Source organism: Lepidochelys kempii, chromosome 1 (genome assembly GCF_965140285.1).
Source record: "Lepidochelys kempii isolate rLepKem1 chromosome 1, rLepKem1.hap1, whole genome shotgun sequence".
Lineage (NCBI taxonomy): Eukaryota > Metazoa > Chordata > Testudines > Cheloniidae > Lepidochelys > Lepidochelys kempii.
The window spans coordinates 122,034,118-123,064,680 of record NC_136380.1 but is presented as its reverse complement, the minus strand read 5'-3'; the positions used below and the strand labels follow the sequence as shown (position 1 = coordinate 123,064,680).

General features: G+C 41.6%; 3 protein-coding genes across 3 annotated transcripts; 1 reads left to right on the top strand and 2 right to left on the bottom strand.

Annotated features, from left to right (window-relative positions):
- Positions 1-214,246: 214,246 nt before the first annotated feature.
- Positions 214,247-743,272, bottom strand: GABRG3 (gamma-aminobutyric acid type A receptor subunit gamma3). Its single transcript, XM_073353127.1, has 10 exons — positions 743,106-743,272; positions 738,400-738,548; positions 714,480-714,547; positions 447,066-447,286; positions 443,292-443,374; positions 294,148-294,285; positions 228,163-228,315; positions 219,291-219,487; positions 217,039-217,068; positions 214,247-214,569 (listed from the first exon to the last, which is right to left on the bottom strand). The coding sequence occupies exons 1-10, from the start codon at positions 743,156-743,158 to the stop codon at positions 214,291-214,293; spliced, it is 1,371 nt and encodes a 456-aa protein (XP_073209228.1). The 5' UTR covers positions 743,159-743,272; the 3' UTR covers positions 214,247-214,290.
- Positions 743,273-754,552: 11,280 nt separating this feature from the next.
- On the bottom strand, positions 754,553-828,523 carry GABRA5 (gamma-aminobutyric acid type A receptor subunit alpha5). The gene is made up of 9 exons (XM_073353115.1): positions 828,399-828,523; positions 818,686-818,807; positions 815,118-815,185; positions 814,785-815,005; positions 789,543-789,625; positions 769,688-769,831; positions 758,691-758,843; positions 756,843-757,054; positions 754,553-755,126 (listed from the first exon to the last, which is right to left on the bottom strand). The coding sequence occupies exons 1-9, from the start codon at positions 828,482-828,484 to the stop codon at positions 754,824-754,826; spliced, it is 1,392 nt and encodes a 463-aa protein (XP_073209216.1). The 5' UTR covers positions 828,485-828,523; the 3' UTR covers positions 754,553-754,823.
- Positions 828,524-869,008: 40,485 nt separating this feature from the next.
- GABRB3 (gamma-aminobutyric acid type A receptor subunit beta3) lies at positions 869,009-1,030,256 on the top strand. Its single transcript, XM_073327683.2, has 9 exons — positions 869,009-869,093; positions 869,474-869,565; positions 869,752-869,819; positions 997,897-998,117; positions 1,002,815-1,002,897; positions 1,003,855-1,003,992; positions 1,010,619-1,010,771; positions 1,012,634-1,012,878; positions 1,029,845-1,030,256. Exons 1-9 carry the CDS (start codon positions 869,014-869,016, stop codon positions 1,030,193-1,030,195), a joined length of 1,431 nt encoding a protein of 476 aa, XP_073183784.1. The 5' UTR covers positions 869,009-869,013; the 3' UTR covers positions 1,030,196-1,030,256.
- Positions 1,030,257-1,030,563: the final 307 nt, after the last annotated feature.

Sequence of the window (1,030,563 nt, the reverse complement as noted above, 5' to 3'; positions counted from 1 at the left end):
ACTCATCCAAAATACTGGTGTGGGTAGGAGATCTCATTGGTTTCTATCTAGGAAGCTCTGCCAGCAGAACTGTTTTGAGATTTTCTTTGTCCTAAACTACTTGATCTGCCAGTGGTGGGTGTATAGTACACAGGGAATAAAATATTATGTTTAAACAGTTATCCCATATTCTGAGGCAACCAAAAGTTTTGGAATAAATGCAGTCTATTTCTAGAAGAAGTTTGCTATGCTGTAATATTTTTCTGATAATTTCCTTGAAATAAAACTGACTTATTACCTGGATCATCCTTGCTGCTTCATTTGTATTGTGAGACCAGGCTTACTGAGAGCACAGAGGACAAAACAAATGAGGAACATAAGATAATGTTGTTTGTTTGCACAGGGTTTTATGCGATTGTAATCGAGTGCTCAGCAACCAAGGGAAGAATGGTGATACATCAACACGTTTTTCTGCCATATTACTCTTGTTTCTCACTTCAGCAGACAATGTACTTAAATGAGAATTACACACGTACTTCCGAGCATTTCAAGATAATGCAATAATTTTCATTGACATCCTTCATAATTATCAGAGTAATCTGCACAGCAGAATGGCTACATGCTCAACATAACTAGTGCACGGGATTGGTTGGAATACTATTTACAATGAAAATGAATTTAAAAGTTTGAAAAACAGAGAAGTTTAGTAATACATTATATAATTAGATCATCTCTTGTATGCTTGGGGCTGGTATCTGTGAGGCTGATTCTCATTTTCACGAAGGCCCCTTTACATCACTCTGGCAATGAAATAGGTTTTAGAGTGAATGTAAATTTATGCCTAGTTTGATGGTGTAATGAAAAACTAGGCCTTGTATGTACAATTTCCACCCCTTTGGCCTGACAGGAAGTATGCGGTGACCTAAGATTTAAGAGACATGGATTAAATTCCTGGCTTTGGGGAAGTCACTTAACCTCTCTCTGTCTCAATTCCCCATCTGTAAAATGGAGATGATAGCACTTCCCTACGTCACAGTTTGTGAGAGGCTCAGATAGTATAGCAACGAGGATTACATTAGTACCATAGATAGATTCACTGCTACATTACTCTATTGAAACCAATGTGGACACAGAAAATTTTTAGAACCTACATTGCAAGAGAATTCAGAAATAACTAGCCACCAAAGAGAGGATATCTTACTGTTTGTCCAGAAGACCTGCCTACTGATCTAATTCATTATTATTAATCAAATAATATTTTAATATGTTTATCACCATGGTAACCGAGTGTCTTTGAATGCATCACTTCAGTTCAACCAAAATAATGTTTAAAATCTATCATAGTTTTTTTCAGAGAAGATTCCAATGTTCTTCCTGAAAGGACAAGTACTATATAATTTACTTTGACTTTTTATGAAAAACAGAAAGTATTAAAGCATGGGAGGTTTCAACGGAAGTATCACTCCTCTCGACCTGTAAATTTCTCTAGAATTGTAAACATCAAGGATAATATTATGTAAATTTAAAGAAAGATTATCTTTTGTGAATTTGTTATTCATTTTTCACCCATTTCAATAGCTTTGTACGTAATTGAAACGTAACAGTAAATCAGGACTTTTTTTTCCTTTCTGTTCATTGTGGGCAATTTTAACATTTAAAAGCAGAAATGCATTTGACTCTTGATTGTAAGCATCGCTCATGAAATCATAGCCCAATGGGGAATTTTGCCACTAATTTCAATAAAGCAAGGATTTCACCCTTAATTCACAATCACTATAAGAATGAAATGTACTGCAGTATGATATTTGTGATACTAACTTCAGACAATGGAAATCCAGCAGAAGTGAGGCCAATAGAAAGGAATATAAACTATGGCAAGTATTGTGTAAGAAGGAAGGTTAAGATGGAATTTGAAGACCAAATAGTCAAAGAGATAAAAACAAATAACTATATCAAAACTAGGAAGACAAGGGTGCATTGGACTGCCACTGGATAAGGGGAACAATTAAAGAAAGGGGACCATACAAAATAATGAATGGTATAGAACAGGTAGAGTTGGCACGTTTATTGAGCCTTTCTCAAAATACAATACAAGGGGACAGTCAATGAAAATATTAGGCAGAGATTTTCAAACTGATTAAAGGAAATATTTTTCACATCATGCACAATTTGGAACTCACTGCAATAGGATATCACTAAGGCAAAATTAAACAGAAGTAATTGTCATTTACATGTGAGCATCCAGAGTTACAATAATAAGGATTAGTAAACCTCAGAGGATTTTGAAAGAGATATAATACCTTATGCTTCAGGACATAAGTCAAATTCTAACTCATAGCATAGGAAGAAATTTTCCTTGTTGGGTAGGTTATTTCTAGAGCTGGTCAGGAAGTCTCCAACAAAAACTGGCTTTTCTTTGGAAAAATGCTGAGTTTGTGTAAAATTTCAAGGTTTTGGAATTTTTCATTCCATCTTGAAACAAAACGGAGACTTTTCCATTTTTTTCATGGAGACAGAGACCCACTGCAGAATACCCCATACCATGGTAGTTAGAGCACTTGTGTGGGATGTGAAAGACCCAGTTTCAGGTCCCTGTTGTGCCTGATTCCATTTCAATCTATATATTGGGGGTAATGACATCTACTTTTGTAAACACAGAAATCTTCACACGCTATATAGCTACTAAGTACTTATTTTTATAAATAACATAGGATTAGGATTAGCTGCAAACACCATCTATTATTTTAAAGACCCAGGTGTGGAAAAAATGTGGAAGCGCCCTAGTTGATTCGCTCAGTCTCTTCTCTGCCCGCCTGAACAGCTCTATCAGTCCATCCGGTGACTGCAGTTACCTCAAACTCCCTTCTGGCCACAAATCAGTTCTCTGTCTCCCCTCCAGCAACTCAATCCTCGGCCTCACCACAGCCTCATTAGCAAAATTCAACCATTAGCTTCCCAGACCTGCATCTTGCGCCTCTGCTTTCTAGCAAAATGAATTCTCTGCCTTCCATCAGATGATTAGATAGGGTGTGAATTGGACAAGGGCCACTCTGCTCACAAATTCCCTGATCCTATATTCCACCCAACCTCCTTCAAATCCAATTTTTTTCACTATAGTTTCTCCATTACAGACACGAGACACCCTATTAAAACATAAATCATCTAAAAAAGGAGCCACACATTCTGTGCAATTCATGCAAGCCCATAACCTTATTTATATGAACCTTTTGCCCTTGCTACATGTCATCTGGCATTCATGCTGAGGCCTGAAATTAGAAAAAGAATATAGAGAAGCAGGGGGATTGTTGGTTCATGGGATTAATAATAGGCTATGGAGCCTTTCACCTCAAGGGCACTGCTCAAACCTAACTAAGGTAAGTATTCACTGTAAATCATTTCTATTTGATGTCTGGTCTGTATCTTCTGTGAAATGAGTTTGGTGGTCTTGCCCAGGGAACAAGTGCCACATAATACATAGCACTCACAGATAGCCTGAGAAAAAGGACCAAAGAGCTGACACGGCGTCATGGCTGGAGCAATAGAGCTGCTACCAGAGCCGGCTCCAGGCCCCAGTGTTCCAAGCAGGTGCTTGGGGCGGCAGAGTTTCCGCGGCGGTGGCAATTCGGAGGCAGCTCCTCTGTCCCCGGCAACTTGGTGGCAGCTTCTCCCTTTTGCTATCCGCTGCGGCAGTTTTTTTCACTGCTTGGGGCGGCAAAAACTGGAGAGCCGGCCCTGCTGCTATTAATTCTTCAAGAAAATGGATTTATATTTGTTGATTAGGAGCGTGCAGACCTGGCCCAAACTAGGTGAAAAAAAAAAAGAGGGAAGGGGACTGTGCAGTTCTGTAGGGAGGCAAGGGAACTGTTAGTGGGGATGTCTGGGTGTCTTCAGCCTCCTCATTCAATCCATCTCCCAAGTCAATGGAAATGTTCCCATTAACTTCCCTGGCAATTGGCTCAGGCCCTGTGTGTGGTGCTTCCCTGTCAAGGTAAAGAGATATTACTGAGGAAGTGTGGAGAAGGTTGAAATGTTGCTGCTTATGTTCTACGTCCCTTGTGACCACATACAGACTTCCAGTCGTCAGGGCTGTTAATCCAGCCACTGTTCAAAACTCTAATAAATCAATACATGGAAATAAAGGAAATTTATTCCTAAATTTGCCAATGTCAGAGGTATGTGTTCAGTTAATCGTTGATCTAGCTAGCCATCTACCATCTCACATATTTAATAGTGTGGTGGGAGAGTAAAATGCTACAGCCATTGAGTTGAAGGTTTAAACCCTCAGCAAGTCGGAGACTGCTTTGGCTTGTGAGGTAAATTGAAAACGAAAGTTTTTTCCAGAATTGACTCAGGAGTGCTTAAGGCTCAGGGTGCTTTTTTTTTTGTTTTGTTTTGTTTTCCTCCTCACTGTCCCTCTTGCATTTACTGTTGAGCTCAAAGAGCTAACAGCTACAGCCACCAAAATTGAATTTTTAGCCCCTCAACAATCCTGAGAGTGGGAGATCCGCAAACTGAAATTTTTCTTTCTTTGTTTTATATATAAAAAATGTTATTTGATTTCTTTTTGTGAGGAGGAAGTATTTAAAGCTTTGGGTTGCTGGTTATTTTCTCTGGAACAAGAAGTTTATTAGTAGACGGATGCTGGGAATGAGGCAATGCATTTCAAGTTTGCCTTGAAGGTTCATGCACTTTCATTGAGTCTGGTCAGTACATGTCTAAGCACTGTAACATAAGTGGTAAAAATGACAGACCTGAACGGTATTTCTTCATCTCTCGACCTCATGAGAGTGAGGAAAAAAAATACTCCTCTAAGACTACAGAAGTCAGGGGTTTCTGACCCTAAAACCTGAGGTAAGAAAGGAATGGAAAAACACCAGCTGAGAAAACACCTCTGATAAACCACAATAAATCTTGTATTTTGTTCACATGCGTAATAGATAACAGTTGCCATTAAAATCTTGACAATTATTGTTTGAAAGTAATGAATATTACTACATACTTGGCGGGTATAGGCAACTCCACCTATAGCTAAGTTTCCTGGTACTTCCTATTACAAGACTCCTGGGTCCAAAGCCAGTTGCTTATAATTTTGTCAAACTTTAACAGTTTGGGTTAAAAATTTCACTGCTGAGTGTTTTCCTCATGCTAAATTTTTGGCAAAAGTTTCAGCAAAAATGGTTCAGCTGTTTCGAAGAACAAGATTAGGGGGAAATAGATTTTTAAGCCCATATTTTAAAAAAAAATAATCATGCCACCTTTTTAATTGAGATGATCTAGTGCCCCTGTCATAAATATAAAGGGAAGGGTAAACCCCTTTGAAATCCCTCCTGGCCAGGGGAAAGCTCCTCTCACCTGTAAAGGGTTAAGAAGCTTAAAGGTAACCTTGCTGGCACCTGACCAAAATGACCAATGAGGAGACACGATACTTTCAAAAGCTGGGAGGAGGGAGAGAAACAAAGGGGGTCTGTGTGTCTGTCTACATGCTGGTCTTTACCGGGGATAGACCAGGAATGGAGTCTTAGAACTTTTAGTAAGTAATCTAGCTAGGTATGTGTTAGATTATGATTTCTTTAAATGGCTGAGAAAAGAATTGTGCTGAATAGAATAACTATTTCTGTCTGTGTATCTTTTTTGTAACTTAAAGTTTTGCCTAGAGGGGTTCTCTATGTTTTTGAATCTAATTACCCTGTAAGATATCTACCATCCTGATTTTACAGGGGGGATTTCTTTATTTCTATTTACTTCTATTTTTATTAAAAGTCTTCTTGTAAGAAAACCGAATGCTTTTTCATTGTTCTCAGATCCAAGGGTTTGGGTCTGTGGTCACCTATGCAAATTGGTGAGGCTTTTTATCCAACATTTCCCAGGAAAGGGGGAGTGCAAGTGTTGGGAGGATTGTTCATTGTTCTTAAGATCCAAGGGTCTGGGTCTGTAGTCACCTAGGCAAATTGGTGAGGCTTTTTACCAAACCTTGTCCAGGAAGTGGGGTGCAAGGTTTTGGGAAGTATTTTGGGGGGAAGGACGCGTCCAAACAGCTCTTTCCCAGTAACCAGTATTAGTTTGGTGGTGGTAGCGGCCAGTCCAAGGACAACGGGTGTAATATTTTGTACCTTGGGGAAGTTTTGACCTAAGCTGGTAAAGATAAGCTTAGGAGGTTTTTCATGCAGGTCCCCACATCTGTACCCTAGAGTTCAGAGTGGGGGAGGAACCTTGACAGCCCCCGAGGTTTTGAAGCAGGGACTTGAAAACTGGCAGAAAGTCACCGTGGTGTCAGGGATATGTTCTTTTTCTGGCCCATGAAAAACTGCACAAATTTGGCCATGTTAAAACACTTCGAAAAATCTCAGTTCACACCTGCTCAGTAGACACTGCTTAGACTTTGACAGCTAAATTCTCAGCGGATTCTGCCTGCCTTGAGCATGCTTTATCCTAGGATTGCATGGGATGAACAGAACTTTCCCTGCAATCTCTGGTCCAGGCTGCTGTGGCTCTGGACCCAGGAACGGAGAACAGGCAGACTCTCTCGTGCTTTCAGTGCTGCCCTTGCTATTGACCAGGCAGTGTGGGGGAGGAACAACCTAACTGAAATACAGAGAGGACAGGAGCAACCTTAATGTTGGCATTTCCTAACTTCTACCTGTTTCACTTTGCAACCTTAATGCTCTTTTCATATTTTTTGCATGTAATAAGTGTGTCTATAGTAAGTGTATGGAAATGAATTGAGCTAAACTCAAATGGAGGCCACTTTAATGCTGAATGAGAGTCTCCACACAGGGGTTTAATGCATCTTAACTAAGCCACTTTAAATTCACATTTTTAGTTCATTCTGATTCAATTTTCCTGAATGTCCCCATGTAAACAAGCCCTTTACGTCTCCCCTGCCCTAAAAATAGGGAAGATGGGTATTGTGTTGTAGGGAGAGCTTTTGACTGTCTGAGAAAGAATGACTGTCTCAAAGCAAGAGAGAGCAGCTGAGGATAACAGGTTTTTTGAAACAGACAGTGCCCTTGTTATGTTAATAGGTTTTCTGCTAAAACAAAAGTTCTGCATTAAAGTGTTGGATTTTGTAAACAAGTCGTCAACATCCTTTTAAAATGTATTTACATTACAGTTTTGGCTTCTTATTCCTAGTAAAATTGATGCCAACTTGCATTTCATTTGATTGTGGAATGATACAGGCATCACAGTGATAAAACATAAAGGAACTCACACATTTCTTCCCACTAACACTGATCAAAACTCTTGTGTAGCTTAAACACATTTGCATCGTCAGTGTGTTTAAGAGGAAAACAACTTACGTTTGCAGTAGGTGAGCAGCAGTGAATGTAGCCTGTTCTTAAACAGTCTCCAGGACACATCCTTTTTCAGAAGGGAGGGGGGCAGTGTGATGGATCTGAAGTCAGGGATTACAATTCCCATCAGCCCACTCCCCCTTCCTCCTGACTAAAGGGGAAAGGCCCTGAGCCGGGAAGTGACTGGGTTTTATTTGGGATCTGCAGTCACGTGGCAAGGAGGAACTGCGGGGAAGATGAAGCAGGAGCTACATGGTGAATAGGGAGCTGGAGAAAAGACCCAGAAACTGTCTGCAGAGTGGCATGTAGAATAGAATGTGACTGCCGGGCATCACAGCTGGGTGCAGGGCTGGGTGAGACTTCTGGGGGAGCAGCAGCAGATGGTCAGGAAGCCAATGCGTAGGGACCCCAATGGGAGGCATTACCTGAGCCTGGCTTGGAAAACTGTAAGCTCCTATTTGCTTGAATAGAGACTGGACTGGAGAGAAGAGACCTGACTCATGACTGGACTGCCCTAGGAGCCCAAACAGGGAACAGTGAGGGTTGCCAATTTTGTTTGGATATATTCCTGGAGGTTTCATCAAACGATATAACCTTTAATATTAAAGATTAATCTTTAATTCCTGGAGACTTCAGGACAATCCTGGAGAGTTGGCAACCTAAAGAACTGCTACTTTCAACTGTAAAGGTTTAGCCTCTGTACATATGGTATCTTCAATCATTCCCTTTCCTGACAGCCCTGGTAAACCACTCTTTCCCTTAGTCAGGTGTCTGAATGGTCATTGGGACCCACCAGGGCTAGCGTACACCAGGCCTAGAGGCTGTAGCATCTACTGTGGCTGCCTCTGAGCTGCAGTACAGCTGAGGTGCAGTGGTCTGGTGAACTGTAGAGCCCCAATAATTACAGGACCCTGGAGAAGAATGGTGAAAAGGGATGATGCTGGTGATAGGAACATGTTTTCAATTTGCAGGTTCAACGCTGTTTAACAGGGTGCGTAGCGTTATGTTGGCTTTCTCCTGGCCACCCTTCCAGTCTCTAGTTAGGTGACGCATAATGGCTATCAAATTCAGTCACAGCAGTTTCAAACAGCGTGATAGTGATACTGATTTGTTACCTGACAATAGCTACATCGCTAAACCGGCAGTGCCAGATCACGCATGAGCTCCCACTTGTGTGTTGGCTGTCCTCTTGGCCGACACCCTGGGGATTGAACTGGGGACCTCCAGAGCTAAACGGCAAAATCACTGCAGCTGAGGGGCTGTACAACTTATGCCCTCTGCAGCCTGGCACACTCACCCATGGATTACATTGAGACTCTGCAGCAGCAGTGATGTTGTGGAGCAGAAATATCTCACAGCATGACTTCCCTCATTGCTGCAATAGAGACTAAGGGGAGAAGGAAACTGTTAGGGGCTTATTCCTTCACCCGCTCACTTCCCTGGTCCTTCTTGCATGAACAGAAAGCAACAATACCCGAAGTCCAAAGGTGCAAACAATTCAATGTTTATTGGGGTGAACTTCCAGCAAGGAATAATTCCAATTTCCTTCCTTAGTGTCCCCCTTCCCAGCTCTGACACCACAGAGCCTTATCTGTGTCCCTGTTCCCGTTCCCCACCTTAGCAAAACATGATTCCAATTTCCTCACCCTCATTCCCCGTTCCCATTCTTCCTGATTGACTGCAGACTATATAGTAAAACTTGAGTTCTGCTTAGCTATACCTTAACCAATCATTTTACTGAAATTGAACTAACCAATCCTAACATATTGTAACGTGATTATTTAACCAATTATATCCCACCATCTTAATTAGTTTACACCCAACAAAATTAATTATACAGCAGACAGGAACAATCACAGAACCAGACAGAGATTATACAGACAAACAATGGGAAAATGGGGACTACAGTGATAGAACAACAAAGAAATGAGGATTTCACATCCCAGCTATTGAGAAGTGCGTTCTTGCCAGACAGGATGCTATCGAACTAAGTTTCCTTTTACATCTTCTAGGCTCTTCCCTTTCTCTGGCGGTGATAGGCACTATCAGGACAGGATTGTATTCCTAACAGCCCAATAGCACCTTATTTCAATGTGATCTGTTTGGAATGTGAGGATGTGACCGTTCGCTTCCCAGCTTATGGCTGCCTCTGCTGCTTGGTCAGAGGCCTTGGCCTAAGAACAGGGCCTCAGTCTGTCACAGTGAGAGAAGACCTTATACAGGCAGACAGCGATTTTGATTCTCTCTTTCTTTTATACCTTTATAACTAGCTAAATGATAAACATGTACCTACATTCTTAAAGTATAGGCCTTTGCAGACAGGCCTGAATATCTATATCCTAACAGAAACCTCTGGTCCGATTGTCCCCAGACCACCATCACAATTGTCTAGCCACTTATACTGTGCAAAATCAGTGTAAAACACTATCCAGTCAGGAGGGTAGTTTTCTTACACTGTTTTTTGTACCAGTGTAAATGATTACACAAGGAGTAAAGCAGTAGAGAATCAGACCCATTGTTGCTGGCACTGCCGTAGTGCACAGTTGGCTCCAGTCCCTCTTTGAAACATGGAAGACTCTAGAGAAGGGCCATCCCTGTGTTTGAAACAAAGCCCTCGGGAACTTTGCAGGACAGGAAGATTTTTCCCTTAGTGTGTTTGTTGACTTGTATAGAGATGGCTCAGTGACCCGTGCCTCAAGTTTAGAAACAATTCGATTCCCTGTAGCCCCTAGTTATAATCTCAGCCTGAATGACAGACATTGATGAATCCAAGCTTAAACAGAGTTCTGCTTGTACAGGTGTGACACAGAGGGTATATACATAGTTGAACAGCTTCTCCTTCATGGACCCTACTCATTTTCTCTTCGGAGAGTAAAGGTTACTCTTTTACAGGACCTTTTTCCCAGCAGGCCCTCTGGGGCTGACCCTTTAAATTGGGCAGATCCAAGCAGCTGAAGATTTTAAGTGGCCATTTTGGAAGCAGTTGTTACTTTTTGCATCTTTCTCTCCTCCAGCTGGTAAGTACTCCTGTTATGATACCCTCTGATCATTCTCAAAGTGGGTCTTTCAGAAGAGATGCAACTATCACAAGTAAATAGAAACACCTGGTACTTTTCCTCAGAGACAGTGTTTGTTGCAGCATTCTTGGAAACAATTTCCTTGCAGTGTTGTACAAAATACTGTGTATTACATTGCTCACAGCCACCACACCTGAAGGAGTTACATTTCAGTAATACTTGTGCACTATACACAGCTTTCAAAGGGTTGAAAGGGTGGCATAGTAATTATTATTAATAAGCATACTTTAATGAAAATTATGAAAAAGAACCTGAAACATGTCAGGAATCTTTTGTATCACCAGAGAACACCACATGGAACATCTTACCTGATGAAAAGAAGGGGATCGTTTAAGAGATGGTTGACTTTAATTCAGTGAGGAAAACAACAAAGAAATAAGGTCTATATTGGTATTTTAATTTCCCTATATCCTCCTCCTTCCACTTTATATCGAATAGTTATAAAACTGTGGGTACAGAGAAGCATATATTACCGGCAAACACACAATATTATACTGCTGACTTGTAGTGAGTTGAAAATATGACTTGAGGTCTGTGAAGATGACTACAAGCACAGGTGGATATCTCTTTGAAGTCTTGCATCCTAATGATTTCATCTTCTGACCTGGGAACTTAAGTAAGAATTAGGTTTGTGCTAGTATCAAATAAAATGAGGGTTATGAAGTCAACGCATCCATCTGAACTGGAGCTTTGGTTTGTAGTGTAGTATAACCACAATGTTTTTAATGAGAGGTTTATGTCACTTAGGCAAACACAAACATAAAAAATTGACAGCACATATTTAGATTCATAGACTTGAAGGTCAGAAGGGACCATCATGGTAATCGAGTCTGACCTCTTACACATTGCAGGCCACAGAACCTCGCCCATCCGCTCCTGTAATACATCCTTAACCTCTGGCTGAATGATTTAAACACTTCAAGTTAGAGATAATACACAGTTTCCACTAGTTTAAACCTGCATTTGACCCCTGCCCCATGCTGCAGAAGAAGGTGAACCCCCACCCCAGCGTCTCTGCCAATCTGACTCAGGGGAAAATTCCTTCCCAACCCCAACTATGGTGATCAGTTAGACCCTGAGCATGTGGGCAAGACCCACCAGGCAGATATCTGGGAAAGAATTCTCTGCCATAACTCAGAACCCTCTCCATCCAGTGTCCTGTCTCCAGCTGTTGGGGATTTTTGCTACAGGCAGTTGCCAATGGGCTACACACCATCATAGGCAGTCCTGTCATACCATACCCTTCATTAACTTATTAAGCTCAGTCTTGAAGCAAGTTAAGATTTTTGCCCCAACTGCTCCCCTTGGAAGGCTGTTCCAGAACTTCACTCCTCTGATGGTTAGAAACCTTCGCTTAATTTTGAGCCTAAACTTGTTGGACAGTTTATATCCATTTGTTCTTATGTCTACATTGGCGTTTAACTTAAATAACTCCACTCTCTCCATGGTATTTATCCCATTAATGTATTTATAGAGGGCAAGCATATCTCCCCTCAGTCTGCTTTTGGTTAGGCTAAACAAGCCAAGTTCTCATAAGATAGGGTTTTCATTCCTTGGATCATCTTAGTAGCCCTTCTCTGCACGTGGTCCAGTTTGAATTTATCTTTCTTAAACATGGGACACCAGAATTGCACACAGTATTCCAGATGAGGTCTCACCAGTGCCTTGTATAATGGTACTAACACTTTCCAGCCTCTACTGGAAATACCTCGCCAGATGCATTCTAGGACTGCACTACCATTTTTCATGGCTGCATCACATTGGCGGCTCATAGTGATCAACTAATATGCCCAGGTCTTTCTCCTCCTCTGTCACTTCCAGCTGACACATCCCTAGCTTATAGCAAAAGTTCTTCTTGTTACTCCCTAAATGCATGACCTTACACTTTACACTATTAAATTTCATCCCATTTCTATCACTCCAGTTTACAAGGTCATCCTTCTTGTATGATATTGTGGTCCTCCTCCATATTGGCAATACCTCCCAACTTCGTGTCATCTACATATTTTATTAGCACACTCACTTTTTGTGCCAAGGTCAGTAATAAAAATGTTAAATAAGATTGGTGCCAAAACCAATCCCTGAAAAACTCCACTAGTAACCTCCCTCCAACCTCACAATTCACCTTTCAGTATCAACCATTGTACTCTCCCTTTTAACCAGTTCCTCATCCACCTTTCAGTTTTCATCTTAATCGACATCTTCTGCAAGATCATTAATAATTTCCCATGTGGAACTGTATCAAATGCCTTACTGAAATCCAGGTAGATTTAGTTCTACTATATTTCCTTTGTCTAAAACATCAGTTATCTTCTCAAAGAAGGAGATCGGGTTGGTCTGGCAGGATCTACCTTTTGTAAAACCATGTTGTATTTTACCCCAATTACCGTTCACCTGTACGTCCTTACCTATTTTCTATTTCAAAATTTGTTCCAAGACCTTGCATACAATTGAGGTCAAACTAACAGGCCAGTAGTTTCCCGGATCACTTTTCCCCCCTTTCTTAAAAATGGGAACTATATTAGAAATTCTCCAGCCACAGGGTACAACCCCCAAGTTTACAGATTCATTAAAAATCCTTGCGATTGGACTTACAATTTCATGTGCCAGTTCCTTTAATATTCTTGGATGGAGATTATCCAGGCCTCCTGATTTAGTCCCATTAAGCTGTTTGAGTTTGACTTCCACCACAGATGTGGCAATTTCCACCTCCATATCTTCATTGTCATTAGCCACCCTGCCACTACCCCTCATCTCTTCATTAGCCTCATTAAAACCTGAGGCAAAGTATTTATTTAGGTGTTGGGCCATGCCTAGATTATCTTTAACCTCCAACCCATCAACACTGCTTAGTGATCACACATCTTCTTTTCTTGTTTTCTTTCATTTATATGGCTATAGAACCTCTTCTTCTTGGTTTTAATTCCCTTTGCACGGTGCAACTCTGCTTGGCTTTTGGCAGTTTTCACTTTAACCCTACACTTTCTGACCTCCAAGAGGTAGCGTTCCTTGCTTATCCCTCCCATTTTCCATTCCTTGTAGGCTTTCTGCTTTCTCTTAATCACCTGTTTGAGATGCTTGCTCATCCAGCTTAGTCTGCAACCCATTCCTGCGCATTTTTTCCCCTTGCTTTGGATGCAGGCTTCGGATAGTTTCTGCAACTTTGACTTAAAGTAATTCCTAGATTCCTCCACATACAGATCCCTGAGTTCTTCAGTCCAGTCCCCTTCCCTAACTAATTCCCTTATTTTTTTAAAGTTTGCCCTTTTGAAATCAAGGATCCTAGTTGCAGATCTGTTTTTGTTTATCCTTCCATTTAGTTTAAACTGAATTAACTGCTGATCACTTGAACCAAGGTCATTTTCTACAATCAGTTCTTATATGAGGTCTTCACTGCTCACCAATACCAAATCTAAAATGGCATCACCTCTTGTTGGTTCAGCAACTATTTGGTGAATAAATCTGTCAGCTATCCCATCCAGGAAAATCTGGGACCTACTATTATTAGTAGCACTTGTCCTCCAATCTATATCTGGGAAGTTAAAGTCTCCCATAATCACACAAGTCCCAGTAGTATTTATTTAGTTAAAACATTAAAGAGATATCTCTTGATATCCAAATCAGATCCAGGGTCTCTGTAGCACACCCAAAACACTAGCCTGGGGAACCTCTAGTACCTTTCTTTCCCAAAGTTATTTTCACCCAAAGAGACTCTGTCTTATCCATTCCATCACTTCTAATTTCTTTATAGACTACCTCATCATTAATATTCGAGTGATCATACATCCTATTTTGGCTGGGACAGTCCCTTTTTAAAGCCCTGTCTCAGCTTTCCTGACTTTTTTCAAAAGGAGGCACTTGTCCTGTCTGCTCTTGTTTACTTGATCAGTTGGCCAGAGCAAGCAGGACAAATGCCCACTGTTGTCAAAAAATGGGGTGCAGTGAGGAGGAATGTGCAGGGGGGCAAGTAGAGATGCCAGCCTCCAGCAGTAGGGAGGCCAGGCTGGGAGGGGAGGCTGCGTTTCAGCATGTGCGGGGGCCAGCGGTGTTCCAGCGATGGGCAACAGCCTTGTGCGCGGGTTGGGTGGAGGGCCGGGCTCAGGCGAGTGGCTGAGGGTGTCCTGTTTTCTCTTTGGGAAATATGTTCACCCTAATTAATAAACAATACGACTCCACCACCTTTTTTTCCTGAACAGAACATACCCTTCAGTGCCTTTATCCAGTCATGACTACAACTCCACCATGTTTCTGTTATCCCTATAATATCTGGTTACATTTCCTGCACTAATAGGTCTAGTTCTTTTTGTTACCCAGGTTCCTTGCATTGAGGTACAAACATCTTAACCATTGCTGCTTGGCTTTGCCCACATTCCTCGCCTGATTGGGTACAGTCATTCCACTGCCAGTATAACCTACCTGACTGTTAACTTCATTGGCATTGGCACTATCTTTCCTCTTAATGTCCATTCTCCTACCCACGGCTGTTCCTTTCTCCATTGCTGTATCCTTTCTTACTTGATTTCCTTCCCTCTCAATGGTAAAATCAAATAAAGTCACACCTTGCTTACATGAGATCTGAATTTGGTCAATTGTATCCATTTGATATTAAATGAATTATTTCTGTGGAGGCTTATGGAAACTAAGAAAACTGACACACAAAGGTCTGCTGAGAGGCAATTCACTGAAGCTGGTAATGACTGCACTCTTTTCCGACTCAAAAGAGAGAAGGCACAGCCAATCCTTTTTACCAAGAGAAGCCCTGGTTGGCAAATCTATGTATGGTCACATGCATCATAGAGGAGGTCAGACTAGATGATTACAGTGGTCCCTTCTGGCCTTGGAATCTAGGAATCGTTTCAAAGTCAGTTGTATGCCATGTGGTTTGGAAGCCAGCATCATCACTGTGAAACCCAGGAGAAAAGCAAATTAGTTTGTAAAGCCACCTTGCTCAGTCAGGCTCTCTTACCTGATAAATATCTGCATTTGAAAATCTGTTCATGGTCTACAAACGTTGGGCTAGATTCTCAGCTGGTGTAAATTGGTGTAGTGCAGTGTTTCCCAAACTTGTTCCGCCGCTTGTTCAGGGAAAGCCCCTGGCAGGCCGGGCCGGTTTGTTTACCTACCACATCTGCAGGTTCGGCCGATTGCGGCTCCCACTGCCCGCGGTTCTCCGCTCCAGGCTAATGGGTGCTGCGGGAAGCGGTGGCCGATACGTCCCTCAGCGTCCCAAGTTTGGGAAACACTGGTGTAGTGTTATCAACTTCAATGGAGCTATGAATATTTACACCAACTCAGGATCTGGCCCATATTGCTGTTTTGACTGATGCTCTGAATAAATGACAGAAAAGCAGAAGGGGACAGAGAGCAAATCACATATAACATATACTGTATGCATGCTCTCATTCCATTTATGAAACATACTGGCATGGACTAGCAAGGATTATGAGGGGTTCTGACTCTTCTTTTGAAGGATGGACTTGTGTGTGTTATACCGTTGGAAGTGGAACCTTGATGCAGGAAATATAAGTGGTTCCTTTTAAAATACAACTCATTTATTATTTCTAAATAGAATGAACAATTCTCTAGCCCATTCACGAGCCTGGCCTTCACTTATTCTCCACTTTGCAATCATTATCTGTATTACCATCTCTCAAATTCTCTCTCTTAGACCTGGTCTACACACAGTTTTTGTACTGATATAACTACTTTGTATAGGGGTGAGATTTTTTTATTGATATAATTATACAGGCATATGTCTTAGTGTGGATACAGATATAAAGTTACCTTATAGCTTATACCCCTTCCCACACAAGAGTAAGATATACTTTTATAAGCAAATTATTCCAACATAATTTGCCAGAAGCTGGGAATGGGCAACAGGGGATGGATCACTTGATGATTACCTGTTCTGTTCATTCTCTTTGGGGCACCCGGCATTGGACACTGTCGGAAGACAGGATACTGGGCTAGATGGACCTTTGGTCTGACCCAGTATGGCCTTCTTATGTTCTTATAATTGTGTCTACATTAGATGGTAGTTCTGCTGTAGCTATAGCAATATATATGAAGCAGTACAACTTTTGTGTGTGAACAAGCCCTTATTCTTTCCTGTACCTGTTTTGCTTCAGACTCACCATTTATTCACACTTGTAGAGCTGTGCAAATAATTGATTTTTTGGTTGGCTGGCAGTTTGGGAAATATTTAGTTATATTATTCTCATAGCAAAATGTCTGACCAAGTAGTAGTATTTTATCAATCACAGCTGATTAATAACATAGTAAAAGCATCTTCTTTGGCTAATAACTTTGATTGGTTAATAATTAGATCACACCGTGTTTTAATATCATGTGCTGCAAAGAGCTGCAGGAGATGCATTAAAAAGCCACTTGTGGCTTGCGAACCTCAGTCTGAGTATCACTGGTTTGAGTGATGTGTGAAGGGGGGTTCTGGTTGTGTGTGCATGTGGGTGAGGAGTCAGCAGCAGTGAGTGGTGTGTTTTGAGGAGGTTACCCAGTGAGAATGGTGTGTTTGTGGGGATTTCACAAGTGATGAGCAGCATGTGTTAGTGCTCAGGTTAGGTTGGAAGGGGCAAAAATGGAAGGTGTGAGTGATGGAAAGGTGTGCTGGGCAGGTCTGAAGCAATGGGTGACAGGTTTGAGATCAAGTAGGCTCATGGTTGAGGAAAAAGGTTAATTACACTTGGTGAGATTGTATATGTGGGGAATTGGTAACTCCACCCCTTTGGCAATACTTGTACTTTCTCTGGAAATGATTAGGTCTAGCTGTTAATGCCAGCACGGAAGTATTTAAGAGGTTTATGGATCTCTTCTAAGTACAAAACCTTTTCTTTGTTGAGAAATAAAACATAATGTGTAAGGTTTAATTTTTCTTGACTTTTCACTCTATTAATCAGGGGATTCATTAGATAATTCTGTCCAAAGCAGGACTCATGAAATTAGAGAGTCAGATTCAAGTGTAAAATGCATATCTGCAGTACCATATTTGTAAACAGATATTTAGCAATATGATGAAACAAAGTTAATTCCAGGCTAAGTCTATTTTACATATTCATCTTCCTCCATTGTGTTCAAAGTGGAAATCTAGAACAATATGAAAAGTAAGGTTAGATTAACTAGTAATTTATGAATATTCTCTTTATTAAGAGTTTTTGAGAGAACTGTATTTCTATTGGAGCAGTACCATGTCAGTGCTATCCATCTGACAATCTGTGCTTTATGGTGATATTTGTCACTCAAGTGTCTGACTTATTGCAGCTGGGGATTTAAATTTACATTTCATTCTGTCTTGAGAGCATTTGTCTTGCTTTCTTGTCTCACTGGTTTCAGATAAGTATTAATAAAAATTTTGCTTTCAGATTTTTGAAAATCTCTCCTGCAGGGATAGGTCTTCATTTTATGACACGCTCTCATAAGCACTAGAGCTGGGAGGGACACTGTTTTCCTGTTCTGCATCAGGATGAAATTGACACCTTTAAATTTTTTCAGAAAAAAAACAGAAAGAGAGAGAGACTCCAGGACAGCCAATAGGCTAGTCATTAGGGCACTCACTTTGGATGTGGAAAAGTGGCTGTCCACCATCTTAAGTTAGTACCTTAACCAACAGGCTGTTGGCCATTGTGAAGAAAGACTCTCTTTCTTCAGTTGTGACTAGATTTTCCAAATGGATGCTAGAAAGCTTTCCTGACAAACATTTCATCAAATCTGGTATGTCCTTGTGAAAAGTTTTGGTTTCAATGACTTGGCATTTTCTGATGAACAATCGTTTAGTCAAAAAATTCCTGAATAGCCACCTGGCTACTCAGTTGAGATCAGATTCTTCATCAATTCTTTTATCTATAAGAGAAAACCCACAATGCATGACACTATAACCAGTCCTCTATTTCCTCTAAAAGAAGAGTTTTTGGCTGCTTCTGGAACTCTGCTATAAAAGTAATAGTTTTCTTTTGATTTCCTCTCTTTAAAAATGTTTTCGTGTCATTTTGTGCACAGGGAGTCATATTCACCAGTATATTCCAGCTAGGGTGACCAGATGTCTCAATTTTATAGGGACAGTCCCGATTTTTGGGTCTTTCTTATATAGGCTCCTATTACCCCCCTCCCCGATCCCGATGTTTCACACTTGCTGTCTGGTCACCCTAGTTCCAGCTGCTTTGTATTGCTTCTGTCATGCAAAGGAGTCATAAAACCAGTTTAACCAGTCACTTAAATCCAGTTGATGGTAGCTTTGTGTCACAGGAGTGGCTCAAAGGAGCTGAAACATACGGTGAATGTTCTTAAAGGGGAAATAATGTGATGTACTCTGTAAATTTGACTGGTATTTTATTATTGGCTATAGCGAGGTCAAGACTCACTGGTGCAGTACCTTCTGCTGGTTGTCTCAAGAATTAGCTCTCCAGCCTACAGAGTGCCTCCTCCTGGCCGGTGTCCCTCCTGGTACCCCTTTACCTTGGGGTGCTGCACCCTGACAGTGCCCCCACAGTCTGGGTCTCCCCTCCCAGGGGAACCCCCAACCCTCTATCCCCACCTTACCTCAGTGGCTACTGCCAGTCAGCATCTAGCCCCTGTTCACTGGGGCAGACTGCAGTCTGTAAACCACTCATCAGCAAGGGGGGTTTGAACCTGCTACCTTTGCCTATTCCCAGGCTACACCTCTGTAACCCCAGTACCTTTCCTAGCCTTTAGCAAGGCCTGCAGCCTGGGAGTTCTCCAGGCTGGAGCTCCCCAGCCCTGCTCCATTCCAGGTACCCTTTTCTCCCAGGCAGCCAGGTCCTTTTCTCTCAAGAGCTAGAGAGAGAGTGCCTGAGCTCCTGGCTCACAGCCCTTTTATAGGGCCAGCTGTGGCTGTTTCCCCAATTAGCCTCGCCTTTTCTCTCAGCCTCGGCCCTCTCCAAGGGCTGGCTTTTAACCCCTTCTGAGCTGGAGCACGGTGACCACCCCTCTACACTGGCTTCTTGACTTTTTTGTTTGTTTGTTTGTTTTTTCTTTGGGCAGGGGTAGCTCAGCTAGTTGGATTGGATATTGTCAGACTCTGTCTTTATAGAATGTAGTTGCAAGTACCGATTAGTGGAAGGATGGATAGACTCTCAGAAGCAAATTCAGTAGCAGCAACAGCAAATTCTTGAAACTAATGTATGTTCTAGTTAAGGAGGAACTGTAGAGGGAGCATATAGGTTTAGTGTATACCCATGGCTGTGCATCCCTCTCTAACACGCTGGGCTACTCAGTCAGTGGGAAGTACTTCAAACTTTGTGCTTTTTAAGGACAGTGAAATCTGGCCTGATTGAAGTCAATGGGAGTTTTGCTATTGGGTTTTTGACAAAACAAAATATATTGTTTCAAAACTGACATATTTTGATTTGACTGTCCAGCTGCAGTGGCTCATGGAAATTGTCATTCAGGTGCCTTAGTTTTTGAGGAAAAGGATTTGGTTATTGATATTTTTTGTGAAAAGTTGAAATTTGCAGAGGAAAATTTTAACAAAAATCATTTTTGTTTTGTCATCTTCCACGGGAAACCCTTCTCTCCCCCACTGCCCATTTTCCAACTAGTTCTACCTACCGTTCAGCCGCTATGAGCATAGAACTCTATCATTGCTTGTATGGTACATTTCATTCTTATTACTTAGCTACTTTGTATATAGTATGCCTCTATTGTGATGTGTGTGTGTGTGTGTTGGGGGATGCAGGGGTAAGATGGGCATTCCCAGTAGATTATTGTCATTTGTGCACATGCACCCTGCACAAGAAAGACCTGCACTGTGTGCTTTGCAGTCACATTGACTCCTATTAGCACATAGAAATATCCTGACTTCCCAAACAGTCTTTGTATTGAAGCAATTTTAAAAACAGTTAATACCTACCCTGAGACATCCCGAATACTTTAAAGCCTACAGCAATTTACATCAAGACAAAAAAATGTTGAAGTCAAGCTTTATCATTTCAAGCTGTGCACAGTTGATCATTTGGAGTGGAATGTAATAAGAAAAGCTTTACAACTTACAGAAACTCTTGGGAACGAGAGCACGATGCTTTGCTTTGAATAAAAGAACAGCTTTTGTCATTAGAAAGAAATAAAATGAAATCAGTGTTTGGAGCTGTGTATCTTCTCTGCTTGCTCAGTGGTATTAATTATTTTTCTGTAATCACTTTTTAAACTCCGAGTAACAATGTCATGAGGACACTGAAATACCTCTCGCCAGCTTCCCTTGAATGACACCTCTCTGCTCAACTGAACTCATGTATTTTGAGGCATAATAAATAGGATCAATAGATTAAAATGGCTTGAAAACAGCTGTGTGTGCACTTTATTTATGCTTACTGAGCATTTTAAGGAGGCTATGCTACATGTCTATTTACTTCAGTCACATTGTTCCAACCTTCCTTTTGGCTTCCTGTTACAAAATCAATCTATTATAATAGTGAAAAAGTGAGCCATTGTAAGGGGTTACACACTGGGAACTAACCTGTAATACTTGTATGAGGTAATCCTAGGTGCTCTCTAGAGGGCAGAGGAGTAATCCTGGAGGCTTCTCACTCTTCTAAGTGTTTGTGTCCTCTCAGGAAACTCTATGATTATGCAGTCGCTGCAGTTTTGAAAGACGGACGCTAGATACTACAATATGGGACATTTTTTAGGTCGATGGATTATGATGCGTGGGGCAGTTACGTGGTTGTAAACCTGGGGAAAGGGAAGAAGAACAATAGAAAGATAGTAAAGGAAATGATTTTGGTTCTTTGAACTTTAAAGGCTATCCTTGTGTACTGTTTGCAATCTGATTATTCAGCCTGACTTTTCAAATGTTTGCTCTATTTGTTCAGGGTTTTCCTCTCTTTTTTGATTGCTGTCACTAGCCACCCTTGACATTGCCATTCTCCAATGTTCTCCTTCCTGTTCAGTTTTCTTCCTCATGTCAAATAATACGCTACCTTTTCTTTTTCTCTTTGTTTTTGCAGCACAAGAAACGTCATAGGAGAAATGTGGATATTAGCAGGTCAGCAAGGCTATCTCTCTACCAGTATAGGATTGTGACCTCCTATATATTTTCTAGAGGCATTCGGTACATGGAAATTAGTCTTACCTCTTTTCTTCCAAAGGAAATCCCTCCTCCTTCTTTCGCAGCTCCCTTGAACAAAGCTCCCATGAGGTGGATCCATTCTTCTTTGTCTCTCTCTTTCCCACCTGTTACAAAACACTTTTCACCCAAAAAGGAAGTACAATCCATTTCTTCATATTCTACAGCCAAAAGTTACCATAGTACCTATGCATAATTAAAAAGTAAAGTCTACTGGAAAAGCAAAGTCTATTTTTTCCCTAAATAATGTGGAAAAATATTTTTAAAAGCAAACAAATATTTGGAATTAAGTGGAACGTATAAACCTTTCCTTGGAAAGGAGGTATGATTCATAATTGTCTACAAATTGTCAGAAATATTCTTCTGCACGTTCTTGCTGCAGGTCCTATAATTCATACTCGTTAATGACTTAGGGAGCAAGCTGGAGCTTTTTAAATAATAGTTTGCAAGAATGATAATTGCAGGCCTGTCAGATGGTACATAAAGCTATGGAGACACCTTGTGCATGTGAGAGGCCTACATTATAAGAGGAAAATCATGATTGCCTGATAAGGACAGTTGAATTATACTTAACTATTACGTTAAGTCTCAAAGGAACATGTGGAGGTCAAAATCAGTGGTTGTTAAACTACTTTAAAGGTGAACTGCAAAAAATATTTCTTATTCCTTTACTTCTCCTTTATGGACTTTTGCAGCCTCTGAGCTCTGTCCAATCATGCCTAGGGGTCAAAGGGCCTCCAGCAGTCATCTTATTTGTAGTCTTTTCCTTGACATAGTCTCTGGGTGAGAGAGAAAGCTAGGAGGTTGCATAAGATCAAAGCAATCATTTTCCGATGTAATCAACAGATCAAGAGTAGGCTGCTTCCTTTCTTCATTGTGCCACATTCTAGACTGCACTGACCACAAAAACCCAAAAGGCCAGTGAAATGTTTCAGTTTGCCAAAGAGTATTGCATACGTTTTTAATTCTGAAATCCTGTGCCATTCCTAGTAAGTAAGCAGTAACTGAGTGAAGCACAAAAACAAAGTGTATGTTTTCAAGAGGCTAAAATGAAATAACTTACACACAGCTGGTTTTAAAAAAGGAGAAACTACACATGGTTCAACTTCTGCAGATTGTAATAATGAGCTATGTACACCTGCAACGGTAACCAAATGCCAGTTGCCTGACACGGCTAGCATTTCTGAGATCCCTCAAGGACCAGCATTTTAAGTCTTTTCCTGCACGTAACTTTGGCAAACAAGGCCATTATTTCTGTTCATCCTGGTTTGCTGATTTTCAATGTCTCCATTATTCTGAAGCTAATGACAGCATACTTTATTTTTACTGTTGTACTGCTTTTAGGTGCAATCTACTTTTGTCTAAGTTCTCAGTTGAAGCTTTCACACACTCTAATTGGAGAAAGATTTCAGACAGATTTGAGAGGCACCAAGCTTCTTCATATTATCATGAAGTAGTTGATATTCTTCAAAAGTCCACAAAGAATGTTGGCAACATTCTATCTTTTCAGTACTCTCCAGAAGAGAAAAGAAAACAAGAAGATCCTAGTGAAAATACTAAGTAGGATACTATCTTGCCACACAGACTTCTAATACTGAACAAGCTGAAAATATACCCTAAACTGGAGATGTTGACTGCAGCTTTATTCATCTGCTTTGTCTGCAGGCAGAATATGATCATGATATGTTACAGTAGTTGAGCCCTGAGGTAAGTGGGGAAGTGGGATCCCAGGAGGAAGCATGAACAGGAGAGGATGAGCGGGGAGGACTCCTGCCTCATACTGAAAAAGCAGGACGATCAGCGAGTTATTTTAAGTGCCTATACACAAATGCAAAAAGCCTGGGAAACAAGCAGGGAGAACTGGAAGTCCTGGCACACTCAAGGAATTATTACGTGATTGGAATAACAGACTTGGTGGGATAACTCACATGACTGGAGTACTGTCATGGTTGGATATAAACTGTTCAGGAAGGACAGGCAGGGCAGAAAAGGTGGGAGTTATACTGTATGTAAGAGAGCAGTATGACTGCTCAGAGCTCTGGTATGAAACTGCAGAAAAACCTGAGAGTCTCTGGATTAAGTTTAGAAGTGTGAGCAACAAGGGTGATGTCATGCTGGGAGTCTGCTATAGACCACCAGACCAGGGGGATGAGGTGGACAAGGCTTTCTTCCAGCAACTAACAGAAGTTACTAGATCACAGGCCCTGGTTCTCATGGGAGACTTCAATCACCCTGATATCTGCTGGGAGAGCAATACAACGGACAGACAATCCAGCACAGACAATCCAGGTTTCAGAGCAGCAGCCGTGTTAAGGGTAACAAGAAGGGTTTCTTCAGGTATGTCAGCAACAAGAAGAAAGTAAAGGAAAGTGTGGGCCCCTTACTGAATGAGGGAGGCAACCTAATGACAGATGATGTGGAAAAAGTTAATGTACACAATGCTTTTTTTGCTTCTGTCTTCATGAACAAGGTCAGCTCCCAGACTGCTACACTGGGCAGTACAGCATGGGGAGGAGGTGACCAGCCTCTGTGGAGAAAGAAGTGGTTCAGGACTATTTAGAAAAGCTGGACAAGCACAAGTCCATGGGGCCGGATGCGCTGCATCCAAGGGTGCCAAAGGATTTGGCAGATGTGATTGCAGAGCCATTGGCCATTATTTTTGAAAACTCATGACGATTGGGGGAGGTCCCAGATGACTGGAAAAAGGCTAATTTAGTGCCCATCTTTAAAAAAGGGGAGAAGGAGGATCCAGGGAACTACAGGCCAGTCAGCCTCACCCCAGTCCCTGGAAAAATCATGGAGCAGGTCCTCAAGGAATCAATTCTCAAGTGCTTAGAGGAGAAGAAAGTGATCAGGAAGAGTCAGTATGGATTCACCACGGGCAAGTCATGCCTGACTAACCTAATTGCCTTCTATGACAAGATAACTGGCTCTGTGGATGAGAGGAAAGCAGTGAACGTGGTATTCCTTGACTTTAGCAAAGCTTTTGATACAGTGTCCCACAGTATTCTTGCCAGCAAGTTAAAGAAGTATGAGCTGGATGAATGGACTATAAGGTGGATAGAAAGCTGACTAGATTGTCGGGTTCAATGGGTGGTGATCAATGGCTCCATGTCTAGTTGGCAGCTGGTACCAAGTGGAGTGCCCCAAGGGTCAGTTCTGGGGCTGGTTTTGTGCAATATCTTCATTAATGATCTGGAGGATGGCGTAGACTGCACTGTCAGCAAGTTTGCAGATGACACTAAACTGGGAGGAGTGGTATATATGCTGGAGGGTAGGGATAGGATACAGAGGGCCGTAGACAAATTAGAGGATTGGGCCAAAAGACATCTGATGAGGTTAAACAAGGACAAGTGCAGAGTCCTGTACTTAGGACAGAAGAATCCCATGCATTGCTACAGACTAGGGACTGAATGGCTAGGCAGCAATTCTGCATAAAAGGACCTAGGGGTTACAGTGGACGAGACGCTGGATATGAATCAACAGTGTGCCCTTGTTGCCAAGAAGGCTAACGGCATTTTGGGCTGTATAAGTATGGGCATTGCCAGCAGATCGAGGGACATGATCGTTCTCCTCTATTTGACATTGGTGAGGCCTCATCTGGAGTACTGTGTCCAGTTTTGGGCCCCACACTATAAGAAGGATGTGGAAAAATTGGAAAGAGTCCAGCGGAGGGCAACAAAAATGATTAGGGGGCGGGAGCATGTGACTTATGAGGAGAGGCTGAGGGAACTGGGATTGTTTAGTCTGCAGAAGAGAAGAATGAAGGGGGGCGGGATTTGATAGCTGCTTTCAACTCCTGAAAGGGGGTTCCAAAGAGGATGGATCTAGACTGTTCTCAGTGGTAGCAGATGACAGAACAAGGAGTAATGGTCTCAAGTTGCAGTGGCGGAGGTTTAGGTTGGATGTTAGGAAAAACTTTTTCACTAGGAGGGTGGTGAAGCACTGGAATGGGTTACCTAGGGAGGTGGTGGAATCTCCATCCTTAGAGGTTTTTAAGGCCAGGCTTGACAAAACCCTGGCTGGGATGATTTAGTTGGAGATTGGTCCTGCTTTGAGCAGGGGGGTGGACTAGATGACCCCCTGAGGTCCCTTCCAACCCTGATATTCTAGGGTTCTATGAGTCTAATTGGATCCCAATAAGGCCAGAGTTGGAGTCAGAAGCCAAGATCCAGAGCAAAGAGTCAGAGTTGAAATCAACAATTGGAATTGAGGGTTAGGATTGGGCTACCTGGAGTGAGGCAAGGTTGGGTGCAGAGCAGGAGCATGGCTAGGAACAAACAGGCACAGGAACTATCACTGCTGTGGGTGAATGCTTTGAGTAGATACTGAACTGCTGCTTCTGGGCTTAAGAGCTAGTCTGCTGACTCTTCCACCTAATCAGGTAGTATAGCCAATCAGGCAGCCTAATACAGGCCAGCTGCCCTCATTAGGTTCCCCCGGAGACTGGCTCTCTGCAGGCTCTGATTCCTGAGAGTACCTACCTCCCTGAAGGCTCCTCACAGGGGCCTCGAGGCCTGGTTTCTCAGGGTCCTTCCAATGGAATTCTTGCAATTAGTCTGGGACATGTATGTTCTCTACCAGTTCCCAAGACTGCTCTTCTGGACTGTAGCCTTCCCAGTCCACCATGTCCTATAGCCTTCCCAAAACTTGCTAAGACTCAAGGATTTTGTGGACTAAGTACTCCTCTTGTCCATAGACTATGAGTGGCTGATGGGAGCAGTCTGGATATAGGTTCTCAGTGCAGGGCTTTCAAAGTATGATGTGAAAGACAGGGAGGCTCTTCAATGACTTGGGTAGCTGTAACCAGAAAGGTGCTGGATTTACCCATTAAAGCACCCCAGGTATTGGTCACCTAGTTGGCGGATGGGTGGCTCAATTTAAAATTCTGGGAAGAGAGCCACACCTTGTCCTTATGGCCAGGCTGGGGCTGTCCCGATAGTTTTGGTTCACATGGTGTTTATAGGCTTCTTGCAAGTGTTCCTTGAGCTCCCGGTGCAGGTGGGGGGCTATATCCATGGCAGTCCGTACTGGGGAACTGACAGGTAAGAATGGGTTTCAAACCTGGGTCTCCCATATCCTGGGTGACTATTTTAACCAATGGGCTAAGGTTATAAATGGGGGCACTACCTTTTTCTCCTCCAGAAAAGCACTACACTGTCTTAAGTAACCAACTCCTGGAGAAGATTCACAGCTGTGAATTCCAAGTGGAGTCATGCACCTCCCTCCAGCTGGGATTTAGGTACCTTCCATTTGAGGGGCTTAAGTTTTACCCCTCTGCTCAGCATTTACTATTGGCTAGCCTATGTGGCTCCCTGCTTTGCATGCTGGCTTTTATGAATCCTATTCCTATGTGCCAAACTCTCCCCATGCCTTGTATAGGGAGCTTGAGCGCCTGACTCAGAGTGTTGAGCAGTGAATCCTTTTAAGCTGATCCTCTCATTTTAAAATGGAAATTCTTTTCCAGATCAGCTGGCTCAGCTCACTAGATAACCAGTGCTCTGCATATCTTTCATTTCAAGGATGGACGTTCCAGAGGAGAAATGAGTTTGGTTTGATTTACACCCACTGCATCATTGACTGTGTAACACAGAAAATAACAACCATGATCTGAGTGAGAACTCTGACTGAATTTAAATATGACATGTATTGACTGTGCATAGTGTGAACAGTGGTTGTGGATAGAAAGGTTTTTTTGCATTCTTCTTGAAACTCAAAATCTTTCCTAAGTTGCACAAGGGAACATGTCGTTGGCCAGAATCATACAGAAATGCCATTTGATTATCATTATTAAAAGATCTTGGATTTTAAATTCTCAGAAGTGAAATGATTATATTTAGAAGGTTAATTTAATTATGCATTAAATTGGGACTTTTATTCTTTCCCTGCTGTCTTTTCCATACCTTGGCATATAGCCTAGTGTATATTACCAGCATGTTGCATGATATTTCTTCACAAAAATGATCCCATGTTAATTAACAGTATTCTTCAAAGGCACTGTGGTGAAACCCCTTCATTATTAAGTGTGTTAATTTCCATTCAGAAGTATCAAAATACACAACTACTGCTGAAGATTTAAAATACTGAAACCAAAAATGTAACTAATAAATCTATTTTCAGTCTGAATTAAATAATTAAAAATAACACTGTGCATAGTAAACAAGTCCTAGACTTTGTGCAATTAATTATGATTATTAATAGGTGTGTCTGAAATTCACTGACAGAGCACTGAAGTGACAACCCCCTTTTATGAAAATATGCCTGGTTGTCGCTTGGACGGTGTGTCTCTCAAAAACACTACGACCTTGGACTCACTATGTGTGCAGCCCTAGTGTAAACAAAGGATAACCTAGATTTGTTGTAAAAAGGAGAAATAATATCTACCCCAGAGGGCTGTTGAGGCTAAATATATCAATGTCTATAAAGCCCTTTGAGAGCCTCAGAAGGAAGTTGCTGTTTAGAGGGACTCCTTAACTGTTCTATCTGTTAAAAAACTTCTAATGATAGTAGGTCCTCAGTGGAACTTTTTAAGTGCACATACTGAAACAGCGAAGTATTTTCTAGAAAGTGGAAGACCAAATGTAGAATTTTCTTTAATGCATGTATGTTGTGAGATTGTTGGGAACACTGGGGCATGGCCACTAGGTAACTCGAGGGGATGGAAGACCACGAGTGTCGATGAAGCCCCCTCGCACTAGGCCCCGGTGTCCTTGGCCCCCCCCTCCTGCCTGGAGGCACTCGCAGCAGTTATGCTGAGAATCTGCAACAGTATGTTGCAGAGTCAGACTGCCTGAAACTAAGCAAGGCCAAACAGGGGAGATATGGAAGAACAATGCTGAATAAAGCAGCTTTATGTATAGTTTAACAAATGATACAGAGAATCAGGGAACTAGCTGGGAACTGGATTGGCTGGCTATATGGATACTTGGAGCAGCTTGCTATTGGATAAGTATGCTGGGAAAAAGGATGTATAAAAGCCTGTGTAACTTCCTGCTCTGTTGTACAGGATTTGAGATTCAAATCTCCCTGTACCTTTTTGAAGCTTCAAATAAACTTTTCTGCTTCTCCACCCCGTTGTGATTGTTGGGTGTAGCACACCGGGTAACGAACCAACTCAAGCTGTTGTTCAGCCTCTCGGCACTGGGTGCCGGCAACAAGATCATGTCATGAAAGAGCCTAGAGTAGTCTATAGTCACACTAGGTTTGTGTTAAGATTGTGCAGTTAATGTCTCAGTGTTGAATTTGCAGCAATGTAGTTTTGTATGTGATATAATACAATTTTCCACTGCAGGAGTGACCACATTTAAATGTAAAGTCAAAGTTTTACCCTGTGTTGAGTTAAGTCAGCACTTTAGAGATATGCACTGTACAAGGACAAATGCAGAGCTCCCATCAGTCTTAGCTTATACATTTAGAAATGTATATTTGTTCCCATCATCAGGCATTGGGCAGCATATGGTCATAAAATGTATCATTGACACAAATTCAAAATATAAGCCTTTCAGTCTAAAGCCCCAATAACAGAACTCCCAAAACAAGAACGATTGTTCCCTGTAACAGATTCGGCTGCCAACCGAGTGCCTCATGGCCAGAGGTCACTCTGTGGCACCCTGCCTCTGTTTTCCCTACTTCCGGGGTTTCTTAAACAAAGGTCATACCCCAGTCCAAAGGTAATTTTAAACACTCCCCTTCTGAAGGGCCATTTTATTCAGTCCTCTGAGTAGACACTGGCCCTCCAGGCCCCAAACCCAGTTCAGTGTCTCTATCTTCCTTAAGTAAGGAGTGGCCAGCACTCCTTCCTTGAGCTAGTCACAGTTGCATCTTGGATCTCTTCTTGCATTCATTTATGCTACCAGCTGGCTAATATACTCACACCAGCTAGAGTATTGGTGCATTCTACTAGAGCATAGGCCACTTTGGTGGCTTTCTTGGCACAAGTACCTATTGCAGACATTAGTAAAGTGGCAACTTGGTCATTGGTCCACACTTTTGCCTCTAAAGTCATTCCCCATCAGTACGGAGACAATGTCAGTTTCAGATGGGATGTCTTACAGTCACTTTTCAGGTAGACTCCTGGCCCACCTCCATGTGTGTTTTTGAGTCATGTACAGTGGAATGGACATGTGCAAGAAGATGAAATAACCTACCTTTCTGTAGCTATTCTTTGAGATGTGATGCACATGTCGATTCATGACCCTCCCACCTTTCCCTCTCTTTCAAAGTCTATCTGGTGTGAAGGAACTGAAGCGGGTGAAGGATGGCCCCATCCTCTTATACCAACGTGCAGCAGAGCATGGAGACATTGGGCACGCAAGTTACCCTAATGGGTACCACTGCAGAAAAGTATCTCTGACAACTATGCATGGGGCATGCACATACCTACAGTGCAGTGGACATGTGCAACACATCTCAAAGAACAACAGTTACAGAAAGGTAGGTAACAGTTTTTCCCCACCTCCAGACCCAACCTCTTGAAGCTAAGCCTTAAGGAGAAATCCATTGCCTGGCTGATTGCCTATTCACAGTCTGCAAATCAAAGATCCAGATTTTATACAAGAGTAGCTCACAGATTCATGGGGATTCATTTTCTAAGCAAAAGGTGTTATGAACCTCTGTGTGGGATTTGAAGGACTGTTCACCTGCCAGGGCCCTTGTTGGAGTTGTGGTGAGCTCAGGTAAATTTATTAGCATGCATTTACGCTCTTTTGTTGTTTTTAATACCCTCTCTCTGTAATGCGTTTATCTTAAGAATAAGTGTGCTTGCTTAGAAAAAGTGGTGTGGTAACCTATACCTATAGGTAATTACACGGTTTATAGCCTCACAGGTGAAGGCAACACGGGCCTGCTTAGACTGTCTGAAAGGCAGGTGAATTCACAATGTAGGCAGGGAACTGTGCAGCCGGGAAAACCCCCAGTCAGGAGTGAAAGAGATGTGGGTTTCCACCCAAGAGACGTGACTGCTGTGGAGCCAGAAGCCTGGGAGCGAGTGCCCTTGCTGGACCATGGAGGAATGTAGGTACAGAGGGGAATGCAGGTGCAGGTGCCCTGATCTGTGACTCAGGATATTTTATTTTATGGGTTCTGTTGCTCTGTGTGACACAGTGAACCTTCAGGAACCTCATTTAGCCTTTACTGACATGGTAAATCCTGATAACTCACCAGTCACAATGAAAAGTATATAATTTAGACACTTTCTGTCTGCAAAGGAACTGTGTTTACAGACTACTAAATCTGTGTTTTATAGCAAGTGTCTTTGATGCATAGATTGTTTGCTCCTGACCTTTTCTTTTTGCTTTTATTCTGAAAAATTAACAAAGCAGTACACTAACATTAAATACAATACATGGTCTGTAGGCACAGCATTAAGTATACCTGATAGGATAAGTACAGTATGTCTAGCAGAGCTGGTTGGGAATTTTTCAATGCACTGTTTTTTCATCAGAAAATGCCAGTTCAACATCAAAACTCTTTGTAGGAAAGGGTTGGTTTTGACAAATTTCCCATTTCAAATTTTTTCTGAAAAAAAAAAAATTGAAGCTGTCAAAATGACATGTTTTGACATATTTTAAATGTAAAAGTTCTGCTTTTTGGGTCAAAATGGCTGTTTAGAAATGTAAGTAAATTTATGGTAAAAGTAAAAATAAAAATGGTTGAAACTGAAACAAAATTTTCTGAAATTATCCACATTAAACATATTGATTGACCTGCTCCATTTTTTCTCCAGAGTTTTGGTTTGGGAAAAAATTGAGGTTTCAGTTTTACATCCCAATTCAGACTGGAACATTTTTCAGAGTCTCAAAAATTCTCATGGAACAGAAAAACTGTTTCCCACCCAATTCTGATGGCAAGGCTAAACCTTTTATTCTCTAACAGTGTTGTAAGAAGCATTGAGGTGAAGAGATGCAGAGCTGTACTATAGATGTCTAATGTACTATGCCTAAAAGTCTGTCTCCTAGCAACATAAATGTTGCTCTTTTGGCAATTTAATATTAGCTTTGCACTTGATTGAAAACATTCAGTGACAAGCTGAGCTGTAGAATAGGTACCTTGAAGAGAAGGAACAATGGTAACATAGGTGGATGTTGAGTACTGTATTCTGACATCCCAAAGGCATGCAAAAAATTATGGACCTAGTTCTGAGGCTCCACCATGCATCTGGGCTGAGATTTTATTTAAATAGCCTATGGGATTTGGATACACAGTTCCCATTAATTCTGATGGAAACTGGGCATCCAAATCCCTCTGGTAGTTTTGAAAATCCCAGCTGTTAGGTAGTGCTTACTTATGGGAGAACTCAATGGGACTACTCAAATGAATAAGAACTATTCAGCATGCATGGAAGTGACAAAATCAGGCCCATAATATAGTAGCTCTAACACAGTAGATGAAAGACATACAGCTGAACAAGCAGGAGTTTCCTTTAAGCTTTCCTCATGTGCAAAGTATTACAGAGGGACCATATCACAAATTTATTGATTACCATTTGCTTGCAAAGAACTGACAGATTATCCTACATGCACTCACATGCAGAATGGAATATATTTCAGAATGGCAATATGATACACCCTTTTGTGTTTGTGTTAGGTTACTGTCTCTTTAAAAATGTAGGATCACAGCCTGGGTTCCATTGGCTTCTGCTCACCATCTTTTGACCAAAACCTTCCACCTCCTTGCTCCCTTTGATTCCTTCTCCCATGCTCATCTGCACGCTTTCTTCCCTTCTACCACCTATTCCTGCAACTCCCTCCTCTCCTTGGGGCCTGAGCTTGAGAGTTTCTGCATTTCCACAACTGCTGTTGACTTGAATGGGGGGTTTCAGTGCTTGGCTACTCTCAGTTTCAGGCCTTTCCTGAGTTAGGTGACTACTTACTCTCTATTCAAGTTTCACCTTAAAAACTCACTTCATTCCTGGAGTTTGCCAGTATTAACCCACGAGAATCAAAAATGCTGTCACATGCCACATTGTAGGTCACAGAGCTGTCCTCTGCCTTCTGTACTGCGATTTTCTACCAGCCCCAAATGACACACAGACCTTGCAGGATGAACAGGGCAGAGCCTCACCATTCCAGAGGGAGCTCTGGGAGGAGTAATAATAATGAATTGTTATTTATTATTTGTGTCACAGCAGCGCCTAGATATTCCTACTCTGACTGGGGCCCCATTGAGTACATCTACACAGCAACACCCTCTGCCCCCCCCCCCCAGCAGCAGTGAATTTCAGAGCCAGGGTCAACTGCTGGGCTCAAGTAGAAATGTGGGCTTGGGCTGGAGCCTGGGCTCTGAGACCTTCCCCCTCACAGGGTCTCAGAGCCCGGGCTCCATCCTGAGCCCAAACATCTACACTGCTATTTTTAGCCTTTCAGTGCAAGGCCTGCAAGCTTGATTTAGTTAATCCAGGCTCTGAGGCTCACGGTTATGAATTTTTTATTGCTGTGTAGACATAACCATTGTGGTGAGTGCTGTACACAGACATAATAAGAATCAGTCCTTGCCCTGAAGAGCTTGCAACCTAAATAGACTAGGAAGAGAAAGGAATTGCGGGTTTGGAGGCACAGAGAGATTAAATAATTTACTCAAGGTCACAGGAATGGTCACATCCTGGCCCCATTTAAGTAAATGGGAATTTTGTAATCGACTTCAATTGAGGCCACGATTTCACCCAAGACCTGTGACAGAGCTGGGATGTGATCCCATATCTCCTGGTTCCAGTGCGGTGTTGCAAGAGCAACCTACCTTCTTTTCATTAAGAATGATTATTATATTTTGTATTACTGCCTAAATTTAATGCATTAAAATCAGCAATGCCAGAAAAATACACTGTCACAAGAAATGTGTATTCATTGTATTGTTATAGGATGGGAGATGAAATTACAACAGTTCATTTGCAGATAAAGACCAAGAAATATTGGCATTAACATCTTAGCTGTTGTGACTAATAATATTTTGATTCAATGGCTATAGATTTATTTGGGGAATGTAACATGGGAAGTCAATGGTGGTCTGATGATTTTGACCATCTGAGGATCTTGCCGATGGAGGGGACTGGGCCTAGGGAACAGGAATGTGACTATTTTAAGATGACACTGAAGTTGTGAGCCTGGGAGTTTGGAAAGATAGTTGGGTGGGCAGCTATCGCAGGGAGAGGAACCAGTGAAAATGTGTTAAGAGAAAGATGAGAAGCACTGCTTGTTATTTTTGCAAGCCAACTAGCTAAGGATTTAAGAAATGTAAAAGTTCTTCAGTTGAAGCTTAATAACACTTGTTTATGTTCTCCCACTTTAAAATACTTATTTTTTTCCTTTAAAGAACCAGGGAGATTAGCTGCAAAAAACTCCAGTGCTAATACAATTGTAGGTTTAAGAAATCAAGCACTCAAAAATTAAGGTAATACTAAATCATTCATGTTGCACACACATATAATATTTTCTATTTCGGTTTACCTTGTTAACTGGCAATCTTGATGGGTTATTGTTACTTATTAACATACACCACAGAATATAAAAGATGTTGAATTTGGCTGAAATGAAATGGCAATGTTACCATTGATTTTAATGGGAACAACATCTGGTTTTTAGAATGTCCTGATTTTGAGCGGCTGATTTCATTCATGCTATTTCCCATCACCCCCAGTAAATAATGTAAATGAATATTCTATGTATGGCAATATAATCTGGCTTTTGAATTAGGCCTCTGAGAAGTGGTGTTGCTACTATCTAATGTCCAGTGTTCTGTATTTTCTAGCATTGTTGCTTTTTCAATGGGGGCAGTGAAGACAGTTCTTGTCCAATTCTCAAGCTTTCTCTATAATTTTTCATTCTTGAGGAACAGAGAAGGAAACAGAATAGTGTTCTTAGTAGTATCACCATTGCATCGTGTCTCTCATTCAAAGAATATTGTTTATTCCAGCTCTCAGGAAATTAACAAGGCACCAGGTTGTTTCTATGGCATGCATTATATACTGTAGAAATAGAAATGAATGAATACCAAGCCTTATCTTTATAAGGCTACAAAAATAAAACAGTGTGTGCTTGAGTTTGGTGTTTGAGGTGCTGCTAAAAAATAAGAGATTGGTGTAAAGGTGATGTTCTTTGGAAATAACAAGGAGTCCAGTGGCACCTTAAAGACTAACAGATTTATTTGAGCATAAGCTTTCGTGGGTAAAAACCTCACTTCTTCAGATCACAAAGGCCCTGAATTGCTTTCATCTCTGCTGACAAGCCACTTCCTTTGAGAAACCACATATGTTCAAACAAAAACATAGGCCAAATTAGTTTTGTGACCGCCTGTCCCCGACACAAGTACATCAACTTCAAATATGCATTGGAGAAGAGGGTTTAAATTTTTGTTTGTCTCCTAATCCTCTCAGGATAACATCAGAATTATCCAAACACTGTCACTGCCTATAGGTTAAGTAACAGCTTCCAAATATGAATACATCTGTCAGTGGCAGATTGCACCTAATACTTCATAATTGGTACCATAGAGTAGAGAGATTGATTAGAAACAACTAATAATTTCTGCTGCTTAGCCCCATGCTTTTGTTTTTGATTGATTAATTTATGTATGCTTTAAAATTAGTCCTCATAACAAAGATTACTGTAAATTTCCCATTTTAATGGAAATTAGCTGCAAACAGGATAAACACTTTCGAAGCACATTCTGCAGGTGCTCACCATAATTTGCTTTATCAGTATAATAAGATTACATACAACTTCTTTCCATTCTGCAATAAAAACAGACTCCCTACAATATTTCTCTTCTTTAGTTGGTATGAGAAGCTGCATAGTACACTTTTTGTTTATAGGACACATTTCTCAATCTCTTGAATTTCTGAGGATAATTACTATCACTGGGTGAAAACCATTTCTGAAGATTTTTTTTTGCTTGAGTATTTGGCTTTGTCTACACTGCCAATTGAACAACAAAACTTTTGTCGTTCACAGGTGCTTAAACCCCCCCCCCCACCCCCAATGAAAGACAAAAGTTTTGTCATGGCAAGAGGCAGTGTAAATGGCTCATTGTCAGCAGGAGCGCTCTCTTGTCAACAGTGCAAACCCCATTCATAGGGGGTGGAAGTATTTTATTGGCAAAAGTGCCGACAAATAGCGTTTACATTGCCCAACTTTTACGGAAATGGCCATGAGCCCTGAAGCTCATGAAGCAGTTGGAGTAGGCGGGATGCAGAAGGGAAAATAAGTTATGCAAAGCAAAGGGTCCTCCCAGAGAGGAGGAAGAAACAATTGGGAACAACTACCATATATAGCATTGCGACAGAGTTCAGGGAATTAACAGGTGAACCTACACTCTGAGCACTCTGGCAGTAATTGGCTGCCCCAGAGAGATCTGATAGGGGCATGAAATGGAATGAGCTAATCACGATAGCAGGCTGGGTGAGCTACAGGATTAATCAGCCCATCAGCTCAAGACTGACAAGAAGAGCATAGGAAGGGAGTGAGGGGGAGAAGAGCTGGACTAGATGAGCCCAGAGTTAGAGCACTCTTCAGGAAGGGAGACCTCGTCTTCTCTTGGGCCCTGGGAAAAGAGGCCCTGAGGCTACAAGAGATGCTGTAAATAGCATTGCTGCGTACAACTGTAAAGGTAGTGGTGGAGAGAACATAAATAAACAGCACAGTGTGGGTATCTAACCAGAGGAGTCTGAGCAGGTTTCTGTAGTTCAAGAAGGCAGGAGTGGACCATGCTCTGCTACAGGCCTTTCAAGCCCATTGCGATTTACTGCTGCTGTTTCAGTTTGGGCAGTAATAGCCCCGGTGGGAATGTTAGTGCAGGCAATATTCCATGGGGATGTTTGTGTTCTAAATACCATGGGCTCAGTCCTTTGCTACTCACCCTCTGCATGGTGCAGCAGAAGTAGAGGAGAATGATTGTGGTGGTGGCCAGGGGATATTTTTGCGTCTAGCACAGTTTAGAGCAACTTCAGTGCTGCTCCACACCATGTGCAAGCTGTGACTAGGGCTCAACAGGTATACAGAATGGTATGGTCTTGGTTGAGACTCTCAAGCTGAGTATAATACTGTAGTATATATGAAAAATGTGTTAGCCACTGTATTTGGTTCAACAAAATACAATCAGTATTTTATATACTGGACATTTGAATCATAGAATCATTGTAGATTACTGGGTCAGAAATGTTTTATTCTGCAGGACTGTTCCCCACATATCTATCTCAGGTACTTATATGGGAGGAAGTGATTATGATAGAATTCACGATCCTATGGAATGGAGGACATGAGAACAGCAAAACAAGGACACTGGACCTCAGAAAGGTGGAATTCAACCATCTCAGAGAAATAGTAGGCAAGGTTCTGTGAAAAGACCAATTAGGAAGAAAAGGCGTTGAAGGGGGCTTGCAGTTCCTAAAAGATGTAAAACTAGAGGCTCAACATCAAGCTATTCCGACGCAGAGGAAAGAGGAGGCCAATGTGCTGCACAAGGAGCTTTTTACCTATTTAAAACCAAAAAGGGATACATACAGGGAATGGGAGGAGGGGCATGTCACCAAGGAAGTATACATGGGAATAGCGCGAGCATGTAGGAACGAAATCAGGAAAGCCACAGCTGGCAAGGAATGTTAGAGACAACAAGAAGAGGTTCTTCAAACATTAGACAAAAAAGAAAGATCAAGGACAGTGTAGGTCATCTGCTTAATGGAGAAGGTGAGCTGGTAACGGAAGATGATAGGAGGGCAGAGCTGCTCAAAGCCTACTTTGCTTCAGTCTTCTCACAAAAATAACATGTTACCAGATGACTACCAAAGTTACCATAGACAATAAAGGGGAAGGGATGCAGAGCGGGATAATTAAAGAACATGTCAGAGATCACCTGATCAATTTGAATGAATTCAGATAAGCAGGGTGGATGATCGTCACCTGAGGGTACTGAAGGAATTAGCTGAAGAAATCTTGGAGCCATTGGAAATAATATTTGAAAATTCATGGATAACAGGAGAGGGCCTGGGAGACTGGAGAAGGGCTAACATAGTGCCCACCTTTAAAAAGGGGGGGGGCAAGGAGGAGCCAGGGGACTACAGATCTGTTAGTCTGATTTCGATGCCTGGGAAGCTACTGGAGCAATGCATAAAACATTCAATTGCAAATACCTGCAGGATGAAGGGGTGATCACTCGCAGCCAGCATGGATTTACCAAGAACAAATCATGCCAAACCAGCTTGATTTCCTTCTTTGAGAGGGTAACTGGTTTGGTGGATAGGGGGAATGTGGTGGACATAATATACCTGGACTTCAGCAAGGCTTTTGACACAGTCCCATATGACATTCTGATAAGTAAGCTGGAGAAATGCAGGCTTAGCGAAACTACCATTAAGTGGATACATAATTGGTTAAACAACCACAAAGTGTAACTATTTATGGAATGATGTCAGGTTGGAGGGAGGTCTCAAGTGGGGTTTCACAGGGATCTCTTCTGGGTCCAGTATTGTTTAACATCTTGATTAATGACCTGGATGTAGGAACAGAGAGCATAGTGATCACATTTGCAGATGACATGAAGCTCGGAGGGGTTGCCAACACTTTGGAGGATAGAGCTAAGAGTCAGAGGGATCTTCATAAACTGGAGAACTGGGCTATAGACAACAAAATGAAATTCAACAAAGACAAATATAAGGCATCACATGTAGGGAAGGAAAACCAAATGCATGTACAGAATGGGGGATAACTGGCTTGGCAGCAGCACTGCTGAGAAGGATCTGGGAGTTGTGGTGGATCACAACCTCGACATGAGTAAGCAATGCGATGCAGTTTTAGGTTGCATTAACAGAGGGATAGTATGGTCACAGGAGGTATAGTACTGCTCTACTCGGTGCACGTTAGGCCTCAGCTGGAGTGTTCAATTTTGGTCACCAATGTATAGAAAGGATGTGGAGAAACTGGAAAGGCTCAAGAGGTGAGCGACAAAGATGATCAAAGGGATGGAATGCAAGGCATGCAAGCAAAGGCTGAAGGAACTGGGTATGTTTTGTTTGGAAAAGAGGAGATTGAGGGGGGACATGTAAGAGGTCTTCAAATACTTTAAAAGGCTGGCATAAAAAAAGATGGAGAAAAGTTGTTCTTTCTTGCCACAGAGGATAGGACAAGAGGCAATGGGTTCAAACTACAGCATAGCAGATTTTGATTAAATCTCAGGAAAAAAATTCCTAACTGTAAGAACAGTAGGACAATGGAACAGACTGCCTAGGCAAAGTTATGGAAGCTCCTTCACTGGAGGTTTTCAAAAGGAGGCTGGATGGCCATCTGTCTTGGATGGTTTAAACACAACAAATCCCCCATCTTGGCAGAGGTTTAGACTAGATGACCCTTGTTGTCCCTTCTAACCTTATGGCTCTATGATTCTATACTCACCCATAATATAATAGCACAATTTTTACTATATTTATCTTCATAATAAGCCTTTGAGGTAGGTAAGTGCTAGTATCTCCATTTGACAGGTGAGGCACAAAGAAATGCAGTGACTTGCCCTAGGTCTTACAGAAAGTCTGTGGGAGAGAAGGGAATGGAACTCAGGTTTAAGGAGTCTGAAACTAGCCCCCTAATTGCTGGCTCACTTGCCTAAACTCCATAGCTTGTGCTTGTTAAAGCATTATTACAGACCCTTACTGGCAGTGGATACACTAAGACCACCAGTGCCAAAAAAATTTAAATTCTCATTCAGAAAAGGAGGCTGACAAGACAGAAGGGTTTGTTGACTCCCCTTCTGCTGCAGAGTGCTAAAAACTGGGTAAATATTTAGGCACCAGAAAAATGATTTCCTTCTTTAAACATTTCACAGAAGCTATCTCACAAAGTTTTGCTGGGGGAGGTGGACTCTTCTCCTGCAGCAAGGTGCTCTATAATTGGTGGATACACGCTCTTACTGTGTGAGAGGCTTCTTCATAAGCAGCTGTCTTCTCTTTGTACGAGACACGATAATGCAAAGAGGTTGATACTATGTACTAGCTCATATGATCCAGAAGACTAAATTACAGGAGAATTGCAAAGGTAGAAGCATTGTCTAGATTGCCAGAGTCAGTTGAGGTAAAGAGCAAAAAGGATTCAAGGTACAAACATTTCATTCATATGTTTTTGTTGGGAAAACAGACAGATAGATAGCTTGCTGTCATCCTTCTTTAATTGGCACAGGTGCTCAGCCCTTATGAAACTATAAGCTGCTGGAAAACATTAGCAGGTTGTGTTAGATGGCAAGTTCCACATTTAAATGGAAAAGATATTACTTTGGCAACGAAAAGTGATCCAGTCCTATCAAAGGTTTTTCACTGTATACTGCATGGAGCTTTTCTAAACATGCATCTCGTGTTGACATAAAGCCATATTTCAAAAGGTGGCTGGATTTTGTCTGCCAAGATGGATTATGTGCTGTATGGGTTTCATATAATAAACCCTCAGATTTTCCAACTCAGCCTGTTGTCTGAGCCGCAGCATGTGCTCGAACGTCTTGGGTCAGGCCAACATGAGTAGGACGCTACTTTTCAACTTCAGTTAGACAAAGATCTTGTGGACTGTCAACAACTTTACAGATTACCTGCTAAATGAACATCCGAGGGGCTTGAGTCACATTTACATCAAGGCCCATTTACACCACAGTTTACACCCACATTAAGGTCCCTTTACAATTCTGGAGTGGAGTCAAGTGACCTTAGGCTGCGTCTATACTACAAGCTAAGAGTATGAATCCCAACTCGCATACAAATACTTGTACTAGCTCAGCGACAGCTAGTGCAAGTATAAATAGCAGCTTAGCTGTACCAAGTACGCACCCATAATGTTTGGGAGGATTTGTACTTAGCATGGCTAAGCTGCTCTCTTGCTGCTTGTGCTCCTGCGGCTACTTGTGCTATTTATACTTGTGCTAACTCTCATCAGGTTAGTGAGAGCATGTGTAGGAGCTGGGAATCACACCCCATAGCTCATGGTGTAGATGTAACCTTAAGAAATATCTACACTGCAAAGAAAAACCCACTTCTGGCCTGTGCCAGCCGACTCAGGCAGCTCGGGCTGCTGGGCTCCTCCATTGCTGAATAGACTTCTGGGCTTAGGCTGGAGCCAAGGCTCTAGGACCCTCCCACCTTGCAAGGTTCTAGGGCCTGGGCTCCAGCCCGATCCTGGAAGTCTACACAGCAATGAAACAGCCCCACAGCCTGGGCCCTGTTAGTCTGAGTTGGCTGGCACAGGTCAGCCATGGGTGTCCAGTTGCTGTGTAGACATACTATCAGCTTAATTTGTAATGAAAGAGGTGCCAGGGCTCAAGCAATTTTTTTACATTCTTAACTGATGCAGCAAGCCCAGAGGTTCTGGGGCTATGAACGGCCGAGCCTGGAGGTTCCAGGGCTCAGCCCTGGGAAGCCCTGTCTCCAATTAAGCACTTCCCTCAGTGGAAATAGTCCGACCTTTTTTCGTTAGTGCCTCAATAAGCAGGGGTTTGCTGTTTCACACCAAAGGTGATGGCATTAAGTGGCATCCCTTTGTGCACACAAATGCTGTAAGCTAAATAGCAAGCACTGTCACCTTTATGTGAACACAGCTCATAGATTTGAACATCTCTGCTAATTGACATTTATAACTGTGTGCACAGAATAGATGTTAGTGCTCTAAGGTGCATAGGTACACACAACTTTGCATGAACATCAGTGGAAGCTGAGTTAAGGCCCTTTGAACATCTATGTGTCAGTTATATTTGGAGAGTATAATTCTGTAAAGCATTTGAGTTGCTCTATAAATCAATAGGTAATAAAATATTAAGTACTGGCAGAGAATTCACATGCAGTAGGAAGACATGTATTTTCTTGTGGCAGATGCATATTCTTGGTGGCCAGAGGCATATGTGCCAGCATATGAAAGCTGCTATTAATAGAGACATTTAGAGGATTTTAAAGCCCACTGAAATCCTTCACCTAGATGAACTTCTTGGAGGATAATTTTGGGTTATGTCCTTCCTAGGTAGTAGAGAGAATTGACATGTCTACTTATGGAGTGGTAACCTTTCATAATTATAGCAGAAACAGATTAAATTGGGGTTTCCTTACCAACCTGAATAATCCCCTCCCCAGGTTTCCAGAAGGTCATTGCTGTTATTTTTTATTAGAGTATTAGAATATTTGTAGGTGATATGGGGCTCCTTGTGCTGAGCACTGTCCATTTATATATCAGGAGGCAGATCCTGCTCCAAAGAATTTACAATGCAAATGCATGGAAGATGTATAAAGGGGAGGGGGAGAGAAACAAAGTATTATTATCTCTATTTTACAGACGGGGAACTGAGTGACAGAGATTACTTGACTTTGCCAAGGTCACACAGTGAGGCTGTGGCAGTCAGGCACTCAACCCAGATCTTTAAGAGGCAATTCTTAATCACAAGACTATGCTTCACTAAAAGAAAGCTCACTGAGGTTTGCAAACCTTTCAGTAAGCTTAACTCCATATTTCAGATTCAGGTTATCCCTTTCAGCCCTTGGGCTCCTCTTTTCCTCCAAAGGGCCTGGTATCATCTTCTTGGGTAGGAAGAATGTGTAAGGGAGGGCAGTGGCCTGTAATCTTTTTCCCTCCACTAACTTTTAGGTAGACCTTCCAGAGGCAGTAAATTGGCTTAGTTCCCGCCTCTTCCATCTTTAATGGAGAGAGGAGTCTTTTCCCTCCTAGCTAGAAGAGATTTTCAGGGAATCAGGCCACGGGTGCTGGAACAATTTGTATAGTGGGGGTGCTGAGAGTCATTGAACCAAACTGTAAACCCTGTATATGATGGAAACCACTTCAAGCCAGGGCGTGCAGTAGTACCTCCATTACCCTTAGTTCCAGCGCCTGTGAATCAGGCTGCCTGACAGACTCCCCATTCAGCAGCCACAGCAGGACCCCAAGCTCCAATAGATGCCACAGCAACTCCTGCAAAGCCTGCTTACACTAGAGGACTGCTCTAACTTATGCTAAATTACAAACAGCCTCAGTGGGTTGAACACATTAAAGAGGACTGGAAAGATACCGGGTGTTCAAGCCATACCTCCTGTCCTCCATCCATGCCTCCTTTCCCTGTTATGCTAGGAGCACAAAATCAAGACACATAAAAGGCTCTATACCACCAAAGGATTATCTTTACAGAGGATGATACTCCTTGGGCCAGCTAAGAGGACTCGAGGACCTGATTATGTCAGCAGTATGATGAAAAGTGGCTACATCAGCCCAGAGAATCTGGACCATTTTGCCCAGGTGTGCATAATTACACATGGTGCAAAGCAACAGGGAATAAAGTCTCTAAAGGTTTTTGTTTTAATAGGTTGATGAGAGAGATTTTCAAAGAGTGGGGATTTATCATTTTTTGACCTAGGCTGGTCTTTGCAATGACAAATAACAGGCTGGCTTCCTTTTTTGAAAAGAAATGATTTGGCATCACGAACACTGGTGTACTTGGTCTGAAAAAAAAGCCGATTTATATTTTTAACTTCTACTTTTTTAATTTTGGGGGCTTTGTTCTCTAGCCCATTACCAACAGCTTCAAGTCACTTAAAATACTGCTAGCCCGGTCTATCTAACGAAGCGAGCATTTTATAATGAAAAGAAGTGATTTACAGTTAACCTGGTTTCCCTTTCTGCCTCCAGGTCTCTCTCTCTTTCTGTTGTGATGGAATGCACTCCTTTTTTATTTTTGTAAGTAGTTCTGAAAGCTGAAATATTAAAGCTTTTCCTCCAGAGATGTGTGAATGAGAGCGTTTTCCAGCTCTGAAATGCTTGGCATGGCACTTTCAGATTTGGCCAGCAGGAGGCTTCGTTTCAGTGCAGTCGGTTAGAGCTGCTGTGATAACTGCGCTCTGATCATGGGTTGCAGTGCTGTGTTGATCCACACCCACGGTATTTACTCGGATACGTGGCTTTTGAACATTACTTAAAGGACCACAGGCAACCATCTTTGATCCTACATTTGACCTATCATAAATTATCTGTCGAGGAAGTGTCCTCAGGGTACCAAAGAGATTATACAAAAACAAATGCAATTCTCTGTTTCCAAATAATAATAGCCTTAGTTTAGATAAGGCCTAGACAATTTGTGTATGTGTTCTTCTGCCAGTGCGTAGAAAGAGCATATGTTAACTACAAACCCCTTTTCCCAAATTTGTGCTGATACCCTTAAAGAGGCTGCTATGTGAACAATCAAATAAAAGGTTTCAGAGGAACAGCCGTGTTAGTCTGTATTCGCAAAAAGAAAAGGAGGACTTGTGGCACCTTAGAGACTAACCAATTTATTTGAGCATGAGCTTTCGTGAGCTACAGCTCACTTCATCAGATGAAGTGAGCTGTAGCTCACGAAAGCTCATGCTCAAATAAATTGGTTAGTCTCTAAGGTGCCACAAGTCCTCCTTTTCTTTTTAATCAAATAAAAGAAACAGAGCCAAGTTGGCTTGTGATCCACTGGAAACATTAGGAGTGTGGGAGGGGTGTCATTGTTTCCCAAACAGAAAAAGACAAGATCCGTAGGGAAAGAAACTGAATGTTCAGTTATTTATGAGGCGATGGCGTAGCTAGCACGGGACATTTGGGTGGGCCCTGACTTCGGGTGGGCAGGCAACGACTGGAGGGGCAGGCACAAGGGGGCAGAAGTGATCAGGGACTTGCCTCTGCCCACTCCCTCCAGTCCAGCCAGCCTTGGGGGGGGGGCGATGGATGCTCTGGCCGGAGTCCCCCCGGAGGCCCTGTGCGTGCGCCCAGCTCCGGGAGGAGAGGCCAATCTCCAGCGCACTCAGCTCCCACAACCTGTCCCCGTCACACCGTCCCACATTGGGCCTGGCTCTCCGAGGCAGCCGGCCTACTTTTTTATGATGGCCGGCTGTCCTCCTCCTCCTGGGGCATGCGTGTGCGGCATGCTCATCAGGTGCTCCACTGCTATGCTGCTGCTGTCCCTTGTCCTCTGGTTGGGATGTGAGTGTGCACCCGGTGTGCGGCACCCTCCAGGTCTGGACGGGGCTAGGCCTGGGGCTGGAGCAGAGCCATGGCTGTGGGGGATGGGCCTGGATGGTAAGAGAGTGGGCCACAGCCCACCCAGGCCCACCCATAGCTACGCCCCTATTAAGAGGATTTCATAGACTCCCTGAAGCTAGTTCTCTGTCTCCTCAGAGCTACCAGATCAAGAGTGAAATTCTGGCTCCATTGAAGCCAATGGCAGAACTCTATATAATTTCAATAGAGCCAGGATTTCATTCAGTAGAGCCAGATTTCACCCCAAGTGTTTAGGCTTAAAGTTAGATACTCTACGTGTGATAGATTCTATCTTAGAATACTTTGTATGGACACAGGTGGGAAAATACTAGGGCTATGACACCTACCAAAGCTGGCATTGATATGTGTGGAAATCCAGCATATGTGGTCCTGTTCAGAAACACTATGATAATACTGAGATTTTCAGTGATTCCTGTATCTAGGATGATCACCTGACTATCATCTGTTGACAAGCAAAGCAATCTGCGTCTGCTAGCTTTGTGCTCCAAAGGGTCAGTCAATGTATAAAAGTAACCAATTTCAGCCAATTTAAGGCCTCCATTTTGAATCTCTGGGGCAGAGGGAGGAAGAAGGGAAACACTGCTGTGAGAGTTTCTCAGTGAGTCAGACTAATCCTATTTAACCTGACTGAGTTTTGCAAAGTGGAGATGTCTCAAAGGAACACTATGTCTAGTTGCTTTACATCAACAGTGCAAAAGCTTACTTACATACAATTTAAAGGGTTAACAAAGAACATTATGTTTATAGTGTTGAATAGAAACACTATAGAAACAGGGGATTATGGAGGAATTGGAGCCCAGGGGAGGCTAAGGAGAGTGGATTCTTTGGAGGCTGATGTTGCCCTCACAGCTACATGGATTATGAGGGCAACTGATAATCAGTCAATTTCTATTGGGTAAAATTTCATCTTTGCATGACTAATGTGACAGGTAAGACCTTGGTACCATTTCCCCTCCTGAGAGTATTTTCAAATGCTGGGATCCCTGATACTGTATACAGGGTCTGGGCAAATATGCCTAAAACTGATGATGTTAGAGACAGAAATCAGCTACTCATGCACAAGAGTCATGTGCCTCCAGCATAAAACCACCCCTCTTCCTCTTGATTTTATGGTCCGCTGCTCACAGTTGAAAAAAAAGTAGTTCAGTGGTTCTGCCTTATGAGCCCCAGGATCGGATGCTTTCTGGGAATATCTGTTAACTGCCAAATTCCCAGACATAGTAGCCATGTGGTCCCTTTAACAATACCACAAACATGTTGATAGCCCTCAGTTGCTGCAATGTGAACATTCCACAGGGCTTTGTCCACAACCTTCATGGTTTTGTATTAATAAAAGCCGGTCAACAAAATTGTGATGAAAGTTTTTCCCATATGAAAATACGATTTCAATTAAAAAGAAAATGCTACTTTTAAAAGTGAAAAGCTTGGGGTTCCTCCCACTTTCATTTTCCCTTTAGAAAAAGTTAGGGATCAGTAAGAATGTGTGGAGGTGTGATAGGGTGTCAATCCAGACAATCATTGAGTGGGTTAATGTGGGCCAGAAGGGACCAATTAACCTTATAAGGTGCGCCTGAAGGGAAGCCAGGGTTTATAAGCATTAATTGCAGATGAAGCCCAGCTGGGGGGCAAGGCTGGGCCTGGCCTGAAGTAGATGCTGGCTGGCTGCCTGAGAGAGGCTGAGAGTGAGGCTTAGAACTCTTGGGCAGCTAGGGCTGGTAGCTGGCTGACCGGAGCTGTAAATACAGGCTAAGAGGGAAAGGCTGGAAGCTATGTTGGAAAATGAGGGAGAAGAAGCAAGGAATGAGGAATGACTTCAGATTAGGAAGAAGAAAAAAAGAATAGAAGTGTCTGGAACTGAAGAAAAGGCAGCAGACAGGGATGGAAAAAAGCATGAGGAAAAGGATTGACATCTTATAATTATCAAATCACTAACTGAAGATGTAAAGATAAGAGATGTTAGTCCCTTGAAAACAGTTGATTTCAACAATTAGATGAAGTATTGGAGATGTATTAAGAACTAAAAGAAGGCAGGCTGGAGATTTGTTAGTAGAATGTACACATAAGGAACAGTCTGAGAAACTTCTTAAAACTACAATTTTAGTGAAAAATAAAAATAATTTGCCAGCTACTTACATTTATGACTGGAACAAGAGGGGTAATGAATAAGGTACCACTAGGCATGACTGAGGATGAAATTAAAAGGGGTACAGGTCAGGACCAACTGCTGTTTGTTAAGCGACTGATTAGCGGGATTTGGGGAGAACACAAGTCATCCACTGCCATCCGAGTAACATTTAAAAATGCAACGTTGCCTGATAGGATTCATAGGATATCAACTCTTCTGGGTTAAGCCATATATCCCGGTTCCTTTGGGACATTATACATATCAAAGTTTTGTGCATGTGGCAGCTGTCTGAAGGGGAAATGAGGTGTGGTAAAAGTGAAGAAGAACACTTCTTTGAGAACTGTATGGAAAGAACAGAATTAAAATGCAGCAATTGTAGGGATAAGCAGAGTGCAGCAGAATGAGCTAGAGAGATATAGAAAATTGAAACTATCTGTTAATTTTCCAATGCAGAAACTACCAAAAGATATTCACAGCTGAATGTAGGAAAGGAAGAAAATGCCAGTGAGGGGAAAGAGTGACTGGTACGACAACATGCACGGTGTGACACTGAGCCAGGGAGGATAAAGCAACTATCAGGCTAAATGACCCAAATTCAACCTTTAAAGACATATTAGAAAAGTATATAAATGGTAATTAGGGCCATTCCCTATAAATAGCTAACAAAACCATGTTAAGTAGACTAGAGCAGAGGTTCTCAAACTGTGGCCTGTGGACCACCAGTGGTCCATGAGCTCCATTCAGGTGGCCTGCGGATAATTCCCTCTATTGTGCGCACCTAGGCAGCCGCACATGAGAAAATGAAGGGCCACCCACCTAATTAGTGGAGCCACGCAAGCATGGCTCCACTAATTAGATGCCTGGCCCCTGAGAAGATGCACGTGTAAGGTCAGGTGGTGGCCTTGGGGGAATAGGAGGTAGGTGGGAGGGGGCAGTGGGGTGAGAAGAGATTGTGGGGGGAATTTGGGACATTCAGGGCTGCAACGACCAGAGAAAGATGTGACTTTCCCCACCTCCAAGGCTGCGCCTGCCAGGGAGAGACCCTCCTCCTTCCCAGCCCCAGCTCGGGAGCTGCTGTGCCAGAGGAGAGAGGGAGAGACCCACCTCCTTCCGAGCCCCAGCTTGGGGGGTTGCCGCAGCAGGGGAGAGAGGGCACATCCATCACATTAGAAAGGTAAGACTACTGATATTAAAATATGAGTTGTCTGCTTTTATTTGTAGAACAAAAAAACCCATTAATTATTGAGGGGTTTTTTTATATAGTGCTTTTATCCAAAGCGCTTTACAATAGTTAGCTAATGGTACAAACAACATTTGGAAAGATCATTAAGTGGTCCACCGAGACCCTCAGCAATTTTCAAGTGGTCTGCAGAAAAAAAAGTTTGAGAACCACTGGACTAGAGCTTTCAAATGTAAACTTGTATCGTTAGAGAATTGGAAGAAGATACAGATTGTATTTCTCTGTTTACCTATATCTTGTTAGATGTTAACCAGATTAGCTTGGAGATGCTAAACTTTTGTTCCTGTCTGTTACTATATTCTATTGATTCAGAGATCAAAAGGGAATATTAACATTTACATGAAATATGTGGCGTAATAATATCATTGTATTCATTTCTCTTTGAAGTTTGTAGTAAACTACCTATGGACTGCTCAAATGAATAATTGTGTTATGCTAAGCGATGCAAACTGATTACCTGCGTATACACAGAAAATTGACTTTAAAGCCACAATATATATATTGCCTAGTCTTCATCCAATGAATGCCTGCTGTGTTGATTACTATAAAGAGGCTAACACAGCCTGCCAGAGATCTATAAAAGAACTCTAGGGCCCCAATCCTGTTATCTCAGATCTGCTTAAAATTGGTCAGGGGAAGCTTGAGTCGCAAGACTGAGGTCTCCAGCGGCAGTCTGGATTATCCTGTTATTTCTCATGGAAGAATTTATACAGACCCTGCATATGGATGGCCTATTGAATTATAATCTCTGGAATTGATTCTGAAAAAATTTTTTGGAACTCAGCAACTCACCATCTCTACTATGAAACTGACCTAAAAACTTCATCTCTTTATGAATAATGAGATTTTAACCAATTTTCTCTCTCCTTTTTAAAATAAATCCTAGTTTAGCTCATAAGAATTGGCTGTAAAGGTGTATTTGGTTAAGATCTGAAATATTAATTGACCTGGTGGGTAATGTGTCCAAATTCTTGGGACTTGGTAGAACTTTATATATGGTGAATAAGATGTTATATAAGCCTCACCATATTTGACTTGGCTATCTGGGTGGGAGCCAAAGGCTGGAGTGCTTTAAGGGAGCTGTGTTTTTGGCTTGTGGTATTATAGAAACTATTTTGTTGCTGGCTTGGTGAATCTAATTATTAGAATAACCACCAGTTTGGGTAGGGTGACCAGATGTCCTGTTTTTAAAGGGACAGTCCTGTTTTTTTGGGGGGACTTTTTTCTTATATAGGCACCTATTACCCCCCACCTCCTGTCCTGTTTTTTCACAGTTGCTATCTGGTCACCCTAAATCTGGGGGATCATCTGCCCCATTCTTTGCAGTTAGTCCTGATTGAACAATCTCAGTGTGGCCCCTCCAGCAACCATGGTCACAAAGGGGAACAGAGTATGGCTTGTAAGCAAAGATAAATGTATAACATTTATGATAGACATGATCATTTTCCCTTTAGAGACAAGAAAGAAGACTGAAAGAATAAAAATTATAATAAAGATGGCAGAAAAATATTTGCATATAAGCGATCTCTTGATAGACCACAGTCATGCAATTTTAAACGAAGAGATATAGTTTAAACAACATGGTTCTAATGATATTTTTGCTGGAATGCACATAGTTTAATAAGACCTAGTCAGGAATTAAAGAACACTGGTTTTGAAATGGAAAAGAAACCTGACATGTATACAAGAAATGTGCTTAGTAAGAGAACTTATGTTTAGACCTCCAGGATATGGTGTAATCAGACATGACATAAAAAGTAGTGATGGGGAGTGCTCTATATATTTATAAAGGAAGGTCAAAGTTACATTGACATAGATGTACAGAACTTAAGGTTTGAGTAAAATACTGTTGAGATTCATCTGCAGAATAATATCTTTATACGAATCTATAATGTTTACAATTTATGTAAAAAAAATAATCAGAAATTGGAAGAGTTAGTTAAGGGTGTCAAAGGCTCATATATAATTTTGGAGACCTTAATCGCCATAATGAATTAGAGGGAAGCAGGAAAACTGATTATAATGGCAAATGCATGGAACAGTTCACTAATATGCACAACCTGGTATTGCTCAATACTGGAATACCAACTAGGTTTAATTTGATGGATGGAACCTTTTCATATTTAGATCTGGGAATTGCAACAACCAATATAGCAAGTACATGCAGCTGGGAAATCTATAAAGAAGATGGAATGGGAAGTTATCACTTCCTTATGCTAAATATATATTAAAGCCAAGGTAATGTTGAAAACACTGAAGGAATTCCTACCTGGAGCCTTGGAAAAGCAAACTGAGGATTTTTTAATAAGTGAAGAGTTTCTAAGTACCAACTGTATAAGCCATAATCTAGAGGAATTTCATGATACTATTATAAAGGGAGTTGTAGCAGTATCCAGTCTAGCTATATGTAAGACATTGAATTGCGACAAACTCATAAATCCAATGCCCTAGTGGAATGAAGATTGTAAAGCAGCAAGTAAAGAAAGAAATAAGGCATTCAAACAAGCAAAAAGTATAATCAATAGCAAGGACTTAATGAACGATAAAAGATGTAAAGCAGTGGTACAAAGAATTATTAAAAAAGCAGAGAAAGAGTTGAAGAAAGTATTGAGGGAAAATGAACAAAGATCCCAAAGTTTCAGAGATATATAAACAAGTGAAAATAATTAATCGGATATGGGGTAAAAACATATTTATACTTGGTCTTATAGTAAATGAGAAAGTTGAAAGTTTTACTTAGGAAAAGCAGATATTTTAGCAAAAGAATTCCAAAAAGTTAGCAGGTTTCAGAGTAGCAGCTGTGTTAGTCTGTATCCGCAAAAAGAACAGGATTACTTGTGGCACCTTAGAGACTAACAAATTTATTTGAGCATAAGCTCAAAAGTTAAAAAAAGCATTAAAAAAAAGCATAAAAGTTAGCAGTGATACAAATCAAAGTAAAGAGTTTTGTGAACAAAAAAGAATGTTTGCTGAAAAAAATTGAGCTCTTACATGGCTGGTAGAATACAAAGATGATGTACTGAATGAAAATTTCAGCAGACAGGAACTCAATAAAGCTATAGACAAAAATAAAAATACAGCCCCAGGTAAAGATAGCATCTGCAAAGCAATGCTTAAGCACCTGCCGGAAGGGAGTTTGAGAGTTTTATTGAAATTAAATAATTCTATTTGGGGGGAAAGGAATACTGCTGGCAGAACGGAAGAAAGCGGTGGTTATACTGATAGGGAAAACGTGGCAAGTTGCACACAAGACCTGATGCATATAGACCTATTGCCCTCCCATTGTGTGAGGGCAAAATTATGGAAAGAATGATAAGAGATTAGTAAAATACCTGGAAAAATGAAATTATAAACTGTGCACAAATTGGTTTCAGGAAGGAAAATGCACAGTTGATCATATTGTAAGATAAAGAGAAACCAACATACAAAAAACTCATAAGAAACAGGGAGTTTTTGATGTCTGTATTTTTGGACAGGGAGAAAGCATATGACATGCTGTGGAAAAAAGACTTGCTCTATCAACTAGCCACAACTGGAGTAAGAGGAAGAATGTTCTGGTGGATAAGAGATTTAAGTGATAGAACCATACAAATCAGTGTGGGGGTGGCTTTGTTGAATATTTACAGTAAAGGTTCTTTTATCCAGCACTTCACTAACCGACAAGCTCTATAAACCAGCATTTCTGAGTTGCACTGAAAGTCCAGTTTATAGTGCGGTTGGTGAGGGCCGACAGAGGGCTGGGGCGTGGGAGGGGCTGCGAGGCATGCTCTGGGAGGAAGTTTTGGTCCAGGAGTGGGCTTGGGGCAGAGGATTGGGGGGTGGGAGGGGCTCGGGGTGTTGGACATGGTGCAGGGGGGAGGGCGCTCACCTCCGGTGACTCCCTGCAAGTAGCTCCCTGTCCCTGCAGCTGCTGGCTGAGACGCACCCAGGCGGCTCTCTGCAGGCTCACTGCCCCCTCCCCAAGTACTGACTCCGTGGCTCAATGAGAGCTGTGGGGGGCAGTGCCTGCAGATGGAGGCAGCATGCCTGGTTGCAGAGCTGCCTGGCTGTGCCTCCACCAGCAGCAGGAGGGAGAGGGAGATGCTTGCTGGGAGCCACGGGAGATAAGCACCTCAGCATCCTACACCCCGAGCCTCCTCCCATGCCCCTGCCCCAAGCCCCCTCCCAGAGCCAAACTCCCTCCCAGAGCCCGTGCCATGCACCCCCCATGGCCCTGCACTCCAAACCCCTCCCTCTGAGTTAACTGGCATTTTTAATTTATGGGCACCCCCCATAGCTCCAGCATGCTGGTTAAAAAAGCTTTTACTGAATAAACTTACTAATAAGAAAAGGAGTACTAGTGGCACCTTAGAGACTAACCAATTTATTGCCACTAGTACTCCTTTTCTTTTTGTGAATACAGACTAACACAGCTGCTACTCTGAAACTTACTAATGGCACTCCAGAGGGTAGTGGCATCAGACCAACCCTGTTTAACATGATTAATGATATTCTGTATGGCAGATGGGCAGGGATAGGTAATTAGTCCATTTGCAGATGACTGTGCTGTATGGGCCAAACATAGAAGACTTAAGATAGCTGTGGAGAGAACCAATGAGGCACTCAAGGGTATTTCAGAATGGGGAGATACTTGGGGTTTTAGGTTCTCGCTTGCTAAAACAAAGGGAATGATCTTCACAAAAAGGGATATTGGGGAAGAATGGACCATATCTCTCTATACAGAAAAAAATCAGGTAGTTCAAAATTTTACATTTTTAGGAGTTATGTTTGAGAACAAACTAATTTGAAAAGGTCATATAGATAATATCAAGACTAAATGTAGAGATAGGATGAATGTGCTTTAAAGTATTGTGAGAACAATTGGGGGGCAGATAAGAACATGTTGATGCTGTATACAACATTAATAAGATCAGTTATAGATTACGGAAGCCTTTAATTCACCTTCGAAATCAACACTAAAAAATTAAAGCCAATCCAAGCCAAAATTCTGCAAATTTCATGTGATGTGGGTATTACAACTCCATTGTATATGCTGCAAGTAGCAACCAGAGAAATGCCTATAAATTTAAGGATAAAATTGTTAGATTTAACCTTTTGGGCTAAGGCTAATGCAAATAGTGACGATAAGAGTATTAAATGAATACATAGGTACTGCTGGGAATTAAGTAGACAAGAAGTAACTTGGCGCCACAAACTCCCACATGCTAAAAAGGTCGGTAAAAGACCTGTGTGAAAAGGAAAGTCTGCAGAAATTAAAATCTTTAGTCATGTGAAAGTAAACCATAGCTAGACAAAAAGAAAAGGAGTACTTGTGGCACCTTAGAGACTAACCAATTTATTTGAGCATGAGCTTTCGTGAGCTACACCTCACTTCATCGGATGCATACCGTGGAAACTGCAGCAGACATTATAGACCCACACAGAGATCATGAAACAATACCTCCTCCCACCCCACTGTCCTGCTGGTAATAGCTTATCTAAAGTGATCATCAAGTTGGGCCATTTCCAGCACAAATCCAGGTTTTCTCACCCTCCCCCCCCCCACACACAAACTCACTCTCCTGCTGGTAATAGCCCATCCAAAGTGACAACTCTCTTCACAATGTATATGATAATCAAGGTGGGCCATTTCCTGCACAAATCCAGGTTTTCTCACCCTCCACCCCCCCACACACAAACTCACTCTCCTGCTGGTAATAGCCCATCCAAAGTGACAACTCTCTTCACAATGTGTATGATAATCAAGGTGGGCCATTTCCTGCACAAATCCAGGTTCTCTCACTCCCTCACCCCCCTCCAAAAACCACACACACAAACTCACTCTCCTGCTGATAATAGCTTATCCAAAGTGACCACTCCCCCTACAATGTGCATGGTAATCAAGGTGGGCCATTTCCAGCACAAATCCAGGCTTTCTCACCCCCCACCCCCCTTTCCCGGGGACACACACACACACACACAAACTCACTCTCCTGCTGGCAATAGCTCATCCTCCTGACCACTCTCCAAGTTTAAATCCAAGTTTAACCAGAACGTCTGGGGGGGGCGGGGTGTAGGAAAAAACAAGGGGAAATAGGCTACCTTGCATAATGACTTAGCCACTCCCAATCTCTATTTAAGCCTAAATTAATAGTATCCAATTTGCGAATGAATTCCAATTCAGCAGTTTCTCGCTGGAGTCTGGATTTGAAGTTTTTTTGTTTTAAGATAGCGACCTTCATGTCTGTGATTGCGTGACCAGAGAGATTGAAGTGTTCTCCGACTGGTTTATGAATGTTATAATTCTTGACATCTGATTTGTGTCCATTTATTCTTTTACGTAGAGACTGTCCAGTTTGACCAATGTAAATGGCAGAGGGGCATTGCTGGCACATGATGGGATATATCACATTGGTGGATGTGCAGGTGAACGAGCCTCTGATAGTGTGGCTGTTGTTATTAGGCCCTGTGATGGTGTCCCCTGAATAGATATGTGGTCACAGTTGGCAACGGGCTTTGTTGCAAGGATAAGTTCCTGGGTTAGTGGTTCTGTTGTGTGGTATGTGGTTGTTGGTGAGTATTTGCTTCAGGTTGCGGGGCTGTCTGTAGGCAAGGACTGGCCTGTCTCCCAAGATTTGAGAGAGTGTTGGGTCATCCTTCAGGATAGGTTGTAGATCCTTAATAATGCGTTGGAGGGGTTTTAGTTGGGGGCTGAAGGTGACGGCTAGTGGCGTTCTGTTATTTTCTTTGTTAGGCCTGTCCTGTAGTAGGTGACTTCTGGGAACTCTTCTGGCTCTATCAATCTGTTTCTTCACTTCCGCAGGTGGGTATTGTAGTTGTAAGAATGCTTGATAGAGATCTTGTAGGTGTTTATCTCTGTCTGAGGGGTTGGAGCAAATGCGGTTGTATCGCAGAGCTTGGCTGTAGACGATGGATCGTGTGGTGTGGTCAGGGTGAAAGCTGGAGGCATGTAGGTAGGAATAGCGGTCAGTAGGTTTCCGTTATAGCGTGGTGTTTGTGACCATTGTTTATTAGCACTGTAGTGTCCAGGAAGTGGATCTCTTGTGTGGACACATTATTAAGGATCTACAACCTATCCTGAAGGATGACCCAACACTCTCACAAATCTTGGGAGACAGGCCAGTCCTTGCCTACAGACAGCCCCGCAACCTGAAGCAAACTAATTTTTTAGTTTAGGGGGGGGGAGGGTGAGAAAACCTGGATTTGTGCTGGAAATGGCCCAACTTGATGATCACTTTAGATAAGCTATTACCAGCAGGACAGTGGGGTGGGAGGAGGTATTGTTTCATGATCTCTGTGTGTATATAATGTCTGCTGCAGTTTCCACGGTATGCATCCGATGAAGTGAGCTGTAGCTCACGAAAGCTCATGCTCAAATAAATTGGTTAGTCTCTAAGGTGCCACAAGTACTCCTTTTCTTTTTGCGAATACAGACTAACACGGCTGTTACTCTGAAACATAGCTGGACAGTTCTCTCTCCCCTTGTGGTTTTGGAATTATATAATAAAACAAAGGGAAAAGCAGGACTACCAAGATGATGACTAAGATTTATGAATTTATTCATGGCAAATGGGGACAGCATTACCAAATCTATACTGATGGCTCTAGAGGTGACAACACAGATAAAGTGAGAACGACCTTTTTTATCCCTGAAGGTGGACTTAAGAGATCTATAAGACTATCCCATTTTGTGGCCACTGTGACAGCTGAATTGATGGGCATACTGTTGGCAGTGACCTGGATAAGGGATGTACTCTTGACTATGACTGCTATCCTATCTGACTCTTTATCTAGTATAATGACAATTAGAAAGGGAGCTTTGGAAAACAGGAATAACTTAATCAATGAAAGATTGTTCTTAACCATGGAAACACACTACTATATCTATACCTAATTGTACTGTCGGGATACCGGGCAATGAAATGGCAGGTAAAGCAGTGAAAAATGGCTTTAAATTAGGAGGTTTATATAAAGATCCCTCTGAGTAAACATGACTTCAAAAGTTTGGTTAAGAAGGTGTAATACCAACAGACACCCCGGTTGTTGGGCAGGATTGAACCTGGGACCTCAATGCATGAGCAGCTACTGCATGAACTAACAGCCACAGGGCCCTTAGCTAAGGCTATAGCAGACTCACTAATCTCTAAGTGGTCTCTGTGCCACTAGAGGGGACAGAAAACCAGACCCAGAAGGTGTGTGGGTTACAAAGGCACTTAACAAGGAATGGCAATTACTATGGCCCAAAGATACAAAGGGATGAAGGTTCTATGAAATATGTCCTAAACTTGAGGAGGATGGTATTCTTAATAGCTATGACAGAAGAAGTGAAGTAAGTATATTTAGAGTACTAACAGCTCACTGTGACCTGAATGGTAATTTATCTTCACTAAACAAGTACAGGCTGTGTGACACATACAAAGTCCAAGAAATAGTTGAGCATCTGCTAAGGCAGTGGTTTTCAAACTTGGGTATGCATCCCCCTAGGGGTACATGAGCTCTTGTCAGGAGGTACGTGAGAAAAATCCTGTAATGGTGGAAGCAGACCTCCCCCCCCTCTTTGTTTTCATAGGTATATTATGACCCTATCTCAGATGGGGGTGCACAGTAGATTACATTATTTGTAAAGGGATGGACTTAGCCCAAAAAGTCTGAAAACCCACTGTATTATGGCAATGCAGGAATAACTACATAGAAAGATTTTTTATAAAGACCTGAGATGCCTCAAGGTGAAAGAATATAGTCTGAAAGGATTAAAGGGAGTACCATGAAAGTGTGGTAGCAATAAAGAAGCATTACTTAGCTTTATTTAAGGATACAGAACTGGGTGAGAGGATGTAGATTTTTGCCTATGTGAAAACTGCGGTAGGTAGCAGTCATAGCCTCACATGCTGAAGCTGCTGGTCATAAAATGACAGAAAAAGAAAGAAAAGAAAGCCAGCAGTGGGAGAAATGGGATTGGAGTATAAAAGCCAGGAAGTGAGAGCAGGAAGGGGCCTACAGTCGCCCTCTAGAGGGAAAGAAAGTTGGGTAGGGACAAGGAGGAAGTCCAGGGAGAGGGTAGGCCCTGGGATCCTGTCCTGAACTAGATGGTTCGGCAAGAAGCCAAGAAGAGTGAAGTAGCTGGGGGGAGCAGAGGAATATCCAGTGGCAAATCAGAGATAGGAAAGGAGATAGAGAGCTGAGGTAGGAAGGAGTCCAGGGAAACAGCAACAGGGTGTGAGACTGAGCAGACCTGGGTTGCTTGACACAGGGTCCCTGGGCTGGAGCCCAGAATAGGGGCGGGCCTGTGTTTCCCTACCAGCCACTGGGAAAGTGTCACTGGACCTAGAGTTGGAACAGAATACTGCCTGAGATGGCATATGGACAACTTGCCTGGTGGGACTGTTACCTCAGAAGGGAGGGACTACATAATGACCTGAGGCTGAGTCATGAAGAGGGAGCACCCTGAGTTGTGGAGAGAGAGAGAGGAGGGGGGGCACAGAGTGAGCAACTGACAGAAGGGGGCAACAGACAGGGCAAGAGCTAATTCCCAGACCCTACCACAAAGAGGTGCACCTGTGATGAATGGAAGCCCCTTTATGGGGGAAAATACTTTTTGCAGGAAAAGCAGAATTTTCCCTATAGATTTTTCACACAGAGATTTTTGTGTGAGAAATACAATTTTTCTGGCAAGCTCTAATATTAATGATTTTTTAAAATAATTATTTATTTATATTACTGTTCCAACTATTAGCCCTAAACCAAACCTCTGTATGAGAGATGGTTGCAGCTAGCCAGAAACTGGGCAGCCACTTTCAAGCGTTCTGCTTCCGTTTCTCATTGAAACGGAACTCTCTGTGAACCAGATGATACAGGATAGCTGGACAAGGTAGGACTACACATGTATGCTGGTATCTCTTTTGGAGAACAAATGGCCTTAAACAGTTTTCTGCTTGGTAGAAGTGAAAGACATTGAGGCATTAACTGTGGGGACTCTGATCCAAGTTCTTATGTCCTTCTGTCGAGTTAATCTGCTGGTGATAATTGCTTTGGAGAGGATTTTATGGTGCTAAGGCTGTATGCTTCAATGTTCTTTTGACAAAATATTCAATGATCTACTTACTCATAGACTATAAGGTCAGAATGGACCATTATGATCACCTAGTCTGACCTCCTGCACAAGGCAGGCCACAGAATCTCACCCACCCACTCCTGTAATAAACCCCTAACCTATGTCTGAGCTATTGAAGTCCTCAAATCATGGTTTAAAGACGTCAAGGTGCAGAGAATCCTCCAGTAAGTGACCCGTGCCCCATGCTGCAGAGGAAGGCGAAACCCCCCCAGGGCCTCTGCCAATCTGCCCTGGGGGAAAATTCCTTCCCGACCCCAAATACGGCAATCAGCTAAACCCTGAGCATGTGGGCAAGACTCACCAGCCAGACACCCAGGAAAGAATTCTCTGTAGTAACTCTGATCCCACCCCATCTAACATCCCATCATAGGCCTTTGGTCATTTTTACCGCTAATAGTTGAAGATCAATTAATTGCCAAAATTAGGCTATCCCATCATACCATCCCCTCCATAAACTTATCAAGCTTAGTCTTTTGCCCCTCTTTAAAAACTAAGTAGTTTTTCCATTGGGATCTTATAAACTATCTAGTTTTTATCTCAGCAATTCTATGTAATGATGTAGCAACCAAATGTAAGTTAGAGTTACAATTTATCAGGAAAAATCCTATTATGTACAAATTAGGTAATGTGTCTCAATTTACAGTCTTGCTTGAGGAGATGGGCAATAATCATAGCTACATATTTAGGGCTTGTTTCTGCCACCCTGACTGGACTGATATCAGTGGGATTACTTATGGGTAAGGCACTACTCAGCATGAGAAAGGGGTGGAAGAATCAGGCTTGTAGCATCCATCAATTATTTTAAACAGTGTATTAACGTTATCCCTGGATCAGGTATTGGGCCAGGTCCCTAGATGGTGTAAATCAGCATAGATCCATTGATTTCTATTGAGCTATGCCAGTTGGGTGACACCCTGGCCTCTTGACTTCAATGGGGCCAGGATTTAATCTAGTATTCCTACACTCAACTAGATAAAGACAAACTCCAGCTGAATGAATGGGTGTGGGGAGGCTGGGGCATTTGTTACATTTCATTTAACATGTTAGAACAAAAAAAGCTTCAAAAGTAGCAAAAAACCACAAGGTCTTTACAGTACAGTTTATGCTTCATATTAAGGTTGGCTGGTAATTTGTTTAAAAGCTCTACAGACAGGAGTATTTATGTTCTGACAGAAATGTTTATCACACGTGTTTGTGCCCTGAAGGGGTCTCCTTTGCATGGGTAATGAAGTTACAGGTTGATTTTAAACTAGGTTCACATTAGACATTAGCAGAGGGAGCTTCCGTGAAGTAAAGTAGGCCCACATCATCCAGACTCCCAGTATCTTAAAGGGAGATTTTTTTACCTCAATGCTTAATTTGTGTCCTTGTGTCAACTAGAACCTAATTCTGCAATTAACAGTTTTCGTCCCTGCCTCCAGTATGTTCAGAACCAAGCTCCTTGTTTTTAGTAGAACATTTGACACAAGGGGGCAAATGTTCAGATCAGTGAATGGGGATTCATCCATGTGCCTCTATTAGCATTAATGGGAATGCCTCAGCTAAATCCTCTGCAGCACCCTGAATATCTCCTCCCATATGTCACTGGGAGCCACATAACTCTTTCTTTCCAGGATGTGTCCTCAGGGGGTTATTTCCATTTTCTATGCCCGCATATTAATATGAAATATGGGGAGATATTTTTGACATCCCCAGCTGGGATAATTTGTTTTCATGACCCCTTTGAGCTTTAGGATGACTAATATGTTGCAGTTTCACTTACCACAGAAAATTATTAAAACCTGGAATGTTTTCATGCAGTTTACCAAATGCTGTTTTAACCAAAACAGACATATTGCTCTTCCTCTTTGGTTCCATTGCATCTGGATTGAATCTGACTCTCCCATTGGGGGAAATACTGCTTGTGCCAGGCTGGAAGGCTGTATTACATACTGACCTGTCTTCCCATCCGGAGGCAGTTATGGAGAATGAGGGGATAAGCTACTGAGTTGCTGAGACAGAGGAAGGAGGGTCAGTGGCATTCCAGTCTAGAGAATGATCGTGGTAACCAAAAGGCAAGAGAAGCGTCTGAAAAGGCTGTGCAAACACGAAGAGCTAAACTTTTCAAGAGTGTCTAAGTGATTTACTAATTAATCCCTTTTCAAAAATGATGTAAGCACTTAACTTACAATGAGATTTAGGCTGCTGACAGAACTTGGGGCTTGTCTACACTGGAAACGCTACAGCAGCACAGCGCTGCAGCGGCACCACTGTGGTGCTTCAGTGTAGATGCTCACTGCAAGTGATGGGAGGTGCAATCAATCCACTTTCTTGAGAAGCAGTGGCTAGGCTGATGGAAGAATTCTTCCATCGACCTAGTGCCTTCTACACTGCGGGTTAGATCTAGCCTTTGGGAGCTTTTGAAAATTTTACCCCGTGCCCTTAAGGCTTAGCCCACGGCAAGGAGCAATGTCCGGAGGGAGCATGAAGGAGGCATTCTGCATCAGAGAAGAATGTCTCTGAGGGCAGCTTTGTGAGTTTGGGGAGCACACATGCTAGTAAATCTGTTTATGAGATGCAATTTATTCCTCCACGTACAGTGTGCTGATTTTGTTCTGCCTTCTCCCTGTCATCTTTGGAATGTAGAATGCCCCAGACCCTGATGTGAACCAAGCATACTTCCACTCTGGCCGTTCGTGTAAAGGCCAGGAAGAATCTAGCTATCTGTGTAATGTATCTGTACTTTATGTAATGTGAGTACTAATTGTATAATGTTCTCTGCTAGTCACACACAAGTTCAGGTCAGGAGGTAAAGAATACTGTAGGCAGTTAAAATCCCACCAGGAAATTTAAATAGGCAGAATGCAATTATGTGTAGAAGACAATGAGGTTAACACTCCAACTCTTACAGAAAGTTACAGTGGGTCTCTGATAACCACAAGTGGTCAGAGATCTCAGCTACAGTAATTCTGCCTTTACCTTGCATCTGAAATGCCCCTGGCAACATGCTAGCATATGAGTCAGAAGGAAGAGTCCTGTCACCATCAGAAGCTACATTTTAAATAAAAATATCTTGTCTAGTTTGTTTTTTTTTAAAGCAGTCTCCTGTGAATTAATCTCTCTGCAAACTTCCATTTTTAAAATAAATAGAGGTATTGTTTAATGGTGTAAAGATGTGTTCAAAACCCATAAATACCTATCTTCCTTCCAGTTAAAATGTGTCTGAGACATATTTTAAAACAAAAATAAACAAAACTTTGCTTACAAGTGCAGACCACGTAAGTGCAATTTTAGGACCTGATCCAAAGTCAAAAGAAGACGATCAGGCTCTTAGTTGGGTGGGAATATTTAAGTGCAAGTATAAATCCCCTAAAAAAATAATCAGGCTATCTAATGGAAATATGTAGACATAAAGGCTATTCTAGACAAGCATGTAAAGTTGTGGCAACAGTCATACTGCTGAAATTAACATCGCATATCACTTTTTTCTATTATGATCCAAAATAAAATAGGACCTAGTTAATCTCTATAATTATAGTGTCTGAAGATTGTTGTCTTCTAGTATTTGAGAGCAGAAATGTTATTTACTGCATGCTTCAAAGAACTTGGTATTCAGTTTTTTTGAACCAGTGAGTGAGCTGGCCTTTAGCATGTCAAATGCTGATTAAGAAATGAGTTGTCCTCTCTGGAAATGCTGTAAGCTCCTGTTAGTGATCTGTGTAACCACAGACCAACTGGCTACCTTTTATTCTTTTTATTCAGACTGCTCTTCCTTTTGGGAGTGGTACTCCAATAAATCACATTTTTCAGCTTATTGCAAGTGACTGTTTTAACCCTCAGATTTCTGTAGGCTAGTGACATCATTCTGCTACATTCCTCAAAGCTGACAGCTTGACAGCTTAAAGGTTAACTGTAAATATCATTAAGGAGAGTGATTTGACTAATGATAGCACATTGATAGATCTGAGCTACCAAATATTTCTTCTTTCAAAAGTTGTCGCCTTTGTCCCTGGTAGAATTCTGACTAATGTTGACATGTTGCATATGTTGATATATTGGCCCTTGATTTTGATAGATTAAGATCAAGATTTTCAAATGACTGCTGATTTTGAGTATCCATTTTAAAGGGGCTTGATTTTTCAGAAAGTGCCAACCATCCATCCTCTGAAAGTCAGGTCTTTAATAGCATATTTATAAAGCTCGGTGTTTGTGTTGCAAAGTCTCTATTAAAAGAAGCAGAAATGTTAGGTCACAAACTGCAGCTCATCTTCAACCCGTGCTTCTTCCACATCCTATATCCATGCCGTGGTCAAATTTTTCAGCTTTTTCCTCAGTTCAGTTCAAAAGTCCTTACCTTTTGTTTCGTCCAGATGGCCAGTTCAGTCACCGGAAATCTAATCTCATCCTTTCTTGACTACTGTAATTTCCTCCTTTCTTGTCTTTTTATTACTAATATCTCTCCACTCTAGTCCATCCTAAATGCTGCTGCCAGATTAATCTTTCTCACCCAATACCACGTTTTTATCACAGCACCCCCTTCTTTGACTTCTGACTCCCCACTTTGCACACATCAAGTTTCAACTTTTTGTTCTTGCTTTCAAGGCCCTGCATCACTCAGCTTCTGGCTACATCTCTGATCTTCTTTTCTGTCCTCCCCTTGCCTCCTCCACTCTACTGTTACTTCCAACATCCTCTTCACATTCTCCTCTCACTAGTGCCACTGGGCCTTCTTCCATGCTGTCGCTTATGTTTGGAAAGCCTTTTCAAAATCTCTTGGTTCATCCAGTTCGCTCCTAAACCATCACTCCGGCATCATAAATAAACAAGTGCATTTACACTTAAAAACTAGACGTGTGGCTAAGTCTAGTAACCATGGAAGTTGATTGCTAGATCCTGTGTCTTTCATCGTTCGTCGTCTTGCTAATGTGTGTTTTATCTTTAGCTGTCTGCCAAGCCTATCATTTAGAATACACCTATTCTCTCTGTGTTTCCTGTGAAGTGCCTTGTACACTTCTGAATGCTGTAAAATAAATAATAAAATAGACTTTGATTGGCTGGCTGTGAAACTTTTGTATTACCCCTTCTTAGGTTTTTTTGGGAGGGGTTTTTTTTTGTTTGTTTTTTACTTTTTGTGTGGACAAAAAGGAGACGCTTATTTTCTCAGGCTGTCAAACAATTTTTATGAGCATGAAGTGGTATTTTAAGGAACTAACATATTTGAGCAAGACAGAGGACAATAGAGTACTGTACATAAGACTACTTCCTTTCAGGTTTATAACAGCAAAATGGTTTTGCACAGGAGGTCAGACTGGCGGGAAAAAAGGTTGGATGCTCTTCCAAACTCCACCCACAAAATAAGGTCTGCCTATGTGGTTGCCAAAAGCAGATGCTGCTCACGGTAGGTTGTACAGATGTAAAAAATATGAGTGTGCAGCTTGTGGGGCTTCTTGGGCCTTGGCAGGGCTTGAACATGCCCACGGGCTCTGCTAGGCTTCTTTGGCTTGGAGCCTTCCTTAGTGGGGGAAAATAAATGGTGGCATCTCCCACAGAGCACCCACTGGTGACACCAAAAAATGAGATGTCACGCTCAATAAACTGTGCAGCTCCATGACCCTCCCGCTCCTTTCTTGTATAAGGAATGAAACAGTAATCAATATTGACATTCAGATTATCATTGGGCGTCTGATAATGGATGAGGCAGTTTGCATCACACATCGCTATGGTTCCAGGCTCTTTGGAGACTCTCACACACACATAAGTTATGCTTGGTTCACATTTCTGAGTTTTTCTTCACAAACACAATAGCTAGAAATTGACTTTCGGGAAAAAAATGAAAGCTGCAGATCAAGACTGTAGGCTCAGAGAAGTATCAATACAGTGTCTAGGTGTTTACTAGCTGTTTCTGAATCCTGGCTTTGCATGCTCTAGAAAGCACATCTTGTTGCTTCAGTTTTCCTGTCACTGCTGAGCTATGTTTTTCAGTTTTCTCCCTGTTGGGGAAAGAAGACAGAAGAGAAAGAGAGGAATCTAATAATCTTTACCAGAGATATTTCAGCTGAACACAGAAAATGTCTGAAACCAGTTCATGTGAAATGCTGAACAATTAAATATTGCCATATATGTTTAAGCCTAGTAGCATAGCACTTAGACCACCTATCTATTTGTATGACCCTCATCATCATAGTGTATGAGCAGTTCCCAGGTAATAAAAGTGGGAACAAAACCAATATGGCCTTGGTTCTGGTGGAGTGTGTAAACCTGGTTTAAGCTCATGGAGTCTAGCCTTTGTCTACATGTCTACACCACACACTTACATCGACTTAAAGTAGTTCAGAATACAGCTGCTGCAGTTAGAGCATTGGTTGTGCATGTGTATACTTAGCTCCTTGTCACAGCAGGGCATGTGCTCACCAGGAGTGCTTGTATTGATGCAGAGTGCAGTACACTATAGGTATCCTATGTGGAACTCGCCAAGGTCCAGCACACTGTCTTTTGGGTGGCTAAGCATGATGGGGCCAAAACAAGGAGTGACTGGGAGCATGGGGTCAACTTCCCAGTCTGCAATGTTTTCTGTTTCCAATAATATCACACAATTTTTTCAAAATCTCTCCTTGCTGTCCGCCATCTATGAGAGAATCATGGAGCCTACGCAGCTCTGCGCTATTGTCATGAGCATTGCAAGCACAGAACACACAATCCTGGAGTTCCTGCAGAGCCACAAGTAGAACCAAAGGAGTAGGGAACATGACAATTTGAGTACAAGTTGCTGTGGGACACATCAGGAACCAGTTCAAGGTTGTTGGTAGTAGTCAGAGAAGATAGTGGAGCACCACTTCTGGGCTTAAGAAACAAGTGCTGACCCCTGAGATCACATCATAATGCAGATTTGAGCTGATGAGCAGAGGCTGCGGAACTTTTGGATGCTCAAGGCCACATTCCTAGATCTGTGCGCTGAGCTTGCCCAAGTATGGCATGTAGCCCTTTGTAAAAGAAGCAGATGTGCAGCTCTGCACTGGATTGATTGTGGGCGTCTCTGGCTTACTGGTGTGCCTGCAGCAGCTCCTTGGCTTTCAAGTGGCACTGTTGCTGGTCCCTGTTGTACCCCTTCTCCTGCAGCCTGAGCAATCTGCTCCTAGATATCTATGTTTCTATGGCTAGTTTGGAGCTGTTCTTTCACAGCTGCTTCTCCCCACGGGCCCAGAAGATCCAACATCTCTTGTCTACTCCAGGCAGGAGTGAATCTGAAACATGTAGCCGGCAAGGTCAGCTGGGCAGTTGCACTCAACAATAGAGAGCTGCGAGGTGTGCATACCAAGCCATGTATTCAGGAAAAGGAATTTCAAAAATTCACAGGGCTTTAAAGCGGAGGGGAAGCTTCTGGTCTCCTTTACTTCTGGGCAGTGGAGTTCAGCATGGTGACTAGAATAGTCAGTGTGGGGCATTGTGGGACAGCTGCTGGAGGATTGTTAGAGTTGACATAAGTATAGCAGTATCTACACTACACTGCGTTGTCCTAAGTACATCGACCGTAGCTCTATGCCCTTCAGGGAGGTCTTCTTACTACGTTGTTGTAACGGGGCGCTTACATCGATAGGAGATAGATTTAAGTGTAGAGACATGCACAACTAGGTTGATGTTAGCTGCCTTGCCTTTCCCTGCCCAAACTTTGCAGTGTAGGCCAGGCCATAGAGTGCCTATAGAGTGGGGTGGGATGCAGTGATGTTTCTGGAAGGTAGGGAGTTCAGGTGCTGCTAGGGACTGTTAAAAGAACTCTTGGCTCAAGCATGAGGACAGTTTCTAGTAATTAAAGCAAGGCAAGGCAAGGGTTAATGCTTGTTCAGCCTGTTTCTTTTCGGAGTAGGAAGAAAGGACGCATAGGGTATTGCTACATAATGCATTTCAAATCCTGATTTCTCACTGCTTTTTGTAGTGGTTTACACGTTTGCGAAGTGAGTGAAAAATGCTACCCAATCAGAATGCAGTCTTTTGAGTTGATTTTTACAGATGTAAATGACTACACAAGATGCCAGGCAGTGGAGAATCAGGCCCATGATATTTTGGGCGTTAGAGATGAACAGATCATTCAATCCCATTGTTTAAAGAAGACAACTGTATGTGAAGAATTCACAAGGGGAACCGTAAACTACAGTTGAGCAAAGTCATGCTTTATCCATACAACAAGGTTATTTTTGCTTGATACTAGATCATTTCAGAGGATGATGTGGGGGATAGAAGGGGCATTATTGGGTTGATAGTTCTATTTGTCTCATGCAGTTGTGGAAGCCACAATGCATCATCTTGACACATTTTCATTGTGTTATTATTCCATAGGAATGACAGAAAGTGTATGGGGGGGGGGAGGAGTTCTGTGATGCATCAAGATTTTCTAAACATCTGTGGAGACCAGCTGTAGTCATGGAATCTTGTTCTTATGAATTGAACAATTAGAAGATAGACTGCAGGATTTCCCTAGTTTATCTTGTGCAAAAGGATGTCACAGAAACCATTAATAATTGTGATATGATGATTAGTTTGTCGCAAACATTTGCAGAGGGCACCCTGATATGTGCTTCTCTCTTTCGGGCCTACTGAATATTTAATTATTTATCTGAAGGGGAACAGCTCCAACTGGAGATGGAGAGCACAAGGCAAGAGAGATTCTATAGCTCAGTTGTTAGAGTACTCACTTGGGATGCAGAAGACCTAAGCTAATTTAAGTCCCTGCTCTGGATCAGGTTGGGACATGGGAGGCTAGTATAGACTCATCCTTCCTTCACTACTAATTTGGTCATCTAGTTAGTTTATGGGGACACTAGTTGGGAGAAGGCTCTAAGCTCCATTTTGAAAAAGGGGTTGAAAAGCTAGAAAGTTTGTGTTTTTTAAAAAGTATTTTTAAAGTTTTATTTTATGGGTTTTTTTTTCCTTCTTCATTTTTATTGGTGGTGGTGGTAGTGGTATTTGTTTTGTTTTAGAAATTCTGGTCTTGTCTACATTGGAAGACTCACTGGTGATTTAAGAACTAGTAGGATTATGACAAGTAACAAGGAAGTGAAACTAGAATAAATGAGAAGCAAAGTGTTTTTTTATTTAGACTGCTTAAATCTTTGCTTTTTGTTAATGCAGTAATTTACATGACCAAGAAACATTTGGGAGAAAAGATGTCTTAAAGATTCAATATACCTGGCCCTTCGATTAAGGTCTAAGAAATTCACAGTCCATGTTGCTGAGACCTCCAATAAGTCTCCCAGCAAAGATCAGACTTGATGCTCCTGATAATGGAAGCTGAAGCTAGATGAATTCAGACTGGAAATAAGGTGCACATTTTTAACAGTGAGGGTAATTCACCATTTGAACAATTTACCAAGGATTGTGGTGGATTCTCCATCATTGGCAACTTTAAAATAAAGATTGGTTTTTTAAAAAATATGCTCAAGTTCAAAAGGAATTATTTTGGAGAAGTTCTATGCCCCATGTTATACAGGAGGTCAGCACAGATGATCACAATGGTCCGTTCTGCACTTGGAATCTATGAATTCATGTATTTCTAAGATAAAAACAAGCAGAAAAAGAAGGCTTGGAACCACTGCTTTATCTGGTAGGAATTTCAGGCATCTTTCTTGATGAGCTCTAGCTACTTAAAGGTGACCTCCAAAGGGGCTGGGGGTGGGGGCGCAAGAAAGAAATTGCATCATTTTTGCTTCTTTGGGGTAAAGAAGTTTTTTTTTAAAAGCTATTCAGCAAATATACCAGTTTACCAGAATCAGTGCTGCCCATCTCCCTCCCAGCTGTGCACAGTATAATGACTTTGAAGCTTACCTAGCAGTGCAAACTCCATGTTGGATTTTAGTGTACATGGTTTGATGGAAGGTGGGCAATGATAGTGCCCCTGGTTTCCAGCTGAGTGGCTTGCCACGAAGGTAGGGAGTGCACTGAAAGAGCTTTTAATGAGAGCTGGCCAGAAGCCAGAATTTCTGCTCCCCAGGAAATTCTGAAATTTCAAAAATATAACTAAGATAAAAAATAGATAAAAATCATTCCAAATCGGAAAAGCCGAAAAATTCCCTGAGAACAATTTTTTTTTATTTGAAATCCTCAAAACTTTTCATGTTGATAATGTTTGAATGTTTCATTCCGGCTTTTAATTTATATAAAAAATTTATATTTTATATTACAGCCATGTTATTAAATATATTACATTTATAATTAATATTTAGTATTTCACAAATGCTAAAGAAATCAAAACAGAAAATTGCATGTTTCTTAAATGTTTCCATTCTGCATCAGAGCAAAAACTCAGAAATGAAAAATTTCCCACAGAATGGATTTTCAAACAATAGTTCTGAGAGAACAGAAATAGAATCTTCAAAAATGTCTGGACAGGAAGCTGGACACCTGGTGGGTGATTGTGCTCCCTGGGTTGCCTGGCTACCCAGCAACCTGCCTGTTTGAATTGCCGGGGCTACATAGCTCCCGGGAATCCCCAGCAGTTTTCCAGGTTGCCCAGATCTCTGGCTAGCTGGCCCTCTGACTGCCTGGCTCTGTTCCATCAAAACATTTCAGCCAGCTTTACTTTCAACACTTTCAAATGATATTTTATGTGGATTGTATTTGAAGATTTCTGGTGCCTGGGCCCATAGACCCAATAACAGTATGTAAAACTTTCACCAGGAGTCTGTTTCTGCGTAGTCATGTAGTAGTTTTGGCAAGAAAAATATTTTCCCCTTGCTATTTTTCGAGTGAGGTTTGCTTTGGGAGCCCGTGGAGACTGTTAGGCTGGTGGTAATCAGATAAATCACAGTATGAACATGCTACATTTTGGGGTGAGGATACTGGTGCTGTCAACCTTGGAACTAACATGCTGGTCAAATCATGGAGTATCACATTAATATCACAAAGTCTTTAGTATGTTCTAATCCCTGGTAGGATTAAATGTACTATGACAGCTTGCTTGGGGGAGCAGGGAATGTTCAGTCGTTCTTTGGATGCTGTTTTTGATGGTGCACTGTTTTGGATGTCATAAAGTGAAAATTATACATTGACACAGTGCATGAAGTTCCTCATGAAGCTCAGTCATGCTAATTCAGCTGGTGGCAGTGATGGCAGTTTGCATCCACAGGATCTTTCAAGAAAGTTAGAGTTAAAAAAACAGTTAAACTCAGGAAATAAAGATCTAATCACGCACTTCTCAAATAAAATTTCTCCTTCTCCCAAGCTACCTTAACTCTGTCCCATATAGATGCCTGAAGAAAATCTGAAACTTTTCCATCATTGCACATAGTTCGTTTTTTATATCCGTAACCACAAACCCCAGTGTTTTAATCTCAATCACACAATGGCTGTGCTGCTTTATGGCCTTCAGCATGATAATATATTTCATACATTCCTGACTAGAGAAATAGCATTTTAAGACAGTCATCTTCCTACTCCTTATTGATGGTTTAGACCTGCTGGGTGCTGAGGACACCCATCTCCTCATATGAGATGCTGAGTACCTTACAGGGTTGAGTACTATAATTCCATGTGGTAGAGAATTATCCAAGTGGTAGATGTAGGTCTCCACTTACAAACTTAATGGACTAAATTCACTAGTTTGCTCTTGCTTCTTTGTGTGCCTCTGATGATGCAAAATAGGAACAAACCTGGCTTAACTGTGTTTATAGCTGTTCTGTGTTGCCAGAGCAGCACAAAGGAAGATGGTAGAGTGGCTTCTTTATGGGGCAGAGTTAAGGTACTCTAGGGCCTTGTTTGAAGAGTGCAACCTTAACTGCACTCCCTGGATTTCTTTCTAACTTGTTTTGTTTTACATCTGTTGTTCTTGAAAGGTAACATGCACTCAAACCACTGGTATGTGACTGCATCTTGACTTCACCTAAATTAAATTTTCTTTATGGGAATAGACTAGAGCAGGGATGCTTCACAATCCTGACCAATAACACAGCTTTTTTTTTCTGAACCCATAGATGGCAGCTAAAGTAACTATTTTTTTTTTAAGTTGCTAAGTCAGCAACTTCAACATGGAGTCTCTGTGAAACAGAGAACCCCTTGATGCCATTTTTACAGTCACTTTCCAGAGTAGAATGGCACTATAAAAATCACAAAAGAAATATTTCAACTCCTCCACTGCTCAAATCAGTCTGTATGGAGACAGAAGAAGATGAAACCTACAAAACAGAAGACTGTTAATAATTATTAATGAAGCTTACTGAAATAACTTTCTTCACCGTGAAGTATCAAACTACCTGGGGTTGAGTCTCTGTGAAACAGAGAACCCCTTGATGCCATTTTTACAGTCACTTTCCAGAGTAGAATGGCACTATAAAAATCACAAAAGAAATATTTCAACTCCTCCACTGCTCAAATCAGTCTGTATGGAGACAGAAGAAGATGAAACCTACAAAACAGAAGACTGTTAATAATTATTAATGAAGCTTACTGAAATAACTTTCTTCACCGTGAAGTATCAAACTACCTGGGGTTGAGATTCATCGCAGCACAGAGTCCACCATGAGGCCCATGTACCATTTAAGTCAAACTTCAGACCTATTTTGGAGGATCTTAAGTGATGCAAGGGCCTTGTACTGGCTTTCTTCATGGGATTTTTGCCATGGGAGAATGTCACTTTGTCTAAGGACTAAAGATGAAAGTTTACTGTTGTCTGTTCATGTTGGCTGTCCAGTGACTTTGTGTATGACCAAAGAAATTTAGTTCCTTTGATTACAGAATTTGAGTGGAAGTCTGAGGTTCAGAGGTAAGAATAATAATGGTGGCTAGGACTGAATGCATATTTTAATTTACCCATTCAGTGCAAAATATTATGCCTACTTACATTTTTAATCTCTTTCTCTGTAGTATTCTCCTAAGAAAGGACCTTATTTCTTCCTGACACCTTTCAGGAAAATATGCATTCCTTTTGGGTGTTCAGTAAGAGTTTCCTTCAGATGAATCAGACTTCTCCCATTTGCACTGGCTAAGGAGAGTCGTTCATTTGTCATCAAGAAGAGACAGATTAAACTCATCCAGGAATATAAAATATAATACAGTGAACTAAGGATGAATAGTTCAGATTTGTTTAGACTCTACAAGGATTTAAAAGTAGGTTATACCCAAAGTACCTGTATCCAAATGAGAGATGTACCCAGAGTTGATTTAAATGAAATATATAATGTACAGGATTAGCTAGAGACCCACGGATAATACAAGGTCGTCATTTATCTAATGACACAAACCATGAAATCAGTATTTTGAAAGGTTTTTGAAAGCACCAGGCCCCTGAAAGCAGAATCAGTGACAACCATCTACAGTATTAACTATTAGGACATTCAATTTTTAGTACATATTTCATCTTTTTACATTTATCACTTTTAAAAAGCCTTTTAAAGTTATACTGAAAATAACTTTTTCATTCTTAATGTCTGAATTTACCCTCCAACTGAGGTGGGCTAAACAGCAGTAGCACTTCTAGAGATTGTTCGTGTATTCAACAGCACTATTTTCCCATTCCCAGTGATGTCCGTGAAAAGACGCTTCTGATTTACCATCTTTTCTTTTCTTTTCTTTTCTTTTCTTTTCTTTTCTTTTCTTTTCTTTTCTTTTCTTTTCTTTTCTTTTCTTTTCTTCCCTGATGGAATGCTGAGCTTGAAGTCCTGTTTTCTTCTTTGATCACTGAAGACCAGCTGTCTCAATTTACCCCTTCATACAGAAACTCAGCATGAGGCCTTTGAACCACTTCAGTCCACCAAATTGATCTTAAGTGAGACTTAAGTGGTACATAAGCCTTGTGTGTCCCCTCTGCACAGGGATGTCACCCCCAGATAGTTAGGTACTTTATCAGGGAATGTGGCTTCAGAATCAACATCAGAATATGAACAGTGCTGCCTGCACAAGAGAGAGGTTCATAAAAGATGAGGAAGAGAAAATGCCCTAAAAGTTTCTATTTATTTTTTATTGACTAATCAGGAGGGGATAGACAGTGAAGGAGACAATATGATTTGAAAATGATCTTGGCATCTATGCCTCTAGAGGAGAAGTATTAATCTATAATAGAACAAATAATTCTAATAGTTTCCAAAAAGTTACACTTTGAAGAATAAGTGGCAGGGATAGCGGGGGACAGAAGGGGAAGGAAGAAAATAGAATGCAGTGAAATAGGTATAATGGTAATTTGTTAATTTTGATTACTTGTACTAGCTAATTGACCCTATGATTGTTTCCATGCATTAATCACAATGTATTGTGTCTTATAATGCTAAGAAGACCAGAAATCCCTTTGATTGCTAATTTTCGTAGGTTTTGCTGCATAGCTATTTATCTCTGTGCTAACTAGTAGGAAATCTTGCTTTATAGAGGATTTTTGTCCCAATTTTTTCCCCCAAATGAATGGTCATAGTCCAGTTCCTTCATTCAAGGAAAGTAATATTGCTAATAGTCTTAGTCTCTCTGACTCGTGGTGTTACAGCTGACACTAAGAGTATTTAAAAGATGGTTGTGCAAGTATGACATTCAAATCGATGTCTTTACAATGTTACTGTGAATTACTCATAGTTCAGGGAATGAAAGAATAGTTTTCAGGCATATGCAGTAAAAAGGGGATATGTAAATTAATTTAAAAATACCCTAAATATTCAGTAAAGAATGATCAAGGTCCAATGAAAATCATGTCTCTTGAAAACTGTGAATCTGTTATATAAAACTTTAAATTGGGAACTATCAATTTTTCTTTCTTTCTCCTTTTTGTCTTAAGTGAATAGTTTTAGCAAAGCTTTATTGAGAAGAAAGAGGAGATGACATGATTTAAAGTTATCCTAGACCCAGGCCATCCTGTCCTGTTGGATAAGCCATGAGAGTGACCTGGGGAGAAGGTCCCTTATAGAGCCTCCACTGCATTAGTCTGTAAGGGTTGGGTATGCTCTTTTCTCCCTGAACAAGGATGAAGCAGGGGTTTAGGCCAATAAAGCCTTCACTTTTTCCGAGATCCATGCAGAGGATCCCATGTTCAGGCTCTGTGCTGACTGCTGGTCCTCTTAAGGTTGCCAACTTTCTGTTTGCAGAAAACTGAACACCCTTGCCCTGACCCTTCTCAGAGGCCCCGCCCCTCACTCACTCTGTTCCCCCCTCCCTCCGTCACCTGTTCTTCCCCACCCTCACTCACTTGCTCATTTTCACCGGGTTGGGGCAAGGAATGGAGGTGTTGAGAGGGGGTGAGGGCTCCGGCTGGAGCTGCGGGCTCTGGGTGGGGCTGGAGATGAGGGGTTTGAGGAGTAGAAGAGGGCTGCAGGCTGGGGCAGGGGTTTGGGGTGTGGGAGGAGGTAAGGGCTCTGGGCTGGGGCATGGGGTGCAGAGAGGGCTCCTGGCTGGGGCAGGGGGTTGGGGTGCAGGAGGGAGTGAGGGCTGCAGCTGGGGATGTGACTCTGGAGTGGGGCCAGAGATGAGGGGTTTGAGTTGTAGGAGGAGACTCTGGGCTGGGGCAAGGGGTTGGGGGGTGAGAGGGGTTGCGGGCTCCAGCTGGGGGTCAGGCTCTGGAGTGAGGCTGGAGATAAGAGGTTTGGCGTGCAGGAATGGGCTCCAGGCTGGAGTAGGGGGTTGGGTGTGGGATGGGACTCTAGGTTGAGGCAGGGTGTTGGGGTGTGGGAGGGGGGTGAGGGCTCTGGGCTGGGGGTGCAGGCTCGGGGGTAGGGCCAATAATGAGGTGTGCAGAGTGCAGGAGGGGGATCCGGGCTGGGGTTGGGGTGTATGTGTGTGGGGGGGAGGGCTCTGTCTGGGGATGTGGGCTCTCGAGTGGGGGTAGGGTTTGGGGTGCAGGAGGTGGCTTAGGGCTGGGGTATGGGGTTGGAGCATGGGAGGGGGTCCTGGCTCTGGGGAGCACTTACCACAGGAGGCTCCTGGGAAGCAGCGACATCTCTCTTCAGCTCCTAGGTGCAGGCGTGACTATGTGGCTCTTCACACTGCCCACGCCTGCAGGCACCGCCCCCCCTCAGCTCCCATTGGCCACAGTTCCTGACCAATGGAAGCTGCTGAGCTGGCACTGGAGGCGGGAGGAAAGTGCAGAACCCCCATGGCCATCCCTCCACCTAGGATCCAGAGGGAGATGTCAGCAGCTTCCTGGGAGTCACGTGGAGCCAGTTAGGGAACCTGCCTGTGCCGCCAACTGGACTTTTAATGGCTCGGTCATTGGTGCTGACCGGAGCTGCCAGGGTCCCTTTTCGACCGGGCGTTCCGGTCAAAAACCGACACCTGGCAACCGTAGGTCCTCTGAGACTCTCTCCAGCTTTCTGTCAATGTTGCTCTGACAGAGACAGATAGACATGGCATCCCCTGCAGACAGCAGAAGGGCTTAGCAGTGGGGGACAACAGGTGTGGGGCGGCATGCGGGGTCACATGCTCTCCCCCCACATTGCTCAGTCACATGGTGTGGGTGGGCCCCCTGCCTGCAGGACAGCTGAGCTGGTGAGCTGCCCTGGACAGAGAGTGGCAGAGACAGGAGGGATAGCCAGGAGCTGCAGGCGGGGCCACTGTTTTCTAGGAGGGGATGGCTGCCGGGGGTGTGTGACTTGAGATATTCCAGGGTTGTCACCTCGCACTATCAGCAGGCACTGGGTATTAGCTTAATAATTAATTCAGAGGTACATATGTCCCAGCTCCACCTTCATCCTTCTCTATACTCCATACTTTCCTTGCCTTCCTAAAGCCTGGATGCTATAGCATTTGAAATTGCTTTCCAAGTGACTTGTCCAAAGTCACACAGGATATTGGTGGCAGAACTGAGGATAGGATCCAGGGCTTCAAGACTGATCCTTAAGCCTCAAGAGCAACCTTCCTTTAGTGTCACTTTCAACATGAGTCATTTTGCAATTAGTCAATTCTACTAATTAAGACATCTCCACCTCACAAAATAACTAGAATTCATATGCACTTATGGCAATGCCTTAAAGTGGAAGGGGAAAAGGTACTGAAGTGACATTTGAAACCATAAATATCAGAAAGATATTTCCAACAAGTTGAGAAAGAGTCAGCAAGTGGGTCTTATTGTCATCAGATGATAGAAGACTCAGGGCTTGTCTAAAAGCACACTTAGTTTGCAGCAAGCTGTGGTACGAAATCTATGCTGCACTAGACTGCTGCTCACTAAGTGTCTGTATGGACCCTGATGTCATGCAGTAAAAATTGCTTAGTGAACTATCAGTCTTGTGCCAGTATTTAGCCTTAGAAGGAGTTTACCACCATTCTTCTGTGGTTTCTAAGTGGGGCAAATCAAAACTCATTGGGCAACTTTCAGTGAGCAGCAGCAGAGTCCACACAGCCACTTAGTGCACAGCTGGCTAGTGCATGGTGGATCTACACTCCATCTTGCCACACACTGAGTGTGTGTATAGACACGCCCTTAGAGAATCCTCCATTCTTTATGGAAATTATAGCATTAGTGGTGGAGCTGAGAGATAAATTATAGCAATAGTAGAAGTCGGGCACAAGTGGTTCTCAACTGAGGGTGTTTCATATGCTTTGATCTTTCTGCTAATAGGAATGCTTTGCGGCATTTAGGACCTTTTTCCTCTGTGTTACATAAGGAAGCCCCACTGCCTAAAATTAAACAGATCTCTTTTAATTGTGTTTTTTTTAAAAGAACACTTATAAAATTAAATGGCTACGGAGAAAATCTGAATAGCACTCCACAATAATGAAAGGATATTTCTATACAAAGTGCCTCTGAAGAGGCATGCTCTAGGACAAACAGCTACCAACTCACAACTGGTGTTGCCAAGCAACACTACCTCACATACTTAAAATGAAAATGAAAATTAGCAGTCACTGAGGAACACGACACCATTAAAAGTTGTGGAGAAAGTATAGCCTAGTTAGTGCAAGAAAGAGCTGGGGAACCAAGAGAATTTGCTGAGTCAGTCATTCTCTGTGTGATTGAACACGTCACTGATATTCCTGTTCTGTAGCTTGGAGCTTCTTGTCCATCATTGTGGTGTCTGAGCATCTACTATACTAGATATGAGTGGTGGATTGCTCTGCCTGGATACAATCATATCAAACTACAAATTCCCATTTTGTTTTGTGAACGCCATCTTGATTGCAAACTCCTCTGTGGCTTCACTGATGCTTTTTTACTTCCATCTTGGACTGGGATTCTAAAGGTACCTGTGCATTGCAGCTGGGAGCATGCTTCCCAGTGTGAGTAGACAGAAAAGCACTAGCTTTCCTCAAGCTAGCATGCTAAAATTAACAGTGTAGCTGGGGGTAGCACAGGTATGGCTTGGGTTAGCTGCTCAAGCACATAGTGAGGGGGTCTGGATGGGTTTGTACTCAGGCAGATAGCCTGAGTTGCTGGCCAGGCTACCCTGGCTACACTGCTATTTATAGTGTGCTAGCTTGAGCAGAGCTAGTTTGTGTCTGTCTATTCATGCTGGGAAGCATGTTCCCATCAGCAGTATAGATGTTCCCCAAGAAGTGCTACCAGGGGGCTAGGAATGCAGAGCAATCGAGAGTTGTTAACCTGCAGAGTCTCCTGGTCAAATGGAACACCCTAGGACAATGAGCTGGCTGTAGTCCTGAGGCACCAGCTCTCTCAGGTGGGCTTGTGACCAATCAGTGAATCACAGAATCACAGAAATGTAGGGTTGGAAGGGACCTTGAGAAGTCATCAAGTCCAGCCACTTGCACTATTGCAGGGCCAAGTAAACCTAGACCGTCCCTGACAGGTGTTTGTCCAGCTTGTTTTTAAAAGCTTCTAATGGTGGAGACTCCATAACCTTCTTTGGAAGCCTGTGCCAGAGCTTAACTACCTTTATGGTTAGAAAGATTTTCCTAATATCTAACTGAAATTTCCCTTGCTGCAGGATAACTTCTTGTCCTACCTTCAGTGGAGATGAAGAACAAATGATCGCCTTCCTCTTTATAACAACCCTTAACATATTGGAAGACCGCTATCGGATCCACCCTCAGTCGTCTTTTCTCAAGACTAAGTTTTTTCGAGCATGGGAGGGGGTACTGGCTCTGGGCAGCGCTTACCACAGGAGGCTCCCGGGAAGCAGCGACATCTCTCTCCAGCTCCTAGGTGGAAGCATGACTATGTGGCTCTTCACACTGCTCATGCCTGCAGGTACCGCCCCCTCAGCTCCCATTGGCCACAGTTCCTGGCCAATGGAAGCTGCTGAGCTGGCATTGGAGGCGGGAGGAGAGCACAGAATCCCCATGGCCATCTCTCCATCTAGGATCCAGAGGGAGATGTCGGCAGCTTCCCAGGAGTCACGTGGAGCCAGTCAGGGAACCTGCCTGTGCCATCAACTGGAGTTTTAATGGCCCGGTCAGTGGTGCTGACCAGAGCTGCCAGGGTCCCTTTTCGACCGGGCGTTCCATTCAAAAACCAACACCTGGCAACCCTAGGTCCTCTGAGGTGCTCTCCAGCTTTCTGTCAAAGTTGCTCTGATAGAGACACATAGACATGGCATCCCCTGCAGACAGCAGAAGGTCTTAGCAGAGGGGGACAGCATGTGTGGGGCGGGATGCGGGGTCACATGCTCTCCCCCCACATTGCTCAGTCACATGGTGTAGGTGGGCCTCCTGCCTGTGGGATAGCTGAGCTGATGATCTGCACCGAGCAGTTTTTTTAACCTTTCCTTATAGGTCAAGTTTTCTAAAACTTTTATCGTTTTTTGTCTTTCCTCTGCTCTCTTTCCAATTTGTCCACATCTTTCCTAAATTGTGGTGCCCAGTACTCCAGCTGGGATCTCACAAGTGCTGAGTAGAGTGGCACAATTACCTCTTGTGTCTTACATACAATATGCCTGTTAACAACTCTAGGATCATATTAGCCTTTTTTTTTTTTGCAGCTGCATCACATTGATGACTCATGTTCAGTCTGTGGTCCACTATAATCCCTGGATCCCTTTCAGAAGTACTATTGCCTAACCAGTTATTCTCCTTATCACCTGATAGGGGGCTTGAAACCATTCAAGAATGTCACCTGACAGATTGTACTGGCACATTATAAAATAAAGGTTTCCTCACTGGCCATTTAAGAGGAGACCAAAACCAGGAGGAGAGTAGGGTCCTGGGAACCTGAAAAGACTGAAAAAAATGCAGAGGGGACTTGGAGTGGGCAGGCTACTGTGGAGGGGCTGTGGGAGGTTGCATGCATTTTTTAATTTTTCCATAGATCTATATAGCTCTTGTGTTTTGTTGGTTAGTAAAATGTATTTGGTTTAGAAATTTCTTTGCAAAGTCTGTTTGTGTCCCATAGTCCTGAAAGAGAAAACAGTAACTCAGAGGTTTCCCAGCACTGGTGGAACTCTGGAAATGTACAATAACTACTGGGGAAGCTTGGGAGAGATGGCACTAGTTTTGGGGTGTAGGCAGTTGGACTGCAAAGTCCCCATCTCTCAGGAAGGTATGCTGGGACCTGAGGCTATGCCTAAAGGCCCAGCGTCGGAGACAGGGCCTAAACTCTATTGAGTCCCTGCCAATCTAATAGCACATGGGATCCAGTGGTTGAATCCAAGTATAAGAAGCTGGTGAGTGGCCACCAGGATGAGCTCATGCAGGTTTAAAATGTTACGCTTATAAGAAGCACACTGAATCTTTTTCAAGGGGATAAGGCAATACACCGCATTTATCCAGGGTACAATTTAAGCATTAAAATCAGCATATGCTTCCATTTTCTCTCTCTCACCCTCCAAAAGGTTCTGCAGCTGGATCTTATAGTTACCATTCCTTAGTGTTGCTTGGTCAGTTCCAGTGCCCAGCTGAAACTGCACACGAGGGGTGGGGGGGAGAGAGGAGCTGAAGCTGGGTCTCTGTTGGATGTGTCCAAAGCTCCCATGTTGATGCAGAATGAAACCAAAATCCATTGCAATACACCCCTCTTTTATAGTAATAAGTTCCCATACAAGTCTATGGACCTTGCAGTGTCACACTGGAGCTGTTAATTACAAGGTTGCTCCCAATCAGCATTATTTTGGGTTGTTACTGGGAGTATCCACAGCTGTTTCTTATTTCGTCCCTCCGGCTCCACTCTTTATCTTGTCTTTGGGACATATACCTTTGCTTTAGGGTAACTCTGAAATGTTCATAACTTTGAACAAAACGTTATGGTGGTTCTTTCACAAATTTACAACTGAACATTGACTGAATACAGCTTTGAAACTTGACTATGCAGAAGAAAATGCTGCTTTTAACCCTGTTAATTTAAATGAAACAAGCACAGAAACAGTTTCCTTACCTTTTCAAATCTTTTTTTTAAACTTCCCCTGTATTTTTTTAGTGGTTTACATTTAACACAGTACTGTGCTGTATTTGGTGTGTATGTGTGTGTGTGTGTTTCTGTGCTGCTGCCCAATGGCATACTTCCAGTTCCGAAGGAGGTGTGTGGTTGACTGGTCGGTCCATAACCCTGAGGTTCTACTGTAAGTCATTAATGTATATGCACTTTGTTAAAATGAGTACAGAACTTAATGATGATGATGGGAAAAATTCTGCCCTCATTTACACTCATGTAAGGTATGGCCCAAATCACTATGTAGTTGTTTAAAAAAAATAAAATAAAAGCAAAGAATTGGATCAGTTTACTTTAATAAACAGAATAACAAATATTTAAAAGATAACACTTTAAGCGTCACCTATCATTTTCATGTCCAAAGAAAAGTAATCTTGTATTGACCTATACCCCACACTCAAAGAGGCATACAAAGTGAGCTGATAAATGCTTATAACCATAAAGAGTGTCATTTCTTATGCTGACAGTCCATATCATCTTTTGATCCTTGACCCACAGTATTGCGTGCACTCTTGATAAAGGTGAAAATTATTACTGACCTCATTAATCTAAAATCATTCCCAGTGCTGGAGTCTAAATATGCTGCATTTCTTTACAGGACCTAACTAATGAGGTGTAAATTACTGAAAGTGTCATGCATTTACTTAACAGATGTCAAGTATATTGATAACTGTGTATGATACTCCCATGCTCCACCTTTACATTGCCTGAGTTGGAGCATTATACTTTACTTCACACATTTCCTGCCTCAAAATAATTATCATGTCATTGTAAACTGGGGAAGGGGAGGGTGTCACTTAGCTGAGTAACATCCAGCAATGCTCAGTAGCATTCTTCCGTAGCAACAAATCTTTATGAGCATAGATCAAAACAAGTCACTATAAATACAACAATGACAAAAAGATTCCTCAGCCGGGGGATACCCAGACCTGAGCACATGGGTGTGGAACCCTACCTTTCTATAGATAGTCTTCCCCTTTGCCTGGCCAACAGACATTTTTAGAACCCTTTCCTTAAGCAAAGGGAAGGGAATCCAGAGCTACTGCCTCTCAACCTTGTCATAGTCATTTAAAACATTTCAAAATATGTTAGATCAGGGGTTCTTGTGAACCACACGGACTGTGAACAGGAGTCTAAGGATCATAGTTACTCTGTCTCCCCATTACAAGGAGAGGCCTGACATGCAAAAGTTAATGGGAGAGGAGTCTTGGTATGGAAAATGTTGAGAACGATTGTAAATAATAATATTGTAATGATTAATTCTACGAAATAATAAAAGAAAAATCTCTTTAGAGGACTTCTGGGTAACCAGAGAAGATCTTTAACCATTACTCTTGACGGATTTCTAATGCAAAAATCTGTTCCCGAGGCGGAACCGTTCTTAGGTTTTTGCATTAGGAATCCTATTTTCAGCCAATAAAATAGGGTGAAAATCAGTAGCACCACCTTTGTAATAATGTCTTTTGAATTTGGCTCCCAGAATGTCAAAGTGAATCTTTAAGAATGGGAGTCTTCAGACTTGTCTGCACAGCAAGTTACTGTGCAGCAAGCCAGGGTGGGAGTCTACAGCGCACAAGGTTGCCACTTCCAAGCAGTACTACACAAAGCCACACACTGGGACTTTCTCTGTGCTGCAGCAGTGTTCACATGGCAAATTACTGTGCGGCAAACTGGTGCAATAACAACAGAAAACAAGTGATTAGTCAAATTAAAAATACCTCCATGAATAGTAAGAAATTTGAACCCAACTAGTTGCGTGGCTGGCAATCTGGCCAATACTGACATGTGAGCAGCAGAACAATATATATACTTAATACTACAATTTTACCCAAGGGCTTTACTTTTGCTGCTTTTCCTATTTCCTTCCCCTGCCATTTTTTGCAGGTCAGTGGAAGAGTGAGTGGGGTTTGCTTTTACCTTACCTTTATTTGCTGATTTACCTTTGCATTTACATTAGGCATAGCTTTGTTTAAAGAGATGCTGAACTTTATAAATTAGGGTTTGTGGGCTCAATTTTTTAAATTTATGAAGCCAAATTTAGCTTAAAAGCAGTTTGTTTCCCTTTTCTACAGAGACAGACAGAATTGCCAGGGAAGTCACTTCTCTTTTTTCATAGAAAGGCTCTTCCCTTTTGTCTACAGAAACATGCTGGCTGCTGCCCCAAGAGTTTTAAGAAACATTTCACTGTTCTCAGCCAGCTCACAGGAATTACAAATTAAAGGCACAGCAACAATTAATATCTTTAATTTTAAACTTCCTTGATAAATGACTTACATAATACTTTTGCAATTATTTAACTTTTAATTATTAAAGATAAACAGATTTATAGTGGAATATTTTAGAAGCCATGTAATTTATGTTTTACACAAACCTTTCTGCCTCCATTACAGCTGGCAGCCCTCTCCCATGGATTACAAAATTTATGGCTACAAAGCCCCTAAGACTTTATCTTTTGATAAATAGAGCTTCCTTCTTTTATATAATTAATAATTAGCATTGTGCTTAATGGTTAATATTCATAGAATCATAGAATATCAGGGTTGGAAGGGACCTCAGGAGGTCATCTAGTCCAACCCCCTGCTCAAAGCAGGACCAATCCTCAATTTTTGCCCCAGATCCCTAAATGGCCCCCTCAAGGATTGAACTCACAACCCTGGGTTTAGCAGGCCAATGCTCAAACCACTGAGCTATCCCTCCCCCCAAAGTATATTTAATATACTTAATTAATAATCGTTATTATTGAGATATATAATAAATAATATATATGATTACTATCCAACTCAAAGAATCCTACCTTATTACCACCCCAACTCAAATTTCATATAGCCTTTGAATTGTGTGCAGAGCCTTTAAGATCTTTAAATTTTGTTATTCATAATAGTTAGTAGGAGGTGTCCCTCCTTAATTCATACAACATATGAATACACCAATCTCTTTATATCCAGGTCTTTGGTCATTCATGATGGGAATTCTATAAGAAACGTATCGGAGAGTCTGAAGGTTTCAGAGTAGCAGCCATGTTAGTCTGTATCTGCAAAAAGAAAAGGAATACTTGTGGCACCTTAGAGACTAACAACTTTATTAGAGCATAAGCTTTCGTGAGCTACAGTTCATTTCATCGGATGCATACAGTGGAAAATATAGTGGGGGCATTGGTCAAAAAGGGGAAAGTGTTCAAAATGATTGTTACATTTTGCATGTGAGTATCCCTACTGACTGTTACTTCTCACCTCTTCACCTTAGCGAGGCTAATAAATAAATAAATAAAGATAAAAAGTAAGTGTCAGTCTTTCTACCAGGCAAGATAAGAGAAGTAACCACAGTGCAAAGAGACTGCCTCGTAAAGAACACAGTCAGGAAAACAGAGAAATAGCTTCTATGTTTGGAAAGCCTAAAAAACTCACCCCTTTTGACTTTTGAAACCACAGGGTCTCTGTGATGGGCTACACCAATCCTGTCCGTGATGACACTTGCAGCCTGGAATTCATCGAGGGTGCACAGTGCAGCCATCAGAAATAACAGGTTCTTTTTCAGATGGCTACTTGGGGTGAATTAAGAAGATGAAATGGGTGAAGCTTTATGAGCTTTAGTTAATGCAAAGAAATATAATTGAAATATAGGAAAAATCAATATACATAAGTATAAGGCTAAGTACAGTAAAGTGGTTTCTTGCATTATTCATAATTACAGTCTTACGTTGAACATACTCACAACCTTATGGAGACCATTAGAAACAAAGATGGAAGGAAAAGTAAGTGGAGATGACCCCAAGAGGGAGATACTGTGCCAGGCTTCCTACCTGGTTGTCCCATGTTGTCAACAGACTGGATAATTATATATTTTATATACCATTTTCCATTCTACTTACACATGTCCAGCACATATCTGATAAAGATTTGGTCCTTGCCCGTGTGTGGTAGTCCAGCTAACCATGTACTATATTCTGGCTAACCACAGTTAAACTTCTGACTATTAATGCCTCACTTATGTCAGTTGATATCCTAATAGTTTTGATATGTCAATTCAATTAGTTCCATGGTTACCTTGTTTCAAAAATACCCTAGGATGCTATTATATGTTTGTTTGTGGTTTACCTATGTCACAGGCACCAACTTCCTGTCTACCCAGAGGGTGCTCGACCCCACTCTCCACCCCAGGCCCAGCCCCCCCTCCACCCCTTCCTCCAACCCCCGCCCCCACCTCTTCCTGCTCCCACTCTGCCCCAGGCCCTGCTCCACTCCATCCCTTCCCCCAAGTCTCCACCCCACCCTGCCTCTTCCTGCCCTGCTCCTCCCCTGCCCCCATTCCACCTTTTCCCCCCAGGCCCCACTCCACCCTGCCTCCTTCCACCCCTCTCCCCCAAATGTGCACCATCCCTGCTCCTTCCCCTGCCTCCCAGTGCCTCCTGCAGGCCGTGGAAGAGCTGATCGCAGAGGGCTGGAGGCCCTGGAAGGGAGAAGAAGTTGATAACAGGACGGCCAGCAGGCAAGAGGCACTGGGGGGAGGGGGAAGGGAGGAAAGCTTGGGAGCTAAGCACCTGCAAATTTTTTCCATGGATGCTCCAGCCCTTTTACTTGCTGCTACAGCTTCAATAACATCCATTATTATTCCTGAAGGCATACTTAGTAAACAGATTATATTTTACCCCAAACTATGTATCCTCTGAGATCAGGTCAGAGGCCAATGGTCAACTGTGCTGCAGCAGTATCCATATAGTGAGTTACTGGTGCACTATAACGACAGGTTTCAGAGTAACAGCCGTGTTAGTCTGTATTCGCAAAAAGAAAAGGAGTACTTGTGGCACCTTAGAGACTAACCAATTTATTAGAGCATGAGCTTTCATGAGAAACAAAGGGTCTGTGTCTGTCTGTAGTCGTCTTGGCCAGGGACAGAACAGGAATGGAGTCTTAGAACTTTTAGTAAGTAATCTAGCTAGGTATGTGTTAGATTATGATTTCTTTAAATGGCTGAGAAAAGAATTGTGCTGAATAGAATAACTATTTCTGTCTGTGTATCTTTTTTGTAACTTAAGGTTTTGCCTAGAGGGGTTCTCTATGTTTTTGAATCTAATTACCCTGTAAGATATCTACCATCCTGATTTTACAGGGGGGATTTCTTTATTTCTATTTACTTCTATTTTTTATTAAAAGTCTTCTTGTAAAACACTGAATGCTTTTTCATTGTTCTCAGATCCAAGGGTTTGGGTCTGTGGTCACCTATGCAAATTGGTGAGGCTTTTTATCCAACATTTCCCAGGAAAGGGGGGGTGCAAGTGTTGGGAGGATTGTTCATTGTTCTTAAGATCCAAGGGTCTGGGTCTGTAGTCACCTAGGCAAATTGGTGAGGCTTTTTACCAAACCTTGTCCAGGAAGTGGGGTGCAAGGTTTTGGGAAGTATTTTGGGGGGAAGGACGCGTCCAAACAGCTCTTCCCCAGTAACCAGTATTAGTTTGGTGGTGGTAGCGGCCAGTCCAAGGATAATGGGTGTAATATTTTGTACCTTGGGGAAGTTTTGACCTAAGCTGGTAAAGATAAGCTTAGGAGGTTTTTCATGCAGGTCCCCACATCTGTACCCTAGAGTTCAGAGTGGGGGAGGAACCTTGACATGGTGGCAGCGGTGGGAAGTGAGCTGTAGCTCACGAAAGCTCATGCTCTAATAAATTGGTTAGTCTCTAAGGTGCCACAAGTACTCCTTTTCTTCTTGGTGCACTATAGATTCACATCCTGCCTTGCTGTGCAGTAATTTGCTGTGTAGACAAGCCCTTAGTAAATTTAAGAGTCCAAAGTCTAAATTGGCATAACATACACATTACAGGAAAGGGGGATAGAAGAAAGCATAAGATATACCCACATAGACTCACTTAAGACTTCTTTAGACTCACCTCTGAATCTGGTCTGTGGGATGCACAACTTCAACACATTAGTGCTATGGATCATAATGGGACCCTCAGTCTTAATTAATGCTTTTCTTTCAAATGTCCTGGAGATGATAGACCCTGTTGGTGTTTTATTTATCTGCAGTCTTTCTCTGGACTTGTTTTCATGGCTGAACCCAGCATTCAGGTGCTCATATGCATTACAAATGCTGACATTTGCAAATGTCAGTTTAATAACAAATTCTGGAAACCCTTTGTATTGTCATCTGCTTGATGAAGCATCTGAAGAATGAAAAACAACAGGCTCTTGCTAGTGAATGAAGTTGTAATTTATGAACACAGGTACAGTACGTTATTGATTGTCAACAAACACATTGTCTTCACAGTGAGTACCTAGATATTCTCCATAATTTGTGGTGATTAATCTCACAGAAGAACACACAATAAAGTTCATTTGTCTTCTATTGTTGCTTCCAAGTTCTCTAAGCTGTTCTGACTGTAGTCCCTAACTCTTCATCTTACACTCAGGGTTTTTTTTTCTGGTTTGCAGTTGTTTTTATTTAGGCTGTGTCTACTTTACAAAATACTTTGGTATAAATTATGTAGCTCAGGGCTGTGGAGCAACGTAAATTACACCGACATACCCACCAGTGCGGACAGTGCTGTGTTGGCAGGAGAAGCTCTTGCAGAGGCAGGAGTTATTAAGCCGGCGGGGGAACTCTCTCCTGTCAGCTAGTGCATTTTCACCAGACATGCTATAGTGGTGCAGCTGTCCCACTGTAGCTGCTGTAGTGTAGACATTAGCCTTGGAAAAAACCTCGCAGCATTTTTAAAGGCTTTTTCTTCTCATTTGGTGTTATATATGTAACCCTATAGCAAAATTAGGCTCCCTGGCGAGCCAGCAGTTCCCTAGCTAGAGCTGCAGAGCTAAGCAGTATAGCAGATTTTGCAATCTGTTAGTCAAGGCTCTGCATGCTGAGAGCAGAGAGATCCCATCTACTGTGCTGTAAAGGTGTCTTGTTTATGAAATGCTGAGAAGTGGGAAGCCAAACAAAGGTGCTGAAGGAGCTGATCAAAATAAAGAATGAGTGGTAATATATTTAGAAAATTATATTTCAAGTGACAGATAAATATACAGAGGGGAAGTCACTGACTATTTAAAGTCAGGGAATAGATATTTTAGGAGGAGGAAGGAATTTCCCAGGCTTCCCTCCTATGAATAAATCACAGCATCACAATCAGCATGACTTGCTGGAATAAGCTTGGGAGGGGAAACAGAGCTTGTGTTGAGGAAGTTACCAGCTACTAAAGATAAGAGTCAATGTGAGTGAAAGAGGTATAGAGCGGAAGTGATGAGGAAAAATGCGGGAACCTGGCATTTGGAAAAAAGGAAGATGAAAGAAAGGAAAAAAAAAAAGATGAGACAAGAAATGTAGGAAATAAAGAAAAGAAATTAAGGGAAGTGGAAAGCATAACCAAAACTCAATTGATAATAATGCCTAGTATTATTGAAGTTCATGCTATTTAAAAACATGTAATTAGGCCTCATAGACCCCTCTGAAGTACCTATGCATCATTTCTGCCTCTATTTCTCTGTGGGTGAAGTAGCGATAATACTACTTACCTATTGTACTTTTAGGATTGCCAACATTCTAATCGCACAAAACCAAAACACCCCTGCTCTGCCCCACCCCCGCTTGTTCTTTCCTCCCTCCTTCCGACACTTGCTGTCCTCCACCCTCACTCACTTTCACGGATTATTTTTTTCACCAAATGAACTGTAATTATGAAGTGTTTTTTGCTGATCATTCTTCATACTTCATTTATTCACAAAGAATTGAAAATAATGTTATGTTTATGTGCAACTAGAAATTTTATGGTCATCTGCTGGGAAAAAAGCACTGTGCTAAATGGAGATGAGCCCAAGCTGTGAACCCAAAGCTTGGGTTCTGGGCCCCAAGTTTCCCCAAATTTGGATCTGTTTGGATTTGGAGGTCTGGTTCCAGGTCATTTCCAGAGCTGAATGTTAAATCATTTTATTGAAATGTAAAGTCCGTTTTAAAATTGTTATGCACCACCAATGAAAATCAGCTGCAAGGTGAGTTCCAATTGCAATTAGAGAGAACTTATGGAATAGTTTAAAGGGACTTGTGACTTTACCAGTGGGACACTTGTGGGAACCATGAAATTCACACCATTTCCCATAAGTTTCTGCTACTTCATGATGACTCCCAGTGGCTACTTTTAGATAGAGATATGTGGTCATATTTTCTGCAGGAGCAACTCCATTGAAGTAATTGCAGTTATGCCAACAGAGACTTTGGCCCATAAAATTTTGCCATATCAGATCAGACAACTTGCCCATCAGGACTAGTGTGCAGTATGTGGGAGTGCCCACTACCTGATGCTTCAAAGGAACATGATTCTTCCCCTAAATTCCAATTGTTTAATGCTGTAGCTGGTAGAACACTTCTTTTGAACTGGGCTCCTGATAACTTTCAATCTTGACTCATGATCTAGTATGAAATATAACTTGAATATTTATAGATATTAATTCAGACTGACAACCCCTTTTTAAAAATACAGCCACTGGTTGACTCAAGGGTCTCCCCTTGCAGTGAGTTCCACAGGTTAACAATGCATTTGGTGAGATAACATATATCTTTGTGTTCTAGAGTTAGCAGTCATTAATCTCAAGTGACACCTTGATCTTCTGTAATGGGATAAAGTGAAAAAGTAGAATCAGTTCAGTTTACACTGTCACAGAGGCTTTCAGCTGGGGCAGGGCCACACACTCCATTGGCAGCGTGTGCATCAAACTTTCTAGGAGTATATGCCATACCTGGTCCATGGGGTCATGACACAGAGGTGGCTGGGCCAAATTTGAGTAAGTGGCATTGCAACTTGGTGCTTGGACCCCTCCAACTTCTTCAATCCTTCTGGGACTGGTCCTGGTTCGACCATCTAAACAGGTAAGGGGTGTCTTTATAGTAGTGTTTGATATCTGGCTATTGTGTGTTTTTTTGGTGGGGAGGGGCTGCCCAAGTAAACACTAATATGGGTCACAATTCTAAAAAGGTAGAGAACTGCTGCACTATACGATTCAAACTTTAGTATCTGATCTACTTCAGCTAAACTGTCCTTTTTTATAAGCATTTGAAGAGAAGTAAGAATTTCAGTGTTAACTTTTCAAAATGTTAATGGAAATTAGGTGCCCAACTGCTATTCAAAGTCCCACTACCACATGCATTTCATGACAGCTCTATATTCATAGGATGAGATGCTCAGCTAGTTTAAGTCAGTTAACAGAATTACCCCAATCTTCTACAGCTGAGGGTCTGGTTCACAATGTCTGTTGAAAATGGAAGTTTCACACCTGTGACATACCCAGGAGGCCATCCAGACTAATGAGTAGCTGTGTCACCCCTGCCCTCTAATCTTGGGTGTCTTTTACACTGCTGTGCTGCCCACAAAGCCTCCAGCATGTAAATCACTCCCCGCTCTGTCTGTGTGTGAGCTCCAGCCAGCCAGCCACACCTTGACTCTTACCAGCCATAAATATTTCCACAGAGAGAAACCCAATACACTCCCAATCCTCATATTTCCCCCCAGAAATGTATGTCTTGTACTGCCCAGCTCTCTTCTGACAGCACAAATATATTGTCTGTTATTCCTTTAAGGGAACAATATGCACACAACTTGTTACCCAGACACTTCAACTTGAACACACTGGATTAGATAAAACAATAAAACAAGTTTATTCACTACAGAGAGGTAGGTTTTAAGTGGGTACAAGTAATGAGGCATACAAGTTAGAAAGGGTTACAAGAAAAATAAAGATAAAATACTTCCTAGTATCTACTTAAGAAACTATCTTTGTTACAAAGCAAACTTTCTCATCACTTGTTCCAGCAGATTACTGACCAAACATTCAGGTCAGGACCTCTGTTCCAGAGTCCAACCGCTGCTTCCTTTGTCTCTTCAGGTGCAGTGAATGTGAGGGGCAGGGAGAGAGAGAAGGGAGTCGTTGCAGTGTTTGTCCCTCCTTTTTAGAGTTTCAGTCCCCCACTTGCAAAACATTTCTAGATGAGAACCAGGACCAAAAAGTCTATGTGGAAGGATATACCCTGCTGGGTTTTTTTTCATGTTTGAATGTCCTTTGTCTTCCCTTTCTGCTTGATGACTCTATTTATTGCTTAAATGCAAATTAAGCAAAGCACACATTCCTTTCTCTAGGCCAGATCTGTTTGCCAACTTCTGTTTGACAGGGGTGTGGGGTTTGGAACATGTGTTAATAACACCATACAGGGGACTCTAAGAAGTTCACATACAATGTTGCCACACATATTCAGGACAATACTGACCAGCAAATTATGAGTTTTCAAATGATACCTTACAAGACATACCTCACACAAACATTATTGCAATAGTGTGTAGGTTATGAACATGGGTATATTCTGTTACCTACTCCCCTCAAAAAACCCCATTCATTGGAATTATAAAGCAGCCAAACAAGAAAAAAAAAACAACAAGCAAAATATGTGCAATTTTGATGTTTCCAACATGCCCATCTAATCTCATTGAGAATCTAATCTCACTTGTATTGTTCACCATGTCTTGATTCTCTGGCAAATGTGGAAAAGTGCTGGGCCAAAATCTGACTTGGTGTAAGCAGGTGCAACTCAGTCAACAGTCTGTGGTCCCAAGCTTATAACTCCCTGTCTACTAGTGTAAGTTACACTACATTACCGCTTGTGCCTGTTGTCTACCCAGTTACATCCCATATGTAACTTACACTGATGTTGAAGTCACAGTTGAATTGGCTCTGTATGCACAGCTCAACTTATTTTTGTAAAGTGTTTTGCTTTCAGATAAATAATCCCTCCACTGCATGTGTGTGGGTGAACCAGTTGTGGCTGGTTATGATAGTTACTGGTATATTCCCTGTGGATATTGTATATCCTACACTGTTCTGCATTGGAATCAATTAGAAGATGTCCATTATGCTTGATATAAAAAGAAAAATTCAGTCAGTTGATTGGATTTTTGCCAGCACATGACAAATTTTGGTTAATAGATAGTGATACATTACATGACATTGTGATAGCAGATTTCAGAGCCTTGCAGCTGTGTTTTCCATTTGAGAAGAAATCAGTGACATGGAGTTTGGATGTTTTCTTAGTTCAGCTTGTTTATTTGACACTGTATACTCCAGTTGTGAAATAGAGATGAAGAACAGCATGCAGGCAATCCTCTCGTTCAGCTATCTCAGCCAGCATATCAGTGCCTAGTTCCCGGGGATCAATTTTGCCCCCCAAAATGACTCTAGTGAGATAAATTAAGGCAGAGCGAAAACTTCTTTGCTTCATGCCACTGCTCCCTATTACTCAGGGACTGTATGGTGTATAGTGGGTACATAGAAGTTTACAGGGATCCCCTGGGTCAGATATATGCATAATAGTTCACCAAAGGGTGGCATGTGAGATCTCTACCAACAGCCAGTAGCCTATTGGTTGTCATAATCATTGTGGAATATACGTGTGGAAAATAATATTTAAGGAGTTATGTATCTATACTGAAATATTATGTTCTTAAGGGCTTGGAGTTAAGGCAAGTCACCAGGAGGTGACATAACTCCGTTATGTTCCTGTTAGGCAAGAGGTAACAGACACCTATTTCCCTGTCTAGTCATTTGGGTATTGTGTATTGGAGGCCTATTTGCATAATAAGCAAATTGTGAAATGAAAGACTGCAAAATCTACAAGAAACGAAATCTACAGGATGAAACAAACAGCAGGGGGTGTCTTGTTTATGAATAGAGACAAATAATGGGACTGGTATATAGGGTTGCCAACCCTTCAGGATTGCCTGGAGTCTCCAGGAATTAAATATTAATCTTTAATTAAAGATTATGTCATGTGATGAAACCTCTAGGAATATGTCAAACCAAAATTGGCAACCCTACTTGTATATCTTGGGGGGGTAAAGAAAACACTGAATCCTTTGCCTGGGTGGCAATCTGATTGTGTACTTGTCTCATGAGAGGAGGGTCACAGCCAACTTGGCTGCAAAATGCTCCAAGGATTTTGGGTGAGCAATATTCTACAAGACATGAGAGTATCTTGTTAGTTAAGGCGAGGCTCTAGAATGAATGTTCTGATTTTGTTTTAAATGTAACCATTTGTTTCTAATACTTCTACTTGCCACTACTTTAATCTCAGTGGCTTGTTAAAATAAACGTATATTTGATTTCATTATAAACATATATAAGTGCTGCTTGTGAAGCAGCGTAGTGATCTGAGGTGGAACTGGTAAGCTGAGATGTACTATTAAGCCGGGAATCTGTGAATAGTGAAAATGCCCAGTGGGCCAGTGGACACTCCAGGGAGATGCTTGGAGGACTTCAGAGCTGGGGCATGCCTATCACAGGTTTGGGGCTGCGATGTCTGTAGGGGAGTGCTTGTGTTGCCCATGGTGGGGTGGGGTTCAGGAGCTGACCCCTGGCAGGCAGAGGCAAGGCTTCCTCACATTAAGGGCAGGTTGTAGCGAGGTGCCTCACAATCCTGAGTACCCCCAGGAAGTGTCACACTGCCCTTAAAAGAAACATCACAAAACTAACCAACAATGCAGATATTTTTTTCAAAGACTGAACAGTGCTTGCATACTAACAGAAAGAGCATGTAAAATTGCCACCTGGTGACTCCCCCATAACAATTTTTAGCATCAGCACTAAGCTTCCACTTAAAATCAATTCCAATTACTTCTCTCAGATTAGTTTTCCTGCTGTATTTTTTTAAAATATGATCTAAGTTGCGATAGTGTCTAATCACTGTAGTATGTAGGCACCTGATGCAATAATTACAAAGGATTACTTCTGGGTTGTGCACAAAGAGACCAATAACTCCACTCGTTCCGAATCTTACGTAATGCAGAAGCTATTGATTTTTTTGGGGCGGGGGGGGGGGGGGATGAGTAGCCTGTGGGATTATTGGGTTGGACTTTTCGAAGATGTGCAACATGCATTGAGATGTGGACACAACAACCTTGCCTCTCATGGTAGGAACACCAGAGGGCGTTCTATTGAAGATACTCTCCCCGCATCTCCTGAGAGTATGACCCATAGCCAACCTACTATTTTTTAGCTTCCTCTGGGCTCCCTCCCTTCTCCATAGGAGCGCTCAGTCTTCCTGCCTTCCTATTCTTGCTCAATCCATCTGTTCCCCTACATCTCAGCTCACTCCCAGCTTCCCATTTATCCTCTCTTCTCTGTCCCACCGCTGCTGGAGGTGAATGAAATAATGCAGAGATGATTCAATCATGATTTTAGGGTATCAGGCTTAGGTGAGGCCTTAACTAGTGATCTCCTGATATTTTTAGCTTTGTGTTGGAAGTCTAAGTTCTATTGCGACCTCAGCCATTCAAAAATCATGAGCCAGGCCCCAAGCCAGAATCTTTAGCCAGGTTCTTTGAATATTGTTTGTCTGAGCGATTGTTTGAACAAGAAGTAGAACTGAGTGGACTTGTAGTATCTAAAGCTTTACACTGTTTTATTTTTCAATGCAGAGGTTTTTTTGTACGTAACTCTATATTTGTAAGTTCAACTTTCATAATAAAGAGATTGCACTACAGTACTTGTATTAAGTGAATTGAAAAATGCTATTTCTTTGTATTTTTACAGTGCAAATATTTGTAATAAAAATAAATATAAAGTGAGTACTGTACACTTTGAATTCTGTGTTTTAATTGAAATCAATATATTTGAAAATGTAGTAAACATCCCAAAATATTTAAATACATGGTCTTCCATTATTTAACAGCTCGATTAATTGCATGATTCATCAAAATTCCTTTTTTTATTCGGATGATTAATCATATTTCATTTTTTAATCACTTGACAGTCCTAGGTTGTTTTTTTAATTATGAAATTGAGATTTAATAATAATTAATAAGTTTTACTTCCTTTTTATTTGCCTTCTGGGTTTGATTTCTTTTTCTCTAGCTATGATGGCAAGAAACATTTTTTTTAAAAAAAGATGAGACCCCATGTAATCACAGAACTCTAGGAACTGGAACTTTAAGAAAAAAAATACAGTGAGATTTGCCATGTAATTGTGAGTGCTGGCAATGTTGTATAAACACTTGAATAACTGTAACTGCTCCTTAGCAGACATGTTTGCTTGGAGGAAAATACAGCATTTCAGAAATTTACAAATACATCTACTTTTACCACTGTGAAATGTACCTAATCCCTGAATGCACTGTTATATCCTGAAAATACCTCCTGAACATGTAGTGACCACTTCTCATGCTGCCTTGTCAATCGGACATAGAAGTAATTATTTCCTTTTGACACGGCAACACTTTTGTAGTTGCCGCATAGAAGATTAAGAATGATCTTTTCTCTGTGAAAGAGACTTCGATGTTGAGCTCTATTTTTGGAATTATTCATCAGCTTCTCTTCACACTGATTACAATTTTTAGTTCATATACAAGAACATTGTTCCTATGGAAGTAGTAATTAAAGCTATCTTTATGAACAAATAGGCAAATAGAAAAGCATTTCTGCTACTGATAAATTTAGGTTTTAACCATTTCATACACAATTGGGAGGCCATTCGTAAACTCTACACCAGAGATTAATAATCATTCTTAGCACTTTACTGCTTTATTCACTAATTAGATTTTCCAGTACCCCTGTGACATAGGTAAGTAAGAATTATTATGCCAGTTTTGCAGTAGAAGAAACGGATATAGAGAGGTCATATAAATTGCCTAAGTCCATAGAACAAATCAATGGGAGTGCTGAGATGAAAGCTCAAGTATCTTCAATTCTAGAATCATTCTCTGTCACTAGACCATGCAGAATGAATGTGCATACCACCTAATCATGCCTCCATCACAGAAGAATACATTTGTTTATATCAAACCCCCAAATGTCCAAACTCAGGATCAAGTTCCTACTGCAGTTACAGAACCAGATCCCTAAATCAGCTCAGTTTCATTTACTTCAATGGAGTTCAGTTGAAGCTTTGGATCACTGCTTTTTCTGCTCCAAAACTAGGAGGTTGGCTTGGATCTAGCTAGAGGGAAATACTGAATTTCATAGCACAACTTTATTTTTTATAACTTTTTCAAAAAGGAAAAGAAAAACACATTACTGCCCAAGCGAGACCAACACCACTTCTTCACTCAAAAAAGAAAGCAAAAGGATAAATATGAATGAACACAGTTAATAGGGCTGCTATAGAGGACATCAAAGTCATTCTGGGTTGTCAAATTACTGTTATACCTAATCAATAGAAAATGCAGAGCAATAAGAAAAATATGCAGCATTTAAGATATTTAGAGGCACATGTGAAAGGCTGGTCTAGTGGAGAAGGCTCTGGACTGGGACTCATAAGAACATAAGAATGGCCATACTGGGTCAGACCAAAGGTCCATCCAGCCCAGTATCCTGACTACCAACAGTGGCCAATGGCAGGTGCCCCAGAGGAATGAACCTAACAGGTAGTGATCAAGTGATCTCTCTCCTGCCATCCATCTCCACCCTCTGGCAAACAGAGGCTAGGGACACCATTCCTTACCCATCCTGGCTAATAGCCGTTAGTGGACTTAACCTCCATGAATATATCCAGTTCTCTTTTAAACCCTGTTATAGTCCTAGCCTTCACAATCTCTTCAGGCAAGGCATTCAACAGGTTGACTGTGCGCTGAGTGAAGAAGAACTTCCTTTTATTTGTTTTAAACCTGCTGCCCATTAATTTCATTTGGTGGCCCCTAGTTCTTATATTATGGGAACAAGTAAATAACTTTTCCTTGTTCACTTTCTCCACACCACTCATGATTTTATATACCTCTATCATACCCCCCCTTAGTCCTCTCTTTTCCAAGCTGAAAAGTCCTAGCCTCTTTAATCTCTCCTCATATGGGACCCGTTCTAAACCCCTAATAATTTTAGTTGCCCTTTTCTGAACCTTTTCTAATGCCAGCATATCTCTTTTGAGATGAGGCTACCACATCTGTACGCACTATTCAAGATGTGGGCATACCATGTGCCATAAATATAAAGGGAAGGGTAAACACCTTTAAAATCCCTCCTGGCCAGAGGAAAAACCCTTTCTCCTGTAAAGGGTTAAGAAGCTAGGATAACCTTGCTGGCCCCTGACCAAAATGACCAATGAGGAGACAAGATACTTTCAAAAGCTGGAGCGGGGGAGAAACAAAGTTTCTTTCTGTCTGTGTGATGCTTTTTCCGGGAACAGAACAGGAATGGAGTCTTAGAACTTAGTAAGGAATCTAGCTAGATATGTGTTAGATTCTGTTTGTTTAAATGGCTGATAAAATAGCTGTGCTGAATGGAATGTATATTCCTGTTTTTGTGTCTTTTTGTAACTTAAACTTTTGCCTAGAGGAATTCTCTATGTTTTGAATCTAATTACCCTGTGAAGTATTTACCATCCTGATTTTACAGAGGTGATTCTTTTACTTCTATTAAAATTCTTCTTTTAAGAGCCTGATTGCTTTTTCATTGTTCTTAAGATCCAAGAGTTTGGGTTCACCTATGTAAATTGGTGAGGATTTTTATCAAGCCTTCCCCAGGAAATGGGATGTAGGGTTTGGGGAGGATTTTGGGGGGAAAGACGTTTCCAAGCGGGCTCTTTCCCGGTTATATATCTGTTAGATGCTTGGTGGTGGCAGCAATAAAGTCCAAGGGAAAAAGGAAAATAGTTTGTACTTTGGGGAAGTTTTAATCTAAGCTGGTAAAAATAAGCTTAGGAGGTTTTCATGCAGGTCCCCACATCTGTACCCTAGAGTTCAGAGTGGGGAAGGAACCGTGACACCATGGATTTATATAAGGGCAATACGATATTCTCCATCTTATTCTCTATCCCTTTTTTAACGTTTCCTAACATCCCATTTGCTTTTTTGACTGCTGCTGCACACTGCGTGGACATCTTCAGAGAAGTATCCACAATGACTCCAAGATCTTTCTCCTGATTAGACTCCAGTGACTTGAGTTTAATTCTGAATGACAAACTTGTGTTACCTTGGGAAAGGCATTTAATCTTCACTGTTCCTCAGTTCCTTTCCTGTAAAATGAGGATAACACTTCACTACCTCACTTGGGTGTTTTAAGGATAAAGCTAATGATGGTGAGGCTGTCAGATACTTTGGTATTGAGGGCCATATAAATATATAGATAATTAGATACTATTATCCCCATTTTGCAGATTAAGAGTGAAATGCTGGCCCCAGGAAAGTCAATGGGAGTTTTGCCATTGACTTCAATGGGGCCAGGATTTCATCCTAAGAGATGGAGGCTAAGAAAGGGTAAGTGGCTTGTCTGAGAGACACTTCAGATCTAATGGATTGGGCATAGTTCTCAAAAACAAGGATCTGGGTTTAAAATCGTGGTTCACAATGGTAATGAATTTAACATGGGTATATCACTTCAGTTATCAGATCCCCAGTTTACTCATCTGAAAAATGATAAAATAATGAAATTTGTCCATGTCATGAGGCCTAAGTGATGTGTGTAAAGTGCAGAGTGTTACGAAGGCCAATCAGAGATGAGAATAGATCCCAGGAATTTCTGGTTTCTGGCCCTGTGATTAATTCACTTCAGGCCATGGGAGTTTTTAAGGCTGCTGCTGGTTTCTCCATTTTGAAATTCACAAGTCATCCCTTTTAACAAACCAACTCTGCACAGGAAAGGTTTTCTGATTTCATAGAATCCCAGGGTTGGAAGGGACCTCAGGAGGTCACCTAGTCCAACCCTCTGCTCAAAGCAGGACCAATCCCCAATTTTTGCCCCAGATCCCTAAATGGCCCCCTCAAGGATTGAACTCACAACCTTGGGTTTAGCAGGCCAATGCTCAAACCACTGAGCTATCCCCTTAATTTTGTAGGACTGCTCCAAAGTCATGAACAAAATGTTCAGACTAAAGAACCAGGTTTCAGGTTTCTCCCCAGCATGAATAGTTTACTCAGCTCTAATGGAAACCTTCCCCCCAGACTCACTCATTGTTCCACTCAGAGACCTGCCAAAAAAAAAAGGGTGTCACACAGTGTAAGCTTGTTGCCCTAACTAAATGAAAAAAGAGACCAGTTTTACCCCATTATTGGTATTTATCTACAGAGATCAAAATTGAGCCATTGCTGCTGTTCTTAATTAGTATTGCTATTACCATAGGAGCTAGGATCCCTAGTCATGGACTAGGACCCCATTGTGCTAGGCACTGTACAAACACAGAACAAAAAGACCCGGATTTTGTCTGGCCTCCTTATCTGTTTCAGAGTAACAGCCGTGGTAGTCTGATGAAGTGAGCTGTAGCTCACGAAAGCTTATGCTCAAATAAATTGGTTAGTCTCTAAGGTGCCACAAGTACCCCTTTTCTTTTTATCTGTTTCTATTACTCAATTTTTAAACAGTCCTAAAAGAACCCTAATTCATTTTCTTCAGTGCTGCTGAGAATGAATCTTTTAACCTCTAATCAGCTCCTAAATAAAATGAACGTCCACTGCTGCCACCATGTCGAGGTTCCTTCCCCACTCTGAACTCTAGGGTACAGATGTGGGGACCTGCATGAAAGATCCCCTAAGCTTATTCTTACCAGCTTAGGTTAAAAACTTCCTCAAGGTACAAACTTTGCCTTGTCCTTGAACTCTATGCTGCCACCACCAAGCATCTAACAGATATATAACCGGGAAAGAGCCCGCTTGGAAACGTCTTTCCCCCCAAAATCCTCCCCAAACCCTACACCCCCTTTCCTGGGGAAGGCTTGATAAAAATCCTCACCAATTTACATAGGTGAAAGCAGACCCAAACTCTTGGATCTTGAGAACAATGAAAAAGCAATCAGGTTCTTAAAAGAAGACTTTTAATTAAAGAAAAGGTAAAAGAATCACCTCCGTAAAATCAGGATGGTAAATACCTTACAGGGTAATCAGATTCAAAAATAGAGAATCCCTCTAGGCAAAACCTTAAGTTACAAAAAGACACAAAAACATTCCATTCAGCACAGCTATTTTACCAGCCATTAAACAAAAGAAATCGAACTCATTTCTAGATTACTTACTAACTTTTTACAGGAGTTCTGAGCTGCATTTCTGATCTGTTCCTGGCAAAAGCATCACACAGACAGACAGACCCTTTGTCCCCCCCCCACTCCGGCTTTGAAAGTATCTTCTCTCCTCATTGGTCATTTTGGTCAGATGCCAGCGAGGTTATCTTAGCTTCTTAACCCTTTACAGGTGAAAGGGTTTTGCCTCTGGCCAGGAAGGATTTTATAGCACTGTGGTTACCCTTCCCTTTATATTTATGACAAATGTCATGACTTCTCTTAGCTATACCCTCTGTTTCTACTTCATTATATTCTCCCTCTGGTGAGGGTTAACTATATGAATATAAATAAGACTCATTTACCATTGTTGGCATCACTTGCAATACTTTGTTCCTTTAGCCAATAACTCTCCCCTTTCCATGAAGTTGATATGAGCCACTCTTAGCAAAAATTCAGCCGTAATCAGTATTTGCCAAGTAGCAATATATTTTTATTATTATTATTATCCTGAAAATATAATGGCAAATATGAGTGATAAATATATCTGATTTTGACTGTAGGCAAAGATCCAATTTTTCAGATATACAGAATTACGCAAAAATTTTCGTACATCAATGTGTTCTGAGTTAAATTCTTCCCTAATTCACCCAAGGTCTTTTGTACTACTTAAGTCCCACTTAACCCTTTAAAATAGGGGTTAAGTGGAATGTAAATTATTCCTGGACTTTGTGCTGGCCCTCTGAACTGGATGAAGTTCTGTCTAAGTGGTGGGAGCCAGGCATCTATAGATCTCCACTTGAGTGTGCAATATTGCTAATCCTGAGCATTTCAAAATCACAAACCGTCTCCCTACCAACCCATGCCTGAACCAAAATCATGAGATTGATTTAAAAATCACACAGTGTTAAATGATAAATATTGGGTGCTTTTTATTTGCCTTCTGGTTTTAACCCTTTAGGGTGCACTTGCATCATGTTTTCAACCTTTACCCTGCAACCATGAGGGTAGTGACAGATGAACTTTTAAAATAAATGACAGTTGAGAGGGTTCAAGAAAAAAAACAAATACTGCCTTGTGCATGATAAAATCATGACAGTTGGCAACGCCAAGAGTGGCAGAAATCTCTGCTTTCTTCTTCTGTTCCACCTTCATCATGTATACAGACCTAAGCCCTTAAGGACTTCAGTGGTGGTGACAGGGTCCCTGGGGTGCACCTTGAACTGTGAGGCTGCTGAGCCCTCTGTCCCACCAACATGTGTTATCCCTCACACTGTGATGCTGATGTCAAGCTGCGAACCTCTGACCGGCACTGCACTTACATAGACATCCTCAGACAGGGACACACCCAGTTGTGTTACGTGAAAATGATTTCCAAGTCACTCATGAATCAGAAATAGAGAGACTCCAGCCAATTCCCCCCAGTCTTGCACCCCAGAACTATATTGTCTTCCATTGGTCAGAAGCCTGACCAGTGTAAGTTCATTACCTAGTTTGCCACTCCAACAAAAGGGTAGTGGCCGTGCAACAGCCCTTGTTAACCTCAGCTGAGATTTCCCAAGCACTTCAGCCAAAGTACACTATTTTAGGTAAAATATAAAACAAATGTATTAACTACAGAGAGCTAGAGTTTAAGTGATTATAAGTGGTAGGTATAAAGGTCAGAGATCGTTACCGTAAGAAAATAAAAAGTAAAGATGCATTCTAAATCTTAAACTTTTCTCTAAGCAAGAATTGAATCATAGAGATTTTCTCACTCTGACAGATGTTATTAATAGGTTATCATTCCTCAGTACATAGGCTGGACCATCCTTTCCCAGTACAAAGCCAGTCCAAAGTGTTTGTCTTCCAGACATTCTTCCAGGTGTTGAGTTGATAGGAGGTAGAGGAGGAGGGCGTGCAGGGGGAAGACTGGCCAAATGATGATGCCACTGTCTCTCTTTTATACTTTCTTCCAGCTTACTGGAAAGATCTTTGCTGTGACCTGGGTTAATCTACCCCCAAGGCATAGGTGCCTCCTCTGAGAAGTCTCTAGCATAGTGGATTGTGTGTTGATGAGCCATTAATGCCTTCTGGCTATTGATGGCTACTCCTTTGTTTTAACTGAAAGGCTGGTTGTGGGTGTTCCCTATTTCAGTAACACATACAGTAATACTTCATAACTTCCCATACAATGATAGCACATGCAATCCAACAGGTTATTGTTATTCAACAGATCAAGACTTACAAAATGATATCTCTCAAGGCATACTTTGTGTAAAACATTTCATCATAATATCACAGTGGTGAATAGGGGGTGCCTGGGTGCTACTTGGAGGTACAGAGTGTCACAGTGGAGTGATGCTGAGCATCGCAATACCTAACTAGAAAATACCCCTAGAAAATCACAGGAATAACACTGAAACTCACCAATCCTGAGTTAGGTGCTTAGGCTTCCTATAAAGTGAATGAGGAGAGAGAGATGACTTAGAATGAGATCCACAAAGCCAGCATGCTAGTCAGTGCAATGTCTAAGATAACCAATGGTAGACGCCAACAAGAGATGTGTGTCCAAAGCCTGGCTCCTCTCAAGGAGCTAGGCACCTTCTTGCAGCCTGGATTTAGGAGAATATATCTGCTAATGGTCTACGAACTGAGGGAAGATATGCATTCCTCCATCTAAGGCCTCTTCTACACTACACAATTAGATTGATGCAAGGCAGCTTATGTCAACCTAGTTGTGCATATGTTTACACTTAAATTGGTCTCTCACCACTGTAAGTGTCCAATTACTCCGACATAGTAAGACCCCCATAGTAAGACTCCCACCTCCCCAAGTGGTGTAGAGCCACAGTTGATATATTTAGGTCAACACAATGCATGTGTAGACACTGCGTTACTTCTGTTGACCCAAACTGTCCTCCAGCTGCTGCTCCATGGTGCTACACACTGACTGCTGTGGTCACCATTGTGAACTCCACTGCCCAAGGGTTACAGAGAATGGAAGCACCTGGCTTTAAAGTCCTGTGAATTTTTTTTAAATTCCTTTTCCAGATCGCCTGGTTTGGTGAGCACACCTAGCACCTCTCCATTGTTGAGTGCAACTTCCCTGACGTCCACGCTCCAGACACGCTCCTTTCTGGAGTAGAAAGGATATATATTGTGTCTCCTGGGCCTGTGGGGAGAAAAGGCTGCGCAGGCACAGCAGTAGAAACGTTGATATCTATGAGCAGGTTGTTCAGGGGCTGCAGGAGAAGGTGTAGGAGTGGGACCAGCAGCAGTTCCATGTGAAGGCCAGGGACCTGTGGCAGGCTTACCACAAGCCCAGGAATGCCAACAATCGATCCAGTGCCGAGATACTGACTGGCTGCTTTTACAAAGATCTGCATGCCATATTCAGCAGAGACCCCACCTCCATCGTCCATGAATATGTCCAAGGAGCCCAAGTCACAGGCCCCAGCCATGAACAGGGAGGAGGACGAGGTGGTGGATGAGGAAGAGAAGGAGAAGTATGGGAGATAGGAGACCGTGGGAATCAGCTGCACAATGAACCAAGATCTGTTTTTGACTCTACAGCAGTCCAGCCAGTTGACTGGAGCCTGATGTGTGGGGAAGGAACTGGAGCCTGATGTGGGGCAAGTGTGTAGATAAATTTTCAATTACAGGGATTTCCCTCCTCCCCTCCAAATAGCAGGACACATCTTTTGACTTTTCATTAATTTACTCAGGCTAGAAGAGATGGTGGCACAACCAAGAGAGGTAGAGTTGTATCTGCTTTTCATTCCCCTCTAGAGTTAGGTGGTGGGGAGGAGGAGATGAGGAGCAGTTTGTTTTTACACACAGGGATGTTCCTTGAATCCTTCTGAGAGATCTTGATGAAACTTTCCTGGAGCTTCTCTGCAATCCTTTGCTGAAGATTTCGGGGGAGGGCTGCCTTATTTCTTCCGCTGCAGTAGGACACTTTCCCACACCACTCAGTGATAATTTCAGCAGGCACCATTGCAGTCCGCAGGCTAGCAGCATATTATTATTGGGCCTGGGCTGCTTCAGGATGCCATTGCTGCAAACCCATCGACTATGTCCTGCACATTGCCAATTGTCACAGTCCTGCATAGCAGGAGGTCATTAATGGCCCTGCACACTAGCATCACATTGGCCTGGGGTGGATTTCCTGACCTCAAAGTGATTCCTGAGTGACCAGCAGCAATCTGACATTGCAAGTTTCCACAGTGCAATCACCACTCACTTTTCTGCTATCAGTGCAGCTCCCATTTTGGTGTCCCTGTGCTGGAGGGCTTGGGCAAGCTCAGCGCACAGATTCAGGAATGTGGCCTTGCGCATCCAAAAGTTCTGCAGCCACTGCTCGTCATCCCAAACCTGCATTATGATGTGATTCTACTGGTCACCACTTGTTTCTTGGGCCCAGAAGCATCTGCTCTGTGAATGCTACCACCAACCTTGAACTGGTTCTTGCTATGTCCCACAGCAACTTGTCTTCCAAGGAATTGTCATGTTCCCCATTCACTGGTTTCTTTTTTGTGGCTCCGCAAATACTCCAGGATCATGTGCTCTGTGCTTGCAATGCTCATGACAATAGTGCACAGCTGTACAGGCTCCATGCTTCTGTCAGAGATGGTGGACAGCAAGGAGGGCTGTGTAGCTTTGTGGGATTTGAAAAAAGGATGAGAAAGTATGGGATACAGATAACATGGGATGGAAACAGTTGCATTTTGGGAAGTTGACTCTGTGCTCCCAGTCATCCCCGTGCAACTTGTTTTGGCCCCAACATGCATTGTCAAATCTTCCCAGAAGACAGTGCACTGGACAGTGGTGAATTGTACATGGGTGTACCACATTTTGCATCGATACAAGCACTCCTGGTGAATATGTGCTGTGCTGACACAAGGAGCCAAGTATTCACGTGCACAAGCAATGTACTAATTGCAGCGGCTGTATGCTGATGTAACTTGAGTTGACATAACTTTTTAGTATAGACAGGGCCTAACTTGTACATGGGGGCTGATCTGAGAGGCCATCTCACTCTGCACAGAAGAGGAGGAGTTATTCTGTTATAACCTTTAGTCTATTGTTTAGCATGCTCATCTGGGATTTGGGAGACCATTGGCTCAAGACCTGCTTCTGCCTGAGAGGAAGAAAGAACTTGAATAAACATCAGACACTTCTCAGGTGAGTCCCCTAGCCCCTGGGCTATAGAGTCGTTTTGTGACCTAGTTGATGTTTAATTATTTAAAGTGTAATAACTTCAATTGGAGAGGTAGAGGCAGCCACACATCAGAATATCCCATAGCTCAGTGGTACAAAGATAGCTGCTAAGGGCATTTTTACAGCAAAAACTTATGTACTGAGAAAGTTTAGGGTCTTACAGGGTTAGGCGACTGCTGAACAGGAATTTTGTGGATCTCAGTGGTGCCTAATATTGGGACTTATGTACCCTAGGGATTAGTTGCCTAAGTATCTTTTTTGGATTTGAGCCCAAGTGCTTTTTGAGGCTGAGGGGTCATTGGGAAACCATGGATTTGCTTGAAAATCCTTCATTTGGACAAGCGATGGAAATCTGGAATCAGACTACTCCCATGCATAAAGTTAAGCACACGCTAAAGTGCATTGCTAAATCAGGATGTCTTTGGATTTAATTAATTAATACTCCATGGATGATATTGTCTAAAAATGTAGCCTTCCTGTAGTTTGATTGGATTGACATAGTGTTAGCATGGAAAATTCTCTAGTCAGAATTATGTGATCACACACACACAAGAGTTCCTTAAAATGGAAAGGACATTTAATGACAATCATTTACTGAAATGAGTGTGGATTTTTGTGTGTACTTGGGCTTAAATGTATGCCTCATTTAGTCTAATGATTCTATCATTCAAAAGAAGTTGTTACTGGTATTTTTTCAATGCCCTCTTTGTATTCCTTTTTCTACAAGGTTTTCCTCATTAACCTATACTTCCTGGGCTTTTAAAAAAAATCATGCTAACATTATACTCATGTTAAAACATCACCTCAGCACGGTTTCTGATATTCCATTGCCAATTGTCTTTGTTAATGAAGAAGATCACAAATGTGGTGCTCTTTCTAATTTGCTATAGGCCTTTTTCCATATGGCTGGAAGATCATATAGGTTGAATTGATGCCTTTGTATTTGACCTATCAGGTGGCTGTATTTGTTAAAATCAATCATTTAGTCCCTTTTTGATTCATAGATGGCCGGAAGGTAAAACAGCATGCTAGGTATGAGGTCAAAGAGAATATGATGAACCAATTATCTAAAAGAACCAATTATCTCATGTTTTTCCTATAATGTAACTCTCATGTTCAGCTGAGATGTTAAAATGATTTATAATTAAAGGAAGAAAATAATTTTTGTTGCTGGAAACATTAGTCTAATTTTGTGCCATTTTTCTGCCAGGTGATTTATTCTCTGAAGAACAACTAATGTTCCCTTTTAATGTGGATTTGCACATCTTTTCATTAGGGTTGGTGAAAGGAGTATGGCAGTTTGTGTTCTGAAAATTCTACCCTTGTCTTTCCTTGAATTGTCAAGCATTGTACAGTCAGATCAGAGAAATGAGCTCATAGATACTAATCCTGTTATTAATAAACCTGATTTGATAATGCACTTCCTGTCATGCAAATATATCTGAAAGCTACAATAGAAGCATGTATGTTAGTACTGAGCTAAATATATGATTCTCAAAGAAGTCATAAAGCACTAAAGCACACACCATTGTAAATTTAATTCTAGGATTAGATTTAATATTTGATGTAGAATATATGATCCGATTAGGTGAGACACATGCCTTTACTAAAATATAGCCTGAGCAGTTAGGACTTTAATGTATTCATTTTTTAAACTGATTCCAAAGAGGTAAAGGCACCAGTCTTTAATTCAATATATTTTATTGAGGCTACAATCAGTTTCCAACTGTACTGCATCAGTGTTCTTTTCCCTGCTTAGGTTGCATGCAAGTACCTATTGAATTCTTTTAAAAAGATCATTATATTATTGATATTACTGGGCGTATAAAAATAAAATGGCTCTTGGCCTATGTGCAACATTTAAGGAAGATTAGGTGCTTTTTCTGTAAGTAAGTATTCCAGTTCCTGTAAAGATCTGCTAGGAGACTTAGGGTGACTATATGTCCTAATATTATTGGGACCATCTCAACATTAGGGGTTTTGTCTTATATAGGAACCTATTGCCCTCCTCCCCCATCCCAATTTTTCACACTTGCTATCTGGTCACCCTAATGAGAATGAAAGCTGAGTAGTTTATCCCTACAAGGGAAGGAGGATTATTGCTGAGGAAATGGAGGGCACTCTAGCTATTCTCTCTGCTCTGGGACTGATCCAACTCCTAATGAAGTCAGTGGAAAGACTCCCATTGACTTCAATGGAGGCTGAATCAGGTGTTATAAGAGGAGTGAATCTGGGAAATGGAATACATCTCCACTTTTTCTCGTGTTGCTTTTGAGCCTGACTACTCCCAAGTGCTGAGTTCTGCTGTCAGTCCCAGTGATCTGCAGCTCAGAAATGTCACCAAAGTAGTAATCATTCTAACTCCTCCGAGCTGAACACATCCAGTGAAATTGGTGCAAAGCGTGACAGGCCAAATGAGAGAACTAAGAATAGGGTCAGATTTATTGTGTTTCTTAAAATGAGTCATGATCGGGGATCAAGAACTGGAGGCAGGAGGGACAGTGACCTGCAGGAGGGTAAGGGAAAAACTTAGTTTGCGGAATTAAAAAAGAGAGGTGGTGTGGGAATACTAGAAAGGGTGGTCAAAGCTTACTGTTGGAAATTAAGGCTCCAATTTCTCAAATCATTTAGGCACAAGCTCAACTTTAAGCAGAAGAACCCTCCAATTGAGACTAGTTATATATTTTAAATTAAGCATGTGCTTAAATATGTAAGGCTGAATAGGAATCAGAGTCAATGGAACTATTCATTTGCTTAAAGTTAATGTGTTTAAGTGGTTTTACTCAGTCAGAGCCTAAAGTTCTAAAGGAGAATAAGGTAAGGGAAAACAAAAGAAACGTAAAATTGTAAATTACCATCTGAAGTCTGATATTTAGATTAAGGATCACAGAACATGAAATCTTTGCGGGGAAGGAGCAGAGATCATGCCATTGTATTCTTTTATTCAGCAGATAAGCTGTAATAATATATCGCTGACTGTTGATTCATTGAAAGAAGTAGAGCAGAAAATACACTAACTCAGTGCATTTTCCTTATGCATTTTATTTCTGTATTACACTATCAACTCCAATATGACAGTTACTGTAATAAAATGAGGTCTAGTTGCATCCTACACACACACACACAGATTCTGGGGAAAGTGTATCTTTGGAGGAGGGGGGAAATACTAACCCCTCCCTTTCTGCACAGGAAGGACATGTTACAAAGGGAACTTCTACACATGGACAGTCAGTAGAGGCAAAATAAGACACACAGTTAACACGTTATTATTATTTTTATAGGCCGGAACTTTCAAAGGTGCCCAACTCCCACTGAAATTCAGTAAAAATTGGGCACCTGACTCCCACAGGATCCTTTGAAACTCCCAGTCATAATAGCCAAAGTGTATTAAGTGCTTTACAGAGATGAAAAAGAGAAGGGTTGCAAACTACATACAGTCTAAATGATATCATTGCCATGGGAAGTGAAGAGAAGACAGAAGGGAATTAGTAGGGACACTAAGTTACAGGTACAAGGTTATGGGAGTGATTTTTCTCTTTCTTACACTGGTTTAATTCAGGATTATCTCTACTGAAGTAAAACGGATTTTACCAGTGGAAAAAAACCCAATATGAGTGAGAGGAGAATCAGGCCTTTTGCATTTGTTTCAGTGTTCAACACGGGTCTTGAAAATATATTTATTTTCAATAAAGGTACATTTAAACACAACATTTCAGCATGGAGATGGGGATTGAATGTATATCACTTGTTGGATCACCTTTGCCCATTTTTCCAATTGGAATGAATAAATTTAATTTATCTCCTGTTGAATCTACTTTAATATTTAACAATTTTCTGTAGTCATAGGCCCCACTTTATTCACATGCAGAATGTTAAGTATCTGTGTAGTCCCTTTGACTGCAGAAGAACTACTCACATGTGGAAAGCCATCCATGTACTGATGGGTAGTTTGATCACATTTTCATATTCAAAAAAACCCAGATGTGCTACAGTACAATCTGATGTGTAAAATACACACAGTAATACTTTTTTAAAGAATATGAAAATCTGATAGTTATAAGAATAATTAAAATATGAAAGGAGATGAATAAATTGTGGTGATGCTTTTTAATAATGAGACTCTAACAACCGAAATACCAGCCTAGATCATCTAGTTGGCTTCTTCACATGAAGGGGGCCTCCTGTATGTGGCTCTCTCCTGCCTTCATTAAAAAGGGAGAAGTGCTGCTTTCACAGCATTCTCCCCCTGCCTGAATTCCTCGGGGTACCACTCTGTGTGGAATTGGTGAGGTTGGGGAGGGAGAAGACTGCCTGTTCCCCATTGCATCATTCCCTGATAACCAGTGATGAGCTGCCAAAATCTTAACAACGGGTTCCCTTCTCACCCCACGAGGGGGTTGTTGCCCACTCCCGCCCCCTGGGACTCCTGCCCCATCCAACCCCCCCCGCCACGTTCCTTGATGCCCCTCCCCCAGCCCCATCCACCGTCCTCCCCTGTTCCCTGACTGCCCCCGGAACCGGACAGGAGGGTCTTGTGGGCCACCATAGTGGGTTCCCACCCCACCCCTAAGAGCCAGAGGCACCTGCCAGGGGGCGAGGTGGGGAGTCCCGGAAGTGCTTACCTAGGGCAGCTCCCAGGAAGCATCCGGCAGGTCTCTCTGGCTCCTAGGGGTGGGGGAGCATAGCTAGGGGGGAGCAGGGGAAGCAGCCACTCCCCCACTGATCACATCAAAAGTGGCGCTTAGGTGCCGACTCCCTGGGTGCTCCAGGACTGGAGCACCCATAGGGAGAATTTGGTGTGTGCAGAGCACCCACCAGCCACTCCACGCCCGGCCCCAGCTCACCTCACCTCACCTCTGCTCCGCCTCCTCCCCTGAACGCACCGCCCTGCTCTACTTCTCTGCCTCCTCCCCCGGCTTCCCGCAAATCAGCTGTTCGGCGGGAAGCCAGGGAGGGCAGAGAAGCAGGCGGCAGCTTCCCGTTCAGGCCAAGGGTGGCGGAGGAGAGCTGGAGCAGGGAGCGGTTCCCCTGTGTGCGCCCCCCCCACCCGGGTTACCTGCTGTGGCGCGGGCAGCCCTCCTTGCGTGCCCCCCACCCCAGCTCACCTCTGCCTCCCTGGGCCTGAGTGGGAAGCCATGGCCTGCTTCTCAGCCTGCCCCAGCTTCCTGCATGAACAGCTGATTCGCGGGAAGCTGGGGGCGGGGAGGGACGGAGAAGGAAAGCGGGACGGCGCGTTCAGGGGAGGAGGCGGAAGCGGAGCGGAGGTGAGCTGGGGCCGGGAGTGGGGCAGGGAGCTGCAGGTGGGTGCTCTGCACCCACCAAATTTTTCCCTTGGGTGCTCCAGCCCTGGAGCACCCATGGAGTCGGTGCCTAAGGCGCCACTTTTGGCCAGTTAAATTTAGATGCCCTTTTAGAACTGGTTGTCCCTCATGGAACAACAGGTTCTAAAAGGGCTTCTAAATTTAAAAACCGGTTCTAGCGAACCGGTGGGAACTGGCTCCAGCTCACCACTGCTGATAACCCTACAAATACGAGGCTGTTTGTTTAAAGAAGAATGTAATACCACAGGGTCAGCTCATGGCCAATACTGAACTGCCCAGTTCCCGAGGTTCAGGTCCTCTGCTACAGAGCCATGCAGCCTAAGGAGAGCTGCTAGCAGAGTAGAACAGCATGGATGGCTCTGCCTCCAGGGATCTGGGGGTCTGTTCTATATGATCAAGCAAGGCAGAATCAATTTCTAGTTTCGTATCATTTCAATGGAGAAAATCAATGTTTATTTTTAAGCATTTTTTGTTTGTATTGTTTTAAATTTTCACAGTTGTGGTTGGACAATGGGTGTGCGTGTTCAGACAATAATTATTTAATGACAGTAGATGTTGAGATTCAAAAACTTAAAGCTTTATAACTATTAAAGCACAAATTGTCAACATTACATGTCAAAATATACAAAGAAAATAGCCTTAAATCAAACTCTAATTACTTCTCAAGTAGCATTTGTCTTACTTTGCCTACTATAAATTTTGATTATCATCCACCGAATTTTTTTTCTTCAATTTTTGTGTGTATGGTGAAATTGATGTTTACCAATATTTATCAATAACGATGTAATCCTTTAAAATCTATCTATAATTCAAAGTGCTGGGAGAGTTTTCCCTCTGTAACTCTACAGTGGTTCAGTCCCAGTAGAATGATACTTGGCAGGAAACAATGCAAGGGGAAACTCATGGAAATGCCCTGCTCTTCTAGCCCCTTGCTGCTGGTGATCTGGCTCATTGAATAAATGTCTGACTCTTGGATGACTTAATCCAGTTGTATTTTACTTTAATAAAGCAAATGCAAATACTTTTTCTGAGCTCCTTTGAATGAAATAATATACATCTGTGCAGTTCGATGATCACTCCTTGCTTATGATGCTTCCACGAGACCTTTCTATTCTGTATCTAGTTCCAACTGGCTGTACATAACAAGAGCTTCACAGCACCTCATCCAGACTCTTTGTCTGGGAAGTTCAGCCCTTAAAGGCACAGTTCCCCAGTACCACAAACACCACCGTCAGGCTGATTAGCTTTGGTGTCCTGTCTCAGAAAATATTTCTCTCTTTCTAGTATGTTACCCTGCTTCTCTCTCATATTGTTGATCTCATTTAAAGTATCAGACTAATATACTGATAACTGCCGAAGTGAGAGATACACAGACACATCCCTGGTCCAGACAAAAAAAAATGCTTTATGCACTGTGGTACTGGAAAAATTGCTAGTATTTTCTTTTGGTGACTGGGGAGAACTGCTTGTCAGAGGCAGGATCTCCACATCTGCTTGATTCAGTCTCTATTTCAGGTGCACACAGAAATCCAGAAAACTAGGACTAGCAAGTGAGTTAACCGATGAAGGGAATCCTCTTTTGTAATGTATGGTTTTCTCTTGTGAAAGGAGCAGCCTAGATTTTTATGCCCACTTGAAATGGATTATAGCTATGCTGCTGAGCCCACAGTTAACTCTACTTTGAGATCGAAGACATCCTGCGTGGCTGTTTTAGGGTTGTGTGAATGAGAAACCTTGAACTGGGAATTTGTACAATGACTCTACAGTTCAGGACTAAGTTTAAACGTGGATATTTTCTAAGGTTGTAATTAACTGTGCATATATACAGGACAGGTTCAATAAAAATGGCCCTATGGGATAGTAATAAAGTCACTTCCTGCAGAGCACATGTTTTCCCTCATAGTAGCACTAGATTTGGCACTATTAGGAATATTTTAGATGATTAAAATCCACTCATCTTCTAAAGTTTCTGTTCCACATACTTCACAGAGGAGGTCAGTATCATTATCCCCATTTTATGGACATGGAAACTGAGGCACAGAGAAGTGCCTTACCTAAGGTCACTGTCCAAGATAGGACAGCTCTTTTGAGTCCCAGCCCAAGGTGCTATTTACTAGGCCCCATCGCGTGTCTTGAAGGCATCTGCTCATTTCCAAAATCCAGTTACGTTAATGGGAATCTTTCCATTAACTTCAATGGGCTTTGGATCAGACCACTGGCTTGTAAAGGGTTCTTCTCAAGGGTTTTGCAAGTGCCCAAGGGTTAGGATTTAATGCACAGTGGAATGGAGTTAATTGGGAGTGAGGTTGTGGGTGAATTGCTGGCAGGAGGAGGGATGGTAGGGTAAGAGCTAGATAGCAACAAGAGCCCTTGGGACTAGAAAAGAACAGAAGGGTATCACAATGGGGTAAATACTGTTTTCTGTCTCCTAGGTTTTTGCTGTAAGTGTCCTGACATTTAATTCTGAAAGGGGGAAGGGATAGTTGGAGAACAAAAGCAGCAGTGTAATATGATCTCAGCAACCACTGATTGCAGTTTGTCAGTGGATTGTCACCTTGAATTTAGGAGTGTTATAAAGCAAAATAAAATTTGTTCTTGGGGCCCAATTTTGTATCTCTTATTCATTCAAGTTGTCCCATTTGTTCCAATAGGACAACTCTCTGAAAAAGTAAGTACTCCTCAGCATCGGGAAGGATTGAAGAATTAGTCCTTGTCTTGTGTTAAAAACTGTCTTTTTATTTATAGTCATAAGATGGTAAAATAAGCAACCAAGTTTTGAACTGGTAAAAGGAAATAGCAGTCTAGTTTGGCTTTCCAACCGTTAAACAGAGACCGCTCCTTAATGTAGCATAACTTCATTCCAAAAGAATGGCTGCTACAGTACTTCAAAGTAACAAAATTTAAGGAACAGTGATAATTAAAGACAGTTAAACTTGTTAATTCTTTATATTTTAGATTTTTCAGTCTAAAAATGAAAACACTAAAATCTCCTTTGAGACAGTATAATTCATGTGTATTGGCTAGCAGTACATGAAGCATCAAAATAAAGGTTATTTCCATATATTTTTTCTTTACTTTTATGCATTTCAGTTATTTATCCTTTTTACTAATGCTACGAGATTAATGTGTGAAGTTATGAGACATTGGCATAGATGTGCCAAAGAACAAATAATTGAAAATCAGCAAAAGAATTTCAACTGTATCCATTTAAATTGGAAAAACTCTTACAATAGAAACTATTATGAATAACTCCTATTAGTGACAATATGTGCAAAATCCTTCATTAGGATTGTATATTCTAACATTCATGTTTTGTAAGTATTAAAACTAATAAACAGAACGTTAGGAAAGAGAATGAAACCCCATGAATCATTATGCCTGTTTTCTGATTTGTGCATTAATTTGATGCACTTTTTCAGTCCATAAATTGGAAACAATCCAAGAAAATGAATAAATAGATTGCTTTGATTGCAGTTTCAATTTTTAAAAAATGCATAGTGTAGTCAATCAAGAAATGTTATGGTAATTACTGTAAAGATAACAGCTGTGCATATTCTTTAGATTATTAACACCTTCTAAACTCCAGCAGGGGAGTAACTTGGACATTGCTAGATTTCCATGTGAAAACAACTGCTGTTCTTTCACTCAGAAAGGGGTAATACATTCCTCTCTGAGGGCAGGTCTACACTACCGCTTATATCGATATAACTTACGGCACTCAGGGATGTGAAAAAACCACACACCCCCCGTGCGACCCAAGTTACACCGACCTAAGTGGTGGTGTGGACAGTGCTATGTCAGGGGGAGACGCTATTCCCCCGACACAGCTACCGCCTCTTGCAGAGGTGAAGTAATTATGCCGACAGGAGAGCTCTCTCCCATCAGCATAGAGCATCTTCATCAGATGTGCTGCAGCGCACAGCTGCATTGATGTAACTCCACCAATGTAGGACTTCTAGTGTAGACTAGCCCTGAGAGAAAAATCGAGCATCAACTGCAGGCAGAACAGAAGTTTTGTGACCTTAAGGGTTTTTGAATGTCTTTAGTGCCACAAACTGTACAATATATATGTTACCAATAGTGAACAAACACAAATATCCTGTCCGTTCCTTTATATATAACAGATAACGGATTATGCCAGTGTTAGCATTTTTGTTTCTCATTTTTTCCCTTTGTTTCATATTCTAGTGTGGAGATATGGAACATTATTTCTGAACTGCCGCTGTAAAAATGTCTATTTTTGACCTTGTAAATCAAATCTGTGGTAAATCTAATATGATGCTCATTCCTTTTTCTGGGCGATTGAAGGAAACTTTCAGCATTATTACAAAGTTAAATGTTCTGTTCACAGGTAAAAGTGTGTTACATGATAGAAAATATGCCATAAACTAGACGCTCTCTTTTATATTAAAAAGAACTCTTGATGAAAATAATATCGGGCATGACACAGAAAAAAGGGGAACAATATTGCTTCTTAGCAGCTATTTTCAATGTCTAAATAGTTGTGTCCACAGCAAGTTTGACTTAAGACAGCCATATGCACTAAAACATCACCTTTTTTTCTTCTAAAGCACTGTAACATAAGGATTATGAAATAATGTAATAAGCTTTGTGATAACTCGGGAAAACCCACTTGACAAGCTGTTTTTTTTCTTCAAAGGGCTCTTTAAGCTCTTAGGCCTAAAGAGAGCTTAATTGAAGTTAATTGAGAAATTAAAAGTGGGAAAAATATTACAGGGAATAAAAAAAAACCTTCCAGCAAATTAGATAATTGTACAATTGAACTGTCCTCCTGTGACTCCTCCTTACATTTTTTTTCTAAACAAACTCACCTGAAAATGTGGGATTCACTTATTGGGGAGGGAGGAAAGGATTCACAAAATCATGAGTTTGCCAGATGTCTTCAATAGTTTGTACAACCGACAAAACCTTACATTGTCTGAGTTCACTCATCCCTACTAGTCAGTCTTCAGTTGAAGGGACTGCTAGCATGGTGAATCATTCAGAGTTAATCAGACTCTGCACCTCCCAAGAATGTTCAGGTGCATTGCATCTTGTGATGTCTATATTTGTGTACAGCAGAACTCCAGGAAACTCTCCAGCCATCTTCTCTTCAAGCTGTCCTTCATCTCCTTCATGTCAGAGTGGCTTCTAGGTGCAGAAAACAACCTGTGTATGAATAGTGAGCTGTTCAACATACATTTCTGAGAATAATTATGTGAGGGGAGTGATGCGAATGAATGATAGGATCACAAGATCCAATTAATATTTAAGAACTAGAGCTGGTGGAAAAATCAAACATTTCAACTAGCTCTAATAAGAATAACATATTTTTCTGCTTTTCTTCCAAATAAGTACCTGATCCCAGGTTCCACTAAGCAAATGGTAAAACTCCTATTGACTTCAATGGGCTTGGATTAGATCTCCAATGATCATTTCCTTATTGTGTGTGTCTGTTTTTTTTTTCCTGTTTCTGTCAGTGTTTTGCTAGGCTGTGTGAAGCTGTCTGACTGTCTTGGGGAGCCTGGGATGGATTCCAGCTGTTGTTTAGAGTTAGGAGCATCTCAGATGGTGATGGCTTTGGGTATTAGTAGAATAGAAGAAAATACAGTTAAAGCTTTGTTATCTGGCATGTTCGGGGAATGGGGGGTGCTGGTTAGTCAAAAATTCCAGTTAACTCAGAGTTATACTTACCAATGGCATATCAATTTTCAAAGAATTAGAGTACAATAAAATGAATAAAGTATAAACATCTTATGAGACTACATATCACTATGGGCAACATATGTCATACACCCAGATCACTAAAAATACACTTAACACTAAAACTATACTGACCATAATTTAATCTTTCTTTGATGATTCAGAAGGCACTTCAGGATCTTGCAGTGCTTCAGGGTCATCATTATCAACATCAATTATCACTGTAGATGTAGAAGGTGTAGGAGATTGGGCTGAATCTGTAATGACCCTATGACATACCCTGGAAGCTGCTTTTTTTGAATAAATCCCTGATAACAGCTTGCTTACTTGTCTTCTGCCTCTTTTGCATAAAAGTAGAGTTCAGAATGTGCAATTGCATAACCTTCTGGATAGTACACTAGTCCCAGTTACTAGACTGAAGATTTGTATTGGGAGATATTGGAAATTCTGGTTAATAGAGCTTTCCGGTTGATAAAGTGCCAGATAACACAGCTTTTACTATATTTATTTTTTGTTCTTGTTTCATCGAACAATTTCAGTTAAGTTTTTCGTTCTGCTGTTTCACTGTCTAGTTTTCCCCTTTCTCAAGTCCATTGCTCCCTTCCCCCATTCTTTTCTGCTTCACATGGCAGTTGCGCTGCTTGGTGATGGAATCTGCCAAAGATGGTCACTCCTTATCTATCCAAGGCCAGCAAGCCCACTGGCCAGGCTAACCCCAGGCCCACTGAATTCCAGAGGAGTCTTTCCACTGACTTCAATAGGCTTTGGATGGCCTTGGGATGTACTGATGCCCTAGGTGCAGATGGAGTTTGGTTCCCCACCATGGTTACTAACAACTCTAGCTCAAATAAATTGGTTAGTCTCTAAGGTGCCACAAGTACTCCTTTTCTTCTAGCTGCATTGGTGATTCAAAAAGAGGCGCTGTGGCATCCAGAGGAAATGATTCCAGTAATCTTCCACAGTCCTTGTTTGATCAGGACACTCAAGTGAATGAAGCCATAGGCCCATGAATGGATTATAAGTATCAGGCACAACTCTATGAACTTTAATATTAAAGGGAGCAGGAGAGCGGGGGCTAATCTCCCCTCCAGAAAACTACCAGGAATTAATTAGGTCCAAAGTGAGGTGGAAGGCTTCACATAATTACCAACCCCCAGCTACCCACTTCTTGATTCAGCCAAATGCTGAATTGTGCCACTGTTTCCTGACGAGAGGGAATGAAGGTACTGGTGAAGGAGAGTTCAATCTGTGAAAGCTAAAAACCTCTGCTTCTCCCACAGGTGAATAGAGTTCACCACTCCCACTTGGGTCTGGTGCTCAGGTTCATCCTGGGAGCTGGCCCCTTGAGCCCTCTGAGCTGCTCTGGCTGCAAGTTGTGACAATATTTATTTATAAATATTTATATTATATATTATTATAAATATTATAATTATATATTATATATATTAAATATTATATATTATATTTATAAATATAAATAATATTTATTTTTATTTATTTATTGATAGTTTATTACTTCCCCTCCCTTTTTTAAAAAAAAGTTATTCTCTCTATTATCATTATTATCCCACCTGCAAGACTTCCTGGATGTCGTGAAGAAGATGAACACCACTGAACACCTTGCCAGTCTTGCCCAGAGGGAAAAACTTTTTGCTCACTCCAAAAGGATTAGATCTCCCCACAACGCAGGAAACTCATATTTGACAGCTACACCACATGGAGAGCGGAATGGGCAAGGCAGCTTTCAGCAGCAAGAACGCTGAGCCCCCTGGAGAGGGTGGATGTTCTGGAGCCAGTCTGCTCTCTCCCTCCTCCCCTCGGATTGACCAGCTCTGCTCCACTCTTCCCAAGCTCAGTCCCCACATGAACCCCACATCTCTTTTGGGGAGAGCAAAGGAAAACGGCCCTGGAGGCAGAGCAACCGCTATCTCCTCTCAATCCAAACAGGACCCCAAGGGGTGGCCATTCCGTATCAGTCCAATTAAACACTCGCCCCACAATGGGAAGGAGCAATCTACATCTCCGCTTCCATGTTGCCCCTTCCTTTATCTTCATTTTTGCACCTTGTATTTTCCAGGCTGCAGTCCTTCTATGTCCCTTCAAAGGGAAAATGATTTGGGCTGGGCTTAGTGTGTCTCTTCTGCACCTGCAATGTATTATGGTTTCTTCCCTCACTGCAGAAGGAAAGTGACTAGGATTGCTCAGTTTCCTTCTCCATCAGTCTCTCAACACAGATGTCTGGGCGGCAAAGAGAAATTTACTAGTATTTAAGTTAGTTTCCCTTTTCGCGTGGTGTGTGTGTAAAGTGCTTTGGGGGAAAACCCAGAAGTGGCCTAAGCGACTGCTTATGGCTCAGACTGGTCTGTTCGCTTCTGAATAATCTTAAGTGGCTGAGAGGGTTTCAGGCACATTTCGATCTAGCTATTCCAAATCACATAATTTTTTTTTAATATAATAGCATGAGCCAGGCAGAGAGATTCATCTCCCTTTCCCCCATTTTATATTCAGCAGGTGACACCTTTTTCAAGGTCTGGTGTTGCTGAATAAAAGACATATCAGGAAACTGTATTGAAATTGTGCACCTTAATCCTCCATATTGCGTGGTAATCCAAAATCCCTGCTTTTGCTCACAGGAGGATCAGCAACCGTTACCTGCGCCATCTTCACATTTGTATTTATTCATTTTGAAAACAGTTTCTCCAACTTCTTTAGTAGAAGTTGTAAAGGAATTAAGTTTCAGAGAAAGTGACAATAGTTACAAAGTGCCAAGAGGAGGGGAAAAAAACTGCAAACAACCAAACCGGAAGCTTGCTGTCAGAATGAGCTTTTAAATCTCTTATGTGTGGAGACAAACACAGGGCTGCAGGAGACCTAGTACACAGAAAATTAATCATGCTATCTCCAACTGACAGCTCAAGTGATTAGTGTGCAGAAACCTTCCATATCTCAAACTACCAGCATATAAATTTGATCAACTTTAGGTAGCTGACATCAGTTATGTAGAGCCATATTGCAGCAGAAGCCTCAGCTTTAAAATGCTAGGACTTTGTTAATTTACTGCCAAAGTAACAGTGGCTTAGGAAAAAACCTCATTTTCTACTTTTCTGGAAAACATATAAGTTCCATTTCTACATAAAAGAACCTCATGTCCACAGCCAACCCAGTAAACCCGAGCTAATAGTTTATGTACTCCTTCTGGTCTCAATCCTGCTCCCAGTAAGCCAATGGCAAAATCAGCATTTTTGCCCATTATGCTCATGCAGTATCAGCACTTAGGTGGTGACTTTCTTGAATTTACAATAATGTTCTAAATATTTTGTTAGGTCCATGACTGTGAGCAGTTCCCTGCAAGTATTCAAAACTTAATGTTTGAAATCTGAGCTACAGTGGTCAGTTGTGTCTAGTCACATGATCTCACTTCTTCCTGATTGAGTGAGTGTACTGTAGCTATTATGATTGGCAGATGGGAGAAGAGTTGCTTTAAGAAGCCATTGGGTTAAGGATAGAATCTGTCCGGGAGATGTGGCAGTTTAGGAATTTGGGGAATTGAAAGCTTTTTTCCTTTCCGGGCCTCATCTAAGGTACCATATCGACAAAAAATAGGCTAATGTGGATTTATTGGTTTAAATTTAATTTTTTCTTGTGATCTTTGCACAAATCAATTGTGCGTGCACCTAATAAAAATGGGGGGGGTGATGTCCTGGGAAGCCGATGTTTGCCATTGATTACAATGAAGGCAGGATTTGACCCAAGGGCTCAAAGTGTGCCACATACAACTTCCCAGGTGCAATCAGTTGTGTGTACAAGCAATGGGTTTGGTAGTTATGAATTCCATTAGTTGTGTGTGCAAATGATAGAGGCTGGATTGAGTTCGCTTTGAAATTCTGACCCATTAAATCAAAATTCTGGCACCTGATCACAGCTGGACTTGACAGTTCCTGTGAGAGAGACAGACTTCCATGAATTTGTGGAACATGGTGAAAGGGAGTGATAAAAACAATAGAATTATAATTTCTTTTAGGATCTGTCTGAAAGCAAGACATGTAAAATATTGTCAGTGTGTTGTGCTTCTCTTTCAATCCATGGAGCGAATTACAAAATATCAGAATAAAGTATTGTCTTTGTGATTACACTGACTTATCTGAGAGATACATACAGTGCTTCCATTTAGACTGAAAATATACTGTCCAGCTGCTTCAGAAATTAAATTCAAGAACTGAAAAACACAGACATAAATGAGGTGGTTTAAAAGTATGAAGGAAGGAAAAGGGTGAGATTGTCCAGTTTTAGAGGATGTAAATACATCAACACAGACTAAATAGACCTATTTCTACGTTATTCTAATTGGGTAGTTATAAACCACACTCATTAAGTGCTGTGATTCACATCTGTCAAATGTGGTTCTTTCTCCTTTTCTTTTCCCAGAGGAAAAAATGCATATGGATTTTTTTAATCTCTTGTGTCCTGTGTGGACATTCAAATCATGTCCAAAGTAGGATCACTTATACGGATTCGTCTATGGATTGGCTCATGTTCCACAGAATTTTCCCATACTGAAAAATTCTCATGGGCCCTGAAGATACATGGTTTTATGTCTCAGGTTACTCAGACTTCCTTAATTCAAAGCACTAAAGCTGAAAAGTGAGATATTTAACTATGAACTTTATTGATCATGTCTGCGCTCTAACAAACAGTTACAAAATATTAGAAATGTCTATCTGATACAAAAGGTTACAGACATTCTTTCTCATGGTGCGTTTTCAGTATTATTCAACTATGGATATATTGTAGATACTAAACTTGGAAATGTATGATTGACAAGATTGTGTCACTTATTTTATATCACTATAAAATATATGTACTGGAATGACTGTACTCATATGCTTTGGAAGTAGAGAGACCTTTGACAGTTCATGGCTACAATCTTTGTGACCTTTTTATGGTCTGAAAGAAGAATGAGACTTTTCTCATGATCTGGAGACTAGTGTGAAAGGCTCTTCTAGGAGAAACTGAAATACAAAAGAGGCAGCTTTTTTTCTGTAAAACACAACTGCAAAATAGATGAATTCTTGAGAAACTGGATTAAGGAATTATTATTCTTGATGGAAAATAAATCTCTGGAATTTCTCGTACTGATAAATGTTGTGTTGATCTTACAGTAGGCACAATCATAACTGTAATTTTAGAAGAAAGATTGTAAACTGCAGCTCCGAAGGTATAGTTGTTGTTCCAGCTTTTTTGGCCAGTTACTCAAAGACAAATGGCGACAGGGAAGGGCTGTTGATCCCCCTTTGAATTACCTGGTGCTTGTGGGGGAAGACTGAGGGGAGGGGTATTAGCAAATCCACTCCTGAATACGGAAGAAATAGCTCTGCGTGTGCTGAAGCCAGCTTTGTAAAGACCCAGCAGGAAGGAACAATTAACAGGCGGCCCTGTTCACATGTTTAAATTTGTGAGTACTTTTTATACTATAGTTTTTCAGTGAAGGCTTTGAGTTTCCTACTCCTCATCCTCCTTTTTAAGTGGTTCCTCAGTATTTCCTCTCTGACTTGGGAGGAATGCTGTGTCCATCTTTGAGTAAGATGGCTATAGCCTTATCTCTCATACCCGCTCTGATCAATCTCAGAGGAATGATTTAGCCTTGTAGCTAAGGACACACTGTGTCAAGCACTTCATGAGTATGAAAGGGTGGTGGGGATTAGAGGACACAAGAAAATTTCATCACTCCCGGCACTCCCATGCAGGGGTGAAGCACGGTTAAAATTCTTGCATTGAGTGAAGGCTGTCACAGTGGAGTAGGAAGATTGCTTCCCTCCCCGATTCTGAACCAACAAATGGAACTGGCTGGGTGCTGGGGAAGGGAAGCCCAGGCTGCATCCTGTTATGGATTGATGCAATGACTATACTCCTCTTATGCTCCCTGGAGCTACAGAAGATGTGTCTCTGCACCACCCCAATTCAAGGGTTTGCCTTACAGGCACAAACATGTCTTAAGTGTGAAGAACACTTAACAGGTAGCATTTTCCCATGGTTATTCTTTGTGGAAGTAATTCTAACATCCTTGATTCTGCCAAAATCTGCAGCAATGTCTGGAGGAGTAGAGAAAGGGTTAGATATATATGTACAGCTGAGAGGTGGGGTAAATGGTAATTAATAAATGTTAGTCATATTCCTTTTTTTCTAGTGATAATTATATTATTGTTTTAACAGAAAATAGGTATTTAATAAAGGTAATATGTGGTGTGATCATGTCTATGCTCTACTATATGTGCACAGAGAAATTTGGTAATTCTAAGAACGATTCACTTTAAGTGGAAACGAGATTTATAAGACTAGGTAACCCATTGGTTTGTTATTTTTTTAAAAAATCTCTCCATTGTCTTTTGACCAGTTTATCCTATAATGCTCAAGACCTTTCTTAGCAATAGAGAAAAGATCAGTGGTACTGAAGGTCTGAGTGACACCATCCATCTCTGGGATTTGGCAGTGGGGGCTTTGAGCTCATCCTTCCAAGACTGTCATGTTTGTGGTCTAAGTTACAAAGCCTGTTCCACATGAGTGAATGATGGGTGTTCTAGCAGTGTCAACCCCACCACAAGGGGCATCCTCATTGTGCATCATAACTGGAAGTTGTGGACACTTTCAAACACTGCTGCACATGCTGACTGGTACCTGTGCTGATGGGTAAGAGGAATCAAAATTGCCTTTAGACAAATCCCCATATCACAGAAGCTGGAAAGTAAAGGTCCTTAATTACTGTGGTGCACTTAAATGACCCATTGTGCTACCTGAATAAAAGTCTCCTAGGACACAGTCTCCTTGGCAACCATGGTACTCAGAACTCAAGAGCTTCTTCAGAAAGCTAGTCCCAGAGTGCACTCATGTTTTTCCTGGTCTTTTATCACTAATTCCACAAGCATTCAAAAAGCAGGTTTGACATTCTTCTTAAAAAATAAAATTGCTACACTAAAATTAACTACTGAAGCTGCCTTTGCCAGTTCTGCAAAGCAAAGCTGAGGTGAAATTCCGAGATGGAGCAAGAAAAGATAGGGCTAAGATGCCTTTGATCTTCTTTCTACATTCACACCAATTGTATGTGCATTTAAGAACATCACAACAAGAGGCAATGATATCATTCCATTAGGATACAGCAGCATGCCAGGATCCTTTATGGGGGCTGAGTCTTTACAAGGTTCTGTAGTAACAGTCTGCAAGCAGTGTCCTGTATTTTGTCTTGTATGTTCTGCTTGGTGTTGCTAGTATTTCGGAACTGTATACCAGAACCTTCTACAGTGGTCACCATTAAAAATTTAGTATTTACCATACAGAGGTATCTGATGTACCATAGTTTTCCTGCTGTATGGAAATGACTGTGATAGCTTTGTAAATATCTGTTGAAAAATGGTGACTTTTTAAAGGGTAACTAATACCATGAAACCTCCTGCTCACTAGCTCTGGGTTACTCTGATCCCTGCTATCTCCCTACACCACAGCTGTCATTTCCAGCTAACTTTTTTTGTTCATCTATACTTTTTACTTTTCCCCTAAAATCCCTAATTCTCTTTGTTTCAGGCCACATCAAGCTTGTTGCTGTGATCTTATATATATATAGGGCTTTTTTCAAAAAATGTTGGTTTTAGAATTTTTTCATCCTTTTTTATTTATGGTTTATTCATTTCCAAAATAAAAAAAATATGAAATATTTGAAAAATACTTTAAAAATCTTACCAAGTGACTAGACTGACCAAAATATTCACTTTCAAGGTATTTTTTTTTATTTTGCACACAAAAAATGAAGACTTTTTTTTAAAAATGAAAAATTTCACGAGCCAGTTTGAAAGACATTTTTTTAAAAAAATGTGTAATGGACTGCACACCTGTGTTCACACCCTACACACTATTGTAATAATCTTTGTACACGGTATGTCTTCTGAGGTATCATTTGAAAACTCACAACTTACTGATCAGTAATATGGTAAAGTGCCCATAGCAACATTATGTGTAAAGTTATGAGCATAAGCTGAAATCGTGACATGAGTGAGGAAAAAAAAAAGACTCACCTAACCTGTGTGAAGAAGAGGTAGGGATATGGGCAGCTGGTGAACCAGTTGTTGGGGAAGACCAGCTCCCGGCCCCTCCCCTTCTACCCAAGGCCCCTCTCTTTCCCCTCACCTTCTGTCCCCTTCCTCCCGCAGGATCCCAGAGTACCCCGCCGCAGCCCCTGGCCCCGGGCAGCCAGGTGGCACAGCCGCAGTGGCCCCGGTGTGCCTGGCGGCTTGGCCGCAGCTCCTCTGGCCCCACTGTGATGCATAAGGGAGCAACCACAAAGTAATTTACAATAGGGAAGACTTTATACCTTGACTAAAGGATGCAGAGAATGGAAAAAAGATTGAAGGAAAGTCTGGTGGAGTGCACTGCTTAATGGAGAGAGATCAAGAGAAGCCTCTTTGGAAGAAGCCGAAAGTATATTTGTGCCTGATATAGGAAGTGAAGGGATTATGGTTGAATAAGAGGAAGAAGCATTAAGAAATCTGATTTTTGTGTGTGAGGAGATAACTTACCTTAGGAGGACTGTAGGATATCTCCAGATTTGAATGCTCCATAAAGTGCACTATCCTCCATTTTCCTCTTAAATGCAATCTGAGTTGTTAGTTTTAAACTATAAATCTTTTTAGTGCCCTGTGAATCTAGAATACTGCCTCTGCCTGTGTTATACTACCACCACTGAGAGCAGATGAGGCATATAGGATGACAGTCCATTTCTGTTTGTATGTCTGGGAGTTGACAGCAGGGTATTTGTTGTAGGTGGATAACCCGAGTTCTCTGGAATTTACTTCCTCTTTTAGTTCAACAGCCCAATTTAACTGACCTTTGGGATAAGTTGCAACACCTGTCTCTTCACTAAGCTTTCAAGGCTTAATCATGTGCCAGTCACGTCAATGGGAGTCTCGTATCTCAATTAATCAGGCAGAAAATTGTGTTTGAGGGGGTAGAAATTGAGACTTTTTGATTTGGAGATTTTTTTAAATTAAAGATAAATCTAAGACGATGCAATTTTAAGAATTTTTAAAATATTTTTATGAGCCTGGAAGTATTTATTTATTAGGCACATTACACATTGAAGAAGAATTACGTAAAATAATGGAGATTTGTGACTCTTTGATTTTTTTCAAGATTTTAATGTTTAGGGTATGTGCATTAGGGTTTGTAATCATCAAGAGATAACACTATTTCATAGCTTCCCTCAAGTAAACAGAAAACCTTGTTTTTGCCTAAGAAATTAGGGCTACATCTGTGCTTGGAGGGAGGGGTGTGATTCACAGTTCGCATGGACATATTCACACTAGCTCTCATCAAGAGAGTACACTAAAAATAGCAGTATAGCCACAGTAGCATGGGCAGTGGGGAGCAGAAGCACGGGATAGCCACCTGAGTACGTACCCCCGGGGTCCAGGAAGGTTTGTTCTCAGATAGGTGAGCACATACTGCCTCACTGCTGCCTGGGCTATCCGGGCTACACTGATATTTTTAGCACATTAGCTCTATGAAAGCTAGCTTGAGTATGTCTACGCAAACTGGGGCTCACTCCCTTAGCTCCAAGTGTAGATGTAGCCGAAGAGCAGAGACAGCCCTATCAATATTTCAGTTCAGTTCCATTTGTTTTATAAATAATGCATTCCCTGCAAGCTAACTCCATCTTCCTAGTTTATGTCTTAGCAACTAAAACTAATATGGTTAAAAATCAAAGTGGAAAGATAACAGAAACCAGAACAAACCCTAGGTCCCTTAGCTTTCAACATGGTGAAAAACAAATTAGAACTCTTGTCCTTTCAATCTACTGGTTTGTTAACAAATGAAGGATGATAAAATTGTGAAACAAAGTGTGGAGCAAAGGGTACCCACTCTGAAGAAGATGACACACTTCTTGCCATGTGCATCTTTAAAGTAACTAAACTGATACAACTTTATAGACACAAAAACCAACCAAACAAAAACCCATATCTGAAAAGAACATTAGGGTTGCAGGGTAAGTACTCATAAGTGTGGATGTGCTGAAATTAAATTTGCATGTGGAAGCTTAACTTGTCCCCTTGTACATTTGCATTAATATGTAATGTTTAATTGCCTCTAACATAGTATTTCTTAAAGGGACATCATCAATTTAAAAATCATGCTGCTTTGTGATTTTTTTAACCTATTATTTTAACAAGTAACACCAGGTTTATTATAATTGAAAGAGATCAGAACATATATTTTTACATTTTTTTCTGAATTTGGTAACATTTAGTATAAGTTTTCCTTTTGTGTTTGCAAGAATGGGACCTTAATCAATTTCTCTGTGTTGACTATGTTTTCCACATAGCTAAAAGGAACACAAGAACACTTTTAAAATAGGCATATGTGATTACAACACTACAACAGTTGCAGAGAGCATATTACTTTTTACACATTTTTTAAAAAGAGCAACATTTCACGTTGCATGAGCATTTAAATACAGCATAATAACTTTTATTCTCTAGTCTATACATGCACCATCTTGTTGTATTGTGTCTATGAGACAATAAGAGTACGCTACATGATGTACAATGACAATAGCCCTGCTTAATTCATGGTATGTAATACAAAATGAGCAAATGATTGAGTCAAGGGCTCATTTGGAAAAATGCACGTTTGTGAAGGATACGGGATGCTTGTAATACTTTATGAATACTGTATGTGCCATGGTTATTGGGATAGTTACTGTATGACTAAATTGGGTTAAATATTGGGAGGTTTACCATATCCTTATACTGGATTAGATCAACAAGGCTGTTTGGGAAACACACAGGAAGGCAGAACAGTAACTCAAGATTAGGTACTTCCTGGGGTGGTTAACAGACAATGCCTGTGCTAGTAACTATGAAGAGCTTACCTTTCAGACTCCAGCCAAGTTACACAGCTTGTTTTGTCAACGCCAGGTGTGACACTACAGTCCATATTCTTCACAGTGATATTACCATGATATGATTATGGCATAATTATGATGCATTTTATATAAGATAAGTCATGTGAGCTGTCATAGGAAAAGTTGTGATTTGCTGAATATGATTATCCTATTTGTATGCATGTATCATTTTTGTATCTGAAGTTATGAATATTGACTATGTATCTGTATTTCAAATATAGTTACACCTAGGTAACATACAATAGACAAGATGCTTTCAGTCTAGATAGCTGGCTGGGAAGGGCTATTCAGAGCAATGAGCCAATAGGGAAAACAATAGGCCTTAGAAGAAGCTTATACCCCACCTGGTGAGCCTTCTTGAGAACACTCCAGAGAGCCTATGAGTGAAGGCTGCTATGACTCTACAAGGACATGTGATCAGGTCACATGATACTGGACTCCATCTTGGGATGTCAGTATTTTTCCACAGACTGGTATGGGAGCCAAGCTTTGGAACAAAGGGTTCCCACCATATGCTAAAGCTATATAAGTTGGGGAGTAACATCATCTGGGGCTCTTCACTCCCCACACAAGAAGACTCCTAAAAACACCTGAGGAATGAAGACTGAACTGAGAGAAGTGCTGGATCCAGGCTAAAGGGATTTCCAGACTGTGCATGAAACACTTGGGGATTCTAAACTATAAAGCAAGTGCAGCTTGCCCCTTAAGAAACTGCAGCCTGCTTGTATTATCTCTTAGGGTGAGAATCTGCTAATTCATAGCCAATCTATCAAGTATAATAAGCTTAGTTTGTATTTTTTGTTTATTTGCTAGATGAGCTGCTTTGATCTGTTTGCCATCACTTATAATCACTTAAAATCTATCTTTGGTAGTTAATAAACGTGGTTTTGTTTTAATCTAAATCAGTAAGCTGTGACTGGAGTGCTTGTGGAAAATCTCTGTTTGACTACCACAAATGTACATGGTCCTCTTCACATTCAGGGAGAGGCGGACCAAGTGTTAAACCCATATACTGGCCAGATTTGACCAGGGCAGGATGGTACTGCTCTGGGGTCCTAGGCTGGGAGGCTGGTGATTAGAAAGCCTGCATGTAACTGTGTGACTGCTGGTGAAAGTGCAAGATTGGGGGACTTTGCAGCTTGTCACAGCAGCACAGTGTGAGAGGGAGCCCAGGCTGGTGGGTCAGAAGGCTCAGTGCTACCCCAGTTCCAGGTGGCACCCCCGGAGGGAGGGAATCTGTCACACCAGGAACCAACAGATTAAAAAGACTATTTTTGTTATAGTTAGTTAATTCTTATAGTGACTCTAAAAGAACATTTTCTGTTCAGAGGGGGTACTTTATTGGAAATGTATTGAACGGAGGCCTTCTTAGGGTACTGCCAAGACTTTAGGTAAGGTAGAACTACATATAGACTGTTTATTGCTGTAAAGCCAAGTCCTAAATCTCTTATACTATGCTTTGGTTCTTCTGTTAAGATTAATCAATACTTTGGTTTAAGAAGGCTGTCTGGTCACTGTATTTACTACTGGTTGCAGGTTCCTGAAGGGAAGAAGCACGTGTGCCAAACCCAGTTGGATCTGCTGGGTAAGCACAGTTAATAAACAGAGTACTGTAGTTCAGCGCCCAGTCTCAGAGTAAGAGAACTGTGGGATTCCACCCTAGGAGAGGTAAAGGCACACCACCTAGTACCTAAGGGGCTGTACTCAGAGAGACCAGGAAGGGGACTGAGTGTAGCTAGTCCCATAACCATGACAATCATAACATATTGGATTATTTGAAAAGCAGAATTTGGAACAATGGGGTTACTCATATGAGAAAAGTTACTCATGGGCATAAGTCTTCACAGAGTTAGGTGCTTTGTCCATACATTTGCCACAGACACGAGGCCCATGACAAAATATTTACTTTGCGGATTTTTTTTCCATACAATGTTATGATATTTGCCACCAGTCTAGCGAGCATCTGAGCAGGGCTTCATTAGTTTTTATAAATTTGGCTCTGCATATGCCCTGTGTAGTGAAGTATGGGAGAGTGACCTGGATTTTTAAACAGTTTTCAAACCATATAGTTTAGGAATGTATGATATATATCTATCAAACCAAGCTATACTAGGTAGTGTCTTATACACTTTGGCTGAGATTTACAAAGGTACTTCAGTGTGCAAACCCCAAACTTAGATGCCTAAATCTGGGTGTTAAATTCCTAAATCAAAGTTTTAGGCTTCACTGCAAACCACAAAACTCCCACCAGTGTTGTAGGTGCCCAAGGTCACTCAGCATCTAACTGTTCAAGTAAAAGTTCCATAGCACCTAAGTTTCTGTCTCTGGGCATACACACTGCTGCCTCCATCTAGGCATCCAGACCTCTGTCTCCTGCCTAAGTCCCAGAGTGATCAATGAACTGGGGGAAGGTAGAGGTTCTTAACTCGTGGGTGGGGCCCAATCCATTAAGTGTGCTCAGAAGCTGCCGACCCCACAGCTTTTAGTGATTCAAGCACTCATCTGCACAAGTAGCTTTCAAAATCAACCTGAAATCATGAATAGGTGTCCTGGGACTTTGCATGAATGTTGGCTGCACTAGCATGAGGACTTCACTCTAAAGATTAAAAAAAAGTAAAAGCAGGAAAACAAACTAAATATAACACAATTTATAATTATTAGTTTATAAAAAGCTCATGATTTTTGTGCTTGCAGTCTTTGCAACACTGCATATTAGAAGTTTCTCTCGAAGAATTTTAGATCTCACCAAGCTATCAGTCAATTTGATGTGATTTTATTTTATTTTTAATTGAACAGTAAGTCAGTTGTGATTAGTTTTCTGAACAGAGATTCTTAAAACCTAGAGATGGAAAATGTCTGTTCTGTTATCTATTTCATCTCACTGCTAGGGCAACACTGTTCTCTGTGCACATCTACTAGTGATTTTTACAGGCTAGTATTCAATGTATCAAGTATCAGGGCTTCCACCACTTCTCTTGGGATATTTGTTTCATGGCCTTCTATGATAGATGTTGCTGGATAAACATGGGTATTCTCTCATTGCATCGAACATTGGAAGTATTGATCATATATTTTCAGTTTAGATGCCAAGAAAAAGCTTGTAGAAGAAAGGATCAGGTTCAAAAAGACGAAGAAAGGGAATGGAAAAATCCACATAATACTGGTGAAAGTGCACAAGTTCACGTTGTTGATATGTTCTTAGGATTACCCATTTTTTATGAGGAAATCATTTATGAAGCTTGATGTTCTGCATATCCGTATAAGAATATTGTGGTACGACAAGGGTGTTTACACCAATGTTCCAGGGATATTTCAGATCAGACACCCAATCTTACCTCACTGAAGTCAACTAGAATTTTTCCATCACTTGCAATGGTAGCAGATACAAGCCCCAAATAGTTACAATCTGCCTACCAACTTCAAACTGAAACCGATTTCTTCCTTTCCTGTTCTGCTGCATTTCAGTGGAAGTGAAGATGAACCCTATATGCCCTTACCTTCCTCTCATGGATGTTGAATGTTAATTTGTTAATATTGGAAGTGCTTTGAGATCCTCAGATGAAAAGCACTACAAAAAGTGCACAGAGAATTTTCATGCTAACATGTTTCTCTGACCAACACGTCTGTGATGCGAGATGAATAAAAAAAGATGACATGAAAATGTTGAGATGCTCATGGAGCCCTGCCAAATTGATAATTTTTAGATGCTCATGGGAGACGCCTATGTAATTATTCATAATTTGGATTCCTTTCCTCATTTTATAACTTCCATTTAAAAGCCAGTGATGTTTAAAATTGCATACACGTTTCATGACAACCTCGTCAAAACTTGGTCAAAGGTATGGTTTGCAGAGTATGGCTTGACAAATTTTGTGGCAGCGCAGTTAAAACCATTCATTTCCCATTACCCCAGTAGGTTAAAGCAACCCCAGGGGCTATTCTAATTTATATTAGCTGGCTATTGTGATAAGTGACCATCCATACAGCGATAGCAGAGTGGAGCATGTTCTAGCCAGAACCATGCTCTCAAAATACTCCCTTCACCGGAAGCAACAGAGAAGGCAATGTAGGAACAGGTGATGGCTCTATGCCCTCTGGAAATTCCTCCATGACAAGGGAAATCCCAGCTGGAAAGATCTTACCTGGACCCTGGATTCCACTAGGTCAACGCAAAGAAGATTAAGTAAGTCTAAGAATCTGCCCCAATGTGTCCACTAGTTTCAAACTACAATTTTAATGTTGGCAGTGGACATTTCACTCTCCAAGAAACTTCTATAAAAAACTCTACTTGGGAAATAAATTATAAGAGAGAATTCTATTTGTCTTTGCTTTTTGCCCTCTTTCTTCACTCTCTAACCAGCTGCTATTTTGTTGCTATTTATTTGACAAACTTTGTTTCCAGCTTACTTTGGAATACCCCCTACACATCCATCTTTTCATTAGTTTTGTTTTTCTGCTCTCTAGGATGGGAAAATTTCATGTGTGCACGCAGCACAAGGTTACACTTTAATCCTGTGGAACTCTCTAGAACTGATTTACTCTGCTAGCATCTTCTTTGCACTTCAGATAGGATTCATTATCACACTTCATTAATTACTTTGCAACAAAGACAAATGTTCTTTGTAAAATGCTCAGTGTTACATGTTTATGAACAGCTAACAGCCAATGGTGGATGGATTACAAATACAGTGGAAACTCAAGTAATGACTGCAATAAAGTTTCCTGCCAATAGTGGCAGTGAAAAACACAACTTCCCAAGATTAATAAAAAGCTCACTACACAAAAGGCAACTTGTGTATTTGTAGTTTAAATCCTTGTCCTTCATCGAACAGAGAGATGTATAATCAATTTCTTTCACAATAACAGAAGTTGACTTTGTTAAAACTTTTGCTTCTGACAGGCCTTGTGGTCTTGCAGTTTTCTTCAGATTTCCCACTGTTGTACTACCAGAAGGGCAGCTCCAGGAATTATAGCAATGATGTTAGCACCAGCATATACCAGCTACCAACATTTTAGCCCTTGTGCCATCTAGATGATCTCTGAGATAACATAGATATTAAAAAAAAACAGTGGCTGGTGCTTCTACTGGTGCTATTTATAAAACTGGTAGTGAACCAATGGGGAATTTGAAGATAAAGCTAGTGTAGACACAGCCAAATGACAAAGTACATAATCCCTCATGGCTATTTCATTATTTGCTCAAATTTCCCCCCACATAGACCATCCTGTCTCCTCTGGTGGAACTCCTTATAGTAGGTAGATAGAAGGTTCCAGGAAACTCCACAAGAGTCACATCGCTGAGTCTAGTTCTAGTACTTTCTTTGGGAGTTCAGGGGAGAGCTGACAGAGGCATGGATCATAGAAATCTATACCTGTGGAGTGTGGGGAATTGTGCTTCTAACTCTGTGGCTTCTGGCGTTTCCACAATGAGGGTTCCTAACCCCATGGAAGTATGGCTCTGTCAAAATATGCTAGGTCTCCTAGCACTGCCAGCCTATAGAAAGAGGAACTGGACTCTAGCCTTCAGTAGCATGCCTGGCTGTCTTGTATTTTAGGCAGCGGGGAGGCCTAAAGCAGGCTCTGGTGGTGCCCCCTGGAAGAAGGGGAGGATTTGGACTGCCAGGGTGAGAGAGAACCCTGGAAATGGTGGACTAAATTGTGACCTGGCCAGAGGGCTTAGTTACAGGAAGAGAGATCATTGCATCAATAGACCAGCCGTCAACGGGGGGCACCATACAGGGACACAGTCATTATGCCTTGCCTGGCCACGAGGAGGTGCTCCTGCAGCGAATGAATCCCTTCACATGGTCCCATTGTTGTTAATGTACTAGTTTCTACTAAAATAAATCCTATTGTATCTAGTTCATTGAATGAGAACTGCACTTCAGAATTCAATGGGATTAGTCCCACTGTGAATATTAAGCATGTGCATAGATCTTTTCAGGATTAGGGCTTATATATATGTATTGCAAATACTCCTGGGACATTTTGTGGCAGATGCTGTACAAAAAATGTATCTTGTAAAGCTGTCAAGTTTAGAAGAACATTTTTTAAATGAATAGAACAAATTTTAAGACCGTACATTAGGCCCTGATCCCGCAGAGCTTAGAACTCCCTCCACCCCAGCAAGCCTATCCATCCTATCAGTGGTTCTTTCCTGGCTCTCGTCACCACAGGGCTGATCCCACCTAAACAAATTCGAAAATCTAACCCTTGGAATTAATATGCTACATTGAGCCAATGGCTTGCTGCTTTTCCACAACTCTCCCTTGTACGACTGGGCAGCCTACGCTCCCAGGTAAAACACGTCATAGTTAATTATCAATATTTCTGCTGTAATTCTTTCTGTGGGATGATTCACTCTCTAATTGACAGGCATTTTCAAATCAAATACTCAGGAAAATTCTGCTTGAACTTTACTTGAATATGGCTAGTTTGAATTATATGGCTCTGTGTAGGTCAAGTGCACAGGCATGAGTTCTGAAAATGCCAGATGAGTCACTACCCCCTATACTATGGCATATTCCACAGTAACAGTACTACTATATTAGAGAGGGAAAAGCTGTGCTTAAAACTAAACATGAGTATAAGTGTTTGCAGGATGAGAACCTCCTGCCTTTCCTTGGACTCCAGAATTTACTCTTCTCTTCATGGAAATAAATATTTCTTTCAGGTGTCTGACTTGAGCTATCTTAAAGGGACTCAGTTTGACAAAGTGTAGGAATGAAGCACGTTCTAAAAATCAGGCCTCTTTAAGGTGTCTCAAGGTGGGCAACCAAAATCACAAGTCACTTTTGAAAATTGTACACTTATACTTTTATTTTGGAAAGAAAAGTTTACCTAAACTAAGAGAATGAAAAAAACAAGTTAGTTTATAATAAGCTTTTTGTTTTAGATCTCCTTCTTGTCATCATTTTCTTCCACTGAATCAAAAAATGTTTCTCACTCAGTCCAAAATCCCCATGGGTTCATTTTCAGATTCCATAAAAAGAAAATTATCCTTTTAAAAAGAACTCTCTTTTCTTCAGGTTTAAGTAAAGGGTAATAGCCAAACAGCATGCTAAACAAGTTCTCCAGCAAAGCCATCAGTACATAAAGAAAAACTTTATCCAAGCCATTAAACAAATGGATCTATTGTATGCTACAGTCTTTCTAATCAAGGAGAAGGATTTTTGAAGTCAAATAGATTTCCTTTCCTGACACAAATATAGTTTCAGCTGTAGTCTCCACTGTCTCAGTTTGATTTGAATTGAGGTCTAGGTCATCTCTGGCACATGCTTGAGCAGCTGAGACAGTCTTGTGGCCTATGGGACACATTTTGGGATGAGAATTAGCTGATGGGATGTTTGAACACAGAGACTTTCGGGAGTTCAGTAAGTTACATGCTTTGCTGTTTAATAACCACCCCTACCCAAAGCAGTAATGAGAATTGTAGATGAAATTCACTGCAGGACAGAGGGCCAACACAGGATCCTGTGCACCCCTGGGAGCTGACAATGCTCACAGAACCTTGCAGTATCATTCACAATATCACTGGTGTACAGCAGAGCTCACTGATTGTGTGTGTGTGGGGGGGAGGGGGCGTGTATTTCCCTATTTCCTTGTATTAAGAAGGTGATCTAAAGACCATCCTGAGAAATTAATCTTATACCATGCCCAATAGATCACTAGACTCTGGCTGGTGCGAGCCTGTCATGTGTGAGTGCAGGTATGTGTGTGATGACTGTACGACAACCGTGTAGAATCTGTGTGTGTGCAGGTGTCAGTGGGTCAGAATGCACTGAGGAGCTTTTTAGCAGGTGCCTTTTCACAGATGTGCCCAGCTGTGCTGGTGTGAGCATTACTGGGGTAGAGCAGAGGGAGAATGGCTATTGTGGTCGTGGTGCTGTCAAAACAAGCACTAGAGAGAAGATAACTTGTGGAGTTGGAAAGTTGGAAGACCCATTTCAAGTTGTTGCTTGGAGTTCATCTGCAAACTGTTGTTCCACTCTGTAATCAGCTGTGGATATATCTGTGTCCATCACCAGATAACTGCAGATAAAAAAAAAACCTGTTTGTGTGCCAATCCCATGCCTAAAACAAGACTGGTGGGGAGGATGTCTGTGAGATCAAGACATGCATGAAGCTGCTTCAATCCAATATTCATTATATAATGAAGAGTTTGAAAATAATATGCTGTAATCCATTTTTTTTGCAGTTATTTTCAGTCTGATTGTGTTTGTACAAAATAATTAAATAGCTGTATGAGGCTACAGAATTGTGTTTTTATGCACAAACGAACAAATGGAAGCAACAATTGTTTAATTTGGCAATAATGAATGTGAAAACAAAGATACAAGAAGAGGCATTATAACGGGAGCTCTCAGTCCATCTGTTTGCCCATTTGTTTAAGGGAGGTTGCTATATGGGCATAGGAAACCTCAAAAGTTTAGCTGGAATATCTTGAGAAGGAGCAATATAATTTTTATTAGATCATGTGAGGAAGGAGACTTAAGCCTAAACCCTGCAGGTGAATCCATGAAGTAAATCATGTTGTATTAGAATGTAAAAGGGCACATCAGGGATCAGCAACCTTTGTCCCGCGGCCTGCCAGGGTAAGCTCCCTGGTTTGTTTATCTGTCGCATCCACAGGTTCGGCCGATCGCAGCTCCCCCTGGCCACGGTTCGCCGGTCCAGGCCAATGGGGGCTGCGGGAAGCGGCGCGGGCTGAGGGATGTGCTGGCCGCCACTTCCCGCAGTCTCCATTGACCTGGAGCTGTGAACCACAGCCAGTGGGAGCTGCGATCAGCCGAACCTGTGGATGCGGCAGGTAAACAAACCTGCTGTGCCTGCCAGGGAGCTTAACCTGGCAGGCCGCGTGCCAAAGGTTGCGGATCCCTGGGGCACATTTTATTAGTGCGCTCCCCATCAAAATGCCATATTAGCAGATTTCAATCAGCTGTGATGACACGTGTATTGTCTAATTGTTTCCTCATTTCCCCCCTGTCTGTTTGTTGCATCCATCTCTTGCCTTAAAATCTAAGTTTTTCAGTGCACGTGGACCATCTATTTGTTACGTGCATGTACAGAGCTTAAGAGAATAGAGGCCCCAGTCAGGGATCAGGAGCCTATGCCCTGCCACAATATAACTAATAATGAAGTGTTACAGTTCAGTACATACAAAGAAAGCATATTAGAGAAGCATTGCTGTTTATAGTTCAGGCTAACTTGTCACATTATTATGGCTGATATGATTCTAAAAGCAGGACTTTTAGGAAAAGTAACCTGCCATGCACATCATTTTGTAAAGCTGTCAGGAAAAACTGTATCAAATGGGTAAGCCATCATTCATTCCTTCATTTGATCTCGGCTAGACATGAGCAGAACCAGTGAAAAATACCTTAATCAGATCTTTAGAATGGCCTCAATTATTTTGCATTTTTTTAAATTTTAAGTTGTTACAAGTACACGGCAGTTAATAGCACTAGTAATGGTCTGGGTGTAACTACAGCTATCATGTATGGTCCATTTTTAAAGAGAACCTTTTGGCTTTACTATAGGGTGCACATGGGCAGCACGAAGTTTAGTTAGGAACCTGCCCAAACAGAACTGAGTTCCACTCACAATTTGCTACTGAAACTCTATTAACAATATGAAGCTTTGTTAGCAACATTGGAGGAACATAGGCCTCCAGTCCTGGAAACAGATCACCAAGGGTAGACCCTGACATAAGCTTAGAGTCTTATTGAAGTCAATGGGGCTTTATATGGGTACAAAGGCCCACCCATATGGATCCAATTGCAGGACTGGGACCTTAATGTCCACTCTTTGTATTATTACTGATGGTATTGTATCTGCATCTCCTCGTCTCACTAGGGATTTGTGTGTGGGAGAAGTCAATGGATATTTTCCACTATGTGCTCTCTGTTTCTGGTCTATACATTCATTAACTTTTGAATCAGAGAAAATATATCCTCCCCTGATACATTTTTTTCTGTGTCTTGTGCTAACATTAGGAAAATATATTATGTGGTACCTTTTTTGTTCTTTTTTTTTACCATAGTTTATAGCTTCAAAGCCCTTATGTGGTTTCTTTCCTGTTTATTATTTAATATGGAATTTCTAACATAGGGGCCTCCAAAGTTTCACACCATTCTGAAGTAACGGGTGGGTAGTTTTGTGTGATAGACTAAGTAGCATCCCAGATGAATCATATTTATTAACCTATAATTATATGGAAATGTACTAGGAATGAAGTTATGACTAATAAAGGAGTGACATCCTGTCGAGCAATCCAGTCAAACACAAATCAGGATCGCATGAGGAAAATGCTAAAATAGTGTGAAAGAAGCTGACACTTCAATGTGGGAAAATATAACCTAAAAGTTTGTTGAACTGTATTTTTGGTGGGGCTGGTGTGGGGAGAGAATACATGTGTGAAAAGGGTTCGATTCTGAAAGGTGCTTGCTCCTATGAAGTGCTGAGCACCCTCAGCTCCCATTGAAGTCAGTGGGAGTTGAAGGCATTCAGCACCAGACCTGGGCAACATTTTTCCTCCAAATTTTTTTTGCTGAAAAATCTGGCTTTGAGTCGACTTAAACACTTCTCGAATTTGTGTCACATTCACACAATTACTTTGGTCAAAACCAAACAAATTCTGAAGCTGAAACAAAACACAATGGTTTTTTTTTTAATTTGTAATGACTTTTTCTTTGTAAGCTTACTTCAGTTTCATTTAAAAAAAGCTTTTTCAGCATTGCATTTCAGGCTGAAGGCCACGTTTCAGTTGACCCGGAATTACTTTTCTTTTTCAGAATGGAAACTGAATTCAAAAATCGGTTATTTGCACAGCTCTGTTCTGCACCTCACAGGACTGAGCCCACATAGCCCACATTTGTCTATAGATCTCAAAGTATTTTAGAATGGAAGACAAGTATCGCTGTCTCCAGTTGGGGATTCTGTTGCACAGACAGGTGAAGTGACTTTCTCAAAGTCTCCCAGCAGGTCACTGGCAGAGGTAGGGACAAGTTACATCTCTGGTCAGTCCAATGCTATGTCCCCGACTGCACTGTCTCCGAGAATGAATAGTTGCTTTTGTCAAATGTGTGTTCCCAGAAACCCTAAAATAATTATAATGAAATATTAATAGCAATAGCAACTTTTTCCCCTTTAAATGTTTAGTACATAAAAAAAACAAACAGGAACATAAGAAGGCCATGCTGGGTCAGACCAAAGGTCCATCTAGCCCAGTATCCTGTCTTCCGACAGCGGCCAATGCCAGGTGCCCCAGAGGGAATGAACAGAACAGGTAATCATCAAGTGATCCATCCCATTGCCCAAACCGAGCTTCTGGCAAACAGAAGCTGGAGACACCATCCCTGCCCATCCTGGCGAATAGCCATTGATGGGCCTATCCTCCATGAACTTATCTAGTTCCTTTTTGAACCCAGATAGAGTCTTGGCCTTTACAACAGCCTCTGGCAAGGAGTTCCACAGGTTGACTGTGCGTTGTGTGAAAAAATACTTCCTTTTGTTTGTTGTAAACCTGCTGCCTATTAATTTCATTTGGTGACCCCTAGTTCTTGTGTTGTGAAAAGGAGTAAATGACACTTCCTTATTTACTTTTTCCACACCAGTCATGATTTTATAGACCTCTATTATATCCCCCCTTAGCCGTCTCTTTTCCAAGCTGAAAAGTCCAAGTCTTATTAATCACTCCTCATATGGAAGCTGTTCCATACCCTTAATCATTTTTGTTGCCCTTTTCTGAACCTTTTCCAAGTCCAATATATCTTTTTTGAGATGGGGTGACCACATCTGCACGCAGTATTCAAGATGTGGGTGTACCATGGATTTATATAGAGGCAATATCATATTTTCTGTCTTATTATCTATCCCTTTCTTAATGATTCCCAACATTCCGTTCACATTTTTGACTGCCGCTGCACATTGAGTGGGTGTTTTCAGAGAACTATCCACGATGACTCCAAGATCTCTTTCTTGAGTGGTAACAGCTAATTTAGATGCCATCATTTATATGGATAGTTGGGATTATGTTTTCCAAATGCACATTACTTTGCATTTATCAACATTGAATGCAATCTGCCATTTTGTTGCCCAGTCACCCAGTTTTGTGAGATCCTTTTGTAGTTCTTAGCAGTTTGCTTGGGACTTAACTATCTTGAGGAGTTTGGTATCTTCTGCAAATTTTGCCACCTCACTGTTTATCCCTTTTCCCAGATCATTTATGAATATGTTGAATAGGATTGGGCCTAGTACAGACCCTGGGGGACACCACTCTCCATTCTGAAAACTGACCATTTATTCGTACCCTTTGTTTCTTACCTTTTACCAGTTTCTTGTCTTTTACCAGTTATCAATCCATGAGAGGACCTTCTCTCTTATCGCATGACAGTTTTAAGAGCCTTTGGTGAGGAACCTTGTCAAAGGCTTTCTGAAAATCTAAGTACTCTATATCCACTGGGTCCCCCTTATCCACATATTTGTTGAGCTCTACAAATAAGTCTAGTAGATTGGTGAAACATGATTTCCCTTTACAAAAACCATGTTGACTCTTCTCCAACAAATTATGTCTCGCTGAAACTATAGTAAAGAACAAAATTGTCAGTTTGCTGGGTACTGAAGTTAAGCATACAAAAAACAAAAATCCCTTCTGTCTTTTGTGATTTCTTCTAATAAAATACTAAAAATAGTAGTGGCAGTGCGACTGTGAAAGGCTTCAGCGTTCAATTAGCAGCCAGCCACCTATTTGCACCTCAGAATTGCTCAGAGTTTATATACTTACATCAGAATTGAGATACAAGTTATTAGCCTGATGGTGAAATTTGATAATTATTGCCATATCTCAAATACTGCAGTTTTGCTGAGAAACTTCAATTCTCTCCTTTTTCAGGGGACAGCATGAAGTCTCTTCAGCCAGTGATGAACTTCTTTACTTTTTAAAAATCAGTGTTCATGGTAGCATCAAAGGGGCACATTTTCGCAAGGGAAAGCAATAGGATATTTTAAGTTATGCAGATGGTGTTGCAGAACTTCTGAATTGTATAACTTGCACAGTACATTGAATAGCGACACTTTACTATTAGGTTTCACATTAAACTAACCTCAGTATTGACATTCTGTGGTAAGTATAAGCATCTTCAGCTCAAATGATTTAAGTGAAGATGGATCATGTCTTTTTGTCTCTTGTTTATTCTTTTCAAATGCGTGCAGCTTTGGGGACAAGGGACCAGATTTTCAAAGATATTTAGGTACCAAACGATGCAAATAGGTACTTAGTCAGATTTGCAAAAGCACCTAAGTAGATTAGGAACCTAACTCCCAACTGACTTTACATGACAAATTCATACTGATGACTTTAAAAAAAATTATTATCTTCCATTAGTCTGATCGGAAGAGCTGTGAACTCACATTGATTTTAGGGGGAACTGAGGAGACTCAGTATCTCATGGCAGGCACCTGGGCCCACATCCACAAAGTGTCTTAGGTGCCTAGGTCCCAGTTTCAGCTCCAATGTGATCCACCAATCTCCTGCTGAACCAATCATTAAACTTTCTAAGAGGTCTGCGTTCATATAGGCTATTTTTCTCACACCTTTTGGTATATGCTGTATCCCTTCCTCTTGCATTTAGCAGAATGGGGACCGATGATGATTGAGGATTCTGAATGCTACTGCTACAGTGCCACATCTGCTCTGGGCTTATCTACAATATTTTCCCTGAAAATACACTGCAATCTCAATATAGCCACGGTGCGGCGACTGGGTTGCAGTGAAGGCTCATCAAAGCTACCACACTATTGAGTCCAGAAGGCAAGAGAGACAATTACTTTTGATTTGTTTCCTTCTGTGATCGTAGATTGTAGGCTAAAAGTAATTTCAAAACTAAACCAGAATCAAAAGGTAATTTTTTCTACCAATGGTAATTGAATCACATTTTCCCCCAATACAGATTCCATCTGATATTGTCATGGTGCTGTGTCACCTGGCTCCACTCCATTCACACTTATATGGATAAACAGGAACAACTGATTCCTGTCATATCAACCAAGGTTGCTGTCTGGAGTTTAAATTGCATTGTCCAGATATTCATTTAAATGCATTTCTTTGTGTGTGTTTGAATCTTGAAAAAAAATACCAGAAATTACAGCACAAAGGAAATCACATGCATCACTTATAGAAAAAGTTGAGGCGACTTGATCATAGTCTACAAGTACCTACATGAGGAAGAGATTTCTGATAGTAGATGATTTTTCAGCCTAGCTGGAAAAAAAAAACATAATGAGAACCAATGTTTGGAAGCTGAAGTTTGATAAATTCATATTGGAAATCAGATGCAAGTTTTTAATACTGAAGGTAATTAACCATGAGAACAACTTACATAGGAACATAGTATATTCTCTATCACTTGAAGTCTTAAAATCAAGACTGGATGTTTTTCTAAAATATATGCTGTCACTCAAACAGAAGTTATTGGCTTAATGCAGAAATTAGTGGGTGAGGTTGTGTGGCTCTTGCTATGCAGGAGGTCAGAATAGATTGTTGTAATGGCTCCTTCTGGCCTTAAAAATGTATTAATCAAGTTAGACTTTTATTTCAGGCTTTATTTTTATAATTTCCATCCCCACTACAATGACTACCATACCACTAGCAACCCATTAAACAATGCCAGAGAGTTACAGTACTTGAAGCACTATCAAGAGTTGAGAGCAGAATCTGGCCCTTGGTTTGTTTGCTGAAATGCTGCTATGCTTGTTTCCAGCACAAACCCAAGTTGTAGCTGCTGCTACCACTCATTCAGATTCTAGCTAGATCAGGGGTCAGCAACCTTCAGCACGCGGCCCATCAGGTTAATCCGCTGATGGGCCGCGAGACATTTTGTTTACATTGACCGTCCATAGGCACAGCCCTCCGCAGCTCCCAGTGGCTGGGAATGGTGAACCGCTGTCACTGGGAGCTGCGGGGGGTGGGGAGAGGCATGCTTGCGGAAGGTCAATGTAAACAAAATGTCTTACAGCTCGTCAGCAGATTAACCTGATGGGCCATGTGCCAAAGGTTGCCGACCCATGAGCTAGACTAATGGAGAAAGCGTTGCTGGTCTCTTTCAACTTGTTCAGAATTTTGTGGTCTGTCAATAAAGCAAAGTATTAGCCCACAGAATTACCACTATCCACTTATCAGTTCCCACCAAATGAAGCTTATAACCAGTTCCTGTTCAATATTCTTAGATCTTCTGGGGCCTGGGCCACAACGAGAAGTGCGCTCTAGCTGCTTTATTGTTCTGGTAATATGAAACTCTGGTAAACCCAATTTATGGTGGCTTTTGATGACTGGAGTGAGGGAAAGGAGCCGGAGTTCAGTCCTGATGTAACCTCCTACTCTTCTGGCTTGTGGAATAGAGAAGTTAATTAGTGATTCAGCTACAAGAGAAACAAGTACATGTTGTTGTATACCTGTAGATTCAATATCTGAACTCTTATTATTGTGTTAAACACCATAAGTTGCCCTAGTATCCTGTATACCAAAGCATCTTATGTTTGCCAGATGTCATTTTGTGGACGGTGCTAGCTATTAGCAGTGGCAATAACTCCAGAAATAATCTGACCACGGAGGAGAAATTATGAATAATTTTAGAGAAATGTTCAATGAACAGATTTGGCATAGGATCTAAAATGTTATTAATTAAGGAACTCAATTAGTAGCAATATATACTAATTGCCTGGTTATTATGACTGATGCCTGTAAACAGTATAATTGCTAAGAGTCATGTGCTGTGCCATACTGAGTCATAATATTTAGAAGTATAAATAAAACTAAATATAGGAGCAACATTATTACTGGAAGGGGCCTGATTAGCTGTAAAGAAGAGGAACCATAATTATTAAGCAGCAGGAATAACAAAAAGGGCTGCAGTTGAGATGGTTGCAAAGGTGTTACTGCAACAAGACAAGATGTTATCATTCAAATTAATTGACAGCCCCTGCAAGCTAATAACAGGACTTTATTCAAAATTCTAATGCCATATAGTCAATTTCCTACAGAATGGTTCAGTGGAGGGAAGTTCATTGAATATTGCCCAGTCTTTTTAACCCTTTTGAAAGTGACCTTTCAAAGACTGTAGTCCTCTCTGTTATATTGGTGTAACTAACATAATATGGAGCTTAATTGGTCCTCATGTGAGTTTCTTTTAGTGATAGGCCAAAGCTATGCTGCAAATTCCTGAATTGGTGCTGGAGCACTAGACAAATGACAATTGTATTGGCAGTTACCTTTGTATTACAGGGTGTAGTATTTAAAACCTCGGATCAGATCCTGAGTTGATATATGTCAGTTTAGCTCTGTTGAAGCCAAGAACAGGAAGTGGAGGCTGAAAGTAGCCAACAGAGCTACACTGATTTGCATTATCTGAGGATCTGGGCCTAAATATTCACTGCTTCATGTAGCTGCAGTAATCCATGGTACCTTGCTATACTTAGAATTATAGGTATCACAATTACTATGGGGAGGCAAAGATGGAGTTTTTAATGGTGCCCACTTTATTTCACTGACGTCAGTGCTACAGATCTAACTTTTCAAGGACAAACTAACATGGCAAGATGCGGGAAGTTTGTGGGCATTTCTGGGGTTTTGTGTTTATTACAAAAATTATGAAATTTACCATGTTGTGAGACCCCATTACAATAAGGTAATTCACTTGACAGTCATATTAGGTTTATTACATTTCTAAAACTATTGTCACTATATTTCTATATTTTAACAGTATCCTCTACATGGTTAATTTGACAGACCTTAGTAGATGTGACTGAGGAGTACTAAATCCAAATGGGTGACCACAGTCCATGCTACTATAACCAGAAAATGTCAAAGTTGAAAAACGTTACATTGTTTCATCAAATCTTGATGTGTTTGCATTTTGTTGAGCCTTTAATTTGATTCAATAGCAAGTTCAACGTACCTGGTTGGGTTCCATGTCACCTGATTGTTCTATAACGAGGATCAATAACCTTCGACACGTGGCCCACCAGCGGTTCACCACTGGGAGCTGTGCGGGGCCCATGCCTGCGGATGGCCAACGTGAACAAAATGTCTCACGGCCCGCCAGCGGAATACCCTGGTGGGCCACGTGTGGATGGCTACCGACCCCTGAGTCAGAGTGAATGTTCCATTGATTCCTTCTGTTCCTTCGGTTGCTATGTCCTTGTGGCAGAGCCATGGTGTAAAAGCCTTAGCACACTTTTTTCCTGGCTGCCTGGCCTAGGCTAACACTCATCTCTGCAAAAATAATCTTTTCCCAGCATTCTCTTCTGGGCCTGGCCCTTTACATTTGTCAGAGTCAAGCAACTGCAACCCCACAGTGGCCATTTTGAAGCTGTCTTCTGCCTGGGGTAGCTGCCTATCTTCCAACAGATAAGCTCCTGATTTGTTCCCCCAACTTTTCCTTTCTTATTGCTGAAGAGATGGTACATTCCTGTGTCCTCCATTCTCTACCTCTTTGAACCATCTGCAAATAGCGGTGCATGTTTATTATACACACCCTCCCCCTTGTTCACCTATCATCTTTTTGGCCAAGCAATATTTAGCTTTTAAAAACCTTTCTTCCTAAATCTGTGCTTTCTCTGGGAATCAACAAATATAACTAACCTTAAAACGGAATGACAGTTGAACAAGAAGGAAAGTAAGTATAAGACATCATATTTAGTAGAACTCTGTTGGCCTACTAATCAGCACCTTAGTCTTTTAAAAGATGTAAAAAGGTTGCTTGTGAGGACTGAGGACACTGAATGGCTGATGTTTAACCACTTTATCTAGACTTTGAAGGCATGTCAGCTGCAGTGTGAAATGAACAATATGGGTGTGGTCTCCCCAAACACAAACGTAATAGAGGAATCTGAGCTTTTTTATTCAGTCTTTGGTTGTGTGGAAATATTCACATTCGAACCTTTTGGATGTACCTCCAGTCAATGCGATTCTCTTGCTCAAAACTGTGAATACAGGATCATTAATCATATAGAAAAAAGGGTAGCTATCTCATCTGACCTCTGTGGTGCTACTGGAGATGAAATGTGAAGGTAGTAATTCCAGATGCAGCAAGGCAGCGGATTTCATAGCCTTCATGCCTCATATTCATTTTAAGATATGCCATTTATTTTGTTGTTCCTGATAAGTCCTCTGGTACCTGGCTTTGATTTTTTCCACTTCTTCCTGGCCAGGTCTTTTACTGTTCCAGAGATTCCAGCACATTACAACAAGTTTTGAGATCTACAAGTGCATACAAACTCCGTAATTCCTAATGGTTTAGAAGATAGCAGGTGATTTTTGCCAACCAACCTTCATGGACATTTGAATCACAGGACAGATTGTGCTTGAATTTAGCCCAGTTTAGTCAAGCAGCAATAATAAAGTGGGAGTGAATAGTCTGCTAATGACTGTTTTATTGATCTCTTGTGTTCCAGCGATTTAGTTATTCACTGTATTAGAAGCTAATTATTTTCCTGTTGCACTTAAAATGTTAATGAAATATGAACAGTTTGCAAGTAAATTGATTGCATGTATCTTGGTGACAGCACAAGACAAAGCACCAATCTGTTTAGCCATCAGTTCCACAGTGCTCTGGCCTGAATATTGTAAAAACTAATTTGAATGCCTTTTCCCCTGGCTCTATTCACATAAATCATTTTATGCCAATACAATATGCTTGAAGTGTGATGGATATGCCAGGAGGGATACACGGTCATGCAGACTACTGGTGACTTTCAAGTTAACACTGATTTTGATTTTTGCCTTGATTCTTTCTTTTAGTATCCTTGAAGCAGCCAATGAGAAAATGTTTCTTGGAGGTTTACAGAGGTAGTACTATTAAATGAAAAACATTCATCTTGTGTATGCCTGAAACTCAACGGTATTGCTGCTGTCATTTGGACACAGAATTATACCGATATAATGATGTATGCTGTTACTGTTATCTATTAGATTGCCTTTCAGATTCATTGCCAGCTGTCTTGGACTCTAACCTTTTCTGTGCTTCTAATGATATTTAGCTCAAATGGCTGAAAACCTTCTACATCTTGGAAAGTTTTGGGAAATTAGATGTGTAGCACTAAGGTCAGCACTATTTAAAAACTCAGTCTTTGCCTATTCATAGTGATTGCGGTACTACTGTTGTAAATATCGAAAGATCCCACTGGTAATTGTACGTATGTGAAGCTGTGAATATTCAGGGCTGGATCCTCAGTTTAAATCAACATAGCTCTAGTAGCTATCTTATATTTTCAAAGGGCTTTACAAGCATTAATGAATTGATTTTAACATAGACAAGCAAGCCTAAATTTCAGAAATGAGCAGTGATTTTAAGTGCTGAACTCTGAGACCTTAAAGGGTCTGATTTTTATAAAGTACTGAGCACTATGCCTCTGAAAATCGGGCCCCTTTAAGGTGTTTCAAGTTGGACATCCCAAAATCCACCAGTTACTGCTCACATACGGTTGGGATGGGGTGTAATATGAACTTAAATGGAAGAGAAGAAAACTTGCCAATGCTGGAACCTTAGTGAATCTCTTAGTTCTTTGCTGCCAAGGTATTTTTTCCAGCTATGAAAAAAAATTTTTTTGCCCCCATCTTTCATTGCCCCCCATTCGTCTTGCAAAACCTTCTCTGAGAGCAAGTTCAGATGGAGTTTACCATCTCCAAGAACATGAAAAAGTCAAAGAAAAACATATCCCTTCACAGGCCCTCCCACTACATAATTGCATTAAATAATTAAGAGAAGGTCTGTACCTAGGCCTCAGGGTCTATTTTAACTGCAGAAGCATATAGCATTGTAACCAACATTGCAGCTTGCAGGCTTTTCCCAAGAAACTTTGCAACTTAAATTCCTGTCCTGAGTGTCCTAGAACACTAATATCGTTGCAAGTCCCTCACTGAACTGGCATCTCAACTCTTGTTAGGTGGAATCCCAAGTCACTATTGTTATGCCTGAACGTATCAAGTTCTTGATTCCATGTTGAATTCTTTTGGTGGTACGTTCTCACAATGGGATAGTTGTACATTGTAGCATGTACCGTAGCCATTATTAATTTATCATCTCTGGCTACTGTGGCATTGTTTATTACCTCTTTTTTGGGAAGACCTGGCTTCATCCCCTTTCTGGAACAAAATAATAAATAAATTGTCCGTAGAATTCAAGCACTGCTGTGCAGAATGCAGGTTTGGTTGGATTCAGTGTTAAATTATCACCTGCCAGACAAAGGCTGCTGTGAAAGCTTGATTGTGCTCTGTAAGAGTTTGGGCAAAGACTAGAGTGTTATCACTGAAGATGACTGTGTTGCAAATGTGCTGAATTGCTCTTCTGGTTATGGAAAATTTTAGAAGCTGAGCATATGGCATTCATTAATCTTTTGCACCATCTCAGGGTTACATACTTGAGTAGAAAATGCTAGCAAGTAGCATGGTTCTGATGTATGTTCTAGCTAAGGGAAGCATATATTATAAAGCCAACTTGGAAAGGGGGCTTTTTTGGTGAATACTGAAAACTATTTACAATAAAAATCTCTATCTTTCTCTCCACCACTGAAAAGGGAAACTGAATTTTCAATGCATTGTAACGACTTTCAACACTTCCATTTTAGGAATTAGCAGCTAGATAGTGGGGGATGTACTGATATGCAACAGCTTTAAATGACACAGTTGCTACACCACTGCTCATTTGTTATGACAGAGACTGGGTAAATAAAAGACAGGCAACATCTTGTATGTTCAAAGTTGGAATTACCCAAATCTACAGTTTCTTTCAAAGCCACCACAAAAAAACCTTCATCTCATAATTATACTCATTGCAGAACAAAACACTTGTTAATTTCTGTGTATGCTAAAACAGCAGGCTGTTAATCATACTGCTGTTGGCAAAGGATCATTTGTGTTACTGAATTGTTGTGATGTATTTGATGAAATGCCATTACAGGATGGCTTATATCTTGCCTAAACAGCTGAAGATTAGAATTATGGAGCACAAGAGGTGTATTAGGAGAAATGATAGGAACTCACTTTGGGTCACGCTGAAGTTTTTATAAGATGTATGTGATGTATATTGAACACAAATCCTGTTTTTGCTTTCATGTGCATTGGCGTAAATCAGAAGTAACTCCAATGACTGAATTTAATCAGTGTTTATTGTAGTGTAACAGAGCAGAGATTGGTCCATGGGCCTTAACTGTATGTAAGACCAAAAATCCTGGGGAAATGTGACAACAAGTATTTCTCATTTCCTTCTTTATGAATGTCTTTCCCTCTAATTTGGAGTTTTCTATTGTTTTGTGTTCTCTTGCATTCCCATATTGAAGTTGATTAGGACTGTGTTGGATTTCTCTTTTTTCACATGTTAAAGATTCCATTCTGAGTCAAACCGGTTGCTCTCCACAAACAAACAGGCATTACTTTGCGTTGTTATTCTTGACTTTGGTTAGTCCCATTGCTCTAAGCAACATTTTCTTTCAAAAACTGCCAAGAAATCTGTGTCGGAACATTTTCTCCTGTATGTGGAAGAGGAGGAATAAGAGGGGGAAGTGGGTGATAGTCTTTATAGTTTAAAAGACCCTTGGGTCACTGATAGGAATTATGGTCCTAAACTGGCTAGAACTCTGATTCATAGATTTTTAAAGCCAGGGGGACCATAACATCATCTAGTCTGATCTGCTGTAGAACACAGACCCTTAAATTTCACTCAGCTACCCCTGTTTTGAGCCTGATAACTGGTGCTTAACTAAAGCCTATCTCCCAGAAAGGCATCTACTCTTGATTTAAAGACATCAATAGCTGGAGAATGCACCACTTCCTTTTGTTTGTGCTAATGGTTAATCACCTTCACTGTTAAAAATACATGACTTATTTCTAATCTAAAACAGTGCATGCTTGTGCAATTTCCTGCCCATTTCACCGAGCTCCTGGATTCTGACCACTCCCTCTTCTCATTGTGCAGGGGCCTGGAAGCTACTAGTGCCGTGGGCTACAACTAGCCCTTCGGGATCCACCTGCATGAGGGAGGCTGGGATGGAGTGGAGGCTGGCCAAGTATCTGGGAATTCACTGTGGACCTCCAAACCAGGTTTTCTGGGTAGGGGCTTGGGAAGGCTCCTTTATTTTATCTTTTGAATATTATGTAGTGACTGAAAATACAGAGGGATCAGAAGGCTTTGGGGCAGGAGCTGAAAGTGGGGACTGCTTGGAACCTACAGCTTTCAGTCGGTAGAGCAGATGTCAACAACTGCTTCCTTTCCTGTTGACACTCCTCCTCCCCCAGTGTTTGCTGGTTAAAGAGGCAGAGCTATAGACCCTGCCTCTTGGAAAGGGGCTGAGTGTCTGTGAAGCAGCCTTGCAGCCACAGACCACATATCCCAGGCTTTGATTAATACTTAGGGGCTATGGAACATGGCACAGCTCAGTAAGATTGTCTCAAGTCATTGCAAATTTGAGCAATTCTGAAATTGTTCAATTACTATTTTGCTAACTGGTGCAGACCAAAATATCACCAGCAAAGGTTTGCAACGAAAGTTTGCCCACGTCCAGAAAAGGGGAAAAGAGGTAGGTTTTTTCATCTTAGAAAATCTGATTCCATGGCAACCCCCCTTCCTTGCATTTTGTTCAAAAACCTTATATTTGTCCAATAAAATAAATAAATGCACTTTAATAAATAAATAAAACCAAAGTCTGAGATGAAAGCATATACAAAACCAAAAAGCTTTGCTTTTTTTGTAACCATCTGGATTTACCTTAAAAACAAAAACAGCTTTCTCTCCCAATGAACAATCTCAAACGGGCAGTTGGCAGAGTTAAACTTTACATAGTAACTTCAATTCATGTGCAACATACTGTCCTAGCATTCTTCAATTTGAATATAAATTCACGGAGTCAGAAATTCTTCTTTCCTCTGTGTTGATACAAGTAGTTAGGAGCTCAGTCAGTATTTTCAAGGGCACCCAAAGATATTATCAGTCACACAGTATGTCATCAAGTAGACTGTTTTGATTAGCATGCAAAATGGATGGTCATATACTACAGCAGGGGATGATCATATAGTACAGCAGTCATATAAGTTAATCATAGTACACTATTAGAAGGAGATAATGCATATTACTGCTAACCCAGTTAACATCTATTTCTTTGGAGGATTTTTGGGAACATCCAAAAGCTTTTAATAAATGAGGGAGTCTGTCACTTTATGGATAGCGGTGCCTAATGGTCGGCCCACCCCATCACATGTTGTGGCCCTTTAAGTTTTTGCGCAATCTGATATATAAACAATGGCACAGGAAATATTGGCAGAGGGGAAATGTTCCCAGGAATAGGTAGCATTTGGGAGGAAATCCTAACATTATTGTTTCTTTAAGCACTTGGAACTGGGGCCCAGATCCACAAAAGGGACTTAGATCCCATGATTTTGAGGTACCTAGAAACTCACAGGAACAACCCTGTGATCCTCAAAGCCTGAGTTAGGCACCCAGGCTCCCTATGCAATGCATGGGGAGAGACAGCTACCTTAGCGTGTGCTCCACAAAGCTAGCATGCTTGGCATGGAGCCGCCTAAGCAAGGCAATGAGAGATTGTGACCCAAGGACCTCTTCATGCCAGACGGCAGAAGGCTCAGGGTGCATAAGGGCTACAGAGATCCCCTGGGAGCGGTAGTTACACTCTAGTACACCAAAGGGTGTCATAACGTTTCTACTAAAAACCCATTTCACACCATACATTATAAGCATTGCAAAATGTATGTGCAGATAAACTATGAGTCAAATACTAATGAAGAGAGCGTGTAGGAACTTCAGACGGAAAAATTAACAGGCAGAGGAAAACGGGGGATGCAGCGCTCTGTTTTACTAGTGAAGAACAAAGGGCTGGTCTAATATATGTAGGGGTGCAGCAACACCGGGGCATCCTTCATCTGAGAACATAAATTGCTAGTGGGTTTGACCTCATGAAAGGAGGGTTGCAATCATCCTGCCTGGAAAAATATTGAGAGAAGGACTTTGAAGTAAGCACAACCTTATTAGACAAGAGGGCATCCTGTTAGATGAGTTTAGGTTCCAGAAGTCATGTTATGATTTTATTTATATGTAAACCTTTGTTTCCAGTATTTCTGCTGGCCATCATTTGAATCTCTGTTCTTTGTTAAATAAACTTACATTTGCTTTCTCTATAAATAAATCTAGGTGCTGTGTGTTACACAGAAATGGGGTCAAAGGTATAACTAGTAAGCTGGGGTGTACTGTTCCTTTCGGAACAGGGCCTGGTACGTCCATGGGTGTCCAGTGGCTCTGGGACTGGATGCTGCAGCGGGTTGCTCGAAGGACTTGGGAGTTGGAGTATGCCTATCTGTAGCCTGCATGAGGCACAGTGGAGCCCACATGCCTGAGAGGGGAGTGTTTTGTCTTGCCTGTTGCTGGGAAAGTCAGGGAGTCGACCCCTGACAGGTACACACAAGGCTTCTTCATGCTAAGGGCAGGTGTTATTGAGGTGCCTCACACCCCTGGTAGCCCTGGGAAGTGAAGGGACAAAATATGGACACCGTGTAGAATCAAGCACGTGGGTTATGCACAGTGCTGGCAAGAGTGTCACCTTGCTTATTAGGCTCAGAGATACTGCCAAACAATTGATTACAATGGATTATATGGATTTTCCATGGGCGGAGGGAAATGACAGGGTAGGCAGTGCCAAACTCCTGGATAGGTCTAGCAGCAAGACAAGATAAGCACAGTAGCCAATGGTCAAAAGGTTACATAATGTCTCCACCCATGGTTTCAGGTTAACACATGACACTTAATTAGTACACAGGTGTTTTTCTTTAAACAAAATATAGAGTGTGTTAGTATAAAATATATATGTTGAATTCTGATTGGGATCCATAGGAATGAAGTGGCTCCCCTGATTGTCCGACAGGTCCACACTTAGGAGTTAAAGCAAAAGGACAAATGAAAAATATATAGCAATAAAAATTGTCTTTTAGTTGTTCATTTGTGTTTCTAAGGCAGCCACTGGCAATGGCTTGGAGGAGAGGTGCGCATCTGTGAGAGGGAAGATATCATATCTCATACTGACATGTTTGAAACTCAAGGCTGGTATGTAGGAAGGCACCTCTTCTACAGAGGAAACAGGGCCCCTTTCATTCGTTTGGCTGCTTAAATCACATGCTGGGCCCAATCCGCTAGGGGTGTTAAGAGGCCACCTACTGAATCAGACCGCTGAGGTGAGTTCACCCAAAGCAGTTGAGGCGGGAAAAGGAGGTGGTGCTCCCTCATAACCTTTAGCCCAGTGGTTAGGGTACTCACCCAGGCTGTGTGAGATCCCTAGTTCAAGTTCTGCTCTCTGCCTGATGAAGAGAAAGGATCCAAACAGGGATCTGCCATCTAGCAAGTGAGTACCCTAAACATGGGGATATAGAGCCTCTCTAACACGTTCACTGGCCCAATTAATATTTAATTATTCAATTAAAGTGTTAGAACTTCAATAGGAGAAATTAAGGAAGACCCACATTCCATAGCCTAGTGGTTAGGACACACACCAGAGAGGTAGCAGATCCGTCCTCAAATCACTTTGCATCAGGCACGGGAGAACTAGAAGATAAAGTTGAACCAGGGCTCTCTCACATCTTGGGTGAGTACCGTAACCACTAGGTTAAAGGCAGCCCTTCCCATTCCCCCAGCTGGTTGTGTGTCTCGCCGGAGCAGCCCGATCTGGTAGGTGCCTATGAGATTGAGCTCCACGTGTGACTTAGGTGGCCAAATGTCTGTCTTCCCTGGTTTGCAAATTGGTCTGGGGCTTAGATGGGAGATCAGCACCCAGCCATCTAGAGTAAGGCAGCAGTGTGCATGCTCAGAGGCAAAAACATAGGTACCTAGGGAAGTTTTACTGAAGAACATAGGTGTCTTGTGCCTTTAGCCACCTACAGGGTTAGGCAGCAACTGAGTGGGATTTTTGTGGATCACAGTGGGGCCTGACAATGGGACTTAGGTGCCTAAATACCTTTGTGGCTCCCACTCCAAGAGCCTTGTCGAGTGTGCAGGACAAGGGTCCCCTCACCCGGCCAAATGCGATGAGCTTTAGGAAGCAGACCAACCTATATGCTCTCTTCTTACTCATGGAAAGGGAGACACCATCAGTAAAAGGCCTGCTTGCTCAACACACTAATTTTGAGGACTAATTGGGAAAAAGGGACCAGCTGAAGGAGAAACTGGCTAAGGCCCTGAAGCTGGGAAAGGTAGAGACAGTTCAGGGAAGTGGTGTGGAATTGCAGGAACAGTCTTTAGCATCCTAACCTAGAGTTCCTGGGCTGGAACCCAGAGGAGAGGGTGGGCCTGGGTTCCCCTACCTCTCCCTGAGCAAGAGACAGATTACAGGCTTCAAAGGTCAAGAGTGATGAGTCACATATAAGAACTGAGGGCCTGGCATAGAGGCCACTAGACTTAGAGTTTTCCTATTGTGGACTTTTCTGATGACCCCAGAAGGGGACTGGACTGAGAGGTGACCTGGCCAGAGGGCTAGGCTATGGAAGCAGCAGACTGTTCTGGAACCAGGAGGATGGACAGGGATCCAGGGGAGTGGAAAAACCCTTCAAGCCCTGTGTCCTGGCACGAGGGGGTGCTCTAGTGGTGAGTGAGCTAGGAAGTAAGGAATGTTGCAGTTTTAAGTAGGTTTTGGAATAATTGGGTTAATATAAGATATCATTTTAAAAATTAAGCGCATGCAAAAATGGGTAGCTAATTATACCGTGCATACAAATGGTCATTTAGAGTATAACTGTATGTTATGCATGCAGTTCCCCAGTTTGTGTTCAGTCATGGAGGAACACAGCCCTGTGTTGTTTGTGAGCATCTGAGACCTCAGAATAATAATGGTATATTCCCCGCATCATATAAGATAGACAGAATAATGCAAGGGGGCCATAGTCTACTATTGGTTACACCAATGTAAACTGGAAGCAACTCCACTGATTTATGGCATGAACATTGATGTCCCTGCCAGCTGTAAAAAATTAGGTGTATTCTCCATTTCATATCTAATATCATTTTGTGGATTTAATAATCTCACTTCTGTAATTTACATAATAAAGCTAATTTAATTTAACCTGCTTCTCCATTTATCAAATATGTGTTTGCAAAGATCTTGCTATAATCTGTAGTAAAATACTCCCCACTCCCCCCCACCACGCCACCCCTTGTAAAAGTTTCCAGTTTGGTCTTAAAAGCTGTAAGAGAGTCATAGTTACTTATAACAAGTAGCAGTGATTTTCTCAAGCAAAAGCTCTGTCCCCCCAGAGGAATACTTTTTTTCCTTTAGTGTGGACTAGCAAGAAGTGTAGCTGCTCATTTATAAATAAACTGTAATCCACAGAGTGAGTTAGTAGGAAATCCAATAAACAGGGAGTTATAATAATGAAACGTAAATGTTATGAACATGTGAATCAGAAGTACCAAATGATACTTACATAGAAGAGGGTGCAGTTTAACAACATCCCTGAGATGGTAAATGGAACATGTAGAGAGATCTTTAGTAAATTCCTCCATACTTAGCCCATAGTGTAAAAATGTATTTAAATTCCTAGCTTGGGGATAGGCATAATATTGCCATAGTCATCAAAAGTTAGGGTAAGAAGGTACAAAATGTGATAATAGTATAGGCTCCAGGCGATTTATTCCATTCAACTTTGAAGTGTTCTTCATAATGACAATCAAAAGACACCGCATCACATTCTCCGTCATTGCAGGTGTACTATAGAGAAAAGAAAATGTAGATTTCACTGGGCTACATCACAGTGACATGGTAAACATTAGGGGGCAAAGATCAACATAAACAAGCATGTGCATTCTAATTGCCCTGGAGAATCATCTTGCTGGTTCCTGTTCTGTCAGACATCTTGTCTCCAAAAGATATAAATTGAATAGGGCCATAATAGCAAGATTTAAACAACTCAAAGAGCAGTTCGGCTTCTCACGGTAATGTGATTCCCACATACTGTAATATTCCATTCAACAATATCAGAAGTCTAAAGACTGGATTCAACTCCCAATAAAGCCATTGTAAAAGCTTCCTCTTATAGCAGTGAATGATGGACTGGCTTTTAAAAAAACCAGCATGACAGATGGCAGTCATTGGCACTGAAAAGACCCCTGCAGGCTCTGATCAAAGCCACTTCCATAGTGGGTTCTAAACCTAGTTTTATCAGCACACATTCTTTCTAAGCTAGAACTGAAATGTACATTTGACAAAAAGGGTAAATTAGAGGGAGGTCTGGAGCTAGCAATGTAATGGGGGACAAAGGAGTTTTGTTTTGGTTTTAAATAAAGGAATTAAAATTATGCAACTCTCCCTTTAAACTGAGTGCATAAATTAACAGGTTCATTTTCTGTACTTGTGCTGCAAAATGCTAAATATGAGCTAACTTGTTGCAAAGCCTTCTCCATATTCATAAAATAACCTTGCAACATACTCCTGGTTTGGATTACAACTGGAGGCAGTAATGCCTGAGAGTATTCTTCAAGATCATAAATTTACCAGGTTTTTGACAGATGCTTGTGTTAGAGTTCTCAGCACTACAATACTCATTAAGAGTCCTCTGAGACAGTTCTCGGGGTGCCCCGGACTGTGAGTAACCTTGTTACCCCCTTGCCTCCAGCATGAGAGTATCTTGCTTGTGCTTCGCTGGGGATCAGCTCCCTGACACCACCAGCCTATTAGCCACCCAAGCACTTGTCACTGGGCTATGCCAGTCCTTACTTTGCCTTGCAGATTAACAATAGGTGCACCTCAGTCCTGGAGTCCCTTTGTAGCATTCCCGTGTTGTGCTCAGCCCCATATCCACTAAACTCTCACAGAAATGCCAGGACTGCCCCACAAGGGAACAATGTTCACGTTAGCTTGTATGATTCAACTCAGGATCAGCATTTGGCTTAATAGCACGTGTCTTACATAGATGTAAGCAGAGTCAGGATGAGCTCCACCCTGACATCTGGTGGTGAGGTGTGGCAAGTTGTGGCAAAGAACTTCAGGGGCTGATCTCATTTGCATAGGCACACCCACCCCACCTAGAATGAGGTCATAGCTGCCCAAATGGTCACTTTGGCTGCTGTGGGATCCCCAGTGTCTCTGTTATTGGGGCAGGAAGAATAAATTGTTATTACCCTGATTATGGGAACTGTGCTTGGAACTGTACTGTGCCTTTTGTTATGATGGAGGGACTCACCATCAACTAAGTAGCACTCGCTAGGCAAGGGACATGGGTTCCAAAACTCTGTCAGTTGAGAGAGGCTGGGGACAAGTATTAATACTTGGTGGCATGGGCCCCTTGGTGAGGGCCTTACATGCTAATTGCACTTCCTCCTCTCTCCACTGTGGAATATCAGAGCTAATGTTGATTCTATTAGGAGTCTAGTTACAGGCTGCTGAGCTGAATTCGCTTTGGGCTAATGGTGCACCAGCGCTAAGGCTCCCCTACTACAAGCTGAAATCACAAAAGAGCTAAAAACTGATTAAGAGCTGAAATCACTGAGCGTTGTGTTAAGTAGTGGGGGAGCCTGAAGATATATTGTGGAGCAGTTTGCGGGATGGCTGGAGTGCCTTGTGGACAGGCTGGTGGAGTAGTTCATGGGACAGCGGGAGCTGCTTGTGGGACGCGGAGCTGAGCGGAGCAGTTTGCGGACTGGTTGGTGGAGCAGAGCAGAGCGAAGCCCTGTGGAGCTATGGGGCAGTCAGCTTCAGATCATGTAAGGTAGAAGGGTTACATACATTAAAAGTGAAAACAATAATACCTTTATCAGAGTCAAGTGATCGTAAGAATATTAGAAATAAATGGTTACATGTAAAACAAAATCACAATATGCTTTCTAGAGACTAAGCTTCCAGGTTAAGCGCCTGTCTAAATCAGTTTCTCTCCCTCCTCCCTGGCCAAGTTCTTTATGGCATTTTCTATCAAAGTTAGCTGACATCCCATTTACTTCGTAGGCACAGGAAAAAAGGATGTTCTTCTTTCCCTTGTACTGAGATAATCCCCAAAGTTCATTGTCTGCACTCAGAGACAGTATAACCACCCGTGGCTTGTTTTTCCTGTGTGCTGCTTCCCTGCTGACTTCACATCTCTTTGTCGACTTGGTATGTAAATGGGTATCCATTGCACTAGCTTACAGTGCTTAATTTACATCTGACAGAGAGAAAAGTGAATAAACAACTTTCTAACAGAAAACCTGTTCTTTTCACCTCTGCTGCTGACTCATACCTGAATCCAGATGCTAACATATGTTCATTGTATACACATAACTCCTAATATGGTACTGTATCTGTACATACATTTCACACTGATATTCATGATGAGTGTGACCCCAGCTTTCACTGAAGACTTTATATGACATTCTTTGATGAACCATACTGACGATTCTTTGGTACATACCAGAACCAGGACTTTCTTGTAACCCCATTGCCAGTTGGCACTAAGGGGTTTTTTAGGTGTCAGACTCTCCGCAGCAAAGACCAGCAACTGGTAGTTATGCAACTAAGTACAAACAGTGATGCACAGCAAGCCAGAAATGATGAACTGTAGGCTGCTGTGAGAAACAGTCTTCTTCTTAGCTGGTTTTTAGATGGTCTGTTGCCAGAAACACAAGGTATTTTAATGAAAGATGATGAGGTCATGTCCAAACCGCTGCAGCAGAGAGGGTCACTTATTGCAACTACTGAAGCAAAGCCAGATAATGGGAGAGCAGAAAAAAATAGCCAGATGCACTGTCCATAATGAGTTTGGAAGTGTAAATATTAAAAGTGGATGCTGACCAATTTGATGATGTACAGATGTAGCCAGTCCAAGGAAAGCAGCGTGGCAAGTGGGTTGAAGGGGCTGCAAACAGCAATGTGTCCCCTAATGCACAGATATTTGCAGGGCGTATGCTAAACAGGGGCACTGAAGATTGGAGAATGACAATCTGGAAAAGTTAGGCAGGGCTAGTCTCAGCTGCCAGCCATTATCACATTGGTTCTGCAGAATAAATGAGGTAAGTTTAATTATAGTTAAGGAATATGTAAATAACCAAAAAGTATAAGTGCTTCTTAATTCAGGATCCGAACTTTGTCCCACCCAACTGCCCATCCTGTGGTGGAGGGAATCAAATTGCAAATAACTAAGCTGTGATTCAGACTTCAACTGGAAACCTACTGGTATAAAATTGTGAGGAGGAATGTAGTTGATTCTGTGACTTGGAGGGCTGAATACAGCATACACTTTTGGCCCTGCCAGAGGCTTCTGCACAAATTATTTCAGAAATAGACTCTGCTTGCACACCACACCAAAGCACAGAGAGACAGAAACAATCATCGTGCTCTAGCTATGCTAAGTTAATACAGCTAGTTCCCAGAAATAGAGGAGAGGGAAAAGAAGGAATATTATGGCCATACAGACAACTGTGATTATCTAGTCTGATCTCCTGCATTACACAGGCAGTAGGCCTTCCCTGAATTCATTCCTATTTAAACTAGAAAATTTCATTTAGGAACATACGTAATCTTCACTTAAAAGTTTTCATGGGTGGAGAAACTACCACAAACCTTGGTAGATACTTATAAATGGGCTAAACCCAGGGGTGCTTAGACCCATATTGGTCGGTTCCAATGTGGTCAAGCAGGTAATACCAATGAAACCTTTAAGAGGGGTGACTTTTTACATCCTTTAGCAAACAAGTGATGTTATTGCCAGTTACTGATTTCAGCTACAGACCTGTTTGAAACTGTTCACCCTTTTTTCCAGTCTTAATCCAGATAAGATTTACAACCTCCTTTCTTCTCAAGCCCTTCCCTCCTTGTCTCTTCCCCTCCTTCCTACTGGCCAGGAGCCTTTTTGTTGCACCTGGATTCGCATCGGAGATAACGCTAGTCTGTGGGATGGGAAGGTCCATGTTGGCTCCTTTTAAGAGAGATTATTTTTGTCTTATTGAAAACCATCTGCCATCACTCCTAGCAGTCAGAGGCCTTCTTAGAAACTGCCCCTTCCATTAGGTATTCTTCGCAGCAGACTTCCTCCTTACTGTGTTCCTTTTGGCCTTATAACTCATTAGTTTCAAGGCCTTCCCTCTTGACTGCTAGTCAAGGTCTGTCTTTGTAATACACATATATTTCCTTACCCAATACGCTAATTTTAATTCTTTACTTATCCTGCAGTAAGCCGAACAAATTGAGCTCCTCGAGTCTATTTTTAGGGTCACTTATTCCCAGACTAGAAGCCCCCCTTCCTGAAATTGCGGTCTATATTTTTTGTCCTTAGACTTTCCATTTGGTAGTTTTTAACACCAAAACACATATTGTCTGTTTGTGCTCAGCTCTGTATCAGTCAGAGGTGATGAGTGGGGAGGAGGAGCAATGCAAGGTCAAGTCCTGCCCCAGCAGCCGGCCCAGGCTCAGCTTCTGGGGACAGAAGCCGAACAAACCAAAGTCCTTTCTCCCTCCTGGCATGCTCAGCCCCTGTCCTTGGAAGCCGAGCCTGGGCAGGGAGCAGGCTGTCGCCACCCCTCCCCAGCCAGGCTCTCTCACAGGCAGCTGCTATGCTGCACAGAGTGGTGACCCAGAGCAACTCCCCCGCACTTGTGCCTGGCTGCCAGGGAGAGCAGCCGAATGTGCTGGGGAGAGCTGAGGTAGTGGGAGAAGGACAGAGCCCCACCTCTCTGCAGGCAACCTGAGATAAGGAGGAGGCGGGGAGAGTGCAGCAGCCCTGGGCTGGGGAGGAGACATGTAGGGTGGTCAGATCTCCTCCTCTTTAGATTATGCCACCCCTCAGTATGGGGAGACACTAGTCACTTATGGTATCCACTCCCCCAATCTTTGTGTCATCTGCAGACTTAATCAGTTTTGTGTGTTTTCTTCCAGATCATTGATTAAAATGTTAAATAGTGTGGAGCTGATAACCAGTCTCTGGAAGACCCCAGTAGAAATATACCCACTTGACAAAATGAGAGCTAACGGGCTGATAGATAGTACTCAGCATGCTACGGGGCGAGGATCCAGACCTTCCACTACAAGAGACTGAGAAAACCCTGGCAGAGATTTGGACAGCTTGTGGTGTTGTTCATTTACAGATAATCTGTCTGCCAAGAGATTGCAGTCTAGAATCTCTTTAGGAGGTGAGATAAAATGTTCAAGCTTTCCAGGCCTCTCTGAAGCAGCAAATGGCCCACAAATATTTCAGCAAATTAAACATTAGTGTCAACAGTGTTGATCCTGCACAGAAGCACATCAGAAATATTTGGAATTGATTTAGCTGAAATAATAATTTCAGGGCTAGATAGAAGAACTTTGTTCAAATGTAGAGGGGTTTTTTCAGTAAAAGATATTGGAAGGAATTCTGAAGTTCAGACTCACAACAGATTGATGTTTGAGCCTGTTGTTTAAGGTAAGCCATTTAATGCATAGCCACCACCTATACATTTACACCTATACAGCTCTGTATAGCAGAGAACCAAAGTATTGAAAAGGTGCACTTGTGGAGGAATCTACTTCATCTTGGGCCATATCCTGGGTCATAGTAAGGAACCTAGAAGGTGACATATTATCAGATCAAAAATGCTCACGAGGGTTGTTTTGTTTTTAGGGTATCATCAGCTCAACCCCCTGGTCTGGCAACAAGCTCCAGGGAAGCTCCACTACCTATGCAGAGCCCCACTGAAGTCAGCGGGGCTCCGTCTGGCAGCAAGGGTCTGCCCTCATGGAACTCATCGTGGGGCTAGGGCCCGAGGTCGCACAGACAAAAGTTTACAGAACAGTGATTGATCCTATGGCGATGATGGTGATGATTTAACATACACATTGTGGTGATGACTAGAGGACAACCAGAAGAAACTGGAAATGATGAGGTTTTTATTTGTTTGACCAGAAAAACGACAAATCAGAAAAAGATTTGGTCTGGTTCTGAAAATGTTCGAAATTGGTTAGCAAATCGAAGGGGTGCGTTGTATTCCAGTCAGCTTCAGAAAATGTGTGCTGGGTCTCCTGTTATAACTTTTGCCCCATGGCAAGGGCACTTTCCTGGGAGAAAGGAGCAAGAACTTGAACTCAGATTTTTCTGCCCTCCTCAGTGACCAGCCAAACCAGCATGCTATAGGCTTTTCTGGGGTGGATGGCTGTCAATCTAGCCTACCCAAGCTGTTCTTTTCTCTGCCTGATTCACAGGGAAAGTTTGAATCTACATCTGCTACCTCCCAGGTGAGTGCCCTAATCACCAGGCTATAGAATCATAGGATTGGAAGGGGTCTCAAGAGGTCATCTAGTCCAGTCCCTGCACTCATGGCAGGACTAAGTATTCTCTTCTAGACTATTTCTGATAGGTGTTTATCTAACCTGCTCTTAAAAAGCTCCAATGAGATTCCACGACCTCCTTAGGCCATTTATTCCAGTGCTTCACCACCCTGAGAGTTACGAAGTTTTTTCCTAAAGTCCAACCTAAAGCTCCCTTGCAGCAATTTAAGCCCATTGCTTCTTGTCCCATCCTCAGAGGTTAAGAACAACAATTTTTCTCCCTCCTCCTTGTAACAACCTTTTATGTACTTGCAAACTGTTACGATGTCCCCTCTGAGTCTTCTCTTTTCCAGAGTAAACAAACCCAATTTTTTCAATCTTACCTCAGAGGTCATATTTTCTAGACCTTTAATCATTTTTGTTGCTCTTCTGTGGACTTTTTCCAATTTGTCCACATCTTTCCTGAAATGTGGTGCCCAGAACTGGACACAATACTCCAGTTGAGGCCTAATTAGTGTGGAGAAGAGCAGAAGAATTACTTCTCGTGTCTTGCTTACAACACTCCTGCTAATACATCCCAGAATGATGTTCCCTTTTTTTGTAACAATGTTACACTGTTGACTCATATTTAGTTTGTGGTCCACTATGACCCCCAGATCCCTTTCCACAGTACTCCTTCCTAGGCAGTCATTGCCAATTTGTATGTGTGCAACTGATTGTTCCTTCCTAAATGGAGTACTTTGCATTTGTCCATATTGAATTTCATCCTATTTACTTCAGACCATTTCGAATTTTAATCCTGTTCTCCAAAGCAATTGCAACCCCTCCCAGCCTGGTATCATCCACAAACTTTATAAGTGTACTCTCTATACCATTATCTAAATAAATGATGAAGATATTGAACAGAACTGGACCTAGAACTGATTCCTGCAGGACCCCACTCATTATGCCCTTCCAGCATGACTGTGAACCACTGATAACTACTCTATGGGAATAGATGAGAATTTGGAAGAAGGAAATTAAATTCCAGAAATACCGAAAATACTGACAAAATTACAATGTCTAACTGTAGTTGGTGCTCCAAAGATATATCAAGCCTGATTATCAGAAGATGTAATTTTGCATGAGCACAAAATGAAACACCTTCTGAAACACGTTGTGACACTGTACCCCCATATTCTTCATAGTGATATTATTATGATATGATTATAGCATAATTATGATGCATTTTAGGCAAGAGAGGTCATGTAAGGTATCATTGGAAAAGTTATGATTTGCTGGATATTATTATCTTATTTGTATGCATGTATCATTTTTGCATCTGAAGTTATAAATACTGACTATTGTACTTCAAATGTAGTTACACCAGGGTAACACCCACTAGACAAGATGCTTTCAGTCTAGATAGCTGGTTGAAAAGGGCCTATTCAGGGCAATGAACAATTAGGGAAAACAATAGGCCTTAGAAGAAGCTTATCTCCACCCCCTCCGCCCCCTCCCCACCCCCCTTCCCCCGGTGAGCGTTCCTGAGAGAACTCCAGACAGCCTGTGAGTGATGGCTGCTATGACTCTACAAGGACATGTGAGCAGGTCACATTATTCTGTACTCCATCTTGGGATGTCTATATTTTTCTACATATCAGTCTGTGAACCAAGTTTTGAAACAAAGGATTCCTGCCCTATGCTAAAGCTATATAAGGAAGGGAGTGACAACATCTGTTGTTCTTCACTCCCCACTCAAGAAGACTCTTGGAAACACTGGAGGAACAAACACTGGACTGGGGGAAGTGCAGGACCCAGGCTAAAGGGATTTCTAGGCTGTGTATGAAAGACCTGGGGATTCCAAGCTGTAAAGCAAGTGCAGCTTGTCCCTTAAGAATCTTCAGCCTGCTTCTACCATCAGCCGGGGTGAGAATTTGCTAATTCATATCCTATCTTGCTAGTATCTTCGACTCAGTTTGCATTTTTGTTTGTTTACTAGATAATCTGCTTTGATCTGTTTGCCATCACTTATCTATGTTTTATAATTAATAAAAAAAACTTGTTTTTGCTTTACCTAAACCAGTGAGTTGGAGTGAAGTGCTTGGGACTCTTAGTTCAGAGAGGTTGTTGCATTTCCTCTCCACATTGCGGGGGAGGGGGACTCTGTGACCTTACACTGTACAGTTCTCTGTGTAGTGCAAGATGGTATAATTTTGGGTTTATGCTCCAGAAGGGGTGCGTATCTGAGGAGTTGAGAGTTACCTTGGCTTTAGCCTTTCTACTGTTGGTTGGTTCATGCAGTGACTAGGCAGAAAGCCTGCATGTAGCTGCAGCTGGGTGTGTCCCTACCTGTGTGTATGCTGGTGGAAGTGTAAAACCGGGAGCGTCTCTGCAGCTTGTCACAGCAGCACAGTATGAAAGGGAGCCCAGGCTGGTGGATCAGAGGGTTCAGTGTACCTCAGTTCCAGGCAGCACCCCGGGGAGAACCTGTCACACACGTGCCATACATTTTTGAGCACTAATAATTATATGTGCAGTGGAAAGATTTTAATGCCTGTGCAAGTAGGTTATATAATTTAGATAACCCAGAGCTGCCTATGTGCATAGGCTTTAGAATCTGCAAACACACACAAATAATTTGACCTAATAGACTTTATACGTGCAAAATCTGTCACTTGTGTGCATAAGTGTTACTGTTTGAAAAGTGTGGCTGCAGGAAAAGGGGAACAAGCTTGAGTACCTTTTGAAAAATCAGGCTCTTTTAAAAAGAATGAAGCTGGTGCATACTGTCCCAGGTAAATATAAAATCCATGTGGAAACGTAAGACATTACAGTTTATGAATATTATTGCTAGTCACCAGGTGGTGTTATTTTAAACCATTTTCAAGTTAGGTTGAACTAAATGTATAAGCAGTTAGACCTTGGAGAATTCTTGATTGTGCTGCAGTCTTTTACAAGCTGTGGCATTCACAAGTATAGCTTGTTTCCTGACTGGATCGCTGGCTGGATACATTTTTAGATACTGAGCTGCAGTTTACAGATTATAGCCACACACACAACAAACAAGAATGTTACCTGGTGTCAAAAACAACACAGAAGTCACAAAGAAAGAAAAGGCCAATAAAATATTTCCCCCCAATCTTTAAAGGGATGTTTTGAAACCAGACGGGTCTGAACAAGATTTTCTGAGGTTAAGTAGTAGAGAGTCTTATTATTCATTTGTATTATCATAGCCCCTATCCATGACCAGAACTCCACTATCATAGAATATCAGAGTTGGAAGGGACCTCAGAAGGTCATATAGTCCAAACCCCTGCTCAAAGCAGGGCCAATCCCCAATTTTTGCCCTAGATCCCTAAATGGCCCCCTCAAGAATTGAACTCACAACCCTGGGTTTAGCAGGCCAATGCTCAAACCACTGAGCTGTCCTTCCCCCCATGCTTGGTGCTGTGCAAACACAGAAGAAAAAAATGGTCCCGCTGCAAAGTAATAATCTTATGTATAATATTTCTCTATTTGTGACGGAAAAGAAGGTTGAAATTCAATGCAATAGTTTTGGGGAAGCTTTCCAAAAATATTGCTTTCTACAAGAATTTAAGATTTTATCTGTAACCCTGAATGAAGCAGCTGGCCTCTCCTTCTCATGAGAAATTAACAGAGAATAAGGAGCTGTTGCCAAAGATAAACATTTCTTTGTATAACTCAAAGTGAGTTTTAAAATATCATGCCAGACATGGTCCCAATGCCCTGCACTCATGTTTCAGAATTTGACTACTGGCTTTCAAATCCTCACGTACTGAGGATAAACCAAGGAACAAACCAAGATTTAATGGTTTTCAGTTGTTATAGGTAGCTTTCCCATCAACAACAAACCTAAGGGGAGTATTAAAAACAATACAGGTTCCTCCATAGATATGGGCACAGGGGCCATTAGCTTGAAGTTCACGATCCTAGCACCAGTGGTTTTAACAGATGACAGGGGTGAAAAAATTAATCTAACAAAGGAACTGAAATAAAACTATGTGACGTGGTGACTAGCTTCAAAGCTCAAATGCCAACATCAGGTATTTCTATGAATGCTGCTTAGGTTATCAATTATTTGTTTGGAAATACATCAAATATTTTAGAACACTGGTTGGCAAATGGCTTTGTGAAGCCAAAAACACTACTATCCACCACATGCAGCATTTGCCAAATACATCTGTAACTTCTACCTCTGGGAGATGAAGAACACACTGTTATACTTTCACCAGTCCCTTCATCTTCCTTCATTTTATTATATCTGCAGACTGTGTCATTTTAATTGCTTTGTTTTATATACCTTTTCAGTGCCAGTTAGACAAAGGAGAAGTCCCAATGAGAGCGTATTTTAAGTGGGGGTGAGGGTGGGTGTCTTACCAAGGCTGTAAAAGGCAGAATTAATATGATCCCTTTCGATCTTTCCAGAAATCCTTTGGTTAATAGACACCCCAGAATTACTACTGGGCAAATCGATTTTTAGTTCACTGGCAATTTTGAAAATTGTTTCCGGTCAGATTGAAAACAATTTTTTAAAAATGTTTTTGGCAAATCAAAAAGTTGAAAAAATTACATTTTGGGGTTCACAAAACATTTCATTTAGATCCTGTGCATTTTTAAGCATTATCACCATTTTTCAATGGTTGTGACATTTTAAAAATAAAATGAAAGGAAATTGCAAAACAAAAAGTTGTTTAAAAAATCAAAATGTATAATTTAGAAAAATTTGAAATGAATTTGAAATATGAATGTTTCAATTTTATGGATTTTTTTTAATGGACAATTTGGCAAAATACATGAATTTGTCAAATGTTTTAGTGTTGCTATAACTGCATTTTCACTGAAAAGGCTGCAGTCAAAATGTTTTTCTCAGCTCTACATAGGATGGCATTTATCTGTATTTCTTCATTGTGAGTTCTTCTCCAGTATACTATCCAGTATAACTCCAGATTTTTTTTCTGCATTATTGCTTTCTAATAATCTCCAGTTTTGAATCTCTGCCCGTTATTTTTTCTCCCTAGATATGTTGCTTTACATGTATCTGTTTTAAATCTCATTTATTGTTTACTCATCTCTCTTAGTTTGCTAGACTGCTATGTTGAGCTATCCTCTCTGGCATTTCCTAGCAGCTCACATCCCTCACCTTCAGACAAACTCCTTGCTCCAATTGCCTGTGTCCTTTCTTCACCTGCTCATGCCTGTTCACAAACTACCTGGATTACAAACCCTCCTCATAATCATATGCAAATAACACAGTCACTATGTGATGGGGTTTACTCCACCCCCCATTAGATAAAGGGTTAAGAGCCTGTTGGTGCATCTATGATTGATTGTCTCCTAGCTTGGAGGGGCAGAGTTAGGTAAATATCATTAGGTACCTGGGCCTTATAAGGAAGCTGAGGGACATAGGGGAAGGAAATTTAAAGTGAATAGCTCAAACTGAGAGGAGTCAGTTCAACAGCGAAAAAAGAAGCTGGGAGGACCTAAGAAGAATTTAGAGGCCTGCGAACCAAAGGATCGTTGTGTTAAGCACAAGCGGTAAGGAAGCAGCACGAGGGGGCTTGGAGGGAGTAAGCGGGCCAGGGAAATAGCAGTATGTCTGAAGAAGCAGTCATATCTCCTTAATGCAGAATCCCTATAAAATAAGGAATAACCTAAGAGGTGGGTAGAAGGCTCTTTGGTGTTGGGATATTTTGCGGACTTTCTAAATGGATTGTTTTGTTATTCCAGAAGGAGATTAAATTTGGTGTGACTTGGCCTGAGGGCTGAGCCATGTCAGACCTGGGGCGAGGCAGATAGCCTACAGGAATTGCTAGAGATAAGAGCCCCTTTGCAGCATTGCACCCTAAGGGGGTGTCACAGGTTGTGAGAACACTACTGTACACACTGTCACTTGATTTGATATTGCCTAGTCTTCACTGCAGAGATTGACATTGACCAGCATTGTATTTTGCTTGAATGTACTTGATTTGGCTTCAGATCTTAAGCCTCCCAGACTGTAAAAGTGATGATCAGAACTGGGGTTTTGCTTTGCACATCTTTTCTTACTACAAGTAGATTTGGTGAATTGATTGAAATAAAATAAAGACTGGCCTAAGTCTTCACCCGTAATTTTGGTGAATTTATTTGAGGCTCAAAATAGATCAGAAGTTTCCCCCTTTATTTTTCATTTTCTTGGGCATCTTCACTTCATGATTCTGGATGGAATTGGAAGTATCTGGGAAAAGGCTGTTTCATGGGGTATCTTTGGACTGAGAAGAAGCAGGAATTATCAGGTTTCAGAGTAACAGCCGTGTTAGTCTGTATTTGCAAAAAGAAAAGGAGGACTTGTGGCACCTTAGAGACTAACCAATTTATTTGAGTATAAGCTTTCGTGAGCTACAGCTCACTTCATCGGATGCATACTGTGGAAAGTACAGAAGATCTTTTTATACACACAAACCATGAAAAAATTGGTGTTTACCAATAGAAAAGGTTTTCTCTCCCCCCACAAACCCACTCTCCTGTTGGTAGTAGCTTATCTAAAGTGATCACTCTCCTTACAATGTGTATGATAATCAAGGTGGGCCATTTCCAGCACAAATCCAGGGTTTAACAAGAACGTCTGGGGGGGGGGGGGGAAGGAAAAAAAAAAGGGGAAATAGGTTACCTTGCATAATGACTTAGCCACTCCCAGTCTCTATTCAAGCCTAAGTTAATTGTATCCAATTTGCAAATGAATTCCAATTCAACAGTGTCTCTCTGGAGTCTGGTTTTGAAATTTTTCTGTTGTAATATCGCAACTTTCATGTCTGTAATCGCGTGAGCAGAGAGATTGAAGTGTTCTCCGATTGGTTTATGAATGTTATAATTCTTGACATCTGATTTGTGTCCATTTATTCTTTTACGTAGAGACTGTCCAGTTTGACCAATGTACATGGCAGAGGGGCATTGCTGGCACATGATGGCATATATCACATTGGTGGATGTGCAGGTGAATGAGCCTCTGATAGTGTGGCTGATGTTATTAGGCCCTGTGATGGTGTTCTCTGAATAGATATGTGGGCACAGTTGGCAACGGGCTTTGTTGCAAGGATAGGTTCCTGGGTTAGCGGTTTTGTTGTGTGGTATGTGGTTGCTGGTAAGTATTTGCTTCAGGTTGGGGGGCTGTCCGTAGGCAAGGACTGGCCTGTCTCCCAAGATTTGTGAGAGGAATTATCAGAGATCTCATGAATTCTTCTTATAGCCAATTTTCAAGATACAGGCTAGCTGAGATAAGTGTTCATAGCTCAGGTTGCAGAATGAATCAACACTGGGCTACACTTCACTTCAGTGTTGAATGCAGGGTAATGAAATGTTGTTATGCTTATTGTATGTGTAAAGGGCAAAAGAACTGAACTTCGTCTGCCCTAAACTGAACCTCACTTGCTAAGTGTAACCCACACAGCACCTGGGTGTGGTGCTCTGTCCCATCTTGTGGCACTGAGACCACTGAGAGGGAGATTCATGAGTCTGCTCTACAGCCTTTTAGCTCATGCATTTAGCTCCAAAGGTCCAAAGTTCGATCCCGCCCACCGACAACTGGGGTCTGTTGGTGCTACATAAGTATGGGGGAGGGATGCCAAATCCCAGTGCAAAGGAGAGGAGGTTGAAACAGGTGTTCTTACCTGATGGTGTGAACTCTGCCTAAAAAGTCCTAGACACCATTTCACCTTCCGCTCTCCGTGAGTTTAAAAACAGAGCTGTTTGTACTCAGTTGAGAGTCCTTGTTTCTGTTCAGTGGTTATTAGAACTGAAATCACTCATGAGCAGGTCTAGGGCTAAGCCTTAGACCTGGTTTGGAGACAGTATTGCAGTGAAAGATGACAAAGGCAGCAACTAAGAGGTGGCCCACAACCCAGTGATGGACCCTCCGAATGCAGCATTGCAGAAGTGGCAGTGAGCGGAAAGCAGCAGCAAAGCTGAATAGCAGCAAAGAGAACAGTGGCAGCAAGTGGCCAGAGACGGCCGAGATCACAGTGAGCCAGTCACAGAGGCAGAAGCGGGGGTGGGATGTGAAACCACATGAATGCACTTCTGAACTCTGGGTCCTCACTGACCTAAGACTACCAACTGTGAGTGGAGTGCAACAGAGGGACAGAGGAGTGGTATGTTAAAGGTACGTTCGTTTGTTGGACTTTCACACCACAAGGTGGGAAACTGAGGCAAAGGAAACTTCCCAATGTATTATGGGGTTGGTGTTTGCTTATGGTTATATGCTTTCGAATTGTGATTGTGGTGTTTTCCCAAATTAACGCTAGCTTCGGTTTCCCTTTTTGATAAGTTTATTTTCTTTCTTTTGTTATATACAGACTCAGTACTTGTGAGGGGGGAAGTATTGCCTCAGAGAGGCAGCCAGGGTGGTGGTCAGTTTTCCCCAATTACTGGGTGGGGGCTCAAATTAATTCTGTTTCTTAAGAGGAACCCCTGGATATTGAACTCAGCCCTCTTGGGGTTGGCAACTGTTGCGGTTCAAATACAAGACAGCACAAAACTTTAAGCAAGCAAACAGGCTGGTCTGCCAACGGACTGGCCCTGTCAGCTTTCCACCCTCTCCTTTATTCTTTCTCTCCCCCCGTGCATTACATTCTCCAACAGATAAAAGGAATACACTGGCTTTGTTTAACATTCTTATTTACCAATTTCTATCTACCGCCCTCCTTGCTCTCAGGCCTTGAGCCCAGTCCTGGGTGGCTTCCCATGGTTCATGTCATCTGGGCGAGATTCCAAGGTTCATGCCCTTGAGAGGAGCCGTGTGTGCACTGCTCCTACACAACACTCCGGGTGTGCCCTGAATGTTGCCAAGTGCATGAACCCCGTATGAATCCTACATCCCCTCCTTTTTTGTTTATTTGTGCTCGCCCATCTCATGGTAGCCATCAATTTGCTTTTGCAAGCCAATTAACTCCCGGACAGACAAGGTCATAACTCGTGGAGCCTGCCAGGGCGGGTCTCGACAAAGCCTTAACAAAAAGGAAATACATTGCACACAGCAACAGCAAAAAATAAGCCCAAGAAGGTAAAGTGTAATTCGCCGGGCCCCAATTAGCCATGCTAGAGTACTGGGAAGAGAGGTTCGCGTAAGCAGCGAGCATCATCTCATTCCCAATTTCCTCAGGGTGATGACATACTGGAATAAGGCACGTACCTAACAATTCTTCAGATGCTACAAAATCAAATAAACAAAAGTGGGTAACATTTGCTATTGAAGCCAATCTTTCCCATAGGTTATATGTCATTCGGGCCTGTAACGGCGGAGGCGCTCCCGAGTCAACCCCTACAGGAAATAGCAGGCACATAAGGCACACAATCATCACAGAATTAGCAGTGATTTGGGTGAGAATGGCCACAAACAGAGTCTCAGGAGTCTCTGGCTGTTGGTTTGCTGCCAGTCTTCGTTGAGCCACGGCGACCAATGCTTTCACTGCTCCCCATGTCACGGGCTGGCTTGGGATGCTACGTCTCCTCCGTCTCCGTCCCGCCATTGTCGACCCGGGAGGCACCGGATTCTCCTCCAAGGTCAGCTGAAACTCCGGTATGGGGTTCGACAGCCCCCGGTGCCACGCCATGCTGTTTCAGTGCCGATCCCACACACCGGGCAGGAACCCACAACGGTCCTGCAGGGAGAGACACAGCAGCATATCCCCGCCCCCAAGTAATTAAAGGCACTAGGCCCATCCATTGCGGATCGGGCAGCTGACGGTAATAGACATGCGGTCTTTCCAGTACCTCGGACTTATGAAAATGCCAGTCCGTGGGGGTCTGCTGATCTGCGTTAAATTATTTAAAGTAAACAAAAGGATATGCATTTGTTGCTGAATGTCTCCTAAGGTTCGGAGACGCAGCTCCCCTTATTTTAATTGTTTGTCGAGTAAGGTTTTTAGCATGCGATTTGCACATTTAACAATAGCTTGGCCTGTGGAATTATAAGGGATCCCGTGTTTGAGACGGACGTCCCATTAGGCACAAAAGGTGGAGAGGGCTGTGGAGCAATAAGCTGGGGCATTATCCGTTTTTATCTGACTCGGGCGACCCATAACAGCAAAACAGGCTAGCAAATGGTGGATAACTTTGGGAGTGGCTTCCCCACGCTGTGGGGTCGCCCAGAGGAATCCCGAACAGGTATCAATGGAAACGTGAAAATGAGTAGGGGCGGAATTGTGGCACGTGAGTGACATCCATTTGCCACAGCTGATTCGCTGTGGTACCTCTGGGGTTAACGGCATAAGAAAAGGTAGGGGCAGCAGCGGCACAGTGAGGGCAGGAGCGAACAATAGAATGTGCATGATCGGCAGGAATGTGAAACTGTCGGGCCAAAACAGAGGCAGACTGATGAAAAAGGAACGGCTTTCAATGGGGTCAGAAAAAAGGGAATTTACCAGCCCACGTAATGCGCGATCAGTGCGCGCATTGCCCTCAGTGAGTAGCCCAGGCAGAGGGGTATGACTGCGAATATGAGCAACAAAATAAGGGAAATTACGAGTGGTAATGAGATACTGTAAGGACAAAAACAGGCGAAGAAGGTCCGTATCGACCTGAGGGGTAATGAGGGCAAGGGGTAAATGATCAATTACCTGATAAACATAACGCGTGTCCACAATCAAATTAAAGGGACAATCAGCAAAAAGTTGAAAGGCCAAAATAACAGCAGCTAGTTCCAAGGACTAGTGAAGCTCTCCAGGCGCTGTGCATGCAAATGTTGTTGTACAAGTGAATGAAGCACTTTCAGCTTTTCTAGGGGGAGAGGCCACTGGTCAATCCATACGGGCTCTAAGGATTGCCATACCAATGGCAATGCGGAGGGCAAGGTGGGTGGGGGAGGGTTTTGGGCCATTATATATTAATATCAAGGGTGGTGTCCAGCTTTACAAGTAAGTCACGGCCCCAAATATTGAGGTGGACAGGAAGTACAAAAGGGCGGATCGTAGCAAGGGCACGGCCTCCTGGTTTAGAGACTGTGACCCAAGACAAACTTTGGCGCCCGGGTTTACTACCCCCGATCCCCCACAACTCTTTAGAAGGAACTGTTGGCCAAGCGACCAGCCACTCCGAATCACGAATCACCGTAACGTCAGCTCCAGTGTCCACCAGCCCTGTAAAAGGAAAATTATTTAAAAGAAGTGTTAACTGAGGTTTCGAGGGGCGGAGCGACATTGTTAGAGCAACAAGTGGAGAGGACGTGTCGTGAGGCGGCGACTGAGACAGTGTCAATCCAAAGCCGCCTCCGCCCCAGGCTCGATCCTCTGCGGCTGGTACCTGATAGGGGACTAAAATCAATTGTGCAATTGACCGTCCACGCGGGAGCGACTGCGGAAGATGGGTCCACACCTGAACCTTAATAACGCCGGTGTAATCGGCGTCAATGACCCCTGGGAAGACAAAAAAACCCTGTTTCCCAGCGTGTGAGCGAGGGAGAACCAGACCCAGAAATCCGGCAGGGAGAGGTCCCGTCACCTGTGTAGGTATGGCGCAAACCTCCCCCGGCAACTGAAAATCAGCATCCTCCCGCATAATCAAATCAAGCCTTGCACTGCTGGCAGTCGCCGCCCTCATGGAGTCTATGGCTTTTAAGGCAGAGGAACAGTTGTCTGAGTGGGGGACACCCCCGTTTGGCCCTGGGTTCGGGGGGGACCCGTTGTGCAGTTTTCCGACCCGCTACGACACTGATTAGCCCAGTGATAGCCCTTCCGACACCTGGGGCACTTCTTTGAGGGGCGGGCGGGCGCCATTGATGAGCGGCACTCCCGCTGAAAGTGAGCCTCCTTACCACAGCGGTAACAAAGCTTCCCCTCCTTCCCGCTTTTCCGCAGGGCGGTGGCCAGAACCCCAGGTTTATGTGCTTGTGTGCCAATGTTTTGGCACGCCCGCAGCATGTCCGACAGCTCTAGAACGCCAGCGGCTTGTGCCGCCTGGAGAGCGAGGCGGCAGTCCTTGTTCGCATTTTCAACCGCCATTTTTAACAGGATCTCCTGAGCTGCCGCAGGGTTATCCACCTGTCGGAGGATAGCCTCCTGCAATCTGTTGGTAAAATCCATAAAGGACTCTGATGCACCCTGACAAATACTGGCAAAGCTTTTGGTAGGCCTGCCTGAATCCGGGACCTTCTGAAAAGCATGCTGTGCACAGGTGGAAATAATGGGGAAGACAGCCTGCTGGAGTTGAGACTGCATCTGAATGGTAGCAAACTGGCCCTCCCCTGCCAAGTGCTCATAAATGATACCTTGCTCTCTATATACCTGGGCTTGCGTTTCGCCATCTGCCGATACTCACTAAGCCAAATAACATACTGACTGGGCGTCAGCATCATGCGCAACAGCGCCTTCCAATTTTCAGGGACCAGGGTGTACCCAGTACCTAGCCCTTCAATGAGACCACGTACATACGTGCTAGTGAGGCCGAACTCGCGAATCGCTTTCTTTACCTCTCTGATCACCGAGTAAGGCAAACTGACCCAGTTTGCAACCTGGTTGCCCTGGCCATCATCCTGCCAGGTCACCGGACAAACTGAGACCAGATCAGCCAGCTCCTCTGCTGTAATATCTGAGTGAGTCTTCGCTGCGTGAACCATTTGTTGCACCAGCGAAAGCCCCTGAGCAGACGCGGATGATCCCCCGGGGGGCCCCGGAGCATGGGGCCCTACGGGGGGACAGTGGTCACACACTGGCTCCGGTGGGGAAGGCAAAGGAGGCGGTGGTAATTGAGGCACTGGGGCGAAGCAGTGGGAGGGATGGCTGCAGGAGCGGACAGGGGTGGCGAGATCGGCAGCCCCTCTATTGGCGCGGGAGAGGGTCTTTCTGAGGCGACACACTGTGTTGCATCGCCAGGAGGGGGGACGGCTGCAGGAGCGGACGGGAGTGGCGAGATCACCAGCCTCTCTATTGGCGCGAGGGAGGGCCTTTCCGAGGTGACACGCTGTATCGCGTCACGGCAGAGGTGCCAGGCATGTAAAGCCTGCACGGGCGCCCGAGGCTCTTTGTGCAATGTCTGGCCCAACCGCTCCCAGTCCGCTAGCTTAAGGGTTCCAGCGTCAGGGTACCACGGGCATTGGGCACTCACCTCCTGTAGCAGGAGAGTGAGTTCTCGAGTGGGGCAATCATGCTGAGCCTTATGCAGCAAATACTGTAGCTCATTGCGGTGTTGCACTTGCAAAGCAGAGAGGGCGCTTCCCATACTTACCATGATGAAAAATACTCACCGGGATCCGCGAAGCGGATGAGTGACGCATCTGAAACCCTTGCCGGGCGAGGTGAGTGCTGAGGGCCCCACGTTTGGGCGCCAGTTGTGGCGGTTCAAATACAAGACAGCACAAAGCTTTAAGCAAGCAAACAGGCTGGTCTGCCAACGGACTGGTCCTGTCAGCTTTCCACCCTCTCCTTTATTTTTTCTCTCCCCCCGCGCATTACATTCTCCAACAGATAAAAGGAATACACTGGCTTTGTTTCACATTCTTATTTACCAATTTCTATCTACCGCCCTCCTTGCTCTCAGGCCTTGAGCCCAGTCCTGGGAGGCTTCCCACGGTTCATGTCATCTGGGCGAGATTCCAAGGTTCATGCCCTTGAGAGGAGCCGTGTGTGCACTGCTCCTACACAACACTCCGGGTGTGCCCTGAATGTTGCCAAGTGCATGAACGTTGTATGAATCCTACAGGCAACAACCTGACAGAACTGTTACACACCTATAACTAAATACAATTATTTTATGGGCAAATTTATCTTCTTCTGACTGTTTTCACTATTCATTATATTAAACTATCTGCATCTGAAATGTCAAATCATTAAACTGCAGTTATAGAAAAAATTATAAATGCTGAAGAACTGAATAATTTCAAACTTACACCTCTGTTTTGACCTGTGTGCCTTGTTCTGGATCTTTGGACTGTAATCTAAAAGCCAGTGTGACCTACTTGGTTATTAGCATGTTGAGACTGAGCAGTGAAGAGAAATGAGAAATAAATGTAATGAAATTAAAATTAGCAAAACAGCTCTTACCCAGTGCCTCTGAGCTCTGTTTGCTTGTTCACAAGATCCCCAGGGTAAAACCTTCTTCTTCGTCATAAGTGACTGCCTCTGAAAACAACCGAAAGTGGTGCTACTTGGTAAACAAACACACTGACTCTCCAAATAATGTACTGTGGGCTTGCGGGTGTGTTTGTGTATTGTTGCCCCAGGGGGCGATTAAGTGTCAATATTTCTGCACTAAATAAGTGCTGGTTGGTCCTGACCAGGTCTGAAATTCCAGACTATTTGCTTGGTTGCATGGAGCAGGAGGGTTCACAAAAATCCTTCCTTTCCTCTTGTGTGGCTGTGCAAGGGCCTCGTGTGAAGTGTTCCTTGCCCCACCACTGCCACGGGGGAAAAAGATGCTGCAAAGGGGCAGGAGTTGTGTCCTTCCCTCCCTCTATTGTAGCCTGCAGAGCTGGACAGGCCCCCAAGAATGACTGTGTCTGCCCAAAGCACAATCTCCATAATGCTGTACCTGCGGTGGGGTAGCTTTGTGCCACCACGTGAGTAGGGCTATGGACAGATGTAGCCAGATCGGTTTCACCATGGCAATCTGCTGAGGAGCCCGAAAGGAATACATACACTGTGCTGCGAGAGAGTCCTGACCCCCACTGAAAATTCTACCTTAGCTTGAGTAGAAAAAGCCTAAGGTATAGAATGGGAGACTATACCATGCACTGGATAATAACATGAGAGACTGCTTGCCTGTAAAACTTAAACTAGCTCTTTGTTTGGAGAACTAGTTACAGAAGTGATGCAGCTAGCTTTCAGAATGGCATGGGGCATCATGAATATTGTCCGGCCACTCCTCAGCTCTGTTGTATTTGGTGGATAAGTTAATACAGGCTGGATCAGTATTAACGTATCCTTCTTCCTCTCCATGGTCCAGGACAATCCAGTAAAAAGGATCTAGGTCCTGTGGCCAGTGGGGCAGCCCCATTTAGCTTGGATCCTGACAGAGGGGCAGAGCATTGCTTAGAGCCATTGCAGAGGCATGGGACTTCCTCATAGATGGCCAGAGCCCCTGAGATCTGCTGTGTTGCCAGCTGTCATAATTTCATTGCAAGTCTCATGATATTTGACACTCTTGTTAAAGTCTCAGCTTCTGGAGTCATGAGGATTACATGAGAATCTCAGCATTGTGTCCTTTTTTAAAAGAAGTTTTTATCTGTCATGTTTGTGGAGGAAAACCCCAAAGGCTCAAAACCCAGACAGCGTATAAAAAGATCCTAAAGTTTATTTTTTTTAAAAAAAAACCTCATGATCTGCTGGGAGGAGCGGGAGGATAACATGATTTTTTAACACTTGGGCTTTGCTATATTAGATCTGCATAGAGTTTGTGGGGTCCACTAATTTTGTGGACCAAATCACCCATGAAAGAACATGTAGAAAATTCTACAAGAGGAATGTTGTGGGGTTTCCTGTCCCTCTGTCTGGACACAGTCACAATAATTCCTATCTGTCATTCCTACATGATGAATAGCTATTCACCAAATACACTCTACCTTTTTATGTTGTTTATAAACCTATACTATGTCCCGTGTTATGCAGGATGTCAGACTAGAGGATCATAGTAGCCATAAATTCTATGACAACTTTGGGTAAACCAACCACTTACAAGAAAACTTTTCCTAACCAGGAACTTTTCACCCCATATACATTTATTTTGTGACACACTGAGAATTAGCTACCCATTCAAACTAAATAGGAGATCTATATATTGGCCAATAAGTAAATGGGAATTGGGGTAATTTTCTTGGCAGCAGGACTTTGTCTAGGCACTGGTTTCCTTTGAACTTCAATCATGTTAAGTGTAACAAAGAAGACTACACGCTTTTAATCAGCAAGATAACATATGGAGTAGTTAGTTGTGATTTATAGAAAATGAATTTCATTCTCATGAACCTGAATGCTGTAATTACGTACCTCCTCCTTTCATACATTAGCTTCTGCATCTGTATCTTTAATCATCTGACTCAGTTTTCCTTTTCTCTGCCTCCCTCTCAGACTTGGTTTATTCTCTCTCTAGACCTCTGGGCATGTGTCGACAGTACTTTTAAAATGGTCACAATCTGAGAGGAGCTATTCTGAAAAGCCATTCAGCTGATTGTTAATAGTAGTCATCAGAATACTTTGTAATTATTCCTGTAAGAATACTTGTATAGATTACATGATAGGATGATTACAGAGGAAAATAATGGCTGCCTTGAGTGCCCATTATTTATCTGGAAGGCATTTTTTAATAAAGAAAAAGTGACTGCCATACATTATGTAAATGTTGCACTGTTTTTTGTTTTTAAGTTCTTGCTCTTAGCTTCTCTCCTACCTAATTTTCTCAAATACTTGCTTTTCCCTATAGCTCCAGGATATAATGCTGCCTGCTTCTTCTTTACAATGTCACCTGAAAGTGAGAACATGCTTTCTCCTGGCACTGTTGTAGCCGGTATTGCAAGATATTTATATGCCAGATGTGCTAAAGATTCATATGTTACTTGATGCCTCAACCACCATTCCAGAGGACATGCATCCATGCTGATGACGGGTTCTGATCGATAACAGTCCAAAGCAGTGTGGACCGATGCATGTTCATTTTCATCATCTGAGTCAGATGCCACCAGAAGAAGGTTGATTTTTTTTTTTTGGTGGTTTTGGTTCTGTAGTTTCTGCATCAGAGTGTTGCTCTTTTAAGACTTCTGAAAGCATGCTCCATCCCTCTCAGATTTTGGAAGGCACTTCAGATTCTTAAACCTTGGGTCAAGTGCTGTAGATATCTTTAGAAATCTCACATTGGTACCTTCTTTGTATTTTCTCAAATCTGCAGTCAAAGTGTTCTTAAAACAAACAACATGTGCTGGGTCATCATCCAAGACTGCTATAACGTGAACTATATGGCAGAATACAGGTAAAACAGAGCAGGAGACATACAATTCTCTTCCAGGGAGTTCAGTCAAAAATTTAATTAACACTTTTTTTTTTAATGAGCATCATCATCATGGGCGTATGTCCTCTAGAAAGATGGCTGAAGCATGAAGAGGCATATGAATCTTTAGCACATCTGGCATGTAAATATCTTGCAACACTGGCTACAACAGTGCCATGCGAACGCCGGGTCTCGCTTTCAGGTGACATTGTAAATAAGAAGTGGGCAGCATTATCGCCCGTAAATGTAAACAAACTTGATTCTCTTAGTGATTGGCTGAACAAGAAATAGGACTGAGTGGACCTGTAGATGCTAAAGTTTTACATTGTTTTGTTTTTGAGTGCAGTTATGTAACAAAAATATCTACATTTGTAAGTTGCACTTTCATGATAGAGATTGCACTACAGTACTTGTATGAGGTGAATTGAAAAAATACTATTTCTTTTGTTTATCATTTTTACAGTGCAAATATATGTAATAAAAATAATATAAAGTGAGCACTTCACACTTCATATTCTGTGTTGTAATTGAAATTGATATATTTGAAAATGTAGAAAAACATCCAAAAATATTTAATACATTTCAATTGATACTCTATTGTTTAACAGTGCGATTAATTTTTTTTAGTTAATCTTGTGAGTTAATTGTGATTAAATGACAGCCCTAGTTTTCACATTTGTTGAGCTGATTCAAACCCATGTTCAAAAATGAAAATACACTTTGACCTCATCCTCCTTCCCTTTACATAGTTCTTATGAACTCACCAGACAATATCCAATCTCTGCTTAAGAAGAGCTCAGGACTGGATCAGTGGAAAACTGCTAATGAATATCCTGCATCACTACATATCTTCCTCTTTATTGGATGTAGGGCAAGTTTCTGTACTGAGGGGCAACGCAGAAAGCACTATACCTGAAGTGGGACTGGTGTGTAGGTGGGAGAATGGCTTTAACCCACCTGTGGTGTAAGTTATTTCATAGAGATCTGTACTCTGGAGCTGCTCTAACTTCTGGCAGTCTGACCTGCTCTCTGTGTGCCTTGTGTCCCAGAATTGCTGGAGTGGAAAGTGATCTGGCCACAGCTGTTCTGTTACATGCTCCTGCACTGGAGGAATTCCCCAGGGATCTCCTTGACACCCTGTTGGCCATTGTATGTCACTGGAATGGCATAAACAGGTTGTTGAAAAGGCTGGAATCTCATGCTGTTTCTTATTGCATCACCTCACCTGACCCCACCTACATTCCACCCATTACAACCCAGCTGTGTGGCCAAGATTTATAAAGGTGACTAGTGAACATGGTTATCTCAGTTTTTGGGTGCCCATCGTAAAGGGGATTATCTAGAAAGTGCCAAACACCCTCCCTCTGACAAGCAACCTCTGTAAATGTGTCTCAAGCTGGGCACCCAAAACTTGAGACCTCCACAGTCATGAGTCAATCTGAAAATACTGGCCTAACTGTATTTGTAATGTTTAGCACTTACATAAGACCATCCTCATCATCACTACCATTTTTCTACTTAACTAGTTACAGGGAGTATATTGCTTCCGGATGTTTATGTTTCTCTACCCTGATCCGTCTCCTTTTTCCCCCTCCTTTCTGGGGGGAGAGAGTGTCGGGGTGACCTGGCCTGAACTGTGAAAGGTCAAAAGCAAAAAACCCATCAAATGAACAATCATTTTAGCTATTTTGACTTCTCAGCTTACTTGACATAGAGTCATTTAGTTTCATGTGATAAGTGCTTGTTGTGACGTGAGCGTGCCATAGTAGATATTACACCTGTCCGATCACCTTCCTGATATTTCACCAAAGGGGGGTATTTGTGGTTATGTGTACAGGAAACAATTTTAGAGTTATATAATATGTAAAATATTGGTCCCCAAAACTGGTGGAGGCAAAACTTGTCACCTGAGGTGGGTCACAAAGTGGTCTCAACACTAAGACCAGTCAACATCTGTCAGCCTGACACAGTGCTGTATTTACAGTCTGGGGAACATACAAGCTTGAGCACTGACAAAGACAAGGGTCTCACACTGTATATGAGAAAGAAAGAGGTTCAAATGTTATCCATTACAGAGGTGACATTCTTCCATCAGCAGTGTCTCATGAAAAGTGGGCCCCAGCTCTCTGGAATGTACAACACTGTAAAGACTGACCATGAGGGGAGAAATGCCTTATTAGACAAGAAAGTAACTTGTTAATAAGTGTAAGCTATAGATTGTGGGGTTTTTTTTTACCTGTAACATTATATTTTCAAATTCTTTTACTTGTTCTGAGTTGAATCGCTAACTCAAACTTTGTTACATAAACTGCAGTTTGGTTTTACTATAGACATGTCTACGTGCTTTGCTCCGAGGAGACTGTTGAACTGAGGTAAAGCTAGTAAAATGGGGCACATTGCTTCCAGGGAGGCAGTGGATCAGTGACCACTGCAGGTGTCCAGAAGACACGGGACTGGGTACTCAGGTGTAACAAAGTGAGTGTATAAATTGCTAGCCTTCAGAGAGGGGGAAAAATAGGGCTTGGGAAGCCCAGAGTGGAGTCCTTGAGCTATCAGGGGCCAGAAGAGTTGAAAAGATTTTCCCCTGGTGGACCCAACCAAGGGTCTCTCATGCTGTAAGCAGGTGGTAGCGATTCACCTCAGGTAACCTCCAAAAGTGTCATGCCTCTATAAAGGTCTCAGAAATAGTTCTCCATCATTCTTCCATTATAGATTTCTGTGGCTAAAGAAAGTTGATCAATCCTCTACTATTCCGAGGAAGAAAGAAAACAAATGTCTTTTCATTAAAATTTCATCAGCACCTCCTTTCCCACCTGGTCGGATTTTATGTACATGACTCTGCTAGTATTTTCTTAGCACAAAGTTAAAGATTGAAAAGTTTAATAGGGGAATAATTTGATCTGTAATAACCCTGAAATGAAAAGAATTGGGTCACTCCCCAATCTATTTCCCCCTGCCTCAGATGAACGCTGACATTTTAATCAACATATTATTCCTGGGTAAAATAAAATCACATCAGTCATCAAAGACCTCAGAGAGCATTTCTTGAGTTCAGTGCTCAAAGAGAGCAGTTATAGTTTATTGCAAACCTTCTTCACACTGCTCTTTGGTTTAGCTTTATTACACAACTGTGCCCCAGTTACAGGGGAAACACCTTCAGTTTTATATTACTCCTGATCTTACTATAAATTCAATGATGGTTGGGTCTCAGTGAAAGAACTCTGCTTAGTGGATTCAGTGTAATTCCTCCAAATACTGGAAGAATCGAGCAAATCAGTAAGCCCCAACTCTTGGATAATGGGTTCTCTAGCAAAGTGTCAGAGTGCATTACGGCATTATAGGTTTTATTAATAACTGACATTTATATGTAACTATGGTTAATTTCAATCTGTCTCTTTGGGGCTTTAAGTCAGCTCAAGGGGATTCCTTGAGTTAAACTAATACATTCAGGAAGGCAAAGGCTGACATGTTTTATAAGTCATCTCATGCCATATAAAAAGTATAGGTAAAAAATGACAGGCTCTCTGTTTTCCTACAACAGATTGCCTATGCCATATGTAGCATCAATGGTCTTATTATTGGCAGTGCAGGTAGCAATGCCTGCAGGTAAGGTTACCTGACACTTTTAGCCACCCTCCTGGTGCTCCGTGATGAGTTTTCAGCACCCTTACGATAAAAATTGGTCCAGCACCCCTCTGTGTGACCACTAGTGAACACTCCTCTCAGAACATGCAATAGGACACAGTATTCCTCAGTCTCCACACTCTTCCGCTGTCAACAAAAAGCCGCAAAGCCCACTAGCAAAATGTGTTCCTCATCTCCCTCTAGTGGCTAGGCCACATAGAGTATAACAACCTACTACTGCTGTTATTAGCTCAGGTGTCTGAGGTCTGTACTGTGGATTGTAAGATTCTAACCATACTGATGAACCACGTGGGAATCCATATAAGTCCACATGATGGAATTTTAGCCCCTCCTCCCGCAGTTTGGTATTTTAAAAAGCTAGCAAATTATATAAAAATTACATTAGAAGAACTCAGAAGTCAAGCACTCAAAAATTAGGAAAGACCAGAATTAAGGTTGTCTGTGCAATGTTAATTTGGACCCCTTGTATGCGTACACTGGGATACAGTCTTTAACTAATTTGATTACATGCAACTCAATCCCTGCCTCATACAGTGCATAGGATGAATCAGGTTGCAGGGTGGATGAGGCTGTTGGATGTAGGAACCCTGGTTTATTTATTGCAGAAGTTGAAAGATGTCCAGTGAAAGACTCAGGGGACTGCAGGAAAAGAGAGGCTGCTCTGATGATTTCGGGAGTTGCCATGGCAACCTTATTTCTGGCATTTCTTAACTTTTGAGGGCTTGACTTTGCAACCGTAACTTTCTTTGAGTCTATTTTTATTTAATTATTATTACAGAAGCACCTAGAGACCCAAATGAGATCCAGCTTCAATTGTGCTAGGCACAGTATATGCACAGAGTAAAGCGTTTGCTATCTAACGAGACAAGACAGGAAAGGGCAGTATCTTTATCTTCATTTTACTGAGTGAGAATTGAGCTGCAGAGAAGTGTAATGTCTTGCCCCAGGTCGCACAGGAAGTCTGTGGCCGAGCCAGGAATTGAGTCCAGCTGTCCCAAGTCCCACTTGGGAGTCCTGCTCACAAAACCATTCTTCTCTGATTAAAGATGGCTTCCTCAGAGAATTTGTGCTGATGAAGAATGCACTTAACAGACGTCAATAGAATAAGATCCCTTAGAAAGCAAGCAGTTTGTTATATTCCACCATTGTGCCTGTAATTAAAAACCCGTTAACCGAATACAGCTTTTCCAGCTCACTGGATCTCTTTTGTTTTTTTGCTGCAGTTCTAAATGACTGTAGTGTTAGAAAAGACATCTGACAATTTATTATTTTAATACTTTGAAAGCTTTTTGAAATTTCAGAAGGTGGCTTTTTCTGTGTATCAGAAAAGTAAATATTTTTACTGAAAGTCTGTTCAGAAAACCACAATGCACTGTTCAGTGTTGTGGATAAGTGTCGTAAGTACTCAGTGCACCTTTATGCAGAATGCCAGCACTAGTTCTTGCCATCATTTAAGTTCGAACTGTGGGGGAATTTTCAAAAAGTGCGTAAGGGCTAGATTTTTAAAGGAATTTAGGTGCCTAAATATGTAAATGGACACCTAGTAGGATTTTCAAATATTCCTTGGTGCCTAAGTCACTTAGATGCTTTAGAAAATGCTACCCTAGAATCTTAGTTGTATTTCACACAGACCACTGAGCAAACTTAGTATCTGAGGCAAAAAGTGAACAATCCACTCTTTATTTGGCTTTCATTGTGATGGGCATGTGCTGGTCAGAGGAAAGGAAGCCTTTCAAAAAATTCCCAAGAGTAGAGCTCGCTGAAATTTGGGATTTCTGATTCCTGCAAAATTTTGATATTTCAAATACTGTTGTACACAAGAAATCCCTCAAATATTTTGTTTCAGACACACTGACACATGGTATTTCCAGAATGAAATATGCTCCCGGGACTGGCAGCTGCTGATTGAAACTGGCATTCTTGTTACTTTCATCCCTGTTAATAGCAGCAGTGAAAAGGGACAAGAATGTCAATTTCATTCAGCAGTTACTCAGGTGGGGCTCCCAAGGTCTGTGGTTCTGGGGCAGCCCCCTGGTGTGGACTTCCCCAGGGCAGGGACCCTAGGCCTTCCTGACTCCTTGGCCAGCTGATTTCCAAGGCTGCTGGCTCAGGAAGCTGCATGGTAGGGGCTACCCTGGCATCCAAGGCCCGGGGCAGTTTTCATAGTGAGGTACCAGAAAGCTGTGGACCCTGGAAAACAAGGTTTCCCAACCCCAGAACAAATTGCCCTGGAGCTGCAGACTCTGGAAGCCCAGGCTGGCAGGGGGAACCAGGCATATTTCTGATGGAACCCTTTCTGTGATCTGATGACAATTCATCAAAATCAGACTGTTTTGCCAAACACTTTGGGTTGAACAAACTGGTATTTTCTTACAAAAAGTTTTTCTACTTGCTCTACTGAAGAGAAATATACATTAATTACCCTTTGCCTTCTGCAGGATCAACTGCTTCACACTTCACTGTTCCCCAAAGGTGCTCTAACTAGGGGCTGACTCCCAAGAATAACAAGAATAAGAGCCTTTTAAAATGAATAAACTATAGCTATGTTAAAGCAATCTGATGTTTCAGTAATGAGGGTGACCAGGTTAAGGTCACTCAGGAGCAGGTCTAAACTGGGCTCTGAGCTTTCAGTAAGGATTTTTTGTTTTCTAATAATCTACTGATTACCTAGTCCAACCCCCTTTGAGCAGGGGGTTGGACTAGATGACCTCCTGAGGTCCCTTCCGACCCTGATATTCTATGATACTGCAGATATGACACTAAGACTGAGCTGACTGAAAAGATACTGTTCCTGATGATGCACTGGTTGAGCTCTTACTTTCTCCCATTTGTTGTATAACTCCTCCTTGAAGATGACTGTATGGACATAGGCTGTTTATATGTCTTTCATATATGTCACATCAAGCTCTGACCTGGTCACTAGTGCACAAATGAAAGTGTATTGTATTGGAAGCATATTTTTATGGCAGAGTGCACAGGAAATCTATGTGTTACTGTAAGCAGAAGTGATTTACTATGTGGTGCTCTTCCTTCTGAATCAGTAGGAGAAGCAGGTGAATACTACAGAAACCTTCCTCATAGAATTGGTTTGGATATTTAAATGCATAAGCTTTTGCTAAGTTCACATCCCTCTTGGGTTTCTTTTCTGCACATTTTCTAGAAAAATAAGTTTGCCAACATAGAAGCTAGCTGCAAACAGTGAACACTGACAAAAAGCAAAATTTCAAATTCATAATTTCAATGATTTATACCAGATATGTGAATCTATTTGGTATGGTCAGCCAAGTAGGGAACCAAAATGTAAAATGCTACATATGTATCCCATCAAAATAGCTCTAATTTCAGATTTATAATATCAAATACTGAAAAGAAACTGCTTGTAAACATGCTACAGACCAGGGATCAGCAACCTTTGGCATACGGCCCATCAGGGAAAGTCGCCGATGGGCCAGGACAGTTTGTTTACCTGCAGTGTCCGCAGGTTCGGCCGATTGCAACTCCCACTGGCTCTGCTTCGCCATTCCAGGCCAATGGGGCTGCAGGAAGCGGTGGCCAGCACGTCCCTCGGCCCGCGCCGCTTCCCCCAGCCCCCTTTGGCCTGGGATGGCAAACTGCGGCCAGTGGAAGCTGCAATCGGCCGAACCTGAGGACACATCAGGTAAACAAACTGTCCCAGCCCGCCAGCGGCTTTCCCTGATGGGCCTTGTGCCAAAGATTGCCGATCCCTGCTACAGACCATTGTGAGAGTAGTGGGGAGAAAATTACACTAACACTGTACCCAGCCGTAATATCTGACAACAGCTGATGTTTTGTTCTAGGAATAAGTCAAAACCTGCTTGTCCTTTGGAAAGGAGGTTTAAAATTCCCCACCTCTTACCTTTCCCTAAATGGCTGTCACTCCTTGTGATAACTGAGTTATATTTATACAATCAGATCGCAATAGTATGTGGCTTGTGACCATAGGTGTAGTTTGACTTCTATATTTGGGGGGGGGGGGGGGCGGGGCGGGGAGAGGCAGCTCCAGTCAGGCCAACTGGGTTGCCTGTGTGTGTGTGTTGGGGGGTGGGGGGGGAGGAGAAGGGGGACAAATTATGTGCCTGCCCACACATAATGTGCCTTTTCAGATTGGTGGGGGCGCAACTTTAACTGATTCCAGGTGCTGCTTAGGCAACTGAAAACTCTAGTATTTTTGCAGATAATAAATTAGAAATATCTGATAGGAGCATTGTATCTAATTCTTGTATCAAGAAAGAAAATAAATAATTACTGGGCCCACTCAGCTCTAATACTAACATGTTCTGACGTCTTGTGGCAAGTTACTTATGGGACGTTGATCAGGTTTACAATTGTAATGTATATTCTTACTCAGATACTCTTACTAAAGTCAGAAGGGACCAGCGTGATTATCTAGTCTGACCTCCTGCACATTGCAGGCCACAGAACCTCATCCACTCACTCCTGTTATAGACCCTAACATCTGGCTGAGTTACTGAAGTTCTCAAATCATGGTTTAAAGACTTCAAGTTACTGAGAATTCACCATTTACACTAGTTTAAATGACCCCATGCCTGATGCTGCAGAAGAAGGCGAAAACCCCCCACAGTCTGACCTGGGGCAAAAATTCTTCCTGACCCCAAATATGGTGATCAGTTAGATCCTGAGCATGGGGCAAGACCCAGCAGCCAGACACCTGGGAAATAATTCTCTGTAGTAACTCAGAGCCCTCCCCATTTAGTGTCCCATCTCCAGGCATTGGGGATTTTTGCTACAGGCAGGTGCCGATGGGCCACGCACCATTGTAGACAGTCCTATCATACCAATCCCTCCATAAACTTATCAACCTCAGTCTTGAAGCCGGTTAGGTTTTTTTCTCCCACTGCTCCCTTTGGGAGGCTGCTCCAGAACCTCACTCCTCTGATGGTTAGAAACCTTTGCCTAATTTCAAGCCTAAACAGTTGATGGCAGTTTATATGTATTTGTTCTGGTGTCCACATTGATGCTTAACTTAAATAACTCCTCTCCCTCTCTGGTATTTATCCCTTTGATGCATTTATACAAAGTAATCATATCTCCCCTCAGCCTTCTATTGGTTAGACTAAACAAGCTAAGCTCTTTGAGTCTCTTCTCTGCACCTGATCCCATTTGAATTCATCTTTCTTAAACACGGGAGACCAGAATTGGGCACAGTGTTCCAGATGAGGTCTCACCAGTGCCTTGTGCAATGGCATTACCACTTCCCTGTCTCTATTGGAAGTACCTTGCCTGATGCCGCCCTGACTGGGAAAACCGAGAAGTCTGCTGCTTGCCAGGAGCTAGGATTCACAATGTGACGGAGAGAGTGCTGAGACTCATCAAGCCCTCGGATCACTACCTCTTCCTGCTTCTCCACGTGGGCACCAATGATACTGCCAAGAATGACCTTGAGTGGATCACTGCAGACTACGTGGCTCTGGGAAGAAGGATAAAGGAGTTTGAGGTGCAAGTGGTGTTCTCGTCCATCCTCCCCGTGGAAGGAAAAGGCCGGGGTAGAGACTGTCGAATTGTGGAAGTCAACGAATGGCTACGCAGGTGGTGTCGGAGAGAAGGCTTTGGATTCTTTGACCATGGGATGGTGTTCCATGAAGGAGGAGTGCTAGGCAGAGACGGGCTCCACCTAACGAAGAGAGGGAAGAGAATCTTCGCAAGCAGGCTGGCTAACCTAGTGAGGAGGGCTTTAAACTAGGGTCACCGGGGAAGGAGACCTAAGCCCTGAGGTAAGTGGGGAAGTGGGATACCGGGAGGAAGCACGAGCAGGAGCGCGCAAGAGGGGAGGGCTCCTGCCTCATACTGAGAAAGAGGGGTGATCAGCGAGTTATCTCAAGTGACACAAATTCAAGAAGCCTGGGAAACAAGCAGGGAGAACTGGAAGTCCTGGCACAGTCAAGCAATTATGATGTGATTGGAATAACAGAGACTTGGTGAGATAACTCACATGACTGGAGTACTGTCATGTATGGATATAAACTGTTCAGGAAGGACAGGTAGGGCAGAAAAGGTGGGGGAGTTGTACTGTATGTAAGGGAGCAGTATGACTGCTCAGAGCTCAAGTATGAAACTGCAGAAAAACCTGAGAGTCTCTCGATTAAGTTTAGAAGTGTGAGCAACAAGGGTGATGTCGTGGTGGGAGTCTGCTATAGACCAGGGGGATGAGGTGAACGAGGCTTTCTTCTGGCAACTCACGGAAGTTACTAGATCGCAGGCCCTGGTTCTTATGGGAAACTTCAATCACCCTGATATCTGCTGGGAGAGCAATACAGCGGTGCACAGGCAATCCAGGAAGGTTTTGGAAAGTGGAGGAGACTATTTCCTGGTGCAAGTGCTGGAGGAACCAACTAGGGGCAGAGCTTTTCTTGACCTGCTGCTCACAAACCAGGAAGAATTAGTAGGGGAAGCAAAAGTGAATGGGAACCTGGGAGGCAGTGACCATGAGATGGTCAAGTTCAGGATCCTGACACAGGGAAGAAAGGAGAGCAACAGAATACGGATCCTGGACTTCAGAAAAGCAGACTTTGACAACCTCAGTGAACTGATGGACAGGATCCCCTGGGAGAATAACATGAGGGGGAAAGGAATCCAGGAGAGCTGACTGTATTTTAAAGAATCCTTATTGAGGTTACAGGGACAAACCATCCCAATGAGTAGAAAGAATAGTAAATGTGGCAGGTGACCAGCTTGGCTTAACAGTGAAATCCTTGCTGATCTTAAACACAAAAAAGAAGCTTACAAGAAGTGGAAGACTGGACAAATGACCAGGGAAGAGTATAAAAATATTGCTTGGGCATGCAGGAGTGAAATCAGGAAGGCCAAATCACACCTGGAGTTGCTGCTAGCAAGAGATTTTAACAGTAACAAGAAGGGTTTCTTTAGATATGTTAGCAACAAGAAGAAAGTCAAGGAAAGTGTGGGCCCCTTACTAAATGAGGGAGGCAACCTAGAGACAGAAGATGTGGAAAAAGCTAATGTACTCAATGCTTTTTTTGCCTCTGTCTTCACGAACAAGGTCAGCTCCCAGACTGCTGCACTGGGCAGCACAGCATGGGGAGAAGATGACCAGCCCTCTGTGGAGAAAGAAGTGGTTCGGGACTATTTAGAAAAGCTGGATGTGCACAAGTCTATGGGGCCGGATGCGCTGCATCCGAGAGTGCTAAAGGAGTTGGCGGATGTGATTACAGAGCCATTGGCCATTATCTTTGAAAACTCATGGCGATTGGGGGAAGTCCCGGACGACTGGAAAAAGGCTAATGTAGTGCCCATCTTTAAAAAAGGGAAGAAAGAGGATCCGGGGAACTACAGGCCAGTCAGCTTCACCTCAGTCCCTGGAAAAATCATGGAGCAGGTCCTCAAGGAATCAATTCTGAAGCACTTAGAGGAGAGGAAAGTGATCAGGAACAGTCAGCATGGATTCACCAAGGGCAAGTCATGCCTGACTAATCTAATTGCCTTCTATGACGAGATAACTGGCTCTGTGGATGAGGGGAAAGCGGTGGATGTGTTGGTCCTTGATTTTAGCAAAGCTTTTGACACGGTCTCCCACAGTATTCTTGCCAGCAAGTTAAAGAAGTATGGGCTGGATGAATGGACTATAACGTGGATAGAAAGTTGGCTAGATTGTTGGGGTCAACGGGTAGTGATCAATGGCTCCATGTCCAGTTGGCAGCCAGTATCAAGTGGAGTGCCCCAAGGGTCGGTCCTGGGGCCAGTTTTTTTCAATTCTTCATAAATGATCTGGAGGTATGGATTGCATCCTCAGCTAGTTAGCAGATGACACTAAACTGGGAGGAGAGGTAGATAGGATACAGAGGGTAGGGATAGGATACAGAGGGCCCTAGACAAATTAGAGGATTGGGCCAAAAGAAATCTGATGAGGTTCAACAAGGACAAGTACAGAGTCCTGCACTTAGGATGGAAGAATCTCATGCACTGCTACAGACTAGGGACCGAATGGCTAGGCAGCAGTTCTGTAGAAAAGGACCTAGGGGTTACAGTGGATGAGAAGCTGGATATGAGTCAACAGTGTGCCCTTGTTGCCAAGAAGGCCAATGGCATTTTCGGATGTATAAGTAGGGGCATTGCCAGCAGATTGAGGGACGTGATCGTTCCCCTCTATTTGACATTGGTGAGACCTCGACTGGAGTACTGTGTCCAGTTTTGGGCCCCACACTACAAGAAGGATGTGGAAAAATTGAAAAGAGTCCAGCGGAGGGCAGCAAAAATGATTAGGGGACTGGAACACATGACTTATGAGGAGAGGCTGAGGGAACTGGGATTGTTTAGTCTGCGGAAGAGAAGAATGAGGGGGGATTTGATAGCTGCTTTCAACTATCTGAAAGGGGGTTCCAAAGAGGATGGATCTAGACTGTTCTCAGTGGTAGCGGATGACATAACGAGGAGTAATGGTCTCAAGTTGCAGTGGGGGAGGTTTAGGTTGGATATTAGGAAAAACTTTTTCACTAGGAGGGTGGTGAAACACTGGAATGCGTTACCTAGGAAGGTGGTGGAATCTCCTTCCTTAGAAGTTTTTAAGGTCAGGCTTGACAAAGCCCTGGCTGGGATGATTTAGTTGGGGATTGGTCCTGATTTGAGCAGGAGGTTGGACTAGATGACCTCCTGAGGTCCCTTTCAACCCTGATATTCTATGATTCCATGCACCCCAGGACCACATTAGCCTTTTCACAGGCACATCACACTGATTGCTTATAGTCATCCTGTGGTCAACCAATAACTCCAACTCTTGCTCCTCAACTCTCACTTCCAACTGATAAATCCACAGTTTATAGCAAAAATTCTTGTTGTTCATGCCTAAATTCATGACCTTGAATTTGCACTATTAAATGTCATCTCATTTCTATTACTCCCGTTTACAAGGTCATCCAGATCTTCTTGTATGGCATTCTAGTCCTCCGCCGTATTGGCAATACCTCCCAACTTTGGGTCATCTGCAAATTTTATTAGCACACTCCCACTTTTTGTGCCACAGTCAGTAAAATAAAAATGTTAAATAAATTTGGTCCCAAGACTGATCCCTGAGGAATTCCACTAGTAACCTCCCTCTAGCCTGAGAGTTCACCTTTCAGTATGACCTGTTGTTGTCTCCCCTTTAACCAGTTCCTTATCCACATAAGAATATAAGAATGGCCATACTCGATCAGACCAAAGGTCCATCCAGCCCAGTATCCTGTCTGCTGACAGTGGCCAATGCCAGGTGCCTCAGAGGGAGTGAACCAACAGGTAATGATCACTCTCCTGCCATCCATCTCCACCCTCTGACAAACAGTGGCTAGGGACACCATTCCTCACCCATCCTGGCTAATACCCATTAATGGACTTAACCTCCATGAATTTATCCTGTTCTCTTTTAAACCCTCTTATAGTTCTAGCCTTTGCAACCTCCTCAGGCAAGGAGTTCCACAGGTTGACTGTGCGCTGAGTGAAGAAGAACTTCCTTTTATTTGTTTTAAACCTGCTACCCATTAATTAATTAATTTCATTTGGTGGCCCCTAGTTCTTATATTATGGGAACAAGTAAATAACTTTTCCTTGTTCACTTTCTCCACACCACTCATGATTTTATATACCTCTATTATATCCCCCCCTTAGTCTCCTCTTTTCCAAGCTGAAAAGCCCTGGCCTCTTTAATCTCTCCTCATATGGGACCCATTCCAAACCCCTTATCATTTTAGTTGCCCTTTTCTGAACCTTTTCTAATGCTAGTATATCTTTTTTGAGATGAGGGGACCACATCTGTATGCAGTAGTCAAGATGTGGGCATACCATGGATTTATATAAGGGCAATACGATATTCTCCCTCTTATTCTCTATCCCTTTTTTAATGATTCCTAACATCCCGTTTGCTTTTTTGACTGCCGCTGCACACTGTGTGGATGTCTTTAGAGAACTATCCATGATGACTCCAAGATCTTTCTCCTGATTAATTGTAGCTAAATTAGCCCCCATCATATTGTATGTATAGTTGGGATTATTTTTTCCAATGTGCATTATTTTACATTTATCCACATTAATTTTCATTTGCCATTTTGTTGCCCAATCACTGAGATCTTTTTGAAGTTCTTCACAGTCTGCTTTGGTCTTAACTATCTTGAACAGTTTAGTATCATCTGCAACCTTTGCCACCTCACTGTTTACCCCTTTCTCCAAATCATTTATGAATAAGTTGAATAGGATTGGTCCCAGGACTGGCCCTAGTAACCACTAGTTACCCTTCTCCATTTTGAAAATTTACCATTTATTCCTACCCTTTGTTCCCTGTCTTTTAACCAGTTCTCAATTCATGAAAGGATCTTCCTTCTTATCCCATGACAATTTAATTTACATAAGAGCCTTTGGTGAGGGACCTTGTCAAAGGCTTTCTGGAAATCTAAGTACACTGGATCCCCCTTGTCCACATGTTTGTTGACCCCCCGCAAAGAACTCTAATAGATTAGTAAGACATGATCTCCCTTTACAGAAACCACTTTGACTTTTGCGCAACAATTTATGTTCTTCTATGTGTCTGACAATTTTATTCTGTTTCAACTAATTTGCCTGGTACTGACATTAGACTTACAGGTCTGTAATTGTCAGGATCACCTCTAGAGCCCTTCTTAAATATTGGCGTTACGTTAGCTATTTTCCAGTCATTGGGTACAGAAGCTGGTTTAAAGGACAGGTTACAAACCATAGTTAATAGTGCCGCAATTTCACATTTGAGTTCTTATAGAACTCTTGGGTGAATGCCATCTGGTCCCGGTGACTTGTTACTGTTAAGTTTCTCAATTAATTCCAAAACCTCCTCTAGTGATACTTCAATCTGTGACAATTCCTCAGATTTGTCACCTTACAGAAGACGGCTCAGGTTTGGGAATCTCCCTAACATCTTCTGCCGTGAAGACTGAAGCAAACAATTCATTTAGTTTTTCTGCAATTACTTTATCATCTTTAAGTGCTCCTTTTGTATCTCGATCATCCAGGGTCCCCACTGTTTGTTTAGCAGACTTCCTGCTTCTGATATACTTAATAAAACATTTTGTTATTACCTTTTGAGTTTTTGGCTAGCTGTTCTTCAAACTCCTTTTTGGCTTTTCTTATTACATTTTTACATTTAATTTGGCAGTGTTTATGCTCCTTTCTATTTACCTCACTAGGATTTGACTTCCACTTTTTCAAAGATGCCTTTTTATCTCTCACTGCTTCTTTTACGTGGTTTTTAAGCCATGGTGGCTCTTTTAAAGTTTTTACTGTGTTTTTAAATTTGGGGTATACATTTAAGTTGAGCCTCTATTATGGTGTCTTTGAAAAGTGTCCATGCAACTTGCAGGGATTTCACTCTAGTCACTGTAGCTTTTAATTTCTGTTTAACTAACCTCCTCATTTTTGCTTAGTTCCCCTTTCTGAAATTAAATACCACATGTCAAGGTTCCTCCCCCACTCTGAACGCTAGGGTACAGATGTGGGGACCTGCATGAAAACCTCCTAAGCTTATCTTTACCAGCTTAGGTCAAAACTTCCCCAAGGAACAAAATATTCCACCCTTTGTCCTTGGATTGGCCGCTACCACCACCAAACAAATACTAGTTACTGGGGAAGAGCTGTTTGGAAACGTCTTTCCCCCCAAAATACTTCCCAAAACCTTGCACCCCACTTCCTGGACAAGGTTTGGTAAAGAGTCTCACCAATTTGCATAGGTGACTACAGACCCAGACCCTTGGATCTTAAGAACAATGAACAATCCTCCCAACACTTGCACCCTCCCCCCTTTCCTGGGAAATGTTGGATAAAAAGCCTCACCAATTTGCATAGGTGACCACAGACCCAAACCCTTGGACCTGAGAACAATGAAAAAGCATTCAGTTTTCTTACAAGAAGACTTTTAATAGAAATAGGAGTAAATAGAGGTAAAGAAATCCCCTCTGTAAAATCAGGATGGTAGATACCTTACAGGGTAATTAGATTAAAAACATAGAGAATCCCTCTAGGCAAAACCTTAAGTTACAAAAAAGATACACAGACAGAAATAGATATTCTATTCAGCACAATTCTTTTCTCAGCCATTTAAAGAAATCATAATCTAACACATACCTAGCTAGATTACTTACTAAAGGTTCTAAGACTCCATTCCTGGTCTATCCCCGGCAAAAGCAGCATATAAACAGACAGAGACCCTTTGTTTCTCTCCCTCCTCCCAGCTTTTGAAAGTATCTTGTCTCCTCATTGGTCATTTTGGTCAGGTGCCAGCGAGGTTACCTTTAGCTTCTTAACCATTTACAGGTGAGAGGAGTTTTCCTCTGGCCAGGAGGGATTTTAAAGGGGTTTACCCTTCCCTTTATATTTATGACACCACAGCATTGGGCTGTTGAGGTTCTTCCCACCACAGGAATGTTAAATGTTATTATATTATGGTCACTATTTCCAAGCGGTTCTGTTATAGTTACTTCTTGAACCAGATCCTGCGCTCCACTCAGGACTAGATCGAGAGTTGCCTCTCCCCTTGTGGGTTACTGTACCAGCTGCTCCAAGAAGCAGTCATTTAAAGTATCGAGAAATTTTGTCTCTGCATTTCATCCTGAGGTGACATGTACCCAGTCAATATGGGGATAACTGAAATCCCCCACTATTGTTGAGTTCTTTATTTTGATAGCCTCTCTAATCTCCCTTAGCATGTCATCGTCACTATCACTGTCCTGGTCAGGTGGTTGATAATAGATCCCCACCATTCAGGCTCATATTAATCCCCATCTTCTCCAAATTAACTAATAATTTCCCATGTGGAACTGTATTAAATGCCTTACTGACATCCAGGTAGATTAGATCATCTGCATTTCCTTTGTCTAAAACATCATTTATTTTCTCAAAGAAAGATATTAGTAACTTTGTTACCACCCCTTGAATACAACAATTGAAACAATTGTAGCAAAATCTACAATTACTTTCTATCATTTAGGCTACTTACTTTTGCAGGTCACCAAGCTTGGAACAGATCATTTAGCTTTAGGAAATGTCCTAACAGCCCCTTCTTACTTACTCACTGTGTTTATAAACAAAATTCTGACTCCCTGCCTCAGGGGCGCAAACTGGGAGCAGCAAATATCCTGTCTCCTCTGCAGACTCATTGCATTGCACACTCAGGCTGCCTGCCCTTGAGGCTTGCAGGTTGTTTATTTTTTGTGGGGGGGGGGATGCCTTCCCTTGCGCCACCCCCCCATCCCCCCAACTCTGCCTATGCTTGTACCCAATCATAACTAAATCCCCAGGGCTGGGATTGAAGATCTGTGTAAGTTGCACTACCTTTACTTGTGCTGTACTTCTTCTGTAGATAACTAGATGACTTCAGTCCCCTGTCAGCTGGGGACCTTGCACCAGCACTCACTACAATTTGAAAAAACATATAAAAAAGAGGACACACAAACTATTATAGGCTCATTAATTTACAGCTTTTAGACTAGGGCTGACATTTTTTTGCTTAACCACTCACCATTTTCTCCAAATGTGCATCATAAGGTGGGTCCAGAGGTCATCTTGTTTAAGAAACTGGACTGATTTCTTTGTTGGTATTTCTGTGGCATTAATGTTCATGGTATCTAAGCACTTCAGAGGCGGAATTGTTTATGCTGTAGCATCATTTGGCATGTGGCCCAAGCTACTCACAGTGCATTTATTCCTTTCCACACTATTCAGCACAGAATATGTTGTCTTTAAATTAATGATGGAGCAGAGTTGCACAGTTTCAATCTGAGCATCATTTGCCTTCAAATAACTTTCTACCATTTCTCAGTGCAAAGAGATTTTGTAAATTAAACCATATTAAATGTAAAGATAATATAAAGCTGCTGAGAAGAGCCCTTGCTTGGAAACCATGCCATATCATTTCTTATTTAAGGTGCCCTGGATCTTTTTTGCAATCAGTGATTGATATGATGACACAAATGCACTGTCATTGTGTACAGACCCTTCAGGACTCAAGAAGGGTAAAACCTAACACCGTCTATGGTACTTATATGATCCCTATTACCATGGTACCTGAATGCCTCACAGTCTTAATGTATTTATCTTCACAAAACCCCTGTGAGGGGGGAAGTGCTACAGATGTGAAACAGAAGCAGAGAAACCCAACCGACTTCCCCAAGCTTATCCAGGAACTCTATGTCAGAACAGGGAATTGAACCAAACCCCAAGCTAGTGCTCCAATCACTGGAGAAACCTTCCCCTCACCAGGCTTCCTTTCATGAGTCATTTGCCTTGTAATCATTGCAGTGATGTTTTCAGGGTACCAGGGAAAGCAAGGAAATCAATTATTGCTTCCAGGGATCCAGGTGGAAAGGGTGTAACTGCCAGTGCAGCTCTAGCTGTGTCTTTTGGGTTTCTGAGAGGAATTACTGCCTAAGTACTTTACAAGTGTTCCATTCTCCTCAGTGTGGCTCATGGATAGCAGCAGGGCTTCTGGTTTAGTTAATCAGGACAAGAAGACTTTATCAGCCTATGAATTGACACATCACGGAATGTGAATAGCTGGTCTCATCACAGAAAGGAGAAGAGAGCGGGAAAAGAGAACCTAGAGGGAGAAGTGACTGGGGTGGCAACCTTTGTCCTACAGTGTCCATTTTACTGGTAAGGGGCCTCTAACTGCATAAAGAGGGAACATGGTTGCTTTGTTTTAGAGCACTAAAATAAACATAGGAAGGAGAAATGTTTATATCGAACCAATAAAGACTGAGATGCATATCCCATCAGCAGTGCTGCCCTATGTCTGCTGCATGATTATTTTCAATTGGTTTCAGTACATAGAGAAAACTGCCTCTTTGAACTACAGTCTCTACAGAAAAGCGAGCATATGGTTTTGGAACTGCCAAAGTCCACAGCCCATTGACTGAAAGGATAGCATCGTATTTCCTATCTTTCTTAGATCATCCAATAAATCTGAGAATAAGGAAGAAGAGACATAGCATGAACATAGCAACGTGACTTGAGCCTTCATCAATTCCATGTTGTCTGAATTTCAACAACAATATAGCAAGGTAACGATGACACTAAGGAAATTGCATTCTGATCCTTTGTGAGGGTTTTCAAGACCTTTGTACCTACCTTGATGTACTCTCTCACTTTCTTATAATAGTCAATGTAATGTGCTGACAGAATGTTATTAACTTGCTGCTAATATGACACCTTATAGGAAAAAAGCATGGATACAGAGAAATATTTCTTGGTGTAACCCTTCTGCCTGTCAGAGTTGGCAGCAACAAGGACCGGGTTCAGTATGTAGGGGTTCCATTCCAATAACACAATGCAAAACCGGCTCAAGCCCCCACCCAGTGACCTGGGACAAATATATACCACCCCCGCTGGGCGCCTCCAAGAGGCAATACTTCCCCTCTCGCAAGCACATAGTCTGAGTGGAACAAAAAGCCCTTTAATAACAGAGAGAAACAATGTGGCATTATGTTGGGGAAACACCACCAACAGGATTCATAACACAACCCATGAGCAAAAAACCCACCCCAAGCAAATTGGGGCATGTCTTTTCCCTTTGGTTCTTGAGTCCAGCAACCCAAAATCACCCAAAGTCCCAAAAGTCCAGCGACCCAAAAGTCTCTGTCCCTGATCAGGGCAGCCCCAGAGTTCGAAAGTTTATCTGCAGAGTTTTACCTCCCAACCTGGGTGGAGATGGGGGGGGTGGTTTAAGGGGCACCTTACATGGACCAAAGCTGATGGCTCCACCTCTCAATGGGGCTCCACTCTGCCAGCCACCCCATGAGCTGCTCTAGGCATCCAACAAACTGCTCTGCTCCACCAGCCACTCAGCTCGCCATCCTGCAAACTGCTCCACCATATATCTTCAGGCTCCTCCACTACTTAACACAACACTCAGTGATTTCAGCTCTTAGTAAGTTTAGCTGTTTTGTGATTTCAGCTTGTAGTAGGGGAGCCTCAGTGCTGGTGCACCATTGGCCCAAAGTGAATTCAGCTCAACAGCCTGTAACTAGAATCCTAATAGAATCAAAATTACCTCTGATATTCCACAGTGGAGAGAAGAGAAAGTGCAATTAGCATGTAAGGCCCTCACTATGGGGCCCATGCCATCAGATATTAATACCTGTCCCCAGCCTCTCTCAATTCACAGAATTTTGGAACCCACGTCCCTTGCCTAGCGAGTGCTACATAGTTGATGGTGAGTCCCTCCATCATAACAAAAGGCACAGTACAGTTCAACTGTCCTCGATTCCCATAATCAGGGTAATAACAATTTATTCTTCCTGCCCCAATAACAGAGACACTGGGGATTCCACAGCAGCCAAAGTGACCATTTGGGCAGCTATGGCCTCATTGTAGACGGGGTGGGTGTGCCTATGCAAATGAGATCAGCCCCTGAAGTTCTTTCCACAACTTGCCACACCTCACCACCAGATGTCAGGGTGGAGCTCATCCTGACTCTGCTTACATCGGTAAAACCTCATAATACAGTGCCCTCTCATTTAATGTGGAAGAATAAAATACTTTGAAATATACACATAGTTTTGTTATATCTTTTCCATATCACATTAGCCTCAAAGGACATTGGATTATACCTTGAGTTTAAGCTAAGTATGCATAATGCAGCCTAAATATACAGTAGACTGAGACACATTTCATATGATAAGTGAGTTTGACTTTTGGATTAAAAACTGGAATGTATCAAAATGCTGAAATGAGCTAACATCTGGATCATATGATTGACATTTTCCTAATTTATGTTCCTTGTAACATGCAATTATTTTTCTGAGAATTTTCTGAGCCCTTTTGAGAATGAGATTCCATTTGTCCGTCCATTCTACCTCTTCAGAAAGCATGGGTGAGGTTGGGAGCATCAGCTGTGCCCTAAGGATGGGCTTTTCAAAAGAGCTCAACTGAAATCAATGGGAATTTTAGCAGTGGCTTCAATGGGAGCTGAGTTAGGCCAACAACGAGCATATCTGAATATCCCATTCTTATACTCCATTCTACAAGTGCTTCCTGTGAGAAAGATTTTAAATCTTGTCACATACGCATGTTTATAAATCAGGTTCTGTTGTAAGAATCGTCAAAAATTTCTAACACGTACTAAGCCTGTTTGGTCCATAGCAACGAATTGTTTGCCCAGTATTCATTTATATAAAACTAGCACAATTGGAATCTGAATTACTCATAAAATAGTGTTTATTTACTCTAAATACATTAAATTAGAATGATTATAAAATACATGAATAAAACTATAATTATGTACATGGCACAAAGAAACAACTTTAAAAGCTACCAATGTACAAAATACTTCAATCATTCTAAAAACTTGAATTGTTAAAGGCAGGGTTCTGTCTATTCTTAATGCACTGATTTAAAAGCCCCTTATTATCAAGAACAAAGTGCTACACTGAGAGTGAGAAACGTGTTTCAACACAACACTTTACAAACAAATTAGTTATAACATTTCACATTGTGCAATAAAACTAGAGATGGACTGGAGCAGTGGGAAGCCATTAGACACATGGGAGAGGTGATCACTGATGGAGCAGTTCAATTTGCTTTCTGAACTTAACATTGAGGAAAATCCGCACATGAAAATGTGTGTCTGTGGCACAAAGAGGCTTTCCACCTTTTAAGAAGACTTCAAGCCTCGCAAATCTTGAAACTTTTATGGTATTTGTGATGAGCATTCTTTTCTATGCTGGTTTCCACCTGCATTTTTGGGGACTTCTTTTTAAATCAATTTTTAGGATCATGAAAAGAGCTGTAGTGACAGGAAATCTGAGGTCTTCTACATACCTACAGAGCAGGTGCAGAATACACAATTACAATGGAATTGCCCCACATTGCCCCATCCAAGTGCCTCACCCTTGTCTTGGGGAGCTCACTCCTAAGTGATGATTAAATCTTCGGTGTCTACTGAAATTGCTAATAAGGATGCCTGAAGTGACTGTTTTGTTTTTTGAGTGATGAAAACTGGTCTATCAGCTAGCTGGAAAAAGTCCCCACCTCCTGGTCTGTCTGATTGCATATAGCTGGCAGCACCTGAAATGGGGAACAGATGGGCTTCCATTAAGTGCAGAGATATACAGGCAAAGTGTCTGGGTAAGGCCTGAAAAATGCATTGATATTGGTACTGCTTTCCAACAAAGAGTGAAGTAACTGCGCTTCCACAAAAGGGCTCTGAACCCACTCATCCAGATCCTGTGTGCTGACAAGCACTCTGGTGTCAGCACATGATGAAAAGTGAGAAGTCCCGAAGTGCAAATTAGGCATAACAAAGACCGAAGGTCAGGGTTCCGGCACATGCCAAAGCCACAAGCTGGAATACCAGGCACAACATGGTCACATTGGAGGGGAGGGGATAAAAGAGCAGCCAGACAGCGATTAGCCAGACTAAACCAATGCCCTAGAAGCAAGGGCCGTTGCTTGTGGTGTGTAACAGAGCAGCACGTGGATAGAAGGTACATAGAGAGCTTTCCATAGAGAACGGCAGGCGCCATTCCCATGAGGCTGCTGTTAGCGCTGAACTCCAGAGGCGAGCTGCAGATGGAGCACAATCTCTGACCAAAGGCCTTTGGATAACATGTGAGCAAACTGTGGGAAACCAAGTGGACACAGGCCAGCTGGTATCCACATCCATCTGAATCTGCTGAATGACATTTAGCTCCTCTCTGAGGCCGAGCGCTTGTGAGCGTGAAAGAGACCTTTCCAAACCCAGTACAGTTGCCGCCATTAGTAGCAACAGGCTGTGCAGCTTGTCTCACCAGGGCACAACTGGACCAGGGGCAACATCCTGTGAGTCGCCTAGCCAGGCAGCATCACCCGATCTTCCCCTGGTGACAATGCCCATGAGAACTGTCCAGGCATAGCTGGAGGGGTAGTCATGACACCTGATGACTATGTGGCAGAGAGCCAGCCATATGTGTCTGAGACGGTCAGGCTGTATGCTGGTTCTGTTAATTTCTGTGTCACATTAATGTGCTCTTTCAGCACTTTCCCTCAGTCCTACAGCAAATTGTAAAATCCCCTTTCTCTTCTCCCTCCCTCCCCCCCCCAAATGTTAATACAGGACCTTCTTGCAGTGCTGTTTTGTTCTGGACTCCTGAATATAGCAGAGTCAGCCTCTTCTTTTGCTCTGTGGATGATACTGGTGCGTACAGTAGCTTTCCCTGCTGATATTGTTTAATACCTACTGTGGTGATTTCAGTTGGCCAGGCCCTTGGGTGAAGGTTGCAATACACACTCTAGTTTTCCTGGTCCTACAGCTATGCCTTCTTGCACGGGGCCCAGTGGTGGGGAGAGCAGGGGGGTAATTTCTTCTCATATGCACCTTCCACTTTGCACCATGAGGGGCATATCAGGGGCTCAACCCAGAGGCAGTGGCTATACTTCTGTCAGTACAGCTCCTTATGGGGCAAATGCTGCTCAGGGATGTGTGTGTGTGTAATGAGTAGCAGTGCCTGAAGCTGCTCACAGCACAGTAATGATCAGCAGGTTGTTAGCTGGGTTTGCTCACATGTCTACGAATTTCTACCCATTGCCGGATCTGCAGGTGCAACCACCTCGCCTGCCTTTGAGTCACTCTCCTCCCTTGCCTGCCACATGTTGGTGCTAGGAGAATACCACTCAGTGCTCCCTGCAGTTTATGTGGTACTGTAACACTATGATATTCTACATGATGACTTTTGCCCATGAACATTGATAGCAGCTCACCCAGTGCCTCCAGGGCTCCTGCTTGCCCTGCTGTGGAGAAGCAGTTCACGCTCTTCTTGGCCCTTGCAGTCGGCTGTTCACCCTTCAGTACATTTGGGGGAGGTAGCTGCATGATGACAGTGCATAAGGTCTGCTCGCTGGCTCTTAGTTAGTCTCACACCTGTCAGTATTTGCCTCCATATTTGATATAGCTCCTGTGCTGATACGTCTTAGCACACACTATTCATCCAGCTTTCCTAGGGACGGGGTTATTTCAGAGCTTGTTTGGCTAGATGCCATCCTTTGCAGTATCACTTTTGATTGGGCTTCTTAGTGTCATGTCCTGGGGGAATTGGCCATGCTCACCAGCAAGGTCACCTCACTCTGATATCCCAAATTCCTCTTCCTCCAAGATGAGCTACAGGCTGCATAAATGAGCCTCTTGGTAGTGAATGTGTAGTATGCCTTACACTTCACTGCACATAGCAGAGCTACTCCTTTCTCTCCACCGGAGGATTGAATTGACCCCTGTATTGCTATCAGCTTCCTTCTGTCTTCTTTTCCTTATACAGGTTCAGGTGTTCGTTTACTAATGTACCAGTAAAACTTCTAGTAAAATAAATAAGTACCTACACATATAACAGATAGAGCTGTGAATCTTGGGACAAATGTATTAGATAGAAACACTGTCACCAAACCCCTGACAATCATGTTTTGACTCTTCACCTGCTTATTTTAGTGACCAACTGTGAATTGTTGGCATTATACATGGCTACAGGTGAGAGAAACGTACATTCAAAAAGAGTTCTGTAGCTTTGTCTCCTGTAGTAGGAATCTGCTCACTCCACACCATTTGGAAAACATACAATTTTAGGGGTTGTCTATATTTGAGATATCTGTGAGAAATTTTATTATCCACAGTGATTTATAAATGATATTACAGTGAATGGAAGGGCCTCATCCTTGCCCTCTGATGGTTGGCATTTCTATTTTGGAAGTACCTACGTTTTCCCAGGTGTAGCCAAAATATCTTTCTCTATGCACGTGTATACACACCATAGCTCTTTTGTAGCTAAGCAGCGATTAAAATATCCACCACCGATCTCATTTTGGGGGGCTTAATACTTTGCCATTTCAGACAGCATCTGTCTGGAAACTTGGCATATAAGTTACCAACTGAACACACATTTCGGTGTTTTATTTTGTTCATATAATAAAATGCATGAATTTAGTAACATATCAGCTAGTGAACAGTAAATAACAAAACTGTCAGAGAAGCAGAGATTTTTTTTTAAAGTAGGCTTATGAATAAATATTTTTATTTGGAACAATTTATTTGTTCATTAAACAAAGTGTTATTGAAATAAATTAGACAGAACTGGGACTTTTGGTAAGTCATAAAAGTTTACATCCCTTAATTCAGTGCTAAAAGGTCCTGCTTAGTATGCTATGCCCTATCTCGTGTTTAGTAAGGGCTACTATCCTGGGAATGATTTGAACAGTAGTGTCAAGCAATACATTTTGTATATTGTGTATGATTATTATTTTACTAATGAATTTAATGAACACATGGAAGGAATAATTGGTGTTAAACAGTGACGGTACTAGCCCACTGGGGGCCCTAAGCAGGAATATCTCCAGCCCCTCCCCCCCACATATACTAATAATTAATAGGGGGCCCCCTTGTGCTGCTTGGGGCCCTAAGCAGCTGCTTAATCTGCTTAAGCCTAGTGCCAGCTCTGGTGTTAAAAAACTTTTGTTTAGTGTTTTTATTACTTACCTTCTCTTGAATTTCAGCTTTGCAAAGCTAGGTCATGGAAGAAGGGAATGCCATGAGCTACAGGATGGGGGTTTCCTGCAAATTCTCCTCTGAAGTGGGTTCTGAACTGGAACTAAACTTTCCCAAAGTAGATGAGGATGATTAGTGGCAAACAGCATGTTTGGCTATAAAGATGGAGAGGGTTCAGACCCAGTGCTGTAAATTCAGGTTAATCTCTATCGTAGTATCGAAAGAATACTTAGCAATCCTTTCAAGATTTTGGCCCAGAGCCCCAGCACACTGTATGGGGAAAATATTACACCACTGGTGTCATTCAGACTTTCATTAGTAAGAATACTATGGTCCCATTGAAAACAACGGGTATTTTGCAATTGATTTTGTTTGTTTATTATTTTGGTTGGAAAGTCCTGTCTAAGCATTTTGGACAAAATTTTATTTAACTTCAACTTTAGCAAGCGCCGCTAGTAGAAAATCCAGGCATCTCCTTTATGCAGCTCTACGTCTTCGCCAGACACGCTTGAAGCTAGTCCCCAGATCCAAACACCTTCAAAACTTTGGGAAAGTTTGACTTTGAACCCAATCTGCTCTTTGTGGCTTTGGTCCATTCTTACTATCAAGTCTAGGTTTTGTAGTGATCTGATAACTACTCAGAAAATAAAAGTCAGGTTTTTTTAAAAAACAAACCAACTTAAATTGGTTTGAGGATTAAATCATTTGGGCATGACAGACTTTAGCAAGAGAGCATGGGGCAGCTCTTGGGAGGGTAAATTGAGGATTTACTGAGGGTTAATTGCATACATAGGTAAATTAATGCTTCCTAGTTCAAAAGCTCTATTAGCAATTGGCATACTGTTACCTCAGTCTTTGCATCTGTCTCTTTCTACCCATGGCTATCTTGCTGAGATTCATGGCAGCTGGTGCTGAACAGTTGCCAATGAACCCATAGGACTCTGGAAAGTTCCATCTCATTTCCCTTTCCATGCAATGTGTATCCAGCACTGCTTGAAGGGCTAGCAGGGAGTATGGGCTATGGGGCCTTCACTATTCTGAAGATACCTAGCTATATACCTCTGTTTTTTCTGACCCACCCAGTACTGTTGAATGTCAGCATCTGATTCAGAGCCAGATGGTTAAAGATCAATCTGAATAAGACTGAAGTAGTGCTGTTAAACTGGGGTGAGTAACCACACATTTTCGTGTGGATGGTATCTTGAGCATGTATGTGGATCTTTTCTAACCAGGGTTCATCTTGGAGATATTATTGCATCCTTAGCTGCTACTAGATGATCATATAGCAACAGTGTCCAGGAAATGATTTTCATCTTTGGCAAAGCAAATGCAATAGTTTGTTTCAGATGCTACCATAATCCATGCCTTCGTCGCCTCAAGGTTAGATTAGTGTATTGTACATTGCATAAAGGTACACCTGCAATCAACCTGGAAACTGCAGCAGGTGGAGAATTTGGTTTCCTCTTTATTAAGTGGTGTATATCTTCATAAGCACAGGACACTGGCACTGTGTGATCTGCACTGTCTGCTTAATGGTTTCATGGTGGAGTTCACTGTGATGGTTTTGACCAATTAGGGTGACCAGATGTCCCGATTTTACAGGAACAGTCCTGATATTCAGGGCTTTGTCTTATAAAGGTGCCTATTACCTTCCAACTCCTGTCCCGTTTTTTCTCACTTGCTATCTGGTCACCCTATGACCAATCAAACGCTAAGTGGCATGAGTCCTATTTACTTGAGAGATGTTTCTGTCACTGAGCCATAGTGCCACACCCCTGGAGGCACCATCAGCTGGGGCCTCTTCATTCAAAAGACAGGGATCTGCTGGCATGGGTTTCTCCCTGTGGGACTTGTGAATTTGGGAATTACTCTGCACCTTGGTCAAAAGTATCCTGAATCGGTTGACCTTCAGGCCATGCTGCAAGGTCTATGCATTTTGCCCAGGCTTTGAGGAGACAGTTGAGATTATGGAGTGAGGCAGAGCATTATCAATATTTGAATTTATTTCTGGTTGATTCAGTTTTGGTTTTAGAGGAAGAGGAAGCTGCTGGCTTATATGACTAGGGTTGCCAACTTTGTAATATTTATAAACTGGACACTCTAGCTGGAGTGCCAGAATCCCCGCCTTCCCTGTCCCTTCCCTCTGAGGACTGCCCCTGCCCTGCCCTGCTCCTTCCCCTTCCAGATTTCTGGTAAAAAACTCGGCACCTGGCCATCCTATATGTGGCTGCATTTTTAAGTTCTGTTAAAGATGCCTGTGAGAGGCTCTTAAAATACTTATTAGAAATGGGAATAAAAATTAAAATAAAAACACACAGGAAACTTCAGCCAATGCAGGAGGAGAAAGACACAGAGGTAGAGGTGTATGCCAATTTCTAATATATCTTTTTAACTATGAAGTATTAATTTACTTAAGTCTGGTTATTAACCCTCGCTAATTTTTATTTTAATATCTGTCAGTGGCAGTGAGTTTGTGTATGTGTGTTTTAATACCTTGCTTGCAGCATTATCCACTTTCCATTTCAGAGTGATTTTACTTTATTTGCATATTCACTTCTCACTGTGTATTGGGAATTCAGTCACAAATAAGAACTGGAGTGATGAGGAAGGGCGAAAGAGAAAGGAAAATTGCATGGGCCTGATTCTCCAACACCTTGTGCGGTGGTTTACACCAACGCAAAGTGGGCAAAGAATGCTAGCATATCAGAAGGAGAATTACATCCCTACTTTTAAATGGTGGGAAGGAGTGTCTTGATCAGTCAGCAGGGTTTCAGTCCTCCAGAATGTCGACAGGAGTAGAAGGAGCATTCCAGTTTACATTCTGGTAGCTAGAGAGAATAGCCACTGTATTGTTTACACTATGATGAGACAGGCAAACAACCCATTTATACAGGACAAATGACTTAACAGTGCTTAACCATGAATCCCGCCGAACTGGGGTATGACAACATTTTCTGGCCACTGTATAGGGTCCAATTGTGTAATAAGTTGAGTCAGTCACACTCACTGTAAACATGCAGGTTGAGCACAACTGTTTATTCTGAGTAGACAGGTCAATAGATGTCCCACCTGAAGTAAAAAACAAACTGCTTTTGAAATTGAAAATGTGAAAGCAGAGCAGTTTTTGAAGGGGAGACGGACAGCATTGCATGAACTAGTGATGAAAGACTAAACCGGAGCTGGAAGTTAAAAAAGAAGAAGAGGAAAATCTCTTCTAAAATAATGGGATTAAAGGCAGGAGAATAAAGGAAAAAGCAATAAATAATTTGACAAGCCCCAAAAGAGAATGTCTTTCTCATGCTAAGGGACCAAGAGCAATTCTGGAGGCTTTCTCCACTTGCTCCTGACCAGTTGTAAGCCCAAAGCATTACTGTTGAAATGAAGGCTTGAAATGAAGTAGGGAGTTTAGAGCAGCAATTGGTTGATATCTGTGGATTCTGTGGCTGTCGATGGAGTCTGAAATTAAGTTTTAGGTACCAGAACAGGATCTAATTTTTCCCAAGAAAATTAGTAACCCTATTTAGAGCTTTAGGAAATTTACTAGTATAATTATACCAGTATAGTTGGATAATCTGGACTAAGAGTGTCTGAATGGAGACTTGTACCAGTATAACTGTACCAGCATAACAATATGTAACTACTAATATATTTATGCTGGTAAATTTCCCCATGTACACAAAGCCCAACGAGTTAGATTAAATTAAGAAAACAAATGCTTTGGAGTTTTGGATTTGGACGTCTCTATAAAAGCATCACTATATACCGTTTTTTTTAAATTATTGTACCATTATATTCAATTCTGTTTATACATCAAAGAGATTGCTTCATATCTGGTGCCACATTACCCTGCTGCTGTTTGTAAAGTATGTAACAGCATCAGGATTCACGCTGGATCCATGACAAACCGATCTCCATTTCTTTTCAGCCTACAAATCAGGGGTTGTTAAATCTTAATGTTGGAAATAAGGAAGAAATGTTTGGAATCTCCGTAAATTCCTCATAAAACATCCTATCACAACGACACAGCTGTCATGGTACCTCCATCGTCATCTGTGCTTCAGACAGTATTTCAGGGTTTGTTTTAAAAGTTGTTTACTTTGAGAAGAAAGTACAGTCACCAATATATCCACTCAACCCTTAGCATTTTCTGGCAATATGTGCATTTATTTGTATTCGTAAATACAAATGTTGCAATCAAAATACAAATATAAATATTGGTCTAGACGCACAGCCCTACGCCTTAACACCAAATACAGTGGAATGTGTGTGCCTTTAGGGGAAAGTTGTTTGAGAACTCGAGGGTATGAAGCACAGAGACGCCTGGCTTTTCCGGATGGTTCGGCCTGTGGGGTTTCCTAGGGTGGCTATCTAGACTAGAATGACATACTTGTACTAGTGCTACCTGTATTATCCAAGGCACATTGGGCACAGAAGTTTACTTTCATTTCACTATGACATCACAAGCTGCACTGCTAGCAAAGAAATCACACGTCCATAAGAAAAACCTAGGAAGTAAGGACAGTAAGAAATTATGTTTGTTCTTGGGTAGGAAAGGTCTATTTTGGCACCATTTGTGTGGATTTGACTTACCTCCCAAACTGCATTGAATAAACTAAAAAAAAACAAAAAACAAACAGATAGGCATTTGCTTATGTTGGACTACTTTTTTTTAAGTTACCTATGACCATTACATGTTGGATAGTAACGTCTGGCTAGTATCACATGGTCCACTGAATGACAATGAAGCCACATATCTCCCTAACACAAGTAAATAAGAAAATGAGGGATTGATCCTGCAAGCTCTCTACGCCTAAAGTCAATAGGAGTGTTGTTTGCTTGAGCCTATGGTGAAATTTGATTTTTCCTGCAGAAAGTTCCCACCAGACATGTTATGTACGTTCTTCATTTGCACCACAGTAACCAAAGCTCCCTGAACTCAGTGGCATTTAATATTTAAATCCTGCAATAGGGTCCCATGAATTCTATAGCATGTTCAGTTTGAGATGCTCTATCATTAGTAGGTCCCAAATGTGCTTTTATCAGGACACTGTGTGGAGGGCATCTTCATCTGTTATTTTCTTTTAATATATCATTAAGATATCTTTCATGCTCTTCTTTGTGTTTTTTATGGGACAAATTCAAAACGTTAAGGTTTTCAAACACTGCAGCCAATTCAAATAAAAAGAGAGGAGCAGATTTTTCTCTCTGGTAGCATGGATGATTTTACCTTATTCTTTTGCCATTATGTTTGATGTTTTACATATATTTTTTAGATAATTATATTGAAAGAAAGAGAGACTTTATGGTCAAGATTCCAATGGTTTTAACTCAGTCACAGAGACCTAAAAGACTTCTCCTCAGAACTTTTAACCATAGCACAGGCTCAGTAACAAGTCAGCAGACTAGTGTGCTTTCAGGGTTAATGGTTCCTTCTTGGTGTTCTATAGTGTATATGTCAGGGAAGATCCTTTCTCCAGACCATTGCCATAGGCTAGTAGTTTGTATGAAGGCCCACTGGCACAAATGTTAAACGTAATGAAAGAAAAGGAGTAATCACAAAAGAGAGATGGTCCCTGTCCCGCCCATAGGTTCCCCTGCACGTTAGTTTGGTCCTTCAGCTAATCCTGAGTTATTGTGACATACTATCATTAGAGCTGGGTGAAAACTGCAGATTTGGCATGACCAAAGAATTTCGTGAATTTGTGTTGATTTTGCCAGATTGCTTTACTTAAAAAAAAAAAGAAAGAAAGAAAGAAAGAAAGAAAGAAAGAGAACTTTTAAAAATTCAGAACAAAACATTTGGTTTGGGCATTTTTCCAAATTAAACGTTTTGATGTTTCTATTTAAAATTACTTTTTGTTTTGAAATTTCCTTCAACTTTATTTAAATTTTAACAAAACATTTTAAAAAGCTTAATGAAACTTTTTGTTTCTGATAGACGAAAACATTTTGTTCAACCCAAAATGATTTTTTTCTCCAATTTTTTGGCACTGTCAATGAACCAAAAAACCCTCCAGTTATTCACCTCATTTGTTGCTGTTGCTCCTCTGTCAAATATCTCTGGTTATTACCCAGACAAAAGAATACCTCACAAACAATTGACTATATCAGTGGCTGGATCTAAACCTGAGAGAGCCCACAAGTCAAACTAATGACCAACACAAATGCCATCGGTTCTCCATTTTCTTTCGTCCTCTGTAGCTAAGGAAATTATTAGAAGACCAAGATGCACTGTTTAGGTATCATTAAAGAATTCCCTGGGTGTCAAATACTGAGGCACTTAACATTATGATGAATGTCCATGTCTAATTACAGATATCCTTTGTGTACAAAAACACACCACCAACTGAGGCTCACAGTGAAAGTTGAAAATGAAAATAAAGTTAGTAGCAGAAGGGAAGACATAACTTCAGATCTGGCATATCTATGCTGAGAAATGTCAGGAGTTAGTAGCCAGATGCTGAAAGGCAAATAATACTAGGAAGTAGTCATGTTCTAAAGTAATTAAAAACACAGTTAGAAAAGTTAAATCTAAATTATTTTCAGATGATATAACTATACTGGTACTCAACCCCTGGGCACAATGCCAAAGATGGGGGTGGACTAGTATGCTTTTTCCCACCAAACATACTGTGTAGGGGAGGGAGTTGCTTCACTTGTCACACTAGTGTAGCTCAAGAGAGGGTATGTAATCTCAGTGTTAAAACACCTCTGTGAGAGAGGAAACACTTCAGACGCCAAGAGTAAAAAAACCAAGAAGCTAGAGTGTCTAAGAAATGAAGGCAATAGTTAAAAAAGAGAAGGGGTCACTTCTGTGGGAACAGGCACAAGGGCTATGCTGATTGAGTCCTGGAGGATGATCTCCATTTTTTCCCCAAAGAAGTACTGGTACGCTTAAAAGAGAAAAATGTTTTAAATTTTAAGCAGCCTGTATGCAAGTGGATATAGGCCCAGGCTAGTGATACTTTGTCTGTAATAAGCAAGTGTAAGTCAAAATGTCCACCTGAATAGGTGTGAACTAAGAATATAGCAGATGTCAGATACTGTTCTTGGACTGACGTTGCTATTTAACATGGTTTCCAGCAAGCCATTTATAAAATTAATGACAGCTGCTCAATTACCATGTTCTTTCTCTTGTGTTCTTTATTTCTTAAGAATAAAAACTGGCAGAATTGTAATGTGTGAGCTGAAGCAAGCCATGGAAGGTTGCTCCGGAGTTTTGACAGAGTTTTTGGCCTAGTGGATGGGGGGAAACAGTGGATATGATATATCTTGATTTTAGGAAGGCTTTAGACACAGTCCCACATGACATTCTCATAAGCAAATTAGGGAAATGTTGTCTAGATGAAATTACTGTATGGTGGGGGCAAAACAGGTTAAAAGACCACAATCAAAGAGTAGTTATCAATGGTTCACCATCAAACTGGTGGGATGTATCTAGTGGGGTCACACAGAGGTCTGTCTTGGGTCTGGTACTATTCAATATTTCCATTAATGACTTGAATACTAGAGTGGAGAGTATGCTTATAAAATTTATGGATGACACCATGCTGGGAAGTGTTGTTAGCACTTTGGAGGCCAGGATTAGCGTTCAAAACAACCTTGACAAATTGGAGAATTGGTCTGACATCAACAAGAGGAAATTCAATAAAGACAAGTGCAAAGTACTACACGCAGGAAGGAAAAATCAAATGCCGTAAGTACAAAATTGGGAATAAGTGGTGAGTTTGTAGTACTGCTGAAAAGGATCTGGGGTTTATAGTGGATTACAGATTGACTATGAGTCATCAATATGATGCAGTTTTGAAAAAGTCTAATATCAATCAGGGGTGTATTAATAGGAGTATCATCTGTAAAAGACAGGAGGTAATTGTCTCACTGTACTTGTCACTGTGGCCTCAGCTGGAGTACTGTGTCCCGTTCTGGGTGTCACACTTTCAGAAAGATTTGGACAAACTAAGGAGAGTCCAGAGGAAATCAACAAAAACAATAAAAGGTTTAGAAAACTGAGCTATAAGGACAGGTTTAAAAGAACTGGGCATGTTCAATCTTGAGGTGGGACTTGATAAGTCTTCAGATATGTTAAGGGGTGGTATAAAGACGATGGGGATCAATTGTTTGCCATGTCCACCAAGAAGTAGTCTGGAGCTAGGGAGGTTTAGGTTAGATATTAGGAAAATTTTCCAACTATAAGGATAGTTAGGGAATATTTCTCACGGATGGAGTGCTGAAGGCCATGTTATTGTCACTCTTCCCAGCTGCAAGGATATCCATATATCCTGAAATACCAAGAAATGCAAAAGGCACTGTAACAGGCATGTAGACTTTGCCATAAGCAATAAATTAAAGGAAAAATAACTGATTCTGTGCTTGCACTGTTTCTGAAAGTAATATAACATTATGAATACTGTGGCCTTTTCTTACTAAGACAGGATTGTCCAGGCAAACCCCAGAATTCTACTTTGTTGGCAGAAGAAAAATATTTCTGTAATGCTAGTTGTTGGAGGAACCCTTTAATGTATGCCATATTTATATTGATGCATTAATGTAGTTTTGTACTCAAAGGTATTAGCTGCATATTACTGCTCCTAGGGTAAAATAAACTTGTCTGGAAGAATGTATAGAACTTATCTCTTTTTTTAAAGAGGAAACCAAAACCAAGGAGCTTGCTGGACGTTAGGATTCAAGGTCGGAATAACTGAGAAGTGATAGCTTCTGTATTAAGCTGAGTGTTTTTATAAAATTCCAAGTGCCCTAGAAGCACTCTCCTTAATGCAATAAAACACTTCTCAGCTCCCAATTGAAGTAAATCTACAGTAAATGAAAGGTTTTATTTTTGCACATTCTTCTTCTTGGTGTGTTAAATGTATTATCTCACAGGGTAATGAAGCAAAAGGACAAGGGACCTTGGCTGTTATTTCAAACAGCTATGTCAAGTTAAAACAATAAAGGTTGTCTATTGATTTTTCCATAGAAATGTATCTGCATTGCTTTTACTGGCCAGTCATATTTAAAACCTTTTTATTCAGTACGGTACTATAAATGTTATCACTAAGACTGAAACTGGGTAAGTGTGAATCAACATAATTAACTCTCTTGTTTTTCAGATTTTTGCACAACCAAGACATGGATAAGTCTTTTTGTCTTAATGCCTGCAACAAAGCTTATTAGGGATGGAATGTTCTCAAGTATGAAAAAGTAGATTGATAAATTTGGGTTGTGACACCCCAGAAAAGCGTTGAGCTACCTTTTTGCTCATAAAGGAGCCAAACAAACCATGGGTGATATATGATTTTCATATCACTTAACATGGGTATGGAAATTCCTTAGTACAAAAAAAGGGTTTAGTACACAGATTTCATATGCAGTACCATTTTCTCTGGGGATATAGGTAGGACAAAGAGATGATGCAAATAATTGTATTTTGAATTATGCTGAGCCCAGTAGACCGACCTTGCCTCAGTCCAACAGTGGCTTAACTGCCACCAGAATATTAAGCACTGAAGCAGACAGAGTAAGCCATGGAAGCTAGCAACAGTTCCAGGGGCAATGACTATAAAAACACACTCCAGAACCTAGTGTCTCACAGCTGCCTACCTTATCTACAGTTTACTGCACTGAAACTCAAATGACCAAAATTAGAGACAGCAGCATAGCCCAGTTAAAGAGGAACATATTTCACACAGTATTCAATAGATAAGAGCAGTAGCAAGTGAAGGTTGCACCTGCAAGCTTCTGTTCAGTGTATATTGAAATTATGACTCGTCTCAGCATATCAGTACTGGAGTTGTTGCTGTGAAATTGCAGTTCTATAAGGCTAAGGAAGATGAACATAAAATTGTGGCAGGAGTTATTTTGCCACAGTCACACTGAACTGGGAGAGAGACGGGTGTGTGGGTACATACATGGGGTGGGGTTTGCACTTGTCCAAGAACAGCAACCGAAGTGCACCTTTAGTTATACAGAGGCTGAGTTTTGGTTTGGTGCTTTGCTGTTGCACAGGATGGGGAAGAGCAAAGTTTTTAATGTTCTCAACGTCGGTTTGTGTCAATACTCATAAAACAGAGGCAATATAATTAGACTTCTAGTAGAATTCATCTTCCAAGGAAGAACCTGAGGGTACTGTGTGCTTTTTTGCTGAGTTGCGGAGCAATCATAGAAGCATGGGACAGGAAGGGACCTCGAGAGGTCTTCTAGTTCAGTCCCCTTCACTCAAGGCAGGACTAAGTATTATTGAGATAATGAGTAGAAGCTCAACCACAGTATGTGCACATAGTCTAAAAATGGAATATTCCATTTCCACAGACACTCTAAGGGAGCTCATCTACAAATATAATTACTTAATAAACAACACTTTATCAATCAAAGGACTAATGATGCAAGCAGCCCTCTTTGTCTAGAACACTCCAACTGAAGTCAATTGGTGTTCTGTGTGCAGAGGGTTTCCAGGATCAGCGCCCAAGAAGATAAATGGATCTGTTCTCTTATTTAGGTTTATAATGGGTGGCTCTTATCAGAGCATTAACTCACTTTGTTTGTAGTCCTGAATATTTAGCTTTACCTCGCTTCGTAAGTCTACCACCCATATTGCTTAGATGACAGCTCCGACCCAATGCAGAGAACTCACAATTAAACATAAACACGCAGAAGGTTTACATAGTAATAGTGAGCTACAAAGGAAATGTGGTATCATTACAAATATGTGTTGATCTTTTGGGTCAGATGAGTATTTGTTTTATTTTATTGCAGAAGATGGGTAGGATAGACTTCACTAAAATGGGGTCCTGATCTGGCTAAAAACATTTTGTTTTCTCTCCAAAGGAGAGGAATTCTTGTTCAGTACTTCTGTTTCACAGGAGCCAAACATGCAAGAGTTTTTCTATATCCAGCTTCCTTTTTCTGTTATCATTTGACTTGGCCGTATTTTTATGATACCAGAAATAATATTTTGAAAAGCTACTTTTAGGTTTCTTGTGAGCTATTTGTTTAATTAAAAACACTCTGAAAACAGAGAGAAGCAGCACTGAGATTCATTGGTGTTTCCAAGAACATGACTAAATTACTGTTCCTTGTAGTTACCATGGTATTACCATGTACGTTTGTGGGATTTTACCTTTGTTTCCATTTGAGGACAGGGATTATATGTACTGTACATTATTTTCAAATACACATGGGCGAGACTCACATTTTAATCTAACAGTCTAATACACTCATTACTTTATGTGGCTATTTTTCAACCAAAGAGCACTGAAAACTCATTGCTATTTGGTTTTGGTAGAGAATGTGAGTTCTGTTGGCTTAGTAATATTTACTGAGGGTTTGCTGAAAAAGTAAGAGTTTCTTAACACTGTAGAAATATTTAAAATGTTGCAAGATGGACAATTCTCAATAATTTAATTTGTGAAACATGTTCCAAAAATACAAAATGCTTTTCCAAGTTAAAATCTATTTGATTGTTAAAAAAAAATCCCCTAGTCTTTTCTGTATCCAATATCTGTTTTGATTTAAATCCAGTGTTGACGTACGCAAACTCTTATACTGAACTATATAGGTCAAAATTTTTCAGTCCTTAACTCAGACAAGACTCCCATTGACTTCAGTGGGAATCTTCTGTAATTAAGTACTTCAAGATTTAGCTCTATAGCAACAGAATACATTTATTTTTTCTCCACTCTATGAAAACACTTAAAGGGGGAAGGGAGGGGAAGAAAAATGCATGGGTGAACTTTGCATTAAATTGTAATCTGCAGAAAATCACATACCCCTAGTGCTATTAAGTAGTAAATCTTACATATGTCCTATCAGCTATAGTCTGCTACAATATCACAAACAAGCAGAAGTCTTGTCCAGTTGCAAGTAAACTATCCCAGAAATCACGTACCATCCTGCTATGTTTGATCAGTTATTTTTTAAAAAAAGCTCTGAAATGCTCTGCAAGTAATACTTGCAGCTACTTCAGATATAGGCAACATCTTTGACGTTATCAAACTCTGAGCATTCTTGTAAATCAGCTTTTTCACCTCAAATTAAAATTAACGTGTGCAGAAAGGGGGCTAAGCCTATGAATCCCATAACTTTGAAGCAGAAGAGACCTTACATGGTTTGATGGGATCAGAGAAACTGTCTTTATTTTATAGTGATTTCTCCCATGCAAAGAGACAACTAAGACAAGATCTCCCAGCAACAGGTCTCAATAAAAGCAGGTGGCTTGGGTTGGTCTGGACTTAGACATCTCTAGTTGCATCATGGCTAACTAGCACCAGTGGGTGTTGCTTTAAGCCCCAGAGAATGGAGGAAACTTTGAAAGGGACATAAGAATGAAGAACCCATATCAAATGTTTGACCTCTGTTTTTTGCTTGAATGCTGTTTAGCTTTCAATGCCACGGGAGAACAGTAAAGGTTCCATTATATTAGAATTATTAATAAACATTGCTTACACTACAAATTTAGTTGAATTTAGTAAGAATCTTGTATTTAAAATTAATAGCAGTCAGGAGAATTCTTCAAGGTTTTTCTTTTTCAGGCAACTACATATTAAAATCCTTCACTGATTTCTGTGATGATAAAAGGTAACATGGCCTCTATAATTTGAGATGAAACTGACCATGTCCTCCTTCACTTTTTCATGTTCACTATCCCAAGAAGTGTGAAAACACAGTAGTCTTCATCACAACCGGCAACACTTAAAGATAGAGGTATCCAACCCAGTAGACCAGGTTAAACAGCAGGAACGATGTTGGAAAAAAGACTCTGGAATAGGAATCCAGTTCTAAGATGTCTATGTGAATCCGTCCTCTCCTCCATGAGCCAGATTTACATTCTTCATAACAGCAGAAAAAGCTCTGGCAGTCTTTTCCATCCAGACACTCATAGACACAAGTGTCTTCAAATTCTTGCCAGTACATGGCATTGTTCAATGTGATGACTGTAGGCGGTGGTCTTATATCAAGTACAGAATAGTTCTGGGGAGAAGGGGGAGGAAAAAAGAGAAAACATTTGAAAAGCTGCCTTGGATTGTGGACATAGCACTCTGTAAACAGCTGAGGAACAAGCCCATAGATTCTAGAGATTTGTTGAGCATGTGCAACTGACACTTTTGGATTTAGGATCAATGTCACAGCCTTTGCAAATAGGTTTCCATAGAGTAATTTTGATATACAGTCATCAGTTAAATTAATTCTGGGTGTGTATTCTCCACAGATGTTTTCAAGGCATATTATCCATTAGGTACTCAATTTTCATATTTAAAGTATGTGTTTACACTACCAGTATATCACAACATGATCATCAAAATCACCTCTTTCTAAAGTTACAATTAAGAATGGTGTCAAAACTATAGTTAGAGCAGACATATGGGCACATCAGTTATTTTATGGAGCAATCTCATCCATATCAGCAAATAATGCTGCATTAATGCCACCTAAGCTTAGCATGAGTGAGAATAATCACAAAAAATGAAAAAAAAGTCAGCTGAGAGTGACTAGAAAAGAAAGCACAGACTTTCAAATTAACATCACAGGACGCAAACGTATTTTAAGTCTCTTTATAATAATACTCAGAAATCTTCAAGGCTCTATCTTTCTACCTCTGCCTATATGGTAGGGCTCATCTTTCTTCTACCCATTCTCTCCTTAACACTTTGACTTCTACATGGTCCATTTTCTTTTCATGCAGCCCTCTCCTGTAATAACCTCCTTTTTCCGAAGCATCAAATCTCTGCCAGACTCAACTCTTCTACTAAAATCAGTGGAAACACTCTCATTGACCTCTTTGATCTTTAGATCAGGCCCCAAAAGCACATGCCAAAATTCCCAAGGTATACATGAAATAAGTAAATTGTACAGTTTCTCCTTCCTTTTTTTTTCATCTCCCTTATTTCCCTCCTCATAACCTCTTTGGATTTATTAATCTTTAATATTAACCCATCTAATTAAGAATGCAAGTTCCTTGGCATAAGACCTTGTTGTCTCCAGATCACCATGCATATCAGTGTCTATAACAATAATAATATGATACAGGATGGTATCACAGAAAATCCATTTTAGCTCTGCATTAAATACTGTGCTACTAAAACACTATCATAACATTTGACTGCAGCTTTATCAGCTTGCAAACTACCACTTTGGCCTGGATCCACAAAGGAACTTACACATTACAACACCCAATATCACAATGCCTAGCTTGTAGGTGCCTAGAAAATCACAAGAACAAACTGTGATCCACAAAGACGGAGTTAAGTGCTCAGGCTCCATATACAATGAAAAAGGAGAGCTATGCACCTAACAATATGATCCACAAATGCCAGCACATGAGGTGGCGAGCTCCCAGGGCGAGCCAATGAGAGATGTGGATGAAAGAGGTGTGTTCTAAACCCCACCTCTCTCATGGTGATAGATGCTTAAGTCCAGGCCGTAGGGAGGCACCTATTTCTGCTAGGGATCCATGAGCAGCAACCCCTCTCCTGGAGTCAGGCAGCTTAGGCACTTAAGTCATTTCTTGTGAGAATGAGGTAGGTGTTTACCTCATTCTACACAAAACAGGGCAAAGGAAGGATGAGAGGTGATGCCCACCTTATAACTCTTCTCTTAGCCCAGTGACTAAACCACACATCTGGAGACCCACATTCAATTCCCTCCTCTGCCAGAGGGGGAACAGATTTGAACTTGCTTCTCAGGAATATGCCAAATCACTGAGCTATGAGATATGCTGATTGGGTGGGGGGGGATGCCACAAATTCTCCTGCTGACGCTGTTCTACTGTGGATAAATACTTAGCATCGTTGGACCAGACAGAGAGAGCGAGAGCATGCACAATAGCGAGAATGACTCTATTCCAGTGAGAGACCCAGGGTCCAGTCTCCTGCTCCAAGCACTCCTTAATTATTCAAACTCAATCATTCAAAAATGGCTGAAGAAAATAATTTCAGACATGGGATGTACAAAGTTCTCTAGGAGGAAGAGTAACTTTCCAAAAAAGAACAAAAACAAAAACAAAAAACGAGGGGAAAATTTGAATGCAAACTCTATTTAACAGTTTGATAGTTATTAGGATATGTCCCATGATAGTTCTATGAAAACTGTAAATTCTTCATTTTTGTTAGTTTAACTTCATGATATAATTTGTATTCACAGTTTCCATATATTACTTTATAAAGCAGACATGCAAAGTTGCATGGGTAAGAATAGGGCAGGAGGAGATGGCAGTTTTGGCTATCCTAGATCGTTTAGAAAGAGCTTATAGCCAGAGGCATTTATGTTCCTCTCCCAAAGCCAGAAAATAAACTGACCTTTTACCAAAAAAGAAGAAGAGCATTCACAATCAGGCTCAAGCCTGACATTACATTACAGCATATTTCATGAATAATTTCAAACTGATGTCAACAATATGTGCATGCATCCATTTGTTGCTATTGAATAAAATAGTGTACTCACCATCATGTGACCAAAACTGACATCAGGTAGCTCAAATAAAGATAAGAGAATCATTCAGAAGAAAACAAATCTTTACTGCTTTATATTCATCTAGTTTTAATAACGTTTCTTAAAATAACCCTTAACAAAGGCATGAAACTCCCACAGAACCTTTAATCCACCCAGAATTCTTCTTCACCCATTGACTTCATTTATTTAGTAAATAATAGCAAAGCCAGCCTTCATTCTCATGTCACTTAGCAAACTGCCAGATTTTCAGTTAAGACACCTCCCTAGTGTTAGCATTATTTCCTCATCTTGACATATACCCCTTAAACGTGTCCTTCTAATAACTGCCATATTTTCTGCATTCAGCCTTTCCACACTATTATCTTTTCCATTTTCTCAAAGGCAGCTCACTTCTAGCATGCTGTAGAATTACTTTCAGTAGCACCCTTCTCATGTTGCCTTTCATATACAACATACATGTATAAGGACTATTTTAGAAGTTTAATGGAATTTTCATTGAATTGGCTCTTGGCTATCTATTATTCTAGCTTGTACTCATTTTTCCCCTATTAGTCCTTTATTTTACTGTCTTTCCACTTCATGACTTATTTCCTGAATCCTGTCTTCTCCTTCCTTCTTCCTCTTTTCCCTTGACCTCTCTTTAATCCCCTTCTTCTCACCCTCTCTTCTCTCATGTTTCACCTCTTTGATTTCAAATGAACATGTTTCCTTCCCCCAGCCTGAAAAAACAAAACTTCCGTCAACCTCTCTGACTCCTTTTTTCCATTAAATGTTTTGAGTGAGTGAGCTACTTCTACTTCCTCAGTTTCCTCGTCACTAGTTCTATCTTTGATCTCTTGCTTTCTGAATTTGCACTTCACTCCACTGTAATGTCTCATAAAGTGAACAACAACATTCTCCTGGGAAAATATTTAAGAACAGTTTATTTTAGAGTTTTTGGAGGGGACTACTTGTATGTCCCTCTGGCAGGTGCCTTTGCTGCCATGAGTCCAATTGTACTGGGCTCAGAGGGAAACAAACACTCTAAAAATGACCTAAAGCTGTTTTCTGAACTTAAAAATGACCGTTTTAAAGTTTACTATCTCATTTGCTTATAGAGCTAGGAACAAGTTTTGGTTCCCACTGGAGTGGTAGAGACCTGGGAATCAACGCTTCTGAGTAGTATAAAACTCATGTTTCTAGAGATGAAGAGCCATCAGATAACAGACTTAATAGCTGGTGTGTTTATGTATATGGAAAAGCTATTAAAGATGCAGGACTGAACTTTGTCTGACCTGGGCCATGTACGGGTATAATTTTTTGGTGGGAATTTCAGACTGGGGAGAGAGAAGAGGAAGAAGGAATCATTTCGGTGGCAGGTTGGGGTTAAATAAATCCTGGGGAGATAATTTCTTTTGAGGGGCAGGTGATGCAATGAAAAGTGCATGGTAAATTTGTTTGTTAATAGATTTGGCAATTCATACACAGGATATCACTTCTGCCTCCACTCACGTTAACTTCAGCACCATCTCCATGCAGCACTGATGCTCACACTCGTCACACCCACCACTTACTCTCTCTGTCACACCCCCAACCAGGTACACATCCACCTTTCACTCTCTCCACCCTCTGTACATTCATACACACTTCCTATTTATTTTCTGAAGCCCCACTCTTCACTTTCTGCACTCCCATACATATAAACTCACCCACCCTTCATCCTTACTGCAACTCGTCATTCTCTGCTCTTCCTGTGATGTGCCCCAACCCCCCCATTCACCCCTCACATTCTGTTGTATACACCTCTGCTGCACCCTCTCAGTTCCTCATTCCCTCAGCTCAGGGGCCTGTCTCCCTCTTCCCCCACTTTCACTCCTTAAGGCCTTATTCAAAAATCCTTGCAACTGGGGCTGGGCAAGGAATCTATGCTACTTAAGTATCTCTAGATTTTTTTTCAGTGGGGGAGCCACTTTCCTTTCCACTCAGCTGCACAGCTGAAAGGCAGGGAAAGGAATAGAAAGAAGGACTGCAGTTGTGGAAGGTATTGCATTTGGCAGCAGCATGCTTGATGCCTACAGGAACTACTTTCCCACCTGCTTGCTGGAATTGATCAAGAATTAGGGAGGGTCTGGGCAAGGGGGAGTGGGGTGTTACTTTGCAAAAGCATATGGATGGACCATTGCCATGACTGGCTGTGTGAAAGATTCCCTCTCTGTATTATGCTCTGTGCCCTTCATTAGTAATCTTAGGTGACCACATCTTACCGACTTTTTCTTCTTGGTACAGTTTGGCTTCCTGCAGCTTGAGTAGTAGTTCAGGGTTGCATACTCCATCAGAGCAGCAAAGACAAATAAAAAGCATACAGTCACAAACAGATCCATGGCAGTGACGTAGGAGACACGGGGTAAAGACTTTCTTGCAATGGTACTCAATGTTGTCATGGTCAATACAGTGGTAATACCTGCACACAGAAATTGCATTTAAATGTATACATATCATTTCTTAATAGCAAAGCAGAAACTTTGGAAACATACACAAGATAGGGGACTAACATCCCACCAAGCAGTTACAGGAAACTGATCATCCCCATATGATATCAATGGATCACTGAATAGTGGTTAACATAAAACATTGAGTGAAAAATTAAATCCTCAGTAGAGCAGGTAAATAGTTTGCACAAAATATTTCAAACCCAATGAAACATTTGCCTTTGGTATTTTTAATACCCCTCTCCTGAAATTCCTACATTTTTCTTTTTTCAGTGCCCCTCCCTATTCAGTGCCTTTCCCTCCCTATTCCCCTTTTCTTTCTCCTGTTTCAGTGGCAGGTGTGGGGTGAAAGGAGACAGAAAAGTGGGGAAATACCTAAACCTGGAAAAATTAGGGTTTGGGTTTTTCAATTAAAAACTGAAAAATGTTGATGAAAACAAAATTTCACACACAAAGTCAAAAAGCCCTTGTTTGTCAAAGGAAATTTTGATTTTTTTATTATTTTTTTTTGACCAGCTGTAATTGTCAATAAGGATTTAGGCCCTAGTCCTGCAATTGGCAGCTTGCTGGCCAACTGTTGCTTCCATGCACAGCCTCACTAGCTGAGGTCAATATCAATCAACAGCAGCAGCAGTTTGTCCAGATGTTATCAATTTACAGGATTGAGGCCTTACACATTAAAATTCTCTCTCTGACCCCATGTATGTAGCCCGGATGAAAATTGTGGCTTATATGAACTGCTACTGTAATTTGAAGAAAGTGGCCAGTTTAGTTCAGAATCCATTCTTTCAAATATGGTATCTTGGATGGACAGACTAATATTTAATCTAATATGAATGATCTTGATGTAAAATATGCTGAAACCACACAATCTGGTTTGTACTGGAAGTGAAAGCTGTTTGTGTGCATTGTTCAAATCTGGAAGTCGCTCTGCCTGAGAAATAAAGACAATGTTTCCATTTTTGGACTAGTATTGACAATACTTTTTTGGGGGAATCACAAGGCTTTTACAGAAAAATTAAAAATAAGAACTCCGGGATGGCTTGGAAGAATGTAAAGCACCCTTTGAAATACACTCCAAAAGACATGATTTAAAACAGTATAGATATAAACAATGTTAACAACAAAAAGAAGAAGAATGTTTTGCAGCAGCATGCAGCGTTTGAAATATCAGTGGGGTGACAAAACCTATGCTTCACAGTAAAATTACTGCCCACATATAGCACTCTTTTTGATACCGATATAGCAATGTCTATGGATTACATTTACCTAACTTTACTCTTTTCTTCATAAAAAACTGTCGGCACTTGATTTGTAGTGTTTGTTATGGACTAAAGTGATTCACAAGGATCCAGTCCTCTCCCATATCATATTTAAGAGCTATAAAACCACGGGGAGAGCTAGAAGCTGAAGTGCTAGCAGAATGTTTACACCATGCAGCTCTACATCTCCTTTATGTCAAAGGGTAAATAATGCTATCTGTCAGGGGTCTAAAATGTGCCTCTGACATCAGCATCAGGATAAAGAGCAGTTTGCTGAAGCTGAACCAGACAAGCCTGAGGTGATGCTGATGGAAAGAAGGGAGTGCTCTGAGTAATTTTTCTCTTCCATAAGAGCCACTGAACTCAGTGGCTCTCAGACCTTGGAGATACCTAGATACCCAAATAATAATGGAGGCAAAAAACTTCCACTTCTAAAATGTCATGCCTGAACCTATCAGAGACAGATGTGGCCCCAGTAATCCATGCACCCGTAACTCCATGCTCAACTACTATGATTCTCTGTATCAAGGTAGGAAGTCCAATATCCTGAAAAAGCTTCTGCTCCTTCAGAACACAACCACATCCCTGCTCAGCAACACATCACAGCAGAGCTTTGCACTGATTCCCCCATGAACCCACAGCCAGTTCATAGTCTCTGTCTTGATTCACAGAGTTGTTCTTTGCTAACAGGGAGACTCTCTCTCTCTCACTATGGCCTCCAGTGATCAGTCTGTTCTACAGGCACAATGAAATTACAGACAAAAGGGACAATTTGGGACCATGGGAGCTTCGCCCAGACATTGGAACTCCTCATCTAAATGAACGGAAAGTAACTAAGAACCTGGCCACAATCACAGCCTCCATGCAAAATGCATCTCTTTGACTGAGTGTTCTGGCAACAACACTTTTACACTCCCACGGCTCACTCAATCTTTTATTTTATATTAAAAAACCAAACCCCTAAACTACACTTCCTGAAAAAGAAGACAGAGATTTTTGTTCTTAGTCTTGGAGGGTACTTTGTCATAGTTTCAGGATAACTGCACCTGTATTCCCTGTCCATGGTCCCTCAAGGGCTCCCAGACATTACCTCTCCATGGCGGAAACTTGTTTCTCACTCCCTCCTGACACCATGTTTTAAGGCTGCACTGCTCCCTGAACTACACTGCAATATCCCTAGCAAGCAAGTCTGCCTTTGCTTTCTCTCCACGGGCTATGACTAGTGTATTGCCAGCAGATACAAGTTACCACAACTTCTTCTAAGAGAGCACATTTATTCTTAAGGTAAAAGCATTACAGAGAAAACATATAAAAACAATAAACTTTTCTATATGCATGATGAAAGCTTACCAGAGGGCACCCATCGGTCTTATGGGACCCAAGTAGGCCAAGTCCTTCCACCCCTTCTGCAAGGAATGCCCCCCCCACCCTTGGACAGGGGTTCCTGTCCATTTGCTGGATAAGAAAGAAGTCCCTGAGTCAGTTTAAACTCAGGATATTTATCCAAAAGTCCTTCCTTTGACTGTTGTTCTCTGGAGAATCCAGTTTGAACCAGTATATGTGAGCCCTCGCCCACCCTCGCCCCCGGAAGGGGAACTTCTCTGGGAGGGAGGTTTATAAGCTGGCTGATTTGCCTTAATTACCGCCCACTGCTTTTAGTTTCTGGAGGAGTCATGGTACCCCTCCCCCATGGAGTTGAACACAATCATACATAAACCATTCATTTAAATCTATGGACCCCAAAGATAGATATTGCAACTCCATGCAGTATGACACTTGGATACCATACTGATGGGTGCTAGGATCAGAACCTAGTTAGACAGAAGACCATAGTAGGAATAGGCAGGAGCTGGGTCAGAGTTGCAGACGCAGTGGCACTTGAAAGGGCAGCCACAGGGGAAAGTGTGTAGCATCTTTTCACCCCTGGCTTGGGGCTGGATTTCATCTCCACCTTCACAGAGTTCAAATAGTCAGACTTTATGCAAATAAGATGCCATTGCTTAGGGTATGTCTGCACTGGAGCTGGCAGGTGTAAATTCCAGCTTTCGGAGACATACCTGAGTGAGCTCTGATTGAGTTATCACACTAAAAATAGAGTGTAACCAGAGTGATGTGAATGGTGGGAATGGCTACCCTGAGAACAGATACAATAAACAAGCACTGAGAGCTATTTTTGAAGTAATACAAATTTAGTCCAGTCTTTAATTGTGTATAAGCAATAGAAACGCTGTTTTTAAACATGAAAATCTGTTTTATAGTATCACATAGGGAGCAGGAATGGAAAAAAAAGGCATAAAACACTATACATCAACAGTGTATATCTAGATGCCATATACATCAGTAAGAACCAACACCTATTTTTTCCCCAAAATAGTATCTAGATTCTTTACCCTGGCCTCACTGCTGTTCTGTGTGAGATCATTTTTGGGGATGATGTCCAGGAGGCCCTATGATAGATCTCTTATCCTTCCTTCCACCCTGTTCTAAAATTTGCAATGCTCCAAAACTGTCTGTCATATTTCAGCAGACTTTTAAAACCTACCAAAGATCTGAATTTACTGTCAGAGTCATCCTGATCTCATTTCAACAGCTTCATGTCACAGCTGGCATTAACACCCTCAGAGAAGTGTATGTGTTAAAATGTATTTGCTGTCAATGACATCAATACTAAATTTACTATTTTATAAATGAAATAAAACTTTCCAGCAAACTAAGATAGCTCAGGGGATTCACAATGGGTGAAAAATGTTTTACCTTTAGGTCATTGGTATGACTGAATCATGATCAATACTTACATTAATATTTTACCATCCAATAGCTGCTTACAGGACTTCACTATGCAAAGAAAATTAGTGGTCTGAATCTGGCAGTCTTAGAGGACACCTGGATTACATGGTTAGAGAGGCTCAATTACCCTCTTACATCTAAGGGTACCTTCCGCCAGGCAGGAGTAATGGCACGTTGAGGACATACTACTGATGCCCAAGCTGTAGCTAGTTTGTAGATACGGATTTCATTTTCTCCATCTTCCAATCTCAGCACCTTTCATGAGCACTAAATTCATTTTCAAAATGTAAGTGACTGAAGGATGGAATTGAAAGGAAAATGATGTGAGTTTTTATTAAGTGCCATCGTCGGGCTTGACAACTGCTGTCTTTTTGACACTTGCAATTTCAGATGCTATATGGTAACAATCATAATGGTATCAGATAATGGTATGTGCTAACACACCATATATATATATATAAATCTTTTATATATATAAAAAGAAGGCAGTTTGCTGAAAGCTTCAGTTAAATTAAACCCTCTGAATTTCAAGAAAAACACCCCCATAGTTTACCCAGTATAATTTTTCTTCTCTTCAAACGCCTGCCAACATATCTAGATTGGTAGCTTTGGAAGAAGGTAATTTTCATAGTTAATGAGAAGTAGAAATACTAGAAAGCAGTTCCAGCTCTGTAAAGGGAGGCATTTACACAAGGAGGGAGCATAGTCTAGTGATTAGAACACATAACTGAAAGTCAGGACTCGTGCATTCTCTGCCCATCTCTGACACTGACTCAGTGTGATGTGAGGGTAACTTCATCTCTCTGTTCCTCATCCGTTGGTTTGTAAAGCAGGGAAAATGATACCCATCTTTCTAAAAAGAAACCCCAACACTTTGAGATCTTCATATTCAGGTGCTAGTGTTTGTGTATGCGCCATAATAGGGATTATTACTACAGTTCTATTGTCCTCTCAGAACCAAATATCCCCTATTTCATTATTTTAGTATATAAGTAGCTTATTACTGATAACTGTGCAGAAGGGGGGTAAAGCCTTTATTTCATACAACCCAGAGCAGTTGCCAATAGCTCAGCACATTACTCATTAATTTCAGGGAGTGAAATTTTTTCCCTGACGTAATGCCATTTAAGTCAATGAAGTTACACTGGGGGCAAATTTGCCCCCTTCCCCGAGTCTATAAATAATTTTGACTGATTAGCACTAATGATCTAGAAAACCCAGGATTATTTCAGTGAGTAGCCGTTAGCTGTGTTACACACAAATGCACACAACTATTTTTAGAAGCGGGTACAATGTATGCTACTTTTCAATTCAGACAGATTTCTTGTTCAAATTATGTAAGTGCACTAAAGCAAATAAAGAGCACTAATGTGGCTATTCTGAAGATTTACAGTAAACTGACCATTGGGAGACATTTGGGCTCTAATGGTGCACAAAGACATATGTCCCACCTATGCACTACTTTCTAGTCGCTTTTTGTAGTTTATATTTTTTAAAAAAGAAAAGGAGGACTTGTGGCACCTTAGAGACTAACAAATTTATTTGAGCATAAGCTTTTGTGAGCTACAGCTGAATGCATTCACTGAATGCATCCGATGAAATGAGCTGTAGCTCATGAAAGCTTATGCTCAAATAAAATTGTTAGTCTCTAAGATGCCACAAGTACTCCTTTTTTTTTTGCGAATATAGACTAACACGGCTGCTACTCTGAAACCTTTATATTTTTAGACCAGTAACTAAAGGTTTAATTATTTCTCAGAGTGTATCTAAATGGATTTCTCTGGAGTCTATCTAACCAAAAGGAGTTGGGCACCTAATACATCTAGACTGCTTGGAAAACTTTAGCTTAGTTTCTAATTTGACACCCACCCATTGCTATCAGAATGTCTTGTTCCTATTGGATAGTGGTTTTCAGGAAAATTCAAAGACAATACATTGGTGTGACTAAAATTCTAACCTTCACTCTTGTCTAATTAGTTTGGAAATGGACCTGTGCAGTATAAGTACAGGAAGCTTTCTGAGAGATAGCACAAAGCAAGCTGTTTCTAGTAAGAGAAAGCACTTGACGCTTTTTTTCTCCTAGTTTGTTGTTTTTAATGAAAATCAGGCATTGTGAAACATTATCCAGATGGGTGATTTGTGATTCTTCAGTACACAATATTGTCTCACACGTTTATTGACACACTGTGGTTAATCTTTCCTTGTCTCTATTAATACACTAATTTAAGAGAATTGCATTAGTACTCTAAGGCCTGATTCTCATTTACACTAAGGCATCCTTATACCCCACTGGCAGTTGAAAATCGTCTTAAAATGGGTGTAGATTTTAAAGCCCCTTTCTACTGCTAGAGTAACAATGTAGAGGCACAGTACTGTAAATAAGAATCAGGCCTCTAGTCTTTTGTTTTTGGAAAATGGAGTTCAAATGATGCATATCTGGAATTCTGAAGGACATTTATAGTATATAGCTGTTCAATTCAAAGCTTACCAATGCAACACTCAGCAGGATTCGGAGCGTTACACGCAAGAAAATCAGAGCACATTTGTCAAAAGGTTTGCTAAGGTTTGTGAATTTCTGGAGTGGAGTTGGGACATTTATGATTTTGTGTTGAGCTCATGGGAAGTGATTTTTTAGTGTTGCGTTATTTGTTTTTAATTAACTAATGTATGCTCTCAGCAGTCTTATTGCAAGTTCTCCCAACTCTCTTCCCGTTACTGCTCCTGTTGCATATCTCCATCATAATGAACCATCTATGAGCTGAAGAGATGTTCCCTGTCATTCACTAAGAATAAAGGCTCATTTAGCCCTGTAGCAAGATGGGCTGTGTACTTACAGCAGGAACAGCTGACATTTGGATTCATTGCTGAAACAAAGTGGTAGCTAGTGGAAAGCCTATACTTAAAACATATTTTTAGTAACATATTTCTGCTGTCATTCATCATGATGAGCTGGACCATCATTTTAAGATGTCAGTTTTGCTTATTTATGTGATGCAGAATGGTTCAAGCCAGGTGCTGACAAACCTTAATAAATGGCTGCACAGCAACATAGGCATACATCCCATGCCTCACTGAGTTATGGACTTTGCTAAAATTTTCAAACATGCTTAAGGGATTTAGTAGCCCAATACCTTCTGGTGAGATTTAAGCTCCTAAATCCCTTAAGCACATTTGAAATTTTCATCTTTATGCCTACAGCATATTTATGCCTACAGCATATGCCTTCCAGCAAATTTCTGGAAGCTACATCGCTCAGGAGGTAGGTGGCTGCCCTGGTTCACTCATGTGCTGGAAGAAATGATAATGCTGGACTGAGGCATTCTGAACAGCCAATAAATGTTGCAGTCTTGAACTAAATGGCTTCCTGTTGTGACTTTGGGAGAGAACAAACTGGAGGGTATGAGGAATTCCTCAAAGAGTCTAGCTCCCCAGTGTGATCTTAGTAAGATAGCTTGCAGAAACAGGTTGAGATAAGGACTCATGATCATTTTCAGTTCAAGAAGTCATTTTAAAATATTTTTTCCTGTATAGAAAAGGAGCAGATGGTGATAACCCATGCATAGCTGCTAGGAGGGCCAGAAAGCTTTGTGAAAAAGGCCTCCCCCTGTTATAGGAGTCCTCCCGCCCCCGCAACAGAAGTCCCTGTTCATTCCTAGGGAACTACTCAGCCAAAAGGGGATAATGAGACCACAGCCCTGATCCTCCTCCATCTGCCATCCCCCACCTCCGGTATTTTCTCTAAAGGGAGAGGCTATTTGTGTCAGCATAAGAGTTGTGCAAAGTGAGTGCCCCATTGGGTGCAGAGCAGCTCTTGGAAAGATTATGCTTCCTTGAGGCAAAATCTCCCATGTGCTATTTCTGGGATGGGCACACTGACCAGGGTTCTGGCATACCAGCCACAATGGAGCCCCAAGTGTCTTTCCTTTTGTTTTAATGTGTACGTAGTTAATCTCCTGTTACAACCCCGCCCCTGCGTTCCTGATACTTGCACAACCTGCAGTGTTTGTGTTAGACCTTGAAAATTCTGCCCAATTATTTTTAACAGAGCCTAAAGTTAAGCACCTAAATCCACACTTTGACACGTATATAAGCGACCTGATTTTCAGAGCTGCTAGAGAGCTGCCAGCACCTCCGAAAAACAGGACTCTTATTTATGTACCTAGCTCTAGGAACTCAAGCATCATCATTTTGGACAATTTTCTTCTTATTCCATCAACATTTGTCTGTCTATAACTATAACATAAGGAACAGCAGCTTAAGGACGGAAGGAAGGAAGCAGTCTACTGTGCCAATCATTCAAAAATCCGACTAGAGAAACCACAGAAGGATTAGGGAGGCAATCATTTATTTTGAGCTATTATGCAAGCAAAACAAGTGGCAGAGTCATTCATTTTTAATTGTCACTTTAAAACTCAAATACCAAATTCCCTTGTCACAACTGGCTTTTGGGCCTGTAGGAACTGGCTGTGACGATGTACAGTATATATCTAGTGCCCAGAGACATTGGTTTTCTAATCGGAAAGGAGATGAAATTTTCAAATGGTAAAGCAGGTAAAGCAGGTAAAGCAGACATAGAACAGAAAGAATTAAGACCTTACCTAGTGCTGTTCTTGCTGGTGTGGCATCTTTTTTAATCCAGAACGATACCCAGGATAACACAACTGTTAAGATGCAGGGTATGTATGTTTGAATAGTGAAGTATCCCATTCTTCTACTTAAATCGAAGTATATAGTCATGACTATGTAATCACCTGCAACAACAGGAAAGAAGCCAAAAAGGATATTGTGATGAACTTCCGTTACTCATTCGCCTCACTGGTAATCTTTAGAGCAAGTATTGTTTCAAATATGCAGTGTATGAAATATTTCCTTGTGTTCTGAGACCATCTGTGCAAAAAAGCCCAGGCACAATGCAGCTGAATTAAAGCTTTCTTACTCAGAACTTCCTGTGTTTTATCCCTTTGATAGAAATTTCAATGTTTCTGGACAGCTGGTGTGAGGCGGGGAGTGGACACAAGGTTCTTCCTCTCACCTGAGCTTGACTAATGGGTTTTCCCGAGGCCTCTCTGCTTCCTGAGGCTGGAACTTCAGAATGATTCCATGGCAAGTATCACTAGGCTACCAACTTCCGACAAACTTGCAGTGGCCATTTCACCTTCCCTCTGCCTTCCCTCCTATGGATGCACCTTCCCTTCCAAACACCTGATTCTGGATTTGATCGGCTTCACCTTTTCCCCCTAGAACCATAATGCTGCTCTACACCAGCTGCTAGGGGTCCTTATGCAAGATGAAGCACACAAACTTTCCCCATAAACTGAGAACTTGTTCACAGACATTGAAAGCTCAATGTGGGAAAGCCTTAATTAGCCTCAAATCAAGTTTTCTATCACACAGTAACAAGACAAAGTATAGCATCCTCTCTCGAGGCCTCTTAACAATATTTTCTATGTTCTTTGTGATTGGTAACATTTCAGTATTCTTTAGTACCAAATGTATTATTAAATAGTTGGCATAAAATGTTCCCTTGTGTCAGTAAAGTACATACCACCACCATTTGTAAATTTCGTTTTCTGTCTATCTAGGGTTTTATGTTGTACCCCTCAGCTCAGTGGTGTCCAAATTATATCAGAAATACAGCTCTGTAAGCAAGAATTAAAAGAACAAAAATTAGCATACCATAGTATTTTGCAGAGTGCTGTGCCTACAGTGCAGTGCGTAGGTATGTGTCTTGTCTTTGAGAAGGTATAAAACAGTGTGGGTTTTCTGATTTATGTATGTAAACCACCCTAGCCTGTGGAGAGCTCTTCTGCTCCCAACCTATAGAAGATAAAATTCTCTGTGATTATCAGGCCCTAAGGAGTTCTACGTGAAAGCAATAATGATTGTGTGATCTTATTTGTTATTGAACTGGGATCTGTGAGGTCTGAGAACAGAATATGATGTAAGTACACGACTGAGTTTATTGATACATGTGCATAACTCTCAATAATTGACACTGGGAAGAGTATAACCCTATGTCTATGTTTACTGGTTTACTATACAGCACCTCAGCTTTTATTTCTGCGTTCTTTAAGTAGCTTTAAAAGTCCTTTTGTGATTATTATTGCTACAGATGTGGTTTGATGAGGTCATGATGTAACACTGACAGACCCTGGTTGTCGGCAGGTGGTATAGAACCTGGGACTTCTGGAACTAAATGCATGAGCCTCAAGCCATATGGCTCTAGCTAATGCTGTAGAGCAGACTCATTAATCTCTCTCTCTCTAGGTCGTCTTGGTGCCACTAGATGGGACAGAACCCACACACCTGCTGGGTTACAATAACAGACAGGGCATAAACTTGCTTGGACCTCTTCTCCAATCACCTGGCAGACAATATGTACAGTAATCAGCACCCTGCTTTTCCAGCAGAAAGAACTGTATTTCTACTTTAGGGTTAGAAGAATCTCCAAGTATCTAAACGGCTGCCATTTTTAAGGGCTCCCCCAAAATTGCTCACAAAATCCCTGTCACACAGAAAAAAGTACATTGAAAGCTGCAGTTCCTCTTCAAAATGGATCATTATTGGTTGGGTGCCGTCAGCGTTCTTAGTGCTGCACAGAACCATGCAGGGGAGAAAATATTTGTTCCCAAAGGGCTTATAGTCAACAATGATTGTCATTAAGTAGTTACCCCTTGCCAATTAATTTCACAGAGTGATCGTACAATTATGTCTTCTAGATACAGAGAAAAAAAACTATAGTGATTTCAGATACTGCTACATAGTAACATAGTAACCCTGATATTCTATGATTTTCTTAGCTCTCATATACCCATTTTAATTCATAGATCTCTTCTAAAGGATGGTAAGTATCGTAATTGCATTTTGCAGAACAGCAGTCAGATGTTTAAAGGTATTTAAAGGTGCCTAAAGACCTAAAGAATATTTGAGTGTCGCCCAGTATGAAATTCATGAATGGCTGGGAGAGCATTCATGTAATATAGCTGGGAGTGATTTTACATGCTAATGGCTGTGTGTGGGCAGGCCAGGTATGGCTGCTTTGGCAGCAAAGCCATGTAAAAGGCAACCCAGGCTAGAGAGTTCAGGGGACACAACTGTTCAACAGTCCAGATTGTAGGCTGGAGAATGTCAGAATATGATGCTATAGACAAAGTAAAAGAAAACCCAAATCTAGGTACCAGATTTATTACCACAACATTAGCAGTGTGTCAACTTTCATATCTTCCTCATACCACACAACATTTCTCATAGTGAGGAATGGCGATCAAGCCATGCAGGCAATTGCAGTCGGGACGCTCTGGAGCCTTCATTGTATGTAAATTTGTGTCCAGGACACATTCTCCCCCATTTGTTTAATTACACAAACATTTGACTAACAAGTGGTGCACCAAGGATCACCCCTCTGAATCTCCCCTCACACAAGTGAGAATCAGGAGTACCTTAGCTTCGCCAAAGTCCGTGGAGTTACACAAGTGTGAAACTCATGTGAGAAGAGATCTAGCCCCTGAGATTCTAAAGTAAGGCTAGGCAGTGCACTGTTTGGACACTATTAAAGCCGCTGGCATGGGGAGGAAATCATCTCTGCATTAAAAAAGCTGGAAGCACTTATGTCCCTCATGTTGGCACTATCGTGGTAAGTAAAAGCTGCGTGCTGGCCCAAGGCTTTTAAAAACTACTGTAGATTGCAGTATGCATCTAAATTGCATTTTAGATTTTCCTTTAACCTTGGTCAGACCATCTCCTTTTGCATGACCTCAATTTGTCACTCAGCCTGCTGAATAGCTGCATCAGTCTCTAGTTATCTAAAATTTCTTGGTGGTGGTTTTTGTGAGTGTGTATAGCAGTAGCATGCACATGCCACATTGCACACAGTACAGTTTTACAGCTACTTATTTAAAGTACATGAACCATCAATAATCAAAATCACACAGCTTCTATTCTAAAGGATTACAGAAATGTCAAAGGAAGAGGTATGAGTCTTACATTAACAATCCAAAATATAAAATTATTCTCTTCATTCTGCATTGTGGGACATAGTTGTATATGGTACATTAGTTCTGAAGAAATCCCACTGACATCAATGCAATTTCCAGATGAGGAACAAATACAGAACATGCAACACAGATCTACAAAGCAGATTTCAGAGGAAAACCCTGCTTTAAGATAAAAATAACGGATATAATGGGCTTAAAAAAACATAAGTAATCTAATTGCAAAAATGGAGACCACATGGAAACCAAAGAAATCTCCAGTTTGGAACTAAGAAAATAGTTTTAGTTATCAACAACTTAAATAATTTCTCAGGAAACTTACTTAAAAGTTTAACTAAACAATGAGCCAAGTTCATTGAAATAATGAAAATTGCCTGGAGGCAAAATAATCCACCACAGGTTTTATGTAACAAGAAAAAGTGTATCTTAAGGCAACAAATCTTTTAAAGTAATCAAAATAGAGAGGCAACATTTCTCATGAAACCCAGATGACTGTTGTCTGTGACCTAAAATACCCTTATTAATTTTAGTTTATAATTTGAAAATAGGATCCTGGGTGGAAAAATAATGATTTTCTATGGATTCAGAACCTGGGGTTTTAATGAATGGTGCTAAGCAGCAGCATAATATCATTTTCTGCTAAAGACTGAGGAAGGCTTGAGTGAACTGCCAAAAGTTTTCCTATATCACATTAAAACTCAACTTCCTTAAGGCTGAAATCTTTGAGTAGCACAGAACTGGAAGTTGTATTTTTAAATAAATCTTTTTACAGTATAACCACATTAATGTACATTGCATAGTAATTAATATCTTCAAATTAGACCATAAGTTCACTCTACTACATTTATTTCACCATCTTACCCCTCATCGCCAATAATTCTACTGTTATACTCTATGGCTAAAATGGATGGTGAGCCCATTAGTCTTACTAAAAGTTAAATGAAGACTGATTTTAGTGATGTGTAATATGAAACTACCATGTACCAACTTGACAATATTCTGGTTTACTGTATCTTTAGTATGTGAAAGAAGACAAGACTCTTGTTCTTCTCCACCTGAAATGGAGAATAATAAAGAGTGTCAGAGTTCACCTGTGACATTAGTGAGTGTGATTGTGAGAATAAAATATAAAGATGACTAGCAGCATGCTAGGAATATATTACTATAGACCTGTGGGACTCAAAGAGAGCTCATAGGGGTAACTCATTTAACATGTTTGTTTTTTATAATATTTCACAAAATCTACTTAATACCGGATGGGTAAATTTCCCCCATCCTCCAAGTTTCAATCTCTTTTCCATGTCTGAACCCAACATCATCCTCCCCCCACCCCACTCCTCTTTTTTCCCTTCCACCCAACCTTGTCTGACACCTTTTGCTCCCAAAGCCCTCCCCTGTCATTCCTTTATTGATCTCTGACCAAGTCTGCTGTGCTGTCCTAGTAAGTTGAACAACTCTTACTGGGCTGGGTACTCTCTACCTTCCATAGTCTGGAGCACCCCGAGTCAGAAGCACCTCAGATTGCGATGCACATCTCTGATCTGAAAACAACCAGCCCAGTTCACAGGACACTAACCAAGTTAGGATTTCTTTAAGTATCGTTCACCTGTTATTGATGCCACTTCCGCAGTTGACTTGTCTATCCAATTGCTATGATGTGCTGAAATGATTTTGCCAGATGCTGCCCTCTTACTCCATCAGGGAGAGGAAGACCTACCTTTGGAATATCCAAAAATTGAGCACAATTGTGGATGAGACAGTCTGGCAGCAGTGACTCTAGAAAGAGGTTCTCTTATTTAAAATAAAAATAATGATAAAAATAGGACATTGTAAATGCTTCTTGGAGATGCAGAGAAGATGAAAGGTAGGGGAATAAATGTCCCTGTCTCCCTTAAAATCTTGATAACCAAAGAAAATGTACTAGAGCTTATGCAATCTTTTATTCTGACTCTTCCAGAACATGTTTTTCCATGTGTATTACTAGTGCTCATCGCCATGGAACAATCTTTGATCTCAAGCACTCTAGGATGAATGCTCCCAAGGCCTAGAAAAAATAAAAAGACTGAGGTCACCCTGCTACTTAGGTTTTTTTCTCAGATGGCTACACATTGCTCTGATGACAAGGTTTCTCCAGTGTGAGAAACGGTGTGCATGTTCCCACAGGTGCACACACACAAGAGCAGACAGGCACATTTGCACACATTCCAACATGTAAATGTACTAATTCTGAAGTATTATATTACAGGTAACTTGTGTGCATGATATGTTAAATAACCGTCTCTATGTGTCTCCAGGGGTGGCTTTTAGTATCATTTGTATTATCATAGTGTTGTAGCTTAAGAGCCTCAATCTTGGACTAGGATTCCATTGTGGCAGGCGTTATGCAAACACAACAAAAAGATGATGCCAGCCCTTAGGAACATACAATCTAGATTAATAATTGCTCTAGGCATGGACAATGTATGTATGCACTCTGCACAGGCCAGAGGCTGCTGTCTTAAGTAATATTGAGTATGCATTTTTCCTTATGAAATACAGTGAGCCCATTAATTGCAAATGGCTAGCAGTAGTAGTGATTGTGTTGTTATTACATAAGTTATAGGTCTTTTTTTTATTACTCAGAGCCATATATAATATGGGGGTGGGGGAGACAAGCAAATTCCAAAAGAATCAGTTTTCATAATAGGAACGTTGAGGGTTGTTTTAAAGAATATAATAAAAAAAGACACATGCGTAAATAAAAGGGATTAATGTAAGGGGATTAATATTAAGGACCAACTCCTGGTCTCATTGATGCCAATGGAAGATTTGTCTTTGACTTAAGTAGGACCAGGATTTGGCCCTAAATTATAACTCATAACTGAACTGTCTCTTATTTAAATGTTTGCCATTGTAAAGATATTATTTTCTTTGTGTAACAACATTAAGAAGTATAACATTTGGGAACATATTTTCACTGAAGCTATCTGTTGTTTATTTACTGAGTCAGCAACAGGTAATTTACATTTGACGTTATTTGCTCTTCCGTAGCCAATAACCTTTCAGTTTCTTTGATGGAACTAGCATTTTCAAGAGCCCAATAAAATGTCAAAGTTTTGTTGAATGACATTGTGTCTGTTTTGAAAATCTGATAACTAGTATGTATTTACATTTATTTCATCCTATGATTTTGAATGGTAGTGTTAAGCTTGGAAACATTTATGAAATGTGTTAGAGGTCTAAATTATTCATATTGGCCAATTTTTAGAATTATTGACATACGTGTATGAAATAAAATGTTTAAAAATGAACCTTTTTCAATAGTTTAAATAACTGTGTGAAACCGAAAAGCCGGTAATTATCATGTCCGAAAGAACTCATTATGTACTGAACCCCCTACATTTTAAAGTAGTTGATTTGAAATGTGGTTGCACATATTCTACAGTCTTCAGTTACACTACACAACTTATGTTAAGTCCCCTTTAGCTCTTTGAGAGTACAGGGGAGATAGACCAACATCTGTGTATATAGCTGCGTACAAGAAGGCAACCCCAAAGATATAAACTCCCAAACAATAAAGCCTGAGTTACTAAGGTGATTTGTTTGAGCAATTAAAAAGAGTTTGATCGTTATAATGATAGCTTTATTCTGAAAACCTAAGTGCTCTTTGTTTGCAGCACTACTATAGAGCATAATGCTTCCCCTCAAAATAGGCCATGTGAAGTTACAGCATCCTACTCATCCAAGCACTGCTGCCAACATCAGAATTGCTTTTAGATCATGTCTAGCCATAATGACATTTTCATTTCAGAGCAGAAAATGGCATTTTGTATGTTCTTTCAAATATGGAATTAATGAAAATGATTGATTTTTCGTTTTATTATTGCAAGGTACAAATAATATTGAGCAGTCCTCACAAAAAATGTAGGTTCATCAAACCAAGCAATACAAATGAAAACATATAATACCACAAGCAGAAATTCCGTCCATGATTACAAGTCTAGTTCAATTTCTGACTGAACAATAGAAAAGCTACACATATAACCTCTATCACCTAGAATGCATTTAGCGCATCAAGCAGAAAGTAAATCAATGTCCAAATATTGTAGATCATGAATGATCTATTACTCTTTATTCATAGAGAAAATATCACTAAGTATCACAATTAGGCTCCTCTTTTGTTCCTAAGAAAAGATTAATAATATCCAATGTAGTCTGAATAATAATAAATTACCATATGCCACTGCTGTGTCTGTGAAGATGAGACCAGAAGACCCTAAAATATGAATTATTTTTATAGGGTTATATAGCATTGCAAGGGTTATTGGCTGGGAGCACAATAATGCTTTTAGAACAAAACATTTTCCACACTCTTTGAAGTATAGAATTCAGCAGGAGTAATGAGCAGACACTAAGGTAATGCTTCTCAAACTCATTTTGCTGTTAATAATTGTCCAAACATGCCTGGAGAGCCACAGTTTAATGTCACCTGTTAGGCAGTGCTGATCACATCCTACTTATATATAGTACTAAGACTTTTAATGACACGATCCATTGACAATTGACAATATTGCTTGGGGCAGGGGGCCTGCCCTCTTTGTTTTTAATAATGTTTGGCATAGTCTCACATGCTTTAATGTCCACACTTTTATTATTCAGAATTTCATTTAGACTGATACAATTAAAACTGGAAATGGAATCTAAATTACTTTGAATTTTAGAACAGTTCAGGTTTCAATAATTGGACCTAAACCTGCCTTGCTAGTGTTGGGTCTGACTCAAAGCCAAGAGACTATTTTCTAGAACTGTTTCAGAAATTGAATTTTTTTTTTACAAAATACCAAGTCATTGAAAATGTAATTTTTCATAGGAAAGGGTCAGTTTCAACAAATTTCCCATTTAGAAAAAAATTGAAAAAAGTTTCAAAATTGTCAGAACATGCCATTTTGACATTTTCTATATGAAATGTTATGTTTTCCCAGTTCAAAATGACTTTTCATTTCAAAATTTAAGTTAAATAATAAAAAAGAGGTCAAAATTTAAATGAAATGTTTTAATTGATCTGAAGCATTCCCGCCACCGCTCCCCCTGCCTCCCCAGATTTTCAGTTAGCAAAATGTTTTGAGATTTGGATTTTTTGTCCTGATCTGGGCAGGAAAACTTTTTGAAATCTTGAAAACTTTCATGGGACAGGAAAACAGTTTCACAGCTGGCTCTACTATTTCAAGGTTCAGCTGTAGATGAAATCTCTGTTGTTTGTGCAAAACTTCTTCCCCCAAATGGCAGAAACTTCATGAGAATAGCCGTTTACTGTGATTACTGAGATTACTGTGCATTTTACAAAAATCAGTTGATCTCACAATCCTTCTACCATCTGTGGCAGAATCTCACGAGAACATATTACAAGATTCTGGTCAAATCTGAATCCCAACCTCAAGCCCTACAGCAGCTTTCATTGATTTTAAGACCAGACGGGACCATTGTGATAACTGAGTCTGATCAGCATAACACAGTCCTTAGGACTTCCCTGAATTAATCACTGCTTCAAGTAAAATAGATGTGGTTGAACTAGAACATATCTTTTAGCAAAACATCAAATCTTGACTTAAAGAATTTCAGTTGTAGAGAATCCACCACAACCCTTGGTAAATTATTCCAATGGTTAATTACCTTCACTGTTAGAAAAAAATTGCACCTTATTTCACATCTGAATTTGTCTAGCTTCAATTTCCAGCCATTGGATCTTGTTCTACCTTTGTCTATTAAATCAAAGGGCCCTCTTATAGTCTGGTGAACATGATCACCAGTTTGGGAAAAACAATTGGCCAAGTTTGTAACTTTTATCTCAGAGCCCTGTTTATTTATCACAACACACATATGAAATGTGGAACACCACCACTAAGTAACAGCCCTGTTCCTAGCCTAGTTTTGGGGGTCTCTGTACTCCTGCAGCTTAATCTTTTCCAGTCTAACGGAGTCTACAAGTCCTATTGGCTTCTCATAGCCAACTTCTGCAGCCACAGGAGAATGTGCTCCCAGCCCTCTCCTGGTCCCAGGCACTCTCAGGAAGTTGGGGTCTTTACTTACATCCCTTAGCTGGGAATCATCCAAACCAGTCACTTGATGCTGTCCAGCTGGGTTTGATGATTCCCAGCACCCACCTGCTGGGCTTCTCTCTAAAACAAGGTTGGTGGCTCCCTCCTCCCCCACCACCTGAGCCCTTAAAAAGGCAGATGGCCCTATTTCACCTCTATTATCAAATATCTGTTCCCCAGATAGGTTCTTGCAGTTGGTGATCAAGACACCTCTTCACCTCCTGTTTGTTAGAATAAACAGATTGCGCTCCTTGAATCTGCCACTATAAGACATGTTTTTTAATCCTTTAAACATTCGCCCAGCTCTCCTCTGAGCCCTCTCCAATTTATCAACATCTTTATTGAATTGTGGCCGCCAGAACTGGACACAGTATTCCATCAGCAGTTGTACGAGTGCCAAATACAGCGGTAAAGTTACCTACTCCTACTCAGTATTCCCCTGTTTATACATCCAAGGATCACATTAGCCCTTTCAGTCACAGCGTTGTACTGGGAACTGTTGTTTTACTTTAGAGGGAATACATGGGCCAAAGGTGTTAACATAATTCAGTCACTGACCAACAATAAACAGTGTTAAACGAGGTCTGGGCTTTGGTATACAAAGACCTCAGCCTGCTTAGGATCATGGCAAATACACCATTAGAAATCCCTTTAACCTTTTATTAAAGACACAGAAAAGAAGGAGAAAAAACAGCTGAAGTGTTTAAAATGCGACGTTTTAAACAAGATTTTAATTTTAACAACATCCCCTGTTTCCTTTAGCTGTAGACAATTTTTAGGAGGAAAAACTCCCTGTTCTTTGACAGTCTTTTAGAGGGTACCTAAGAGGGCAACAACTTGTATTTGTCAAGTTGTATTTGTCCTTTTGTGGGGAAAGAGAAGTTAGTTGAGGTGGGCTGGAGATGTTCTCGCTGCTGCTGCTGTTGTTTGTCAGGGTTCCTTCCCCACTCTGAACTCTAGGGTACAGATGTGGGGACCTGCATGAAAGACCCCCTAAGCTTATTCTTACCAGCTTAGGTTAAAAACTTCCCCAAGGTACAAACTTTGCCTTGTCCTTGAACAATATGCTGCTACCACCAAGTGATTTAAACAAAGAACAGGGAAAGAGAACACTTGGAGACGTCTTCCCCCAAAATATCCCCACAAGACCTACACCCCCTTTTTGAAGGAAGGCTTAATAATAATATCTTCACCAATTGGTACAGGTGAACACAAACCCAAAACCTTGGATCTTAAGAACAATGAAAAATCAATGAGGTTCTTAAAAGAAGAATTTTAATTAAAGAAAAGGTAAAAGAATCACCTCTGTAAAATCAAGATGGTAAATACTTTACAGGGTAATCAGATTCAAAACATAGAGAATCTCTCTAGGCAAAACCTTAAGTTACAAAAAGACACAAAAACAGGAATACACATTCCTTCCAGCACAGAGAATTTTACAAGCCAAAAAACAAAAGAAAATCTAATGCATTTTCTAGCTAGATTACTTACTAACTTTACAGGAGTTGGAAGGCTTGCATCCTTGATCTGTTCCTGGCCAAGGTATCACACAGACAGACAAAAACCTTCCCCCCCCCTCCAGCTTTGAAAGTATCTTGTCCCCTCATTGGTCATTTTGAGTCAGGTGCCAGTGAGGTTACCTTAGCTTCTTAACCCTTTACAGATGAAAATATTTTGCCTCTGGCCAGGAGGGATTTTATAGCACTGTATACAGAAAGGTGGTTACCCTTCCCTTTATATTTATGACATTGTTCAAGCCCAATCCTAGAAGGAAAAGCCCCCTTGTTTGACAGTCTCATAGATGGTATCCAAGATGGCGATAACTGCCATTGCAGGACATGTTTGGGATTCACCTGGAGCTGGTAGTGGTGGTGTTTATTACCAGGCTCTTAGCATTGGTGTACAGGCCATAAAAACATTTCTTCTCTTCATGTCCCTTGGTACCTTGATTAATTTTGCTCTCAACAGCATAATTCTGTGCTAAATGAGTGCTCAGTTGTCCCCACTTTTCACCGTCCCTTTTTGTGGTCAGTTCAATGCCCTCCTCACTAGTCTAAACAGTCTGTGCCCTAGAAGATTAATTCCCCTTCTATTGAGCCTTGAACTTATCCTTCACCCCTGCCTAAACCTGATCCGAATCCAAATACTGCCTGTTCTCCTCTTCTCTTCTCTAAAGTTATATTTGTACTTCTGAATTTTCAGACCACACACCTTTCTTAACATTTTTTTTAATCACAAGTATACATATTGTCTTATCTGGTTCACAGTAACAATTCACTCTTCTTTGACCTGTGATTGCTTTAGTCACGTACAATATCTGCATAAATGCCCTGAATTCACATGCATAACTCCTCACTATCCTTAAAATAGTTTCCTTTACTCGGACAAAGAATCATCCTCAAATCATTTGTCAACATACAATTCTGAGAAGTCTTTCAACAATAATACACCAATTATTCAAACACCAACAAACTCTCCTCCCCTTCAGATAATTGACTTTTCAGTCCCTGGCCATTCGGTTCATAGCCAGATGATTTGTATTGTCTGTACAGTTTAGACTGTAGACTCCATTGACTTTATCTGCAGAACAGTAATGTTGACCTAAAACTGTTAAAGGAACAAAGTAACAAATTTAGGTTGAGTTGGTCAATATCTGTCTCCTCATTGTCTCCGGGGCTTTCCTTTGTTTACTAATAGATTCTCTAAGTCTTATGACATGTAGCATTATAAACTATCTAAAACACAAAAAAGAAACATGCATTGTGTTTCCATTAAATTTCTCAGCTCAATTGTCATGTCACTGCAAGAAAAAAAGTACACCATCCAAACGTAAAAAAAAAAAGTACACCATCCAAACGTCCACTCTTCTCTTCTTCTCTGTGGTTCCTCAAAGTTATTCACCTTCTCCCCATGTTGGAAGAGGGACCATTATAGACTATATAGAGGAAGAGGATGAGGAGTCCCTATCAGAGTTTGTGGGGAAAAACAAGGGAGAACGCTCCAATAGAATATGACCATTCATACCAAATTTACAGCTGATTATGAAAAGGTGTAACACGAGTGAAGTCGACAGATTTGCACCCACTTACACCAGAGGAATTTGATGGTTCACAAACAAAAATGCAAGCTGCTAGTAATCAACCAGGATGAAAATATGCCAACCTGCCTTAACTAATGTGCACACTGTGCACTTGCACAGGGACAGCACCTCAGGAACCTCCCCCCACCCGCAATGACTAGGGAAAAAAACAAAACCAAAATGACTCCCAAAAAAACTGAAAGGTGCTGTGACCCTGTGTACCAAATTGGAAAGCCACTTGCTCAAATTTGATCTGCTTACTCAAATTTGGCCTGGCCACTCCTCTGTCATGTTTACAGACGGTGGAAAGGGAGAGGTCCCAATTTCTGTAATTTGCAGAGCCCCCATATTCTTTAATCCAGATCTGAAAAATATGATACATTTTGTATATTGTATCCTTCTCAAGAGCATGTGGTGGTATTATTTTTGGTAATTACTTTGAACATTTCAGTTTTCCTCATTTAATTGGTAAAGTATAAATATCTATGTAATTACCAAAATTAGGTCTTATTTTGGAACAAGTTTGTAAATCTTAGCCTTATATTCTTTATTGCTGTAATCCACAGTTCTGATCTATTCCAGCGGGACTCTGTGAAAACTTTGAGGGAGGATGGGGGTCAGAAAAGGGGTCTGAATTCTCAATAGCAAAACCACAATATTTTTACTAATTCAGTACATTTTGGGCTTAGCATTCAGGGTTGAGGAATCAGTATATGCCACCAAAATAGGCTGACTGGCAATTGTATATGATTATGTTTAGTATGATTTTTATTTAAATGAGTGTGTTGCTATTATGTTGCCATGATAACTGAATCTCCAGTGGAACAAAAAACCAGTATAGAATGGAGTGTGATTTAAATGGATTTAAAGTTATTTCTAACTGAAGGTTTGTGGAACATTAACTGCAAACATATCTTTCTTTTACTGAAGCAGCAACTGCCATGCCTGTTTCATTCATGTGGAAGGGCTCAGTTAAGAAGAAAAATGCTGCTCCTAATGGAATAAAATAGCTAAGGAAAGGATTGCAGCGACTATTCCAGTGTAGCAGCAGCTTTAACACCAGACATGGTTTTCAGCAAGAACAGCTATCCTAACTGACCATTACGGCCTGGTATCAGTTACCGTTACTGTGTCCTATTCACAGTGAAGAACTGGACATGAAATTCTGGACCTACTGAAGTCAATGGAGGTTTTACCATTGACTTCAAACAGACCAGGATGTCATCCTTAAATATAAAGGGTAAAATTTTCAAAAACACTTAAGTCCCATTAAAAGACAACGGGACATAGATTGCTAAATCATTTATCCCAAATATCTCTATTTTATGAACTGTAAGACTTAATCTGTGGGTAGCTGTAGCCTAGGGGAATGAGTGCAGGTCTGGGTTTCTAAATACCTGGTCTGGCCCTCAAAAATATTTGCTATGTATCTTTACTTTATGCTTCAGTTATCCCATCTATAAACTGAGGATAATAATGCTTACACCTATTTGCAAAGGGTTTGGAGATAAAACATATAATATGAGTGCCAAAACTGAAATCAGAGTTTCATTGTAAACCCTATTTTGATCCTCTAATTATTTTTATAGATGCATAGGGCTTGCCCTGAATTTTCCTTTGCCCTGAACCACACTTCCACCAGATGGGTGTAAAAATTTAGACCATCAGAATTATCAGAGCTGATTACGAAATGTGTTTTGCTCCGAGGGAAAAATAATTATGACAATGTAAAAGTTACAAACTCATGTTATCAAGGTTCAGTTTAAAAGCAATCTGGACATTTACAACCTAAATACGAAGTGAAGGACTAAAATCCATATACTGTTTATGTTACAACCTGATATATAGACTGTGTCAGCTCTTTTTACAGGCCCAAAATCCAGAGTTTGGTCAAGAAGACAGAGGCCTAGCAAATAGTGAACAATATTAGCTAAGAAACAGAACAAACAAAGGACAACCTTGCTTGCAAACAGACCTAAGGAATGAAAGGGGCCCTGTTTCTTCTGTAGAAGAGGTGCCTTCCTACATACCAGCCTTGAGTTTATGGAAGAGATTCAAACATGTCAGTATGAGATATGATATCCTCCCTCTCACAGATGTGCACCTCTCCTCCAAGCCATTGCCAGTGGTTGCCTTAGAAACACAAATGAACAACTAAAAGACAATCTTTATTGCTATATACTTTTCATTTGTCCTTTTGCTTTAACTCCTAGGGGTGGACCTGTCAGACAATCAGGGGAGCAACTTCATTCCTATGGATCCCAAATCAGAATTCAACATATATATCTTATACTAACACACTCTATATATTGTTTAAAGAAAAACACCTGTGTACTAATTAAGTGTCATGTGTTAACCTGAAACCATGGGCAGAAACATTATGTAATCTTTGACCATTGGCTACTGTGCTTATCTTGTCTTGCAGTTGGACCTACCCAGGGGTCTGGGACTGCCTACCCCGTCATTTCCCTCTGCCCATGGAAAATCCATATAATCTATTGTAATCAATTGTTCGGCAGTGTCTCTGAGCCTAATAAGCAAGGTGACACTCCGTCAGCACTCTGTGTAATAAATAAATAAATAAATGATTATACATGGTGTCCATATTTTGTTCCTTCTCTAAGTACAGGCAATTTGTCCATTCAAGAGCTCTCTGAATAACCATCAATTCTGGGAAAGGAATGCAAGTAAATTTTTCATAATCTCCTCCCCAATAAAATCTACCAGACTGGAGAATGAAGTACCTTATTTAGCAAATGAACAGGTAAGTCACAGGACTCAGCAATGCGATTTTCCCTATACTGCCTTATGATGTGCCACAACCTGATCTGAGAGTGCAGTTCAGTCCCCATGTCCAATCGTTTTCTTCTCTGTTGAGACTGGTAAAAAGACATAGTCAAGTGTGATGGCTGGTTTGGCAATGTCTACCATGTACCAAACTCAGACTACTTGATCATTTTTTTTAATTTATGAGTGAATTTAGTCTTTCTGAATGTTAAGTTCTAATAGCCAGGGACTGAGCCAGGCACAGTATAGGCACGTGCTTCTATCAACAAGAATCCAGGTCCCCAGAGCATGTCTGTTCTAGTAAAAATTATCCTTTAAAAGGTACAGAAGGGACCAAAGCACCACCTCCCCTTTCTTCTTTTTCCTTTTGTGATTGTTCTTGATAATGAAAGTGTATTCTCTTTGTGGATAGAGTTCTTTTTTATTACCACATGTGGAACAAAATTATTCTTGATATCTTACTCTCATGTATTTATTCATGGGCTTGGCTACCTCAAAAGCATCCATATTATGCTTAACACTTTCTTAAATAACGAGTTAAGCATTTGGGGATTCAATTTTTTTTCCTGCACATGCTCCTACCCTTTGACAATGCACCTTATTGCTGACTAGGACTCCTGGACCTTCATGGAGCAGAGACTTCCATAGGTACCATATTGTGCAGTGGTTTTGTGATGTGGTTAAGTGGGAACAAACACACTTGTGGCTTAATGAAACATATTGACTCCAGGTTAAAGGCTCTTGAGCTAATCCACTGCACCATTTAGCCCTGAAACTAGGTTTCTAAGCCCTGGTCAACACAACAAGTTTAGGTCGAACTTAGCAGCATTAGAATGATTTAACCCTGCATGCGCTCACACAATGAAGCCATTTTTGTCAACTTAATGGGCTCTTAAAATCGATTTCTGTACTCCTCTCCGACGAGGGGATTAGCGCTGAAGTTGACATTGCTGGGTTGAATTTGGGGTAGTGTGGTCGCAATTTGATGGTATTGGCCTCCGGGAGCTATCCCAGAGTGCTCCATTGTGACCACTCTGGACAACACTCTCAACTCGGATGCACTGGCCAGGTAGATAGGAAAAGCCCCACAAACTTTTGAATTTCATTTCCTGTTTGGCCATGGTGGCAAGCTGATTAGCACAGGTGACCATGCAGATCTCATCAGCAGAGGTGACCATGGAGTCCCAGAATCGCAAAAGAGCTCCAGCATGGACCAAACGTGAGGTACTGGATCTGATCGCTGTATGGGGAGATGAAACCGTGCTATCAGAACTCCATTCCAAAAGACGAAATGCCAAAATATTGGAAAAAAATGTCCAAGGGCATGAAGGACAGAGGCTATCACAGGGACCCGCAGCAGTGCCCACGTGAAACTTAAGGAGCTCAGGCAAGCCTACCAGAAAACCACAGAGGCAAATGCCCGCTCGGGGTCAGTGCCCCAGATATGCCGCTTCCATGATGAACTGCATGCAATTCTAGGGGGTGCCCCTATAACTACCCCACACCTGTATGTGGACTCCTGCAAGATAGTCTCACGCAACAGGGATGAGGATTTTGGGGATGAGGAAGAAGAGGAGGAGGGGGAGGTTGAAGATAGAGCACACCAGGCAAGCGGAGAAACCATTCTCCCCAACAGCCAGGAACTGTTTATCACTCTGGAGCCAATACCCTCCCAACCAGGGCTCCTGGACCTTGAAGGCGGAGAAGGCACCTCTGGTGAGTGTACCTTTGTAAATATAATACACAGTTTAAAAGCAAGCGTGTTTAATGATTAATTTGTCCTGAAGACTTGGGATGCATTCACTGCCAGTACAAATACTGGAAAAGTCTGTTAACGTGTCTGGGGATGAAGCGGAAATCCTCCAGGGACATCTCAATGAAGCTCTCCTGGAGGTACTCCCAAAGCCTTTGCAAAAGGTTTCTGGGGAGGGCAACCTTATTGTGTCCTCCATGGCAGAACACTTTACCACACCAGGCCAGTAGCACGTAGTCTGGAATGACAGCATAAGAAAGCATGGCAGCTGTGGTCCCAGTGTTTGCTGGCATTCAAGCAACATCTGTTCTTTATCTCTCTGTGTTATCCTCAGGAGAGTGATATCATTCATGGTCACCTGGTTGAAATAGGGGAATTTTATTAAGGGGAAATTCAGAGGTGGCTGTTCCTGCTAGGCTGTTTGCCTGTGGCTGAAAAGAAATCATCCCCGCTGTTAGCCACGCAGTGGGGAGAAGGGTGAAGTGATTATCCCAGAGAATTGGGTGTGGGAGGGATTTAGTTGGGTTTGTGCTGCATGTTAACCCGAAAACATCAGCCCCTCCTTTTAAATGGGCAATGTGTCTTTTTCAATTTTACTCTCCCTTTGTTTTTCCTCCCACAGCTGCAAATGTTTCATCTAGCATCTCCGTCCTAGAGGCAAGCGCAGACAAGAAGGTGAAAAAAACGCACTTCCGATTAAATGTTCTCTGAGCTCATGCAGTCCTCCTGCACTGAAAGAGCCCAGCAGAATGCGTGGAGGCAGACAATGTCAGAGTCCAGGAAAGCACAAAATGAACACGAGGACAGGAGTGACGCGCGAGAGGATAGATGGCTGGAGCAACAGGAGAGGTGGGAGGACCGTGATGAGAGAAGGCAGGATGCAATGCTGAGGCTACTGGAGGATCAAACTGATATGCTCCAGTAGTATGGTTGAGGTGCAGGAAAGGCACAGACCACCACTGCAGCCCCTGTGTAATCAACCGCCCTCCTCCCCAAGTTCTGTAGCCTCCTCACCCAGACGCCCAAGAACGCAGGGGGGTGGAGGGGACCCTCCAGGCACCCAACCACTCCACCCTAGAGGACTGCCCAAGCAACAGAAGGCTGGCATTTAATAAGTTTTGAAATGCAGTGTGGCCTTCTCGTTCCCTCCTCCCCTCCTCCCCCACCCCACCTGGTGCTTCCCTCCTCCCCCTTGGCAGTTATCCCCCTATTTGTGTGACAAATTAATAAAGAATGCATGAATTTGACTTTATTTCATGACTTTAATGCATGACTTTATTGCCTCTCTGATATGCAGCGTGCCCTCCTGTATTCTTCTAACTGCCCTGGTGTCTGGCTGTGCATAATCAGCGGCAAGGCGATTTGCCTCAACTTCCCACCCCTCCATAAACATATCCCCCTTACTCTCACAGATATTGTGGAGCACACAGCAAGCAGTAATAACAATGGGAATATTGGTTTCGCTGAGGTCTAACCGAGACAGTAAACTGCACCAGCGCACCTTTAAACGTCCAAATGCACATTCTACCACCATTCTGCACTTGCTCAGCCTATAGTTGAACAAGTCCTGACTACTGTCCAGGGTGCCTGTGTACGGCTTCATGAGCCAGGGCATTAAGGGGTAGGCTGGGTCCCCAAGGATAACTATAGCCATTTAAACATCCCCAGCCATTATTTTCTGGTCTGGGAATAAAGTCCCTTCCTGCAGCTTTTGAAACAGACCAGAATTCCTGAAGATGCGAGCGCCATGTACCTTTCCCGGGCATCCCACGTTGATGGTGGTGAAACGTCCCTTATGATCCACCAGTGCTTGCAGCACCACTGAAAAGTACCCCTTGCGGTTTATGTATTGGGTGCCTTGGTGCTCCGGTCCCAAGATAGGGATATGCGTTCCGTCTATCGCCCCACCACAGTTAGGGAATCCCATTGCAGCAAAGCCACCCACTATAACCTGCACATTTCCCAGAGTCACTACCCTTGATAGCAGCAGCTCAGTGATTGTGTTGGCTACTTGGATCACAGCAGCCCTCACAGTAGATTGATTCCCAACTGATCGGTAGCTGTCTGGCGCTGCACGCTTCCAGAGGGCTATCGCCACTCACTTGTGAACTGTGAGGGCTGCTCTCATCTTGGTATTCTTGCGCCTCAGGGCAGGGGAAAGCAAGTCGCAAAGTTCCATGAAAGTGCCCTTACGCATGCAAAAGTTTCGCAGCCACTGGGAATCATCCCAGACCTGCAACACTAAATGGTCCCACCAGTCTGTGCTAGTTTCCCGGGCCCAGAATCTGCGTTCCATGGCATGAGCCTGCCCCATTGCCACCAGGATGGCCAAATTGCCGGGGCCCATGCTTTGAGAGAAGTCTGTGTCCATGTCCTCATCACTCTTGTCACCACACTGCTGTCGCCTCCTCGCCTGCTTTTACAGGTTCTGGTTCTGCATATACTGCATGATAATGCATGAGCTGTTCACAATGTTCATAACAGCTGCAATGATCTGAGTGGGCTCCATGCTTGCCGTGGTATGGCATCTGCAGGAGAGCAGAGTTGTAGGGGAAGCAGTGGTTGGATGACCAGTTTTGCAGACCTACTGCACCGTCTGCTGCCAAGACAAAATAGCTGAGTGGGCTGCACACTTGCCATGGTATGGCGAGACAAGAGCAGCCGAGCAGAGTTGCAGTGGAAGCGGTGGATGACGACGGTCATATAGAGGACCTGCAAGGTGGATTCATAGCACTCGATGACAACGGTTTACAGCCCTACTGCACCATCTGCTGAAAGCAATATGGCGCCCTCACGGAAAGAAGGCGAGAAATGATTGTCTGCCTTTGCTTTCATGGAGGGAGAGACGACTGATAACACGTACCCAAAACCACCCGCGACAATGTTTTTGTCTCATCAGGCATTGGGAGCTCAACCCAGAATTCCAATGGGCAGCAGAGACTGCAAGAATCGTGGGATAGCTACCCACAGTGCAACACTCCAAAAGTCAACGCTAGCCATGGTACTGTGAACGCACTCCACCGACTTAATGCGCTTAGTGGGGACACACCCAACTGACTGTCTAAAATTGCTTCCTAATAATCAACTTCTATAAATTCAACCTAATTTTGTAGTGTAGACATACCCACACTTGGCCCTGCATTGTATACATTCATGAAGTCTAATGTTAGAGCCAAACCCTTAAACCTAATAGGAAATGAATAGGAGCTGTTTGGGAGAGCCAGACTCAGATCATGAAGAATCATTTGTGATGCAAATAGGTTTCTTTCCCATCAATATTTAAGCATATTTTAAAGACATGGACAACAATATTGATGCATTCCAAATGCAAAGTGACAGCTTTCATATAAACACTGCCTCATTTTTTTTTATTTGTAACCATGCTTATTATTTATATATATATTTTATAGTGCCTCTAAAGTTCAGGTTATGTCAGCATTTCTGTATTTTTCAAGAGTGTACCAGTCAGCTGTGTAAATTCATTCTGAGCTGAAATTTGCCAATCAAGCCTTGGAGATTTTTCCTATGAACTTTCAGAAAAAATTGTCCTCGCCATTTCTGATTTACAAGTGCTAAGGAAATAGTTTAATTTGTGTAAGAGGCTATTTTTAGTGCAGCTTAAAAAGGGCTTTGATTTAAATATTACATTGAGCATGTACAATAATTAATCAGTGACATGATCTAATTGCTTTGGTATTTTGGAAATACAAATAGATTCGCTTTATTAGCAACCCCTCTGAAAACATCCGCTCAATGTGCAGCGACAGTCAAAAAAGCGAACATTCTGTTAGGAGTCATTAGAAAAGGAATAGAAAATAAGGCAGAAAATATCATAATGCCTCTATTTAAATCCATGGTACGCCCACATTTTGAATGCCGAGTGCAAATCTGGTCACCCCATCTGAACAAAAGATATATTAGAATTGGAAAAGGTACAGAGAAGGGCAAAAAAACTGATTAGGGGTATGGAACAGCTTCCTTATGGGGAGAGTTTAAAATGACTGGGACTTTTCAGCCTGGAAAAGAAATGAGTAACAGGGAATATGATAGAGGTCTATAAAACCATGACTGAAATGGAGAAAGTGAATAAGAAAGTGTTATATACCCCATCACATAACACAAGAATTAGGGATCCCCCAATGAAATTAATAGGGAACAGGTTTAAAACAAACAAAAGGAAGTATTTCTTCACACAATGCACAATCAACCTGTGGAATTCTTTGCCAGAGAATGTTGTGCAGGCCAAAACTGTACCTGGGTTAAAAAAAGAACTAGATACGTTCCTGGAGCATAGGTCCATCAATGACTATTAGCCAAGATGGGCAGGGATGCAACCCCATGCTCTGAGTGTCCCTAGCCTCCATTTGCCAGAAGCTGGGAGAGGGAATGGATCACTTGATGATTACGCATTCTGTTCATTCCCTCTGAAGCACCTGGCATTGGCCACTGCTGGAAGACAGCCCAGGATACTGGGCTAGATGGACCATTGGTCTGACCCAGTTTGGCCATTCTTATGCTATGTTCTCAGTTGCCAGCAAAAGGTTGCTATCATCCGGCAGTTGCTAATGAGCAGAAGGTAGGTTTGCGAGGCAGCAGCCTGGGAAGGAAACTCTGGGACATGCCTTTCCTGCAAACCTGGCTGCAAGCAGGGCTACAACAGAGCTGGGCTGCAGTGTGGATGCCAGGGCTTTCTTTTGGGAGCAGAGGCAGTGATATTCTAGGGGGCTGCATCTTACCTCTCTCTGTGCTCTCCAGGGTTTGGTGATCAGCATGTACCAGCACTTCTTCCCTGTGTGCACTGACAGGGCACAGCCTGGAGAGTGCAGGGAGAGGTACTACGCAGCTCCAGTATCCAGGCTGCAGCCACCATACTGCTCTGTCCACAGCCTCTTATCCCAGCCCACAGCCCTTTAAGTCCTGTGTGGCTCCTGTATTCAGTCAAGTTTGCTGGCTGCAGCCCCAGAAGGACGGGCTCAGCTTAGTACCTCAGGCAGGTTTGTGGGGCTGCAGCCAGGAAGTCCCAGAACTTCTTTCCCTGGCTGCAGCCTTGGAAATCTGCCTTCTGCTGGGGCCTTTCTTTAAAAAAACAAGTTGCTAGTAAGTGGCATTCCATTGCCACTATCCAAATCCCAATAACACTCATGCTAATGGGATGGGATTGGTTCCTGGCAAAACATTGTCATTAATCTGGAAGTTGCTAATGTCAAGATTTCTATTAAGCAGAATCTACTATGACACATTTAAGTGGTCAAGCTATTTATCCTCAAAAATGTCTATGTCTGCAGTAGCTGCTTTTCTTGAATCTAGAGTTTGGAATCAGTATGACTAAGAAATTTCCCTAACCACTCTGATTCCCTTTCCACTCACTGCTCCCAAATTCCTGCTGCATTCCCCACCTGGCTAACTTCATCTGAAGCTAACCAGGCCCATGTGTCTCCCTCTTCTATTCTCTACTACCTACCCCTATGCAAATACCTTTAAAGAGATATGCGAGAGCTAGCTACGTCTGAGCTGGACACAAGAGTTTCTACACTAGTTATTTGTATAGCAGAACTGAGTACACCCCATCATTCATTAGGAATCATCACTTGAACTGTTTATTCTGTATTGATTTTTGGATTTTAATTGATTAAAATAATATTTAAAAAAACTCATTAGCCCTTTGATGAATGCAACTGAATATATGAATAATGTAATGAATAATAAATTCAAATGACCTACAGGAAAATCTGCACTCATTCAAGCAAACGTATGAGTCTCCCATTGATAATGAGTGGAAGTTTAGTTAATACACAGATATTTGTTCCTACTATTTTTCATGGGTGGCCCTGTAACATCTTACAAGAGAGTGGATGAGTTCATCAAAGTCTGGAGGAGTCTACATAGAAAATATGGTCGTTATACAAAAACATTCCCAATGGATTTCATATAGATAGTTGTGTAAAAAAACTGAACACAAGAGATTACTCTTAGGGGTAGGGTGACATTTGAGATTGGTAGTTCAAGACACAATGAATTCTGCTAAACTCCATTTTATGGTTCTCTCGTCCTCTCAAACCCACCGAACCAGTTTGTTTTGTCCATCTGCTAAGTCCTGTCTGTCATGGAGATTGTGAGCTCTCCAAGGCAGTAACTGGTTTCTTTATTACATGTATTTATGATGCTTAGCACAATGGGACCTGGATAATTGATTGGGGTCAACAGGCACTAGCATAATACAAATAATCAATCATTATAATGAATATTAATAAATAATAAGATGTTTCAAAAATATGATGTAAGGGCTATTTCTGCTGGATGTATTCCTCCACAAGGGCAGTGTAACAGGGTGGCTTGCCCTTCAAGGGCTGCAAGGTCTGGGACTAGCCAATCCTGATTACTAAAGAGGCACACCTGGGCTGGATCAGGGAATTCCCTATAAAGGCAGCATAGCTGCAATGAAGGGGGAAGCTCAGTAAACTGTAGGACACTAGAAAAGCTTCACCAGGGGAAACCTTGATACCAGGGGTTTTAGAAGCCAGAACCAGAACCCTGAGGCTCTAGCTGTAGCCAGATCTATAGGTTATATATATCGATTACTTTAAAAATCATTTCCTGCAAGTTCAAGTCATCATGCATTGGGGTGCTGTAACTCCAACTCAACCAGAATAACACCCTCAAGGTTATCCAGATCTAGGCTTCCATAAGCACAAGTGAAGATGATGATGTGGAAGAATTCTATTAAGAGCTTGAGGAAACCTCAAACCTTCACTCAAAAATCCACATATATGATTGTGATGGGAGATTTCAACACCAAGGTCAGAAGAGGGAAAGAAGGTGAAAAGTTCATTGAAAGGTATGGCATCGGTGAACGGAATTCATGAGGAGAGTGACTGATAATTCTGGCAGAGACGAAAGAAATGTTCATTGATAACACCTGGTTTAAGAAAAAGGCCAAGAGAAGGTAGACATGGATCTCGCCCAATGCGAAGAACAAGAACGAGATCGACTACATGCTGATCAGTAAGCAGCACATCATACAAGGCATCTCAATAGTGCCATCATTCAACACCGGTAGTGACCATCACTTGCTCAGGGTGAGGCTTAAGGTCAACATAAAGGTGGAGAAGAAAGCACTACAGATGGCAAATCAGAGACAGTGGCCAAAAATATTTGACCAGCAATCCTGAAATCAAACATTTCCAAGTAAGACTGGAGTTTCATGGATAACTGTGACGAGGACTATAAAAACTTTGCAGATAAGTTGAGACAATGCGTGAAATTAGCCAAGAAAGAAAGAATGAAAAGAGTGAAGGGAAGAATCTCAGAGGAAATGAGGAATTTGCTAGAGAAGTGGAGGAATATGAAGCAAAATGATGGTGACAAACTTGAGTACTCCCTCCTCTGCAAGCTGATAAGAAGACTAAAGAAGGACTTTGAGACGTACCGAAATGAAAGGCTCTTAAAGATGGCTGAAGATCGCAGAAGCCTCAAAAATGCAAATGGGAATTGACACTGTACAGGTCAAATAATGGTACTGAAGGACAAGGATGGAAAAGCAGTGATTGACAGAACAGGGATGGAAGTGGCCTGCCAAGATTTCTACACTGAACTGTTCACGTCTCAAATAAATGTCCCACTACCAATACCTCAACAGACCAGTGAGCACGTATTCCTGGTCCTCATCACCAACACCTCATCCGTTCAACATGCAATTTACCAAATGAAGGAAGGAAAAGACAGACTGATAACTGAAATGATAAGAACTAGAGGCCATGACCTCTGGAAAACCCTTGCTCAGTGGTTTAGCCCTTACTTGGAAATCCAGAAGATATCATCCAGCTGGAAGGAGTCCAACACCATTTTGCTGTGCAAGAAAGATGATCATGAAGATCTAAAGAACTATCGTCCAATATGCTGCTCTCTCGTGTCTACAAGCTATTTACCAAAATAATAACAAACTGACTCTCACAGAATCTGGACGAGCAGCAGCCGAGAGAGCAGGCAGGTATCGAATGAATTTCAGTACATTGGACTGTATCTTCACTAGAAACCAGCTATGGAAGCACACAAGGGAATACATATTCCCTTTAGGCATTGCCTTCATCGAATATGAAAAAGTGTTTAACAGTGTAGAGATCGTTGCAGGACTGAAAGGTCTTGCAGAGCAGGGCATAGACACAAACAAAAGGAAGCAAACTCTGACTGCACTACAGCTAGAACTCTGTTCAATACTCCCTTTTGCATCCCAGTCAAAAAGGGTATGAAGCAAAGAGAGACATGGTTTCCCCGCAAACTCTTCACAGCCTGCCTTGAAATGGTAATGAGGCAGATGAACTGGAAGGGTGGAACCAGCGTCAATGGAGAGCAGTTAAATCACCTCAGATTCGCGGACGATATCGTGTTAATTGCCAAAGCTACAGAAAATGCTGTGAGAACTCGACACAAAAAGCAGCCAAATTGGACTGAAATTGAACCACTCTAAAACAAAATGTATGAGGTGTGATGCCTTGCCAAAAGCCCAAATAATAGTCAAGGGAGAACAAATAGAAAAAGTTGAATAATACATCTATCTGGGCCAAGAAATTTACTTGCGCCATGATCAGGAAGATTAACTCTTGCGAAGAAAGAAAGCTGGTTGGCACACAATGATTTCTATCAAGGATGTCCTCCCAGAAAAAAAATCAACAAGGAAACATGCGCCAACCTCTTCAAATCAACAGTACTGCCAGCAATGTTGTATGGCAGCAAAACATGGGCGCTGACGAAGATAAAGAAGCAACGACTGTCTATCATGAAGAGGGCAATGGAAAGAAGAATTCTGGGGATTTCAATCCATGACTAAGTCCCCAGTGAAATGATCAGACAACAGAGTGGAGTGCAGGACGTTGTTGAAAGCAGGTACAGTAAAATGTGATGGGCCAGGCATATAGCTAGGCTCATTGACAATTAATGGCCTACAGCTGTCACTGAGTGGTATCCACAGGAACTGAAGCAACCACTTGGCCAACCTCCAAAGAGATGGGAAGATTTTATTGTGAAAAGGCACGGCTGCACGTGGAGAAGGAAGGGCAGGATCAGAGAAGAATGGAAGATGTGTTGTGATTGGCGCAATCTATATGAGGGCTGAAGGACCGATCGATCAAGGTGACGTAAGAATCCCCAGTTATCACTTTGAGAGTTGACAGGTTCTTGTCCCAAGATCAGCCCCAGTATTATTTAAATTATTATAGAGTTGGGAACCCGATGTGCACAGCTGCAACATTCATACTACAGGAACTCTTCTACATTTACAAATAGTTTATTAATGAATTTTACACAGTCACAAACACCTCAACTCAGTAAGGTAGATAAAGATATTACAGAATGTACATCTGAACATTCATATACTCTCACCATCCCTTGTAGAACAACCTGAAGTGTTAGCCATCATCTTTTTCATCACCATCACCATCACCAGTGGCCATCATTCGGGCACCTCCCAAAGACATCTTCATCTCCCCTAGGCTGGGATGCAACTTTTATAATATGTTATGCTGACGCCACAATGTTTGATACATGTTCAGTAGAGGATTTGCCCCTTTTCCTTATTTGTATTTCCTCACCTTACTACTGTTGGAGTGTCTTTCTATATAGGTTAGTATATCAATAATATCAACTTATTATCATATATGTGCATTCGTTACCATGGCCCTTTTGTGGTTAGGTATCTGCAGATATAGCTCATACACCTGTTATATACGTCAATTAATTGCCACGATACTTTTGTGGTTGGATCATGTACCTGTGGTCTGAACTTCCCTTTAAACAGTCTATTTTCAGCTCCCCAATACTTAGGGTTTCTGTTGCCTGTTTATCTGTTCAAATGTCATAGGCCTCAAGCCTTATGTTAACTTGCTGAAGCTAATGTCTTATGGGATACAGGCCTGTGGGTTCCTTGCATTACTGCTGAATATACTGCAAAACAGTGAATATACTAAAGGCAAGCTAGCCCACTGAGCTACATAGCCAGGTAGGGCATAGGAGGGTATGTCTATATTTGCAAATAGTAAACTGTGGCTGACCCATGCCAGCTGACTTGGGCTCCTGAGGCTGGGCTGTGGGGCTGTTGCATTGCCGTGTAGAAGTCCAGGCTTGGGCTATGGCCTGAGCTCTGGGATCCTCCCACCTCGCAGCGTCCTAGAGCCCAGGCTCCAGTCTACACTGCAATTAAATAACCCCTTAGCTTGAGCCCCACGAGCCTGTATCAGCTGGCACAGGCCAGCTGCAGGTGTCTAATTGCTGTGTTGACATACCCAGAGTGGCCTGTCAAAGCAGGAAAAGCTCCAGGCAGGAAGGCCTAGAGTGAATTGGAGACTGATAGCAGTAAGCAGGCCCCAGCAGAAACACCTGGGACATGGGGCTTCCCTATTGAGTCTGCAGGCAGGAAAACCTTGGGAGTGACCTGACAAGAGAGTAAAATCAATAGAATTTGTTTGGGGACTTTGAGCTTTCTTAATGTGAAGAAACTTGGGCCCCTGATAAAGCGTGGTTGATGCAGAAGAAAAGCCTCTGTGGAGTTTATGAAGACATTTGAGGGGGAACTATGTAGTGACAGGATTTAGACTAACTCCCTCTTGAGTGTTTATCATTTTTTAAGTGCTTAAAAAACACTCTCTACCCCCTGCACACATATGCTGTTTCATTTTGCCAGTTGTGTAACATTTTCTCTCCTGCAATCTTTCCCTCCTTAGCCTTTCTCTTACTGTAGACTGACCAGCCAAATGAGGTTCCTCAAATTCTCCCCACAAGGGATTGTATTTTTTTTTAAAGAACTCCTTTCTCTCAAACCCACTGGGGTACAGTGCTGATTTCTCAGATGCTTCCTTTTGTTCTTTAATATTCTGTGCATTTTGTGAGGTCGTCTTCTGCATGGAACAACATATAGTTAAATCAAGGAAATCTGTATTTCCCTCCTGGAGCCTATCAGGTTTCACAAAAGTTTGAAGCCCTCCCTGCAGGGAATATCAGCTTTGTTGCAATTGCCCCCAGATAGTAAGGATTGACAAAAGTAAAGGTGGCTGAAAAATTTCTGACAGCACAGGCTGCCTGTCTGATTTCTCTTTCAACTGAATCAACATCTTCCCATGGAATGTTTTGATTTCCGCAAATCAGCATGTTCTCAGAGAACTGTTCTGTTTGAAAATTTTTGACCAGCTCTATCACCAGGATATCAAGTCAGGCACCCAGAAATGAGGAACATGCAAGTAGTGACCACCTGTGAAAAGTTTGGTTTGAGTGACTTCCCCAGCATCACATAAGAACTCTGTAGCAGAGGCAGGAATATAATCCTTGAGGTACCATAATAGGACTGGTGCTGTTTAACACATTTATTAATGATCTGGGAAAATAAATTTAGAGTGGTGGCAAAATTGCCAGATGAGACAAAAATATTTAGGTTCTTCAATATTAAAAATGACTATGAGGAACTTTAGAGGGACCTAAGACAGCTAGGTGATTGGATAAAACAATGGAGTTGAAATTTAGCCACTACTTTAAAAAAAAATACTGATTTACATTTGTACATGTTTTATGCTGTTAATTCAGTGTCTTCTAATTTCCTTTATGGAGTGAAATCTTTTTCTGCCGTATATTTTTCATGTACTACCTCCTTTGGAAAAATGGCCGTTTAGCTATACAAGTGGACAGACATAAGTGTGAGCTATGCCCTTAAAAATGCTGGTGTGTAGCATGTTATGTCTTATCTAATTGGCTGCTATGTTTCTGGGGGAGCAGGATGTCTTCTTTGTAAATCTCACTTATCAATAAATCACAAATGATTGCTTTTTCCAGCAACTTCCCCAAGCACTAGTATCTTTAACAAAACTGTAATAGCTTTTACTGAGGTTTGGATGGTTGAAAGTGTTTGATTTATAAAACTGCTGCTGTTCATTATTAGTACTAAGGATGTGAACCTGCTAAAAATGTTGAGATGGCAAATCAAAGCTGGAAATCAACAAAGACCCAGGAAATACTAACGCTTGAGGCTGCATTCACACTGAGGTGCTCAGGGAGTGTATTGTGATCTCCTTCATTAATGGTATTGATGCACATCGAACTCCCCAGGCACTATTATAAAAATGTATTCCTTGTTTCAGGGTTTATTTCCCTGGAGTCAGAGGCTGATCTAAACAATGAGGAGTCCGATTGCACCTTAAAGATGAATATATTTATTTGGGCATAAGCTTTTGTGGGTAAAAAACCCAAAGAAGTGGGTTTTTTTAGCCACAAAAGCTTATGCCCAAATAAATCTGTTAGTCTTTAAGGTGCCACTGGACTCGTTGTTTTTGTGAATACAGACTAACACAGCTACCCCACTGATAGATGCTGATCTAAAGATTTATAAATTATAGCCCAAACAATAAACCCTCTTTTTCCTTTTTTTTCCTTCTAAGATTCCTACCCTTGCTGTTCTCTTCTGTAAAACACAACACACTCAGTTCCAGCGGTGATGAGCACAGTATAAATACATATGTGATTGCAGATGATTAGATAGATATATTGAATCAGACAGAACCAGCCAAAACACTGAGACTGAACTTCGACTGCCTTACATCTTTCTGAGGTCCTTTAAACCTGGGCAAATTGCGTTCAAAAAACTACCATTCTGATCTGACAGAGTTTTAAACCCATTTTGCACTGGCATAAATGACTACACAAGATGCAAGGCAGTGAAGAATCAGACACATTGTCTTCTATGTTTGTCTTTATCTCCCTAATTCAGTGGTCTGCTTGTAATACATAGCCATTGTGAAGTTCTCGTAAGTCCCTTAAAGGCAGGCTAAAGAGACAAACATAAAAGATAATCCATGTCCAATGCACTTTATTGTATACAGTCACACTGAGTGACATGCTGTCAGTACAAAAAATGGTGCTAATGGAAAAAGAATGAGACTCTAAAAAAATTAATGCAAACTCCTCAAAAACTGTTTTCCACTGCACTCTGGGATGAAAAGTGATTTAAATAATCAAACACTGAGATCTGGAAGTGTTAAATAAAATGAAGAGAGAACGTACTAGCAGGGTTTACCCTGAGAAAGGCCAATCAGGTCAATATATTTTGTTCCTAAATTGGTGTATTACTTGAATCCAGTCTGATTCAAGAGAGAAATACTTTTTGGGAACTCCATAATCAGAACTGTACAGCTAGCTGATGAAGAGAATTGGGGTTGGGGCAGGGGAGCAAAAGCCATCAGAGATGGTCTTATGGTTACCAGATTGGGGCATACCTTTTCATTATGTGTGTGTACAGTGCCTAGCATCATATGGCCCTGATCCCTGATTGGGATCGCTAGGTGCTACCATAATACAAATTAATAACAAAATAGTAAGTGTCTAAAGCACATGGCTGGGGCTTAGATCTGGGGTCTGTCCCTGATTCTACCATAGACATCTATATGAATTTGGGCAAGTCACTTCATCTCTGTGCCTTGGTTCCATAATTGTTATGAATTATTTGGGTTATTGGGTTATTGATATTTACATTCTCCTGCCTTTAATCTGTCTTGTCTATTTAGATTATAAACTCTTTGGGACAGACAGTGTGTTTTACATGTACAGTAATGGGACTCCGATTGTTCTCTGTCGGTGACTCTAAGGCACTATCATAATATAAATAATAGTTGAGAAACTCCAAACCAGGCCAGATTCTCCTCTCTATTCACCTCAGCAGATCTAAACTCTGATATTTTGTTTTTCCTGGAAGACTCATATTGGGAGTGTGGCTTTAAGAGCAGGCTCTTCCCCAAAAGTAGGAGGAACAAGTGCCGTTTAACCACAAGCGTATTCAGGCACATTAGTCCTTTTAATGCATACAGAATCTTGTAATTCAGCATTGCCTCTACAGTAAAGCTCACCTAGCTGTTTGTTTAGAATAGTATTCAGTATAAATTAAGGGTGGAATTTTCAAAAGCTACTAAGTAGAGTGGGGTCAAGAACGTTTCAACAGTTGTATTTTTAAAATACCAATGCCTCCATCATGATTAAATTTCTGGTCAAAATATGAGACAGGCCCTTGCAGAATAGCCAATAACCTGGTGGTTCAGGCATGCTCCTGGGATGTGGGAGACCCAGGTTCATGTCCCTGGGCTGGTTCAGGCAGACTAAGCACTTGGACGTGAATCTCCTGCATTCTAGGTGAGTACCTTAAGCACTGGGATAATGGTTCTGCTTTCTTCACAAAAAATTCAAAAGGGCTTGGTTTTATTCCACAGTAGAACAGAAACAAAAACCTTAAAATGTTTTGCAAAACTGATTTCTTGTGTTCTGGCCAGCGGCCAGCCCTATTCCTAAATCACTTAGACTTAGATGGGAATACTTCCAGGGTTAAAATTAAGCGTGCTTAAGTGCTGTGAGGGATAAAGGTATTGGCCACTTTTTCGTTAAGTGAATCATACACAAACTCATCCTGAATGTTGTCAATGAATTTGTTATTTGTAAGGTTAGCATTTGCTGAATAGCTTCAATTAATATTTTTCAACCTCTGTAATGTTTTTGAACTGGTCATTGAAATATATGGTTTCATTATTTGCATTGTACAATTGGTTATCTAATTCACATGGTGCTGTTTCTGCTCCTTGACTGGATGAGAGGCCTTTAAGCAGAAGAATAATGAATGACCAGTGAACATCCAGCAAAAATTTCTGGACAAATAAATACTGATATTAAAATTAATGAACTTTGATGATCCCATGAACCATAGCAAAGTTAACATAGTGCTTTTGTTGCTAAACATATTCATAAGTCTTGGGTTTTTTTTTTTTAACTTGGACCAGTTCCTCTCTGGATGGCCTATCATTTTTTATACAGATAGAAATTCAAATGAAATTATATATGACCTCTCAAGGTCCCTTCTAGTCCTACGATTCTATGATCAACGCATTTCTGAAATTCTTATGCCACAGTCATCTGCCTGCCACTTTTGAGGATAACTACAGCTTCTGGAGCAGATACTGAAAGCAATAGCCACATTCTAACATGCATATAAAGGGGTCAACTTCAAACCAGTTGATTGTCTAGAAAGAAGCCATAAATACATAAATAAATACCAGAAAAACCAAATTAATCTGTCTCACTTTATTTCTGAGCTATCATCCCTACTAGGAAACATGTTATGTAAACCTCCTATTGAACTCTTTTTGGAGTTCTCCTTATGGAATAAAGGTAGAAGATGGTATTATAAACATTACTTTTTCAGCATTTGTAGAAATATAAGCACCTATTAGGTTTGGTTGAACTATAGTTTTAAATTGAGTGGGGGCTATTAGAATGAGCAATAGCCCCAAAGCTTTTGACCAAAACGGAATAAAATCATGAGAAGAGTTTCAGAGTAGCAGCCGTGTTAGTCTGTATCCGCAAAAAGAAAAGGAGTACTTGTGGCACCTTAGAGACTAACACGTTTATTTGAGCATAAGCTTTCCTTTCACGAACGAGAAGAGTTGTTGTTTTAAACTTGTAGTGATCCTTCGAAATATCGGTGTTACATTATTTAAGGTTTGGGCAGAATAACAGAAATAAAACACAGTTAATTGGGTACCAGCTGCAGTAAATAATTGGCTATATAAGAAACTGCTTCATCTGGCATCAGCTAAGGTCCAATAATTGGCAATGACATCACTTGTTTCTTAAAGGGCATACAAAATTAAGCTCTCAAAGGGTTCATTGCTAATACCTGCCTGATCACACTGGAGCCAACCAACATGTGTCTAAGCACCCCTGAGTTTAGCCCATTTGTAAATATCTTGATCAAATGCTTATAAATGTTTTGTTACTGTTTGGAGGTAGTAAGTTGCTTATTATTGTGTTGTTGTTATTTTCATTGTTATTTAGGCATGTTTAGAGCAATTGCATAAATCCCACTCAGCCTTTGGATTTAATAAAGGAATTTATGGTTAAATTGCTGTCGTGATAAATCCCTGCATAAATAATAATAGTTCCAAAAGCATTGGAAACATTTTGGTTTCTAGACTGTCCTTAACTATGCAATGTCATAATACTGTATTCATCTAGAAGCTTATTCCTCTTAAGCAACAGTATCTGAATCCCAACAAGTTTTTTATTAATCAGTCAGATACTTGGGTAAGCACTAGGGGGTACTACGCATTTAGCCATGAATATGGGGATCAGCAATCAGCTACTATATAACATGGATACCAGTGCTCAGCTGTCAGCTTTTCTTCAGCCACAGCTGTACTTACAAGACATCTTTAAAAGGGCATTATTAGCATGCCTGGAAGTGTGTGGATCTGCTGTCCCATTCAAGCTGTTAGACTAAAATGATGAGAGATATTTTTTTTTATTTCTTTTGATGGACTGAGCGCTGAATGCAGTAACTACCAATGCTCACCTTTTAGAAGCATTAAGGAATGGGGGGAGAGGGATTATATATGTGGCCTATTATTAGAGATGATCAAAAACAGTGAGAAATGATTGTAAAAACATTGATGTGGTGGGTTTGGGGTGGGGGAGGTGGTTTACATGCCCCCAGTGTCCCAAAAGTCTGCTTTTCCACAACATTGGCTATTTTTTGCAGGGAGGCATTCAAACATTTAAAAAGCCAGCACTGTTTAAGCTTGCAACATCTCTTATTCTGATTTTCTTTAAGGACTTCCTGCACAATTACATTGAACGAAGTGTGCAGAGCAGAGGCTGTGGAGAAGCCCGTGTCATCGTGCACTGTACACTTTTCACAGTTGTCCTGTTTTCAGAAGCTATGATCCTTAAGGAGAGATTAGATAGTCAATCACTTACCTACGGATCCCCGCAGCTTGTACACAAAAGTACATGCAGTATATGATTTTTTTTAAACTGCCGCGTGGCATCCTGCTGATTGCTGCTGTAATATTATTCAACTATCCTCCCCCAAAAGTGATCTAATTCCATACATGGCACCTGGCCTACACTAGGCAGCTGGTGAGTTGACATCTTCTGCTTATTGTATAAAACGGATCACTTTGCCCTCCCCAACTCCTCCCTGTCCCCCTCCTGCTCCTCCTGTTTCTTTGTCTTACCCACCTCTTCTGTCTTGTCCTAGATTTTGAGCTCTTAGGAATTTGGAATGTATGTTAAATATCTGTGCAGTGCCTAGGACAATAGGGCCCTGTTCCTTGATTAGTGCTGCTCGACACTACTGCAATACAACTACTTGATCCACTAATTTATTGTGAGGTGACCTGCTGTGTTTCCTAGACACCCTCAAGGCAGAGGGGATGCCAGTGAATTGAGTGCCAACAGTTCTGTCAGTCTGGCATTAGATAAACTAGGGTGAGAGGCTGGGGTAGGCAGACTCTGCATCATTTTAGAACAAACACTAGCGGCAGTCGAATCAAAAGAGCAGAAAGTGTATGTGCATAGAAAAGGGACAACTTTAGACTATCAACTAGCAACAGTAGGCCAAAAAGTCATTTTAAAACTACAGTGGAGTAGCATCTTACGCGGGAGTTAGGTTCTAAAGTCAGCGCGTAAGGCGAAAATCGCGTATAGTCAAACTTACCCTTGAAAATCCCTTAAATCGTCCATAAGGTACAGTATACTGTACATGGTTTTATGTATACAACCCTGTACAGTAATATATATGAATGTATAATGTATACAGTAATGTACAGTGTATAATAAAGAGTACATATGCAAAATATAATTTTACAGTACTGTATTTTTAATTATCAGTTCCTCTAACTCTTCGTTAGTCAATGTTTCTCTATGGCCCTCAATTAATTCTTCCATTTCTTCCTCAAGGATGTCGACAAAGCCATCACCACCCACTGGCCTGGCCACCTGAACAATTCGTTTCACTTCCTTGTCAATGGTTGGGAAACCCTTAAAATCATTCACACATTCTTTCCATAGGTTTCGCCAATATGCATTGACTGTTTCAGGCTGGATTTCATCCATTGCCTGTTTAACATAAGTGATGCAATCGGCAATGTTGAAGGACTTCCAACACTCCATCACATTAAGATTGGGATCAGCATCCATAGCACTATGTATCTGTGAGAACGTAAGCCTCGTGTACGTGGCCTTGAAACAGCGAATCATGCCTTGGTCGAGAAGTTGGAGGATAGACGTGGTATTGGAGGGGAGAAAGACGATTTCAACATTGTTATGTGCAAACTGGAGTGCCGCAGGGTGGCCAGGAGCATTGTCTACCAACGGCAACACTTAAAAGTCAAGTCCTTTCTCTTCGAGGTACCGCTTGACCTCCGGAATGAAACACTTGTGGAACCAATCCAGAAATAATGCTGCCGTCACCCAAGCCTTTTTCTTTGATTGCCAGAACACAGGCAGGAGATTTTTGTTCTTGCCTGTTAGGGCACGGGAATTTGCAGCCCTGGAGAGCAAGCCCAGCTTTATTAAATGCCCAGCCGCATTGCCACAAAACAACACAGTCACATGGTCTTTAGCTGCTTTGATTTCAAAGTGTAAGTGTGGTTGGGCATTTTTTTCCAGAAGAGCCCAGTCTTGTCAGCATTAAAAACTTGTTCTGGAAGATAGCCCTTTTCTTCTATGATTTTCTTTAATTGTTCGGGGTAGGCTTTTGCTGCCTCTTCATTGGCAGATGAAGCTTCACCAGTAGCACGTTTTTGAGGTTGAAGTGGTTCTTAAAATTGTTAAGCCAACCTTGGCTGGCTTTGAATTCCTTCTCAACAGAAGGCTGTCCCTCTTCGGTGGGAGGTTTGAACAGCACGTAGAGGCTAAGAGCCTTTTCTCGCAACGTGTTGCCATCGATAGGCACATGTTTATGGTTCATGTCTTCCAGCCATAAGTATAATGCCTTTTCAGTCTTCACTAAAGGCTTATCCCTCACCTGGGTCATCACCTTAACAGTCTTTGGAGCACCTGATGCCATGGCTTGACGAATTTCTCTCTCTCGAATCTTGATGGCACAGATGCTAGATTCATTGCGGCCATATTTATGTGCCACGTTGGAGACCGACATACCTTCTCTCAATAAGTCCAACGCAGCCAGTTTTTCCTCCAGCGTTGGAACAGATTGCTGTTTCTTTGGTTGAGCACTAGATGAAGTAGTTGGCTTGTGTTTATGGGGCAGGTTGTATGAAAAATATGTACAGTATCTTTAAACTGCACGTATTTAAACACTAGAATCACACTTAGCGCGGCGAGATGCTCACAGTCTGAGAGGCACGCGGGAACTGAGTCGGACTGAGGGAACAACAGATTCACGTCTCCCATCTCACGCTCACTCCAGGGCATACGTTCATTGAGTGGAATGGTGAGCAGAATCGCCCACACTATTTATAGGTATCTTGTTATTTTTCTTTTTTTTTTTAGTGGCTGAACACGTACAGTTGAAATCGTGTAAGTTAAATGCGCGTGTGATGCAACTCACCTTGTACGTCTAACTAGAGGAGTGTGGCTTTTCTGATGCGGATGTGGCTATCATCATCATCCATGCCTTTGTCACCTTCAGACTGCTCTCTTGCAATGCATTCTGCGTGGGGCTGTACAATGGGGCTATTCAGAAACCTTGGCTAGCGCAGAATGTGGAGGTCCACGTGTTTAGGGCTAGTTTCCAAGCTGGAGAACAAACCTCTGCAGGGACTACATGGTACAGGAGAGGTGGGGAAATGGCTCTACCTGTTCTATCATTGCTGGTGGCATAGCACTGAAGCACGTTACTACCCTACCACTGAGCAAAGGGAAGCCAGGAGAGAGTTGTGCCCCAGAGCACACAATGAAACACAAAGCACAATGACTCTTCAGGGGTGGTGCTGCTTACACACCAGCCCTTGGTCAGAACAAATGACACAAACTACCCCTTAGGAGAGTTCTCTTCATATAAATGAGTAGGAGCTACTCGCAAAGTTTTCTCAACTTTGGAATTCACTTCCCTCCGTGGTCTGCCAGATGTTAACCTGGCAGGCATGCTACAAATGACCATCTTTTCTAGGATGCATTTAGGAAAGTTGGATGGTCTATGTATAAGGTGGACAGAATTTGATTATTATTAATTATTATTATTATTTGTCATTTGGACAAATAATATGAATGTTTAAGCATTTTTTTCAGATTCTTTTGATTGAAATTTTCACAGAAGTGTTAAATTATGATGGGGTCAGGCAACAAAGGGGGTCAGACAATAATTATTTAATGACAGATGTTGGGATTCCAAAAGTTAACGCTTTATAACTCTTAAAACACACGTTGTCAGCCTGACATGTCAAAATATCAAAAGTCAATATTCTCCAATCTAACTCTAATAAGGTCTCAAGAAGCATTTTTCTTACTTTGCCTATCTGAAAATTTCAGTTATTATAGCTGGAAATATTTCTTCCTCAGTTTGTGTGTGTGCAGTCAAATTGACTTTTATTGACGTTTACCTCTAAAATTCCAATCCTTCCAAGCTTATCTGTGTGTGGAGGGTCTGGAGAATAACGAACACTCTGATTATTTGTTGGAAAGTCTTTGGTTTTTCTTTTATGGGAATCTATAAAGAGGTATTTGTGAAGTTGGAAATTTGAATAAACCTGTTGTGTTAATATATTTTAAAAAATTGTCAATGATGTGTTTATTTCCTGGGAGGTGGCTAGACCTGTGGAAAGATGTTAGCTACAAAAAAAAAAAAATTAAACTCAAAATGTAGCTGCTCTATAATTAGACTCAAGCCGTTAGCCACAAGTTGGGGTTCAGGTTCATCTATGGTTTTACACTGTCTTGACAAATGTGCATGCCTACAGCAAGAAGACGTATAGCAGTTTCAAAAGATATTTGTAAACCCTTTATGCTCCTCATACTATTTCCTTATATAGAGAACTCTGGGTGGTATCTTTTTTTCCTGTTCAGGCTCTAGGCCATGCATTAATTTCTGTATTTCATTACTCTTAGCCAAATTCTACCCTCAACCAATAGTATTACTAGAATCTAACAACGGCAGAATATGGCCCACTGCTCAGACAGATATGCCTAAAGTTATATGGTCTGTAAAACAGAAAAATAAACTCCAAGGGTTCTTACCAAGGGAATTCTGCAATTATCTTATCATGAATTTAAATGTGGAGTGGTGTTTTGGCAGTTATTATAAGAAAATATTTAATCTATATTTTATTTTTCTCAATAGATGCCATTCTGCTTATGTACAAATGTAGGGTTTTTTTTTTTCAGGGAATCACGTCCAGGACAGATTTGCAGTATTTAACTTAAAACATTTGTAGGTGATTTTACTATAGCTGCAGACTCATAGACAACCATAACACAAAGCTATTTGTGGATTATTTTTGTTGAATGACCATTCTGCTGAAGAAAAATAAGACAGATGATGGGATAGCACCTCTTTGTTTCAGAGAGGGTCTTTGTACTATGGGGGGACTCAGCCACTGACCAAGCAGACAGTATTTCTGCTGCTGCCCACATTCAGGGATTATGTTAGGGGATGGCAATTTTAATTTCCTTCTGCACAGAGACCAAATGTCAAAAGATATCACTCCAATGGTGGTGTTCTACAATAGGTATAAAGCCTCTGAAAGAGAGGGGTTAGCAAAATGGCCAGCTTGTCCATAACTAGCTTCTAACTCAAAGCCATGCTATATACATAGATGTGGTGTACTGAAAACTGCATTAAAAATACAAGTGATCAGCCTTATAAAGGGTTTCCTGGCCCTGCTTGCAGGCTAGAGCGTGCGCAGGGAAGCTGTGTGATATGGGACATCTTGGATAGTTTGAAAAGAGCCAGCCTGCAGCAAGGTAGGTTGAGTTGTACTTCTCTGCCTTTGGTAGCAGCCTGCGTTGTGTGTGTCTGCTTTTGTTGCTGTTGTGTGTTAGGGTTCTGGATTTTAAAAAACAAACAAAGAAAGGAGTGTTATGGTGCAGCTTTCCAGAAAGAATATTTACATTTTTCATTTACTTCTCTGTGTGTATGCCATGCACATGAGAGTATACCTGGGAATGTATTATATATTATCATTTATAGCTTACTTGTACTAGAGTTTGACTAATATCTGGGCTTAATCTTACGCAGACCAAGCAAAGATATTGCTCACCCTCCTGCAAGCAGGAGGGTGGGATTTTCAAAAGCACCTAAGTGACTTAGGAACACAAGTCCCACTGAATATCAATAGAGCTAGTGCGCCTAGGTCACTTGAACGTTTTTGAAAAAAATTGCTCTTAGTGCTTCTGATGTTATAAATTTTCCTATTCTGAAGCCACGGAAATCCAGTGCATGCCTAATTGTGCCCTGAGTATGCCTCAATTTTACCACAGTGTACTTTTGCCTCATAGGATCCCATGTCATGGCATACTTCCTTCCGCCTCATGAAGTTTATATGGGGCTCTCTTGTGAGGAGGAGTCAGAAACTTACTACATGCTTGCTTACTGCTTACAGGGGTTTCCCTGCCTCTGATATCATAGCCCATCACAACACTTGAGGCCTGATACAAAGCCCAGTGAAGTCAATGGAAAGACTCCTACTTATTTCAATTTGGCTTTGGATCAAGCCCTTAATCATGCAAGTAGTATCACTCAATTCAGATATTAGTACCACTGTAACCAGAAAGCAAGAGGATTGAGTGTAGTGGGATTATTTATGAATAAAACTACATATTGTCAATAAAGACTGCAGAAATGGGCCCTCCATCAGCACAGCAACACTGTCTCTGCAGCTCTTCAAGCTCTGTCCAGATCAAAGGCTGAATTTGAGGACAGCAGGAAGCACTAAGTGTTATATCCATAAAGGGATTGAGGTGGCTAAAGTGGCAGTTAGTCACCTAAATCCAAAATGTGGATCCTCAAAACCCCTGCTCAGCTGCTGTCTCACCCAGGAGTTACCTAAATTCAACAGGTGCCTAAGTCTCTGATAATAAAGTCCCCTAAAATTTTGCCAGCAGGCATGCACATGGCCACCTAAATCCTGATGCCTGGAACCTAGCTCATGGCTAAGTCCCAGCAGAATTCACAAACGAGGCACTTCCCACCACTATCTCCTATTGGCCCTGATCTGTTAGGCATGTTCAGAAGCTACCTTAAAGCACACCTACTGGACCAGACCCTGCACAAAACCCAGGAGGAGGAGATATCCCCTGTTTGCCCTGTATCCCAGGAATTAGAAAGCTCACGCAAAGACACAGAAGCCCTGGGTTCAAATCCTCACTCTGCCCAAGACAAGCAGGAACTTGAACCTAGATATTCTACGTCATTGGTGAATGCCCTAACCCCTGGGCTACAGGGTACTCTTGGGTGGGATTTTCTCAGTTTATCCTGCTGAAGCTGTTCCCCTTTGTATAAAATACTTGAATAGTCACTGAGCCAAAGAGAGTGAGAATGACTCTGGTCAATGGTTAAGGCACTCACCTGGAGTGTGAGGTTCAGGTCCCCGTTCCAATGAATATTGAATCATTTATACAATGTGGACCCACACCAGAATACCTTATAGCCCTGTGGCTAGGGCACTCACTTGTGAGATCCAGTTTCAAGTCCTTACTCCCTACAGACAGGAGTGGAGGAACTTCATCACTGCCCTAGGTGCCAGAGATGTAATGGGAACATGATGATGCTGATGATGACAATGACAATGACTCCTCTCAGGCAAAGTTGGTATTTGTACCTGCATCTTCCATATCTGATGTGAATGCTCAAACCACTGGGCTATTGGGTTCAAGAAGATTGGGGCTGCCTCCTTCTACCTTTTGTTGTTGTTGTTGTTGAGAGAAAGGGCTGACCTGACTTAGATGCCTAACTCAAGGAGTGGCTTCCCAGCTGTGTAGTGTAGTTAGGTGCCTAGCTCCCCTCTCCTCAGAATTTCTTATTGGTTAGCTTAGGTGGCTCCCTGCTCAGCATGCTGGCTTTTGGGTATCCTGTTCTTAGGTGCCTAACTCTTCCCATATGTAGGGAACCTGGGCACCTAATTAGGGGCTTCAGATTCCACAAGGCAGCAAGGTGCCTGAACACTAGGCATTGCAACACTGAGCCTAAGTGCCCTTTGTGGATTTGGCCCTAAATTTAGAATAACCTTGGCCACCCATACTTTCCTTTAACCTGCATTTTTATTTTTCATGTTATTGCAAATTAACTACAAGGTATTCAAGACCATTCTGCCACATATGAATAATCACCCAGGTTTGAATCTTTAAAGTGTCGTTAAGATTGTAGATTCACTACTGAATGAAAATATAAAGCATCCTTTGAAATAGTTTCAGCTCTAAATTTAGCATAATTACTGCTACTGAAAGGGCTGCAGATGACATTATAACAACCTTGGGTCAAGGCCAAGCCTACAGAGCTTTATTTATTAATATAACAAAGACTTTTGATAGAGCTGACCATAAATTATCGGTAGAATGGCTGGATGACACAGGATTTAGTACAAACTCAGAAACAGATTGGGCAGCAACCGAATAGAAAATAGCTCCCAACTGATTCAATTAAAGCAGTTCCACAAGCTTTTGTGCTGGCTTACAATCTCAGTTCCTGGTTACAGCGGTATTAACAGCAGGACCACGAATAGTATTGTCAATCCATATTTTAACATATACAAAAAAACCTCTAGATGACTGATGAAAGGGTTCATATCTCTTGGGTACCCTCTTACAAATGAATACAACTAATGGGCCCCATTCTGCTCACATCTTGTGCAGTCATTTACAGCTGTGCAATGTGAGTGCAACACAGGTGTAAAACTCTACCATTCTGACTGCGGTTATGGCTCTCCCTTTTATGGGAAAAAGTTTCATCTTACCCCTGGGCTCCTGCATCAAGGCCAGGCACATTCTGACCTTTATAACTAGAGTCAATATTTAAAAAGAAAAATAGGAGCCTAATGTGGAAGTGGAAAAAGGGATAAAGGGAATTTGAATGCAGACATCTTAGTTTTCTTAGGAATAGAGCAAGAGTCAGGCTAACTCTAACTCTAATAATGCGAGACTTTAAGGCAGGGCCTGGGTGAGTGAGAAGCGAGTGGGAAAACTGTAAGAGATGCTGTTTTGACCTTGTGTTAGATAAGAATGGAACACAGACTGTAGCAGGAACTGCTGAGAAAAGTCAGATATCAAGAAGGAATATGTATAAACAAGACACGGCTGCTGATCATTATTGTATGCAACAAAAGGTATAAATGTTTGCCCTAATTGTTTATCTGGAGGAAAGCTGCCTAGGAAGGGGGAATCTCTGTCCATGCACACTCTCCCCCTTGCAATTGCTTGAGAATAAACTGTCTCTGACTTGTTGCAAACAACCTAAGAGTGAAGACTGTGTTTTCTTCCACACTAATGTTAAGCTCTTAAACCCATGTTTAGGGTCCTAAACAAGTGGCCACATTTTCAAGAGTATTGAGCATCCAGCAGCTCCCACTGTAAACAATGGCAGTAGCCGGGTGCTCACCACTTCTCCAAGTCATGCCATTAGTTTAGGAGCCTAAATATGGAATTAGGAGTCTAACTTTGGACTCCTGTTTTTAAAAATCTTTGCAAAGTTCACTATTAAAGGGCCTGGTTTTCCATCTTTACTCCATCATGCTCATTTCAGTGTGATGACTTGCAGAGTAAAGTATTATTTGACAGGGTGGCAGAATTGAACTCCAAGAACTACAAAGTCCCTTTGGGCATAGGGCTGAGCAAGGTGGTGTAAGCTCCATGATCCCAGGAGATGCCCAGAGAGGCATTATGCCTCAGAGGTACCCCTCTGAGATACAATTCCTTTCTGGATCCCGTTTTGTTCAAGGTGGGCGGGAAGGGGAGAATAAGTTACTTCAGCCTTTGAAACAGTGCAGCTTACTTCCCACCTTTGTGCTTGGCCACTTAGGGTATGTCCAGGGTTAGTAGAACACCAATTAGCAGACCCCGGGTTTGTTAAGGTAGGGCTTGAGCATCTACACTCAGTTGCAACCCGTGTTAGGAATTGTTGAACCCTGGGTCCCAATCCAGGGCTCCAGTGTCTACATTGCATTATGTGGGCTCAAGTCCAACCACACATATCCCAGACTTCCGAGTGCTCTTGGTTTGGGGTGCAGTGTGGGAAAACTTGCCTGTTCACCAAACTTGACTAGCCAGAAGACAAAGAAAATCAGACCATGGGATTGTGGGATACTTTTGCAGAGTCCTTGAGCATGAGTCCAGTGGGGCTGTCTACACTGCAAAGCAATAGGGCTTGAACCCGGGGTGCCTATTTGTCTCAGGCTTGGACCCCCCTCCCATCCATGGGATCCTGGAATCCTGGGTCTGAGCCCTGGGTTAGTGTGATGTGTGGTTAGACAGAAGGGAGGTTAGGCTCAAGCCTTGGACTGCAGTGTAGAGGGAACAGGGGATAGACTGGAGAATAGCACATTCACCAGGAAAAGGCAGGTCTACATGATCGGGGACTCTTTACTGAGAAGGATAGACAGGCCTGTAACCAGAGCTGATCCAGAGAATAGAAGGGTGTGCTGTCTTCCAGGTGCTAAGATACGGGATGTAGACCTGAGGATGAAAAGGATCCTAAAGGGAGTGGGAAAGAATCCACTAATTATCCTTCATGGGGGAACAAATGATACAGATAGATTCTTGCTGGAATGTATCAAGGGAGACTATGCTAGGCTGGGGAAGACGCTTAAGGAAATCGAGGCTCAGGTGATCTTTAGTTGGATTCTGCCTGTTCCTAGAGAAGGGCAACAAAGGTGTGACAAGATTATGACTATCAACAGATGGCTCAGGCAGTGGTGCTATAAAGGAGGGCTTTGGGATGTGTGGCCACTGGGAGGCATTAATGGACAGAGGACAGTTCTCTCAGGATGGACTTCATCTGAGTAGGGAAGGAAATAGACTTCTAGGATGGAGGCTGGCACAACTGATTAAGAGAGCTTTAAACTAGGAATTTGGGGGAGATGTCCAGGTAATCTCCACATGGATTTTAGCACTGAGAGGGAAGAAAACAAAGTAAGAAAGGATACAGCTGTGGGTAGGAGAATGGATATAAGGAGGAAGGGCAGTGTGGATACCAGTCTAATAGGTGATACTGGCTGTAGAATGACTGTGCCTAATTGGGTACAGATTATGAGGGAGCCAAACAACAAAAATGAAGATGTTTGTACACCAATGCGAGGAGCCTAGGTAACAAAATGGAGGAACTAGAGTTACTGGTGCAGGAAGTGAAACCAGATATTATAGGTATAACAGAGACCTGGTGGAATAGTAGTCATGACTGGACTACAGCTATTGAAGGGTATGTGCTGTTTAGGAAAGACCAAAATAAAGGTAAAGGTGGTGGAGTAGCATTGTATATCAATGATGAGGTAGAATGTAAAGAAATAAGAAGCGATGGAATGGATAAGACAGAGTCCGTCTGGGCAAAAATCACATTGGGGAAGAAAACTACTAGAGCCTCCCCTGGGATAGTGCTTGGGGTGTGCTATAGATCGCCGGGATCTAATTTGGATATGGATAGAGCCCGCTTTAATGTTTTTAATGAAGTAAATACTAATGGAAACTGCATGATCATGGGAGACTTTAACTTCCCAGATATAGACTGGAGGACGAGTGCTAGTAATACTAATAGGGCTCAGATTTTCCTAGATGTGATAGCTGATGGATTCCTTCATCAAGTAGTTGCTGAACCGATAAGAGGGGATGCCATTTTAGATTTGGTTGTGGTGAGTAGTGAGGACCTCATAGAAGAAATGGTTGTAGGGGATAATCTTGGTTCAAGTGATCATGAGCTAATTCAGTTCAAACTGAACAGAAGGATAATCAAAAATAAATCTGCGACTAGGGTTTTTGATTTCAAAAGGACTGACTTTCAAAAATTAAGGAAATTAGTTAGGGAAGTGGATTGGACTGAAGAATTTATGGATCTAAAAGCAGAGGAGGCCATTGATTAATTTAAATCAAAGCTGCAGAAGCTATCGGAGGCCTGTATCCCAAGAAAGGGGAAAAATTCATAGGCAGGAGTCGTAGACCAAGCTGGATGAGCAAGCATCTCAGAGAGGTGATTAAGAAAAAGCAGAAAGCATACAGGGAGTGGAAGATGGGAGGGATCAGCAAGGAAAGCTACCTTACTGAGGTTAGAACATGTAGGGATAAAGTGAGACCGGCTAAAAGTCAAGTAAAGTTGGACCTTGCAAAGGGAATTAAAATCAATAGTAAAAGGTTCTATAGCCATATAAATAAGAAGAAAACAAAGAAAGAAGAAGTGAGACTGCTAAACACTGAGGATAGAGTGGAGGTTAAGGATCATTTAGGTGTGGCTCAATATCTAAACAAATACTTTGCCTCAGTCTTTAATAAAGCTAATGAGGATCTTAGGGGTAATGGTAGCATGAGGAATGAGGATATGGAGGAAGATATTACCATATCTGAGGTAGAAGCAAAACTTGAACAGCTTAATGGGACTAAATCGGGGGGCCCAGATAATCTTCATCCAAGAATATTAAAGAAATTGGCACATGAAATTGCAAGCCCATTAGCAAGAATTTGTAATGAATCTGTAAACTCAGGGGTTGTACCGTATGATTAGAGAATTCCTATTTTTAAGAAAGGAAAAAAAAGTGATCCGGGTAACTATAGGCCTGTTAGTTTGACATCTGTAGTATGCAAGGTCTTGGAAAAATTTTGAAGGAGAAAGTAGTCAAGGACATTGAGGTCAATGGTAAATGGGACAAAATACAACATGGTTTTACAAAAGGTAGATCGTGCCAAACCAACCTGATCTCCTTCTTTGAGAAAATAATAGATTTTTTAGACAAAGGAAACGCAGTGGATCTATTTTACCTAGATTTTAGTAAGCTGTTTGATACCGTGCCACATGGGGAATTATTAGTTAAATTGGAAAAGATAGGGATCAATATGAAAATCGAAAGGTGGATAAGGAATTGGTTAACAGGGAGACTACAGCGGGTCATACTGAAAGGTGAACTGTCAGGCTGGAGGGAGTTACCAGTGGAGTTCCTCAGGGATCAGTTTTGGGACCAATCTTATTTAATATTTTATTACTGACTTTGGCACAAAAAGTGGGAGTGTGCTATTAAAGTTTGCGGATGATACAAAGCTGGGAGATATTGCCAATTTAGAGAGAGACCAGGATATCATACAGGAAGATCTGGATGACCTTGTAAACTGGAGTAATAGTAATAGGATGAAATTTAATAGTGAGAAGTGTAAGGTCATGCATTTAGGGATTAATAACGAGAATTTTAGTTAAAAGCTGGAGGCGCATCAATTAGAAGTAACAGAAGAGGAGAAGGACCTTGGAGTATTGGTTGATCACAGGATGACTATGAGCTGCCAATGTGATGTGGCCGTGAAAAAAGCTAATGCGGTCTTGGGGTGCATCAGGCGAGGTATTTCCAGTAAAGATAAGGAGGTTATAGTACCTTTATACAATACAGTGTGCAGTTCTGGTCTCCCACATTTAAGAAGAATGAATTCAAACTGGAACAGGTACAGAAAAGGGCTACTACGGTGATCCGAGGAATGGAAAACCTGTTTTATGAAAGGAGACTCAAGGAGCTTGGCTTGTTTAGCCTAACCAAAAGAAGGTTGAGGGGAGATATGATTGCTCTCTATAAATATATCAGAGGGATAAATACCAGAGAGGAAGAGGAATTATTTAAGCTTAGTACCAATGTGGACACAAGAACAAATGGATATAAACTGGTCATCGGGAAGCTTAGACTTGAAATTAGACGAAGGTTTCTAACCATCAGAAGAGTGAAGTTTTGGAATAGCCTTCCAAGGGAAGCAGTGGGGGCAAAAGATCTATCTGGCTTTAAGATTAAACTCGATAAGTTTATGGAGGAGATGGTATGATGGGCTAACATGATTTTGGTAATTAAATATTCATGGTAAATAGGCCTAATGGCCTGTGATAGGATGTTAGATGGGGTGGGATCTGAGTTATTACAGAGATTTCTTTCCTGGGTATCTGGCTTGTGAATCTTGCCCACATGCTCAGGGTTTAGCTGATTGCCATATTTGGAGTTGGGAAGGAATTTTCCTCCAAGGCAGATTGGAAGAGGCCCTGGAGGTTTTTTGCCTTCCTCTATAGCACGGGGCACGAGTCACTTGCTGGAGGATTCTCTGCTCCTTGAAGTCTTTAAACCATGATTTGAGGACTTTAATAGCTCAGACACAGGTGAGAGGTTTATCGCAGGAGTGGGTGGGTGAGATTCTGTGGTCTGCGTTGCGCAGGAGGTCAGACTAGATGATCATAATGGTCCCTTCTGACCTTAATATCTATGAATCTATGAATGTGTCCTTACACTGCCCATTGAGCAGTGGGGCAGTGTTAGGTGGAGTATCCAGAGAGCAGGGGTTCTTGTGCAACACACTAGATGCAAAACTGGATGGGTCTTACATGCCTGCTCACCTAATTAAGACTAGGGCACCACTGAGCCTTAAATACGTAACTGTATCCTAGCCGCTTAGAGAACCGTTAGTGCATGGCAGCAGGGTCCACACAGACACTTAGCAAGTGGCAGGCTAATACTAAAAAGTTAGAACTTCAAAAGTAACCTCAAGATTCTTCTTCAGTTAAACAAACAGAATCACATGAATTAGGGAGAAATTTTGTTTGGCTACTTAATTGTTCACCCAACTGAAAGTTTTATAACATGAAGTTTTGTACATATGCAAGAAGAAGTTGGCCTACCCCTTGTTCAAATGTTTGGCTTAAGTCAGGCAGCCTGCAATAAAATGTAAATAAATTACAATACTGTGACGAATGTCTCCAAAATGCTAAAGTCAATGCTACAATATTTATACCAGAGTAAAAACTTCACTGAAGAACTGACTTTAAGTAGCTTAGACAGTATTCCCACACAAATAGTGAATATTTATTAATTTGGAAGGACACTGAATCAAGATTTGCAAACCACATTGTACATTCATCAAGCAAGGTACACTTTTCATGTAGAAACAGCTATTTTTCTACGCAGAGCTGTTTTATACTTTTCAATGATCAGACTTCAACAGTGATGTTGCCCCTATGAATGAATCTATACAACAGTCTATTTTAAATGAACAAAGCACTGGAGGGCCAATACAAAGAGAAGCAACAATAGTTACCTGAATTCTAACTGGTGCAGTGAATTAATAAATGAATTAATGACCTTAATTAAGCTAGATACATACGTGTCTTTCAAAGCATGGACGTGCCAAACTCTTTTCTTAAGATGGTTGTTCATGAAGAATCTCTTCCAGTTATAGCAATCTTCTGTGTTATTTGCAAGAACAGAAGGTAAAACATTTTCAGACAGAAGTGTGATTTAAATTTGATGGCACCCTCTTAAGATGAACTATTTTTCCTAGTTGCCATCTACTGGACAATTATTTACTTGATAATTTAAGTAACCAATTGTAGGGTGTTGCAGTATTCTAGGACTAACCACCTGATCCAAAGCCCAGGTCTTTGGAAAGCTTCCATTAGCTGCAACTGGCTTTTTATCAGGTCTTAAGTTGCTGTATTTAGAAGTTAGCCTTCTATGTCCTTTGCTTATCTTTTTATAGTGAGTCAAATAACTTTTCCTGAAGTACATTTGCTGAGCAATATAAAATCTACACAATAGAATAAAATCATGTGCAGTTGGCGTTGTATCAAATGTTGGCCTATCAACTGGTTATTGTTTTCTTTACAAAATCGTTGAGTCAAGCTATAAAAGCCATTCTGAACACAGTGAAATAATGAGATTTAAGTTTTCCCTGGTTTTCATCAAAAGGTACAAAGTGGTCACTATTCATCAATGGCATTCTTCTGTATTTAACTCTCAGCAATAGGCCATTTTCACTTAATTTAGTTCAGCAAAACATTTTAACACACATTTTCAAACTAGGCCACTTAAACCAAGTGCCATGTCCTTCTCTGGATACTCACTCAACTACTTGGGTACTGCAACTGTTTAAGGTATCTAGGTTCCTTATTTGGGTGTGCAAATAGGAACTTTGTGCCTAAGTCTTGGCATGCAACTTTTAATAGAGCTGTCCGGGTCATAGTGAAAAAGAGGAGAGGAGAGAATTTCAACAAGTTTCATTAACAAGTGGTCATCTGCGAGTATAGCTTTGACACATATTGCACTATAATATGTGTGCTTTTAGAAGGCTCATAGCTCATCCACTTGATTCTCTGTTTCAGAGGAGACAAATATAGTATATGTGCACCCTCAAGGATGAGTGCTATACTCGTTCCTCCTAGTGCCTACTTCAGTGGTTCCCAAACTTGTTCCGCTGCTTGTGCAGGGAAAGCCCCTGGTGGGCCGGGCCAGTTTATTTACCTGCTGCATCTGCAGGTTGGGCCGATCGCGGCTCCCAGTGGCCGCGGTTTGCTGCTCCAGGCCAATGGGAGCTGCTGGAAGCGGTGGCCAGTGTGTCCCTCGGCCCACGCCGCTAAAATAGAGAGAAGATATGATCCATAATTTCCTGTTTAATCAAAATGTAAATTCACAAGTCAAATGAATAAGGAGCAGAAATCTCAAAATCTTGCATGAGACGGTCACAAGAGGATCACAAATTTGGGAGGTTGTTAAAAGAGAAATCGATGTTCCCCTAGGAGAGTCATGACTTATTGCAGATATTACACCAGACTGATTATCAATTGATGTGTGGATTTCTTTTAAAAGGAGATACAGACACTGATTTATTGATTATGACTGTTAAATAGGGTCTTGATTTATTGCAAATATTGTACTGTAGAGTAATATTCTGAAAGCAAAAGATTATTGTCAGACCTCATAAACACCAGGCTATTTCTCCACTGATAGGATAAATTACTGTTTACCACCAAGAAAGAAAGCTCAGAATATCCCCTTGCTCCAGAGATGATTATTAAAGAGTTATATTTGTTGATTACAAGGGAAAGGATTTGCAGTCAATTGTTCATGGGCCTTATTCTGTTCACACTGCAGTCAATGGGGCAATGTGTATAGTGGGGGTGCTGAGAGCCATTGAACCAAACTGTAAATCTTGTATATAATGGAAACCACTTCAAGCCAGGGGGTGCGGCAACACCTCCAGCACCCCTAGGTCCAGCACCTATGCGGGGGGAAAGTCCCACAGTAGGAACACATTCATGGGGGCAGGATTGAGCCCTATATATGAACCTCACAAAAACTAATTTTGAAGCTATGCAAAGATTCTGGGTAGAGTGACTCAAATGTTACAGGTTTCACACTTCACTTGAGATTATGATAAATGGAGCAGAGAAGTGGGCCCAGTGAAAAACAATGAGAGGATAACGTTTACCCTTATGCAGTGGGCCAGCAGAAGGCCTATGTCCTACTTAGGTACTATTTAAGACATATTTTAAGGTGTTAAATGATATTTGAAGTGATGCAAAGTTCTTATGCTGGACCTGCATGCAAGGGTGAATTTCATAAATAGAAAAACTGATAAAAGTAGCAGAGAGGATGGAGAAATTTATTGAAAAAGTAAAATATATAAATATCATCTAGGTACCAATTTATGCCAGCTTAACTTGTGTATTTGTGTGAGGAGGTGAAGACATCTTATTTAACAGGAACAGTGGCACAGGTGCAGCTAACAGAGCTGTAAACAGGGGAGTTTTAGTGGGAGTTCTGTTGGAGAAGTTTGGGGTGGAAATGTAGTGTTGTGATTTTGTTTTAGTGTTTGAGTCTTTTTTTCCCCTTAACAGGACTTTAGGTGGGAAGAATATGACAGGTACAGAGGCAGCAGTGGTAGTGACCGAAGCCATGGAAGAGACAATGAAGGTGACCAGATGTGGAAGCTGTGGGATGTACATGATCCTGGAGTGGGTACCTGAAAAGAGCTTCGTATGTATGAAGTGCCGCTTGATAGAGCTGATGGAAGAGAAGATCGGAGGCTTGGAGATGCAGGTGGAAACTATGGCTGAGTTTCGAAGGGGGTTCAAGCAGGTGATGGAACAAAGGCAAAAAGAGGCTGAAAGGAAAAGTCAAGATTTGCAGATGCAAGCTGGACTGAAGAACTCAGAGGAGATACTGCTGTGTGAGGAAAGTGGTCAGTGGAAACATGTAACTACAAGAACCAGGCAGAGGAGAAGACCAGCTAGTGAAGGAGAAACAGAGCTCAGGAACAGGTTTGCCGAGTTGGAGAGTGAAGAAGTGGCACAGCAGGCAGTAACTGAAGGAGGTGGGGCAAGGAAAAAGAGAAGAGTGACTACTCCTGTAAGAAGAAGAGAAAAGCCAGTGGAGATACCCAGAGTTCAGAGCCCCAGCAGGATACAGGGTGACTTTCAGAAGATTGCAAGGGGGAATAAAAGACAAGAGGACTCACGGATAGAAAGAACAGAAGGAAGGCTGGAGAATCACACCATCACCAGGAAAAGGCAGGTCTATGTGATTGGGGACTCCCTACTAAGAAGAACAGACAGACCTGTCATCAGAGCTAATCCGGAGAACAGAAGGGTGTGCTGTCTGCAGGGAGCTAAGATATGGGATGTGAACCTGAGGCTGAAGAGGACCCTTCATATGGGAACAAATGATACAGCTAGATTCTTGCTGGAACATATCAGGTGAGACTATGCCAGGCGGGGGAAGACGCTTAAGGAAATGGAGGCTCAGGTGATCTTCAGTGGGGTTCTGCCTATCTCTAGAGGAGGAGAACAAAAGCGAGACAAGATTATGATGATCAACAGATGGCTCCAGCAGTGGTGCTATAAGGAGGGCTTTGGGATGTTTGACCACTGGGAGGCATTCACGGACAGAGGACAGTTCTCATGGGATGGACTACATGTGAGTAGGGAGGGAAATAGAATTCTGGGATGGAGGTTGGCACAACTCGTTAAAATAGCTTTAAACTAGGAACTCAGGGAAACTGTTGGGAGATGCTCATGTAATCTCCATGCCTGATTTTAACATTGAGAGGGAGGAAAATCAAGTAAGGAAGGATACAGCAATGGAGAAAGGAACAGCAAGGGGTAGGAGAATGGACATTAAGAGGAAGGACAGTGCTGATAACAGTCAGATAGGTGACACTAGCAGTAAAATGACTGCAACCACTCAGGCGAGGAATGTGAGCAAAGCCAAGCAGCAACAGTTAAGATGCTTGTACACCAATGCAAGGACCCTGGGTGACAAAATGGAGGAACTAGAACTACTGATGCAGGAAGTGAAACCAGATATTATAGGGATAACAGAAATATGGTGGAATAGTACTCATAACTGGAGAACAGGTATTGAAAGGTATGTGCTGCTCAGGAAAGACAGAAACCAAGGCAAATGTGGTGGAGTAGCATTTTATATTAATGATGAAGTAGACTATAAGGAAATTAGAAGTGATAGAATTGATAAGACAAAGTCTGTTGGGGCCAATCAAATTGGCGACGAAAGGTACTAGAGGTTCCTCTGTTATAGTGCTTGGGGTGTGTTACAGACCACCAGAATCTAGTTTGAATATGGATAAAGACCACTTTCATGTTCTTAGTTAAATAAATACTACTGTAAATGTGTGATTACGGGAGACTTTAACTTCCCAGATATAGATTGGAGGACAAGTGCTACTAATAGTAGTAGAACCCAGATTTTCCTGGATGGGATAGCTGACAGATTTATTCACCAAATAGTCACTGGACCAACAAGAGGTGATGCCATTTTAGATTTGGTATTGGTGAGTAGTGAGGAGCTCACAGAGAACTGATTGTGGAGAATAACCTTGGTTCAAGTTATCATGAGTTAATTCAGTTTGAACTAAATGGAATGATAAACACAAACAGATCTGCAACTAGGATCCTTGATTTCAAAAGAGCTAACTTTAAGAAATTAAGGGAATTAGTTAGGGAAGTGGACTGGACCAAAGAACACAAGGATCTGAATGTAGAAGAGGCTTGGAATTACTTTAAATTAGAGTAGCAGAAGCTATCTGAAGCCTGCATCCCAAGCAAGGGGGGGAAATCATACAGAAGGGTTGAAGACTAAGATGGATGAGCAAGCATCTCAAACAGGTGATTAAGAGAAAACAGAAAGCCTACAAGGAATGGAAAATGGGAGGGACAAACAAGGAACGCTACCTCTTGGAGGTCAGAAAGTGTAGGGATAAAGTGAGAACTGCCAAAAGCCTAGCAGAGTTGAACCTTGCAAAGGGAATTAAAACCAAAAGGAAAAGATCCTATAGCCATAGAAATAAGAGGAAAACAAGGCAAGAAGATGTGTGATCGCTAAGCAGAGGATGGGGTGGAGGTTAAAGATAATATAGGTATGGCCCAACACCTAACAAATACTTTGCCTCAGGTTTTAATGAGGCTAATGAAGATCTTAGAGGTAGTGGCAGAGTGACTATGGGAATGAGGATATGGAGATAGAGCTTAATGGGACTAAATCGGAAGGGCTTGAGTAATCCCCATCCAAGAATATTAAATGAACTTTCATAAAAATTGAAATTGAATTTCATAGAAATTGAAAGCCCAATAGCAAGGATTTTAATGAATCTGTAAACTCTGGGGGTCATACCCTGTGACTGGAGAATTGCTAATATAGTTCCTATTTTTAAGAAAGGGAAAAAAGTGATCCAGGAAACTGCAGGCCTGTTAGTTTGACTTCAATTTTATGTGAGGTCTTGGAAAAAAATTTGAAAAGAAAGTAGTTGAGGACATACCAGTGAACAGTAATTGGGATAAAATACAACATGGTTTTACAAAAGGTAGATCATGCCAGACCAACTTGATCTCCTTCTTTGACAAGATAACTGATTTTCTAGACAAAGGAAATGCAATAGATCTAATCTACCCGGATTTCAGTCAGGCATTCAATACAGTTCGAAATTGGAATTTATTAGTTAAATTGGAGAAGTTGGGGATTAATATGAGAATTGAAAGGTGGATAAGAAACTGGTTAAAGGGGTGACTACAAAGGGTCATACTGAAAGGTGGACTGTGAGGCTGGAGGGAGGTTACTAGTGGAGTTCCTCAGGGATCTGTCTTGGGACCAATCTTATTTAACATTTTTATTACTGACCTTGGCACAAAAAGTGGGAGTGTGCTAATAAAATCTGTGGATGACACAAAATTGGGAGGTATTGCCAATACAGAGTAGTATCAGAATTTCATACAAGAAGATCTGGATGACCCTGTAAACTGGAGTAATAGTAATGAGATAAAATTCAATAGTGCAAAGTGCAAGGTCATGCATTTAGGGACTAACAACAAGAATTTTTGCTATAAACTGGGAACTTATCAGTTGGAAGAGACAGAGGAGGAAAAAGACCTGGGTGTATTCATTGATTTCAGGATGACAATGAGCCACCAATGTGATGTGGCTGTGAAAAAGGCTAAGGCAATCCTAGGATGCATCAGATGAGATATTTCCAGTACAGACGGGGAAGTGTTAGTACCATTACACAAGGCACTGGTAAAACCTCATACTGTGTGCAGTTCTGGTCTCCCATGCTTAAGAAGGATGAATTCAAACTGAAACAGGTACAGAGAAGGGCTACTAGGAGGATCCAAGGAATGGAAAACTTACCTTATGAGAGGAGACTCAAAGAGCTTGGCTTGTTTAACCTAACCTAAAGAAGGCTGAGGGGAGATATGATTGCTCTCTATAAATACATCAGAGGGATAACTACCAGGGAAGGTGAAGAATTATTTAAGTTAAGCACCAATGTGGAGGAGTGAAGTTCTGGAACAGCCTTCCAAGGGGAGCAGTGAGGGCAAAAAACCTAACTGACTTCAAGACTGAGGTTGATAAGTTCATGGAGGGGATGGTATGACAGGACTGTCTACAATGGCATGTGGCCCATCTGCAACTGCCAGTAGCAAAAATCCCCAACTGCTGGAGATGGGACACTAGATGGGGAGGTCTCTGAGGTACTACAGAGAATTCTTTCCCAGGTATCTGCCTGGTGGGTCTTGCCCACAGGCTCAGAATCTAACTGATGACCATATTTGGGGCCAGGAAGGAACATTCCCCCATGATTGATTGGCAGAAACCCTGAGGGTTTTTCGCCTTCCTCTGCAGCACAGGGCATGGGTCACTTGCAGATTTAAACTAGTGTAAATGATGAATTCTCTGTAACTTGAAGTTTTTAAACTATGATTTGAGGACTTCAGTAAAGCAGCCAGAGGTTAGGGGTCTATTTCAGGAGTGGGTGAAGTTCTGTGGCCTGCAATATGCAGGAGGTCAGACTAGATGATCCCGTTGATCCCGTCTGACCTTAAAGTCTAAGAGTCTAGAGGGCCAATTCTGGTCTAAAATTGAATTTCTTTTGGGAGGAAAACAAAACAAAGCTATGAGTTTCAATGATCGGAATAGAAGTGTGTAAATTTAAATGGATCACATTAATCCTGCAAATCTAAAAAACAGTTTATAGGTTTGCCAAGCCTAAAATTCAATCCCTAATTCCAATAACCCAAAAGCAGACCTCTGCTTCTGAATGTTATCTTCGGCCTCACAGCTCTGAGAATTCGCTGAATCTGAAGGAAGGGCATAAAAGGGGGAGGGGAGCTGCGCTGCCGCAGAGGTGAGCAGCTGGAAACTTTTTGCCTCAGAGAGTTGACCCTGTGATATTCCTTTGGGGGATGTGTGACACTTAGTCCTCCTGTGTTCAGGCCAGCACGTGAGGAGGTGCAGCCATGGTTCCCATAGACATCAGGAGGGAACAGTCTCTCTGTTGGGGATTTAATTTTGCCCAGGCCTTACATAAGTCATGGAAGGGGAAGCTCTTTGTCCCTTTCAACCCCACTGTGACCCCAAGTTAGGGGTTGGGCAGAATCTGGTCCTATATGAGGAGAGGAGAAAATACATAATAAATAAGCATCTCCCTTACATTTATGGAGACTTACATAGCATATTTTCCCACCTAAACCAATATACAAACTCAGTAAAGAAACACTGTCAGGATTAAAATCATAGCGACCCGCTTAGAGTGAAATAAGTAAAGTTTCTCTATAATCAAAATCACTCTTAGTGGGTTTAATAGGAGGGCTAGAGTCTCCTGGTGCACCCCACCCTATTAGCATGTGCTAGACACCAGAGGACGCTGAAGGTCAATTAATTTAGACTCACTGGGGGAGATACAGCTCATTGGATGCCACACTTGGATATAAGGAAGCCAATATAATGCTGTTGTACACTTCAACTCTCACTGACTGCCCTTCCCCTCCGATGGATCCCTGAGCAATTGGAGGGCCCTCTGCAGAGTCCAGATATTGAGGTGTACGAGGTCACAGAATACCTTCCATATAGAAACATGAGATCTTTGAGGGGAAGACACACTCTGTGTATGCAGTCCCATGGTCCAGAATCTGGCTCTGATGTCCTGAAATCCAAGTTTCCCCAGCAATTTCACTTTAATGCTAAAGGGCTTGGGGTTTCAGTATGCCCTGGCTGAAATAGACTGGGCTCCCGCAGAGTGTAAAGCTGTTAGAAACAAGTGCTGTTTTTGGATGCTATGAAACATTTTTGAGACCCCATTTTTCTGCCTCAAATGATCACATCATTAGAGGTTAACCCCATGGAATGTCTTGCTGATGTATCCCTGTGCTGGATCTTTTCAAGTCAGGCATTTAAAAGAGAGAACACGCCCCACAGTGCTTGTCCTGTAAAGAGCACTCATGTGACAAGCACCCTTTGATGTGCCATCAGGACACAGTTGGGAACCACCAGTGCTTTGAAAATGTCACTGACATTTAATAAACAATTGAGCTTCATGAATAGTCATTAAATAAATGTCTTTAGAGCTAGCACCTAGCTTTGGAGTGGGCGTGGCAAAAAAGACAATTAAAAATGGCTATACTATAGTGACAAACTGTAGGATCTTGGACCATGTTTTTCTTTCACTAATAATACAAGCTCTTTTCTTCAATGCAAGACTTTGTAGTTGTGGATAGGAAGTGCCTAGCATACAGGCTGCCACACATATATCTGAAAATCCTGGGACCAACACTGCTACAATACTGCATGCAAACCTGAACACAGTCATGCCTTACACATGTGATTGAACTGGCTCTAAAATGCCTTCAGTTCTGTGGAGTAAGCTCACTACAAATTCCACACTATCACAATGGCCCACTCCCCCAGGTCTGGGCTGGCAATCTGTTTGCAGACAACATCTAGGATGGGCTATCACCAGCAGGAGAGTGAATTTGTGTGGGGGGGTGGAGGGTGAGAAAACCTGGATTTGTGCTGGAAATGGCCCAACCTGATGATCACTTTAGATAAGCTATTACCAGCAAGACAGTGGGGTGGGAGGAGGTATTGTTTCATATTCTCTGTGTATATATAAAGTCTGCTGCAGTTTCCACGGTATGCATCCGATGAAGTGAGCTGTAGCTCATGAAAGCTCATGCTGAAATAAATTGGTTAGTCTCTAAGGTGCCACAAGTACTCCTTTTCTTTTTGCAAATACAGACTAACACGGCTGTTACTCTGAAATCTAGGGCTATGTTGTTTCCAAATCCCAAGCAGACATTAATCTTCTTAACACAAAAATTTCCCTTCACTGGTGTTCTAAAGAGACAGCACTCCTTGTAGTGCAGCTTGAATAAGGCAGCTAAGAGAATGTAGAAATTTAACAGAATAGTTTTACTTATTGAATTTCCATGCTTGTATAATTTAAGCTATTTTAATATTTATATTGCCAGCCAATTTCTCCGCCATTCAAATATTTGAATACAAGAGTCGTAAATAAGCACAAATGCATTTCAGGACTTTTTCAGGAAATGTGCCTTTTCATAGTTATTAATATCTTTGTTTCCTAAAACAGAACATTTTACTGACAGCGATTAGCACAGAACTAGAAAAAGTGTCTTTGTGTATGTGTGTGTCTATATTCCCAAATAAAAATCATTAGTTAACAGCTAAGGTTACGAGTTGCTCCCCCAAATTATTGCTCCCCAAACCACACATTATTTTAAAAGACATGAATTTGTGTACTTATAACCTTAGCTGGTGATTGCCATGTTTTGTAATGTTTGGGGATTTTTTATAATGTGTGCAAAAGTACATGTTGCTTTGAACAGCACCTCTTGGTTTTAATGATTAGTTAACAAAGCTTTTGTTCTGAGCATTACTAAGCTATTTGTATTGTTAGTTAATGAGCCTGGTTCTTATTTACACTAAGGGTATGTCTACACTACAAAATTAGGTCAAATTTATAGAAGTCGGTTTTGTAGAAAGCGTTTTTATACCGTCAATTGTGTGTGTCCCCACACAAATGCTCTAAGTGCATGTAGTCGGCGGAGTGTGTCCACAGTACCGAGGCAACCGTCGACTTCCAGAGCATTGCACTGTGGGTAGCTATCCCACAGTTCCTGTAGTCTCCGCTGCCTATTTGAATTCTGGATAGAAATCCCAGTGCCTGATGGGGCTAAAACATTGTCGCGGGTGGTTCTGGGTACATATTGTAAGGCCCCCCTTTCCTCCTTCCTTCTGTGAAAGCAAGGGCAGACAATCATTTTGTGCCTTTTTTCTTGAGTTACCTGTGCAGACGCCAAACCACGGCAAGCATGGAGCCTGCTCAGCTAACCGACACCATATGTCTCCTGGGTGCTGGTGGACGCGGTACTGCATTGCTACACAGTGGCAGTTTATTACCTTTTGGCAGCAGACAGTGCAGTATACTGGTAGCCGTCATCGACGTAGTCCTTTTAACTCTTTTAACTGACCTTGATGAGGTCGGGGTGCCTGGGCAAACATGGGAGTAACTCAGCCAGGTCATTTCCCTTTTAAGTTTCGTCTCATGGCGATTGAGGCCGACCGGCAGTGCACTGTCTTTTAATCAGCAGCCAGCAGAAGACGGTGGCCAGCAGTCATACTGCATCGTCTTCTGCCGAGCACCCAGGAGATGATGATGGCTAATGGTCGTACTGCACAGTCTGCTGCCAGTAAGATGTATAAAGATAGATTAAGTGGCTCAAAACAAGAAATAAACTAGATTTGTTTTGTATTCATTTTCTCCTCCCTCCCTCCGTGAAATCAACGGCCTGCTAAACCCAGTTTTGAGTTCTATACTTCCCTATAAGCTAACCACCCTCCCCTCCTTTCTTTGATCACCACTTGCAGAGGCAATAAAGTCATTGTTGCTTCACATTCATGCATTCTTTATTAATTCATCACACAAATAGTGGGATAACTACCAAGGTAGTCCAGGAGGGGTGGTGGAGGAGATATGCACCAGGAGAGGTGGTGGAGGAGGGAAGGACAAGGCCACACAGCACTTTAAAAGTTTTAAACTTTAAAACTTATTGAATGCCATCCTTCTGTTGCTTGGGCAATCCTCTGGGGTGGAGTGGGTGGGTGGCCAGAGGCCCCCCCACCACGCTCTTGGGCATCTGGGTGAGGAGGCTATGGAACTTGGGGAGGAGGGCGGTTGGTTACACAGGGGCTGTAGCAGTGGTCTGTGCTCCTGCTGCCTTTCCTGCTGCTCAACCATATGCTGGAGCATATTAGTTTTATCCTCCAGCAGCCTCAGCGTTGAGTCCTGCCTCCTCTCATCACGCTGCTGCCACCTTTTAGCTTCAGCCCTCTCTTCAGCCCGCCACTTACTCTCTTCAGCCTGCCACCTCTCCTCCCGGTCATTTTGTGCTTTCCTGCACTCTGACATTGTCTGCCTCCACGCATTCGTCTGTGCTCTGTCAGTGTGGGAGGACAGCATGAGCTCAGAGAACATTTCATCACGAGTGCATTTTTTTCGCCTTCTGATCTTAGCTAGCCTCTGGGAAGGAGAAGATCCTGTGATCCTTGAAACACATGCAGCTGGTGGAGAAAAAAAAAGGGACAGTGGTATTTAAAAAGACACATTTTATAGAAGAATGGGTACACTCTTTCACGGTAAACCTAGCTGTTAACATTATATACATAGCACATGTGCTTTTGTTCCAAGGTCGCATTTTGCCTCCCCCCAGCACGTGGCTAGTCCCTCCACCTCCCCATGGCTAATAGTGGGGAACATTTCTGTTCAGCCACAGGCAAACAGCCCAGCAGGAACAGGCACCTCTGAATGTCCCCTTAAGAAAAGCACCCTATTTCAACCAGGTGACCATGAATGATATCACCCTCCTGAGGATAACAGAGAGAGATAAAGAATGGATGTTGTTTGAATGCCAGCAAACATACACTGCAAAGCTTTGTTCTACAATGATTCCCGAGTACGTGCTACTGGCCTGGAGTGGTAAAGTGTCCTACCATGGTGGATGGAATAAGGCTGCCCTCCCCAGAAACCTTTTGCAAAGGCTTTGGGAGTACATCCAGGAGAGCCACGAATGCCAGGGCAAATTAATCATTAAACATGCTTGCTTTTAAACCATGTATAGTATTTTAAAAAGGTACACTCACCAGAGGTCCCTTCTCTGCCTGGCAGGTCTGGGAGGCAGCCTTGGGTGGGTCTGGGGGGTACTGGCTCCAGGTCCAGGATGAGAAACAGTTCCTGGCTGTCGGGAAAACCGGTTTCTCCACTTGCTTGCTGTGAGCTATCTACAACCTCATCATCATCATCACCATCATCTTCCTCGTCCCTAAAACCTGCTTCCGTGTTGCCTCCATCTCCATTGAAGGAGTCAAACAACACGGCTGGGGTAGTGGTGGCTGAACCCCCTAAAATGGCATGCAGCTCATCATAGAAGTGGCATGTTTTGGGCTCTGAACCGGAGCGGCCGTTCGCCTCTCTGGTAGGCTTGCCTCAGCTCCTTCAGTTTTATGCGGCACTGCTTCGGGTCCCTGTTATGGCCTCTGTCCTTCATGCCCTGGGAGATTTTGAGAAATGTTTTGGCATTTTGGAAACTGGAACGTAGTTCTGAGAGCACGGATTCCTCTCCCCATGGAGTGATCAGATCCCGTACCTCCCGTTTGGTCCATGCTGGAGCTCTTTTGCAATTCTGGGACTCCATCATGGTCACCTCTGCTGATGAGCTCTGCATGGTCACCTGCAGCTTGCCACGCTGGCCAAACAGGAAATTGAAATTCAAAAGTTCGCAGGCCTTTTCCTGTTTACCTGGTCAGTGCATCTGAGTTGAGAGTGCTGTCCAGAGCGGTCACAATGGAGCACTCTGGGATAGCTCACGGAGGCCAATACCGTCTGTGTCCACAGTACCCCAAATTTGACCCAGCAAGGCCGATTTCAGTGCTAATACCCTTGTTGGGGGTGGAGTAAGGAAATGATTTTAAGAGCCCTTTAAGTCGAAAAAAAAGGGCTTCGTCGTGTGGACGGGTGCAGGGTTAAATCGATTTAACGCTGCTAAATTCGACCTCAACTCCTAATGTAGACCAAGGCTAAGGCCCCATCACTGCACAAGTTTGGCAGATTAAAAGGGCCTTAAGTGAGTGCAAATATGAGTTATGTGATGTCAAGAAGCCAATCTCTCTCTGTATTTGGGTTGATTTAATGTTATAAAACCCTGAGTGGGGAAAAAGGAGGTAGACGCTTGAAGGGGAGGAGAGGAGACTAGAGAGCAATGAAGAGCAACACTATAGTGGCACCCATGATCCCTCAGCAACTGCTCCCCCTCAGCTTCCTCTTCCCCTTCAGACCCCTGCTTTCCTTTTGCCCATTGTGTTTTTAAATGATGATGCTCTAAAAGCTAACACTTAAGTGATTCACAGCCAGCACACTGAACCTGGGTTTAAGGATTACAAAAACTTGCACTGCAACAGGGTTACCCTGATATAAAAGAACAAAAGATTTTTTTTTCTCATGTGTAGTCTCCCTTTCCCACAGCCCAGTCCTAGAGGGCTAAATAGTATTCATGCTGTTTTCAACAAGCCTAATATTTCTCCCGATGGCCTTATACTCAGGACCAGTTCTCTAGGGGTGGCTGGGCAGAGTGGTTGCCCTACATGCCAACTTCCAAAGAGCACTGTACTTTTCATGGTTTGGGGGTTGTTTTTTGCTCCCTTCTGATTGGCTGCCCTTTTTTTGCTCTGCTGATTGCCCAGGGTTCAGATTTTTTTTTTCTCAGCTGGTGCAGGGGTCGGATGGAGTGGGAGGTACTGAAAATGTTTTTCACTTGGCAGACAAAAAGCCTAGGACCACCTCTGTTTATAGAGATAAAAATCTTCTTTGGCCGGCAAAAGTCATTAAACCCCAGATTACTCTTCCCCCTGAGTGCACATCACCTTGGCTGTGCTTTAAGCCTCTGATGATTTTGGACATTGATTTTCTTGTTTAGATTCCAGTAATTGTGAAGTCCTCATAGCAACCATCTTGTTACTTGTAAAACCCTGACCATGTCTTCAATTACACAAAATGCATGTACATCTCTAAAAGAGAAAGGTTTAATGGAATGTTGTCTCTGGTCTTTGCTAAGCTGATGAAGTGGTCACTTGATGGGCTAAATTATATTACAGGGAATGGGTTATACACAGACTGGCCACGATGGCAGTATGTTCCTGTACAGACTATCAGCACTCATGCTGCAAGGTTGCTGAAGAGAATATAGAGAGAGACAGACCAGTATACTGGTGATACTGACAAAGGTCTCACATTACACTCACAATTCTGGAAGGAAGTAACTGTGTCATAAAAATGTCAGAAACATATACATTAGAAGTGAAAAAGACATTAGGCTAGTGAGTCTATCTCTTGGGAATGCAAGACTGTTTCCTACAGTATATTTGGGCCCCCACAGAGAGAGTTCCCCTCATGCAAGTTCAGAGATTTGGTTTTCACATCCTTCATATATCTGTAGACTGCCAGCACCTCCCACACTCATCTGTGAGCCAAAATAAATGAGTGAGATCTTCAGCTTGTCTCTCCGCCTAATGACACCAGCTGAATCACTGGCCTATATACATTTCATTTTGTTACTTGTAAATTAATTTCTATATCCCCCTTACAATTTTTGGTGCTCCTTTTAAAAAAAAAACAAACAAAAAACAGTACCTCCAGTTTGGCAACAGTTTCTGCTATCATGATGGCCCAAAGTCATTATTATTTTTTATGTATATTTAGTATAGTACCTAGAAGCCCAAGTCATGGGCCAGTGCCCCACTGTGCTAGGTACTATACAAACACAGAACAAAAAGATGGTCCCTGCCCCAAAGAGCTTACAGTTGAGGAACTATCATCTCCCTCTTCCCTGATATGATTGCCCAAAATCTCTAGCATATTGTAACTTTTCTGTATCTTAATTTAATAATTTGCTTTATATTTTATTATTTAGTTGGTAGTTATGTTTATTTCCTTTGGGCCCATCTACAGCCTAACCAGTTATTTGTTTAATTTTGATGACAATGATATCTTGCAGAACATTAGGGCCTTTGGGAATCTGTAGGAAATTTTGACTAATTTGTGGAATACATCATACTGAAAGATTGCATCATCTAGTGATACAAATCACCCAATAACCCAAATAACTCATTGCCAAGGGATGCTGTGAAGGCCAAAACTATTAATGTGTTCAGAAAAGAATCAGGTAAGTTCATGGAGGATAGGTCCATCAATGGCTATTAGCCAAGATGGTCAGGGATGCAACCCCATGCTCTGGGTGTCCCTAGTCCCTGACTGCCAGCTGCTGGGACTGGACAATGGGGGATGGATCACTTGATAATTGCCCTGTTCTGTTCATTCTGATTGAAGCACCTGGCATTGGCCACTATTGGAAGACAGGATACTGAATTAGATGGACCATCGCTCTGACTCCGTATGGCCATTCTTATATTCTTATGTTCAAATACTGAAAAGCCAGTAATACCGATCCACTCAATAAATATCTGGATAGAGAAAACCTCTCTTTGAGGCACCCCTCACTGTTTTATAAGGAATTCCCTCTACTTCAGATTGGCATTTTAAAAATTTCACATAAACACCAGGTTTTCAGCTATCATGCTGACAAAGGCTATATAAGAATCTGGATAGACAGGTTTGATCAGCACAATTTTCAAACATTGGTACCTCACCATGGTATGCAAATCCCACATTTGGAAGCTCAAATCAGGATTTAGTGCATCAGTGCTCATTTTAAGTGCCCATCTGAACATCAAAATGTTAGATCAGTGTATCCCATGTCAGTGCTCGTGCATGAAAATTTGGTGCACAGTTCATATCTAATGGCAGAAAAGAAATGGACTCCAGAAGACATGCTATGTGGTTGGTTTTTGCTCAGAAGCATGACTGAGAAGTGGCAACGGTAATGGGGATAAAAAAGGTAATGCCAGCTCTCCTGCTTCTTTAAATTATAACTTGGAGTCTATGAAGAGGAGTATAAAAAGGAATTTGCCCTGTTACCTCATTTATTATTTGTGATCTTAAATGACTATGTGAAGCTGGCTTCTGACTTGTTTAAATGGAGCAGATACACGTATTTATTAGGATACCGCCAGCAGTTTCATAGTTCAGATGGGACCGTTCTGAGCATTTAACAAGATTTCTTGATGAAAACTGTCAGGCTGGCATGACTCCTGGTGAGCACAGAATAGAAGCGGCAGGTCACTCACACTATCTCTAGCTTTCTCACCATCTCTCTTAATTAGTTTCATGCCTCCTGTCACAGATATTGGAACCATAACATATCCTGGGCTTGACGTTGATCTACCAACACCCAGATCACAGTTAACTTGCCTGAAGAACTTACACATCCATATTCATTATTCAGATAGCAGAACAAACTTTTACATTTGCTTCATTTGTTAACACTCTCCTTAGCCAGGCCATATACCCAAAAGATTTACTAATACATTAATTGCATTTCAATGACAAAACTATCTGTCAGCCATGAGAATGCATTACTGGTGCAAGAGGATGAGCAATATATTTTCCACGTTAAGCCCATAGATCAGTGTGTTTTACTCTTTATCCACAGTGTTCCGCAATAAATAATATAGATGCACCTAAATTCTGCTTTTTAAAAATTCATAATTGGTTAATATTAAAGCAGCAGACTGCTACTAATACCACTCGCCACATTTACTGATGTGTAGCTTACACTTCAGTGTCATTTATAACCTTTAGATGGTGGTTGACTTCTATGAGTTTTTTAATCTACCAAGTGCGGCATCTATTGTTTATATTGCGTTACGTTTAACTTTACAATTTTAGCAATCTATGCCATTTAATGCATAGTTCATTTATTATTAATTATTATTATTATTAGACAGAAAAAGGTTCCTGTGGAAATAAAATGGCCATTAAGTTTTAATTAAAATCAATTGATAAGGTCAATGGAAAAAGACATTCATCAGCTGGAGGTGTACCATGCCTTTGAAACATTAAGAAAAATACTCAAACAGTAGATGAAAGATTAACTAGTCATGAAAACATTTAATTTTATTAGCTCGACTGCTATGCTCTCGGCTAAGATAATAATCAGTCAATGTTCTTGATGCTTGCTATTTAAAAAAAAAATCAATGATCAGAACATATGTCTCAATGCAGGGATAATTTAATAACACCTAATTGCAGAATGAGCATATTGTGGCAACTTAAAATGTAGTGTAAACAGCAGCTGCAAGTTAATATTATTCCTAGGTTGGTAATACTATGAAGAGATGAGAGGAAGAGAGAAGGGTTTTGTTAGAAATCCAAACATAGTCAATTATACTGAAGTCTGGATTTTGGCACTTTTCAAATGAACACTTGTAAAGACTGTAATTCCCTGAATTCAAAGTGTACTTAAATGAAAACAAACTTTCAACAAATGCCCAGTCCATTCCACACTGCACATAGTATCCTGTATATTTTTCATCATTTTATTCTGAGTTCATAAATATCAATTGTGATTGAAAATCAATATTTTTTAGCAGTTTAAGGGCACCATTTTCAAAGTTGGGTCCCTAAAGTTAGACACCTACAGAGTTAGAGTCCTGAATATCTGAAGTTCCCACTGAAATTAATATTTTGGAAAGCACTAGCCCTTAGTTTGCCATGAGAATAACCTGACTGTTTAAAACATAAACACAATTAAAGTCAAACGTACAATAAATTGCAGTGTAGTAGATGAACTGCTGAAACCTGTCAGATTCAAGGCACAGATGAGATCATGTCATACACAGAGTGTAGAAAATTATATATTGAACTTCTTAACCTTGAGAAGTGAGCATTCATTCAATTCCTACCTGCTGAGGTTTTCACAATTTCTGAAGTATTTCTGAGACCCATGAAGTCAAACTGATAGAGTCTCCACGATTTCTGGTCTGCAGCTTCTACTGAGTTTTTCCTCCATCTGTAAACCATTTCTTCTTTAGGATAGCCATCTGCCAATTTTTTAAAAAAGTGTTACCTTTTTTAAAGAGATGTTGGAAAAATCTATTTATGATTTTTGAGAATGTTAAAACTCTTGGAGGGTCTGTTCCAGTTACTTTATTGATACGATTCAGCAGAGGAGAGTATTATGGCATAGACAAGAAGAGCCAATAGCCCTAAAAGATTACTTTATTAATTCATTCACGTACCCATTTATATATTTCTATAGAGATAAAAGTTCAGAGGAAGTTGTGGGGAAAGGACAAATTAGGGCCGGTCAAAAACTTTCTGCTGAAATTTTTTAAATGAAAATTGGGTTTTCTAATAAATATTTTTGTGGTAAATATCTGCTTTCCTAGATTTTTTTTATTATTATTTTTAATTGAAAAACACCAAGACTGAAATTTTTTGCCTGAAAACTAAGAAATGGTATTATTTGGCCAAACATTTTTCAGGTTTCTGGCCAAAAAATGTTTGAGTTATGACATTAGTTTAGTGTGGAAGAGTCTCTGTAGCGGTTTATTTTACAAATAATCTTTCAGAATGCGAGAAGTTTCACAACAAAAAGGAAAATAAAACATTGAACAAGACAGATTTTTTAAAAATTAACAGTGTATACCATGATATTTCACAAATCAATTAAACACAATAATTAAGCAAAGCTTTTGTCAGAATGTGGTTTCAATCAGATTAGTTTTAAAGGCCAGGAAAAGTAGTAATCATCACATGATCCATACAACTGAAAGGGCTTAAGCCTTCTTTTACCACTACAATAATAATTCATAATTATTAATTCGGCGGCCCAATATATACATTTCTTTCTTTATTTACAGAATATTTAATTCTATATCTGAATGAGCAGAGACCTTCCAGAAATTTATTCGTAAAAACCATAACAATAAGAATGTCTAGAAAAGAACAATATGCCCTCACTAGTTAAGTCTATAGGCCTGGGTACACAAAAGGGGTTAGGCATCTAAATTCCTATTTTAGGCATCAAACTTTCAGTTTTGGGATCACTGACCTGTAGGAAGCTAAACTCACTTGGCCTCTATGTTCATATAAAAGAAGTAAAGCAAAACAAAACAGTTTGGAGCGGGGGAGGATTTCATAACTTTCAGACCATGGGTTAGGGTACTCAAATGGGATGTGGGAAGACCCCACTTCAAGTCCCACCTCCGCTTGAGGGGAAAGAGGAGATTTAAATTAGGATCTGTCACTTCTCAGGTGAGTGTCCTCACCATAGGGCTCCAAGATATTCTGGTATGGGGTCCTTTGTAATCTCTCCGGTTGAAGTTGTTGCACTCTGGATAACTACTTGAAGCATCATTTGGACTGGAGAATGAGCGAGCGAGCGAGAGAGAGCTCAAGCATGAAAATTACTCTTATAGGTTGGTAGTTAGGGAACCCACCTGGGATTTTGGAGACCAGGGCTCAGTCTACCTGCTCCAGTTGCTCTTTAATTATTTATCCAGAGTGTAACAGCTTCAACAGGAGAGACTGAAGGAGCCTTCATATCAGAATAGCCCAAAGCCCAGCGGTTAGGGCACTCAGCTGAGCAGCGGCAGAGCCAAGTTTGAATCCTTTGTCCCCTTCAAGTGGAGGGTGGAGTTGAACTGGCAGTCCCCCATATCCCAGGTGAGTACCCTAACCACTGAGCTAAAATTATGAGGGAGCTTGCCATCTTCCTCTCAGCTTCCTGATGAAACAGCATAGGCACCTAACCAAGAGGGGGTTAAGCACACACCCCAGCTGCCTGCCTAGCACACTGGTTTTTGTGAATTGCAGGCTAAGGTCCTTATCTCTCCCCATTCATTGTAGGTGCCTAACCTGGACTTTGTGGATCCCAGTGATTTTCTAGTATCTAACTCCTATTGTGATTATCAAAATGGTCTGTTCTGGCCTTGAAATCCAGTATATTGTGCTTTCTAATATATATCCTAATAAACCATTAGTCATCTGGTAATTATTAAAGTAGATGTACATCAAAAGATAAAGTTTTACAATGTGAAAAATGAAAAGTAAAACCCATCTATTTAAATACAATCCACTTGTTTTTTTCAATATAATTTTTCCTTTTCTGTGCTGAACATTGTTACATCCTGATATTTGTGCTGAAAAGAACATGCTCCCGCATAATCCCTCTCTTGAATTTCCTTAAAAGTTTAATCCATTATTATAAAGACTCCCTTATTTATTCCCCATCCCAATACAGCAAAGAAAAAAACCAAAAGTCCTTCACTTCTGATCTTTCCTAAATGACTACGTTAATTTAGAATGCAATGTTCGTATATTCTCTATCAATGTTTGCACAACTGAGGTCCCCATTCAATTTTAGCAGAAGAATTCCAATACCAAAAAGATAATTCATACTGCAGTGATTTGTGGGGGATTTAGAGGGTAATTTTTTGCCAGGCAGATTATGGCATTGGATCCATGCTACATATTTGAGCAGTAGAGATCCTGTGAAGCTTTAAATACCCCCTCCTTAACGACTGAGTGCATGTTTGGAATTTGCTCTGTGTATGCTTCTAATTGAAATAAACTTGCTCCCCTTTTTACCTTAAATAGCTTCTCAGACTGACATTATTTGGGGGGACTCTTCCTCATGTCCTCACAATCCATAAAGGAAGTATCAAATAGCATACTAGACACTCTAAGGGATGATGTGCTCTCTCACTGATTTGCAATGATAGGATCACTGCTTTACTTGAAAGTAAGAGCAATACCTTACTGAAATCTGCCACCCCTTCTTGGTCCTGATATTGCCCTTTAGGAGTGGGGATGTGGGGGAAATGAGAATATCACTCACCCCGTCAGAATCCTTGCTACATCCATAGTTCAGCACCAGTCAGCACAACTACTGAGGGCAAAGTGCTACCCCAAAACAAGCTTCACATAAAATACTCAGATTCTGTAATCTGAAAATAGGTCACGTATGATTTCTGAGAAGTCTATGGGAGAATTCTTCATTATTCCTTCAGCCACATTCAAAAAATGACTAGTTAAAACATGATCCACATCATCGTTATTTGTCAGTGTCCTGAGCAGTATATGGTCAGTCAGAAGTTTAAGAGGATCTAGTCCTGCAGTATTTTGTGAATTTCCAGATGCTTTTACTGCAGTGAAAGAAAGTCAATCTGAACATAACAAGCCTCAGCATCAGTCATTGTCCTGGAACCATATGCACCAGACTTCAGTTGACCATCATGCCCTTGCAATACTACCTAACTTAATCCTGAGTTGCAGGCATCTGCTCTTAGAATGGCTGGCTTACTTACATCAAAAAAGATAAACGCTTATGACTTAAACAGAAGTTGTTTCACTCTATTGAATGACTGCTCTTGTGTTCTGCACCAGTGCTAAGTGCTTTCACTTTTCACTTCTTTCAGAGGGTATTATTTTCTGACAGGTTGACCACACATCTACCTAGACAGTGAATCATACTTAGGATTTCTTTCAATTTCAGAATGGATTCAGGAGGTTGCAAATACTTAATAGTTTCTTACTTTCTCAGCATCTGAGACTTTACATTATTCATTATATGAGGTACCAAAAATTCCTAGTTGTTTCCAGCCCAACAAGCTCTTTCACTTTGTACAGCATCAGACTTGTAGATTTTTATGTTTTCAGAAGACACTACACAGGTTTTTTAAATCATGTTCCTCTTCAGTACAGCGATGTACACAAAGTATTAGTTTATCTGTATAAATATCTAGCCTTTCCAGGTGCTTCAGTAGCTCTGCCATCTTCCTGTGAAGGATCTCAGATGCACTAGTAATGCCAGAAAGAGGTCTGTGGTGAGACTACTGTATAAAAGGAGTTAAAATTGTGGTTAACTTGACACTTTTTGGCTGTAGTGAAATTTGCCCCAAAACACCTGTGGCATCTAAAAGAGTAAATACTTGGGGGCACCTACTTTGGAAGATGTCATCCAGTGTGGGATAGAACAAATTTGTCTCTCTAGCCTGATCTTTCACTGAGATTCAGGTCACCAAATAGACAAAATTTTCCAATTTGATTAAGCATTGGAATCAAAAGTACACACCACTAACTGGACTCTGTAATTTCAATAGCACGCCATCTAATGATTTGGTCTATATGCTTTTTCACTTAATGGAGCACTGGAATTGAAATTCCACCTGTTCTTTGGCTGCGGCACCACCCATGACTTCCTAGAATTATCTGGGCAAAGGATATAAGAAAGATCAGTCTCATTGTCTTGTGATCTCACAACTCCTTCCACTTCTCTAGTGAAACAGAGGGCAATGAATTAGCCTATCTTCTTGCCTTTGTGGCATTCAGCCATCCACGCTGAGCAATCAGTAGCATGTGTATTTGGAATCTTGCTTTTTTATTTGGGATGGTTTACTATTCTGTGATAAATCCTTGCCCCAGAAGGAATGAGATTTAAATGCCTTAAAGTCAGTTTATGACATCTTGATTGCCAGGTTTCATATAAGTTCAGAATTATGAGCAGTTGATTCTTCAAAGTCCGGTCATGTTCTAATGGCAAGTTCAGATATTTATTTAAGAGCCCAATGACACATTTGTCCCTGATGCCTTCATGATTACTTTTTCCAAACACACAACTGTCTGCTACTCTAATTCATACAAATGCTTTATTTTGTGTATGTGATTCCAAAAATATTTTAGAGAGTGTACAGTCATCTTTAATTCTAATAGTAAAGTAAACATTACTAAGTACTGAATACACCTTTGCCAGATTTGGAGATGAACCAACTGAAAGGAGGAGAGTTTTCCAAAGGAAGATACAACGTTTTTTTTTTTTTAACTGTACTTCTCTTTTATTATTGTAAAATTTAAGGTCATATTCGCACCCTATCTTTCTAAATTGCTTCCACTGTATTTTTAATCAATGTATTTAGAATGTTTTATAGTTATTCTTTGCATTTACACTGCAATGCTTTCTATGGAAACCCGATCATTTGTGCAGAAGCGGAGGTCTAGCTTTGAAAATAACTATGAGAAACAGTAGTCGACTTGCTTCACCTGCCTTGATTTTGCACTACAGAAAACAGAAAAATCAGCAAAACAATGGGTGAAAAGTTCCGTGATTATTACAAATGTCTCCAAACAGAGATTAATCTTTCCTTTTTCCTGTCTGGATTCCCTGGTGAAGATTAATACCGATTAAAAGGCCTAGCTTCCTGTGTATTCTCCACTTCAAGCCAAATACTGCCACTGATCTGAAGTCAATAGGAATTGTGTGAAAAGTGTGAGGAAGGAATATGGCCTTTAATGTGTTGGGCACAATGTTTTGCAACATGTGAATGCCTCACTTTGCAGTAGTTTTACCCTTCTGTAAAGCTATCGGGGGGAAAAGTAATATATATTTAGTATAAATCCAGTACATTTTACCTTTGATAGTGAAGGGCTAGACGCACTGTGATGCTGGAAAGTATGAAGAATGGACATCATGCAGGGGTGATTAAATTCAGATTAGATACTCATTTCACAGCACAGGTTTACACACTTCCTCATGCGTGTTCAGATTTATTAGTGCACAATTTGCTCATCACTTTCATGGGCACAACTCCGTTAACTTCATCAGGACAGATACACAGGCAGCAATAATTTCTGGAACACCCCAGGAGAAATCTAGAATGTTTATCGCGTAGAGTTTGGCTGATTGTGACACTGACATGCTGCTTGCCTTTCAGAACATTCCTTCTGCTGCCATGATCACCATATAACTGTTGGGAGAATTGGGCTCCAAGTTTGCATCAAATTTCCTACCTGCTCCCACCTTGATTTCCCCAAACTATTACTATTTGTCTCAGCCTCTCAAGTCAACGCTCTTCATTTTCCTCTCCCTCTCTGCTGCGCATATGGGCCTGTTGCGTGAAGTGATTAGAGATGAAAGGAAGATAATAAATGTGACAAGGGTCATGCTAAAGGACACAGTCAACCTGAAAATCTTATTACAAGCTGAATATTTTGCTTGAAAAATTGTTGTAACACCAAAAAAATTGTAACTGAAAGAGTGGGGGAGAATCCCTTTTTTGGGAATTTTTTAACTTTGTGATTCTGACAGAATTGTTTGTGTAATCAGTTTCTTTTATTTCTTTATTACTGATGGCCAGTTATACTTCACGCTCTTGTATAAGACAGGATAACATCACGCACATGTACTGCAACAGGGAAGCTCACAAGCCATTCTTCTTCAGCCGGCCTCTGGGGAGAACTCACTTGCAGGTTCTCCAACCCATGAAAAAGGGTGTTTCTTAGTAATAGCAGCAGCAAAGCTGAAACTGTTCACATGCCTGTCTGCTGCCTCTCCAGAGAGGAAAGGGAAGAAGTGTCAGCCCAGATATGTTTGGTGATGTCATGCTCAGGTCTGCCTTAAAGACCTTCCTAAATATAAGTAGGAGAGCTAAAGCCTGTGACAGTGGTAACTGTGTAGGAGACAGGGTGGGGTCAGGGGAATTCTGTCATTGAGTGACAGGAGAGCCAAGTTAAATGTCAGCAAAAGAAATGTTCCAAAAGACAAGCAGCATGTCAGTGTCACAATCAGTTAAACTTTACATGGTAAATATTCTAGATTTGTTCTGGGGTGTTCCAGAAATGCTTGCTGCTGCTGTGTGTGTTTTGCTCAGGGAGGATACCCCTGTCATGCAAGCAGAAGCTTACTTTTCAGAGGGGTAATGAACAAGCCTTATTCATAGCTGACTAACTGTGGCAGTAACATGCTGTTTGTCTTTCAAAACGCTCTTTCTTCTGACATTCAACTTGGCTCTGATGTCACTCGGTGACAAAAAAACCCCACCTCCGAGCCCAGACACTGGCTATGTCTGTCACCGCTGTCACAGGCACTAGATAGAGAGGCTGATGAAATCCAGAAATAGACTACTCTGATATGGCCATGCTACTGGCAATCAAGCAGGTTGTTGGCATGGTCTTTTTTTCTTGTTAGGGGGAGGAGATGGGTGGTTTATAAATGCTTTCCTTGCCTGCAGCAGCAGCTGCAAAACAAACATTTCTTTATCCAAATTACTAAACATCTTGCAGGGAGGAGCATCCACTTCCAAAACTTTTTAGAGTCTGTTCTTAGAAAAGTTGCATGTCTTAGGTATGCAGGACATGGCAGTTTGTAGTTAGCATGCTCAAAATTATGGTATCTTTGATACCATGTTCATAAGCTCTTTGAGAAAAATCAGTTAGATGACAGATGATTAGATCCCCTTTCAATTGTTTGAAATAAAAATTTCAGGTGATGTTGCAATTCTACCAACAGATGCATGACCAGAAAGATTTGAATACAAGTAATTCACTAAAAGAAACCATCAGAATAGTCCAGTTCTGAGTGATGAAAAAATGGTGTCACTGTGTTTTAGTGAATTACTAGAAACCTAGGCAGAAAACTGAATTAAATCACAAATAAATTAGATTGGTGGTATCCATATCTACAAATAAAGAGGATGGTTAGTCCCTATTCACCCATTCACTATTTTTAAAATGTTTACCTGTGAGGCATTTTATAAGGCAGCTACAATTAAATACACAAATATAGAAAATGTAAGGACATTTTTAAAAACTTGAAATGATTTCTGTCAGCAGTTGGAGACAACTGTACTTAAACAATAACTACAGCAATGATGCCAGTTGCTCCTTCTAGTTTGCAGTGGCAATTGATAGTTAATTAAACAGCACATTAGCAACACTGAAAAGCATGGAGAAACAAAACAAAACAAACTCAGTGTAATGGGGAGATGATCAAGTACAGCCCTGAGATAAGTAGGAGCACCTCCCACTGAAGTTGATAGTATTATTATAAAATTATTATAATGATGCCCAAAATATGCTAGCCACATCACAATTATATTATAAATACAGTGCCTTGCCCCAGAGAGTTGTCAATCCATTCTAAAGGAGATAAGGAACAGGGAAAGGAAAAGAACACATTTTCGTATCCTTCCTCTTTTTCCACTTTGTTTAGCCACCTTACCTAGTTTTTGTTCACCCAAGCTCATATTTGAAGTATATACAGGTAAGACCTGGCCATTTGTTCCCTTTCCTGTCATTCCCCAGTAGAAGTTCTTATCACCTCTCTCTCTGCAATTTGCCACCCTCATAGCTTCAGTTTTCTTACCAGATACGACTCACCACAACCCTCCAAAGAGCTCTCAGTCCCATTAACAGCTCACTGAAGGGGATTCTGCTGAGGATAGAGGGCTTTGAGCAATCACTGAGACACAGGTCCTCAAAGGTATTTAGGGACCTAACTCCCATTGAAATCGACCCCTTTGAGAATCTGGGCTTGAAGCTTTGAGATTGTGCTCTGCACTGATGCTCTGTCTTTCCTATATATCCAGCTGTTTAATTAGGTTCTTCTTCTAATGGAGCCCATCGCTATAGTAAATTCCCCCTCCCCCCAAACAAGTGAGAGTGTGAAGTTTCCACCCTTCTTACCTCAAGGAAGTTGCAAATATTTAGTTAATTATTTCCTCTTTCTCCTCCCTCTACTCCTATTATTTCTTTTCTACACTCACACTATTTTCTCTTCTTGTTTTCATCTTGTTTTCCTCCTCCTTTTTCTGCTGTCTTCAGGGCATGATTTGGCTGCTGTGACAGCTCAGGAAGAAGAGGAGATGGTTCTTTTAGACTATCATGGCTGTGCTATAGGATAATGAAATCTTTCTGTTGGAGTTTATTTATCTCCAATCATGTTCTCTACCAGCTACATACACTTTGTGTTCCTTCCTTCCTGCTTTGCCCAAAGAGATCAGAGAACTATGGAAATTAGCAATGGTAAAGAGATGAAGGGTGCATTTAAACAATCAGGCTGAAGGTGGTAGCCAAATTGCCCAGTCTTTAGTAAGCCTTTATTAAGTTTTCCATTAGGGATGCTCTGGAATTTGGCTCATTTGTGCCCACTTCATGAAATAAGTTGAGTTTTCAGTTTGACATCAGGCAGTCACTACTCTTATTGTAGATGCTTGCACTGATCATTACACATAGCCCCATATCTATTTTGTAAAGTCACTGTTTCCAATATCATAAACCAATCTTTTTGTGGAACCATGTACTATAAATTTCATAAGAGACCCAACAGAGAACTGTTCCTGCTTCATCATCACAGCTTTGTCCTCTAGCTTTATGTTCACAAAACTATTTTGCTTTTGAATTACTTTAGTGTCACGAGTGACACATTTTTGCCAAATGTTTGCTTTTTCCAAACTTGGAATTATACCTATTATGTTAGACACTTTTGTGTTGGTTTGTAAATGTTTCCACATATTAGAAACAAATCTAGTCTCATTTATTTATCCTGCATTCTGCCTTTGATTTGATATACATTTTTAATTAAAGTGTTTTTGATTCATGGGTTTGTTTGTTTTGTTTCGTTTTTTTTTTTTACACAGCTCTTAACAGTTTTGTTTGGAAAGCAATTTTTAGTAGCCCTGTATATACTAACTGTTTTTGCCCATAACCTTGCAGGTTACCAGAAATACCACAAATAATTCTCTCTCCTTTAGTTCATCTGTTAGCTGTCCAAAGTCCTATGACTTAGATTTCTTCCTTAGGTCTTTAACATAATGATATATGGTATCACCTTGCAGCTGGGTTTTTGTAAATCAAATGTGCTTTTCCCAAATGGCAATCTTGTTTGGATCACAGTACTTAGGACATTTGAATGTCTGAATGACATATCTAGCAGATGTTAGTCCCCTTCATGCTCTCACTGGCATGCATTGTAGATTAAAGCCTCTGGTTCTGCCACACACATGTAGCAGCGAGAAGCTTTTACCCTGTCCAGTTTCTGTGAAATATCACTTCAGAAAAATATGTAGAAGTGTTGCAACTACTTCTTCCAGTTCAGGTTTATTTCCAGACTGGTGCATTCAGGCATTTCCCCCCTCCATTTTATCAGATATTTACTTTTTTCCTTTCATCAGCAAGGTAAGAGGCTGAATTTTATTCCCTGGCCCAAATCATGTTTACTTGTTATACTAAACATAATTATTTCATAGTTATCTTGTGCTCCGCCATCTTTGTTCAGTGCAACTAAAATACAAACATAACAATTCACCCCGTTTCATAACAAAGGTCAGGATCCTCTAACCCCAAAAATTACTGTTAAAGCATTGTCTGCTTTGTGGGAATAGCATGGCTACTCAACCTTATTTCTGCACATTCTGGGAGGCGTGGCATACAGATTAGCCTAATAGGATGAATAGGCCAGCAGTGATTTTATAGGGCATGTCTACACTGCATCTGGGAGTAAACCCTCCCAGCCTGGGCCAACAGAATCATGCTAGCACTCTAAAAATAGTTGTGTTGATGTTGTGACTTGGGCTGGAGATTTGGCTATCAACCCCCCTGGCTTCAGAGCCCAAGCTCCAGCTGGAACACAGCTGTTTTTAGAATGCTAGTATGAGGCTTGCTAGCACAAGTCTATGGACCCAGACTGGGAGGCTCACACCTACATGCAATATAGACATGCCCATAGAGTTATCTTCCCATGTTTCAATCATACAGGCCAAGGTGGGGGTCTCATTGACTATGAGGCTGTGGATGGAAGTGTTGTGGAAGGAGGACATGTGGTATGAAGCAGGACTTTGGGGGCCTGCTGGCACACACTCTCCTTGCTGCTCTGTCCTTCTGCCCAGTGGGGAGTAGAGGTCTTAAGGACCACCCCTGGCTGGTGATCAGTGAGGTTCTAGCCCTGTGTCACTGGAGGCATGGGGAAGACTCCGTTGAGGGCGTGCTGCCCCATACTCCAAAGTGCAGTGTGGGCACTCAGCTGGCTAACTAACTAGATCTGGATGATTTTCTTTCCTCACGTAATGCCACTTCGGGTCAACCAAAACATTTCACAACTTTGTGTAGAATTTGGTGCCTTGTTTCAGTCTTACAAAAACAAAACAAATCAAACATTTGGAAATGTTGAAATGGTTTATTTTCATGTACCCAAAACACTTCAATTTTCCAGGCTAGAATCAGACACCATTCACAAAACCACTGGACAAGGTGCCCCCCCTTATACCCAATAACCCATCTCTTAGGCCCACATCTGGAATGTGGGACACCCAGGTCTGAATCTCCATGCTAGAGCAGTGACTTGATACAAGGTCGCTCTTGTCACAGGTGACTGTCTGAGCCATCAGGCTATTGATTATTCTGTGAGGTGAGGGAATGCTTTCATTCTTTCCTGGTGAAACTGTTCCATTTTGTATAAAATACCTGAATAGTTATTGCACCAGAGAGTGACCAGTAACTCTATAGCCTGATGGTGAAGTTACTCATCTGCATGGGAGGAGACCTGTGCTCAAGTCCTTGCTCCAGAGTGTTGATATAAACCAGGGTCTCTCCCATCCCAGATGAGTGATCCAACCACTGGGCTAGTGAGTAACAGGGGAGACACTTCTGGTTTTATGAATGTAGCCCTTCATTTCCTTTCCTTTTTATAAAAGTGACTTAAATGAAATGTCATTTTCTGACTTATCCAATTGCAATTCTTTAAAATTAATTTTGGTTTGATTCAAGGCATTTCCCCCCTTAGAACTGCCAATGAACTGGGGAAAAAAATCAATTGTTGGCCCAGCTCCACAGCTAACATTCTCCTCCCTGTTTCCTGCAGTTGGATAAAAACTTATTCTGGAGCAGATTTATGCCTGGTATATCTAACATGGCTCTTGCTGAAAACTGAAGGAATACAGGTCAGAAAAAAAGTCTAAGTATTTGATTGTTAAAATATAAATTCAATGCTTCTTTAAATAGAAAAGTGTGTCTTTTTAGCAAATTGAAGTGTGTGTTAGTTGCATTAACTAAAATTGAAAGAGAAAATAGACTATATCTTCAGTTTGCTATTGGTTATCAGAGCACATTGTTCTAAATTATGGATTCTCCCATGTTTGTTTGTTTTAAGAGATGAATTCTGTATCAGCTTTGCTTTCCACAGGGTTCCAGGGTGGATCTTTAGCCACATCACAAGATTTTACCTGAGATCTACAGTCTCTGAGCAGCTGCATAACTGAGCATCCCAGGCAGATGTAGCTGATGCCAATCTTTGAACAGTTTCTGCATAAATGATGAATCTTAAATCAATTCTGCGAGAGAGACTGGAAGCTAACCTAATACAGTAAAAGCTTTATCATCTGGCACTTTACCAACCAGAAAGCTCTATAAACCAACATTTCTGATCTTCATTGAAAGTCCGGTTTAGAGTCCGGTTGGTGCAGGGCCAGCAGGCTCCTTACCTGGCTCTGCGTGGCTCCCCAGAAGCAGGGACATGTCCCTGCAGCTCTTAGGTGGAAGAACGGCCACGAGGGGCTGTGGGATTGGGGCACAGGAGGGAACCATGTCCAATGAGAGCTGCGTGCAGAGCTGCCTAGCCGTGCCTCCACCTAGAAGCAGCAGGGACATGTCGCTGCTTCTGGGGAGCCGCCGCAGGTGAGCACCTCCTGGATCCAGCACCCTGAACCCCCTCCAGTGCTCCAACCCTGAGCCCCCAGCCCCCTCCCGCACCCAAACTCCCTCCCTCTTAGTTAACTGGAATTTTTCACTTACCACACCCCCCCATTCACCCAGCGTGCTGGAGAAAAAAGCTTTTACTGTAAAACCAGAGAGACAAGGTAGGTGAGAGAATATCTTTTATTGGACCAACTTCTGTTGGAGGAAAGTACACAGAGCTCATCTTCAGGCCTATGGAAGGAAATCAAAATGTCTGAGGGCTGGCCTACACCTAGAAGTTATTTCAACCTAGCTACAGCACTTAGGGTTGTGAAAAATGTATACCCCCCCAAGAAATGTAGTTAAGCCAACCTAAACCTGAGTGTAGAGAGTGCTGAGTCAGCAGAAGACTATTTCCATCATCTTAGCTACTGACTCTCAAAAAGGCAGAATTACTACAGTGATGGAAGATTGCCTTCCCCTGTAAGTACATGTTTAGGATATTCCTGATGCTGTAGTCAAGGTATGTCTACATTAGCTGCACCACTGATATTTCTAATGTAGACATACTCTGAGCTAAATATAAGTTGGGACAGATTGTTAAACATAAGGGGTAATACATGTTGTATGAGGCCACTTGAAACGGAATGGGCAATAAAGGTTAGATTGTTATGCAAGTGGAGTTTGAAATGGGCAATTAATGGTTAGCAGGAAAGTGCACGTTACATGAAACTAGTGTCCCTGTTCAGTCCATTAATTTAAGTTCTCAGGCTCGCCTTTTGAAGGTGTTGTGGAGGTTTCCTTTGAGGAGGAGTACTGAAAGATCAAATAAGGAGTGATCACTTTGTAAAAAGTGTTCCCCTGGGGTGATATGGTGTTTTTGTCTTTTATCATTTTTCTGGGTGAGTTCATTCAAGAGCTCATTCAGGGCTCATTATAACAATCTGTAACACACACCTGCCCCCTCAGCCTTGGTAGCCCACGTATGTATAACAATCTAATCCTTATTGTCCATTCCACATCAAGTGGCCTCCTAAAACTTGCATTACCCCTTATATTTAACAATATGTCCCAACTTGTGTTTAGCTCAGACACTCTGATTTCCTTCCCCAGACCTGAAGAAGAGCTCTGAGTAGCTTGAAAGATTGGACCTTCTACTAATAGAAGTTGGTCCAATAAAAGATATTGCCTCACCTACCTTGTCTCTCTCATGTCCTGGGACCGACCCCAGTACAGCAACACTGCAAATATAAGAAAACCAGAACAGACTAAATGAAATCTTGGATGAATTAGAGCATAACTGGTGTTTAGACAAAGTAGTTTTAGGTAAACTAGAAAACAAAGCTATAAAAAAAGTCAAAGCAGGACACAAAAACCAGAACCTATTATAGGAACAAATTTCAGACTCACAGTTCTTTGGCTTGGTCATATTCTGTACATATTAATAAAAAATCCCTAACACTTAACATGTTTTCATATGCAATGGAAATATTTTTTTGCTAAGAAACAATTCTATTTTTAGCCACTTTAATGGCAAGAACTTAACTGTATCTTCAATCTATGCCCCTCAGACAAAATCCCAAAGAGATAAACAGACAGGCACAGACAACACTGCTCAAATCGATCCATTACTCAGTTATACATAAGGCAGAGGAAATGTGCTCTTGCTTGCCTGAAGTCACACAATCAATAGGAAAAGATTTTGGTAGAAACTAAAGAGCTCCAGGAACATAAGCAACTAAAAATGAAATAGTTTAGGAAAGGAGGCAAATCTTCCTGGGAAGTCCCTTTACTCCATGCTGGCAAATGGATAGTACATCTGTAAAGGAGGTAGTTCATCCTCCCCATATGAATGATCTTAGTTCCAAGGATTTTTAGATACTTATTTTGTGGCCAGTACATAAAGAAAGACAACAGAAACTGAAGTTTATACTCTACCTCTAATTAATTTACAGTATAAATGCACTGTAATCATTCTAAAACTATATATATGTATTAAATAAGCAAGACTAAAGGGGGAATAAAACTTTAAGCATTAAATTACTTGCGGTTATATGAATTAGTCATAATTACAGATATAAAAAAATAGGACCATACTGCAATCATAATTTAAATACACAGTAACTTCCGTATCCGTGTTATGAAGTGTATCCAAAAATATCAGTGATGAGTCTAAACGCAAACAAATGGATTCCATATTCTCATACAAAATTTTGATTAAGGCACAATTCAATATCATATTATACTGTAAAGAACAAATATTAATAGGTTTGAAAGAAAATCTTAAAAAAAATAGGAAATTCGCAGTGAACCTTTTAACTTTCGTCTTAATATTGCCCCATATCCCTGCCTACTCTCCACTTATAGGCCAGATATCCTCTTAAAACCTGCCCATCTTTCCCCTTCTACAATAGTTTTCCAATACTGGATTATAGTGGATATTGTATCTAAAGTGATGTCCCAATTTCAAACGAAGTTACACGTTCAACTGACATAGCCCACAGAACTCATAACGAGCATGACCCCTACTTTTCAGGCCCAGCAGAAAGTAGAAATCTATAACATATCTTCAAATCATTGTGAAATACATTTCAAACTCCACAGAAGCTCCTTCAGTGTAGCCTGACGGGCTCACAGAATCCCTTCTAAAATGTGCCATACTCAGCTGACATAGTACTAATGGAGGATATAGCAACTTTCATAAGTTCAGCTGAAGATACATAAGATCAGTAGGCAAACCATTTTTGATGTACAGTACAAGTGGATAACTAATGACAAAGTTTGTACAAAACTGATTATAACTGCACCTTTTTTTCCAAATTCCAGTTTTCAGTCCCATTTCTGGAGTCAATATGCCCCAAGTTTGCTTCCCACCCATCCGACCACTTAGTATACCTTTTTCTTGGTGATGCCTTTAGCACACCTTTTTCTGGTGGTGCTATTTCCTCCAGCATCCCTTCCAGCATACCTTTCACTTACTAAGCCCTGGTCTACACTAGGACTTTAGGTCGAATTTAGCAACGTTAAATCGATTTAAACCTGCACCCATCCACACAGTGAAGCCCTTTATTTCGACTTAAAGGGCTCTTAAAATCGATTTCCTTACTCCACCCCTGACAAGTGGATTAGCGCTTAAATCGACGTTCCCAGCTCGAATTTGGGGTACTGTGGACACAATTCGATGGTATTGGCCTCCGGGAGCTATCCCAGAGTGCTCCATTCTGACCGCTCTGGACAGCACTCTCAACTCAGATGCACTGGCCAGGTCGACAGGAAAAGAACCGCGAACTTTTGAATCTCATTTCCTGTTTGGCCAGCGTGGCAAGCTGCAGGTGACCATGCAGAGCTCATCAGCAGAGGTGACCATGATGGAGTCCCAGAATTGCAAAAGAGCTCCAGCATGGACCGAACGGGAGGTACGGGATCTGATCGCTGTTTGGGGAGAGGAATCCGTGCTATCAGAACTCCGTTCCAGTTTTCGAAATGCCAAAACCTTTGTCAAAATCTCCCAGGGCATGAAGGACAGAGGCCATAACAGGGACCTGAAGCAGTGCCGCGTGAAACTGAAGGAGCTGAGGCAAGCCTACCAGAAAACCAGAGCGGCGAACAGCCGCTCTGGGTCAGAGCCCCAAACATACCGCTTCTATGATGAGCTGCATGCCATTTTAGGGGGTTCAGCCACCACTACCCCAGTCGTGTTGTTTGACTCCTTCAATGGAGATGGAGGCAATACGGAAGCAGGTTTTGGGGACGAAGAAGATGAGGAGGAGGTTGTAGATAGCTCACAGCAAGCAAGCGGAGAAACCGGTTTTCCCGACAGCCAGGAACTGTTTCTCACCCTAGACCTGGAGCCAGTACCCCCCGAACCCACCCAAGGCTGCCTCCTGGACCCAGCAGGCGGAGAAGGGACCTCTGGTGAGTGTACCTTTTAAAATGCTATACATGGTTTAAAAGCAAGCATGTGAAAGGATTACTTTGCCCTGGCATTTGCAGTTCTCCTAGATGTAGTCCTAAAGCCTTTGCAAAAGGTTTCTGGGGAGGGCAGCCTTATTTCGTCCTTCATGGTAGGACACTTTATCACTCCAGGCCAGTAACACATACTCGGGAATCACTGTAGAACAAAGCATTGCAGTGTATGTTTGCTGGCATTCAACCAAAATCCGTTCTTTCTCTCTCTGTGTTATCCTCAGGAGAGTGAGATATAATTCATGGTCACCTGGTTGAAATAGGGTGCTTTTCTTCAGGGACACTCAGTATAGCCCATTCCTGCTGGGCTGTTTGCCTGTGGCTGAACAGAAATGTTCCCCGCTGTTAGCCACAGGGAGGGGGGAAGGTTGAGGGGGTAGTCATGCGGTGGGAGGAGGCAAAATGCGACCTTGTAACGAAAGCACATGTGCTATGTATGTAATGTTAACAGCAAGGTTTACCCTGAAAGAGTGTAGCGACTGTTTTATAAAATGTGTCTTTTTAAATACCGCTGTCCCTTTTTTTTTCTCCACCAGCTGGATGTGTTTCAATGATCACAGGATCTTCTCCTTCCCAGAGGCTAGTGAAGCTTAGAAAGAAAAAAAAACGCACTCGAGATGAAATGTTCTCCGAGCTAATGCTGTCCTCCCACACTGACAGAGCACAGACGAATGCGTGGAGGCAAATAATGTCAGAGTGCAGGAAAGCACAAAATGACCGGGAGGAGAGGTGGAGGGCTGAAGAGAGTAAGTGGCGGGCTGAAGAGAGTAAGTGGCGGGCTGAAGACAGGGCTGAAGCTCAAATGTGGCGGCAGCGTGATGAGAGGAGGCAGGATTCAATGCTGAGGCTGCTGCAGGACCAAACAAGAATGCTCCAGTGTATGGTTAAAGTGCTGTGTGGCATTTTCCTTCCCTCCTCCACCACCCCTCCTGGGATACCTTGGTAGTCATCTCCCTATTTGTGTGATGAATGAATAACGAATGCATGACTGTGAAGCAGCAATGACTTTATTGCCTCTGCAAGCGGTGATTAAAGGGAGGAGGGGAGGGTGGTTAGCTTACAGGGAAGTAGAGTGAACCAAGGGGCGGGGGGTTTCATCAAGGAGAAACAAACAGAACTTTCACACTGTAGCCTGGCCAGTCATGAAACTGGTTTTCAAAGCTTCTCTGATGCTTACCGCGCCCTCCTGAGCTCTTCTAACCGCCCTGGTGTCTGGCTGCGCGTAACCAGCAGCCAGGCGATTTGCCTCAATCTCCCACCCCGCCATAAACGTCTCCCCCTTACTCTCACAGATATTGTGGAGCACACAGCAAGCAGTAATAACAGTGGGAATATTGGTTTCGCTGAGGTCTAAGCGAGTCAGTAAACTGCGCCAGCGCGCCTGTAAACGTCCAAATGCACATTCTACCACCATTCTGCACTTGCTCAGCCTGTAGTTGAACAGCTCCTGACCACTGTCCAGGCTGCCTGTGTACGGCTTCATGAGCCATGGCATTAAGGGGTAGGCTGGGTCCCCAAGAATACATATAGGCATTTCAACATCCCCAACAGTTATTTTCTGGTCTGGGAAGAAAGTCCCTTCCTGCAGCTTTTGAAACAGACCAGAGTTCCTGAAGATGCGAGCGTCATGTACCTTTCCCGGCCATCCCACGTTGATGTTGGTGAAACGTCCCTTGTGATCCACCAGAGCTTGCAGCACTATCGAAAAGTACCCCTTGCGGTTTATGTACTCGGCGGCTTGGTGCTCCGGTGCCAAGATAGGGATATGGGTTCCGTCTGTAGCCCCACCACAGTTAGGGAATCCCATTGCAGCAAAGCCATCCACTATGACCTGCACATTTCCCAGGGTCACTACCCTTGATATCAGCAGATCTTTGATTGCGTGGGCTACTTGCATCACAGCAGCCCCCACAGTAGATTTGCCCACTCCAAATTGATTCCCAACTGACCGGTAGCTGTCTGGCGTTGCAAGCTTCCACAGGGCTATCGCCACTCACTTGTGAACTGTGAGGGCTGCTCTCATCCTGGTATTCATGCGCTTCAGGGCAGGGGAAAGCAAGTCACAAAGTTCCATGAAAGTGCCCTTACACATGCGAAAGTTTCGCAGCCACTGGGAATCGTCCCAGACCTGCAACACTATGTGGTCCCACCAGTCTGTGCTTGTTTCCCGAGCCCAGAATCGGCGTTCCACAGCATGAACCTGCCCCATTAGCACCATGATGCATGCATTGGCAGGGCCCATGCTTTCAGAGAAATCTGTGTCCATGTCCTGATCACTCACGGGACCGCGCTGACGTCGCCTCCTCGCCCGGTATCGCGTTGCCATGTTCTGGTGCTGCATATACTGCTGGATAATGCATGTGGTGGTTGATGTGCTCCTAATTGCCAAAATGAGCTCAGCGGCCTCCATGCTTGCCTTGGTATGGCGTCCGCACAGAAAGAAGGCGCGGAACGATTGTCTGCCGTTGCTCTGACGGAGGGAGGGGCGACTGACGACACGGCTTACAGGGTTGGCTTCAGGGAGCTAAAATCAACAAAGGGTGTGCCTGTACATCAAGGAGTATTTCAGGCAGGACTGCACGGAGGGTTCCAATAAGAAATGGTGCACCAAAGTTATCGTTGTTATTGGAACAAGGAGGTTAGCCTGGCCTCTGATTGATACATGGCTAGATTAACCTCGCTGCGCCTTCTCTGTGACTGACTGCAGTGTGATCTAGACAGGGAAGGAGGAAAATGAGTACAAAACAAATCTGGTCTATTTCTTGTTCTGACCCACTCCATCTATCCTTTACATCTTTGGCTGGCAGCAGACAAAAAAGGCGCGAAATGATTGTCTGCCCTTGCTTTCACGGGGGGAGGGAGGGTGGGAACGGGGTCCTGACGATATGTACCCAGAACCACCCGCGACAATGTTTTAGCCCCATCAGGCATTGGGATATCAACCCAGAATTCCAATGGGCAGCGGAGACTGCGGGAACTGTGGGATAGCTACCCACAGTGCAACGCTCCAGAAGTCGACGCTTGCCTCGGTACTGTGGAAGCGCTCCGCCGAGTTATGCACTTAATGCATTTAGAGCATTTTCTGTGGGGACACACACACTCGAATATATAAAACCGATTTCAAAAAAAACGACTTCTATAAATTCGACCTAATTTCGTAGTGTAGACATACCCATAGGCTATCCTCACACCAACTCAGTTGGCAGGGGTTGTATTTTATAGTGCCATGAGGTATGTCTACACTAGAGATGGAAGATGTACATTTCAGCTTGAGGACTAGATGTCTGCACTAGATCTGATTGAGCTAGTGTGCTAAAAATAGAAGTGTAGCTATGGTGGTATGAGAGGTGGGAGGGGTACAAAAGAACAGCACAAACATGTAGGGACAAAATCAGAAACGCCAATGCACAAAATGAGTTAACCTATCAGGGGACATAAAAGGCAATAAGGAGGTTCTTTACATTAGGAGCAAGAGAAAGATGAAGGAAAGTATAGGTCCTCTACTTAGTGGGGAAGAAGAGCTAATACTTGATAACATCAAGAAGGCTGAGGTGTTGAATGACTATTTTGCTTCAGTCTTCACTAAAAAGGTTAATGGTGATCGGGTAATCAACACAATATTAACAACAAGGGAGGAACACAAGCCAAAATACAGAAAGAACAGGTTAAAGAATATTTAAATAAGTTAAATGTATTCAAGTTGGGAGGGCCTGATGAATTTCATCCTAGGATACTTAAGGAACTAGCTGACACACTCTTGGAACTGTTAGCTATTATCTTTGAGAACTCAGAGCAGGGATTGGCAACCTTTGGCATGTGGCCCGCCAGGGTAAGCCCCCAGAGGGCCAGGCCGGTTTGTTTACCTGCCGCGTCTGCAGGTTCAGCCAATCGCAGCTCCCACTGGCCGCAGTTCGCCGTTCCAGGCCAATGGGGGCTACGGGAAGCGGCGGCCAGCACATCCCTCGCTGCTTCCCACAGCCCCCATTGGCCTGGAGTGGAGAACTGCGGACAGTGGGAGCTGTTATCGGCCGAACCTGCAGATGCAACAGGTAAACAAACTGGCCCGGTCCGGCCCTCCAGGGGGCTTACGCTGGCGGGCCATGGGTGAAAGGTTGCCGATCCCTACATAGAGGATAGTCTAGGTTCCAGAGGACTGGAGAAGGACAAACATAGTACCTTATCTTTAAAGTACCTATCTGCATAACTATAGACAAGTCAGCCTAACTTCGATAAATGAAAAGATAACGGAACAAATTATTAAACAATTAATTTGTAAACACCTAGAAGATAATTAGGGATGCAAGTAGGGTTCAAATAAAGTAACTGTGTAACCCAGTAGTGGGCAACCTGTGGCCCATGGGCCGCAAGCAGCCCGTCAGGGTAATCTGCTGGCAGACCATGAGACAGTGTTTACATTGACCGTCCGCAGGCAGATTTTACTTTTGTGAGCAGCTGTTATGAGGTTTATGAGCAAAATGGCTACAAATTTGTGAAGTAACCCTCCCATGACATTTCCCCCATCTTGAATTATGGCTAGTTTGGATTTGAGGTTGTGATTCAGGCTCATTTCTAGTAATTGATGGGTTTTTTTCTGGGGGAGGCCAGCAATTTCACCAGCACTTCACCCTTGAGACTTCTCAAATACCCTCATAAAAGTCCATTGCAGAAGAGGCTATTTCGGTCACAGTTGAATAAGTACATGCAGGGAGTAAGTCTACTGGCTTGTCTGTCTCATATAAAGAAACTCCTAAAGTAAATGAATAATAGTAAATATAACATTCTAGTCAATAGCATAAACACTGAAACAAATCACTTTGTTATCAGATTGAACATCCTGTCACTCAAAATAATGATGAAAAAAGCTATAAGTAATTCCTTGGGCATGCGTGTATTCCATAAGGAGTGAAAATCAAGTCCAAGTCTAAGCTTTTTTTCCTGGTCAGGCCAGGCAACCATTTAGTGGCTTCTAGGACAACTGGCATCTCAGACTCATTTGTCACCATTTTTTTGCAGCAATATATAACTTATATTGACTATCCCTGAAGTTCGGTAATGCACACAACTGGCTGAAAGGAGCCAGAGAAGTAATTTAATGTAGAGGGTGAGGTGGATATCTTCTGTTGCTCAGTGGTAAGTGAGGTTGGATATTCACAATAATTTTTTCCTTCAGGGAAAACATATTGGCCATCACAGCAATCAGGGTTTTTGTTTGTTTGAAGTGCAGGGCAGCAGCCTATCGACCATACAGCATGTATATATATATATATATATATATATATATATATATATATATATATTTCTATATATACACACACACACACACTTCACTTGTCCAGACTGGGATATTTGCTTGTCATAGACTACCAATTACTAGGATTTTTCCTAGTCAGATATTCACTAATCCCAGTGTGGTTTCTCATCTCACTCCCTTTGCCTCCTCTTTTTTCTAATTGAGATATTTTAGCGTGTGTTTATATATAAAGTTTAATATAATGCACACATCTGGAGGGTCAGAAGTCTGGTTCAGCCTTCAGAAGAGCTATGGAAAATGGCATGTCCCAAATCTCAGGGTTATCATCACATTTAATTAAATGATTTTGATGTATAGTTGTGCTTTCCTCCTTATTTCATGCATTTTTGTAGTTTAGGTATTTCTGATTGTGACTATATCTGAACAGGCAACCCCTCAGTCTGAATGTCAGGACTCCTGCACCTCTTAAATTCTGAACTGATTGGATACTGCAGCGGAGAGATAGAGCCAAATTTGACCTCAGTTACACCAGTGTAAGTCTGGAGTAACTTCAGCAAAGTCACATTAGAACTCAGTAACTATGATGGTGGCCATTTTGATGAGCTAGTTTAGCACTAAAACAGAAACACACACAAGATTATGAACTGAGACCAAAATAGGACTTTAAAAAAAAAATTGTTTTACCCCTTCCAAAATATTGGAAGAACAGAGACTTGAGTTTGACACAAAATAGCATTTTAAACCTTTTAAAAACAGGACACTTGCTCACAAAACTGAAACAGAAGAAAGATTATGGAATATATGGAGAATATGGCTTGTGCCTGAAACTGCCTTTAATAGTGATGCTTTCAGGACCTGAACCATTTAAGTTAATTGAAAGGCTCCCAGTGAGGTTAATAAGGGCCTGCAAAACATCCCACTGATTGCAGGTGCACCACTTTGTGGCTGAGTCTGGGAATTAGCTCTTGATCCATCTGGTGCCCTATTTTGTTGGTTGCCCTCTCTCTCTCTCTCTGTGCCTCAGGGTGCTCCCTCTTCATGACTCAGCCCTCTGGCCAGGTCACTACATAGTGTCCCTCCTTCTGGGGTAACAAAGTGCCACCAGGCAAGCTGTCTCGACATAGTCTCTGACAGTCTTCTGTTACAAGTTTAGGTCCCTCTTTCCCAGTGGCTGACAGGGGAAATGGGCCTTCCTGCTACTCCAGGTTCCATGCCAGGGACCCTATGAGCCAGCAGTCTAGGTCTACTGAGTTCCAGACTGTTATTATTTCCCTGAGCTCCTTCCCACCCCACCTCTCTATCTCCTTGCCTATCTCTGGGTTTACAACCCAAGATTCCTTTGCTCTTTCGCTACTTAACCCTTCTTGGCCTCTTGCCAGACACACTAGTCCAGGACAGAATCCCAGGGCTACCCTCTCCTTGGACGTCCTGCTTGTCCCTGCCCAACTCTCTTTCTTTCTAGAGAGTGACTGCAGGCCCCTTTCCTGAAGCTTCTTCCTGCTCTCACATCCTGTTTTATAATCTTGTTTCAGATCCCCCTGTCCCGCAACCTGGGCTTCAGCTGCAGTTAGGACCTATCAATCCCTGTCTTTCCTCCAGCTGCAGCATACAAGGTTAATTGGCCCTTTCTGGCCAACATTAATCTGCTCAGGGCTTGTGTGGGGGTGAACACCCCATTACAGGGCCAGATCCAGAGCCCATTTTATCTCATGCTACATATTAGCTTTGCCCACTAGGAGCAGTACATGTCATCCGAAAAAAGTGGCAATAAATCCTTTAGGGCATATTAGCATGTCTGTCTCTTGTTTGTACAACATGTGCTCATTAATCTGGAAGAAAAGTTCTGACATTTTTTAAAAATAATTATACACTGAAGCCAAACTTGTCAGCAAATGGGATGCTGTGAGAAAATGGAGAACTGATTAACCAGTGCTTTCAACTTTAAGCTATTTTAAGATTGTAGACTTGGCAGTGCCCTTTCTCCTTGGGCAACTGTCCTTGTTTAAGACACAGGTAGAAATGAAATTGTTGGTAATGCACTAGTCCTTTACTGAGCATTTAGCCACAACATAAAAATACCTTACATTTTGGCACAATTGCCAGTGAGAAGGGGCTGTGGTAAAAAGGACTAAAATAAGAGGTAGAGGGACAAAGTGATACAGTCAGAATGACTTAACTGCTCATTTGCTTTGGTTTCATAGTGTGTCTCTCCCACTCATCCACCAATATTTTTTGGCATTGTTAGATCAGTGGTTCTCAATCTTTTCCACGCTGTGACCCCATTTTTTTTAACAAAAACATAAAAGACCCTCCTCCCATCTAGCCACAACAATGGAAGGGTGGGGTTAACTGACATGAACCTGGTCACAGCTTCTCCAGGGGTCATGACCTCCAGGTTGAGAATTCCTGAGTTAGAGTGTAAGATCTTTAGGGGAAGGGGCTCCTTTCATATATCTGTAAAATACCAAGAATCATTTTGATACTCTAACAATAATTAAGATATACCTCAGTGAAAGCCCCTGAGAGAAATGTAAATGTGTGCCCAGAAAAACCTCTTAGGCATAGGGCCATCCACTATTGCTACATAGACATTAATATTCACTCTAGATGTTTATCTCTCTAGCTGAGCACCTGCTTTGGTTTCTTTGCTGATTTTGTCCTTAATTTGTTCAGCATACAACACCTCAGTTCCTTTGTTTTCTGTTATCTTACCACACTAACATTCCATTATATTTATATCTTGGGGCAGTTTAGATGGATTTCACCTCTTATAAAGCTCCTGGCTACTTGTGAATGCAACCTTTAGCAATATTACTTTTCTAGTGGTGCATAAGCTGTACCTTAATTAGCATGCCAGTCAGTTTCACCTCAGGAAATCATTTCAGCATTTAACAGAGGACACCCAATTAAAATTCCTCTATAGAACTACATCATGTAAAAGTTAACACTGACAAATTAGCTATTCTTTTCATAGCAGCCCAGAACTTTTTTTGCTGTCCCTTGAGACGGGATTTCTTCTTTGTTGCACTTCCTTTAGAAAATGTCTTCAAAATGATCTTCTGGGAATGATTTTGGGTGTACATTTCTCCTTCCTTATTTGCTCACAAGACTAATAAATGGACTAGAGATATTTTTTAAAAGTATTGATGGTTATGGGTGTTTCAAAGAGACCACATCATAATATTTTCTGATGTTTCTAATGGCAGAGTTAAGAGAGTCTGGCAGTGATGAAGCAACCACTTCCCCGTCAGATTTCTAAGGGTACAGTTGTGGCTAGAGCAGAGTGAATCGTTAAGTGTTTCAATTTGGTGGCGAAGCTGAAAAATGAGGAAATCATCATTTGGGGTCAGTCCAAAATAGAAATGTTTTGGTTTTCACACTGCTACGAAAAAACAAACACTCCATTTCAGATCAAAGGAAATATTTTGTTTGAGCTGAAACGTGAAATGTTTTGCAGTATTTTGTACCCCTTTAAAAATTAAATCTAGCTAAACTTCTAAACAAAACACTGTTTTGAAACAAAAAGTTGAAAGGTTGTTTTGAAAAGGTAGAAACAAGACTTCTTTTTTTTTTAATTTCCTCCCTATTTGCAGGATTCAATCCAAATTGAGAACAAGTTTCAGTGGATCAAAAACTGCATTTTTGCTGAATAAACCATTAGTCCAAAAAAAATTCACTCAGCTCTAACTGTGGCTTTAGAACAAGGGGAAATGCAGAGTTGTGTTATTCCAGAGTTGTGTTACACTCTGGTTCTTAGTTCCACCCCTGGCTTCGGGGGGCTATTGGTGTTGGGGAGTAATCTATACCAGCCAGATACCTGTCATAGATTACTCCCTGTGGAATGTTGGCTCAACTATGCTGCTGGCATGTTGGGAGGCGGAGGGAAGACTTAATCCGATCCCCACCCACATGCACAGAACCAACAGTGACCCCCCAGTTGCTCTCCTCCACAGGCAGATACCTGCAATACAGGCAGTTCACACAGGGCAGTAAGGGGCTACGGAACACGAACTTTTGTAAAAATTCAGGTTTGGGACCTTAGAATGTGCCCAGTAAAGATAATCATGCAAATCGTATGCTCAACCCTTGTTTTCAGAAGCTCTAACAGGACTCACACTAAGAAACTCCCTGTCAATGCTTGGAGAATCTCTCACACCATTAAACACTACACTGTGATTATTAGACCCCAAACTGTAAATTAGAGAGATCCCTCTGATCACCTAAATACTAGAAAGTTTGAATAAGGTTAAATTCAGCAAAGACTTTTTCAGGTGAAAAGGTCTGTCCTTGTATGGAGCACACACTGCATTCTGATTGAGTCTTATTCAACTCCAGTCTACTTGTAAAAGCCATAAAGGCTTGTATGCTTAAATCCCTTCCCTAAAGAATGTTTCCTTGTTCTCTGTTTAGCTGTTCTACCATAGAGAATTACGTGGATGGTTTACTCTTTTGCCTCTGATAGCTTTAGAGGTGCAATAGAAAGGGAAAGCATTTGAAATTTGTCATCAAGCATCCTGATTTTATTTTCCATTTCACATCAAACCTCATAGTCAAAGGTGATAGTCGATTAAATGTCTTATTTCCCATCAGCTTATTTGACATCTGTGATCCTCTGCCATATTTGCTGAGAGATTCCTTTCCCATCTTTAATGCTGACCAATAAAATGTAATGGATATTGGATAGAACAATTTGAACTACTCATAAACTACTCATACAGTTTATCAGGTTCTAAGTTAACCTTTACACCATCAGAAAAAAGATCTGGTGAAAGCTGTGGACAGCTCAGATCTCTGTTCAATGTGCAGCGGCAGTCAAAAAATCAAACAAAATGTTTAAAAGAATGAGAATTGCACTGAAAATCTTATAACGCTATTATATAAATCAATGGTAAACCTTTAGTTGGAATACTATATTCATATCTGATCATCCTACCAAAACAATTAGAAATAGGAGTCCAGAGAGATGAGTGACAAGGATGATTGGATGCACAGAAATCCTCTATATGAAGAGAAATTGAAAGTTTTGGGAGTGTTTACTTTAGATAGGAGATGAATAAAATGGACCTGATAAAGGCACATGAAATAATAAATGATATAAAGAAGGTAGAGTGGGTACTTATATTCACCCTCTCTCTAAATATAAAAATCAGGGGTCATCTGATGACAATCAAAAGCAGCAAATTTTAAAATGATAAAAATATTTTTTGTGCAACACACATAGTCTGTGGAACTCATTGCCATAATTATGAAAGCCAAAAGCATAGCGGGATTCAAAAGAGGATTTGACATGTATATGTGTAACAGGGACATCCAGAGGTACATAGTAGGAATTAAAAGTTATGGAAGAGGGAGAAACCATCATGCTTCAATGTATAGACTGAGCTCTCATTGATGGCATTTAGGGAGAAAATTTCCCTATGGGTTGGTTACTCCTTCATTATCTATTGCAGATTTCCTTGCATGTTCCTCTGAAGCATCTGATAATGCCTGCTGCTGGAGATGGGATACTGGAGTAGATGAATCATCTGGTCTGGTCTGGCTATTACCATGTTCTTTTCCTGCATAGAATTTGTTTTATTTGAGTCCTATACTTTGTCCTAGCATTAGGAATGAGCCAGACTAATTTCCTTCCTTAATTTAATAAGTAGAGTTAGAGGGCTGAGTGAACTCAATGGAGTTAGCACTTGAAATAGAAGCGAGCAGCTGAGCTCCTTTTGAGCATTCAGCCCTATGTCCTTTTCCAAAATAGCTTGGAGACAGCATTCTTCAAACTTTGCTGGCAACACATTTCTTGTTTTGTCTGGAGAAACAAACATATCTTCTTTTTCCATCAGGATGTCATCCTGCTATATTTCCGCTGAGCTCCCCATCTTTCATGATACTCAGACTACTACATTGTAAATTTATCCACTGCATAATAGCTTTATCAGATCGGACCAGATGATGATTCATCTAGTCCTGTAACCCAGCTCCTTAAATTTGCAAGGTCAATTGCTATTGAAAACAATGATTATTACAAAGCTCCTATACAGGAAGTGGCTGACAACAACAAAATCCTTGTGTGCTGAGTTTATGTTGTGGGTACTATCCCATTATCTGCACCAGAGAAAAGTCTGCCTAAGTAGAGTAACAGGAACTTCCCACTACATAGTAAGATTGATAACAGGAAAAGGTTGAGAACTGTCCAACAAGGTCAATTATATTAATATTAAATGAAAAAAGTTTAGCATGAACTCCTTAATTAAACTCTGGAAACATTCACTAGCTTATGGCTGATCCTGACTTGTAATTTTGACTCTTCTCAGGTCATTTAAACCAGTATCCTCTTAATACACATTTTCTTACTAGTTCTCTAGTTGGAGCCGAGTTCTTAATTCTTCAACTTTAACTGTTAGGGATGAATGGCCTTCATAAAGTGAAATCAAGAGGATTTAAAAAGTTTGCACAGTCTCAGTGATCATATCCTGTCCAAAGCACTGGCTTCAACTATTCATATAATTGTTGTTACTGTACTGTACAGCATATAGCTCCAGGACATAGTGGTGCAATAAATGCAATTACAGTTCCTCACATTTTGGATGGGAAGCCACCCTGGAATCTATCCTGGATTATAGAGTTACTCATAACTCATGTCACTGGGAACATGCATCATGTAAGAAAACATGTTAACTGGTACACTTTTAACTCTATGATGATAAAAATAATTTTGCCCTTAGTGTGGGCAAGGAGAGTCATGTTTAAAAATGTATTAGCTGATCATAATTCACTCTATAGAGGAGGCAAAAGGTAGAATACTAATAATAAAGTAGCACATGGGGGCCTCAGCTGAGGTCAGAGCCCACTGTGATAGGCCCTGTACATACACATAATAAGAGGCAGCTCCTGCTCTGAAATGCTTACAAATCTAAATAGACAAAATAGACAAAGGCTGGGAGGCAAAACAAGAACAGAGAAGAAGAGACATGCTCAAGGTCATATAGCAGGTCAGTGACAAAGCAAGGAGAAGAACCCAGGGCTTTGAAGTCCTAGTCCAGAGTCTGAACAACTAGTCTATTAGAACTGGGAGAATTTTTTGTGTGACTAGTTTTCACCGAAAAATGCAGATTTTGGCAACTCAAACTTAGTGAATTTGGATCAACTTTGGCTAATGTTTCAGTTAAAAACACACACAAAAAAACCACAACGAAACAACTCTATTTCCCCCACACACACACACCAATTTGGGAATGTCAAAACTGTTTATTTCTGCATTTCTGAAACCAAACATTTTGATTTCAAGTTTAGGACAGATGTTTCATTTAGGTACTTCCTAAATTTTACTTTATTTTTTTATTATTTAAAATGTATTATAATTGTTAATTGTATAATTTTTTTAAACCACCAAAAACAAAACATTTCTCTTTGAACAAAATGTTTCATTTGACTCAAAACAAAAAAAAAATGTCATTTTGCCAAGAAATGTGAAAGTGTATGTTTCATTTTTTGGTTCGGCCACCAAACTGAAAATCAGTTCTTCACCCAGCTCTATGCATTACTCTGTCTCTCCAATCAGTTAATTCATTTTTAAACATAAATTGCCCACGTACACTCGATACTAAGTGGTGCTTGGCATGTTAAAATGTCGTCTTAACATATTTTCCTTGGGTAAACATGACATAGGGGCCTATAAAAATGCCCATTCTAAGTGACCATTGAAACTCACAAATGTTAAAACTTTGGCTTCGGGGTACCAGGTTATTATTACCTGACAATTTTCTTTGTCCATGCCCTGTGAGCCAATTCAGTGGACACAAGCTTAAATTATCACCTTAATCTCCTATTGAACTCTCATTATCATATAACAGATGCAGAAGAGAGATTTACAAAGGGCAGTTAAGTGCTCATCTCATGAAAGTCAATGGAAGATGGCTGCTGAATCCAACACGTGCCTTTGAAAATCTTGCTGGTAGAAAACTCCAGAATCCCAATATTCCTTGGAATGGAAGCTATTAAATGGTTATGACAATGCTTAAATAATAAAAAAATCAAAACCTGTAAAAGTGAGGATAACCAAGAATTGAGTTGTAATGAGAGGAAAAAAAAATATCAGATTCACCAAGCCTGGGCTGAAGAGGCATTTCAAACACAGTAAATCCTATTACATGCAGAGTGGTTTCTGGAAATGCAGATGGAGCATGGCTAGGGAGTGGGTTGGGAAAAGGTGGTGATGGAGAAGGACAAAGTGTATGGCATCCACTGATATTCTCAAGTTCTAAAACTCTGCTTGCATAAACTTGACCCTTTGCTTACTACATATCAGTATGTAATATCCAGGTTGCAATTGTTACTGCAGGATTAATAAATTCTGGCCTTGGAATCTATGAAGGTATCTACTGGATAGCTTTTCTCTTCTGTTGTTGACAGAACAGCACTTTGGGTGCCTAGGATGTCTTCAGATATAATGGGTATTTCAATTGGGGAAATTCACCTACAGTATTTGACTTCCATCGTGAGTATTAATTTTGAGCTATTTCTATGGTGGTAATATAGTTAATTAAATTTCACTCAGAAAAAATGAAAAGTTAAGCGCATCACATACTCTTTACAAAGTAATAAAAATTTAAGTGATGTTATTATCCATCTCTTCTCACAAAACATAGCAAATCTAATATTTCTGTTTGAGCTGAATGTGTAGGTTAACATCTTCCATAACTCTTCATTTCCTGATCCCGTATCTTTTCTGCCTTAAGGTAAAACATTATTAAAACCATATGAGCTAATTTTTCATCATGTTTTATAAATACTTCACCAAGGGAGTAATCTTGACGTTTTTGCTCGCTCTGGGCTCTAACCTGCTGGGTGCTGAGCAATCTGCACGTGAGTAGCCCCACTGAATTGAATGGGATTACTTTTTTACTGAAAGATAAGCTTGTGCTTAAGCGCTTTGATGGATCAGGGTCAGAGTGCTTGGAATCTTGCAGGATGAAGCCCCTCTGTGTTCAGGAAAAACTCCCAGAGAGGTCAGTGGAAGTTTTGTATAAGCATAAAGGACCTGTTTGTGAGTTCAGGTGTACAGCAGCAGAGGGGCACACAAGAAACCTCCTCCCTACCCTTGGCAGATGCTCAAGGACAGCACGAAATACTCTCTGAAGAGCACAGGGATTGCTCCCTCCTGTTCCTCATCCCCCAACCCTATGGGAATCAGGGCAGCCAAAAAAAAAAAGTGGGGTCATGCTCCGTTTCCCCATACCAGACCAAAGTGTGGGGCTGTTGCATGAAGGAGAGCATTCTCCATAATTACTGGTGCAAAATATACATGCCTCATGTCCCAGCAACAATGTCAGGGTGATTGAGACTTAGGCAGCCAAAATCTCCCCCCAGTGCTCCTTCTGGGGTGATGCAGTTATGCACCACTCCCTATATCAGGATTGTGGCTAAATGCCACAGTCTAGCCCAGAATGATTAAAGACTTCAGGGCAGAGCCCATTATAAAAGATGAAGTTCTTATGGATTTCAAATACTGCAGCCTGGTATGATTATGTAGCATGTTGGCAGATGTTTATAGTGTGCTTTGACTTGCTATGGTGATAGAGACTTCAATTATCATTACTTTCTTTATGGAATACACCTTATAGTTTCCACTCTGAGAATAGACATCCTGCAGCTTTCTTAAAAAGAAAAGGAGTACTTGTGGCACCTTGTACTTGTGCCACAAGTCCTCCTTTTCTTTTTGCGAAAACAGACTAACACGGCTGCTACTCTGAAACCTGCAGCTTTCTTGTTATACTGAAAAAAACTCTGCACCTGCTTTACACATTTTAACTCCCCCATTTTTTAAGAATTCTAACCACAGAAGGTATGAAGCTGCCATAGGATGTTGCAACAGCTATCACCCCTGAGCCTTTTGAAAATGTAGGACAACAACAATAAAAAGGACGATGTGCCACTTCCATCAAATGCTGCTCCCTATCATAACTTCTGGGCAAATGGATACTCTAAAAAATGTAGGAGAGTACTAATAGTGTTCAGTATGTAATAAATTCAGAATTTACCAAACACAGCGGGGACTCTGGAGTGGAATTGTTTACTTGCTTGAGAAACATGGACATTACAAATATATTAAATTATTTTCAATAAAATCTTTCATAAATAGAAAAAGCAGCAGCTGGGAAGCAATATTTGATTCCACTACTCCTTTAGAACTCTAGCGGCAGATCCTAGTGATAAATGTGCACTTTCAGGCTCCAGCTGATAAATACAAAGACAAGCCTGCAGACAGTCTCTTGTCCCCTCCCCACTCTCTCGGTGCAAGATAGTTGAGTAGGATTTAGAAAGGCCATACTGAGCAGACTGTGCACCATTTTGGGGGGTGGGGTGGGAGGAGGGAAAGGTGGTTGACACTCCAGGAATGAATAATGGTACACAGAGCCTTTCACATCTAGGATATTATTTCAAGGTCAGATTGTGACTGAATGTTGTTACCATCTGACGGCCGGCTGGTGCTCTGTGAAATGAGTGAAATCACCCATTAGTATCTCGTCAGGTGTCCACATCACAAGGCCATCTTACCCTTGGCACTAACCAGTACCCTTCTACTGCAAATCACTTTTGTGCTGATGCTGGCACTCAAGAGAAAGGACAAGAACTAAATGGGTATGGAAATGGGACACCTTGTGACTGTTAATGGTTACACCCCGGAACAGGTCTGAGGTAGATGGCTGAGGCAGCAGAAGGAAGCCTGCACTGCTGATGCCTGTGCTGCAATTGTTATATGGTTAACAGAGGACTTCTTCAGGGCTGTCAGGCCTGCAGCTTTCATGAGAACTAACTGTCACGGAGTCCCCGGGCAATGCTCTGGAGCTACTCCCTACGAAGCCAGTCAGGACTCTGGGGGAGCCTCCTCTCTGTGAGCAGACTGTCTGCAGGGCAAGCAGTTCACACAGCTTCCACCTTACTGGGTCTGACCTCGGAGCATTCAGCATCCCCTTCCACACTGTGGGCTTCCCACAGCGAGTCCGCCCAGGCGGGCTCCTGGGGAAGCCAGAGGGTCCTGCATTCCAATTCCACAGTCGGACGTAACTCTCAGCCAGCCAGTAAAACAGAAGGTTTACTAGACAACAAGAACATGGTCTAAAACAGAGCTTGTAGGTACAGAGAACAGGACCCCTCAGCTGTGTCCATTTTGGGGGGCAGTGAGCCAGACAACCATGTCTACACTTCACTCCTCATCCCCAGGCAGCCAGCATGAACTGACTCACCCTCCAGCCCCTCCTCCTCTGGGCTTTGTTCCTTTCCAAGGCCAGGAGGTCACCTGATTCCTTTGCTCTCCAACACCTTTAGCTATCACCTTGCAGGGGGGAAGGGCCCAGGCCATCAGTTGCCAGGAGACAGAGCGTCCGCCATTTATGTACACTGGCCCTTTGCTCTGTAACAATTACACCCCCTTATCCCACCACCTAGAGACTTAAGAAATGCATAGGGGAAACGGAGGCACCCCTACAGTATTCAGAGGAAACATTAAGAACACTCCCATTTCATCACACTAACATTTAACTTAAAAAAAAACAAAAACCCAAACCACCTCCCCCAAAACCAAGCAATGTTTTATAGTCACAACAAAACATAGTCGCTCCCTTTTGAGTCACTATGAGTCCCTCCAGTAAAGAGCTGGATACTTATTATCTCTCTAATGGTCAACATTGACGAGATGTGCAATGTTTGGCATGAGGAAGGGAAAAATAAGTCTATTCTTTGTACAGGGCATTGAAAAAAAAAAGGTACTTGGTGCTGCAGATATATATGGGGTGTGTGATGGAAAATAAGGAGACACTGAATACCTACACTAGCCAGAATTTGAATTAAGCCTTCTGACAGCTCTTCTTCAGAAGCTATTAATCCACCTGCTCCTCCTGCTAATGTGCATGCTGAAGAAGCTTTGCTCAGAACAGAATCACTACTTCAGGTTCATGCAGTGCTTCCTCTTAGTGACTGACAGATGGGGGTGATATGTTCAGCAGAGCTGTGTGGATGCATTGGTTGAACAGCAATGCAGACTAATAACTGCAGAAGGGAAGTAATTATACACATTACATTTTCTAAAGCAGGAAAAAAGCCTGCTTCACTGATGGCCTCACAGAAGAGGCATGTTTGCGTATAGAGACAGGAACTTCAGAATGGGAATATGATATTTAAAAGATACAACAAATCCATTATTCTTATCTGTTTCTTCCAGGACTCTTGGTTTGTTTTGTTGGAAATCTCCTTATGTAATGGAACAGAACAACAAAGGCCAAAATAGATATAGGCGTGAGGATCCCTGGGCAAGATGAATTATCATTAAGAGGAAGGCAACAATATGATCAAAGCCTTTGAATAGTCAACATATGTATCTTATAAATGTGACAGATTGAGATTGGCTAATGATGGGAAAGGCAGAAAGAAACAAATTGGAAGAAGATATTAAGCTTCCTCTTTTCACCCAGTCTTCCACGCCATCAGGCTCAATACAGGGGTAACTTGGTGCAATTTAATGGCGTGTGATATAACAGAGATCAAACTAGATGATCTAGCAGTCCTTTTGGCTTTAAAACTCTATTAATTGCAATCTGAATATGCTATTGTACAGTGTTTGCCACCTGTGGGTTTGTCCCACTGGATTTGCATGAATAAAAAAGACATGAAACCACCTTGGTGTGGGATACCTTCCCCATCTTGCATATTCCCTCTGATACTTCTGAGATAACTGGGCCCTATTTTTCCTGTGGCATTGCAACAGAACAAAATGAAATTGAAATTAGACCAGTATGACCTAGTTCCCTGTTGTCAATAATACTAATTAAATCAGTGCTTTGCAGGAGGCTTCCCTTACCCCCATACCAACATCTTCAATCTGCTTGTGCCGCTCGTTCCCGTTATCAAATTCATCAAGTACATTAAGATAGTATTAGAATCAGATCTCCATCAGCACAAGGAATCCAGAAGGAAGCAAGATTATACAGTGTTAAGTTTTCTGCTGGACACAAGTATAAAACTTCCACTCTGCTCAGTGCAAAAATTTCAGAAGGAAGTTTAGGGAAGTTGCAGGTGTTTCCCTCCTCGCAATATCAAGCCTTCTTTGGTATAGGAAAAATGTATTGTAATAATTCTTAACAGCTGTCAGTAACATCATATTAATTAGGTGACCAGGTGTCTGGGTCAGTTCAGGAAAAAGGTCTCAATCAATGGTGAATGTATGGATTCCAACTGGAGCTGGTAGAAAAATGCCTTTTTTCATAGATTTATTTTTAAAATAATAGATTATATCAATATTTCCTGTGCAAAACTTTTAGTGTTTTCAATGAAAAACAAAAATTGAAAAAATCTGTATAAAAGGTTTAGTTTTCCCTTGAAAAATGGAAAATTTAATTGAAAATTAACAAAAATTGCTTTAGATAAAAAGCCATTTGTAATCAAAGCTACTTTTCAACTTAACAATTTTGACCAGCTCTAATTGTAACTCTATGTACAGGACTGGGGCTTTTTAAAAAAAATACAGTCTGGGATATAGTTATATACACACACGCTTAACTTTGAATAGTACCATTGAGATTAAAAGTTAAATATATGCATCACTTTTTGCAGGTCCATGGAATAGTCTCTGGCTAAACTGATGTCAAAGATTTTGGGATACATTGGCTTGAGTCACAATGGAAAATCCAAAGTGGAGAGAGCTCACCACATTCAGCAAGTGAAGCAGGATCCTTTCTTTAAAAATGTAAAGATAAGTTTGGAAGGGACTTGGTTCTTCCTTTCCACCACACACAATGCAATGGGATGGCTGTATTACTACGGTATGGTTATTGGAAAACATGATCACTCTAGCAAATTTTCCTTCATATAACCAGTTGTAAAAAGACATACATTAATTAATGAAGAATAAGTCAACTTACAGATCTACTTAAGATACATGCTAATGCTTCTCACTTATTGTGATTAAATGGATTATTCTTCACATAAATCAATAAGTCAACCAAATTTAAGCACAATATCTATGATCAGCTACATTCAATGCACATTTAAAAAAAACCCAACAGTTTATCATAACAAAAGGCCTCAATTTTTGGAACTGCATTGAATACTGCCAAAAAATATTTGCCTCAATGAATTTGCTTTAGTGGTATTCCAAACCAAGTTCTTATCTGCATCCATAAATATTAATCTGAGTAATTTCAGTTAAAAGAATGTTCATGGGAAACAAAAGTCTAGTGCAGAAAGGGTTTGTTCAGCTAACTTGAAACTTCCAGTTTCCCTCCTTTTTATAAAAAGTTTCAGTTATCCAACTGGGAATGCAGAAGCAATGCCAAATAACTTAGGTGACTGTGGATAGCTGACAATATGCAAAGTCAGTAGTTCCTGAATAATTAATGGGCTAAAGAGTTCACACTATTTCATACAACACATTTATGAAAATAAAAATATATTCATGAATCATTTGTGACTTGAGAAAAGGCCTAAATGTACTGAATAAATTATATACGAGTCATAGTTTGACCACCTCTCCATGTTATATGACAGTAATACACTATAAAACACAAACTATCCTCTTACAGAGCTCAAGGGACCAAAAATATGGATCTAGACCCATGTTCTTGACTTTCCATTTTCTGACAAATACTTGAAATGAATTTGGTTAGGCAACATTATCAACTAATAGTGCTTGCAGATGGGTGGCTTTCTTCATGTATGCTTCCTACAATATACATGAGTATCAACAGTTGCTCTATCATAGAGAGATCTGTTACATTGGCATAAATCCAGAGTAACTGACATAAACAGAGTTATATGATTTACACTGTCATAACTGGGATCTGAACATGACCCATCCCTAATGATAGGAAAAAGACTGATTAACAATCTATTGTCTTTTTATGGGATAAGATCACATTCTGGAGGCCAAATACATCCAATATACTTAGATGTCCAAATTCTATCCTGATCTAGACCTTACACAATTCTATTTCCATTCTTGAATCGATGGAGTTCCATGGGATGTAGGTGAAGGTAATTTTTGGCCTTAAACTTGTGAGAATACTAATACTTCAAACCGCAGTGCCAGATTCTCTCACCCAACTCATGTTGAGTAGTACTTCACCTTGCAAGTACTTCTACTGGTTTCAACCAATGAGTGAGGGTGACAAGCTCTGACCTATAATGTTCCACCTGATTCACAAGTGGGATTTGTTTGACAGATCATTTGTGATAAAGGAAATAAATGTTTCACTCTTTTCTTACAATGGAGGAGCTCATCACCATTACAAATTAGCTTATTAAATACATTGTACAATGCCAATATTTATTTTCCTTTACCTTCCAATAACTATTACCCTACCAGGGATAAATAGAAGTTGATTTTCTGTTTTTTTTTAACCTGTATTCCTGTATATGACTAATCATTTTGTTCTGTTGGACTTGATGAAAGCAATATCCTGAGTACTAAATAAAATTAATGAAATCGCTACAGTACTGAATATGCATGTTCATCTTCAAAAGCACCAGTACTCACAAGCATACATATGCTTGCTGATTGCAGGATCTTGAAAAGAAAAAGAAAAAGAAAAAGACCTTACTAAAGCTAAAATTTGCCAAATTTGCCCCAGAGTTATTCTCACCCCCAGAAAACCCCAAAAGTCTAGGTGGAAAAGGAAGACAGATAAAAGATTAGGGACCAGGATTCTAGTAGAAAACCAGAAAGCCCCCCTGGTTGGTAGGCGAACCCTTTCAGGAGGCCAGGAGATAATTCAGGCCAGTGAGGACTCTGAGGCAGTTCCTAGCCCAAGTAGGGGCAACCCAGGGAGCGGAGTAGAAACAGGCTCCCTGGAATTAGGCTAGATTGATACCGCACGTGAGAATTTCGGGCAGGACCAAGCCAATGACCCCGCTATATGGAGGTAGTGGAAGTAAATGGCATATCCATGGAAAGAAAGACCGAAGGCCCAAGGCCACATTATGTGCTCAAACGCGATCTGTTGTACAGGATAGAGCAAATACGAGGGGAAGAAATAGAGCAACTCTTAGTCCCACGGAAACACACAAGGGCAGTACTAGAGTTAGCTCACAGTCATCTATTTGGGGGACATCTAGGAGTAGACAAGACACTGGATATAGAGTCTTAAGAAGGTTTTATTGGCCAGGAATACATGCAGAGGTCCAGCGCTATTGTACCTCTTGCCCTGAATGCCAGTTGCATAGCCCCCAACCTCACTTGCAGGCCCCATTAGTACCTTTGCCTATTATTGAAGTCCCTTTCGAGAGGATAGCCATGGACATAGTGGGCCCACTGGAAAGATCGACACGGGGCCACCGAAAAGTACTAGTCATCCTTGACTACGCCATGTGGTATCCAGAAGTCATTCCTTTAAGAAACCCCACATCCAAGGCAATAGCAAAAGAACTACTCCAGGTTTTTGCCAGAGTGGGCATCCCTAAGGAGATCCTGACAGACCAAGGAACCCCCTTCATGTCAAAATTAAAGACAGACTTATGTACCCTACTCCACATCCAGGCCACACGGACCACAGTCTACCATCCACAAACAGATGGATGGGTCGAGCGGTTTAACCATACCCTTAAAAGTATGATCTGGAAGGTGGTAGCACAGGGCAGAAAAGACTGGGATACCCTTCTACTGTATCTAATGTTTGCTATACGGGAAGTCCCCCAGGCGTCCACTGGTTTCTTTCCCTTTGAACTACTATATTGACGCCACTCATGCAGAATATTAAATATCACCAAGGAAGATTGGGAAGAACAACCCAACCCAGGAAAGAATGTCATTGGACATGTGACACAGATGAGAGAGCGAATAACTCGAGTCACCCATATAGCATGAGAACATTTGGAAAAAGCACAAGAGGCCCAGCGGACATATTACAACCGTCGGGTAAAAGTACAGAGATTTCAGCTGGGGGAACAGGTGATGGTGCTAGTGCCGACAGCAGAAAGCAAACTCCTAGCTAGCTGGCATGGACCATATGACAGAGTGGAAGCTATTGGGGAGGTGGACTATAAGGTCAGACCACCAGACCGCCGAAGGCCAGAGCAAATCTACCACATCAACTTACTGAAGCCCTGGCATGACCGAGAGATGTGCCTGGCCATTTGGGGAGTTCCATCCCAGACAGACGACCCACGGGGGAGGTGAAGATATCTCCTGAGTTAACTCCAGAATAATGAACAGAGGTCATTGATATGATCCACCGGAACCATGACGTGTTCTGTACACAACTGGCCGTACAATGCTGGTGCAACATCATATTGTCACCAGTCCTGGAGTAAGGGCGACGATAAGACCGTACCGAATACCAGAAGCTAAAAGGGAAGAAATTAGGACAGAAGTAAAGATGATGCTGGAACTTGGGGTTATTGAAGAATCCCACAGCTTTGATCCAGCCCTCATCCTAGTCCCCAAGCCTGACAGCACCCTGAGGTTTTGCAACGACTTCCGGAAGTTGAATGAAGTATCCCAGTTCGATGCCTATCCGATACCACGCATTGACGAGCTAGCTGATCAGTTAGGCAAGGTCCGATACCTAACCACTCTAGACCTGACCAAAGGATATTGACAAATTACCCTGGCCGAGAATGCCAAGGAAAAGACTACCTTCTCTACACCCGATGGCCTGTTCCAATACACTGTCCTTCCTTTCAGACTCCATGGGGCCCCTGCGACTTACGGACAAATTGCTGTGACCCCATGCCAAGTATGCTGGGGCAGGTGGAGCAGAGAGCAGTTTGAAGGAGTTGGCGCAGAGGAGAGTTTGGAGAAGTGCTGTGGTTGGCTAGAAGACCAAGACCCTAGGTAAAGAGACACCCGGCTTGTGCAGAGGGGGGGCAGGAAGCCCCAAAGCTGAAGAGCAGGAGAGGAAAGTAGCCCAGGGGAAGAAAGCACTAGTTCAAGTGGTTTACCACTATCCCGGAGTAGAGGGTGGGCCCAGGTCCCTCCCTCTCCACTACCCTTCTCTGGGTTACTAGTGGGACAGTAGATACCTTAGTTCTGGGACAGGAAACTGCACCCTGAAACCCCCCACAAGAAGAGGAACCGCGGGACCCATCATGATTGAACCAGCAATTTGCCACAACCTATAAATAGACATCTCCCAGTCCACGAGAACATTAATTATACATACAGCTTTTCACAGATCTATGTACTGGGTGTTTATGGAACTTATTTGTGTATGTAGGACACAGTCTGTAAAACACAAAGCTAGTCATTACCTCAAATAGATTGAAAATATTAGAAGATGTGCCAGAAAGGCACAATCAATTAGAGCTCCCTTCTGTTAAATGAATGATTTCAGTGCGAGTTGAGTGCTCAGCTGTCTGTTTCCCTCCTCTCTCCACCACCCCACTAACTATTCCCCAGACTGATGTCCTTATATTGTATATTAAGGCCTCAGTTGTGTGAAACACTTATGTGCATGAATAAATGTATGCATGTGAATTATTCCATTAACTCTAAATTATAGATATACAGTGTATTAGTACTATCATTTGTAATTCACCTTATACTACAATTAGCTGGCAGCTCAAATGTCCAGCTTCTTTCCAGAGTTGGGCCACAAAAGGTTTGCATGTCAGCACAGATACTCAATGCCACAGCTGACAGGAAACAAACTCATTCAGATAAAATGAGGAACCTCCCTAAATCTCACCCACAAGTTGCACTCAACTTAAATCTTTGAGGATCTAGAAACTGTCATTAACTTTCTCATAATTTTTCATTTTTGCTCCTCAACGCTTTTGGATTCCAACTGGGGCCAGAAGCAGAAGTATTAAAATACAATGAAAAAGGCGATCCTAGTGCCATTTCTGACTGTCCAGCTGCAGAAGTAACACTCACCAGCAAGCCTGTGCCTGTGAAATTTCTGGTACTGTTTTGCCAGTCAAGATAATACAGATGATGAGCTTCTAAAAATATACAAATTGAGTTGATCTATCACTACTATCAGAAATTCCATATATTAAGGCCAGAAGGAACAGTGATCATAATTTAGCTGGGCCTTCAGCAGAACACCAGCCATATCACCCAGTGGAAAGAATTATTCTCAACTATTATGTAAGGAAACACTAATGAGTCCAATGACTTGTGATAGAACTGTACCATAACTTTTAGACTGAACATCTTTCTCGATTTAAAGATTCCAAGTGATGAAGACAGACTCCAGGTGATAATACCAAGCTTTCCTTCCTCATTCTTTCTCCAATTCCACACACACTTGGCTTATAGACTTGCATTCCAGTTCTCAATTACCTCAAAACACTGATGAAATAAGGTATGTGATTTGCAGTGCTGGAAATCCTTGAATTCCCCCCATGCTAGTCATGTTGCAGGACGTTTCATAGGCAGTGACACTAGGAAGTTCGGGGAGCTGTAGTGTTCCAATACAGGTATGTACTTGCAGAGCTCTGTTTGAAAGACTACAACTCCCAGAATATTCCACTCTTTCACATACTGCTGCAGAGACTTTTTAAAGATGATACCTGTTACAGGAGAAAATTTGGGCAATCGTGAATTATTAGGGAAAAACTAGAAACTTTTCTGTACAATTTACAAATTTACGTTCTGGAGTCCATATTGGGTTAATTTTAGGCAGCATGGGAAAATGAAATACAGAGAATTTTCACACAGGAAAAAACAAAACAATATGGATTGTACATCACAAAAACATTTTTTCAGTGCTCCTTTTAGCACTGAAAAGAGTGCAACACTATTAGATATTTTCCATGAAAACAGGGGCCAATTTTTGACTGGCATAACTAGCAAGTGGGATGCTACTATATCAGATTCAATAACTTATTCCTTCAAGCTTTACATGACTTGGATAACAATTGCCTAGGAAGTAGATTTGAAGGTTACAGTCTATTTACAGCCCTTCCAACCACTCTACCTCCTTTTGTACTAGAGAGAGTATGATCTAATTTATGTTTGAAATCCTCTCTGCTATCTTGACTAGAAGAGATCTTGTGTACAAGACATTTTTGTTCATGTGCTTGACATGAAATGGCCATAGTCAGTAGACTCAGAGATGTTGGAGAATGACTGCCAACCAAACAACAAATACAGAGCTTATTGATGGATATTGTTTTCCCTCTCCCCTCAAAAGTACTAATGGGTGAACAGTGAACATGAAAGAAGTTCTGAGAACAATTAATAGAGTCAAGTTTAATGCTGGCAGGATTTATGTAAACTTCTAGTACACTGATCTGAAGATACCTCATTCTCTATCCCCAGTATTCCTGCAAGATTATTTTTGTGACTGCCAACTGTTCAGTGGTTTTGATTGTCCATAGGGACTAGGCTGGAGACCAGTGAAAGTCTGTTTTCACTGATCTGTTTTCACTTCTGCCCTAAATCGGGTTGGAACCTAAACCGCATCAAAGGGGAGAATCTAGTGCATCATCCACTGTACCACTCGTCTTTATTTTGTAGCATAAATTATTGTAAAGCTTATAAAATATTTTACAGTACCAAACAGTTGTGGGGAAGTGTTCCATTAATCTCTCTGATGCACAAGAACATTCCAAAGAGCTTAATGAAAATAGAACTCCAAAAGAAAACAGAAGTAGTCTCACTGCACATTGTCAGACCGAAGGGTCAGGTGTACAAAATGAAACACCTCAAATTCCTTCATGTATTATCTCCTTTGCACAGCACTTTATACCAGGGTTGGCGGCAGTTGCTCAATATTTATGCCATGCCCATGCACACCTGTTTTTATTTTTTTTTAACATGCTTTCTAGAATGACCAACTGTTTGGATCTGTCACAGAGTTTGTGGACAACAATGGTTCTACTGGAGGTCATGTTCCCTTCTTTTCTACCAACATAGCATACAACTTTTCTTTTTCAGTGTCTTTGAATTTTGTAATTAAATGCAGTCAACATTATAGTGTTTCCTGGAAAGTGCAGAGATTGTGTCTTGATGAGCTAAAACCATTTCTCTCTCTCTCTCCTAAAGTATTTTAATTCACAGGGTTTGGTCATTATTGACTTCGAAGCTGCAAAGCCAGCACAATATTTTTCTTGACTGATTTATCAATCAGTTATCTGAGGTTACACTTAGCATGATCCTCATATTTTAGGTCTCAAACAGTGTGGACACACATTCTGTCAACCAGCAGTGACTTTTATAATGGCCATAGCCAATCTGAAAACAGTTCATTTACTTGACCTCAACTGATCCTTGACCTTGGGAGACTGACACAATGTTAGATGCCAAGATCTTCTCGATAATTGGCATTTGGATAAAAAGACTGTGTATTTTATTTACTAGCAGTTTGGAGGAACAGTTACAAAGTCAGAGCAAATGTTCTCTTTGTCATGAAATGGAGTAACATGCTCCATATGGAGATGTTTAAAGTCTGTAAAACTGAAAGGCCAAATGCTGAGGGTCTTAACCACAGTTTTCACTCAGCGCTCAAATATGCTTTAAACACAGAAGCTGTAGTAAGGGTCGATGTAGAGACTCCCAAAGCTCTCGGAGGTATAGAGCCTATACGCTTGCTGCCCCCTATCAACAAGTATATGGGTTGCAGCTTACTACGTACTCTGTGCCGCTGTGTGCTCTGTGTCTAGCTTTGCTGACCATTTGGGAGTGGGGAGTGAAGCAGCCATGGTTCTATCGACTTTCTACCCCCTTTGGAGTTCTACAAACCCTAGGAAAATAAGAATGGGGCAGACCACATTTCCCACTGAAGAGCAAGGACTTGAATCCCACATAATAGCCAGGTATTGCTCAACTGGGGGCTTTTTGCACCTACATAAAGGCAAGGCAGAATGTGGCCTTCTGTTTCTCTCATGTCCACAATCAGGCCAACTCCAACAGGTTCCAACGAGTTGACGTGAGTGAAAACTGAATAAGAATCTCAACATTTGACCCTTATAGTATATTATCTTTTAACCCAGGGACAGATGGAAAAATGGAGGAGTCTTTGGACTTCACAGTGGGAGCACAAGGTACTAGTCACATTCTAATCCTCTTCTAACACTAAAGTGTTGACTTTTAAGTCAAGAAAAAATGGAGAGCAGCAGTGGGGAGGAAGTGATTTATAACAAATTCCTAGACTACTGCAAGATTTCCTGTCTGACCATAAAAACCAAGGAGAACACATTACCCCCTTTGAGAATTGAGTGCTGCCAGCTAGAAGGATTCACAGAAGAGAATTTTCTTTGTGGAATAGACAGGTAGACATTGTAGTTGTTGTTCTAGTTCGGCTTAGACATCTGAAGATATCAGGCAACATGGTACATTTTAGGACACACAAACTAAGAAATAGCATAAGATCGTAAGAGGGTAAAAAGAGTATGTCTGTCTATGTATAGGCATCAAGAAGATTCTGTGAAATTCTTTAAAGTATGGATACACTAATAGTCTCAGGGAGGGTGACCTAAGATAGGAAATGTGAAAAATCAGGATGAGGGTCAGGGGTAACAGGCGACTATATAAGAAAAAGCCCTGAATATCGGGACTGTCCCTATAAAATTGGGACATCTGGTCACCCTAGTCTTAGGGTATGTCTACACTTTGAGCTGGAGGTTTCAATTCCACCTCAAGGAGACATATCTGCATTAGCTCTGATCAAGTTATTGAGATAAAATAAGTGGGTAACTGCAGTGGCATGAGGAACTAGCCACCCTGAGTATTAACCCATCCAAGATGATAGGTACGTATTCGGGGCAGCAAGCCCCTTACGTCACTGCAGCTACAGACGCTTTTTAGTGTGCTGGCTCAATCAGAGCTAGCATAGGTATGTCTCTTCAAGCTTGAAATTATACCTTCTAGTTCAAATTGTAGACACACCCTGAGTTACTAACTATACGCCATTTGTCTTACTCCAATAGCTTTTGTTTAAAAGTTTAGGAGCATATTAATGGCTGCTTAAGATACTTATTTGTTTTCAATATATGTGTATGCAATTGTGTGCCATCCTCTCCTTGAAGGTGACTGGGAGCTATTAATAAGATTTAAAATTCAGCCATGCATTTAGCTCTGTGTAATGCTTCTGAAGAGACTGAAGATGACAAAATGCTAGCCTGGGCTTCAGCAAAGAGTTAAGGCAAAATGCAGGAAGAGGAATGTGAAACAATTTGCCCTGATATCACAGTTATGGGTAGTTCTGGCAGAATGATGTTTAACCCCTGTTTTAGATCACAGTTGTATCTTGCTTAGGCCCTGTCTACATGCAAAATAACCAAGTTTAACAATATTAGCTAGGCTCTGTTACAGCTCTGTAAATTACCATGCATACGAATAGGACCACGGAGATAATATATAACACCACCCTTTAGTTCTGTTCATACACGTTGCAGTGGTTGGCCAAAATTTGGTAACAAAGGAATTATGTGAGTTCTTCCTGTCACCACCAGAGCCGGTCTTAGTACTGTTGGGTGAGCCTGTGATTTTTTTTTTTAACCCTTATCTTACCCTTTCTACTGCAATCATATCACTATGCACAAAAATGGTGTGAGGACTTTGAGGGAGATCAATGAGATGATTCTTCAAGGTCTTCCTGGACAACTAAACAGACAGACTTAGCTTTAAAATGGGGGAGACTCTGTGTCCCTTGGCTTCCTGGGGTAGAAATTGAGGCCAGCTGTATGTGCTTGGGTCTGTGCCTTGCTGCACGTTTCAAAAATATCTTTCAATCCACAATTGTTTTTTTTTTAATACATACATACAAAATGCAGCATTTGCAGAGTATTTTACGAACATTAGGTATTTAATCATCACAACCAATGCTTACCAACACTGCAGGAATATTTCATCTCCATTTCAGTGATTGGGAAACTAAGGCGTTTACACTGCAATAAGAAACCCGCAGCATCGAGTCTCAGAACCCAGGTCAGCTGACTTTGGCTCATGGGGTCTGGGCTGTTGGGCTATAAAATTGAAGTGTAGACATTAGGTCTCAGACTACAATGCAACTGTGTAGCCCAGAGGTAGGCAACCTTTCAGAAGTGGTGTGCTGAGTCTTCATTTATTCACTCTAATTTAAGGTTTTGCGTGCCAGTAATACATTAACGTCTTTAGAAGGTCTCTTTCTAAAAGTCTATAATCTATAACTAAACTACTCTTGTATGTAAAATAAGGTTTTTAAAGTGTTTAAGAAGCTTCATTTAAAATTGAATTAAAATGCAGAACCTCCTGGACTGGTGGCCAGGACCCAGGCAGTGTGAGTACCACTGAAAACCAGCTTGCGTGCTGCCTTTGGCATGTGTGCCATAAGTTGTCTACCCCTGGTGTAGCCCCACATCTCGAGGCCCGCAAGCCCGAGTCAGCAGACTCAGGCTCAGAGGCGCCGTGCTGAGGATTTTTACACCACAGTGTAGATCAGTGGTCCCAAAACTTTTGAGGGCCGCACCCCCCAGCTCTCCTAGAGCTATGGCCAGGAACAGGGCCATGGCTCTGGATGGGGTGGGGGGGATTGGGGACATGAACAGGGTAAGGGGGCCTAGGCTGGGGCTGCAGCAGTGGGTGGGGCAGAGGCTGGGAGTGGGGCCAGGGCCTCATGACCTTGATAGGTCATGTTTTCTAGAACTTTAATCATTTTTGTTGTTCTCTGGACTCTCCAATTTGTACACATCTTTCCTGAAATGTGGCACTCAGAACTGGACACAATACTTCAGTTGAGGCCTAATCAGCACAGAGTAGAGTGGAAGAATTACTTCTCAGGTCTTGTTTACATTACTCCTGCTAATACACCCCAGAATTATGTTTGCTTTTTTTGTAACAGTGTTACACTGTTGACTCATATTTAGCTTGTGATCCACAATGACCCGCAGACCCCTTTCTGCAGTACTCCTTCCTTGGCAGTCATTTCCCATTTTGTACATGTGCAACTGATTGTTCCTTCCTAATTGGAGTACTTTGCATTTGTCCTTATTGAATTTCATCCTATTTACTTCAGACTGTTTCTCCAGTTTGTTCAGATCATTTTGAATTTTAATCCTATCCTCCAAAACAGTTGCAACCCTTCCCAGTTTGGTATCATCCTGAAACTTTATAAGTGTACTCTATGCCATTATCTAAATCACTGATGAAGATATTGAGGAGAACCGGACCGCAAACCGATCCCTGTGGGACCCCAATCTTTATGCCCTTCCAGCATGACTGTGAACCACTGATAACTACTCTCCGGGAACGATTTTCCAACCAGTTATTCACCTACCTTACAGGAGCTCCACCTAGGTTGTATTTCCCAAGTTTGTTTATGAGAAGTCATGTGAGACAGTATCAAAAGCCTTACTAAAGTCAAAATATACCACATGTACTGCTTCCCTCCTACCCACAAGACTTGTTACCCTGTCAAAGAAAGCTATCAGGTTGGTTTGACACTTTGTTTTTGACAAATCTATGCTGACTGTTACTTATCACCTTATTATTTTCGAGATGTTTGCAAATTGATTGCTTAATTATTTGCTTCATTATCTTTCTGGGTAGTGAAGTTAAGCTGACTGGTCTGTAATTCCCCGGGTTGTGCTTATTTCCCTTTTTATAGATTGAAACTATATTTGCCCTTTTCCAGTCCTCTGGAATGTCTGTCTTCCATGACTTTTCGAATATAATTGCTAATGGGTCAGATATCTCTTCAGTCAGCTCCTTGAATATTCTAGGATGCATTTCATCAGGTCCTGGTGATTTGAAGACATCTAACTTGTCTAAGTAATTTTTGACTTGTTCTTTCCCTATTTTAGACTCTGATCCTACCTCATTTTCACTGGCACTCACTATGTTGGACATCCAATCGCCACCAACCTTCTCAGTGAAAACCAAAACGAAGAAGTCATTAACAGAAAATGTGGAAATGGCAGAGGTGCTTATTGTCTTTCTCCCATCATTAACGGGTCCTTATTGAGATTACAGGAACAAACCATCCCGATGTGTAGAAAGAATAGTAAATGGCAGGCGACCAGCTTGGTTTAACAGTGAAATCCTTGCTGATCTTAAACTCAAAAAAGAAGCTTACAAGAAGTGGAAGATTGGACAAATGACCAGGAAGGAGTATAAAATATTGCTCAGGCATGCAGGAGTAAAATCAGGAAGGCTAAATCACACCAGGAGTTGCAGCTAGCAAGAGATGTTAAGAGTAACAAGAAGGGTTTCTTCAGGTATGTTAGCAACAAGAAGAAACCAAGGAAAGTGTGGGCCCCTTACTGAATGAGGGAGGCAACCTAGTGACAGAGGATGTGGAAAAAGCTGATGTACTCAATGCTTTTTTTGCCTCCGTCTTCACGAACAAGGTCAGCTCCCAGACTACTGCACTGGGCAGCACAGCATGGGGAGGTGGTGACCAGCCCTCTGTGGAGAAAGAAGTGGTTCAGGACTATTTAGAAAAGCTGGATGTGCACAAGTCCACGGGGCCGGATGCATTGCATCCGAGAGTGCTAAAGGAGTTGATGGATGTGATTGCAGAGCCATTGGCCATTATCTTTGAAAACTCATGGTGATCAGGGGAAGTCCCGGAAGACTGGAAAAAGGCTAATGTAGTGCCCATCTTTAAAAAAGGGAAGAAGGAGGATACTGGGAACTACAGGCCAGTCAGCCTCACCTCAGTCCCTGGAAAAATCATGGTCAAGGAATCAATTCTGAAGCACTTAGAGGAGAGGAAAGTGATGAGGAACAGTCAGCATGGATTCACCAAGGGAAAGTCATGCCTGACTAATCTAATTGCCTTCTATGACGAGATAACTGGCTCTGTGAATGAAGGGAAAGCAGTAGACGTGTTGTTCCTTAACTTTAGCAAAGCTTTTGATACGGTCTCCCACAGTATTCTTGCCAGCAAGTTAAAGAAGTATGGGCTCGATGAATGGACTATAAAGTGGATAGAAAGCTGGCTAGATCGTTGGGCTCAACAGGTAGGGATCAATGGCTCCATGTTTAGTTGGCAGCTGGTATCTAGCGGAGTGCCCCAAGGGTCGGTCCTGGGGCCGGTTTTGTTCAATATCTTCATTAATGATCTGGAGGATGGCGTGGACTGCACTGTCAGCAAGTTTGCAGATGGCACTAAACTGGGAGGAGTGGTAGATATGCTGGAGGTTAGGGATAGGATACAGAGGGATCCAGACAAATTAGAGGATTGGGCCAAAAGAAATCTGATGAGATTCAACAAAGAGAAGTGCAGAATACTGCACTTAGGATGGAAGAATCCAATGCACTGCTACAGACTAGGGACCGAATGGCTAGGCAGCAGTTCTGCAGAGAAGGACCTCAGGATTACAGTGGACAAGAAGTTGGATATAGATAGATAGAAGTCAAGAGTGTGCCCTTTTTGCGAAAAAGGCAACGGCATTTTGGGGTGTATAAGTAGGGGCATTGCCAGCAGATCGAGGGATGTGATTGTTCCCCTCTATTCGACACTGGTGAGGCCTCATCTGGAGTACTGTGTCCAGTTTTGGGCCCCACACTACAAGAAGGATGTGGAAAAATTGGAGAGAGTCCAGCGAAAGGCAACAAAAATGATGAGGGGACTGGAACACATGACTTATGAGGAGAGGCTGAGGGAACTGGGATTGTTTAGTCTATGGAAGAGAAGAATGAGGGGGGATTTGATAGCTGCTTTCAACTACCTGAGAGGGGGTTCCAAAGAAGAAGGATCTAGACTATTCTCAGTGATAGCAGATGACAGGACAAGGAGTAATGGTCTCAAGTTGCAGTGGGGGAGGTTTAGGCTGGATATTAGGAAAAAATTTCACTAGGAGGGTGGTGAAACACTGGAATGCGTTACCTAGGGAGGTGGTGGAATCCCCTTCCTTAGAATTTTTTAAGGTCAGGCTTGACAAAGCCCTGGCTGGGATGATTTAGTTGGGATTGGTCCTGCTCTGGGCAGGGGGTTGGACTAGATGGCCTCCAGAGGTCCCTTCCAACTCTGTTGTTCTATGATTCTCCCTGCTTGTTTCCCAGGCTTTGTGCATTTGTGTATAGGCACTTGAGAGAACCTGCTGATCGCCCCGCATTCTCAGTATGAGGCAGGAGCCCTCCCCTCTCACACGCTCCTGTTCGTGCTTCCTCCCGATGTCCTGCTTCCCCACCTACCTCAGGGCTTTGGTCTCCTTCGCCCGGTGAACCTAGTTTAAAGCCCTCCTCACTAGGTTAGCCAGCCTGCTCGCGAAGATGCTCTTCCCTCTCTTCGTTAGGTGGAGCCTGTCTCTGCCTAGCACTCCTCCTTCTTGGAACACCATCCCATGGTCAAAGAATCCAAACCCTTCTCTCCTACACCACCTGCGTAGCCATTCATTGACTTCCACGATTAGACGATCCCTACCCCGGCCTTCTCCTTCCACGGGGAGGATGGACGAGAACCCCACTTGCGCCTCATACTCCTTTATCCTCCTTCCCAGAGCCACGTAGTCTGCAGTGATCCGCTCAAGGTCATTCTTGGCAGTATCATTGGTGCCCACGTGGAAAAGCAGGAAGGGGTGGAGGTCCGAGGGCTTGATGAGTCTCGGCAGTCTCTCCATCACATCGCGAATCTTAGCCCCTGGCAAGCAGCAGACTTCTCTTTTTTTCCCCGATCAGGGTGGCAGATAGATGACTCAGTCCCCCTGAGGAGAGAGTCCCCGACCACCACTACCCGCCTCCTTCTCTTGAGAGTGGTGGTCGGGGAACCCCCAACCTTAGGACAGTGCATCTCATGCCTTTCAACTGGTGGAGTCTCCTCCTTCTCCCAGACGTATCATCTGGGCCACTCCCCGCAATGGTACCTGTGGAGAGAACATGAAAATGGTTACTTACCTGCATCTGCATTGCTGGTACATGGACGTTCCCCCTTCTTCTGGAGGTCACATGTTGCCAAATTTCTTCACTGGCCTCCTGTCCCCGCTGTGCGGCCTGCTCTGAATCTTCAGAACCTTGTGCCTATAGAAGCATATCCTGACTTATGTCTAGGAAATCTTCAGATTCTCTTATGCAACGCAGGGTTGATACCTATTGCTCCAGACCTTCAACCTTCTCTTCCAATATGGAAACCAGTTTGCATTTTGTACACACAAAGTCGCTTCTGTCCTCCTTTGGGCTTAGTTCACTGAGAATATGAGTCTGTTACAAATCCTGGAAGATAGACTTGTGTTCTTTAGTTCAAACTGAAGTAGCTCATTCTTTTAGCTTTGGAGGTCCCTGGTTCAATTCACAGTGTGTTACGTAAAATGGTACCCTTCATAGTAACCTGTTAGAACAAGAATTTCTTTTTTTGTAATTTTGTGTAGAAATTATGTAAAGTGATCAACTTTTTATAAGACTCCCAAATTTAACTCTAAAATTAAAACAAAAAAAATTACTCGGGGAAACACCAAATGGTTGTACTATTTCACCGAAGTTGTGGAAAAAAATAAATCCCTGGAAAATTGCTTCCCTACCTATAGTACATATATTATAAAACCAATGGGCACATAAATTTTGCAGTTGATAACCCTTCCCTATAAACTCAGCTTTACAGTAACATGCCCAATTGACCTAGGTAGGTACTAAAGTTGCACAAAACATAATGCAAATCAACTACAGATCACTTTGACTTTCTTCATTTCATTTTCATTACCCACGTACACATTACAAATACGACACAGCAAGACTAATATTCATCCACATATCTGCTTTCAGAAGGTGCTCTGCTGAAAGGGACCAACACATGTTCAACCAAACTTTTCTGCCATGTTGAGAAAAAGAATCAGGCTAGAAAAGAATGGCATCTAGAATTTCCCAATATAATATTGCTCTAAATAGCCAATTTCTAATTCCACTGCTGCTCTCTAGCAGTGGGGATTAAATCTTTCAAATATAATTCATATGAAGCTTCTGTACATTTCCCACAAGCCTTAGAAGTAGGCCCAGGCCTTTAATTTTGAACATTTAATCCAGTATTGTCAACCATAAACATTCAATAATCATAATGGCTTAAAAATCATGAGATTTTAAAAATAATAAATGTTGGGGTGGTTCTAATTTGCTTTATTTTTTAGCCTCTACAGTTCACGTTCCAGCTTTTCTCAATAACTATGAGGGCTAGAATATAATATCAGAAATTCAAAACACCCTCCAAGAACAGCCCAAGTGATGACTTCTAGTTCAGTTTGCTAACACTTCATATATAGATCCTACAAATATGAACTGCTGATTACAATACAGCCCTGAAAATAGTATGGGAATAGGAATCTCAAATTTCTAGACCTCAAACAATTTCGAAGAATACTCCCTAAACTGTAAAAGACTTATGGCCAAAAAATACATGAAATTCAAGACTCTTCACAGATTGTACTGACACAGCTCCATAGGATTTGTTACTTAAACTCAGATCTTTAGCTTGTTCAGCCATAACACACATGCCCAGGGTGCATCCTGTAGCAACCCTATTCTTCAGCAAGGTCCTTGAGTGAATGGATTTTGCCATTCTAGTTACTTGTATTTCCATGTGCATCTTGGATTACACTGTATACCTGTTCTAGCTTTGAGTGGAAATGATTTTTAAGAGCAATGTTGACATAAAAAATGTTCATTGTAACAAAATTATAAAACAAAGCCAACACCCAGCTGGGACCAATGAATCAATTCCCTTTGCGGGACAGCAAGGCTTTAGTGAATAACCTTTGCAAGCATGAACCAGCTTAGTGCTTGCAACCTGATATGGCAATTGTTGTTAGAATTACACTTATTAAGGAGTGTCGGGGTTGGGACTCACCACCGCAGCACCTCCTGCTGACTTGTCAGGGAATTAGCTCAGACCAGTATGGAGCACCCTCCACTGGTGGTGTCCCATCTGTCTCTTGCCCCCTCTTGGCACCTGGACCCATGTTGCTCCCTTCTTGCGGCGTCCTCTTCAAGACACTGCCCTCCGGCAGTGCCCCCTAGTTCTGGTTCACTCCCTTGTGGGGGAGAGGGGTTTATCAGGAGTCTTTCACTTCACCCAGCCACAGCGGTCAACCACACCCCCAAAGTCTAACCCCTTTTGCCAGGGGTCTGGTGCAGTCCACTATCACCACATCTAACAGCTAGATGTATGTACAAGGAGGAAGGGGGGGGGACCCAGGCCCACCCTCTACTCTGGGTCCCAACCCAGGGACCCTTTGGCAGCAGCCTTCCTGCCCTCCTTCTCTCCCACCTCTCTCCCTGGGTCGCTTCCCCTTCGTACCAGCCTGGCCCTTCCCTTGGGGCCTGCAGCATGGCAGATAGCAGGGGTGGGGTGGGGTCACACAGGAGACAGACCTTCACCCTCTGAAGGCCTGAAAGAGACTGTCTGCTCCCTGCCTGGGCCGCCTTTATATAGGGCTGAGCCTGGCCCTGATTGGCTCTCTCTTACTAAGCCTCTGATTGGCTCCCTAGCAGGCCTTCTCTGATTGGCTGCTCACCCGCACAGCCGCTCTGGCCTGCTGGAGCCCCCTCTAGTACAGGAGTGGGGCAGCCATCCCACTACAAGGAGACACAAGCGAAATTTCCCATTGTCTTACTTAACCTTTCACTTCAAACCAATCTTATTTTATGGCTGTAACAAAGCTTTTATGCTCCAGTTGCATATCAGTGGGTAAATAATGTTCCCCATTGACCGTACCTTTGAATTCTACAGAGGTACCACTGCTTCAGGCTCTCTTTGTTTTGCTTCTTTTCTTCTTATTGCTGTTTATCCCATCACATGTCTTTCAGAAGGTTTGTTGTAGTATTAATACAACCTTTATTGAATATCTAGCCGCTGTTACCTCCTCTACTCATGCACCTATTACCAGAGTCTAGAACTGGATGGGAAACTTGTCCTGTTCAACCAAACTTTGGATTACAAAATGTTTCCTGTTCCACTTCAGGAGGAAACTGAGCCCTGTGAAGTTTTTCCATGTAAAAACAAAGAGAGCATCCTGAATAGCCAATAGTGCAATGCTAAGGGCACTCACATGGGATGTGGGAGACCTAGACTCAAGTCCCTACTGTGCCTAGTTCAGAGTTGGGACTTAAACCTGGGTCTCCCACATCAGGGCCCTGCCCACCAGGCTATATGCCCACCTAACCATTCCATCGGCATAGCTAAATATATGAGAATACACTGTGTAGAGTGACTACATTTCTTTAGTCTTCACACATACTTGTGCAAAATAAAAAAAAACCTTTTCAGACGAACACAAAATCATTAGATCAATGATCTACAATACCAAGCTATGCAGGATCAACAATATCAATTCAAAGGATTCAACAACAGCCAAACAAAGCACTTTTGAGCTTTGCACACTGACTGGGATTTAATTGCTCTCTGTACCCCTTCTGTGACAACAGGATGCCTCGACTAAATGCAATTTAGGGATTTCTTATATAATCTGATCCTTCTTATGACAGTAAATTCAGAAAAGAGGATTTTTCGTCACCTGCCAAAAAGCACTAGTTCCTTATTTCTGAATCTGTAAAATAATGCATGTGCTCTGACAAGCTGTAGCTTGTTTTGAGAGGAGTTTTCAGGTGAAATCCTTCGAAGGCAGAGGGCACCAAATGCGGTGGAGCTGCCACTGTAACTGCTGCACAAAGAGAGCCAGGCCATAGAGAGGTCACGGCCACCTGTACCCCACGGAGCCATGCCCTGCAGTAGAGCACATGGTGGGAGTGGCTTTGTGGAAGGGCAAGGATAAAAGTGAGGCTTTGGTCAGTGCGTCCACAAACAGCATGGACTCCCTATGCTCAACTGCTTTTTGACTGGGGGAAGGCTGGGACAATTTCATCCTTCCAATTCCAGTGTTTGTCCACAGAGCAAAGCCCCTTTGTTGAGGTGCTGCATGGGGCCAGGATTTTACCTTCAGTGGCAATCTCCAAATTTCCTTTATGCCAGCAACAGCTGTGCTTGGAGGTGTCGAACCCCTTCAGAAGACACTGTGGAGTTCAGGGTCACTATGAATTCCTTGCTGTGTAGAGGTGGTGCAAGCTTCACTGTAAGTACATCCTGCAGCTTAAACCATGCCGCCTGACTGAGTGTGTTCAGTGAAGAAACAACATTTGTTCCACACTGATGCTGTGTCTAATGTCTTTTCACTAATGTGCTGCATCTCATGTGCTGTGCAGGGCTTTCAAAGGTTTCTGAAATGTAAAGGAGGAAGCAAAGTAAATTTCACAGTGACCTTTCCTGATAATAAAAACATTAATTGTGATCGCTAGATGGCTGCTCGGACTATACTATTCACTGAGTACCCATTGCATTCCAATCCACGTGCAGACCAGCATCAGATTGGACTGAGTAACAATGCATTATATGGCTCTTGCAGCTGGGTTTGAAGCGTTACTATGGCAACAGAAAAAAGGTGATGTTGAGATTTTTAGACACATAAAGAAAAGCTATTAAAATAATTAGGTAATGCTTTCCCTTATCTTCTGTTTCCAGGGCCACTTTGCAATCCCCATTTTTGAAGTGCTTCAGATCCTATGAACTTGTTGAAAATTTTCAGGTTCAGTTTTTCTTGGCTCTCTGGCTAAGTACCAATGTCACTGTTCAGAATCGCTGTTATACTGATGTGACTGGTGCACCACTTGCAGGGGAAGTTTATATAATACGCCACTCTCCATATGTTGATACTACAAAAAAGACACGCCCCCTTCCCCGGCAGCAAGTCTCAGAGCCCGGGTCAACTGACTTGGGCTCCTGGGGCTCACACTAGGAGCTAAAAACAGCAGTGTAGATGTTTGGGGTTGGGATGGAGCCCAGGCTCTGAAACCTGGCAACGGGGGTGGGTCTCAGATCCTAGCCTCCAAACCAAGCCTGAACATTTACATTGTTATTTTTACTCCTGTAGCATGATCCCAAGTCACCCAGGCTCGGCAATTTGCTGCTGGAGTCTTTTCTTGTGGTGTATATGTAGCCTCAAAAATCTCACCTACTGCTCCTGCAGTAGGCAGATTAGGGGCCTGTTTCACCATTGTGTTACTCCAGTTTCATAGCCGTTTAGCTCCGTTGGTTTTAATGGAGTCACACCCGCATAAAAGCCAGAATAAATGCAAAAGTAACTCAGTCCCTAACACAGAATCCCTGGATCTGAGACTCAGGCTGGACAGAGCCTGTGGATGCACAAAATTTGGATCCAAGAATCAATGAGGGGAGGGGGAGAGGGAGACACTGCCAGAAAAGGTTGGGATGTAACACCGGAGGAGGGAAGACTGGCAGAACACCAAGTCGGGAGTGCCAAGAACACTCTGATTTATCGTCATTCAGCTTTAGGTTCTGAGAAGGCTTTGATCAGATGGCATTTCCCCACTACTTCAAATGAAACGTACATATGCTGTTATATGACAAAACCCACCTCCTTTCGGGGTTCTGGCTTTACTGGGAACTCAAATAATAACAGAACAGAAACTTCAACCTAAAATTTCACCTCAAGCCTTGCTGTTCTTAGGGAGTCCTGAAATATCTACATGTCTTTGCCTTTAGTTTCATAAGAAGGTCACACACCTTTACCTTATATCTTAACAACCCATACCTATCATAAAGAGCCAACAGAATTTACTCAGCAGCTTTAGGCGGCATTCTAATGCCAATCAACAGGGTGGGTTAGCAGAAAATCTTTCTCTTTCCCTTTCTAGGTGGTATCATAGATTCTACCATCTTATTACAGATGTGCTGTGGTAGGGGCTTGGATCTAAGTGCTATTTCAACTTCGCTTGCTGCAGTTCATGCGTAAACTAGGTATTTGAAAAGTATTTGTGGGATTTAGGTGTTTCAGTTTCTCCTACTTCCCATCAGCCCCTCTTTTACAGTTGTGGTTCTTTATCTTGTAGAATCCAAGTTTAGAGTACAACAGTATTGTTCAGATGAAAAGATCTTTATTACAATGTCTATATTTAAAGGTTATTTAATGTGATTCCTGGTAAATCATTTTTTCTGATAGTGATCATCAGACTGAAAAGGCCAGTCCAAAGACAAGGTGAAAAATATACCAAATGACTTGCTTGTAGTGGTAATGTGGAAGAATTTTGACTGTTATTAACAAAGATTATTAATCCGTAATAGTCTGAGTGCTAACAAGATACTGAAGACCTATTCTAAACAATCAGAACTATCACAAAGAGGTTACGTAAAGCCATTTTACTAAACAATTGTTAGTTTTGCTTAAATTCGACTCAAACAAGCTTCTATAGCTAACACCAAAACACTGCTTGATGAAATATGTTACAAAATATTTTTTTTATTGCTGAAAAAATGTAGTTTTTCTGAGATATCATGTTTTTATTTACTTACACTTTCTCTAAGGCAAGTAGAACTGTTGACAATACAGGTTATTTTACTTAATAAGTATTATGGAAAAGGTGACAAATATAAAAAATATAATAAAACAGAGTTGCCGTCAATATACCTATTATCATAGAAGTGATACCAATGAATTATTTTTATTTAATTCATCATGTTTGTCCATCTTTCCTCAGTAGCTAAGTTGTTAATGTAATATAGGAAGGAAGTCATTCCAGTTCTCTTTTTTTTTTATTCTTGTCAACCACATTTTTATAGCTCCTAATTGGTTTTGCATGCATGAGGTCCACTCCAAAGCCCTTTAAAATAAATGGATATATATTCACTGATGTTGAAGAGCTTTGGATCTGACACATCATGCTGAATGCACCCTGGTTGCACTCAAAGACTCTGAACAGCTACACATCTTTGTTTAAATTCAGAAAAGCTGGATGCTTTTTTAATAGCACAATAATACAAATCGGGAGGGCACACCTCTGAAATAACGCTTGAATCAATTTTCTGACATCAGACCAGAAGTCTTTCAATTTGGACAAACCCAAAAGATAAGAAGAAGAATCCTTACAGAATCCCCTCCAATATATTGTCATGTATGTTGTATCTATTTTATTTTGCAAGACTAATGAGAATATTTATTCATAGTTTTCTTCTAGTATCATATCAGTGAGGGGGAACTTACTGGCCATTATGAGCAGTACATTTTATCTTTCTAGTCCCCTGGAGAGATCTGTTGGTTCATTTCCTTTTCCTAACACAGCTGCAAGCCTCCTCCAAAATGCTAAACATCTCAACTCACATGGTCAATATTGCCCTGTAGTTCTATAATAAAGTGCATACAACACACATCTTTGTTTTGTTTTGTTTTTTATCAGATCTGATTATCTTGTAAGCACCCTACTGGGGATCTAGTTTAAGCTATCTATAATTCCTGGATTTTGTAAATAATATCTTAACTGTACAAAAATCCAAAATTCGTATCAGTCTAACTTAACATTGCTCTTGTGACTGTGTAGCTCAATTTTCTACAAATTAAATGTAGAGTAAGGTCTGGATGTACAAAAGGAATTAGGCATTCTGAAGCTGAGCATCACTGCACTTGATTTTAGGTGTCTGGAAAATCACTTAGTTAGGTGCCAAAGATCCTATATGATGAATGGGGAAACAGAGGCATCTTAGACTGTGATTCACAAAGGCCAGTATGTTAGGCAGGGAGCAGCCTAAGCCAGTTAATGGGAGATGCTGAAGAGATGGGTGTGTGTTAAGCCCCACCCCTCTCAAGGAAAGAGGTGCCTAAATCCATTCTTCGTGGAAGCACCTATCTTTGTTAGCCATCCACAACAACTGAGGACCCTCTTTGGAGTTAGGCACCTGATGTGTTTTTTGCACAAAGCCAGAGAGGAGAAGGAATATGACACCTCCCTCATGACTTTTAGCCAGTGGTTAGGGTACTCAGATGGGATGTGTGAGATCCCCAATTCAAGTCCACCCTCCACCTGAGGAAGAGAAGCGATTTGAACAGCAATCTGCCATCTCTCAGGTGAGTGCGGAAGTCATTGGACTAAGGGATATTCTGACGTGGGGCTCCTTCAATCTTTCCTGTTGAAACTGTTGCACTCCAGATATATAGGGTCATTAGAGCAGGGGGGCTGGACTGTGGGACTCTCACATCTTGGGTGAGTGCTCTAACCACCAGGCTAGAGTCAGGTTCAGGCTTGTGCACTTGCTCTGTCTCTCTCAAAGAGTCTCTCCCACCCCACCCCCACAACTCAAATTTAGAGGTTGCCTACTGGACTGGGCCCCACAGCCAACTCTTGGGTGTCCAAAGGATTATCTTCCCCTGGTTTGTGAGTCACTCTGGCTGAGTGAAGGAGAGTGAGGTAGCCATGAACATGTTCAGAGGCAGAAACATAGCCATTTAGGAATCTTTTATGGCCAAAAGTCAGGTGCTGAGCGACTTTAGGTACCCATGGCATTCAGCGGGTGTTCTGTGCCTCACAGTAGAGCCTAGGACTTAGGTGGCTAAAACAGTGAGTTAGGTGCCTAACTCCTTTTGTGCATACAGGCCTAAGTTACTTTTGAAAATGGGCATTTGGGCAAAAATTTCAAAAGCATATTTGTTTTTACCCATTTACACTAGAATATATTAGGATCAGATTATCCTTACAGATAATAACTTAAGGAATGGATATGCGGTTTATAGTATAGGATCACAATATATTACTGGCATTTTTGCTGTGCTAAGAAATAAGAGAACTCCTTTTCCCTTGTACTTAAATGGCTTTATCTTAAGAGGCAGCACTGAGAGTCTCCCACAAAGTGCTCAGCTCTGTCCTGTTGCATCATCTGCTCAGGATCGGGCTCAGGCATTTTTCAGAAATGATTATCCTTAACTTCATAGTGAAACAGTAAATCCTGTGCTACTGTGTCTAATAGATAACGTATAACTTTACTTCATTAGTTGTAGATAATTTGAAGTATTTCCATGAAAAAACTTTCAAGCTCTTCATATAACCCTCCTTCCCTGAGAGCACAACCACCTTTAGCCCTTTTCAGCATCTAAGAAGGTGAACTAAAGGATGACAGAACAAAAAGAACACAGTACTTTTCAGCTAGTTTAATCAAGAGCCAGATGGTGCTGTTGGGAGGATTGGGGGAAGGTATCTTTCACAGCTTGGACTATGGAATAAACTTGGAAGTAGAACCTTGAGGGTTCCATTATAAATCATATGCTTCAAATACAGGATCTAATTTAAGCCTTATAACTAGGGTTGTCGATTAATCGCAGTTAACTCACGTGATTAACTCAAAAAAATTAATCACAATTCATCATAGTTTTAATCGCACCGTTAAACAATAGACTACAATCAACATTTATTAAATATTTGGATGTTTTTCTACATTTTCATATATATTGTATTCTTTGTTTTAATTGAAATCAATGTGTATATTATTTTTTATTACAAATATTTGCATTGTAAAAAGGATAAATAAAAGAAATGGTATTTTTCAATTCACCTCATACAAGTACTGTAGTGCAATCTCTTTGTTGTGAAAGTGCAACTTACAAATGTAGGGTTTTTTGTTGCATAAACTGCACTCAAAAACAAAACAATGTAAAACTTCAGAGCCTACAAGTCCACTCAGTCCTACTCCTTGTTCAGCCAATCGCTAAGACAAACAAGTTTGTTTACTTTTATGAAAGATAATGCTGCCCACTTCTTATTTACAATGTCACCAGAAAGTGAGAACAGGCATTTGCATGGGACTTTTGTAGCCTGCATTGCAAGGTATTTACATGCCAGATATGCTAAACATTTGTATGTCCCTTCATGCTTTGGCCACCATTCCAGAGGACATGCTTCCATGCTGATGACGCTTGTTAAAAAAATATGATAATTAATTTTGTGCCTGAACTCCTTGGGGAGAATTGTATGTCCCTTACTCTGTTTTACCTGCACTCTGTCATATATTTCATGTGATAGCAGTCTTGGATGATGACCCAGCAAATGTTGTTCATTTTAAGAACACTTTTACTCCAGATTTGACAAAGAAGGTTCCAATGTGAGATTTCTAAAGATAGGTACAGCACTCAACCCAAGATTTAAGAATCTGAAGTGCCTTCCAAAATCTGAGAGAGATGATGTGGGGAGCACGCTTTCAGAAGTCTTAAAATGAGCAACACTCCAATGTGGAAACTATAGAACCCGATCCACCAAAAAAGAAAATCAGCCTTCTGATGATGGCATCTGACTCAGATAATGAAAATGAACATGCATCAGTGTGCACTGCTTTGGATCATGATGGGGGGTTTGGAGTGTGGAAGGGTGCTCCATGCTAGGGCAGGGGTTGGGATGCGGGGGGTGGGGGAGGGTTCCATGTGGGGGTGTGGGCTGTGGGGTAGGGCTGGGACCAAGGGGTTTGGAGGGTGGAAAAAGGATCAGGGCTGGGGCAGGGAATTGGGGTATGGGGGGTGAGAGCTCCAGCTTGGGGTGTGGGCTCTGGGGTGGGGCTGGGGATGAGGTGTTTGGGGTGCAGGAGGGTGTTCCAGGCTCAGATCTATGGGTTTGGAGGGTGGGAGGAAGATCAAAGCTGGGACAGGGGGTTAGGGCATGGGAGGGGGTTCAAGCTCCAGGCGGCACTTACCTCAGGGAGCTCCTGGAAGCAGCGGCATGTCCTCCCTCCTTTTCCTACACTGAGGAGTGGCCATGCGGCTCTGCATGCTGCCCCATCTGCAGGTGCCGCCCCCGCAGCTCCCATTGGCCACGGTTCCCGCCAATGGGAGCTGCAGAGCTGGTGCTTGGGGTGGGGGCAGCGCACAGAGTCCCCTGGCCATGCCTTGGTGTAGGAGCCGGAGGGAGGACATGCTGCTGGTTCCAGGAGCTGCACGGAGCCAAGGCAGGTAGGGAGCCTGCCTTAGCCCCGCTGCGCTGCTGACCAGACTTTTAATAGCCCGGGCAGCAGTGCTGACTAGAGCCACCAGAGTCCCTTTTTGACCACGCGTTCCTAGGTCTGATCTGGGGTGGCCCCTCCTAGGGCTGAAATAGTAGTCTGAAATCCATGCCCATTCAGTCATTATTATATATTAATCATTCCATGCCTAAACCATACTAAGGACTTTATAAAGCAAATGAGAAACATCCAGCCAGCCCTGTGGCGCTTCCAGTCTAATTACAGACATTGTGCTGCAAGTGATCAGCTGACATGGAGGGCGGGGGAAGGGCACAGTACAAATATGGGCTTTCTTAGCTTTGTTATTGATGTATGTGTCTCGATGGATTCACTTTATCAAATAAATATTCGTAATTTTTGTCCTTTGCCCTTTCATTCCTCTGGAAACTATGTGTGGCCTTGAAGAAGTAATGAGTTTTTAGCAGCAACTTGAACGAGCTGAGGAAAAGGGATTGGCAGACTGGGATTGGGAGTTCAGGATGGAATGAAAGAAAGCATTTATATAAAAAGTGGGATTAGGAAACCAAGGGAGCGTCAAAACAGGCATCAGTGAGGGTGCCTTCAGGAGACATGGACAACATCGCAGATGTATGCAGTTGTGTAATTTTATAGCATCTCAAAGAATGCATTGCAGCCCCTTGGTGCCGCTGTAATCTGGCCACAAATGCCCTGCTAGTAATGAATTCCCCTGTTGGAAGAGAACTCCCTGCCCGCGTAAGTGTGCTGCAGCTGGTTCTTAGGCCTACAGCTACTCATGCAACATAACGTGTTTGTCAGGGATGGAGTTGGGGACATGCCAGGTATGGAAAGGCTACAGGGCAGAGTGGAGTTCCGCTATGATAGTTGTTGAATTTAGAGCAGCCAGGCAGCTGGTCTAAATTGTATACGGGTCTGGGATCAGCCTTAAGAACTGGAGTCATAACCAGCTCCCTGACACATACACTGCTCCTAACCCTCTCCTGTGTTGATCAGAGTTCTGGCATGGGAGAAGATCCCATTAAGTAAAAAGTTTACTGTTACATTTGTTTGTTCATTAACAATGTGCTGGGGATCATATTATTGGTCTGTGGTGACCGTTATTAATCTTGTGAGAGGAGGGAATAAATGGATGCTGCATATATGTAATAATAAAACCCTTCACTGTAATTATTTTCTCCAATTTATATAGATGTTTGGTATTTTTCTAATACATCTGGTTGTACTACACTTGTACAGGTCAAATGCAAACTACTAGAAAAGGCGATTGCATTACCTATCACATCTTTTTAGTACCAATAATTTTCATGTCCCTCTATGTAAGACCATTAGTAACTAGCTTAACAAATCATAATCATGCTAAATGAGGTTATTCTTTCCCCACCACCCCAGCAAAATGTACTGAAAATTACCATAATTCCAGTCACCACAAATCCGGATTCAATTTTCCTCCCTGAAATGTTGAAACTTTAAGTGGCTAGAACAATTTACTTTTGTGGCATCTTCTATTATTTATTAAACCCAGATTTAAAAGTAACAATTCTGCTGCTGCATCCAAGTTGAAGAGCTTTAGATTCTTGGTTTCAGAGTAGCAGCCGTGTTAATCTGCATCCACAGAAAGAAAAAGAGGACTTGTGGCACCTTAGAGAATAACAAATTTATCTGAGCATAAGCTTTCGTGAGCTACAGCTCACTACAAAAGGTTCCCGCCCCCCCCTCCTGCTGGTAATAGCTCACCTTACCTGATCACTCTCCTTACAGTGTGCATGGTAACACCCATTGTTTCATGTTCTCTGTGTATATAAAATCTCCCCTCTGTATTTTCCACTGCATGCATCTGATGAAGTGAGCTGTAGCTCACGAAAGCTTAAGATCAAATACATTTGTTAGTCTCTAAGGTGCCACAAGTACTCCTTTTTTTTTAGATTCTTGGTTTTTTTTTTCCCTGTCATAGAGTTTAAAAGGTGCTGTATAAGAGGCTGTTTGTGTGTTATTACTAACAGCAAGACATTTACGTACAGTTCTATTTACATATATATCTTGCCTATGAGTTGTTTTTCTTTAACCAAACAAGATAACTATAAAAATGACCACTAGTTTGTCGGTAGAGTTTTGGGGGGAGAGGGGATTCTTGGCGATTTATAGGAAAGGATTAGCTGTTCTTTGATAAAGTAACTTCAACTTTCTTGATAGACTTATACTTTTCTTAACAAGAGATGTATATGGGCTACTACTACGAAGTCCTAAACCTGGAAGAAATAGGTGACAATATTGTTGCTAGAATTGAAAAAGAATAATGTAGCCTAGAGATACCTAAACTATGGTCCATGATCACTTGTGTTCCCCACAGTACTTGCTGGTGATGTCTGGGCTAGTAACATGGTGCTGGCTCTCCCTTTTTTCCAGCTACTGACCCATTTTGAAGACAGCAGAAAATGCATGACTATTTTGTTATTACTTCTCCATGTAAGCAATTGCTGTAGTTGCTACATGTGATCACAAATGGTAAGAGAAGTAATCTACCTGATCGCAAATTGGGAAATTAGTGGATGCAAGAGACTCCGCAATATGTAAAATGATTTGGACATACATCCCTGCTTCAAGATTTGTCAATAGCACATGCCTATACAACCTGTCTGTAAAAACATCTTCCTTTCTTAGCACTCTCACCATAACATCCTTCCTTGAAATACCTCCCCTGCCTTCCTCTCAGCTCTGTAGTCTACACCAATCCTCTGGTCCTACAAAGTACATAGTCCTTCAAAGTCCCCTTTGCCTACTCTTGTGTCCATGTCTCTTTTCTCCATCCTGCCCACTTCCTCTTCCTTTGCAACACTCACTATCTCTAAATTTCTTCTTGAAATACCAACAATAACCAGCTCACTTCCTTTCACCTATTGCGCCATCGCTTATCAACTATGTCTATTGGTGTCCACTCTCACACTTCATCCTCTAATTCTTTGTTTGGTATTGTTCCAGTTTAGGCTGCAAATTCTATGACATAGGACCTTTCTAGGCTTTTTAAAAAGTAACATACACACTGATGGTGCTGGATAAATAATATACCTGAAACTTGTTTATTTTTAAGATTCAGAATACTAATGCAAATGTATGTTACTAAAAAAAAATGAAGAGGGTTTAAGGAGCTCAGTAAGTACCTTGAATCCTTAAACAGGCAAACATGCTAGAGGAAAACCGTGTTTTCTTTGAAAGGATTTATACACCCAGTGAAAGGTGAATGATAGAAGTAAAGCTTTTGAAGACTCACTATAATGTTTAACAATGGAACCTTATGATATTATGCTTATGGGAAAACTAGCTGGAGTGACTGCATTGATTTGTAGCTAGCTAGTGTATATAAATATTAAAGGTAATATGTTTTTCAACTATTTTACTGCTTGAAGTGGGTTTTGAAAAGGCAGATATACAAAAATGAAAAGATTCATCTTTGAATAGCATTTACAGAAAATAGAGAGTTTACTTTGTAGTAAGTGATGTTCTTTGAGAAATGCCTCTGCAAGCTCACATTTGTGGGATATGGCACCCCTGGCAGCAAAGTGTGGAACGGTCTTGAAAAAGCAAGTGTCTGATGTGATGAGGGAGTTGTAAATGAGATCCTGTATAGTAGTGACATAATCACCTTGCTCTGCGTACAAATCAGTGCACCACCAACTGCCTCAGCATTTTTTCCCAAACCAATAAACCTGATGTTATACAGAACTCTGAAGCATAGGGGAAGGTGGGTGGGAAGTGTGAATGCAGCAAGGATACTCTTAAAGAACAACAGTATCTAGTAAGTAACCTTTCTTGTTGAGGGCCTCTATGCATTCCCCCTCATGGGAGATTAGAAAGCAGTGCTCCACCAGGACGATGTTGGGAGGGCAGTTCTTAACTAAATATGGAGTATAGCATGGCTTTCCCAAGAAGTAGAGTCTGGTGACAGTGTGCACTGACCTTCAAGTTGCTATGTTGCATATTTCCACCAGGGGAACCTGCCTAAGGCATGCCACTGATGAAGTGGTAGAGTGGGCCTTTAGATTAGGGCTACTGGTTTAACATCCCGTCTGTTCTCTTGGATACAAGTGGGGAAGAGAATGGAGACAGACAAGATATCTTTGGCTGGGCTAAGAAAGTTGGAACTGCTAGGCAGAGTCTGAATCCATAATATGTCAATGAGGGGATTGGATATCTCCAGTACCATAAATCCTGTTTGCAGCTGGAAAGTATTTGCACTTTTCCCCCAGTAGCCCCTGAAACAGATTTAATTCATTTCCCCGCCTGATAAATAGTAGACAATCTGATCTGATGAGGTGCTATCTGCATGCCCCTGCAGATGGAAATTGAGTGGTTCCTCCCAAGGAGTCTCAGATTTGAGGGGTCTGGTTGTAGTGTCAGTGTTGGAAAGGAAAGTTACTTCTCTGTTGGGTGAGGAATGGTTGCTTGTGAAGGAATTGTTGCTGACGGACGGCACAAAGTAGAAGGGGCTGATGCTAAGGTCTATGCTAAGGTCTCTCTGCCTCCAACAGGGCTTTTGTAGAGTCCTGCATGTAGGGCCACATGAGGAACTCAAGAATGTTCTGCATGAGATCTTTCCACATTGTCTGGATCTGAGGAAAGGGAAGAAGGCGATAGAAGATAATAAAGGTGATAAGTAACAGTCAGCATGGATTTGTCAAGAACAAATTGTGTCAACACAACTTAATAGTTTTCTTTGACAGAGTAACAAGCCTTGTGGATGGGGGGAAGCAGTAGATGTGGTATATCTTGACTTTAGCAAGGCTTTTGATACTGTCACATGACCTTATCATAAGTAAACTAGGGAAATACAATCTAGATGGAGCTACTATAAGGTGGGTGCACAACTGGTTGGAAAACCATTCCCAGAAAGTAGTTATCAGTGGTTCATTGGAAGGGCATATTGAATGAGGTCCTGCAGGGATCTGTCCTGGGTCTTGTTATGTTCAATATCTTCATCAATGATTTAGATAATGGCATAGAGAATACATTTATAAAGTTTGTGCATGATACCAAGCTGGGATGGATTGCAAGTGCTTTGGAGGATAGGATTAAAATTCAAAATGATTCTGACAAACTGGAGAAATGGTCTGAAGTAAATAGGATGAATTTCAATAAGGACAAATGCAAAGTACTCCTGTAAGGAAGGAACAATTAGTTGCACACATACAAAATGGGAAAGACCGCCTAAGGCTATGGAAAGAGATCTGGAGGTCATAGTGGACCACAAGCTAAATATGAGTCAAGAGTGTAACACCGTTGCAAAAAAAAAGCAAACATAATTCTGGGATGTATTAGCGGGAGTGTTGTAAGTAAGACACAAGAAGTAATTATTCCACTCTACTCTACACTGATTAGGTCAGAACTGGAGTATTGTGTCCAGTACTGGGTGCCACATTTCAGGAACAATGTGGACAAATTGGAAAAATTCCAGAGAAGAGCACAAAAATGATTAAAGGTCTAGAAACCATGTCCTATGAAGGAAGATTGAAATAATTGCGTTTGTTTAGTCTGGAGAAGAGAAGATTGAGAGGGGACATGATAACAGTTTTCACGTACATAAAAGGTTGTTACAAGAAGAAGGGAGAAAAATTGTTCTCCTTAGCCTCTGAGGATAGGACAAGAAGAAGTGGGTTTAAATTGCAGCATAGGCAGTTTAGGTTGGACATTAGGAAAAATGTCCTAACTGTCAGGATGGTTAAGCACTGGAATAAATTGCCTAGGTTACTCTACACTAACTAGCTACAAGAAAATATTCACAAGACTAAGGGAAGATCTAGCCTGAGGACACAAACATGAGTTCCTTTATCTTTCTGTGGCAGTGGGGAAGGAACGAAGGCAGATGGCAGCTGTACTCCCTCATACAGAGCAGGGTGATGATGCCACCCTTGCATGAGACCTCTCATGCACCCCCACAACAATATGACTTTTCAGGGCAGTTCTGGCACCTCGATGTCAGAAGCACCATAATATCAGAAGTGTGGCTACAAAGAGGAAGAACTCTCTAAGGCTACGTCTACACTTGGAGTTAGGGGTGTGATTCCCAGCTCGCACGGCCATACTAGTGCTAGCTCATATGGATCTAGAATACTAAAAATAGTAGTGTAGTCATGGTAACATGGGCAGCACCGAACAGTGGCATGGACTAGCCACTCCATGTATGTACCCATGGGTCCAGGCAGGTTTGTACTTGGGGGTGCCTAGTCCGTGCCACCACTGCGGCTACACTACTTTTTTTACCATGCAAGATTGATGGAAGCTAGCACTAGTATGTCTATGCAAGCTGGGAATCACAGCCCTAGCTCCAAGTACAGATGTAGTCTGAATTATACAGAATATTGAGTCTGAGACCATGCATTTGGTCTTTCCTAACAAAAGGCAAAAGTGATACTTCTGTAAAGGAAGAAATTGTAAAGCACTCTGAAACCAAATAGCACCATTACAGCAACACAAATGTACAGAATGTTTATTGCACACATTCCTTTAGAAAATACTGTTTGCAGTTCACCTATCTCTGAAAGATTTGAAACTCTTGTTAAAATAAAACGTAAGTATAGCTCTTTAAGAGGTAAAACAGAGTATTACTTCACTAATTCATAATAAAAATCATTTTGAAAAGCACTTACGCATGAATGATCTTGTTCTAAAAGTCACTAGGTTTAGTGAGATTTCCCATTAAGTGGACATGAGAGCTGGATGAATAATTAAGAACAAATGTTTATATGAATTTCACCTTTTCATTCTATTCACAAATTCTTTGAGCAGATCACCATTTTCTGAAACTAATTTGCTGATAAAAAAATGATTCTCCAATTTTTTGCTGGATTCACAGAATCATAGAAGATTAGGGTTGGAAGAGACCTCAGGACTCCAACCCCGTGCTCAAAGCAGGACCAGCACCAACTAAATCATCCCAGCCAGGGCTTTGTCAAGCCGGGCCATGAAAACCTCTAAGGAAGGAGATTCCACCACCTCCCTAGGTAACCCATTCCAGTGCTTCACCGTCCTCCTAGTGAAATAGTGTTTCCTAATATCCAACCTAGACCTCCCCCACTGCAACTTCATCTCAAGCCTTACTCTCAGGCATAAATAGTAAACATCAGCCTTCCCTCTAGGCATTTAAAGCCTCCACCACTCCAACACCACAATGTAAGTTGCTCTTTCCTCTTTGGGCCCTCCGTGTTCCTTGTTCTATCATCTGCCACCATAGAGAACAGCCTAGTTCCATCCTCTTTGGAACCCCCTCTCAGGTAGTTGAAGGCTGCTATCAAATCCCCCCTCACTATTCTCTTCTGCAGACTAAATAAGGCCAGTTCCCTCAGCCTCGCCTCATAAGCCATGTGCCCCAGCCCCCTAATCATTTTCATTGCCCCTTGCTGGACTCTCTCCAATTTGTCCACATCCTTTCTGTAGTGGGAGTCCCAAAGCTGAATGCAATATTCCTGATGTGGCCTCACCACTGCTGAATAGAGGGGAATAATCACTTCCCTCGATCTGCTGGCAATGTTCCTACTAATGCTGCCCAATATGCCATTAGCCTTCTTGGCAAGAAGGGCACACCGTTGACTCATATCCAACTTCTCGTGCACTGTAATCCTTTTCTGAGGTCCTTTTCTGCGGAACTGCCACTTAGCCAGTCGGTCCGCAGCATGTAGCAGTGCAAGGGATTCTTCCGTCCTCAGAGCAGGACTTTGCACTTGTTCTTGTTGAACATCATCAAATTTCTTTTCGCCCAATCCTCCAATTTGTCTAGTTCACTCTGGACCCTACCCTACCCTCCAGCCTATCTACCTCTCCCCCCAGCTTAGTGTCATCCGCAAACCTGCTGAGGATGCAATCCATCCCATCATCCAGATCATTAATGAAGATGCTGACCAAAACTGGCCCCAGGACAGACCCCTGGGGCACTCTGCTTGATACCGTCTGCCAACTAGACACTGAGCCGTTGATCACTACCCGTTGAGCCTGATGATCTAGCCAGCTTTCTGTCCACCTTACAGTCCATTCATCCAATCCATACCTTTTTAACTTGCTGGCAAGAATACTGTGGGAGACCATATAAAACCTTGCTAAAATCAAGATATATCACATCCACTGCTTTCCCCATATCCACAGAGACAGTTATATCATCACAGAGGGCAATCAGGTTGGTCAGGCAGGACTTGCTCTTGGTGAATCCATGTTGACTGTTCCTGATCACCTTCCTCTCCTTCAAATGCTTCAAAATGGATCCCTTGAGGACCTTCTCCATGATTTTTCCAGGGACTGAGGTGAGGCTGAAAGGCTTGTAGTTCCCTGAATCCTCCTCCTTCCCTTTTTTAAAGATGGGCAATACATTAGCCATTTTCCAGTCATCTGGGACCTCCCCTGATTGCCTTGAGTTTTCAGAGATAATGGCCAACGGCACCAACTCCTTTAGCACCCTTGGATGCAGTGCATCCAGCCCCATGGACTTGTGCTCATCCAGCTTTTCTAAATAGTCCTTAACCTGTTCTTTCACCACTGACAGCTGCTCACGTGCTCCACATATTGTGCTGCCCAGTGCATCAGTCTGGGAGCTGACCTTGTCTGTGAAGACCGAGGCAAAAAAAGCATTGAGTACTTCAGCTTTTTCCACATCATCTGTCACTAGGTTGCCCTCTCCCATTCATAAAGGGTCTCACACTTTCCTTGACTTTCTTCTTGTTGCTAACATACCTGAAGAAACCTTTCTTGTTACTCTTAACATCTCTTGCTAGCTGCAACTCCAATTGTACTTTTGCCTTCCTGAATACACCCCTGCATGCTCGAGGAATATTTTTATACTCCTCCCTAGTCATCGGTCCAAGTTTCCACTTCTGGTAAGCTTCCTTTTTGTGTTTATGCTCACCGAAGATTTCTCTGTTACTCTAAGCTGGTTGACTGCCATATTTGCTATTCTTTCTGTACACCATGATGGTTTGTTCCTGCACCCTCAATAAGGCTTCTTTAAAATACTGCCAGCTCTCCTGGACTCCTTTTCCCCTCATATTAGCCAGGGAATCCTGCCCATCAGTTCTCTGAGGGAGTCAAAATCTGCTTTCATCCTTTTAAAATTCAGCCTCAATAGTATTTGACTTGACATTCTCCTATAAATATGAATACCATACACTGACTGTGTGTGAACTAGAATTTCCTTCATTTCTTCTAAATGTACAGGCCCTTGCTTTCATTAAATGATCCATCATTCTCTTAGTATAAGACAGTGAATAAAGGAAAGTCACTACTTACTCCACTAATTCCAGTGAAGCCCCCTCTAACTTCTCTTTTCCAGATTATGTAATCATGGTCTTTTGTCTCTTCCTCTGTAAATACCAGCTTCCTCTAACATTCTTTATTGCCCTTCTGTTCTCTAGCAGCATATCACAGCTACAGCTTATATTTCTTAAAGGTGATGACCAAAACTGATCCGAGTATAGCTGATAAGACTCACCATTTTTGTTGTATTGCCATTATAATATTTAGTTCCGATTTGCTTTTTATATTGCTGCAGGCAGCTTTCTAACATGGCTTTAGTTTTTCTTCCAGAGAAGAGCCCAAAAGTTCAAAGCATATTGGAGTACAAATATAGACATGTTTTGCCAGTGCTTATTACCTCACACTTGAAATTTCATGTGCCATTGTGTTGATGAGCATCTCAGACCATTTAAGTTAATTTTAAGTTATTTATCTGCAAACTACATCAGTTCACTGCCAACTCCTCCTCCTCCAAACAATCATATATTAAACATTGGCCTCATTACTGATCTTTGGTTCCATTAGCCTTTACTAATCTCTCTCCACTTGGTCCAGCTATTCATCAGGACACTTTGATTCCCATCACTTAACCTGTTCTTAATCCACAGCGAAACATTGTCCCTTACCCTATTGTTATTTTCCTTAATAAACTTTTTTGCAGCCTTAGCAAAAGCGTTTTGAAAATCAAAATAACTATGTGCCCACCAAATTACCTTATTTTGTACATCAATAAATAAGGACATATTACTCTTTCATTAGGTAATCATCTGGTTATGAGACACAATTTATCACCTACAGTTTTTTACAATAAAAAGTTCTTCTCTATTTACATGGCATTGTGGTTTCCATCATTCTCAAAGTCTGAAGCTGCATATCTCGGTCCCACTAAAACTGTTAAGGGCCTTAGTTTGTAGTGTATAGGAGTAATAAAATCCTTTCTAACCTCTTCTCTCAATTTAAACGTTCTGACATTTACTGCAGATGCCATGTCTTTGACCTCACACATTCATTAGCCCAAGAGAGAATCCATAACAAGTGTGTCAAGGGAATTCAGAAAAGCTACTGCATTTTATAGCAATTCTACAAACCTGACTTTCTAATAGCTATTATCCATTATATGATCTAGAGAAATCTACAGGATACAAGAAAATCCACAATTGGTTGGGAACCCCAGAGAATGTAAGAAAGAGAGCCTAGTTATTTTGGAACCCCACACATTCCTTGATTTATGCACTAAATAGAAATCTAAGGGGGGAAATGAGTAATGTGACTTGTCAGAGACCCCATTAAGAATAACAAAGTATTATCTTTTGCTAATTATTTTCCTCAAATTATATTTACAATAAATTTTGTATTTATTACTTTCAATTAGGAATTACTTTCAATTTTCCCCTTTTGGAGGGTATTTATTTTGTTAGCCCAGATAAAAGTTGTCATTTACTGGATGGCAAACCCATTTAATGTGATTTCAAACTTTCCACCTATTAACCCCTCACTTCATGTTGTCTTCTAACCAGATTTTCCCACTGTAAGCCAGTAAAAACAGAGCTCTTGCAAGTCCCTTGAGCACTGAGTGATCCTTGAGCACCATATGGTACCAGGAATAAAATGGGGACATTTTTTCACTGTCTACAAGGGGAGACATTTTGGGAGATATGAATGATGCCAAATATTTTTCTACCTTTGATTCATCAGGATGATTCTGGCAAGTGTCCTTATAAAAACAGAGCATGTGTTTGTGCACATTCAACTGCCACTTTGGGAGACACTGCTTCCATAGATTGACAGTTGGGTTGTGTTTTGTTCCTGAGGTGTTTCACCAGAAAGTTCATGACATTTTTGAGGGCACAGAGGGTACTATGGCTCACATGGGTGACGTTGATCTTGAGAAAGATAGATGAAGAGCATAATCAGAGGCTCCAAGAAGCTCTGTAAAGAACTGAAGTTGTGCTGGGCTAAAGCTAAATAAAAAAAATAAATTAAGTGACTATCAAAGATCTTTTTTGTTAATTAAAAAAAGTTATTTTATTTTATATAAAATAAATCAAAATGAAAGATCTTTGACAGTTGTCTAACTTTTTTAAATTTATATATAAAGTTCTCCCTACCACCACCATTAAAAGCAACTCTAAATCCTTAATGTCCTAGGAAGGATGACATATTAGTTTCCCATGGCAAATTCCTTGTTGAGTCAGCAAGAAGCATCTTAAACTAATAAACAATGCAAGGACAGTAAAAGTAATCTTGACCTGAAAAATGAATACCCAAACCAAAATGTAAATCCATGTAATGGAAATAACATACATGGGAGAAAAGTTAACATAGCAAGGTCTACAGGTAGATGACAGTAAGATTGATGTCATCATCAGCATGCCTACCCCAAGAGACAAGAAAAGGGGTACGAAGATTCCTTGAAATGGTGAACTATGCAGGAAAATTTGTGCCTAATTTAGCTGCCCAAACCAGCAGTCTGAGAGCACTACCATGCAAAAGATGTGCAATGGACATGGGATGCAAATCTTAGGTGACACCTACACTACACACCAGTGATGGCTACACACCACAATGACAACCAAGGTGCGTCCACACTGCGGCACGTACCTACACGTGTCAGCAAAAGACTCTGGCAGCGATGATAGGCTTCAGCAGCTCCCCAGTGCCAGAGCCTGTCACTATGGGGAGGAAAGATTCTGACAGCAAGGAGGCCACAGGGAAGCCACCCCTGGCCACCAGAGCCTTTCCCCATTGAGGAGTCTCTCCCTACACCAAGAAAGGGCTCCAGCAGTGGGGAGGCTCTAGTTGGGTGAGTAGAGAACCATATTTCCTGATAATCTGTTTTTTTCTTCCTTTTTTAAAGCAGCAACAAGATAGGCCATCTCCTAGTTTCAATTGGGAATGACAGATATCATAGAATGTTAAAGAAAAATGTCAGGTTTGGGGTAATTATATGCTGAATTCTCTGGCTGCCTGGCTAGTTGGGGCAGTCAGCAGAAAGTGCTTACTTGAAGTTCACATTTAAGGGTGTTCTCAAAGAATATGTCTGTACTTCAGTGTAAGCCCAGGGTTCAAACTGAGGCTCAAGGCTCAAGCCTAAGCCCCTTCCATCTACAAACAAATCGTGCTAACCCAGGGCTGTCTTATCTTTCTTGATGTAGGTGTTACCTGAAATTATCTCCATGGATCTCCCAACAAACATTTTAGCTGTTAGTATTTCCTTCTTTTGAGCCATATAGAGGTATTTATTTTACGTGGGAAGTCTAACAAATAAGTAATTATTTCTTCTAGTTCACTTTTTGCAATTTGCAAATTGGATACAATTAACTTAGGCTTGAATAGAGACTGGGAGTGGCTAAGTCATTATGCAAGGTAACCTATTTCCCCTTGTTTTTTCCTACCCCCCACCCTCCTCAGACGTTCTTGTTAAACCCTGGATTTGTGCTGGAAATGGCCCACCTTGATTATCATACACATTGTAAGGAGAGTGGTCACTTTAGATAAGCTATTACCAGCAGGAGAGCGGGTTTGTGTGTGTGTGGGGGAGAAAACCTGGATTTGTGCTGGAAATGGCCCAACTTGATTATCATACATATTGTAAGAAGAGTGATCACTTTAGATAAGCTATTGCCAGCAGGAGAGTGGGGTGGGAGGAGGTATTTTTTCATGCTTTGTGTGTATAAAAAGATCTTCTCCACTTTCCACAGTATGCATCCGATGAAGTGAGCTGTAGCTCACGAAAGCTTATGCTCAAATAAATTGGTTAGTCTCTAAGGTGCCACAAGTACTCCTTTTCTTTTTGCAAATACAGACTAACACGGCTGTTACTCTGAAACAAGTCAGCAAAAACCATCTGTAGCTAATACATGCTGCAAGGACAGTAAGAGGCATCTCCAGATGAAAACTAAATATCCAAAGAGAACAGTGTTTCAGTAGGCAAGAGAAAACAAATGAAGCCAGAACGTTTCTTGTTAAAGCAAAATTAAACTATTATTCTTAATTGGCGTAAAAGTGACAGAGAACAGGCTGTGAAAAACAAACGAGCGAGCAATTGAGGAATTCTCAGTCTGATATAGTAAGGGTGAACACATGGAGTCAAATCGCAGTAGCAACTATACTCATTTTTCTTTTCATTTAAGTAACTGTGCTGGCCAGTAACAAATCTTCTTCCACATGAAGACTACAGATCAGACTTCCATTGATGTTGTCAGGTGGGATTTTCAAATGGGCCTAAACAAGCGTCATAGAGTGGCTGGCTCTTTAAGGGGAGCTGGGTCCTCTCAGGTGGCCTGCAGAATGTAATCCAGCAGGGAGCAAGAACGTTTGCCTTGACTGCCCGACTGATGGGCTGTGGAGTGTAACCATTGTAGACATGTTTGTAGAAGATTATAATTTAGAGATGCTCCCTCATAAGGGCCAGTGTAATGAACATAAGAATTTGGATATGTGCCCTGAAGGCAGGGTGGGGAACACTGCATGGTGGTGTGCAGCAGTTCACCAGAAAGACACTCTCCAGCTTGTTTTATTAAAGTTTTATTCCTTTCTCATTCACTGGTTTGCTATTTAATGAACCCCAAGATCATTACAACCATGTAGGGAGCAGCCCTGGGGAGATGAGGGGAAAGGATATGATTGATATGTTAAACTTCTGTTCAACAGTCCTATTTCTTCAAAACAAAACTGAGTCCCTGAAGAAAAGAGACTGAAAGTCTGTGCCTCGAGTGTGAGCTCTAGTGCATGAGCTAGTGAGCTAGCTCACCGGCTTACAGGGAGCTACTTGACTTCCAGCAGCAAAACTCTCCTTGACTTCACTGTTGGGACAATTGAGCTTTAGCTTTTGTCCTAACTCTCAGTTATAAAGGATCTCTCTTTTTTTAAAAAGTGTAGTAAAAAAAATTAGTTAACTGTGAAAAGAAGGTGCATCTCTGAGTCCTAAGGACAGTGGAATGTAAAAATACAGAAGAAAATTCACCCCTGTGCAGAGGGCCACCATACAATCTGTGCACCACTTTAGCCTTAAATAGTTTCTTATCCCTTTCTTTTGGAGTTGACTGTTAAGTGTTTGTACTACTCAGTGGGTAACCAGAGCTCCTTGCTGAAAACCTGAAGTTAGTTCCAGAAAGGGCAGAAGCTACGTGAGTGGTTCTAGCCCAAAACAGATCCTTTTTCGGACCCAGTTAAAAATCCTAAAAATGCTATTTGTGTATCTGTACTGACAGTGGTTTAGGACTGATTGCATCCAGGGAGCTGGATTCAGGAAGCAATCAGGGATGGGCATGCCATTTCCTCCCCCAACAGCTGATGATTGTGCTACGGGAAGCCATTAGAATGACCCCTCTCTAATCAGAAGAGTAAATAACTGTGATTATATCTCTGATACTGTGGTGGGATACGAGATGGTAGCAGTCGACTTTTAAACACAATGGAATGCAAAGGATGAGTCACACCAAAATTAGTGTTTGCACAACTTTTTATGTTTATTAGATTCCTGGGTGGTGTGCTTTTTTTCTTCAGTAAAAATGTGAGCAGGTGAACATTGATCTTGTGTTTTAACTACACTCTTCTCTACCAACAGGGTATCCATTTAAAGGTTTTTTGAATGCGGTGTTAGATTGACTGTTAAAACACAGAGAATAAATTGCCAATGCTGGTTATTGTTAGGGCAATACTCCAAACTCTCCATCAAGTCAGGGTGCATATAATAATATTCTTGTTCTAATTTGGCTCACGTTATATGTTCTTCACATCCATTTGCATCCATGCAAACTGCTTTCAGGGAGATGTCTTTGCTTTCGTTTGGGAAGCAGAGCAGCACACAGAAGCTAAGAGATATTATAACACCACCAGAATTGTTCATTTTATTTCCTTGAGCAAACAGTATGGAAAGTACTTTTAAACAGACACTTTTATTCTCAGAAATAAATACTGTAAATGATAATGATACTATAAAGTGAAATGATGACTGTAGACTTGCAAGTGAAAAGTGTGTGTAATTATAACAACAAATAAGTTACAGGCTAATTTTAGGAGCACAGAACAAATGACCCAGAGCCTTTTTTTTTTTAGCATTATTTACATCCTGTCTAGTCAAAGCATCCAATTTCCCAGGGAGATTTTGAGAGGCCTGGTATTCAAATTTTAATCATTCAGTTTTTCCACATTACTTCTAATGTTTGGGTCTATCTTGAACTTTGTGGTCAAATGATTGACTAACATAACGTATGGAGGACAAAGCACTAAAGAACATAATCAAGTAACAACTGCTGTCTTCAGACACTCAAATAATCTTTCATTCAGCAGTTAGCTACCTGTCAAACTTCTCTCAAAAAACCTCTCTTTTAGTTTTTGTGAAATACCAGATAATACTTTATACCAATACCTGCAGACAGTTATTTAAAAACACTTATGTTAGTGCTCCCCATTCAACACAACCTTTGTTTTCAGTCACAGAGAGCTGATATTTGCTGACAGAAACCATGTAGGGCTTTAAACATCTCCTGAGTGCATAGACTCCAATTCTGCCCTGCTCTTCAGCTGGTTATACAAGGGATAGAGAATTAAAAGCTCCTTATGACACATACCTTCACTGTACATATAGGTCATATGGTGGGCAACCTGTGGTCTGCGGTCTGCACACGGTCCGTCAGGGTAATCTGGGTGCGGGCTGCGGGACAGTTTGTTTACATTTGCACGACCGCCCACAGCTCCCAGTGGCCACGGTTTGCTGTTCCTGGCCAATGGGAGCTGCGGGAAGTGGCAGCCAGCACATCCCTGCTGCCCGCGCTGCTTCCAGCAGCTCCCATTGGCCGGGAACAGCAAACCGGGGCCGCTGTGGGGTGTGGGCAGCCGTGCAAATGTAAACAAACTGTCTCGCAGCCTGCCAGCAGATTAACCACAGGCCACAGATTGCCCACCACTCTTGTAGAAAAATGTGTAATTAGATCACGTAAGGTATAGTCTCTGATAATGTAACTGAAACTACATTGAAATGTGTATGCCCAAATGTACAGAATTTGGAAAGGAACCGCATTCGACTTTGAGTGTTTAATCTCATAAACCTAACATTCTCTAACTACAATTTTTAGGGTGGATTTTATTTAAAGGAAAAGTTGGAAGAAAAAAGCTTAAAAGTAGTTTCATTTTTTAGTACTCTGATACAATGATGTCCTGCAAAAAAATTGGGCAGGGGATGTAAATGCAACAATCTGGATATATTTCGATAAGACACCCTAAGAATACCAGGTCTCTAGTCCATAGAACCCCTGTGTCATATATGCTAAAAGAGCTGCAGAAAACAGTTCTTCCATGAAACCTACAGGTAGGAAACATGCTCTGTAATTTGATATTATAGTGCTTTAAAACACCATGAGTAAATGTTGCCCATGGATAGTGATTTTTTTCTCCAAGACACTATCTCTTTTCTCCACTGCACAGCCCTCCTGCTTCATGATTTCCCTAGGGAAAAAATCAACATGTATAGGCACTGCTAGTAATATGGAGAATATTCTGTTAAAACTACATACAAAAACATAGCCAACAGAACTGGTAAAAAGTTGGAATTTTTGTTTTGTAAGATATTTCTAAAATTCGTTTTTCCCCTTATTGGAGTGATTTTTTTTTTCTTTTCAGAATTACACATTAAACGGCCTTGTGTTATCCTGGAATGATTTTTCTGGCATGTTGAAAACACTTACTACTCTAGTTCTTACCTCCTTTTCTTGTGGAAAATGTCAGAGTGACAAACTGTTTCATTCCAACACAAACAACAGACACTTCCAACAGTAAAAAAAAAGTGAAGAATTTTCAGTCAGTAGTAATCAGCAGCTGCCCTTCACGATTTTAAACAAAAATAAAATAAACTAAAATAGAATATTTTGACTATTATAGTAATACTGTCATATGATATGACATATCATTATGCATGTCAACATGACATATTAGACACTTCTAGAGACATGTAATGAAATACTGTAAAATAAGTAATATAAAATGAAAAAAAAATGAAAAATTTCATTATGAAATCAAAGTTGCAAGATTTTTGAAAACAATGTTTTCTAAAACAATTGTTTTAATTTCTAAAAAAAAGCATTCGCAGGAAGTGTTATCAAAGTCAACACAATTTTGTGGAAAAATTCAGTTTTGGCTAAGCAACTTTTCACAATTGAAAACTTTCAACAAAACTTTTCCAGGTAAGTGGAATAGCCAGCTACCTCTAATGGTGCCTCATTTAACTGGACTATTTAAATAACTCTTTTCCATTTTTTCCCCTCTTCTGAACACATCAAATCACTGTATGGCTGAATTGTTCTTCTTGCAATTTGACATTTTTGTAGATGTGAACTGCTTTTGATCAAGTATATCATGTTAGATAAGAATGAGTTACACTGGGATTTACCGGTTGTTCTACCTGGTCCACATCTTTATTTTGCCACCTCCTGTATCACTGTTTATTTGATTATATTTCCTGGAGCTTTACACTGTCCACTGTCACAATATAACAGGTCAAGCACAAAACTGCCTCAGAGCCAGCTGCTCTCCTTCAAGACAGATAAAGCAGAGACAGGCAAGCAATTATTGGAATTTAATAGAATTACAGCTCAAGTGATGGCTTGGATTTTAGTCTCTACAGCATCATGTCTTATGGTTCATCCTTGTTACAGCTGGTTCCATTAAATTGAATTACCCTGATATTGACTATTAGCTACAAAGCTTTGAGAAAATGAACTGAGTGCACTACAGTGTTAGACAAACATTACCTTCCAGTGGTCTTGGTGTCTGTCTCTCTTCAAATACATATATATACACACACTGGGCTATCATCTAGTGGCCATGGAAAGACTCCCATTCAATCAGCTTTAGATCAGGTCCTATGTGCCTCTCTTCTGCATCAATATATGGTATTACCATGACTTGTCCTTCCCATTTACTTCATAGTATTACTAAGTAAGAGTACATCTAAGCATGGTGGTAGCTAGTCGTGTCCAGTACACCATGTTTGTCAATGGTGTAGAGCTATTAGTGTAATGGCAGCAATGTGTCAGCATAGTGGTATGCCGCACCATCAAAACTAAAATAATATCCTGCTCCACAAAGTTGAATTGCAGAGGTTTAAATTGTTAGAGTAGCAGAAGGAACTTAGGGCTTCTAATTCCCTTTGTTGTGTCTTGAAGAGTGAAGTAAAACCACAGAGAATGATAGTGAGGTTACCCAGCAGAGCAAAAGCTGTTATGTGGGATGCTATTCCCTTTCAAATGCAGTTATCTTTTCTCTCTCCACACAACAGCTGTCTGACAGAGAGGCCAAAAACGTGGAAGAGTTTGGATCACTAGGTAGCGGCTGGGGAGGAGACACACTAAAAAAAAAACAGGTTTCAGAGTAACAGCCGTGTTAGTCTGTATTCGCAAAAATAAAAGGAGTACTTGTGGCAACTTCGAGACTAACCAATTTATTTGAGCATGAGCTTTCGTGAGCTACAGCTCACTTCATGAAAGCTCATGCTCAAATAAATTGGTTAGTCTCGAAGGTGCCACAAGTACTCCTTTTCTTTTAAAAAAAACCACTCTGGCATGCCCCAGCGCAGTTGAACACCCCCCCCTCAAAAAACAAAAAACCAAAAACAACAACAACCCCACAACCACACAGAAAATTAATGCTGTTTTAAAACAGCTTTACCCTCCATTTCATGCCCTATAATTCCCCCATAAAAGAGGTCAAAAAGCACAGCAGGGACCTGGCAGTCAATGGTAGCATGGTTAGTGGCTCAACTTTGCTGCTAGAGATAATGAGGAAAGGAAGGACTGGAAATTAGCCAAAGAGAGAGGTCTTCCTTACAGCTAGAAGATACAGAACTGGGGTTCTATATATTTTGTTCCATATGTAAGGTGGGAGACTAAAATCCCAGCCTGTTCTGATCACTGAACTATAGAACAATTTGCCAACACCCCATGAATTTGTTTTTTTGGTCAGTTTGTTCCTCACCACATGCTTTTGTTCAGAAAAGGAATATATCAGCCATAGAGAATAGCAAATCCCATATTTTCAATGTTAATAAATGCAAAGTAATGCATATTGGTATATATAATCCCAACTATACATCAAAATGATGGGATCTAAATTAGGTGTTACCATTCAAGAACAAGATCTTGGAGTCATTGTGCATAGTTCTCAGAAAACATCTGTTCCATGTGCAGCAGCAGTCAAAAAAAAAAAAAAAAGCTAACAGTGTTAGGAACCATTAGGAAAGGGACAGCTAATGCAACAGAAAATATGATAATGTAACAATATAAATCCCTGGTACACCCACAGCTTGAGTACTGCATACCATTCTGGTCTCCCCATCTCAGAAAAGATAAATTAGAATTGGAAAAGAAACAGAGAAGGGCAACAAAATGATTAAGGGTATGGAACAGATTGCGTATGAAGAACGATTACTAAAACTGAGACAGTAAAAAGACTAGGATTGTTCAGCTTGGAAAAGAGATGACCGAAGGGGGTATGACAAAGGTCTATAAAATCATCCTTTAAAAAGTGGAAGTTAAATTCTAGTGAGGAAAATAGAAAGGAGCATAAACTCTGGCAAATGAGGTGTAAAAATATAACTAGAAAGGCCAAAAAAGAATTTGGAGAACAGCTAGCCAAAGACTCAAAAAGTAATAGCAAAAATGTGTGTATGTACATCAGAAGCAGGAAGCCTGCTAAAAAGCCAGTGGGGCCACTGGATGATTGAGATGCTAAAGGAGCACTCCAGGAGATAAGGCCATTGCGGAGATACTAACTGAATTGTTTGCATCAGTCTTCACGGCTGAGGATGTGAGGGAGATTCCCAAACCTGAGCCATTCTTTTTGGGTGACAGATCTGAGGAACTGTCCCAAATTGAGGTGTCATTACAGGAGGTTTTGGAACAAATTGATAAACTAAACAGTAATAAGTCTCCAGGACCAGATGGTATTCACCCGAGAGTTCTGAAGGAACTCAAATGTGAAATTGCAGAACTACTAACTGTAGTTAGTTCTATCATTTAAATCAGCTTCTGTACCAAATGACTGGAGGATAGCTAATGTGACACCAATTTTAAAAAAGGACTCCAGAGGTGACACAGCAATTACAGGCTGATAAACCTGATTTCAGTACCAGGCAAACTGGTTGAAACTATAATAAAGAACAAAATTGTCAGACACATAGATGAACATAATTTGTTGGGGAAGAGTTAACATGGTTTTTATAAAGGGATATCATGCCTCACCAATCTACTAGAATTCTTTGAGGGGGTCAACAAGCATGTGGACAAGGGGTATACAGTGTACTTAGATTTTCAGAAAGCCTTTGACAAGGTCCCTCACCAAATTCTCTTAAGCAAGGTAAGCTGTCATGGGGTAACAGGGAAGGTCCTCTTATGGATTGGTAACTGGTTAAAAGATAGGAAACAAAGGGTATGAATCAATGGTCAGTTTTCAGAATAGAGAGAGGTAAATAGTGGTGTTCCCCAGGGGTCTGTACTGGGCCCAGAACTATTCAACAAATTCATAAGCAATCTTGAAAAAGGGGTAAACGGTGAGATGGCAAAATTTGCAGATGATACAAAAGTACTCAAGATAGTTAAGTCCCAAGCAGACTGTGAAGAGCTACAAAAGGATCTCTCAAAACTGGGTGACTGGGTAACAAAATGACAGATAGAAAAGGAGTACTAGTAGCACCTTAGAGACTAACCAATTTATGGCAGATGAAATTGAATGCTGATAAATGCAAAGTAATGCACATTGGAAAATATAATCCCAAATATACATATAAAATGATGGGCTCTAAATTGGCTGTTACCACTCAAGAACAAGACCCTGGAGTCATTGTGGATAGTTCTCTGAAAACATCCACTCAATGTGCAGCGGCAGTCAAAAAAGCAAACAGAACGTTGGGAACCATTAAGAAAGGGATAGATAACAAGACAGAAAATATCATATTGCCTCTATGTAAATCAATGGTATGCCCACATCTTGAATACTCCGTGCAGATGTGGTCGCCCTATGTCCAAAAAGATATATTGGACTTGGAAAAGGCTCAGAAACGGGCAACAAAAATGATTAGGGGTATGGAATGTCTTCCATATGAGGAGATATTAATAAGACTTGGACTTTTCAGCTTGGAAAAGAGACGACTAATGGGGGATATGATAGAGGTCTATCAAATCATGACTGGTGTGGAGAAAGTAAAGAAGGAAGTGTTATTTACTCCTTCTCATAACACAAGAACTAGGGGTGACCAAATTAAATTAATAGGCAGCAGGTTTAAAACAAACAAAAGGAAGTATTTTTTCACACAAAGCACAGTCAACCTGTAGAACTCTTTGCCAGAGGATGTTGTGAAGGCCAGGACTCTATCAGGGTTCAAAAAGGAACTAGATAAATTCATGGATGATAGGTCCATCAATGGCTATTAGCCAGGATGGGCAAGGATGGTGTCTTCAGCCTCTGTTTGCCAGAAGCTGGGAATGAGCAATGGGATGGATCACTCGATGATTACCTGTTCTGTTCATTCCCTCTGGGGCACCTGGCATTGGCCACTGTCAGAAGACAGGATACTGCGTAGATGGACCTTTGGTCTGACCCAGCATGGCCTTCTTATGTTCTTGTTTATTTATGTACAAAACATTTAAATGAGAAAAAGTTGCTATTGCTATTAATATTTCTTTTGCAATCCCTAAAATTCCAAACTATCAAATTCAAACCTGTTCTGTATTTCATAATTTGGAGCCTGGTAGCCTTCTGCAAGGGACATGTGGAGTAGGGGGCAGAGAACCACACACAATGTGGATTAGATCTCTGAGGTTTCCCTCTGAGAGTTTAGTACATAATAACCCCAGAAGAAACAGGTGCTTTAACTACACATCTACAAATTTCAGTGTTTTGACCACAGGGACACATATGCCCTGAGAAATGTATGTCTCAGCATGAACTTTAGAGGCTTTTCATGAACTTTCTAGTCTCCATTGGACTCTCTCAAATTCCCCCATTTATATTTTTCCCAGAATCCCCTTAGATTTGGATGGGAGGATGTCTCCACAAAAGTTAATATTATTAACTTAGCTGTAAATGCCCTGTGGTGGTGGATCATCTTTTCCTGATAAACATTGTTTTATGGTTCTCCTGCTTCTCCTAATCCACTGCCTTGCTGTTGTGCTTTGTCCACTTGTTGTCTCCTGTCTGTCACTTAGATTGTGAGCTCTCTAGAGCAAGGAGTATCTTTTTTGTTACATGTCCATACAGTGCCTATCACAAGAGAGCCCTGATCCTTTAGAGTTCTTTGTCATTATTGCAATAAAAATAATACTAATGATGAGCCCCTGCCCTCACACTGCTCTGGATTCAAGCCTTCAGGCTGGTGCTTCATAGGATTTGCACTCACTCTGGCTTGTGGGGCAGAGGGGATAACTTGCCCCTTGAATTCTTAGGGCTCAGTTCTGCCATTAGATGAACACATGGCTCAGCCTTACAAGAATCTGAGGGTAGAATTTGTCCCTTAAGACTTTACATTCCTGGGAAAAAGGAGAGCAGAAATGGTATCACAAACCCTAAACAAACCAGAAAAATACTACACAGTTTAGTGCAACAGCTCTAAAACAGCACAATGTTTAAAAGTACAGGATCAAAATATTCAGGTCCCTGTGGGTCACTACTGTAATTTTGGGGTATATTTTTAACGAATTCAGTCTTGTATTTTTCAGTAGCTGACAGTTTGGTTTGAGGTTTAATTCAACCTTTTTGTAACTTTTCCTCTGAGAATGTTTTCTGTCCTTACCAAACAATTTCCTCTCCATTTATCAAGCATTATAAGAATGTTTCACTCTACAGATTATTGCGGGGGCGGATGTAATCACAAGAGCATTACCAGTTAAACGTCTTACCTGCCTTGCCATCTAAATGAATGAAGCAGGAGAAAATCTAGAGCCACATGTGTGGTGGCTAGAGGGTTAAGGTGAAAGTCATTTGTATGCATCTTACTTATCTTCAGTGGATTAGGAGCCCTTTCTCCTGAGATGCCACCTTTCACTCTTCCTTAACTAGTAGGAAGGTGTTTTGACAGCTGAATACAGAAACTTTTCATTTAATGTAATCTCCAAAATGAATAATATGCAATCCCATCCTAAGGTCTCGTGTTCGCCCATGAATGGTTAGCAGCTGTGGTTGAATTAAAATTAATCAAAAACTGACAGACACAATGGAGTTATTCCATAATATTTGCTTCTCCGATTGCTATGTTCTTCTTACACACACACACAATATTCTTTTGCTAGTTCTTTGTTTCCCCTCCTCCCCCCAGAGCTCCTTCTGAGTTTTGTTCAGTTTGGCATGTATAATATTTTGGTCCTGTAAGTAATGAGTACATTCATGTAAACAGTCAACAAAACTTGATCTTATACATCAAATAAAAAAAACAAGGGAATTCTGGGTTATAGTTACTCAATCATTATTTAGTTGGATTATATTTGAACATTTAAAAACAGACAGTAAATGTAATGGCCAGTATTCTAAGGCACCCTGGTAATGTACCACACACTACTGCTATAGGGCTTAGACACAACAGGGACTAAGTTGTTAAAGATTCCAGGGATTGCCCTGTGCCTAGATACACCTGTAACGTTACACTCCATATTCTTCATAGAAATATTGTTATGATATGAATATGGCATAACTAAGATATGTTTTATGCAAGATGGGTCATGTGAGATATCTTCAGAAAGGTTATGATTTGCTGAATGTGTTTATCCAATTTGTATGCAAGTCTAAGTTCTGTAGCTGGAGTTAGGAATATTAACTCTGTAACAATTACAATTGCGTTTTCACCTGGGAAATGCCCACCAGTTAGTAGGCAAAGAGCCTGGATGAATCATTAAAGAGAACAATAGAACTTTGAAAATGATAATCTCGCTCCTTCCTGAGAAGTTTACTGGGATGCTGCATTGACATAGCAGGGTCAGGTGACCGTGTCATCAGGTACCGGATAATGTCTTAACTTGCTGGTACTTTTCCACTGTAGGGAGATGGGGATCAAGCAAAGGATTCCCACCTTATGTAAATCCTTTTTAAAGCTGGGGAGAGGGTTAATCTTGACTCTCCTCCATTGCCTGCCCAGGAAGGAAGACTGATAAAAACACCTGGAGGGAAAGGCAGGGTTGAGTTGAGGCTGAGACAGGGGTCCAGTCTGTAAAGAGAACTAACTGGAATTCTAAGCTACAGAAATTCTGCAACTTGCCTAAAACAACATTGAGGGTGAGAAATTACATTTTGTAACCCGTTTCTTAAGTGTATTAAGCCTAGTTTATGTGTTTTGTTTTATTTGCTCACTAATTTGCTTTGTTCTGTTTGCTATCCCATATAAATACTTAAAATTTACCTTTTGTAGTTAATATATTTATATCTTGCTTATAACATAACCCAGCTTGTGCAATTCATATCTGGGCGGGGCTGGGGGGGGAGGGAAAGAAGCTCTGCACATCTCTCTCCACATCGACAGGGAGAGAGATTTTTATGAGCTTACACTGTACAGATTTTTCGACATAGTGCAAGACAATATTATTTTGGATTTACTCCCAAAGGGGGTGTGCACCTGAGTGCTGAATAAATCTCTGAGCTGATTCTTCCCACACTGAGCTGATTTCAGTCTGTGTCTGCAGCTGGGTGTGGCCTTATCTCTGTGCGTGTGAGTGCTAGAGAAGGCTTGAGGGCCTGGCACAACAAAGACAGGGTAAGGAAGCCCAAACTGGTGGGCCAGACAGAACCAGAGGGACCCCAGCAAATCAGGTGGCATCCCAAACAAGGGTGTCCAACCCGCCACAACACCAATGCATAAAGAAAGTACATACTGAAATAATTATTTGCATCCATGAATTTCTTCCCCATCTGTAACATGGGAAATATTAAAGTTTTATGATAGATGATAAAGCCAGGCAGCAGAAGAGAGAAAAAAAAAAAACTTGCTACAGATCCCTGCCATCTCTATGTAACAAAGTACAGGTTCACTATTGGTCAATTAGTACACAAATTAGGTTGCTGGTATGAGTTCAACCAGAACTCTTTAACTGAGATTTACTTTCTGGAAGCTCCTGATTTTGCAAATTTTGATCTTTGCCAAATAAAAGGGATCAAATTTCAGTTGTACCAGTTTATCCTTTTGCATAGGAACTGAAGTTAGTTGTTCTATCTTTCTACATATTTGTTATGTTAAGCTTAATGACTACATTGGCAAACAGTTTTGGATTTTGCTCAGTTGGCTACTATAAGTGCTATGGTACATTTTTCTCCATCAAGCTGTATGTTTGGTGTCTATGACAGAACTTTAAACGTTATCTGTAATGCAAAACTATTAGAATCCCTCCTCCCTGAAGTACTTTAAAAAACCCAGAGTATGGTTAACTTTATACATCTACAAGAAGAACCCTGTCTGACTTTCACGATAAAATACTGAAGAATGCTTGGAATGCATAAGCATTATATTCACAAGGAAAATCAAATGGTGTCATTATTAGACACTCTTCTCCAAAATACCTTTAATTACATAAATCAGAAACAAAGATAAATTTGGGAGATAAATTTCCAAGTCATATAGAACTGAAAGGCTTCCTTATTTCAATTATAAATATATTTATTCCAAATAAGCAGAAAATAGGTTATCATCTGGCATCTATTTGCGGCATAGCTAAAACTATGCAAGAAAATCCCATCATAGAAGTAGGCTTTAATTTTAAGACAGATGTACCTAATTGCACTCATTCCTCTTCTTCTAATCTCATTAAAAATGAAAGGTGAACTAGGCTGAAGTGATATTAGGAGAACAAAACTCTAAAGCATGGTATGCTTGGCTATATACAGTATTGTACTCCACACCTAAAGATACACATCACACAATTCCTTTTTTCTGCTTTCCAAGAATACATATGCTCAAACGAGTCCCACTGCATGGTCCAATCATGTCCTCATCAGCATTACAATCTCAGCCTGTCAATTTCCTGTTGAGAGCAATGATGGTGCTATTATTCCAGAACCTGGGCTAGATTTAGGGGCAGGCAACCCAGGCGACTGTCTGGGGTGCTGGGCTTGGGGGGCACCGGGCTCAGGGTACTGCTTTTGTTGTTAGTGACAAAAGGGAAAGTGGAATGTTTGAAGTGAAATATTTCAGGCATTCCATATGTGGATTCATTTTTCATTAACCTCCTAGAATGTTCTGGCCCTTTGTAGATTCTTGTGGAACCTTCCAGACTTTCTGAGGACTACATTTTCCTTGCACGTCCCAGAAGGTTGTCAGTCATGCCCTCACGGGTATATAGGGTGAGAGGCATCGCCAGTCAGTCAGTGAGATATAAGAATGAAGTGAGAGCCCAGCTCTGATATTGTGAATCTTGTTTTATTGTGCAATTGTGAAAGTGTACTTGTGTTTTAAGACTTGAAGAGTGTAAGTAGAGATTAATAAAGGACATATTTAATGAGACACCAGAGATATCTATCAAACCCGGAGATATCTATCAAACCCCTATCTACACAACAATATAAAAGAAATACTGTTACTTCTTTTGCCATGCTTAACACGTAATGTTTGATGACTTTTTAAGACTGTAGAACAGACACTTTTCCTCTCTCTAATACTGTATGTTTCCTCCCACAGAAAGAAGCCTTGAGAAGCTCAGTATAGGAAGCAAACAGCTCAATTGCAATCTAGTTTGCTGCAAGGGGCAAATCTGATGGGAAAATATCTGAAACAGAACAACATAGTCAATCAGTAGTGATTATCCCAGTGCAGAAGAAATTGAGGAGTGAAGCGTAAATGATGGAAGTTCTATTACTAAGGAATTAGCAGATTTACCTGAAGATAAAGAATGGAAATGTGAGGAAAGTGATGGAGAATCATCCAGTTTTCCTGGTGGCATAAAAGAGAGTGATGACAAAGAAAAATCTGGTTTACATGAAAAGTAGAGAAATGATAAAGAAGAATCAGCCTCTCATGATAGAAACAGCAGTGAGAAAAATTGCACATCACAAATCGATACATCAGATCCTGCTTTACGGCTAGCGATCCTAAACTCTGCCGACATTGATCGTACAATTTGCAATGGGCTAGGCAAAATCAAGGATATGACGTTAACAGTAAATAAGCACAAGTGATACTTCTCAAAGTCACAGTGGGAAAGAGTGCTTGAGAATGGTGAGAAACCAAATCAGCATTGGCTAGATTACCTGAAATCAACTGACAAAGTGTTCTGTTTTTGTTGGAAAATATTTGATAAGAATGCCAAATAGTTGCTTTTGCTTTCTAGGTACAGTTACTGGCATACCTTAGCTGATGCTCTGAAGCAACATGAAAAAGCCACCCAGCAATTTTACCCAGCCTACTCCAAATGGATGGAGGTTGAGTCCAGGCTCAAGCCAAATAAATGAATAGACCCAGAAAACCAGTGCATTATTAATGTAGAAACCCACCACTGGAGGAACTTGCTTGAGCATCTGATCTCAATTATCCTCCTCCTTGCAAGGAATTATTTGGTTTTCCAGGGCTTGTCAGTCTTTGGCCAGTCTTTGGATCTCTCTTCAGTTAGTGAGGGCAAAGGCAAGAAAGCAACCTTTTGAACTAAAGGACTAGGGTTAACATTCTAAGTCTGTCACCTACTGTAACACTATTTAATGCTGGTCTATCCAATGTTGGTGCACAGTTCAATCTCTTGAACTGTTATTTCTGTTATTCTTAAAATGAAAAAGTTTCTATAAGTTCAAAGAAAACAATTTTTTATTTGCTTATATATGGCATGAATAAATACAGATTTATAGATCCTAGCATACAAATTTATCATCTTATGTGATAGGATAAATCATGCATTCAAATTGTGCATCAAAGACATGAAATGGGTTACAAATGCAATAAAAATAAGGTATTCAAAAGTTTAACAAATTGGGGGAGAAGGGTGTGCCAAAGATGTTCCTCATCCGGGGTGCCATTTGGTCTAGGGCCAGCCCTGTCCAGAACAACAACAACAGATGTTTTGGATTTACAAAAGAAAAATGCCATTAAGAGTTACCTAAAAATAATTTGACCGAAACCTATACTTTTGAAACCACTGCTTGCAAAGATGCAAATAAAGCAATGACCTTCCATTGAAACCACTACCTGCAAAAAGGATTAATAATGCAGTGACCTTCCGTTGTAACTTTAAAATTGTACCATAAAGGTGAATTAGATGATTTTTCTGAGTTGGTTGAAATAATTTTTGAATTTTTATCCAAGTGTCTCATTTGTATTTCGTACCAGGATTAGGACCATGTTTTTGCCAATTCCTTTTTAAGGAGCATCCAAGATGGTTAACAAAGGTAACAGATTTTACATAAGTCTAATACACACACAGACACACACACATATATACAGCTCCAAGTTATGTAAATTGTAGTCTTCCATATACTGTACTTGTGGAACTTGTAAGCCAATTAGTTTTATTCTTTGTTGTTCAGTATCCTGCAGGACAGATCATAGGCCTTCCTTTGTACTTTACAATGTTCTTTTAGGAGTTAGCATATGTTTCACTAAAATACATATCTAACAATCATTGGGAAACTCCTATTTGAACTATGAAAACCTATTTCCAGAAAGATATTTTTATTTTCTCACTAATAGCCAGATTTTCTGTAAATTGTTTCAAAATGGATGCCAGGTCTTCATTATAGATTATAAAACATAATTAAAAATTCTGTATTTTATGTATGCAACTAACCATATAAAAATCTCATCAATGTATACGAATAGGCAAACTGTCTCATTCCAAGATGCAGAAAAATCTGGAGAGACACAGAAACTGAAAAAAATGTTTGTCACACATCGCAAAAGTTACTTCATATGATACTCCTTCCACTGAAGAAAGAACTGAAGATAATAATGGGAATTGTCTTCCTTATTCCTATTATCTGCTCAGACTGATAAATGCTTGTGAGCTTGTAATGCCATTTGAGTTGTACATCCTGAATATTATTTGATACAGCCCAATAGAATTTTTAATCCCCTGAAATCTGTTTTGTGAGTAGAATTCTTATATTTAACTTTATGATTTACTGTATAAAGATTATTAGCTAATTTTCTTTCTTTCAGCATTGTTTTCTAAAGATTTCATACCCAATCTTAAGAAAAAATGCATACAGAAAATTCTGATTCAAATGTCAAATTAAGAGTAATTATGTTATTACAATCATATACTTTACAAGAGAACCTCTTCACATGATTCCATGCTTAATGTTAAAATTATTGTTATGTTTGTGTGTGACAACACTGTAATTTCCAAATTTCATTAAGAATAATTCTTAATAAAATAAAATGAAATTATTTATACTCATGAAGAAAACAATTTAGGTACTTTACTGAACATCCAAAATTATTAAAAATTGAGAAAAGCTGATAAATTTTACAAAATAGTAGGTGACTGGACACTATGGAATGTAATCTAGAAATCAGGAAACTAAAGTACACTGAGTATTAACAGTAGAAATTAGGCCAGTGCATAGTCATCTACATCACTTAAGCCCAACATAAGAAGTCTGTGGGGGAAACACAAGTGGAATGGCTGCACTTGTGCTGATTCAGTGTCCTCAGCACCTACACAACAGCTGCAGCTGCCCATGTTCCACTCAGATGGACTAGATTACAGAACCCATGATCAGGATTTCAATCATGGAATAAATTACCAGAGAAGGTGATTAAGAAAAGGGTGTCAAGTATCAGAAGGGTAGTTGTGTTAGTCTGGATCTGTAAAAGTGGCAAATTTCAGAGTAGCAGCCATGTTAGTCTGTATTCGCAAAAAGAAAAGGAGTACTAGTGGCACCTAGAGACTAACCAGTTTATTTGAGCATAAGGTTTCGTGAGCTACAGCTCACTTCATCGGATGCATTCAGTGGTAAAGAGTCCTGTGGTACCCTATAGACTAACAGACGTATTGGAGCATAAGCTTTCGTGGGTGAATACCCACTTTGTCAGATGCATGTAGTGGAAATTTCCAGAGGCAGGTATAAATATGCAAGCAAGAATCAGGCTAGGGATAACGAGGTTAGTTCAGTCGGGGGGATGAGGCCCTCTTCTAGCACTTGAGGTGTGAACACCGAGAGAGGAGAAACTGCTTTTGTAGTTGGCTAGTCATTCACAGTCTTTGTTTAATCCTGAGCTGATGGTGTCAAATTTGCAAATGAACTGAAGCTCAGTAGTTTCTCTTTGAAGACTGGTCCTGAAGGTTTTTTTGCTGCAGGATGGCTATTGCTATTGTGTGTCCAGAGAGGTTGAAGTGTTCTCCTACAGGTTTTTGTATATTGCCATTCCTAATATGTGATTTGTGTCCATTTATCCTTTTACGTAGGGACTGTCCAGTTTGGCTGATGTACATAGCAGAGGGGCATTGCTGGCACATGATGGCGTATATTACATTGGTGGACGTGCAGATAAATGAACCAGTGATGGTGTGGCTGATCTGTTAGGTCCTTTGATGGTGTCGCTGGGGTAGATATGTGGGCAGAGTTGGCATTGAGGTTTGTTGCATGGATTGGTTCCTGAGTTAGAGTTACTATGGTGCGGTGTGTAGTTGCTGGTGAGAATATGCTTCAGGTTGGTGAGTTGTCTGTGGGCGAGGACTGGCCTGCCTCCCAAGGCCTGTGAAAGTGAGGGATCATTGTACAGGATGGGTTGTAGATCACTGATGATGCATTGGAGAGGTTTTAGCTGAGGACTGTATGTGATGGCCGGTGGAGTTCTGTTGGTTTCTTTCTTGGGCTTGTCTTGCAGCAAGAGGCTTCGGGGTACACGTCTGGCTCTGTTGGTCTGTTTCCTTATTTCCTCATGTGGGTATCATAGTTTTGAGAATGCTTGGTGAAGATCTTGTAGGTGTTGGTCTCTGTCTGAGCGGTTGGAGCAAATGCGGTTGTACCTCAGGGCTTGGCTGTAGACAATGGATCATGTGGTGTGTCCGGGATGGAAGCTGGAGGCATGAAGGTAGGCATAGCGGTTGGTGGGTTTTCGGTATAGGGTGGTGTTAATGTGGCCATCACTTATTTGCACCATGGTGTCTAGGAAGTGGACCTCCCATGTAGATTGGTCCAGGCTGAGGTTGATGGTGAGGTGGAAGCTATTGAAATCGTGGTAGAATTCTTCTAGGGTTTTCTTCCCCTGGGTCAAGAAGATGAAGATGTCATCAATGTAGCATGTCATCACTTGATGAAGATGTCATCAATGTCCACCAATGTAATATACGCCATCATGTGCCAGCAATGCCCCTCAGCTATGTACATCGGCCAAACTGGACAGTCCCTACATAAAAAGGATAAATGGACACAAATCACATATTAGGAATGGCAATATACAAAAACCTGTAGGAGAACACTTCAACCTCCCTGGACACACAATAGCAGTAGCCATCCTGCAGCAAAAAAAACTTTCAGGACCAGTCTTCAAAGAGAAACTGCTGAGCTTCAGTTCATTTGCAAATTTGACACCATCAGCTCAGGATTAAACAAAGACTGTGAAAGGCTAGCCAACTACAAAAGCAGTTTCTCCTCTCTTGGTGTTCACACCTCAAATGCTAGAAGAGGGCCTCATCCCCCCTGACTGAACTAACCCCGTTATCCCTAGCCTGATTCTTGCTTGCATATTTATACCTGCCTCTGGAAATTTCCACTACATGCATCCGATGAAGTGGGTATTAACCCATGAAAGCTTATGCTCCAATAGGTAAAAAAAGGGTGTATCTGTCAAGGAATATAAACAACATTTAAATCTCTTCCTACTCCAGAAGGATAAAATAAAAATCTGGAATATAACAAAAAGACAGAAAAATAAATAAATATATTACAAATAAGCACCGTTGACTTCACTGGCACCAATATTATCTAGGGTAACACAAAGAGTATTTACCCCTGGTTTTCACTTTTAATTTTATTGAGAGAAAACACACTTGTTCTTATGATGCCAAGAATTAAGTACCAAGTAACACAGCATTAAATCAAACTAAAATGTGAGATTTCCATATGATGTCTGTCAAAATTCATCAGAAAGTACAGCACTGTTGATTTATGACGCAGAAAAAAATTAGCTTCTGAGGAAAATATGTTAAATTACTTGGAAAACAAACAAAGAAAAAGGATATAGAAAAAAGCAATTAGTGGGGAACATATTAGAGGTACTAGCAGAGCAATGTACTTAAAGTTAGAATTATCTCATTCTTCAGATATAGTTGTACTATTTTTGATTGTGCCAAAAGAAACTTCTTAGTGGAAATGGTAAGTTTAAATGAATTGAATCAGGTATGGTATTTTCCTTACTCGTTTAGATTACTGACTTATGTTTGGGAGTTTGCTAATGCACATCTATATTATCCAATTCCAGGAATATCACTCTGATGCCTAAAATGTTTATTCATAAATGTAACCAGATTGAATTATCCCTGGGTTTTGTGGTCTGTTACCATCCAATTTTTACATTCTCAGCCATTTTCACTTTACAAACTGCACTTGTGTGGTGTAGAGCTACAGTAAGGCATGTATCTATGCCATGCCAAGAATCGTAGACCATTGTGATCTCAGAGGTAACTCAACCAATCACCACTCTAACTCTACAGTTAGTTTGCATGCAACTGCTCATTGGTTGTATGGCCCTGATGCCACACCCTTCCAATAGTACATACAATAACCCTAACCTACAGTCCTGCACAGCAGCACACAACCCTCTTTCACCACCTGTGCAAATCCACTCAACTGTCCCAGCACAACACTACCCACAAACAAATCAATGCAACCAGCACGTATAGTAACTCCGAACATAACTTTTAAGCCTAGAGTACGTTACGTGATTCTGAAGAGCTGGAAACTGCTACAAGCATCTTTGGATCATCACCAGACTTAAGAATTTTTGGTCTGTTACCATCCAGGTTTTAAAGTTCTGAGCCATTTTAGGCTATTTTACACATATGACTGTCTGAATGATACACATATGAGATCACAGGCTTTCAGCTACCAGTATTAACTATATAATATCATTATCCCATCAACTTCCTGTTGATGATAAAGTGTAAATAAACATGGATTAATTGCATTTTATAATCATTCTTTTAGGTCTTTATAAAAATGTAAATCAAAAAGGGCTGGTCTTACATTAAAATAATATTTTAACTGAAAATATCAATTTTTCATAACATTATTAGATGGGAAAAGAAATATTTAAACTACCCAGTAGCATAAATTTTAAAGGGTTGTTGGAATTACTTTTTCATTTCTTGAGTATTAAAAGGAAGCACTTTTATGTACTATTTATAATATACACACACATCCATATCCTTTCTTTACTAGATAATGCTGTGCAGTAGCCTTCATTTATTTACCATATAATCTTATTGATCTTGCCTCTTATCTGTCTCTTAGCTGTCTATCAACCCCCTCATTGCCTCATCTCGGAAATTAGTTTGCAAACTCCTCAAGGCAGCAACTTTGCCTTCTAATCCACAGTGTGAGTCAAGTACTTTTGAGTGCTGTAAAAAGTAATATATAATTTTTATAGAGTGTAATTGTAGTAAGGTTTATAATAATAGGTTGTTCTAACTTAAGCCCAGCTGGCCTGGTAGCTGGAGATTGCTGGGGTTTAGGGACACCTTGGCCATGCCCTTTGCTTCAGAAGCAACCCCTGAACCAGGAGCCTAAAATGCAGGTGGAGTCATATGCTGGTGCTACAAAACCTTGTTACTCCCTATGAGAGTGCGAATAACACAGAACATCTCATCTATCAGCTTTATGGCTACTCTGCACTACTGAACCCATGCAAAGCAGCCATAAAGGGTCTGGGAATGGGGCCCAGAGAGTTGTGTGGTAAAACTGAGAGCCTTGTAGTAAATTAGAATGAGGGGGGGTTTCTGATTCTCCACTATGCTACTCCACTTTTACACCGGAGTTACTCCTCTGAAATGTATTTTGCTTTTCTGCTACAGTAGAATTCTTTGTGCCCTTCTTCATGTAAAGCTGGCAATGTGATAGTGACAGAAACCAAGATACCGAATGATTCATTAGATCTCATGTCCAGATACAAATGGATTGTCTCACAAGCACCTCACAATTTGATTGATTTAGCACTGTAAATTCCAGTAGTCACTAGTGAGATTGTTCATATAAGATCAGATGTTGTGACATGCAGAGCATCACTTGAGAGAGGCTGAGCACCTCATCTTTCATTCAAGTCAATGAAAGTTGAGAGTTTTCAGTATGTTTTCCGAGGCACTGAGGCATAGACTGTGTAACTCCTGGTGCTTATTTACTCACAAGTAATCTCATTAGCACTTCTCATGTGAATAAGTGCCGACCAACACGAGTAAGCATTGAACAATCTAGCCCTAAGTATCTTGCAACATCAGAACCATAATTTGTGTATCAGCCTACCAAAGGTATGATAAGGACTTCTTAATATTTTTCCATATTGTGTTTTGACATGTGACTATTTTACACTTTCACAGCAACAAGGATTCTGAGACAGAGACATTCCTTACTATTTACAGTATTTTATATCATTGCATTTGTAATACTATAGCTAAAGAACTGTCAGAGATTGTTATAAACCCTTACTTTCAAAGAGATGGTATCTCAAAGAAAACTACTTTCCAGCTACAATAGGACATGCAAGTTTGTCAGTTACCAAGCAATCTTTCACCTACATTTGATTTTCTTTTCATTCCACGATTTAAAAATGCAGGACAGCACCACTGACTTTTGAAATTACAAATTATGCACGAACAGTACTTGTCAAGAGCGTGGCTTCACTTTCTTATTTTGAAAATAATATGACATAAGTATTGAAAAGTGGCTATTACAAATTTTCAATAAATATTTTTCAAAATGTTGCAGCATATCAGGATTAAAGTTCCACTGAAATTCCTGTACATGAAAAGGATTCTATTTATGCTATAGTTTGAAAGAAACTCATAATGTCACATAATGAAGTGTGTCGTTCTTGAGATCACATACAATATACTCCACTGAGATTTCTCAATGGAAGAATTGTAGCATGTCCAAAATTCTCGTACTGTTACACTAGAATCTGTAACAACGTAATGGAGTGTCTCACACACGTCTATTACGCTGTGGAACAGGGCTGCAGAAATAGATTGTCAAACCATGTAGTGACTATCCAAACAGTCAGAGAAACAGTGGCTTCAGATTTTCCAGTCCAGACTGAAATAAAAACAAAAAATGCTGAGAATCCAAACTTTGACTTCAGGCTTTTGTTCAAACAAGCCAAATATATATGGCCATCTGGATAGTATTTGAGTCTCTAGAATTATATTATATGTGTTGTGCCATCTGTCCCCGCACTCTCCCTGCAACTAATCCCATGCCTATCTTAGTAAAATACTGCCCCATGGAACACAATACTTACATTATATGCTGCATGGCATTATTTTACAGATGGAACCATTCTATTGTCCATGATACACTATAGGATTTACTTTTCATAATTTTTCATTATAAGTCTATTTAACAAATAGACACATGCATCTGAATAGATCTGTCAATATTTATTGAACTCCATGAATAACATTCCCATCTCATAGCACAGTGACCTGTAGGGTAGCTACCGTCATAATCACAAGGAATTCTTCGTTCAATTCTCGTCTTCATTCAGCTCAAACTGCTATTCAAGCCAGTAAGATTTTTTGTATGAGTAAGTGCAGCTTAAAGCACTGATCCAAAAAAGGCACTGTGAAAAGTTAACTATGTACTATAAGTCTGTGCAGGATTGGGCCTTCAGTAAATAAGGATTTGGCTGATGTAGCATTAGTATCATATATACAACTACTTAAAGGTTAAATCCTGGCCCCAGTGAAGTTGATAGGATTTTTTGCATTAATTCAGTCAACCAGGCTTTCATTCTGAGACTGTATATATTCTATTGTCATGTCAATAGGAAAGCCCTAGTACAGCAATGTTAATTCTCAATTTCAAGGGGACTTTTTTTCTGTTTTTTATCTCGGGACACACACTATATTAGATTTTTTTAGTGATAAACGTCAGCAAACTTTGATTTCACCATACACACCCAAAGCGATAAAAAAAAATTTCCATCAATAATGAGCAAAATATAAGGATGGGCAGGGAAACAAAAATGCTTCCTAAGAACTTAGAGTTTGATTTAAGAATATTTACTTTGAGTATTTTGAAATGTGACATTGACAGTTTGTGTTTTAAAGGTAATAAAGCTAACTCTTTGAACTTCAGTGTCTACTGCCATTAAATAATTACTGTTTGTCCTCCCCGCCATTGTCTGATCCTCCCAGAATTTCCTGTAAACATGTAAACATTTAATTTATGAAAATCAAACAAAATGCTTAAACCCCAAAATTATATTTTTAAAAATTGAATTTTGCCAGGCCTATATTACACTAAATTGTGTATATTACATATATATATATCTAGAACTAGAGCTTGTCAGAAATTTATCTTCAAAAGTTTATTTGAAAAAAAATAATTGAAATGTCTCAAAATATATGTTAATTTAAACAAAAATTCTTGTGAAAAAAGATATACAAGATATTTCAAAATTTAAAAAGAATGTTCTAGAAACCTTCAGAATTTCATTTTGGTATTTCAAAATTTAATTTAGAATACTATTTTTATATATTTTGTATTGTTTTTACATTACGCCACAACATGTCAATAATAGTATAAACTATTACTTATATATGGCAATATAATAGTTGAAATATTGTATTTTCATTTTATTTTAATAGACATTAAATACAACTGCTACTTAGGTCTGGTAAAACCATCTTACCATTTCTGGATCGAAATGCCTCCTGTTTGTGTTGTAATGAAAACAACATCTCTGATACGATATCTGCCTGGCCTCGAATAGAATAATGCTTAGACACAGAGTACCATTGGTTTAAAGCTGAGCCAAAACAAGCCAAGATACTGCTTATAAGGTATAGTCTGGTATCCCTGATGGTTTCAGATTGCATCTTATGAGCCAGCACAAAATCAGGGTGTCTAGGAGAGGGATCTGCAGCACCCACTTGTGACAGATATGGCAATTTTCTGCAATATCCTTGAAAAACCTTACTGGCTTATGTTTAAGTTCATGTATTATTGTGGGCTGGAACTGTATGTGACCCTAGGGGGAGATGTGATGGAAGGCTTGGGTGAGCAAAGGACTGTATTGAACAATACACCACATATGAATGGACTTTTGAGACAGTATGTGTGAAGTGGATTTTCTGGGAAATATCTAGGAGGAGGTGAATACAAACTCACCCCCCAACCCCAGTTTTGCACAGTTCTCAAATTAGCAACAAAGAGGTGCCAGGCCTCAAGCAATAACAATGGCATCTTCCATACAACATTACATTGCACGCACAATACATGAGAGGTCACACTGCATGGAGGATGCCATTTTGTTCTACAAAATGGTATCCTCTGCACAGTATGAATTTTCACATGCTATATGTGAGACGTTATGCCTTGCACAGCACTGACAAAAGAGGCGCTGGGGCTGAGCCCTGACAAGCCCCTGCATAAATTAAGCCCTTGTTATGCAAAAATCCAACCTTTTCAAGCTACGCCCTGAGGAGTGGGCCTTTGTCAGCTGATCCCCTGTTACATGAGGACAAGATCAAAGGCCCAAGCAGTATAAAGGAAAGACTGAATTATTCATTTGGTTGTTCTGGTTCTGAATCAGAGACAGTTATGAAATTGTAATCATGGGGAAAACCCAGTTGTGGGTTCTGAAGAACTGACACCTATCAGAGCCTGATGCTGGTAAGTGTTTTAGCATGTGTGTAGGTCCTTTTATTGTTTTGAATGTTTTTTTTTCTGTAAAGCTTTCACCTTAAGAATAAATGTGCTTGCTTATCAAGAGCTGTGTGGCATCTCATAACTGCTGACTATTACATTGTTCGTAGTCTTTGAAGAGAAAGCAAAGTGCAGATGCAGGCCTATTTAGGCAGCCTGGCTTGCTGGGACTATCACAATGTAGGCATGGAACCGTGCAGCCTAGAAAATCTCTACTCACGAGGGAGAGAGATATGGGTCTCTGCCCAAAAGAGGTGACAGCTGAGGAGCAGGGAGCCTGGTGTAGGTGCCCTTGGTGAACCACACAGGGGGAACACAGGTGCAGTTGCCCTGAAATGTGACACCACTATCTTAAAAAAATAAATGGAAGTTAGAAGAAAGTTTTCGTAACATTTTTCCATATTTGGAGGGAGGGGAGAGAAATGGCGTCACTGATAACTCCTAAGAAAATTACAGATAATAGGCCAAAGCCTGCTCACTTTGCTCAGGCAAGTAGTTCCTCTCACTGAGAGTCAGGAGGGTGGGATTTGTTTCAAAATAGTGGTACTGAAGAGAGGTATCTACAAGCAGTTCTTATCATCAAGGAAAAGGGTTTTATACTACATATCTGAAAACTGAATTGTCTGTGTCCTTAATTTTTTCTTTAGCAAGTATCATTTCAGTTGTTCCTTCCACCCTCATCAGGAACTGTCAAAGGCGCCCACCTAAGAAAGCCTGAATAAGGCTTCCTGATTACCGGGTAGCTCCCTCATCTCATTTGAATGCATATATTTTCTCTCTTTCAGTTTTTAACATTTCAAAAAGCTTTATTCTTTACAAACTAGAAACCAAAACCTAATGTTTAGATTGCTACGTTAAATGAAAGCACCTCCAGTTGTGGCTGACAAGTAGCATCTCAAACACTTTGGAAATATGTAATGGCTTCATTTTACTGCTAGAACACAAGTCAGTGATGTAAAATGCACACTGTCGTATCTTCACATATTTGACGGAAACCCTTTGAATGTAAGTGTTCAAATGAAACAGCAATTCAAAAAACCATCATCCAATACCACCACTGTGAAAATAGACAGGAAGGAAGAAAGATTCATAGTTCTGTGTTGTATGTAAGGCAGTTCCAGTTGTCAGTTCTTGCTGTGTAACTAATCATTAGACATTTCCTATTTTGCAGAATAATCTCTTGCATTTTTTTAAATTTATTTAAATAAAGATAGGCCTACTTCAGCGAACTTCAGAATCCACTTCACACACATTGTCTCAAAAGTCGATTCATATGTGGTGTATTGTACAGGATACTCATTTATCCACAGTTGTGATCAATGATTTCCTAACGTATGCTGTATAAAACTGCCTGGGAAGATTGTTGGAGGAAATTCACATACACCTTGGACCTGCTTTTGGCTAGGATCAGGCACAAAAAGGGAGAATCAATGCTTGGATAGGAAGCTTACATACGCAAGCATTTTTAGTAATTTTACAACATCCCAAATTGTGCTTATTTGCAACTCAACACACCAAGGTGCCTGGTTTTTACCTTCCGGAGCTTGCAATCTAATTTCAAACATTACAGAGAATGTGGTAACAACACAGTGAGGAGGGGACAGAGGAAAGATGGGGTAACATCAGTAAGATTATTTGGTTACTTAAAGGCTGGAGTGTGACATGGTGATGCATGTAGTGGGGCAGCTCCCCCACTCCTGGAGAAGAGAGGTTAAAAGCAGCCAAGCTAGGCTGATTGGGGAAGCAGCCACAGCTGTGGCCAGTTCAATTAGGGCCCAGCGGACCCTGGTAAGAGGGCTGTGGGCCAAAAGCTGGAGGAGTCTCTCTCTCTCTCTCTCTGGAGAGAGAAGGACCTATCTGCTTGAAGGAACACAGGGTACCTGAACTGGAGCAGTACTGGGCAATAGGGCAAGGGAGCTGGGGAGCTCCAGCCTGGTAAAACCCCAGGATGCAGGCCTTGTTGAAGGCTTACAGAGGTACTGGGGCTGCAGAGATACAGTCTGGGTTAGGCAGAAGCAGCTGGTCAACCCCCTTGACGATGATGAGTGGTTTATAGACTGCAGTCTGCTCCAGGGAGATGCAGCTAGATGACAACTGGCAGTAGCCACTGAGGCAAGGTGGATTAGAGGGTTGGGGGTTCCCCCTGGGAGGGGAGACCCAGAGAGTGGGGATACTGCTGGGGCAGAACCCAGAGGTAAAGGGGCACCGGGGTCCGGGAGGGACACAGGGCCTGAGGCGGGTGAGACACCGGCCTGCAGAGGGCGCTCCGTATGCTGGAAAAGAGCTAATTCCCAGATGACCAGCAGGATACACTGTGTCGGTGAGTCTTCGCTTCCCTGCAGGCAGATTTGTGTAGGTTTAAGAAATGACTGCGTTGACTTAGGTTAAAGTAAAGTTTTTCTTTATCTCTAAAGATAATCTCTGTATGTAGTAAATACCTGTGAGGGACCGGCTCCTATACTGCATGAATTCAGGAGAAGATTGCACAACAGTAAAACTATCTCCTTAATGACAGATAAAGAAATACTATTTTATCTTTTCAAAATTATTTGAGAACTGTCAGTGTACTTGAAATACCTTTTCTGAATACAACATGCACACGGTTACGCTATATTTTTACAGTCACTCCCAATCAAGTCAAGACTAAAGAAAAAATGCTTGTTCTATATCCAAATCAGTTGTATACATTTCCATAACAAGGACTCCAGGGTGATACCCTGGTCCCATTAGAGTCATTGGGAGTCCCCCCAAGTGTTTACAGGATAGAGACTCATGCTATCTACTTTTTTGTTTTCTAGGAGACTTGTCCTCCATTCAAAGCATGCATTCAAAGCACATCTTTATTGCTGCTTGCTGGCTTTTTCAGCCAGTGTGACATGCCTCTCCTTTCGGAATCTAGAAAACTGACCCAATTATATATCTGCTCTTCTAACCTAGAGGATGAGGTTGTCCAGGAAAGCAAACAAGTTGACTAAATATGTTCATAATTAATTTATTTTTGCTCTCATTTTCTGCCACAATCTCTTACCACAAGCACCCACACAGCTACGAAATACAAGCTGAGCATGTATGCTAGATATGAACAGTGTTTTGATTCATTTGAATAGTGCATGAGAATGATTAGACACCAGATAAACTAGGAGGAGAGGCTAGTAGAAAGCATCTATCTCCTCTTTGTTCAATAGCATTTGGTAACTGCTATTTTTATTGTTTGTATAGCTACATAATTGTGCTAGGTGCTTTACAGGAAACTTTACAGTCTAAGGACTAATACATGTCTCCTACTGCATGGGGTAGAAAGAGGGTGCAGGGATACCTACTGCTTAGTGCACTTATGGAAGGAACTCATTATGGCAACAGGTAGGTAATCAAAAGCACAAGAGAGGAGTCACGCTAAAGCTGCTGGCAGCACCAGTGGTCCCAGGTGACCACGTCTGGGCAAAAGAGAGCAGAGCTGCAGTGGTGGGGAAGCATCAGTTACAGCAAGGTGCACTTTCTAGCATGGTACACACAGGAGGTATTACACCTGCTATTACCACGTAGCCAGTACACCTGCTGCCCAGGTTTATAGTACACATGATTAATCCCTGAATGTAGACATAAAATAACTGGTAACAATGAACATATTGGTGGGTATTGTGGATGAATGAGAGAATACGGGTCGCAAAAATAAGTTCATGTAGTAGTTGCTTAGACAGAGAGGCGTATTTACTAGCGATTCAGTGGAGGGATGGTTGCTGGGGTGGTGGCAGAACACTTTTTGTTGGTGATTTAAAACGGTTGATGTACATGCTAATGAGATTATGCTCAGTGCACTACTGAACTTAGCTGATTGTTCCTCAGGTACACACAGCCCTTCCATTACCAATAGCATACCTAATTTTGGGGATACTAAAAGGCTGTAATGTGTACTCAGTTGGGATTTTCTTCATTCTTCAACAAATGGAATCGATCCATATGTTTCCCCAAAATTATATAATTAACAATAAATAGCAACCAATTGTATTCTGTATTGATTTATGTTTTACTAGAAACATAAAAAGCCAAGTTCTCTACTGATTTATTTAATCCTGCACCATTTTAAAAAAAATCACAGCAAAGTTTGCTGCAACTCTGATTTAACACGCGTTGGGTTACTCTGAAAACATCAATATGTCATGTTAATTATGCACAGAAAAAAATATAATTAGCTATGAAATTAAAATACATAGAAATACCCCAGCAACACCCTCCAAGTACAGATAATATTAAAATATTCAGTGTAGCACCAAAGCATAGGGAGGATAAATATAATTTGGTTATGGGACCATTATAGAGAATTTTTATAATCAGAAAATTGTCTCCTCAAACCTGTATTCTGAAACAATTAGGCCATCAGCAGACAAACTGTGGATAGACTATCTAAAAGAAGAGTTATTAATAAGATACACATATTATTATAGCCAATTTTAAAATGAGTATAAAGGTAATTGGAAGAGTGATCATCATGCAGGACTGCAGCATTACTTACTAAGTCTTAAAAGACAGGCCCAAAATTAAAATTACTCTAAAAATAGCACTCCCCCCCCCCCAGTCCTGAAGGGAAAAATATCAGTAATTGCTTCTTGTAATGATTAAAAGCTTAGTTTCTCACCAACAGATTAAGGGCACTAGGTATTGAATGCTCTCTCTAGGTGACACTGGCCAGGCTTCGTGCTGGGATGCAATCAGGAATTAGGGAAATGAATATACAAACCAAATTAGGGGCTGACCACGAAGGTGCAGTATAGCCACTGATCTAGCTTCTCTCTTCAGAAATATAAATCCAGTCGCCCTTCTCCCAACCCATCCTCAAATTTCTCTCCATGCTCGGCTAGCGTGAGCTGTTCTAAAGTTTATTTTTAAGGACACAGAGGACCCCCCTGCCTTGCTTCATCAACGTGGTATTTACAGGATTCTTGCAACATGGATGGCCTTGAGTGAGTCCTCTGCCAATGGTGGAATGTTACCCTGTGATAGCAGGATTCTCAAATATTTGAATATCCTGCCTGGTCACAAGCACAGACCAGACACAACTGAAATATGCATGTGTATGCTCACATTGCATGTGTATAAATATGAACCTGTCAATCCAAACCCAATATATCCAACTTTAGAATGAGAGTCTTCTGTCTGCCTCCCTGCACAATTAAGTTTAAAAATATTAAGATAACTACTTCTTAATTTTTTTGACAACAGAGCTTTCCTAGATTTTAGTGGGTGAAACTAATGTGAAACTGACAAATATTGGCGGTCTGTTTTTAGAAATAACATAAAAACCATCACCACGCAGGTTGGTCACAGAAGACCAGAAAAACAAAAGAAAGTCAACCATATTTAATAAAAATGATCACCTAAGGTTCAACTTTTGAGAAAGAGGATTGAGAAGCACTTGCAAAAATGTGTAAAGTTCTTGAAGTGCCCATTTGTGCATGTGAAAGACAATTTGCGCAATAACATATGCAAAAGCTCACATATTTCATCTCACAGACTTTGGTTCTCAGCTTTGGAAAATTTGGCCCCAGATTAGCAAAATATTGGTAAATGTAGGTTATCCTTTGAAATTTCATACTTTAAGGATTATTGCAATCGTTGTGAAATGCTTTCTTCACCAACCAATCTGGTAAAGTTAAAATCCAGCTGTATATCATTTATATTACTTTCTAATGCAGAAATCCCTCATGGAAGTACATTTTCAGAATTTTCACCATAAGGAATTAAGTTTAATTGAGTATTGTGCCTGGAGTTATGGCCAGTTGAGGTTCCTTAAATGAGAACAATACAAAGAAAATACAATTTAATTATCTGTCTACCCTCACTGAGCACCAACTTCTGACTGCATAATGAATTAACACCATTAAATCCTGCAAAGAGGTATGTCATTTAACACAAGTTCACTCCCAGGTGACCTGACCAATTCTTAATACTGAATTGTGACCTAGTTGTATCAGTGATTTGAAAACAGCTTCAGTTGATAGGCTTGATAAGAGCCAATATTTGTAGCAATATATGGTGGCACTTTACAGCTTTCTAACCGGCAGATAATTTGGCAGAGTTCAACACAATATACAGGGTGGTGCTGGAAGAGATATTGAATTGTTTCTTTACTACATAACCTACTCACAGTATTACTATCTATTTGTATCTGACCTAGAGTTCCAGATCTTTATCTAACCATATCAGAATTATAACTAAGCAAAATGGAGTGAGTTAATGATGCAGTGTCATTGTAAAATTTATATCTTAACTCGTAACATTTAAATCAGATGCATACAACTGTCTTGATTAATTTTTTAATAAAGTGAAGTAAAAAGATGGTCAGCTATGGGAGACGAACTATTTAAATGATTTGGTCAGATGTATACTACAAGAAAAAAAAAGTAACTTAAAGACAGAAATTGCTGGCTAACACAACACTCTGGAATGTTTTCCCCATGCCTGCTTTCAACTTTTATTTTATAATAAATTCTAAAACTGAATAGTAAAATACTTTTTCCAGTGAAGAAGTTAAAAATGCTCTAATCATGACAGTATGAAAAACAAAAGCAGCAGTTAGAGAAAAGAATTGCAGGTTTCAAATCATAAAGTGTTGACTCATGTGGCCTTCAATAGAGTTTCACGTGCTACTGGATCCCCCTTAAACTTGGGCTTTTTACTGTAAAATCCTAAATCAGGATAGATTTCATCTTCAAGTTTAACTGCTTTATTTAAGAAAGAGCAAGTTAACAGTGAACCATCCACAGATAAAGTCCTATTGAAAGCTACTGGCAGGCAAACACTAGTAAAAAGTTGATTGGGAACTTCTCCCTAGTACAAAGTTATTTATCAACTTCATGAAAAAAACTTGTACAGATACAGACAGACATCATCTTCCTTTCCAAATGCAAACAGATGGACATCATACCAAAAGGACTGAAAGTAAAAAATCCATTACAATCTACATACCACACAGACTATGCTGACAGCTTGTGTCACATGCTCTCAAAGAAACTGCGGAACCACCTGATCAACATCCTCTACAGCAAACAGCGAAAGATTAAGAATGAGCTCTCAAAACTGGATACTCTCATAAGAAACCAACCTTTGACACAAACTTCCTCGTGGCTGGACTTCACTAAAACTAGACAAGCCATTTACAACACACACTTTGCTTCTCTACACAAGCAAAAGAACACTAAATTATCAAAACTACTACATGCCACAAGGGGCCACAGCAATGGTTCCCTTAACCCACCCAGCAATGTTGTTAATCTATCCGACTATACTCTTAACACAGCGGAAGAATCTGTCCTATCTCGGGGCCTCTCCTTCTGCCCCTCCACCCCCATGAACATGATACAGTTCTGTGGTGACCTAGAATCCTATTCCGACTCAAGGAATATTTCCGACACACCTCTGAAAAACATACTAATCCACAGAGACCTTCCTACCAACACTACAAAAAGAAGGATTCCAGGTAGACTCCTCCTGAAGGTCGAAACAGCAGACTGGACTTCTACATAGAGTGCTTCCGCCGACGTGCACGGACTGAAATTGTGGAAAAGCAGCATCACTTGCCCCATAACCTCAGCCGTGCAGAACACAATGCCATCCACAGCCTCAGAAACAACGCTGACATAATCAAAAAGGCTGACAAAGGAGGTGCTGTTGTCATCATGAATAGGTCGGAATATGAACAAGAGGCTGCTTGGCAGCTCTCCAACACCACTTTCTACAAGTCATTACCCTCTGATCCCACTGAGGGTTACCAAAAGAAACTACAGCATTTGCTCAAGAAACTCCCTGAAAAAGCACAAGAACAAATCTGCACAGACACACCCCTGGAACCCCGACCTGGGGTATTCTATCTGCTACCCAAGATCCATAAACCTGGAAATCCTGGATGCCCCATCATCTCAGGCATTGGCACTCTGACAGCAGGATTGTCTGGCTATGTAGACTCCCTCCTCAGGCCCTACGCTACCAGCACTCCCAGCTATCTTCAAGACACTACTGACTTCCTGAGGAAACTACAATCCATGGGTGATCTTCCTGAAAATACCATCCTGGCCACTATGGATGTAGAAGCCCTCTACACCAACATTCCACACAAAGATGTGTAACCCTTCTGCCCGTCAGAGTTGGCAGCAACAAGGGCCGGGTTCAATATCTAGGGGTTCCATTCCAATAACACAATGCAAACCGGCTCGAGCCCCCACCCAGTGACCTGGGACAAATATATACCACCCCCACTGGGCGCCTCCAAGAGGCAATACTTCCCCTCTCGCAAGCACATAGTCTGAGTGTAGCAAAAGTCTTTTAATAACAGAGAGAAACAATGTGGCATTATGTTGGGGAAACACCACCAACAGGATTCATAACACAACCCATGAGCAAAACCAACCCCACCCCAGGCAAATTGGGGCATGCCCTTTTCCCTTTGGTTCTTGAGTCCAGCAACCCCAAATCACCCAAAGTCCCAAAAGTCCAATGCCCCAAAAGTCTCTGTCCCTGGTCAGGGCAGCCCCAGAGTTCGAAAGTTTATCGGCGGAGCTTTACCTCCCAACCTGGGTGGAAATGGGACAGGGGTAAGAGGCACCTTACGTGATCTGAAGCTGACCGCCCCATAGCTCCATAGCGGCGCTCCGCTCCGCCAGCCGCCCCACAAAACTCCTTCGCGCAGCTGCACTCCGCTCCACCAGCCGCCCCACGAACTCCTTCGCTCAGCTGCACTCCGCTCCACCAGCCGCCCCACGAACTCCTTCACTCAGCTCCATGGCCCACAAGCAGCTCCTGCCATCCACACACTGCTCCGCGTCGAACTGCTTCACCAGCCGTCCCGCAAACTGCTCCACAATATATCTTCAGGCTCCCCCCACTACTTAACACAACACTCAGTGATTTCAGCTCTTAGGTGAATTCAGCTTATAGTAAGGGAGCCCCAGTGCTGGTGCACTGTCAGCCCAAAGTGAGCTCAGCAGCCTATAACTAGACTTCTAATGAAATCAAAATTAGCTCTGATATTCCACAGTGGAGAGAGGAGGAAGTGCAATCAGCATGTAAGGCCCTCACCAAGGGGCCCATGCCACCAAGTATTAATACTTGTCCCCAGCCTCTCTCTATTCACACAGTTTTGGAACCCATGACCCTTGCCTAGCGAGTGCTACTTAGATGATGGTGAATCCCTCCATCATAACAAAAGGCCACATACAGTTCCAAGCACAGTTCCCATAATCAGGGTAAGAACAATTTATTCTTCCTGCCCCAATAACAGAGACACTGGGGATCCCACAGCAGCCAAAGTGACCATTTGGGCAGCTATGGTCTTATTCTAGGCATGGTGGGTGTGCCTATGCAAATGAGATCGGCCCCTGAAGTTCTTTTCCACAACTTGCCACACCTCACCACCAGATGTCAGGGTGGAGCTCATCCTGACACTGCTTACATCCTCCCCCCAGCCGAGACTTTGTCGTCCCGACAAATCACACTCCCTTTATACCAACTCATTGGTTTCCTCCAAAGGGCCTCAGGAAGCCCACTTTAGCTTCCACAAGCCTGTGTACTAAATGTATTGGCTCCTCACTAGTCACCCCAGGTGCATCATAAGTTAACCGTTTCACTGGTCTTATCACCCTGTCTCATCTATTGAGAATCTCTGTTGCCGAAGTAAGGGGAACATCCTCTTGAGTGATGGATGGAGAGGCTTCCCTGGAGGGTCCCTCGGCTACTGGCGTAGGCCCCTGCACTCCTAGTTCTAACGCTGGAGGGTCCAAGGTGCCCAGGACATCCTCTACCTGTCTGTCCCCATTGTTCAATAACCTGTGTGTGTCATCACAGGGGGGTCTCATCAGCAGCACCGGGGTATCAGAAAGGGGCCTAAATAGTTCCGCCATTGGGTTTAGGGCGGAAGAGGGAAAACTCTTGTTTGGTTCAGCTGATCGAGACTGAAATCTTGTCTCCATCCCAGGATACACCAGGGTTGTGTCTTCCTCCTCAGACTCACTCTCAGATGTGCAGAATAGGGGTAAGTTAGCTGCAGGGGGCCCACTGTCTGTGTTGGATGGTGGCCTTGGTCTAGCACCTCTGTTCTGCCCGGCGGCCCTGCTGTGGCCCATCTCACAAGGGGTGCTTACCAATTCCCCCACAGGGAGCAAAAGGTTTCTATGCACCGTCTTTATTTGCCCTGGACCGTCTTCAGGTTTGATCTTGTAGACCGGCAGATCTCCCAGCTTTTCCATCACCAGGTAAGGTATTGCCTTCCATCTGTCAGCTATCTTGTGTTTGCCAGCAATACCCAAATTTCGCAGCAGGACTCTGTCCCCCGGCTGGAGCTCCTGCGAACGCACTCTAGCATCATATCGATGTTTGTTGCGGTCTGCGTTCTTCCGAGCCGCAGCGGTAGCTAAGCGATAAGCATCCCGCAGCTTTTCTCTTAGTCGGGATTCATAGATTCATAGATATTTAGGTCAGAAGGGACCATTATGATCATCTAGTCTGACCTCCTGCACAATGCAGGCCACAGAATTTCACCCACCACTCCTAAAAAAGACCTCACACCTATATCTGTGCTATTGAAGTCCTCAAATTGTAGTTTGAAGACCTCAAGGAGCAGAGAATCCTCCAGCAAGTGACCCGTGCCCCATGCTACAGAGGAAGGCGAAAAACCTCCAGGGCCTTCCAATCTGCCCTGGAGGAAAATTCCTTCCCGACCCCAAATATGGCGATCAGCTAAACCCTGAGCATATGGGCAAGATTCATCAGCCAGATACTACAGAAAATTCTTTCCCGGGTAACTTGGATCTTACCCCATCTAAAAACCCATCACAGGCCATTGGGCCTATTTACCATGAATATTTAATTACCAAAACCATGTTATCCCATCATACCATCTCCTCCATAAACTTATCGAGTTTAATCTTAAAGCAAGATAGATCTTTTGCCCCCACTACTTCCCTCGGAAGGCTATTCCAAAACTTCACTCCTCTGATGGTTAGAAACCTTCGTCTAATTTCTAATCTAAATTTCCTAGTGGCCAGTTTATATCCATTTGTTCTTGTGTCCACATTGGTATTGAGTTTAAATAATTCCTCTCCCTCTCTGGTATTTATCCCTCTGATATATTTATAGAGAGCAATCATATCTCCCCTCAACCTTCTTTTAGTTAGGCTAAACAAGCCAAGCTCCCTGAGTCTCCTTTCATAAGACAAGTTTTCCATTCCTCGGATCATCCTAGTAGCCCTTCTCTGTACCTGTTCCAGTTTGAATTCATCCTTCTTAAACATGGGAGACCAGAACTGCACACAGTATTCCAGGTGAGGTCTCACCAGTGCCTTATATAACGGTACTAAAACCTCCTTATCCCTACTGGAAATACCTCTCCTGATGCATCCCAAGACGACATTAGCTTTTTTCACAGCCATATCACATTGGCAGCTCATAGTCAACCTATGATCAACCAATACTCCAAGGTCCTTTTCCTCCTCCGTTACTTCTAGTTGATGCGTCCCTAGCTTATAACTAAAATTCTTGTTATTAATCCCTAAATGCATGACCTTACACTTCTCACTATTAAATTTCATCCTATTCCTATTACTCCAGTTTACAAGGTCATCCAGATCCTCCTGTAGGGTATCCCTGTCCTTCTCTAAATTAGCAATACCTCCCAGCTTTGTATCATCTGCAAACTTTATTAGCACACTCCCACTTTTTGTGCCCAGGTCAGTAATAAAAAGATTAAATAAGATTGGTCCCAAAACTGATCCTTGAGGAACTCCACTGGTAACCTCCCTCCAACTTGACAGTTCACCTTTCAGTAGGACCCGTTGTAGTCTCCCCTTTAACCAATTCCCTATCCACCTTTCAATTTTCCTATTGATGCCCATCTTATCCAATTTAACTAATAATTCCCCATGTGGCACAGTATCAAACGCCTTACTAAAATCTAAATAAATTAGATCCACTGGGATACATATTGCTGATGAGTTTCATAGCTATCTCCATCCTCTGATACACCAAAGCACAAGTCTATGGGTAATCTTGGTTCTCGCCCAAACATCAAGAGATATGGGGTGACTCCCGTAGCATCGTTCTTTGTGGCATTGTAGGCATGCACCAGAAATGTGACATGCTGGCTCCAGGTTGCCTTCTGCTCTGGTCGCAAAGTTCCCAACATATCTAATAGGGTTCGATTGAACCTCTCTGGCTGAGGATCACCTTGGGGGTGATAAGGCGTTGTCCTAGACTTTTTAATTCCTGCTATCTTCAGCACCTCCTTCAGAAGGTGACTCTCAAAATCCCGCCCCTGATCAGAGTGTATCCGAGCCGGGAATCCATAGACTGAGAAATATTTGTCCCACAATACTCGAGCGACGGTGGTGGCCCTCTGATCACGTGTGGGATATGCTTGTGCATACCGTGTAAAATGGTCAGTCACTACTAGAATGTTTCCAACATTCCTCTTGTCTACCTCTACAGACAAGAAATCAATGCATACCAACTCCAAAGGTTTGTTGCTGGTGATGTTCTTGAGATATGCAGCCCTCGTGGGCAGAGTTTTCCTTTGAACACATCGAGCGCAAGTCTCACATTTCCTGCGAACATCTTCAGCCATTCGGGGCCAGTAGAACCTACTACGAATAAGTTCCAGGGTCCTCTCCATCCCTAAATGCCCAAAGTCATCATGCAGGGCCCTCATGGCCAGGGCTCTGTACTTTTTTGGCAGTACTAGTTGTGCTCGTTGTTTTTGTAAAGGATCAGTGGTCATTCGGTGTAGCACTCCCTGAATCAGTTTTAGTTTGGTCCATTCTCTCAATAGTAGTTTACCCTCCGGGTTAGGTGGGACAACCGCAGCTGGGCTTCGCCCCTCCCTTTTGGCAAGTAGTGTATCACGAATGTCAATATCTTGCCGCTGGGCTTCTTGCCAGTCAGCCGCATTGAGCATGGGCAAAGGAGATTGGTCTAATGCAATATAGTTCACCGAAGCAGAAGGCATGCATTCAGGGGGCAGGCCCAAAGCTTCTGCAACACATCCCTGAAAGTCTTCACGGGCCTCTGGCTCTCGGCGACTCACACTGCAAATAGCTCTCACTCCATCTGTGGGTATCACAGCAACTTCTGGAGCCTGCGGACGCCTGGACAATGCATCTGCATCTACATTGCTTCTCCCTGATCGGTACTGAATGCTGAACTCATAGCTAGCCAAGGCGGCCACCCATCTCTGCCCTGTAGCATCCAGCTTAGCACTTGTTAACACATAAGTCAGTGGATTGTTGTCTGTCCACACCTGGAACTGAGCACCATACAAGTAGTCTCGAAATTTCTCAGTGATGGCCCATTTCAAGGCCAAAAACTCCAGCTTGTGGGTGGGATAGCGAGTTTCACTATCAGACAATCCTCGGCTGGCAAAGGCTACAGGTTTACATTTGCCTTCCACTTCCTGGTACAGGACTGCTCCCAGACCCTCCAAACTGGCATCAGTATGCAGGATAAATGGTTTGCTTGGGTCGGCAAAAACTAGGACTGGAGCATGAGTTAGGCAAGTAATGATTTCTCGAAAAGCCCTTTCACATCTCTCATCCCACCGTGGCCCAAATGGTGCAAAGGGGCCATTGTGTCTCTGCACAGGAGGCTTTGGGGACCTCCCCTTATTCTTGGACTTAGATTTGTTCTTGCTGGACTGATGTCCCCTGGTAAGATCATTCAGAGGCTTTACAATCGTAGCATAGTTTTTCACAAATCTGCGGTAGTAGCCACTAAATCCAAGGAAGGTCTTGAGTTCTCTGTAGTTACTTGGACGTGGCCATGTAGTGAGTGCTTCTATTTTATCAGGATCAGTACTCACACCTTCTTGGGACACAATGTGACCCACATACTTCACTGAGGTTCTGCAGAACTGGCATTTGTCAATTGAAAGCTTCAGACCATAATCCTCCAACCTATCAAGCACTTTAAGAAGTCTTTCTTCATGCTCCTCTAAGGTTCTTCCAAACACAATCAGGTCATCCAAATAAACTAACACTTGCAGTAAATTCATGTCTCCCACAACTTTCTCCATGAGACGTTGAAAGGTGGCAGGTGCTCCAGAAATCCCTTGGGGCATGCGTTCGAACTGATAAAACCCTAATGGTCAGATGAAGGCTGTCTTCTCCTTATCTTCTTCTCCCAGAGGGATCTGGTAGTATCCACTTCGAAGATCCAACACAGAGAACCACTGGCTTCCCAGCAAACAGTCTAAGGCATCTTGCACTCGAGGCATAGTGTACTGGTCGACCACAGTACGGCTGTTTAGGGTGCGGTAGTCAATACACATCCGGATTTTCCCATTCTTTTTGCGGACTACCACAATGGGTGAGGCGTATGGGCTGCGGGACTCTGTAATGATGCCATTCGCAGCCAGCTCCTGAAGATGATGTCGCACATCTTCCATCTCAGAGAGAGCAATCTTCCTAGATCTCTCCCTGAAAGGTCGAGAGTCATGTAGTCTGATATTGTGCTCTACTCCTTTTGCACATCCCACATCCCACTCATGCAGTGAGAACACCTTGGATCTTTCACAAAGTTTCTTCCTCAGGCGATCTTTCCACTCCTCGGACACTGGTGAATCTCCAAAGTTAAACTTTGCTGGGTCTATTGTCGGAACTTGAGTTTCACACTGGGGTTTTACAATCGACTCAGGCTCAAAGAGGTCTGCTATCTTTTGTCCTTGCTTCACAAAAATATCATGACTCGTTTCATTAGCAATCAGTATAGTCACCCTTTCCTGGGCTTCAGCAGGTAGGGTTATGACTCCACTGGGGACCAGCACTCCTTCAGGGAGCTCTCCTCCCATCGGCTGCTCTATCATTGCTAACGTCCCTTTACTGCCTTTCAGACAGGTACTCATGACAAGCACTTCTTGCTCCGTCCTTGCAGGCACTACTAAGGGGGTTGTGCCCGCGTACTTCAGTGCCCCAAGCGGTAGCTCAGATGTGTCCCTTTTAGCGCTCTCAATTTTCCTATAGGCTTCAGCACAAAGCATATGGATCATCAGGGTATTCAGGTATTGGTCCCCAGCCCGCCTTCTGCAGTAATCCGCGAGTACCTTGAAGAGACTGGAGTTGGTCCCTATCAGCACAGACACATCAGAGGTCCCTTTAGGGTCAGGGCATATTAAGGCAGCTGTGTCTACCTCTTCTCTTACCCCAGCAACCTCCTCTGGGAATTCCAGGTGCACTATGACATACCCTTGATAGGGGTATTCATCCATGCTGAGGCCACATAGGCCAAGGCCAGTCAGTGGCTGTATAGGCAGGTGCCTAAGCATCTGTTGGTAGAATGACTGAAATATAATAGTCACTTGAGATCCAGTGTCAAGCACTGCTTTACACTCCACCCCTTCGATCCTCACCATGACCTCTGCTCGAGGCCCTATCAGTCCTGCAGGGATCCCAGCTGGACAGTCTTTTCTGGGGGAATCTTCAAATCCTGCAGACCTGGGGGGTCCCCGTCCCCAGACCCTCTGGCAGCTACCGGATCTCTCCCAACTGATCCTCAGCTTTCCATACACTAAGGAGGGGTTTTCTTCATTACGGCACTTGGCAGCACTGTGTCCATCCTGACCACATCGGTAGCAGAAGAATTGACCTTTCCCCCTTCGCCTGGGGGGGATGGTGGCTCTAAGTGCGGGCTTCTCAATCGCCACAGTTTGAGGCTTCTTATTCCTGGAAGTCTTAACTCGGTCAACGGTACTTTGCAGCTCAGCTATCCGTTCCGTCAGGACCTGCATTTGTTGGGCAAGTTCCTCTCTGGTGCTCACCATCAGTACACTGGCCGTTTGCAGTGGTGTTGTGCTGGCTGGCTCCGATGTTTGGGCTTCCCAAAACTCACTGGCAGCCTGCCTTTCTTCCTCCTCTCGGACCTCTTTTATCAGCTGGGAGTAACTTGGGGGATGTTCCCGTCGTTCTCTTAGCCGGAGATGAAGTAGAATCGGGTTCTGATACTGAGTTCCTCTTACAATTTGAGCCAGTCTGGTCTGATCCATCTGCTCAGCAGTCACTGCTCCCCTCATGACAGCTCTCTGAAGCAGTCTCTCCAGTCTCTGTATGTAGGCTGAAGCCTTCTCGCCCTTTTGTTGTCGGGAATTAAGGAACTTACAGTAGCTGTCTTCAGGGCCCTCTACGCTCCCAAAGTTGTGTTCAAGGGCCTCTAGGCAGTCCTTCACACTGACCCCAGGGTCAATGAGCTTCAGGGTGCGAATCACATCTAATGCTGGGCCGCCAAGGCTCTCTATAAGGCATCTTCGCTTTTCTGCATCTGGTACGGCCCACTCTTGCAGCATTTCAGTGGTATGCTCTAACCAGGGTTCAAACTCCTCCTCCCCAGCAAATAATCTTAACTTACGACAAGAGTCTGACTCAGCATGGGGCAGCACAACCTTTTCCAATATTTGCCCCAGAGCTTTTGTCCAATCATCAGCCGAGGCTGCAGCCTCTGAGCTAGAAGCTGCTGAGCCAGGGCCCAACAAACCTGACATACTAGCCATTATACAAACAGTAATTTCCTCAAAATATAAGCACAAACAAAAAAAAATATAAATTGTTTCCCAATGTAGTGGATCACTCAACAGGTGCTTGCGAGGGGTACTGACCCAAGCATCCCGGACGAGCCCCCAAAAATGTAACCCTTCTGCCCGTCAGAGTTGGCAGCAACAAGGGCCGGGTTCAATATCTAGGGGTTCCATTCCAATAACACAATGCAAACCGGCTCGAGCCCCCACCCAGTGACCTGGGACAAATATATACCACCCCCGCTGGGCGCCTCCAAGAGGCAATACTTCCCCTCTCGCAAGCACATAGTCTGAGTGTAGCAAAAGTCTTTTAATAACAGAGAGAAACAATGTGGCATTATGTTGGGGAAACACCACCAACAGGATTCATAACACAACCCATGAGCAAAACCAACCCCACCCCAGGCAAATTGGGGCATGCCCTTTTCCCTTTGGTTCTTGAGTCCAGCAACCCCAAATCACCCAAAGTCCCAAAAGTCCAATGCCCCAAAAGTCTCTGTCCCTGGTCAGGGCAGCCCCAGAGTTCAAAAGTTTATCGGCGGAGCTTTACCTCCCAACCTGGGTGGAAATGGGACAGGGGTAAGAGGCACCTTACGTGATCTGAAGCTGACCGCCCCATAGCTCCATAGCGGCGCTCCGCTCCGCCAGCCGCCCCACAAAACTCCTTCGCGCAGCTGCACTCCGCTCCACCAGCTGCCCCACGAACTCCTTCGCTCAGCTGCACTCCGCTCCACCAGCCGCCCCACGAACTCCTTCGCTCAGCTCCATGGCCCAGAAGCAGCTCCTGCCATCCACACACTGCTCCGCGTCGAACTGCTTCACCAGCCGTCCCGCAAACTGCTCCACAATATATCTTCAGGCTCCCCCCACTACTTAACACAACACTCAGTGATTTCAGCTCTTAGGTGAATTCAGCTTATAGTAAGGGAGCCCCAGTGCTGGTGCACTGTCAGCCCAAAGTGAGCTCAGCAGCCTATAACTAGACTTCTAATGAAATCAAAATTAGCTCTGATATTCCACAGTGGAGAGAGGAGGAAGTGCAATCAGCATGTAAGGCCCTCACCAAGGGGCCCATGCCACCAAGTATTAATACTTGTCCCCAGCCTCTCTCTATTCACACAGTTTTGGAACCCATGACCCTTGCCTAGCGAGTGCTACTTAGATGATGGTGAATCCCTCCATCATAACAAAAGGCCACATACAGTTCCAAGCACAGTTCCCATAATCAGGGTAATAACAATTTATTCTTCCTGCCCCAATAACAGAGACACTGGGGATCCCACAGCAGCCAAAGTGACCATTTGGGCAGCTATGGTCTCATTCTAGGCATGGTGGGTGTGCCTATGCAAATGAGATCGGCCCCTGAAGTTCTTTTCCACAACTTGCCACACCTCACCACCAGATGTCAGGGTGGAGCTCATCCTGACACTGCTTACAGATGGACTACAAGCCATCAAGAACAGTATCCCCAATAATGTCACGGAAAACCTGGTGGCTGAACTTTGTGACTTTGTCCTCACCCATAACTATTTCACATTTGGGGACAATATATATCTTCAAATCCGCGGCACTGCTATGGGTACCCGCATGGCCCCACAATATGCCAACATTTTTATGGCTGACTTAGAACAACGCTTCCTCAGCACTCGTCCCCTAATGCCCCTACTCTACTTGCGCTATATTGATGACATCTGCATCATCTGGACCCATGGAAAAGAAGCCCTTGAGGAATTCCACCATGATTTCAACAATTTCCATCCCACCATCAACCTCAGCCTGGACCAGTCCACACAAGAGATCCACTTCCTGGACACTACAGTGCTAATAAGCAATGGTCAGATAAACACCACCCTATACCGGAAAGCTACTGACCACTATTCCTACCTACATGCCTCCAGCTTTCACCCAGACCACACCACATGGTCCATTGTCTACAGCCAAGCTCTACGATACAACCACATTTGCTCCAACCCCTCAGACAGAGACAAACACCTACAAGATCTCTATCAAGCATTCTTACAATTACAATACCCACCTGCTGAAGTGAAGAAACAGATTGACCGAGCCAGAAGAGTACCCAGAAGTCACCTACTACAGGACAGGCCCAACAAAGAAAATAACAGAACACCACTAGCCGTCACCTTAAGCCCCCAACTAAAACCTCTCCAACGCATTATCGAGGATCTACAACCTATCCTGAAAGAAGACCCATCACTCTCACAAATCTTGGGAGACAGGCCAGTCCTTGCCTACAGACAGCCCCCCAACCTGAAGCAAATACTCACCAGCAACCACACCCCACACAACAGAACCACTAACCCAGGAACCTATCCTTGCAACAAAGCCCGTTGCCAACTGTGCCCACATATCTATTCAGGGGACACCATCACAGGGCCTAATAAAATGAGCCACACTATCAGAGGCTCGTTCACCTGCACATCCACCAATGTGATATATGCCATCATGTGCCAGCAATGCCCCTTTGCCATGTACATTGGTCAAACTGGACAGTCTCTACGTAAAAGAATAAATGGACACAAATCGGATGTCAAGAATTATAACTTTCATAAACCAGTCGGAAAACACTTCAATCTCTCTGGTCACTCGATTTCTGATCTCAAAGTGAGTATCCTTCAACAAAAAAGTTCGAAAACAGACTCCAAGGAGAGACTGCTGAATTGGAATTCATTTGCAAATTGGATACAATTAACTTAGGCTTGAATAGAGACTGGGAGTGGTTGAGTCATTATACTAAGTGAAACTACTTCTCCTTGTTTATTCCTCCCCCCTCCCCCCCTCCCCCAACTGTTCCTCAGAGGTTCTTGTTAACTCCTGGAAATGTGCTGGAAATGGCCCACCTTGATTATCACTTCAAAAGGTTTTCTCTCCCCCCACCCCACTCTCCTGCTGGTAATAGCTCGTCTTAAGTGATCACTCTCCTTACAAAGTATATTTTTTCAATGTCTGTGTGTATATATAAAATCTCCTCGCTGTACTTTCCACTTTATGCATCCAATTAAGTGAGCTGTAGCTCACGAAAGCTTATGCTCAAATAAATTGGTTAGTCTCTAAGGTGCCACAAGTACTTCTTTTTTAAAAAAAAACCTAAATAAGCACAAAGATGTATTGACATAGATTTTTAAAGGAAAAAAATGGACACTAAGTGGTCTGAAGTGTTTTGACCTTATTCAGAGTAGTCTTACTAGCCTGACACAAAATCCCAGATGGCAGAGAGATGTGAAAGACAGAACATAGCTTCAAACCCTTTTGAATTCATTTATCTCAAGAATCTACATGCATTTCAAACCTGAACAAAGTAACAAACACATGCTAGGTCATTTAAGACTTAGCTAAAAGTTTAAATTTGTGTAGAACTCTAAAGCAAGAAGTGAAGTGTCTGTTTTGGAATACCCACTTGCAGGCACTGATGAAAAGAAGGAAAACAAATACATATAAAATTCAGCAGTCAAACAACCAGAAAGGGAGTTTAACAGACCTGCTCTCTCTTCTGGAATTCCTGACTCTTGCTCAAGAATGTCTTCCCTTCTTCCATGCTCCCTGTTAATAAGGGTTATAGAAGCCTGCTGCCTGGATGATGGGAAGGTAAGTGTTTGCAGCCAGAGACTAAAAAAAAGTTTAGGGTTATTTTTAACCTATCATTTAATCACTAAATTTTATAAAGCGTTAAGAGTTTAAAAATGTGGCGTTAACAGGATAAAATGTTGGTGACTACATTCGTTTTTTATATTTCCATACTGTGGATGATATTTCATACCAAAAAGCTATTGTCAATAAATTTAATAATTTTGGTGTAGTTTAAATTCATAAGAATTACTTTTTAAATTAAGAAATCCATTTTTCAACCCTAAAATGCCCTAACGTATATGTCATTGCAGATAAGTCACACAAGTTGTAATAAACATAGTCTTGATCATTAAAGTCATTCTTCTTGTCTGAAATCCAGACTAATTTCATTTAAAAAAAACAAAAGTCTACAGACAGATTTGCAGCTCTTTTTTTTTTTATCTTGAAGTTCCAACAGGTCTCAATGGAGAGAACACTTTGGCTTTTGGAAATTCCTCTTCGTACCAGAACATATAGCACGTATATCCTTCCTCAGTAGAATCTGTTTTAATGAATACGATACGCTTATACTTCAGTCCTGAGGTAATCACTCTATAAATTCAGCTGCAACAATAGAATTTAAGTCTTTGAGTACCTAATTATTAATAGTGATAGTAGAGTCATTGTCAAGGTTTTCAAAAGTATGAATCTGATTAAAAACAACAAACCTGCCTGAAGACTTATAATGTAATTTAATTTACATTCAGCCTGCTGGTAGAATACTTCCAACGAATCCTAAATGGAAGGAAAAATGTAAAAGATATATAGGGGACAGTAAATTTAACCAAAAAATGCTATACAGACTGAGATTCAGGTTTCCTGTCATTCACATGGTTTGATCAAAAACTGCTCTACTTTAGTTTCTAAATTCACTTCAAACTCATTTTTGTAACACATAGGTTGTCCAGGGTGGTCATACATACCTGTCACAGCGGAGGCCAGCATACAGCTACAGGCAGCCTATGCCTGCTACTACTGTTTTCTACTCCTACTCATACCTCCCCAAAGAATTACAGCTTCTCCCTTTATGCCTCCCTCTAGGGGAAAAAAAGCCACTTCTGATAGCAACACATCTGTTCTCTTCCTTCGCATTGAAACAGAACACAGTATTCCTAAAGGCTAAACTAATCCATGGCATATGGTAGACACCAAACAATCAATATGCATAAAGAATTATTTGACCGCTGAAATATTCTATCCAACAACATTTAGCAAAAAACGAGCCATATCCTATGTTGAAAAGGAAACTGTCAGGTCAATTTATGTCCAAAGTGTGGGTTATATAAAAATCAAGATTTTACTAGAACTTAAGATCAAAATCAGTGAGCCAGGATCTTTTAAAAATCCCACTGAAAACACACACGCACACACACTTTATTGTCTGGCTCTAGACATCCCCTACAGTGTTTGTCAAATGTAGCAGCATTGTGACAGTGCACAACAGATGAAAAGAGAAACTGATTATAAACAAAAGTGAAAAACTTGGCTATTTTCTTTGTCCAAAGAGATGGAAATACAAAAAATAGACATTAACGGTGAAGAGTACATTAAATTTGCCAACTTTAGTCACCTTAGGGACTTTTATTAAGACTGATAAGAATAGTACAAGTCAGCAGGACTATTTTTATGCCATTTGTATTGGACAGACCAGTGGTTTTCAACCTTTTTTCATTTGTGGACCCCTAAAAATTTTGAATGGAGGAGAAGACCCCTTTGGAAATCTTAGACATAGTCTAAGGACCCGAGGCTGAAAACCACTGGGACAGAAAATGCCATTACCTTATTGAGAAAAGGAGAGTACGTATTAGGGACTCCTGGTTTATAATTATTGGAAACGTACAGATTGAAAACATTGAAGCAAACTCAGAAGTTCATATGACAATAGAAAAATCATGAGAGGAACTCTGTTTTCTAAAACATATCTGGGGCCAGATTTGGTCCATGTTATAGTGGAGAGGGCATAGCTCTACAGCTAATGGGCCCTAGGAAAGCAATCTAATCAGCACAATTTAGAGCAGCCCTGAATTATGCCATTGGCCCATCATCATATCTGACTACCAAATAGTATCGAGGCATCTGTCCAATCTTTCTTATCTCACTGTCTGTCACAGGCATTTGTAAAGTGTCCATTGTTAGGATATAGATATTCAGGCCTGTCTGCAAAGGCCTGTACTTTAAGAATTTAGGTGTATTCTTATCACTTGGTTAGTTCTAGAGGTATAAAAGAAGAATCACTGTCTGCTGGTGTAAGGGCCTTCTCTTACTGTGACAGGCTAAGGCCTTTGGCTAAGCAGTAGAGGCAGCCATAAGCTAGGAAGTGAACAGTCACATCCTCACATTCCAAACTAGTCACATTGAAATAAGGTGCTATTGGGCTGTTAGGCACTATCAGGACAGGATTGTATTCCTATCACCTCCAGAGAAAGGGAAGTGCCTAGAAAATGTAAAAGGAAACTTAGTTTGATAGCATCCTGTCTGGCAAGAACTCACTTATCAATAGCTGGGATGTGAAATCCTCACTTCTGTATTGTCTTGTCATTATAGTTCCACTTTGCTATTGTTTGTCTGTATAATCTCTGTCTGGTTCTGTGATTGTTCCTGTCTGCTGTATAATTAATTTTGCTGGGTGTAAACTAATTAAGGTGGTGGGATATAATTGGTTACATAATCATGTGACAATATGTTAGGATTGGTTAGTTAAATTTCAGGAACATGATTGGTTAAGGTATAGCAAAGCAGAAGTCAAGTTTTACTATATAGTCTACAGTCAATCAGGAAGTAGGTGGGTGGGGGTGGGCATGTGGGTGTGTGAGATGGGAACAGGGAATGGGGGTAAGAAAATTGGAATCATGTTTTGCTAAAGGGGGAAATGGGAACAGGGAATGGGAGTAAGGAAGTTGGAATCATGTTTGGCTAAGGGTAGGAATGGGAACAGGGACACAGGTGTAAGGCTCTGTGGTGTCAGAGCTGGGAAGGATGATACTAAGGAAGGAAACTGGAATCATGCTTGCTGGAAGTTCACCCCAATAAACATTGAATTGTTTGCACCTTTGGACTTCGGGTATTGTTGCTCTCTGTTCATGCGAGAAGGACCAGGGAAGTAAGTGGGTGAAGGAATAAGCCCCCTAACATCTTGGTGCCGTGACTCGGATGCATCGCATTGGATAGGTGAGTGGCAGCCTGTAAGTCCCCCTCCCCAATAGTCCGCGCAGCTGCTTGGAGGAGGTATCGCGAACTCTCGTGATGGTAGTTGTGGGTTCTGGCAAGCCAGGGTAAAGGATTTTTTGGATAAATGGATAAGGGAGAACCAGGCCCATACCAGGTACAGTGGTCAACCTGGGATAAGATTAAAAAGGAAATGGAGGAAGTGTTAGGGGACCCAGAGGTATGGGGGTTGGCTGAGGAGCCCACCCTCCTTGGTATATGGGTGTTGGAAGAAGGTCCCTGCCCATGAGGGCTGAATGCCTTCCAGGGAAAGGAGGCACTTCAGTTCGCTTGTGAGCGGTTTGAAGTAAGGGCAGCATTATGAGAAGCTGCCAGTAATCTTTCAAGTTTGGTGCTGCTTCAGCAAGGGCTGCTGAAGGGTTATAAATTAGTTAGGGGTAGTGAAAGATGATTTGGCACAAAAGGGTTTAAAGTCAAAAGCAGAGTTAACAGACCACCTTTAGAGACTGGATCTGAGACTTGGTCCTGGGGGAGTGGAGAAAAAAAAAGTTTCAAAGTGCAACCTGCCTTTCCTCACTCTTGTTTTTCTGAAGTTTTAATGGAGGGTACTTTGGATACTTATGTGAGATGTCAAGAAGGAAGTTTTTGTTTAATGATAAAACCCAGTTATATAAATGTAACTGTATGTGCATCTCTGTGCAGTCACATTGGATGGAAGCTTGGTAATTAAATTTTCCAAGGGAGTCAGGTAGAGTGGCTACTACCACCACTACGCTTCTGTCCCCAGAAGCCTTTACAGCTATTCTGAGGGAAAATGGGCCCTTTTCCCACAGAAATGGTCTATAAGGGACTGCTGCAGGCAGCAGGCAGAGAGAGAATCTGATTAAAATTATTTGACTTTTGGGTAATGTAATCAAAATCACTAAAGGATGGAAGGGTTTTCTATTGGAACTTAACTTGGCTGCCCCTGGTTGTGTCTAATTGTACAAGATGGAAGTGTAATCGGGGTACAGTTGTGTAAAAAGAGTAATTACAGTGCAAGGGATGTTAGGCAAAACAGAATTTTGTGTGTGTGCGCACAGGTAAAAGAAAAGGAAAAGGGAGGAATGATGGGAACACTGAGCCTTGGGATGGCTCTGGGGGATTAGATTGTTGCTTTGGTGGGTGTGCATGAAAACTCTGTAGGCATGGGGGAGGCAGTTACACCTTGTGTAAAATTAATTTGGCTAATATGATGTTATGGAGGTTAAACTATATGGAAGGAATTTGCATTTTCCCAGGACGTGTGCGGTGTATATTGGAGAAGGGTAAAAGAAATGCAAATAAAACATGGTACTTCATTAAAATCCTAATAGGGCTCCAAAAGGAGCCACAATAGGTTATGCTTTCTTTTTCAGATCTGTGTGTTTTGGAGCAGGAGATGAAAGTGGAAAGTAATCAGAACTCTAGTGGAAGTGGAATGTTTCCCTTTTAAGACACTCTCTAAACTGCTAACAGCTTTGGATCCAAAAGCAAGCTAGTAAGCTACCAAGTAGGTATCTCGTTCCCCTATGCAATGTGGAATACAGATCCTTTGGGGCTCCCGGCAGCTCAACACAGAGCGATATTTTAAAAGCAGGGCAAGAGTGATTTGGAGGAGGAATGTGGTGGGTGGATCTGTGACTGTGGCTCCTATGGTCAAACTTCTCCCCGGGATGGAAGAGAGTGGGGATTCAGGCTGAGGTAATGCCTGCTAAGTGATCCTTCTGCCAATCTGTGGCCTGGGGACAGGGAAGGATCCCCTCTCTCTAAACCTTCATACATGTCTGCAAAGCACACCCTGTTTCTTCTGTGGGTTGGAGAGAGGATTTTGGCCCTATTAGGTGTTCAGAAGCCAGATGCTATGATGATGATGATGATGATGATGATGATGATGATGATGAATATTATAGACATACCTGTAAATAAATCCCAATAGTAAATACCATATTGCATTACAAAGTTTTGGGATAGATTCAGCACATCAAGCTGAGTACCTGCCACCAGTTCTGCCTCTGTCCCCAAGTAAAAGATGAGCCACAAATAAATACAAAAATCATGTATTGCACCGTTAGACATGGGACAATCCGAGGATGAGTATGATACCACATGTGCACATCTGGCAATATGGTGCCTGACTATTCTGTACTGCCTGCCTAACTCCTTCTTGGTGTGTAGACCATTGATTTAGATTGTGCTCTTTCCTTTATACTCTGATTTTTGCAGGTCCTAACAAAAGTAACACTGATGGGATCACAAACACCAAGTAAGGACTCATCAAATTCTATCTTTAAAGTCAACAATTGTCAGTGAAAAAACAAAGATCCTGGCAGTCTCTTGATCCCTACACATCTTGTAATTTGACCCTTAACAAGCAAGTTAGCATCAGCTGTTCCTCACAGCACTCTTATATTAACAATAGTTCAGATACATGCGATGTTGAAAACGAGGGAGCAGCTGTCCCAGAAGGAAAGAAGAAAGTGGAATGGAAAATGATAATAGCCCAAGGCAATAACCTCTGTTAGGCACTCAGGTATTTCATTGAACATGCAACAACTAGCAGCTGCAATGCACAATAAGGCTGTACACACACATACAGCCATAGCTTTTTGGATCACTCTCTGGCATGCACAGAAGAACCTGACCATATATAGAAAGGAAGGCAGAAGGTGCTTCTCTCAGTGGTAATAGGTGGTAAATTACTATTGGGAGCAACAGTCCAGCCCTTCCAACTATCCTTGCTGTACTGAGTTTGATTTCCTGGGCAGAGTGGTTCATGCATGACAGGCATAGAGTCCAAAGGGAGAAGAGAGCGGAGGTGGCACAGCCAGATACATCCAGCAGCAATCTTAAGGGACTGAATGGCCACGAGGGCGCATCAGAAAAAGAAAGGGAGGAGGGATCAGAGGAAGGACAAATAATCAGTAGGGAGCAATGGAGGTAGTTGAGGCAAACATGGAATAGCGCAATCTCAGAATGACAAGGGGAGAGTGGTTGCTGCTGTGCTCCGAAGGAGGCAGGCAGGTTGAACCTGGAAGGTGCTATGTGACACTCCTATGCCCCACTGGGGGTGCACTATGCCATTGTGCAGTTTAGGAGCTCTGCATGGCAGCAGCCTGCCCCCTCCTGGTCAGATCCTGAACTGTGCTGAAGCAGGGGGTTCCCTCCTGAAAAGTTGTTTAGGAACAAAAGGTGGCTGTCATGCAGAGTTCCAAAGCCCCATAAGAGAGACGATTTGGCTTATGAGCTTCACACAAGGAAGAGCTAGCTGCCCTGAGGAGCTCCTGAGCTGCACAGGTGCATTTGCTTCTGCACAATTTAGAATACGTGTCATCTTTATAACAGGGTAACTTGTGATCATTTGTGTGTCCTTATAATCACCATGTGCATACGTGCCATCCTTATTATAACATGGTACTTCTACTTTTTTGTGGCAAAAATCCTGGCTGCAGGGGCAACCAATTGATGAAAGTGCAAAGAAAAATCAGACAGGTCTCCCACTGAAAAAGAAGTCAACTCAAAGGAAGCCAAATTAGGATATTCTGATATGTTGAAATAGTGCCAATGACAAACGACATATGGAAAACAAGGCAGCAGTTTTTACTGAGTGACCTCCTCTCTTCGTTCTACATGTTTTAGGTAGATCATCAGACAGAAATTTTGGAATACACCACAGTTGAATGAGACAGAATAAAAATAATGATATAATCCTTCATGATTCAGGGCATAAACTAAATCACTAATTGAGTGGGTTAAGAGGAAATCTCCCATATGAAGAGGTTATTCCATAACTGATAATTACAGGTTTCTTATCTTTTCCTCCAAAATCCCTACTGGAGATAGGATACTGCTCTAGAAAGACTACTGGTCTGATTCAGTATGGTAATTCCTATGTTTCTAGTTCAAATTCTATTTTGCTATATTAAAGATCTTACCCTGTGGCCATCCACCACTGTGGTAACAAAGGATAAAGTCAACACTGTAAATTCCTTCAGAAATCTGATGTTTTGAAAAAGGTAGCAAAACAATGTCTAATGAATAGGAATTTCAACTGCAATAAAGCAACTTAATTTTTCCTTTCAGGATAACCATGAATTTCTGCAAGCAATAACATTACACAAATAAAATTGTGTAAAATGGTTTCTCCTTCCTGAAGCTTCTATCATCTTTCTTTTTCAACAGTTATCTGGATTGTATCTGGAATATTCTGCCCACCACCACCACCACCACCACACCAGAAATGAGAAAGTATTTTATCAGGTCAAATCACTTCAAACTTGAAACAAGGACTTTTGCGAATCTTGATGTTCTCTATTTGATTTGCCCCCTATTAAGTATTTCTTTCAGTGCCATCTTCAATAGCATCATTATTGAAGTTGTGGGAATTGAATGTTTTGGGGGTTTTGTTGCTTTTAAAAATGAATTTTAAAGACTTTCTTTCCTGATTCTTTGACTTTCTTGCTTGATTAATGAGGCGGAGGATGACACTACTGATGGAGATAAAACAGCTGAATGAATCTGCAGAACAGTTATGGGGAATCTAATCTCAATACAGTCCATAAAAAAATACTTGATGTAAAATTGAGATGTGTTATTCAAGCTAGCAGGGAAGAAAATAAAAAGCTATTTTCAATTTTCAAACCCCCTGTTGAACACAATGTGGCTGCATGGAGAGTATTTTATTTGCAAATGAAGGTACAGCTATACACCAGATTTCCCCCCCCACACACTTTATTTTTGCTATCTTTCTAATAGCATTCCATTGCCCATCCTCTATCTTATCAGGATCACTCACAAAATGCTTCATTCACATGTTAACAGTCAGGTTATTGTGTTTGATTTTATAGTGTCAATAAATGTTTTAATTTTTTTTTCACTCTCGGAACAATAAATTCATCAGCTGGTATTAGCAGTGCTGCATTTCAAAAAAGTATTTTAGTCCTCATGATCCCACTTATGTGGGAGTAACAAAGGATTGCGCGTCAGCAGGAAGTTTGACATTGCTGTGCATCCTACAGGACACTATGTATAAATTAACCAATTTGATCTTGACCTCACACAAAGAGACAGGAACCATTTGCAAACACCGAGATGGCAAATTGAGCAAGGCTAGATTCTAGCAGCATTGGTGCTATGTTTATGCCTTCAGTTATTTTTGTTGGTATTTATTTAAGATAGCCTATATAAATTAAATGAGCCCAAAACCTTTATTATTGATCTACCACATGCGGTATGGACAAGAGCAAAATTGGTGGGAACAATGTAGAGGGGAAAAGATGGTTATGTGAGATACTACTTCTCCATGTAACCATCAGATATCCCCTGTTAATGACCAATATAGCTGATACACCCAACAGAAGAAAAGGTAGCTTGGCCAGGAGAGGACTAAGTACTATGCTTTTCCTTGACCACCTGCCCACTCCCACAAGCACAGCTATGCACTGTCACCAACTCTTATCACATTTGTCTATTTTACTTAAAGATCCGACTCATGGAGACAAGTGATCACGTGAGAATCTCAGCTTCCGTATTTTTTAGACTGAGTTTCTAGCCCTTATGGTTGCAGAGAAAAGTTTGAAAATGTGTCTCGGATGCATCCTCAAGGCTTGAAAACCAGAAGGCAAATGAATGGAATCCAAAATATATAACAAAAATACTCATGACTTTTTTAAGACAATCTGATGATTTGCGCAGGGAGAGAGCTGACTTATGGTTTTTGAAAGTTTGGTTCTGGCAATTTTGCAACAACTTGGTCAGCCATTACATGCCACAGCAAGAGTCATGGAACCAAGTGTTGACTGTAATATCCAAATAACCTCCAAGTGACCTGCCAAGATCCTAGAGCAGCAAGCATGATCCCAGATCAGTCAGCTAAGATGACCATAGCTCCAGGCTTATTTAGAGCGGCATCTAGGCAGCTCTGCCACATTACCCTGGGATGTCTGCAGCATGTCCAAACAAAGTCTACAATACATTTCCTCCAAAGGAAGCCACGATCTGTGTGGTCTCTTGACTCAAATGGTTAGTATCACATCAATACTGCCTACATGCCCAAACCAATACACACATCAATTTAGAAACACAGCCAAGGTGTCACAGACATTCTCAGAAACTGCATTCAAAATCTTAAGGAAATTTCTGCGCAAAAAAATTGCTTAAACAAGAGCTACAGTTGAATACATCTAAACTCATCACTGTGCTACTGTTTTCATGGGGAAAAATCCCAGGAAAATGTTGCCATTTTCTCAAAAAAACCAAACACTTTTAGAAAAATATAGAAATACATAGATGAGATCACTCAAACAATCTTAATTCTTTCAAATGTGCATGTCATGAATGAGACTGCACCTGCCTAGTGACCGGGTGACCTCTGAGCACAGCTGAGCCACAGCAGGGCTACCCGATTGGCCAAGGAAGTCAGCAAATCACTCTGAAGCTCAACAGCAGCAACTAATCTATGGCTGCTCAAGGCTTATGTCCGCCGCTTCCTGCCTGTCTTGTTCCCAGCCTCACTCCCTATTGGCTGCCTGACTCTGGCTCTGATACCTGGCTTTGGTTCCTGACTTCTGCTCTGACCCCTAGGTGTGGCTCCCACTCCAACCACTAGGCCTGATTGCCCACACCCAGCTTCATGGCAGGGGAATAGCTTATGCACATGCTTAAACATGTGCTTATGTACTTTGTTGGATCAAGACCTTGATTCATTTGAGTGGGCCTAGGAGTGCTGTTAATATATACTCTCACACAGCACCACAGTGACATGAAAACAAAAGAACAGAGGTAAAATGAAAGGGAAGTAGTGCAGACCCTAGTCTCCAACAACTACATTGTTGACCCGTGATGAACTTGTAGAAGGTTTTTATGCAAGATTAAACTATATATCACGTGCTAATGCATGCTAAAATGCTTTAGAAAGTGATAATCTAAGTAATTATTATGGCATATTGGGCTGTATTAGTAGGAGCATTGCCCGCAGATCGAGGGAAGTGATTATTCTCCTCTATTTGGCACTGGTGAGGCCAGACCTGGAGCATTGCATCCAGTTTTGATCCCCCCCACTACAGAAGGGATGTGGACAAATTGGAGAGAGTCCAGCAGAGGGCAACGAAAATTATTAGGGGGCTGGGGCACATGACTTACGAGGAGAGGCTGAGGGAACTGGAGTTTAGTCTGCAGAAGAGAAGAGTGAGGGGGGAATTTGATAGCAGCCTTCAACTACCTGAAGGGGGATTCCAAAGAGGATGGAGCTCGGCTGTTCTCAGTGGTGACAGATGACAGAACAAGGAGCAATGGTCTCAAGTTGCAGTGCGGAAGGTCTAGGTTGGATATTAGGAAACACTGTTTCACTAGGAGGGTGGTGAAACCCTGGAATGGGTTACCTAGGGAGGTGGTACAATCTCCATCCTTAGAGGTTTTTAAGGCCCGGCTTGACAAAGCCTTGGCTGGGATGATTTAGTTGGTGTTGGTCCTGCTTTGAGCAGGGGGTTGGACTAGGTGACCTCCTGAGGTCTCTTCCAACCCTAATATTCTATGATTCTATAATTAAAGCTGTAATGATGCAAGTAGGGGAAATAAAAATAACAAAACAGGTTTTGAAATAAATGTGGGAACTAAACAGTTACCACAAGGCCTGATTAGTTAGCACAATGCCTATATGGTTAGCCTAATGTGCCTGACTTAGGTTTGTAAGATTTAGCAATATGCATCTTGTGATAAAAAAGTAAGCCACAAAAGGGCACTTTAAGTTTGAAATAACAGATTCCAGGAGAATTTCAGTATAAGTAACCAGGAAGTGAAACCGCATTTACATATTGAAACCATTGTGAAATTTGTCAGAACCCTTAGTTATGGTCCTTGGAGTGACAAACATGGGCAGGGGGCTGAGACCTAAACCAACTATGGTTCCAAATGTGTGGGGAATGTAAGGAAAATGGGTATAAAAAGACGGTCAGACCATCTCCTGGTTGGGACACCAGGAATGACTGAATGGCAGAAGCCTGAGTATGAACAACCCCTCTTACTGTTTCTTCTCTCATTCCTGCAGTTTCCATAAGGTTGTAAATCAACCTGGGGAAATGCTTTATTTTGTACCAGCTTCAGATTGTAAGTATGCACAATCTAGGAGGTGCTTTGTTATATGTATCTGCTTTGGTATAATTATGCTTGTGCTTGGATTTTAAATAAAGTCCTCATGTCTCTGTTTGCACCACTCTCACTTCATATAACAAAATTAATATAGCTGATGATTAAAGAACCTGTTATTGGTGACAGTACATTCTGCACTTCTAAATTAATAAAAGGCTACAAGATAAATTAACTTAGGCCAGAATTTAGGTTTGGCTAGACCTTATTTTTTTGGAAGGGGTAATAACTATCTGAATGAAGGTGTCCAAAAGGTTCACAATTGATTTTATGTAATAAAATCTGATTTATTTGAATGGGGTTTAATTTTTCTTTTGAGATACATGTTAGTCTTGACTTATTTCTGTTTTAGGTAATTTTTAGAGATCCCTGCTCAAATCCCTTTTCCACATTAGCCAAAGGAGGGAATTGAACTGAGCTCTCCCATATCCCAGGAGAGTAGCTCATACACAAAGCTAAAGGCTACAAGAGAGGCTGTCACCTTCTCGCTTCCTCTGGCTTGTGGTTTGTACTGGGGCTTAGGCAGCTGGTGGCCTGCCCGTGGCAGCAGCAGTGTACATACTCAGAGACAGAAACTGAGGGTCCAAAGGAACTTCTACAGTGAAAATATACGGAGTAAGATTAGGAGCCTGCAGGGATAGGCTGCAGCTAAGCACCGGTTTTGTGGAGTGTGTGGAGGTTTTGTGATGCCTAAAACTGTGGTTTAGGTACCTAAATCCCTCTGTGGATCTGTCCCAGTGAGGACATGGAAGACACAGAAGGTGGAGGAAGGTACTGGGGAGGAGAGGAACAATAGGATGTGAAAGGCTGTAGGGGCAGGGAGTGGGAATTCTGGGAGAAAGAAAAGGAGCCAAGGAAGACTGGAACACCACAGGAGAGATGAGAGGAAAGGAGCAGAGGGTAAGAGAAGGCTCTGCAGGGATTAAAGAGGGAGAGAAGAGGAAGGGAGGAGGACAGGTCTGTGGCAGGAAGAGAAGCTCACAGCCAGTGGACGGAAGTGAAAGGTCTGCTAGAGTCAGAAGTAACGTTGGGGGCTAGGGATAGGAAGATGAGCTCTCATGCCAATACACGTGTAATCAGAAAGTCAATCTTGGGGACAGATCTGGTCAAGAATTTTTCAACAAAATGATTATGTTGAAAAATAGTGATTTGTCAAACCAGAAACTTTTGACAAAAACGTATCCATTTTCACGAAAATTCTGTGGGAAAAGTTTCTTGGGTCTAGGATGTAATTTCTGATCAAAATGAGTGAGAGAGAGAGAGAGAGACTGAGGTTTGAGTCCCTGTTCTGCCTCCCTGAGTGTCCTGACCACCAAGCTATTGGATATTGTGGGATTTACATCTCTCTCCTTTTGCCAACAAATTCAAAAGGTGTTCGGTTTGTCCTGTAAACCATGGGGAAAGCTTTGAAATCTCGAACAACGTAATGAGACAGGAAAACTGTTTCCTGCCAGCTCTCTACTTAGGGAGCACACAGAGTAAGACATTTCAAGTGCAGAGAAGCTCTGTGGACCTGAGGATGAGAAGTTCTGGCTACTTCTTGATTCTTAATATGTTCAGGGTTCACATTACTGTCTTCAGGAGAACTCCCCCTTTTAGTCAAATGAGGGTTTGCCTTGTTTGCATAGTGGAGTAAGGATCCAATGAATGAACCATTAATTATGTAAAAACAACCACTGTAACTGAATGTTACTGAGGTGATATGAACACTATTTTGAATAGGATATGAACAGAGCTAGTAAAAAAAAAAAGACAAAAGAAATTGAAAAAATGTAGTTTTTTTATCGTTTGTTTCAAATTTTTTGAAAACTCATATTTAACTTTTTCCACAAAAAAAACTTTGTTTTAATTTTTAAAAGATATTCATTTTTGAAGAAAAACAGACATTTTGAACAGAAATAATTTGATCAAAATTTTTCAACAAGCTTTATATAAGAACCATTTTGTCTACCAGAGAGACTACAATTTGAGACCTTAAAGACTATTGTGGGACAGAGCATTAACATGTTTTATTGTTATATGAATACATCAAGAACAAAGTAACTATACACATTTTTCATGTTATAAATGAGGCTCTTATATATGCCGCCGCCACCACCACTTTGTGGTCACTGCAGTATTATTCTTTTTCTTGGAGGTCTCCCATACAAGTACCAATTAAGCCTTATGTTGTTTATCTTTATTGCTGATAAGTGCAATAACCAGCGTCATCTGGCAACAAATTCTGTTAAGCCTTGGCAGAAAATATTGCTGTATTTTCTATATAAATCAATAAAAACCTGAAGTACCAATCCCCAAACTAAATCTGTTCACAAGCTGTTGGGAAGAACCTTATATCTTCTCAGGCATCTCTTTTAGGTCAGACAAGAAAAGCTGTAGAGAATTTGAGTAAAGCCTCAATTTGGAGGGAAAAAATGGGATTACCTTGGACAAAGCATCTATTATTAAAGTTCTGAACAGCTGTGTTTCTCTTACTTCAGTAAATATCTCTGGCGATGTATTATAATGTGTCTGCTTTCTGTCTACTAGAGGCAAGCGATGTTGTCTCATCAAAATGCTGATTTTTGAACAACCATTGTGAACAAATACATCTTTAAAATTATAAAGTTCTCTTTGTTTGAAAATCATTACTGATACTAGTAAACTCGTCTAGACTTATCACATCAGTGTAGCTCATTTGATGATAACGAATAAAAGAACACACACCATAAATTACAGGTTGTACCTTTCTCTGCCTTTTTTATTGAAAAGGGGCAAGAGACCTTCCAGAATTAGAATATGGGCTACTAACTAGCTTCACTGACTGTTTGTTCTAAGTGGTTATCATTTTTATCCTTCATATGAGATAGTATTTTTTGACTCTCTCTCCAAAAAAGTTACAAAGTAAATGCTGCTTTTTGGACAAGTTTATAGGAAATGCTCTAAACTTTGTTTAGCATGCTAAACTCAGCAGGGGCAGGCTATCTGAATAAGTAACCAGGCTTCTGGGCAGTCCTGTACAGCTGGCACTGAAGCGTGCTCTGCTGCAGCTTCACTGCTATCAGTATTAAAGCTAGCTCAGATAAGTCTATGCATGCTGCAATCTCACACCTTGATTGCAGTGTAAACATTCCCTCCCTGAGAACTAGCTTTGAAACAATCAGCCTTTGTCTACACTTGCAAGTTAGAGCACATTAAATCAGCCCCGGGCGCCCTAACTCCTGAGTTGTCCACACTGGCAAGGCACTTAGAGCGCCTGGACTCTGCAGCTGGAGTGCTCCTGGTACTTCACCTCCACGAGAAGCATAGAGCTTGCTGCGCCCTGGCTGAAACGCCCGGGTGTCAGTGTGGATGACGTGTTGCATTACTGCGCTGTGATTGGCCTCTGGAAATGTCCCATAATCCCTGAAGTCAAGTGGGCACTCTGGTCATTGTTTTGAATTTGACTGCAGGCATGTGACTATCCCCTTTCAAAGCTCTATTTCTGACAACCGGCATGCTTCTCTGCTCTGGGACAAAGCAAACCATTACTGGGGGGGCGGGGAAGAGAGAGAGAGAGTGTGAGTGAGTGAGTGTGTGTGCGCGCATGCGGGGCACGGGGACTGATGTCTGGTTTCCCCCTTCTCCCTGCCGCTGTCTGAACTTACAAGATAGCATGCTGACACATTCTGTCCCCGAAAACACACCGTCTCTCCCTCCACATACACACAACATACTCCCTGTCACACTCCCCGCCCCCTCAGTTGAAAAGCAGCTGGCAATCTAGTAGGATGCCTATGGAACAGTGGGATTGGGAAACCTGCATCATGTGATGCTGTGCCTGCCCCATGAGGCGTTGCAAACCCTTTTCAAAGCACGTAGCAACCACTTGCACACTGGGATAGGTACCACAATGCACTGCTCTCTGTGGCATTGCAAGAGCTGTGAATGTGGACATGCTCCACAGTCACAAGGAACACAGTGTGAACACACAGCAGCACTTTTCCTGCTGCTGTCTCCGAGGGCTGGTTTAACTCCCGGCGATCTACATCTGCAAGTGTAGACGTAGCCTCAGTCTCCACTTACCCAAAGTAGCACGATCCAAGCATACTTTACCAGTGCACCAAGTCAACCCACTTCTAATTGTACATTTTTAAAATGCAGCATTGGGGAATTTGCTTCTAAAAATCAAATACTTTACTGTGGATAAAGGGACGACCCACAACTATAGCAGCATCAAGGTGTTTCAGACCAGAGCTGAGTACTTTTTATATGGGGAATTTAAAACAAAAAGTCAAAAAAAACAAAAAACCTGGGCAAAGTTCAAGGACAGAGGGGTTGGATATCTCAGGGGATTTGGAGTGGGACATGAATTAGAAATTTAGGAAGAAAAACTAATTGGTACTGTGCATCAAACTGAAACATGCATTTTGCTCCGTACATGGAAATAATCTCTGCAGTCAAATATTTAAAGAATACTCTCGTTTCTTACAAGGAGGTGTTATGCAATTCCACATCATATGGAGGAATATGGAACTATAATTTTTTTTATATAAAAGCTAAAACTGAATATGATACCCACATTGGGCAGGTTATTTGATAATAAAAGACAAAAGTACAGTATTTTCTGATTTGGCAGAGATATGGTGCCTAACATAAAAAGGAGAAGGAGATAAGATTTATTAACTGCCATACAGTATGTCATTTCTTCCAAATTAATTATCTTGTAAGGAGGCAAAACTGCCTTTCATATGCTGGGATACAGGCAGCATGCTCAAGAAGCCCAGACCTTGATAGCACTGCCTTAATAGCAAGGGATACAGATGAAACTTCTCTGATATTGTTTTAGCTTTGTTAATGGTACAGCTGGCAGAAGTGCTGCTTATTGCATTTTCTCCCTATTTCCATGTTTGTCCTTAGCATCTTTTACACTTCTGTGGGGAAATTCTATATTATTTGACTGACTTGGTCAATGTTTACCTCTCCCCGTTCCTTCCCTCTCCACACCCCAAAATTCTCTCTCTTTATTTGGTCTGCTTCTGACCCTCTACGTGGCATCTAACACTGAATAAAATGCACAAATGGCTTCTTTCTCCAGCTTGACAGTCCAGCAAGCGTGACAGTTTCCACAAAATGCTTGAGAATTAGACTGCATAGTTTCCATTAAGTGGAGCTGCATCATTTGAATGCTAGGTATTCCACTGAAGTATACGAATAAAAGGAGTATTTATTTTTTTAAAATCCACCATTAACATTGTTATAGCCCCTAGAGAATAATGTTTTGTTGCTATGAAAACATTTTACATTTTCTATATAATATGTGCTATACATTTGCTCCCTGCACGGTCCAAAATAACCTGAACCTTCCTGGTATGCTACAAAGCTCATCAATTTTCCACAGGCATTTGAAAATGAGGTGAGGGGAAGGGAATTCTTGAAGGAGAAGGTGATTTGAGCTTTAAATTGCCTGGCTTTTTGATGGTGCATTATATACTGAATTGTATTGCTGTAATTTTAGGGTATTGTGTGTGATGTACCTTAAAGTTATATCAATGGTGCCTAGAGGGTATGAAGAGATGCAGTTTTTTAGCATATGTAAAAATCTAAACAACTATAAGAAGCAAAATACAATTAAGCTGGGGATATGCCTTTTTGCACATTAGATAGCCCAGGGAGGAGTTTCTTGTGGTGGTTTCAAGAACAACTTATTCACAAAACAACTAAAGCAGCACAGAACCCAAACTGGAGTAAATCATAGTAAATACTGGATGATGGTTTAGGCAGATGTGGTTATTGACATGGACACCTGTGGCACAGTGAGTCACATTCCGAAAGCACAGACATTTAAATGTTGTAGCACTAACAGTTTCATTTTTCTAATAAAAAGAATGGACTGCTGTCAATAGAGAAGCATTTTCATTTTAATCATAATTGATCCTTTATACATGATAGAGTTGCTTGCCTGGACTCCATAGCTAAGGCAATGATTTCCATAGTTAAGGCTAATAGATTTCTATTCTAAAACTTATTTTCAGTCCTCCTGCCCTGCAAATTTTGCTTGGAGTAACTCTTTCCTTTCTAAAATAGTATTTGAGAAGAATGGCTTTTCTGAGAAGTGTGAAAGTTTAGGATCAAAAGTGTTTATATGCTACTTAATCCAAAAACACATTCCAGAAATGTTGCCAGTGTTTCTCTGACATACTTATCACTATGCATGAATGAATGACTCCATCCTGTAATATAAGCATGACACACAGAACTACTACTTCTGTGTGTCATGTTTATATTACAGGATGGAGTAATTACAGGAGGTAGTGATCAATGGCTCCATGTCTAGTTAGCAGCCGGTATCAAGTGGAGTGCCCGAAGGGTCGGTCCTCGGGACGGTTTTGTTCAATATCTTCATTAATGATCTGGAGGATGGTGGGGATTGCACTCTCAGCAAATTTGCGGATGATACTAAACTGGGAGGAGTGGTAGATACACTGTAGGGTTGGGATAGGATACAGAGGGACCTAGACAAATTAGAGGATTGGGCCAAAGAAATCTGATGAGGTTCAACAAGGACAAGTGCAGAGTCCTGCACTTAGGACGGAAGAATCTCATGCACCGCTACAGACTAGGGACCGAATGGCTAGGCAGCAGTTCTGCAAAAAAGGACCTAGGGGTGACAGTGGATGAGAAGCTGGATATGAGTCAACAGTGTGCCCTTGTTGCCAAGAATGCCAATGGCATTTTGGGATGTATAAGTAGGGGCACTGCCCGCACATCGAGGGACGTGATCAGTCCCCTCTATTAGATATTGGTGAGGCCTTATCTGGAGTACTATGTCCAGTTTTGGGCCCCACACTACAAGAAGGATGTGGAAAAATTGGAAAGAGTCCAGCGGAGGGCAACAAAAATGATTAGGGGACTGGAACACATGACTTATGAGGAGAGGCTGAGCGAACTGGGATTGTTTAGTCTGCGGAAGAGAAGAATGAAGGGGGATTTGATAGCTGCTTTCAGCTACCTGAAAGGGGGTTCCAAAGAGGATGGATACAGACTGTTCTCAGTGGTAGCAGATGACAGAACAAGGAGTAATGGTCTCAAGTTGAAGTGGGGGAGGTTTAAGTTGGATATTAGGAAAAACTTTTTCACTAGGAGGGTGGTGAAGCATTGGAATGGGTTACCTGGGGACGTGGTGGAATCTCTCCTTCCTTAGAAGTTTTTAAGGTCAGGCTTGACAAAGGCCTGGCTGGAATGATTTAGTTGGGATTGGTCCTGCTTTGAGCAGGGGGTTGGGACTAGATGACCTCCTGAGGTCCCTTCCAACCCTGATATAGTATGATTTTAAGTGCTAGGAAGAAACCACTCTTATTACTCCCTCCCCGTGCCAGTGACACAACTCAGTGTTTAAAATCCCAACCATCTAGAAGTCATGAGTCAGGCTCTCCCAAATCACCCCACTGACTAAAAAACTGATATTTAAAATAAGTGAATTTGCAAAGAAAGAGGAGGGGGTGAGTGTTTGTCTTCTGATTTTATGCCTTTGGGGTGCACTTGGGCCATATTGGCAGGCTTTTCTCTGTAACTGTGTATCTTAGAAACATACTTTTAAAAAAAAGCTGAAATTCTTGTGATCACATCCCTGAAGGAACATGGGCTTTTAGTAAAAAACACCAAATATTGCGAGACTCATGATAAAAATCACAGGAGTTGGCAATAACCATGTCACATGGCAGGGATCAATACCTAATGCATGCCATTACATACGTCGGTCTAGCTTACCTAGAGTCAGGATTTGTATTCCCACTCCCTCCTCCTTGCACCATGCAAGCAAACTGTCTTAGGTCCTTTCTTGCTTTGCTGGAAGGAAAGCTGTTTGAAATTTTTCAGATTTCAAGTTCTTGATTAATGTTTTCATCAAAAATTCAATTTTTGACAACAAATAATACGATCACACTAAATTTTGGGGAAGGTTTGACCAGATTTAGTTGGAAGTAGCTACAGCTGCTGAAGCACTTTCCATGTTATTCAGAAAACTTGAGGTCATCACACTGAAGGCACAGAAATATTTGGAGTCTCACATAACAAATACCTTAAAAATCTCCTGGTGGAACAGAAATCCTGGAAAGGACAAAGCGGGGGAGGGAAGGAAAGGGATACTTAAACTAGCCTATGTTAATCAGCTCTCAGGCCCTTCCGAATGTTCAAATTTGGGCCCAAGCAGCAGGCTAATTACATTGTCCTTCGCTAAACAGAAATTGTGTGTGCTCATATGGATCTGGCTTAGACTTTTTATGTCTATCCCTCTTTTACTGTATTCAATCACATTATATTTAGGGCCCTAACAAATTCACAACCATGAAAAACATGTCACAGACCGTGAAATCTGGTCTTCCCCAATGAAATCTGGTCTTTTGTGTGCTTTTACCCTAAACTGTAAGGATTTCATGGGGGTGACCAGTGTTTCTCAGATGGGGGGGAGTGTGGGGGGCTGACCCAAAAGGAGTTGCAGGGAGGTTGCAAGATTTTAAGGGGGTCACGGTATTGCCATCCTTACTTCTGCGCTGCCTTCAGAGCTGGGCGACCAGAGAGTAATGACTGTTCGCTGGGCGCCGAGCTCTGAAGGCAGCGCCCCTCCAGCAGCAGTGCAGAAGGGTGGCAATACCACACCATGGCACCCTTACTTCTGCACTGCTGCCCTCAAAGCTGGGCGACCAGAGTGTGGTGGCTGCTGACTGAGGGCCCAGCTCTGCAGGCAGCAGCGCAGAAGTAAGGGTAGTAATACCATACCATGTCATCCTTACTTCTGCACTGCTGCTGGCAGCAGCTCTGCCTTCAGAGCTGGGCTCCCAGCCAGCAGCCGCCGCTGTCCAACTGCCCAGCTCTGAAGGCAACGCTGCCACCAGCAGCAGCGCATAAGTAAGGGTAGCAGTACTTCAATCTGCCCTACAATCCGCCTTGCGACCATTCCATAACTCTTTTTTGGGTCAGGCAGGGCCATTCCTAGGGTACAGAGAATCAGGGTGACTGCCCTGGGCCCTGCGCTTTGAGGTGCCCCCATAGGTGGGGAGGTGAGGCTGGAGGCGGGTCAGGCAAGCAGGGCGAGGAGGCAAATAGGGAGGCAAGCAGCACGTGGGGGGGCTGAGGAGGAGCCCCCCTACCAGAACCTCCCCCTCCCACCTCTGCCTCCTGCCTGCCGGCGGGCCCCACCAATCAGTGCTTCCCCCTCCCTCCCAGCCTGCCATGGATCAGATCAGTTTCACGGCGTCAGCAGGCACTGGGGGCAGAGGGGGAGGAGCAAGGGTGCAGCATGCTCAAGGGAGGGGCAGAACTGGGTGGGGAAGAGGTGGGGCAGGGGTGGGGCCTTGGGGGAAGGGGTGGAGTGGGGGCGGGGCCAGGGCAGAACCAGGGGGAATACCCCCCAGCAGATAGGGGCTGAGTTTCTAATGTCCTGGGCCTCCCACCCTCTAGGGATGGCCCTGGCATCAGGACCCGTTCAATTACAACACCGGAAAATTCAGATTTAAATAGCTGAAATAATTGAATTTACAATTTTAAAAATCCTATGACCATTAAATTGACCAAAATGGACTGTGGATTTGGTAGGGCCCTAATTATATTGTATAAGAATCTCACAATCAGTGTACAGAGCTACACAGTAATAAATGTTGAGAGAAGCAGCTCTCTATTTTCACATACAGTAACTTCCTCCAGAGGAATAGGGGTAAGTTAGTATCAATATGATATTTACAATGGCATACAACACTCTGACAGGAATTTCCCATAAATTATAATAATTCTCTATCACCATTACAATTAGATTTAAAAATAAAGGTACAAATCCATTCACACTTTTATTTGACTGGGGTGAATTTGTGTACACCAGACCGAGGATAAATTTGGCCAATTTATAGCTATAGTATATGCTGTTGGAGTCTTTGGACAAAGTTAGAAGAAACTTTTGGATGCAAAGATTCTGAATGCATCTCCAGAATTTTATGAGCCTTGGCTATAAAAGTGAAGGAGCATAAAAATTTTAGAGACACTTAATGTAGCCATGTATTGAGTCATATTAAAGAGGATGGATAAACCAGAAAGCAAACAGAATAAATGTTTGGCTAAACAGACTTCCTGAGAAATAAATTATCAAGGTTAGTCAAGAACAGAAAGAATTGTGGGGAACTTCAGAAAGACCTAAATAAGGTTGGCATCTGGGCAACATGATGGCAGATGAAATGTATTGTTGACAAGTGCAAGGTAATGCCCATTTAAAGAACCAATTTAAACTACTCACACATGTTAATATTTTCTAAATTTACTATATTTATTCAGGGACAGATCTAGGTCTCACTGGGGACACCTCAGGAAAACATCTTAGTGCACATTCAAAAAACAAGGAAGATTAGCTACATTAAGAAAGGATAATAATGAAAATATAATACCACAAATTAGTGATTAAGCCATCACCATGAATATGGTACTGAGTGTTGGTCAACCTGTTTGAAAAAATATATGGAAGAAATATAAAAGTCCAGAGAAGGGCAATAAAAATAATGAGGTATAGAAACTTCCATATGAAAAAGATTAGAGGAGACTCATTTAATTTTGAGAGAAAACAAAGACACGGCAGAGGTTTAGAATCTGATGGATGATATAATGGCTCCACTATTTATGCTTTTCTACATAGAAGAAAAAATACAATTGTACTTTAAAAACAACAAATTTAAAACTGGTAAAAGGAAAAGACTTTTACACAAAATACAAAATTAATCCATGGAACTCATTGCCATGAGATATTGAGGCCAAAAGCTTAGTCAAATAATAAAAACAGATTTAACATTAATATGACTAAGATCATCATCTTCAGTTACATCAGACAGTATATAAAAATGTAAACCATCATGGTTCAATTCATAAGCCATTTGCTAACTACTGGGGGATATGAAGAAACTTCTCTAATGCAAAGGGATTTTGCATTTTTCAATTAATTTTTTTTCCATTTTTCTCCTCTTTCTGAAGCATCCCATACTGGCTGCTCTCAGATATAGGAAACCAGTCTTGAAAATGATTAGGGGGATGGGCACGTGATTTATGAGGGGAGGCTGAGGGAATTGGTATTATTTAGTCTGCAGAAAAGAAGAGTGAGGGGGGATTTGATAGCAGCTTCAATTACCTGAAATGGGGTTCCAAAGAGGATGGAGCTAGGCTGTTCTCAGTGGTGGCAGATGACAGAACAAGGAGCAATGGTCTCAAGTTGCAGTGTGGGAGGTCTAGGTTGGATATTAGGAAAAACTATTTCACTAGGAAGGTGATGAAGCACTGGAATGGGTTACCTAGGGAGGTGGTGGATTCTCCATCCTTAGAGGTTTTTAAGGCCCAGCTTGACAAACCCTTAGCTGGGATGACTTAGTTGAAGTTGGTCCTGCTTTGAGCAGGGGGTTGGACTAGATGACCTCATGAGGTCTCTTCCAACCCTAATCTTCTATGATTCTATGGCATGTCATCTATGACCCTCAGTATAGTAATTCCTATCTTCCTGTAAGAAGAAAGAGATGAAATAGCTAGGCCCCCAGTCACAAAGACTGAATCAAGAAATTCAGCTGTGTGGTATCCAGAATAAGCAATATGGTTCAACTCATTGAAGAGAGCTTCTCAGCTAAAAAGTTCAGATTAAAATCCAGATTCTTCCTGTATGCACATCTGTGGCATTCAGTTTACAAGAAGTCTGCTCTCGCCTACCAAAACGTCAATAATGAAAACTCAGCATGGGATATAAAATCAGGCTGGGTTCTTTCTGGCTTGTGCCTCACCAGTAATAAGATTATGCAATTAGAACTTCATTAATAACTCTGCTGATGATACATGAGACAGAAAAGAATACAACTCTATCTGTCAGACCAGAATTTGTTTTTTTCCCCAGGCTAATGGGAGGAAAAATAAAATAAAATAAAATCGTTGAAATCATTATTTTTGTCAGAAAACTAAATTGATAAGTCTTAATACCAAACAGCTAAACTATATATTCATAGAAGGAGTTTCTCTATTCCAAGGAATATATTTGGTGAAATGGAATTTTTATGTAGAAAGAGAGGATCTGTTCTTCCTACACACTAGTACAATAATAGATTTGGACGAAATTGGTGAAAACTTTTTCACATTTCTTGCAGTTTTTTAACCATTCTGTGTTTCATGATTTTGCATACCAATTTTTTAAAAATTGTTCTTGAAATTTCAGGAGACTGGTAGTTTTTCACATTGAAGCATGCCTAAAATTGAGTAAATTAAGCCACTTTTGGTTGAAACTTCATATTCGCATATGGTTAACCTGACATGAAAGCACTCTAGTTTGCTCATGCATATATGTGTGTGGCCTGTTAGCTGTATATTTACTGTGATTGAACTAAGCAAAGGGCTGAGATCCAACATCTGAGTTCCATTCCCATCTCACCTAAGGATTGGCTGAATCGCACGACAGTAGTTTGACACTTTGAACTTTGTTCTGTTAAAAGCACACTTCTAATTCTCTAAATTGATTTGGAGTTTGATAAACCACATGTAATTCATCTAAATATCTTGGTGGTGTATTTTTACCTTAAAATAACAGGAGCTGCTAAATATATCAACCAAAATTAGTAAATGAAGTGTAAACTTGGAGATTAGCTGCTACCATTGGGAAAAAACAGCAAAATCCTAGTAAATTACAAATATATCAAGTGAGTGACCTGTATTTTTAGAGTTAAATCTTTGTAAATCAACAGTAAAAGGTTAATTTAAAGAAAAAAATCTAATTGTTCTGCTGAAACCTCACTGGACAGATCAGCAGGATGGCAAACACCATATTGAATTCTTCCCTGTGCAGTGATTGGATAAGGGTCTGGGAGAGGGAGGAGCTGCACAACTCACATCTGGAGTCTTGAGTAGTTGGAGACACCCAGCAGGAAAGCCCATCCCTTACTTCCTGCTGACAGTCCTCCTCATGCTGGATGATGGGAATGCCACTTTAAGCAGAGGGTAACTAGAGAAAAGCCCACACCTGCTCACCTGCAGAAAGGTCGATAACTGACAACAGGCAATTTGGTTGGTTTTTCTGTTCCACAAAATCCAATATTTCTTTTTAAATTAACTTCCTTGGCTTTAAGTGGATCAAAAACAACAGGAAACAATAAATTAACACACAAAGAAATCAGATCAGCCCAGTGAGATAGCTCTTTATTTGTATCATCTCGCATTATTCTTGGCTCAGTCTCCAGCTCAGATATCTCTAAAAGGGGTTAATCTTCTAACTCTGCCACACAGATTGTTCCAGACATTAATGATGCAGTAAATGCACAGTCCTGCAGATCCTGACACTCTATACACCACAGTTGGTTCTTGAACACTCAGCTGCCATATGGTATGGCTGCTGGCCGTCATGTGCTTCTGCCTGACAGGGTGGAGCAAGTGCAAGCTCATGCTGAGCACATGGATGAGAGGTAGGCTCAAGAATCCTCCTTGATACATGGCCCGAGGTAGGTCCTGAGGAACAGGGAATAGCCAGAGATGATGCTTGGACTGCTCCCTATAATAACCTATGCCATTTTTCTTTTGGCTACTGTTGTGTTTGTTACTGTTTAAAAAAGTGCAAGAGGCTGAATGCTCCTTCTGCTTACACCAGCTGAGAAGAGCAAAAGCTCAGACTTTAGCAAGTGGAGGATGGAAGAGGAGAGGAGATATATGGCTCCAGTACATGTTTCTAATTTTTCCAGAGCCTGTGGAATGCATCACAGGCATCTTATTCAGGTAGCGCAGGAAGATGTTGATGGGTTAAAGGTTGTTCCTCTTCTAACCAGGTAGATTTCAAAAAGGAAATCCACACAGAAGTTAATGCTTTTCCAAACAGTTTTAACTCCCCTTCAATACCATTAGCCCCATCCCAGGAAGTAGAGATGCATATAGGGTTTTGTGTGTGTGTGCCTTTTGTTTTTTAGACGCACACACGAAACCTTATTATGAAAGAGCCACACAGGCACACTGGGATCCAAATAACCATATTAACTAATTACATACAACATGCAAGGCCTGGCTACATACATACATTGGCTCCTCAGGCAAGGTTTTGGTGGCTTCTGAAACATAGAAGACAGTGAGGGTCACTAGAGGGTCACAAGAAGAACAAGGAGTACTTGTGGCACCTTAGAGACTAACAAATATATTTGGGCATAAACTTTCGTGGGCTAAAACCCATTTCATCAGATGCATGGAGTGGAAAATACAGTATATATACACACACACACACGTACATACATACACACACACACAGAGAACATGAAAAGATGGGGTTGCCATACCAACTCTAACGAGACAAATCAATTATGTTATTATCAGCAGGAGAAAAAAAAACTTTTGTAGTGATAATCGGGATGGCCCATTTCAAACAGTTGACAAGAAGGTGTGAGTAACAGTAGGGGGAAAAATTAGTATGGGGAAATAGTTTTTGGTTTGTGTAATGACTCATCCACTTCCAAAGGAATACTGCCCAATTCCTATACATTAAAGGAAGGCAGCATGATTCCCAGGGACAAGGAGTTGCCTTGGAAATGCCACAGGCTTGTACCCAGGGAATTGGCTCCCTGAACTACTATCCTTCCAGCTCACGGGGCTATAGCCCGCTTTCCTGCAGTGCTCTAGGTTTTGCTGCATCACTAACCACAAATGAGTTCAGAAACCACTTCAGAGGTGAGAGAGAAGGGAATACCATGAAGTGAATTATGCAGCATTTCTAGCTAATGTTTTCTCCTCCCATGGGTTTTCCAACAATAGGTGACGATCAGGAGCTAGTAATCAAAACAAGTTAAATTAGCACAGTAAAATGGCTCCATTCAGCCCATTGTATTCGTATGACTCTTCCTGGCAACCAGACCATTTGACTCCAACTCACAAAGGGCAAAGAGAAAGGATAGGAGTCAGGAGGTCTTGCAAGGACCTAGCTCAGTCTAAAATTGATTTGGTAAAGTTAAAGGAAATTTCTAGGAAAGGTGCTAAGTTTTAGATATTAACATAGTTAATGTTCAAGTGTCTGTGCAGCAGGATAGGTTATAGTATATGAAGTTTGAGTGGTTTTTTTGTGGTTGCCCACAATTTAACTTTCAACAGTGTGTGTGCACATAGGCATTCTGATGTAGATTCTACAACCATTTAGGTTTTTGTTTGATTCACAAGACAACACATTGTGGAATCTAAATTTGTAATAAGCTCCTCCCATTTGGAAATTTGGCATAGCTGACAGTAATAAATCATTCAGATGTTCACCTCACAAGTCCTGTGGAGCATCATGTATCTTCTGCAGTGTGTGTACAATACACTGAAAATATAATGAAGCTAGAACACAAACAAATCACTGAGGAGATGTTCTATATGAAAATTTACAAAAGCAGCGCTAAGATAGTGCTAAAGGTAGCACTAAAATAGCCTTCAAGGAAAGGAATGTCACTTGATAACTTAAAAAGAACCTCAAGTGAACGGCAGTAGTAGAGCAGGTGAGAAGGTTACAGAATCATTGTGTTATCGTTTTTCATGTGTTATTTTCATACATCAAGAAAACTGTAAAACTGAGACGAATGGAACTCGATTATGCTCATATAACTCCCACTTCCTCAGATGGTGTTGCATGCATGCACCCAAAGTTAGAAAGATTTTTTTTCCTAAAATATTTAAATGATGATAAAACAAGTCAGGCCAAGATCAAGTTTGAAATTTAGCTATGGACCTGAACCTTCTGAGGTTCAAATCCTATTCAGTGCAAAGTGAAGAGTTGTTCCTCTAAATAAGATAATGGCACAGAACACAGCTTAATCGCTTTCTGGAGCTTCCCCAACAGTTATTATGCCTCCAAATTGAAGAAAGGACGGGGATGATTTCTCTGCCTGTCAAGAGCAGGCCATCTTCTCTGGATATTGATAAAGCTGGGGTGTCAAACTCATTTTGGAAGAGAGAACCAAACTCCATTTTTGATTATAGTAAGGGGTATACATTTAAAACTACATACTACCTTCAGTCTACAGCAAGATAGCAATGAGAGGTTTCCACAAAGATCCAGAGTAGAATATGGACTATTATTGTTTGTTGAGTAATTTATTGTCACATTCAATTTCACTGGGAAAATCTGCTCCCTTGTAGAACTGCTACAATTTTGTCCACTATTTCTCTTTCTTTCCCATCCTATTTTTCTGTTTCTCTCCCTATTCCCACCTCTCTGTGGGCTTGACTCTCACCTCTTCTCCCATTCCATTCACTAAAATGATCATCAATAAAGCAGTTCATGTTGACAATATAGCATTATCATTGGACTTTAAAGTTGACGCTCCAGTGAGATTAATATAGACAGGAGAGTTAAATCTAAGTAATTGTTTCAGGCTGTCTACAGACTCAAAGACATTTCAGCACTAGTTACATTTGGGAGGTCACTTTTTATTTTTAATAACAAGTTAGATTCTACACAGTCTGAATACATCAAATGGGCTGGATCTAGCTCACAAGCTGTATGTCCTAAAGCATTTTTGCCCATATCCATGGAGCTCATACAAATACTCCAAAGTTCATTTGCCTTGTGGGAGGAAAATACCTCCATGCCCACCATACTGGGTTCCAAATCCTGTTTCAAACTGGAGAAGATGAATACTCTTCTACACTATCAATATACTTCCCAGGAAAAAAAAGTAGCGTGTATCACATAAATGTGTTTGCCAAATGGTGTTACCTCTCTACTTATTTTATAGATACAATGGGAAAATGATATTATTTAAAAGGAAAAAGAAAATGATAGCTTTCCCAGTCCTTCACTTCTATTTACAGAGTACATTCTCTGAGACGCAGGATTTATCAAAGTATCACTTTTTGATAGAGCCCTTTTAAAACAATAGTGGCAGCACATCACTGCTGATGAATGATCTGTTTCAGGAAGAGGGAGTACTCTGTGAAAAATACATTTTGAATGCCTTTTCCACCCAATCATCCTAAAAAGTATCTTTTCCCTAGTATTTTTCATGATATGAATGGGGGTAAATGAATAGGAGAGAATAAACACACTCCTTACTACCGAGTACATTTTTTTGTAAAAGACAGAAATTAAGTAACTCTGTGAGCCTGGCCAGAAGACAATTGTCCTTTTGGAAGGGAACACCAGTTATAATAGAACTGAAATTGGATTCATTAGTAAGCACCTATGATTCATGCAGTCAGAATGTTCAATGTGCTGAACATTCCCTTCACCTCAGGAGATAAACAACTGGAGGTTTTTTTTTGTTATTCAACTTCTATTTTTGGGTACAGAGGCAATCAGGAATGTGCCTTTAGCAAATTTTAAAAACAATTTAGAAAGTCATAAACCATGTTTGTAGGGATCTGTGGTATTTGCAGTGTTTACATACACACACAATACCTAGCATGATGATATTATGGGTTAAAGTCAGGAATGTGAAAGCTCTTTTCTAAAAAGTCTCACTAAAACTTGACTTTTGCCATATTAAGGAGAAAAGCCTGTGATGAGAGTCAGATACAGTAAACTAAATGCCATGCTTGTCCTTTTAAACATCACTTACCACATTTGGCTCATGTTTGTAATTACATTTCTGCAGCAACATAATGTTAATTGAGATGTGCCATCTCCCATCTCTGGGGTGTTCATGTTAACAGGATTCCTGCCAACCTCCCACAATGATGACAGCATTTATAGACAAAATTATACACAATACAATCCAGTTGGACCTACCATGCAGCTGAATAATACAAGAAAAAAATAGCCTTAGCCTAATGATGCAGTCTATTTCTGAATTGTGAGGCAAAGTTGCTACCATGCTATTTCTCATAAACTCAGATATCAGAAATGATCGGGCCTATATCTGAACTGCACATTTCATAATATAGTTAGTTCTCTTCTCAAATATATGCTACATTATTATATCTCATCATAGCACAGACTGATGTGAATATCTGCTCCTTGTTAAACTGTAATTATGACTGCAGACCATGATGCTGGTGCTTGCAGCTCTAGCAGTATAACTCTACATGGGGCATTTCATGACAAAAACTTCTGCTCTGAATGCTGAAGAGAAAACACATATATGATCATATCAAAAGCAAACCTCAGCTTCCAGTACCTGTTCAATAAATCCTGAAAAACCTGACAGAAATTAGAGACAAACTGGTGTCTCGCCACATGGTTCAAGTATAATAGTTATGCACTGTACTTACAACTAGAGAATATCAACGGGCAAGAATGTTCATCCATTGGGAAATTATGTAGCTGCAGCTGGCATTCTGCATTGATGGTGAGCCTGTGGAAAAACCAGGTAATTGTCACTATATATCAGCACAATGAAAAGTTAAAGGAACGTGGTAGGGTAATTGTTGGTAATTGTCCAAGACACAATTGAGAAATTTTGAAGCGTGGCCACAGAATTAAATGCTAGGAAATGGGTGAGATGGCTGTGTGTGATCAAACATGGAAACAGAGCTTTATGCAGTGTTGTATGGGTTTTGCTTGATATTACGCTGTAAACTTAATAGCCTGATCTGTGATATTCTTTCTCCCATGTTAGGCAACCATTTTTAAACTAGTTACTATCTACAGTTCTTATCAAAGAACTTTTAAAATGCATTTAACAAAGATATGCTCAATTAACATAGGTCAACACAAATGTTTGCAAAAAATCTCGACCACATTTTAAAGCGATGTTCAGAATGGTTTGCTAACACAGGGCACACTACAAATAAGGTCAGTTCTTCAATTACCATTAAGACAGGGGATTCCATCCATGAAACTACAAAGTCAGTCTATATATTTGACTAGATCATATCATATATTAGTTTTATTTGAAAGCTATTTTCAAGTAATGGACACTATGTTAACTTCACTGATGAGTTTGCCCAGCAAATGACAAATTTTAGGAAAACTAAGTAAAAGGTAAACAAACTAGATTTGAGAAGGTCTAGGTGCCTTAAATTTGGGCTGACAGCCAGAGAAATGTCTATCTTGTTTAAGCTCAGCTGTAAGTAAATTAGTTCTCTCTGCCCAGGAGTTTTAATTGTACAACAGGACAGGATTCCAAGGTTGCATGCACAAAAGTGGCCAGAGAAGAGGAGGAAGAGACAATGGACCTGGCACAAACTTGTACACTGTTTCTTGAATTTAGAAATTTAGTCAACTCAATGCTGTTCTTTCTGAGGCATCCACAGTGAAGAAATTGGAGATACTACAGCTGTCTCTTACCTACAGTTCTGTAGAGTCAATAGTCTGTGACAATAAAGACTGTGTACTTGTTGCTGAGTTTTATGTCCTAGCTGGTGAACATTAGGGTTTATAGAGTTCCTCCTACACAGAGGAAAGGTTGAGTGGTAAAACTGGAATCAGAACTCCTTGCATACATTTAAAATGCTCAGTTAAGCAAAGGAGGGCTGTAACAGGGTCAGCTGGATCCTGAGCACGCCGTGGCTTGCGTGGCTCTGCAGCATCCTCCCATCAGTCTTCCCTCTCTTCAGGGCTCCCCAGTTAAACTCCATGCAGATCTGTCTCAAAGGCCATTCTGGTAGGGATTTATTTATTTTCCAAAAACGGTGAATCAAAATTATAATAAAATTAGGCAATTACCCTGCTAGCCTTCGTCTCTGCTCTCAGGGGCATCTTCTCCTGTCTCTGGAAATCCCTGAAGTTCCTTCCTTCTCTGCAGTTCCTGCTACTCTGTCATCTCCCGCAGCTAGAGCTCAGCCTTCTGGCTCTGGCTTCTAGGCCCTAAACCCATCTCTCAGTCAGGTTCTCCTACAGGATACTTCTGTTTACTGCAGCTCTTCTCTGCCATAGATTCCTCTTCCTGTCCTCTGCTCTCCTCTGTCTCTTTATAGACAACAGCTGCCCTCTATCAGGCCTCATTGAAAGGCAGTTAATGAGACTCAGGTGGACTGGACCAGTTCCCTCTTAAAGAGCCCAATCCACCCTTTGACAAGGGCTAAACATTTTTCTCATGAATAGCATACAATAAGATATTTTTGCAGTCCATGGGGCAGATTCTGTTCTCAGTGACACCTATAAAACTCAATTACATCAGTGAGGTTTCACAGGTGTAAGTAACAGTGCACAATTTGGTACAACATATGGCACAAAAAATTGGTAGATGAAAGGGGGGTGCATACAAAAACTAACCAAATGAGCATCTTTTCACATTCATCAAGGTCCTGTTTGAAAGCCCACTGAAGTGACTGAGAGACTTTCCATGTACTTCAGTGGGCTTTGGATAAAGCTTCAAAAGAGAAGGATACTGAAAGAACATGTAGGCTACATCTACCCAGCAATTAAACACCTGAAGTTGGCCTGGGTCAGCTGGCTCAAACTTGTGGAGCTCAAGCTGTAAAATTGCTGTGTAGACATTCAGGATTGGGCTGGAGCCTGACGTCTGGGATACTGTGAGGGGGGAGGGTCCCAGAGCCTGGGGTCTAGACCGAGCCCAAACATCTAAATAGCAATTTTTAGCTCCGCAGCCAGATCCCAAGTTAGCAGACCCAGGCCAGCCACGGCAGTACCACAGATCTTTTATTCCAGTGTAGACATACCCTCAGCGGCAATTTCCAGCTGTTGTATTCTGTTCTTGTTTGACCATCTGTAAATAGGGACACTTGTCATTGAAGCTCAGCTTCCATATGCAAGTATCATCAGTGTGACAATGCACTGAGGAGGTTGAATACAATCAGCGCAGCAACTGTATAGCATGGAAGATATATTTTACAGATAGATGGCTTGCTGTACAGGGAACCTTGTTTATTGTGGAATTCCACTTTTGAACAGTTTACTCCTCCACTGAATAAAAGCAATTTTTCTTTATTTGAATGCACCCTTTTAATGCAAATGTATACTTTATGGTATTGTCTTGCTTAGAAAAATTCAAACATATTTCTTCCAGTAGTTCCCCTTTTTGACAAAACATGATGTGCTATCTTCCAGTGTGACTTGTATATAGAAACTGTCATTGATGCTAGTATGCACCTAAACATGAGCATACTACCAGAGGAAGAATCTCTAAATATATATTTTGCATCATTTTTCCTCTGCAGAACTCAAAGCATTTTCATAGATTGGTAGAATGAGGCACAGAGTAATTAATTGACTTTCCCAAGGTCACATAGTAAGAAAACGACACAGACAGGAATAAAATCCAGGTCTTCCGATGTCCAATTCAGTGCTCTAAACAATGGATCAAGCTGTCCCCAGAGGCTCTGTTTAGTTCAAATATGCACCCAGGTGTACATCTGAATCTAATCTGAGCTAATCTGCTCTCCAAAATAGAACTGGTTGGAAAATGTTTTTTTCCCTTCCCTCTGAAAAATTTCAACAACATTGTTTTTTTCTTATTATTTGCAGAAGTTCTTCTTTCTTTGTTTTGTTTTTTTTAATGCAGTAGTGAATGTAAAAATCTAAAACTGAAAATGTTTGTTTTACTTGGAACAGCAACCCAAAAGATGTGCATGTGTTCTTATGAAAAGACAAAAAATGGACAAAAAATGATGTTTCATGCAAACTTCTGTTTTGTCAAAAAGCCATTTTTCATCAAAAATATTTTGATTTTTTCCCCCAGCTCTACAGTAAGCCAAGTCAGGAAGTTTTATAGGAACTACTTCTCTTGTAAGATTTCTGGGACTACATGCTTCTGACTGGATTACAAACACTGAGAGAGGAACCTTTCTTGTAGAATTTTGGCACTTCTCCTTTCAGTTCCTGAATATGGAAGTGAAGAAAGGCACAAAATAAAGTTTTAAAAAGAATAAGCAAGCTTTTTTAACCTAAAAAAATGTTTTAGCTTGGGGCTAAGTTTGAATTTTGGACAAATATTCATGTCATTTCTTTTACACTGCATCAATTTGCCTGTCCCTAAAACATATTTAAATATAAGTTAGGAAACAGTTAAAAAACAAAACATTTAAAAATACTCTGCAGAAAAAGAGACCAAATACTTTCAGCCACACACTCCTACTTCCTACCTTAAAGTATACAAGATTTTTCCATCATTCCATATTCTCAGAAGCTGATTGGGTGTAGTGATCCAATGAGCTTCTGCTGTTTTAGAATTTCGGAAGATAGTGTCTGGTATCCATATCAATCCAACCATATTGCTATTTAGAGTCAGTATTTTCACGGTGCTGTTGAATCGAAGGCGGCTGTCTGTCCATGTCTGAGCAAAAAATATATCAATTTGGTATTCCTGTAATAAAAGCACAACATAAAAACTGAAGTTGGTTCCATGTATTCCATTTATATTTGGTCTTTGATAGGCTCTACTTAAAGGGCCGTAGCCTCAGTCAGTGTAACTCAACATAGCTCTTGTCAAGATTCCCTCCCCACTCTGAACTCTAGGGTACAGATGTGGGGACCTGCATGAAAAACCCCCTAAGCTTATTTTTACCAGCTTAAGTTAAAACTTCCCCAAGGTACAAACTATTTTACCTTTTGCCCTTGGACTTTATTGCTGCCACCACCAAGCATCTAACAAATATATAATAGGGAAAGAGCCCGCTTGGAAACGTCTTTCCCTCCCCCAAAATCCTCCCAAACCCTACACCCCCTTTCCTGGGGAAGGCTTGATAAAAATCCTCACCAATTTGTATAGGTGAACACAGACCCAAATCCTTCGATCTTAAGAACAATGAAAAAGCAATTAGGTTCTTAAAAGAAGAATTTTAATTGAAGAAAAAGTAAAAGAATCACCTCTGTAAAATCAGGATGGTAAATACCTTACAGGGTAATCAGATTCAAAACATAGAGAATCCCTCTAGGCAAAAGCTTAAGTTACAAAGAGACACAAAAACAGGAATATACATTCCATTCAGCACAACTTATTTTATCAGCCATTTAAACAAAACAGAATCTAAAGCACATCTAACTAGATTGCTTATTAGCCCTTTACAGGAGTTCTAACCTGCATTCCTGCTCTGGTCTCGGCAAAAAAACCACACAGATAGAGAGAACCCTTTGTCCCCCCCACCCCCAGCTTTGAAAGTATCTTGTCTCCTCATTGGTCATTTTGGTCATATGCCAGCGAGGTTATCTTTAGCTTCTTAACCCTTTACAGGTGAAAGGGTTTTTTCCTCTGGCCAGGAGGGATTTAAAAGTGGTTAGACTTCCCTTTATATTTATGACAGCTCTATTAAAATCAATGGATCTATGTTGATTTACACCAGCTAAGGATCTGGTCTTATAAAGTTTTTTTGTTTGTTTGTTTTCATTCTCAGAATTAGTTTACTTTAGGAGAAAAAAATAGAACAACATGATCTCCTGCATTGACCTTTTGGCTTAGCATGCTCTGCCCCACCACACAGTCCTGACCATCCTTCTCTGTGTGAAGTCGGGCAAGTCACAACTGCACAATATATCTGCAATGGCTTCCCTGCCTCTGTGTGAAAACAGAGACTTTAAGGAGCTGCTGTATGATGAAACAGGTGTTTGAGATTCCAGTAGCATTAGATAAATATGGCTAGTGATTAAATAAGTCATCTGAAGAATGACAAATTGTGTGGAACATGGCATCCATACACACACACATTAATTGTTCGTTTCTAAACTGTTAAGTGTATAGCCTGCAGCAGAAAGATACCAGGATCACAGATACTCTTTTTTTCCCCACAGATACCTCATGTATTACAAATGCCAAGCACCAGAACTCTCTTAAACTGACATTAATATGCTAATCCAGATGCTACAATCTTTTCTATAGTAACATTTTATTGCCATGTTTCTGTTACTAAGTTGTCATAATAAGGGTGATAAAATAGAAGTTAAACACATGCACACACACACATGTGTGAGCATGTGTATATATTATTACATACAAAAATCTTTAACAGATAGATATTTAAGTTTCAAAATCCAGTACTTAAAATAACAGTTCCACATCTGCCTGTGCAATCTTCATTCTGCATCCTGGTGCATCCAACCTATGCACTGAATGATGGGAGGATCTTGTGGGAAAAATGTGATTATATAATTAAAGACTTTATCATAATGCATAAGCATAAAGGGGCAAAATTAAGGGTTCCTGGTCAATATGGCAATTCCTTGCTTGGGACTTTGTACATTAATTAATTTTCATTTAATGTAGCTTTTTTGCATGAAGGTTCCTTGGTGAATTTTTTTTAAAAGAAAAAGATACAAACAAATTCTATTATGCACAACTGTAACAACTTATCATGTATTATTAGCAGAATTTGTGCCATGAATTTATCCTAGTATTCTAACTGTGTTCTGAGAGCCATCTGGTTACTCTGCATTATTCCTGTAATTACCCTCTTTTGCAGGCCATCCTTCCAGAATTGATGTTATAACACCAGAAAACCTTATTCATTGACACTATTAGCTGAGAAATACACTCGGGAACTCTCACCTTTCCATGACGAATGATAGATGGATATGTAAGAATTCTTAGCATGTATAGGAATAGCAGGTAATATATCACCTTATGACTTGCAGCATAACTAACAGTCCCTAGAACCTTCCCCCTTAGCCTTTCTAGCTGTGATTTTTCTTTTTGATTAGCTTTATTTTCAGGGGTAGGACAAGAGATTTGATGCTGAAGGGGACTTATTTTCATCTTGGTGGGCAGGGAATTGTGCATCTCTGCACATTGAGACAAGAAAGTATATCAAAGTATCTAGCTCACACTGATTGTTATTTCTATTTTTAAATACATGGGAAGTGCTCAAAAATTACAGGGATGAGGGAAATAGTCATAAAATGACCGACCTATATATTTATAAATGTTCAAAAATTATTGTTTTCTCACTTTGCCATTGTTGCAGAGAATGGATTATTCAGATTATGTTCTACTATTTGCCCCATCTCTGCCAGCTCCTCATTGCAATAACCTGGAGAAGAGAGGCTTGATACAGATATGGAATATGCTAGACATGGCCAAATGTATAGCAGCTTTCTCTGACTGCTGAGCTAATGGAACTGTTCCTTTAGCTTGCAAGCAGAGGCCAGTATTTATGGAGCCAAAGGCTATGATGCCACATATATACAGCTGGCTAATGAGCGTGATGTATTTATACACAACAATGGATTGATGCAAGATGTTCATATCTGAAGATATGTTATATGAAAAGAACGCTTATTTTGATTGCCAAATTATTTCTAAATTTAGGAGAAGCTGTAATTCTCTTTTGGGATATTATTCACACTTAGGATTTTGCTTATTCAAAAGGAGAGACAGCCCTGAACTGTTTAATTAATGTCCACCATACTTTTCTTCCACAACACACACATTCCTTCTTTTTAAGTAGTCTAGGAGGTAAGGTAGTCCAGTTGGCGTTTCCTGTTAAGTACTACATTTAGAACTGCCCTTAGAGGTTATTCAAAATACGACTCGTAAAGTGCAGGCCTGGGGTGGGCAGATTCAACTCCATTTACTTGAATGGGTTGTTTATACCAGGGCTGAATTTAAGCCTGTGTGCATATATAACTGCATTGCATCCTCTAATAATAAAACATGGCCTATTGTTTTAAATGTGCCTCTCTGTCCTATGCTCAGCTTGAAATGATTTATTTAAGCAATATCACACAACAACTCAGTAAACAGCATTTTCCTCCCAAACATTTTTCGTAACAATTTAGTTCTGTTTAAAAGTAACTCATTACTGATGCAATGTACTATATTTGATAATAAGGGGTAAACAAATATTTACATTTGATATCTGAACTGTAATCTTCACCTTTTTCTTCATCCATTAATCCCTTTAAAAAAGGATACTAGATCAGTACAGCCTTTACATTAATCATTATAATAACCTCAGCCTTCATCCAAATGGTGAATGGGGTTTGCTATTTAGGTATTCCATTTTTGAGCAAGAGACAGAGAGGTCAATTTTGAAAGCTGGGTGTATAAAATTAGGCTCCTTTGCCCAGATCCTCAAAAGGTATTTACTTGCTTAATTCTCATCGATTTCAATGGCAGTCAGGCACCTAAGTGCCTTTGACAATCTGGCCCTAAATTTTAATTTATAGGCACTTGCACATAAATGGTTTGATTTTCATAGATGCTGAGTTTGTCTCTCCCAGCAGTCAATAGACAACGTGCGTTGCAGCGTGGAGGAAGGGTGCAATGGCCTCTGAACCATTTAAACTCCACATAAGGACTGTGCATGGAATCTGCTCAGCGTGCACTCACAGGTGATACTTGCGTATCCATTCCATGCCACAGGAAGGGGCTCCATGCTAGACCCACGTAGGAGTAAGTATTTGGGCCATAATGTATGAAAAGACAAGGATCACTTTCAATTCACGGGTTTTACCTTTCAGAGGAATGCATAGGTCAATTGTTTTATAGAAGTAATACTAACAGTTTGGGTATTTTGGCAAGAAATAATCTTTATCTTAAGTTCTGTGTAAAATCTTCTGCCTAGAAAATCTTAATGGGAACAGGTTTCTTTGCTAACACCAATACTTGACGAATGAAGAAATAGAAAGCAGAGAAATCAATCTCACCAATTACGGTTGGAGGCACATCAATTTTCCAAGCACATTTCTGAGATGTTACCTATGCAAAAAAAAAAAATAAAAAAACAAAAACCCACAAAAAACCTTCTTGCCTGTTCACAGATATAAATAAACTTAGAAATTTTGTACAGTAGGCCTGCTCCTGATTACTTATTTATGAATTACAGAAGTAGTTTGTACCCCTGGGTGTGAGAGGCCCGTAGGGTTAGAGAATGGGAGGCCCATAGGGTTAGAGAATGGGAGGAAGGTCTTGAATTCTTCTCTCTGGCGCTGGTAGGGTAGAGAAGCAGGCCCAGATCCTCAATGGTATTTATGCTTCTAACTTACATTGAAATCAAGGGAAGTTAAAAGCCTAAATATCTTTGAGAATCATCATAGATATCATTGTAGTGGATTGATTAATGTGCCTTTCCACCTAGTCACAACAGGAGCATGATGAGAAAGGAAGGGGAGATATGGTGGTTGTAGAAGGAGTAGATATATGTCTGGGGGAGGGACAGGGGGATTGACACTTTAGTGTATTAGATGCTCTAATGTGTGAGGCAGGGAATTATTGAAAAGTATTTTGTGGGTAGGTGGATTGGAAAAAGGAACTTCATATTTACAAATCAGACCAAACATCTGTTTGTTTTCTCATTCTCAAAGGAGACATAGAGAGGAACTCTTAAAAATACTGCACATTATTGAATGCCCTTGGTCCTCACTTGGGAAAATCTAAGACCACCAATCTTCCATTTGCAATGCTTGGTTTCACTCATAAAATGCATGGAAACATCTAGAAAGACAATATGAGATCTATCTTGCCAAACACATAGAAAAAAAAGTGTAACCATTTTTGGCAAAACACTAAAAATGTCCAACAACACAGCTGTTACAGCTAGTCATTCCTGAGGGTCCCTTTTTGAGTATCCAGTGCAATAGCTGTCTGTCCGAGGTACTTATATGGCCTCCATCATTGTAGTATCTGAGCACTTCACAAGCTTTAGTGTATTTATACTAACTGTACTGTGAGGTTGGGAAGTGCTATGTGAATGGGCCTGAAGGGGTTAATGAGAGCTAGTGGGCTCAATCAGCATTGCACCGCTACACATGCACTAGGCTTCAAACATGGTGGGAGGAGTTAAAAGGACTGAACATGGCAATTCAGGCCTGACTAGGAAGAAGAGTAGATCTCTGGCACTCACTCAGTGAGAGGAGCCTGGTGGGAGTCAGGGAGCATAGTGGGCTATTGTCTCTCCCTGAAGGAAGGTAGGTCTACAACAGGGAGCCCAAAGCAGTTGGAAAGGAGCAGCAAGAAGTGAGTTTAACCGGGACTCTGTGAGGAGGGGCCTGCAGGGAGCACGGAATCGCCTGTTCAGTCAGGATCTGCCCTGCAAGGGGAGTGGAGAAAACTCTCTCCAGGTGGAACCAACTGGCTAACAGGAACTGCAGCTATGCAGTGAGCCAGTGGAAGAGGCTGAGAAAGAATGGGGCTGATACACTAGGAGTGCAGGAAGAGGCTGAGGCAAAAACCCAAGAAAGGCAAGATAGGAAGTGGTCCAGGGAGGCAGCCAGAGGTCTGTGAAGTCAGGCCTTGATTATCTGTTTAAGAACTGGAACCCATTAGAAAGAGAGCCTAGGATGCCCCACCATTCCACCAAGAAAGGTGGAGTGGAACGCCCCTCCTGCAACAAATGGTAAGGACTACTGAACCCCCGATAAAACGGTAAGTGCCGAGGGTCCTATATGAAGTTGATGGACACTTATTTGTTGGACTATTGTTACCCCAGAAGTGGTGGGAGTCTGTGTGACTCGGCCGAAGGCCGAGTTGCAAAAAGTAGCTGACTACCACAGGGCTAGAACCGTGGTCAGCAGGAAGCTCTAAAGGAGGAGAGCCTGCTGTGCTATGCCCAGCCACCTTGGGGTGCACTTGCTTGTGAATCATATGCTTACATCCCCCTTTTTACAAACTGGAACTGACACACAGAGAAGTTAAGTGATTTTCCCAAGGTCACACAGGAAATCTACAGTAGAGCAAGGAATTTAATCCAGGTCTCCTAGTTCCTAGTGTAGTACCTTTTAACTACTGGACAATCTTGCATCTGCAGACCTTCAGTGGCCACTTTCAAGTAAACAAAATTACTGAATGTCCAAAAACATTTAGATATCCCCTACAAGAAGCAAAAGATACAGTCTCTGCTCAAAGGGCATGCAATCTAAATGTAATATGACACAAATCAGACCCATAAACAAACATGCGGGTAAGGGGGTTAGGAAAAGCAAATTCATAGGTGAAAATAATACAGTTACTTGTGAGGTCTACACTTATCAAAGTTTTTCCTGTGATTTAAAATACACCCCCCCACCATGGGTCTTGATTTTGTTTTTAACCAAGTTAGGCTTGTGACTGTAAGGCAATATACATTATTCAGACAACTTCCTGGAAAAATTGCTAAAACTGGTCAGCTGTAAGTGCACTTTCTAGACTTGCGTTTGAGGGAATTGCATATGTTTAACTTGTTTAAAAATCAGACCAAACATCTGTTTGTTTTCTCATTCTCCAAGGAGACATGGAGAGGAACTCTTAAAAATACTGCACGTTATTGAATGCCCTTGCTCCTCACTTGGGCAAATTCAAGACCACCAAGCTTCCATTTGCAATGCTTGGTTTCACCCATAAATTGCATGAAAGCATCTAGAAAGACAATATGAGATCTATCTTGCCAAACACATAGAAAAAGTGTTACAGTTTTAGGCAAAACACTAAAAATGTCCAACAAACCAAAATACCCCAATATCATAACTGAAAATACACTGTTAACCATATCAATTACTACAATGCTGTATTTCTAACAGAGAAAATATTAAGTTTTGATACATTCCAAATAAGCCACTTCATTCAAGGTAACAGAAAAGTATATTTGCAATTGCCTCCCTTTCAGATATGTACATTTTGCCTTAGATAAACACTTAACTCGGCATTTGTAGTATTTTCTATATTTACTGTAGGGTATACTTATGAAAGACTGAGGAGATATTAGCTATCTTAGACACGTTTTTAAGGATCCCTGCTGTTTTGAGTGAGACCGACAAAAGGCCAGTTTTCCAAAAAGTTTTTCGTCTGCCCTTCAACTGTGCATATGCACAAAATTTGCTTAGGCAAGATTGTGATCTTGTGCATTCACCTGTTAGAATCTATACATGCAAACCACTTTTATGCACAAATGTATACATTCAAGGAGGATTTGTGTACAGAATTTCTGTCATCTGACTGCACATACGGATGGTGTGAAACTAACTTCCCATGCACACCCACAAATAAAGGCCACATTTTGAAGATATAGCTCAGTGTCAGGGGTTCAACCAAAGCCTCTTTCTCAAGACCTCTGTTTCCTTTAGACAATTTTCAGAAAGTCATTAATACACACACACGTATAGCAATTAAATACCCAAAACACAATTCTTAAGTTACAGTCCAAAACTATCATGTTATTTAAAACCAAAAGAAATGTAATTCCTGTACAATACAGAGATAATAAAACATGAATTTTACAATAATGAATGTGGAACGTTTGATCTCAACTGTAATTCAAAGATAATGATATTTAGATAAAATTATTCACTCTCCATTTCAGCTTCAGAAGTATCTACTCTAGTATTACATGATTCCACAGGTACAATGCTATGAGGTAAATTTTGGAGCGCAATATGCCAAAGAACAAAAAGAAGTTCTGCAATTACTCCTGTGATCTGATTACTTTGATATAAATACAAAATCAGAGGAAGGGATTAAAACAAATGCAGCTTCTGTGTGGAGGGAGGGGAACCCTGCAACGTTAATGCAATTTTCCTTTATTACTAGAAATGTAATAGGTAATATATGTAGGTGATTACACAGGTACTCCTGATACACCTATATACCCTACTAATTACCTGCCTCACATTAGAAGTAATTGTTGTAGGGATTTTTTCAATTTACTCAGAACTGGGAAGCTCTGTTTGTTGCTATGGAAACACTCCCACCTCTATATTGAAGCAATAGTTCCCCTCCCAGTTGCCATAGTAATAGATTGCAACAGGTTCCTCTTCACACCACAGCTGCTGTTCCTCTCTGCATTGCAGCTTTGGTCCTCACAGCTGTTAATTGCCATTATTATGCTGGAATCCAGCAGAGTTGTCTAACTAGATGTAAGCAGGGGAATAGACCTGCTATTGTGGGGAACTTTCCTGGCTTCTGCACTACTCTGGTGAAGTGGGCTAGCGAAAGGATCTGAGTCCTCGCTCCCACTTCCTTTACCCAGTGGCCTCCCTGCCCTTGAGAACTCCCCTTCCACTCTCCTGTTTGGCAGAGTCCTCGTAACCCCAACAAGGCTGGGTCCAGTATTCCTGGGGGGCTTGACCCTCCCAACCCTGCTGCAGTCACCTAGGACAGGGGCTAGGGTGTCCCCACTCCGGGGTACTCTCTCTGCACTAGGCACTTCTCTGACCCGCTGACCATTACATACAAGTTAAAGCAAATGTAAGTTATTTAATCAACAATTTATTTTAAAAAGAATAAGGAAAAATGGGAACGGTTAAAGGAAACACATCACCCCGCTCTGTGGCAGGGAACTTCACAAACAGTGTCTCTGGAACATCAGGGCAGTTCACAGTCTGTTCCTTGTAAGGCCCAGGCCCTGGCTGTGCTGCAGGGATGCTGTGGGTTGGACACTCGCTCTGGTGGTGGCCACAACGCTCTAGGTGGCAGGGCCCTTCTTCCCAGCTTTGCCCCCGCCCTGTCAGGGTAACCAATCGCCCTCCAAGTCTGGCCTGCAGAGCCTCCTGGCTGAGGCGTCTCCCTGTGCTGGGCCCACTGCCCGGGTCCCCCTTGCTCTCCCCAGATGCTCACGACACCCGGCTCTGGACTGCTCCAGCTCCACTCTACCTCAGCACGACTGCTGCTCTGCCTCCAGCTCCCTGGGCTGCTTCTCTGGCCCCTCTGGCTCTGCTCTGGTCTGCTCCCAGGGCAAGTCTGCTCTCTCTGGGCTGTGCCTCTGGCTTTGGGGCTGCAGCTCTGCTCCCAGGACAGGGTCTGCTCTCTGGATCTGGCACAGCTCTGCTCCCCAGCTCAGCTCAGGCCCCTGCTTTCTCCTTAGCTTGGCCCCACTCTGTCTGACCCAGGCAAGTCCAGCTCACACGGAGGACAGGACCTCCCTGGCCTCCTGACTCCCTGATTAGCCTGCCCGCCCTGTCATTCAGGCTGACCTGGAGCACTGGCCTCTCCCCATTGTTCCTGGGGACTGTCAGTCTCAGGGTCCTGGTTTCCCATGGACCCTTCCCCCTTTTTAGTACTGGGAGCTAGCAACTAAAACACCTCCACTGAATGTTAGTAAGGGGCAACAGTCCCCTTACATAGAACCTACTACCCAGGTTCTTGGACTGTTCTCAGCAACATGTATCTCAGTACCGCTGAAAACAACTCAGGGAGGGAAGCCAAGAGCGCCCATTATATGTGACACGGGGAAGGATACAGAGATACTATTTTTTAATTATGACATATTTATATGGGGAATAAACTACAGGTGAAATTCACCCATAAGCAGAGGGCCAAAATAACGCATATGCACAACTTAAACCCCATTTCATGATATCAGTGATGCATAGGCCTATGCTGGCCTTTCCACACAGTGTTGAATGCTAAATGCTCTCCACTGCAAAGTATATAAAGCCCACAGGGTCCCAACCCCAGTCTCTTTTAAAAAGGGCTGTTTTCAACATGGCTAGCCTTGATGGAGCTATCTTCAACTGACTTAAGCTGCTTAAACTAGAGACATCATGGTTAATCTGATTAATTGCTGACCTCTGTAAGCATAAGTGAAGACAAATTGAAATCTAAGTACCAAATTTTGCACAGTCACTCCATTTTCCTCACTGACGCAACCCTGGATTTATGCCAGTTGGATAGAAATAAAGTTTGGCCCTATTTTTGTTGCTCTAGTCCATATTTCAATACAATAACAAGAGATCTTTGTTCTATAATAATGTTTTATCTCACCAATGTCCCTAAAATATATTTCATAACACACCATGGGTGAATGTTTGTTTCAAAAGTGGGGCATGAACCAGTTCATAACATACAATTCAGCTGTCAACAAGAGCAGAAAAAATACCATCACAGTTTCGTTATCAATTAGCTTATTGTGAATGACACATACCTTTCCTCACAATCACCACTGTCACCGTTTCAGTGCAACTGCACCTGTGTCCCCCTATTGTGGTGCCTCAAGGGAACCCACTTAAGGTTTCAGGCTTTATAGGCATCACCCCTCTCAGGTGGAGACCCACATTTCTCTCCCTCCAGATCGGGTGCTTAACCTTGCAGTCCCTGTGCACCTCATTGTGCTTTCCCCAACAAGCCTGTCTGCCTAATGGCCAGCAATCATATAATGCTTTCTCTAAAAGGACAAAGACAAGTGGTTTCACCAGTGATTGCTTTCTTCCAAAGCAAAGGACATTAAGGCAAAAGCATCTCAGAGAAAACATATACAAAGCAATAAAAGGATTTAAATGCTCACTAAACATACCTGGAATAGCCCATCTTCCATATGGGAAGTCTTGTAGCTCAAAAGCCTTTCCACAAGGGTGGCGGCTGCCCGAGGACCAAATGTCCCATCCATTTGTTGAATCGAAAGAAAGGCCCTAACTCTGTTTAAACTCAACCTTTTATATGTAAAGTCTTGGTTTGTACCCCTCCTGTTCCCCAGGAGTTCAAGCTTCTAAGGGTGGGGATCTACTACACAGCCAGCTTTGGGATTTTTTCCTTAATCTGCCCGAGTGATTCCAGATTGTACCCCTCACCTACCATGCATACCTAGGAACAGACAAATACACATCACCTGTATTGATTCAAAGGGCTATGAAGACATTACAGCTTGTCCTGTCTGGCCCATATCAATATATTTGCTCTTATATTTATCAATATCAATGTTTTCATGTTTTAAACATAAAATACAATGTGGTCCATAAAGATACTGTATATGGTTGCAATATCTGTCACCCCCACCCCCAAAATGCTAGAAATCCAAGAAAATGATGGTTGAAGCTGGGCTTGTGAGTTGCTCTTAGACTTTTTGGACTTGGTGATCTTTCCCTGAGAAATGAAGTTAGGTTTGCAGTAGTATCTGACATAGGCCACTGAACAACTGAGGTTTTAATTATCTGTCTTGGCAAGAGAAGCTCTTCCCTACCTGATAAATAAATATAAGCCAGTTGCAATTAGAATGAGGAAGGTCAGCTGCTTGAATAGTTGTTTTAATAAAGTTCCTCTCTGTGTCTTCACAGAAGGAGAACAGTCTTCAGAGGTGACTTTCATAATGAAAAGTTACATTACCAGACTGTGGAAAAACCAATGAAAAGACACTAAAAGCAAGAGAATGTCTTACACTTAAGTAATTAGCCTCTCACAGTTTGTATGGTAACCTCCAACTTATCTGTACGTGTGTGTGTATCTATCTATCTATCTATCGATAATCTTACAATATGTTCCATTCTATGCATCCGATGAAGTGAGCTATAGCTCACGAAAGTTTATGCTCTAATAAATTTGTTAGACTCTAAGGTGCCACAAGTACTCCTGTTCTTTTTGCGGATACAGACTAACACAGCTGCTACTCTGAAACCTAATTTTTTGTTTGAGCTTCATTTCCCCTTGTTCCTCTAACAACATACAGCTTCAGAGTACTTCAGAGGGGCATTGGACTGATGAATTATTTGGGAGAAGATATTGACAAAGATGGAGACTTTTAAAGCTGGGTTTTTGTGATTTTGTAGCCTTTGACAGTACTCCAACATTAATTATTCTTACTCAGTGAAAGAGATTTCATGTGCTTCAAAAGGCTTCTAGGAGATAGAATTTGAATAGGAGTGAGTGGGATACTGCTGAATACATCTAAAACTGAAGATAGCTTGCTGAGTGGTTGTATTTTAATAAATGAACACGAAACATACAACTGCAGTAGCATGGCAGCTGAAGTAGGTAAGGGCAGGTTTTTCCACACTGAGAACTTTTGTTTCAACAAGTCAACAAAAGGAATTTAAAATAAGTCAGAAAGTTTAGTAAAAAGAGGGCAAGTCTCACAATGGTTGATGGATCACTGAATCACCTTAGTAATTTTTTCCTAGCCTACCATTAAAAAAATCTTAAATCAATTACCTAGAATCACAAAGGCAAGAACAAAAAGACATTCAAAACAAATTAGTAAAACCTGGAATTTAATACAGTTAAATCTGGAACTAATCCTGATATACACAAGTAATGAAACTGAAAACAGGATAACAAGCTGAGGAACTGAAATATATGTATGTGTTTAAAAACTACTAAGTAGATCAAAAGATCACTTAGATAAATGGCAAACAGACTGAAATGATCCAGATGAATAACACACAAAATGGAAGTCAATGATCAAAATGTAACACCTGCTGTCACAAATGATATATATGCTGGAAATATGTTAATGTCCTGGAACAGCAACTCCACTCCTACCAGGGATGTGAATATTAAAGCAACTAATCACAAACAATCTCCCCTACCTGCCAGTAGCCTTTTAACAAATATGTACAGGTGTTTGTAATCTGCGCACCAGCTGAGAAGGAAGGCTAAAAGAGAACAATCCGAATCTCATAAAAACAGAAGATAGTGTGTGACTAAACTCTATTCCTAGAATTGTGAAATTAACAAAGCCTACAAATCCTGGATAAACAAGATCCAAATTCAGTTTACATCAATTTATTAAAAATATAGACGATTAAAACAGTTCTGCCTCAGAATCCTCAACTTTTCATTATAGGCTAGGCTGGTAGCACTACCTATTCAGAATGCTCAATGCTTCCCATTATAAAACCCTGTTTTCAGTTGGATTATCTTTGCCAAACTTTAACCACTTGCATTGAAATTTTCTATGTCAGAGATCTGCGTCAGTCTGAATTATTTTTGAAAATTTCAAGCATAATGGTTCAGCCATTTCTGAGAATGAGGCTAGGGAAAATAAGTTGTTTTGCCCATATTAAAATATTCTGGTGATTTTTTTTAAAGATGTTCTACTGCCCCCATGCTCGAAAAGAGCCCTAAAAAAGGGGGGAAACAAGGTCAGATTACAAAGGATGAATATAAACATATAACACAAGTATGTAAGGAAAATATTAGAAAGGCCAAGGCACAAAGCAAGATTAAGCTAGCTAGAAACAAAGGATGACAAGAAAACATTCTACAAACATCAGAAGCAAGAGGAAGACCAAGGACAGGGTAGGCCCGTTACTCAATGGGGTTGGGAGAGGGAACAATAATAGAAAATGTGGCAATGGCAAAAGTGCTAAATGACTTTTTTGTTTTGGTTTTCACCAAAAAGGTTAGCAGCAATTGGGCATCTAACGTGGTGAATGCCAGTGAAAATGAGGTAGGATCAGAGGCAAAAACAGGGAAAGAACAAGTTAAAAATGACTAAGAAAAGTTAGATGTCTTCAAGTCACCAGGGCTTGATGAAATAGGTCCTAGAATACTCAAGGAGCTGACTGAGGAGATATGTGAGCCATTAGCGATTATCTTTGAGAAGTCATGGAAGACGGGAGACATTTCAGAAGACCGGAAAAGGGCAAATATAGTGCCAATCTATAAAGAGGGGAATAAGGACAACATGGGGAATTACAGACCAGTCATCTTAACTTCTGTACCCAGAAAGATAATGGGGCAAATAATTAAGCAATCAACTTGCAAAGCCCTAGAAGATAATAAAGTGATAACTAACAGACAGCATGGATTTGTCAAGAACAAATCGTGTCAGTCAAACCAAATAATTTTCTTTGACAGGGTAATAAGCCTTGTGAATAGGGGGAAGGAGTGGTGTGGTATATTTTAAAGTTAGTAAGGATTATGATACTGTCTCACATGACCTTCTCATAAACAAATTAGGGAAATACAACCTAGCTGGAGTCACTATAAGGCTAAGATTTAGTCATGGGTATTTTTAGTAAAAGTCATGGACAATAAACCAAAATTCATGGCTCATGACCTGTCCATGAATTTTACGATAAGTACCTATGACATCTTAGTTAGTCCTGGGGCCTCAGGATGCAGCTGATCTGGGGAGCCCCAGGGTGCTGCTTGTGCTCTGGGGAATCAGCACGGGGCACCTCTGCTGCTCTATGGGAGGCAACCTGAAGTACCACTGCTCGGGGCGGGGGGATGGCCCAGAGCACTGCTGCTGCTCCGGGAGGGGGGGGGATGGCCCAGGGCACCTTTGCTGCTCGGGGGGGGGGAGGGGCCAGGGCAGTGCTGGTGCTTTGGAGGGGGGGTAGCCTGCAGTGCCGCTACTGCTTTGGAAGCCCCTGGGGCCAGCTGCACCGGCCGCTGCTTGGGTGGCCACAGGCCCAACTGCCTGGGGCCACTCCAGCAGTGGCCAGTGAGGCTGGCCCTGGGGCTACCGCAGCAGCTGCCAGTGCAGCTTGCCCCAGTCCGCCCAAGCAGCTCATGGTGTGGCTGACCCAGACTTCCAAAGCAGCTCCAGCATCTGCTGGTACAGCTGGCCCTAGGGCTGCCCCAGCTGCTCAGGTGGCTCTGGGTCAGCTGCCCCAGCCGCTGCCGAAGTGGAATTCACAGAGGTCCCGGAAGGTCCCGGAATCTGTGACTTCCATGACCTCCATAACAGACTCACAGTCTTAACTATAAGGTAGGTGCATAACTGGTTGGAAAACCGTTCCCAGAGAGTAGTTATCAGTGGTTCACAGTCAAGCTGGAAGGGCATCTCAAGTGGGGTCCCGCAGGGATCAGTTCTGGATCAAGTTCTGTTCAATGTCTTCATCAGTGCTTTAGATAATGGCATAGAGAGTTTGCAGATGATACCAAGCTGGGAGGGGTTGCAAGTGCTTTGGAGGATAGGATTAAAATGAAAAATGATCTGGACCAACTGGAGAAATGGTCTGAAGTAAATAGGATGAAATTCAATAAGGACAAATGCAAAGTACTCCACAGAGGAAAGAAAAATCAGTTGCACACACACACAAAATGGGCAATGGCTGCCTCGGAAGAACTGCAAAAAGGGATCTGGGGGCCATAGTGGATCACAAGCTAAATATGAGTCAACAGTGTAACACTGTTGCAAAAAAAGCAAACATCATTCTGGGATGTATTAGCAGGAGTGTTGTAAGCAAGACACAAGAAGTAATTCTTCCGCTCTATTCTGTGCTGATTAGGCCTCAACTGGAGTATTGTGTCCAGTTCTGGGCACCACATATCAGGAAAGATGTGGACCAATTGGAGGAAGTCCAGAGAAGAGCAACAAAAGTCATTAAAGGTATAGAAAACATGACTTATGAGGTAAGATTGGGGGAAAAAATGGATTTGTTTAGTCTTAAGAAGAGAAGACTGAGAGGGGATATGATAACAGTTTTGAAGTACTTAAAAGGTTGTTACAAGAGGAGGGAGAAAAATGTTCTCCTTTATCTCTGAGGATAGGACAAGAAGCAATGGGCTTAAATTGCAGCAAGGGTGGTTTAGGTTGGACATTAGGAAAAACTTCCTAACTTTCTGTGTGGTTAAGGACTGGAATAAATTGTCTAGGGAGGCTGTGGAATCTCCATCATTGGAGCTTTTTAAGATCAGGTTAGATAAACACCTATCAGGGATGGTCTAGATAATACTTAGTCCTGCCTTGAGTTCAGGGGACTGGACTAGATGACTTCTTGAGGTCTCTTCCAGTCCTACTATTTTAGGACTCTGTGCTTTTGAGCAGGGACTTGCAGTTTGGCATAAGAATGGCCTTTTTGTCAGGGATGTGCCTTTTGCTGACCCTGTGAAAATCTGTCTGTTTGGCCACATGACTGAATATCTGTTTTATCATGCTCTTGTAAATACCTCAGAAATTATATACAATAAATCTACATGAAAAGAGCATTATTAAGATAGCAATGCTGAGCACTCCAAAGATTAGGCTAAATTCACAGAACACCTGGGGGTGAATAGGAGGACTCCATTATAACCTTCAGCCCAGTGATTAGGGATGTGGGAGACTCCAGTTCAAGTCCCTGTCCCTAATACGAAGAAGGGATTTGCACTTGGGTCTCCTACATTACAGGAGACTGCCCTAACTACTGAGCTTATGAACCATTCTGTTATGTGCCTGTCTCGGTCTGTCCTCTTGAAACTACCCACTCTTTATAAATGATTAGTCATTGGAGCAGGGATTTGTACTTGGTCTCTAATATTCTAGGTGCATATTCACGCTGCCAGGCTACAGAATCATTCTAATTTTCTTTCCTTGGCGCAGTGATTCATAACAACAATGTATAGTCATTGGGCCAGGTCATCCCTGGTGTTTTGTGAATCTAGTCCTCCTTTGCTTTTGTCAAAATCCTGTAACTGAAAAATTCAAGTCAGGTCAAAATGTAACTATTCATTTTGACACAACTTGAAAATTTTTAGATTTTGTGATTTGCTGAAAATTATGTTTTTGGTTAGACTTGAAACAAAACTTTTTTTGATATTTTGGAATTGCCAGCAAACTGAAAAATCTATTATTCACCCACCTCTAAGTTACAATGATTTCCTTTTAGAATGGTTTGTTTCATCCATATAGTATTTTTTCCCATCTGTCTTCTGTTAACTCTTATTTGATACAGGTGTTCTTACTTATTCTATCTCACATATTTCATCTGCAGCGTTTTATATTCTCACCCCAATTATGCAAGTAGCTTGGGTAGCGGTGACAGGATGGGGCAGAGTTAGGGGAAAGAGAGCACTCCCCAATCTCTAATACATATTGAGCCCATATTCTTCTTTCACTTACCCTTTGACAGAGTTCGGTTTCATGTTTGTAGTGCCGGTACTAGCCCACTGGAGGCCTTAAGTAGGAATATTTTTGCCCACTCCACGACATATACTAATAATTAATAGGGGGCCCCTTGAGCTGTTTGGGCCCCTAAGCAATTGCTTAGTCTGCTTATGCCTAACACCGGCTCTGCGTGTTTGTAACAGGGCGGGATTTTGTCTTTTACTGGTAAAATCCAGTTAAAAGAAAAGTTTTGTACAAGAGCATTCAGGAGGCAAAAATTATTTTGCTAGAGTCACCAGGATTTGAGAAAAAAGAGATCCAAGTTCCTAGAAAAGAAGTAGGAGTAAAGTAGACTGGTAGATCTTTCTAGGGAAATAAATCTGGCCACTCTCAGCTGACTGAAGAGAGATTCCAGTTTAACTTTCTTACCTGCATAAAACAAAAAATGAGATAGAGAACTAGAATAAAGAAACTTCCTTTAATGTGCAAAACTAACAGAATGGCTAAGATACTAACATTTTTCATTGGGGAAAAAATGAAGTTCACATAGTATATTTACACAGATTGACATTAAAACTCATGTTTTACCCACAGTGGGATATGAGATACAACTTTCAGAGTAACAGCCGTGTTGGTCTGTATTCTCAAAAAGAAAAGGAGTACTTGTGGCACCTTAGAGACTAACCAATTTATTTGAGCATAAGCTTTCGTGAGCTACAGCTTATGCTCAAATAAATTGGTTAGTCTCTAAGGTGCCACAGGTATTCCTTTTCTTTTTGAGATACAACTGTTATTTCCTATTCTGTGTATACAGAAATATATGTGATACCTCAAATACTACAATGTAGTAACTGGTAAATTTTGACTTATAATGGCAATAACTTTGTAAAGTGTGGTTTTGGGGTTCTTTAGTTTTTAAATATAATGTATATTAATATACTTGATAAATTTGTGTGTTTGACGGGTTAAAGTCCTACAATTGCAGGAATTACGGGGGTAGGGGAAATCCTGAAACAGGAGGTGCTTTCTGAAAAAGTAGAAGTAATTTTAGTTTAGTGTTTTTTAAAACTAAACTAAAATCATTGCCTGCAGAATCAGTGAGATTAAACTGTTCAAGATGTCAACAGTAGTTCAGGATACTTGAACATTGCCTTTTCTCTACAGGGACCTTTGGAAGTCCTCTCACTTGCCGAAGGATGAGCTGGCTGAGTAGTATCATTATCCATAATAGCAGGACTAGTACAGCCTTTTTATTTAACATGGCTGCAGAGTGTAGTCTGTTTTCCTCGTTTTTGCAAGTAGATACTTTCTTTCAAAAGCCATATTGACTTCACATCTTCTGACCTGTTTTCATGTTAAGTGCAAACTTTGGCAGAAATGCTTTTCAATGGATCCCAAACCTCTTCAACTAATGTGAATCAATTTCTTTCCCCTTTCTTTGTAGGCTGAATATCTAAAAGCCTCAGATATAGTATTTTTCACTATCCTCACACAGCTAGTCATTACAGACCTTTTCCCATCCTGATAGTCTGTCTCCAGATACAATCCCATTATTCCTTTCTGCTTGGAGAGAGACAAGTATTTGTCACTTCCCTAGCTGGTGTTCAGTCGCAGTAATTTGCATTCCTTAAGATAGCTATTTAGCTTTTTAAATACACTCAAAGTTTCAGCTTGTATTGCTTCCTTTGTTGACCATATCACACAATCTTCATTCAGTACATAAAGAAACATCTCAGATTCTGTACAAGTGTGACTCAGTGGCCAATGTCTCCCCTTGTTGTTAGGCATGGCAGGCACTCCTTCTTTTGTGCCTCTTTCTGAAACACTTCAATGTTGATAAGCTTCATGATGAAGTAATCACTAATAGTTATGCAGTAGCGATTTCCAACAAATATTCTGGATTGTCTACCGTGAAGGAGGAGTGGACTTTAGTTTGGGATTCTGTCACAGAGATTGCTGGAAAGCAACTGGGACTAATCAATGTTAAATTACAGATGATACCATCAAATTACAGGAAAGAAAAAAAGGAGAGGTGCAGTGAAGAAGCGATGCACTGAAAGGTCACTCAAGTCATCAAAGAGAGGATTGTAATCAATGGTGGAATAGTATGGCATGGTGCATTGAGAAGCCTCTGAAACCTATGACCAGAAATGTGTATTTGACACTTTGAAGTCCCCAAATGGGCATCCATTCTTGCAGCTTCTGCCAGATAAGGATAAAAATGGAGAATACTACCAGGATATTGATGCAGAACATAAGCATTGGCATGAGTATTTTTTTGAATTAGTGATTCCCACCAAGATGTAAATTACAACTTAATCCAAAAATGAACCCATCAGAAAACCGGCCAATGACATTAGAGGAAGTGATGCTTGTGGTCAAACAGTTACGAAATGATAAAGCACCTGGTCTTCACATCATAACTGCTAAAGAGTAGAGGCCCCAATTAGTTCACTGGCTTCATAGAGTCGTCTCAAAAGTTTGGGAAATGGGTCACATTCCAGAAGATTGGAAAAGGAGCAGCACCGTCCCTTTTTTCCAAAAAGGAGAGCAATCAGCTTGCTAAAGTTATAGGGGAATAGCACCACAGTCAGTCCCAGAGAAGGTGTTTACAATCACACTACAGCCCAAAAAGGAGACAACCAGTGTGGTTTCCACTTAGGTCAATCTACAATCCATGTTATATACGCTCTGCAGGATGTTCTTGAAAAGACTAGAATGACAAAAGGAAGTTAACATCATGTTTATAGACTTTGCAGACTTTTTTGACTCAGTGCATCGATCAGCCTTGTGGATACCTCTAGGCCAGCATGTGGTGCCTGAGGACTCTGTGCCTAGTGGAGGAACTGTACCGCAGAACATTTAGCTGTGTGAGAGTCAATGTTTGCATTACAGAATTGGTATTCAGTAGAATCAGGAGTACTCCACGGATGCAATCTCTCACCTACATTATTTAATGTTCTAATAAACTATGTGATGACAAAGCTGATTGAGGCCAGTTTAGGAGGTGTGAAATTTAAAGATTCATCTTTAGAGGATCTCAGGAATGAGGATGATATTGACTTACTTGGAGAGACTACTGACCAACTATAACTAATGGTGATAAAGCTGCAAAAAACTGCAGAATCTATGGGACTTAACATCAATGGTGATAAAATCAAAGATATGCATGCCTGCTATAAAATAAAAATGAACAGCCTGCCAATGCTGTATGCAGATTGCAATGACATTGAATGGGTGAATAGTTGTATTTGTCTGGGTAGTCAGTTGATAGCCAGAGGTTCTAGACTCAAAGAAGTCATGCATCAGATTGGTCTTGCGGCAGTGGCATTCTGGCATCTTTAAAAGCCCCTGTTTAAATGGTGAGATGTCTGTGCGAGAACTAAGATACAAGTGCACAATGCAGGAGTGATGACAACTTTGTTAGATGGAGCCTAAACATGTCTGTTAAATACAGCTGAGAAGAGGAAACTAAACAGTTTTTGGTGTCAAAAATTACAGTGTATTTCTAAAATCTATTGGTTTGATTTTGTCACAAATGAAAAGGTAGTTAGATAACCCCGGTCATGCACCAGCTGAGAATAAGATGACTGCAATGGTAGGGTCATTTCCAACATACAAAAGAAGGTATGCTTTTACAGAAGGCTTATAGAGCTGAGGTTGAAGGAAACAGAGCAGAAGGCCAACCACAAATGAGGCTGGAAGATGTCATTTTGAAGCATTTAAGCAATCTAAATCCTCCCATACTGACTCTTGCTTAAGAAGACTTGCAAGGGACCGTTAAAGATGGAAATCCATTCTACACACCACCACATTTACATCATAGCCAAGTGAATCTGGCGCTGCTGCTATTGACTGGTCAACCTTCTTATGACTTGGTCCTCCAGACATGTCACACACAGTCCACGCCTTTCAGGATAACCCAGTAGTCCAAATAGTCCATGAATCTCCCGTTGGGCCTTCAGTCTGACTCCAGACTCACTAGTTCTTTTCTCTGGTGTCCAGGGAGTTCAGTAGTCCTCCTTATCCATTGTGTCTAGAGGTTTCTACACCACCTTCCTTGGTGAGCTAGAAGGAGAACCCTGACCCTCCCTTTCCGCTGGGTTCCATTCTGGGGACACTCTAATGAACAGTCAAGGCCTGTATATCTAGATCCTTTGCTGCCTCTTTGGGCTGCTGCCAGCTGCAATCCATCTTGGGCTTTTCCCACAGCCTCTTCCCAGGCTGACTGTATTAGCATCACTCTCTCTAGATCTCTACTCCAGCCTTACTGCAGAGCTTCTTAGCACTTTCAGACATCCAGCTGCTTTTTCTTCAGGAGAGTTTTGTTAATGAAATTAGAGGAATGTTGAAGGCCCGGGCCACAATGTAAACTGTTTTGATTACAAGATTTAGTAAGGTTTAATTTACAATGCCTTTCTTGCTCAACATAAAAACTGCTGTATACTGTTGAAGGTCTCTCTAAAAGGTCTCTGTTTATGTGAATGAGGAATGCATGCATCAGGAAAAGATAAGGTGTGAAGGCCATTGTTATAGCCAGATGATCAAAGAAGAAGGAGTGAAGAGTCTTAAGGACATCAGAGAACAATCAACGCGCATCCATAATGAAGGAAGGGCAGATTGACAACCCTGAGGTGGAGGCTGACACCCCTAAAGACAATTGATTAAATACTTCAATTAAGAAAAAAGACTGTAAGAACACGGTGCTTTGCCATGGGACTTTGGGTTCGTCTTGCCACACTCCAGGAGCATCATATCGCGACCAACAGAGCCCATCTCCTCACTCATGCTCAGTCTAACTGGACATTAGATTGACTCGAGCTACAACAGACTAGTAACTATAAACATCAATTGGCAGGATTGTGTGTGTGTGTGTGACTGAAAAGCATATGCTGACTGCTGTATTCTCAATAAATGAGTCTTTTTGCCTTCTCCACTATAAAAGATCTTGTGTGCTTCTTGTAAGTATAACACAGGCCTATCTTCCATCAGGGAAGCTCAGTCTGTTAGAAGTCCAAGTCAGCTCTCTGTCTCCAGCCAATTTTCTCTCAGTGAGTGAGAGTCAGTAATCTGCTGCCCTTCCTGCTAATCTCCAAGCTGAGTTGCGTTCAGCCCTTTTAACCATTCCCTCTAGGCTCAGTACCTAGTGCAGGTGTAGCAAGGCAGGGCTGATTGAGCCCACAAGCTCTCATTAACCCCGTCTAGCCAGTGTGGGGTTGGTACTCTTCTTCACTGATCCTCTTATATTTTTATTCTTGTGTGCTTATTTTTTTCAGCTTTTTTATTGCACTCACCTATTGTTTGCCCTCAGAACTATACACAAGTTTGCCATAAAGAAAAGGAGTACCTGTGGCACCTTAGAGACTAACCAATTTATTTGAGCATAAGCATGCATTCGATGAAGTGAGCTGTAGCTCACGAAAGCTTATGCTCAAATAAATTGGTTAGTCTCTAAGGTGCCACAAGTACTCCTTTTCTTTTTCCGAATACAGACTAACATGGCTGTTACTCTGAAACAAGTTTGCCATGTAACATTTTAGTTTTCTTTTTCTCATATAATCCTAGTGATTTTCTTAAGCCCTCATAGCATGAATCTCCAAACCCCTTTATTTATATTTCTTATTGGCTTCTGGATAATGAGCCGACCTGCTCTCTCTCTCTCCCCCAACGTGCTGGGAAATACAGTCCACACATTATGTAGAGTCCAAACTCACCATGTTCCCAACAGTTTAGTTTTAAATACAGATAACAATAATAAAATTACAAAGTTTAACTCAAACCTTTACCTCAGGCTTGTTGCTCCTAGAGTTCCTCCTTCTAAGCTTCTCAGCCCACATCCTAGATCCTCTTTCCCACAGAGAATCACTCCCACTTCCTTTATACCTATGTGTGGTAACAAGTGGAGCCCCATAAATTTTTTTTATTTGTTATATTTTTCCATTTTATTTTTTTCAGGAATTTTATTTTGTTTGATTGTGGGAAATCCTGAGGTATTGGAAGACTCTGGGAGGGTTGGGTACTGTCCCCAGTGGGGTTACAGAGCAAGCCCACCATGCACTCGCCTCAAGTGACCGTTCTTGTCCTATGGGACTGGGCTCGACTCCAGTGACAAAGCCACTCAGGTATGGCCCCTCCAGCCCTCTTTCATGATGGGAGGGCAGACAGGCCAAATTTAAGTGAGTTGCATTGCAACCTGGTGCACAGGGTCACAATGCCACTCATTCAAAAATGCTTGATGGAGGGGTGGATGGACCAAACCTCAGTGGTGATGTGACCCTATGTGCCAGGTCTTAATGCCTGAAGATGAGAACTGGGCCCAACCCCAGGGGGAAAAAAGCTGCACAAGCCACCTCTGAAGGTAAGGATTTTTTTGTTTGTTTTATTTCTCTTTATAGGTTGTTTTCTGTTTTATTTTGCATTTTAATAAAACCATGAACTTTAGTAATTAGCCACCTGCATCAGTGAGTCAGCATAAACCATATTATATTGTCCAGTGGGCTCCACCCACACTCAGAGGTGGGGGTGTTTCAGGTAGCCACAGTCTGTCTGTTGCTTATTACCTTCTCTAACATCCCCATGCAATGGCAATCAATTCTGTGATAAGGATTGATAGGGAAAAAGATTTATTTATCTCTTTCCTACTGCAGATGTGAACTTGATTTTAGAAACATGTAGGCCATAAAAAAACCTGCTAAACTATTTACATTCTTAGGTGATGACATAGTACTAGTGTGCTAGGCAGTATTGTTGTCCTTCGTGACTGAAGATGATGCTGACAATGGGATTATATCTTGTGAGTACAATTATGGGTTAAAAGGCCGATGTGCGAGTGGCAGTCCTTTCCACATCGAGTGCATATGTAGCTCGATATCGAGGAAGGAATTACATTCTCTGCCCTCTGAATCTGCCACTATTTATGACTCAGCCTCTGTGCCTCAAGATCCATACAGCGATCAATTTCAAACTAAGTAAACCCATTGTTGACTGCTGCTTGCCAGCACTATCTGTCTGTTGCTGACGACTCCCAGTTGTTGGCATCAATGTCTGCACTGCTTCAAATTATGCTTCAGTGTGTCCTCAAAGCATTTCTTTGGGCGGCTACATGTGTGGTTATCCACTTGCAATTCGCCATATGGCAACTGCTTTGGCATTCTGGTGTCATCCATCCCCAACACATGACCCACCCAGTGTAACAATGATACAGTAAGCATGGCTTCAATCCCTGTGGAATGCCTGTGTTCCAGAACCGCATTACTGGTAACTTTACCCTGACATCTGATGTGGATTATGACACACAGATGTCATAAGTGGTACTTTTCTAGGAGCTTGATTTGGTGCCTGTAGCAGGGTCAGGTCTTGCACCCATACAACAAATTGGACAGCACAACCGCTTTATAAACTTTTAGCTTGGTTTGATGCTTAATACCATGTTACTGCTAGACTCTGCCTGGTAGTCTGCCAAATGATGAACTGGCTTTGTTGATGCGACTTGTCATCTCCTTGTCTACAGTAGCATCATTCAACAATGTGATGCCAGGATAGCAGAAGTCTGAACAGCATTCAGCTGTGTGTTGCTGATGGTGACTTTTGATTTTGTGTATGGTCTCCCTTGCTCAGGTTGATATATGACTTCTGTCTTTTTCAGATTGATTGTGAGCCCATATATTTTTGTAGACTCTATGAAACTGTCCAAAACCAATTGTAACTCTTGTTGAGCATATGCCCCTAGAACAGTCATCAGCAGCAGCAGCTTGTGAATAATTGCCTCAAAGACCTTTATGGAAGATCACACCCTGTTTGGATTGAATAATTTTCCAGAGGACTGGAAACATATCCTGATACTGGCATTTAGATCTCTTGTAGCATCATCAAGTATTGCCGCATAGAAGAGATTGAACAGGATTGAACCAATTATGTAACTATGCTTAATACCATGCGTGATAGGAAATGGGTGAGACAGAACACCATCTGTGAAGACTTGTCCAAGCATTCCATCATGAAATAGCCTCAGAATGTTGGTGAATTTTTCTGGGTAACCAGCATTTCATAATAGCTGCCAAAGTCCAGGTCTACTTATGGTGTTAAGTGCTTTAGTCGGGTTGATGAAGCCAATGTATATCCTGTTGCTGTTCTCTGCATTTCTCCTGCATGTGACTAGCTATAAATGTCTGCCATTCCTTGTGTGAGCCTGAAACTGCATTGTGACTCTGATAGCATGTGTTGAATGCAGATGTTGAATAGCAGACAATAAAAGAGTACTCTGGCTAGAACCTTTCCAGTAACGGACAGTAATGAGAGATGATATAGCTGTCACAGTATGACTTTTCACTTTTCATTTTGTATATGGTGACAATGGTGAGATCTTCGAAGTCTTGCCGTATAGCTTCAGTACTCCATATATGGAGAAAGAGAGTCCATGCTGTTGCTTCAGCAAGGTCTTGCCTCCATACTGAAATATTTCTGCAGAATGCCATCAGATCCAGGGGCTCTGCAGTTCTTCACGGCACTAATTGCAGTGCTGACTTTGTTGTTTGCTTGATTAGTGCCATGGCACAGGCCTGTGCTAGGCAGTGTACAGACATAGAGCAAGAGACAGTGTCTGCCTCAAAGAGTTTACAGTTTAAGTAGATATGAGAGACAAATGGAAGGGGATGAGGATAGTTTATACAAGACAAGAGAACAATTCAATGATGGCAAATGTCATGTTAGTTCTGCAGTCTTTTGTTTTTGTTTTGTTAAATTCATTTCAGTAGGGCTATGTTCGAAGTGGATTAGCCAGACGGAAAGACAAAACAAGGGAGATATTGAAACAAGCCCCCAGTCAGTACATGGATAGAAAGTTCAGAATGAGAACTGCATAAAACAGTCTGACATCCGTGTCCTTTGGTCTCTGCTTGAACTGCTTTCTGCAGCTCTTGTGTCAGCTTCTGTCTGGCTTCTTCTGCAGTTTCTTTACCAAAGCCCACACAGATGGTGGGAGGGGCATCACTGGGCTTCAGGCTTCTAGTTCCCTCGGGTGGGTGTCTCTCCCCTGTACAGTTCTGGGTACATGGGGCACCCAGGGGAGAGAGAACCCCAGTTTAGTTGAGCACAAAAAGATGGTTATGTAGTTCAACACAAAGTGGGAGTTTATAGAGTTGGTAGTGCTTAGGAGATGAGTCAGTTTAATGCACTGGCCTCTGTCTTCTGGAGGCCTAGGAAGAAATTCTGAATCAAATGAGAATACATTTAACATTTTGAGGCCTGATCTTGTGTTTTCTCCCACAAATACCATTTAATGCCAAGGGATTGGAGGAGTTCAGCACTTCTCATAAGTCACCGAGGTCTGTGAAAAAATCAGATCCTTGATGCTATTACAAAACCAAGACAGTGTGATTAGCAATCCCTGCAAAAGAGATCCATGAGTGGAAGGGCAGAGATAACCCGCTCAGGAATGAGGTACAGGCAGGGCTGTTAAAGGTTCTTTAGATATATAATTAAAAAGAGAACAGAAAAGAAATGGGGCTGCTATGCAGAGAGGATGGCGTAGAGATTAAGGATAATCTATGTGTGGCTCCAAAACAAATAATTTGCCTCAGTTTTCAATAAAGATGATCGTTTAGAACTTGGGGGCAAAGGCAGGATGGCTAATGGGAATGAGTATATGTAAATGAAAGGTTATTTAATGGTAACCAGGATTTTTCAAGAGGGACTCTGCATAAGCACACTCTTGGGATGTGCTGACCAATGCAGCTGGGATGGTAGAACCTTCTGACAGCTGTGCCTGCCCAGGGCACTCATACACCCCTCCCATCCTTGCCCCCAGGGTTTGAGCATGATCTGAGGGTGTGGCTACAGAAAGTGTTCATTGCCGCCTCAGTTCTATCCCCTGCTAACACAGAATACAAAATAATACATTGTACTGAAATTACGACTCCGCAGGAGCAGGGAAGGTGGGGCGGCGGGGGACTGTGAATATGCAGAGTCCATGTCAAAGAACTCACATTACAAGTAAGTAATCTTCATTTCGTGGAGTGTCCTCTGCATATTCCCAATTTGGGGATAGTTTGGCAAGCAGTACAATAAAATGGAGGGAGGGAGGAGTCCTAATTAAACAATGATTGGAGCACCGCTCTGCCAAACTGTGCATGCGACCAGGTTGCCAGATCCAATGCATACTGTTTTGTAAAAGTGTGAATCAAACTGCACATAACAGCTTTGCATTTTGCAGTAAGGGGAATATGTTTAGCTCATGCTATACATGTGGCAACCTCTCTAGTAGACGGGACTCTAAGAGGAACAGGAGAGAGTGAAGCTCCTCTGCAATACTCTTCAATATACAGTTTAGCCCATCTAGACAGGGACTGAAATGGCCTGATCTTTAGAGTTACCCACACAGAAGATGAATAACTTAGGCAAGTACCTGAAGTTTTTAATTCTGTCTAGGTAATTTTGAGAGTGAACTCTTCACAACTAAGGAATGTAACCTAGATTCCCCTGGACATGAATGAGGTTTTTGAAAGAATCATGCTAAATTACTAGCTTAATTTACATGACACTCCAAAATCACTTTAGGAAGGAATTTAGGGTGTGGCTAAAAAGTAATAAAAGAGGGATTTCCCCCATCAAGGCAAGTAGCTCACTCACTCTTCTAGCAGAAATGATTGCTATTATAAAAGCTGTCTTCAAAGAAAGATTAAATAAAGTATAGCTCATTAGAGGTTCAAAGGGCAGAAGACATAAGTTGCATTAGAACTAAACTAAAATTCTATGGAGAGGCAGGGTCCCATACTGGAGAATACAGACTCAATACACGTTTACGAAGTTTCTCACCAATGTATGTGGGAAAAAATGGATTTTCCATTAACATGAGTATGAAATGCTGCTATTGCTGCTAAATGGACCTGAATGAAGGAGGGAGAAAAACCCATTGCTTTTAGTTGTAACAAATTTTCTAAAGTAAGTTGCATAGGAGCTGAAACTGGGTCAACATTCTTATTGGTCACCATATAACAAATCTTTTCCATTTAAAATGGTAACTTTTCCTAGTTGATAGTTTCCTAACATTAATTAGAAGTTGCTGCACCTCAGCAGAGCATTGATTTCTCTAAATCTGTCAAAGGCCTTTGCCCTAGCTGTCAGATATAATGATTGGAGGTGTAGGTGGAAGACCTTCCCCTCCTGCTGGGATAGTAAGTCTGTTGACATCTTGTGTTTGGAGTTGGACAAGTGGAGTAACTCAGTGTATCACTGTCACCTTGGTCATGCTGGAGCAACTAGAATTACCCTGGCTGAATCATATCTTGTTTTCTTTAGGACTTTGAGCATCAGAGAGAAGGGGGAAAATGCTTTAAGACGACCTTATCCCCGGTCGAGGAGGAACGCACCTGTCAATGACTGACTGAGCCCACACTTGAGTAAAAATAGGGACATTTCATATTGAATCTGGTGGCAAGTAGATCTGTCCAGAAACTCCCAAAGGTTAAAAATGGTCTGACACAGAGTCCTTTAGAGACCACTCGTGCCAATGCAAGGAATCTCTGATCAGACAATCTGCAGTCATGTTTGTTTTCCCATTACATATAAGGCAGCTGGGTAAATGTTGTGTAGGATACATCAGTCCCAAAGTTTTATCACCTCATTGCACAGCTGAGATGATCCAGCTGCTACTGGTTTGTTAAATAATACATTGCAGACATGTTGTCTGTGGGCACTTGAATTACTGCATTGTGCCCCTGGGGAAGAAATGCTTTGAGAGCCAGATCATCCTCAATTCTACCACATTTATGTATAGCAGAGATTCCGTGTAGTTCCAAAAACTTTGAATGGAAAGGTTGTGGAGTTGTGCTCCCCGTCCTCTCTTGGATGTATCTGTGATTACTATTAATATAGGAAGAGCTGGGTTGAACAAAACTCCTTTAAGGACATTCTGTGGTTTCATCCACCACATCAGAGTTTGTTTGGTTTTTTTTCCCTTCGAACAGTGAGTATTTTTTAGCATACTGACTATACTGGGTTTGAAGTTCTTTAATAGCCAGCTTTGAAATGGCTTCATTCTTAGCCTGGCATAAGGAGTCACCTATGTTGTGGATGCTATAAGGCCTAATAAAATCAAAAAATATATATTACCCTCTGAGAGGATTGTTGCAGCAGTCTTTGTATGGTGGTGCTTAGTTTCAAAAACTTTCCTCTGTGGAGTAGAGGGTTGCCCAGTGAAGAAAATCCTCTGATGGAGACAGAAGAGACTTCCCTTTGTTTATATAAGACATTAGGTTCTGACCAGAGAACAAGTGACCTGAATGGCTTTCCCTTATTCTTCTTTGAGTAGTACATTTAGGAGCCAATCATCTAAGTAAGTTAAGACAAAAATCTCTTGTCTCCTCAGATACACTCCTTTTGGAGCTAGGCATTTGGTCAAAGCTCTGGGCATGATGGAGAGGCCAAAGGGAAGAATTATGTACTGGAAATTATCTGAGCCAAGGGTAAAACAGATATTTGTGATATGAGGGTCATATAGAAATATGGAAGTATGCATCTTTGAGAACAGCTAACAAAACCAGAGTAGACAGGGAGGGAATAATCAGAGCAGAGTTAGCATTCCAATCTGAAAGTTCCTGATGTATCTGTTTAAAGCTCTAAGACCAGCATTCATTTTTAGGATTAGAAAGGATTGGGAGTAGAACCCTTTGTTTCTAGAAGTTTACAGTGCTTCTTCTATAGCTCCTGCTTGCAATAGAGCTTGGACTCCTGTCCTTAATATCTTCATGAGGGAAGGATCCCTGAAAAAGGAGGGATGGATGCATGCATGGAGGAAGAAATTTGAACTGGATAGTATAACCTTCCTTTACTGTGTCTAAAACCAATCTGTCAGAGGCAACAGTTATCCATGCATCATAGAAATGGGACTGATGGTCTACAAAAATGTGGGTGGTATTTTCTACAGTTGGTTTGAAGCTCTCAGTCTTCATGTCAAACCTAAAGCCTGACATTAGGCAGAGAAGTTGTGGGCTGAGCCTCAGAAGTTTTGTCCAGATCCAGGTATTGTAGGATTTCTTCCTCTCCTGTGGTTGAGAGGACATTTGTTGTTGGTGTTGCTAGTGCGGATTTGTCTTTTGAGTCAACAGACACTTAACTTTTTTCTCAGACATGAAGAAAAGCTCTGTGTAGCTTGAAAGTTTGTATCTACCACCAACAGAAGTTGGTCCAATGGAAAGTATTGCCTCTCCTGCCTTGCCTCTCGCATCCTGGGACCAACAACACTGCAAACAATCTTTTGAGTATAATAAGTTGAAGAGCAAGAAGGTGAAAAGTATCGCCTGTGATACCTGAACATAGACATAGGTGCTTTCCTTCAACAGAGGCAGTAGCCCCGGAGATCTTGAAGGGGGAGAGTGTCTCCTTCATCTTTTCCAATACCTCATCAGTTTTTGTACTAAATAGTCCATCCCTTTCAGAGGATAGATTCTCTATTTTAGATTTTGTTTCCATTGGAAGAGAAGATACTCATAGCCATGCATGCCTAAAGATACTATTTCAGATGCCACAGATTCTGAGGTGGCATTGGAGACATCAAATGATGCCCTGAGGCATGCTTACTCTTGTTTTGGCCCTCTTTGAGACCTGTTAACTTTCGCTGATCCTCTGAAAGATTGTTGATGAAGACTGATATCATCTTCCCACAAGTGAAAATGATACCTAGCTATGATCACTTGATAATTGACCACATGCATATTTAAGGAATCCAAAGAAATAATTTCCTCCCTAGAGAGTCCATATTTTCCCTTTATCATTGAATGTTAGGGCAAAATGTTGAAGACCTGATCCTGATCTTTGAAATGTTGCTGCCACAACAAGGGGGTTAGGCTAAGGGTGTACATCCTGCACATGGGATCTGATACAACTTGTCAGCCTTTTTAAAAATAATAGGTTACATGACAAAGCACTGGACAGAGATTTTGCTGGTTGCCAGAAGCTTTCTAACATAGACCACAAGTCTTTACTCTTTGCAGTAGAGCCCACAATGTGAGGAAATGGATGTATGGCTTCTTCCAAAACTATTGATGCTAATTTTAAAGTTGATGGCAACCTATCCACTAGCTGATGAAACTGAATCACGTCCGAAGAAGATGCTGCAGCTACACCCACATTCTCATCTGGAGATGAGCCAAATTCTAGTTCCATGACTTACTGTTGGAAGTCATCCAGAGGAGATCTTTTCTGATACTCTTCATCAGAGTGTGTGTCTTGCACTAAGGCAGGGAAATGTTCCTTGGCTATCTGATCCAGATGCCTTGGATCCATAGGTTCCTGTGGAAGATGTTTCAGCACTCAGGAGTCAGGCTTTATTGAGTGATATTGCTAAGTATGGGTTGGCCAGTATGGCCAGGACATCCATGGCCATATTGGACCAGTCTTTCCAGTTACTCCAATCTGGCATCATATCACATGTTTAATACATAGGATGTCCAGGAGTGCTCATTCGAGGAGGAAGACTCTGTTTAGAAAATGGTTGGGTCTTAGATATAAATGTTGCAATTGGTTCAACATCTGATTGTGGATCCAATTCTGGATCAGATACTGAAGCCGTAGGAAAGATAACTGAAGTAGGAATCTGAAACATGGAGAGAGATGATTTGGCCTTTCTTAGTGAGCTAGTTGGAGTCTGAGGTGGTATGGATATGGACTCTGGAGATCTTTCCCATTCAATCTCCCATCTCTTATGAGCGCAAAGGGATGTGGCTAAATCTGATATGAGATGTGGGTCTGAATAAACCTGTGCTGGAACCATTATAATATGCAGATGACCTGTCATGCTTGGATCCAATGGCCTTTTCCTCAGGTCCATACCTTGGAATGATCCAGAGGTCTTATGTGTTTAGGTCTTGCAAATGGTTTGAAAAAATGGTTTGCACATGGTGCAAATGGTTTGAAAAAAACTACCTCAGGTATATTTTAATTTAGCCTTTCTTTTGTTTTGAATCAATGTACTTGGTTCCGGGAAGTTGTCTGGATCCTCAGGGTCTCTCTCCAGTATTGGTTATAATAGAGACTAACAGTTTTGAAGCTGGATCTCTCGAAAATCAGTTGATTTGGAACTGGAGGGTGGTGCTGAGGCAGAAGATTTCATTATTCATGCTTTCTTGAATTGGGATATGCTCAGAGCCAATTTAGGTTTCCTACCCTTGCTTTTAGATCCCTTAGAATGATCGGATCCCAATGTCTTGACTGACAGGGCCCCTTGTTCTGGAAGGGCTTGTAGTCTGTTCTGTCTCTTCCTCTGGGCTTGAGGAGCAAACAGGCTACAGATAGGCCAGTGTGCTGAGGGTGATTCTCACCTATGCATTACAGACACCAAATGTGTGCGTCAGACACTGGGAAGACAGCTGGGCATGATGTGCACCTCTTAAACCTAAACTTCTTAGCACTGGGATACACCATGCTGGAACTGATGAGTATTCTTCTTAAAAGTAAATTTTTTCCTTTACGAATGTTAAAACAGTTGGTGATGTAGAAGTGTCTCTGAAATTAAATCTCAATTACATATTGATGTATTTGAGTCATTTGGTCACTATGGATGGCATAGGTAGCCATTAAGTAATCCCTTAGAACACACAGTAGCTCCAAAAAGAAGTCAACTTCTTCTTTGATCCCGAGCTTGGATTTGATCAACAGATTCATTCACTCAATAAACAATTCCATATATACTTGTAATGGTGCCTGTCTATGGAATTGAAAAGGCATTGACTGTTACCACTCAATTACTTTTTCATGTTTCGGGTATGTTTTCTCTTGATTATTGCTACCTGATATTTGATGGGTTTTCTCAGAAAAATCATCTTAACAAATAGTTATAATCAGTTCAGCTCCAAAAGTGCTAATGCAGACAAAATTGTCTGATCATATCACTTTCTCTGCCTGGGTTGTTGTTGTTCTTTACAAAGTGACTACACTATGTCACTGCAAAACATGAATTTCTGAAAGATCCTGGTGTTGATAAGATAGTGATCAGATTCATCAGTTAATTATACAAAAGGCTTTTTCACTCATGCCCATATTCTTTAGTACATACTTGAAAAGAAAAAACTATTGATGCTACAATGATTTGCATTAAAGGGTGAGTAGACCTTTTGATAACAGACTTCACTGAAAAAAGAACAGGAGTACTTGTGGCACCTTAGACTAACAAATTTATTTGAGCATAAGCTTTCATGGGCTACAGCCCACTTCATCAGATGCATGAAATGCAACATATAGTAAGAAGATATACATACAGAGAACATCTAAAGGTGGAAGTAGCCATACCAACTCTAAGAGACTAATTTATTAAGGTGAGCTATTATCAGCAGGAGGAAAAAAAACTTTTGTAGTGATAATCAAGATGGCCCATTTAGACAGTTGACAAGAAGGTGTGAGGATACTTAACATGGAAAAATAGATTCAATATGTGTAATGACCCAACCACTCCCAGTCTCTATTCAAACCCAAGTTAATAGTATCTAGTTTGCATATTAATTCAAGCTCAACAGTTTCTTGTTGGAGTCTGTTTTTGAAGCTTTTCTGTTGCAAAATTGCCACCTTTAAGTCTGTTCCTGAGTGACCAGAGAGGTTGAAGTGGTGACCAGTTAGTACAGTATATTAGCATTCTATCAAGCAACAATTCAGGCAACTCTGATGTATTTGAGAGATCTGGTGAAAATTAGTTCTTTTTTCCCTAAGTTATAAGCTGTTGAAAATTACCCTGCAGACATAGAGGAAATTTTAAACAGTAGCCCTAAGCTTATAAGATTTGTAGCTAAGAAAAGCTGCATTATTCAGGAGTACCTGAATATTGTAGTTGTCCACTTCATGATGTACACTTAGGTTGAGAACAGAGCTCTGTTCACGATGTATCTTAGAATACCTGATCATGGAATTTCATGGTTGGGTTTTTTTTAAATAAACATAAAAACTACAATCTTGAAAACAAAATCTTAACTCTTCCCCTTTGTTCACATGCATTTCAATACAGTCTTTAATTAAATGATCACATACTAGGCATGTTTACATTGCAATCAAAGGTGTGATTGCAGCTCAGATAGTTAATCTAATCTAGCTATTGTGGTTAAAAATAGCAGTGAAGATATAGTGGCATAGGCAGATTAAGACCTCCTGGGGGCTGGCTACATACTCACATTGCGAGTCTGTGCTCAAGCATGTGCCGCTGCATCTTCGTTGCCTTGTTAGTTATGCTATCTAGATGAAGGGTAATGCTGCAGTTATGCCTGCATAAACTGTGAGCATGCCTTTGATTGCGCTTCGATTTCAGTATAGACACAGTCAAGATTTCTTAGACATTCAGAGTTTTGTTCTGTTCTGTTTTTATGATCTTAGATATAGTTGTAGCATTTTATGCTTCTGCTCTGGGTAGATCAGTCAGAATCCATGAAGCCACACTTATTCAAAATATACTATAGATTAACAGTAACAACAAAGCAATAATGAAAATTTACAGGCCTAAATTGGCCACCTAACTTTGCAGCTAATGTACTGAAGCTTTGAATAACCTGCACCCTTCACTAAATTCTGTAAAAGACACTTTGCACACATAAGCAGCTAAATTGGATTCATGCTTTATTGTCTCATCCCCCACATTCCACCTAAAGAAGTCTGAACTGAATGGGAAAAGAATTTTATAATAGGTATCTGCTGACTAACTTATTAACATTTCTTAGAAAAGAGACGTTATCCTATACAAATATAGAGAGCTATATGATGGCATGGTATGTATGCCGGAATGGAAACATTACTCCATAGTTAGGCACTAAAATAAGTAGGCTGATTTTCAGAGGCATGGGGCATCCACAACTCACATTGGAGTCAGTGAGACCTCAGAGGTGCTCATCGTTCTTGAAAATCAGGAAACTTATTTAGATGTCTAAATGGGCCAAACTTCATGCACTCAAGTTTGTACATTTTGTCCTGTGTGTCATAAGATTCTGAATCCCTCACATTCCTTTTATTTCACTTTATACAGGGAGTATTTCTTGTATAATTTTCCTTCAAATTGATTACTACCTTTGGATTATGGACATGGAGAATATATGACATGAAGAAAAAAATTAACAAAAAAAATGAAAAACAAAATTCATTATTTGTATTACCAACCCTATTGAGTCTATAGAAACATACCATGTAGATCTTAATAGTATAGATAATATAACATTGCATGAAAAGTTTTAGATGCTAAACTGGTGATGTTTGCCAGTCACACAAATAGTAGAAAACAACAACAGAGCAACACAGAAAAGGGGAGAAGGTACCTCCAGTGCTGTGGCAGTTCAAAAGGAGAAATTCTGCTTGCTGTGATAAATGTTTGTGAATCTTACCCCCGTGGTCAGTAACATTTAGACTCTCGGGGGGAGGTTTTATTGATGGAGGAGGCTACTGCATTCTTCAGTCACAAGAGACCAGCATAGATAAAAATACTGAAAAAAATATCATGCTTTTTGCACCTAAGTTGGTATGTGCAGCTGTATAGTTGCACTCCCCATTGTGGGGGGAGGGAAGGGAAAGCGAGGGCAATGGTGAATTTCAGTTAGAGAGAAATAAAATGACTTTCTCTAGTCTATGGATACCACCACAATTGATTTAAAGGAATTAATTTAGTTAAGTGCAACCACCCACCAATATAAACCCTTAAAAGCAAATAAATAAATAAATAAATAAAAATAAGAGAGCCAAATTATGGGATAACTATTAACCTTTCACTAATGCCTGTGCAGCATATTTCCACATCCTCACCAGGACCTTCCTTCTGGAAGCATACTACATACAATAGATTAATCACCCTCCTTGTATAACATCAAACTTTAATTACAGCCTCAACAACTGTAGCAAATATTCAACAATGACATTTGTACAGGTTAAGCATGTGGAGGAATTATGAGGTGGTAAGTTTGCATGTCATGCAGTGAAAACCTTTCAGAGACTTCTCTTTTCAGTTCCCTGGCTACAGGAGCTCCTCTTCCAGTCTTTGCTGCCTCATTACAGTTCTCCTGCATCAGTAAAGGATGCAACTCTAATTTAATCCACCCGAGAAGCTTTGTGTTAGAGGGTTGCCCTATGGTTCTCCCGCCGAGACCTCAGTCACAGGAATACAAACTGCCTAGTTTTAGTGGAAAATGGCAGACCTAAGCCTCATCCACATTGCTTTTTACACTTAATGTGCCAGATCCATGGGTTTGTATAGGCTGGCTGCAACTACTAACCACTAGACCACACTCCCCACCTAGATCCTGGAAGATATCCCAGAAATTCTGATGCCCAGCATTTTAGTGCTGTTCAATAAATAGTTTTTTCATAAGAATATAATAGACATAGTGGGTCAAACTAATGGTCAATCTAGTATAGTATACTGCCTGAGAGGGAATGAACAGAACAGAGCATCTCCTATTGGCTAGTCCCAGCTTGTGGCAGACAGAGGTTTTGGGAGTCCCTTTAAACTCCCCCCCCCCCCGACCTGGAGCATAGGGATGCGTCTCTGACCATCTTGGCTATTGGCAATGACGGACCTATCCTCCATGAACTTATCTAATTCTTTAATGAAACAAGTTATATTTCTGGCCTTCACAACATCCCTGGGCAATAGATTCCATAGGTTGCATTGTGTGAAGAAGTAATTCCTTATGTTTGTTTTAAACCTGCTGCCTATTAATTTCTTCAGGTGACCTCTAGTTCTTGTGTAATATGAAGAGGTAAATAGCACTTCCCTATTCGCTTTCTCTAAACCATTCATGATTTTACAGACCTCTATCATATCCTCCCTTAGTAGCCTCTTTCTAATATGTTTCTCATCCCTCTTGGATCCACATGAGGATAAGTTACTTCTTTTGCTAGGATGGTAGAGGTTTGTGGTGAAAAGCCAGGGTTCAAAAGCTGCTTATGACAACCCATATGAGGAGTCCTTATGGTCGAACAGAATAGAATTTCTGTTTTTCCAGTTTTCTTTTAAGAAATCTGGTTTAATTAATTCTCACATTGAGAAAACATCCTTTAAGACAGGTTTTACAAACAATAGGTACATCATAATACCTTGAATAATATTGATACATATATAGCAATTAGCTACCATTTCTATTATTTTAAACTCATTTGCAGTTCATGGTGGCTACAATGTATATATTACCATGGACACTATACATAGTATGTTCTCAGCATGAGTTCCACAGTAGAATCAACACCATGTTTATAAAAAGTATCAACTGGAAACGGGATGTTTGGTTTGTCAGGAGTCTAGATTTTGTGGGCACTGTGCTTGGCAATGATCTGACATGCCATTTCAGCTAGAAAGTCATTTTGATGAGGAACTAATAGATAAAAATAACTTCACACATTTTTGATATAGCAAAATATGATGCAGTAATTCAGCATACCAGATCCGAAGCATTAGGACAGTGGTGCACAAACTTTTGCTGTCTCTGTCTCTCACACACACACCCCTCCTTACCATTAATGGAATCTGTCCACACCTTCCCTGATTACTGCACAGTCAAGTCTTCCTCTGCAGTGGAGCTTGGGTTGAAGGCAAAGCTGGGAGCAGAATTGGGGATGAGGGAGGAGCTGATCTGGGAGCAGAGGAGGAATGAGGGCAGAGCTGGGCTGGAGACAGACTTGACCTACGGCTGGCGGTGGAGCAGGGTTGGGGATGGAGAGAGAATGAGAACAGAGCTGGGCTGCAGGTGGAGCAGGATTGGGGGCTGAGCAGGTCTGGGAGTGAAGCAGGGCTGAAAACGTGGTGCTCCCTGCCCACTCCCATGGAGGCTGGCCCAAGCCCTGTCATATGCCTCTGAACATTCCTACATGCCCCCCCATGGGAGCATACCCCACAGCTTGGAGACCACTGTACTAGGAGTTAGATTCCAGGTACTGTGGGAAAAGTGAATTTATCTCGCCTTATCTTGAATGGGCTCTACTTATAAAATTCTGGTCTGGTAGCATTTTTCACCCACTTTGCACTGCTGCAGAGGTGCAAGCCAATCGGGAAATCAGGCTTTTTATTTCTCCTGTTAACATGAACATAGTTCATAAAGGGTCAATGGGTGGGGCTGGTATCTACCAGAAGGCAGGTGTACATTAATGCTGATTTTGCATAGTGTGTGTATGACACAATGAAGCAATTTAACATACCATAGCTCCAGGGGTATAATATACAAATATCTATCTGTTTTAGGATTTTATATTGACACCCATCACCATAATATCAGAGCACCTTCCACATAAAATCAATAGCAGTTGTGAAGTCCCAAGTGGACTGCATGGAGTCACTTTTTCCTTTTTTGGGTGAAAACTGCTGGGGTAGAATGTTTGTTCCTTTTTTGGGTGGTTTGCAAGGGCTATGGAGGATGGTAGGGGTTTTGAAATAGAAGTGAGTGTTTGTATTGTGAGCTTCGCTTCTGATGGAAAGGCTTTCTCAAGGAGGAAGGTTTTGCTACATTTCCTAAAGATAGTCAGACTCTGGATTCACCTGATCACCTCTGAAGGATAGTTATGTAGATGCCAGGAACAGAGAAAGTTTTGTATCCAGCTCTTAAATACTTCATTCTTGGCTTTGTGATCTGCATTGTCCCAGAAGAGCACAGCTGACATAGTTGTTCATAGATTGTCATTCAGTCCTTGTTGTAGCTGAGGCTTTATCCATTAATTAGGACCAAAGCCTTAAACTATACACCTATAGTATCTATATATAGAGACAGAGATATAAATAGCATTCATCTGGGGGTTAAGGTAAAGCCTTTTCCCACAATACCCAGAATTTAACTCCCCAGGCTCTAAAACATGCTAAATTGCTGCATTACATCATACACATTGTAAAACCAACATTAACTATTTCACCTATTTTTGGCAGATACCATCCTCACACAGTGACTGCTGTGCATGCTGTTTGTGCCAAGTGGTCTGATATTCCACAGCTGTGCATCTTGTGTGCTCATTTAGAGATCAGAATGATAGTGCTTCACACTCCCATGGCAGATGTGTAGCAAGGCAAGCAAGTGAAGATTCAAACTCTCAGATCCAAGCTTCCATTTACACCAAGACCCCTGTACACTTCTCTAGTAGTGTAAAGGAGCCTTACACTGGCTGTAAATTATACTGAAAACCAATTCAAAGCGCTCTACACTGCTAGTGCCTTGCAAAAGGGCCTTACTATGTATGAATGAGATTCAGGCCCTCTCTCTTTTGATAGAGTAAGAGTTTGTGCATCGATATCTAGACTCTACCCACCTATCCCATGATCATATATGGTTACCCTCTTTCAAAGACTCCTCAGGGTCATGGACTACTTAACATGCCATAATTACAAACTAAATCTTAATTACAAAAACACAGTTCATTATACATTTATTTTTAATTTTAACAATAAAATTCCTATACCTAGGCTTTTGCTGACTGTTCAGTTATTCAAAATTACAAAATCAAAATGCACCTCCATATTCTATAGAACACAATACTGACATACCAGGTATAAAAAGCAGGAACACATGGCTGCACTTAGATGATCTAGTTAGTGACACTATAGAAAAGTTAATATAACTGTACTGAACACCCACATATCTGAGCTATGACTTTATAAACCAATTTGAGAGGTCTGGGCCTATTATCAAATTAGGATAATTTGCAATTTGAGCAAACATGTTAGATTGCATGGATCATAAAAAGCCAAATCTTCTTGATTAATTTCAACAGCAAGGTAATCACAGACTAATCCTATATGCATCTTTTAGCCATATATATTCATCTAGGCATGATAATAAGAGTTTTAACTCTACAGTCAATACTGGCCCTACAAATAATCAAACAGAGGAATAAAACCTATTATGTTAAAGGAAAAGCTGTTGAGCCATGTGACAGAGTGTGAGTAGCCTAAGGCTGACTCCATGAGGGACAAATTGCGGAGAAAACTGGTTAAGGACTGGAAGGTTAACCAATTAACAAGAAAAAACGAAGAGGAGTCCTTGTGGCATCTTAGAGACTAACAAATTTATTCAGTTTGTCAGCAGAGAACTGTTAAAAAGAGAGACAGAGGAGAGAGGGGAAGACAAGAAGAAAGGGCCAGAGAAGTCCAGGATCTCAGGGAGGTGAGAACTTTCCCAGTGGATGTGAGGCAAAGATAAAAGCCTTATGTTGTGGGGGCCCAAGCACTTTTATAGTAAATTGTAAATAAAGAACTTAGTGTTGAACTTGCTACCGGTATGCATGAGGACTGTTTGCAGAGAGGAATCCAGAGTGGGGAATACTGCCCTGTGACAGGTCAAATGAACTCCACAGATAATCCACAGCTGTAATAAACTTCAGGATACCATACTGAAAAGTACACGATAATGGAGCAAGGCAAGGAAAAAAAGTCTGGCTTATTTTTATCCAATTTTTCAACCTTTCAGTTTGTAATATGCTACTATCACACCATGTAGAGCCAGTTATATGTTTTCAAGTTCAACATGTTTCAAACAAAATTACATTGTCCAAAAGTAACAGGAAACTCTTTGAGCCACAAGAGAAACTCAGACTGCCCCAGTACCACTCCTGGCAAAATCTTGAATTAAGAGATAACAAATGTAAGCAGAGGAGCAAATGGATGACACAGATTTTATAACGTGTGGAGTTTGAATCTAAACAGTCAAACTTCATGACAATTTGGGGGTTATGTAAGCGAACTTATGAGAGCATTTGACCCTGTCATGAGAATTTTTTAAGTTGCCTTCCACATGACACTGACTCCACACAACTCCGTAGGCATCATGAGCCAGCTGACAATGGGGTGACTAGGCTTACAGTTTGTGGATGGCTGACCTGAGGCTGTATTGGATTTCAGTAGATAGGTAGGACAGGTCTCAGAAGACCAGCACTTGGCAAGCTCTGTGGAACAGGTGAAATAAAATTAAGAAAGAGGCACTGTTCTCGTAAATAAAACAGAAGGCTGCCCAATGACTTCATTTAAAAAAAAACTTCAAAATAGAAGTGTGATACCAGGGCATGTGTCAATTCTATGTTTACCAAGGACCAAAGACTGCGGCCCCTTTTACCAAGGACCAAAGACTGGGAAAGGACTTTCAAGGCGAAGTTGTCTCACGCACAGTATAGCCAACACCGCCCATATACAATACCCTGCAGTTGCGTGGGAAGGGAATTATGAATGCAGAAAGGGGTGTGTGTGCATCCAGGGGGGGTTATTTGTTTGTTTTTTATTTAAAACAGGATTGTAGATCCCTAGCGCTGCTCTGCTGCCTCTGAGTTGACATCTTTTCTCAATGTTTAGTAATCACATTCTCTTTCATACACAATAGCTAATGCACTCAAATGTGAGGATGAATAAGAAATCATGCCTTAGGGTAGTATTACTATTTATTATTTGTATTATAGTAGCCAGAGCCTCCAACCAAACTCAGGGCCCTATTGTAGTAGGCACTCTAGATACAAATATGAATAGACAATCTTTGCCTTTAAGAACTTATTCTTTAAATAAATAGGTGGTAAGGGAAACTGAGGCGTGAAGTGCCTTGCTCAGTGTCACAGAGTGGGTTGTAGCAGAGCCCAGAATAGAACTGAATAAGCTTGGTCCAATGCTTATGGACTATATCACGCCGTGTGCTTTCCTATCTACCACCAGCCTGGAAGCTCTGCTGATTGGCCTCATTACCTCCTTCATCTCATCTGTGGGGATTCATAGAATCCATTGGGGCACTATAAAAGTGCAGTTCTTGTGCGCCAAGCCTCACCAGGGACTGTAATTTTCACTAATCCTTTTGCAGGGGCGGCAAATGTGGAGGGCTTGTTGTATGCACAGTTTACACACTTATGCATGGGGCAGTCATAAATTAATTCATAGATGGTCTGGCTGAAATCTCTTTGAAATCAATGGTGAAACACTCATTCACTTAAATGAGCTTTTGATCATGTGTAGACAGAGAAAAATAGTTTTGAACAGATCTGCTCAGTGGATCAGAGGGGAAAAATAGCCCATAGGCTATACTTTAAGTACTGTTATGGTAACAGATTGATGGCCACATTAAAGTTTATTTTTACAATGTTTCTTTGTGTATATTTTAAAATCAACTGAACAGTATGGTGGGTCACTGTGGGAATGCAAGACCAAAGGCAGCAGACAGCTAACTTTTAGTAACAGACTTTGCAGATTGAATCTGAATAGTAATCAGGTGTATTCAGAACTGTGTGAATTTGACCATAAGACAATAATGCAAACTATCATTCTTCCAGGTTTGCTAGGCATTCTTGGTAAAATGTTCAACAAGGAGAAATTATGTCGTGGCTGATCTGTGCTCACCTGGCCCAGATTGGAATGTGTAAGAGAATTTACGGTTCTAATATGACTGGTTTGATTAATATTGGGGCAAAACATGAAGCATCCTGGATTTTATTTTAAGAGTGACATCCAGACACCCAGAGACATGGTGCATTAATCTTCCTCAGGAGACTTTTGTGAGAGACTGGAGGCTGATTGAAAGTGAGTTCAATTTCAATAATTCAAGCTACCTTGACTTTTCATAATCAACACACACTCCTCTTTGACTACTGTTAAATGCTGCAAGAGTAAGAAATCCAACAAATATAGTGCCTTGAGCATTATTTGCTATCCAAGCCAATAAGATAGGATTGATGAGCAACAGGAAAAGTGCTCACCTCCTTCCAACAGGCTGTTGCTGGGGTATTAACAAGATAGTTCAGACTCATCTTAGTTAGGGCCTCAGACTGATTTAATCAGATTGACTCATTCCTAAAATACTCAGGTCCATAAAATTAGACCAATATCCATCCATCAGTTCCCTAAAGTTCCCTGTATTGCAGCCTTGTAGAGACACTTTTAATAGTTTGCTATAGGTCCATGTCAGCTGTATGGGACATTACCACCAGCTTTGAGCTGCATTCCCAAGCAACCTGACTCCAAGGAGACCCGGTCTCTGCACGCCAGAGGCCGCTACCGACCTCACACCATCCATGGGCCTGCGTGGACCCCACCCGCTTACCTCTTAACAGCTTCAAGCCCTCTTGAACTCTCTCTTCAAAGTTCTTTTCAACTTTCCCTGAAGATACTTGTTGACTATTGGTCTCGTGCCAGTATTTAGCCTTAGATGGAGTTTACCACCAGCTTTGGGCTGCATTCCCAAGCAACTTGACTCCAAGAAGACTTGGTCCTGGCGTGCCGGGGGCCGCTACTGGCCTCACACCGTCCACGGGTCTGCTCGGACCCCATCTGTTTACCTCTTAATGGTTTCATGCCCTCTTGCACTGTATGGGACACTTAATCATTCAAACATTATCGGTTAAAACCTAGTCTTCTGGAAAGCTTGTCTCTCATCTTCAGGATTTAAAATACTTAAAGGCATTGCCTTTTATGATTTTTATGCTACTTTAACACGTCCATCTCCTTTTCCTATAGGACCAACTAATTGGCTACACAAGACAATGTCATATACTGCCCTCCCCACAATCAAGTTTGCCTTCTTTGGGTGTTTCTATGCTGTACCAGGTATTAAAGGACTTGCTGAAACTCATGCCTACCTTTTCTGCTGCATGGTATCTCCATTGCCATAGTACTGCATTGAAAAAAAACATGTTTGGGACTCTGAGAAAGCTTGCATGAGAATTACAGACACAGCTATGTTAGCAATTGCTAAGTTATGTTAGTAACTGCTTCCCGGATCTATAAATATTCTTTTGAGTTAGGAATGAACAGGAGAAAATCAGTGGATCCATTGGTAACATCTCCTCCTCCCACAAAAGAAAAGGTTTGTGTGGAGAGGGTGAGGGATGAAAAGTGATACTATCTGCAACAAGAATTGCAGGAGGACAAGGTTCCACAGGACATGGAATTGGGTTTGTAGTGGGGTTTCTTCTCTTTCCTTTTCAGTGGGAATTATGCTTAGTACTAAATTAGGTCCCAAATATAAATGTTAAAAGTGCAATGGGGCAGGTTACCCTTCAAAAACCTGGGACTTAAGGCTTGTCCATTTTTACTGAAAAGGTTTTAAAACGCTTTGCTTTTTTCATTTCTATTTTGATTTTCCCCTCCAAAAAGATAAGGGGAGGAAAAAAACCCCAAAGAACAAAACTGTAAATTAATTGAAAGGGAGAGAAAGAAAAGGAAACTAAAGAAGGGTAATAAAATTAATGCTGTTAATGTGGGTTTATGGAAAATAGATCCTACCAAACTGACTTGGTATATTTTTTATGAGATTATAAGCCTTGCTGTTAATGGTGTTGATGTAATACCTCGTCCATCCTCCCCGTGGAAGGAAAAGGCCTAGGTAGGGAGCGTCGAATCGTGGAAGTCAACGAATGGCTACGCAGATGGTGTCGGAGAGAAGGCTTTGGTTTCTTTGACCATGGGATGGTGTTCCATGAAGGAGGAGTGCTGGGTAGAGACGGTCTCCATCTTACGAAGAGAGGGAAGAGCATCTTTGCCAGCAGGCTGGCTAACCTAGTGAGGAGGGCTTTAAACTAGGTTCACCGGGGGAAGGAGACCAAAGCCCTGAGGTAAGTGGGAAAGCGGGATACCGGGAGGAAGCACAGGCAGCAATGTCTGTGAGGGGAGGGCTCCTGCCTCATACTGGCAATGAGGGGCAATCAACAGGTTATCTCAAGTGCTTATATACAAATGCACAAAGCCTTGGAAACAAGCAGGGAGAACTGGAGGTCCTGGTGATGTCAAGGAACTATGACGTGATCGGAATAACAGAGACTTGGTGGGATAACTCGTATGACTGGAGTACTGTCATGGATGGTTATAAACTGTTCAGGAAGGACAGGCAGGGCAGAAAAGGTGGGGGAGTAGCACTGTATGTAAGGGAGCAGTATGACTGCTCAGAGCTCCGGTACGAAACTGCAGAAAAACCTGAGTGTCTCTGGATTAAGTTTAGAAGTGTGTGCAACAAGAGTGATGTAGTGGTGGGAGTCTGCTATAGACCACCGGACCAGGGGGATGAGGTGGATGAGGCTTTCTTCCGGCAGCTCACGGAAGCTACTAGATCGCATGCCCTGATTCTCATGGGTGACTTTAATTTTCCTGATATCTGCTGGGAGAGCAATACAGCGGTGCATAGACAATCCAGGAAGTTTTTGGAAAGCGTAGGGGACAATTTCCTGGCGCAAGTGCTAGAGGAGCCAACTAGGGGGGGTGCTTTTCTTGACCTGCTGCTCACAAACCGGGTAGAATTAGTGGGGGAAGCAAAAGTGGATGGGAATCTGGGAGGCAGTGACCATGAGTTGGTTGAGTTCAGGATCCTGACGCAGGGAACAAAGGTAAGCAGCAGGATACGGACCCTGGACTTCAGGAAAGCAGACTTCGACTCCCTCAGGGAACGGATGGCCAGGATCCCCTGGGGGACTAACTTGAAGGGGAAAGGAGTCCAGGAGAGCTGGCTGTATTTCAAGGAATCCCTGTTGAGGTTACAGGGACAAACCATCCCGATGAGTCGAAAGAATAGTAAATATGGCAGGCGACCAACTTGGCTTAATGGTGAAATCCTAGCGGATCTTAAACATAAAAAAGAAGCTTACAAGAAGTGGAAGGTTGGACATATGACCAGGGAAGAGTATAAAAATATTGCTCGGGCATGTAGGAATGTTATCAGGAGGGCCAAATCGCACCTGGAGCTGCAGCTAGCCAGAGATGTCAAGAGTAACAAGAAGGGTTTCTTCAGGTATGTTGGCAACAAGAAGAAAGCCAAGGAATGTGTGGGCCCCTTACTGAATGAGGGAGGCAACCTAGTGACAGAGGATGTGGAAAAAGCTAATGTACTCAATGCTTTTTTTGCCTCTGTTTTCACTAACAAGGTCAGCTCTCAGACTGCTGCGCTGGGCATCACAAAATGCGGAAGAGATGGCCAGCCCTCTGTGGAGATAGAGGCGGTTAGGGACTATTTAGAAAAGCTGGACATGCACAAGTCCATGGGGCCGGATGAGTTGCATCCGAGAGTGCTGAAGGAATTGGCGGCTGTGATTGCAGAGCCACTGGCCATTATATTTGAAAACTCGTGGCGAACCGGGGAAGTCCCGGATGACTGGAAAAAGGCTAATGTAGTGCCAATCTTTAAAAAAGGGAAGAAGGAAGATCCTGGGAACTACAGGCCAGTCAGCCTCACCTCAGTTCCTGGAAAAATCATGGAGCAGGTCCTCAAAGAATCAATCCTGAAGCACTTGCATGAGAGGAAAGTGATCAGGAACAGCCAGCATGGATTCACCAAGGGAAGGTCATGCCTGACTAATCTAATCACCTTTTATGATGAGATTACTGGTTCTGTGGATGAAGGGAAAGCAGTGGATGTATTGTTTCTTGACTTTAGCAAAGCTTTTGACACGGTCTCCCATAGTATTCTTGTCACCAAGTTAAGGAAGTATGGGCTGGATGAATGCACTATAAGGTGGGTAGAAAGCTGGCTAGATTGTCGGGCTCAACGGGTAGTGATCAATGGCTCCATGTAGCCGGTATCAAGTGGAGTGCCCCAAGGGTCGGTCCTGGGGCCGGTTTTATTCAATATCTTCATAAATGATCTGGAGGATGGTGTGGATTGCACTCTCAGCAAATTTGCGGATGATACTAAACTGGGAGGAGTGGTAGATACGCTGGAGGGGAGGGATAGGATACAGAAGGACCTAGACCAATTGGAAGATTGGGCCAAAAGGAATCTGATGAGGTTCAATAAGGATAAGTGCAGGGTCCTGCACTTAGGACGGAAGAACCCAATGCACAGCTACAGACTAGGGACCGAATGGCTAGGCAGCAGTTCTGCGGAAAAGGACCTAGGGGTGACAGTGGACGAGAAGCTGGATATGAGTCAGCAGTGTGCCCTTGTTGCCAAGAAGGCCAATGGCATTTTGGGATGTATAAGTAGGGGCATAGCGAGCAGATCGAGGGACGTGATCGTTCCCCTCTATTCGACATTGGTGAGGCCTCATCTGGAGTACTGTGTCCAGTTTTGGGCCCCACACTTCAAGAAGGATGTGGATAAATTGGAGAGAGTCCAGCGAAGGGCAACAAAAATGATTAGGGGACTGGAACACATGAGTTATGAGGAGAGGCTGAGGGAGCTGGGATTGTTTAGCCTGCAGAAGAGAAGAATGAGGGGGGATTTGATAGCTGCTTTCAACTACCTGAAAGGGGGTTCCAAAGAGGATGGCTCTAGACTGTTCTCAATGGTAGCAGATGACAGAACGAGGAGTAATGGTCTCAAGTTGCAGTGGGGGAGGTTTAGATTGGATATTAGGAAAAACTTTTTCACTAAGAGGGTGGTGAAACACTGGAATGCGTTACCTAGGGAGGTGGTAGAATCTCCTTCCTTAGAGGTTTTTAAGGTCAGGCTTGACAAAGCCCTGGCTGGGATGATTTAACTGGGAATTGGTCCTGCTTTGAGCAGGGGGTTGGACTAGATGACCTTCTGGGGTCCCTTCCAACCCTGATATTCTATGATTCTATGATTCTATGATTCTAATATGCTTACACCTTAGTACAGCACAACATTTTGATTTAAAAAAAACTAGAATATAAAACTGACATGGCACATATTAAGTGGATTAAAAACTGGTTAACAGTCATAAAATATCATTTTAAATGGGGAATCATCATTGATTATATTTTTAGTGGAATCCCACTGAGGTCGGTTCTTGACCCTGGCCTGGACTATTTAACATTTTTATCAAGGACATGGAAGAAAACGTAAAATCATCACCGATAAAGTTTGCAGATGACTCCAAAATTGGAGGAGTGATATATAATGAAGAGGACAGGTCGCTGATACAGAGTGGTCTGGATCACTTGGTAAGCTTGTTGCTACCAAACAGTATGTATTTTAGTATGGCTAATGCAAATGTATACATTTATGATCAAATAATATAGGTCATACTTATAGGATGGGGGGTCTCTATCCTTGGAAGCAGTGACTCTGAAAAAGATTTGGGGGTTGTGATGGGTAATCAGCTGAAGAAGAAATTCCAAGGCGACACTGTGGTAAAAAGGGCTAATGTGATCCTGGGATGAATAAACAGGGAAATCTTGAGTGGGAGTAGGGGTTATTTTATCTCTGTATTTGGCACAGCTGTGACAACCTTTGGAATATTGTGTCCAGTTCTGGTGTCAACAGTTCAAGAGGGATGTTGATAAATTCAAGAGGGTTCAGAGAAGAGCCACAAGAACAATTAAAGGATTAGAAAACATGCCTTGTAGAGATAGGTTCAAGGATCTCAATCTATTTAATTTAGCAAAGGGAAGGTTGATTATAGTCTGTAAGTACCTACATGGGAAACAAATATTTAATAATATGGTTTTCAATCTAGCAGAAAAGGGTATAACATCATCCAATGGCTCGAATCTGAAGCTAGACAAATTCAGCCTGGAAATACAAAGTATAAATGTTTAACAGTGAAAGTAGTTAACCATTCAAACATTTTACCAAGGGTCATGGTGGATTCTCCATCACTGACCATTTTAAAATCAAGATTGGATGTTTTTCTAAAAGATGGGCTCTAGGAATTATTTTGGGGAAATTCTATGCCTATTTTTCTGGAGGTCAAACTAAATGTTCACAAGGTCCCTTCTGGCCTTGGAATCTGTAAATCTATGAAAGGGAGTGTGGCGGGGTGATTCCCCCTCCCCCCCATCATGCCTTGAAGGGCTTAAAAGAGCACTGGGAGAGGGCTCAGAGGAGAAATCAGCCACAAATTTAGCCACAGCTGTAGCCTGTGTAATTAGGGCCCAGCTGGCCCTTATTAGAGAGCAGTGGGCCAGAAGGAGAGAGACTCTCTCTAGCTACATGAAGAGAGGAGAACCTGGCTGCCTGGGAAGCTGAGGAGGGTATTTAGGGCAGAGCAGCCCTGGGGAAGGGCAGAGGGAGCTGGGGAGCTCTAGCCTAGCAGAGCCCCAGGCTACAGGCCAAGAGCAGTGCTGGGGAAGGGCAGAGCGAGCTGGGGAGCTCCAGCCTAGCAGAGCTGCAGACCGAGGTAAAGGCCCACGAAAGAGTACTAAGACTGTAGAGGAGCAGCCCAGACCTAGACAGAGGTAGCTGGTCCGACCCCCCCTTGCCAATGATGAGTGGTACAGACTGCAGTTCGCCCCAGGGAGCGTGGGCTAGATGATTGACAGTAGCCACTGAGGCAAGGGAGGGATAGAGGGTTGGAAGTTCCCCTGGGAGAGGGGACCCAGACTGAGGGGGTACTGCCAGCAGGCAGAACCCTAATATAGAAGGGCACCGGGGTCTGGGGCAGGCATGGGGCCAGCGTCAGGTGAGCCACCGACCAGCAGAGGGCGCTCCTGGCTGAAAAGAGCTAATTCCCTGGACAACCAGCAGGAGGCACCGCAGCAGTGAATCGTCACCCCGTCACAGGGAGGAAAGAGAGAGAGACATCTCAGCTTCTGTCTGCTAGGAATTTCTAAAAAGTTTTCTAAAAAAATCAGACCAAATCTTTTCATATGTCTGAGGTCTGACAGTGTGTTTAATACATATAATTTTGCTCTTAGTGTACCCACTTGAAGGGGTAACACATAGAATTGCTTCAAGTTTTCCTATCGTAGTATCTGGAGAAAAAGACAATTATGTATTATATATGATCATTATTTTACATGACCCTTTATGAATATCAGAATGGTAGAATTCATTTACACTAAGCAAGAATCCATACATATACCATATGAACAAGTTATACAGTAACTAAAAGCTTTATTTGAATGGACACATCTGGTAGCAACTCCATAGTTATGTTTCTGCTCTACCACGGAAACTCAGCTATGCACTAGGACTTCAATTCTTTTCCCTAGCAACACCAGCATTCCATCTATTTAACTGCCCTTCTGCAAACTTGCCTCTACCAAATGACCCTGTACCGACACAGCCAGTTACTACACCAAACATCCACAGCTACTAGTATAGGGAGAAAATAACCTGGTAAAGAGGAGTATGGGGAAGGGACAGTTGAAAGAGACAGAGTTAAGGTGGGGGTGTGTTGTCTGGGTGTATTGTAGAGGTTGTATTGGGAAGGTGTGTGTCGGTGAGTGGTGAAGAGGATGGGTATTGGATTAATTGATTTTTCATTTCCTTGCTTTTACAGGCCCGTGTCAGGTATGTTCTATGTACAGCAAATTTAAATGCTTCACAATGAAGATTTTTGTGTATGAGTGGGTAGTTAAATAATCTACTGCTGCTCTATTTATTACTCATTGTAGTAAGGCATCTGTTAAAGAGATCTTAAACTATAATGTTGAAATTATTTCAGAATAATGGTAAAATCTCAGCACCTTCTTGCCAATGCCTCTCCCACTGAAGTTAAGGCAAATGTCCCATTGAGCTCAGTTCACAGACGTCCTGCACATTGTGCAGTTATTTACACCTGTGCAAAATGAGTGCAGAGTGGGCAGTCAGTGCTAGCATTTTGATTTACACTGATGTAAATGACTCTGCAAGATGGAGGGCAACGAATACCAGCAAACTATACCCATAGTCTTTGTTGACAGCTGGCTGGGATTCAAACTTTTGTTGTAGTGATTAAGAATAAAACCTACATAAATTTTTAGAATGCTAAACATTGTGCGTGTTAACTTTCCCTCCCTGAAAGCTATATTTACGATCAACAGGAAATGTGAATAATGGAAAAAGTGTTTGTGCAACATGGTAATAAGGAGCATTAATACTTTGATGAAATCTACATACCTAAAGTAAACTTATAGCCACCTGGGAGCCCTTGACTGCGTGACTCAAAAAGCCTGCACAGGTCATTTGTTACTACACGAGTGGGTATATTAACTATCATCAAACATGCATCAAGAATAAATTATACTTTATAATGATTAACAGTGATCTACATCCAAAAATAATTGCTAAAATAATCAATGCTGAGCTTTTAAACGAAAGCCAAGCAATTCAACTGGAAAATTATTTGAGACAATTTTTTCCATTTTTTAATCAGTGCTATTTCCAGTGACCTCTTTGTAGCATCCTTTTGAAAGCTGTTTCAAGGGAGACCAAAGTAGCAATTTAAAAGCTATAATACAAAATCTAAATAGAATTGCAAAAATACTAAGGAGTTCACCAAAAGTGGGCTTTTCACAGGGAAAGCTGCACTTATGCCTTTGGCAAGCAGGACATCAATAGGTTGAATTCTCTGAAGGAAGACAATAGTATTGTCAGGAAGTGGGCTCTCAACCTCATCAAAGAGGACACTGAATTCACCTGCAAGAGGAATGCTAGTGATGTATCTGGAAACCCACTTCCATTGTAATCCAGGATTGTAACTACCAAAGCAAACTGTGGTGCAGCAGTATGAGGGCAGCATTAGAGTGATCATAAACCATCTGGAAAGGAAAATGAGGTGCAGTTTACTGCCAGAGATTACACAGAGATAAGAATGGCTATTAAATTAAGATCTGAAAAGCAGAGTCATTTCTAAGAAGTAAGGACCCAATCCTGAGAGGTCATGAGTGCCAGTAACACCTTCTATTGTCTCAGGATTTGGCTTGTAAACTTCAGCAAGAGCTGCACTTGCACAAAACCTGTCTGGATCAGGCCTGAGATGATGAAAAATAATATTTAAAACTAACATTTGAGTTCACTCATCATTTTGATAAAATGTAAACAACCTTAAAATAACTTGCAATTCAGGATTGTTTCCTGTTAGCAAACTTTCTTTTATTCTAAACACTGAAGATTTTTAGGTACATTTACAATACAGATGTTCAGGATTTTTAAAAATTATTACAATTAACAATAAGGTATTTTAACTTCGACATCTTTTTGCAACAAAACATATGTAACTGAACGGTATCAACTTATTAGCTTTCTTTCCAAAACATATGCCCTTGTGATGGGTTCGAGTCCCATCCAGGTTTGGTTTCCCAGGGACGAGCCACTGAGTGTGGTTGGGCAGGTCATGGATAGACCTGGTTCCATGTGCCAGTGTGAAAGCGAAGGTCGATAGACCGGTGTGAATTGAGTTGGGTCCAAGGGGATCCCTGCATCTCCAGGCCCTGACCTTGGCAGTTTCCCTCTACATGGCATGACCGGCGAGGGGCCTGTCTGGGTCTAGGAGTGTGTGATCCCATCCTTTCCGTCCTCGGACAGTCTGTTTCCGTACACTCTTTCCTCCCCTGTCTCTGGTTCCCATCTGAACCAGTTTGACAAGCCACTGACTGGTCTGATCACCTAGCCTGAAGCGACAAGATGTGACGCCAGCTGATGCTCTTTGCTGAACGGGGCTGTAAGACAGTCGTGGAGGCCCTAAACAAAAACCTTCTCTGTGTGAGTGTGATGAGTAAAATGATCTGTAGGGATTCTGGAACCCAGGGGGTCCAAAAGGGATTCCCGCACTCGCCAGCAAAAGATGGGGGCCGTTGAGTCAAGAAAGATCACAGTCCCACCAAAAGGCACACACTAGTTCACTTGCAAGTTTCTGGAAAAATTGGAATTGGTATACCAGGGACAGGGATAATTTAAAGTTATGGTTTCCCTCAGAGGGAAAGTTTTGACCTTGACAAGACTATGCACCTCAGAAGTGCGCTTCTGGCCAATGTCAGTGTGAGGCATATTTCTATTGGCATGAAGGAACAGAAGAAAGAAGAAAAAAAAAAAAGCGCCGTGAATTTCAAATGAGGAGCCTCAAGGACTCCCAGAAGAAACTTACAATACAATTAAAAAAGATAAAAAGAAAAACTGGCAAAGAATTTAAATCCAACCAAGCCGGCAAGAAATGTTAAGCAACAGAAGTCCCTTACGTTCACCCCTCAGACAGTGGCTCTCTGTACTGAGGAAATGTTCCCCTTGCACCAATTCCCGGGCATTGGTGCTTCGGGTCATAAGACCTCGGTGTCTGCATACGCACCTTGGTCTCCTACAAAATTGTATAATTTACTTAAAAATTTTCCAAAAATAAGAGAGGACCCTGTTAAATTCAAAAAGAAATTGCAAATTATTATAAACTGTTATAACCCTACATGGGCGGATTTAAACCAGCTTCTACGAGGGGTCATGCCTAGGGAAACACTGAGTCGCCTTTGTAAAGAAGTTCAGTGGCCCAGGCAAAATCGAGGCCATAACCAGAAAAAGTTAAATAAAATTCTCACAGCCTACCCAAAGAAAGCTGACTTAAGCAAAAATTAGCACCTGTAAACAAAGTAAAAATAAAAATTTAAATAAAACCCAAATACTCTCACCGCCACATTAAAACTATGTTAATGACCTTCCAGCTCCAGAACACAGAGGGACCCCATAATAGCCGCCCATTACAGGGGGAGAAGGGGAAGGCCAAACCAAGGTCCCCACCGTCCACCTCCCCTAGGGACCTAGTGATGGCACGTGTTACTATTGCAAGCAAATGGGCCATTGAATACAGTAAGTGTCCCTACCACCCTGGTTGATCCAAAAGTGGTAGAGGTGGGCAACGTTCTTGTGCCCCACCCCATCTCTTCACCTCTGCCCATTTCTGTTGGTCCTCTGTCTAACTATCATGTTTTACTCCTCAGTCCTTGTTCACCGGCTAACCTTTTGGGAAAAGACTTGCTATGTAAATTAAATTGTATAATCTACTGTACCCCAAATGCTGTGTATCTGGACATGCCTGATCCCACTCACAATGAAGTCCTGGCAGTTTAACAGGAGAAAACTGACCCCAGCCCTTCCTAGCTGCAACAGGAACTGCTGGCTAAGGTCTCTCCCTCCTTGTAAGCCAATCATGCCAACCAGGTTGGGTGCATTGGGTCTGCCCAACCCGTTAAGATTTGCCTAAACCCAGCAAGATCCCTTCCCGAGGTGCAGCAGTACCCTCTATCAAAACAGGCCAAGAAAAGAATCCAACTTGTTCTTACCTCCTGCATTCAGCAAGGAGTCATTATTCCTACGGTTAGTAAGTGTAACTCCCCCACTTTACCGTGCTGTTAATGTGGCTGTACTCCCTACCTTTCCCGTTGTTCCTAGCCCTGCTACTATTCTTTCCTACAAAGCACCGGTGCTGAGGGGTTGTTACCACCTCAAATAAGGAAAAGGTTGTATTAAATCCAAACATAAAAGAATTAAGGTTATTGTTAAATAAGATCTAGGTATGAGGAATAAATGTGTGTATATGTAAATAGGTGTGAATAAATAAATAAAAGGGGGATTAGTCAAAAAGCCCACCCGCCTTGCTAAATTGGTAGTAAAACAATGCCTGTGCCCATGAGAAAAAATAATGCAACAACAACAAAAAAAAGGGATCGGGCCCAGACAAGCCGGCAACCGCAGTTTGAAAAAGTTAAAAGAAAATAAAGTGAGAGGTTAATGCTGTAGTTACCGAAGGAAATTAAGCAGTGAAACTTTGTACGAATGTTTAAAAAAAAAAGTGTTATGAAAAGAAAATTCTTGGTTTCTTTGCAGCCATTCCTTTGGAGAAAGGGTGCATTTCTCTGGAATAATTTCTGTAAATAATCCAGGCAAAAGGTTATTTAAGTAAAATCATTTAACTATAAACAAGTTAGGCAAATTAGCTAAAAACACTCCTGGTGTGTGCAATCTTTGTTCTATAAGTTTAAAATAAATTGGTTTTGTTTTAAAATTGTAAAACCAAAAAAAAAATACTTTTGCCAGACAAAAGAAACTAGTGTTGTTTTAACTTTGGTATTAGCATTTAATCCTTAAAGTGACTTAATGCTTTACAAAATTTAAAATTGTTTTTAAATAAAGACCAAAGTTGTGGCTGCAGCAGGGCAGTCAAAGCCAGAAAAATGGGAAAAGATTTTAAATCTGTTTTGGTAACATAGCGATAAAGGCTGTAGTCAGTGCCCCACACTAAGTCTTAGGCTCTGTGTAATCAACAGTCACTTTGCCAAAGGGAAGCAAAAATGGGTTGTGTTTTCCTTTTCAAATTGATGTGTGTCTAAAAGCAAAAGTTAGAAGTTAGAAGTTAATTGTATCCTTTTGAGACAAAGTCTCTAAGCGGCTGATAACATTGAATCCAAAAGCAAGCCAAGAATGTCTGTGTTAATGCAAATCACCTAAATAACAAAGATAGAAGCCATTAAAACCTGACCTGCCTATAAAATAAATACAGCAAAATATGGGGAGTAATTCCTCAGTTTTGCCTGCAATCAGCTAGGGTATTTGGTTTAAATGTATATATTTTAAGCAATACTGCCAACAGTGTGTGATCTGCCAGCAACATAGTGTTGGTGAAACTGTCAAGGTTAGGCAGGCAGCACATCCCCCTTCCTGGGGACCTTTTGTAAATATTCAAATTAATTTTATTTAAATGTCTAAATGTTGTAATTATAAGTGTGTTAGTTTTAGTTGATGTATTTTCCAACTGGGTTAAGGCCTTTCCCTGTAAAAAGGCAGATGCCAAAACTGTTGTAAAACTTTAAGGATTTTGTACCACAATTTTTGGCATACCTGTGAGTAGCAACAGTAATAGTGGACCTAAAGTTATTGGACAAATTATAACAAGTGTGACAAAACTCTGTCCTTGCCTCCGTGGGTCCTGTGTTTCCTGGCGGATTTCGCTAGCCTCAGAGGCTCACTGTGACCCTCCACGTAACCCTTCTTTCTCTAGAGACAAGGGTCACAGTCTACTGAGCCATTTTCATCAAAAGCCAGTGAGGGAGATGAGGAGAAGTTATCCTTCCTTGCACAGTCTCTGTTGTCTCCCAGCCTCAGTGCTTAATCAAGGGGCAAAGGTGTGTGTGTGTGTGGGGGGGAGCCCGAGCCCACCCTCTACTCCGGGCTCCAGCCCAGGGACCCTAATAGTATCAGCTATGGTCACTGACCTTTTAGAAACATGACATATACAATTCCCAGGGCTACTTCCCCCACAGCAGCCCTCACTTCCTCAAGCTCCACTTCACCCTTACCTCAGAGCCTTCTTCCTTGTGCCTGATATGGTGTGTACTACTCAGCCTCTCCAACAGCACAGTTTCCTCCTACAGCTCTTGACATGCACACCCACCTAACTGGGAAGCTTTTAACTAGTTTCAGGCAGCCCCTGATTGGCTTCAGGTATCCCAATCAACCTAGCTTTCTCCCTGCCTTCTGGAAAGTTCTTAATTGGCCCCAGGTGTCTTAATTGACCTGGAGCAGCTGCCATTTCACTTATCCTGGTACCAGGGATTTGTTAGCCTGGAGCTAATATATCTATCTCCCACTACTTTTCTATATCCATCTGGCCTTGCCCCGTCACACAAGTTATGTGCAGCTTTACAGATCCAACACAATCTCCACTGCCCCCACCACCTACAGTCTGCCAGGACAGTAAAACATCAAAATGGGATTTTGAAAAATAAAACTGGCCAAGATCTCTGCTAAAACTTTAAAAAAACTTTCTAAAAATTTAAAGTGGCCAAATGCCCGCCCATTAGCATTAATGAATATGAGGGCCACTCCCAATTGAAAGACTGCACGCAGTCCTCATGAAATTCTAACAGGGTGCCCAATGCGACTTCCGGCTGCATCTCACTTGCCCTGGCTCAAATGAACAGTCATTTAATGGATGACACAATGCTTAATTATGGTCAGGCACTAACAAAGTGTGTTAGGTCTTTTTATATACAGCAGCCCTGCCACTTGCTGAAACCAGAAGACTGGATCGACATAAAGGTCCATCAGTGAGGAACCGCCCTGGCCCCATGCTGAAAGACCCGTATCAAGTCTTGTTAATTATCAACACTGCTGTGAAGTGCCGAGAATTGACTACCTGCCCATGTTTCTCACTGTAATGGCTCTCCGGCTGATGATCGGTCTATTTTTCCTTCTGGCGTTGTTGCTCCTTCTGGACAGCAGGAGTTGTCATAAATATAAAGGGAAGGGTAACCACCTTTTTGCATACAGTGCTATAAAATCCCTCCTGGCCAAAGGCAAAGTCATAGAATATCAGGGTTGGAAGGGACCTCAGGAGGTCATCTAGTCCAACCCCCTGCTCAAAGCAGGACCAATCCCCAACTATATCATCCCAGCCAGGGCTTTGTCAAGCCTGACCTTAAAAACCTCTAAGGAAGGAGATTCCACCACCTCCCTAGTGAAAAAGTTTTTCCTAATATCCAACCTAAACCTCCCCCACTGCAACATGAGACCATTACTCCTTGTTCTGTCATTAGCTACCACTGAGAACAGTCTAGATCCATCCTCTTTGGAACCCCCTTTCAGATAGTTGAAAGCAGCTATCAAATGCCCCCCTCATTCTTCTCTTCCGCAGACTAAACAATCCCAGTTCCCTCAGCCTCTCCTCATAAGTCATGTGTTCCAGTCCCCTAATCATTTTTGTTGCCCTCTGGTGAAGTCTTTTCAATTTTTCCACATCCTTCTTGTAGTGTGGGGCCCAAAACTGGACACAGTACTCCAGATGAGGCCTCACCAATGTCGAATAGAGGGGAACAATCACGTCCATCGATCTGCTGGCAGTGCTCCTACTTATACATCCCAAAATGCCAATGGCCTTCTTAGCAACAAGGGCACACTGTTGACTCATATTCAGCTTCTCGTCCACTGTAACCCGTAGGTCCTTTTCTGCAGAACTGCTGCCTGGCCATTCGGTCCCTAGTCCATAGTGGTGCATGGGATTCTTCCGTCCTAAGTGAAGGACTCTGCACTTGTCCTTGTTGAACCTCGTCAGATTTCTTTTGGCCCAATCCTCTAATTTGTCTAGGGCCCTCTGTATCCTATCCCTACCCTCCAGCGTATCTACCTCTCCTCCCAGTTTAGTGTCATCTGCAAACTTGCTGAGGGTGCAATCCACACCAACCTCCAGATCATTTATGAAGATATTGAACAAAACCGGCCCGAGGACCGACCCTTGGTGCACTCCACTTGATACCGGCTGCTAACTAGACATGGAGCCATTCATCTCTACCCGTTGAGCCCAACAATCTAGCCAACTTTCTATCCACCTTATAGTCCATTTATCCAGCCCATACTTCTTTAACTTGCTAGCAAGAATACTGTCCTTTCACCTGTAAAGGGTTAAGAAGCTAAGATAACCTCGCTGGCACCTGACCAAAATGACCAATGAGGAGAGAAGATACTTTAAAAGCTGGAGGAGGGAGGGAAACAAAGGGTCCTCTCTCTGTCTGTGTGATGCTTTTGCCGGGACCAGAGAAGGAATGCAGGTCAGAACTCCTGTAAAGAGTTAGTAAGCAATCTAGTTAGATATGTGTTAGATTCTGTTTTGTTTAAATGGCTGATAAAATAAGTTGTGCTGAATGGGATGTAGATTCCTGTTTTTGTGTCTTTTTGTAACTTAAGGTTTTGCCTAGAGGGATTCTCTGTGTTTTGAATCTGATTATCCTGTAAGGTATTTCCCTTCCTGATTTTACAGAGGTTTTTCTCTCTTTAATTAAAATTCTCTTTTAAGAACCTGATTGCCTTTTCATTGTTCTTAAGATCCAAGGGTTTGGGTCTGTGTTCACCTATGCAAATTGGTGAGGATTTTTATCAAGCCTTCCCCAAGAAAGGGGGTGTAGGACTTGGGGGATATTTTGCGGGGAAAGACGTCTCCAAGTGGGCTCTTTCTCTGTACTTTGTTTAACACGCTTGGTGGTGGCACCATGAGGTCCAAGGACAAAAGGTAAAAGTTTGTACCTTGGGGAAGTTTTAACCTAAGCTGGTAAAAATAAGTTTAGATGGTTTTCAATGCAGGTCCCCACATCTGTACCCTAGAGTTCAGAGTGGGGAAGGAACCTTGACAGGAGCGAATGACAAGATAAAGAGCCGGTAACCTCTCCTTTGTCCGCTGACAGACCCACTGTGCTTTTAAAGGCATAACCTCTCCACCTGAAGAAAACAACCTCTCCACCTGAGGACATAATAAAACCTCCAACCAAGCAAGGTGATTGTGCTAGTAACCTCTCCCTTGCTGCCTCATTGCTGGACACCTGTCATAAATATAAAGGGAAGGGTAAACCCCTTTGAAATCCCTCCTGGCCAGGGGAAAGCTCCTCTCACCTGTAAAGGGTTAAGAAGCTAAAGGTAACCTCGCTGGCACCTGACCAAAACGACCAATGAGGAGACAAGATACTTTCAAAAGCTGGGAGGAGGGAGAGAAACAAAGGGTCTGTGTGTCTGTCTATATGCTGGTTTTCTGCCGGGGATAGACCAGGAATGGAGTCTTAGAACTTTTAGTAAGTAATCTAGCTAGGTATGTGTTAGATTATGATTTCTTTAAATGGCTGAGAAAAGAATTGTGCTGAATAGAATAACTATTTCTGTCTGTGTATCTTTTTTGTAACTTAAGGTTTTGCCTAGAGGGGTTCTCTATGTTTTTGAATCTAATTATCCTGTAAGATATCTACCATCCTGATTTTACAGGGGGGATTTCTTTATTTCTATTTACTTCTATTTTTATTAAAAGTCTTCTTGTAAGAAAACTGAATGCTTTTTCATTGTTCTCAGATCCCAGGGTTTGGGTCTGTGGTCATCTATGCAAATTGGTGAGGCTTTTTATCCAACATTTCCCAGGAAAGGGGGGGTGCAAGTGTTAGGAGGATTGTTCATTGTTCTTAAGATCCAAGGGTCTGGGTCTGTAGTCACCTAGGCAAATTGGTGAGGCTTTTTACCAAACCTTGTCCAGGAAGTGGGGTGCAAGGTTTTGGGAAGTATTTTGGGGGGAAAGACGCGTCCAAACAGCTCTTCCCCAGTAACCAGTATTAGTTTGGTGGTGGTAGCGGCCAATCCAAGGACAAAGGGTGGAATATTTTGTCCCTTGGGGAAGTTTTGACCTAAGCTGGTAAAGATAAGCTTAGGAGGTTTTTCGTGCAGGTCCCCACATCTGTACCCTAGAGTTCAGAGTGGGGGAGGAACCTTGACAACACCTAAGTGAATTAAGACTACAACATCTTAGAAAAGAGCTTGCAAAAGCTAGCCAAAACTACCTGAAGATAAAACTTTTCATATTCCTCAGCCTCTCCTTCTTCTTAACAAACTTAGGGTGGGGATGGAAAAGTAATATTTTTCTAGATCTTGACCAATCAGTAGACTCACTAGTAAATAATCAAATGTATACCCAAAAAGTTTGTTCTGCCACCGGAAATTTTGCCTGTACTGAAATTATCCCCGTAACTGATGATTTAACCTGTCCCATATTGTAATATGCCCCTTCTTATGCCATTGATGCTGATGCCTCTCAGCCATTTTGTGAAGGTGTTTAGCCATCAAATGTGGTATAATACTTCATCAAGAAGAGATGGGTTAAAGTTTCAATGGACTGTAATTAATGCTACACTAGAGACTGTAAAATTTACACTACCCGTATCTAGTTTTTAAATTACCTCTACATATCCAAATTGCTCTAAAGGATCTGCCATCAGGTTAGCACAGCAAAGGGCCTAAGTTTCCCCTAGAAAGAAAAGGGACTTGGCTGGACACCTATGGAATGGTGCAAATAGTGTAGCAGTGAGCTGGGATATCCATAAGAGTCAAGAACATAAGAAAAAAATTTGGGACACCGAGAAAAAACCACAGGCCTTATTACTGGAGCACAATTGACTCAGACACAAGAGGGAGTAGGTAAATTATGTATTCTTTCCACCCTTAGTGCAATAACCCAGATGCTTGTAACAGATATTGTGCTTAGTATCGCTGGGGCTGGAAAGGCATTGCAGTGGGATCAGGCTTATTTAAAGGTTCAGAATTTTCAGAATGACCAGCTCATGGCCATTCAGAGAGATCTTGAACATCAGGCGTGACCCTTTGCCCTTACAGCCACCTCGGGAGTACCATCTGATCTGTGGCCAGAAAGACTACTTAAAGATTGTCTGGGTAAAAATGCAGACGTTCGCAGTGTTCCTTCCAAATAATATGGGCCGGTCAGAGGGATGTGGGCTTCCATATACTGAACCCTGCTGAGTCCATGGAAAGGATGCATGTGAAATTGGGAAATTCACCAAGACATTTGGGAAATTAAATCACCTAGTATGCTCAACCGATTTATAGTCCGTGCTCCTGAAATAACACCCGATATCCGAATAGGAAATCAATGGACACTCTGGCTGCTAGAACCCCACAGCTTCAGTGTGTACATAAACTGAAGCCAGAAAAAGTTGTCACAGTTCAAGACGCCGTTTGTTGGAAGGGTATGGAACATGGGACTACCCTGACAGAACATCTACATCAAGCTAATAATAGCTGTGTGCATGTTAAATCCACTTCCTTAAATGATGTACATTTTAATTTCACCACAGCCGCAGGCAATCATATCATTTATTGGCCTGCAGATAAAAATCTACAATTAGCCCTTAGGTTCCAAATACCTTTTAACTGAACTACCTCAGTGCCTAACCGATTCCGAAATTTGCTCTCAATCCTACCAAAGGTTCAAAAAATTTCCAAACTGCAGGGACAAATTCACATGCTCCAAAATGTATATCAAGCCAAAAAAAATGCCTTTTATACTGCCTATAAAATGTCTACTTTGTGTACCCAGACTAATGTATTGTGTTTTGTAACTAAAGTTATACAACAATCCCAACCACATCACATTATCACCATGGAAATGTTCTTGCCTTTACTGCTGTTTAGAATAGGGTTATGTTATTGTTGCTGTAATGCATGTATTTATCATTGCCTATCCAGCCCTAGACCTGCCAACCTCAGCGCAAGGAAGCAGGTGGCACTAATGATTGTAAATAAAATGTGTAACACAGTTTGGGCAGAAGAACAAAAACAAAAATAATAAACGAGCTCATGGCTATGAAAGTTTAGGCCCAATCCAAAAAAAAAAAAAAGGGTGGGGGGATGTGGAGGAAAAATTCAGTGGACCCAGGTAGGCCTAAACTTCCCAAGTAGGCCTAAAACTTTGGTCAAGCTAACTGTGTATATAAAGCATAAAAAACCAAAAGTGAGGAAAATTCCATTGTAAGGCAATTGCAGCAGCACAGCTTAAAAAACGTTAACCACAAAAGAACAACCTGTCAACAACAGAAAAAGCTTGTTTTACTATATTCTAAATAAGGTAATTAAGAAGAAAGTATGTGTAATTTGTCTGTGGTTTTAAGCTTTAAAAAGTTGTGTGTGCTTTGCATCGGCGCGGGGGGGAGCTACTTAGAGCTGTTACCCCCCCTGCGCTTGTAATCAATAAAGAAGCCTCAGGCTTGGTTCTGATCCAAACACAACTCGTGGTTATTTTTCCACCACACCCAGTTCTGCCATGTCTGCTTGTCCATGCTTTTATCATCTGAAGATTAGCCCACTACAATGCACTCTACTGGGGCTTCAATTTCAAACCATTTGGAAGACAAGGTGCAGTCTGCTTATTAAATGGAGCTTAGATCTGGAACACATAACAACTGTACTCCAAAAGCTGCACATGGCTAGTGAGCTTCCAGGCGGAATGAAAGCTATGACCATGTGATGGAATGGTAGTTCTTTAGTGAGGCAGACACACATACCTGTTGTTTCTATCCTTTTTCTCTCGTGTTGTGTGCCTACGTTTAAATAAATATACTTGTTTGAATATTCCCACAGGCAACCCTATTATTGACAGCAATCATTAGTCATTTTTGTCCCCACAGGGAGGGATTGCAGGTGTCTGAACCCCAGCTAGACCTGCAGGATGCTAAGTGATTGGCACACACGGGATAGTGTACCCAATCTCATGAAACCATGAGATTTCATTCAGAGACAGGAAGGGCAAGAGTCCTCACACCTGGCGGGAGTGCACTTAGAGACCAGAAAGAAGTCAGAGATGCAACTATATATATGTGTGTGTGTGTGTGTTTCTAATGTAACAGAAATTCTTATTGCAGGCCTGTCCGATTGATACAATTAATCCCCATGCTGTCTTCGAGATAGAATCTTGAATTTTGTGTCTTCTTCCCCCACCCCACCATTCTTTACAGAATATACAGTTCTAACTTTGATCTTTGCAAGAGAGGTCACCAAAATGTCAGTCTTAAATCTGCTGTAGAAACTTTTCAGTTGAGTATGGTGCTGGCTTATGGCAAAGTTTGCATTTAGGAACCTTAGATGGCCACCCAGATAGGATAGAACACTCATATGCTGAAGGTCCCTTTCCAAGTTACAGGGTCTTGCTGCCTGATCTGATCAACTTAGATTCATAGACACTAAGGTCAGAAGGGACCATTATGACTGCCTAGTCTGACCTCCTGCACAACGCAGGCCACAGAATCTCACCCACCAAATCCTGTAAGAAACCTCTAACCTGTGTCTGAGTTATTGAAGTCCTCAAATCGTGGTTTAAAGACTTCAATGAGCAGAGAATCCTCTAGCAAGTGACCCGTGCCCCATGCTACAGAGGAAGGCGAAAAACCTTCAGGGCCTCTTCCAATCTGCCTTGGAGGAAAATTCCTTCCCGACCCCAAATATGGCGATCAACTAAACCCTGAGCATATGGGCAAGATTCACCTGCCAGATACTACAGAAAATTCTTTCCTGGGTAACTCAGATCCCACCCCATCTAACATCCCATCATAGGCCATTAGGCCTATTTACCATGAATATTTAATTACCAAAATCATGTTATCCCATCACACCGTCTCCTTCATAAACTTATCGAGTTTAATCTTAAAGCCAGATAGATCTTTTGCCCCCACTGCTTCCCTTGGAAGGCTATTCCAAAACTTCACTCCTCTGATGGTTAGAAACCTTCCTCTAATTTCAAGTCTAAACTTCCTGGTGGCCAGTTTATATCCATTTGTTCTTGTGTCCACATTGGTACTGAGCTTAAATAATTCCTCTCCCTTTCCGGTATTTATCCCTCTGATATATTTATAGAGAGCAATCATATCTCCCCTCAACCTTCTTTTAGTTAGGATAAACAAGCCAAGCTCCTTGAGTCTCCTTTCATAAGACAAGTTTTCCATTCCTTGGATCATCCTAGTAGCCCTTCTCTGTACCTGTTCCAGTTGAATTCTTAAACATAAGAGACCAGAACTGCACACAGTATTCCAGGTGAGGTCTCATCAGTGCCTTGTATAACGGTACCAACACCTCCTGATCTCTACTGGAAATACCTCGCCTGATGCATCCCAAGACCTCATTAGCTTTTTTCACAGCCATATCACATTGGCGGCTCAGTTATCCTGTGATCAACCAATACTCCAAGGTCCTTCTCCTCCTCTGTTACTTCTTATTGATGCGTCCCCAGCTTATAGCTAAAATTCTTGTTATAAATCCCTAAATGCATAACTTTACACTTCTCACTATTAAATTTCATCCTATTACTATTACTCCAGTTTACAAGGTCATCCAGATCCTCCTGTATGATATCCCTGTCCATCTCTAAATTGGCAATACCTCCCAGCTTTGTATCATCCACAAACTTTATTAGCACACTCCCACTTTTTGTGCCAAGGTCAGTAATAAAAAGATGAAATGAGATTGATCCCAAAACTGATCCTTAAGGAACTCCACTGGTAACCTCCCTCCAACCTGACAGTTCACCTTTCAGTAGGACCCGTTGTAGTCTCCCCTTTAACCAATTCCTTATCCACCTTTCAATTTTCATATTGATCCCTATCTTTTCCAATTTAACTAATAATGCCCCATGTGGCACGGTATCAAACGCCTTACTGAAATCTAGGTAAATTAGATCCACTGCGTTTCCTTTGTCTAAAAAATCTGTTACTTTCTCAAAGAAGGAGATCAGGTTGGTTTGGCACGATCTACCTTTTGTAAAACCATGTTGTATTTTGTCCCATTTACCATTGATTTCAATGTCCTTAACTACTTTCTCCTTCAAAATTTTTTCCAAGACCTTGCACACTACAGATGTCAGACTAACAGGCCTGTAGTTACCCAGATCACTTTTTTTTCCCTTTCTTAAAAATAGGAACTATGTTAGCAATTCTCCAATCATATGGTACAATCCCTGAGTTTACAGATTCATTAAAAATTCTTGCTAATGGGCTTGCAATTTCATTTGCCAATTCCTTTAATATTCTTGGATGAAGATTATCTGGGTCCCCGATTTAGTCCCATTAAGCTGTTTGAGTTTCGCTTCTACCTCAGATATGGTAATATCTACCTCCATATCTTCATTCCCATTTGTCATGCTACCATTATCCCTAAGATCCTCTTTAGCCTTATTAAAGACTGAGGCAAAGTATTTGTTTAGATATTGGGCCATGCCTAGATTATCCTTGATCTCCACTCCATCCTCAGTGTTTAGCGGTCCCACTTCTTCTTTCTTTGTTTTCTTCTTATTTATATGGCTGTAGAACCTTTTACTATTGGTTTTAATTCCTTTTCCAAGGTCCAACTCTACTTGACTTTTAGCCTGTCTCACTTTATCCCTACATGTTCTGATCTCAGTGAGGTAGCTTTCCTTGCTGATCCCTCCCATCTTCCACTCCCTGTATGCTTTCTGCTTTTTCTTAATCACCTCTCTGAGATGCTTGCTCATCCAGCTTGGTCTACAACTGCTGCCTATGAATTTTTTCCCCTTTCTTGGGATGCAGGCTTCCGATAGCTTCTGCAGCTTTGATTTAAAGTAATCCCAGGCCTCCTCTGCCTTTAGATCCATAAGTTCTTCAGTCCAATCCACTTCCCTAACTAATTTCCTTAATTTTTTAAAGTCAGCCCTTTTGAAATCAAAAACCCTAGTTGCAGATTTATTTTTGTTAATCCTTCCTTTCAGTTTGAACTGAATTAGCTCATGATCACTTGAACCAAGATTATCCCCTACAACCATTTCTTCTATGAGGTCCTCACTACACACCAAAACCAAATTTAAAATGGCAGCCCCTCTAGTCGGTTCAGCAACTACTTGATGATGGAAACCATCAGCTATCACATCTAAGAAAATCTGAGCCCTATTATTATTACTAGTACCCATCCTCCAGTCTATATCTGGGAAGTTAAAGTCTCCCATGATCACACAGTTTCCATTAGTATTTACTTTATTAAAAACATTAAAGCGGGCTCTATCCATATCCAAATTAGATCCCGGCGGTCTATAGCACACCCCAAGCACTATCCCAGGGGAGGCTCTAATAGTTTTCTTCCCCAGTGTGATTTTTGCCCAGATGGGCTCTGTCTTATCCATTCCATCGCTTCTTATTTCTTTACATTCTACCTCATCCTTGATATACAATGCTACTCCACCACCTTTACCTTTATTTCTGTCTTTCCTAAACAGCACATACCCTTCAATAGCTGTAGTCCAGTCATGATGACTATTCCACCATGTTTCTGTTATCCCTGTAATATCTGGTTTCACTTCCTGCACCAGTAGCTCTAGTTCCTCCATTTTGTTACCTAGGCTCCTCACATTAGTGAACAAACATCTTAATTTTTGCTGTTTGGCCTCACTCACATTCTGTACCCTATTAGGCACGGTCATTCTACAGCCAGTATGACCTATTAGACTGGTATCCACACTGCCCTCCCTCCTTATATACATTCTCCTACCCACGGCTCTATCCTTTCTTACTTCGTTTTCTTCCCTCTCAATGCTAAAATCCGGCATGGAGATTACCTGGACATTTCCCAACCATCTCCCCCAAATTCCTAGTTTAAAGCTCTCTTAATCAGTTGTGCCAGCCTCCATCCTAGAAGTCTATTTCCTTCCCTACTCATATGAAGTCTATCCCGAGAGAACTGTCCTCTGTCCATGAATGCCTTCCAGTGGCCATATATCCCAAAGCCCTCCTTATAGCACCACTGCCTAAGCCATCTGTTGATAGTCATAATCTTGTCACACCTTTGTTGCCCTTCTCTAGGAAGAGGTAGAATCCCACTAAAGATTATCTGAGCCTCGATTTCCTTAAGCGTCTTCCCCAGCCTAGCATAGTCTCCCTTAATACTTTCCAGCGAGAATCTAGCCGTATCATTTGTTCCCACATGAAGGATAATTAAGGGATTCTTTCCTGCTCCCTTTAGGATCCTTTTCACCCTCAGGTCTACATCCCAAATCTTAGCACCTAGAAGACAGCATACCCTTCTATTCTCTGGATCAGCTCTGGTTACAGGCCTGTCTATTCTTCTCACTAAAGAGTCCCCGATCACATAGACCTGCCTTTTCCTGATGACGGTGCTATTCTCCAGGCTATCCCCTGTTCCCTCTGGATGCAAGTTCTTTCCATTCCTATTCTCCCTTGTAATCCTCTTCAACCCATCCTGTATCCTCCTGGGACTCATATTTGGTGTAGTCTCCATTAACTCTTCCCCTTTTCCTATAGGACTAGCCGCTCTTCTCTTCTTCCTTGCCCTTCCACCTTCAGTGACTACCTGCTGAGCCCCTTCTTCATTTTCCAACTCTGCAAACCTGTTCTTGAGCTCTATTTCTCCTTCACTAGCCCATCTTTTCCTCTGCCTGGTTCTTTTAGTCACATGCTTCCACTGACCACTTTCCTCACCTAGTCTCCCCTCAGAATTCCTCAGCCCTGCTTCCATATGCAAGTCTGAGCTTTTCCCTTCAGATACCTCATGTCTTTGCTCCATAATCTGCTCAAACCCCTTCCTAAACTCAACCAGACTTTCCACCTGCATCTCCAAACCTCGGATCTTTTCCTCCATCAGCTCTGTCAGACAGCATTTCATGCAGACAAAACTCTTACCAGGTACCCCCTCCAGGATCATGTACATACCTCAGTTTCCACATCCAGTCATCTTCATTGTGTCTTCCACTACTTGGGTTACTCCCACTTCTGCCTCTGTATCTGTCTTAGCCTTCCCACCTAAACCCTGTTAATCTGGGAAACACAAACCACACCAAAGCACCACCACCCACAGCAAAAACAAACCCCAAACAAGCACCACAATGCAAACTCCCCTTGCAAACTCCCCCGTTTACAGCTCTGTTTGCTGGCTCCTGTGCCGCTGCAGCTGTCTGTTCATTTCACTTTCCAGCCAGGTTGAGCTGTCTTCATGGAATGAAGGTGGGTCTACCTGTGGCATGATCGCATATGCCTCCCTAGCAAGATTCCTGCTTTGAGTATTTTTTGTTGATACAAATGACTACTACCATATCATCCATCTAGATGAGGACATGGGCAGTGGAACTTTGGCTTTTGAAATTGAAACGTGCCCTCCAGACTCCCCTGAACTCCAGGATATTGATATGTCATTTCCTGCCCTGCTTGGTCTAAGTTCAAACATGTATGTTGACAACCCAGTGTCTCTGGCTGACCTTTATGGCAATTATTTTCTCCTGTGGGTCCAAGAGTGGAAAATCTTGGTGAACCAGTGTAGGGCTCTGCCACCATTTTAGGGACAGATGGATCCTGTCCAATAGGGAAGTCTCCAATCTGAGATCCTTTTTTTTTTAGATCCCTTTAGGTCTCTTTTTACTAGCAGTGCCTCAGGTCCAGAAGCAATAATGTTCATGTGAAAATAGCTATTTCAAGGAAGACGTATCTAACGAACTTGCCAACCTGATGGCCAAACCACATTTCTGAGGTAACTTGGACACTGTGTAACTAAAGAGCTCACTCAAACAGTGTATCAAATATCCCACCCAGACTACTGAACAGAGATCAGTATTCTCCTCTCTTTGTTCAAAAGTAAGCTCTGGACAGTACAGCAGAAGTATGGTTCTTTCTACTGACTGGTAGTGGCGGATTAATGATTTTGCCACCCCTAGCCCAGAAATAATTGCTCCCCCCCCCAGCTCGCCTCCACTCTGCCTCCTCCCCTGAGCGCGCCGCCGGGTCCTGCTTCTCCCTGCTCCCTGCCAATGCTTGTGCGTGAAACAGGTTCGTGAAGGAGAGGGAAAGGGGTGGGGGACACGGCACGCTCAGGAGAGGAGGCAGGGCTGGGGCGAGGGATTTGGGGAAGGGGACCAATAGGGGCAGGGAGGGGGTGGAGTTGGGGCGGGGCAGAGGGCACAAACCGGTACCGCGGGAAGCAGCCTCTGCTATTATAAATTTGCCGCCCCTGCAAATTTGCCGGCCTAGGCCTAGGCCTTGTCGGCCTAGGAGTTAATACGCCACTGCTGACTGGATTTTACCAACTACTAGTTGCAGTAAGGACTGATATGGCTTGAATCAGGATAGTTGCCACCTTTGAAAAGTCCTTGGACACAGTGACACAGTGAGAAAAGCCTGAATGCAAACAAAAGGTATTAATAATGATTTAGAGCAAGACCAAATATAAGATATTTATAAAGCATTTCCATAACAGGAATGTAGAATTGTGTCCTTTAAACAAATTGACTTAAAACAAAAGAAGTTACCAGGTTCTATCATGGCAAGGAAGCTTCTGAAGCTACTTGTAATTATTTATTATGAGTGAAGCGAAGCAAAGCAAGTTATCACAATCTAAACACACTTGCAGTTTTATTTAACCTGGTCTCTAAACAGATTAAATCTTGTATCCTTTGCAAAGTATTTTTTCAATTAGAATTGATTTTTCCCTGTTGAGTGACTATGTCTACTTGCAATAGGGAAAGACTTAAAAGCAACCAAAATTGCTGCCTCTTATCAATAAATCAGATGCAGTATGACCTTCTCAGACTCCCACGCTGATTTTTTCAATGACATCATCCAGATTACTGCATCCCAAGTGTAACAACACCTGGAATATTGCATTCAGTTCTGATCAGAAAGATCAGATTATCAGAAATAAACAGTGATTGAAGGAGATCAGAGAACAGCAGTAAAATCATCAGGTAGTTTATGGGGAAAAATTAGAAATTAGTTTTGTGCTTTTTGATGAGCAACAGCTTGGTTAAACAATAACAGCCTCCAAATTGTGATTATGGATTTAACATTTATATTGTAGCTGTGCCCAGAAGCCAAAATGAAAAGCAAGGGGCCTGTGTGCGAGGCACTTTACAAACATATAAGGTCGCTGGCATAAAGAGTTTATCAGCCAGACAGACAAGGGGTGGGGAGTGATATGCAACATACAAGCAAAGTAATCAGGCAGATATGTAGCAGGAGGTTCTGACAGCATGCTTCTGCCACCACCTAGCTCCTGCTCTGGGGACAGCCTCTGCTCCTAGGGCTGGTTCCACCCTCCCTCAGGTCAGGTCTACACTGCAATAAAACATGCACAGCTGGCTTGTGTTAGCTACCTAGGGGCTTGTGGAGCTCAAGCTGTGGAGCTATAAAGTTGCAGTGCAGATGTTTTGGGCTTGGATTGGAGTATGGGCTCTGGGACCCTGCAAGTGTTTCATTGCAGTGTAGACATACCCATAATGCCTGCTGCCCTGGATGGGAGACAGTCCCCTGAGAATGAGGCCCTGCCTGCTGGTTTCAATGAGGGGGGTCCTAGCTATGTTTAATGTAAAGCAACTACTTAAGGTGAAACCGCGGTAAAAACTAATATTAATGGGAATACAATAAAGAAAAGGAAGATTTAGACTGGTTAGCAGGCAAATACCTGATATATAGATGAAAGAATAGTGAGTTAGCAGCTTGAAAAAGACTGGCACAAGAACCAAGTTGCCTATAACTGAAGGACAAGTGAATTGTGTCTCTCAATAAAATTAAAGGTATACTATCCTGGCCAAAAATTATTGATATAGCTGACTAGCAATTATCTCCGCTAAATGGAGGTTAGTTTGGAATACATATCCCATCCCTAGTCTTTTTTTTAGGAATCAGGAACAAAGAGCAGGAGGGGACAGGATCTGGCTTATAAAACTGACCTCGTTTCAGTATCATCATGACTTAGTTCATCAAATCATTTTACATCCCTGGGCCATAATGAAGCAATGTAACAAGACACAGTGCCTACAATATGCAGGATCACACACAATGTAATGTGCAATGTAATATCCAAGGCAATTACCGACTTTTGTGCAATGTAATATCCAAGGCAATTACCCACTTTTGGTAGTTAAAATGCCCCCAAAAGAAGTCTAGTTTTAGTCAAGAGAGGATAACTCACCACCACAGATAATTGGCCAGATGCTTTGTCTGGGCTACATTGTTGGCATTGTTACAAAGGGACAGCAATTGATGTGTTCCGTGGTGGCACTGCATTAAAAAATGCAGACAAACAACAACATAAAAAAGGCAATGGGAAAAATACCGTCAGAAAGAAGAGAGCTTGCACAGAAGCAAGGCTCCACAGACGAATGGTAGCTTGTGTATAGTTGTATGGGGTTTGATTTTCTCACTTTTTAAAATGAAAGTTGTCATTCTATGTTCATGAAAGCATATCTCAACTAGTCTCTCTAAAAATACAATTGGCAACAAAGGGAAGAGTAAGGAAAAAGGAATTGCCCTGCATACTGTTTGACCATCTAATCTCAAGACTGGTGTATCTGTGTACATAAAACAAGTTACACTTTGAATATGTGCAGACACAGCATCACTGACTCCTCCACTGAAAAGCCAATGTGCAAAGGCCTGGATATATCTGTTACCACTCCGCAGAGCGGGCAACACCAATGGAACACTGGCGTAGGAAGAAATGTCAACAATATCTTTAGCATCTAATTAACTCACCCCTCTCTCATCAAAGTGCACACTCTCTTTCAAACCTCTCATTTAGAAAAACAAGAGTTGATCAACAACACTGGATCTAACTACACTGACCTGAAGGTCAATAACAATATTCCCCCCCCCCCCCCCAAAATCACCCAACAACAACTTTTACCCCCTCTTTCTACCATGTAACAAAGACATGTCATTCCTCTCCAGATGCACAGTTTCACCTTTCTCCACTATGGCCTTTGCTTTATTTGGCTGATGTCTTCAGTAAACGATATACACTAGTAAAATAAATCCCCAGAAATTTCTATTAATTCAGTTATGGCTCTGTGATTCAGAAAATATCCTTCTTAAAAAATATAACTCCTTTTCTGGTATTTGTTTTGAAGTTTCGCTCTCTTTGCTTCAATTCCTCAGCGTTCTTCACTAACAATTATTTTGCACTTCTAGATGGTTTTTCTAGTACAAAATCCTATTACTGGCAATAATACACAAAAACAGCTGGTCCCAGGCAGCTAACCAGTAACATTACAGTACTCTTGGTTCCAAATATTCCCCATTAATGTCTTTTCTTCCCTGAACATTAGTTACTTAACAGAAAATGACAAGATAATTTCCCTAATTAGCTGCCAGGCAATCCATTTGCTCCAATGCAAGTGAGATTCAGTCAATTACTCTTATATCACCAGGCTTTCTCCTCCCTGCGAAAATATCCCAGGTGACTAAAAACAAGAAACATTGCACCAGTTTCCCAATTATTTACTAACCCATTCTGGTCTTCAAGGCTGTGTTTCTGAAAGCATTACTTTTAGCAGCTACTTGTTTCATCCCAGAGAACATGATTTTACTAATTACTACCAGGGTACTTTCACAGGACAGCTGCCAATAAGGCATTTCATTGAACCTTTTATAATACTTCTCTAACATTGTTTTCATTTTCCTGAGGTGGGTTTTGTATTTAGATGGAATACATGAGCCCAAAACCTCAAAAGTTTGGGTATGGTATACAGAGACTTCAGTCTGCTTAGTACCCTGGCAAACATATGAGTCAAAATCCATTTCTTTCTTCTTTTCTGTATCTTAAATAAAAGGTTAAAACAGTTAGAACATTTGAAATGTAACTAAGGCTTTCATTTTAACCATAAGTCTTGTTCTCGTTCCCTTTATCTGGAGAGAATTTTTAAGAAGGAACCCCCCTTGTCAGCAGGACCGGATTATGACATTCTGAGGCCCTAAACTATGTCAAGTGTAAAAGGCCCCATACCATAAAAAAAAAGAATTTATTATTTTCACAGAAAGGACATTGAATATATAAACACAAAATTTGTATATTTGCATATATACAGTGGTTCAAGAATTCATTTCTTACCGGTACACTGTACTCATGGGAGGGACATACAGGGGGGACATCAGCTAAAGGAGGGACATGTGACCTCCCCCCATGACTCCTCCCTGCCCCGCCACCAGCCGGGGCCCCCACGCTTTCCCCGTCCGCTCCCCATGATACATCCCACGTTACCTGGGGGGTGGGCTCTGTCCTCCTTCTGTTGTGCCAGAGACTTCTGAACCGCAGGGCTCTCTGGGACCGCAGCAGCAAAAGGGGCAGAACGTGGGGCTGCTAGCCTCCTCCGGCAAGGCTGTACAGCCTCCACCCCCGCCCCCAGCCCTGTCCCAGGCTAGGCTGCAGTACACACCCCAGATAGGAGACGCAACTGAATGGAAGGGCTGAAGGTGGGGCTGTGGGCGGTACAGCTGAGCCGGAGGAGCTGCCAGCATGGGGCTGCCCCACGGCCCCACGTTCTGCTCCTCCCGTGTCTTTCCAGTACACTGTACCGGCTATAAATATCTTACTGGTATGGTGGACCAGACAGCCGTACTTGCATCACTGCATAGAAACAAAGGTGAAGTTATACAAAACAGAGTAATAACCTTCATTTTCAGCAGAGGCGATAGAGGATATAGGATGTGGCTAACCCACAAGCTCAAAGATCAACTATTAGTTATATTGATATGAATTACACCCAGGTAATAAGCAGACCATGAGAAAATGTTATGTTGGTTGTATTTTTTGATTTGTTTTGTTTTTATAGAAGGTTATGGTGAATTACCTAATATTGATACTAAAAATAGTAGCAGGACGTTTTCATTGAAACGAGTAAAATTAATTTTCTATTATAAATATTGAGATTTATATATGTATACAACAACAAATAATATTTGTATTAATATATACATGCTGAAAACCTGTGTTATTTTACCAGGATATTTCTGTGAAAGTTAGTGCTATTTTGTCTATGTTCTCACAGGAAAAGAAGAGAGGATATATAATTTTTTTTACACAATAAATAAGGAAAATTCTCCTTCTTTTCTTATGAATAAAGGAAAAAAATGATTAATATTGTTAGGGAAATACAAAGTTTATCCAGACTACATAAAAATATATTTACACATGTTTATTCTGATTTAATTTTCTCTACAAAACAATTAATTGTTTAAATTTTTCTTTTGCCATAATATAAAAATACAATGCACTATACATATGATATGTCAGTTATAAGTCTATATAAGAATTTTTATAGCATACTGCCTATAATTAAATGTTATCTTGCATGCTCCAAACCTGCTGAGCAGAAAATCCCAGTCTTTTTTCTAGGCAGACATCTCTCTTCACGTTCACTTCTCTATCCTCTGTCTCCCCCAGGACCACTTAAAGGCTAAGCCAGTCTATTATTAAACCAAAGGTAAAAGGAGAGATATAAGAAAGAAAAGGAATAAGATACGGAAAGAAAAGGATATGGTGATAGACTCACATCCCAGCTGGTGTTTAGGTTTTAGCTGACACAGGTGTCATCTGGCTCCCTCTTTCTGACTGATCTGGTCAGGACATCTCTCAGGATTAAGATGAAGAAGCTCTGGTCTCCCAGGAGACAGCAGGGTACATGGTGGAGTTTGTTCCTTCCTCTGCTCTGGTTTTTCAGCCAGCTAGTGTTATGGTAGCAAGCTTTTCCCCCTAAAGACTCTTTCTAAGGACCCCAAAAGGGAGAGATGGGTGCTATAGCTTATACCCTCATTATTCGTCCACCAGTTAGGCATAATTTCTAACACACCAACTTTGGTTCACTGATTTTCAGTCCCACACTTCTCTTGTGTACCAGATGTGATCTTTACACTGCCATTGAATTATACCAGTAGGCCTCTGTTTGGATTAATTCAGACTTTGATTCTCTTTTGCACTTTTCCCCACATGAACATTTATTGTTAGAGGGTCTCATGCCATTTTATTAGCTTTCACTCACAATTAGGGTAAATTTGAAGGTCCAGTTATCGCAACAGTGTATATCTTCATTCTCTGAATTAATCTCTAACTCCATAATGCTGGAATCTTCATCCTACTTAGCAACAATTATGTGGTAGGACAAACCTTTTCCACTTTATTACTCCAGCATAGGCAATCTGGAGCATTCAGAGAATTTCACTGAGGTGGGAAGGGTGCAGGATGATTAGGGAAGGAAACATGTAGGGAACATTAATGAAAGAGTAGGAAATCAGGGCTGCAGGGACATCCCTTGTAGGAGGAGGACAGCAATGGTTACCGGACAGTAATCTTACTAAATGTGCACATCACCTGAAGGATAGCTGTTCTGGTGTCAGTTTCCTACAGTAACCTCCATGGATATTAAAAATGTACTTAATCAATCCTGTAAAAAAGAAAGAGGTTTATGAACATGTCCTTGCAGTCTCCCAGTCACTGCCCTTTGGCTCACTATGTTTCTTTTACTGAATGCTAACTCTTCACTGGTACATTGCCTTTTCCCATGAATTTCCTCCTCATCAGTTAATCCTTCTAAGTCTGCAATTGGCTACATACAGTATTTTCAATTAACCTCTCCTGTTTACTAATTTCTTCCTTTTCTTGCACTCCAGTTTCTTGACAGCACAGTCTCTCTTATTTATTTTGCTCCATTTTATTAAAATATGTACAAACTCATAATAAAAATTTCCAAATACTTTGATTATGTCAAAGTGGCTGCAGAAATTCTGACTGACTGACCTGTTTGGTTTTCTGTAAAGAGCCTACACCTTCAAGTGTTCTATTTGCCCTCTTCGTAAGTGTTTTAAACAGCTTCCCATGGATTGTGGGGGATAACTTTCTTGTCAGTGGTTATTTTATTGTTGTTCTCACATTTGAACAAGGGTGGCAAATATAATCTCCCTATGTTGTGTTCTCATGCAAAGCTTTTCAGATATAAATATAATCAGCTGCTTAGCTTCTGGTGAATAGTTCTTTTCCTTGCTCCCTCTTTTTTATCAGAATGAAAAATGTGCTCTTTTTTGTGCCACTCTCTTAAAAAGCCCCCATGGCAAACAAATCATCAGTACCCTGCAACCTCTAACCTGCAGCTTTCTATCTTACCAGGCATCAGGAATTTGACAGACAATTGACAGAATAAAAACTCACAGCTGGTGAGAGAAGCATTGAGATGTAGTTTGGGCTTTTGACCATTTTCATTTCTATTTCTATGCTACCCCTTTTGTAATTATTACAGATCACAGAACCCTAAAGACCATTTATGAATGCCTAAGAACAAGATAAACCCTAATTGAGTATCGGAATATGAGGTTAAAAAGATAAGAGTTTAACCTCCTCATTGATAAACAGTATAACAGGTGAATCTAGGATATTTATTGATTACACTGGTCTATCCACATAAAATTAGCACATCCTGACATCAATTTAACCATGGCTATTAACTGTGGATGTAAGTCAGACATATTACAACAGTAGTGAAGGTTTTAAAATTAGGGATGGTTGAGCTTGACTGAGCAAAGGGAGAACGAAGTTGTTGCAAGTCAAACTATTTAAGAAATTCTTTATTTAAAAGAAAATGTTCAGGGGTTTAGGTTTTGGTTTTTTTTTAATTATTCCTTTGCCTGTAAATCCAGGTATCCTTAGATATCAGGAGTCCAACTTCACAGATCTCAGATGGAGCCATAAAAGCATCAAAAATGTTCTAAAATATCCTTTCCAAACTCCAGAATGGATTATCAAATCCATACATTATGGTCTATGGAACGAGGAGTGAGAGCAGTGGCATCCCATTGTGAAACTAGGACATTCCTTCCTCTGAGGTAAAGTTTCCATTCTAGCCCTCTAGAACCATAAGACAAACTTTAAAATCATGACAGGTTTATCTGTGTTAAAGCTGTCACTGATGTAGGGCTGAACCTTGCCCATTCTAAGCCTAGGTGAGTGGCAATTTGCTGGTGGATGGAAGGACAGGGAATTCCAAACTGCAGGAGAGAGGAGGAAACCTCTGAAACAAAACAGTGCTGTCTGAAGAAGTTCAGGAGTTTGGAATTAGTCCCAGAGAAGATAGATTAGTAGATTCTCATACACACATATGTAGAGAGGAAGACAGACCTTTATACAGTCTTTGTAATTAAAGTATACATGAGAAACATACATAATAGGACATAAGAACATAAGAAAGGTTATACAGGGTCAGATCAAAGGTCCATCTAGCCCAGTCTTCCGACAGTGGCCAGTGCCAGGTGCCCAGAGGGAATGAACAGAACAGGTAATCATCAAGTGATCCATCCCCTGTTGCCCATTCCCAGCTTCTGGCAAACAGAGGGTAGGGACATCATCCCTGTCCATCTTGGCTAATAGCCATTAATGGAACTATCCTCCATGAACTTATCTAGTACTTTCTTGAACCCTGTTATAGTCTTGGCCTTCACAACATCCTCTTGCAAGGAGTTCATAGAATCATAGAATCATAGAATATCCGGGTTGGAAGGGACCTCAGGAGGTCATCTAGTCCAACCCCCTGCTCAAAAGCAGGACATATCCCCAATTAAATCATCCCAGCCAGGGCTTTGTCAAGCCTGACCTTAAAAACTTCTAAGGAAGGAGATTCCACCACCTCCCTAGGCAACGCATTCTAGTGTTTCACCACCCTCCTAGTGAAAAAGTTTTTCCTAATATCCAACCTAAACCTCGCCCACTGCAACTTGAGACCATTACTCCTTGTCCTGTCCTCTTCCACCACTGAGAATAGTCTAGAACCATCCTCTCTGGAACCACCTCTCAGGTAGTTGAAAGCAGCTATCAAATCCCCCCTCATTCTTCTCTTCCACAGACTAAACAATCCCAGTTCCCTCAGCCTCTCCTCATAAGCCATGTGTTCCAGACCCCTAATCATTTTTGTTGCCCTTCGCTGGACTCTCTCCAATTTATCCACATCCTTCTTCTAGTGTGGGGCCCAAAACTGGACACAGTACTCCAGATGAGGCCTCACCAATGTTGAATAGAGGGGGGCGATCACGTCCCTCAATCTGCTCGCTATGCCCCAGTTATACATCCCAAAATGCCATTGGCCTTCTTGGCAACAAGGGCACACTGCTGACTCATATCCAGCTTCTCATCCACTGTCACCCCTAGGTCCTTTTCTGCAGAACTGCTGCCTAGCCATTCGGTCCCTAGTCTGTAGCTGTGCATTGGGTTCTTCCGTCCTAAGTGCAGGACCCTGCACTTATCCTTATTGAACCTCATCAGATTTCTTTTGGCCCAATCCTCCAATTTGTCTAGGTCCCTCTGTATCCTATCCCTGCCCTCCAGCGTGTCTACCACTCCTCCCAGTTTAGTATCATCTGCAAATTTGCTGAGAGTTACACAGTTTGACTGTGTGCTATGTGAAAAAATACTGCTTTTTGTTTGTTTTAAACCTGCTGCCTATTAATTTAATTTGGTCACCCCTAGTACTTGTGTTAAGAGGAGTGGAACACTTCCTTATTTTCTCCACACTGGTCATGATTTTACAGACCTCTATAATATCCCTCCCCTAGTTGTATCTTTTCCAAGCTGAAAAGTCCCAGTCTTATTAATCTCTCCTCATATGGCAGCCGTTCCATACCCCTAATAATTTTTGTTGCCCTTTTCTATACCTTTTCCAATTCCAATATATCTTTTTTGAGATGGGGCAACCATCTCTGCAAGCAGTTTCAAGATGTGGGTGTACCCTGGATTTATAAAGAGGCAATATCATATTTTCTGTCTTATTATCTATCCCTTTCTTAATGATTCCCAACATTCTGTTTGCTTTTTTGACTGCTGCTGCACATTGAGTGGATGTTTTCAGAGAACTATCCACGATGACTCCAAGATCTCTTTCCTGAGTGTTAACAGCTAATTAAGACCCCATCATTTTATATATATAATTAGGATTATGTTTTTCAATGTGCATTACTTTGCATTTATCAACATTGAATTTAATCTGCCATTTTGTTGCCCAGTCACCCAGTTTTGAGAGATCCTTTTGCAGCTCTTCGCAATCTGCCTGGGACTTAACTATCTTGAGCAATTTTGTCATGTCAACTGCAAATATATCATCTGCAAATTTGTCATATCATCTCCAAATTTTGCCACCTCACTGTTTGCCCCTTTTTCCAGATCATTTATAAATATATTGAAAAGGCCCAAGCCCAGTACAGACTGCTGGGGGACACCCCTATTTACCTCTCTACATTCTGAAAACTGACCCTTTATTCCTACTCTTTGTTTCCTATCTTTTAACCACAAAAAGAAAAGGAGTACTTGTGGCGTCTTAGAGACAAACACATTTCTTTGACCATAAGCTTTTGTGAGCTAAAGCTCACTTCATCGGATGCATTCAGTGGAAAATACAGTGGGGAGATTTTATATACATACAGAACATGAAACAATGGGTGTTACCATACACACTGTAAGGAGAGTGAGCTATTACCAGCAGGAGAGAAAAAAAAAACCTTTTGTAGTGATAATCAAGGTGGGCCATTTCCAGCAGTTGATAAGAACATGTGAGGAACAGTGGGGGGAGGGGAATAAACATGGGGGAATAGTTTTACTTTGTGTAATGACACATACACTCCCAGTCTTTATTCAAGCCTAATGTAATGGTGTCCAGTTTGCAAATTAATTCCAATTCAGAAGTCTCTCATTGGAGTCTGTTTTTGAAGTTTTTTTGTTGAAGAATTGCAACTTTTAGGTCTGTAATTGAGTGACCAGAGAGATTGAAGTGTTCTCCGACTGGTTTATGAATGTTATAATTCCTGACGTCTGATTTGTGTCCATTTATTCTTTTATGTAGAGACTGTCCGGTTTGGCCAATGTACATGCAGAGGGGCATTGCTGGCACATGATGGCATATATCACATTGGTAGATGTGCAGGGGAATGAGCGTCTGATAGTGTGGCTGATGTGATTAGGCTCTATGATGGTGTTCCCTGAATAGATATGTGGACACAGTTGGCAACGGGCTTTCCTGGCGCAAGTGCTAGAGGAGCCAACTGGTGGGGGGGGGGCGCTTTTCTTGACCTGCTGCTCACAAACTGGGTAGAATTAGTGGGGGAAGCAAAAGTGGATGGGAATCTGGGAGGCAGTGACCATGAGTTGATTGAGTTCAGGATCCTGACGCAGGGAAGAAAGGTAAGCAGCAGGATACGGACCCTGGACTTCAGGAAAGCAGACTTCGACTCCCTCAGGGAACGGATGACCAGGATCCCCTGGGGGACTAACTTGAAGGGGAAAGGAGTCCAGGAGAGCTGGCTGTATTTCAAGGAATCCCTGTTGAGGTTAGAGGGACAAACCACCCCAATGAGTCGAAAGAATAGTAAATATGGCAGGCGACCAGCTTGGCTTAATGGTGAAATCCTAGCGGATCTTAAACATAAAAAAGAAGCTTACAAGAAGTGGAGGTTGGACATATGACCAGGGAAGAGTATAAAAATATTGCTCGGGCATGTAGGAATGAAATCAGGAGGGCCAAATCGCACCTGGAGCTGCAGCTAGCGAGAGATGTCAAGAGTAACAAGAAGGGTTTTTTCAGGTATGTTGGCAACAAGAAGAAAGCCAAGGAAAGTGTGGGCCCCTTACTGAATGAGGGAGGCAACCTAGTGACAGAGGATGTGGAAAAAGCTAATGTACTCAATGCTTTTTTTGCCTCTGTTTTCACTAACAAGGTCAGCTCCCAGACTGCTGCGCTGGGCATCACAAAATGGGGAAGAGATGGCCAGCCCTCTGTGGAGATAGAGGTGATTAGGGACTATTTAGAAAAGCTGGATGTGCACAAGTCCATGGGGCCGGACGAGTTGCATCCGAGAGTGCTGAAGGAATTGGCGGCTGTGATTGCAGAGCCATTGGCCATTATCTTTGAAAACTCGTGGCGAACCGGGGAAGTCCCGGATGACTGGAAAAAGGCTAATATAGTGCCAATCTTTAAAAAAGGGAAGAAGGAGGATCCTGGGAACTACAGGCCAGTCAGCCTCACCTCAGTCCCTGGAAAAATCATGGAGCAGGTCCTCAAAGAATCAATCCTGAAGCACTTGCATGAGAGGAACGTGATCAGGAACAGCCAGCATGGATTCACCAAGGGAAGGTCATGCCTGACTAATCTAATCACCTTTTATGATGAGATTACTGGTTCCGTGGATGAAGGGAAAGCAGTGGATGTATTGTTTCTTGACTTTAGCAAAGCTTTTGACACGGTCTCCCACAGTATTCTTGTCAGCAAGTTAAGGAAGTATGGGCTGGATGAATGCACTATAAGGTGGGTAGAAAGCTGGCTAGATTGTCAGGCTCAACGGGTAGTGATCAATGGCTCCATGTCTAGTTGGCAGCCGGTATCAAGTGGAGTGCCCCAAGGGTCAGTTCTGGGGCCGGTTTTGTTCAATATCTTCATAAATGATCTGGAGGATGGTGTGGATTGCACTCTCAGCAAATTTGCGGATGATACTAAACTGGGAGGAGTGGTAGATACGCTGGAGGGGAGGGATAGGATACAGAAGGACCTAGACAAATTGGAGGATTGGGCCAAAAGAAATCTGATGAGGTTCAATAAGGATAAGTGCAGAGTCCTGCACTTAGGATGGAAGAACCCAATGCACCGCTACAGACTAGGGACCGAATGGCTAGGCAGCAGTTCTGCGGAAAAGGACCTAGGGGTGACAGTGGACGAGAACCTGGATATGAGTCAGCAGTGTGCCCTTGTTGCCAAGAAGGCCAATGGCATTTTGGGATGTATAAGTAGGGGCATAGCGAGCAGATCGAGGGACGTGATCGTTCCCCTCTATTCGACATTGGTGAGGCCTCATCTGGAGTACTGTGTCCAGTTTTGGGCCCCCCACTACAAGAAGGATGTGGATAAATTGAAGAGGGTCCAGCGAAGGGCAACAAAAATGATTAGGGGTCTAGAACACATGACTTATGAGGAGAGGCTGAGGGAGCTGGGATTGTTTAGCCTGCAGAAGAGAAGAATGAGGGGGGATTTGATAGCTGCTTTCAACTACCTGAAAGGGGGTTCCAAAGAGGATGGCTCTAGACTGTTCTCAATGGTAGCAGATGACAGAACGAGGAGTAATGGTCTCAAGTTGCAGTGGGGGAGGTTTAGATTGGATATTAGGAAAAACTTTTTTCACTAAGAGGGTGGTGAAACACTGGAATGCGTTACCTAGGGAGGTGGTAGAATCTCCTTCCTTAGAGGTTTTTAAGGTCAGGCTTGACAAAGCCCTGGCTGGGATGATTTAACTGGGAATTGGTCCTGCTTTGAGCAGGGGGTTGGACTAGATGACCTTCAGGGGTCCCTTCCAACCCTGATATTCTATGATTCTATGATTTGTTGCAAGGCTAGATTCCTAGGTTAGTGTTTTGTTGTGTGGTGTGTGGTTGCTGGTGAGCATTTGCTTCAGGTTGGGGGGCTGTCTGTAAACAAGGACTGGCCTATTTCCCAAGGTCTGTGAGAGTGATGGGTCATCCTTCAGGATAAGTTGTAGATCCTTGATGATGCGCTGGAGAGGTTTTAGTTGGGGGCTGAAGATGATGGTTAGTGGTGCTCTGTTATTTTCTTTGTTGGACCTGTCCTGTAGTAGGTGACTTCTGGGTACTCTTACACCAACATTCCACACAAAGATGGACTACAAGCCATCAGGAACAGTATCGTGGATAATGTCATGGCAAACCTGGTGGCTGAACTTTGTGACTTTGTCCTCACCCATAACTATTTCACATTTGGGGACAATGTATACCTTCAAATCAGCAGCACTGCTATGGGTACCCGCATTTTTATGGGTGACTTAGAACAACGCTTCCTCAGCTCTCGTCCCCTAATGCCCCTACTCCACTTACGCTACATTGATGACATCTTCATCACCTGGACCCATGGAAAAGAAGTCCTTGAGGAATTCCACCATGATTTCAACAATTTCCAATGTTGGTGGAAGAGTACCCAGAAGTCACCTACTACAGGACAGGTCCAACAAAGAAAATAACAGAACGCCACTAGCCATCACCTTCAGCCCCCAACTAAAACCTCTCCAGCGCATATTTAACAGAATGGACATACAAACTGAAATACTCTCCTATGGCTGGAGGAGCTGTCTCCAAAACTGAGTTGAGACACTTTAGTAAGGCAATTGTATCTGCTCCATAGTAGAGGACTTTGGTTTCCAGGGCTGTCAGACTAGCACCTTCCAGAAACTACTTCTTTTTTGAAAAAAGTAAAAAATCTACTTTACAAGCCTGTCACGTGGAGAGTTATTTATGCAGGTGGCTAGTAGAGTTAAGCAACTCAAATTAGTCAAAGAGGTAAAATGGACTATTCAGGTTCAATTTAAGGATAATGTATTCTGCATATAACTTGGTTTTTAAAGCCTGACCCTGTGCTGACTTTCTCAGTCCCAAATAATGACCCAAATCCAAAGAGCAGAACAGAGTCCAAAACTCTCTTTCAAAACACAAGACAGGTGACAGGTCTGTAGTCTCTGTCATTTGCCCCTGATGAACAGGTACATTTTGCTTCAGCAGCAGCAGCAGCCCCTTTCTAATTAGCTTTTCACCAGAGACTTAGTTGAAACGTTGCTGCTTCACTGAAAACAGGATACAAACAAATAAACAAAGCCCAGCCAACTGTGATATATGGGACTCGTTGGGGGGGTTATTATTTGTTGTTTAAGAAAAGACAGAGACCTAGAGATTTGCTGCTTACAACTCAACCTGCTTTGTTTTCTCCGTTTTCCAAGACAGCCATTCCCTATTTCCAGTTACGGATTTTGGGGAGAGTCATCCAATACCCTATACAATTAAATGATAATGTGAATAAACAATACACCAATAGGAGGGAAGGGATACTGACTCAGGGCTTGTCTATACTGTGCAAATGCATTTTGATACCTAACACTATTTAACTAACAGATTATTGAACACCATTTTTCCCTTAATGTGGCAAGGATCTTTGGGTTTAGACATGTTAGACAGTCTCACTAAATCTGCATCTCCCAGCTAGGTTTAACCATGGCCAGCTAACAAACTTTTTAAACAGAACTGCCCTTTTCCGCACCAAGGGGAAAATCATGGTTCTCAAATGTCTATTTGAAATGACATGTTATTTTGAAAACAACAATCAAAATGTTTCATTCACCCAAAATTATTTTTTTTTCATTTTTTGGTGTGTTTTGGTAAGAAAATAAAAATCCATTTTAGTTTGAAATGAAACATTTTTTTTAAAATTTGGTTCAGCCACAGAATCGAAATGTCAATTATTAGCTCAGCTCTGTTCGCTTCCCTTTTCAAAAGATAGCCATAAATTGAAACACACAGCCTGATTCCGCCGCTGATTCCTGTGCAGAGTACAAGTACCTTCACTCCACAGCTAGGGACAGTGCCACCAGCTCAATGGATTGTAGTAGGAATATGCTCCTGAATCCATACGTGCATTATTTTTAAAAATTAAGTGTCTGATTTTTATGGTTATAAAGAAAAATCGTCCAAGTGTACACTGAATCCAATCAGCTGATAAAATGCTGTCTGCCTGAGCCTCAGGCAGCCTAAAACAAATTCAATGTTGTGAACTGCCCAGTTCAACAGACTAGGTGTTAACAATTTTCATCATTCAGTTTCAAAGTTAACTATTTAACCAATCATCACTTAAGCAAGAAAACTCAGCTAATATGCTTCTCACACAATCCCAAACTGACTCCCACTTTCCCCCCCAAGGTTCAAAAGACCCAAATAGTCCAAGGCAGTGGGGAGGAAGCATTAAAATAAAAAAGCTAAAATAAAAGTATCAGGGGGAGATGACTTGCTATGGCTGATATTCAGTCTCTCCCTAACTTATCTGGTTGCTCCAGTAGACACCTGGTGCACAGCAATGGTACTAAGTAGGCCTGTTGGACATATGACTTTTTTACTGAAGATCTGTTGTACATTGTGATTATTATTACTACTACAATAATCATCCAAGAAATTCAAAACTCTTAGAATATTAGTTAATACAACATTACTTTCCCTGTTACCGGATAAGTAAACTGAGGCACAAAGAGAATAAGTAACTGGTCCAAATCCCAGAGAGTCTGTAGCAGAGCCAAAATTAAAAGCCAGAAGTCCAGACTTTTAGTCCTGGATCACATAGGTAACCTGAACTGGAGAAACTGCCTTTTTTTCCTGGTTATCATTATTTGTCTCTTCAAAGCTGCTGAAGTTTTAAGCTTTTCAAAGCCTCTTTGTTTTACCGCTGTAGGCATCATTATGTTTATACTAACTTTGCCTTTTGGTAAGTGCCTTTGTATGCTTTTATCTAGAGATTAAAATGAACCACAAAACAATGCAGAGAGCACTGCTTTTATCACCACACAGAAGTAGTCAAGGAGAAATAAGGAAAAAAAAAACCATTGTAAGACAAATATAAATGTACCAGAGGAGAAGGTGGGGGCAAAACCAGGATTTGACCGTTTGCTGTAATGTACACGGGGGTGAGCTGTGACAAAAGAAGTCAGAGCTAGCAGTATACTATATTAGCTGCAGGAAGAAGGACTGAATCAGGCTTTTTCTGTACAAAGCAAAGGGAATACAGGCTGAGACTGTTTGGTCAATTTGCTGAAAGAACACATTTGTCAACTTTTGATGAACACATTCACCATTTGGGGCCAGAAAGGGCCATTGTGAATATCTAGTCTGACCTTCTAGGAGAGGACATGGCTACACTGCAGCAGGGGGGTGAGATTCCCGTCACAGGGAGACAGTCTCGTGCTAGCTCCACTTGATCTAGCATGCTAAAAATAGCATTGTGGGCATTGGGGCACGGGCAGCTACTTGGGCTAGACACCCAAATCCAAGCCCGCATGGCCCCTGGGTCCAAACACAGGTAGTTAACCTGAATCCCCATCCATGCTGCAACACCCACCGCTATTTTTACTGCACTATCTATTTGTACTGCTAGAGTTAGTGTGAGTCTGTCTGCTTGCGTTGGGAATCACACCTCCAAATGGCAGTGTAGATATAGCCCTGTATATCACAAGCCAGAAGGCTCCCATGAATTAATTCCTATGTGAACTAGAACAGATCTCTTAGCAAAACAGCCGATCTTGATTTAACAATTGCCAGTGATGGAAAATCCAGCACAACCCTTGGTAACTTTTTCCAATGGCTAATTACTCTAACTTTTTAAACAGTTGTGTCTTATTTCTAGTGTGAATTTGGTTAAACTTCAACTTCTAGCCATTGGATCGTGTTATACCTTTGTCTGTTACTTTGAATATTGGTTCCCCAGGTAGATACTTATAGACTGCAATCAAGTCACCTCTATCCCTTCTCTTTGTTAAACTAAACAGATTGAGCTTCTGGAGTCTTTCACTATATGGCATGTTTTCCAATACTTTAATCATTCTTATGGCTTTTCTCTGTACCTTCCCCAGTTTATTAACATCTGTCTTGAACTGTGGACAGCAGAACTGGAGCCAGTATTCCAGCAGTGGCCACACCTGTGCCAAATACAGAAGTAATATAACCTTCCTACTCCTAATCAATATTCCCCTGTTTATATATCCCAGGATCACATTAGCCCTTTTGGCAACAGCAGCACACTGGGAACTCATATTCAGCTGATTATACACCATGCTCCCCAAGTACTTTTCAGAGTCACTGTTTCCCAGGATCTCCCCCTGACCATTTGTAAGTATAGCCTGCACTACTTGTTCTTAGACGTATATGTTAAATTTGGCCATATTAAAATATTTACAGTTTGAAAGGGCTCACCATATGAAGTGATCCTGATTGCTCTGCACACCTGTCCTGGCCTCAACATTATTTAAAATGCCTTCAATTTTTGTGTCATCCACAAACTTTGTCAGTGATGGTTTTCTGTTTTCTTCCACAGCATTGATGTAAATGTTAAATAGCACCTTTCCATGAACTAATCCTTCTGGACCCCTCTCCCCCAACAGAAATGTCCCTGTTTGATGAAGAATCCCAGTTTATAATTACATTGAGACTTGTCATTTAGCCAGTTTTAATCCATTTAACGTGTACCATGTTGATTTTTTTATTATTCTGGTTCCAAAATGTCTTGTGGTACTAAGTCAAAGGCCTTACAGAAGTCAAAGTATATTATATCAATACTATTACATTTATCAACAAAACCTGTAATCTTATCAAAAAGATATCAAGTTAGTTTGACAGGATCTATTTTTCATAAAGCCCTCTTGATTGGTATTAATGATATTACTTTCCCTTAATTCTTTATTAATCAAGTTGTGTTCAGCTGTTAACCTTTTCAAATATTGGTACATTAGTTTTCATCCAGTCTATTTCCAGTGTTTCCAGAGTTATTGAAAATCAGCATTAAGTATCCAAAGAGCGCCTTTTAAAACTCCTGGATGCAAGTTATCTAGACTTGCTGATTTAAAACTGTCTAACTCTAGTTGCTGCTGCTTAATATTCTCCTTAGTTACTGTTGAAATAGAAAAGTGTTTCATCATCAGTCATCATCATCTGACGTGTTCCCAGATTATTGAACACTTTAGCCTTTTCTGCATTATTATGGATAATTCTACCATTGCCATCAAGTAATAGACTAATACAATTAAGATTCTTTTTATTCCTAATATACTTAAACTCCTTATTGTCTTTAACTCTGATGGCCATAGACTTCACATTGAGTCTTTTTGCTTCCCTTGTCAGTTTTCTACAATTCCCAATTTCTGGTTTATATCCATTGCTCCCAGCTTCCCCTTTGTCCATTTACTTTTTATATGTAGATCTAAATCTAGATATTTATAGCAGCTTTCATTTCCTGTCTAAGCCAGGCTGGTTTTTAAGCAGAGCGGCCTTCTTTTCCAATTGTAGCTTTTTGGGCATCTAGTAAAATGATCTTAAACAATTCCCAATGATCATTCACACTTGGCTGTTTAATTTTTTCTCCCAGCAGATTTGACCCATAATTGTTTTCAGTTTTGTGAAATTGGCCCTTTTTAAGCACTAAGTGTGTATTCATATATACAGAACAAAGTACAAACCAGCATAAAGTACAAACCAGTATAAAAAGTGAGAGTGATTAGCTACTGCAAAAAGTTACCAAGGCTTGTGCTGGATTTTATATAATATATATACTGGTTAGTACTCTATTCTGATTGCACATAATAAATGTGATCAAGACATGATAACTTGTACCTAAGATACCACAAATTTTTAGTTCAATGATCATTTCCTGTTTATGTGTCAAGATGAGAGCTAATATAGAATTCCCCCATGTTGGATGCAGCACTTTTGGCATTAGGAAATTGTCATGTCTAATATTTAGAAACTCTGAAGATGTTTTAACTACTGGCATCTTGAAGAACCACAGTTTCAGCAAATAACCATTTCTTTTTGCCTTATAGTTTTGTGAGCCGGAATTACCTCAGAATTATAACAGATGCCAAAATTCAGTTTTACTTACAGCAAATTTAAATAATTCAAGAGAGAGAAATAGACAAAGGACTTGTCATATAGTCTGCTTACCTTAGCTGATTTTTGAAGCAAGCATATATTTTGTTTTAAAGGTTTCTACTTTTATGAACAGGCAATTATGTGTTAACAGTGAAGAATATTTCAGTCTACTAGCTGCAACTGGATATATTTGCAAAGTGATTCAAATTGGTTCAGATAGTGAGAGGATGATTTCATATCTGAAGGAGAGACAAAGTTCATATGCAGCTGAGATGATGAGCCTTATTAACACATGGGTTTTTATGGTCTTCAAGAAGAGGATATTGGTTGATACAGATAATTCACCTGAAGCAAAAGTTGATTTTACTAAATATATTTCCCTTGTCTACTTCAGTAACACTGCCTGTAAATTATAATACAGTATCAGTAGAATTTGCATATTATGGTGATGGGTACTATAGAAAAAGCTAACATGACAGATGAAGATGTAGTAAAAAAAGATGACCAGAAGGTTACTTCAATCTACTGAAGCCATATGGGAACACAGATAGAATTATGAAAAAAAATATGATGTAATTATTATGGACTGATATTGTAACTCCTCTTCTCCCTCCCCTGCCCCGCCCCGCCCCGTACCTGAGTTAACAACCCAGGTTTTAGGGATTTCAGGGGTGATAAGGGAGAATGAATCTTCCCTAGAAGTGGGGGAAATAATAATGAATAAGTATCCTTAATCATTCCTTTACATAAAAACCTCTGATTCACTTCAATGTGATCTGCAACCACTTTTACTTGTTGCCTGTGAACATTCAGATGAGCAAAGCATGTCTTGGAAAGAGTAAGCGTTGTGAATATTTGTGCAAAATTCAGAAGTATATGTCCTGCCAACTTACAAACTCTTGGTGGATTTGGGAGTCATCCAGTTAGGAAACACAAAATATTACCATCTGACTTAGCTGAACAATCACATAGCATGAATAATGAATTACAAATAGTCACAGCAAATAGTTTGCGAGTCATCTGGAGGCTGAAATATATTTATATAAACCTCTTTATTGAATAATTTCAAATAACCAACAGGTCAGAAAAAAGCAGACAATTCACAAACAGAATACATTCATTCAATAATTGGTTTATTGTGAATAGTCTGACCTCCCTCACTATCTGGTTTGGTGTAGAACAGCTGCACAGCTGCTCTGTGTAATGCAGCCAATACACTGCAGTAACAACTGAGAGATTTGCATGCCCCCTTTCCCAAGGTCAGTGGATTTTTGCAGTGGTTTAACCTCAATCACACCTCACAAACTTTTAGGGTTCACCCATCACTACCCATGCTCAGACTACCCAGACACTGCTCATCTTGACCCACTTAAGGATTTAGAGATGGCTGCATTTTCACAAGCTTTTTGACCAATCCATAAAGTTAACATTCATTAAATCTAGCATAATATTCAGAACAAGAAGAAAAAGATCAGATTTAAAACAGAGAGCACTGCACAATGCATAGGTATCCTAATGGCCAATCTAATCAAACTTTAAAAAGAAAGTGAGCCATTATAGTATCACTGGGGAAGCCCTCGACTACAATGCAGCGGGAATTAATGTTTTCTCCATAGTTTTTAATTATCTGATACAATCATGTTTAATTATCTCTTACAGTTAGCTAATTTTCATTTATATCAATTTGCTGTGCAGCACAATGAAAATCTGTTTCTTGGTTTAGTGTGTGTGTTTGTGTGTATTATATATATATATATTATTTATTTATTCATAGCTACTAACCGTATGTTTCTATCCATGAACAACAGTAAAAATGCCAAGAGTCAGCAGGTTTTTAAGCTTAGAGAAATATTTTCTTTTATCAAGATAGAGAGTGGGTGTGGACAATAATTTCCCTTCCCTTTTTCTGCCTGATCCCTTAACTCCAGGTGGAAGCTTCTTATGAAGTACAGTAGTCGAGATGGATTTTGGTCACCAATGGGCTCTTGTAAATCCCTGTGCCTTACTCATTACTTTTGCAGCACCCTGAGGAGCTCTAAGTGCTTCGGATAAATAGATAAAAGAGAGACAATACCTCCTGGGAAGAGCTTGGAATCCAAAATCAGAATTACACAACAAATGTAAGCCACAAACCAAACAAAAAAGTGTTTGAGCAGAAGAGGCACTTACTCTATAAGCCACATACACAGCCAGTTAGAGTTTAGAAATACATTAAAGGATCCTGAAGAGCAATGAGAATTAATAAGATCTTGCAAAGAAAAAGAGCGTCTCTTTTCTATGCATTTATCTTAGGCAATTTTTTAAATGGCTTATGATATTTGGGCCTGTGTTTTCCAACAGAGACTACCAAGGAGACTGGATTGAATTTGAGATATAATGAAATCCATTACCCACATTCTTGAGTCCAGTTCAGTTGGACCCAAGTGCAGGACCTGAGGGGAATGGTGGGATGCAAAAGTGGCTTAAAGCCACTTTTACACTACCCCAATCTTGTAAATAGCTGGATGCTCTTCCAACCTATGCCAGTGGGTAACAAACTTCTAGGGCCTAATACACAGCTGGGAATCGCTGAAGTGATGCAGCTGTTATGCTGATTATCAATAGTTAAGACAAAAAGCTCTCTCAGAATCACCATATGTAAACTATTAGAATCCTTTTTTCAGAGTAGGAGCCGTGTTAGTCTGTATTCGCAAAAAGAAAAGGAGTACTTGTGGCACCTTAGAGACTAACAAATTTATTTGAGCATAAGCAACTCTTAAGACTGGGTATTTGCAAGAGGCTGGTTTGAACACAGAACTACAACACAGGAATTCAGTTCTCAGCCTGGCTCTAATTGGCCCGGAGTCTCCTGGAATCGGCATTGGCCTCCTGGTGACTATTGAAAGCAATCCAGGAGATTTTAATAGGATATTTTAAGAAAATGATGTTACATCATGTTGAGAAAAAAAACAAACAACTCCCGGAATAGCTTCAGGCAGAATTGGCAACCCTTCTCCGACACTGATTGCCTCTGGAGCAGGAGTCAATCACTTACATTTTTTGCCAGAATTTCCCCACAAATAAAATAGGGTTAATATATGCCTACCTTATGTACGATGTGGGGGATTCAATCATATTTATGTAGTGTTTTGAAGGTAAAAAGCTAAATACAGTCTTATTAAAAATAATCATGTAATTGCCCTGCTGTTTAGAAAAGTTGAAATTAAATTTAGCGAAGGTTCATCCAAATGTCAAAACATTAATACAAATGTAAGTCAATAGAAATATGTATGTAAAATGTGTTATTATCCTCCATTTTATTTGTGTAATGCTCCAATGGAAAAGAAATAGAACCAGTGTTGTTGTTCAGGGAACAATTAGTGGTGGCTGAGAATTTTTGGCAACTTGTAGTGTCAAATCATTAATATTTATAAGTGAATAGTGTGTATTTTGAGTGAGCAGTCTCTCATGTTATCTGAGTGCTTTTAGTACTGCAAATGACTCGGAATGGTTTCTAGCAACTAGCTGTTCTGAAAACGAATGTACAGTATATACAGATTGAGATGTAGTAAGATGATGCAGTGACAGTACCCTGGGCACTTATATTTTATGCATTTTTTCATGTTCTGGTTTAATAATTTATGAACTTCTACTCTTCTTACCAAATCCCACTCACTCTTTGGGGATTCAGCTGTGCCTTTCCATACCAACAATATTCAAGGTGGGTTGGCCTGAGAATCTAGTAATGGAAGGATGATCTGTGCTTTGAGTCCCTTATTTATGCAGTCTCATACAAACTGAAACTAACAGGCTTTACACAAACCGGTCTCTAATGTCCTGAATTAGGGTGTTGAAATAGAAAGTGTGTGTGTGTGCACACACGCACCTGCTAACTGGCCTGTGTTATACAGGAGGTCAGACTGGATTATCTAAAGGCCCTTTTGGCCTTAAGATCTGTGCATGCAACATTAAATATCAGAATGAAAATGTCCAAATATGGCACAAAAGTAATATTTAAATGATTATCTAGACCAGAAGTAGGGACAGTAGGATGATGGGGGAAGGGAAGGGGGCTAAGAGTTAAAATAAACTAGAAATGGTTATAAATAGGCAAGAGTATAAATATTAGTATTGAAAAATGAAAATAAGCAAGGACTAAAAACAAAACAAAAGCATATAAAGAAAACAAGCAGTAAATAGAAAATAGACCAGGGTTAGACAAAATACAATATTCATGGAACCTTTTAAAAAGTTTACTACTTAGCCATTATGCAGCACTTTTGACTCATCAATCTTAAAGCACTTCATAAAGGAAAATCAGTATCATCATCTGCCTTGTACAGGTGCAAAAAATGAGGCACAGAAAGGTGAAGTAACTCGCATAAGGTCACACAAGAGCGCTTATGTCTTTGAACATGTTCCCTCTAACATTAAACTTCATTAACTATTATGACTTGGTTGATAGCTCTAATTTATTAAAACTTGTGATGTAACAGAGTTTCAAAACATTAGCACTGGGTGATTTGCATTTAACAGTTACTGTACAACCAAATCACTATTATTATATTAAAGACATGGTAATTTATCACAACACAATTAGCTGAAAAGTCATGCATATAAATTAGTCCCACTTTCAGATGCTAAGAAAGCCTGAATTCCTGCTGAGTTTTTTTTTTCCAGCATTGTAAATTCTTTTGTAACTACAGTTCACAAGTAACATCTGCTGACTACCTAACTCTTTGTTTGGAAGACAATGTGGACAAGAGAAATGTGTGAAGCTCCTAATCCAACATTCCTTGTGTACCCAAATCTCCCACTAAAGTTAAAGGGAGCTCTGAGTGTGCAAGAAATACATAATCGGACCATAAAAGGACAACAATTTTCAGTACCCCATATAAGAGAATACATTTCAACAGCTGCCAATTCAATCCTTACCTGTAAAGATTTTCATTAAATTGTATTCCATACAATGAATTTTATGGTGAATATGAAATATCTGAGACCTGAATATTGTAGTTATACATACAAATAAAGGCATGTCTGGCATATTCAATGTTATCTAGATTCCAGCAGATCTTTAAACTTGTGAGTCTATTTAAAGTATAAAAACAGTTTCAGTTCTTAAGGTTAAGAACTTTTTGCTGAGGAGATTAGACCAAATTTCAAGTGTTTTAAAATAGCAAAGTAACCCATTTTTTGATCTTTTCTTGATGTAAGTTGTTATTCATAGGGCTATCAAAATGCACAATCTCTCTCAATGTATTTTCATATTCTATACTTTATACAAAATGTATACAAATCATTCAGTGTTATTCTATAATCCACAGACACTAAAGACTAGAGGTGGTTGGAAAAATTCTGACAAAACAATTTTTCATTAGAATTTGCTGATTGATCAAAATCAAACCATTGCTGTGGAACTTTTCAATCTTGATGAACACCAGACAGTTAACTTCACAACAAGAGTCTGGTCATTTTCCCTGCCTCTATTGAGTGGCTGGCAGCCTGGAAATTGACAAAAATTGTCGGTTTCAGTCAGCAGCTTTCTGGGCTTCCATCATCCCTGGCACCATTACAGCCCTGATGGGAGATCTGGGAGAGCATATTTCATTTAGGACACACCGCATTTGGTGGTTCTGAAACAAATATTGTAGGATTTTGTTTCCATGAAATGTTTCAAAACGTTTGCCTTTTTGGCCTGATTCAGGACAGGAGAAATGTTTGAAATCTCAAAATGTTTCCCTGGAAAGGAAACGTATTTCCCACCCACCTCTACTAAAGACAACCAATCCCCATTGCTACCTATGACCTTTTGTTTTGCACGCCAAAAGTAAACACAGATTTTAATAAGGCAGAAGTGGTGCAAACTTCCCCACTGTTGCTCACTCTTTTTCCGGAGGGAGCAGTGTTCTTGGTGAAAGGGTAATGAAACTGGCTGCTCTATTCAAACGTGGCTTGTCTACTGAATCTGCCAACTGTATGGGTTCTTTTTGTGATGTGGACTCCCAGAACTGAACTGAGACCCAGCTTTCTTCAACAGGCCACTGTTGGATGAATGTGAGTCTTGGTCACTTCTGAACTACAACAGAATAGGACTAGAGACTTAGGAAGAAAGCCTGCTGACACAAGGTGACACTGGCCTTTAAGAGGGAGCTGGGCCAATGTACCTGTGCTACATCAGCTGACCCAGATTAGGCTATTTTTAAAAAGTGGGCATCTGGGCCAGGGAGAGGAAAGAAAAGGCAATTAAAAATCCTGTGAGAGATTTAGTGACTCAGTTAGGAAGCAGGAGCAGCAGAATTTCCCAGGTCCACTGGGAGGAGAGACAGAGAAGCCTGAAATTTTAAGCTTGGAGTTTGTAGCCCAGGGTGAGCTGAGAAGCTGTTTTTGTTTGTTTTAAGTTTAGAAAATAATGCTTCCTAAAGGAGATGGTGGATGTGGCAAGCTGGGGAGAAGCCCTGCCTTGTTAGAGCCCCCTATTCTATTATCTGTCAAATTCACTATTTGTGTGAAGGTTTTCATTACAATCTATATAATAGTGTATAAAACACACATCAGGCTGATTTTGTTTCAGATCTTTGAAAAATGTCACACAGCTGCTAGCCTGTGTGTGTGTGTATGTAAATAAAGTGTAGACACACACACACGGTTTATCTACAGCAATAATTTGTTCAGAGCAAGCTGGGGTATAACTCTACCCCACATTAGCCTCCTGTGGAGTAACTATCCATGTAGACCCTGCTGACATGCATTAACAGTTCCTTAATGCGCTTTGCTTAGTCACCTTTCAAAGAGGACTAATAAGCGCATTAATGAACAGTGCATGTCAGTAGAGTCCACATGGACAGTTAGTCAAGCAAAAAGTTCATATTTTTATTAGGCCCGACTGAAAAGGAGACTGAAGAGATTGTGGTGAATCACAAATATGTACATATTGTTTGTTCAGAAGCAGAAGGTTTTAGTCATCCCAAACAAAGAGACCAATTTTCATATGTGGGTGCCTTAATTGCTTTAGCCACCTACACTGTAAATGCCAAATTGAGCATCCAAATGTGATATTTGGATATCTGATTAAGGAGATAATTCAGTGAGTGGGTCTGTATGTCACAGTTCACAGCAACTGTGCCTGTATTCCCCAATCGTGGTCCCTCGAGGGCACTCCTTCTCAACTCCCAGCACCCCAGACATCACCTCCCTTGAGTAGAGACCCAGATCTCTATGCCTCCTGGGGTTTTTCCAGGCTGCACAGTTCCCTGCCTGCACTATTATATTCCCAGCAAGCCAGACTGACTAAACAGGCCAGCGTCTGCACTTTGCTCACTCTCTGAAAGCTTATAAACAAAGTAGTTGCCAGCAGTGATATGTTACCACACAGCTGTTTATAAACACACACCGTTATTCTTAAGATAAAAGGGGAAATCATTACTGAGGAAACACATTAAAAACAATGAAAGAACCTACACACATACTAATAACCTAACCAAAGATCACACCCCTCCCAACACCAATAAGGGCTCTGATAGAAGTCAGTCCTTTAAACCCCACAAAGGGGCTTTCCTGTGGTTAAAAATTCATAATAGCCTTAGCTCAGAATCAGAATAACCAATTACTTGTTCAGTCTTTCCTTTGGCCCTTTGATCTTGGCTTTGTGTAACAGGGGAGCAGCAGACAAAGACCAATTCCCAAGGCACAGCTCCAAAAGGTTGTTTTTTTGTATAACCAGAGATGAGGAATTTGCATTCACCCTCCCCTATATATTTAACACCTATTGTTCCAAAAAAACACTCTTGTCTGATACATTTTTCTGTATTGTCCTTAGCACACGATAATATGTAACTTAGCATTTAACACAATGGACTTCAAGTATACTTAAGCTTCATTCAAAAAAAGGTTTGTTTAGGGATATTGCAGGAAATTGTACTATCACACTATAGTACATAGTGTTTGTTATAATTGCAGAAAAGAATGATTTCTAATTTAAAAACACTTTCTTCCTTAACAGTTTCAGGTGATGGTTTAAAAACTACCACGACAATTGTTGGCTTCCCCATTAAAATCTGTATGTAAGAGTGCTGACTAAATGCATCCTATTTTATTAAACTGCAAAGAGTTCTTACATCTCAGGAAGTTCCATTACAGATCTTCTTTGAGTATGCGAAAAAATGCAAGAATGACTTCTTAAGGGTATTGTTAGTAATAAATGAGGACATGCTGTTGACTTTTGAACATTTTGATTGAAAAAAGTATTAGAAAATTCAATCATGTAGGGCCTCTGTCAGCTTTCATCCATAGGTTTGGTGATAAAAGAAAAAACTCTGGCTGTACAAAATGGCAAGTTTTACAGTTTTATACTGATTCTTCAATATCCTTCCTCATATCTGACCACCAACTATGCTGTCTAGCTAAGGCTTTCACATAAACCATACTTGGATGGTTTTCATAAAAATCCAATACAAGATGAGGATACTTTTTGGGAACAATAGTTAATCCTCTCAACAAGAGATATCCTGTCTCCACTGAAATGTTCTCTTTCCTGTGAAAGTAAATATATAAACTACTAAATAATTTCATATTTAGTCATCCACATAATATAAAGTATAGAACTTTAGACAACTTTTCTGTTCATGTGACCTGAACAGATCAGATCTGCTAAAAATAATCGGAAACACACATCCTCAATTGTTGAAAGAAACATGGAGGTGATGCAGAGCAACATTTGCCATATGGCACCATCAGGATTTTGAGCTACAGATACAAAAACAGCCTGCAGAGGAGACGGATGCCACTGGCATAAGAAAACTCACCCATTGAAACGTCATGAAAATTAAATCCCTACGACCTACTAGGTCTTGGGATACATAGACATACAAAAAGAGCATATCACAAGACAAGGAGATAATAGTCCCTCTCTATACAGGTCTGGTGCACTCACAAGTGGAATGATGTTCTGGATACCATAGTATGAGAAAGACATTGACACATTGGTGGGAGTACAGAAAGGATCAAGGGTGTCTGTGATAACTGAAGACAGACACAATAATCTTCAAATATTTTAAAAGATATGAAGACCAAGGAGGGAGAGGAATTATTTATTATGTGCAACAAGGAATATTGGGATGAAATCAGGAAACGGACACCTGAGACTGAATATCAGGAAAAACTTCTTTACAGTGAGATGTATTTGGAAAAATCTCCAAACAGAAGTGACAGAAGCCCCATCCCTTGGGTCTTTTAGAACATGGCTGGACAAAAAACACAGACAGGTACGTCTGGTAACCATTCTGCACTGGCAGGAAGATTAGTTGGATGACCCAAAAACTCCTTGCCACCTCTACCACCTATGACTAATGCAGCTAATTGATTGATTTGGATACTATCCAGAAGAATGATATGTGTGGGTGACACCTCATACACCATACTCCGGGGTGCCTCTTCAAGGTCTTTGTGCATTCCAAAGGCAACCTGTAATTCCCCTCAGCACAGCATGATGTGATGAAGCAGCATATTTGAGGCCATACTGATGGGCAATCTAGTTGTGTCCTATCTCTCCAGAGATGTGATTCAATAAAAGGATCATTTCTGTCTTTTCAGTTCTAAAAATTGAAGTCAGGGTTTTGTGATTGGTGATTATTGCACATTTTTGGCCTCATAGGTAGCTGAGAAATTATTTCACTCTGGAAATGACAGCTAAAAGCTTCAATCACTGGATAAGCATGCTCACTAGGGTTAAGTACCTCTGTGAATAAGCGATGGAATATTTCCCAAATTGGCCAGGAGAGAGAGAGATTCCAGCTCAGAAAAAAAAGCCTTAGCCACAAGAATTAGTGGGTTATCAGGATCATGGCATTCTACTACATTCCCATGTATTAAAACCTGTTTTTAGTGATTTGAAATCTGCTTGGCATGCCGAACCCCGCTCCCAGATAACATTAGTTGATAATTGCCTAATTCAGTTGTTTTAGCTATCAGGGTATATTTCAGGAAAACATACAGGGCCAAAGAACAGTTATAGCAGTTTTACCTTTTGGGTGAAGGGGCTTCTAAAAAAACCCTTCCATAGATGATAGTGTTGAATAGATCCCTTCGTAATTTACAGAGGCAGGGCTGAGATGTACCTGCCTCCTTATCTGTTTGCCTTCTGCCCTCCAGTTCCTGCAGTAGCCACTGGGGCAGTGAGCCATGAGAACAACACTTCAGGAAGTAGCCACTTGTCTACCCTGGGCAGTAGAAGGCTGCTGCTGTGATCTTTTTTTCCCCTAGCCCCCAGAAGATGTGTTCTGTGGCTAGAAATACGTGAGGAAGGTAGGGAGGGGAAGGAAAAGGACAGAGAAACCAGGGTTAGTGAAAATAATGAGAGGAGACGTTTCAAAGACTTGGAGAGGTGAGGAGAGGGATGGATTGACAGATTTTGGGAAGAGAGAAGAGTAAGCAGAGAGCAGCATGTTTCAGGATAGATATTTTTAAGTGGGTGGCAAGTTAACAGGGCATCATTAGGAGGCACTACAGTGTTATACAGAGGGATCCACTTTGAATTTGTGTTTCGAGTCTATCCAAATATTGTTACACCCCTGCCCTCTGCAGCTGTGGGGTGAGTGCAGGAGGTGTTCCCACTCCAGGCCAATCCCCAGGGCCTTTTTTTTTGGCCTGGGGCCAGGATTAGGGCTGCAATGCTGGGGCGGAGGGAAGTTTAGCATAGAGTACCCTTTGAATCGGGAGGTAAATCCGCCCTGTTAAACGATCTAGACTTTCCAGTCTTCTCAGCTCTTCTGCAATTTTATCCGTCAGTGAATGTAGCAGAAAATGTAAGCAATACCTTTTTCCTCCACTTTCAAGGCACTCTCCATGCTAACTGCAGTAGCCAATTGATGGTCAAATACTTGATATATGGACAGTAGCTTTAGAGGACATTCTGTATATACACACACAGTTTTAATCTTCTGCCAGTTTAACAAGTGGAAAGAGAGCCAACTTCTGCCAACAATACCAGTCCTGTCCCCTGCATTACGTACAATGGTAAATGTGACCCTCTGAGTTCCTCATTTTACTGCTATCCCTAGGATGAATTAGTGTCCCATTGAAATCAGTGGTAGTTTTGCAACTGAATTCAGTGGTGCAGACTCCATCCCTGGGATGTGACAAAGAAAGCCATTCAATTCAAGTAGCTGAGAGGTGCAAAATTATGCAGATGTCAGGAGACAAGACACATTATCTGGCATACAAACAACCTCCCTCCCCGAAAATTTAAAAAAAAAAAACAACCCACCCTATTGCATAGGAAATAAAGGCATATCATTTGGCAGGAAAGAGAGATGTGTCCAAAATACCCACTCTTCTGAGGATAGTGATTTTGAACAAAGCAGAGTAAATAAGTGTCCATTAGCATCACAAAACCTAAACATTCAGAAATGATGGCTGAAACTGAAATGGAGAACCATTCCACATGTATGGAATTCCATAGCATGTTTCAGCTAACTCTCTTCCTGTAAAACTTATCAGCTATAATTCTTCACTTTAAGAAAGACCTATCGAGCTAAAAAGATATCACATGTTGCAAGGTGCCGGTCATTAAAAAAGGAGGAGTGAAGTCTTCACTCTATTGATGTCAGTGACACAACTACCATTGAATTTAATGAGGCCAGGATTTCATCCCAGAAACACTGAGTGTTTCTGGGCAGCATGCCTTGTAACTAGTTGCCTGCTTGTCTGCAGTTCTCTGTACTGTAATGGTATCCATTTTTTACGGTAAGGTCTGTTTGTACAAATAGCTGCTTTTGTGTTTCATAACCCACACACTGATGTGTTCCATAAAGCCTTCTCAGAAAGTTTTATCAGTGGGCAATATGCTGACATATTTCTTAACTCCACTGAAATTTGTGCCAGAGATTCGCTTTTCTGTTTCCTCTGAAGAAGCCTACACTTTTCAGCAGCTCAAAGTCATATTGGTCCCACATGCTCCCGATGAACAAATTTCTTCATAACTTTTGGAACATTTTGCTATATCATCTCCTAATCAAGTTAGGTGTTTTCCTTTCAAAGGAATAGCTCATTTTTAATACTAGATACTGTATAATTTTCTCTAGAAAGCTGTGTAACCTTTCCACATCTCCAGTCTTGTCCTTCTGGATAAGCTTTGATTTTCCAATATGTTGTCATTTTCACATGCAATAGAGTACTAAACACAATATTTAAAGGGATACCATGAAATTTAAAAATCACACTTCAGTCTGAAAATTGTGCAATTACTATTGTTACAAACAATACTTACATTTACTAAAACAAGTTAGTGGGAGAAATGTATTCTTTTTTTCAGTGAGTTTACTTAGCACATTTGACAGTGCTTGGCATACATTTCATTTCACTGTTTCCCCTGTATAGTCAGTCTTGATACAGCAAGTTGCTGAACATCCTCAACATCCATTGAAGGTAAAAGTCAATAATTTGGTCTTGCCCGTATTTGAGGAAGAAGAGTCATCCTACGGTAACTTGTCAGAGAGAGCCATAATATCACACATTATTTTGGCTCATTTCCAACGGAGCAGTATGTAAGACTTGGAAAGAATGTAGATGACAATAGACCTAGACAGGTGAGATAGCTGGGAGGCTGGGCATGCCCCAGAAGAGGCAGGGCACAACCATGTCTACATTCTTCTATATTCCCAACATGGAAGGCCAAGAAGTTCCATTGAGAGAGGCAGGTTAAGGGGATGGAACACCAGGAGTGGGGTCACTTGTATCCCCAAACAGAACAAAATTCCAAGAGTGGAGGTACCCCTGCGGTAAAGCGTGTTAAAACTTGAGCTGGTGTTAAATCTACAAGCACTTCCGGGAGAGCAACATAGCAGAAGATAAACAGACAGAGGACATTTTTAATATTTTCCTGTCTTCTTTCGCACAAGGAGCACTGTATTTGACTACGTACATGACTTCTGAATATCCAAATGCTATGGGCCGGGGTGTGTGTGTGTGTGTCTGTGCTCGCATGTGTGAGAGAGAGGCAAGGGCACTTCCACTGGAAGCAAAGGGGAGATGACATAGTGGTTGAATGCATGGAACAGGGCCCTGATCCAAGTGCCAGGCAGCAGCACTCTGCTTGGAGAGAAGGACAGCAGGATGAAGGCAGCAGTTCAGGGAGGGAGTGGTCCCTAGAGGATAGGCTAGCGGATACTGGGCTTGACATCCCCAGATACAGAAGGAGTTCCTGAAACTAGGGCCACCCAGATGTTCATAGATATCTGCAGGATTCCACTGGTGTGAATGGGGATCTGTGAGTGACCTTCTTTTTAAAGTAGCTGTCCTTTAAGCCTCAGCTCAGAGTGGCTTTTAGTATGGCGGATACAATAACCACTGGGCCAGTTTTTCCCTTTCCATGTTAAAAGCCTCAGGACCGAGGTAGGTGCAGTTTGTTGGTATTTGTTTGTTTGTTAAACAAGGCAATCACCAGAGAGATTCCCCTGTGGAGACTATCCCATGTCATTCCGTCAGAGGATTGCCCCCTACAGAAAAGCTACCTATAAGCCAGGCAGATCGCAGCAGGATCTGCTGGGGTGGGGTGGTTGGGAGTGGGGGAGATTCAGATCCATCTGCATGCAGACCCTGTGCTCCTGCTCTTTCTGTGCCCCATGATGCTTCCCCCCAGTTCCCTTATAGCAGAGCTTGATTTAAGCCATTCAATCAGAAATCCCTTCAGCAGCCCTGGCTTTTGAGGATACTCAAGGATGCTTTACAGAAAAGTTAATGGAGCTGGACTGAATTAATCTTTCTGGGCAAACTGGATGGGGGTGAAAAAGGAATGATTTGTTCCCTGTTCCCCTCATCCCACAGACCTACCTCCATCATACCTCCTCCTCTATCCCTCACCACACATGGAGAGACAATCCCAAAATCTGACCCTCCTCACCCACCTTGTACACAGTAGAGGGTTCCTCCACATGCATTTATGGCTAACCGTGATCTGACAGGCTTTCCTGCCTGCCAACAGACAAGACTGAGAGGCTAGTCATCATTAACGTTAAAAGTCTGTGTCTCTCTGAAAATGTCTGTCACCTAGATGCATCTCTCAACAGTAGAGGGGGAAGGGATTGCCTTGACAAGGTGCGGGGGAGGAGATTTTTCCTGGGATTGCTGGTGATGACTGTTGCAGGTGGCAGGGAGGCTTTCTGACAGACCCTGGTGAGAGGTAATTTTCACTTTCCTCATCCAATGATCAAGTCCATCTCTCTCCCTAGAAGTTTCCTTGACCAGAAACTCCTGTTCTACAGGCCTCTTGCTCTCCTCAAAGCACTCCTTCACCAGCTTGTGGACAGAGGAGTGGTCTTGGAAGCCCCCAGGAAAGGAGGGCCACTGATTATGTTTTATACACTAGACCTTGAGGGTGGAACACTGCTGACTGCTCTCCCTCATGCAGCAGCTCCTCCTACAGTGGAGGCTGCTTTCTCTGGCTGTACACCATCAGGTCTACCATTGCTTAGGAGGAGGAACAGCTTCCTCTACCAGAGCTTGGATCTGGAACCTGTGGTGGGATTAAAAATAAGCCCGCAGTGCTGGAGTACATCCCCTATTCCCATCGACACCTCTGCTCAGCTCTGATAGATGTTGCAGGTGGCAGATGTCTTGTTTACTGCGGCCTGTGGAGTGGGTACCCCATAGCCCTGTCTCCTCCCTTCCTTCTCCTATCTTATGTTTCCCTCTTCCTCTGTTTCATCTCCCCTGCATCTGTCTGTCTTTCCTTCTCCATTCTCTCTCTCTTGCCTACTAAACCCCCTTCTCCACTCAAAAACCCTACAGAACATTCTTAAGATGGCCACCATTGCCGTTTTAGGTTGATATTCATTTACTGTTGACAGGAAACAAATCTTGGTTACGGGCCAAAATACCATTTTCTATTGATGTGTATGGAAAAAAAAACATTGCTCACATGAATGTGTGAAGAAAAGTGAAATAAAAGGTACATGAACATATCAAACTGAAGGGCAATTTAAAATTCATGAAGTATTTGCTACAAATAATTATCATGAGTAGCCAAGCTCTAGTACATATAATTAAGTGTTATAACAGAATACAGTTGTTTTAAAGCAGTTTAGCTCTTGATAAGAAGTGGCAGTAACAGTGAAAATACTGGCTTACTATCTAAGAATGCTCCAATAGTGCAGAAATCACAAAATCGCTATAAACAGAAGTTTACAACAGGATTGATCTGAATGACATACCATTAAAACCTGAGCATCAGAAACCCATCCATTATCATAGTGTAGAGATCAGCATAATGCTGAGACTTCAGGTTGCTTTCATTGCGGATAATTAGGTTGAGATGGTAATGTAGCATTTCAGCAATGTGCTTGATGAAATTTTCAAAGGAAAGGTTGGGGGGTTAGGTGAACCCCGGAGATTGCAATTTGGCTAGTAAGGTAAAAAATAAAATAACAACTAAATGGCATAGTCAGAAGAGTCCCTGAAGGAAGAGAAGCCACCTAAATTGATCAGTGTTAACTTTTTTTTAAATTAAATAGACAATCTGCACAGTAACTCAGACTATAAGACATTTACTGTGTGGTAACAGAAGTACCTGATTGCTATTGTAAGGGGACTATTGCCCCCTTACTAACATTCAGTGGGGGTGTTTTAGTTGCTAGCCCCCAGTACTAAAAAGGGGGAAGGGTCGATGGGGAATCAGGACCCGGAGACTGACAGCCCCAGGAACAATGGGGAGAGGCCAATGCTCCAGGTCAGCCTGAATGACAGGGCGGGAAGGCTAATCAGGGAGTCAGGAGGCCAGGGAGGTCCCGTCCTCCGTGTGAGCTGGACTTGCCTGGATCAGACAGAGTGGGGCTGAGCTAAGGAGAAAGCAGGGGTGCAAGCTGAGCTGGGGAGCAGAGCTGTGCCAGATCCGGAGAGAGCAGACCCTGTCCTGGGAGCGGAGCTGCAGCAACGAAAACCAGAGGCACAGCCCAGAGAGAGCAGACTTGCCCTGGGAGCAGAGCTGCAGCAACCAGAGGCAGAGGGGCCAGAGAAGCAGCCCAGGGAGCTGGAGGCAGAGCAGCAGCAGTGCAGAGACCGAGTGGTGGAGCTGGGGCTGGAGCAGTCTGGAGCTGGGTGCGGTGTGGAGCTGGGGAGAGCGAGGGGGACCCTGGGCAGCAGGCCCAGCACAGGGAGACGCCTCAGCCCAGAGGCTCTGCAGGCCAGGCTTGGATCGTAACCCCGACAGGGCGGGGGTGACACTGGGAAGAAGGGTCCTACCACTTAGAGCCTGAGAGCGTGTGGCCACCACCAGAGCAAGTGTCCAACCCACAGCATCCCTGCAGCACAGCCAGGGCCTGAGAAGAAGGCCTGGGCCTTACAAGGAACAGACTGAACTGCCCGGATGTTCCAGAGACACTCTTTGTGATGTTCCCTGCCACAGAGCAGGTTGATGTGTTTCCTTTAACCGTTCCCATTTTTCCTTATTCTTTTTAAAATTAATTGTTGATTAAATAACATGTATTTGCTTTAACTTGTATGTAATGGTCAGCGGGTCAGAGAAGTGCCCAGGGCAGAGAGAGTACCCCAGAGTGGGGACACCCTAGCCCCTGTCCTAGGTGACCGCAGCAGGGTTAGGGGTCGAGCCCCTCAGGAATCCTGGGCCCAGCCTTGTTGGGTTACGAGGACTCTGCCAGACAGGAGAGTGGAAGAGGAGTCCTCAAGGGCAGGGAGGCCACTCGGTAAAGGAAGTGGGAGTGAGGACTCAGATCCTTTCGCTAGCCCACTTCACCAGGGTAGTGCAGAAGCCAGGAAAGTTCCCCACAATAGAGGGACTATTCCCCTGCTTACACTATCAACACAGCACTCTTAAGTAAATTCAGTTGCTGAAAGATGATACAAGTGTTGACTCAGAAAGCTATGGACCCAGTGCTGAAAGAATCACAATACAATACCCATGTACCCAGAAGAAAAAGTGTTATTCTCTCAGTTGGAAATTACCATCCAAACTGCACCCGTTGAATTGAAGGAACATATGAACAGTAGCCAATGACTAACTGGTTTCAAATACACTTGGAAATTTACTTCTCTTGAACAGAACACTGACATGTGCACTCCATACAATATACACTGGAATGGTGAGGGAATCATCTGCTATAACCTTTATAGCTTTCAATCAAACAAGCTCCTGTGAGAAACAACTTGTGACACAGTCAAGCTGATTGGGGTGGATAATGAGTTGCTGGTACAAAGTGTTGAGCTGTTCATACAGGCTCTTTGACATTTGTCTTTCAGATAAAGCATAAATGAACAGACTGATGGTTGTTATGAGCTACAACACATACATTATATCATATCTTCTTTGTAGTCCATAATTCCTGAGTCAGAAAGTTTGCTGATATCACTATAATCGCTCAGCACAGTACTCAAAGAAATGTACGTAGCGACATGCAACCAGAAGGACAGCCCTGCATGAGAATGTTTGTTTTTGCTTTGAAAAAGCAGTTTTTCAGGATAACAGGGAACTACGTAATCCCAATTGAGACACGTGGTCTCTGCACGATTTCCTTTCCCTTATATTTACATCATTGGAAGCATGCCCCATTGAGTTAAGTTTTCAACATGTTACATCTGACCTCCTCACATTCCCTCCCAAATCTTTCCCCCTGTTACCAGTGACAACTCCACTATTCTCTCTGTCCTCATAAAGTCATCACTTCTGTGTCATCTTTCACTCCTCTCACTTCTCTGCACACGCTGGTTCTGTTGCTAACAGTCCTGACAATTTTTCCTCTACAATATCTCCACAATAAGTCCACCATTATCTGCTTTGGCCGCAAGCACAACATCCTCTTTTCTAGCCCCCCCTTTCTGGTATTCTTAGGGTGTCCCCATCCCCATAACATCTAGTATCTGACCTTTGTACACAGTTTTGAATTGCACTCACACTACTTTATCGGTCCAAAAAAGTACCCCAGCAATAAGATAATCTATTGCATGTGTTGTATGTACAGTGGTTGTATTAAAAAAAAGTTCCTTCCAGCCATGAAAACCCTCTGTATGTTCCGTTTTAAGGAGAGGGAATATCTCCAAATGCTGTAATCTCTATAAATCCGGAATTAACTTTTAGTGAGCCCACTGTATATGCATGTTTTGAAACTCCATGAACATAAGAACGGCCATAATGGGTCAGACCAAAGGTCATCTAGCCCAGTATCATCTTCAGACAGTGGCCAAGGCCAGGTGCTTCAGAAGGAATGAACAGAACAGGTAATAAGTGATCCATCCCCATGAAATAAAAGGTCAAAAGTTGTTTTCCTATCACACAATATTACAGGCCATAATCCTTGATTTTGCAGCAAAGTACTGTAAATACAGCATTAAAACACTTGTTTAGTGTATTTTGTGTAGTTTCCTGATCATGTAATCCTGTAAACAAAAACGTATTTACCATTAATGACATGGTAACACAGATCGACAAATTTCTTGTTTGCATTTCTCATGCACAGGATTTCTAGGATTGAAAGACAGTTGCAGCTTTATGGCAGCTTGCACTATTTTTTTTTTCTTTTTAAATTTGGTTGTCCTCTCATTTTTCAAAGCAGTACCACCAGAAGCTGAGCTAACTTCTCTAATCTATGAAAGTGGGGATGGTCCACTTCGTTATGGACACTTGGAACAGCAGGCAAACCGCTGCATGTACAGTAGTGTCTGATTACTTCTTATGTGCCTTTTCAGAAGCTGGTTGCCTACTCTGTGCCATTTCAAAATGCACCCAAGCCCTGCAGCAGTGTGCTCTGCCTCTCTCTCTCTTCCATCAGTAACTCTATCCTCCTCCTTTTAACCTTCTTTTTCCTGCACCTTCTTTTGTCTTCCATAACACCTTTCTTTTCACATACAGTGTCAGCTTTTCAAAGCTGCACAAGTACAAGCCAGATATTTGTCTATGCAAATGGCCAGTTCAGGGTCTGATCCAAACCTCTTTGAAATCAACAGCAATATTTCCATTGACTTCAAAGGGCTTTATTCAGGCCTAAATGCCTATTTGGCCATTTGCACATACAAATGTATCTAATTTACAATTTTTGATGTGTCCATAAAAATGCCGAACTAATCAGGTGATTGTGTGTACAAATAAAGTGTGCAATAAATTTAGCTTAGGTGCATAACTCAATGGCAATGATGTGTTTCTGAAATATAGTCCATATTTCTCTCTCACACTTACCACCACCACCACATCTTATTCCACATTTCTAGAGGCTCACTTCACCACTTCTTCTTTCGGTAGGTGAAGGTATCTGCATAGTCATAATTATGTAGAAAACTGAAATTTCGCCAGAATAAAATGAAACATGTTTTTCTTTTCACACAGTGCTAACCATCAATGCTATCACATTCAGCACAAAACTTCTGCAATTTTTCTGAAGTCATTAATGTTGCTATCTTATATTCATGGTTTTAGAAAAAAGGTTTTCTGTTCAGCTTAACAAAAGGCTGGTTACTGCAGTGGCTAAAATAGATTTATCAGTGACAATCTGTTAACCCTCTTGGACCTATATAGTAATAATTCTCTCTTTTTTCAACTATTGTATGTGTAACATTTAAAGTTTCCTGAGAGAGAGTTGTTCAAGGTGAATGATATTTATGATATTTGATATATGATAAATGATATTTATAATGCAATGCTGTTTGTACGCATTTCACTGCTTTGGCTTAAAGGTAAGACACTTCTAATATTGTGGTGAATTACATTATTCACGCCTCTCTGTACCTCAGGCATCTTTGAGGTAGCCTAAGAAACTGATATAAATGTCATATACAGGTCCTTAGGATATTATCCTGGGACCGATACAACTACAACAACATCTCCCCTCACAAATGCACAGTGCAGACCTCCTGCTTTTAGCACACTTCTCACTGTTTAATCTTTGCTTTTCATTTCAAGAGTGCACTCATGGTTAGGCTTGGACAGGAGACTGCTCCTGAGCCTGTAGATAGGAACCAATGGCACCGCCAGAGCAGTCACTGTGCTTTCTGAGCAGGTGAGGTACTTTTCCTGATGATGCACAACTGGTTCCCAACCAGCTGAGTCCTGCTGCTCATTCATGTCATAATTTTTCTAAGGGTGATCCAAATCAGATTTCTTCTTCTACTTCTTCTCCTTCCTGTATTTGACATATTGGGTAAATCCCATGTAATCCCTGGGGATTTAGAGGGCATGGCCCCTTTAAACCCTCATCCTGAGACAGCCAAAGTTTTGGCACAGACGTTTTGGCAGCGAGTCCCTGAGGTTTCTTGGCAAGACTGAGAAAACTTTGAAACGACCACCAGGCCCAGCGCTTGACAGTTGCTGTGGTTCCTTGAGGATAGTTCCTCTGTAGGAGAAATGCCTCTCTTTTCTGCATGTAGAAGCTGCTGCAGTTTATCCTTGATCATTTCCTTTTGTGAAGAATGCATCAGAGGTCACAATTGACCAGAACTCTAGTTTCATAGCCTCTATGTTCCTTTTATAAAATGGTGTATTAAACGTAAGGCTTAGTTAGAAAGTCAAACACAGTGCATGAAAATGGTATCAGTAGCCTGGGTGCATAAATCAATGGTAATAAGATAGGAGAGCACACAATTAAGCAATAAAGACACTGGGCACAATAGAACAGATCCTTGGAAGGCAGCTGTCCTGGAGAAACAGCATCCTGGTAATGTGAGGATACAATGTTAAATAAAGAGAAATACCACTGTTTCCTGGCTGAATGGGGGAGAAAAAAAAACAAACAATGCAGTAGTCAGCAGGAGGGGAAGGATAACTCAGTGGTTTGAGCATTGACCTGCTAAACCCAGGGTTGTGAGTTTAATCATTGAGGAGGCCATTTAGGGATCTGGGGCAAAAATTGGGGATTGGTTCTGCTTTGAGCAGGGGGTTGGACTAGATGATCTCCTGAGGTCCCTTCCAACCCTGATATTCAGTATTCTATGACTACACGCTTTTCAAATATATCTGTCAGAGAGCTTGTGTCCCTAAACATTAATCTACCTGTGTATTTGCAATGCATATATACCATGGAAGCTTGAAGAGCCTTAAAAACTGAAAAAATAAATCAGTGTCCAAGTAGAGTCACAGGAGTTCCCAGGCTGTAGGATTATTGTTTTAAATATAAAAACTGGAAACTAGCACAGACATGTGTTTATTCTGGACTAGCTCACGCATCACCCCCTTACTCACAGAAACACTCAAAATGATTTCCACAGACGCAGAAGAGCACAGGTAGATGGCTTAGCAAAGGAAAGAAACAGACCCTCTACCATGTAACTTCAACCACATGCCAAACCAACCAAGGTGAAGAGCCTTTGTCTAGGCCCACAGAGGAAAGAAAATCCTTGGCTCCTTTAAGGATTACATCCCCGTCCCCACTGGATTTGAGGAGGTGGGGCACTGTGGATGACTGGTTGGACAGAAAGGTACAATATAAGTCTATTGGCTTTCATGCACCCAAAGGGAGGCCTTACAAACTGCCTCCAAGCCTTTTGGGTTTAGGGAAAGATGAGGTTTACAGGCTTTGTGGTGGGCATCATGCTAGCTACTTTTTGGGGGTGGGGAAGAAATTGTTCACTTGCTACCAGATTGGCCTGGACTGGGTGGAGTTTTCCACCTTCCGTTCAGCACCAGGGAACAGTGGGTTAGGTTAGTTGTAAAATTCATTTCTGTCACAACTTGGCAGGTGTCCAGTGCAGGAACTTATTCGGTATGGGTTTATGGAAAATAGATCCTGTCACACTAACTTGATATATTTTTCGATAAGATTATGTGTTTGGTTAATAAAGGTAATAGTGACGCTAAGAAACAAACTTCTGTAAGACATTTGACTTGGCACTGCATGGCATTTTGATTTAAAAACTAGAATGATATACAATTAACATGGCACATATTAAATGGATTAAAAATTGTCTGTTAGGTTTCAAAATTAGGTCTGCCAAGGATTAAAAAAATTGTGATTAATCGTGAGACTAAAAATAATCACAATTAATTGCAGTTACAATCACACTGTTAAACAATAATAGAATACCCTATATTTAAATATTTTTGGACGTTTTCTACATTTTCAAATATATTGATTTCAGTGACAAAACAGAAAACAAAGTGAACAGTGCTCACTATATATTTTTGATTACAAATATTTTCACTGTAAAAAAGATAAAGAAAAGAAATAGTATTTGTCAATTCACCTTATACAATTACTGTAGTGAAATGTCTTTACTGTGAAAGTGCAATTTTCAAATGTAGAATTATTTTAACATAACTGCACTCAAAACCATAACAATGTAAAACTTTAGAGCCTACAAGTCCTCTCAGGCCTACTTCTTATTCAACTAATCGCTAAGACAAACAAGTTTGTTTACACTTATGGGCTATAATGCTGCCCTTTTCTTATTTACAATGTCACCTGAAAGTGAGAATATGCGTTTGCATAGCACTGATGAAGCTGGCATTGCAAGGTATTTACGTGCCAGATATGCTAAATATTAGTATGCCCCTTCATCCTTCGACCACCATTCCAGAGGACATGCGTCCATGCTGATGACGGGTTCTGTTTGATAACGACCCAAAGCAGTGCAGACCAACGCACATTCATTTTCACCAGCTGAGTCAGATGCCATCAACAGAAGATTGATTTTCTTTTCTGATGGTTCGGGTTCTGTAGTTTCCGCATCACATTGTTCTTTTAAGACTTCTGACAGCATTTTCCACACCTTGTCCCTCTCAGATTTTGCAAGGCACTTCAGACTCTTAAACCTTGGGTCGAATGTTGTAGCTATCTTCGAAATTTCACATTGGTACCTTCTTTGCGTTTGGTTGAATCTGCAGTGAAAGTGTTCTTAACATGAACAACATGTGGGTCATCATCCGAGATGGCCATAACATGAAATATATGGCAGAATGCAGGTAAAACCATGGAGCAGGAGACATACAATTCTCCCTCAACTGGTTCAGTCACAAATGTAATTAACACATTATTTTTTTTAACAAGCATCTTCACCATGGAAGTATCTAATTATCTAATTCTGGTTTTGAACCCAGTTATATTTTTGGCCTTTATAAGATCCCCTGGCAAAGAGTTCCACAGATTGACTGAGCATTGTGTGAAGAAGTGCTTCCTTATGTTAGTTTTAAACTTGCTGCCTATTAATTTTTATTGGGTAACCCCTAGTTCTTGTGCTATATGAAGGGATAAATAACACTTCCCTATTCACTTTCTCCACACCATTCATGATTGTATCAACCTCTGTCATAACGCCCTGTTAGTTGTCACTTTCCTAAGATGAACAGTCTCAGTCTTTTTAATCTCTTCTCATATGGAAGCTGTTCCATACCCCTAATCATTCTGTAGTTTTTCCAATTCCAATATATCTTTTTTGAGATTGGGCTACCAGAGCTGCAGGCAGTATTCAAGGTAAAGGTGTACCATGGATTTATATACTGGCATTATGATAGTTTCTGTCTTATTATCTGTCCCTTTCCCAGTGGTTCCTAACATGGTTAGCTTTTTTGACTGCTGCTGCACATTGAGGGGATGTTTTCAGAGAACTATCCACAATGACTCCAAGATCTCTTTCTTGAGTGGTAACAGCTAATTTAGACCCCGTCATTTTGTACGTGTAGTTGGAATGATTTATTCCAATATGCATTACTTTGCACTTATCAACAATGTCATTATCTGCACTTATCTACATTTTCATCTGCCATTTTCTTGCCCAGTTACCCAGTTTTCTGAGATCACTTTGCAACTTTTGCAGTGAGCTTTGAACGTAACTTTGAGTAATTGTGTGGTCTGCAAACTTTGCCACCTCGCTCTTTACCCCTTTTTCCAGATCATTTATGACTATGCTGAATAGCACTGGTACCAGTACAGATCCTTGGGGGATCCTGCTATTTACCCCCTCAGAGAATTCTAACAGCATGATTTCCCTTTACAAAAGCCATGTTGACTCTCTCCCTAACATATTGTTCTCAGCTCTGTGTCTGATAATTCTGTACTTCACTATAGTTTCAACTAGTTTGCCCGGTACTGAAGTTAGACTTACTGGCCTGTAATTGTCAGGATCGCCTCTGGAGCCTTTTTTTAAAAATTGGCATTACATTAGCTATCCACCAGTCATCTATTACAGAAGCTGATTTAAGTGATAGGTTACATACCACAGTTAGTAGCACTGCAATTTCATATCTGAGTTCTTTCAGAACTCCTGGGTTAATACCATCTGGGCCTGGTGACTTACTGCTGTTTGATTTATCAATTTGTTCCAAAACCTCCTCTCTTGGAATCTATGAACTGGGGTCCAGTTCCTTGATCAAGCAGAACTGGAAGTGGATTAGGAGAAGGCATCTCATAAAGAAGATGAAAAATCCAATTGGGGCTCCTAATTTCTGGTATAGTGATGAAAGAAACCTCTTTGTCCCCACCCCCTTCACCTTCCTATGAGGGAAGCCAGTGGATTTCCACCACGGTGTTGGGACCAGATAGAATGGAGGGGTGGGGACCTGATGGCAACCCTCTAGCAGGTGGTATGGATTACAAAGGAATGGCGACTTGCACTGGACAAGTTACCACTGGATAGTTCCCAGCTGTGTTACTTAATAAAGTTGTGGTCTATTTAAACCATATTTTGTTGTCTTATTTTAATTCCTGCAGTGTTTGGGATAAGTGGAGCACTACATGAATACAAGGGTTCATCTGTGCTAATCCAGTTGAAGAACTGGAGCACCAGTTGCATTGTAAACTCATACATATACTGATAGTGAGGGAAATCATGTGCCCAATTCCAAATAATGTTTCCCAGACAGGAAAGTTTTGAAGGCAACATTTCAATTTCATGAATATCATGCAAATTCAGTTAGGGTCAAATTTCAGAAATTTAATTTTCAAATCAACTATGTTGCAGAGTGTTTTTGAGGACATTGAGACCAAAGCCATACCAAAGACAATTCCAAATATTCTGATCTAAGGGTCTTACCATTCCAATTTTAGGGACTGATCATGTACTTATCTTCCTACATGTGATTAATACCCTGGAAGTCACTGGGACTGATCATGCAATTATTGTAAGCACATACATAAGTGTCAGCAGAATCCGGGCCTCTAGTATCTTATCCTGAAATTCTGACTCAGACAAACTCCCATTGACTTCAATGGGACCATATGCAGTGCACAAGAAGACCATTGAAACTCTTGTTTTATATAGAATTAAAAGCATATTACTGGTTTGCTCCAAGCCATCCAGTAAATAGCTATTAAGGCATCTGTTTTAATACTTTTTACATTCTCCAAATTGTATTACGGTTAATCGATTCTGGTAATTAACTTTTTATGCTTATTGATTCCCTTTAGTGGCCTTGCTTATTTTAAGTTTTAATTTTGAAGACTGTAAGTGGCCCTTAATATATTAGATAGGTCAAATTACTTTGCTCATAATCACAGTCACTATAAAACTGAATTATCAGCATTCAGATATCTATTGAATCTAATCAGTAATACCCTTTTACTGGCCCCCGCAGCCTTCCCATTACAATGTGGCTTTTGACATTTTCTAATATTTTTTACACTTTATGCAGAAAATCTGTTCTGATAGGTCCCAATTTTTATTTATTTTACAAAAAATTATGGATATTATGAAAGAATGTACTGAGCATTCCAGTTTATTGGTTAATTGAATTAAAATGTCATATCATTTAGGACATTTGAATACAACTTGAGCCTCATCCTACACCAGAATTCATATGTTATCCTAAATATCTTGGTGTGCAAGTGGATAAAATGAGAGAGTTTGCATTATATGATCAGCCTCTTCTTGATAACCCTATTAGAAATTAGCTAATTGAATCACATCATCTTAATTAATTGGAAGGGCATATGCTATTAAAATTCTAGTACTAATATAATTTTGTGTTTATTTTGGCATACTCAGAGATGGCTACTTTAAAAAACCAAACAAAACCTCCAAATGCTGACATTATATTTCTTTTCAGACTAGTGTGAGTTTTACAATTATGCCTTGATCCTGCAAAGACTTATGTCATGTTTAACTTTATGCACTGTTAGATGCTTCACTGAGTTCAACGGGAGCATTTACATGTGTAAAGTACATATATCTCTTTAGATATGGGACAAAATCTCTAGACAATTCCAGTGGAATTTCCACTGGGTTCATTAGCTCTCCCCAGGTTTTAATATTATGTATGGGCTCAATAAGTGTTATTTTAGAGAATCCTGCGTGACAATGCACATATGTTATAAATGAACATTTTTATACTATCCTGCTTTATTTTTGTGAAATGTGATGGCGGGGAGAGGGAGGGGATAATATGTTTATTTAGCATTTTGGCTACATCAGATTTTTTTAGGAACTCTTTAAATGTGAGGCTGAATGGATGTTTGTTACATAATCATGTTGCATTTTAATAAAAACACATTTCTAAACATTAACTAGGTAAATCTGCATTTGATTTTTCCACATCTATATTTTATCAGTATTCACATTTAATCTAACATAGCCTCTGGTAAATTAAAGGTTTAGATTACATGGAACCTTTACTGAAGGTAATTTTGTGCTTCAGAGTCCAATGCTCCTCTCACTTGCATCAGTGTAAATCAGGTAAAACTCCACTGAAAGCAGTGGAATTGTACCAACACACATCTTAAGTGAGAGGACAAAAAGCCCCAATTTAAAAGATAAAGGTATACATAAATTATGTACTAAGATTTTAGCTAGTAAAGATAAAAGATTTATTACATTTCTCGAACAATGGTCCTATAATTTATATTTTTGATGCTGGACCAAATCTTGCCATTCAAACTGTACTCATTAAGGCCAAAATCCTATCCCAAGCCTCTAGCCCAATTTGTCAGGCTGTGCATTGGACAGATACAGGCTCCCAGGCTACAGAGCCGCATTGCAGAGGTTTTTTAGCCCGATGGCCTATTTAGCCTAGGTTTCTTGTAACAGTTTTCAAGATACACCCAGAACTTATTGTACATCTGCAGCATCAGATGAACAGAACAGCCTTATAGAAAAGTCATGACAAATAAACCTATAAGCAAAAAGAAAAGGAGTACTTGTGGCACCTTAGAGACTAACCAATTTATTTGAGCATGAGCTTTCGTGAGCTACAGCTCACTTCCTATAAACCTATAAGCAGTTGTTACATGGATTACCCACAGAATTGGGACCCAGACCACTGTAGAGCTCCCTTTTCTGTTCCCTGCCTGCCTAAGCCCGGCTCCCTCCTGACTTTCACAATTCTGGGCAAGGAGGCACTCACAGAGCAAGAGATTCACAACTCCCAGGTAACCCCCTTATATCTCAATATATAAAGCCCTGGGACTAGATCCTCACTGTAAGTCATAGCTCCAGTGAAATCAAAGGAACTAGGACAATTTAACCAGCCGAGGATCTAGTCCATGAGGTTTATACATGTCTCATAAAACTCCTCATTCATCCTCAACATATTCATTCCCAGATCACAGATCTTTGTGCTGTCATCTAATGGAAAATGATGGCAAAAGACAGAGGCCAAGTTCACTCTTCGCATAAGTATTGAAATCAATGGAGTTTGTGCCATCAGTGAATGTGGCCCAGAGACTTTCTAAAATACCTCGCTGCCTTTAGCAGTGTGTTAAGTAACAGTTAGTCAAAATGTACTGGGTTTAGGAACACTTGAACAGAATGTTAATGTTCCATGGACTTCAGCTGCCTCCTGGCTTGCAGAGAGAATGGCTTTTGAAGACTGCTATTAATGACACATTGGGACATTATGGTAAACGAAGGCCTATAATTTGTAGAGTTTATTTTTAAGGATGGTTTTTGGAGAACTGCAGCTTTGATGGCTATGAAAAAAAAAGGAAAGGAAAAAATGAAATAAGAACCATAAAGGATAAAAGCCAAGTTTTCTGGAGGGCATTCTTCAGGACAAGAGTTGGTTATTTATTTTCCTCTGCTACTTAAAGGGACAAAGGAGGAACGTAAACCTGGTTGGTCATTAGAGGACTGCCAAAAGATACCACAGAGAATGCAGAGTGCATTAGATGTAAAATGCCTGTGCATAAATCTATTGCTAGCAAAAAACAGGGCTAAATTAACATTACCCCCTCACCCCTATTTTTTAACTTAAACCAGAGTGTTAGCTGGAGAACAACAAAAGATAATTGCCGACAAGATATTTCAATCAGCTCTCCTTACTCAATAACCTTTATAGAATCCCACCAGACAGACAGATAGTCCAGTCAAATTTAACTGAGGATGGGGTAATTACAGGCAGCAAATATTCTTTTTTGGTTTAATTTAATTAGCACTTTTAGCAACTGAAGAGCTGAGTTTTTTTAATCAAAATTGGTTTTTAATCTTTTCTCCACACAACCAAAGCAGTCAGGCACTTGTTATTGAGCCAGTTTCTTTTCAGAGTTGACAATTCCGCATTCCAACCACAACTTCTTTTGACAAGCACTCAGGAATTTATCTACACTTGTTTTTAACCAAGTACTTTTTGTTACCCCTTTTTTCTTTAACGATCAAATGTATTGCATATGATGCTGTACCTTAAAAATCATTTGACTTTACCAACTACTCTATCTTTTATTCAAAATTATGGTGTTTGCTAGTGTTATTCTACAGTATGTTTCGTCTTAAAAAAAAACGAGGAGTACTTGTGGCACCTTAGAGACTAACAAATGTATTTGGGCATAAGCTTTTGTAGGCTAAAACCCACTTCATCAGATGCATGCAGTGGAAAATACAGTAGGAAGATATATATATACACAGAGAACATGAAAAAATGGGTGTTGCCATACACACTGTAACTTGACCAATTAATTAAGGTGGGCTATTATCAGCAGGAGAAAAAAAAACAAAAAAAACTTTTGTGATAATCAAGATGGCCCATTTCAAACAGTTGACAAGAAGGTGTTAGTAACAGTAGGGAGGAAAACATTAGCAAGGGGAAATAGTTTTACTTTGTGTAATGACCCATCCACTTCGAGTCTCCATTCAAGCCTAATTTAATGGTGTCCAGTTTGCAAATTAATTCCAATTCTGCAGTTTCTCGTTGGAGTCTGTTTTTGAAGGTTTTTTTTGTTGGAGAATTGCAACTTTTAGGTCTGAAATTGAGTGACCAGGGAGGTCGAAGTGTTCTCCGACTGGTTTTCAAATGTTATAATTCTTGATGTCTGATTTGTGTCCATTTATTCTTCTGCGTAGAGATTGTCCGGTTTGGCCAATGTACATGGCAGAGGGGCATTGCTGGCACATGATGGCATATCACGTTGGTAGATGTGCAGGCAGAGATGAAAATAAGCCAGTACACCCCGGTATGGTGTACCAATAAGAGCCGATGCGCCGTACCGGGACCGGCTTTCCCAGAGGGCGATTTAAAGCCCTGGGGTAGCAGAGGCGGGGCTGCGGTGGAGATTTAAAGGGCCCTGGAGCTCCAGCCGCTGCTACTGCCCCGGCCCTTTAAATCTCCACCTGAGCACTGCTGCCAAAGCCCTGGGGTAGCGGTGGGGTGGCTCTGGCAGGGATTTAAAGGGCCCTGGAGCTCCAGCCACCACCACCGCCCCAAGGCCCTTTAAATCCGTGCCTGAGCTCTGCTGCCCGAGCCCTGGGATGGGGTGGGGCGGCTCTGGCGGGGATTTAAAGGGCCCTGGAGCTCCAGCCGCTGCTACTTCCCCGGGCCTTTAAATCCCCGCTGGAGCCCTGCTGCCGAAGCCCTGGGGTATTGGCGGCAGGGCTCCAGAGTGGATTTAAAGGGCCAGGGCGGTAGCGGCGGCTGGAGCCTCAGGGCCCTTTAAATCCCCAACTGAGCACAGCTGCTGCTACCCAGGGCTCGGGCAGCAGGGCTCAGGGTTCTGGCAGCTGCTACCACAGAGGAGCTCCAGGCCCTTTAAAGCTCTCCCAGAGCCCAGAGCCCCGGGGTAGCGGTGGCAGCCGGGAGCCCCCAGGGCTCCTCAGTGATTTAAAGGGCCCGGGGCTCCACTGCATTAGTGGCAGCTGGAGCCCTGGGCCCTTTAAATCTCCCCCGAGTCCCAGGGTTCCCAGCCGCCTCTGCAGCTGGTTGGTCGGGGGTGATTTAAAGGGCCCTGGGCTCCCAGTCACCACTACCGCAGCTGGAGCCCTGGGCCTTTAAATCAAGATTTAAAGCGCCTGGGGATTTAAGGCCCTGCCTCTTCCGGTTAAGGCCACGCCTCTTCTGGTTGAGGCCACGCCTGACCAGTATGCCAGAGTCCTTGGCAGGGTGGTAAGTCCTCTAACTTACTTTCACCCCGTGTGCAGGTGAACAAGCCTCTTATGGTGTTTACCTGCACATCTACCAATGTGATATGTGCCATCAAATGCAAAGCATTCCACTTAGGAAGGAACAATCATACAAAATGGGAGATGACTGCCTAGGAAGGAATACTGTGGAAAGGGATCTGGGAGTCAAGCTCAATAGGAGTCAACAGTGTAACACTTTGGAAAAAAAAAAAAGCAGCAAACATCATTCTGGGTTTTTTTAGCAGGAGTGATGTAAGCAAGGCCCAAGAAGTAATTCTTCCTCTCTACTCCGCAGTGATTACTCAACAGGAGTATTGTGTCCAGCTCTGGATACCACATTTCAGGAAAAATGTGGACAAATTGGAGAAAGTCCAGTGAAGAGCAACAAAAATCATTAAAGGTCTAGAAAACATGACCTATGAGGGAAGATTGAAAAAATTGGTTTGTTTAGTTTGGAGAAGAGAAGACTGAGGGGGGACATGATAACCGTTTTCAAGTACGTAAGAAGTTGTTACAAGGAGGAGGGAGGTAAATTGTTCTCCTGAACTTCTGAGGATAGAACAGGAAGCAATGAGCTTAAATTGCAGCAAGGGTGGTTTAGGTTGGACATTAAGAAAAAATTCCTGTCAGAGTAGTTAGGCACCGGAATAAATTGCCAAGGAAGGTTGTGGAATCTCTGGTTTCAGAGTAGCAGCCGTGTTAGTCTGTATTCGCAAAAAGAAAAGGAGTGCTTGTGGCACCTTAGAGACTAACGAATTTATTTGGTTAAGCTTATGCTCAAATAAATTGGTTAGTCTCTAAGGTGCCACAAGTACTCCTTTTCTTTTTGTGGAATCTCTGTCATTGGAGATCTTTAAGAGCAAGTTAGACTAACACCTGTCTAGATAATACGTGTAGTCCTGCCTGGAATACAGGGGACTGGACTAGATGACCTCTCAAGATCCCTTCCAGTCCTACAATTCTGATAGAGATGAATGATCTCCCTTAATGCCTATGTTACAGTGCCTATTTTAGAAGCATGAAATTGGGAAACAAGTTATAGGGCCTGATTCATCAAAGCACATAAGTACATGCTTAACTTTAAACTGAAGTCAAACAACTACTCATGTAGTTAAATTAAGCATGTGCATAGTCAATCCATGGAAGATCAGGTCTCAAGTCATCTGCTGTTTTTTTAGTGGTTTATATTGCATTAATTAAGGTAGGTCATATATTTCTTTCCCCCCCTGCCCATGCTCTTTTAGAAGATCTTAAGGATACCTTTGAACATAAGTAGACATCTGGAGTAAATATTTAGTAGTAAAAATATCAGAAAACTTGGCAGCTTTGTTTCATTAAATTACAACCTACTTCTAAAAACAATTTCAGAGAATTTCACATCATTATGATTCATGGATTTCTAGAATAAGTATGATAAAAGTGAAAAGCTCTATCGAGACTGATCTATTTATTTCACACTGTACCTACTATAAAAGTACCTTCCTTTCTAAAATTTTTGTAAAGATAGTTTCTTAACTGATGTGAAGTGACAGTAATTTCTATGGCTGGGAGCATTTGGTTCAACTAATTTTCTTCCTATTTAGTATAAAATGATTTGTGATTTTTATGATGAAAGCTGGACTTTCTTAAAGCGATTTAACATTTCTTTCCCTGTGTGCCAGTTTCCTCTATGTCTGCTGCCCAGAATAAAGAAAGAAATAGCAGCATATAATTGTTGAGGGGGTCAGAAATTGCTAACAAAATATTTTATAATGGGTGGTGTTCTTTGTCACAGTTACATGAGACTTCTTTCCTCTTTAAAAATAAAGGTATGATGTTTTATTATTTTACACCATACTATTAATTTCTCCCCATTTTGATTTGTGTTGATGACTAAAATAAAATAGTTATTGACTAAGACAAATAACATAGGCTCTCAGCCCGCAACCACCTCTGAGTGGGAAGATCCTTTCACCTACATAAAGGCATGTTGACATCTTTAGGGCTCCCTGAAGGTATAGGTATCAGCCTACACAGGACGAATTGCATGTTCAAGGCTTGATTTGGGATTCTAACTTTAAACTGATTGTTTTTACTTCAAACTTTTCCCCAGTGATTAAATTTCAAGTCTAAGGCATGGCATTTCTTGAGAACATTTTCATTTATTACTAAACATATGTGCCCTCGCAGAAAACCCTAAACTGAGAGGAAAAAAATGGGTTAAAAAAATTGGTGGCGGGAGATTACAGTAAAGTTTATAGTTGGGTTATTCTTCTCACAAGCTTGTTCATGGCATCTCTCTTCCCCAATTGTCATTGACTCACTCTGCAGCCTCTATGCTACTACACATTTCAAAAGGAATACAATGTATTATTCCTGGGTTAAAATGCCTGCTCTAGGGTGTAAAGCATAGGTCTGGCCGACTTATTTATGACTCCCTAACTTGCTGAGCTAAATGGCAAACCACATTATTTATTCCCCCGTGCTATCATCATTCCCTTTCTTTCCCTCCTGTATCACTGATCTATTTATAAAGGCCTTTATGTGCAAATGGTGTTCATCCATCATTAAATTTTCATTCCAACGGAGTACCATTTTCAGGGATAACTCTTTAAATTCACTTCTTCCTTCTTCCTTCACATTTCTCTGATAATTCTTTTTTTAATAAGTAATGGATTTCTGTGATTTTATAAAATACACCCAGCCCCTTTCCCCCAGGCACACCTTGCCTGCCAGTGTAACTCTGAGGTAGAGAGAATAAAAAGGGTTCTGAATGAATTTCTATTAACATCCAGGCAGCACCATGTAGAACAATGATAAAGTAAGGGTTTATTGGTTGTTTAAATCAATGTAAATTCTGCCATGGTATATGCACATAGTAATTTCTATTTGTCTTTTCATTGTTGAATGAATATATATATATATATATATATCTTCATATGTTGTTTATGTTTACTGAATGACTAACAGATAACAGTAAAATTGCATTAACGTTATTGTAGGAATCTTAATTTTTGCATTTCCTGGAAAATTGCATACCCTTAATATGGGTAATTTGGGATTTTATGTGTGCGCTCAAACGCATGTGAAAGACAAGAATGGGGTAATTGGGATGGAATTATTGAGGTAGCGTAGACCCTTACAGCATTCTACAAGTAGAAATGGCCCACCTGATGATTACTTTAGATAAGCTATTACCAGCAGGACAGTGGGGTGGGAGGAGGTATTGGTTCATATTCTCTGTGTATATATAAAGTCTGCTGCAGTTTCCACGATATGCATCTGATGAAGTGAGCTGTAGCTCACGAAAGCTTATGCTCTAATAAATTGGTTAGTCTCTAAGGTGCCACAAGTACTCCTTTTCTTTTTACTGTCTTACATGTTAGCTCGATGAGTCTGCATGAGTGTGGACACCCTTTAAGAGAACATCCAACATGATGGTCTGCTTCCTCCAAGTGAATGTTTGGATACTTCCAATGCATACATATTCGATGGCAAGACTTGGACTGACATAGGGAAGGTTTACACAGAAATGTAACCCTAGGGATAGTGGGATTCGAGTTAGCAACCCATGTCAGGGAACACTGGGCTTGAGAATCTACACTGCATTTTGACCCTAGCTTAAAGATAAGGAGCACCCGAGTACATAAACTGCACAATTAGCTCCTTTGGTGGCCGTCTCAGTAGAATGGCTGCAGTTTGAGAAGGCTTTATACTGATCTGCCATCTAATCGGAGAATTGACTCTCCACCTTTAGGTTGAGTCATGCTGGCAGGGAAATGCTCATGTGCCCCTGTTCTGAGGATAATTAGGACATCAGGCTCCACGGCTGTCAAACTATTAACATGAAACTTTGTGATTCTTAATTTTTAAACTTTGCTGTTCAATGAAGGGGTTTTTGTTGGGTTGTTTTTTTATTTATTATTGTCTGCTTTGAAGTATGACTTAAAATGAAGATTTCAGAGGAAAAACATCCCTGCTCCCCGGCTTCTGCTGGGCAGTGAAGTGCATCCCCAGGGCTTGGGGTGCAGCATACTCCAGCACCCCCCAGGGACCCCTTATCTCTGCCTCCATTGCACCTTGGAAGGCAGGACTAAGGGATCGCCAGGAAGCTGTGGGGAAATTTTGGGGCTGGATCCCACCCACCTCCCTCACAGTTCACGCCTGGGTGCCTCTGCACACGCAGCCCCAGGGAGCGTAGGGGGACCAGAGAGTGGAGCAGGGACCAAGCGGCTGCCATGCACAGAAAAGAGCAGCTAGGGTGTTGGGGATCATCCTCCCCACGGCGCGCTGAGCTGGGAGCTCTGCCACTTCCCCTTCCTGGAGGGCAGCCACTTACTCTCTGCTATCTGCTCTCTGGCCCTTGCTCCCAGCCCTCCTATGAGCCTGATTTTGGCTTTTTTGGGACCCCAGACACACAACTTCCATTTAGTTTGACATGTCCAGTAGTTGGTCTGATGGCAGATGAGTTTGTTTCATTTGCTTGAGGGTTTTTGTTTTTGTTTTTTAAGAAAGGTTGAAGTAAATCAAAGCATTATTCAGTTGTAGGACTTGGGGGAAAACTGGGTTGTTGTTTTTTTTGTTTTCACTACTCAAACTTCCCTTGCCATTTTGTCCATTGCTAATTCAAAAACAATGATCTATATATTTCAAATTAGTCTCAATTAGATAGGTTTTGATGAAAACCACATGCAGTTATTAATATTGCATTAAAACCGTTATTCAGTGTAAAATTTCTAAGTGATAGGAGCACTGAGAGGTCTCCCATAGCAATTTTATCCATGAGACAGTGACCTTTACAAGCTTCATCTAATCTACATTTGCAGTTAAGTCATTAGGTCTTTCCTTCCTGAAGAAAGGCCTAATGGCATGGTATGTTTTGCAGGTTAACTAGGGTTGCTTTTCTGTAACATTCAGTGTATTTTTACATACAATGTTGGGAGTTTCATACTGTTTTCTAGACACTACGTTCTGTGACAATCAGCTAAGAATTGTAGAAAACCCTGTGGAGAGGAGGTTATTAACATACTGATACACTGCCTCCACAGAGCATGTTTGTTCAAATCACAAAAATGATGGGTGAAGAACCTCTGAAAGTTGTCACGGTAATAATAGGTAAATATTACAGACTCTTTACGTAGGTTTTTATGTGCAAGGTCTATGTATTCAAATTCAAAAGATCGCCCTTTATACAGGTTCAAAAGCGTCCTTTGAAAAGGGGGAAATATGCTTTGAAGTAGGCATATATGTAACCAGGCAAACGAAGGAGGAAATGAAACAGGTTTTGTATTTGGAGAAAAAGGCATAATTAATGTAACTAGATAGGTTGAAACTTTGAAATACAGTTGCAGCTGAGTTGTGTATTGATGTCTGCAATAAAGGGGGAGATAATGTACACAAAGCAAATAAGGACAGGACACCTGGACACGTAGGGTATATCTACATTATGATAAAAATAGTCATGGCACTGAGTCTCAGAGCCCAGGTCAAATTATTCAGGCCGTGGGGCTAAAAAATAGCAGGCTCAGGCTGGAGGCTGGGCTCTGAGACCCACCCGCCTAGTGGGGTTTCACAGTCTGGGCTCCAACCCCAGCCTGAACCTCTAAAACTGCAATTTTTATCCCTGTAGCCCAAGTCCTGTAAACCCAAGCCAGCTGACCTGCGCCAGCCATGACCATGCCATTGGTCTTTTATTACAATGGAGGCATACCCTGTACAGAGACCATAAGGATTATAGAAGAAGGAGATTTCTAGTTACCAAAGGGAGATTACTTAAGACAAGACATTTTGCTGGGATCTGACATTTCCCTGGAGATATATAGTGTTCCAATTACTGGTGTGGACTCTGCATAATCTTGGGAGAGGATAAGATGGAGCCAAATTCTGCCCTCTAGTCCCTGTTGAATCCCACTGAAGCAAATAGCATTGCACTGAGGTTATGAAGTTGAATTTAGCACAAAGACAAAGTTGTAGGGTTTGTCTTCTTACTTAACCAATATTTTGTAACTTTGGGACAATTTCAGGTCTGGCTTAAATATTCATGAAAATCCATTGAACTTCATTCCCATTAAACCAGCTCTATAATATTGATATTTCAACTCAGTGAGGAATTTGACCATAGCAGGGTTTGGAAATTGGCTAATTATGATTTCAGTTGACCTCACCCTTACACAGACAGGTAACTACAGTGGGCCCAATTCTCTACTCTCTTGCATCTTGTGTAGTCATCTATACTTGTGCAAAGAGGTGTAAAATACTACCACTCTGATTTGGTCAAAAATTACACACATTTTGTGCAGGTGTAGATGTTTACACAGGGTACCAGGGGGTAGACAACCTGACATACTACTTCAATTTTGATTCTTTCTGATATGGGCCTACGATCCCACCTTTCAGATACAATCCAGAGATTGTGCACAACTCCTCCCTGTCCACTTTATACACACTGGCCTCTGACACCAGAGTATATCAAACCACAAAATGGAGTTTATATTTCTGCCCTTTTCCTCATAGATTGGACAGGTGAGCTGCTGCGTGTGTCCTGTTGGCCCTGCTTGTCTATCTCCTTTCACCTCAGGCAGCACAGGGTGGCCAGATACTACACGCCACCCTCTTTTCCACACAGTCACTAAGCAATGTGATATTTATGGAGGAGCAGGAGTGCCAGGAATCAGGGCCTGAAACGGCAGAGCCAATCTATGGGAAAACTAACGAGCGCAGCAGGCCTGTAGGAAGCTGCCTGATTGCCTATTCCACCCAATTGGTGGGAAAATTCTGCACACCAGCTATTAAGTCCAGCAGCAGCAGTCTGGTGGCTCCTCAAAGCATTTCTCCATGGCTGTGATAGCTGCTGTGCCTGCATTGCTTCAGGTAACCTGGTTTGGACCTCTGCTCTGATCCTTGGCTCTATCATCTGGTCTATGACTATGGGCTCCTATTCGTGGCTACTGACTCCTGCTCTAACCACTAGACATGACAACCCATGTCCCAGACTCTGACAAGGAATGAGTTCCATAGTTAAACTTGAGCAGAACTTTCTGTCTAGAAGCCAGTAATCTCAAGGAGTGGGAACACGACCATGGCAAACAGCCAAGCTGAACAAAAAGCATCTCCTTTCCAGCAGTCCTGATGTGTATTGACAATGGACTGCCTGCTGACAAATGTAGGGGTCCAGATCCCAAAGATACAAGAACTTGTACTTAATTTACCCTGACACGCTTTCACTAAAGTCAAAGACCCAATAAAGACAAGTGCAAAGTACTACACTTGGGAAGGAAAAATCAAATGCACAAACACAAAATGGGGAATGACTGCCTAGGCAGCAGTATTGCAGAAAAGGATCTGGGGAGTATAGTGGATTACAAATTGAATATGAGCCAGCAGGGTGCTATTGGTGTGGTGAAAAAGGTAAATGTTATTCTGGGCTGTATTAACAGGCGTATTGTATGTAAGACACGAGTTATTTTTTTTGCTCTACTTGGCACTGGTGATGCCTCAGCTGGAATAGTGTGTCCAGTTTTGGGCGCCACACTTTACAATGTGAACAAACTGGAGAGTCCAAAGGAGAACAAAAGTGATAGAGGTTTAGAAAGCATGACCCATGAGGAAAGGTTGAAAGAATTGGGCATGTTTAATTGAAAGAAGAGAAGTCTGGGGGGGGAGGGCATGATAGTCTTCAAACATGTAAAAGGTTGTTGTGAAGATTGGGATCAATTGTTTTCCATGTCCACCAAGGGTAGCATAAAAAGTAAACAGCTTAATCTGCAGCATGGAAGATTTAGGTTAGATAAAAGGAAAATTTTCTAAATGTAAGGATAGTTAGATATTGGAACAGACTTCCAAGGAAGGTTTTGGGCTCCCCATCATTATAAGTTTTAAAGAACAGTTTAGACAAACAGCTGTCAGGGTTGGTTTAGGTGTATTTAGTCCTGCCTCATGGCAGGGGGATGAACTAGATGACCTCTTAAGGTCCCTTCCGACCATATATTTCTATGTTTGTGTCACCATGCCTGTAGGTTGAGGGTGGGTGAAGGTATGAGGGAAGGAGTAAGGTCGGTACTGGAACTGAAAGTGAGAGTTTCAACATTTAACACTTACGACTGAGAATATATAGTCCTTAAATATCTGTGATACATTATTCTTAGACAAAAACATAATATTATTAGAACAGTCTATATTTATTTCTAATTGACATATGTTCAAGCACTGTTTGCTCAGAGAGAGACTGACCATTGAAGTAAATGGAAAAGCTCTTATTGACCTCAGTGGGTTTTGTATTGGGTCTTTACTTTGCACAGTTTTAGTTCAAAAGCATTCCTCATTCTTTTCTGCCATCCCCACCACCAGCAGTATAGCAGTGAAGACAATCAGTATGAACATCAAACTCAGGTACTGCTGAAAACTGACTCTGAACTTGACCTAACCTCCCTTTCCCTTTCTTTTGTTAAGAATTTTATTTATAGATGAAGGGCTGGTTTTTTTTTGTTTTTTTTTTTGCATTTACTGGGTAGTTCCCAGAGACCATCAAGTGAGACTGAGCTTTTCGTGAGACCAGAAGTCATGGTTAAGTACGTGTTTAAAATTCTCTTCATTTCTCAGACAACTGAACTCAGCAAACACAATGGATCACTACATGCACTGAGGTGTGTGAGTGCCTGTCACTGATGCAGTCAATGTTGCTGATCAACTGGCAGGTTACTCATCAAATAAATGGTGGGATTTTAGCAGTCTCTATATCACTTTCCCACTATGGGAGTTACAGAACCTGTCCTTGGAGCAGAGGACCAAGAGCTGTCTTTCAATTTCAGTTCAGTCTGACTTTGGCAACACTTGTACAGCTCATCATGCCAACAAAGTGTAAGAAAGAGACAGAGCCCTCAGGTCTCCTCTAGAGGAGGAAAAGACCCTTGGGGGATCAGGTTACACCAGACATTTGGTATTTGATCCCCTGTATCCATTTGTCATTACGCTCAGTTCCTGAGCCTGTTGCCGGTTGTGATACAGTGTGATGCCATCTCTCTCTCCTTTCACTCAGGGTTAAGCATAGCTGTTCCACATCTCTTTAGGATGAGAAGCATTTTATGATTCCTGATAGTCTGAGGAAATATTTCTTGCACTTTCTCAGATTTTTGACTTTTCAGTAGAAAGTGCTTCTGTGTCTTTCAATCTGTCCTCTTTCACTTTGGTGGCATAATCACTCCTATGGGTTCCAGCTATGCTTTGTGCCTCCCAGTTCCCACCTCTAGTTCATGGTCACTGATTCTGTATTTGGTGAGAGTCTGCTTGACCTTTGTACATTTCACTGTGGTGAGATGATTTGTTAACGTGACAGCTCTGTGCAAGGATTGGTAGTTTACGGTGTTGCTTTTTTCATTTGTTCTTCACCAGGAATATCTTGTAATATTTTGGGGGCTCAAACGACACCAGTAAGGAAATGTGTCACTGTCTGCCCTCTACCCCTTGGGTGCCTTAAATGCTCTGCTCCTGTGGCTGACAGCCCAGCCACCAAACAGCCAGCCGAAAAGCATGCAGTTCTCTGGGTGTCTATGTGCTGTGCAGCACTGGTTCAGTGCTCTGACCCTAGCTGCCTGCCACAATACAACAGCCCCATAGACACCAACACACTCCCAGTCCTGAATTTCCCCAAAGCCGTCTGCCCTGATGTGTCCAACTGGACCACTGAGCAGTCACAAGGTTCATTGCTTCTTAGAAAGAGATAAAGAAGCACAGCTTATTACTTTAACTGGAATTAACAATCACTTAAACTCAAACACAGCACTGGCTTGGTTTAGATTAAAGGCCAAACACATTTATTTAATCAAAAAGAGATGTTTTAAGTGAATCCAAGTAAGAGAGAAAAATAGAGATGTTACAAGCAAACAAGAATGGAAAATACATCTAAAAGTCTAAAACGTAATCTAATAAAATACAGCATTTATTCGAGGTGGATTTCTTCTAAATCTTTCTCCTTTCCAGACATGTCTGACTTTCCTCACAGTGAGGACCTTCCACAAAAATACAAGATGCTGGATTACCTAACCGCGTGTTACACACCTATCGTGTTCCATGTGCTGGTCCAGCATCTTAAGCATCTTTGGATTTCTATTGTTTCCTCCAAAGGTCAGGTAGAGTTGTTCAGCTTGGGGGTTGTTGATATACTGCAGTGACTGGATTTAATTTTTGATTCTCTTGTACTTTGTGGTGGAGGCAGTGTTTGTTGCTTTGGCTGAGTGCTCACCAGGAGTTGAATATTTTTTTATGTATGTTGCTTTAGGGTGGAAGCATGTAAGGGGTTAATTTTGATTACAGAATACATAATTTTATTTACCGTTAGTTAGAAATGGTAATAAAGTTACCATTTAAATAAATAGTTGTTTTAAATAGCTGAGAGGTAATTTAAACACTGAAATTGAACCAAAGGGCTACATTTCACAAGGCCAAGAAAACCTCTGAGTGAACTTTTAGAGGTACAAAATTAGTAGGTTACTCCCTTTCTGGTGATTAACTTACAGATTCATACTTTATTTCTGAAAGATAATTGCATTAAAAGAGGACAGAAAACTAGCCTTCTCTCATCCTTAAAGACTTCTCACCCTCAAGGTATGTGAGGGACGAGACTGACCTTGTATTTCACCCCTCCTCCCTGTTTTGTAGAGTCTATCAATTTAGGTATCAGTTAGTGCTGAAATGAAAACAGGTCCTTGGGATTTTGAAGCAATTTGAACCTCCAGACAAGATGAACCTCTCATTATCACCTAGGTACTGTAAGCTTTCATTAAAAAAAGACACCTCTAGGAAGTAAATCAATATAATGGGTTTTTGGTGAAGTTCTCAAGGTTTTGAGTTAGGTATCACCAGCCTATGTGCCCCTTTTCTCAAAACAAAAAAAGCAATAGACCAAAGACATATGATGGGGGTTCAGACAAATCAAATTAAGACATTTCTTTTGTATGATAGGTAAAGTTCTGCATATAGTTGTGAGTTCAAGTTAGAAAAAAATTAGAAACGTACTTTAACAATGAAATTGAGCTAATGATTTAATATTAATTTTCATAATGTCATTTATTGTACTAATTTTAGTTAATGTAAAAGTATTTAAAGTCAAAATGGTAAAGAAGTATTTTGGTATTTGGAACTATAATGTTAATTTGATAATGAATTTTGGAAGTTGCTTATGTAGAACAAAATTGGAGATAAAGTTTCCTATGCTTGAGGTTGAAATAGATAAACTCACCTTGAATTAAAGTTAGCTGTAAATCATAGAATATCAGGGTTGGAAGGGACCTCAGGAGGTCATCTAGTCCAACCCCTTGCTCAAAGCAGGATCAATCGCCAACTAAATTATCCCAGCCAGGGCTTCGTCAAGCCTGACCTTAAAAACCTCTAAGGAAGAAGATTCCACCACCTCCCTAGGTAAGCCATTCCAGTGCTTCACCACCCTCCTAGTGAAAAAGTTTTTCCTAATATCCAACCTAAACCTCCTGCACTGAAACTAGAGACCATTACTCCTTGTTCTGTCATCTGCTACCATTGCAAACAGTCTAGAGCCATCCTCTTTGGAACCCCCTTTCAGGTAGTTGAAAGCAGCCATCAAATTTCCCCTCATTCTCTTCTGCAGACTAAACAATCCCAGTTCACTCAGCTTCTCCTCATAAGTAATGTGCTCCAGCCCCCTAATAATTTTTGTTGCCCTCCGCTGGACTCTTTTCAATTTTTCCACATCCTTCTTGTAGTGTGGGGCCCGAAACTGGACACAGTACTCCAGTTGAGGCCTCACCAATGCCGAATAGAGGGGAATGATCACGTCCCTCAATCTGCTGGCAATGCTCCTACTTATACACCCCAAAATGCTGTTAGCCTTCTTGGCAACAAGGGCACACTATTGACTCATATCCAGCTTCTTGTCCACTGTAACCCCTAGGTCCTTTTCTGCAGAACTGCTGCCTAGCCATTCGGTCCCTAGTCTGTAGCAGTGCATGGTATTCTTCCATTCTAAGTGCAGAACTCTGCACTTGTCCTTGTTGAATCTCATCAGATTTCTTTTGGCCCAATCCTCTAATTTGTCTAGGTCCCTCTGTATCCTATTCCTACCCTCCAGCGTATCTACCACTCCTCCCAGTTTAGTGTCATCTGCAAACTTGCTAAGGGTGCAATTCATGCCATCTTCCAGATCGTTAATGAAGATATTGAACAAAACCAGCCCCAGGACCGACCCTTGGGGCACTCCGCTTGATACTGGCTGCCAACTAGACATGGAGCCATTGATTGCTACCTGTTGAGTCCGATGATCTAGCCAGCTTTTTATCCACCTTATAGTCCATTCATCCAGCCCATACTTCTTTAACTTGCTGGCAAGAATACTGTGGGAGACCATATCAAAAGCTTTGCTAATGTCAAGGAATAACATATCCACTGTTTCCCCTCATCCACAGAGCCAGTTAGCTCATCATAGAAGGCAATTAGGTTAGTCAGGCATGACTTGCCCTTGGTGAATCCATGCTGACTGTTCCTGATCACTTTCCTCTCCACTAAGTGCTTTAAAATTGATTCCTTGAGGACCTGCTCCATGATTTTTCCAGGGACTAAGGATGAACTTTAATGAATGAACTTTAAGCTTTGAGCTTAAAGGAAATTTTAAGAGTACTGTACATGTACAACAGAATACAAAGAGACTTATGGCTGTTATTGAAAGTTACAGGAAGAATTAACAGCAGAACTGAAAGGTCTTGGAATAAAGCTGTTCGCATTATGTTTTTAATTAACACAGAGTTATAAGACTCTAGAAAGAACTAAGAATGAATGCACTGAAAGACAAACCTTTGAGAGTTTTGGATGACACATACTGGATGGGTGGAATGAACTCCATGACATCTGACTGGCCTAAGTGATAGACTTAAGACCTGTAGCTTGGAGAAGGAATCCCAAAATCTGAGTTGTCCCAAAAATAAAAAGTTGTGCATACACTAAGAAGGGGATGGTCCAAATCCAACAATGTGACTGAATGGAAAATCTGTGGATAAGATGACTCACTGCCACAGGATAGTAGAGTAGCAGCCTAACATGAAGATGAAAAGATCCTAAGTGAAGAATCATCTTGATCCTGAGTCAGAAAGCACCTTCCCTCTTTCTGTAAAAGTAATCCTGAAAACAGATCTTCATCTCCCCAAGAGAGAAGAATTTCTTTAACTGAGTCCTTCATGGACAAAACCTTTGGAAGATTTGAGTACTGGACCCAAATCCTAACCAAAGTTTCTGTGGGAATGAGAAACTTTCCTGGAGAGTGAGGAAACCAAGAAAATCACAAACCTCTATGCAAGAAACTCCAGAAAACTGCAATGCTGAGGGTGATGTTGTCTTTTCTTGTTTAAATGTAGAGAGGTTGAGCAAAGCCATATTTGTCACTCCTGTTTCATAGGTAAGCCCTATGTAGTCTAAAGGGAGGGAAGGATTTTGACCTGAGAGAAAGCAAAGTACTACTTTCCTAAATAATCAGGACAACTGGAGTTAGAATCTTTGTTCCCTAAAACTAGACACTTGCTCTGGTAAGATCTAAATTCTAGAAAAACAGACGTAATAAGCTAAACAACTTCCATAGATACTGCCAGAATATTCTGTTCTAAATAACACGATGGACATTACACAAAAGCAACATACTTTTAAGTTGTGACTTGAGGTGTTATATTTTGGTAAGAGCCAGCTTTGTTGTTCAGTGATATTGGCTTTTGGTATTTTCTTAATTTAGATCAGTTTGAAACTGCAGTGAGAGTGTTATCACAGACTGCTACTGCTATTCAGCCTGTTCACTTCTCTCTCTCTCAACCCCTGACCAGCAGTTTGATTGCATGGCTGTATGAAAGACAGAAATACTTTCATCTTTTCTCTACTCCCTCACCCCTAGCCTCCTGTGCAGTGAGCTGTTTGACGAGATTGAAACTCCTTTTAATCTCAAACCTTCTTACAATCTTGATAGTGTGTAAATAGGTTACCAACACTGACACAATATTTCTTAAATTGGCACATGAAAATATCTTCTACAAGTTTTCAGAGATTTTCATTCTTGCTTATATGTGTTAAGATATTTCTGATTCACCTAACAATTGTTTAATGTGATCTTGAGAAATATGGTGTTGCTGTTCTATTTCCTTTTGCAAATCCAATTCTTAGAGTTTACACCATGTTGATTTACATTAATCTTCCACAGTTGCCAACTTTCACGCAGTAAATAAGGATGTCGACTTTCACAATAAACCCAAAATCAAGCTAATCCCTCCTTTGCCCCTGCTTGCTGGGAGCTGATAAAAAAAAAAAAAGAAGCAACAAGTTACAAGCCATAAAACTAGCCAACAAGAAACTCACAAGCAAATTAAGCCAAAAACAACCCCAATTTCTGCATTTTTTCACGGGTTTGGCATGTCTGGAATCTTCACCAATACAGTAGAACATCAGAGTTATGAAAACCTCAGGAATGGAGGTTGTTCTTAACTCTGAACAAAACATTATGGTTGTTCTTTGAAAAGTTTACAACTGAACATTGACTTAATACAGCTTTGAAACTTTACTATGCAGAAGAAAAATGCTGCTTTCAACCATCTTAATTTGAATGAAACAAGCACAGAAATAGTTTCATTATCTTGTCAAATCTTTGTTTTAAAAACTTTCCCTTTATTTTTAGTAGTTTACATTTAATACTGTACTGTATTTGGTTTTTTTTTTTTAGTATTATTATTTTTTCTCTGGTGCTGCCTGATTGCGTACTTCCAGTTCAAAATGAGGTATGTGGTTGACTGGTCAGTTTGTAACTTTGATGTTCATAACTCTGAGGTTCTGCTGGAGTTTATTCATGGAAACACTTTCCCTTTTTATGTGAATTTACTTGCACTGTATAATTTCAACTAGGTATTTCTGTTAAGCTTTTAGGCCAAGCCCTTTGCCAGATGTCAAATTTTACTATACTGATATAGTTGAATATTAATATGTTTACCCTTTAAAATGCATCTTATTAATACAATATATCCTAAAAGTTATTGGTATCCATTTTGTTTTGTAACCAAATTTGCTAGTATTGGGTTTGTAATTGTTTTTAATTAGGCATGTGTATACTGAACATTAGCATTGAACTATGATTGTAATAGGATTTAAAGTTGTTTCTTTTGAATACTTGTTCAGCTTAAAAAACACTTTTAAATATTGAAAGAATTGTTAGTTATTATACTGAAACCTTTTTATAATTTAATAATTTGTGGTATTAAGTCTGTTTTGCTCATTTTACCAGTCAACTTAACTTCCGTACCTGGAAAGATAATGGAGCAAATAATTAAGCAATCAATTTGCAAACATCTAGAAGATAATAAGATAAGTAACAGTCAGCATGGATTTGTTAAGAACAAATCATGTCAAACCAATCTGATAGCTTTTTTGACAGGGTAACAAGCCTTGTGGATAGGGGGGAAGTGGTAGATGTGGTATATCTTGACTTTAGTAAAGCTTTTGATACTGTCTCACATGACCTTCTCATAAACAAACTAGGAAAATGTAACCTAGATGGAACTACTATAAGGTGGGTGCATAACTGGTTGGAAAACCAATTCCAGAGAGTAAATATCAGTGGTTCATAGTCATGCTGGAAGGACATAATGAGTGGGGTCCCGCAGGGTCCAGTTCTGTTTAATATCCTCATCAATGATTTAGATAATGGTGTACAGAGTACACATATAAAGTTTGCGGCCAATACCAAGCTGGGAGGGGTTGCAGGTGCTTTAGAGGATAGGATGAAAATTCAAAATGATCTGGACAAACTCAAGAAATGGTCTGAAATAGGATGAAATTCAAGAAGGACAAATGCAAAGTACTCAATTTCGGAAGGAACAATCAGTTGCACACATACAAAATGGGAAATGACTGCCAAGAAAGGAGTACTGCGGAAAGGGATCTGGGGGTCATAGTGGACCACAAGCTAAATATGAGTCAACCATGTAATGCTGTTGCAAAAAAAGTGAACATCATTCTGTGATGTTTTAGCAGGAGTGTTGTAAGCAAGACAAGAGAAGTAATTCTTCTGCTCTACTCCACACTGATTAGGCCTCAACTGGAGTACTGTGGCCAGTTCAGGGTGACATATTTCAGGAAGGATGTGGACAAATTGGAGAGAGTCCAGGGAAGAGCAACAAAAATCATTAAAGGGCTAGAAAACATGACCTATGAGGGAAGATTGAAAAAATTGGGTTTGTTTAGTGTGGAAAAGAGAAGACAGAGAGGACATAACTGTTTTCAAGTATGTAAAAGATTGTTACAAGGAGGAGGAAGAATTTTTTTTTAAACTTCTGAGGATAGGAAAAGAAGCAATGGACTTAAATTGCAGCAAGGGAGGTTTAGGTTGGACATTAGGAAAAACTTCAGGGTGGTTAAGCACTGGAATAAATTGCCTAGGGAGGTAGTGGAATCTCCATCATTGGAGATTTTTAAGAGCAGGTTAGACAAACACCTGTCAGGAATGTTTTAGATAATTAGTTCTGCCATGAGTGCAGGGAACAGGACTAGATGACCTCTCGAGGTCCCTTCCAGTTCTATCATTCTATTAGGGTTATTTTTAAGTACTCCTTACTTGAATTTGTATTCCTTTATGTGGTATTGATTTTTAATCCTGGTTGTTTAATATTGTTAGTGATACTTGACTATCAGTTGTTTAACTGAAGGTCGTAATCTTTTTTCCTTACACATAATTACTTTGTATCATTCATTCGAACTTTCTACCGTAAGGCTAAAGTTAGTTTCTTCTAAAGATAGAGCTTTCTTGGAGACTAGCACAAGTCAATGGAATGAACTCCCGCAAAAACTAAGGACCATCACCACCCGCCTCTCCAAGACAAAGGCACATTACCTTGACCTTGCCTCCTCTAACATAAGTATGCTTCAACAAGTGTATATAAATACATACATTATTTAATAAATTCCAAAACAAAACAATCTACTGCACACAATTCTCCCCCTCGGAAAAGAAAGAGAACACATACATAGTGGATGCAAGTCATATTGCTTGATGCACTATGGGAAAATGCTCAAACACTATGGTGATTAGTATGGTATAAAGAAAAGGAGTACTTGTGGCACCTTAGAGACTAACCAATTTATTTGAGCATAAGCTTTCATGAGCTACAGCTCACTTCATCGGATGCATACTGTGGAAAGTGTAGAAGATCTTTTTATAAGGTATTTTTTCATGCTTTTTGTGTATATAAAAAGATCTTCTACACTTTCCACAGTATGCATCCGATGAAGTGAGCTGTAGCTCACGAAAGCTTATGCTCAAATAAATTGGTTAGTCTCTAAGGTGCCACAAGTACTCCTTTTCTTTTTGCGAATACAGACTAACACGGCTGTTACTCTGAAACCTGTTAGTATGGTATAAGAACCTACACAAAATAGAATTACTTACCTTATATATTGTGTAACCACTTTGCGTAGCCTTTGTTTCTTAGTTGATTTTAGATTTTTTTTTTAAACAAACAAGTTTTATTTCAAAGTTTAATTTCTTTGCTTGGTTGGCATGCCCATGGGGAAAGAATTCATGGGAACATAATGGGAAATCACATTCCTGGCAGTCTCAAACCACAACAATTACCAGTAACTCTGCTGATTTTAATTTTCGTTGAAATAGTCATATGAGTAACTAATAGATTTATCTTCTAAATTATTATTTCTCCCAGTTGTCAAATTTGACCATTTTTGGTGATTTAAATTTTAATAATTAACTGGCACCCAATGCTTTGAGAAAAACCCACCCTTTTCCTCCCTACATGGGAATCGGCCCAGTTCTATTCTGCAGCCACTGATGTTGGCGATTCTGTGCACATGGAGTTGTTCTGACGTGGGGGGAGAGGTGATTGTTTTGGAACTGCAGATGTAGGGTTATTTTGTGGGGGGTTATCCTATTACCCTGGCTGGATTATTAAACTGGACCCCAGATTTCACTGACATGCAGAAGAATGGGTTAGATTATACTGATTTTCAGCTTTAAGAAATATACTTTGACAATGGTTAATATGAGACTTTTGCAAGGCAAAATTCAACTGAGATCCGGAAGGGTCCTTCTTACAGCTATTTAGAAAACTTATTTTCCTCCTGTTGGGTGTGTAATATTTCTTCTATCAACTCCTGATTAAGTACCCATCAGACTAACATCTTCCTTGGAGCACAGGGAAAAACAGCTAGTCGGTCTCTTAAAAGCAGAGTGAACTGAATATATAATTTAAAAACTTTTTGCAGAGCTATTAAAATAAATGTACTAGAAGATGCAGTTTGAGTTCCCAACTGATGCAATCAAGAACATCAAAGAGCTCATTTTTAAGTGTCACCATAAAATGCTAGAAAAGTGTAATCCAATTGGTTTTCTAAGCAATGCGGCTTTTACATTATACAACAGTCTAGACTGAGGTGTGTTTCCTTAGTCAAAGAAAAAAGGTAGTAAGACGTGCAATTCTAAATACAAACAAAAAAGCTTTTTCAGTCTATTTTGTAAAACTATGCAATTTTGTTTTCATTTCATTTTAATTGAAAAAAAAACACAGGTTGTGGAACCTGCTTCACTGAAGTTTTTCAAAAAGGCTGGATGGCCATCGGTCTTGGATAATTTAGGCACAACAAATTCTGCATCTTGGCAGGGGGTTAGACTAGATGATCCTCGCAGTCCCTTTGAGCCCTATGGTTCATGATTCTAAGATTTTAACCCCTATGTAATATGATAATAAAACAAATCAGCATAACACATTATCTACTTTAGACTCAGCTACACTGACTCTGTGCTGAGCTTTCAAGTTACCATGGCTCATGGTTCAGCTGATTTTTACAGACTAGTCAGCATTTCAGAAATGTTTGTTTATATCAGAGCAATATCTTAAAGCCTTTAAAATTGGCTCTTTTGTTTCAACATGAAGCATGTTTGAAATGCCAAGCTTTCTTTAAAGCAATTTTTAAAGGGATTCAACCACAGTGAAAAATAATAAATCTTCAGAAAATAATCTGACAAATTACCACCGTCTAGACTCAATGGGAAAAAAAAGTAAATTTGTCTTCTACTTCATGCCTTGAAAGACCATATAAAAACTAAAACCCATCAGTCTGTGGTCTTGTGTAAATGTGTGGCATTAAAAGATCTAGAAATGGTTTACAGAACTGATGATGCTGAAGAGAAAACAAAGCATTTAGGGGATAATTTGGGGCTCAAAAGCCTATTAAAAAAAAACAACAAGTCACATTTTCTATAAATAGGCCTAACCATTGGCAACCAAGTTTAAAACTTTTGACCTAATCACACAGGACAAGGAAGCTGAAGTATTCTGACAACCTAAATTCTCAGTGCATTCAGGGTATCTAACATTGCCCACGTTCCGGTTCCTTGACAGATCTATTATATGCTATTTCTTCTCTCTCTCTCTCAGTCTTTGCCCCAAGTAATATGTGTTTTTATGTTGTATGTATTATGTCCACATATACATTTGGTTAATCAGAAGGCTAAATCTGGGACCCATTGAAGTCCGTTGGAGTTTTTCTATTGACTTCACTTGCATATACATCTGGCCCTGAGGAGGGAATAAGTTATGGAAATATTATTATCATACTAGAATACAAGCTGAAATATAGAATGCATATTGGTCTTTATGTCCAATATTTTCAATAATGGGTGTCTAAAGTTAGACCCTTAAATTCATTTTTAGACAGTTAAATGTTTTTTTTTTTTTTAAAGAAGTGTTGATCCCAGTCGCAAAAAAACCTCCCAGGACTTTCCAAAGGATGAGATTCTCCAGAGCTCATAGACCCCTTCTGTCATTTTTGCCATAACCAAATTGAGAAGAAAGCTGGAACGATGTCTCTGTTCAAGAATCCTCTCCCTTCCTGGACACAGTTAAAACACCCCTTTCATCATTCCATCTTGACCACTCAGCATATCACAAGATCACTTACAATTATATTCTATAAAGCTGTAAGTTGTGGGGATTCATTTATAATGGATTTTTATTGACATTCTAGCTTTCAACCTACCCCTCAGAATGGTTTGGAATGTTTGTTCTAATTTCTGGTTCCATGGACAGAGAAATCGTTAAGATTTGGAGTAAAAACCCTTTTAATAGAATTGACCTTTCCCCATAATGGAAGAAGTAATAGCTGCCATCTTTCAAAATCACTTTGTAAAGGTTTTATTAGCAGAGAATCAGTTCTCAATCATGCCACTGATATTTTATGTGATCCAAATACCAAGGTGTTTCCCATGGTCCAGACAACATGAAAAATCTGTGAGAACTGGGGAACCACGTGGAGAGAGGGGGATTTTTTTTTTAAACAAAAAGACTCCACCTTCTCTATTATAGTCCACTTTAAATAAAGTGTCCTCTTTAAAAGAACTTGGATGCACCAGTGGTTCAGTAGCTGCTCATTGAAGAGCTAACAACAAAAGAAAAGGAAATTAAAAAGAAAGTTAAAGTATCCTAAATGCTAAGTGAAAGTTAAAGAAAGTTAAAGTATCCTAAGTGCCAATGTAACTTATACAGAAACCACTCCCATCTGAAGCCTATAATGACTATGTAGGTTGTAAAATAAGCTATAGACCCATGGTTTAGAAAGGCTTTATTAAAGTACCTTTTGGCAGTATTTTATGTTCGTCTTATATACTTTAAAACTCACCTTACAAGGGCTGCTTTTGCAAGGTAAGAAATCACTCCATGCAAAGGTCCAGCACAAGGCATTTGTTTCACTTATGTCTCTTTTTTGAACATAACGTAGTACTGTAAGATTTGTTTTTCCTTTTATATGCATGAAACACATTTCATTAGTTTGTTTTAACAGTGAGTCAATGAATGTATAGAATATGCAGGCCAATATATTTGGTTTGAATTTCCTCTCCCCCCCATCTACATAATTGCGTTACCTTTGCACCTCTAAATTTGTGACTCCTACTATACATTATCTATAGTGGCACTTAATACCTTTCCAAACCTATCCCTAAGAGAGAGGCAAGTCACTATGTTCTTGTGCCATCTTGTTTTACATGAGACATAGAACATCTACAATAACCTTGAAGGAACAGAAGATGCCACATGCTCCTGGATATTGTAAGATTTCAGTGCTTGCTGATCCTCTCTGGATCAGGCTCTCAATAGCATCCTAGTGCTTATCTAGATGGAAAGTGAGAGTGCAGCAAGCTGGGGTGTAAATCTACAGCACACTAGCATGGCCTGCATTAACTGGCTGTGTTGGCCCTGTGATCGCACACTAAAAGTTCCCTAGTATGCTTTGACCCACTCTTATTTCAGGCAGCAGTAAGTCAGAGCACATTAGTGCATCATAGCAGGGTCCACATGACCAGTTAGTGGGTGTCAGGCTAGCATGCAGTAGCTCTGCACCCCAGCTTGCTATGTACTAACTCTGCATCTAGACAAACCTCTGTGCAAGAGTTTCAAGAAACATTTGGGTTTCCCAAGTCATGGGACCCCTTTCTCCATATTTGTGCAAAGCAATGCAACTTTACTAACAGATCACCTTAAGGGATATACATTTTTAAAAGGCTAACAACTGTTTCTTGCATTTAGGCTAAAACCCTATTCTCTATATTAGAGTCCTCCGTATTTTTTATGAGCAACACATCAAGATCTTTCAGTGACTTATTCCTAACGGTATAGGAATGCTTATTCCACAATGCTTCACAAAGGATTTTTCTTAATTACACAAGAGGGCTAAAAGCAAAAGGGTTTGATTTTTCAGCTTATCTTTCAATCAGCAGATGAAACAAATATGCAAATCATTATCAGTGTACATTGTGGGACGAATGGGACCACGAGTCTGATGAATTTATTTGGTGAATTTTGCCACGGTTTGGGATGGGATTGTAGACAAATAGATCAGAAGTTTCTCTAATCTATTCATTATCAGAAACTGTCGCACCAAAAAAATGCTAGGTCTCCTTGGGCTGTAGTTTGTTCATAAGCAGTTCATTGCAAGCATTCAACATTCAAAATCTAAGCTGTTTTGATTCAACAGATAGAAACATACCAAGAGGCCTATTATACCCTGCTTACATAAGCGTAACACTTACAGTCGGGTTTCCGGTGCAAATGCTTATGATTACAATGTTTAAAATGGTTTTCAATGAATATGCTGCCCTTTTCAATTTCAATGAACATTACTGACATTAAATTCATTGACCAGAGAATGTGATCCAAAGGCCATTGTAACCAGTGGAAAGATTTCTATCGATCTCAATGGGCTTCGGATAGGGGCCTAATTCAGAAAGTGGACATAAAAAGAGAACAGTCACTACTTAAGTGGATTCATTTAAAATATTTTAATGATTATTTCGGGGGGGGAGGAGGGGGGGAAATGTTGCAGCACTTGCTTATCTGAAGTATAGGATATAGTATCTCAGATCAAGGACACTTGCACAGTTCTGATCTATGGCTCAGACACCTAACAAATTGATCAGAATGTCACTTTATTTGCTGGTCTGCCTCCAAATAACCCTTGTAATATTAAGTGAGCCCATAAGGCTGCAGCACAGGTATTCAATTGTGAACATTTCATTTCTGTTTGGGTGCAACAGCATCTCTTTCTTGGGCTCTCTTCTGTTTTTATAGTTGATTAAATAGAACAGTAAGATCTCCACCTTTTACATTTAGAATGGGATTTTCAAAGGATCTTAAGTCCATGGGAATTGGGTGCTAAACTCCCATATGTGTTGTGGGATTAGCTATGAACGTTTAGAACTGTTATTTAGGGTGGCCATTAGGAAGAAGGGGTCTGAACACACAGAAAATAAGGACAGTCTTGCATTCACCCAGATGACAGCGTCCTGGGTCTCTAAACTCTACATGTTGTCAGAACAGGATCAAACAAAGACCCAAAAGATAACAGAACATCCTTGCAAAAATGGAAAAGGAAAGCACGCAAGCAAGCCCTCCAGCCCAGCTAGCAAAACCTAAAAGCCACACGCAGAAGAAGATGAATTGAGCCAAGAAGGACTGGACAGAATAGATAATCAGAAACTTCTATGAAACCATATATTGGGAGATTTCTGGGAATCTTACTGATCTGCTGTTGAAGTGCTCCAGACTGACTCTCCCTACATCAGTGCAACAGGAAATCCTTGACAGACTGCATGAGAGACCAAGGTATTACAAAACGCAGGGAGAGAGCTGAACAGTCTTGTTGGTGGCCTGAGCTGAGCAAGCAACTACAAGAGGCAGCGAGAAATGTGATATTTATCCTCTCATAAAAGCCAACCCACCAGAACAATTACTGCCATTTGCTGTACCAGGACAGGTCGTGGCAGAAAGTCAGGTTGTATAGAAAAGATCAGCTCTATCTTTTGACTGATTATTTCTCAGGATTCATTGAAGTTGCCAGTTTGTTCAACTGCCAGTTTGCTCACGTCAAGTGCAGTTGTAGAGAGGGATTTCAAAGCAAGTCATTTCTGAGAATGGCCCTCACAACCTTCGGGAGGTTTGTAGATACTGACAATTTCACTCATGTCACATCCAGGCCTCTGGCTCCCCAGAATAGTGGTAAAGCAGAACATGTAATAAAGACAATGAAATAACTTCTTTCTAAAGCCGCAGCGCCTCGTCTTTCCCTGTTGCCATACTCATAAACACACCTCTGGCAAATGGATTCAGCCCTGCAGAACTTCTTGATAGGAAAGACATTGAGGTCCACTGTCCCAGCCACCCTTTCCTAGCTAGACCCCTGTTGGCATGACTTCTCAAGACTGAAGGAATATCAGTATAGACCCCATCAGAAGAGGAACTTTGACAGGCACCGTAAAATCAAAACCTTCAGGCTAATGCATGCAGGAGATTTTGTTCGGATGAAAGATTCTCAAGAAAAGGGGTCAGTGCAGGGATGTGCCAGAACCCCTCACTTCTACTTTTAGAGTGCCAGTGGGAAACTTCTGTCAGAACTCGGGACATCTGGATGCATCACCAGGTGGGCCTGCAACACACCCTGATCATGAACCTGAGAGGGAACCTGTGAATACCCCACCTGCCCATACAGAACCACCAGTGTATCCTCCAGATCTTCCGGCCAGGAGATATTCGGCATTCTGCATTTCTGAAGGATTACAAAAGATCTTGAGAATTCAAGAAAGTCAGAGGGCTAGTAGTCAAATATCTTTAAAGGGTGGAATAAATCCCTGACACAAGTCTGAAGGTTTGGGCAGTCTACCTGGTCCTTTACAGGGCTGCTTATTCTTGTTTTGCATTGATATTTCATTCCTGTGACAAGTTTTTAATGAAAAGTTTGAATAAAGACTTTATCACCCTTCCCTTTTCAGAAAGGAGGTTATGGTGTTAGTTGTGAACATTTAGAGCCATTGAAGGTGGCCACTCCGGGGCATATACCAAAGAGGTAAGGGTTCGTGTAAATAGGTAATAAATACAGTCTTGCATTTACCCTAGCCATGCTGTTCTGGCTGTCTTATCTCTACACATAGTTTTGAAAGTCCCAGTCTTAATTAAGCTATTAATGAAGAATGGTTGTTTTCACATTTGCCTCACATGCCACGTGCTGGGTAATAACCTGGGGGCCCAGTGTTTCAAAAGTAAACTGGCTCTTTTTTGAGAGAACTATTTGCAGATGTGCTGCAGCTAGCATTCCTTTCATGTACAGACTGCCTGCCTGCCTGCCCAGTGCCTTCTCCAAACTCTTCCCTCTTGCAACCTCTGCCCCTCCCTACAAGTTCAATACAGGTTGCCACAATATTTACTGAGTAGTGTATGCACTTCCTCCTTTGTGGAAGGGAAGTACTAATTATTGGTGTCCAAGGGAAAGGTCTCCCGTTGTCACCTGAAGTCTTATTTCAGCTAGCTATATTGATATCAATTCATAATTTGTAGTTGCTATGTGAAGTTGTGCTAATTTCCAGTATTTTGAGATAATGTACAGGTCTAAAATTATTCACAGAAGGACACAAGATGGTGCAGTATTTAACAAAGGCTTTTTAATCAAGAGTATGTAGTGAGCCTAAACAGCCTAAGGATGTCAATGGTCTGAACTGCCATCGAATTTTTAAAAGCCCACTGACAGCATTAAGAGGGATTTATACATTCATACCTTTTAAGGCCAGAAGGAAGCACTATGATCATCTAGTCAGGCTGCCTGCATAACACAGGCCATAAAACATCACCCAGTAATTTCTGTGTCAAGACCACAACATCTGTATCAGTGCGAGTATCTTTCTGAAAAATAACCAGTCTTGATTTAAAGACTTCAGGTGATGAGAATCTGCCACATACCTAGGTACATTGTTCTAATGGAGGAGCTCATTATACCCTTATGTGCTAGATTAAAGAGCCATCTATTATCAGAAATCTCCTCCCTATGCAGGTACTTATAGATCATGATCAAGTTACCTCTTAACATTCTTAGATAAAAAGCTAAATCTATTTAGTTTATGTCTTTCACTATAAGCTATGTTTTCCAAGCCATGAATTATTCTAGCTCTTTTCTGAACCCTCTCCATTTTGTCAACATCTTTTTTTGAAACAGGCACCACAACTAGGCACGATATTCCAGCAATCGTCTTAGTAATGGCATATATAGAGGTAGTACCATCTCTCTACTCCTATTTATGATTATGCATCCAAAAATCACATTGCTCTATTTAGCTACAGGATCACATGGGGAGCTCATGTTCAGTTGGTTGTCTACCATTACCTCTAAGTCTTCTTCAGTGTCCATGCATCCCATGATTCTGTCTCTCTTCTAGGTATGATATACATTTGTTGATCCTAGACATATGACCTTGCAATGGGTTGTAGTAAAATGCATACACCTAGTGTGTAGGGCACAGTGTACTAAAGGAGTACAAAGGACAAGGGCCCTGCCCGCAAAGGATTTATAATCTAGATCAATAACTGTAACAGGGCACCCCCTCCACTCTGATCTTCCTCTGCACTCATAGACTGCTTGCAGACTCTCTGAGCGTAAACACTATGTGTAGTTTATTTACAGTGTCCCCTCCCCCCCCATCACCTTTACAACACTGTGCAGGACCATCGCTACAACATATAATTCCTCAGCCCTTTGACCAAGGACAGGAGATCTCTGCTGCTGAGATTTCTCTTGGCTATGGCTCTCAAAGTCTGCCTCAGCCCTGCCTACCTGCCACGTCCACATGCATGCCCATGGCTCCTTTCCTCCACCTCACCCGTCCACTTCATCCCTGTAGAATTTTCTAACCCTGAGCTAACGGGTTAATTTGTACTTCACTCTCTCCAGCCCATTCTTATTTGTCAGTTAGGCACAGCTGTGCCCCTCAGGTTTACTCAGAGTGATTTAATTGATGACCCAGTGATCAGAGTCCTGGTTCAGCTGTTGCCCAGCACTCTGAAATACACCTCCCCCACTTACGTGACAAATGATTATTCTTACCCTGTTCTCTCCCTCCCAGTGCTTCCTTGTAAGATTCTCCCTATGTCTCTAGGCTGATCATCGAGGTCCCCCCATTCTCTACCTGCTGAAATCACACTCAGTGGGTGGATGTTACACCCACAATTGTATCGGACCACAGGTCCTCACAACATGGGCACCCTAGGGGTCCACTTTTCCCTACTCTCACACCTTCTGTCTAGTGGTGGGGCTGGTGGTTTCCCCCATACTTCTGGTTACTCAGGGTTCCTGATTTTCCTAACCCTCTGAACTGCACCTGAGCTTTCTCCCTTTGGCATACGGTGTGTAGTGTGGAGAGAAGATTTCCAAGGACCACCCAAGCCCCATTAACAAGCTTGGGTTATCTTATTTTCCTTCATCTACTCCTCAGTCTCTTGGGGAACTCTTTTCTTCTCTTTTGTCTTGGCTTTCATCTTCCTGTCGAGAGACATCTAGCTCTGAGTTCTCCCTTCCTTCCTTTCCCCATGGGTATCAATGCCTTCTAATGGGGTTTTATTTTTTTCCTTACTTGGTACCCTTAACATTACTTGTCTTCCCAATGGGAAGGGTCTCCAGTTGGTGCCCAACATAACAGGACAGGGTAAACTATTCACTACCCCGCCTGTTTCCAAGTGAACCTCCCCCCGAGCTCTAGGGGTACTTCTGCCATAGCACAGTGCTTTTTATCCCTAGGGACACACTCTAATTTCACAGGTTTCAGAGTGACAGCCGTGTTAGTCTGTATTCGCAAAAAGAAAAGGAGTACTTGTGGCACCTTAGAGACTAACAAATTTATTTGAGCATAAGCTTTCGTGAGCTACAGCTCACTTAATTTCACAGTTACTTTGGGAATCATCCAGTGGGATTTTAACAATTCCTGCCAGACCAGAGAGCAAGCAGCGTCTGCCTAACAAGCCCCTTCTTCTCCATTCCCTTCCTGGTGGAGGGTTCTCTGGAATTCTTCCTTGACCTGATCCCCCCCAGATTGTCAGCCCTCTTTCCTGGGGAGTTCTGCCTCCACAAATTCCTGCATCAGTTTAACTCTTGCATCTATGGTACCTGGCTGATGCTCCCTAACCCATACCCTTATGTTCTCAGGGAGGCTCTGGAGGAACTGTTCCAAAAACAGAGCATCCAAAATCTCCCCCACAGTTTTGGTATCCAGTCTCAGCCAATGGGTGGCCCAATTCATTAACTGTTGGGTGAATGCCCAGGCCACAGACTCAAGTCCATTTTGCAGCTTGGAAATTGTCAGTACTTTTCAGTGGACAGGCCCACCCAATCTAGGATGGACACCTTAACCACCTCAGAGTCTTGGGCATGCTTGTCTTTTAGAACGATGTCAGCTGTATGGGTTTCCCCAGTCAAATAGCAGCCAGCTGCAGAGACCAGGTTCCCCTGTCCCAGTCTGCACTCTTAGCCACCCTCTCAAAGTTTCTCAGGCATGTACTGGGGTCACCTGTGGGGCCTGTCTTACAGAGGCCCAGTCTCCAGTTCCCACCACAAGACTGCCATCTTTTGTAGGTACTGCTACTGAACATTCACTTGCTCTCGTCTAAAGTCCTGCAGACTCTTTTGCTGCTCGGCCTCCCAGACAAGGAAAATCCACCTCTGCAGCTTGTGACACTGCTGGAAGCTTTAAAGAGTCCTCTACATTTCCTTTTGCTGTTTCACCAGCCACTTCAAGGTCTCCTCCATCATTCAAGCTGCCAAACCTTCACAGTGGCAACCCCAGGAGGTTCTTCATCTGGATAGATGCTGGGCAAGCCCCCATGTGTAACAGGGCACCCCCTCTACTCCTTTCTTCCTCTACGCACACAGACCACTTGGAGAGTCTCTGCTTGTAAACACCATGTGTGGTTTATTTACCATGTTCTTCTATCACCTTTACAGCACTGTTCAGTGCCTTAGCTACAACACATAAGTCCTCAGCCTCTTCAACCAAAATTAGAAGAGGGAGGAGATCTCTCCTGCCTCTAGCTCTCAAGCTTGCCTCTCCCTCCCTGTCTGTCTCTCCTCCCTTTTCACTTCCTACCTGTGTCATTTTCTACTCCCTGAGCTAGTGGACTAATTAATGCTTTAACTCTCCCCAGCCCCATTCTAATCTGTCACTTAGGCACAATTTTGCCCCTCAGGTTCACTCCAGAGTGATTTAATTGGTAATCCAGTGCTCAGAGTCCTGCTGTTGTTGCCCAGTACTCTGTCACAGCAACGTAGAGAACAAAGGGCATGGGAAGGGAGCCAAAAGGAAAAAAAATGCAGCTTATTTGAATAAATTAGGTTAATTTTTTTTTAAAATGTATTGTGTCGTCTGCTCTTTACAAAACAATATGAATGAATCACATAGGTACAACGAAATCTAAATAACGGGATTTCTATTAACCACATGCAACATGCAAGGCCAGTTTATATATATATTACTGCACTGGAAGATTTCCAAACATAGAAGGGGTATGAGGGCTTACACTAGAGGGCTCACAAAATATTTAAAGGGATAGTACCCAATTCCTATACACTACCATAGGACTATTTTTTTAAAAAACATACACCTTTTTTTCAATAATTTAAGTTACCTTTCTGATAGGTAGAGGTTAGCTTGCATTTATTGGCGAGTTTGGAGCAACGCATTCTAAAGAGGGTCTGAAGGCTTTAGAAAGCGGGTCAAGGAGAAGAATATCAGCACATTTAGGGGTATGATAAAAAAAGCAGTTAGGCAAGAAGGTTAGGTGGAGGGAATGTAACAAGGACAGTGGAAATAGAAGAGAGCTGATGGATAGGCAGGAAACAAAAACCTGTTTTAAAGCCCACAAAAGATTTGAAACTATTCCACACAGCTCTGAGACTACCATTCCTGCTGGGTGCAACATGGTGTTATGGAACATGGTGCTTCTGAATCTATGCTATTTCATGAGAGACCTAAACCAGAAATCCCAAATAGTAGCAGTCTTTAAAAACCTCAAGGTATTTTTTACAAGATCACCTCAGGTGCTCTGGTGTCCTGGCCAAATTCTAATTTGCGTAGCTGAAATCTGTCCATATTAAAGTTTCCTCTGTAGTTTTCATTAGAGATGTCAGCAGGCTGAATGACCTCAGAGAAACCAGGTGAAGTCAGCGAAGTCTTTTCTTCAAGATTTAGTGTTTAGATCAGTTTAGCTAACTTATTTTTCTCACTTGGTATCAGAAAGCCCACATGAACTTCTCCTGCTTGTGGTTTCCCCTAGTCCAGTGAGACCCACTTTCTCAAAGGCAGTCTCCTCCCTCAACATCCCAAGAAGCCACACTTATAGGCCTTTCCTTAAACACCTGTGTAGGATAAGGACAAGCCAACCTGTAGCCAACTTCTTGTTTACCAAGATCCAGATAGTGCTCCTTTCACCCTACAAAAATATTCTTCAATTTCCATTCTCAACTGTTGAGAATTATTCACAGTGGGCAAATTCCATCCAAAAGGTGGCTGCACTTCAGTGATGGATGAAACAATTCCTATATAATCTGTAAATCAGTTTGTAAAGCACTTTGGGATCCCTATGGATGAAAGATATTATAAATGGAAGTTATTATCTGTAAGTCATTAGTGACAAACTCATTACCATTTGATGGCCAAGTGGTATCTTACGTGAAATAAGTTGCTGTTCATGTCAATCTCCTTAATTTGCAATAGCCTAAACTGAAGAGATGACTCTGCAGAACTAAATGAAAATGGAAAGACAGTAGTGGCTATGAGACAGTAGAACATCAGAGATGCAGCTTAAGTGCTTTCGTTCCTTTATTGTTTGGGAACTCTGAGGAATATGTTGGTGAAATAGGACTGACTTGGTGCAAAAAGTCCATGAAGATGATCTATCATTCTGTCTCTGAAAGAGTAATGATGAGCAAAGTAAAGTATTGCACTTCCCCCAGGCACAATTAGACTAGGAATCAATTTAATCTTAGCATTGAAATCTGTCTTGGAAAAATTGATTTAATTGTACTAAAGAGGCAAATTCAGTTTAAAATTAAAGAAAATGCATGACCTAAAGGAGCAAACAGCTAATTTAATAGCTGTCACTGTAAACATATAGGATGAAATGGAAATACAATTGATTATGTTATTCATTTATTTGCAATGACTTTTACCACTAGAAAACAAAAATATTTCTTTTGAGAGGCTGTACATGACATATTTTACGTAAATGGAGCACACTGAGTGTGAACTTCATTGTGGCTGAAAATGGCATTATATATGTTAGAATATAGATATTCAGGCCTATCTGTAAAGGCCTATACTCTAAGAATGTAGGTGTATTCTCATCACTTAGCTAGTTCTAGAGGTATAAAAGAAAGAATCAAAATCACTGTCTGCTGGTGTAAGGGCCTTCTCTCACTGTGACAGTCTGAGGCCCTGTGCTTAGGCTAAGATCTTTGGCTAAGCAGCAGAGGCAGCCATAAGCTGGGAAGCGAACGGTCACATCCTCACATTCCAACCTAGTCACACTGAAATAAGGTGCTATTGGGCTGTTAGAAATACAATCCTGTCCTAATAATGCCTGTCACCTCCAGAGAAAGGGAAGTACCTAGAAGATGTCAAAGGAAACTTAGTTTGCTAGCATCCTGTCTGGCAAGAACTCACTTCTCAATAGCTGGGATGTGAAATCCTCATTTCTGTGTTTGTTCTATCACTGTAGTCCCCATTTCCCCATTGTTTGTCTATATAATCTCTGTCTGGTTATGTGATTGTTTCTGTCTGCTGTATAATTAATTTGGTGGGTGTAAACTAATTAAGGTGGTGGGATATAATTGGTTAAATAATCATGTTACAATATGTTAGGATTGGTTAGTTAAATTTCAGGAAAATGATTGGTTAAGGTATAGCTAAGCAGAACTCAAGTTTTACTATATAGTCTGCAGTCAATCAGGAAGTGTGTGTGGAGTGGATGGAGGAAATGGGAACAGGGATGGGGAAATTGGAATCATGTTTTGCTAAAGGGGGAAATGGGAACAGGGAATGGGGTGGGGAAATTGGAATCATGTTTGGCTAAGGGCAGGAATGGCAACAGGGACACAGGTAAGGCTCTGTGGTGTCAGAGCTGGGAAGGGGGACACTAAGGAAGGAAACTGGAATCATGCTTGCTGGAAGTTCACCCCAATAAACATTGAATTGTTTGCACCTTTGGACTTCAGGTATTGTTGCTCTCTGTTCAGGCAAGAAGGACCAGCCCAGCCAGTTATATTCTCCCATCAGACCCTGTGAATGACAGTGATCCGCCAAACCTCTTTTCATTGGGAGATCAGTTTAAATGGATGAGTTATGACTGCAAGAATGAAAGGTAACTCAAATGTAAAATGACAGGTTTCAGAGTAGCAGCCGTGTTAGTCTGTATCTACAAAAAGAAAAGGAGGACTTGTGGCACCTTAGAGACTAACAAATTTTAGTCTCTAAGGTGCCACAAGTCCTCCTCCAAAAATAAAATGTGTTTTAATACAACCAAATGCAATGTTGTGTGTCTAGGAACAAAACTCAGGCGATACTTAAAGAATGGGGGACCGTATCCTGGAAAGCAGTGACTGAAAAGAATGTAGGGGTCGTAGTGTACAAGCAACCCAGCTGGAGCTACCAGCATGCTGCTGTGGCTAATGTGATTGTTAGATATATAAACATGAAAGTAGGGAATAGAAGTGAGAGGTGATTTTACCTCCTGTATACAACATTACTGAGACTGATATTGGAAGACTGCACACAGTTCTGGTGTCCCCATTTTAAGAAGGATGTGGAAAAATTAGAGAGGGCCCAGAAAAGAGCTACAAAAGTGATTTGCGGACTGGAGAAAGTGCCTCATAGTGAGAGACTTAAAGAGCTGAATCTGTTCATCAAAAGACTGAGATGACTTGATTACACATTATAAGTCCATCAGAGGAGAAAATATGGAGTGCCAAATGGCTCTTGAATCTAACAGAGAAAGGCATAACAAGAAGCAATGGCTGGAAGTTAAAGCCAGACAAATTCAAATGAGAAAGAAGGCACATTTTTACGAGTCAGTAGTTAATCATGACAACATACTTCCCAGGGAAGTAGTGGATTCTACATTTCATGATGTCGTAAAGTCAGGATTGGATACCATTCTTGAAGATGCTCTTTAGGTAAACAAGTTATTGGGCTCAGCAGGGGGTAACTGGGTGAAATTCTATGATACACACAGTTGGCCAAAATATAGAATTTCTGGTTCATGACTTCAAAATTTTTCTTGAACCAGACATTCTGTTAAAAAAAAATCTGCTAGCACTTGTGCATTACAATTAGCAGTGGCAAAACTGACAAGAATATCACTGGCACTCAGAAGTTGCCAGGGTTCCCGGGATCTGCAGCACAAGGGCAGCCTTGCCATGCCGACTGCCCTGGACTAGGGAACCCAGGATTCCAGATCCCCAGGCCAGTTGGGCTGCCTGACCAGCACTAGTGATATATAGGAAGTCAGACTACATGATCCAATGGTCCCTTCTGGCCTTATATGACAGATATCCTGCAGTATTCAATTTCATAGTTTTATTTTGGTCCACCTCATTACTGCAAGGATTACTTGTCATGGATGTGGCTAGCAATTGATCCCAAATCCATTCAAGTCAATGGGAGTCTTTTCATTGACTTCGGATCAGACCCATTGCTCTTGTGTGTGTGTGTGTGTGTGTGTGTGTGTGTGTGTGTGTGTGTGAGAGAGAGATCAACTAACATAATTAAGATAATCCTGAACTAACCCCCACCCCCATTCTGAATGTCTCAACATTTAAGGATGTTGACTATCCAGATGTAAGTGTACAGTGGGAGGCTTTTGCCCTCCTCTAATTCAGAACCAAAAATAATTAAAAAAAAATAAAAAAAGAGGGAGGAAGAGTGGGGACAAAAGCATCCGAGTATTCCACATTAAATGTTCCATATCAAAGTTACTATGAAACTGCAAATATACCCTGAACTAGCCACCTGTGAATGTCCGGCATAGAAAGCATTAGACCAGAAATGATCTTTTGAATGTATATTTCTCAAAATAAGAAAATTCTCTGTAATTATAGCAGGTATACTTTCCATATCTTAGGTATATTTATTGAAGCCCATTATCCAAAGTGACTGTTTGAATGTCACTCTGTCACATTCTAGGACATAATCAATTTTCTGCCTTTCCAGATCAATGCATTTTATGTTGTCTGAACAGAAGTCCAGTCCTCCCTAAATATTCTGAGATACGAGTACACTTAAGTGGCAAATATACTCTGTTAATATTCTCCTGATTCTCCCCCTCACCCACTTTTGAAACTTCTTCTGAATTCATGGATATTATTTGTCTGCTCCAGATAAGTCAAACTAGACCTGGTACCTCCAGTTCAAGAAACAGTCTCATCATTGAGTATAAGCCAAGTTATTTTATCTAGCAACCCAGCTCCAAGCAAGGATGCACCAATGTTTTTCACATATTCAGTCTTGGAGACATTTTTGACATTAGCAATTCTAGTATTGTCTAGAGCTGTCAAATCCTGAATTTTGTTGTTATTATTTAGAGTTCACTGAAAAGGAAAATATTTTGAAAAAAATGTGAAAGAAATGAAACTTTTGTTTTATTAGTACAGCTGTTGATTAATCACAGTTAGCTCACGCGATTAACTAAAAAAATGAATTGTGATTAATTGCAGTTTGAAATGCATTATTAAACAATAGAATACCAATTGAAAATTATTTAATATTTTTGGATGTTTTTCTACATTTTCAAATATATTGATTTCAATTACAACACAGAATACAAAATTTACAATGCTCACAATATTTTTGATTACAAATATTTGCACTGTAAAAATGATAAAACAATATTTTTCAGTTCACCTCAGAAAAGTACTGGAGTGCAATCTCTTTATCGTGAAAGTATAACTTACAAATGTAGATTTTTTTATTACATGACTTCACTCAAAAACAAAACAATGCAAAAAACTTTAGAGCCTACATGTCCACTCAGTCACACTTCTCATTCAACCAATCACTAAGACAAACAGGTTTGTTTACATGTACAGGAGATAATGCTGCCAACTTCTTATTTACAGTGTCACCTGAAAGTGAGAACAGGTGTTTGCATGGGACTTTTATAGCTGGCATTGCAAGGTATTTATGCTCCAGATGTGCTAAACATTCATATGCCTCTTCATGCTTCGGCCACCATTCCAGAGGACATGCTTTCATGCTGATGACACTCGTTAAAAAAATAATGCGTTAATTAAATTTGTGACTGAATTCTGTGGGGGAAAATTGTATGTCTCAGGCTCTATTTTAACCCACAGCGCATTCTGCCATAGATTTCAGTCTCTGATGATGACTAAGCACAGATTGTTCATTTTAAGAACACTTTCATGGCAGATTTGACAAAACACAAAGAATGTACCAATGTGAGATTTCTAAAGATATCTACAGCACTCGACCCAAGGTTTAAGAATCTGAAGTGCCTGACAAAATCTGATTGGGACGAGTGTGGAACATGCTTTCAGAAGTCTTAAAGGAGCAACGCTCTTATGCAGAAACTACAGAACTCGAACCACCAAAAAAGAAAATCAACCTATTGCTGGTGGCATCTGACTCAGATGATGAAAACGAACATGCGTTGGTCCACACTGCTTTGGATTATTATTGAGCAGAACCCATCATCAGCATGGATGCATGTTCTCTGGAATGTGGTTGAAGCATGAAGGGGCATATGAATTGTTAGTGCAGCTGGCATGCAAATATCTTGTGACACTGGCTACAACAGTGCCATGAGAATGCCTGTTCTCACTGTCTGGTGACACTGTAAACAACAAGTGGGCAGCATTACCTCCTGCAAATGTAAACAAACTTGTTTGTTTTAGTGATTGGCTGAACAAGAAGTAGGACTGAATGGACTTGTAGGCTCTAAAGTTTTACATTGTTTTACTTTTGAATGCATTTTTGTACATAATTCTACATTTGTAAGTTCAATTTTCATTATAAAGAGATTGCACTACAGTACTTGTATTAGGTGAATTGAAAAATAATACTTTTGTTTTTATAGTGCAAATATTTGGAATAAAAATAAATATAAAGTGAGCACTGTACACTTTGTATTCTGTGTTGTAATTGAAATAAATATATTTGGAAATTTAGACAACATCCAAAAATATTTACATCAATGGTATTCTATTATTAATCGCGCAATTAATCTCTTTTTAATCGCGCAATTAATTGTGATTAATTTTTTCACTTGACAGCCCCTATTTATTAGAAAATGTTCACAATAATTCTTGGTGAAATCCTTGCCCCACTGACAACAGTGGAAGTTTTACCATTGATTTCAATAAAGCCAGGACTACACCCTTTGTTTTGACATAAACAAATGAAAAAAAGTGTTATACCAAAATTCTTTTTCAAGTTTTTATCAAAAGCCTGTAATTTTTTACAAAAATACTTTTAGGAAACATTTAGATTTCATCAATGCCACTTTTCAATGATTTTTTTAAGTAATTTTTTTTTTAACTAGCTGCATTGTTTATGAAATCCTGCCATGACACATACTGGGCTGTACTGTTAAGCCGCTGAACTTGTGACTGGCCTATGCTATGTTGTGTCAGAGGCAGTAATCCTGGAACTAAGGCCATGTCTACACTACGAAAGTACTCTGATTTTACAGAAGTCGATTTTTGGGAACAGATTATATAAAGTCGAGTGCATGCGTCCACACTAAGCACATTAATTCGGCGGTGTGCGTCCACAATACCATGGCAAGCGTCGACATTCTGAGCGGTTCACTGTGGGTACCTATCCCACAGTCCCCACTGCCCATTGGAATTCTGGGCTGAGCTCCCAATGCCTGATGGGGCCAAAAATTTGTCACGGGTGGTTATGGGTAAATGTCATCAGTGAACCCTCCCTCCCACCGTGAAATCAATGGCAGACAATCATTTCACGCCCTTTTCCCTGGATTGCCTGAGCAGACACCATAGCATGGCAAGCATGGAACCCGTTCAGCTCACTGCAGCAGTTATGACCATTGAAAACACCTCGCGCATTATTGTGCAGTTTATGCAGAACCAGCACCTGAAAAACTAGGCGAGGAGGCAACGGCAGCACGGTGATGAGGACATGAACACAGATTTCTCTAAAACTGCGGTCCCTGGCAATTTGGAGATCATGGTATTACTGGGGCAGGCTCATGCCATGGAACGCTGATTCTGGGCCCGGGAAACAAGCACAGAGTGGTGGGATCACATAGTGTTGCAGGTTTGGAATGATTCGCAGTGGCTCCGAAACTTTCGCATGCGTAAGGGCACTTTCATGGAACTTTGTGACTTGCTTTCCCCTGTCCTGAAGTGCAAGAATACCAAGATGAGAGCAGCCCTCACAGTTTACAAGCAAGTGGCAATAGCCCTGTGGAAGCCTGCAATGCCAGACAGCTACCGGTCAGTCGGGAATCAATTTGGAGTGGGCAAATCTACTGTGGGGGTTGCTGTGATGCACGTAGCCAACGCAATCATTGAGCTGCTGCTATCAAAGGTAGTGACTCTGGGAAATGTGCAGGTCATAGTGGATGGCTTTGCTGCAATGGGATTCCCTAACTGTGGTGGGGCTATAGACAGAACCCATATCCCTATCTTGGGACCGGACCACCAAGGCAGCCAGTACATAAACCGCAAGGGGTATTTTTCAGTGGTGCTGCAAGCACTGGTGGATCACAAGGGATGTTTCACCAACATCAATGTGGGATGGCCGGGAAAGATCCATGACACTCGTGTCTTCAGGAACTCTGGTCTGTTTAAATGACTGCAGGAAGGGATTTACTTCCCACACCAGAAAATAACTCTTGGGGATGTTGAAATGCCTATCGTTATCCTTGGGGACCCAGCCTACCCCTTAATGCCCTGGCTCATGAAGCCATACACAGGCAGCCTGGACAGTAGTCAGGAGCTGTTCAACTATAGGCTGAGCAAGTGCAGAATGGTGGCAGAGTGTGCATTTGGACGTTTAAAGGGTCGCTGGCACAGTTTATGACTCGCTCAGACCTCAGCAAAACCAATATTCCCATTGTTATTGCTGCTTGCTGTGTGCTCCACAATCTCTGTGAGAGTAAGGGGGAGACATTTATGGCGGGGTGGGAGATTGATGCAAATCACCTGGCCGCTGAATACGCGCAGCCAGACACCAGGGCAGTTAGAAGAAGAAGCAGCAGCAGCTTTGAAAACCAGTTTCATGACTGGCCAGGGTACTGTGTGACACTTCTGTTTGTTTCTCCTTGATGAAAACCCGCCCCCTTGGTTGCCTCTAAATTCCCTGTAAGCCACCTGCCCTCCCCCCTTCGATCACAGCTTGCTTACAAAGGAAATAAAGTCACTATCATTTAAAAAGCATGTATTCTTTATTAATTGATTATAAAAGTAGGGAGATAACTCACAAGGTAGCCCGGGTCGGGTGTGGGAGGAGGGTAGGAGGGAAGGAAGAGGCCACTTTAAAACTTCTTGAATGCCAGCCTTCTGTTGCTTGGGCTGTCCACTGGGGTGGAGTGGTTGGGTGCCCGGAGCCTCCCCACCCCGTGTTCTTGGGCGTCTGGGTGAGCAGGCTACAGAACTTGGGGAGGAGGGAGGGTGGTTAAACAGGGGCTGCAGGAGTGGTCTGTGATCCTGCTGCCATTCATGAACCTCCAAAAGACACCGGAGCACGTCCGTTTGATCCCGTAGTAGCCCCAGTGTTGTCTCATGCCTCCTCTGATCTTCCTGCTGCCACCTCTCCTCACGTTCATCAGCCACTTTCCTGTACTCTGCTATTGTGTCCATCCACACAGCTCTGTCCATGCCGGACGACTGCATGAGCTCAGAGAACATTTCATCGTGCATGCGTTTTTTTTGCCACCTTATCTGAGATAGCCTTTGGGATGGAGGAGGGAAGCTTGAAACATTTGCAGCTGCTGGAGGAAAAAAAAGGGAGTGAAGTATTTAAAAATATACATTTTACAGAACAATGGCTATACTCTTCCACGGTGAATGCACTATTCATATTACATAGCACGTGTGATTTTGGTACAAGGTCGCATTTTGCATCTCATATTGAGTGCCTGTGGCTTTGGTGTTAGAGATCACACACGCAGTGCCGGGCAACAGAATTAGGCTTGCAGGCGGCCATGGTAAGCCATAATCTTTTGGTGCCCTCCTCTCCCATACCAAGCAAAGCACACTGAGTTGGCCATTTAGTGCTGCGGTTTTCCTGTTAACGTGCATCAGCAGAAACCAAAGTAAACCCCCCCCAATCCAATTCTCTGGGATGATTGCTTTACCCCTCACCCCACCGCGTGGCTGGTATCAGGGAGAATCCCTGCTAGCCAAATGCGAACAGCTCAGAGCCAATGCCCCTCCTCCCCCACTGCGTGGCTAACTGCGGAGAGGATTTCTTTTCAGTCACAGGCAAACAGCCCAGTAGGAACAGCCACCTCTGAATGTCCCCTTAATTAAACTCCCCTATTTCAACCAGGTTACCATGAACGATACCACTCTCCTGAGGATAACACAGAGATAAAGAACGGATGTTGCTTGAATGCCAGCAAACACTGGGACCATACGCTGCCAGGCTTTGTCATGCAACGATACCAGATTACTTGCTACTAACATGGCGTGGTAAAGTGTCCTACCATGGAGAATGGAATAAGGCTGCTCTCCCCAGAAACCTTCTGCAAAGGCTTTTAGAATACTTCCAGAAGAGCTTCATGGAGATGTCTCTGTAGGATTTCCACTCCATCCCCAGAGACGTTAACAGACTTTTCCAGTAGCTGTACTGGCCATGGATGCATCCCAAGACCTCAGGGCTACTTAATCATTAAAAAATGCTTGGTTTTATAACATGTATTATATTTAAAAAGGTACACTCACCAGAGGTCCCTTCTCTGGCTTTGTTGGGTTGGGAGGATATTACAGTCAGGGTGAGAAAAAGATCCTGGCTGTTGGGGAGAACAGTGTGCTGTGTGCTCTCCTCAAACTCATCCTCCTCATCTTTCCCATCCGCAAAATCCTCAGGCATGGCGGAGATACCCCATCATCGGAGTCCATGGACAGGGGTAGGGTAGTGGGGGAGACCCCCCCACCCAGAATTGCATGCAGCTCAGTGTAGAAGTGGCATGTCTGGGGCTCTGTCCCGGAGCGTCCATTTGATTCTTTGGTTTTCTGGTAAGCTTGTCTGATCTCCTTAAGTTTCACGCGGCACTGTGTTGCGTCCCTGCTGTAGCCTCTGTCCCTCATGGCCTCGGAGATTTTTTTTTAAATGTTTTGGCATTTTGTCTTTTGGAATGTAGTTCTGATAGCACGGATTCTGCTCCCCGTACAGCGATCAGATCCAGTACCTCCCCTTCAGGTCCATGCTGGAGCTCTTTTTCGATTCTGGGACTGCATGGTCACCTGTGCTGATGAGCGCTGCATGGTCAAACAGGAAATGAGATTCAAAAGTTCCTGGGGCTTTTCCTGTATACCTGGCCAGTGCATCCAAATTCAGAGTGCTGTCCAGAGCGTTCACAACGGTGCACTGCGGGATAGGTCCCAGAGGCCAATACCTTTTAATTGCATCCACTCTAACCCTAGTTAGATGTCGATTTCAGCGCTAATCCCCTCATTGGGGATGAGTACAGAAATCAGTTTTAAGAGCCCTTTATGTTGAAAAAAATGGCTTCGTTGTGTGGACGGGTGCAGGGTTAATTCGATTTAATGCTGCAAAATCCGACAAACTTGTATTGTAGACCAGGCCTAAGGGTGCTGCTGCACTCCCTGGCTTGAAGTAACAAGCACCAAATACATAGTTTCCATCATCAGCACAACCTCCCTCCAATATAGAAATTGTTCCAGGACCCCTGGTCAGAGGAGGTACTTTAGGTGTAGAGGATTGTGGCCTGTGTTGCCAAAATAACTTGATTCTAGCAGTTTAGAAAGGTCACACTTTCTCCATTACTGTATAAAAGAACACTACCCATCCTTTCCCTCTTGTCATTCAAGTTTCTTGAGATCAGCCCTGATGAGATCTAAACGCTTAAACATCCGAGTAATGAAAATAAGCACTTCTATAGTGCTTTACATCCTCAAATCACTGTACAAATATTTAAGTGTAGCAGTTCTGTCATTAACAAACATAAAAAGTGTACTTGGAGAGTAAAATAAATTCAATGGCAAATGGTCTGCTCCATCTCTTGTGAAATCAGTGGAATAGTATCCGATTAGAACGTCCAAGGAATCCAAAGGAACTTTACATTAATCCAGATTCTTGCCTTCAAGATACTGAAAGGAAAATGTATTTGGTAACAGCTGAACAAAACGACCTTTGCTGCTGCTTTGTGCCCTTTCCTCTTTCTGCAGTGCCAGATAAAAGCACACTATTATAATTTCCCAGAACTGTGCACGTACATGTTGACATCATCAGTTACACAGATGCAAACAGAAAGGTAATAACTGACATTAAGAGTTTGTGTTCCAATTGAAACTAAAAAAAGACCTCTGTCTGCCAGACATCTCTTCTCTCCCCCCCTTATGTCCCTCCCCCCCAAACCCACACACAAACAAAAACCCCTCCACCCAGAGCCTCAAGAAATGTACTAGTAAAATGACCATATTTTCAAAATAAAAATCCAGAAGGTCTGTGGCAACATTTTTCAGGATTATGAAATACTCAAATGTTCTAAATCCTGGTTTCTTTCTTTGATCTGCTCCACCTGCACTGGAAAATTTCTGTCTTGAGCAGATGGCGGAAAGTCTGCACTCTGCCTCTTTTCCTTGCTTTCCTCTGACAACACACAGAAAGAAGGGAAGCAAAGGCCAGAAGGGCCACCACCCCAGTCTCTTCCCCAGGCTGAGATCGAGACTTCGCATTCACACAGCTGTCACTGAGTGTGTCTATACTGCAATCCCAGGGTGTGACTGCAGCTTATGTAGACATACATAGGAAAGCTTTTATCTAGCTAGCTTGGATCTCACAGTGAAGCTGTGGTAGCTTGTTCAGCCTGTGCTGAAGTCTATGCTGCTGCGGCTTCAGTGCTCTGGTACCCACTACCTGAGTTAGCTGGATTAAATCTAGCTCAGATGTGCCTACACGAATTGCAATCACACCTTGACTGCAGTACTGATATTCCCATTGACTCTCATTGGGCTTGTATTGCAAGACCAGGTTTGGCCTTGAACAATGGTTAGAGTGATGCACACTCTCAGCAGGTGAGTAGCATTGATGCAGGTGTACTTAACATTTACGCACTTACACAATGCAGCTTAAACCAACAAATGGTGGCAATAAAACCCTTCACATTTTTTGGCTGATGAAATGAAAAACTGGGACTTTTCATGTGCCCCAAATGATAGCCTCAGGATGCTAGGATGTCCTGTGAAAAACACTGTCCTAGTAAAACTGGAGCAGATTGTCTGATTAGCTAGAGAACAAAAGCGAATTTAAAAACTAAAAAGTACTTGACAACCTCCTTTGGGATAATTTTAATAATTTGCTTTAGATATGAAAAAGATAAATATTTTGAATTGTTTATGACCTTTTCTAAAGTGCATCTTTTCTTGCACAGTCCAGTTCTTTGACTCCAGTGCCATTCTTCCTATGAAATTTAATCGTATTCCTCAATTTCAAGTGTCTTTGTATAGAATGAGAGGACTCCTAGATTCACCTTCCTCTGCGGCATGTTGGTACAAGTCACTTGCCAGAATTATGTGGCTCTCAATTATTTCCCTGCCATTGTGGGGGCCTCATACACTGGTGCGTCTTGGTCCCACCTATTCTCTGTGTGTGTCACATAATAGTCTAGTCTCCTGTGGGCTGTGCTACTTTGGTCTAATTTCAGTGAGTTGGGTTTAGTGTGAGAGTGATGTGGATGATGTGTAACATCCAAGAGGTCACGCTAGATAGCCTTAAAACTCTATGACTCTTTATGTATCCTTTCCACACAGACTCCATGAGTAATTACCAAATTTATGTCGGATTAGAAAACTACCTTTCCCCTACTGCATTAGCTATGTACAATTGTAATGTCGCCAATTAATTTAGCTCTTTTCTTTGTGAATTTTCTGAGGACAGATTTTGATTTATACAGATTTGTTCATTGCTTAAAATTATTTGACAGGCACTTTGTGCAAACATCTTTCAGCATATGTGGTTCATAAAATATTTACTTTAGGCATGGTTCTGCTCCCATATAGGTCAATGGGAGTTTTATCACTTAGTTTTAATGGGAGCAGGATCATACCCTTTGGCTATTTGCAGGGCATAATAAGCTAAGTTGCATAGTGTTATTTTTGCTCCCTAATTGGACAGATGAACTTTTATAAAAAAGGAGGAAAACCAAAAAGGTTTATGGAGCTGGTTGTACAAACACTTCCAGCGTTAGCCTTTACATTAACAGATTAACATATTCATGAGAATTTCACTTTCAATAAACATTCTTACAAACAAATAGCATTCCTATTCACAAAGGGATTGTGAATAGCATCAATGCAAAGTCAGGGGTTTTATTTAAAGGAATGTTTCCAACAGGGCCAGATTTAGGGACAGATGGCCCAGGCCTGGGGTGTCGGGCTCGGGGTGCTGTTTTTGTTGTTAGCAACAAATGAGAAAATAGAATGTTTGAAGTAAAATGTTTCAGGTATTCCATATGTGGATTCATTTTTCACTAATATCCCAGAATCTTCAGGACCTTTGTAGAATCTAATAGAATCTTCCAAACTTTGAGAACTACATTTTCCTTGAACGTCCTAGAATATTGTCAGCCAGGCCCTCGCGGATATATAAGGAGCAGGGTGTCACCAGTCAGTCACTGCGATATATGAAGTGAAGTGAGAGCCCAGCTGTGATACTGTGAACCTTATTTTATTGTTTAATTGGGAAAGTGTACTTATGTTTTAAGACTTTAAGAGTTTAAGTAGTGACTAATAAACAACATTTTTAATGAGATACTGGAGACATCTATTGAACCCCTATCTACACAGCAATATAAAAGAAATACCGTTACTTTTTTGCCATTTCTACCACGTTTGATGACTTTCTAAGACTGCAGAACATAGACTTTTGTTCTCCCCAATACTGTCTATTTACCTTGTAGAAAATAAAAGATGGCCCCAAAGAAGCCTTCAGAAGCTCAGCATAGGAAGCAAAAAGTGAAAAGCTCACTTGCAAACTAGTTTGCAGCAAGAGGCAAATTTGATGGGAAAATATCTGAACCAGAACAACATAGACCAGGCTTTAGGCAGTAGTGACCATTCCAGTGCAGAAGAAATTGAGGAGTGAAGCATAAATGATGGAATCCTATTACTAAGGAATTAGCAGATTTACCTGAAGATAAGGAATGGAAATGTGAGGAAAGCGATGGAAAAGTCGTCTAGTTTTCCTGGTGGCGAAAAGGATAGTGATGATAAAGAAAAATGTGGCTCACATGAAAAGGAGAGAAATTATAAAGAAGAATCAGCCTCGCATGATGATAGAAACAGCAGTGAAAAATTGCACACCACAATTCGATACATCAGATCTTGCTTTATGGCCAGCGATCCTAAACTGCCGATATTGATTGTACGGTTTTGAATGGGCCTGGCAGAACTTGAGGATATCACGTTTCCAGTAAACGAGCAGAAGAGACTTTTCAAAGTCACCACTGCGAAAGAGTGCTCAAGAATGGTGAGAAACTGAATCGGTGTTGGTTAGTTTACTTGAAATCAACTGAAAGTGTTCTGTTTTTGTTGGAAAATATTTGACAAGAATGCCAAATCGTTGCTTGCACTTTCTGGGTACAGTTACTGCCATAACTTAGCAGATGCTCTGAAGCAACATGAAAAAGTCACCCAGCCAATTTATGGCCTACTCCAAATGGATGGAGGTCAAGTCCAGGCTCAAGCTGAATAAATGCACAGACCCAGAAAACCAGCCCATTACTAATGTAGAAACCCAGCATTGGAGAAACATGCTTGAGCATCTGATCTCAATTACCCTCTTCCTTGCAAAGAATAATTTGGCTTTCAGGGGCTTGTCGGATAAATTGTTCCGTGAACATAACTGTAATGTCCTCGGTTTGGTAGAGCTCCTTGGGAAATACGATATCGTGCATGAGCACTTACGTTGAGTAGTTCGTAAAGAAGCTATGGCCCATTACTGCAGCAAAACCAATTCAAAATGAATTGACTGACGTTATGGGAAGAAAGGTGCTTGATAATATATTAATGTGGTTTGGCAAAGTGAAGTGCTATGCCGTAATAATGGACTACATTCCTGATATTAGTCACTGAAAAGATGTTATTTGCAGTAAGATTTGTTGATGACGAGGATGGCTGTATCCAAGTAAAAGAACACTTTATCTGTGTCTGGTCTGTGGATGACTCTACTGGAAAAGGCCTAACAGAAAAGTTTATGAACATTCTGAATGAGAATAAAATAAAGTTTCAGGATTGCTGTGGCCAAGGCTATAACAATGGCGCAAACATGAAGGGAAGAAACAATGGAGTCCAGGTAAGGATCCTTGCGCTGAATCCAAGAGCTTTCTTCATTCTTTATGGCTGCCATTCCCTCAACCTGGTTGTGTCACATCCAGCATCATCATCTTTAGATTTAGTCTGTCTTCTGCAAAGGATATACATCCTGTTTTCAGCATCAGCTATCAGGCGGAACATCCTAGCAGACAAGTTTACAAATCTGACCATGAAGCCGCGAAGTGACACTCACTGGGAGAGCTGCATTGACAGCATAAGCCCAGAGAGGTACCATGTGACTGAGGTTTATGACACCGTGAAGGACTTGGTGCAGTCAAGTAAAGCTGAGGCTTGAATCTGACATGAGGTGCAAAGCCTGGCAAACCAGATCACTCACTTCAAATTTCTGATCTCAATTGTGATTTGGCACAATATTCTGTTCCACATAAATGTTGTAAGCAAGGCATTACAAACTCAGTCGATGGACATTGTGACTGCTGCTACTTTGATGAGAAGCTGCCTTGATTTCCTTGTGGCCCACAGAAACAACGGATTTGAAGATGCTGCCAAAGAAATGGTGGAAAACTTAGGAGTTTAGACTGTCTTCAAGGAGACTTGTATTCATAGGAAGAAGAGACAGTTTGGTTATGAGGGCAGAAACTATTTTTTCTTCTGAGCTTCCCATCACCTCAAAAGGGAGGGTCCCTCCCTCCCCTCGCTCATTGACACTTTGAGTGTCCGTCAAAGAAAAGTTTGGACAAATGAATCACCACAAAAAGACTGGGGTGTTTTTCTATGATCTTACTAAGCTGCCAGCAGACAGGAAAACACTTTTGAACAATTGTATGGACCTTCATCAGATTCTGACATATAGGAAATGTTCAAATGTCAATGATAAACTCTATGTCGAATTGGACAACATCCATCACATTTTGCAACACAGAAAGCACTCTCCATTCCAAGTTCTCCAATTCATTCATGATGCAGAGCTGAAGGACACTTCCTAATGTGTGGATAGCTTTGAGGATTCTGCTCACGCTGCCGTTGATAGTCACAAATGGCGGGTGCAGCTTTTAGAAGCTCAGGCTCATTAAAACTTATCTTCGCTCGACGATGGCTGATGAGAGACTGACATTACTTGCTATTTTATTGCTTGAAAATGCCATTGTCCAGTTTTTGGATCGCTCACGCTGTGCTTCAGTTCACAAGGGCAAAGGCGAGGAAAGCGACCTTTTGAACTAAAGGACTAGGCTTATCGTTCTAAGGCTGTCACCTACTGTAACACTATTTAATACTGGTCCACCCAAGGTTGGCACACAGTTCAATTTCTTCATGTCAGTACATTTCAGTTATTCTTAAAATTAAAGTTTCTAAAGGTTAGAAGAAATTTTTTTTTTATTTGGTTATATATGGCATGAATAAGTATAGATTTACAGATGCTAGTGTGCAAATTTATCATCTTATATGACAGGGATAAATCATGCATGCAAATTGTGCATGAAAGTCATAAAATGGGCTAGAAATGCAATGAAATAAGGTATTCAAAAGTTTAACAAATGGGAGGCGGGGGATGCCAAAGACGTTCTTCTCCTGGGGCACCATTTTGTCCAGGGCTGAACCTGGTTCCCAAATTCTTCTTTGTGGTATTTGAAAGTAGTCCCTCAGCCCTGTCTTGTATGCTACAACACATACTTGGAAAGGTTTACTTTCAAGCATATTTGTTAACCTACTGTTCTACATCTGAAATAGAGCAATGTCTTTTAAACTAATTATTTGATTCCTTGGGCCAAATTCTCCTGTGTAGCTGCATTTCAATGAAAGGAACTAAGCTAACTGAAGGAAGAATTTGTCTCTGTATCACAAGGCCATATAAAAATGGACTACTTAAAAGCACAATTTTCAAAATTGTAATGGAGAAAGCTACAAATACCCTCTGTACAGCAAAAATGTTGATTATATGGGGATAGAGGCTTCAACTCCATTCCATGCTCTCCTTAGTTTATTGATTGCCTCTAAATAAAGGCCTTATTAAGTCCTTGTGCTGGCATGGTAACAGCAGTTCTCTAAATCCACAAAAACAAAGGGAGATTAATTCCCAGTAAAACTGTCCGTGATTTTAATTATCACTTCTATTACATTTAAAAACACAGAATTAAAACTTAGCTTACACGAAACCCCATTTGCAGAGCTTAGTGTTGTTGTATTTTGAAGAATTATTCATCTTCATTAGAATTTTATACCTGAAGAAATATGCTTCTTTCTGAAGTTCTCAGTAAATGTTTGCAGAGATAGGAGCACTAGTGGCTAGTGGGAATGTCAAAGCATGGACCTGTGCAAAGAGGTTCACACCAGCAACTCTGGTGGTACAACAACTTAAAATACAACTTTTTTAAACTCAAAATTTGATAGCTGAAAGAATAATCCAATGGGGCTGAGTTTTGCAACTTGAAGGTCCAAGTGAATATGAAGGAGTCAGTTTGCACCAATTCTTTATGAACCAAGCTGCCTGATTCTGTTTGCAAGCACCACTGCACAGATTTAGTCCAAGGACTAATGGGGAGCCTCAGTCTGTACAACAGTAGAAGCCACAAGCAGTGTACTCAGGCACCGTGTTTACCACTTTTTGTAGTCCCCTAATATGGGATTAAAAGTGAACCTGGTGGAATATCGATTACAAAGAACTGTTGACAAAATTTAACCATTTTCAGTCTTACAAAGAACTTTGATTTTTGTACATTTGCAGAAATAGAGAGTGAATGTGTGTCCATCCTTCAGAGGCAAAATGGGCAAGTGAACTGAAAACTGGTCTGGGAGCCAGAAACTCTTAACTCTTTTCTACCACTTCCTATACTATGAATTTATATCATTATATCAGAACATACATATCACCCATATTCTAGAACGGAAAACAGGCTTGCAGCGGTTAAAATCACTTGCTCAGCATACTATGTCAGAGCCAGGATTAGAATGCAAAAGTGTAGACCATAGTGGCCTCCATAAAGCAAGTCTTGTAACATTGGTCTCAAAAATATTTTACTTTTACAGAACAGGTGAATCTCATTCCCACTGGAATTGATAGCAGTTGTCAAGCAACATAATCAAGACATCTTCTGCAGAGATGGATTCTTGAAGCTTTTCTCTAGGAGCACTTCCATTTCCTAAAGGAGGTAGTTTTTAAAAAAAGATTTCTGAGGTGCAGCATTCTAGCAAATTTTCATATCATTCTTCCTGACATTCTCCACAGGTTCATGTTGTATGGGGTAACTGTCCCTTGGTTTTTCAGTTGCTTTTGTCTCAGTCTGGTCACTATCCAGAGCCCTTGTGAGTCCTTTGTACTTCCCACAGGTTTACATTCCTACTCCAGGAATGCAGCCCATTTCCAGTATACATGTACTTCCAAGTTTTAATTGTTACTTTAACTCAGCCTGGAATTTGTCATAGCTTAGTTTCTTCTCATGTGGTAAACTACTGTACATCTCTTGCCTGGCTTTTCAGTAATAAAATTAGGCAGCTCATTCTGTCTCCATCATTATATCGATTTATTTGGCCAGGTAATTCAAATTGTTCTACCTACAGAAGTAATTTACAATCCATTCCTCTGAACAACTCTGTCAGAAAAACAGGATACTCAGCCCTCCCACCCAGAGCCCCAGAAGCTGGAACAGCCTCAGCAGCCATTTCAGTGCTTCAAATCTTTTAACTGCTTTTATTACTGTTATAGAGACCCTACTTGTTGCCACTAATTTGAGACCCATTTCTTCCAGCATTCACATTTAACTCCGGTTAGTCAGCATGGATTCTTTGTGACCTAGCAGCAAGCGTTCACACACCGCAGAGGCAGCACTTTAAGCTGGAACCGTAACAGCTGAGAGCAAGAATAATCAGCTAGAGGTAAGAGTTGGCAGCATTTGTACATCTTTTGCCTCAGACCGCAATAGCTTTATTCAGCTATGATCCCTTTCCCTAGTTAGAAAAAGACCGTGATGGCTTTCTCTGGATGCCCAAAGTTCCAAAGCCAGATTTTGAGTTTTAAAGAAAGGATCCACTGTCAACACCTTGACTCTGCATTATATTACTGGAGAGCAGGGTACCTGGATTATTACTTACTTGTACCATAGACTGGTCCAAAGGGCCAAGTCAGCATCATTGTTCAAACAGAGGGAGACACGGTCCCTGCCACAGACAATCTAATTTCAGACAAGATGCAACAAGTGAATATAACGAACAGTAGGAAGGGAGGACTAGGTATGTGCACAGCTTGACTGTTCCAGCTCACTGTAAAGGTTTTATTTTATGAATATAATGCAAGTTATCCCCAGCCACCTTTAACCCAGCTACAGATATTAATCTCCTACTGCCCAAATAAAAGGGCTTATTCTGACCCCCAACCCCTATACACCGATCCGGTTGTCTTTGGGGTTTATAGGGGCTCTGCAACTGACCAGTGGAGAATTCCCTTGACACGGAAGCAGCCCAAGGGCAATTTGGGTAAGTTTGATGTAAATTAAAGTGAGTGTGTGGATACTTATTTTGGTTTAGGAATGCCTTCAATTCATTAGGAGTTTTGGGATAACCCAAAATAATCCATTTGTCTACTGAAACAAAAGTGTCCACTCAGCCAGTTGCCCTGGTTTAACTATACCTGATTCAAAACCGATTCACATTCTACCTATGCGATTTTCTCAGGTAGACAGGCCCTCAGTGAGAGTTTACATTGCAGCCATTAGGCAAAATCATAGGAATTAGAGCATTTCATCCATGTTCTACTAGTTTATAGTCTCAGGGAGCTAAAAAGACTATTAGGTTTCTCTCTCTACTATACTAATTAATAGGGCTGCAAACTGGAGAACTTTTAAGAAGTGTTATCCACTGACTCTCGTAATAAATTGGGCAATTTAAAAGCTTGAGAAACAAAAAACAGTTGTATTTTCTTCTTATAATTACAGGGTCAAAAGCAGTTGCATGCCTATAAAGGCATTTATAAAGACAAAAACAGGAAGGAAACAGTCAAACTTGAGATTTTGCACCCAACTAGAGATATACTGATTAAGAAAAAAAAAGAAAGAAAGAGACTGTAAAACCAAATAGCAGGTAGCATGAGAGAAATTCTAAATGGTCTCTGCAGACAATGGGTGGAGGTGATTTTCTGCATTTTGTTTCTCTTATGGGACTACTGCACATTTCAGTTGATGACTGATTAACGCTGCCGCTTAAGTCAATGCAAGTTATGTTGCTCAGGGCAGTGAAAGTATCACCCCACTGAGCGACATAGCTTACATCTCCCTAACGCGGTGTCTACACCAAGCTATGTCATAGAATCATAGAATATCAGGGTTGGAAGGGACCCCAGAAGGTCATCTAGTCCAACCCCCTGCTCAAAGCAGGACCAATTCCCAGTTAAATCATCCCAGCCAGGGCTTTGTCAAGCCTGACCTTAAAAACCTCTAAGGAAGGAGATTCTACCACCTCCCTAGGTAACTCATTCCAGTGTTTCACCACCCTCTTAGTGAAAAAGTTTTTCCTAATATCCAATCTAAACCTCCCCCACTGCAACTTGAGACCATTACTCCTCGTTCTGTCATCTGCTACCATTGAGAACAGTCTAGAGCCATCCTCTTTGGAACCCCCTTTCAGGTAGTTGAAAGCAGCTATCAAATCCCCCCTCATTCTTCTCTTCTGCAGGCTAAACAATCCCAGCTCCCTCAGCCTCTCCTCATAACTCATGTGTTCCAGTCCCCTAATCATTTTTGTTGCCCTTCGCTGGACTCTCTCCAATTTATCCACATCCTTCTTGAAGTGGGGGGCCCAAAACTGGACACAGTACTCCAGATGAGGCCTCACCAATGTCGAATAGAGGGGAACGATCACATCCCTCGATCTGCTCGCTATGCCCCTACTTATACATCCCAAAATGCCATTGGCCTTCTTGGCAACAAGGGCACACTGCTGACTCATATCCAGCTTCTCGTCCACTGTCACCCCTAGGTCCTTTTCCGCAGAACTGCTGCCTAGCCATTCGGTCCCTAGTCTGTAGCTGTGCATTGGGTTCTTCCGTCCTAAGTGCAGGACCCTGCACTTATCCTTATTGAACCTCATCAGATTCCTTTTGGCCCAATCTTCCAATTGGTCTAGGTCCTTCTGTATCCTATCCCTCCCCTCCAGCGTATCTACCACTCCTCCCAGTGTCGATGGGAGACGCACACCCGCTGACTTACTTTCCACCTCTCAGCGAGGTGGAGTATTGAAGTTGACAGGAGACGCTCTCCCATGCACCCATAGTGTCCTCACCTGACCCGCTAAATCGCCGCCGCTGCATCAATCAATCGCAGTTGCGCCAATTTAGTGCACAGTATAGGGCTTGTCTACACTACCGGCCTGATTGACAGAGCAGCAATGATCCAGCAGGGGTCAATTTATCATGCCTACTATAGCCATGATAAATCAGTCATCGATCGCTGTAATGTTGACTCCGGTACTCCACCTGAATGAGAAGCGCAAGGGGAATCGACGGGGAGCGTTGATGAAGACACCGCGGTAAGTAGATCTTCCCCTGGTAGTGTAGACCAGCCCTGATTGTAATGGAAGAGACAATTTGTTAATCATTGGCTATCACTCCAAATTGTCATATTAGAAAGCCCAGCACCTCATGCTGTACTAATGAACAGGAAAGCCGTATTCACTTAGCCTTAGAATTCCAACAGCACAGGTCATGGACAGTGTTCCAGGATATTCTAGCAATAAATTTAATTACAAAATATTTATTAATAACCAACAAATCTTGCATATACTGCATATAGTTTCACTTCCGGACTATGGTGAAAACAACAACAATTCCTATTCCTCAGTCTGCTGCGTCCTTCAGGGACTTCACGCTTTTACAGAACCTTCCATCCAAAAATCCTAGAGTGGTTCATGAACACTGATGAATCGCACTTCACACCTACTGTAAGGAACCTATTATTCCATTATATAAGTGTGTCAAGGTTCCTCCCCCACTCTGAACTCTAGGGTACAGATGTGGGGACCTGCATGAAAAACCTCCTAAGCTTATCTTTACCAGCTTAGGTCAAAACTTCCCCAAGGTACAAAATATTCCACCCGTTGTCCTTGGACTGGCCGCTACCACCACCAAACTAATACTGGTTACTGGGGAAGAGCTGTTTGGACACGTCCTTCCCCCCAAAATACTTCCCAAAACCTTGCACCCCACTTCCTGGACAAGGTTTGGTAAAAAGCCTCACCAATTTGCCTAGGTGACTACAGACCCAGACCCTTGGATCTTAAGAACAATGAACAATCCTCCCAACACTTGCACCCCCCTTTCCTGGGAAATGTTGGATAAAAAGCCTCACCAATTTGCATAGGTGACCACAGACCCAAACCCTTGGATCTGAGAACAATGAAAAAGCATTCAGTTTCTTACAAGAAGACTTTTAATAAAAATAGAAGTAAATAGAAATGAAGAAATCCCCCCTGTAAAATCAGGATGGTAGATATCTTACAGGGTAATTAGATTCAAAAACATAGAGAACCCCTCTAGGCAAAACCTTAAGTTACAAAAAAGATACACAGACAGAAATAGTTATTCTATTCAGCACAATTCTTTTCTCAGCCATTTAAAGAAATCATAATCTAACACATACCTAGCTAGATTACTTAGTAAAAGTTCTAAGACTCCATTCCTGGTCTATCCCCGACAAAGACCAGCATAAGACAGACACAGACCCTTTGTTTTTCTCCCTCCTCCCAGCTTTTGAAAGTATCTTGTCTCCTCATTGATCATTTTGGTCAGGTGCCAGCGAGGTTACCTTTAGCTTCTTAACCCTTTACAGGTGGGAGGAGCTTTACCCTGGCCAGGAGGGATTTCAAAGGGGTTTACCCTTCCCTTTATATTTATGACAAAGTGGGAAAAGGGAGCCAAGAGGGAGTTACATAACTTGACTAAAGCTATATAGGAAATCTGTGGCAGAGCAAAGGCTCAAAGTGTCAGAAACCAACATGTCGGTGGGCATACTTAGTGGCTGGAGCAGTAGCTATCAGTCTGGGAAGCCAGAAATCAGAGCTGGAATCAGAAGTCAAAAGTGGGCTTGCATCAAGGCAAGCATAGGGCTGCTGGGAGCTGGGCTGGAGCCCGAGCCTGTCACCACGTGGAGTGTTCCAAGCCATTATATGTTTCAGAGTGGTAGCTGTGTTAGTCTGTATCAGCAAAAACAACAAGGAGTCCGTGTGGCACTTTAGAGACTAACAAATTTATGTGGGCATAAGCTTTCGTGGGCTAAAACCCACTTCATCAGACGCATGGAGTGAAAACTCCATGCGTCTGATGAAGTGGGTTTTAGCCCACGAAAGCTTATGCCCACATAAATATGTTAGTCTCCAAGGTGCCATATGGACTCCTCGTTGTCATTATTGCTTGTGGCTTAATCAGGCTCTACTTCAGGAATGACTGCACGTCACAAGAACTCCCAATCTTGTGTTTTCCTCGCTAGTTTACACCTACCTTTTAAAAAGTATTTGTGTCTGCTGAGAATTTCAAACTTGTTATTGCTAGTTTACAGTTTACTGCATCTCCCAGCAAATGGCAAGGCACAAAAGTGAGCATGGGTAAAAACTGCTGACAAAAGCATCAGACAGAAATATTTGTTCTACCTCTGTTTGCTAGATTTGGCTTAATTGGTTTATCAGGCAGTGCTATTAAAATGTAGATTGTCTCTTGTGAACTGTTAATGGGACACAAATCACATGCATGACTTCACTGCATCAGTACACAGCAGCCCACAGTGAAAATTTTGCATAAATAGGTCATTAAAAATGCAACAAAAGAATACGTTGACAGATCCACTGAACAGCTTGCATAACTGCAGAAGACAGATGTAGTACAGCTAAAAGAAATTTCAGTTTTGGAAGTTAAGGGCTACCCTTCTGAAGTGAGTGCTGCTGCACCTCAGATCATGGGTTGCCACTGAGAATGGATAGATAAAGGCAGACTACGGCCTGGTCGACGTAGGCAACTGCTCAGAAATTTTGCATTATTTCACTACCTCTAGAAGAGCTGGCATTAGTGTAGGTGTTTGTTCATCTCTAGTAACTGGTCCAAGCAGCAGCTACTGCTATATTTCAGGCCCGTCAGCAGCTTCTGTGGGGATATCATGACATCAAGCTTGCCACCGGCTGCGGATTTATTATACGGACGTTATTGTACGTAAGTGAAACGTGGGTGCTAAGGAACAACGCTGGACTGACATTTTTTATTTTTGTCATCTTTGCCAACTGCTCATTATTCAGGGACAGGACAAGATCAGAAATGAGGATAGTTGAAGCCAAACTCAGCAACCACCTCCATCAGTAGTGGTTCAGTTTTTGCTGCTTTTTTGGTGTGGACATATTATTAGAATGGAAGACCTACAGCTTCCAAACCCTGTTTTCCAAGGAACACCACCACATGGCCACAGGCATCAGAAGCATCAGTGGCATGATAAGATTGCCAGTGATGGACATAAACTGAATGTCAAGCCAGATCACCTTAAGGATCTAGCCAGTGATCAATCCAGGTGACACTCAATCTTCAAGGAATACCTTTAGGATTTGCCATGAGGAGTGGCTGGGCCATTTGGTTGCTGCTTCCAACTAGCAAATTTAGTCCCTTAGGTCCTGCTATTAGCGCTGAATGTTCCAGATTCAAATTCTGATGAGGGTCTAAGGAAGGCAGTAACGTAAAGTAGGGGCTGACATTTTTCTGCTCATTTGTCTAGACTTACTCTGAGAAGAGTTAGAGGATCGGATGATTAAATGGCTGGTTCATGGCACTAATACAAACAGTACATCCACGGAGCACATCATACACAATTTTTTTTAATCCAGATACAAACTTCTCCTTGGGAAAAGAAAAAAGAGTGAGATTGAGAGAGAGAGAGAATGAACAACACATGATAGACCCTCTTTATATTATTTAATGTGTTGCTGGAAGGTTCTCAAATAACATGGTGATGGGTGTTGTATAACAATGTGAATAGATTAGAAATACACCAAGTTAGTGTGCAAGTGGCATTAATGTGTCGTGCCTTTCTTTATGATTAGCAGGCATTCCCTGTGGAAGTGAATTTTTTGTTTGTTTGCTTGCTTGTTTTTTCCTGTGTGCTTGGTTTTCTAATGAAGTGGAAATTTATTTTATTTATTTATTTGGGTCTGAGCTTCCTGTGTGGGTGGTTTTCTTTTTGGAGAAAGGGAAAGTGTGGTCAAGGACAGTGTCCTACAGTGTGGAAAGATAAAGAGTGAGAGGGTGGCTGTAATGGACAGGCACTTCTCTGTATAACTGTCTGCTGGTTTCTCTTAAGGCCTTCTTTAACATAAGCCTCCATGCTGCATGGGCATATGTTGATGCGGTGGCTTGTCAAGCCACTTGACAAAGGGGCCCTTCCTGGGCAATACAGATCCGGGAGCACTTATGAGGAGATCCATGGTCCCTAGCAGAGATCTTTCTTGGCTTCACATACCCTTCTCCTCTGCCCCCTACAGCCCCACATTGTCCAGGCATATCCATGAAGACCAGCCCCACTGAATGCTTCCAGATCAGTATTATCCCCACCCTATATATGCCTTTTGGGCTTCAAAGAAGGATATTCTCCTTTTCTGTCAGATTTCTTGCATCCACACTGATGAAGTGAAATATCTAGAGACAGAAGCTGCCTCTGGAACAGATCTCTCACCTTTGCACCTGGGACAGCATTAGAACAAAACCAATTTACACAAAGACTGTGCTTTGCTAGATTAAGTTTTAGACTTTTAGATGTGTGTTTTCACTTGTATTTGATTGTAACACTCTCTGGTTTTTTTTTCTTTGTACTCTGGCAGCACTGAACCTATGTCCTGTTGTTATTTTTGTGATGCTTGCCTTAACCTGCAAATAACTATTTCTTTTTCCTAGTTAATAAACCTTTAGATAGTTTATTCCAGGACTAGCTATAGGTGTTGTCTTTGGTGTAGGATCTAGGGTACCCATCTTGGGTAAGTGACTGGTCTCTTGGGACTGGAAGCAAGCTGAATGTGGTGTGATTTTTGCTGTAAGTGACCATTTATCACTAAGTCCAGTTTGTCTGGGTGGCAAGAGAAACTGGATGGTCTAAGGCAGTGGTTTGCAAACTAGAGCACCGCTTGTTCAGGGAAAGCCCCTGGCAGGCCGGGCCGGTTTGTTTATCTGCTGCGTCTGCAGGTTCGGCTGAGCACAGCTCCCACTGGCAGTGGTTTGCCGATCCAGGCCAATGGGGGCTGCGAGAAGGGTGGCCAGCACGTCCTTTGGCTCCGTGTCGCTTTCTGCAGCCCCCAATGGCCTGGAACGGTGAACCACAGCCAGTGGGAGCAGCGATCGGCCAAACCTCCGGACGCAGCAGGTAAACAAACTGGCCCGGCCCGCCAGGGGCTTTCCCTGAACAAGCAGCACCCCTAGTTTGAGAACCACTGGTCTAAGGGGACTGCCTGTGACTCCATAGTATGACTGGTATAGTGGTCCAGGAGTTCACATTTGTTACTGGCTTGGTAAAATCTCATTATAGAACACACCACTAGTTTGGGGTGTTTGCCCTGTTTCTGATGGTCTGCCCTGAGGTAGGCACTCATGGTCATGAGCCACTCTAGGCAGCGTGACAATTTTAATCTAAACCAACCCAGTGCTATGTTTGAACTGAAGTAATTGTTAACTCTAGTTAATGTGGCAAGCTGCTGGGTACTGTCACTTTAAAGGAGCAAAGGAACCTTTTTATTTCTCTGAGTGGTCCAGGAGAGGGCTGGACACTTCAGAAAGAGACAGTTCTGGTGAAATTCAGGATGGGAAGTGTGTTGGAGTCCTCTTGTCAGGTGTAACCAAAGGTGGTGGAAACCAGCATGGGGTTGTTGTTGTGGCAGCCTGCTGGGATCAGAAGCGCTGAACCAGGGCTGCACAACACAGAGTTATTCAGGATACTGCACGCTTGTCTGCTGTCTGTTGGTGTCCAGGCAGTAAGCCCCTACAGCACAACATATAAGTCACCTAGAGTTACTGGGCAGGTGGTGAGACAACTCCTTACTGGTCTGGATTACACCACAAAATGTGACAATAAGTATTATCTCCATTGTACATATTGGAAAACTGAGGAAGTGACTTGCCCAATGACAGGGAGCCAGTGTCAGAGCTAGGAATAGAGGTCAAGAACTCCAATTCCAAATCTAAGCCTAAATCACTGGACAACACCCTCTTAGCTTCAACTGTTTATTGCACTAATATATTATTTCTCCATTTTCATGTGCATTCAAATATATCTATATTTGAGGACTTCAAAGCAATCAGATGATTTTTAAATAAATAAAATGGTAAAAGCTATGCATTATTACCTCTCAATCCTAAACTTTAAGTGCTTAAGTGGCCATTACTCTGCGTAAAGGAGCATAAGTAGGAACAGTCAGGATAAATACTGTTTTAAAGAACACTTTCAGTTATCTGTCAAGAACAATAGAGAAAATATACAGTATTTCAAACAATTCTACACATATAATATGCCCTGCATTTCTCAAGAGTTTTGCTCTCTCTTGTTTAGAATTAAGAGGATTTCATAAAAGCAGATGTGTTACTGAGCAGCTCATCTTCCTGTTGCTTATTCCTCACCTGAAATAATAATCCTTTTTGTGATATCACAATAATCCATTAACTGTGATAGAACAAACGAAGGATTAGAAAATGGATAAAGAATAAAAAACAGATGACCTATGTGATAGCTAGTGTTTGAATTCAAATATAATTAGAAATAAAAAGTGAAAGAGACTGTGTGTGTATCATAATGTCTAAGAATTGATTTTTCTAAGTTATCACACTATAAGTTCTCTACCATGTTTCTCCCAGCAGTGAAAACATTTGAAGGAAACTCATTGCTGACTACAGTTGTATTTCTTCTCCCCTGTTCATTTCCAATTAATGAGAAAACTAATAGAGCCTTATGGACTTCTAAACTCATGGCAGGCAGGTTTGCTCCAAGATTGACTGGAATTCTTTTCTAATATACATTATGAAATGGGGTGATCATTGTCTCAGTTGACTGTACAAACAAATTAAAACTATGTTTGTGAGTTTATACAAAGCACATTACCACATTAGCTGCTTTGGATGGCTTCAGCCGATACTGTTATTAAATGTCATAATAATTTATTTCAGAGAGTCTTCTATCAATGGCACCTTCCCTCATCCTCTTCCCCTTTCAAAAACAAAAACGTTCAGACATAATCAGAGCTGGAAAACTATGCACAGCAAACAGCTGAATGAATTTTACACCTTTTCCTGTTCTGAATTATCCATGCACAGACTGATTTTTGTAAATACATTTGCTAATTGTTAATAGAACTTCAATGAACACTTTATGCAAATACATTTCAGCCTGTGGTTTCTTGGATTGCCTTACCCGTCTTTCAATATTCATAGGGGTGGGAATATACCACTTACGTCACATGGTATTGTTTCTTTTTCATGACTGGATGAGAGACTTTATTATCAACATGTGCATGAACAGTGAATACTTATGTTTGCATGTTAGTATGGAAATTCATATAAAGAAGAGTCATTTCCCAGAATTCATGCAACAAATGCTCATTTACACAAAGCTAATAAAAAAGGGGTGGGGATCAGGTCAGTTCAAGGAACAATTAGCCAGGCACAATAATGTTACTGAATGGGGGGTGGGGATTGTTTTGTTTAGGGTGGGGTTTTTTTTGCTATTTGCTAAAATTCTAATCATAATAATGCTGGCCCTATTAATCCCCCATTTTAATCCTACAGAAGTGACTTGGAATTTTGCTATTGTCTTCAGTGGGAACAGGATCACTACTACTATTCACTTAAGTAGTATAGAACGGAATTTCTCTCTGTCCCCCTGTTGTAAGAGCTTATGTCAGTATTAGTCATTTGCACTTACAGCACATTTCATCTGAGGATCCCAACAAGATGTTTTACAACTGTTAGGGCCTGCTCCTATTGCAGTCTGTGGCATATGGGCAGTGACCTCCAATTGCTACCCTTATGACATGGATAAGTATTATTTACAGAGCAGTAAACAGACACGTAAATTGGTAAAAGTCCTTTGCTCAAACCTACAGAGAAGAAACAGCTCACTTAGCCAAGCCAAGGAACTCTATTCTGAGATGTAGCCCAGAGAACTAGCTTAGCATTTTATTTCACTGAGCAGTAACGCAAGGAACCTACAAGCCTTTATCCTGTAAGATATTAGCTTAATCAGTTAGCATATGACATAAGTAAGTTGGCATAAGGCTTCAAGTCCTATGACCTTTAGTATAGATAAATGGCCCAAAAGTTACCCAGAGTTTTGGAGAAAAGAAAACACTTGCTTAAGAGGGGAGGTTTTACATAACAATACCAAGCAACTATAAGAATACTGAACTGAAACTAAGCTTGGATATTTTATGATAAACTATTGGGAGATGCTTAACCACAAACTTGTCTTGGCAATGAATCAAAGTATACGTCAATAGGTTAAATTCATTAATATATTAACCTATAGGATAAAAGGCAGTCCAATATTATTAGGGTGAGGAAGTTAGATATGGACAAGATAGGCTTGGCATTTGAATGAATATTCATAACAACCCATAGGCCCTCTAATATGTCAGACCATCATGACATGGGTTGCCATGATGGGCTGCCATCAGCTGAACTGGATCTGGACCATCAGACTCATTTGGCATGCCAGGGAAAGAGCTGGACCTTTATCTGTTAATACCAGATCCCCTAGAAAGGGTGTGAGTACTTGACCATATGTGTGAGGAATGATATAAGATATCAGCCTAACACTATTTTTGCTATCTGTTTATATGGTTTGGAGCCTTTCTGTCTTGACTAATTGTGCAAATAGAAGTGGTTAAAGCTTTGCTTTGCCTTCAGTAAGAGTATCTCCATTGTGGACACCAGGATTCCAAGCTAGATATTGAAGTTCATAACCTTGATTCTGTTGTGCCTGATTCTGGGACTAGAGTCCTACAATCCTCCAGCTATTTAAATCAGATGTAATTGGAAGTCAATATCCATCAGTCATCACTAAAGACCCAGGCTTCAGAGATTTGCTGGAGGCAATAACAGGTGAAAAAATGTTTGATAGTGAATAATTCCATAAAACTAAGTACACTACAGGCTCTCCCTCTTGTACTTATTATTTATGACCTGATATTAAAAAAAAAGGTTAGTAATTGTGTAGTTATTCTGAATGTGACTTAGGTTCCTTAATCACTGAGGTGCTTTCGAAACATTTAAGCAGTCTGTTTAACTAAAACTTTACAGAGTTAAAACAAATGTGTATAATAAGTAAAACCAGTCATGTACCTGAGCTACATCGATGATATTTTCATCTCTGGACTGATGACGTAAACTCCTTCATACATTTCCCCCACAACTTCAATAACCACCACCCATCCATTAACCTCTCTCTAGAACACTCCCACACCAGCATTAACTTCTTGAACACCATGATCAGTTTCAGCAATGGAACCCTCAGACAGCTATATACAAGAAACCCACGGATCGCCATATTTACCTTCACAGATACAGTAACTACCCCAAACAAACCCAGCAATCTGTTATCTACAGCCAGGCACTCAGATACCACAGAATATGCTCAGAGGAGAAACTCTGGGATATACGCCTTAAAACTCTTAAAACCGCCTTCACCAAACAAGGATACTCCACCAGAGAAGTAGATTGCATCATGGTAGGGGTCACCCAAATACCCCAAGATAACCTGCTTTGATACAGAAATAAAAACCCCTTCCCACTACACATCACTAGTGATCTCCTAGCACCCCTCACTGGAACCCATATGGGGTACCACCAAATAATTACAACTCTCATTCAATGGGGACCACACCCTGAAATAAATTGTTCCTGAACCCCCTCTTCTGGATCTTCAAACAACCCCCTAACCTCCCCAAGGTCATTATCAGAAGAAAGTTCCCCACAGACCAGGACACACCCTCTCAAAGTGGCACCAGACCCTGCCAGAACACCGGATGGAAAACCTGTAGGCATGTTTCCACTGCTAAATGATCAACAACCCCCACAACACACCTTTCAAGATCCAGGAATCCTACACACGCATATCACAGCATGTGGTGTTCCTCATCCAATGCACTAAATGCTCCAACATCAACCATGTGAGTGAAACAAGACAATCGCTACACTCTCAAATGAACTCACACAGAAAACGATAAATGACAAAAATACCATATTACCCGTCTCTGAACACTTTTCACAAAAAGAAAAGGAGTAGTTGTGGCACCTTAGAGACTAACCAATTTATTTGAGCATAAGCTTTCGTGAGCTACAGCTCACTTCATCAGATGCACACTGTGCTACTGTGTAGCCTTGCCTACAGTCAGCCCCCCAACCTGAAACAAATACTCACCAGCAACCACATACCACACAACAGAACCACTAACCCAGGAACCTATCCTTGCAACAAAGCCCGTTGCCAACTGTGCCCACATATCTATTCAGGGGACACCACCACAGGGCCTAATAACATCAGCCACACTATCAGAGGCTCGTTCACATACACATCTACCAATGTGATATATGCCATCATGTACCAGCAATGCCCCTCTGCCATGTACATTGGGCAAACTGGACAGTCTCTACGTAAAAGAATAAATGGACACAAATCAGATGTCAAGAATTATAACATTCATAAACCAGTCGGAGAACACTTCAATCTCTCTGGTCACTCGATTTCTGATCTCAAAGTGACTATCCTTCAACAAAAAAACTTCGAAAACAGACTCCAATGAGAGACTGCTGAATTGAAATTAATTTGCAAATTGGATACAATTAACTTAGGCTTGAATAGAGACTGGGAATGGTTGATTCATTATAAAAAATAACCTATTTCCCCTTGTTTATTCCTTCCCCCCCACACACACACACTGTTCCTCAGACGTTCTTGTTAAACCCTGGATTTGTGCTGGAAATACCCCACCTTGATTATCATACACATTGTAAGGAGAGTGATCACTTTAGATAAGCTATTGGTAATTGGCAGGAGAGTGGGGTGGGGGGAGAGAAAACCTTTTGTAGTGATAAACACCCATTTTTTTCATCGTCTGTGTGTATAAAAACATCTTCTGTATTTTCCACAGTATGCATCCGATGAAGTGAGCTGTAGCTCACGAAAGCTTACGCTCAAATAAATTGGTTAGTCTCTAAGGTGCCACAAGTACTCCTTTTCTTTTTGCGAATACAGACTAACACGGCTGTTACTCTGAAACTTTTCACAAAGTGATCACTCTATATCTGACCTCTCAGTCCTCATTCTCAAACAAAATCTGCACAACGCCTTCAAAAGGTGAACATGGGACCTTAAATTCATAACTTTGCTAGATTCTAAAAATCATGGACTGAATAGACACACTGGATTTATGGTTTATTACAAAAATCTATAAACCACTACATCCATCACCAGACTCCCCCACCCTCTTTTCCCCACTATGACTGGAGAGGTGTTAACAGGCCACATCACCTAGAATGATCGCTTGAAATAGGTGATAACTACTTATTCTAAACAATTTTTTCCACCTTGTATTTAGCTGTGACATTGAGTATATTTCCCAGACCTGAAGGAAGAGCTCAAAAACTTCTCACCAGCAGAAGTTGGTCCAATAAAAGATATTACCTCATACACCTTGTCTCTCTAATATTATGGGACCAACATGGCTACAACTACACTGCATATAAGTAAAATAGTGACTCATGATATTAATATGTTGCATTTATATAGTACATTTTTATGATGATCTCAAAATCTTTACAAACAATTAGGTCTCACAGCTTCCTTCCATTCTAGTAGTGATGACTAAAATAAGGAAGAGTGACTTGTCAAAAGTCAAACAGCTGATTAGTGAAAGAGTTGAAAATAAAATCCAGCTGTCCTGTTTTCAAGTTACCTGCTCTAATCACTTCTATTCATATTGTGGTAAAACCCAAATTGTCCAAGAAATAGTTCTGCACTAACACAGAGAAGACACAGTCCTGCTCCAAAAAGCTTAGAAGAAAGACAATAACAGACACTGCAAAAGGTTTGAGGTGATATAAGGAGATGTAGCCTTGTTATGAGTGTTAGTAAAATAAATAATCTGACTATTGTACTCATGTTAATTTATTATCCCACAATTCCCATTAAAGTGAATGGACTTGTCACAAGGTCTTTCAATTTCTCAGCGAGTTGTAGTCATGAAACGCACCAACAGACACTAGCAGGATATTGCCTGTGTACATCAAGATGTTATTGCATGAATGATGAACCATAAAAATAATTTACAGAAGTCTGAATTTAATTGACCATGCTGTCAGCCTCTCTTACAAGTGATTGTAGGCAAACCTTAATGATTGAAATTAAAAGCCCCTGATTGTAACAATATTGCAATCACTCTTTGTTGTAATACACTCTTGATTTTGTCTGAATGATTAGAATGGTAAGAATTCATACCTGAGGATGTTGTACACACATCCACCACTTACAAAAGAAAAGCAGAACTTTCACTACGGATCTCTGAAGAATTTGCTAGGGCAAGATAAAAGATTTATGAACAAGATTTATGAACGAAATAAAAGTCTTATCAGAACAGTATAAAAACAGAAAGAATACCGAATTCCTTGTAATAACATTTTTCCATATCTATTGTATTTAAAGATGCAGTGTTCTAGGATGTATTTTTATTTGTGTCCCTCATGTGCAATCCCAATTTTTACTTTATCTGTAACAATTTCATAAATTTTCCTTATTTCTTTAATGACAGATTTTATTACTTCCTTACCATGTTACTGTCACTTTGTCCTCTACTATTTGTATTGTTGAAAATGGCAATAAAAAATAATGAACATGAAGATGATGAGACTTTCAGTTCTTAAAGAGGCACAAGACTTTATTTGACTCTCTGTATTGGCAAATCAACAATAACATAATACAGCTCACAACTAAACTGGTAGAGCATTTGAGAGAGCAGAGCAAATTGAAAAATTCCACTTCTCCTATAAATCTTTTACTGCTCCTTGAAATGTGATCTGAATATCTTGTTGACAGTCACTGCAACTGACATCAGTAGGAATTCATCGGCTAGATGCATTCTGAACATTTGTGGGTTTCAGGTGAAGAAAAGGAGAGTCCTCCACTTGTATTTTTCATCTCTCAGCTCCCACTGAAAATCACAGCAGTTCCTTATGTACCATACTGTGCATTCTGAGGCCTTTCTGCACACTGCACACTGGAAGACTTGCTCTTGGGTCATGTAGGGCAATTGCCCATATCATCTTAAGCAGCAGCACTACCTAAAGCGTGATTCACAGTATGAGCAACACAACCATCCCTCATTCCTCCTCTCCGGCAATTTGCAGACCACAGAACTTGACCTGAGGCATGCAGCCTCTCCAAAAATGTTGCATTGGTCTTAGCAGCTATGGTAGTTTGCTAGCCAACTACCACTTCCCCACTGCTGCTAAATTAAACTTAAAAAAATAATCCAGGAATGCAGAGTGAAAATTGTTCAAATTTTCTAGACTTTTCATAGATCCTAATACATATCAGTGAACCTATAAAGGACATACTGAGACTCAAGTATATTTGTGCCATGGTGCTGCTACACTTCTGAAGGTGCACTGCATACAGGTCTAATTACTCAAACATACCAACTCTCACAAATTTATCATGAGAGATGACATTTCTAAGTGAAATTAAGCCTCACTCATGATCTCGTGATAGAACTCTCAAATCTCAGGATTTTTTTCTATTGGCATGATTCTCATGAAGCTTCTCATTTTGCTCAAGCCCTGCCAGGGTGTGCTCGATCTCCTCCTTCCAGAACAGCGCCAGGAACCAGTACATCAGCTTGGTGAACAGCACCAGCATCCTGCCTGCCACAGCCGCTTGGCTGTGGGTGGGTCTGTGCCTCCTCCCTTGGCCCGGCCTAGGGAGCAGACTCCAGGCCCCACCACCAACACTGCCCCTGCTGGGCAAGAGGCTCTGCTGTGCTTAGTCAGCTGGGCCATGTCCCCCTGGCTCTTGTGCAGGCTGGGCCTGCCTCTGACCACACCCCAGACTGGGCCTGGCCCCACCCACCCCATCCTGAACCCTAGCTCCTACCCCCTAACCCAGACCAGGCCTGCCTCCTATGGCCCCCCTCCCCAGGGCTTATCTCCTCCACCTCGATCCTACCCACCCCATGCCTATCCTCCCCAGGGCCAGGCCTACCCCTCCACACACACACTTAGGGGCCTAACCCCACTCCCTACCCAAGGGCCTAACCCCCTCTCCTCCAGCCCCCGCACACACACTATGAAACCAAGGTTTGCTTACATAACATTTCACTATATTGCCTTTAGTTAAGGTGCCCCGTGACATCCAGAGCTTGGGCTCTGACAAATTAAAATGTAGCACCATTGCTAAAAGAAAATCTGCCATTGTAAGCTTAAAATGAGATGCATAGCAATGCGGTGAGAACAGGTAGGGTTTTTAAACATACCACACAACAGAACCACTAACCCAGGAACCTATCCTTGCAACAAAGCCTGTTACCAACTGTGCCCACATATCTATTCAGGGGACACCATCACAGGGCCTAATAACATCAGCCACACTATCAGAAGCTCATTCACCTGCACATCCACCAATGTGATATATGCCATCATGTGCCAGCAATGCCCCTCTGCCATGTACATTGGGCAAACTGGACAGTCTCTACGTAAAAGAATAAATGGACGCAAATCAGATGTCAAGAATTATAACATTCATAAACCAGTCGGAGAACACTTCAATCTCTCTGGTCACACGATTACAGACATGAAAGTTGCTATATTACAACAAAAAACTTCAAATCCAGACTCCAGCGAGAGACTGTTGAATTGGAATTCATTTGCAAATTGGATACAATTAACTTAGGCTTGAATAGAGACTGGGAGTGGCTAAGTCATTATGCAAGGTAACCTATTTCCCCTTGTTTTTTCCTACCCCACCCCCTCCTCAGATGTTCTTGTTAAACCCTAGATTTGTGCTGGAAATGGCCCACCTTGATTATCATACACATTGTAAGGAGAGTGATCACTGTAGATAAGCTATTACCAGCAGGAGAGTGGGGTGGGAGGAGGTAATTTGTCATGCTTTGTGTGTATATAAAAAGATCTTCTACACTTTCCACAGAATGCATCCGATGAAGTGAGCTGTAGCTCACGAAAGCTTATGTTCAAATAAATTGGTTAGTCTCTAAGGTGCCACAAGTACTCCTTTTCTTCTTGAGAATACAGACTAACATGGCTGTTACTCTGAAACCAGGTTTTAAAAAGTTTTTGTAAAGCATTTTCAGATGTAGTAATATCATTTTTATAAAGAGCTCTGGCCTATTAGAAATTATATACACCACTAATGAAGTTTATAAACCAACCGTCAATATATCTAGATTGGTCTATAGTTGAAAAAAATAGCAACTCACGATTTATATACCAAATCTCTTGATTTTTAGAGTTTGTCTCTTGATTTATGAGACAGTGGGGTTAGCAACACTGAATTACTTGAAAGTTAAAATCTCATGACTGCACTGAAGGATGCAGACACTTTTAAATAGAACATACTTTTGCCAGTGCTTTGTCCATTAGAATTGAGCCTTGCATATCTTCAGATTATATACACACAGACAGATCAGAGATGGGCTGCACCAGCCACGCCTTGGATTTGGTAAACTGTTGTAGCGTTTAGCCATTCCAATGACAGAACCAAAACAACTGAATGAGACCCACCCTCTCCTTTCGCTCTCTGCCCCACCCCCTTCCATTCCTCAGTTAGGCATCTGAGCACCCCTCAAATACATCCACTTGGTGACACACCCACATGTGCAACCTCCTGTTCCTGAAGTCTTGTACCTTCTAGTAAGGGGAGGAAGAAGAGTAGCCACTGATCCGAGAAGGGGGGCAGGGAGATGAAGGAGGAGCTAAGAGATGGGATGAAAGAGGAGAAACATATGGGTAAAGGATGGATGGAAAATGTGAGGCCTACCCTCAAAATGGAGGAGTTATTCTTACGCGCACACACATTTTTATATATATAGCAACTCTTTGAAGGTCAGTCTATATATATATATACACACAGTAAACCCTAGAGGACACACCCAAAAGTAAAGGACATGGAATTCTCATTTCAGAGGAAATTTCCAAATTTCAGATAACTAGGGTTCAGCTAATTGGTATACTCCTATATAATTCATACATGCCAATAGCAAACACTAAATTTTGAAACATCGTGTTTTCACAAGTTCATAGCTTTCCGAAAAATTCCTTTTGGGCTGAACCATTTCAGATCTAATCTCCACCCAAAAGGTAATTCTCCTGCCTGCCCTGACTGCTAGCTTCAACGACAGCCTATAAAAACTCCCACAGTCCCCTTTTGTCTCCTAAATGAGAAATGGATTAGACTCTGAACCCTCACTACTGCTGCACTCCCCAGCAAGGATCACAAGGAAGGACTGGGAAAGAGTTTCCAACCTATTGTGAACCTCCCTATCCCCACCCTACCGGACATGCACATTTGGGGGGCAATCAGCAACCTTTTCTAAACATGGAATTAGAAAAGGGCCTTAACCGAAATCCTGATACAAACATAACAAAATTGTAGCGGGGAGACGTGTTTCAAAACTGAACTGGGGTCCAGAGCTGACTACTGGAGTTGGCTTTTCTCTATAATAAGCTGAGCAAAAACCTGCAAATCTGATGTGTTTGAATTCTACATCTGAATTTTGTGCCATAGACCCATCTCTAATTCTCAAATCTCATATCTTCCTGCTTGTTATAAGTTCACATCTGGCAGTGCGATTGTTGCTGCTCCTGGCATTTGTCACGGAGAGCTTTGGCTTAATCTTTTGATGAAGCAACAGGACGCAGTGCAGGCAACTTTGAAGCAGCACTGGAAGACTGACCTTCAAAGATTTATATGAGAAATATTTCTGAGAAGAGGGGAAAAAAGCAGGAGTCTGGGTGCAGCTCTTTACAGTAAGTGAAGAACAGAAACACACTCACTTTCTTTGAAATCCCTTTTTCTGTAGTGCATGATGAAAATATGCATAGGCGGCGAGTTATATGGGCCCATGCTCCACCAATATTCAGGATCGTGGGTCCGGCTCCACCAATGTTTGGGCTTATATTTTCAGAGCCGTCCCATCCATAGGATGGACTGGGGCAACCTCCCCAGGCCCTGCACTTTGGGGGACCCCACACTTCAGCAGGGACCTGGGGTCCAAGGTGGCCTGGGTGGCTAGCAGGGGGCCTGGCACTGGTAGCAGCGAGCAACCTGGCCCAAGCCCACCCCGCCTCTTCCCCGCCAAACCCCGGCCTCTTCCCTTCCCTGCTCTGCCCCCACTCCATCCTCTCCCCCAAATCCCTCCCCACCTCTTCCTGCCCCCATTCCGCCCCTTCCCCCAAGTCCCCGCCCTGCCTCTTTCCAGCTTCTACCCTCCCCCAAGTGATGCCAGGAGTCAGCGGGATGGGGTGGAGCCAAGCGGGGTGGGCTGGGCTGGATCACTCACTGCTGCTGGCGCCAGACCCCCTGCTAACCTCCCAGACTGCCCTGGACCCTGCATCCCCCTGAAATGCTGGGCCCACCAAAGTGCGTGGCCCGGGGCAGTTGCTCTGGTCTGGGACGGCTCTTCCTGGACTCGTTCTGGGGGTCCACCACCAAAAATTATACAAACCTGAAAATATGGTCTGGAGATAAAGGCAAAGAACTTTACTTTTGTTTTAGTTAGACACATTTACCAGAAATCCTAGGCAGATTCCTCAGCTGGAAAGGAAATGACAGAGATCCTATGTAGAGGAACACCTTCCTGATTCCCCATATCTCATTCCTCCTGAGGGGATCTGCCATGGCAAAGGTACCTCTGAACAACGCAGACAACACCATCCAGCAGCTGGTGAAGAAGTGGATGTTTCTTCCCCAGAGGGCCAGCAATGAAGTGGTGTATGTCTCGCAGAGGCAGGGCAGCGCCAACATCCCTCGAATGGGTGATCTGTGCGACGTTGCCGTGATAACTCACAGCTTCTGCCTTCTGACATGCCCAGATGCCACAGTAAGGAACATCACAGAGAGTGCTCCACAGGATGCCGTCAAGAAACAAATCACCAAGATGTCACCACCTACCTGAGCGGCTCACTGGAAGGTGAATTTGGAAGAGAGGGGAGACTTTGCTTTGCTCTGGACTTGTGCCCGCAATGCTATGCGACGACTGGAAAAGGTTATCGGCTGCCACTGGACGTGATGCGAGGAACGCCAGGAGCTGGGAGTCCTGGTGCCACAGGTGAAGAATACAGATCACACTATCATCACTCCAAGAGTTAGAACCATGCTGGAGAGGACCCTGAAGGATGCCATCTGCTGCCAATACATGGAAAACCTGAAACGGAAGCCGGACCAGGGTGAGGTGTTCGAGGTGACGTGCAAGTGGGACGCCAGCAATCACTTCCTCCCTGGGGGCAGCTTCACCCAATTTGCTGACAGGATGTTCATCCACAGGGCCTGGCTCAACTGCATCCCACTGAACAGAGCTGTCCGCCACAGGAATCAGGACAAGTGATGCAGGAAGTGCGGCTACACCAATGAGACACTCCCCCACATCCTCTAGCTGCAAGCCCCATTCGAGACCTTGGCAGCTGCTACAAAATGCCATCCAAGATCGCCTGGCCAGATCCCGCCACCCATGGGGAAGGTTGCTGTAAACTCTGCCCTCCCCGGAACAGACAGCAACTGTGACCAGACATAGTCATCACCAACGAGGACCAGAAAAAGATCATCATGGTGGATGTCACAGTGCCATTTCAGAACAGGACCCCGGTCTTCCATGATGTCCGAGCTCGAAAGGTAGAGAAATATGCCCCTCTGGCTGAAACCTTGAGAGCTAAGGGTTACCAGGTCCAGACACATGCACTGATCGTCAGAGCCTTATGCACATGGGACCCAGCAAGGAGCGAGTGCTGAGAGAATGCAGAATCAATCGATGCTATGCTTGGCTGATGTGGCAACTCATGGTGTCAGACACCATCAGGTGGTTGAGGGACATCTCCATAGAACACATCATTGTTGAGGGACATCGGCAATACCAGGAGGGATGAGCTGGAGTGCCGATGAGAAGCGCAGTCAGGAAAGTAACAAATACTTTCCTCATGGATTGTATTTTCTAAATGGACAACCAACCTAATTCTCAATTACTGAGGGACAATCTCTATTCATTGATATATTTTGCTTTCCACAACCAAATCTCCTTATAAACTTTTCATGAGTGATGTACCTGAGTATTCAGATTCTAATATCTAAACTGTATTGTTAAATCTATTCACTTAAATTTGGATTATTGCTGATTATGTACTTTATGTATCATATAACTTTTAAAAACTAACTTTGTATTTGTAGATAATCTAAGCACTATACCCAGATGTACAGACACTTTTCCCAACCTATGCATTATTTAATTTTTTAACATTAGCTTTAATAACATTTTTAAATGGTTTTTATCTGTTAAAAATTAGGGTGAAATTCTATTGTTAGATAGGTAACTGGACAATAATATTTGTAAACAGAGGGGCATGTTGATTTGGTGATTAGGGTGCAGCACCAGGAAATTATTCCTTGCTAAGCCATAGATTTTCTGTGTGATCCTGAGTAAAGTAACTTATAGAGCTGGATGGAAATTTGTGTATATAATTTTCAAAGTTTTCCTTAGAATTTTATTTGGGGTTTGGCAACTCAAATGTAAGTGTTTGAGGTTTAAATCTCTAGTAGGTTGAGCAACATATTGGCAAGAAACAAAGTTTTCAGTTTCTGCTTTTCAGTTGATAACCTTCCCCCCACTCCCCAAAAAATCATTTAAGCAAATAGCCATTTCCCATTGAAAAAGCATGTTGACAGAAATTTTTGATCATCTATAGTCATTTAGCAGAATTTGTTTCCCTATCTGTATAACAACGTGGATAACAGTACTTGCTATGGCTCCTGGTGAGGCAGGGCTAACTTTATTATTTGTAAAGCATGGAGATTGTCAGGTAGAAAATACTAAAGAAGGGCAAAATATTTTATTATTGTTAATTTAAAAACTGTCAACACTGAGATAGGTTCATAAATATTTTAAAGCAGAAGTAACTCTAAGCTCTACAGGTTTAAGAGCTTTCCCAGGTCTGTATAGTTCAACTCGAATAGTTGGCAGTATTACTGTACACGTGTCTTAACAGCCTTCAGTTTAGCATTACCTGAATAAATCTTGTGGCACTTTAGAGACTAACCAATTTATCTGAGCATCCGATGAAGTGGGCTGTAGCTCACGAAAGCTTATGCTCAAATAAATTGGTTAGTCTCTAAGGTGCCACTAGTACTCCTTTTCTTTTTGCGAATACAGACTAACACGGCTCCTACTCTGAAACCTGAATAAATCTTGTTTTCCAATGCACTGGGACATGCTATCCATTGAAAAAAAAACACATGGATTACATTTTCCAATGTAAACAAGAACCTTTTCATCTGTAACTACAGCCCTGTTTCAGATGGGTAAATTGTTGCATGTCTGAATTTAATAACAATTCAAGATTGTCAAATAACATAGATTCATAGATATTTAGGTCAGAAGGGACCATTATGATCATCTAGTCTGACCTCCTGCACAATGCAGGCCACAGAATTTCACCCACCACTCCTAAAAAAGACCTCACACCTATATCTGTGCTATTGAAGTCCTCAAATTGTAGTTTGAAGACCTCAAGGAGCAGAGAATCCTCCAGCAAGTGACCCGTGCCCCATGCTACAGAGGAAGGCGAAAAACCTCCAGGGCCTTCCAACATGTTCAAATGGAATTATTTAATCAGAGATGATCAGAGTTTAACACAACACTATACAGAATACAGAAAGAACAGATACATTACCACCCCTGCAGTAAGGAATAGAGCTGGCCTCTGTCTCTCTCTCCTCTGTAACTAGTGGGATGCTGTCAGTCTGCACTCCCCAGCTAGGGTTGCCAGGCGTCCAGTTTTCAACCGGACCATTAAAAGTCTGGTTGGCAGCACAGCAGGGGCCTGGGGCTAAGGCAGGTTCCATGCCTGCCCTGGCTCCGTGCGGCTCCTGGAAGTGGCCTCCAGGTCTTTATGGCCCCTAGGCGCATGGGGAGGCTCTGTGTGCTGCCTCCGCCCTGAGTGCCAGCTCTGCAGCTTCCATTGGCTGGGGGCATGACCAATGGGAACTGCGGGGGTGGGGAGTGTGCCTGTGGATGCAAGAGTAGCACACAGAACCTCCCTGGCCACCTATGAACCTAGGGGCTGCAGGGACCTGGTGACCGCAGTAAGCACTGGCTGGACCCTGCACCCCCTCCCACACACCAACCCCCTGCCCCAGCTTGGAGTCCCCTCTTGTGCCCAAACTTCATCCTGGAGCCCACACCTCCCCAACACCCTGCCCCGAGCCCCCTCCTGCATCCCAAACCCCTCATTTCTAGCCCCACCCAGAACATACCCCCAGCCCAGAGCCCATACCACCACCCTGCACCCCAACCTCCTTCCCCAGACCAGAGCCCTCTCCCGCACTCCAAACCCTTCATCTCCCACCCCACCCCAGAGCCCGCATCCCCTTCTGTAGCCCTCATTCCCCCTTCTGCACCCCAGCCCAGTAAAAGTGAGTGATGGAGAGAGGGGAGATGGAGCTTGCAAGGGCAGGGCCACAGGGTAGGGGCAGGGCCTCGGGGAAGAGGCGGGGCAGGGGGAGAAGCATGGGTGTTTGATTTTGTGAGATTAGAAAGTTGGAAACCCTGTCCCCAAACTAACTGTCTAGCCCTCTGTCTTTCCCAGGGTGTGAGACAAATAAACTCCTTTTTTTTTTTTAAGGGAAAATTGCTTTCCCATGATTAATTTCACTGTGTTCTATTTTTGACACTTTCATTTTACCTAATTAATATGGAATTTATTTTATGATATCTTTAGATTACCTGGTCAATAAGGTAAAGGAAATTCTAATCCAGTCATTATCATGAACAGATGTGAAACTGACAGTTCTTAATTAGTTAAGTCATTTTTTCAATGGATCTTTATTTCATCCATTACAGATAACATCTGCAATAACAAATTCCTCATATCAATCTCAGAACATAATTAGATCTGAGGCACCTCTTATCAATCACCCACTCTTGTTTATACCATATTTCTGTAGACACTTTTTATTAGTTTTCCCTAGACATCTATATTGCCACAAACATGGAGGCACCAGCAATAATGATGTATTATTATACACAATAGCAATAGCTGATCAGATGAAGTTCCTGAATACAGGTCAAGAATCAACACTTTAGGCCTTAAAATTCAAACACACTCTTTGCTAATATCACAAAGATTCTGGGAGAACAGTTAATCTGCAAATGAATTTAACATACAAGGAGAAGAGGACAAAAAAAGGTGAATATTTACTAACAAAGTCAATGCTAGGGGAGCGTGCCAGGCATGGCAAAGACAAGCCAAATGTGTGGGGGTTAAGAGGAGAGGAGACACTATACATGCCCTGTGCCTCCTGGAAGGGGGCAGGCCAGACTCAAACAAGTCAGTGCTAGTGGATGTTTATTAGTATTATATCTATTATGGCAATGCCTAAAAATGTCATTCAAGGATCAGGAGCCCATTGTGCTAGGCACTATACAGAGAAGAGGAGGCAATCCCTGACACAGGGATTTTACAATCTAGGTGTCAGACAGGGTGTATCGGATGGGCAAAATACAGAGGAGGACTTGGAAGGGCAAGGTAGCAAAACAGAGAGTGTCGCCCAAAGATGCACACTGGGGCCATTGGATCCAGTGACCTTCACACCCCCATCATGAGTGTAAAGCAGAGCTCAGGATTTATCTGGGATAGGAGCTGGTGTGACAGCTACAGGGCGGCTGCACAGACGTCCCACAAGCAGCCTGCAGATTGGGAATAAAATCTGCCCTCCCCAAATCTATTTCATGCCCTGCCCCAACCCTGGTTACTTTGTGCAAACAGGATAATCTTTCCTTTGTAAGTGGCTTCTACAAAGGATATTACCTGGTAACAGACTGTTTGTCCTCCCATGCTATTTACGTATTTGCTATTTACTAGCCAATACATGTGGCCATAAACCATCTTAGGCAGTATTGGGTCCATAGAAAGGATGAGGATAATCAATTTTTAAGTCTGAATTAACCCCCTCTAAAATAATGTTTTTTTATAGCTAGCAAGCCTTTAACTCAGGGGTTCTCAAACTGGGGGTCGGGAGGTTATTACTTAGGGGGTCGTGAGCTGTCAGCCTCCACCCCAAACCCTGCTTTGCCTCCAGCATTTATAATGGTGTTAAATATATAAAAAAGTGTTTTTAATTTATTAGGGAGGTGGCACTCAGAGGCTTGCTGTGTGAAAGGGGTCACCAGTACAATAGTTTGAGAACCACTGCTTTAACTGTATGCTGGTACCTATGAGAAACTGTTCATTCTTTGGTGGTTTTTCACTATGAAAAAACACACATTTTATATAGTTATTTCTAATGAACATAGACATTTGCCAAAATTGGGTTCACTTTTAAATGTGTTCTTTTTCTGATGGACAGTATTGCGACACTGAGATCAGCTTTGGGGGAGGGGGGGGAAGCAAATCATCAAACCTTCCTAGATTCCCAAGGGCAAATTGTAAAATCTCTGAATGTGAATTTTTCAGCAATATTTCCTTGTTCCTAATTTCACCTCCATATCTGAATCTGCATTTCCCCCATTGTTATATTTTTACACTATGTAGTTTTGTTTGTTTGCTAATGTAGATATAAACTGTAGGCAGCAGCTACCCCCAAAGAAATAAAACAGACAGGGAGACACAATCATGTACAGTAGCTTTTTTTGGTGCTGATATACTTGGCTTCAAGAAAGAAGTGCATCACAGATGCCTACATACAGTTTTCAAGGCATAAGATAGAAACAGAGCTAGAAAAAACCCACCAATGTCTGTCTCTCACACACACACAAACCACACACACATGTAAGAGGTTGAATGAACATTGTTTACAAGACACTGCATGAATATGCCCTTCTATTGTCTAACTGTAGTGTATTTTTTTTTTTTTGCTTTTGATAGTTTTACTTCTGCTCTGGCTACTGATAGGCATGCAGCTTGGAGGACCCAGGAACCGGGTAGATAATGTAGGAACATAAGGTTGGGCTCTCACTCTCTTACTTCCTTATATGGGTGCCTAATCTTAGGCGAAGATGGCCCTTGATAATTCAGCATGAAAGGCTGGAGTTAGTGCAGAGCTTATATGTTGAAATATCAAGCACAAAGCTAATGGAATTCCAAAAAATCAAACTTGCTCCCATGACATTCATTTAGCTACATTACAAACCTTTTACATTTGCTGGAATAGCGTTTTTTTAAATAACCCTACTAGAGCCTGTCCAAAAGGGTGAAAAAAAAAATCATTGATAAACAATCAAATTTAGGAACTGCCATACATTTTAATCACAGTAACCTTTTTTCATGGAAAAAAAGTTAAAATTTTGAAAACTCTCAGTCAGCTCTACATAGTACATTATACATATGCAATACATCCAATTTAACATTTCTGGTGCAGCCTTTTGGAATATCCTGATTTAGACCGCTAGGTAGTTCAATATAAACAGTGTATGAATATTTGCTTATTGACAATAAATCAGTGGCAAGGAGGGGGCACTGAAAGGAAAGAAATCAAGAGCTGCTAGCCTTAGAGTGCTTCTAAACTCCGCTGGCTCTACCAGTGGAGTTGAAATTCTTTGATCTTGAGCCTATATACTATAGGCTCCACACCCACACTGAGTCTCTGGTATTTTTAACTTCTGAAGTTAAAGACTAATCATGAATGCTGGCCAATACCTAAGTTTAGGTGAAAGCAATTAATGAACTCATTGCTGACATCCTACGGAATTTTTTTTTTTAATTGGTAGACAGAATATTTACATTTATATTACATCTTGCTAGGAAAGGTGTATAGGTCAAACAGTAATTCTTTCCCTGATCTTCCAAGGTGCTGAGTATCCTCCATTCTCACCAACTTCTGCCAAAGTTGAGGGGGTCCAGCAGCTAACAGAATTAGGCCTCCTGTGCGTAAAATGAATTTAAACCCTGCAGACAATTGACAGTGTTTACTATGCAGCACAAGGAGCCTATCAGTCTTCCAAAAACACTTGTGCCAACCACTTTTTCTGCTGCCATTTTCTGCAAGGCCTCATTGTCCCAGCAGATTAGGAAGAGGTAGAATGACTACTTGGAATGATAAGTAATCAGATAATGATAAGAATGACTGACACCTACATATGCTTCTGGGAGTTTAAGAAAACTAAATTATATAATTTAAGACAACATGAGTGATCAACAGGTGAAAGTAAAACTTCAGGAGTGCATCATTAGTGCCTTCTAGTGAGAAGATTTTAAAAGTGAATAAATTAAAGCTGGAGAAAGCAGAAAGTGGGAATAATGAAGATTAAATAGAAATGAATGAAAAATGAAAAATACTTTTGTCAAAACAAGAGAAGAACAATCCAATTTACCCTGGAAATCAATAGGAAAAACCTTTGGGTTGTAATTTTAGGTGATTTTCTGGATAGAGTGCTATCAGTGAAAGAAGAGCGTCAAATAAATAGGGTCTCCAGTCCTAATGGCTCTGTGTTTAACAAGGTTTATCCTGTCTGGAAGGAAAACTAAGGATGCAATTTAATGTGAACACTGTGAAAGCGTGGTAGCTCAGGTAATTAAAAAACAAAAGAAAGCAACACATTCTTGATATCAAACCTAAACTAGGCTTAATTGATTTTCACTGTAATTGACATTTCTTATTACAGTGCCTAGAGAGAAGGCATGTAACATTGACTTGATATACTATGTAAATATATTGCATTGTTGTTGTTCAGCATTCAGTATGGACCCGATTCCAAGCCTAGTGAAGTCAGTGGAATTATTTCCAAAGGATTTTGGATTAGCCCCTATATCTGTTCTGTTAGAGATTATTATTATTGATGCTATGAGGATATTAAACAAAGCCCACAGTTTGGAAAGTGCATACATATTGTGTACGTACACATTCATATCTCTGACCTGCTCACAACATATATTGCAAAAAGAAAAGGAGTACTTGTGGCACCTTAGAGACTAACCAATTTATTTTTATTTATATTTAACATATATTGCACGTCCCAAACAAGGCATACAAACATGCATTCCCTCTCTCACTTCAGAACATATGGTCTAAAACTCCCCATGCACTGAAAGGACAGAAGACCTACTATCAACTTTAACTATGTATTACTAGGGCCCTACCAAATTCACAGCCATGAAAAACAGGTCATGGACCATGAAATCTGGTCTTGTGTTTGCTTTTACCCTATACTGTGCAGATTTCACGGGGGAGACGAGTGTTTCTCAAATTGTGAGTCTTGAGCCAAAAAGGAGTTGCAGGGGGGGTTGCAAGGTTATTTTAAGGGGGTTGTGGTATTGCCACCTTTACTTCTGCACTGCCTTCAGAGCTGGGCGGCTGGAGAGTGGTGGCTGCTGACTGAGGGCCCAGCTCTGCAGGCAACAGCACAGAAATACGGGTGGCAACATCATACCGTGACATCCTTACTTCTGCACTGCTGGTGAAAGGGCAGTCCCACAGTTACTACTGTGGAAGTTGGCAGCCATGTATATCAAATCACAACCATTGCAATGTCACAAGGCAGGAAGCCAAGGAACTCATGAGCTCTTGGACGATCACTCACTCATTTTGTGACCTACTAAGCGATTTAATTAGTCTGTCTTTCAGCTTCCCCATCTGTTTAATTATTAGAATACTAGCTAATGCCTCACTGGGGTGATGTACAACTAGGGTTGCCAGGTGTCTGGTTTTTGACCAGAATGCCCAGTCGAAAAGGGACCCTGGTGGATCCGGTCAGCACAGCTGACCAGGCCGTTAAAAGTCTGGTCAGTAGTGCAGCGGGGCTAAGGCAGGTTCCACGCAGCTCCTGGAAGTGGCTGATATGTCTCTGCAGCCCCTAGGTGCAGGTGCAATCAGGGAAACTCCCTGCCCCAAGCTCCGTCTCCACAGCTCCCATTGGCCATGGTCCCCAGCATGGGCAGCGTACTCTTCACAGAGCCACGGGCCACACCTCCACCTATGGGCGAGACATGGTGGTCACATCCAGGAGCAGTGTGGAGCCAGGGCAGGCAGGGAGCCTTCTTTAGCCCTGCTACACTGCTGACCAGGAGCTGCCTGAGGTGGCTGGAGCCTGCACACCAAAGCCCCTGCCCCAGGTGGAAACCGCCTCCTACACCCTAACTCCCTTCCAGACCCTGCATTCACACCCCAACCCCCTGCCCCAGGTCAGAACCCCCTCCTGCAACCAAGCACCATCCCAGATCCCACACACCCTCCCACATCCTAACCCCCTCTCCCAGCTTGGAGGGGCCCCCTCCTGGACCCTGAACCCCTCATTTCTGGCCTATCCCAGAGCCTGCACCCCCAGCTAGAGCCCTCACCCCCTCCTGCATCCCAACCCCCAGCCCCAGCCCAGTGAAAGTGAGTGAGGGTGTGGGAGAGCGAGTGATGAAGGGAGCGGGCTAGAGTGAGTGGGGATGGGCCCTCAGAGATGGGGCAGGGGTATTGGGTTTTGTGCAATTAGAAAGTTGGCCACCCTATGTACAACCTTAATTCTCACAATGTTTTGACGATACAGTGCAATATAATATTATTGCTTCTCATTTGTACCTATATCGTTATACTGGATGGGTCTAAATTCCAGTAGTTTCAAGTGGCCATAATATAGCAGCATTTATTTATCTGCAGCTGGCTTTGAACCTTGGGTTTTGGTGATTCATTAATAAAATGTGAAATTATAAAATCAAAGGAACAAGGGCTTGTATTATAAATATTTCTATGATGCCATCTTTTGATGTTTAAATGCATTAATTCTACCATTCTTGCTCTGTCAAAGCAGCAGAGGCGTTCTAGAACAAAGCATGCATGGGAGAAACAAAATGATTTCGGAAGTCATGCTGCAAAAATCTTCCTCCTAAGCTAATAATCAGCACTTTATCACATGATTCAACTGAAAAAGCATTGGCCCAAAAAAGCGCAGTAAGAGTACAATTCAGCAGAATTAATAGCACTAAGCGGGCATTTTCAATGAAACTCATTCTGTTACAAAGCTCTTAGACATGATTTCCACACATGGCACAACCACCATGTTCAAGTTCAATATCAAATTCATTACCACCACCCCCTAAAGAACTCTGCATAATGAACCAACGGATTCCAGATCAATCTTCCAGATGTTACTTAGTAGCTCTTAAAAAGGATAAGATTTTACATTTTATAAACCCTTGATTTCTATTATTCTGTTATTGATGATTTTTTATTAGAATAGTACCTGTAGTTGTAGTAAAATACGAAAAAAAATTGAGGGTGTTCAGTTTTCCTGGTTCATAGCATAATCTGATCCTCATCTGGGATCCGGAAAAAATTCTCTGTCCCCACCCCAGCCACCACTCCTTCCATGATAGCACGTCATGATTGGAGGTATGACAGAAGTATGGTGATTCTTATGCTTTTATTTTTCTATAATTATAGACTCAGTTCCAAACCCCAAATAACACTCCCTCCTTCCCCTTCCCCTTCCCCCCCGAATCACTTGGTTCCCATTCCCTTTATTGGGTGTCTAGGGTTATGTACAGACAACCAACTGATTTTTTTTTAAATAGACTGGTGTACTGATACCAGAAAATGGGTCCGATCATCCTCTCTCATGTTATAAGTAGGGGCTGCTGGGGATGAAATCTATGCAAGGAATCCATTGCAGAGAATTACCACACATCATTCTATTACTGGGGAATGCCAGCTTTGTCTGGCATTAGGGAAGGGAAGGAGATCTCCAAACCTTCTGGATCCTAGAGAACTTCTGTGGAAGACCAGAGCCATCCAGGAGAGGACCTGTGTCCCCACACTGGCTCTGGCCCTGGTCCTTAGTAAGGCCTCTCCCAAAGTTTCCTGGCAGGACCATCAGTGGATGACATGGAAAAAAGTAACACAGCCTGGAGATCTATTGCATTTCCGCAGTATGTTCTGCAGGGTCTCAGGTTGGAGACAGTGTGTGTCCCCTTGACTCTGTCCTCTTCCTCCCTAACCTTTCCCGTCTGGTCCACCCAGGTTTTTGCCCTGATGCAAAACAGACCCTGGATGCTCAGAGTAGGCTCTGCCAGGTCCAGGGTAGAGCGATCGTGTTATGGATATGGGCTCAGCAGCTTCCAAAGGAAAGCAGCATATCCGCTTGTTGAGTAGAATACATGGTGGGAGGGGAGGGATGATCTAGGTCAGAGATTTTTATCACTTAGTTTTGACTTAGGTTGAAGAAATGCAGGGCCTAGGGCTTGTCCTCATATAGGATACAGTTCTCACAAGCTCATCTACTGGGAGTGTAACAGCTGCAACAGGCTTTTTATTAAAAACAAGCCATAGCTGCCATAACATCCTCCAGCTTGCATGTTCAACCTTCCTAGAGCTTTATTCCACTGATTACCTCCAACTGGCTGGTCCTATGTCATTTCATTTAAAAAGCCTCAAAGGTGGCAGCTAGATTGCTCCATGTGCCCCCTTGCTGAGCCTGGAACAACTGATGATATCTAGAGCCCAGTTCCTCATTTCCCAGCACCTTATGAAGGCAGATAGAAACATAGAATAACAGGGTTGGAAGGGACCTTAGGAGGTCATCTAGTCCAACCCCCTGCTCAAAGCAGGACCAATCCCCAACTAAATACACCAGAGCAAAGTGTATACCAAAGGCTACCTTTCTGGTCTGGTAATGTTCTGCACCCTCCTTGCACAAGTGTCTGTGACTATATAGGGGACAAAGGAAAAGTGTATTGGGCCCCTACTGTATTCACCTTTTAAACAGCCTCCCTCCTGCCCCAACACAAACATGCACTTTTAAAAATGGAATTAAGTGTCTCGTGTTGGGATTCCTCTGAGATGTTTTCTACTTGGCTTATCCAGAATACCTTGTCCAGTTTTGAGACAACATTGCATTCAGTTCTCAGGGATCCAAAAATTCAGTTAGACTTCAGCTCATCACTCAGGTTACTTTGCTAGGCATGTAACAGCACTGTGCCCACACTGGCCAGGCCCAGGCACAGGGTGAAACAATACCAAATGATTTTGCACACTACATGGTTTATATACATTATTCCTAGCTGTTAACACCTATATTTCTTGAATCTAATTGGTCTGGACATTGTATGGATCATGTAACAGCCAATCATTTTGCAGACTGTGTAAGGACCAATCCTTCATGTCCTCACCTTATCTACATTTCAAGCTTATCAGTTCAGGGTGTTCCCACTTCTCAACCAGCCCAAGGACCCATCTCCAGCATACAGCGTGTCACACCCTTCTATACAGTTTAACCTGGCACTCAAATCAGGCTATACACAAGTTTACTCATGCCCAGCAAGATCTATGCCCATATCACATATTTCATAGAATTGCTGATGATCAAACCCCTTATTCAGTCCTTATTTAACAAAATGCCCTGTGATGGGGTACACTACCTATCTGGAGTTTTGAACTGTGTGGAAGGAGTCTTAATGTAGAATTCTGGGGTTCAGCTGGGGCACATTGGATGGTAACACAGTAACATGGACCCAAGGTTTGGGTTTGGTGCAAGGACTGGTAACATAAAAGTGGGTTTTTTTTGTTTTTTGTTTTTTTTAAGGTAGTGTAATTTTGGCTTGTGGTACCCCTGAAGGAAATGAGTGGCCCTTCTAAAGGAGAAATTAGATATACACAAGTATCCTGATAAAAACAATGGAAAAGACCAATGTGAAAAAAGTACTTGACAGTTTAGTTGACGTTTGAGAAAGAACAGTATTATATATAACATCCCCTTAAAGTGATGGGCAGCACTGGAATTATGTCGGAGCCTATTAGAGCCAAGTACCATATGGTGGGAAATCAGAGTAAATGGAAATGGGACCTTTAGTTTTTACCTGTGGCGAGGGAAAACTGGACACAAACTGCGGGGTCTTAATACCAATCAATCCGTTACGGTAACTTTACCATTGGGTATGTCTACACAGTGATGAAAGATTAACAGCACCGTGGGTTTTTCATCACAGGGCAGACATACACAGACAGCTGTGTGTTTATACACAAGTCCATATTTACAATCCTCTGAATATAAACAGTATTAGGTAATTTTACAAAATTAAGTCCTTAAATATAGGTTTCAATAGGAGGCTGCTGTATTACAACACATTCTTGTATGCTTATTTGAAAGAAAACAATGCAGACACTTTAGTCTGCAAAGCAGTATTTATTATTCATAATGTTCTGTTGTCTGGGTTCCCAGGTAACAAGTGCAGAAAATACATCAGGAGCATCACAGTGAAAAGAAACTCTGCGGCAACGCAGGCTGGAAATACATCCCTCTTGAACTCATGGTAGCCTTTCTAAAGGTCGTAAAAGAAATGATACACCTGGATGCCAAGCCACAAGCATTTCTTAATTTGAAAGTGTCACATTAAGCTTTTATTCCTAGGATATTTTATGAAAAGTAGTAGCATTGCTCTGGCTTTCCATGACGGGAGATGGTGATCGTTTCAAAGTCAGGAATTCTATGATGTTTTAATGAGAAAGATCCTATATGTGTAACTGACGTTTGTCTTTTGAACTGTTATGTAGTTATCCTTCAATTTCAGGGACATGTCTTGCTATGGGTAACCCCCTTTAACATTTGTAGTTTTCCGGTATTATGCCTCTGTTGGTGGATATTTTAGATTCCTCTCAGATAGGCAGAAAATAGCGATGTGAATTGTTTCTTTATACGCCTTTTCATTGTACCTCAGAATGGTTGTGATCAAACTAAACAATTTTATTGTCCCATAATTACACTTTAATTCTAACTTCACTACATTATTGCTCAAGTCAAATTCTAGCACAATTGCTTCTAACCCATACCAGCAAATCTACATGAGTTAAAGCTTTTTTAAAATACTCAGCAGCCAAGGGTTTTTAGAGGTGGAGATTTATTTCATATCAAGCAACTATAAAGCATCTTTCAGCTCAAAGAGATACCAAAGCAGTTAATGTTTTACACTTTAAAGCACTTGGGAAATCTCTTCAGGATCAAGGAGGTGCTTTATACATGTAAGGTGGTAAGTGGCAGCTTGGTGCTACCACCCTCATCTACATGAGCACTCCTTACTCCAGTAGTCCCTATAACACTCAGGTTTGCAGAAGGGGAGTACACAGTGGAGGGCTATTTCCAGTGCTGAAGATCACAGGAGGTGAATATTTCAAGGAAACTGATTCAGATGGACCCAGACATGAACTAACAGTCATCTTAGAATTAATTGCATTTCCACTGAACAATAATTAAAGTTTCAATTCAAATGTGATTATGGCACAATAAAGTATTTTAGAGTTTAGCCACAACCATCCTGAGCTACAGTCAAAGAGCAGGAAGCAACTGCTCCTGGCATCCCAACACTGTCTCAAAATTTGAATATAATAAGATTATATTTCTGTAAAGCTGCTTAAAAAAGTAAAAGGAGGCTTTTATAAATCACAAGTTTATCTCCCAGATTTTCTACCTGTCCTACTCTCTCATTGTCATCCTGCCGTAATAATCTAGTAAATTGGGGCAGGAAGGGACTTGTCTCTTTTGTTTGCAAGTAAAGTATCTTGCAGCCCATGGCACTGAAAATAATAATTAAGAATACACATAGCAGGCAGAAGTGACAACTTTTAGCTTGTCTGCAGTTGAGTCCTTGATGTCCAAAACACCGAAGAACAAACTGTCTTTGCACAACATTGCGAGGAAATTAGCCTGTTCTCTCTCATCTCATGTGGCAGAATAGATGTTAATTAATAATGGCACATGTCTAGCGGATGCCTAACCCGTTACCTTTATCTTGGAATTAGCTGGCCCTGTATGCACTGCACACCTTACCTTCTAAACCTTACTAGCCTTATTATCCCATAGATCAACAGTCTGATACAGCTGTTGGTCTAAGAAGCTTGTGAAATGCTAGCTGTTAAAATCCTACGTTAGAGAGATGCCAAAATATACAACCAGAAGCAGTAGCAGTACCAACTATCAAGGAGTTGCACTCAGTCTTTTAGACTCATTACTCCTTCAAGTTGGTGGGTACAAAGCTAGGTTGTTATCTTAACCCCAGGTGTCTTAAAATTATTCCTGGAAGCATGTTTGATCTGCAGCATAGGCTGCTGCAATAGACTTTCTACTGTTGGATGTAGGTCTCCAGAGCAGTAGCCTTTGGTATATTGATGCTATTACTGTGATAACAAGAGGAAGGTCCTGAAAAGTAAGGGGCTTTCTGACTGTGTGGGGTTTTTAAATTGTCTGTTAGAACAGCATTGCCACTAAACAAAAAGTGCTGTCAAATTACTAGCTAAGAGAACAACCACACAGACACAGTAGATAGGAATCTGTCAGTAGTAAGAGAGGAAGGGCTTTAGGTGCGTTCTAGAGTGATCTACTGCTCCTTCAGATAGTAATTACATACACAGTCAGATAAGGAATTCTTCAGCAACTCAAGTGAAATTCACTAGGATAAACTACAGTATACAGATGGCTCTGTAGCTAAGGGACCAGTGAGATGGGTGATAGCTTATTTAGAAAAAAAGAAGGCCAGGCTAAAGGCTAATGTCTCTGGAAAGGGTAGATTTAGTCAAGAAAATAATTATGTGAGGAAAAAAGAAGAAGCAGAGAATTATATTAAAGATTGCTGCTTGGCTATTTTGTACTGCTTCACATCACCAGCAAATCAGATGTATGGTACTAGTTGCTTTTAAAATAAATTTGGTTAGCAGTGAACCCACAGGTGATTACAGCTGACTTGGAACCAATACAGATTTACTCCCTTCCTTTGCCATCTAGGGTGACCAGACAGCAAATGTGAAAAATCAGGATGGTGGTGGGGGTAATAGGAGCCTATATAAGAAAAAGACCCCAAAATCAGGACATCTGGTCACCCTATTGCCATCTCGTGCTTCCATTCATTACTCAGTTAAAAGGATCTGAGTGGTTAGCCCTTAGAGCCAGATTTAAAGATGTTACTGACTTCTTAACTGTCGCTGAGCATTCCAGAGGCCAGCAAATCATAGAATCATAGAATCATAGAATATCAGGGTTGGAAGGGACCCCAGAAGGTCATCTAGTCCAACCCCCTGCTCAAAGCAGGACCAATTCCCAGTTAAATCATCCCAGCCAGGGCTTTGTCAAGCCTGACCTTAAAAACCTCTAAGGAAGGAGATTCTACCACCTCCCTAGGTAACGCATTCCAGTGTTTCACCACCCTCTTAGTGAAAAAGTTTTTCCTAATATCCAATCTAAACCTCCCCCACTGCAACTTGAGACCATTACTCCTCGTTCTGTCATCTGCTACCATTGAGAACAGTCTAGAGCCATCCTCTTTGGAACCCCCTTTCAGGTAGTTGAAAGCAGCTATCAAATCCCCCCTCATTCTTCTCTTCTGCAGGCTAAACAATCCCAGCTCCCTCAGCCTCTCCTCATAACTCATGTGTTCCAGTCCCCTAATCATTTTTGTTGCCCTTCACTGGACTCTCTCCAATTTATCCACATCCTTCTTGAAGTGTGGGGCCCAAAACTGGACACAGTACTCCAGATGAGGCCTCACCAATGTCGAATAGAGGGGAACGATCACGTCCCTCGATCTGCTCGCTATGCCCCTACTTATACATCCCAAAATGCCATTGGCCTTCTTGGCAACAAGGGCACACTGCTGACTCATATCCAGCTTCTCGTCCACTGTCACCCCTAGGTCCTTTTCCGCAGAACTGCTGCCTAGCCATTCGGTCCCTAGTCTGTAGCTGTGCATTGGGTTCTTCCGTCCTAAGTGCAGGACCCTGCACTTATCCTTATTGAACCTCATCAGATTCCTTTTGGCCCAATCTTCCAATTGGTCTAGGTCCTTCTGTATCCTATCCCTCCCCTCCAGCGTATCTACCACTCCTCCCAGTTTAGTATCATCCGCAAATTTGCTGAGAGTGCAATCCACACCATCCTCCAGATCATTTATGAAGATATTGAATAAAACCGGCCCCAGGACCGACTCTTGGGGCACTCCACTTGATACCGGCTGCCAACTAGACATGGAGCCATTGATCACTACCCGTTGAGCCCGACAATCTAGCCAGCTTTCTACCCACCTTATAGTGCATTCATCCAGCCCATACTTCCTTAACTTGGTGACAAGAATACTATGGGAGACCGTGTCAAAAGCTTTGCTAAAGTCAAGAAACAATACATCCACTGCTTTCCCTTCATCCACAGAACCAGTAATCTCATCATAAAAGGTGATTAGATTAGTCAGGCATGACCTTCCCTTGGTGAATCCATGCTGGCTGTTCCTGATCACTTTCCTCTCATGCAAGTGCTTCAGGATTGATTCTTTGAGGACCTGCTCCATGATTTTTCCAGGAACTGAGGTGAGGCTGACTGGCCTGTAGTTCCCAGGATCTTCCTTCTTCCCTTTTTTAAAGATTGGCACTACATTAGCCTTTTTCCAGTCATCCGGGACTTCCCCGGTTCGCCACGAGTTTTCAAAGATAATGGCCAGTGGCTCTGCAATCACAGCCGCCAATTCCTTCAGCACTCTCGGATGCAACTCGTCCGGCCCCATGGACTTGTGCACGTCCAGCTTTTCTAAATAGTCCCTAACCGCCTCTATCTCCACAGAGGGCTGGCCATCTCTTCCGCATTTTGTGATGCCCAGCGCAGCAGTCTGAGAGCTGACCTTGTTAGTGAAAACAGAGGCAAAAAAAGCATTGAGTACATTAGCTTTTTCCACATCCTCTGTCACTAGGTTGCCTCCCTCATTCAGTAAGGGGCCCACACATTCCTTGGCTTTCTTCTTGTTGCCAACATACCTGAAGAAACCCTTCTTGTTACTCTTGACATCTCTGGCTAGCTGCAGCTCCAGGTGCGATTTGGCCCTCCTGATAACATTCCTACATGCCCGAGCAATATTTTTATACTCTTCCCTGGTCATATGTCCAACCTTCCACTTCTTGTAAGCTTCTTTTTTATGTTTAAGATCCGCTAGGATTTCACCATTAAGCCAAGTTGGTCGCCTGCCATATTTACTATTCTTTCGACTCATCGGGATGGTTTGTCCCTGTAACCTCAACAGGGATTCCTTGAAATACAGCCAGCTCTCCTGGACTCCTTTCCCCTTCAAGTTAGTCCCCCAGGGGATCCTGGCCATCCGTTCCCTGAGGGAGTCGAAGTCTGCTTTCCTGAAGTCCAGGGTCCGTATCCTGCTGCTTACCTTTGTTCCCTGCGTCAGGATCCTGAACTCAACCAACTCATGGTCACTGCCTCCCAGATTCCCATCCACTTTTGCTTCCCCCACTAATTCTACCCGGTTTGTGAGCAGCAGGTCAAGAAAAGCACCCCCCCTAGTTGGCTCCTCTAGCACTTGCGCCAGGAAATTGTCCCCTACGCTTTCCAAAAACTTCCTGGATTGTCTATGCACCGCTGTATTGCTCTCCCAGCAGATATCAGGAAAATTAAGGTCACCCATGAGAATCAGGGCATGCGATCTAGTAGCTTCCGTGAGCTGCCGGAAGAAAGCCTCATCCACCTCATCCCCCTGGTCCGGTGGTCTATAGCAGACTCCCACCACTACATCACTCTTGTTTCACACACTTCTAAACTTAATCCAGAGACACTCAGGTTTTTCTGCAGTTTCGTACCGGAGCTCTGAGCAGTCATACTGCTCCCTTACATACAGTGCTACTCCCCCACCTTTTCTGCCCTGCCTGTCCTTCCTGAACAGTTTATAACCATCCATGACAGTACTCCAGTCATACGAGTTATCCCACCAAGTCTCTGTTGGGATAACTCGTATGACTGGAGTATCATAACTACCTCCATTATGGATCTCAAAGCACTTTGCAAAGGAGTATTAGTACCAGGCTTCCTGGTTGATAGATAGGGAGGCAGGAGCATACAGACATTAAATGATTCACTCCAAGATCACACAGCAGGTCAGCTCCAGTGCTGGGAATAGAGCACTGTGCTCTATCCATTGGGCAGCAGTGCCTCCTTACTTGTAGATATGATGCATCTACTGCAATGATAAGCATGCCAAGTACAGTTTGTCCTGACGCCCCATTGACTAACTGAATCCCACAAAATTGCTAACCTTTGAAAACATAGAAGATATTTGAAGTGATCATGTCAACCAATCTACGTGTCTTTATGAAAGAGAGCTGCATTCCAAATGTCATTTTTAAAAATATATATATACTAGGTTTGTCCACATGCGGCAGATACATGCATACAGCATCTTTTTCCCTACCAAAGCATGACCAAAGATTACTTTAGTCAAAAAGCTAGAATAGTTTTATTTCATTATTCCTTTAATTATGTTATTTATGACTCTGTATTTGGAAACTACCTCAGACTATTTTGTGGCCATCCCCTCTTATTATCCAAATCTTGACATCTCTAGTCAGTTATTAAGGGAAACCACTCATTTAGCTCAATGGGACTTTTTACGGAGTTAAGCAAAGTTTTTTCTGATGACTTATCAATTCTGTGGGATTTGGCCGGCATCAGTAACATATATGATCCTTAGGGATAGTGAGGTTTATTGTAAAAATTGTTTGTGTGACAGACATTGTAATCACATGCAGTATCTTCAGGGACCATACTGTATTAAATCTATGAATGGTTTATCTATGATTGTTCTCTACTCCATAAGCAAGGTTTACCACAGCTCCTAGAGGAACTAAAAACACTGGTAGGGTAATTAAGGAGAGACTCAGACTAAACAACTCTAGAGACTAAACCCTTGCGTGGTTTGAATATACCAATTCAAGCTGGGTTTTCCAGGGACTAGGAGACAAAGAAACGGCTTGAACTGACACAATGCCCTCTTTCTAATCCAAACAGATGGGACCTTCTTTCCAATGAGGGGGCCCCAGTCCTTGTAGAAAGTCTGGAAAGACTTTGGCCTACCCGGGCCCCCTAAGACTGCTCATAGATTCATAGAAGATTAGGGCTGGAAGAGACCGCAGGAGGTCATCTAGTCCAACCCCCTGCTCAGAGCAGGACCAACCCCAACTAAATTATCCCAGCCAGGGCTTTGTCAAGCCAGGCCTTAAAAATGTCTAAGGATGGAGATTCCACTACCTCCATAGATAACCCTTTCCAGTACTTCATCACCCTCCAAGTGAAACAGTTTTCCTAATGTCCAACCTAGACCACCCACACTGCAACTTGAGACCATTGGTCCTTGTTCTGTCATCTGTCACCACTGAGAACATCCAAGCTCCATCCTTTTTGGAACCCCCCTTCAGTTGAAGGCTACTATCAAATCCTCCCCTCACTCTTCTCTTCTGCAAACTAAATAAGTTCAGTTCCCTCTGCCTCTCCTCGTAAGTTATGTGCCCCAGCCCTGTAATTATTTTTGTTGCCCTCTGCTGGACTTGCTCCAATTTGTCACCATCCTTTCTGTAGTGGGGGGCCCAAAACTGGACACAATACTCCAGATGTGGCCTCACCAGTGCCAAATAGAGGGGAATAATCACTTCCCTCAATCTGCTGGCAATGCTCCTACTAATGCAGCCCAATATGCCGTTAGCCTTCTTGGCAACAAGGGCACACCATTGACTCATATCCAGCTTCTCATCCACTGTAACCACTAGGTCCTTTTCTGCAGAACTGCTGCTTAGACAGTCAGTTCCCAACCTGTAGCAGTGCATGGGATTCTTCCATACTAAGTGAAGGACTCTGCACTTGTCCTTGTTGAACCTTTTTTGGCCCAATTCTCCAATTTGTCTAGGTCACTCTGGATCCTGTCCCTACCCTCCAGCGTATCTACCACTCCCCACAGCTTAGTGTCATCCGCAAACTTGCTGAGGGTGCAATCTATCCCTTCATCCAGATCATGAATAAAGATGAACAAAACTGGCCCTGGGACCAACCCCTGGGGCACTCTGCTTGATACCGGCTGCCAACTAGATATCGAACTGTTGATCACTACCTGTTGAGTCCAATGATCTTGCCAGCTTTCTATCCACCTTATAAGTCCATTCATCCAATCCATAATTCTTTAACTTGCTGGCAAGAATACTGTGGGAGACCTTATCAAAAGCTTCGCTAAAGTCAAGGTATATAATGTCCACCACTTTCCCCATATCCACAGAGACAGTTATTTCCTCATAGAAAGCAATCAGGTTGGTCAGGCATGACTTGCCCTTGGTGAATCCATGTTGACTGTTCCTGATCACCTTCCTCTCTCCCAAGTGCTTCAAAATGGATTCCTTGAGGACCTGCTCCATGATTTTGCTGGGGACTGACATGAGGTTGACCAGTCTGTGGTTCCCCAGATTCTCCTTCTTCCCCCCACCCCCTTTTTTTAAAAAAAGATGGGCACTGTATGTGCCTTTTTCCAATAGTCTGGGACCTCCCCAGATGGCCACAAGTTTTCAAAGATAATGGCCAATGGCTCTGCAATCACATCAGCCAACTCCCTCAGCACCCTCGGATGCATTGCATCTGGCCCCATAGTCTTGTGCATGTCCAGCTTTTCTAAATAGTCCTTAACCTATTTTTATCACGGAGGGCTGCTTACCTCCTCCCCATACTGTGCTGTCCAGTGCAGCAGTGTGGGAGCTGACCTTGTCTGTGAAGACCAATGCAAAAAAAGCATTGAGTACTTCAGCTTTTTCCACATCTGTCACTAGGTTGCCTCCCCCATTCAGTAAGGGTCCCACACTTTCCCTGACCTTCTACTTGTTGCTAACATACCTGTAGAAACCCTTCTTGTTACCCTTCACATCGCTTGCTAGCTGCAACTCCAATTGCGCTTTTGCTTTCCTGATTACACCTCTGCACGCTCAAGCAATTTTTTATACTCCTCCCTAGTCATCTGTCCAAGTTTCCACTTCTGGTAAGCTTTCTTTTTGTGTTTAAGCTCACCAAAGATTTCTCTGTTAAGCCAAGCTGATCGGTGGTCATATTGGCTATTCTTTCTGCACATCGGGATGGTTTGTTCCTGCACCATCAATAAGGCTTCTCTAAAATGCAGCCAGCTCTCCTGGACTCCTTTCCCTCTCAAATTAGCCTCCCAAGGGATCCTGCCCATCAGTTCCCTGATGGAGTCAAAGTCTACTTTTCTGAAGTCCAGGGTCCATATTCTGCTGCTCTTCTTTCTTCAGGATCTTGACCTAGACCATCTCATGGTCACTTATGCCCAGGTTGCTGCCCACTTCTGTGGTCATTTCTGGTATGTTTAGTGTCTGTGTAAATCTGTTTAATGTTTTTATATGTTCTCTGTAATGCTTTTACCTTAAGAATAAATGTGCTTGCTTAGAAAGAGCTGTGTGGTATCTTATAACTTCTGGCAACACACTGTTCACAGCCCTCAGAGAGGTGCTGGTCCTTTGGCAGACTGGCTTACTGGGAATATCATAGTGTAAGGCATGGAGCTGTGCATCCTTAAAAGCCTCAGTCAGAAGGGAATGGAACAACAGGGCTTGCCCAAAGACAGGTGATGGATGGAGACTTGAGATCAGACTGGGAGCTTCTGGAATAGAGTTCAAACTGACTGTGATTGCTGTAGGTAAGAACTCAAATTGTACTGTATTCTAAAGTATTTCAGTGTATGTAATGTGCTAGAAGACAGAAAATGAGAGCAGTAAATTACATTGAAAAGAAATATCCAGTTTATCAGACCTTTTACCCAATGTAAAGTTATACCAAACATACTGTATTGCTAAAATCTCATGGTGAGCTTGACAATATTAATGACAGTGGGGAAAAGACAGAATAAGCAGGTATCCAGAACTTACCATACAAGCTAAATACAACCTATATTATCTGACAGGTTCCCAGGTCAGTCCCTCATATGTGTTAGGAAGATAAATGGCATACTGGACCAAGCCAGCGGAATGGTGTGGCCAGTACCAGATGCTCCAGAGAAAGGTAAGTTACCCCAAACTGGACAATTATAGAATATCTTGCCCAGAGTTGAAGTTGTCTTCCTAACCCCCAAAAGCCGGCTGTTGGCTGACATACTGAGTCATGATGACTGAGGCAGCAGGCATGTATCTGAATTCGGCACCCTTTAGCATAACTAGCAGGATTCTAGTTACCGTAATAGAAAATAACTTCCAAACATCTATGTTTCTGCAAATTGGCCAAACAATCTGGATTCCATGGCTTGTAAAATGACCCTCTTTCCTGGAGTGATCAGTAAAATCAGCTAGCATCTGCGGGCAGTGACCTCGGTATGTAGCCAGGTGTTCAGACAAAAGAATTTAGAAGTGTTTGGTTTAGATAAATCTCTTTCAGAAGAGGAGGTGATGAAGGAAAGGCAGAAAATTCAAATTCTTGAATAAAAAGGGTAGCTTACTTGATGTCAACTCAGTGGCACAGGCAACAACCCAGTGGTGAACAATAATGAGAAATTATTCTCCAGTTGATATACACCTTGGATCCCCTTTGTCAATATGTACAAAAGGGAATGATAGAGAAAAAGAGGGTTTTTTCCCCGCAGAGAAATAAAGTAAAAATAGAGAGAGACCAAGATGATGTTAACCACCAAAAGAGAAACCTTTTAATCTAAAAAGAAAAGGAGTACTTGTGGCACCTTAGAGACTAACCAATTTATAAGAGCATAAGCTTTCGTGAGCTACAGCTCACTTCATCAGATGAAGTGAGCTGTAGCTCACGAAAGCTTATGCTCTAATAAATTGGTTAGTCTCTAAGGTGCCACAAGTACTCCTTTTCTTTTTGCGAATACAGACTAACACGGCTGTTACTCTGAAACCTTTTAATCTAAGACATTTTATTCTCAGCCATTCAGATCTCTAACATCAATCTGTTGGGATAAGATGTCTCCAATAGCTTTTCTTACAACCAAATCTTTGACTGTTGAACAAATGGAAGCCTTGGGAATGTAGGCCTTGGTTTTCCAATGCAATTAGTTATTTTAGGTACTAATGTGAGACACCTGAAATGGCATTGTTTTTCAGAGTGCTGAACACCCACCATCTGAAAAACCCAGCCCTTTTAAAAGGGTGTCTCAAGTTGGGCATCAAAACTGAGGCACACTTTCCCCCCCTCCCCAAAAAAAAAACAATCACTAATCACTTTTGAAATCTTGGCCGTAATATTATTTAGAACAAAAGGTCCAGATTGGAACTTGACCCCTAAGTCTACAGGAGAATGTGCACTGCTACTTGAGCCAAACATGACATTGCACCAACTCAAACCCTTCTTTGTAGCATTCTTTGTAGCAAACCCATTCTTCCTGACTCAGAGGAGCCCCTCCTCACAGCAGCCCTGTCCCAGTTTTGATGACAAAATTTGATTCCATAAAGGGTCCAGTTTCGATTACAATTTTGACTGAATATAGAAACTAGCGTGATGAAACTTTGATTCAATGCAGAATTCCTTAGCAAAGATGCAACAAAATAAATCAGAAAGAAATGAAGTTACTGGAGCCAATGTGCTGAGACAGAGTAAATCACTAGAGGTGGTTCCGAAGAAGCCTCAATACTGAGAATTGTCTTACTGCTCAGCTTTCCCCTAGCCATTACATTTCATTAGGTCTTGTTTATTCTCTACGCAAATGGAGTTGTGTAATGTAATGTGTAAAGTTGCAAATGGAAATGGAGGTTCCCTTTCCTGTGACCTCAGTACAGCATGCTATATCTTATCCTAAGCTCCTTTCTGAATATAGCCCGAGACTGAGAGCTGTGTGGAAAAAAATCCCCGTCATTAAAACAAGCATATTGCTATTCCAACCCCTATTTTTCTAATTCAATATCTTGATATTATTTTCAACAGTCAGGCTGAATTGCATATTAGCATATAATGCAGGCTGCCATTCAGATGCATGTTTTAAAAAAAGTATTACTTGCTCAGACTACTTCTATTTATATAACAAAGTAAATGCTTTTAAGTAGCTTTTGATGCTTTTGTCATCAGAAAAAAAGACTTTCAATGATATTTTGTAGGTCCACACACTGTAGGCAGTGAGTTTTAAAATAAGCTATCCCTTTGGGTATTTGGGGAAAAAGATTTAGAAACAGATTAGATGTTTATGTCTGAAAAACGCTATTGAGCAGGGAGGTTACTACTTTTCATTGATTTTTTTAAAAAAAATATTAATGTTCTGCTCTGTCAGTAGTAATATTGTAAACAATGGGGATTTCCCAGGTCTATGAATACTATTATTCTTGTCATAGTATAACTTTAAACAGAATACTACATACATCATTCTTATGTGTAGCCTGCAAATTTAATCATGGAGAAAAGAATATATCCCTAGCAAACAGTATTCTCTTCCAATCTTACTTGTATTAGCAAAGGTCATAAAGAATCCTACTCACTAAAATCTGAATAAACTCCACTGGGAGTGTACTTGTAACATGTTTCCTTACAGCTAGTTTTGAGCTAGATCTGCTGGCTAACCAGGGGCTCTAATTTGGGCTCTAAAAAGACGTTATGAAATCCATAACGCAGCCTGCAGACAGTTGTATAAGTAGAGTAATTCCTAACTGTTCTACTAAGACCATATTATGCTACAAGCGGAACTGAGTGGCATGAAACTTAAAAACATAATTGTCCATCTTAAGCACTGGGTGACGCATGATAAGTTGTTCTACTCTTTCCTTTTTAAAGAGATTAAAACGGAATGCAATTTCCTCTGTTTGGTCCTCAACTGGTGACTCAGATTTGTCACCTACAGAATGTAATATGGGATTTTCTATGTTCGGACTCCTAGAACTGGCTCTTGGCTAGAGGCCCTTAATTTGGGGGTCAGGAATATCAGGACTGACCTCAGTTTTCTAGCTGTAGACTAGAAAACCCCTAAGTGTTGTGGGTTATTTATGGATTCATCTCTTCTACAGTGATTCCAGGCCAGCCTTTGGGGTCTGTGTAACTTATGGCCACAGGCTCCTATCTATCACTTCACAGCTGGGAGGGTAGTGCCACCCAAGCTTTTACTGGTTGGAATTCCCTCACAGCAGGCTCCTGCAGCTAAGCCAATTTCTTTTACGAACAGTTAATACAATCCTTGGCCACAAAGAGGCAGCTCATTAATATAAGAGACAGCAAGGGCCAGTGGCTTAAGAAAAAAAAAATCAGCTCAGTAATATGGTCTGTGTCATACAGGAGGTCAGACCAATGATCACAGTGGGCCCTTCTGACTAGGGAATCTAGGAAGTACTGAACAGAGAACAAGGGACTCTCGTGTCAGGGACTGAAAAAGAGATTCCTCCTTAGGCTTTGGTCTAATCACCTGACCTTTTTGCTTTAGATTCTCTGTGCCCAATTGTCTATTGCCTTGCTCCTTGTAAAATCATTTACACCTGTGCCAAGAGTGTACACAGTACTACCATTCTGAGTTGGTAGGGTTTGACACCATTTCGCACAGTTGTAAATGATCGCAGGCGGTGTAAAACAGTGGAGCATCAAGACATTTTCCACGATAGTCAGCCAGCTTCTGTCAGGTGATGGACTTCAGTGAGAGCAGAAAGAGCCAATAGTGAGTGCTTTTGAAAAATCCCACCTAACAGTCAGGTTGTATCTGTATATACAAATCCTCTTTCATTGTGCCGAGGAAACTTTCCACTTCAAGAATATCATTGTAGCTCTGCTACATGTTGCACTTTTTTCCCCTTGAGGAACTCAAGGAGATGGATAATCCAGCACCATCATAATTCACTGTGTTTTATGTAGTCTTCTCAAAAGGTCAGAGTGCAACAAAATGCAGATAATAACCCATTACCACAATAGATGCAAACGAGGACTGCCACTACTGCCATACTAGAGGCTTTAAATAGACAATCGTGACGTTGTGTGGTTCAAACCTACGGTCGGACACAATACTCCTATTTTAATTGATGCAGGGTGAGAGTACAATGCCCAAAATATGCAATATTGTAAAGAGAACACTGTAGTGATTACAGTCTTCGCTCATCATGGCCTGCATGTTTTTAACATTCTGAGTTTCCACAGGAAGTCATTTCATCATTCAGAAGAGAACAGATAAAGGATTACCAGACTTTGAGGCCATTCATTACTTTTTCCTCATTAAGGACTAAATAACTCAAGTTCTAAAAGCTATTTAAAAAGATAGACAACAGCACAGATCTTTGTAGCAAAGTTGCTCATGTTCTTTGTGTTATAGCAGATAGCTTGGCCTTTTCTTATTGCAGAAGATTTCATAACCCAAAATGTAAAATGAACAAATGAAATCTTAATGATACTAGAGCAGGAGGGTAAAATTGTTGATTGTGTTACAGAAAAGGCAGAAGTATTCAGTAAATATTCAAATATTTGCAGGATGATTTATTCATCTTATAGCGAAAAGGGGAATCCTTTCTATTCCATCCATAACTGGAGGCAGGGGGATGTTAAACGTAACTATTAAAGTTACACATTTTTAGATCAGGACTAAATAACGTGCACCAAAGAGTGTTACAGGAAATGGCTGAGGAACTCTGTGAACCATTAATGTTGATTTTTAATAGTTCTAGAAACTTTTTTTCCAGGGAAAATCCAGATGACTAGAAATAAAGCTAACGTTGGGCCAGTATGTAGTAAGTGCAAATAAGAGGCCTTAGAAACTGAGCACACAATTTTAAACAGTGAGGGTAATTAGCCATTACAAAAAAGCACTTGCCTTGGGATGTGGTGTATTCTCTATCACTTGAACTCTTTAAATCAAGATTGGAAATCTTTCTAGAAGATATGAGATAGCTCAAACAGATGTTATGGACTCGATGCAGAAGTTACTGGGTGAGGCTGTCTGCCCTGTGTTATGCAGGTGGTCACTAAATAACCACAAGGGTCCCTTCTGGCCTCAAAATCTAGGAAAATTTATGAAAATCCATTGGTCTGGAGTTCAACCTTGGAGCAACTGTGGTTGTCATAGTAGTAGATATTAGTAGCCATCTTTTAGTTGATGCACTTGGTTTAGCATTGGTGAATTTCTATGTACTCCCTCCTGTGCTGATATTTTGGTCCTGTAGATAGCTTAGCCCCAGACAAGATCCATGTACCCAGACCCAAACTGTATGATATGTGGTGCTGCTAAACAATGTTCCATGACAAACAGGAGGTATGGAATCCCCCTGTATTGACTCTATAAAACCAGTCAGTCCTTTACACATGTGGTACATCCTGCCCCACTGCAACAAGACCCGAAAAGTAGTGGATGTGCCCCAGCTTAGTATATCTGTATGCATGTACTAGTTCTCATTAGTAATATAAACTTTTATTTAAAACTAAAAAAGAAATTCAAAATTCTGCTCACAGAGTAACTGTCATTGGAGGTCAAAAGGAGCTACTAGCCGCTGAGCACTGAAAAATCTGTCACAGAAGTTTGAAAATAAAACCTGGAATTACATATGCTTGCATTTTATTTTGACACTAAATTGTGATATATTCATTTTAAAATCCCTATAACATAAAATTGAAATCCTGATCTGGTCAAAACCCAGAATTAAGTATTAAAGGAGTAGCCTTGAGTATAAAGGAGTAACAGGAGTTAAAGCCTTTTATTGAAAGTCTATGTGTACTATTATAATGATTTGTCAAGTATCTAATAAGGATTAGGTTTTCCTGGAAATAGATTATAGTGAAGTCACTTCCATGGACGGATGAATGCAGGTCCACTTCAGTAAACTAATTAAAGCAGGCTCAGTGTCTATGAATGAATGTCACATATCTGATCCAGCAACTAACTGAAGTGGAAGTCAAAAGGTATTTTTTGCATCCTTCGCAACATGGACTATTGTGCTGTAAATCTGAAAGTCTATGGAATAGGAAAGATCTGGAGCACAGAACAGGGTTTGAATCAATTACTGCAAGCATTGCAGAAAACCCCCCCAATTATTTTACGTTTCTATGATTAAAAATAGTCAGTCTGTATTCTGGCATCATATGTGAGAGCCTTTTTTTAAGAGCCCCCCTGAAGGCCAGTTCAGTAGTCTAGTAGGTTGCTTAATGAAGGACTCTACCTAGCTCCCCCCATTCCTCTGACTGATGGGAGCTGCATACATTTCAAAGGTGGTATTCCTTTGTATTGGAGAGTAGGTAGAGTTCTGCCACTCTGCAGTACAACCTTCTGGCTGATGCAGGAGTGATGTGGACAGGTTAGAGAAGAGCTCATGGTTAAGGATAAGATTTGGTCATGGAGGTTAAATTCTGTGACTTTAGCAGATCTCTGACTCCTTTGACTCCAACCATCAGCCCCCCCCCCCTCAGACTTCAGCTTCAGCCCCTGATTTTGTACATTTCCCCTGCATGACCATACCCTGATTTTATAAATTTTGACCATGACTATTTTGTGAATTTTGCTTAATTTTACAGTGACAAAATCTTATCCCTAATAGAGGTATAAAGATGTGAGGATTGGGAGAGAAGCAGGGTCATATCTGGGGTTCTGAGAATGGAAGTAGCATTGGGCAAATGTCCCCAAATTGTCCTCCACCAATATGCCTGAGGTTATGTTCTGGAGAGACTACCTCTATTGGTGAAAGGGTATAGGACTCCTTTGTGCAGTGAAACTACCAACCTGAGTGCCAAGTAATGCCAATTTTGATGTGGATTCCTGTCAGTCCAGTAGGGCCTGGACTGACATCCCAACTTATTTCACATAGACAACTGGACAATTAGATACTGTAAATACTGACTGATCTGAACCAGCAATCTAAAGGAGAAAGGCTTTGAAGTCAATTAATCCTCTAGCTGCCAAATTATATCGTTCATATAGCATTAAAAGTGACTAGGTCCTATTACAGTGGCATGCAGCAATGAGTTCTAATACTCCACTTTCTAAATCAATAACTCCTCTCGATCTGTTAGACACACATAAGGCAAGAAACACCATCATAGCCTGCAGTCTTCTCTCTAGACAGGGATAATATTGTGCCAGTCACGTTGTTAGTGCTTAAATGCTACAGAGCTTTCCAAAGAGGTAATAGCTAAGGTATTTGGGGAAGGGTGGAGAGGTGGATAAGGTAGAATTTGCCAACCTTACACTCTCCTTAGGCCCCATGTCAGGCCAACTTGCCCTTCCAGTCATGGAGGGCTGGATATGTCCTCTGGAGTCTGTCATAAAGCACTCAAAATGAGGTATTTTCTCCCCAACTTGTGGGAAAGGCAATACCACCTGAAATTCAGCAGCAGAGTTCCCATGAAAAATTTGACTGAGAAACATGAACATGCTTGAAACTTCCCCTCTAATCATTCTGTTTTGGCAAAATTACTGCACGTTCTTTGGGAAAGCAACAGAAAAACCTGCAGATCACACAGACAAGGAGGATATCAACTGGTCAAGACTACATGCAATTAGGTAATTCATGGTAGTTATAAGAGATGAATGATAATGTGAATATTTTAAGATCCTTATAGGGTTAGGCCAAGATTTTTATTTCAATTGGTTAAGGACGCTTTGTTGAAGCAGCAAAAACTTACACCAGCGTAAAAGGGTTAAAGAGAGCCTATGGACCCAGATAACCTGTCCCACTGTATCTGCCGTGAATGCCAGGCCTGGAGGAGGAAGGAGAAGAACCTGTCTCAGTTCAGGGCTGACTGGTGAAGATGCATGAGGTAGCACTGCCTCACTAAATGAGGGGAGAATGGCTACAAACCTGACAGCTGGGACAGCTGCTGTGGGAGAAACACTGCATCCCTGACTGGGACAGACAGCGAGGAGATCGGGAAGCACCCAGCAGTGAGTGAATGGTACTAATTTGATTATAAAGACATGAGGAGCTAGGGCCCTCCAATTTTATGACCACCCTGACCAAAGGGACTGAGGATGTGGCAGGACACCACAAAAAGTCCACAAAGGGGAGTTACTCCAGATGAGCCACTATGGACTGTTTGCACTGTAGGGGACCAAGACCCAAACTGAAGAGACCAAGGTAGGGAGTATCACAGGGCAGTGGACTTAGACTCTTTGCTGGGAGGACCCAGCTGACATTGCTTCACATAGGGCCCTGGCTTTGGACATGGTGAAAGAGGAGTACCCTGGCTCCCTTACCACACTCCTTTAAAGGTTGAGGTCCAGATGCAAGTGGAGGCCAGAGGGTACCCAGCCTAAGGTGAGGAACCAGGCACCTCTATCAGGGAAGCAAAGGGTTGAAAGTCAGGTGTACTAGCCCCTACACCACCCCAAACTGAGCTCCTAAATCCATGGGACTAGATTTGCAAGACTGCTGCCTAATCAGCAATTTTGAAATTCTGACCATTTATTTGGGAGCCAACGTTTTAGGCATGCATTTCTGAAAAATCCTAGCTTTTGTTATCTTGTAGCCTATGTACAGTTGTACAAAGGAAATACACCAAAATGAGTGTAGCTAGAGTACCAAACAGAATACTTGCATTTCCCACAAGTTTTGTACAGGTGTAAGTGACCATATATGATGCAGGGCAGAGGAGCATCAAGCCCAATATATTCTTAGGAGTACATCAAGAATTCAAAATATACTAATATATACACAAAATATATCGCAGTATTTTTCCTATACTGTAGTGTTTCTCGTCATTTGCTAAGGTAAGTCTATCTCTGCAGATGGATTTTGGCTGTTTCCACAAGAAGGGTAGGAGAATGGCCATTAGGAGGAAGGATAGTGATGATACCAGTCAGACAGGCGATACTGGCAGTAGAATGACTGCCCCGATTGGGTAAGGAATGTGAGCAAAGCCAAGCTGCAACAGTTAAGATGTTCGTACACCAATGCAAGGAGCCCGGGTAACAAAATGGAGGAACTAGAACTACTGGTAAAGGAAATGTAATCAGATGTTATAGGGATAACAGAAACATGGTGGAATTGTAGTCATGACTGGAGTACAGGTATTGAAGGGCATGTACTGTTCAGGAAAGACAGAAATAAAGGCACAGGTGGTGGACTAGCAGTGTATATTAATAATGAAGTAGACTGTAAAGAAATTAGAAGTGATGGAATGGATAAAACAGTCTGTTTGGGCCGAAATCACTTTGGGGAAGAAAGCTACTAGAGGTTCTCCTGGTATAGTGCTTGGGGTGTGTTACAGACTGCCAGGATCTGATTTGGATATGGATAGAGACATCTTTAATGTTTTTAATGAAATAAATACTACTGGTAATTGTGTGATTATGGGAGACTCACTTCCCAGATATAGATTAGAGGACAAATGCTACTAATAATAGTAGGGCCCAGATTTTCCTGAATATGATATGACAGATTTAATCACCAAATAGCTACTGAACCAACAAGAGGTGATGCCATTTTAGATTTGGTATTGGTGAGTAGTGAGGACCTCATAGAACAGCTGATTGCAGAGGACAACCTTGGTTTCAGTGATCATGAGCTAATTCATTTTAAACTAAATGGAAGGATAAACAAAAATAGATCCGCAAAAGGGTTCTTGATTTCAAAAGAGCTAAGAAATTAAGAGAATTAGTTAGGGAAGTGGACTAGACCAAAGAAGAAGGATCTGAATGTGGAGGAGGCTTGGAATTACTTTAAGTCAAAGTTGCAGAAGCTACCTGAAGCCTGCATCCCAAGCAAGGGGGGGGAGGGGGAATTTATAGGGAAGGGCTGAAGATCAAGCTGGATGAGCAAACATCGAACAGGTGATTATGAGAAAGCAGAAAGCCTACAATGAATGGAAGATGGGAGGGATCAGCAAGGAAAGCTACCTGTTGGAGGTCAGAAAGTGTAGGGATAAATTGAGAACTGCCAAAAGGCAAGCAGAGTTGGACCTTGAAAAGGGAATTAAAACCAATAGTAAAAGGTTCTATAGCCACATCAATAAGAAGAAAACAAGGCAAGAAGAAGTGGGACTGCTAAGCACTGAGAATGGAGTGGAGATTAAGAATTATCTAAGCATGGCCCAACACCTAAACAAATACTTTGCCTCATTTTTAATGAGGCTAATGAAGAGCTTAGGGGTAGTGGCAGAGTGGCTAATGACAATTAAGATATGGAGGTAGAAATTACCACATCTGAGGTGAAAATCAAACTCAAGCATCTTAATGGAACTAAATCAGGAGGCCTGGATAATCTCCATCCAAAAATATTAAAGGAACTGGCACATGCAATTGCAAGTCCAATAGCAAGGATTTTTAGTGAATCTGTAAACTCAGGGGGTCATACCATATGAATGGAAAATTACTAATATAGTTTCTATTTTTAAGGAAGGGGAAAAGTGATCGGGGAAACTACAGGCCTGTTAGTTTGACCTCAATTGTGTGCAAGGTCTTGGAACAAATTTTGAAAGAAAAAGTAATTAAGGACATAAGGTAAATGGTAATTGGGATAAAATACAATGTGGTTTTATAAAACGTAGCCTGTGCCAGACTAACCTGATCTCCTTTGAGAAGATGTCTTAAAATCGGTTAAAAGAAATTCAGGAGATCTAATCTACCTGGATTTCAGTAAGGCATTTGATACAGTTCCACATGGAAATTTAGTTAAATTGGAAAAGATGGGGATTAAGATGAGAATTGAAAGGTGGTTGAGGAACTGGTTAAAGGGGAGACTAAAATGGATGATACTGAGATGTGAACTGTGAGGAGATTACTAGTAGAGTTCCTCAGGGATTGGATTTGGGACCAATCTTATTTAACATTTTTACAACTGACCTTGGCACACAAAGTGGGAATGCGCTAAGAAAATCTGATGATGACACAAAGGTGGGAGGTATTGCCAATATGGAGGAGGACCAGAATATTATACAAGAAGATCTGGGTGACCTTGTAAACTGGAGTAATAGAAATGGAATGAAATGTAATAGTGCAAAGTGCAAGGGCATGCATGTAGAGACTAACAACAAGATTTTATCCCATAAGCTGGGGACTTATGAGTTGGAAGAGAGAGGAGGAGAAAGACCTCGTTGATAACAGGATGACTGAGCCTTCAATGTGATGCAGCCATGAAAAAGGAGAATGCAGTCCTAGGATGCATCAGGCAAGGTATTTCCAGTAGAGACAGGAAAGTACCATTATACAAGGCACTGGTGAGATCTCATCTGGAATACTGTGTGCAATTCTCGTCGTCCATGTTTAAGAAAGATGAATTCAAACTGGAACAGGTGCAGAGAAGGGCTGCTATTATGATCTGAGGAATGGAAAACCTACCTTATGAGAGGAGACTCAAAGAGCTTTGGTTAGGCTAAACAAGCTAAAGGAGGCTGAGAGGAGATAAGATTGCTCTCTACAAATACATCAGAGAGATAAATACCAGGGAGATGAGTTATTTAAGTTAAGTGCCAATGTGGACTCACAAACAAATGGATATAAACTGTTCAACAAGTTTAGACTCGAAATTAGACAAAGGTTTCTAACCACCAGTGGAGTGAAGTTCTGGAACCGCCATCCACGGGAAGCAGTGGAGGCAAAAAACACCTCACTAACTGACTTCAAGACTGAGCTTGATAAGTTTATGGAGATGATGGTTTGATGGACTGCCTATGATGTCATGTGGCCCGTTGGTGACTGCCAGTAGCAAAAATCCCTGTGGCTGGAGACAGGACACTAGATGGGGAGGACTGAGTTACTACAGAGAATTCTTTCCCAGGTATCTGCCTGGTGGGTCTTGCCCACATGCTCAGAGTCTGACTGCCATATGTGGTGTCAGGAAGGAATTTTCCCCCAGGTCAGATGGACAGAGACCCTGTGGGGGTTTCACCTTCCTCTGTAGCATGGGGCATGGATCACTTGCAAGTTTAAATGAGTGAAAAAGGTAGATTCTCTGTAACTTGAAGTCTTAAACTATGATTTAAGGACTTCAGTAACTCAGCTAGAGGTTAGGGGGCTATTACAGGAGTGGGTGGGTGAGGTTCTGTGGTCTGCAATGTGCAGGAGGGCAGACCAGATGATCACAGTGGTCCCTTCTGATCTTAAAGTATATGAGTCAGATCCTTAGATGATGTAAATAGGTACATGTCCATTGACTTCAATATGCCCATTTATACTACTTGAGGATCCGATTCAGAGATCTCAGAGGAAACAGCTTTTTTAAAGCCATTTTCAATGTTTAAATATAGTCCTACCCACTAAATTAATTTACACTGCTCTACTGAATAGGAAAAAATTCCTACTGGGAGAGACTCTTTCATGGTGCATTATTTACAATACATATTCAACAGCATTAGTCCGTACAAATAAAACCATATGAATAAAAACATTGGTAACATTGAGCAAGTACCAAGAAATGAGCTTTGCACTATGGATCCGGTATAGCTTGAAGACTATTTTTCAGCCTTCCAGACAGGTATTCTTAATGTAATTATCACTTGTGTCTGAGAGTAAACTAATGTGACGAGAAAAGAGCAGATACTTATAAACACAAATAAAAATCACCAAGTAAACAGAAATTGGGAGACAATCGAGTGTTCTAAGTTTCTTTGGGAGCCAGAATATCATTGGGACTGGGGTTTTAAAATGGTAAAAATCAACTGACTGAGAAATAGTAAACACAAAGCCTAGAAGAATAGAAGTAGAAGAGCTATTGTGTTGCTGTGTGACCCTGGGTGAGTCTTAATTATAATTATATTGGCAGTGTTAGTGGACAAGCAACCCCATGTGAGCTCCCAGTGGGATGCTATGGAAAAGTGCCATGGATGCATAAATAGGGAAGTTGTGAGTAGTAGGAGGTGATTTTACCTATCTGTATGGGACTGGTGAGACTGATACTGGAATACTGCATGCAGTTAATTGCCCACTTTTTGAAAAGGAGGTTGAAAAATGGGGGCGTTTGTGGCTCATTTCTGCACATATGATCTGAGGGCTGGAAAAATGTTTGACAGTGAGACTGACGGTGCACCCCATAAGGCTTTATGGAAATATGTTTATGTATATATGACATAACTGGGATATGTTTTATGCAACATATGCCATGTAACATCTCTCTGTGAAGGTTATGATCTACTAAATCTATTCATCCTATTTGTATGCATGTATCATTTTTGTATTCAAAGTTATGAATATTGGCTGCTTGATTTTTAAGTAGCCTTAGTAAAGCATTTGGTCAGCTTCTTGAGAAAGCAATGTGCAAATTAAGTGCCCAATCAAGAAACATTTAATGACAATGGATGTTGGAAGACTCCAATCCACATAAGAAGTCTTCCTGGACACATTCAAGATACCATGTGGGCGATGGCTGCTGCCTGTAAAAACTGAGTCATGCATGGACATGTGACTTGCCCATGTGATCCAAAACTCCATCTTGGAGCTGGACTTTGCATAGGAGAGGAGGAGGAGGTCTCCACCCACAAGAAAAAGTCTATTTAAGCCCATGGGAGACCCCACCATTTTGTCTTTAGCTGGCTCAAGAGATATCCTTTGGGGGTGGAGAGTCTACCTGAAAGAAACTGGAACAAAGGACAGTAACCATGGGAAGGGGTGTGAGTGATTGCTGGACCCAAACTAGAAGGAGACTACTCTTTAAGAGGAAGCTTATAGAAACACCTCTGAGAGTTAGGTTTTTTCTGTATTCAGTTTTCTTACTGTATTAGGTATAGACTTGCGGGTTTTATTTATTTATTTTTTTAACTTGGTAATTCACTTTGTTCTGTCTGTTACTACTTGGAACCACTTAAATCCTACTTGCTGTATTTAATAAGATCACTTTTTACTTATTAATTAACCCAGAGTATGTATTAATACCTGGGGGGGTGGGGCAAACAGCTGTGCATACCTCTCTATCAGTGTTATAGAGGGCGAACAATTTATGAGTTTACCCTGTATAAGCTTTATGCAGGGTAAAACGGATTTATTTGGACCCCATTGGAAGTTGGGCGTCTGAGTGTTAAAGACAGGAACACTTCTTAAGCTGCTTTCAATTAAGCTTGCAGCTGTTAGGGGACATGGATCAGACCTGGATCTGGGTTTGCAGCTGGCTAGCGGGTCTGGCTCAAACCAGGCAGGGCACAGAAGTCCCAAGCTGCCAGGGCAGGAAAGCAGGGGCAGAAGTAGTCTTGGCACATAAGTTGGCAGCCCCAAGGAGGTTTCTGTGATCCAACCCATCACAGAGATTAGGAACTCAATCTGTCTATTTTATAAAAAAGATAGAGGAGTTCATATCAGCATATCAGTTCCTTCATGGGAAGAATATAACAAGCACTAAAGGTCTCCAGTATCTAGCAGAGAATGACATAACAGGAACCAATGGCTGGAAGCCAGGCAAATTCAAATTAGAAATCAGGCACAAATTTAAGAGTGAGGGAGATCAGCCATAGGAACAAACTACCAAGGGAGGCTATAGATTCTTTATCTCTTGATGGCTTCAGATTGAGATTGGCTAAAGCATATCTTCCTGAGAGGTGTCCAAACAAGTTATTGGGCTCAGTAAAGGGTAAGTGGGTGAAATGTAGTGAGCCATGATATACATGAGGTCAGGTTAGATGATATAATGGGCTTAAAGTTTATGAAACTACGTCACGCAATGCTATCATTATATCTTGTATTTAATGCATCACCCTAATCCATCAATCAATGTATCAGACTGACAGATTACGATTACAAGATAGGACTTCAGAAGAGCTGTAACCCACTCTAGAACTAAGGGGCTCTGACTTGTAGTGGCTGGCCCACAAATAATGGTTGGAGTCTGCTCCTGCTTTTGAACTGGCACTAAAGGCTTCTGCTTTTAGATCCAGAGGACCCAAATTCAATCCCCACAGAAGTGGGGGGAATTAGAACTCCTATGGATGTATGAAAATTGGGCTAAGCATCCTCAGGAAAAGGAAGCATGCAACCCATGCTAAAACAGTGTGTCTGTTACATTATAATGGCTACCCCATTGAAACATATGTTAGAGTCTGCTACTGCTTTTTTGAGCTAGGAAACTGGCCCTTTGGGTCAAGAAGGAGAGGTTTATGTTTTTAGGTACAGATGCCCTGGCTTCCATCGGTGCAGACAGCCCAATAAGGGGCTTTGTTATAAGTAGCCGCCCATAGTCAACTTGTAACTACTACTTCTGCTTGGGAAAAGGATCCCTGGCCAAGGTGAGTGTGTGAAACCCACTAACAGTGGGACCTCAGCAATGTTAAAGCAGAATAATTTTCCAGATAAATGGACCATGTGACAGTCAGATGTGTCAATCTGTTGATACAGGACAGTGACCTCAAGGTTTTATGCAATAGAATGACTTAAATGAAGTTAGGATAGATATTGCTTTCTCGTATGTGTAGGGAATAGATGTGAAAGCGTTTTAGCATGTTATCAGCTGCCTTAAATGCAATGTGAATATGGCAAGGAATGCTGGAGACTTTCCCCTTGACTTACAATTTGCATTTGTTCAACATGGGGGATGGTCTGATACAACTTGCACTGTTGCTAACCATATATTTTTTAATTTCTCTATTCTTCTGTTTACACAGCTGTAAAATGAAAGTAATTGGTACCTGGCAGGGGTATTATGAGCCTTAATTCATCAATAGCTTTGAAATCCTTTGATAAAATGCAAAATATATTGTCACCACTCTTTTCCCACCTTTGCACAACTGATTTCTTGTGAGGCAGTATTCAGACCAGCCTACCTCTTTGCCTGAGTCTATTGGCTCATCACTTAGTGATGTGAGATTTTACATCTCCTATTAAAGCAGCCACAGACAATATGCTTTTAATGAGTTTGCCCTGGAATTCCCATAATGCGTGGTGTCTTAGTTTATTATATGCAATCAGCCTTTGGGATACTGGGCTGACAACTCATCTTGATGTTTGTCCAACTGCAGATGGCATCAGGAATGAAAAATTGAATTGCCTCATTAGGAAAAACATGCATACATGTTAGTTTCCTCAATTAGAATGACAAAGATGTGGCCTTGTGAAAGCTTTAACAACTGTATGATTAATATGTATAATCATACAGCAAGAAAAACTCAGCTTATGGGGGGGGGAGGAATCTGTTTTAAAGGAAATGTGAAAAGGACATGAAAGAACAGCTCTCCCTTTATGTTTAAATGTTATGCAGTGCTATTAAACATCCAGCAGCTGTTGCCAGCTTTAGTCCTACAGGGACAAATTGGGGATATCCATATTGCTATACATTTCTGGGGATAAACTGGCAGACCCCCAGAGATATGGTGCAGTTGGGCTCCCACATACATGGGTTCTGAGACTTAGGATATCCTCAGCTTCAGATGGTTGCTAGGACACACAGTGACCCAGACATTTAAAAATAGACCAAAGGCTGCATGCCGGATTTGAGGCAGCGTCTTCCAAATTAGCTAAATGAAGGTAAATCAAAATATGAGGGCTGGGTAGGAGCTCCTTCATAGCTCTGGGCTGCTGACAAATTGAATCGATCAGAATGAGGCAAGCTTGCATCTGTGAGAAGCTACGGTATTTCTCCAACAGGCAAGTGATGTCACATCACTGTTCTAACAATGAAGCTGTCTCCCCATTAATTTTACTTTTCTAAAGCCACATGAAAATCCATGATGCTCCCTTTACAAAAATTAATTGTTGAATGATCACTGCTGGGTCAGTGGTCAACCCTGCAGTGCAGTGCCTCAACAGCTGCCACTGAGGCTATAGACTGAGATAGTGATGTACTTTTTCGTTCCCCCTATACACCTGCAACCAGCCATTGATGCCAACAAATTGCATAGTGGTAAAGACACCTCCACATGTCCCAGAGTGAGCCTGCATAAGTAGTACACATAGGGTTAGTGACAAGTTGCTAATCTCATTCTATGCTGTGGAATCTATTAAAGGCTGGTCTGATCCTGAAAGATACCGAGCATCCACAGTTTCCACTGAAGTCAGGATCAGGCCATTATGGACATGCTGTCCCTTCTACAATATGCATTTAATCCATTTTGTTTTAAAGTTGGCATTTTCCAAATAGTTTCAACATAGAGTCTCATTTGAACATACAGTAGAATTACATTCTTTCCATCAAACAGCTGGTTAGTGCATGCTAAGTTTGAGGGGTTTAAAAAAAAAAACCCACCACCACCATTTCACTGAAGTTTCACAAATGAATTCTGCTTTTAGTGGAATGCAGGAAGGGAAAGCTTAACATATGACTGTCTGATTCTCATGCTTGAGTGTAAAGAGACTAACAAAACTGATCGGTTAGTTTGCATTGTCCAAGCAGAGTGAAAAAACAAACAAAATAAGATAACCAAGAGTAAATAAGGCCTTGATCCTAAAACTGGACCAACATGAGGGAAACCCTGTGTTGAGGAGCTCTGTGGATTCATATGGGGTGCCACACAGGTGCCAGACTCTTCCCACATGGATCTGATTGCAGTAAGAAGGTCTTAAATTAGAATTATGTCAGTATTAAGATCTAAACTATTATTAGTAACGGAGCTAAGGTCATTGATTTTAAATATGGTCTTTAGACTCGAATTGTCCCTTTAAAATATCCTGTGGACTAAATAATGAAAAATACAAAGTGAAAGGAACCCTCACTGTTGTTGTAATCACAGTCTAAAGGCATCTATTTTAGCAAGGAAATTGAGTAACTTACAAAGTTATTAGCTCAAATCACCCTCCTTCCCATTCACATGCCTTTTTCACAAGAAGTGAAAGGCTGCTTCATAAATAGGACTTGGGAGTCTTTTGCTAGTAAAATTGTGACAATTAGGGGTGGAGAAACTAGTTCAGATAAAGTAAGCCTGAGTAGAACCTTCAACCACATACCCAAATCAATGCTTAGAGGGCAAAAAGGGTTTTGTTGGGCTTTTGTTTTGTTTTTTAAATTAGTTTTGAATGCTTGTTTGTTTTGCTTTAGCATGACCCTACTAGATTTCCAGTCTACTTGTGCAGAGAAAAATGTTAGTTTAGGAAAGCTTTGTGTAAGCATCTACATTTTTGGATCCATAACCTAACAATTTGGAAAACTAAGATTTATCCATCAGTTTTTATAAAGGAGTTTCTCCCATGTGAACAAAAAACTTTATGTATATACTGTCATTTGCCACCTTAAATGTTAGGCCCTTATGAGCTAACATTTATAAGCGTATCATTGACTTATGTCAAGGTTCTTTCCCCACTCTGAACTCTAGGGTACAGATGTGGGGACCTGCATGAAAACCTAATCTTACTTTTACCAGCTTAGGTTAAAACTTCCCCAAGGTACAAAATTATTTTACCCTTGGATTTCCACTGCCACCACCAAACTTTATCTGGGGTTTACTGGGAAACATGGTTTGGACACGTCTTTCCCCCCAAAAATCCTCCCAACGCTTGCACCCCACTTCCTGGGAAAGGTTTGGTAAAAAGCCTCACCAATTTGCATAGGTGACCACAGACCCAAACCCTTGGATCTTAGAACAATGAAAAAGCATTCAGTTTTCTTACAAGAAGACTTTTAATAGAAGTAAAGGAATCACCTCTGTAAAATCAGGATGGTAGGTACCTAACAGTGTAATTAGATTCAAAACATAAAGAATCCCTCTAGGCAAAACCTTAAGTTACAAAAAAAACCCACACAGACAGAAATAGTCATTCTATTCAGCACAGTTCTTTTCTCAGCCATTTAAAGAAATCATAATCTAACACATACCTAGCTAGATTACTTACTAAAAGTTCTAAGACTCCATTCCTGTTCTGTCCCCGGCAAAAGCAGCATACCGACAGACACAGACTCTTTGTTTCTCTCCCTCCTCCCAGCTTTTGAAAGTATCTTGTCTCCTCATTGGTCATTTTGGTCAGGTGCCAGCGAGGTTACCTTTAGCTTCTTAACCCTTTACAGGTGAGAGGAATTTTCCTCTGGCCAGGAGGGATTTTAAAGGGGTTTACCCTTCCCTTTATATTTATGACAACTTATTTTTACTTTCAAACACAGGTTACACATTGAGCCAAGATGTTTAGATGTCTTCTTTTAGAACAGACTAACAGCAAATTGAAGATAAAACATGTATTTCACACCATTTCATAATTATATGCTCCCCAACACTGTAGTATTTGAGCAACAAGCTTGTGCCCTAACCAATTGACCATCTTTCTTCCCTAGCAGTTGCATGCTGTTGTGAACCTGGGACACAGATCAGCAAAACAGAAGCATATGCTTAAATATTTTGCTGAATAAGGATGGTCTTACACAGATGCCTAACTGTCTTAATGCATCAGGTCCTTAAGGTATTAAATTTGGCATTACATATACACATACACATAGAAAAATCTTGTATGCTCCTCTTGACTAATCTTAGCAACATAAGCAAGTACAACAATGAGGGTGGATACCAAATCAATTAATATCATGAAACTACTCCATTAAACATTACTAAATAAAATAAAACTATTTCATGTAACTCTGACTTCCTGGCAGGAGAATCTTTCCATTCGGAGCAAGGGATTTACTGGATCACAATGCTTATGTTAGATGACGTATCAAAATGTATCCTTGTCAACCACTTGAATCAAACAGACAGAACATGCAACTTGATACATTTAATTAAAACTATATCATCTTAAGACACCTTAGGAGTTTCCCTGTTGCGTATGTACTAATTTGGTCACTTTTATATCTCAGTTTTTCTGACTAGATTAGTGAATTATATTACCATGACCATAAGCCTCTTTGTAACTGAAGGATGAATGTCAATTACTATTGCATTCGTTAGCTTGAAAAATTATGATGGAGCCTTTGACTCTAAAGGGAGACCTAATTGTTGATGACAGCAGCTGCATTTGTTGCTGAATAGATTGTGTTATTAAAATCTGTCAATTTCCTGCTTCTTCCACTATCCATTACAGAAAGCAAGAGATTGCTTGTCAAAAATGTTGCAACTCCTGGTGATTTCTGTTTCAAACCAGAGAGTCACACTTGTTTTATTTTTGTTAGAGCTGGGATTTATAAATGCGGTCCCCTTCTGCCTAGCCTCAGTACATGACATATATAAGTTAAATAAAATGTAACACCTTGCTGCCAACAGCTGGCTGCAATAAGAGCAGTCCTGAATTTTCAACTATCCCCCTATTGTAATAAACATTTGGGTAATATAACAACCCATTATCTGAGAAATCCTAAAAACCAAAACCAGTTATAGCTAATTTGCTTCAGACAAGAGCCTCAATGATCAGTTAGGTTTTGCTCGCTAGCCTGACCATTAAAAATAGACTTTGTTGGACCTACAGGAGAAGTGAGTTCTAATTTGAGACCCCTTCACCAAGAAAATTCTGCCTCTAGACCCAAAGATACAGCTCTAGGGACTGCAAACAAGAGCATTCAATTAATCTGACCTGCTATAGCTAGGCATGAGCAAAGAGGTGGACTTTGTTAGCTAGGACCTAAGCTACATAAGGCTTTAAATATGTAACTCAAGATGTTGACTTTTACCTGGAGTCAAGTACTTTCCTGGGACACTTCCTGGGGGCATGCAGAGTTCTGAGGCACCTCACTACCATCTACCCTTAGAGTGAGGAAGCCTTGTCTGTACCTACATGGGTCAGCTCCTGAACTCCAGCAGCCCCAGGCAACAGAAGCACTCTTCTCAAGGCCTCCCAGGCTCTGTCATCACTCTGCCCCATGCCTTCCGAGCATCTCCCTGGAGTGGTCCACTAGACACTCAGTGTTTACGGATTTGCTGCTTTCAAAGAAACGGTACCTCCCAGCTTAACAGTTACACCTCAGATCACTGCTCCACTTAACTCACAGGACTTAAACTGTTTATTGTGAAATCAAGCTGTCATAAATATAAAGGGAAGGGTAAACCCCTTTGAAATCCCTCCTGGCCAGGGGAAAGCTCCTCTCACCTGTAAAGGGTTAAGAAGCTAAAGGTAACCTCGTTGGCACCTGACCAAAATGACCAATGAGGAGACAAGATACTTTCAAAAGCTGGGAGGAAGGAGAGAAACAAAGGGTCTGAGTCTGTCTGTATGCTGGTTTCTGCCAGGGATAGACCAGGAATGGAGCCTTAGAACTTTTAGTAAGTAATCTAGCTAGGTATGTGTTAGATTATGATTTCTTTAAATGGCTGAGAAAAGAATTGTGCTGAATAGAATAACTATTTCTGTCTGTGTATCTTTTTTGTAACTTAAGGTTTTGCCTAGAGGGGTTCTCTATGTTTTGGAATCTAATTACCCTGTAAGATATCTACCATCCTGATTTTACAGGGGGGGTTTCTTTATTTTTATTTACTTCTATTTTTTATTAAAAGTCTTCTTGTAAAAAACTGAATGCTTTTTCATTGTTCTCAGATCCAAGGGTTTGGGTCTGTGGTCACCTATGCAAATTGGTGAGGCTTTTTATCCAACATTTCCCAGGAAAGGGGGGGTGCAAGTGTTGGGAGGATTGTTCATTGTTCTTAAGATCCAAGGGTCTGGGTCTGTAGTCACCTAGGCAAATTGGTGAGGCTTTTTACCAAACCTTGTCCAGGAAGTGGGGTGCAAGGTTTTGAGAAGTATTTTGGGGGGAAGGACGCGTCCAAACAGCTCTTCCCCAGTAACCAGTATTAGTTTGGTGGTGGTAGCGGCCAGTCCAAGGACAACGGGTGTAATATTTTGTACCTTGGGGAAGTTTTGACCTAAGCTGGTAAAGATAAGCTTAGGAGGTTTTTTCATGCAGGTCCCCACATCTGTACCCTAGAGTTCAGAGTGGGGGAGGAACCTTGACATGGTGGCACAGTGGTGGGATTAACCTGAAATCATTTTGAGATCCAGTTGAGATTTTTTGAACTAGAAATACAGATTTTAAAAAGGAATTTTTAGAAAGTCCAGAAAGCAGCTTTGAAACTGAAAGCAGCTTTTTTTTTCTCTGCTTTGTGGCCAAGCAGAGACAAAAGGGGATTATCTTGTGAATTGCAAGTTTTCTTTGCCTGGAGGCAGGGTACTTAACTCCTGCAGGGAAATTCACAGTCTTCCAACCCAGAGGTTTTTTTTTCTTTTCTTCCTAAAAGTAAATAGGGGGTGTGTGTTCTACCCATTTGCTTTTTCTTTGGGCTGGGTAAGCAGGTTCCCAAGTAGTTGGAGGTTTTTTGCTTTAATTTGGGCCCAGAGCAGAGACAAGGGAATTGTCTTTTTCTGTAGGCTGACAATCACTATCAGAGAATAGGTATTCTATTCCAGCACAGCAAAATTTTACAGCCAAGTTTTGTTTGTTTATTTCTAAACCTCAGGTGTAAAGTTAGTTAAAAACAGAGAGGTTAGAATGGCAAAATCCGCGGCTCGACTACAGCTCGAATTAGCCAAATTTCAGGCTGAGGAAAGACAAAGGGAACATGAAAGACAGATAGAACTCATGCGGCTGAAGAAGGAACAAGAAAGGGAGGCAGCGAGAGAAGCAGAACAACACCAAGCGGCTGCTCACAGGAGAGCTATGGAAGCAAGGGACAAAGAACTGGAGGAAAAAGAGAGGAAGTATGTGGAGGAGATGGAGAAGATAAAGGCTCAGCAGAATATCCCAACAAACCCTAGCAATCCTTCTCCAGGTACCACTTCCCATCCCAGAAAGTTCCCCACCTACAAGGCAGGTGATGATACTGAGGCCTTCTTAGAAAACTTCGAAAGGGCCTGCCTTGGGTACAACATCTCTACTGACCAATACATGGTAGAGCTGAGGCCGCAGCTCAGTGGACCCTTAGCTGAGGTGGCAGCTGAAATGCCTAAAGAACACATGAACAAGTATGAACTGTTTAAATCCAAGGCGAGAGTCAGAATGGGGATAACACCCGAGCAGTCTCGTCGGAGGTTCAGAGCCCTAAGGTGGAAACCAGACATGTCATTTACCCGACATGCCTACCACATTGTGAAACATTGGGATGCCTGGATATCAGGAGCAAGTGTTGAATCTCCAGTAAATTTGCCCTTCCTAATGCAAATGGAACAATTCTTAGAGGGTGTTCCTGAGGAAATAGAAAGATACATCCTAGATGGGAAACCCAAAACTGTAATCGAGGCAGGAGAGATTGGAGCCAGATGGGTGGAGGTGGCAGAGAAGAAGAAAACTGGTCGCAGTTGGAGCGGAGACCAGAAGGGACCACCCCAGACCACACCCTATTACCGGGGGCCGCCCAAAGCCCCACCTACCTCCCAAAGAACCCTCCAGACCCCTTATCGTCCCACCACCCCTTTCTCCAGCAACCCTCCTCGCCCCAGTGACCCGTCAGCTGGACGATGTTTTAAATGTAATGAGCTGGGGCATGTAAAGGCCAACTGCCCCAAGAACCCCAACAGATTACAGTTCATTGCACCGGAATCACACCAGAGGTCCACAGGCCCAGATACCTCCCAGATACCCTTGGAGCGGAGGGAAACTGTGAGTGTGGGCGGGAAGAAGGTCACCGCGTGGAGGGACACCGGAGCACAAGTGTCAGCTATCCATGCTTCCTTAGTGGACCCCAATTTAATCAACCCAGAGATCCAAGTGACGATTCAACCCTTCAAGTCCAACTCTTTCAAATTGCCTACAGCCAAGTTGCCTGTCCAGTACAAGGGCTGGTCAGGAATGTGGACTTTTGCAGTCTATGATGATTATCCCATCCCCATGCTGTTGGGGGAAGACTTGGCCAATCACGTGAAGCAGGCCAAGAGGGTGGGAACGGTCACCCGCAGCCAGGCTAAACAAGCCGTGAGGCCTAGCTCTGTTCCGGAAACTTCTATCAGGGCCCGGTCAGAGGTGATGGACCCAGACCCCAGGCCAATGTCTGCAACAGCAGTAGTGGATCCAGTCCCAGAGAGCCAGACGGAACCAGTCCCAGAACCAGAACCAGCCGAACAACCAACACCAGACCCCGTGTCAGCACTGAATCCAGTACTTGCAACCTCAATACCAGAGGGCCCCACCGAACCTGAACTGGCAGCAGCCGATAACCCTACACAAGAGGCTCAGCCGGAGCCTGAATCCCAACATAGTGCACCAGCAGAGAGCGGTTCACAGTCAACAGAAACAGCTCCATCCCCTATATCGCTTCCAGAGGGACCAAGCCTAGGTCCACAATCCAATGAGGAACTGATGTCTCCAGCATCAAGGGAACAGTTCCAGACCGAACAGGAAGCAGATGAAAGCCTCCAGAGAGCTTGGACGGCGGCACGGAGCAACCCACCGCCTCTCAGCTCTTCTAATCGATCCAGGTTTGTTGTAGAAAGAGGACTTTTATACAAGGAAACTTTTTCTGGTGGACACCAGGAAGACTGGCATCCTCAGAGACAGTTGGTAGTTCCAACTAAATAGCGGGCCAAGCTCTTGAGCTTAGCCCACGATCACCCTAGTGGCCATGCTGGGGTGAACAGGACCAAAGACCGTTTGGGGGGGTCATTCCACTGGGAGGGAATGGGCAAAGATGTTTCTACCTATGTCCAGTCTTGTGAGGTGTGCCAAAGAGTGGGAAAACCCCAAGACCAGGTCAAAGCCCCTCTCCAGCCACTCCCCATCATTGAAGTTCCATTTCAGCGAGTAGCTGTGGATATTCTGGGTCCTTTTCTGAAAAAGACACCCAGAGGAAAGCAGTACATACTGACTTTCATGGATTTTGCCACCCGATGGCCGGAAGCAGTAGCTCTAAGCAACACCAGGGCTAAAAGTGTGTGCCAGGCACTAGCAGACATTTTTGCCAGGGTAGGTTGGCCCTCCGACATCCTCACAGATGCAGGGACTAATTTCCTGGCAGGAACTATGAAAAACCTTTGGGAAGCTCATGGGGTAAATCACTTGGTTGCCACTCCTTACCATCATCAAACAAATGGCATGGTGGAGAAGTTTAATGGAACTTTGGGGGCCATGATACGTAAATTTGTAAATGAGCACTCCAATGATTGGGACCTAGTGTTGCAGCAGTTGCTCTTTGCCTACAGAGCTGTACCACATCCCAGTTTAGGGTTTTCCCCATTTGAACTTGTATATGGCCGTGAGGTTACAGGGCCATTGCAGTTGGTGAAGCAGCAATGGGAGGGATTTACACCTTCTCCAGGAACTAATATTCTGGACTTTGTAACCAACCTACAAAACACCCTCCAAACCTCTTTAGCCCTTGCTAAAGAAAACTTACAGGATGCTCAAAAAGAGCAAAAAGCCTGGTATGATAAACATGCCAGAGAGCGTTCCTTCAAAGTAGGGGACCAGGTCATGGTCTTAAAGGCGCTCCAGGCCCATAAAATGGAAGCATCGTGGGAAGGGCCATTCATGGTCCAGGAGCGCCTGGGAGCTGTTAATTATCTCATAGCATTCCCCACCTCCAACCGAAAGCCTAAGGTGTACCATATTAATTCTCTAAAGCCCTTTTATTCCAGAGAATTAAAGGTTTGTCAGTTTACAGCCCAGGGAGGAGACAACGCTGAGTGGCCTGAAGGTGTCTACTACGAAGGGAAATGTGCTGGTGGTGTGGAAGAGGTGAATCTCTCCATGACCCTTGGGCGTATGCAGCGACAGCAGATCCAGGAGCTGTGCAGTAGCTACGCGCCAACGTTCTCAGCCACCCCAGGACTGACTGAACGGGCATACCACTCCATTGACACAGGTAATGCTCACCCAATTAGGGTCCAACCTTACCGGGTGTCTCCTCAAGCTAAAACTGCTATAGAACGGGAGATCCAGGATATGTTACAGATGGGTGTAATCCGCCCCTCTGAAAGTGCATGGGCATCTCCAGTGGTTCTAGTTCCCAAACCAGATGGGGAAATACATTTTTGCGTGGACTACCGTAAGCTAAATGCTGTAACTCGCCCAGACAACTATCCAATGCCACGCACAGATGAACTATTAGAGAAACTGGGACGGGCCCAGTTCATCTTTACCTTGGACTTAACCAAGGGGTACTGGCAGGTACCGCTAGATGAATCTGCCAAGGAAAGGTCAGCCTTCATCACACATCTCGGGCTGTATGAATTTAATGTACTCCCTTTCGGGCTGCGAAATGCACCCGCCACTTTCCAAAGACTTGTAGATGGTCTCCTAGCGGGATTAGGAGAATATGCAGTCGCCTACCTTGACGACGTGGCCATATTTTCGGATTCCTGGGCAGACCACCTGGAACATCTACAAAAAGTCCTTGAGCGCATAAGGGAGGCAGGACTAACTGTTAAGGCTAAGAAGTGTCAAATAGGCCTAAACAGAGTGACTTACCTTGGACACCAGGTGGGTCAAGGAACTATCAGCCCCCTACAGGCCAAAGTGGATGCTATCCAAAAGTGGCCTGTCCCAAAGTCAAAGAAACAGGTTCAATCCTTCTTAGGCTTGGCCGGTTATTACAGACGATTTGTACCGCACTACAGCCAAATCGCTGCCCCACTGACAGACCTAAGCAAAAAGAAACAGCCAAATGCTGTTCAGTGGACCGGAAAGTGTCAGAAGGCCTTTAACAAGCTTAAAGTGACACTCATGTCTGACCCTGTACTAAGGGCCCCAGACTTTGACAAACCGATCCTAGTAACCACAGATGCATCCGAGCGTGGTGTGGGAGCAGTTTTAATGCAGAAAGGACCTGATCAAGAATTCCACCCTGTAGTGTTTCTCAGCAAAAAACTGTCTGAGAGGGAAAGCAACTGGTCAGTCACTGAAAAAGAATGTTATGCCATTGTCTACGCTCTGGAAAAGCTACGCCCATATGTTTGGGGACGGCGTTTCCACCTGCAAACCGACCATGCTGCACTAAAGTGGCTTCACACTGTCAAGGAAACTAACAAAAAAACTTCTTCGGTGGAGTTTAGCTCTCCAAGATTTTGATTTCGACATCCAACACATCTCAGGAGCTTCTAACAAAGTGGCTGATGCACTCTCCCGTGAAAGTTTCCCAGAATCAACTGGTTAAAATCGTCCTTGAGATGTGGAAAATATTGTTAGTCTTTATGTACTTGGTAGTATATTTAGAGATGCATGTGTCTTATTAACTCTGTTTTTCCTAGAGCTCCAGGAAGAAATCCCAGCCAGTGTTTCACCCTAGCTGAGATTTGGGGGGCGTGTCATAAATATAAAGGGAAGGGTAAACCCCTTTAAAATCCCTCCTGGCCAGGGGAAAGCTCCTCTCACCTGTAAAGGGTTAAGAAGCTAAAGGTAACCTCGCTGGCACCTGACCAAAATGACCAATGAGGAGACAAGATACTTTCAAAAGCTGGGAGGAGGGAGAGAAACAAAGGGTCTGTGTCTGTCTGTATGCTGGTTTCTGCCAGGGATAGACCAGGAATGGAGCCTTAGAACTTTTAGTAAGTAATCTAGCTAGGTATGTGTTAGATTATGATTTCTTTAAATGGCTGAGAAAAGAATTGTGCTGAATAGAATAACTATTTCTGTCTGTGTATCTTTTTTGTAACTTAAGGTTTTGCCTAGAGGGGTTCTCTATGTTTTGGAATCTAATTACCCTGTAAGATATCTACCATCCTGATTTTACAGGGGGGATTTCTTTATTTTTATTTACTTCTATTTTTTATTAAAAGTCTTCTTGTAAAAAACTGAATGCTTTTTCATTGTTCTCAGATCCAAGGGTTTGGGTCTGTGGTCACCTATGCAAATTGGTGAGGCTTTTTATCCAACATTTCCCAGGAAAGGGGGGGTGCAAGTGTTGGGAGGATTGTTCATTGTTCTTAAGATCCAAGGGTCTGGGTCTGTAGTCACCTAGGCAAATTGGTGAGGCTTTTTACCAAACCTTGTCCAGGAAGTGGGGTGCAAGGTTTTGGGAAGTATTTTGGGGGGAAGGACGCGTCCAAACAGCTCTTCCCCAGTAACCAGTATTAGTTTGGTGGTGGTAGCGGCCAGTCCAAGGACAACGGGTGTAATATTTTGTACCTTGGGGAAGTTTTGACCTAAGCTGGTAAAGATAAGCTTAGGAGGTTTTTTTCATGCAGGTCCCCACATCTGTACCCTAGAGTTCAGAGTGGGGGAGGAACCTTGACAGGAAGCCTTGTCTGTACCTACATGGGTCAGCTCCTGAACTCCAGCAGCCCCAGGCAACAGAAGCACTCTTCTCAAGGCCTCCCAGGCTCTGTCATCACTCTGCCCCATGCCTTCCGAGCATCTCCCTGGAGTGGTCCACTAGACACTCAGTGTTTACGGATTTGCTGCTTTCAAAGAAACGGTACCTCCCAGCTTAACAGTTACACCTCAGATCACTGCTCCACTTAACTCACAGGACTTAAACTGTTTATTGTGAAATCAAGCTGATTTAAAAGCACAGATACAAGTACCGGAAACAGTTACACACAAAATAAAATCATAACATGAATTAAGATATTTTCCCATCTAATAAAGTCTTGTTTATCCCAAATCCTTGCAGCACTTTATGGCTAGGCTGGCAGTGATCCTTCTTTCATGAGACAAGCATGTGTCAGTTTGTCTCATATCAGTGGGTCTCTCTGCACTTCACAATATCCCAGAACAACCCTTTGTCTTTATCCCTTAACAGGGCACCACTCTGTTTCACCCTGTAAATTTCTTCATCTCTCGTTTTGTGCCTGGCTCAGTATGCAAATTGTAAGCCTACAGCATGAGGCATACAATACAGAAATGGCCGGACAAGGAGATAGGTGTCTTCCCTTAGAAGTGTTCCTTTCAGGCAGCAGATGTATTGGATCCAAACAAGAAATCAATGTCCTTGCTATTGACGATGTAGGGCCTGTTTACCCTGTCACAATGTAAAAAGTCAATGGGGCCATGAAAAAGTTATCAGGTTTCTGTGGTGTATGACAGTAATGCAATCTGGAGATCAAAATTATGGACAAATACAGCAAAATGTGAATTTGAGAGAAAAGTCTGTAATCCTCACACCAAGCACAGATGAAAAATTGACTTCTGGACTCTTAAATGCTCTTTAAGTCTCAGGTGACTGTGGTGACCAGAAGTACCCTGAATGGCAAATCCCCTTAAACACTTCAACATAATGGGGACAAACACTATCCTTGCTACCCTGTGGAACTTATTCCCTCAAACAAGAATTACCTCCACTTTACCTGGATTAGGCATCAGACAGTTCAGAACCCAAGTTCCTAGCTCAACCAGGCACCAAGAATCAAGGACATGTCCCCATCTGGATCAGATATACAAGGACATGAACATAAGAACAGCCATACTGGGTCAGACCAAAAGTCCATCTAGCCCAGTATCCTGGTCTTCCAACAGTGGCCAATGCCAGGTGCCCCAAAGGGAATGAACAGAAAAGGCAATTGCCTATTCCCAGCTTCTGGCAAACAGGCTAGTGACACCATCCCTGCCCATCCTAGCTAATAGCCATTGATGGACCTATCCTCCCTGAGCTTATCTAGCTCACTTTTGAGCCCTGATAGAGTCTTGGCCTTCACAACATCCTCTGGCAAGGAGTTCCACAGGTTGACTGCATTGTGTGAAAACACTTCCTTTTGTTTGTTTTAAACCTGCTGCCTATTAATTTCATTTGGTGACCCCTAGTTCTTATATTATGAGAAGGAGTAAATAGCACTTCCTTATTTACTTTCTCTGCACCAATCATGATTTTATAGACCTCTATCATATCCCTCCCTCCCCCCCTTAGTTGTCTCTTTCCAAGCTGAAAAGTCCCAGTCTTACTAATCTCTCCTTGTACGGAAGCCTTCCATACTCCTAATTATTTTTGTTGCCCTTTTCTGAAACTTTTCCAATATATCTTTTTTGAGATGGGGTAACCACATCTGCATGTGGTATTCAAGTTGTGGGCATACCATGGATTTATAGAAACGCAATATGATATTGTCTGTCTTATTATCTATCCCTTTTTTAATGATTCCCAACATTCTGTTCGCTTTGACTGCTGTTGCACAAACTGACCATGTATTCCTACCCTTTGTTACCAATCCATGAGAGACCTTCCCTCCTATCCTAGGACAGCTTACTTTGCTTAAGAGCCTTTGGTGAGATTCCTTGTCAAAGGCTTTCTGAAAATCTAAGTACACTAGATCCGCTGGATCCCCTTGTCCACATGCTTGTTGGCCCCCCTCAAAGAATTCTAGTAGATTGGTGAGGCATGATTTCCATTTACAAAAAAGCATCTTGACTCTTCCACAACAAAGTATGCTCATCTGTGCATCTGATCATTTTGTTCTTTACTACAGTTTCAACCAGTTTGCCCAGTACTGAAATCAGGCTTACCAGCCTGTAACTGCCAGGGTCACCTCTGGAGCCCTTTTTAAAAATAGGCATCACATTAGGTATCCTCCAGTCATTGGGTACAGAATCTGATTTAAATGATAAATTGCAGAACTACTAACTGTAGTTTGTAACCTCACATTTTAGTGCCTTCAAAACTCTTTGGTGAACATGATCTGGTGCTCATGACTTATTACTGTTTAATTTATCAATTTGTTCCAAAACCTCCTTTAATGACACCTGAGGAACTGTCCCAGATTGAGATTTGTCACCTAAAAAGAATGGCTCAGGTTTGGAAATCTCCCTCACGTCCTCAGCTGTGAAGACCCATGCAAAGAATTAATTTAGTTTCTCCCCAATGGCCTTATCATCCTTGAGTGTTCCTTTAGTACTTCGATCATCCAGTGGCCCCACTGGCTGTTTTGCAGGCTTCCTGCTTATGATGTAATTAATTTTTTTTTTGCTATTACTTTGAGTCTTTGGCTAGCTGTTCTTCAAATTCTTTTTTGGCCTTCCTGATTATATTTTTCCAACTCTGACACATGAAGTATATGCTCCTTTCCATTTTCCTAACTAGGATTTAACTTCTACTTTTTAAAGGATGCCTTTGTTTCTCACTGCTTCTACTTTGTTGTTTAGCCATGGTGGCAGTTCTTTGGTTCCCTTAAATGTATAACCCAAATTAAAAAAACATAGCAAGTTGAGCCTCTATTATGGTGCCTTTAAAAAGTTTCCATGCAGCTTGCAGGGATTTCACTTTTGGTGCTGTACCTTTTAATTTTGGTTTAATTAACTTCCTCATTTTTGTTTTGTTCCCCTTTCTGAAATTAAATGCTAGTGTTGGGCTGCTGTGGTGTTTGCCCCTCCACAGGGATGTTAAATTTAATTATACTATGGTCACTATTAGCAAGTGGTCCAGCTATAGTCACCTCTTGGACTAGATCCTGTGCTCCACTTAGGATCAAATCAAGAATTGTCTCTCCTCTTGTGCGTTCCAGGACTAGCTGCTCCAAGAAGCAGTCATTTAAGGTGTCACGAAATTTTATCTGCATCCTGTCCTGAGATGGCATGTACCCAGTCAATATAGGGATAGTTGAAACCCCCCTTTAGTATTGAGATTTTTATTTTTATAACCTGTCTAATCTCCCTGAGCATTTCACAGTCACTATCACCATCCTGGTCAGGTGGTCGGTAATATATCCCTACTGCTATATTCTTCTTATTAGAGCATGGAATTACTATCCATAGAGATTCTACTGTACAGTTTGGTTCATTTAAGATTTTTACTTCATTTGATTCTACGCTTTCTTTCACATATAGTGCCACTCTCGCACCAGCACAACCTGTTCTGTCCTTTGGATAGGTTTTTTTACCCTGGTATTAGTGTGTCCCATAAAACGACATCATCAAAATGCCTGTTAGCAGTGCAGCCCAAGCTGTCTCACTGTATTCTCATTTCCATGCTATGCAGGTGGGCTGACAAAATCTTGTGGAACCGGTTGTGTTTTAATTCAATAACGATTCAAGATGGTCAAATAGTAGGTTCAAATGGAATTATTTAATCCAAGATTAGTACAGTACTATAAAGAACACAGAAAGACTAGACACATTACCACCCTTGGGGGAAGGTATTTAGTTGGTCTAACTGATGGGATGCCAGCAGTTTGCATTGCCCACCTAATTCCCCAAACCTCAGTCTTTTTTATAGAGTAGGAGACAAAGAATCCCCTTTTTGGAAGGAAAAACACTTTCTCACAATTAATTTCACTGTGTCCTCTTTTTGACATTTTCTCCATTCATTTATGGAGTTTCTTTTATGGCATCTTTAACTTACATGATCAATAAGCTAAAGGGAATTCTAATCAGTCACTGTTAGTGTTTTATCCCTTACAGAAGCCATCTGTACTACGATAATCCCTTATTCACCACATAGTCCATTACAGAAAACATCAGCCACAACAAGCATTCCTTATCACTGTGACTGAATGCACCCCTTACACACTACTCTAATAATCTTTAGAGAAAGTATGGCTTGAGGTATCTTTTAAAACTAATAGTTCACTGGTCAGTAATATGGCAAAACATGTGTAGCAATATTATATGTAAAGTTATGAACATAAGCTGAAATTGTGACTGAAATGTGTTTACCAGATAAGTCTTGGGAGTTTTCTAAAATACAAGAAGATAGGAGGATACCTCTAGCCAGGTGTCAATCACCTTTTATGCTTTGGCAATGAACGGGGGCAGGAACTGATCGATCTGCATTTTAGCAAACATGGACCCTCTTTCACCATGAGACTCCATCCTCACAGCAGGAAGTTACTTTATCTCAGGGTAATCTTCAGGAAAATGCATTCCACAGGGTGACTGACTATAAGAGGGAGGGGCAAAAACCCAGGATTTCTCTTTCACCTAAGAGAAAGGAACCAGCCTTTGGACTTTGGGGGAGGTTCTGATCTGAGAATTTGATCAGCCTCATTGCTGGGAACAGGTGGTAAGTCCTTGAACCAGTTTTTGTTACTAGAAAGCATTTTATCTTTATTTCAATTATAACTATTTTTGACTTTAATGCCTTATACTTTTACTCACTTACTCTATTTGTAGTTAAATAAACTTGTTTTCTTTAATTAAAAGTAATCCAGTGCTGGGTTTAAACTGAATTGTTTAGTAACTCCAATAAAGTAGCAAACTGTTGGATATTGACTGCTTACAGGGGCAACAGACCTCGAATAGCTGAACTGTCTAGGAGAGGGCTGGAGGATGCAGAACACACTTTGGGGCAAATTTGGGACTGGGGGTGTGATGGGGTCTCCCTGCAAGTAGTAACCGAGGCTGCTGGAAGCCAGAGCCTGCTTGGTGTGTTGCTGACAGGCTGCTGGGGTCAGTATTGCTGGATGAGGGCTGCAGCTAAACACAGACACTCAGGGTGTGACCTGCATGCAGTTTGGCTGTTTGTGAGTGGGTCAGGTTGGAAGCTATCTCAGCAAAGCATTGTGAGGCACCCAAGTTTTCAGGACAGGTGGTGACAACCCCTCACTGTCTGCATCACAGCCCAGAATGTGGGAATTGTCCAGTTTTGTTTATACTTCTGGAGACACTTAATTTGAAGTGTGGGGGGATCTCATCCCTGAACACCTGGACTATATTAGTAAAGTCAGAGTAAGAATCAGGGTTAAGAGACTACACACATTTCATTACTGAGTTCATTTTCCCTTTACCCATTAGGTTCAACAGAAGATCAAAGAACTTTTTAGCTTAAATATATACACAAAATAAAAAGGCATATAATAGAATTGAGATTTTAACATACAAAAGTCACAAAAGTTAACATTTACTAACAAACTAGATGACATATTATCCCTTCATAATCAGCTACTCAAGAACGTCCTTGGATACAGAAAGGGAAAAACTTAAGTCACTCAGAAGTGACCTAGTTAATCCTTGTTAGGATCTACAGGCAAGTCAACAAAAACAATATTAGAGGCTGTTAGATTAACAGATTTAGTATGGATCTGTTACCTTTAATCCATTACAAACAAACTCACTGACACAAATGCAATCTACCCAGGCCAGAAAATACATTGAAAGGGATTAAGGCGGCTTGTGAACACCAGAAACTGTCTCAACTCTGAAGAAAGAGCAAAACTGTAGGTTTTCCTGAAAGATCAGCAGTCTTCCCTTGCTGCTTTCAATAATTAGTCTTGAGTGCCATATTTAACCTACCATGCAGAGAACTTTGGACACTTGAAGGAGTTGAACTCTTCTCTCAAGGAGTAGAATATGAATGTTTTCAACATGGAAACTGATCTTTCCTAGTATAAAGAGCAAACTTTGAAGTTTTCTTCCTTGTTTCAAACTCCATCCCTGGACAGCAAGATAGGTTCATCCATCATATTAAATTGTAAGTATAGCTAAAATGTAGCACAGTTGGCTTTTTTCTCTACATATACGTATATAAAACAAACTTTTACAATTTTTTTTATATACCTGATATGTTTAGAGTTACCAAATATCAGAAGATAGTTTGGGTTAGAGGTTTTTAGGTAAGGTAGTCATTGATAAATTTGGGAAATTTTCTGAGAGTTCAGTACTCTCATCCTAATAATTCGTCTGTTCCACAAGTTCCTCGTTTGAAGCCACTTTTTTTTCCCAAACCAACAACAACAAGTAACAAAAGCTGTCAGTGGAAACATTTGTCTACATTCACATGTAACTAATTGCACACACTCAAAAGTGTAACCCAGAGAGGAAGAGGGAAATGCTCACCAATGCCCACACTCAGAAAATCACTTTAAATGTAGTAACACATGACTGAGAAGACATGCAAAGTAATGCACATTGGAAAACAATCCCAACTATGTATCTACACACACACAATGATAGGATTTAAATTAGCTGTTACGACTCAAGAAAGAGTCATAGTGAATAGTTCTCTGAAAATATCTGCTAAATATGCAGCAGCAGTCCAAAAAAAAAGGCTAACAATGTTAGAAACCCTTAGGAAAGGGCTAAACAAACAAATCAGTAAATATAACAGTGCCATTATATGAATCCATGGCATGCCCACACTTGCTTATTCTGTGCAGTTCTGGTCACCCCTATTCAAAAAAGATATATTAGAACTGGAAAATGTACAGAGAAGGGTAACAAATTATTAGGGACTGGAACCACTTCTGTATGAGAAGAGATTAAAAAGACTGGGACTGTTCAGCTTGGAAAAGAGGCAACTAAGGGGTGATGATAGGTCTATAAAATCATGAATGGGGTGGAAAAAGTGAATAAGGAAATATTATTCACACTTTCATATAACACAAGAACCAGGGGTCACCCAATGAAATTAGTAGGCAGCAGGTTTAAAACAAACAAAGGGAACTTGTTTCCAGGGGATATTGGAAAGGCCAAAAGTATAACTAGGTTCAAGAATGAATTAGGTAAGTTCATGGAGGATAGGTCCATCAATGATTATTAGCCAAGATGATCAGGGATGTAACCCCATGATCTGGATGTCCTTAAGCCTCCGACTGCCAGTTGCTGCGACTGGACAACAGGATGGATCACTCAATAATTGCCCTGTTCTGTTCATTCCCTCTGAAGCAGCTGGCATTGGCCACTGTTGGAAGACAGGATACTGGACTAGCTGGACCACTTGATAAGAATGACCATCATGGGTCAGACTATGTTCTTATAAACTCACTATGAAACCAAAACACCCATTAACCAAAGATTGCACTGCCACCACAGACTTGCCCTCAGAAATACAAACACAACCTTTCAACCAAAATCAAAGATGACCTAAAAGCACAACTTCTTTTGGAGAGAAAAAAAAAATTAGGGAGGGGGAAAAAAAATAGAACACACCTGCTGGAATTCAGCCTGAGCCATCAGCCCTTTGTCACAACTACAAACAAGATGCACCCTACCTCCAAGCTGAAGGAAGCCTGTCATTTATGGTTAACCCATGCAAAGCCTTCAGAGAAGGCAGCCTCTGGCAGATGGAGGGCATAACAGATTGGATCACAGAAACCCCCTTGGGAAATGCCACCTGATGTGCCGAGACTACCTCTGAGCCAGTTTTCCCTGGCAGCCTGGGACTTCAGAACCCTGCCTGGTTCTGCCAGACATGCTAGCCTGCTACAAACACAGACCCAGGTCTGAACAACGTCTCCCAATAACTTCAGGCTTAACTGAAGACAGCTTAAGAAGTGTTCCTGTCTCTAACACTCAGATGCCCAGCTCCCAGTGGGGTCCAACCCCCAAATAAATCAGTTTTACCCTGTATAAAGCTTATACAGGATGAAATTGTAAATTGTTCACCCTCTAACACGGATAGAGATATGCACAGCTGTTTTCTCCCCCCCCCCCCCCCCCCGGTGTTAATATATACTCTGGGTTAATTAATAAGTAAAAAGTGATTTTATTAAATATAAAAAGTAGGATTTAAGTGGTTTCAAGTGATAACAGACAGAACAAAGTGAATTACCAAGCAAAATAAAACATGCAAGTCTAAACCTAATACAGTAAGAAAATGATTACAGATGTTCCAGTAAGCTTCTTTTACAGACTAGTCTCCTTCTAGTCGGGGTCCAGAAATCACTCACACCCCTGTGGTTTCTGTCCTTTGTTCCAGGTTCTTTCAGGTATCCTTTGGGAGTGGAAAGGCTCTCTCTTGAACCAGCTGAAGACAAAATGGAGGGGTCTCCCAAGGCTTTATATAGTTTCTCCTTGTGGGTCTAAAACCTCCTCCCTCCCCCTGTGTAGAATCCCCTCTACAAGATGGAGTTTTGGAATCACATGGGCAAGTCACATGTCCATGCATGACTTAGTTCTATACAGGAATGTTCAGATATGTATTTGTGTCTATCAAGGTCCATTGTTTGCCAAGTACTTTCATTTACTTGAATAACCCCCTCACATTATGTTGATCAAGTTTGCCTTAGGTGCTTTCTACAGCAAACAAACACTTTAAATACAAGCATAGAGCCAACTTTATATAAAAATGGTACACGAACATAACCTTTGCAAAGATATGTTACATGGCATATCTAGCATAAAACATATTCCAGTTATGTCATAGTTACATTCATAAGCATATTTCTATAACACATTATGGGGTGCAACGTCACAGAGGGTTTTGGTTTTTAACTTGTAGATTTTGTGTTTTAGCAAGCAATCAACCACTGCAGGATGGTGTTAGGATTTAAATATTCAGGCCTGTCTGCAAAGGCCTGTACTTTAAGAATTTAGGTGTATACTTATCACTTGGCTAATTAGAGGTATAAAAGAAAGAATCAAAATCACTGTCTGCCAGTGTAAGGTCCTTCTCTTACTCTCTTACTGTGACAGTCTGAGGCCCTGTTCTTAGGCTAAGGCCTTTGGCTAAGCGACAGAGGCAGCCATAAGCTGGGAAGCGACCAGTCACATCCTCACATTCCAAAGTAGTCACATTGAAAGAAGGTGCTATTGGGCTGTTAGGAATACAATCCTGTCCTGATAGTGCCTATCACCTCCAGAGAAAGGGAAGTGCCTAGAAGATGTAAAAGGACATTGAGGTTGATAGTTTTCTGTCTGGTAAGAACTCACTTATCAATAGACACAGCTGGGAAACTCTTATGTCTTTATAGATGTAGTTGTGAAATCCTCACTTCTGTATTGTTTTGTCATTATAGTTCCCACTTTGCTATTGTTTATTGGCATGGTCTCTGTCTGGTTCTGTGATTGTTTCTGTCTGCTGTATAATTAATTTTGCTGGGTGTAAACTAATTAAGGTGGTGGGATATAATTGGTTAGCTAATCATGTTACAATATGTTAGGATTGGTTAGTTAAATTTCAGTAGAATGATTGGTTAAGGTATAGCTAAGACTATTACTATATAAATTAGGGGCAAACAGGAAGTAAATTGGGATTCGAAAATAAGGAAAAAGGAACTTGTATTTAAGCTTGCTGGAAATTCACCCCAATAAACATCAAATTGTTTGCACCTTCGGACTTTGGGTATTGTTGCTCTCTGTTCATGCGAGAAGGACCAGGGAAGTGGGAGAGTGAAGGAATAAGCTCTCTAACAGATGGCTGCCATTGGAATAAGATAAATTAAACTGCCTCTTGAGATTGACAGATTTTGATTAGTCACAGAAGTGACATGAAAAATTGTAGATTAACAATATAATGAGCAAGTTTCAGCTGGCAAGGGTGCAGGTTGATACATTTGCTGACACTAAAACCTTTGACCAGAAGCAGTAAGAGCTTGGCTCTAGTCATTGTTTTCTGTGAAATTAATACAAAGTTTGCCATCTCTGAAGACTATTTCCTGCTTTTAGAATAAACTGAATTTGTACACTTATAGCCACCTAAATCAAGAAAATGTTCTGTTCTCCATGATCTGCCAACAAACCAGAAAAAAAAATCAGCAAGAAGACTCGTTAGAGATCCACTAACTCTGCACTAACGAAGTGTGACCTAGTTTAGGGCCCCAGACCTCCTGCTGGTGGAGATGGATACTGAGATTTTATTTGGAGGTGTAAATTGCAATAAGAGGTCTGACTCAGGCTTGTGGGCTTGGGCTGCTGGGCTAAAAATTGCAATGTAGACATTAGGTCTTACGCTGGGGTCTTGGGCCCAGCCTCCCCTACCAACCACCCTCTTACGGTGAGCACAAAAGCCCTCGTCCAGACTACCCTGTGGGGAAACCTGGAGATGGTAAAGAACCTGCAAGCTCCACAGCTGGCACTGAACGTCCACAAACACACTGATGGTCCTCCTCTCCCCGCCCTCAACCCCCTTTTGGGACTCTATTACCCCAGAGAGGAATACGGCTAACTGATAACATGACCAGAGGGTCAGGCTGACACCCACAAAAAGTCTCATCCTGTGGTGCTCTGCCAATGGCCAGTGAGAGACGTTTGGGTGAGTAGAGACCTACTAGGTCTCTCTAACCACTAGAGAACACCACTAGTGAGAATCAGGCATAGACTCCCCAAAGAAGAAACACCATCACAAAACGAAGATGAACACAAGCATTTCTGAAAGACTGAACACTGCTTACACATGAAGAAAGAGACCCTGTAAGGCTATGTGACACAGTGCCACCTGGTGACTCCCACCATCACAGCAACAATGTTCACTAAAAGGTCATTTTTTTTCTTTGAAAGACATTCATGTAAAGCAACACTTCATTGGCCAGCCTGGGGATGAATAATTGCATTATTGAAAGCAGAGGATTTCATCTCAGCAAAGACAGGATTCTAACCCTTATCTAAATTGAGCTTCATGGAGGACGAGCTTAATCTTTTCAGCTGTGGGAGGTGGAAGGTGCTGAAATGAGGGCAGACAGTAGTCTTTGGTTGTATGGGTTTGCAAACGTATGCTGTGCCAACTGGAAACCTCTATTTTCTATCCCTGGAGAGCACGAGAGTTGCTCACTAATGCCAATTTGCTTGTAAGAAGATGTGTACATAAAGATACAGTAAAAAGGAAAATGAGGGAAAGCCCAGAATGTCATGAATATAGACAACTAAAGGGCTTTTCCAACCAATTATTTTTCAAACCATGCAAAAGGACTAACAGAATCATCTAGCTATTTGTTTGCCTGTGACAGGCAGTTTCATGAAAATCTAATCACGCTAAACTACATTTTTACAGGGGTTAGGAAATTAGTTGAAAGTGATTTTTTCAAAGTTTTCCTTTAGATATACAGTGTTTTCCCCTGACAGGGGAACTCCCTCCACACTGTAAATGCCGACACCTTTAAAGTAACCAAGATTTTCTGCATGAAAACAAAAGTCCAAATTGTTTTGTAGTTGTCAAGAAAAAATATCCCTCTGAGGATTCTAAGCAGTAGAAAGAGTTGACATGATGTCCAATGTGGGTTTTTTTGGGGAGGAGGCTACTGTGATGCTCCCCCCGGGATACCCAGGGTTGTGAGGCAACTCACCGCTACCTGCCCTTAGTGTGAAGCAGTCTTGCCTGTGTCTTTTGTAGCTCAGCTCCCTGAAACCAACAGCCTCCAGCATCACAAGCTCGTCAAGCCTCCACGGACCTCGCTTTCTCTGTGCACGTTAGTGATAGGCACACACCACCCCTCAAGGCCTCAGAGTGCTCCCTGAAGTGCCCAGCTCTTAACCACCTCACAATGAAATTACCAGGTTTTCTGGCCAAGGGACCACTATGCACAGCTTGAATGCTACAGGTCAAGTTCAGGTCCTGGATACCATATCACTAAGATACAGTTAGAATGAAACCAAGCACAAGGTTCTTACCGAAAGTAAGTTTTAAGAGATAGTGAGTAAGGACAATGATGGAAACAGAAATGGGGACATAAAACAAAAAGTGTAACATGCTTCCTAGAATCTAAGCTACTTTAATGACCTAAAGCCTTCTCTAAAGTAGTTTCTCACCTAAAGTAATTGCCCAGCATCTCCAGCCAACCTGGCTAGGATCCTTCTTTCATGAATGCAAAAACCACTGTCCTTTTTTACTCCTTGGTGAATGATAAAGGTGTTCTTTAACCTTCTCCTTATATCCCTTGGTAATGGGGATACTCACCTCCTGAGCATCTCCTATGGGCTGGATGTGGTACTGTAGTCTTTTTCCTCACACCCTGGCATCCTTTGCAGGCTGCCAGCTGACCCTGGTGGGTCTTCCATGACTTGGTCCTCTGGCCAAGTCAAACTCTAAATGAACAGGGCAGTAACAAGTCCAATAAGTCAACCGTCCCATTGGTCTTGCTAGGGTCTTCAGCATCACCTCTAGGCCCTTAAATTCAGCCCTTTGGTCAGGCTTTCAAATAAGCCGTCCCCTTCTTGGGGTTTATGCCACAGTGGCTGGTGGGGGAACCTGGCCACCCACTACTCTGGTCCAACCCAAAGATCCTATAAACAGCAGCTACACACTTCTCAATTTCAGTTCATTGTTGCTGTTTCCCTGCACCCCTTCCTAATGGACCCCTTTTAGTTCCACCCTTACCTCTAGGTTAAGTTTCTTAGGCTCTCTCTCTCCTCCCCCCCAACCTAGCATAACCCAATGCAGCCAGGACCAAACTCTGGCTGTGCCTCAACCACCTGTGGCCAGAGAGGAGCTCCCTGCCTTTCCCCTCTGGTTCCAGCCAGGAACTGATCTGCTAAGCCTCTACTGCTCCTTTTATCTGAGCCTGCTGGGCTCTGACAGACCTCATGGAAGAAATCACTCCCACCTTCACTGCTTCTCTCCTGTCACTTCACTGGTTCCTGGGGGCACAGTGTAGTAGGGCTGCAGAGCCTCCTGCAGGAACCCACAAAGTCAAAGTACACCCCATCACAACCCACACTGCCAAAATCCACTTTGTCCCCAGAGTCAGGATATTCCCTGGTGTGCTGACTTCATGTTGCCCTCACAAGCTCATATTAACTTTTCCTACAAATAAAGCTTCCTTTGTGCTAACTTACATTTACATGTGAACTGAGGCAGACAGGGGAATATACATTCTTTGTCTGGCAGAAACCCTGTCTGTCAACCCTGCTTTGATTCGGGACTTTAAAACATATTTCCCAATATATTAAAAAAACCTCCTTACATAGGGTCAGTACATACATTTCACAATGCTATTAATGATCTGGCTTTCATTTAAGATGTCATCGGACACTCTGTAGATAAAGAATATGAAAGCAGTGTGCTAGGTGTGGTGAGTTTGTCAGTCCTCAGAGGAGTTGCTGTTATAGAACATTGAACCCTTTGCCAGTTGGCACTGAGGGGTTCTTAGGGCCACAGGTATAAGAGAGGGGAGGTTTATAGATTTTCCACAAAAAGGGACATATAAAGTATAGTATTCTAATCAGCATGCATTGTAATAGTCAAAACTGATGGGAGGGAATGCCCCAGTGAATTTTTGAATATCAGCTGTGAGACAAACATAGTTTTTGGTTTTTTTTTTAAAAAGTTTGTTTTTAATTCGTATCTTGCTTGTTTGGGTATAAAGGGATCTGTGTATTTTGAGACAAGTAGTATCAAAGATAACATGTTATGCAATGGATAGATTCTGTAGACATTTCATGTGATCTCATGAATGAGAAGTGCTGGAAAGAAGTTGGGCTACATTTGAGTAGTTGAGAGCACCATTAAATGCGGATGGTCGGAACACCTACCAAAGCCAACCTAACTCTTTCTTATGGCTTGAATTGGTGCAGAAATGCAGTCCCCTTCACCACAGTCAAGATCTGTCAGTTCACCAAAGACCTCTCTAATAGACTTCATTGAGAGGTCTTGGGTGAGCTTGGGTTTCAGCATCAGGCCCATTAGTAGAATGCAGATCATGTTATTAGGAGTGCAGGGCCAGATCCTCAGCTGGTGTAAAATGAGCATAGTTCCACTGTCTTCTTTCAGAACTCGTATGTCAGAATACCAGAACAAGTGACATTTGAACAGGAATAGACTAGAACCCACTGTGTAACCCTTTACTATTATTACTCATTATGTGTTACACAGGGAGTATGCTCAGCACTCTATATATTACATAGTACATTTTTAATCTGTAGCTCTTAATCCACCTTACAAATGTGGTTAATTAAGTATTACTCTCCCTTTACAGACGAGGTAGCTGATGCACAGAGAAGTTAAGTGCCTTGCTAAAGGCCATGCAGCAGTCTGATGTGGATTCACTGCATTAACTCCCTAGCTTGCTTCTTATCCAGAAAACTCAATGTTTCCTTCAGTGCTTTGCTCTTAAATTTTGTTAAGATCTAGGTATGTATAGATGAACGTTACAAAAAAGGAGGTTTTATTAATAGCCATGATATATCATAGCTAATGGATGAAAAAAGGCATAGTATGCTCGTCTGGCAAAAGAAAAGCTACTGTATAAATAATACTGTTTTACATCCTTCTCTAGGAATTTATAATCCAGGAACATTTCCATTAAATCAAATGTTTATTAGGTAATGCTTTGTATCATCAAATGCATCCGATGAAGTGAGCTGTAGCTCACGAAAGCTTATGCTCAAATAAATTGGTTAGTCTCTAAGGTGCCACAAGTACTCCTTTTCTTTTTATTATTTACTGTCATCCTGACCTTATCTTTTAGGACGGGTCAGTGTGTTCCTGTTATCCATGGGGAATGTTTTTGTACCATCCTTAATATCAAAATATTTTGGTACTGCTTGATATCTGGATGTGTTTGCCTGAGTACTCTGTGCCTGGCCCTTCTTAGGAATGTGTATTTCGGCAATGTTAGCCCTGTTCTAGCCAGATTCTATAAGCAGGTCCTCACAGCTTGTCTTTGCTTTATATCTGTAAAGCTTTAACTACTACTTTAGCCCAGACCTCAGGCCTCATACCAGGCTGCTAATAGAAGGGCTTAAGTCTCAGGCTCTCTTCCTACTACATCGCTAATATCGTTTCCTTGAGGCCAGGTCTACACTTGTAAAGTTTTGATGTTATATTTTATACTGGCACGATGCTCCTAGCATGGACTCAGTTTATTCCAGCAAAACTGAACTTTGGAGTGGTATAGCTTATTCCAGGGGCCCTGAGCAAAATAAGCTAAACCTGCAAAAAGTAGAGTTTTGCCAGTATAGCCTCTGTATTAGGGCTTTTGCAAAAATAACAAAACACCAAGCACTGCCTAACTAATGTAGACCTGGCCTAAATTGAAGAACAGTCTCCTTAATTTGACTATTTATCTAGTGCACGATAGTCCTGTTTAATCACAAAATAGATTGATTTCTAAAAAGTCTAAGGAAAAAAACAGATCATGTGAGCAGTAAAAATTCTGAAGATTATTTTCCTGAAATGTTTCATTACCTCACCAGTTTACCTGTTTAGTCTTGCTACAGCTGTCAAATGCTTATTGTTTAACTTTTCTATTTTGGTTCGGCTGCTCCCAAGATAAGTCTAGTTTCTTTAGTGAGACCTCAGAGTTTCTACATTTGTTTTGGCTTTCCCTCTCTTCTTATTGTTCTGAAAGAACTGTCCTGATGGCAAAGAAATAATCAGCCATATTTACATAAATACCGTGTCATACACCAGAGGATTAGGGAACATATTGCAGAGAAAATAATGAAGATAGACTTAGCAACTTTCAGGTTTGCTCAACCAGAAAGTTCTTATCTATTCCTTTACTCTGTATAGAGGTCGGCCAAAAAAGGTCATTAACATTGTATGAAAGAGAAGACAAAGTGATGACACTTCAATTTAGGAACAATTACAAAGGAGCATTTAGGACAAATCTTTAGGAAAGAGCCAGATTCTCAGCTGGTGTAAATCAGCATGGTTCCATTGAAGTCAATAGAGCTATGTCAATTTTCACCTGCTAAACATCTGGGTCCAAAGTTTACCTTCACAGTGGAATGAACAGTAATACGAGTACAGTCGATACTGTAAGTATCTCAGACAGTGGTCAGACTCATTGTTGCCCTGTACCTCGTGCAGTCATTTACACCAGCGTGAATGCTGATCATTCCTTTCCAGTTTAGTAGCATTTTATATCTCCTCCCCTCTCCTGGCAGTGGTATAAATGAACACACAAGGTGAAGACAATGGGGAATATGACTAGAGTGACCAGATGTCCCGATTTTATAGGGACAGCCTTGATTTTTGGGTCACTCTTATATAAGCTCCTATTACCCCCTACCCCATTCCAGTTTTTCACATTTGGTCACACTAAATATGACTGGTTTTTGTTTTTAATTGCTTATCTTTCAGTATGGAATGTTTTAGGAAAATGTCTCAAAATGTATCCATGGCATAATTCTATTAACTTCCTTGGAAATTCATGTGGCCTTTTATGGATAATGCTCTTTTTTAAACATTGCATTAGGTATATGCATAAGTTCTGAGCAAAGCCAAAATCACCTACTGTACCCTACTTGGGTACTGCACCCTAGCTGAGTCACAAATAAAAAATGATTGAGTGGACTGAATTCATTCTACATTGTTGGGCCTGATTTTAAACTAACACTGAAAGGAAAGACATAAGCTACAGTATTCTGACCAAACAATATAGCTTGATGGCTCATCTCAGTTTCTAATGAACTAATGTTTGCATAATGCATGAAGCCCAATTTAGGGAAATTGAAACTACTTTGCCTTAAAGATGGCCAGATGTTTAGCAAGCATGTGATCAAATGACAATTTCATCCAGAGAAACGAAGACCAAGACTGAAGCCAATTAGTAATGCAGGAGGAAAACTTTCATTTCCATTTGCAGTTCAGAAGACCTGCTGATAGCTCAGTGCTCTCTGTTCCAGGCGTCAAAAGCAATAAAATTAAATGACTGACATTGTTAGACAGAGAGATGTTTGATTACCCTTTGAGTTTGCTGGATAAGAAGCAAGCTAGAGAATTTATTGGCCTCAGTCACCCTCCATAGACTGGGATTGCAAAAGATTAATACTTTATTACATGACAGAGGTCAGTATCCATTGACTCTACTAGCTACTGTTACAGGAATGATGGAAAAATTTAAGAGTGAAATTCTGATGTAACCATCAGAGCCAGTAAAGTCTGGAACCCTGGAAGTTCCTCCTTTGTTTGTAGTCTCAGTTACTCACTACCTAACTAAAGGGGGGAAAGTCACTTAGTAGTCTTGTGCCTCAATCCATCTGTAGAAGAGCTACCCCTGAAACCACAGTTGGAGACATAAGGTTTTCTTGGTAAAAAGAGCTACTCTAAGGGAGTTGGCTACCTAGTCCTTTCAACACTAGTGAAAAATCCCACCCTCTTTGCAAAATTTGCAGAATGACTCCGAAGATCCAACCTCATGACATTCGTCTGAGGGAGACTTCCCTGGCTAAACGGGGTTCTTTCAGAAAATGAGGGCCTTAGTCTGAGTTTAAGAACATGAAAACGAGGAAGGTCTCACAGGCATAATGTGAATCCTGCCACTAGCTGATTACATGAGTGACGGTATGGCCACTATTTGGAGACCAACATCCAATAGCAAATGTTTAACAGCTACACAATGGGAAAGGTAAACCCTGAGTGTCTGTGAAATAGCCCAGGTGGATTGTAAGTGGTGATCACATCTAAGATTCACTAGATCACAGTTACTGACAGAGATTGAAGGTAGAGACAGCAGGTTTTTAAATACTTCATATAGACCTTGCCCAGCCCAGCATGTCAGCTGTGTGCATAGCCAAATAGAAATGTGAGAATGATTAACAGCAGTATGACTTTGCATCATTATAAGTATCTAATGATTTTAACTTATAAAAATAGGATTAGAAGGTTACAAAGATCCCTGCTCTTCTCTAAAGAGAGAGTGAAGTAAAGCTCTGAAAACTAAACAGCCACCCCAGTTGAATTTTAAGAGCATTTCATGATAAGGGAAGGGACGAGGAGGTGTAGCTCAAAGGCATGTAACTTTTCTCCTGCCTATACAACTGCTATAAATAGGCTCAATACTTAGCAACAATTGAGTCAAGTCCTCCCCCTTTTCAGATCTAGAGTCAAAGGTGAATAGCAGTCTCAATGTTGGGAAGCACCCGAATGGAAGTATCTCAGAATGACTGTACATTTAGCTTAGCATATTAGAAGCATGCTGTGTCACGGGGAGCAAGGGGGAAAAAAATCAGTCAAGGCTGCTTTTTCAGGCTGCCATGGGAGTAGTCTCCTCCCCATCAGAGGCAGGGCAGGTCACTAAGATTTCCAGCAGGTTGTCCATCAGACAGTTCATATCAGGAGCCCTCTCTTTACATCTGTTAGATTTTGCTTTTTCAGAGATGTGAACATTTCACCATAGATGCTTATAGTTTGCAAGAGATTTTATTTTATTGGTGGAGGAAGCCTCTAAATTCTGCTCCATTATAATGCAAGGGTGGTTTATCCAAAATCATTTAGATTCATGCCAAACCTCCTGGGTGAAATTGCCCATTCCCACAGAAATACCATGGAAATCTAATGGAAACTCCACAAAGGTCTACCCTCACCAGCTACCCTCTAGTCTCAAGTCAGGTAGAAAGGGTTTGAAATGTTATAACAAGGCAAGGAGACAGAGGGATCCAGCAGAGACCTAGGTTTTGTGGGGAGGCCAGGGGATCCAGGATATACTAGTATTATATACAGCAGAACTGCTTCTGCCTTCAAAGTGTAGTCACAAGAAAGAAGCCACTCAAATAGATGGGGACAGGCAGGTCTAGCAGTTCCAGAATTGGCAGCAGTAAGAGGAAAATGGCCCTTTGAAAACATACAATTTCCAGGTTCTTTATCAGCAACTTTCATAGTCTGGAAGGCTCCTCTCCAAATCTGAGGAAGTAATAAATAACTGTAATGCTCATTTGTAATGATACACGTCTGACTTTTAGCGAAAGCATGGTGGAGTCTGTATATGTCAATGCCTTTGCAGAAATGGAAATCCCTGATATTCTGTAGATTTTTAAGCTTGCAGGGAAAAAGCATTTGTTATATTCCTTAATTCAATAGAATCACCCAGGAGAACTAGTTGATTTGTACCAGAATAACACTGACTGAGCACTTGTGACTCAAGGGACACTGTGTTAACTAAAAGTTTGAAATATGAAAGAAATAGTTCTTCCAGTTTTGATATGGAGCTATGAGAGACTAAATGAAAAGTTGCCTGATTAGGTGGGTGACATTCTGTCATACAGAAAGTATAAAGGGCACCCCGATCCTTGTGGTTTGCTTTCATTTGAGGTCGAAAAAAAAAATGAAGAGTATTGTTTTGATTTTTTTGAGTAGCTGGTAAATGGAACTGACTCCCCTAGCAACAGAACATACTATAAAAAACAGAATATTCTGTTATTCATTTGAAGGTTTGGGACTATATTCTACTCAAGTGTTCCATCAATTGCACTGTTGTAAACCCAGAGGGACTCTGTTGACTCCATTAGAGTTACTTTAGATTTAAGTTGGTGTGACCAACACTAGACAATGTTGTTAATAGTTTAATTGCCAAATATTGTTAAGGAGGATTGTTACATTACAATGGAGGCTAGTAGTTTGGTAACGGAAGTCCACTACTGAATGGTCTTATACCCAAAAAGCTTGAATATGAACACCTAAAATGTGCAGTGCATCCAATAATCAAGGTTCTTTTTTTGAACGCACTGGGAAAGCTTGATGCAAGATATAAAACAAATTTGAGGAGTTTGTGGACAGCCAGGAATCAAAGTGATCTAGGCAAGGAGACTCAGAATTTACCCAATGGAAAAAGCATAGTAGCATAACACACCATGCAGCAATTTTTATCATATAGTTTTCTCAATTAAGGAAATGATCCACAAGCTGTAGGTGAGAGGAGAGAGTGGATTTAATTGGCATTCACTAGATGAGAAGGACACACCCTTTCTTGTTCTTACACAGGCATTGCTTAAGTATGAAGAAACTAACCTTTGATCCTGATTCTACCTCAGCTATTTCTGTAGTGCCCATGTCTGTTGAGATTGTGCAGTCTGTGGGTTCTTTTAATTGTGTGTCATTAAAAGTTATTTATGCAAAACTAAGCAATTGAACACACATTTGACTTTTTTCAAAAACAGGAGTACTTGTGGCACCTTAGAGTCTAACAAATTTATTAGAGCATAAGCTTTCATGAGCTACAGCTCACTTCATCGGATGTCTAGAATGGAATATATAGTAAAGAAGATTACACACACACAGAAAGGTGGAAGTTGCATACAAACTGTAAGAGGTTAATTTATTAAGGTGAGCTATTATCAGCAGGCAGAAAAAACACATTTGTAGTGATAATCAAGATGGCCCATTTAGACAGTTGACAAGAAGGTGTGAGGATACCTAACATGGGGAAACAGATTCAATATGTGTAATGACCCAGCCACTCCCAATCTCTATTCAAACCCAAGTTAATGGTATCTAGTTTGCATATTAATTCAAGCTCAGCAGTTTCTTGTTGGAGTCTGTTTTTTGAAGCTTTTCTGTTGCAAAATTGCCACCTTTAAGTCTGTTACTGAGGAACCAGAGAGGTTGAAGTGTTCTCCTACTGGTTTTTGAATGTTACGATTCCTGATGTCAGGCTTGTGTCCATTTATTCTTTTGCATAGAGATTGTCCATTTTGGCCAATGTACATGGCAGAGGCACTGTTGGGACATGATGGCATATATCACATTGGTAAATGTGCAGGAGAATGAGCCCCTGATGCCATGGATGTGATTAGGTCCTATGATGGTGTCACTTGAATAAATATATGGACAGAGTTGGCATTGGGCTTTGTTGCAAGGATAGGTTCCTGGGTTAGTGTTTTTTGTGTGTGGTTGCTGGAGAGTATTTGCTTCAGGCTGGGGGGCCATCTGTAAGTGAGCACTGGTCTGTCTCCCAAGATCTGTGAGAGTGAGGGATCATTTTTCAGGATAGGTTGTAAATCTTTGATAATGCATTGGAGAGGTTTTAGCTGGGTGCTGAAGGTGATGGCTAGTGGTGTTCTGTTTTCTTTGTTGGGCCTGTCCTGTAGGAGGTGACTTCTGGGTACTCTGTTTTTTCACTTCAGCAGGGGGGTAGTGTAGTTGTAAGAAGGCTTGATAGTGTTGTAGTAGCCAGGCAAGGTACTAACGAACTTCAACTGAACTTTATTTTTTAAAGTGGAAACCTCTTTTCCAAGCTGCAGCTGCACCCTTGGTAGCTCTCCCTCAGCCTCTTCAACGCCTCCTTCCTGTCCTGTCCGATTCCCAACAGCCAGTGCTTCCAATTCTAATAATTACAATCAACATCTAAACACCACAGATAGATATTTGACTTTCTGCATTTAACAAAAGAATCAGATAAAGAAGGTTTGACAGCTAGGAGATGGGTCCAGTCCATGAGCTCAGGATCAAACCCTAGAACATGTGGGCTAGCCCACAACCCAGCAAAATGCTTAGGGATATACCAAGCATCTTCATCCCATTAAACTCAGTAGGACTACTCATTTAAAATTAAACAGACTTGCAATATTTTGCTGGACTGAGGTCCAGAACAGAAACTTGAAAATTTGATGAACTATACATCAAGTTTAAGAACAAGCCCTCCAGCATTTTTCATGATCTGAATTCATTAAGTAAAACCAACCAACCAGTCTCCCCCCCTCCCCTGCCCCCATAGTTATTGTGAGGGGAAGAAACTGAGGGAAACAGCTGCAGAGGAAATGACACTCCAAGCTGCAGGATAATGACTGACAGTGCAGTTCTGCTGTAGAAGTTGTATCTAAAAGAAGCTGTGATAGACAGATTGCTGTAATATCCTGAACCAACCTTATGGAATTAAAATGAATTTTAGTGAATTAAGGTTAATACCTTTGGGGTACATTGCATTAAAAACACAATTATGCTTGTGGCATTGTATGCACTCTCTAGGAGGAAGGGAATGCTTATGTACTTTGAAGCCAACCCCCGGGTGAGGTTTGCATGTACTATTTCAAAGTGGATTCTCCAGGGACCAAGAGACAAAGGATTTTTGGATAAATAGCCTAGTTTTAAACTGGCTCAGTACCTTCTTCCTGATCCAGCAAATGGATAGTATCTGTAGTCCCTGGAGGGCCCCATTTCTTAGAGCAGTTTTGGAAAAAACTGGCCCTGCCAGAATCCATGTTAGGGTTGAGGTGAATTCTGTTAAGCTTATTAACATGTTTAGGTTTCAGAGTAGCAGCCATGTTAGTCTGTAGCTGCTAAAAGAACAGGAATACTTGTGGCACCTTAGAGACTAACAAATTTATTAGAGCATAAGCTTTCATGAGCTACACCCCACTTCATCAGATGCATAGAATGGAACATATAGTGAGCTATATAGGTTTAGGTTCTTTTAATAGGTTCTCTGATTTAGACCTGTTAATCATTTCTGAAGAGAAAGCAAGCAGGTGTCCATGGGTAACCTGTCTGTGCAGTTGCTCTGCACTATGATAGATGATAAAGAAATGTGTAATATATTTAAAAAACCTCAGTAGAGGTGTGGGGTGGAATACAGCTGTAATTGCAATTTTATTTGACAAGAGGTTTGCCTTAGTACATTACATTGGACAGATGTTTCCATAGTTGCAAATGCTTCAATGGTATATTTACTTTGAGTAAACAGGTGTAGAGACTAAACATGCAATTAGAAGTTCAGACTTTATTACAAGCCACAGATAGTATTTGAGAGGCAAGTGTATTTCAGACATCTTTAAAAAAATACCTAGGGTGGCTGGAGAAGAAAAGTGAGCATGTGGGGACTTTGAAATTGCAGTTCAAAGAAGTCTATCAATACATTAAAGGGCATACATGTGTAAAGGAGTGGCTTTTTTCTATAAAACTGAACAGTGAACAAAGAGGAAAGAGCATACATAAAAATATGAGGAAGCAGACTAGACAGTGGACAAAGAAGGTGGTGATAAAAAGTCCAAAAGAACACTACATACATTTTCAAATTGTATGAGAATAAATGTATGAGCATTTATCCAACGGATAAGCAATCACTATGACTAGATAAGTATAGGTTCCTCACATTCTCAAACACTCTTTTTTACATGCAGCTGCACTGAAATAAGATTTTGGGCACTACGGCCACAGAGAGGTAGAGCTACAGTCTTTTCTCATCTCGGGCTGTGACCTCATCCAATCTCAGATACTAACCAAAATTAGGCATGTCCACTCTGTGTATACAGACCTGATTTGGTTTTATAGGGATTGAGTTGCCTATAGGGTGGTATTGTGTTTTTCTGCCTTACTGAGCTTCTTGAAGAGGAAGATATTGAGGAACAAATACATTCAAGTATGTTTCCTGAATTATGTCTCAACGTCAATTTTCTCTGTTTCTAAATCAGGCACAAGTCTAGGTCATATCTGCAGAAAATGCACCGTGTGGTGCCATGTTAAGCTTTAACACATATAAAGCAGCTTATGACCCTATGCTAGGGGTAGACTATTGTGTCACGGTCCAAATTTCTTGCTCAAGCTACAGTCAAGGTCCAGACTCCAAAGACTATAAAAATATGTAAATAAAAAGATTTCAGGGTCCACTCAAAAGCATCTGGCAGTCTGGATTTTGCCCTATGGTCTGCCTATTGACTATACCTGCCCTATGCGGTTACTGAAAAGAATGGGACTTGATGCTCAGAAAATCCATGCATCTGCATAATTTTTAAAATGTAGCACTAAAAATGACCAAATATTTTAAGGTATTAAAATTGTGATCTGGAATTTGAAAACTATACTTTGAAACATTGAAGAGGAAAAAAATTAACAGGAATGGTCCAACTCCTGAATGTTAATGAAAGTTAGCTTGCTTCACTAGGAGGGGGGTCTTCTAAAAACTCTTTTTTTATTAAGACATAGCAATGCTCTTAAACAGTAAAGTTGAAAAAGTTCCTGTGAGACATCAATACCACATCTCGCAAGTCAGATTCTGTAATGAGATTTCACTGTGAAGTGGCCAGTGATAGGTTCCTGTAACTTCTGTATAAAAAGATAGGATAAAGTTAAGGGATATAATAATCACTTGGAAAGTTCTAATGTGGTTTTACATTAAATGCCTTGTGGCAGTTCCTTAGGCAGCCAGCTGATACATATTTTAAAGATCACAGTTCATGTTCCATTTTTTCCCAGTATGACATTTATAAAAATTGACTTTTTTAAAAAAAATGCTGCCCTAAAGATTTTAGATGGGTGTGGAGATTCTACATTTCAAATTGCTTTTGTGTAGCACTGGTTACTTCTGTCACTTTATGTAACCCTTCTACTGCTGGAAAAAAGATTTTTGAAGCCACCTGGACAAACTTCCTGCATCACTCCATTAGATTGATTTTCCATCTATCCTCAACTCCTTTCTGTTTTGACTGTGCTCAGTAATTCCTGCGCTATTTAATATTAGCTCTGTCCAGATTGCACCTCAAGGATCCTTCTTGCTGAGGGCCCCTGGACACAGATCCCACTGCCTTCATAGAATGGGGAAAGTCACCTCTATGGCACTGACCCAAGTCTGATAGGACCCTCTGTGGGGCCAATGATCTGCAAGTAGAAAGGTGGTCATGATCCCCTCCATGAGGGCTCCACTCACTACAGCTTGACATTGTAGTAACCCCTGAGTGGAACCTCTTCCTTTGTAGTTTTAAGGGCAGGAGACAGGTCCAAGACCAGGTGTTAACAGGGGCACTCTTTATATGGTCCATATTTTTATATATTACACAGACATCTGTATCTATAAAATAGAAGCCATGTTGACAGACCCACGGGAGAATAGCTGGGGATTAGTAGACAAACAGAAGGACTTGGCCTGTAGCTGACCCACAAAAACTTTTTAGAGAGGATACTGCTGCTCTTGGCACTAGTCTGGAGCAACCTTACAGTCAGGAGAGCACAAAGACTGCAGTAGTGTGCTATACCAATTTCCTCCTGTGCAAGGGCACAAAGGGAAGACTACCTTCCCAACACTGCACTCAGACAAGGCTAATCACTATCTGGCTCCTAACTATGCCTGTTTTCAGCCACAATACATCAATCTTGCTTACTATTTAAATGACTGTCCTGGGAGCTGCTTTTTGGCTGCATTGCATGCAGATGCAATAAATACAGTAGACTACTCAAACTGCAGCCCAAAATGGAAGGTTAGCTACTGGCCCAGTTTAATACCATACCAGTTAGACTTAGGGTGACCAGAGGGTCAGTGTGAAAAATTGGGACTGGGGTTGCGGGGGTAATAGGTGCCTATATAAGAAAGGCCCCCATAATCAAGGCTGTCCCTATAAAATTGAGGGATCTGGTCACTCTAGTTAGACTTCCTGCAGAAGAAAGTCCTTGAACATTTTCAGGACTGGATAGGATTGAGATAGGTTACTCAAGTTCCACTAGAGAGAAACTACTACCCAGGAGTTTGGGGGCACACATCAGACCACTAATTACATAGTTAACCCCTACCCATTCCAAGCCTACCTAGATGGTTTATAACTCACATCAAAGGGGTAATATATAAAAATGGATCTTGCTGGTTGGTTTTTCATGCTTACATTGAGAAAGCAGTGCCAAAAATGCAGGATTGCAATCAGAAATATTCTAAAGCTTCAATTTTATTAGTTCATGTTATGGTCAGGAAATTTAGATAGAATGCTTTTGTTTAGTTCCCAAACTCTAATCCATGCTCTGTGGGCAGAAAAGGACTAGCCCCATTTTAATGGTAGTAGAGCCAGAGGGATGATCACCCCTCATGAAGATTTAAGAAAGGAGCACAGCCTGGAGCTGTCTTACCTTTTCACCATGGCCCCGTCCATTGTGGGTATCCTCAGATACTTTAATGGAGATCCTGGGGCCAGTTGGGGAAGCATTGGTAGTGCAGTGAATGAAGGGTTGGGCTGCTGGGGGCACAAAGCCTCCGTGCATATTGCCCTGACCGCCTGACACATCCAGGTATGTCTCTGGGTATCTTTCAAAGTCAGAGGACAAACTCTCCCCCCAGGAAAGATTCCTTAAGGGGATCCCTGGTGAGACAGCCCTGGGTTGAGTAGATTCACTTTCCTATCATGGATGCAGCTATCCAAGTTCAATTCATTTCATACTGTCTGTAGTAGTCATCTTTCATCAGTGGTTTCCTCGTTATTTCTCCATGTGAGGGAAAAAGGAATTAGCATTTATATTTGTCAAGGTTCCTTCCCCACTTTGAAGTCTGGGGTACAAATGTGGGGACCTGCATGAAAGCCTCCTAAGCTTACTTTTACCAGCTTAGGTTAAAACTTCCCCAAGGTACAAGCTATGTTACCCTTTGCCCTTGGTTTTCCACTGCCACCACCAAACGTTTCTCTGGGTTCCTGGGAAAGCGTTGTTTGGAAACATCTTTTCCCCAAAAAATCCTCCCAACCCTTGCACCCTACTTCTAGGGGAAGGTTTGGTAAAAATCCACACCAATTTGCATAGGTGACCACAGACCCAAGCCCTTGGATCTTAGAACAAAGAAAAGCATTCAGTTCTTGAAAACATTTTAATAGAAGCAGTAAAAAGAAAAAAGGATCACCTCTGTAAGATCAGGATGGTAAATACCTTACAGGGTAATTAGATTCAAAACAGAATCCCTCTAGGCAAAACCTTAGGTTACAAAAAGACAGGAATATTCATTCTATTCAGCACAACTTATTTTCTCAGCCATTTGAAGAAATCATAAATGTAACGCATATCTAGCTAGCTTACTTACTAAGTTCTAAGACTCCATTCCTGTTCTGTCCCTGGCAAAAGCCTCACCCAGACAGAGACCCTTTGATGTTCTCCCTCTTCCCAGCTTTTGAAAGTATCTTGTCTCCTCATTGGTCATTTTGGTCAGGTGCCAGTGAGGTTATCCTAGTTTCTTAACCCTTTATAGGTTAAAGGGTTTCCTCTGGCCAGGAGGGATTTAAAGGTGGTTAGCCTTCCCTTTATATTTATGACAATATTTATGTTTTATCATAAGCAGGACAAAGGTATGTACTTCTAACGAAACTTGATCTACAGAATTTGCTCAAATATTCAATTGAACAACTATTGCTCAGATTGCTTTCTAATTTAAGGAAGAGGGTTTTACCCCCTAGATTTTATCTACAGGATTAAATTACAGCTGAAACTTGGTATACATGAGTGGTGTTTGAGCTCTAAGATAGCAATATACAATTTAACCTCAGAGTGGTGCAGGTTAAATAAAAAGCAACTAAGAGCTATGGTTGGAAGAGAAAAAGCCGGTTAACTCCTTTCCACCACCTGTTGGTGAGCTCATGCTTGAGATACTGAAGCAGATGGAATCTAGGATACTGGGCTAGATGGACCATTGATATGACCCAGTATAGAATATAAAAACATAAGAATGGTTAAGTGCCTACCTATGGCTTTAGAACACTAACTTTAGGCACCCAAGTTTTATATTTTTGGCTTTCATCTCTCACTCACTGACCACAGTAAAATTTTCTATTGATAACTGAGAAATTGACTTCAAAGTACTGCTGACTCACTTGAAGTGGGTTCTCTGATCCCCTTAGCTTGGACAGTTCCTATAAAATGTAATTAATCCATCTGCATCTTTAGCAGCTCAGAGCAGGATTTACAAGTCAGTTCAAGGAACAAGGAAGAACTAGATAAACCTTCCTAACCTAATAGGTCAGTAGTTACCTTCTCTCATTCCTCTTGTGCAGGGCACACACACAAGATATACTGTAGTAATGTGAGCCAGAGGAATGCATGCAGAAGAGATCCTCCTGTAGATACATCCCTCTGAATTGTAGTTGGAGGGTAAGATAATTACCAATTTAAGAACACAGATGCCTCTATTGTTTCACATTCTGTGCTTCAACTGAAGAAATATAACTAAATGTTTCACACTCACAGAATGTGACACTATGAGATGTTCCCAGTACTGATTATTTGTTCCATCTTCACTTGCCAAATCTCTCATTTGCACTGAGTGTCCTGTGTTAATGTATATTTTAAAAATCCAAGTCATTGAAAAAAGGCATTGGCATTCAAACTCAGAACAATGGTTTTGAAACTCAGCCCCCCCTCCCCCCAGTAAGCTAGAAGAATTACACTTGTTGAATGTTTATATTACAGTTGTGCCCACCAGAGTTGGCTAGGTTTTGAGCACATGATGGCATTCCATGTGTCTGCCCTGAAGAAAGTAGGAGATTAGACTTGATCAGATCAAAATATTAGCAAATCCCCTCCCCCCCCCCCCATTCCTGAACCACATTAGGACAAATGTCATCCTTCCACACAATGGAGAGTGTTTGAAATCCATGAATTGAAGCTGAAAGTTGTGCACGCAAAAGCAATCCAAGCCTACATAACTATGTCAACATCAAGATAAAGAAACAATTTATAGCATGCATTTGTCACTGCAAAAACTGAGCCCTTTCCTGTATGTTAAGCCATCTGTTAACAGTGAGCTAGAAGAGAGTTTTATTTCTATGATTAGGTCCAGCATAAACCAGTGGTATCAGACACATCAGTGTCTCACATGCCTTCTGACAGTTCTGCATCCCTTGGCTCATGTCCACAGTACAACTAAAGATGACCTTTTCCCGCTAAAGCTCAAGGGGAAAACTGAAGGACACTATTCTCATTGATTTATAGTACAACACTGGAGATCTGATAAACTCATGTAAACGCACTGATCTAGTTCATACTGATTTTGGTCCAGAGTTAACCCAACACTTATAAAGCCAAACCTTACATATATATTTCTATACAGGGACATATTGTCAATACCTGGCTTATTTTTAAGATAAACAGAAATTCTTCTACATAAAAATCAATTTAATTTTAATTTCCTAAATGATATTTAAGTGCCACTTGCAACATTTCCCTGAAAATGGTTTGTTCCATATGTCTTTCTGAACATCATAATTTTATCATTCAATATATAACAGCATTTTATGCCAGGCAGCACTCCGCATGATACTGCGGAGTTGGTTTATTTCTCCCAGGAATGACAAAAGAATTGTCTGAAAAGTAGAACTATATCTGCTGATATATTTCTCACTGCTCTCAATCAAAACATCTTAACCTAGTGACATTTCTCTTTCCCCCCTGCCCCTTCGAAACCAAGTATTGATGCCAAGACAAGCAGTCTAGATAAAATCATTGTTAACAAGACACTTACCATATTTATTGATGACACTGGGCCAATGCTGTTAACATAAATGTCAACATCAATAACTGTTGGTTTTACTGTGGAAGAAAACAAAAGGCAGCATTTAATACTACCCTGTGGAGGACACAGCTCATCATGTTAAACTTTTTCATAATTACAGATACCAGTCTTTGGTTAAAACCAAAAAACAAACAGCTGATACATTTTGAAGAGCTGGCAAGATTCCTTTCTATTATGCTTGGTGCATATGTACTCCCTGCTGTAAATTATAGCCTCCATCACTTTCTCTTTATGATCTGTTTATCTCAGTACCAGCATGGAAAACAGACTTTGTGGTTACACAGTGGCCCAGATTCAGAAACTGGGCACAAGCCATCCAAACCGATGCAACTTACAATTTCTTCCAGTCCCCTCCTCACATAAACTACACCACCTTCCCCCATGTGCTTGGCTACTGCAAGAAACTCCTTCTAGACTTGTCTTTTCTACACAAGAAAGTTGCACTAGTTTAACTTAAAAATAGCTAAGCACTTTTAAAGCCTCATTTATTGTTTGCATTCTACATGCAAACTACATATTATCTACATTCTAGACAATACTTAATCCTGCCTTGAGTGTAGGGGACTGGACTAGATGACCTCTTGAGGTCCCTTCCAGTCCTACACTTTATGATTTTATGCCTACAATGGGCTAAATTCAGAAATGTGGTCTAAGGTAGGGATCCCTTAGAGATAGTAATTATCCTACAACTGGTGTCTGAATTGGTGTAACTTGCATGCTGAGGAGATAGAAGGTGTAAGTTAAAGTAGGATGGGAACAACCCACTTAAAGTAGCCCTTCCTTAAAGCTTAGCTTCTAGCCATGTAGCCTATATCAGTACTGATGCTCTTAGTCATCAGCAGAGTGAGGTAAGTAATAGCTTTAAGGTGGCCTGCTAATGAACCAAATCACATCTCAGTTTAGCCCCCTGAGTCTGAGGGAGCCTAAGGGCTTGTTTACATGAGAGTTGCACCAGCCTACCTAAATGTGATTTTAAACCAGTGTAAAAGGCTATGTGGACAATCTTATTTGGGTTTAAATCAGGCTTATTTTGAGTCAGTCAATTATGACTCAGTCAAATCTAAGCAAAAAAGGGGGCAGGATTGCTCTGGCTGAACAAAATCAGTTTATATTGATTTTTTTAAGTTGTGCTTATTTCAGTACTTAAGCAACAGCCAATTCCTGTTTGGTCAATCACGAATACAATAAACTTGTAAAAACAGAAGTTTCTATGAAGATACAAAAGTAACATTAAAATGATCAGAAATAGAAACCCAAAGACAATAATCCCTGCCTAAAATCCATAAAGTGATTATGTACTGTTAGAAAAGTGTGGTATGAGGCAGTTTGGGTTATTTAAGGTCATGAATTTTATCACCATAAGTCAATTCTTTAGGCAAAATTTAAATCCTGCCTACAGCAATCAAAAGGAAATCTGAACTCAGTTGAATGCACACAACTGATGTAATGTAACTCTAATTGTACCTAGCTGATAACAAAATAGGAGTCTAACTGCTCCTAGCAAGGAGGCTGGCTTCAAACTGCAATAATAGGTAGAACTGTAGAAAGCTACAATTGACATAATTTAGGTAAGGATTGGAAGTAGCAGGGAAGCACAAGCAGTTTTATTTAGATATTACATGTGGGCAACAAGACCCTGACACTGCAAAGACGTATGTACACACAACATTACACACCGAGTAGTTCCACTGAAGTCTGTGGAACTAGCCAAAGTGCATGCAAGTCTCTGTAGGATTGGGGACTAAATGATCATGCATTGTTTTGAATCCACTTTTAGTTACACTATATAAATATGCTATAATTTACTGAATTAACTGAGTCAAAATCTGCTGGTATAAAAGGCCCATTTAAACCAGTGGAGAATGTGGCCTTCTATGTTTCATGAATGCTCCAGATGGTTTATAAACAGAAGAGAATAAGAAGACTGCTGATGTCATATCAGTGACAGTCAGGGTCCAGACTCAGATTTCCCCATAAACCCCCCGAATTCCAAATTAAAAAGGAGCCCACTAAATTACATCTCCTAGTTTAGGAGAAGATAGGATGCTTCCGGGAACGAGATTGTATCTTCTGCCACTACCAAGCAAAAGAAGTGCCACATGTTTCTACAAATGTTGGAGAAATGCAATTGGTTCTGCTGTTAAAAAGCATAGCTTCTGTAGAGCCTGGATGCCTCAGGGTTGGAAATGTTCATAAAAACTCCACAGGTGCAGATATTTAGATTTGTTACGGTAAGAGTTTAACTCTGGGATACCCAATGCCTTCTGAAATGGAAGGTTCTAGGATTATTGCACTAAAAAAGAAAGAGTATGCTGTTAGCAAAAAGCCAGCTGGGTCTCAACTGTTTCTATATATAATGCCTACAAAAATTCTCCCAAGACTCATTTTCAAACTAAACCGAGTTTAATGGAGAGGAGAGAGTTACATTAGCAATTATTTCAGTAAACTTATTCCATTCTGGCTGCACCATGTGTTCACAGATGCACATCTTAATGTATTGATTTTGCCTTGTCTAGAGCTGTTGAGCTGCTGATGGAGCCTTCTTTCTTGTCTTAAAGAATCAGACCTCACAGACCTTGAGCAAGCAACCAACATTTTTATACCACACTAAAAACAGACAGTAAGATTACAGATGGGTACTCCACCTCTTCAGAACAGTTGTCAGAAGAATCAGACCGAAATAGTTCTAAAGAGCTTTCAAAAAACCTAGGGAAATTCCCGACAGAACCAAAGGTGTATCATATGCAGACGTGTGATTAAAAGTTGTCAAGAGATATATCAGTGTTCTCAAATGAAGGTTTTTGACACATTGTTTATTCTAGCAGTTACTTTTGCTAAGACAACACAAATGAGTCCAAATTACAGCAGTGTAATACTGACAAAGTACTGCCATACTATAGTATTTAGGGTTATTTAATGGCTTAACATATGTATTTTTTACTTTTCAAACATCCTGGCGTTAAAGGGAATTTATAAAGCTGATCAAAATATCTGCAAAATTAAGGTTATGTCAGGAAAGTACTAAGTGTATATATCATACAATTCCCTTCAAATATCACTGCAGAGAAATTCTGCTCTCATTCATACCAGTGAAAGAGTCATACATCCACTGGTTTCAGTGAAGTTGTACTTCAGAATTACACTGGTATAAACCCAGCAGAATTTGACATATCTATACTGTGTGGACCTGATTGCCCATTGAAGTCAATGGGCAGGCTTCCTACTCACTTCACTGGGCTCTGGATCAGTCCCTGGGTATGTTTACACTGCAGTGTAAGACCAGGGTTTGAACTCAGGCTCAAGACTAACCCCACCTTCTCTTTACACACAAATTATGCTAACCTAGGGTTAGGACATAGGGTCCCAGGACCCCACAGGGGCGGAGGACCCAAGCCAGGACCCAGGGTTCAAGCCATAGTCCTTTGCAGTGTAGATGCAGCTGCACTGGACTTGTCCTCTGGAAGTCTGCCTAGAAGTATTCCCCCAATCCCATGGACCAATGTTTTGTCCTCCAGACAGTAAGGTTTAGTGGACAGTCAAGTTTTCCCCCACACTGCAATATGAACACAAAGTCTGGGATATGGGTGGTTGGACTGGGGCCCACCTAATGGAGGGTAGATCCTGGAGCCCTAGGCTGGGACCCAGGGTTCAACAATTCCTAGTCTTGGGTTACAAATGTGTAGGTGCGCAAACCCAGGGTCTGCTAACTCAAGTTCTACTAACCTGGGCTTATGTTGTACTGTTGACAGAAGCCCTATGTCATGATGGCTAATTAGATGGCAAATTTAAATTTCTATTTGACAGCTGGTTCTTTTCTATAAATATCTTCATACTTCACAGGAAAACTGCGGGGTATAAGATTCTGATCACTTATTTTTCTAAGTTAGTATTTTAAAGGAGGTTGCTACTTAAGATCTCAAGACTATTGTAGCTGCCACTCAGCCATTGTGCCCATGTCAGCAATTCCATGACTATGAGACCATAGTTGGGTATTTTCTACAGAAAGTTCACAAAAAAATCTCAATATTTGAAACCTATGGAGATAAAATGTATGTTGCTGCACAGGGCTCATGAATATGTAAAAATCTCCCTCACTGGAAGTTTAACATGAATAGAACTAGGTGAAATATTTCAAAACTTTATTTTTCATGGGAATTTTAATGTTATAAAATGTCCACCTTTTCTTTTTTGCTATTAGTCAAACAGTCCAAATCTTAAATTATCCTACACTTTCTTCAGAACTTTGATGCACATATTATGTATCAGTAATTAAATCATTTTATTTTAAAATAAAATGCTACGTTTTTATTCCTAAAAGTGCATATAGTCATGTAACCAATGTATAAACATTATATAATCCCAGCTCCAAAAAACCAATCTGGATTCCAAAGTGTCAAACTTCCACAGGAGTTCTGCATGCAAAACGCTAGCAGGATTAGACCCACAGTAATTAGATGCTCTTGGAAATCATTCTGTAATATTCCAAATTATCTGATCATTCAAAGAGTAACCAATTACCTCATATATTGCTACTTTTAGACTGTGGTAAGGTTGTAGTTTAATTACCCTATGATTGAGTAATGATTAGAGCTAGAAGACTGACTTTTGGTTCACTGGTAATTCTCAAAACAATTCAATCTGAATTCATTTTTTATTTTTGGCAAATCACCTACCCCATCCTCACACACCATTCACAAACCAGGAGGAAAGTCCTTTTGTGACTCTAGCCTGAAAATATTTTCTTCCACAATTATTCAGCAGATTTGAGTCAAATCAGTGGATTGTTTCAGTCAATCCAAAACTACAGGTTTTGGCAAATAAATTATTGATCTGAAAATGTTGTCTGGCTCTAGTGGTACTGTATTCTCATATATTTACATGTTTGTCCCTTTAAAATAAATTGCTACCCCCTACCAAAATGTCTTTATAAGAATGCCTAGTAAGTATAACTAATTTTTAAATGGTGTTGGGCAATGTGGGATACCTATTCACTCATACAGCTCAAGACTTCACCTCTATTTTTTTGGACCAACTTATCCCATTCCAGCAAACACATCTGTGATGCTGGCAGACCTGGTGCCAGCTCATGCCAAGGTCCCTAGGCCTCACTGAACGTGGACAAATGTAAAGCTGAAAACCAGTTTGGCTCGCCTGAGCGTTAGTATTGTTAAAATAGATATTAGGCTTATAAAGTGTGGTTAGTATTTAGACTTTATGAAATGCTTCTAAATTGTTGCATGCATTAATCTTACTTATAATATCTGTGTCATGTTCTAAGGCAGTGGTTCTCAAACTAGGGCTGCCGCTTGCTCAGGGAAAGCCCCTGGAGGGCCGGGCCGGTTTGTTTACCTGCCGCATCTGCGAGTTTGGCTGATCGCGGCTCCCGGCCAATGGAGGCTGCAGGAAGCAGGGTGGGCCGAGGTATGTGCTGTCCGCCCTTCCTGCAGCCCCCATTGGCCTGGAGCAGCAAACTGCGGCCAGTGGGAGCCATGATCTGTTGAACCTGCAGACACAGCAGGTAAACAAACCGTCCCGGCCTGCCAGGGGCTTTCCCTGAACAAGCAGCGGGACCTAGTTTGAGAACCACTGTTCTAAGGTAATATTAAAATGTTTGTTCTGTAGCTATAAAAATATTTGATCAAACTCAACCCTTAGAGTCAGGCAAGAAACATTACACCAAGTGTGAAATACTAGTTTACCACAAGAGGGGTCATCTCCTGCCCAACAGAAAGAAGCCCATAAACACCAGACTAACTGCTGTAAAACATCAGTGGACAAAAGACTTGGCTGATTGCTTCCCCCCCAAAGAAGAAAAAAGACACACAAATACTTGTTGCATCACAGCTTGAACTCTGGGGGAAAGGAATAAAAATCCTTGTCAAGAAGAAATTAGGCCTATGTTCCTTGGACTTCAGGGAGAGGGTCAGACTTCTAAGTGTAAGCAAGACATCCCCAGCTTTGTAGCTTGCGTTAGCCCTAATGGATATATTAAGTGTGCATATTACAGCAGCTTCTATCATCTTTGAAACCCAAGACTGACTCATTTGGGTGTGTATGCTCACCTGCCTTAACCTTGTAAATAACATTTCTTTTCTGAGTTAATAAATCTGTAGTTTATTACAGGACTAACTACAAGTACTGTCTTTGGGGAGATATCTAGGATGCAATTGCCTGGTCCCTTGGGACTGGGAGTAACTGGACTATTCTTATGATTTTTGATGTAAGAAAACATCTTGGTGGCAAGATAACATGGAGTCACAGACAGTCCAATCTAAGGCTGTAGTCATGCCTGAGGAGATTGCACTTGTTACTTGGTTGAAAAAATGTAAGTACAGAACTCTCAGCCAGTTTGGAGTCTGTGCCCCGATTTTTTAACAGTCTCACCTGAAATTGGCACTCATTGCTGTGAGCCATTCTAGACAGCTTGACGATATCAGTGGGGAATGCTAATGAGAAAAAACTGATTTTAACTCACAATTCTTGACTTGCTTTTCTTTTGTGGGAGGAGTTAGTGTTTTCGGACAAGAAGCAGGGGACATAGCCTTTCATTGCCTAGAGTGCAAGGATGGAGCCTCTGTCTTCATGGATTGAAGACCTCAATCTGAAGGACTCTGAAACATTGTTGTGTAGTGGTAGCCCCCTTCCAGGTCACTCCTAAATTACTGCATGCTGGAGATATGTTGCTGCAGTTTTTATCACAGTAAAATCCACAGCAATGATGCAGGGAGACCTGGCGGGTTCTGAGTGGAACAGTTAATGCCCATGAGAAAAGGGAGCAGTAATGAAAAATAAAGAGAAATAGAAAAATGGATTCAGATTGGCAGAGAAAAATTAGCCAAGGTTGTCATTTGGAGGAGAACTAGCTGAGTGCAGATCATTCAGCATGAGTGTATTTAATAGCAAACTCAGGTGCTAGTAGTTCTTGCAAAGTCATCATGCCGACTGAATGATGCCTCACAGCACAGCTCCCATGATCTGTGGAGACAATCCTTGTCTCATGGTGCTTGTGATTTTTCTCAGTTATCAACATGAAAGTAATTTACTTTTTCCACTTAGTAATTGAAGTGGTGTGGTCTTTTTGCTAAGAGAGGACTGGGGGAGAAGAGAGAAATGGTCATTAACATTACAGCTGTAGGCCTACACCCACAAAAAAAGGACTAAGGCATTGCAACAGTGTGTCAGAGACTAACCTTTAGGAACCTAGAAAGGTCACAGATGTAACACTGCAATCCACACAGGCTGACTTAGGCACCTAGGATCCCCATGCAATTGATGAGGAGAAATAGGCATCTTAGTTGAGATGCCTAAACTAGCCCATAGGAGATACTCAACCCCGGTGTGGGGTGGGGGGGGGGGGAGAAGAGGGGGAATGGGTGCTTGCCTCTCCCCACCTCTCCCTCATAGGTCAGCACTTAAGTCCCAGCTGCAGGAAGGTCTCTCTCTCTACTGGGCAAGCAAGAAGTGGGAACCTGTCTCTTAGAATCAAGCACCGTAGGCACCTAGGTGGTTTCTCACAGGAACGAGTTAGGCGCCCAGGTCACTTCACACAAAACAGTCAGTGGAGGAGGTAGTGCCACACACCTTATAACTTTTAACCCAATGTTAGAGCATGCACCTACATCCTCTCTCTGTTCACTCCCCAGCCTGCTGCCTACTCATCTCTCACAGGCTCTCTTCTCCAGCCTTCTTGCTTCAGTGTACACCCCTCCCTCAGGGCCAGGCTCCAAGGGTCAGACTCTTCGCCTGCATTCCTGCCGTCCCTCTCTAATGCACAGAGAAAGGGGCTACACACATGCTCACTATAACTTTCTTGTGACAGCTTCCTGGCTTTATACTAGCCCAGCCCATTCCTGCTCAGGTGAGCTTCATCCTAATCCTCTCAGGTGGGACCTATCATACTAATTGGTCCTCTCTGCACTTCATTAATCCTTTCAGGATTGGTGTGGGGTGAACACCCTCTCACAGAGACTCTCTGCTCAAATCCTTTCTCCCCCTCTGGTAAAGATGGGGGGATTCAACCGGTGTCGCCCACATCCCAGATAAATGCTTTAATTACTGAGCTAAAAGATATAAGATGGGCAGCAGCAGCAGCAGCTCCTCCCCCCCTCCACTCCCCCTTCAGCTATATTTTGAATGGGACCTGATCTGATCAGCAGCCTCTGAGCAAGCCTAACAGATTGGGCCTCAAATGCATTCATTCCCCAGTTCACAGATTGCTCTGGGGCTTTGGAAGGATATAGGCATCCAGACACCAGAGCATGAACTTATTGAGTTCGCGGGGGTGGTCGGGCACAGGAGCAGAAACTTGGGACTTATCTACATGGTGCATGAGAGGGGTGTGAGTTCTAATGCACACCAATGCACACCATTAACACAATCTAGGGAACTTTTAGTGTACACCAGCGGGGTCTACTCAGGCTTCATAGTGCTTTTCACATTGGTGCATGTTATAATTTATATCCTTCTTGTCCACATTGCTGCACCATGCAGACAAGACCTTAGGTGGTGAGGGAACTTTTACCCTGAAAATGTAGGCACCTATAGGTGGATTATGGGTTTGTGGGCCCTGGGCCACAGCAAGTGGGGGCCCCTCCCCACACCTTCCGCCTGCAATCCCCACCTGGCATTCCTGCTGGGGAGCGGAGTTGGGGTGTGGGGGCTTCCTCCACCTGCCCGGTGCTCCTGCCAGGGAGCAAGGTCAGAGTGACCATTTTTCCAGGGCCCCCCAATTGGCCAGGGCCCCTGGGCACAGGCCCCATTGGCCCAGTGGCTAATCCACCACTGTAGGCACCAAGTGAGTATAGGTGTCTGCCAGAATCTGCAGGAGTTTCATGGATTACAATGAAGCCTAGACTGGGATTTAGGTGCCTAAATCTGGGTTTAGGCACCTAAGTACCTTTGTGGATGAGGGCCATAGACATTACATACTTTATGTGGTCATTATTATCCTAGCCTAGCAAACATAGCTAGATAAATGGGGGTTACTGGAACATTAAGTGTTCCATTAATGCAGTAACATTCTTACAATGAGTACCCTATGTGTGCAGTTTTGTAACACTGACAAAGGATGCTTGGCCCAACAAAGTAATTTGTTACTTTGACCATTACTTGCATTTTTTTAATTGTAAGGTGCAAAATGGGCTGTGCAATATAAATCAAGTGAGAGAATGGTGAATGATTAAATGGGAATGAAGAACTAGGTGGGTTGAGTTTCTTCTAGACTTCCTAACCTTTGAGATTTTTAGAGTTGAAGAATTTTTTGTACAGAAAGTGTTCACATAGCAAGACCTTCTCTGATTTTTCTTTTGTTTGTTTTTGTTTTAAGAAGCTCGGGTAGTAGGAATCACCTCTGATTAGGAGCACAGGCCACCGAGCTCCTCCGTACCTTACAAACTAATAAAACCGCATCAAGCAGGTGAATTACATATGAACCCAACATTCTTAGTCATTATATTGTACAGCAAGTACCTCATGCCTGGTAAACATATCATTCCGTCACCAAACAGCTGCATTCTAGCATGTTGTCCTCACTGGTAACACATCATGCTTCAGGCACACTCTTAAAAGGGAAGGTCTGGCACATGTTGTAATATGCTGTACCATTGAGACCAGGTCCTCCTCTGGTGTAAATGGACATAGTTCCACCAACTGCATGAGTTTTACCTTTCACATACCCGGCATTTCTACTAAAGGACTAAAGCTTTTTGTTTATTTTGCGGACTCTAATGAAGCTACACTGGTTTACACCAGATTAAGATTTTACAGAATGTGTTCTGTGTTAATCTAGTATTGTCAGGTCATACACATTTATACAAAACGATGATGTCAGCACATTTTCCTGATTCACAGGAGCCTTTTCCACGTCTCAGTAACTTCTCTGAACAATACCAGTATCCATCGGCAGTTATTGATGCAGTGCTCAGTTTGTTGGGCTCAGTGTATTGTCTTTAGATTTACAAAATTAGACTTTCTCACATCCAGTTGGTTTTGAAGCAACATATTCATGAATCCATTGTAGCGGAGACAGACCAAGAATAGATTATACTGATTTTACCAACATAATTGGAGTGCTACTTCAAACATGAGGAACACGCGGGTGCTTTGCCCAGGTAATTGTTTATTTCCCAGTTCAGCCCTTTCACTGACCTTCCGTAGCAAAATATAGCAGCTGCTGCTGTTACGCATGTTGGGGGTGTTTTTACCATTGTTGGTTAGGGATCCCAGGCAGCAAAGCTTCTGCACGGGGTGGCTGAGAAATCCATCTTTCTTCCCTCCAAGATTCTCTGGTTGTTCTTATTTAAATCTGGTTCTATCCCACACTCTAGCCACCTTTCCAGGAGTGCCCGGGAATGTGAATTATCCAGGGAGCACAAATGGCACTTGTGTTCTTTCCATTCACTCCCTCCTGCACCCTAAATGGCTGCCACATGCTATGTTTCCAACTCCTTTCAGGAGAGAAGACAGCTTTTATTCCTTTCCCTTCCCCCACCCTGTTCAAAGGGTTAGTCTTCCAAGAGGTAATTATGTCTGTTTTAGGCATAGTCCTCTCTTTCTCCACTACTTTGCATAGACTGTGAGCTCTTTGGGAAAGAAACCATCTTGTTCTGTGTTTGTGCAGTGCCTAACACAATGGGGCTACGGGTCCTAAGTGCTACTGTAATAGTTATATTAAAAAACCCATCTTAAATCCCTCTCTTCTTCCCACATGAAGATTCCTCTTGATATCTGTGATGCTGGCAGACCAGGTCCCAGCTCATGCCAAGGCCCCAGGCCTCACTGAACGCTGACAGATGCATAGCTGGAAAACTGTCTGGCTTACCTGTGTTAAAATAGATGTTAAGTTGATAAGAATGTTGATAAGAATTTAGACCTTATGAATGGCTTGTAGGATGCTTCATGCATTACTCTCACTTATCTGTATACCATGTTATAGAGCGATAGCAAACGTTTGCATTGTAAACCTCTAATTGTGTAACTCACCAAACAGGAAAAAAGCATTAATGAAAGTACTCACCCTGCACAAAAAAAGGCCCATTGAAAACAAAGGAGCCATTGTGTAGCATCAAAGGACAGAGACCTTGTTGATTGCATTCCTCACTCACTCTAAGAAGGGGAGATCTGCATATGAACTCATTCCATCAGTTTGGGCTCTGAGGTGAAGGGAATAAAAATCCCTGACAAGGATAAACTCGGTTCTCTTTGCTGCTTGGACTGTAAAGGGGCAAGAATCGCCAAGCATAAGCAAAAGACCCCTTGGCTGTTTTTGGCTGGGTTAGCCCCAAAGGACATATAGAGTCTATTTATGATAGAAGTTTCTATTATCTGTTGAAAGTTAGGAGTGATACTTATTTGAGTGTGTGTGTGTTACTTTCTTTAATCTTGTAAATAACATTTCTTCTCTTAGTTAATAAAATCTTTAATTTATTACAGGACTAGCTACAGGTGTTGGGTTTGGTTTGAGATCTCAGATACAATTGATCAGGGGTAAGTGACTGGTCCTTTGGGACTGGGAGTAACCTGAATATTGTTGTGATTTTTGGTATAAGGGATCATATCACATAGCCAAGCTTGCCTGTGTGGCAAGATAGACAAGAATGTCCAAGGGGACTGTCTGTGGCTCCATGGTAAGATTATTATAGTGCTTTGGGAGTTCACGTTTATGACTGGGTTGGTGAACTCTAATTATAGAACATACCACCAGTTTAAGGTTGTTGCCCTGCTTCTTAACAGTCTGCCCTGGGGTTGGCACTCTTGCTCCTGAGTCACTCCAGATAGCGTGACAATAGCATCTCTAGTACTTACACACTTGCTTGCTCTAGAAGTGTAACTAGAAGGAATTGCAAAAAGAAAAGGAGGACTTGTGGCACCTTAGAGACTAACAAATTTATTTGAGCATGAGCTTTCATGAGCTACAGCTCACTTCATCGGATGACTGGATGGAATTGGGAGAACGGAGGAATTGGGAGAACTGGGGTGTATATGTGATCCTGGATTGACAACTCACGTCTTCTTGCTTCCTTGTAGGGGATGCCTCAGTGTCGTCTGCCTTTGTCATAGGAGGCCCCAAGAGAAGCCTAGCACTGATTAGTAATAATTTTATCTGCTCCGACAGAGATATGACAAAGCTGTCTCTCCAATATGATCTAGAAAATATTTTTATCTGTGATGCAGTCAGTAGCTCCCTACCATTATGTCTGGGATGGCATAGCTGGAGCTGATTTAAAGAATCAGGTCTGGCAATCAGCAGCTGACAGAAATCGAGGCAAACCAAACAGAAGCAGTAGTTTGTAGTGCACTTCAGGGTGCATTTTTGTTTGGCACTCCAGGAAGGCTGAACAGGCTGAGGAAAGACTCCAATATAGTTTGAGCAGTAAAGATTATAATTTGTATAGTGCTTAAAATGCAGTTCTAGTCTAAAGACTGACTTAGTAAAAGTGCTGTCTTCTCCGTTAACAGATCTGCTCTCTGTGTGTCTTCAGAAACTGCTTACTTTAGTTACAATCAGATGTATTTAAATTCTTTTTTTCCCTGTAAATCCTTGTAAAGCCAGCACAGCAAAGAGTGACAGAGATGGATCTGATTCCTCCTTGCACATCGTCAACAGAATATCTTACCAATTTCAATTAGCTACACTTGTGCAAACCCACTAAAGGCAAATGGGAGTTGCACAGCTGGCTAAGGGGCTATTTCTGCCTGCAGAACCTTTCCTACTAGTCATGAAAAGGCAAAGGGGGAGGAAAGAACGCAACTGGATGAATAATCCAGGCTGAGTTTGTGGGGCCAACATTTTTACTTTTAAATGGAGCACATTGGTTGGGACTCATGGGTACCCAAGGGATGGGTACCAGAAACTGTGAAGGCTCAAATATACAAAGGGAATGGAGGAGGCAGCCAGGGGGCTAGTGTCTGTGCAGAGGAGATGGGAACCCAGACAGTGGTGGAATGAGGTGGTGAGTCTTTAAAAAAAAAAAAAACACAAACATAAGGCCTTGAGCACTCGAGAGCCTGCCCTTGTAGGACTGTCTACCTAGCTCCACCAACACCAATGCTAGCATAAGTGGGACGAGACTCAAATTTGCTAGTTAAAGATAGCATTGTCCCCATGTTTGAGACGGCCCTCATGAACTATATTTGTAAAATCAGTATAATCCATTCTTGTCTTTTCTCAGCTAAAATGGATTCATGAATGAATTTCCTTGAAGTCAATTCCTTGCCCACTTGTAATTTTTTAATTACAACTTATAAAACCAGCTCTTGTGAAGAAAAGCGATAATAAAACAAGGTGATAAACTATCTCAGGTACACAAGGCCACCTTTGCATGTGGCAAGAACTGATCCCTTTTAAATCTTTGGCCAAGTGCTAGAAAACATGAAACCCCCACACCCATGCATGGTGGCTGTGAGCCATGGGAACCTCTAACTAGTAGCTTTAGGGGCAATCCACAAAGGAACTTAAGTCCCATTTTTAGACATCACTGAGATTCACAAAACTCCTGCTTGGCTGCCACCTAACCCTTTAGGCACCTAAAGTCAGTCAGCACCTAAGTTTTTGCTTCTGGACACGTTCACACGTCCCTATCTCCCACACTGCGGCCTCGTTCTAGGCACTCAGATGCCTGTCTCCTGCCTAAGCCACAGAACTATTCACAAACTGGGGGAAGATTGCATGCTGGAGCCTGGTCTGGTAGGCATGCCTAGGGGGAATTACCACAAGACTACAAATATTCCGATATGGGTCTCCCTCCATTTTTCTTGTTGAAGGTGTTCCATTTTTAATTAAATGTTCATTTAAATATTAAGTGGGCTAGAGTTAGAATGACTCTGTAGTACAGAGTTGGTTGATTCATCCCTGTTCAAATCCTTTCTCCCCCACAGGAGGAGTGGGGAATTGAGCTAGACATCTCCTACATCCTAGGTGAGTACCCTATCCACAAGGCCAGGGGTTCTCAAATTGTACATTGAGACCCCAAAGTGGGTCGCAATGCCGTTTTAATGGAGTCGCCAGGGCTGGTGATAGACTTGCTGGGGCCTGGGGCCAAAGTCTGAGCCCCACCTCCCAGGCCGAAGCCTAAGCCCCACCACCCAAGGCTGAAGCCAAAGTCCCCTGCCTGCAGCTGAATCCCTTGGGCTTTCGCTTTTCCTTCTCTTCCACCCGGGGCTGTGCAGCTCAGATAGGCTCAGGCTTCAGTCTCCCCTCTTGGAGTTGTGTAGTAATTTTTGTTGTCACAAGGGGGTCATGGTGCAATGACGTTTGAGGACCTCTGCACTCGGCAACAGGTTATAAGGGGGGAGTCTTCTCCCAGCTGTATTCTTTTGGGCTGCAAACATGATTTAGGGGAGGGAACCAAATACTTATGTTCCCCCCAATTCATGACTTGCTAGCAGAAATAGGTGCCTCTTTGCAGCCTGGACTTAGGTGCTGAACTCAGAGAGGGGCAGGGCTTAGTACACACCTCTCTGGACAGCATTTCCCATTGGCTATCTTAAGGACTCTTATTATTTATCCACAATGGAATGGTTTCAACAGGAGAGATGGAGGGAGCCCCTTGCCCCATTCTATATCCCAGCGGTTAGGGCACTCAAGTGAGAGGTCTTAGATCCATGTTCAAATCTCTTCTCTTCCTGAGGTGGAGGGGGGAGTTGCACTGGGGATCTCTCACATCCCCAGTGAGTACCCTAAGCACTAGGCTAAAAGTTATGTGGGAGGGCTAACAACAACAAGCATAGGCCAAGAGAGTGTTTGCAGCTGAGACTCCCAAGAAGAGGGAGGTGCCTCCCTCCAGCCTGGACGTAGGTGCTGAACAATCTGAGCTTAGGGCACCCTGCTTGCCTTGGCATCTCCTATTGGATACTTAAGGTGAAGAGCCACCTTATGTGCCGGCTTCTGTGAATCCCATTCTTAGGTCCCTCTCCCTGCCCATTAATTGTATAGGGAGTGTAGGCACATGTTACAGGCTTTGTGAATTCCTGGTTTTTGTTTGGTTCCCACAAAAAGAAAAAATGATGACAATAAGATTTCATTTACAAAAACCTGATTTTTTTTAAACTATAAATATTTCCCATAGAAATTTCCATTTTGACGAAAAAGCCATTCTGCCATTTTGCCAAAAAGAGGTTTGCATGAAAAATGTGAACACTTCTAGTTCTTGCATCACATATAGCTTACTTCTAAATGAATGAATGAAGAAGAAGGCTTTACTACACTTGGGTGGGTGGTGGATAATGGGCTGTCTATAAAGAAGGCTGATTTGAAAAAACAAGGATGTCTTGTCTTGCATAGGCGTGCTGGGAGCTACATGAGTAGTGAGAAGCCTGGGTCTAGTAGTAAACATCAGGCTGCTATTTATCCTGATTATCTGTTAGGTAATTCCTTCAACAGGATAATCATAATCTCTTATTTTGTATAAGTCTCCTGTCAGCTTTAGAGTTTTAAACAAATAAACTTTAAGAAGGTGAATAGAAGTTAAGCATGTGGATAAATGTCTACCAAGTCCTGCATGTGAATCCACACATACGGACCCTAGAGCTCACAGAGTATCCTATTGGCCACAGGGCTTACACCTGACTGCAGGATCAGGGCTTTCCTCTCTGCTAGTGTCTCCTTTACAGAAGAAGGAAGGCCCCATAAAAAATCCCTCAAATTAACATATAAACAATATTGTAATTTAAAACAACAACAACTGTTTAATACATGCCAGAAAACAACTCCCATCTTGCAAGCCCTTCTTTTCTGCTCAGATCTGTTTTTCCTCTGGTGAAAGTGCTAGGCTCATAGAGAAGTGCCTACCCATTGTCACCAATCAGAGAGATTCTTACAGACAGTCTGTGTCTGTTAGGTCTTCTATTTCCTCCCATTTGGGCAGATCTGATTCCTGTTATGTATAGCAGTAATTGTCATTTGATAGTTTGTAAAACATGTAATTCATTTTCCTTGCATTACATTTTTTTTAAAGAGAGGGAAACATTTAGGGGAAAAATCCATTCAGTGTCTTCATTCATACTTCAAAATAACAGAAAAATTACATGCCCACTTTACAGCCCAGACTGAGTGCGGAATGGGCAATCTTGCTCACTAATGTAATGAGGAGATATGTTCTAATCTCCATTTCAGAGTGGAGGGATTTGAGCCCCTTAGTTCTTCTAAGAAAGGTTTATCTCTGGACAGGAGCCATGAATAAGGCTCCAGTCCTGCAAATGCGTACATAAGAGCTAGGTCTTATTGTTTATGTATTTCTTTTGCATGTGGTTACCTTTACTCACGTGGGCAGCTCAACTGACTTGAAGAAAGTTAAGCATGAGCACAAGTGTTTGCTGGCTTAGGACATAAGACTCCCATCCTGCAATTGACGGCATGTGCACAGAATTGTGCCTGCACAGTGGCCCACTGAAGTCCATTGGGTTTTATGAAGGTTGTCTGCTAATAGTTATAGGGGTGTATGCTAATAGTTCTATAAGCTTCTTAAATTTGTAAGAAGCTTTGTTGACAGAAATCATTGGCCCATATGTAGAATAACTTGAGTGTATGAGCATTAAAGAACCAATAATGCTGTTGAAGATTTTTTTCTGACCTGAGACAAAAGGCGAAACAAGAGTTCAGGGAGCTTGTGTGGTGTCATAGAAACCCAGAATAGTGTTATAGATTTGCTCTTCACAGGTGTAAATGCTTGGGTTTTTTATCCTAGATCTCCTCTCCCTCCATTCCTACTGACCATTCTCCCCATCTCTCTTCAAGCTGTTTCCCAGACAGGGTTCCCCTCTGCCCCAAAGAAGATTCAAGCAGACCACAGAACATTTGGACATCCTTATAATTTGGGGGTGCCATATCATCAGTCCTCCGTGGTTTCTGTTCCATCTACAAATTCAAAGATTTTTGCTGTACACAGTAGCACACTTAACACTCCCGCTGATGTTATTGCTGTCCTGGGATTTGAGTGAAATCTCCTTGAAGCTGGTGGATGTAACTGCAACCCTTCATCCATGCAAAATATACAAAACCATTAAGCTCATTTATGGAATGAGAGAACTGAAACAAGAAGAGCTACTACCCAAACTACAGGCCACATCTGAGCTATGTGTGGAGAGGGGTTTCACTGTGGGAAGAATGTGTTTTGTTTTTGGTGGAGCTTTGTGTGAGAAGAGATGCACCAGAGAAGCTGACAGAGAAGCAGCAGAAAGCCAAGGTGACATCAGGACAACCACTGGGAGTGTAGGCCTGAGAAAAACCCTAGCGAGGGAGACCTTTTGGGGTAGAGTGCTGGTCTGAAAGAGGCTTGGAATTATAAGCAAAGAGACTGTCTTCTGATGTTTGATTTCTGCTTTGTTCAATGTACATTCTTTGTAAATAAACAGGGTTGTATCAAAGAAATACCTGACTCCAGCATCAACTTCTCCTCCTAAGAGAAACAACCTGTAGGACCCCATGTATTGGTTAACTGCTCAAGTCAAGAGAGGTAATATTATTTTTCAGGCTATAGAAACACCAGGTACTCGAGATGACATCAAAGTAATCATGAGAAACCTGTGGTCTCATCAGCAGTGGTGAAGAAGTAGACGTGAAAAGAATCACATACAACTCTTATAAATGTACAGTGGCCTCAGGTGAGGGGGAAGAATGGAAGATGCATAGGCCCTCATGAGGGTCCAGCTACATCGCCCTGGCAGGTAGCACTAGATAGTCATTACTGCAGTGTTAGAAATGGATGGGAGGCTAAGGGCTCTCGAGAGAGGAAAGAGATCTCATAGCAAGAGGCTCAATTTGCTTTTTTAAGCCACAAGTCTGGGTGCATCGGGGACCTTTCTGTGGGTCAATGTTAAAAACATACACAGTTTGAGCGAATGTTACTGTCAAATGTTATGGAACACCTCTATGTTGTAAATTTGGAGAGGTGATGAGATGCTCCTCCCCCTACCCTCCTTTCTCACTTGGAGGTGCTCTCTCTACTATCTTCTCTTCTGTCTGCCCCTGTTCCCCTCACACCATTCTCAATCTCCTCTCTTTCTTGCAACATCCACAGTTTCTCTTTTTTTTGTCCTTACCTTCTCTCTTTTGTCCTCTCACATCCCTTTCCTCTTATCTCTTATTCTCATCCTTCCTTTGCCCCTCACTCTCTCCTCCTGCCCACACAGACTTCCTGTGGTTGGGGAGGAGCACTACATGCCCCACTGCATACTGAGCAAGTCCTATTATGTGAAGTTTCTCCCTTGTATGACTTTCACCAACCATAAAAGAAGCAGACAGCATGTTATCTTCTAGATATAAAATTACTTCAGAGAACACAGTGACTCTCCCTGTAAGGTGTAACAAATTGTACTTCTGAAGCAATGAAGCCTTCTCTGATCTCTGCATGTGTGTCCAAGATGAACTTTTTACATGTAAAAATGAGATCTAAACAATATAATAAAACTAGCTTCATTTTTCCAGGTTTCAGAGTAGCACCCGTGTTAGTCTGTATTCGCAAAAAGAAAAGGAGGACTTGTGGCATCTTAGAGATGCATCCGATGAAGTGAGCTCACGAAAGCTTATGCTCAAATAAATGTGTTAGTTTCTAAGGTGCCACAAGTACTCCTTTTCTTTCATTTTTCCAGACCCTTCTAAAAATTGAAAACCAGTCATGGACTAAACTGGACAGAAGATGGTTGGGAAATAAAGTGACATTAAAATAAACTAATTTCAAAGGGCATATCTTTTGTCATGTGCTACTGAGTTTCTTTGGTGTTTAAAAATATTAGCTATATTAGTAGGCAAGTTAGTATTGTTTGATTAAAAACCTCTATGGGAATGACAAAATGTGACCAATTAATGGGGTATAAGTGAGGTTTAGGCTGTCTGGATTTCAGGCTGCATTATTGTAAATCTCACTCAGTGGCCTATTGCTTTGTCAGTTATTTCACTTGATGTTAGATAAACAAATATGAAGTTAACTCATATTAGGGCCAATATTTATACTCCAACTAAATGTCAGAGCTTAATCCTGTATGTTGGGGAAAATCCTGTTCCTCTGGTAAGGTCTGACCTTACTCCATAACCAGATATGCACTTGGGCTAGAGTCTCAAAGGGGATTTAAGTGTTGCAGTGCTCAGTGTGGCAATGCCTAACTCCTATGCATGGAATTGACAGCCCTGAGTTAGACACCTAGGCTCCCTATGCATTGTCTGGGAAGAGTTAGATGCTAAGAAAGGGATGTCAGAATGCTGAGCAGGGAGCCACCTAAGCTAGCCAGGAATGAAATGCTAAGGAAGAGGTGGTGCTTACGGCCCAGATTCCCCAAGGGATTTAGGGAACTAACCAACAGGCCAGAAGGAGGTACCAGTCTCTGATCAGGATTCACAGATGTGAACCCTCTCCTGGAGTTAGGCACCTGAGCCAAATCAGCCCTTTCTTGTTAAGAGAGCCACCATCCATTATAACCAATAGTGCCGAGGTGAGGGCACTAGGATGGGGGTGAGTCAGTGTCAAGTCCCTGCATTAATGAACAGTGAGAGTGGAACAGCTTCAAGAGGAGGGACTGGGAGCCCCCCCGAACTATATCATAGCCTGGTGGTTAGGGCACCTGCCTGGGAGATGGAGGGTCCACATGAGGCAGTTTAGGGCTTTGCACTTGATCTCCCACATCCCAGGTAAGTGCCCTGAATATTGGGTATAATGGTGGGACACACATGCCAGCCAGCCCCCAAACTTCTCATCCCCTATCATTCTTTGTGAGGATTAGGTATGCTCAGAATCTGCCTATTGACTCAAGCCCTGCAAGCAAGGTAGATGGGGAAATGCCTAGTTTGACAATCCTACCAGGGCTTAGGCATGAACTGGGGTGCCAAGCAACTCAGCAGCCTCAGGATTTAGTCTGTGAGTGCCTAATGGCAGAAATCAGCTTGCTGGCTTCAGTGAATTCCATTTTTAGAGGCCCAGCTCTCCCCACACAATGCCTGGGGAACCTGGCTACCGAGCTTGGGACTGGGAATTCCACTAGGCAGCAGGATACCAAGGGATACCAAGCATTGTAGTGCCTAAGTCCCTTTGTGACTCTAGCCGTTAGGGCTTGATGCAAACCCCACTGCAGTAAATGGGAGGTTTTCCTTTGATTTTAGTGGGATTTGGAGCAGGCCCTTGAGCAGCCGGCTATGGGAGAGGCTTCAAAGCACGGTGGAGGCACTTTCCAGGTAAGAGCCAAGGCATCCTGCTCCTTAAGCTTGATACTGTTTGCACCAATAACTTGCCCCAGAGCAGGTATTGTTAGTCCCATGACTGTGGCTAGGAGTAAGTGTGTGGCCCAGATGCTAGACATTTTTATCAGTCCTCTGCTATAAACTGTTAATTTAGGATGTGTTCTTTTTTTCTATTCAGAAAATAATTTTCGCTCTGACATAATGGGAAAACTGCCAAATACAACAGTTAAAACCCAAACCTTTGGAAGCTGTGATGCTTAAACCTCTCCCAAGTGTGCAGCAATAGGAGACTAGGGTCAGATGTACCACTAGTACAGTATTGCTTTTATTATGAAGTCCCAAGTGGTACCTTTGATTTAGATACCTCCTGTAAAAGCATCAGAGAGGTGATGCCCTGTAGCACCTCTGCCTAATGCCTGCGTCAGACACTTCCCCTCACCTAGATCCAGTGCCTGCAGACATGTTGTCCTGTCTCACAGCTCTGAGGGTGGGTTTGGAAAGATAGTGACTTTGCCATATTTTCCAGCAGTGTTAGCCTCCTGTGCATTTAGATCCCCTGCAGGTCACTTAATAAGGGCGTTATTCCTGGCTGGGATGCAATGTGACAGTTTGAGTATTAAAACACTTGAAATATGTCATGTGGGAACTCAGAGCCCATGGGCAGAGTATAAGACCATAGATCATTTCACTGTATGAGCTTTATGCTGGGCCAATCACACACACATAACCTTCTTCCACTTACAATCCTCTTCTCCCTCTGCTTTTGGAATGAGAATTTCAAATATGGGTGCCCAAGTTTAGGTGCCAAAGTCCACCTAAATAGGTCCCTGAAGACATTGTCTGGCACTTTTGAAATTCAGACCACCAGCAGCTCCCATTAACTTCCCTGGGAGCTATTGGGTACTTAGCACTTTTGACAATCAGACCACCTATTAAAGAGCCTAATTTTAGGGCTCTATTATCAAAAATCTTGACGTTGGTGTAAAGAACTGGAATAACCAAGTAGAGAGCAAAGTTGCATAGAATGGTGAGTAGCCACTGCTCCATTAAACATAGGAAATGTTGAACAAATGAAAAGCCCCTGATGAGTAGTCTGTTGTACCCCAGTACAGATTTAACTCTGTGTCTATCGTCAGTTTAACTTCCGCTTGGATACTGAACATTGTATTCGACCCAGTGGTATATTCAGTATCTTATCAAAAAAAGAAAAGGAGTACTTGTGGCACCTTAGAGACTAACCAATTTATTTGAGCATAAGCTTTCATGAGCTACAGCTCACTTCATCGGTCTCTGTGTATATAATGTCTTCTGCAGTTTCCACAGTATGCATCCGATGAAGTGAGCTGTAGCTCACGAAAGCTTATGCTCAAATAAATTGGTTCGTCTCTAAGGTGCCACAAGTCCTCCTTTCTTTTTGCGAATACAGACTAACACGGCTGTTACTCTGAAACCTGTCAGTATCTTATGTAACTCCAATTTTTTCTTAATATTCCAAACTGTGTGCTTTCTCTTTTATGCCCCATGATGTCTAATGCATTTTACCCCCTGATGCCTTTATGAGACAGATACCACAGTTAAGGTAGGAGGATTAATATACTACATTTATCTATCTCAAGCAAAATGTTTATCTTTGGAAGCTCTTAAGAGAAAATTTAGCTTAGCTCTTTTCCTTAGTTCACACACTTTGACATTAGGAGCTTTGTATGCTCTGGCTTAGTAAAGCCACCCATGACTGTGCTCTATGGGAGAGGAAGGGGTGATATTGCAGTACTGGCCTGGGATGCAGAGGCTTGGGTTCAATATCTGATCCTCCCTCAGGCTTCTTGTTTGACCTTGGGCAAGTGCCTCATCTGTAAAATAGCAATATTACTTGTCCTTCATCACAGGGCTGGTGGGAGGGTAAGTTAATTAATGGTCAGGGAGTACTTCGTTGCAGGACTGAAATTATGAGAACCCAATACATAAACTCAATTGACAGAATCCAGAACTGTAAATGCTTTATCCCATGCTGTGTAATGCAACTACTTTATCGAAAACAAGATTTGTGACTGTTTAGGGGGAGAGATAATGGGAATTATTTAGGCAATAAATGACCTTTTCAGTGTTGGAGAAAATAAATGACCACTACTAATCTTATGGAGGCTCACTCCCCGGTTCTGAATTATTATCTCACCCCCCCAGAAGCATATCATCGTTTATCCTGTTCATTCGGGTCTGTGTCGGAGAAATGATTTATCTCCAAAGTTAGTGATCTGAGGACAGGTTGTAGAAAGCAAACTGAACTATCAGTCCCAACATTTCTTGATGTTACTGATGGCTGGGAAACTTGTTCCTGCTGCAGCTCGGAAGAACATGATTCCATCGGGTATTAAAGATTTGCTGAAACCAGTCTAGCAAATTAGGGAGATGGGAAGATGAACTGTTGCTGTACAGTACAAGCACAAACTTCTATCAGTTATGCTCTTTTCCAACATGATGGAAATATCACTGTAATTACTAATTAAAGAACCCTATGTAGAGATGTTTTAGTAGTATGGGATAGATTTTATTAGAATTGTACTAGTGCCTAGCTGGTTGGCACTTGTTATTACAATAAGGACTGAGCACAGGGAGCTCCTACTCATCTCTAAACTGACCAAAACAGAGAACTTCTAGAGGGTACATTAAATATACTTGCTGTCACTGCATTTCTGTTTGAACTCAGGGGTAAAGATTATCTCCCTGATTTCTCTGTAAAAATCTATCAATAGTAGAGCATGCACCGTTGGGCATTTTAGGTTAATTCCCTCACCGTTTTTGTTCCTCTACCTATACATGAGGGGAGGGAAATTAAAAAGATAAATTGACTCTTTATCTCTCTTTCTCTCTCAAAGTGTGCATAACCATAAGGGATGGTAAAATGGGAGCTAGAACTATATATATATATATATGATATTGTTATGGAAGAAAAAAGTCTTGCTGTATACAGGCAAATGAGTCAAAAGAATTGATTATAGAAAGATATCTGTTGGTTCTTATCTAATCCAATTCCCATCACATATCCATATTGCCACTAGACTCCCACATTCCATCTGACCACCCGGGAGACATTTCCCCTGGTTTCTGATTGGAAGATTTAGGAAACCCCCCACAAGTTGCCCTTTCATCTTCTCGGAGGCAAATCCAGCCCCCTCCTTCTGAGCTGCAGGAGGCCCCTTGGCAAGGGAACTTATTTAGTTATACAGCACTGTTGGAAGGGGGCTGGATCTGAGTCCGCTGGGCTTCTGTTGCTGTTTTTGTTGGTTTTGCGGACTGCTGTTTTAATCATTTGTCAGGATACACAGAGAGCTTTTTTGTCTTGTGTACTCAAATGGAAATAAATATATTCCTGACTCTGCCAATGACCAGTCATATAATCCTGGACAAGCCATTTAATATTTCTGTCCACCAAACTTCCCCTCTGTAAAACAGCTCTAATCATGTTAAGCTTCCTCCAAAGGGTGCTGTGAGAATTAGTATTTGTAAATTGCTATAAAATGCTAGGATTGAATACCTACATTAGAACTGAGCCTGAACCAAAAGCCTGGACCTGAACATTCCTGAACTTCGTCAAAGTTTGGATCCAAATCTTATCTTTGGAAATCAAGCCCATCATTAATAGAAACACAAAATATTTCTATCTAGATATTGGTGTATCTTTTCTACAGAAAGAAACAGAGGACTCACTTCCAATGTCTGGCCGTAGCTTTTTGTCATATTCCCTCAGCAACTTGTTTAATATGAGAGTCGCATCTGTGTCTTGAGTTTTTGGAGCTAATACCCATTTCTGGTTGCCTGTTACATCTTCATATTCATCCTCTTCAACCTTTCTGGAACTGCAATACAAAAATAAAATGTTATGTTACATAAATAAAATCTGAATTTACATTAACTAAATCTCAACAGGCACTCAAGAAGTTTGGGTTCTTTATTCTGTTTCAGCTATCTAGTTTTAGAAGTATTTTGTTAAAGGAGGCATTTATTCCCAGAAGTGAAAGAGACCTTGTAAGGGGCACGAACTGAAAATAATTATATAATCCATCTCACACCACTGATTTCTCACAGGAACTTCAATCTGTGGATTAATGCAGGGAGCAGACTAGATCACTTTTTTTGAAAAATCAGCAGATTAACTGATAGGTAACTGGTAACTCACTGGTGACTGGGTAACTGGTAACAGAATTCTAAGGTGGGTAAACATCCTGTAGTATTATACTGACTCCTTCAACACAGCTGATTCATCTCTTGCACAGCAGGCTAATAAGAATATTAAAAATTCAGCTCTTTTAATACTTCCTGATCATTTCATTCTATTAATAAATTATTATGCTATCAATGTTTTTTTTTAATTTCAGAACTTAATGCATTACAAGGGTTAGAATTAAGAAGATACTTCTTGAATGTAATATGAATTATCACAAGTACATAAATATGTTGCATAAGTCTCTTTGAATCTCAGAGTCCAAGCCATTCTGTTTTTATAGTTCTCTACTTTGGGCATTTCAGGAGCTAAGATTCCTCTTTCTACAAGAGGTAGATTATCTTTGTTACGTGACTAAAGCATTAAAATAAGTTGACAACTAATAATTGTCCAGAAACTTTAACTAGTGCCAGTGGTGCTGGAACTAAGAGTGCGGGAGGTGCAGCTGCACCCCCTGGCTTGAAGTGGTTTCCATTATATACAGAGTTTACAGTTTGGTTTAATGGCTCTCAGAACCCCCACTATAAAAATTATTCCAGCACCCATGGCTAGCACAGAATGTGGCTGAACATACAGTACTGTTTTCACACATGGGAATCCATTTTCATCTGTCCTACCAGTTGCTTTCTTAGTGCAATGCAAAATGTTGACTTGAATCTCTAAAGTCTTATGGTTTGGGTTTCAATATCTTAGAGACCGCATCTACTTTATCCATCACATTTGAGAACATCTGGGACACAGACTGTCATGAGATTTTCATATATGCAGCTGGAAGAAGGATGATCTCAGTGGTGAAACTTTGGGCCTGATTCTCCATAGCCTTCTACTTTGCATATGCCATTCTGATTTGGTGTAATTTTACTCCCATTTTGCAAAGTGTGAAGGACTACGCAAGGTGCAAAGCAGTGGAGAATCAGATGCATAGGCCATATGTACATTAGAGATTTGCCCAGATTAGAGCTATCTGTAAAGCCGCATCAGTGCAAGCCCCAAATATAGACAAGGCTATAGACTCTTAAACTTGCTTTCTCCCATTCCTTCAGTACCAATTCCTTGATCTTCTGGGGCACATTGCAAGTCTAAACTCTTTGCTCAGGCTTTTTATGAAGGGATGAGTTGAATTAGGTCTAGAATTTATTTGTATTTCTTCTTTGGTGGGTTCAGGAGTACTTTGGGAGGGGTGTGGATTATTATTTTTATTGTCTGTGATGGGCACCATGTATAAATAGAAAAACATCCACAATTATCATAGTGAATAAAGATTTTATTCAGGGTACCAGTCTCCGAATCCTTCAAAGAATATACCATATATAAAGGGGTTTTTTTTTGGGGGGGGAGCAGTTTTTTCCCTGTTCAAGTGAAGCCTATATAGAATTATTTCTAAATGGAGCTACTGGGAGTTCTGTGTGTGGAACACTTGTAGGATGAAGCCTGAAAGATATAGAACTAAATGTGGGAGAGGGAAGCATTTTAAATAATGAAACTTTATTTCCTGGGGCACAAGCTATAACTTTCAGCTCCTCTTGCTCATTGCGGTCACTCAATCTAAGGTGTTTTTTTTTCTTTCAGACTCCTGATAAGCCAAATATTTGTAATGCAACATTTTCAGAATGATTCTCAAACATGCACTATTTTTAGATACACATTTCTTGGGTCCAGCAATTAATGATCTGCATTGTTGGGTGAATTATGAATGAAAACCAGGCCTTTTGGCAAATTCTGTCCTGAGCTGTACCCTTGCCATTCCATTAACGGAATCAGGTTGCACGGGTGTAAATGAGGGCCATGTTCATTCTAGCACATTGATTTTGTATCGTGGTTCACATTTTAGATATTAGCTTCTTTAAAACTCATAATCAACAATAATCTAACACTTGCCAGATATTTTAAATCTTCTTCCTCCAGTAAATAGTTTCCCGGAAAGCTATATCCTGGAGGTTTATGTTTTCTTCTAGATGCTTGATTGCAACTGGAGGTTGGGAGAGGTACCTAAATTTTCAGAGTAATTCATGCTAACTACAGTGATGTGCATTATGTATATATTTACAGGCACTTTTATTACCTTTATGTATGTGCTCCTAAACCAATAGGCTCCTACTAAGTATTTAGGATGCACTGTCATAGCTAAACTGCTTAGTCCCCACTCCCAAGAGAGACAACCATATTCCAAGACTTTCCAACAGCCACAGGAAAAGAGGGGCTGTTTTCTTCCTATGTTGAGAAATAGAAAGCAGAGCTGTCGCCCCTCCAAGTTCTTATTATGTAACACTCGCTTTTTTTTGGGGGGGGGGGGGTTTACTGTGAGAGGAGCAAACCAAACCACACCGTGGTGCACTCCCCAAGAAAAACACAACAGAGAAGGAAGCTTGAAATGCTATAGGAAGGCATTTTCTTTAACGGGTAAAAGTTGCCTGGAGCCTCAGTTTCTAGATCTTGCCATCTGCTCTGAAGAGCTGACAGTAATAAACAATGAGGTAACCATGGGCTGGGGTGGGGGAGGTTGGAGGAAAAATTGTGTCTGCGGGGAATGAGTGAGGTGAGCGGAGAAGGGGTTTGAGAAGCACTCTCTCTCCCCAGGGTTTGGTTTACAGAGAAAAAGTCTGAATGTCCACGTAATCAGGAATTCGGCATTTCAGGTTGGAAATGACTATGAACGAGATTGAGTGTGTGCGTGCGTGGGAGAGAAAGCGAGCAAGTTAACTCCCAGTGTGTCTGCGCCTTTTCACTTCAGTGTGCTGTGTTCAGGGGAGATGCTGGCAGCATTCCCAGCAGCCGGTCCATGGGAGACGTAAGGGTCTGCCAGAAAGTTCGCCAGCGAGAAATGCTGGGCTGGACGTTGGAGTTGAAACTGAGAGTATGCGCGGTGCAGACACCAGCCCTGCCGTGTCAATGACAGGGTATTTACCCCAGCTCTCCTCATCAGAGTTTTCTGAAGAGTTCTTCATGTCCGTTTTTCTCCTCTTAGGTCTCAACCTTTGGTCTCTGTTGTAAGAACTGGCCAATCACCTACGTTTTCAAGTGTTGCACTAAATATTACAGATTAATAATAATCTACCAAGAGGGAGTTTCTGTCACTAAGGGCTTGATCCTGGGAGTGGTTAAGTGCCCTGAACTTTCCTTGGAGAGCCCGATTCTGCAACACTTGCTCACCTGAGTAACTCTTGCTCCTGCAGTTCTCCAATTCATTTGAGAACTCAAGTGAACAAGGGGTGTTCCTGTGAGGAAGGGTCTGCTGGAGATCAGCTCCCAGCAGACTAAGGAGGGGCAGACTTACAAAGTGCACAATCTCCGGAGGGCCAGGATGACATTTCCATAGTGACGTTTCCCCAGTGGATGGTTGTGTGATTATTAAGGTATTATCATAACCCCTTCATACTATTATCAACGGAAAGCCTCCCCGTGGATAACCTCAGAGGAGAAATTTAGGCAATAAAAACCGCTTTGATCTTGCCGAAAAAATCACCATCGCAAGAAATTCAGAGGACCTGTTTGCATCCGTTGCAGGGACAGAACTAGTGAAGCTTGCCTTTTGGTGACTTGGTCGTTGGCTTGTCTGAGTTACCTTTTCCTAGGCAGAGCTCACCTGCCTCCGGCCAGAGCATCCCGTCCTTCCCTCTCCTGCTTTCCTTGGCTTTCTTGAATCCTTGAGGCAGGTACTTTGAAGACTAAACCCCCGATTGAATGATACTCTTGACCAAGCCACACGCTGCATAGTACATAAAAGAACCGCGCCATGCCTATTAAGTGGGTACAGCTGCAGAGAGAATCCAGTTGGCAACCCTCGGGGCTCGGCTAATTCCAGAACAAGCGAAGTAATGGGGAAACTTTTCGCAGACCCAGGTGAAGCGGAGAGATTTTATACAACTCCCTGGCAGAAGCCTAAGGATCTCCGTTTCTCTAGCCTTATATTACAATCCTGAGTACAAAAACCTGTCCGAGGTGACGGCTTTGACAGTGAATGGAGGGATGGTGGGGGCTGATAGCAACTAGCTAGTTTAGCTACACTACAGAGCAGGCAGAATACAAATAGTGCAGAGGAAAACGGGGGCAAAAGAAAGGGTGGGGGGGGGAATAGCCTCCTGTGACTAAGTATTTTCCCAACTGTGCGTATGATATTTCAGCATGAGCAAGACACATTATATGGAAGCATCTGGGAGGAAACACGGGAAGGGGCTGCACAGCGCAGACTTACCAGGCTTGAAACACTGCCAGGAGGAAGAAAAGCACCAGAAGCTTCGCTGACATGATCCGAGCAGGTACCAGGTGCAGCAGGACGGAATAAATGATGCCGGACTTTCACACGCAAAATAATGAGGCGATGGGCTACCGCTCGGATTCTCTCGCTCTCCTGTTGTATTCCCAGCTCTAGCTTGGGGGAGGGAGTGTGTGTGTGTGTGTGTGTGTGTGTGTGACTATCCCCTTTGCACTGCTCCAAAAACCCAAAGCCACACACCCAAGGAGACTCTCCCAGCTCCCAGTGCAAAGCCAGCTCCAGGGGCGGGCAGGTGCTGGGGAGCTCCAGCACTTCCCCTCGCTGGCAGTCACTGGGCTGGAATAAGGTAGCGGCCCCTCCTGCTTGTCAGAGGTGTTTTAGCCAGGCACCTTCGGCGGGGAGCAGCGAGCGAGACCAGGCACCACCAGGGCAGCAGGCGCGGGGCGGGGGGGCAGGAGCGCCGCGGTGGAGACCCCCCCTCAGCCCGGGCCCTGCCCCGCAGCCAGGCGCGCTCCAGCCCGGACGCAGCGGGGCTGCGAGAGGTGGCTCAGCCCCCAGCCTCTGGGTCCCTGGCCCGGACCCACAGGTACCCCCGGCGTGGCCCGAAAGCAGCAGAGCCCGCCTTCCCCCACCCGCGGCTCCCGTACCGATAGGCAGGGGGGAGAAGGGAGAGGGAACTCCCTCCCTGGGGCAGTTAAATGACCGCCAGCCGCAGGCTTGGGCTCTGCCCCAGAGCCCCGGCGCGGCTGCTGGGGCTGGGCTGGCCGCGTCCCCGGCGGCGAGTTTGGACAACGGTCGAGGAGGGACCCAAGCCCAGCCTGGCGAGCCGTTGCTGTGGGTTTCCTGGCACACGCGGGGAGGTCTCTGACAGTTGCAATAATTATAAGGATGGAAACCAGCGTGGGGCGGGGAGGTTCAGATCCCCCCCCCCCCCCGGCACAACTTGACGTGGAGCGGGTGTGTTTGCGCGTGTGTGTGGGGGGGGGGGGGGGGTGCGCGGTGCAGCCGGAATCTGCCCTCCTCTGGGAGACAATGCCGGGGTAGGGGCCAACACGGGAACCCTCTGCTTTGCCTAGTGGTGCAGACAGGCGTACCCGCCCCCAGCCCAACCCGCACTTGGGAACTGTGGCCCCGGGTGGGCTGGGTTACTATTTAGAGCTGTGAACTGAGATCATTGATGTAGGTGGTGGTGGTGCATATTACAACAGACGTACCGTAAACACCCCAGGTCTCTGATACGTTTGCCATGGGTACGTCTAAATAATGTATTCTCCGCCATAGGGAATAAGTGTCCAGAAGCAAGTTTGACCCAAAGTGTTTTCAAGCCAACACGCATAATAGCTTGGACCTGAACAGCATGTGAACCTGAACCTGAAACTTGGACCTGAACACACTGCGATTAAAAAAAATATCGTGGACATGATTTTTTATTTACTACTTCAGGTCTGTGCATCTCTCAGGTATCAGGCGAATAATACCCACCTTCCCTTGGAAACAGAACAAAAGCAGTCAAAAGATTTGATTTACATTACACAAATATAGAAACAAGAAATCCTGATAAAAATACATTATATATTCATTTTGTTGTGAAAGTAAATCAGGCATAATTTCTTCCTTTCCCCCCAGAGGGCTTCTAAGTGATCATAAATGAAAATGAAATGAAAAAAAATGAAACCAAATAAAAAAGAGAGTTATATATTAAAGTGTAATCTTGTGCTCAGAATAACTTGTAATGTGAAGTCTAAAAATAGCTGCAGAGATAACTAGAAGGATTTTGTTCCCGAAGTTATTTATTATTGGAATGATACAACTTAAAGGAAATTCACCGTGATCTGGGCACTTAACTTTCAATGGTGCACATTTCTGGAACCTATAGTTTCATTCGTCCTATTATACATTAGTTCTTATGTGTTGACTTTATCTAATTACATTGAATGCAAATTATTATTAATCACCTGTTATCAAATCTGTATCTCCCTCATATCGCCAGCAGGGGAATCCAGGCTAACTATGGAACTTCCTGTTCTTTGAAACAAGAGGGATCAGAAGTTCAAAGGGAAGCTTTATTTTCATTTTCAGTGCTCTAAAATTCCCCATACTGCTTATGTCCTCGTGTAGGGCTTTGAAATGTTAATTTATGTTAAGAGCCCTCTTTTGCGATATGTTCATTTGAAAGGTTATCTGCAATTATCAACTTTTTTTAGGATAAATGACCATATTTCAGGTGTTTAAAACAGACTAAGGTAGATTTATAAAGGCATGTTACTGAAGGAATGTATTTAGTACCTTTGCATAACTCATTGTTCGTAAACGGAACTATTGCTATCTTAGGTCTCAGTGAAAGTTGGCTTTTCCTTCAACAATGTAGTATATAATATACATTGTATTTGTCTTCCCTATTGGGAAGTATATTATCTAAAGTTAAAGTTCATCTTAAACCCCGACCTTAACGTTCCTGGCGATTTGGGAAGAGAGGCAAGCGTTATATAAACAACGGTTTTAGAAATACCAGCCACACTTTCGCCAGCTTTAAGGCCATAAGGAAATTGCATGGTAGCAGACTGTCCGAGGACGCCTGCTAAAGCGGACACACTGCTCAGAAAAACCTGCACCGGAGCTGGACACAACATTGTGTGCAATTATTCACGGCAGTGAAATCGGGAAAAGCTGGCGCGAGACCTTGCTAAGCTGGTGTCCCAGCTGGAATAGGACAGGCGGATGTTAGATCATATGGGGCTGTCTCTCCGGGGATTTCCATTTGTGTCGGTGCGTTTCGCAAGAGTTGTTGTTGTTGTTTTTGTAGGCGCGTGAGCAGCCTCTGCTCGCTGTTGTCGAGTCCCAGCGCTACCCCCAGATTCAGCACCCGAGGCGTGGACAGCTCCCGGGGAGCCGCAGGCGGCCAGCGGGCGCGGCGTTTCCTGGGCTGCCTTCCTGTAGGTTTGTCCCAGTCTGCGAGCGGGCGGCCGGCTAACTATACAGCGGCAAAAATGCCCTAACAATAGGAGAGGATCGCTGCTTGCAAGTCGCACGGAGCTCCAGGGTCCCACTTCCAGCGCGGGCTGAAGAGTTTGTCTTTGGGAGCCGCTGGCACTGAAACCCCGATGGATTTCACTCTGCCCCAGGCGGGAGGGCAATGTGTCCGAGAGCCGAATGGCTCTCTCGGGTTCACAGGCAGGAGTGTACCATCCCGAGGTTTCTCCTTCTTCTGGTGACAAGGAAGAGCTGCTACTTGCAGGATTCTTCGTGGCTGCAGGAGCCTCTTGCGGCTGCTCTGAGAAATACTTCTGGAGGAGGGCTTTGTTCTCCTTTTCCAGCTGAGCTCACTGGTAGCTTCGGCTAGGGGCAAGCCACGTGAAGCACTGGTTAGAGGCGATTTGCAAGCGATCCCAGGGTAACGCCGGACCCTCCAGCAGCTGTCTGGAAGGCTGCGGTTTAATAGCAGGAGGCAAGTGCCCACCAGGGAAAAAGTGGGTGGAGATAGTTTTTAAAATGATGGGGAGTTTTGGTAAGGAATCCCGCCCTGCCACCCGCCACAGACTGAAAGAGGCCTAGCTCTTAAAGCTGAGGCATGGATCGTCTAGTCCTCACGGGGTCCCCTCTAGAAAAACCTGCAATCAGACAAAAGGTGGTTGCTTGGTCCATAGTGCACAAGTATGTCAACGGCCCACTTCACCTTGAGTGGCCCCTTCCTTTAGTGGAAGTCGTTAGCACATCTTCTATTTGTTCCACTTTGTATTTCACTGTGACCCTTTCCCAGACCTGGAGAAGAGCTCCTTGTAGCTAGGAAGCTTCTCTCTTTCACCAGCAGAAGTTGGTCCAATAAAAGATATTACTTCAGGCACCTTGTCTCTCTAACATCCCAAGAGGATTTAAATAGCTGGGCATCACCGCCAAACAATGGTGAAACCAGCTCCTCTGTTTTCTGTCCAGTATATCAGAGGCAGCAACTTTAATCTTATACAGCAGCACCTCTGGTGTAATATACCGCCTATAGAAAAGGCTCCAGTGTCTGTTTCTGGGTGAAGCTTGTTCCTGTAACTAATTCAGGGCCTGATTCACCACTGACTTGCTTCACTCCCATAACTCCCTCAAAACCAGACCATGTACTGTCACCTAAAACGAGTTAAGCAGTGTTGAATCAGTCCCTTACTCCCCCCTTACCCTTTACACAGTACAAGCCAGCTAGCCTTGTCCACCCTCCCCATTCCCATCCCATTGCCTCTTCCATCCCCGTCTCATGTTGTCCCAAATGAGATTCTAAACTCTTTGATGCAGAGACCCTGTCTTCAGCCAAAAGTACCCTTAAAAGTTTTCTGGACATAGCTATGGTGGTTATGGGTGTGATTTTTATCAACATAGCTATGCCAGCCAAAGCCCTACTGTAAAAGCATAAAGGCACTTTTGCCTGTGTAACTTGTTTTGTTCCCTGAACTAGAATAAGCTATATGGGCAAACACACTTTTATGTGAGTATAGTATGTCTACTCTAGGAGTGTTTTACTGGTATATACCCGCAAAGCCCTTCTAGTGCAGACAAGGCCTTCACCATACAGCACAATGGAACCCAGGTCCTGACTGCAGCCTCTGGGCATTGTTACTGTAATACAAATAATAACAGTGCTGCGAATCCTAGCACATTTCTTCTGTTTCATTGAAATACACACGCATGTGGATCATTTACTGTTCCATTGCAGCAGCCTCAATGGATGCTAGCAAAGAAAGCAGACACCCTTCTAGCACACCTGTCCAAGTGTACAGTGGGGGTCTATCATGAAGAAAAATCCCTTCCTGGTATTCACAAATGATTACCTTGCACCCTGAAGCAAGATAACTGATTGCTGTTGTTAGGCGAGCGTATAGTGCTACAAGTGTTATAAATTATCATCAAATCAGCCAGCCCTTACAAAACTCCTCTTGTGGTGTTTAACTGAATGGCCTCCTGTGGTAATGAATTCCAGAACTCAGTTATAACTTCATAATGCTGTATTACCCATCCTTGGTTCTAAATTTATTGTAAACAAGAGTCCCCTTCTTTCTGTAATAGAGAAAAAATAGACCTGATCCAGCTGTGATCCTGAACCCCATATTCTTCTCAGTGATATTAGTATGAGGTGATTATGACATAATTATGGTGCATTTTATGCAAGATATGTCATGTGAAATAACATTGAAAAGGTAGTGATTTGCTGAATATGATTATCCTATTTGTAGGCATGTATCATTTCTGTATCTGAACTTATGAATATTGACTGTCTCTGCATTTCCAATGTAGTTACACCAGGGGAACACCCACTCGACAAGATGCTTTTATTCTAGACAGTGGTTGGGAAACGGGCCCTTTAGGAAAACAGAAGCTTATCTCCCACCTGGGGAACCTTCCTGAGAATGCTACAGACAGCCTCTGTGTAATGGCTACTATGATTCTACAAAGACATGATGTGACCACATTTCTCTAGACTCCATCTTGGGACATCAGTGTTTTTTCACAGACCCGGTCTGCGGACCAAGCTCTGAAACAAAGGGTTCCCACCATATGCAGGGGTGGCAGGTTTGTATAATTTAAGGTGGTGCCCAGAACAGTTCCAAGTCCCCCACCCCCCAACACACACACACACACACACCTGCCTAAGGCTCTGGGAGGAAGTTTGGGTGCCAGAGGGGTGAGGGGTTGGGCTCTGGGAAGGAGTTTGGGTGTGAACTCTGGGCTGGGCAGGAGGTTGGGGTGTAGGAGGGAGTGCAGGGGGCAGGCTCTGGGAGGGAGAATGGGTATGGGGTGTGGGGTCTGGGGTGGGGGAGGGGGTTGGGGTGCTGCGCTTACCTTGGACAGCTCCTGAAAGCGACCTGCACCCCCCTCTGGCAGCAGCTCCTAGTCGGGGGGGCCAGAGGGGTCCCCGCACACTGTTGCCTGCAGGCACTGCCCCTGCAGCTCCCACTGGCTGCAGCTGACAGAGTCGATGCTCAGTGTGGGGGCAGCGTGCGGAAACACACACACACACGGGGCTGCAGGAATGTGACGGCCGCTTTCAGAAGTGAAGAGGACAGGCAGGAAGCTGCCTTAGCCCCATTGCGCTACCGCTGGTGGCAGCGGGAGCCCCAGGCCCTTTCAAATTGCCCAGGGGTGGCAGGCGGGGCTTGGGGAGACACGCCGGGGGAGGCGTGCAGGGGCGGCAGGTGGGGCCGGGGGAGAGACCCAGCCCCAACTTTGGTGGAGCAGCCGGGCCCCTGTGCTCTCATATTGGTGGAGCACGGGCACCACAGTCCCATACAACTCGCCGCCTCCGGCCATATGCAAAAGCTATATAAGGTGGAGAGTAACATCATTCGATTGTTTCCCTAGCTGTCGCCTTCCTATGCAGTGGCTGGTCAAAGTGCCTGAATGTAACTGCAGCTGGATGTGTCCCTACCAATATGTATGCTGGTGAAAGTGTAGGCTAGAGAGGGCTTTGCGCTTGTCACAGCAGTACAGTGTAAAAGGGAGCCCAGGCTAGTGGGCTAGGGGGGCTCAGTGGTACCCCAGTTCCATGTGGCACCCCTGGGGGGAACCCGTCACACCAACACTAACCAAAGTTTAAGGGAGTCTCTCTGTTGCTGTCAGTGGACTTTGGATCAGGACCAAAAGAAGGAAATGAGTATTTTACTCTACCATTTATAACATTAACTATCTCAGTCTAGTTCATGCTCACTTTTGTTCTTCCATACTGATTTCCTCTTCCTCGTGCATTTAACTACACCATTTGCTGTCTCTGGACCTATTCCAGATTTGCTATCTTAAAGTGAAGTGACCGCTATTAAAAACAAGACCCCAACGAAAGGACATACTATTGTTTTATTTAATGACATAGTATTTATAGTTCTTGTGATAAATGAAGGGGGGGTAGCTTCCTTTTATGGACACCCAGACAGCCAGTAGCTATAAAAATTCCTCTTAGTAGCTGTTCTCTAATTGCTCTACCTGCAAAGATTTAAAAAGTCTCACTGTGATGCATAGGTAAAAGGAAGTGAGTGGACACCTGGCCAAAAAAGCCAATGGGAAGGCTAGAACTTTTTTAAATTGAAAAAAGACTCCCGTTTTGTCTGTCTGTGGTTGTTCTCCTGGGGAGAGGTGAAGAGGACAGCAGCTATGCTGTAAGAGCTTGGACCAGTTATGAAAAAACCATCAGTATCATACCTAGAAACTACTCATTTAAAACCCCAGATATGTAAGTAGAGCAGGAAATGTCGAGGATGACGCGATTAGGTTTATTCCTTTTATTTTGTTATGGCTTGTGGATTCCTCTGTGCTAACCCCAGGTGCTTTTGTTTTGCTTGTAACCTTTAAGCTGGTCCTCAAGAAAGCTATTCTTGATGCTTAATTCTTGTAGTTACTCTTTTAAAATCTAGCAATAGCCTGAGTTCCCAGATGTATTTTCTTTCTTTTTTTTATTAATAAAATTTACCTTTTTTAAGAACAGAATTGGATTTTTGTGTTTTAGGAGGTTTGTGCACATGTTGTTTAATTACCTGGTAGCAACAGCTGATTTTCTTTTTTTTTCTTTCTCAGCTCTTCCCCGGGGAGTAGGTTGGGGTTTGAAAGGGCTTGAGGATACCCCACAGGAAAGAATTCCCCAGTGCACCTTCCTGGGCTCTCAAAAGGGTTCTGCACTTGGGTGGTGGCAGCATCTACCAATCCAAGGTCAGAGAAAAGCTGTAGCCTTGGGAGTGTACTACAAGCCTGGAGTGGCCAGTATTAATTTTTAGAATCCTTGCAGGCCCCCAGCTTCTGCACTCAAAGGGCCAGAGTGGGGAATAATCTTGACAGTTCTATATAATAAATTATATCTATTTTGTAATTTATCTTTAACTGCTGTTTCACACAGCGCAGACATCTTTTACTGAGCTACCAATAAAGATGCCAAATCTTTTATCCCGGCTAATGAGGCCGAGTCTAACTCTGATACATTCCCACCTCAAAAGCCTGTTGCCGTAGCATCTTAGGACCTTACAGATGTCTTTTAATGTCTTTAGTCTCAGAGCACCCCTGCAAGGGAATGACATGGTGTTATCCCCATTTCACAGGCGGGAACCTGAGATTCAAAGAGACTTATCCAGAGATCATAGAGCAGTGGTCCCCAAACTTTTCAGGGTCACTTCCCTCCTTACCCCTGTTCCCCCGCTGGAACCAGGGCTGGGGCTCCCAGGGGTGGAAGTGGACAGGGGTAAGGGGAAGAGGCTGGGGCTGCAACTGGGGGCAGGTCTGGAGCCAGGGCTGGGAATGGAGCCAAGACCAGGGGCTGAGGCTGGGCTGGGGATGAGTCTGAGGACAAATCTGGGAATGGAGCCACAGCAAGGGGGTGCGGCTGGGCTTGGGGTGGGGCTAGGGCTGGGACCAGGGCCAGGCTGGAGTTGGAGCTGCAGCTGAGCTGTGGTCAGGGGCCATAACTGGAGTGGGGCCAAAGCAGAGCTGGGGGAGGAGCGAGGCTGGGTGGTCCTCCCTCCCCAACCCCAGAGGGGGTGGCCCAGGGCCTGCCATGCCCCCCCAAACATTCCTAATGTCTCTCCTAGGGGGGTTCACCCCTCATTTTGAGGATCTCTCTCACAGAGGAAGTCTGGGGAAGATGAAGTAACAGAACCTTGCTCTCTTGAGCCCCAGGTTAGTGTTCTAACCTTACACCACAGCCCATCAGCCTATATGAAAAGTGTGAGCTTTTTTCCAAGGTGTATTATTTTAAAGTTTCCCAAGTGTAAATTTCATCTGTCCATTTGGAGGTTCTTGCAATTCTTCAAACTCTCAATGACTTAGCACCATCCATAAACTTTCCTAATTTTCTTAAAGTGAAGTGACCGTTAGTCACTAATAGATTAAACACCACTGTAGGCAGTCTCTGTTAATTTCTCTCTCCCCTATGGTGTGGTTATTAATTGTTTTTGTCCTTGTACATATTCTCTTTTTAATGCTCAAGACTTTGTCCTCAGACCCCAAGATATTTCCTCCCTCACTCCCACCAGTATTCTAATATTAAACACCTCTTACCTTTCTCTAGAGGTAAATCCTCTCTAAAGCATAGAGGGGGTAGGAGAATGCAGTTCACACCCATCCACCCATATATTTTAAACATCAACCAAACTCCTAGAAACTTTATACTAAAAAGAAACCAGGCAAAGGGCTCAGTCCTGCAAACACTTGATCACTTGAGCAACTTTACGCATGTGACTAGTTCCATCTAAGTAAAGGCAACTATTCATCTAAGGAAATGTACCCAGAGAGGTAGGTATTTGAACTGAGTTTAGGCATGAGAACCAAAAAGTGTAAGTGATCATTCAATGTAATTGTGAGGAGCCCAAGAAAGGATAATTTAAAAATAATCATCTTTCACCAAAGTATCAAACTGAGCCTCTTTTTATAACATAAGAATTAGCACACCAAAACAAAAAGACCTCTTTGGACTCCACTCACTCCTGCACAGGAATAACCCACATAAGGGAGAGGAAACATTGGAGTTGCCACTCACTGAATATCCTACTCGTTCTTCCATTCCCTTTGATCCCAGATGTAGTAGAGCAACCTGGTGCTCAAAATATTGGGCACCAGGAGAGAGGATGCACAAGACCACACTGTAAGGAACACAGAAGAGTAAGAATTGCGAGCACATGTCACTTTCATTCCACCTTCCTCCTCCCCAGTGGTTGCAGCTATATGCTGAAAGAAACAGGGTACTCCTTATGTCTAGGACCCCTTAAATGCATGACGTTTGCAGGAGCCAAGGGCCAGCCACTAAAACCACCCTATCTTTCCAGTTAAAACACTGCAGAGTACACAGCAGAGCAGGATATTGAATCCTGGTCACCTGTGTTTCAGGCTACCACCCTAACCACTGGACCATCTTCCTCTCCACTGTTATTCTGATAGCTTCCACTCTGCTCTTTGGCTCTGTTGGCTCTTGCTGGTTCTGAGAGAGCACAGTTCCTGAAGTTCATCCTGGAACCTCCCTAAAGATGCGATCCTGCAACACGGATGCTAGAGCCGCCAAAATTACTACCCCTTTTGTTTATAATCTGCTGTTTACCTTCAGGAGTTTTAGGGTGGTGAAATGGGGGAGAGATGAGGAAGAAGCCAGAGAACTCCAGACACTTCTCCAACCCCTGGCCTGTCCATTACCTCTCTATGGAGTAGAATCCTTAAAAAGGACTTGCCAAAAATTGTTAGGGAAAGGAGAAGCCTGCAGTACGGGTTGGGCAGAGCCTCCCCAACACACACATTCAGAATGGACTCAGGGCCTGATTCTGCAAACATTGCCACGTCATGAATAACTGTATTTACATATTCAGTAGCTCTACTGGCATCAGTGAGAGGACTCGTATCCACAACATTATTTCTGTGTGTTTGCTTGATTAGGTCCTTAGCTGACTTAAAGCTAAAAATTCAGTATGACAAAGTTTTCCCAAAACAATAAGCCAGAAATGGAGGACATTTTGCAACCAAGTATTGAATGCATTTTTTTTATTTAAACATTAAGAGTAAATTACAAAAGCTACTGGAGCAATGGAGCAGTCATGCCAGACTTCTAAAAAAAAAGTTGAAAACTCAAATTACACTTTCTTATTCATGGTTGAAGCAAAACACATGGGCAGCAGCAAGGAGGTTATTGAAAAGTTTCAGGCAAAAACCAAAATGCCCGTATTGTCTCTGGAAGACCTGGCTGTCATGAAGAGTGGTTTTCTTTCTCTGACAACCCTTTTTGTGTTGGGTGATTGTTTTCTTGTTTTTGGGAATAAGAAATAATCATTATTTCAGAGGCATCTTTGTTCATACAACATCATCTTCTTCAATGGAAGATGTTGGTCAACCTCTGGTTATGTTACCCTAATGAAAGTATATGTTAAGGACATTCATGTTTTATCTGCACAGTATGTTCTTAGTCTATTTTTAAAGATACTTTTGTGCAATGCATGCCTAAGTTTTGCAATAAAAAATGAGAATTACCAGAGAAAAATGTAGTTGGAGTGTGAAAAAACTGACTCTTCCCCCCCCCCAAGCATAAGATTCTATCACCTTTATTTACATTGAGTAGCACCTTGCTCCTCAAGCAGTCCCACAAAAATCTATGACCCAGATTCTCAGGTGGTGTAAATTAGCATAGTTCCATTCAGCACTAGGTACTATGTCAATTTCTACTGGCTGAGAATCTGGATTGATGGGGTGAGTTGTGGAATAAGGTGCTACTTGGAGAGAGTAAGGGTGGTGGAATGTGACTCTACATGAGAATTATTACATTTACAACCTGCATTATTCACGGTACCCTATCAGACGACAATAATGGAGCATTTCTGTAAAATATAGGTTACGCCTAAGTATGTATGATGTACTTTGGACATATAAAAACTTCAGATATGTAATACACTTGAACAGTTAAAAATATAACTTACTTTATTTATAAACTATCAATGTAAGATACTGTGCAGCATAGAAGCCATGTTCTATGTCTTCACTTCTGTTCTTCTAAAAAGATCGATGGCTGTAATTATTAATGTCACTGTCTCTGAAACATCTGATGTTACATGTAGAAACAATCAAGGCAATATTATTTGTACATATTATTAAACATGCAAAAACTTCCTGAAGAATATTGCTCAAATATAGAAAGTTTTCTGGACTTCATATTCTCCGTGGTAGTGTTTGCTTTATTAATATGGCTCACGTGTGGTTTTGGAGTCCTTCAGTTTATTTTGGAGAAGTAGCATCTTTAATAACGGGTTCCCTATTCAAATACGTGGCCCAATAGACTAAATTAAAAGTTCCAAACAATACTGGAAAAACTATTCGGGACATTTTGTCAATCTTACTGATGCTGTTATAAGTCTTTTTGCTTTCAGCAGGCTTTTCTTCTGCAGATTTCACTGCAACAGTTGCAGCGCTTGAGATGACTGACGGGGCTGAGTCCTTTGGTACGTTTGGTATGGGGGCTGTCCTTCCAGCACTGTAAGCATTAATTGATTTGTTTCCTAGTAATTGACGTTCTTTCCTCTGTAATATAAATAAGGAAATGCCATTTAGTGTAGAAGGCAGGTGAAAACGTTTTCTCAGGGATTAAACAAAAATGTCAGTTTAGTCGTCAATCACATAAACTGTTCACTAGCTGTTCTCATTTCAAATCCCAACAAACTGTTTATGTCCTGATCTTGCTGCCCTTACTCAGACAAAACTTTCACTGACGTCAGTGAACACTGAACAAGGCCTGCAGGACTGGGTCTCAGACTAGCATGTCAATGAGCAGAATCCTTTATCAATGTGATCCTCGCCCTGGGTCAGTGCTTAAATTGTGCCACGCTTGCCAGGGCTGAGCCCCAGCACCTCTGTGCTTGCTGCATTAGGTCTGAAAGTGGAAAAAAAACTGGTTGAGCCCCGGCACGCAATTGCTTGAACCCAGGCACCTCTTTCATTACAAATTAAACACTACCCTGGGTTTGCACAAGTAAATTTAAAAACCATGAAAAAGAAAAGTTTAGCTACTGCTGATGTCTCAGGGTTCCAGGATGGCTGCCAAGTCACTAACATCACATCACTGACAAAAGGAAACAACATGTGGAGAGGCCTGGGGTCCTTTGTAGCTTTTGGCTTGGTATTTAGTTATTTCACAGGGGATTGATGTAAGGTATATTGCCTGCAAATAGGATTTTTCTTTATGGGATCATTTGAAAAAATTCATTAGAATAGCCCTTATTCCTGACAATAGTCACCAGTAAAGTTCCCAGTAAAGTCCTGATGCTGAAAATACTTATACATGTAACTTTCACATGGGAGTAGTCTCAATGAAGTTGACAGGATTACTCCTGTGAATAAAGTTATGCTTGTAAGCATTAAATAGTCTCAGTATTTGCACACAGGGCCTACACTTGTAATAACTCTGGCTATATTGCAGTTGAAGTGTTCATGGTTTCATGCTGTTTTTTTGTTTGTGTTGCATTTATGGTGATTATTGTGGGATCCTGATTCACTGAACTCAATGCGAGTTTTCCCACTGACTCAATAACAGCAGGAATGGACTATCTATATTAATTTTATGCTACCTTTGTTTAAATTCTGAATTTCACTGAACAAAATCCATAGTAATTAGAGCTATTAATGCTGTAACTGATTTTTCGTATTGGCGTTGGGACTGTAGGAAAAAAATGGTTTCAGGTTGATGCAAAAAATAAAACAGTAGATGCTATCAATGAAATGAAAAAAGTTTGGGGTTCTTTTTAACCTTTTTTTAAAAAAAAACTAAGCATATTTTGAAAGGGAACATGGTTCTGAAATGAAAACATGCTTGTTTTGAAGACAATGAAACAAAGTGTTTTGATTTTTTTTTCAGCTGAAACTATTTGCCGAATTCAGAATGAATTTGTGAACAGTTTTGGTCAACTTGAAATTGTATTTTCAGTGAATAAAATATTTGCCCCAAAAGTTTTACCCAGCTCTAGTTGTAACATACATTTAACTCCCTCGCAGTCATACTTCCAAACACAGATCAGTTCATATGTACAGTAGAGATGAATGTTTCCTATTCTACCCGACAGTGTATGCATTAAAAAAAACCCAGCATGCCCTGCAAGTTATCATTTGAAGAGCAGTGACAGTGTGACATGAGTGAATTAAATCCATTTTTATGGAGCAGTGGCAAATTGTACAGTCAGTTATTTGTGCTGTGCAAGGTAACTGATTCTTATTCTAGTCATTCAAAAAGTATAAATTAAGAACCTTGATTTTTGCAGCTTCCAAAGCTTTTTTGCCATCCCACGCCCAGCTTCTCTTTGTAAAATAGTTGACTGTTGCAAATTCAATCAGCGCAGAGAATACAAAGGCGTAACACACAGCTATAAACCAGTCCATTGCAGTCGCATAGGCCACTTTTGGCAAGGAGTTGCGGGCACTGATACTTAAGGTGGTCATGGTAAGGACTGTAGTTACTCCTTTAAAAAGAAAAAAAATTAAGTTTAGGGTTCTGCATGAGACTTGGAATGTTTTGTGACTTAGGCCCTGATGCCTAAGCAGTCGTAAGGAAATAACTGTTTGTATAACATTTTAGAAGTGCATGGTACTTTGGTGATCAATAGAAAAACAAGGTCCCTGCCCTGAGGACCTTATTTCTGACTTCTGGGGCACCCAGCTCATCTTCAATTTCTACATATTGAAAGAACATTTTAAAAATTGTATGCATAAAGATTAGTGGTGTTAATCAGAATCTTACTTATTTTATTCATTCATGTTGATATGTGGTACGTTTATAGCAGCCCTCATTTATAAAGAAGTACATTACAAAATCTGCTATCCGTGTACTGAGGAATTATTGTAATCTTTGGACTTTCTAATACTTGCAGGGATATGTTTGTGGAAAGATCCATGTAAATCCTATAATCTTTTTCCTTCTGGATTTCAGCCAATATAGAGCATGAACTTTGTAGAACAACCTAACAATTATCACAGGTAATAAAGAGAAACTTGGAAGTCACTTTACTAGGATTGTAATAACTAAACTAATTAGCAGTAACTGCAGTAATAAGGCAAGATTTCAATATTCAGAGATAAAAAACCAACATAAATTATTTTCAATAATTAATTCCCAACCATTGTAGGTGTCCGATCCTGCTGCCACTGATATTAATAACAAAATTGTTACTGATTCCACTCAGAAAAGTCTTCGCCTTCCAGTTTGTACTCAAAGGAGTAAATTCTACTGTCAGTTACACCTGTGTAAATCCCAAATTTCCACTGATATCACGGGATTTTAAAAGGTGTAACAGAATGGAAGTAGGTCCCCAATCCTTTGGCGTCATGGTAGGTAGTCTCTGTGTTGTCCTGGCCCATCTCATACTACTGATTTTAAAGCAAAATGCCTGACTGATGTCAGTGGAGAGTTCTGTATAAAAATCAATAGCAAGATTTGGCTCCCTGTTACTAGTGGGAAAACTGTCTTTTGGACAAAACTGATTTTTGCACTCCTCCCTTTCCCAGCCATTGCGTTTTCGTAATGCATCAGTCTTGGGTGTTTACTTCCTGCTTACAAGCAATCTTCTTGTGATAATTCAAGTTGTTTAGCGATCCCAAAAGGATTTTACCTATTAAACATTCTGTAATATGGATACAGTTTGTAAATGAGTAATTATATTAATTTGTATTGATAATAATACCCCTATTATCATCAGTACAAATTAATTGGCACTAATTAACCTCTTTTATGATTCATCTAGATCAGCACCTTGAAACACAGACACACTAAAACTTTTGAAGAAAAATCAGTGTTTTCATTGCTGTGTCTAGAGATGTATTAACCCCTCCCCCATTAAAATAAAAACACACAGATTTTATTTCTTCTTCCCTCTTCCCTCACCAACCCATACTTAATTCTTGTGTAATTTTCGTCAGTGCTGAATCAAAGGACTTGGAAACATGGTAGGAAGAGAGCCTATGGTTTAAATTGGTTCAGAAGTAGGGGGAACTGAAATCACCAGGAATAGAAATAGATCGTAGTAAACTATTTCCTTATACAGTCACCCCTTTGAGTAAGACAATCCTTTCATAACCACCACAAAGAAGTGAAATACTCACCGAAGACAGTTCTAGCAGGAACAGACTCTCTGTTTAGCCAAAAGGACACTTGCGATAAGATCACGGTCATAACGCATGGAAGGTATGTCTGGATGACAAAATAACCAATCTTTCTTTTCAGGTGAAAATGTGCAGTCATAATAGTGTATTCACCTAGAAGGAGAAAAATGCAGTGGTGGGAAAAAGTCAGACCATGCCTGAAACTGATGGATCCTGCTGATTTCTGTGCCCAAGTCCTCAAATTCTATCACCAAATGAGAGAACACACTCAGCCATTTCCACTGCACCAAAAATGTCTGGTCTTCCATGCAGCCTAGCTCTGCAATGCTGGAAAAACCAGGATCCGGAACATACATCCTGCTGATGTTTGTACACATGCCTCCAGAATGACACTGCATAATTAAAAAACACAATGAACTGCTCCTACTGTATTAAAAAGTTTCAGAATCTGGCATGTTCCAGTGCCACAAGGCTGCAGAAATTTGGATAGGTGACATGAATTCTGTTAGATCTGGCCAATTTTTGAGTCCTGGGCCCCAAATTCCACCACCAAAATAAAGAGTAAATCCAATTGGTCTTAGTGCATCAAATAGGTCCAGAACCAACACATTCCAGCAGTACAATGCTGCAAAAAACAAGATCTGCTACTAGGATCCAACCTGATCCTGACAATTTTTGCAGCCAAACCTCCAGATTTCTACTAAGGAAACATGACCAGACACTCCTACTACATTGAACATGTTTAAACTATGGCGTGTTCCAGTGATGCAGCACTGCAAAAACCTGGATCCAGAATTTGGATCCCACTGACATTCCACCCCACAATCACAGAATACTTCCCACCACTCCTAGAGCACCACACAATTTGGCATGCTCTAGCACCAGAGCCCTGCAAAATCCTAGATCTCAGACACGGATTGTGATGGAAAGTTTGAGCTGTTTTGTCAGTAGGCAGCGGTGCATGAAGACTACTGCAGCCTATTTTTAGCTAGCACTGGAGACAGTCTACATTCTTTTTTACCATAAAGTTGTAGCTGTTGCTAGCATCCATTTTGCCTCTATCTCTGGCTGACTAATCGGGCATGGTTTCTGAACAGAAACAGCAGAATTTTGTCAAAGTGCCTAAGTTTCATGCTCCAGAGAGCTTCAGCTTTGATGGAGCAGACTGACCTGACTGGAAGGATTGATTTACAGGTTTTGCATTGCAACTAAACTCCAGAAGGAGAAGGGTCTGGTACAGTTGTGTTCCTTAGTCTATGCTTCGGGCAGGGAAGTGGAACCCATCTTTAAATCCTTCACCTTTGAAGAGGAGAGCCACACTGTGGTGCTGGCTGTGCTTGATGACCTCCATGTAATGTGGCTGATGAGTGAGCCTGTTTCTACCAGCATGTCCAAAAACCTGGGGAGTCTGTGGAATTGTTTATAAGAGGCTTGTATGGCATGGTAGAAAACTGATATTGAAGACAAAATGGAAGAGCACATGAGAGACAGAGTACTGACTGGCATTTTAGACAAGGGACTGACAGAGAAACTGCAAATGAGGGAAGATTTAACCCTTCACACAGTAGTAGAAATAGCAAGATAATTGGAGACTATTAAAAATCCAAATAGAGGCCAGTGGCCACCAGAAAGAAACCTAGAGGAAGTAACTTACAAACAGAATCACAATAGGAGATAGAGAACGACTGCAAAAAGCAATTATAATCAATCCTCAAAGGCAATGTGGGGTGAGCCCTAGGCAAAATATAAACACTTTTCAGACTAGCTGCACAAAATGTGGGAAAGATCACAATACAAGAGGTGATTGTTTAAATAAAGGAGGCAAATGCTGTAAATGCACAAAAATTGGCAATTTCATTTAGCCAGAGAGAAAGAGCTAAACTGACTCCATTCATCACACTATTTGAGACATTTTGCTTTCAAAGATTGCATTTCAGGATTTCTAGTGTTCCTGAAAATTTCCCAAGAAAGATGGCAAAGCTATTAGAGAACATAAATGGGGTCGTCCTTTTTAGGGACAACACATCAATGGAAGAACATAACAAAATCTTCAGTGAAGTCCTGACCTAAACCACTGAGTCCTGACTCAAGCTAAATAAAGAAAAGTGTGTTTTCCAAAGTTAATTTTTGGGCCAGTTAATAAACAAAGATGGAATTAGTCCTATCCCCGAGAAAGTAAAAGTAATTAGAGAACTGAATCCACCAACAAATGTACCAGAACTGAGACATATACTGGAGATGGTAAACTATCATGGTTGATAGCTGCAAGACTTTTCTACAGTGACAAAACCACTGAATGAACAACTAAGGTCCAATACTTCCTGACTCTGGGGCCCAAATCAGGAGACTGCCTTCCAAAGGGCAAAGAAATTATCTTTAGAACTGAGGTAGTTAAATTCTACAATGGTCAGTGCAGATATCAGTAGCTATGGCCTCGGTGGTGCGTTATTGCATCTACATGGATCTGAATGGAAGCCAATTGCATTCTGCCCTCATACACTTACAGAAGAAGAAAAATTATATGCATAGAATGAAAAGGAGTGCCCGGCAAGTGAATGTGCATGTGAGAACTTTTTACAGATACATGTGTGCGAAGAGACTCGAATAACAACACCTATACCCGACAGATCCTGGAAAAGGCTAGCACCAAATTTGTGCGAATTTAGAGGATATCATTAGTTGTAGTGGATTATTTTTCTAGATATACTGAAATAATATATTTGAAAGATTCAACAAATTGTAGTGTTATCAAGAAATAACAAGCACATTCGCCAATTTTGGTATATCAGAACAACTAGTGACAGACAACACACCACAACTGAACTTCAGTCATTCCAAACCAAATGTGGTTTTGAACTGATCACTAGCAGCCCACATTACCCACAAGCAAATGGAGAGTCTGAGAGGGCTGTACAGATATCCAAGAAAATATTGAAGCAGGAAGATCCATTCCTTGCTCTACTGAGCAACAAGTCTCTACTGTTAGTAGCTACTGGCTATAGCCCTACCCAGCTCCTGATGGGAAGGAAACTCAGGACTGTTCCAACCCTGGAAAACAATCTAGCCCCAGAGTGGCCAGACCTGAAAAAAGTAGCCAAATCAGATCAACAAGCAGAAAAAGCTTATGAACACTTTTATAACTGATGACAGGTTTCAGAGTAGCAGCCGTGTTAGTCTGTATCCGCAAAAAGAACAGGAGGACTTGTGGCACCTTAGAGACTAACAAATTTATTTGAGCATAAGCTTTCATGAGCTACAGCTCACTTCATCGGATGCACTCAGAGAATTGCCAGTTTGTGTCAAAGTGGATAGAGTAGAAGGATGGAGAACTTCAGCTGTTGTAAAGGAAAAGAATACCTTGCCCTGATTATACAGTATTGAGACAGACCATGGAGAGTTCAATAGAAACCGTCAACATCCTCAGTTTGTTCTAGAGGCTGAACAATCCACAGAATAAACTCTACAAAGTGCAGGTGTGGAATTAGGAGAAAAAGATTCACCTATTCCAAACTTGCCAGAGACAACCCTTGTAAATAGAAGTCAGCCTAGCCACCAACTGTTACTCATTCTGGCCATATAGTTGAAAAAAAAAGTATGATTTAGAGATGAGTAACAGACAGATGTATGTTGAGAAAAGTAAGTTTAAAAAAAAACAGTTTTAGAAATTGTTAAAATGCAGAAAAGAAAAAAGAAAGAGGGAGAGCTGATGGAAAGTTTAAACTGTATTACAATGTTTGGTCACTAGGTGGCACTGTGTGAAGACTATAGCTGCATGTCTTTACTAAATGTTGGCGCCAGTCTTCTTTTAAAATTAATTAATTATTCTTTAAATTATTTTATTTTATTTTTAAGTTGTTACTGGTGTCTATTTTGCCTCTGTGTGACAATCCTGACATAGATCAAGCTGGATCCTTCTCATTTTGGCACACAAGACTCCAAATTCCACCATCTACACAGAGAACACATACAGCTGCTCTGACTGCACCAATACATTCTAGATCTCTTTGCATCCATCCCTGTGCCATCCCTGGGACCTATCAAATCCTGCTGATATTTGGACTCAAGACCCCACAATGCACTGCCAAAACAGACAGTCCATAGCTCCTCTCCTAATATGCCAGATAAATCTAGAACCTGACCAGTCCTGGCACAAGACTGCTGCAAAAACCTGTATGTGGACCTGGATCCAGGCAATTTTTGGCCTCCCAATGTACAAATCCCTCTACCCAAATATAGACTATTGTTGACCTCCTACTCCATCAGAAAAACCAAGATGCTGACACACTCTGGTGCGCAATTTCAACAACCACATCCTACAATTTGATCCAGCTAATAATTTGCTCCATACTTACAACTTTACCCTCGAAATAGAGGACAAGTAGAGCCACTCTTATTCTAGTATAGATTGGTTTAATCATGTGATAAAACTGCTGAATTCTGCCAGATCCTGGCATTTTTGGCCATGCCCCCAAAATGTATTTTCTTCAGAGACAAGTGCAGCATAGACCTTTACCACTTGAGCTAAAGGACTAACTACAAATATTATATTTGGTAGCATGCAATGATCGTTATCCTCTGCAGACCAGCTCTAAAGGAGGATGTATAACACAGTGAAGCTATCTTACATGTGCATGTATGGCCATATTTTACAGACAGCACAGCTGAGTAGTTAGAATAGGCAGATTATTTGTGAGACACAGTGTGGTTAATTGTCTATGGTTTTGCTAGTATAGCTATACTGGTATGTTATGCTGCCAAAATGGTCTTACTGTGGGTACAGTTTATATCAGCAAAACTGTGCTTTGCACCAGTATAATTCATTCCAGCCCCTCTGTGCAAAATAAGCTGTACCAGCAAACCCACAGTTTTGCTGGTGCAACTGTATCTACCAAAGGGACTTCTGCCAGCACACCTATGTCAGTCAGGGCGCACACCTCTTCACACACCTGACCAACAGAACTATGCGGCAAAGCTGTGTTGTGTAGACCAAGCCTGAGATGTGGACCTGCCATATCAGAGATCTGGCATCTAACCCCAGTTTGTGTAAGCTCGCAGTGGGGTATGAGGTTGTGGGGGTACAATAGTTCCGGCTACCTGTGACTGCTGATACTATTCTGAGGTGTAAAGGCTGCCTCTGTCTCTAATGGTCCCCGTGCGGAAGTGGTTATAGTAGCTGGGAGAGGCCAGCAGAGTCTGGAGGAAGAGCAGTGTGGAAACTGCCACACTGCTGCCCCCAGTGTAGAAAGACTCTTCACCTTGTTGGGGCAGGAGAAGAGCGGTGCAATTTAAGAAGCCTGCCTGACTCCTCCTCATGCAGCTGCCCACCTAGTGCTGTTTTCTGCTCCTATCAACCCTCTCTAAGACCACTGTGATGTACTCGACACGTGGCAACCCTTTAAAGCCACCCAGTGATTGAAACTGATGCTGGATGTGGTGACTTGCCTGGTAAGCAGAGTAGCTGTCTTTGAGCATATACAATAGGTGCTCCCTGATCTGCACTGGCTGCTTATGGCTTTCCAGATAAATTTAAGCTCTTCACTTTGACCTATAAACCCCTAAAAAGCTCAGGACCCATCTACCTGAAAGAGTGTCTCAACCCTTGTGCCCAGGGAAGGGCTCTCTTCTGGCTTCTCACTTTCTTGTGAAAAGGATCCTGGAAGAGTGCTGGGGAGAGGGGCTGGGAGAAGGTCTGCTGTAAAATGAGGTAGCATATCCCTATAACTGGATAATTTCCTATACACATTGATTTGTGATAATCCCACACCTGGTATGCAGGATTTTTTGGTGCTCTACACCTGGCTGCATTTTTTTTTTAAATTACAAATTACAAAACCCAAAGTACTTGTTTTCATTTGAAAGGCCAGTCATGGCTGATTCACACCCTACCTGTCATTTCTTACATAGTATTGAGACATTGGTCCCCCCATGTCCACTCCACCAAAGATGCCAGTTTTGCCCATTGTTCAGTTTTCCAATAAGTACCTCTGCACTTTCTCCCATGCTGCCTGTAAAGGTGTGGGTTATTCCCACATGCCCCTTGTGGTCCAGTGTGGCACTACAAGTATGCCCCACCTTCATTTCCCGAGATGGGGGTAGCAGTCAGTTCCCTTTCCCAGCTTGAGGGGATTGGGGTGGGGGGCAGCTGTTGGCTTCGTACTGTCCCTTAAAGGGACAGTACACTCTTTCGCACTGCTCTTACACATGGAGGAAGCTTCCCATGAAATTTGCATTTTCTCAGCAGCCACAATGCCTGCAAAAAACTCAACTGGGGATGGGGAGAAGCTGATGCTCTGTACCACTACTTATTATGCTGACTGGTATTGTCTCATTGTTACCTTGGGCTCATCCCAGCCATTTATTGTATCCACCTGTTGGCTCTAGCATTACACTTAGAGTGAAATTCTGGCCACACTGAAGTCAATGGCAAAACTCCCGTTGACTTCAGTAGGGCCAGGATTTCCCTTTAAGACTTAAGCTCTTTGGGACAAGAACTATTTTTGTTAAATGGTTGTACAGAGCCTATAACAGTGGGATGCCATTCTCAACATCAGTAATCATAAGAAATAATTAATAATAAAGAATAAATGGAGCTGCTGCATTTTTTCTGTACTTAGCTGGTAGAATTTTTGGTCTTAGAGCTGATATAGCTGGATCCAAGTGCTGGCTATGTGATTTTGTGCTGCAACTGTGCCAAGTTGCAGAGGGTCTACATCAGTGGTTCCCAAACATTTTAGTAAGGCAACCAAACAACTGCATTTTGTTTTTTTTTACGACCTATCCAGGATCCAAATTTAATGGAGGAGGGCAAAATCATAGGCCAGTGTCCTCCTCCACCGCCACCTCCTCACCCTGCTGAGAGGCTTCTGACCATCTGCAGCAGCATCCTCTACCCTAGCACCACAACCCTACTCCCAGAGAGGTGCAGAGGGAATGCCCCAAGGTGTGGGGGTCTGGTATTTGAAGAGTTTGCTCTGCACTCATCCCACAGTGATGACTCCTTTCTTACAGGGCTGGGCCTAACTCCCTGCTCTGGGAGTTGCAACCTGGCACACAAGGTCACAGCATCACTCTGTCCTGATGGAGGGGCGGCTGGGACATATTTGAGTGAGTGGCATTGCGACCTGCCCATTTGGTGTCAGTGCCACTCAGGTTTGACCTATGCCATCCCTTGCAGTACCACTCAGGTATGGCTTGACCTTGACCTTGATCATGTCATGGGAGAGGAGCAGCCAGGTCAAACTTGAGTGGCACTGTGACCCTGTGTACCAGGTCACAACACCCAAAGGGGGGTTGCTAGGCCCAGTCCCATGAGACAGAAGCTACTTGTGCAGCGTGAAGTGCTGGGCAGGCTAACTCTCCAACTCCCCTGCCCCTGGCCTCTCCTCCACACTGATCCCATGACCCATTTACATCCTTCCCACGATGCAGCCCATCCTTTAGGAGACATTGGCTAAGATTTTTTGATGGATTAGAAGTTGCTACATTTAAAAAAAATCATTTAGATAATAGAATTTTGGAGAAAGAATATGGCTAAAAAGTGGCAGGCTCCAGTGGGATCCCGACCAATGTTCCCTCTAATTTTTGACAGGCCGTGTGCATAAATTTTTGTGCTTCTGTGCAAATGTTTGTGCTCGTGGTGTTTAGCCGTGTGTGTGGGGTTTAGGCTCTGTGTGCGCGTGCACACGCGCACAGCTTAGAGGGAACAGTGATCCAGACACCAGATACATGTTTTTCATATGCTATGAGTCTGGATACATCAAGGGCCCTTTTACCAGTGGTAGAATGGTGGCTACACCTGTAGGCTGAGGCCTGGGGTGAAAAGAAAATGGCAGGTTCTGGCAGAATACAGGTATGTCAGATCTGTGTTATTGTGTCGTTGTTGCACCAGACCACACTTGCCTCAGGATACATCCAGGGTCTGTAATTTTTTGGTACAGGTAGAGCAGCTGGCTGTGTTCTGTATTTAGATATTGGAATTTGGGGCAGGAGTGCAAAAATTGGCAAAATCCAGCACAATCTATGTTTTGGGTCTGGGTTTTTGTAGTGCTGTGGTGCTGCAATGTGCAAAAATCCAAGATCTTTGGTGCAACAGAAGTGGCTGGACTTGTTCTCTCTTTATTTGTTTATTTGCAGGAATATTTCGATACATACAAGTGGCTGGATGTGTTCTTTATGTAGGAAGTGGAAGTACTGGGGCTTTGTTCTGGTTTTTTGCAACACTGCTACATGGGGAATTTTTTTGTGGCAGCCCTGTTCTCTATATAGCCAGTAGAATTTGGGGGCTTGAGTGCCAAGATTAGGAGGATCAGGGTTTTTGCAGCATGCCAGTGCTAAAATGTGCCAGATTCCAAGATTTTTTTGGTGCAATCTAACTAGCAGAGTATCTTTTTTTCAGGCAGAACTTGGGGAGCTGAGTGCAAAAATCAGTAGGATCCAGTAAGACTGGTGCAGATGCAGATTTTACCTCTTTCTAAAAGGCATCCGCTTGAAGCGATAGCATAAAGGGTGTGTAAAATTTTTATATACCCAAACATTTCCCCCCATGCAATTGGAGGGGTTGTGCAGTTTGACATGTGGTCCAAAATATATCCAAAGGATCCAAACTGTTGGATTTGTGCAATATTCTTCCGTCTTCCGCTCCCTCCCCAAACCCGCGCCCCCCACATTCAACAGTTCTGTACAAAGGAGAAATGTCTTAAACATCCGATCACAAGTAACCCTGATTACCAGCCTACTGTGAGCTTGATGAAGTACAGAAAAGCCATCACTGACTGATGCTTTCCCTGTGTAAAATCGGATTTTTGTATTTTGCTAATCCCTGGTTACAATCTGTGTCCTGCTCTTTGCGATCCACCCTGCAATCAGAATCCAGCCTGCCCAGATGCAACCTGGGACATTAAAAAAATTCTTGACGTTGGAAAACCGTAATTTATTAGCCTAAATCTTAGGGAGGGGAGGGGAGGGGATTTCTGGGCACAAACTTTTTGATCCCTCCGAGGATTCTGCTGTTTCCCTTAGGTTGAGGAGTCCAAGGTGCCTACCACGGTAAAACGGAGAAGAGAAAGTGGCCCAGAGCTGATACCCTGGAGTGTCCACTGCCTGCTTTGGATTTTTTATTTCTCCCGGGATCAGGGCGAGTTTCTAGGAGATGCCCCCATACATCCTCTGGATCTTTTTCTTGGTAGTTTTGAAGGCAAGAGGGGAGCTGCCATTCATTGCAGAAAACAATGCAGCTATGATGGTGAACTGGTAAGGAAACATGTCTTTGTTCTTTAATGAGAGGCAGCTTGCTTTCCCCAGGGGGCTCTTTGCTATTAGGGGAACAACTGTGATTATTTCTACATGCACATCCTGGCTGCTGATTCTCTTGGCTTATTTAGCAACTGTTTTATGGATATTGGAGGGGTTGGGAATGATTGGAGCATAATTTTGGAGGAAAGCGGAGCATAACTTTGCTTTGTGGTTGCCTTGTACTATGCAAGATTGCCCTAGCTTTAGGATTGTTTGGAGAGTAAACAGCAAGCCCAGTTGGGCTCAGAGTGGGCCCCACCTTCCACCGGGCTGTTTGTTTGTTTGTTTGTTTAATTTTGAATAGAGAGCTTTAAGCACCTTCATTCCTTAATGCTACCAACCTTTGTGATTGTGAGTGTGTGTGTGGGTGAGAGAGGTTGGGGATAAGGGGGTTGTGCGCATGGTAAAGTGCCCTAAATATCCCTTCCAAGGATAGCACAGGTTACCAATCTGGTTTACACCTTCTCCTCAGAGTCTCAAATTAGATCTCAGAGCCTGTCATTTATAGCCAGTGATAGGAGGTGCCAGGTCCTCAAAATAAATATGTCTCAGTGCTTTACTAGTGTTAATTTCTGCCAGAGCATTGTTCAAATCTGCATTCTAAAAGTCCTCTGTGAATGAAGCCACGGGGGAAGGGGATGGCTTTGTTTAAAGACAGTATATTTTTGGTTCCAATCATAGGAGCCCTTAGACTCTACTCCATTAATTCTCTCAAGACAAGTATATTATATAACCTGTTAAAGCCTCTGTGCTGTGGAACCCACGTAACTGTCAGAGCTGGTCTGGCTTCACCCTCCCAGGTATCCCCCACCCCCATCTAAGCACAGGGCTGCCCTGACATGGAAGCCTTAAGCAGGAGGCGAGGGAGGGAAGGGGGGGCCTCACGTGGATGGCTGGGCTGGGATTAAAGCTTCTTTGCCTCTCTAATGCTGCCACATCTGGTGCCTCCACTTCCAGTTATGGAGGAAATGGGAATCCTTGGGGTTAGCACCTCCTCTCTGGCCACGTGGTACCCAGGACACGCAGCAAAGCTCAGCAACAGCTGCCACCTTCCCTCTTCCCCCTCCCCCAAACGGTTTCATCAAGCAAATCACTATAAACCTAGAATTGGTACAGATCTAATGGGTGGGCAGTGTTTGCCTCCTGGCGCTGTTCCTCCAGCAGGGAAATAAGCCAGAAATAGTGCTGCGATTTCAGCAAATACAGCAGGACCTCGGAGTGACGAACACCTCGGGAACTGAGTTGTTCATAGCTCTGAAATATGCGCTGTTTGTAACTCTGAACAAAACATAGTTGTTCTTTCAAAACCTTACAAAAGTTTGCAGCTGAACACTGACAATACAGCTTTGAAACTTTACTATGCAGAAGAAAAATGTTGCTTTCCTTTATATTTTTAGTAGTTTATGTTTAACACAGCACTGTACTGAATTTGTTCTTTTTTGTTTGTTTGTTTGTTTGTTTTTTTGGTTTTGGCCTCTCCTATTGCCTAATGGTGTACTTCTGGTTCCAAATGAGGTGTGTGATTGACTGGTCAGTTTGTAGCTCTGGTGTTGGTAACTCTGAGTTGCTACTGGTCAGTTGCCAAGACTTGATATGCATCTCCCTAGTGCCCGCACCAAAGACCCAAGAGCCTGTATGCATCTCCCCCCACTGCATCTCTTTTTCCTGTTAGCAACTGTGTGGTGGAAAGATGCATTCTACCACACCTGTACTGGTACTGATGTTTTCAGTTCCTACAGTCTGTCCCATCAGATGATACTGGTTAAGTCGTGAACCATCTTCTGCAACCACCACAGATGTAGCAGTGCTATTAGTCCAGACGTAGACCACTTCAGAATTGGGGTAAGCATCTGTTGATGGAAATAAAGATGACAGGTTAAAACAGAGATTAATTTCCTAGTAGACTCTTAAATTATATAACGAAAAGTAGTACTTGTGGCACCTTAGAGACTAACAAATTTATTTGAGCATAAGCTTTCTTGAGCTTCAGCTCACTTCATCGGATGCATTCAGTGGAAAGATGAAGTGAGCTGTAGCTCACGAAAACTTACGCTCAAATAAATTTGTTAGTCTCTAAGGTGCCACAAGTATTCCTGTTCTTTTTGCGGATACAGACCAACACGGCTGCTACTCTGAGACCCTAAATTATATAGTTTTGAGAAAGGGAAGGGGAAGAAGAGAGGAGTGACAGAGGTTAAGAGAAACAAATAGAGATGATATAATTATGTTCCCATATGTCCGGCTCACAAAGAATTAGGTTGAAGGCTTCTGACATAACAGATGTGTGGGATGGTTTGTAAAAGGCTGGAACATTGGAGTTACAAATATAATCCTTTCAGCCCATTTGATTTCAGGGAGATTTTGACTGGAAGAGTGAAATGTGCATGGAGTGGTGTGGGGGTGTGCTGGCTGGTTTATATGCCTGGCTGGGGTTGGTGAGAGTGTGTGCACATGTGGGAGGGGGAGGCTGATGTGTCTGCATGTGTGGAGAGGGTTGAATTATGCGCGTGCAAGTGTGTGTTTGATATGAGTTCTCACTGCCTACTATTTTTTAGCTGGAGGCCCTAGGAATCAAAGGTAGTGGCAGAGTTGCCAACTCACATGAACTTATTGTGAATCTCACAATATTTACTATTTTTCTTCAAGCCTCAGTGCCTGGATCATGTTACTCTATGAGAACCTCAGCTTTCACATTTTAAAAAAAGTTTCAAGCCCCTGTGGTTGCAAAGGAAAGCTTGAAAACAACAGTCCTATAGTCTTAAAAAGCAGGAGGCAAATTTTTAAAAAAGCTGTGTTTTTTTAAGAAAAGCTCTTTATTTTGGGGGTGCCTGTCTTATGATTTTTGAATGTTTAGCGGTGGCAATGAGGTTGCAAGGAGCCAGAGACTGTTTTACCAAATCCTCTGGAAAAACTAATGACCAGGACATCAATTTCCTTGCAAAGAGAGCGCAAAATGCAGGTGTGACAGACATGGAAATGCTGTGTAATAATGTAAGAATAGGGTCTGTGCAGGGTTGCAGCACAATAGCTTCTCAGATTTAAGAACATCCAAGCACACAGTTGAAAGATAACAGGGAAAACAGGTGGTGTTAGCTTCAAGGATCCTGTATCCCATCTTCAACAAGTTTCAAGCCTTGTTTTTCTAAAGCTGGTAGCCTGTCTTGGAAAGCAGGGACTCAGAGAAGGACTTAGGGATCATTGTTCATAATCACCTGAGCATGAGCTCTCCGTGCAATAGTGTGGCAAAAAGGGGAATATCAAATAGAAGTAGGGAAGGGATCTTGACTCATACACAGCATTGGTGAGACTGCTACTGGAATACTATATCCCATTCTGGGGTCCACACTTCAAGAATATGGGCTAGCAGCTTGCTCCATCCACTCCACACATCAGCCTGGTATGGCAGTGCCTCCGGGAACGGTGCACCCTACTCTTGTTTAGAGGGAGGCAGTGTAGCCTAGTAGACAGAGCACTGGACTGGGACTGAGGAGATCTGGGTTCTATTTCCAGATCTGTCACTGGCCTGTGGGGTGACCTTATGCAAGTCACTTCACCTCGCTCAGTTTCCCCATCAGTAAAATGGGGATAACGATAGTGACCTCCTTTGTGAAGTGCCTGGAGATCTAGTGATGGAAAAAGTGCTATATAAGAGCTAGGTGGTTTTATTATTATTATTACTATGGTTGTGGAAATACTAAAGAGAGTTCCAAGAAGGGCTGTAAGAATGGTCCAGGGCCTAGAAAACAAAGCTTCTAATGTGAGGCTTAAGGAGCTGAACTTATTGAAGAGAAGGTTGAAAAGTGTTTTGATCACTGTGCACAGGTACTCACACATGGACAATGATCTGAGAGTGGGGGATTTTCAGCTTTGCTGAGAAGGGCCTAACAAGATTTTGTCTGGAAGTTAAAGTTAGACAAATTCAACCTTGAAATAACGCATGATTTCCTAGTGGTGAGGGTAATTAAATATTGAAAAAGCTTACCAGGGGAGGGGCTGGACTCACCATCACTTGGAGTCTTTAAGACATGACATATTTCGTAACACATACTTTCATCTGGCTTCTGGGCGAAGTTCTGCAGCCTCTGTCAGTGGGAGGCAGTGAGGAGATCAGGCTGGGTGGTCATGGTGGTCCCTTGTGGCCTAGGAAGTTATGGTTCTATGAATTCCCCCTTCCTTCATGGAACATGGGGAGAATAGGAGTGCCTCTATTGCCCTCAACATGCTCAGAACACTTTCAGCTTTGCACTAAGACAGTGAATATAACCAAATCTCATGTTTCAGGGTTTCAAGGGTCAGGAAGGATTATGTTCCCCCAGTGCACAATTGGCCAGATGAGTTCTGGGTTTGTTTGGGTTTTATTTTCCACCTTCCTCTGAAGCATCAGAGATTGGCCGCAGCTGGAGATGGGAAACCAGACAGGGCAGATGAGTGCTCCGAGGTGGTACAGAGAATCCTCCTTCTTATATGCCTGGCTCACCCGACTTGCTCACATGCTCAGGATCAAACTCATCAGATTTGGGTCAAAAAGAATTTTTCCCACAGGTCAGATTGGCAAAGACCTTGGGGCATTTTGACTTCCTCTGCAGCATGGACCATGGTTCACCTGCTGCGATAATCTAGATGAGTGGTTCCCAAACTTGTTCCACTGCTTGTGCAGGGAAAGGCCCTGGTGGGCCGGGCCGGTTTGTTTACCTGCTGAGTCTGCAGGTTTGGCTGATCGTGGTTCCCAGTGGCTGAGGTTCGCTGCTCCAGGCCAATGGGAGCTGCTGGAAGCAGTGGCCAGTATATCCCTAAGCCCGTGCCACTTCCAGCAGCTCCCATTGGTCTGGAGCAGCGAACCGCGGCGACTGGGAGCTGCAATCGGCTGAACCTGTGGACGTGGCAGGTAAACAAACCGGCTCAGCCCAAAAGGGGCTTTCCCTGCGCAAGCAGTGGAACAAGTCTGGGAACCACTGATCTAGACATATCTCACCTAATCAATTCCCTGCCATTGCTGGGGCCTTGGGCATTGGTTACATCCTGTTCTCTGCATCTGGCACACAACAGTTTAGTCTAACTAAATTCTGAACTTAATATAGAGTATCTGGGTGAAATGGAATGGCTTGTGATATAAAACAAGTCATACTAAGTGATCTAGTGGTGGCCTTAAACTCTATGAAACTATGAAATCAAAAAGGATGCTGAAGAGTTAAAAAAACATTCTCAGGAGAAGAAAGGGGGTCAGCTGTTAAAAGCTTCTCAACTGACTCAGATTAGGGTGACCAGGTATCCAGTTTTCAATCCGAACACTCAGTCGAAAAGGGACCCTGGCAGCTCCAGTCAGCACCGCTGACCGGGCCATTAAAAGTCCAGTTGGCAGTGCTTCAGGGCTAAGGCAAGCTAGTGCCTACCTGTCCTGGCTCTGTGCTGTGCCCTGAAGTGGCCATCAGGTCCAGCTCCTAGGTTGGGATCCACGGCCAATGGGAGCTGTGGGGGTGGTGCCTGCAGGCGAGAGTAGCGACGCATGCAGAGCTGTCTGCCGTGCCTCCGCCTAGGAGCTGGACCAACTGCTGCCACTTCTGGGCCACAGTGCCAGGACAGGCAGGAAGTCTGCCTTAACCCTCCTGCTGTGCTGCTGACCAAACCCTGAGCCCCAACCCCCTGCCCCAGTCTTAAGTCCCCACAAACCCAGAGGCCCCTCCCACACCCCAAACCCACCCCCAGAGCCTGCACCTCCAGATGGAGCCCTCACCCCCCCTGCACCCCAACCCCCTGCCTCAATCTGCACCCCCTCCCATGCCCTGAACCCCTCTGCCCCACTCCCCATCCTGGAGCCCCGATCTGCACCCCAAACCCCTCATTCCTGGCCCAACCCCAGAGCCTGGACCCCCCAGAATGAGCCCTCATCCCCCCTGCACCCCAGCCCCCTGCCTCAAACTGCAGCCCCCTCCCACACCCTGAACCCCTCATCCCCAGGCCCACCCTAGAGCCCGCACCCCCAGCTGGAGCCCGTACCCATGCCCCAGCCCAGACCCCCTTCCCGCACCCTGAACCCCTCATTTCTGGCCCCACCCCAGAGTCTGCACCTCCAGTTAGAACCCCCTCCTGCACCCCAATCCCCTGCCCCAGCCCAGTGAAAGTTAGTGAGGGTGGGAGAGAGTGAGCCACCGAGGAAAGGGGAATGTAGTGAGCAGGGGGGTAGGGCCTTGGGGAAGGGTTGGGGCAGGGGGGTGGCCTCAGAGTAGGGGCAGGGCTATGGTGTTTGGTTTTGTGGGATTAGAAAGTTGGCAACCCTAACTCAGATAGCGCCTCCGTGGAAGGAGTTTGAAGGAGCTGGCAACTCTTGGGGAAAGGCAGGCCTGCTACGGACTCCTTTAGTATTATTTTAAAATCTATTTTCTCTTAAATGCTTTTTGTTTCAATAAATAATACTTTGCTTTAAGATGGCAGTCCGGTCACTGGTTACCACTGTCATTGCTCCTGGAAGGAACAGAATTGTCAGGCCTGCTGAGGTAAAGACAGTGGATGTACATCAGACTGCAGCTTGGGCCAGCTCTGAGAGTGGAGGAATCGTACGTCTCCATCCTGACAGAGGTGATGTCTCCAGGCCTAGGACCTGAGTGGTGCAGGGGTAAGGTTGCTAACTCTCCAGGATTGTCCTGGAGTCTCCAGGAAATAAAGATTGCTTTTTAATTAAAGATTGTGTCATTTGATGAAACCTCTAGCAATACAGGGTCCACTTGATGAGCCCAGAGGTGCTGTTAGTCAGGGAACTATGATAGCAGATCAGCAGAAATTGTATGCAAAAGTCTTGTGTTCTTAAATACAGATGGCTGCTCTTCGGTGCAAAGCAGCAAAGAGGAAGCTGCAGTGTGCTGGAGGCTTTCCAAGCTCTTAACAGCTTTGTTAAGATATTGCCACCAAACTAAATAAAGGTTTGGGTGATTTCCTGACCTCCAGAGAAATCACTCCCTCTATAAATACTGCTAAATCATCCCTATTATGGATGATTTCACCTGGGAGCTCACAAAAAATATACGAAGGTCAATCTTTTCTTTTCTTTTTTACCTTTGCAATGCCCAAACTACTCAAAGTGTCAGGGCTTGCTTTTCTTTTTTTAGTAAAAAGGCCTAGGGTAATTTATCTCACTACCTCTTCCCTACAAAATTTTTATTCCCTTCCTCCACTTCAGTTTACCAACTCTGTTCTATGCTATCAACACACTCAGTATCAGTTTTCAGGAAAAACAAAATACAAACCAAAAGTGAAATCCCTGCAAGCTGCATGGAAACTTTTTAAACTTTTTAAAGACGCCATAATAGAGGCTCAACGTAAATGGATAGCCTTAATTTAAAAAAAACAGAAAGAACCAAAAAAGTGCCACCATGGCTAAACAACAAAGTAAAAGAAGCAGTGAGAGACAAAAAAGCATCATTTAAAAAGTGCAAGTTAAATCTTAGTGAGGAAAATAGAAAGGAGCATAAGCTCTGGCAAGGAAGTGTAAAAATACATTTAGGAAGGCTAAAAAAGAATTTGAAGAACAGCTAGCCGAAGACTCAAAAAGTAACAGCAAAAAAATTTTTTTAGTACATCAGAAAAAGGAAGCCTTGTAAACAACCAGTGGGGCCACTGGACAATTGAGATGCTAAAGGAGCAGTCAAGGACAATAAGGCTATTGCAGAGAAACTAAATGAATTCTTTGCATCGGTCTTCACAGCTGAGGATGTGAGGGAGATTCCCAAACCTGAGCCATTCTTTTTAGGTAACAAATCTGAGGAACTGTCTCAGATTGAGGTATCATTAGAGGAGATTTTGGAACAAATTGATAAATTAAACAGTAATAAGTCACCAGGACCAGATGGTATTCACCCAAGAGTTCTGAAGGAACTCAAATGTGAAATTGCAGAACTACTAACTGGTTTGTAACCTATCATTTAAATCAGCTTCTGTACCAAATGACTGGAGGATAGCTAATGCGATGCCAATTTTTAAAAAGGGTTAGTGGTGATCCCAGCAATTACAGGCCTCTAAGCCTGACTTCAGTACTGGGCAAACTGGTTGAAACTATAGTAAAGAACAGAATTGTCAGACATACATATTAGCATAATTTGTTGTGGAAGAGTCAACATATTTTTTGTAAAGGGAAATCATGACTCACAAATCTACTAGAATTTTTTGAGAGGTCAACAAGCCTGTGGACAAGGGTGATCCAGTGGATATAGTGTACTTAGATTTTCAGAAGGCCTTTGACAACGTTCCTCACCAGAGGCTCTTAAGCAAAGTAAGTTGTCATGGAATAAGAGGGAAGGTCCTCTCCTGGATCGGGAACTAGTTAAAAGTTAGGAAACAAAGGGTAGGAATAAATGGTCAGTTTTCAGAATGGAGAGAGGTAAATAGTGGTGTCCCCCAGGGGTCTGTACTGAGACCAGTACTATTCAACATATTCATTAACAATCTGGAAAAAGGGGTAAATGGTGAGGTGGTAAAATTTGCAGATGATACAAACCACTCAAGATAGTTAAGTCCAAAGCAGACTATGAAGAGCTACAGAGGGATCTCACAAAACTGGGTGACTGGGCAACAAAATGGCAGACGAAATTCAATGTTGATAAATGCAAAGTAATGGACACTAGAAAACATAATCCCAACTATCCATATAAAATGATGGGGTCTAAATTAGCTGTTACAACTCAAGAGAGATCTTTGAGTCACTGTGGATAGTTCTCTGAAAACATCCACTTAATGTGCAGTGGCCATCAAAAAAGCAAACAAAATGTTGGGAATCTTTAAGAAAGGGATAGATTATAAAACAGAAAATATCATATTGCCTCTGTATAAATCCATGGTTCCCCACATCTTGAATATGGTATGCAGATGTGGTTGCTCCATCTCAAAAAAGATATATTGGAATTGGAAAAGGTATAGAAAAGGGCAACAAAAATGATTAGGCGTACAGAACAACTTCTTTATGAGAAGAGATTAATAAAATTGGGATTTTTCATCTTGGAAAAGAGATGCCTAAGGGGGGATATGATCGAGGTCTATAAAATCATGACTGGTGTGGAGAAAGTAAATAAGGAAGTGTTATCTACTCCTCATAACACAAGAACTAGGTGTCTCCAAAATAAATTAATATGCAGCAGGTTTAAAACAAACAAAAGGAACTATTTCTTCACACAATGCACAGTCAACCTGTGGAACTCTTTGCCAGAGAATATTATGAAGGCCAGTACTATAACAGGGTTCAAAACGGAGCTAGATAGATTCATGGAGGGTAGGTCCATCAATGGCTATTAGCTAGGATGGGCAGGGATGGTGTCCCTAGCCTTTGTTTGCCAGAACCTTTGGTCTGACCCAGTATGCCGTTCTTTTGTTCTTATGTAGATACAGTGACTGCTTGAATCTGTGAGCAGTCTATAAGAAATAGCTCTGAGAGGTGTGAAATACCTCATGCATCCCAATGAGGCATCAACACTGTTGATGATATCACTTCTGGTCATTTTAGCAGATACATCCAGTTAATATGTGCTTGTCCCACAATCACAGATTGCCTCCCACTCTTTCGTAGGTGCCAGAAACTCCAATTACCCCCACCCAACTGGCATAACCTCTGACCTCCTCCTTGACAATGTATGCAATGCAATTATGCAGTGTCAGATTGAAAAGTGGTGGTGTGGGATAGCCTAGAATAAAATCAATGGAATATCAAGATAAGGCAGGTGATAACATACTGATTATCATAATGAATTCCACAACAATCTGTTTTTCTATTTAAAATAAGGTTCCATAAGGTTTCCAATCTGCTCTGCCAGAGTGCCACAGAACTTAAACCCATCTTGTGTGTGGTTATGAGAAAGCCTTTCTATTTGAGAGATAAATGATTGATCTTGGTCGAGCCTCTTCCATGCTTCCTCCTCCACCCACAGGAAAATGGGGCAGAGTAGAGTAAGGTGGACAATTTTTGTTAACACTCTGTCAGGATATCACTGATGGTGAAGTGAAGTGAAAGAGAGGCTGGGAAACTTGAAGGAGGTGCATGTGTATCTGCAGACAAAATCTGGCACATATGATGGCCCAAAATGTGTCTCGTTTCATTCAAAGCAGATTCAGATACAAGGCCAATAAACCACTTGGGAATATGCAACATTTATCTCTATTTAGGAAATTTTCTTTCTCTCAGAACTCAGATGATTAATTTGCTATTCTTTAGCAGAATATTTCTGATTTCCTAAAGTAGGAAACCCTGTTTGAATCCTCCCTGCTCCTCATCTAAGCACACACTACCAACAAAAAAGAAAGAATGTAGAGTTTGGGACAATAATTTAAAAACAGAGCAGTGTTTGAAACTATTAAAAGCTTAAAAAATGAGTGAGTGCTAACTGACAGATGCTTCCAATGAGCATTTTATAAAAGGCTTGAGAATATTCTGGTTTATCATCTACCAAACAATGAAGTGAAATAATTTCTGCTGGTAACTCCTGGCCAATGAGCCATGCCTTAGTTTTTCAAAACTAATAAACACTCCAAGAAATTCAAAAACAATGGAGTTCTCCTCTCTCTTTTTTTGTCTCTTAATGTGGATGGCAAGAGTCTTATAAAAGGCCAAACACACTCATTCATTTCCATGAGTAGAGGGGAGCATCCACAGCCTTGTGAAGGTAGGACAGTGTTTCTAACTCTCATGGGTTTTTGTGTGTGCAACAGGATGTTGGCTGGGGCTGGAGCCTATCTGGCAATGACACAAGAAGCTCTAGCCCTCTTGTGAATTTCAGCATCTCCCCCGCCACCCTTTGATGGGCTGCCTGCCCCACTTGCCTGCTTCCTGGGGTAGAGCAGCCAATCAGGGCTGCTGCAGGAAGTAGGCAGCGCTCTCTCCCCATCCCCTCAGGAGCCCCACACCATTTTCACAGGAGGTGATGGAGGAGGAGGGAGCTAAAAAGCCCAGCAGTTTAGGGTGACTCCACTCCTCCCCTGCAATACTTGGCCTGGGCTTGGACACGGGGAGTGGGAGTGAAGAGCACTGAGAGATGCCCCCCCCTCCAGCCTCAAAGAGGAGAGGGGACCCTCCTGGAGCACTCCCCCCATCCTGGGGGTGAAGGGGGGTTTGAACAGCACAGGAGGAGCAGAGGTGAGACAGGGGCAGAACTGATGTGGGGGCAGAATTGATCGGGGGCTGGGCAGATGTAGGTGTGGGAGGATGGGCAGAACTGATGCAGGGGCTGGGGGGACAGGATTGATTTGGAGGTGTGGGGGAGGGAGAATTATTTGCTGGGCAAGGGGTGGACAGATGTGGAGACAGAAGCGCCTTCAGTGTGGACCAAAATCACCTTTCCTAGTGCATTTGGGTGTGATGGCAACACTAATTGTCACAAACACACACACTGGGGAGGGGCAGGGGGAGTTCAAAAATCAAACAGACCCAAAACCCCACTATAATATTTTTTAAAAGTCTTATGATTGGGGGCAGGGGGAGTCTCATTATTTTGGGGGTCTGACTCATGATATTTGAACCTCGGGGGGTTATGAATAATGCTATAAGAAAGTATGAGAAAGTGTCTGTAACAAGGCAAAGCACTAGCCTGAAAAGGCTAAAAGAATCCCTGCCTATCACATAAGGAATATGTATATAAGGAAGTGGAAGCTCAGCCCTAAAGCTTGAGTGTGTCCTGTTTTTCCTGGCTGGTACAGGCAAAGGAAAAGCCTTTGGCACAGTAGCCAGTATTAGTTAGTGGAGATGCTTTATTTTATTTATGTTTTTCACGGTCAAACAAATAAATTGTGACCTGAGGCCAGGCCTTAAAAGGACACGGGTGTGGCATTTGCTTCCCCTCCCAGGCTGGTGAAACAGCCCACCAGTTTACAACGCCAGCTCCCCAGCATGTTCCTTGGAGCCACTTTCTATGTGCTCTGAGGATTGGGATCTGCTGGTGGAGTTGTCTGCTTGCCACAGTATTGTCCCTCCTACTCAGCTTTTAATGAGTGAGTGATATTCTGATCTAGTCAGCGTTATCTACCCACTCTCCCTACCACTACTCCAAACCTCATCTGATAGATGGGAAATTGCTGGAAAGGAAGTCCATGGGAGCATGACTCCTGCTAGAGCCATGGTGTTATAGAAGGTGGGAAAGGGAAAACAGGAAGCAGTGCAGAGACGCAGGGTATCCCTGGGCTACAGTGGCTCTCCTAAGATCAATGGGCTGAACCACCCCTGTGTGTTGGCTGTGGATAGGTATTCTAAACAGTACAGTCACTTGGAAAATACAGGTTTCAGAGTGGTAGCCGTGTTAGTCTGCATCAGCAAAAAGAACGAGGAGTACTTGTGGCACCTTAGAGACTAACAAATTTATTTGCGCATAAGCTTTCGTGGGCTAAAACCCACTTCATTGGATGTATGCAGTGGAAAATACAGTAGGAAGATACATATACTCACACCTTGTCAACTGTTGGAAATGGGCCATCCTGATTATCACTACAAAAGGTTTTTTTCTCCTGCTGATAATAACTCACCTTAATAAATCACTCTCGTTATAGTGTGTATGGCAACACCCATTTTTAATGTGCTCTGTGTATATTTATCTTCCTACTGTATTTTTCACTGCATCCGATGAAGTGGGTTTTAGCCCATGAAAGCTTATGCTCAGATAAATGTGTTAGTCTCTGAGGTGCCACAAGTACTCCTGTTCTTTTTGGAAAATACAGACTCAAGTCCAAACTTTTAGAGTTTCATGGCCGCTGCACTTAAAATACCCAGATGAGGATGATTTAGGCCAAATCTGCAAGTCAGTGGGAGTTTTGTGTATGTGGATCATTTGCAGGATCTGACCTTAAATCAACACTCAATTAAAAATAATAATTACCTGTACAGCTCACCCATGACGGTTATGTTTTATACCCAGGTGATAAGATATAAAATAATTTAAGAAGAATTTTGCATAATTTATGGAAAGCTAAAGATCTATTGGATCCAGTAGCTGCTGCATTGCTAGATGCTACCAAATTCTAAAGTGTGGTGTAAAATATCCCACAAATCTGGACTAAATTTGGCCTTAAATTTAGTAAAAAAATTACTCTCAAACCATTAATAACTGGTTGAAGAAATAAAGAAAGATGTTCCAAAGAAAGCCACATTCACTCTTCTATTTTGTTTGTTTTGTCTGTCTAGCTACATTCTCATACTGTGTTTGGCACTATGGTATATAGATTACACCATGGTACCATTAGAGTGCTTAATCTTGCAACTGCTGCTAATCCCTATCCCTACTGTAGAGATCCCAGGCCCATTAATTAGTAAAGATGATCATAAATTATCAGATTACACAGATGGGATTATTTTAATTATAAAGGATTTTATCTGTCATGCAATCCAAAATATTTTAATTTTGATGTCTTTTTTTGGGGTAAGATTTGGGGATATAATTTTAAAGGTTGAAATATTTGCCTTATGGAATTGGGCTTCACTTGTTTTTAGAATATGGAATTTGAACTGCACAGACCAAAAATAAATTTCACTTAGACATAAGTTAAACATGGTGTTAAGGAATTTTGTTAAGGCCAATCTGGGTTCTGCTAATCAGAGAGCCAAGAGATAGATTTAACAGAGCGTCTGAACCTTAATCTTCTTTGTCAATTTGTGCTTTAAAAAGGGTAATGACACCCCAGTTAATTGATCTGTTTTTTGTGTGCTTATGCATGTCTCCTGACTTTACTTAAAAGAGATTGTTAAAATAGAATTGCTGAGTTCCAGGTTTATTGTCTTTTGAAAACTTCTGTACCAAATATATTTGTTTGCATCTAAAAAGATGCTGTTACTAACTGATGAAAACTCAGCCTAGGGGCCAGGAATCAAACTGTGCTCTTCCTGGTTTGTGCATCAACACTGGTTATAAATAAGGAATCTGTACTTGGTAGTGCCTGTGCAACGGAGGGCAAAATTTAGCTCTGCAATTGAAACTTTTACTTAAAATTTTTGTTGCTCATATGTGAGCCAGAATACAATCCAGCTCACACTTCACTAAGTCCTAAAAGGAGAAAGAAAAGTAGTAACAACGCAGTTTTGTATAAAAACTAAGCAGATGTGGTACTGAATACAGACAGAGCAGGTCTGTTGGGGAGAAGCTGCATTGTTTCATACAGTCAGTTTTCAAAATAGAACTGTAATTTAACTAGTGTGAAAAAAATTATATCCACATAGCTATGGAATGATTGCCTAAAATGAATATTTTTAAACAGTATGCTGATTTACAAAACAGGATCTTCACATTGACTCTAGTGGGAATTGTGGATTCACAAGGGGTTTGAAATTATTTAAATTCAGATTGATCATTTGGCCTTTAAACTAACATAGGGTCTGGATAAATAATTTAAATTGAGCACGGTGATTTGAATAGCTAAGTGACATGCAGGAGAGAGGCTAGCAACTAAAAAGTGGAAAAAGTCCATCGTGAGACTTTTCTGGATGGTGTGATGTAAGCTGTACAGGATGCTGAAACTAATCTTGCGAGCAAATTCTTAGCCATGTGTTTGTCCATGAGAAACAAGAATGGGGGCAGCACATGGTTACAAAATGGGCATTTTCTAATTTCAAGCCTACTAAAAGGATCGTAATTTTTGTCCTTCCCAAAATTAAAAGAAAAATATGGCTCTATACTAAAGGCAATATTTTCTAGCTAAAAAGAATTTTCTTAGATTCTAGCCTTCTCTTTCCACAGGAGACAGAACAGGGTATTTTAAAATGTGTCAGACAGACCTCATGAGGCTTCATTACTAAGCAACAGTAAGATACTACAGTGATTGGAACTATAAAAAAAACCTTAAAATAGACAGCTAGAAATGGCTATAAATCAGATTGTGATGTGCAAGCCATCATAGTCAAGGTTGGAATGGGAATATGAATTAATTTTTTCTTACTCTGAAAAGAAATGGAGCTATTTACTGCCCTCAGATTATAAGATATTTAGATATGCGAGATTGATGTTGATTCTGTGTTGCCAACACATGATTTTTTGGTGCATCTTGCTAGATTTGGTGTTTTTCTTGAAGCTTCTTCAGCTTCTGGAGGTAAACGGTTTGGAGAGAATCTCAATTTTCATTTGAAAAAAAAAAGGAAACTAGCTCTCATGGTCGTGGAGAAAAGCTTGAAAATGTGATCTGAGTGTATCCTAAGGGCTCAGAAACCAGAAGGCAAATAATATATATTGGGTGTGTTTTATTTTTTAAAATCTCATGATTTTGGAGGCCTAACATGCTTTTTGATGCTTAGTTGACTATACCGTTGACTACTTGAAAACAATCAATCGGCTATATTGGAATCTGGAGCTAGTACGTAAACTAAAATATACAAGTTCCAGTTGGTACTGCTAATGTAGAGATACTAATGTACACGTGTACTCATAAGTCACTCAGGAACATCTGCTGTCACAGAAAGGGACTGGGCCATTTAGGTACAGCTCTGCATTGAAAGCTGTGCAAAACCAGGCCACATGCCTCCTGAAGGACCCCAGTATGTAAGTGTGATGGAGTATATACCGTACAGTGGTTTGGAAACAGAGGGAGAGCTCAACCAAGGCACCTGGTTGCATATGGAAACTTAGATGGGGCCCAATTAAAAAATGAGTTCCAGATGGCGGAGGAGCTGGGTGGTTTCTATAAAGAGAGGAAGCTCAAAGCAGAAGAGGGTGTAGGAAGAGAAGTCTGCAGTCCTTCTCTTGGTAATAGCAAGATGGGCAGGGTTGAAGAGGAAGCTAAAGGGCAGAATTTGCCCTGGGATTGTCTCCTGAATAAAGAACTCTGGCAAAAAGAGCAGGAGAAAGATTGGGAAGCTACTGGGGTGCAACAAGCCCTGGCAATGAGTCTTGAAAAAAGGGCAGGACCCAGAGCTCCAGGGAGTCATTCCAGTGAGGAACAGAACAGAGGGATGAAAGTTTGAGCCTGTGCATGGCAGAAGTGGTTTAAACTTATATTTTTAATTTGGGATTTGTTGGAGGACTCTGGGGGAACGCTGTGAGCCTCTGCCCTGAAATAAGGGTGAATCCTGAGTGGTGTGGTACCCTGAAGAAAGGGGGTAAGGACAACTGGTCCCAGAGTCAGGGGCCAGAGACCTGATGCAAGGTCTTGATGTTGTCTGTTGGACTCTATTGGTCTGGGGGGTAGGGTGGAACTACAAGGGTATATCTGCACAGCAAAGAAAAACCAGCAGCTGGCCCATGCCAGGCTGACTCAGGCTCGCGGGGCTTGGGCTGCAGGATTGTTTCATTGCTATGCAGACTTCTGGGTTCAGACTGGGCCTGAGCTCTGGGATACTCCCACCTCACAGGGTCCAAGAGCCTGGGCCCAAGCCCAACCCCAGATGTCTACAGAGCAATGAAATAGCCCCATGTGCCTGAGTTGGCTGGCATGGGCCAGCCACAGGTGTCTAGTTTCTGTGTAGACATCCCCCAAGTGACCTGGCTGGAGGGCTGAGTCACAGTGTCTGTCAGCAGGGGGCATTAGACGAGGAGACCCTGCTATGTCATGCCCAGCTGTGAAGGGGGCTGTCACTAGTGAGTTTGTCTACAGCAAGGTAGTGTGGACATGGAGACACCCTTCTGAGGTGCAGCATACTAACCACCATACAACTGGTCACCTCTACTGGCTAGCTCTAGGTAATGAGGGGGAGGGAATGTGGAACCATAATGACTCCACCTAGTCTCTGCCTCTCTTGCAGTACTGAGTCCATGGGGGAGTAATTAGACAGTAGTCCCTCTCTAGCATAGGGCTGCTATGCTGTCTGGCCCTTGTGGAACCGTACAAGGGAAGGGGGCTCCTTACTCCCCACCCTCAGCTCCCCGATATAAGGGCTAACCTGAGTCTCAGTCGTGGTCTTGACCTGTAGTGAAACCTACTCCATCAGGAATAATGTGCTAAGAAAAACAAGTGGCATGCTGAGCCATATTGTTGAGTTGTGTATTGCGGGATCAAACTACAGTTAAAGAGAGAAATAAAATGGGAAAAAGAAACTTCTTGCTAGCCAATCACATTATTCTCCGGTCCAGGGAATATCACTCCCTCCTGTATGAAGGGAAAGCCTGGCAGTTTTTACAGAAGCAGCCATGTAAGAGTGAGTGTCATCAGGACACAAGATGAAATGGATCAATATCATGGCCCCTGGAAGTCTTTCTTGAACTACCTGAAGTCTGAGCATCTCTGCTGCGCCTCCAGGAAATACAGCACAGAAGGTGCAACCCATGGAAGAGTGCAAAGGTGGCTTTAAGCCAGCTTGTGCTCTTCTGATTATGTGCTGCTCTGGAGCCAGTGTGGTCCCTCCAAGGGCTGCTGCTGGGCTGCTGCACATAATCTTGTTACTGCTCAGTGCTAACCTGACATGGTTCCTCCTAAGCCTCGGCCAACTCTTCCAGCAGGGGGCAGCACAGTGTTGTTTATGGCAGCCCAACATAATGCCTATGCTGGGGGAATTCTGCCCCAGGGAACTGCAGGTCATTCATGGCTCCTGTATGTCACTACAGTGGTGTATAAGGGGAGAATCGCTCCCAAAGCCTTCAGACATGCTGATGCTGTGTAATGTGTGCTACCCTGAACAGCGACATCTTAACACCTTCTTCCCTTCACCTCTTTTTTTTGCTCACTGCAGTTAGTACTTATAGCATAACTTTTATTTTTGGGTGTAGTGTTGGCTGATTTGATGTGGAATGAATTTGAGAACTGATTTTACACCATGCTTGATGGTGACCATTTTTTCAATTGTCTCTCATGGGGAAGGGACCAGAATCTATTACTTCAGTTTCTGTGGTTCAGCTATACCTGTCATGTTAATGCCAATATAAGCATTGTTGGTAAAAAGACTGGACAGTAGGGCTATTTTGAGATGACATTTTAAAAATGTAAAATATCTTGGGAGTTTCCAGGTAGATTAGTATCTGTGAAAGCAAGATGCACAGTAATTTCAGTGAGCTGCTGACTCAAAGGCTGCCGTGAGTGTTGTAGTCAAGCTGTGAATTTGAAATCACCGTATTGGGCTGCTATGTTAACTGCATTGTTAGTGCTAGCTGAGTACAGTATGTACATGCAGAAAATGTCACGTTTCATTTATTTTCTATAAAATAGGTAAAACTCATCTAAAATACAAATACTGAGCACTTATTTCCTCAGGGCCTGATTCTGCTGTCTTTATTCACAGTGAATAGTATCTTACTTTACGAGTAGTTATTGATTTCAATAGATCTACTCATGTAGTAAGTTACCACTGAATGTCAGCAAGGCTGGCAGAATCTGGCCCTAAGTGAGTATTAATAAGTTCTTAGGAAATTACAGCAAATATTAAGTTTATCTTGGTTGTGTGGGGTTCTGCTGCAAACATGTTGTTGTTCAGCCACTTACGATACAATGGAGTGAAATCCGGATTCTATTGCTCTGCTTTGCCACATCTACCACTCGGAGACCCACAGGGTAGAACACTAGTTTATAAAACGTTTGTTATTCTGTTTCAGTGGCCTGGCTGTTTTCCAATCATGATTCAGTACATGGCAACATCTTGGCACATCCTGCATGATGTGATCAGATGTAACAGTGTCATGCCTTATTGACAGTGACTCCACGTTCGGGAAGATTCTCACAGTTAAGCTAAAGGATAGAGCAAGCAGAGTTTTAAGGTTAAAGCATGGGAGTGGGAGGCAGGAGATCTGAGTTATTTTCCTAGTTCTACCACTCATTGATTTTGCACAAGTCACTCAGGCCTTACTGTTCAGCAACGTCCACTAGTTTGGATTGCCTTCCTATTTTGGGTGCTAGTTGGTGTTTCAAGTTAGTCTGCAGAGGAAGTATAGCCCAGGAGGCAAGAGATCTGGTTTCTAATCCTGTCTCTGCTACTAACATACCATGTGACCCTTAGGAAGTCTCTTTGCCTCCGTTTTCCTCCCCACCCACTCTCTGTGTAGAAAATTATTGGAGCAGGGACAGTCTCATGTTTTTGGACATAAGTGTGTAGACCAATTTCACCAGGCAAATGTTCAGGTTGCCTAGTGTAGCTTGGTGGAGGAAGTTAATTGGTATGGGAGTGCAATTGCGTGCTCAACTATGGAGATGGCACAAACAGAAAACTGGTTTAACCAGATAATCACACAACATTAACTAGACTCCCATCACTCCATAATGCAGCATTTCATACTGTCAAATCACTGGCCAACATTAACTCACAAACATTAACTACTTCATCTTTCAGGGCAATCCTGTGACCAAATTTAAAAGGATATAATTAACACCATGATTAACACCATGAGACTGTAGCAGTTAAGTCAGTTGTCTGGGCAGGGGGTCCTGTGGTCTGTGGATTAGACATCTGTCTGTCTGACCAAAGCAGTGGGTTCTAATCTGCATTCTGACACTTGTTTGCTGTGTGACCTTGAAGAAAGTCAATTAACTTCTCTCTGCCTCAGCTATCCTAGGTATTTACCTGTCTCCATATGGGTGTTGGGAGCCCTAACTGAACTCTTCTTGCAAAGTACTACCAAGGCCAATCAGTGAACAAGGTGCAAATACAGTTTCTAGCTTTGGGGCCTTGCTTGATTTACCTACATTACATTTTTTTTTTTTTTTACTCTGGGTTAAGATCAGGCCTGTGAAACTTCAGTGTGGATCAGTTTTGCTTTGGCAAATTTAGGGAGTGAGGGGTCAGTACCAGGCATATAATAGAAGGCGTACTTTGAACTCGCCCATGGAAGAGATTAGCTCTTTCCCGTAATATAACAGTTTTAATATAAGAGTGCACAGATAGGGCCAAATTCCTTGCTAGTATCAACTGGTGTGGTTCCACTGATTTAAATGGAGCTGCATCTGTTTACACCAGCACAGGACTTGGCCTCTAGAGTCTGCATTCCCAGGTTTATCCTCAGCCTCCTTTAAAAAAAAAAGAGAGATTGCTACCATGTGGTTCATAAATCCTTACTTTTAATATGGAGATATGGCCCAAGGAGGCTACGAGTATTCACATACAGAACGCTATTACTTGTACTTTGGTATTTTTGACTCTCTTGCAGTTAACTAAGTTGGTGAGCCCTCATCCACGAAGGGGCTTAAGCACTCTGATGCTGAAAGATTGTGGGATGCTCAGATACCATGATATTGGGGATAATTTAAAGGGTGGAATTTTTTCCAAATTTGTATTGCAGCATGTAATCAGCTTCTCTCACACAAATCATATTTTCATGTGAATTCACATATCACATTTTATGAGTTTGGAGTGAAATCTATAGTCTGCTCTTAAACCTTTAAGTTAGGATCTTGTCATTCAAGTGAGTGACAGAACTTCAAATTATATTGTCATAGGTTAACATCATTGCACTCAACTGATGCATTTGAACCTATAGTGACCCTGTAAGAAACATTTGGGTCTACAAGTGAGCTGTAGCTCACGAAAGCTTATGCTCAAATAAATTGGTTAGTCTCTAAGGTGCCACAAGTACTCCTTTTCTTTTTGCAAATACAGACTAACACGGTTGTTACTCTGAAACAGATGAAACTGAGTCTTTTTTGCCCTTCAAGGGAAGGGAAATCAAGTGACTGAGTTTGGTAATTATTACTGCATTTCGTGCTTTTACTGTTATCAACATGATCACAAGAAGACAATGTATAACCAATATTAAACCAGCACACATACAGCAGATAAAAGCAAGATTAATCTTGGTAGGATTAGAGAATCTACATTGATACGATGTTTTTAAAAAAAAAGATAAGGGGGGGCGAGTGTGGTGTGGGGGCATTAACTTGTTCCAAGGACTTGTTAAAAACCTTGACTGGTAACTTCAAAAGCCTTGGGAGACTTCTGTTGCACCTGGAATCTACGTTTCGATTACTGAAATAAAAGAGGTCTATTCTAGTAGCCTAGTCTGTACTTTAATTAAGGGCTTTGTATTTAAATATAGCCATACAATCCCCTAAGGTTATTTTTAAAGTAAGCTGCTGGCAGGACAGCATTATGGTGGATTACAGATTCAGGGTATCAAGAAAAATCAGCACTTCAACATACAATTTAGAGGATAATGCGTGTGTTTGTATATACAAACAGTAGCGTGCATGTATATATAATGTGTGTCTGTGTATGTACGCAGTTTAATGCAACAAGATATAGGACTAGATTTATCAAAGACAAGATGGGCAGATTTTCCTCTTTTGCTAACCTCTAGATATCTGTACTATATATTTGTAGTCAATAGAACATGACAAAATAGTACATATGTAAACCCTGTAAGAGCACAGTTGACACTAGGGAAAGTTCTACTTTTCCATACATGTAAAAACCTCAATTATTAAAAAAGTTACTTGGTTGCATCTAGTATTGAATAGGTATTGTTAAAATATCCCCACTACCTGTCATCCTTGTGACACACAGGTTACCAAGAGGGATACATGATCTAGACAGTAGCAGTGCTACACAGAGTTTGCCATCTATTGGAGATTTAGAGCTTGGGGGGGCAGACTGGGTAGGATCAGATCAGTCATATCTACTGAAAGATGTACACAAACTGTCCTGGCTGAAAATGACAAGCCAAATCAAAACTGTATTCATAGTTCTTAATTGTGACCAGAACTTACAGCTTCCAAATTTTAGCGGGCAAGCATGTGCGTCCATGGGGAAGTCTTCAAGCTGCATTGGGCATTCAGCAGAAATGGTCAATCTGTGAGAAGAAAAAAGAAACAAACTCTTCATTTTACTCAGCACTATGCAGGCCCTTCACTGTGGTATCTGCGTGCTGACAGAACATACTCTATATGGGGTCTTCCATTGATGGGCCTATCTTCCATGAATTTATCTAGTTCTTTTTTTAACCCTGTTATAGTTTTAGCCTTCACAGCATCCCCTGTCAGTCATACACATGGCCTTTTGTTCAGCCAGCCCCCTTCAATACAATACACTAGTGCATTACCAGGGTGGTCCATGTATCTGACTGTCTGACAATAGTTTTTGGGGAGACAATCACACCACCAGCCCATGTACCACTGCCTGGAAGTTCTAAAGATGAGTTCCTGCAACAGCTTTTTGCAGGTGGAGAGGTCAAGGGGGTTAGGGTAAAAGAAGTTTAACACTCTCTGATACATCCACTGCATTGGTACTGTGAGGGGACTGAGACAGGGTAGAATGAGGAGAATGGCAATGTGGGGGAGAAGAGGAACAGGTGTGCAAGGGGAAGAAAGGAAGATGGAAAACAGAGGGGACTCATCATTAGGGCCCTACCAAATTCATGGTCATGAAAAACATGTCACAGACCATGAAATCTGGTCTCCCCCCGTGAAATCTGGTCTTTTGTGTGCTTTTACCCTATACCATACAGATTTCACAGGGGAGACTAGAGTTTCTCAAATGGGGGTCCTGACCCAAAAGGGAGTTGCAGGGGCTCACAAGGTTATTTTAGGGGTGTTGTGGTATTGCCACCCTTACTCCTGCACTGACTTCAGATCAGGGCAGCTGGAGAGCACCAGCTGTTGGCCGGGCACCCAGCTCTGATGGCAGCACCCTGCCAGCAGCAGCGCAGACGTAAGGGTGGCAATACAACACCATGCCGCCCTTACTTCTGTGCTGCTGCCTGCAGAACTAGGTGGCCAAAGAGCGGTGGCTGCTGACGCGGGTCCACCTCAACAGGCAGCAGCGCAGAAGTCAGGGTGGCAATACCCTACCATGCCGTCCTTACTTCTGTGCTGCTGCTGGCAGCAGCGCTGCCTTCAGAGCTGGGCTCCCAGCCAGCCATCACCACTCTCCAGCAGCAGCGCAGAAGTAAGGGTAGCAGTACCACAACCCCCCCTACAATGACCTTGGGACCCCCCCCCACAACTCCTTTTTGGCTCAGGACCCCTACGATTACAACACTGTGAAATTTCAGATTTAAATAGCGGAAATCATGAAATTTATGATTTTTAAAATCCTATGCCCATTAAATTGACCAAAATGGACCATAAATTTGGTAGGGCCGTACACAGAATAGAGATGGAAAGGTAGCAACAGCAGTAAAGCAAGAGAGAATATCCAGCTTGATAGAAATGATACACCATTTCCCAATCACAGACAGGAAATGCTGCTTCTAAGATGTGGTAAGAGCAATAGGTGAGGTTCGAGTCACCTGCCCTGAGGCAAGGAAGTTTAAAAAAACCCTCAAAACCCAGAAAATAAAATAGAGGGGAAGGGAAACAGGCTTCGAGAGTATGTCTACAGCTATCAACCCAATCCAGCAAAATGTTTAAGCACATTTTGAACATTAAGCATGTATGTACTTTGTGGGAGTGGGGCCTGTATAAGAAGGACCCCAGCTTTCCCATACTCACAAGTTTTGGACTCAGACCTCCAACAAATTGACTTTTTTCTCTTGGTAACTCTCCTTCCTCTTTCTCTTTCATCTCTTCACAGTTAGATCCCAGATAGCTTCTATGCCAGACTCTAGAAGCCCTAAAATCTCTGCAGGCTCTGGGTCAAGCTAGATGTTGTACTGAGTGAGTTTCAACAAAAGCATTTCCTCCCCACCTGTTCTGCAATTGTAATTCTATAACCATCACATGTAGAACCATTATTATCTCCAAGGAGAATCATGCATCCACAGGAACAGAGCATACCACATCCCCATAGGCAATAAAATGTGTTCTCCTGATAATTAGTCAGACCCATATATTCACTCTGTTTCTAATAAACCTCTCTCTCTGGGTCTGTAATTATAACTGTAATATCTACAGAGAGTGAACTGTAGTCAGTCCTATGTTTTGGCAAATTCCATATGTTTAACCCAAACGTATTGGTCCCAGTGACCTAAAGTCTACGAGGCGGAAGGAGCTGTAGTGGGAAAGTTGCCTGCCACACTCCCAACGTAAAAGGGACCCAGAGCTGTCTGGCACAGTCCAGGCTTGCTGACTCAATTAACCTTTGTCTTGCCTCTCCTTCCATGCAGCCTAGAACTAGATCTCTCCCGAGCCCAGTGGCTACCTCAGAGAAGGAGAGAGATGCAAACACTGCCCGCCTTTCTCCAAGGGCAAATCCTTCTGGGTTACAACTTCAATCTGCTGCACCAGCAGGAGCGGATCTAGCCAAATAGCTATTCTAGAGGAGAAATTAATGCATGCTGAGGTTGGCTGCTAGGACATCAGTCTTGGCAGTAGCTGTATCCAGGCTCCAGTCCAGTACTTCTCTCTCTGGCTTCCTTTTTAAAAGTCATTCAAAATAACAGGGAGGGATAACAATCAAAGTGGCCACGCTTCCACATGTTTTGTTCTCTATGTCAAGCAAATACTTCCACAAATGAAATTTCTTTGATGTGTTCACAGGACAGCACCTTACTCCAAATGTTGTAATATACCTGATCTACTTATTTCAGTTCCCCATCTGTCTTTTTATTTAGAACACTTTTCATCTATAGAGCTCAAAGGATGGTAGGTATCATTATTTCCATTTTAGAGCTAGGTAGGCTTGGAAGGATTAGGTTTTTATCAGTAGATGTTAATTCCCTGTACACACACAAACTGACAAATATGCCCATTGAAATTTACATATAGTAAGAAAAATACTGCTTGAGAACTTATTAGAGGTTGATTTAAGGATATTTACTTTGTACATTTTGATATGATGTTGACAAGTTGTGTTTTTAACAGTTATCAAACTTTAACTTTTTGAATAGCAACAGCTACGGTCATTAATTACTTTCTTCCCTCCACCTGCCCACACATGTTTTGTGACACTCCACCCATAATTTCTCACAACTGTGAAATTTTAAATCAATTAAAAATTGGAAAATAAATGCTTCAAAATAAACTGACCGTTGTCAAACTTATTTAAAAAAATCAAATTCTGCCAAGTCTACAGATAGGGAAATTGAGGCACAGGGTCATCCATTATCAAACAAGAGGGATCAGGGGCAGAGCTGGGACTGGACCTTAGCTCCCTGCACTTCAAGCACAATGCCATATCCAGTGGCACGTGCTACCTCTCCTCTAAAGTAACAGTTACATAAAATAAAAAAAGAGACGACAAGACCCCTACATGTCTATATTTTTAAGGAAAGACATATTGGACTCTGATCCATGTATGGTATTAGAACTTGGGCACCACTTAGTGAAACTGCAAGAGAATTTCATATTAGAAACTGACTTCTTGTGCTGGTCTTAAAATAACCGCTTGAGGCCTGGATCCTATAAGGTGCTGAGCATGCTCTCCCTGAGCCCGCAAAGCACTATTAGGGCCACAGCGCTCAGCAGCTTGCAGGGTAGAGCCCTGAATGCCCGGTGCATAGAACTTCTCCAGTTCCTCCGACTAATGGTTTCTGTGTCAAATCAGTGCTGCTTGATGTTTGCTTTCCTTCAGTTTCAGAGGAAAACACCAGTCACTCAATGAAGTTGACTGGAATTAAAATCCTCCAAGTCTCTTTAAATGAAAAGTTGACATTTATATGTAATTTAATTTTGAAGGATATGATTGTGCCTTTAGGGCACAGGCTTACATTGGGGCTATGTGGAGCTGCACGGCCCCAGGGCCAGGCATAATCATAGAATATCAGGGTTGGAAGGGACCTTAGGAGGTCATAATCCCTCACCAAGCTTCCTTATCCTAGCAGGCAGTGCACAAACTGCTCTGTCTTTTAGGGTAGTGCATGGTGCAGTCTGCTATCCCTAATGTTTGAGTGGTGGAAGGCACCGTTGTCTCATCTCTTCCCTTGGGGGCTCTGTGGACCTCTAAGGGTTCAAGGAAGGAAGAAGCCCCAGTACACAGGGACTGTAACCATCCCTGACCCCCACATGCAGTGTTAGGTGCTGTGCACCTTCTTCTGTGCATTTGTATAAAAGTTCTATCCCTAAACAATAAACTGAAATATCCCAATAATTTATTCTCAGATGTGTTATTCATAACATTGCATAGCTAGTACATTTTAAATTTTAAAATGCTTACTGGATGATGTCATAATAACCTGTTACAAAATCCTTATCATTTACTGGGTACTTTATGCCATTAATTACAACATATAATTGGTGCATAATAGGGCTGGGCAATATGGATGAGCAATGGCTTTGAAATATTACACATTTTCACCACATTGTTCTGCATTGTTCTGGTCCCCTCAAATATTAACTCTTCACTAAAATATGAGGGTCCAAAAAAGATGTGCTCAAAAAATGCACTTGTAACTCAGAACAATGTGTTTCTACAGAAAGCAGCATGGCAGCCATCTTTGTCAATTCTGTAGAGAAGTTGGTGGGGATACACACACACACACACATACACTTGCTTCTGGAAACACGTTGCAAATAGGGCAGAGACAGAAGATGACAGGAATGTGCAGAATGCACCAGTGTTCCACACCCAGATGTGGTCGACAAATTTATACTTGGTCTTCACCTTCAAACATCACCTGGAAGAAGCAGGACGCATCTGAAGTCCTGTCTCCTTCCAGACACACACCTTCAGCAAGCAAAAATTCCACTCAGCTCACATACGCATTGCATGCATTCACAGTGCTAGTGGAACACTGGTTGGTCATTATTAAAGAACTCTTATCTTTAGTAAAAAGTTAGGGCTTGAATATCCGTTTACACACACCAGTTTTACACAGTTCACTACAATGGAGTGACTCCTGGTTTACAGTGACGTAAGGGAGAGGAAAAATAGGCCTTTTATGTGCATGAATGGAACAGGGTTTTGTTAAACCTTTAGAACAAAGTCCATTCAATTGGATTTTAATGGGACCAACAAAACACGTCTGACCTAGGGACTGTCCCCAACTCAAACATCTCCCTGGTTGTGCTGAGGCACAGGAATTATTAAAAATAAAGTTCGAAAAAATATTATGAGAGCAAGCGTGTGGAGGGTTGTTTTGTTTTACTACCTTTGTACTCAAAAGCCCACTGAATTATTTTTAGTCAAACTTTTGATAAATAAGAATACATCTTGGGCATTGACCGGACATGGAATATTTCTGTCCAAAAAGTGAAAGTTTGACAAAACTGAAAGCAACTGAAAAAACCCCAAAGCCTTTAGAATGGAAGGATGACATCAATGGAACAAAGATTTCACCCAGTGTGTGTAAGAAACTTCAGCAATAGCTGCTGTTGTGTTACCGTCTGTAATCCTTAGTGGTTTTATAGTGTTTTACCTGTTCAAAGTGCTGCACAAATATTAAGTAACTAAAGACAAGGTGTAACCCATCTTAGTTTCTGGGGGGGGAGTAATATTTATTAACCATTTATTATTAATAAATCTATAAATAGTACCTGACAGTTTTGCCAAACTGTATTATGTACTTCATTAAAATTTTCATAATGTTGCTATTGATGTTAAATTCCAGCAAAAAATATTCTACAGCAACAAAAATACATACATGGCAATTCAAACTGCAAGATTTCACAAAGTCAGGAAAAGTCTTGAGAGAAAAATCCACATTTGGAGCATTGAGAATTAAGCATTAGTCCTTTGTTAAAATTTGGCAGATTCTTTTGTGTAGCTGTACCATTTTCACTGGACTGAGAGCAAACTATTTTCAAGTCACAGATGCAGTGAGCGATTAGTGATCTTTGAGACCTATAGATTCACATTCTACATTCAGCGTGGGCTCCAGAAGGGATGAATCCCACCCCAGCAGTCCCACAGGTGCTTGGGACCCAGGAGTTCAGGAAGTCCTGAGAGAGCCATCACTTGAAATAGGGCGCAGTCAGGGTACAAGAGATTCCCAACTTTCTATTTCTGGTTGACTGAGCAGGGAGAGGAGGAGCCACAGGGTATGCCCAAGAAGAAAGAACACAACCAGAAGTTGAGGAACGCTGTCAAATAGCTACCGTCTCTGCAGGGAGCTAATGCTGCTGCTAAGGAGTGGGAAAAGCAATTGAAGGTTCCTTGGAAAGTGTGTGCCTGCTGCCTTGCCCTTCCAAAAACACCTTCCAGAATGGCATCTGCCGCTGCCAGCCATGAGAGATGCAAGTATGGGAAGGCAGCCACCTGCATCAAGGTGGTGTAGATGGTGGCAGGAACCTCTTATACCAGCCAGCAGCCTTCAAAGTGGAAAGTATCAGGCACAAGGTTTCAAAACTGCCTCCCCACTCTGTAAGGCCAGTTGCTATTCTTTGTTAAACTAGGCTGGCGTTGTTTGCTTGAAACTCATCTCACCCCATTTTTGCAGCTATTGATCCTGCTTGGAAAAGGTCAAGTGGACTTTGCTGGCTCACTCATTACACCACATAGGTTAAAAAGTCATGGGTGAGGCTCTCTGAGGGGACAGGTTTTAGGTATTGGTAGAACAGTCTGTGAAAGGGACTTTAGGAGGAAAGTCGGGGAAAAGGTTTGAACTAAACTTTTTTAATTAACCTTAGAACTGATTTCCTCGTCTCCCCCCAACCAGTGAAGCCAAACCCTGGGAAAGTTGTGAGTTTGGACTCTGTAGCATGTGGACTGGGTTTCATTTTGTTTTTAAGGGACAGCCGGGAAAATTGTTTCCTCACAACCACAGGGAGGAAAAATCCCTCTAGGGATATGATAATGAAAAATAAGTGAAACAATGTTAAGCAAATCCAATTTTCCCATAAGAATTAATGTAAATGGGGGTGGGGTGTTAGATTCCAGGGACATTTTTTTTCGCCAAACAAAAGACTATATACACACACACACACATATATATACACAGTGTACGTTTTAAACAAATAATTTAATACTGTACACAGCAATGATGATTGTGAAGCTTGGCTGAGGTGGTGAAGTCAGAGGGTGGAAGGGGGTGGGATATTTCCCAGGGAATGGCTTACTGCTAAATGGTGAACTAGCATTCGGCTGAGTCCTCAAGGGTTAACCCATTGTTGTTAATGTAGCCTCACACTCTACAAGGCAGCAGGAATGGATGGGGGGGAGTCAGCATGGCAGAGAGAGACAGAGACACACACCGTATATGTGTGTGTGTGTGTGTGTGCGTTTGTGAGAGAGAGGGAGAGGGAGAGACACACTGTGTGTGTGTGTGAGAGAGAGAGAGAGACGCACATTGCTCCTTTAAGTATGCTGACCCCACTCTAAGTACACTGCCTTTTAAAGTAGATCAGCAAATTGCGACAGCAGCTGCTGCCAGCAAGCTCCCTCCATCCTGAGCCCTGTTGTGTCCCGCCCCGCCCGCCACTCTGTGGAGGTGGGGTAAAGGAGTGGGGGGAGGGGGACATCCTGACATTAGCATACACACATCCCGCGCACAGCAAGCGGGAGGCTTGGGGAGCAGCTCCAAGGCAGAGGGCAGGAGCAGCACAGGGCAGTGGCGGGAGGGACAGCTGAATTGCCCGGCAAATTGATAGCCTGCTGGCTGGCTGCCATACAGGGGACTTAGGGTAGAGATGAGCTGATGTGGGGCTGCCGGTCCACCCTGGTTCCAAGCCCCCACCAGCTAGCTCCAAAGGGCTGCTCTTCCTGCAAGCAGTGAAGAAAGCAGGCAGCTGCCAAACAATGTTATAAGGGAGCATTGCGCAACTTTAAATGAGCATGTTCCCTAATTGATCAGCAACGTAACAACGTTAACCAGGATGATGTTAAGTGAGGAGTTACTGTAATCTGTGCACAGAGGGGATGGTGCGTGATTTAACACTGTAAAGCTGTCTTAAGGCATGGATAAACACTTAGTCACTATACAGATGGCTGAAAGAGTTATGCTAAGGTGATGAAGTCCAGAAACTTGCCTCTGACTGGCTGTGTGAGTTGTCTGCAATGTGGATCATGGAGGGGGAGAGGAAATGTAAACATTACTGGTAGTTCTGATGCTGCATCACTCAGGATGCCCCAGCTATTCAGCCTGAATCACCCTGGGTGGCATTCACCTCTGTCTTGGCTGTGTGACAAAAGCGCGAAGACAAGGTCTAGCTTTATGGGCTTAAGTGGCGCATAGTCTTTGTCCTGGCCTTCTGTTCACAGGGAATTTCACCCATTGTGTTTCTTATCTGCATTCATTTTATGTGTTGATCTCCCACTGGAAGTGAGCATAGTCTAGTGGTTAAAATCTCTAACTTCTGGTTCATTTCTGGCACTTAACTATTCTGTGCAGAATACTCCTGCGGTCCTACTTCACAGCTGTGTTGAGGCTCTAATTCATTAATAGTTGTATGTCTACATAGAGTGCTTTGAAAACCTCAGATGGAAAGAGCGATACAAGTTGCAAAGTATTCTAATTACTGATATTATTGTGAGTTTCATTCTGCACAGTAGGCAATTCAGACCTGTAGTATAGATTAAAGGAGATTTTTATCATAACTGAGCCAAATCCTTAACCCAGTTTATGCTGACGTTAAGGATACATACTCCCTTTAGACTTCCTAAACCATGCACAACACTGACTTGATTTGGCCTGGTGTGGAAAGGATGGGGAAAGGAAACCATATCCATGCTTTGGCAATGGCTACCCAGTAGTGGGGACCTCAAGCAAGTAATCTCCCCAACCATGGAATGCTTTTGTATATCCTGAATACTGCTCTCCTCCTGCTGGTCTGGAGAGAGTTACTGGGACTCTAGGACAGGAGTAAACTTTGTGAGAAACAAGGAGGAAGGAAGGGACAAGTGATAGGTCCCTTCAATGTTCTTAAAAACCAAACAAATGATCTTGAGCTTTTGTGGGCATCTCTCTTCCATTGTCCAGCTGCTGGGGTGGTGGTGGGATACTTTATCTGGAGGGGCCCCATTTCAGTTTCCTAGTCAAGGCTGAGAGCACCGTTTTCAGCTGACTCCCTTCATTCTGCAACCTTTATTACATTACTTTTCTCTATACATAATAGCAATTGAAGACTGTTTAGTTTATGTCCATTTAGTCTTTACATGGAAAGTGTTTAATACAATCTGTAAGCATTGAATAAAATAATAGCTGATCTTTTTATGAGCTTCTCATACAAACATCTCAGTGCTTTTTCTCTTTGCTGCCCTCTCCCGCCCCAAAGGCCATTAAACTCTCCCATCCTTCAGATCTCTTCTCTGCCAGGACTTCTTTAAGAAAATAGCCAATTAATTATGGCTGGGTTGAGGAGCAGTTGGGAAAGGTGGTGTGAATAAATAAATCTCCAAATAGGTACAAAAACGTACATATATATGACTTCATCAACCCGTCATCCCCCCCAAACCTTCATGTGTCACCAGACTTAGACTGGTTTCAGAGTAACAGCCGTGTTAGTCTGTATTCGCAAAAAGAAAAGGAGTACTTGTGGCACCTTAGAGACTAACCAATTTATTTGAGCATGAGCTTTCGTGAGCTACAGCTCACTTCATGCATCCGATGAAGTGAGCTGTAGCTCATGCTCAAATAAATTGGTTAGTCTCTAAGGTGCCACAAGTACTCCTTTTCTTTTTGTAGACTTAGACTGTAATCTCCAGGGCAGCAAATGTCTTCAAATATCATTGAACACAATGAGGTCCATTGGTGGCATGCTACTATAAATGTTAAAAAGAATAATTATCAGTAAGGAAATTATAGTAACTTTACACTCTTGCATAAGGTTGTCCTGTGGGTTCTTCTATGCCTCTTCGAAAAGCATATAGCAATTATTGATAAAATCAGGCTAGCTGGTTTCCAACAGATGCAGCCTTGAATTTGTTTCTACTAACTATTCTAGAACATAAACTATGACAGTTTAGCTTCCTTACACCAACAACTATTTACACCAAACTTTTCTTATCTACCTCACACTTATGTTCCCACCTCCTTGGCTACCAGTTATCAAATCCACCGCTCTTCTGAATGTCTTTGAGGTTCCTGAAGCTTTTTGGATGCCAGGAAGGAATTGAACTGAGTAACTATTTCGGGGCAGGGGCAGGGGGAATTTGAAACATACTCTCATTTGGAAAGATATTTGTTTACCTATTGATATTTTAAAGACTTGTGATCAACTTCTTGAAGCAGGGGCATTTTTTTGTGGATGCTTGTTTTTTAGTTTCTGAAACCACAGGAAGCTTCTGACCACAACTCTGGGAGTGATACTTGAAGTGCCACAGTGGGTGGGGTTTGCTGTTGCAGTGAAATAGCTCTCAGATCGTTACTCACACAATGAACAGTCATTAAACAATTTGCTGCATCATTTTACCTCCTATTCCTAGTACAGTCAGAGCTTCCAAGGTGGCAGAAGCATGCACAGCTAAATGCATCCCTGGCAGAACTCCTGCTAACTTCTGATGACTTCAGTGCTGAAATTCGGACAGTCAGTTTATATGATATATAACATGATATATATATATATATATATATGAGCATATATATGCCATTAACATGATTTAAGAAGGATGTCAGGGTCAAATAATGACTTCATTTAAAGTGTATTAATTTGTATATTAAGTTAATTATTCAAATCCAGACTCTACCTTCCTATTAGCTCTGTAGACCTCTAGAATTTGGTTTTATTTAAGCAGGTTGATGACAGCCTTCACACTTAATGAAAGATCTACTGATATGCTCCTGCTTTTTTAAGAGTGAAGTTCCAGATTCAAATGTCTTCTATGTTTCCAATGTCAGAGCACCCTAAGAAGTGGTGTTTGAACAAAAGCAAGTAAAATTAGAGAGAAATAAATTTATTTATGTTATATCTGAAATAGGTGGAGGCAGAGAGATTATTCTGGGTTTAAATTAATGCTGACCTCAGCAGGAACAAATGATGATTTTTAAGATGTATAGTTAATGGAAAGTTTGGGGTGGAGAAGAGAAGGAGGTCACACATAATTTCCCACATCTTCTTGCTAAATCATAGACCCAAAATCTAACACCTGGAAATATGATGAGAAAGGGTGACTAGAGTATATAAAACAATGAACAGATTATATGGAGAAATAAGACAAACTATAAACTTTGGCTGAACAATTTAACATTAATATCCATAAACCATCACCGCTTAAATCAGCCTCTACCACATGACTAATGGATAGCTAATGTAATGGTGATTTTTTTTAAAAAAAAGGCTCTGGAGATGAACAGGGCAATTACAGGTTGGTAAACCTAATGTCAGTACCAGGCAAACTGGATGAAACTATACTAAAGAATAGAATTATCAGACACGTCAGTTAACACGATTTGTTGGGAAAGAGTCAACACAACTTTTGTGAAGGCAAATCGTGCCTCACCAATCTATTCTTGTTGAGGGAGTCAACAAGCATGTGGACAAGGGTGATCCAATGGATATAGTGTACTTGGACTTTCAGAAAGCCTTTAACAAGGTCCCTCACCAAAGGCTCTCCAACAAACTAAGCAGTCATGGACTAAGAGGGGAAGTCCTCTCATGGACCAATAACTGGTTAAAAGATAGGAAACAAAGGGTAGGAATAAATGGTGAGTTTTCACAACGGAGAGATAAATAACAGGATTCCCCAAGGATCTGTACTGGGACCTGTACAGTTCAACACATTAATACATGATTTGGAAAACAGGGTGAACAGTGAGATGGCAAAATTTGCAGATGATACAAAATTACTCAAGATAGTTAAGTCCAAAGCAGAATGCAAAGAGTTACAAAGGGGTCCCACTAAAGTGGGTGACTGAGCAAGAAAATGGCACATGAAATTAATTGTTAATAAGTACAAATTGGAAAAAATAATCCCAACTCTACATACAAAATGATGGGGGTCTAAATTAGCGGTTACCACACAAGAAGAGATCTCAGAGTCATGGTGGGTATTTCTCTGAAAACATCTGTTCCATGTGCAGTGCCAATCAAAAAGGCTAATGGTATGTTAGGAACCATTAGGAAAGGGATGGGTAATAAGACAGAAAAATATCATAATGTCACTATATAAATCCATGATAAGCCCACACCTAGAATATCTGTACTGTTCTGGTCACCCGATCTCAAAAAAGATATATTAGAATTGGAAAAGGTACAGAGAAGGGCAACAAAAATGATTATGGGTATGGAACTGCTTCCATATAAAGAGAGATTAAAAAGACAATAGAGGCCTGTAAAGTCATGAATGGCATGAAGAAAGTGAATAGGGAGTGCTATTTACCCGTTCACATAGCACAAGAACCAAGGGTCACCAATAAAATTAATAGGCAACAGGTTTAAAACAAACATAAGGAAGTATTTCTTCACACAATGCACATTTCACCTGTGGAACTCATTGTCAGTGGATTTTGTGAAGGCCAAAAGTATAACTGGCTTCAAAAAAAGAATTAGATAAGTTCATGGAGGATAGGTCCATCAATGGCTATTAGTCAAGATGGTCAAAGATGAAAAGCCTATGCTCTGGGTGTTCCTAAATCTCTGACTACCCAAAGCTGGGACTGGACAACAGGGGATGGATTGCTCCTTAATTGCCATGTTTTGTTCATTCTCTCTGAAGCATCTGGCACTGGCCACTGTTGGAAGACAGGATACTAGACTAGGTGGACCACTGGTCTCACTCAGTATGGCCATTCATATGTTCTTATATTCCCAGGGGCATCCACTCCAGATTCCTGACCTGAATAACCAAAGAAGAGAGCACCCCCAGGAAATTCTCCCTAGGTTTTACATTGAGCCTAGTGACTATGTGAGAGTTTAATGAGTGCAGTGCAATAGAACTCATAGCTGTATATCTATCTAACAAATCTTAGTACTATTATTTAAGAAGCACAGAATAAGTAGGGATACTAGACATTTTTGAAGTATAAACATCTAAGAGAGATGTGAATTATTTTGCTTGGTTATTGGGAGTATAGTTTTTAAGTAATGGGATGAAATTAAGAAAAGGAAAGTTGGGCTGAATATTAAGAGAAAAAATTCCTTAAAGTGAGATCTCCAAGGAAAATGTTTTGAGACCCATCAACTTTGAATGAAACTTTGCTAGAGTAGAGTAGACAAGTTACTAGAAACCAGACTGAAGGAAACAGCTGGTCACAGGAAGAGGCTATGAATTAGACAATTCATGTGGACTTTTCCATCTCTAATTATTATATTGGGTGCTAGCAAGAGACTCTGCTATAGCAACTTCTTAGATAATTCACTGGGAGTCTGGTTTTCAGCACAAACATAAATGTCCTTTGGATAAAGTTATTGGCAGTTAGGAAGATGGTTATAATTTCAGGTAATGAACTGGACTAGGGAGCCCATTCTAGCGATTGAGCTCTCCAGTCAAAAGACAAAGATTAGGCAGCCATGCAGAAGGGTGATGGAAACCAGCACTCATCACACATGGTCAAAGTCAGAAGAACTGTCGGGGAGGGAAAGACACTGGGGGGACTACTCTTTCCCAAAAAGAACGTCTTTAAGCCAACAAGGATTCCCCTGTGAACCAACAAAGCTTCCCCCATGGAGAGTAGCATTATTTTTAAAGACTTCATACCTTGTACAAAAAGCATCCTTCCCCATCAGTTTGAGATCTTGAACTCCTCACCTACAGAGAATTGCTCCCTTCAGTTCCAGAAACTAGTTCCCCCATCATACTAGAAAGCAAATCTTCACCTAAGCAATCTTGAAATTTTAAAAGGTAATCACTTGGATATGAATTATCTGAGATATCGGAATTAGTTTAGCATCATCTTTGAAATTTTAGATTTCCAGGATAAGCAAAATGGATACAATTTTCAGCTAGGTTTTGTAGAGTATCACGTGCGAACAGAATGAAATTGCTTGTGCAATTTGACATTGGAATGCAACATTTTGGGGCATGTCAGTGAAGTGCAAGGCATGTTGCATACCTGCCTTTCATCTGTAACATGCCAATACAGTCTATATGTCATACCAGCAGCTAGAGGCCAGGGGTCAGCAAACTACGGCCTGCGGGCTGTATCCAGCCCCTCAGGGCTTTGGATCCGGCCCGTGGGATTGCGAGCCCCTCGCCACTCCCAGAAGTGGCCAGCACCACGTCCTTGCGACCCCTGCGGGAGGAGGGGACAGAGAGCTCCACGTGCTGTCCTCACCTGCAGGCATTGCCCCCCCACAGCTCCCATTGGCCAGGAATGGAGAACTGTGGCCAATGGGAGCTTCAGGGGAGGTACCTGCAGGTGAGGGCAGCGCGCAGAGCCCTCTGCCTCCCCACCCCACCCCGGGGCCGCAGGGACATGGTGCCAGATGCAAGAAGACAAGTGTGTAATGGGTCTCATTTCAGACGTGTAATATGCTTCAAAATTCTCTAAATCTTATAGCTTAATGCTGGAACATATCTTGATCAGATATCCTACATTCTTGGTCTATATTTATGTCACTGCTTTAAAATATTCTGATAATCTGTCATGAGAAGAATTTAAAGGACATTGCGGTGGGAAAAATCTGTGTAAGTCTTTCAAGTAAGAAATATGGGAAAAATCTGTGTAAGTCTTTCACAGAATACATCTCCAAAACAAGACGCTGCCCCAATTTCCCTGAGCTTAAGGCAGATTTCCCATTATATGTTGTTGGACTAGATAAATATGTGAGATTTATAGCATATACTCTTTTGGATAATCCACCCTAAAACAACCTTTCAGGTAATTCACTGATCTTTCAACACAACAAAAGATGTGCTTCAGATAATGTTACTGCCAGTTAGGAACATGATTACAATTTCAGGTAATGCAATGACTCAGGAGCCCTTTGTCATGATTGGTCTCCTCCCAGCAGTGGAGAAAACCAAGTAGCCATGCAGATTCTTTTAGATCTGTCAGCTGCCTCTAGTACCCTTGCCCATGAGAAGCTGTTTCCTTGCCTGTGGACCCTGGCAGTAATTCACAGTCAAGCTGGAAGGGCATATCAAATGGGGTTCTGCAGGGATTAGTTCTGGGTTCAGTTCTGTTCAATATCTTCATCAACGATTTAGATAACGGCATAGAGCAGACATGGGCAAACTACGGCCCGCAGGCCACATCCGGCCCCCAGGACCCTCCTGCTCAGCCCCTGAGCTCCTGGCCCGGGAGGCTAGTCCCCAGCCCCTCCCCTGCTGTTCCCCCTCCCCTGCAGCCTCAGCGTGCTGCGCCACCGGCACAATGCTCTGGGTGGCTGGGTAGCGCAGTTGCAGAGCTGCAGCCTAACCCGGTGCTCCAGGCAGCGCGGTAAGGGGGCAGGGAGAAGGGGGCATTGGATAGAAGACAGGGAAGTTGGAGGGGTGATAAGGGGGTGGGGGTGTGGATGGGGTCAGGGTGGTCAGAGGGCGGGGAACGGGGGGGGTTGGATGGGGCAGCAGTCCTGGGGGGCAAGTCACGAATGAGAGGGGGGTTGGATGGGGCAGCAGGGGGCAGTCAGGGGTGGGGGGTGGTCGGGGACAGGGAGCAGGGGGTGGTGGATGGGGCAGGATTCCCGGGGGGTCCATCAGGGGATGTGGGGTTTGGATGGGGCAGGAGTCCCGAGGGAGCCATCAGGGGGTGAGAAGTGTTGTGGGGGGGTCCGATAGGAGGCGGGGGCCGGGCCACGCCTGGCTGTTTGGGGAGACACAGCCTCCCCTAACCAGCGTTCCATATAATTTTGGAAACCCGATGTGGCCCTCAGTCCAAAAAGTTTGCCTGCCCCTGGCATAGAGAGTACATTTATAAAGTTTGCGGACGATACCATGCTGGGAGGGGTTGCAAGTGCTTTGAAGGATAGGATTAAAATTCAAAATGATCTGGACAAATTGGAGAAATGGTCTGAAATAAATAGGATGAAATTCAATGAGGACAAATGCAAAGTACTCCACTTAGGAAGGAATAATCAGTTGCACACATAACAAAATGGGAAATGACTACCTCGGAAGAAGTACTGCAGAAAGGGCTCACAAGCTAAATATGAGTCAACAATGTAATACTTGCAAAAAAAGCAAACCATTCTGGGATGTATTAGCACTGTGGTTCTCAAACTTTTGTATTCGCAACCCCTTTCACACAGCAAGCCTCTTAGTGTACCCTTCCTTATAAATATAAAACACTTTTTAAAAATATTTAGCACTATTATAAATGCTGGAGGTGAAGCGGGGTCTGGGATGAAGGCTGTCAGCTCGTGACCCTCCCATGTAATAACCTCATGACCCCCTGAGGGGTCATGACCCCCAGTTTGAGAACCCCTGTGGGAGTGTTGTAAGCAAGACATGAGAAGTAATTCTTCTGCTCTACTCTGTGCTGATTAGGCCTCAAGTACAGTATTGTGTCCAGTTCTGGGCACCACATTTCAGGAAAGATGTGGACAAACTGGAGAAAGTCCAGAGAACAGCAACAAAAACCATTAAAAGTCTAGAAAACATGACCTATGAGGAACAATTGAAAATATTGGGTTTGTTTAGTCTCGAGAAGAGAAGACTGATGGGGGACATGATAACAGTTTTCAGGTACGTAAAAGGTTGTTACAAGAAGGAGGGAGGTAAATTGTTCTCTTTAACCTCTGAGGATAGGACAAGAAGCAATGGGCTTAAATTGAAGCAAGGGCAATTTAGGTTTGACATTAGGAAAGGTTAAGCATTGGAATAAATAGCCTAGGGAGGTTGTGGAATCTCTGTCATTGGGGATTTTTCAGAATAGGTTAGACAAACACCTGTTAGGGATGGTCTAGATCAGTGGTTCCCAAAGTTGTTCCACCGCTTGTGCAGGGAAAGCCCCTGGCGGGCCGGGCTGGTTTGTTTTCCTGCTGCGTCCGCAGGTTCGGCCGATTGCGGCTCCCAGTGGTCATGGTTCGCTGCTCCAGGCCAATGGGAGCTGCTAGAAGAGGCACGGGCAGAGGAATGTACCGGCCGCCACTTCCAGCAGCTCCCATTGGCCTGGAGCAGCGAACTGCAGCCACTGGGAGCCACGATCGGCCAAACCTGCAGATGCGGCAGGAAAACAAATCAGCCCGGCCCGCCAGGGGCTTACCCTGCACAAGCGATGGAACAAGTTTGGGAACCACTGGTCTAGATAATACTTAGACCTGCCTTGAATGCAGGGGACTTGACTAGAAGACCTCTCGAGGTCCCTTCCACCCTACAATTCTATGATTTGATGGATGAATGCTAACTGGTAGACACTGAATCCAGATAAGACTTACAGGATGGGGGAAACAACCAGATGGAATGATAGATTATATCAATTGCCCTTCATGAAGGTATATGCTTGCTATTTTCTACATAGACTGGCAACCTGAGGCTATTGTTGGTTCTCCTGAATATCCAGGAAATGCTTTTTTATCACTTTCCTCAGCCAGAAGGTTGCTGTGAAAGACCCTTTCTTTATGATGCAGATCTCCACACAGTCTTCCACACTTTTACTATCTACAAGATAGGCTGTACTCTATTTTGAGCTACATCTAAAAACCACTTGGAAATTGCAGCTCCTACAGAATGCAACTGCCTGATTATTAGGTGATATGTCTTGTAGTAAAAACTTTATATACTGCACTTCGCTCTGATTTTCCTTCCAAGTGTAAGACAAGCTGTTTGTTTTTGACTAATGGATCCTTGTTCACAGCCTTGTTCCAGAACTGTGATGGTGTCACATGAGGAGAGCGAGCAACTGAGGTGCTTGAGCTGATAGCACCCTGCTTTAAACAGGAGGACCCTAGTGACAGAGAGCTCTTGACTCTGGTTCCCCTTTGGTCTGCTAGACCCTGAATTGGATCAGTGGAAGCTGAGAGTGCTTATCATCTCAGGAGTTTTTCAGCTCTCTGCAGGATTGGGTCCCTGAGAAAATCAGTTTTGTCCTGCGGTCAGGAAGCAGTTGACTGAACCTTGAGAGTGAATGAAAGGGAAGCAATGGGGGTGAGAGGGAGAGGGGAAATTCTTGTGATTAAATTATTTTGAGACTTACTGAAATTTTTTTGGTTTTGTTCTGTTCGCTTATTTATTTGTTTTAATATCTGTACAGCTTTCAAAGCACTGGCCAGGCATTCTTATACATATAAACACATATGTAAATATAGTCTCGTACTGAAATGAGAACAAACTACACTGATTGAACAAAAGGGATGCAATCTAGCCAGCTATTGACTGAACACTGGCCCCGTCTTTCTAAAGTACAGGTCTGCTAATTACTCCCACAGTCAGGTCCATTTAATGAAATCCACAGCTGTGAATTGACAATATCTGGCATAGGTCCTGCTGTGATGACTATGTGAAGAAAAACAACCAAGATTTTTGACTGAAAGAGCTCTCTTTTTTTCCAAAGGGAAGGTTGGCCTTTACTGAGGGAGTCTTGAAAAGATCCCCATAACTCCCCATTAATTAATTGTAATAGCTAAACAATATACAAATGCTTTCTTTGGATTAAAATATTTCATGAAAGGGTAGATTATAAACTAAAATGCACCTGGGCATTATACAAATGCAACCAATATATTTGATCTTAATGTTACATAAAAAGTTTTCGCAAAAAGAAAAGGTGTACTTGTGGCACCTTAGAGACTAACCAATTTATTGTCTCTACGTTAGTCCCTAAGGTGCCACAAGTACTTCTTTTTCTTTTTGCGAATACAGACTAACACGGCTGTTACTCTGAAACCTGATAAAATGTTTTGAGCATTGATAACTGTAGCCATTCTGTAAAGGTAACAAAAATGTGGTTATGCTGCCATCAAGTGGATATTTAAGTTATCCATGTTCCACATTACTGACTTTTATGTGGCCTCCATGAAAAATACCGATATTTGAATATTTTCATATTTGTACAAGGGTTGATATGCAGGTTTTGAAATTATTATAATTTCCTAAGAAGAGCTAGTCAGAAATTAAATTGTGGTTAAAAACACAGTTTTGGTACACACATTACTTTTACACACATTTTAGCTAAAAATGCAGACTCATGCTCCCACAATTTCACTATAGAGGTTTAACACTGAAAATTTACCAAAGCTCCTCTTCCTTTATACTCCATTCCCATTGCAAAAAACCAAACCAACCAACCAAACAAAACAGTTCACTTAGCTGTTTTGTTTTGATTCTCTTTAGCAGGAACAAAGATTTCTTATCTGCTGTCCTCATTTTTTAAAAGCTTTATGTAACAAGGGAGCTTCACAAATGTGTTTTCACATAACTGCCTTGTGCTTTTATTTCTGGTGTAATGAGATGTATTACATTTTTTAAAATTCCCAGTAAAAAAAAGTGAATTTTTTTCCTGCCTTCACAAAGTTACGAAATCACTATGTAGACCAACAGAAAAAGCGATTCCTTTGTTAGCATATATAAGTCCGTTGCTGCTCGTATTAAAAATAGATTTCAGAGAATAGACACTTCAGAAATGCAGATAAAGACAATACTCCCCCCTAGGGGTAGAAATAGAATTTGCAACATTAATTACAAACATGGTTTGTACAGTATAAACCTTATTAGCAAAAAAAAGCAAATAAGACTAACCAAATGAAAATCAACTTTCTGGTTTTTACTGCAAAAACACTGCTATAGTAATTGTTCTGTGAAATCAGTCTATGTGGTATATTTTGGTTTTATTGTGATCTAGAAGGACTTTGATAACATGCATACATAGAAGCATATTTTTAATACTTCACTGGCAAAAAGCCTTAAAATAGTTCCTTTATTTCTGTCCCAGACAATATAAAATGCAATATAAAATGCAAAATTCAAAAAAGGTATTTTCATCATAATGAAAATATATTTCTTCAAATATTCTAAAGCAGGAAGTTTGAAACTAAAATTATCATAAAAATATTTTCCATTTAAATGGAAGCGACTGGGTGAGTACTATTTTGCATGTTATCCTATTACTGTGTGTAGGCTATTAAAATAAAGCATCATATCTGTTTGTACAGTGGCACAACTTCAAGTTATAATCTAGTAGAGTTTTTTTTCTCCTCGTATTTTGATTCACGTTCTAAAGTTCTCACACTTTCAGTGTTTACCTGTTTTGCTCACATTTATGATATTCCTTGTTGTGTTCTGATTAGGATTTTTTTACAAGCTAGTCCATAATGTGTGTGGGTCTCTTTTTGTCAACAGGTAGGTCTTTATCAGTTACTTTGTTCCATCTTTCAAATAACTATTTTATGAAAATCCTAGCCAATAAGACTTTTCCATAGTCTCTTGCTAACCTGATTAAATACTGTACATTTGGAATTCAAAAGAGATTGTGGGGCACCACTCACACTGCTCTCTTCCCCCTCCTCTTGGGTAATCATTCAGACAACCCAAGTGGAAGGCTATGAAAGTAGTTCAGATATCTCCAGCCATGACACAGGTACCGATTCTCTCCATATAGAGATTATTGCTGCATGCAGGCTGGGAAACCCCATACATTTCTTCCCAATTCTTCCTCAGAAATGGATGGGAAAAGCCCCCCACATTAGCAGGGGTTTGGCCCAAAAATTTACAAACCACAAAGAACCAAGAACCAAGAAGATCTGGTGGAGGCTACAAGAAGCAAGGTTTATTCTCATGCTGAGGCCCTGTGCCTCCACACTGCTGATAGGCCCCGATTGGCCACTGTGACACCCCTAAACCATGAGAGCAGTAGGGAGAGGGATTTACACAGTGTCTAGGAGGAAACCTATGCTAGTTAATGCTGACTCACCATTTATCTTGTGCTGGTATTCACAAAAGGTTCTGCAGTGGTTACAGTAAACTATAAAACAGGAAGGGAGTCCTCACCAGGCCAGCTGGAGGCAACGGATGGATGCTTAGCCAAGCCAGGGTAGGGAGGGGGAGCTTCCCTCTGCTTTTAGTAGTGAGAAAGGAGCTGTGTCCTTCCCCTCCACCACTCTCACTCTATTTTACTTTCCCACCTGAGGTTTTTGGGGGGGGGGGTGTAGCCATCACTTCAGCCTTGCATCCCTCCCTTCTTTCTGGATTCCCAGACCCAGGACCCTGAAGAGAAGCCACAGAGCAAGAACTCACTCCTTAGCCTGGATCCACAGATTCAGGTTCCCTCCACTATAGAAGCAGAGGGGTGCATCCGGCTTCAGGTTTCTTTTTGCTGATCCCTTTAGAATGGACTCCAGGTCTTTCATGAGGTTATGCCACTAAGAAGCAGGGGCGGCTCTCCCAATTTTGCCACCCCAAGCAGTCACCGCCGAATTGCTGCTGCAACAGTGGCGGAGCTGCCGCCATGCCCGGAAGAGCGGTGGAGCTGTAACCCAAAAGCCGCCACAGCGGGAAGAGCAATGGAGCTGCCACCGAATTGCCGCCACGGGACACGGACGGCCGCCCCATTCTGAATGCCGCCCCAAGCACCTGCTTGGAAAGCTGGTGCCTGGAGCCAACCCTGGTAAGAAGCTTCCCAGGTTACACTTTGGTTCTGAACTTTATGGGCTAAATCTAGCCCTGATGTAATGGCGGTGGAGTTACACTGGGGTGCAATTTGTCCTCAGTTTGTTTTAACTGACTATAGCTGTGTCGACACAGCAAAGAAAAACCCGCGGCTGGCCCATGCCAGCTGACTCCGGCTTGTGGGGCTTCGGCTGCGGAGCTTCTTTCATTGCTGTGTAGACATCTTGGCTCAGGCTGGAGCCTGGGCTCTGAGACCCTGTTTTGTGGGAGGGTCCCAGAGCCCGAGCTCCAGCTCGAATCCACAAGTCTACATAGCAATGAAACCATTCTGCAGCCTGAGCCCCATGAGCTCGAGTCAGCTGGCAGAGGCCAGCTGCAGGTGTCTAGTTGCTGTGTTGACCCAGCCATGAGACAAGGTGGGTGAGGTAATATTTTTTATTGGACCAACTTCTGTTGGTGGAAGGTCCAAGCTTTTGAGCTACAGAGAACTCTTCTTCAGGTCTGGGGAAGGAAATCAGAGTGTCTGAGCTAGGGACAGGTTGTTAAGCATATGCCATGGAATAACACATGTGGTAGGTGGTCACTTGAAAGGAAGTGGGCAATTGAGGATTAGATTGTTATGCATAAGGTGTTTGAAGTAGGTAATTAGGAGTTGCAGGCAGTATGGTGTGTTACAAACTGTTATAATGAACCATAAAATCAGTGTCCCTGTTGAGTCCATAGTTTTTGGTGTCTAGCAGAGTTATGAATTTAAGTTCGCAGGGTCACCTTTTGTAGATGTTCTGCAGGTGTCCTTTGAGGATGAGGACTGAGAGGTCAGCTACAGAGTGATCACTTTGTGAAAAGTGTTCACCCACATTTAATAGGGTGTTTTTGTCATTTATCATTTTTCTGTGTGAGTTCATTCGAGAGTGAAGTGATTGTCTTGTTTCGCCCACATAATTGTTATTGGGGTATTTAATGCACTAGATGAGGTACACCATCTGTTATGATAGGCATGTGTATGACCCATGAATATTGAAAGGTATGTTGTGGAGGTACTGATCCTTGTAGCAGTGGAGATACGTCTGCAGGGTCTGCATCTATTATTCTGGCAGGGTCTGGTGCTGCTTTGAGTTGGTGTGTCTTGGTCTGTAGGGAGCTTGCTTTTGATAATGAGCTTGATGATACTAGGGGGGTTGTTTGAAGGCCAGAAGAGGGGGTTCAGGAAAGATTTCTTTCAGCATGCGATCCCCATCAAATGTGGCTTTTAATGACTTGATGATACCTCATATGGGTTCCAGTGTAGGGTAGAAAGTGACAACTAGGAGTGTGTAGTCAGTGTTTTTTTTTTTTTTCCTCCTGTACTGAAGCAGGTTCTCCCAGGGTATTTGGGTAGCCCTTTCCATGATATCATGGAAACGGTTGCATCTTTAGCACTTTGTCAATAAGTTCTGGGCAAATTTCCCATGAGACGTTTAGACCCTTTGTTGTTTAAAAATGGAAGTTCTTCTACTCCACCTGAAGGCAGAGTTCTCTGCCAATTGCCCAAAATGAGTTAAGAGCTCTGGGATGGGTGTAACTTTACCTATTGACATGCCTTGTGCTTTCTCCTTGTCACACTTTTGAAATTTGACATTTTACAGCTATTAGTCATTTCTTTAGGGATTAGCTACTACATATTATTTCTGCCACTGAAATCTACCTCAGAAATGGTCAATTGTGAAAGAGCTGACACTCTTAATGTAGCACAGCGTCTTAGAGACATCTTGATCTGACTATGTATTACACAGACACTCTCCCGGCCTAGGATTCAGTAGGATGATACATACAACAGGATGACACAACTGTTTTATCTGAAATTTTAAAATTGTCATAAAGTTGAAAGTAGGCTGTTTAAAAAGAGATGGATTTCATTCCCTAATATGATATATATGATAACATTATTTCTGCTCCTTCCTTTCCTCTTTCCCCATAACATCAGAAATTATTTTACATTGTTGAGCTACATGGACTTTGTGGGCTTTTCTGTAGCCTGGAAGAAAACCATGTGACTGACAATCCAGGTAGCCTTAACTTGCTGTCTGAACTGAAGCCATCAGAAAGAGTTAACTCAATGTCCTAAATGTTGTAAAACAAATGCTCTCTCAAGTACCACATGCTAGCTGTAAACTTGTGATTTTCTGCTACGCAACAGAAGGTACCTGGCTTGGCTCCATATAGACTGAAGGTTTGACTCTGATTTTGTATACACCAATGTCTACCGCGAGCAAGTGCATGGCCATCAGTTGAGCTCCACCAGGGTAACCTCAGTGTCAGTGAGACTAGAATTACAGCCTGACCCTTTAATACAGTTTGGGAACTTGGGTTTCTTTTGCAGCTACTGTAAACACACATTCACACACTGTTTGTTGTTTTTAATGTCTCCCCAATTTGTTTCAGGACTTCCCCCTGAGATCATTATAATGACCATCCATGTGAAAAAGAACAGCAATGAGGAACAGAGAAAGTTAGGGGAGTTACCGAACCACAGTATCTCTATGGCAGTGGTTCCCAAACTTGTTCTGCCGCTTGTGCAGGGAAAGTACCTGCTGGGCTGGGCTGGTTTGTTTATTCTGCTGCGTCCGCAGGTTCAGCCGATCACAGCTCCCAGTGGCTGCGGTTTGCTGCTCCAGGCCAGTGGGAGCTGCTGGAAGCGGCAGGTAAACAAACCGGCCCAGCCCGGCAGGGGCTTTCCCTGCACAAGCGGCGGAACAAGTTTGGGAACCACTGCTCTATGGGACTGGTTATTTAGTTGTGCTCTTTTGTTTAAAATACCTTTATATTTCAGTACAAAGTCTTTTTTCTTTTCCTTTTTAAATTCCTAGTCATTCCTAGATCTTTCTGTTCTTTTCAAAGAAGAGTTATGAGGCAGGGATTTAGGCCTCACTTAGATTTGGCAGATACTCGTATGTCATAAGCTTAGGGTAAACGCTTTCTTCTTTATTTTTTAAAATCTCTTTTTAAGTGCTGTCCATATGACTACACTCTCAATGAAAGCCCTGCTACAGATACAAAGCAGTCTTAATTACTGCAGATGAATTACGTATAACGAACAAAGCAGGCTCCAGTAATGTAGGAGTTGTTCTTGGAGAATTTGAAATAAAGTAGGTCATGCTTTAACATCACTATAAAATATCTAGGTTAAGAATTGATGAGGCTTCATAATATCATCAGATCAGATAAGAAGCAGGGCCTTGAAAAGTTCAGACATAGATCTGATTCTGAAAGACTAAAAAATGTACCAGCTTTGTCTTAAAAGTGCACTTGTTAAATAGCTTTGTAATGCCCTATCTACTGCCTGCAAGGCTTTATTCCAGTGATGGCTTGTCCTTTAGCTAAATTAGAACTAGAAACAAACAGAAGCTTTAAGAGTTCAAGATGTACTATACCAGAGACAGATTTAACTTTCTGGTAATTAAAACAGCTCTCTCACATCACATCAGCAGAGCAGTTGAAATCAAAAGTAATAGGAGAGTACAGACCTACATAAAACAGTAGGACTGAATCATCTGCTCCACAGAGAATATGCATTCCATTTCACCAAAGAAAATATTTCAGCATTAGCATTGTTCAGAAGCTGCAAATTAATTAGTAATTATAGGCAGCGATTATGCTTTTCATTTTCTCTTGATATTCTCATAAAAATGTGCAAAAAGTCTACTTTATTGATTCTATTCTGAGAAAAATCAGACATTCCAAACAAGTAATTGTAGAGCTACTAGGGAGTAAGAATAAAAAGAAATCGGAAAAATCCTTACCTCATGGTATAGAGTAGGGTGCCATCATCTTCAAGGCGTAGAAGTTTGTTCGGTGTTGTCATGTTGTGAGCTATAGATTTTTTACCATTATGGAAGAAAGTGTCTGGAGTCCAGATCTTGCTGGCAAGCAGATTGTTAAGAGGGAGGCGTTGCATCGGTCCTTTGAATCGAAGTCTTTCATCTTTCCAGCTTTGTCGGAAAAAAACGTCAATGGTGTATTCCTGACATAAAGAATCAGTCATGTTAATAATGTGTCTCAAAAGAAATAATAATTGTACAGGTATTTTAACAACAGAAATAATACTGATTTAGGATTCATATGCTATAACCTACCATTTCTGTGTCTGACACTGGACCAAAACTGGTAACGTAGATGTCTGTTTTCACCTGAGTTATTCTCTCTGTAGCAAAGAGACACAGACCCTGAATCAGTAATTGCTATAACAAACAAATATACACTCTGGATGTATTTCTTTTTCTATTAATAACTACATTTGCTGTCTTAGGCCAGGATTTTCTAAGAAGCCAAAAACATTGAAATTCAATGGGCTTTGGGTGCCTAAATCTTTGGGTCCTTTAACAATCCCAGACTTAATGTTTTTTTTAAGCATGGGATTTTCAGAAGATTTTAAGTGAGCTCGGAGCCCAAGTCCCATTTTTTTCAATGGTGTCATAGTGGTGAGAGTAGGCTTAGAAAGTCTTCTAAAATACAAACTAAATGAACATTAATAAATATCAATTGACTGTAACTCTGCCCTACAGACATGTATGAAAGACCTGGTTCCTGAAAGGCATTGCTATACACCTTTGGAAGTCAATTACACCAATGCAAAATCAGAATGGTAGCATTGTACATACACATCATACTTACACCACACTGACGTAACTGTCTAAACCAGAAACAGGACAATAGTGAATCAGGCCCTAAGTACTTATCCCAAAGAGTGTAAAATCTATAGACAACTCACTGAACAACCAAGGGAAGAGACAGTGGAAACACTGAGCGGTGTGTAAGAATGGTGAAATACATGACGCAGTCTGTTAGTTCCATGAGTTTCACTGGGGATTTATCTTCTTTAACTTGTTTTGTGGTTATCACGTTGAGCCATGGGATTATTCATACTTCTCTGCGGAGAGGACTATGGTTCAAAGACATTTTGGAAGTATTGCTTTTTAAGAAGGGACTTGGACAGTGGGTGGGGACCAAGTCCAGGGGAGGGGATTCCAGGAACAGGAGCTGTGGGGAGGAATGTCTGCCAGAGCAAGAGGAAAGCAGCTAGTTGAACACCTTGATCAGAGTGACCGGGAGCAAAAGGCTAGAAGAGCAGAGAAGTGAGTGGAAGCCAGGGCTGTAAAAGGTCTTGGAAAGCAGAACAGGAAGATTAAACCTGTGCAGAAGGTGAGAAGAAGCCAGAGGAGAAACGTATAGAGGGCCTGGACAAGGTCGGAGTAGCAGGGATAATGGATGTAATTTTAAATACTGGCATTTTCAAGTAGCAGATATAAGTGCTACACAGCAGGTGTACAAATACAATTTCATCACATCTAGCTGATCATAGAAAAGGGTATTTTTTATTTTTACCTTTTCTAGAGATTTTTGTCACTCACACTATAAAATATGTTTGATTTATTCTGCACGATTTGTACATGTTATTTATTTATTCTGCACGACTTGTACATGTTATTTCCCAATTGTGGAACTTAAAATATTTGGGAAGGTGAAGTCAGGCATCACATTAGAAGAAAATATTATCGAAAGGAAAACCTATTCAACTACAGAAACCCTTAGTGGTGATTAGAAGAATATGTGTCATGGCCAGCCTGATCCAAACCCGATTTGAATCCAATGAGAGTGACCGGAAAGACTTCAATGGGTTTTAGAGAGGCCCTCTTTTCAGGGAGACTGGATTGCCTTAGGCCACACACAGCTAACTAAATATAATTTGTTTTTTTTTTTTAAGGACTAGGGCATCAGATAAGATCCACAGTGTTACTGGTGCAGGGGCTTTCCCATTTTACTAGAAGTAATGTGATGGTCTCACAGTAGAGCTGCCCATGCAGCCCTTATTCAGGTAAGACTCTCATTGACTTGAAAGAGAGATTTGCCTGAGTGAGGATCAGGCCCATTATGTCAAGATTGGGTCCCAACTGAAGATTTCTAAATACTGATACAATTGGCAATGAACTGCCTTATTGCTGCAAAATATAATTCTTTCAACAGAGTTATTTTAAATTAGTATTAAAAATAATCTATTGTGTAAGGAGGCTCTGCTGTGCGATAGATATAATTTTGTACAGTATACATATTGACATATTTTTGACATATTTTTGACACTCGACATATTTTTTCAATGAGTCTACCAGAGACAAATAACCATTTTACTGCACTGGAAATGTTATCAGTGTGGCAGACCACTCCAAGCAACAGAGGATTCTGCTCACCAATACTTACGTGAAACACCTCTGTGGTTTGCTTTATTGTAATGTATAACAATACATGTGAAGTATACCATACTGCTTTAAGAGCCAAATGCAAATGTCAAGGTTCCTTCCCCACTCTGAACTCTAGGGTACAGATGTGGGGACCTGCATGAAAGACCCCCTACACTTATTCTTACCAGCATAGGTTAAAAACTTCCCCAAGATGCAAACTTTGCCTTGTCCTTGAACAGTATGCTGCCACCACCAAGCGTTTTAAACAAAGAACAGGGAAAAGACCACTTGGAGACGTCTTCCCCCAAAATATCCCCACAAGCCCTACACCCCCTTTCCTGTGGAAGGCTTGATAAGAATCCTCACCAGTTTGTACAGGTGAACACAGACCCAAACCCTTCGATCTTAAGAACATGAAAAATCAATCAGGTTCTTAAAAGAAGAATTTTAATTAAAGAAAAGGTAAAAGAATCACCTCTGTAAAATCAGGATGGTAAATACCTTACAGGTAATCAGATTTAAAACTTAGAGAATCCCTCTAGGCAAAACCTTAAGTTATAAAAAGACACAAAAACAGGGATATACATTCCATCCAGCACAGTTTCTTTTACCAGCGATTAAATAAAAGAAAATCTAACACATTTTCTAGCTAGATTACTTATAGATTACTTACTAACTTTACAGGCTACATTCCTGATCTGTTTCCGGCAAAAGCATCACACAGAAAGACCAAAACCTTTGTTCCCCCCCATCCAGATTTGAAAGAATCTTGTCCTCTCAGTGGCCATTTTGGGTCAGGTGCCAGCAGGGTTATGTTAGCTTCTTAACCCTTTACAGGTGAAAGGGTTTTTCCTCTGGCCAGGAGGGATTTTATAGCACTGTATACAGAAAGGTGGTTACCCTTCCCTTTATATTTATGACAGCAAATAACTGAGCAAGGCTGCCTGCACTCAAAGCACGATATAAAGCACAGTCTTTGTGGCTTGCTTCAACTAAGGCCAATGTAAAGGTATGAAGTCTCAATAGCTCACTTCAGCAATGTTCCAGAGGAAAAGGACCCCCCTGTTTCTCCTCCCAAATGTAGCCTTCTAGAAACTGATTGACCCATCCATCCATCCCTCTTTAGCTGAGAGCACATCCCTCTTATATAGACTGTTAAGTGGGGATTAATTAATTACCCACAGTTTGCTCAGTCTGCGATGCTGTGAATCCCTACAGTCAAGGCAAGCAGCCGGGGTCCTTCTAGCAAGAAGGAGAGTCCTCTCATCAACTTCTGGATGGTATCTTATTCCCCATCACAATCAGCCATTTGTTTACGAAGGCTTTGTTCTGTTTCCATTTGGTTACGTAGACAGAGCAAGTACATTTAACAGGTTTGTTCCACTGACATATATTCATTTTATGTAGGCTTCACTGTAGTAATTACACAAGAGTGACACTAAATGATGCAATAGAAATTCTACTGTACCTCCCAGTCCTGGGCGCAATCTATTGTCATAGCCATCCAGTAGGCCATCCAAGATCCTGGTGAATATGGTAATATTATTGTTGGTGTCATCTTTCCCTGAAGCTGTTGGCATTAGTGAGAAGCTGTTTAAAATAAATAAATAAATAAATAAATTAAATAAAAATAAAAGGAACAGATTAAAAGCTGTGCCAGTCTCAGAGGGATCCATGGGGATTAGATCTCATACCCTGCTTCCCTCCAATTTTCCACCCTCTCCCACAGTCTGAAGTATTCAGATGAAATTCTGCAATGTGAACTGCATGGTTTTCCTCTATTCCTCATGCCCCTCCTCTGCTTCTGCTTTTTGCTTTGCTGCTGGGAGAGGTAGTGACATATCTTTCTGTATGAGAAATCTCAGAACATCAAAGATGAACAAGTGGCTGATGGCAAAACTCCCATTTACTTCAATGGAGCCAGGATTTCACCCCAAATCTTCTCGGTTTCTCAAAAGCACAGCACAGAATAAACAATTCTTCTACTCCCCTCCTTGTTTTCATCCCTTGCATTGAGCAAACAACTGTTATACATTGCGGACCTGATTCTACAGCCATTAGGTCGAATCATGCATTCCTTGTTCAATTTAAAGTCTCATAGACTTCAATAGACATGTCTAAATATGTCAGGCCTGGTGGCCCTTTAAGCCAGCAAAATATCCTATCCCCCCCTTTCTTTAACTGTCTGCTCAAGTACTGTGGGATCAGGTCCAGGGTGCTCTATGTGAGTTTACAGACAAAGCAAACCTAACCTTGTGTCCGGGGCATAAGGAAGGAACCTATGTTAACTTCTTTCCAGTTTTTTTAGAATGAAGAATACGTTACTAAAGACAATGAAACTAAGGGGTCACGAGGAGAAATGGCTGGAATATTTTCACTGAAAGACCTTTTTGTTTTGGTGAAAAAAATATTGTTCACCAAAAAGTTTTGCCTAAAAATTTTAATTTCTGGTCAAATATTTGTGTTTTTGAATCAAAAAACCAGAACTCAAAAATGTTTCAGTAAGAATTTTTACCCAAGACTCTTTTTGAAAACTGAAAAGATATTCTTTTTAATGGCCTAGTTGGGTAAAAAGGGCTCTGTCAGACGATTCCCCAATGCAGGCACTTGACGAACCTTCTTGCAAGCCATAATATAGGGGAGCATTCGAGGGGGAGGGAGGAGGGCACTTCAGTGTGGGGACCATAGCAGGCAGTGCTATGGAGATTCCCAGAAATGCTAGAGCCTACAGGGCAGCGCTGGGAGGCTGCTATAACTTGGGCCCTGAGGGCTAAGTTATGCTAGAGGCAGCCCCTTGAGCAGCCCAGGATCAGGAGTGTGCAAAGCCTTGAAGCCCCTTTTAACCCTTCCCCCTAGGTTCTTAGAGGCACTACACTGAATCTCACCCCTTGCCCAAGCCACAAGACCATCCAACCACTCTATGCTCTCCAGGTTAATTTAACTCCCAGTTCTGTCTCTTATGACTACATCTGCTCCATTGGCCAGTGCCTCACTGAGGTGGATAGTGCAGTGCAAATGATCAACTAAAATAATATGGCAGCTGCACCTTCGGTTTAGTTGAAAACAACATCCTAGTGAATGGAGGCAGGTAACAGAAGTGACAGAGGTACTAACTATTCAGCTGGCATTGCAGACACAGAAGGAAAATCTCAGAAGCCTGTTTAAAACATTTAATCGGCTTCTTTTCCCCAACAACAGCAAAAGGACATATTCAATTATTTCTCCTGATAGATGGAAAGATGAAATTGCCCTTTTTAAAAAGGAGGTCCTAAGATCATTAAGGGTTCATTATTTTCCAGCTCACTCGTATCCCCAGCCCTTACCCTGGTCTCAGGTGAAGGAATTAAATTACACATTAAACAGTTTAATATATTATCAGAATTGTTAGATTGTAAAACTATCTCAAAAAAGGGAAGTCAAGATACTAGTTCAGAAAAGTAAACTTTCTTTTGGTACCTGGCCAACTGAATTTCTCCAGGAGAGTGCCAATTAGGGTGACCAGATGTCCCGATTTTATAGGGACAATCCCGATTTTGGGGTCTTTTTCTTATATAGGCTCCTATTACTCCCCACCCCGTCCTGAATTTTCTCATTTTGTTGTCTGGTCACCCTAGTGCCAATAAACACCCCTCTATTTATTACACAAACTATTAATTTGTCTCTGCATTCTGGTGTAATTCCAGTCCTACTGGAAACCCTATTCTTAAAAAAGAATGCAAGAAAGAAAAGCAGCTTTGAAATCTAAAATATTTTTCAGTGTCTAATTTGCCCTTTCTTGTGAAAGTTCTTGAAAGAATTGTTGTCAAGTAACTACCAGTATATCATTGCCTTATCACAAACAATCTGTCAGTGTTAACTGTCAGGCTTTGGACCAAATTGCAACAGAGACAGTGATGCTTAAAACTGTGAATGGTTTACCTTTCAATGTGGATGACTGAGCATCTTTAGGGAGTTATAAGGTTTTGCATTGCTGGACATTTCTGCTGGTTTTGATGGCCTCGATTATGCTGAACTGATTGCAATATTAAATTGGTTTGACAAGAAGTATACTTGCTTGATTTTGCTCATGTTTGTTTGATCTTAAGCAGTTTGTCTCTTTTGCTTTTAATTCTTTTACTGTCTCTTAGGGGTCTTTCCTGAGTCCACTGTCATTCCAAAACCAAAAATCTTTCTTTACCAACAATTAAAGTTGCTCAGTGACAATAACATACTTACCTATTACATCATTTATAAAACTTGAGCATTTAAAAGTATGGAAATGAAGGCTGAAGATAGTTCTTAATAACATAGCAGTTTTTACTGTACCCATAAAGAATCACATTCTCATAAAATATAAAGAATTGCATATTTCATTGTAAAATTACAACCTTAACTCCGACCCAAAGTAAATGACTTTTTCATTAGCAATCTCAAAATCTAAACTGCACGCTAGACCCTTCTGCAAAATATAGAACTGTTTGCATGTCAATGTTTGCAGTGTTTTTGTAGCTATGTTGGTCCCAGGGTCTCACAGAGAAGGGGGCGGGGTAATCTTTTATTTGTCTCTTCACCAACAGAAGATGGCCCAATAAAAATATAACCTCACCCACCTTGTCTCTCTACCTGTATATGTGGCAGATAGTACAACCCCATATAGTATCTTTGGAGAGCACTGTATTAAATTTAGGAATGGTTTATGTATGAGTGTCCCCGACTCTATAGAGATGGGGGTAGGGGCCACCACAGCTCCACCAAGAACTAAATACAATGGGGTTTGGTTAAGGCAAGTCGCTGAGACCATAAACAGCTCCAGTGAGGTACCGCCACTATGAGATAGCTTGCATACACTGGTTCCAACTGCGTTTTCCAGAGACCAAGAGACAAAGAAAGAACTTGAGATATATAAAGACTGAGTTTAAACAGATTCAGGATCTTCCTTTTGCTTCAGCAAATGGACAGGACCTTTGGTCCAAAGGGGACCTCAGCCCTTGCTGAAGGGGTAGAAGGAATGCTGGCCTATCGGACTCCCCTTGCGGAAGATGGGTAGTTTTCTGGTACGTTAGTAAGTATGTGGGGACTTTTTTAGATATTTTCTCTGTGATGCTTTTATCCAAAGAATAAATGTACTTTGCAGAGCAAGAGTTGTGTGGTAACTTGGAACTGCTGGCACACACTGGTCATATCCCCATAGAGCAAGCTAAGCACAGGCACTGGTTTGCTGGGGATATCACAGTACAGTATACGCCAAGGGAATGTGTAGCCTTAAAACCTTTGGTCAGGAGGGGAAAAAAACCTGGGTCTCCCCACCAAAGAGAGGTAATGACTCGGAGCCTGAAACCTTAAGTGGATGGCCGTAAGGGACTACAGAGGAGAAATACAGGTGCAGCTAACTCTGAAACTGCGACAATATACCTCAGTGACAAATGTTGATCAATATCAAATGCGTATTACGACAGTCTTCCTGTAATTTAGTCTTCCATGCCTCCTTTGGATGAAGTGATCCCAAAAACGTGAATTAGATTCTTGCTGCACTGGTAGTTCTACGGGTACGTAAGCTTTGCATTTTTTTTCAGATGGTCTTTCAAGGTAAAGGGGTAAAAAAGGAAGGAAGGAATAGGCTGTGAGTGGACACAGCTGGAAATTAGGGTCCCAATGAATTAGCATTCCTCATGACTGAATAGGCATCTGTGTACCATGCTATTATACAGAGACAAACTGGAAGGAATTAGGAAAAGAGAAACCAAAACAATGAAATGCCTGATTCAGAGGAAGCATGAAAAGACCTATGTGGCCATGGAAGCCCATGGGAGTCTCTTCAATGGGCTTTGGACCAGGCCCTACGAGAACATGAGGGAGAACTGATAACTGTCTATAAGTGCTAGAAGCATGATGACCCCAGGGAAGAAATTTTGTTTAGGGTTGTAGAGCATAACCAGGAATAATGTGAAGGGGAGATAAAATAAGACTGAATTTCATGAAAATCATCTGAATGATGAGAGCTACTAGATTGTGGAGTAGTATCTCATGGAGAACAAAGGAAGCCCCTTTGACTAAGATATGTAAAAGTAGACCAGACAAAACACCCAAAAAATATATTGTAGAGAAAAAATTCTTGCATTGCTCGGGAGCTAGAGTTAGTAGGGCTCATATATTTCTCACTTACTCTGATTAAAACTGTTAGTTGATAGTGAATAACACCAACGTCAACATGCATCCTCATAAGATTTCCTCTCAGCTGCATTTCAGAAAACCAAAGATATCCCCTTTGCTCAAGTGGAGGAGCATTCTAATTGACTTGAGGCCTTATGTGTGAAGAGCAAGTTTCTGCAGTGATGAAGTCAGCCTTCTACTACTTGAGAGATTTTCAGAATTCTTCCCTTTTCTCTTCTGAGGTAGAGACTGTGCCTTTCTCCCTCTGTGATAAATCACTGTCAAGTTTTAAGGCTGGAGATAGCTGGTGGAGAATTACTCCTTTTGTGTAGGGAAATGCCCTTCACTGGTGGAAACCTGGCAGCAGCAACTCTGCTACATCCTCTACTGTATCCCAGAGCAAGGGAAGAGAAGGGGTGTATCAGGAGGAGCGTGATCAGGAGGGGGCATCATACTATGACTTATCCTCTACTGACACAAGGTTAGAATAGGCCCTCTGCTGGCTCTAACTTTTACGCCGGCTGAGGATCAGGGAGCTGCAATGCATCGATCACTCTCTACTGCCTGAATTTATTGGAAAAGCAGGGCCTTACTTACTGGCATTCCAAATTGCTTGAGTAATAGTAGAACTGTTCAAAAATTCAAAAAACAATGCTGACTTTTTGATGAAAATGTTCGACCAGCTCCAATTAACAGTTTAGTTTTCTTAACGCAGAAAGAGTCAACAGCAAGCTGGACTGACTGCGATTAAGATCCACCTCACTTCTCCTTTTGCATGAATAGTACTGGTTCCCAGTTAGGTTTCTCATTAGCGAAAAGATATTTTTGGTCACTCATAAAGTGAGCCTTTACCAAATAACAGCTAAATTAATCTTTTGAGGGCGTGATACTGCAAGATTCTCAACTGCACCCAAGAAAGCAACGCATACTTCACAGGGTAAGACACTGAATAAGTGACTCCTTGTTCTATGGGATGCCAGCTATGGTCCACTGATTCTCTGGAGAATCTGTCCACTGTCTTCGACCCCCCCAGTGACATCAGAAACATGCCCACCTTTTGTTTGTTCTGTGACAAATGGATACTGTATTTCTTGCACACTCAAAACATTTATTGAGTTCAGTGGAAGTTTTGGGTGCACAAGGAATGAAAAATCAGACCCTTGGTCTAATCTGTAGCTGTTTGCTTTTACTGTAATTGATTTTTTACTGTTCACTAACATCATAGTACAGATTAATTTTTAGTTTCAGCAAAATTGTAAAGCATCTTAAGATACCTCAGTAGAGTAAGGTATTATAAAACTTAAGGTCTAATTCTAGCAAGGTTGAAGTCTGCTTGACTCACATTAGACTGTTTATGCAGAAAAAGGGTCATAAATCGCTATTATATGAACAATGCTGGGTTGGGGGTTTTTGTATTCTGCTCTTATTTGATCTATACCTCTGAATTTTAATTTTGTCACTTTTTTTAATAACACCATGTAACTATGTTTACAGTTCTACACCTCTCTTTCCCCCCATGGCTTAATGTTGTATGTAATTCTCAGCAGTCATTCCATATTTATGATAGCCCAGAATTACAGCTGAGATTTTGCTTTTGCTGAGATTTTAAAAACCGTCTGTGGGATTTAGATACATAATTCCCATTTATTTCATTGGGTATTACATGTCTTAGTCTCCTAGGAAGATTCGAAAATCACAGCCTTCATCTACAACTTCTTTTGGTGTTTTGTTTTTTAATCTTTGTCCATTGGTCCAAAATGACAGCAACTTTTCCTTAATGTTTTATAATAAAACACACTAAAATGTAGCACTGCATACCAAACCTAAATGATCCTAAATCATTACAGTACAGTCTATTGGCAATAATAAGTGTTAACTGTGGCAATCAAAGGGCTACTACCGTTACTATACCACCCTAATATTTTATCTGAATATAGTACCTTTTTATCCTGAAGCATCCCAAAGCACTTAAACTATACACTGACATTGCCGCTGCTTCTAAGGCAGAACTACTTAGATACACTGCACCACCTTTTGCCCCGAGGCTGCTGCATGAGCACAGTGACAATTTGACCTTACCTCAGTACTTGAATTCTGTAGCACCAACAGTAGAGTGGATTAGAGCTGTTTACCTCTACAGGCCTAGGGTAAATTATTGGATCACAAATGGAAAAAAATGGTATTGTAGAGTTGCATTTTAGTACTTAATAGCTATTTGATTAACTCATGGAATCAAATGGCCCAATTTGGCAGGACTGTCTCTCTCTGTTTATATGGTACAGGCTTTACAACTCAGGTGAGTTGCAGGTCACAATTGAAGTACACTGGCAAAACTTTGCAATGAATCCTGCCTGAGGCTTATTTCTATCCATTATTTTTTTCCTATTTTTAGCCACTTTAAAGACCCTGTCTTCAAAGACCAACAAATCCACACTTCTTTGTTAAAGGGAATACCATACAGCAGTTAAAGGACTGAATATTATCCAAGAAAACATGGCTAATGCTAACTTATTGCATGCTTTCCTGCTTACTATACCAGTGAAGTGAAAGGGCAGAGACCTCAAGGTTGCAATCCTAGCACATTTCTCAAAATGGTAAAATTTTAACAAATTACCACCATCTTTGTAGAGCCAAACTATCACTGTCTAATTCCTTTTCATTTCTATAATAAACTAAGGTACGTATTCACAAAAGGATGTAGGCACCTAACTATCACTTTAGGCACCTAAATCCCAGAACAAGGCCCCTCTGAGATTCACAAACACTCTGCTCAGCTACCTCTGAACCCCATAGGTGCCTAGCTCATTCAGCACCTCAATTTTTGCAGTAAAAGTTCCCTTGGCACCAATGTTTCTGCTGCTGAGCACGTGCACTGTCCCTTATGCTTGATAGCCAGACACCTAAGGCTCAGATCAATGCAGAAACCAGGGGAAGCTAGGCATTGCTCGCTTGCAGGGCCTGATCCAGCTCAGACCTTGCCAGTGGATCAGGCCTTATAGAGAAGCTTACACAGAATGCTGGGGATAAAGGGGGAGAAGAAGTGTACACAACCTCCCCAGGGGAAACCTCCCTCCTAACGTTTAGCCCAGTGGGTAGGAAAGTCACTTGGGATATGGGTGACCCACAGTTCTCCCCACTTTGTCTGAGGAGGAGTCGGGATTTGAACAGGGACTCTGTCATTTCTTAGGTGAGTGCTCTCACCCCTGAGTTATGGTACATTCTGATGTGAAGTTCCCTCAGTTGGAGCAGGAGGAGTGGACTAAAAGTTATGAGAGAGGTTGTTGTCCTTGTCCTCCTTCCCACCTTTGGTAAAATACAAGGTAGTCATTCTCCTCCTGCCTAACACCAGGAGAAGGTTAGCAGCTGAGAATCCCAAGTAGAGGTAGGTGCCCCCAGGCAGTCTGAGTTTAGGCATCTATCTTTGAGAGATGGGCACTGGTTAGGACACACCCATCAACATAGCATCTCCCACTGGCTAGCTTAGAGGAGGAGCAAGCTAGGGTGCTGGGTTTTGTGAATCGCTCATTCTAAGGCACCTCTCTCTCCCCATTCGTTGCATAGGGAGTCCACACACCAAACTCAGGCCTAAGAGTTAGGCCTGGTGGCTCTGAGCATCACTACGCCTCAGTATTTTTGTGACTCTAGACCTAAGAGCCTGATTCTGCTCCCAATAAGATCCAATGGGAGCTTTGCCATAGGCTGCATGATAGCAGGAGCTGGTGTACCATAGACTAGTGTTTGAATTTTTCAGCTGTTCAGCTTCCTTGTAGTATGCACGTTTAGAACTGTCTGCTTTTTCTCAAATGACTGGAAACAGAGTTCTGAGTGTCTTAATAGGCTTATATTGGAGATGGGTCTGAGCCATCAAGTTCAGATCCAAAGGTTTGTGGGAGTTCACACCCAGGTGTTAGTTTTGTGCATTTTAAAGAGACACCAGTCACAAAGTTTGGCTCCTGTGCTAGTTCCAATCTCTTCAAAAATGTAATGTTGTTGAGATGGGGAGTTTATTTGAATCTATCTTTATTATGTATTTTTCAAAGTGGGGAGCTGTTAATGTATGTTCCAGGATGGGATTCAATTAGGAAAATTTATTTTTCAACAAAATTGTATACATATCTTTTTACCAAAATGTAGTCACTTTAGATATCTATAAACCTTGCTAAATGCTTTGTTTAAAATCACTTTCATAGGCTGTTTCTGGTACGTTAGTGAAAACACCTATGTTTGGGGTTTTTTGAGAGGTGAAATATAGCAGTGATATTTGCTATAGTTAACATTCAGAAAACAATGATTCAGGTAGGCACCTAAAAAAGTTTAATTAAATAGAATTGTTTGTAACATATTCTGTCAAAATATTTTCTCAACTTTCAAACCTGTATTTTCATTTTGAGTAGGAGCAAGCTCACTTTTAAATAATTAATTTTAATAACTGGGAGCTCATACTGAATTCTCTCTGCCCTATTACAACCTGAAATGGCTTGCTTCACCAACTGTACCTTGTGTACTATGATCCAGAAGAAGAAAGGTGTCAGCAATTCTTATTTCAGAACTCACTAGGGGCTCAATCCCTGCAATGTGTTGAGCACTCTGGCCCTGTTCAAGCAAAACACTAAAGCATGTACTTAACTTTAAGCATTTAAAGTTAAGCACTTTTTCCCACTGAAGTCATGGGAACTTCATCTACTTAAAGTTTAAAATATAATTTAGTGCCTTGCTATTGGGGTCAGCACATTCAGCACCTGGCAGGCTTGACCTCTATGGTTGTGATCCTGAATTTCTTGTACACACAAAACTCCCTTTGACTTCAGTATTCACCACAGTCAGCAGCAGTGCAAGGGATATAGGACTGGTCCATAAATTGGTGAGGAACAGAACATTTCATTGGGAAAAAATAATTGCTCCCTTTCCCCCTGACATTAGTAGTGGATCAAATGCAAGTCTATTTTTCTTCCTGCCACACAGTGGGAGGAAACAGAGCTTTAGATGTTCTTTAAGTCATATCTGTGAACATACTGTCTTCAGTTTAAAAATGTCAAACACGTGACAACTTACCCAAAGTGATTGGCTAAACTTATAGAAATGCAGAGAAGGAAGAGGTTTTTGATCATGATAAAAGTAGGGAACATTCCATTGTCCATTCCAAATGAGTTTAATAATATAATCAGTTGATTTGGGAAAGGTATTCCTTTCCCTCCTTTGTTCTTAAGCTGTAAGAGACAAAAAATAAATATATCAATAAAAAAACAGATACAGAGATGATAGGATAACAACATTCAGACACCAAAAAAGTGTCTGTTTTTAACTATTTACCTATATTTACCTATAAACATCTCATATTGTACATTATAAAAATGAATTTATTCAGGCCCTCTTTAGCTTGTGCTAATAGCAAATTACAAAACAAAAGAATTTTTTGTTGATTTGCTCATTAAGCAAATAATGTAGAATTATAGAGATGTTTACTATTTCCAAATACTGGTTTTAACTCTTACCTACTTTAAATAACAGCTATATGCTGCATAATCAAGTGTTGTTTTTGTGTGCTTTTCTTAGTTACGTTCTTTTCTTCTTCCCAATTCAATTACAAATTTGTCTTTCCCAAATCTCCTGTTAGAAACCCTCTCCTACTTGGAATTCAGGTTGCCAATACATTGTGCATTAAACGAAGACAAAAACATGATCTTTATTTTAAATGCACATAAACCTCATGCTAGGGAAATGATTTACAATAATATAATACCTGCCTGGGGGATTGATTATCACTTTTTGCATGTCTGCCTCAATGATTAAGTAACCTAATAATTACAGTATTTGGGAGAGGTGTCTCTCACTGCTCAACTCTGTGTCCTAATTAAAGTGTTACACACATACATACACACACACACACACACACACACACACACACACACACCTTTCAAGCCAGCACTTCTCGCTCTTTCTTGATTTTGGATCTGCTCAGGTAAATGAACAGAGCCTACTCACTTTCTCTTTCACAGTCCAAAAAAACCAAAATGGTTTAACAATTACAATCTACGACCCTGACTCCCCCACACAACTCCTAGAAATATTCAATTGACAAAACTAGGGACCATTCAGTGAGGCTATGGAGCTCTCCTTTGATCAGTGGGAAATGTGGGTTAAACTTGTCTATAAAGAAACAGGGAGACATTTCTCCCGGTGTCTTACTGACAGGTAATAACTTCCCTCGAGCCTTCCCCAGTGGCCCAGCACTTGGCTAGAGCAGGAATCGGTCAGTGGGCTGGTTCCCTCTCTTTCTCTCCCCTTGCAACCAGGGCATTGCAGAGACCCACAAAGCCATCATCCCCTCCAACTCACTGCCTTGCAAACACAGCCTCAGCTCTGTCACTGACCCTGCAATCACTGTAGCCTCTCCCTCATTTACTTGTTCACCCATGTCTTGATGCTCCATGGAGTCTCCCCAGAAGCACAGTACCAGCCCACAGTGGAATACAGTCCCAGAGCCTCTACCTCCGCCCACTACTCCCTCTGGTGCTCTTTGGGGCGCTATGCCCGGCTGCCCCCGAGCTGCCCAACTCTGCCAACTTCACAGGAAAGGCCAAAAGTGGCGTGCCTGGCCTCCAAGAGAGCCCCATGACACTACCATGGGCAGCAAGACCACAGTGTACATGTCCAGTCCCGGTCCCACCATGAGCACCCATCGTGCCAGGTAAAGTTTGCACAGGCACATACAGGGCACTGCAGGGCCCAGTCACTCACAGAACATCAGGTGTGCTGGCTGCAAAGGTGCCCCATGGGGACCCTCCCCTTCCCTCCCTGTGGGACCTCAGCCCCCTCACCCCCAGGATTCCGGTATCTGTCATTGCTTTGAAAAGCAGGAATAATTCCTCTTTCTACTCCCCACTCCCTCCTTACCAGCTGCACTGGATCAGGAAGGGGCTGCTTGGGGCATCTTTCCTCTTGGGGCTGCTGCAGCCCAAGGCCAGGTGATGATCCCCAGATGCTGAAAGTTTCACAGAGGCACCCAGGGATGGTACTGGGGCTGGGTGAGAGACCCAGACAGCTCCCTCCTGACAAGCTGCGTTTGCTTTCCTTGCCTACAGAACTCAGTTTCCTGCTTTCTCACCTGCCTCAGCAGGATTGCCAGATTTCTACTGCATTAATAACCCAAAGTCACTTAAAAATTAGCCCCAAACTAAGTAGCCCAATCTATTTATTGAAACCAAATTGATGTTTTGTTTTTTTTAATTAACACATTGTTCTATACATAAATAACACAAAAAAGATTTTGGTAGATACCTAGTACAGATTTGATTAAATAATTTTTTTAAAAGCTACAAGTCCCAGCAGGAGTTCTCCACATTAACAACAAAGTGATTAGATGACAATCAAATTCAAAATCCAAACCCCAAGGGGAATTTTGACAGGAGGTCACTCCACTAGCCACCCCCTACCTCAACCATATTAAAGTCCCCTTTACAGACAGACATTCACACACCCAGCCCAGATGAGAACCCCCCCCCCCAAAAAAAACCCTGACAGCCAATGACCCCCACTAAAAATCCTTCCACCCAAAGTCCCCTACACCCTAGAAAAACCCAGAGCCCCAATATAAGCTGTCACCCAGATTTCCCCTCCTCCTCCCCCAAATAAACATCCTGCAACCCAGAGCCCCCTGACCCCCTGTCACCTCAATAAACATCCTTCCATCCAGAGCCCACTGCCCCCCAGTAATCACCCCATCACTCCAATAAACACCCTACCATCCAGAGCCCCCCTCTCCCTGAGTAATGACCCCATAACCCCATCACCCTAATATACACTCTGCCGTCCAGATTCCCCTGCCCTCCATTAATCACCCTATCACCCCAACGAACATCCAGAGGTCCAGAGCCCCCTGCCCCCCTGTAATCAACCTGTCACCCCAACAAACACCCTTCCGCCCAGAGCCCCCTCCCCCCGCCCTTGCATGTGCAGCCTCCCCCTGCCCACTGCCTTAGGTCCAGCCTGGCTGCCGCTCCCTCTCAGGCCGGAGGTCTCCTCCTCGCCCAGCCCCAGAGCCTGCAGGAGGCTGCCGGGCTCCAGCGCTTCAGCCCGGGCTCTGCAGCAGGCGCTCCCGCCGGGCAGGCTGCTGCCGTGTGAACGGGGAGGCGGGCGGCGGGGGAGGCTGCGGAGCCAGAGCCTAGCCCGGGTCGGGTCGGGTCGGGGGGCAATCAGGGGGCCAGCCCTGCCCCGCTTACCTTAGCTGCGGCTCGCAGCACGGCACTGCCCTGGGGGGAGGGGGGGGGAAGGGGGTGGCTCCAGCGTCCCGGCTCCCCGCTGGAGCCCCGAGCGGGGTGGGGCAGCATCTTCCTCGTGCTGCTGCAAAGTGCACCCGGGGGGAGGGGGGAACCTGGCAGGGGGGAAGTGCCGGGGAGAGCAGCCCCCCCGCCAGCCCCGGAGCCTTGTCCCGATCCCAAGCTGCCCCTGGACACAGGCGGCTCAGCGGGGCAGGGGCGCGCTCTGCCCGCCGGGCCCACGATGGGCGCGGGTCGGGGGCACAGGCTGACGTGGGCTCGCGCCCGGCTCTGTCCCGGGCCGGGCTCTCACCTGCGCAGCAGAAGAGGAGGCTGCCGAGCAGCGCGGCCAGGGGACGCTCCATGGCGGGGCAGGGGCAGCGGAGCGAGGGCAGCGCAGGTGAATGGCCTGAGGCGCCTGTCACTTCCAGCTGGCCACAGCCCCCCGGCCTCCCCACCCCCAGGGACACACACAGCACAGGCGCCGCCCCCCCTGCCCTGCCCCCCCGGGGAGACACCCCCCCCACCACAGGTGCTGCCCCCCCCCAGGACACATACACCCAGCACAGACACCGCCCCCCCCCCGACAGACACCCAGCATGGGCACCGCCCCCCACCCCCGGCACTAGCACTACTGCCCCCTTCTTGAGCCCCCCCCCATGCAGGATACCCGTGCTGCCCCCTCCCCCAGGGAAACGCACAGCACAGGCACTGGCCCCTCCCCTTTGCTCCCCCCAGCCCCAAATGTAGCAGCCCATGACTCCTCATAAAGAAACCCAAACAAACAAACAAACAACCCCCCCCCCTGCAACTGGCATTTTAAAATTGCCCGATTCCACAGGAAAATGGCAAAGCACCGCCACATGTCCTCCAAGCAGAAAGGCGGGCCGCTCAGGAGGCAGCTGGGCACCAGCAGAGACAGCCGCACATGGCAGAAATAGGCTGGCAGGCCAGTAGTCACCCTCATGTCCCTTCCCAAGGCAATCAGCAGAATGGGACTGGGATGTGCATGCCTCGGGAGTGTGAGCCCCGGCACGGGGAGGTTGCAGAAGAATTCACACTGGGCAGTGGATTTGCTTGCTGTTTGAAATGTTTGAGCCTTTCCAAAGTTTGGGGCTTGCATGCTGTGCTCAAGAACAATTTTAATACCCAAAGTCAGGGTCCATACTTGGATGTTTTAGACACAACAAATCCTGCATCTTGGCAGGAGGTTAGACTAGATGACCCTTGTTGTCCCTTCTAACCCTCTGATTCTATGAAAAGGAGAAGCCATTTATTGCTATGTATGCCTTATCCTGGGACCCATACCACTATAACTATACTGCATACATTTCCCTATTATGGTTTATTGTTTGTTGAGTGTTGACAATAGGCTTGAAACTTTATAAAGCACTTCATAAAATATATAGGGCTGCTCCTGCAGGTCCTTCCTGCAACAAACTCTAGAATACTTTTAATGACATATTCATTTAGTATTTAATAGTTATGTGATGTAACTAGAGACTTCATGGTAAGCTGAAATAAAGAAGGGAGGCATCTTTTTCCAGCTCCTCTCATACAGACAGACACACCTCTCCATAAGGATGTCCCCTAAGACAGAAAAACATAAAAAGGTCTGTCCTGCATGAAACCAGCTCTCCATTCTCTCTAAGAACAACTGACTGATGATGAACATACCTCCTGTGCTAACTGCAGGATGCAGGTTGTATAAATCACTTCACTGAGAGTACTTGTACTTTATTTTTTGGCCTACATTTCTTACAGATATTTAATTCAGTTGCCATTTTTCATTCTTCAGAAATGTAAAGATAAATTTTGTGCTGATGTAATTGTACTATGTACCATAACTATATTTAAAGACCTGTTAAGATTTCTGTTATATTCACTCCTCTTTAAAATGAAATGTGCAGGTGATTGATCCATGGTCTGTACTGCTGTAAACTTTTAAGTAGTTAAGTGGCAGTTTGTACAGTTAATATACTTAATACCATTGTATAGTTAATAGTTGTAATAAGGTTCCTTGGTAATACATTACTTGTATTACACATTTCAGAAGACACTGTGATAACTTCAATATTTTATTGTGAATGCATACTAAGGATAACATTCAAAACTGAATAAACCTCTGTCAGGCAGAATATTTAGTGTACTCTTTTCACTATGCATGGAAACCATACAATAAAACTCTAAGAGTTCAAAAGAATTGTGATGATATAATAGTGTGAGTGAACCTTACAAAAAATACACCAAGGCTCTAATAGCACATCATTATAGTTCTAGTGATAGGCTGTGTGGTCTTCAGATAGCATAATGGATCAATGGAACATTTTTTTTAAAAAAATATCCATAACAATCAAGGAAATCAAATGAGGAAAATATAGTATTTATCCTGCCTCCATTGGAGTCAATGGCAAAAAACTCATTGGTTTTGTAGATCAAGATCATGTTGGTGCGTATATGGATATAGCTAGTGTCTGACTGAAAGCCCCCAAAACAAGCAAATTTAGAGTTCACTGCCAAATCCTGTAGTCCTCACTTAAGCAAAACTCATGTTGAAGATTGGGCTTTATGGGTATAACTTTATTTTTTACTCATCTGTTTATGCATTTTACAGGTTGTTAAACATTGCACCCATAGTGGTCTTAAATGCAGAGCCAATGCCTTATATTTTCCTTGTTGTACATTAATAACTTAAATTGGTGTGAAGTTATGAATGAATATTAACAACAGACTACTCTTCTATGTGTTCTAAAATACCTACACAAAATAAGATGGGTTAAGTATAGACAGTTTCCTTGCTTTTGTGGCTTTCAATCAGACCTTTAAATTTGTTTTGAAATTGATTTTTTTTAATCTGAATTAATTATATGTAAAGGTGATAAAGCAAAATTTCTCATAATTAAATAAAAATCATGATTAAAGATGCTGGCCTAGATTCTTCATTTTAACTAGTAAGAGTTACATATTTTTTAGCTCCTTGTTCCACTTCTCATGTTAATGTAGTCTAACATTACTTTCTTTAACTTGTTAGATCTTTTCCTCAGAGCCATATGCTTTGGATGAATATTTATTTAACTAAATCAAAGAGAGAAATCATTAAAAAAAAACCCCTCTGGAAATTGGATGGTGGTAAAATGTTAGACCACCCGTAACTTCTTGAAGAAAAATGGAAAAGTGCATTTTCTCTTTAAAACAGAACATTTGATAAATATCAATTTAATTTTAGGAAATTGTGCTTTCCATGAAAAATGTCAATTTACAAGCACACAATGCTAAATCCCATCTGTTCTGTCAGCATTTTTTGTTATTTAGTTGAGTATTCTCAGTAAATATGTGTAGTTTGTTACTGGACCATTAGAGGGTATCATAGTTCCATATAACCATAGTGTTAAACAGAACTGATATCTCTTGAAAAGAGCCATGCTCAGAGAATGAGGTCTGCATGTGAGGTTAGAATACTTGGTCTGATGGTAAAAAGATGGTGGAGCACTTACACTGTAACATTCCCTGTCTACTCCGCAGAGTCCAGGACCTGTGTATGCATGTGCATGTATATATAATTTTGGCAATTGCAAGTAAAACGCAAAAGATAATTAATCAAAGAGAGCATGCAAAGTACATTTCATTGGATATCAACCAATTACTGTGCAATACCATAGATATGATAAAGGAAAAATAAATTGGCTTGGTAGAAAACATATAAAATATAAAGGGGTAAATGAGAGACTTGTGGAATTATATCAGGGATGAATTTGGTCCCTTGGTTCTAAGCAGCATTGCCGATTTTCCCTATAGCATTTTCTATACAGTACTATTGTAAAATAGAATTGACTCTGTATGCCAATTAATTTATCCATCACCACACTGTATATTCAAAATATGTTATTCATAATGAATGACATTCACCCTTGTCAAAGTCCTATTTTGAGAGATTCAGTCAGACAGGTGGTGAATAGGCCTTTATGTTGGGCCTCTGCATAGGGGAGAATTTCACCCAATGAGAATTGTAACCTTAAAATTCCTACTGATAATGGGATTTGCTTTGTCTTCAAAGAATAATATCTCATATGTGAGTTTCAGTATGATTTTTTTTCAATAGTTGTTTTGTGGTTTATAAAAAGAACAGGAGGACTTGTGGCACCTTAGAGACTAACCAATTTATTTGAGCATAAGCTTTCGTGAGCTACAGCTCACTTCATCGGATACATAAAAGTGGAAAATGCAGTGAGGATATTTTTATACACACAGACCATGAAAACATGGGTGTTTATCACTTCAAAAGGTTTTCTCTCCCCCCACTCTCCTGCTGGTAATAGCTTATCTAAAGTGATCACTCTCCTTACAATGTGTATGATAATCAAGGTGGGCCATTTCCAGCACAAATCCAGGTTTTCTCTCCCCCCACCCCACTCTCCTGCTGGTAATAGTTTATCTAAAGTGATCACTCTCCTTACAATGTGTATGATAATCAAGGTGGGCCATTTCCAGCATAAATCCAGGGTTTAACAAGAACGTCTGAGGAACGGGGGGGGGGGGGGGAGGGGAAGGAGGGGGGGAGAGGAAAAAACAAGGGGAAATAAGTTTCAGAGTAACAGCTGTGTTAGTCTGTATTCGCAAAAAGAAAAGGAGTACTTGTGGCACCTTAGCGACTAACCAATTTATTTGAGCATAAGCTTTCGTGAGCTACAGCTCACCTCACGAAAGCTTATGCTCAAATAAATTGGTTAGTCTCTAAGGTGCCACAAGTACTCTTTTTCTTTAAGGGGAAATAGGCTACCTTGCATAATGACTTAGCCACTCCCAGTCTCTATTCAAGCCTAAGTTAATTGTATCCAATTTCCAAATGAATTCCAATTCAGCAGTCTCTCGCTGGAGTCTAGTTTTGAAGTTTTTCTGTTGTAATATCGCAACTTTCATATCTGTAATCACGTGACCAGAGAGATTGAAGTGGTTTATGAATGTCATAATTCTTGACATCTGATTTGTTTCCATTTATTCTTTTACGTAGAGACTGTCCAGTTTGACCAATGTACATGGCAGAGGGGCATTGCTTGCACATGATGGCATATATCACATTGGTAAATGTGCAGGTGAACGAGAGAGAAAACCTTTTGAAGTGATAAACACCCATTTTTTCATGGTCTGTGTGTATAAAAATATCCTCACTGTACTCCTTTTCTTTTTGCGAATACAGACTAACACGGCTGCTACTCTGAAATTTGTGGTTTATGCTCACTCTATCTGTATACTCAGCCTTCCTGTTCAATTTAAAAGGACACTCTTCAGTAAGTGAAAAAATTAACTGATCTTTACAATGATCAAGAAGGTATTCCTTTTGTTACCAACCCACGTTCCATGGCAATGTCCAACCCAGCATGACAATAACCACTTCATGATGTGGTTTCGGTTTTTTAATTAGTTTGAGAGATAGTAATACACTGTCCACCTCCATTTTTCTGCATTTTGAGCTGTAACATGGATCATTTGCAAAGATAAATATATTGGGCTAGATCAGGAGTGGGGAAACTATGGCATGTGAGCTGAATCCAGCCCCTCAGGGCTTTGGATCCGGCCTACGGGATTGCCATGCCCATGGCGCTGTGGGCCCCGCGCCGCTCCCGGAAGCAGCCGGCACCATGTCCCTGCGGCCCCTAGGGAGGGGGGGCAGAGGGCTCTGCGTGCTGCCCTCACCTGCAGGAACCACCCCCTGCAGCTCCCATTGACCAGGAACAGGGAACCGCAGCCAATGGGAACTTCGGGGGAGGCACCCACAGGCGAGGGCAGTGCACGGAGCCCTCTGCCTCCCCTCCCCCAGGAGCCACAGGGACGTGGAGCCTTAGCCCCTCTGCTTGCTGCTGCCACCCCAGAGCCGCTCAAGATAAGTGGCACCTGGCTGGAGCCCACACCCCAACCCCCTGCCCTGAGCCCCCTGTCGCACCCCTCCTGCACCTCAACCCTCTTCTCTGAGCCCCCAACCCTCTGCCCTGAGCCCTCTCCCACACTCCGCACCCCTCCCTGCACCCCTGCCCTGAGCCCCCATCCCACACTCCACACCCCCTCCTGCACCCCAACCCCCTGCCCTGAGCCCCCTTGTACACCCTACTCCCCTCCTGTACCCCAACCCTTTGCCCTGAGCCCCTTCCTGTACACTGAACCCCCTTCCACACTCCACACTCCCTCCCATACCCCAACGCCTTGCCCCAGCCCTACATTTATGGCCCTGCATGCAATTTCCCCATCCAGATGTGGGCCTTGGGCCAAAAAGTTTGCCCATCCCTGGGCTAGATTATCCGCTACGCTGATAAAAATCACAGTGGACGATAGGTTCATCAATGGCTATTAACCGGGATGGACAGGGATGGTGTCCTTAGCTTCTGTTTTCCAGAATCTGGGAATGGACAACAGGGGATGGATCACTTGATGATTACCTGTTCTGTTCATTCCCTCTGGGGCACCTGGCATTTGCCACTGTTGGAAGACAGGATATTGAGCTAGATGGACTTTTGGTCTGAACCAGTTTGTCTGTTCTTATGTTGTTATGGAGGCAGGAAACTCCTATTCTGGTATGGGCCAACAAGTTTTACACACATACCCTCTGCCTCTGGGAAATTGGCAGGAAGTACAATTCCTTGGGTAGTGGCTGTTCTAAGATCTGGGTATACCAGGAGCATCTCTCTACAGTGGCTCAGAGTTTCTGTTCAATTTAGCAAGCCACTCCTTCTTCCCCGAGGAGACATGCACAAACCCCATGAGACTGAGGGGAGGTGAATGGGAGATTCACAGAATAGGAACCATGCAGGCAGCAAATCACCTCCTCTGTGTCTCAGTAAACATGTTTGTGCTGTTAACTAACCTTGGAGCTGCTCTATGTATCATTCTTTACTGACACAACATATGTAAGAGGAGATTGCAGACCAGTGAGACTGGCATTACAAGTAGAGGAGGATTTGAAATATGATGGGACACGGTCAAAACTTAAGACTGAGCATCTCTGAAATATGAAGAAGTCCTGGTCTGCATCCAAATCTAAATGACACCTCTTGTCTCTGACTCTGTAATGACTTAAACTAAGGTACTAGATGCATATACCATTGGAGTTTTGGAAATTCTGGATACAGATATGAACTTTACATCTTGTTCTCTTCTCTGATATGGGTTAATATCCATTGCCATATCTGTAAGTATAGGTATCATGTTAATATATAGGAGTGACTATGCAAAGGGATGTGTTTAAGTCTCTGAACAAACCCAGTGTAAACTAGATGCATCCAAAAAGTAGAATTGTACAGTTAACAAAAGCAATGTGCTCCTCTCTTCTCTTAATCTGATTTCTTATGCAACATTACACTGTCTGTGTGCATAATTCCCAGACTATTGCAAATTTACCTGTGAAACTCCCAGATCCTTAGAATTTTGCTTTCAGACAGTAACAATAGAAATCATACTGTTATCAGATTACAATTATAGAGTATGGATAGGACTGCACCTCTAGCCACCCCTAATCCTTGTCACTGACGTATTCAGGTAAATTAAACTGTATTAAATCATGGTACTATGTACTTATTGCTAAGAATGTTATCTATAGGCTCAGAACTTTTTTAAAAAAATTAGCACACTGTCAGGCTTCAGCCTAGAAGCCCTTCTGAAATTAAATTGTCTGATCTATCATATATCAAGCAACGTTATCCAATTTATTTTAAAAATGGCTAAATTTGTTAATCAGGATTTTTGGGTAGCTGGAGGTACAGTCCTATGTATACTTGAAATAATAACGATCCATTATGGTAGCACAGTATATTATTTCTGTTGTATTTTCTAAGGACTAAATCCTCCTATCTGGTGATCCACTGATTTGCAACAAGCAGTTCATTTTTATTATCTGGATCCAGTATGGCCCTCTTCCCAGAAGGACAGAGTAGCTCCACTGTGCACATCTATAGCTATGCGATGGGGTAAAAAATAGGCCTACTCGGTATTCTGGAATGTCTTAGAAGGCCAGTATACAAATCGCTTAACTCAGTTTAGAGATGTAAATAAATAAATAAAAAGGAGTTGTAAATACCTGCAAAGTGAAGGGACAGGTTTTATTTGCAAATCAGATTTGCTCTATTTACCCAGTTTTAGTGCATGGAATGGAGACTGTAACTAGAGAACACTTTTCTGTACCATATTTGTGCTATTTCTGTACAGCAGCTGGATACCAAACACTACCGATTGGTTGAAATTGTCCTTGAAGTGGCCATCAGGTTCTAGCATGGGTTCTCAACAACACTCTACCCCTATGCGCAATGCATCTTACTTCAGTTTTGTACCTGACATAACTTCTGTGAAATACCTCTTAGTCACCCTCATAGCCTACCTTCTAGAAGAGAGTAATGGAGCAGGAGCCCAATTCTAATCAGTTCTTGCACAATCAAGCCACCATAGTCCTAAACAAGGACTGCTCTTAGGATAGTGACTGCTGACCATGCTACTTTGCATAAAACTGCTTGTGAAAAGGATGTAATGTACAGCGAGCCAGTGTACATCCTGGATAATGAAACAGAGAAGAATTTAAAGAATGATAGACAAAGACTACACAAGAGATTATAATGTGATTATAGATCAGGAAAAGCTTGGTGGGAGATGATGGCTCAAACTATGCTAAAACCAAGAGTATTTGCTTGGTTCAGATTCTGCCACCCTGACATTATTTCTAGGTAATCCCACGGGTTTCAGAAATGAGGTACTACTTAGTGTAAGAGTCTAGAGTGTTGTGAAAAAAGGCAAACAAGAGCTTGGGGTACATCGATGTATCTCACACATATATACGCTGTCACACAGTGTCTGTGTGCATATATGTGTGTGTTCATATGTGAAAAAATCTACTGAAGTATATTCCAGGGGGCTGTCTCTCACACATTTCTTACACATACATATATATTCGAGAGAGTAAGCACCATGGAATATACTTCTATAGATTTTTTCAGGTACTTTTAGGGACTTGGAAGCTCATGTTTAAAATCATGCAATTCCAGCCATCTTATTCTACAAAGGATATGGAGATAGAAAGGGCTCCATGGAGAGCAACCAAAATGATTCAGAGTTTTATTAATATGATTCATAAAGAAAGATTAGCAAGATTTAAGCTCAAAGGTAGAGGTTCTTCTCAGCATGCAGAGATTTATCTACATAACTCTTAATGCTACTTGCACATGTAATTCCCTGTGCACCACGATGGGATGGGGGAACAAACCCTAAAAGGAATATAATAGAAATGACAGAAGCAGACTAAAAGGACTGATGCTCATAAATTGTTTGATAGACATAAGTTGAAATGTCCATTGACGTTGAAGGAAGAATTTCTTTACCTAATATATGGTAGTAGTATTAAACAAGACAGCATTAGAAGTCTGCAACTGTAAATCATATGCAGTTCAGATGCTAATATACAGTTAGATCATTATTTTTTAAAGTAAAAGGGCTTTGATTAACTCTATTTTTTTTCTTTCTGTTGTAGTTTCTATTATGTTTATTATGTTTTTATATGTGTGAAGGATACATTCAAATAGTACGTTATTTCTGCTTCTGATAAACACAGATAAATATTAAAAATGTCAACAAATATTAGTTCACACCATTATAAAATTTTACATAAACTTACCCTGTAATGATTCACTGTAACGAGTACAAAAATATATTAACAAATACCATTTGGATAACAGCAGACATCATTGTGGATAGTTTTCTGAAAACATCCACTCAAAGTGCAGTGGCCGTCAAAAAAGTGAACAGAATGTTGGTAATCATTAAGAAAGGGATAGATAATAAGACAGAAAACATCATATTGCCTCTATATATACCCATAATATGCCCACATCTTGAATACTGCATGCAGGTGTGGTTGCCCCGTCTCAAAAAAGATATAATGGAATTGGAAAAGGTTTAGAAAAGGGCAACAAAAATGATTAGGAGTATAGAATGGCTTCCACATGAGGAGTGATTAATAAGACTGGGACTTTTCAGCTTGGAAAAGAGATGACTAAGGGGGAATATAATAGAGGTCTATAAAATCATGACTGATGTCGAGAAAGTAAATAAGGAAGTGTTATTTATTCCTTCCCATAACACAAATTAAACTAAAAGGCAGCAGGTTTAAAACAAACAAACCGAAGTATTTCTTCACACAACACACAGTCAACCTGTGGAACTACTTGCCAGAGGATGTTGTGAAGGTGGGGACTATAACAGGGTTCAAAAAAGAACTAGATAAGTTCATGGAGGATAGGTCCATCTATGGCTATTAGCCAGGATGGGCAGGGATGATGTCCCTAGCTTCTGTTTGCTGGAAGCTCAGAATGGGTGACAAGGGATGGATCACTTGATGGTTGCCTGTTCTGTTCATTCACTCTGGAGCACCTGGCATTGGCCATTGTCGGAAGACAGGATATTGAGCTAGATAGACCTTTGGTCGGAATCAGTATGGCAGTTCTTATGTTCTTAAAGACAATAAGGTTGCAGTAGTGTAAATCAAGGCAGAATATGGCCCAAAAGGAATATGGAAAGTGGAATTTAATGCATACTATTTCAAAGCATTTGTGCTCTCTAGTTTTATTTAGAAACATCAAAGTGATATCCATCACGATGGATCACTTCTGCAAATGTTATTTTATTGTGAGATGATCTTGCAACCAATTATGCCCATGAGTAACTCCACTCATGTGAGTTCAGTCCAACTGCTCATGTTTCAGGAATCAGAGCTTGTAGCAGAGCCAGGCTGCCTAATTGGCTACCTCACTTTATTGGCTGGAGGGTCCAGCAGGCTGGCTCTTAAGCCAGCAGGAGCAGCCAGCTGGCTGCTCAGTGCTCATGCCCACCACTGTGACTGCGGCTGCCTTGTACCCAGCCCTGTTTCTCTCCTGGTCCTGCACCTGCCTTGAAACCCTCCTTGCCTGCTACCGTGCTTGCCCAGTTCCTGACCTCAGCTTGACCTGTGGTTCTGGCTTCTGACTGCTGCCTCCAGCTTGACACTTGGCTCTGGTATCCAGTTTCCTGCCTTCCGGCTTGAGCCATGGCTCCAGTTTCTGACTACTGACCCTGGCTCTGACACTTGGTGCCTGATACCTGCTCTGACCGCTAGGCTAGACCACGCTCATACTGGTTGCCTGACATCACGTGTGTAAAATTATTCCCATGACAAAGTTACTAAGTGTTTGTAAGATTGTCTCCTTAGTCTTCAAGTCCCTATCTATCACTTTTGAATATAAATCATTGGTGTTCTAGACTGTGTACATCAAGTCCAGGGTACAAACAGCAGGCACACAAGTGTTTTCATGAATGGGGCTGTGATCAATACTAATTTGTGAATTAAACCTCTGCCACCTTACACTGAAAAAAACATTTTGATGTAGTTTGTACATGTCCACTACGTTCTGCAGGAAAGAAAGCATGAAAAGGATCATCATCAGTGAGATTTCAGTAAAGAAATCTTCAGCTTGTTCTGAATGCAGCACCCCAGCTGCTCAAAAAAACAGTTTGCCAGGCACACACCACCCTGTTATGCTGCTTTCTGAGTTGTGTCCCCGTTGAACAAGGAGTCCAGTTCAATTCACGTATTTATTTCCAAAGCTCTGGATGGCATTGGTGTTGGCTAGCTAATATTCTAAGTCTCTTGCCATGACCATGACCTCCCACAAGAGCTGTGTTCCAGTGGAACAATACTACTGTTGGCCAATAGAGAAAGGCTCATAACCACAGGAAACTCACCTCTTCATCCAGGCTTTCATATAGCAGCACCCTTAGTCTCAGTCACTGGAAAAAAAGTTGAAACTCCTAAGTCTGTGTCTTGGTGGTTGGGAAGACAAAGAGAGAGAATTGTCATCTTTTAAATTGGGGGGGAGGTGCTCTAATTACTGTGAGGGTGTGAACTATATTTTGGCAACAAAAATGATTAGGGGTCTAGAACACATGACTTATGAGGAGAGGCTGAGGGAGCTGGGATTGTTTAGTCTGCAGAAGAGAAGAATGAGGGGGGATTTGATAGCTGCTTTCAACTACCTGAAAGGGGATTCCAAAGAGGATGGCTCTAGACTGTTCTCAATGGTAGCAGATGACAGAACGAGGAGTAATGGTCTCAAGTTGCAGTGGGGGAGGTTTAGATTGGATATTAGGAAAAACTTTTTCACTAAGAGGGTGGTGAAACACTGGAATGCGTTACCTAGGGAGGTGGTAGAATCTCCTTCCTTAGAGGTTTTTAAGGTCAGGCTTGACAAAGCCCTGGCTGGGATGATTTAACTGGGAATTGGTCCTGCTTCGAGCAGGGGGTTGGACTAGATGACCTTCTGGGGTCCCTTCCAACCCTGATATTCTATGATTCTATGATTCTATATAGTACCCAGATGGTTAGACAGCTAGAAGAAACTTTACATTACAAAGTACTACACCTCCGAGACCATCTGAAGATAGATCTGTGGGCCCAACACAACACAATCTGTGGTAGCTAAGAGCAACTATACAATTGCTACTTTTTTAGATTCAATCAGTTATGACTCTAAAAGGGTTTAACCTTTAAATATGAGAAATTAGCTAAAGTCTTATAGTGGCAGAGATCTGAATTACATTAGCTGTGTTATCTTGTGTTATCTTGTTACCTGGTGGCTGAACTTTGTGACTTTGTCCTTACCCATAACTACTTCACATTTGGGGACAATGTATACCTTCAGATCAGCGGCACTGCTATGGGTACCCGCATGGCCCCACAGTATGCCAACATTTTTATGGCTGATTTAGAACAACGCTTCCTCAGCTCTCGTCCCCTAAAGCCCCTACTCTACTTGCGCTATATTGATGACATCTTCATCATCTGGACCCATGGAAAAGAAGCCCTTGAGGAATTCCACCATGATTTCAACAATTTCCATCCCACCATCAACCTCAGCCTGGTCCAGTCCACACAAGAGATCCACTTCCTGGACACTACAGTGCTAATAAACAATGGTCACATAAACACCACCCTATACCGGAAACCTACTGACCGCTATTCCTACCTGCATGCCTCCAGCTTTCACCCTGACCACACCACACGATCCATCGTCTACAGCCAAGCTCTGCGATACAACCGCATTTGCTCCAACCCCTCAGACAGAGACAAACACCTACAAGATCTCTGTCAAGCTTTCTTAGAACTACAATACCCACCTGCAGAAGTAAAGAAACAGATTGATAGAGCCAGAAGAGTTCCCAGAAGTTACCTACTACAGGACAGGCCTAACAAAGAAAATAACAGAACGCCACTAGCCGTCACCTTCAGCCCCCAACTAAAACCCCTCCAACGCATTATTAAGGATCTACAACCTATCCTAAAGGATGACCCAACACTCTCACAAATCTTGGGAGACAGGCCAGTCCTTGCCTACAGACAGCCCCGCAACCTGAAGCAAATACTCACCAACAACCACATACCACACAACAGAACCACTAACCCAGGAACTTATCCTTGCAACAAAGCCCGTTGCCAACTGTGCCCACATATCTATTCAGGGGACACCATCACAGGGCCTAATAACATCAGCCACACTATCAGAGGCTCGTTCACCTGCACATCCACCAATGTGATATATGCCATCATGTGCCAGCAATGCCCCTCTGCCATGTACATTGGTCAAACTGGACAGTCTCTACGTAAAAGAATAAATGGACACAAATCAGATGTCAAGAATTATAACATTCATAAACCAGTCGGAGAACACTTCAATCTCTCTGGTCACGCGATCACAGACATGAAGGTCGCTATCTTAAAACAAAAAAACTTCAAATCCAGACTCCAGCGAGAAACTGCTGAATTGGAATTCATTTGCAAATTGGATACTATTAATTTAGGCTTAAATAGAGACTTGGAGTGGCTAAGTCATTATGCAAGGTAGCCTGTTTCCTCTTGTTTTTTCCTACCCCCCCCCCCCCAGATGTTCTGGTTTAACTTGGATTTTAACTTGAAGAGTGGTCAGTTTGGATGAGCTATTACCAGCAGGAGAGTGAGTTTGTGTGTGTATGGGGGTGGGGGGGATGTGAGAACCTGGATTTATGCAGGAAATAGCCCAGCTTAATTGTCATGCACATTGTGTAAAGAGTTATCACTTTGGATGGGCTATCACCAGCAGGAGAGTGAATTTGTGTGGGGGGGTGGAGGGTGAGAAAACCTGGATTTGTGCTGGAAATCACTTTAGATAAGCTATTACCAGCAGGACAGTGGGGTGGGAATAGGTATTGTTTCATATTCTCTGTGTATATATAAAGCCTGCTGCAGTTTCCACGATATGCATCTGAAGAAGTGAGCTGTAGCTCACGAAAGCTTATGCTCTAATAAATTGGTTAGTCTCTAAGGTGCCACAAGTCCTCCTTTTCTTTTTGCGAATACAGACTAACACGGCTGTTACTCTGAAACCTGTGTTATCTTTGTTTCTGTATGTAGCACTCTATTGTGGGGTGAGAGCTACTGGGAAGTCATGCTCTGATGGGGGCATAGGATTCCTGAGCTATATGCTAGATAATTAAATGGGTCTGACCACTTCCAAGTATTTATCTTTGTAAAAAAACAAAAGAAAAGCAATGCTGCTACTGGATTACCCTTAGACATGTAGATAGCTGCTTAGATAGGGAATACCAACAGATTAGTTATCTCTATTGCTTGAGAAGCCTTCCTAACATCAACAACTGGTCTTGTTTTTTCTTTGGTTTGGGCAGATCTTTATGTATACAATTCTGTTTAAGTTTTCTTTCTCCTTATCCTCCCCCTGAACCAATTTCCTCATTGGTTAAAAGGTTACATTCTGATCCAAGAGGGCAAAGAAGAGGAGACCAGTGGTTGCTGGCTGTTGTTTCCTCTTGTTGATGGAAAGTACCCTATTTTCATTCAAGCCATTTCTCATGAAAATGTAAGCTATAACATGTCTTAATGTAAAGCTTTGTTTAAAGTGTGAGTGCGAATGAAATGAGTACACTGGTACAAGTGGGAGTGTAATGCACTTTGGACAAGAACTACAAATACATAGGTTAATATATGCTCCCACATCACTGTAGTATCTCAGCATGTCACAGACATGACTGGGTTTATCTGTACAAGGCCCTGTGAGTTGGAGATAAATACTTCATCATTTTACAGATAGTGAAACTGAACCATGCGGAAATGATCACAGTTGCATAGGAAATTTGGTAGAGGCTGGAGTAGAATCCAGCTTCCTGCTGAATGCCTTAACCAAAAGCTCATCTTGACTTCTGCTAAGTGAGTATGCTGATGTGGGGAAGAGCATAGTGAAATCTCTAGCACAAGCAGCAGGGATGGCCTGTTATCTAGTGTTAAAGAGAGCCTCTAGGCCCAGCTACCGCACCAGATGGTGCATCTCAAGAGGTGTATTCTGCCAGGTTTCCCACATTCCCAGTTGACTGGTCAGCAATGATGGTCAACAATAAGCACTATTCAGAGGCATGTGCCTGGTGATACTTTTCAAAGGAGGAGCAGAGTATGCTTATCAGTGCATTGCAGCTGCCCACCCTGAGGGATGTGTGTGTTGGCAAAATAGCTCTTGTATCAGATACCAACCAGTAACACTCCCTTCCATATCCCTGTCTTTCCTGAACCCCTATGGGACAGATTCTCTGGATTGTTCTAGTCAATTTGAACTGATCAGATGGCACAAAGAAAGTCAAAACATGCCCTAAATTCCCTGCTGGGGATATCATGAGCTCCTATATCTTCCTCCCCACAGCACCCCAGTGCAGGAGTAACCAGAGTGTCAAGAGCTCCAACTAGTGCAGTTTAGAGCAGTCTCCAAGCTGCTTTTGATTGAGCAGCCTTCAAGCTGCTGTTTGGCCAGGGCAGAGAATTAGGGCTCCCTGACAATTCAGAAGCTGGATACTACAGAGACTCTGCCCCTTAGTGTTTAGCATTCATTAAAAGGAAAACATGGAATTAAAACAAGAGAAGACCATCTGGCCCAGTGTGCCCTCAGTTTAAATAGCATGAAATCACTCAAATTTACATGTTCTTTGGGGCTTTTTGGATGAGAAATTGGACTAACTTAAGAACGCTTTTCAGTTTTAACTGGGGCACCTCTTGGCTTTCAACGTATTAAATCACCATCAGCGTAACAAACAGCTCCATACTAATGTGGATGTCAGGACTAATCACTGTTACTGTATTAGCAGATTACAAAGTTAAAGGAAATTTCAAGGACTCTTCTTCTTCCTCACCCTAACAGTCTCTCTTTAGGATAATATATCAGTGTGATGTATACCAGTATAGGACCAGATTGTGCAAGAAATGCCCCTACACACACAATCTTCCAGTGGACAGTCTAACCACAGGTCTGGTGTCTGCGCTTTGCTGAGTGCTGGGCCTGCTCCCCAGTAACACCATGACCTTGGACTCTCTCCATGCTGGCCTTCAGAGGTGGCCCGCCACAGAGGGGAGCACATACTGCCTTGAAAAGGTGTCGCATCAGGTGCATGCCCTCTTTGCCCCATGCAGCTCTAGGAGGCAAAGTGCTTCCTGGGATTCCCAATGGACAGTGCAGCTTTGCATAGCCTCCAGGGCAGGCTTGTGTCTGCCAGGCACAATCTGGCCTGTAGTATCCACCTGTTATCTAACTCCAAAATATAGCTTGTCAGCACAGTAATGTTTTCAAAGTTTATCATTTAAAGCATTGTTCTAACTGAATCATATGTACAGGGGTCTTTGAAAGATATTGATAAAGGCATAGATAAAAAAGTAAGTTTAAAAAGGATTTGTTACGGAAGCCAATGGTTTAGAAGGGAAACTGGAAAAGACACCAGCACATGTCACAATGGAATATGCCAACTGTCAACTCTGGTTCCTTCTCTGCAGGATTAATTACAGTGGACTTGTAGCAATGTCATTTAGTAATGAAGGGCTCCTATCAGGAAGAAGAGTACAGTTAAATGTTGATGAAAACAGTTAGTTTGGAGTGTTTTCTTAGCTTGCTACTGGTTTAAAGACTGTGTGTTTAAGTCTTCAGAAAGGAATGGTGTCTCAGAAACTGAATGATAAGACAGAACTTTGCCTGGAAAATTCTCTATTAAAAGCTTAACTGTCAGGCAAAAAGTAAACTAGATCAGGTTCAGCTAAGTAAATTTTATTCCCACCGTGGATATTTCTACTGAAATGCTTCATTAAGATTTAAGATATCTACTACTACTAATAATGCACGTCTCTTTTTAAATGACACCCCATTAGCAAACGAAGCAGTCTATAATAAAAGATATATATGTAACTGCAAGGGTATTCGAATCTTAGGAGTGCTCCAGAACAGCTATTTGAGTCAACAGGGATTTTTTCCTCCCTAAGATCTTTGGAGATGTTCTAGAAAACACATGAGAGCTGCATTACCATAATGAAACTAGAGGCACTTTTAAGATGATTTAAGATTTAAGATAAAGCTAGCAGGTTGTCAAAACAGCTGGATTCTATTCCCATCTCTGCTACTGGCTCACTTTAGAATTTGGTAAATCATTTAATCCATCTGTGTTTAGTTTCCCCATCTTTTAAATGGGGAATAAACAGAGGGTTAGGAGACACCATTAATGAATGTTTATATAGCCCTTGATGCCTTTGGATGAAAGGCGCTATATATAGTTAGTGTTCAGCATTTTTCTATTAGTATTCTTATAGCCTCTAGGCCAATCAGCAAACATCCTTACTGTGTATGATACCTTTTAGGTGCTTCCAAGAGATAATACAACTTTCTAAAGTTAATTATAAACAAAACCATGCAGCATACTGATTCTAGTGAATGGATGAACACAGTGAGATCTTGACCAAATATTAAAACCACTCTAAATTAGAAAATAAGGCTCATGCAATGAAAGGGAGTAAGATGGGGTGTCCCATGATATTCAGAACAATTTAAATGCTTTTTTTACTAAATAATTTAGACAGATTCATGTTTTATAAAAACCTGTAAAATATAAATGGTGTTAGTTCTTCTGAGTTACTTTTCTGGACAAAGAGTGTCTCCTTGCTCTTCCATAGAGTGCCAGAACCACTTAGCTTCACTCTACAGTTCTTTCGCTTTACCACTTGATGTTAAGTAGAGGGAATGAGAAGATACATACTCTTTGTTATTGACACAAATTTGAATGAATGATCCTTCGCATGAGAACTTTCTGATGTGTAAGGGAGTGTTGTGGATATAAGAAAACACCTCTTGAGGCGATGTTATGATGCTCTTAGATGTCCCAAAAGAAACACATTCTTAACTATTCGACCCAATTCTGAAGAATAATGTAAAGATGAGAGTTGTGAGTTTACATTCAAGTTTCCTAACACATTCTGGGCCAATTTCATTTGATTTTATGAGGACTCCACGTCTTAACAAAAATTATAAAATTAAATACTATTTAAAATGGTTGCTTTGATCTTTGCTTACAAAATGGGATAGTGTAAGTTGTTTATCAGGTTGATAATATTGGTTGAGTCTAAAATTAGCAATTATGGGAAAAAATGCTTTCTTGAATGTATTTGCTTAATTCAGCTCATGATTCAATCTGGTCATGTATATTTGCACACTTTTTTATGTTTGTGGGATGGGAGCTTACATTTATGAAAATATAGATATTTGTGCAAAAATGTATACATGTATGTATAAATGAACAAGTTCATTAAAGCTGGTCAGGAAATGATTTTTTCTCCTTGAAAATGTTGATAAAAATGAACATTTTAAAAAAAATTGTCAAAACATTTCTGTGAAAAATTTTGGTTTTTACCTGAAAAGCCAAAAAATCTTCAGTTTTTAGCAAGCAAAAACTATTTTTTTGTTTTAAACCAATAATCTAAATCTTTAAAACATTTTTTTCTTTTCAATTGTTCATCATTTTTCAGTTTTGTTGATAAAAAATGTGAATATTTTCACTTTAAAAAAATCATGACAAATTTTGTTTTTGATGAAACCCCATTTTTCAGCAAAATTTTTTTAATGGAAAAAAAGGTCTACTGGCTCTATTATTCATGATTAAAATGACTGCCTGGTGCTTCTATATATTGTAATTTAATTTATACTATGATAGCACACAAAGGTCTCAGCCATGATTGTGGGCCCCTTTGTGCTAGGCATTATACAACCATAGAAAGAGAAATCCCTGTCCTAAAGATTTTAAAATTTAAGGCTCTTATCTTGAAAGCCAAATTGGTATGGGGACTCCAGAACCCTTGGATGTCACGGATCCTGGGATCCATACTGCTGGGTTGCATTGACCTAAGAAAGAGTTTTTGGTAACTTGGTGGGGATCTGCCAGGAGATACTGTAACCAAATATGAAATTTTCTAGATGGCCAATAAATGTAGTTTATATGTTTCTTGCTTTCACACAGATATTTTAAAATCTAAAATGCACATACATAGGCAATTATAATGCTTTATTGTCCAAAAAGGACAGGAAAAGATTTTAAATATCCTAGGCCTCTTTTTATTTCCTGCTTTCTAACATGTTTCCAACTCTAACTCTGTGAGAGATTCAACATCCAGTGATGTTTTGTCTCATACAGCTCCTATATATATATATGTTATGCCAGACAGCAGGGGTGGCCAATCTGAGCCTGAGAAGGAGCCAGAATTTACCAATGTACATTGCCAAAGAGCCACAGTAATACATCAGCAGCCCCACATCAGCTCCCCGCCCCCCGCTACCAGCACCTCCCACCCACCAGCAGCCCCACCAATCAGCACCTCTCCCTTTCTCCCCACACCTCCTGATCAGCTGTTTCGTGGCGTGCAGGAGGCTCTGCGGAGGAGGGGGAGAAGCGAGGGCACGACAGGCTCAGGGGAGGGGGCGTGAAGGGGTGGAGTGGGGGCAGGGCAGAGCCAGGGACTGAGCAGTGAGCACCCCCCGGCACATTGGAAAGTTGGTGCCTATAGCTCCAGCCCTGGAGTCGATGCCTATACAAGGAACCACATATTAACTTCTGAAGAGCCACATGTGGCTCTGGAGCCACAGGTTGGCCACCCCTGCCATACAGCCAGGAAACAGAAAATATTCTGTGTGAATTTAAGTGGCCAATCAAACAGCTTGAATAGTAAATTCTGAAGATTCTAATGAATACGCACTACAGTTTGCAAGAACCCAGTTGGCTCAAAGAACAATTACCAACAGTGAACATACTCAGAAAAATCATATTTGTGAACAAAAAAAGGGGGCTATATCTGACAAATTGTTCATAACAAATAACTTAACCAGCTCCTGTTAGCATTTAGGGCTTGTCTTAATCCTCAGGATTATGTTACAGCAAACTAAGATCACTTTACTCCTAAATTAAATATGATTTAATTTATGTGCATTGATTTCACACTTTTAGTTGAGTCACCTTAACTTTTGAGTGCCACTTTGTAGACAAGCCTTTAGATATTATAGTGATAGACAAGATATTATCAAAAAGGCATTTTTATTTTACCCGCATTAGTCATCTTCCTCCTTACGGTGGAGGAAACTATTTGTGAGACTAAAAAGAGGCTTAAGGAGTAGGTTAGGATTTTTTATGTGTATTTACTTGCCAAATGAGGGCATTAAGGGCCTGGTGCTGGTTTTAGACTGCTGAGAGTGTAGGTTCAGTATCCAATCCAGCTCCATGTTAAAATTCCCATTTACTTCAGTGATACAGGATCAGAGCCTCAGACAGCTGGAGATCATGTCCGCCGCTGGCCCACATAATAATATACACACCATTTTTCCTATCCTATGGGAAACTCTCTAGGGTTTACACAAGCACTAAGGCCAAGATTTTCAAGAGTCATTAATTATTTTGGGTTGCTCAGTTTTGATTCTCCAACTGAAACACCTTAAATGGGCCTGATTTTCAGAAAGTGCTGAGCACTGCCTTCTGAAAAACAGGCTCCTATGAAGTATCAGATTCAGCATCCAAACACTGACAGCCAATATCACTAGTTGCTTCTGAAAATCTTGGCCGAAATGCATTTGAAAGTCTCCATTTCTAAAAATAAACATACTTTGCAGAATAATTTTGTAACTCACAAAAGTTAAGAAAGACACATGATCAGCCTAGCAGTGCAGATAGTGCCACAGGGAATAGGAGCAAATATTTAAAAAGTATACAAGGAGATTCTTTCTCAGGTGAAGTACCGCAGGACTGGTCTACACTGGGAATTTATATCTGCATAGCTACATCTCTCAGGGGTGTGAAAAATATACACTCCTGATAGATGTAGCTGTGCTGATCTAACCTCCAGTATAGACAGGGTTAGGTGGATAGAAGAATTCTTCCATGAACCTAGCTACTGCCTCTTGGGGTGCTGAAGTACCTCCGCTGATGGGAGGACTCCTCCCACTGGCATAGATCATGTCTACACTGAAGTGCTACAGTGGTGCAGCTGCAGCTGTGCCGCTGTATTGTTTTAAGTGTAGACATACCCACTGACTTAAGAAAAGCGAATCAGAATCTATTATATATATATATATACAGCACATGCTGATGAAATCTATAGGATCTCTGAAGGGTTGATAACTGCTTTAGTGGCATGTTCACCGTAAATTCAGGGACATATGTTTTTGGAAGTATAATAACATAAAATAAAATGCATTAAATGAACTCTGTGGGTCAAGTTCATAGTGTAAAGTCCGTTGAAGTCACACCAGACATTATTCGATCCTATATATATTGAGCCCACTAGTGGATTAAACTGAGAGTAAGTAAGAATCAATATCTTGACACAGTCTCACTTTTATACTTTGTCATTAATATCCTTTGTACCTGATCCCGAAATGTAAAGGAATATGGAGACTTCTGATTCATGAGCATGATCCTAAGTGATGCTAAGCATCCACAGGTCCTGTTGACTTCAAGGGAAGTTGAGGATGTTTCGCACCTCATAGAATTGGACTTCAAATGTGTTGTACTGACAATTTTTGTACTGTAGGAAACTATGCTTTCTGCACTGTTTATGGGACTTGATAGAAAAAGGGAATATCCAGGTATGCAATGAAACATCAAGGAAGTAATAAAACTATCATAGTCACATGTAACTTAGGCATCAGAATTACATAAAAGCATATTGAATGCTAACTTAACATAACATTTGAATAAATCATCATGCTCACTGAAACATTTATTTCAGCTAGAACCGCATACTGTAAGCTTCTCATACATAAACATTTTTTGGCATTTATTTATGAAAACTTGGCTCATACATGCTTTATTTATGCATTAAAAATAAGGGATAGATAAATGAATTTCATATTTATAGCAGAATCCTCCAGTCTGCTGCCTACTGTGATTTCAACAGACTACAGTGTTAATTCAATAATCGTGTCTTTAATATCAAGGAATTCCTACACCCAATTTGCAGTTTTTGCATTTGATATTTAGAGTGTGCATTCTTATTTTTCTTGATAGGTTTCTACTCATTTAAAATAATTTATCAGCATCTATCATTACCAACTAAAATTCATATATTATAAGGCCAGAAGGAACCATTGTGATCATCTATTTTGGCCTTCTGTATAACACAGGCCATAGGACTTCCATGAATTAATTCTTAATTGAATTAGAGCATAACTTTTAGGGAAAAAAATCCATTCTTGATTTGAAAATTGCCAGAGATTGAGAATCCACCATAGCCCTGAGTAAATTGTTGTGGTGGTTAATTACGCTCACTGTAAAACATCTGAGCCTTATTTTCAGTCTGAATTTGTCTGTCACCAACTTCCAGGCACTGGATCTTGTTATAAATTCATCTCCTAGACAGCAATTAGCCAATATTTGTTCTCCATGTAGATATGTATATATTGTGATCAAATGCATAACCTTCTCACTGTTAAAGTAAATAGATTGAGCTGCTTGCACTCCTCAATCCTTTAATCATTCTTTTGACTCTTCTCTGAAATTTCTCCTATTTATCAACATCCATCTTGAATTGTGGACACCAGAAGTGGACACACAAAATGAGCAGTGTTTTCCCAGACACCCTCCCCTTCTATCAGGTGTTGAACCTTCTAGGAAAAGCTTAAGTGGTTTCACAGGTCCAGGTGCCTCATTCCCCCTACTGGATGTAAGAGAGATGGGAGTATCTAGGGTGTAGACTGACTAGTCTTGAAGTAGAAACCCTAGCAACAGCTAAGCCTGGGGACATGTTTTGAGCTGAATTTTTCTATCTTATTGCTAATTTCAGTGATAATTAAGCCAAATTCCAGTAAGGGGGTGAATTTGGACTCTACCCAGAGTGTGTGCTTCGGAAGTTGGGGAAAACACCTGCTCACACTAGCCTTTAAGGGGGTTAAATATAATGTGTCAGGATGCAAGAGAACTGCCTGGTCCCCACAGAAAAAGAGAAGAACCTCATCTCAGTTTTCTCCTTCTGCACAGGTACTTGGGTGAGGACTACAAATTTGCTTTCTTTAGAGGCAAAGTGGAAATCATTACTAGGGGTGATAGGGCTCCATGTCCAGGGTCACATGACTGTTTTGAACTCCAAGGCAGAGAGTTTTCTGTTAATTTACTTTGTTTTCTTGTTATAAGCATTCTCTCTTGAGTTAAAAGCATTATCCCTTGCAACTGTATTTTTCCGCTGAGTTACGCCATTACATGTATATATATTGTATTAGTGGTGTTCTCATGATACATTTGTGATGTTTTGTGTCCTGGCTATATTCCAGCAAAGCTAATTACATTCCACCTCCCTAAATATTCCTGAAATACCAAGTGAATATGGTGTTTTTCTTTATTCCTTGTCTTAAACTATCTTGCACTCTTGAAAGGTGCTAAACATAGCTTATAATGTCATACAAGTTATGTGAGTTACGTAAATTTAAGATGTGTAAGTTATGTCATGTTAGGTCATAGAACACAAACACACAGTAGGTGCATTCTTTGAGTATGGAGCTAACATAAAGTGTGACAACATTTGTATTCCTTTGCAGCCCACTCCCCTTTAAGAGAGACAACATTCAGGGAACACAATCCTGCTAAGCAAATGCTGATGATCCTCTTTCTGGAATCCTAAAAGCTCTCTGCATTTGTATTCTGTACTATTTCTGTGATTTAAGTACTTCAGTGTACAGCGCTGTCAGTCACTTAAAAATACTATGTATTTCTTCCCCTCTCTCAGACACAATCACCTTCTACAAATAATCCAAAAGGCTGTATGCATACCGCAAGGCATTGTCCTTTACTTAGAGAGCATATCCAATGTCCAAACTCATAGTACAAAGGTAAACTACAAGCCTTGGTCCTTACCAAGCCACCGTCTGTTTTCTGAAAGATATTCTGAATGTCTCTTATGATATTGTCCCAGAAATTCTCCATCTTGGAGAAGACAATGACTTTTACATTTAGCAGTTCACATGGCAAGTCCTAGCTAGCAATCCAGTACAGGTTGTTCACAGTGTATTTTTCTGTGTCCCATCAAGTGTGATTTATGGGGAAAAACAGTTGAGTTAATATTTTTAGTACTTTAATAAGCACAAAATTGCAAAACCTTAGCCTTTTCTAGCAACAAAACCACCACCACCACCAGCAATACCATATGCCCTCCTTTTGATTTACCATCAATGACTGCCTGGCTGCATACAGTGTTTCTTTGCTTAATAATGGCTGTAGGCAAGTGCATGCATAGTATTCAAAGCATTTTTGTTCCTTTATTAAATCTTGTGATAAGGATACCTTATATATAATGATATTCCTATACCACAGAGTGCTTTTAATGTAAGTAGTTCATTCCTGTGGTGTTGTGTGAGGGGAAAATCATGTGATCCTTTCAGGAGTATACCTTCCATTGGTACTCAGTAGAAAGCATCAATAGGAGATGAGGTTAATTTACTCATCATTCACACTGAGGCATCCTTTTTTTGCAACCACTAATAGAGTTTTGCAAGTTTACTCCTGTGCCTAATCGGAGAGTTTCAACATCAAGGGGTATCTACATTTTTGTAAAAGAAAAAGAAAAGGTGTATTATTACTTTGTATAAAAGCCCCATTCTGAAATGTAACATTTAAAAGACTGCATTTAATTCCTTCAGTTTTCCAGTGGCAATCATAGTGACATCATTTGCTTAAATTGTTCTTCTGATACACCTTTGATGTTATTACCTTTCTTCTCAAGAAAAAGCCTGAGTCAGTTCTTTGTGCTGATGTATGCTAAAAGGAAGTGTGGTCATGTGGCTTACTGTTTTGCATTCTCTTATGAATTTTAATTGTAGAGATATTACAGGAAACTGTCATTAGTATATCCAAGTAATTTATACCTAAGGAGAATCTTTATATTTAATTGGGTAGATTTCAAATAGACATTTTGGCCATTTATAGTTTGAATACTCACTTTGAAGCAAACACGCTTGTGCCCTCTTCTACCAGTAGTTAATTTGGCACATAAGCTATATTTATTAGGACTACTATACCTTTATTTATCAGTTACTTTTCCTAAACATACCTAGTTAAAAGACTTATTTGCCATCAAATGTAAATGCCATTTGTCACAGTTATCTATGTCCCCTTTCTGGTCTCTCTGAGTTCACTCCCTCAGTTCTTGGGCCTCTTGCCCTAAATTGTATTGGGGTGGACTGTTGTGATTCTTCTACTCTTAGACTGGGACTAGGGTATACTGTCCTGTGTTACCAACTTTTATCACACTGCAGGTTTGACAGGATTTTAGGTACCTGCATTTCCTCCCTCTGACAACCTGTGACCCGTGAAATTGACTAACAGTCTTCGTAAAGTATTTTATTTAGCAGTTGGAACAAGGCATTAGCGAACATGATTTTAAAACAACAAATGCATATTTAGTCTCATCAAAAAATATGCTTCACTAAGTTTAATGGTCTTTCCTTTTGAGTTACAGGTTAAGCTGTATACCAACAAACATGCTTTCAGGCAGCCAGGTATCTCTTGGGACCCAGCCAAGTTTGATGGTCTTTCCTTTTGAGTTACAGGTTAAGCTGTATACCAACAAACATGCTTTCAGGCAGCCAGGTATCTCTTGGGACCCAGCCTGGTCTCAGCTGGTCTCTGAGGGTATATCTGCACTGCACGGTTAAACTAGGCTCCTATCACTGTCCTCCCCTACTTGCCCCCCCCCCCCGCTGCCAATCCACACATAAAACCCTCTGAACAGGGTTTGCTTTTAAATCTGGGTAGCTTACTCACCTAGGGTTGTGGGTTAGAGCTCGGGGTCCAGGCTAACTCAGGTTGAAGCCTGCCCACTCAGCTGTGAGGATGAAAGCTAAATCACTTGAGAGCTGACAGACATTCAGTGCCTTCTTACAATTGCCCCTGAAGGGCAGAGAAGGTTCTCCCACAATTGACACAATTGATTGGAGCACCTCAGCACAAAGATCCATGGGATACATCCCCCAACACACATGGATGCAGGCAAAAACAGTGAGGACACAGTAACTCAGGTATGACTTTGCTGTGGGGGATACTCACACCCTGGCTAGGCTAACCTATGTGAGCAGTCTCAGGTGTCAATCATCTGCTTTAACTCTGCAATGTAGACATGGTGTACGTCTGCACTAGAGCTGGAAAGTATAATTTCTAGCTTGAGTAGACATACCCACACTAACTGATCAAGTTAACACAGTAAAAATAGAAGAGTAGCTGCAGTAGCATGGGCAGCAGGAAAGGGTATTTGCCCAGAATATGTACCATGGGTCTTAGATGGATCCTACTCAAGTTGGCTAGCCCCTCCTACCATTTGAGTTGCTGCAACTACATTTCTATTTTTAGCATGCTAGCTTGGTCAGAGATCTCATGGGTATTTTACCTGAGCTGGAAATTACATCTCCAGCTCCAGTCTAGATGTACCTGTGTAACCTGAGACTCTGTCTCCTGTTTCCCTAAGAAAACTGGTTTGTTTGTTTGTTTTTGAGCTGCCACCCTCCTTGTGCTTGTCTGGGCCCCCAGATATGACATCTTCCTTCTACCTCTGGCTGTTTCTTCCAGGTTGGCCAGAGCAGTGGCTCTCAACCTTTCCAGACCACTGTACCCCTTTCAGGAGTCTGATTTGTCTTGTGTACCCCCAAGTTTCACTTCACTTAAAAAAATACTACTTACTTACAAAATCAGACATAAAAATACAAAAGTATCCCATCACACTATTACTGAAAAATTGCGTAAGTTCTGGTTTTTACCTTATAATTATAAAATAAATCAATTGTAATAAAAATATTGTACTTATATTTCAGTGTATAGTATACAGAGCAGTATAAACAAGTCATTGTCTGTATGAAATTTTAGTTTGTACTGACTTTGTTAGTGTTTTTTATGTAGCCTGTTGTAAAACTAAGCAAACATCTAAATGAGTTGATCTACCCCTTGGAAGACCTCTGCATGCCCCCAGGGGTACACGTACCCTGGGTTGAGAACCACTGGGACAGAGCATCCAGCCAAGCCATCTATAAAAATGCAACTGGTTCCTGCATTGTTTGGGTAGTAAGACCCAATTCAGCCTTAACGGCATATAATCACCCGTGATTACCTGTGGGTATGAAAACTGTGTGATCCCTTCTGTTAGACTTAAACACATAGCACATAAATCACATTTTGGGATACAAATCAATAACTATTGCAGAGCACCTCCAACATTTATCACACCATTCTCAAAAACTATCTTGGTTAAACTTTTGTTTTTATACTAGTAATATCAGCAATGTCAACAATGCTCTGGAAACACTGCCTGGGCCTGCTCTTCCTCCCACTGAAATCAATGGAAGTTTGTAACTGACTTCAAGATTTGGTTCTTGGCTAGTTCATTCTGTCATGCCAGCAGAAAGAACCTAAGAGAATATGGCTTTGTTTTGAGTATGCCACAAGATCAATGACTATTGTTTTGTTTTTAATTTCTTGGCAACAGATTTATAGATACATAATTTAAAACATGTTTACACTATTTCCTGCAGATTGAAACAATCTTCTCATGGCAAAGATTGGACAAGACAACTAACAGATATATTTTTTCCATATCTAGATTCTATAACAAAGGTGTGAAGATCCTGTAGGCCTAAAACTCTGTTTTATTTAGATTATGAATATATAATATATAAATAAATCACATTTACTTTCTCTTTCTCTAGGAATGCAGTTGAAGAGAACAAAAAATTGTATGCAATTTATGACACAAGGTAAGTAATGAACAATAACTTCTAATTGACATTATGTTCTTTAAATGGAGCATTGACCCTTTTAAAATGTTAATAATCTTTATGAACACATACTTAGAAAGCCACTTACTCTGAGCCACATAATGATCTTTAAATTAAAGTAACAAATATTTCAGATCCTCATATATATATATACACACACTCACACCTAACAATAATTTCACTTTTAAAATATAATTATATATTTATGTAGCCAAATTCATCCTAAGTATATTTCTTGATGCAGTGGATGTATATATCCTAGGTGTACATATACTAATTTCAATAGTTACATCAAGGAAGAATTTGGCACACTATCCTGATATTTGGCAGCCAGGTTCTTTCTCCTGTCACTCTTGCACAGAGTGCACCAAAAACACTGTCAGCATTCTTAGTATGAAAGGGAAGATCTGTCCAGCACTGCCAAAGGGATATATCTGGGTCAGGTGAGAGTGGGGGTGAGGGTGTGTCTTTATTCCTAAAGCTCAAGAGAAGGGCTCAACAGCACTTTGACAGGCACCAACAGGGAATGCGTCTGGGCAGGGTGAGAGTGTGGACACAGTCTCCTCATAGACATCTTTCCACATTCTTCAGACACTGAAGGTATTGCTTACCACCTAGTTCCTCGTGTTCCACTGCCTGTTAAAGCCATACTTTTGTGTAAGAAAGAAACTGTGTACAGGAGAGCAAAAAGGCTTAAAGCCATCTGTCATTTTATTTTTCTGTTATTGTGCATTACCACCTTCAGAACACTTCTTAGTCTTAGCAAGTCAGGATTGATGCCAAGTCATTGCAGGTTTTTGGTTGTTTTGTTTTGTGTTGAGTCTTATTGTTTTGTCATTGCTCAGGACAAAACTGAAAAGGACATTTGGCAAAAAAAATCAGCACAAGCTTATGTCTCTTTGTTTGTTTGTTTCAGCTAGTCCTTATCCGGAGGCTACTACTGTATTAAAGTTAGATTTACTAGTAATCGACTTGACCTTTTCTTCAGATATATGTGACATTAAATATCAACAATCAAATAACAAGCCCTTTCCTATTTTACTCTGGCTTGTGCAATGTATAGCACAATGGAGCTGCAGCCTTGACCAGGACCTCTACTGTTACAGTATAAATAATAACATAAAGATTAGCTAACTTACAAATCATATGAATAAATAGTATTCATAATACTATTTGATAAATATGAAAATACAGATACATCTGATGTACCCTATACTCTGTGCTGATATATATTCTGGAACAGAATGTAACTACTAACATTTAAATTTATTTTTATAATCTTTTGTTAAATATATTAGGGTTATTAGTGAAGGAATTTAGATAGGAACTCTTGACAGTCTCCATGGTAAATAGATCTTTCATCAACTGCCAACTCAGAAACTCCACTTTGTTTGTTTGTTCCAGACCTAAATTGTGCTTTCCCCAAGAGAGTCATTAAGAATATTATTTCTAAGGCACTTCAGGCTTCTCTAATGTATAAATGTTACTTGAGTGCATAAATATTAATCTTTATTATGAAAAATCAGGGTTATAAAGAGCCCTGACCATTTTCACCTATGCCAAATTGTCAATATATTTTTTATTTTGATGGGTCTGATTCATATTCTGCATAATTCAGAACTTTTGCCATATAAGAAATTGTGGTCAAGCTATAAGAATACTATTTTAAGTCTATTCAAGTAAACCAAATTTCAGTCAAGTTTTCCTGAAGTTGTGGAAATAATGGTCTTAGTTTTTGTAACTGAACAATAAACAATAATTCAGAACAGTTTGGGTCAAACATCACATTAAGGACCAGAGTATGTACCCATTACTCACATTAATTAAAACCTCACCTGCATGTAGCCCCACTAAAATGATAAAATCCATAGTATGTCAAAACCTTCAACATAACTGTTTTAGTAAAATTAGATTAAAAACAAGTTATGCAACTAAAACAAATGGATTCATGCAACACCATTCACTACTTGCTATTTTGAAATCTGTAGCACTATATGCAGGGAAGGTATCACTCAACATGTGCAAGAATGGCACAATGTGCTCCTAAATATGCACACTAGGTACACATGAGATTATTCTCCTAAAGTAGTATGTCCAGCAATCATGATTCATCATCTGAATAGATGTGAAGGCAGTGTGCATGGTTGTCAGACAAGGTTCAGAGCATTCCTTATGCCCTGACCCCAGATGCACATTCTACAGACTTTTGCCCTCACTCTAAAGCTCTGCCAACACAAGGGACTTTTAGGGGAGAGGAAGGAAGAGGGGGGAAGTGAACAGTGTCTTCTTTCTGCATGCAATTTTATGATTTTAATCAAAATCTTTTTGGACAATATTTTTCAGTTTTTAGACAAAGTCAAGATTTTCCATGAGGGGAAAAAAACGTTTTCCAATTAGCTGTATTAATTACATCTCCTCAGCAGGTTAAACCAGCAGGATATTAAAAATGCTTCAAGGCAGAGCAAACAGGCAGTAGCATACTTCCCATTTTAGTACAATTAATATCCCTAATTTCACAAAAGATACTGCTTCATTTCTAGCAGTGATTCTCCCTTTCCCCCTTTGGATCTTGTCTGCCTTTAATTTGGGTTTCTGAACCCTTTGAGTTTACATTCTTCTCCTTAGGCACATTGTATCTTCACCAAAGTCAGCCACAAGAAGCCAAAGAAGGGGAAAATTAAGAGAAGATGCTCTGTCAGGTAGTTCTGAGCCCAATACAGAGACTGAGACATATCCATTTTGCCAGATCCAACTTGTCTTCCCAAGAGTCCCGCGACTGCCAGTGCTGTCTTACAAGGAGTGGTTGAGTCCCTCTTCCTTGATTTTCAAGCCAGCATTTCTGCTGCAGCCTTGGTGATTGATACCTTGCAGAGAATGCATGAGTTGCTTGCAAGCAGACCTCCTTAATGCATTGATTGGCTCCTAGAACAGTGATCTTCCTGTCGGTGCTCCTATTCTGTCTCTCCAGGAGTGTTAAGGTGGATGTTCTTGGCTACAGGGAGGAAAGATGGAATTCTCCTCAAGATTTTGGATGCCTCCTCATCCCACTTCCACTTCTTTCAACAAGTCCCAGCACCCAAAAAAGATTCTTAGCATCTGAAGCCCCACCCCCCTCTTCAGACAATGGTTTCCACCATAGTATCAGAGGACTACTTCCAGAGAACTACTTCATGTCTATAGGCTTGGTAGGCACATGCTTCTATATACCTAATCATCAGCTGCACAGATACAACCTTAACTTTTCATACCATATCTTCCATACAAGAGGTCCAACTACTCACATTTGGCCTATCCATTTTCCCTAGGAATAACTGTGGCAGACCTCTGGAAGAGAGGAATACAAGCTTTTCTGGTCTTGGACAATTTTTTAATCAGAAGCAGATTAGCCGCACAGAGAGTGACCCAAGAGTCCAGGAAGCTAAAGTGTTTCATCAGAATGAGCAGCTGCACCACAAATTTTCATTATAAATGGTTCCACTTATATGACTTGATCCTGAGCATGCGGGACTGCTGGTAGTGATGAGAATGGAGTTCATTCTCTACACCTGGGCTTCTCAACCTTTCCAGACTACTAGACCCCTTTCAGGAGTCTGAAGCCTGAGCACCACTGCCCAGGGCTGAAGCATGTAACTCAGGTTTGCAGGGCCCTCGTGGCATGTGGCCAGGGGCAATTGCCCTACTTGCCACCCCTTAACATGGACCCTGCCCTTACGATCCCCCTGGTTGAGAACCACAGCTCTACACATATTCCATTCTGGTTCTTCTGCTAAGTCTGCCAATTAGTGACTGTTGTCATAGTGCCTCTTTGTATTGTGGACAACCGTCCACTAAGAACAGGAGAGCACTTTCTCTTTTCCATTGAACATCTTTCATGTCATAATCATAGAATCATAGACTTTAAGGTCAGAAGAGACCATTATGATCGTCTAGTCTGACCTCCTGCACAAAGCAGGCCATGGAATCTCACCTACCAACTCTGTAACAAACCCCTAACTTATGTCTGAGCTATTCAAGTCTTCAAATTGTGGTTTAAAGACTTCAAGGTGCAGAGAATCCTTCAGCAAGTGACCCATGCCCGATGCTGCAGAGGAAGGCGAAAAACCCCCAGGGCCTCTGCCAATCTGCCCTGGGGGAAAATTCCTTCCCGACCCCAAATATGGCGATCAGCTAAACCCTGAGCATGTGGGCAAGACTCATCAGCCAGACACCCAGGAAAGAATTCTCCATAGTAACTCAGATCCCACCCCATCTAACATTCCATCACATGCCATTGGGCATATCTACCCAATGAAGATCAATTAATTGCCAGAATTAGGCTATCCCATCATATCATCCCCTCCATAAATTTATCAAGCTTTGTCTTTAAGCCAAATATGTCTTTTGCCCCCACTGCTTCCCTTGGAAGGCTGTTCCAGAACTTCACTCCTCTGATGGTTAGAAACCTTCATCTAATTTCAAGTCTAAACTTCCTGATGGCCAGTTTATATCCATATGTTCTTGTGTCCACATTGGTACTGAGCTTAAATAATTCTTCTCCCTCCATGGTATTTATCCCCCTGACATATTTATAGATAGCAATCATATCTCCTCTCAGCCTTCTTTTAGTTAGGCTAAACAAGCCAAGCTCATTGAGTATCCTTTCATAAGACAGCTTTTCCATTCCTTGGATCATCCTAGTAGCCCTTCTCTGTACCTGTTCCAGTTTGAATTCATCCTTCTTAAACATAGGAGACCAGAACTGCACACAATATTACAGATGAGGTCTCACCAGTGCCTTGTATAACGGTACTAACACCTTCTTACCTCTACTGGAAATACCTCACCTGATGCATTGCAAGACTGCATTAGCTTTTTTCACGGCCATATCACTTTGGCGGCTCATAGTCATCCTGTGATCAGCCAGTACTCTGAGGTCCTTCTCCTCCTCTGTTACTTCCAAATAATGCGTCCCCAGATTATAACAGAAATTCTTGTTATTAATCCCTAAATGCATGACCTTGCACTTTTCACTATTAAATTTCATTCTATTACTATTACTCCAGTTTACAAGGTCATCCAGATCTTCCTGTATGATATCCAGGATCTTCTCTGTATTGGCAATACCTCCCAGCTTTGTGTCATCCACAGACTTTATTAGCATATTCCCGCTTTTTGTGCTTTGGTCAGTAATAAAAAGATTAAATAAGATTGGTCCCAAAACCGATCCCTGAGGAACTCCATTAGTAACCTCCTTCCAGTCTGACTGTTCACCTTTCAGTGTGACCCGCTGTAGTCTCCCCTTTAACCAGTTCCTTATCCACCTTTCAGTTTTCATATTGAACCCCATCTTTTCCAATTTAGCTAATAATTCTCCATGTGGAACCGTATCAAATGCCTTACTGAAATCAAGGTAAATTAGATCCACTGCATTCCCTTTGTCTAAAAAAATCTGTTATCTTCTCAAAGAAGGAGATCAGGTTCGTTTGACATGATCTACCTTTTGTAAAGCCATGTTGTATTTTGTCCCAATTACCATTGACCTCAATGTCCTTAACTACTTTCTCCTTCAAAATTTTTTCCAAGACCTTGAACCCTACAGATGTCAAACTAACAGGCCTATAATTACCCGGATCACTTTTTTTCCCTTTCTTAAAAATAGGAACTATGTTAGCAATTCTCTAATCATACGGTACAACCTCTGAATTTACAGATTCATTAAAAATTCTTGCTAATGGGCTTGCAATTTCATGTGCCAGTTACTTTAATATTCTTGGATGAAGATTATCCAGGACCCCCGATTTAAGTTGTTCAAGTTTGGCTTCTACCTCGGATGTGGTAATATCTACCTCCATATCCTCATTTCCATTTGTTGTCCTACCATTATCCCTAAGCTTCTCATTAGCCTCGTTAAAGACTGAGGCAAAGTATTTGTTTAGATATTGGGCCATGCCTAGATTATCCTTAACCTCCACTCCATCCTCAGTGATAAGCAGTCCCACTTCTTCTTTCTTTGTTTTCTTCTTATTTATATGGCTATAGAACCTTTTACTATTGTTTTTAATTCCCTTTGCAAGGTCCAACTCTACATGGCTTTTGGCCTTTCTCACTTTATTCCTACATGTTCTGACCTCAGTAAGGTAGCTTTCCTTGCTGATCTCTCGCATCTTCCACTCCCTGTATGCTTTCTGCTTTTTCTTAATCACCTCTCTGAGATGCTTGCTCATCCAGCTTGATCTACAACTCCTGCCTATGAATTTTTTCCCCTTTCTTGGGATGCAGGCTTCTGATAGTTTCTGCAACTTTGACTTGAAGTAATTCCAGGCCTCCTCCACCTTTAGATCCACAAGTTTTTCAGTCCAATCCACTTCCCTAACTAATTTCCTTAATTTTTTAAAGTTACCCTTTTTGAAATCAAAAACCCTAGTCACAGATCTATTTTTGTTTATCCTTCCATTTAGTTTGAACTGAATTAGCTCATGATCACACGAACCAAGGTTGTCCCGTACAATCATTTCTTTTATGAGGTCCTCACTGCTCACTGCATCATGATTACCATGCGCATTGTAGGGAGAGTGGTCATTTTGGATGAGCTATTACCAGCAGGATAGTGAGTTTGTGTGTGTGTTTTTTGGAGGGGGGTGAGGGGGTGAGAGAACCTGGATTTGTGCAGGAAATGGCCCAACTTGATTATCATGCACATTGTGTAGAGAGTTGTCACTTTGGATGGGTTATTACCAGCAGGAGAGTGAATTTGTGTGTGGGTGGGTGGAGGATGAGAAAACCTGGATTTGTGCTGGAAATGGCCCAACTTGATGATCACTTTAGATAAGCTATTACCAGCAGGACAGTGGGGTGGGAGGAGGTATTGTTTCATATTCTCTGTGTGTATATAAAGTCTGCTGCAGTTTCCACGGTATGCATCCGATGAAGTGAGCTGTAGCTCACGAAAGCTCATGCTCAAATAAATTGGTTAGTCTCTAAGGTGCCACAAGTACTCCTTTTCTTTTTGCATCTAAAATGGCATCCTCTCTTGTCGGTTCAGCAACTACTTGGCGAAGGAATCCATCAGCTATCACATCCAGGAAAATCTGAGCCCTATTATTATTATTAGCACTTGTCCTCCAGTCTATATCTGAGAAGTTAAAGTCTCCCAGGATCACAGAATTCCCATTAGTATTTACTTCGTTAAAAACATTAAAGAGGTCTCTATCCATATCCAAATTGGATCCCAGCAGCCTATAGCACACTCCGACCACTATCCCAGGGCAGGCTCTAGTAGCTATCTTCCCCAATGTGATTTTTGCCCTGACAGACTTTCAGTTATTACTTAGATGAAAGCAAGGTCCAGGAGAGCAAATGCTTCATATCCCATTTCCAATTCCCTGGCCTAGGGACTCCCAGTTGGACTATCTTTTAAACTATCAACAAATAAATGGACATGGTTAATCTGAGAGGTCAGATAAGAGGAAGAGTATTTTAATTTAAGTAATAAAATGTGACAGACTCTACAGGAGTGTTGATTCAGTCACACCTCAGATGCATTTCAAATGCACCTAAACAGGGCATTAATCAGATGTACTGAATCCTCTAAATAATATTATTTCAATTATAAAATAGACAATCTATTTAAGAAAATGTTTTAAATGTATTATGCAATATTCTATTTTACACAAGGTGTATTCTTTCAGCATTCTCTAATCTTTTCTTTCTTCTTTTAGGTTTCTTGGTAACTCTCCCCAACTTGCATGTTCCCTTTGCAGACACGGGTTCACTATGGCCAACCCCAAGCATTCTAAAATCACATCAGGCCTTAAAATCATGAGGATCATTCTCTCTGTGTTTTGTTTTTGGAGCCCAGGGGATATGCTGAAGGGTTGAGACAGCTAGAGGCTTGATTTCCCCCCTAGAGATGCTGAGCACTCACAACTTTAATTGAAGTCAGTGGGAGCTACAGTTGCTCAGAAGCTGTGAAAAACAGGCCCAAGATATCTCAAATTGTGTATTCAAAATGACTGGACCCTCTTGAAAATTGGTTCTGTAGCCACTTCCACAAAGGTTCTCTGCCCACTCAGGGCCTGCCATTCTCAGGCACTTGTACTAAACTTCTAAATCTCGCCTAACCCCCTTGGTTGGGTTAAAGGCCTCATCACACCTCTGCCAATCCCTGCGCACACCCACCCACAGGTGCATTAGTGGAGTGGGACTGGGGAGGGAGCGGCATTCCACACCCAGTCCTGCTCATGGGTACCAGCGAGCGGAAGAAACTGGTTGCATGGGCTGCAATCATTTCTCAGCCCTGTGTGTTTGCACCCAGGAAAGTGCAGCGCCCGCTTGGCCCGGGTCAGGGGTGGACTAGTGGAGGGAGCTGTGGCCAAGAGCGGAGGCACTGGCTGAGCTTGGTCCAGGGCGGTGCGCGAGCGGAGGGCACAGGGCATTGTGACCGTGAGCCGCACTCACTGAGCCCGGCCCAGGGGTGCGGAAGCGGAGGGCGCTGCGCGGTGGAAGCTGCGCTCACTTCTCAGCCCCTGCTCGTAGGTGCGCCGCTGCCCGCGCGGACGCGGCTCGCCCCCAGCGCCGGGCGCTGCTCCCGCCTGCGCGGGCCAAGGGCGCTGCGCGCACGGGCCGCCTCAGGGGCTCAGCCTGTCCCGGGTGCACTGAGCATTTTGCCCCCCCCCCCCCCCCCCCGCTCAGCCCGCCGGCCTTTGGAGCCCGAGTGCGCGCTGGCCGGCGGGGCGGGGCGGGGCTACCTCCCGGGGCAGTGGCGGGAGCAGCCCCGGGGCGCCTGTGGCGCCTGCCCCGCTGCCGGGCCGGGCTGAGGCGGCTGCCCCGGCTGGTTCCTGGGAGCGCGGGGCCGGGGCGGCTGTCGCTGGGGGGTCTCCCAGCCGGGCGCCGGCTCTCGGGCTCCCCGCGTGGCACCGCCGCCAGCCCCGCAGAGCTTCGCTCCCCGCCGGGAGGAGCCGGGGCAGCCGCCGCTCGCCCCGCGCCCCGGCACAGCCCGCTCCCCCCGCCCGCCCAGACCGAGGAGCCCTCCCCTCCCCGGGCGGAGGGAGAAGGGGCGGGCGGGAGGCGGGGAGGGGAGGGGGAGCCAGGCAGCCGGGCTCCGGCGGAGGGGGGAGGGGGTTGGGGGTTCCTCCGGGGCTCGGCACAGCCCGGCGCCGGGGTCTCTGCAACCCGGCGTGCGGGAGGCTGCCGGGGCCGGGGTGGGGGGTGGGGGACTGTCGCCTCCGCCTCTTCCTCAGCGAGCGGCTCTCGGGTCGCGGCGGCGGCGGCTGCTGCGGGGAGGGAGCCCGGAGCGGAGGGATGTGGGGCTTTGGGGGAGGCAGGATCTTCGGGATCTTCTCCGCTCCCGTCCTGGTGGCCGTGGTCTGCTGCGCCCAGAGGTAGGGGCTGCTCCGAGCCAGCGCGCCCGGCGGCCGGGTTAAAGGGCTGCGTTTCGGAAGGAAAACAAGCTGATCCCCTGTTTTCTGCTTCTCTCCCCTCGGCTTCCCCCCTGCTTGTCTCTCTGCGCTCCCCCTCCTCTGCTCTCCCCCTCTCCTATCCTATCCCCCATCCCTCCTCTGCTCTTCCCCTCTCGGATCCCTCCTCTTCTCTTCCCCTCTCCGATCCCCCATCCCTCTTCTGCTCTCCCCTCTCCGACCCCCCTATTCCTCCTCTCCTATCTCCCACTCTCTCTCCCCTATCCTACCCCCCTTTCTTTTTCTCTTTATCTTCTTTACCCCCATCGTTCGCCTCCCGACCCCGCTGCCCATCTATCCCACAGCGTGAACGATCCGGGGAACATGTCCTTCGTGAAAGAAACTGTGGATAAATTGTTGAAAGGCTACGACATTCGCCTCCGGCCGGATTTTGGAGGTGAGTTGCCCTGTTCAGACGGAGCTGCGGTGTCTGGCTCTTTCCCGTGTCTCTGTGTGTGAGTCTGTGTTCAGCTAGTCTCTGTGTGGACGGGAAGGTGTTTCCTGTTAGGGGCAAAACGTGTTGCCAGCACCTCTGTGGGTGAGAAGTGATGGGTAGGGGCTAATGGCTTCTCCTCCTCTCCAGGGCCTCCTGTGTGCGTGGGGATGAACATAGACATTGCCAGTATCGACATGGTTTCCGAAGTCAACATGGTGAGTCCCCAGCTGGTGTCTTCTGTATGCAAACGGCTTGGGGCTGGTGGTTGTGTTGTTGTGTTTGTTTTTCCTGGTTTTGCAGCTGTGTAGGGTGTGGTTGGTCCCCAGAGAGAAGGGACCGAAGTGTATTCGTTGGTGCTGTGGTAGGAGCTCCTAGCTCTGGCTGTTGGAGGGACCAATCCAGTGGACCAAGGCTCAATGAGTAGCTGAGCACTTGTAACCAGACGCTGCCCTTAAATCAATCCACCTGGCGGAAGCGTTTGCTAGCGCTTCTAGGACTCATTTAAGAGCTGGATGCTGCCGGGGGCATTTTTGTAGGCGGTAATATGTCACAGGTGAACGTTAGATACAGCAGGATCGAGCTGGAAACTTGATGTCCCTGGAAAACGTTATCTTTGCCGCTGGAACGTGCTTCATGTTGATTTGGGAAGCTATAACACGTTGGCCAGCAGCGTCTAACATGCCTCAAATGTGCCAAAGGGCAAGTCATTCTCTGATATAAGGGGTTGGTTTTGGTTCCTGGTAGCAGCTACAGTTGCGTACTGAACCACCTTGAAATGAATACAGCTCCACGCTAAGGAGCTGTCCTAGGTGCTGTAAGTGACTCTTTGTTCCCCAAACTCTTCTGTTGCTGACTGTGCTAAAAATGGTACCTGAAACAGGATTTTAAGCTGTCCAAATCATGCGCAGGTGAAATTATACATCTCGTGTTGTCTGTCCCTACTGCAGAGTGTTTACTGAATTGCTCAGATGGACTGAAAACAGTATGAAACAAAAATAGCATTTGTTTGCTGAAAATGTCAGTCCATAGCTGGTAAACCAACTGCATTTTACTTCCTGTAATTTCATTTAAATCTGTCTGTTAACATCATGATCAACTTTTTTTGTTAATGGGGCCTACGTCAGTCTCTTGCTTTAAAAGATGCATTTGATTTTAATTTTTTTACTTAATGTGAAAGCTTTAGAGGCTGCTGGAAGCAAAGGAAAATGCAGATTAGACACTGAATTGCAGATGAAAATATAAATGTAAAAGCCATGTTTATCAGGGTTATCAATTCTAGCTATAGTAAAGATAGTGTTGAAATATTTTGATTATATGCCAAAAATGCAACATTTATCAAAGGGCAACTTTTAAAATATTTCAAATGAAGTGACATCATATATCCAAGCATTTGGAAGATAGAAAACATTATTTAAATTTAAATCTGTCTCATAAATGTTAAATACCAATAGTAATTTTACTAGTTAACATAACATTAACCCTTTTCCTCATAAAAATTTTCCCTGCCACTATTAAACACACAGGTTTAGGTTGCTCAGTTGTGATTCAGGAGCAATCCATCTGACATTCAGGCAAAAAAGTAGTAAAAAATAGAGAAATCAAAGGAACAGTTGATCAAGTAACATATAAAAACTATTTTACAGTTGGAAGAAATAATAATGGAGTTTTTATATGCTTTACCTTTTTAAACCTTTAATTTTGTTGAACAGGAGGAAAAATAATAGTCTTTAACCAGATCTCAGGTGGTAAACCAGGATTAGAGAAAGTTATGAGTACTCACATGTTAGAGTGTTTGGTTTTTTGGAAAGCTTTCAAACCTCTCCCCAACTTCTGTTCTTTCTAGAAGAATCAACTCTGAAGAGCTAATGAAGAGCTAAACTGTGTCATGATACAAGTTATTCTTAAATATCTAAAACAGCACTATACTATAAGTACTGTATTTCAGCCTCTCAAACTATTTTTTTTGGGGGGGGAGTCTATCTGATTCATTAAAGCAAAAGAATGTGCAAAGTATTCCATGGTTCCTTTAAAAAGGCAGCATTGTCTAATAGATGATCATGGGACTAGAGGGCAGGAATCTTTGAGTCCTAATTCCAAATCTGACACTTACAGTACAGTCCTGAGCATGTCAATCATCCTCCCAATATCTCAGTTTCTCTCATCTACAAAATCAGGATAGCAATATTAACTGATTCCACAGGTCTTTTCATTACATTTATGGCATTTTTGGTTCCCCAAACTTTTGAAAGCTGAACCTCTCTCCCTTCCCCTTTTCAGGAAACTGAAATCAATCACTCACCCTCAGAAACCCAACCATGTGGTGTTGAAGGTTTACACATCTTGATTTATACATTTTCACACCTTCATGGGTAATCCTGTGTGCCTTTCCCTATCCCCTTGCACTTTGAGAAATGCCAGTGTGGATCTTCTTAGTATACTTCCTCTCTTTCATGCTTCTTACATGAACAATGTTATAGTTAATAATGTTCACATTTAAAGTGTAATTGGCATCTGAGTTTGCACCCATTGAGATGAGTGGGGCAGTTCATACCTCATAGCTATTATTTCAGGCTTTCTACAAACTCTAGTAGATGGCTCTGCATCAGTTACATGCCATATTTTCAAGGTTTTCTCCACAATAAGAACAGCTAGACGCTTGGTGTTTTTTAAAAAAAATAAAATGGAAGATGAATCTTGTGAGAATTATTGAGAGATCTGTCTGCACCTCTCTGGCTAGTCTGTTGGCTGCACTCCACGATTTGGAAACTCTGCATTATGGAGTAAATTAATATTTGTACAGCATTTTGTATATGTAAAATGCTACATAAAATATAAAGTATCATAGAGAGATAAAGAATGCAACGTGTATTTCTTTAGGCATGAAAGACTCTTGGTGCTAAATTCTGACTTAGTCTACGCAGCTGCACAGTGTTGTAAGGGACAATAGTTACCAATCACCCTCACCTTATGCCACTGCACAGGCTAATCAGAACTTGGGTTGCGGTAAAGCTACCTACTTCTACCCTTAATCCTCAAGACAGGTAATTGAAGGTGGGAGTGCTCACCCCTTCTGACACAGTAGCCTGCACAGGTGAGCTGGGATGATAAATATTTTTCTAATTTTCTGCTGGTCAGCAAGTTACTACCTACTCTCCCCTAGTCTCCAGAGGTCAGAGGAAACAGGTAAAGAATTGATTTCTATACTGTTTTGTTCATAGGACATGTGACAAAGCTCCAACCTAGCACTTATTCGATACTCATCCATGGTTAACAGGTGTTATTTATTCAGAACTCCATAATAAAATACTAACAGGCTAAGATTCTCATAACAGCAATACATAGTGATTCTAAAAATAATATTTTGCTACAAGCACGGTATTCATTTCTTTTTGAAAAAATTGGCGGAAAACTCTTCTAGATCTAGTTGGTGGATAATTTATTGCAACTTGAATTTTTGAAGGAAAAAAGACAACCAGAGTCTTCATTTACAGCTTGGTTCAAACAGTGGAGGTAGGTGTTTTTTCTTTACCTGTTTCAGGTGACTCTGGACTAGTTTGGAGTAGACCCTTAGCTATATTGAGAGGGTAGAGACAGAAAAGAGAGGTTATTTTGCTCACTAAATTATAATTTTTGAGTTAGTAATTTTCAAAAATATAGGAAACATTTAGTTTGAAGAACTGAGCCAATCTGTTGAACTTTCATGCTGGCTATCAAATTTTAATCTTTGACAAATACTGTTTCATTTAATTCCAGACAGCTACTACTAGTTTTAATGTTTAACCTCATTAACTATTAAAAAAATCTTTCAGGCATTACTCTTTATAAAATGTGATAACATTGACATGAATTTCTATAATTTAAACTTTTACTATCAGCTTTTTTATAGTTAGCCTGTTAAAATTCATCTGTACATTAAAGATAAAATAACCAGAGGATTTTCTGCATATAAATAAAAAATTACTACAGTGATATTATTATACTGCCGTGTAGGCAACAACTAATGGGTCTTTTGGTGATATGATGGGAACTCTTTGAAACTAAAATGATCGTTTGTATTGTTTTCTTTCCTGAATCTTCAGCAAACTGCAGATTCCAACATAAAAATCATCCTTTATAAATCTTTAGGTTTCAGAGTAGCAGCCATGTTAGTCTGTATCCGCAAAAAGAAAAGGAGTACTTGTGGCACCTTAGAGACTAACAAATTTATTTGAGCATAAGTTTTCGTGAGCTACAGCTCACTTCATCCAATGCTTCCGATGAAGTGAGCTGTAGCTCATGAAAGCTTATGCTCAAATAAATTTGTTAGTCTCTAAGGTGCCACAAGTACCCCTTTTCTTTTTATAAATCTTTAGTTACTGTAAATTACAAATACTAAGTTTTAATTAACTTTGTAACATATTGGGGTTTGGAACTTCTTTCAAGGGCAATTCTGCTGACAACTCTTAAAAATCCTTTAGTTCTATGTGACTTAACTGCCTGCTTTTTTAACATGGAAAATGGAGGGAAATGGCATTGGGTCCCCATTATTTCTGTCTCTTCTTCCTGAACTGAACTCCCTGCCTCTGACCCCCATCCTTACCACCACCTCTCTCATTTCAATAAAACTAAATCAAAATCAACATAATCCAGTAGGCATAGTTAGCTATACAGTCATTCTGCTGCTTATGAGACTACTGTACTCATGAAATTAGTCTTACATAAAATCAGACCATAAAACTTTGTTGTTTCCAAAAAGGATGTAATCTCTTCTATGTTAATGCTGTAATCATTATTTTTATATTTGTTTAATTGTAAAACTGAAAGTCAGCGAACAGACTTCACTGAATTTCTATTGACTTTCATAGAAGTTTTAAATTCTCCTGATAAACTACAGTTAGTTGCTATTGTAAGGTCATCTAACTTTATTATTTTCTAAGGAGAAGTATTGTCTACATTACATCCGGGGGTGGTGAATAAACAATGTTTTTTAAATGTACTACTACTGTTTCCTCATGCTATGTGTCATAATAAGCAGCTCCCTTGTAAATATTGTCTTTCTTTACAATTTAAAATTTATATCAGCCATTAAATTATTACTAGCTTAATGTGCATCTTGTAATAAGATTCACATTAAGTTGGAAAAATTGGGTTGGCTAGAGTAAATGATACAATTGGATAAATATTATTTAATATAAACAAAAATAAAGGTCTTTTAGCTAGAGAGAAAATCTATATGATTGGAATTCACAACTTTCTCACTAATTTAAAAGGTTAGTAGATTGCTATCAGCCAAGTGGCAACTGAAAAGTATGTATGTTGCAGCTATAAGGACAAAAGGAGTTAAAATATAGTTTTCCATTATTATGTCAATTATCTGAATTGTAGGGACCCAGGTATGGAACCCTTGCTCATGTTATTCAAAACTCACAGGAATAGTCTGATTGGTTTCAATGGAAAAATGTGTGTAAGTATTGCCAATGCGAGCCCAGTTATGTTCAGAAACATTCCTTAGATCTGATTCAACTCCCATTGAAATCAGTGGGAGTCTCTGCACTGACTTCAGTGGGTATTGGACTTTGGCCCCTTAGGATATGGGAAGGCAGTACTTCTGTGTGCTGGACCCTAAACTTCTCTCTCCTTCAGCTGGCAATCTTTGAAAATGCTAGCACTCTGACAGATAAATTGTCCGTAAAATGCTATAAATGGTGACGATTCATAAAGAGTTGCAAACTCTTTACACTTTGCAGTTTTTCCCAATCCTTAGATGATAGGAGTAGGGATATCCAGGAATGAGTGATATTTGTACTATGTAGATCCTTACTCATGATGGTGAGAACTTATTCGAATAAGTAGTTCCAGTGAAGTATATGTCTCTAATTATACAAGAACTCAGTAATTTGAGAAGAATAGCACAGCTGAGTCCAAGGAATTTTGGAAAATAGTAGCACCAAAGGATGAGATCAGTTAGTAAGACTACTCCTTTTCCCAACAAATATTATTTTGAATCAGGATTTGATTATCTAAAAAAATTAAATTTCAGCTGTGTCACATGTAATCCCTTAGTGTTTATATTAGTATAATAGAAGTGTGTTTTGGAGTGTTGGGGGGAGAAGGATTTAGTAATATTTGATAAACAGAAGGTGTTTTAGTCTATCCAGAACAAACCTTTTTTTATCCAAATATGACAGCTAGTCCAAAAAATATAGCTAGGAGAGGAATCAATTCAAAAGGAGAGTTCATTTAATATTTGTAAATGAATTTCACACTTCTGTATACTTACATAGATTGCAGGAAAAAAAACGTAAGTGTAAGCATGCATAGCTCATTATTATAAATGTGATTGAACCAATAATTTTAGCAAAATAATTTGTTCTCTCAGCAGTTAGGAACCAGTTACAGGTTGCTTTGTTAATGTAACCTGCAATACAAATTTATTATTGTGTGAAGGGGAAAAGGAAACTGAAACAGCTGTGCTGGGGGCTCTCCATTTATGTTGGGTAATTGACAGTTCCTTAGCAGTTAATGACTTTTTTTTCTTTATATTCATCTGAATGTTGACTTTTCATTAGTGTATGTGAAAAGTCTTTAGTGGAGTACTAAATTGTCTTTTTTATTGCATTATCACTTAATTCATTTACATTGTAAGAAAATAAATTGAAGATGCAAAAGAACGTAAGGCCTAGGATATGGGACTTTTTGCAGATATCATTATGAATTTAAACAAGTTACATGTAACACGTTTGGGATACAGCTAGCTCAGGTTCACTTCTGGCCTTTGCAATTCTAGCATTTTGTCTACTATTCCTCTAGCACCAGTGAAGCTCCAGTAGTGGAAACACTCTTGTGGGTCAGGCATAGGAGATTTTTACCACCGAGAGTAGAGAATTAGACTCAGGCTAGGGAGTTATGTTGCATGGGAATTGGGCGTGCACTTTCAACTCCCCTGTTTTTCTCCCCCACCTCCTCCACAGCAATGTAGTAACTCTTAGCTGAGGAGTCTTATTTATTTTTTAGGCTACCATTATGCCATGGATTCACCATTCCCTAGAAAGCCACATATATATTCCTTTATACCCTACAAATATAGAGTACATAAATAATATAACTGTGATGTTTATCTTAGGGCTCTGTATAGGTAGATGTTATCTTGTAGAAACTTATGAACACGAGTGGCTTTGCTGGTGTGAGTAGTCCCATTGATTGTAAGCTACTTGTATGGGAAAAGTGTATGCAGGACTTACAAAATAGATATTGGGCCTCATTCCGCTGTTGGAAGAGCCTGAGTGTTCAGGCACCAAAATCTGTGGATCATTCTTTTTCCATGCTGGTCTTGAGACATCTTCTGGACTCAAAGGATATCCATATTGGTTCTCACTTACTTCTACCCTGCCACCTGGCTTTCATATTGCCCCTTGACAGCATGGAGATGGCAGGATACAGAGTTTCACAGTATTAAAGGGATACTACGTCATTTACTGCACACTACTTAGATTAACTTGTTCCTTGGTGGAGAGAGAGATTCAGACCCATAGTCTTCCCCTGCTTTATCTCACTTATGGAGGCCTTCTAAGTGGTGGAGGGGAAGGGGAATCATACCATAGAGCTAACTTTCTCCTCTTCGTAACTCCCATGCTCCAAACCTGCAATCTTTCATTCCTCTCTTCTTTCAGAGTACCGATAGCTTGGAATGCAGTATAAATAGAGATGAATCAAAAACCAGGAGCTGGAGAAATCATAAGAGAGCAATGAGTTGCAGAGGAGAGGAGTAGTAGCTGAATCTGAATGGAAGCAGAAGGTGTCTGTCTTTGGGCACTAGGGGCTGTATGTGTGCATGCGATTTCAGAGGTCATGCATGGACATGCCAGAGAAGTGTGTGTGGGGGGTGGGGAGGTGGGAGATGGTGGGGGTGGGCATTTGTGGAAGTATGTGGGTAAATAAAGGACATGTGTTAGGGTCAGGAAATGAATTGTAAGGAAATACGTCAGTTACTGGTTCTATCCTCTTTTTCCAAAGAAATGGCATTCCTTGTACTTTGTCAAAAAACTGATTGGACCAGCCTGATACAGGATAGCTACTTAAAAATGCTGAGTATCTATCTTCAAGATTTTTATGAGCTCATTTAAAATGAAGAACAGGAAAAAAATCATCATAATAAAGGGATGGTCAATAAATTAGAAAATGCATTTGAGAGTTGATCAACTGACCTTTACAGTGGAACCTCATGTATTATTAACCTGACAATAAAGCTTTGAATCAAAAGTTAAAGTTGCCGGAGAACAGGCAGTGGAGCTGGCTATAAAACAAACACTTTAACATTTTTCCTGGCATACCCATTTGTGTGGTATTAGTATTTGCCTTTTGATTTGCATGCTGAAATTGGAAATCAAGAGATTACTCGATGCAACCTCCTTATCCATTAGCAAGATGTTTTCCTTATCTTTACATTAAAAAAAATCACTTTCAACCTCTAATGAGATCTCTTGCATTTAGTCTTCCTACATCAGTAACCTAGCCAAAACCCTGATGAGGATGTCCTTTTCCTTCCATTAGTCACATCTAAAAGGCTCATTTATAATCCTGCCTTGTTTTCTTCTAACTTCAACTTTAGATAAAAAAGTATGTCATTTTAATAATGTGCTTCATATAGTCTGCTTTGTCTTCCAAATGTTTTCACTGAAAAATTGTTGCTCTACTCAGGGAACCGTTTCTTTTAATTTGACCATTGATGCTAGCTGAGCAGAACTCTTTTAAGATAGAAAGTAGTTGTCTAAATGATTAACCATTTATAACTATCTCTCTCCAAAAGTTCCTGAATGGATTTTTTTTAATAGCTCAAGAAAGGGATTGAATCTCTTGTGTTCAATGAAGTGTACAGTTGTAATTTTACCCTCTGTTCCCTTTCTCCTATCCACCTTTACTGGCCTTTGAAGTAGGAGACCGGATTTCTCATTGTATTTATTCCTCTAGTCATTTTCCTCAAGTGGGCCTGTGACAGAGTCAGAGTAACCTAGGGCTGGCTCACCACTCTGTGCACTTTGTAAGTGTTCCTGCATGGGCCAAATTGGGAGATAATTGATTAAGACTGGGTGATTAACCAGTTAACAAGAGATTCAGCGCCTCAGCTGAGCTCTGTTAAATGGGAGACAGGGAGGGAAAGGAGGGCTGTCTCTCCCTAAGGTGTTAAAAGAGCCAATGGTACACACATGCAGCAAATGTTTGTAAAGGGAAAATGAGATGCAGTAAATGTGAGGAAGAGCGTGCCTAAGAAAATTATATAGAAAGGATGGCGATCAAGTGTAGTAACTGTGGTGGATATCACAATCCAACGTATTGAGGGTGTATTGCGGCAAGACAAGCTAAAGAGATACAAAAGACAAAATTGTTGAGATATCTTATGCAATAGCATTAAGAAGACTCTCAAAATATCAGGCAGAGAAGGAAGAGAAGATCAGCACAGGAAAAGGGGACTGCAGAACACAGGAAAGAATATGATAAGCACCAGAGACTGAATAGGTGATGATATACTGATAGTGAAAAAAGAAGGGTTTATTGCATTTATGATAGAAGTGATAAATTGCAGATAACAAACAGGGAAAAATCAGAAAAAATGAAAGTTATAGGAAGGGCAGCAGAAAAATACTTGTGTGTTATCAATCTGTCAATGGACTGTATTTATGTGATTTTTGAAAGAGGCTAATAGTGCAACATAACTAGCATGGGGATCACAATCTTTTGTTGGAATGTGTACAGTTTAATAGCAGATGGTGAAGAGCTAAAAGAAAATATCCTGGAAATGAAAACTAAACCAGATATCATATGTATCCTGGTTAAAAAGCTTGATTTTAAAATCCCAGGGTATATCGCCTCTAGTCAAGACCAAAAACTAGCAAGAGGAGGAGGCATTTGTACTTTCATTAGGGAAAGATTAAACTAAATAGCAGTAGAGAATGAAGAAGTAAGTCAGGAGTATAAAACTTCTGAGATCTCAGTGCAGAAGAGAAATATTCCTTTAAGGATTTATAATATCTATAAGTTGTGGGAAATTAGAAAACTCAGAATTACAAGAAATAATGAAGAATGGTAAAAGACCATATATTATATGTGGTGACTTAAATAGTCATAATAAAATTGTGGGGAAGTAAGACAACTAATAAAAATGGTGCAAGCTTAGAAAAGTTCATTCAAAAAAATCTAGTAGTTTTAAATGATGGAATCCCAACTAGATTTAATGCAGCAAATGGTAGTTTCTCTAGCATGGTCCTGGGAATTATAATGGGAGACATTGTATGTAGATACAGATGGGAAATATATAAAGAAGAAGGAATGGGGAGTGATCATTTCCCTATACTTATTACATTGCCCTGAAAAATAAAGTTGAAATGATTGATGATTACCTGTTCTGTTCATTCCCCCTGGGGCACCTGGCATTGGCCATTGTCAGAAGACAGGATACTGAGCTAGATGGACCTCCAGTCTGACCAAATATGGCCTTCTTATGAAAATTACCCACACGGAATTATAAGAAAACTAACTGGGATATGTACTGCTACAAAAAATGTATTGAATTTATGAATGATCCTTGTGTGAGTGATGACATAGGTAATTCCAATGACAATGTAATAAAGGGATTAATTGCATCAGCCACTATAGCCATATCTAAGATATTGAAGTATCTCAAAACTGAAAAATCATTTTCATGGTGGAATGAGGAGTGCAAAATAGCAGTTAAAGAAAGGAACAAAGTCTGTACAAAAGCAAAAAAATACAATAAATAATGAAGATCTAATGAAGTACAAAAGTAATAAGGCAATAACACAAAGAATTTAAAAAAAATCAAAGAAAGAGTTGGAGGAAGAACTGTGAGTGGATAAACAAAGATACAAAGACATCTGAAATATACAGGCAAATTAGAAGAATGACGGGAATTCAGACCAAGAGTAATCACATCCAAGGTCTAAAAGGGACTGACAAAATAGTTAGAAGTTCTGATAATGACAGAACAGAAGTTTTAGCAGAAACTTTCTGATTGATGAGTTATGGTGAAACTCAAGGTGCAGTTTTCCACCAGAATAAAATATCTGATGTGAAATTACTTTGGAAAGGTCATATAGACTATGGCAAAGGTAATGTACGGGAAGGATTAACCTGCACAAAAATCTTGCTGGGACTGCTGGCGGGGGGCAGGAGATAAGAATACATTGCAGATGGTATACAAAACCTTAATCAGATTAGTTATTGGCTATGGCTGCAAGATTTTGGGACAGCATCATAAAACATTAGATTTCATACAAGCCCAGGCACTATGAAATGTGTGTGTGTGATATATATTACACCACCTATATGCACTACAGCGAACTTCTCGTGAAGTGCCAGTTACATTATGAATTAAACTACTGGACCTAACTTTATGGGCCCAAGGTAATGGAAATTGGGATGTTGAAAGTACTAGACAAATATATGAGGACTCTTGGGAATTTGATAAGCAAACTATATAGCACATGATGTTAGCACTCTACATCCCATTTGAGTTAAAGTGTGGATGCAGAAGTTGAAAGACTAGGAAGAGCTAAACAAAGCCAAAACTTTGCTGTGGAAATTTAGTGATGGATGGAAAGTCTCATAGAATCATAAAACTGGAAGGGACTTCGAGAGATCATCTAGTCCAGTCGCCTGCACTTAAGGCAGGGCTAAGTATTATCGAGACCATCCCTGACAGGTGTTTGTCCAACCTGCTCTTAAAAATCCCCAATGATGGAGATTCCACCACCTCCCTAGGCAGTTTATTCTAGTGCTTAACCACTCTGACAGGAAGCTTTTCCTAATTTCCAACCTAAACCTCCCTTGCTGCAATTTGTCCAATTTACCGTGTCCAACTGTGGATTTAGATTTATTTTATAAACTGAAGTGTAAAAAGAGACAGTTGGTATTAAAAGTTAAGTATATAGATGAAAAATTGAGACAGTTTTGTCAAATATATACAGTTGAGTGAAAAAAATAATCAGGAAGAACAGGGGCAGCATATTATATACCAAAACTTAGAATTAGTACATCCAACATAATGTGATTTTGTAGCTGTCATGACAGCCAAACTAGTAGCATAATGCTAGCATTAAATGGGATTTTGGTTGTATGTTCAACAGTGGAGGTCATTTTTTTTTTTTGGACTCAGTCTCACCTTTTATGGCAATGAAAAAGGGTATCTCTGTATTTGGAAGTGATTTAATCAATGAAATTATATTTCTAATAGTACAGATGGAGATACATGTTGCATTAGCTTGGATCTCAGTACATATTGGGATAATGGAATGAAATGGTAAACAAAGCAGCTAAAAATGCGTTAAGAAAAGAAGGGATTGACACATAAATTCACCCTTGAGTAAACAGGAATTTAAAAGCCTAGTACAGAAAGCTAAAAGAGGAAAGGCAAAAACTTTGGATTAATGAAAAAAAGAGGAAAATATTTTTTTTTTTAAAATTGTGCCCTAGAGTTGAGGGATAGTAACATACTTCAGGGCCTAAAAAGGAAATAAAGGAAGTGATTTTGTTTAGAGTACTAACTGGCCACTATGGCTTAAACAAAAATCTTTTTTAGAATAAATAGACACAAAGGTGGACTGTGCACTCTGTAAAGTGTAAGAAACAATTGATTATCTTTTATTGGTATGTAAGGACTTTTATAAAGAAAGGGAAAAGCTTTCTGAGGAATTCAAATGTCTTAGGGTAACAACAGTTTCAGGGAAATCAGGTGTTATTAGAAATGTTCGATTATATGAAAGACACAGGACAGAGCAAGACAATATAAACTGTTAAGTATTTAGGAGTCATAGTTGGTGGCAACTATAGACTTTTCACTCAAATCTGCTTCACTACTAAAAAACAAAACGAAAGAAAAGAAAGAAAGAAATGGATTGGAAGGAAGGGCAAAAGAAGCTCAGGATCTCAGAGAGATGAGACATCTCACCTCCCCCGTGCCTAAGTTGCAAGATGAAGCTTGAGAAAAGCTATGGAGCTGGGACATGAAACTGCAAAATATGGTGTAAATAAAATACACTGTTGTGAACCTATGTAAGAGTGGGTGAGGACTGCTTGCAAAGAGAAATCCAGGATGAGGGAGTGTGCCCTGTGACAGGGCCATCTAAAAGAAATAAATTAATTAAATTTACTCTTCTGATGGTAGTTGTGGAGAAGACAGAAAAAAGCATTGATGACTTAAACTAAGCAGAAATGCAGGCTTCTGTTTATGGACACCAAATTAGCTTGTTATTCTGAGATCTACAACTTTTTCATGCATAAAATGTTAATAGGAAAGTCCTAATTTTTTTTTTTGCAAGACTGTATTAATGGAAACTACTAGTTGATCACAGAGAGAATTTAAAAAGCATCTTCTGTATTGTATTGTGTCATTGAATTCCATGTGTCTGAACAAGCAGTGTTGGGTTCCTATGACCTCCTTTGCAATAATATAACCAAAGAGGACCTGAAATAAAATGATATGGTAAATAATATAGTTAACGGACAATCACATCTGGGGAATTAATTAAAACATAGCAATAATACAGTAACAGTGTTGAAAATTTAGAAGATGGATATAGCTAATTGCTTCTAGAGAACATAAAATGAAATTGTTTATCTTTCAAAGATGAGTGAAATCTTTATACATAATGAAATAATAGGTGTGAACAATGGATGAGATGTGATGCTGATGAAGGCAATCAAAGGAGAAATGTGTCTGGGTTACTTTCAGTCTGACATTGAATTGCATCTATCATTACTATATTTTGTCCTAGCCACTCTAAGCTGTGTGTGCGCACAGAGATCCTAAACCCTACGCACACGGTGAAACACTGCATGCACAACAATTTGCACAGAAGAAATTTTTTGTGCACACAGCCTGTCAAAAATTTGCACAGAAGAAATTTTTTGCACACATGGCCTGTCAAAAATTAGAGGGAACATTGGTCCTAGCTTCTGCTAAGATTTGCTCTGGTATCCCTTTCTGTCTATTGTTCACTACGCTCCTTTTCTTGCGAAGAGAACTTTGCTTTTCATCACTTCTTGCAACTTGACCAACCCATTGCCACTTGGTCTTCTTTTCATCATCTTCAAGATGTTCTTCCCTATGGTTGGCTTCCATGGCTCAGTGCTCAGCCTTTGGCTTCTATTAATTATCTATGTCTCCTTTTCATATCAATGTCTCATGGCTGTCATGACTAACTTGCTAATTTTTCATAAAGCAAAAAGTACTTATTTTTTAATAATTGTGTCAAGCTGCATCTTTTTTGATTTATTTATTGAGCCTTGTAAAAAAGCACCTTGGTGGTTAAATCCCAGGCACTTGTACAAATATTAAAAATTACAATCAAGGATAAATATTGTTGGGGATTGGTCCTGCTTTGAGCAGGGGGTTGGACTAGATGACCTCCTGAGGTCCCTTCCAACCCTGATATTCTAGGATTCTATGACAAATAGGCTTTACCACCCAGAACCACGTTACATTTAGAACACTTGGGATGCTTGCACAATATATATATATATATATATAGTTTATATTTCCATGAGCTTCTTTTTGGTTGGCACCAATAAATGTTGAATATTTTCTAATATTGAATTACAGAATAAAGCAGTTTTTCTTATTTGCAATTTGTATAGCAGTGTAAAGTGATTAAGTTGCGTGGTGGTTTTTGTTTGGTTATGATTGCTTAACTGGACATGTTCTCCCTTCTTCAAAAACATAGTGCTAGGAAGGCAATTATTCAGAAGGGACCATTGCCCCTATCAGATCAAGAGTATTCAATAAAAATCCCCTCACAAAAACCTATTTGCATGATTTACTGAAAAAAATTGAAGGAATATTTTGAGGAATGTTTTTTCCTTCCTTTTGTAGGGAAAAATCTGAAGAGAAATTAACTTTGTATGCAAATTTATGCTATCACTTACATTGAAGCCATGAGAACAGAATTTGGCTCACAATCCAATATATATATATATATATATATATACTTATTGTGCAGCATCCCAAGTGCCAAGATTATTTAATTACAAGATTAAATTTTGAAAACATATTTTTAGAGTCTCATTTATTTTTAAAAAGCCTCTTGTTTTTTTCAGATATTTCCTGAGCTGAAATGAACTAAAACTATCCATTTGAAGGCTACTGGGAGACTCCATTCTTATGGATTCTGACATCAGCAAAATTCTAAAATAGGCTTGAGCTAGCACTAAAATAGCCACTAAAATAGCCATATGCCTTGGGCTGGAGCTCGGGCTCTAAAGTGTAGGTGATCGGGCATGCTTGATAGCTAAGCTTCAGCCATCACCGCAACATCCACAGCGCTATTTATAGAGGGACAGCTTGAGCCCCTCTAGCATGAGCCTGTCTACTTGGGCTGGAAGGCTCACTCCTATCTGCAATATAGACATACCCTGTGTAAGGAGGAACGTGTCAGGCCTAAGTTGGGACAGGGGCAGAGTGCATGGTGATCTGCCTGATCCTCACCTGTCACAGCAGCCCACTCATGGGCAGCCCATAGGCTGCTCCAAGTTATTCCTAGAGTCATTTCAATCCCTGGTCAGCCCAGGATCAAAGGAGCTGATAATTAGCTTAGAGCCACTGTTCCCTTCAGCTGTGCTGAGAGTAAATTCTGTGCACCTGAGGATTGATCCAGTAAATAAATTTTTAAAACTTTATATTATTAAAACAAACGTAGACTCTGACAAATATATTGGTTAGTTCAATTTCTGTTGTACCAACAGGGCCAACACAATTTTTCCTTGGCTTCATATCACAGGAATAAATAAACTAGGACATGAGTCACTGACAAAGGGAGAAAAAAACTGATTTATTTATTATTCACTAATCTCTAGGGTTTTGGTGTCATTCAGTGTTAGTGTATATCCCAAAGAAATTATTAAACACTTTACAGTTCAAAGAAGTTACTGCCAGGAGGGGAGTGTGTGTGTGTGTGTGTATGTGGCTGTGGTACAACATCTGTAGAAACTGACTTTTAATGTGGCTTCCACTTTTGTGTGCATACTTTCTGTGTAGTGTCACCTGCATTCTCAGCCGATACAGCGTGCACACGTACATGTGCAGAAGTGGAAATGGCCATGTTTTTTCTGGCATGGATACGTCAAAGTTTTAGACTAGTAAGTCAAATATTAGCCTTTTTAATGCAAAAGTTTGATATAACATTCATTTGTACTCAACATCCCCACTAACTCAGCCCAATTAGATGTGTGAGGTTAGATGTCATTAAAATGCCCCAAAGGCTTTCTGTCCAAACCGTTGTGGGCCTCAGAATTTAAATGTCAGCTTCTCTGGGAGAGACAAGATGGGTGAGGTAATATCTTTTATTGGGCCAACTTCTTTGATAGTCATTTTGGGTTTCTCACATGGTCTCCAGGTAGAATTCCTGATTTTTTTTGTCCTTCTGGTGTGTGCGGAGTACGTGATGATTTCTTGTTTGAGATAGTGCCTTCCAGAGTATGAGAGGTGCAGGAGACAGTTCTTTTTTTCTGAAGTCCTTCTGCAGAGCTGATCAACATATTTGAAGTTTCCATTTCAGATGGCAAAATTAAATACCTTTCATTGTTGTTTGCCGTATTGTCGTAGTTGTGTTGGTCCCAGGATACTAGAGAGACAAAGTGGGTGAGGGGATATCTTTTATCATCTGTAATGAAGTTGGTCCAATAAAATATATTCTCTCATCCAACTTGTCTCTCTAATATCCTGGGGACCATCCTGGCTACAACACTGCAAACAGCTTGTCTTGGAGTATTTTTTCCTTTTCTGAAAACATCTTGAGCCTGGACTGTTAGGCCAAAGTCCTGAAAAAAAATTGAAACATTTCATTCCAAAAATGCCAAAATGGAACACTTCAATGTTATTGAAACACGGTGTTGATTTTTTTCTAAATGAAATTTCATTGAAATCAATATGCTCCTGCAGAAAGAAAAAAAATGTTCTCTTTGAAAATTCAGTCAGCTTTACTAATTAACAAGTATGTTTAATAAAATATAGTTATTTATACTGGGACACAAGGGTGCTGTAATCAGGGGGGCTGTAATCATGCCCCCTCCCCACTATTAAAAGTGAGAGGGCCATCCACTCCCACTTTTTAACATGGATGTAGTAACCTCAAGCAGGTGTGGAGTGGCAGGGGCTGTGCTTCATGGCTGGGGAGCTGATAAGGTGATAAGCCCCGCTAGTGGTGCCAACCTCTTCCTGGTGTTGGGGGGTGAGGTGGCCTTAGACCTCCCTGCACTATGGGGTTCCACCCCCTGCTCCTTCTCTTCCCCCAAGGCCCTGCCCACTGGCCAGGCCAGAAGCCAGAGCCAGTCCACAGTAAGAGCCACCCAGGGAGCCTGGGTCACTGTGGGGAGCCCTGGACCCGCCACTTGCTATGGGTGGTACATACAGAGGAGCAGAGACACAGGACGTTGGCTGCTCTCGGGCCCGCTGGCCCCCACCCAGAACAGGTGGAGGTTCCAGGGCTCCCTACAGTGGCCCAGGCTGTGGGCAACTCTTGCCATGGCCCAGCTCTGGTTTCTGGCCTGGCCAGAGTGTGAGCCCTTGAGGGGAAGGGAAGAAGCAGGGGGCGGTGCCTCTGGGTGGGGAACAGAAGGAGCAAGGCCGATGGGCCCCCCGCTTCTACACAGGTTCCCATGTTCCTGATGGGACCAGCTGTCTGAATTTGTGGGCAGAATTCCTCCTGACCATAGGGAGAAATTAAAATCTATAAGGAATGAGGAGCAGCTGATACCCTGTACTTCCCTATAAGCAGCACTAGATGCAGTGGATACAGTGGCAGACAACATGTACAATTCTGTGGCAATGAGGAGAGCCTCCTGGCTCCAAGTATCAGGGATTCCAAGGGGGATCCAAGTCACAGTCAAGGACCTGCCTTCAAGGACAATGAACTTTGTAATTCAAAGAATGATGAGGCCCTTAATTCATTAAAGAGCATCAGGACTACCCAGCATTCCTTGGGTCTGTACATCCCAGCCACAAGAGAAAGAAAGCAAGTCCCCAGAGCTCCTTCAGGCAGCACTCCTCTGCTAGTCTTACTATCAGCCTCAGATGTCGACCTCAGAGTCTCACGGCATCTCTCAAGGAGTCTTTCCTCCACTTTGGCAACCACCTCTTCTTACTTTTGGAAAGTCTGGACTCAGATCACCATGCACAAGAGGTCTCCGGACAGTCCTCCTGTCCAATTTCAGTCACTTTGTAACCTACGCTCTCCTTCCCCCCTCCCATTTCAGAGATCCTTTGCACAAGATACTGATCCAGCAAGAAAAGGACTCCCTTCCACAGCTGGGAGCAGTGCAGGAGATGCACTTACAGTATGGGGGTTGGGGTGGGGTTATTTCCACTGCTCTGTCATCCCAAAGAAGAAAGGGGGTTGATGTCTCATTCTGGACCTCTGATGTCTCAGATTCATCTATCATTTCAAGTTCAGGGTGGTCACTCTGGCCTCCCTAATTCCCTCATTAGTGTAAGAGACCAGGGTGTAGGCAGTCTGGCCGAACAGTCACAGATGGGCTGGTGTCCACAAGTCAAGCATGGATATGGAGGCAGCAGGGATCAGAGTAATCACTTGTGTTAGGATAAATAAGCAAGAGTCAGAGGCAGGCTGAGTTCAGAGACTGGAGATAAGAGGTAGAACCAGGCTGGGATCAGGAGGCAAGAGTCAGGGTCAGAGTCAAGCTAGGGTCGGAAACTGGAGATCAGAAGCAAGGTGCAGTCTGGAGTTACAGTAGGCCAGAATTCTATGTGGTTGCCCTCCAGGGTTAAAAAGTGTGCTTGGCCAATCAGAAGGCTGCAAGGTTCTGTCAGTCTAGACCCTTTGGCCAGTACTTGCTGTGACACTTAGTTAATTTCACCACAGTGCTCTTTGGATGTGGCTCTGCATGCCCTCCCCATGGTGATGTGGGAATGTCAGCCATCCCAGGCTCTGCAGACCCAGATTCTAATCCCACCCATCCTTACAATTAGATCCTCAAGACTGGTTCTTGGCTGTCAACAGTGTCCCCTTCTCTGCACATCTACCTATCAATACTCCAGTGACAGTTACCTCCATTCAGGGTGGAAAGCCCATGTAGATCACCTTCAAACTCAGGGTATGTGGTCCTCATGCTAACTAAGCAAACTGATAACTGCTCATCAGTCACTAAGAGTGCAAGCGATGTGGATCATGATTCGAAGCAGAAAGAACAATTACCCTTCTTATTGTGGTTCTTCTGTATGTGTTGTCCACATGGATTCTGTGGCCTGTTATCCTTTCCCACTACTACCAAGTCCTCCTCCTTCTGAGGTTCTCTTTTCCCCAGCCAGGTTATGTAAACTGAGGGATGGGTAGGCCCACTCTACCCTTTATACCCTCAGATGGGGTGAGGGGACTAGGACATCTGGGGTGCAGATGCAGCCCCAAAAGACAAAGCTGGGCAAAAGAATACAATGTCATGAGCTGGGGGGAGGGAGAAACAAAGCTCTCTCTCTCCCTGTCTATGTGATGCTTTTGCCGGGGACAGAACAGGAATGGGTAAGTAAACTAGCTAGATATGCGTTAGATTCTGATTTCTTTGAATGGCTGAGAAAATAAGCTGTGCTGAATGGAATGGATATTCCTGTTTTTATGTCTTTTTGTAACTTAAGGTTTTGCCTAGAGGGATTCTCTATGTTTTGAATCTAATTATCCTGTAAGGTATTTACCATCCTGATTTTGCAGAGGTGATCCTTTCAATTTTTCTTCTATTAAAATTTTTCTTTTAAGAAACTGAATGCTTTTTCATTGTTCTTAAGATCTGCTAATAGGTGGTAAGGCTGTAGCCTTGCCTTTATCCTACATGCCATTGCCCCTTTTGGAGAGGTTCGCATCACCAAACTACCAACAGGGCGCAATGACTCTATTCCCCAGCCAGATCGTAAGGCAGGGGAAGGTGTCTTGTGGCCTCTTTTACCCCCTGCATGCTCACGTAGGACTAGCCATGATCTGGCCTATAGTACTTTGTCCTTGTAGGCATGCTTTGGCAGATTCCTGTTTGAAATCAGTTTATTACATGTATATTTCTGTCACCAATGTTTTCAAGGGCCCTCCCTGGAATATTTTAATCTGTCTGTGGGACTGTTGTACCAGCAAACTTTAGAGAATGAAACATTACTTGTCTATAATGCTTGTTCTCTGAAGATATGTGGAAACAACAGCTTACATTTCAGCATACTCCCACAAAGTTGGGGCTAAAAAAGCTAAACCAGTACAGACACCTATATATTGGTTTAACTCTATTAGTACCAATTGTACTAAATTGTACCAGGCACATCCATGCATGGAAAAATTGAAAAAAAAATGTTAGCATCTTATTAGAAAGGCTGCTAATATAAAAGCAAGCAGGATTTAATAATTATTCTAAAATATAGAGTGAAGCAACTGTTTAAATTATATTGTTAAATTACTTTTGTCATAAAAGTTCCTTAAACACTTTTTTTTACACTTAAAACACTGCAGATAATTAATTTTACGTGAACTAAGTAAATTGTAGTGAGGATGAAATACTTGTCTATATATCCTAATTGCACCTGCAAGCTCCCAACCCAGACAAGCACCCTGACCCTCCAAATGCTGATTTTCTCCCACCACGCCTAACAAATGAAGCAATAATAAGACATCAAACCTTCCTGCAAGAGCACCTCAAGCCTCTTTATATTCCAGCTGCCAAGTTCCCTTTTGCTGGAAAAGGTTTTCATGAGACATCCCTCCAAGTTTACATCCCTCTTTTTCATACAACTGGAGCCCTTTAACTTCACAGGTCCATGAAATCCTCCCATAACCCCTGAATGTGCATCTCCACATCTTCTGGAGACCACGCAGAGACATATCCTCAGATGGTATAAATCAGCATTTTTGCTTTGAAGTCAATGATACTCTGATGCTTTATATCATCTCAGAGTCTGGCCCTCATATCCCAATTTCCCTATGCTATGTATTAGAAACTGTTTCCTTGGAGAACTTCACACTGAGGAAGCAGTATATTGTTTCTTTACATGAGAGTTTTGAAAATGCTGGACTACATTCTGGTATGCTACATTGGTAGAAATCTGTTATTCCAGATTCACACCAGTGTAACAAAGCAAAATTTGGGCCAAAGTACTTCATTATTAAAAATAGGGCATTTGGTTGTATAATGAGTTAGAGCATCAGCCATTCACCTCCACTGAGCCAAGATTTCTGTTCTGGCTGCTTTGTTTGACAGATGCTGTATTTTCTTCCTTTGTGCATGAATCTCTGAAATTTTCAGGCAGTACTGGTAGTGTACTTGTAGACCAGAACCTATTTAAGTTGACTAGAATTAAAGATGCTTAGCACCTCTCAGAATCAGTGCTACATAAACAAGTTAATCATGCGATTAGTTCACATAGGAATACAATAAAAAGTTCCACTGAGTTCTACTGGCAAAGATCTCACCCATAGGAATTTTTCTGTAGTGACTAATGATGTGAACTATAGCTCACGAAAGCTTATGCTCAAATAAATTTGTTCGTCTCTAAGGTGCCACAAGTACTCCTTTTCTTTTAATGAAAACACAGTGATGAAGGGAATGAAAATTATTTTTTATAACTCTGAGTCTTGGGTTATACTATAATACCAGTATAGTATATATATATATTTGCCTAAAATGAAATATTAAATAATTATGCACATAATGGTGCTCAGCAGCTCACAACATTAGGTCAATTATTTGTAACTTATTGATTGGGTGAAAGAGCACTACACATCTGAAAGGTTTTGTTGGCTGTTTGATTGGTTTTTTATAAACTGTTGGTTTAAAAAAAATACTTTGAAGTAAATGTTTCCTGGCCTCTTGTAAATACCATTGTCAGTGAATTCCTCAAAATGACATCTTGCCTTTTGTTCAAACTGTGTTTCTGCGTAAAGAGTTCATAGGCATTTTTGTAATGTCTGAACTGCTTCGACTCATGTGATAGACTTTTGCCTCTAGGGTACAGTCCTGTATTGCACTAAATCTTCTGCAGATCCAATTAACATTTTGGAAAGGTAAACCACGGATAAATTCTGCATTTCTAAATTGGAATGAATAAGACAAAGGTAGCAAAACTACAACTTTACATTATTGTTCCACACAGCACTATTATTTTTGTTCACATACATTTAAAATTTAATGATTTTAAGTGAGATTCCTTGTATCAGATTCCTTGTATCAGACCTTTAGTGTTAGTGAATCTAGCTATAGATTACTCTTCTGTTGTGAATTTTTTCCATTAGTCCTCGCCCATATTATTCTAGGGTGAAAAATTGTCTTATTTTGATATAGTTTTCCTTCTTTTCCTCTTCTCCCACAGTTGTTGAAAATTCATTTTACCTAATAAATAAGATAAAGGTAAGCCAAATGGAGAGCAGTGTTGAAACAGATACATTTTTTTCTTTAGTACAGTTCCACTCTTATGTAAAGATTTCAAAACCAGTTAGAGAAGCCTGCCTAATTTGGAGAATATTAATATATTACAGATAAAATAATGGGACATTTTATAGTGACATCTGATAAAAGTAACTAATCTAGCTTCTCCCATTGTACTAGGATTTAACATTTAAAGCCCTGTTGGATATGTAGCTAGCATTTCTGCACATTATAGTTTTATGCAATGCAAATTATAATGCAGCAGAGCTGTGTGGGGAAGATCCAAAGACCCTAAGAGGATCCATGTAGATTTTCTGTTCCATTTATGTCAAATAATTTCTGTAGTGTATAAGTGTTTCCATCCTCATCATTTGGAACTTCTGGAAATTTCAGGATAAAATTCTCCAGGTTTAGTCTCTGCCTCAAGTGGATTTTCTTGATTTGGGATAGTTTGAGCAAACCCAGGGTAGCCCATTTGGAAACAGGAGTTCTTTTAAAAGTTAAGTTTTTTATGTTGCAGTTTGTTGTTTTCTGTTCCCTGCAACTTGGAAAAGCCCAGAAGTCTGGACTGGGGAGAAAACAAAATCCTTTCTTTTATGCTAGGTTTACTGCCTTCCTCAGAACCTAGGAAAGGAGAAATTCTCAAGATGTGTAAGAAAGTGAAAGGACGGACTTCAGGATAGGAGAATGTTTTATAGAGTAATTTTTGGTGAAGAGCTCCACTATTGATGGAGCTGGAGATGAGATAGCTTAGTATGCTAACATGTGTGAAATAGTTACTCCACCTAAAGTCACCCATTTTAATTGAGGCAAGATTAGTTCAGATCTCTCCACTTAACATTTTAATAAATGCAGTGGACCTGAATGCCTTCTCCTGCAGGACACTGGGCTCAAGTGAGAGGAAGTCTCCCTACGGTTCCCCTCACAGAGCTTTCTCTGCAATTGTTTCATCAGTTGGCAGGTTAACGGACACACAGACATACCCCTTAAGCTGTGGGGCTGGCTACCAAACCCACAGACCCTGTGGATTCCCCAAGAGGAGTCAAAGGCCAGCTGGATGGAGGCTCCATGACTCTGCACTGTCTTCGGGTCTTTAGCGCTATAACAGGGCATAGCAGGGCCCCTCTGGTCCTACCTCTGCTCCAAAAAAAACCTCACTCAGACCTCCTAGCTCAGCAATCACCAGTGTAGTTTATTTACAGCACATAATCCTACCACTTTCTCACCCTATAAAGTATGGGGGTTTCAGTCTGAAGAACTTTCCAGCCTCTGCAACCAGGAGAGAGAAGAGGCACTCCCACTTTCTAGCTTCCCCCTTTCTGTCTGCCTCCCTCACTTCCTTCCTCTGAGGCTTTTATGCAGCCCAAGGCTAATCATGCTGGCAGCTATTTCCCGTTTTCCAATCAGGCACAGGTTTCTCTAGCTAGTTCCAATTTACCCCCCTTAATTGGAGCTGGAGTGACCGAGGGCTGGCTCAGCAGTCCCTGCCCAGCACCCTGTCACAAGCTCCTTGCCCTTTTTCCTGACAGCGTTTCCCATGGGCCCCTCCTTAAATGGGAATTCCCCACTGCAGCAGGGCATGGAAATATAATACAGCCTTTATACCGACTTTATGTCCCCCATATTCTTGAACAGAACAGAGCATTAATTATAAAATATGCAAATCAAGCAGTCAGACTTCAATAAGCAGCTCTGATTCAGCAGTACCCTCAGCCATGTATGTAAGTCCTATTGAGGTCAATGAGATTTGAGCAAATTCCTAAAATTAAGCACGTTTAAGTGATTTTCTGAGTAGGGATGGAAAAATCAGGGCCACAGTTAGATTGAGCAAAAATACATCTTGTAAACATGCAAACAAGACTTACAGAATGCACAGCTACAGACAGACTTTTCTGTTGAGGCTGCGATATTAGTAAATTTCACTTGTGCATTAAAACACAGAACTCAATTAAGTGAAAAGTGATAGGTATCTGGGAAGTAAAGCAACGTCTGAAGAGATACGGATCAATACTGAGCAGTTCTTCAAATGTCAGGACCAGAAACCTTGGGTCAATGGCATCTCTGAGGGAAATACTTCACTTAGTAGTTTTGAGCATGCTTGTCTCTAAAGGATATACGCAATTTCTCGTAACACCAGTAAGATTTTTTGGGAATGAGGAAGGAATGTATTTCTTTAAAGATTTAAAATATATACATTTTATTTTTGCCTTCAATATTTAATTTTGGTAAAATATTATCATCCCTGTAAGCCATAAAATTGCAAAACTTATGAGGTGTGATATTGGTTGAATTTTAAAGTTCAGGTTCTTGTCCTCACTAAAGGCGGGATTCAAGATCACAGCACAGATTTTGGTGCACTGTATAAACACTTAAGTCAATATAATATAATGTAGGTTCTGGGGGTTGGGTGTATGACTGGTAGGGATTGTTCTGGCCACAGGGATGGTGCTTGATTGGGGAACTGGTGCATGATGTAGGCTCTAGGCAGGGTGGGGAGTCTAATGCTGGCTGCTGGGTGGTGGAAGTTCATCCATAGGTGAGGGTTCCTGCTGGGAATGCTTCTCACATTTTTTTTTAAATCTGAAATTATGGGTCTTTATTTGCATTCTGGCTTTTGAGCATTTAGGGTTTAATTTTTTTAACTTTTATTTTCAACCATGAGGTCCAGAAACTTAATTTTTTTAAATTAAAGTCTAGGTTCTTGTATAAGAATCTAACTCCAGGAGCTAAAGCTTTTTAAGAAAAAGAACAAATTTTGCAAGACTCACTACAAAATTGCCAGAATTAGCAACGCTGGTTTCCCCTTGCACAGGGCTTCTCTCCAAGCCACTGCCTTTGGTCCTCTTGGAATGATATTTCTCTACTTCTGAAGTAGATTTCTGTATGGGTAGGTAGGGGGTGAGGAGTGAGAGTTGCATTGGGCTTGGTTAGGGTGTGAGCTGTAATAGCTGGAATGGGGTTGGAGCAGCTGAAGGATGGGTGAGAGAGCAAGTTGCTCCTTACCTCCCCTTCGGGCACTCTCATGGGGTCTTAATGACCAGTGAATATTGATGGATATTTTTTTCTTTGCGTTCTCAACCAATGGGGCATAACCCAGCAGTTGTCCTCTTGTGAGGTCATTTGAAAAGCCTTTACTGGCATGAATGTCTTAGTCAAAAGTGACCAAACCGAGCAAGTAATGAAGATTCTGTGAAATAAATGGCAGCAAAGTCTCTCTCTAGCCCATTATTAACCTTCTGGACACTCTTCAACACCCACCTTTTTTCTTTTCTAAGGTTGTTGAGAAGGGGATGGACTGAGGTGGATCTATATATAGGCAGTCCTTTGCTTTGTAATTTTTAATTAATCAGATAAGGCACCTATAGTTGCATTTCAATAATATCTAGCTCTTTGAAATTTGAATACATAAATAATAAACTCACAAATCTGACAGAGGGTCTGGGGCAAATTTTCACAACCCTCCAAGTGGATAGGGTGGCCTGAGAGAGGCTGGGCCCAAGGCATCTGGGAGATGTGGTGATTCAGTGCACCACCCAGTGAGGCTTCACTGGCCAGGCACTTTTGGAATCTTGTCAGAGTTTAAAGCTACTCTCACTTGCCGGAAAGTGGTAGCAGTGCAGCTGTCTGCTCTCCCCCAGGAGTGAGTCCTTATGTATGCAAAGGGAGAGAAAATTGTAATCTCTGCTCCCACACTGGTGAAATAAACCAGTTAGCCTTCTACCCCTCTTTATCTTACATGTAGCGAGGGATTTTTTTGAGTTTTTTTTCCTGGTGTATTATTCACCAAAATACAGTATTAATGGTGTTATAACTCTTCCAGTGATGATCTCTTTCAGTATTCACCATGGGTGTGTGCATGTGCTCCATGCGTCCCAGACTAAAAGATTCTTCAACAGCCGTATACGTCAATGAATGCCTGTGCACTGCACCTCCCCATGCTCTGAACTGAGGACATAAGGGGCAATGTGTACCAACTATCTCTCCAGTTCTTTTCTACCACTCCTGGTCCGAGATGGAACTTCTCAGTGTTAGCAGCTTTGCTAGCATTCCTGTCTTCCTGATCAGGTTTCAGTTGTAAATATTTTATCTTCTTCTTATAGTTAGCTAGTTTTAGTGTGTAGTTAGTTAAGTAGCCTGTGGTTTGTGGTGCTGCATAGATCCTCACACTCTCCTCCTTTCCGAGTTCTGCTTGTGAGTCACCCACAATGAATACCCATCGAACCATCACTGGAGAAGAAAAGACAGTGACTGTAAGGTAAGTAACCTAAGTTCTTTGAGATGTGTGGTTCCCGTTGTCAGACTCTGGGTTCCAGGTGGTCAGGCCTGGTAGTTGGAGCAATGGTCAAGCACAGGTACCAAGGGTTGAAGCTAGGACATAGAGTGATACCAGGACTAGGGCAGCACTGAAACTGGAGTCTGGGGACAGGCCATGGGTCAGATCCAGGGTCAAGATCAGAGTTGGAGTCTGACCCAATGCCAGCCAAGGTTGAAGCCGTGGAGTCAGCCCAAGGGTCTAGCCTGGGTTCAGAAGGCAGGTACAGGGCTGAAGCAAGTTTGGAATAGGGTACAGACAAGGCTTAACAGGGCTGGAACAAGGTTCAGGCAAGGCTGGGACAGGAACAGGATTGAGGGAGGCTGGAAGTGTATGGAGTCTAACACTGCAAGGCAGTAGAAGGGTTCCTAGCTGAGTGGTACTGTTGCACAGACTAACTTGTGGCTCTGGCAGCAAGAGTGAAATACATGTGACTGGGGGTTTTTGAACTGGGCTTTGCCCATGAATAGTTTGGTGAGGTCTGAAGGGCTAGGAGTGAGGGGCAGGAGGGAAGCACAGGGTCTGCTCAAGGAAAGTGATAGAGGAAGGCGGTAAGGCTTCCCTCGACTCCTGGAGTATATGCCGGGGGACTCAAGGGGTGGATAGTCCAATGCACCAGCTGAGCACTAGGGGATCCAACTCGTCCCTCTAGTCATAGTCCAGGAGGTCTCTGATCCTGGTGGTACCACCCAGGACCAACCTCCGGTGCACCAAGGGGGACTCTGCCACCTGCACACTGAGATGGGAGTAGTGAGGGGCTCCGTGAGGAGGTCCTCCTCCTTGGTGGCTGCCGCAGACCTTTGTCATTGAGACTAGCTTCCAGGTCCTGAGGAGGTCCTGGTAAAACGCTGGCTGAGTGAGAAGTCCTTGGTCCAGCTGTGGGTTTGCCTCACACCTATAGGCACTCCACTACCTGCTCCTCCTTCCCCTCTGTTTCAGATCATTCCTAGAGGATTCATGGCAGAGTAGGAACTGGAAACACTGTGGGCCCATGCTGTCCCTTAAACCTTCATTTCAGAGCACAAGGAGACACAGGGTGCAGACTAATTACAGTTGCCATATGCCATGTTTTTTCCAGGATCCTCCCTTTTTTGAGATAGCTGTCCTGGGAAATCTGTAAGGGTGCTCAGTTCACACTGCCAGCTGTACAGTTTTAAGGGCTCATGATCATCCCAGATGTCCCAGATTTTTGTACTTCAGAGTTGGCAACCCTAGGACTAACAGACACTACTACTGGTGAATCTTCCAGTCTTTGGAACATGGAGAGCATGCACACCCACAGCGAATACCCATAGGGTATTCTCAAAGAACTCCAGTTACTGTGAATTAAGTAACCTTTCTTTTAATTGACTGCAGACCAGCCTGAATACAAATTTTAAATGTGGAATATTTTTAAGGTTAAAAGGCTTTATTTTATTATTTTGTGAAATTGAAACAAGAAGAGAGAAAATTGTATATACAAACCAAGCTACTTTCGAAGAGCAGAGGGGAAAAAACAATTCTACATGTATATGGTGTGTGCAATTAATCTGTTTGAAGTATTTGAAATATTCTGTGAGTTCTTACTTGTTTTAACTGAAAATTATTCAAAAGTCTTGAGATGAGAAAATACTCAATGAAGTTATGTTAGGAAGTTAAAATCCTCTCCACCTTTGTGATCTACAAATTTGAATTAATCCAGAAACTGATAGGTAGCTGAGAAGAATCTTTCCAGTTTTGTAAAATAATTGTATTGATACTGTGACAGGGCAAGGCCAGATGGCTATAGAAAAGTAGTGGGAGATAGATATATTAGCTCCAGGCTAAACAAATCCCTGGTACCAGGATAAGTGAAATGGAAGCTGTTCCAGGTCAATTAAGACACCTGGGGCCAATCTTTCCAGAAGGCAGGGAGAACGCTAGGTTGATTGGGACACCTGAAGCCAGTAAGGGACTGGCTGAAACTAATTAAAAGCCTCCCAGTTGGTCAGGTAGATGTGGATGTCAGGAGCTGTGGGAGGAAGTTGTGCTGTTGGAGAGACTGAGCAGTACACACCATATCAGGCACAAGGAAGGAAGCCCTGAGGTAAGGGTGAAGTGGAGCCTGAGGAAGTGGGGGCTGCTCTGGGGAAGTAGCCCAGGGAATTGTATGTGTCTTGTTTCTAAAAGGTCAGCTACCATAGCTGATACTATTAGGGTCCCTGGGCTGGAGCCTGGAGTAGAGGGTGGGCCTGGGCTCTCCCCTTTGCCTGCCCCCTGCGCCCCAATTAATCACTGAGACTGGGAGACAACAGAGACTGTGCAAGGGAGGATAGCTTCTCGTCACGTCTCTTGCTGGCTTATGATGAAAATGGCTCAGTAGACTGTGACCCTTGTCTCTAGAGAGAGAAGGGTTATGTGGAGGGTCACAGTGAGCCTCTGAGGCAAGTGAAATGCGGGACCCATGGGGACAAGGACAGAGCTGTGTCACAATACATACATCTGTTTGTCTTCTAATGTTCCTGAGTACTTGTTCATTTATTTGGATAATAGTTAAGGCATGTTTAATAACTAAAATCTGGGATAAGAAGTGTGTTTGGGAATAACTTTCTTCCTGAAAGTGGGTGATGCAATAATGAACAAATGTGTTCTGTGCCATGTGCCTCTTCCACCGTTAGTCTGATTCTGACAGAATTGTTTCAAACATCTTAACAGGCTGTCCACATTGCTTTGCGAAATAAAGGGTAGAATGACAGCTTCTGATCCATGTGTGAAGTTTACAATAAATTTTCTTCCAGTCTGTAAATGACAGTGATATGCCTATCACTGGCCCCCAAAACTATTTAAAACCTAGTAGTGACTTAACTCAGCAGATAAATATGTCCAAAATGCTCAAAACTGAGTGCCAAAAGTTAGGTGCCTAACTGGTTTGCTTGTTGGGGGTGCTGAAACCCCCAGTTCCTCACTGAACTCACAGGGAGCTGGAGGTGAACAGCACCTCAGAAATTCAGGATACTTTGTATTTAGGGGGTCTAATTATGGATTTAAGCATCTTAGTTAGGCATGCAGGCCTAAAAATCCAGAAATGGTTAGTGATTTTGGGTGCCTCAATTTCTGAGTGCCCAGTGTAAGGCATCGTGAAGGGGCCTGATTTTCAGAGGATGGGTGACATCAGCACTTTCTAAAAATCAGGCCCTTTCAAGGTAACTCAAATTGGGCACTCAAAAATTGAGGCATCCAGAATCACTAACTGGAAAATCTTGAGGTACGTGTTTGTGAGTGTCTGAAATTATATGGAGTGTTAACAATTCAGATTTCAAACTCACAACTGAGAGAGTGTGGGATATCATTAAGATTAAGGTTATTAATTGTATATTGGATAACTTCCTGGAGATGTAGATTACCAGAAATATTAGGGGTTAATTTTTAACCAAATCAAGCACTGTGCAATAGACTGAATACATCTACAAATGCTGTTTTATCTCAATGGATAGAACACAGAGGATTGTTTTGGTAGTTTATGGCAACAATGCCTGACCACAATCTTCTAATGCTGATACATTTGTTACTGATACTTCTGACTGAAGAAACCCTCTCTGCATTTACTGCTCCTATTAGTGTCACCCTACACTACAGGTAATGGGTCAGAAATCCCATTTCAGATTTTCACATGCTGAAATGAGTAAAATCCATTTTCCGTGATATCAAAATGAATTGCTGGTGTGCAAGAACACTAAAGACTAACAGATCTACAACTCCAGCATCTTGAAGGGGAAATACTAGAAAAAGAATATACTGTAAATAGAAAGTATTGGCTACAGTAAATGTTTTAAAGATTTTTAAAAGAACAAGAAAGCATCCTGATGCTACACTGCTCAAGAACAGTTAATAGTGATAAAAATATTAGCCTCTTTATTTTGGACTCAAGTCTTTTTGATCGTGGCATGTGCCACATACCTGTGATTTTAAGAAAAACAGAGCTGGGGAGACTTCAATTATGCCTGTAAAGTTTGGAAACTTTTCTGGATATCCCATTCTTGAACTTTACCACAAGCTTCTCTGTGTGTGGTTTTATAACAAATATGATGTTGACCCTGTTACTGACTTCTGTTTTTCCCTTCAGCCTCTACAGAGGTTTGCTACAACTGTCAATAGATTGTTGTACCACCCAGAATTACCAGAGTGCAGAACAGTCTGGCCACACCCCTGCCCTGGTATACCCCTGATCCAGGGATTATGCAGGGGTGACAGGGGGCGTAGGTAGGGACAGCAAAGGGCTGCTCCACCCTCCTTTACAGCCCTAGTATGTCACTGGAGCAGCATAAAGCACCCATAGCAGAGACCAGAACGTGGACCTACATTTTAGTCTAGCATTTGTGTGAGTGGAGCATGGTGTAACAACAAGATAACGTTAATAGGGCAACAAAAATGTATATTGTTGCAACTGAGCAGCTTTAAATGATTTAAAATGTTGCTGGGTATATAATGGTATCTCCTTGTGTTCCCCCCCCATCCCTGATAAAAATATTCAGAAAAAAAATAGCTCATCCAATTTGTGGCCATATTATCACTGCCCAAGAACAGGTGTTCTGGGAGAGGTAGGGATAATGTGCATGCAGAATGCAGCCATTAATGGGTTGCCTGATCATTCCCTCTACACCAGTTTGGCACAAATGTAACTCCACTGAACTTCAGTGAAGTTACTCCAGTAACTGGTGTGATAAGAATCAGGTTCAGTGGAGTCTATCTATGCTGAGAGTGCAAGGGTACTCACAGTGACCCCAGAAAGGATAGATCTGAATAATGTAGGTCATAGTCCACATATTGGCAAGTGGCTGCATGTAGAGGTGCTCGTAGGTATAGTAACTACTGCTGGTGAGCTTACTCCTTGCATGTACCTTGCATTCCTGCTCCTTGCTTCTGCAGGTATAATGGAATGGACTTCAGTGGGGTCAAGATTTCACCCAATACCTCCATGCACAACTGCTCAGCCAGTGCACCTTCTCCTCTCTTCCTCATCCCTTGTTAGGACCATAATGCGCTTTTATTATTGAAACTAAAGAAGAAGTCAAATTCAGCCCTGGTATAAGGGATGCACCTGCTTATGCCTGGACTAAATTTGGCTCAAATGGATTACATCCCAATTTGTAAAGATGAAAATACCTACCGTTGGCCCCTTGTCTTAACGTGAGAGCACTGTTAAACAGGAATTGAATGTTTTTGAATGGAATGGAACATAAGAATGGCCATACTGGGTCAGACCAAAGGTTCATCCAGCCCAGTATCCTGTCTACCGACAGTGGCCAATGCCAGTGTTAGGGGGCTTATTCCTTCACCCACTTACTTCCCTGGTCCTTCTCGCATGAACAGAGAGCAACAATACCCGAAGTCCAAAGGTGCAAACAATTCGATGTTTATTGGGGTGAACTTCCAGCAAGCATGATTCCAGTTTCCTTCCTTAGTATCCTCCTTCCCAGCTCTGACACCACAGAGCCTTACACCTGTGTCCCTGATCCCATTCCTACCCTTAGCCAAACATGATTCCATCTTCCTTACTCCCATTCCCTGTTCCCATTTCCCCCTTTAGCAAAACATGATTCCAATTTTCTTACCCCCATTCCCTGTTCCCATCTCCCCCTTTAGCAAAACATGATTCCAATTTTCTTACCCCCATTCCCTGTTCCCATCTCCCCCTTTAGCAAAACATGATTCCAATTTTCTTACCCCCATTCCCTGTTCCCATCTCCCCCTTTAGCAAAACATGATTCCAATTTTCTTACCCCCATTCCCTGTTCCCATCTCACACACCCACATGCCCACCCCCGTCACTTCCTCATTGACTACAGATTATATAGTAAAACTTGAGTTCTGCTTAGCTATACCTTAACCAATCATTTTCCTGAAATTTAACTAACCAATCCTAACATATTGTAACATGATTATGTAACCAATTATATCCCACCACCTCAATTAGTTTACACCTAGCAAAATTAATTATACAGCAGACAGGAACAATCACAGAACCAGACAGAGATTATACAGACAAACAACAGCAAAGTGGGAACTATAATGACAAAACAATACAGAAGTGAGGATTTCACATCCCAGCTATTGATAAGTGAGTTCTTGCCAGACAGGATGCTATCAAACTAAGTTTCCTTTTACATTTTCTAGGCACTTCCCTTTCTCTGGAGGTGATAGGAATACAATCCTGTCCTGATAGTGCCTAACAGCCCAATAGCACCTTATTTCAATGTGACTAGTTTGGAATGTGAGGATGTGACCGTTCGCTTCCCAGCTTATGGCTGCCTCTGCTGCTTAGCCAAAGGCCTTAGCCTAAGAACAGGGCCTCAGACTGTCACAGTAAGAGAAGGCCCTTACACCAGCAGACAGTGATTTTGATTCTTTCTTTTATACCTCTATCACTAGCCAAGTGATAAGAATACACCTAAATTCTTAGAGTATAGGCCTTTACAGACAGGCCTGAATATCTATATCCTAACAGCCAGGTGCCCCAGAGGGAGTGAACCTAACAGATAATGATCAAGTGATCTCTCTCCTGCCATCCATCTCCACCCTCTGACAAACAGAGGCTAGGGACACCATTCCTTACCCATCCTGGCTAATAGCCATTAATGGACTTAACCTCCATGAATTTATCCAGGTCTCTTTTAAACTCTGTTATAGTCCTAGCCTTCACAACCTCCTCAGGCAAGGAGTTCCACAGGTTGACTGTGTGCTGAGTAAAGAAGAACTTCCTTTTATTTGTTTTAAACCTGCTGCCCATTAATTTCATTTGGTGGCCCCTAGTTCTTATATTATGGGGACAAGTAAATAACTTTTCCTTATTCACTTTTTCCACACCACTCATGATTTTATATACCTCTATCATATCCCCCCTTTGCCCTCTCCTTTCCAAGCTGAAAAGTCCTGGCCTCTTTAATCTCTCCTCATATGAGACCCATTCCAAACCCCAAATCATTTTAGTTGCCCTTTTCTGAACCTTTTCTAATGCCAGTATATCTTTTTTGAGATGAGGGGACCACATCTGTATGCAGTAGTCAAGATGTGGGCATACCAGGGATTTATATAAGGGCAATAAGATATTCTCCGTCTTATTCTCTATCCCTTTTTTAATGATTCCTGACATCCCGTCTGCTTTTTTGACTGCCGCGGCACACTGCATGGACGTCTTCAGAGAACTATCCACGATGACTTCAAGGTCTTTCTCCTGATTAGTTGTAGCTAAATTAGCCCCCATCATATTGTATGTATAATTGGGGTTATTCTTTCCAATGTGCATTACTTTACATTTATCCACATTAAATTTCATTTGCCATTTTGTTGCCCAATCACTACCTACTACCTATTGATGATTCAATAGATAAGCATTCTGGTAATCTTTCTATTAATGCTACAATATGGTCTCGTCACTTGTATCCTCATAAAATATAATTAGGTTTGGAGTGATCGCATTCTTAAATGTTCAGCTTGAGCTACCCTGTGTTTGGAATTCTCACAGATGAACGTAACTTGAAAGTGCTATTCATAGTATTCTTGTAATGTGTCACTTCTGAATATTTTGTGCTATCTATCCTTTCCTTCAAAGAAGATTTTTACTATTGTATTAGGACTTCATTTTATTTTGGCTCATTAGAGTTTAATTCATACCTACAGCTTTTGCTGACATCAGTATGTTGTGGGTGATAAGTAGAGTTGGCTATATTTTTCATCAGAACAGTTTTTCAACAAAAAAATGCCATTTCTATCAAAATCAAAGCGTTTAGAAAAACACATCTATTTTGAAAATTTCATCTTGAAAAAGCAAAATGGAGCTTTTTGATTTGGAATGAAATTAATTGGGTTTTAATATACACTTTTTAAAAGGTTGGAATTGGAACAAAATGTTTTGATCGACCAAAAACAGAATTTTTATTGTTTACTTTGGAATTTCATTTTGCAGAAAATGTTGAGATGTTTTGTTTTAATTCTGTTTTAGAACAGAAAAAAATATTTGAAATGGTGGAGTTTCCCATAAAAGGGAAAATCTGGTTCTCTCCTCCTTCTGCCCCCCTACCAACTCTAATGATAAGCACCTCTGAAAATCGGACCACTTATTTAGGTGCCTACATATGTATTTAAGTGCCTAACTTTAGGTACCTAAGTTTAGAAAATTTTGGCTTAAATGCCTTGCCCAAGGTTACACAGTGAATCACTGGCAGAGCTGGGGCTAAAACTCAAGAGTTCTTGGCTCTCAGATCTATGTTCACCTACTACATAAGGATGCCTTTAGCACTTTTATCCCACAGTACTTTAAAGACTACATGTAGTTATAAAATATTTATGGGAATTATTTACTCACAACTGAAATATGGCAATTTGTATTCTATACAGATTCTTAAACTGTGGATTTTTTTCTACTAAGAATTTTCACACTTAAAATACTCATCAATCTGAAAAAGACAAGTGCAGGGCCATATTTACATCCTTACTATGAAAGCAACCAAACTCAAACACAAAATTGATAAGTAAGTAGCCTGTGCTGTAATTACAACCAACGCTACCTTCCAATATATTGAACTTCCACAAGTCAAGAAAGATTAAATGCTTTGACCAGATCATATTCCTTCATCGGGGCTTGTAGTTTGAAATCAATGGGATTTGTGTCCCTGTGTCACTCTTGGTGCTTTTGAAAATCCCACCTAAATATGGTCTTAGTAGTTTAACTTTTAGGCTCCTCTTTTTGAAAAGTTTGTCCTGCGTATATAAAACATACTCACAATAACTTTGTTAATGTACTGGATGTTGAAACAACTTTTCACTGGTAACAGTGATGTAATCTTGTTTTGTCCTGCGTATATAAAACAAACTCACAATAACTTTGTTAATGTACTGGATGTTGAAACAACTTTTCACTGGTAACAGTGATGTAATCTTGTTTTGAAGTGACAACAGTTTTTTGCCACTCAGAGAAAAGTTTTTAACAAAAATACGGTTCTAGTCCCTGATTCCGGTAACATTTATGCCCAGGCTTAACTTTAAGAACACGTGTAGTCCCATTGGAGTTAACGGGCTACAATTATGAAGTTACATGCACACTTAAATGTTTGTAGGATCAGAACCTGCAATAGCTTGAAGTTAAATGGACTGTTGGAAGAGTAAGGTACTACTCAATGAGTATGGGTGCCAAAATTGGGTCCCTTAGAAAATATAAAATTATTTGGATCCTGTGAAGGGGGACACTCTCCTCCTGAATTCCTCCTGTAGCGACTTGTGGTGCTGCATTCTTTCTTGGCTCTGGTGCCCCCTAGAGGTTGTTGCCTTAGTGGGTCAGGTCTTCAGTGGCTCAGACCTCTGGCTAAGTTACACTGTCAGAATTGATGAGTGAACTCCTTCTGGGGTAACAAAGGTTCAATACATCGTATGCCCCTACTAGGGTCTTCAGCACTGTCTCTGAGCTCTTGTATATCTCATCACAGTTCCCATGTCACTTTAGGACCTACTGGATTTGTCTGGTGGTATTTCTTTACTTTCTATTCTCACCAGACATATACTCTTGCTCCACTTATTTATCACCTCCATTTCTAACCTTACACTTAGGGCTTGTCTATACAGTGTGTTAATCTGTACTAGAAGGGTATAAATTCTAGTGTGCACTAGCATGTTGCACACTAACTGTCCCATGTGGGCCCTGTTGGGTCACACTAAAAGTTCCCTAGTGAACATTAATGTAGAATTGTTTGAAATGAGACTACATTAACGTTTACTAGGGAATTTATAGTGTGCGTCAGCAGCATCCATATTACCAGTTAGTGTGTGACATGCTTATGTGCACTAGAATTTACACCCCTCTAGTATAGACTAGTGCACCTTGTAGACAAACCGCACAGAAAATCTGCCATGTTTAAACAAAGTACTTATCCTTTGGCAATGACATTAGTTTACTGTTGAATGAGGATCTGATTACATGAGTCAGCAATAAAGTCTTTAAATATAAGCCACCAAAATGGTCTAATTGAGCAATACTTGATTTGTCAATTTTGTTCTGTCAGCTTTAGATGGATGGCGCATCATGATGCGACTAGAGGATGAAAACAAGCGTACTGGGCACAGAAGTGAAGTGACTCTGAGATCACTTTTGAAGCTGATCAGTCTTCTTAAACTGAAATTGGTCTTTGACCAGATTGTCTGGACATATCAGATCCATTTTAATTGGATTCCAACATATTCCTAACAGCTGAGACTGCCATGTCCAGGGTGAGAATATCAAAACTGGAGATCTCAGCTAACTTATTAGAGATGGAAGCATCCTGTGACAGATTTTCTGTGAATAGACACACAGTTGGCCTTGACTGAGCTAGTGCCACTGTTGTGTATACTTTCCACAAATATTACAACAATTTGAGTATTGCTCACTGGAATTCTCTGAAAAAGAGAAGTTTAAGCTTGCAAGCTGAAATATATACACACTGCAAGTGGTGCCTTTTATATAATGATGGGGCACTGTTTATTAACACAGAGTTCCCAAAACTCTCTTGCTCACAGGCCTTAAATTCTGCTACCCTTAATCACTTCTTAATCCGTGTGCATAAAATCTTGGCCCCATTGAAGCTGATGGTAAAACTCCCTTTAACTTAAATGGGGCCAGGATTTTGCTCTATGACTCATTTGCAGAGTAAAGTACTCTATCAACAGTTCTCAAACTTTAGCAACCCGAGGACCCTCATTTTGATTTAAATTTTTGGGGACCCCCCAAGCACCCCTGCTCAGCCCCAGGCCCTGACCCCACTCCACCCCTTCCCCCAAGGCCCCATTCCATCTCTCTCCATCCCAGCTCACTCCATCTGCCCTTGCTCCATCACGTGCTCTCTCCCACTTTCACTCACTTTCACCAGGCTGGGGTAGGGGTTGGGGTGCAGAAGGGGGTGAGGGGTGCAGGTTCTGGGGGGGAGTTTGGGTGGGCTCTGAGCTAAGGCAGGGGGTTGGGGTGCAGGAGGGGGTGAGGGGTGTGGGAGCCTGCCTTAGCCCCACTGCACTGCTGGACTTTTAGCTCCTAAAATCTCCTAGTTTGGCTTCAGTAGCCTCTGGGAGATAGAGGGAGGGGGAGGAGTTGATCAGCAGGGCCTGCAGACCCCCTGGAGTACCCTCGGGGATCCCCAGGGTCTGCAGATCCCAGTTTGAGAAATGCTGTACTATATGATATGAGTGAAGGTGGGAGAATCTGGCCCATGATGAGCTTGACAACAACCTGACTTGATCCTTCATAGCTAGGTCTGCACATATTCACATTTAGGTCTAAAATGTTTGAAAATATGTGCTACATCTCCTTAAAACTGTTATTTTCCCTTCAAGATACCCTATTGGTTTGTTCAAATCATTCTTCTGACTATAAGAATTATGCGTATCCATTCAGAGAACAGAATCCATGCCTTACAGCTTTGACCAATTGCAATTAGCCAATGCTGCTCAGATTTCAAATGCTTGGTAACGAATACTCAGAACAAACTGTTTCCAATCAAGCCACACAATACGAAAAATTGCAAATGTTATGTAAATTTTGAATAACAAGTACATGTGAGGAAATTGTGATGTGCTTACAGCCGTTCTGGAAACAGAAGAAGAGATGAAATTTGTTAAATAAATTATTCTCTGTGATTTATTCACTGAACTTTAGAACCAGTGATCAACCTATCATATGAGCACAGCAGTTGCACAAGATAAAACATAGGTTTTTAAATTAGCTTTAAATGTCAGAATGTTGACATGAATTCATTCCATCCTAAACCCTGAAACTTCTGACAGCTCCATTGCATATTATCATGGCACTAAAAGATCACTGCAATCTATTTATTTTTTGCTTTTAATTTGTTACTTCAGCACATGGCTTATTTGTGATTTTTAATATGTATTATGGTTCAGATTCTCCACTGACCTCATACAGTAATTTGTACAGAAGGTAGCAAAACTACTGTAGCATTCTTTTGCTTGTCCTCACTTTTTATTACATTGTGGAAGTGACGGTTCCCGTGCATGAATCAGTTTGTTTTTAAGTAGCCAAGTGTGTGATCAGTTTTTGACCTTTCCAACTCCTTGTTGTTTTAGTTAGAAAATTTCTCTCTCATCCTTCCCTTATTTTTCCCGTCCCACATTGTGCTTATTGTGGGTAATTTCTATCATCATTGTTCTCTCCTCAACCACATACTAAACTTCAAGGGGTCAGGAAAAATCAAATCAGTACTGTTTTCATCCCTGCTAACTTACCTATACAGTCATATTAATATAACTATTTTTTGTTTAAAAAGTATATAGTTGTAGATGTTTTTCTATATTACTATATCAAATCTTCTGTGAACTGTAATTGAACATGGCATAATAAAACTACATACAAAAGGAAAGGAAAATGTTATTAATTTACACTTAAATAATGACAAGTAGCAGGTGTGAGTGCATATCAAAAGCAATTTTTCTGTTTGCCTTAAATATTGTTCAGAATTTCTTCCAGTCAGATCTATTTTTTTAACCTAAACCAGCATTATGTTAGAATTTTTGAAAATGAGATTCTAAGAGCTTGATTCTGATACCCTCACTCATGCTGCTCAGTGTCTTCTCCATGTGTGTGGGCCTGTTGAAGTTAATTGGATGACTTCTGAAGTAAAGTTCTAATAAACCAGAGTAAGAATATCAGAATCTAAAGACCTTAATATGCTTTTGCTATATGACCTTAATGCTTCTTCATGATTATCTTTTGCATAACAGATAAGGTGCATGAAAAGACGGTTTCTTTCCTGCTTTTGGCTGTCTTGCATTTTGGCTACAAATGATATATCAAGAATTTCATGACTCCCTTTATTAATATTCTTTATTAATACTTTCTGAATGGGATAATTTTCCCGATATACATAGCTGCAATCCTGCTGGAAAAAAAACTGTTTCTTTTCTGTGTTTATTCTAGGTAACTAAACACTACAATATTGCTTTCTTTTGTATTCAGTCTCTAATAAGCCAAAAAATCCCATTCATCATTGAAATATTTATTAAAATTCTTAGTCAGTGGATGTAATTAAATAGACTCAGACTTCCCGCAGGGCAGTAGACACGGGTCACTATTAAAAAGGCAGGACATGTAAAATAATTTCTGCCATCATTTAATCAAAGGAATGAAAAATAGAGAACTTTTGACACACAATAGTGAGTCTAATTACTTTTCTATTCACTTAAGTAAAAATTTCCCTCATCCTAAATAAGTTGATAGCATCAAAGTTCTGTTTCTTTCTTAAGAATTTTGCTGGGCATGGGAAATAATGGGAGATTAGTTTTTACTGTTATGGTTTTTTTCCTTTCAGAATCAGAATTTACATGGTATGTTTTAATGCAGTTTAATATATATCATGTCCTAATTTGTGTCTCCTTTGGATTTCCTCAAGGTTATTTAATGTGCAGCACATTATATATTAGATCTATTAAGAAAGGTTCAATGGCATTTATCATTTCTACTCACTATAAAAGTTGGAGAATGAATTTTTAATAGTGAAGTATAAGTACATATGTTTTAAAGAAAAAGGGCTACATTGTGTCTTGGGCTATATGCCTGGCCCTAGAGAAATAAGGGGGAGTAAGACCCCCCTTGAACTCCTGGGTGTGCGACCTGCTTATTTCATCCTGAGCTCCTGAAGCGGAGAGGCAGGAAATGTGCACAGTTTTGGCAACTCTAACTGAGCCAGCGCAAAGGGTGTTGTACTTTTGTTGTTGGGTTATACCAGCAGCAAAATGCTATCACCCCAAAGAGGAAGCGGGAAGAGAACTATGCCTCAGAGGAGTGTCTTAGAGGCACAGTATCTGCTGTGGCTTCTGGGGTGGTGGAGTGTATGCACCATCCCTTTCTCAGTGCTGTGTGTAAAGACACAGTCTAGCCCAGGGGTTCTCAAACTGGGGGTCGGGACCCCTCAGGGGGTCACGAGGTTATTACATGGGGGGGGGGGTTGTGAGCTGTCAGCCTCCACCCTAAACCCCGCTTTGCCTTCAGCATTTATAATGGTGTTAAATACATTAAAAAGTGTTTTTGATTTATAAGGGGGGTTGAACTCAGAGACTTACTATGTGAAAGGGGTCACCAGTACAAAAGTTTGAGAACCACTGGTCTAGCCCAAAAATACTAAGAATGAGCTAGTCTGAGAGCTAAGTGGGGAATTTTACAAGTACAGCAGCAGAGTAGAGGCAAGCAAGAATGCTAATGGTGCAGAACATATGATTCTTTAAAACACACTTACATTCATATTCAGTTGAGTGCTTTTGTTTTAATCACAGCAAAAATGTCAGAAACCTCTAGGATTCTATGGTAATCTCCATAGCACAGTTAAAGAAAATTGATGTGTAACTTGCCCTTTTTATTATGCAAGCATTTTTTGCTTATTTGGTGCTGCCTCAACATTTCTCTTAAATAAAGCTTCTATTAATAAAAGAAATTTTCACTTTAGTGAAGAAATATAATATAGCAGATATTGTTTAATTAAATGGCTTGAGCCAAAATCTTCCCTGATAGTGTCACTGGAATTACACCAATGATGAATTTGGCCCAAAGTTTCTACAGCACAAAATTACTTGGCAAGATACTATTTGAAACCAAAAGGCAAAAAGCTATTAATGGAAAACAGCTTGCGTAGTCCAGTACCATAAATACGTTAGTGATCTAATGATTTCAGCTATTGTGCTACTTCAGCAATTTTCTAGGGAATATGCCAGTTGAAGAGGGTATAATATAAAGTAACAGCACTGACATGTTATATTTAAAAACTTTTACAATTCCTTATCTGTACAGTACATTTCCATAAACTATTAAACGTAAAACTGTCCTCATACTGTCCCAAGTTAATTGTTTCGTTAATGCTAGAGCATATAAGACTTTGTAAAATTACCTGTGGTAAGATTTTTAAATCCCTTTGCCACCTTACCACGGCACTAATCTATCTAAAGTTATACACCCTGTTTAATTTATACTTAATAGAAAGGAAGGAGGAATACCGAATATTTAATTAAATTAAAGGACTAAGTTGTCTCAGTCTAAACCCTTTAGATCCAATACCATGTCTGACTACTGAACCAGTATTACTGAAAGCTTCCATGCACATATTTGACCCAGCCAAATACCGAATCGCCAAATAGTATGTTTTGATTAGGTGTGGCAGAATTAAAAACAAAAGTACTTCTATGTCTTCAGCAATGTAAAGATATTATACATAAAGTAATGAAACACTCATCAGAATTTAATTTTGTGTGTGTGCTTTGAAGCTTTTTTTGTTTTTTTTTTACATTTTGAAAAATATTTGAACTAATTGGGAGCTGGCAAAAAAACAACAACTCCTTTTAAGAGGGGACCATTACCATGCATTCTGTCAAAGACTTCCAGTGCTGGCCTCATAACTGAAAATGAGGTCCTAGAGTCAGTACTTCTCAGATAAGCCAATGCACGTTTTCTACATATTTCATCTGTATCCTACATATTCCTCTGAATACTACTTTTTATTTTTAAAAAAGGTTTTATTCTTCTGTACAGTTTTGTGCACAATGTTCTCTTTCCTCCACTTTTGTTTCTAAGCGCTTGTCTTCACTACTGTGTTACATCAACGGAAACACGCTCTCCTGTCAATGTAATTACTCCATCTCAACGAGAGGTGGAAGCTATGTCGGGAGAGAGCATTTCCCGCCAACATAGTGTGGTGTAGACACTGCTTTAAGTCGATGTAACTTATGTCGCCTGGGGTTTGTGTGGTTTTTTTCACGCCCCTGAGCAACGTAAGACAAGACCTAAGTGTTTTTCTTACAGGTATTTAAAAGAATGTCATATGTTTATAGTAATATGTTCAAATGTCATAGAATCAGTTTTGCAATGCTTCAGTACATTAGTAATCTTTGATAAAGGAGGATCCTTTTATAATAGAAACTTGAAAGGAAAACAAAACACACATGCACTTCCCCCGCCCAAAAAGAGACTCAAAACCCTACAAACTATGTCTCCTAATATGCTAAGGTATGCGTGGCTTTTAACCTACTTTAGTAATGCTACAGTAGAAGCTAAACCTTGCTCACTTTACACAAGCAACCCCTCTGAAGTCACTAGGACTGTATTAGTAAAGTAAGACAGATTTGACACAAAATATACACACACACTTTCTCAAGAATTAAGGACAAAATACCTACACCCTATTTCAGTTAAGAACTGGAGTAGCATCTTCGGAGACTCAGGGCATGTCAACTGGGGGGGGCAACTTTCTAATTTGTGAAAACCGGACACTGAGTGCCAGAACCTCCCCCACCCCCGATCCACCTCTTCCCTCTAGGCTAGGGGTGGGGACCCTACTGCCTGCAGGATGGATCTGGCCCGCTGCTTAATTTAATCTGGCCCACGGCAAGTCTCCACGCTGTGGGCCAGAAGCCCCAAGCCTTGGCACCGCTCGAGCCACAAGTGCCAGCTCGCCCTGCTGCGCGGGGAAGCTAGGGTTGGGTCTAGCTCCCAGAAGTGACCAGCATCTCTCTGCAGCCCCTAGGTGCAGGGGCAATCAGGGAAGCTCCGCGTGCTCCACCCCCAGTGCTGGCTCCACAGCTCCCATTGGCCGGGAACTGCAGCCAATGGGAGCCGCGGGTGCGGTGCCTGTGGGCGCAGGCAGCGCGCACCATGCAGGGCCCCCTGACCCTTCCGCCTAGGGGCCAGATATGCTGGCTGCTTCTGGGAACAGTGCAGAGCCAGGGCCGGTGGGGAGCCTGCTTTAGCCACACTACACTGAAGACCGGGAGATGCCTGAGGTAAGCACCCCCTGCCCGGGGCCCACACCCCGAACCATCTGCCCCAGGTCAGAACTCCTCCCACACCCAAACTCCCTCCTGGAGCCAGCACTTCAAACCTCCTCCGGCACCCCAACCCCCTGTTCCACTGCTCTCTCTCCACCTCTGTCAGCCCATCAGGCGAGCAGGGCTCGAGAGGTGGAGGTTGACTGGGGCAGGACAGGGGAGGGAGAGCTGCATTCCGGGGGGGTGGAGGGGTGACTGGGGAAGGATGGTGGGCAGCACTCTGGGGGTGGGTGGGGCACAAAGGAAGCTGAGAAGGGGTCCCAGGAAGTGAGCCAGGCCATTGGCCCCACTCCTCAAACACTGCATGCTTCAGGATCCCTCCCTCCGGGTGCTGTTCACGGTACCTCTGTCCACTGAAGCTGGACAGTTCCTGAGTGTTCCGTCAGCTCCAGCAGCAGCTACTCTTCCCACCTTCCCAGCAGCGGAGTGGAAGCTGACTATGGATGGTTACTTAGGTAATCAGACTTTTGGTGTCCAGTCAGTGCACTGTCAGGTCTTCTTTTTGACTGGACTTTCTGATCCAAAACTGGACACCCTAATGTCAACACTGCATCTGGGAGCAAGCCTCCCAGCCCAGGTCCACAGATTTATGCTAGCGGGACTCGCACTAGTGCTCCAAAAGTAACTGTGTAGACATTGTTTTGATGTTGTGGCTTGGGCTGGAGCTCAGAATTTCAGGTCCTTCCCACTTTCACCCAAGGCTTGAGAGCCCAGGCTCCAGCCTAAGCTGCAACATCCACACAGCTACCATGAGTCCTCCTATCACAAGTCTGCAGACCTGGGCTGGTAGGCTCACTCCCCAGCACAATGTTGGCAAACCTTATCCCTTTGAAGTCAGTAGAAGTTACTGTTGACTTCAGTGGAAACAAAATAGGGCCCCTACTGAGCAAAGCTTTTAAACATATTCTTAAGTCCCACTGAAGTCAATATGACTTAAGCACATGGTTAAGAGCTTTGCTGAATGTTGTCCAAGATCTTTTTTCATAAAGAGCAATGTAAAGAATAACACTTAGACAGAGGCCTGCCCCAGCCTTTAAAGGCAACCAGGAAAACTGGCTTAGGCAGAGGCCTATTCTAGTTTAGATAAACTAAGGTTAGCCTGGAAGCCTGGCAGAGGGCTGTGTAGTGTTAGGGGCTATGCCTTTAAGAACTGAGCTTCCTAGAGAGAGAGTCTGGGGCAGAGCACTGTGAAGCTGTTGTTGGTGTTAATATTATGCACAGCCACTTGTAACTGGATGCTGCATAAAGCAGAGCTCTTGCAAGCAGCACAAGCCCTGAGTGATCACTGAATGCCACAGGCTGCACCAGACTGAAAAGATTTTCTTTAGCCTGCACAAAGGCCTGTTCTGTCTCTTGGGGATTTTTCTTTAGTTGGCAGTTATGTTGTTAGGAAGTTGCTATGGGAATTTTTGTTACTTAAGTTATTCAGTTTCTTCAGGACCTACAATTAAAAGTAATATATTTTCCCCCTATATTCTTAATGCTCCTGAGTCTTTTACTGAGCCTTCTGTTTCACAGTATCTGAATCTACAACCCACAGTTCACATGCATCAGAGATTTCAGAATTTCTGGACAGTTTGTACCTTAAACTAGCACTAGTGTTAGATTAGGGTATGCTAATTCCAAATATTTTGTGATGTGTCGCTGAAGTAGAAGATAACTAACTGTAAATGAAATTCACCCCGAGCACATTACCTATCTACAACTTAATCCCATTTAAGCACTGCTCTGAGTGTTTAAATAGGACTTGGCAGTGTTGCCAACTCTCAGAATGTAGTCACTTTTGTGATGTATGGTGCTTTTCTTAAAACCCTATGAGGGTAAATGGAAAATCTCAGTTTTGTTTTGTTAAGTAATTTTTTAGCCCTCTTGTTTGTGGAGAAAAGCTTGAAGGTGTGAGATAAGAATACTCTAAAGGTTTTGAAACCAGAAACTAAATGAAAATAACTCTACATTTATTATTTTGAAAACTCTCATAGGTTTTTAAGCCAGTCTCATGGTTTTTGGGTCCTGACTCATCATTTTGAGTGCTTCAGGTTGGCAGTGCTGCTTAGGTGGAACACTGGCCTTCTGCTGACTCTTTGCACAGGGGCAAATCCCACCTTATCTTTGTGCCCAATCCAATCATTTTGTATTTACCCTCAGCTCTTGTTGACTTTGCTGGATTGGGACCTTTAGATGCTGCATTAGACAGTTTTCAGGTGTTTGTACAAAAACATGACTTATTTTCCAACTTGGGCTTTGTGATTCTGAATAGGAAATTATATCTGTATAAGAGAACTTCCTTGATGTACATAGCTGTGGATTGGTTGTAAATAAGCTCCATTTCTGTTTTTCTTCAGGCAATATTTAAGTCCTAACCAGAGTTGATCCTTTTGTCTTTAATGTGCTTTGAGATCCTTCGATGAAAAGTACTAAATATTATTTATTAGCACCATCTCACTCAAAGTATCCATTATATTAAAATTCTTTTTCACTTGGGTTTTTGGTGATATTGCAAAGCAATTGAGTTACAGTTTTGTAATGTAGTATGATATATAATGTAACAGAATACTTCAATGTACTGTGCTTGTAGCTTTGTAGTTCAAACATAATTGTCTGTATATAATTCATTCATCTGATTCTGAATACTCTTTTACTTTACATCACTTTTACATTGTTGCTTCCTTTTTTGGGTTTTATATATTTCTTTTAATTTCATAATTTTCACAAAAATTATTCATTTTATATTATCTTAATATAGTTAGCTTTAATGGGAAAGTTAAAACATTTGTTTTAGATGGGTTAGTTGTGCACTGGGCATCACTAAAAGGTTCTCTTACCTTTTAAGTGGCAGATAAAGTATTACTAGTTATAATAGTATTCCTCATTATGGACCAGGCTCTGAACCCTGTACTTACACTGCGTGCTTACTCACACAATTAGTCCCACTGAAGTCAATAATCCCCAATCTGAGTAAGGGTTTCAGAATCTAGCCTTCTGAGTATTGTTAGTATGTTCTCAAACATCTCAAGAATCTTTCTTACTGGTAAAAAGGCATGAGATTACTTTACATCTCAGCCACTTTTATTTCCTCAAAACAGAAAATTTAAAGAAATATCAGAGCAGTCACCTTCTCTCCGACACCACCTTTTTTACGCAGGTGGTGTCGGAGAGAAGGCTTTGGATTCTTTGACCATGGGATGGTGTTCCATGAAGGAGGAGTGCTGGGCAGAGACGGGCTCCATCTTACGAAGAGAGGGAAGAGCATCTTTGCCAGCAGGCTGGCTAACCTAGTGAGGAGGGCTTTAAACTAGGTTCACCGGGGGAAGGAGACCAAAGCCCTGAGGTAAGTGGGAAAGCGGGATACCGGGAGGAAGCAAAGGCAGGAATGTCTGTGAGGGGAGGGCTCCTGCCTCATACTGGGAATGAGGGGTGATCAACAGGTTATCTCAAGTGCTTATATACAAATGCACAAAGCCTTGGAAACAAGCAGGGAGAACTGGAGGTCCTGGTGATGTCAAGGAACTATGACGTGATTGGAATAACAGAGACTTGGTGGGATAACTCACATGACTGGAGTACTGTCATGGATGGTTATAAACTGTTCAGGAAGGACAGGCAGGGCAGAAAAGGTGGGGGAGTAGCACTGTTTGTAAGGGAGCAGTATGACTGCTCAGAGCTCCGGTACGAAACTGCAGAAAAACCTGAGTGTCTCTGGATTAAGTTTAGAAGTGTGTGCAACAAGAGTGATGTAGTGGTGGGAGTCTGCTATAGACCACCGGACCAGGGGGATGAGGTAGATGAGGCTTTCTTCCGGCAGCTCACAGAAGCTACTAGATCGCATGCCCTGATTCTCATGGATGACTTTAATTTTCCTGATATCTGCTGGGAGAGCAATACAGCGGTGCATAGACAATCCAGGAAGTTTTTGGAAAGCGTAGGGGACAATTTCCTGGCGCAAGTGCTAGAGGAGCCAACTAGGGGGGGCGCTTTTCTTGACCTGCTGCTCACAAACCGGGTAGAATTAGTGGGGGAAGCAAAAGTGGATGGGAATCTGGGAGGCAGTGACCATGAGTTGGTTGAGTTCAGGATCCTGACGCAGGGAAGAAAGGTAAGCAGCAGGATACGGACCCTGGACTTCAGGAAAGCAGACTTCGACTCCCTCAGGGAACGGATGGCCAGGATCCCCTGGGGGACTAACTTGAAGGGGAAAGGAGTCCAGGAGAGCTGGCTGTATTTCAAGGAATCCCTGTTGAGGTTACAGGGACAAACCATCCCGATGAGTCGAAAGAATAGTAAATATGGCAGGCGACCAGCTTGGCTTAATGGTGAAATCCTAGCAGATCTTAAACATAAAAAAGAAGCTTACAAGAAGTGGAAGTGGTTGGACATATGACCGGGGAAGAGTATAAAAATATTGCTCGGGCATGTAGGAATGATATCAGGAGGGCCAAATCGCACCTGGAGCTGCAGCTAGCAAGAGATGTTAAGAGTAACAAGAAGGGTTTCTTCAGGTATGTTGGCAACAAGAAGAAAGCCAAGGAAAGTGTGGGCCCCTTACTGAATGAGGGAGGCAACCTAGTGACAGAGGATATGGAAAAAGCTAATGTACTCAATGCTTTTTTTGCTTCTGTTTTCACTAACAAGGTCAGCTCCCAGACTGCTGCGCTGGGCATCACAAAATGGGGAAGAGATGGCCAGCCCTCTGTGGAGATAGAGGTGGTTAGGGACTATTTAGAAAAGCTGGACGTGCACAAGTCCATGGGGCCGGATGAGTTGCATCCGAGAGTGCTGAAGGAATTGGCGGCTGTGATTGCAGAGCCATTGGCCATTATCTTTGAAAACTCGTGGCGAACCGGGGAAGTCCCGGATGACTGGAAAAAGGCTAATGTAGTGCCAATCTTTAAAAAAGGGAAGAAGGAGGATCCTGGGAACTACAGGCCAGTCAGCCTCACCTCAGTCCCTGGAAAAATCATGGAGCAGGTCCTCAAAGAATCAATCCTGAATCACTTGCATGAGAGGAAAGTGATCAGGAACAGCCAGCATGGATTCACCAAGGGAAGGTCATGCCTGACTAATCTAATCGCCTTTTATGATGAGATTACTGGTTCTGTGGATGAAGGGAAAGCAGTGGATGTATTGTTTCTTGACTTTAGCAAAGCTTTTGACACGGTCTCCCACAGAATTCTTGTCAGCAAGTTAAGGAAGTATGGGCTGGATGAATGCACTATAAGGTGGGTAGAAAGCTGGCTAGATTGTCGGGCTCAACGGGTAGTGATCAATGGCTCCATGTCTAGTTGGCAGCCGGTATCAAGTGGAGTGCCCCAAGGGTCGGTCCTGGGGCGGGTTTTGTTCAATATCTTCATAAATGATCTGGAGGATGGTGTGGATTGCACTCTCAGCAAATTTGCGGATGATACTAAACTGGGAGGAGTGGTAGATACGCTGGAGGGGAGGGATAGGATACAGAAGGACCTAGACAAATTGGAGGATTGGGCCAAAAGAAATCTGATGAGGTTCAATAAGGATAAGTGCAGGGTCCTGCACTTGGGACGGAAGAACCCAATGCACAGCTACAGACTAGGGACCGAATGGCAGACAGAACGAGGAGTAATGGTCTCAAGTTGCAGTGGGGGAGGTTTAGATTGGATATTAGGAAAAACTTTTTCACTAAGAGGGTGGTGAAACACTGGAATGTGTTACCTAGGGAGGTGGTAGAATCTCCTTCCTTAGAGGTTTTTAAGGTCAGGCTTGACAAAGCCCTGGCTGGGATGATTTAACTGGGAATTGGTCCTGCTTCAAGCAGGGGGTTGGACTAGATGACCTTCTGGGGTCCCTTCCAACCCTGATATTCTATGATTCTATGATTCCTCCACCTAGATAGATCTTCTGAGATAGGAAGATCTCTGAACATATTTCATAGGCACACTGTAAAATAGAGCTAGTTGAAAATTTTCTGACAGAACAGTTTTCTGCCAAAAAAATTGCTAATTTGACAAAATCAAAACATTTAACTGGAATATATGTATTTTGTCAAAATTTATGAAGAAAAATATTGAAATGTTTCAATAATGAATTTATTCGGAATTTTTGTTTCACAAGAAATTTTGACTTTTCATTCTGATTTGGGATGAAAGGAAATTGTTGAAACTTCGAATTTCCACCCCATAGGAAATTCCATCATTTCAAAATCTCTGTTATAGCAGTCATGTTGCAGGCCCTGGAATCATGCTATGTCAGAATAAACTCCCATTGGGGAAAGGGAGTTGGTGCAAATAGACTGAATAGCTGGCATTTCAGGCTTAACTAATAAAATGAATAGCCCTCTGGCTCCCCTTCAGTTCCTCTTTGCTTCTGCTATATAAATAATAGCTCTGAAAAAGTGGGGAAAGATAGAAGGAATATGTGGATCTGCAGAGATAGTATATTCAAAGAACTATGATTACAAATAAAGTTTTCTTTTCTTCATCTCGAAATTGTCTCTGCAGATCCCTAGTATAGTAGATTAGCAAACAGTATGCCACCCTAGAGAGAGGCTCAGTTGAATAAAAGTGAAAGACTGTGCTGCCAAATTGAACCTTTGATCTGGTCCCATCAAGAGTACAGCATAGAGTAAATATGTGGATCAAATTCCAGCCTTACAAATCTCTGGAATTCACCAAATTGCAAACACCTGGAAGACAAAAAGTAACAGTCAGCATGGATTTGTCAAGAACAAATCATGTCAAACCAACCTAATAACTTTCTTGGACAGGGCTTGTGGATGGGGCGGGAGTTTGTCTTTAGTAAGTCTTTTGATACTGATTCACATGATCTTCTCATAAAAAAAACAGGGAAATACAACCTAGATGGAGCTACTATACAGTGAGTGCATAACTGGTTGGAAAATTATTCTCAGAGTAGTTATCAGTGGTTTATAGTCACACTGGAAGGGCATATCAAGAGGGGTCCCATAGGGATCAGTTCTGGGTCCGGTTCTGTTCAATATCTTCATCAATGATTTAGACAATGGCACACTTATAAAGTGTGCGGACAATACCAAGCTGGGAGGGTTGCAAGTGCTTTGGAGGATAGGATAAAAATGCAGAATGATCTGGACAAACTAGAGAAATGGTCTGAAGCAACTAGGATGAAATCCAATAAGGCCAAATGCAAAATACTCCACTTAAGAAGGAACAATCAATTGCACACATACAAAATGGGAAATGACTGCTTAGGAAGGAGTACTGTAGAAAGGGATCTGGGGGTCATAGTGGATCACAAACTAAATATGAGTCAACAGAGTAACACTGTTGCAAAAAGAGCAAACATGATTCTGGGAGGTATTAGCAGGAGTGTTGTAAGCAAGACACAAGAAGTAATTCTCTCTCAGCTCAATGCTGATTAGGGTCTCAACTGGAGTACTATGTCCAGTTTTGCGTGCCTCAATTCAGGAAAGATGTGGACAAATTGGAGAGAGTCCAGAGGAGAGCAACAAAAATGATTAAAGGTCTAGAAGGAAACTGTCTCTCAACCTGCTGTATGAAACTCAGCCTAGAAAACATGACCTATGAGGGAAGACTGAAAACATTGGTTTTGTTTAATCTGGAAAGGAGAATACTGAGAAGGGACATGATAACAGTTTTCAAGTACGTAAAGGTTGTTACAAGGAGGAGGGAGAAAAATTGTTCTTAACTGCTGAGGATAGGACAAGAAGCAATGGGCTTAAATTGTAGCAAGGGAGGTTTAGGTTGGTGTGACTGGGGCCCCAGTGTTGGCCAGCTGTGGTCACTCAATTAGGGTGAACTGCAAAGAATGGGGCAGACAATCCCCAAAAAGCTGGTGGATATTCAAATACTTAGATTTACCAAGCCAGCATAAAACTGCTTCTTTATTACCTTACTGGTTATTCAGAAGTCCAGACAACACAGTTTCCTTAAAGTGATCCAGCCTCAGGCCTCCATCCAGGTCCCTAAGTCAAATATAATGATTTCTGCAAATGTTATTTCATCATATAAAAGAAAAGGTTCTATCAATCCCAAAGGATCGGATACATTACCTCCCAGGTTATTGAATATTCCAGATCTTACCCAAATACATGCTACAGCCAATTCTTATTAACTAAACTAAAATGTATTAAAAAACAAGAGAGAGTATTGATCTTTTAACCATATACATATAGACATGAGTTCAGCTCGCTGAGGTTCAGCTTCATAGCAGAGATGTTGAGCTTTATAGTTGCAAAGAGTTCTTTCAGAAATAGTTTATAGGTTATAGTCTGATATGCAAATATCATATTCAGGGTGTACGAACATAACTGGGACCTTAGTTTTGCGATTCAAACTTCCCCCAATGAAGCTTAAGTAGATCTGAGATGACAGAATCAGGACCTAAGGACCTTTTTATACAATTTTATGTTCTCTTTGACAAGTTGGAGTTCCTGAGGGAATAAAGGTAATTATGATGACTTTGAAGGAGGTCCATCACCAGTACTTAGCTTTACGAATTTAACCATAAGGCAATTAGCTTGTTCCTCCACCATTCACAGATGATTTGCTATACATTTCAAAGAGAGATGAATACAGAGCTATCCTGTGTTTACAATTCATTTAAATCTGCGGTGAGCAAACTACGACCCATGGGCCAGATCCGGACCCTCAGGGCTTTGGATCCAGCCCACGGGATTGCCACCCCCATGGTGCCATGGACCCCGCGCCATTCCAGGAAGCGGCCAGCACCACGTCTGTGTCCCCTGGGGGGTAGGGTGCAGAGAGCTCCGCGCACTGCTCTTGCCTGCGGGTACCTATGGGTACCTCCCCTGAAGCTCCCATTGGCTAGGAACAGGTCCGTGCATGCCACTGCCACCCTGGAGCCACTCCAGGTAAGCAGCACCAGACCAGAGCCTGAACCCCTCCTGCATCCTGCACCCCAACTCCCTGCCCTGAGCCCCCGCTGCACCTCACACCCCTCCTGCACCCCAACCCCCTTCTCTGAGCCCCCTCATACACCTCGCACCCCTCCTCTGCCCCAACCCCTTGCCCTGAGCCCCTTCCTACACAATGCACCCCCAACCCCCTGCCCCGGCCCTGCATGCAATTTCCCCACTCAGATGTGGCCCTTGGGCCAAAAAGTTTGCCCACCCCTGATTTAAATGGTTGAATGTTCTTTTGATCTCTGAATTATCAGAATACAGCATAGACGGGGACTGTTGATAACATTGTGGACCCTACCCATATACATGTATATAGGCAAACCCACAAACATTATCTCCCCATGTATTTAAGAGTCGAATTTGAGTGGTTTATTTTGCAGGATGTTTGACCCTTCCTAGCTATGCGTCACAGTTGGACATTAGGAAAACTTCCTAACTGTCAGGGTGGTTAAGCACTAGAATAAATTGCCTAAGGAGGTTATGGAATCTCCATCATTGGAGATTTTTAAGAGCAGGTTGGACAAACACCTGTCAGGGATGGTCTAGATAATATTTAGTCCTGCCTTGAGTGCTGGGGACTGGACTAGATGACCTTGTGAGGTCTGTTCCAGTTCTATGATTCTCTAATAGACGGGAGTGCCCAAGGGGCTTGTCTATAACTCCATGTTAAGGCTGATATAGTGTCTGAGGAGTTCACACTTGTTACATGGTTGGAGAAATTTAAGTATAGGTTGGGGTGCCCTTATTTCTAACAGTTTCCCTGGAAGTTGACATTCACAGTCTTGAGCCATTCTAGACAGCTTGACAATATCAGTAGGGAACCTAGCACTGTCTGTACTGGAGGTAGGTTGACATAGTTACATCTCCCAGAAGTAGCTACATCAAGGCCCTTTTGACATTATTTGTGAAGCCTAGCCTCAGCGGGTAAAGTATGGGTTTGGAGGAGGAAAAAATGGCAAATAGTTTAGTATAATGATAGAACCACCTTAGGCAGGCATGTCAGATGATGAGGTTGCAACACCATTTTATCTTTGAAAGAAAGTATGTGGGGTCTCTACCCTCCTGTCTTGAATCTCAGGTAGGATATAGCAGCTCCACACTACCTTGGGATCCCCTCCATGCCAGGAGAATCCTCCATCAGCTGCTTAAACCAGTATTATGGTTATAACTGCTTCTGCAGAACAGTGTGGCCAAGGCTCTGTCCCAATGTGTTCTTTGTATTATTGTCTTTCTGTCTATCTAATCTGTCAGATTGGTCACAGTGGTATAAATCAGAGCATGACACTGGCAGATCATTCTCTGTGAGGACATCATATGGAATCTATACCCTTATGGAATTTGTACCCTCCATTCCCCTTGATCTGTAACAGTTCAAATCTGATGACCTTCAGGGCATGCTACAAACCTCATCTGTTTTCCAGAAATTTGAAAATGGACAAGAAAGTGAAATATTGGTGGGAGTGGGAGAAGCATCTGACATTTTAAGTTGCATGGCTCACTGGTTGTGAATTATTTTAAATGTATACTACTGTACTTAAAATGTACTTTTAAGTTTTATGCCCAGGTAACTGAGAGTGTGGAGAAAGATATCCTTTTTAGCCTATCTATGGGCTAATCAATAAAGATATTCCCAATTGATAATCCCCTAAATTTGTGTAAATTCCTAGCCTAGATTTTTAGTTAGACATATTGACAAATTTATTTTTGTTACTTTTCCACTCACTTTGTCTGATGTTTAACTTATTGTTTCTGGAATTATTAGGGAGGAAGAAATCTAATGTGATCACCCTGGAAACACACTACAGGTCCACAGATATCAATCATAGCAGACTTTTGAGGCCATAAACTCAATTAGGGATTAATCAAATATAGGGAAGTCCTGGGCTACAGCAGGAAGAAAGAGAGGCAAAGGAGCCTTTAAGACAGCACTATGCAACAAGGTGATCCCCTTTGCAATCAGGTAACTGTCCAAGGGCCAGCTCTCTGGCTAGATTCCAAGTTTCATCAAAAAATTCTGATCAGCTCTAGTGAAGTGTGAAACCTCATTTCTCAATGGGGATCTGATTGATCACCGTTTTACTCCAGTTTTATGCTGGTGTAACTAGGTTTACATTAATGTAGTTAAAACTGCAGTAACAAAGTGGTGAATTGGACCCTAGGAGAACTAGATCCTTCTCTATTGAATATTGATTCCAGCAATGAGACTCTAGGTTTACATCGGGCATCCGATGAAGTAAGCTGTAGCTCACGAAAGCTTATGCTCAAATAAATTGGTTAGTCTCTAAGGTGCCACAAGTACTCCTTTTCTTTTTGCGAATACAGACTAACACGGCTGTTACTCTGAAACCTAGGTTTACACTGTTTAACAGAGAACGGAATGTGGCCTAGAGGCTCCAGAAAGATCATTTCAGGTAATAGGAGAGACTAGGAAGAAGCAACTTTAACAACAGGGAAAATATAATCCTTGTAAAAATTAGAAATATCTGCTGTAGATTTAAGATACAGAAGTATCAATTTATGTTTAACATACAAAAGTATCATCTAGTCTAAACCCTGGTTGTAACTCATTTTTTGTTTAATTTGCTTTTAATAATGACACATCAGGCACCATTAAAAAAATAATACTATGTCTTCTCCAACACAGAGCAATGCCTATTTGAAAAACCGGAGATTTGAAGGAAGAATACTTCTCATGTATGAAATCTATTATTTATTTTTTGTTGGTTCTACTCAAACTCTTTTGTGATTCCATTAGATTAACAAAGAGTATGACATGAGTTCCAGTTTGGAAGGCAGTATTAGGTGCACTCCAATAAATCTTCATGTACTTCATTTGACTCTGGCCCTGTTCCCCAGGTGAGTGTCTCAGGCCTCAGGCCATGTCTACAGTATGAAATTAGGTCGAATTTATAGAATTTGGTTTTGTAGAAAGCATTTTTATACAGTCGATTGTATGTGTCCCAACACAAATGCTCTAAGTGCATTTAGTTGGCAGAGTGCGTCCACAGTACCGAGGCAACTGTTGACTTCCGGAGCGTTGCACTGTGGGTAGCTATCCCACAGTTCCCGTAGTCTCCACCGCCCATTTGAATTCTGGGTAGAAATCCCAATCCCTGATGGGGCAAAACATTGTCGCGGGTGGTTCTGGGTACATATTGTCAGGCTCCCTCCCTCCATGAAAGCAACGGCAGACAATTGCTTCGTGCCTTTTTTCCTGGGTTACCCGTGCAGATGCCATACCATGGCAAGCATGGAGCCCACTCAGCTCACAGTCACCGTACGTCTCCTGGGTGCTGGCAGACGCGGTACTGCATTGCTACACAGCAGCAGCTCATTGCCTTTTGGCAGCAGACAGTGCAGTACGACTGGTAGCCGTCGTCGCCGTACTCCAGGGTGCTCTTTTAGCCGACCTCGGTGAGGTCAGTCGGGACGCCTGAGCAACCATGGGAATGACTCAGCCAGGTCATTTCCCTTTTAAGTTTCGTCTCATGGCGATTCAGTCCTTCCAGCAGTCCTACTGCATCCTTTTCTAACGAGCAGCCAGGAGACAATGATGGCCAGCAGTCGTACTGCACCGTCTCCTGCCAGCAAGATGTATAAAGGTAGATGAAGTGGATCAAAGCAAGAAATAGACCAAATTTGTTTTGTATTCATTTTCTCCTCCCTTCATCCCTCCCTCCCTCCATGAAATCAATGGCCTGCTAAACGCAGGGTTTTGAGTTCTGTCCTTGAGGGGGCCATTCTGTTTCTCCTTGCTGCAAAGCAACCCCCTTTGTTGATTTTTAATTCCCGGTCAGCCAACCCTGTAAGCCATGTTGTCAGTCACCCCTCCCTCCGTCAGAGCAACGACAGACAATTGTTTCGCGCCCTTTTCCCTGCATTGCCCGAACAGATGCCATAGCACAGCAAGCATGGAGCCCGTTCAGCTCACCACAGCAGTTATGACCATTGTAAACACCTCGCACATTATCATGCAGTTTATGCAGAACCAGCACCTGAAAAACCAGGTGAGGAGGCGACAGCAGCATGGTGATGAGGACATGAACACAGATTTCTCTAAAACTGCGGTCCCTGGCAATTTGGAGATCATGGTGTTACTGGGGAAGGCTCATGCCATGGAACGCTGATTTTGGGCCCAGGAAACAAGCACAGAGTGGTGGGACCACATAGTGTTGCAGGTTTGGGATGATTCCCAGTGGCTCCGAAACTTTTGCATGCATAAAGACACTTTTATGGAACTTTGACTTGCTTTCCCCTGCACTGAAGCGCAAGAATTCTAAGATGAGAGCAGCCCTCACAGTTCACAAGTAAATGGCAATAGCCCTGTGGAAGCTTGCAACGCCAGACAGCTACCGGTCAGTCGGGAATCAATTTGGAGTGGGCAAATCTACTGTGGGGGTTGCTGTGATGCAAGTAGCCAACGCAATCATTGAGCTGCTGCTACCAAAGGTAGTGACTCAGGGAATCCCATTGCAACAAAGCCATCCAGTATGACCTGCACATTTCCCAAACTGTGGTGGGGCTATAGACGGAACACATATCCCTATCTTGGGACCGGACCACCAGGGCAGCCAGTACATAAACCGCAAGGGGTTCTTTTCAATGGCGCTGCAAGCTCTGGTGAATCACAAGGGACGTTTCACCAAAATCAATGTGGGATGGCCGGGAAAGGTTCACGACGCTCGCATCTTCAGGAACTCTGGTCTGTTTAAATGGCTGCAGGAAGGGATTTACTTCCCAGACCAGAAAATAACTCTTGGGGATGTTGAAATGCCTATAGTTATCCTTGAGGACCCAGCCTACCCCTTAATGCCCTGGCTCATGAAGCCGTACACAGGCACCCTGGACGGTAGTCAGGAGCTGTTCAACTATAGGCTGAGCAAGTGCAGAATGGTGGTAGAATGTGCATTTGGACGTTTAAAGGGTCGCTGGCACAGTTTATGACTCGCTCAGACCTCAGCGAAACCAATATTCCCATTGTATTGTTGCTGGCTGTGTGCTCTTTACTCTCACAGAGATTGTGGGGGAGACGTTTATGGTGGAGTGGGAGGTTGATGCAAATCGCCTGGCTGCTGGTTACGCGCAGCCAGACACCAGGGTGGTTAGAAGAGCACAGCAGGAAGCGCTGCGCATCAGAGAAGCTTTGAAAACCAGTTTCATGACTGGCCAGGGTACTGTGTGACACTTCTGTTTGTTTCTCCTTGATGAAAACCCGCCCCCTTGGTTGCCTCTAAATTCCCTGTAAGCCACCCGCCCTCCCCCCTTCGATCACAGCTTGCTTACAGAGGAAATAATGTCACTATCGTTTAAAAAATATGTATTCTTTATTAATTGATTATAAAAATAGGGAGATAACTCACAAGGTAGCCCGGGTGGGGTGTGGGAGGAGCGTAGGAAGGAAGGAAAAGGGCACTTTAAAACTTCTTGAATGACTGCTTTCTGTTGCTTGGGCTGTCCACTGGGGTGGAGTAGTTGGGTGCCCGGAGCCTCCCCCTACCCCTGCGTTCTTGGGCGTCTGGGTGAGCAGGCTACAGAACTTGGGGAGGAGGGAGGGTGGTTAAACAGGGGCTGCAGCAGCAGTCTGTGATCCTGCTGCCATTCATGAACCTCCACCAGACACGAGAGCATGTCCGTTTGATCCCGCAGTAGCCCCAGCATTGTCTCATGCCTCCTCTGATCTTCCTGCCGCCACCTCTCCTCATGTTCATCAACCGCTTTCCTGTACTCTGCTATTGTGTCCCTCCCAGGGGTGAAAGTAAGTTGAGTGACTTACTCGTACTCTTGGGCCAGCTCTGGCCCCCGGAAGGGGCAGAGCCTAGGGTGGAAGGGACGGGGTTGAGGGGGTCAGAGCCAGCCCCAGCCCACCCTGTAAGGTAAGTGCCCCCCCACCAGGGTAGCAGCAGCAGCCCGGGGCTCCGGGGGCTATTTAAAGGGCCCGGGGCTCCCCTCTTCTACTGCCCTGACCCTTTAAATAGCCGCCAGAGCCCAGGAGCCAGAGCTATTTAAAGGGCCTGGGTGGTAGAAGCAGGGGAGCCCCAGGCCCTTTAAATAGCTGCCGGAGCCCTGCAGCCGCTACCCCAGGGCTCCAGCAGCGGGGCTCTGGAGGCAATTTTAAAGGGCCTGGGGCTCCAGGAGGGCCACATGAGGACTAGTACATTGGCCCGAGGGCTGCATCACTGACACCCTCCCCACCACCCTGCTGCCCCTGGCCCCGCCCCCACTCCACCCCTTCCATGAGGCCCCACCCCTTCCCCACCCCATTCCAACCCCTTCCCCAAATCCCCACCCCTGTCCTTCCTCCTCTCTGCCTCCTCCCCTGAGCGTGTGGCTCCCCGCTCCTCCCCCTCCCTCCAGGAAAGCCCTAAGCGCCACCAAACAGCTGTTTGGTGGTGGGAAGCACCTGGAGGTAGGCAGCGGAGCGGGGATGTGATGCACGGGGGGGATGGGGGGCGGCAGGTGAGGGGAGCTTGGCAGCCATGGGAAATAACTCGGGGGGGCAGGAAGGGGCCACGGGGAGCTTGGCAGGCTGCAGCAAATAACTCCAAGGGCCACATGTGGCCCATTGGCCACGTGTTTGAGAACCGTGCTTTAGACTGTAGTAGTGGGGAATGTTATGGATTAGTTCACTGATATTTGAAAAACTGACTGGGAGTAGAGAAACCAGAAAGCAAGTCTCCCTGTTCCAAACAATGAGCGGAAATTTGAGAAAGACCCATGCTTAGCTGCTTTCCTGAGCCAGGGCACTTGCCTGAATCTGGGCATAAGAGATCCTGTTATGGACAACCTCCTGAGAACAATAGTTTATCCCTTCGGTTGAATATCAGTGTTAATGTGAAACATCCCTTGATTCTGACAAAAAAATAAGAATTCTGCAAAACAAAGTATTGAAATTTGAAGAATCAGAACACAATCCATGCTAGATGGCATGTCTCATTCTAGCTTTACTTACACTGTTCAATAAAGAAGGCTATAAGAATATACAGTACGTGTGTCCCAGAACTGTGCATAGGTGCCCTCTCTCCAGGCATTAGGACCCATGCATCACCACCTACATCACCAACCCATATTGGCTTCAGGGAAGAAAAAAATTACAGGGAGGTGCCAGCCCCAGGAGCCAAAAGAAACTGAAGCCAGTCCGAGCAGAGCCAGAAGCACCCTCAGCAGTTTCTGATCCTGCTGATGTGAACCGACTTTTCCACAATTTCACGTTCAATGTTTTCCCCCTGTCCGTGGTTGGCTCTTTGCCCCAACCACCCTCCCCTCTTTGTCTCTCACAGTCTAATCACCTAAACCTCACTCCACTTATCACCTATTCTTACCTACTTTCGTTCCCTCCTGCCCTCCCCTCCTCTACTCTGTTCCCCTGCAGCTCCCTCCACTGATCCCATTTCCTTCCCTTTGTCATTCTGTTTAGCAATATTGCCAATATCAAACATTCAGAAATCATGACATTGGCCTAGAATTCAAGTGTTTTTTTACAAACAAACAAATATACATGGATGGCATGTGAGCCACCTAGGGTGACCAGATGTCCTGATTTTATAGGGACAATCCTGATATATTTTAGGCTGTTTCTTAGAAGCCTATTACCTCCCCGCCCCGGCCCGGACTTTTCACAGATGCTGTCTGATCACCCTGGAGCTGCCTGTTTGGGGAGATTAGCCCCCAATCCCACCTCTTCTGCCTGAGGTCTCATCTCCCCTGCTCCTTCCACCTCCCCCACCCCACCGCAGCCCCAGGCCACCCCGATAAGTGTGCCCTAGCCCCAGAGCACCAGGTGCCTCAGCCCCAGCACCCCCAGCACCAGGGCCGCCAGCTCCAGAGCACCGGATGGCCCCAGCATCGGCCCCAGCCACCCTGAGTCCTGGGCCACAGGCCTGCCCACCCTAGCCCTAGCCTACTTCAGGGAAGACGAGCAGCCTGTCTGGGCTGGAACCACAGGTGGCAGCTGCAGAAAGCAGGAGGGAGCCTCAGGGAGGAGCATGGGTGGCGCCACGCCTGGCTATTTGGGGAGGCTCAGCCTCCCCTGGCCTGTGAAACTTGCCCCACCTCCCATGCAAATATTGTTTTTCTTTTTTTTTTTTTTTTTGCCTTCTGGTTTCTGAGTCTTGGGGATGCACTCGTGTCACATTTTCAAGCTTTTCTCTGCAGCCATGAGGACTAGAAACATGCTTTCGTTTTTAATTAAAATTCCAGGAGCTGGGCTTTAAGGAATACACAAGGAGACCCACGATAAAATCACAAGAGTTGGCAACACTGTGTTTAGCCAGCCCTCTCCTACAATCCTGCCCCCCAAAATATATATGAATAAATTATGACACTAATGTGTCATTTGCTGCTGTCAAGTTATTCACCCTGCTTGTGTGTTCTATTTAAATTGTAAGCTCTTCAGGGCAGGAATTGTCTGCTATTCTATATACCTAGCACAGTAGAGCCTATAATCAGTCAGTCCCTAGGTGCTACCTTAATACAAATCAATAAAATGAAAATTAATAATGTGTTATGAATACTGTGGAGATGAATCAATGCCATGCAGTTCTCAGCATATTGCAATGATTTTGGGGAGGAAAACGGGCTAAAAGTGGGGGAGGAAACGGGCTAAAAGAGGAGGAAGACTAGAACAATTTACTTAAATTTACTATAATATTGTATCGGGATTTTAGCCCTTGTGAGAGATTACGGTTCAAATGAATTTACAGCCATGTACATTCAAAATTAGTTTTAATGTTAAAATATCATTGATTTGTGTTCACCCAGCATAGCAGTATAATTGTTTCTTTTTAAAAAAACAATTTATTAATTTAGATAAATTAGCAACATAGGATTAAAATATTATAGCTTAAGTGAGGGGACATATTTTTTAATAATACTCATATCTTTGAAATATTATCAGATAAAGTATCAACATCAAACATATGTACAGATTCTAAGTAGGCCACTCCTGTTGTACTTAAAAATTGTCTGATGATACTTGAATATAGTGGAAGAGTGATGCTTTCATCTGAACAATTCATTGTTTCTTGAAAACTAAAAATAGCTTCTTATTCAAATAGATTATGTAGCTGTGTCTCAAAGAAACCATTTTTCTCTATAGTACTTATGTAAGCGTACTTTCTGTCAGACACTGGCTTCAGGCTGAAGGGCACAATTGTATTTTTATTAAATTAACAGTTTAAGATCAGGATGTTTCGCCTTTGATTACTGTGAAGATACAGGTTTCAGAGTAGCAGCCGTGTTAGTCTGTATTCACAAAAAGAAAAGGAGTACTTGTGGCACCTTAGAGACTCACCAATTTATTTGAGCATAAGCTTTCGTGAGCTACAGCTCACTTCATTGGATGCATTCAGTGGAAAATACAGTGTGGAGATTTATATATATAAAGAACATGAAACAATGAGTGTTACGATACACACTGTAATGAGAGTGATCACTTAAGGTGAGCTATTACCAGCAGGAGAGCTGGGATTGGGGGGCAGGAGGGGGTGTGCGGGAGGAAACCTTTTTGTAGTGATAATCAAGGTGGGCCATTTCCAGCAGTTGACAAGAACATCTGAGGAACAGTGGGGGATGTGGGGGGGAATAAACATGGGGAAATAGTTTTACTTTGTGTAATGACCCATCCACTCCCAGTCTTTATTCAAGCCTAAGTTAATTGTGTCCAGTTTGCAAATTAATTCCAATTCAGCAGTCTCTCATTGGAGTCTGTTTCTGAAGTTTTTTTGTTGAAGAATTGCCACTTTTAGGTCTGTAATCGAGTGACCAAAGAGATTGAAGTGTTCTCCGACTGGTTTTTGAATGTTATAATTCTTGACATCTGATTTGTGTCCATTTATTCTTTTACGTAGAGACTGTCCAGTTTGACCAATGTACATGGCAGAGGGGCATTGCTGGCACATGATGGCATATATCACATTGGTAGATGTGCAGGGGAACGAGCCTCTGATGGTGTGGCTGATGTGATTAGGCCCTATGATGGTGTCCCCTGAATAGATATGTGGACACAGCTGGTAACGGGCTTTGTTGCAAGGATAGGTTCCTGGGTTAGTGGTTCTGTCGTGTGGTTGCTGATGAGTATTTGCTTCAGGTTGGGGGGCTGTCTGTAAGCAAGGACTGGCCTGTCCCCCAAGATCTGTGAGAGTGATGGGTCGTCCTTCAGGATAGGTTGTAGATCCTTGATGATGTGTTGGAGAGGTTTTAGTTGGGGGCTGAAGGTGATGGCTAGTGGCGTTCTGTTATTTTGATTGTTGGGCCTGTCCTGTAGTAGGTGACTTCTGGGTACTCTTCTGGCTTGATCAATCTGTTTCTTCACTTCAGCAGGTGGGTATTGTAGTTGTAAGAATGCTTGATAGAGATCTTGTAGGTGTTTGTCTCTGCCTGAGGGGTTGGAGCAAATGCGGTTGTATCGTAGAGCTTGACTGTAGACAATGGATCATGTGGTGTGGTCTGGATGAAAGCTGGAGGCATGTAGGTAAGTATAGTGGTCAGTAGGTTTCCGGTATAGGGTGGTGTTTATGTGACCATCGCTTATTAGCACCATAGTGTCCAGGAAGTGGATCTCTTGTGTGGACTGGTCCAGGCTGAGGTTGATGGTGGGATGGAAATTGTTGAAATCATGGTGGAATTCCTCAAGGGCTTCTTTTCCATGGGTCCAGATGATGAAGATGTCATCAATATAGCGCAAGTAGAGTAGGGGCATTAGGGGACGAGAGCTGAGGAAGCATTGTTGTAAGTCAGCCATAAAAATGTTGGCATACTGTGGGGCCATGCGGGTACCCATAGCAGTGCCGCTGATTTGAAGGTATACATTGTCCCCAAATGTGAAATAGTTATGGGTGATGACAAAGTCACAAAGTTCAGCCACTGGGTTTGCCGTGACATTATCTGGGATACTGTTCCTGACGGCTTGTAGTCTACCTTTGTGTGGAATGTTGGTGTAGAGGGCTTCTACATCCATATTGGCCAGGATGGTGTTTTCAGGAAGATCACCGATGGATTGTACTTTCCTGAGGAAGTCAGTGGTAGATAGCTGGGAGTGCTGGTAGTGTAGGGCCTGAGGAGGGAGTCTACATAGCCAGACAATCCTGCTGTCAGGGTGCCAATGCCTGAGTTGATGGGGCGTCCAGGATTTCCAGGTTTTTGGATCTTGGGTAGCAGATAGAATACCCCAGGTTGGAGTTCCAGGGGTGTGTCTGTGTAGATTTGTTCTTGTGCTTTTTCAGGGAGTTTCTTGAGCAAATGGTGTAGTTTCTTTTGGAAACCCTCAGTGGGATCAGAGGGTAATGGCTTGTAGAAAGTGGTGTTGAAGAGCTGCTTAGCAGCCGCTTGTTCATGTTCCGACCTATTCATGATGACAACAGCACCTCCTTTGTCAGCCTTTTTGATTATGATGGCAGAGTTGTTTCTGAGGCTGTGGATGGCATAGTGTTCTGCACGGCTGAGGTTATGGGGCAAGTGACGCTGCTTTTCCACAATTTCAGCCCGTGCACGTCAGCGGAAGCACTCTATGTAGAAGTCCAGTACTTGTGGCACCTTAGAGACTAACACATTTATTTGAGCATGAGTTTTCGTGAGCTACAGCTCACTTCATCGGATGCATTATCACCTAACCTGCATGTCTAAGTAATGTATACTGTACTGTGCTCATACCGCATTACGGAAGGGAGGCAAAGGGGATTCTTAGGGTTTGTCTATACGGTGTGCCATAATGGGTCAGAGGACTGTGATTTGTAAAGCGGACTAACGCACTGTGCCCTAGCTGCCCCCTGTAGACCCTGCTGGCACGCTGTAAAAGGTACTGAGTTCTCATTAACTCTGTGTACCTTCTAGAGTGTGCCAGAACCGCCTACGCATGGCAGTTAGAGCACAAAACATGAGAGTGTTTTACAAACCACACCCTTCTAGTGCACTTTGCCTGTGCTGTGTAGACATGCCCTAAATGAATAGTTGAAATGACATTTATAAAGTGCATCCTTTTGTATGGCCTGTATATGGCCCTGAAAAGGGGGGTGGGGAGGGAGCACCATGCAGCTCTGCTCTGCCCCCAGCTCTGCTCCAGTCCCAGCCACAGATCCATCCTATCCCCCTACTCAGCCCTCATTCCCTCTCTACCCCCAACCCAGCTCTACCTCTAGCCCCAGCTCCTCCCCCATCCCCAGTTCTGCCCCCAGCTCTGCTGTTGGCCCAAGCTCCTCTGCTGAGGAAGCCATGGCTATGCAGTAATGGACGGGGGGGAGCATGGACAGACTCCATTACTGGTAAGGAGGGTGTGACAGGAAAAGTTTGTGCACTGTTCTAAGGTCATAGCTGTAGGGTGGAGTTAAAGTTGTTTGGATAACTGTGCATTTCAGTACTTTCAAATGTTTGGGTTTCTCTTAAGTTTAACATTAACCCTGAAATTCCATTCCATCTAATGACTGTTTTTCTTTCATAACTGCAATCTTTGTCAGGATCATTACCTTTAAGTTACTGATTTGTGTTCCCAACTTTGACTCCAGCTTAATAAAGTTTTTCTCCCCTTCCCTGGGAATTGCTCATGCTCTCATGCCTCCCTATCCACTTCCTGAAGCGCTTCATAGATGCTGACTCAGTGAGTGCTCCAGGGCTGGAGCACGCATGGAAAAAATGTAGTGGGTGCTCGGCACCGATTGCCAGCCAAGCTGCCCCCCACCCCCCAGTTTCTCCTTCCCACCAGCAGCCCACCAATCAATTCCTCTCCCTCCCTCTGAGCGCCTCCTGCACACTGCAGAACAGCTGTTCAGCAGCATTCAGGAGGTGCTGGGAGGAAGGGGAAGGAGTGGGGAGAAGGTGGGAAGATACAAGGAAGAGGCAGGCCGGGGGTGGAGTGGGGGCAGGAAGTGGCAAGGCAGGGGTGGGGCCTTGGGGAAGGGGTGGAATGGGGGCGGGGACAGGGGCAAAGCAGGGGTGGGAAGAGGCAGGGCAGGGGTGGGAGCTTGGAGGAAGGGATGGAGTTGGGGTGGGCCTGAGGTGGGGGGAGGTGTCGAGCCTCCGCCCCCTCCACCCGCCCAGTAGAGAGAAAGTCAGCACCTATGGGCTGCTTTATCCAGTTCTGTAGCTTCCTCATGCTCTCTCAGCCTCCATACATTGATTTCCATATCTATCTAGCCTCCATACATTGATCTCCATATCTAGTTGGCAGCCGGTATCAAGTGGAATACCCCAAGGGTCGGTCCTGGGGCCAGTTTTGTTCAATATCTTCATAAATGATCTGGAGGATGGTGTGGATTGCACTCTCAGCAAATTTGCGGATGATACTAAACTGGGAGGAGTGGTAGATACGCTGGAGGGGAGGGATAGGATACAGAAAGACCTAGACAAATTGGAGGATTGGGCCAAAAGAAATCTGATGAGGTTCAATAAGGATAAGTGCAGGGTCCTGCACTTGGGACGGAAGAACCCAATGCACAGCTACAGACTAGGGACCGAATGGCTAGGCAGCAGTTCTGCGGAAAAGGACCTAGGGGTGACAGTGGACGAGAAGCTGGATATGAGTCAGCAGTGTGCCCTTGTTGCCAAGAAGGCCAATGGCATTTTGGGATGTATAAGTAGGGGCACAGCGAGCAGATCGAGGGACGTGATCGTTCCCCTCTATTCGACATTGGTGAGGCCTCATCTGGAGTACTGTGTCCAGTTTTGGGCCCCACACTTCAAGAAGGATGTGGATAAATTGGAGAGAGTCCAGCGAAGGGCAACAAAAATGATTAGGGGACTGGAACACATGAGTTATGAGGAGAGGCTGAGGGAGCTGGGATTGTTTAGCCTGCAGAAGAGAAGAATGAGGGGGGATTTGATAGCTGCTTTCAACTACCTGAAAGGGGGTTCCAAAGAGGATGGCTCTAGACTGTTCTCAATGGTAGCAGATGACAGAACGAGGAGTAATGGTCTCAAGTTGCAGTGGGGGAGGTTTAGATTGGATATTAGGAAAAACTTTTTCACTAAGTGGGTGGTGAAACACTGGAATGCGTTACCTAGGGAGGTGGTAGAATCTCCTTCCTTAGAAGTTTTTAAGGTCAGGCTTGACAAAGCCCTGGCTGGGATGATTTAACTGGGAATTGGTCGTGCTTTGAGCAGGGGGTTGGACTAGATGACCTTCTGGGGTCCCTTCCAACCCTGATATTCTATGATTCTATGATTCTATGATTTCTGCTCTCCCTCCCTGAGACCCTTCAAAAGTATACAGGTGTGACACGTGGGGATGCTTTTTGGTGATTGTTAATATAGGACTGGATCTGTCACTGTTGTGGCGTCCCATAAATAGGGGTACATATTTCACCCTGGAGATCTGACTGTGTGGCACCTAGGGAAAGAGAAAGGAAGCCCTTTCTAAGAGCTTGTCTATACAAACACTTAGTTTGCATCAAGATGGAGATAATTCTACCTCACACTAGCTTGCCACCCATTAACTGTCTGTGTGAACCCCGCTGCAATGCATTAAATGTTTACTAGTGCACATTGTTTCAAATCAGGGTAGATCAAAATGCACTAGAGAACTTTTGGTGTGTGGCAGCAGGGTCCACAGAGTATCTGGCAGGCTAGTGCAAGGTAGATTTACACCCCACCTTGCCATGAACTAAGTGTTCATATAGACAAGCCCCAATAGATGCTTAATAGCTTATACTTAAGAGTTGTTAAGAGATAATGATAGAACACGTACCCTGAGTAGCTACAGCCCTCACAGGGAGTACCCAAACCAGTTTGAACAGGGTGGTTCAGACTGGGAGACCCTGACTGAGGCTATGTCTACATTGCAGAGTTAAGTCAACTTCAGATACATTGATGATCATAATTACATTGCTTCTGCATGTTCACACAATGCTCCTTGTGTCGGCCAAGCGCATCCATAGTTGGTGCTCTAGCACCAACAGAGAGAGCAGTGCACTGTGGGTAGGTATCCCACTGTGCAATTTGTCACCTTTTGCCACGAGGAGTTCTGGGAATGGAAAACAGTGCATCATGGGAGCGGGCTCACCATCCCCTGATGCAGTTTTCTCCATCCCATCATTCCATGGGCTTCCAACTATGTTTCGTGCCTTTTTTCAATTGCCCCGGTAAATTGTGCATCTGCCATCTCTGTCTGAAAGCATGGATCCTACACTGCTCTCCAGTATTGTGGTGAGCATTATGAACACAACATGGCTGATCCTGCAGTATTTCATGAGCTACAATTCTGACAATGAATCTGTGTGCCACAGAAAGAAGCAATTCAGGATTGATGGTGGCATTCATGGAGCAGCTGCACATGGTGGACCGTAGCTGTTGGGCTCGGGAAACAAGCACTGAGTGGTGGGATTGCATCATTATACAGGTATGGGATGAAGAGCAGCAGCTACAGAACTTTTGGATGCGCAAAGCCACTTTCCTGGAACTGTGTGCAGAGCTCACTCCTGCACTACAGCACAAGGACTCCAAAATGAGAGCTGCCCTAATGGTGGAAAAGCGCGTCACCGGTGATCTCTGTGTGAAAGCTAGCAACTCCAGACTGCTACCAGTAAATCGCAAATCAGTTTGGAGTTGGGAAGTCACCATAGGGGTTGCAGTGATGTAAGTGTGCAGGGCCATTAATCGCCTCCTGCTACGAAGGAGTGTGACTCTGGACAATGTGCAGGAACTAGTGGTTGGCTTTGCAGCAATGGGATTCTCTAACTGTGGTGGAGTGATAGATGTCACGCATATCTCCATTTGGCCCCAGACCACCATGTGATGGAGTAAATCAACAGAAAAGCCTACTTTTCTATGGTATTGCAGGCTCTGGTGGATCACTGGGGTGTTTTCAATGACATCAGAGTGGGGTGGATAGGGAAGGTGCATGATGCCCGCATCTTCAGGAACACTGGCGTGTATAGAGAGCTACAAGCAGGGACTTTCTTTCCAGACCAGAAGATTCCAACAGGGTATGTGGAAATGCAACTAGTGATCCTGGCAGACACAGTCTACCCCTTACTTACATGGCTCATGAAGATAATCGAAGATGCAAGGGTGCATCTCCTGCATGCATGCAGCTTCAGACTGGGTCTGTATGCTGCTCACCTGTGTCCTGTTTTGGTTCCTGCAGAGTAATTGCTGATTGACGTGTCACAGTTTGCTATAGGGGGAGGGGAAGAAACAAAGCAGCTCTGCCGAGGAACCTTCAGGAGAAGATTGCAGAGTACCTCCAAGAAACATTCCTAGAGATCTCTATGGAGGATTCTTGGGACATCCCAGTGCATTAACACACTTTTCCACAGGATCCGCACTGCATAGCTGCACAGGGGAATGAGAAGCAGATGAAAACAGTCCTAGAGTTGTTAATTATTATCCCTTATCCCACCTCTACCATGTAATGAAATAAAGGAGAGCTCTACCTCATGTAACTGAGCAGTATCAAAGCAAAATGAGTACCTACCAGAACTCCCCTCTCTTGCTTCAGGCACGCCAGAGCTGGAGTACTGGGACTGGCTAGATCCCACCAGAGTCAAAAAGATGTCCTGGCTTGCACATCACCAGACAACTGTGTCGCCTGTCCCACCTCCTCCTCCTTCTCCACTTCCTCTTCCACCACTTCATCCACAAGGCTTGTGGAGGGGGAGTTGCTGCTGAGGATGGCGTGCAGCTTCTTGTAAAAGTGGCAGTTGGCCTCCCTTGCCTTTTGGTGAAGCTGTGACTGTACAGCCTCCTCTCCCCACAGACCCAACAAATCCAACAATTCTGGTGTACTCCAGATCGGAACACACTTGCTGCGACAAGCTGGCATGTTCATCTTGGAAGATGCTTTGTGAACTCTCCACACTGAGCAAACAGGAAATGGAATTTCAAAAATTCCCAGGACTTTAAAAGGGTCTCATGCCTGTATACCTGGCTGCAGGGCAGTGGAGTTGAAATTGCTGACCAGAGCAATCATGGTGGGCATTGTGGGATACCTTCTGGAGGCCACGTAGGGTGACATAAGCAAGCGCAGTGTCTACACTGATACTGTGTTGCTCAACTTAATTGCAAAAATCCCTATGCCTCTCGTTGAGGTGTTTTATTATGTTGGCATAGCAGGAGAGTTAAAGTAACAGGAGGAGCATTGCGGTGTGCAGACCTCCACTGTTTGTCGACGAAAGTTGCCTTTTGTTAACAAAACTGTGTAGTGTAGACAAGGCCTGAAAGTCATACAGACTCACAGGAGGATCTGGTCTTATTAGGAGAATGTAAGTTGGTTCTCCTCTGTTCCTGCAATGTTAGAGGAAATGTAACTTGTACTTCTGCATAATATTAGGGGAAATTAAAATGGCAAGTAGGATATTTGTTATATAAAAATCCTTTAGGGCTTTGTTCCAAAATAAAATACTTGTTTTTACTGTTTTAGTGGTCACAGTTTCATGAAGGAAAGAAATACAGGTACCCAAAACCAAGTTGGGCCTGCAGATATTAAGCAGTTGGTACATACAGGGTATTGTGCCCTGGGCCTAGTCTAATAAAAGTGGAAGAATCATAAGTAGGGCCCTACCAAATTCATGATCAATTTTATGGTCATAGTTATATAAATCTGAATGTTCACAGTGTTGTAATTGTAGAAGACCTACCCAAGAAGGGAGTTGTGAGGCGGGGTCGCAAGTTTACTGTAGGGGGCTTGCAGTACTGCTACCCTTACTTCTGTGCTACTGCTGGGGGTGGCGCTACCTTTTGAGCTGGGTGGCCATAGGGTGGCTGGCCAGCAGCACAGCTCTGAAGGCAGAACTGCTGCCAGCATCAGCGCAGAAGTAAGGACGGCATGGTAAGGTATTGCCACCCTAACTGCTGTGCTGCTGCCTTCCGAGCTGGGTCCTTGGTCAGCAGCCGCCACTCTCTGGCAGTCCAGCTCTGAAGGCAGCAGCGCAGAAGTAAGGGAGGCATGGTAGGGTATTGCCACTCTTATTTCTGTGCTGCTGCTGGTGGGGCGTCGCCTTCAGAGCTGGGCCCCTGGCCAACAGCCACTGCTCTCTGGCTGCCCAGCTCTGAAGGCAGTGCAGAAGTAAGGGTGGCAATACCATGACCCCCCCCCCCCCCAAATAATCTTGCGACCCCTACAACGCCCTTTTGGGTCAGGACCCCCACTTTGAGAAATGCTGGTCTCCCCCATGACATCTGTATAAAATAGGGTAAAAGCACACAAGACCAGATTTCAGTCTGTGAAGCATTTCTCATGGCTGTGAATTTGGTAGGGCCCTAATCAAAAGGTTCCATGCGGAGACAGGAAAGAGCAAGAGGGCCAAGACCTGAAGGGACACATTCAGAGATACCATGAAGGGAACAGAGGTGCAGTAAGTTATGTAACCATGACAACGTAATATGTTGTGAGCCTTACTACACTAAATCTCTTCAGGAAACATCCCCCCAATGGGATTCTGGTCCTCCAATGAGAAGTGGAAAGGAGATAAGTTGGGTACTGGGATGAGCTCTACTGACATAGCTACGGAGCTAAAAGGGGAGTTCCTAGGGACTGAAGACTTGTGTTTGTCCTATCTAGGGCATTGGGTAGGTGTGGTGTTTAGATGCTGCTTGTAATTATTAGAACTGGGAGCACTGGCTGTTGGGAGTCTGAAAGGACAGGAAACAGGAAGCTGGGAGTTGAGGAGGCTGAGTGAGAGCTACCGAGGGTGCAGCAACAGCTTGGTAAAGAGGTTTCCACTTTAAAAATAAAGTCCTGTTGAAGTTTGTTAGTATCTTGCCTGGTTGCCACAATGTTTTGGCGATGAGGATGGATCTTCTGCCTCTGAACTCACCTGCACCCTTTCTGAAAAGACCAGGTGAGCCTCCAATTGCTTTTACTGCATGGATCCATATGTTTGAGACTTATCTGCTTGCAATCACTGCTACAGAGATTTCTGAAGTAAGAAAGTGTGCTCTGCTAATCCACTGCTTTGGAGCAGAAGGGCAGCATATATTTTACACTTTTCCCCTTGCAGATGATAAATATGAGACTGCACTCACTGCATTAAAGAATTTTTTTGTGCCAAAAGTGAATGTAGTAGCTAATCGCTACAGATTTCGCCAGCGTGAGCAGAAAACAGGGGAGACTATAATGCAGTATATTGCTTCCCTGAGGTGTCTGATTGTAATTTGTGACTTTGGGAATATGGCAGATGAGATGATTAGAGACCAGCTCATTGAGAAACAACCATGCTTCATGTAAGAGAACGCTTACTTCTAGAACCACAACTTACACTAGAAAAAGCAGTAACCATTGCTACTCAGATTGAGTCAGCTACAGCTGAAGCCAAAATAATAAGCATGGATACAGGGGGCACAGTCCAAGCTGTGACTCCTTTGCAGAAAAGTTCACTATCGCTGCAGACAAACGATTACAAGAGGAAAACTAATGGAAAACCACCGAATCAGCAAATTCAAAATACAGTAAAAGCATGCATTCGCTGTGGATCCCTACAACACCTTGCAAGCTACACAGGATGTCCAGCAAAAGTAGCTCAGTGCAATTATTGCAAATAGATTTGGCATTTTGCTAAGGTATGTCGCAGCAGCCAGTTCAATCAACAGGTGCATGCAGTTACAATACCAGATGTTGCTGTTCTGAGCGTGGACAAAATCACTACTGCACATATTCCAGAACAAATAAAGTGCACTGTAAACATTTCCACCATACCCTCAAGCCAATGGGGAAATCAAACGGTTTAACAGAAGTTTGAAAGAGAGTTTGCAAATGGCTAAACTGGAAGGGTGATTGTGGATAACCTTCACTACTGACTTTTTGCAAGCATACTGGGCTACACAACATGCCACAATGCAAAGATCACCCGCAGAGTTACCGCATGGGAAACAGATGAATACTAAACTGAACATTCCTGGATTGTTAAAGGCACGACCTGCTGCCCAAACCAAGGACGATGTGAGAAAAACAGTTGAACAGAACTAAGCAAAGTATAAGGCTTTCACAGACAAGCGGCAGGGTGCTAAGGAACCAAAGTTTGAGTGTGGTTCCTTTGTTAGAATATGAAAACCTGGAATTTTATGCAAAGGGGACCATAAATTCACAGCTCCTCTTAAAATCATAGAGAAGAAGGGACCTTACACCTATCGACTTTCTGATGAGCGGATATGGAATGCTTCTTATCTTGCACCTTATCAATCACCAAGAGGAGATTTATGCCAACACCCAGTCTGCATTGGGTGACTTCACTGTAATATCAACACACCAAGACATAGCACTGGAACCAGGGCTTGAGAGATGGCTGGTCAGACCCAGATGACCACCTGTCTGGACTAGAGACTATGTTTTGTAGTATCTACAGTGTTTTCAGTGTAATATTTCTGCCAGCAGTATACTGTCTTGTTTCATATTTGTTCCTGTGGTTAGAACAACAATGTTTATTTTAATTGGGAGAGTTTCTTAAGAGAGGAGGGAATGTGGTGTTTAGATGCTGGTTGTAATTATTTGAACTGGGAGCACTGACTGTTGGGAGTCTGAAAGGACAGGAAACAGGAAGGAGGTGGGGTGGAAGTTGAGGAGGCAGAGTGAAAGCTACCGAGGGTGCAGCAGCAGTTTGGTAAAGAGGTTTCCACTTTAAAAATAAAGTCCTGTTGCAGTTTGTTAGTAGCTTGCCTGGTTACTGCAACAGTAGGGTATGGTATGAAGGAGGTGATGCCAGAAGCAGGTGATTTAGTTAATTACCCTGGCTGCTGGTGGCTAGTAGGCAGTGGGTGGAGATGGGGGATGTGAAATTCCTTGAGTACTTGGCAAACCTCCTTGACAGTAGACTTCAAAATATAAGCTAATCTCCAAAATGAAGACAGACTGATACTCCACTGTAACATGGGTATAACTCCATTGTCTTCTGTAGATTTACACTCACATCACAGTATCTGTATGTGTAGAGGCTTGTAGGGGCTTTGTGCTTGGAGAGAAGCTGAGCCCTGATTAGGGGGCGGGGCTTCACTGACTAGGGGTCCTATAAAGGTAGCAGCCAGTCGTGCAGCGGCACAGGAGCTAGCAAACAGAGCTGTAAACAGGGGAGTTTGTCTTGTGGTGCTTGTGTGGGGTTTGGTTTTGCTGTGGGTGGTGGTGTTTTGGTGTGGTTTGTGTTTCCCAGATTAACAGGATTTAGGTGGGAAGGCTATGACAGATTCAGAGGTGGCAGTGGGAGTGACCCATGTAGCAGATGACACAATGAAGATGACTGGATGTGGAAGCTGTGGTATGTACATGATCCTGGAGGGGGCACCTGGTAAGAGTTTTGTCTGCATGAAATGCCGTCTGATAGAGCTGATGGAGGAAAAGATCCGAGGTTTGGAGATGCAGGTGGAAAGTCTGGTAGAGTTTAGGAAGGGGTTTGAGCAGATTATGGAGCAAAGACATGAGGTATCTGAAGGGAAAAGCTCAGACTTGCAGATGGAAGCAGGACTAGGGAATTCTGAGGGGAGACTGGGTGAGGAAAATGGTCAGTGGAAGCATGTGACTAAAAGAACTAGGCAGAGGAAAAGACGGGCTAGTGAAGGAGAAATAGAGCTTCAGAATAGGTTTGCAGAGTTGGAAAATGAAGAAGGGGCTCAGCAGGTAGTCACTGAAGGTGACAGGGCAAGGAAGAAGAGAAGAGCGGTTAGTCCTATAGGAAAAGGGGAAGAGTTAATGGAGATTACACCAAATATGAGCCCCAGGAGGATACAGGATGGGTTAAAAAGGATTACAAGGGAGAATGGGAATGGAAAGAACTTGCAGCTAGAGGGAACAGGGGATAGACTGGAGAATAGCACCGTCACTAGGAAAAGGCAGGTCTATGTGATTGGGGACTCTTTACTGAGAAGAATAGATAGGCCTGTAACCAGAGCTGATCCAGAAAATAGGAGGGTGTGCTGTCTTCCAGGTGCTAAGATACGGGATGTAGACCTGAGGTTGAAAAGGATTCTAAAGGGAGCGGGAAAGAATCCCCTAATTATCCTTCATGTGGGAACAAATGATACGGCTAGATTCTCGCTGGAAAGTATTAAGGGAGACTATGCTAGGCTGGGGAGGACGCTTAAGGAAATTGAGGCTCAGGTGATCTTTAGTGGGATTCTGCCTGTTCCTAGAGAAGGGCAACAAAGGTGTGACAAGATTATGACTATGACTATCAATAGATGGCTTAGGCAGTGGTGCTATAAGGAGGGCTTTGGGATGTATGGCCATTGGGAGGCATTCATGGATAGAGGACAGTTCTCTCGGGATGGACTTCATCTGAGTAGGGAAGGAAATAGACTTTTAGGATGGAGGCTGGCACAACTGATTAAGAGAGCTGTAAACTAGGAATTTGGGGGAGATGGTTGGGAGATGTCCAGGTAATCTCCACGCCAGAATTTAACTTAGAGTGGAAAGAAAATGAAGTAAGAGTGGATACAGCTGTAGGTAGGAGGAAGGGCAGTGTAGATACAAGTCTAATAGGTTATACTGGTAGTAAAATAACCATGCCTAATAGGGTACAGAATGTGAGTGAGGCCAAACAGCAAAAATTAAGATGTTTGTACACTAATGCAAGGAGCCTAGGTAACAAAATGGAGGAACTAGAGTTACTGGTGCAGGAAGTGAAACCAGATATTATAGGTATAACAGAGACCTGGTGGAATAGTAGTCATGACTGGGCTACAGGTATTGAAGGGTATGTGCTGTTTAGGAAAGACCGAAATAAAGGTAAAGGTGGTGGAGTAGCACTGTATATCAATGATGAGATAGAATGTAAAGAAATAAGAAGCGATGAAATGGATATGACTGAGTCTGTCTGGGCAACAATTAAATTGGGGAAGAAAACTATTAGAGCCTCCCCTGGGATAGTGCTTGGGGTGTGCTATAGACCGCCGGGATCTAATTTGGATATGGATAGAGCCCTTTTTAATGTTTTTAATAAAGTAAATACTAATGGAAACTGTGTGATCATGGGAGACTTTAACTTCCCAGATATAGACTGGAGGACGAGTGCTAGTAATAATAATAGGGCTCAGATTTTCCTAGATGCGATAGCTGATGGATTCCTTCAGCAAGTAGTTGCTGAACCGACTAGAGGGGATGCCATTTTAGATTTGGTCTTGGTGAGTAATGAGGACCTCATAGAGGAAATGGTTGTAGGGGATAATCTTGGCTCAAGTGATCATGAGCTAATTCAGTTCAAACTGAATGGAAGGATTAACAAAAACAAATCTGCAACTAGGGTTTTTGATTTCAAAAGGGCTGACTTTCAAAAATTAAGGAAATTAGTTAGGGAAGTGGATTGGACTGAAGAATTTATGGGTTTAAAGGTAGAGGAGGCCTGGGATTATTTTAAATTAAAGCTGCAGAAGCTATCGGAAGCCTGCATCCCAAGAAAGGGGAAAAAATTCATAGGCAGGAGTTGTAGACCAAGCTGGATGAGCAAGCATCTTAGAGAGGTAATTAAGAAAAAGCAGAAAGCATATAGGGAGTGGAAGAAGGGAGGGATCAGTAAGGAAAGCTACCTTATTGAGGTCAGAATATGTAGGGATAAAGTGAGACAGGCTAAAAGTCAAGTAGAGTTGGACCTTGCAAAGGGAATTAAAACCAATAGTAAAAGGTTCTATAGTCATATAAATAGGAAGAAAACAAAGAAAGAAGAAGTGGGACCGCTAAAAACTGAGGATGGAGTGGAGGTCAAGGATAATCTAGGCATGGCCCAATATCTAAACAAATACTTTGCCTCAGTCTTTAATAAGACTAAAGAGGATCTTAGGGATAATGGTAGCATGATAAATGGGAATGAGGATATGGAGGTAGACATCACCATATCGGAGGTAGAAGCGAAACTCAAACAGCTTAATGGGACTAAATCGGGGGGCCCAGATAATCTTCATCCAAGAATATTAAAAGAATTGGCACAAGAAATTGCAAGCCCATTAGCAAGAATTTTTAATGAATCTGTAAACTCAGGGGTTGTACCGTATGATTGGAGAATTGCTAACATAGTTCCTATTTTTAAGAAAGGGAAAAAAAGTGATCCAAGTAATTATAGGCCTGTTAGTTTGACATCTGTAGTATGCAAGGTCTTGGAAAAAAATTTTGAAGGAGAAGGTAATTAAGGACATTGAAGTCAATGGTAAATGGGACAAAATACAACATGGTTTTACAAAAGGTAGATCGTGCCAAACCAACCTGATCTCCTTTTTTGAGAGAGTAACAGATTTTTTAGATAAAGGAAACGCAGTGGATCTAATTTACTTAGATTTTAGTAAGGCGTTTGATACTGTGCCACATGGGGAATTATTAGTTAAATTGGATAAGATGGGCATCAATAGGAAAATTGAAAGGTGGATAGGGAATTGGTTAAAGGGGAGACTACAACGGGTCCTACTGAAAGGTGAACTGTCAAGTTGGAGGGAGGTTACCAGTGGAGTTCCTCAAGGATCAGTTTTGGGACCAATCTTATTTAATCTTTTTATTACTGACCTGGGCACAAAAAGTGGGAGTGTGCTAATAAAGTTTGCAGATGATACAAAGCTGGGAGGTATTGCTAATTTAGAGAAGGACAGGGATACCCTACAGGAGGATCTGGATGACCTTGTAAACTGGAGTAATAGGAATAGGATGAAATTTAATAGTGAGAAGTGTAAGGTCATGCATTTAGGGATTAATAACAAGAATTTTAGTTATTAGCTAGGGACGCATCAACTAGAAGTAACGGAGGAGGAAAAGGACCTTGGAGTATTGGTTGATCATAGGATGACTATGAGCTGCCAATGTGATATGGCTGTGAAAAAAGCTAATGTCGTCTTGGGATGCATCAGGAGAGGTATTTCCAGTAGGGATAAGGAGGTTTTAGTACCGTTATATAAGGCACTGGTGAGACCTCACCTGGAATACTGTGTGCAGTTCTGGTCTCCCATGTTTAAGAAGGATGAATTCAAACTGGAACAGGTACAGAGAAGGGCTACTAGGATGATCCGAGGAATGGAAAACTTGTCTTATGAAAGGAGACTCAGGGAGCTTGGCTTGTTTAGCCTAACTAAAAGAAGGTTGAGGGGAGATATGATTGCTCTCTATAAATATATCAGAGGGATAAATACTAGAGAGGGAGAGGAATTATTTAAACTCAGTACCAATGTGGACACAAGAACAAATGGATATAAACTGGCCACTAGGAAATTTAGATTAGAAATTAGACGAAGGTTTCTAACCATCAGAGGAGTGAAGTTTTGGAATAGCCTTCCGAGGGAAGTAGTGGGGGCAAAAGATCTATCTTGCTTTAAGATTAAACTCGATAAGTTTATGGAGGAGATGGTATAATGGGATAACATGGTTTTGGTAATTAAATATTCATGGTAAATAGGCCCAATGGCCTGTGATGGGTTTTTAGATGGGGTAAGATCCAAGTTACCCGGGAAAGAATTTTCTGTAGTATCTGGCTGATGAATCTTGCCCATATGCTCAGGGTTTAGCTGATCGCCATATTTGGGGTCGGGAAGGAATTTTCCTCCAGGGCAGATTGGAAGGCCCTGGAGGTTTTTCGCCTTCCTCTGTAGCATGGGGCACGGGTCACTTGCTGGAGGATTCTCTGCTCCTTGAGGTCTTCAAACTACAATTTGAGGACTTCAATAGCACAGATATAGGTGTGAGGTCTTTTTTAGGAGTGGTGGGTGAAATTCTGTGGCCTGCATTGTGCAGGAGGTCAGACTAGATGATCATAATGGTCCCTTCTGACCTAAATATCTATGAATCTATGAATCTTAATCAGTGTAACCAAATAATGAATCAGTCATTAATAAGTCATTTCACATCCTTTAAAAATCTTCCAGAGCCCATCTGACTCTTCTGACTGTCCTAATTGGCAGTGAATAATGTCACAAAAATGCCTTTCTCCATCTCCTAATGGGTATGTGAGCTATAACTCACTAATATTTTCAAATAAACCTAATTTGAAATTTCTAGGACAAACAATTTTTTGAGATACAATATGGGAAAAGTGTTAGATGAATCTTCAAAAATTAAGACCTATTTATTTCTGAGTCTTGTATCTCAAAGCTAACTTACTGAATCACCTTAAGTTTGGACAAAAATATTGTCCACTGACAAAGAATGTATGCAATATAGGTGGGTGGAAGGGTCGAGTGGGCGGCAAAATTAGTTTTATAATGGAACGCAAACATCAAAGGCAACTGTGAAGAGGTTACTCTTATGTGTGTGTGTGTGTCTCTCTCTCTCCCCTTCTCCCCCCTATACCTTTTGTTCTCTAGCAGTATGTTTAAAAGATCATTTAAATTCATTGTATTCATGGTTTCTGAGAGGCTTATGATACAAGTTCATAATAACAAATCTCAGCTACCATATTATGTTAAAAATATTACACTGAAATGTTGTGTCTCTAATGGTACAAGGAAAATTAACCCAAATAGATAGCATGTTTCCCCTAAAAAAGCAGATTAAAAATACCAACCTGGTAAAGCAGTTCTGTTGTGTAATTGCCTTCAGCAACAGGATTCTTAGTACCACTGCATTTTCCATCACTAATGGGAGGCAACATGACAGTATTACTGTGTAAAATTATTACATTTAATTGCAATGGCTTTACTTTGCCTTTCTTTAACTGGAAAATGTTCATGACTAAAAATAGAACCATTCCTTTCTGGTGCAGATATAACATCTGTAGAAAGTTAACAGGTTGTATACTGCTCAGCATTCAGAGGAACATAGGAGTTCACATTTGGAAGGTTCTGACTTGTCAGAACGATATTGTTTTTTTTTCTCTCTGCCTCTTCGTCCTCACCCCCTTTTCCCTTTTATTTTTAACTAACTGCTATTGACAGATGACATTTTCTCCTGTTCAGAAAGGTGTGGTGTGGACCTCATTCAAGTTAAATTCATAGACAGGTAAAATTAGATGACTACTTATTTACCATTTTGCATGCATCTCTCTCTACTGAATAGAGGACAACTCAGCCCCTACAAAGAGCAGAGACAGATAAAAAAAGCAGTGCCCTATTTCCATTCCTATGCATATAACTAGGTAGGAGGAGATACCTTGTCAGTTCACCCCTTCCCACGCTTGTCAAGTTGACTTACTGTGCCTCCATCCACTCCTTGGTGCTGAGCTGCTTTTCTCTGCATAACTCAAACAGGTGACTTTTTTCAGCTGTTCATAACTCATTTCCCCCCTCTCTTTTCACTAGTCTTTTCCCGAAATGACGGAGACTTTTCTCTGAGCTTTTGCCTTCTATAGTACTTGCTTTCAGTGCTGTTGGCACTTATGTCAATTCAAACTGTCATATATCCCACACATGCTAACAACATTTATGTCATCGTTTCAGGGTAATCACACCTGTATTCCCTCTCCGTGGTCCCCCAAGAGCACCCACTTAAAGGTTTCCAACTCCCAGTTACCATCTCTTTTGGGTGGAGACCTGCATCTCATTCCCTTCTGATTAGTGTTTTTAAGGCTGTACAGCTCCCTGATCTACACTGCAATATCTCCAGCAAGCCAGTCTTCCTAAAAAGCCAACACTTGCATTTTGCTTTCTCCCAGGGCTTTAACCAGTGTATTGCCAATAGTTACACGTTATCACACAGTTCTTATAAGTGAGCATATTTTTTTCTTAAGGAACAAGCATTACAGAGAAAACATCAGAAAAACAATATGCAACACATGCAAAAAAGCTTACCATAGATAACCCCTAACTTCAGCATGGGGCTCTGGTAGGTGTCTGTCCTTCAAACCCCACAACTGCTTTTTCCTGTGGTTACAAGTTCATATCAATCGTTAGATGAGTAATCAGAATGAAGGCCCCAAGTCCATTTAAGCTTGGGCTATTTTTCCTGATGTCCTTTCATTGTTCGTTGGTCCCTAGAGAATCCAATTTAAACCAGAATATGCAAGTCTTCCCAGGAGGTAGTGGTACCTCTCTGGAAGTGTTATAACCTGAACAATTTGCCTTAATCATCTGCTACTATTCTCACTTCCTGGAGGAACTGTGGTAACTCTCCCCTCATTGAGTGCATACAATCCCTGTTCCACAATGATACAAAAAACATTCATACACTCAATGCAAGATCGTGTCTCAAAGATATTGTGGGAAGTTGCCTTGTCTGTCACATTGTCAAGCAACTGTACTTATTTAAAAAAATTTCTTATTTGCCTGATTTCTTAATGCCTGATTTTTTTCTTACATGCTGTGGTATGCCAGGAAAAGAATGACTTTTGTCTTTTGATGCAGAATAGCCATGGTAGTACAATGTACAGAAAATAATTCAAAACTCCTCATGGTAGCTTTGTACCCACAGCTGGTGCTCAGAGATAATAAAAATACGAATATTGTCATCTTAGACAGCAAAAGATGACATTTTCTGGAATCAATGTAAATATCACTTAGTTACCCTATTGGCTACTTACTTCTGCAAATTTGTAGGAGTATAAAAAGTCTACTTCTTTAAAAACAAATATATATTTTTTAAAAAAATCAGTGCTTGTGCAAGATGCACTACCAGACTGATAGTCCTGAGGGATGAAGTCTGCTGTTACTCTACCCACCAGGTACAATAATGGGTATCAGCAATCAGTGGCAGTATTAAGAATAAGCAAGGCAGGCAACTGCTTGGGGTGCTAGATTTCAAAGACCAGCAAAATACTCCCTCTGAAAATCAAGCCCACTGTCCCATAATATCTGGCAGTACAAGGTGACAGCTGTGCTCCTGCAACTCAATAGCAGTCCTCTCCTCCCCAGCCCTTGCGCCAAAGATATGTTATTGAATGGTATGTGTTTTCTAAAATTTTTACACAGATATGATACTCTTTCACCACCCAAAGCAGTTTTTCTTTCCCCACATTTCTCCAATTTCTGCAAACTACTCTCCAAACACTGTATACAAATACATGTTCTGCACAGTATCATAGATTTTCAGTTTTATTTTTATAGATATTTCTATGGGTAGTTTTCACATGCTAGGGAATAGTATACTTACTTCAGGCTGAGGGCTCTAGTTGTTTGCAGAGTCCCAGGACTCCTGCAGTGCCAGTGGAACTATGGGAAGGGGTTGCCATAGAAATCTGTCTTCATTGAGTGTCCAAACCACTGGGACTGGCACTATTAGAATGCACACAACCCTACTAGTAAAACTCTATCCATTCCTGGAAGAGGCTATCTCTATGGGTAAAGTGGTAATTTATTCTCTATGCTTTTGTCCTCCCTGCTCAGTTTCCTAACACAGTTGTCATTTAAGCCTCGATTGAACAAAGCATTTAAGCATGTGCTTAAGTTTAAGCATGTGAGTGGTTCAGTTGACTTTGTGATCATTGCATAGGCTTAAAGTTAAGTATGTGCTAAAGTGCTTTGATGAATCATAGAATATCAGGGTTGGAAGGGACCCCAGAAGGTCATCTAGTCCAACCCCCTGCTCGAAGCAGGACCAATTCCCAGTTAAATCATCCCAGCCAGGGCTTTGTCAAGCCTGACCTTAAAAACCTCTAAGGAAGGAGATTCAACCACCTCCCTAGGTAACGCATTCCAGTGTTTCACCACCCACTTAGTGAAAAAGTTTTTCCTAATATCCAATCTAAACCTCCCCCACTGCAACTTGAGACCATTACTCCTCGTTCTGTCATCTGCTACCATTGAGAACAGTCTAGAGCCATCCTCTTTGGAACCCCCTTTCAGGTAGTTGAAAGCAGCTATCAAATCCCCCCTCATTCTTCTCTTCTGCAGGCTAAACAATCCCAGCTCCCTCAGCCTCTCCTCATAACTCATGTGTTCCAGTCCCCTAATCATTTTTGTTGCCCTTCGCTGGACTCTCTCCAATTTATCCACATCCTTCTTGAAGTGTGGGGCCCAAAACTGGACACAGTACTCCAGATGAGGCCTCACCAATGTCGAATAGAGGGGAACGATCACGTCCCTCGATTTGCTCGCTGTGCCCCTACTTATACATCCCAAAATGCCATTGGCCTTCTTGGCAACAAGGGCACACTGCTGACTCATATCTAGCTTCTCGTCCACTGTCACCCCTAGGTCCTTTTCCGCAGAACTGCTGCCTAGCCATTCGGTCCCTAGTCTGTAGCTGTGCATTGGGTTCTTCCGTCCCAAGTGCAGGACCCTGCACTTATCCTTATTGAACCTCATCAGATTTCTTTTGGCCCAATCCTCCAATTTGTCTAGGTCCTTCTGTATCCTATCCCTCCCCTCCAGCGTATCTACCACTCCTCCCAGTTTAGTATCATCCGCAAATTTGCTGAGAGTGCAATCCACACCATCCTCCAGATCATTTATGAAGATATTGAACAAAACCCGCCCCAGGACCGACCCTTGGGGTACTCCACTTGATACCGGCTGCCAACTAGACATGGAGCCATTGATCACTACCCGTTGAGCCCGACAATCTAGCCAGCTTTCTACCCACCTTATAGTGCATTCATCCAGCCCATACTTCCTTAACTTGCTGACAAGAATACTGTGGGAGACCGTGTCAAAAGCTTTGCTAAAGTCAAGAAACAATACATCCACTGCTTTCCCTTCATCTACAGAACCAGTAATCTCATCATAAAAGGCGATTAGATTAGTCAGGCATGACCTTCCCTTGGTGAATCCATGCTGACTGTTCCTGATCACTTTCCTCTCATGCAAGTGCTTCAAGATTGATTCTTTGAGGACCTGCTCCATGATTTTTCCAGGGACTGAGGTGAGGCTGACTGGCCTGTAGTTCCCAGGATCCTCCTTCTTCCCTTTTTTAAAGATTGGCACTACATTAGCCTTTTTCCAGTCATCTGGGACTTCCCCGGTTCGCCACGAGTTTTCAAAGATAATGGCCAATGGCTCTGCAATCACAGCCGCCAATTCCTTCAGCACTCTCGGATGCAACTCGTCCGGCCCCATGGACTTGTGCACATCCAGCTTTTCTAAATAGTCCTTAACCACCTCTATCTCCACAGAGGGCTGGCCATCTCTTCCCCATTTTGTGATGCCCAGCGCAGCAGTCTGGGAGCTGACCTTGTTAGTGAAAACAGAGGCAAAAAAAGCATTGCGTACATTAGCTTTTTCCACATCCTCTGTCACTAGGTTGCCTCCCTCATTCAGTAAGGGGCCCACACATTCCTTGGCTTTCTTCTTGTTGCCAACATACCTGAAGAAACCCTTCTTGTTACTCTTGACATCTCTGGCTAGCTGCAGCTCCAGGTGCGATTTGGCCCTCCTGATATCATTCCTACATGCCCGAGCAATATTTTTATACTCTTCCCTGGTCATATGTCCAACCTTCCACTTCTTGTCAGCTTCTTTTTTATGTTTAAGATCCGCTAGGATTTCACCATTAAGCCAAGCTGGTCGCCTGCCATATTTACTATTCTTTCGACTCATCGGGATGGTTTGTCCCTGTAACCTCAACAGGGATTCCTTGAAATACAGCCAGCTCTTCTGGACTCCTTTCCCCTTCAGGTTAGTCCCCCAGGGGATCCTGGCCATCCGTTCCCTGAGGGAGTCGAAGTCTGCTTTCCTGAAGTCCAGGGTCCGTATCCTGCTGCTTACCTTTCTTCCCTGCGTCAGGATCTTGAACTCAACCAACTCATGGTCACTGCCTCCCAGATTCCCATCCACTTTTGCTTCCCCCACTAATTCTACCCGGTTTGTGAGCAGCAGGTCAAGAAAAGCGCCCCCCTAGTTGGCTCCTCTAGCACTTGCGCCAGGAAATTGTCCCCTACGCTTTCCAAAAACTTCCTGGATTGTCTATGCACCGCTGTATTGCTCTCCCAGCAGATATCAGGAAAATTAAAGTCACCCATGAGAATCAGGGCATGCGATCTAGTAGCTTCTGTGAGCTGCCGGAAGAAAGCCTCATCTACCTCATCCCCCTGGTCCGGTGGTCTATAGCAGACTCCCACCACTACATCACTCTTGTTGCACACACTTCTAAACTTAATCCAGAGACACTCAGGTTTTTCTGCAGTTTCGTACCGGAGCTCTGAGCAGTCATACTGCTCCCTTACATACAGTGCTACTCCCCCACCTTTTCTGCCCTGCCTGTCCTTCCTGAACAGTTTATAACCATCCATGACAGTACTCCAGTCATGTGAGTTATCCCACCAAGTCTCTGTTATTCCGATCACGTCATAGTTCCTTGATATCACCAGGACCTCCAGTTCTCCCTGCTTGTTTCCAAGGCTTTGTGCATTTGTATATAAGCACTTGAGATAACCTGTTGATCGCCCCTCATTCCCAGTATGAGGCAGGAGCCCTCCCTTCACAGACATTCCTGCCTGTGCTTCCTCCCGGTATCCCACTTTCCCACTTACCTCAGGGCTTTGGTCTCCTTCCCCCGGTGAACCTAGTTTAAAGCCCTCCTCACTAGGTTAGCCAGCCTGCTGGCAAAGATGCTCTTCTGAGTTGCATCTTCATGAATATGAATTGATTTTAGTCAGTGCATAATATTAAGTATGTGCTTAAGTACTTTGCTTGGGTCTTAATGCTACTTATGATGTGTCCCCTTGTGTACTAGGGAAATTGACTGGTACCACCAAATATTTTGCACAGACCATTTAACACATTTGAAATGGTAGCCATTTTCTGCCACTAATGTAGAAATGACCAACAAGGGCAAGGCTCTGAGCCATTCAGTAGTTTAGGACTATTTCAAAAAACATTTTAGAATCTCCAGAAGGGGGATGCTCATGTGTTGAAGATGTTATATTGATAGGAATGTTCTGGTTGCTCAATGTTTTTTCAGAGTATTCATACAACGTTTTGTTCTGATGCTATTATGCAAATTATACATATAGGCATACCCCTGCACTTTTTATAAGAATTTGTTTTGTTTGGGAAATGTTTGTTCTTTCCACCACATATTAAGCCAACTTGCAAAGTTTAAATTAATTTGTATTATAAATGTTAATCACATAACCATAACATTTTGGTCTTTTTCATAGTTTAAGATATTTGGGAATGCTTTCTTGATTCTCTTGAAACCTCCCTTCTGTACAAACACAGTAAAGATTGTTTTGTTTTGATTTTTTTAAAAATGTACAAGATAGAAGCCTACACAAATATTAGAATCCAGCGAATTTTGTGTGCATATTATGTGCAAACAGTCAAAGAGTCTAAGCGCAGAAGGGACCACTAGATCATCTAGTCCAGGGGTTGGCAACCTTTCAAAGAAGAAGAGCCACTTTTTGTCTTTGACCAAAATAATTTGAGAACTGCATCACACGCAAAGCTACTTGTACACATACACAAAGATAGCAGGTATACAGCAGATGACAAACAAATTCTGTTTCAAACAAAACTTAAATAAACAAAATAGGTGATGGAATAAACTGGCCTCTGGGATGGAGTTTGGTGCAGGAGGGGGCTCCGGGCTGGGGCAAGGGATTAGGAAGTAGGAGGGGGGTGCACGGTCCAGGAGGGAGTTTGGGTGCTGGAGGGGGTGCGGGGTCTGGGAGAGAGTTTGCGTGCAGGAGGGGGCTCCGCACTGAGACAGAAGGGGGTGTGAAGTCTGGGAGGGAGTTTGGGCAGGGGGTTGGGATGCAGGAGGGGGTACGAGGTGCAGGTTCTGGCCAAGAGGCGCTTACCACAGGCAGCTCCCAGTCAGTGGCACAGCAGGGCTCAGGCTGCCTGCCTGCCATGGCCCCACACCACTCCCGGAAGTGGCTGGCTGCTGGCATGTCTCTGCATGCCCCTTTGGGGAGGAGCAGGTCTCTGTGCACTGTCCGTGCCTGCAAGCACCACCCCCGCAGCTCCCATTGGCCGATTCCCAGCCAATGGGAGCTGTGAGGACGGTGCTAGGAGCAGGGGCAGTGCATGGAGCTGCCTCCCCCCAACCAGGGACACACAGAGACGCGCCAACAGCCGGCAGCTTCTGGGAGCAGTGTGGGGCGACGGCAGGCAGGCAGCCTGCAAAGAGCCGCATGTGGCTCCAGAGCCGCAGGTTGCCAACCGTGATCTAGTCTGACCTCCTGTATATCACAGGCCACCAGCATCACCTAGCACCTACACACTAAACCCAATGACTGAAATTAGACTAAAGTGTTACAGCCCACAGGAGACTAGACTGTTATGTGCCATAGGCAGAGAAAAGCAGGGACCAAGTTGCACCAGTCTGCATGCCTTTTTTCCTATGACATTTGGCCCACAGAATTCTGTGAAAGGCAAATCATTATAGATTGGTTAATAAAACTATCTAAAACTGGACAACAAAACAAAGAGTTATGTTTTATCCTCAAAATCTGTGTTTACAAACCTAAGTGATGGAACTTAATATCCTTCTGTATATAGGTGTTCAGTATTGAAATCTGGATCTAGTATGTTTGAATTGCTTTATCTCCCCACTTAGAACCAAATAATTCCCTTCACCATTGTGGGATGGCCAAGCTGTTCTTGTGATATTTCAGCCATCTTGCCTGGTCCTGAACAGAATTGTATTTCATCCACTTCTCCTACTTCTGGATTTGACCTTTTTTGAAGTTACTTGAATCCAGAGGTTTGATTCAGGCCCATCTCCATTGTTAAACAATATATTTGCTCTCATGAGTTTGGTCAACCTGTGGCCCTGCCCTTTATTACATTGTATGTTTCATATATTTATGGCTATGCTTTATTCCATTATTTATTCTTCCTTTCATCTTTAAACTCAGAATGCATCTCTAAGATACACTTCTAAGATCTGTCATCCTCTTCCTGTCCACGCAGATAAAATTATCTTCCAGGCCCTTAGCTCAAATCTCAACTGTTGTAAACTGCTTCCTTTCTGGCCTTCCTGACATTCATATCAATCTTTCCAAAATGTAGCTGTTCACACCATGCCCTTTGCCAATAACTCTGAAGACATCACCCCCCTCTTTGAATCTCTCCATTGGGCCCCCATTTTACCACATCAAGTTCAAACTCCTTGACCTCATCTCTAGGGTCCTTGACATATTTGTATTTTTTGCTGCTTGCCCACTCTTGCGTTTTATCACATCACTCTCCTTCGCGCCACAAAGGGTGCTACCTTCATCTGTCTGTCATCTTCTCACATAAACATCTTCTTCCATGCTGCCTCTTAGCACTGAATTGGTCCATCAGGTGTCTTCATTCTCCTCATTCAGATCTGTTCTCATGAAACACCTCTGCCATGAGGCCTATAAGAGATTGGCAAATTAATGATCTCTAGGTTCAGAGGGAGATGGGGTTATTGACTCAGTCTTTATTATTTCTAATAACAGAAAATGCAAATGTATTTAAATTATATATATTCTTCTCCTACCACCTTTTGTATGTCACTTTCCTTCTTAGACTATTAGGGGCAGATATTGTCTTCATGTCTGTCTAGCACAATGGGGCCCTGATCATAACTAGGATCTTTGGGCACTACTGCAATATAAGTATGAAATAACAAAAAGGGATGTTTATGAATTGATAACCCCAAGTATTATTTGAAGTCAGCTGTGTTATTGCTTTATGCTACTTTGCTTCCCTGGCTTTTTCACATTGCCATTTTAAGCTTGGAACACTCAGACTGTTGGGACTTTAACATCCAGATTCACATGGAAAGTTATTTGCTCTGTTTAGCATTGTGAAATGATGCTTTAAAGAATTTTATGTGCTTCAGTGCTAATTTTACCTTATGACCATATGAAGGTTGCTTTAAAAATGTAAGATGTAATGAGAAAAGTGTGGTCTGATCACAGGACTGGGAGAAACAGGCTCCCTCAGTGGTACAAGAGAAGTTATCCAGCTGTTCTGCCTCAATTTCCCCATCTGGAAAATGAGAATATTTGCCTAACTAATGGGTATTCTGTGGTTAATGTTAGGTAATGTTTGTAAAGGGCTTTGAAAAGAGAGTGCTAATAATAACAGCAATAGTACCTAGCTCTTATATAGCAACTTTCATTCATAGTTCTCGTCTTATCAGTAATTTATATTGATCAGTAAGAGACAGCAGAAACAATATTATGGAGAAATGTTATTGAACTGTGGATCTCACATGAAACCCTTCCAACAATTCTCAGTAGTATTTATGCATAGTCACTTTGTTTAAACAGCCCACGTTTCATGGTTCACGTAATCAAGCCTCAGAGGGCTGTGCTTCTACAGTCTGGATTCACAAGACAGACTTCTCCGAAAAGATCTGGGACTAAGGACTCTAGCAAAAGCCCCACAGTAGAGTGGAGCAAGAAGTCACAATTGTAGCCCATACAAATTATCTTATGCATATTCTGCTGCCCATGTTTCTCAAGAGCATAGCCACTGATCTGCATGTAGGATTTTCAGATACAGACTGATTAAAACTGCGGCAGGCCTTCACTCATTAAGAAGAAGCACTGATACCTAATATAATGATCTGACCAATAGTAACTTCCTTCCAAATAAATGCAGGCAGTCAAAATGCCATGTACTGTGTGTTTATCAACCGTGACTGTTGAGAGCAGGATTCACAGCTGTGAATAGTATCCAAATGGCTATTCATCGTGAGTATATTTACATGTAGTTGATGGAATGTATTGTCTCTAATTTATTTCTGTTTTGAGCTGGATGGATTTCAAAAATAAAGCCTAGCGTCAAGTGGCAATGTAAATTAAGTTCATGCCCCATTTGAACTGGGTAAGTGGGTGGAAAGAGACATGAGAAGCATTACTGGAATTTCATCTCTCTGCTCCAGGCATACCAAGCTTTCCACTCCCATCTGAGCCCCTTAGCCAGCATTCTGGACCCCATTTTATGCTCTCCATATGTGTACACAAGAGTTGCACCCCATTTCATTGCAGTAGTCATTGAAGAGTTAATGTCAGAGTTTTATGTAAAATGTAGGTATTTACAATATTAGAATACACATTTAAGGGCCAATAAGCATGAGAATGTAACCAAGTTTTGATATACTGTAGAACCCTTAAGGCTTTAGAAACTTAGATTTGCAGTATTGGAATAAATGTAGTTGTCATAAGTTAATGTTACCCTTTCTGTATCTATGTATATAGTCCTGACAATATAAATCATGGATTGCCATATGCTGCTTGCCACACACTGAGACATTAACATTTATCCAAACTGCTTTGGTTCTTCTTTATAAAACAAATTTTGATAACACATCCTGATATTAGGCCCCTGTAGTGGGATTTCAAATTATGATAAAGTATACTTGTCCCCATGCCAGCTGTGTAGTGAGAATGGGATAGGGTTTTAGGATGAACATATTTTTAATATTATATGGAGTGTTGTTGTAGTCATGTTTGTCCCAGGGTATGAGTGAGACAAAGTGGGTTAGGTAATATCTTTTATTGAACCACCTTCTGTTGGTGAAAGAGACACAGAGCTCTGTGTAAAGCTTGAAAGCTTGTCTCTCTCACCAACAGAAGTTGATCCAATAAAAGATATTACCTCACCCATCATTTCTCTCTAATCTTTTAAAATTAGCCTTTTGTTACTTTTTCTACTGTCACAACATGAAGATCAATTTGGGTTCAGGGTTTTGTTTCTGGTACTGGGGTTTTTTTTTGGGGGGGGGGTTGGTTTATTGTACACCACTAATCAGGAAATTCTTTTATTTGTTTATTAAATAAACAAACATAAAGAATGAAGAATATAAACCCAGCTCATTTAAAACTTGAAAGTATTTTAACAAACTCCCTTTGTGGTCCACTCCCAATAAGTGATGAGAGCTACAATTCATTTGCAAACTTAACACTATTAATTTGGGCCTGAATAGGGACTGGGATCGGCTGGCTCACTACAAAGCAATTTTCCCTCTCTTGGTATTGACACCGTCTCATCAATTATTGGGAGTGGACCACATCCACCGTGACTGAATTGGTCTTGTTATCGCTGGTTCTCCACTTGTAAGGTAACTCCCTCCTCTTCATTTGCCAGTATACCTATGCCTGTATCTATAATTTTCACTCAATGCATCTGAAGAAGTGGGTTTTTTACCCATGAAAGCTTATGCCCAAATAAATCTGTTAGTCTTTAAGGTACCACCGGACTCCTCATTATTTTTGTTAATTGTTGATTCTGTGCCTTGGTAAAGATGAAACAAGATCAATGTACACTAAGAAGGGGTAAGGAAAGAATAGCAGATGATAGGGCAATGGAGCTTTTAGTGTTAGTGCTTCCAGTTCAATTGCTGAAAGACCCAGGCACTGCACATTGCTCAAGACGCAGTTTACCCTCTCCTGGACCTGGCTTTACCCCCCTGACTCTGACAAATGTTTGATTGGATTGTATGAGAGAAAGGTTGGGTTTCCTATGTACTTGTTTTTTTGCAAGCTCTGGCTGTCTGAGATTCGAATTTTCCTTGCTAAACTGGTCACAAGAAAATGTTTGCAGTTTTATATTTAATGTGGCCAGTTAAGCTGGACAATAAACCATTTAAGGCAAAGAGAGAGTTACAAAAGAGGTATAAACAAAGAGGGGGGATAGGATCGCAGAAATTGTAGGCTCACATTTCAGTTGCTCAGGGCACAACCATGGAGATGGTGATGCCATCTGTTTCTCTTTCCTTATTTGGTCTGGTTCAGATATTTTTTTCTGATTCAGGAAGAAGAAAGCTCACTTGTGTGAGGCCCAGTGGATGCCCAAAACTGAATAAATTGCCAAGCTATACAGAAAACAGAAATATTCAGTTGGGGCAGAAACTGTTTCCCATCAATGTTTAATGAAAACAAATTCCCAATGGTCCATATGTTAGATGGACACCTTCTCTTATCTCAAGAATATTCTGGTCTGTTGCTATAACTACTTTGTAACCTCCTCAGAATAACATAATAAACAACTAATTTAGTCCATGGAAACTCAGCTCACACCATTTCTTTGATTCCATTCTGTGCTTTCTTTCAACAACAGTTTTACATAACATGCAGAGAGGGTTCAAATGACCTTCCACCCAGAGATTTCAGCCAAAGATAGTGTTCAACACAACAGTTCAGATGTCTCATTTTCTCCATGATTTGGTTTTGCTGGTGATGGTATTACAGAGAAAATTAGGGTATGGCAGATGATTTTAAACAAATCAACAAACTGTACTCACTTGTTCTATGAAACGTAAATTATGGTATTGTATATTTAGGATGACATTTTATCCCTTGATATTGTAGAATACTCCTGAATTTTTAGGGTTGTGCTCTACCCTGCTATAGTAAAGCTCACTAATGCGGAAGAGTAAGCTCAGGAATTTTTGCAAGGTTCATCTTTGCTATTTGTTGTGACTTTGTATAGAATGAAATTTCGATTTTGGCAATCTACCTCACCTTACCTGCTGATGTGATGGCAACAGACATGATTCTTAAGCCTGTGTGCAATGTTGGAAAAAAGCACAATCAAGCAACATTTCTGTTGCTGACATGCAGCTGGTGTGTTTTCTTTGTAGGAGAGTCTATATTTCAGTTTCAAATTTAACCCCTTTCAGTGTTTCTGTTGGAAATAAGAGGGCTTGGGTTCCATGGAGGTAGGCAGAGGAACGGCCTTCACACCTTGCGGATAATGTAGGGAAATGATTCAAGAGCCCTGCAGTGAGCCAGGCCCTTTGTGGGTTGCCATCTCTTTCCCCTGGAAGCACAGCTATTAGGCTGCCATTGACTTCCCCTTCTCACCTACATGGGGAGGCAGATGTAGAATAGGAATTAATGCAGTTTACAGTAGGCCTAAGCCACTTGTGGAGATATATATCTACCACCCCTATGTTTAAAGGGGACGATACCAAAGGGTAACTATTTCTTCAGCCGTTTCCCCTCCTTAACTACACAACCCCATTTCCATGGGCCTGGGATAGAGGATCTTCCATCAAATTGAAGAAAAGGCCACTGAGGATCATATTCTTTTCTGAGGACTTGGAATGTGTTATTTGAACTTTATACCCGTTGTATTCCATTTTTAATGTTCTGAGAGAGAGAGAGAGAGAGAGAGAGAGAGAGAGAGAGAGAGAGAGATGAGCAAGCTTTAATTTAGCCCTTGTTAACTAAATGATTTAAATGAACAAGACTTTTACTAACATGGCTGGTTTTCTAATCACATTTGGACACAGCTCAATTTCTGATCAGATGCATTTTGAACTCTTACTAAGATTGTTATAATTGCTGTTTAGTTATATTAATTATATTTTATATTCCTGGTGGGTACGTGACCACAAATATTAATGACAGCATTTTGCTTGGTTTGTGCATACAAAAATAAGAGCTTCTGCCTCCAGGTTTGTGTGTGTGTGCGTGTTGTTTGTCTTTATTCAAGCCTAATGTAATGGTGTCCAGTTTGCAAATTAATTCCAATTCAGCAGTCTTTCGTTGGAGTGGATGGGTCATTACACAAAGTAAAACTATTTCCCCATGTTTATTTTCTTCCCACCCCACTGTTCCTCACACGTTCTTTTCAACTGCTGGAAATGGCCCACCTTGATTATCACTACAAAAGGGTTTTTTTCTCTCCTGCTGGTAATAGCTCACGTTACCTGATCACTCTCGTTACAGTGTGTAAGGTAACACCCATTGTTTTATGTTCTCTGTGTATATAAAATCTCCCCACTGTATTTTCCACTGAATGCATCCGATGAAGTGAGCTGTAGCTCATGAAAGCTTATGTTCAAATAAATTTGTTAGTCTCTAAGGTGCCACAAGTACTCCTTTTCTTTTTTCAATTAGACTAAGTAATTTTATGTAGAATTTTGTGATTAAATAGTCTCTATTCCTTACATCCCCTCCCCCCTCTGATTTTATGAGCCTTCACAGATTACTTTCCCACACACTGGTTGACATGAATAGGATATAAGTACCGCTGTACTCTGGAGATACACACATGCATGAATAGTTAAATGCATTCCTTCCATAAAATTATTCATTTGGTCATGTAAACAGATTTGAAATCTACTATTGATATAACTAAATGATCATTTGGTTGCTCTGAGTCCTAGCAGAACAATGGACCAACTGAGACCAAAAAGCACTGTTGCATGAACACTTGATGCCAGGCCGGCTCTACAGTTTTTGCCGCCCCAAGCAGTGAAAAAAACTGCCGCCGCGGATGGCAAAAGGAAGAAGTTGCCGCTGATTTGCCACCACAGACGGCAGGCAGAACAGAGATGCTGCCGCCGATTTGCCACCATGGCCGGAGGAACTGCTGCCCCTCTAACTGCCGCCCTAAGCACCGGCTTGGAACGCTGGGTCCTGGAGGCAGCCCTGACTAGATGCCATCTAACTATAAAGAATAATACAGCATCAGCAAGGGTCATTCCATTTTGGTGCAGAGCCATCATTTGCAGGCAATAATGTTTAGTCGTATAGTTCTATCTGCTACAGAAATTAGACACAGATTTTTCTATCTCTTCAAGTATGAAATCCTGTTGTAACTGAAGTTAATGACAATAGACTCATAGACTATCAGAGTTGGAAGGGACCTCAGGAGATCATCTAGTCCAACCCCCTGCTCAAAGCAGGCACGCTCCCCAATTACCACAATACTCCTATTGACTTCAGCAAGGTGGGGATTTCACCCTCTGTGTCTATATTACCAAAGTGCACTTGTCCTGAAATGCTTTTAGATCTCAAAGTTGAAGATAACAGGCTTATATGAGTCTGAGACTGTTCTGTCTAACTGCTTGGATTTATGGGAGCAGAAGTTGCAAATGAACCAGAAGTGAATTGAAGTGGAGCCCCATATGTGAATCATTTTCTTGTGTCCTTTTCTTATTTACCCTATTTTGACTCATTTAGGAAAAACTTTTTTACTCCTGACTGAGCAGTGGCTTATTTCTATGACTGAACAATATAGAATAGGAACAGGGGGAAATACACAAGGGAATTGCATTTGTTTGACATCGAAATATTTGCCTTATGCTTTTTCCTACAACTCATAAGATTCTTGTGATTTACTTGGCTGTTCCAGTCCAGTGTTTTTGAGACTGTAGAAATACTTTTTCTTTTACTCCTGTAATACACTTTTAAGAGACATAGCAATGGTTTTACTACATGCTGATCTAAAGTGTGATAGTGAGGTCCATAAAAGATCTGTGAATGCAGATGTCCACCAGACTCAAGGAGAAAGTCTGAACTAGTGTTTCTCGAAAGCATAACTGCCACAAATGTGTGTTATTTCTAGAATACATATATTTCTGTCACTTAGTTCGGGTAGCTCCATCTTTTTTTACTTTTTCAGGTTCTACACTGAAATGTATTTGATAAGTTTTTTTCAGGGAAACAGACACCAGAACAGATCTGTTGTCTATCTAGTCAACTATCTTGACTGATGGATGGATACTTTATCCTCTGAAGATCACTTTCCTGTCAGAGGAACAATTAATTACAGCAGAACAGTGTATATATACCTTCCATTTATTTCACTTCTATTTAATATGTTGAAACTACAGCGTAACCCAGACCCAACTAAGTGGAAAGGTTGGTGAATGGAAATTTTGCGCCAAGAAATACACATGGGCAGCAGGTATGGTGTTAGCCATCACCAGTGTATTATTTACTCAGAGTAATATTTGAGATAGAGGGATGCTCTCATGTTTAAAGAACTAGACTGAGACAAAAGAGACTTGGATTCTATTTCCAGCTTTGCCACAGAGTTCCTGTGTGACCTAGCATAAGGAAATCTCTCTGCCTCACTTTCCCATCTGTAAAATATACTTCCCTACCTGTGAGCTAGCATCGCTAGTATATGAGGTGCTTGGATCTTAGGTAATGAGTGCTACAGAAAAACAAACCTTTTTTTCTGTGTAAATATGGAGAAATAACTGCTATTGCAGATACTACTGTGTGGTAAAGTTTTTGTGTATACTTTGAATGTTTAATGTGTTGACTTTTGGACTCTGACCTGATGTTGGGAGATCTATACCTGAGAATTACAGTAGTCTATATGTTAGAATAAGTTAAGCTGCTTAAGATCTACTATAATGCAAAAGGGGGGACACAAATATAATAAGTAAATAAAATAGGCTTTGCAATAAGCTTAATTAAGGCCTGGTAAATGTACAGTGGTTAGCATGAGGCCTAGCAAGGCCTTGCAGGTAGCATAAGTATTTGACCTAGTGTTATAAGGTTCATAGGAGCTTTTGAAATATGTAGCTTGTGATAAACAAATACATCACAGATGTACAGATTGTGGGAGGGTTTTTAATATGTATAATCATGAGGTTAACCACATTGATGTACCAGAAAAATTGGGAAAGGTATCAATACACTTGGCTTGTGTCAATAATCGAAACCCCAATTATAGTTTCCCAGACATCCATATGTGAACTGAAGGCCAGAAAACAATCTAAATGTGGTCACTGGACATGTGTTGGTGTTCAGGAAAAGGAGGTATAAGAGAAGATGTCAGTCCAACCTTTAGTTGGTACATCACGGATGGCAGCATAGTAGTAGCCTTAGTACTAGCAAGCCAACTTAAAGTGTTCTCCATTTGCTTTTCTTCCCATCTTTACTTCTAAAGGTCTCCATAAGATTATGAGTATTCACTGTGTAGGTGTGTTATTTTGTTATATTTATTTTGTTTTATTATATTTTTGTATGATTGTAATTATATTTGCTTGCTTGTATCTGCGTATTGTTTCTGTGTGTGCCTATCAGTGTCATTGTTAATAATCTTATGTAGCTACCTGAGCAAAGAGCCTACTGTTAGTGACTGGTGCAATTTGCACTCTAAACTTTTCAAAGGCTACAATTGGCAATTACTGCATGTTGTCAGTGGTGGCAGATGACAGAATAAGGAACAATGGTCTCAAGTTGAAGTGGGGGAGGTCTAGGTTGGATATTAGGAAACACTATTTCACTAGGAGAGTGGTGAAGCACTGAAATGGGTTACCTAGGGAAGTGATGGAAACTCCATCCTTAGAGGTTTTTAAGGCCTGGCTTGACAAAGCCCTGGTTGGGATGATTTAGTTGGAGTTGGTCCTGCTTTGAGAAGGGGATTGAACTCGATGACCTCCTGGGGTCTCTTTCAACCCTAATATTCTATGATTCTAGAATTCTAAGTGTGGAAATTGAGAAGTGATGCAATAAGAGATGAGAATGGCATTTTAACCTCCACCACAGAATTTCATAAGTAAAAATGCATACAAAGATAAAACTGGTGTTGCAGGGTGTATGTGGGGTTTTTTTTTTGGTTTGTTTTTCTTTTCTCCTCCCCCACCCCGTTTTTTTGAAAGTATCTTAGGAGGGAAGGCCATGCAGATACAGAGGCAGCAGTGGTAGTGACCTGAGGAATGGAAGAGGCAACGAAGGTGACTGGATGTGGAAGCTGTGGGATGTATATTATTCTGGACAGGGTATCTGAAAGGTGCTTTGTTTGTATGAAGAGCCACCTGATAGATCTGATGGAAGAAAAGATCTGAGGTGTGGAGATGCAGCTAGAAATTGCGGTTGAGTTTTGAAGGGGATTCAAACAGATGATGGAAGGAAGGAGAAAGGAGTCTTGAGAGGAACCTCGAGATTTGCAGATGCATGCTGGACCAGCGAACTGTGAAGGTAGACTTCTGGATGAAGAAAATAGCTAGTGGAAGCATGTGACTTTGAGAACAAGATGGATGAAAAGACCGACTAGTGAAAGAGAAAGACCAGCTAGTGTTAGAGCTGATGAACAGGCTTGCTGAGTTGGAAAATGAAGGGGAGAGGCAGGCAGTAACAGAAGATGGGAGAGCAAGAAGGAAAAGAAGAATGACTAGTCCTATAAGAAAAAGGGAAGAGACAATGAAGATAGCCAGAATTCAGAGCCTAAGGAGGACAGAAGATGACTTGCAGAAGATTCCATGTGAGAACAGAAGGCAAGAATACTTGAAGCCAGAAAGAACAGAATGGGGAAGGCTGGAGAATCACACCACTGCCAGGAAGAGACAGGTATACATGATTGGGGATTGCCTATTAAGAAGAACAGACAGGCCATTTCACCAGAACTGATCCAGAGAACGGAAGAGGGTGCCATCTGCCAGGAGCTAAGATACAGGAGTGGATCTGATGCTCAAGCTAATAGGCACAGGAAAGAATCCACTGATTGTCCTTCATGTGGAAACAAACGATACAGCTAGCTTCTTGCTGGGACACCTCAAGAAAGACAATGCCTGGCTAGAGAAGATGCTTAAAGAAATGGAGGCTTGGGATTCAGTGGGATTCTACCTGTTCCAAGAAAAGAAGTGCAAAGGCAAGACAAGATTATGATGATCAACAGATGGCTCAGACAGTGGTGCTATAAGGAGGGCTTAGGGATGTTCAGCCACTGGGAGGAATTCTCAGACAAAGGACTGTTTTCTCATGGGATGGACTTTGCCTGATTGAGTAGAGAGGGAAAGAAATAGACTTCTGGGATGGAAGTTGGCACAAATGATTAAAAGAGCTTTAAACTAGGAATCTGTGGAAGATGGTTGGGAGATGTTCATGCAATCCCCATGCCTGATTCTAATATTAAGCGGGAAGAAAATCATGTAAAAGAGGATACAGCATTGGAGAGAGGAAAAACAGAGGGTAGGAGAAGGGACAGCAAGAGGAAAGTGCCAATACCAATGACACTAACAGTCAGGTAGGCAATACTGGCAGTAGAATGACTATACCTAATCAGGTGAGGTATCTGGGCAAAGCCAAACGGAAGCAACTAAAGTTTCTGTACACCAGTGCAAGAAGCCTGGGTAACAAAATGGAGGAACTAGAACTACTGGTGCAGGAAGTGAAACCAGATATTATAGGGATAATGGAAAAATGGTGGAATAGTCGTCATGACTGGAGTACAGGTGTTGAAGGGTATGTGCTGTTCAAGAAAATACAGAAATAAATGTAAAGATGGTGAAGTAGCATTGTATGTTAATGACAAGGTAGACTAAAGAAATTAGAAGTGATGGAATGGATAAAACTGACTATGTTTGGGTCAAAATCACTTTGGGGAAGAAAGGTAACTGAGGCTCCACTAGGATAGTGCTTGGGTTCTGCTATAGACTTCCAGGATTCAATTTGGATAGATTTAGAGACCTCTTTAATGTTTGTAATAAAATAAATACTACTAGGCATTGTGTGATTATGGGAGATTTAATTTTCCCAGATATATATTGGAGGACAAGTGCTTCTAATAATGGTAGAGGCCGGATATTCCAGGATGTGATAGCTGACAGATTTCTTCACCAAATGGTCACTGAACCAAGCAGAAGTGATGCCATTTTAGATTTAGTATTGTAAGTAGCCAGGACCTCGTAGAAGAACTGGTTGCAGAGGACAACCTTGATTTGAGTGATCATGAGTCAATTCATTTTTACACTAAATGGAAGGATAAAAATAGATCTGCAACTAAGGTCTTTGATTTCGAAAGGGCAAACTTCAAAAAAATTAAGGGAATTAGGGAAGTGCACAGGACTGAAGAACTCAAGGATCTGAATGTGTGGAGGATGCTTGGAATTACTTTAACTTAAAGTTGTGGAAATTATCTAATGCCTGCATCCCAAGGAAGGGGGAAAAAACTCCTAAGCAATGATTACAGAGCAAACTGGATGAATAAACATCTTAACCAGGTTACCAGAGAAAGCGAAAAGCCTACAAGGAATAGAAGAAGGGATGGATCATCAAGGAAAGCTACCAAGTGAGAATTGTTAAAAGCTAAGTAGAGTTGGACCTTGTAAAAGAAATTAAAACCGCTAGTTTAAACAAGGCTCTTTAGCCATAAAAGAAAACAGTGGAAGTGGAACCATTAAACACTGAGAATGGGGTGGAGATTATTGATGATCTAGGTATAGACCAACACCTAAACAAATACTTTGCCTCAGATTTTAATAAAAGTAATGAGGAGCTTGGGGGCAGTGGGAGGGTGGTTAATGGGAACAAGGATATGAACATAGAAATTACCACATTCAAGGAGAAAGCCAAACTCAAACACTTTAATGGGATGAAATCAGAGGACCCAGATAATTGCTATCCAGGAATATTAAAGGAAGTAACACATAAAATTGCAAGCCCAATTGCAAGGATTATTAATGTATCCGTAAACTTGGGAGTCATACCTTATGACTGGAGAACTGCAAATACCTATATCTCAGAAAGGAAAAACAATGATCCAGGAAACTACAGGCCTGTTACTTTGATATCAACTGTATGCAAATTCTGAAAGACAAAGTAGTTAAAATAATAGAGGTAAATGGTAATTGGGATAAAATACCACATGGTTTTACAAAAGGTAGATCATGCCAGACCAACCTGATCTCTTTGAGAAGATAGCTGATTTTCTAGACAAAGGAAATGCAGTAGATCTAATATACCTGGATTTCAGTAAAGCATATGAAACAATTCCAGATGGGAAATTATTAGTTAAATCAGAAGACATGGATTAATATGATAATTGAAAGGGGCCTAAAGGGGGGGCAAAAAACCTTACTGTTTTTAAGACTAAGCTTGATAATTTTGTGGAGTTTATATAGTGACTGCTATTAGCAAAAATTTCCCATGGCCAGGGATGGGACAGGGCTCTGATGTGGAGGGCTCTGAGTTACTACAGATAATTCTTTCCCAGGTATCTAGCTCATGGGTCTTCCCATATGCTCAGGGTCTAACTGATCACCATATTTGGGGTTGGGAAGGAATTTTTCCCAAGTAAGGTTGGCAAAGACCCTATTTTTTTGTTTTTTGTTCTGTTTTGTTTTTCACATTCCTCTGCAGCGTAGGGCACTGTTCAGTTGCTGGTTTGAACTACACTATGTGATAGATTTTCTGTAACTTGAAGTCTTTAAATCAAGAGAGGAGGCTATTAAGTAGTGAGTGGGTGAAGTTCCGTGGCCTGGAATGTGCAGGAGGCCAGACTTTATGATCATGATATTCGCTTCTGGCCTTTAAGTCTATGAGTTTATACACAACACATATTTGTATAGTGAATGGTAGTCCCTTCAGTGAAAGTTTGGGGTTTGCTGGATTTTTTACATTTGGTTCTCTAATGTTCAGAGTTAGAATCAAGGGCTTTGAAGGAGATTTTTCATAAATTACATAGGCATTTACAATATAGAAACATTGTACAGTATCTGTAATATGCAAATAGATCTTTCTGTCATATTACAAAATGACTGCATAATTGTACTCAGGAGAGGTCCAGAATTGGAATACTTTATTAAGGGTACTGTGGCTCAGGACTGAAATTCATTGGAAGACTCTGTGGGTGAACTTTCACAGCACATTATGGCTGTCAAAAGTCAGTGTTATAAGGGCCTTTTCAATGCCGATTGAAGACCATGGAATGTCTTTTGTTTGACTTCAAAGGGCAGTGGATCAGGTCCACAGTTTACTTTGTCATGTTAAGAAAAGTGGAAAGAAGAGGGGAAGGGAAGTTAATTCAGATTAGACAGCTAATAATCCAGATTGTTAGAAAATGTAGAAATGGTGCCCTAGCCTTGTTACTTAACGTTGTGAAGATATTTAGTTCATTAGTCATCTTGTGTCCAAGTCAAATAGAGCCAAAATGTTCTTCTCTTGATACATGTGAGGTTAGGGTGACCAGACGTCCCGATATTTACTTGCTTGTCCTGTGTCCTGACCGATGTATGGTCGGGACGCCATTTGTCCTGATATTTTGCTTCGGCGGCACGCTGGCTTTTTTTTTTTTTTTTTCCCCTTCGGTGGCACTCCAGTGTTTTGTTTTTGTTTTTCGCTTGGGGCGGCAAAAAACCTAGAGTCGGCCCTCATGTGGGGTTGAGCCTGTGGCTGCCCCCCATGTGTCCCAGTATTTTGTTCTTGTCATCTGGTCACCCTATGTGAGGTACAATACTGCAAAGTCGTGAGCAAGTAACTGGGGGTCAGTTTGAGAGATCTCAAAAGACAGAAGTTTCAACACTAAGAAGACACAAAAGTTACTTATAAACAGTAACAGTAAAATACCTAATAAATTCTGTTGATTGCATTCATCCAAGGGTTACTGTATTTATCAATTCTAAATTTTAATTGCTCTAACTCACAATATTCAGATTATTGGCCAATTAATAGTTAATAGTTCTGAACCAATAGACTTATATTGATGTATTTTTCAATATCAGCTTCAGAAGGAATTGTCTTTTTAAAATGTTTTGTTCATATTAACGTATTTTTTAAAATAACATATATTCACATACATGTCTCTACATACATACATGCATGTGCATGTGCACACACACACAAACATATGCATCCTCAAAACAGCAAAACACAGATTAGTCCTAAACAAAACCTTATGGAAAAATTCCCATTGACTTTAAAAGGATTTGGATCACACTCTACATACACAACATATAACTAAGGGGTGGCAGTAATAATAATAATACCTAACTGTTAATTTTTATTTTCAGTGATTCACAGTTGGTTTTGTCATCCCTACTCTTACCTGAAGAGCCAGGAAGGATAAAACAAGTAATTACTGCCACTGATTTTCTATCCTTTTTATACTACTATGTTTTGTTATTTGTGTTAGGTGTGAAAAGAGAAGGAGGAATTTTTATTGGCATTACATTTAAGGTGACCTACATAACTCACTCATGAGTAGTGAAGCCACAGGTATTGTGAGGTCAACCCAATCTGATGCCAATAAATTTTTGTTTAGTCCTGCCACATATCTTATTAATGCCACAAAGTTAGAAAAAGCTGTTTTAACAATTTGATACTGTTGTTCATATCCTCCTCTAGGAAAATTGCCTTGCTTTAGATACTATTGATGATAGTAATAAAAGCAAACCAGCTGTAGGAGAAAGTGTGAATACTAATACATTTTCTAAGACTCTAAAAACATTCTGAAATCATTTTTTACAATTTAAAATAATCTCAAATAGATTATGATGAGATAGATGTAACAGGGGAAAATAAACCATTTTTGAGATAGGTGCTTTCTATTTTAAAAAACAGCAACCACAGCAAACTTGGTTGACAGGATAGAGATCTTAGAAATAGTGCCAGTAGGGTTAGATTGGTGGAAAGAGTGCAGGAGAGAGATATTCATCTGATGTAGAGAATGTGTTTATTCCATGTTTATGGTCATACTTATGATATGATGCATATAAGTTTGTACAGCACCTAGCACAATGGGGTCCTGATCCATGACTAGGGGATCCTAAGCACTAAGGTCATACAGTCAATGTATAATAATATATTAAATACACATATAAGCTGTCTTTATGGCATGTGGGGTGTTTCTTGGCTAACACTGACACTGCAGCAGATTGTGAAAACTCTGCAACTTGATTAATGTGATTTTTTCACCTCCAGTTTTAGTTTAGGATTTTAGTTGTAGTGATGGAGAAAAATGAAAGAACAGATAGCTACCTAACACAAGCATTGCATACTGTTGTACAGACACAACTAGCAGCATCAGAATTATCCATTTATGCCTTTGGCTGTTACAAAGTCAAAGTGCTGAGAGGAAGGTGAGAAATAAATAATAAATACAAAAGTCTTGCATCTGCAGTGCATAATATAAACAGACTTACTGTTTTCTAGGAGAAATATAGTAAAATCTGCATAGCAGGCTGACAGCTGTACTGCCCTCAGCTATCACATACTTCTCCCCAGCTTTAGCCAAGTTGTATCATTGCTTCTACACATCCGTTGTGTCATCTGACATTTTACTGCTTTCTGTTTTCTGCAATCTGAGATGGTAGCCTCTGATTTGGGAAGAAAGAGGTATTTTCACCTGCTTCCCACAGCAAATGTTGGAGAGGTTTGCTATTTTTGTATAAGGAGCCTCCCTGTTTTTGTGCATTTCATTTGTAGATTAAAAATTCCTTTAACTGTCTCAGTAGAATACTCATGTTGTTAATGTGTACATTTCACATCCAAGAAATGAGAAAATCTTGTACTGTCATATACATTACATTTAGTAGGTTGCGTCCTGATGCTTTCCTGAACTGGAAACATTGATAGTTTGGCTCCAGAAATGAGGTGATTCAATACACAAGCAATTAATTCCTTTGTTTATTCCCTTTTACATTATAAGTTTCTGGAATAATGTTGTCCCTGTTCCTTCAGAGATCTACAGGGTTTAACTAACTAGCCAGTTTTCTTTTACTTAAGCTTCTGAGATTTAATAAATTGTTGAAGTGAAAAAGAAAGACTTACTGAAAATGTACTTTGTAAATAATACAAATACATATATTACATATACACGGCCTTTTAGTGTGCTTTCCTACCATTTATATTCATATGGTATTTAACCTGAACAAAAGGTACTTAGTACACTTGTGGACTTTTACCAGATCTGTGATTGAAGGTTGCCATTAACACCTTGCAGCATAACAGCATATAGGGTCAAATTTTCAATAATTCCAATAATACAACTTTACTGGCTATGGGATTTTTCATACAAACTACATTCTAAAATGCTTTACAGAATTAAGTAATACAGATATGGAAAAAATAGCGTTCCTCTTCCGCAGCTGCCCAAGGGGACAGACAAGGGAGAAAATACACATTATCAATAGTTTCCGCTAAAATTTTAAGTGAGATGAAATCTGTGAGGAAGATTCCAAATTATTGGAAAATTCCAGATGGCAGAAGGCTCTTGCACTAACAGTGGGGAGATTAAGTGTGCAAAACAAAGGAGAGCCCAGATCTAGATGAGCAGAGAGAGTTGGATGAGGAAAAAGAGAGACAGACATGATCTGTAAGGGAAGCTAGAGTGAGACCATAAAGCAGTAGTGGGCAACCTGCAGCTCACGGGCCGCACACAACCCATCAGGGTAATCCACTAGCGAGCCGTGAGACCATTTGTTTACCGGCCAATGGGAGCTGCGGGAAGTGGTGACCAGCATGTTCCTGCGGCCTGCGCTGCTTCCTGCAGTTCCCATTGGCCGGGAATGGTGAACCGCGGCCACTGGGAGCTGCGGGCGGCTGTGTAAATGTAAACAAACTGTCTCTCGGCCCACCAGCGGATTACCCTGATGGGCCATGTATGGCCCGCGGGCCGCAGGTTGCCCACCACTACCATAAAGGATTCTAAAATCAGACGCCAGTAATGAATTTCTCTGAAGAGAAAGTGGAGCTGCTGGAGCTGTTTGAGAATATGTGGGTTAGTCACACTTTTTGATGTCTTTATTTTTACTTAAATTACAGTAGCACCAAAAGGCTTCAGTCACATCAGTGACGCATTGTGCTCCGTGCTACATAGAACATAATAAATGAAGTTACAATCTTGGGCCCAGATTCTGCAAACATATATGCATGTGCTCAACTTCAAGCACATGAGCAATCCTGCTGACTTCAATGGGACTGCTCATGCGATTGAAGTTAAGCACCTACATTACTGTCGGTATGCTCAGAACCTAAATTAAAATTAGATGGGTATAAAAAACAGAGTAGAAGAAAATGGGTAAGGGTATAATGGATCAGGACATGTGGTTACACAAACTAGCTATGGACACAATTTGCTGGTCTTTGATACATCTTGCACCATGCTTTAACAACTTGAATTTGTACTAGCTTAGCCATGCCAGTTGCACTACCTGTTTCAGAAACAGCTTAGACATTAACTGTAACTCTTTTGAAGTTCCTTGTATAACGCCCCCACTACTAGACAATTTCTTTAGTGTGTTATCAAAGTCGGGGATGGTCTAGGTATACTTATTCCTGCCTCAGCATGGCAGAGGAAGGGAGGGAGGAGAGGAAGATATGATCTCCTGAGGACCCTTCCAGCCCTATATTTCTACAATTCTATGATAAATAATCACAAAAAGAATTGCTTTCTTTTAACACTGAACAAGGGACAACTTTATCCTTAAAGCAACTCTGTCTTTTTTACATCACAACAGATCATCTGCATAGAAACTCTTTAGCCACTCTTGCATGGTTGCCTTTTACAGTTTAAATAAACAGTACACACATCCTCACATGTTAACACTCATTTACACTGGTTTTGTGTTGAGTGATTTCCTCTTATGAATATGAAGCGACAGCAACACAAAATGAACCAAATTTTACCACCATAGGTGTAGGCCATGGTAACAACACATTGTAATTTGCAAATGATTAGAGTGATAAGCTGCAGTTACATAGTATTAATATAGTGTCATGCCTGCAGATTCCTGTGAGAAAGAGCCCACAGTCGCTGAGAGTTGTGGAAGGAAGTCAATCAAGTTTAAAAAAGAAAAATACGAACAAACTCTTAGCTGTTCAGGACCAAAGTTCCTGGGGATTTTCTAGTAAAGTTTAGGAATGCAAACACTTGAAAGTGATTAGCAAATGATATTTATAAGCAAAGGAAAAGAAATAAATAAGAATTTGAAAGGTTATGTCTTAAAGACATATATTTTGAGATATTTCTATTCATTTGCTTTTTTCACAAGGAAGAAAATAATTCTGTTGAAAGACAATGTTCAGAACTGGAGTTACTAACAGTACGGAAAGAGTCTGAGCCAAAATTTTGTTTTAGCATCCATCCAATCAAGTAGACCAGGTGAATAGCAGGTGACAGTGAGTAATGTGTGTTTGAGGGAAGCCAGCTGTAAAATGGAATTTGTTCCAATAGATGGAGGGTGGGCTTAGGGTAAGAGAAGGATCTATCCATTCAGTGTTAACTACATGGTTATTCCATATGGTACTGCTACTTGGCCAAAATATATTCTCTCTGTTATATCCATGCAACTCCACTGAAATCAGTAAAGTTGCATGAGTGTATATTGGGATCCAAATTTGGCATATCATTTGTAAAGTTTTTCAAGCATAAATTTAATCTAAAATAGAAAATATATAATAAAAGTTTCTAATATTTTTAAGACACCATTAGAGCTACCAAATGGGGGATCTCATTCCACAACCATAAATCTCATATGAGAGTCTATGATCCCAAGCAAGATACCCCAGTTACCTCTGTAGTCTCTTAAACCTCACGATGGAACCAGGTTAAGCCTCTCTAGAATGATGAGGTAAACAACAATAGTTAAGGCTACGTTTATGTCACGTTGGTCATGGAAGTCACTGAATCCATGACTTCCAGAGACCTCCATGACATTCTCTGCTTCAGCCCCAGGGGCTGTGGGACTTTGGAGCTGGCAGCCAGCGGGGCCCTGGCAGAGTTCCAGCGACAGGCAACAGGCCACTCCCTGCAAGGTTCCAATGATGGGCGACAGCCTCGTGCAGGGTGAGGGAGAAGAGGAGATGCCTCAGGTGAGCAGCTGGTGGTGTCCTGTTTTCTCTTGGGGAAATATGGTCACCCTGCAGCTTCCAGCTGCCATGGGCAGAGGGGGAACCTCACAACTCCCAGCCGCCACTGTGGCAGGGGAAACCATGGAGCCGTAGCAGCAAAAGACATGGACAGGTCACAGCTTCTGTGAATTTGTGTTCATTGCCGGTGACATGTCCCTGACTTTTACTAAAAATAACGATGACAAAATCTTAGCCTTAACAATAGTTTATAGTGTATAGTTGTTACAGTGTAATACCCCTTCATTTGTGTGTCTGTGTGTGTGAAATGAATCTGCTAAGACTTAATTCCACCTTCTCCTACCACAGGGTATCACTGCAGAAATAATCCATATAACACAATAAAATGGTCCACTTGTCTACAATGTCTATCAGATGAAGTGTCAGACCTGCTGAAGAGTGCAGTCCTACCACTGCTTATTTAGTCTTTTAAAGTGCTTAGTACTCAGTAGCTTCTACTGTTTTGAATGGGAGCTGCTGTGTTCTGGGCAGCTTTTAAAGTCTGGCCATATGAAAATGAAGTGCTTTTCAGATAAAACTGGATAAAAGGAAGAGATCTGATGTATGACTAGTTCACACCAAGCACCAGAAATTTCACACACATTTAATTTCACAATTTTAAATATGGCTCTTTTTCATTTTATATAAATCAAATGAAATGGTAATTCTATTTCTGTTGGTAGCTGATAATTGTAATTCTAATTAGCAAAATACAAACTGTATTTCTAATCAGCATGGAAGCAAATTAATTAGCATCATGCATTACATTCATCTCTGTCTGGTTGCATAAACAGAGACAGAATCAAAAATCAGTGTAGCTGTATTTGTTACCCATTGATTTACACTGGAATTTGATCTGGCTTCTGGTGCATCTTCATCCACTACTAGTATTTGAATTCAATCTTAATTACTCTATGGGTATCACAAATTTTAATACTGAACTTCATTAGGAACAATATACTTTAGTATTTACACTAACAAGAACCTGCAGGTTATTTAAAGGTAAAACAAGTGTTTAAAATACAAAAAGTTCTTAAGATCTAAAATCCCTAGCAGAAAACATGTATAGACTTAAAATATATTTATTTAGAGAAATGAAATATTTGAAAATCTCTTCTTTAGTTGCCAAGTCTGTGTTTCATCTATGAGAGTTGATAACATTACTTACACTTAATTTGAGGTGAATAATGCAGCTCCCTGCTTTGTTTTTATTGACTGTCATCAGTTCTTGCTGGTGAACAATTTTTGGACTTCAGACCGAAGAGCCCTGATCCTGCTGTTGCATTTGCATGAGCAGAGCACCACTACAGTCAGTGATGCTCTAAGATGATACCAGTGTCCCTTTTCATGGATCATTTCAGAATTTATCCTTTTTAGCCTACAAGTTATAGTTGCTTATTAGTTGAGATTAGTCCAATTTTAAACTCTAACATAAAAAAGCACTTTGTTTTTGTCCATGTACCTTTTAATAAAATGTAAACTGTACACAAACAAAAATTACCTCCACCTTAATGGTAAGATATATGTCCTCTAATGCCTTGCAGAAGCAAGACTCTGCTGACTACTGTGTTGCAATGGGAACTTAACCTTAAAGGGGATTACACCAATAAATGAACATGTATTGACAAGAATGTGTGTATACGTGGATATCACAGTGTTTAAGTTCAAAAGAAAATGAATTTAAATTCCCAGTTAAACAAATAGAACTGCCTTATTAAAACAATATTTCCACTTTTGAATCAAGTAGTTATTATTTACTAATTTCCAAAGTATAATATAAATATTTAATAGTCCAATTCATTCCAGTATTTGTTTGTATCCTAGGCATATTACCTTCGCTTCATGCAAACTTTCTTTTTTCATGTTATGCATATACAAGCATTGAAAGGTAATAATTAGGGACATCTGCTTACATTTGCTAGGAGCAGATGTTGGTTGAATTAAAATGAATACAACTATCACTCAGTATCATTAAGGAATGGAATCTATAAGGATCCTGAACACTAACAGACAGTTAAATATTCTACATTGATATCTTTATGCTATTTGCAAAAATTTCATGTACAAAATTATCTTCATAACCAATTGAATCAAAACTGAATTGCATCAGTATTTCAGGACATCAATTTGTACTTCCTTTCCACTAGAAACATAAATTGTTTGTCAGCCATGATGTCTAAAATTGCTAGCTTGTGTTGTCCAGTTGATAATAATGCTTATTAACGCCTTAGGACAACCAAATCAATTCATGAACAACTCAGCAGTATTCTGAACAACTTAATCATGCTCTGAAGTCCCATAGTTAGTACCAAAAAACACTGCTAACTGTGCTGAGCTGGATGATCAACGATGAGAATTTTGTATATGAAGAAGCCATCTGGTCGTCATATTTTATCTTCTCTTTCGAGTGCTAATCTGTGTGAGAGACAGATAAAAAGAACATTAAAGTGTGTAAATGTTAGAATATACTTCTATTCAACTGTTTATTTTCATTTGAAGTCCTGGGGGGAAATAGAAAGAATGTGTTTTTTTTTTCCTCCCGGGTAGAATATGGGAAACAAAAGGTACAGCAAAAATGTGTCATTTGCAGGGTTTGGGCTATTTGACAGTAATAGATAAATTATGTAGCTGGTTTCTCAAGGACTGTGAACTGTATCCGTGCTAACTAAACTCTAGGCTAACTAAGGCTTCAGTCCTGTACATATATAAGGCAGATGCTTATCTATTTATGCACTTGAATAGTCAGTCACAATGAAACCAACATATCCAGCAAACACTATCAGAACTTTATTGTGCAAACAGCCCTGTTCACCCATTCTACAATAAGAGTGTAGATGCAATGAAGGAAAAACAATTTGGATAAGGAAAATAACTTTACTTTCATGCTTTCAGTGTGTTTGTATCAATAGTGACGAAATACAAATATTTTGATTTTGTCTTTTCAATTAGTAATAATTTTGGAGGAATCTCATATCACACAAAATTAGTCATTTCACCTTCAGATATGTAAGGTAAACATTTTATGTACAATATATTCACAAGAGCTTACCCTATTCTTTATTTCTATATTGCATACACATAATAATGTAAAATTACTTATAAAGGCAATTTGTGTACTTTTATTATGGGTAGATTAAAAAAAGGAATAAAGCAACCTATTTATAGTCCATTGCAAATTCTTTTTTTTTACATAATCAAAATAGATAAAGGAATATATGACTGTACTCCACCACCAGAGAACTCCATTTTAAAAGGAGTGCTCTGGATACTATAATCTTTTTCAGTTACATTCATATGTACATTAAACATTTACATTGTAGCAATTACCATTTCAGATCTTGGATAACATTTCAAAGTTGAAGCTACTCTATTTATGTAATTATCAATAACCTAAAAAGAAAAGCCACAAGGAGATTTTATAGCATTTTCAATTCTACATACATTACCAAAGGCATTCCCTTAGCAATCTATTTTACCTGTAAACATGCTTCAGGCCCAGTATAGCAAAGATGGGTATGTGTGTGGGAGGGTTCTTCTTTGCAGCTTTTTGCAACAAAACTCTCGTTCACACATCCAATGTGATATATGCCATCATGTGCCAGCACTGCCCCTCTGCCATGTACATTGGCCAAACCGGACAGTCTCTACGCAAATGAATAAATGGACACACATCTGACATCAGGAATCATAACATTCAGAAGCCAGTAGGAGAACACTTCAACCTCTCTGGTCACTCAGTAACTGAGTTAAAGGTGGCAATTTTGCAACGGAAAAGCTTCAAAAACAGACTCCAATGAGAAACTGCTGAACTGGAATTAATTTGCAAACTAGATACCATTAACTTGGACTTGAATAGAGACTGGGTGTGGCTGGATCATTACACAAACTAAATCTATTTCCCTATGTTAAGTATCCTCACACCTTCTTGTCAACTGTCTGAAATGGACCATCTTGATTATCACTACAAAAGTTTTTTTTCTCCTGCTAATAATAGCGCATCTTAATTAATTAGCCTCTTAGAGTTGGTGTGGCAACTTCCACCTTTTCATGTTCTCTGTATGTATATATATCTTCTTACTATATGTTCCATTCTATGCATCTGACGAAGTGGGCTGTAGCCCACGAAGGCTTATGCTCAAATAAATTTGTTAGTCTCTAAGGTGCCACAAGTACTCCTGTTGTTTTTGCAGATACAGACTAACATGGCTGCTACTCTGAAACAAGTAACATGTATATTTAGGTGTGTGTATATATATAATATTTTCCCTTGAATACCGTGCTTGGCTTCATTTATTTATTATTTTGATTTGATGCCAAGCTTTTCGAGTATAGCTGTCATGTGACCAATATATCCAACCAGCAGCAATAAGAAGTTTTTAAAGCATCTATTCAGATTCATTTTCAAGTTAGCATGAGTAGTGCATTTAATACAGCAGGCTATACAACTTGTTTTAATATTTCACTTAAATACAGAAGGAAGAATGATGTAGGGTCAGAAGGCCTGGAAATTAAAGTAGCTCTTGTGTTGAAACTGATTTTTTGTTTTTAGATCATAAGGGAAAATAGAAAAGAAAATAAGGTAATTCGTCTTGGGGAAAAAAAAATGAATGAGTGAAATCCTGGCTCCATTGAAGTCAATGGCAAAGTTCACCTTAAATTCAACAAAGCCAGCATTTCATCCAATATAGTTATGTATCCGTTATTTATGTTTGCTGTAACGCTGTAAACTCTTTGCTATAACAGTGACATATACTCAAATATACCTCTTTTAAAGTTGAATTTTAAAAATGATATCTTTCACCTGAACTTTTCTTGTTGTCTTTCTTGATCAGAGTTTAGTTTAATATTTTGATTGTTTAAATAGTCACAAGCAACTAGTAGAAGCGTTGGGCCTGATCCTGTGAGGTCCGGAAGCTGCTGGGATTTGAAGGCACTCAGGGCTAGATCCACAAAACAATTTAGGTGTTGCTGTCAGTGACTGGGACATGAGTGGTCATGCCTAGCTATTGGAGCATAAATCAGACCTAGTGGTTAGAGCCAGAGTCAGTAGTCAGGAATCAGAGGCCAGGTGCTGTAACAAAAGTCAGAAATCAGCACTAAGGGATCAGAGCTGGAATCAGAGGCCAGATGCCGGAGCCAAGGATCAGAGTCAGGAATTGGAGCCAAGGGTCAGGACCAGGTTACTTGGAGCCAGTTAAGGCTGGGGCTAAGGCTGGAACAAGCAGATAAGAAGCTATCACAGCCATGGGCAAATGGTTTGAGCAGTCACTGATCTGCTGCTGCTGCTGGGCTTAAGAGCCAGCCTGCTGACTCTTCCAACCAGTCAGGCAGCGTAGCCAATAAGGCAACCTAATACAGGCCAGGTGTATTTGTTAGGATGCCCAGAGACTGGCTGTGAAGGCCCTGTTTCCAGACTAGCTCTGCTGCAGGCCCCAGTTCCTGATAGTTGCAATGCTCAGTATTGAGTCTTGTAACAACTAACTTTTGGGTGCCCTGCCACCCACTGGATTTCATAGCCCTGAGCGAAGCACCCAGGAGAGACAAAGGTGCCTAATAATGTGATCCTTGGAAGCCAGTAAGCTGAGTAGGGAGACTCTGGCCCCACCCCACAATGGGACTTAAACACCTAGGTTGGGGCTGCCTCCTTCTGTTTGGGATTCTCACCCCAAGAACCCCCTTCTGGAGTTAGGCACCTACACCAGGTCAGTCCTTTCTCATACAAAGCCAGAGAGGAAGAGAAACCCTGCTATAATCTATAGTCCAGTGGTTACAGTATTTTTCTGGGATGTGAGATGTTTTCAAATTGCTGCTCTGCCTGATTTGGAGTAGGGACTTGAACCCATGTCTCCAACCTCCCAGAAGGGTGCCCTAGCCACCACTCAATAACAGGGTGGGTCTCTGTCTATTCCTCTTGTTGAAACTGTCCCACCTGATATAAATAAATAAAGTGCCAGTTTGCTGCCTAAGTCCCCTTTTTAGTTCTAGTCTAGGGCCTTGTCTACACTACACAGTTTTGTTGACAAAAGTCAGCTTTCATAGACAAAACAGTGGAGGTCTGCACACTGTAATGCTCCTCCCACTGATTTAACTCTCCTACAATCCCGACATAATAAAGCTACCTTGACGAGAGGCATAGAGCTTTTTGCGACAAAGTTAGAGCTACGCCGTGTCAGTGTAGACACGGTGCTTGCTTATGTCACCCTAAGTGACCTCCAGGATTTGTCCCACAATGCCCATCATGACCTCTCTGGTAAGAAATGGAAATCTGTGTATTGCTGTTTGTTTAAAATTTAGTCTTAGAAATCCAGTGATTTTTTATTTGTCCTACACGTGGTGGTTGTTGCATAAATTCATATACAGTGGCAATCAGCACATTTGCAGCTACAACTAACATTCAGGCAGCAATCATCACAAGGGTCTTCAAGGTGGCAAGTAAACAATGCCTGGCTGAATGCATTACAAAAAGACACATTACTGGGGCTCACTGTCAAAATGCTGCTTCAAAGCGTCCCTGATTTGAATAGCCCCTGCATTGAGCCCCTCTAATAGCTCTGGTATTTGGCTACTCAAAATCAGCTGCCAGGTGAGCCCCCTCAATGCTCCACTCCTGGAGAAACTCCCCCCCGCCCCCAGCTTCACAAATGTTATGCAGTGCACAGCAGGCTGCTATGACCAAGAGAATATTTTTCTCGTTGAAGTCTAACCTACCAAAAAGGCAGCTCCAGCAACCCTTTAATCTGCCAAATGCACATTCAGTGGTCATTCTGCAGTTGCTGAGCCTGTTGAATTGCTCCTTGCTGCTGTCAAGGTTTCTGGTGTAAGGTTTCATCAGCCCTGGGAGTAAGGAGTAGGCTGGTTCTCCCAGCATCACTATGGGCATTTCCACATCCCCTGTTGGAATCTTCTAGTCTGGAAAGAAAGTCCCTGTTTGCAGCTTTCTATACAGACCAGTATTCCTTAAGATGCATGTGTCATGCACCTTCCCTGACTACCCCGCGTTGATGTCAGGGAGACGACCCTGTTGATCCATCAGTGCCTGCAATACCGTAGAGAAGTATCCCTTTCTGTTGATGTACTCCGTCACAAGGTGGTCTGGGCCAAAATGGGGATATGCATGCCATCTATCACCTGGCCACAGTTAGGAAATCCTATTGCCGCAAAGCCATCCACTATTTCCCACACATTGCCCAGGGTCATAGTCGCAGAGGGCAATTAATTCCCTGCACACTTGCATCACTGCAACCCCCACAGTGGACTTCCCAACTCCAAACTTATTCGCGACTGACCAGTAGCAGTCCGGGGTTGCCAGCTTCCACATAGTGGTTGATTGCCACGAGCTTTTCCATTGTTATGGCAGCTCTCATTTTGGAGTCCTTGTGCTGCAGTGCAGGGGTGAACTCTGCACAGATTTCCAGGAAGGTGGCTTTGCACATCCAAAAGTTCTGTAGCCACTGCTTATCATCCCATACCTGTATAACGATGCAATCCCACCGCTCAGTGCTCGTTTCCCCAAGCCCAACAGCTACAGTCCACTTTGTGCAGCTGCTCCATGAATGCCAACATCAATCCTGAATTGTTTCTTTCCATGGCACACAGCAGGGCAGTCACCACAGATTCTTTGTCAGAGTTGCAGCTCATAAAATACTGCAGGATCAGCAACATTGTGTTCATAACGCTCAACACAAGGCTGCAGTGCAGAATCCATTCTTTCATGCCAGGCGTACAGTTTACGGGGGCAGTCAAAAAACGGTGCAAAACGCAGTTGGAATTCCTTAGAATCATAGAATCATAGAATATCAGGGTTGAAGGGACCTCAGGAGGTCATCTAGTCCAACCCCCTGCTCAAAGCAGGACCAATCCCCAATTAAATCATCCCAGCCAGGGCTTTGTCAAGCCTGACCTTAAAAACTTCTAAGGAAGGAGATTCTACCACCTCCCTAGGTAACGCATTCCAGTGTTTCACCACCCTCCTAGTGAAAAAGTTTTTCCTAATATCCAACCTAAACCTCCCCCACTGCAACTTGAGACCATTACTCCTTGTCCTGTCCTCTTCCACCACTGAGAATAGTCTAGAACCATCCTCTCTGGAACCACCTCTCAGGTAGTTGAAAGCAGCTATCAAATCCCCCCTCATTCTTCTCTTCTGCAGACTAAACAATCCCAGTTCCCTCAGCCTCTCCTCATAAGTCATGTGTTCCAGACCCCTAATCATTTTTGTTGCCCTTTGCTGGACTCTCTCCAATTTATCCACATCCTTCTTGTAGTGTGGGGCCCAAAACTGGACACAGTACTCCAGATGAGGCCTCACCAATGTCGAATAGAGGGGGACGATCATGTCCCTCAATCTGCTCGCTATGCCCCTACTTATACATCCCAAAATGCCATTGGCTTTCTTGGCAACAAGTGCACACTGCTGACTCATATCCAGCTTCTCGTCCACTGTCACCCCTAGGTCCTTTTCCGCAGAACTGCTGCCTAGCCATTCGGTCCATAGTCTGTAGCTGTGCATTGGGTTCTTCCGTCCTAAGTGCAGGACCCTGCACTTATCCTTATTGAACCTCATCAGATTTCTTTTGGCCCAATCCTCCAATTTGTCTAGGTCCCTCTGTATCCTATCCCTGCCCTCCAGCGTATCTACCACTCCTCCTAGTTTAGTATCATCCGCAAATTTGCTGAGAGTGCAATCCACACCATCCTCCAGATCATTTATAAAGATATTGAACAAAACCGGCCCCAGGACCGACCCCTGGGGCACTCCACTTGACACCGGCTGCCAACTAGACATGGAGCCAGTGATTACTACCCGTTGAGCCCGACAATCTAGCCAACTTTCTACCCACCTTATAGTGCATTCATCCAGCCCATACTTCTTTAAATTGCTGACAAGAATACTGTGGGAGACCGTGTCAAAAGCTTTGCTAAAGTCAAGAAACAATACATCCACTGCTTTCCCTTCATCCACAGAACCAGTAATCTCATCGTAGAAGGTGATTAGATTAGTCAGGCATGACCTTCCCTTGGTGAATCCATGCTGACTGTTCCTGATCACTTTCCTCTCATGTAAGTGCTTCAGGATTGATTCCTTGAGGACCTGCTCCATGATTTTTCCGGGGACTGAGGTGAGGCTGACTGGCCTGTAGTTCCCAGGATCCTCCTCCTTCCCTTTTTTAAAGATTGGCACTACATTAGCCTTTTTCCAGTCATCTGGGACTTCCCCCGTTCGCCACGAGTTTTCAAAGATAATGGCCAATGGCTCTGCAATCACAGCCGCCATTTCCTTTAGCACTCTCGAATGCAACTCGTCCAGCCCCAGGGACTTGTGCACGTCTAGCTTTTCTAAATAGTCCCTAACCACCTCTTTCTCCACAGAGGGCTGGCTATCTACTCCCCATGTTGTGATGCCCAGCGCAGCAGTCTGGGAGCTGTCCTTGTTAGTGAAGACAGAGGCAAAAAAAGCATTGAGCACATTAGCTTTTTCCACATCCTCTGTCACTAGGTTGTCTCCCTCATTCAGTAAGGGGCTCACACTTTCCTTGGAATGATGGGACGGAGAAAACTGAATACTGGGACAGTGATCCCACCCCCATGATGCACTGTGATCCAGTCCGAGAACTCTTAGTGGCAGAAGGTGGCAGTTTGCACAGTGAGTAGCTACTCATGGTGCACTGCTCTCTGTCAGTGCTAGAGCACCAACTGGGGACACGCACGGCCTACAAAAGGAGTGTTGTGTGAACATGCAGAAGTGATGTAATTACAGCAATTTATGATCATCAGTGTAACTTAAGTCAACTTAACTCTGTAGCGTAGATATGGCCTAGCTCTCAATGCTTGCAAGAGATGCTCAGACCTCACCAGTTTTAGCCCTAAATCTCAAAAATTACTTTCCAAAGGTGCATAAATGTTCCTTTTATAACAGAATGTGTAAAGGTGAAGAGACACATATTTCAGTTTGACCTTAAGGGTGTGTTTGTCTTAGTTCAATGTATGCAAATATACTTCTGTTTTATTTTTAAAATCTTGAGTAAGAGAAAATTGCATGATTTATGAAATGCCCTCTATAAATATGTATTTTGAATTATACAGTGAGAGCAGGCTGGACTGTTTGCACCGCTCTGATAAACGTTAAATACCGTTTTTATTGAAAATTGTGCAGGTCAGTTTTGATGTTTTATGTTATAAAATGATAGGTCCAACACTATGCATATATGATTATGATATTTAAAATATAATTGAGTTTGTGGAGCTATCTATGAAGGTTCTTATATGGTCCCCGTCAGTGTAGTACTGAGTAGTTTGCAAACATTAACAAATTTATCTATACAACACTTCCTTAGAGGTAGGAAAGTATTGAATAAACAAATCAAGTTGCATCAACTCATGTAGTTGTATCCCACCCCAAATTTACAATATAGGGGTATTTCAAGTAATACCAAAGAGGTATTCTAAGAACTAGAAACATGAAAATTCCTTCTTTTCCCACAGGTACATATCCTAATTCTTTGGCTCCCAGCTCATAAGTGGCAAGAACTCCCACACCTCTAGAATAATAGGGTAGCAGCTAACTTCCCCAAATTGCAGGTGGCACATTCCTCTCTTGTCTAGGAGTTATAGCACATTTAACCACTATTCTTTTTTCACTGAAGTCAGATAAGAAGCTCTCATTGACTGTTGCTGCGTCAGTCACTTGAACAGCTGAAGGCTAATAAAACTACATTTTTCCTTAGGTTCTAATCAGTATTTAAATTAACGAAATTAAATGTAACTATTTTCTTGAGATTCTGTCAACTTTTTTTTAAAAAAGCAAAGTGTATTTGTGCTGCACAAAGCAACTTCAGTGCCTTGCTCTGCTTAAGGTTATTTTTCTATCTGATCTGTAGTTTTCTAGGATATTTGTGTTCCTAACTATATCTCTCATACGGTTTTCTATAGTGCTCTATGTTGTTGTATCTAGGCAGTAGATATTCCTATTTCTTTTCTCCTTTGTTGTTTTTTTCAGGAGGATTCCATCATTTGAAATTTTATATCTTAGCTGTCCATACATCAAGTGGATTTTATTTCCATCTTACCACCAAGTTTGTAGGTGGGCTCCCAGGGGTATATCAAACTGGCATATTTCTGACACTGGGCTACCTCTCTGCCACCAGATCAATGAGGGTATTACACTTCTAAAGTATAAGGCAGGGATGAGCAACTTTTGGCACATGGCCCACCAGGGTAAGCCCCCGAGCGGGCTAGGCTGGTTTGTTTACCTGCCGCATCCACAGGTTCAGCCGATCGCGGCTCCCACTGGCCTGTTTGCTGCTCCAGGCAATGGGGGCTGCGGGAAGCGGCAAGGGATGTGGGATATCTTCTGCTATCTATCCATGGTGACTGGAAACTCCAGGTTGCTGAGGTCTCAGCAGGCCTTGTGGGACAGATGATATTCTGGATCAGGGAGGAAATCTTAAAGAAATCTTTTCCCTGTCCCCAGCTGCAGATGATTTAATAACCCAGAGTGAGACAAGGTGGGTGAGGTGTAATATCTTTTAGTGGACCAACTTCTGTTGGTGAGAGAGACAAGCTTTTGAGTTACACAGAGCTCTTCTTCAAGTCTGGGAAATATACTAAGGCCATGTATACACTACCACTTATCTTGGCAAAACTTACATTGCTCAAGGGTGTGAATAAACACCCCCTGAGCAAAATAAGTTATGTTGGCATAAGTGGTAGTGTGCACAGCACTATGTCAGCAGGAAGCGGGAAAGCTTCTCCTGTCGGCATAGAGTGGCTACATGGGAGATCTTACAGTGGCGCAGCTGCATCGGTACAGTTGTGCCTCTGTAAGCTGTCTAGTGTAGACATAGCCTAAAACTGTCACAGCTAAATACAAGATCAAACAGATAGTTTAGCATAAATAACACATATTCTTAAGGTGAAGTGGCCCATTAACATCCAATTCATAACTTTGCTAGACACTAAAAATCATGGTTTTAGTAAAGACATGGATTTATGGTTTATCGCAACAATCTGCAACCCACTAACTCCCTTTTTTTCCCTATGACTACAGCAGTGTTGATGGGTCACTTCACCTTGAGTGGTTGCTTAGAATATGTGCTAACTGCTTATGCTAAACTATCTGTTTGATCTTGTATTTAGCTGTGACATTCTTAATATCTTTCCCAGACATGAAGAAGAGCTCTGTGTGGCTGGAAACCTTCTCTCTCTCACCAACCGAAGTTGGTCCAATAAAAGATATCACTTCACCAACCTTGTCTCTCGAATATCCTGGGACTGACATGGCTACAATAACCCAGAGTGACTCTGTTGCAGGCTTGATTGACACTCTGCTGAAACATTTGCAAAGGCTCTTTCTCTGTGCTTATACGCCAAAATACATTTCAAGCACCAGCTCTCTTGCCAGACAATCCTCCAATTTTGGGTAGGAAACACCGAGGCTGGGAAGACATGCCATGACATTACTGTGAACATAGGAAGAAAAGACAACATCCAGCCTCAGGAGAGCTAACACCCTTGTGTAACCACCCTCTCTCAAGACACCAACATAACAAAGTGAAGGACTAATATTGGGTGCCCGGGCATTTCCTCTCTTGCTGTTCAGAGAAAGCTTCTCTTCTGTTGCTATTGTTACCTCTGTTCCCCTAAAAACCAACCCAGGGTCACACTTGTATGAGTTTTATTATGATGCCGCTGTTGGGTCAGACAGAAAAGGGATGGAGCTTATTTATACATGCACACATTCACCGCGTTCATACCCTCCTGCACTCACACACTTACACAGGCGGAGAGTTACTGGAGACCGCATGGGAAGCTGAGAAGCTGAAGCATAGTAGATCTTGTGTGTCCACCTGAGGTCACGGATCTGGGCCGGTGAGCAGGTCGAGAAGAAGCAGAGGGTTTGTATGCATGCCTATCGCCATGCTGGAACGGAGTGGCTCCTGTCACGTACATGGAGTTTTCCTTTCGTGTCCGTCACCGAGAAGCATTTCCAGACCAGTTCCTTTCATGCATACCAGGTTCTTCTTTTCTTTACAGCACCCCATGATTGCCTTCTCAGGGCAGGTTACATCAGATACACCTGTCTCCTGTCTCCAGGCTCTTTTCTCCTTGCAGTTCCTCTCCGCCCAGTCCCACATTCACGCCTTTGTTCACACTCCCTTATCTCCCCCCCACACTCCCTTGTTCACACACTCTCTGAATATTGCAAAGTTTGGAGGTTCATACCAGTGGTAACTGAAAAGGTACAAAGCTTGCAAAGGTTACAAAACTTAAATGGCTGTGCTAACAATAACTGAAGTTACAAAGTCTGCAAAAAAGTTAATGATACAAGTTACAGATCTTACAATTGCAGTTGAGCAGAGGCTTTACATAACAGCTATAGCCACCTTCTTTCTTTCACATGCCGAATGGTAGGCATCTTTGCCTGGTTGCTATGTCAACCATCCTCCCTTTGCAAGCGGAATGCCTAACAGCGGTTGATATGGCAACCTCCCTCAGAACATTTATACATGCTGAGTATGTGACAAACACTTTGGAGAAGGCATTTTTGGTTGCTCAGCATGTTGGCATACCACAGGGCAGTAGCCTGGGGCAGAGCATGTTCACACAACCATACATTGAGGAGAAGTGCAGACATTCAACATGAGCTGTGAGCAAATCTTGAAGTGAGGGAGCCAAGATAAACCTGCTGCCTCCGACTCCCACACCTGCCTGTTTAAAAACATCAAGGATAAGGTCCAGCTCTGAGTGTTACCACAGACCACTGATGAACGCAAGAAACCATAATGCACAAGATGATAACCAACATTTTCAAGTGGGTGCCTTAAACATATGATGGCCATGGCAAGCCTCTCTTCCCACACATTCAACTGCAGATGGAAAAGAGGCTTCCTGAACATGAAATATGCTGGAAACTTTCTCTGTCTCCAGAATCAAGTTGCTTCTCAGAGGCTATTTATACTCTGCCCTCTGTGTGCAGCAGTAGAGCTAGCTGAATTCTTTTTTTTTGACTGATACTTTTTGTGGTGAAAAATGCAGATTCAGGTCAACTGAAATATTTCATGAATTCATGTCAAATTCATCAAATTGGTTTGGCAGGGGGAGGGGATTGGAGGGCGGAGTGAAAACACCCTGAAAAAATCCAAATTTTTTGTTTCAGTATTTTCAAAATGAATTTTTTTTTTATTTTGGTGTGGAGAAACTTTTCATTTTGAAATGTGCTTCACTTGTATTATTTAAAAAATAAAATAAAAAGGCAATACCTTGAAAAATGCAATGAAATGTTTTGTTTGGCCTCAAACAATTTTTTTCTCCAATTTTTTGGTTCACTGAAAAAGTTTGTATATCATACACACACACTATATTTCAGGTTTATTTGAATTATTTTTTTTTCAGTGTTTTGGTATGGCCAGTAAACCAAAATATCAGTTATTCACACAGCTCTAATCAAAAGAAGATAAAAAGAAAATCATGTAAATCTTGTAACAAAGTGTCAAAAATAAGCTGCTTCCTTGATAGCCTTAGAATCAGCCTTTTTTTTTTTCAAGGTATTTGGTGAACCTGTGTCCCGAAAGCCTCAGTGCAGCCAGAATTCATGGGGATCCATAAAATCCATGCATATGTTCTACGGATGCTTTCAGCTTCAGCACACAGGTGCCCAATAACTCCACAGGGGCCCAATCATGCTTCATTAGGAGGCCCCCAGTACTTCTGTCTGGTATTATGAGCTCTCCATGGCTGGTGGGTAAGCAGTGTCCAGTCCCAAATGCTACAAGGAGCGCCAAACAACAGACATGCCTTGTAGTCAGGGAAGAGGGTGTCTCACTGCATAATCACAGAGTGCTTCAGTGTTTCGAGTCAGAACTTGATGTTTACAGGACTCGAGCATTTCAGTTTATCTGAGATGTGCTTGACAGAGGATAATGTTTCCATTACCAGTGTTTAAGGCCAGTGCCTTTCACAATGCCAGGGATCAACATGCAAAGCTTGCTCCACGCCAAAGTATCGAGATGCAAGAAATGCATAGGAGGGCAAGTCTGTGTAGAAAGACCTTTCCACACCTTACCGAGACAGCAATTTAAGACTAAATTTTCAAAAGTGCCTAAGTGACTTGAGAACCTAAGTCTCATTAGCTTTCAATGGGACTTAGGTACTTTGAAAATTTTACTCTTTGATATTAATCAAGATGCTTTAGCATTGAATTTCTTTTGGTAATAGAGCAATATTTTAACCAGGGAGGACAATTCTCTTGCTGGGGGAATGTGTGACATGCTTCCATCCCGTCATTATTTCTCTGTTAGTAATCCTACAGTTTCAGTATACATTAAATTAGTACTTTCCTTGTAAGGACATGGCTGAACAACCCTAACACTGCTAGATAACTTTTGTTGACTCATTGAGGTAGATGTGGCTTTTTAACTCCACCAGGATATAGTGGAATGGGATGGACAGAGACTCGTTAGGAGGCAGAGGAAACCAGGGTCTATAAAAGAGAGGTCTCAGCTGGGAACCATCATGAACAGAAAATCTTGGGGAGAAAGCTAAGTGTGAGGTTTACATAGCATTATTATTGTTCAAATTACCTTAACGCCTCCCTTACCTTTACACCTCCTTTCCTGGGGAAGGCTTGATAAAAATCCTCATCAGTTTGCACAGGTGAACACAGACCCAAACCCTTGGATCTTAAGAATAATGAAAAAGCAATCAGATTCTTAAAAGAAAAATTTTAATAGAAGAAAAAGTAAAAAGAATCACCTCTGTAAAATCAGGATGGTAAATACCTTACAGGGTAATTAGATTAAAAACATAGAGAATCCCTCTAGGCAAAATCTTAAGTTACAAAAAGACAGAAAAACAGGAATCTACATTCCATTCAGCACAGCTTATTTTCTCAGCCATTTAAAGAAAACAGAAGCTAGCGCATCTCTAGCTAGATTACTTACTAAGTTCTAAGACTCCATTCCTGTTCTGTCCCCGGCAAAAGCATCACACAGACAGAGAGAGCCTTTGTTTCTCACTCCTCCAGCTTTTGAAAGTATCTGGTCTCCTCATTGGTCATTTTGGTCAGGTGCCAGCAAGGTTATCCTAGCTTCTTAACCCTTTACAGGTGAAAGGGTTTTTCCTCTGGCCAGGAGGGATTTTAAAGGTGTTTACCCTTCCCTTTATATTTATGACAGTACCAATATGAGATTTCTAAAGATAGTTACAACACTCGACCCGAGGTTTAAGAATCTGAAGTGCCTTCCAAAATCTGAGAGGGATGAGGTGTGGAGCACGCTTTCAGAATTCTTAAAAGAGCAACACTCCAATGCGGAAACTACAGAATTTGCACCACCAAAAAAGAAAGGCAACCTTCTGCTAGTGGCATCTAACTCAGATAATGAAAATGAACATGTGTCGGTCCACACTGATTTGGATTGTTATCGAGCAGAACCCTTGATCAGCATGGACGCATGTCGCCTGGAATGCAGGTTTTTAAAAATAATTCTACATTTGTAAGTTCAACTTTCATGATAAAGAGATTGCACTACAGTTCTTGTATCTTGAAAAATACTATTTCTTTTGTTTCTTTTTTACAGTGCAAATATTTGTAATAAAAATAAATATAAAGTAAGCACTGTACACTTTGTATTCTGTGTTGTAATTGAAATATATTTGACATGTAGAAAACATCAAAAATATTTAAAATAAATGGTATTCTTTTATTAACAGTGCAATTAATCGCATGATTAATTACGATTACTTTTTGAAATCGCTTGACAGCCCTATTTTTCTTTTTCTCTCTTCTTACTGTTAACTAACAAAAATAAATATATGAACAGTCATTACAGATATCTCCTAAGGAAAAAAACTGTGGTAACCTCACGTAACACTGTGCAAGGCAACTGTTGGTGAATGCTGACTTTTTCAGTGCTGACCAGTGTGTGTGTTTTTTATTATATATCTATTTAACTGAAATTTTATTACAAAAAATTCTGAAATGCACTTGTAAATTTCTTGAATCCCTCATGTGTATGCTGGTGTGCCTAGTAGGGTGTGAAAAGTCAGAAGCATGTTTTCAAAGTACAGAATACAGGAATTTAGCTCTCATTAGCTTTAATGGGAATCATGTAGTTCAGTCCCTGATTGAGGCTTTAAAAATATGCCCCTTACTCTACAGAATCCATATTTAAGTTATGGGGAGACTACTAGATGGATTTTCCTGGTTTATTTTTCCTTTGAATGAATGAGCTGTATGGTTCCATTCAAAAATAAATTGTTTAAAACAGTTGGGGATAATTCCATTTCCCTGTAGGCCAAGAAAGGATTTGACGTGTATTTACATTAAAGAATAAGTCTAAGAAAAGTTTTTGCATTTCAAGAAGGTATAAATCAATCCTCAGGAACACCATAATAAATATTTTTAACAAATAATTTAAAATCATTAATAGTTATATTAATATTATAAGCTATTGTGATTATTAACTATAATACTCTATTAACAATAATTTGGAGACATACACCATTTTCTACAATAAATGGCCAGTTTGTTAACATCCTCCATGTGTAGAACCCTAAAATGGACTATAAAGTGTAATTGCAAATTTTATGGTATTACTGCTGTGGTACATATTGTTAATGTTATTTTTGACATGCAAATCATTATATATTTATTTATATTTGTTTTCATTTTATGGAGCATTGAAGGTAAAGCCAAAAATAACTACTTTGTAATAGGAAATCAGTTCTTTTCTGTTTGTACTTAATATATTATAGTTCATTAGTAGATTAGTAACTATAGTAGGTTTTGACTGGCTGAAAAGCTATGTAAGAATAAATAATACAGTGTACTTTCTACAGATGTGTTCAGTCTGTAAAGAGAGTTACCATTTGGGGAATATTTATTTAATTACCATAATCGCCGGCAGCATACATAAGGATATATTTTGTAAGACTGTATTATGCTCACTTATTCACATGTGTTGGAGATAATGGATAATACTTTCAAAGAGCATAGGCACATTCTGTTCTATTCTATTCAGGTTCTTACATGGCCCTCATCACCATCGTAGCTGAACACCTTCTAGAAGTAATGGGAATATTATCTGCCATGTTTGGTTCTTTCATTCTCCCTTCTCCTCAACAAAAAATTGTAATGAAAAAAATGTATAATATATACCTGTACTATGTGTTTATATTCACAAAAGCAAGGTCAAAGAAGTGCACCTTGCACTGGAAACAAAAGGTAGTGAGATTTGTTATGGCATTTAATTCCTGTGGAATGAATTCCTACAGTCTTGGACTCGTCTCATGCTGTCTCCTGCACGACAAGCTTTGTCCTTGCACTGGAGAATTCTACTGTACCTGAGGATAGGAGCTACCAGCTGCCATCCTCATCTTGAAGCTTTGGGCAGTCTTTTAGGTAGGCTGGGCCCAAACCATTGAGTGCCTTGAAGGTAATGGCTGAGTCCTTTGAGTTTGGGAAGCCAACATCATGGTTTGATGTGCTTATGGAAACCAGTGGTGCTAGTGAGGAGACAGGCTACTGTATTCTGTACCAGCTGGTATTTTGTGAGGCTAACAGCTTCATGGACTATAGAAATAGTCCAACCAAGAGGTAACAAAACCTGAGGCTAGGTTATCATTCATCAGCATGAGATGCAGCCTTCTAGCCAGCCATAGATGACAGAGCATGTTACTTGCAGATGTCGTTCCATGAAAATGCATCATGCATCAGCAAAGCATTCAGGAGCACTCCTAAACTGCAAGTGGAATTGACCAGTTGCTTGTGCATTTTCAGCCAGTGAAAACTGCATTGTGTCTAAAAACCCCTCAAAATACTTTCCTCTGATAACCAGCATAACCTCTGTCTTGTTCGGTTGAGCTTCAACCAGTTGTTCTTCATTCACTTAATCCAGCTAATCTCATCCACTCACTAGGCTAGCAAAGAGACAACGGTGTTACTTGAGAGCAGCATGTTATTTGCATATTGTTGGCTCATGAGTTCATGATATCTTTCCACTTCGCTAGTAGCCGCATGTAGGTATTGATCCTAATCTGGTACAAATCAGTGTAACTTCATTGAAGTGAGTGGAGCTACGCTGTTTTGCAGAAGTTGAGGATGTGACCGCTAATGCCCACCCTTTTCATACTCTTTTTCTATCAGAGTAATTTCAGCAGTTTTATCACATCTATAACTTCATACTTTTACCTTCAATGGAAACATTTTTTCCATCAGAATTTGCCAAGTTTCATGTAGAATTGTTTTGATTGTAATGAATTTCTGATGGAAAAATACCTGGAAAAGTACCTGATTTCATGCCACCTCATCTAACTCATCAGCTAATTAGGGCAATCGGCTAGCCGTTAGCATGTATCTTATATCATGCAAAAGCGTTCTTCTTGAAATTCCCTTTCCTATAGTTCAGATGCTCTGTTTCAATTACATGTGAGTGACAGCTGGTTACTCTTTCAGTGCAGTAACAGATCACGCTAGTGGTTTTGTGCCTTTTTTTCTGCTCCTTCTAGATTATGCAAAACACATTTTATTATATATTATGAATTTTACAATACTCTGTATGTGTCCAATATTTCACTAATTCACAGTCTCCTGATGTTGGACATTTGAAGCAAAATAAAGTACTGTGCTATCTTTATGATTAATAGAAACATACATTAATCAAGCCACAACTGGTAGAGAATGTATTTGTTCTTATTCATCAACATCAGAACGGGAGGAGATATATGGTCCTCCTGGTGCACTAATAGGAGCTATGCACACGCACTGAGAGCAGCATAAATCTTTTCCTTTGATGAGTGATGATGATTAGTCCCACTAAGAAAAGCTTTTCAACCAAAAGATTGGATAAGGTTATTCTCAACAGGCATGTCAGATTTGGCCTTTAAAGCATGAACTGCACTCAGTTCCACAAGGACCTCTTTTCTCCTACCATTTGGTTCCTTTGTTTTAAACGCTCTTAGCTTCTAGAAAGTGAACAACTTACCCAATGACTAGAATACTGTATTTGCCAAGCAATTAAAAACAGTTTCTTAAAGCAAGATATCTTGCCTCATTAAAGAGAATGATTCACTCGATAAAAATCCCAAGAACTCTGAATGTTGAAGGGGATTAGTAGTTTTGTTCGATTCTGAGGAGGAATGTTTGGGTCTGATTAAAGCACTGGGTAGGATTGATGCCTGAAACTAGGATTTCTCAGCATGAAACAGTTTCCCAAAAATGGACATACAGGCTGCCACTAGCCCTAACAATTTTACTTAGATTCATTGATGATAATTCCCACCCAACCTGAGAGAAGCAAGCCTGAGGGTTTTTGTATCACCAGTTTGCTAAACCACATGCAAATGGATATCTTGGGGCTTGCACAGCTCTAGTTCACCGTTTAAATATCTTTTTGGAAATTACATTAACTTCTCAGTGCTACGTGAATATTTTTGCTATATAAAGCACTTGTATATTATTGAAAATCAGTATTTTAATAGGCAATGTTTGTGTTTTTATTGTAAATATAGTAACAATATTATAAGGTCTAAACACAAATTTTCTGTTTTGTCTTGAATAATCAATTTGGTTTTCATACAAAGAATTTTGAAAATAAAGGATCCTAAAAAGAAAATGCCCCATCAAATTTTAAAATAGATGGAAACGAAGATATTTTGAAGATTTGTTTTCCCTTTGTCTGAACAGAAAATCTTAGTATGAAATTCATTTTGACTAACTTATTTACCTAGTGTTATAAAATATCCACATGCATTTTTATGTTTTTGTATAATATCCTACATCATTTTTCATTTGCAGACACCTAAAAAATTTCACATGGAGGTGCGGACCCTCTAGGGGGTCTGTGGACCACTGGTTGAAAACCATCGTTCGATGGTAATGATAACCTTTTGCAGATCCCTTAGACATAGTCTGCAGACCCGAGATTGAAAACCACTGTCCTAGATTCAGCGCATGAACCACATAGCTTATGGTTTATCACAGAGGCTGGGAACCTCTTCCCAGCATGTTAAGTGTGGTTTTATTACTGGCATGATCAAGTAAAATTTGTAACATCTTAAAACAGGAAAAGATTTATTAAAATGGTTGAATAAAGTTTGGCTCCTATATCCATGTTTAGGCTCCTAAATAAGAGAATTGATTTTCAAAAATGCCAAGTACCCAGCACCTTCAATTGACTCTATACACAAAGCCATGAAAATCAAATATAGAAACTAGTATAATCAGACTAGTAGAATGTTAGCTAGGGTTTACCTACTGCTTATGTATATTGCAGCCAGCCTAACTCATGGTGGTAGAATCTTTACACTATGCCAGCATATATTCTCATTGTATAGGCACACTGCACCTTTCCAATTTTGCTTTCTGTTATAATTTTGACTGCTGTTCAAAATATTTTGCATGGGGTGCCAGAGACTGGCAATTTGGTCCTATCTGTGTCTGTTTCACAATCTGTAAAATGGGAATTGTAACAATATTTACCTACTATTTAGTTACCCACCCCATGAAACACCCTTCATCTCTCTCTTATTATGAAGCTATCACACAATTTATAGTGGTAATTTGTGGGAGGGAAAAAAAGAGAGAGAGAAAGGAAAGATATCAAAAGAAGTTTAATTTGCTAGAGGTTTTGAAATACACATTTAAACTTAATTGAAACCATTCCTAAATTCTTTAACATTATTTAAAGCTTTCATGTCTAAATTGTTTTTTTTTGCAAGGTAAATGTAACTCAAAATGTAGCTAAAATTGATAACAGGGAACAATGAGGATGTTAAACTAGTGTTAGTAAGAATTTATTTTTTATACAAGGTGTCACCAAATATGTAAAGTTTGTTTCCTCAGTAATGAATTATTGACTCACTAATCAAGCACTGACTGCAGAGGTTTTTCTTCTTCTCCTTTTCACCACCAGGATTATACCTTAACAATGTATTTTCAACAATACTGGAGAGATAAGAGACTAGCCTATGCTGGGATACCTCTCAACCTTACGCTTGATAATCGAGTGGCAGATCAACTCTGGGTGCCCGACACTTACTTTTTAAATGACAAGAAGTCATTTGTGCATGGAGTTACAGTGAAAAATCGAATGATTCGCCTTCATCCAGATGGAACAGTGCTGTATGGCCTCAGGTCTGTACTTTATAATGAAGATTTCATAGCTATTGTTTCGTACTGTTGATATTTGTTTCCTGGTACAAGGTTATTACACACTGTATGTAGCATATTATGTAAACTTCACAGTAACCCTGAAAGATGTCGGTAGAAAATAAATAACACACTCAATGTTTCTTAATTTTGCCACCAATGTATTCAGTGAGCTTTTATCTGTTTATACAGCGTCACCATAACAGGAAAGCTCTGCAGCTACATGGTTTCTGAAAGGAAACCATGAAGTGCAAACCTAAATATTTCTTTCAAAAAATATGGGGAGTGAGGTTTAATTTGGGTGCTGAGTTCCTCTCTTGGTATACCACTACTTGGTAGTGGAAAAAATAAACCCAGGAAAAGTGAAGTCTACAACATTAAAACATGATTGTGTATACCCTCTGGATTTTATATTTACTCTGGAAGTGTAAAGGAGCTTTAAAGGACGCTGCTTTATATCCATATTAAGTCCCTGTACCTTGCCAGAGCAGTAAAAAGGCGACTTAGTGAAATGAGAATCAGACAGAAATAAACACAAGATTTGCCCTTATAGGGAAAACCAGTTCTTTACCTAGGAGAAGCCTTTTCCCCTTGCTGCATACAACTCTTCTGCAGCTTCTTCTCCTCCCTTGTTTCACTCACTGGAAGAGGTTTTCAAAGGTCACAGGTTGCCCTTAATTAGACTCAGTGTGTCCTTAATCAACCGGAGGTAACGTTTTTCCGTTCATAGTAAAAAGGGCTTTAACAATTCTAAGACAGATACACCTGCCTTCAACCGTTCTCCCAGAACTGTCATGTCTGACTTTGTCACAAAGTATTCACAGCACATTCCCAAATAAATTTGCTGAATATTAGTTATAAAATTAAAGCTCAGTATTAATCGGTAGAAAATCATTTATTTGATAAATTTAGTCTGCTCTTCTGCAGACAGCGAATGCCCATGAGCAGATTACACTTTCCTTGAACGTATTTGTTGTTTGAATTTACTCAATGAGAAGAGACAGAGAGACATGGACTTCAGTGCCAGCGGCACATATATGATACCCAACTCACAACTTCTTTCATGCACACATCACTCTTGCCCAGCTTTTGCTGAGCCTACAAGAGAGAAGAAGCTCCTGACATTAAATCCTAGCAAAAAGAAAGGGAAAAAAGTTCTAAAGACTGGTCAAAACCTTAACCTAGCATTTAGCTGCAAAGGTGGTTTGCAGACTTGTGCTCCATCTAGGCTCTGCTGCTTCTGAACAGTCAAATGGCATCAGTAGCCAAAAATACCTTCTGCCATCTTCATCTGGTCATGAGGCCTCTTCTTTAGTGAGCACCTGGCCTTTGCAATTTTCATGTTTGACTCCCCCAATGCTCAGTTACTACAATGCACTGGATGATAGAAAATATCATGAGAAAGCTCCAGGTGGTGGTCCAACTTCTGAGCAACACAGATCCCTGAAAATGCCTGACGAAAGTGACCCTTATGCCACACTGGCTCCACGTTAAGTACTGGAAAATTCAGAACCCTGATCTTCAAAGTCTTCAAGGGATTGAGCCTTGGTTATCTCAGGTTTCTTCTCTGCCAAGGTTCTCTTCACAACCATTATCCATGAAGAACAATGGAATTAATAGTTCCAAGGTTGGACTTTCTCAGAACCTGATCCATGGCTATGCAACTCCCTTCCAATTGTCTACAGATGTCACTGTTTGCAGCATAAAATGTAAAATGCACATTTCTATGCAGCGGTTTTTCCTCAATAATAATTTAAACAAAAAAAAAGGTAATGGCATTTACAAAGAGGGGATAGAAAATAAAGTATCCTTGCCTGTTGTATGCTTACCGGATGCAAATCTTTTTGCCCTCAGACACTATGGTGATGGAGCATGTTATAAATACCTAAAGTGAAAGAGAGAATTGTTTTGCAAGTCTTCTGAATCTGTGAATTGGTTATTTTAAGTATTCAATACTCAGTATTTGAACATTCAAGCTATATTGGTTAGTTATGGTTGGTCAGATAAGGAATGTGACATTGCTTCTGTTTTTTAATTGAATGAATGTAATTCTTATAAACAGGAGGGAAGGATATCTGAATTAGCCACTGGGACTATGAACCTCTCAGAGAGAAGTTCTTAGTGTACTTAAATTTACTTAGACTGTAAGCTCTTTGGGGAAGGGTCTAATTTTTTATGTTTCTGTACAGTGCCTAGTGCAACAGATTCAGGCCTTTAGGCAACACAGCAATATAAATGCAAATAATAGTAGTAATAATAATAATAATTAATAAGGTTACAGTTCAGGGAGAGGTGTCAGGAGATAAACTAATTTAGGAAATTTTGGAAAATTGTCAACCTTTCCTTTCTGTATTGCGTGCATACAAAGTGTGTGTGTGTTTGTGTGAAATCCGATCTTTGTCTGGCTCATATAATTGCTTCTCTACCAGTGCGCTGCTGAGGGGTTCTGGGAATCCTGCCATCCTGCTGTGCCAGACAGCATCTCTTCCATAAAAAACATAGCTCTTCTTCTTGCGCACATAAGCTAGCCTGAGTGAACAAAACTTTCCTTCAGCGAGCACGTGTGTAAGGAAAATGAGGTTGTCTGAAAGTTCACAGAAATTGTACACAAATGGAGTTGAGCATTACTGCAGCAAATGATTTTGTACATTTGAGTAAATGTGGTATTTACCTATCTGTTTTTTTTTTTAGATCTTTAGTTTGATGTTGTGGACTTACACATCTGTGTCTTGATTTAGTACATAAATATACTATATAGCTTCGATGGAGCATATTCTTCCTGACAATACAACCTTGCAATACATAGATATTGGTGGGGCTTAGGACAGAGTACATTATCTAAAAAGTCATAAAGCAACCTAATATGTTAAAGACAAATATAAATTTGCAAGCCGCATCATTTCTAGTAAATATTCCAAACTTATCTTTTATAAATATCCATTTTCTGTCTCCTTAGCATTTGCCAATAGTTAAAGACGCTAATATTTGAGAGACCCTGATACTGCAACTGCCTCTGCATGAATTTTACCCATGTAGATGCCATGGCAGGGTCTGGAACCATGTGACCTATTGTTCAATGTAGTAAATATTTTCCATTTAAAATAGAATGGGATAACAGCATAATAATCACAATTACATATCACTGATTTTCTTATTGTTTTGAATCGGAACTACCAATATTGTATTACATGCAAAATAATTTGATTTCATAATAAGTGTGACTTTGTAAAGTTCATAATTGTTATGATTGTGTAATTTAGAATGTTCTTGCGGTGATCCCAGATAAAATGTTAAGTAATTTTTTTCCCCGAGTGTATTACTTGGTGTTAATTTTATGTGCTCTGTCAGAGTTGCTAACAGTCAGACTGCGGAGACACTAGTTTCCATAATTAATAATCCTGAATCTAGCACCTTGCCTGAGGAGCCAGCGGAGCACTGGGCAGATGTTCGATTGAGATAAATCCTTCTCCTAAGCCACAGAGCAACTGTGGAAGCTGATCTTTGTAAACTATTCCAGCCCACTGGGACATGTGTTAAGCCAGAACATCTGTCAGGGCAGGCATGCCATTGGGCAGTGGAAGGAACATGTAAAAGGGGCCATCTGAAAGAATCCCTCCATTGAACAGTACTTAGAGAGGGAAACTTACATTAAAAGAGTGGCCCAAGGTAGACAGTGATGGCAGAGCTTTGTTCATGCATTAAATGACCTTTGACAGTGAAGGAAGGATTCAGATTCAGATTTTTGATTAGGAATGAACCATTTTTCAAGTTTGTGTCTATTAACATGAGAAAACGGATTAATTTGGATTTAAAACGTTGACCTAATTAAACATAGAAGGTAGTTTAAAGATGAACTTCACATGAAAGCAATATTAGATGGTGTACCCTTAGCACATGCTAAAGGCTAAGACCTCAGTTCAGCAAAACACTTAAGCATGTGCTTAAACTTAAACACGTGTTTAAGTTCATTACTGAGTCAGGGCCTACATGTCAGTATTAATACATTCTTTTTAAAATTAAGATCTAATTCTGAGACAACATGTGGCTTAATATAATTGCTTTGAATGCATACATAAATTTTATTCCTTTAAATTGAGATTTATAAAAATAATTTGAATATATTGATCATTTTGATATTTACTTTACATTGATTGTAAAATTATGCTAAATTTGGATTGAATGTACACGTTGTACTATCACATTGAAATAAGCGTAACTATTTTGAATCTATCCTTCCATTGGCTGCTGTGGATTTTATTTCTTTATATGGGTTTTGATAAAACATAAACACAGTAAAACCATGTTGTGTGGTAGTTAAAAAAGAAGATAAAGAAGAAAATTCAGAATGTAGACAGAACACAAATGTAGCATAGTAAAAAGCATCATCATGACATGTGTAGCAAACTTTTATAGTTAAACACTTTCCGATATAAAGACACGTTCTGTAATCGTGACAAATGTTTGAATAGTACTTACACACTGAGCCCCAATGTGATCACTCAAGTGCCATTTAGAGTGAGTAATCTTACTGAAGTCAATGGAACTACTCATTTGAGAAAGTTCTGCTCAGTGTAAGAGCTGCAGAATCTGGTCTGTAGTCAATGCCTTTCTTTAAACATCCCTCACTTTTAAAGAAATAATGAATGATTGGCCTACTGTAATTCCATTTGTTTGTATTTCAGAATCACAACTACTGCAGCTTGTATGATGGATCTGAGAAGATACCCATTAGATGAACAAAACTGTACTCTGGAAATAGAGAGCTGTATGTATATATACAGATACAAATAAAGTCCAGTTCAGTTGTGTGGGCAGTTTTCCCCAATACAGCCATAGAACAGTCATCCTGATGCCTAACGAACATGTGAATTCTTTAACACAATGACCCTTTGGACTGTTTATTTGATTTTATGCATCATTTAGAATATAAGGGAATTATTAATGTCAGGCTTGCATGTTGTGTTGATACAAATTGGGGCTAGGAGACAGAAAGAATGATACAGTTCAGCACTCCAGATTGATTGGATAGAGGTAGTGACTGGATATTTATTTACAACAGGAGAACAAAGGTTCATATTTTAATCAGATTGACTTTGAAGAGCGCAAACACTGAGATACAATTTTCTTTGTGTGCTTTATTATGCATGAATGGCCTTGCCATGAAGAACACACTACTGAATTATCTTTTTTAAATTACACTTGACTTAATACCAGTCCCATTGGCATTAATGGGGGTTTAACCATTGATTTCTGTGGGAGAAGGCCCCCTCTCTCTAATATCTTTGTTTGCATTGATAGAACATTCTCTCTTTTCCTGTTAATTAATACTAAGTGCATCTGATATCTGAAATAGCACCAATCTGTAAACAGACTCCTCTAGTCAGTATTAGGAGCCACTTCCTGGTCGTATCTATGTCTTGACTGTACTCTATCTGGTTGCCTTCATTCTTGCCCTGAATTTCATCAGAACTAAAAAACAAAACAAAAACTTGCCTCAAATACTTGTGAACTCTTTTATTTAATGGAGACAGCCCTTTAAGAGAGCAACTTAGAATGGTAATATATTTGAAAACCACCCATATGGAATAAAGTAGTGGAACAATTGTAGCTGCAAAGCCCTAATCCACTCTGTAATCTTCTGAAATTATACTATGTACTAGATTTTTCATGGTAGAATATAGTAGAGGTTTTTTCCAACATTACATTTGTGCTTTGTTTGAAGATGGTTATACAACCGATGACATAGAGTTTTACTGGAGAGGTGGAGATAATGCAGTCACAGGCGTAGAGAGGATCGAGCTTCCACAGTTCTCCATTGTGGAATACAGACTGGTGTCAAAGAATGTTGTCTTCGCCACAGGCAAGTGTTCATTTGTTTGCACGTTCAGTTTGTTCACTTCCTTACGTATGCCAGTTATTATTTTACGTAATGATAGTGCTGGATACCACATTTGTGATAAACAAGTAGCTGGTAAAGCCATTATGCAGTAATCCATGAAGCAGGAATACTTCTCCATTTCTTTTTACAGATGAGTAGTCCATGAGAGCCTAGGTTGTGTCATACTTAACAGAAAGGCTAAACATCTTTGTAATTGGGTATGAAGCCTTTCACTTTGGGCTGTCAGTTAACCCTAGCCCATAGTGACCTTACAGAAGTATGGGAATGCCAGGTTAAAAAACAGCTTTATGATCATTGATTTACAACTTGAGTGTGTGTTTGGATTGTGTCTCAATACAGTGTATGCAGTGTATTTGATATCTTGTGTTGCATTAAGGTATGTGCCTGCATATAGTAGGCAACTGAAGACACCTAGTTTCTATACATCCAGGGCTCCTATAGTCAGTTTTGGAGTGCTAAATCTGGGGTCAGAGGTCCTCTTCCAACCTGCCCCTCTCCCCGCCCCCAGCCCCCCCAGGAGAAACATGGTTTAAATTGATAGAATCTCACAGCATCTCTGAAAACTAGACCACTTACTGAGGTGACTGAAGACAACATGGATATAAGTGCTTAATATCTTTGAAATTGTTGGCATGGGATGACTTGCCTATGGCCACACAGTGATTCCTTGGCAAAGCTGGGATTTCTGCTCAGGAGTTTCAAACACTCAGCCCTCTGTTCAGATCATGAAACCATGCTGCCTATTGAACCCTTCATCCCAAGCATTTAACAAACTAAGCATATGGTACATTTATGGGACTCTCTTCACCGATTCCTTGATCATAGCATCTGGTTCAAAGTGCACAGCAGCACTACTTGTATTTCATTACAAAACATAAGCATTGGCAGAAGAGCAATTGATATGAGTTTGTTTGCCAAATGCTGTCATATTTCTTTGGTCATAGTTAAGAAAAGAGGGTTTTGTTTAAATGGAAAAGGAAACAGGTGTGTTAATCCCTTACCACTCCACTCTGCAACCTCATGCACTCCTAGCATAATCACACACTGAAGGTGGGAGTTTTTGTGAGAACTGCTTTTTAAAATATTGGTTGCATGGCACTGATGGAGAACCTCATTTTTGCACTGGTTACAGGAAGTTGAGAAAAGATTTTAGTACAGGATAAGCGAAGTTTTAGTTCAAGAAAGTGTGAAATGTTTTTTATGATGAAATCTGGAATAATTTACAGACAGAGTCCTGTTAAACACAGATGAAATAGAAATCTAAAGAACTGTGTGACAGCCATATAAAAGAGATTGAAGAGGCAATAATAAACAGGATTGGACATTTATATGGATAAAAAGAATATTCAGCATTATAATAGTTACTGCTAACAAACATTTAAAACTCCAAAAAGAAAAGGAGTACTTGTGGCACCTTAGAGACTAACCAATTTATTTGAGCATAAGCTTTTGTGAGGATGCATCCGATGAAGTGAGCTGTAGCTCACGAAAGCTTATGCTCAGATAAATTGGTTAGTCTCTAAGGTGCCACAAGTACTCCTTTTCTTTTTGTGAATACAGACTAATACGGCTGCTACTCTGAAACCTGTCATTTAAAACTCCATGCTTCAGGGTTTAAAACAGCCTAACTATTAGGGATTAGGATGAGATTTTTGTGGGAAGTAGATTACCCCACATGCCTACTATAAGGTCTCTTGTACCTTCCTCTGAAGCATCTGATGATTGCCAGTGATGGGGACAGGATACTGGACTAGATGGACCACAGACCTGATCTAGTATGGTAACACTGTTTTTATGCAAGGGAATAAATCTTTCAGCAAACCATCTTTACGTTTCTACCACAACAGCCCCCATGCATGGAATAACCTCCCTGAACTGATCCACATGGCCAAGTCCTTCCCTTTCGAATCATTCCTCAAAACCCACTTCTGCCATACACCACAATAAATTAGCCAGCTAATTAGTGCTTGATAGAGAATGCAGTTTATATTAATTATTATTAGCGTATATTTTTGATTGTATGTTTTATCCATCTTCTTGAATGTCTGGCCAACACCCAGCACACTGTGATCATAACACAAATAATTATTATTATTAATAATAAAACCAGGGATGCTATCTGGAGGGGCTGGTGGACTCCTCAAGACCCTTTACCTCTCTCTAAAGACTTGGGAAAATAACCACTGACTTGGCTGCTGCTGCTGAGTTTCTCTGTCTCTGTGGAAAAGAAGGCTGATGCTGTCCCTTTTATCTCTGAGGCTATCGGGTGCTCAAAGGCAGATATTAGATGGTTCATTGAGCTATAGATAAGATTTCAGTGTAGTAATAATTCTACTGGTTATGCAAAAAATAAGAATGCATCAGGTGTATTAAAGAGCCTTGATATAAGCATTGTTTCAGATAAAATGAGTTATTCCTCCAGTGCTCCCTGAAACAGCACGACTGTATATTCTTGTACAAAATATAATGAGAATGGAAACACTGTCCGTACTACTCCCCCTACTAAGGAGCGATTTCAACAACACACATAATGGCTAAGACTTTCAAAGCTGTCTAGATCTGCATGCCCATTAAAATGAATGGGAATTAGGCATCCACATAATGTAGGCAGCTTTGAAAATTTGAGCCACTGATTTTAGCAAATTCCCAGCTTCTGAACTCTTCAACTTTCCTACTATTCCTACTTCAAACTATGCATAAACTGTTGCTTATTTTGTAACGTGGTTGCCCACAATTTAGATTAAGATAATTGGCTTGAATGTACTTTTAAAACATCCAATTTAAAAATTATAGAAAAGAAAGTTTAAATCAGAACTATGAAAACTATTTTAAAAATTGAAGTAGTCAATCTTGAACTGAGAATAGCAATAATTTTCTGGAAAGGTTCCATACTGCAGCCAAAGCCCTACTACAAGAGACTAAGAAGGCCAGCCATGCACCGAAGTGGCTCCTGAAGTGGCTGATCTGACAAACATTAGAAAAAATCAAAAATGGTCCAGATAAACTACACTAAGGGTATGTATTCACTTCTGGCCGGATTGGTGGGCAGCGATCGATCCAGCGGGGATCGATTTATCGCGTCTAGTCTAGTCTAGTCTAGATGTGATAAATTGCCCCTCAAGCACTCTCCCGTCGACTCCTGTACTCCCGTGCCACGAGAGGCGTAGGCAGAGTCTATGGGGGAGTGTCAGCAGTTGACTCACCACGGTGAAGACATCACGATAAGTCGATTTAAATTTGTTGCATAACTTAGATCGATCCCGCACCCCAGTGTAGACTAGGGCTAAGAGACTGACCTGAAAAGGGAAGACATAACCCACTTTCGCTGGAAACTTCAAGATCCATCATAGTCTCTAGACAAATTAGCTACTTTTTTGAAAGAGGAAGGTACTTTTAATAGGCTTTGACATATAATTATTTGGCATGTTCTGAAAGATCAATCTTTAAAATACATTTCTAATTAGCAAAAGAAATATCCTGGAAGAACAGATTTGAATATGAATTCTGTAACTGGCCATCTCTGATATCTTGGTTTTTTACTTGGATAAAACAGCAAGAGACTAATTTAGCCTTGGAGCTAGGTATTTCAGCTCAGCTCCCTGTCTTTTAATGAAATCGAAACAGACACAAGTAATTGCTTTTTACCAAGCATTTGAATAAATGAGAAGTTGGGGTTATTTGTACTCAGATTATTGATTAACCATTTATTTTCCTCTCTGCATTCTCAGTCATATCTAGCCTAAATATTTAAGGCCAGATTCTGCCACTCTTACTTGCAGTGAGTCAGTACTATGCTCTTCAAATTATCCCTCTGAAATCAGTGGAACTCCTAATGCTGAATGTGAGGGAGGGTATCAGAATCTGGCCCCTAAACATTAACGCATGTCAAGATTAAAATATATTTTTGATGTAATATATAAAAGCTAGAACCTCCAGGTAACTAGTTGATAAATATATTGAGCCTTAATTAACAAGACATTATCCCACCAAAATCATGCCAGTTACAGTAATAATAGTTGAGCAAACCAAGAAATAATGATTGCACAAAGTATTTGATTTCTGCTTAAATATATAAGGATTTGTTCATAATCCCTTGATCACATGTAAGTGAGGCCCCTGTGCACAGACCTTCCACACAGAAAGGGCAGAGTCAGCTGCCTTCATAGCAAAGTTCCCTCCCTGTCATCCCTCACAGAGTTCTGTGGTCTGCATAGTGGGACAGTGTGGGAGTAAATGAGAGGGAGTAGGAGTCAGCAGGATGGAGATTGGGCCAATTGGATCATGCACCATCCTTCCTCCAACTCTGCAAAGGTGTAAACATATTATAGCTTAGGATAAGACAGACATTGGTAGTTCCAGGGTCAGGCATCATCTAGGGCAGCCCTGATAGCATGGCACCATTGCTGTCTGGGAGCAGTAAGGGTGGTTTCCAGGGATACAAAGCCAGCTGTGGCTTCTGGATGGAATTGATCTGTGAGGTGCGAACCCCGCCGCTTCCATGGGCAAAATAATTTGGGAGAAACTCCCTGAGAGGAACCTGGCAAAGTTTTGCTCCACTGTCACCCCCTACTGCAGTGGGTGGTTCAGTCCCTGATTTATTTTTAAAACTTATTTTACAAGATGGGGTGTGTGCTTTGGTTTACACAGATTACCCAGGAGGCCCTCCAGGCTATTTTATTAGAAAATCAGATGAGAGAATTAAACTTTGTTAGCAGAAAAGTAGACCTAGTTTCAAGGAGAGAAAGAGTTTATGCTTGGAAGTGAGACATTGTTCATTAGAAAATGAATGTGATAAAGCAAACGAATGCTTCAGGGATTGTTCATCAAAAAATATAGACTTTGCACAGTAGCAAGATATATTTTTTTAAGTGAAGATTTAACCAACTGTATTTGATCAAACAAACTTTTTAAAGGAATTGTTGCATGTGGGTGCATGTGCAGTTTTTCATGTGCACATGTAAAACTACTCAAGATAGTTAAGCCCAAAGCAGACTGAGGAGAGTTACAAAATGGATCTCACAAAACTTGGTGACTGGGTAACAAAATGGCAGATGAAATTCAATGTTGAAATATGCAAAGTAATGCTCATTGGAAAACATCCCAACTATCCATATAAAATGATGGGGTCTAAATTAGCTGTTACCATGCAAGAAAGAGATCCTGGAGTCAATGTGGATAGTTCTCTGAAAACATCCACTCAATGTGTAGTGGCAGTCAAAAAAACAAACAGAATGTTGGGAATCATTAAGAAAGGGATAGATAATAAGACAAAAGATATTAAATGCCCTTTATATAAATCCATGGTACGTCCACATCTTGAATACTGTGTGCAGATGTGGTCACCCCATCTCTCTCACTCTCTCTCTCTCTCTCTGTATATATATATATATATATATATATATATAGGAATTGGAAAAAGATTCAGAAAAGGGCAACAAAATGATTAGGGGTATGGAACAGCTTCCATATGAAGAGAGATTAATAAGACTTAGACTTTTCAATTTGGAAAAGAGATGACTAAATGGTGACATGACAGAGGTCTATAAAATCATGACTGGTGTGGAGAAAGTAAATAAGGAAGTGTTGTTTACTCTTTCTCATAAGACAAGACCTAGGGGTCACCAAATAAAATTAATAGCCAGCATGTTTAAAACAAACAAGAGGAAATATTTCTTCTCACAATGTGCTATCAACCTGTGGAACTTTTTGCCAGAGGATGTTGTGAAGGCCAAGACTATAACAGAGTTCAAAAAAGACTAGATAGGTTCATGGAGGATAGGTCCATCAATGACTATTAGCCAGGATGGGCAGGGATGCAAACCCATGCTCTGAAGTATCCCTAGCCTCTGTTTACTGGAAGCTTGGAATGGGTAACAAGGGTTGGTTCACTTGATGATTGCCTGTTCTGTTTATTCCCGCTGGGGCACCTGGCATTGGCCACTGTTGGAAGAAAGGATACTGGGCTAGATGGACCATTGGTCTGACCCAGTATGGCCATTCTTATGTTCTTCTGTTCTTTTTCTTACTATTATTCAAGAGAATTTATTTCTGACACTTGAGGTAGCATATTTCACCTAGTTTGCATCTATTTGAGAAGTGTCAGTTCAGGAACAGCTATTCAATGCAAATAATACATTATGCAAAATGAATTTTAAATATAATGTATTAAAATTAATTAAATTAATTATATTCATTTTGACTGTTAATTATACTAATCCTCTCAATAAAGTGATATATGAAAATTATTCATTTAGATAAACATTTTACATAGAGATTTAAGCATCACCTTTTAAAAAAATATCCAGTGCTCAGCCAATTGTTTTATAATTAAAAATTAACGTTATTATTTCTTTTCTCGGTAAAATTCAAACTAGTGTATTCTCTGCAAAAAATCCAAGATTCCTTTTGAATAGCATGCAGTTAGCTATCCGGTAGTACACTAAAGGCATTTTCCCTACTGTTCTATAAATGTCATAATATCCCATCAAAGGTGCATGATTTAGTTTCTATGGAAACTAAAGAAAAGTATTTTGTCTACCAGGGTCTTTTTTCAGTATAAATAAGTGTTTTTCCCCCCTTTTTCTTAGGTGCATATCCAAGACTCTCACTGAGTTTTAAGTTAAAGAGAAATATTGGATACTTTATTCTTCAGACCTACATGCCCTCTATACTGATTACCATTTTATCGTGGGTGTCATTCTGGATCAATTATGATGCATCAGCAGCAAGAGTTGCCCTTGGTATGTGATAAGGATGAGCTAAATGTAGCCTTCAGAAGTTGTTAAAGACTGCAACATGTCAGTATACTGATATTCCAAGCTCACTTATGCCAAAATCATGTCACTCTGTATTGAGTCAATAGTGCTTTGTTCTCCCCTCGAATGCAGAATGTAACTATCATAAAATCTCTAAAGTGAGTTCCTCATATAGAGCCCAGTCTTCCTCTCATCAGAGTAAAGTGGCTCCAAGCTACCTTTCCACATACCCCAGATCTTGGGGCTGGCCAGGGACCAAGCTATCCCTTGGCTCATGTTTTAGGGCTCTTCTCACTTACATGGCAGAAAGAGTCCACAAAAACCATTCTGCTACTCAGAACTTTCAGAATGTAGGGTGGTCCAGCCACCACCTCCTCTTAAAGGTCAGTGGAGAGGAGGAATATTTCCTGTGGTCCAACCAATATCTCTGTTTTAAGTTCTCATCATAATTGTGGTATTGAATAAACAGGAATAGCTAGACAGAAGTCACCAAGCCATATCACACTCCTGCTACTAGCCCATGCAATTCTCTTCTCAGGGCACCTGGAAAGAGAGAGACCTGAGTAAGGCTGCTGTCCTGTTTTATTGTTTGTTTGTTTATTTGTTTTGGCTAGTCATGTATCAAAAGATTGCCCCGCTTTCATGAGTTCTACCCAATGTAGCGGCAGGAACTAACATTTTGTCCTGTGTTTGCACAGCACCAATCACAGTGGGGTCCTAGTCCACATCTGGGGCTCCTAGGTGCTACAGTAATGCAGATAATAAATACTAATAATAACAATCAGTCAGCTACACCCAAAGGAGTCACAAGAGCCCTGTTAGTCTCAATCAGTAGGAGAGAGAGATCGCCCTTCAGAGGCCAGAGATCAATCTGGTAGGTTCTTTTGAGAAAGCAGCCAACCATCAGTATGCATGAGTTATTATGAAGTATGCCACCCAGTACTTGTAACCTGTCCCCTTGTGCTCCATAATATACAAGACCATGAGCCTGATCCTCTATTACCCTGTACCTTGTGTAGTCATTTACACTAGTGCAAAGTGGGTGTAAAATGCTCTCAAATCAGAGTGATAGTGTTTTACACTCACTCTGCACTGGTGTAAATGACTGTAGTACTATGGAGTATCAGGCCCTATAGCTTAGGAGCTTGCTAGGGAAGGGATTCACTCATAGATCCTTGTTGACTAGGAAAAAACTTTGCTTTTTGACTTCTGCAAGAGGCCTGTGTTCTCCTAGAGGTTAAGATCCTCTGGTTAAGCCTCTGAGGGTATGTCTACACTGCAATTAAATACCCTAAATACCCACGGCTGGCCTGTATCAACTGACTCGGGCTCGTAGGGCATGGGCTGCAGGGCTGTAAAACTGTGGTATAGATGTTTGGGCTGGGGCTGGAGCCCAGGCTCTGGGATCCTCCCGATCATGAGGACCCAGAGCTCAGGCTCCAACCTGAGCATGAACGTCTGCATCACAATGTTGTAGCCTGTAAATCGAGCCCTGCATGTCCAAATCAGCAGACATGGGCCAGCTGTGGTTGTTTAATTGCAGTGTGGACATATCCTGAGGGACGGCTGATAAACAGTTTAATATGTTCCAGGGTATGTTGAACAAATTTATAAATGCTAAGGCTTGACACAGGGATCAGTTTGATCTCACCCTGATTTGGATTCCACATGTTAATGCATTGAACCAAATTCTGCCCTTATTTGCACCTGTGTGATGCCATTAACTTCCCCATGGTATATTTAAGCTATTGTAAGCTGGTGAAGGAAATTTCCCAAAATGGAAGCAAAAACTAAAACATGATCTCCTAAAACTTGTAAGATGCCCACTGTTCTATTTCTTTGTTTAGGAATTACAACTGTGCTGACTATGACAACAATCAACACTCATCTTCGGGAGACTTTGCCTAAAATTCCCTATGTTAAAGCCATTGACATGTATCTTATGGGCTGCTTTGTATTTGTCTTCTTGGCCTTACTTGAATACGCCTTTGTCAATTACATCTTCTTTGGAAAAGGCCCTCAAAGACAGAAGAAACTTGCAGAAAAGATGGCAAAGGCAAACACCGATCGCTCAAAATTTGAAGGCAACCGGGTAGGATTTTTTTATCTCCTAAGTGTAATACAGTGACTTGTTCTATTACAAACAAACAAACGAACAAACAATGAAGAAACACAAAGAAAAACCCTCTCTCCCTTTTCATGCAAGCAGTTTGTGGGCACCATTTTTCCTTTTCCATCTGAGTGCACGTCTGCATCCATAAAGAGGTATTTAGATATCTAAATGACATACATTGTTCCCACAAATAAACATGGGTGCAAAAATGGAGGTAAGTTTAGGATTGGCCTGAAAACCAAGGCCATAAATTGAAAAGGTATGATTGTGACTTGGGCTGTGTGCCTGCACAAGGGGAATAAGGAGAAGTAAGACCCCCTTTGCCCACCATCAGTCTGGGCATGCCCACTTACTACCTTCTCCTGGAGCAGGTGGGGAGGGAGTGGCAGGAAATAGCTGAAGTGTTGATCCTATCCACTAATTCATTGGTCAGCATAGCTGAGCCAGTGTGTGTGGTGGTATTATTTATTGCTGCTGTAGGCCAGCAGCAAATTTTTACTCTTCACCCCTGGAGGAAGTGGGTATGTAGCAAGGGAATTGTACCTCAAATGGGAGTCTGAAGCCCAAGGCATCCTGGGGCTGTTGGTGCATAAAGGCACAGCCTAGTTCTGTAATAGTGTTCCTAAGCAGATCATCCTCATGGTTATCTTATAAGGAAAGAAGATTTTGGAGGAAGGTTTGTCTGTGAATGAATGACAGAACATGCACCTGCCAAGGAACAGCTGGGAGGGGAGGGGAAGAGTATGCTGCACCCTGTACAGCAGATTACTCCTATTTCTTAAGTTCAAGAGGGAGCACCAAAGGAACTGTGCCTCAGAGGGGTGTCTCAGGCACAATGCCTCCTCGAGCAGTGCAATTTACACATCACCCTTTGCTGAGGGCTGTGCCTAAGATCACAGTCTAGCCTGAAAAGAGTAGAGGCAAGCTTGCTTTATGTTAATGTTGTTACAAAGAACATCCCAATGTTAAATACCGGAGTGTCATGATGACAAGAGATACCAGGAGTCTATAGGAAAAAGGTCTCATTGGTGAATATAGTGTATTGGTATTGTCCAGACTCAGCTGAGTTTTAGGCCAGGGTGGAAGATGGAAATTCCATTTGGAAAAAAGATTTCAAGATTTTTGGGAAAAAATCATTTCTGGTTAGTCAAAGTGTTTCACATCAACAAAAAAAGTTTCATTTTGATTTCATATTATATTAAAAATAGAAATAGTTATTTCCAAATATGTCATAATTTCCAGTTTCAACACTGTCAGAACTTGTGCTTCAGTTTTTCTTTAAAACTGAATGTCAATGAGATAGATACGATTTTGTGAAGCATTTTGATTTTATGGAACTGCATTTTCCATAAAAAATGGTTATGCTTAAATGTTTCTGACCAAGTCTACTGGGTACTACTGTATATTCTACCCCCTGTATCATTACAAATGATCACACTGACAAATTAACTAGCTGTTTCTCAAGTAGCTGTATAATGTAAAATAATTGCAATGTACACTTTATGACTCCAGGACTATACCTCATTCTAAATATGTCAGAGACTAGTGCCTGATTATCAGGAGCTTATTCCTAGTAAAACTCTTCAAACTAATAAATTCATTGTAGTCTGACCATACTATGCAACCAAGACTTTATCACAGTTGGCAAGTATTGTTTAGGACTAAGCTAGCATGGAGAATGGATTTTCTCTCCTCAAAAGACAGAAATGGAAAAGAAAAGTATCACAATGAAGGCAGTAGTTGAGGTTTAGCTAGAAGCTGGTAATTCTTCCAATCTGAACTGTCTGTCAAATGTAATCCATTTAAGTCATTCAGTGTAAGTTTTTTTTAATGAGACCAATATCTGCCTCCCCATGGCTCACTGTTCTTCTGCCATGAGATCAACGAGTCCATCTTTGTATTGTTAGGAGGAGTGTGAGTATCTCTAGTACTAATGAAAGTGAGGTGGTAATAGTGCTGATTTAAACCAGGTGTAGTGTGGATGGACACTGTACAAACTCTCCCCCCCCCCATACAGCTCACCAATTTAGGGCACTCCTGACCTACACTACCCTTGCTATTACACTTTTGCCCCTGCCCCTCTTCACAGAGATAGTGAATTGTTCTGAACTTTGTGGTCGTTAAATAATGTGCACAAATGGGGACCCAAAAAACCTAATTTTGACTTGTGACCTGATGTCAGGATATGAATTCAGGTCTCCAGAGAAGAAAGAATACTGTTCAGCATAGCCCTCTTAGGGATCGTCTTGTGAAGAGAAGTCTGAGTAGTGTTGGAGAAACACATGTAAGTGTGTTGAATATGTTCATTTTGGTATTCAGAAATACTTAGGATAAAGAATGTGGCATGTTCCCATTCTATGTGCTGAATATTTTGTCCCCAGTCCTCAGCTGGTGTAGGTTGTTTTAGTTTCATTGAAATCAACAGAGCCAATGATTTCACTGCAGCGACACCTGTTTACATCAGCTGAAAACTGGGGCCATTAGATGATCATCAAATTATATATTGTCACAGAAATTGTATTGGAATTGTCTAATTCACATTTTACTTTACACCATCATAGATATTAGTATATTTCAAGTTGAGAATTCAAGAAGATTTTTAGCTTTTTCTAAATGTTTTAATGACCTACTGTATTTGTGTGGGTTTTTTTTAATAATCTAGCCCTAGCTTACATGCATCCTTTAAAAAAAATCTATTTTCCATTTATAGTCAAACTAGAAAGGAAGAAAGGCTAATGAGAGAACAACATAACAGTTCTGTGAATGTCAGAATTCAAGACCTCAGCTTGATTCATAGATTCATAGATACTAAGGTCAGAAGGGACCATTATGATCATCTAGTCTGACCTCTTGCACAACGCAGGCCACCGAATCTCACCCACCCAATCCTGCAATAAACCTCTCACCTATGTCTGGGCTATTGAAGTCCTCAAATCGTGGTTTAAAGACTTCAAGGAGCAGAGAATCCTCCAGCAAGTGACCCGTGCCCCATGCTACAGAGGAGGCCAAAAACCTCCAGGGCCTCTTCCAATCTTCCCTGGAGGAAAATTCCTTCCTGACCCCAAATATGGTGATCAGCTAAACCCTGGGCAAGATTCACCAGCCAGATACTACAGAAAATTCTTTCCTGGGTGACTCAGATCCCACCCCATCTAATATCCCATTCAGGCCACTGGGCCTATTTACCATGAATATTTAATTACCAAAACCATGTTATCCCATCATACCTCCTCCATAAACTTACCGAGTTTAATCTTAAAGCCAGATAGATCTTTTGCCCCCACTGCTTCCCTTGGAAGGCTATTCCAAAACTTCACTCCTCTGATGGTTAGAAACCTTCGTCTAATTTCTAGTCTAAACTTCCTGGTGGCCAGTTTATATCCATTTGTTCTTGTGTCCCCATTGGTACTGAGCTTAAATAATTCCTCTCCCTCTCCGGTATTTATCCCTCTGATATATTTATAGAGAGCAATCATATCTCCTCTCATCCTTCTTTTAGTTAGGCTAAACAAGCCAAGCTCCTTGAGTCTCTTTTCATAAGACAAGTTTTCCATTCCTCGGATCATCCTAGTAGCCCTTCTCTGTACCTGTTCCAGTTTGAATTCATCCATCTTAAACATGGGAGACCAGAACTGCACACAGTATTCCAGGTGAGGTCTCACCAGTGCTGCAGGCAAGAGGGTCAGCAAATACTGTGGGAGATAGTATATCTACCTGGAAATTAGAAACTTGTGTTAATTTCACTAGTAGTCCCTCTAGCTAACCCAAGAAACTGCCACTGACCGGCTATTGAGGGAGCTGTGTCCAGCATTCCTGTGCTAGAGAGGGAGGTTTGTTTCTACCAGGACCCTTTTGGATGGGGGAAGTAGAGAGATAATTATTGAAGGAAAGCTTAGAAGACACGTTAAATGGAGGAAAGAAAGTTACAACTCATGCAATGCATACGTTCAATGCTGTTTATTGGTACAGAAAGTAAAGACATAGAGCCTGTTATGGCAGTGCAGAGTCATCAGACATTGTTCCATGAGGATCTCCTCTGTCTGGGAGAATCCTCAGAGGGTATATTGATGCTGTAGTAACTCCTACGTCACCCGCATCCCTTGGCTCCTGCCACAGGGGGGAGTATGTCTGGGGGACAAGGGCATGGGCACTATCCGCCTACTCCTCCCTGGTCATCAGAACAACTTTAAGCTGACAGTTGGCCTGCCCCAGAATGAGGGCAATAAAGGTGGCATAATGCTGCCTGGGCCCCTACAACTCCAACCTGCATTGAGCACAGCTCAGCCAGACCCCAAGATCAGGGCTACAATTTTTCAAGCAAGTGGAAAAGGAAAATATAATAATAATAATAATAAATAATTAATATCAGTTGCACATCTTATTTGTTTTTAAATAGAGAGCTATAACTTGCAGGCTAGAGGCAGAGCAACTTCCTGGTCAGGATCTGAGTTTGATCCCTTGATCTTAAAGTAACAGAGGCTGGCCATGCTATTGAGGCAGTGTCCTCTTGGACAGAGGGGACAGGAGGAGGAAGAGGAATGTCACATTACTGTCACTAGCAAGCTTTCCAGCCATTGAAAGTAGTAGCATCACCATGAAGGATGCTTATACTGTAGCTCAGCTTTTACATTTCATAGGACTAAAATCTAACATACAAGCTGCCAGGCTTGATTGCAAATATTCCTTTTAGATATGTTGCAAAAGGGCTTTGTATGGTTTCATGGTCTTATTTGACCCCCACAACATGAATATTTTCAATAATAGAAAAGTTATGTGTACTAAAATCCATTGGTTTGGGAGGTTTTTTTACTTGATGATTAAGTTTGAAAAGTGGCTATAGTTTAGGCTCAAAACTATGTTTCATAATGGCTTTGTGGACACTGTACCATGTCAGAAGGTCTTGCATTTGAAAAGCTGAAACTGTGTGTCCTAGTTATCTCCATGTTGGTCACACTGCCACAGACATGCCTCTCAAATGCCATGTTTTTAGGCAGTTTATCTGACTTGTTCTTGATCAGCTGTCACCAGGTCATGCCGCATTTAAGAGTGCTATACATGCTGTTACCACACTGCCTGTCTGTTCCACTCCAAGCAGTTGTTGCTTCACTTCCCACTCTGCCAATGTGTGATGGGCAGAGAGAGAGAGAGAGAGAGAGGAAGAGCAATAGCTCCAATCAAAAGATAAAGTGTTCCCAGGGACCAGCATGAACAGTGCTCCCTCCTGGTACAGAGGGCAAAGGGCAGAAAGGAGAAACAATGGGGGAGAAAAGAATATTCCATACTCTATCTTACTGTGCCCCAAATATCAACACTGAAAGTTACATGGTGACAGGAAGGAATGATTCACAGACACAGTGAAATGGAAATTGGCATTTGTTTTCCTTTCCCAAATGGAAATGTGTCAAACTGCTCTTAACATTTATTTATTTATATATAAATAATAATAATGAAAAAAAATACTGATACAAGGCTCTAGGCAACCTAAAACGTAATTAGAACTGGCTGAAAATTGGAATTTCCATCTTGCAAGAAATTCTCATATTTCCAAGTTTGTTTTCATCTAGAATTGGGACAAAAAGTCGAAATATCAAAGGTTTTCATGGAATGGAAAGCCCCAAAAAATTTTCATCCAGAAATGCCAAAATATTTTGCCTTCAGATTAGTTCAGCATTGAATTGTGTCCACATCAGCTGCCATTGTGCCTCATGACCTCACTCTTATCTATGCACTGGGTTCCTCCGCTGGACTACATCTTTCATGATGACTCGAGATCATGGGATTCCCATAATTTACCACAGCAGTTCAAACTGAAAGAGAGACCACAATGTATCATGGGAGTTGTAGTTCAGGCAGGGAGTCCATAGAGGAGACTGGAAATACCGGAACTACAGCCCCTATGATGCATCACAGCAGCTCAGGAAGAAAAAGATTAATATCAAACTGACCTGAAACGAAATATTTCAATCCAGATGCATAAACAAAAATGCTTTTGAGTCAAGTTAGGTTGATCTGAAACTAAATATTTCTTTTAAAAATTTTCCTGATTGAAAATAATTTTTTAAAAAATGGAGAATTAAGATTTTCCTGCAGAAAATTTCAGGTTTTTAGGAACTACATTTTTTGTTGACAGATTTTTCATTGGAAAATTCCCAAACAGCTATATAACTAGTACTACAACAAAAACATTAAAATAATCATTTGTAAGGAACTCTGCGAGCCCACCACCTACAAGAAAGCTCTTTTCCACTCCTTCATCATTGTGGGAGGCAAACCCTTATCCCTCTTCAAAAATCCTGCCAAACAGCTGTCTTTTGCAGCCTACTCAGAAGCTCACCAAATCCAGGCTATTTCAGATCAAAGTGGGGGGACATGTTCCAGTATCCTGGAGTCCATCGTGCCAGCCATCTCCAGCTCAAGCATCCCCACCACTCACAGTTGTGGCACATATTCAATTAAAATATCATCTTTGTTCTCTTTGCCCTATTGGTATGAAGTTCCCCGCACGATACCTCACAAGGCAGCCAGCACAGTTCAGGAAATGTAATGGTTCTGCTGACATTCTGTTAGGATCATATTATCATGGAAATCATGCCATTCTGCAACTGTTAGGAGAAAAATGCAAAACCTGAAAAATCTTGTAGTAATTGTTGTGCCCTGGCAAATTACCATGGCAGTTTTGGTTGACCAGGATTGTAATTAGACTACTTCTGATAATTTTACATGTGTAAGCCAGTTGTTGAAACAATTAATATACAGCACATTTTTGGCTAAGAACCAATTTCCCTGTTTTTATCTGCCTAGATCTGACCAGCTATAAATTAGATAGTAGTATGATACTCCTATGTTCAGCGCACATACATACAGAAGTTAGATAAAAACATACAAACTCTTGCGGTTGCAGTATAATGCTACTTTATTTCTTAGAATTCAGAACGATTACACACAGGAACCCCAAAACAGAGAGAGAGAGAGTCTGCCCCCAAGACAGCAAAGCACAACTTCACTCCACTGTGATTTAAGCTGTCTCTTTCCAGACTGACTGCTCCCAAATCCACACTTCACTGCAGACCCCTGCAAGCAACACCCAAAAACTACCCCCTCACACACTCTTAAAGTGATAGCTTGCAGATTCAACGCGGTGCTCAATACTGCACAGATACCTCCATTGAATAGCATGCAGTGGTGCAAGTAGAATTCATTTCTCACCAGTTTGCTGCATTCATAGGAGGAACACAAAGGGGGGACACCAGCTAACAGGGGGACACTTGACCTCCTGATGTGACCCCCCCACGTGACTCCTTCCCGCCCCCAGCCTGGGGCCCCCGCGCTCTCCCTATCCCTTCCTCATGATCCGTCCCACATTACCTGGGAGGGGAGGGGCTTTGTCCTTCTCCCACTGCCCCGGATACTGCAGAACTGCAGGGCTTTCCAGAACCGCAGCTGCGAAAGGAGCAGAATGTGGGGCTGCCAGGAGGTCCCATGCCAGCAGCTCCTCTGGTGCGTCTGTACCGCCCCCTGCCCTCCCATGCAGCTGTGTCTCCTGCTTGGGGTCTGTACAACAGCCCCGCCAGAGGACAGGGCTGGGTGGGGGGTACAGCGGAGGAACTGCTGGTTCCCAGGAGAGCCCTGTTCTCCAGCGGGGCTGCTATACAGACCCCAGACAGGAGACACAGCTGCGTGGAAGGCCTGGGGGCGGGGTTGGGGGCGGTATAGCTGCACTGGAGTTGCTGCCGGCATAGGGCCGCTTGACAGCCCCACCTTCTGCTCCCCCTTGTCTTTCCCGTACACAAGACCAGCTATAAACATCTTACTCATACGGCAGACGAGACCAGACCAGACCGATGAACCTACACCCCTGATAGCATGTCAAATTAATGAGAATTTTCAGTTTTCTGTAAGGTCTTAGACTGGAGTGTCAAGGTGGTGGTTGTTATCTGTTTTCCTTTACCATTTGGTGTATTGCCACATGTCAGAAGGGTTCCCCAACATTTCTGTATTGTACTGCTGCATTTCTTTGCCACAGTCGTAGATTCCTTGTACTTCCAGTTCACCCTACACTTTCGGTTGTAAAAGGTGGTCCCCAACTCTGAGATCCCTAAAATCTGCAGTCCATTTATCTATTAAAAGAATGTAATATTGACCTCAAAAAGTGATCTTGTGAACACACAAATTATGATTGTTGTAATTATTACCTGCCATGTAAAAGTTTTAATTATGGAGATGAGGTCTATTATCTCTTCAAAATCATAGGCTTGCTGATAATACGATGATCAGTGCCACTATGAAACCCTAAGAGAGTAAATATTTATAAGAGGGTCACTAAGGAAAAACTATCATTCTGATATTATTCACACCTTCTTAATTCCTTCCTTTAATAAGCTAAGCAAGTTTATTAATTTCATAGCCTAAAGAGAAGGAAATTCATGCCTCATCACATTTATATCAAATTACATTCAATATTTAAAAATATAAGATCAACCACTAAAAGAAAAATATCCTATATTGTGTGCCATGTATGAGTAATTTTAATACCAATAAAGAGTTGCTATGTGGGAACGGGTGGACAAGAAATACAGAGCAGGTGAAGTGTGAAATCAGAGAGATTCTTAGCAGCAAATTATTTATGGATTAAAAGATGGTAGAAAAGAAGCCGTTGCACCTGGTCACTTGTTTTATTGAGCTAGCTGAGCACTTTTCTGCATCTTATTTGTAAATGGTGTCATTTATTTTGCTTTACTGCTAGCTTTAAAGTTTCCTACCTCATGAGACCTCTTTCAGAAGAATCTTTTAAGTAGGCTTAGTGGGATTCTAGTTAACTCCATACATGTCGGTCAATGTCGATTTTGGCTGCCACCCTGAAATAGGCAGAAAAAATATTAATCGGTAACAGTCGACGCAAATGCAGCCTCCCCTCCTTGCACCTGCAAGGATCAGGTGTCGCCGGCCCTGTGGCAGTACAGGGAGCCCTCTGCAGTTCCACTGTCATGGCCCCGCTCCCTCACTCCCATGACAGCAGGGCTCCACAGGGTTCCCTGCAGTGACACAGGACCAGTGACACCTGAAGCCTGCAGGCGCAAGATTTGGGGAAGGCTGTGGTCCTGGTGGGGCAGGGCAGAGACCTCCCAGCCAGGGCCACAAGGAGGAAGACAAGTCCTCAGCCACAGGAGAGGCCACCCCACTGCTGAATGGCTCCTGCCCAGGGATAGAGTCACTGAGCAGCAGGGTAGACTCCCCTACGGCCAGGGGTCTCTGCTCTGCCATGCCTGGACCACAGCCTTCCGTGCACCTTGCATCTGCAGGCATCGGGTGTCACTGGCCCTGTGACCGAGAATGGAGATCTCTGCAGCTCCACTGTCATGGCCCCACTCGCTCATCCACTGGTCAGGAGTATGGAAGCCATCCCCAGGCAGGAGCTGTTCAGCACTGAGTGGCCTCCCCCATGACTGGGGGCTTGTCACCCGCAGCCGGGATTGCCAGGAGGATCTCTGTTCTGCCAGGTCAAGACCGCAGCCTCCCCTGCACCTCATGCTCCCCAGTGTGTTGGGCCCCTTAGCCACGCAGGGGGTTCCCTGCCACCTCACTGTCAATGCTGAGAACCCTGTGTAGCCCCAACATCAGCACTTCCCTAACCCCAACCCTACCCTCCCACACTTCATTTCCAGTGACTGTAAAAATAAAAAGCTGATAAAAATCGAATAAATATGTTAAATAGCAATCTATATTCATCAAAATTAGAAAAATAAAATAAAATAAAATAGAAGTCTGCCAACCCTAGTTATAAGCTCATGTCTCTCAAACTTGTTAATGCCACATCACCCAGTTGCAGTTACTGAAGAATAACATTGGATGCTCCTTCCCCATGTGGTCTAGAGTTTGCAGTACTACTAATTTAGGGATTAAAAATAAACTTATCTTGAAACCTTTGTAGACTGGCTCATATCTGAGGACAGCTCCCAAAAGTAATAAAGTAATCACAGAACTACAAAAATTGTATCTTTCAATAATATATTTACTCTGCCTGAGGTATTTGTGGCACAAATACAAAAGTTGCATTCCTGTATTTATAGAAAAGCATGCACAAAAGGATAAGTAACCTCAATTTGGTTATGGTAAAAATACATTCCCTTAGAAATTGATTGCCAAGATTACACAATTATACCTATTCTGTACCTATTCTTAGGGTCATGTAGTTGGGGTGGCTTGATGGGGGGAAGGGTCACCTGGTCATGATGCAGAGATACCTATGTTCTGCTTTAACTTGTACCCCTCTGTTCACTTTTAGTTTTGCTGTGCAGTTTGTTTCTTTTGAATAAGGCTTTTCTGCACTAGGAGTCTGGAATTTGAGTGATCTAGAACTACTACTCTGCTAATGCTGCAATTCCCACCTTTTTTGGGAGAGGATGCTGCTGTAACCCACTGATGAATATGGGGTACAGGTCTCCCTCTGTGCTGATTTTCAAAGGGTATGAGTTGTTACAGCCCCTAGCTACAGAGCTTTAGCTCAAGCTGTAGACAGTGATACGTTTAGCTCTGGAGGTCCCCAGGTCCGTTTCTGGTATGTTGGCCAAGACAGCAGCTGTCACACTGGGTCTTATCCGCGATAGCCCCACCAGTACTACTTATGCCTTTGTAATATTTAAATAGAGTGTCAGTTTTACCATTCATTCCCATATACTGAATTTTTGTGCTGAAAATGAAATTATCTTGCTACTAAACACAGAAGTGACAGCATTTTATTAAGGTTTGTATTCAGAAATTTGAGAACAACAGGGTTGGTTTTATTTTTCAGAGATTATTCATTTTTCCTGGATTCCTTTTTAGTATTGTTTTAAAAAAAACAGTGAAAGCGTGAGGACTGTGTACCAAGTTTTCAAAACATGTCAAGATGTTGGAGGAAACACTAATGTCATAGCACACAGGATATGGATGTTCAACATGTGGAGACTCGTGCAATATTACAGTATTCTGCACAAATTAACTCTTAGGGCCTGATTCTCTAATGCCCTGCGCCTTGTGTAGTCATTTACATCATTGTAAACTGAGTTTACACTACTATTTTGATCTGGTAGCATTTTGCACCCACTTTGCACTGGCAAAAATGACTACACAAAAGTGCAGGGCAATGGGCGACTCCTACTCTTCATGTTCTTTTCAACATCAGTGCAAAATAGTCATCATTATTTTAACAAACTTCATTTTTATTTGGTGGACAAGGAAAACAGTGTATTATCGTTTCATAGGCTTTTCCCCTCTCCATAGTTTGTAATATTTTAAAATCCTTGACACGTTTCCATTATATTTGCAAACACTGAGTTCTTCCTTTATTGACAATCAAAATGAAATTAACACGGTTCTCTCTTTTACTCTCTTGTGTGTTCACCAGCATGAACAATTGTGTCAGAGCAGCACTGACAGAAAAGTTAACTTTCAGACCAGTGGTGAGACTTCTCTACAGTGTCACTTCTGTTGTATCCACAATTATAAAATGTTCTTAAAGTTCCCAAAGGCAAAATAGTGAATGATCTTTTTCTAAAGTAAGCTAGATGTCTATGGTCTGTTTGTCCACTGTTTTGCATATTGGATAGCTATTTACACAAGAGCAAAGTAGCTGGAAAATTATACCTTTCTGATTTATACTTTACACAGGTATAAATGACTACACAAGGAGCAAGGCAGAGGATAATCAGGGAACCGGAATCATGAATCCAGTTTCTACCATCTTCTAATAAATTTAGTGCATGTCAAATGTGGGGGATAACCTACATGAGTAGAGTCACTTTAATGTAAAACAGAGCAAGATGACAACATCAGAGACATCTTTTCATGCTGTTCTTAAAGCTTCTGTTTACACATATATTATTCAGAATGATCAAAAGTGTCTGTATTGTATTTAAAAAATAGGGATTGATGAACTATTAAACATAACTGCGGAATGAATGAGCAGGCAGAATATTTCCTCCTTTTCCTGTGGTGGAGTACAGTGATTGACTTGTAAGGAAAAGTTATGATTTTAAAGAACCCCTCAAAATTGGAGACATAGTAAACAGAACTAAACGGATCTGAAATAATTCAGACAGCACAAATTACCTACCAGTAAATCAAGCCTAATAGCAGTTTCTTACCATAATGAAGTGTTTCAAACTGGCGTTAAGGCTGAACTGATCTGATTTAAAAAACAAAACAAAAAACGCTGTCTGAGAATCTTGATTACAGCAGGGTATTTAAAGACCACTCTTTCCTTCCAGTTCTTCACTAAAAATACAGTACTTAAAACTTAGAGCTCCACAGTGGTATGCTTGACGTATATTTGTTGTCTAGTGTTAAACAAGAGATCTTGGTTTTTAGCAGATGTAAACATCTTACATCAGGGTTTTAGATCGGCAAAGTGCACTTATTCTTTAAACATTGCATATTGCATTGAGTAGATATGCATCCTAAAGACTAACGGATTTATTTGAGCATAAGCTTTCGTGGGTAAAAAACCCACTTCTTCAGATTCATGGAGTGGGTTTTTTACCCACAAAAGCTTATACCCAAATAAATCTGTTAGTCTTTAGGGTGCCACCAGACTCCTCATTGTTTTTGAAAATATGGTGCTTCTTGATTTTTCATCCATCTCAGGCTCTAAGTCGAATAATGTAAGAATCCATCACTTCACACACATCCAGAGAACTCTCATCCCTCAGAGGTGGGCAAGATGTGGGGTTGAGTAAAATTGATTCTGAAACAAGGTACTAACAATTTGCACATTTAGTCATCAGTGATTCAGCAAAGAATTAATGAATGATTTGGTACTCGGCTGTTGTGTCTGCCTGAAAGAGCACTTGAGGCTTCTTCTTAAGCCAGGTGGTCTACACTCAAAAGTTAGGTCTACATCACTCCACACCCCCTGCGCAAGATAGTTAAGCCCACCTAACCCCCCAGTGTAGATGGTGCTAGATTGGTGGAAGAATTCTTCCATCAACCTAGTTACCTCCTCTCAGGGAGGTGGATTTACTATAACCATGAGAGAACCACTCCAGCTGCGGCAGTGAGTCTGTACCCTGAAGCGACGCAGCTGCAGCCCTACAGCTATGCTGCTGCCATGTTTCGAGGGAAGAGACTCTTCACAGAAACAACTGGTCCTGCAGGGAGCGGCAGTGGGGGCAGAGAGGGGTGCTGAGGCGGAAAGGAAATGAGGGGTGGGATAAAAAGAGAGGAGACTAAAGAGAGAGAGGAGACTAAAGAGGAGAGAGGCAAATGACAGTAACCAAAGGGGGCCACAGGCAAGAAAGCAGAAAGGTATAGGGAAGCAAGGAGGCATAGGGAAGCAAGGGCAGAGAGGCCAGGAGAAGCAGAGAAGACCAGGAAAGGAAATGTCAGGGTTAAAGTGGGGATCACCGTACTGATAACCTCAAGAAATCAAAAATCATGAATCAATTATGTATTTTTAAACAAGTTAGACCAAATCCTCAGCTGGTGTAACTCTGCATAGCTCCATTGAAAGCAATAGGGTTACATGGATTTGCACCAGCAGAGGATCTTGCCCAAATAGTACAATTACAAACCTTAATGAATCATTCAGTATATAGTACCCTGGCATTAGCAATACAGGTTTTCAAATTCTTTGAGAATAGATGATGCAGGGAGTGAGCATTTGCCAAAGTTTTTAAGTCTTTTAAAACTTACTTGGTGCCTTATTTACACATGAAATGCAACACTTTCCATCCATTAACTATTCATTCTTCACAACATCCCTATCAACTCAGTCAAAAAGTATTACTGTATTGTTCTTGTTTTGCAGAGAGTTTAAGTGATTTGCCCAAAGCCCCTGAAGGAATCAATAGAAAAGCTAGGATTAGACTTCAGGAATTTCTGTCTACTAGCCCCAAACTCAGTTCCTTCAGACCACACTGCTTCTCTCTTTGTGCATTCTTGTTTCTTTTGCCTATTGTCATATAAGTTCCTCAGTCTACTAGCTTTCAGGTAAATTTGCAAACTTGCACCTCCTAATTAGTTTCATCTGGCATTTCAGATAGATATATATTATGGCACAACTTTATGTAACCAAATTATATTTTCAAATAAACAAAGTGATTGTTTTTCATGTGAACAATTTAGTTTTCCTGATTTTTAGATTGGATATATAAGCAGTAAGTCCTAATTGTATTATTATTTATTATTAAACAATAATAATAATAATAATTTTGTATTGTGGTAGAGCCTAGGGACCATAATCTTAGGTTTGGAGTTTGTTGTTCTAGACACTGTACAAACACACCACAAAAAGACATGCCCTACCCTGAGGAGCTTAAACCTAAGTATAAGATGAGAGACAACAGCTGGATACTCCAAACCGAAACGTGAAGAGTGCAAGATACTGGTCAATATGTTCACAGCACATGAGCTGTCATGTCCATTGTCAAGGGTTTTTGAGGGAATCATGGCAAAGGAAAGTTTTATTTGAATTTGACAGGAGACAAGGAAGTGGTGTGTGGATGTCTATAGGGAGCTCCTCCAATGCTTATGGAGCAGCATGGGAGAAAGCATGAAGGTCCTTGTTTAACATTTTAATAAGTGGATGATGAAGGCAGAGCAGAGGCAGGAGTTGTATCTTGTTAGTTTATGAGAGATCATAGTTAGGGTGGGGATAGCCACCTTAAAAGATGAGTAGTTTTTGTTTGATGTGGTGGAGAAGTGGGAGCCAGTGGAGAGATGCAAAGAAAGGGATGACATCATCAAAGCAGTGAGCCAGGAAAACTATCTTTGCTGCACCATTTTAAATAGGACAAGATTTCATTGTGAAGGCTAGAGAGGAGGCGTTTTCACCCATCAACATGAAAGATGTTGAGGGCCTGGATGAGAGATTTGACTTTATGGCTGGTAAAGAAAAGACAGATCTTATAGATGTTCTGCAAAAATGGCATTTCAAATCCTCTCTACAATTTGAAAAAAATCAATTTTGATCAATTATTTTTGGAGACAACTATAAGTGACAATTGTATGCAAAAAAGTTAAGTTGTACTTCACAACTCTGCTGAGTGTCTTTCACTTCTCCTGCTGACTGCCTCATTCTATGGACCATGCTTCGACTTGGCTACCTTGTCGTCATTTTTGCAAACCTCAGCTCCATATACTCATACAAACAACAGATCCAGATTGTTACTGTGGTGAAAAAATGGGACTTCTCCACCCCCAGTGAGGCTTTTTAACCCCACTGCTTCAGTTTAGTTTGTTTATTTTTACTTCTAGGTATCCATCACTATAATTTGGTGTCTAAAGCACTTTGCTCTCCCCCGCCCCGATTTATTCTTATCCTGTTTGCATACAACTTCACAAAGAATTAGTGCAACCATGCCGTAATTGTTTCAGTGGAAAAGATAGGTTGTTGCATCTGTAACTCAAAGAACAATCCATCATACAAGACTTTTTAACAAGAATGAAATAAACTAAATATGCCTATACTAAGACACTTGTATACCTACACTTGTAATACATAATCTAAGGCTTCCAGATTACTTATCAGATGACTGTTCAAGCTTCAGAACACCAGTGTGGTGAAGGAATCACTTCATCCATCTCTGAAGTACAGCAACTTCTGGAGTGGAGATGTTTAGCTGTACAAAGAAGGATCACACAACAGTTTAGGGTTGAGAGTAAAAAAAAAAATATTGTATGCAGTTGAAATTGCAGGATGAATTTTAGCTGGGTAAATTTAATAACTAGAACTGGAAATTAGCCTGGACACCAGGGATAATAAAATATTCTTACACAAACTGACATGGAGGGCCATGCAAAATGGATTTAAATGGTCCACAGAACATTCTTTATGTACAGGGGAGCATTCCACTGGCAAAAAGTTGGAGGATTGGAGCTGACTCCTGCTCCAGCCTTGCTCCCCATCCCCAGCTTCCCAAGAAGGAAAGGACAGATTGGACACAGGGAGGGATGTGGCAAAGTGGAATCAAGTATACTCAATTCTCCACTGATGTAAGGTAACTGAGGAACCCAAAGCCAATGGCATTACTTAGAACTATTTCTCAGCAACTGTAACTTCCACTGCGGCTGGGAGGCATGGGAATAGGGAACCACAGTTGGCTCCTTGGTGCTCCCCCGTGTCCACTGCGTTGAAGTGGAACAGTGAATCTGGCCCAGGATCTTGAATGACCATAAAGTTCTGATCCTGTAATTCATGATCATTCAAAAAGACAGTCCCTTCCAAACAACACCCTGTCCACCAACACCACGCTCATCATTGGCTCAGTACAGGCTCAAAGGAAAGAGTGCCATCTTCTGAGTCCAGTCACTGGTTTCCCTTCCTGCATCCTTTCGCTGTTGCTTTATGGTCTCTCATCCAACTGGAAAGGCCTTGAGTTTATGCATTGCCCTGATTACAAAACTGTGTAACTGACTTTGGAATGGAAAGTGTAACAGAAAAGTTGTAAAGAAGTCCACTGTGATTCCAAAATGTAAAGCATTCAAGATTTCCTTAGAAATACTTCAGTAATCAAAGCACAGCTGTTCCTTTCATCTGACTCTATGTGTGCACTTTGTCTCATAGGGATAGTCGTAAATCTAGTGTGGAAAAGCTATAGCCTATTCTAGTTCTATTTACTTCCCTATGGTGCAAGAGCTGTCAGCATGATTCTCCACCCCCACCCAGCAATGCAGATAAGTTACTGAACTACACCTAATCCTCTAAAATGGAGTTTTTCTAAGGGGGCGGGGGGAAGTGTTGGGCTGTGGTCAGTGTGCAATTGTCTATCATAAGCTACTTTTTATTATGACCCTGGTCCAGCAAAACACTTAAGCATGTGCCTAATTTTAAGTATATGAAGAGTACCATTTAGTGCGATTTTAATGGGGTTGCCCATGTATTAATGCCAGAAAACATGCTCTCCAATTTTGTTGATCTATGAAAACAAGTTTGGAATCCTAACACTGTGAATTTCCTTTCGCAAACAAGGTGGATGCCCATGGAAACATTTTGCTAACATCTCTTGAAATTCACAATGAAGTGGCAAGCCATGAGGTTACAACCAGCGTTACTGATGCTAGGAATTCAACAATATCCTTTGACAACTCAGGAATCCAGTACAGAAAACAAAGCACGAATCGGGAAAGCTTTGGAAGGCGTACAATGGACAGAACAGTGCCCCACAGTAAGAAGAGCCATTTACGGAGGAGGTCTTCACAGCTGAAAATAAAAATCCCTGATCTAACGGATGTGAATGCCATAGACAGATGGTCGCGGGTGGTGTTTCCATTCACATTTTCTCTTTTCAACTTAATTTATTGGTTATATTATGTTAACTGAGTGACTGTACTTTTCTAAAAGACTTCAGTAATAATACATGAGATATTGCTCTGCCTGTCGAGTTTATGTATAATATGAACTTTTATTATATATAAAATACACATGTATGTGTGTACACATATATTGTGGAAGTGCGTGTATATATAGACACGTGCACAGAAGTGTACTCTCTCTATAGATACACGCACACACACACACGTGTGTGTATATATACACATACACACATACATACACACACACATTCTGAGGTTATGGACAATTCAATATAGAATGCACATCAAAAGAACTTTTTTTTAAAATTGAAAGACAGGTGTCCTCAAAACAGTAAGCCTTGAGAAAATTGAGTATCGTATAATCTCACTTTGACT

What these genes read in the sequence shown, in the direction of transcription:
- GABRB3 (XM_073327683.2), top strand. Translation starts at nt 869,014, where the DNA reads ATGTGGGGCTTTGGGGGAGGCAGGATCTTCGGGATCTTCTCCGCTCCC. An exon ending in GTGGTCTGCTGCGCCCAGAG is followed by an intron (nt 869,094 to 869,473) that starts GTAGGGGCTGCT and finishes TCTATCCCACAG; the next exon opens with CGTGAACGATCCGGGGAACA. An exon ending in CCTCCGGCCGGATTTTGGAG is followed by an intron (nt 869,566 to 869,751) that starts GTGAGTTGCCCT and finishes CCTCCTCTCCAG; the next exon opens with GGCCTCCTGTGTGCGTGGGG.
- GABRG3 (XM_073353127.1), bottom strand. Translation starts at nt 743,158, where the DNA reads ATGTCAGCGAAGCTTCTGGTGCTTTTCTTCCTCCTGGCAGTGTTTCAA. An exon ending in CTGGCAGTGTTTCAAGCCTG is followed by an intron (nt 738,549 to 743,105) that starts GTAAGTCTGCGC and finishes TTTGTATTGCAG; the next exon opens with TTCCAGAAAGGTTGAAGAGG. An exon ending in CCCGTTGATATTCTCTAGTT is followed by an intron (nt 294,286 to 443,291) that starts GTAAGTACAGTG and finishes AAAAATTGGCAG; the next exon opens with ATGGCTATCCTAAAGAAGAA.
- GABRA5 (XM_073353115.1), bottom strand. Translation starts at nt 828,484, where the DNA reads ATGGACAATGGAATGTTCCCTACTTTTATCATGATCAAAAACCTCTTC. An exon ending in CAGTGTCAGACACAGAAATG is followed by an intron (nt 815,006 to 815,117) that starts GTAGGTTATAGC and finishes TCTTTATGTCAG; the next exon opens with GAATACACCATTGACGTTTT. An exon ending in ACCCTACTCTATACCATGAG is followed by an intron (nt 789,626 to 814,784) that starts GTAAGGATTTTT and finishes TTCTTCTCACAG; the next exon opens with ATTGACCATTTCTGCTGAAT.